The following is a 1,153,433-nucleotide window of genomic DNA, read 5'->3' as shown; positions in this document are numbered from 1 at the left end:
GCCCACTTTCCCCTCGCTGTCTTTCTGAAAGACTGCCAGTGCATTCCATTATTTGTGTCAAGGCGGGTTCTGTGATGAAGAAAATAACAGTGCTGGCACATAGTCAGAGTTTACGGTCTCTCCCCTCCCCTCGCCTTCTCCTCCTGGTGCTCACTGTGGCTGGCTGATTCCTGAATGCAACCCAGATATCTGCTGAGGAGGGAGGGAGGGCCGGCACCAAGCGGGGAGAGAGGCCGAAAACGAGAAATGCAGCGGGTGAAAGAAAGTGTAAGCGAGATGAAGAGAGGGAATGTGTTCGAGAATGAAAGAGATAGAGAGATCAGTGAAGGACACACACTTTCTACAGGCAGAGCTCGAGGCCTGGCTCACTCTGAAGACTGAGGAAACCAGCTGGAGACCAACTCCCACTGTTTAGATGGCTGTGAGACATTACCTTGTTATGTAGCTCCTGTGCTAACCGAATGGCAAGGACACACAGACATGCGGGTGACGCTGGCTGAGGAGGAAGGACGAACTGCAGAGAGATGTTGAAGTTCCACACAGCAATGACTTAAACAGATTTCATTTTATTTTCCAAACTAGCAGTGTACTTTTTATTCAAAATAACACGGGTGGTGGACTAGGAGAGTATATATACATGAGTACACTTATTCAAAGAAGTATACTTTATGGCATGAAGCACACTTTAAGTACAACAACAGTACTATGAATGCAATCTAGTACTTGCAAGTTCATGTTATGTGTTGTATAAATATACTTTAGGTACAAAATGACACATAACCGTAAAGTCCACCCAATGTATACTTTGAAGTACATTTTAAATAAACTGGAAAAACAAAGTTCGGAAACTTGTGTTTGATGGATTATTTCTCTGTTGTTACAATGCTAATTGGCATTGTATTTTCCATCGTTGGAAAGCCTGTTTATTTACCTTCACAATGATGTCCAACTTGTAAGGATCATGCATTTGTGGGATGAGCAGCACAGCTGATTATGTGGGGAGCGCCCAAGAAAAATTTGCCAAAATGCTCTGCCAATGGTAAACAGTGTATTCTCCTGTTGGTATTGACTCTTGTTTTGAGTTGTTTGGTGGATTGGATGATTGAACTCTCTATCAGTAACAAGGAACAAACAAGACATATTGGCTATTTTAAACTTTATTTATATAATACACCGTCAGGAGCCTCAGTAGCAGTGGAAGATCTATACGCAGCCACAACAGCCTGGCACCTCCTCCTCATGCTGGTCACCAACCTGGTCACACGTTGCTGTGGGATGGCGTTCCATTCCTCAACCAGGATTCGTCGCAGGTCAGCCGGCGTGGTTGTGTTGATCACTCTAACACGTACAAGCTGATCCCACAAATGTTCAATTGGGTTGAGGTGTGGACTCTTGGCAGGCCGTTCCATTCTCTCTACTCCCACATTGTGGAGGTAGTAGATAACCCTGGCTCTGTGGGGGCGAGCGTTGTTTCTTGGAGGATGAAGTTAGGTCCCAGATTGTGGAGATATGGGATTGCCACTGGCTGCAGAATCTCATCCCGATATCTCACTGCATTGAGATGGCCTTCAATGATGACAAGCCTTGTTTTGCCAGTGAGGGAGATGCCGCCCCACACCATGACACTGCCCCCACCAAAAGCTGTTACTCCATCGGTGCAACAATCAGCATAGCGTTCTCCGGGTCATCTCAATACTTTGACCCTGCCATCCAACTTTCACAGACAGAATCTGGACTCATCACTGAACATGACATTGTCTGTGTTGTCGACACCAGCGCAAACGGGCCTGACGGTGATGGGCAGTCATTGCAGGCTTCCTGGTAGCCTTATGAGAATACACTGTTTACCATTGGCATTACCATTGGGGGAATTTTTCTTGGACGCTACCCACATAATCAGCTGTGCTGCTCATCCCACAAATGCATGATCCTTACAAGTTGGCCATCATTGTGAAGGTAAATAAACAGGCTTTCCAACGATGTAAAATACAATGCCAATTAGCATTGTAACAACAGAGAAATAATCGACCAAACATACCGAACTATATATACTAAAAAATGTACCAATTGAGTCTGAACAAATATTGAACTAGTCCGCCTTCAAGTGTACCAGTGTCCAGCGTTGCATACTGTAATATTTCACTGAAAATAGTATGCAATTTGCGTACTATTGGTTTCATGCTAAGGTTTCGGACAACTAAAAAATCTCACATACTGTTTTAGCGTACTAGATAGCATGATAGTATGGAATTTCGGACGCAACCTTGGGGTTTATTTTTTTTTTTCTAAGGGGATACATATGTGTGTGTTTATGTACGGCATTTACACACAACTGACATGTCTGATGTCAGGTTTTTGTTCTTATGCCCATCATTTTAATATGTATGATGTCTTCTTATTTACAAAAGCCCCTCCTCAGCAGCGTCTCTAATACTCTGTGTATCTCCACGGCTGTATTCCTCACAGGAAGCTCATGCGGCATGAGGCTATTGTTATTCATGGCCAAGGTGTTTTCACTGTCTCTGCATATTTTTAGGGATTTGAATAACCATTCCCCAGTGGCTACGAATCTGCTGACCTAATGAGCCAGCCTGACTGATTGACACAGGAGACCATCACAGGAGCCATTCATCATCTCCTGTGAATAAACGTTGGATATTTCATCCTCCCAATGTATGCTTGATAATGGATCATTTTAATCCCCTTTAAAAAAGAAAAAAAATCCTATACAGCTGCCAACATGTGCCTGACAATGCCTGATCACAGCCCCTCATCTTCAATCCACATGAGAAGGGTGTGGAGGCTGCCAAGAATTTCAAAAATAAGAAATGATGATTGCTTTTTAGGTTCACAAAAGAGCTCATTCTACTATAAAATTGCTGGTGGCAATACAAATTGAAGTAGGAAAAATGTTTTCTCTTTAAAAAAAAAGTGACTTCAGTTGACAAGTTTGAGAAGGCGTCTTTAGGAGAGCGATGAAATGCAGCACATGAATGACAATGTTGGGAGTGAAACGCACTGGATGCTTTTTTAATTGTTTTCGTCACTTTTGTATTCAGAGGCGCACATCAAGCTGTCACTTAACAAGGATCTTGTTGGAAATCGCTGCAGTTCTGGCTTTTCCTCTAAGAGGTTGGATAGACCCAGACTTCCTAAATCTGGCATTATCCTGTCAAAAAGGAAGATTAGTGGATAATGTGCATAAGCCTTGGCCTGTTTTCTTTCAACGTTTTTGCCAATGTTAAATGCAAAACAAACCTAGAATTAATTATTGGAAAATGGGTCTATCAAAGGTGAGAGGAAAATAGCACCACAGGCCATTAAACAAATTTGTACCTTTTTATGGTTCAAGGGCGAGTACAAGGTCAACTGAGCCTGTTCCGTGCATAAAACGACTCAAATGGAGGAATCTGTCCTTCAATCCCTCAAAGTGCTCTAATTTAACTAATACTTGACCAGAGAAGAGTGGCTTTATATTGTGTAGCCAATGTGTAAAGTACAAATGTGTCAGAAGGTCATGATTTATGGATGTTTCACTGTTGTTTAAAAGAATGGTTCAACATTTTGGGGAAACACATCTATTCATCTTCTTGCATAGAGTTGGATGAAAAGATCGATACCACTCTCATGTCTCTGTGTTAAATATGAAGCTGCAGCCAGCAGGTGGTTAGCTTAGCTTTGCATAAAACTGGAAACAGCTGGTTTGGTTAAAAACAAATATGCCAACCAGCGTGAGAGATAACATGTTAATTACTGAGATTTAAAGGTGCTGGTATGCAGATTTTGTTACCTTTGTACATAACCAGGCTAGTTTTTTTCCCCCCGTTTACAGTCTTAATGCTAAGCTAAGCTAAACGGCTGCTTAACGTAGCCAAAGAGTATTGAAGCAAAGAGGCGAAACTCCAGTACTTTTTTGACAAAAGCCACTAGATGGCGTTGTAGTAGTGCTTTTTGCCCTTTTGGACTGAAAAAGCCAATGAGTCCATTGCCATGGATGTATAAGGAGATGTCTGTAAATCAGAGGATCATTTTTTTGAGGTAAATCAACTTAGTACAAACTTTAAACAAAGTTGTAAAATTCACTAATAGCTGGATACCGGATATGTCATAATGAACGTGCATCAGACCCACGGGACTTCATCGCCCTGCACGCTCATATGACACATCCAGCTCTGCCAGCTTCCTGTTAGCTGTATCCGGCTGTAACAATGGATATATTGGCTGCAATTCATCACTTTTATTATCTTCTAATACCCCCATGGGCTGTGTGCTGTAAGCCTGTACCGTGGTGGATATATTAACTTCTCTGTTCCCGAACAACCGGCTATCGGCCAGTGGCTAGTAGTGCTAGTAGCGTGACATAAGCAGAATTTAATGGAGTTGTAGGCTATTTACTAACACGCAGGGCAAACACACAGGGCACATTTTCTTATATATCCCTGGTCTGATGTCTTGGACATCGATTTTGGAGGTCCTTGACTTTAAAAAGTTTGAGATTGCTCTCAAAATCTGTGTGCTGGATTTTTCCAACTTCCATTTATGTCCATCGCTCACTTTACGCTCCTCTGGGAAGAGGCCGGGCAAAATAGTTTGATAAATAAATAAGTAAGTAAGTAAGTAAACAATTGACTATCATTTCTTGGCAATATACAGTATGTTCTTTGCCGTAGCTTTGCATTTAACATACAGACACGAGAGTGGTATTGGCCTTCTCATCAAACTCTCGGCAAAAAGACAAATAAGCAATTATTTCCCAAAAAGTCAAACTTGTCCTGTAAAGAAAAATGTGTCTGTGTTTAACTGTAGGTTCTGTGTCCCCACCATTTTGTTGTATCCAAGGAAAAATATGCAGTGCATGTAATTTTCAGCAGGCATTTCAGAGGGAAGTGGATGCATATTTTGAGTCCGGCAATCAGCTGTAAAAGGGCCCGAGTTGATTGGTGTACTGTGGTTCTGATTTTGCTTAAATGTTTGGTGCGGGGGCTGGAGATTGCAGAAATTACATATAATAGTTGTTTGATGAAGAGGACATCAATAGTCCTCTTCACTTCCCTCCTTAACACCAGCATTCCCCCTTGTATTTATACAGTGGCCTAATGCTGGCTCTTATAGACGAGTGTCATTTGTCAGCAGGAAAATTGTGGTTTAAGGAACTACCATTTACACTGAGCTATGGCCTGTTTACTGTATCTATTTAGTATTTGTACGGCGGTTTCCTGAAACATTTATGCACGCCGTCGGTAGACCCCATCTAAATGCTGAGGGTGAGTTGAGCAAAGAGTTACTTCAGAAACTGCTTAGGCTGGAAAACATACAGTAGGCTTGCCCTTTATATCGCTGGCAGTTCAATCCTAAAATCCCTTAGGGAGGCGCACACCCATTTAAAGGCCGTTAAATGATGATTGATGAGGCATCCTCACAATGAGCGCGCCCCCTCTTCCACTGCGTTGGAAACAATCTGTTATCCCCAAAACACCAAAAGCTAGGCCACTTTGTTGTATTAGGCCCCCCTAATTATCTTGCATGGAGAGAATGGGAGCCATTAGGCGTTTAAGTGACAGCAGAGAGCTTCGGAGGGCAAGTTGTCCAGAGATGGAGAGTCCTCATTCTAACTGAAGGTCAGAGGGCTGCTAGTTTGTTTTACCCCTCGGGGGCTCCGAGAGCACACTCACATTCGCCCCGTTAAAGATAGCTCTGGAGAACATATGGTCAGGAGGAAATATCAGGGGGGAAAGAAAATAGCAATTGAACAAGTAGGGTCATGTTGTTTACTTTTCAGTTCACTGAGTCCATTACGGAAAGTGTGTGCAGGAATATTATAAACCATTAGTCAGGACGACTGCTGTTTTGTCTCGTATTTTTTAGTTGTAGGCCATTCTATGCATAATTGTAGTATGTGCATGTAACTTTGCATCGCATACAATACATGGTTTGATTTTCATATCCAAACAGAAGTGGAGTTTGTAATAAGAAGAATTTCTGTTTCAGCTCTTTTGTTCTTTTTTTTGTCATTGGAGCCCATTGCAATTAGAATTTAGCAACATGTACAGCCACTTGTCCCCCTTTATTGTCCATATGTCACTGACAGTCCCCCCCGAGAAAATTGTTTCAATGAGGACAAGGTGCAAAGCGATTGCAGTATTGATCATGTATAGAGATCATGTACTGTCCATTATGCACTATTTCTGTTCATGTTAGATACCTTTCACCTACTACTAGAATGAAGAATTCAGACACAGATAATGTCTTTGACTCTGCTGTGCTGTCAAATCCTTTACATAGTTCCATCCATCATCTGCAACCACTTATCCCGTTAGGGATCGTGGGGGCGAGCCGATCCCAGCTGACATTGGGCGAAGGCCGGGTAAACCCTGGACAGGTCGCCAGACTATCACAGGGCTGACACGTAGAGACAGACAACCATTCCCACTCACATTCACACCAATTTAGAGTCAACAATGAACCTAACCTGCGTATCTTTGGACTGTGAGAGGAAGCTGGAGTACCCGGAGAAAACCCACGCTAGGTCATCTGGATCAGGTCTGCTTAGTGTCCCCAGAGTCAGAACTAAACATGCAGCGTTCAGTTTTTATGCACCAAATATCTGGAACAAGCTCCCAGAAACCTGCAGCACCGCTCCAACTCTGAGTTCTTTTAAAACAAGGCTTAAAACTTTCCTGTTTGCTGCTGCCTTTTATTAAACCAGATAATGATCTTATACTGCACTAGAGCTTTTACTCTTCTGTGTTATACTCTATTTTAGCTCCTATCCTAGATTTTATTTTTAGCTTGTTTGTATTTTATAATCTTTAATGTTTTTATGTTTTTATAACTGTTTTAATTATCTCTTAATGTTCTTTTGCACTTTGTTGCAATGTTCTTGAATGTTTATGTAAAGTACTTTGAATTGCCCTGTTGCTGAAATGTGCTCTACAAATAAAGCTGCCTTGCCTTGCCTTGCCTTGCCTTGCCTTGCCTTGCCTTGCCTTGCCTTGCCTTGCCTTGCCTTGCCTTGCCTTGCCTAACACGGGGATAACATGCTAACTCCACACAGAAGGGCCCGTTTACATAGTTCAAAAAGCTAATGACTAAATGTTTAAACATAATTAAAACAGCTACTGCCTTTCATTGTCTTATACTATCAAATACCATCGTTAAAATACCTAATGTCTAAACTGTAAAAAAAAAATGTTAAAACAGTTAATGTATTTAATTCTCCTTTGTGAATTATCAAATGAAACTGTATGTCTAAATTGTTAAAACAACCAATGTCTTTAGTTCTCTCATGCTAACTAATAGTTAAACCAGTTAAAAACAGCTAATGTCTTTATTGTTAAAAAAGAAACAGTTAAAATTGCTCATGTTTTTCATTGAGTTATGCTAGCTATGAAATCATTTTAAAACAGCTAATGCAAAAACATTTTTAAAATAGCTAAAAACCACTAATCTCTTTATTTGTCTTATGCTAACTAATAGTTAAAGGGACAGTGTGTAGGATTTAGTGTCATCTCGCGGTGAAATTGAAGATTGCAACCAACTGAATACCCCTTCGCTCACCCCTTCCTTTCCAAGCGTGTCGGAGAACTACGGTCTTCAGGTAATGTAAAAACGTGAAAGGCTCTCGCTAGAGCCAGTGTTTGGTTTGTCCGTTCTGGGCTACTGTAGAAACATGGCAGAACAACATGGCGGACTCTGTGAAGAGGACCTGCTCCCTATGTAGATATGAAAGACTCATTCTAAGATAACGAAAACACAACAGTTCATACTGGACCTTTAAAACAGTAAAAACAGCTAATGTCTAAATTGTTTAAAAAAAAAAAAAAAAAAAAATTGTTAAAATGACTCATGTTTTTCTTTGCCTATCAAACCATTTAAATAATTAAACCAACTACTGTTTTGTTTTGTCTTACTCTAACTAATAGTTAAACCAGTTAAAACTGCTAATGTCTATTAGTCTGTTTTAAAAAATAGTTAAATATAGCTAATTCTTTTTTTTATATAATACCAACTAATGGTTGAACCAGATAAAACAGTGAAACAGTCTAAATTGTTAGGCATATCTGTAAAGTTATAACTCTTCATGTTTTTCTTTGACGTATGCCTATCAAACCATTTAAATCATTAAAACCGCTTAAGCACAAATTGTTTAAAATACTTAAAACAGCTAAACTTTAGGTTAAAATCTGTTAAACTGCTAATCGCTTTCATTCTGTTATGCTAACTACCAAATAGCTAACTTCCATTCCCACATTTCCTTCGCAATATCTGCTTTTCAGTAATGCTTTCAAAGTGGGCCCCAAATGGAGGAAAATAAAGTCAGCTCTTTGGTTCCGTATGTCTGTCTTTGTTGATGCAACCTTGAAATGGAAATCGTTTAGGTTCGATCTGTGCAGAGACACAAACAACATGCGAGAGGTAACAACATCTTTTCATTGAGCCCTGATGTTCTGGTTGCAGAGCATGATTTTTACTATACATGGGGTACATGCCACTGCATTCATACTTTCACAAATCATAGAAATTACCTTGTTTCAGAAATTGCAGTGCTTTAGAAAGTGGCTATGCTTCTGTGTCTCTACATGCCATGAATCGATTTTCATGGTGTGATGAGCTTGTTTTTTTTTTTAGTCTTTTCTTCTTTCATGAGTAAATGAAACACAAAAACTGTTCTGACAGTCATGATGTTTACACTACAAACCTCGTCTTGTGTCGATATAACATTTCAAGCATTCAGCGGAGTTGTTAAGGTGAGCGTAAAGTAGAAATAAAAGGAATGTGAATCATTGATTGAGACAAGTGCAGACTTGCTGCTGAAGAACATAACCTGCAAACAGGAGATGAAATCAACAATGGAGATAAATTGTGATTCGGGACACAGTCTAGATGCGAATTGATTGTCAGGTTGGTATTTTCACCCCCTCCTCTCTGTCGTAATAAATTTCCCACTCTGGACTGGTATTGACGCCCCTCAACAGAGTTATACAGTGTGTGAAAATAAGAGAGAGAAATAGAAATAACCCAGAAGAGACAGTGAGAGATAGACAGAGAATACAGAAGCAGAAAGAGAAAGATTTTCACAGGGAGGAATAATTACCAGAAGAGAGCCAACGACAGATAGTAAACAGGAAAAGAGAGAGAAGAGAAAACGTCTCTGCACCCAACAGAAAGAGTATTGACTTCAGCAGCGTGAAAACTTAAACCCTTTAAAGGATTTTTTTTCATCAATGCAACTAACACAGAACGGCCTGACTTATCAGACAAGAGCCCACTGAGCCCTTTGCCCTCGCATTACAGATTTCCTACTGAGAGCAAACGGGAAAACTCGATCCTTTGTTTCTGCTCTCTCTGGGCCTACAAATCTTTTTCTGATTACTGGATGCGTGTGGGGACTCCGGCATTATTGGGATATCGTATTTCCCTTTACCAGAGTTGCTGCGTGCAGTTGGTCGAACATAGACACAACAAATCACAGTGGGAAATTGGGCAATGATTCAAGGAAGAAATAAGAAAAAATACACAGTGTTCTCATAGCGTACACATTAGGGTAGACTGGTAGAAAACTGAGGACTATTTTTACACTCAAAAACCAATTATTCAATTAGGCCAGAAGCCAAGGATGTAACATTACAACGTATCCTATACAACAGTTCGTATGATATCATACGAAATGTTATTACTCATTTTTTGCACGTCCTTTCACTCGCAGGAAACAACTTGGTTAAGTTTGGGCAACAAAGCGACGTAGTTAGGTTTGGGCAACAAAGCGATTTAGTTAGGTTTGGGCAACAAAGCAACTTAGTTAGGTTTAGGCAACAAAGCTACTTAGTTAGGTTTAGGCAACAAAGCTGCTTAGTTAGGTTTAGGCAACAAAGCGACTTAGTTAGGTTTAGGCAACAAAACTACTTAGTTAGGTTTGGGCAACAAAACTGCTTAGTTAGGTTTAGGCAACAAAACTATCTAGTTAAGTTTTGGCAACAAAACTACTTAGTTAGGTTTAGGCAGCAAAACTACTCAGTTAGGTTTAGGCAACAGAACTGCTTAGTTAGGTTTAGGCAACAGAGCTGCTTAGTTAGGTTTAAGAAAAGATCGCGGTTTGGCTTAAAAAAATTCCAGAAGTGGCCTAACTTAAGTACGGAAGTTACGTGACAAATAAATCAACGTTGACTTCTGGTTTCACACGAGGTACAAACGCCGGTCTCTTGGGCGAAAGTCTGTTTTTGTTTTTTGACCCACCCATCCACTCCGACCTCCTCCTTACGTGCCGCTTGTTGCTTATACTTCCAGGTTCACGATTACATGAATTACATACAAATTGATTTTGTAGAATACATACCAATTACAGTGCATTTCTTTTCATAGGTATAGCTACGAAAGGTGTATGAGAACAGCCTGAATATATTACCATGAAAACAAAAAAACAGTAAGGTTCAGCGGACTGTAAATTTATCAATTTGAATGGGTAAATTTCACATCCATAAAGCTAAGTTCTCGAGGTCTGGCCTCTCGTTTGAACCCTTCAGGATGGAATTTAGAAAGCATACTTTGAGTCTATCCAAATTATAAACAATAAGTAATGTGCTCATATAATTTGCTACAGGAATATTTTGAAGAAATTAGATTTTATTGCCTGCCTTTCTGTTTATATTATTGTCTTGTTTTCTTGGAATGTACCAGTCTAGTGAGAATGGAGTCATGCCTGTCATGGTATCCTTATTTTAATATGATGCCTAATGTTCTCTGTTTTGTCCTGTTGTCACACATTGTAAATTATTTCTACAATGGCCGGTCAGCCACTACAACTCTACTTAATATCAGATAGAAGTTCATTAAATTAAATTGACTGTAAATTTTAAGAACTGGACCTGTCAAAGTCAGCAGCTGCCCTAGACCCCATTTAAAAAAGCAATAACTCTTTTTTTTCTTTTGGCTACAATGGCCCGCAGAAATAAGCTGTGAACGCAGCATGGACATATCATCAACTTTTAGGTTGATATGTTGAACTTATTAGTTAATAGTGGCCTATTTACCATTGTGACGACCCTCTCCGCCCTGTTACTTGGTTTGTGTAGCAGGTAGTTTATAGGTTTATAGTAGTAATAAATAGGTTTATAGTTTATAGGTTATACTAGTTTTTAATTTTCAATTAGTTTTTATTTTATTCTTATTTAATTTTTAGTTTTTATATCTTTAGTTCTAATTTTACAGTAGTTTTAGTTTTTTTGTTAAGGCCAGCTATAATGTCTCAGAAGTATGTAGCTATATACATACAAAATACATTGTTGGAGAACTGCAATGTCCTAAATGTTTAATGTTTAATCTTCGCGCTACTTTAGTGTCTGATGTGAATTCCTGGAATGTAAAGTTACATTTTTGTGGTTCAAAGTCATGAGAGTCAAGGGAAATGCATGCAGTCTCGTTTTTTCTGTAGTGATATATTTAAAAACTGAAATAATTTAACATTTATTTATATTTTATTTTCCTTAGTTTTTTGTAACCAGGCAATATTGCTTCAGTTTAGTTAAAATTTTTCTTCAAGGATATAGTTTTTACTAAAAATATTTGTCACTGCTTATTTTTGTTTTAGTTTACTATAATAACCCGTGCGTGGCAGAGGGTCATCAGTAAAATGGCAACACCTGGTCTCATCAGCAACACTGGCAACACCTGGGTGCCAGTGCTCTTTAAAAAAACCCTCTTGGAGCTCAGTCGCTGCTTCTCTCTCCTCTTTGAGACTCCTGTTTGCTTTGTCTTTCTTCACCATACAACATTGAACTTACACGCTTTTCCACTCAAGCACCCACGTACACTGCTGAACTTACCGATTCCACATGCACACTGTTAGTTTAAGTTTTCCCCTTATGTTGTTTAAAATTAAATAATTTGTTAGTTGGCTTGGTTGTGTGCATCCCCCTCTTTTGTCATGGCCGTGCAGCCCGGTTTGTGACAACCATCCAGCAGACACATAAGCAGCATTAGCAGTCATTTAGAGTTGTGTTTCTGGCCACCTGGCAAACGCAAGTCCAACATTTACTCTCCTTTTAGCTCTGTGGGGAAATATCCAGCATTCTAGTTGCTAAATGCTCCACTTTGTTCACCAGATGGCTCCTGGGACACAAAACACAGGGTTTTCACCCAAGAATCAAGTATTCACAACCTGTGTGAATCCACAGACTGTATATAAGAAGTGGATAAAGTCATACTGATGTCACCCATCCATTTGTGGACTGAGGTTTTTGAAGCATTGAGTTCATCATTGTGGCCATCACCATCTTGGTTATTTGCAAACAGAAGTGACATGAGGGGGTGGAGCTAAGTACAGCCGAACGCTGAATAAGACATTTTTAGGTGACCAAAAATGTTACAATTTCATGAACTGAAAACAACCGGTGAAAGGGTTAAAGTTGTAAGACGAAAACACAAACAACACCCAGACCGGACAACACTGTGGTAGCGACCTTTCAATATAAAGCATACCCTGCTTTATGGTCTATTTTACTCTCAATGGGACCGTAATTTACTAAATGAACATCATGCTGTATTGAAGAAGACTTGAAACTAGAGATTGAGACCATAAACTCATGTTTACAATGTTTACTGAGATAATAAATCAAGTGAGAAGTAGGCTCATTTTCTCATAGACTTCTATACAATCAGATTTATTTTTGCAACCAGAGGAGTCGCCCCCTGCTGGCTATTAGAAAGAATGCAAGTGTAACACGTCGTTGTGTTCGTGTTCACAAGCATTTTTTCATTATCATTGTCAGCGACCGCAAAAAAAAGAAAGTGAACCAGAACATTAAATTTGTGGCTCCAAAAACCAAAAGAATGAGCTGAAAGACGCTACAAAGCTGACAACTGCAGAGTCGGCTGGTCTGTCACTTCCACATACAAGTTATGTAATCCATTGTTCATTAAAAATAGTTTACATTTAAGATGCAGTTCTGTTTATCTTCTAATACAAGATGAAAGCTGTCAACACAATGTGAGGCAACAATGCCAAACACCATCAAGGAAGATCAATCTTCAACTGCCTCCAGTGATTCATTTCACATACTTACTGTTAGTCCTTGTAACAATAAATACAGAATCACTTCATGAATGAAAAATATATTCAGCTCAATAAGCCAAGTAATGAGACAAATCAACAGTTCTGGATTTGGCCTGTATAGAAGTGGAACTATCTGCTTGGTGCTGGCCGGCGGGTGAAGGAGGCCACGCTCACATACTCCACTATCTCCCAACAATAAACCTCACTGCTCGCTTCGCTCTGTTCTTCCACCACCTCTACCCTTTGCTGTGCTCGATCCCCCCTCCTCTCCCTCACCTCTCACCTCCCGTGCCCTCTTGCATCCCGAAATGAAGGCCTCACGCTCGCCCCTCATCCTCGTACAGCTCACATGAGGCTATTCTTTGACCTGAAAGTCCATGGAGACTCTGCCAGTCTGATCATGTCAGATTAGCGAACTCCTTCTCATTTGACTCTCTGTCTCCGATCCGTCTGTCAGTATCCTTGTGTCTTACTCCGTCTGTTTGCTTTGTTAAAAAACAGAGTAGACTGCACGGGAGAGAAGGAATCAAGGGGATAAGGGGCGAAGAGAATCAGCCCATTGTGAAGGGCTGACATGACGGCCATTATCGTCGCATGATGGCCAATTATAACCTCTTTTTCACCATTTGTGTTGGTGCCGTAGACAGGATTTCAAAGTGTAAGCGAAGTGCTGCCTCTTTAATGACAGTTTACAGTGAGTGTTTCTCTTTTTCACAAAGGCTTCCGCCACACAAAGCCAAAAGTGTCAATTTAGCACAGCAGCTTTCAGCCCAAGGCAGTTGGCCGCTACACGCTATAAAAGTTTCATTGTCATCACGGAGCTGCCTCGATGACAGTTTAAAGTAAATGTTGGAGAAAAAAGGGAAGCGAAACCGGAGTAAAGTCATTTGACATCGCTGTAACAGTATGGTTTAGAAGTTATACGAGAAGCCGGTCTGATCAACAACAATTTTTAGATTTTTGTTTTGACAGTTTGGGTTTATTTTTAGGTTGAAATTCCATATAACGCTGCTACAGTAAGCGTGGCAGCCAATCACATCTACTGAAATAATTCAAAGTGATTCACATTAGAGAGAAGCTCCTTCTTTCTGGACCGAAGTTAAGCTTCAGTATGTCAGGCCAAAATATCCCAGAGAGAACGGTGACCCTGAATCTTTCCACAGGGATATCTTGACATTTAAATACAAGATGTAATCAAGAGCAAAAACCATGCAACCTCCTACCGGTAACCCACTTTCACCTTTGTGCACAGAAAGTGCTCTGCTCTGCTCAGCTTTGATTCACAGAGAGAGCTGCAGACTGACGACGCTGACAGTCTTAAAGGAACAGTGTGTAACATTTAGAGGGATATATTGAAATGGAATATAATATTAATATGTTTTTTTTAGTGTATAATAACCTGAAAATAAGAATCATTGTGGTTTTGTTACCTTAGAATGACCCGTTGGTGTAGATTCACATTCTGCCACTAAGGGACTGTATGACAAGGATTGGGATGGGAAGGGGGACTGAATCTTCATTTTCTTAATTTTTCAAAAAGAGCAAGAAAGAAACTGCACTCTCCTAGCCTAATATTTCATAATTATATATTAATGGAAACCATAATAGCTATGTTGAGACTTTGTGAGACTGTAATTTGGATATAACACATTTATTGTTCTGCTTTCTGTTGTGATGTGTAGATAAAGAGAAGGGGGAGCCGCTGTAGGCTATAACAAAAACAGAGATTTGTTTTCAATTTTCGATCACTAATTACCATTAACATCTATTCTGTTTTGCAAAACAGAGATATTGGTCCTGTTATCTGATAACAATTCTGGGATCTATTGACATAAATGGAATATAATATTAATAAGTATGTTTTCATTAGTGTACAGGTATAATCATGTGAAACTAAGGATCATCTTTTCGTTAGCTTAGAATGAGCCCTTCATATCTACATAGGGAGTGGGTCCTCTCCATGAAGTCTGCCATGTTAATCCACCATGTTTCTACAGTAGCCCAGAACGAACAAACCAAACACTGACTCTAGAGAGAGCCTTTCGCGTTTTTGCGTCACCTGAAGGCCACCTTAGTTCTCCGGCACGCTTGCGAAACTGCGGTAAAGTGAGCCGCAAAGTGCAAAACTGTGGTACTGCCAGCCGCCGTCTGACCTCTGTTGCTCCAAAAATAGTGTTATTATAGTAAGGATGGCTTCTGAGGGAGGCGGATGGCGTTACCACGGCTTTGCACTCACGTTACCGCAGTCTTCGACAGGGAGGAGTGAGCGGAGGGGTACTCAGCTGGTTGCAATCTGCAACCACAACGCTAGATGCCACCAAATCCTACACACTGTTCCTTCAATGAGGAAGATAAAGCCCTGAAACAGAGCCAGTATTGCTGTATGTACCCTTATGACCCATGGAAGAATGAAATTATATATACAATTAGTGAGAAAAAGTTAAAATGTCCTCCCCTGCTGTCTCAAAAATTATAGCAAAAAGGGAAAGCAATCATTTTCATGCAGTACCTAATCTGACTGCAGTTGAGTTGTGTGTGTGTGTGTGTGTGCATGGCATTTGTGTGAAGAGCGATGGAGGAAAATGAGGCATGCTGAGAGCCACCGTAATAGAGTCAGTTTTCTATCAGTCTGTGGAGGGCACCTTAATGACTCGAGACACCGAAAATGCAAAATCGGAATCAATGGCAGAACCTCCTAAAACATTTACAAATCCGCTTAATATCGCAAATCACGAGGACTCTATCTCCATCTCTAGTAATTGTGATTGCAAGAGTGGAATCATAAAATATCACAATTGCCTTTTTTTCGGATTAATTGCCCTCCAGATGCATACTGCACGCAGCCCAGCACTCAACTCAAGGACAGCCACCTGGCGTCGGCAGTGTGCTGTGAAGAGAGCTGCCTGCTCATCACTGTTTGATCCTGCGAGCGCCAGCAAACCGGTGTTTTATCAGGACGGCTAATTATAGGCAGAGAGAGGGATGCGGGAGAACGCATCCTGCCTCCAGAGGAACGCGGCGTGCCCACACGTTCATTTGTACACACACACACACACACACACGTGGGTTTGGCACGGCCGTTCATGTGATTAGGGAGCGCACGTGCATGCACACAGAGAGACGTCAGAGTTTCCTCTAAGGGCATCCATCTATTACAGGGACAGCAGAATGACACGGCTAACTGCTCTTCCGTGGTTGGTCAGTGACAGAAACAGATCTCTGGCCCCAATTTGGGGCCCTTGAACTCTGCGGTCTTTGTTTGTATCCTCCCATAACCCCCGGGTTGCTCCTTTGCGAGGCGATTTGTCGAGGTTGTGTCTTGTTTGGGGAGGTAAACATCCCACTGGGCTTCGGTGGAAGTTGCTCTTGCGTGCAGAGGTTACCCGAGTTCACCTGAGGGGTTGAGTTCACTTGCTGTGTTATTCGTTGGAAAGAAATAAACAGCTCAGTCAAAAGAATAGTGCCTAAAGCTATGACTACCAGGAATGATAATGATTGTTTTTTGGTATTATTCATAATGATAAAGTTCCGAGGCGACAACTTGTTTACATAAATTTGAAAAACTTTTGCTGGAGTTAACGGATGAATAAAATAATGCATTTCTCATCATCAATAATTAATAACCGCCTAATTATTTGCTTTTTTATCTAAAATTACAGAGGAAATTATAATTACTATGGTATTTTAAAAAAAAGCCATGAAAAAAGGAAAGAAAATGTTTTTTTTAACCCTCTGAGACCCACGATCCCGACCGACTTTACTGTCTTTCAGAGGCTCTAGTAGGTTTAGAGCTAGAGTGAGGTTGCAGATATCATATGAAACTAGAAAACCTGAGGAATCCATTGGTACCAACCATGTAGCTTGTCTTGAAGGAGGCTAAATAACGCTCCAAAGTTAAAAGCTAAATTTTGACGAGGAAAAAACTGGCATGGCCATTTTCAAAGGGGTCCTTTAACCTCTGACTTCAAGTTATGTGAATGAAAATGTGTTCTATGGGTACCCACGAGTCTCCCTTTTACAGACATGCCCACTTTATGATAATCACATGCAGTTTGGGAGATTCAGAGGATGGATGGCTTTCCCAGGTAGATTGACAATAAGGGGGTTTCTGATCAGTTTCCACAACAGAAGTGCTCGCCATCTAATTGCCAGAAAAATGCAATTCTTGCAGAAATCTGCAAAAATGTCAAAAGTTTTTTAAACAAAATCACAGCATGGCTTTTTCTATGTTGTTTCTCAAGGTCTCGGTGTCTTATCATGGTATTTTGGAGAGATGACTGATAATTTTTATCAATTCTCGAGTGATAAAAAATGGTTAAATTTAGCACAAATCTGTGTAACAAATGGTATCAACCCCCCAAATTGCTGCAACATCTTATGATACATGATAGAGCATGGAAATGACCATCATATATTTTATCATAATGTTCTAAACCCTTATACACTTTTAAAATGTATTTTAAATAATTAACTAATGAATTAATTAATGTTTATTTCTGACTTACAGTTTGACTAGAAGAACTTGACACCAGCTTTCAGATGATGTACACCACTTCTATGTGACACACAAAAACAGGTCTATTGCGGTACTCAGAGGGTTAAACAAATGAGCACAGCTGAGAGAACAAATGTTTCAGTTTCCGGGCAAAATGTGAAATGTGACAGCGAGGCTGTGCTCTCATTGGAGTCCAACAAACAAAATCCTTGGCGCAATTACAGAGATTTGGCAGCCGAATAATCAACTCCAAACTCTGAGCATCAGTTCATCCAAACAGAAAAAGTGTGTCGGCCTTCAAACCATCCGTCTTTTCAGGTTCCTCTTTTATTTGCCAATCACTCAGTGCAGATTCGTGAGTAATAAGGTCTGCGCAGAGTTGAAATGCTAATAATCTTCCAATTGTGTGTGTGTGTGTTGTGTTCTGCTTTCTGTTCACACACACTTCTCAAGGATGTCAGCAAGGACGCTCCATTCTTGGATGCCGACTTCGGGGCACGATTCATAAAACTGCTACTTCTGCAGTAAAGCTTCCTCCACCTGCTTTGAGCACATTTCCCCCATGTTTCCCCCCGTGCCAATTTTCCAGCATGTTGCAAAACCCCCTCCTTTTAAGCGCAGTCACGTCATATAAATTATTATAAGTAATTTTCACGATCGTGACAGAGCAGCGTGAGGGGAACTTGGCTCCTCTTTGCAGCGGAGGCCCCTCCGTAGGGCCCCGCAGTGTGCAGAAGATGGAAACGCTGATGTGTGCCATTCATCTTCATGTCAGAGGTGTGTGTGTGTGTGTGTGTGTGTGTGTCTCGGCCTCTGCCTCTCTGTGTTTGCGTGCACACGTGTGTGTGTGTGTGTGTGTGTGTGCTATATTTTATTGATAGATGTTCTGACAGCGCCGTCGTCTTCCAACCTGTCTGAGGAAGAAGAAGCAGCCTGTTCTGATTTGTGAAGAGCTCAGAAGCTGCAGATGTCAGAAAGCAGAACAGTGAGTTGTTTGTGAATCTCTTCCTTTCTGTCTCCTTCTCTTTTGTCCCTTCTCCATTGTATGCATGAGCATGCAGACACAAAAGGAGGTCCGCCCGAGCTAATTTTGTATTTCCGCCCCCAAACAAATATCTTCCATAACCACTGAATTGAATGACTTAGAAGAGGCAAAATGTTCTGAAGAAAATTTGAATTTAAATTGAGTTGAAGCTGAAAGAGAACCTTAAAATCTCATACACTGAACCCCCCAAAGAGATTAAATTAAGTTTATACAGTAAAGCAAAATGGAAAATGCTTTTAGGTGGTCACTGGAGTGATAAAGTATGAAGGTTTCTGAGGGTGCTTTCACACCTAACCTGTTTGGTTCGGTTAGTATGGTTAGTACGGTTCGTTTGGGCCAGTGGGAAAGCTGAGAAATCAAACCCTGGTGCGGACCAAGCAACCGACCTGAAACTACTTAAAAAGGTGAGTCCGCTTAAACGAATCAACCACAGGATTTTATGATAGCAGATATGTGATTTTAGCTGATGATTTGAAAAGCTAAACAATATAAATCCATCCGTTGATCATGAAATCTGTTCAGGAAGCGATCTTATAATTGATCTGTATGAGGCCATGTAGGGGAGAGCGGGGTAGGTTGGGACACTTTTGTATCGACACTAAATAACCTTCCATTACTCACAGACTTCTTGAACTGTAATGAAAAGAATTTGATCACTGAACAGATACAGGTGTCTGCTAACAATATATTGTGTTTTTTTAGAGCCTAACCCAAACGCCAAAATGTACAAGGAGTGCATTTTCCTGAAATTCCGCTGGAGCCGTGGTATCAACGTCCCGCCCCGTACCCGTCCGAGCCAATCACGAAACGAGAGCACGGCTGCAGCTCGTTAGCGTGAGCCACCTAGCTGCTACGTTAGAAAGATACAACAACTATCCATAATATTACTATAACTATATTTATGATCAAATTGACTCATGTTCTAATACAAAGACTCGAGACAGTTATGGAAAGTTAAAGTTACATCTTCTCTCTCATACAGTCCTCGAGCCTCCGGCTCTGCGACTACTTCACCCAGTGCAGCTGTCAATCATGATGTCTCACCCCCTTTTTTTATAGCATCAAATAACTCATTAAAACCAAACTTATCAGAAAAATGACACTTGAACTTACATCAGCGTGATAAGAACAACCTGAAATAACAGAAACCTTTTTTTTGGATAAATGTATTTGACGTGTACTTTGACTTTTTAGTTCGGCCCATGTCCCATCCGTTAACATGGAGGGGGCGGGATTTATGACCTATACTGCAGCCAGCCACCAGGGGGCGATCGAGATGTTTTGGCCTCACTTTTGGGTAGCTGTCATGTCGTCCATCTGTATATACAGTCTATGATCCGGACAAAATGAACCCAACTACAGGTGTCTGAAAGCGCCCTTGGGTTTTGGTTTGAACATTCTGCCCCTTGACCCTCATACAAGCGTCTTCTATTACAATCCAATCCTATTTCTAAGAAATCATTGAAAGAATGAGCTGAAAACCATTGACTCCATCCATCCAGCGTCGTGCACTATTCCCATCCTAACAACTCGGGATGATTTTGACACACTTGGTAAAAAAAAAAAACTAAAAGGATTTTGAAAGCTAACAGCTTGATCGTGAAATTCACCTCCAGCTCCTGCACCGTTGCCGCTTCATCCTCTTATTTCATGAATTTCCAAATAGACGAGCTTAATCCTTCTCCTGAACGACAACAACACAAGATAAATAAATCAGGAGGTCAACCTTGTGAACTGACCTGAGAACACAAACAACATTCATACATTTAAGCTCTGCGTTCTGCAAGTTGCTCAATCAAGTTGATTAAAACAGCCACATTTTGACATAATTTGCCTTCCTTGTGTCCTGTACACTGCATTAATATAATCACTGAGACCCTCTTGCATACTGTTTAAGTGTATCCAGATAAGTCAGATTGATTTTGATGCTTAATTACTTTGTTATAGTAACAGTCTGAGTGTGTAGCAGCGCTGCCGTCTAGTCTGAAACTATAAGGATGAATATATGGACAGCAGTGAACAGATTTATACTCTGAAGACTGAGAAAATCAACCTCGTGCTCACAGTTTCCAAAAAGTATTATTTATGGTGTCTGCACCGCTCAGCCTGTCTTTACTAAACCTGTAAATAATTCCAGCCAACGTTTGGTGTCTCTTTATAGTATTACACCTTTCACATATATCAGTTTCTGTCTGGAACATATTGAACGTCTCAAAAAACTCATTCAGTGCCGAGAGCACAGATGAACAGCATTTGAGTTTGACCTCAAAGAGGTGTTTTGAGTCAAGGTGTTTGGAAATATTTCAAGTGAAAAGCGATTCAAATGCAAATGGCACAGTAAAGAGTGCCAGTAGTCACAAATAAGTTTCTCTCTCGCTGGCGGTACACGGCTAAATTTCTCTGCTCGGAGAGAATATTATTATATCGTTGCCCTTTTGCTCTGTTGATTCAGTTGTAATGAGCTGCTGAGTTTAACTGGGTGTTTTGATGTCTGGACTCTGAATGCAAACATAGGAAAATGAATTTCTGCGATGGGCAGTTTCCTCCGGAGGGGATGGGGGGGGGGGGTCGGGTGATAAGAGCAGATAAACACCTTGGAGAGTCAGAGGCGGGGATTAGGATACACAGAGGATTGTTTTTTCTGCTTAAAACTAGTCGTTGATGAATACAAACTAGAGCTCGATTCAAATATTTAATCACAAATTAATCGAACATTTTTTATCCGTTCAAAATGTACCTTAAAGGGAAAAGTATTTAATACTCTTATCAACATGGGAGTGTGCAAATATGCTTACTTTATGCAAATATATGTATGTAGTTATTATTGGAAATCAGTTAACAACACAAAACGATGATAAATATTTTCCAGCAACCCTCACAGGTACTGCATTTAGCATAAAAGAAATATGCTCAAATCATAAAATGGCAAACTGAAGCCCAACAGGCAACAACAGCTGTCAGTGTGTCAGTGTGCTGACTTGACTATGACTTGTCCCAAACTGCATGTGATTATCATAAAGTGGGCATGTCTGTAAAGGGGAGACTCGTGGGTACCCATAGAACCTATTTACATTCACATATCTTGAGGTCAGAGGTCGAGGGACCCCTTTGAAAATGGCCGTGCCAGTTTTTCCTCACTAAAATTTAGTGTAAGTTTGGAGCATTATTTAACCTCCTTTGCGACACGCTAGTATGACATGACTGGTATCAATGGGTTCCTTAGGTTTTCTAATTTCATATGATGTCAGGATCTTCACTCTGGCTTGAAAAATGTTGAGCCCGCTACAACCCAAAAATCGCAAGTCACGTTAATACGTTAAAGAAATGAATGCCGTTTAAACTCATTATTATCGCGTTAGCTTTGAAAGCCCTAATACAAACACATAATTGTTCATACACTTGGAGAGGTGTATGCTTCTGAAATAAGCTCCAGATAAAGCACCACACACACACACACACACACACACACACACATCACGGTAGGTTTGTTTTGTCTGCATCATGGTTTGTGCTCTATTAACAATTGAAATGCATCTGCTGCAGCACACGTGTGAAAGGCCTATAAACCCCCTGATACTCTTGTGTCCCTTTTCTAGCTCTCTCCATTCTGCTGCGGTTACATTTGCTTCCAAAATCGGCCCAAAAGCAGAGTAAGCAATGAAAGCCTTTTATCAGCACAGCTGGTGCCCAAATATCCCGTGAAATGGTATTTAATATTCTCTCCCTCTCCCCTTGCTGAAGAGATGCCACCTCATTTCCTTTGTGTGGCTGCAGCCTAATGCAGGAAGTCAGGCCCGCCTGTGCCTTACCTTGAAGGCTCCTGCTGCTAGTCATATGCTACTCTGATGTAAAGGCTCTTTTAATTCACATATGATTCTTCGGTTTGGCAGCCAGCATGTTGAAATATTTCAATTGACAGTTAGCTAAGCCCTCCCCCGAACAGTGATTTCTACACATGTTAAAGCAGTGTACATGAGGCTGCAATACAAGAAAGTAACCAGGTCGTATAAATAGCACAAAATTCCGACACTACGTGGGTCATGAAGACGCATTTTAGGCTTTTTGTGTTTAATTTGCACGCTGTTTTTCGCTTGTCATTTGTACGCCACGCAACAAATCTACGATAAAGTCCGCAGTTAGATTTAGGCAACAAAACCACTTATTTAGGTTTAGGAAAAACATCGTGAGCGCCATAAGCGGTCTTTCTTGCTTTTTATTCTATGTCACTAGCTCTGAGCGTATAGCGTATTTACGCTTTTGCATTTACATTGCAGTCAGTACAGACTATATGGCGTACAGATGACAAGTGAAAAGCAAGAACAGCGTTCTTATTACACACCAACTGCCTTTCGCATTAGTGTGGAATTCGTACGCCTTTTCCTGCAAACGGGCTGGTGAGATAGTCTGCATTTAAAGAATTTGGAGGATAAAGTCATTATTTTAGCCTTTCCAAAATCAAAAATGCACAAATGAGCTGTCAGGGCCGCCGACAGCGGGAGACAACCGGATCAATTGTTCTGGATGTAGATGAGGATATTAAAACTTGATCATTGCCCCTCTGAGCACAAGCATTGACGCTTGTTATGTGCGTAGCGTTCACTAGTGAAACATTATTACGAGCTACCTGGTGTCAAGAAATGTAACAGCCACCTCACTAATGTTAAAACAAAACACAAACACACAGCACAAAAGTGACATCTATGGAAACTATGGGAAATGTGGGCCGTCACTACAGTATTTCAGCTTGAATCCTTGTTTTGATCCGCTCCCGTTATAATGTTTTTTAATCTAACTCAATGGAAAAAAAACATAAGAGAAAGCAGGCCTACAAATTGGGTGCTATAAAACGCAAGAACTAAGAGAGTAAGAAAAGCATCCTGTGCTCCACTTACATCTTACTTTGTCCATAGATATCGTTTGCTGCTCTTGACTGATTCAAACAGTCCTTTGTCCTTTTTGCACAGCCAGAGAGAAGTCCTTACATGACAAGGCTCAGTTCACAGATATTTCATCTGCTCTGTGCTGCATCTGTTTCTTGAGTCTGACCATTTAATGGTCATCATTGGCATTATCTGCTGCATATGCTGTGATGTGTTTGATATCCAGTTCATGCTTTTCCCAGACAGCTCATCAGAGCTTGATGTATGCCATTTGCAGTTACATCACTGTCTCCATAAAAGTCAAGTAACTTGCACTGCACTCCATCAGACGCAGAGATATATCTCACGCACATCAGAAACATTTTCTATCTCCCATGTTTGAAGCATCGATGGAATACACGCGCTCACCTTCGGTCTGGGACAGATCATTCAAAATATTCTGCCCAGTCTCTGGTCCAAAAACATTAATTAATCATCTCAGCATTCAGTGCATATTCTCCACAACATTTGAGTCATGAAACAAAGCTTAACAAGACAGTCGGTGCTGTAGTTGTGTCTGTGTTTAACCGTATGGTACACATACAAGGCTTCACTTGCTGCGATTTTGTAATTATTTTTTTTATTATTTAATTTGATTACACATATAAAAAAGGTACAAGTAGAGATTATATAAACAACAACAAATGTGATGGACAGGTGCAAAAAAAACCTCGGTGGGGCTTGATCAGAGCACTCTCCAATGCATACCTTAATCAATTTTAAAAAAGGGAATAAATTATTAAAAAGGATGGTAAAGAGATATAGAAGAAGAAGAAAAAAGACAAACTTAAATGGTATTAAAATTCACATTATAATAGCATCAGTAAAAACTCATTATCAGTAAGCAATTTACAGAGATAATCCATAAGGAAAACATTGGGGAGATAAAACCGAACCTTTTAACAGCTTTCTTAAATTGTTCTGGAGACAACTTTAAAATATGAGATGGCACAGCGTTCCATATTGCTGAACCTCGGTAAATTAAACCAAACTGTAACTGAGATACATAGGAGGTCTGAGTTTGGAGTTATTTCGAGTCAAATAATTGTGGAATTGTTGATTAAGGAATACAGTTCATGGAAATATGATGGAAGGGTATTGTTCAAAGAGCTGTACACAAGTAAAGCGATCTGAAGTTGGTTAACTTGATAAACACTGAGGATGCCGGACTTGCAAAACAAAGGTTGCGATGAATGAGTTAATAATTCTTAATGCTCGTTTCTGAAGATGAAAAATAGGGATGAGTTTAGTGGGATGAGTACTCGCCCAGACTGAGTTACAGTAATATATTTATATATGGATAAACCAAAAAATAGTATAAAAGAGTGGCAACCTCAGTGTTCATCATATGTCGGACTTTTCCCAAGATACCAACACTTTTTGCAATTTTAGTAATAACTGTGCTGATCTGTTTTTTTTCCAAAATAGAGACTCATTGAGCTGTACATGCAATTATCTGCAGTATGATGAATGCACCAATATTGCTTGCACCTTTAGCTAGCGTGGCCTTCTTGTGCATTTCTATGGAAGCATGCTGAGTTACGTCATTCTCACCTCATATGGCCAATTGATAATATAGACGGCATAAAGTACAGAAGGCGCTTTGGTCGAGTCACCGCTGATGGGCTTAACGCACGTCTTTTTTTCTTCCCATTGTTTGTTGTTGTTGCAACATCTATCTTTTATTCATATTTGCAGGTTAATCCCTATTTACACATGCCAAACCGACAAAACAGCACCACACATTATCAACACATTGTTTTTTGGCAGGCGCATTTGCAGTATGCTATACACAGCTGATGTGCATAAGGGGGCTTGTGAACGGATGACAGGTGATCTCACCTGTGACGTGATCAGGACATGATTTGCTACTGCTGTTGTATCAGATCTAGGCTGTGTAAGGGTGCCGTCTGGTGATCAGAGGGGAGGTCCCGTATGGGATGAATCAATTTAGCCCAATATACGGGACCTCCCGGCTAATACGGGTTTGGGAATACAGTTGGCAGCACTAAAACATACAGTTTGAAAATACGGACAATATAAGCTAAGCAGCCAAACAGGGTTTGGTTAGAATGACATAATATTACCATTTTTATTTTTTCCTTATAATGCTTATAATGCAAGGAAGCTAGCTTTATGCTGCAATCAATGCTATTTTATTTTTTTTTATTATTCATTTTTATTTATTTATTTATTTATGTTTTTATCATTTCCATTCATGGATCATCAACTGGTGAGACTGCTGACTTTTAGCCAGGCACATGCAGCTTTTTTAGCCTCAGTCTTTTAGCACAATATCCTGTAGAAAGCTATCAAGTGCAAGTTTAAAGGGGACCAACCCGTGGCGTGCTGTGATAGAGATTGTTCGGGTTCAGAACTAAAGTTGAAAAATAATGTACGTAGTCCCAGACCACAATTTCCCTCTGAGGAAAACTCTCTACAGGACTCCCAAACTGTCAGTGCATCATGACGGGGATAGCCCTGTGATTAAAGGGGGTGAAAGTAGTGAATGTGATAAGTCCTGATTTTCAGGCAAATTTTTACAATATTCTTGTTTTAAAACAAATAAGCTGTAAAAAGTCAGCCAGAGACCATGTTTTAACCAACTCATGGAGCCAATGTTAGCTTAATTAGCTAGCTAGCTATACCCTGCCATCAAAAGTTATCTTTACTGTTGGGAGGGTTGCCAGCAAGAAATGAGGAAGGCTGCTTTTGTCTACCTCTGTCTGAAATCAAGGACAGACTATATAAAAAAAAATAATGTAGCAAATCTGCAATATGTGCCACGTGACAATGGAGAGCTTGATATGCCTTGCAACAGTAATCTCAAGTCTATAAATGGGCACTGCATTGCGCTCCTGCCGAGTTAAGCCTTTCGCATTTACGAGTTGGATTGTCTGGATCTTCTTGCCAATATGGCTACAGAAGTTTTTGAGTCCTTCTTTTAATGCCTTTTCAAAAATAAGGCAGAGTAATTGCTCAAATATAACTCTTGTGTTTTATTAGTATTATATCCAGTGGGCAAGAAGAGTTCAACTGTATGAAAGGTAACATCATCATTCACTAATCCAGCCATTCAGTGCGACTAACCTTGAGCTAAAGCACAGAGAGCACAATAACTGCAGGGTATGTCAGTGCTGAGACGTGTGTGTGTGTGTGAGGCAAGTTGATCGGTCAATGATTCATCCAGTCTGACTAATGTTTCATTAGTGAAGGGAATGGAGGTTCAAAGCAGCAGGAACTAAAGTATGAAAATGTTCTTTCCCCAAGAAGGGTCTATTTATTACTTGGATGTAACCATGGGAAATGTACATTTTACATCAGCTCTTTTTGTTGATCCGCTGCCTCTCAAAGCCCTCCCATGTCTGTTCTCCTCTGATCTTGGTGAAAAGCATGTTGCGAAGCCATATAGGCCCATAACTATCTGGAAGCAATGGGCCAGCGAGAGGGATGATTCACATCAACAGCAGAGCTCACATCACTCGGGGAGTAAAAGGGACAACGCTGGAAGGGAATGTACCATAATATGTATGCCATCATTAAAAGCTGGGGGTGTGTTCTGCTTAGCATCAGACACACACAACACATATTGGACAAAATGACACAATGCAGACATGTACAGCATAGTGCACGCACAATTTTGTGACGCCTGAATAAACTTTGCTCAAGGTTTAGGATTAATAAGCCTGAAGTCGCACAGCATTTTGTGAAATAGTCACGAAATTGAATGCATCGATTCGTGTACATGGACACGAATTTCACATTTTGAAATCAATTCGTATGTAATTCACGTAATTGTGAACCGGGGAATATAGAGAGCGGTGAACGTTGCGTAGGGAGAACATCGATTTGGATGGGTGGGTTAAAAAACACAGGACTTTTGTCCAGGAGACCGGTGTTGACCGGTACATTGATTTCTCACGTAACTTCCGTACTTAAGTTACGGCATTTCAGGAGTTATTTTAACACAAACTGTGATCTTTTCCTAAAGCTAACTAAGTTGTTTTTGTCAAGTAACTTCTATACTTAAGTTAAGCCAATTCCGGGATGATTTTAACCCATACCACAATCTTTGCCTAAACCTATCTAAGTAGTTTTGTTGCCTAAGCCTAACCAAATTGATCTTTTCCTAAGCCTAACTAAGTGGTTTTGTTGCCTAAGCCTAACCAAATTGATCTTTTCCTAAACCTAATTAAGTAGTTTGTTGCCTAAGCCTAACCAGGTCGATCTATTCCTATACCTAAGTGAGTTTTATTTTGAAAAGACTGGAGCGGAAATTGACATGTGTGTTACGTGTTGCTGGACATTCGAGGGAAAACATACTAAAACTACATTACTGAAAGTCGTGCAGAGCGTCACGAAAAGAAAGGGAAATTTGTGTCGATATACACGAATCAAACGGATTACATTTTGTGACTATTTCACAAACTGCCGTGAGACTGTGTTGTGCGAGGCCATATAGGCCTATAACTATCTGGAAGCAATGGGCCATTTAGAGGGATGATTCACGTCGGCAGCAGAGCTCATATCACTCACAATGCTGGAAGGGAGCGTTCCATAATATGTATATGCCATCATTAAAAGCTGGGAGAGTGCTCTGCTTAGCATGAAGCAGAGACACGCACAACACACATCTTGGACAAAACTACACAGCACAGACATGTAGAGCACGCAAAGTTTGCACAGACACCTGAATAAACTTTGCTCAAGGTTTAGGAATAATAGTTCTGTGCAGTCTTAATATCTGCACTCATACCTCTGTCATTTGAAAGCTATTATATTTGAACCGATTTCATAAATGTGCTCCTATCCTTGTCTGAGCAGTCAAATCAGCAGGCCTTTATCAAAACACAAACGACTCCCAAAGCCAGAGAAGGTGAACACATCCACCAACCCGTTACCACTTAGGCTTGTGCTTTTTTTACGCCTTATTTGGTGCAACTGAATCAAATCCTGGACTGTTTACCCGCTCGGTTTTTGGCTCTCGTCGGGAGTGGAAAATGCTCCAATCAAAATCAGATCTGCATGAAACAACAGCTCCCCGGTCGGCCCGACACAGGTGATTTCACGCCATTTTCAAGTGAATCCCGGGGAGAGCAATTTAAGGTGAGGATCCAATCAAAAAAGTGCTCACTTACAAAACCCATAATAAAGTTGATTTACTGATTCTTTTTGGCTGCTGTAATTTTCCTACACCTGTCCAAATGCCTCCCAGACCATCACTTCACAGTGAAATTAAAAAATAACTGCCAAATATAACCTATAGTGTATGTCCTTGATTTTATTTATAGTACTTTGTGGGGGGAAAAAAAGCTTTGTTTTTAGTGGCTGCAACTGGTGTGTAATACACAAAATCCATTTATTATTAACACAATAACAGATTTTTGGGACCCGCAGCCTCTCAAAGTTCAGTGAGTCGCTACATCATACGATAGCAGTAACCTTTTCCTAAGACGCAACAGATGCATCCCAGTGTTTGTGATTTTACCCTTTTGAGAAATCCATAATTTTTGACAGCTCAAGATTAATAATGTTTTGTCCAATAAACAGCTGACCCGAGCAATCGTGTGACTGATTACAAATAGCCTGCTTAAATGCCGCTGTCAGTTGTTAATGGGAAAGAAGACAGAGCCAATGAGAAGCTGCAACACAATTTCTGATTTTGGACCAATTGAAACAAACAAGAGGTGGGGCTGTAAAGCAAATATATATAAATATAAATATCCACAGAAATGGAGAAATTCTGCTAAGGGAACCAACATTTGAGTAGAGGAGGAAAAATATTATGGTTGGTAACTAATAAAACTGAAGCTGATTTCCTTCCCACCTCCTCAGGCAAACATTTGTGTGAAGCCCCAAATGAGGCTGACATGCATTTTATTTATGGTGAGACTCCAGCTTTAACATCTGATGACGTCATATAGGTCTGAGAGAGTGGCCTCCCTCCGGTAAATTCCTCCTGTTGGAGTTACTTTGCAGCTCTCCAGGGCGCGGGCGCGTAACTAAAGAGGGATAATTGATTATAGAATGTTTCTGCTGGTGATTTGTATATAGCTCAGGGTTCAGACCTAAATCATTCACTGCCCACTCAGACACACAGCTGCCTGCATGAGGAGCTCACCTCTACCGTGAGATGGATCTCTACTGACATCTAGTGGGGTTGAAAAGTAAATTCAAGTTTAGGATGGTTCAAAAACGTTCTGCTTCGGCTCAAATATAATGCTGCAGGGGTGGAGGACATATTAAGATTCTTTACTTCTCTAAAGTAGCTAGTAATCGCATATCTCAATTTCTTCTGCAATCAGAATCTTACTAAAGTAAAAGTACAGAAGAATAATCAGCAAAAGCACTTAAAGTTAGAAATTAAAAGCACTTATTATATCAAGTGGCCCCCATACAGGTTCAATATATTGTGAAAGTGTGTAAGGGCTTAGAACATTATGATAGAAGTATATGATGATCATTCCCATGCTCTATTATGTCTCAGAAGTTGTTGCAGCATTTTTTGGGTTGATGCCATTTGTTACACAGATTTGGTGCTAAATTTAACAATTTTTTACCACTTGAGAATTGATAAAAAAAAGATCAATAATCCCTCCAAAATAACACATTAAGACACCAAGACCTTGAGGTACACCATATAAAAGCCATGCTGTGATTTGTCGATTGGATGGCGAGGACTTCTGTTCTGGAAACTGCTCAGAAACCCCCTTATTGTCAATATACATAGGAAAGCCATCCATCCTCTGAATGTTCTAGGTCTCTAGTTTGTGGCTGTAAAGTGTCATGAGGCTGTGATTATCCTAGAGGTCCCACAGGTCATTTTATACAGTGAGGTCAAGTTTCAAAAAATTTTCTCACTACAATGAAATGGCTACTATGGGGAATAACATCATCACACATGAATACATTTGGGCTCATTGGATCCACAAGAGTCTCAGCTTTACAGTGATACCCAATTTATGTAATTCCAAGACTGTTTAGGGGCCCCAGTATGCAGAAATATTCAAACACACCATTTTAGAATACACGAAAATAACACATTTGTACTATATTAAAAAAAACTGCATGTGATTATCATAAAGTGGGCATGTCTGTAAAGGGGAGTCTGGTGGGTACCCATAGAACCCATTTTCATTCACATATCTTGAGGTCAGAGGTCAAGGGACCCCTTTGAAAATTGCCATTCTAGTTTTTCCACACCAAAATTTGGACTTACTTTGTAGCATTTTTTAGTGTTCTTCTAGTATGACATGGTCGGTACCAATGGAGTTTTTAGGTTTTTCTAGTTTCATATGATACCTTCACTAGCTCTAAAACCGAACCTGTTACAGCCTACGAAATAAGTAGTAAAGTCTGCTGAGGGCACCGACGCCCTCACGGAGTGGAAGAGGTTAATGTGTGAGCAGAATTTTTGTTGTATTTGGTCAAGGTGGAGGTGATTTAAACTACTTTTTAATAAAAGTGGTAGGCAGTTTAGTCTGTAAAGATGTCTGTTTTATGAAGGCATTTCTGTAAATAATTGAGTCCTAAAAAAATATGCTTGCAGTAACTATATTTTACATCAACTTGTTTATAAAATATTGTAGAAATTAGTGTTTTAATTTGAAACAAGAAAGAATAAGGCACCTCTGCCCTAGAATTACCGGTATATAAAAGTAGATTTTAGAAAATTCTTGAAACAAATTTATTCGTGTTAAAGGTGTCCCTGTTCCATTGCATTCAATTCACAAGTGGTTGCCACTTCATTGTATAACCTGCATGTTTTATGGTCGAGTAATGAAGTCATTTTGCACCATGTAGCTATATATGCTTACATTAGGGGTGTGTGTGGTGCGGCCCTTTAATCGGTATTTATCCGTTTTTTCCCACACTGACGACACAGAGATACCACGTGATACCAACGCCGTTTCACTATTGGCTCACAAGCCATGTTAGAAGTGGGAACCAAACGTCAGATATCTTCCACAGAGATAAACAAAACATTAATTTTGGACCCGTCAACATCCTCGAAATATATGATTAAAGGGACTGTTTGTAACTTTTTAAGCGTATAAATGTAGCGGGTCGGCACACAAGCGCGTTCGCATATGCGCGCTCGCGTGTGGCCGGAGCCTCGTCTCCGCTGCCTGCTCTCCTTCACTCAGACGGCGCGCGCGTCCTCGCTGTCTCGCTCCACCTCTAGACGTGAACGCGCGCTCTCTACACACTGCAGAAGAGTTAGTTTAGCTCTGAGAATATCTAGTGAATGTAAAGTGGACGTTTGTGCAGAAATAAATGCTGCAGCTCCTCCAGACCAACAGAGGTTTTCCGTGTCTTGTGAAGTGACGGGGCTCCTCAACGAGTTACGTTATCGTCTCGTTACCGACCGGGTGCCGGTGTCTTCGGCTGTCAGCTGCGGTCGGGAGGCGATGACGTAACTCGTTGAGGAGCCCCGCTGCTGAAGCCTGCGCTGAGCAGGAAAAGCCAACACTAGGATCAGCATTGATTCATGGAGAGACCTTCGTCTGGTCAGCTAACATTACTGCCAAGCAACTGAAATATAGAGTGATCTTGTGGTTTTAGCTGACGTGTGTCGCCTCACTGTTTTGAGCGATGCTCGTTCATGTCTATGTAGAGCGAGCAAACGCGAGCTCGACGCTGACTTTCGTTGATTTCAAGGCCACATGTGTCGCTGTTAAGCAGCATTTCTGAATCTTACAAATAGTCCCTTTAACACTGCTAATTTTTTTTTTTTTTTCAGGAAAAGTAATACTTTTATTTGGCACCTTTCTAAAAGCTCCGTGGATGTATTATTTTTTTGTAATATTCGTTTACATAAAGATGTTATCAATAACACCTTTAAAAACAGTGTGAAATATTCCTACTAAGCTAATACTTTTATTCATTTTTTTTATCTTATTTTTTTTTTATTTTTTTTTAAGAAATACAGGAAAGGGGGAGATAATATGAATATACTAAATTATTAGCCTCTAATATTTAATCTAACATGAAATCTATGGATGTCGTGACGTCACGTCCGGGGGGGAATGCTTGGCACTTCCGGGTGTGTCCGTGCGGAGGAGAGAGGAGAGGCGTTGCTGCGGCGGATCATCAGCATCCAGAGAGATACAAAGAAGACGGCGACAATGGCCGAGATATCACTGTATCTCACTAACGTTAACGTGTCGATAGGACAGAGCATGGAGGTGGAGCAGGTCGGTAAACAGCTCTCTCCTTCATAGTCTCCACATTGTCTCGCTGCTCGTGTTGTTTACTGTAATGTGACTGAATGATGTGCCTGCAGCTTGTTGTCACTTTGTCAGCTGTGTCATGTCGGTTCTGGTTGGTCATGACATATATGACACTAGAGAGATGAGTCTTTGACAAACTGACCCCTTCATGAAACAGTCCCATCATAACACACACTGTGTCTTTCTGTGTGCTTGTGATGTTTTGTTGTCAGACTCAGAGGAACCCTAATAGTAACCCTGCTAGAGGCTTTGAGAGTGTGGAGCTGGGGGAGCTGGGGGAGCTGGGGGAGCTGGACAAGAGAGAGGAGGAAGAGGAGCAGCAGAGGGAGAAGGTCCCCCGCAGGATCATCCATTTCTCCAGCGGGGAGACCATGGAGGAGTACAGCACCGACGAGGAGGAGGGAGAGGACAAGGAGCCAGAGAGGAAGGACCTGCTGTCCTCCCCGGGCGATGCGGTGAGGGTGAGGATTCATGTGTGTGTGGGGGGGGGGTACAAGGAGCTAAATGAGGACAAGGGACATGATGGAGGGAGAGTGATGGGAGTGTTCAAGGAATCTGTGTTTACTGTAAATGATTTAAAGAGGACCTATTATGCTTTTTTCCCTTTCCTTTAGTGTGTTATATTGTTTTTTGTGCATGTAAAATGTCTGCAAAGTTACAGAGACGGCGCCCAAAGGGAGTTACTGTCCCCCACAGAAACACTGCTCCTGAACTACCTTGCTTCAAGGAGGAGCTCAAACAGAGCGTGTCAGACAAGAGGGTGAAAAGAGGTGCTGCATCAGCAAAGTGAAGCGTTTTTGTTTTTTTTAAACATTAAAGCCTGTAAACACGTTCTAGTTAGTAGAAACCCCAAAATACAAGTATGCACCTAACAATAAGCATACATAGGTCCTCTTTAAAGAAGAAGAAGCAAGAAGAGACATAATAAATCTAGTACAAATGTAACAGTGTCCTCTTAACGCACATTTTTTTTTTGTGTTGCAGTCCAAGTTGACCTGGGGTCCATACTTCTGGTTTCACATGTGGAGAGCTGCCACGTCCACCATCTCAGGTTTGTCAACAGCATTATTTACAACCTGATGGACCTCTATGGCCATCTAGCATGTTTGTCTATCTTTAATTATCTAACTCAAGTTGTCCTGGTGTGCATCCGAAGCAGGTTAACTTCAGAGGATCTGATCAAAACTTGTACTGACCTATCAGCTCACTGTAACATTGAGTCATCATTTCTACAAGGTCACAACATGGACAAAATCACCGAGGTTACAATAGAGTGACGACACATGGTGGTGGGCAAAACTCAGGCAGCGCCAACGACGATACTAATTGAAAACTCACCCTGATTGGCCTTGAATCCCCATATAAGACCTCCTGTAGACCAGCAGATATCCTTATTAATATGATATTTGTTTATTATAATCACTTGTTATGAAATGGGTCGATCAGATATAAGTGACTTTGACTTTGGGGACCAGGGTCTGTTTTGGTTCACACTCCCATCGGAGTTTAAGTTACGTGATCCCTCTTGATGGCCGCCGCCGGCCACTTTTTCCTTTAGCGATTCCTCAACTGGCATAAGATAAAACTGCAGACTTGGATTTTTGGTCTTTTGATTAGCAGTTTAAATAATTTAATGCTAATCACAACGTCTCCTCGTCCTCGCAAAGACTAACGTTCGTTTGGTACATGTCGGGCCAAAGACTTACGTTCGTTTGTTACATGTCGGGCCAAAGACTAATGTTCGTTTGGTACATGTCGGGTCAAAGACTTACGTTCGTTTGGTACATGTCGGGCCAAAGAGTAACGTTCGTTTGGTACATGTCGGGCCAAAGACTTACGTTCGTTTGGTACATGTCGGGCCAAAGAGTAACGTTCGTTTGGTACATGTCGGGTCAAAGACTTACGTTCGTTTGGTACATGTCGGGCCAAAGAGTAACGTTGGTTTGGTACATGTCGGGCCAAAGACTAATGTTCGTTTGGTACATGTCGGGCCAAAGACTTACGTTCGTTTGGTACATGTCGGGCCAAAGACTAATGTTCGTTTGGTACATGTCGGGCCAAAGACTAACGTTCGTTTGGTACATGTCGGGCCAAAGACTAACGTTTGTTTGGTACATGTCGGGCCAAAGACTTACGTTCGTTTGGTACATGTCGGGCCAAAAAGTAACGTTCGTTTGGTACATGTCGGGCCAAAGAGTAACGTTCGTTTGGTACATGTCGGGCCAAAGACTAATGTTCGTTTGGTACATGTCGGGCCAAAGACTAATGTTCGTTTGGTACTTGTCGGGCCAAAGACTAATGTTCGTTTGGTACATGTCGGGCAGGCGAACATTAGACCCATGACGGCTATCTGTTAAATAGCTGGCTAGCAAACAGCAGCATGCTAACGGTAGCGGTTATCCCTCAGTCGGAAACGTAACACCAAAAGTCAATATTGTATTGCCAATATGTCCGATTGAAAATTAAATGGATGTTAACTAACATTGGCTTTCATGTACGCTTTTTCGTTCAATTTAGAGTCGTAACAAAGCCTTGAATCACTTAATTTTATTTCCTTAGAGTGTGGGTCGATCACCCTTCCATCACCCGATCAACCTAAATAGAAGAAACCTTTTTTACCAAGTCTTACCATGTCTCCTGGTTTTAAAGCAGGGCATCTAACAAACAGAGAAATCGTAGTTTACCACACTAACAGTCTAATGAATGGTGATTAGAGCTGCGTGTTAATTGCACACACTGCTGCGCACACTGCTAATTAGCTCAGTGTATTATAAATGCAGATGGACCTTATCAGGCATTAATTTATTTACCTCAGTACTTTTTACTCTTACTTTTGCAGCAGAAAGAGCCTTAATTTACATCAAATAAATTCTGGACAATATTGTCATTGTTTTGTGTTATTAATTGATTTCCAATAAATATATATACACACATTTGCATAAAGCAAGCATATTTGCACACTCCTGTGTTGATAAGAGTAATGAACACTTGACAAATCTATCTTCCTTTAAAGTAAATTTTGAACAGATAATAAAATGCGCGAATAATTTAAAATTAATTGCGATTAGCTATGGACAATAATGCGAATAATTACAATTCAATATTGTAACCGGTTGACAGCACTAATAAGATTTTTTACCAATGTTTTAAAATGATATATTGTGTTACTGAAGCTGCAGACCTGTCTATATTTTTGGAAAACTGTCTAAATTTAGACAAATTCTGAATAATTGACGCTGCTCACACTAAACCCAGCATCTGTGAAGTTAGCAGAGGATTGGAACAAGAATATGTAATGTCTTACAAATATGGTACTTAGTTGTTTTTTTCTTTTTAATTCCACAGAAATATTGCTTAATTCAAAATGGAAAGAATTATCCAAAAAGGGTGCTGCATCATTAGTTGAGGATATTCGATGTAGACTTTAAAGAGATTAAATTTCTCCTTTTTATTTTATTATTTTCCAGCATGTGACTACCTGGGGGAGAGGATGGCCTCCCTCTTCGGGATAACATCGGCCAAATATCAGTACGCCATCGATGAATACTACAGGATGAAGAAAGAGGTATGTTGCACTGAGGTTCTGCAGTTATGAATCATGGTTTTGTTTAGCAGCTGATGTAATTCCTTCTGGTGTCTTGCGTGTCAGAGGGAGGAAGAGAAAGAGGAAACCCGCCTGTCAGAAGAGGCGGAACGATCTTTTGATCAGCTGCCGTCTCGGGAAGACGAAGAAGACGAGCCAATCACAATTGCAGACCAGCCGGATGTGGCCACCGTGGCTCAGCCCGACGTGACCTATCAGATCGAGGACGAAAACCGGGCATCTTCGAACACCATCAGAGTCCCCGCTATCGTCACGGCGACCTAACCATCACCTAGAAATGGACGTTTGCGCTTTAATGTCTGTCTGTTTGTTCAAGAAGGAACACTGTCTTGTTTCACCAAGCACCGTTTGGTTTGTGTACGACACGGCTTTAGATGGGCAGTGCTGCTGTATTGTGGTTGTTTGGCGAGGACAGTGGTGGCGGAGGAGTTACTCCGCTGACTACTAGGTGTCCCTATGCAACAGTGTAGCAATTGATAAAGTAACTGCTGGATGATGGTTACCTTTGCACGGCAGCTGGATTCTCACGGTGTCACAAGATCACGTGAGAATTGCATATCAAACGAAAATCCATCTTTTCAGGCTTCAAGTAATGCGTTTGTGTCCAGCAAGCCAGGGCCAACGGACCAATCGGCGTCCTGTGAGGAGCTACTGGCAGCTACGGAGCGGCGACTGTTAGTTCTAAACAACAATGGCAGCTCCTGAAGATGCTTGCTGCACATGTAACGTTAGGCATACAAGTGTCACGATCCCACAGTTTTCTTCTTGCTGCTGCCCCACGTCTTATTGCCTGTATCCTCAGTTTTTCGGTTCGGCAGCTTATAAAAACTTAGTTCTGGGATCTTTACCCTGTTGGTAGTCCATCCCAGCACACAGCAGCTTTTAGGCATTTTTCTGTTGTTAGTTAGCAGACAAAAGTGACGAGGAGGCACCTTCATGCAATACAAAGTCAATGGAGAGCGATGAATAGTTTTCCCCCTCCAGTGTGGGCTGGACTTAATTGTGCTCTGTCTCTATGACGGCTTCTGTTCTGTGTAACAACAAACCATCTGGTGGGTCGGGTTACGGTAATGGAACAACATATTTGGATTTTTGTCAAGTAAATTTTATTTGCATAGCACAATATCCCAAATTTGCCTCAGGGGGCTTTTTAAACTGTACAGGATACAACACCTTCTGTCCTTTACAGTACAACCCTCTCATCAGATGAGGAAAAACATTACCCAAAAAAAACCTTTTAACAGGGAAAAAAATGGAAGAAACCTCAGAAAAGAGCAACAGAGGAGGGATCCCTCTTCCAGGGCAGACAGATGTGTAATAGATCATAGATATAGTCTTGTGTACAGAGTAACAACATAATGAAAATACGACATAGTCAATAAAAATGATGCATATCATGTGAAACATATATAAAGAGATGGATCCAGGAGGATGTCAAGCAGCTAGACAGATAGACCCTGAGCAACACGAGCGCCTCTTCATCATGGAAGGTTTTTATTTCACAGTTGCTTTGGTAATGTAAACGTATGTTTCCCATGACAATAAGCCCCTTAAGACTGAATGGTAAATGGACTTGCATTTATATAGCGCTTTTCTAGTCTTCCAACCACTCAAAGCGCTTTACACTACATGTCAGCATTCGCACACTGATGGCAGAGGCTGCCGTGCAAGGTGCCAACTTTGCCCATCAGGATCTAATCTAAATACTCATTCACACACCGATGGCTATGAAGGGGGTTAATCGACATTTGACCCGGAGCAGCCGGGGATCGAACCACCGACGTTCCGATTGGTGGACATCCTGCTCTACCTTCTGAGCCACAGCCGCCTTAGCTGAAGTAAATTAATAGAGAGGCTAAATCTCCTGGAGGACGGAGGTCCAGGGTCCGTCATGTGGAACGAGGCACCAACAGCCAGGAGAAGCAGAGAGAGTTCCCAGAACGGCTAATATTATTGTCGTCAGCAGGACTACTAGGCTTAAATTATACATTGAGACTGAGACCGACCCGCCAGCAGAATAGTAAAAGAATAACTAACCAATTAATTGAAATTTAGGGCAAAAAAAGATGGGTTTTGAGTTTGGTTTTAAAAGGCTGCACAGAATCAGACTGTCTGATGCCCATAGGGAGGTTATTCCTGTGGCTTGCTGACTTCTTTGGATCCATTGAGTTCTGTGTGTGTGTTGTGAAAAAAACGCAATATGAGTCCGAAAATGTTATATAATGTGCCAATTTATCTGCCGATGCATAGTTTTGTTCACATCGTTAGCTCGTTTCGAACGACAGCGTTTCCATTTTGGTTAGTTGTTACATTATCCAGCAGCTATTGCATTACCAGTTGCTACAGAATTTGAACGTCTGCTTTGGAGTGAAGGTTACATGTTGCTCCCCCGTGCCTCGGAATCGACCGGACACTGTGCCTAAATCACCAATACAGCCAAGTCAGTGACAGATCTGGACAAAAGCATAATATTTGAAATTGACTTCAAGACGTAAACTATAGCCTTTGATTCAGTGAGTATACACTCATTCAAATATCTGATGCATGTACAAACGAGCTGTTTTGTCCAGATCTGGTCAAACTGGTGCATTCATGATACACCTGGCTGCACCAAAGAGCTGGCCATTTTAACACTCCCTCGCATGTTAATTTTGCTCTCTGTATCTTTTTTGTATTAATGCTTGTATTGCACTCGCTGTCTGCGTGGAAACACGGAGCAGATTTAGCCTTGGTTAGCGAATCATCTGTGGAGACCGATTGACCTTTTGTTAAACAATGAAAACGGGTTTAGGTGTTCTATGTTGCTCTTATTATCTGCCTTATCTACTATGGACTAGTGGATGTGGCATGTAAGCCTTTGATAATGGCAGGGAGCATTGTTACACTAAGTCTGTATAAAGACAAACTTACCTTTTTAACTGTTTTTTTAGTACGATTTTTGATATTTATGTATTTATTTTACTGAACTGACAGAGCACTTAATTTAAGCATATTTTCTATTGATTTAGTACTGTAACACTGTAATGAACTGTTAATAAAAATCATAGTTATTGTCTTACTTTATACTCTTTGTCTGTTTGTAAAAAAAAATTCCAACATTTCCAAATCAATAAGTTGGACAGGTCCAAATGGGAAATCTTTATTATTTTTCTAAGTCAGTGTTGGCGGTTGTGCTGTCTTTGTGTGCTCGTTGGGAGACTCGTAGTGGTTTTCTACAGTGTGAGTGATGTGAGTGATTTTCGTGGTCACTGGTAACAAAGAGCCTGTGTTGCTCTGTGTTCAGACTGCTCTGAGGTCAGAGACCCCGTCCACTCGCTACACAATGTGTCCATTCTCAGGTCAGAGAGGGCTTCTGTGGTCCAGGACGAACTCCACAGTAGTCACGGCCTTCGCCGCTACTGATGCACAGCAGTCAAACACTGCCACACTCACAATCTGGACAACGTAGCAGTATTAGCTGGTAGGTTTGACAGTGGAATCCACATTAGAATCACTAAGACATTGGTATAGTCATAAACTACTGTTACAGCATTTAACAATGAATAGGTTTTTCATAGTACAACATCACTTTTCACTATTGTGACTTCAGTTATCACATCTTAGGTTTCGTAAAAGAAAAATGACTGTTGACTTATACTATATAGACTAATATTTGGAGAAAAAAAAATAGGTGATTAATAAAATAATATAATAGAATAAAAGTATACAAATGAAATACAATAGAATAGGTGAATAAAATAAGAATAAAATAGTAAAAATAATAAGTCTTAATCAAATGTCTGGCTTGAATAGGTACGTTTTAATAACATTTTCATCAGCAATTTTACAATTTGGTGGATTTATATGTTCCCCACGACATTCATCTGTCTACGAAATAAAAAATATAGGGTGTTTTCTCTCTCAGTCTCTCCGTCTCTCTTTCTCTCTCTAGGCTGTCCTGTGCCCCCAAAGTAAACTTAACGCCCCGAGCATTTGCCTCCGTCGCCTGCCAGCAACCTGCTCTGAATCATGAACCAAATCCAAACCAAATCACAAACTAAATCTTAGCAGCTGTTTCATGTTGATTTCAGCTGTGTCAGCCCAAAAATAACTGGCTGCGTCCACATTCAATAGACCGTAAAATACGTAGGATTAATCATTTAGGACAGGAAAAGGGCTGGAAGCATTATTAACTTCATAATTAGCAGGTGTAGGAAAGTGGAAGCTCTGCTAGTGCCCCAAATCTATACCAATATAGTTCCTACGCATTTGTTTTCCACATAAAGATACACTGCAGCTTAGTCGAGAAAAGGGCTACGTTCCAGACTGCACACTTTTTCTTTTTACTTTTAGTAGCCTACTACTGCAGCTGTCCTAAAAGGTACGTGTTGCATGCAGTTTGCATACAATTGGGACATACTACTTCATCATAACATTGTACCTTGAACTTTGACCTCATATATCCGCTGCGCAGAGGATTGCGGGTCAGAATAGGTATTTTTTTTTTGCATACTGCATTTGGCATACTATGTAGTTGGACTAGGGTTGTCAAAGTTAAGGCGATAATAATGCATTAATGCAAATTTGCCAATATTTTCTTTAACACATGAACGCAACTTGGGATTTTTTAGGCTGTAGCAGGCTCAGTTTTAAAGCTATAGTGAAGATACTGATATCATATGAAACTAGAAAACTTAAGGACTCCATTGGTATCACCCATGTCATACTAGCTTGTCGCAAAGGAGGTTAAATAACGCTCCAAACTTATGCTAAATTTCGGTGAGGAAAAACCGGCATGGCCATTTTCAAAGGGGTCCCTTGACCTCTGACCTCAAGATATGTGAATGAAAATGGGTTCTATGGGTACCCACGAGTCTCCCCTTTACAGACATGCCCACTTTATGATAATCACATGCAGTTTGGGGCAAGTCATAGTCAAGTCAGCCCAGTGACACACTGACAGCTGTTGTTGCCTGTTGGGCTGCAGTTTACCATGTTGTGATTTGAGCATATTTTTTGGTGCTAAATGCAGTACCTGTGAGGGTTTCTGGACAATATTTGTCATTGTTTTGTGTTTTTAATTGATTTCCAATAGAAAATATATACATACATTTGCATAAAGAAGCATATTTGCCCACTCCCATGTTGATAAGAGGATTAAATACTTGACAAATTTCCCTTTAAGGTACATTAGATAAAAAATGTGCGATTAACTCGCTATTAACTATGGACAATCATGCGATGATTAATCGCGATTAAATAATTTAATTACATTTTTTAATTTAATCGATTGACAGCCCTAATTGGGTCACACTAAACCTTCTTCTGGCATACTAAGTAGTATGGTCTGGTACTGAAACGCAGAGAAGATCTTTTCAAAAAATTCTGCAGTCCCTAGCCAGTCCACTAGAGGGTAGCATTGTATTTAACAGGAGAGAATAACTGGGGTTACTATGGGCCAGTAACGCCATTCAAGTTCAAACTATGTATGTAAATAAACACATTTTGAAGTAAGTTTGTTGAATGATATTAGGAAAATTGTGATGAAAATATAATTGGCAAGCTGAAAGTAAATCATATTAAAAGAAATACAGATAGTTGGAAAAAACATACAAAAAATTCACATTGATCTTTTTTTCCTGATTAAATTTGGAATCTCATGATGAAGTGCAAACTGAGTGTCAGTCATTGGTCTATGTAACCACCAGCTGTGCCGCAGCAGAGAGGAAACTGACTTTTACCCCTTTTCTTCCTTCTGGGAGACATGAGACACGCAGCAGTCATCAGGCAATCAGTGATTAAGAGGGAAAACCCAGAGTTGAGAGCTCACAATGCCATTCCTTGTGACTTAGTATTTACTGGTTGCAGCCATGAATATGTGTGTGTGTGCACAAACAGTCGCCTTGTGTGTCCCCGTGATATGCTGCGAAAGGGGTCCGTCCCCAACTTTGCTTCTAACTCTTCGTGTGCCAATCCCCCGCCTTGCGTGTCCACGCGCCGGCCTCGAGCTGTCTGCCGCTTCAAACATACCTGACATTTTTGTGGGCTCTGAGCGGTGGGGGTGGGGACTGGAGGTGCTTTAGTGTTCTTCTGAGGAGACCAGTTTAGCAAGCTTCTGATTTTTCTGTCTAACCACATGCCCTGAAAATATCATACACCACACCTGACTGCCATGTGTTCTGGCTGCTGTCTCCGTTATTAATGGAGGTGTACATGTGGGTTTGTCTCACATTATTACTGTACTCTTACAAATACTGTAGGTACACTTTGTGCTGTGGATGCAAAACGCCCTGCACAACAGAATCTAGTACGTTGTGACACAGAAACACCCAGGTAGGTCACTGGCAACCTCTACAATCTCAACTATCCCTCCAGATTTTTAAAAAGCCAGTGCAGCTGCTCCTCAGTGGTAAAAAGAGACATGTGTATAAATGGAAACAGAGACAGAGGTGATGGGGGTAAAAACACATAAGGACAGTGAGACATATAGAAAGACAGAAGGAGGGGAGGATGATGAGAACAGCAGCAGGCCCTTTGATGTGGGCCTCAGCGGGGCCCTGTGTGTCTAAGACGAGGCAGGCCTGCTGAGGGAAGGGGATTTCCAGCGCTGCTTGGTCTCCTGTCTCACCCCCTTAGCCCTTGCTTCCTCCGTGGGCTACGGCTTTTAAAAACACAGAGACAAAAGACTCCGCGGCCACTCAACTGTCACTCTGCAATGACGGGCATTGTCATTTTAGCGATGAGACACTGTTTTCTATCACTACATCCCTTTGGGGGTAAAGTGGAGTAGATGGTAGTTTGTGAAGATCCTTTTCATTAGGTTTGCATGACGTTAGTGTGACATCTCCCGAGTTTTGGATATGCTCATACACCTTCTCATTGGCATCCTTTGTTGCATCATTGCGGCCGCAGTTTGCAAGCCACGCAACATCTTATGAATACTCACCATCATAAACTTTTACATGCATAGAAAAATAGCCAAAATGCATGATTATGATCTCTGTTACATTACTGCAAAGCTCCTCTACATGTCTTCTTGCACATGTTGCAGTTCACGCTACGCTCACTCACTCAGTCTGTATGCACACACCCAAATGCTAAAACATGCACTTGACTGTCAAAGAAGTACTTTACACACACACACACATGCAAACTGGGTTGTGGAAAGTCCCTGGCACTAGCTCCTGCGTCCTATCTTGGGTGCAATTTGCTAGTACAGGTGGCAAAGACAATATGATCTGTGAATCTATACAACACCTACCAGCTGCACATGCATTGATTGAGCTGCTGTTTGTTAGCAAAAAAAAAAAGGCTGAATTAAATGAAGATAAAAAGGAGCTTTCAGGGTTTGACATTAACACCAGCCACTATAGCTAACTGTGGCTGGCAAGCCTTCAGTTTATATATGCCTTCATCCAAAACCTACTTTAGATGAAGGTGTAATTTTTAATGCACCTGAAAGCTTTTGTCTATGTCTCACCTCGTAGTTTTGGCCAACCAGGCCCTCAATGCAGTTAAGGATTTCAAATCTCTTACATGTTGGTGAAATATATGTGGAGGACGGAACCTGCCAAAATCCAAAATAAATCATTAAATAAATAAAAGACTCGAAAAATAAATAAACATATCATTAAATATAGCAAAAATAATATTAAAATAAATGTAGCATTAATTAATTGATAAAAATGGGACATAAATTTATATTTTTGTTTTAATTTGCTTCTTTGTTCATTTGTCTTTGTATTATTTATTTAATCTTCTGTTTAATTTCCCCTTTTATTTATCTATGTATTTTATTTTTAAATTTATTTAGTTATTTTTGCATTATTTATTTATTTATTGCATTGCATGCAATAAATACAAAAATAAACACAAACATATATAAATAAATTTAAAAAATAATAAAAAGTAAATACATAAATAAAAGGGAAAATTAAACAGAAGATAATTAATACAAGATAAATAAATAAATAAATAAAGAATCAAATTAAAACAGAAAATATAAATTTATGTCACATTTTATCAATTAATTAATGCTACATTTATTTTTTATATTATATTTGCTACGTTTAATGACATATTTAATGACATATTTATTAATTTATCGAGTCTTTTATTTATTTAATGATTTATTTCAGATTTTGACAGGTTCCGTCCTCCATATATTTCACCAGAAATACTCCCTCCTTTTCATGATTTAAACATTTATATTGACAGATATTGTTCTGAATCAAATCCAATTTCAGCCCTTGAAATTCAACCTGTCCAACCTGAACAACAGGGAACCTGTGGGCCTGACTCAGTTTAAAACTTGGAAACAGATTTTAAAGCTGGTGATGTTTTTTCTACTAAAATTGTCTCTATGATAGATGCACATTGTACGTGGAATTGTATTGAATTTAAGCTTGTTACTCTTATGTAGAAGTGCATCTAGAAAATGCAACACGGATGTCCGCAGGGTGAATGGAATGTATGAGTCAATTCAGTTCCTCCATCAATAGAAGCACCTGACAGTATCTCATCCTTATCAGTGTTTTCTGTGATCGTCACACACGTTATGACTCAAGCGCCCGTCAGCCATGGACCAGCAGCTACAGTTTGTCCTTGATCGCAATCGCTAACTTTCATCTGGACACGAGTCACGGTTGAAGGACATTAGCAGTTTGTGAAAAGTCTCAGTGTGGAACTGACCTGATTTGTTTTAATATACATATCAGTAACTCATTGATAATCAGTCGCACAAAACCCTATATACAGTAGATATTGTACCAGCATTAAAGGTGCTATTAATAACATTCAGATGCTGTATGTCGCACTCTCCCTTCCCCGTTCCATTGTATTCACTTCAAAACAAATGGTTACCAGTTCGTTGCACAACCTGCATATTTTATGATTGAGTGGAGTGAGACTCAGACAGACAGGCATGTCAAGTGAAAGAATCTTTTTTGGTAGAGTAATGAAGTCATTTTGCAAGATGTAGCTATAGGCCTACATTAGGTGTGTGTGTGTGCGTGCGCTCGAGGTGCGGCCCTTTTATTGGTATTTATTAGGGCTGTCAAAGTTAAAGCGATAATGCAAACTCGTTTCGCCACAAATTTCTTTGACGCATTAACGCAACTTGTGATTTTTAGGTTGTAGCGGGATCAGTTTTAAAGCTAGAGTGAAGATACTGGCATCATATGAAACTAGGAAATCCTAAGGAATCCAATGGTACCAACCACTTCTTGTCAACTTGTCACAACTTGTCGCAAAGAAGACTAAATAACGCTACAAAGTTATACAAAATTTTAGTGAGGAAAAACTGGCATGGCCTTTTCAAAATGGTCCCTTGACCTCTGACCTCAAGATATGTGAATGAAAATGGGTTCTATGGGTACCCACGAGTCTCCCCTTTGCAGACATGCCCACTTTATGATAATCACATGCAGTTTTGGGGCAAGTCATAGTCAAGTCAGCACACTGACACACTGACAGCTGTTGTTTTGGTTGCGGTGCCTGTTGGGCTTGAGTTTACCATGTTGTGATTTGAGCATATTTTTTATGCTAAATGCAGTACCTGTGAGGGTTTCTAGACAGTATTTGTCAGTGTTTTGTGTTGTTGATTGATTTCCAATAATAAATATATAGATACATTTATATAAAGCAGCATATTTGCCCACTCCCATGTTGATAAGTGTATTAAATACTTGACAAATCTCCCTTTAAGGTACATTTTGAAAAGATAAAAAATGTGCAATTAATTTGCGATTAATTGCGATTAACTATGGACAATCATGCCATTAAGAAGAAGAAGAAGAAGTAAGAAGAAAGGCATTTTATTAATCCCCGTAGGGAAATTCAATTTTTTCACTCTATTATATTTTACATAGTACATAGTACACACAGGACCGAATTAATTAATTGCATTTAAATATTTTAATCGATTGACAGCCCTATTTTATCCGTTTTTTCCACACTAACTGGCAACTTGACCTCTGATGACACAGAGATTCCACATGATACCAACGTCGTTATACTATTGGCTCACAAGCCTTGTTAGAAGTGGGAACCAAACCTCAGATATCTTCCACAGATATAAACAAAACATTTGTTTTGGACCCGTCAACATTTTTTTAAATGATTAATTCACAATCACAATAATGTTTTTCACGAAAAGCCATATTTTTATTCAGCACCTTTCTAAAAGCTTTGTGGATGTGTTATTTTTTTTAATTATTATTCATTTACATAAAAATGTTATCAATAAGACCTTTAATTTATATATTAATTTATATATAAACACGCAAGACAACACGCAAAACGATCACTAAACTGACTAAAACTTGATCAAATTACCAAACAAAATGACATAATACGTGATTTTACAAGTCATTACAATCTAAGAACCAAATGTGCAAAAGCTTAAAAAAGGAGTTAAAAAAGGAAAAACCCTGGCGGTATAATATACAGTACAGCTTAAATGTCATTTCCGTTTGGAACAAGAAGCAGTGAGTCTGATTATTTTGGCCTTTTGACTTTAAGAAACCTCGACTGGTCAGTGGGTGTTTTGTTTTGCAGGGTGGAGGCCCGCTCCCTTTTTCAGAATGGCTTATGTAACGGTTGGTCAGAGCGAAACGGTAGTGAAACATCCTCTGCAGAATAATGCTTCTGCATGGGTGGAGCGTGGTGGTGGTGCTGCAAAGGACACAGAGGTCCAGATGTATACTTTAGGTACTTTCCTCTGTTAGGAGCAAACCCCCACCCCTCCTCCACCCAACGTCTGTCGTTTGTGTTTTCATGTCTGATATACAGCGAGCGCTGTGAACAGGGGTTTGAAACAAGGAAGCAGTAAAGATGTCAGCACCCCTCGGGGTCAATGACAAATGGCTCAGCTTGTGGTTGGTGACCAAAATAATAGGGACGGAATAGGGACTCTAGTTCTGTGGACTGTCCCTTTTGAAATGTCTTATTTGAATCATTCACAGACAACAAGAACATAGAAAGGTAGTACTGATAATAGACAGTATTACAGGCTGGACAAACCTGAGTTATTGATGTGGTGTACATTAGTCCTCAGTGATGTGCACCAAGTTTATCATTTGAATTTGCATTGTGGAGGGCTTCGATGGGAATGAAAAAGAATGGTACAGACTGTGTAAAGCACAGTGAGTGGCGCTAAGCAAGCACTGATGTACTCTTATGGCGCCATACAACACTGAAGATCGAAACTCATATGTTGTGAGATATGATTATAATAATAAAAAAAACACATAAGATCATTAGTACAGTTAACTCATTTAGGTGCAGCTTTGTAATTAACATACAAAAATGGTTAAATTAAGTATTGTATTATTATATTATTGAGAATAAATCCTTAATAAATCTACAAACATACAAAAAGTTATGTGTATATACAGGATTGTAGGAACGTTGTGTATGAGTATATACTGTATGTAGCCTATATATAGTATGGAGATACATGTTATGTAGTTAAAAACATCTTTTGAAGCCATATCTTTAACTTTGTTGAGCTTAAACCAGAAAATAGCTTAGTTTTTTGGTCTCCACCAACTCCTGAAATGGAAATATCCATCTCTTTAGCTGCTAAACGCTTCATTATGTTTGCCAGACAGTGCTTAACTTTGTCTGTCTGATGATTGGTGCAGGGCAGGTATTAGTGTACAGTGGGTTTTTTTAAAGCTTTAGTGCTGAAAACGGCTGCCTGATGTGTCTGGAAATTATGCTGATGTGTGAGATGGTTAAATTGTAGGCCGAAAAACCAAGACAATCACAAACACTCCATAAAGCTGAGGGGAACTGCAAAATTGGGCCATAATTCTCTGTGGTTACAGCACTATAAGCAGCCCCTTTTACATTATCATCATCATCACATCATCTGGCCCATTTGTAATAGAAAAATAATGATTAGTTCAGCTTTAAATACAATACAGACACAAGACACAATGTAACACCATGGAGCAAAAATGGGCCAGTAAGCCAGATAGATCACGTCTAATCTGTCCCTATATATATATATATATATATATATATATACTGTATTAGCATCAGGACTGAGCTTTGACTAATGCAGAAGGCACAGCACAAAAAGATATCTGAAACTCAAAGACTTTCTATAGTTAGACAGTTAGACTAATCTTGAAAGAAGAACATAATCCCTGGTATTTATAGTACAGCTTTCTGTCTGTTTGTCATGTACATGTCAAAGCAGTTGTCCCTCTGTTTATAATATATATATATATGTTTCAAGTAGCATACAGACGTAGGCAAAGTTGTTGGTACCCTTCCGTTAAAGAGAGAAAAACCCACAATGGTCACTGAAATAACTTGAAACTGACAAAAGTAATAATAAATAAAAATTTACTGAAAATTAACTAATGAAAATCAGACATTGTTTTTGAATTGTGGTTCAACAGAATCATTTTAAAAAATAAACTAATGAAACTGACCTGGACAAAAAATGATGGTACCCCTAGAAAAGATGTAAAATAATGTGACCATAGGGACATATTAAACTAAGGTGTGTCCTGTAAATAGCATCACAGGTATCTTCAAACTTGTAATCAGTCAGTCTGCCTATTTAAAGGGTGAAAAGTAGTCACTGTGCTGTTTGGTATCATGGTGTGTACCACACTGAACATGGACCACAGAAAGCTAAGGAGAGAGTTGTCTCAGGAGATCAGAAAGAACATTATAGACCTTCATGTTAAAGGTAAAGGCTATAAGACCATCTCCAAGCAGCTTGATGTTCCTGTGACTACAGCTGCACATATTATTCAGAAGTTTAAGGTCCATGGGACTGTAGCCTACCTCCCTGGACGTGGCCGCAAGAGGAACATTGATGACATATTGAACAGACGGATAATACGAATGGTAACCAAAGAGCCCAGAACAACTTCCAAAGAGATTAGAGGTGAACTCCAAGGTCAAGGTACATCAGTGTCAGATCGCACCATCCATCACTGTTTGAGCCAAAGTGGATTTAATGGAAGACAACCGAGGAGGACACCAAATCATAAAAAAGCGAGACTGGAATTTTCCAAAATGCATATTAACAAGCCACAAAGCTTCTGGGAGAATGTCCTTTGGACAGATGAGACAAAACTGGAGCTTTTTGGCAAGTCACATCAGCTCTATGTTCACAGACGCAAAAATGAAGCATCCAAAGAAAAGAACACTGTACCTAATGTGAAACATGGAGGAGGCTCGGTTATGTTATGGGGCTGCTTTGTTGCATCTGGCACAGGGTGTCTTGAATCTGTGCAGGGTGCAATGAAATCTCAAGACTATCAAGGCATTCTGGAGCGAAATGTGCTGCCCAGTGTCAGAAAGCTTGGTCTCAGTTGCAGGTCATGGGTCCTCAAACAGGATAATGACCCAAAACACAGCTAAAAACACCCAAGAATGGCTAAGAACAAAACATTGGACTATTCTGAAGTGGCCTTCTATGAGCCCGGATCTAAATCCTATTGAACATCTGTGGAAGGAGCTGAAACATGCAGTCTGGAGAAGGCACCCTTCAAACCTGAGACAGCTGGAGCAGTTTGCTCACGAGGAGTGGGCCAACATACCTGTCGACAGGTGCAGAAGTCTCATTGAGAGTTACAGAAATCACTTGATTGCAGTGATTGCCTCAAAAGGTTGTGCAACAAAATATTAAGTTAATGTTACCATCATTTTTGTCTAGGCCAGTTTCATTAGTTTGTTTTTTTAAATGATTCTGCTGAACCATAATTCAAAAACAATATCTGATTTTCATTAGTTAATTTTCAGTGAATTTTTATTTATTATTACTTTTGTCAGTTTCAAGTTATTTCAGTGACCATTGTTGGTTTTTCTTTCTTTAACGGAAGGGTACCAATGATTTTGCCTACGTCTGTATGTGTATTTGTTTGTATTAAACATGACCTTTCTTCATTCCATCCTATTTACTGAATATGACAACCCTGGATGTGTCCAGTCACCTAACCTGCAGAGGCAAAGGTCAAGCAAATGGTGAGTGCGTGAGTCTTCAGTGAGAGGTAATGTCCAACACAGTCTCATGGCTATTCATGAAAAAGACACGAAATTTAATCTATTCGATTTGTGTACATAAACACGAATTTCCCTTTTTTTTTTCGTGGCGCTCAGCACAACTTTCTACAATGTATTTTTGGTGATTTTTCCTACGAATGTCCAGCAACAAGTGTCGCATGTGTCAAATTCCGCTCCAGTCTTTTCAAAATAAAATGACTTAGTTAGCTTTAGGAAAAGATCAACTTGCTTATAGGCTTAGGCAACAAAACTACTTAGTTAGGTTTAGGAAAAGATCAATTTGGTTAGGCTTAGGCAACAAAACTACTTAAATAGGTTAGAATAGTGCCGTAACTTATAAGTATGAAAGTTACGTGGTAAATAAATCAACTTTGACTTCTAGTTTCACACGGGGCACCAACAGCGGTCTCCTGGGCGAAAGTCCTGTGTTGTTGTCCCACCCATCCACCCTTACCTCCTCCCCACGCGACATTTGTCACTCTTAAAACCTCCCGGTTCACAATTACGTGGATTACATTCAAATTGATTTCGTGCTCACCATCACGAAAAATTTGAAATTCGTGTCTATGTACACTAATCAATAAATTACATTTCGTGACTATTTCACAAACTGCTGTGTGACTGGGCTGTAATGTCATATCCCAGCCCATGTCAAAGGGACAATGGGAAGACATCACCTGCATAAAAGCACACACACACAAGATCATTTCAAAGAAAGACTAATGCAGGTCCAGCCAGTACTTGATGCTTTTGATGCTTCACATCCCAAACTGCTTCCGTCCCTCCCTGGAGGAAAGAGAGGATCAGAAGAATGCCGTGTCCCGGAGGAGGTTGAGCATTGAAGTGCGTCTCGGCGTACATCAGTGCCATCTTGAACATCTTGTCCCCCGATCTTGAAACGTTAATAAAAGGAAATCTCCCCGCTTCCTGGTGGAAAGGAAACTCCCTGCTTTTGTTGTGCTGTGGCCAACCCACGCAGCAGCAAAACAATAGATATTTTTAGCCCTTTTGTTAAATTTAACCCACTTACCAGCACTTTTAAAACAAAATTGCTATTTACATTGTATGGAGGCTTTTTAGGCAAGCTTGAGCCTGTCTCCTGCTCGCTGCTTTGATAAAGCACTTGTGGCTAAAACCTTTGCGTCTTTTTCTTTTGTCACGGTGAGGACATGTGCGGTGAGGTGCGTTCAAAGCCTGTGATACCAAATACAGCCTCGTAGTTAAGTGCTTGTTATGTCTGTGCCTCATACACAGTACTGTGTATTTACAGAAAGACTTTTATCTTCCCTTTAAATTTCCTGGACACAAAAGGATCCCACGCCTTCTGGAGTCGCTACCAGACCGGCTTTGTTTGTCTGTTTGTGGGGGGAAACGGTTCATGACACACAGAGGGAAATATGAGAGGAAGAACAGAGGGAGGCAGTCAAGCAACTCATTGTCCCGAGCTTGAGGATTCAGCGGGACAAAATATATGGAGACGCACTAGCGAGGGAGGAATTCCCCCAGCAAGTTCAAACGGTTGCAGATGTGCGCCTGGCCGACTGCTACTGCACACATCTGGGCCAGCTTCCCCGCACGCCTCCCCTTCCATCCTCTGAGCCCTCCGTGTCTCGTCTTTATACCGCTGCCCTCCGCTCTACCCCTGGAAAAGCAATTAGGTGCAACACATGGCCGGTGTTAACTGCCGCTCACCAGGCAGCCTGCTTCGCCAGCTGCGGCGAATCCGCAGCAGAGTGTGTGTATCACGGGAGGCCTGAAAAGACCATTATCTTGGCGGCTGGGAGGAAGGATTTGGCGGAGGGAAAGTTTGGGGGATTTCAGAAGGGAGAGATGCAGCCTCTAAGTAACAGTGCTACTGGAGGTCACCAGTAGTCAAAACTGCACTTTTAACATACAGTACTGCAGGCTTTGCACGTTGTTAAAGCTTCATTTTCATTTCTTGTAACTATACTCCAAATAAAGCAGCTTTCCACCATATATGTGCAATTTAAGACTCTTTTTAGGGGTGCTCAAGCACACCTTAATATCATCTCAGTACATCTAAATACTAGAAAAACCTAAGAAAATCCATTGGTACCAATCATGCCGTGCTAGCTTGTCGTGAAGGAGGTTCAGTAAAGCTCCAAATTTATGTTAAATTCTGGCGAAAAAAAATGGCATGATCATTTTCAAAGGGGTCCCTTGACCTCTGACCTCAAGATATGTGAATAAAAAGGGGTTCTATGGATACCCACAAGTCCCCTCCTTTACAGATATGCCCACTTTATGATAATCACATGCAGTTTGGTGCAAAAAAAACATGCAGTTTTTTGCAACCCGAAAATTGCTGCAACAATTTATGACACATAATAGAGCATTTGAATGACCGTCTTAAACTTCCATCATAATGTTCTAAACCCTTATACACCCTTAATTAGTTAATTAATTAATTCAATCATGCTTTAATTCATGTTTATTTCTTAGTAATGGCTACAACAACTTGACCCACATTGCTGAGCTGCGTCTCAAATTAATCTTCAGGTTCCCAGCTTTCAGATGATGTACACCACTTCTATGTGACATCTACTGCTGACCTGCTTCTCCCCCTAAACACCCCCTGTACTCCCCTAAAAAGATAAAAACTGGTCTATTTGGGTCTCAGGGGGTTAATTATTAGGCCTTCTATTTTATTTATGTATTTTCTGAAATTATTTTTTGATTTTGAGAACTTGTCTTGTCTGTTAGAGGCAGGGGGCAAACAATTACAGGTTCAAAGGGCTTTATTTAAACAGGGTTAATATCCAGTATTCTTTATAAAATCATGATGTTATACACTCCGGTACAGTAGGTGGTGGCATGCAGGAAATTGCATACTTGCCAACCCTCCCGATTCTCCCGGGAGACTCCCGTTTTTCATTGCCCTCTCCCGCTTTCCTCTCGGTATTACAATTCTCCCGCATTTCTCCCGATTTACAGCAATTTTTTGCACCTTTTCATTATCTAAACCTGTCTTTGGCACTGTAAAATGTGTATAAGCCCTACTGTTTCCACTCGGACGGCAATAGAGCTACACCAAATATCTTTTCCCGGCGGAGGAGAGCTGCTCACGACACTGCAGCGCAGTTTGAACTGCACCCGCCACGCATCGCAGCAAAGCCGTCGTGGCGTGGCGTAATACTTAAGCATGGTCAAAAAATTAATGACTGAATGAAAACTGATGAATATTAGTTTATACCAGACATTCACACAAGCTCATGCCAGAGGTTTCCTTTCCTGAGAATTAAAAGCAAAATTAAAAGTAGGCCTATTTAACAAAAAAATGCTGTTGCAAGTGTACTTATTATTTTGTTACTTTCATTCTTTTAAAGTCACCAGAATGCAGGAAAATAAAGGAAACTAAAATTTTCTGGTGGAGGATTCCCAGACCCCACGCTTTAGTTTCAAAATCCTTGAGACTTCAAGGTTTCACCAAGGATGTGAAATTGGTACATAAAAACTCACCAGAATGCAGGAAATTAAGTGTTTGATGCTCAAAATTTTAGGAACCCCCGCTAAATATGTGTCCCCCTCCCAAAGTTGAGCCACCTTAAAGGTCTGCTCCTAAAACAACCCTGCTCCAAATTAAGTTAAAAGAAGCTTTTAAAAGAGGTGTGAATGACTTAGCATGCATGACTGAGCGGTTTGTTGTTTAATGTGTACAATACAGCTTGTCCTGTTGTCCCCAGGTACCACTAATGATTAATAATTGGTTTGGAATAGCTCGCACGAACAAGCAAGAGGCGTCTTTGGCACCTCTCACTTGGCATATGCTTTGTTGTTTACCTCTCCAAAACAGAGACGTGCACCTGAGTCAGTCAGACTTGTTTATGCTCATGGACTCTGAGACAACAGACGCTGCACCTAGGCCGCATGCGTATACGCACCGTGCGCATGTGCAAACACACACTGTAGTGGGAAATTCCCAGCAAAAATTCCACTCCAGCAGTCCTCTGTGAGCACATTCCTGCGTTTTTCATAACATCTCGCTGCTGAAATGGAAGTCGGATTTACAGTTGTGGAGGCAGTTTTTGAAGATGCAGCGTGCCCTCAAGCTAGCAATAAATCTCCCAAGACTGAGGATATTGCATGTAAGCTTATATACCCTGCTAGATTTCCTGGATGCAGTTCACTTTGGGAATGTGGGGGGAGCGTGAAAGAACAGGCAGAGTAGGCCGGAGGAGGAAGACACCAAAGGATTAAAGAGAATAGGTGCTGAATATGTTAAATACAGTAAGATTTAATGCCCATAAATTAATCAAATTCCATCTCTAAAATAGACTCTATGGTTTTGCCAGAACCCAAATAGCATAATAACCACACAGTCGTATCAGTAATTTTGGGGAAAGGTTTTCTCATTCCAAATTCCCCTAACATTCCCAGAAATGACTTCACCGCTCAATATAGAAAGAAATAACTATTTCTAATCCTGTTTGACTATCAAACATAACCAAATAAGATAGATGAGAGCATGTTTTCCATTTGCGGACAATGTGGACACTCAATTAATGAATGCATAAGTGTGTGAAAGGGGGGATTTTTATAGGCGTACAGTAGTGTGCTGAAAAATGAGTCATGCTCTTTGGTCACTTTGGATCCTACACAGTCTCGCTGCTAGCGTGCCACCAGCGTGTCTATCAAAGGCTAAAAGCTCTAGCGTTGCCCAATATTTAGTAATACAACAGTATTATTGTTCTTGTTGTTTTTTTTACATATTGGTTTGATGTATCTCTTTCATCATCATCATGTATGTAATGGACCAAAGCACAGTTGGTTTGGCCACTGCTGCGAGGTATAGGCCTTGTTGGCATTGCTGCAATGCAGCAGGGTGTTTCCTCTCTTCTTAAGCCATCAGGAGATTACTGACACTGTTATTACTGAAGCCACCAGGAACTACTGGCCTCCAAAATTACTCTGTAGAATGGTTTTCCAGGTTTTGGCACCAGGCATACCTTGAAAATCTCTTTAGTTACCAGTTGTAGGATATTACTTTAATTTAGGTAGGAAGAAGTGCCACGTAGATGTACTTTGTGTCTTAATAATGCTGTTGATCATTTTTTTTAAAGTAGCACTTTAAAAGAAATGTTTGCTCATTTAGCTTAGCGTATAGACTGGAAAAAAGAGGACAGCTGCCTTGCTCCACACTCAAAATAATTTCCTTCTGTAACTGTTTTAATTCAACATGTCACTGCTATGCAAAAATGTCACTGTACTACTGCACACGGCTAAAAAAAAACTACAACAGCCATAATTCATGTAGGCTATGGACATTGGACATTAGCCTGTCTGGGCAACACCCAAATAATGTTTCACAACAATGAGTCTTTCATGTTTTATTAGGCTATAACTAATTAAAACTTGAGTTTAGTCGAATTTTCGGGATTCAGGACAACTGCTCGTATACTTCGAGACTGTCCCGACTTTTTTTGGACGTCTGGTCAACCTTGTAGCCTATCTGTTTTAAGGAGTAATACTTGAGTAATGCTGCTCTGTCTGTTAGCTAATGTTAGCTTGGGTTAGCAATTTCTAGCTAGCATAAAAACATCACAGTTCTTCAAGTTGCCATGTTAGCATATGCTACCGAGCGGACAGTCCTTGTCAGATGGGAAGTCGTAAAAACTTGGTTGAGCATGTTTTCTCTGCAGAGTAACCTTTTGGGCTAATTAGCGACTAGCTGGTGAACACATAGAGTGTATATAAAGATGGATGACATGATAGCTCCCCAAAAGTGAAGCAAAAACATCTTGATCGCCCCCTGGTGGCTGGTTGCAGTATAGGTCACATATCCACCCTCTCCATGTTAGTGGATGGGACATGGGCCAAACTAAAAGTAAAGAAATACCTCAAATACATTTTCTAAAGATGGTTTCTGTCATGTTCTTATCACGCTTGTATATGTTAAAGTGTTCCTTTTTCTGATAAGTTTGGTTTTAATTACTTATTTGAAGCCATAAAAAGGTGAGTGTCGCTGACAAGCTGTGTCCGTGCTCGGCTCGCGATTGGTTCGGGCAGGTGACCTCGATACAGCGGCTCCACCGCCCGAGCACTACTGACTACAGACTCTGGCTCCAACTGACATCAAAATCTCAAGATGGCAACTCCCGTATCCGGGATATTTTGGCTTCACTTCTGTACAGTGGTAGGAAGTGGAGACGCGTTGTCCAACTTTATATATACAGTGTCTGCGTGAACACGGTGGAGCATTTAGCAGCCAAAAAACACAACTGCAACAGCTGAATGTGTAAAAAGGCAAACTGCTAAAATGTTAGATATCAACTCAAGGTGATAATATGTTCAGTTAATACTGCTATTAAATGATAAACTTTTGTTATGTCTGGAGCATTACTGCAAAATGTGAACTAAAAGACAATTTCTAATTATTCAACTAAATAAAACTGTTGCAAATGAACAAGTTGCTTTTTGAATGTTTGTAGCCTTACTCATTGGAGTAGCTTTTTTCGTTTTCTGGTTTGCCCTTGAAACAAAGTGAAAGATATACTGTAGCTCCAAAGCCTGAGGGCAAGGAGGAGTAAAGTTGCACTTTCTGTCAGCGCGTGAGCAAAACCTTGCACGTCTGGTTTACACACCGCTATCGAATGATGGGCATAAGGCACACAGAATGAGATAGCTCGGCGTGACGCACAATTGACTGTACAGGATGATACGGTGAGCAGGCTATGAGGCACGGCTGACAAAGCTCACCAGTAGAACCTGATAGTTAAGGCCTGTCTGAATACGCCTGCTGGTGAGTGCTGAGAGACTCTGCAAGGTTCTCAGACTCAAAAAAAAAGAGAGACTTCTAAAAAGAAGAAGAGGTTTTGGGTTTCCTGCTGCCCTGTGGCACAGCGGAGAGAGACATGTTTACTTCCTCAAGCGGCTCTGACTTACGCAAGAGAATGTAGAAATTAAGTTTGTTTTTGTTGTTCGAAGCCTCTGTTTGGAGTTTTCTTCAGGTCAAGTTTGATCGGTGTGTGTTCAACATGCTCTCCATTTTACAGTATTTCTATGCACTCACATTTTTGTATGTGCATATATAACAGAATCTAATCTATCCATCCTGCAGGACAGGTTTGTGGCTGTCTAAAACAGCTTTTGATCTCACCCACTACTCTGACATCCAGCCATGTAGGTTTCTTTGAATATTTATATTTTTATGTTACATTACAGTTGTACAGACAGAGAGTGCATTTAATTTTAATTAGGTCATTAGTCATTCGAATAAAATATTTAATGACAATTATCACACGACTGTCCGTAGGTAATTGCGATTAATCGCAAATTAATCACACATTTTTATCAACAAAAAAAAAGTACCTTAAAGGGGGGATTTGTCAAATATTTAATACTCTTATCAACATTGGAGTGGGCAAATATATTGGCTTTATGCAAATGTATGTACATATATATTTATTATTGGAAATCAATTAGCAATACAAAACAATGACAAATATTATCCAGAAACCCTCACAGGTACTGCATTTAGCATAAAAATATGCTCAAATCCTAACATTGCAAACCCACGCCCAACATGCAACAACAGCTGTCAGTGTGTCAGTGTGCTGACTTGACTATGACTTGCCCCAAACTGCATGTGATTATCATAAAGTGGGCATGTCTGTAAAGAGGAGACTCGTGGGTACCCAGAGAACCCATTTTCATTCGCATATCTTGAGGTCAGAGGTCAAGGGACCCCTTTGAAAATGGCCATGCCAGTTTTTCCTTGCCAAAATTTAGCATAAGTTTGGAGCTTTAAAACTGAGCCTGCTACAACCTAAAAATCGCAAGTTGAATTAATGCTTTAAAGAAATTAGTGGCGTTACAACAAATTTGCGTTGACACGTTATCATCATGTTAACTTTCACAGCCCTTATTTGAATTAAAAGTGCTCAGCGTCTGTGGATATAATTTGTGTTGTGTCTATTTCAAGGGTATCGCATGCAGGTTTTTGACATTAGACATTTATAGTAGGATACGTGGGTTAAAACCACGGATATCCCCTCTTCCATGCTGGCTCTATTGTCACCGCAGACACCTGTTCTTACTCTGAAAGATCAGCCGATGAGGCCCCAGTCAGCCCTTACTCACTGTTCATACAGTCAGTTCAGACTCAGCCTTAACTGGAAACAGGAGAGGAGATAACAGCAAAGGAGGGGGTGAGATTGGTTCAAAACTGGGACTTAGAGGTCACTGTCACTGCCTACCGTCTCATGAACTTGAACTTCACCGTAAACAAGTGTACATGTGATAAAGTATACAACTTTCCGTACAACTCTACATCTGTCGCTGACTAAAGTGAAAAAAAGGCACATGTCAAAGCAATTGCACAAATCAGCATGACTTCTGCTAACGGCAGGCTGCTTGCATGCAGCCCTTTGGTTTGAGTAAACTGCAAAGTCAATACACCACATGACTATCAAAGTCAAATGCTCAATTTTCCAGCTGAAACTCATCTAAATCGAACGATGCGGTATGTGTATTTCAGCCGACTGTACGAGCATTGTAATGCATCAACCACATTACATAAACACTTCTATAAAGTTACGTCACGATGTGGAAGAATCACAAGCTGGGTCAAGTCACGTGGCCCACAACGCCAATATATACTGTTACACACATTATGTAACATATTAAAGGCGCACTCTGATAATTTTACGCATAAAGGTCAGTTTATTTGTCACAAGGAGTACTACTTAATCTGTGAAAACAAAGTTGTGTTATGTCTTCTGTGGCTCTGGTGGGAGCTTTACAAAGTAAAAAAAAAACCTTGAGAATTAAATTTCAAAAGATCCAAAAAACTCTCACGAGACTTGCTGCGTGACAACCTATCCTAACCATAACCATTCAAAGGTCAATGCCTAACCTTAACAATTGCACAAGAGTTTCCCAAATTGTGGGTTACCTTCTAGACACACCTAAAATTCTTAACAAAAGCCTGCCTTACAAACTGGAAGTGTGGGGTTTGAAAAAAGGGGGCAGAGCCAGCTATTGAGTTGCATTATGGGAAATGTAGGATCCAGCATGTATGGAGCTTAATACTAGGGACTAAAGGTCAGGATATCTCAACATCTACTGCATCAATTTTGACTTTTATTTTGAAAATCTATCCTTCACAAGTCCCTCAACTTTCTAGACGTATAATACGACATTGCTTTAAAATATAAAGTCTGCATTTCATTTCAGTTTTAGCAACATGATATGTGTCTGGATCATAGATTGTATATATAGATGGACGACGTGTCTCCACTTCCTCCCATTGTACAAAAGTGAAGCTAAAATATCGTCAAATGTATGACGTGTACTTTGACTTTTTAGTTTCTGCCCATGTCCCATCCACTAACATGGAGGGGGCGGGATTTATGACATATACTGCAGCCAGCCACCAGGGGGCGATCCAGACTTTTGGGGAGGTGTCACGTCGTCCATCTTTAAATACAGTTTTTTGTCAGGATACGTTATCTGGGTAATGACGTCTGATCAACTTGTTATTGTTTCGATTCTGCCTGCATTGTGATCAGATCTCAATATGCAAATTAGGTAGGCAGGGGCTGCCACGTACCAAGTCTAGAAAAACAATGCCATTTATTTTTAAACCACTTTTGGCAAGATAAGACTTGCTAGCTACTGCTGCTGCCTGTCATTTTGTTTTTTTTTGACTGGCAGACAGAGGCGGAGTAAGGTGACAAATTTGTTTCTTAAAAATGTGTCAGTCACACACTGTACAGATTGCATTAACACCTGGGTGAGATACGATCATAATGGGAGCCAGAACCACCTCCGCATGTTTTGCATGCATTCACACCTTGCATTAGCACGTCTTTCCTTATCCAGATACAGATTGCATGTTAATTCCAGTTAAGTAAATGGGGCTATAATACCCACTGCAGACTAAAGCGAGAATTTGATAATGATTTGTATTCTTTTCTCCTTCATTTCTCTAACATAAATTTAAATTTCAGTGACAAAAAGCCAGCTCTCCCCTTGCATTTGCACTCTTTTTCTGCAGTGAGTGATTGAAATTGCAGCAAGAACTGAGTGGTGTTTTGCTTGCTAAGTTTTGTTTTCCCTATTCTCTAGTCTCAGTAGGTCTTAATACATCCAATATTTAGCTGGAAGATAATCACAACAGCTCTGAAGGGAATATGGTCATAAAAACAAAAGATATTACTTAGTACATGAGCAGAGAAATACAAGCCAAAAACAAAATTGCCTGGGAAGTAGTTTAGTAAATAGAGAGTGTATTAAAGCAGGCCTGACCTAGCTGGCGTCTCTCCAGCTCATTGAAGCCCGGGGTACAGAAGGACTAGCGTGCATGTAGTTGAAAACAATACAGGCCTGTGTTTTTCCAGTTTCTGTGTCAATATTTTTCAAGCAAATGAAACTAAGAGAGTTTGCTCAGAGTCAGTATTTTAGGACATTAAATCAGGAGATTTGGGACCTGTTTTATCCACAATATAATACATACGGGTGTGAGTTTATTTTTAAAGTCTGTTTTGTGCTGCAGAGTAAAGCTTATCTACCCTCTCTCTCTCTTGAAACCACAATCATTGCATACATGTTCCTCTGTGTAAAGTACCGGTGGTTTACTTTTAAACCCGTATGTCACAACGCCATCCTAAAGACGAATGCCGTCTCGCTGTCATGCAACCAATCAAACCACCGTCAAATATAATACCTTCAGCATTTCCCTTAAGCAATAAATAAAGTGCAACGCGGCTAATTGCAACAAACCTTGAGACTACCGTGGAACTGCAGGAGTGTTTGCAACATGACAAACCAGTTCATAATTTACAAGGAACTGTTTGCTAATTCTAAAGAAGATGTTTGTAGTAGAAGGAAGCGAGCGCACAGCGTTGTTATCTCTCGCACGCTCCGCAAGCTTATATCCCTTTTGCATCATGCTGCATTTTTAGTTCACTTGAGATAAGCCTTTCCTAAAAGCTGCTCGCTGCATTCAGGTTCTTAGAAACTGAGCTGTAAAATATGTTTGTCTTTCGTGAGATGAATTATCTGCTTTATATTATCATGCTTTTTTTACAGAGAGAAAAAAATGTATGTCGTGGTTGGGTGCATAGTTTGTACAAAAAAGCATATACAAAAGATTTCAGAGAAATGTATTTGGGGAATTTTAAATACTCATGTATCCATGGTTATGGAAAGAAAAGCTGTTCAAAATGTTATACAGAAAATGAGTCAAAGCTACTAGGTTCATTTTAACTTACGAGGGATTTCAGAGAAAGGCCTCATCAGAATGTTTCCTTTATTGCCTAACATCTGAAGTTCTGTGCTTGGAAAACATTACTGTGGGCTTTGCGATGCGAAAAAAAAAAAAAGTATTTTCATAGACGGTGGAGATCCCCCCGCACCCCAGTATTTAGCCCCACGCCTCTTCTCTTAGGCCCGGGGGTGGGGGTCTTTCTGGTTTCAAATGTGAATATAAATGCTGCGCTGATGAGGTATGAATGAGCAGCGCTTTTTGTAGAGTAAGAACAGTAGCAGGAGGAGAGGCAGAGTGAGAACGGAGGTGGGGAAGAAGAAGAAAGGAGAGGGGGAGGAAGGTGAGAGGTATCAGGATGGAGGGGCATTTGCATGGGCGGGGGGGTTTGCCCGTCTAAGTTGTGAAATTTCAAAGGACGTGCAGATGCTCCAGCAACATCATCTAGAAGCATTTTATCGCTTTGCCTTTTAGCCATTTGTTGAACTCATTTTTAACATTAGAATCAAGCCTTAAGAATATATTTGATAGATTTACGTTTTATCTAATTAATGTCATTTAAACTCCTCAACTCAATGAATGTAGGATATATTAAAGCTGGAGTAGGCAGATTGGAGCAAATATTATTCAAAAAAAGTTATTTTATAAAAATATCCTGACAGTAGTGCATGAGACATGTCATCTGCATAAAAATCATCTACCTCTGTGTCATGAGAAACTTTGTGACCAGGCAGCCATGTTGAGATCAGTTGAGGAAATACCAAGAACCGCCCACCAGCCGCAGCAAACTTTCTAATTTTACAGCTAAACAGTACACTGCAAGATGTTTCTGAAAACAGTTGAGATGAGAAATAGGGATTACAGTTACAGAATATGAATTCATATTTAATCAGCGCCAAAGAACGTATATTTCCAAGAAGTGAAAGTCAATTGTTCGTTCCATTGCAACATCACCGCCCAGCAGCAAAGCTACTTCCGCCATTTTGGACTGAAAGCGACTACCGGACGCCAGTAAAACGTCCGCCTAAAAAGTGGCACACAAAAGTAAAACAAAATATTTCTATTCTATTGTCATATTCTACCGAAATGGCCTGTGTTGAACAATAAAATACTATAAATATAAAAAGCATTTTCAGTCCAAAATGTCGGCAGCAGCGTTTGTCAAAAAAACATCAGAGTTTCGTCTCTTTGCTACTATACTCTTTGTCAGCACTGCCTAGTTTGATCGGAGTTTGCGAGTGATTGACAGCTGCCTTGGTTGAATGAACAGCCAATCGGAACGTTCTCTTTGAACTGACCTGTGATCGGCCAGTCTCCCCTCACGGCCTAGATTTTTTTAAAGCCTGAAAACAGAGCCAAGAGGAGGTTGAAGGAGTCTATAGTTATCACTCAAAACACTTGAATTACAATATGCTGAAAGGTTATAATGGAATTTTTGCCAAATGATGCCAAAAATATTCTGCCTACTGCTGCTTTAAAGTGCTCTTAAAACTGCATACAGTATTTTAGAGTTGCTATCTTGTCTTCATCCTTCTGCAGCACTGTTCAGTAAGAATGGATACTTGTTGTGCAGCAGTGGAACAAACCTTTTGCAATACTGGATGATTTTGCATTCATTTTTACATGATTCACTGTTTATTGTCTAATAATACTTTATTACATATATGGTGTATGATAGTGTCATATTCCAGACGTGTGGTTCTGTGGTTAAATACAAATACTCCCATGTGTGTCATCTATGAGTATATCGTTTTTACAATAGTATAATGACGTTGAGACCAAAGACAGGGACTTTTTGCTATAAAACCATATCCGAATTTTTTATAACATTACCTCTGTTGGCATCGCGGACTTAAGATTCAACTTAGATTCAGCTGCTCATCACTGATCACTGAGTAGCCTTCTGAGTCATTATCTAAATGTGTCAGTAACTTATAAAGAGGAAGCAAACATCCTGCTTCATCAGCTACCTGGGGAAAGAAGGGAAAATCCCTGACGACAAATGCACATTTGAAGTTTTTTTTTTTTGAGGAACAAGGAAATGGGAATTGAATGCTTATCAAGTGATCTGTCGGGGAATTTGTTCCACAAATAATAAAAAAAAAAAAATCATGCTCACATTATATTTTAAAGATAGCATTATTTTCACTTGGCTTGTCATGTGATAGGGAAAAATAAACCTGTGGTATCATGAGAAAAGCTGTTTTCACTTCAGTGACATATAGTTACAATTTTAGCGTCTCTTTGCAGGTTATGCAGAAATGATGTGGGTGTTATGTTGGCAAAAGGAAGCTGCATAGTTTAGACACTATTAGTAATATGATAGCTAAGGTATTACTAATGTGGTTAAGTTAATAAAAACAGGAGCCAGGGCGGACACTAACAAGACGAGACACATGTTAATATGTCAATCAAATTAACATTGAACAATGTAGCATTATTAACTCCCCAGCTTCCTGATTCTACATGATAGATATTTTGCCTTGTCATAGTAGGGAAAGCACAGGTGTGACTAGTGACTTTAATGATGGCACCTTGCCATGTAAGTGTTCTAGTAAGCTATGTCAATGGGCGAGCATGTACAGGGCCTTTTTTATGGGAGGCATTTTAACATTTCACAGTAGGAAACGCCTGGGTGTAGTTTACATTTTAATGATTACTTGAACTATCAATTGCCATCAAGGAACTGGTGATGGAAATTTGCTTCGGCTTTACGGACACTGCCTCTGCAATTGCCAATTCTCTGTCCTTGCCCTTTACATATAAACAAATAAATAATAGAATAGGTTGTAAATACTAAAATGAGTGATTGGCGCCAGGTATTGTGCATGCTGGCTCACTGCACACTGCTATGGCTTACTGGAACACTTCAGTATTGAACAGAGCCATCATTAGTGTACAACACAATGACAAGTGAAAATGTCTGCATATATCTAATGCTGAATCCCAATTCCATACTACATATTCATGTGTATATTAATTGCAGTGCTGGAAGAAGTACTAAAATATTTTACTTGAGTAAAAACAGCAATAAAAAACAGTGTAGAAATACTCTGTTATTCTGTATTAGCATCAAAATATACTACCAAAAGTCAAAGTACCCATGCAGAATGGCTCATTTCAGAATAATGTATATAATATCACTTACAATTAGTGATGCATTAATGTGTAAGCATCACTAATGTTGCAGCTGGTAAAGGCAGAGCTAATTTTCAGCTACTTTACATAGCCTACTGCCTGGTATCCATACTGATACATCATAATTTATTAGTTGATTTAAATTTTGTATTAATTATCTGAATCTGCAAAGTAACTAATTAAAGATATCAAATAGCCATGTGAGGCACACAGTTGCAAAATTACACACTCACTTTAAACTAGTGTAAAAAATCTGTAAATGTTTTTTTTTTTTTTTTTAAAGGTGCTAAATACGAGATTGGGAGCATTTCAGTTTCCTCCTCAAGGCTCTCAACATGGCAACGGCTGAGCCGGAAACTCACAGCTAACGGCGTTAACAGTGGAAACAAAGGCAACAATGCTGACAGAGATAACAGCGTTTACCTAAGGGGGGGTACTGGAGAGTGGGTGCTACGCTTCCTATTGTCCCTATAGTATGATAAGTAGAGAGCACAAGACAGTATTGTGTGAATTTAGTAGAATGTGTAGATAGGTTGAAGATTAATTTGAGCTTTACGTTTCCCTCTGAGATGTAGTGGGGTAGAAATATAGCATAAAATGAAAACACTCAAGTAAAGCAAAAGTACCTCAAAATTGTACTTAAGTATACTACTTGAGTAAATGTACATAGATACATTCCACCACTGACTAATTGTATACAATATCTACTATATACTGTATTCATAGATTTTGCAGTTTGTATACAAGATATCAACATATAATAACTGTTTCATGCGAGCAGGAAATGATAAAATACTTATAGAAAATATATAAAATATTTGTAAAATTGCTGTAGGCCTATGTGTAAGATTAAAAATAGTAATTACAAAATCAATCATTTTTTATCTTTAAGTACCCTTTCCCTTATCTTCTGATAACCCTTTCCAGAAACTGGACTTGCATATTTGATGGTGATGACCTTATTTATGCATTGGGTAAATTAGGGGTAGCCTATTATTAACTAATTTTAAAATTAGTAATAATTATCATTACTATTATTATGACTAATATATTAAAGTGTAAATAGCATGTGTTGTAGCTGGTCAAAGTATAGCTAATTTTAACTATATTTACTGTTGAGTAGTTAAACTTATGGCCACACAGTATTTCTTATGATAATCATTTATTTTGTACGTAAAATGTTAATCTGCAAAGTAGCTTTTTACTAGGATAGCTGCAAAATAAATGTAATGGAGTAAAAAGTAACCTAGTTATAACATTAGTATATTTCCTTCTCAAATGTAGTTGGACGTATAAAGCAGCATAAAGTGGAAATACTCAAGCAAGTAAAAGATATCTCAACATTGTACTTAAGTGTAGTATCAAAGAAAATTTAACTTTACCAAAAACACATTAACGGTCCCATATTTAAAAAAAAGTGAGATTTTCATGTTTTTTTATTATAAAGCAGGCTTAAGTCCTATATAAATACTCTGAAAGCATCGAAACGCTCAATCCACAGGGAAATACACACAGCCCGTATTCAGAAACTGAGCCTTTAAAACAAGCTGTCAGGAATTCTGTCCATTCGTGATGTCACAAATATACAATATATAGACCCTTGACACAGATTTAAATGTAAACATTCTAAATGTGTCCCAGGTTATTCCTGGTTGCAGTGCATGTGAATGTCGTCAGCTGACAGGAAGTACACATGGACCCAGGCTGTTGCCTATCAATGCAATTCTGTTGCAATTCTGTCGAAATAGATAGATAGATAGATAGTAACTGTATTGATCCCGAGGGAAATTCAAGTTTCCAGCATCACAGTTCCATAGTGCAAAACATGTTAGTAAAAAGGCAGTAAAAAAGTTAGTAGTGCAAAGTACAAAGTACAAAAAAATATACCAGATATAAAAATACAAGGAGATGAAGAAAACTGTTAAAACTGAATATAGTGCAGGGTAACAGCTGTGATACACCACTATTAAAAGTGAATATAGTGCAGAAGAGACTGTTAAAAAGTGAATATAGTGCAGAAGAGACTGTTAAAAAGTGATTATAGTGCAGAAGAGACTGTTAAAAATGTGTATAGTGCAGGGTAACTCCAGTAGCTTAGTCTATGAGCTAAGTGCACTGTGTGCATTATTATCTGTCCTGCAGACCGTCCTCCTTTGTCCCCCCCCCCCCCCCCCCCCCACCCCCTCCCTCCCTAGAGAGGTGTGCCAAAACGGAGCGTTTCAGACAGAGGGTAAATACAGGCATATTCAGGCCGACAGTATGAGGAAAATAAAGTGTTTTTTTAAACATTACAGCATGTAAACATGTTCTAGTAGAAACACAAAATACAGTATGAACATGAAAATGAGCATCATATGGGACCTTTAAGATATTTTCTGAAGATACAACATGTGAATAGCCTTATTATGTCACCATGGAAACGAAGCAGGCCTCTGACACCGGATGTAGTTCAGGATCTCATCAGCTCAATTTCCGGGTTAAAAAAAAAACATTGTGCATGAAGTCTAATCATCTGCTTGCTAATTCATCTTGGACGAACTTCTCGGCCAATTTAACCTGGTAAAAATGTCCCGGGGCTCCAGCGCAGGCTTTGACCGACACATCACCATCTTCTCTCCTGAAGGAAGGCTCTACCAAGTCGGTCAGTATGATGGTCTGTTCTCACTGAAGCCGGCTCGCAGCTAGCAGGCTAAACGCTCTGTCATGGTTCGTCCAGCTCGGCTTCTAGCTCATATAACACCCCGACAAAGCGAAAGTAGTGTCATATAAAACCCTTTATATCTGTACTAGTTGTTATTTGACGTCTACTTAGCTTCAGACTTCAGATAAAACAAACAGCGCGACTCACAGTAGCTAGTGCATGCTAGTTAGCATGTTTAGCATTGCAGTCAAGCGAGCTGATTCATTGAGTGTCAACTTGTTATTGAGTGAAATGTTACTGTTTCTTTTGATTAAACTACCTTAATCATGGGAGCATTTTGTCTCAATTACATCATGTGTTTTTTATTATATGGCTATGGTTGGTTGGAGTTAAAGGAAAAATCCCAAATATTGAGCTAGCACATTGCTGTTACAGATTGCAGCTTAGTTTTAGTTCCTGACATTGATCCTGTCTTTTAAGATGAACTGGACTGTTGTTGGTGTCATCTGATCATCAACAATCAGGAGACAAAATCCTGAAATAACTAAACAAATCCTTGTAAATGTACTGTCATACTGTGCAGCCATAAATCCTAAATAACTCATTTGGATACAACATCTTCAGCAAACCTCAGTCAGTGATTTAATGTCAAGCTGGCCAACCACATGCCACATGATAACAGTCTTCTGATTGTTGCTTCAGTTTTCCTGCTGAGGGGAAACAGCTGTCTGTGTTTACTTTGTACATATTGACTTGGCCTGGGTCCGTATTGAAATGTGGAATGGTCTATCTTAGCAAAATGCATTACAAAACAAAAGCAAGAACTTAAATAATGTTTTAAGTTAAACCAGTTAATGTTATAGTAAAATACTTAAAGGTGTTAAATTTGAAATTCAGAGCGTTTCTATTGCCTCCACACGGCTCTCTCTTTTAAGATGAACTGGACTGTTGTTGGTGTCATCTGATCAACAACAATCAGGAGACAAAATCCTGAAAGAACTAAACAAATCTATGTGAATTTAATGCCATACTGTGCAGCCATACATCCTAAATAACTCATTTGGATACAACATCTTCAGCAAAACTCAGTCAATGATTTAATATCAAGCTGGCCCAACCACCTGATAACAGTTCTACAGTTTACAGTTTAGTTTTAATTCGTGACATTGATCCTATCTTTTAAGATGAACTGGACTGTTGCTTGGTGTCATCTGATCGACAACAATCAGGAGACAAATGTTTGTAAATGTACTACCATACTGTGCAGCCATAAATCCTAAATATTTACCACTCATTTGGATACAACATCTTCAGCAAAACTCAGTCAATGATTTAATGTCAAGCTGGCCAACCACATGATAACAGTCTTCCGATTGTTGCTTCAGTTTTCCTGCTGAGGGGAAACAGCTGTCTGTGTTTACTTTGTACATATTGACTTGGCCTGGGTCCACATTCAAATGTGGAATGGTCTATCTTAGCAAAATGCATTACAAAACAAAAGCAAGAACTTAAATCATGTTTTAAGTTAAACCAGTTAATGTTATAGTAAAATACTTAAAGGTGCTAAATTTGAAATTCAGAGCGTTTCTATTGCCTCGACATGGCTCTCTCTTTTAAGATGAACTGGACTGTTGTTGGTGTCATCTGATCAACAACAATCAGGCAGACAAATCCTGAAATAACTAAACAAATCTTTGTAAATGTACTGCCATACTGTGCAGCCATAGTCCTTCCTTCCTGCAGCTGTCAGACTCCACAACCAGCACTGCTCCGAGTAGACCACTTACACACCAAAAACTGACAATAACCTGATATTTTCAGGTGGAATTTCTTTCATTCATTCATTCATTCATTCATTCATTCATTCATTCATTCTCACTGTGCAATTTTGTTAGTAGTCTGTTTATTGTCAATAGTGTATATACTGCTCCTATTTTTATACTTCCTTCTATTTAAATGGTTCATATTTTGTTACACTTTGTTTAGCTCTTGTTTTTACTGTGTTAGCTGATGCATCTTGTTTTTTGCACTATCCCCTTTGCTGCTGTACACTGCAAATTTCCCCACTGCAGGACTAATAAAGGAATATCTTCTTATCTTAAATCCTAAATAAGTACCACTCATTTGGATACAACATCTTCAGAAAAAACTCAGTCAATGATTTAATGTCAAGCTGGCCAACCACATGACACCTGATAACAGTCTTATGATTGTTGCTTCAGTTTTCCTGCAGAGGGGAAACAGCTGTCTGTGTTTACTTTGACCATATTGACTCTACTGTTCAAAATCATTGAATGCTGTGCTCATTTTTTGTATTATTCCTTTGCATGCATTGCTGGTGTCAGATGAATGTGTAAACTTAAAGACTTCCTTTCTGTCTTGCTTATTTGCAGAATATGCTTTCAAGGCCATAAACCAAGGCGGACTCACATCAGTAGCAGTCAGGGGGAAGGACTGTGCAATTGTTGTAACACAGAAAAAAGTACCGGTGAGTTTATATCAACTTGATATGGTTCATTCATTTGTTAGTGAGTAAATGTACGACCTGTGTCCATATTCAATTTGGAATGGTCTATATCAGCAAAATGCATTACAAAATAAAAGCAAGAACTTCAATTATTTTTTAAGTTAAACCAGTTAATGTTATAGTAAAATACTTAAAGGTGCTAAATTTGAAATTCAGAGCGTTTCTAGTGCCTCCACAAGGCTCTCAACATGGAGACGACTGAGCCTGTGGCTTGCAGCTAACGGTGCTAACAGCGCAAACAATGGCAACGGTGCTAACAGAGCTAACAGTGCACCATTACCACGCTGGCGTACACCTGTGGTGTGCGGAGTAGGCGGAGTCTGCATACCATTTTAAAAGGCGTATCAGCCGGCACATATGCCAGATGCCCTGCTCAATTCAAGCAGTGAAAGTGGTGTGTACGCCTACCTTGATCACATGGCTGATAGAAACACACAACGCCGCTCATCATCACATCTCGCTGGATTTGTGCCCCAGAGCCCATCCAGTGGTTACCTGAAGAGGAACTGGGGGGTGGGCGCTGCAACAACAACAATGTCGGTCGAGAGGGAGTTACCAGCTGTAATCGCTGTATGAAAGCAGTGCAGAGCGGCAGCCGTGAGCTAGCCAGTGGGGCACAACAGAGAGACTTGCATGCACTAAAAGGCACGCGCGGCTGTCTCGGCTATGTCAATAGAGCGTGGAAAAACTCTGATTACAACACACACAGAGGGAGAGCGACTTCATTCTCTGCTCAGGTAGACATTACTCCTCTATATCTTTACATAGCTAATAGGTTTGCCACGGTAGTCGGTGTTACCGGTGTCACACCGTTTACATTACCTACCCACCGCCCCCACCGTTGTTTTGCATTTTTACAGAAACAAAACCCATTTAGTTCGTTTTGCTTTATTAGCGCCGTGTTATCAATGGGTAGTCGGACGACGAACGCTACAAACTGAAAGTGAAAGTGTCCACTCCGTATGGAGTCTCAGCTCAGAGCAGCAGGTGTCATATTTCACACACACACGGGATGAGAGAGAATTGACAGACAAGATGATGGCGGAGGATTTGGTGTCAAAGCGAAAAGCAAAAGCGCCTATTTGGCAATATTTCAGATTTGATAGTATAGAGCACCTTTTTAAATTATTTATTTAGTTTGTTTTCATCTACGTAGTTTTGTATTGGCGGGCAACGTAATTGCATTTATAACTCTTGAATACCCAAGGCACCTATTCACCGCCAACGCTCATTCATTTTCTCTTAAACCCTTTCTTCCTTGAAACAGGACAAGCTTCTGGATGCCGGCACAGTGACCCACCTTTTCAGAATAACAGATCATATTGGATGCGTAATGTCTGGGATGACAGGTAAGAAAAAGACTCGCAGGAGACCCATTATAATGTTTTAAAAAGGGACAAAACAAGAGATTACAGTTTGCAGTCTGTTATTAATCATTAAGGGTTATTGTTTTCAGATTTTATAAAAAACAGTCCAAGAATTGTTTTGCTTATTTTAAATTGGAAAAAAAAGGATTTAAAAAAAATATGCAACAACCTGGGAGATTTGTAAAATTATTTTTTTCAGCAAAAACACTCTGTAGTTAATGTGTTTCTTTCTTGCATTGGGTGCATATTCACCAGCGTGTTGGCACTTTCTTCAAATTTTTCGGTTCCCTTTCTATTACCTGAAGCCTTTTTTGAGTGTTGCTCACTGTAAACTTTCCAAAGTTGTAAACTGTGGTGGTCAGCATTTTCTTTTAGCAGGAAATGCAGTAGTTTTTCAGTACATGGGAACAAAAAAAATCTGTGAAAGCCAGTTAAAACCCAAATACCTTCTCAAAAAAACCCAAGTATTTTCAGTTAAAATTGAAAGTGATGCGTCTTATGGATCATTTGACGTCTCTGTTCTTCTCAGTGACAGCATGTATTGTAACTGATGGTTCCTCTTTCCAAACAACTGTTATTTTTGCAATGAGAACAGCTTTCTGTGGATATCTTGTAAACGTTGCATTAGAGATTAGAAATTCCAACATGACTGTGTGACAGTTAAATGGGTTTTTGAACAAATCACCCATGTTTTCCTCCTTCTCACCCTCATCTCCTCTAGCTGACAGCAGGTCCCAAGTCCAGCGAGCTCGCTACGAGGCAGCCAACTGGCAGTACAAGTACGGTTATGAGATTCCGGTGGACATGCTGTGTAAGAGACTCGCTGACATCTCGCAAGTCTACACGCAGAACGCTGAGATGCGACCACTGGGCTGCTGTACGTATATTTATTGATTTACAGTCTGGTCAGGTTTTTTTTCTCATGACAGTAAAGTTGTGTTGTAATGTCACAGTCCTCTCCGCTTGCTGTCGACCTGCAGGTATGATCATGATCGGCATAGACGAGGAGCACGGCGCCCAGGTATACAAATGCGACCCAGCGGGCTACTACTGCGGCTTCAAGGCCACCGCTGCTGGAGTGAAGCAGACAGAAGCCACTAGCTTCCTGGAGAAGAAAGTGAAAAAGAAACTGGACTGGACCTTTGCACAAACTATCGAGGTACAAAAAAAACTGTCTTTACACGGATGTAGCACTGGTTGATAAGGGAGGAAAACAAATGTGAAAGTAACCTTAAAGGTGGTTTCCAGTTGTGTGACGTCTAGTTAGACATATCATAAACACAATCTTAATCTCTTATGTTTTCTCCCCTTCAGACGGCAATCTCTTGTCTGTCAACCGTCCTCTCCATTGACTTCAAGCCCTCTGAGCTGGAGGTCGGCGTTGTCACAATGCAGGACCCCAAGTTCAGGTAAAAGATCGACGATACATTGTGATTTGGAAAATTGTTCCCATTGTATGATGAAAATAGCAGAAAGATATATTTTTTTTAAATTTTAGATAGTAACAGGTTAAGAAGTGTGTGCTCATTTGTAAATAATAGTAATAATCCACAATTAAAAGCCAGTACTCTATTCAATTATGGAGCCGTGCAACACTGTCCTGCAAATATTACAGAATAAAAGCCTTGTGTTAACAAATTAAGGAATTCTCTCCACTGAAAGAAATGCTAAAGTGCTTTTATTTTGAAATGAAAGCAGGAAGTGTTGAGTTAAATATAAATCTTTACGTTTTTCACGTCTGTGACATATTCTACAGTTGTCCAGACATTGAAACTGTAGTAATCTTGCTGGTTTAATGTCAATATATGGTAATAAGAACATTTTCACTGTCTGTTGTTGCTGTGAACCGCAGTAAAAATAGGCGAGACCTCAAATCTCTAGAAGAGACGCAGCTGACTTGCGGCCGAGCCGCGCGCGAGCCGTTCCCTAACGTTCCCGATCCGTTAGTCTGAAAGCCAGGGTAAAGCTATTGGTATCATATGAAACTAGAAATTGGTACCAACGATGTCATGTTAGCTTGTCGGGAATAAAGCTAAATAACGCTCCAAAGTTACACAAAACTTTGGCGAGGAAAAACTGTCATGGCCATTTTCAAAGGGCTCCCTTGACCTCTGACCTCAAGATATGTGAATGAAAACTCTGAGATGAACAGAGTGAAAACTGTATCTTATTAGATAAAACCGATGTTGACAAACTGCATAATTTGCAGTTGAAAAAAGGTAATGTATCGCAATATATCTTTTCGCAACACGCAGCATATTGCAAAATGTTTAAAATCCCAATAAGATCGTATGGCGATAAGATTGTATCGTGGGGCCTCTGGTGATTTCCACCCTTACTAATGACACTGAAACTCATTCTCACTCTAATATGTCAGGGTTAGTGCTGCAACTAACGATTATTTTCATCATCAATTAATCTGCCGCTTATTTTCTCGATTAATTAATGACTTGTTCAGTCTATAAAATGTCAGAAAAACAGTAAAAATACCAATTACAGTTTCCCACAACATAATGAGATGCACTCAAATTGCTCCTTTTATTCAACATACAGTCTCAATAATCCAGTTACTATCATACATGGCAAAAAGAAAAGCATGAAATGACCTTCATTTCTGTCAGTCAAGGAAGCCATTTACATGTTGGATGTCTTCTCTCTGCAGGATTCTGACAGAGACGGAACTGGATGTCCATCTGGTAGCCCTGGCAGAGCGGGACTGAGCGAGCAGAGAGACGCGCGTCACCTGTTGGAATAGCTTAGAGCATGATGGGATATGCAGTTCCCAGATGGAGGCTGGTGTTATCTTTGTTTGCTGTACATTTACCCCCCACTGTTTCATTCAACAATAAAAAAAGTTTTTCGAGTAAAATAACCTTTGTCTTTATACCTTTTTTTTTGTGAAGATTAATGATATTTTTTTGCACATGGTGTTCCTAAATCTACACTATATGAATATGCATGTAGGCTGGTAGTGTAAACAGAGGACTCTGTTTTCATGTGTCGGTTGAGTTTAGCAGCAGGGGAAAACGTTTATGGAAACATGAGCGTGTGCAGAGAGCTCTACCTCGGAGCTTCCTGTTGTGGCTCCGGAGTCACATGACACGCCGAGGTGCTGCGGAGAGCTTATTTTACTACGCAGACCTGATTTGACCTCATTTTCTCAACATTTTAGATTTTTTTTTTACGCACATGTAGCATGTCAGAAATAGATTTGCTTTGACTCGCCGGATGTATTGTACAAGTAGTTTCTCTTTTGCAGAGTGGAAATTTGTTCCCCTTGATATTTCAGACATATGGCCTCTGGAGTGTGTGTCATGGGGGGGAAAACAGTGGTTAAGGCTCAGTGTTTCATTTATATGATCAGAAATGATCATCAGTTAGACCATTTCCCATCAGTCTTGCCCCCTAAACTTCTGTCTCTGCAGCTACAGAATCAGAAATCCAGCTAAAAATCCTAAAAATTCCATCATGAATGCAGTAAAAATCTTTAGGACCTTCTGCTTAGATTAATATCTCTTATGTAATTTCCACTGTCCTCAAGACTTAACAACTTTAACCCTGAAAAATCCCCCAGCAGTCCATGTTTACAACTATATGAGGACAATTACAGGCTAGATACGGTACACACTGCTATTAAACCTAATCACTCAGGGACATTTTTTTAAGTGTTGGCTCCAGGTTTACTTCATACTGGGAATTAAAAGTGAATTGCTGATTATTTCTTCTCCGAAAAGTTCCCGACTACTATGCACAAATCTATCGGCAGATGGGGAAATCTTGTACTTCCCAGACTCCTGCAAAGCTTCCTGGTCAGTGTGACACAGCAGTTAGACTTTAACAACTATCTCTGGCACATTTCCAATCTTGGTAAAATACACTTCCTCCTCAAAAAAAAAAGTTCCTCGGTATTTCTAGTGAATGCCAGTTCCTAGCTGGTAGCGCCAGGGCAGGACGGAATATTGAAGTACATTATGTTCCTCTTATGCCGCCCAGGGACTTTCAACGCGGTGACTCAGAGACCCGTGTGACCTCGCCCCAACAAGGAAATCCCAGACTGTTCCAAGTGTGATCGTTTATGTCTGTGTGTCTTTCACAAGTCTGGGCGATGACTCTCTTCCTCGTCACTTTTTTTGTGAGAAATGATGCTTTTGTTTTACAATGTGGAAAGGTCGTGAAACATAAAAAAAATTACCAGTCAGAGCGGTTTTATATTTATAAACTTCTTTTTATTCTGAACAATTTTTTGTTAATATAGTGTTTAAATTCACACAACATTATGTACAGGTACAAAAAATAATATCTCTGTATTTACAATATATTACACACGTCTGGTATATACACATCAATATATATTTATACAGTATATAGAAGGACTATATGGAGGTCGTGGTCTTGTGGTATTTCGGTGCAGATCGTTCTGTCATCCGGACCGGGCTTGACCAGACTTGGACGCCGTCTTCATCTGTGTACTTGTGATCCCTGGACCAGCACCTGTGGACCTGGACCTGGACGGGGGACTTGTGTGTCCCGCGTCGTGGGGGGGGGCCGTGGCTGGGCAACCCAGTAGCAGCTTCACTGTCGTTCACACCACCGGTAGAGGGGTTGCTTCCGTTTACTTTCCAAACTTTATGTCATCGTACAACTGTAGGAAAGAAAATAAGAAGACGTTAGGAACCCATACTTTAAAGATTATATGAGATCTTCAGGTGATATCTTCGGTTAATATTTTTCTATGGAGAGGACTCAAAAACTAACCTCATCTTCCGACGAGTCCAGATCCTCCATATCGCTCTCATCCGACTCGCTTTCGGGCAGCTCCCTCAGCTCCTGCGCCGTCTTCTCGTACAGCTGGCAGCGGATCTCTTCGTTCTGGCGGCCGTACGTGAGGTGGTACGCCGTGAAGCCGCCGTAGTTCGAGCAGTTGACGTCGGCGCCGAGTTCTAGGAGGCGGCGCACTAAGGCGGCGTTCTGGAGATCCACGGCGAGGTGGAGTGATGTTCGCCCGCTGCACTGTTCCTGTGAGCAAAAACAATGTAAAGAAACACCGTTAGCTTCCTGCTGTTTTCCTTTTAGACATCATGATGCAAAACTGGCTGCAGATTTCAGTTCACGACGCTTACCTGTGCATTGATGTCAGCGCCCAGCCGAACAAGGCTCTCGACCAACGAAATGTAGCCGTTGATGGATGCCAAGTGGAGACAGTTGTGTCCACTGTAGTTGGGGAAGGTCACCATGGAGGTGATGTGGCGCTGGGAGTTCTGGGTGATGACGCCGAAGCAGGCGAGGGAGCCCCTCTTGCAGGCGATGTGGAGCGCCGTGTTGCCGCTGTCGTCGGCCAGACGCGGGTCGCCACCGGCCTTCAGGAGCCGTTCCACCAACTGGGGCTGCTCTGTGATCACCGCCAGGTGGAGGGCAGTCTGGAGGGAGGACAAAAATTATAAGATATATTTAATATTTTATCTTGACTTTTTAAAGGGAATTTGTGTGGAAATATTTAATTATTATCTTGACTTTTTAAAGGGAATTTGTGTGGAAATATTTAATTAGTATCTTGACTTTTTAAAGGGAATTTGTGTGGAAATATTTAATTAGTATCTTGACTTTTTAAAGGGAATTTGTGTGGAAATATTTAATTAGTATCTTGACTTTTTAAAGGGAATTTGTGTGGAAATATTTAATTATTATCTTGACTTTTTAAAGGGAATTTGTGTGGAAATATTTAATTATTATCTTGACTTTTTAAAGGGAATTTGTGTGCACAATAAGGAAGGTTTGGGTTTGTATTCAGCTCATTTGGGTTTTGAGTTTTGTTATTACCTGTCTCTGGTGGTTCTGTGCGTTGAGGAAGGGGTGATTGTGTGAAAGTTTGATCATCTGGAAGGCATGTTCTGTGGCTTCGTGAATGATGGCCAAGTGAAGAAGCCTGTGGGGGAGAACAAGAGAGAGAAAGGTCAGTTAAAATAGTGCTTTTACGCATGGAGGAAGTGGTTCCAGCCAGATGAGAAAGAACAAAGCCCCGAGCAGTGGAGCGTTTCGCAAGAGCGGAGTTTTGTCGGGTTATTTCCACCAGTTGTGGCTTGACACATCTGATGCTTTATCAGTTCCTGGCAGAAGGCCAGGGACTTTCCTGAACGCGCAGAGCAGAGCGCACTTTAGCACCGCCCAGACTGCGCTCTCAGCCAAAGCACACACACACACACACACACGCACTTTTGCTGCACACACACACTTTTAAAGGCCTCTTTTTTTTTTTTTTTCATGCAACTTTCGACATTTTCATGCGTAATTTTGCAGCTTTTTTATATGTTTTCAATGCATTGGATTCCAAGTTTGGATGCTGCGTTCAAGTGCGTATTTTACGCACAAGGAAAGAAAATGTGCATAAACTGCATGATTATTAATAATTTACACAAAAAAACTCAAATTCAACTTACGTGTCACCATCCTCCGTGACCGCAGCTCTCCAAGGCTCGTATTCCTGTGTCCTGATGTCTTCGCTGCTCGCGTTCACGTTCATGTCCTCAAAGTCGCTCACCAGCTCGTCCTCCTTCAGGGAGTCCAGGCCGCTGTCGATGCGGTCCTCCTGGCAAGGCCACATTTTCCCGTTTTTGTTGTTGGGCTCCATGCTGTCCAAGTTGTAATCCATTTGGTTGTGGTTAGATACTCTGTGCACGTCCATTGTTGACTGTCAGTAAAGTAGCTCCGTGTCCGTTGTCTCTCTCCAAAGGTCTGGTCAGAGTAGTGAGGTTGAGAGGAGGCGCACTGGGTTTTGTGCGCTCGGCTGGGCGGAGCTTCAGCGGGGAATTCCAATTGACTTATCTTAGAAAAAGCAAAGGGAAAGAACATAGGGCTTGTGCTTTTGTGAGAAAAATCCCCCCCCTAAATGAGACTCAGAATGAAAACCCGTAGTTTCCTATTAGACACCTATTTTCACCTGTGATGTAGGTTTAGGGGACATGTCATTATTTATGTCAATGAATGAGACACCATGGACATGAATGAAAGAGAGAGACAGCACCGAACTGGCTCTGGAAGAATTCCCTTTCTGCACTGGGGAAATTATCTATTTCAAGTAGCATTAATTATCTATTTCAAGTAGCATTAATTATATATATATATATATATATTTAAATATAAATATTATATATATAAATATATATATATATATATATATATAATATATATATATATATATATATAAAGCTAGTAAATGGAAAAAAAGCTAGTAAATGAAAATATATATATATATTTTTTTTTCCATTCACTTGCTTTTGGCCTGATTGGCTAAATTTGAAATCAGTTTTAAAATCCAAGTTTTCAATATGAAGTTCAATTCATAATTTCATAACTGAAGATAGCCCACACCTACACTAATAACCACACTGTGTTATCATATCATATAACTGCTCTATGGCTGTCATAACCATACAATAGATAAAGCTCATTTTACTTGCAAATCGCATTCATATTGACATTCGGTTCAGTCCCCAACATATGTAGAATAATTACCACAACATGTGAGGAATGCATTTTATTTCACTAAAGTGGCGTGTTGATCAGACTTGTGCTGTTTCTTTACTAAAGTGGAATTTGCAGCATTACTTGTATTCCACTTACAGTTTGGGCTAAGGGGTTGGAAAAAGACTATAGAGACTATGGGTAAAACCACATTTATATGTATTTCTGCATGTAACTGTGTATTTTTTGTATTTTGTTTTTAAGATTTGCATTCTCTGTCACCATCAAATACTTTTAAAATCTCAAAAGAGCTGAGAAGCTTCTTAATATTTCCATTATTGTGATCAGACCTGTCAAACAAGTCTTTTGCGCTAAGGCGTATTATGTTCTAAAAACAAATACATTTTTTTATCACCTGCTTATGGGATTTGCATGAGTGAAAATAGTGCATGTAGTGTAAAAACTAGGGCTGTCAATCGATCAAAATATTTAATTGCGATTAATCACATGATTGTTCATAGTTAATTGCGATTAATCGCAAATTAATCACACACACATCACACATTTATCTGTGTGCTGTCTTAACTATGACTTGCACCAAACTGCATGTGAGTATCATAAAGTGGTCTGTAAAGGGGAGACTCGTGGGTACCCATAGAACCCATTTACATTCACATATCTCGAGGTCAGAGGTCAAGGGACCCCTTTGAAAATGGCCATGCCAGTTTTTCCTCGCCAAAATTCAGCGTAAGTTTACAGCGTTATTTAACCTACTTCTCGACAAGCCAGTATAACATGGTTAAATTTCCATTATTGTGATCAGACCTGCCAAACAAGTCCTTTTACGCTAAGGCATATTACGTTCTAAAGAAATCTGGGTTTTTTTGTGACCTGCATATTAATGAGATTTGCATGAGTGAAAATAGTGCATGTAGTGTAAAAACACAACAAAAAAATCAGCCCAGCACATTCAGGGGTCAGACAAAAGAGGATTTCCACACTTGTGTCTGTACACGGTTGCATTACAAACATACACAGAGTGCAGAGGAGGGGGGGGAAGATTCTAAAGTTTCCTTGTGGAGACTACCATTGTGAAACCAACACTGTGTTTTCCACAATAGGATGTTCTGGACTTAACCGTCTAGCGTTGCACATGCTTAATAACGCAACCCCGGAGGTGAAACCCTGCACAAATTAGCTTTGTTCCTGGAAAACACTGTGTTTAATGGTGCAGAAAATGTCTGACTTTTGGTAGGAATTTTGAATATTTTCCTTCCGTCTTTTGTTTACCAATGTTTTGCATTTGTCCCATAGTTGCTTTGTGGCAAGTCATAAAGAGGAAATTCCTTTCTGTTCCACAACATGGTAGCAAAGTGCGTGACAGAGCTACCTGTCTGTGCTCCCCTGACATTTAACACAAAAATTCCAGGATCGCTTCTGTTAACATTGTGAAAGGTAGGCTTGGTGAAAACATAGCAACGGTATCCAAGGGCAGTGAAGCGTTCACACCTCTATGAGGTGCAGCCACACACATGCACTCCCAGCAGGGCTCTGATGTCATGTGATGTCATCTAAAGTAGCCTGCTTTCTCTGTCTGAGTATCTGTGCGTGCGTCATGTCAGACAAATGTCGCTCGTACAGGCAGCCATCATCTCAAGGTGTCCCTCTTGAATGCCACACATTCCTTAATCTCTGCCAAGTGTCACGATGAGGCATATCGGGACAAACTGTTCTTGCAGCCCTGTGGTTTTTTTCTCTCACTGCCAAGATTGCGTGCTTGTTGTGTGTATATATGGTCAAATATTTAACCCACATGGGAAATACTGGGACTTCCACATTACATCCTTGAGAGTTTTTTTTTTTTTGTTGTTTTGAAAAGCTGTGCAAGTGTTCTTGTCTCCACTTGCCTTGTGTTTACCACTGGTTGCCATGGACACCAACCACTGAGAACGCACTGACGCCAGTTCAGTGTCAAGTGCCGTACATTGCCCTCTGTCTGTGTGTTGGAAAAGCACCGATTATCTGAGTCAGTGAAGTGCCTCAGGGGATTATTACACCCTGTTGGTGAAGTGCTGAAGTCACGAAACTCCCTTTTTCTCGATTGACCAACTAACACCAACCTGCTACACTGCCAGTTTATTAGGTACAACAAAACTAAGATTAATGAAGTCTAATACCACAGCTCTGTAATAAATCCTACCATCATGAGGGTTATAATGTTCAGTTTTTGTTGAAACGGTTTAGTGTTGATCACTTTGGAGCCTGTAGTTTGTGTTGCTGTTCAATTGTGTATAGCGGTGCTCCTACGTCTACCCTCATTGATATAAATGGTGGACAAAATATTATCATAGCACCCCTCAGCATAATGCAATGCAATTTGTCAGCAGCGCCAACTGTATGGAGGAGGACGGAGGAAAAATGAAGGAATAAATAAATGACATATATAAATAAATATGTCATTAAATGTAGCAAAAAAATATTAAAAACAAAATGTAGCCATTAATTAATTGATGAAATGTGACATAAACTGATATTTCTGTTTTAATTTGCTTCTTCATATATTTATTTTTGTATAATTCCCTTATATATATTTACTCTTCTCTTTATTTTTCCCTTTATTTTATTTTTATTTTTATTTTTTTTAAATGTGTTTATTTATTATTTAATTCATTTATCATTTATTATTTTATTATTTATTTATTTATTTTATTTTTTTTTTTTTACCTGCATGTATTTATTTATGTATTTTTGCATTTATTTATCTATTTATGCAAGATTTTCCCTTTGCATTTCACCCCTTATTTATTTCCCCAAACTTATTTATTTCTGTATTCTTTTTTTTATACATTTCTTTATACATTTCTGTATGCATTTCTGCCTCGTTAAGCAAATGAGGGGGCTATCACTCAACGTGTGTCATGGGGTCAGAGTGCATAGATGGACTATATGCTAATCAGCTAGCTGCACTCCAGTCTTCATTCCCGGCTCCATACAGTTTTTTTATTTATTCATTCAGTTTTGATTTTGGCAGGTTCCGTCCTCCATGCAACTGCAGCCTCCAACCATTATTTGAATTAACACTTCTCTAAAAAACTGAACATTATAAGCATCTTGAAGGTATGGTTTATTATAGAGCTGTTGTATCAGACTGAATTAGTTACGTATACCAGGTTGGGTTATTTAGGTGTACCTAATAAACTGGCAACTGAATGAATAATCCAAACAAAATAAAACAAAAATAAAAATCTGCCATTAAGCCTTCTAAATATTGTAAATCAAATTTAGAGAAAAATTGCTAAATATAAATAAAGCCAATTAAAAAATCAACATTTTTGTTTGAAGGAAATATTTCACCATGATAAGCCTTAATCATTTTCCATACCTTCATTCCTGTAGTCATTTTACAGTAATAGGTACCAAACATTTGGTAGATGAAAGTGATGGATACCTAAATTAGGTAAGTAATTATTGGAAGATTTTTTTTTTTTTTAGTGATGACAGGTTAAAATACTGCTGATGAGGAAGTGGGGAGAAAGAGAAGGGGGAAAGTATTAGTATTAATACTGAAATTACATCATGGCTAATTTGTGAAACTGAAACAGTTGTCATTTCTGGAAAGCATCTACTATTTATTCTGAAGGGAATAGTTTGACATTTTGGGACGTATGCGTATTCGCTTTTGCCGAGAGTCAGATGAAAAGATCGATATGGTTGGCTATGTGTGGAGTTAGAGCTGGGAGACGATTATCTTAGTTAGCACACAAACAGGAAGCAGGGGAAAACAGCTGGCATGGCTCTGTCAAAAGTTAAAAGAAATATGCATACCAGCACCATATATCACATTATATTTATTTAGTTTAATTTGTACAGATAGAAATTAGATAGAACGTGTTAATTAGTACTCTTTAGGTGGTGTAGATATGCATATCAGCCCGTTCTCATTTGCAGGTCGTCATATACCAAAAACATTGTCACACCCCTCATCGTGTGATACCGACATACAAGGAACCCTTAAGCGTCTGTATGAGACACACCAGGCTTTCAAGTAACTAAAATGTAAACCCATCCGCGTCAATATTAAACGCTCAGGGAAAGTGCTGTGGTGGCTTAGTTTAAAGAGTGGAAAAAAAACACATAGGGACGTGGGGTGGGGAGGGGAGGTGGATGGGTCCAACAAATACAGGGCTTTCATCCAGGAGACCGCTGTTCATGTCCTGTGCGTTATGTTTCATTTTCACTTTACAAACATAGTGATTTTAAGCCAAATCATTATGTTATTTCCTAAACCTAACTAAGTGGTTTTGTTGCCTAATCCTAAGCAAGTGTTTTTGTTTAATTCACAACATTAAGCACGTGTTTACTGCGACTGGAAAGTGACACCAAGGGGTCTTGGCAAAGCGTCAGTATGTGACGGTTTGGGAGGAAAACCATGTAGGCTATATAAGAAATGGACGTAGTCACTGTGACGTCACCCATTGGTTTTTGGACTGCCGTTTTGAAGCCTCGAGTTCAGAATTTTGGCCGTCGCCATCTTGGCATTTTGCAACCAGAAGTGACACGAGAGGGTGGAGCTAAGTACAACCCAATGCTAAATAAGACACTTTTATGTGATCAAAATGTTACAGTCAACTTTCATGAACTGAAAACACACTGTGAAAGGTTTAAAGTTCGAAAACATAGACAACTCCAAGACCGGACAACGTGGTAGTGACCTGTCAATCACAAGGTAGCCACGCCCTAAAGCATACTTATGGTCTATTTTACTCTAAATAGGACCATAATTTACTAAATGATTACTTGAAACTAGTGATTGAGACCATAAACGGATGTTTACGATGTTTACTGAGGTGATAAATCAAGTGACTTCTATACAATCAGATTTCTTTTTGCAACCAGAGGAGTCGCCCCCTGCTGGCTATTAGATAGAATGCAAGTTTAAGGCACTTCCACACAGGCTTCACTTTTCAGAACCGGAGGTTGCCCACTGATGAGAATGTGTTGCAAGAGGTCTGATAAAGCGTCAGTATGTGACTAGTTGGGATGAGAACATGTTGGGTATACTGCTAACGTTTGAAGAGAGCCACGCTAGCTGTTTCTGCCTGCTTCCAGTTTTTAAGCTTTGTTTAAGCTAATAGACTCCTGCCTCTAATTTCATGATTATCACACTGACACACCTGTGTCTCACTTGTATCTGTTTGTGTACAGATTAAACAAAAGTTATATAATGTGGTAACAAAACTTAAGAGTTGCTGGTAGCCTATGTGCATTTTTTGACTTCGCAGAGAGCCAGCTTACTCACTGGAGGGCCTTTAAAGCACGACATTACAAGGACATTACGCATGTCATGAGGACTCATTTTAGGCTTTCCACATGTCATTTGTATGCCGCTTTTCGTGAGCCATTTTTTGTGTTATTGTCACACAAGAAATCTATCCGCAGTTAGGTTTAGGCAACAAAACCACTCACTTAGGTTTAGGAAAAACATCATGGTTGAGCTTAGAATACGGAAACTAAGTAAAATACGGAAACCATGTAACATACAGAAAACACATCACAAATGTCACAAATGTAACAAACGTCACTAACATAACTTACAAAACAAAAAAACGGTGTCCTTAAAGTTGTGTGTTTGTTGGACCTATTCACCTTTCCACCCACCCTCATTAGCGGTCTTTCTCAAATTTGTATTCTATGTCACTAGCTCTCTGCGTAGCATATTCACGCGGATGCATTTACATTGCACTCAGTACAGACTACATGGCGAACAAATGACACGACAAAAGCAAGAGAGGCGTACTTATTGCACGTTTAATGCCTTGTGCGTCATCGTGTCATTCATAGGCCTTTTCGTGTGAATGGGCTCAGCATACAGACATGAGAGTGATTCTATCTAACTCGTGGAAAGAAAGCATAAGCCTGATTGCCAAAATGTTGAACTATTTGTTTCCCTTACTTTCTTAATTTATTTTTCCTAGCACATATTTCAAAAAAGTCACGCGGTTTGAGACATACAGGCAGATGATGATTTCATTTTGAATCTGTCATTTATGCCAGTATATGGTCTGTATCAGCAATCTGCAGCTTGCTCAGCTGTCTAAAAATAGCCTCAGCTTCCCAGATGTGCGCATGTCATTCATGACAACTTCCCTTAGTGTTTCAGAAGGAAGCTATCACTCCATTGTTACAGTAATCACTCAATGGAACCTCAACCAGTCCATTTCTTGTGTGGGCTCGGTGACACAGCAGCTCTAACACCCAGAGTTACACAAACTACACCCACTTTATGTTTTCATAATGTGTGGCTCGGTGTAAAGAGGAGTATTTGAGTGTGACAGGTTCACGCATGGCTGTTTTCCATGGCTTGTATTAATTAAACGGGTAGGCATGCTCGCTGTTTAATGATATGAGTCAGGCTGTTTTCTTTGTCAGAGGGACTCCACCACAACCGTGCTATGTGAAAAGATACAGGTGGTTGTTATCTCATTTAATTACATGGTGTACACGCCTGTCATATAGATTTTAATAGAGTCGTGAGGAGAAGACATGAATGTAGATCATAGTGTGTGTGACCTTTATTCTGGTGACCTGATGCCATTATCTCATTCAATGGTAGACAAAGGACAAAATTACAAGGAAGGTCATCAATCCGGTGTTTCCCAGAACAAACAAAGACGCCGTTCACATAGGTTTCCATACCTGTAAATAGAACATTGTTATTTGCTTACGAGGCATGTGATGGTCATGAGATTTTTGTGTGGGGAAAATGGTGTTTCAGCATCTTTCTTTTTTTACTATAGCTTCTGAAAAAGTGATCTGAGGCTATTGAAACTTTCAACTTTCAAAGTGAGATCCTCCCCTTTGTTGCCACGGTTTCGCGCTGAATGTGCAAATGCATATTTTTTCGAGGAAGCGTGGGTGTTTTTCGGGGAAGGGGTAATACCTTTATATCCCTCCCCAGGTGCTCCCACGGTGATATACACACACACACACACACACACACACACATACACGCACACACACACACGCATACACACAGAGGGATTAATTGTTCGCGATATGATCTGTTGAACTACTGCCCTACTGCCACCAGGCATCTCTCACAGTCCTCGTGTCGCTATCGTGTTCCGAGTTGTTGTTTAAGTCTAGCTGTGTGAAAGAACATAAAGGTCAGTTCACCCAAATCACACAAAACCCCTCGTGGTATCTAGCTTTGCAGATTTTGCCGGAGATTTGCTGAATTTCTTTAAAGGAACAGTTTGACTTTTTGGGAAATTCTTTTACTTCTATTTGCTTTCTTGCAAATTTAGATGAGAGGATTGATGCCACTCTTATGTTTGTATGGTAAATATGAAGCTAAACAGCCAGCAGGTGATTAGCTTAGCTTAACATAAAGACAGGAAACAGAGGGAGAAACAGCTAGCCTGGCTCTGTCCAAATAAATCAAAGTGGTAAAAACTAGGGCTGTCAAACGATTAAAATAAGTAATTGTGATTAATCACAAATTAATCGCACATTATTTATCTGCTCAAAATATACCTTAAAAGGAGATTTGTCAAGTATTAACAAAACATTTGAGTGGGCAAATATGCTTGCTTTATGCAAATGTATGTATATATTTATTATTGGAGATAAATTAACAACACAAAACAATGACAAATATTGTCCAGAAACCCTCACAGGTACTACATTTAGCATAAAAAAATATGCTCAAATCATAACATGGCAAACTCAAGGCCAACAGGCAACAACAGCTGTCAGTGTGTCAGTGTGCTGACTTGACTATGACTTGCCCCAAACTGCATGTGATTATCATAAAGTGGGCATGTCTGTAAAGGGGAGACTCGTGGGTAGCCATAGAACCCATTGTAAAAAACAAAAATATGTGGTTTTATTGTCATCACTGTGAGGTCAATCAGCGGAGAATGGCCCTGTCAAGAAATAGTTCCAGCACTTATCTCCGCTTAAAACCAGAACTTGACATTTTTCACTTACGAATTAAACTAACTAGATATAACGTGTTGATTATACCTCATTTCCACTGCATGGTGCGCTTTGACTCGCCTCAACTCACTTTTGGTACCAGGTTTTCCCTCAACGTAGGCGGGAATCTCAGCTGGTATCCACGCAGCGTGAAACTGCCGTGACATCATCTTCAACGCGACACTCGCTGGATCCTTTCATCTGCAGCTAGAGGAACATTCCAGAAGAACGTCTGCACTTTGTCAATTGCAGCGTAGTGTACGCCGTAGCAACCAGTTCTCACTCCCAACTTGTCAAGTACCCCCGCTTGTTAAGTGCCCCTCGGTATCGGATCCTGATGTACGGAGGAACGCTTTAACGACTGTATGCGACGTACCAGGCTTTCAACTAACTCCAATCTAACCCCAGTTAGAGCGGGTGATGTAGTTTTGGTAGTAGGCTGGTGGACGGCTCAGACAAACAGGACTTTCTACTAGGTAAATGGACTTGCATTTATATAGCGATTTTCTAGTCTTTTTCCACACACTCAAAGCGCTTTACGCTGCACATCAGCAATCATCCATTCACACACACATTCATACACTGAAGGCAGAGGTTGCCATGCAAGGTGCCTAATCTAAATATTCATTCACACACCGATGGGCTAAGCTTTCTGGAGCAATTTGGGGTTGAGTGTCTTGCTCAAAGACACTTCGACCGGGGATCGAACCACCGACCTTCTGCTCTACCCTCTGAGCCACAGTCGCCCCAGTGCTCATGGCTCGTGTGAAATCGAAAGTTACGTTGACTTACTTAAGTCACGTCAGTCGTTAGTCACGTGAGTCGCTAGTCAGTGAAGTTAACGTCAAGCACGACCATTTCCTAAACCTAACTAAGTGGCTGTGTTGCCCAAACCTAACTTCCTGTGAAAATGGAAGATTATTTTGAAAGTACACTTATGCATGTACCGAGCGTATATTGACACGCCGTCCCTGACAAGTCCAAAAGTAACGTTAGAGAGGGGTAATCCCGTGCGTCGGTTTCCGACATTAGTAAGCTTTAGAGGTGCTACTGCAAAAAAGCAAATAAGCGTATTTCCCCACTATTCTTTGAAGGTAATTATCATAATGTTTTTGTTTTTTTTATGTGTGAAATCACAATGTGAAAAGGTCAGCGTTGCTCAGCCGAAGTGGAAACAGGAAAAACAACCACTTAAAACAAACGCAAATCAACATGCGATTAAAGATGATTATGAAATCGTGAGCCACAAAGGCTGGAGTAGGTCAGGCTGTGTGCACATGCAGAACCAAGAGCCTTGTAATGCAACTAGGGAGTTAAACGGGTTGAACATGATCGTTAAAATTTGAATATAATGTTAAAGTGGTAAGCAGGGGAGGACTGCTCATGTTGGGAATTTACAAACACTTTGTTTGGCCCCAATTTAAATACTTGCTGCTGCATATTGAACAGAGCTGGAGATGCAAGGGTGACTTTTGAGGCTGCAGTAGTTCAAAGGAGATAAGATAAAAGCGTCAGAGACCTACTTCAACATCTTATTTGATTGTCTTTTTTTCAAGTGTGAGAAGCAAGTCTTCACTTGTATCTCTACCTGATCTTCAAAAGTTGAGTCAATCATCTGACCGTTTGGTGTTGTTAACGATAGATCACCAAGAACACAGATTATTTCCACAATATGAAACACAGTTTGAAAGGTTAAAGGATTTTCGAAAGATTAAAATCATATCAGAAGAAAAAAAAAAAAAGTAGGGCGTGCAGTCTGTGTACACAAGTATGGTTTGAGGTCAAAGATTTACATTGATTAAACATGGTTATCACAGTGTGAGTGCGCATGCAAAGCAGTTAAAAAATGCAAATAACACTGTTCAGGGTGCAGAAACACAGCTTTAAAGGAACAATGTCTTGCATAGGATCTATTGGCAGAAAAGGAATATAATATTCATAACTATGTTTTGATTAGTGTATAATCACCATAAACTAAGAATCGTTGTGTTTTTTTTTAGCTTAAAATGAGCCCTTCATATCTAGGGAGCGGGTCCTCTTCACGGAGTCCGCCAGGTTGCTCAACCATGTTTCTACAGTAGCCCAGAACGGACAAACCAAACATTGGCTCTGGAGAGAGCATTTAGCCTTTTTACCTGAAGGCCACCGTAGTTCTCCAACACGCTTATGAAACTGCGGTCAAAGACTGTGTATTACCAAGAACTGAAACTGAATCGTTCGTCCCATTGGAACATCATTGCCCAGCAGCAAAGGTACGCTGCCGTCATTTTGGACTGAAAGCAACTACCTGACGCCAACAAAACGACCACTAAAAAGTGCCGTACAAAAGTAAAACAAAGTTATTCCTATATTCTATTGACATATATTACCGAAATGGCCTGTGTTGAACATTAAACAGTGTTAAAATATTATAGATATAATAAGCCTTTTATAAGCAATCAGTCCAAAATGGCGGCAGCGGCTGTTGGAAAAAAAAAAACACCGGAGTTTTGTCTCTTTGCTTCTATAGCCTTTGCTGCAGTAACATGAGCCGCAGAGTGCAAAATTGTGGTACCAACAGCCGCTGTCTGACTTCCGTCGCTCCTAAAGTAGAGGTATTATGGCGAGGAGTGAGCGGAGGGGTACTCAGTTGGTTGCAATCTGCAACCACACCACTAGATGCCGCCAAATCCTACACACTGTCCCTTTAAATAGTGAAATTTGAAGAGACTTGGAAAACATGCCAGTTGAACATAAACTGCGGTTCACTGTTTGGTTGTCATCTCTTTCTGGAGTTCCTCCCTACATTCCCTTTGTGTGCAAACTTTATTGATGGTCCATTCGTGTCAGCAGTCTCCACTCTGGATCATATGAGACGATGAGACACAAAAAAGCTCAGTATTGTGAAATAAACCACGAAGGCAAACTACTCACACTTTCTGCGAGCACACTGTATTGCCCTAAATACAAATCAGACCCGCAAAGTTTCCTGACACACTTACAGCAGCGTGAGAATGGATGTGACTGGCAGTGTACTACACACCATGGAAAGAGTGAGGCTATGAGACAAACCGCAAATCAACTGAGCAAAAAATCTGACACTGTTTAATATTCTCATGAGCATTTTTTTGAGAACCAAGCAGGCCGTCTGTCTGTTATGTCAGCTCACGTGTCATGATTAAAACTCCAGCTTCCTGCTTTGTCTTATGATTACAACACACATTGGCGTGCTTAATGTACATTTTTACCAATATGTCACTCGAATTGAGCAATATATTAATCAAAGCATTATGCCTTTTTATTGCATCCATATATAGCGAGCCTTTCTGCTCATTACGTCTTCATCAATGTTCCTATTTAAAGTACTTTCATTCATCCCTTTATTCATATATCCAGTCATCGATTCATAAATCATGTTCCATTTTTTTTCCTATAGTTGTTATTTTACCATTAGTAGGAATACTCCCAGTTTCAATACCACAATAAATCACTCTTTTCAGGAATGGATTCAGACTAAAGCTATCATTAGACCACCTAGCAAAGGCCTTTATTGCCCTCCTGTGGTTGCAACGTGAATTGCATATTCATGGGATTGCAGGACCTTACAATGCACTAACACTCTTGAAAGATACAAATAAATAGGAGTGGGCAATGTGGATGAAATCAATATATATTGCAATATAGTATACTTTCTTGGAAATCTGAATCGGATAACCAGGCAAGAAATGTCTATTTTTGGCTATCCAGCAAATAAATACCTGACAAATCAGGCTACTTTATTCCATTGATCATACAATTTACTTTTTCCATATAGAGATATTTACATTTACAACAATGGCTTAATATACCCAGAGATATGTAAGGGATAATGTACAGCGAGTCGGTCATTGTTGTGAAATAAACACTGACGCGAAGCATAGGGGTCTTGCATCGCCCTATTAGGGTTTATTTCACAACAGTGACCCACTAGCTGTACATTATCCCGCTTATTACACGGCTACTTACTTAAGAAATCAATAATTTGACACAAAAATGGTCCTCCAGAGTTTGACATCAGAACTGCGCCCATAGCAACGGTCTGTATACATAGCAGTCTGCTATAAAGAAATAACAGACCGTAGAACGCCGTGATTGACCAATCAGAATCGAGGATTCAACAAAGCCGTGTAATAATAAAGTATAATTACCTATGGTATGGCAAAATCTCTGACAGCCTAAAATATGTATATATTGTGAGATGATTTATATAATATAATTTTCATACTTTCAAATAATTTTGAGGGCAACCAGCACTAGTCATTAGTCCAAACTTTCACTAGTGAAGGGACATTGACATGCAGCTGATCATTTAGTAGATTTTACTTAAAGGTCTTATTGATAACATGTTTATGTCGACGAATATTTTAAAAAAAATAATACATCCACAGAGCCTTTAGAAAAGTGGCGAATAAAAGAATGTCTTTTCCTGAAAAGATTATTATGACTGTGAATTAATCATTAAAAAAAATTTGGCGAGCCCAAAATGAATATTTTGTTTATCTCTGTGGAAGATATCGGATGTTTGGTTGCCACTTCTAAGCAGGCTTGTGAGCCAATAGTAAAACAACATTGGTATCACGTGGTATCTCTGGGTTGTCAGTGTGGAAAGAATGGATAAATGGCTGAGATTGACAGTAAGTGCCTGGCAACCCCTTGTTGTGAAGTAAATGCAATGGAACGGGGGAAGGAGAATGCAACATCTAGTGGCTGATTGTTATCAATGTTATCGATAGCGTCTTTAAAGACACAAAGTCGACCTGATTGGACATTCGCTGATTTTATATTATTAGAACACCTACTGAACCCTCACACAAGAATTCTGTGCTGGAAAAATAAATATTATTTTTGTTTTTAAACTGAAGTGCTGCAATAGTTTTCTAGCAAAAGACCCAATCATTTGATACACACACACACTTCCAACTGTCCATCAGAGCAGTAGACAGCAGCACGGCTCCAACCTCCACCCACTGCTCAGTCTGTCCATCAGTGACACTCAGGTGAGTGAGAAAAGAGTCAAGCAGCAAGCCGTGACAGCTTCAGCCCCGGGGTGCTTGAATCATCTGCCAGTCATCTAGCAGGGGCTCTCTGGCACCACTTCAACAGCTCTAACAGGGTTGCCTTCACTGTGAAAACCTCCTGTCTGCTTCAAGTGCCAAAAAAAAAGTTCCCCGCCTGACTGTGATAATGGCACACGTTCTCATTCATGAGTCAGCACATATGATTCTTCCTCTGTGGTATGCTACCTAACTGTGTTCATTCCACCACAGCAACAGTATTTATTGTGTCCTGTAGATTTATTAGTATGAATACAACTTTCACATCTTGTACTTCTGTAAAAAGCAAAGGTTTATTCAGTTTCCGCAACATCCTTAGGCTATGTCAGTGGAGGTTTGGGAACCACTGGGCTATGTCTTTTTGAAGGTTCAGTCTTGATTTGCACAAGAAAGAAGACAGTAACCCATGAAACGGTACCACTTTTTAATAAGCTATTATTAATGATTAATGAGTTGTAACTAATAGCTTTATTAAAGGAACAGTGTGTAACATTTAGGGGGATCTATTGGAATAGAATACAGTATTAGTGCATAGTGTGTTTTCTTTAGAGTATAATCACCTGAAAATAAGAATTGTTGTGTCTTTGTTACCTTAGAATGGCCTGTTTATGTCTACATAGGGAGCGGCCCCATCTCATGTTGCACCGCCATGTTTCTACAGTGTCGCCGCTACCCCCTCTCTCTCTCTCTCTCTCTCTCTCTCTCGCTTCACCACTCACTTCCCACATACACACATACTTTAAGCACTCTACTTTTGCAACAACTGGCTCTAGAGAGGGCCATTCACATTTTTACACGGCACATGAGAGAGGCTTCAGTTGGTTGCAATCTACAACCTCACCCTAGATACCGCCAGATCCTACACACTGCACCTTTAATGTTATTAATCCTTTATCAATGCTTTATTGATGAGTTATAAGCCAAGCAATAGAACAACTTTTGGGTTGCCAGTTTGTGAAAAGATTCTCTGCCTTTTGAGTCATTAATGGTCATTGATGGAATAAATAGCCTAACTAAATGTTGGTAATTAATAATTGATAATAAACCATCAAGGCTGCAGTTAAATATTGATAAATCATGCATGTAGACCCTATTAGGTCATCAGCGAAATTTAGTAAATCTTCTGTAGTTAATAATAAATGATAATAAGTCACTAATAAAGGGGTCTTACAATAATCCAGGTAGGCAGTTGTTAATTAGCATAGTGAATTCAGGTACAGATGCCCTGCAGTCCTGTTCCAGAAGCTCAAGGGTCAAATAGTCCATTGTGGGGTCTTCATGAAGAACTATGACTAACTATTAACAGGTAATCAAGCTTAAATTTACAGTTTTAGATAAGATAAGATTAGATCAGATCAGATATTCCTTTATTAGTCCCACAGTGAGGAAATTTGCAGTGTACAGAAGGCAAAGGGGATAGTGCAAAAAACAAGATGAATCAGCTAACACAGTAAAAAAAAGAGCTAAACAAAGTGTAACAAAATATGAACCATTTAAATAGAAGGAAGTATAAAAATAGGAGCAGTATATACAGTATTGACAATAAACAGACTATTAACAAAATTGCACAAGTGGAAAATGATATTGCACAGTGAGAATGAAATATAATATAATATAATATAATATAATATAATATAATATAATATAATATAATATAATATAGTATAATATAATATAGTATAAAATAATATAAAATAATATAATATAATATAATATAATATAATATAATATAATATAATATAATATAGTATAAAATAATATAATATAATATAAAATAATATAATATAATATAATATAATGAAATATAATATAATATAATTTAATATAATATAATATAATATAATATAATATAATATAATATAATATAATATAATATAATATAATATAATAATGTTTCCAAACCCCTCAGAAAAATATGTATTGGAATACCTGCACAAATAGTATTATTGCTTCAGAAAAAGTTTAAGAAACTACAAGTCCCTACAGTCTTTGCGTAGCCATTAGTTACCCATACCGACATCTGATTGGACGGACTCAGTAAAGCCTCCTCTGATTGGTTGACGGAGGCCATGTTTGCGTTACCAGCTGTCTAGATGCGGGCTAGCTAACCGGTTAGCTGTCTGAGCTACATTTGCCTCTCTATTCGGGGTTAAAATTCACGAACAGCGCTTCTAACCCCCCCGTTACCACCGGCAAGTCTGGAAGTCGCAATGCCGGTTCACGCCCGGGAGAAGAAAGAAAGCAACCACGAAGAAATGGAGGTGGACTTTCCAGAGCAGGACGGCAGCAGCACCGACGAGGAGGACACTGTGAGCTCCTCCGTGTCTGAAGATGGAGACAGCTCGGGTAGGAACAAACAGGCCTTAAATATCAACCCACTGCTGAATGAACTGAATATGCACATCTGTTATGATGGTGGATGAGAGGAAAAGCAGTACCAGTTGTAGATATGGAGGTGATGTCAAAGCTGTCATGTGTTTCTGTGAACAGAGATGGATGATGAGGACTGTGAGAGGAGGAGGATGGAGTGCCTGGATGAGATGACCACCCTGGAGAAACAGTTCACTGACTTGAAGGAGCAGTAAGTCCCCTTCACATGTTGTTCCCAACTAAATACAGCCTTCACCTGCTGCTGCTGTCTGCTCTCAATCAACAGTGTACTTTTCATGTTGAAGTTCATTAAGGTCTGTGCCAGAGACTCTGAGATGCTTGTCATTTCATCTGTTTGCTTGGGATACTGTGTCCAAGTGATGATCAGCCGTATTCTCCATAAAGACACTGTAAAAACAGGTGGTACTCAGCCATTAGTCAATTACTTGTATGTATGAATGAATGATTTATTTTCGTGTCTGGTCATTATACATAACTCATCCCTCATGGGATTATTCAGACACATTAAAGGGACTGTTTGTAAGAATCCGAAATGCTTGTTAACAGCGACACCTGTGGCCGTTAAGTCAACGAAAGTCAGCGTCGGGCTCGCGCTTGCTCGCTCTAAATAGACATGAAGGAGCATCGCTCAAGAGGCGAAACACGTCAGCTATAACCACAATATCACTCTATAGTTCACCTGCTTGGCAGTAATGTTAGCTGACCAGACGAAGGTCTCTCCATGAATCAATGCTGATCCTAGTGTTGGCTTTTCCTGCTTCAGCCTCCCGACCGCTGTCGGAGGGAAGACACCGGCACCCGGTCTGAGACGATAACGTTTCTCGCTGCGGAGTCCCATCACTTCACAAGACACGGAAAGCCTCTGTTGGTCTGGAGGAGCTGCAGCATTGATTTCTGCATAAACGTCCACTGTACATTCAGTAGATATTCTCAGAGCTACGAAGTCTTCTGCAGTGTGGAGTGTGCGCGCATGCACGTGAGGTGGAGGGGGCTGAGTGAAGGCAAGCAGGCAGAGGAGCAGAGTACAGCAGAGACTCCGACTCTGGAGACCAAGCTACGGTCTCCCCCGCGCATATGCGAGCGCGCATATTTGAGCGCTCATGGGACACCAACCCGGGTGATTTATACGTGTAAGAAGTTACAAACAGTCCCTTTAACTAACAACAAATCTAACCTTCCGGCATGTTAGCCCACCATCATCTAACAGCGCAATACACCAGCATCATCAGGGTGACCAGATCCCAACAAACCAAATGTGAGACAAAGAGTATGTTTGTGTGGGACAATGTGGGACACGTTACCAAGGCTGAGAGGTAGTCTACAATTTTGATATAATGCCTATCTAACTTAAATAATAAACATTTCTATTCTGCCCCTTATCTTTTAACAGCTCTATGCTTTGCCCCGAATGCATCCATAGATCGGCACATCTCTTTTTGACACATGAACTGTGTCGATTCACGTCGTATTAACCCCCTGTGTGACATTGAAAAATAACTGGCAAATTTCACAAAAACTCGGCTGATAAATAAATAGTTTCACAGTCTTTGTTGTAGCTGCTTTTCGTTTTCTTTGTGGTAGTTTCCATCATATTCGACCTAAATCTGCATAGCTTGTGACTCTGCGGTGACTCACAATTTTCCCCGTAGGGCATAGCGTAGCAACGACGGTGAGATGTTAACCTGCAGTTGACCCACGTGTGCGCAGTTTGACAGCAAACAACCCCGTGATGACAGCCTTCCCTGCTTTCTTCACAGCCATTTGATAAAAGCCAGATTTTAAAAGAAGCGTCTGTCCTACAGTGGTTTGGCTTTTGAAAAGTAGATCCAATGAAAATGTGGGACATCGTCTCAATATGTGGGACGTGGGACAAGGGATAAAAATGCTGTGCAGTCCCTCGTAAAGTGGGACACCTGGTCACCTTAAGCATCATCCAAACATACATGTTAACATAACATCATCCAAACATAATCATAAACATGAACCCCCCACAAATATTGCTCCAGGATATATCCCACAATGGAAATACAACAAAAATACAATCACAAATATACATCAAATCTAAACCAGGAACATTTAAATAATATTTGTTGTAAATCATGATATAAATGACAAAAATAAAATGAAATGAATTTCATTCTCAACATCATTTAGTTCACAGTATTGACACAGTCTTTCGTCTTCAATTACACCTCAGTATCTTCCTGTTTCAGTATGTAGTGGTAATATACCATATCTTAACTGTGCACAAAGTCACCTCTGATTTTTAGGCAAATTATATTTAACAAATTTTCACATTTGTAATCTTTCTTAAATAAACAGTAAGTTCTCAATTTTGGCTTTTGCCAGATTTCTTCTGCCCATGATTGTATGCATTTAGCCTGGACCTGGTATTTAAACTCCTCCACCTCCACATTTGCTTTTTGTTAATAAAATAAAAACAATGTTCTTGTAAATCTTTGTAGGTCATAAAAAGTATTTACCATCAGCAATTTTGACAAGCTGACCATCATTTTGAGATGAAATTCTTTTTTGAAAAAGACTTATAATATGTTAATCTCAGCCGGTGTATTTGAGACGATATCAGTCATACTGGCAAGTACGTTAACTAAATGGCCTCCTGCTGTAGTTCGGCCACAGCATCCTGTTCTGGAGAGACGAGATATTATTTTGCTATTCTGCACACCAGAGTTGGGAAATCAGATTGTTTTTGAAACAGTCTTTTTCTGCTTTCCCTCATAGCCTACACTTTCTAAATACCTGTTGAGTTTAATTCACATTTCTTATTTATTACCACTGTTTTGAGATTGCTCACTGTAATGCTGAAATGACGCTGGAGTTTCCCCAGCCAGTTTAAGCTTGTGAACTGATTGAATTGTTCCTTGCCTCCTTATTTTCCACTGTTCAGGTTGTACAAGGAGCGCCTGAGCCAGGTGGACATCAAGCTGCAGGAGGTAATGGCTGGCTGTGCCCAAGAGTACCTGGAACCTCTAGCCAACTTGCAGGAGAACATGCAGATAAGGACCAAAGTTGCTGGTGGGTCAATGTAACATTACAGGCTTTGCTGTAATGTACTTCAATATTTTAAATTTGACTTTACATGTCAGCCACCTATGACAGTGAGTTAGGATGTGTTACTTACTTTGCGTTATTACGGCAAAAGCAAAGGGTGATCTCCAAAGCCACCAGACTCCTTTGACAAAAACAGTAATTTCACCTCGCAGAACAGGAGAGTTACTGCTCTGCCTCGATCTGTTAGTTGGTTTGTGTTATTGTGTGACTATCGCATCCAAACTATCGTGGCGTCCACAGCAGTACATTGCTTAGCTTCCGTGCTTGTACTCCTGTCTGCTTCTCTAAAGTGGGTGCATGCCGACTGCCATCTAAGTTACTATAGATAATACACTGACTACGGATAAGGATATACACCGATCAGCCATAACATTATGACCACTGACAGGTGAAGTGAATAACATTGATTATCTCGTTACAATGACACCTGGCAGTGGGGGGGATATATTAGACAGCATGTGAACATTTTGAACTTTGTGTTGGAAGCAGAAGAAGTGGGCCAGCGTAAGGATGTGAGCGACTTTGACAAGGGCCAAACTGTGATGGCTGGACGACTGGGTCAGAGCATCTCCAGAACTGCAGCTCTTGTGGGATGTTCCCAGTCTGCAGTGGTCAGGACCTACCAAAAGTGGTCCAAGGAAGGTAAACCGGTGAACCGGCAACAGGGTCAGACCCGAGGCTCAGTGATGCACGTGGGGAGCGAAGGCTGGCCCGTGTTGTCCGATCCAAGAGAAGAGCTACTGGAGCTCAAATTGCTGAAAACGTTAATTGTGGTTCCGATAGAAAGGTGTCAGAACACACAGTGCATCGCAGTTGGTTGCGTATGGGGCTGCGTAGCCGCAGACCGGTCAGGGTGCCCATGCTGTCATAATGTTATGGCTGATCGCTGTGTGTTTGTAGCATCATCATCATGCAGAAACCTATATCAGGTCATGTGGGAAAAGGTTTTTAGAAGATCTTGGGAAGATAGCATTTACACACTAAAACATACGTACAGTACTTGGACCAACATGTTGAATGTTTGGATTTGAAAACATAAGGAACACCACTTGAAAGCTACAAAATGATAAAACAAAACTATGTGTTTTGTAGTTCAAAGGCTCAAATCTTTACTGCTGGCTGCCTCAGACTGATTTGATGTTGAAATGCTTGTCACAGGGATCTACAGGGAGCTGTGCTTGGAGTCGGTGAAGAACAAGTACGAGTGTGAGATCCAGGCTGCCTGCCAACACTGGGAGGTGAGAGGTCAACAAATGAGTCTTATGTGGGGGTTAGGTTTGTATTTTCCATGTCAAAACACATTTTGTTCAAATAGATTACTGCCTCTACAATGTAGGGTATCCACTGTAGTTTGGGATGTTTGGGTTTTTGCCACAGTATCCACTATCGAAACAGACTGAATTGTACCCCAATCTAACCAAGACCAACCTGTGTATTATTGTTTCTATCTCCCAGAGTGAGAAGCTGCTGCTGTTTGACACGGTGCAGAGTGAACTGGAGGAGAAGATAAGAAGATTGGAGGAAGACCGACACAGTATTGACATTACCTCAGGTACCAACTGGGGCTCACAGTCACATCCTGGCCCCAAACGCCACTGTAGTCACTTTATTATTGTTGTGAAATAGAGAAAAGAATTCCTCACAGTCATTTTGTTCAGCAGTATTTGGTAAATATTTGGTATTTTCATTGAACAGTAAGTAAGACAATTCATTTTTCAAAATTCAAATCTGTCCACTGACAAACCTGTCAATTAATTGTTTGGTACAAGTGCTAACTGACCTCAGATACAAAGCACAATTAGTGGTATTAATGATCCCATGACACACGCTGAGTGACAGCCCCCTCAGTTGCATAATGAGGCAGAAATGTGTAAAGAAATTAATAAAGAAAAGAATACATAAATAAATAAGGGGTACAAATTGTGCATAAATAAATACACAAATATATAACAAACATTTTAAATATAAAATAGATTAAAAGAATAAGTGCAAAAATAAATGAATAAATAAATATAAATTCAAAAAGAAATAAATAAAAAAGAAATTCAAATGAAATAAATACATTTAAAAATTAATAAAAGCAGCAAAAGAAGTAAATTAAAAGGGAAATATCAATTTATGTCACATTTTATAAATTAATTAATGGCTACATTTAATTTTAATATTATATAATATAATACAATAATATATATATATTTTTTTTTTTTTAAGTTATTTTTTTGGGGGCATTTTTCCATTTTTATTGAGGACAGTGGATAGAGTCTTGAAAGGGGGGGAGAGAGAGAGTGGATGCGGAAAGGGCCACAGGCCGGATTCGAACCCGGGCCGCCGCGGTCAGGACCAAGCCTTGATACATGGACGCCCGCTCTACCAACTGAGCTAACCCAGGCGCCCAATAACATATATTTAATATATTTTCTATATTTAATGACCCATTTATATATTTATTGCTACATTTAATGACATTTATATATTTATTGTGTCATTTATTTATTTATTCTTTTATTTTTTTTGGCAGGTTCTGTCCCCCATAGAGTATATTAACCGACAAGATGCAAAGTTCTCACTTATAATCTATAAAACCGATTGAAATGTGAACGGATTATCCTACAGAAGCATGGTGTTTTTCCTCTCTATAATATGTCCTCTTTGCTTTCCAGAGTTGTGGAATGATGGATTGCACTCACGGAAAAACAAGAAGAAAGACCCGTTCTGCCCCGTCAAGAAGAAGAAGCCCGTCGTTGTCTCTGATATCCTTTTCCTTTTGTTCTGTCCTCGCCTTATTCCTCCCATCATTCATCTTCTGCACCACATTTTCGCTGCCGCACTCCAGTGACGTGCTGTTAAGACAGATGTTTCCTGCCACTTAAACTGTACGTTTGTCCTTAACCCGCTCCATTACGGCCTTATATCGTTTACATGCTGCAAGATCTTGATATTCTCGAAGACTGGACCGCGATAAGAAAGGTATTTTGGAAACGGAGTTTTAAAGTAGTCGCTTGGTGTTTGTGATTTGACCTTTTAGTTGTGTCTGTGTCCTCCCCCCACAGGCGATGGCATCAATGGGGCCACACAGGGTGAAGGTGGACGGTAAGAGTTTCTTTCCGTCCTTGGTTACAGTCAATACCTGGTTGAGTGCAGCGATCGACCCGCAGTTACACGGGAGGGGCTGATTCAATACTTTCAGCTGACAGTAGTCAAGTTCATGGTTGAAAAGGAGACAAATGTTCCCGTCTTTGTCCTTCTCTCTGTTTCTTTTTTTTCTGTTTTGTGTTGTATTTCTTTACACTGTCCCCTTTGTCCTCCTCTCCCTCCAGTCCCTGCTGCAGTCAAGCCTGACAGACATCACCATGTGGCGCGCTTCGAGGACGGTCGGCTTTTCTATGACAACCAGTGGTACTGCAGGGGACAGGCCATCTGTATCAACAGGAAGGACGAGTACCCGACTAGGTGTGTGTGTGTGTGTGTGTGTGTGTGTGTGTTGATTACTCTAAGTAATAACCAGAGGGAGCAATGATTTTGGTTGCGAGCTATGATGCTAAATGATGTGTGTGTACTCATCTGCACAACTTGGTGTTACTGACACATTGTGTGAGTCGGCATGACTAAGACGCAGCGGTCACGTGGTGGATTCATTTGTAATGGAAATGACTGTGGATGGATTTAAACAAAGAGAGACACTGTGAGTATCAGGCTGAATGATCGTGATTCAACATTGTGCCCCGCGTGTCGTCCGTACGGGATGCTCGGTGAATAGTGGGTGTGCATTGTTGTTTTCATTGCACACCACTCCTCTCCCTCAGCACTGCTGGAGAGGTGACACAAACGCAACAGGCGGCTGCTATGAACGGGTAGAGCTGCGGTACGGGGATCTGGACATCCGTACAGTAGAGCATACCTTACAGTCTGTGACCATTAAAATGTAGTTTCCTTCACCAGATCTTAACTTCACTGAATAACATGCATGGATAGTGCTTGAAGTGAATTTTTTTTTTTTTATAAATTGTGGATGATGGTAAAACAGCTCCAGGAAGATCTTTGAAAAACCAAAAATAAGTAATCAATCTCAAGAAAGACATCATGCTTTCTATCAGTTTAACTGTGGTGACATTCCGTCAGATGTCTGTCAAAGATTAGCCTCCATTATGTGCAAACCTTTTGCACGTCCGAGGCCGTTTACAGTGCCTATTTCATTAATTTATCTAATTTACCTGTACAAGTAATTTCCCATCCGCCTTCACTGCACACCAGAAAGTATACAGGGCTTCACAATTCATCGGAAATTTTTATCAAGATCTCAACATGGCCTGCTGCAATTTTCAAATCGCAGGAGGCGTAATATTTGTTAAAGGCCTTGTTGGCTTGCCTACACATCATATTCTACAGATTTAAGAAAACGTCTTTGTTGGGTATAGATCCCCTACAAAAATCACACCATAATAATTTAAATATGTTTTTGAATGAAAGTGAGAATAATGATGTTAAAGTTATCATTCCCTCTAATATCACAATTGCATTATCAGTCAAAATAATCGCAATTATATATTTTTTCAAAAATCGTGCAGCCCTACCAGAAAGGTACAAAGTGCTCCACTATTTCAGTTAGACTGCAAAGGACCTAAACACAGGCAAATAGTTTCTGTTAATCACACAAAAGTTCATGTTACACCGCCCTTTTAGAAAGTATTACTTCTCTTCTCTGTAGCCTTTGGCTGTCTGTAAAAACTTCCCGGATTCTCTTTAGTGTAAATCTTGTTAGTGCAGTTAATATCTCGTCAGCACTTCTGCTTAATTTCCCCTCTACTGTGAATACATGATGATGATGCGTGATTGATGTTGCTGTATGTTTGTGTCTTTCAGTGCCATCATCACCACCATCAACAACGACGAGGTGTGGTTCAAGAGACTGGACGGCACCAAGTCAAAGCTCTACATCGTCCAGCTGCAGAAAGGCAAATACACTATCAAGCACTCGTAAAAACACACTTTAACACACACACACACACACATACAGGCTGACAGGTCATCATCCGTGTTTCGTTTTGTCTCCTTTTCCCGTGTGGTATCTTTCTACATCCTTGCCATATGTACAGTCACACACACACACACACACACACACCTCACTTCACCCTCTATGTGTATAAGTAACAAAAAAAATGAACAAAACAAATATCAACTGAAGTCTAAGGAGACGATCTTCTCTGTAAATATGTACGTATGTGGATATTCTTGACAAGGTCACAAAGTGTCATTTTCTCTGGAACGGAGATCAATGCAAAGTGCTGCTAAAAAAAAAACTAAAAAAAACAAAGGACGAGGAGCCGGAGCAGTAGCGAACTTTGAAAACCGCGGAGCTCAGTCGCGTGCCTTTCTGAGACAAGACTGTCCTGGACTATCAATACCGATGCAGTGAAGCCTTACTCTGTACTGCGTTAGCACCAAGAGGACTGAAGCGGGTCAATGACCGAGTGACCCTCATTGCAGGTGAGGATTGGCGTCAGCGGGGTGTTTGATTTGCCTCTCTGGACGCACCGGTTTAGACTTGAATTTCATTCTTCAAAGGGGTCTAATAAATCTGTATTAGGAACCCCCTGTTTGAGGAAATGTTTCTATAGTTAAAAAAAAATTTGCACACGTGTCAATATGGACGGAGATGAAGAATGATTAATCAATTTTGAGGAAATTATTATATTGTGAAAATAATGAGTTGAACCTATTCTTCAAGAGCTCCCCCGGGGTGTTGTTGAAACCCTCTGGGGGAGCCGCTGTACTTAATAATCTCTCGATGTTTTAGTGTCTTTTTCACAGCACTACATTCTCAGTTCAACCCAAGGCCAGCCCCATGCACTAAGATGAACTCATAACTGTATTCTAAGCATACAGTAACGGGAGATGCCCTGTATATAGAGATGATAATGTGTGTTTCATCTTTACGTCACTGTGATTCTCCCCTCCGTCTCTTATCATGTTGCCATCCGTCACATATTGCCTACCGTAGAGCTTAACGTTGAAGCAAGAACCAGGCTTAAAATTACTCTACTCCACAAGTATGAACTGCATCTTTTTCTGTGGTGGTGGGCTCGTAAAAAAGCCTCAAATTTTGTAATTCATAGTGCCATTTTTCAGAGGTTTTTTTTGGTCTTTATTCAGCCCATTTTGTGTGTGCTATGATTGAAATAGCTGGTTAAGTCCTGCAGTGTAAATGTCCCCTAAAAAAAAAATCCAAAGTATCTCCCATTCTCCGTCCTCTCTTCTGTCTTGTCTGTGTTCCTCCCTCTCAGTTTTCACTTCTCTTTCTCTATTCCCTGTTGTCTTCCTCCGTCCTGTCGGTAAAAATGTTCCTCAACATTGATATATTAACTGTACAATGACAAAGCAAGATGAAGGGATTTTTTTTTTTTTGTACAATCCGTCCAATCGAATCATCTGCATACGTGTAAATTATGCTTGATTCGATGAAGGGGGATCTCGCTTTGTGTTGTATATACGGTGCTTTCTATTTTCAGCATTGCATTCATATTTCAAAGTATTACCCGCCAACAGTATTGTAAAGAGAGGTGCTTGCAACATTATGTCAAAAACATAAAGTGTCTGTGAAGCCCGATGTGGCATCCACTGAGTAGAACATTTGATAGTTTGTTTCTGCTTTGTTTCTACCTTTTTATGCATTTTGGTTCATTTGGTAAGACGAAAAAAACATGTGACATTGTGCCAACGCATGTACAGCTGATTAAAGATTTTGTTTGTATCATTCGAAGAGAGTCAAACCAGCACATAAACAATTTCTTTATCCTTTTATAGTCTCAACTGGAGTGGAATGGTGTCTCTACTGTATACTTTCTGCCTGCATTGTAAGCAAAAAGGGAAGCGTCTGTGCAGTTAGGTGATTACAGTATCAACATGCACTGCTCAACTTGAGTCAAGCTAATTTCCTTTTCTTGGATTTAAGAGCTTTGGATAAAAAGAATATATATATATATATTGGATTTGGCCTAGCATGCACAAAAAAAAGCCCAGATACAATCTTATATAATACTCCAGTGCACAAAGGGAGAAAGTCCCTGACAGTGCTCAACCCAAAGTCACCCCCGAGGTTCGCTGAACCCTGGCTACACCCCTCAAACCAAAAAAAAGTAGCTTATTTGGGAGAAACATGCTGAGCTAGTCCTATTTGATAATGGCTCTTTGGGTGTGCTGTGCTGTTCAACCTTTCAGTCACTTATTTCTGCCAGAGGGACACTCACTAGATTAACTCCACACACTGGTATTGATTCAGGGATCTACGCTGATGTACCATTTTCTTGCCCCTTCCCCTCCCCCCTCTCACTGCCCATCTGCCTGGCCTCGGGCCTGTGCAGGGCGCCTCATGCAGAACCACTTCAACCTTTGATTGATCTATTGGGAATATTGATCCGATACGGCAGTGCAGCCGGAAATTCAAAGGAATCAATTGAAAGGGTAATTGGTTGAATTTCCCTTTTTGAGGTAGAGCTTTAGAACCAAAACTGGTGATTTAAATGAATATTATTTGCCATTCAAACCATTCTCAAGGATTGAAATCAAACTGACCTGCAGCTCTGGAGTTGTTGGAGATGTTTGGATCACACTAGTCAAGTGAAACAATCTTACACAGCCGCTGTGCGCAATACACAAATGCATTCTGGTCGGGCTCGCTCGGGGCATGCATCGAACCTATGGTATGAGCGCTACCGGCGTGAAATTGGAGATTGGATAACGCTCCATCTTTTTCAAAAATCCGCTCTGCGCTCCATTCAAAATCCTTCCAATCATGCTCCACTCCGCTCACATTGCTCTGAAAATAGTATTTTTTTCTTGATCTGGGCACAGAAAGTATCGATTGCAGGTATTGTTCGACTGGAGATGTTTCTATACTACTTGGTACTGGATTATGTCGGTTGATACCTTAAAGGTATCGCGTACAGGTACCCAGCATGTCCACAGGGGCATTTTTTATAGCGAGGGATCGCCTCGCTTCCTAGCATTGGACGCTTGATGGGCTGCCACTAGACACAAGGCATCAGGCACCTGATTGGACGAACACTTTCCCTCGTGGGCTGCTGCTCCCAGCTTTCACACCAGAACCAACACGGCGACTTGTTTGGAAACTTTCGTCTCTTATATCACGATAATAGTTCACCGAAATGTGTTTCTGAAAACATTTTATGCGAGAAATAAGCCATGCAGTTTGCTGAATCTGTCTTTATTTTGGATCAATAATGGTTAGTTTAACAGTTTGTAGGGAGTTTCCAGAGGTGGCGAGTCTCGCCGGACGCCTCTGATTTGCATAAAGTAGCCTCAGATCTCAACTTTATGCAAATGAGGAGCGGCCAACGTGATGGCCCCGTCTCTCTGGAATCGCGCCGCCACGCTACCAGAATGCATTTCACAGCTGTTTACATTGATAATGAATTGGAAGCGTGAAAAGGACGGAGGCTGTGGACACGTATCATAATGGTCACACTATAGGTCAACACCATGAATTTCATGAAAGAGAGTGTATCTCAAAATCCACCAAAAAGGCCTTCCTTGCACTTCCTCAACGTTGTATGCCGTTTCCCTGGCCAGAAGGTGTCAGTAGTGCTCCACAGTGGAGAGGAATCAGCCTCTGCACTAGATGGGAGGAGGGAGGTGGTCTGTGAATCTGGGGCACCCTGCTGCTGAAGCCCTCCAGCTGATGAGAGAGCGAGAGAGAGAGAGAAGGGATGAAGGCACAGTTTGATCACAGCTCGCTGGCCACGTCTGCTACCGCAACAGAGAGAGGGAGAGCGAGAAAGAGGAAAATCCCCATCACCGCGGCAGCAGTAGCAGCAAGCAAGCAACAGAGCTGTCTGTCTTCTCTACACGCCATGCAGCATCTCTCTAGAGCTTTCCTTGAGTCGGCATCACACACTCCTGTCAACGTGTACACACACCATTGCGCATGCCTCTCATGTGTGTGTGAATATGGTCAGAAATGGACCTCTCCTAACCGCAAAGGAAAGGGTTTCCTTGTTTGGTTTCTGTCTAATGATGGTGGTTGCAATCTGGATACTTGGTCCCAAGGTTCTGGCCATCTTCAGCCCCATCTATACTTAATGAGTAACCAGAACTGGAGGGTCATTGGGACGTGTTTACTGCAACACTGGGGCTAATTAGACCGTGAAAGTGTCACACTGTGCTAAATTACTTATATCCCTGCCCCTCTGTGTGATGCATGTGTGCGTGTGCATCGCTGCAACTTTTCGAGAGAGCGAGACGTGCGTACGCGGAGGCCTCTTTTGTGTATGCATGCGTGTGCTGTGTGTGCCGGGGCCTGTGCGTGGGCGTGTACCTTTGTTGCTGATTGTGTAAGAGAATGTCGAACGCATACATCCATAAGTTAACATCAAAGGGATGAGGCAAGCTGCTCATCGTCAGGATTACGAGGAGAGGCGAGAGTGAAGTGGATTCAAGTGGACCTGTGTTCTAAATGAGCCTGGTGCCACCTATCTAGGTGTGTCAGTGGCCTAGAATTAACCGTTAGCATTCAGAGTATAGCCGTTTATCCATTTTATACTGTCTCTTTTTGCATCAAGTTGATGCTTCTTTTAAAGATACGATTAATTTGCCTTCCACATTGAAAACAAACAGATCTTTACTGCAAGTCTGAAAATAAGTTTAGTTTGCGGCCTATTGTATCAGTAACATTTTATATACCTGTGACGAGGTCAGAGCATTGATGCTGTACATATTCTATATTTACATAATAATCTATATCACGTGAGCTGGCTGATTGAAAATGGTTTCAGAGTGGTTGCAAGTAGGACAAAGCAGTGGGAAGACAACCACACCTAATAGAATGCCTATACATTTTGGATTTTAGTTGCCCATTTATTTCCTATGCATGTTATCCCTCACCATAAATGTCTCTATTTGATAAATTGTTCCATTTGTCAAGTAAACACAAGTGATTCACTTTTGGGAAACTCAAGCATAACTGAAGGTGTCATGATGATAATGATAATGTTTTGGGTAACGGGTGCATTAGTCAACTTAAGATGGTACTCGTGATTGACAGTAAAGGCCTTAATATACGGAGCGTTTTTTTTTGTGTGATTGATTTGCACGTCAATATACATATATTTTTAACTGTTTTGAGGCGAAAAAGCAACATACTTTTTCTTCAGAACGAAATCGATTTTCTTAGCTATAAAGGCAAATAAAGGCATCAGACAATCACGTTGTGCGGAACGGCTTGAGTTGCGCCCAGTGATGTAGTGGTCGTTGATAAGGGGGCTGTACTACTGGGTAGAGATGAGTAGGTTACAGAGGAGGAAGTGGATATACTCTCCTATATATTCCAATGGCTTCTTGGCTGATAGGTGGGTATGCTGTAAACCGACAGAAAAAGAGGCGGATATACCCACGTATACCCTTTACTACATCACTGGTTGCGCCTGTATTTATGAAACAACAACACGGAGGCTCAGTAGTCCGAACCATGACGGCAAACTTTATCACTCCTTTCAACCTTGACAAAGACAGCGCAGACCAGATACACTCCTTCCACCATAGACGTATAATATTCGTAGGCGAGTATTTTGCATTTTCGCGTTGTTTATTCGTCACATCCTCTGTGTTTAAAGGCCTTAAGCAGGAGAAAAAAGAAATCTCAATCCGACTCTAGGTTACCCAAAAGGTCTGTCTTATCTTTAGGCATAGCTAGTTGTGAAACACTTAACATGCTGTTTGTTACCATTACAACCAATACAGATATTCAGAACCAATCAGAGACACAATGATGCTTCCCCTGAGTATGCTTCTGTCAGCATCTTGTGCCAACATCCAATCCCTCTTTTCAATGAAGTGCAAGCGATGGTTTGACCATTTCCAGTGTCATCACATGATGTAGCGGTAAGGGCATTACAGCCGTGTGTAGCAGTTGTTCTCAGGACTTGTCGGCTCCTGTACGTGACACCACTATTCCTGGTTAGATTGCTCCCCAACAAGTTTGTCTCCAGCTTCCTATCTTTACACAAGTGAACAGGACATGCTCTGCCATGGCATCCATTCACTTGATAGTGTATTACAATAGTGTCTTGGCATCTGCGACGTACCCCTGACCTCTCACCTGTGTTCAAACAGTACCTTCTGCTAGGAGAACGAAGGACAAAAGATGGAATATTCTCAAACAGTATCTTCCTTGATATCAAGTCAGCGATTGCGGTTAACAACTTGACGGGTTTTGGTCCGTCTCAAACGACAGTGAAAGTCTTTTGTTTCAACAACAGAACCCGTTCAGAAACGGCTTATTATATTCTTACTGTGGGTTAGATAACTGGCCAAAATTACACTTGTAATTTTTTTGCTGTCACATCCCAAACTACTGTTGGAGTATCTCAGGTCTAGCACTGCATGATTCCCTACAGCAGCGGGATAGTGAGGTCTTCATGGTTGCCCAGCTCTGTCCTGACAGACTTTTTTGGTAACCGCAAGAACCTCAAAGCCAGGAAAATGGCTCTTGTTGAGTCAGTTCAAGGAATGCAGTACAGCAGAACAGTGACAGCCTTGATTTTCATGCCTCAAAGCCGAACACCTTCTCCCATATCACTCAGCATCATCCACCCTTGGGAATAGGTATGATTGCTCATGGGACATGACTGAGCAACAGTCGAATGATATGCTGAGGTATCCCAGCTAATGCAAGCTAAAATCCCCAATACTGGGGAGGATTGACTCCAGCAGTAGAAAAATCCCAGAATGCAGCCAAAATGGCTGGGCTTTTAGAAGTGGTGTGAGGAGAGGGAGTTGACCCAGAGAGCTACCCAATCTGTTCTGTCACATTTTACTATTAAGGTGTATGCATCAGTGATCTCTTCCTGTCAGGGTTTGGAGTGAGTTTATTTTTAACCACCCTCTACTGAATTCGACTAAGGCGGTCGGCTGCATCCTGTGGTACACTCTTCTGCCCCTCAGTACAAATTGTGCCAGTTTATACCCACTGGGCAGTTGCATCTAAAGCTGTTATCCATCAAGACAGCATTGCCGTGTGCTCTGACAACAGCCAAGAGGCTGAATAAGCTGCGTGCCCTTTCATACCACCTAAACTGCATGCTTAGTAGAGGGGACTTGAGAGGAGCTACCTTCAGATAGGAACTTCTCTTTTAGCCAACAAATCTTAAGAGTATGTTAAGGTACAGGAAGGCTGAGTGTCGGCGCTTTTTACTCTAACAGGAGACATGAAAAATTGCACCGTCTCTGCTCTGTGTGAGCTCTGGCATGATATGCACTTTGCAGCACTTTTTTTCTACTCTGTGGACAGTGTTGTTGGTAAAATCCCTAAGGCTCACCCATTGCCTGTGCAAGGGTATCATGGAAGGACCCCCTTGGCTGTCTGTGTACGCTCAACAAGGTGGCCTTGCTCAGTGGACCATCTGTCGGAAGACATCTGTATGCATCTAGATTGTGGCCCTGCATTTTTATCAGGTTTTACCTGTTAAGGCATTGATACTGGTTTAAATGACCTGTGAGTGGCCACATGAGTTGCTGCCAGCCAGCTATCCCTCTTTCCTTTCTGCAGGATCTCAGACCAGACTTCCTTTTTGCTCAGTCTCCAAAATCTCCTGCAGTACAGGCAGGTGAGGTGTACCATTTAACTTTGCTAAATTACTGCTCAATAAGTAGTTGGTGCCGCCTTTGTCACTTGGTGTAGGATACTGCACCCTCTTGCGCTTTTGCCAAGTAGCTTGGTTGGCACCTGGTGAGTGCTAATTGCCTACATGCAAATACATTTTAAATGCAGAGACAAGTGGCCAAGCTGTTGAGTGAGCCCTATTTCAGAGATAGTGCTCATAGAACATGGATTATAATGTGTATCCATCATCAGTATTCCTAATTCAAAAAGTGCAATAAGCTATACCGTAGCAGCAGATATTGATGACATTTGAACAGATGTTTGTGTCCGACCTATGTTGTGATATTAGAACTCTTAAAAATGATCACCTCTGCTTCCCTTTCAGAGTTAATTCCTATCACTAATAGAGCTGTGGTCATTGTTTTCTGGAGTTATAACTCTTTTTGACACGCAAGCTTGAAACTGAGGCGCTCCAACACGCTGGCAGGCCTGTATGTGTCAGGTGTTATTTAGCTGACCAGACAAGGTGGCAGTATCACCTTCCACCTCCACACCCACTGTCCTCAGACACCGTACAGTATCTCCTCATTATGTCAGGTCTGATATGCAAAGTAGTCCCGGGAACCACTGTAGCATGGCAGCGGCAGGCGAGGGTAATGTTTGTTTGTGTGTGTGTGTTTATGCGTCCTCCTCTCTCTGAATTTGTGTGTCTGGATCATAGTCTGGATGGGCTCCCCCAGCCAGAGGCAGCACTGTAGTAATGATTTTACATACGGAGGGTATCGAGTTCAGCATCATCCCCCCCCCAAACGGATAAACACACCTTATTCGCCTCTTGCAGGCTCAGCCTCAAGTGCTCAGTGCAGGCTCAATATGGAAATGTAGTCAAATGGCCAACTGACATCAGCGACAGGATAAGAGACTACAGAGACTTGGTAGTGAGGGCGATTCTCCTGCAGCAAAATGTAGACACAGGCGTCCTTCAGTTCGGGATGCAGGTTGTGTTTGTTTACTGTATAAAAATGTATGCATATATATGTGTGTGTGAGCACAGGCATACATGTTTCATTTGAACGTAGACTCGAATGTGCGCCGGCCTTGTTTACTGCATGTGTGTACGTGCATGTCAGGTTGTGTATGTTTGTGCCGGACGCAGAATCAGTGGAGTGAGAAGCAGAAAGCTCACCCAGCCATTTGGCTGCAGTCCTAATTGGCTGTGCGCTGTTGACAGGATGCTGACAGAGCACATCGCGTCGACAGGTACTCTGTTTCTCTCTGTTTCATCTTCTGGGTTTGTGAAAGTATTTTCCTCTGAGGAATTCCCCTGCTCTACTCATTTTCAGGCATGAAAAAAAAAAAGACCTTAAGTGGCGCCCTTTGACAAGCTACAAAGCCAGTTGTTTTTTTCTAGTGTTTGGATACTGAAAGAAAAGGGAATGGGGAGGCTGGAGGTAGGCCAGCCTTAATGAGACTGTTTTCAGCCTCTTATCTGGCCTGGGTGGTTTACTGTTCGGTGACCTGCTTGGCTTCTGAGTGTGTGTGTGTGTGTGTGTGTGTGTATGGACAAACACACGCAGTCACAGCTACCGCATTTCACTACTGGAATTCCTTTTATGTCTATTATAGGCATGTAAAGGTACCCATATAGACACCCCTGCTCATTAACTTTGCATTTAAAACGTAGAAAGACCTGTAGTTCAGATAATCTAAAGTACCACTCGTCATAATGGCATACTTGACTCGCATGCACACGCTCACACAGGGCTTTTGATGAACAGCAAAGACCGCTGGGATGCAAGTGAAAGAGGGGGGAGGGGGCGTAAGCAACATCTGAAACGAACCATGTCTAAAGACGGGAAAGATTGCCGCCTCAGGGTGCTTTTACCCAACAGTTTACTCTGATGGGTCACAATATCACTCAATGCACTTCTTTCTCATAATTCATAAATATATTTACTGAATCTGAGATCCCTTCAGTTGACTTTTTACTTTGTGTACACTTTATGTGAAGTTATGTCATACACTAAATCGTCATGTCCGTCAGTCTAGACTCAAGGATAAAAGAGGATGTCGTGCTTTTGTCGGAACGCCTTGCTTGAGGAAGCTAGGTTAAGTAAATCAATGCACTCTTTTTTTCGGAAGTTTCTTCCCCTATTCTCACACTTTTTTACAGTGTGATTTTACTTAAAGCAGTTGCAGACATGTTTTTTTGTTTCATGAAAATTCCCTTCTTTGCTTTTCTGGTGGCGAGTTAGATGAGATAGCCAGCAGCCGGTTAGCCTGACTTAACACAAAGACTGGAAATAGGGTGAAACAGCTAGCCCGTCTCTATCCCAAGGTCACTGGAGACTCCTCTGGGTGCCTCGCAGTACTGCTTCCGGCCCTGAAATAGTTCGGCACTTATGCTGCATTCACGCTATGTCTGCAGAACAAGAAGAGTAGGAAAAACTCGCATTATTCAGCTTGGGTTTACCCTTTATCCTAAGATGGTTACCCCCCCCACTGCTATCCTTGAAAATACAACATTTAAACAGTCTAAAAGCCGTTTCTCACCAGTACGATGCGAAAATGCGGTGCGGGAATGACAACTGTTCACACCAGGTCCGGTGCGAATTATCCGTCTAGTGCCGTGTTACTTCAACACAACAAAAACCTATCCAGACAGAGAATGTCTAAGGGGCTAACGTTAACTACACAATACATAAACTAATCAGACCCTAAATGTGATGCTAACGTTAACATTAGCTGTTATGGCCAGTCCTGAAAAACTTCCCATCGGACCGAAAAAAAATCCCATTTGTCTGACAGTCCGTTACTCCAAAAACGGCCATTGTTCCAAGGCCTTGAAAATACACATTCTCCGTGCAACAAACAGAAGCACATGGTTCATTATTATGCAGAATTACAGCAATCAGTCAGCACAAAGGGTTTCATTGGTCAAACATTTATTCCCTCAGGTGGAAATCCGCTGAAATCAAGGCCTGTCCAAATATTTTTTTCCCCCACATGAATGTTCCACAGTGGTGTTCAAGCCTTCATAAGAACCTCCAAAATCAGTTTTTATAAATCTCTGTGCAAATTTTTCGAACGAAAATCCGCGCTTGGTGTGAAATGGCTTTAAATTAGCTACTTTTGTTGTGTTGCCTATTTGGAACGGTTAATAAACAAGTGACACCAGATACAAACAAACAAACAAGGTAAATTAGCTGAATCAATTGTATAAGTTTTAAAATAGGATTCTATTTAGATGTAACGGTCAGTGATGGTTTGTTGACACTTCCTGATATCTTCGTTTCTAAATTACGACTCGGAGGTTGATGTGAATTGTGAAATTTTTTTTGACTTGGCTTTTTGTAATTGCGGCCCGACATGAACATAATAACCCCCCTACAACACAGAAAATTATTGTTTTAACACTTCGGTTTTTGTATGGATTAAACTGACGAAATATAAAAATATATAATAATAAAAGTATATAAAAAAATATATATAATAATAAAGTTAATTTTGTCTGATTTTGACAGAATGCTAATTGGCAAATGTTAGCATGCTAACGCTCTAAACTAAGATGGTTAACATGATATACATTAAACCTGCTAGCATTGTCATTGTGAGCATGTTAGCATGCTGATGTTAGCATTTAGCTCAAAGCACCACCGTGCCCGAGTACAGCCTCACAGATTAGCATAGCATGTAGACTCTAATGGTACGTGTCCACAAGGGCGTTTTTTATCGCGAGGGGACGCGACGCTTCCCAACATTGGACGCTTGGTGGGCTGTCCCTAGAAACAAGGCACTCGGCTCCTGATTGGACAAACGCTTTCCCGCTGTTGGCTGCTGCTTCAAACCGGAACCAGTATGGAGGCTCGTTTGGAAACTTTCTTCTCTTATTTCACGAAAATAGTTCACCGAAATGTGTTTCTGAAAACATTTGAGGCGAGAAATAAGCCGTGCAGTTGCTGAATATGTCTTTATTTTGGATCGACAACGTTTATTTTAAAAGATCTTCGGGAGTTTCGAGAGGCGGCGAGTCGCGTCGGACGCCCGTGATTTGCATAAAGTAGCCAGGACTTCAACTTTATGCAAATGAGGAGCGGGCTTCCTGCACACCTAGTCTCTCGAATCGCGACGCCACGCTACTGGAATGCATTGCGCGGCTGCTTGCATAGACAATGAATGGGGAGCGTGGAAAGCACGGAGCCTGTGGACACGTACCATTAGTCTTGTTGATGTTATTCACTACATTAATAAATGCATTAAAGTAGAATATGGAAGAATAAAGTGTATTGTTATTATAATTAAACATATTGTTAATTGTGCACTTCTTGCGAGGAACCTTCCAGAAAAAAAAGGAGGAGAGTAATGTTAGAGGCTCATGGGAGGCTAAGCATTGAAAGGAGCTGAAGCGTCCTTGATTCCCTTAAGCTGGAGGGCGAGTTTAAAAGGTGAAACTGCTGTGGTGCTGAGTGCAAGGAAGGAAGGAAGCAGGCGGGAAGCTTGGACCCATCAGGGAACGACCCCACATTTGAAAGTACAGTCTGTCTCCTTTCTCCGTGTTGTGCTCCCTCCTCTCCAACTGCCTGTTTAATGTTACATCACTTTTTTCTCTCTTACACTCTCTTTCACTCTTCAATTCTAGTCCCTCTGTACATGTTACGTTTATAAATGGAGCCTTTACTTGGTTTTTAAATTGTTTTACCTTCGATGGACACGATGCACATTTGCCTTCCGAAAAATCACCCTGCCTTTCTAACGTTTTTTTTATGATGTGGCGAGCAACAGTAATAATAAACAGCACCTCACAATTCACTGACTGAAAAGATGGCTTGGAGAGGAAAGGACTTTCAGGATTCAGGACCACCTCGTGTTGCTATAGATAGAATAGCATTTTAAAATATTGATGTGATGTTCCAATTTTAATAAAGCTCCACCGCTGCAGCTCTTAATCCCACTGAGCTAATAGCATATGACATGTGTTTTTTTCTTCTGAGATGTGTGTATTTTTGGTTTTCATTGGGACGTGTAGCAAACAGCAATGTGGCATCTGCCCATGATATAACAACTTATGCAATGTGAAATGCCACGAAAGAAAATATTAAGAAGATAATATTAAACCTGTGACTTTAAATTAGGGCAGTCTAATCGATTAAAATACTTAATCGCAATTAACCGCATGATCGTTCGTAGTTAATCGCGATTAACTGCAAATTAATCAAATTTTTTAATCTGTTCAAAATGTACCTTAAAGGGAGATTTGTATTTAATACTCTTATAAACATGGTAGTGGGCAAATATGCTTGCTTTATGCAAATGTATGTATATATTTATTGTTGTAAATCAATTAACAACACAAAACGATGACAAATATTGTCTAGAAACCCTCACAGGTACTGCATTTAGGATAAAAAATATGCTCAAATCATAACATGGCAAACTGCAGCCCGACAGGCAACAACAGCTGTCAGTGTGTCAGTGTGCTGACTTGACTATGACTTGCCCCAAACTGCATGTGATTATCATAAAGTGGGCATGTCTGTAAAGGGGAGACTCGTGGGTACCCATAGAACCCATTTTCATTCACATATCTTGAGGTCAGAGGTCAAGGGACCCCTTTGAAAATGGCCATGACAGTTTTTCCTCGCCAAAATTTAGCATAAGTTTGGAGCATTATTTAACCTCCTTTGCAACAAGCTAGTATGACATGGTTGGTACCAATGGATTCTTTAGGTTTTCCAGTTTCATCATGATACCAGTATCTTCACTGTAGCTTTAAAATTGAACCTTCTACAATCGCCGAAAGATCGATTGCATTAATGCATTAGAAAGAAATTAGTGGCATTAAAACGAATTTGCGTTAACATGTTATTATCACGTTAACTTTGACAGCCATACATTAAATATGTGTTTGTGTGCATTGTCAATCACCAGTGTCTTTCCTCCTTACTGAAATCCCAGGAAAACATTTAAGGCTTACCACACATGCATTAACATAGGTTAACACCAAAGAGCTTCTTACAGGGCAGTTCTTCCCTAAGAGGAATGACTCAAATAGCTGTGGCCGTAGCACTTGCCCCATTGGAATACTTTTCAAGAAATGTAATTAGTTGGCTACAGATATGCACAACAGTTACAGTGAAGAAATGTAGGGCCTCAGAATCGTACCGCCCATCATCATCTTTGCATGTTTTCCACTGATGTTGGCCTTGCACCTTGTTTTCACATAGCTCTGTGTACATATATGAGTCAACCGGAAGTTAATTCATTCCTATGGGAACCTTCGTGATCTCCGATGTGTTTGCAAAACTCCTCCTTGAATTACAAATTACTTACTTAGTATTGTGAACTATTTTGTTAAAGGACGTACCACTATATGCACTCTTTGTTACACAGCTAGCATGCTACCAATGTTAAGTAAATATGCCGTTGAACTTTTCCCTTTCCCACAAAAAATGTAACGTTATAAATGTGACTCATTCAGACTGGACGGCGAAAAATCGACAGCAACTCATAGATATAAAAAAAAAAAACCTGCTGCGTTACTCTGGGCGCAACAGGTAACTAATCATCTTGTATATGACAATGTTTCCGTCTGTTTTTTATCTATGTATATGAGCATCATCTTTCAGATGAGGTCTGCCGATTATTTTCTTGATTAATGAGAAAACAATGTCAGAAAATTGTGAAAAATGCCCATCACGATTTCCTGAAGCCAAAGGTGATGTCATCAAATGACTCGTTTTGCCCAACCAACAGTCCAAACCACCAAAAGTATTCAATTTACCTTCTCATAAGATGAAGAAATGCAGCACATCCTCTTTGGTTTATGGCCAAATGCCTGCAAAACTAATGACGTTGCCATCAGCCTCAGCTGCACTTTGTGCTTAGTGCTAATTAGCAAATGCCAGCATGTGAACATAATAAACTAATGGCAAACGTAGTAAACATTATACTTGCTAAACATCAGCATGTTTGTAGTGAGCATGTTAGGGTTAGCATGTTGCCAAAGCACAGCTGCATGTGCCTAAGTGCAGCCTCACAAAGCTGCTAGCGTGGCTGCAGACTCTTGTTGATTAATAGTTGCAGATTAATCAACTGATTGTTTCAGCTCTACTTCGTTCATTGTGATGCAAACTGTGGCCAACACTGCTGAAAATTAATAATTTTTTTCCCAGTAGCATCAAACAAACTGTTAGAGCAGCAGATGGGTCAGTGGATCTTTTGGTCATTCGATTTTCCTTTCAAAAACGGATATTAAAAAACAAAAAATGGTGGTTATTTGATTTTCGTTTTAAAATACAAAAATTAATATCAAAATAAAAGGCGTTTTTTTTTTATCAGAGTCAAAAAAGGATGAACTAAACTTAAAAAAACAGATTGATTTTCATTTTCTATTTCTAAAAACAAAAAATAAAATCACTAGAAGATAGAAACGAAAAAAACACCCCTTTTTTTTCATATTCTGCGACCGGAAGTTGCCATTTACAAAGTAAGAGCGCGTATGAGGACAAATAGTTTTTCTGTCTTCTTCCCTGAGACGCACTCTTTTATTGTTTCAAAAAACTACGTACCGATCCATGTCCATCACCTTCAGTTACACAGCAGCACCGTGCTTCTTTTTCTCTCATACTCAGCACCGTCCTCATCATAGACGCTCTTACTTTGTACATGGCAACTTCCGGTCGCAGATTATGAAAAAATGGGGCGTTTTTGTTTCGTTTTTTGTCTTCTTGTAATTTTATTTTTTTGTTTTTAGAAATAGAAAATCAAAATCAACCTGTTTTTTAAGTTAAGTTCATCGCTTTTTGACCCCGATAAAGAAAAACATCTTGCATTTCAATATTCATTTTTGTATTTTAAAATGAAAAATCATATAACCACCAATTTTTTGTTTTTTAATATCTGTTTGTGAAAGGAAAGTCAAATGACCAAAAGATACACTGACCCAGATGTAAAGGTTTGCTTCAGGTGGCAAATAGTGATAGGAAGTACACTTTATTTACTTTCATGTCCAGTTGAATCTGTCCTCTGAGCCGTGCTGCCACAAATATATTTTAGATAAACCGATTAGTGTAATGGGAAGCTACACCCAGCGCATCATCGATTTCCAAAATTGACTGCAACTTGTGCCTGTGTCACCCACATTTCACTCAAAACGCCACATCAAATGCACAGCTGTGAGCTGAGCAACACTGCCAGGGGATCACAGAGTACAGCAATAATACGAGGGGTGCTTGTCACTGTCTGGGCCCATAGGCTCGGCCTCGTCACAGCTCTCCAAAGCTGACATCAGATTGGCTGTCATCTCCGTTTAGCGTCAGGAGCCTCTGCCTCTGTACTGTCGAAGCTACTGTAGCAACTCGCAAAAACTGTCAAGTCGAAAGGCAGGTGTTGAACACGTGGCGGCGGAGCCATCCGAGGACACGGCGTGAAGCACTGACTCATGAACGCAAAAGCGAGAACACGGTGTGAATTTGTCCAAAGTGCTGTGATGATGCCTTAACAAATCAATTCATTAAGGCTGCGCTAGAGGTCGAGCTCGTCGCAATTCTAGCATGTGTGCGCTTGATAGGCCGGTAATGTGAAAGAGAGGCAGCTGTCCGGATATGGATTCATCACAAATAATCCACTTACACATTTTGAATATCAACCAACTCATATGCTGGGCAGCTGCTGAATTATGACGAAGTGGACGAAGGACCTCGTAAAGGGAAAGTGAAGATGTGGACCACAGCGTTCACCGGCCAGACCATGTAAACATGAAAGCATGTAGGTGGATTCAAGTCCGTGCGTGTGCATGTGCGTGCGTTTTCGACATTTGGATGTGCGTGGGCAGGGCGGGATGTCAGAGAAAGACAGAGAAATATAAAGGGAGAGAGAGCAGCACCACCACCACCACCACACATGCATACTGTACTGCACGGGTGTGCTTGTGTGTTTCCGCACAATGGGGATTTCTCGGCGCTGATCTCAGCGAATTCTGTTGTGTCTCCAGCAGTGCTGGCAACATGAATATTCAAGAGTTCCTCTTGTCTTTGGTAAAAGCCTCGTGTCGTTCCACAGGGGCCGCTAGAGGGGCGGTCAGGTGGGGGGGGATGGCGGGCGGCACGGGCTTCGTGTGCACCGCTGAGGTGAATCAATGTTTCATTTGCAGGTTTCACCTTTTGGCGTCGGGGAGAGCCGGGGGAGGTCCCGTCAATCAAGACGGAGCTTTTACATTTTGCATGCAAGTGTGTGTGTTCTTGTCTCTGTCGAGATCAGTTCGTGTGACACTGAGAAGACAAAGGTAACTGTGATCTACACTTCACCTTCTACTGGATTTATTTCTCAAGTACACGTGTGTTATTATTTCTGCTTTACATTTAAAAATAAAAAAGCATGTGAATGTGTTGAAAAACCAGCCCTTGAGCTCTCTATTTATGAATAAGTAAATAGAAATTCCTGTCCAGCAGTGGCTCCATTTGCCTCAGCCCAGCCCACTGCTTCTAGCTGTTTTTTTTCCCCCTCACATGGTCCTCTCTAACATCCACACACACACACACACACACACAACTATCACCCCTTTGGCTTAACAGGCCTACTTTCACCTCCCGGCTGCAACAGCGCCGGTATGCCTGCATCTTCCATTCTTATGTAACCCTCAGAAGGAGGGCAGGCAGAGGAGCAGGCTCGCTCTGTCTTTATGCGCTGGCTTCATTGAGCGTCAGCGATGCCCAGGGGTGCGTTGTTAAGCCCCGCAGACCACGCGCTGGAACATACATAAAGACAGAGTGCCCTCGGAGCGAAGCGAGGCCCACCCTCCCCCCCTTCTACCTGACCCATCCATGCACATACATGTTTAAAGCGGAAATGAATAGGCTGATGTGTCTGCGTCTTCTTTATAAGGGAACGCTCTGTTCCCCCCCTTATCTGTCAGCGAGCTAATGCAGGGAGGAGGGAAAAAAAGGGCTTTTATTGTGAAATGGATGCATCCTTTAATGTGCTAGAGAGGGAGGGAAAGAGAGAGACTACAAGATGCAGAGAAAAGAGAGGGGAGGCACTAATGGAATTCACTATCATCCAACCATTTTCAAGTCCAAATCATTCCAATCGCCTCAGAAGCAGCACATTTTGCTCTGCTTCTGAGGCGATTATAACTGTACACAGTCTGATGTAACTATGCCTTATTATGGAATAATAATAATAATAATAATATGAGCGAGCACTTGAGCCGGATTTTCCAGTGGGGTTATTAAAAGTACACCTGCCCTCGTTAATGTTTCATCAGGTCAGGGTTAACGGCAGCATCACCGGAACATTCCAGCTGGTCTTCAACACCCAAATGAATACCTGCTTATCAGTGCTGTTATCAAAAGCTGTAGCTGTGTTACAGGTTTGCCTCATGGCAAGAAGGTCCGGGGTTCAAACCGCAATGGGGCCTTTCTGTGTGGAGCTTGCATGTTCTCTCCGTGTTCACGTGGGTTTCCTCCAGGTGTCAGGTGTTCTACAGGAAATTAAGCAAAGCAGGTGAGATGAATTGGAAACTAAATTTCAAATAGGTGTGAATATGAGTGTGAATGTGTTTTCGTAGTGGCGATAGTCCTCGGTTATTGGCAGAAAATGAACCGATTTGATAACCAAATTGGTTTTGTAAATCATCTATCAATCAAAAATGTTGCTGGTTTTCTCTTTTATAACATTATAAATTGAAAAACTTTGAGTTTTAAGGCATTTGCACATCAAGTCTGTATTTTTCGTACGGAATCGTCGCACGTTTCAAAATAAATACGACCTCACGTTGTGTCACAATCACGTATACACTGAGGTTCTGAAACTTTTAGTCCGTCATTAAAGTTTTCGGAGCAGGTTAGATTTTCTGTGTTTTTTTTGCATCCGTCAAAAAGACAAAAGAGGGTTGTTTGGCCACGCAGAGCCACCGTCCGTTCAAACGTCATCATCCAAAATGGCCTCTAATGAACATTCACTTTGTCTCCCAGCACAAAGCACTTTACAACAAACATAGTAAAGAATACCGAGATGCGGAATTTAAAGATGGATTATAGCAGGTGATTGCAGAACAGCTTGGAATCAGGGATGATGGCAAAACAAAGGATGTACGAAAGATTATCGTTATTATTCATTCACTAGTCCCGTTTGGGACTAGCACTATCCATCGCACCCACGTAATTAATTCAGTTTTGTCTCGTATTGCGAATTTTTGCAAGGAATAGAGTATAAAACGACCTGGACTCAGTGTGCAAGGTTTCTGTGCTTAAAGATTTTTATCGGATAATGGATTAAAAAAGAATAATAATAATAAGAAAAATACATACTTGTTGTGCAAAGGCCTTCAGACTGTTGGTCAGACCAAACAAGGATTCAAAGACATCACATCGGCTGTGGAATAATGATGATCTCTATACTGTCTAACATTATATAGACTAAATGATTACACAATGTATCAAAAATTAGATGGATAATCGATAATGGGCTGCAACTAACTGTCATAGAATACTAAGAAAAACAGAAAATATTCGCATGTTAGAAGCTGGAACCAGAATTTTTTTGGCATTTTTGCTTAATTAGTCAGTTATCAAAGTTGTTAGAGATTATTTTCCAGTAAAATCAATAAATTGACTATTTATTTCTCAATAGAAATAAAGTGTGTGTTCATCTGCTGTCTATGGTAGGTAGTGTTAGAACTTTTTCTACACTTATCACTTATATCACTACTTATATCAAAATGAATAGAAATATTAATGCATTGCTAATTCATATATTTATATATGGAATATAAATGGAAAATGTTTTTTAACAAAACTTTTTTTTTTCTTTTAACAAAACAAACCGAAGCACATAAATGTTAGATACTGTCTAAACACAATTAACTTTACTGCTTTAACCTACTCTAACCTAAATAAAAGTCTATTTTTGATGTCATATTTGATTAAAATCAGGAGCTATCTGATGAATGAATAAGTGAACAAGATTGAGAATGTGACAAGATATTTAATGCTAGCTTTATATTTAATATATGACGATATTTGGTGCTATGAGCACATTTCAATCACTACCAAAAAGTATAGAGCTTCAATACCTGAATCAACTGCGGCCATTTCCCGCTGTTTGCTGCTCACTATACTGTTGGGTCTCATTATCACTGTTCTGTGTCGGTGACCTGGACCTGCTCGGTGCCTCGTGCTGGCCCGGGCTCTGTGCCCGTTGGCCTTTGTTTGCCCCTCTCACTTGATGCCCCTCTCCTGAGGCCAAGCGTGAGCCTCTAAACGTTGGCCTAGAGTTGCTCCGGCCCTGAGCTGAGCTCTAACCACAGCCCGCTGAGTTCACCTGCCCTCACCAGGCTACAGCCGCTCTATTATTCATCAGCCATCTCAGGTGACCTCTCATAAACATTCTGTTATCATTTAGGATCCAATGTCTCATTAGCGGTCCATTCAGCTTCCTCAAATATTGCTTTTGTGACTTCAGCGGGCCGCTACCCGCTACCCGCTGCCCTCGCCCGACCGATTGATCCTTGGCCGTCTGTCATTAGCCAGCCGGCGCCGCCGAGCTGTTTGTGATTGGCCCTCGTCGGAGAGGGGTGCCTACAGGTGCTCCGGCGGAAACTGAAGACGCCTCTGCCGGTGGTGGCGAGTTTCAGCGAGCCACTGCCGTCGTCTCAGGTTCTTCAAAGTCCCCCGTGGGTCTCCTCAGTAACCCTTGATGAAGTGCATTTCTTTCATTGCTCCCCATATGCCAGGCACTCAGCTCAGTAGCTGTAGGTGGGTGGGGGGGGATGAGACGAGTGAGATGTGTACTTAAAATGCAACTCTTTATTAACCCAGAGGAATGTAGAATAAAATTATATTTTTAGTTCAACAAGCCATACCTCTGTGTGTTTAGCCCATGACCCTCCATTAGCACTGGACTGGCTTCATTGGCTTGGACCTTTGTCTGCTTAGATTGGGCTCTTGACACTCAACATGGCAGCTCCATTACTATCCAGTTAGCTTTGAGCACTTTATTAAAGTATGCTTTGATGCTTTTGTACAGCCTCTTGTGCGTGTGTGAAGAAAAAGCATCGGTTACAGCGGCAGTAGGCAGAATATTTTTGGCGTCATTGGGCAAACATTCCATAATAACCTTTCAGCATCTTGTAATTCAAGTGTTCCGAGAGATAACTAGACTTCTGCACCTCCTCATGGTTCTGTTTTCAGGCTTTGAAAATGTTTTGTCGGTGAAGGGAGACTTTGGCCAATCAAAGGTCATTTCAGAGAGAGAGAGCGTTCCTATTGGCTGTTCATTCAACGGAGGCAGCTGTCAATCACTCACGAACTCCGATCAAATGGTCAAACTAGGCAGCGCTGATCAAATATGAATCAATATTCTGTTACTGTAATGCCTATTTCTCTCCTCAATTGTTTTCAGAAACATCTTGTAGTGTACTGTTTAGCTGTAAAATGAGAAAGTTTTCTCCAGCTGGTGGGCAGTGCTTGGTATTTCCTCAACTGATCACAACATGGCTGCCAACTTTCTCATTTTACAGCTAAACAGTACACTGCCAGATGTTTCTGAAAACATTTGGGGCGAGAAATAGGCATTACAGTAACAGTATTGATTCATATTTGATCAGCGCTGCCTAGTTTGACCGTTTGATCGGAGTTTGCGAGTGACTGACAGCCGCTCAGAGACGGCAGGGCTCCAGCTCGGCACTGATTGGTTGTTTTCCTCCGGTCTGTGAAATCTTGTAGATGCCATTAGGAGCACCGGAGGACACCAGAGGCACATGATTTTTTTCAGATTATCTGATTACCAGGCTACCTTTTTTTAATCATATTTGCTCCAATCTGCCTACTGCTGCTTTAAGGCTAGAATTACCGCCTCTCTGTTTGTCTCCAACAACCAGTCAAGTTGCAGTTTACATCCATGTCTGTCCAAAATGTCATCACTTCATCATTTTATCCTATTAGACATGGGTGTGAAATTGTCATAATTAACACATGAATTATTGAGTTGTGGCCTAAAACATGTTTTGTGAGGTCACAGTGACCTTTGACCACCAAAATCTGATCAGTTCATCCTCGAGTCCAAGTGGACTTTTGTGCCAAATTTGAAGAAACTACCTTAAGGCGTTCTTGAGATATCATGTTCACGAGAATGGGACAGATGAACAATCCGAAAACATAACGCATTCATAACTAGAACCACCTCGCGGTTGTTTGTCTCCACCAACCACTCAAGTTGCAGTTTACATCCATGTCTGTCCAAAATGTCATCACTTCATCATTTTATCATACCAGACATTTGTGTGAAATTGTCATAATTAGCGTATGAATTCTTGACTTATGGCCACAAAATCTAATCAGTTCATCCTTGAGTCCAAGTTGGATGTTTGTGCCAAATTTGAAGAAATTCCCTCCAGGCGTTCTTGAGATATCACGTTCACGAGAAAAAATAATGCCTCTGGCCATGGCTGTCACCGGCGCGGAGGCATAACAATGGTGAAAAGTAAATTTTCCATCCCCAAGGAGACTCAAAAACCACTTAATAAAAATGAAAACTATCCCAAGAAAAAACACAACCCATTATAAAATGATTCTGACTTTTTCCTTTTTTCATTTTCCATATCCTGTGCCTTTGAGAATACTTCCAAATCTTGGGTCATATTTTTGTCTTAGTTTTGACAATCATATCTCTCCATTAGGCTCCAAGATGTAATGACGTTTGTAGAAGGAAGGAGCTCATTTGAGAACCTGTAACAATCCGTTTACACCATTAACTTTGTCTCTCTGATGCTCTTCCTCTCCCTTTCCAGCAAACAATGATGTACTGAGCAAGACGAGGTCTCCTATACACATTAAACAATAAACGCCCAACCACATTGAATGATTTCCCCGAACCATTTCGACGTTGGGTGGCAAGGCCTTTATTTGTCTCGATGTCAGCTAGGACTGGGCCTTTATTAGATGCTCTACTCGCTGCCACAGTGTTTTCAAAAAACAAGCCAGATAGGCGGCTAATTAAGGGCCAGGCTGCTGTTTGTATTTAACGAAAGAATCCTCCTCATTAGTTTGCCAGGCAGTAATTAGAGAGAAATTGTAGTGGAAGAGAGAGGGCGAGGAAAGGGATGAAGAAGTGACTGACTACACTCAGCACGAGGCTGTACATCAGGGAGGGTTTAATGACCAAAGTATGGTGTTATGTATGGTGTCAAATTGTCTAGAAAATGAATCGCTACACCTTTTTGATCAGGCTTATGTCAATAGATTGAATACTAGGAATGACAAAATAATACCAACTGAGCATTAGATAACAACAAAACAGGACATTGTTACTCAGCAATGATTAAAAAAAGAATGAAGACTAAGAGATTGGAAGACTTGAATTGATTAAAGAGGTTTCCTTTTGTCTAGACAGTCGAACAGGCAAAAGCACTCAGCTCAAGGACTTCAGTCGGCTGCTCAAACAGCAGACCACGATGTATTTTAAAATTCATGAAAAGGAATAAATGAAAATGAAAAAAACAAGTATTTGACTTTCGAAGAAAATACAGAGAATAAATAAAACAGACAAACAGCAAGCTCTACTTTGAAACTATACTCTATATTTGAGGATACATTTATGATATAGTGCTGTATGTGCGGTTATGCAGTATCATTACACAGCGTTGTTGAATATTTGATTCTGATTTGTCAATCATGGCATTCTACGGTATGCTATTTCTTTATAGCAGACCGTTGCTATGGGTGCAGTTCTGATGTCGGACTGTGGCGGACAATTGTTGTGTCAAATTACTGATATCTTAAAGGTCCCATATTATAAAAAAGTGAGATTTTCATGTTTTTTTTATTATAAAGCAGGCTTAAGTCCTATATAAATACTGTGAAAGTATCGAAACACTCAATCCACAGGGAAATACACACAGCCCGTATTCAGAAACTCTGCATTTGAAACAAGCTGTCAGGATTTCTGCCCATTCGTGATGTCACAAATATACAATATTTAGACCCTTGACACAATTTTAAACGTAAACATTCTAAATGTGTCCCAGTTTATTCCTGAAGTACACATGGACCCAAGCTGTTGCCTAGCAACGCAATTCTGTTGCAATTCCGTCAAAATGCGCTAAAAAGGAGCGTTTCGGACAGAGGGTAAATACAGGAATATTCAGGCTGACAGTATGAGGAAAATAAAGTGTTTTTTTAACATTACAGCATGTAAACATGTTCTATTAGAAACACAAAATACAAGCATGAACCTGAAAATGAGCATCATATGGGACCTTTAAGTAAGTAGCTGTGTAATAAGCATGATAATGTACAGCTAGCGGGTCATTGTTGTGAAATAAACCTCTTCAGGGCGATGCAAGACCAACCTGTTGGGGTTTATTTCACAACAATGACCAGCTCGCTGTATGTTATCCTTTTCTAAACACATGGACAAGAATGTGTCTTTCATTTTCAGTTCTTCACTAATAAAGTTTTCAGAGGAGTGTCCAGGGTGGTAAAAGTCTGATTATCCACTTTCTGTCCAACCACAGGCATTTGCTTAATACAATGTAAACAACTTTGGGAGGTGTTTTTAATGCTGTTTTTCTGATTGTTTTTAACCCCATTGACTTCCATTTACATTAACCGCGCCCGTTTCCATTTGCTTGAACAACGTAAGAATAAGCCACGGTCTGACAGGCCTCCCAAGCTCAACGGTGACTCATACATTTTCTCGGAATTCTTAACCATCGCTTTAAATCCTCGGCGAAGGCTCATCAAAGGAGGATGATGGCATAACTATTTATATCAAGGTAATTCTCTGTTCTGAATCAGCCCCTGCTCATCACTGCGGCAGGGGTACATTTGTGTGGGGAGATGAAGAGATGGAAATCATCTTCTTTTGGCTGGGGAAACCATACTCTCGCTGTTTCTAGTGGACAGGCGGCCTCAGCTGGCCAATGAGAGTGGACTGCCAGCCGCCCACCTGGTGACTAGGCCTCTGTGTGGGAGGACACGGCGGAGAGGACACTGCTGCTTTCCAGCCCTGTCTCTGTGGTTGCATGTACAGACACACATTCGCTTTCATATGCATAAGGCCTTAATACAGTTCTATGCTATTCAAAGCAAATAGCTGGGTTTGCCAATCTCCCTTAGTTAATGCAACACATTTGAAATTTGATTGATAGACATTTCAAGGTCATTTTGACAAAACAATCAAAGATTTGTGCATTTTTTTCAGGTATCTTATTTTTAAGAATCGGATTTGGTATCCGAATCAGCTTTTGACCTTTCTTGTTGCATACATTTTCCTCTAATTGTAGAATCAGAGATTTTAAAATAGTAGTTAAAGTCATTCACTGGGTCTTTTGAATCTATTTTAATGTCTGTAAAGCAGTATTCATTTTTTTATCCACTTGAGAGCAGTGGTAAGTCCAATATTCAGTTTCCCTTTAGCTCTGTTTTGGTCTCCACCAACTCCTGAGAGAAATATGACTCTTGCTAAATGTTCCCCTATGTTCAGCAGCTAGTTGCTAAATTTGTCTGTCTAATTATCCTGCTACAATATATTTTTTTGTTCTGTGTAAGGCTTTGAGATGAAGTGAGGGTTTCCACTTTATTATGTAGCCTATCCACTTGTGCAGTCTATTGTGATCCAATGCATTAGCTGTAAACCCTACAATTGTGATACTTAAAATGTTTAGTTTGCATTCACTCAGTGTCAAAGGTGTCAAAGGTGTTTTTAGTGGAGCCTTTCAATCGATTAAAATATTTCATCGTGATTAATTGCATGATTGTCCATGAAAACAACAAAAAGGCAACAAAACTTGGTCAGGAAGCAAGTGACTTGAGTATCTTTGCAAGACAAGATCTTTTTGATATTGGATGATAATTATTTGAAGGTACTAAATGTGAGATTGGGAGCATTTCTATTGCCTTTTTACGACATAACATACTATGATTTTTTTTTTTACATTTATTAAAACATACTATCATAGTACTTTTTTAATGGCATTTTGTGACCTACTATACTATGACTTTTTTTCATTCTTTTTTTACAACATATCATACCATGACTTTTTAAACATTTTAATGACATACTAAACTATGACTTTTTTATGACATTTTTACAACATACTGTACTATAACTTTTTTTAATATTTTATGATATACAGTACTATGCTGTGACATTTTTAATGATTTTTCTACAATTAACTATACTATGACTTTTTTTTTTACATTTTAATGATATACTATGCAATGACTTTATGATTTTTTGCAACATACTATACTATGACGTTTTTAATGACTTTTTTGTGACATACTATTCCATGACTTTTTGATATTTTAATGATATACTATGCTATGATTATTTAATGATATTTTTAAGACATGTACTATGACTTTTTTATGACTATAATATGACTTTTTACGTCATACTATACTATGACTTTTTTTAAACTTTTTTACGACATACTATACTATGACTCTTTTATGACTTTTTTACAACATACGTTACTATGAATTTTTTAATGACTTTTTTGAGCTTTCTCTTTGGATTGAGACTATGAGTACCATACAGGGTCATCTGAGGTCTTGGCCGCATCCTAACCTGCAACTAGTCACCTCCCATTTCTGCTTCAGGGCCTGAGGTTTCATATGTGACACGTGTTCCTGCAGGGGTGATGCCATTGTGCAGAAAAGCCTTAGTGTGGTGTTGAGAACAAGGCTTTTTCACTTGCTGACAGTTGGCCCTCTGTCAATCAACACAGCTCAGGATTAGCCCGCGCTGACGGCCAGCTGACCAACCCATCCTGGGAACGAATGCTCTGCCCTTCCCACAGTGTCGCCTGTCAGCACCTTTCACATACAATATTATACAAATGCAGAGCCTCTCCATTCCCATCACATTTCTCCTCGCTGTCTCTTCCAACTACCCCTTGACAGCAGGTTTTTTTTTCCTTTTTTTTACCCCCACAGCACAAAACGTGGCCCACGGCTCGTCACAGCAGGACAGAAAAAGTCTGAGTCGGCTAGTTGCCTCAGCTTTCTTGGCACTCTTAATATACTGTCAATGCAGGGAGAACTGACAGAGAGCTGGTTGGGGCTGAGGGGTTATACAAACACACGGAACAAATAAAGGATCTAAGCATAAACCAGGCTGTCAAAGCACGGTTGTCTGGCTAATTGAATTGTTCCCGGCAGCCTTGAGAGAGCGCAGACCCTTTTAAGTTTAGCTTTATTGAATTATTAAATCAGAAAAGGAGGACGCTAACATTTAAGGGAACGTTCTCCAGATTTGTTCTGCCGAGGGAGGAGGGGAACGGTGTTGTGGCTCTCCGGCTGTACGCTGTCTAACAAGACTTGAAACAAGATTACCTCTGAAAATTGTATTACTCCGAACTGCGTCACCGTAGATTGCCTTGTCTACATTTACCTAAACCCCCTCCGCCCGCCTATTTGCAGTAATGACTTCTTTTGTGTCATGGTACATTTGAGCCGTTTGTGTTTTGTTCAGACGGTACGTGTATTGGTTATGAATAATTGAACAGTTTGGCATGTGTGTGTGTAGAATGTTATAAGTGTGTGTGCACGAGTTGATGAATGTTTATGTGTGTGCTTATAGGCGGGAGGGAGGGGTAGAAGTTGGATTTTGGATGTCAAACAAATCCGTCTTCTGGGACTGCAGGGCGAGCTGTGGCCATTCTCTCCTCCTTCATTTGCAGCTATACTGTTGCACATTTCTATTGCGTACTAATATGTAATTCATAGTAAACGTCGTCCATCAAGGTCAAAAGGTGCATTTCGAGCATCATCCCTCGTTGCCCATGGGGGCTCGGAATAACAGCCTTCCCTCGGATGTCCTTGCCCGTGTCTCATCTGCAATGCCTCCCCAAGCACCACTGCATTATGTTGCATTTGCATCGTATTTGCCTCTGCATTGCCTCTGCAAGACTGGCCCCCTTTTCAATACCCCCCCCCCCCCCTCCTCTCTCGCTCTTTTATATCTCCTTCCCTTTTCCCCCTCGTCATCCCTTCTCTCCAGTGTCAGGTTGGTCTCAATCTGCAGGGGTTTTGGCAGTGAGCTGTTGTGCAGGCGGGGCAGGATGGGGCCGGATGGCTCAGTATAGGTCTGCAGCAGCAGCAGCAGCAGCAGCAGCAGCAGTGGTAGTAGTAGTGTTTGAAGTGAAGGCGGTGAGGTGCAGCACTTGGGATATTGGCAAGGAATATGCAATGAGCCCAGGAAAGATTACGTTGCGGTAAAAAAAAAAAAAAAGAAGAGGGGGGGGAAATACATCAGAGGGAGGAAATCCCTAGCAGGAGGATCCCAGCTCAGCTCTTTCTCTCTGACAACCCCCCCCCCCCTTCCTTCCATCCCTCTGTTTCCTTTTTCCCTCCCTCCCCCCTTTTTTCCTCATTCCCCCTTCTGCATCTCTTTCCTGTCTCTTTGGATTGGTCCCTCTGCATTGATCTTTCTCTCTTTTTCTCTCTCTCTCCGGGTTTTTTATCACATCGGAAGAGCTGCTGATGCAATCCACTGCCACTAACCCCCCCCACCACCACCACCTCACGCCTGCCTATGCAGTGTGTGTGTACATACATGTGAGTGGGCGTATTTTGCTTTTTGCATGTGTATGCATTTGTTGTGTGTGCATCAGAAGGCGAGGAATTTCCAGAACACAAGCAGGGGTCGTATAAAGCTTAACCGGCCCTCTCGCCATCACTTTGTCTCTCGCCCCCTGCCTTTACAATATATGTTTTTCAAAGGAGGGCTTGCATGACTGGGTGTAAAATTCCCATGCTAAAGATTAATGCTGATAATGGTGGCTGTTATGTAGATAAGCCCTGTGGTGCAAGTGGGCCCCCATGTAGCAAAAACAGGTACATGGGTGCCTTCACCCCTAGGGGCCCCGGCGTTGATTTACGGGATCTCTCAGCTCTCTCTGACCACCACCACCACCAGCTGACTGCACTCTCCTGAAGCTCAATAGGGAGCAGGCTGTTCTGCCAGGTCCGTTATTAAAGGGCTGTTTGTATTGCCTGCTGTTTTTTTTCATTAGCGGGAATCTTATATCATCGCCTCTGAATATTGCATGAGGTTCAGGGAGGCTTGGTTGTCGTGACACCGCCGTAATATTTCACAACAATCAAAGATGGATGAGCCTATTCTTCTGGGTAAATAGAGGGAGGCCTGGCGCCGGTGAGGAAAAGCCCAAAGACGGTGACGCCGACACTGACGCACTGTTAAAAAAAAGGGGGGCTTGTAGGAAGAGGAAGAAGAAAAAAAGTAGAAGAGTGATTGGAGTCCATAAAAATGAAAATGCACTGTAAGACAAATGGAACAGGCGAGAGACGAGAGAGGAGCAGGGTAAATGAGGGGGAAAGAGAGAGAGAGGGAGAGGACAAGGGGAGGGAGACAGAGTGAGAAATCAAGACGGAGGGAATGACAGAGTGAGGAGGATAAAAAAGCGAGAGATGGGGCTATTAGAGGTTGAGAGAAAGAGTTAGTGAGAGACCCACGCTGCTCCCAGTAATTGAAAAGGCACCGGGACTGATTTAGAGGGGGGCTTAGCTGGGTTTGTTGGGATGGTGGTGGTGGTAGTGGTGGTGGGTGAGGGTGACACGCTGCATTGCAGAGTACGAGCAGCCAACCCCCCCCTGCAGTGCTTTGCTCCACCACCTCTATGGTCGTCATTAGCGCAACACGGTAGAAAACGACCCTCAAAGGCCCATGATAAGCAGTGAGGCTGCAAAAACATTATGGCTAAATCCATACAGGCTAATTACTGTAGGTGTCTCTGCTTTTTGGCATGAATAATACAGTGGAATAAAGAATAGGAAAGGACGGCTTTAAAGGTAAAAGATAAAATACAGTGATGGGAGTGGGAGGAAAAGAAAGTTCCTGCGTTGCCCCAGGTGACGTCCATAATTGCACTGAATACATCTTCAAGTAGATTAGTGTATGCTCAGGTGTGTGTGTGTGTACGTGCACAGCGTGAGAGCGAAAGTGTAAAGATCAAGCCATTATAAAAGGTCCTCTCTGCCGTTCTTTATTACAGTGTGCTTGTGTCACTGTACCCTTAACTTTAGCAGGAATTGGTCCATTCCTTTAAAATGTTGCCACCTTTACAGCCTACCAGAAGGAATCATATGCTTGTTTAGCGCAATATAACAACATCCAATACACATTAAGCCGGTGCTAATGGACTTTTACTACTCTGTGTGTGTGTGTGTGCATGTGAGTATGTGTGTGCATTAGAAAGTGCCAGAAGCTTCCCCATATTGATGATCAGCTCACCACATCCACATCCTTAACCTGCTAATACAGCTGGACACTACACCAACAAACAGGGCTCCATGTCCCTATATACATGCCCCGTCTGCACCTACACACACACACCTATATACAGTATACACACCCTCACACACACAGACATACACACTCCTGCTGTATGTCATGCGCCTGTCTCATAAGTGTGCCTGTTCTTTCCAGGGGCGCTGATACGTGATACCTCTGCCCAGTCAATCCTTCTCGCATTACTGCCTTCACAGTGTGCTGCTTCATTTACACGTGAAATATTGATGTTCTTAATTTAACCCCCAGGGTGCTCAAGTGTCCCATCCTCCGCTGAGAGGAGGGGAGGCCTCTTTCAGGGAACTCGCAGCCTCAACCAAACCACACCCTTTCCGTCTTGGGATTGTCTGGCAGGGTGTGTTTGGTTTTGGCTCATTGTTTGGTTGGAGCATATAGAGCGGCAGCACAAACCTACCAGTAGAGTCGTCTTCTAGTGGATTTGCCCTCTGTTTGGTAGCCCACCTGTTCTCTGTGTGTGTTTCTTGTGTATTTGTATGGTTAATGTGTTCAACTGTATGCCTGTCTGTATAGTATCTCATAAAAATGTCCTAAAAAGAAAGTCATTGTATAGTGTGTCATTAAAATATCATGGAAAAAGTAATAGTATAGTATGTCATACAAACATGTCATAAAAAGTCATGATATAGCATGGCATTAAAATTTCTAAAAAAAAGTCATATATCATGTCAAAAACAAATTGTACAAAAAAGTAATGATATAGTATGTAAAAAAAAAAGTCATAGTATAGTATGTCCAAAAAAGCTAATAGTATAGTTTGTCGAAATTTAAAAAAAAAAGTAATAGTATAGTATGTCGAGAAAAAAAAGTAATAATGTAGTATGTCATAAAAAGTAGTAGTATAGCAGGTTGAAAAAAAATCAACCTGTTGGGCTACAGTTTGTCATGTTATGATATGAGCATATTTTTTATGCTAAAACCTGTGAGGGTTTCTGGACAATATTTGTCATTGTTTTGTGTTAATTGATTTCCAATAATAATTATATACATACATTTCCATAAAGCAGCATATTTGCCCACTTCCATGTTGATAAGAGCATTAAATACTTGACAAATCTCCCGTTACGGTACATTTTGAACAGATAAAAAACGGGTGATTAATTTGCAGTTAATTGCAATTAAATATTTTAATAGATTGTCAGCCTTAATAAAAATGATTGATAGTATAGTATGTCATTAAAATGTCAAAGTCTTATGACATAATATACTTTGACTTTTTTATGATACTATACTATCACCTTTTTTCACATTTTAATGCCTAAACTATGACTTTTTTTGATATTTTAACTATATAGTGTGGGCATGTACTGGCTGAACATTGGGGTGGGCACTATCATTAAAATTATTTAAAAAAAAGCGACATGAAATAAAAGAAAATCTATAATGAAATAGAAATGTACTTTTATAACACTATAAACTAAACATAAAATAAGAATTAAGTAACACTTCATATTTAACAATTCAGTTTCAATAATTAACTGAATTATTTTGCAATTTATTGGTTCATTCATAGATTTAACCTTACTTATTCATATGACTATTCATTTCATTTCTTATGCCTTATTTGCTTTTTAAATGGTATTATGGGACTCAAAATTAGCTCTGCTATTTTCTATCAAATGTAAACTTCGAGGTTTGACCACCTGACTAGAACAGCAGAGCTTCAGTCCCAGCTTTCAATCAACTTCACAGCAGTTTCTATCGGCTCGGCCGCTGCTGCAGGGAGGGGTGAGGAAAGCTGAGTGTATTAGTTTGTCTGTTTTTTTTTCAAAAATAAAACACCACGCTGGTAGTAATGACAGGCATACTTCCCAGTTACTGGCAGCTTTTTGGCAGGGTTCCCCCTCCAGCTTCTTGTTAACCACTCTTTCCTTCACTGAACCTCAGTTTATCTGATAAATGCCAGTTAGTCTCATTCCACAGTTGGTAGATGGCATCTAATTTAAAACAGATCTACAGAGATAATGAGTGTACGAGGAATGCAGAGAATGCTCTGTTTTCCTCGCTGAAAGCAGAACCCCGCCCTATCTATGTGTAAAAAGAAGAAGGTGTGTGTGCCTGTGTGCAGAGCTATGATTAAGGGAAGTGCTGGCTTCATGCTGTAGGTGGGTGGGAAACTGTCTCAGGCTATCTTTGCTCCTCTCCAAAGATGGTCAAATTACAGTCCAAATATAGTAAATCAATGCACTGACTTTTAAGACATTTAGGTCGTATCGTGTCGGAGGCACGGTAGAGACCTTCCTGTCCTGTACTTGGTGCGTGTGTGCTGTTTAAAAAGTGCACACGGCAGTAGTGTTGTGGCCTGGTTTGCCTTGCTAGGACAAGCCAACATGGAGTCATCAGCAGAAGCAGGAGGGTTTATTCAAACTCCCACTTGCCTTTTCAAAAACCCCCAACATCCCAGTTACAGCATGCTCCTGTTGCCTAGCAACCGGCTGGGTCTTGAGAGAGAAAGAGGCGTCATAGATGTGTATATGTATATCCACTGCTGAGCGCGAGAGCAAACACTCTCTGCTGCCTCTCCCTTCCCTGTGAGCGGCTCACTCTCTCCACAAACCTCACTGCCATGTAACGGAGCACAGTATTACAACGCGGCGAGGCCTGCCTCTGCTGAACATCATCACTCCAGTGACACTAAACATGGAGAGAACGATGCTCATAATAGTTTATTATTTGTTTAGTCCGTGACCAGACTTGTTATTAGGGCTGGGACGATACACCTATCCCCCGATTTAATGCTATCACGATACTTGGGTGCCGATTCGATATGTATTGCGATTTTTAAGTATTGCGATTCTACAAGTTTTGAGATTTGATATTATGATTTATTGCCGTTTTTGTCAACTTTTTTTAACACTAGACCATGGGAAAAAGTTGAATCATACACTTCTAGGGACTTTTACTTTGGAAAATATCTATATCAATATAGTAAAAATGTTTGATTTTCAGCATGTACAGTATGTAGTCAGAGATGTCTGTGTGTATTTATTACTTTTTCCAGAAACCCCAAAAATCAAAGAATAAAGACATTTCCCTCACAAATTAGTGGTATTTTCTTTTTTTATTTATTTATAAGGGACATGTAATGTTTTATACTTCTGGTGAATATAATCCAATCAATCTTATTTCCATATATGTATTTTGTATATATAATTCCCTTTGTTAACACTTTATTTTGAAAACCTCACACATTTTACACCGCTACTAGCTCCGTTTTCTTTATATATCCATGGTCAGCTCCATCGGGGCCGTTTGAATGCATTTAACATAAATGTCAGTATATGGGTGCTCTACAGTCGTAGCGTCGGCCAATTTGACCACTGAGGTGAGAGTGACGGCCGGCTTGACCGCACGTTACCGCAATACGATAACGTTACCTGTCCATGACAGAGTTAGCATGCAGCTTTAGCTGTGATGTCTAGCTCTACTTTTCCATGTGTAAAACCCAAAGTGTTTCCATACTTTACTGGATGTGTAGTGTTTACCACTTTGGATTTAAAATGCGAGGGTGCAGGTTGTATCCACATGGACGTTTTCTACTTTTGGCTCGCTGCGGTTTGTTTTGGATGACGGATACGGAACAGATATGACGTCACGTTACTCAGACTATAACAATAATAACGGTAACTTCTTTTTCCCTCCGCATTGACTCAAATGAAGCAAATATATCAATTCTGGCTTCCCACCCCTACTTGTTATACTGTCTTTATCGATCATTTTCACATCCAAGCATTCGAAAAATGACATAAGACATGATAAAGTTCATGGTCTTTTATTTGAAAAAAAAAAATAAAGACTAGCATGTACAACTTGGAATGAATGTAAACTGAACTCAGGCGAACAGTTGCGAAGACTGGTGTGCTGACACTCCTAACAGCGTGCGCTGCGAACACAGCACACCCCTCACTATGCTCTTGTCTGAGTCGAGAAACAGAAGAAGAAAAAGAAAAAGTGAAGGCCAGTGATTCTCTCTTGCAAGAAAAGAGGACAGACACTCCATCTCAGCGAAAAGAAAGAAAAGAAAAAGAAAAAGAAAATAGAAAGCTCACCGTAAGACTCTTTTAAGTCCCCCCTCCTTTAAAAAGGGCAGGACGCACAACTACTAAGATGGCCATCCAAATAACATAACATAAACAAAAGAACATGCCAAACATTTGAAAATGTATTTTTTGTACATTGTTTTTTTTTCTCTTTTTATCTAGCATACAATTAAGTCCCATTCCACTTTAACGCTTGAGTTAGAACCTGGTATACTCTCTCATCTTAACAGTACAGGGTTCCTCTCCAAATACAAAAAAACTGTACCAAACCAACAAGAGGACAGCTTATAGTGGAATCAGCACGCTCTGGTAGCCCGGAGGAGGGATATGGGGGTGGGGGGGTCAGGGGGGTTAGTGCTCCGGTCTCAAGCTGCATGCATGAAGAACAGAAAACAGAGAGAGAGAAAGAAGAGATGGCCAGTTCAGACATTTACCACTAGCAAATGGAACTGGAAGGAGTTCGCCAAATGCTTTTGCTTTAGTCTGAAGGTAGTAGTTACAGGGTTTGTTGTTATTATTATTTTTACTTGTTAAGTACTGATGCTAAACTGATCTCCGGGGGGAGGGGACAGGATCACTAACCATCATTTTCATGCAGATATTTTTTGTATATTTTTATATTTTTCCTGTTGTGGACAGAAGGATATTTTATTTCAACATTCAATTATTTTCTATACAGAAACAGTATGAATAAATGAACATTTTTTTTTTCCAAGAGGTAAGTAAAACATTTTGATTTTTTTTTTCTTCGTTTTTTTTTTTTGTTTTCTTCTAAGAGGGGACAGGACGGGGCGGGCAAGCTTCACTTCGCGGTCATCATCTGTACAAACTCTGCAGAAGGGAGAAAAAAAGAGAGAAGACAAGTAAGGTACATGAGGTTTAAGGCTTTTGGCACAGCCTGTTGCCAAGTGAGAGCAGTCACCTGCTTAATTGTTAAATGCTTTATTCATTTTTTAATCAACTTGAGCAGGCTTCGGAACACACATCCTAATTAGTGTCCCCTTTCCGAACGGCTTCCACGTTCATCTCATTAAACCTGTTTGATTAAAAAAAGGCTCTTGCGTTGTGCTTACAGTTGATGGCGATATGCACCGCACACATATAAAACAGAAAAATAAATAAATAAGAGAAGGCTTTCGTTGTCTGTTGAGTACATATTCTGTCTGTGGTACAATGGGAGTATAGAAGTAGGGCACTTTTCAGCCAAGACTTACGGACTGTTCATAATATATCAACAGCCTTCTAGAAAATGAGCGCAGTCTCTCGTGTAATGTGCCAAGGGAGCGACAGTAGGGGATGGGAGAGAGAGAGAGAGAGAGAGAGAGAGAGGGAGAAAGAAAGAAAGAGTGAAAAGGCTCCTGGCACACTGATGATAATTCAGAAGGATGGCTTTCTCCCATCTCTGTTTCAGCAGGCTCCATCTATAGCCCCTATCTAATAACTAATATTATGTGTGGCTGGCTTGTCTTGCAGTCGCCCTCAGAGAAATACACAGCTCAGAAAATGAAGTGCTCTGGTCCCCCTGTTTAATAAAAGCTTACACCGTGGCCTAGAAACTCAAGCTATTTTGCGCACCGTGACATTTTAGTATGTGCTTGCTTCCTTCTTCTTCTTCTTCCGTCTGTATATCTTACCTTCGTAGTTGACTTGTCCGTCTCCATCGATGTCTGCTTCTCTGATCATCTCGTCCACCTCCTCGTCCGTTAGCTTCTCTCCCAGGTTCGTCATGACGTGGCGGAGCTCGGCGGCGCTGATGTAGCCGTTTCCGTCCTGGAAAACATGCGGAATGGGATCAAATGTGTGAAAGACGAAAAATTCCACAGGCTGACAACTAGTGAGGGGGGCGGGGGGGGAGAATTCCCACCAGACTGATAAATAAGGAGCCGTGCCGACAGGTGTTAAGCGGGCCAGAAGTAGGAAACTGATTACTTCGTTGTCCCATTAGGTAAAACGTTTTACCAGTAGCCTGGTCTGGCATCACTTAAACCTTAGTTATCTCAACTGGATAGGGCTGACCCAAATGCTTCGAAGCTTCGACCGTTGCCATGGTAATAAACCTCCAAATCATTATTGGAATGCTTCGTTTTTTTTGTTTTTTTTAATATATATATATATAAATTATATATTAATTTTATTACACAGCGTTGTTGAATGCTCGATTCTGATTGGTCAATTGCGCCATTCTACGGTCTGTTATTTCTTTATAGCAGACCGTTAATGGGCGCAGTTCTGATGTCGGACTCTGGCGAACCTTTATATGTCAAATTGTTGATTTCTTCAGTAAGTAGCCGTGTAATAAGCGGGATAATGTACAGCTAGAGGGTCATTGTTGTAAAAGAAACCCCTTCACGTCCACAGCATCGCTCTGTCTGGGTTTCTTTCACAACAATGACCGGCTCGCTGCACATTATCCCTTACTTAATCTCAGACGGATATCACTCTTTGTTATGTGTAGAGGTGCAAGTGTGTACAGTAGTGCGGCAGCGGCACTGTCCCGAGGCTTCAAATAGCTTTGAATATTACTCGCCGAAGCATCGAAGCCCAAAAAAATGTTATTCGGGACAGCCCTACACCTGGGTGTCGTTATGCTTATGACAGACTTTTTAGTCTGACTTGACTCCACATAAATTAAAGAGGACCTATATTATGCTTTTGTGCTTTTTCCCCCTCTCCTTTATTGTGTTATGTAGTTTTTAGTCCTGTCTTTTCTTCTGTAACATGGTGATGTCACCAAGTAACACATTTGCATAATACCTGCCTGTCGGGTAGTTTGGCACGCCCTCAAAAGAAAGATAGTTAGAGCGGAGTCCAAAGAGTTTGGTTCGGTTGACCAATCACAACAGAGTGGACCAATCAGAGCAGACTGAGCTTTTCAGGGGAGGGTTCTAGTAGAAACCCAAAATACAAGTATGCATCATGAGCATCATGAGCATAATAGGTCCTCTTTAAAGGTGAAAAATAAAGCTAAAACTTACATTTACCAAGCATGGAAACCTTTATTTACCTTGTCAAATACCCGGAAAGCCTCGCGGATCTCCTCCTCACTGTCCGTGTCCTTCATTTTTCTGGCCATCATGGTCAGGAACTCCGGGAAGTCAATAGTTCCATTACCTGGAATGGGTGATCAATGGGGCACATTTAATCAGCAAAAATTGCAATTACTTAAAAGCAACCTGGGGTAAGTAGAGATAATGTAACGCAGCATTTAGCTGATGAAAAGCAAAAATATTCAGTGAGGACTTAATATTAATTTAGCCCTCCAGTTTTGTTTTTTGTTCCTGTGTATGACACTGGCTTTTACATCATCCTACTGGCCATACCTGGCAGTGTCGGGTGCGACTTGAGAGGGTAGCAGCCCTAAAATGATTTTAGTATACATCCTCGCTGCGATAAACCTGCTACTGCACCCTGAGAGGAGGAGGTGGAGGGATGTACTTGTGCGAGTGATTCAGTGTGTGTTTCCCTTTCTTCCTCAGGGAAGCCCTGGGAAGATGTTGCATATGTTATACACAAACGCAGCAGGATTGCAGGGGGGAACCCATAGCCAGTCATCCATAATGTAGACATATAGTATACTGTGCAGCTTGGCCTCCGAGGAGCCTGGATAAATCAAAGGCTCATCTCCCCTGGTGCTCCTGTCAGAAACCCTGGCTGGAGGGGAAGGGAAGAGGAGGAGGCCAGAAAAGGAGGTGGGGGAGCTTCAATCCAGATGCTCCATCCCTCATGTCCACCCTTAAGTCCTTTTTTCTTTTTTGTCCCTCTTTCCCCTTTCTGACACCGTGTTTTGCTGCTGCTAATGGCAGCTGCTGTGCTGGTGGCGCATGTATGCGTGCGATGGGATCAATATCCGTGTTACCGTTGTCAAGACAGGATTACCAGCGGATCAGACCCTCTTGACAGAGGAAGGATCTATGAGGAACTCAGCAGCTCGCCAACCACAGGAGGGAGGATGATGGTGGTGGTGGTGAGTCTAATGGCGGTGTGTGTACTCGCTTTCATGTAGACCCGGAGATGCTGCGGTGGCATATTATAATTAAAAACGGACAAAAAAAAATGTCAGGGGGATTGGAGAGAAGGTCAGGGACACCGAGGGCAAAGCACCCGGGAGGATTAGCCACGGGGGTGGGACGGATGGGGGCGGAGGGATTGTACGCAGATTAACCAATGACAGTACACGCCTCAGAGAGCGAGATAGGGAGAATGGATGTGTGTGTGTGTGTGTGTGTGTGTGTGTGGAACGAAAAGGGATGCAGTAATGTGATGGGGCAGATGGTGATCTCATAGCCTAGGGTAACAATCTAAGGACCTGTTATCTAACACACAGAGACAGCCAGCAGCACCGAGGGAACACATTCTGCCACTGGGAGGGGGGGGGGGTTGGAGAGAGGCTGAGCAGAGTCTTGGAGAAGGCCACTGGAAAACCATCATCTGAGGGGGGGACAATGACTAGAGAAGGCCCTCGAGCAATATCAGCTCAACTGCACCTCGAGCCAGCTGCTGCTGCGGTGGAGGAGGGATGGAAGCAAGAAGGGATGAAGATAGGGAGGAAGGCAGGCGGGGAGGAGAGAGAAAATGGTGGGAGGGAAAAAGAGAAAAAAAAAGGGAGTGGGCGGTAGAGAGAGAGAGCGATGGAGATGAGGGAGCTGTGAAGAGGAGAGAATATAAGGAGTGAACCGAGTGGGAGATGGTGCGATTACACATAAGAGGTGCTGACGCAAACTATAGAAGGCTGAGGCATCTCAGTACGTGTGGTCATCGCTTTTTCCTGCATCATAAAGCCAACTTCCATCCCGGAGATAAGAATGAAATGTCGGGGGTTGTGTAATGATGACGAGTGATGTGTGACTAACGCTAATATTTTTGTCATACGGTTATTTAATCCGTGTTGAAATATCTTTTTACATATTTGAGTTCAGCGTGGTCCGTCATATGCCAGAAATATGGACGTATCCTTTCAAGCAGGTGTGGTTAGCTGATCTGTGTGGCTGTAACATAAAACAGCAGCGATTTCCATTTGATACCCACGCTGCTCATAAATCGCGGCTTGGCTTTCACAATCAAATACCCTCAGAGACTATTTCTTTTAACGGCTCCCTGTCCGTCTAAAGCCTCCCGTCCTCTCTTCCATTCATTGTAATTCTTTGCCACGGCCTCCTTGTTTGGTAAATAAAGCTGATTTTCAATGGGCCAGCTGACATCCCATGGCTTGCCGATGTGGGTACTGGATGTGCAGAGCGCAGAGAGGGCCTTATGTAACCACTTTTATTTTCCATTACTAGCTTCATTGCTGTCTGACCTAGATTGCATCAGCCAAGGGAGGCAGAGGCAGAACAAGGGGATGTTAGTGATGGTGTGTGTGTGTGTGTGTGTGTGTGCTTGCTCTTGGGTGTAACTGACGGGGAGGGGGAGGGCGCTGAGGATGGTGGGAGGACGTTTCAATAAAAGGGGCAGCCAAGCTGCGGTGCAATCGATTTCTCGTGATCAATGCGGTCCCATTTACAAAATCCTATAAGCTGACAGAGCACCGCTGGGGTAAAGGCCCACTGACAGCTAACATCCTCGACTCTGCTGCCCAAGGACGGCCAGCTTGGGGAGCTACGAGCCAACTTCTCTGACTCCTCTCTTTGTCTTTCATTCTCTCTATCCCTATCTTTTCAATCACAGCGCCTCTGCAGTGGAGGATGAAGACTCGGTGAACCTGTTCGTGAGGTGAACAGAAGAATCTGCCTGAATTATGGCACTCAGCATGGGGCGCCAACACTCTCGCCAGCACTGAAAGCACCTCCCGCCCGCGCACCCATATCCCTGACATTGTCAACTATGATGGAGCCGAACACGCAGTGACTAAACTGCTGACACAGAGGGACACGTCATCTGACAGTAAAGCTGGCCGGACAGTTGGCTTGGACAGTTGGTTGACAGTTGGTAGAAGAGGGGAGGGAGGTGGGCAACAACACCACTGATGTGGGGGCAGTAATGGATGCTCTATTTAATCCCTCATGCATTTGTAACAGAGGTTTTATCACAGAAGTCATGCAACAAAATGTGGAATTATGGTTCTATTTCCTCTAAAATGACCTGAAATTTTGGGATAAATCTCCCAAAGAACTGTACCACCTATAATTGAACTAAAATTGGTCTTTTACTGTGAGTCATTTCACTGATTAAAAACGGGGACGTGAGCAGGAAAGGATCAGTTAAACTGCTGATGGGAACAGAATGGCATCACCTTATTAACCTAAATATCAAAACCCTCGCTTACGATAGACTGTAAAACGCGAGTACAATTAACAATTTAACTGCTGATTATAGAGCTTTCAATTACATTTCCCAAGTAAATGAAGCCAAACCAAGCGTGCACTCTATATTTGTCGGGTGACATGTTTCACTTGCCTGGATAGAAAATGATTCACAAAACAGATGCTGTCTTTGTAATGCAAGATATTTCTAGCACCCCATGATGATTTAGTCCACTCTTTTATTTAGGATTTAGCAGAAATTATCACAGAGTTGTCTATTAGCACTGTATATGAGGTATAATCTCAGTCAAACAGACTGTATAGTCACCGTGACGTCACCCATTGGTTTGTAGACTGCTGTTTTGAAGCCTCGAGTTTGGCATTTTGTTTGTCGCCATCTTGGTTTTTTGCAACCAGCAGTGAGGGTGGAGCTAAGTACAACCGAACCCTGAGTAAGACTCTTTTAGGCAACCAAAAGGGTTTTAATGAACTTTTATGAACTGAAAACACACTTTGAAAGAGTTCAAGTTGTAAGGTAAAAACAACTTCCAGACCGGACAACGTTGTGGGAGCGACCTGTCAATCACAAGGTAGCCACGCCCTAAAGCACATCCTGCTTTATGGTCCATTTGACTCTAAATGGGAACATAATTTGCTAAATGAACATCTTGCTGTATTGAAGAAGACTTGAAACTAGCGATTGAGAACATAAACTCATGTTTACTGAGGTAATAAATCAAGTGAGAAGTAGGCTCATTTTCTCATAGACTTCTATTCAATCAGACTTCTTTTTGCAACCAGTGGACTCGCTGGCTATTAGAAAGAATGCAAGTTTAAGGCACTTGGCTTCACTTTTCAGACCCCAGAGATAGCCCACTGGATTTAAAATGTGTTAGATGAAGTCTATAGTGTGAAACCCAATCATATTAACTGTTCAAACTGTGTGTTTGTAAAACGAGGATACTTCTGATTCTAAACCTCCTTAAAATTCATAATTTTGGGCCAATCAAGAGGCATTTACTAGCTCTATTTCCTTATTTGGCACCTGATAGCACCTCATTAACAGGGAACTTGTTTATTACTGACATATCAGTGGTGAGTAACTCACGGCTGTAAATATATCATGGATAAATAAAGTATATATACTGACCGTCAGCGTCCACCTCATTGATCATGTCCTGCAGCTCAGCCTCTGTGGGGTTCTGACCCAGCGACCTCATGACGGTGCCGAGCTCTTTGGTGGTGATGGTGCCGTCGCCATCCTTGTCGAATAAGGAGAAAGCCTCCTTGAACTCTGCGGAGGGTGGAGGAGGTAAGAGCGGGAGGTTAGCTCACCGTTGCTACGCTGTTACAGAAATGGGCTGTGTTAGGACGATGCAATCGGGTTGAAAAGGTTAATCAATCCCCCCGTGTATTGGCCCACATGAGCGTGGAAGGGAAGTGAAGTTGTAAATGTGCTGAGCTCTGAAACCACACAGGGATCCTATCTCATAATGTGAAAAAGGGAAAATGGTGCAGAATATTGGCAGCTGAAAGAGACTTTACTGCAATAACTTCAATGTCCTGCGCCAGCTTGTACGAGCAGGCTTCTGAACTATGGGCCATAAAAAGAACATCCAGGGAGGTGCAGGCAATAGTATAGCGTTAGCCTTGGAGCTTTAGCACAAGCTAATTAGCCACAGAGGGGGTTTGACTCAGAAGAAACTGTGCAGCCTCCAGTTTTAATACAAAGGCCACATCATTTATTTATCAAGGATATCAAGGTGCCTCAGTGATTGAAAGTACTCATAAGCTAGCGTTGCAAAACTGCCTGTTCACTGTGGCTTCCTGGGTTTTACTCCTGACTCATGACATGCTGTAAATGCTTCTTCCCCTTTATTTCCTGTTCATGTTGAAAAGCTAATGATCTACCAAGGGAGGGCGGCTGCCAGATCCTTCAATGTTCTGTTTCATTTCGTGCTTCCCATAAGTGACGTGGCGGCAACCAGAACAGTTAAAGAGAGATATCAGCTTGCTCGTGACTGAGAAACTTTAATGAATGACATAGTGTGGAAGTAATCCACCAGTAGCCAGTACATATGTGAAGAAAGGACTTGGCTAAGAGGAAGGAGTAAAAGAGAAACTATCTCTGTTCCTACCTGCAATCTGCTCCTCTGTTAGTTGGTCAGCCTAAAAAAAAGAAAGAAGGGAGAGGGTTACAAACAATGAAGTTATTCTCAACAAGGCAACTATTACAAATTCCAAACTGTTACGTCATTGCATTCCTCATCGTCCCCACCCACTAACCACCACACAGCTCAACACTGACCACAGTGTTCAGGGGTCTAGCGGAGCTGCTGCTAGGCCATCACCAGAGGCCTCGGCTGGAATCTGCTCCCAGGAGGACTGCCAAGATTTACCAACGGCAATACTCCAAATTAGCTACTAGGCCCGTTAGCTAACAACCAATGCACTGGGGATGGAAGCGTCAATTAGGAATGCACCGCTCTGACTTTTTCAGTCCAGATAGAGATACCAGGGATTTGGCTATTGGCTGATACAGAGTACTGATCAAATACTAGTGTTCAATACCAGTGAGCAATACCAGAAGTGACTGAGAACATTCTTTTAAGTGCAAGGCAATAGGGCTGGGCAATATGACAATATATTGTCAAGAAGATACAAAAATGTCTATTGGATATATTTTTCTATATAGTTTCTATTGCGATATAGGCTAGGCCTATATTTATTTATTTTATTCTGAAGTTCTTAAAATGAGAAATACTCCATACTTTTCATTTGTCAAGTGTTGAATTCACACAGGAGTAAACAAATTGGTAAAAAACGTAAACAGGAAGTAGAATTATAGAATAGATTATATTACTGAATAGATCGGCCCCATTGTCACCTATACCCTGTAATAGTTTAATGCCAATTGGGAGTCCACCTTGACTCCAGTCAGACTTTGACTGTTATAAAATTGATATTGATGCTGAAAATCAGCTATCAGACTTTGCTGACACTAATAGACGTTATCAAGATGTCTTTTAAAGGTTGCGTTTACTTGATGGACCGCTAGAAAGCTGCCACACAGAGAGCTCTACAATGACACTGCACGAAATTAAACTTCCAGCCGACGAGTGGCTCCATGGGATTGACTCACACCATGTCCAAAACTAGTCTGCACCGTGGCAGTCCACACGAGAGGGACTGCTTGGGCAACGAGATGCTGTAATAAAACGGATGAAGTGCTGTCTCCAGACCGGGAGAGAGTGTTTTAGGCGGGGGTTGCTTCAGGACATGTCAGCACGGGAGTGTTTTCCACGGTCATACCAACAGGAGAAACGGCCTGCTGCGTTGGCGCAGATTGATTCCCGCTCCCAGCCTGTTCCCTCCTCTAGCTGAGGGCTCTGCGATGGCTGATGGTGACTCACACCTGGCGAGCATCCACCGCCAGGCCTTTAACATAGGAGGATTGAGCTTCTTTGTGGAGGAGCTACTGTTTCCAAACAAATACCCTCAGCAGTAAAGTGTGAATACAAAGCTTGAGGCGCAAATAACTCCCACAGGTATCCTCCCATCCTTTCTTTTATTATCATTGTTAACAGACCCTGCTGACATCTTTTGTGCCTGGCAGCAAAGGAACACACAGATAAACATGAGCAGTCACAGATGTGCACATACGCTTGCATGCATGCATGTGTGCTCTTGCAGACACACACAGAGTCCGTCTTAATGGCGTTCTTCCTCAACACCAATACTTTCCATCCCCATGTTTCCTGTGAATTAGTCAGAGTAGCCACTTCTGCCTCAAAGCAAATTCCTCCAGCCCATCGGTGGGTTTGTGTTTGTACAAGTGATCTAGCTGCGGATGCTGCCAAGCAAACATCCAATAACAGAGTCATCCTTAAATCCCACGGCCGTGGAAATCAGAGCCTTGTAAAGTCCATGTTTGGAGGTGAGGGTATTTTCATTTTGTAAATCAAGCCCAGTAAATTAAATTTGTTGCATAATGACTAGATTCAGTTAGGCCGGATGAGATTTAGCAGATGACATACTGCGAGCTGACCTTTAGCTTTTCAAAAAACAAGAGACCTCTCCCTGTGGCTTGAGTAGCAGCAGCCACAGGATGGATTGATCTGGCCAGCGAGGGGTTTTGTGGATAACATCAGCAGCGCTCATACAATTAGCTGACTGACATGATTCAATGCTTTTCTCTTCTCCCTCCCCGCGCCCTCTTCCTGTCTCCATTTCCATCTGCGAGGATCGGAAATGTCAGGAGACAAAACAGCTCCGTTGATGCTAACACGCCACCCAGCTCGACCAATGTTCTCTTTCTCGTCTGTGTGTTTTCTGGCGCCATCTTCCTCTCATCTCTTTTTCCTCGCGTTGATAAGTCTCCCTTCCTATCTCCCTTTAGTCACCCTCTTTGTCATGCCATGTCACTCCTGTTGTCTCTTTCTGTCCTCTGCTGTCTCTCTAAGTGGACAGGGTGTGGGGTTTGGTGACTCAGTGCTATGGATCCTCCCCTGGCTTAGGCCCAAGCTGTCGGGGCCTCCTGGTGCTGCTGCACCACCAGGCCCACTACCGGCCCATCCCTTCCTTTTTCTGCTTTTTTCCTCCTTCTCTCCCTGGACTTCAGCCAATACCAACTCCTCCTCCCCCTCCAGACCTTTCCCCTCTGTGTGTCCATTTTCTCTCTATACATGTGACATACTGTTCAGAGGAAACTCCCTGTGATTCACCATCCACAGTGGTCCATGGACAGGGTTGTTCACTGCCAGGCTTCCAGCCTTATAACAGCTTGTAGAGGAATAGGGGTGTGTGAGTGTTTGGGGGTGGGGGGGCTCTGTTGGCACCAGTTCGCTGGCATGAGTGGGTCAACCACTCCCACTGTTGCCCGGGCAGCCGGCCCCAGCAATGCGCTACCAACAGGACCGTGGGAGGCAGGAGGCAGTTCACTGGGCCAGCGAGGAATATCTTGTGCTCTCAGTTGATGTCATATTACCCTTGTACAAACATACCGCATCGCTCACTGTTCACACTCGGTTTAATTTGATAGGGGATGCAAAATGGCGTAAGAGAACGCCAACGATTATCTTCTTCTCTATCGACGCTGTGGGCACTTTTCAAATTGCTGATCTGTCGCCGGGAGGCGCCCGGGCAATTCCTGAAGTAGCTTTTGCTTCTCTACATGTGAAAGATGCACAACCAGCTGTCACTCCGACAGATGGGTGTGACACACACATACACGCTTTCCATTCATCCTAACACAAGCACAAGCACAAAGAGTCAGTGTGGCACACACACTTCCTTTTCTATAGCAGCACTGAGCTCCACAGAGCGCTGAACGCCTCTTCTCTTTGAGGCCGGACAAAAGACAGTGAGGCCTCGGGGCTCGGGGGGGCTGTGTCTGGAGGGGAGGAGGGGAGAGGGGAGAGGGGATGGGTGTAAACAACACCAGCCTACCCACACCCTGCGGACAAGGCCGGTGCACCATATGGCCCGGTGGCGGTAGGTGGCCGGGGCACTCCTCCGCACCACTTTATCGCTCCTAGACACTGGGAACATGGGACATGGCTAGGTGTTGCCGCCAAGCATATCAATTATTCATCGCGGCGGATCGGATGTCCTTCGAGTTACTAAACATGCATCAGCAAACAAGAGCGTAACAGGAACAGGATAGGGCCTTAGCATGGTCCGACTACTTATTCGATACTTCCACCTCAATGGGGGAGGCTGTTTCCACTTCAATGGCCGTATTGATGCAGACAACGGGCGCTGTGGATTCAACTTTTCAGAGATGCTGATACGCAGCTTAGCTCCATAACAATTCCGCTTTACACTCCAATTACTGCGCCGCCGCCGCGTTGCAACGTGAAACTGCATCGCAGCTCGATACCATATATGGGATATTTGATCACGGCAAGAGGGGGGTGGGGGGGAATACAGATCTACAGCTTCTTGACTCCCTCCCCCCCTGGGCCATTAATGATCCATCAGGGTTGATAATCAATGGATTTTAGTTTGAAGGCCTCTTTTCCAACATCCAGATCACACATCCACTTATGTGACGTCGCCAGTGGAGGGGGCTCTGTTTCATTAGGTTGCAGATGTGTCTTGTGAAAGTGTATCTCCCAACATCTGGCGAAATTGGTTAGAACAGCGTGATGATGTGCAATGCATTTTGCAAGTCACTGAGGCCTATTGAAACATTTTTTCAGTATACTACACATCCTCTTTTTTTAAATACTGTATATAAGCTGTAGAGTAGATCCTAATTTCACAATACCCGGTGTTAAAAGTCGACTAAACTTCCCACAGCTTTTGATGTTTTGCAGGTGTTTACCAGTGCCAGAAAGAGCTTCTCAGACAAACCCACCAACATTTGCATAACACATCGAAAAATTTGCAAAGAGGCAACCAAATCAGCCCAACATATAACACAGATAGAGAGAACATAGCCTGAGATAAACCCTGCAGTGAAAGGCGGAACTGCGTCTCGATTGTCTTGTTTTAGGAGCCTTTATAGGGCCATGTAGAGAGAGGAGCTATAACCTTGTAATTACAGAATATGGCCAGTTTCCGTTGCGGAACAACTGACGAGATAAAAAATAGTGCCATTCCCCCCCCCCCCACCCCCTTCATCATCATCATGGCACAGCTCGGCTCGAGCAAGAGCCAAGATGGTGCATAGAGAAAAAAAAAAAAAAGAAAAAAGGGAAGCCAGCTCATTTTTGAAGAGAAGGATCGTCATTTTCGCGGGTTCACCGTGTTCGAGAATCGAAATCATTCGAATAAAACATCGAATATCATGTGTGTGCTCCGGCTCTCTGATATAGAGGAACATGTCGTCTCTGACAGGCTTCAGCAGCAACACGCCTGCGCTTCCTTAAGGCGGATTGTAAAATGCACCCTAATGCATTTATGGCTGCAGAATTATGCCGTAATGTAACCCAGAATAGCTTTAGCTAGTTATACCGATACCACTAAATCTAGTCCAAAAATTAATTCGAGCTGCAGCAAATGCAGCAGCTACTTGACCCGGTAGAGCCGAATACCGAATAACTGCTGCTGCATATTATTGCGCAGTTATGAGGAAATACGGTTTGAAGGTGAACATCATTTCAAGGCGCAACAAAAAGGCAGCCCATAATAATAATAATAAGCCACAAAATCCCCATGCAAGTAGAGCTAGAACATGTTACAATGCGGGCGTCTCCTCACTGAATAGTATAGCCTGCAGGAACGGAAATAAAAAGGCATAAAGCGACACAATGTTTCAAATTGTAGCAAACAGTAGTTTCCTACAATTACAACGCGTTTTTTCCCCAGTGAAGAGAGAATGAATGACAATACATACCATGTCGGATGGTGTTGTGTGCTTGCTGGTCTGTGGAGGCAGACTATAGGAGTGTGCTCGTTCCTTAGATGGAGTTCCACTAGCGGGGTTAGAGGAGTGAGTATATTGGCCGTGGCCAGAATGGGGGATTGCCTTTTCCGTATCCCTCCGCCGCCACACTAGCACTGATCACTCACTTCCTTATTTCAAGTCAGAAGGGTTGTTGCTGCAGTAGCAGCAGCAGAGGGTGCAGGCCGTCAGCAAGATGTGCCAATCACCGGGGCGAAAAAAAACGCCTGCAGTGCATGGGGTTCATGCATCCTTACACTTGTATTAAACTACTACAGCCAAAGTCATGTAGTTTAATATGTGGATGTTTGGTTATGTATTTCAAAACCCATCTTTGTAGGATGTTTTCAAAATGTTTTCATTATGATTGTTGCCTATACCCAGCCAACATGGTTATGTGGGCCCCACATGGGTTATGCTGGGGGTATCAAGTGGGTATGGGCCCAAAATGGGCATCTTATCTTGGGTCAACTTGGATCAACTAAGTAGGTCCTACACATGTGGGTTCTAGTTGGGTCACTAATGGGAAATTAGTGCATGGGCTCAGAATGGGCAACCCAAATGGCGCCCACTTGGGTCAACTAAGTTGGTCCCACATGGGCTCCCGATGTGGGCTACCCCTATGGGTTCTAGTTGGGTCACTACTGGGAAATTGGAGCATGGGGCCAACATGGAAACTGTGGACAAACCCACTTACAACCCATATTTCAGGCCATGTAGCCCCCATGTAGTTCCCACATAGAACTTAAACCTTGGCCCATAAAACACCCAGTGTACTCCTGCATGAAACCCACAAGGGCAATTGGCATGGGGCCATTATGGAACCCTTGGACAATCCCATATAGGGCCCATTTTTCAGCCCATTTACTACCCACATGGGCCCCACATACAAATGTTGGCTGGGTAGGTTAAAACATCACTTTTGTTTTGTGCACTAATATATGCTGGAAACATAACATAACTTGCAAGAAGCCGTATTTTATGGAGTTAGTTTGGTAAGCCCCTTGGGAGCTTTTAGGCCAAGTTGGATTATAGCAATAAAGATGCAAATTAAAATTAAGCCCAAATAATTTTTGAGGCACTATAATTTATATATAAAGACTGGAAATAACTTGGCGTGGGCGCCTATATACACTAGCAATCTTAAGTAATTGTCACTTATTGAGAAATACTTGTCTTCCACTGCCTGGTAACCATCACAAGTCATTTTAATATAAGGATAGTCCCTATAATGACAAATTAAATCACAAACAAATGTTACTGATGTGGAAGATGGTTTGCATTTGGCAAAATGACTAAGCTATAATCACAAATATAGGCTAATTCAGAGACAAAAACAAAAACAAAACCTAAAACAGTCATTTTAATGAAAGGATAGTTTTTATTATGACAAAATAAATCAACAACCAAATGTGGAAGACGGTTTGCATTTAGGCAAAAAACTACCAGGCTATAATCACAATTATAATTCAAAGACAAAAAAAAGGGCTACAAACTAAAGTCCAGCAAGTCTTGCAACTATAATCCACTTAAGAGCAATTTATCAATTTATTTGTAATATTTGTAGCAGTTTTGAATAATCAAATTCAAAGGCTGGGGAAAAAATGTAGACTGTACCTTTAAATTTGAGCATATAATTGTTAAACCTCTCAACTTCACTAAATATACCGAATGTTAAACTTCACATTAAAAAAAAACCAAATGGTGCATTATGTACCATCCATCCATCTGTTTTCTTATTATTCTAGAAAGAGAGTTCTCCTAACACGGGGTACTAGTTTCCAGCCGCGGAAGGATACCTCTAGTGTAGGAAGCAGCCTGGTTGACACTGGAGAGTTTGCTGTGTCGGTGTGTGAGCGCGTTTCTGATTGGCCGCTGTAGACCTGCAATATTATCCTCCATGTGTCGGCCGCATCGATTGGCTACACGGGACCTGCATTGCACCAGGCAGTGGCACTTGATGGAAATATAATAAATAGAAATACGGGAAACTTAAAAAAAACCAACGCACCTTTCCAGCACCCGCGTTTTAAAACGATTTATTAAGTGTTTATAATTATTTATGATTTTGTTTGTGTGGAGACGGAGGGAAAATGCGACAGGCTTTTCATTGGTGCGGCTGAATGTTTGATAGGCTCGATATGGGAAGTGCGCAGACTTACTATTGGCTACTACAAAGTGTGGTAGGCCGACGTGGAGTTAACAATGAAGCAATGCCTACTTATTTAAGCCGTATACAACTGTCGCATTTCACGACATAAAACGAGCATGGTGTGTCATTTACGGCATCTAACATGTCTCCTCAGTAAAACGCATTTCGGTAGGGAGAATGACGACGCAGAATATGGCAAAGCAGATAATATCACCGTGTTGTCATAATCTTACACACACATAAATCCTCCAGTCTGTTTCATCAGTGTGTGTGAGGTGTTACCTGACACAAAGCACCACCCAGTGGACAGAGTGGAGCCATACATCATGTTGTTTACAGCAGCCAACACAGGAAGGAAGAGATGCACTATGTCTATTCAGAGTATGTGCTATATAACCAGATATGTCTTTAATTCACTGCAATGTATTAAAAAACACTGCTGAAGTGTATGGAAAGCCATTTTAACATATATTACCTCGACTGGATATTCATTACAGATATCTGCAGTCATTTTGCCTATAGTCAAAAATCTAATTCAGGATATACAGTATAATTACTGTAATTGCATTTTGACAAGAAGATTCAAACTACTTTTGCCATTCATGTGTACAGGGTTTCTCATTACAGATATCTACAGTTCAGTTGCAGATATCCGCAACTTAATCATGAGTAGTCGTAATTCCAGTTTCAGATATCTACAATTTAATTCTGACTAGTCAGAATTCCAGTTCAAGATATCTTTAATTCCCCTCAATTCAAGATATGTACATTGGCCTTTTTAGATATCTTAAAGGTCCCATATTATAAAAAAGTATGAAAAGAGATTTTCATGTTTTTTTTATTATAAAGCAGGCCTAAGTCCTATATGAATACTGTGAAAGTATCGAAACACTCAATCCACAGGGAAATACACACAGCCCGTATTCAGAAACTCTGCATTTGAAACAAGCTGTCAGGATTTCTGCCCGTTCGTGATGTCACGAATATACAATATTTAGACCTTTGACACAATTTTAAACGTAAACATACTAAAGGTGTCTCAGTGTATTCCTGGTTGCAGTGTATGTGAATGTCGTCAGCTGACGGGCAGTACACACCCAAGCTGTTGCCTAGCAACGCAATTCTGTTGCAATTCTGTTGCAATTCTGTCAAATTGCGCTAAAACGGAGCGTTTCAGACAGAGTTTTGACCAGGCGAAATGATGTTACAGATATCTGTAATTATGTCAGAAGCAACGGCAAGTGGGAGGTGGAGGCTGCGTACTATGGCTCTGCACTGCAGCCGTATGGGTTCATAAAGTTTGTCTGGAGACAATAAATCTAAAATACGGTGTCAATTTCTACCACAACTCTCTACACACTACATCACTTGCACTTCTAATAACAATTAAGTAACAATTACATTGTTATAGATTTAAATCCTTGATCCCACTCAATAACAAAAAAAGGAATGTACTCACATAGAAGTTCAGAAGAAGTGTTTGGTTTGTCCGTTCTGGGCTACTGTAGAAACATGGCGGACTCCGTGAAGAAGACCCGTTCCGTATTTAGATATGAAAGGCTAATTTTAAGCTCACGAAAACACAGTGATTCTTAGTTTCAGGTGATTATACACTAATGAAAACATTATGAATATTATATTCCATTTCTGCCAATAGATCCCCAAAATGCTACACACTGTTCCTTTAAGAGATTTCTAATGAGTCATAGATATAATTAAGGTTGTCTGGACAGATAGAGGGTTAATATAGCTTATTATAATAATATAATAGGGAAGTGTATTGTTCCATATTGTATTTGTAGACTGCATATTTGATGGTAGCGTGTGTGCGGCTGTACTGCTGATTATATTACAGACTAGTGCTTGTGTTATTTCATTGTCTGTTTTATGTGCATATGTACTTGTAATTTTTTTCCTGCGGATCTCTGTAGTTCAGTCAGAGTCCAGGCTGTTTCTTTATTCCTCTCATCACGTCAAGTGACTCTAACTCACGTTGAGCTACATCATTTGTTAATCTACTGGAACTAATCGGGACTTCTTACTGAATTTGTTCAGTGTGCTGCCCTGTTTAACATGAGAAATTAGCTATTGCATAAGCAGATGAGCATTTTCCTTGCTGCTTTGCGACACATATTTCTCGTTTTGTTGTTTTACTCTTGGCAGCAACACAGACGTGAGAGGATGAGCATCGTCATTCATTTTCCTGAAACCTGAAAAATAAATTAAACTCTGCGATAACGCAAATTCGTTTTAACGCCACTAATCTCTTCAATTTAACTTGCGATTTTTAGGTTGTACTGGGCTCAGTTTTAAAGCTAGATTGAAGATCCTAGGATCATATGAAACTAGAAAACCATTGGTAAGGAATCCATTGGTACCAACCATGTCATACTAACTTGTCACAAAGGAGGTTAAATAAATACTCCAAACGTACGCTACATTTTGGTGATGAAAAACTGGTAAGGCCAGGGGTCCCTTGACCTCTGACCTCAAGATATGTGAATGAAAATGGGTTCTATGGGTACCCACGAGTCTCCCCTTTACAGACATGCCCACTTTATGATAATCACATGCAGTTTGGGGCAAGTCATAGTCAAGTCAGCACACTGACACACTGACAGTTGAGTTTGCCATGTTATGATTTGAGCATATTTTTATGCTAAATGCAGTACCTATCTGGACAATATCTGTCACTGTTTTGTGTTGTTAATTGTTTCCAACAATAAATATATACACACATTTGCATAAAGCAAGCATAATTGCCCACTCCCATATTGATAAGAGCATTAAATACTTGACGAATCTTCCTTTAAGGTACATTTTGAACAGATCAAAAAAAAGTATGATTCATTTGCAATTAATCATGGACAGTCAGTATTTTAATCGATTGACAGCCCTAATACAAATAGATTGTTGTAAGATTAGCAAATTGATCAAATTGATAATTGTAAATATATCTATGTAGTACTTTAGGTTTTCTTTTGGATTTTTTTAAGGTCCTTGTCCCCTTCATGTGTTTGGGAATTTATAATCTTGCAAACAACGCTTTTATTTGCTTTCAAGCAGAACACTATCAACTAGAGCACGATCTGAATGTGGATGTGACATTTCAGAGAATGCCAACACCATGTTCAGCCCTGCTGTATCATCCCCTCCCATCAGTATCTGTGAGTTCATGGGGGTGGGGGGTTTTAGGGACGGTTTAGAAATACCCAACCCACAGTTTGCCTTGAGCTGACAGCGCAAATGCCTCATTAGAACGCACGCCCCTCTTCTTGTAACCCTCCCAGACTCTCTGGCCCAACACGTCACGCTTGATTTAAATGTTTTTTTTTTCATCTTCCATTTGCTGAATGCGCTGCGATGTACGAACTGCAGCTGAAATGCGTGACTGATTTAATAAGGAGAGTGTTTCCGAGGTGGGGGCTGCAGCAGCGGCGGCTCTGTTCTCACTCAGATGGCCCCTGCGAAGTGGTTCGATGCTTGCTGCATGGGGGCCACTTTCTGCTGAGCACCGAGTTACACATGGCTCCACATCAAGAGGAATTAAATCACCGCCGCCGTTCTCCGCATGTCACACTGCAGCAAGGGCAGCTTAGCTGGATTGACTTAACGGCGCTGTAATAACGTAATGGCTGATTTGAATAGAAGACAGCAAAATCAAATCACAGACCGCACTCATCCCCCTGCCACAGATATACATGATGATGTGCAGAAAATCAAATTTCACTTTCTCTCTACTGCTCAGGCACAGTCCCTTCTAAACATTTAAGAGTGAAGCATTAGTGCAAGGACACTGTGCTGCTCCTGGAGGCAGTGTTCGACTAAAATGCAAGTCAGGGCGTTTTTATCTCAGATTTATGTATGTGCACCTATCTGCACTGTCGCCAACTGTGTGGGAGTCATGTGAAATATTCTAGTAATTAGTGAGGAATGTTTATTTGAGGAGGAGATGGCAATTCTTTCAAGCAATTGTCTCGTCTCTGGGCTCTAAAAATAACAGGTATATCATCCTCAGAATGTATGCAAGGACGACACAAGCACCATGAGTTTGCATATCGATATGCTTGATTCTGTTTTTGACACCAAGGGCGACCGCACAGAGACGGAACTAATTGAATAATTCATGCGATTCATTATCTTAAGATATTACAGCACAGCTATGAACTCAACATACAGAAATCTAATAAGAAGCAGACATCAACAAATGTCCTAACAAGATTTGAGAGGGTGCTGCTGTTGTCAGGCTGTTAAATAGGCGTTATCAGTCACTATAAGCCCCATAGATGTGGGTCAATAGGGGCGTACTACAACCACTAGTTGGTTTTATCACCTATTCACATGGTAGATCACTGAAAGAAGGTATAAAAGAACCTCTAGTGACCGTAGTAATTATGACAGGGGCAGAAGTAGAAGTCAGGTGCTGTAGTATAGACAGTGTAAAACGCAGAGTTTTCACCCAGGAGACTGGAGTTTGCATCCCGATTGAAACCAACAATGCAGAGTCGTCTTTGTGTTTGTAGTTATTTTAATCCATAACAGTGTTTTGGGTTAAAATAACTGTAAAAAATACTGTTTGCCTAAACCTAAAGAAGTTGTAGTTTTTTTTGCTTAAACCTAAAAAAGTAGTAGTTTTGTTGCCTAAACCTAAAAAAGTTGTAGTTTTGTTGCCTAAACCTAAAGAAGCCTTTTTTGTTTGTGATTAAGATGTGAAGTTTCATTCAGTTTTACATATCAGAGGGTGTTGCTTTTAAGTTTCACTTTTACAACGTGGTAGGCCCCTAATGATCCACATCTATGGTGCTTATAGCGACTGATAGTGGCTATTTAATGGCCTGATAATATTCAAATCGGCTGGTGAGCGAGCCAAAACGCTCCAGAAAATAAAAACATGACTAACAAACGACGACCATTGTTTTGGTGTCTTTTTATTCACATAACGGTAACAGGAGAGTGGGATAAGCCAGACATGACATGCACAAAATATATCAAAACTCTCTCTGGGGGAGACAAACAACTCAACTGCTGCCTCCTCTCTTTCACACAGCGATAGATAGGGAAGGGGTGAGAGTGAGAGAAACATAAAAGTTTGAAGGTTAGAGGTAGAGCCCCTCTGGTGTGCCCTCCTGCTTCTTGTACAGGACGTTTTCCTTGGACTTCTTGAAGTCTTCGTTGGTGACTTTCATGCGGCGTTCGCGCAGAGCCATGAGGCCAGCTTCTGTGCAGATGGCCTTGAGGACACAGGGAGAGGAGAGATATAAAAAGTGTTATTTCAGCTGTAGGGTTCTGTGAAAGAGAAAAGACATTTAAACTGTGTAGAAATACAGTAAGAATGGATGTCGAACTCCGTGGGGGAAAAAAACAGCAGCAGTAACTACAAGGGTCCTTGGAGAGTGCAACTTCTATCTGTAGACACGTTGCTACGGTGTTCGTATGCACAAAATACCGGCGTAATGCGTTGTTATCAACTGGTATTGCTAACAATGGCTAACCTGGCTGGAGCAAACCCCATTAAGTTTTCCGACTTGTACTGGAACATGGTCACCTCGGGTATGACGTCATTTCCAGAACCAACCTCTGATTTCCGAGGTAAATGGAACGCAGTATAACCTCCTTGGCAGAGATAACAATGCTCTAATCTGTGTTATCATTTAGTTGACTTTTGTGTGTTTAGCTTTCCTGCTTAACTGGATAAACTAGTAACTTGTGCATACAAAATACAGCAAGTGAAATGTGGAAATACCTGATGTGAAAGAATAACAGAAAATACCATTAATTCATTTGACAATGTTGTATTGACAGTATATACTATTATTAAACTAAAGATGGCTGTATGGGTTTTTATTGGCTACAAACATAAAAGTCTGTCACTGAGTGATGAAGTTACACAATTGGTCAGGCGTACTGTTGGAATGTCCTCATTGGCCTTTGCTCTTTCCAAATGAAAATTGTTTCCTGTTTTCCCGCATCCCCTAGTGTCCTCGTCCAGACCTGGTGGACATGTACCGCTGGATTTAACTTTATAGACATGACCACTGACTATCTGTGTAACAATTTAGCCACAAATTCACAGACTGACTCTACACAGTCCAGCCATATACCTGGTTTTGACTGAGTCATGTTCTACTTTTATTCGATTGTGACAACTTGTCACCTTATACGCCGATCAGCTATGACATTAGGACAGCATGGGCACCCTGACCGGTCTGCGGTTACACAGCCCCGTACGCAACAAACTGCGATGCACTGTGTGTTCTGACACCATTCTATCGGAACCAGCATTCACTTTTTCAGCAATTTGAGCTCCAGTAGCTCTTCTATTGGATCGGACAACACGGGCCAGCCTTCGCTCCCCACGTGCATCAATGAGCCTCGTGTCTGACCCTGTCGCCGGTTTTCCTTCCTTGGACCACTTGTGGTAGGTCCTGACCACTGCAGACCGGGAACATCCCACAAGAGCTGCAGTTCTGGAGATGCTCTGACCTAGTCGTCTAGCCATCACAATTTGGATCCTTACGCTTGCCTATTTTTTCTGCTTCCAACACAAAGTTAAAAGTTCAAAATGTTCACTTGCTGTCTAATATATCCCAACCACTGCAAGGTGCCATTATAACAAGATAATCAATGTTATTCACTTCACCTGTCAGTGGTCATAAAGTTATGGCTGATCGGTGTATATTAATTCTAACAGACATACTGTAATTCAAACTGACCACAATTCAGACAACATAATGAATCACAAGATAAGAGTTAGGGTGGAGTTTTCACTTCAAAGTTTACACTTTAGTTTGTGTAAAGTTTTTGAACACTAACAGTATCAGATATCAAAAAGGCGGTGAATTATTTTCTACTCAACAATACCGGCTATTGTAAATGACTGACATCATTTATATGATCATGGTGATGATCTACACAAAAGCATCATACAGATTGCTGGAAACTCACTCAAAGTGTAATTCTGTCAGTTCTCACATGAGGGCAGCAGAGTTGAGTCAGTGAGAAGTAAAGAGTTAAATGTGCAGTAAACTTTGGATGAGGTCTTTTTTTGAATGGAGGACACAATATAGAACAATTAAATTGAGGTGTTCATACTACTATAGTTTAGAAAATCAGCACTTATGGCTTCCCTTCATCTTGTTTCCCCCTTTTCTGCTGAGCCACAGTGTGAACTGGCTCAGTGCCCAGACCTGTTGAACTCACACAATCAATACGTGGCGGTAGTCACACAGAAGCCAGCCGGAGCAAATTAAGAAAACAGACAGAACGTATCTCCAGCGCCGGGACGGACTTCGATTGGACACAACCCCTACCACGCTGCTTAATCCACTGTTATGTTAAGACAGAGTACTCCCACAGATACTATTACATGTGTGGGAGTTAAGAAAGGACACAAAAGAAAGACAATTTTGAATCAACGCCTCGTGATTGTATGCCTCCACAACCAGTCAAGATTGAGTTTACATCCATGTCTGTCCAAAATGTCATCACTTCATCATCTAATACTATTAGACATGTGAGTGAACTTGTCATAATTAGCATATGAATTGTTGAGTTGTGGCCAAAAAGGTGTTTTGTAAAGTCACAGTGACTTTTGACCACCAGATTCTAAACGGACTGGACGGACTGGTTTGTGCCTAATTTGAAGAAATTCCCTCCAGGCGTTCTTGAGATATCACTTTCATGGAAGCATAAAAAACTCACTGGAACCATTGGCCCTAGCCATCATGCAGTGTATGTAAGTTTTGTCTATGTTCTATTGACATACCCATTATTTGTAATCTCTTTAAGAACAATGTAGCTGGTCAAAAAGTCAAACTGGTAAGCACATACATTTTGGATCCAGCTGATGTGATCCGAGACAAAACCAGTTTGAAGCTGCGCGTTAACAGTCTCGCTCTCACCTTAATGTCTGCTCCTGATAGGTCGTCCTTAGCCAGGATGAGGTCATCGAGGGTGACATCATCGGCTACTGTCATGCGGCTGGTGTGGATCTGGAAGATCCTCCTTTTGGTCTTCTCATCCGGCAGTGGAAACTCGATCTTACGGTCAATTCTCCCTGAGGAGGAGGAGGAGAGAAGAAAACTACAACTTTACAAACTGCCGCTGTAAAGAGCTTCTTACAGTTTTGCCAACATTAAATGTTTTAACATTTCATTTAGTAGACTAATGCTAACTTCCAATTTAATTAATAAACATAGCGGTGCACCGATTGACCAAACGCTAATCATGTTTGGTTAATTTATCAAACATTAATAATTTTACAAACCAATTAAGGAAGTTCCTTTGCCTACGATGATTCTGCCCACAACTGAATCCCTGAGCTTTTACAGTAAAGCATTTTAAAGCAGATCTGATAGCAGATCTAATCAATGATCAACTGTCCACAACAGTCTCAGTGCACAATCAGTGCAAGTCTAAATGAATGAATAAATAACTGTTGATACGTACCAAGGTCAAATGAATAAATGATTTTTGTACGAATAGTACGATTTTCAAACTTTTTCATTAACAGGAGACCTTAATTACTCTTCTGAGTCTTTTAGGAATAATAATGAGGAAGATCTTCGTTATGTTACGTGTAAGAAAATGTATTTCTCTCTAAAGCCTGCAGTTTCAGTGTGTCTGCCTGTTTCATCTAATAAAACATGCTGGAAAAAATTAACCATAGAAAAAAAATAAAGGTGACAATATTTACTGCTGCATATATTTACTGATGCATGTTGGATATGAATGAAATGCAGAGGAGGAAAATGAAACTAAGAGCGTGTCTCCACGGTAAATCATCTGTTGAGTGTTTGATGGTTATTTATTTGTGCTTTCGAACATTAACGCCGCAAAGCAATCAAAAGCAATCTTCTCTCTCTTTTTTCTCTGTTGGGAGGCCGACAGCAGAGACTAACTTTACTTTCAATGTTATCAAAGAAAGAGTAATGCTCTCCCCTCGTCCTAAAATGGTCATGAATCAATACTAGAGCACTTCCTTGTTTATGAATGAAGCGATACACGAGTATAGAGGCAGCGGTGCTGTGGTGTTTTACCAATCAGTGACGGTCATCCCTGCAAACTCCACCCCAAAAGTTCTGGTACTTTCAAAGAGTACTATCCCCCGACCAGGGTAAAAAAAGCCCTGTAAAATGTCCCCAGAACTTGAGTTAGACCCCGGTCCCTGCAGTAAAAACAGTTCCTCAAAAGGTTCTTATTTCTGGGGTAAAATTCCTGTGGTGGAAACAGTGCTAGACAGTGACAAATACAAGCAGAATCTGATCCAATCAGACTCCTACTGACCAGGTCTGATGAGGGCCGGATCCAGGGTTTCTATCCGATTGGTGGCCATGATTACTTTAACATCTCCCCGCGAGTCGAAGCCGTCCAGCTGATTGAGCAGCTCCAGCATGGTCCTCTGGATCTCCCTCTCACCGCCAGAGTTAGAGTCATACCTGCACAACGCACACAGAGGACACATCCATTTATCTTAAGAATTTATAGAATCCAACAACACTGCCCTACATCCTCAAGACTCTACGGACTTCAAGCTTGGCCATCCTGCAGTCTTGTTATCATTTAACTGGGTTGTTTGCTTGTCTGTTCCATGAGAGGTAAAGAGTGTAAGCCAAATCTACAAGCTCATTCATTATTCACATCAACATCCAACCAGGCTCATTCATTTAAGGCACAGCCAATATCCTGCCTAACAATGTTACTGTCTTTTTACATTTTGTTTGCCAACAGGGATGAAAAACAGAAGCCGATTTTGTATTTTCTACACTGTCTGTTGCCACTGGTCCTGGAACTGTCATCATTTTTTTTTAATTAAAGACAGGGGGAAAGCCCACATCAAAAACAAACTTGAAAAGTGCATACTGAAATTGAAAAACGTATATCATACTGTACAATTTGATAGGCTTACGTGATTTTTAAATCTGCCAAACAGAAAGACACTTTCAGTTAGATGATGAAGAAAGTTCATCAACCTGAACTGTTCAAATGTGCTGTTCAGTACTGACTCAAAATAAACATGTGATATATCAAGGCGTAGCCAGCTATCACACTTACTAATCCAACACCTTGTCATCCACTTCTGGCTCAACACTAAAGGTGATGCATACATTATCTCTGCTCCGATGCTCTCGGTCTCTCAGTATAAAATAGTTTTGAAGTAAGATGTCTGTGTACCTTTTAGTGCCGATGGCATCGATCTCGTCGATGAAGACGATGGAGGGAGCGTGCTCCTCTGCCACCCTGAAGAGCTCTCGGACCAGCTTGGGCCCGTCTCCCAGGTACTTCTGGATCAGCTCTGAGCCCACAACGCGCAGGAAGGTAGCTGATGTCTGATTGGCTACGGCCTTGGCGAGCAGTGTCTTACCTGGTACATGCATTACATAAAAGTATACATTTAGCATGAGAATACAATAATTGCATCACTGTAGCACCATTAGAGAGAGGGGAAAAGAGAGGTTAGTTAAGAGGTTCCTAACATCAGCAGTTAAGACCCTGTTCACTAATGTTTTTTTTATTTTAGCTACCTAACATCCAGGTGGACGTTAACAATTATTAGTTAAGGTAAAACAGCAACATTAATTTAAATTGATCTGTGATGTATCCATTTTTAGATAAATACCTGCATCCATTTGACTTTCAAATGCTTGGGCAGTTTCTCGTGACATTTTCTTTCAGATATCTCATTTAATTGTCATATTTCATTTGGTATATATATTTGTTCTGGTCTAATTTTCTCAGTATATACACTTCATGTATTTTTTCCACTACTGGAAATTTCTTATATGAATTCAAAGGTTTACAGGAACTCAAAATAATATCACACACTGCCCAGGTGCACCTAAAAGCAGTTCTAAAAGGTCACACACATCACATTGTTCCATCACATCTCCTTCATTCACCATCTAGATGCAACGTAACATTCACACAGATGAAAAGTGATTAGTACCACCCCTGAAAGAAACTAATATATGTCCTTTCTGCAATCCTGACTGGTTTTATATGCAATTGTTGTCTTCTTAACTATTTAGTTTTCATCCATGTCTGTCCAAAATGTCATTACTTCATCATTTTATCCTATTAGACATTTGTGTGAACTTGTCATTAGCATATGAATTCCTGATTTGTGGCCAAAAAAACAGTTTTGTGAGGTCACAGTGACCTTTGACCACCAAAATCTACTCAGTTCATCCTTGAGTGCCAAATTTGAAGATATTCCCTCCAGGCACTCCAAGAATGAGACGGACAACCCAAAAACATGGTGCCTCCGGCCACGGCAATCACCAGCGCGGAGGCATGATAAAAAAATCTCTATCCAATTTGAAGGGATAGAAAAAAGTCAAAATTATCATGGCAATGTGTGGCAGTAATAGACGGTGATAATAAAGATTATTAAGAGGGAAGGCATTCTTTATTTTTATAGTATTATTGCCTGGTCAAAAGCACTAGTGGTATCTCTTAATATCAGGGTCCTTGAAAATATGTTAGAGTATCTACTGTGTTACCCTTGACAAAAAGACTATTCAGACTATGTCTGAAATGTTCTTACTATTTATACAATACATGTATCACATTATCTTTGTGCATATTGTCCTCAAAGACTTGATTAACAATATTTGATGAATTTGACACCCACAAAGCTTAAGCCTCGAAAATGTGTTCTTCCCCTTGCCTTTGAGCGAGCATTAAACTTCATTTCTATGCTATCTTATTTGTAACAGTGATGATGTGTAGTTCTTTATAAATGCACTAAGAGATCGTATTGAAATTCAGAGCCAAGCTGAAGCAAAGTGCACTTCACTTAAGCCTTATTTTCTTTGTTAATGTTCTTGTTTTGACCGAATTGATTTGCGAAATTTGTAAAAATAACTTTTTTTAAACGCTGTACACTGTGACAAAGGTTGAAAAGGTTCACAAAGGCTAATTATACTGCATTGACGAAACTACCCGCTAATAAGCATATTCTTTTTTACAAAATTGCTGAAGGTGTTTTGAATCATTACAATTGTGTAACACTGGCTGTGAAGCACTTTTTTCTGTGACAGTACCAAAAGAGGCTGGTGACAGTCTCTCACCTTCCCTGCTGCGGTGCCCTTTAAAAAAGGTCCCAGAGGACTAAATGGAATTTGCCAGTGATGTCAGTCTGGGGTAAATACACCTTTATCTCTGGAAGTTCACTTGAAAAAGACTTAATACTTGTGTGATCAAACTGAAAACTTAAAGGTTAGGCTATATACAGTATGTACATACGTGTATACATTATACGTGATTCTTGTACCACATACATGTGAAACAAGATTACCAGTTTATCATAAAGAGTAATGGGGGTATATTTAACCTGGTGGAAGGTGAGGTAGATAAAAAATTGTGTTGAACTTAAACTTCTTATAACGGCCTGTGTTTTTCTTGGGTTTTTAGAGTTTGAGAGCCACTGTTGGTAACGTGTTTAATGAAAGCACTCACCTGTGCCAGGTGGTCCGTATAGGATGACACCCTTGGGAGGCTTGATGCCCATCTCCTCATAATACTCTGGATGTGTGAGAGGCAGCTCCACTGACTCCTATTGAAACCAACAGAAAACTGCAGCGTAAACCTCAGCGCCCACGGAAAAGGTGTTGTATACATAAATAATTAAACTTTCACTTTGCTTAATGCCTAGTTCATACTACACAACTTTAGCCCTGATTTTCCAATCCCTGGCAATTTTTTTGAGCTCCCCGACAAAAGCCTCAGATCCGAGGCAAATCGGTGTTCAGCGCTCGCACATCGGCGCTCGAGCGTCATGTGTCAACTGTTCAAAGACACTCGCCGGCGCTCATCGATGCCTCACAGACACATTACAGATATCTAGCATGCTAAATATCTGGACATATCGGGGACTACAGATACGAGGTAAAGCCAATGAGAGCGCGAGACACGGGTTGAGGGGAGACCTGGGGGAGGAGGGTCGCCTGTAACAACAGGAACTCACTGTATGTGTTCATTTGCAACACAGAACAAAATTGTTGTTGCACCTAGAGGACTAAATAGTAAAAAACAAGTTTTGAAACAGGCCATTTTGTAAACACATGCCAACAACAACATCAACAATGTGTCTTGTGTATGGTATCACGTCATTTACCGTGTATTTCTCGCGTGTGTTTTCGTGACAAAACTTAGTTTGGAGACCTCATCAGGGATTCCTCCCGGTGAAAGATCTTGTAGTGTCTGATCTCCTGTCTCCGGTCAGTCATGAAGTGTGAAAACCACGACGACTTAAAAGACTCCCCATTACAAGACAACGAGTTGTGTAGTGTGAACAGTACTGATATCTGACGACTTTGAAAGTCTTGTAGTGTAAATTTGGTTTAAGTTGGTCGCTCAGCAAATGTAGTTGAGAGTGATATAAACAGCTCACTGTGAAAGCTTAAAGAAATTATCCATATTGCGGTCGATATTTGATTGCGTTTAGAAAACTAGTAATACAGACGGGGAGCCGTGATAATTATTTATGTTGCAGAAGTGGTTTGTGAATTTTTTGCGACAACTGGACAAAGCCACCAACTTTGAAAGGCTACCTTTCAGGTCCACGGGAGGTGAGAATTTCACACTACAAAGATTTTGGGTGCAGTATAACTTTTGCTGAATATTAGCCAACTCACGGCCCAGGCCCATTTTAGCATTGCAGGTTGAAATGCAAGCATTATATACTGTACCTTGATCTCCTGGATCTGATTGTCCAGCCCGCCGATGTCGGCGTAGGTTTCTTGTGGGGCCTTCTCCACCTTCATCACCGTCACCAAGGGATCAGTGTCGTCCATCAGCACACCAATCACGGCATGAACCTACAAGAGACACACAGTGTTTGTATTACAGTTAAAAGAGGTGACAGAAATTTAAAAAATGTTCTTTAAAGACTGTGCTCAATTTGATATTCAGAGCATATCTATTGTCTCCATACGGCCATCAACATGGCGACGGCTGAATCGGTAGCTCTCAGCTAACGATGCTAACAGTGCTAACAGTTTTAACCTGGAGGGGCACAGGAGGTTAGGCACTACGCTTCCACAACAACGCCATCAGTCGGGACAGCATTATCAGCTGTAACCGCCGTATGAGGGCAGTGTAGAGTTGCGGCTGTGAGTAGGGATGGGTATCATTAAGATTTTAACGGTACTACTACTCTTACCGATACTACTTATCGATCCGGTACTCTAACGCTACTCTTTACTATTCTTTTTTTAGTTTTTTGAGAGAAAAAAATTAAACAAATTAATAACAGAATTAACATTGCATTATTTATCATATATACTGTATATAAATAAACATTTGAGCAGCAACTGCAACAGCATTGTGCTAGCCAGTGGGGCTCACATACACAAACATGCACTAAAAGGCACACACGGCCAGCCCAGTTATGTGAACAAAACAAAGAGAAGCTCTGGATATCATATAGAGAACATTTAAAGTGTTTCGGGGAATTGTCGGATACTTGCTGAATCTAAATTGATGAATAGTAGTGCGGTGTCATAGTTGAGTGAGAAACACCATCGAGAAGTTAAGTTACTGTAATTATTTCCTTCTTTATTTTCTTAAAATCGTACTCTTTAAAACAAAGGTATCTTGATCAAAATGTATGTATTTTTTAAAAAGGTAAACCTTAAATAAGGATTCCCACTGAATATTACCTTGTGGTTCAGCAGGACAGAGCAGCCTGGCTCCAGCAGATCCTTATCCACGAAGGACAGGATGCTGACGTAGTGCTCTGATCCCACTGAGGTGGAAACGATGGCGTGGTTGTCATCGATGATTTCCTCCAAAGTGCCCACGGACATGGGGGTCCCCCGCAGGTCGTCTACCTTTGACCTCTCCTCCTGTAAAAAAGATAAGACTAGGATTATTGAAATAGAAAAATAGTAGGGGAAGTTAAGATTTGGTCTGTTCTGTAATATGACCAAAGTTCAAAATGTATATATATTGAAAAAAGAACAGGATTATTGTATCTAAAAAGAGAGTGAGGCACATCTGTAACAAGGGCTGACCTCCTGTTTCTCTTCCAGGGGCTTCATCTGCTCCTGGTTTCTGATGAACTCCTCCTCCATCAACAGGTAGTCTTTGATCCGCTCCTGCTTCAGCAGCTTCAGACGGCATTGAGTGTGAGGAGTGACTGAAAGACAAACACAGGACAGCATACGTAAAACATACATTAAAAAAAATATCTAAAAGACCAATTTGATTCAACCACAAACACTTTGTATCACAGACCCTCTTGAACTTAAAGGCTGTAATCATCATGCTTTCCACCCCTCAGCATTGACATTAGATTTGTGGTCTCTTTTTATTCAATAATGCCAATTAAGGAGTCTTAATATCATTACAATCTCTCCACCAGGGTTTTCAGGGATAACTGTCAGACAGTGTACCCAGTTGTATCCAGAGAGCTCAAATAAAGCCAGGCAGAAGGAGGCCTTTTGAGATCCTTACCTAATGGTAGTTTACTGGCAGCATCTGGTCCCTTGGTCTTCTTCTTTCTCTTGCCAACTCTGGTGGGAATTGGAGGCTCATACTTCTTTTTCTTATCCTTCGATTGGGACAAAGAGGCAACACATGTCAGAAAAGATATTAGCCAGAAGAACAATCAACTTGAAATACTTCTTACCTTGGCACAAACAGCCCTACAAGTGTCTATATATAGTACAGAAGCTTTTTTTTTTTACTCTTCACATAAAGTTTGGAATAAAGCCTGTGGTAGACCAGTATTTAAGAAACGTGTGTGTGTGCGTGTATGTGAAAGTGTGTGGTTGGCTGTTCAGATAGTGAGAAGAAAAGAGATGGAGCAAAACAAAATATCTTAGAATGCTTTATAGAATAAATAAATATGACACACTTATGTTAAAAGGGACTGTTTGTAACTTCTTACACATTTAAATCACCCAAGTCGGTTTCCTATGCGCGCTCGCATGTGCACGCTCGCGTGTGGCTACGCTGTTTAGACTCAGACTCCAACACAAACTACATGGAAGCACCAAAACCTCAAAGTTGTATCTAGTGAAGCTCGTCTTGCAAAACAGTGTTGGCAGCGGTTGTAGTACGCAGGGGAGACCGTAGCTTTGGTCTCCAGGGCCAGAGTCTCTGCTGTACTCTGCTCCTCTGCCTGCCTGCCTTCACTCAGCTCGTTCCACCTCACATGCATGCGCGCACACTACACGCTGCAGAAGACTTCGTAGCTCTGAGAATATCTAGTGAATGTACAGTGGACGTTTGTGCAGAAATAACTGCTGCAGCTCCTCCAGACCAACAGAGGTTTTCTGTGTCTTGCGAAGTGACGGGGCTCCGCAGCGAGAAACATTATCATTTCCGACCGGGTGCCGGCCCTGTTCCCTCCGACTGCGGTCGGGAGGCTGAAGCAGGAAAAACCAACGCTAGGATCAGCATTGATTCATGGAGAGACCTTCGTCTGGTCAGCTAACATTACTGCCAAGCAGCTGAAATATAGAGTGATATTGTGGTTTTAGCTGACATGTTTCGCCTCACTGTTTTGAGTGATGCTCGTTCATGTCTGTTTAGAGCGAGCACAAGCGCGAACCCTACACTAACTTTCGTTGACTTAACGGCCACAGGTGTCGCTGTTAACAAGCATTTCTGATTCTTACAAACAGTCCCTTTAATGTTTGTCACATATATATAAATCATAAAAACGTTTCAACATATAACATTTCTTTGCAAATAAAAATGTTGGCTTTTGGCTAAAATCCAGTGCCAATAATGAATTAAAGAGTTAGTTTAGTTCAGAGGCCACACAGAAGAATACCAAAACAACACGTTCAGACACCAGCTAGCAGAAGCTGTGTCATTCTCACCTTGTCATCCTTCTTGCCTCCCCCCGGACCGTGACCTCCACTCTGGCTTTGACCCTGAAAGAATCAGGTACATACAAACATACAGTCGGTTTATACAGAAACACATCCATCAGTGCACTCTAACAGTCTCTTCCTACTGGGTTAGCCATTAGCTGAGCTGTTTACAGTACAGTTAGCTCACGTTAACTAGACCTAGCAGGTTAACTAACACTTCAACTCGTTATGTTGATGTTGTTAGCACTAACTGTATCAAACTGGTGAAACGGTTACAGAGCTCTCCGGTGTGAATGACTCTGCTAATTAGAGCTAGCTAGCTTCCAACCGAGAGAAACAAGCTAACGCAGCTAGCCTAGCATTCAGCTACTTCAGGCTTTTACTGCCTTTAATCCTGTTGTTACTTCACAAATAAGACACGAAGCCGCCTGAAACTACACGGCAACGCGATATGGTAACGTTTCAAGAACTATCAGTGATGTTGTATCGGCGAATAAAACGATTTAGTGAAATAAATAAACGCGCCGCAGAGAAACTGCCTGCTCACTTACCATTGTTAGTTGTCGCTCTGAAGTGACGTCAGAGGGTACGGCAACTCTAAGGGACAAACACTCTGGGTAATACTGGCTCACTGCATGGCTTATACCAGTACACACTAAATGAACCAGTCACCATTAATGCTGCTTATATGACAAGTCAGACATCACATAACCTGGCTTCTAACACTCTTCCAACACCAACACGGTGAGGGGGTAAGTTTTCATTTCATTTTTTTCATTTTGGCTCATGGAAAGTGAAGAATATGGTAATGGGAGAGTTTGTTAAAGTGTTTGCAAAATAAGGAAAAACTGTGTAAGACAACAAAAGAGATATTAAATGGTGGATTTTAAAATGTTTTCAGGTGCACTATTGTCACTTTGCAGTCTTAAAGGTCCCATATCATGCACATTTTCAGGTTTCATACTTGTATTTTGTGTTTCTACTAGAACATGTTTACATGCTGTAATGTTAAAAAAAAAGCTTTACTTTCCTCATACTGTCTGCCTGAATATACTTGTATTCACCATCTGAGTGAAACGCTCCGTTTTAGTGCATTTCAACGGAATTGCGTTGCTAGGCAACAGTTTGGGTCCATGTTTACTTCCTGTCAGCTGATGTTATTTACACACACAGTGCAACAGGAAATAAACTGGGACACATTTAGAATGTTTACAATTAAAACCATGTAATGGTCTAAATATTGTATATTTGTGACATCACAAATGGACAGAAATCCTAACGGCTTGTTTCAAATGCACAATTTCTGAGTACCGGCTGTGTATTTCTCCGTATATTGAGCATTTTGATAGTTTAACAGTATTTATAAAGCACTTATACCTGCTTTATAATATAAAAGACATGAAAATCTCACTTTTTACAATATGGGACCTGTAATACATCCCTGCCTGTGGCTGGAACAGTCCACTGTACGTGAAGGCATCCAATAAACATGGTTTTTAGAGCCTTACAACAATATTGTAAAGTTAAGGTTTAATTAGTACATAATACATACATATAATACATACAAATAATTGTGGAAAATAGTTACATATGTGTACATGTGTACATCCATGGTGGAAACGTGAGTGCCAGCCAGTTAGAGTTTGTTGTGTTTGAGTACAGAAAGCGTAGCTTAGTGTTATCTAAAAAAAAATTCAATGTTATAACTGAATATTGAGAGGATTTTGACAATGTGGAAGAGGTCTGAATTTGATGGTGGCCCGTATATATTTGAGCCAGAGTATACGGATATTCAGATTTCACAACAATACTTTTCCTTGAGCAAGACTTGGACACAATAACAAACAGACCAAGCGAAAGGTAAGAAAAATTATTTATTTCTCTGTAGGGTCCTTTCCATAATGTTGTCAGACACTTCCAATAACATTTGAGCCTGTCAGTGGCAAAAAACAGCACTTTTAGTGGACGTAACGTTACATTGACGCTGCTCACTTGCCCCCGCAGCTCGCTTTTTAATGGCTGCCGGTTACAGCGTTATCCCTCAATACTGGACCACTTTAAAAATGAAATGTCAGCCACTTAGACATAAAAACATGGGGAAATAGGGTCCAGGTTGAAAAAAAGTTACCCTTTAATGACACTTGTGTTTTTGCTGCTATGTCAATTATTAATGATACTGCAGTAATTCATTACAGTTACTTGCTGAAAATGTTAATTAATCAATCAAAAATATTTAGGGTTGTCAATCGATTACAAATTTAATTGTGATTAATCACATGATTGTCCATAGTTAATCGAGATTAATCACAAATTAATCGCACGTTTTTTATCTGTTCAAAATGTACCTTTAAGGGAGATTTGTCAAGTATTTAATACTCTTATTAACATGGGAGTGTACAAATATTCTGCTTTATGCAAATGTATGTATATATTTATTATTAGAAATCAATTAACAACACAAAACAATGACAAATATTGTCCAGAAAATAAAAATATTGAATAGTTTTCGAAACCAACAAGAAATAGCTACTTTGAAAAATAAAATGTGTCTAAAATACTTTAGTAAAAAGCATCTTGTTTATGCTTTATTGTGCTTTTTGTGCTTTACAAACAAGAGATCACACGTGAGTTTCTTCAGGCACAATTAACTCTACAATGTACTTTGAGTGACGCATTCCAAAGGAGTAGCTTGGAGCTTGGGCTTTTGTGGAGGTCACCTAAAGGAAGGGAATAATGTCATTGAAGGAACAGAATGCAAAACATATTTGGGGCCTTTGCAAATAAATGTCTTATTTGATCATCAATGTGTTTTCTTACCCCCTCGGGACAGTGTGCACCAGGTCCTGGTTTCATTGTGGTTTCAGAAGGTGGGAAATTGCGTCCTGACATGCTAAACTGTGGAGCCTTTTGCCTGTAAATACAAGGGTTCACGCCTTCGTAGGCAGCAGGACCAGGAGTCTGGAGGGGAAACAAAAGTGTCGAGAACAAGTAAATCACAGGATTTTTTTTAATTCTCGTTTTTTTAAGCAAATTGTTTGACAGTCATATACCTTCTTCAGGTTCTCAAGGAAGCTTTTGTTGCGGCCACCTATTGAGTAGGCGAGAGCTGAGGGTGTCACCACAGTGTGTAGCCCCAGCACTGGTGGCAGAGTGTACTGGGCTGGACCTGCAGTATGATTGGCGAGTTAAGCTTATATTCAATGTGTTATTGTAACCCACAACTAAAATAAAGTTGACACCAAATACAATATGTTACCTGGTGTTTGGAAAGTGCTGATATCTTTCGTCCTCCCGGACAGAGTATAAGCAGGAGCAGTGTGGAAGATCAACTTTCCTGAATTCTCTGGTGAGTATTTGCCTGAAACACCATAGAAAGTTACATAAAAACACTGCTGACAGGCAAACTAAAATGACAACAGTGTGCATCATGACGACAGTGGCATATTGTCAGCTTTCAGAGAATAGATTTGAGATCAGCAGTATTTCAGTTTTAATTAGGGGCTGTCAAAGTTCACGCGATAATAACACGTTAAAGCAAATTCGTTTTAACGGCACTCATTTCTTTAACGCATTAATGCATCTTGCAATTTTTTAGGGTGTAGCGGGTTTTAAAGCTAGAGTGAAGATACTGACATCAGATGAAACTAGAAAACCTAAGGAATCCATTGGTACCAACCACGAAGGAGGCTAAATAACGCTCCAAACTTACGCTAAATTTTGGCGAGGAAAAACTGTCATGGCCATTTTCACAGGGGTCACTTGACCTCTGACCTCAAGATGTGTGAATGAAAATAGGTTCTATGGGTACCCACGAGTCTCCCCTTTACAGACATGACCACTTTATGATAATCACATGCAGTTTGGGGCAAGTCATAGTCAAGTCAGCACACTGACACACTGACAGCTGTTGTTATCTGTTGGGCTGCAGTTTGCCATGTTATGATCTGAGCATATTTTTTATGCTAAATGCAGTACCTGTGAGGGTTTCTGGACAATATTTGTCATTGTTTTGTGTTGATAATTGACTTCCAATAATAAATATATACATACATTTGCATAAAGCAGCATATTTGCCCACTCCCATGTTGATAATAAGAGTATTAAATACTTAACAAATCTCCCTTTAATGTACATTTTGAACAGATAAAAAAAAATGTGATTCATTTGTGATTAATTGCGATTAACTATGGACAATGATGCAATTAATTGCGATTAAATATTTTGACAGCCCTGATATATTTCCCTGCTTTTCCCCAAAAAAATGTCATAGTCATAAGAAAATACATCCACTTTCTTTTATTCTCAAAATTGCTCACAGTGTGTGTCACACATGCATCTTTGCTCAGGTACACACAATTTTGTTAATTGATTTCCAATAATAAATAAATACATACATTTGCATAAAGCAAGCATATTTGCCCACTCCAATGTTGATAATCGCGATTAACCATCAATCATGCGATTAATCGCGATTAAATATTGTAATTGTTTGACAGCCCTAGTTTTAATGCGTAAGGGGTTTTGCTGACCTGGTCCAGGGGCCTGGAACAATTTGGGCTCCTTTAGACGGCTGCAGAATGAAAATGCAGGAGCGCCGTCTCGGCCCACTCTGGTGATGTTGGAGGGAATGAGGCCTGGTCCTGGGGAGCCCTCAATCTTGCGGCTACGACGTGCCCCCAAGCTGTACATTGGCGCTTTGTGTTTGGTAAGGTCATGTTGAATACTACCTTTATTGAGGAAACGAGGACAAACAATGTCAGTTATAATAATAATAATGGTGTTGGTGGTGAAAAAAAAGGCGTAGTGTCCATTTTGGCTATACCTGTGAGTGTAGGCAGTGCATATTTGGGCCCCGGACTACCGTACAGGGCAGCTATGGGTCCTCTCGGCAGGTGCGGCCTCCAGGTCCCAACCCAATTGTCAGTGGTTGACATTTCCCTGAGAGAGAGATGGATTGTGATGAAAAGCATGTTGATAAATAGTTTTTTAAGTTACAAAGAAAAAGAACAGTGTGTCCTTTACACTAACCAGTGCTCATTGGTATGTTTCGGCATAAAAAAAAATCAAAATTCCAGGCACTTAAATTGAATAACATAAACTCAGACGGCACCGCTATTCTGTCTTTCAGAGTTTTCGAGCTAGAGTGAAGATACTGGTATCATATGAAACTACAAAGCCATGATACCAACCATGTTATGCTATAGCTTGTCGGGAAGATCGCTAAATAACTCTACAAAGTTACACAAAATTTAAATATATGGTTAACTGAATGAAATATTCAGGGTATAAAATACACAGGCAAGATAATCATGAATCATTCTAATGGTAGCAATTTCAGTCACTTACACTTCAACATTACACAGCAGTGAAAATATCTGCAGCAGTCACTATCAATTAATGCTATACAGTTTGGGCAAACTATATGCTGGAATAGAGGCCTACTTTATATTGGCCATTCGTGGGTAAAGTTTAACCAATGCTATACCAAAACCAGTGAACACAACATACACTCAGAGTAGCCTGTTACAAAATCCCAAGTTACTTACCAAGTGCATCCAAACTTGTGAAATCAGTGACTTGCTTTCAATTCAGTTCAGTTACTGATTTAAAATGAATAGATATTACATTTTTACCTTATTAATCCTGATCCTGCTCTGCAGTCTCTAAATATGTCAGTTTATCATCAGAACTCAGCATCCACACTGAACCCAAACACACATTGTTTAGTGCAATGTTGCCATGGAGACAACTCTTTGACAGGCATCTTTAATATGTGTTGTGTATGAGTGTGTCAACAGTGCAGGTCAAGTAAATTAATTCCCAATATGTTATTACAATTTTAAATTTGAATTTCATATTAAATTGCCCTCTACGGTGCCCTTCCAGTAGAGAAAACGTGATAAAGTGCCTACTAGGGTGGCCTTAAATTTAAAAGATGCAATGCAGTGCCATATAGGCTGTCCTAGATGCTAGAACATTTTCTGTGCCCTTTATATTTGTTTCGCCCCTGCCCTTCCGACAGCCTGTGTCCACCACTGTTTGGAGTATGGATTGTAGGTTACATTTAAACTGAACAGTGGAGATACGAGAAAGAATAATGGAACAACTACTGGGAAATTTCCTGTACAATAAAATAAAACGTAAACCTAAAAAGTATAGTTTGATGGCATCACATCTTCAACTGAACGATTTTCAGTTCAGCTTCCACAGTTGTCTGTGTATACTGACTTCACAGTCTAAACTCATTAAAATAGCACACTAGGTTGTTTAAATGAATGTTTCCTTTGTGTTGTTAATTGATTTCCAATAATAAATATAAACATACATTTGCATAAAGCAAGCAAATTTGCCCACTCCCATGTTGATAAGAGTATTACATACTTCTATAATTTCCCTTTAAGGTAAATTTTGAACAGATCAAAGAAAGTGATTCGTTTGTGATTAATTGCGATTAACTATGGACATCGTGCAATTAATCGTGATTTATATTTTAATCGATTGACAGCCCTGATATATTTCACTGCTTTTACCCCAAAAATGTCATAGTCATAAGAAAATACATCCACTTTCTTTTATTCTCAAAATTGCTTACAGTGTGTGTCACACATGCATCTTTGCTCAGGTACACACAGTTTTCACACCTTTTTGTGAACATAATAACAAAACCTATGAAGTGCATTCCCTGCTGAACCATGAATGGTGGTGTAACACTGAGACACCTCAGCAGCACAGCAGGATAAAACCACATTGTCAAATCCCACAGGACTGTTCCATTAGAGTGTGTTTCAAATTGTTCTCAACGCAGTGGATACGACAGCGGTGTCAGTAATTCTCCGGGAGTTGCCGTGACTCAGAAAAGAACTTTAACAAAGAGCCTTTGTATGTCCGCATCTGTCCAGTCTCGCCTGCAGCGCACTCATATGAACTCGTGCACACACACACACACACACACAAACACACAGGAGCACACAGGAGCACACGAGCATTTGTTCAAAGCTATTATTATCTGTGTAGGCACAGCTTCTCTGACATATTCTCTGATTCTCTATTAGGCTATTTTGTGTGTTAGGCGCTTGAGTGTGTGTGTCTGTGTGTGTGTTAGTGTGTGTGCATGTGCATGAGCGTTGGCAATGGCAAAGCAACATCTTTGCAGTTTGTGTATCAGATTATTCCGTCTGAGGGGGAGATTGTCTCCATAGCAAAGAGTGGAGACTGCCAGATTTGTGTTATTTTTGTCAGTTTTTAGCTCAATGATTTGTTTGAAAAGGCTCTCTCTAGCTGACTTTTTAATGTTTCAAGCAGAATATGTTTAAGAGACAAGACTCTAGCATAAAATTCTACTCCAGGGCTACAAACATAATATTGTGCTAAAAGACTGAGGCAGAGAGCCAATGAGATTGTTGTCAGGCTATTAAATTGGCGTAATCGGTCACTATAAGCCCCATAGATGTGGGTCAATAGGGGCCTACTACACCCATTAGTAGGTTTTATCATCTATTCATATGGTAGATCGCCAAAAGAAGGTATAAAAGAACACGACAGCGGTCTCTAGCGACCGTAGTAATTATGACAGGAGCAGAAGTCAAAGTCAGGCGCTGCAGTTTACACAGCCAAAACACAATGTTTTTCCCTAGACTTAGCTAAGTGTTTTTGTTGCCTAGACCTAAAGAAGTTGTAGTTTTGTTGCCTAAACCTAAAGAAACCATTTTATTTGTTTTCAAAACGTAACGTTTCATTTAATTGTATGTGTTACAATGTGTTGCTTTTAAGTTTCACTTTAAGTTTTACAACGTAGAAGGTGTAGTAGGCCCCTAATGACCCACATCTATGGTGCTTATAGAAAGGCAACCATGGGGAACGGTAGTCAACAGCGAGAGACAATTTTTTTTATTATTCCATTTGAATGCACCATGAATCGTACATATGATGTTCGACAATTTAAAAGATAATTATTAAAAAGGCAAGAAAGTCGCAGTCTGTTGTAAAAGTGTTGAAGTATAAGACTGTGAAATACGGTCCCATGGGGTCCAACGGAAGGGGCGGGACTTCGCCTTTCTATAGCGACCAATTACGCCTATTTAATGGCCTGATAACAGTCGTACCGGGTGCGCTAAAGCTGCATGCATGGCTGGAGTGTAACATCCTCAAAAAAAAAATAAATGCCATTTGAGGGAGGGGTGTAGAGCAAATATTCAATTAAATTGTTTCTTTCTTTTCATACTAATGCATTCTTCACGCTGCATATGTTTTTATTAATGCGTGTGCCATCTGGAATCGCACCTCCTTCTTCTCAGTTTGTGCCGTGAACTGAAAAGGATTTTGCAACAAATGACTCACACATATAGCGTTCTTACAACCATTGGAAATCATCCTTAAAAAAAATCATGCCGACCTTGTACAAAAATATCATAGCGCCTTATTTCTGTGCAGGTTTGCTACGTTGCCATTTTATTGGTATTGGTAGGGTTGTCTCTCTTGCTCTCTGGAAATCCGACACACTTTTAATTAAATCCACCAAAGCTCAGCTGGTGACGTCAGAGGAAGATTCTCAACCTGTAGTTTCCTCTCAGATGCATTTATAAAGAGAATGAAGATGCCTATACAATCTCACTAGATCAAACATAATACAGTGTCCACGAGTGGTCCTCCCGCTCGGCTGCTTGCAGGTTTCACCCAAGTCAATCACTCCGCGGGCATGTTATGAACAATCTGTCTTTTGTCCTTTTTGCACTTGCGATGAATCCAGACTACAGGAAAAACAAAAACCTAACACTGTCGAGCTAAAATCAAATAACAAGCCCTGGAGTGACTCGTTTCATTGCATCAATACCAACCACCTAAAGAGATAGTAGTACAACATAAGGGTGTGAAAATGTCCTCATGTCTGCATCCGAGCTTGGATAATGTGCAACAAACCTCAAAGTAAACAGCAGTCTCACATATAATAGGCTTCATCTCGGACTCCGAACACAACCCATTCAGCCGGAGATAGGTCTGTTTGTTTTGTAATGAGGTTCTTTTCGGGGGTTTTGTCTTCTATTTGTTGTGATAATGAATGAAAGCACTGCGAAGACGGAGGCTACTGAATGGCATATAATAAGGCTGTGAAACATTTGTCACATTGAGTCACGAATGAAGGAGAGTGCCATTGATAGTCTAATTGTGAAATTGTGCATTAAAGGTAAACATTCAATTATCCATGAATTGGGATTTCTACATGACGATGACTGTTTGACACGAAATCAAGAAACATTTTATTAAAGCTATTTTCATGTCAGACACAGTATGGACGTGGGCGGAAATCATAGTGAGTATTGTCAAGTACAATAGATGAGTGGAAGTGGCAGTTTGGTGTGAAATAGTATGTAGTGCATCATGTTTATAAGGCTTAGATACAAGGGCTCTTGGCAGCCTTTTTTTATCGCCATGGAAACTGAAATCCTCATGGGGGGAAACATTCCGGCGCACTGAGTCTTGTCCAGATGTGAGACTCCAGCCAGCTATACATGCATCTTTCATGTAGCCATGTTCTTGACAGGAAATGGATAACTGCTGGGGGTCAGCTTGCTTTTTCGATGGAAAAAGATGAATTAGTCATAAATTCAGTCTTGTGCACCACCCAAGTCTTCAGGAAGTCAGTCCTCAGTGTCCTTCCTCGTCTCATCACCTCTCAGCCTTTTGTAACCTTTAGAAAGGGTTCAGTCTCCCCTATCTGTCCACGCTTGTCTCTGCCAGTCGGTTGTTCATGATGCCAAGGGCGCCCACCCCTCCTGAGAATCCGTTCTGGCGCGAACTGGAGCTGGACTGGCGCGGGTGCCCGATGGCCATCTCCGAAAGCTGCTTCTGCATAATAGCCAGATTCACCTGCAGGAAGGGGAAGAGATAAAGAAATCAACAGATGAGGAAATATTTGCCGTCTGTGTTGGGTACAGTGTTGTACACGCACCTGCGAAAACCTGCGAAAACAAGGATTAATACAATGTGTTGGCAGCAGGCACATCTGATTTCACAGGTGTGATATAAGGCGACCAGATGGTGTTTTTTCCCTCTCCTTTGGTTTTTCGATATATGGGAACAAAGATGACAAATACAGAAGTGTGACTGACAGAAACCAGATATTTACTCTCCCACATGCCAACTTTTCCCTTTCATTTGTCACTCGACTCGGAATGAGAAGAGAATGTGCACAGCTGAGGTGTAAGGCTGTTTTACATGTGTTAATCAATATTAAATCAAATGGAATGGAGCTGTTTTTGCACAATTATGGGTATTTTTAGCGACGCCAGCAGCATGACTCTACGTCGATCTGTAGGCCAGTCCACCAATCGAATGGATGATGATCAATTTTGTACAGACATACAAAGCCCCCAGACCTACTGTACTTTGGTAAGACTTTTACTCTGGCCCCATTTTGAGATGGACATTTTTCATTTTTAGTGAAATGTCTCAACCAGGGCTGTTGTCAAGTCCAATTTAATCAAGTCCAAGTCAAGTCCAAGACCAGAGCAAATCAAGTCCTGTACAAGGCCATAATAGGCAATAGTGTCTGTCCAATGCTAATAGGCTATGTATAGTGATAGATAGATAAATAGATAGATAGATAGATAGATAGATAGATAGATAGATAGATAGATAGATAGATAGAACTAGAGTTTGCTTTTTTGCCGTGGCGGTCCAAATTGTGTATGGGGATATTTTTTAGCAGCAGAGCTGCACTGCTGTTGAATGCAGCATATATGGGAAACACTGTTAGAATCAGGCAATGTTCTGTGCAACTGATCCCAAATCAGCAGCCAGGAACTACTTGATCAGTTCTCCATAGCCAAGCCCGAGACCAAGACAAGTCCAAGTCCAAATAAGGCCCGAGACCAAGACAAGTCCGAGTCCAACAAGGCACAAGTCCAAGACGAGTGCAAGTCTTTAAAAAAAGTGGAGTCGAGACTGAACTCAAGTACTACAGGTAAAAATTAATTTGGATACTGAATAGAAATATTGGAAATAAACATATTTGTACCTGAGTTGCCATGTTTGAATAAGCTGCCTTGTGGTCTCTAATAACCAGGTGGTATGTTACGTTTTAGAAAGTGCTATCTTTTATTATTATATTATTATTATTATTATTTACCAAGATGTGTTCTCAAGTGTCACTCCCCAAATTTGGGCATGTGAACCTCGAGAGATGTGAAGGATATATTTGGATGTGGAGTAACGCTGACTCACCTTAACCTCTCTCTAAATGATCTTAATTCTTCAACCTAAAAATGATCTCAAAGTCATTTAATTGCATAAAGATGTTACATCACTGTGCTGAGGACAACCCTGAACCGATGACCTCATCTTCATGTCTGGACCTCTGACTGAGACTGTAAGATGACTCAGTATTTACAGAACTGTTTGTAAGAATTATTCCACCCTGTGCATTTAGACAGCTTACTGGAATGAAATAAATTCTTTATACTGAGTGCAACACCAACCCAACTTACTATAACTAATTTCATGTTGCCACTTAAGTCTATCTACAGATCATCAAAGTTCAGCAGTCCCTGATTGAACCTGATTGAAAAAATGCAGTGTGTCACATTGTGCAATAGCATTATTCTAATTTCCATCTCTCTCCCTCCACCCCTACCTTTCCTCTCTCTCTTATTCCTCTCTCCACAAGAACAATATGTACAAAGCCACTTTCTCAGACTTTACATGCTATTCATGTAGGACTCTGAAGTGATCAGCCAGTTCTGAAGCTGGATCAAACGTTGAACAAGTTCTTTGAATTCAAACAGGAACAATTGTGTCGGCTTTTGTAAGTATTGTAAATGTCCAATCTTTTAATCAGCGTTATGCGTATTCTAGTCAGCAAACTAATGGCATTGAGGCATAATAACACACTATTGTGCTTTATACGATATCCAGAGCTTTAATATAGCATAAAACAACTATTTGCTTTGTAAAGATATAGAAGAGTAATGGGACTCATGCAAGAAGCACTCGTACGAACAGAGTTGATCTTATGTGGCTTGTACGAGTGATTTAGCAGAACACACATTCACATTCACCAATTTTCTCATATTTTGAATTTTCTCTTATGTTCGAACAAATTTACGAGTGGTCCAGACCTGTCTTTGGAGTCATGTGCAATTAGTCTGCTGTTATCAAAACCTATGTTTTTAACTAATGGATTGTATATTTCATTGCTTTGAAGCAACTTTTAGTGTGAAATTCTTATCTGAATTACACTTCACAATAATAATATAGCCTAACTATCTCATCATTAATTTAAATTGGCCATTGATGCTATTGCATAGTGCTAAAATATCTCAAACTCGAAACGACTTCAATTATGCACTAATTGAATTAAGTTAATTTGCCTCTGTAAATACAGTAACAAGGTCAACAGGAAGTGTAACCAGGCGCTGACTTTAGAAGAGAGCAGGTTGCCGTGCTGATTTACTGGCAGAAACAGATGAATGGGGCAGGACACGTAGCCTTATATGGTATCATTGGGGCGCTAAATATGCTAATTTACAATTCTCATGAACGCGTGCTCATTTATGCACAGGTGGCATTCATCATGTTTACGCAGGTCATGTACACCGTTATCTGAAGTTGGGAGCGTTTGCTGAATCTGACGTGGCACACTCGTATGAGCCCACAGTACGAAAAAAGCAAAAGAAAGTCAAGACAAGAATACAAAAATGTTCTTGCATGATGCCCAATGCCTACCTGAGTAGAGAATGAAGTCACTCTCTCTCTCTGTGTAATCCAAGCTTCTCCATGCTTTGTTTACCCGGGCCGGCAGCGCATGCTTTTAGTGCATGTGAGCTTGCCCTACTGCCTAGCACATGGCCGCCGCTCTGCACTGCTCTCATATGACGTCACCACGGCGGAAGCGTAGCTCCCAGCCTCCGGTTTACCCTCAGCTAAACACTGTTAGCTCTGTCAGCACTGCTGCTGTTGTTTGCACTGTTAGCACTGTTAGCACCGTTAGCTGTGAGCCGTCGGCTCAGTCGTCGCCATGCTGGGAGCCGTGTGGAGGCAATAGAAATGCTCTGAATTCCATATGTAACACCTATAAGGTATCTAAGATATTAGTGTTAGTAGTCTATAAGTCTACATCTTAACATTAACTTTTGTGCTAATGGTTTAAGAAACCAGTTTATTCCCATCCTTGCAGCATCACATCTTATCATTTTCTCAGTCGAAACCTTCAGGCTTTTTAATCAAAACAATCATCAGGTGTGAAAATTCCGTTTTTTTTTTTTCCTCGGTTTAGAATAATCCTGAGGTGACTGAGCGCGGTTTTGACATTCAACAGTTCACGCTGCTCATTCGTCTCGTCTGAAAGGTAGGGTAGCAGTTATGGAAATGTATGGATGATTGACGCCTCCGAGTGGCCTCAAGGGCTGGTGAAGGGGCGACAGCAATGGAGTAAGGCCATTGGTATTCAGATGCATTTAACACATAATATCAATGTGGCCTAGAAAACAGCAGTAAAAAAATAAACTGCTGCTTACCCGGCATGTGTATACAGGAAGTCCCTATCGAAATATGAATCACAGTATGTAACCTTTGTTAAACTATTTTTGATCTGGCGTATCTTCATTCTATTTAGACAATAACTAAGACAATTTAACATTGATTTCAATAATAGGAAGTATACGCACAGGCCGTGATATGATATGTTGCATGTATGTTGCGGTTCATAAGGAAAGATACAATAGAGCATTCAAAATTGAATTGAGCTTATGATGAGGGAGATGACTGGGAGAGCAGGGTGAATAAGAAGTTAATGACTACAGTAAGCATGACTACAGGGAAACAAGATTATTGACTAAATGTCCTTTCTGCTGCTCATGTGAGCAGTTCAATCAAATTACTCCAGGAGATAACTGGATATATTGCGTGTAATATTAACATGTGATTCCATTAGACAGGTGGAATGTCACACAAGCTGTCTGCTCCAGCCCTGAAGCTCTCACCTTGTTGGCTGCCAGGAAGTCCCTCATGGAAATCATCTCCCCAGACATCCTGCGCCCGTTGTCAGTCTCGCTTTCGTTGATGGCGTCCGTCTCGATGGAGGGGTCCCTGCGGGCGCGCAGGTGGCCCGGGGCCACCACGTTGCGTCGTGGGTGCCGGTGCGGGTGGTGACCCCTCCTGGGGAAACAGCAGCGGCAGGGCGCCTCCAGTCTCCTCAGCAGCCAGTTGAGGACCTGCTTGATGACGATGGAGATGACGTTGAAGAGGGAGTAGATGCAGCAGACGCCGGTCAGGATGAAGAAGAAGTTGCCGAGCCGATACGCGGCCGTGGCGTGGCCCTCGTAGACGACCCGCTGGCTGCTCACCATGTCTCCGAAACCGATGGTGCTGAAGGCCACAAAGCAGAAGTAGAGCGAGTCCAGGTAGCCCCAGCCCTCGGCAGCCGAGTACATGAGCGAGGCGCAGCAGGACACCAAGATGGCTGCCACTCCTAGAATGAGCATGACGCAGTACACCGAAGGCTTCCAGCCAGCCAGATCTCCTCCTCCTCCTCCTCCTCCTTTTCCTCCTCCGCTTCCCCCAGCTCCGCCTCCTCGCCGGCCGTTTTGTGGGAGCGCAGCTTTGTTATGGCGCCGTTCGTGACAGGACTTGAGGACGACGGCGATGACGGTGATGACACGCTCCAAAAATAGGTTGAAGAAGAGGATGGTGGCCGCACAGCCGAGCAGGCCGTAGAACATCAGAAAGACTTTTCCTCCAATGGTGGCCGGAGTGGTCATCCCAAATCCTGATATACACACAAAGACATTATGCAATAAGTAGTAATACTAGTAGTATTACAAGAATGACTGAACTAGGGCTGTCAATCGATTCAAATATTTAATCACGATTAATCGCACATTTTTTATCTGTTCAAAATGTATTTAATACTCTTATCAACATGGGAATGGGCAAATATGCTTGCTTTATGCAAATATATGTATATATTTATTATTGGAAATCAATTAACAACACAATACAATGACAAATATTACTAAAGGTACTGCATTTACAATAAAAAACATATGCTCAAATCATAACATGGCAAACTGCAGCCAAACGGGCAACAACAGCTGTCAATGTGTCAGTGTGCTGACTTGACTATGACTTGCCCGAAAACAGTATATGATTATCATAAAGTGAGCATGTCTGTAAAGGGGAGACTCGTGGGTACCCATAGAACCCATTTTCATTCACATATCTTGAGGTCAGAGGTCAAGGTACCCCTTTGAAAATGGCCATGCCAGTTTTTCCTTGCCAAAATTTAGTCTAAGTTTGGAGCGTTATTTATCCTCCTTGGTGACAAGCTAGTATAACATGGTTGGTACAAATGGATCCTTAGGTTTTCAAGTTTCATATGATAACAGTATCTTCATTCTATCTTTGAGCCCACTACAACCCAAAAATCGCAAGTTGCGTTAATGCGTTAAAGCAATTAGTGGTGTGTAAACGAAGTTGAAGTTGTCATTCGCGGGTGCAAGTGTCGCTGAATAAAAGTAGAGAACTTAATAATAATTGAACATAAAAGCATTTCCATCACTTACCAAACTTAACCCACACACACTTACAAATAACTAAATGAATGGATCATTTCTAGAAAGGACGAGTGTTTCCATTTCCTCCAGCTGCTTTGATTTGCTTTTTAAACCAAACTCACATATTCTCTGACATTAACAAAGGTGACTCATTAGCTTGCTGATCTCTTCTTCTTCTTCTAAGGGAAAAATATACTCACACAACTGCTTCAATCCGCTGGGTTGCCATTGGTGACGTGCTCTCCTTCTCTCTCTGTCTCTTTGTCACTCACTTACTTTAAGAGCTGAGGTGTTTTCAGTCCGAGCACATAACAGCAATCAATCCCAAAGTGGCGGTTTGTCTAACATTTCACTGTATTCCCTACAGTTATTTGGCGAGTCACAGACTGGGGGCCCTTTCACATCTCAATTTGATCATTTTTCAATCGTTTTTAAAGATAAGAAGAACCCATTAAGCTGTTTTTACTCTGAGACGCTGTTTTGTGTCTCCTTTTTCTCTTGTGAACTGACAGATGAATGAAATGGGAGTCAAACTGAGAGGTCTTTCCATCGACTGCACCCATCTCAGTGATCCTTTTCATCCCTCATTTAACACTGAAAGCTCAATGAGGCACTGTCTGTCCTTCTGTCCGTCTGTTCTCCCTTTTCAGTTCATTACAGTTGTAACGTTGTTGGAAAATTTGAAGACATACTGTAAATTGGATGGCGATTACACATCTTTGCATGCACCATATTTTGTGGCGTGCAGCAGCAGCTGTGAATTAATATGACATGAGAGCCATATTCACTAGAAAAATAAATGTTACTGTATCTCGTGTTGTGAAAAACTCACGGAGAGGATTTTTATACAGGATTTGATTGCCTCCACGTTCGGATTTGCTCTCAAGGTGCTAATTGAGCTGGAGTTTTCTTCCGAACACGACGATAAAGCCAAATGGGATGGATTTTATGGACGTGTTTTTCTTTCCTTTTAGTTCCGTGAGCTCGGTTGAATGGGATGTTGATGAGTCAATTGACCCGTTTAATAAAATACATCGTACATGAAAGGAAGAGAAAATGGTGTGCCACTGTGTCAGTATGACATCCATGTCAGGCATAAAAGCTGAACATGGTTGATGTTAATGGGGGTGATGGTCAGGTTGGACTACACAGTCCTGACTTTTTTCTCTCAAATGTGATCTCAGTCACTCAAGAAAAACATTTAAGGGATATAGTTTGTTTTTTAGTAAGTATGCTTATTGGCGTTTTTGCTGAGAGTTAGATGAGAAGGTCAATACCACTCTCATATCTGTCTGTTAAATACGGTTAAGACTAGAAATGGGTAAACAGCTAGCTTGGCTCTGACCGAAGGTAAACCCACAAAACCCACATTTCCACCTCTAAAGCTCACTAATTAACACGTCACATCACCCTGAAATCTTGATGTCACTATGGGATTGTCAGTAAACTCAAGAATATAGTCCCCTCTGCAAAAAAACACAATTTAGCGTTTTTAAACTTTGGTTTTCTGTACGGATTAAACATACTGGATATAGTGTGTTAATTGGTTATCTTTAGAGGTGCTGGTGGACAGATTTTGTTACCTTTTGGACAGAGCCAGACTAGCTGTTTCCCCCCATTTCCAGCGTTTGTGCCTATCCAGTTGTATCCTTAAAGAGTTGTGAAGTGGGAATGGAAATAGCTGTTGGTTCCAGAAGTTTTTTTTCCCCATACTGTCATCCAATTTAAATTTTTCGTTAAGATTAAAAATATCCTCCGTGTGGAGCGCCTTGGTAGCCGAGCGGCTACAGCGCATGCCATATAATTCCAGCCTTGGGACCTTTTGTTGCATGACATATTCCTGTCTCGCCCTCACACATTTCTACACTGTCCTCTGTCAAATAAAAGCAAAAATGTCCCAACAAATTATTTTCAAAAAAAGGATCCTCAGTGTCCAATATGTGTAGGGAATTCAAAACGCTTCGTCTTGAATTTGTGAACAAAGCACATCGCCATGGTTGCAAAATCGACCCAGAATCCCAAAAATAGCCTTCTTTTTGCAGTTTTGAGTGTGATTGGGTTTTTCTTGCCAAAATGCACCTTGGGAGGTGTAGTTAATGTCTATGTGAACAGGTTTGTACCTTCCACTTTTCATTATTTCTTTTATTAAAGAACTATTTATTTTCTAACACAGTTGTTAAGCTTTTGTACTGATGATTCAACTGGGAGATTTTCATGCCGATCCAAGCTGCAGATGTGCTCCAACTGTGGGTCACCTCACATTGTCTATGGGAAGAATGAATGGGACTTTTTACTTCTGAGACCAGGGTCACCCGAGAGGGGACTGCCCATTGTTCTGAATCCCCAAAAGTCAAAAAAATGTTCCATTGGACTGAAAGCCCATTTATCCAACAGCCCGTTATCCTGAAAACCTATGCCAGTTGTTCCGAAGGCCCATTGCTCCGAAAATACACACTCTCTGTGCAACAAACAGAAGCACTTGTCTAATTATTATGCAGAATGACGTGATCGGACGTCACGATTTCGCTACGCACGTGGGAGAAGTTAGCCTTCAGGGCTTTCTGAAAGCCTTTCTGATAGAAATCTCCACAGGTTTAGGCAACAAAACTACTTGGTTAGGTTTAGGAAAAGATTATGGTTAGGGTTAAAATATTGCGGCCAGGAAGTTCCAATGACGTAGTTCTGCATAATAATTAGCCATGTGCTTCTATTTGTTAAAGGGAGAGTGTGTATTTTCGGAGAAATGGGCTTCGGAACAACTGGCGTAGGCTGTTTGTTTTCGGGATAATGGGCTGCTGGACAAATGGGCTTTCGGTCCAATGGGCCATTTTTCGAGCTTTTGGGGTTTTGGAATGATGGACCATATAGGAACAATGGCATAGCACCGTCCGAGATACCTCCTCCCACTTCGCAACACAGCTATTTAACAGATACATGAGAGAGGTAATGATCTTCTCATCTTCTCATCTCAGAATAAGCACATTTCCTAAACTTTCAAACTACTTCTTTCAATTTGAAAGTAAACCAATCTATGAACAGTAATTCAAATTGTTGTGCATAGATTGATGCACAGTGATGAAATGTTTTTTGCTGTTCACTCAGGTATGTATGTCAGTGGAACTCTAAGCATGAGGACTTATTATGTGCATATGTACTGACCACGCATACAGGAAGACATCTCTTGCACACTTACATGTTTTAATCCAAGCTCTGACACACACAGTAGTGTGTCCTTGAGGATACACAATGATGATGTGTTTGTAAGGGGCTTCCCCTTAAACTCTACACATACTTCAAAAACTGAGAGATGAGAGTGTGAAATAAAAAGACGATGAAAAGCTTGAAGACTGATCGCTTAAATTGATGAGAGTTTACATCAATTAAATAATGGAAAATCTCTCCGTTTGTGGACATCAGACAACAGAATAGCAAGTGGGGTATTACAGTATACAGTATCTCTATAGGACGTTACAGCAATGATGATATCACGTGATTTCATGATGATGCATCTGTCATTTAGAAGATCAGAGATAGATGCGGTCTTGTGACAGTTATAGGTCAACGGGCACACTCCGTACACCGTTAGAACCAATGCACCCTGTAGGAGTGCAGTTATTGATTGTGGAGCCATATGTCAAAGCAATTTGATGCTGTCTGCGTTACTTATTTCATGTCACTCAGAACAATGATGCTTCTTCTATACATGAATGCTACTTGATGAAACCTTTGATGAGGTTTTGCGGTTAAAAATCAGGATGTCGTCTTTACTACTCTGTCAGAGGTCTCAGGAAAGTGCAGAATGGCCGCTAGCAGAGTGTAGAGGAAAACAATCCATTTCATGGGAAAATATGTATTTTCATCTTGATAATTGTCAGTGGCTTTAGGAATCGTGGGAAGAATCACAGGATCAAAGTTGCTATCATCTCTCTTTTTTCTCAGCCCCCATCAATCGCAATGTGTTCAGTTAAGAACTCAATACAGTCTGGTCCTTCATCAACATAAGTCTTGTTTAAATGGCGATTCCCATCTAATCAGACTGTCGACTATCACGAATCAACTCACTCCAATCACAGCTGTTGGAACATCACTATCAGGTACTGAGAAGAAAAGAAACAGAGTGTGCAGCTACGAATCAGGGGGATTGACAACAAAAGGTCGCTAGGATTATTGTCACTGCATGTGTAGAACAGTGCTATTGTTCCGAGGAACGGCTCTGTATCTCTGCTGTCATACTGACACCGAGGAAAACTGTGTAAGACAACAAAAGAGATATTAAATGGTGGAATTTAAAATGTTTTCAGGTGCATTATTGTCACTTTGCAGTCTTAAAGGTCCCATATTGTGCTCATTTTCAGGTTCATACTTTTATTTTGGGTTTCTACTAGAACATGTTTACATGCCGTAATGTTCAAAATAGTCTTTATTTTCCTCATACTGTCTGCCTGAATATGCCTGTACTTACCCTCTGTCTTAAACGCTCTGTTTTAGCGCATTTCGACGGAATTGCAACAGAATTGCGTTGCTAGGCAACAGCTTGGGTCACGTGTACCTCCTGTCAGCTGATGAAAATCTCACTTTTTATAATATGGGACCTTTAAATCTCATGATTCTCACATCACAAGTAGCGGTAGATTTTCAGTGATGCACAGGTCTTCTAGTACAACTCACTTTAAGACTGCAAAGTGACAATATTGCAGTGATATAACAGGACCATGTGTAATATTAAAGAGTAGAAAATGCTAATAATTGGTAAAACTATCATTTTTTTGCAAAAAACATGAAAATCTCACTTGTTAAAGTGTTTGCAAAAGAAGGAAAACTGTGTAAGACAACAAACGAGATATTAAATGGTGGATTTAAAAATGTTTTCAGGGAAAAAACGACCTATCAAACGGAGAAAACTGCATTTCACACATGCTTTTTAAACGCGTCTCTCCATCTCACCAATGGTTGACACCACAGTTCCCACGAAGTAAAACGCGCCCGTGAAGTCCCATCTTGGTCTGATGGTGTCCACGCGGATCCCCGCCACGTTCGCCTCCTCGTAGCTCCTGAGGAAGTTGTTCAGGTCCTTCTTGCTCAGGTTGAACCTCTGACTGAAGGTCTCGAACCTCTGCGTCCAGCGCTCCTTCGCTTCGCGCTCCTTCGGCTGCTCCAGCGCGGAGAACACCGCGGCGCCGCACAGCAGATACACGATGATGAACAGCGCCAGCAGCAGGAACCGCGCGTTATCCTCGTTTATCGGACCGGAGCCGCAGCAGCAGCCGCTCCTACATGCCATTATGTCGCAGTGGTGCGGCTGCAGCGAGGTGGCATGGTGGTGGTCTCGAATAAAATCGCACAGTCCTCGGAAGAAACCAGATGTTTTCAGATGTTTTTACGGCAGAAAAGTCCTGCGCAATGCAATAAAATTGTTGCTCAGGCAGGTTCTAATCAACCAAGGCTGTGGATTTGCCATTTTTGCAGCTTCTATGTTGCAGCCCAAGTTGAAAGCGTTTTATCCAAACGACTCCTCTAATGGTTCACCTCCACCAGCTGGACTCTCAGGTAGGTCCGGGTTGCTATAAGATGCTCAGAGAGGAGGAGAGAAGAGGAGAGAGTCGCTTGGCAACCTGTGGATGCAGAGAGTCGTCCTATTGTGCTCTCTGGTCCTCCTGCCTCTCTGCCTCTCCAAACTAGTCCTCACCCATGAGCGCGCGTTTTTACGCACCGCGTATTGAGCGCCAAACACACGGATGAACTCACAGCCTCTGTTCATTCATCACTACACTGTAAGAAAAAAAACATTTTTTTTTACAGTTTTTTTCAAGAAATTTTACATTTCAAAATGACAGAAAAAAAAATGTAAAAATTACATTACGTTTCATTTGTGGTCTTAGATTTACAGTATTTTGTTTGTAATCACAATCGTAATTATCTGTATTCAAGCTTTTCTTGATCATTTTTAAAGAGAATTATTCTGTTTTTTAGAGGCTTATGACTCTATTTTAACAATTCATTTATGTTAGAAGAAAAGGATTTCATGGAATTCTAAAAATATTTCTTGTAAAAATACAGATTTTTTTGCAAAACTTCTGAGAGTTAATGTAAATTTGGGCTTTTGCAACGTACACTGTAAAAAAAAGAAGTGTAAAATGACGGAAATTTTCCGGCAGCAGTGGCGCCAGAAAATGGCTGTTAAAAAACTGAAAAATACTGTCCGTTAATTAACATACATAAACTGTAAAAAAAAAAAAAAAACAGTAATTATCTTCACATAATTATCCTTTATTACTTTAATTTTACAAGAAAAATTTTACTTTCAACATATATTTATTGTAAGAATAGTCATACACTGTAAATCTAAGACCATTTACATATAAATCACAAATGAAACATGTCATTTTACGTTGCAAAAGCCCAAATTTACATTAGCTCAGAAGTTTTGCAAAAAAAATCTATATTTTTACAAGAAATATTTTTAGAATTCCATGAAATCCTTTTCTTCCAACATAAATGAATTGTTAAAATAGAGTCATAAACCTCTAGAAAACAGAATAATGATCTTTAAAAATGATCAAGAAAAGCTTAAATACAGATAATTACGATTGTGATTACAAAAAATACTGTAAATCTAAGACCATTTCCATATAAATCACAAATGAAACATGTAATTTTTTTAATTTTTTCTGTCATTTTGAAATACGGAGAAAAAATGTAAAATTTCTTGAAAAAAACTGTAAAAAAAAATGTTTTTTACAGTGTACACTGTTAAGAATTTCCCAGTAAAATAACAGTAAAGAACTGGCAGCAGGGTTGCCTTTATGTTACTGTAAAATTAACATTATTATACTGTCGCTGAAATTTACAGCTTTGTACTGTTAATGAAAAATACAGTTTGAACTTGTTTTTTTTTTTATTAATTTCACAGTATTTTACAGTTAATTTACTGTTTAAAGATACATTATATAGCTGTTTTTCCACCTTTCTTTTACATTATCTTACTGATTTTGTTTTAATGCACTATTTAGGTTGTATTTTTTACATACATTTTAATAAACATAATTTTTTGCCTAGATGAATAGACTTAGCAGGTTACAGACATAGGAATAGTCACACTAAATACAATTAAAGGCACTTGTTAGGAAAAAGGCTATAATAGACTTGTTGACACTTTTCCCAAAATGTCTGTCTATAGCTGGCTACAAGCACAGAATGCAAACCATAACAACATGTGAGTGAAGAACAGAGCTAATTCACTGATTTTACAATCATGTACAATGTACAAGCCTCACATGTGCATATCAGGTCCCAGAATTAAAAAAAATACTGCATGAATACTTTAGACAGTTGATCAGCAGTAAAGTGCTGTTTTTTAAGAATGCATTATAGTTCAGTTAAAAAACTGCCTATGAGCGTAATTCAATCAAAAGCATTTGTTATCATCTTCATACTTGCACCCACTCTGACATGTATGTGTTTACTGTCTATTCCTCGTTACTACCACACACTGAGCTGCTTTGCTGTCACCGAGGCTCCAAATTTTGCCTTGAATAATTGTTCTTTGAACGTTTTCCTTTTTGTAAGGTTTGCTTTTGTTCAGTTCTCTTTGACAACTATTTTTAATTAAATACAGGTTTTCTTTTGTATTAACAGTAAAGCACTGTTTTTAGCAATAACATGTTAATACTGTTGAAATCCTGCTGTAAATTAACAGCAATTGTTTACAGTGTATATAGGAAGTGTATTTAATCAGATCTGCTGAATTCACAGTGGTGAATTCCTTATTTCAGCTCCTAAAAAAAGGGATCATAATCAGTTAATGAGTCCTGGCCTGAAAATGTATGTTCAACCTGAACCCAACTTTGGAGGTTTTTGATTCTGACAATATATAGAGTGCGTTTGCATAGTGAGATCAATATGACTTGACCTTTTCCTGTCTCTGATGAGGGATTCATCAGAGCTCGTGCTCCGCGTGTGTGTATATACCCGGGGACGATGTGAGCAAATGTCACAAACGGAACGACGGTTCGAGATAAATTATTCAGGATCACAGGGACAACAAAAGAGCTATTTCTGTAAAATTGGGGGAATTTGGCGTTCAAGGCCATTTCAGGACCATGGACAGCACGGCAGCCTTTCTAGGTCACACTTTACTAAAGTGATGTAAACTTACAGCTTGTTTAACAATATTATAAAACATGAGTGGTAAAACTGTTAAGTGCAATTTACTGTTCTTTATTTACTTACTTATGCCAGAGCTACTTTAGAATTTTTTTTTAGTTGTACCAATTAGTAGCATTTTCTACTCTTTAATATTACAACATGGTCCTGTTATATCACTGCAATATTGTCACTTTGCAAAAATACACTGCAACCAGGAAGAAATTGGGATACATTTAGAATGTTTATGTTTAAATCTGTGTAAAGGGTCTAAATATTGTATATTTGTGACATCAAATGGATAGAAATCCTAAGGGCTTGTTTGAAATGCAGAGTTTCTGAATACGGACTGTGTGTATTTCCCTGTGGATTGAGCGTCTCAATACTTTCACAGTATTTATATAGGACTTAAGCCTGCTTTATAAAATAATAATAAATAAACAAGACAAGAATAGGAATGGTAGATAAAGGTGAAGGTAATAACATGGAATAATTTCATTAAAGGACAAGCACCTTTATGAGAAGCTAGACAGACACAAGACAAAAAGTGTGAACAGAAAGGTGATCTTTTTCCTGAATAATTGAGAGCATGAAGGATGGCGGTTACATGTAAAGTAGATAAACAACTGTTGAGGTGAAACCAGTGCAAGTTATGAGTCATTATAATCATTAAAGAGGAGGAAGCAATGCACTAATGAAAGCAAACAATCTACTTGAATGTGTACTGTGTACATGACTCACTCCCTGATTACAGGAGTTTATAGACTGGGCCAAATCCATACCACACAGCAACGTATTGATATTTCACTGGCAATTATTTGGAGATTAGTGTTGATTTCAGTGTATTTTCTCCTCTCCTAGCAACTGCTATTGGTCTGGAGTGGCTGTTGTAAGCTATCAGAGAATAAGAAATAAGCTCTAAGCGTGCAAGACACTGAGACAAAATGGGAATGATTTTGTTGTCTCTGGTTTCTCAGGCTTATCAATCTGTTGTGTTTTCAGTAATTCAAGATTTCATGTGGTGAGCAGGCTATACTATACTATACTATACTATACTATACTATACTATACTATACTATACTATACTATATTATACTATACTACTCTAGACTACACTATATTATACTATACTTTTCTATACTATATTATACTATACTACTCTATACTATTCTATACTATACTATATCATACTATACTATACTAAAAGATACTATACTATACTATATCATACTATACTATACTACATTATACTATATTATACTATACTATACTATATCATACTATACTATATTATACTACACTATACTATATCATACTATATTATACTATACTATACTATACTATATCATACTATACTATACTATACTACTCTATACTATACTATATCATACTATACTATATTATACTACACTATACTATATCATACTATATTATACTATACTATATTATATCATACTATACTATACTACTCTATACTATACTATACTATATCATACTATACTTTACTATATCATACTATACTATACTACATTATACTATATTATACTATACTATACTATATCATACTATATCATACTATACTATATCATACTATACTATATTATACTACACTATACTATATCATACTATATTATACTATACTATATCATACTATACTATACTATGCTATACTACTCTATACTATACAATATCATACTATACTATACTATATTTTAGTGTATTATACTATACTATATCATACTATACTGTACTATATTATACTATACTATACTATATCATACTATACTATGCTATACTACTCTAAACTATACAATATCATACTATACTATACTATATTTTAGTATATTATACTATACTATACTATATCATACTATACTGTACTATATTATACTATACTATACTATACTATACTATCATACTGTACTATATCATACCAAACTATACTACACTATACGATACAATACTGTACTGTACTGTAATGTACTGTACTGTTCTATATAACACCGTATAGAGTACCATGCAGCACTGTACTGCAGTGCTGTATGGTACTGGTACTGCACTATATAATACTATACCTTGGTATTCTATAATACTATACCATATTACCATATAGTGTAATTGCTTCATACTTCATACTGTCTTTGATTCATTGAGCTAACACTGTACGCTTTTTAATTGCTCTTTTTCAAACAATGGAAAGCTCAAAGTGAGGGTGTTGTAGCTTTTTTTAATCAAAGGGTAACATGTTTTACATACAAAATCCGTCTCTCTCAGATATCTCACTGTCAGGGTTTTAATAGGAGTGAAACGAGTCCAGCGTGTCCTTTTCAAATGTGAGTTGTGTCTTGTTCCTCACGCTGGAATCTAAAAACAGGCCACCCTCAAGCTGTTTCTTTCCCACAACATGAAGGGTGCAGTGTGTAGGATTTTGAGGCATCTAAAAGTGACTAACTAAACTATAACTTCTCCCATGTGCCAAGCGTGTAGGAGAACTACGATGGCCGACGTGAAAACATGAAAACACAAATGGCCCTATCTAGAGCAAGTGTTTGGTTTGTCCATTCTGGGCTACTGTAGAAACATGGCGGTGTGTAGAGGACCCTCTCCAAATGTAGATATAAACGGCTCATTCTAAGGTAACGAAAACACAACGATTCTTATTTTCTGGTGATTATACACTAAAGAAAACATACTTAATATATAAAGTTCCATTTCTGCTAATGGATCCCCTGAAATGCTACACACTGTTCCTTTAAGCACAAGCGGATAGTTACTTAATTCATTTCCATCCTGGGGACTGTAATAATGACTACGGTCGGTTACCTCTAAAGGTTTGTTTTTCACATTGCTCGCTGTGGAAGCTGGGAGCTGTACCTCTCCACATGTTCCTTTGAATTAAAGCAGAGGCTGATTTTGTGGAAGTTGCTGCGCCTCCCGTAGAGATGGAGAGCCAGACTCACTGGTTCTTTCCAGTGTTTCTTGTTGTCAACTATACTAAACAGTTGCTGCTTCGCTAAGGTGTAACTTCCTAGAAATACATCCACCGACAATTCAAAGTAAGAAAGCTTAGATGAAAATCAGCAATATGCTTTCCACCTCTAATCTTGCTCTTAAAGAAGACCTTAATTTTCACTTTAAATGCTTCAAATGATTCTGCTTTTTACTTCTCCGAACTAGACTTTATTGCCAAGTATTCGTAATAACCAACTGCATTCTGTTCTGATTTCATGAAGCACTGGAGATTATTGGGTTCTGGTGGCTTTATTAATAATATAAATCATAGTAGACAGATGGGTATTGAGTCAGGCCCCATTACATGAAAAGCTTCTCTTTAATTCTGGAAGATAGGGGTCAGTTCATTTCAGCTGAAACAGTAAATGTTTCACTAGAAGTCCATGACTTGTTTCAGTACGCCTCCGAGCCCCACCCTTTCTCAGACTTGGTTAAAGCGATTGTAGTTTGATAAACCAGCATAACAATTTATAAACACTGTGATTACAAACAGGACTCAGCATACATACATCATGCGTTCATGTTCGTGCATATATGGCCTTGATTATAGGTCATTAATTGTGACAAAGTATGGGCGTTCACAAGCACGGGAGTGGGTGTGAATACATGTAATTTGCTTATTTATGCATACTCACATACACATCTACACATATATAAATCTGTACTGTATATGTGTGTGTTTGATACTGCCGCAGGGCAAACTTCTTCTTCTTTTTCTTCTTCTTCTTCTTCTTCTTCTTCTTCAGGCATCTGATTTCCCCGGGTGGGAAATAATGGAAAATTTACATTTTATTCAATATATTTCATTTTATATACATTGTTGGAATTCAAAGAGGAAATTATGAAGTTCATTTAATTTTGTGAGAGGATGTTGCATCATGATCGTTATGCAGGATTCACAATATGTTTTCAATGCATGCAGTGGATTTGTCATTTAGCCAATAAAGCCTCAGCATTACAGTTAATTTGTTTTTCTGCAAAATACTTTCATAATAATCGCATGTAGGCTACATAGGTATAACTACACTGACAGCACAGCCATCGTCAATCATGACAAATTCTTTAAGTGCAGCTGATGGTTGAAAGCAACAACACAGCATCCTGTAAGCTGGTGAAAAGCCAGCTAGTACTTTGATAGTAAACAGTACGTGTATTTTTTGAGGATTAGCGGCACCAGATGCACTCAACTCCTAATATTCACACAGTGGATGGAAAGACCAGTGGGCAACTCCGGCACCTGAAAAGTGAGACCAATGCATAAAACTTGTATTCTTTCTAACAGCCAGCAGGGGGCGACTCCTCTGGTTGCAAAAAGAAGTCTGATTGTATAGAAGTCTATGAGAAAATGAGCCTACTACTCACTTGATTTATTACCTCAGTAAACATTGTAAACATGAGTTTATGGTCTCAATCACTAGTTTCAAGTCTTCTTCAATACATGATGTTCATTTAGTAAATTATGGTCCCATTTAAAGTCAAATAGACCATAAAGCAGGGGATGCTTTAAGGCCTGGCTACCTTGTGATTGACAGGTCACTACCACGGTGTTGTCCGGTCTGGGAGTTGTCTGTGTTTTCGTCTTAGAACTTTAACCCTTTCACAGTGTGTTTTCAATCCATGGAGGTTTCTTGTAACATTTCGATCACCTAAAAATGTCTTTTTCAGCGTTCCGTTGTACTACTTGTACGTTCATGAAAATTAATTGTAACATTTTGGTCGCCTAAAATGCGTTCAGTTGTACTTAGCTCCACCCTCTCGTGTCACTTCTGGTTGCAAAAAAAAACATGGCGATGACCAAAATGCCAAACTCGAGGCTTCAAAACGGCAGTCCACTAACCAATGGGTGACATCATGGTGACTACGTCCACTTCTTATACACAGTCTATGGTAAAGACCCATCAATTAGTATTTTCTTTAGTACATTTTCTTGGAATTCGGTTAAAATAAAATCTGGTTATAGTGAAGATTAATTAAATTAAACTAAAAGCCAAAGAAAATACACAATCCCTCTCTTTTTCTAAATTCTGGTGTTAGTTGCATATCCTGTCAGAAGATGAAACATACAAGAGGACTCTATTTACATGAAGAATAATATTCTGAATAAGACACATATCTCCAATGTTCTTATTTGGGATAAACTGTTTTTTTCTGTTTTTTACATACCTATGCACAGCAATTCATGTGCTAAAGTATACCAAGAACAAAATCTGTGACAAGTGCTTGCTGGGATATATTACTATAAATTGGATGCTGAAGCATGTAATCACTTTATATGATTTACTGTTGTTGTTTTTTTTTGGTAGGTTACTATGAGGTCTGTTTCCATGGAAATACATTGGGAATATTCAAATAAGGGTTATTCATGAGCTGGGTGTTAAGACATTTTGTAACCATAATAGCTGACCTGCTGTAACCTAATAATAATAACCTTGTTTGCATGTGTATAATATATGGATGTGCATGAACCCAGGATATTTTCTTCATTGATGTGATGACAATGATGCAACTTCACTACTGCTGACAATGGCTCCACCATTACGTGTATGTCTGCCAAGGTCACAACCATTCGTCATTACCCTCTATATCAGTAAGTGGGCACTTCACCTCATTTTGCCCTGGTTCATAAGCAGCATCATTAGGCCAGTGCTCTAATGAGTTGCACACAAACACATGCACACATGCACATACCAGATTTTCAAAGGGGGACTCTTATTTAATCTATTGGGTCTACAAGCATCACACTGCTGAATCTGTGAATTCTATAGGTGACCCTGACCTTTGACCTTTGACTTCCCCGTGGCTCTATTAAAAATTACGATCGTAACCCAAAAGATCTCAATGGAAAATTCTTGTCTGCAGCTGGACTATCTCACCTAACCACTGGGTAACAGGCCAATGCGTAAGTGACTTAAACTTACATTCGTTCTAATAGCCAGCAGGGGGCGACGCCTCTGGTTGCAAAAAGAAGTATGATTGTGAAGAAGTCTATGAGAAAATGAGCCTACTTCTCACTTGATTTATTACCTCAGTAAACATTGTAAACATGAGTTTATGGTCTCAATCACTAGTTTCAAGTCTTCTTCAATACTGCATGATGTTCATTTAGTAAATTATGGTCCCATTTAGAGTCAAACAGACCATAATGCAGGGTATGCTTTAGGGCGTGGCTACCTTATGATTGACAGGTCGCTACTGCGGCGTTGTCCGGTCTGGGAGATATCTGTGTTTTTCTTATAACTTTAACCCTTTCACAGTGTGTTTTCAGTTCATGAAAGTTAATTATAACATTTTGGTCTCGTAAAAATGTTTTATTCAGCATTCGGATGTACTTGCAAATAACCAAGATGACGATGGCCAAAAACCAAAATGGCGATGGCAACTCGAGGCTTCAAAACGGCAGTCCCCAAACCAATGGGTGATGTCACGGTAACCATACATCCACTTCTTATATACAGTCTATGCACCTAACGTTGTACTTTTGTTACCTTGCACATAAACAATATAAAATCCTTCAACAGTAGAGAAACACAGATTCCAGTTCACACTGGATCGATCCAGATTAAATGATTGGACCTCATCAGTTGTACAAAATCAGTAAATAGTTTGTTAAAGAATCATAAAAAATAATGTATAAAATAGCTTAATATGACTAAATAAAAACAATTGAAAATATTTTACCTGTCAGCACATTAGTAAACACCATGGTGATGTTTCATGCGTGGTTATGCTCAAGACCAGCTAGTTTGTTTGACGTTTTGTGTGACCACACCGGAGACCAATTCAAATGGGAATAACAGCACATGCTCTCCGGCAATCATTTCATCATTTATTGTGTTGCACTCCTTTGTACATAGTGAAAGAAATTGTTGTGTAAAAAAAAGAGTTTAAGAGAGAAGTTCAAACCCTGATTACTTTCTCACTCCTGCTGGCCAGTCACTGTGTGAAGTGGATGTCAGATTGTTGGTTTTTGAGTTACAGTAATTGTCAGAGACGGACCCCCCCTCTATTCCGATGTTGGAGAGGTGTGGGGGAGGGCATTTCAGACGCTGTTCAGTCATCCAATGAGCACTTTGGTTGGAGTGTACTGATTCCTTAACCCTCTCCTATTTCTGCCTCTAGCCTAAATAGTGAACTTGGTAGTTTCTGAAGTAATCTTCAATATAGGGTTTAATGTCTGTATACAAGCAAAGGACATCAGTACTGACTAAGGTTATGAGCCATGGCTCTAGGGATGTCTCTGTTTGTCGGTCAGTTGGTCAGTCCACTACTTTGGTCCAGACTGAAGTATCTCATAACTCTCATTAACTATTGAATGGATTGCCATAATTTGGTACAGACATCCATGTCCTCCTTGAGATGAATTATAATAACTTTGATGATTCCATCATTGTCCAGCTAGCACCATCATCGGGTCAAAATTTAGATTTGTGTTTATGACCAAATGCCTGCAAAACTAATGACATTCCCATCAGCCTCAGCTGTACTTTGTGTTCAATGATAACTAGCAAATGCTAGCATGCTAACATGCTAAACTAAGGTGGTGAACATGGTTAACATTACACCTGCTCATGTCAGCCCGCTGATGGTAGCATTTGGTGAAAGCACTGCTGTGTCTAAGTACAACCCACAGACGCTATATAAAGATGGATGACATGACAGCTCCCCCAAAGTGAAGCCAAAACATCTGGATCGCCCCCTGGTGGCTGGCTGCAGTATAGGTCATAAATTCCACCCACTCCATGTTAGCGGATGGGACATTGGCCAAACTAAAAAGTCAAAGTACACGTCAAATATATTTTTCCCAAAGATGGTTTCAGACGTTTTTGGTAGTTCTTATCACACAGATGTATGTTCAGGTGTTCATTTTTCTGATAAGATTGGTTTTAATTAGTTATTTGATGCTATAAAACGTGTTGAGACGTCATGATTGACAACTGTGAAAAGTGGGCGGACCTTGATACCATGGCTCCAGCCCCCCCGACCACTACTGCGCAGACTCTGGCTCCAAATGAAGTCAAAATCTCAAGATGGCAGCTCTCATGTCCGGAATATTTTGGTTTCACTTTTGTACAGTGGTAGGAAGTGGAGACCTGTCGTCCATCTTTATATACAGTCTATAGAACAACCTCACAGAGCCGGCCTGGCCTCTTGGCTTATTACCAAAGCATGTACAGGTTTCACCTCAGCCCTGTTGACAGTCTCAATAGCTTTCAGAGAACCACATTCAACAATGCAAACTACTATATATTCATTCATACAGTGCTTGAACAATAGCGATCTTTTTCTTTGATCCAATACCATCTTTGCTATTCCAGACCCGAATGATTTTGACACATTTAACACAATGTTTATCATAGTTTCAGCTATGAAGTATGAACATTTGAACAATACCACTATCCCATTTTAGCTACATATCGAGCTAGTTTCCAGCACCACTGGTACATGTGAGTTTTTTTTAACTGAACAACATCAAACCAAATCACAATGCAGTTCAACTAAATCGCAAGATTCAATTTAGTACATTCACAGCGTTCATCTTTCTCACTCTGTGGTACGGAGACATCTATCCACTGAACATGGGGGTAACCATAGTAACTAGAAACTAGGTTATAAAGTACTGTATATAAACAACTGTAAAGTGCACACGAGCGTACAGTGCACCGTCTCAGTCAGTCAATATTCTATCAACAAGATGTTCCAGTGAAAGATTTTGAATACCATAAATACTAAAGTCGGCGTTTGTCAGGATGCGTGTGTCTGTGTCTGAGGGGGGGTTGCTTTGTCTCTCTCAGTCTGTCTCGGTATCTAACGCTCTCCATTTTCACCTAGAACACATAATCTCATTCAATGAGATCCAGCCACATTGTATCATAACGCTGTCATGCTATTCCTGAAGTGTTCTGTGTGTGCTGTTACAGAACTCTCAGTGCCAAATACAGTGTATAAATGAACAGAGTAAGATTCTTCAGGTGGTTATGACACCGTGTCCACCATTTGCACTACTGCTCTAGTGATTCAGTGGATTTTTAGACACGCTGAAATTAAATATGCTGCATGGAAATATACAATTTGATATATCAGAGTCTCATGGTCATGTCAACCATATATGGAAGGAAGGTTTCACTGCCTACTCAAACAAGACAACAGAAAAACATGTAGTCCGCCACATAGACTGCATTAGTGGGGCTTATTTGGGTCAGTTGGAGACATAAGTGCTATATGTGCCTGAAATACTGGAATTACTGATGTACAATGTATTCGCATATGGATGAGTTTGAAGAAATAAAGCTGGCGATACTTCATGTTTTTTCTATTGTCAACAATCCTATGAATACCAGCCGAAACCAACAAAGAACTATTACCTTTGTAGAAAAAGCCTGATGCTAGTTTCTCCTCTATCGGTCACTATAGACAATATTAGATACATGTTTAATACATTTTTAAAAATGTGAATATATATATCTACATATATATATACATATATATATATATTTGAATTATAAATATGAATGAATACAAACCAAGTATGTAAGATGGTGTAATCATTAAACTTTTGAAATAGTTTATTGCAGGTAAATGAATGTTTTTTTTCATTCAATTAATCTGTTTTTATTTCACAATGCCATTTTTCCTCAATAAGCATTTTATTTCATAATTGCGCTTCTCTCTTATGATATTATTGGATGTCGCTTTGGTCTGAGTGTGATTAAAGCCGCCAGCCAATTATATTTTTGGCTCCATTGTTGTCAAATAACTATTAGAAATAATATCATTGAGCCACAACGTTGCACTGGGTGACATGTTTCTTCATTACCATAAATGTGGGCACTGTAGTCTATTTCAAGTCAATCCCACATACGCTATCTTAAACTGTAATTACTTGTTAGGGAAACGGATGTGTATTAATCTGCAGCTGAAAATAGTTCCCAACAAATGCACATCTACTCCTGTTTGACTAATGTTGTGCACTCCACTATACTTCCGTTGCCAATATGCGTGCGCACACTCATACGTACGTCATCATTGTTTGCATTGATTTACATCTTCAACAGGACAAATAGTTATTAACAGTAACAGAATATTAATTCATATTTGATCAGCGCTGCCTAGTTTGACCGTTTGATCAGAGTTCGCGAGTGATTAACAGCTGCTCAGAGACAGCAAAGCTCCACATCGGCTCTTATTGATTGTTTCCTCCAATCTGTGAAGTCTTGCAGATGCCATTAGGAGCACCGGAGGACACAGAGTCACATGACTTTTTTCCGGATTACCTGATTATCATGCACTATTGTCAGTATATAGTGACAGTTTTATAAAAGTACCTTTTTTTTTTAATCATATTTGCTCCAATTCTACCCACTGCCATGCTTTAATCCGTATTGCACATAAGAATAATAAGAGAGTATGGGGTAGTAGCTGCTGACGGGTGAAATAAGTCCAAGGTCCAGTGTATTGATGCAGAGTGTCCGACACTCCGAGTGAGGAGTGAGAAAAAGTTTGATGGCTACAGGCGGGAATGACTCCCTGCGGTGCTCTGCGGTGCATCTTGGTGGAAGCTGGATGTGCTCCTGTGTTTGACCGGCACATCATGGAGTGGGTGGGAGACATTGTCCGAGATGACAAGTAGTTTGGACAGCATCCTCGTCTCTGACACCGCCATCAGGGAGTTCAGCTCCACCCCCACAACATCACTGGCCTTGCGGATCAGTTTTGTTGAGTCTGTTAGCATCCCCTACCCTCAACCTTGCCACAACGGCAAACAGGATAGCGCTGGCCAGCACTCACTCATAAAACATCGTCAGCGTTGCCCAGCAGATGTTGAAGGACCTCAGTGTCCGGCAGTGGTCTTAGCCCAGTCCAGTTTATTGTCAATGTACACTCCCTGGTACTTGTTATCCTCCACAATGTCCACAGGCCAAAGCTGAAGGTGTATGAGAAAATTCTTCCCCTTTTGATATTTGCCGTGGCTTTAGGTGATAACTCGAATTTTCTCCGAAGCACACTCTCCTCCAATTTCACCTTCTCTCATGTAAATGACTGAATGCATTGTTCTATAAAGGTCTCCGTCCTAATCCATTCTGTTGGACTTCAAGCAGTAGGCTTTCTCTCTATTGCTCAGGAGGTGTATCAGCAGACATACTGGGATTAGTTTTGAGCCAATTAACTGCTTTAGGCGCCATGGCTGCTTTCTGCATGTGCACGTCTCTGGGGGAAAAGCACATGTGCACACGTGGTTCCGTTCATGTCTTTACATATTTATGTGTGTTTGTGCATCCAGAGGTTTTCTTTGAGGGAGGTTTGGGTGTTGGACGAGTGTGTGGAAGCCGGCCTTCATCTCCGGCGCCTTTGATGCTCGCAGCTTTTTCCCCGTCTTTTGTGAAACACAGGGAGGGTAGCGCCGTGGCACTTTACCGTCCAAAGCCAGTAGACGCACCGCGCAGCCTCTTAAGTCTATTGTAATTGGCCCTGGGAGGGATAATGAGCTTGATCCATTTGAGGAGGAGTGATCGGCCGCAGAAACAGAAGCAGCGTTATAACAAAGCTAAATTAGACAGACCTGTCCTTCATTCTGGCCCCATGCTAACAGCGATGTCAAAGAATGGATTCGTCGTCCCCTGGAAGGTGATTACAGCTGATTTGTGATCAGCCACCCCAACTGATGTGACGTCTTCCACTTCTACTGGAGGGTTCACATTTTCTTATATGAAATTATGAAGCAGTGAAACAGATCTGTTCAATATCTTGAGCCTGTCAGTATGTAATATGCATAGCTGGGAGCACCCCATTCCTACATTATTATTATATGGCAATGTCGGTCTGTCGGTCCGCCACTGGTCTAGACTGAATTACCTCAACAACTATTGGGTGGATTGCCGTTACATTTAGTGCAGACATTCATGTCCTCCTCAGGATGAATCCTAATCACTTGGATGATCCCCTGACTTTCCCTCATCATCACGTCAAATTTCTTATTTGTCGAGTACTTTGGTTTACTAAATACCTGCAGAACTAATGACGTTCCAATCAACTTCAACTCATGAAGCTGATTGAACAACAGTTCGTATGATATCTTACAAAAAGTTATTCCTCATTTTTCATGCGTTTTCCTACGAATGCCCAGCAACACGTGTCAATTTTGGCTTGTTAACTGTAAACTGTAAACTTGTAAACCTCCGTCTTCACAGGAAACAACTTGGTTAGGTTTAGATAACAAAACGACATGGTTAGTTTTAGGAAAAGATCGGGCTCTGGTTTAAAATAACTCCAGAAATGGCGGGACTTATTATTATTATATACTATTATACTATTGTGAATTGGGTCACGATGGTTTGCCATTTTTAAAAAGTGGTTCCCCAGAAAAAAAAAAGTTTGGGAAACACTGCCCTAGACTGTAAATCCAGCTTTAGTCATATAGTCATATATCTTTTTCTTCTAAACTTTGGGGATGGATAAATGTGTTCATTTGTCAAACACTTTATCAGATTTTAAGAACATGTTTCAAAGAAATCACCCTGCACTTTTTTATGCCTCTCAATATCTTCTCCAAAATGGGTTCTAAAATTGCTCCTGCTGCCAGGTTGAATCATGTTTGCCCTCTGGGGTTTTTACAGCAGAATCTCCTCAGTGTGAGGGGGAGATATGCCATCAATCAACATGTGGCACTGTTATTGACTAGCTCACCTTTTAACATGGGGAGAACTTGCACAACTCATTATAAGCTCATCAGCATATAATGAAGCAAATTATTCAGTCAGTGATTGCTGCAGTGGGGGGAGGCCTGCTCAAAACTTACGAGATGTGTTACATTTACATGAATTTTGGTAGACAAAAAGACATTCCTATTTAGAGCAGCTTTAAGTACTGCGCAGTGTTCTGGTTGGTGATTTGCGCAGTTTTAGTATGTTAAAATACTTTCAACTATTTTCCAAACTCTACCATAGGATTTAAAATCAGTTTCCTTTTTGACTTTTAAAATGTTTTATTTATTTCTTACAGTTACATTATCGTCAAGTGGTCGTGCAGTTGCAAAAAACAAACTGTACTTTACTGCAAACTGAGACCAAATTCACATTTCTCGTGGTCCATTTTTGTTGCTTTTGTATTCTGTATTTGAATTTCAACAACTGAATTTCAACAACTGAACCTCAAGTATGAGAGCCTGAGTGTCCTTAAACGCACCAACAACTTTGCTTAAAGGTGCTCTATACGACATTCAGAACATTAATATAGCATCAAACAACTATTAGCTATGTAAAGATATAGAGGAGTAATGTCTACCTGAGCAGAGAATGAAGTCACTCTCCCTCAATGTGTGTTGAAATCTGAGCTTCTCCTTGCTTTGTTGACATCGCCCGCATGCTTTTACTGCATGTTAGTGCATGTGAGCTTTCCCCACTGGTTAGCTCACGGCCGCTGATCTGCACTGCTCTCATACAGCGGTTACAGCTGATAACACCGTCCTGACCGACGGCGTTGTGGCGGAAGCGTAGCACCCAACCACCCAAACACTGTTAGCTCTGTCAGCACTGTTGCCTTTGTTTGCACTGTTAGCGCTGCTAGCACTGTTAGCACCGTTAGCTGTCACCATGTTGAGAGCCGTGTGGAGGCAATAGATATGCTCTGAATGAATTTCGTATTGAGCACCTTTACAGGGGACCTATTATGCTTTAGTGCATTTTCCCTTTCCTTTAGTATGTTAAATAGTTTTTTGTGCATGGAAAAGGTCTGCAAAGTTACAAAGTCCAAACTCCACACCAAAAGGAGTTACTCTCCCTCACAGAAGCACTGCTCCCGAACTGCCTAAAATGCCTCGCTTGAAGTCCCACCTTTCCTTCCATAACGTGGTGATGTCATCAAGTAATACATTTTGCCTAGCGGCTGGTTTGGCACGCCCTCAAACAAAGCTAGCAAGAGCGGAGCTGGAACAGAGTCCGAAGAGTTTGGATCAGTTGACCACCACAACAGTGGGTCAGCTGACCAAAAGTAAAGAGTTTTTTGAACATCAAAGCATGTAAACATGTTCCGAAATACAAATATGCACCTGACAATGAGCATAACGGGTCCCCTTTAAGTTGTTGATGTTGCAAAATAGGTGCAACCGTTATAAGCATAAAAAAAAGTATGTGGCCTTTCTATTTTATTGGCTTCTGCATGACCGGCGCTAAAGCTTTACCTTGACGGAGACTATTATGCTGCTTTCTTCTAACTGCCAGACAGCATACGGTCTTCTTTTCACAAATCCTTGCATATTTGCAGCAGTATCTTGCACAAAGCATAGCAGATGCTTGCAGACACAGGAGCACATTTTCCTCCATTTGTGAGACTGCTCCTCTTTTCAGAAGGTAGTTTTCTTTATTATGCTATTTTGCACATTCAGTTTAGAAAAAACATGGCAAAAAAAAGTATTTTCAGATGTGTCAGTCCGATCTGTAATACTATTATTAGTTGTGTGGACTGTAATTTGCTGCCTTAATAAGTGTGTAGCAACAAAGAATTACCTTGACAGATGGCCCTTTTTCCAGCCTTGGCGCTACTATCCTGATATGAAATCAATTACATTTCAACAGTGGTTGTATTACATTTTAAACACACATATATATGTGATCAAGCAAGAGCTTGGGGGCTTAACATCTCCTCCTTCTTATTTTGTATCTTTTCTGTGCCCCAGTGAATCAGACGCATCATAAAACATTCTAAAAGACCACATGGTGTTTTTGCCCTCTGTGGCGATGTCATGGTGAGGCAGGCTGGTTGCCATGGCTATTTCCAGTGGCTGTCCCCTTTGATGTGTCATAGCAGCTTTTTCCCACCCATGTTGTACCACACTGCCCACTTTGGCCAACCAATCAGATCGGACGCCGCTCCTCTAATATTTCATTTAGCCATGGCGCCCTGCTGGGAATCAAGTCATCAATATGGGACCGATGCAAGCATTTCAATTACTTGTATGCAAAAATTATGTTGAGCAAATTGGAAGATACAGCCCGCGATCACACAAGAGCTTTGTGAAATTAATCAAGCTTCTATTGACAATAACAAGTCTTACCATTATCATGCCTACATTATTGTCTAATGTTTGTTTATACATAGAGTTTGTCGATGATGTGTACAGAAAGGTAGACCTTGTTTAGCTTTGGTTCCGCCTTTGACAGGTGGATTGTGGGTGGGACTGGCTGTCAAAGTGCACCATTGAGAATGGAGGCAGAAAGAGCAATTGTAACCAGTGGGCAACCTCCGGGCTTGAAAAGGGATGCCAATGCAGAAATGCCTTAAATCTGCATTCTTTCTAATGGCCAGCAGGGGGCGACTCCTCTGGTTGCAAAAAGAAGTCTGATTGTATAGAAGTCTATGAGAAAATGAGCCTACTTCTCACTTGATTTCTTACCTCAGTAAACATTGTAAATATGAGTTTATGGTCTCAATCTCTAGTTTCAAGTCTTCTTCAATACAGCATGATGTTCATTTAGTTAATTATGGTCCCGTTTAGAGTCAAATAGACCAGTCTGGAAGTTGTCTTTGTTTTCGTCTTAGAACTTTAACCCTTTTCACAGTGTGTTTTCAGATCATGAACGTCATTTTTAACATTTTGATCGCCTAAAAATGCCTTATTCAGCGTTCGTTTTGTACATAGCTCCACTCTCTCATGTCACTTCTGGTTGCAAAAAACCAAGATAGCGACGGCCAAAATGCCAAACTTTAGCTTTCAAAACGGCAGTCCACAAACCAATAGGTGATGTCACGAAGACTACATCCACTTGTTATATATACAGTCTATAGTTATAACATTATGTACAGTGTAGATGAATGAACGGCTGGGTGGATGAATGTATAAGAGGTAGGGGGTTAATTGGGTGTCAAAGCACATAATCACTTTTGGATCCAGAAATATCAGCATACGTTATGCTATTGGCAATCTAACATTTGGCACGACATCCCAATGATAAATACCATCACCATGGTTTCAGGGTAAAGCTTATGCACAGTAAGGAGGTGTTGAAAGGTTGCTGTTTCTCAGAAGACGAGTTGAAAACCGATGCTGCTCGTTTTCTAATGATTTAGTGGTAGCAGATGGTTCTTTTTTACAGTGTGAAAGGCACGGCAATATGGATACTTTATCAGAGCCACCACCAGAGTGTGTGTGTGTATGTGTTGGTGTGTGTGTTTCCTTGTGTCTATTTTGTGCTTTTTTGTGTATATGCATGTGTTCATGTCTTCATGACATCTGTGAGTGCACTTTGGATTTTTGTTCATATATTGCATGTTTTGGTCACGTGTGTCTGTTTTTGTGTATCGAAGAGAAGCAATTTGTTGGTAATGTCAATATCACTTAAGAGACCACAATGCAACCATAGACATTAAATGAGAAACAAACAAACAGGGATCCGAAACCAAACAAAATGCTCAGAGGGCTTGGCTTGCCACCAACAGTATCAGACACAGTACGCTGTACATGTGGTTCACGGATGATTGCATGTGTTCATCAATTTCATGCATGCAAATTGAATCAATTTACAAGATGCTGTGCAAAAAAAAATGTTTTTCTGCAAATATAGTGGGAAAACTCCCCCTCATGTGGTAATAATAGTTTCTTCATTACTTCTTCATTTTATTGCAATGGTGGTAATGTTTGTCAGTCCGACACTGTTCGGACTATTAGATGGATTGCCATGAAATTTTGGACATACCTTCATGTCACCTTTAGGATGAATCGCATGCGGTAATGTGGGCCGCCGAGTGCATAACCGCGGTAATACAGTTTACCTCGCTCAGAGGTTGGCGGTACTACAGTTTTGCACTCTACGGCTCACATTACCGCAGTTTTACAAGCGTGTCGTAGAACTACGGTGGCCTTTAGGTAACGTAAAAACGTGAAAAGCTTTCTCTAGAGCCAGTGATTGGTTTGTCCGTTCTGGGCTACTGTAGAAACATGGCGGAGCAACATGGCGGACTCCTTGAAGAGGACCCACTCTCTATGTAGATATGAAATTCTTAGTTTCAGGTGATTATACACTAATGAAAACATAGTTATGGATATTATATTACATTTCTGCTAATATCAAAATGCTACACACTGTACCTTTAAGAGCAAATATGAGGACTGTAATATGTCTCTATAATAGCCAATTTCCATAGCAAGTTAGTGGTGTGTGATATTTCTTAATGATGTACATTCATCATTGAAATTCTGTAATTCTTGTTGCCTTTGTAGTATTTATAGGAACGTGTACATTAGAGAATACAGTTTTGACAGAGTAATCTCGATCCTCAAACACACTGTAATAAACTCCCAGCAGGGTACGTAAAGCATATAAATCGCAGCCCGTGAGAACCACTTTGAAGAGACACAAGACTATACAAAGTACAGCAATAACAATATTTACCAGGTTTCCATTGTTAGCTTTTCCTACAGTGTTGAATCAGTGTGTGCGAGTAAGCTTGAGCAGCAATCTGGTGTAGGTCAACAACGAGCCTCGCAGCGACCTCAGGCAGATTGGAAGAGGAGAAGTCTCCAAAGATCCCCTTTGATGTCATACACAAATAAACTTATTGTTAGATTCGAGGCCCGGAGCGGCGACTGCTGAACAAGTGTTGTTTAGCAGGAATTATGAACATGTTGTGTCAATGTTAAGTGGGTTATAATCACTGTACAGAGAAAAAAGATAGTGTCTTTTAATACACAAAAAGTGCAAGCAAAGTTACAGAATTTTATACAGGTATGGCTGACTCAGGCTGTCTGAGGGGCAGAGGCAGACAGTTTTTTTTTAATGTAGGGCAGCTCTATATCGCACTTCATCCCGTTTTCTCCACTGGAAGGGCATCCCACAGGGCACTTTGTCACGTTTTCTCCACTGGACGGGCACCATAGAGGGCACATTTTATCACGTTTTGTTCACTGGAAGGGCACCCTACAGGGCAGTTAATCATGCTTTCTCCACTGGAAGGGCACCCTAGAGGGCACTTTATCACGTTTTCTCCACTGGAAGGGCACCCTGGAGGGCACTTTATCACGTTCTCTCCACAGGAAGGGCATCCCACAGGGCACTTTATCACGCTTTCTCCACTGGAAGGGCAACCTAGAGGGCACTTTATCACGTTCTCTCTACTGGAAGGGCAACCTAGAGGGTACTTTATCACAGTCTACTGGAAAGGCACCCTGGAGGGCACTTCATCACGTTTTCTCTACTGGAAGGGCACCCTAGAGGGCACTTCATCACGTTTTCTCTACTGGAAGGGAACCCTAGAGGGCACTTTATCACGTTCTCTCTACTGGAAGGGCACCCTAGAGGGCACTTTATCACGTTTTCTCCACTGGAAAGGCACCCCAGAGGGTACTTTATCACATTTTCTCTACTGGAAAGGCACCCTAGAGGGCACTTCATCACGTTTTCTCTACTGGAAGGGCACCCTATAGGGCACTTCATCACGTTTTCTCCACTGGAAGGGCACCCTAGAGGGCACTTCATCACGTTTTCTCTACTGGAAGGGAACCCTAGAGGGCACTTTATCACGTTCTCTCTACTGGAAGGGCACCCTAGAGGGCACTTTATCACGTTTTCTCCACTGGAAAGGCACCCCAGAGGGTACATTATCACATTTTCTCCACTCGAAGGGCAACCTAGAGGGTACTTTATCACGTTCTCTCCACTGGAAGGCCACCCCACAGGGCACTTTATCACGTTTTTTCTCTACTGGGAACTTTTGCTGCATTTTTTTCGAATATGGGTTCCGCCCCGAGTCCACCAGTGCGGGTGTACAGTACACCAGACCTATAAGAGAGCATGTCATTTTTAAGCTACACATTAAAAGATATAGCACAAATATAGAGTACCTCTCTGTCTGAAACTCATCTATGCATTTTAAATGAGAAAATTCCTGTTCCTATGCCCGGACAGATTGTATTAGAAATGATGTATTAATTAAACAGCCGCTTGGCTTTGCCTCAAACAGCCTTTTCCTGAATGATAAACAACTAATCAAACACTAACAAATCAATTACAGCGCCGAGCTGTATTATTAACTTTACACACGCTAACTAACCAACCAAGCATCATCCTCATCAACGCCACCGCATCCAGCTGGAGTAGGAGCAATTCATGTCCTCTCCGTGATTGTGCCGTCACTGCAACAGCTGTAAATTAACACCTCTCCCTTCCTCATCTAGTCTCGCAGCAGTTAGCCACCAGCACAGTGCTGTAATAAACCTTCTCAGGGACTCAGGGATCTATTGAATTGATATTGCAAAAAAGAGAGAGCGCTCACAAGCTGTGCACTCATGACAGCGAGTCGTTCCTTCCTCGCTCATGTGTCCCCTCTTTACAGCTATATTTTCGTATTTGTGCAATGGCTGTGAACAAAACCTGAGGATTTTTAGAAAAGCAACTCCCAGAGGTTATGATGTTACAGTAAACTCTCACCTATAATGTAAATGGAGTATTTCAGCTCATGTTAATGCTTTCAGTGACACTTCAAAAAACACATTTTGGGAAATATACTCATTTGTTTTCTTGCTGAGGTTGATGCCACTCTCACGTCTGTACACTGTCAAGCTCGAGCAAGCAAGAGATTAGCTTAGCATAAACACTGGAAGCAGAGGGAACAGTTAGCATGGCTCTGTCCAGCGTTCCAAAAATGTGCCTATTTTACCAATAAGACATTATCTGGTTTATTTGATCTGTACACAAACAGTAATATAATGTCTGGAAGCCTGGCAACCAGCAAAAACAAAACAGCATTTGTGTACTGATTAAACAAAGACATTATAACATTATAAAATGTTAATTAGTGAGCTTTAAAGATACTGGTAGGCGGAATTTCTGACTAAAGGACTAGCTGTTTCCCCCGGGTTTCCCCCTGTTTCCAGTCTTCATGCTAAAATAGGCTAATTGCCTGCTGGCTGTATAGCATCATATTTAGTGCACAGACTTGAGAGTGGTATTGATCCTTTCAGAAAGAAAGCAAATAAGCAGATTTCCCAATATGTCAAACCTTTGCTTTAAAAATTGGGCCAAAGATTTTGTACTACCTTAATTTATCTTTCTCCGAAAGTCTCTTAAAGCTAAATGCATTCCATCTTTTGTGGATGGTGAGGGCTATTTTAAAATGAAGAAACATTTAATGTGAACAACTGTCGGTTATATTTGCAAAATTTATGTGCCCCTATAAAAATCTAATTGCATTACCTTACATTAAAGGTCCCATATCGTGCTCATTTTCAGGTTCATACTTGCATTTTGTGTTTTCTACTAGAACATGTTTACATGCTGTAATGTTAAAAAAAAACACATTATTTTTCACGTACTGTCTGCCTGAATATACCTGTATTTACCCTCTGTCTGAAATGCTCCGTTTTAGTGCATTTCAATGGAATTGCAACGGAATTGCGTTGCTAGGCAACAGTTTGGGTCCATGTTTACTTCCTGTCAGCTGATGTTATTTCCATACACTGCAATAGGAAATAAACTGGGACACGTTTAGAATGTTTACGTTTAAAACCATGTAATGGTTTAAATATTGTATATTTGTGACATCACAACAGCTTGTTTCAAATGCAGAATTTCTGAATATGGGCTGTGTGTATTTCTCCGTATATTGAGCGTTTTGATAGTTTAACAGTATTTATAAGGCACTTAAACCTGCTTTATAATGTAAAAGACCTAAAAATCTCACTTTTTACAATGTGGGACCTTTAATACAATTGTTATAATTCTGAAGGGGTCATGGGTCAACGCCTTGAATGACATTACTTACTGCAACACAGGCAACTCATTTAAATAACAATAGTGAACTATATAACTTCTGGATAGCGGGACATAAACAAACTTCATGCAAACATAATCCTTGGATCGCCATGGCAACACAAAATTGCCTTGTGGGATAGTTTTGCTGCCGTAGTGTCCAGTGTTGCATGCTGTAATATTTCACCGGAAATAGTATGCAATTTGCGTACTATTGGCTTCATACTAAGGTTTCAGACATAGTAAAATATCTCGCATACTGCTTTAGCGTATTAAATAACCCGTTAGTATGGATATGATGTGGCCAAAAAAAAAACCTACACTGATGGATCAGTGAGAGTGAACTAAAACAGTGAAGTTGTTGGCTGGAAAACCAAAGGGAAACTATACAGCAATGAGCTGAAAGATGCTAAAATGATTTGTAGAGCTGAGGAGGACTGCATAGTCAGCAGATCAATCTCTGTGGCTTTGTCACTATTTACACCTGGTCATTTTATCCATTGTTAATATAAAAAAATATTAATTAATGAGAGCAGCTTTAAATATAAAGCTTGTTCGACGTCTCACTGCTCCTAATGGGAGCTGGTTAATCTCACACTGTTTATGTTTAGAGGGCTTCTGAGCCGGCTGTGCATCCTCTGAAAGATGCATAAATTGCTAGCGAATAGGCAAGGGTACAACTAGTATAAATTGTGTTGTGGCACAATGGTGATCTACCATCTATCCATTGTGGTGTACAGTATAATAAGTGCCTATAATAATGTTTTTGCTTGGTGGTTCCTGTGTGTACTGAGCCTTTAACCCTGTAACTGTTGGTACTTCAAGGCTCTATACTCACATATAGGCACAACTACTTGGTTTTGAAGGCTATTGCAGAGAAGCTTTTGTCCAGCCGAAAAATACAAACCTAGTGACTCATTAGTTAGATTCTGAACTCCGCAACGCCACATGAATATGTACAAAGAAAAATTGTACATTCCGCACCAGCACAACACAGGTACAAAGCAATCAGTTCTGAGTGTGAGAAAAAGTCTAATTTGGCTCGCACAGTGTCTGACTGCCAGAAGATTAAAAAGAAAAGCCGAGTATAAAGTAGAGCGCTAGGGGCTCATTCATCTCCCCCATACCTCGCTCTCCTGCCTCCATCCACCCATCCACTCGTCCAGCCGTTCGCCCACACAACTTCAAGGAGTCACCGTTCCCTGGCAACCCTGAGGCGGGGAGGTGTGTCGGCGACGGAGGCGCCAAAGGTTTGGGAGGGCAAAGGTGGAGACGCGTCTGCGTTAAGAAGGGAGGTGGGGGGGGGGGTGATCAGGAGCATCGTTGAAGGCCTCTGAAGATGAATTCAAGCACTGATTGGGCTTCTTGAGGGCGTCATGGTAACCGTCCTGTAATATTACAGCTGGCAGGTTTTTATGCGCAGGGCAAGGTCAGGAGAGAAATGTCAAGAACATGGAAGAATATTGAATTTTGCTCTACCGTAACCACAAATCCACAGTAGTTCAGTGAAAAGAGAAAGAAAGAGGATTCCCGCTGATGTGTAGCTCTCCCGCTGTCTTCAATTTAGCTGACTGAAACATAAATCGGCTTCTTCGGCAATCAACATCAGTTGGCTCGCTGTACTCGGCAACAGTTGAGGTCTAGCTGGAGGTTGCACGAAAAGGTATCGAGCCGACGGTGGGAATATAACAAAGAGCTGAAAAGAAACGAAACAGATGGAAGATGAACAGACACTGAAATGAACGAGATAACAAGTGATTATGATGAGAAAGAGCTTACAGGCAGACTAAATGACTCTGGTGCCGGAGAAATGAGTCTGCTGCTGAAGGACCGAAAATGGCTCTTACTGCTGATAGAAATGTGTGTTTGTGTGTGTGTGTTTGCGTGTGTGTGTGTGTGTGTGTGTGATTGCACTGTTGAAGGCAGTTCATGTTTCAGCCTGACAAGTGCTATTTTGATCTTCTTATCCCCCAAAACACTCTGTTCCTGAAGGAGCCCTGATGTAGGCCCTGCACATTTAGGCAACGGTGTCACCGTGTCATCGCTATTTTTAGATATCCACTCCGTCTGTCTGCCTAATTAACATCTTCTCGTGACATCGTGAGAAAAAACAAAGCGTGTGATTGGCTCGGAGCCTCGAGTGTCTTAACAGAGCTTTTGAGCATCTCAAGTAAATGGGCAGTGGGGGGCTGATTGTATCTTAATTTAACGTCCTTGCTTCAGAGTGGGTGTTCAATGAGACTAGAAAGGTTACCAATTCAAATCACCCAAAATATCTAGATATGGAAAGTGAATAAAAAAACTACCACTAATGTTGCTATAGAGGCCACCAGCAGAAAAGTGTCTGTATTCGGGATTGCCCTGGTCTGATTATGTAGCAGTATGTGACTCAGCATGCGAGACAAAAAAAGGGCAGCTGGAGAAAAGTGTCAATGGTCAGATTGACAGCAGAAAGAAATATAACAATGTCAGAGAAAATGATGTAAATGAAAGAATAATTCAGAAAGAGGTTTTGTGAGTGTAGACAGAGGGACCATCCATCTCTTGATAAAATGGGTGAGTGAATGCACTCTGGAAGCAGAAAAGGTTGTCCAATACACTGGCATCAGAAACTGGGTTGTAAATAATGACTAAATAGAGGGTGTAATGCAGTGGCGGACTAAGGCTGCGTGAGGGGCAGGGGCGAAAAGAATAAAAAGGGCACCAGCTCTACGCGGTGGGGCATTATATAGCGTGCATAAAGTTTTCTAGTAGGGCAGCCAATATGGCACTGCATCATGTTTTCTCCATTTTAAAGCCACCCTAGAGGGCACTGCACCATGTTTTCTTGACTGGAAGGGCACCCTATAGGGCACTTTATCATGCTTTAACTACCATCGGGGCATCTAAGAGGGCACTTTTGCTGTGGTTTGTTCGAACATGGGGACATATAGTTTTTAGCAATGGAAATAATATTTACAATTTGTTACCCAATAAACCCAATACTAACTAAATGCAACATGGACAAAATCCAAACTGAAATGTTGATGATGACTAACATCAGGGAAGTGAAGGTGAGGACATTTTCCTACCGGTTAATAAACTTGTGACAACACCAGTGTTACCGATTACACTGGACATTTTACAAGAAAAGATGACTGTCAATATGTGTAGCACGCTGACTTTGATCTTTACCGTTGTCTGGTCTCTCCGGTCCAGCTTTCGTTGCGATGATGCAGGTCTTTTATCCGGCGCCGCTGCGCCGCGCACACCAGTTCTCTGCACGGCAGTGGCCTCATTAGCGTTATGGTTCCTTTATAGCATTGGATTTAAAATACGAAATATTGCCAAACTGGCGCTTTTGCTTTGACACCAAATCATCCACCATCGTCTTGTCTGTCAACTCTCTCTCGTCCCGTGTGTGTGAAATCTTACACCTGCTTCTCTGAGCTGAGACTCTCTGTGCAGACACTTTCACTTTCAGATTGTATGGTCCGTCGTCCAACTATGTATTTATAACATGCCAAAATAAACTAATTGGGTTTTATTTCTATAAAAAAAAAGCAAAATGACGGTGGGTACGTAATGTAATCGGTGTATGCCCGACCACCGTGGAAGCCTAACTAACATGCCCGGAAAAAAAGACAAGTAAAGGGCTGTCTGACAGCAAGATAAAGCGCTGAAAATATTCTAAATATAGCGTACACTTAAACAAATATAAATTTTTTAGGTGAGCCTTTCTTTTAGGTGAACTAACATTTACACTTTTCTGCCATCCCTGTCCACAGCGCTGTATTGCTTTGCTCCGGGGCTGGCGCTCCTGTCTGTTTCTCCAAACTGGGGGCACACTGACCGTCATCTACTGTAAGTAATACACCGACTATGGATAAGTATACAACCCCACTTCAAAACACCCAAACTATCCCTTTAACTTACATTACGTAACAAACGTACTTTCTTTAACCCAAAACATGATCTTTTCCAAAAACCCAACCAAGTCAAGTTCAATTCACAACGTTAACCACGTGTTTAAAATTGCGACTGTTTCACATGTTTTTGAATGTAAATGTTTTTTTAAATTTGAACTCACAGGAAGCCAACATTTAGCTTTATTCATGGTGGAAATGAATAATCACAGTCAGCTATGACTGCTGACATATTTATCAGTTCAAAATGTATGCCCCGCCACCACCACCAGCAGCTTATTTGAAGTCCTTGAACTAAAGGAACAATGCAGAGGACTTCTCCTGTCATATAACTATAGTAATCCTGCATTAGTCAGATCATTAGTCAGCTTCTGTGACAAAGACATTTGATGATAGTGTGGCACAGCTAAGTGGTACACACACGCTCAATGATCATCATCTACTTTGTTCTCACTGTGGCGGGGCTGCTGAATGGAGCCACGTCCAGTGCCTCTAATGGTCCCTTATGTCTATTTCTGACAATACTTTAACACAAAACAACTGCTGATTTCACATCGATGTTTCATAGGCACAAACTAATTTGCTGGTATTCTACTACCTACAAATCTTAGATGATAAAAAACCCTCATTGCCTTGTATTTAAAATGCTGATCTACATATTCAGGCTCTACAAAATAACAAATTTACTCTCAAGCTTCTCTGATCAATATTTTTGTATTAACAATGGTAAAATATGACTACAGTATGTGTACTGTGAACAACGTTGCTCATAGTGACTAATTTACACCCAAAATTATCACCCAACTCTGCTTTCAGTCACAGTAGGCCGCTGTTTTCAGCAAGAAAAAGCTCTACGATATGAGGAAAATACGCAATATACAATAACATTGTTGATTATCACGATAACAATATTACTTGCGATAGATGAACAGATATTAAAGTGTACACAGTTTTGCCTTTCTGCTGCTTTCAGTGTACTGCTAAAAGACAACACATTGCTTGTTGAATTAAAAAAAATTGAAAGAAATTATTTCCAACATTCTTTTACAGACAAATTGATCAAACTGGACACAAAAGGCAACAAAAAAAAAAGTGATAGATACATTTTAAAGTGCAGTTTTTTACTGATGCTCTCAACTAACTCAACTGCAATACTGCAGTTTTTCCGCAATGTGTTTATCACGCAAGTTAACATTGCGATGTTGATTAAAAAATTATATATTGTGCAGCTAGATAATTAGCAAGTAGTTGGTAAAAAAACTGGAACATCTAGCTGCTAAAGATCCATATATTTATGGCCAAATTTAATGTATATATTTATATATTACCCTGTTGGTGGAGACCAAAACAGAGCTAAAAAAACAAGTCAATATTGGACGTAGATCCATCAAGTGGCCAGAAACGTGACCCCAAATGAATGCGACTGTTGCTCAGTATCTGTGTAGATAATCAACTGTTTGCTAACATGTGCACCATATAAACTTAAAAGCTGATAATATGTCAATGATGTGTTTAAAACTTGTTTCTGCTGCCCCCTAGTGGCCAGTGCCTTATTGCATTTTTTTTTTGTTCTACATGTTACCCTAGCATTTTAACATTTTGTGTGGAAAAACTACAATAACTATGGCTCTTGTGTCTTTATAATAATTCAAAAGAGTGTAATTTTATCCAAGTAAATATAATATTATTTAAGTATCTTTAAATTTTGACACCAGAGGAGTGAATGCAGTAATCCCCAGGCCTTGAGGTAAAATCAATACCCAATGTCCACTACTTCAAAAACTGTCCTCCAGTGAGAGCATTTGATCCAACAGGATTGCTTGTGTGGAAGCACAGTGACAGTGTGTATAGGTTACTGTTACCATCTAGTGGCCAAAGGCATGCAGCACACCTTTAATGATAGAAATGAAAATCGGTACATTCTCAGTCTTCAGATTTCTGTCTTTACTAAAATCACACTTGTATCTATTATCTCTTACCTCACTCTCATTACTTATCAGATCAAGGTACCAGCAATTCTGAAATGGTTACAGTAAGCTAAATATAGTTTATGAAACAAGCTCCAAGCTCTTTTTTGAAACCTTTCATTCTACTGCAGAAAATTTAAAATTTCAAAAAAAAAATGATGCTGACAGAGTAAGGGTATCCATATAGTGATACTAATCTGAAAAGTTTAAGTACCTTTAGAAAAAGAAATAGATTAAAGAGTGAGTGAAAACAAGTACAGGTTCCCTGTAAGACATTCTGCCATTTTTTTGCATAGTGGAAAGCAGTTGTTCATTAACACATGAAACATAAATGAACTAGGGCAGTCAAAGTTAACACAATAATAAAGCGATAACGCAAATGAGTTTTAACACCACTGATTTCTTTAACGCATTAACACAATTTGCAATTTTTAGGTTGTAATGGGCTCAGTTTTAAAGTAAGAGTGAAAATACTGGCATCATGAAAGTGGAAAATGTAAGGAATCCACTGGTACCAACGATGTCATACTAGCTTTTTTCGTGAAGGACGCTAAATAACGCTCCAAACATAAGCTAAATTTTGGCGAGGAAAAACTGGTATGGGATCCCTTGACCTCTGACCTCAAGATATGAGAATGAAAATGGGTTCTATGGGTATCCACGAAACTCCCCTTTACAGACATGCCCACTTTATGATAATCATATATCTCATCTCAGTCAAGTCAGCACACTGACACACTGACAGCTGTTGTTGCCTGTTGGGCTGCAGTTTGCCATGTTATGATTTGAGCATATTGTTTATGCTAAATGCAGTACCTGTGAGGGTTTCTAGACAATATCTGACATTGTTTTGTGTTGTAAATTGATTTCCAATAAATATACATAAATCTGCATAAAGCAAGCATATTTGCCCACTCCCATGTTGATAAGAGTATTAAATACTTGACAAATCTACATTTGAGGTACATTTTGAACAGATAAGAAAGTGTGATTAATTTGCGGTTAATCTTGATGAACTATTTCAATCAATTGACAGTCCTAAAATGAACATATGAAACATCAGATTTTCCGCTTGCAAAACTGTTGATCAAGAAAAACACGAAAAGTCCCAAAACATCCTGAAAGAATAAAAAAATCTTGAATTCATTTTTGGAAACTTTTACAAGTATATGATAAAACTACAGGATATACTGGAACTCCTGCATACATGTAGGGTGAAAAACTATCTTTGCACAGTCTCACTTCAAACTGTGCCTCTTAATGCAGACACATAAGTGACAGTCGCTGCTTTAAAGAACAATTTTCTGGAACTGTCACCTACATAGACAGCTGACCCCAACGAAGAGGATGAGGGGTCGTAAGCTGCGTTCACTAACAGTCAATCACACGCGCGTCCACATGGAGTCCACGCTCGTGCCCTCGCCTGTCAGGTGAAATGACTCTCTTCTTCTCCATCCCGGCTCCCTGCTAGGCTCTTGACCTCTGGCTGGAGGAGTCCCAGCCACTTTGCAGTGACAGTCCAAACGGATCGACTCGAGCAAACGACCTTGTCCATCCCCTCTGGGCATCTGTACACTGGCTCGGTGTAGACAATCAATCTGGCTTTCTAAGTGCGTGCCACGCGGTCGGCCGCCATGAGAGGGAGCTGAGATACTCTTAAATCTCTCTGAACAAGCTCTTCTTTGCTTGAGTCTTTTTTGCTTTTTTTGTCTCTCTCTCTCTCTCTCTCTCTCTCTCTCTCACTCCTTTCCGTCTCTCTCATGTGTCCAACTTTCTCAGCGTCTGTGTGTGTGTGTGTGTGTGTGTGTCTCTCTATGCATGCTTGCATGTGTGTCTCAGTGTGTACTGTATGTGTGTGCACACGTGCCTGTTCCGCTCTCTGTTGTGGAACAAATTACACAGCGGCTGGGGAGCCAAATGACTAATCAGTGGTACACAGATTAAAATCCAATTGCTGCAATTTGAAGCCACACAGGAGTAGTATGGGAAATTAACTACTACAGTGTCTGCGCCGCTGTCTCCACCAGGCATACCTGTTAGATGCTGATCTTTTAATTAGCGTGGCCCATAGAAACTTTAGATCTGTCTAAAAAAAAACAAAGCTGATGAGTGACACTTCAAATTTTTTGACATCCAAATTAAAAACCGTATACAATGTGTTTTTTGCCCTCGTCTGTGCAAGCGCTTAATGCATCTCGAGAGTTAAAAAAATCAGATTGTGCGAGATGTAATCTGTGCATGCAAGACAATAAAAATGGCAAACTAAGTCAGAGCAGAGCACAGTTGGTGGTTAATTTGTTCATATTCACCAGGAGGGGCGTTAAGAAGATCAAGCGTTGCGTTTACGACGGGGCCGGGAGGATGGGATGTTGTCTACAGCCACTCATTCGCCATCGCTGTATCATCCCCTGCCCTCAATAACCACTTATCAACCACAGGCTAAAGTGGCCATTGCCAGGGCTTACCGACTCCGACTTAGAAATGGATTGAAAGCGCCGCTTGTTTATTTTAAACTACAGCCCAGCAGACAATTCATTTTCTCCCCGTATAAAAACACATTCAGGGGGGAGAGAAATGAATGATGTGAATAATGAGCGAGCCCTGGCCGAGCCCCGCTAGGTGAAACCAGGCAATTGACTCCCCTACTTATTATCATATTCTGCTTTTTTTTTTTTTTTTTCTTCTTGGATGTACAGAAGTGCAATATGCGCTTGAGCGGGGCTGAGACACAACACGAACGCTCGCCTGGAATAATCTCAATGGCAAAAAATAATCTCATTTTGTCTGGGAGTGTAAAAATCCTGTTTGCATGGCTGTGGCGCGTGTCTTTGTGTCTTATGGCAGGCGGGAGACGTGCGTGCAAGGCTGTCGCCGAAACCATAACAATTTCACTGGAACATTTCATTTGGCAATGAATTGAAACACGCATGCCACGTTTACCTTTTTTTCACAGATGTGACATATTTTCAGTTTTTTTGGATCACGCACACAGACTTGTTTTCTAGATTTTTAAACAGTGTGGAGAATGCTCTAAATTTGACCTTTTCTTTAAACCTTCATTAACCTGCAGTGGTTTGACAAAACACATTTGCTTTCTTTTACAGCAATGTCCTGCACGTCCTCATTCAGTAGCAGAACTGAACATACCTGGGAGCTGCTACAGACCCCCGTGGGCATTGAGCATCTCCACTGGAGCAGTTCCTAGCACAGATGCCTTGTTCAGGGGTATCTGTGTGGCATAGCTGCAGAGAGGGAGAGAATGTGTTCAGTGATTTTTCCACCCAGTCAAACCCTCTACTTTATCTTCATAAGCCCACTTCTCCAAGTCCGGGCTGCTGTGTGCAGCTTAAGGAGTTTTCCAGCACTGATCCAAGAGGGTCAATACTGCGCTGTCCTGGATGGCCGTCTCCTGGAACTCAGTCATTGAAGTCACTCATCGGCGTTGAAAATATGAGCTCATCAGATAGTAGGCGATCTTTTTTTTTTTTTTTTTTCAAATAGATTGACATTTTTGGAACACCTCAGGCTTTTGGTCAGCATCTGTCGGTCTAGTTTTTGCGGTGTGTCCCATACCGTTGGCACTAGTCTGCCCGTGTCTGAGGCTTTTTGGCCGATTTAGTGTGAGAGAAAGAGAAATCTTGCTAATTGGCTGTTCAGCTTAAGAGAATCAGTGCGGGAGAAGCTTGCAGTGTGTCCAAGTGCAACTTTTTGGCCAAGACACAGGCGACGTGAGGTGACGCAACAGTTGACCTCCGTTGCCGCTTGTTCTTTGATGTCGGTTTGGTGTGTCTGGGCCTTTAGATGAGAGGGTCAAAACCACTCTCATATCTGTCCAGTAAATATAACAGCTTAGCTTAGCATAATGACTGGAAACCGGGGGAAACAGCTGTAGCTCAGTGGATAGAGTGGGTCGTCCTTTAACCACAAGGTTGGCAGTTCGATCCCTCAATCCTTTGATCCCATCCTCACTGTCTATATATCTCAGTGTCCTTGAGCAAGACACTGAACCCCAAGTTGTCCTAAGGATGGGTTAAATGCAGAGGTCAAATTTCATGAATAAATTAATGTATATACATTTTAAGGTAGCCTGGCTCTGTACACCTACTAGCAACTCACTGTTTAACACATTGTATCTTGTGTGTTTAATATGTTGAAAAGCCAAAGTGTAAAAACAACCTATTGTGGTTTAATGGGGATTATATGCCGGACTAGTTCTTGGGCGGGAGTTTATACTTGGGTTTCTCTTCTAGCTAAGCGAACTGGCTGCTAGCTGTATTTTTACCAGACATGTTTTGAGAAAGTGTAAGTCACTGCGACCACGAGAGGTACTTGAGCATCCAGCCATAAATGAGCATCCAAAATATTATGCAGTTTGGTGCAGCAGTATGCGGAATTAGCCGTGGACAGACACAGAGATGCACACACACGAGCGATCTCATTATCTCCTGGCGGAGATTATTAAAAGATGGTGCAGGATGTCCTCACAGCCCTAGTTAAAAGTTAATATATGATAGTCACTCCTCTCACTCACTCACAGTGGCATCACTGAGCACACTGCTGCAGTCAAATCGGTGAGTAAAGAATCCTGCGTCATCTTTGATTTGACATAGTTTTATTGACTTTAATGGAAGACACATCTCTTGGTTGCAGCACATTAACACTTATTTTGGTAGGCCTACCTCATACTTGCTTGACGTTGTTGTTTTCCACCTTGAAAGTTGCTAAGAAGATTGTCTGCCATCTGGTGAGCTTGAATTTCCAACATTGTTCCGGTAACAGATTTTATGAGCTGATTAGAGACCGAAGTGCCTGAGTCACGTCATCCAGGACCGTCAGATGTAGTATTGGGAGTTTTTTCGTGCCACATTTTCTGCCCAGACCGCCTTCCTTACATGTACACGAAATAATGATTTCAGAATGGCGTGATTATAAGCTTTTATTTAGTCGTATAGCCATAAGGCACGCCACTGTCAATAAATCATTAAATCACTGTAGCTCGGGGCTCGGTCAAAGGACCATCCAAAAGCCATTACTCCAGATGGTGCATTAGGACGAATATCATTATGATGATATCGTCTCCCACAGGTCCTTTCTCTCTCCTGTCATTTTCATCATATTTTATGGCTGACCATCACGCCGCCATTTTGCTATGTGGTCTTTAACTTGCTGCAGACATGACAACAGAGGACACAGCATTGAGGGAAAAGTGTGTATGTTTTTTTTTTTGCTCTAGATTAAAACTCTTTGAGCAGGTTGTTCTTTTTTTAGCGTATTAAGGAAAGCTCTTTACAATCCAAAAAAGAGGAAGATTCCTCAGGCTGAAACATTTTCCCTCCCCTCTCTTCTTCTCTTCTCTTCTTTTGACCATATTTCTAAATTTACCCGTCCATTAGCGGGGAGACATAGAAGAAGACAGAGTTGCTCGAGCTTTTAACAAGGCTTCTTCTTCTCTTCAGTGTCATGCTCCGCTGGCCTTCAAAACACGCAGCCCTCTTTTGTGTCTTTATTATAGCTGCTGCTGAAAGAGATGAGTTTGAGGTTATTGAGCGTGTGTGTGTGTGTGTGTTGGTAAGAGACGGGCTGGCATCAATAAAATTTCAGGGAAGCTGCAGTAGGTGGTTTTTGGGGGGTATTAGATGTGTGTGTGCGTAGAGTTATGTCCCAGTTATCTACCACAGATAATTGATGTGGACAAGCTCGACTGAAATCTCTGTGACAGCGATAGGCACGCCGCGCGCTCGCCGTTGATGGATGCCCATGTCAATCTTTCTGACCCCTCCCCACACCCTCACCCTCCACCATCATTCAAATACACACTCTTACACACACACACACTCACAAGCTATGAGTCCTTTTCAGCAGGGCACAAAAGGAGCAGTCTCCTGGCACGCCGTCACCAGCTGAGCTGTTACAGAACAGCGCTCAGAGGGCACGGAGGGGGGAGGACGAGGGAGGGAGGATGCGGGTGGAGGGCAGGGGAGTAAGAAAAGGATAGCAGGAGGAGGAGGTGGAGGGTGGAAAATATTGGGAAGGAGGGAGGATTTGAGGTGTTATTAATGAGGTAACCGAGGCGGGACATGAGGAGGAGGAGGAGGACAGAGGATTGATGGAGAAGTATAAAAGTTTGGAGATGAGGAGGTGAGGCAGGTGGAAGGGAAGAGGTGGTTGGCTCAAAGGAGAATATATAAAAAGAAGGAGAGGACAAAGGAGGGGTGTTTTGTTAACCGTGCTGAGTTTCCCCCTGTGATGCGAAGAGTTTCGGGAGGCTGCTTAGCATTCTTTCTCTCTCTCGCACTCACTCCAACTTTAGAGCTGGCTCAGCAGAGAACACATAGATGTTAAAGTGGCGTGATTAATTTAGGATGCAGTGAGCTTTTTTGGCCAGCGCGCATACACACACACACACACACACACACACTCCCACACAAACTCACACATCAGCAACTGAATGGAGGTGTAGTAGTTGTAGAGAAATGTCCTTTCCAACTGGAATTTATCCTTATGCAATATCCATCAGGTGTCACAGTATCAGTATGACATAATGAAAACTTCAGTTCAGGCTTATCAAAAGGGCACAGCTGTACTGTAACTGCAAGTCAAGATGCTTTTTATATCAAAATTCAATGAGCAAAAAGATGTAAAAGTTCAACATTTGAGAAACAGGCTTATTTGCTATCTCGCCCACAGTTAGATGAAGCGATCAATACCACTCTCATACATTGTCTGTCACTTGAGTGCTAACATGAGCATGTTAACATGCTGACTAGGGCTGGGTATGGGTAACTCGATACCTTTAAGGTGTCGACCGAAGTAGTATCAAGTAGTATCGAAACTTCCCCAGTCAAATGATACTTGCAATCGACCCCTTTTTGAGCCTAGATCTAGCAAAAAAAAGACTATTTTCAGAGCTTGTGAGCGGAGTGGAGTGCGAGCGAAAGGATTTTGGATGGAAAGCAGAGCGGATTTGTTTTTCAATTGGAGCGTCACCTTATCTCCCGCTCCATCCCTCTCCAAATTCGCTCTGGTGCCGCTCACTCCATGAGTTTGAAGCATGCCCGATCGAGCCCGACCCAGAATGTAACTGTGTATTGCGCACGACAACTAGGATTGTTCAGACTTGTGTGATGCAAACCTTTGAACAATGACTCCAGAGCTGCAGGTCAAAATAGTTTGTTCATATTTTATTGTGTACTTTTTTAAAAGTGCCTTGTTAATATTTGCCTGTAAGGTCGTTATGTTTTTAGGCATCCGCTGTCACTGCGGGGGGAAAAAAAAAAAACTTTTATCTGCTTTGTGTGAAACATGAAAAGTGACCGCACGGTTTGTGTCTCTGTTCTTCTTTTCTCTCCATGCCCTTAGAAATGCATATTCTATATGCTAAACTTGTTCTATCTATTAATTATTAAAAAACTCAAACACGGCGAGCGCCGAGTCCTCATCTCTGTATTTGTCTCAGTCCAAAAATCAACATGTATTGAAAAAAAGATAGATGTAATAATGTCCAAAATTTTAATCTAGCGAAAGATTCTGCTTCAATCTATATTTGATGGCGTTTAGCCTTTCAAAAACAGCATTTTCACTGCAGTCAATATACTGTTTTCTCTCCCACTCGCAGCACACAAAGGACACACCTGTATTAACAGGGCGGTGTAGCAGCAATCAAACAAAACTGTCGAGTTATAGGCTAAAGAAAGTTGATTTAATAAAAAAAAAAAAAAAAGACTCATCTGATGATTCATTTTATTCAAATTGGGAATTTTGTTAGAGGAAAAGTCATCTTTGATGCATCTATTTCTCTCTCTGTGTGTCTCAATTTCCGTATTATCTTCTTCCTTATGGTGTTAGTGAAGGCAGATTGGGGCTTAGCTGAATGGGCAAACCCAACGGGACAGATGAATTAAGCAGCACTCAAGACACATACCTGCTCTCGTGCATTACTGACTGCCTGCCTTCCCAGTCTGTTGGTCTCCTGCCCACTTCTGCATTGTGCAGTCAGATCGCTGTCTACCTGTCGCCGCAGCCCCAAACGTCCACATCACACCCTCAGCTTTTCTTCTTCTTCAGCTTCACTGACCACTCCGCATTTAAAAAAAACAAACACATGCATTAACACCTCAGCCCAGAAGAGCGCAGGAAGTGAATCAAACGCCCACTCGTATTTCCGGAAACCTGTATACCGGTGGAGCGGCGTGTGCGGTGGTGGCGGCGGTGGCGGCATTGGTGGGCACTGCGATGAGAATTGGACCATTCTCCTGGCGTGGGTAGCGTTCGTATTTTCGCTGCCACGAGTGCCCGCGGTGCAGTGTGGGGCTGGCTGGCAGGCTCGGGGAAAAGGACCCATCTGTTGTATGAGATTATTTCAAACCAGATACAGCACAGGATGTCACCTGTTTGGAGAGTCTCAGGGGAGGTGGGATTATGGGGAGGAGTGTGTGTGTGTGTGTGTGTGTGTGGGAGGGGGGGGTATGGAGGTGAATTTCTCAACATGTGTTCTCTCATCCTATCTAGTTGTATTCATGTTGTTTAATTGTGATTCTATATGTTTAGCTGTACATCTGCCAACCTATAAATGTGTTTATAGTCAACATAAAGAAACTCTCTGAGGAGAAGAAGCCTCCTTTAATTGCTTGTGTCATCCTCCATATATGTGTTGCTGTTCTTTCACGTGTTAGCTAACAATCTGGATTTCTTCTATTCTTAAATAGTATATACAATCCTTCCATAAACTGTATATAAATACGAACGACAAGACAGCTCCCCAAAAGTGAAGCCATAACATCTCAATCGCCCCCCTGGTGGCTGGCTGCTGTGAAGGTCATAAAGCCCGCCCCCTCATAGCGGATGGGACATGAGCCAAATTAAAAAGTCAAAGTACACATAAAATACATTTTTTCCCAAATACGGTTTCTGTCATTTTAGGTAGTTCTTATCACGCTGATGTATGTACAAGTGTTAATTTTCATGATAAGTTTGGTTTTAATTAGTTATTTGATGCTTGGCCTTCTCTACCATGGGAGAAAGCGGAGACGCGTCGTCCATCTTTATATAAAATCTATGGATTCTTCACAGTTACGAAAACTCAATTCCCCCAACAGATCATGAAAGTTTCATCCAATCTAACGTATGCACCCAAACAACTTATCCTCAAACAACGGTTTGTATCTAAGTACTTAAGTTACACCACTTCCGGAGTTGAAGAGTGAAGACGGAAGTTTAATTTGAAAAGATTGCAAGCATGTGACAAGTTGAAATCGACACGTTTGTAGGGGGAAAAAATGGGAATCATTTTTCGCAAGATATCTACTGAAGTTACGTGAGAAAAACTACTTAGTTAAGTTTAGAAAAAGATCGTGGTTTGGGTTCAAATAACTCCGGAAGTCATGTGACTTAAGTTCGGAAGTTACGTGACCAATAAATGAACGTTGACTTGTGGTTTCACACGGGGTACGGACATATTGACGTTATTAGCTGTTAACGGGGTTGCTTTATCTGACCTACAATATGAATGAGCAACCTTTCCAACAAGACCAACTAAATATTTTAGAATAACACAAGATGTGCAGTAGGCTATTTCACAATAACAGAAACTATTCTTCTAACTTCTGTTCCTCTAAAGTAAATAACTCGTACTCATCTAGTTTCATCATTTTTTATTTGTTATAATAGTATAGAATAATATTGTACACGTCTAATTTATTGCTGAGATCGAGGAACATGGTGACATCACTAAAAAGAATGAGCTGTCAGAAGACGACACAAAACAAACTAATTCAGAAGACAAAACTATGATCTAAACTGTAAATATCTATCACGGTATATAGACTGACTTTCTGGTTCAACTGTGACCTACAGTACTGTACTTAACGTAGTTGTGCTTTCACAGATTGCCTGTGAGGGATAATGGGTAATATTCGGGGTATGCCTAGTTAGGTTTTACCTTCAAATAAAGTGGTTTACACATGGACAGATCATCAATAGGCTCCTAGGCACAGAAATGTAAAAGGTTCTCCCTTGAACACCACAGCAAGTCACTCCACATGCCATAGAGAAAGCTGGATCGCTAATTTTTTTCAGCAAAATTTGTATCATGCCATGGCCGGTTTTCGGGTTGTCCATCCGTACCGCTCTCGTGAACGCGACACCTGGAGGGACTTTCTTCAAATTTGGCACAACCGTCCACATAGACTCCAGGATGAACTCATTCGATTTTGGTGGTCAATGGTCAAGGTCACTGTGACCTTATGTTCGTCCCATTCAGATCTGAACTTCAGTATTTTGTTCATGCTGTGGATCAAGGCTGTCTAAAACCTTTCCAAAGCTTCTTGACAAAGCAGATCCACATAATATACCAAAACTTTATAGAAAACCACAGTACCTATGGCATACAGGTAAGGCAGGGGAAAGTTTCCTAAAGAAAAGCTATTCTGCTGTAAAACAGGTTTAAATTGACTCACTAATTTTGAGGGTGTTCTTACTTTAGTCAAAAAATGTTATTAAAAAGGGCTCATACTGAGATCAGAATATCCCTACTTTGGACGATATGTAAATAACAGTCTGTTAAAACAGAAGCTCTGGTTTGGGGCGCCCTGGCCTCTGGGCCTGTGCCAAGAGTGTGTCTGTGCTCTAATCCATCCATGGGTTTAGATAATCCGGCTAAACTGTTGGCTTGTTTACAACCTGTCTGATCATTTGACTCCTCGTGTTTCTTGTTTCTTAATCTCAGCAATAAACTTAATGAACTCAAAGTCATCATAACTCATAGAAATGGTGGCCAAAACTGCAGACTTAAAGCTGAAGTAGGCAAGATTGGAACAAATATGATTAAAAAAAGTTATTCTTATAAAACAGTCGCTATATCCTGACAGTAGTACATGAAACAGGTAACCTCCGGTGTCCTCCGGTGCTCCTAACGGCATCTGCAAGATTTCACAGACCGGAGGAAAACAACCAGTCAGAGCTGATCTGAGGTCTGCTGTCCAGCTGCCGTCTATGAGAGCCGGCTGTCAATCACTCGCAAACTCCGACCAAACGGTCAAACTAGACAGCGCTGATCAAATATGAATCAATATTATGTTACGTTAATGCCTATTCCTCGCCACAAATGTTTTCAGAATCATCTTCTAGTTCACGGTTTAGCTGTGAAATGAGAAAGTTTGTGACGCGGCAGCTAATATGAGATCTCTTGAAGGAACGCCAAGTTCCGATCACATGACCGGAGCACAGCCAATAGGAACGCTCTCTCTCTGAAATGACCTGTGATTGGTCAAAGTCTCCCGTCACGGGCTAGATTTTCTAAAGCCTGAAAGGAGGTGCAGAAGTGTAGATATCTCTCAGAACAATTTAATTACAATATGCTGAAAGGATATTATGGAATTTTTGCCCAATGATGCCAAAAACATACCGCCTACTGACACAAGAATTAAAACTAAAATAATTAGTCTTAAGACTAAAATTGTGATAAACTGGAAGTTTTCTTTGAATGTTTCATTGTCTAAGTGAAATAAAGCCTAAATAAAGCGTAAAAACAGGTGTAAATTCAGTATTGAATATAAGTCAGAGCAAGGTGCGCCCACTGCCACGTCAGAACCTGAAAGTACCACCGAAGGAGTCGAACCTTCGGCCAAGGTTAGAGCGATGCACCACCTGCATCCTAATGGCTGTAAAGCAGAATCCCTGCCTGCAGGTGATGAATGAGTGTCATGTCAGGAGGGAAGGAGAATGAGAGGAGGAGGTGAAGAGGAGGAGGAGGAGGAGGAGGAGGAAGATGAAAGTTGGCTCTAGAGATGCTGCCCACAGGATGCTCAGGCACAGACCTCAGGAAGCCCTAACCCCTTCACTCTACCATCTGTTGCTCAGAGGTGTGTGTGTGTGTGTGTGTGTGTGTGTGTGTGTGTGTGTGTGTGTGTGTGTGTGTGTGTGTGTGTGTGTGTGTGCGTGTGTGCGTGCGTGCGTGCGTGCGTGCGTGCGTGCGTGCGTGCGTGCGTGCGTGCGTGCGTGCGTGCGTGCGTGCGTACGTGCATGAAGGAATGTGTGTAGGTTGTGTGTTACAGGGAGATCGTTTCATATACAGTATATAGTATTTGATACAATATTGAGTTTGTGTGTGTGCACACTGCAGTTCTTGCGAGTGTATGTGCATGCATTCATACAGTATATGTGAAAAGTAACCTCATGCATATGAGTATACAGTAAGTGCTGTGTGTGTGTGTGTGTGTGTGCGTGTGTGTTTTCTGTTTCACTTCATACCTGTATACACAAACTCAGCACCTCTATCACCTCTTGCACCTCCACCGAGAAGAACAGATGGGAGAACAGGAGAGAGGGTTCCCACGTCCGCTCCTCCACCTCGTCCAAACTCAACCCATCGCCGCCCAGCCGGGCCTCGACCCTGCCAGAACCACCGTGACTCAGCCAAAACACACACACACACACACACACAAACACACACACCTATGCTGGAACCCACACACTCCAAAAATACCGTGCCAAAACTCATGCACACAAAACACACATTTATGCTCAAAGGGCACAAATTCACATGCAAATAGCCTACACACACACACACACACATTAAGTACTTTGGCTCCCTGACGGTCCAGAGTGACACCAGTGAGCCAAATTATGATGAGGTAATCAAACTGCTGTTAGTGGTGCAGCTATCTCACATCTATCTCCAAGTTATAAGGACTCTGCTAATAAAGGGCTGCTCGTAATCAAAGTCAGAAAACAGGGTCAGCATTTGGTGTGACCGAAAGGCAGATAAATATACTTTTGGCAAAAAAACTTTTGCTGAACTGCAGCCACTGTGTGGCAACAAGTGGCAATTACAGGATGATGACACATAGAATTTACCTTCATTTCCCAAGATTCTCTTGAGTCAGTTGCTTTGAAGAGATCATCATTAGACAACCTGACTGAGAGCAAGTGGAACGAGGCCACAAGCAGGAAACAACAAATGTGTCCCCTGGTGAGGTGCGATGTGTTTACTTCCTGTTTAATTTTTGGCTGGACCGCAGAGGGCCAGCCCTACAAACGCAAAAGTCTGTCACTGAGTGTGAGCCGAGTGTTAGAGTTTCTTCATTGGCCGTTGCTCTTTCAAAATGAAAAGGCACGGGAACAGTCCTTTGTTTCCGTTTTCAGGGGGAGTGTCAGCGGGTCCACTCTCCGGCGCGAATGCTCCTCTTGTCGGCGCATTTCTACCAGATCCGGTGACGGAGAGCGTCTCACGCTTTCCATTCATTTCCTATGGAAAGCAGGAGAAGCAGTCGCCCAGTGCATGGTGGGAGTTGCGGTGAGTTGGAGAGGGTCTATATTTGCATAAAGTCAAAAAATGTATGCAAATGAGCCCGTCCAACTCACAAAACTTGAACCAAGCAGTCAAACTAGGCGATCTAGTTCCAAAATGAAACGACATTCAGCAGTGGAATAGCCTATTTCTTGCTTAAAATGTTTTCAGAAGTAGATTTTGTTTAGATGGAATAACAGAAAGTTTACGAGCAGGCTGCCATATTGTTTCCTGTTTGAAAGGGCAAGCAGAGAACCAGGGGACCAATCAGGTGCATTCCACGAAAGGGTACGTCACCGCTTGAACGGCCAGTTGAGTGGAGCGGCGCGTCCCCCTAGTGTCCTCGCCAGACCTGGTGGACATGTACTGCTGGAATTAACATCGTAGACGAGACCACTGACTCTTTGTGTACCAATTTAGCCACAAATTCACAGTCTGACCATACACTGTCCAGCTATACTCGGTTTTGACCAAGTCTTGTTTGATAAAACCACTGAAATGTGTGACTGTGACATGCCAAAACATAGTCGGAGACCCTTCTGTAATGGCTATATCGTTCAAGATAGGGGTCACGATCAGTGATCGACAGGGCTAGCACTAGTGCCAGCAAGCTTTCCACTAGCACAAATTACCTACAGTAAAAGTAACATTAGCCTAGTCAGCAAAGCTACTGAAAAGTAGCATACAGAAGCCTTTTTTCATATACAGTATCACTCACCTTGCACATTGTAGCACTCTCTTGCCTCCATCACTTCCCTTGACCTGAAATGCACCATGTCTGCCTGGCTCATTTGCATTTTAAAGATTTGATCACAATGAGGGTTGAATTGAGATTACAAGAGCACTAATTAACACAAGGTGTAGAGGCCTGTGATTAGGTGTCATTATCCAGATGAAAGTACCCAGATACAGATTACAAGTGGTTGTGTAAATGGGGTTGTAAAGTCAATAAACTGACTCAGTTACATATCTATCTCATACCTAAAGTTTATGCTGATTAATTCTTTACCCACTGGTGGGCCTCAGAGCGCCATCTAGTGGGCCACGGAGGTACTGCCAAATGGTTAGATTAAATTAAAAGATATTTTTGGGGTAATTTACAAAGCTATGTCTAAATGTGCTCAAGAATTCACCTAGATACAAAACGTCAAATTAAAATGCATAATTTCAATGACCAGTTACGTTTGAGTTTATCAGCACGCCAATCATGACACATTGTCAGGTAGAGTGTTTTACCACAGTTAACAAGCTAATGGATGCGATGACGAAAAATGGATCGTTTTTTTAAATGAAAAAGTTATGTGGGTGACAACCTGCAGCAGTACAGTAAAAGCTCCAAAGTGTGTGGTGAGAAAATATGACTTGAATACATTGAATTTAGATTGATAATGGCAGGTAGTGATGGGTGAGGGTAAGCAGAATATTTATTTTGGTCATTACAGCTGACAAAGGCATACCACATATTTACAGCCCAGTTTATTTGTTCTCCTTTATTTGGGAAGGTGGTCCTTGGAATTTGTTTAACAATCAGAAGTGGGCCTTAAGTTACAAAAGATTGAGAACCCCTGTATTAACTGATAGCTAACTAGCTTTCAAATAAATAGTATATAGTGTAGTGAAAAGCACAACATTTGCCTGTAGTAGCATGGAATTTAAATTCAAAAACTTTTTAATGTAGCCTACAAGTACTTCAAAACTGTACTTAAAGGGGAACAACACCTGAATTAAGAGAAGTTCAATCTGTGAACATGAGCTACTCTCTCTCAAAGCCAGAAACCAGAGTAGTAGGTCTCAAACTTGTGATGTCATGGGGTATAAAATCTGGAGCTGCTCCGTAGACAATGAATGGGATGCTGATTTTGTGGTCCCTCAGAATGTTTTTTTTCTTCTTTTTTCTACCCAAATGAGCTTTATTCTATAGTAGTGTTGTCAGTTGTGAAACAGACAATGTTCCCATATACTCAGATAATTTCCCTTTGTGCTCTCAGTGTCATCTAGAACATCTCTTCCTATTCATTGTCTACGGAGCAGTTCCACACTTTATACCTCGTGACATCACACGTTTGAGTTTTAGCACTCTAGTTTTTGGATTTGGGAGAGAGTTTTTCATGTTGACTAATATTGTTTGGACTGTCTTAGACCATAGGAAAAACATGTATGAATTTTAAAAATAGGCGTATAGTTCCCCTTTAAGCACAATACTTTAGTGAATATATACCGTAGTTATATTCCACCACTGTCCGTATACCAGACCAAATAATGCTGTATATGTAGAACTGTGTTAGTGCAAACATTTTAACTCGTATAGCAGGACAAAGCAGGTGTTACAATATATAGGTGTCCCAATAAGCCATTGCTATAGAGAACAGTATGCACAATACCAGGACCTTGGAGCTGATGCAGCTGTGTGGAATGTCGCCGTAATTAATGTTATTAATTACACCTGTGCTTTTCCTGTTCAGACATGGTCTCATTTTAATAGAAATACCACTCGGTGCCTCCAGACTCAATAAAAAAAAACTCACTATGTGAGTAAATCACCATATCCTACCGCGGTCCACCTGCCTGGCTGTTAATCAACCACCTGGGCTTCACTCCACTCACCACAAGCACGGTTTTACATAACCACCAATGCCACTCTGTCAAGACCAGATAATTCCTTCACTCTCTCGCTCCTGACAGAGAAAGAGATGGCATCAGCATGTCATAAAATCAATGGTAGTTTCATGAGGAAATCATCACTCCAGCGTTCTGTTCTCCTCCGCCTAAGCCCCTCTGGCTGTTTTTCTCCCGCCACGAGGAGAGAGAATGAGAGGGACGGCTGGCGGACGGACACGGAAAGCGACGGATCGCAGTACAGGGCAAAAAGCCGGGTAGTAATCGATATAGAGTTGGCAAAGGGCTGGGGCTGGGGATAAACAGTGGAGATTGCTCCAAGGGACTAGCATTGATGTGTGATTAAAGTCAGAGAATCCCCCCGTCGTCCGGAACTTGTGAGTGAGATCTCTGACGCCGGGGTAATTGGTCTCGGGGAAAATCAATGGATTTGGCGAGTGAGCTAGTCACATCTGTCGAGGCTGCTGGACGGTACAGGGCAGACACTGGCATTTTCACCTGAGGCTGAACCTGACATTTTTGTTTGAATGGGCTTAGGAGTTGGCTTCGGGTGTGACTTGACCTAACTTGATGCAGCAGCCAAAAATATTGCTGAGAAGTGCAACCAGGGCCATGGCAACACGCAGTCCTCATTGTCCTTACAGAGGTCACTTCTTTTTCTGACAGTTGTGGGTGTTTTAGTGACCTGGATGAATCTACAGTCCAGGGTTAAAAACGCACACATGATGGATATTTTAGAAGCCAGTATTTTTAGACACAATATATTCAGTACTTCCCCACCAGAATTTTATTCCTGGCAGTATTTTGTGTTGGCAAATAAAATTTACACAAAAAAATAACTGCACAATTAACTGAATGAATGAAATATGCCATTTATATTTGTATTATTATTTCTAATTTTATTGGTTATTTTAGAAAGTCCTCTTTGTGATCTAATTATGTAGTTTACAATAAAAAAAAAAGACTTTTGAGAATGGGGTCTTGGACATAGATTTGTTTTATTAATGTATTTATTTATTCACTATTTTGAATATATTTTTCTACCGTATTCATTTATACCTGCAATAACACATTTTTTGGCCACTTGGGGGCAGCAGAAACAAGCTGTCAACACACTATTGACATACTATCACCCTTAAAGTTGATAAGGCAAACTTAAAAAAACGGTTAGTAAACAGTTGCATATTTATGTACGCATCCAGTTACAGAGCAACATTATCATTCATTTTTAGTCGTGTTTGAGTCCACCTGATGACACCAAAATTCACAGTCTTTTGGTCTCTACCATCTCCTGAGGGAAACATCTGTCTCTTTAGCTGCTAAATGTTTCACTATGTTCAACAACTAATTGGTAACTATGTCTGTTTGTCTGTTTTATTTATTTATCATCATTTAATTTCCCCTCAACTTTTCTTAAATCCTAGTTCTGGCCCTGAGTGCGACGGCTATTAGTAATTACCATTATTGCATTTTTTAAGCTGGATTTTATTTGGAGTCACTCAAGCTTCTACACCTAAAGCTTGGCCTTGCATCAAACTTCGCAGTTTGGGGTCAAGCCAATTGAAATTTGATACAACCTGTAGTTTAAGGATAAAGTGGCCCGTGTGATTTCCTTGTCTGATTTTTAAAAATGACAGTAGACAGTAGACGGACAGTAGACTTCCATGTATATTTACAGCAGAAACATTTTTGATCAACATGACAAACATTAAAGGTCCCATATTGTAAAAAGTGAGAATTTCATGTCTTTTAATATTATAAAGCAGGTTTAAGTGCTATATAAATACTGTGAAAGTATCAAAACGCTCAATCCATGGAGAAATACACAGCTCGTATTCAGAAAATGTGCCTAAAAATGAGCTGTCAAGATTTCTGTAATTTTGTGATGTCAAAAATACACGTAAACATTCTATATGTGTCCCAGTGTATTTCCAGTTGCAGTGTATGACGTCAGCTGACCCAAGCTGTTGCCTAGCAATGCAATTCTGTCAATTTTTTATTCCATTGAAATGTGCTAAAACAGAGCGTTTCAGACAGAGAGTAAATACAGGCATATTTAGGCAGACAGTATGAGGAAAATAAAAGTTTTTTTGAACATTAAAGCAGGTAAACATGTTCTAGAAGAAACACAAAATACAAATATGAACTTAAAAATTTGCATAATATGGGACCTTTAAGTTAAGTACACTGCTACTGCAGCTTCCATATCAACTGCAAATTGTCTTGGTGTGATAGGTAAAATGTTTTATTTGTTTCCTATTGCTCAAAGCCCAATTTAAACTGTTAGCATTTAAATGATGTGCATCTGAACAGGCAATGAAATGTATAGCAAAGTGGATATTTGTAATTATTGCGCCTGGCTGGAATGACTGTATTCCTTTGTGGCCTCTTTTTAATAAAGAACCGATTTGTCATAGAAAATAAATTGTGACAAGTGGAATCAGGTTGGTTGCTTGATTTCTGTAACCCTACCGTCATCTGTGGCTCTGTTCAACATGACAGCTTTCTGTAGCACGGGCCTCATTTTCAAAAAGGTCATTGATGATGCCGGGGCACATCAGCATACATCTGATCCGGTGACAGCTGTGCCTGGGAGCCATCGCTCTCACAGCGCAGACCAATTAGAGAGGGTCTTGTATCAATCAGAAATAAAATAACATCTCATCAAAACGCACGTCGGTTTTTGATTCCCTCTCCCCCAAGAGAACCGCCGTTCTCCCCAGATCCCATCTCCATCACCCCCACACACCTCTTTTGGCTTCTGCCTATATCTCTTTTTATTTTTTCAAACACCCATCCACATCTTACCAGTGCATACACTTAACGGATATGCCCTCACATCTTCACACACACACACACACACACACAGGAGCACACAGGGCCCAGGGCAGTGACGGACAGAGCAGGTAACCAATCCAATTAACACCTTAATGAGGAGGTCTCCAGTCACAGTCTGATTTACTCTACATGCACAGCAGCAGCAACAACGCACCGCTCTCATCTTCCTGGATACAGCAGGCAGGCATCGTACTGCTGCTGGATTCTGTAGGTTAGATGGTGTTAAAGAAGAGAGACACCTAATGAGTCTAGCCCAGGGGTCAGCAACCTGCAGCTCCGGAGCCACATGCGGCACTTTAGCTCCTCTCCAGTGGCTCCCTGTGGATCTTTAAAAATGGAAATGAATAGCCGTTTTTTGTTTACATTTTCATTTTTATTTATCATTGTTGTAGGTTTATGGTACGACAGTACAACGGAGTATTAGGGCCACATTGAGGCAAAAAAATTAATCTGAGATTTTGAGAATAAAGTCGTAATATTAGAAGAATAAAGTCATAATATTACGAGAATAAAGTCATACTATAAAGTAGTAATTTTACGTGTTGTTTTCTTTTTTTCTCGTTAAGTTATGACTTTATTCTCGTCATATTACAACTTTTTTTTCTCGGAAAGTTATAACTTTATTCCCGTAATATTACGACTTTTTTCACGTAAAGTTTTGACTTTATTCTTGTAATATTATGATTTTTTTCTCATAATGTTATGACTTTATTCCCGTAATATTATTACTTCTTTTTCTCGTAATGCCCAAATCCTCCATAGTACATTTGCACTTTGGCCCTCACTACATTAGACTTATATTCTATATACTTAGATTATAAACTATGTTACCCTCATCACAATGCTCAAATGTTTTGCGGCTCTAGACAGATTTTTTTGTTTTTGTTTTGTTTTTCATTTTTAATACATACATATTATAAATCGTCAATTGTGAGAAACATGTACAAACAGGATTCTTTACCCTTTACAGATGCTATTTTGTCAAAATACAACCTAATGTTTGCAAGACAACATCTGGCATGCTTCCTAAAGGGTCAGTGTGTAGGATTAAGGGGGATCTATTAGCAGACATGGAATACAATATTCATAACTATGTTTTCATTAGTGTATAATCACCTGAAAATAAGAATCGTTGTGTTTTAGTTACCTTAGAATGAGCCCTTCATATCTACATAGGGAACGGGTCCTCTTAATGGAGTCCGCCACGTTGCTCCGTCATATTTCTCCAGTAGCCCAGAATGGACAAACCCAACACTGGCTCTAGAGAGAGCCTTTCATGTTTGTAAATTACCTGAGGGCCACTATAGATTCTCGGACATGCTTGAAAAGGGAGGGTGAGCGGACTAGATGCCACTAAATCCTACACACTGGTCCTTTTTTTACACAGGCTTTTAAATATGTTTTCATTTAGTTTTGCATGACAAAGTGAATGTTTTATTTAATGAAAATACCTCTTATAAATATAGTAAATATATAGTGTTTTTTGAGGTATGTAATATCAAGGTATGTAAATAACAGAATTAAATATTAAATTCAGTTCAATTTATTTTTATATAGCGTCAAATAAAAACACCATCCACCCACTTTGAGCTTCACAACGGCTCTTCAGAAACCTATGGGTGACGCCACGGACACTACGTCCATATTTTATACAGTCTATGGTACAGATCTGGCGAATACACACCTCAGATGTAATAACACCCTTATTAGACATCTGACCCATATCAAAATACCAAGGTCTCCTTATTCTGAAACAGACGTTTTGTGTACTTGGTTGAACTATACTCACAGTGGCTATGACCATCGTCATTATTTTGTATCCGTTCAAGTAGTACATGAATAATTCTCAAGCGCATGGCAAATCACAGAAGTGTGTAATGGAGTGAGCTGCAATGTGCCTTGAGGATTTTCCCAAATATCAAGCAAAGATTAAGTAAAAGCAATTTTGAGCAAAGTCGCACACACTGCATGAAGCCTTCATTAAATTTGATTTTAATTGATTTTGTGCCAGTTTAATAAACCTCGCAGAACCCCCTAATGCGATCACATAAATAAAGAGTGCTATTATTATTAGTTTTATTAGTAGTAATAGTAGCACGGTAATCATTATAGTATCAGATGGAGCAGTAAGAAGAATGTGCTGGACTTTTAGATCTTGAAGATGCGATCAAGGAGCTCAACCTGAGATTTGGTTTAGCCGGTTGCTTCCTCCTCAGAGTCGGAACACAAGTTTTGCCTGGAATAATAAAAGCACCTTGATGAGGCTCCGTGACGCACACAGCAGCATTAGGGCAGGCAGTGTGATTCATGGCCCTGACAAAACTCCTCTTGTTTATGATCACACAACATCTGTTGACGGTGAATCACTTCTTGTAATCAGCACTCTGCTGCCATTTGATCATTTCATCAGTCACAACACTGTGTGACTGTGCGCGTGTGCGTTAAAGCACAACACAGTATATTTGGAGGTTCTATATTCCAAACTTAGTGTACAGTTACACTAATATACACTATAGGGGTTGTGTGTGTGTGTGTGTGTGTGTGTGTGTGTGTGTGTGTGTGTGTACTGGGATCATTTCCAGCGTAGATCCGGTGTTAGATGAATAAAGCCATAATCGGCGTGTGAGCGTGCACACTCGCTGTTGCGGGACGATGATGGCGGCAGCTTTCTCTCATCAAAGCCGATAAACATCAATGAGCTGTTCAAACATCCTCCAATGCCATTAATTAGAATGCACCAAATACCAAAGACGATGATGTAGCAGCTCGAACAAATAAAGCTGGAAGTCTGACCCTGAAAATCGGAACCTGACTGTTATCCATTTGTATTTGAAGTGAGAGCTTGTGCTGCTGCCACTTCTAATTCCAAACACTAATTCAAAGAGGATTCGTAGGCATTTTTTCTAGGTCAAACATCGCAACTTTAAAAAGCCTCTCCCCCCCCCCCCACCCACCCACCCTCCTTCCCTTGCTGTTATTTTTTTTTCCTGGCGTTTCTGCTTTACTAAATAGCACCACTGTTGAAACTGACAGGAGGAGGAGGAGGAGGCCAAGCTGTAAAGGTTACAAAGTGGAGCTGAACATATGATGCAAAAAGCTCGCACAAGTTGGCACTCTTGATCCCCGAGAGCACTGAGAGGGATTGCTTTTCTAACGTCTATTTGGGTTTTTTTTTGTGTTCGGCCACCAACGTGTCTTACGCTAAATCTTCTTCTGTTCCCGGTAGAGCCATGAAACAAAACCCAGAATGTACAAGTGAGGCTGTGGGACCAAATACAAGAGACCTTGATCCAGAAGGGCTTAGCCATCAGCTGGCTTGAAGGGTGTTGCAGGCCTCCAACTATGGAGGACGGAACCTGCCAAAAACTAAAATAAAATGAATAAATAAATAAATGAATCGATAAATAAATAAATATGTTATTAAATGTAGCAAAATTGTATTAAAAATAAATGTAGCCATTAATTAATTGATACAACGTGACATAAATTTACATTTCTGTTTTAATTTGATTCTTTGTTTATTTATCTTTGTATTACTTCCCTTATTTGTTTACTCTTCTCTTTGATTTTCCCCTATATTTAATTATGTATTTACTTTTATTAATTTCAAAATGTGTTTATTTATTTTTGCAATTATTTTTTATTTATTTATTTATTTTTGTGTTATTCTTATGAATGTATTTATTTTTGCCCTTATTTCTTATTTATTCTTTATTTATTTTTAAATTTATTTATGCATGCATGCATGATTTTCCCTTTGCATTTCACCCCTTATTTATATCCCCACACTTATTTGTTTCTGAATTCTTTTCTTTATACATTTCTTTATGCATTTCTGTCTCATTATGCAAATGAGGGGTCTGTCACTCAACGTGTAATTTTGTCATTTTTGATTTTGGCCGATTTCATCCTCCATATCTACTGCCATGTGTTGAAATACTAATCTGCGATTTTTTTTTCTCTCTTATTTTGGCAACAGGTTGGTACTAAATGGTCGCCTCTGTGGTGTTTTGCAGTACTCTGCCCAGCAATCACTTCAGACCAGTGTCACAGTTACTTTGACATCACTGGAATGACAGAAGCTGCCACGACCACGAGCACGACCTCCTTTACTGAGATGAGTAAAGAGACTATAAATAACTGACTGGGATTGCAAATTCATACTAAATGACATATAATTATGGTTAATTTAGTAACAAAGAAATGCTGCTCTTCAAGCCTATTCTCTTTCGCCAGACATGTTTCGTGTCAAATTGAAATTGAAATGATTTTTTGTTAAGAAATCAAAATAAGTATCCTTAGTGTCTTTAGTTACTTGTACTTATTTGTCCAAAATTGTTTCCCTCACCCCCAAGAAAAAAATATATTTTTTATAATTTTTCTGCAGTGATAGCACCTCCTACATTAGTGTTTCCATGGATGTTAATTTTTGGTTCAAACAATGTTGGTTCCATAGACTGTATAGTAGAAGCGGATGCAGTAAGTGTGACGTCACCCATTGGTTTGTGGACTACGTTTTTTTTAAGTCTAGAGTTTGGCATTTTGGCCGTCGCCAACTTGGTTTTTGGCCATCGCTATCTTGTTTTTTTTGCAACCAAAGGTGACATGAGAGGGTGGAGCTAATAATAATAATAATAATAATATACATTTTATTTAGTGGCGCCTTTCTGGACACCCAAGGACACCTTACAAAAATCAGTTAAAATTGACAGATAAAACAATCTAAAAACAACAGGATATGACAGAGACATATTTGTACAGACACATACAGCTAAGTACACCGAACGCTGAATAAGACGTTTGTTAGGCAACCAAAATGTTACATTTAACTTTCATAAACTGAAAGCAGACTGTGAAAGGCTTAAAGTTCTAAGATGAAAATAGTGACAAATCCTAGACCGAACAACGCTGTGATAGCGACCTGTCAATCACAAGGTAGTTGCACCCGAAAGCATACCCTGCTTTATGGTTTATTTGACTCTAAATGGGACCATAATTTACTAAATGAAACTAGTGATTGAGACCATAAACTCATGTTTACAATGTATACTGAGGTAATAAATCAAGTGAGAAGTAGGCTCATTTTCTCATAGACTTCTATACAATCAGACTTCTTTTTGCAACCAGAGGAGTCGCCCCCTGCTGGTTTAAGTTTAAGGCCCTTACACTTTGGCTTCACTTTTCAAAGTTGGTAAGAGGTTGCCGCCTGGTTGGTACTGGTAGACTGGTGCAATATCTGTGGGGACAGACTGTAAAAATAACTTGTAATGTCACTTGAATTCATAATAAGTATGTTTTCTTTGTGTATAATTACCTGAAAATAAGAATTGTTGTGTTTTTGTTACCTTATATGTCCTCTTCACGGAGCCGGCCGCCATTTCTACAGTGGCCCAGAACAGACAAACCAAACACTGGCTCTAGATAGGGGCGTTTGTGGTTTCACATAGGCCGTGTTCTCCTAAACGCTTGGCACACAGGATAAATTTCAGTTGGTTGCAATCTGCAACCTCACCACTAGATACTGCCAAATCCTTCACACTGCACCTTTAAGTTATGCTTAGACAACTAAAACACTTTAGATTTAGGGTTGGGAAAGACTGTGGTTATGGTTAAAACATTAACTGCATGTCTGTGAGGACACAAACGCCGGTGTCCTGCATGAAAGTCAGACACACTCACTACACCCCCAGCTACCACCCCAACCTCCACACTCCTACATTATGCCTGGCTACATAAAGGGCACGCTACTTTCTGCATTGGCAGTGAATGATGGCTTTGCATGTAAATTGTGAGGTGCAGAATAATCCACAACAAACCCAGCATTTCTCTCTACAATATATGGGTCTTTTCATGCAAATGCAACATTGAATATTGACAGCAAGTACTATCCTGCAAGTTAGACAACATCTCAGAAAACCTACAGTTCCAGTACAAAAGAAAGAAAACAGTCCTGTCTCATCCTGGAGCTCTTTTTTATCCTCGGGAGGCAGCGCTGATATTCAGTCAACATTTGGCATGGAGACACTTTTCTTCCACTTATCAAATAGTGAATGATTTCCCTTGATTTTTTTTCTGTTGATACACTTGGAGTTGCTGTTACTTTACTAGAGTAGCTACTGATTGTTTCTTGTATGTGTGTTTAGCCAGGGTAGTTTTTGATGCCATGTGCCCAGTTTTGCTATTTATTCTAAACAAACCGCTGCCGCTGCTCCCAGAGAAACATCAAATTCATTACCGCCTGTGCACCCAAGGGTTTTCCCTTGGAAACAGCAACCCACTTATCAGTGTTTACAACAGCAAATAGAAAAGAAAAAGTGAATATGACCTTTATTTATATTAAAACGTCACATGTTATTGCTTGAATTCTTGCCTTTATGCATAGCCTGGCAGGAATATAGAGACTAAATGTACAGTAAAAACACGACTGGAACTAAAGCACTACCTTGGGAACTCCGCAGTTGATCAGAATGATTCTCAGAGGTCTATGTTTAGACATGAGAAACCCCTGAGGCTGAGGAGGTTTGTTTTGTTCAACAGGGAATACAGTTAAACCACAACGTGATGAAAGAGTGTCACACACACAGCATGGCACCCACAGTGATAAAAGATCATAGCTGACTATTCAGCTTCTGAAGAAAAGCAGCATTATAACAACATTGGCAAGTGTAATACTATTAGAAAACATAGAACATGTCCTTTCAATGCCGTTGACAGGCATTATGCTACAGCTGACATATGAACTGCGTCCTTGTGGCAAACAAGTTCTCTGATCAACCCAAGTTCTTTCATGTGTAACCACAGTAAAGTTTGCTATGGTACGAAAAACACTCTTGTGGTACAATTTGGACACTTCATATAAGCAGACATAAAACAGACACAAAACACTAGTCATCGAGATCATGTATTTCTGTTCTGTGTTGTTTACTGGTTTGCTTGAGTCATTCCAAATTAAGCTGCACCTACTACTTACTGTGAAGAAGGGTGTTTAACTGAAAGGAGCTGCAAAAAGTTCACTACCACAAAATTGTGGAGTTACACTTTTAAGGCGCTAGTAATGTACATGAAAGGGTTGGTAAAATGTCTTTTTCAATGTTTTCTCCACCACAAAGAAAATTCAAATCACCTATTGCTGAAGTCAGGCCTGCAAACTCAAGCGGCATTTAAAAAAAAGGTGAATAGTTCTGAAATACAGCCCCTGTTGAGGGGGTGTAGGGGCACGAAAAAGGTGTGTGAATGACACGATAATGGCAAGGCAAAAGCGTGTAATAAGGACGCTGTTCTTACTTTAGGCGTGCCATTTTCACGCCATGTAGTCTGTTCTGACTGCAATGTAAATGCAACAGCGTGAATATGGTATACGCTCAGAGCTAGTGAGGTAGAATAAAAAGCGAAAAAGGTGAACGGGCGGGAGGGGGAGGTGGATGGGTCCAACAATTACAGGTCTTTCAATCAGGAGACTGGAGTTTGAGATTGGTGTTTCGTTTGCAAGTTACGTTTGTGACATTTGTGACGTGTTTTGTAGTGATGTTACGTTGTTTCCGTACGTATTCTACTTAGTTTACTTACGTATTTTAAGGCCAACCATGATGTTTTTTTCCTAAACCTAACTAAGTGGTTTTGTTGCCACCTGCTGGTAGGCTACTACACCTTCATACACATGTGTAATATTCACGCTTTGGCAAAGCAAAATGTGACACTGACACGCTATCCTCTGGTGGACAAGTTAACGCGTTAACGCAAATTTATTTTAATGCCACTATTTTCTTTAACACAACTTGCGATTTTTAAGTTGTAGCGGGCTAGAATTAAATCTAGCTTTAATGCTAGAGTGAAGATACTGGCATCCTATGAATCTAGAAAACCTAAGGAATCCATGGGTACCAACCATGTCATACTAGCTTGTCGCAAAGGAGGCTAAATAACGCACAAAACTTACGCTACATTTTGGCGAGGAAAAACCTGCATGGCCATTTTTAAAGGGGTCCCTTGACCTCTGACCTCAAGATATGTGAATGTAAATGGGTTCTATGGGTACCCACGAGTCTCCCCTTTACAGACATGCCCACTTTATGATAATCACATGCAGTTTGGAGCAAGTCATAGTCAAGTCAGCACACTGACACACTGACAGCTGTTGTTGCCTGTTGGGCTGCAGTTTGCCATGTTATGTTTTGAGCATATTTTTTATGCTAAATGCAGTACCTGTGAGGGTTTCTGGACAATATTGTTTTGTGTTGTTAATCAAGCATATTTGCCCACTCCCATGTTGATAAGAGTATTAAATACTTGACAAATCTCCCTTTAAGGTACATTTTGAACAGATAAAAAATTTGCAATTAATTTGTGATTAATCGCGATTGATTATGGACAATCATGGGATTGAATATTTTAATCGATTGACAGCCCTAATGACAACACTACTTTAAGAGCAACGAAACCACGGTTTGGCACTCTGCGGCTCAGGTTACCACAGTTTCACAAGCTTGTTGGAGAACTACGGTGGCCTTCAGGTAACATAAAAATGTGACAGGCTCTCTCTCGTGCCAGTTTGGTTTGTCCGTTCTGGGCTACTGTAGCAACATGACGGTGCAACATGGCGGACTCTGTGAAGAGGACCCGCTCCCTATGTAGATATGAAGGGCTCATTCTATGGTAATGAAAACACAACTATTCTTAGTTTCATGTGATTATACACTGATGAAAACATATCATCATATTTCTGCAAATAGATCCCCCCGAAATGTTACACACTGTTCCTTTAACAGGGAAATGTTTTTGGTAGACAAGATCCATTCAAAACCACTTTCTGTCTGTTTCTTGAGCATCTGTTGTGAGCTTTACTGATGCTGGATCTCTCAGCCTGCGGCTAGACGCTGCTTTAAAGTAGACAACTCCTCAAGATGAGTGGCAGGTGTTGGGGGTGTGAACTTGACCAATTGAGTAGGAGGGGAAAGGAGGAGCTGACGATACACTTCCTGCCTCGAGGCATGAAGTTACTAATATTAGCTGAGTGTTATCACGATCATTTAAGAGGGTTTTTCCTCTGAGGGCCCAGAGGTGAAGCTCGTACAGTAGCTGCCATCTCATCCCACAGAAGGTAGGCCGGTCACTGTAAGTCATAGTTTTGTTGTTTTCTTGTCAGCCCCGCATTAAGGCAGAGGGACTTCATCCCAAGGGCACCGCGGCACTAAAACAGTTCCATCTTTGTAATGAGGTAAAAATTACAAAGCAACTCTGACCCTATTCAGATGCCAAGGGCTTTATGGCTTTATGTGCCTATTTATGACCACTTCCTGGGTGCAGCTGAGAGGAGGGGTGGCGAGCGCAGGGTGCCACTGTGGCTCTATCACTCTATTAACAAAGGGAGGACACACGGCGGAGCAGCACATTCATCATCTGGCCAGCAGCCGGCCCTGTGGAAAAGACAATACACATTGCTCTGAGCTCACATTTGCTTGTAGCGCCTCAGATGTGTGTGTGTGTGTGTGTGTGTGTGTGTGTGTGTGTGTAGCTGATGGTTAGATCCCTACGTAGTTGAGGTAAGTGATGGCGACATCCCACAGATCCTCTCCAGACAGCTGGGAAAACTCTAATGAGCCTGTGAACCTGCTGAGAAGTGTGTGTGTGTGTGTGTGTGTGTGTGTCTGTGCGAGGATGTGTGTGTGCGTGTGTGTGTGTGTGTGTGTGTGTGTGTGTGTGTGTGTTTACCTGAATGTGTGCTGTGCTTTTAAATCTGTGATTCTCATCCCAAGACTCAATAAAAACAGAACACTTTCAGAGCATCTCTTATGGTTTGAAAACGCAGCTTCATATTCCCTAAATATAAATACAAAATGAAATCAACTCCATCTGAACCACAACATCAGCTGTCTCCCGTGGTAACGCAAAGTCCTGCCTGCTTACCCGCCAAGCCATAATAAAAAAAAAAAAAAACAGTTGGTGATAAACACTATATTCTGTGCGGCTGTTTATTATTAACACAGATTGAATTTGTGTGTGTTAGTGTGTGTGTGTGTGTGTATGTGACTTCAGTTGTGTGTCATTCATGACAGCCGCCCGGCAGGAGGGGAACACACACTCCATCTTGTGACCTTCGCGGGGTGCTAACGTCGTTGCCATGGCAGCGTGGCGTGATGCTTTCTGACAGGTCTGATTTGCCCTTGACAGAAATACGGCTGCAGGCCTTGCATCTCCCCTTGTTCTTGTCTCTTATATACACTACTATATACAGTGTTATATCCACACACACACACACACACACACATGCATCCATATGCCCACACACATGCTTTCATGCAGTTAAATCACATTTTAACTGTACGAGCTAATGGCGGGCCTCCCGGCTGCGAGGCCCCCTGCTGGCCCGTTACAGCTCAAGACTAAAGTGAGACGGAGCCGTTTGAAGAACAGAGACTTTTACACACTCACAGGGAGCGCGAGACACTACATCTACGCTCCCCTCCTTCCTTTTCCTCCCTCTTCACTTGACTTCCCCTCGTGACTCTTTATCTTGGGCTGGTTCACAGGCTAAAGGTTCAATAAGGGTTGGATGGGATCACAGGATGGGGGCTGCTAGTGTAGTGAGTCATGAGTGGATATTTCACTGTATAATAGATGGTGGTGTAGTGAGATAACCTGATCTATCTGATGATGGTGCAAACACACACACACATACACACACACACACCACTTCCACTATACCCTCCCTGCTCTTAATCTCTGTCTGGGCTGCATGGGGACCCTGAGTGCACCTCCCTGACGTTGACAAAGCGCTATGGGTGTTTTTGGCAGTCGTCCTCCCCTCACCTCCCCCCTCAGCTACCTGCTCAACCACTTCATCAAAACCACGGGCACCAAAATGGCGAGGGATCCATCAACTTCCCACGCTGAGAGATGATGTCATCAACGAGGGACGTCTCCCGGGGGATCGTTGCTGATGGCTGACATGGATCAGAACCACAGAGAAGGTAAGTGGCCCGCAGTACTGCAGTGGAAAACAAGAAACAACACTGCATCAACTACACCCAGATATGGGAAATATCTGGCCTTATTTGACCTTTATTAGCAATAATACAAGGGAATCTTTGCTCTCAGTGGATTTGAAAGCTACTATTTATGACTATTTATCCCCTGACCCATCCCTGTTAACTTGTGTTTTAATTTAATAGCACACACATGTACATCCCCTATTCGTGGGAACTGTGCACTTGTTTTTATTTTGTACATTTTTGTAAAGTTTTCACATGCCATGGAGCAAAAAGCAATAAGATCCTTTAAAATTAATATTTGTCCTTTCTCTTCTATAAAAAAACACACAAGGAAATGTTTTCCAAGAGTGTAACTTACTGTGTCCCCCAAGGACAAAACAAATGCAAATGGGAGAGCACAAATATTACAAGAAAAACACTCTAAATCTATAACTACACATATCAAAACACACACGAGTGAAAGCGCAGACATGAAGGAAACTACTCCAAATCCAGAAATGCTACATGTACCAAAACAAAGACAAATTTCAAAAGGCCAACAACAGAAATGTCCAGCAACAGTACTGTAAGCCATAAAGTGTTGGACACCTGATACAAGTCAGAGACAATGCAACAACAACAACAAAAAAGACATAACAAATTGACACACAAGAGCCAAGAATTATGTGTGAGGACAATGAAAAGGTTGAATTGAAATTTTTGCCCAGGTATTATTATCCGCAGAACTGTGTGTTTATTGGCAGTGATGGGCAAGTCACTTGAAAAATGAAAAAAAATGAGAAATTGTGCTTTAAAGGTCCCATATTACAAAAAAGTAAGATTTTCATGTTTTTTTATTATAAAGCAGCCTATATAAATACTGTGAAAGTATCGAAACACTCAATCCACAGGGAAATACATACAGCCCGTATTCAGAAACTCTGCATTTGAAACAAGCTGTCAGGATTTCTGTCCATTTGTGATGTCACAAATATACAATATTTAGACCCTTGACACCATTTTAAATGTAAACATTCTAAATGTGTCCCAGTTACACAAGGACCCAAGCTGTTGCCTAGCAACACAATTCTGTTGCAATTCCATCAAAATGCGCTAAAACAGAGCGTTTCAGACAGAGTGTAAATACAGGCATATTCAGGCTGACAGTATGAGGAAAATAAAGTTTTTTTTTAAACATTAAAGTATGTAAACATGTTCTAGTAGAAACCCAAAATACAAGTATGAACCTGAAACTAAGCATGATATGTCCCCTTTAATATTATTGATTAACGTTACAGCTGTGCTTTTCCAGGACTTGTGAAAATGGTCTTTAATAGCAGTTCACATGAATATTGTTATTAGAATTTGTTTACCTCAAGCTGCATTTTTAGTACACCCTCTTGGTCTTGGATGTGTTTATGTGCATTTTTTCTGAGTTACATCAGTTTTGCTATGCTTTCTTGTTTTTCTAGCAGGCTGTTTTTTGTTGCTCATATCTTTTAGTGTTTACACATATTCAGTGTTTCCAAATTTCAAGTGTGTTTCTCTTAATATTTGTGTTTTCACCCTTGTGTTTTGGCATATGCAGCATTTCTTGGAGTACATTTATTTCAATGTTTCGGTCTTGCATGTGTTCTTCCCTTAAGGACCACCACAGAAAGCATCAGTTTAAAGTCTGGCTTTTTCAAGGTTACAGTCAGGATAACGCTCATGTATCAGCTGAGCATGCTTTTCTCTTCTTTTTCTTCATATCTTTAGAATGACTGGGGCCTTGACCAAACATCCTCAGCTGCTACAGCATGTTTCAGTGAGTATTTCACCATTTTGTTGTGTGTTACGGTCTAACAAACAGTGGTCCTCCACAGGACTTTGACATGTACATGATTAGTACATGACTGTAGTCTGTGTTATTGTGTAATCTCTCACTGTAGCTGCTGTAAATCCTATTTGAGGTAATGTACAACACTTTAAGGCTCCCTAAGTCCTCTTGCCTGACACTCATCCTGAATTTGCATTTTTTGCTCTTTTCTTCATTATTCCGGCTGTATCCGGTTTCCTTTTGGAAGCGATGTAGTTGGACGCTGTTCAACCAATTAATACATTTTAACTAGGGCACGATTAATGAGCATACATCCTCCTTCATGTGTGCTTTTATCACTTCTTTGTGTGTACCTGTACAACCTGTACCTGTGTATGGCATTTTACTTTCCCCTCTTTACAAGAAGAATTTGGATCCCCCACTCAATTCTTCAGCCCCTTAATTGATATAATTAGAGGATTACAGTGTAAAGCTGCTACTCTGTCACTCCTGGGCTGCAACCGGCGAGGTGACAGCGCCGAGGCGGGATCCGCACACCGCCTCTCGGTTTGACACCAACATCCAGGAGGACAACAAAGATAAGGGTGGCTAGAGGGAAAGCCCTCGCTCTGACAAGAGCAAATTAACCTGCTGTGCCCGACAGAGAACTGCTGCTATCTCCTCCCTTTTGCCCCGTTCATACTTCTTCCTTCCTCCCTCGTTCCCTCCTTTCCCCCCGGGTCTCCTTCTGAAATTTTATTTTGTTTTTCCTTCCTGTCTGTTTTGAATCATTACAATTTAAGAGTTGGCGTCCTGTCATCGGCTGTAGGCGTGCGTCTTTTGTCCCTGCTTATAATACAATCATCTGAAACCTCTTATATTTCTGCTCTGTCTCCTCCCACTCTTACTTAGTCTTAATTATCCTTCTTATTTTGCCTCCTTTAACCCTCTGAGACCAGTTTTAGAGCTAGAGTGGAGCTGTAGATATCATATGAAACTAGAAAAGTCAAAGGAATCCGAGAAACTACCAAGGAATTGGTAACAACCCTGCCATGCTAGCTTTGATGGGGAGGATGGTTAAAAGGTATAATGCTTAAAAGTTCCATTTTCAAAGGGGTCCCTTGACCTCTGACCTCAAGATATGTCAATGAAAATGGGTTCTGTGGGTACCCATGAGTCTCCCCTTTACAGACATGCCCACTTTATGATAATTTCATGCTGTTTGGGGCATAAACTGTGTTTTTTGCATGCAGTATAAATGTGATATTTTTGCCTATTCTAAAAATGATGTTTGAATATTTCTGCATACTGGGGTCCCTAAACAGTCTTGGAATTACATATATTGGGTCTCACTGTAAAGCTGAGACTCTTGTGGATCCAATGAGCCCAATTGTATTAATGTGTGATGATGTTAGTCCCCATAGTAGCCATTTCATTTTAGTGAGAACATTTTTTGAAACTTGACCTCACTGTATAAAATGACCTGTGGTGACATCTAGGATAATCACAGCCTCATGAAACTTTACAACCACAAACTAGAGACCTAGAGCATTCAGAGGATGTATGGCTTATGGACAGGGATGGACAATAAGTGGGTTTTCTGAGCAGTTTCCAGAACAGAAGTGCTCGCCATCCAATCGCCGAAAACTGCAATTCTTGCAGAAATCTCCAAATGTAAAATTTTTTTGATAACAAATCACAGCATGGCTTTTCCTATGGTGTTCCTCAAGGTCTTGGTGTCTTAATGTGGTATTTTGGAGGAATTATTGATCATTTTTATCAATTCTCGAGTGGTTAAAAAATGGTTCAATTTAGCACCAAATGGCGTCTACCCCAAAACTGTTGCAACAACTTATGAGACATAATAGAGCATGGGAATGGCCATCATATACTTATATCATAATGTTCTAAGCCCTTACACACTTTTACAATTCATTTTAATTAATTAGTTTAATATTTAATTAATGTTTATTTCTGATATATGATTAGAACAACTTGACACACAGTCCTGTGAGCTGCCTCTCCAATTAATCTTCAGGTTCCCAGCTTTCAGATGATGTACACCACTTCTATGTGACATCTACTGCTGACCTGCTATCTTCCCCTAAAGACCCCCTGAACCCACCTAAAAAAAAGACAAAAACTGGTCTGTTGTGGGTCTTAGAGGGTTAAAGGTGCATTTAATTTCCCCACAAGATGACCATTCACTCTTTCCCAGACTCTCTCGCTCCGTCCCTATCTTTCCCCGTCCCTCTCTCATTATAGGCGTAGCGGCACAGTATAGCCTCAGGCGTCTCACCTGGTGTGGGTCGTTACTAATCATATCCCGGAGCTAAATTGACTAAAATGGCATCTTTATCAGCCCTTTGTTGTCCATAATACCTCTGCAGCACCCCAGGTGTGGATTAAATCCTTTTATATATCTGAAGTCATCTGCTGCTGTCAAGGTGTGTGTATGACTGTTAGTGTGTGTGTGTGTGTGTGTGTGTGTGTGTGTGTGTGTGTGCCTTTGGTCCTCTTCTTCACCTCGAGGGAGCCCTGGCGAGAGGTTATATAGAGCAGCAGGTTGGCAGGAGGAACCTATGGCCTGTGATGTATATAGGAGTTGCCTGTGTGCATGTTTGCTTGCCCATGTGCACAGGGAGGGCTCGCGGTCTCGTGTCTAATTAAGAACAGCAGATTGGTAAATAGAAATGCGTGTCGGTCTGCGTGTTAACATGTTACGTGACCTCCCTTAACATCCCGTGTTAGCCCACTAAAGGCCTTTACTTTGCGGGAGCTACAGGTAGACTCAATCTCTCAACGTGACCTCCACTGTCAACACAGAGTCAACCTGAGTGACGTGTTGCTCATTTGTCTCTCCCTCCCTCCGCCCCCGCAACGTCCGCCCTCCCTTTGTTGTCATTTTCTATAGCTAAAGCTCTCACTCAGCTCCTGCTAATCACAAAGTTACACATCAGCTGCATGTGTGTGTGTGTGTGTGTGTGTGTGGGGCATACAGACATGCCATACAGTTTACACAGCTACACGTGGCGTCGTGAATGGACTCGTGTACGCTGATCACACACACGTTAATTAGAGATTGATGAAAATCCACAGGTGACGGCCGGGCTGTGTAACTAAACCAAGCCTATGTGTGTATGTGTGTGTGTGTGTGTTGGTTAAGGCTGGACAGTGAGCCCGTGAGGCAGCGCTCACAATCCGCCGCTTGTGGGTGAATCAATCGCGCTGTCAATCCAAATGCAGTTTAACGCTTGCTCCCATTGTTGTTGCCGTTTAGGTTCACAGATGATAGAGATCAGTGCAGGAATAATAATAAGCTGCAATTTTCATTTATATAGAATAGATATAACCTTGGATCTCAGGTGTGATTGGTTACCGCGCTGTGATTTATCACTCCTTGCAGGTCACAGTTCACGTACGGTATTTTGAACTTTACCCTCTTTGTTGCCTGTCCGTCTCCTGCCTTCAGTAATCCCATCATGCTCCTCACAAGAGCTTCACTGCTTCTCGTAGAAACTGTGATTATTCTCAAGTGTAAATCAATGTGATACTACTTACAAAGAGACAGCGAATATGATTCGATAAGAAACGTTGTTTTAGTGTTTTAAGCGTTTTAAAGGTGCAATGTGTAATGTATTTCACCTCTACTACTTTGTCCATGCAATCTAAATTTACAGTCATCAGTTATTTTTAAAAAAGGCAGGAGGCACAGGCAGCACTAACAGCAGGTCATAAATACGTCAAATTCAACCAAACTGCTGAAACTCTGAGAGCCAGTCAAAATAACACTGCTATCTCATAATCTTCACGCGTGGCGTCGGCCTATATAGGCTAGTTCTTGTTAGCCATCTTTGTGTTTACTTTGCCACTAACCAGGAGCTGTATGGCCCGTGTACACTTTGATCATTTGTTTTTTGGACTAAATTTAAAAAATTGGCAGAAACGACAAAACCACCCGCACCTTTGTCTCATCCTCCGTGTGGTGAGGAGATCACCCCACCAGGAGGAGAGCAGTTGACACTCGGCAGCTCCAGGAGACGGACGCCCTGTCAGCGGCCGCAGCAACTTGAATTCAGCCAGCACAAACCCCAGCGCTGGGAGTCACAGCGGGCTGGTGGACCATTAGGTCTAACTTGTGTATTGGCAGCAACAGCAAGTTTGATGATCTGGCGCGGAGTCGGGGCAGGATTTGCTGGGGTTTACACTGGCTGATTGAACCAACTGCTAACTGGCGGTAGATACATTTCCCGTAGCTCTACTCCCGGCAAGGGTGCGACTCGTTTTCTCGTTTCAATAAACAATAAACTATCAAAACACACACAGACCCTGGATGCATTATTGACATGTTAGCATGCTTATTTCAGTGCATATCTCTGCAACATGATACATATCTTTGACTTAACGTCTGTCGGGTCTGAAAAGTGAGGTAGAAGTGCCTTCAAACTTGCATTGTTTCTAATAGCCAGCAGGGGGCGACTCCTCTGGTTGCAAAAAGAAGTCTAATTGTATAGAAGTCTATGAGAAAATGACCGTACTTCTCACTTGATTTATTACCTCAGTAAACATTGTAAACATGAGTTTATGGTCTCAATCGCTAGTTCCAAGTCTTCTTCAATACAGCATGATGTTCACTTAGTAAATTATGGTCCCATTTAGAGTCAAATAGACCATAAAGCAGGATATGCTTGTGTCGCTACCACGGTGTTGTCCGGTCTGGGAGTTGTCCGTGTGTTCGTCTTAGAACTTTAACCCTTTCACAGTGTGTTTTCAGCTCATGAAAGTTAATTAGAACTTTACTGGTCGCCTAAAAATGTCTTATTCAGCGATTGGTTGTACTTAGCTCCACCCTCTCATGTAATTACTGGTTGCAAAAAAACAATATGGCAACCGCCAAAATGCCGAATTCGGGGCTTCAAAACGGTAGTCCACAAACCAATGGGTGATGTCACGGTGACTACGTCTACTTCTTATAGACAGCCTATGGTCAACACTAATCTCTTCATATTCTGGTGACAGGTGGTGGAGCGGTAACCTCTGCTGGTGATGTCGGGTCTGGGACCACAATGGTCGCACACTGGAGCCCTGCAAAGGCCGGTAAGTTAATGATGGCATTATTATCAGTCATTGATGGGTGGTCAGCAGAAGAATTACCCTGCCACTATTCATAATTCCATATTGACTTGTTTAGAAAACACAAACTTTGCCTTGAGACTGGAGACTTTTTGGTTGCTGAGACTTAAGACTTGCTTTTGACTTGCAAAACAATCACTCTGTCCCTCCTCTGATCAAAACCTGATTCGAATAAGTACTTGTTATAAATTGTGATACAGCTTGACAGTATTCAAGAGCCTCATCTCCTCATTTTATGGGGTCTTTAAAATGTTGATTGGGGATAAAGTTAGTATCGTTACTGCCCAAAATATCCTGAATATTAATAATCCGAAACGAGGTTCCCTCGCCTTCTCAGACCATAGGGAAAATTAATTCTTGCCTCAAAACATGTCAGAGCGGCTGCCTGTTTACTCAAGATTTTTGGATTGAAAATGGATTTCTCACTAAAGATGTTTGGATTAATATTCTGCATATCTAATATCTACATATTGCGGTCTCATCTTCGTTCTGCTGTTGAATATTCCAGTGTACGCCCGCAGCGACAAAACAACTGCATCCATCAGGATTATTTTTTTACTGGAAGTGTACAATTTTTTGAATTGGAAAAACAAGTTGATGAGGAGCACATGAAGACACAATTAGACATAAACGAAACTACCAAAATGCTCTGATTGTTTGAGAGCGCTGTTGGCTCCAACACACAAAAGAAATGTTGGTTTGAGGCCATTGGCGACTTGGCAAAAACAGGTTGTGTTTTTGTCCATTCCTCTTTCTTTTTTTTCTCTCAACGCTGGTCTCAGTCCAGTTCTGGGAACGCAATGCGACTGTTCAAAAAACCTCTTCTCTCTTCTGAAAGCGACCAAATGCCTCTTTTGCGTGAGACTTATACTTGATCGTGTATAAAAGAAGGGGGTTGTAGTCTTCTTGACACAGCCACTTTGGCCTACAGCATTTCCAGAAAAATCTTCTTCTCTAGAAACCTCAGTCTGCCTCCTGCCTCTCGCTTTAACGCTCACTTTGTCATTCAGATTCTTTTTCCCTCTCTCTCAACTCTTTCTTTTTCCCTACTCTCTCTCTCGATTCTGTGTTTACTCGCTTCCTTCATCTCTCTGTCCTCCTTCGCTCTCCTCGTATTGACTCTGCTCAACAGTCCCAGATACCGCAGCCTACTATTACTGATCTGAGTCAACCATAACAGTCCAACCGTCTGCTTATTTGACCTACATCTATAATTGAGTGACAGCTGTGAACCCAAGCTGGAGATACATAGATACGTATGTGAGTTTATGTGTGCGTGCTTGTCAAGCGTTATCATACATTTATCCTTACATTGGCAGCCAGGAATAACTCTCACGACCCCGTTGTTGTCACGTGTGGAAGCTGCCATGGCAAGTTAAAACCGCTTAACACGGCCTGCCGGCAGGCCTGGCTACTGTTCTGTTTTCAGAGGTTGTTGCGGGCTCAGTTTTCAAGCTAGATTGAAGATACTGGAGAAACTAGAAAAATCTAAGGAAATCCATTTGTACCAAACATGTCATGCTAGCTTGTTGGGGAGGATGCTAAATAACGCTACAAATTTAAATTTTGGCGAGGAAAAAACGGCATGCCGATTTTCAAAGGGGTCCGTTGACCTCTGACCTCAGGATATGTGAATGAAAATGGGTTCTATGAGTACCCACGAGTCTCCCCTTTACAGACATGCCCACTTTATGATCATCACATGCAGTTTTTTGAATGCAGTATTAATGTGTTATTTTCGCCTGTACTAAAATGGTGTGTTTGAATATTTCTGCATACTGGGGTCCCTAAACAGTCTTGGAATTACATATATTGTATATCACTGTAAAGCTGAGACTCTTGTGGATCCAATGAGCCAAACTGTATTCATGTGTGATGATGTTTGTCCCCATAGTAGCCATTTAATTGTAGGGAGACCTTTTTTTTAAAACTTGAACTCTCTGTATAAAATGACCTTTAGGATAATCACAGCGAGGATGGATGGCTTTCCTAGGTAGATTTACAATAAGGGGGTCTCTGAGCAGTTTCCAGAACAGAAGAGCTCGCCATCCAATCACCGAAAAATGCAATTCTTGCAGAAATCTCTAAATGTCTACTCTTTCTGATACCAAATCACAGCATGGCTTTTTCTATGGTGTTCCTCAAGGTCTTGGTGTCTTAATGTGTTATTTTGGAGGGATTATTAATCATTTTTATCATGATACTGAATCTTTGTATGTGCTCTACATGAATGTCTTCGCTGACGTTGTTACAGATGGTCACTATTTTAGGGTGCAATCATCCAATTTTCCCTCTCTTTGTCTGTTTTCATCTTTTGCTTTTGTGTCATTTGATCTGGCGCCCTCGTTTCATTGCGGACTTTCAACCCCCCGTACTAAATACTCATCATTATTCTCCCATTCTCTCTCTCTCTCTCTCTCTCACTGTGTCCTCTGTCTGCGCGAGTCATCCCAACAGAACAGCGGCGAAGGTTCAAAGTGACGGAGCGCACTGGAGGTCAGAGCGTATTGTGTCAGCAATGACAAATTGTCATGTTTGATGACGAAAATAAAGTCAAACAAAAAAAGCACGACGGAGGCAGAGAGAGAGAGAGAGAGGGAGAGAGAGAGGGAGAGGACAAATAAGGCAGAAGAAGTAAAGGAATTAAAAGAGACAGGAAGAGAGAGAGAGTGAGTGACAGTCAAAGAAAGTGAACTAGAGAGAGCGGGAGACAGAAACAGGCACATAGACATTATCAGGATGCATGCAGGGACTTGTTTTCTGCCCGGACAGAGGCTGGCAGTGTTAGTGAGTCCGTCCTGCTAGGAGAATGAAAGCATCTGTATCAGCCCACAGGCATCTGGTTGACATTGCAAAAAGCTGCACGACCACTAGGGACCTGTATTTACAGTGTTGGCCTCTTTTTCCTGCTTGTTTTCAATGGTAAGAACATGTTTTTGCGCATTCCCAGCAGTATGGGAGAGACATATTTTTAGTGTTCAGTGTGCCAGGTGCTGAAAGTTGAAAACATTTCAGCTTTCCAAAAACCACACCGCTTTAAGACATGTTTACAGTGGTCTACACCAGCACAGGCGTCTGCTGAATGTAGCTATCGAGACAAGGCCTACAAGGCTAGTAATATGCTTAAGCCCTCAGATGGAATTTCTTTTCCTCTCTGTATTGATTTAATGATTGAATGATCCAAATGATTGTTTGATTTATGCAGCTCAAATTGTAACCAGTTAGGACGGTTTCTTGTTTCTTCTTTTTTTTTTCTTCTTCAGCTGGCCAGTTCAGCAGAAGAAGAAAAAAATGATGCATGACAAGTTGATGGATGGTGATAATAAAAGGTTTGTATAGGGCACTGCTGCATTCAAATGATCTCCGTAGCCTACATAGCATGCTATATATATATATATATATATAGCTTTGCTTTGTCTGCATAGTTTCACAGCCATGTGGTTACGGGTAGAGGAATTGTGGTTTCATGTGTTTAGTGTTGAAACTTTGACCAAAATGTATATTATTTACTTAAATAGCTGGTGGCTTGGTTTTTATTCTACTTATTATTATTAAGATATTTGACTTTTTTCACATGTTTGGAGTATTGTGTAAGAAAATATCAATACACATGAGTATCGCGCTATTATGTGTTGCGTAATATTCTTCAAAACACTGTATCTGTTTTTAATTAACCTCTTAAAAATCCATCAGGCTGGCCGTCATTCGATCTTTCGGAGGTTGTAGCAGGCTCAACCATGTCATACTAGCTTGTCACAAAGGAGACACCAAACTTACGCAAAATTTTGGCGAGGACAAACTGGCATGGCCATTATCAAAGGGGTCCCTTGACCTCTGACCTCAAGATATGTGAATGAAAATGGGTTATATGGGTATCCACCAGTGTTAATTTTGGCAGCTATTTTAGATTTAGTCTTAGTCTTAAGACAAAAATGCTTATTGGTTTTAGTCACATTTCAGTCATTTTTATCCTTCCCAGTTTTAGTCGCTGAAAAGTTATTAGATTTTAGTCAAAATATTTTCTCTCTTAATTTTGTCATCTCATTTTTTTTTTTATTTAATCTTAGTTCTGCTTAGTCATCAGATTATATTGAACATTTCTGTCATTTTAAAAGACAACCATTCACACTCACATTCACTTATCTTATGATTATCTGATGAAAAACACAGGTTGAATGATTAAGAATGCGGCTTTGCAGTCAGTTCGAGTCCTCCTGACTGTGCTCATTAATGATGCTCGGTTCAGTCGCACACCACCGGCCCGTTATGAGAGCTAATCTGCCTACCAAACATGTAAAAATATGTGTTACTCAACCACCTGAACCCGACCCAAACCACCAACTTTAAGCATTATAGTAGCACAATTGTCAGGATTGAGGTGTAAGACAAGAAGTACATAGACAGACTGAGCGCCGCCACCGCCACAGCGCATTGTGTGTTTGAGACAGAGAGAGAGAGTGACAGAGAGGGGAAGAGAAGGTGGAAGGTGACAAAAGTAAAGAGAGATTTTGGTAAAGTTTTTTATGTTTTTAAACTACATTTCATAGTTAGTCTTGTCTTTTTTAGTCAATGATATTGCATGTTTGATATCGTCATCGTTAGTGTTTAATGACATCGGTGCCGTCTCGTCATCGTCTTGCCTCTTCATGGGAAAAAAGGTTGTTGACAAACATATTTCGTCATAGTTAACAGTGTGTTCTTTATACTATGACAGATTTCCTTAAATTCGATTTTAAAAATCGCAATATTTCGCCATGCTTACAGTATCCCAATATATCGCAATATATTGAACCGTTAGCCCTGTATCATGATACGTATCGTATCGCCCGGTTCTTGCCAATACACAGCCCTATTTTGGAGTTGCGTAATGGAATTTTACATGTGTCTGGGCTTCGTTTTGATCCGACTCTTGTTGTGTAGCCTTTGTTTTTGAGATGAAAGCCCATAGCCTCTTTGAACAGGTCGGGCTAAACGTGGACGGCGTCCCCACAGGAACTGAGAACTGGATCTTAGCATTTCACCTAGATGAAAAACAGGTCCTGCAGAGTGGTTCTACATAGTGACACAGTCATTACTCATTCTTCCTGCTGCATTAATCAGCTGCATTACTTCATGGACATTGACCTTAGACATGTTTTTCTATCCATCAGCCTTTAGATACATTATTTCTGGACACACGTCTATAGATAGATCTCACATCTTTAAATCCAGTAAATCCATTTGCTAATTCTGCATGCTATATGTTCCTGCTTTGATCTCTAAATGAACTGCAACATCTGTCAAGAATCTATAGTGTCCGTTAGAACGGACAGGATGTTTCCTTAATCAGCTGTATTGCTATATATACCAATGACCCAATTTCCTTTAGCAACCTTATTGATTGCTACTGGAAATTGGGTTCATCTTAGACATTGCCTTTTGTTCCTTGAGGTATTTGTTTTCCGATCAGTGAGATTTGCTTTTCTAGAAACTGTCATTTATAACAGTTAGCACGTTTTTTTTTTGCAATCCAACTGCTATATTCTTTCCACTCGTGAAGCATTTCCTTCCAAGCCCGGATCTTGGCTGTACAAGTAAGGGAATCTGTGCATGCGGAGAGTGCTAAAACCTGAGTGTGGTGATGAAGGCCATTGGAAAAGGGATAAGTGATTCAGCAGGCGGATCAATAGAGAAAGATCCATGCCTCCCAGCCGGCTCAATCAGACCCCCTGGGGGGTGAGAGAAACATTAGGAGACGGAAAGATGGACAGAGAGAGTGTTTTTGTGCATGTGTGTGTGTGAGAGAGAGAGAGAGAGTGTATGCTTTCATTTGAGACCTGATTAGACCAGTAGAGAGAGAGAAAGAGAGAAAATGTGGATCTTTTGTCTTGGTGCTTTGGCATTTCATTCTCAACTGCCATGCCAATAAACCACATTGTGCTGAAATGAATTATAATAAATTGAACTGAACTGAAAAGAATTGGGAAATAGAGACTAAGTGCGCTGGGATCGGGGCTTTTTTTTTTTATTTTGAATTTCATTTTCAGAGCTATTTCGAAACCCCAAATCAGATGTTTGATTCATTGGAGCAATGACACCGTGCCCTTGACACAATGCTGAACTTCAACGCAGGCGTTGCACTCAGGCTCATTGAAGCCTGGTCTTAATGCCCAAATTACTCCCATTTCCTCCACAAGATGATTCACTTTCCACCGCAGCTCATCCTCCAACCATTTGGTGTGTGATTGATTAAAATAGAAGCCAGCGCAGCGCCGGTTAGGAAGCCTCATCACACCGCCGCATTGATGTTAACATCTCTGGCTGCTGGTGTGGATTTCAGCATTAACCTCTGCTCAGACGTGTAAGTCAACCCCGCAGCACCCCCATTGTCCTTGTATGACCGTCACACCAATGCCCCCCCAAGACAGTTCAGTTTAGCCCTGACAAGCAAGCACGCCGCCGCAGCCCACCTCCCATCCGCCGGCGCTCACTCCAAGATGTTTTCCTTACTTGAATAATGTATCAATTTCTACAGAAACGGCAATGTTTGCATTTCTCTCCCGCTCGCTCTCTTCCTCTCCCTCTCTCTGGATGGTTCTCCCTTTTCAGTCTGAAAATAGAGTGCAGAAGAAGGCTGTTGCTATGGTGATACATCCACTGGCGTTGCCCGGGACATTTTTAGCCACGCGATGCGAGGGGGGATTTAGCTCGCCTGTAACTTTCTGTAATTTCCATTCTAATTATATCACTCCTGCCTGCGCTGTGTGCCACCGCATGGGGTAAAACAGCAGAGCACGGCTGGGTGAGGATCCTAGTCACTGCTCTCTCCGCTGCCCTCACACCACATTATGCGATGCTATCGTATAATATAACCATTCAAAGACAGAGGGAAGACAGGGACAGGGGAGAGGGGAGAGTGAATTTGTGCGTGCAATGCTCGCTGCACCGGTATGTGAATGAGAAACTGAGACAGAGAGAGAACCGCCAGAGCAGAAAGAGTAATGCATGCTGCTCGACTGATATGCTGGTTTTACAATGTGATATGAGACAGGACTCTGTTACCGCTCAGTGGACAAATCAAATGAGAGACAAGCTGAGATTAGTTGGAAGCTCTGTTGATGCTCGCTGGACTTAACATCCAAGACCAGCAGGGGGTCTCAGCTATCACTAATCACCAGGCTTATCAACTGTGCACATAATATTACACCTTTATAATACAGGAGATGATGCATAACGCACGGATGAGAATAAATGATAAATGTATTATTTTTCTCATTTTCCCCATATTCTATTAATACTAAACCAACATTTTTAATATTAATATTTAATATCTTAACTAATAAAAAGAGATCCTTCAAAAATGTTACCAAAAAAAGGACACATTTGAAATGCGGAATTCAATTCAGCTTTATTCTCATTATACTCGCCTATAGCGAAACATAGGATTGTCATTCCAAGATAACTTGCTAAAAGTAGAGAACAACTGAAGATTTAACATGGCGTTGTTGAATACTTAATCCTGATTGGTTAATCACTGCGTTCTGCGGTCGGCTATTTCTGTGTAGCAGACCGTTGCTATGTATAGCAGACCGTTGCATATGGGCGCAGCTCTGATGTCGGACTCTGGCGGACCGTTTTGTGTCAAGTTATTGATTTCTAAAGTAAGTAGGCGTGTAATAAGTGGGATAAAGTACAGCTAGTAGCGGGTCATTGTTGTAAAAGATACCCCTTCAGGGCGATGACAGACCCCTCCGCCCGACGCGGTATCGCCCTGTCGGGCTTTCTTTCACAGCAATGATCGGCTCGCTGTACATTATCCCTGACATAAAGCATTACAGTTAAAAATAATATAGTTCTATAGAATATAGCTGTACATTCAAACATACTGGATAGTTTTAGTGCAAAAATGTTTTGAAGAGTCAATACAACTTAAATACTGAACACTATAAAACACTGTACAGCAATATTCATGCTTTAATATTTCTAGTAATTAGAAATTGGCTGTCAATCGATTAAAATATTTAATCGCGCTTAATCCCATGATTGTCCATAGTTAATCGCAATTAATCGCAAATATATCGCACATTTTTTTATCTGTTCAAAATGTACCTTAAAGGGAGAAGGGAGAATTTGTGAAGTATTTATTACTCTTATCAACAGGGAAAGTGGGTAAATAAGCTTGCTTTAGGCAAATGTATGTATATATCTATTATTGGAAATCAATTAACAACACAAAACAATAACATATATTGTCCAGAAACCCTCACAGGTACTGCATTATGCATAAAAAATATGCTCAAATCATAACATGGCAAACTGCAGCCCAACAGGCAACAACAGCTGTCAGTGTGTCAGTGTGCTGACTTGACTATGACTTGCCCCAAACTGCATGTGATTATCATAAAGTGGGCATGTCTGTAAAGGGGAGACTCGTGGGTACCCATAGAACCCATTTTCATTCACATATCTTGAGGTCAGAGGTCAAGGGACCTCTTTGAAAATGGTCATGACAGTTTTTCCTCGCCAAAATTTAGCTCAAGTTTGTCCTTCGCGACAAGCTGGTATGAAATGGTTGGTACCAATGGATCCGATGTCAGTATCTTATCTAAAATAAACATTGAATTGAATTGAATAGATCGGCCCCATTGACATCGATACCTGATCCAGCTATTGGAGAAGGTATCGGCCACATATCCGATCCAGTATCTGTATTGGTCATTTTATACCTGAGATGTTGACAGACGTCAGATAAAGAATCGAACATCTGTATTGTGTGACCAGATAGACTAAAACTCAGTAAGTAATCGTTGAGTCAGAGGCAATAGAACCAAGCTTTAAAGAGTCAATGTGCTTCCAACAAACTGCTTGTCAGATTATCGAACAGCTCCAGAAACCCCTCCCCCCAGCACACACACACACACACACACACTTTTTCCAACACAATGAATGCCTTTGACTGTCGACTGACTGTCTGAAAGTGTGTGCCATTATTTCCATCTTTCCGTCGAGTGTGGCCTTTCGGAACAGCTATTAACACTTTTTGCCTTTAGACACATTTGGACCATGCGTCGGAAAACCTAGTTCTTCTCAAGCATACCTCGGCCCTAACCCTGCTACGACCAAGCAGAGTAGTCAACATCAGCTCACATGTTTGTTGAATGGAGTCATGTGGATGTAGAACTTTAAACACACAATACGTAACTGAATGCTGTACCGGTCTTTCCTATTGTTTCCTCTTGACTTTGTCCCCAAGATAGAAATAAAGAACCACTTAGGACTTTATGGACCACTACTTGAAAACATCTACCAATATATGCAGCATCAACTAACTGTGATAAAAAAATAATTTTGTGCCAGGATGAGGATACTGTGCCCACCATTTGGGTAATAAAAAAGACACCTACTATTATGAAACAATTTATTACACTAAATGAAAGCATTTAAAGAATAGGACAAAAGTTCGGAAAACACTTAAACTGGTCGAGCCAAGATTGTAGAATTGAAATATGAAATATAGTTAATACAGCTTTGGGGCCTTTTCAGCGGTGGACACCATTTCTCTCCAGGTGTCATCATCCCATTAACCACCACAATGATGAAGACTTGGTGGGGCAGCGCGGAGACGTATTTACCAAAGTGAAGGATTATTCAAAAAAGTGTTGCCTTTAAATTATTCATGGACATCAAAGGCCTCCCTCATTGAACCTCATGAATAAACCAACGCTTCGGTCAAGCTCGGTGTTCCACAGCACAAGTTCACAAGAGGAAAAAAACCTGGGGAAAATATTTCAAGTTATTAAAATAAAAGAGAAGTAGACAGAGGGCGGGGAGTAAAAGCAGCATAATAAATAGGGCATCCGACATCTCAGCGCTGAAGTAGACACATCAAGTTGTTGAAGCTGTTTAAGAGTCCATAAAAGTTAAATGAAGTGTGTTTTGATGTTAAATGTAGAAAAGAAAGCTGGAGATAGAGAGCATCCTCATCATTTAGTCCTCTGTCTAAACTGGAGCATATGTAAGGGCCTGACTGATGTAGCCGTTCCCTTGTTGACCACAGCTTGGCGCTTGTATTTGCTATAGTGTCATTTTACGCTCCATTAGGGCTGCTGATAAAATTAAAGATGACTGCCCTTCAGCAGACGTGGCATCACAAACTAATTACAACTTTCAGCAGCTGACGCCCCCAACCCTCATTCACTGTCATGCTGCCTTGAAAGGAAAAAAAAAAAAAAGTGGCTAAGGATAGGATTATGTCGCATGGGTAGACGCATTGTTTGGAAGTTTAGAAAGAGTCGGAAAAACACCTTCGCTCTAATGAAAAGTGAGGCTTTTTGTTCTGAGGTTCAACAAGTGTCCGGTGCAGGAAACACTTCAGTTAAGCAAACCATCTTCAGTCCTGCTGCATCTTTTATTCCAACATATCATCCTGCAGGTAAAAGGCCCCTGTTTTTAATTATTCATTATCACTTGCATTAAAGCTTTAGGTTTGCTGGGAAGCTTTCCTGCTCTTTCCATATACCCAGTCTCAACAATCCATTATCTAATTTCCTGCATTATCTCAATCCCCTCTCCTGGATACTCGTTTACCCACTTGGGAGGAAAAACAATTATTGGAAACTAAACTACTTGTATTATTCCTCCTGTAATGTGTTAGGTTGTTTTATAAGTTTGGCCATTTTATGCCTTTGTTTGGTAGTCTATAAAGTACAGAGATGACAGGAAATGAGGGAGAGATGGGGAATAACGTGGGAAACTTAAAACAAGAGTCATTTATTAAAACTGAGGACAATAGAGTGTTTAGCTCAGCAATGAAAGCAGTGCTTGGTTGTGTAGTTGAATTGCTATGGAGGTGTTGCAAACCAAAAGAAAGTGATGCAGGGTGGTAGTCAGTTGTTGGAAAAGGGAAACCCCGGGTCACGCCAAAGCGTGTAATAAACCCGCCTGTCCACCAGATGATAGAGTGTCAGTGTCATGTTTTGCTTTGCCGAGGCGTGAATATTATACGTGTGTATGACAGTGCATTACCAGCAGGGGGCAACAAAACCACTTAGGTTTAAGAAAAACGCCATGGTCGGCCTTAAAATGAGTACGTAAACTAAGTAAAACATGTACGAAAACAACGTAGCATAAGTACAGAAAACATATCGCTAAAAAACATGTCACAAATAGAGATGCACCGATACCGATACCGATACAAACGTCACCAACGTCACTAATTTCACTAACGTCGCTAACGTCACTAACGTCACCAACGTCACTAATGTCACTAACGTCGCTAACGTCACTAATTTCACTAACGTTGCTAACGTCACTAATGTCACTAACGTAACTTACAAAACAAAACACTGGTCTTTAACACCTGTTTCCTGGTTGAAAATCCTGTGTTTGTTTGTCTGTCTCACTTCTTACTCCGTGTCACTAGCTCTGAGTGTAGCATATTTACGTGGATGCATTTACAGACTACATGGCTTACAAATGACATGCCTGTCATTCATATGCCTCTTCGTCAACCGTCTGAAGAGGGAGACATAGTGAGCACATGGGACATCTTTTATAGCCTGGAAGGCAGCTAATTTCCTGTTTAGGTCGGCGTGGACAGCCTCCAAGACACTGGGAGGGGCGTCACAGATGCAAAAAAAAAACCTCGGCTGTATGCGAACTGGGGACACTGCCTTTAATAGTTGGCGCCTTAACCGCTATTCCGCCAGGGCACCCCTGTTGTAATTTTGTCTTCTTATATGCATTTTATTTACAAGTTAAATGTCTTATGGTGGCACTAGAGCAAAATATAGGGGATCAGTAGGATTCATCCTCTGCAAACCATGAACGTCTGTACAAAGTTTGATAGAAATTAATCCATCCCAGTTGATGAGATATTTCCGTCTGAGTCAAAGTGGTGGACGGACTAACATCCCAAGAACAATGCCGCTGACAAAAAATGTAAGGAGCATCTGATTGACTTCTTGGCAGGTGTACCGAGGACCCCAATGAAATGCAGTGTCGACATATTTGTTAGTGGTGTGTTATGTACACACTGTGAGAGGAGACCCCTATTAACTGTTGCACCGCCGAACGGCATGCTGGGTACAGCTCGCTCTCCGTCGCTCCCTACAGTACATTCAAAAACAGATGAAGAAAGAGAGACTGGAGATCTACGGAGATCTACTATTTATTAGGAATTTTCTCGGCAACCGCTCGCCCAATCGACTTTTCGGGTGCATCGCTGAGGACCCGAGGAAGCGTAGCGTCGAGTGTGAAGTTGTTTTGGATGAGCGGTCCAGCAAACAGCAACACCAGAAGCCACGTAATCGGCCCATTCCAAACAGGCATATTTTGAACGGGCACTGCACTATAGTAGCTAAGGTGGAAGAAACAATAAAATGATTGATGACTGGGAAATTCACAGTTCAGCCGAGCCTCATCTTCCTGTTTTTAAACCAAATTGTTTGTGGCCAAACATCCCTTTTTTGGAAGTGTTTTCTTTTCATACGCACACATGCTGCATCACTTCTGGCACTAATGATATGCTGTAACCACACTCTACATGCCATTTCTTACAAAGAGCGAATAACTTTCCTCTGTGGGTCAGCGTTTCATGAATCCTTCTCCCTCTGTCTCCCTTGTTAGCCCTGTACACATTCGCTGCCATGCCTCTGACCCACTTTTTCCAGCCAGTACAAAAGATGGTTAACATGTGTCTGCTTGTGCAAACAAGTTCCCTGCGCCTTTAAATACTCCTCTATTCATTTCTAGCATGAATGACCTTTTTTTTTTTGCATGCTGGCTTTTGCTTTTGGCAAGAGTCTGATTTTGAATTGGCCTATGACAAACATACAATATTAATTGAATTAGTTGGCCTACTTCTGTTTAGCTACCACTTAATGTAGGTATTTAGTATTTTTATTTCACCACTTTCAGCTTCAGCAGATTTTATTCTTGGATTTTGTTTATTTGTGGCCTTGGCAAACAGCTTTGCGTCTATCTCTGTGAGTTAACATTAGCAGGGCTAAACAGGACTAGCCAAGTCGTATTATTAGTGTCACTAAAAGTACTCCCAGTGCAGCAGTACAGTCGCTTGTTTTATCAGCAGAGATAGTATTTTGATCACCACATTTGATCTAAATAGTCTACACCATATATAGCATGGTGGATATATTTATATTAAGCATTTGCAGCATGCTCCACTGGTGATCATCCTCACTTGGCCTCTTGAAAGTGGATCTTGCATATATACAAATGTCCTTTGTAAGAGGCTGCACACACTAGCAAATATAGAACACTGCAGTATTTGGATTTAGCACCAGAGTGAAATCAATAGGATTCTGGACCCCCTACCCCCCTCTTTCTCCCAGTCGTTTTGTGTGTGTCTTTCTCTCTCATACACACTCTCCTCTTTCCCTCTCTCCATCTTCCTCAATCCCCCTCCTCAACCCCCCTGATTGGAAGCAAAGCAGGCAGGCTCAGTTCCATGGGAGGGCCTCTCCGCAGCAGATAATGGTCCATTCCACTCATTTTGGCTTCCTTTTATTTGTTCACATCAACATCAAAGCCTGTCCATTTCCTCCGTCGGGGAACAGGGCTTTAAGTCTTTGACTGATCTGCCTCGTTCACTCGTTGCGCTGCCCCGGTGATGTCCATCCCTCATCGCATGTGCGGCAAACACACACATACAAAAGAGCGTTCACACACACACACACAGGGGACCAAGGAGCTGCATAGAAACACATAATGTATGTATAGGAAGCCTCGCATTCAAAACCCATATTTGCTTTCTAACACGCGGTGTGAATGAGGTTCTGAATGAGCATTTGTTATGGTCGCTTAGGCGGTCTAAAGAGGGGTGTTTTGACTCGAAATGTTTATTTATTGAGTGCATTTGGCGCTATTATTTGGCACCATTGCCACATTTGACAGTGTGGGACCGCTAGGGCTGGGCAATATATCGATTATATTGCTATCGTGATATGAGACTTGATTTTGTCTTAGATTTTGGGGTGTGATAATATGGCATAGGTGTTGTCTTTTCCTGGTTTTAAAGGCTGCATTACAGTAAAGTGATGTAATTTTCTGAACTTACCAGACTGTTCTAGCTGTGATCTCATTGTCTAAATATTTTGTAAAAGCACCAATGGTCAGCCATACAATATCATCGCGGTATTGAGGTATTTGGTCAAAAATATCATAATATTTGATTTCCCCCATATCGCCCAACCCTCGTGACAACCAGCTTTTCCTATCCACAAAATACCATCAGACAAGTAGCTTTCACTCTACAGTCTGATTTGAGCTCTTTTGGTCAAATGTATTGGCATGTCTTGAGCTCTATTTATAGTAACAAATCTTTCTATTGTTTTCTCTGACGGTCGCAATCTCTAACAGATGTGCACATGGAAAACGTTACTATGGCAATCACAAGCTGTCGTCACCAGTCTTACTGTAGCTGCTGCGTTTTACAGTTGCAAAGTGAGAGGAGCTATTTCAGGTGCACCCTTGTTCTGAAAGTCCCATTCATTTTTCCCCACAGACAATGTTACGTGGCTCACAGTTGGATCGGCACAAAACTCTCAATGACTCATCTGTGCGAAAGGTGAACAACTGTTTCAGAAAATATCTGGTTCTTTCATAAGAAGTCAAAGGTTCAAGCTTGCGTAGGCTATATAAACACTTGAGGAGGAGAAGTTAACTACAACTCCAAGGGTGCATTTCAGTAAGAAGCATCCAATCACAGAGCTTCAGATTATGCGTTTTGAATTTGCTACAGCTCTGATTTGCGCCTCTGACTGGCTTCTTCTCCATGGCAACGGTGGCCAAGGTTCATGGGTATTGTAGTATTTCAGGCTGCTATACATCGTTCATAGCTATAACTACGAAAAGTAATGCAATAAAATTTGTATATAACCCACACAATCAATTAGTATGTATTAAATTAGTAAACATAAAGCGCAATAAAGTCCGCGTAGGGAGGACGTCGGGTTGGCTGGGTGGGTCGAAAAACACCAGACTTTCACCCAGGAGACTGCTGTTCGTGTCCCGTGTGAAAACCAGAAGTCAACATTGACTTTACGTAACTTCCGTACTTAAGTAACGTCACTTCTGTAGTTATTTTAACCCAAACATTTATTTACATATTACGTAATTTCCGTACTTAATGGTACAATTTATAACATTGATAACATTCAGCCACTAGATGTCGCATTCTCCCTCCCCGGTTCCATTGCGTTCACTTCACAACAAGTGGTTGCCAGTTCGTTGCACAACCTGCATATGTTATGGTCGAGTGGAGTGAGACTCAGACAGACAGTCATGTCAAGTGATGAATCTTTTTCTGATAGTAAAATGAGTAAAAGTCATTTTGCAACATGTAGCTAACGGCCTATATTAGGTGTGTGTATGCGCCGTGCCCATAAAACTGGTGCCCATAACATTACTATATTGTTGTATTGTCTAGGAGAGTCCTGTGTTTCTGTGTTAAGTAACACCATGAGGATATTCCCTGAAGAAAATTTTTAAATGGGAATTCAAAACAGGAAAGAAATACTCCTGGAAACAGCCTCTGTCCTAAGTAATGACCCCGGTCTTAAGGAATCTCATATTGTTGATCTATTACTGCAATAAACAACTTGGAATAAGATATCCAACCTCTTGTAACCTCTCGTGTTTCAAGCGAATGTCTCGAGTATGGGTATTTTATCATGAAACAAGTGAATTTCCTGGAGACTGTCAGCATAGCAAAATAATTTGACTGGAATTTCAAAGTAAGCTTGATAAGCCTGAATAGCAGATAAAAACATGGTGCTCCGCTTATCATCATTGTCCGTGTGCTTGTCGAGTTCGCCTCCAGAAAGTGCTGTCCGAGGGCTTAATGCTATGAGAGGTCCATTCTTAAAATGCAACTCCACACACACACACACATTTACACACACATATGGACGCAGAAGGCATAATGGCACAAGATCAATTACTGATCAGACGATGGGAGCTCCTTCTCTTGGCTTTCTTTAGCAGTCAACCTCTCCAGTTCTCTCTTAATTGGCCCCTAATCTCTTCTTTTCTGTATTCTCTTTCTTCCTCTCTCTTACGCTGGCTTTATTCTGCCTGCCTGGATATCTGTCCTCTCTCCGTCTTCTTTTCTCTGTCGGCCCGTTTTTCTTCGCCTCGTCGTCTGACCACCCCCCATTTCTTCCCCTGCGTCTCTTGACACCGCTCCTAATTACAAAACACACAGGGGCCATTAGCGCGGACCTCCAGCCGACGCCTGTCCCTTTATCCATTCATCCCCTCCCCTCTGTCGCTATCTCTCCATCTCTGCCCTCCTTCTCTCTCTGTTGTCGGTCAAAAGTCGCTTTGTGTGGGACCCGTTAGGCGAACAAAGGCAGCGGGCTGCAGCGGTGCTCAGAAAGGTCACAGTGATGTACGGCCCTCGGTGCTGCCGCCGGGGTCAGGCCTGTCTCAATGGGGACGCACTTAACGCTCACACAGCCAAAAGCATTAAGGCGATTTGAAAGAAATGCATGTTGTCTTGGCTCTGCTTAAAGGGGAATACCACTCAATGTAAAAAAGGTTTTCTTATTGTCAAGTAAACTTCATTGGTTATTAAAAAGGTTATCCAGAGGTTGAAACCAAACACACAAAAATAGTCTCCTTAAAGTGTCACTTTTGGCACATATTCTAAGCTTATATAAGTTACATATTACATAAAAACTAAAGGAGAAGTGCAAATTGGAAATATTCAATACAAAAGTAAAAAAGTACTCAAAGAGTTGTGACTAAACCTAAATATATAAAATTAAACTAAATCTATAAAGATGCTACAAAAGAGACTTTTCACTTGTTTCTGAACCCTGGCTCCAACACAATCATAAACTATTAATATTCTCTGCTAAATACTGTTTGGAGGAAACATAATTGCTGTCTGGAATACGTTCTCTGACAATGTTGTTTTTCCAGTTCAGGAAGTGTCATAATGGGGAGTTAAAGGAACAGTGTGTAACATTTAGGGGGATCTATTGGCAGAAATGGAATTTAATATTAAAGGTCTAATATGTTAGAATTAACTAAAATACAATGTATGAACTGATATAAAAATAATCCCTCTCAATCATCACTTATGCCCCTCTGGAAGTGTTTGGTGGTGTCTGTTTCTGCAGAGACGCTGCAGCCCTCTGCCTGGATTTTCTCTTTTCTTCTTATTCTGATTTACTTGGGACGCTGCTGGGGGTCTGCAGAGTGGTTTTGTGCCCAACGTGGGGGTGTAACCCCCAGCCAATAACAACACACAGGGTGTGCAGCCCGTGCAGGTGGTCAGATATCGTCGCTTTGTCACACCCTTCGCTGTCACCCCGCCCTTCTGATACCAAACTTACACTAAATTTTGGTGAGGAAAAACTACCATAGCCATTTTAAAAGGGGTCCCTTGACCTCTGACCTCAAGATATGTGAATGTAAATGGGTTCTATGGGTACCCACGAGTCTCCCCTTTACAGACATCTCCACTTTATGATAATCACATGCAGTTTGGGGCAAGTCATAGTCAAGTCAGCACACTGACACACTGACAGCTGTTGTTGCCTGTTGGGCTGCAGTTTGCCATGTTATGATTTGAGCATATTTTTTATGCTAAATGCAGTACCCGTGAGGGTTTCTGGACAATATGTCATTGTTTTGTGTTGTTAATTGATTTCCAATAATAAATATAGACATACATTTGCATAAAGCAGCATATTTTCCCACTCCCATGTTGATAAGGATATTAAATACTCGACAAATCTCTCTTTAAGGTACCTTTTGAACAGATACAAAAATGTGCGATTAATTCACGATTAACTATGGACAATCATGAGATTAAACACAGTTAAATATTTTAATCGATTGACAGCCCTAATAATTATACATCCCCAAAAACAATAACAGCATTAATGAAGGATTGGCATCGGTCCCAGTGGCTACTATGTGCCTGAAACCACTCACTTAAAAACACACTTTTTTCCCCAAGTTTCCAAATTCCTAAAATTCTGTCTCCCAGTGGTACGTACAAGCTTTCTCTGGGACACTGCCGGTTTCTAACAGAGCTCGTGTTTCTATGAAATTGTACAGCGTGTAGGAAGACGAGCTGTTTAAAGCGCTCGCATTCATTGTCCTTTCTCTTGTGAATGGCTCCCTGTGTTGTGCGCTCTGTGAGTGATATTTGTGTTAGGCTGTACGGCTTGTGTCGGGGCTCTGGAGGACCAAGAAAATTGAATCCCATTAGTGTTGTATTCAGCCTGTGTCTCTGGGTGTGTATACAGCCGCTATCTGAGCTGGGAGATTTGCCCCTCTGTGCCGTGTCTTGTACTCCGTGAGCCCGCGCATGAGTAGCATGTCAAACTTACCAGCTATGTTGGAGCATTGTGTTACTGTAAATTGTGTGTGTGTGTGTGTGTGTGTGTGTGTGTATGTGTGTGTGGCTATGTGGAATTGATACCACATGAAGCACACAGAGGCAGCCTTGACCCTGTGTGTTGTGCGAGTCGCACATCTAGTCGGGGATCCTGTTGCCGATGCCGCGCGTCCTGGTCATTACAGCAATCACATGTTAGATTTATGCCGCTGCCTGATGTTTCATGGCTTTATAAAAGGAGATGAAAGTGGATCTCAATGGCTGGAAAGAGAGAGAGACAGAGAGGGAGGAGTGTGACTGATGGAGGAAAGAACAAGAGAATGAAAGAGTGGAATCCAGTGATGTCCTTTGCATGATGCCCTGTCATTAAACGAAAGCTTTTCATGAGCCAGCAGTGAAAATGAACAATTACTTTTTTCTGCAGCTAAACTTAGGCATACACTATAGGATATTAGTAACTCCTAGACCTGCTGTGCGACAACATCATTGGCGATGTAAAGCCAAAGCTCACGATTTATGCACTCACACTGTCGGGTCCGATCATCAGCCACGACCTGAGTGCTCACCCTGTGCACCGTACGGACCGCTCTGTCTGTTGACAGTTGTCAATAAAGATTTGTCTGAAAGCTCCGAGGCAGGTAAAGTTTGTTTGCTAACAGAATTGGAGGTAAGCTACGTTTTACTATATATTGTACATTGTTATTTTGATAGCGACGCTCTGATTACTGTAAAAAAAAAAGTAGAAAAAAAAAAGTTGGGGAATCGACTCATGGCTCTGCTTCAACTGTGAAGAGACTCTGGACGGCTGACCTAAATTTTTGACATGTCAGAAATTCATTCAGGAGTTAGACCTGCAGTTGGCTGAATGTTTCATCATTGGGCAAAAATGCCATAATAACCTTTCAGCATATTGTAATTCAAGTGTTCTGAGAGATAACTAGACTTCTGCACCTCCTCATGGCTCTGTTCTTAGGCTTTAAAAAATCTAGCATGTGACGGGAGACTTTAGCCAATCACAGGTCATTTCAGAGAGATCGTTCCTATTGAGCGTTCCTATTGGCTGTGCTCCGACTGGTGGGCGGTGCTTGGTATTTCCTCAACTGATCTCAACATGCCTATAAGATGTTTCTGAAAACATTTGAGGCGAGAAATAGGCATCACAGTAACAGAATATTGATTCATATTTGATCAGAGCTGCCTAGTTTGACCGTTTGATCAGAGGTCGAGAGTGATTGACAGCTGCTCAGAGATGGCAAGGCTCCAGCTCGGCTCTGATTGCTTTTTTTCCTCCGGTCTGTGAAATCTTGCAGATGCCGTTAGGAGCACCGAAGGACACAGATGCACAGGATTTTTTTTCAGATTACCTGTCTCATGCACTACTGTCATGATATAGTGACCGTTTAATATGAATAACTTTTTTTAATCATATTTGCTCCATTTCTACCCACTGCGACTTTAATCAGTCCTCGGTCCCTCCCGGTACACTGCACGGCAAACGACGCCCCAACGAAGCTGAAATTCGGTCCAACTCTAAAATGAGTCGCGGAGCTCAAAATTCGGGCCAGAAACGGGATAAAATCATAGTGAATGCACAGCATAAGTAATTCTTGTGTAAAAGAAGAAGGAAACATGAGCAAATACATTTTAAAGATTGGCATGGGTGACATCAGAAGCAGTTAGAGGCTAAACCAGGATTGACCCCCCTCATACACACACACACACACACACACAACCCCCACCCCGGCCCCACTCCACTTTACCCGGCTCCGAACGGCAGATGGAAGGCTTCATTACTGCTGCAGCTCTGGGAACGACACGCACGCACACACACACATAAACACACACAAGAGATGCTGCTAAAAATAACAAAAACTAAAACCTCTGGTCGTGCCCTGCGAAGCGTTCCCACCATTAAACATACCTGTACAGTAGATGGTGATGTGAAAGCTCTGACTCATAAATGCAGAGCACACACTTAATTCTCTTCTGAACACACACACACACACACATAAACACACACACATGTAACTCTCGCAAGAGAGCCATCACGCCATGTCTCGGCAACACCATAAGCTCGTTGGTTTTGTTTATTGTTTGTCTCCCGGCACTGGGAGGCCTTTTTACACATGCACACACACACACACACACACACACACACGCATACACACACTCACACACGCACATTCGCAGGCGCTCCAAATTGTTCGATTAAGTGGGTCATCCTCTCCTACAGTCTCTTGAAAGAGAAAAGAGCTCTTTTTTTTGTGCGTTTCTAGCCGAGAGGCAATCGCACCCTTCCATGGTTTTGGTTGCACCTTTTAAGAGTATTTATGGAAATGACAGTACAGCACTCTGGAGGGCTGCACACTGCTTAATGTGTGTGTGTGTGTGTGTGTGTGTGTGTGTGTGTGTGTGTGTGTGATGCATGTGTATCCGTGTGTGTGTGTATGCACAGGGAGGATTTAAAAGCTCAGTTGTGTGAATATCGCCGGTCGTGCGCAACTAATGATGTGTATGTCCAAGTGTATGGTCTGTGGTTACATTTATTTATTTATTTGTCGGGGGCGACGAGCTGGGGTCTGTATCACTTGAATAGGACTGGAGCCACGACACCGCCGCTGCACATTTGGCGAGAGTGCACGGAGGCCGCCCTGTCACTGCGAATGAAAGCCAAATATCTTACACAGCCGATCCACTTTGGCTGTCTGCGAGAGAGACGCTGAGGGGGAAGGAGAAAGAGAGAGAGAGAGAGAGAGAGAGAGAGAGAGCTGAAGTGTCCATCTCTTTCTCTATCCGTCCGTCCGTCTGTCTGTCTCTTTGGACAGCTCTGCGGCGGCCCAGTCAGATCAGACTCCCTATCATTGAGTATTTGGACTGATTCGCCTCCAACAGCCACAGCTGCACAGGAAACGTTGGTGATGATGTGTGAAATAAACAGGCTTTAAATTAAATGAAGGTTTTGATGGTGAATGTTATATTGTTCTGGTGTTTGGTTCAGTGGTGGAGGCACCTGAGATAGTTTAGGTGCACAGTATACAGCCAACAGGAGACCACAGTGACATAAAGCACTGTGAGTATGTAAGTATCATCTGGAAGGAAAAATTTATGTTGCTCTAAATGAGTATGAATAATAGATAAAGGAATCATATTTTTTGCATTAATCCATAATTATTATTTCATGAGATCTGGAATAAAACATATGATGTAATAACAATCTTGGGTATTACACACATTAATAGAATAGTGCAGGGATGATGTACTTTGGTAAGGCCAACCAGGAACTTAGAATTGCAATCGACAAAAAGCCAATGGGATTTTTCCATTTTGTTTTGGATTATTGCAGAAAATAAACTCTGTGGCGAACAAACGTTTACGATACTTACACGTTTTGTTCAGCAAGATAAACTCCACATGAACACCACTTCTATGATTTTGAAGTGTAAATGCAATCACCAGAAAAGCTTACGTTATGCTATAAACGAACTACACCACGGTTGCATGACTTTTATGTCACCACCACTAAGCTAAAGGCATCTAGTAGGCTTATCGCGGTAGTCAGTGTTACCGGTGTTACACGGTGGTCTGGCACACACCGATAACATTACGTATCCACCAACCCCACCGTCGTTTTGCTTTTTTAACAGAAATAAAACCCATTTAGCTCATTTTGGCGTATCAGCGCCGTGTTATCAATAGATAGTCGGACGACAGGTGCTACAGACTGACAGTGAATGTGACTACACACTAGACTTTCAGGGAGACCGGTGTTCGTACCCCATGAAGAACCAGAAGTCAACGTTGATTTTTTTGTCACATAACTTTCGTACTTAAGTTACGCCACTTCTGGAGTTATTTTAACCCAAACCGCAATCTTTTCCTAAACCTAAGTAGTTTTGTTGCCTAAACCTAACCAAGTCAATCGTTTCCTAAACCTAACCCAGTTGTTTATTTTGAAAAGACTGGAGCAGAAATTGCTGGACATTCATAGGAAAATGCACGAAAATGAGGAATGATTTTTTTTAAGATATCCTACGAACCGTTGTATAAGGATACATTGCATTATTATATCATTTAAATTACTTTATCGTTTGTCTTGTGAGCTTTTGTGCAAAGATGTTACACACTCGTCCAAGTATTTAACTTTTCCCCAAGTAGCTCCTTCATTTCTAGTGTGAGTTGCATTGTGAGGCAGTACTATCCTTCAACTCCTCACACAAATTGAGTCATCATTATACATGGCTTACTCACACTTGTAAGTACAACTTATTTGGTCACTTTTCTTCTTTGAAGGTACCACATACACACACACTTACTCACAGCTGGCCCAAAAATCGTTCCCAGGAAATGTTATCATAGTTATATCATCATCGTTTCATGTGCCTTTGTCATTTTGAAAATATCTATACTAATCCATCACCCGCCACAGTGACAGGACAGATAAATTTCATCTTGGCCAGTTTGTCAAAAGTGGACAACAATACAGGTGGTGAAGTGACAAAGATGTATCGGCTCCCCCGAGAAGACTGATGCATATTTTAGGGGTTTATTTGGCACCTAAAGAGCAGACAGGGGCATAATCTGCCATCAGAGTCTTATTTTCACACTGTATCACAACTTATTATATTTATTATAAGAGAAGTAGTTTCTATTAGATCCAGTGGACAACTTCGGGGTCTGAAAAGTGAAGCTAATGCCGAAGTGCCTTAAACTTGCATTCTTTCTAATCGCCAGCAGGGGGCGACTCCTCTGGTTGCAATAAAGAAGTCTGATTGTATAGAAGTCTATGAGAAAATGAGCCTACTTCTCACTTGATTTATTGCCTCAGTAAACATTGTAAATATGAGTTTATGGCCTCAATCGCTGGTTTCAAGTCTTCTTCAATACAGCATGATGTTCATTTAGTAAATTATGGTCCCATTTAGAGTAAAATAGACCATAAAGCAGGGTATGATTTGGGGTGTGGCTACCTTGTGATTGACAGGTGGCTACCATGGCGTTGTCCGGTCTGGGAGTTGTCTGTGTTTCCGTCTTACAACTTTAACCCTTTAACAGTGTGTTTTCAGTTCATGAAAGTTAATTATAACTAGGGCTGTTAATCAATTAAAATAGTTAATCGCGATTAATTGCAAATTAATCACACATTATTTATCTGTTCGTGGGTACCCATAGAACCCATTTTCATTCACATATCTTGAGGTCAGAGGTCAAGGGACCCCTTTAAAAAATGTCCATACCAGTTTTTCCTCGCCAAAATTTAGTCTAAGTTTGGAGCGTTATTTAGCCTCCTTCTCGACAAGCAAATATGACATGGTTGGCACCAATGGATTCCTTAGGTTTTTGTAGTTTCATGTGATGAGGATCTTCACTCTAGCTTTAAAACTGAGTCTGCTACTGCCTAAAAATTGCAAGTTGCGTTAGTGCATTAAAGAAATTAGTGCATTCATCAGTGTATTAATGCGTTATTATCATGTTAACTTTGACAGCCGTAATTCTAACCTTTTTGGTCGCCTAAAAATGTTTTATTCAGCGTTCAGTTGTTCTTAGCTTCAGCCTCTCGTGTCACTTCTGCTTGCAAAAAAACAAAGATGGAGACGGACAAAATGCCAACTCGAAGCTTCAAAACGGCAGTCCACAAACCGATGGTTGACGTCATGATGACTACGTCCACTTCTTATACATAGTCTATGATTAGATCCTGAAATCACTTATTATTCAACAGCAGTAAACTGTTTTTATTTCATTTTTGCCATTTTTTGTTAGAATTTCAAAACTTCCAACGTGGGCACCCCCCTGTGGCACTGTACATTGTACCAGACACTAATGCATGCTGCTTAACTGATGCGTGGAGTTTTTCGTTACTAAAAGTGCTGAAATTCTTCATACAGTATAGTAGCTTTGAAATAAATGTTAAGCTTCCTTTAAATAAAATAGAAGATATGAAATTATCTCACTGTATTTAAGCATTTTGAATGTGAAAATGAGGGGGAAAGTTGTTAAAGAATAAGTATTTCTGTTGTATGGTGCCTGTTTGTTAAGGATAGCAACTGTAAAAACCCTTGTGGGTGACTTCATTGTCTACAAGGAACAAATGTAGGTGGTCACAATGTAGGTGGTTTCATCCTATCATACTGTAAGAGAAATATGTACTTTTGAAGTTTTTGCAGAAAAGCCTCTTTGCAGAATGTGACTTTAAACGTATATCGTGGCATATAGAGATATCCCAGTCAAGTTGTGTGTATATGTGTGTATACCTTTGCTGCGTATGTCTGCACTCCAGCAGCAAGGTTGACATGAAGCTGAGAAGGAGTGTGAAGGGCACAGCACCTCAGGAGGAATGACACAACACATGCACGCACACACACACACACACACACACACATATACAGTACACACAAACACACCTCCTCTCCTTTCTTTTCTTCTCTCTCTTCGATGACTCATCCCACCCAGGGACGGCGAGCGAGCGAGGGAGAGGGAGAGTGAGGGAGGAGGAAGACAGAGGAGACGGATGGGAGAGTGCGAGGGACTACACAACAGTGGAGAGGAAAAAGCTCGTTTATAGATTCACAGAGGAGACGTATGGCATAAAGCATTTCCTTATTGACCTTTTATTTCAATGCAATGCTAATCCGATTGTGAGTAAAAGTTATTCACAGCTGTTTATTCCCAGCAAACATGCAATACAATTCACACCAGTCCCACGTGGAGTCTCGCAGATGATTCCCTAAACCGTTTTTGTTTTAAAACGCTCTTCCTTCTTTGCATTGCGGCGGCTCAGCTACGAACAACAGAAACCCTCCCAACCAGCTCAGCAACACGCTGAGCTCTGCTCCAGTCTAGCCCCGCCGCTCTGCTGTGCTCATTTGATGGTATCTGTTAGAGAGATCCCAAACTTCCATGCGTTCCAGGTCTGTATCACTGTGCATCACAGACTGTAGACCCAATTCTTAACTCCCTCCAAATCCCATAGTCTCTAATGTCTTTATCTTATGGTGCGAGGGTATTTGAGGAGGTAGATAGACTCCTGAGGAGCCAGGGATGTTGTCACAAGAGGTGATTATGCTGCACTGAAGGAGGTACGCTATTGAGCCGGCTGTATTGCTGAGGATATGTCTGTATTGCTGACTGCTGCAAAGCCCGGAGATAGTTGAGTGGTCAGGTCCCATGTGCCTGTAGAGCAACATACAGCATATGCCCCTACTGCACCATTATTCTATCCTTACTGAACTTTTTAAGGGCACTAGGGTTGCTCAGTGGTTAGATATATCATCTGATAATAGAAAGGTCCCATATCTGACTGAGCTGGACTGACTTAAACTTGACCTTGTATTTAAAATTGAATAACAGACAGAGATGCATCGCTCATGATACAATGATATTCTAGGACGGTATGGCGTAAAACTTAGCTTAAAGTAATTCTCAATTATGCTCCGAGGGTCGTCTTTTGTTGCGGTTTACATTTGTCTTTGACGTATCACAAATGTCCGCGGAAGGCCGCAGAGAGTGACGTAGTACAATGAGTGACGCGCAGACTAAGTAACATAATATATCGAGCGACCATTATTGAAAGTTACGTGGTATAGTAAAGATTATTACAAGCGAGAAAGTCCACTATGGGCGGGTGGGAGGGGTGATGGAAGGGTCCAACAAACACAGTACTTTCCCCCAGGAGAGAAGAACTCACATTAAAATATGAATGGTGCCATGTTGCTATATAAACTGTATGCCCTCGAAAAGGCAAACCCATCTCCGTCATGGTTTTCATTTTTTTGGTAAAATAAATGATATGCTTATTCTACATGAACTATAAAAACTATAAATAACCTATTAAAATGAATCAATTAAATGAATCATTTCTTATTTTTTGGGTATTTTTGTCATTTACAGATATGTAATGAGATCGTTGAGTAATATGTATGTTGATGTTGTCCAATGTTAAGTCTCTATTTGAACATGTGGCGAAACTATACAATATACGGTAACTAGTTTAGGCACAAAATCTGATAAGAGTCAAGACTGACAAGCTGAGCACATCTGCAAGCCAAGCGAGCAGTCATGCCTTTCAAACATAAAAGTAAGCAGTAAAGGCCTTTGCACATCAAGTCTGTATTTTTCGTCCGAAATTGTCGCACATTTAGAAATATATACAACCTCACGTTGCGTCAATCGCGTTTATGCACTAATTCCGAAACTGTCGTCCGTCATTAAAGTTTTTGGAACAGGTTAAATTTTCCGCATTATTTCGCATCCGTCAAAAGGCAAAAGAGGGTTGTTTGACCACTCAGAGCCACTGTCCGTGCAAACGTCATCATCCAAAATGGCACCTGATAAACATTCACTTTGTCTCTCAGCATCATTTAAAGACAGATTGTGGCAGGTGATCGGAGAACAGCTTGGAATCTAGGATGGTCACTAAACAAAGGATGTACGAAACATAAGACAGTCGTGATTGTGCTCCCGGCAGCTAACCGATGTCATTCAGTCATTAGCCCCGTTTTGGACTAGCGCTTTCCATTGCACCCACGTAATTAATTCAGTTTTGTCTGGTATTGTGAATTTTCGCAACAAATAGAATAATAAAATGCATCGGTTTCTGTGCGTAATTTTTTTTATGGTATGACGGATTAAAAAAACGCATCCAAAAAATATGTTCTTGGTGTGCAAAGACCTTTAGAAAAGACAAAAACAAAAAGACCAGGAGATGAAAGTAGCAAAAGTCCCTAAAGTAGATTCCTTTGGCTTTTTTTTTATAAAGCATCAGCCTCGACACTGCCCTCAGTAGTGTGTCAACAGCCATGCAGCAGGTATCGTTAGGATAGCAAGCTAGATATAACGTTAGTCCTAAATAATCGTAACGTTAGTCAGGCTGTTGTGTTAGATATAAATGTCAAGACGGGTTATACATTATAACATACACAGAATATACACACAAGTTGGGGGAATGGCAGTCATAATAGCGTGCACTGGGACCCGCCACCCTTACGCCACCGCTGCCTGAACTGCTCATTCAGTGTAAAAAAGCATTAACTAAATGGATTCATGTTAGCAAAGATCAATTTCCTCATCAGTGTTTACTGCAGCGTCTCGTTCCATGCCACGCAATTTTATGTTGAAAATGACCGTTTTTCAACTTTATGCTCCTTTCCCTGCTTTTGGTCATTTTTACTGCTCTCACTGTGCCCCGCAGAAATGGCAGCGGGATTCGAGGTGCTGCTAGATTGCCTCAGATAATGCAATGCTCTCAGGCGGAGCGCAGGTGTGTGTGTGTGTGTGATGTGTGTGTGGTGTGTGTGAGCCTGCCTGGCTGCCTCTGAGGGGAACGTTTCTGCCCAGAGATTCAAACTGATCCCCCCCAAAAGTCCAACAGCAAGCCCAGACAAGCCCTCACAGCACGCTGCCAAACAAACCCTCCAGAGGTTTTGCTGTGATTATTGGACCCCAATACAAGTCATCCTCTCTGAAAATGTAAAAGCCCATTTGCAGTGATTTCTTATATTGTGAGGAGGAAATGGGTGTTGATTGGTAAAATGGAGCAATGGAGCAACATGGTCAAAAAACAAAGTTAACTTATAGGTTCTCTATACAGAATGGAGCATGAACAGTGAAAACAGCAGCAACAGTGCTGACAGAGCTAAGAGTGTTAACCTGGGGTGGAACCGGAGGGTGGCCGCAACGCCTTACGCGACGACGCTGTTGGTTGGGTAGGTGTTATCAGCGGTAACCGCCGTATGAGCGCAGTGCAGAGCGGCCAGTGGGACACGACAAAGAGACTCACATGCACTTGTCAATTCCATTCTCTGCTCAAGTAGCCATTATTCCACTATATCTTTACATTGCAAATAATTGTTTTCTTCTGTATTATTGCTCTGAATCCTGCACATAGAGCCTTTAATAACTTGCCACTGCTCAGGTCAATAGAAAGCGGCACAGCAAAGTTCATCTGCACATCCTGACGAAATCAGCGGTGCTAAAGGCTTTCTGACGTAGGACTAGATGGTTAACTGCTGTAGCTGGCAAGTTTTGTTTTTTTTCTTGCATACCGTTTATATATAAATCTAAATATATAAATGAAATGCAAGTAGGGCTGTCAAAGTTAACGCGATACTGACGTGTTAATGCAGATTTTTTAGTTTTAACGCCACTAATTATTTTAACGCACTAAAGCAACTTGCGATTTTTAGGCTGCAGCGGGCTCAGTTTTAAAACTAGAGTGAAGATACTTGAAGATACATCATATGAAACTGGAAAACCTAATGAATCCATTGGTACCAACCACAAAGGAGGTTAAATCATGCTCCAAACTTGAGCTAAATTTTGGCGAGGAAAAACTGGCATGGCCATTTTCAAAGGGGTCCCTTGACCTCTGACCTCAAGATATGTGAATGAAAATGGGTTCTATGGGTACCCACGAGTCTCCCCTTTACAGACATGCCCACTTTATGATAATCACATGCAGTTTGGGGCAAGTCATAGTCAAGTCAGCACACTGACACACTGACAGATGTTGTGGTCTGTTGGGCCTGAGTTGGCCATATTATGATTTGAGCATATTTTTTATGCATATTGCAGTACCTATGAGGGTTTCTGGACAATATTTGTCATGGTTTTGTGTTGTTAATAGATTTCCAATAATAAATATATACATACATTTGCATAAAGCAGCATTTTTGTTCACTCCCATGTTGATAAGAGTATTAAATATGTGACAAAATTCCATTTAAGGTAGGTCTACATCCTGAACAGTTAAAAAATAAGTGATTATTTTGCGATTAATCACGATTAACTATGAACAATCATGCGATTAATCGCGATAAAATATTTTAATCAATTGACAGCCCTAGTCTAAATATATAAATGTAACATAAGCTACCATAGCTTATTAGCTTAGCTTCCCTCAACGGTCAGCACTGTCAGGACAGTCTGCTATTAGTCAACGACTTAAATTTGTGTTTTTATTAGATTTACTTCACCCCTACAACTCACTGAAATTAATTGATTTTGTCACGAAATAACAAAAAATAACAAATTTGAACTGTTTTTCGTACTGCATCTGAATTATAAAAAAAACATAATCCCTTCTTATATTGGTCAGGGGGAAAAAAAAAGTTCCTCTGTGATTGTGGAATTATAAATTCCTGGCAGGACTCGACAGCCAGCGGCTTGGAGTCAGCATACAGAGAGCTCCAGCCTAGCCAGCTGCTGAGAGCTGCCATCCCCAGAAACAGAGACCTTGGCAGGGGACGGTGTTGAGACACACTGGGTCCCCCTCCTCCAGCCTGGAGCCCTGTGAGTTCTGCTCAGTGGAGGAGAGACGAGAGCCCAGCCCAACGGGAGGCTTTGCTTGTCGGGCCCTGAGCGCGTTGAGTGTGTACTTGTCGGCGTGCGTAAGATCTTGTGTCAGTTTGTCTGCACCAGTGCGTGCGGCGTTGTGCTTATGTGTGCAAGCTCGGCAGCACCAACTCCAGCTGTAGCGAGATTTATAATGTCGCACGCATGTGTGAGTGTGAATGTGGATTCTGTCACCCACTGGGCCTCACACACATTCCAAAATAAACGGCTCCCACCGAGGATTACTATCGATCCGTGTGGAGCACTCAGCTGCATTTGGAAAGAGAGAGCGAGAGAGTATACAACTTCCTCTCTCTCTCTCTCTCTCTCTCTCTCTCTCTTAGCCTGTCTTCTGAGGAATGTGTCTGCCTGTCTGCAGAAAAAGTGTAAGGGATGATTTGGAAACACAGTCCACTAAAGTGTTACAATGACAAACCACAGCGAGCTGTCTTTCAGACATATGAGACAAAGAGTGTGTGTGTGTGTGTGTGTGTATGTGTGTGTGTGAAGAAGAGAGGGAATAGTAAAAGGAGACAGGGAGACTCTAACACCCCCCTCTCACTTATTTTCCCTCTCTGAAGTAAGTGAAAATCTTTTGCTTGTCAGACTTGAGGGAGAGACGGGGTGAGAAAAAAAGAGACAGTGAAAAGTGGAGAAACACACATGGAGCGACAGAACGGAGAGAGGAAATAAAGAGGCTGTTTGATTGACAGCCAATACGCCTGCCTGTTTCCTGTCACACACATGATTGCTGACCCACCCCTCTGCCCGGCTGAGGCCTCCGGGTAGACAGGCCAAGATGGCAGCACCATTTAAAGAATGAAGGATCATGAATGGACGGACGCCTCCCAGGCCGCTCACTGTCTCAGGGCTGTGCACGTGTGTTTTGTGTGTGCGTATTTAATGTGCACATGCGAATGTTGGATTCAGCGTTTAACCCCGTTTCACCCCGTTACCATTAGCCGTAATCTCTAACTCTTAATCCCACCAGAATGACCACTGCAGTTCATTTGTTTTAGCCTGTAATGTCCAGCTGGGTCCTGGTGACATAACTGGAACACAAAACGTTTGTCATAAAAGTATTATTTTATTGCAAGGACATTGATGCCATGCAGTGCAGGAAACAGCAACAAACAAACAAACAAAAAGTTTGTCATACAAACCCGATGACTGATGGAGTTCAACTCCTGTGTGACCGTTAAAAGACATCGGTCATGGGTAAATAATATCGTGTGGGTATATAATGTTGCTGGTCACGCCACACCTCCGCTAAAACCTGGGCAAATCAATGTCAAACCACAGGATTACAGTCATTGTAACTTTATAAATATAATAATAAATAATGCAACATCTTCCCAAGTAGCCAAATAGTTTGGTTTAAATCAGGTTCATTAAGTAGGCGTTATTGGTCGCTGTAAGCCCATAGATGTGGGTCAGTAGGGGCCTACTACACCCACTAGTAGGTTTTATCATCTATTCACATAGTAAATCACCGAAGCCAGCGACTTCTAGCGACTGTAGTAATTATGACAGGAGCAGAAGCGGAAGTCAGGCGCTGTAGTATAGACAGCATGAAACTCCATATGGGGTGGAGGTCGGAGAAGATGGATGGGACACATAAGACAGGGTTATTTCCTCTAACGCAGACACGGAATGTACGTGGTAGTTGGCCATCGGCTGTAGTCTTTGCAGTGTGTTTGAGTGCAACTTTTTGGCCAAGACAAAGGGGACGTGAGGCGACTCAACTGGTGGTCTTCGTTGCCGCTAGTTCTTTGATGTCGGGTTGTTGTGTCTGGGCCTTTAAGTTTCACTTTCACTTTTGAAACTTAGTTATTTTAAACAAACAAAACAAAATTTTATACAAACTTTTCCCCTAAACTCAACCAAGTGTTTTTGTATCCTTAACCTAAGAAGCCTTTTTTTGCGCGAGCGAAGGTTATTGACTTCGGCCCAAGCAGGAAAAGTTAACAGAGTTTGGTTTGTCTGTTCTGGGCTACTGTAGAAATATGGCGGACTCTGAGAAGATGACCCGCTCACTATGTAGATATGAAGGGCTCACTCAATTCTTATTTTCAGGCGATTATACCCTAAAGAAAACATACTTATTAATATTATATTCCATTTCTGCTAATAGATCCCCGAAATGTTACACACTGGTCCTTTAAGTTTCACTTTCACTTTTACAACGCAGTAGGCATAGTAGGCCCCTACTGACCCACATCTATGGTGTTTATAGCGACCGATAACAGCTACTTAATGGCTTGATAACAGTCGAATAGGGGGTCTGGACTCATGTCTAGACTCATGATGAAATGTTATCATTTTTGCCAGACCAGCTTTAAGAAAGCTCCTGAATTCTTAGGTATTTCTCTATCTATTTTAATATTCAAGACCAAATGTTCAGCAATGTAAGTTAAAAAAGACATCCTTGGTTATCATTTATTAAAAGTAAAAAAACACACAAAAACTCTAAAAAAGAAAAATGCTAATCTGCTTCATCAGGGCCGTGTGGGTGTTTGTTTGATCGTTTGACTGACAGCAGGCTGGAAACTTCAACAGACATAACTTCCATCATAACTTCGCCAACTGACCCCCACCCACTTCGAACCAGTGAGAAGAGCACAGACAAAACATTGATGTGACTTTGGCAGAATATTTTGTGTTCACGTTAAAAAGTTGATTGACAAAATATTTTTGAATATTTTTGGGGGGCCTTTAAGAAACAAATCTGCCCGACAATGCACCATGTTTGTTGACAAGTCCGCCAGCCTCGCCTAACTAATGTGCATATTGAGATCCCAATCACAATGTGGGCAGAATTGCGATAACAAGAACATTACCTTAGTTATTAATACAATGTGTAAATGCAATGGCCCATGATCAGATGTCTTATCCAGATACAGATTACATGTATATACCCAGGTGTAAATGGGGTATGACTCATTCAGCTAGCCTGACTGCTGGGTCTGACTCCCAGCTGAAATTGACCCAACTCCTTACCCTCAGCCAAATCTACAACATCTGCAGCCATACTTGGGCTCAAACTTCACATGTGGTCGTCTGGCACTGAAACACAGCAGCAATCAGCCTGACTCAGATGGTTGCCTGGGTTACTCCCTACAATCAAGTTCAAGAATCTCTGTGATCGATAACAGCAACATTTATGACCGGGTTGATTAGAAGTCCTCATTAGTATCTACAAAAGGGTTACTATAGTAAACCTATGGCAACCTATAATCAGTCTCAGACTTAACGCTAGGGGGCTCTCAATCAAAATAATAATAGAATGAGTAGATCGATGATGTTGTGAAGCAGCATGGGATCATGGGAGTTGGCGTCTTCGCCATTGCCGAAAATCTATCTGACGTGGAATTTATTTACGTTACAATTAGTCTTGTTTAGTCACGTTTATTCACGTTATGTCATTTCATTGTAATGAAATAGCCGCAAGTAACATAACTTTAATTTGCTATCTGAGTCGACTGCCCATACAGCTAATGGTACTTTAACGTTAGCTAACGTTATGTGGCAAATTTCATCGTGGGTTAGCTCAGCGCTGTGAACCATGGTCAAAACAATCATACTAAAAATAACTTGCTCCGTCACGAGTGTCCCAAAAACACTATTGTAAACAGTAGGGCGTCTAGCCACAAAGCTGGATCGCCGGCTTCCTTCCTCGCTCTCTGACGTATCATCCCGTGTTTCCCGTGTTTTCCCGGAAATAGCAGGAACTCGAAGGGGCAACGTGGATATGTTGTCATTGAAAGGCGACAAAATGAAACGGCCCGTTACCATTAATAAAATTGAGGATTTCTCTGGGTCTGAGCATTGTTGGAAACATTGGAGATAATGTAAGTACACAACTAAAAAATATGTAAGGGATAATGTACAGTTCAGTGTCATTGTTGTGAAATAAACCCCGACAGGGCGATGCAAACCCCGACGCGTGGACCCAGACACGTCATAATTTGACACAAAAACGGTCCACCAGAGTCCGACATCAGAACTGTGCCCATAGCAACGGTCTGTTATACATAGCAACGACCTGCTATGAAGAAATAATAGACCGTAGAATGCCGTGATTGACCAATCAGAATCGAGTATTCAACAAAGCCGTGTAATAAATACATATAACATATGTAGAGTAATTTTTAGAAATTTGAATGCAGAAATTTTACAACTTTAACTTGATTGATTTTCTTCAGATAAACAGCTAAGTCAATTCAATTTTTTTGTTGCCACTTGTTGACCCTTAAAATCGTCATATATTTCTGCGCTTAACCGTGCTACCTGGACTCTGCTTGCTTTTTCGCTCTCTGTTGTTTTCCCCTCCTCTCCTCTCCTCTCCTCTACTCTCCGCTCCTCTCCTCTCCTCTCCCCTCCCTTCCTTACTCTCCTCTCGTTGGCTCTTTTTGGGGCTCAGAGATAAGATCTCCCTCAATGGCAAACTTTGGGAGACATCTTAAAGATCCCCTCTGTCACTTCAGCTTAATGCAGCCCTCTGGGCTCTCAGTACAAACACACACTCACACACACACACACACACACACACACGCACGGCCTCCCACTAATAATAGGGGCAGGGAGAGGCAGTCTGGATTCGAGGACTCGTAAACACACTTCTTTCTCCCAACAATTCTCTTTGATCTTTATCAAACAAAACAGTTTCCTCGGTGTATTTTGTGCTTCCATCTCTCGACTTGAACAAGCCGCAATGCACTTTTCCCACTTCGATTTCCCGGCCCATAAATAAAATGAGAGCACATTTGGATTTCCTGACTGTGGGCTTTCAGTAGGCCGATCACTGCCACGTCTGTCAGATCCATTAATTCAGAAGTGTGCGAGCAAGTTCTGGTTAACCGTTTCTTGGGGCGACGTGTTTACATCTCAAAAACAGTCCATTTGCATAACTAATCAAATTTGCTTTATTTTCAGCAACATGCTGGGATAGTAGACAAGCATTACTTGTGTTTTTGAAGGGTTTAAATGGATCATCAGAGCTCCTTTTTTTTACCCCCAAACAGCACTCAGCAAAAAACTTCCTTCTGCAGTGCTGCTCTGGTTGTTTAACTAAGAATGAGTTCAAGCTTTCCTGTTAAGGGTTCCCACTTCCTGTGTTCGCAGAAGAAAAAAAAAAAATCATGTCCTTCAGTTTCTGGATCCCATGGTCCATAATGATCTGATCTCTGTCTCCCATAGGCGGGCAGTTGCTATGGCAACGTGATGACGCTCTGAGGAAGGATGGGAGGGAGAAAAGGGAGGGAGGTGGAGGGAGATGAGGAAGAAGGTAGCTGCACCAAAGATTGACTATGTTTGAAAGGATGACTCACTTAGTTAAGAATAAAAAAAACATCTCACATTTGCAGTCTTTGCTTGTGCTTCACACAAAAATGCAGTTTAGAAACTATTTTGGAAGTGGGCGAAGCGGAGCCCTATAGGTGTTTGTGTGTGGGGGGTAACACGGGATGGATTTTCACACACAATATAAAGAAAATGGTTTTAAAGGCTGCTTGAGTAGACCCTGACCTCATCACAGACAGCGTGAAAATAATGATTTACGATCTGAACAAATAGGTCAGACAGATGTGATCATGTGCAGAGGACATATCCCCTCCATCCTCCCGTCTATAACGGCTCCGACACCCTTGCATCGCTCCCTGCCTCTGCTCCTGCCCTGCTGTTGCCATAGCGACCACTCGGGTACAGACTCAAACACAACTTACTGACAAAAAACCTACATTTTACCTTTTGGATGGTAACTGCTCTAAATGAGCCTGAGACGGGTAAAACAGCAGCTATCTGTGGCACTGCACTTTTTTTTCCCAGTTAAAGACGATATAGCCTATAGCGAGCAGATTTGTACGGTCTTGATGCATTTTGCAATTATGTTTGTGGTTTCTGGAAAGTTGTCTGCTTCCAATGTATAATTCCCCTGCACTGAAAATAATTACACATAAGGGTAAAGCATTTTATGCAATGTTTTTCATTCATGTGCATACTCCAAAATAGACTTTGCTGAAGACACATCTATTGTGTTCTTCAAGTTTTTTTTTCTCTGTGATTTTTGTTTTTATTTTTTATCTTAAGAAACAGCTTCCATTTTATTCATTTATTTATTTATTTATGTTGTTAGACATGGCTATATAGGAAAAAAATCACAATAGCTTCGTCCAAAATCGCATACTATGCACTACATACTCAATATATGTACTATCGTTCAACACCCAAAGATCGTCTATGATTTTGACAAGACGATTCACACTTTGGTTGCGTCCGAAATTCCATACTAGCAGGCTATTTAGTACGCTAGAACTGTATGTGAGATATTTTAGTATGTCCGAAACCTTAGTATGAAACCAATAGTATGTGAATTGCACACTATTTCTGGTGAAATATTACAGTATGCAGCGCTGGACACTACGGCAGCATAAATATCCCACAATGCAATGCGGTAGTGACCACAACGTTCATAACTGACATTGACGGACAGCTCTGTAACATCAATAACACTTCAATTTAAGTGTAAGTATAAGATTTCACTTTGCCAGGCGTAATATATATTTTTTAATTAATTCAGACTTGAATCTCACAAACCGTCACTTTGGTCACATGAGGATACCATGGTTACACGCCTCCAACCGGCAAGGAGGCTCTCATGAAGTGATGATGTAAATTACTGGGCAGTGCGTCTCGAGAAAGATACATACTACTGTTTGTTCACACAAAAGTATGTTGAACGATAGCACACATATTTAGTATGTAGTGCATAGTATGATTTCGGACGAAGCCAATACTTACAGTTAAATTGAAGCGTTATTGATGTTACAGAGCTGTCCGTCAACATCCGATATGAATGTTGTCGTCACTACCGCATTGCATTGTGGGATATTTATGAACGTCATAGTGTCCAGCGTAGCAATACTGTAATATTCACTAGAAATATGTGAATTGTGGAAAGATGTGAATAATTTTATACTTATTAACATTTTCTCAGATTTTGCACTGTACTATAGAAATATTATATTTGGTTGCTATGGTTACAGTGACAAGACAGTAATGCTTTTTTTTCTCTTATTAATTTAATTTTAATTCTCGCGAAATTCCACATTCACAATTGTAAATTTACCAAAAAAAAGCCTAATTTCTTTGTATTTATGAAAGAAATTTGTTTCATTTCTGTTGTCCTTTTATATTTGGCACAGCTCTCTGTTTATGTTTTCGCTATATGCTTCTTCTATATGTCAATGTTTTTAATGTTTTCTGCTGTTACTATGTATACTGTCATTTTGAAAAAAAAAAAATATATATATATTCACTAGAAATAGTATGCAATTTGCGTACTATTGGTTTCATACTAAAATATCTCATATACTGTTCTAGCGTACTAAATAGCACGCTAGTATGGAATTTCGGACGCAACCAAAGTGTGAATCGTCTTGTCAAAAATCATAGACGATCTTTGTGTTGTACCTTCCGTACACAATGGCATTCTTTCAGTGAACCCAACCGGCGCTAGGACCCAGGGCGGGCGCCGGGGGAAGTCCTCCTGCTGCTGCTGCTGGCGGGGCAAAGCAGAGCAACACAGAAACACACACACACACACACACAGTCACGCACACGAACACGCACCTCACACACACAGAGAGAGCGCAGAGAGAGAGAGAGAGAGAGGAGATAAACAGAGAGGAAGAGAGAGAGAGACTATAGGAACGCAGCGTGTGCGTGTGAGTGTGTGTGAAGGTACGCTCCTCTCGGTGGTAGAAACGACTGTGCGGGGCGGATATGGAGGGGCTCGGGAAAAACACTGGGAACTGACCGAGCACCGAGACGAAGAGAGAGAAGAGAAGAGAGAGGAAGGAAGGACGGACGGACAGCACGGAAGGAAGGAAGGAAGGAGAGGAGAGGAGAGGAGGAGAGAGGAGAGAGAAGTGTGACAGAGGAGAGGAAGACTGAGAAAAAGGGGGCTCGTCTGGGACAACAGAAGGATCCTAAGGTGACTTTATGGGGCTTTATGTGGGGTGTTGACATGTGCTGCATGGCGCTGCTGCACTTAAAGGGAGAGAGTGGAGGTGTGTGTGTGAGGGGTGGGCAAATGTGTGTGTAAGTGTGTGTGTGTAGCAGCAGCCTATATATACATTTGTGTGTGTGTGAGTTTTTAGGCTTGTTTTTCCACAAGCATAAAAGGGGGGCTAAAGTGTGTAAGCGAGCCGGAGCTGACCTGCTGCAAACTGGAGTGAAGGGATCAAAAGGAGTGGATACTTTTTTTTTTTAGGGAACAGCGTGATCCCATTCCAACACACACACACACACACTTCTCAGGTAGGCTACTTTAAGTTAGAAGAAAAGGGGAGGTTTGGGTAACGCTCTCTTTAAAGAGTCCATTTTTACCCCCCCTTTGCTTCACTCTCTGTGTGTGTGAGTGTGTGTGTGTGCAGAGTTTTCAGTGCATAACACACACAGTCTTTGGATTTTCTGTTTTCTCTCTTGACACTGAATGAGGCTTGATACCTACGTAGTAGCAGCTTCTCGTGCCTGTGGATATATGTGTGTGTGAGAGTGTGCGTGCATGTGTGTGTCTGTGTGTGTGCCATATACTGCAAACAGGTTGAGGGGAGGCAGATCTGATCAGACGCACAGCAACAGAGGAGAGAGCGTGGCACAGGCTGAGCAGCAGCACATTGGATTACACACAGGCGAATACACACACACACACGCGCACACACACACACACACACAAGCTCTGTGGCCAGCAGAACAGCTGGGAGAAATGTGTGTTTGTGTTTGTGTGTGTGTGTGTGTGTGTGTGTGTGTGTGTGTGTGTCAGTGCCCGAGAGCGTTTCACTTAATGCACGCGTCTGCCTTTGCACGTGCAGGACTGTTTGCTTTTATATTATCTTTTGCTACTGTGTGTGTGTGTGTGTGTGTACCCATCTGAGGCTGTGTAAATATGTATGTGCAGGGAAAGAATGCTCTGTCGTCTCTTCAGACAGACGGCATGTGTGTCTACCTCCGCCCCCCCTCCCCACCCCCTTTGGTCTGGAGACAGGAGGTGGAGGAGGGTTAAGTAAGGGGGGGAGGCTGTAGGGAGGGAGGAAAAGCGATCAGATGACCGAGAGAATAAAGCAGATGAGGAGATTAATCCAGTAGCGAGGGATGAAACGGAGACGAGAGAGGAAGGAAGGGATGATGATTTTAGGACAGGAGGTGGAGGAGAGATGGAGCGAAGGAGACGGGGGCTGACATGCTCTCTCCAGGAGTGCTCGGAGTGCTGCTCATTCATAATTCACCTCCATGCCAAACGTTCATTCACATATTGACCCCCCATGGCTGCACTCAATGGAGTTCTCGCCCCCTCCACCTCTCCCTGTCTCTCAATGGACACCCCTGTGGCGTGACGTTCAGTTAGCCCGCTCCTTTTTCACTTTGGAGACAGTTGAGTTCCTCGGAGGAAGCCCGCGCTGTTTTTTGTCCGTTACGGCTCTTTTGACACCAGCCGTTTTTCAGTTGGAAGCTCTTGTGATGTGAGACTGAATTGCGTAAATTGAATATTGAATTCAGACTCCACCCCAGACACAGATAATTGGTATGGATGGCTCAGTGGGTTAGTGCTCTCAGAACAACTGTTGTTAGTCTGATTCCCTCAACACAGCTAAAACAGTCCATAATGGATCTATAATTCATGTGTGAATGAATTGAATAGTCTGTGTTTTGAATAAAAGCACAGACGCCAGCGCATGATTTATTCAGCGTAAATACTCAAAAATGGATCTTTTTAATATTTCTGATTGTATTAGCCGTGCCTGGAGCTACACTATGACCCACTGCTATGCTCTGGTCAGCTGTGGCCCATGAGCCATATGGCAGAGTGTCTAAAATGCACAGTCAGAAAGAATGTGTACTGCGGAAGTACATACAGTATTAAAAGGTAAACACTACAGAAGAGCACCTTGTCAGCAAAAGTGCTTAAAATATCTTGACGTTTTTAGTTGTATAGGTATGAGCACTCGATTCCATTGTTATCAGGCCATTAAATAGGCGTTATAGGTCGCTATAAGCACCATAGATGTGGGTCATTAGGAGCCTACTACGCCTACTATGTTGTTAAAGTGAAAGTGAAACTTTAAAGCAACTCTTTCTAACATGTTGTAAAACAATGAAACGTCACCTTTTGAACACAAACAAAAAGGCTTCTTTAGGTTTAGGCAACAAAAGTACAACTTCTTAAGGTTTAAGAAACAAAAACATCTAATTAGGTTTAGGCAACAAAATTACAACTTCTGTAGGTTTAGGCAACAAAACTACAAATTCTTTGGGTTTAGGCAACAAAACAACTTCTTTGGGTTTAGGCGACAAAACAACTTCTTTGGGTTTAGGCGACAAAAACTTTTAATTAGGTTTAGGCGACAAAACTACAACCTCTTTAGGTTTAGGCAACCATCATGTTTTGACTTAACATAACTATGTTTCAAGAGTGAACTTGAAACTTAATGCTTGTGACCACAAAGACAACTACACGTTGTTGGTTATACACGTGATGCGATCCCCGGCGTCCTGGGTGAAAATCCTAAGTTTTGCGTCCATAATTACTACGGTCGCTGTTGTGTTCTTTTATACCTTTTTTTCGATAATCTACTATGTGAGTAGATGATAAAACCTACTGTTAGATGTAGTAGGCCCCTATTGCACCACATCTATGGCGCTTATAGCGACCAATAACGCATATTTGATGGCCTGATAACAGGCTAGCAGGCTGGTATGATGGACTTAGAGCGTGTTTACTCAGTGGAAAGAGGACATAGAAGGTACAGTGTTGACATTGTATCTTGGTATGTCACTGCTAAAAGGTTCATGGTGTTGTACCTTTGTTATATGGTCATATAATACAATGAGTTGTTGTGTTTCCGAAAGCTGCATTAATGTAAAGATAGAGCCACTGTGCATCTATAGTAAGAGTGAGACACTTCTGTCTCAGTACAGTACATCTGCTGCCACTGCCGTTGTCAGGGGTTTGATTCCCACTGGATCCAAGCCCGCTAAATATAGTGAAACTAATTAAAAGCATCGTCCACCCCACAACCCCCTAAAGAGAAAACTGATTAAAGCAACTTCAGTCATTAACCATTCATCTTTCAGTCAATGAAAACTTGACTAAAGATCTCTCCAAAATAACATAGAAGAAGGTGATCAGTGAAGAAACGCAAAACTTTGAACTTTCCCTGGAAAAAATTGTAAAACATCTTCCGCCAACTCTGCTGGCTGGAGAAAGCGCACAGCTTAATGCCGTTGTAGTAAAAAGACAATAAATATAATTTTTTAATAATCAGTTCTTACTGAAATGTATCCATTGTAACTTAAAAACAACTCACTGCACACACACAGTGTTGCCAACTTGGCGACTTTCTCTGTAGATTTAGCAACTTTTCAGACCCTCTTAGCGATTTTTTCCTAAAAAGCTACAAATTTATAGACTTATTTCGACAATTAGGGAAAAAGCAAGAAACATATTCAATATATTATAATATAATTCATTCATTCCCATGCATGCTGCTCAGAGTAATCGTAGAGACGTGCTCTTCTGCCAACAGCGCAGGGTTTCTCCCTCTCGTTTTGCGCTGTGAGAAGTCAGTAGGTGAGGGGCAGGAAGGAGGACGCCGCTCGCCGTAGTTAAGAGTTAAGAGTTAATATAATATAATACACACACCTTTTCATTCTTCTAAATCGATTCTAAATAGTTTTGTATAAATAAACAGATGAATAAATACATAGTTTTAGATAGATAATAAACAGTTGACTCTATAGTAGGCCTACATACACAGTATAGATTAGCTAATAATTTCTCTGATTCTTCTGTGTTATGCAAATTCTGTTTACATATCATGTTCATAATTTATGAACATACAGTTGAATTGTGCATTAAAGAAAAGTTCCAAAAATGTTTGTGTTATGTTTTGGTTCTTAGGAAAAAAGAAAATCTCAATTAGCCAAAATCTGAAGACTTAAAAAAATCGGAAATTGGAATCGGCCCACAAAGCTCTGATAGGTTGACTGCACAACACTAGACCTTTGTACATTGCTGAACAAATCAAAGATGTGATTCAAAGGTCTAGAACCCTGCAACCAATAGTGGTCATTCAGCAGTAATCATGCTAGCAGATTAGCTTGTTAGCAGTAGTACTAGCAGTAGCTTGGCTACCCCATGTGACCCTCCCCTTGTAGGTCATAGTGGTCCCTGAATAGAAGAGAGGTGTAAGACATGGTACTTCATTGGAATCGAACCAAGGACGTTGTGGTTTTATGTTATGCATCTTATCCGCCAGGCCTCCAGGACGCTCCCCAAAAATATTTTTAAGCATTTGTGAAATTTCTCTAAACAACTCATGCATCATAACCCAAGTGTATTGAAGCAAAAGTATTGCAATATGGCTCTAAAATGTCCAATATTTAACCCTTTCATGAGCTGCGTTTAAGGAACCAGCGACGCCCTCAAATCTCCAAATTTCTTCCCAGCTCCCTTACTATGTTGTAAAACTCAACTGTGACTTGTGTTGACTTTCAAAACAATGACAGTAATCTGGGCGGAAATTTTAGGATTAGGCAATACAACAAAAACAGGGTGTATCTTCACTGCCATTGCTTTCCTGTTACTTGCACCAACTGTGATGGAAGTGACTTTTGGATGCAATTGTTTCACTATAAAACAGTTGGATTATACACAGGTGAAACTTCATGGACTTTTAAGAAACTGTGTGGTTGCTGCACCACTCTTTCTCTGTGATGAGTTCATGACTGAGTTTGCAGTCATAAATTAATTTCTTTTAATTTGTTGGAAGGTGACCTTTGCCTTTCATGCACTGCTTCATATGTTAAAACAACCGGAGAGTTAAAAGCGGGGTTTTAAATCGCAGTGGAAACACATCTGGCCTAAGTGGCCAAAATGGCTTAGAAGAATAATGCTCCTCTGTATCCCCCAGGTTCTAATTGTCTTCAATAGGCCTCCTGCTGATTTGAAATGGACTCATTGTCCACAGTGATGGGCAGTACCTCTGCTCAATTAGCCTCTCTCTACTTAGTCGTGCTGAGCTACTGCTGGCCACATCCTCACACTGTGGCACACAAGTGCACGCACGGAAATACACAGAGCACAGTCGCGTGCACGGTCGCGCACAGAAAGACGTCAGTGGGTGTAAAAATAGATTTTATAAATGGGGGGAAAAAGTGTTTTATGTTTACAAGGGGTGATGTCATGTTTGGTTTGGATCCATAGTTGACGAATCGGAGGGCAGCTGTAGCGAGTATCAGCCCGCTCAGCTTTGGCTATCTGCTGCTTTTCTTTTTGGTCCTTTTAAAGGAGCGGAGTTCAAGGAGTTGCAGTTTGTGTCTCTGTCTTTGTGTGTGTTGTTTTCAGCGGTGGAGGCATGCACACGGTGACGCTGCTCCGGTTGCCAAGCAACACAGGAACGTGGGTGGAAGGATTTCCTGTCCTTAGGAAGCTTTGTTTATAAGTGGGGGGGGAGAGTGAGTGTGCATGTATATGCATGTGTGTTTCAGTGTGCATTTCAGCAGTATGCTTGAGTGCTTGTGTGTTTTTAATGCACTCTTCGCCTCAAGTAAAAGTGCTAGAGAAAAGTCACTTAAGACACACACACATACCGACACAGCGTACGCACTGTACACACAGAGAAAAGGCAAAAAAAAAAGAGGCCCTTTCTAGTCTGTTGAGTTGGATTTGCGTTGCATAACTCCTCTGTTTGCAGCGCTCCTGTCTCCTCCTCTTCTACCCAAACACTCACACCGTGTCACGGCCGCCGCGCTCACGCCAGGCCGCCTCCCGCTAATGATGTCATCAGCATGCCTCATTTTATGTCTCCTCTCACACATGAGATTGCAATTATGTGTTCTTGCCCCGCATGCGATCGCACAAAAAAACACACACACACACACACACACACACACAGCATGCCCGTCCTGCAGGCGTTGGATCCCGTGATTACGTAATTGACATTGAGTGAATGGGATGACGTCAGCTTGGCTCTCTCTGACTGTCTTTCTGGCTATCTAGAGTGATGTCATAAGTGGATGCAGCCATACACGGTGTGTGTGTGTGTGTGTGTGTGTTGGCATGCATAATCGTGTGTGGAGACAAAAATGACCTCAGGAACCATCTGATTTATATAATGTGTTTACTCCTCCTTGTATTTTTCCCGTTTTTCCTTCCTCCTTAAAGTGAAAAGTCTTCACAGCTAAAAGCTACTTAATTGTGCTCTATGTGTTGTTCTTAGCAACATGAGGCGTTTAACCCCCTGAGACCGATTTTACTGTCTTTCAGAGGCTGTAGCAGGTTCAGTTTTAGAGGTACAGAGTGAAGGTACGGATATCATCTGAGAATAGAAAACCTAAGGAATCCATAGGTAACATGCCATACTAGCTTGTTGGGAAGGAGGCTAAATAACGCTCCAAAGTTAGGCAAAAGTTTGGCGAGGAAAAATTGGCATGACCATTTTCAAAGAGGTCCATTGACCTCTGATCTGAATGTAAATGGGTTCTATGGATACCCATGAGTCTCCCCTTTACAGACATGTCCACTTTATGATAATCACATGCAAAAACCATGCAGTTTTTTGCATGCAGTATAAATGTGTTATTTTTGCCTATTCTAAAATGGTGTGTTTAAATATTTCTGCATACTGGGGTCCCTAAACAGTCTTGGATTACATACATTGGGTATCACTGTAAAGCTGAGACTCTTGTGGATCCAATGAGCTCAATTATATTCATGTGTGATGATGTTAGTCCCCATAGTAGCCATTTCATATAATGAGGCATTTTTTTAATAAATGACCTGTTGTGACCTCTAGGATAATCACAGCCTCATGAAACTGTACAGCCACAAACTACAGACCTAGAGCATTCAGAGGATGGATGGCTTTCCTGGGTAGATTAACAATAAGGGGGTTTCTGAGTAGTTTCCAGAACAGAAGTGCTCGCCATCCAATCGCCGAAAAACGCAATTCTTGCAGAAATCTCAAAATGTCAAAAGTTTTTGATACCAAATCACAGCATGGCTTTTTCTATGATGTTCCTCAAGGTCTTGGTGTCTTAATGTGGAATTTTGGATGGATTATTGATAACTTTTTATCAATTCTCGAGTGGTAAAAAATGGTTAAAATTACCACCAAATCTGTGTAACAAATGGTATCAACCAAAAGATTGCTGCAACAACTTATGAGACATAATAGAGCATGGGAATGATCATCATATACTTCGATCATAATGTTCTCAGCCCTTATACACTTGTTTATTTCTGATTTATTACTAGAACAACTTGACACACAGTGCTGAGGGGCATCAAATAAATCTTCAGGTTCCTAGCTTTCAGATGATGTACACCACGTCTATGTGACCTCTACTGCTCTCCTGCTATCTCCCTCTAAAGCCCCCCTGTACCTCCCTAAATGGGTTTATTGTGGGTCTCAGAGGGTTAAAGATGCTCGTGCAGCACACACAGACAGTTGCAGCCTGTTGCGGCACCCCTCCTATTTGAAATGAATATCCCAGTGTCTCCCAACTGGTAACTCCATCGCCTCGTTGCCCTCCGTCTGCGACTGCCTGACCTTTCGTTTGATTCTCATCCCGAGACTCGCCAACAATCGCAGGCAGGCAGTGAATGGGAAGGAGGGTGAGATGATGCTCGCTCGTCTCCGCAGATGCCGCGGACGTGCCAGTTCTTATTTTTAGCAAGAGAAAACACAGCGTCATGGAGAAAGAGGAGCGATTTCGGCGGTTGGCCTTCTTCAGCTCTCGACAAAAAAAATATCTGTTTTTAGCTCGCCGTTTGAGCGACGGGGTTTTAAGCACAGAGGAGGAGTGCTCTATTTGTGTCTTGGGTTGAATAGGCCGCCTGTTGTGTTCGCCGAGCGTTGTGGTTGAGGCTCTGAACATCAGCCATCTGACGTTGGATGGGAGAACTGGAAGCTTTTAACGGACCTGAAAACACACAAAGACGCACACTTTGTCTTTCTGCCGTCCTCTCCCTCTTCATCTTTCTCTAACCTCAAACCCCAAACCGAAGGGAAATCGCACCACACGGTGACTTAACAGTTTATGAGCAGAGCAGCGACACACATACAAAATGGTATGAATACACTTGCACACACATAAAATATGCAGATTTTCCTAATAAACTGATTAGCATTAGTTAATCTAGGACCAAACAGTCCACTGTACATTCCTCTAACCACACAACAGCTTAACACTGAACAGGATGATTTGATACCACTGCACAAACACACACACACATGCATAAATAAACACAAAGACAAAACCCACATTCGGACCATAACAGCAAAATAAATCATAGTCCACATTATGTCCGAACTTCACTTCAACAAGTAATTATATACATATGTGCACACACACACACATGTGCACACACTCACCCCCCACCCCCCTACCAGCAGTCTTAGGGCCTTAGTCAGCGTCTGTGTGTCCATGCGTGGGCCTGTTCCCTGGCAATGTGAGGGGAAAAAATACCTTCCCATATGATGTAAACACCAAAGTCCCCGCGTGTGTGTGTGTGTGTGTGTGTGTGCATGCTCGTAAGCTTGCGTGTGTGTGAGTGGCATTCTCCGAGATAGGATTCGCTCTCTGTGACAGTTTACCAAATTATTCCACAACACATCGCAGTTTCTTTTTAAAGATAAGTTTCTCTGCCATCTCCGCTTTGTTCCACTGCACACAGTGGAAAGAGACGGCGAAGACGGAGGAGACAGGAGGGGGCTGACATGTGACGTCACTGACTAATGCAAAGAAGTAAAGTAGAAAAAAAAACAAGAAAAAAAACAGAGACCACTGCTTTTAACTCAATTTTTAAAATGTCTTTTATTGATTTCATGGTGGTTTTACAGCATGCAGCACTTTGTTTTTAGTAATGCTGAACCAGTGAAGTTCATTATTTCTGTTTTATAGAAAATGTAATTATTGAGTCTTCAGGAGGCTCATTTTTTTGTTTTAATACATGCCCCACATATTAAATGTGTAATGTATGATTGTGTGTGTGTGTGTGTGTACACGTATGAGACAATGTCTAACTGACTGTACTTTTACTGTCACAGATAACAGAAAAAAACATATTTAAACTATGGCTGGCAATCGATTAAAATATTTAATCATGATTAATCGCATGACTGTCCATAGTTAATCGCGATTAATTGCAGATATGTTATCTGTTCAAAATGTACCTTAAAGGGAGATTTGTCAAGTATTTAACACCCCTATCAACATGGGAGTGGGCAAATATGCTTGCTTTATGCAAATGTATGTATATACTTATTATTGGAAATCAATTAACAACACAAAACAATGACAAATATTGTTCAGAAACCCTCACAGGTACTGCATTTAGCATAACAAATATGCTCATATCATAACATGGCAAACTGCAGCCCAACAGACAACAACAGCTGTCAGTGTGCTGACTTGACTATGACTTGCCCCAAACTGTATGTGATTATCATAAAGTGTAAAGGGGAGTCTCATGGGTACCCATAGAACCCATTTTCATTCACATATTTTGAGGTCAGAGGTCAGGGGGACCCCTTGAAAATGGCTATGCAATTTTTCCTCGTCAATATTTAGTTTCATATGATGCCAGTATATTCACTCTAGCTTTAAAAATGAGCCTGCTACAACCTAAAAATTGCAAGTTGCGTTGGCGACGATTCCAGATGGCCATGTCATTTTGAAATTATCCGTGTATTGGAATGATCAGATCAGATGAGATGAAGATGAAAAATTAGAAGAACCGTCTGTGTTTTCCCTCTTGGCTTATCTCGTTGCGTTACTTTCCTCACTTCCGTTTTTCTTGTCGTGAACTGATTTGTTTAAGCTGAACAGCCAATCAGTGATTTTTCTCAACAACGGGCTCCGCCGCAAATTTAACATGCTGAATCGGCCAAAAAGCCTTCAACACGGGGCAGACTAGAGCCGACGATGCGGTACACACTGCAAAAACTAGGTTGACAGACTCTCACCGATGGCCCCAAAATGGCTTGGAGTGTCACGGCCTTAAGGTACCAGTGAGACATGAAATTGGATCCAGGAAGTCCAGTTGGAGTAACAGATCAATGCATGTAAAGGTTTATCAGAAGCCAAATCACCAATGGTTTGTAATACTCACATACAAGAGTTTACAACTCTGGAACGTCATCATGGCAGCAATTATTTCATCTGTACTTGATTGGCCATCGCAGCGCCTTGCTGAATGGCGTCACGTTGCAGCCAAAGTTGAGCCTTGTTCAGCTTTTCTGCTGGACAGCCCTGCATTGTTTTGCTGGAGCCTTCGGCGTTGGCACCCCCAGCTGCACCCACGGACTATTGAAACGAATGAGAGTGCTGCGTTTATTCACACCAGGTTCAAGTCGGTCTGAATGTGGCCTTGGGCTAGTTGGACAGGTGCATGTTTACCTAAAACCGATGCTTAATTCATCTTCTACAGAACCCCAAATGTCCTTCCCAGCTCGCTGTTTGTGTTTGTGAAACACCGCTGTGCACAAAGGGATAGAGGTAGAGAGGACAGGAGCCTTGTTCCTGTGATAACCTATAAAGAATTCAGTACACAGATGGGCTGAGCCGACTGCAGTCCTGATGAAACACACTTTTTCAAGTAGTATTCAATGTCACTTTCCTGTTACTGTATTCTGTGCTTGGTAATGTTGTCCGCAGGGGGTTGCTGTGCAGAGTTACAGGAGCACAGGGGTATGGCAAGCCTCAAGGGACAATAGGGTTGGGACAATACACCTATCTCCCGATTCGATACTATCACGATACTTGGGTGGCGATTCGATATGTATTGCGATTTTTAAGTATTGCAATTCTGCAAGTATTACGATTTCATATTATGATTTATTGCGATTTTTGTTAACTTTTTTAACACTAGACCGTGGGAAAAAGTTGAATCATACACTTCTAGGGACTTTTAATTTGAAAAATATCTAAATTAATACATTAAAATGTTTGATTTTTAGCATGTATGTAGTCAGAGATGTCCTGATGTCAAATATATCGGTCATTGTCAGGCAATTATTTATTACATTTTTTCCAGCAACCCACAAATCAAATAATAAAGACATTTCCCTCACAAATTAGTGGTATTTTCTTTTTAATTTATAAGGGACATGTAATGTTTTATACTTCTGGTGAATACAATTCAATCAATCTTATTTCCATATATGTATTTTGTATATAGTTCCCTTTGTTAACAGCTTATTTTGAAAAACGGACGTAGTCACACGTTTATGCTTCCGCTAACTTTGCCAAGTACGCCGCTAGCTCACCCGTCAGCTTCGTTCTCTTTATATATCCATGGTCAGCTCCATCGGGGTAGTTTGACTGTATTTAACATAAATGTCAGATGAGAGTGACGGCCGGCTTGACCGTTTCCTGTCCGTGACAGAGTTAGCATGCAGCTTTAGCCATGATGTCTAGCTCTGCTTTTCCTGGCAATGTGTGAAACCCAAAGTGTTTCCATACTTTACTGTGTACTAATGTGTAGTGTTTAAGTGTTTGTTTTGGTTGACGGATACGGAAGAGATATGACGTCACGTTACTCAGACTACAACAAAAAAGCGACAACTTCCTTGTACCTCCGCTTAGACTCATATGAAGCAAATACATTGATTCTGGCATTAAAAAATGTATTTCAAAATCACGAAAAAAACTAAACGCGAAACATATGTGAATCGATTTTTCTCCCCTCCCCTAAGGGACAATATTGGAAAGCACAGAAGAATACAGAGCCAGCAGCGTCAGCTGAACTGAAGTTTGTTCAAAAGTGGGAATGTGACCTGGTTTGGCCTAAAACATAACTATATGTTACTGTTTTTACACCTACGTATAAGCTCCAGTAGCTGCAAATGAACAAGCTAGCCTGCTGCTAACTGTACCCTTTGGTTTCACTGTGGAGTGCTAACAATGGTGCAAGATTTATTGTGGTCTATAATGAAGTACCAGCACATTCAAACACGTCTCTCCGATACCATTGAGAGCAAGGTGCAAAACAATCACCGACTGTCACCGTATTCGTCATAACTGCATTCAGATCGGTTCAATGGGGGGGGACACACCGCACTGGAAAAACGGTATGTGCCGTGTGTTCGTTGCTAGGCAACTTTGCCACAATACCCCTGTGACCTTCCGACCCTGCCAAGTGTGGTGTTGCTGTCCCCGTCTCGCACCCCGTATGCGTGTGTGCGTATGTGTGTGTTATCTGAGACGATGGTGCGAGTGCCGCATAGCAACTGAGAACAGCTGTGATTTCACTGTGTGTGTGTGTGTGTGCAGTTTTGTGTGTGTGTGTGTGTGCGTTTATGTCCGCGTGAAGCCACCGTTCACTGTTCGTCTACGCGCACACCCACAACAACATAATATGGCACACTGTCACTTCCACACAGTGTGATAGCAGCGTAGACTCAATCAGCCAAAATGCAAACCCCCCCCCACACACACACACACACACTCAAACCCTGTTGTCAAATCGCAGCCGAAAATAGAGAGCAGAGGGAGCGACGGAGCAGTCATTTCCCTGAAGATCCATTCATGTAAAATACTGTTATTCAAACCTCCCTCCCCCTTATTCAATAGTCTTATTCATCTCTCTCTTGACTGCAAAACCAAACACGCCTTGTCTTCTGCTTCCCGGCAAAGAGCCTCTGTGCCCGCGTGCACGCCGGCGCTTGTGTTTGTGCGTGTGTGTGTGTGTGTGTTTTCTCTCCGCTCATCTCCATGAGAGGAATGTCCTTGGCCTGTCCGACCTGCGTGCTCCCACCGAGCCCTCCGTCAAACACCTGGGGTGGGTTCTCCTGCGCCGCCACAGCCAATCCGGAGCTCCGGTAGATAATGACATCAGTTAGCGGAGGATCTTTAGGACCGGCCCCTCGAGGTGATTCGCCGGAGAGAGAGTGCTCTTATTGTTATGATGATTAAGTGTTATATGAAGGGCTATCAGAGGAGAGACCCTTAATGAAAGTGGAGCACAGAGGCAGCGGCGGCAGAGCAGTGGAGAGCTACAGAGGGGAGGCAGGAACTGAGCAAGATCTGAGCGAGAGAGAGAGAGAGAAAGAGAGAGAGAGGGGGAAAATAAGGAGAGTTTAAGGTGGGAGAAGGCGAGAGAAAGAGGGAGCGCAGGGCTGAATATTCAGCAGCTGTGCGTCCAGACTTGCTGACTCCGGGTGTTCATGCTCTGAATGTACCATGAGAGGTAGACAGTGTGCGCAGGAAACCGCCGTAAAAGAGCAAAAAAGGAGAAGAAGGGGACAAAGAGAGAACAAGTGCATGTATGCGTAACTGCATACAAATGTGCATGGTTTTGTTGGTTTTGTCGGTATGCATCTGTGCAGGAATGCAAGCGTGTGCAAGTGTGAACACTGGAGTTTCCCTCGCCGTTTGGTAAAAGAGTGGAACGCCCTGCCTCAGAGGAAAATTCCACCCTCAGCTGTTCCTACGCTGTTATAAATCATCAGGCTGGGATGTCCAACACATTCTGTTATTTTGTGAATAAAGCGGTTGTCATTTGGATTTTTTGTTGCATCCACTTTCCTTCAGCCTCTCTCGTCATCTTCAGTTAGTGTTTGACTTCATTTCCCAGGACGCCTCTTGACACCACAGCTTTTCCTCCTCCTGAGAATGGGCTTTAACTTGTTGATTTTTTAGCTGCTGGTGTCTGCAGAGTTATAGCAGGATTTCTTTTCCAGTCTTGAAAAACAGTTAGTTGCCCCCTTTAAACCATGTCTTGTGGTCGCTGTCACTGGCGAAATATGCAAGTATGTCTCCTCCGTGACGGATTGCTCCCAGTATGAATGCATGTCCTCGGAGCCTGTAGAGAGAAGCTCTTGCTCTTTGATCTTAAAAAAAAAAAGTAGCGCCCCAAACCCTCACTAAATAACCAAATGAGACCAGACTTCCTTCAGGTTTATGTGTTTTAAAGGTGAATTTTTCAATTGAGTAGCTTCTGGCACATCTAAAACTATTTCATTAGTATGGGTTCCACTGGAGGGCTGGAGTGTCTGATTCTGTTATTTGCCTGTCTAGTTGATGGTTTGTCTCCATGCTATGGTTCAGTTTTTCTCAGGAGGAGCAGAGACAGAAATGAACCTTTTGGCTCAAGGGCTGACTGTTAAACTGAAAAAATGAATCTGCCAGTAATCATTTTTACCAGCCTCACTATAACTATATCTGCTACTAGAGCACAAGTAATATACATTTCCATGTAGTCTGTTACCATACTTGTTTTCAGTGGCATTTTGTGCATAGATTGAAGTATTGTATTCATCTAAAACTTGCTCACACAGACAGGTGTGAGCAGAAGTGAAGAGCGGTTTTGCAGTTTGAGGCTAAAACAGGAATACTGTGCAGTAACAGACAGTTATTGATAGGCTTAATTTAAAGAGGAACTGCACACTAAATATTTTTTATGCTGTACACTAGGGCTGCACAATTATTAGACATTTTATCGAAATCGCAATATGGCCTACTGCATATCGCAGTTGCAGTCAAAATAATCACAATTCAATATTTTTTCAAAATTGTGCAGCCCTGCTGTACACATAATCGCATAGATTCTTGTTGGCATACGATATGGTGATTCTTCCAACAATACACATTTAAATTAGCTTGTATCTGTCTGATTTGGAAGTTCGGTTCCATGAAATGCTCTTAAAAGGCAACAAGTGTGCTTCTAGTTACCGTCAAAGCCCCACCAGACTTCCTGCCTGTCCATCAGAGAAAAGGGGACAGTAGCTTCTCATGGCTGGTTAGCTCTGAGTACCAGCTATACGTGGCTGTCCGTGCTACACTGAGCGGTGGTCAGGCACTGTCCCCTCGTCCTCTGACCCCTCGCTTCTCTGTTGCATTTTTTAGATTATGCTGGGAGGGAGGGTTCTAGCTGGATTTGAGGGTGTAGTTATCCTTTAAATCGTCCTGAGCTGCACTGGCTGCAGTACTGAGAGCTCAGCTCAAAGTTGATTCATCATAAATTGGCTGTATACAAGAACTGTTGTATCCGGCAAGGCGCTGCGTTGGCCAATCAAATACGTGCAAGCACTTATGCATCAGCCTTCACACCTCTGGATTTATTACTCCAACTCAATATCCTGGATCATATTTCATTGTCTAACCAGTACCTGAAACAACACGTTCCCCGCTGACGTAACCCCTTGTTTGTTTTTTTACTACGCAGGGCTGATTTGGTCTGACACTTACTTCAACTTGTTTTCACTGGAAACTCAAAGATTGTCTCTGTGTATGGAGGACGGAACCTGTCAAAATAAAAAAAGTAAATTAAATATTTTTTTAATTCATTTATTTTTGCATTTATTTATTTATTTATTTTTGCATAATTTTTGCAATAAATAAATATAAAATTTTTTAAAAATGAATACCTAAATGAATAATAGGGCCAATTAAACAGAGAGTAAATAAAAAAGGGAATTAATACAAAGATAAATAAATAAAGAAGCAAATTAAAACCGATATCAATTTATGTCACATTTAACAATTAATTATTGGCTACATTTATTTTTAATATTTTTGCTACATTTAATGACATATTTTTTATTCATCAAGTCTTTTATTTATTTATTCATTTATTTTTTATTTTGGCAGATTACATCCTGCATATATGTGAGTTCTGACTCGGTAAAAAGATGCATCCTAATGCTTAACGCCCAGGGTTAAAGTGACGAGCCGCTCCTCTGAGTTTTGCTCAGCTTTTTAATTAATTATTAACCAATTTAACCGATAGCGTTAATCGGTGAAAATGCTTAAAATCGGTTAACAGTTTAACAGTTAATTATTAACATCCCTACTTTTCCCACATCGCAAAGCGACATCATCTGGCAACACACTGCATCGGCCAATAAAATAAGAAGGATTCCTTTCCTTTGGTTATCTGGCATGTTTCTTTGCCTTTCCCAGTGTGTGAATGTCCGACCAGTAAATGATGTTCTTATCCTATTACTGAGACTGAAGCCTAGTCCACACAAACACAGGTATTTTTGTAAACAACATTTTTTCTTCTTTGTTGTTAAAAAAAATCCCATCCACACGAGCACGGTTTAAAAAAAAAAATCTCCGTCCAGACAAAAACGCAAAAACACTGTTGAAGCACCGTCAAGGCCAGTGGCAGGTTGAGCCACACACACACCGGCGACGGTATCTGTGCTGTGAGAGTCATTCTGGCGCCACTGTTCCTCCATATATTGAAAGACTAACTGTACATTTATGTGTAAACAAAAAGTTCTGTAAGCAAGGTTATGTGGCCACGTCCGCCGTTCATGAATGTGTTCATGCCTCACAAAGGAGATAACGTAAAAGTAAAAGTCCCTAGAAGTGTATGATTACACTTTTTTCCCCCCATAGTCTAGTGTTAATAAAGTTCACAAAAATAAATCGTAATATCTATTGTGGAATTTCTTCTACAAAGGTTAACTCATTCATCAGGAAGGAAGAGGCTCAGGAGCCGTTGATGTCTTACACAGAAGTTTTATTAATGCTTGATCAAGTACAATTGTCAGGTCTCCACAAGAAATGTTTTGTCTGCGTGAAGGCCTCACAACTCTGCCCGTCTTAGTGGCTTACCATGTTATGACTTACGAGAGACCTTGCTTCTCTGCGACCTTGGTTGCCCCAGCAACGCGCTCCACTCCCTAACTGTACACGCAGCTGCACAGATAAGAGGTCTCACACTCAGACAGGAATACAACCTCGTGATGTCAACACAAGGGACACGCTGACCCCCGACCCAGACGAGAGAGGAATAGATGGAAAGTTCCATCACATTACTTAAAAATCGCAATACATAACGAATCGGCACCTAAGCATTGTGATGATATCGAATCGGGAGATAGGTGTATCGTCCTAGCGCTAGTATGTGTGGACAAGGCCTGAGAACAGAAATGTATGAATGTCGTGACGTGAAGGATAAAGTCCTATGAAATCCTGTGAAATTCTGTAAAAGTCTTCCCTGTGGTATTGAGTGAAGTTTTGGCATCCAATTCATGGATCTGCTACTCCTGGATGGTGTATCCTCGTCTCAGCTGTATTCGAGTGGGCATGTTGCTTGTGTGTAAGGTTAATGTTAGAGTGGGTGTGTCTTTGAGTTAGTCTGCAAGCCAACAGATGGACCCTTCTTCAGTTTATCCAACAAACACTACTATCTCTGGCATTCATTTGGCACCGGGCAGATGGAAACTTCAGACTTTACTCCCGAGTCGCCGTCGGGAAGGAAGCTGTAAGATGAACTGAGAGTATGTAATGTAGTAAATGCTGGAGAGAGCGGCAATTGTTGCATTGAGGCTCGAGCAAAGCTAGATCACGTCACACTATCATAAGAGGCCGAAGGAGTGGCGGCAGATAAAGCATCAGCTGCCCTCCACTTTCCTCTCCAGCTAACAAGGAAGCTTCACCACATATTTAGCGCTGGCAGAGAGAGGATGCCACCCCCCACCACCCTCCTCTTCTTCTCTCACACATCACCCCTGGCTAAAGGAATGTAGCGGAAAACGAGGGACTCGAGATAGAAGATCAGAGGCCTTTAATACGAACCACATTGTGTGTTGTTCTTCTGTTTCCCATCTCCTGTGTTCTCCGCATCAGCAGTGAAACGGCCTTTGATGAATATCTACAAAGAGATTTGAGACTTATAAAGAGCGGCAATTTAGCCAGGTATGTTATCTTAAGCCTGGTAATTTGGGAATTCAATTCACTCATAGGGGGAGCCAGGGGAGCCTGTGGTGTTTATCAGGCGGAATAGTATGAGGCGCGTTGAAATCGAGAGTTTCGGGGGATATCTGATCAATGACTGACCACCTCTTAAGACTGGGGTTATCATATCTCTTACCCCCCCTTCCTTTTCTTCCTGCTGCATGCATGTATGTGAGTGTACTGTAACCATGGATCAAGTCCTGTCTTTCCCCTGAGTTACATCTAATCACGCCACGATCATCCCTCATCTCTAATTCTGATGGCAGGGCCTGTCAAACAGCATACGCTGGAAGACGGGGTGACTTTGAAATGCTGCTAATGACCCCGGGATATAACTACCCTCTCTCTCTCTTTTACTCCCCCTCACTCTTTTCTTTCTTGTCCACTCCTGTCATTTGCACTCGCGGTCATCCTCTCTCCTTCAACTCTCTGCTTCTGCTGATAAGAAAATGCAAGGGAGAGACGTGTGAATCATAAAGGAATCATACCTCATTTTGCGAGATGATTCAAACTGCACGTGGACAACGCCGGGAGGCGAAGTCGTTAAGGGTTAATGCGAAGACGAGCTTCTGTCCAAATGTTATTTAGCCTTTATTTAAACTGGGCAGCCCCGCAGATTAAAAATCTCATCCATCAAGGGAGGCCGGCCAAGACGCCGCATCCAGACAAACATAAAAGTCTCCGAGAGAAAAACACACAAAAGCAAAATACAATCAAAGCCACATAGCCGAGAGACTACTTTATAAGCAGTCCAACAGGCAACACTTCAGCGTCAAACCAGCAGGCTCATTGCCAAACCTATTTAAATCTTGACTAAACAAAGCAAAGACAGCTCCTTATTGAGTCTGCCACAAGAACCTTCATTAACCGTGTAAACTCACCGAGAGGGCTTTCAGCTTTAAATAATTTTGCAGCCGGTTCCATGAAGAGGGAGCGGAGTACATAAAGGCACTTTTGCCTAATTCAGCTTTGACCCCAGGGACAGATAACACAAACAAATCCTGGGACAGCAAACAGTAATTTTCCAACTACTTTTTTTTTTTTCTCTTTTTAGAGATGTAAGAAAACAGTGAATTAGTAGACCCAGAGTGGCCTTATATATTTATATAGAAAACTGAAGCGGGTGGCTGTCAGCTGGAGCATAGAAGGTGACACACTGATGAGAGACAGAGGTACAGTCAGTAATGCAGCTCAGTGCTACAGCGGCTAAGACGAGAAGGGGTGATGCATGTGAATATAAAACAACTTAATCAAGCGCTAGCAGGGCTATAGAGGCAACCATTCTGTCTCAGCAAAAGGAAAAAAAACACGACTTGTGCGTAAAGAAAACCTGATTTCGGCCCGACCTTTTATGCATTTCAGCCCACTTACTCCTTCGCACAAGCTTTTCCTACTTTCCTTGCAGCCATTTTTTTCCCATTCACCTTCGATAGCAACAAAACCAAGATTTAAAACATCAAAATTGCTTTATTCTTCAATAGTCATGTTAGTAGGGTACACACATCTAACCCCCTTCACTTTAATCAGCGGGTGGCAAGCAATACACTGGAACTTGGCTTGGGCAAGAATCTGGCGATACGATATGTATCATAATACAGGAGTAACGATTCTGCGATATATTGTGTTTTTGTTTTTCAAATCTAATTTTAGGAAAACTGTCATAGTATAAAGACACACCACCATCTGTATAAAATCTGAGTAAAAAAGACACTGTGAAATGGCTACTATATGGGGACGAACATCATTACACATGAATGCAGTTGGACTCATTGGATCCACGAGAGTCTTAGCTTTCCAGTCATACCCAATTTATGCAATTCTAAGACTGTTTAGAGACCCCAATATGCAAAGATATTCAAATACACCGTTTTAAAATAGAATAGGAATTTATACTGCATTCAAAAAACTACATGGTTTTTGCCCAAAACTGCATGGAATTTGTGTAAAGGGGAGACACTGTGTAACCATAGAACCTATTTTCATTCACATATCTTGAGGTCAGAGGTCAAGGAACCCCTTTGAAAATGACCATGCCTGTTTTCCCTCACCAAAATTTAGCGCAACTTTGGAGCGTTATTTAGCCTCCTTCCCTAAAAGCTAGCATGACATTGGCACCAATGGATTCCTTAGGTTTTCTAGTTTAATAAGATGCCAGTATCTTCACTCTAGCTTTAAAACTGACAACCTCCGAAAGACAGAATAGTGTCCCAGGTCCGGGTCTTACACCCCTATTATTTACCGACAGCCTAAACTGTACACACACTGCACTGCTACATACGCAGCTATGACTTAACTACTGACCAACCTATACACTATAACTATGAGTTACTCCTGAAAAGAGTTCACTACTTGTATAACACATTTTAGTTTAAAAAACATCTTATTTTAAAATAAGGTTGTTATCCCTAACTTTAATTAGAAAATGTGTGTACGCATAGAGTGGATGCACGGTTGATCTTTTGGGATTGTACAAGTATCCAGATATCTAAAAATAAGGCTGATGTCCTTTGAAAACTGGCAGTAGTAAATAAAGTCTGCATGTAATGTATTATTTAATCGTATAAAACATGCATATTAACTTCCCAGCGAGGTGCTGAAACATGCCCTTATGAAGAGAACCGTTTAAAGCTCCCATACTGGTGTGATTCCTCATATCACTTTTCCCTTTTTTTGGCCTATTTGTGAGTTTGTAAACAGTCTGAATTCTGTTTTGTCAGCATTCAGAACGCGTTTCAGTTGACATAAGGTATCTTGTGCGGTGTTAAAAACAGCTTGTAGGAGTGGGAGGGAGGAGTGAAGGATGTAAGCAGAGTTGTATCATCAGCAGAAGAAGCCGTGTAAGTGTCGTCAGCAAAGGCAGGACTGTATAGGCTACTGACAAACTGCTGCCTCACTCCCTTGTCCTTCTCTTTTCACTTTTTCAAATTCCACTTTCTCCTCTCCAGCAGAACATATTTTTTGAGCGCCGATCGCCTTTTCTCTGCCAAAGGTGATCTAATAAACTCTTAATATGCTTTCTCAACCAAACACGAGGCCGTTCGATCACAAACTTCTCTCAAGTTTGAGCTCATTTGCTTATTGATTCCAATCTACCATTTCAGCCAAATTTGCACTAGGCTCGAAGAGCGGAGCGAGTCGGAGAAGCCAGAGAGGGCGGACCTTTGGAACCGGACAGGCTCTTCCAGTGGTTGTTGCCATGGTTTTTTGTTGTCGGGACAAACTGTCGGCCAGTGGCTGAGAGCCTGAGCTGCTGTTTGTTAAAGATAAGTGGAAAAGCCAGAGGGGAAAGAGAAAGAGGGAGACAGACACAGAGAGAGGGAGCCCTGCTTAATTTTTTTTTTTTTTTTGCTTCTTGACTGCAGGACATCCAGCTGAAAAACACTCACTACCTCAAAGCTTCGTCCACCCCACTCTCCCCTCAATGTGGGGATCCCGATAGATCACGCTCCCCTCTTTAAACAGTTCACCGAGCCCTTCTCCTTGTGTTTTCCTGACCCGCACCCCTCCCTGCCCGCTATCAAAGCTCTGTTGGCTGTGCACTGGGCCGCTTTGATATCGTATAGTGTTTCTGGCAGTCTCCCTCTCTTTTTCTTTTCTCTCTCTCTCTCTCTCTCCTTTCCCACAATATTGTAAAAGAGCACAGAGCGCCAACAGGGACCTGCTCACTGTCAAAGAGAAAAGACAGGGAGGCCTTAGAGGGAGTGAGGGAGCGACTGGGCGAGGGAGGAGGAGAGGAGGAAAAGGTGGCAACAGTGAGAGAGTGAGTGTTATCTTTTTATCACTGTTAATCTTCTTGTTAGCATCTAGTTTTTTTTAGGTTCAGCTTTCAACATTTATAAGTAAATAAAGTAAAAGAAAAAGCAGATGTAGTCTTCTAACTTTTGCATGTCTTATAACCTTTCCCACCAGAATTAGCCAGATATGTGGGTATTTTAAACGCGGAAAAATCCGCTTAAAATAGGCAATCAACTCCTTTCCTATTGCCAGAAGACCATGCAGTAGACAAGTATGCCTTTCTGTTTTGTTTTTTTTGGTGTGTCACGTTCAACATCACAAAAGCGCCAGAAAACAGTAGAAACGTTACGGTAGTTACTTCCTTTTTTTATATCAGTTACTTATTCGGTCTCTCTTCAAACTTGATGACGACTAATTTGGAACGAAGTTGGAGCGCTGCTTGGACGGAGATGGACAGAATTAGTGGCTGAGATGACAAAGAAAGCACCAGAAAAGGGGTGAAAATTAGCGTCCGCTCGGTTTCCATCACTGCCGATTGGAGCTGGAGCCGATAAATACCCGTGACTACTGCAGTCATTTGTCCCAGGAATGAATGTCGATGTTAACCTGTCCAAAAATTTGAACAGGATTTAAAATTCCAGTATATAATGTATATAGAATATAAACAGAGAACTGGATTGAATAGATCGGGTAACCGATATCCGATATCGGTATCTTTTATCGGTGCATCCCTAACTGAAATCGACATAACACAATAAGATGATAATTTCACAAGATAAGACCCACCACTCTGTTGAAAGAGTACATTAAAGGAACATTATACATTTTGGGAATGTGCCTTTTTTCCCCAAGAGTTAAATAAAAAGATGAAAAGATGTCTGTGTGTTAAAGTATGGAGGTTGAGGTGATTAGCGTAGCTTAGCATTAAGTAAATTTAAAAAATGATCAACCACCACTTTTCATAAATACATACATAGCTCATTAATACACAAAACATATCTTGCACTATTGTAAAAATGAAAATGTCTTGTTCTAAGGGGAGTTATGTGCAAAAACAAACCCACTCAAATTGTCACTTTTCTGATTGTTTCCGGATTAAATTTACGACATACGACATTCTAATGCTAAGCTAATCTAAATGTCTTCCTCCTCCAGCTCTGCATTGAAAGAAAATGAATGAGCATATTATTTCCCAACATGTTGAACTGTTATTTTAAATTCAGAAATGATGCAATCAGAAAACGAAACGATCGGTTTCACAAGGAGAGGAGACTCGCCGCTCTGTTTGGTCTTGTTGAACTGCAAAATCACGGTCCACAATAATAAAGTGGTTCTAGCGAGTTCTGTTTCTTTCTCTAACAAATGATCTTCAGCGCAGTACACCCTCCGGCTTGCGAGAGCACATTAACTAGACAACAGCCGAGAGTTTCACTTGGGCCTTTTGGCTACATTTGTCATTTTAACCGACAACAGCTACGATCAGTGGCGGGTAAAAATGAGAAGCCTGCACACTTGTATGTGTTTGTACATTAATTGCTCTTTGCTGAAGGAGAGACAGATGATTCAATAACGAAATTCATTAGACTCCTAGCCTATCAAGATCTATTTTAGCAGTGTGGAAGTCAAAACAGAAACCGACCCTGTTGGGATCTCGAAGCAGAAGTGGTTATGTTGTTTTCTAACACAAACAACACATGTTGAATGCCACAACGGGGTTGCACGCTGACTTGACCTAAACTGAGTGACTGAGAAAATACGGGACTGGCCGAATGAGCAACCGAGCGAGCGAGCAAGTAACTGAGCGGGCGTGCACGAACGTGTGATTGCATGCGGTGCGTCACAGCCATTACCATGGAAGTCTGGAGCCCTGAGCCTGGGCTTTTTTTAAGCTTGACCTGACTGTTGCAGTCAGTCCACCACACACACACACACACACACACACACACACTATCCCTGCACTCTACCGAGGGACCTCCAGGCTGCACACACACACAAGTCACCTTCAAGCGTCCACACTCGCAACCCCAGTTTGCTTTTGTGTGTCTGCATGTGTGTGTGCATCTGACTCTGATTGTTCGCCATCCTCAGAGAGCGAGATTGAGCGTGACTTCATGATCGCTGGCTGCTGATGAATCATACCAAACTTACTCTGTGTTTGCCTGATGCAAATGTCTGTTTGCTTTGTCGGGTAGCCTACTTTGGAGGACGGAGGCTGTGTGTGTGTGTTTGTCGTCTTGAATTATTCACTGGCAATTTTTTATTTCCTTGCACCATACATTACACGTGTCCTGTCTGAGCTTTAGCCTCTTAGTTACTGTGTGTACATCCGCTTTTTTATTTTTTTAGTAAAACAGTACAGTGCTGTTCTTACAGCATAAGCAGTGGCCCCATCGATGTGCTTTGTGCTATCATTTTTCAATTTGAAAGTTCTGGGACTCAGTTCCCCTAAATATACTGTGTATTATGTGCTTATTATCTGCTTAGTTGGTTTGCCAATAGACAGAGAAGCAATGTTTATCCTCTACCAGGACAGGCTCTGTACTAAACCTTATAAGGTTTAGGGTGCAATGTAAGGGCATTGACCCATTTCAACATAGGCCCCAATAATTAAGTTTGTTGTACCCTGTACATTACAGCTATGCCTGGTTTTGTACTCTGGACAATATGTAAGGGATAATGTACAGCGAGCCGGTCACTGTTGTGAAATAAACCCCCGACAGGGCGATGTGGCACCCCAACGCAAAGCAGAAAATGCCACTTATCACACGGCTACTTACTTAAGAAATCAATAATTTGACACAAAAACATTCCGACATCAGAACTGCGCCCATAGCAACGGTCTGTTATACATAGCAACGGTCTCCTATAAAGATATAACAGACTGTAGAACGCCGTGATTGATCAATCAGAATCGAGGATTCAACACAGCCGTGTAATATGTCATAATAGAGCACTAATTAACGACTATTTTAATTATCAATTCATCTCTCAATTATTTGCTGATTGTTTAGACCAGGGCTGCCCAAAGTGGGGCCCGTGGGCCAAAGTTGGCCTTCCGGACGTTAGGCTCAGTTTTAGAGCTGGAGTGAAGGTACTGGTATCATATGAAACTAGAAAACCTAACAAATCCATTGGTATCAACCACACCAGCTAGTTAGGAAGAAGGCGAAATAACACTCCAAAATTGGGCTGAATCTTTGCAAGGAAAATCTGACATCGTCAGGGGTTTCTTAACCTCTGATCTCAAGATATGTGAATGAAAATGGGTTTTATGGGTACCCAACCCGCATCAGTTATCACATCAGTTTTGGGCAAAAACATGCAGTTTTTTTGACTACAGTATAAATGTGTTATTTTCACCAGTTCTTAAAATGGTGTGTGTGAATATTTCTGCATACTGGGGTCCCTAAACAGTCTTGGAAATGCATAAATTGGGTATGACTGGGAATGAGCTCTGCTGTATTCAGCAGGTGGGTTTTGAGCGGTTAACTATGTAAAAACTAAAAGAATATTCAATTAGGGGAACAATACAATACAATAGTGTTTGCTTTTGGCCCGTGGCCCACCATTGAATTTCAGTTTTTGCCCTCCAAGGGAAAAAGTTTGGGCACCCCTGGTTTAGACTATAATATTTACAAAGTAGTAAAAAAAAAAGACAGAAAATCCAATTTTCCCAAAGGTGATATCTCCAAATTGGTTGTTTAGTCTGATCAACTATCCAAAACCTGAAGATTTACAATTTACAATGACATAAAATAGAGGAAAGCTGCTGTTTGAATGCCTACTTTTCAAGTATAAACCAGTCAAGCGTTGCTCTAGTGAATTGCCGTCCTGTGCACTGACCAAATCCGTCCTCGGAGGAGAAGGCAAAGAAAGCCTACAGTGTGTGTGTGTGTGTGTGTGTGTGTGTGTGTGTGTGTGTGTGTGTGTGTGTGTGTGCGCGCGCGCGCGTGCGCGTGCACGTGTGTCTGAATGCATGTTTATATTTACAGGCATGTGTGACTGTGCGAGTTGCCAGGCAGCCGAGAGCAGCAGCCACGACCAAGGAGGTCACGAGCAGTCCTCCGGGACACCCTGACCTCTGACCTCTATCCCATAACTCTTTGCTGCTGTGGATGATATAAAAGGAAGACACAGTCAGACCTCATAGGATGTGATTGGTCCTGCTCTGCTTCCTTTAAAGCCCCCTGGAATCCTGACATTTGTCGTTAGGGAAAAGCAGGAAATACAGACGGGGGGAGGAACAATTTCATGGGCTGAAAATGGAGAACATCACAAGGTTTCCTACAACTGGTGTTGACATATATGTAGCAGAAGTTATTATTTTCCAGTCTCTGAGAGAGTTCTCATTTTCTCCTTCTCTCTGTTGGTCTTCCTCTCCCCTTCCATCCATCCAGCGAATGTGTAGGAGGGATAAAGGTCGTCCTTTTGTCATCAAAACTCCAGATTAGTTTTGCCTCGGTGCATCTGACTCTCTGCTTTATCACTGTGGCCAGAGGAGCCACAAGGTTCAGCTCACCCCTCTGCAAAGTAATAACTCCTACCAGCTACTATTGCATTCTTTGCTGCTATCTCCTACACTACTATTACTACTCCATTCTGGGGTAGGGGGATTATTTTCATGGCGCTGGCTTTTATTGGGCTGTATAGAGAAGACTGACAGTAAAGCGAGGAGCAGGAGGATGTGACATGCAACATATGTCAGGAGCTGCGATCAAACTGACAAAGTTGTAATAGTCGCTTCGGTCCGCAGAGGCCCAGAGCAGAGCATAAATGCGCTGCTGACAGCATGTCATAAGCCTATCTTGGTTTTATTTTAATATTTTTGCACTGATGTGGTTTTTGTGGGTTCTGTAACTTGATGACTTGGGGATTTCTCTGAAAGTCAGTTTGGCTAATATTGCAGCAGGCTCCAGCACAAGACAGTGAAATGAAATGCATTATTGAAATGTTTCTTCTGGCTCCGGCACACGAAAACGCCCGCAAGTCAGACAGAAAGAAGCTGCCAACAGGGAATGAAGATCTTCTGAGGGATTACGTAAATGTGGCACGTGATTTAGACATGTATCAGCGAGAGCATGAATGCAATGTAAGATGATTACACCGTCAATTAGAGCACATGAATTAGCCTACACCCTCTCCGCTCTCAAAGGGGTTTGTTAACCTTCTCCCCTCCATGTAAACACGAGTGGCCTCTGCTCTCAGTTACAAAGGCTTCAGAGGGTTTCGAGCTGGCCGGAGGTCAGCAGGGTTGCATCGATGTCAACGACGAAAATGAACAGTTTCTGGGTTTGTGTTTAGTCTCGTCCATTTTGGTCATTTTTAAAACTAAAAAATTAAATGAAGCATCTCAGTTTATTGAAATTTGAATGTTGATTACCAAAGAAGTGTCTTTGACAAGTTCTTATCTGTGGTTGGATCATGTTTATTGGTGCACTATTAGCTCTTGAATCTGCAAATAGCACTGTGTCTTTCCTCTTCATTCTTTTATGCAGACGACAACAGTGTATTGATTTAAAAAATGTGTGCTTTTAATGGCGCACCAGTGTTAGCTGAGAAATGATACGGCTGGAACCAAGCAGCACACTCAGGACATGATCAATATCTTATTAGATATGCAGTGACAAACCAGGTCCTGGCAAAATATAGATGAATCCGGCGACAGCTTTGTTTGTTCCGACATCTAGCGGCACCGCCATTACTTAGGTGGCAAGTCGTAGTGACTCTACTCTCTGCTAACAGTATTAACCGGTGACTTTCAGCCGAATGCGTTCGCGGTTGCTCGTGGTAACTTAGGTAAATGGTTGGCGTAGATAATAAACACAGATGAGTATTTATTTAAAATTGACTAATGTAAAATTGAAGGCTTTTACGAGGACTCAGTTGCCGTCGCTACGAGCAACCACGGCGTATTCAGCTGAGAGTCAGTTATTGTGGTTAGAAGACACTTTGTTCGTGTTCTGTTTGTGATGCCGACCGAATGATGTTAACTTTGTGGTCATTAGGTTGCCCTAGTTAGAGCAACTAATGTTATATTTCACAATAACGCCACAGTTAGTTGATTACAGTTAGTTAGTGAGTTCATTTATTCTGTGGGACCATCGCAGACCCTAGACAGTGTCTTAGGCCACTAACGCCGTTAGCTACGCTAGCTAAGCAGTGTTAACTCAGCTGACGTTGTTGTTTCACCATGTTAGGTTAACGTTAGGCAGCTGAAAACGGCTCAGGTTCTTCCCGAACTACTAAATATCATTGTCAAAAGTAACATTGAACAGAAAGTAAAGGTAAAAGTACAAAATTGTACACATCTTAGGACAACTTGCATTCAAATGTGCGCATATTGTAGGGAGACGCCACAGCAATAATGGTGACTTGTTTACTTCTGGTACTTTCCTAGATTTGTGTATAAATTTAGCTCAGATTTAGTATTATGATTTTTTTTTTTTTAGAAGTTTGGGGTGAAAATTGTTTACTTCTGGGTTTTGTCTGCCATTTATTTTCATTATTGATTCATTTAGCGATTAGTTTTTTCTATTAATTGTGTGTTCTATGATTTTCTTTTTTTTAATGAGCAGGAGCGCTCATTGTTGACCTTGGAAATAGTAGATTCACAAATCTTTCCAAACTCAAGGTGTCCTTACTATCTTTTTGTAGAATCTTAAACTGCATCACATGGTCTTCATCAGTGGATGGTGTTTGCTCAGTTGATAAGTTAAGCTCATGGTTAAGCTTGATTCTGATTGATTGATGATTGGTCAATCACGGTGTTCTTCGGTCTGTTATTTCTTTATAGCAAACCGTCGCTATGTATAACAGACTGTTGCTATGGGCGCAGTTCTGACGTCGGACTCTGGCGGGCCATTTTTGTGTCAAAAACAATGACCAGTTTGCTGTACATTATCCCTTGCTTAGCGTAAAGACTGGAAACAGGGGGAAACAGCTAGCCTAGCTCTGTCCAAAGGTAACAACATCCGCCTACCAGCACCTCTAAAGCTCACTAATTAACGTGTTATATCTTGTTTATTTAATCGGTACAAAAACCAAAGTATAAAAATGATAAGTTGTGGTTTAATAGTGGGTTATGTACCAAACTATTTCTTGGCCAGGTGCAGTCACTCCCCGTCTTGTCCTCATTGTGAGGTTGCCAGGCAACCAGTGGAGACTCTGGTAAGCCAACTGGCTGCTGGTGGCTTGATACAGTACACACATGAGTGAGTGGTACGGATCTTCTCATCTTACTATCAGCAAGAAAGCATATTTCCCAAAATGTCGAAATATTTCTAAGTTTTAAGCCATCTCCATGACAACTGTGCAAACTCCATCCATGTGATATGGTTGAAAGCTCTGGACAAAAAAGGTAGTAGGTAGGGCTGTCAAAGTTAATGCAATAGTAACGCATTAACGCAAATTTGTTTTATCAGCACTAATGTCTTTCGATTATTAATTAACCTCTTAAAAATCTGACGGGCCGAGGTTGTAGCTGGAAAACGTGAGGAATCCATTGGTAACTACCATGTCATACTAGCTTGTTGCAAAGGAGGCTAAAGAAAGCTCCAAACTTACGCTAAATTTTGGCGAGGAAAAACTGGCCATTTTCAAAGGGGTCCCTTGACCTCTGACCTCAAGATATGTGAATGAAAATGGGTTCTATGGGTACCCACGAGTCCCCCCTTTACAGACATGCCCACTTTATGATAATCACATGCAGTTTGGAGCAAGTCATAGTCAAGTCAGCACACTGACACACTGACAGCTGTTGTTGCCTGTTGGGCTGCAGTTTACCATGTTATGATTTGAGCATATTTCTTATGCTAAATGCAGTATCTGTGAGGGTTTCTGGACAATATTTATCATTGTTTTGTGTTGTTATTTGATTTCCAATAATAAATATATAAATACATTTGCATAAAGCAAGCATATTTGCCCACTCCCATGTTGACGAGTATTAAATACTTGACAAATCTCCCTTTAAGGTACATTTAGAACAGATAAAGAATGTGCAATTAATTTGCAATTAATCGTGATTATTTATGGACAATCATGCAATTAAATATTTTAATCAATTGGCAGCCCTAGTAGTAAGTGGATTGAAGTTGATTCAGATTTGTTGCCCATGCCCATCACAAGCTCCCATAGCCCAAAGTTGCTTCTTCAAATTATTGATTTGTCCCACCAAAGTATAATAATACAACAATATAAAACAGTGAAATGTTAGATGTTGAAGCAAGAAAATGTGTGATGGTTTTCCTCACTTAAACAAATTTTCAAAATTGTTGTAGATTATAATTTTCTGCTGTCACTTATAATCATGCCGCTGAATAGAGGGCTGTGTCACTCGTGGAGTCGGAGGAAGTTTGAATGTTCAACACAGTTGCCACGGTAATTTCCAGCCTTTGTTACCTGTCAGAGTCTTACGAACCCTATATTCATGGCAGGCATAATAATAGAAACAATCTGACTTAAGTGTGCCACCAACCTCTAAGCGTTGAGTGTTTCAAACGGGGGAAAGTCATTTACTCTAATTGAGTGGTATCTTTTTTAAGTCCGTGTTATCAGAGTGCAAACAGAGCCGGTGTGGTGCCGGGGTCACAGAGGGAACAGAGAAAACGCCGCGCAGATTACAGCTGCTTTAAATCGCATTGGTATGCACATGGATGGAGAGTATAGGCAGATAGTGTGCTTTACAGTCCGATGGTGGAGGGTGGGGAGGGGGGGGGGGACACGTGCACACGCTAAGCCAAATGTGGACATGCCAAACAGAGACGAACACAAATCAAAACAAAGCATGCAAACACAAAGAGATCCAGCGAATGAAGACGACAGAGAGAATAGCACAGTCCCATCTGTCAGACAAATGTGAGGATGCTTCTCACACGCACACAAACACACACACACACACACACACACACGCAGCAGGCATCATTTAGTCTGAACTTGAGCGATATCTGCCTTTGTCCTTTAGCAGTTGGTCCTGAGGGGCCGCTGTAGAAGTTGCATGAAAGTTTGTTTAGAGCTGAGCAAGTGTGTTAAGCTTTATGAGAGCCCACGGGAGACGTGGTGGCACACACACACACACACACATGCATCTACTCACACACACACTCAGGCACGAGGCTTGGGCGGCAGCTCGCGCTGGCCCCAACCAACAGTGAGGAGTTTGTTGTCATAGCAACAGTAAAATGAGATGACTTTACTGTCAGCCGTAATGTTTCATGGCCCCCTTGCCGCTATGGCAACATAACAAGGAGGAGGAAGAGGAGATGGAGAGAAAGAGAGCATCAGAGCCATCTCCGCATTCCAGCGGACTCCTACCAGGAGCGATGTCACTACGATGCCCTTACTTCCTTCCTACGACGAACACACACACGTGACAAGCCTGTCAAACACACGCATAAACACACTCGTACAAAGAGACGCACACACACCTTGAAAAGCCTGTCAAAGCCCCCTTTTCCACCTCGCCCATCCCTTTGATTACGCGCTCACTATTTTCAGCTACGGCGTTCTCGTCGCCAGGGCAATTTGAATTCATTACGCTCAATGTCAATATTGGTGCAACAACGGCGTGCCTCAGACAGGTACAGCTTGTTGAATGAGCGTGCTGTGCTGTCAGAAAGTGTGAGGAGTGAAAAGAGAGGAGAAGAAGCGGAGAGGGGAGATCAAAGACGTGCAGCTCCGCCGAGCGTTTCCTCACGTCGCGGAGAGATTCGGAAGGAGCAGCGGGGTGACTATAGGCTGGCCGACTATACGCCGAGCAACAGCACAGCAGCTATACCTCACAATTCTATATTTAGCCCAGTCCTTCCACTACAGCCTATCAACACTGTTAAGCAGAGTTATCGGCGCTGGTAGAAAAGACAGGGGGGGATAGGTGGAGGAGCGGCAGACACGGAGAAGAGAGAGGAAAGAAAGAAAGAAAGAAAAGCACCATAACCAGAGTTGTTTTGCTCTGTTGCCATGGTGACACGGCGACCGGAGCTGTAGCGAACTGACAGTTGTCACGGCACAGCGGGTTGCCACGGGTGACAGCTGTCAGTCAATCACGCAGAGTGAGGGGACAGATCGGCCGATGATCACCTTGGATTAGAGAGCGATCGCACCACACAGGGGCCAGCCAGAACATATCTGGATTTAATCCCCATGTCCTAATGGCGCTGCGCTCTGGTGTGTGCGTGTGTGTGCTTTCATACGCGTGTATGCGTGTTCATCCATGTATGTGTGCATGCTTTTAGTTTCGAGACCTTTTTGTACCCCCCGTTTGTCAGTCTAGACTTTTTTGCCAGAATTTGTGTGCGCATGCAAATTTAGGTTTCACTTGCATGTGTGTGTTTGTGTGAGCACACGTGCATCCCCAGCGAGGGTGTGTGTGTATTTGTGTCCAGACTCTGAAACATGTTCACAGGGCGAGCGGAGCAGATTACATTTAGATGTAGCTAGCTGCCGCCTAGGTCCTTCCCCACAGCTGTCTGTGCTAGAGGACAATCAGAGGCCTGGTTGTGAGCCTTCTGATTGTGGTGTGATACTCAGGCCCGGTCTACACGTCTACAGATATTTAAAAAAAATGATATTTTCCCCTCTGTTTAAAAAAATTTAATAAATCTGTCCACAGGACCTTTGTTTTACAAAATATCTCCGTCCACACTCGAACGCAAAAACGACTCCAAACATTCTCCGTAATATTTACACGTCATCACAAGTTAAGGGTCAAGGAATTGTGTTACCACCCTTCTCACTCCCTTTCCTTCAGCTTCATTACAGTCAGTTGGATAACAGTTATTGTTGGTGGGTGGCTGGGATTGCTTTCATCACTCTGCTGTCATCAACTGTCTCTTTACATGTATAAATGAAGAAAGGGAGGTCATTCAGGTTTATGACCGTAGCCCTTCTGAATGCTGTAAACCTCACCTTCAATTGTCCAAAAGTCCATTCAATTACCATTCGGCCTGTGACTGGAACATTTTTCAAATGTAAAGTAGTAATTAGTCCGAGCAGTGCTAACGAAACGAAAATCATTGTTCCCCAAACGCTCCGTTTTACACGTCCACACAGATATAAAGTAACCAGAGTTTGTAAAAAATCTGCATTTTAGAAGGCGTTTTCCATTTTTGTGACGGAAAACTCCGTTTGCGTGTGGGCGACAGGCCAAAACGTATAAAGGAAAATATCTGTTTTTAAAAAATATCTGCATATGTGTATACTAGGGCTGTCCCAAATACCATTTTTTTTTGGCTTCGAAGCTTTGGTGAGAAATATTAGAAGGTATTTGAAGCTTGGCGGAGCAGTGCAAATAATGTTGAATATGAATAATGAATAATGTTGTGGGATTATTCCTTATTTCATGAGCTATTTGGGGATTTATACAATTTTATTACATACTTATACATTAAAAATAAAAAAAAACTAAGCATTCGAATAGGGATTTGGAGGTTGAATACTTTGGCAAGGGTTGATGTTTTGAAGCATTCGGGTCAGCCCCAGTGTAGACAGTGCCTCAGACACTTCCATTACCTGCATCTAACGAGCACAGCGTTGCTCTTATGTTGGGAGAGTTATGGTCTGATTAAAATAGGGATGGATTTTAACGCGCACGCTGAGTTGTTTTCTTTCTTTTCTTGGCAAATCTCCCGATCGTGATCCACAGCTCCAACCTTCCTACTGCTGTAGAGTTGTCAAAGCACCGCAGTCATCTCTGTGACCCTACATCTATTAGACCTTTAACAGTGTTCATATGTTATGACAGCAACCCCATGTAATGTCAATACTTTGCTGGTACGCTAGTAATTAGAGGGTGGTTGTACAAGGAAAGATTTCCTCAACCAATGAAGCACTAAATTTGCCGTCCCAGTCAGAACTGGATAGAAAGCCCCAGAGAGAAATGATGATGTATACTTTTCGCCTCAGATCTAACGCAGCCTAATTGGGAATGCGGTCAAAATGTTGTTGCGTGTCTCCACCCTTTGGCCTTTAACAAAAATGAAGGCTTTATGTGAGAAGCCAGCTGGATTTCACAAGCTGACCTCGTTTCTTTTTTCCTCTTCCCTCCCTCCCTTCTCCTCTGTCTGCTGTTTCTCTCTCCAGGAGTGAGCCCTGGGCTGGATGGGACCCACCATGCCCCCCAGTAAAAAGGCCCAGAGCCCCAGTAGTGGAGCCAGTGCCTCGCAGGGCATGAGCCCGCCGTATCGGCAGGGGGACGCCGCCACAGCCGCCTCCGAGGCCGAGGCGGCCGACCTCTCCCTGTCCCTATCCGCCTCCTTCTCCAAGGCCGAGGACGAGGAGCTCACCAGCCTCTCCTGGCTCCACGAGAGCACCGACCTACTCAACAGCTTCAGCCACTCGGGGCTGCGTAGCGTCTCCCCCCTGCAGGACCCCGACGGCCAGCACCCCCGCTCGCCCTCCTCCTCGTCACCCTCTCCGGACGACCCCCTGCTCGGCGACGCACACTCGGCGTACGACTTGGCGGCAGGGGCCAACCGGAAACCACCGTACTCCTTCAGCTGCCTGATCTTCATGGCCATCGAGGACGCGCCAAACAAGCGGCTGCCCGTGAAGGATATCTACGGCTGGATCCTGGAGCACTTCCCTTACTTTGCAAGCGCCCCCACCGGCTGGAAGAACTCAGTGCGCCACAATCTGTCGCTCAACAAGTGCTTCAAGAAGGTGGATAAAGACCGGAGCCAGGTAAAGACATCAGCTGTGGTGTAGAAATGTTGGATAATGTTTATTTTCCCTCAAGCTAAGGGCTGGGTATCCACTTTGACCTTTTGACAGCAGTGGAAGAAATACTCAGATCCTTTACTTAAGTAAAAGTACCAATACCACAGGGTATAAATACTTATAAATTACAAGTGAAAGAAAATTTGACTTAAGTAAAAGTATAAAAGTATTAGCTTCAAAATATACTTAAAGTACGAAAAGTAAAAGTACTCATTATGCAGAATGGCCCATTTCAGAATAATGTATATTATATTATTTGATTATGATTATTGACACATCAATGTGTATATCACTTTAGTGTTCCAGCTGGTAAAGGAGGGGTTTATTTATGTTTACTTATATTAGTTCTGTCAATCGATTCAAATATTTCATTGCGATTAATCACAAATTAATCACATTTTATATCTGTTCAAAATGTACCTTAAAGGGAGATTTGTCAATTATTTAATACTCTTTTCAACATGGGAGTGGACAAATATGCTTGCTTTATAAAAAATATATCTATTATTGGAAATCAATTAACAACACAAAACAATGACAAATATTGTCCTGAAACCCTCACAGGTACTGCAAGGGATCAATAAATAGCCTATTTTTATCCCTAATAATACATCATAATTTATTTGTTGATTATATTTTGTGTTATTAATCTGAATCTGCAAAGTAACTAAAGTTATCAAATAAATGTAGCGGAGTAAAAAGTACAATATTTCAGTATAAAGTAGCAGAAAATGGAAATACATGAAAAAATTTTTCTTAAGTACAGCACTTGAGTAAAAGTTACTTTCCACCCCTGCTATTTGAACGAAGTAGTACGGAAATTTGCCCCTCAAAAACATGATCCGATTCTTTTTCAGTTCATTTATTATTCTTTTGTCATATTTTCTGACCTAATCAGGAAATCAGGAAAATTTGCAGCTTTGCAAATTACAAGTTTTTCTATGACAGCTTGCATCACTACAACATTAAACAAGAATGTACTTAGAATTTCAGCTTATTTTGTTTTAATTAAAAATGTCTTTGTTGAGAAAAAAAAAACACGTAGTGAAAAGTAGCACTTGCTATTGTAATAAAGCTCAGCAGGGTTTTCATCCAGAATCCACCACTGTGGCAATGACCACCCTTAAAACACAAGACGTCCTTTGACCTAAATGTTCCCTTTAAGTAAAGGGTCGGTAATGCCGGTAGCAGGCTTCTCATTTTTACATTTTATCTGATCGTCCAAGGACGGATTGTCATGGGAAGAACGGCTACTCTGTATCGTGTAAACATTTTAAAAGATAGTGAGTGGATTGGGTTTTATGCCATAAAAAAAGAAGAGCCGTTTGGAGAGTGGCACTAACCAACGGTTGCAATCTCTCAGTACTTTTAAAAATAATTTTAAGATCATTTCATGACCTCCTACAGTCAGGGCTGAGTAGCAGCTTGTTATGTCAGAATGTGAAACTAGTTAACTTAGCAGCCAAAGTGGAAACTGAATAGCAGTCCTCACTAAATACAAGGCCACTTTTGATGTAAAAATTCTATAATTATTAAGCCGTTTCAAGCATTCCATTACCTCATACAGTATATGAGCTATTTGATCTGGTTTTGTAAATACACATGAACTCCTTGAAGGGGACTTTGAAGTAAAATAGGAAATAAAATACTGATAAAATATTTGTCAATGGCACAGTTAGGCCATGGTGAAACAAAGGATGTACTCATCCATAGGATTATATGATCCCCCAAAAGTTCTAATTTCTTAGGTGCTCTATATGATATCCAGAGCATTAATATAGCAGCAAACAACTGTCAAAGTTAACATGATAACAAGTTAACGCAAATTAATGTTAATGCCACTAATTTCTTTAACACATTAACGCAACTTGCGATTTTCAGATTGTAGCGGGCTCAGTTTTATAGCTAGAAAACCTAAGGAATCCAACAACCATGTTATACTAGCTCGTCGCAAAGGAGTCTAAATAACACTCCAACTTATGCTAAATTTTACTGAGGAAAAACTGTCTGGGTCAAGGGACCCCGAATGGGACCCCTGAATGGGTCCTATGGGTACCCACGAGTCTCCCCTTTACAGACATGCCCACTTTATGATAATCACATGCAGTTTGGGGCAAGCCACAGTCAAGGCAGCACACTGACACACTGACAGCTGTTGTTGTCTGTTGGGCTTGAGGTTGCCATGTTATGATTTTTAATGCTAAATGCAGTACCTGTGAGGGTTTCTGGATAATATTTGTCATTGTTTTGTGTTTTTAATTGATTTCCAATAATAAACATATACATACATTTGCATAAAGCAGCATATTTGCCCACTCCCATGTTGATCAGAGTACTAAATACTTGACAAATCTCCCTTTAAGGTACATTTTGAACAGATTAAAAATGTGTGACTAATTTGCGATTAATCACGATCAACTATGGACAATCATGCGCGTAATCCCGATTAAACATTTTAATCAATTGACTGCCCTAATTTTTTTAAAATCATTTTTCACTCCTATGGTAAAATAACACTTCAGCCATACGGCGAATACAGCACGCAGTTCATTTTTCACTTTATCATGTGTGGTTATAACTTGCTTCACAGCCAGACAGTTATCAGCGGTTTGCAGGCATATCCAACTTGAAGTCAAACATATTCTGTATTTTGTCTACAGCTGTACCAGATTCGGCCTTATCAATAGTTGATGATCTCTGCTTTCATAGTTCTCTTTCACTCAGACGTTCTGCGCTTCCCCAGCGGGAACAGCATTTCGCCTTTGATTTAAGTCTTGATACAGTCTTTTATACCGGCTTTTCCCATCCAGATTTCACTCCGTTAAATACTCGGGGTAAACGGGGAATGAATCCCTCACTCAATTAGCGCTAAATTAATACTGGAGGATTTAATAACACAGATGCCAGAAGACTTTAGATTTCATTTTGCCCGAGGGTGTTGGGGGGTGGGGGGGACAAACAGCAGAGGATCAATGCTGGCTTTGCGTGTTTAGTTGATTGAGATTGTACTGGAGGATATGGGAGCTCTTTACGCTTTCCTTGACCAGCGTGTGAACCTGAACTCTTCTTCTGAGTGGGCTCTGTGTGTGTGTCTGTGTGTGTGGGTGTGTGTGTTTTGAGTTACAAAATGGTTGAAGGATGAAGAGTACATGGTGTGTATGTGTGTATGTGTGTATTCGTGTGTGTGTCTGTGCACACACCCTCACGCTATGCTGTCATCTGGCCCTTGACTACAACGGCACAGAGTTTCTCTTGTATACATATCTCCATAGTAACTAGGTTGCAGTTGACATAAAAGTATGCTGTTGCTGTAGCAACGGGAAAACTGATTTGGCTTTACTGACTTAGGCGTGTGTGTGTATGAAATATGTGCATGTGTGTTTGAGCTTCAGATGGGCACTGAGGTGCTGAGTGGGGGAGAATGAGTGTACTGTATGAGTGTATGTCCTCCTTTTGTGTTATATGCACATATGTACTCGTGTGTGTGTGTGTGTGTGTGTGTGTGTGCGTGTGGAGCAGCATGCGTAGAGGTGATTTTGGCAAGGACAGCCTGTCTTGTCTTCCTGTCGCTGCACACCGTTTAAGACAGCACGCTAATTAACCCTTCAAACCTATTCCCCTCTCCCTCGCACGCACATACCGCCAAACACACACAGGGCATGTCTGACACGCAAACAAACAAGTGCACGCACACACACACACACACACGCTCTCAAGCACGCATGAATGCTCAAAAAGGACTCACACACACATGCGCGAGCGCCATGTCGGTGTAGAAATGAGGGCACATCTCTGCAGACTCCTACTCTACCTGCCAAGCGCCGCGCTTTATCTGAAGCTGCAATTACAGAATCTCTGTAATTTCAGTCAGACTACTCCGCCATTCAAAGCTTTTCACTGAGAATATCTGCATGTGAATACTCCTTTTTTTTTTCCTGCCCTGCTTTACCTGTTTATGTCTTTTTTTAATCGAGCGTGCAATTACAGGGTCTGAGATATATATCTTTTTTCTTTATATTGCATTATACTCGCGGTGAGAAAAGAAAAAAGACGGAGGGTTTTGTTTAAGGGGAGGTCAAGTTATCATTGTGAGTGATAGACATAGACACACACAGGGAGAGAAAGGCGGAAGCAGGGCAACATGGCGTTACTGTGAACGCACCAAATCATATTTCCATCAATTTACAGAGGTGGAGATTAATATGACAGCGGCCTATTTGTTCCAGTGACTGTATTTCTGGGTCATATCCAGGCAGATGACAAGATGGGGACTAGTTTAGAATAAGCTTGCTGCTCCATTTTTGTGTGTGTGTGTGTGTGCGTGCATGAGTGTGAACTTGTGGGAGAGAGCGTGTGTGCGTCCCACGGTTGCCATGGCTTTGTTTACAAACAGGATTCTTCACTGTGCTGAATGACATGCCTTTAATGACAAGTGTTGTTGCCCTCAGACTTCTGGATCAGCGCTGAAGATCAGTGTTGTAACAGCGCAACACACACACACGCACACACACACACGCACACACACACACACACACACACACACACGCTCACGCACACACACACAGGCAGGCACACAGTGGTATATTTCTCAAAGCCTCTTATGAAATCGCAGCAGAGACAACAGGCAGTTTTGTAATCTAAGACTCACTATGAAGTCTCTCGGTGTTGCACTTAAGTGTGTCACCTCTAACTTAACCTCGGATGAGAGGCGCCCTTGATTCTTTCACGTTTTAACTCGGAACATTATGAACTGTAGCATCTGGAGCGAGCTTAGATGTGTCAGCCCGAGGTGTTTTTGTTTTTTTGTTTTTTTAGACGCTCATTTATCAGCAGGTCGCTGCCACTGATGTATCTGCAGGAGTGAATAGCATTTTACTGTGTTTTCTTTCTCAAACACATGATATCTTTCTTGCTGTATTGATTTAAAAGTATGCATGTGGAAGAACATTTGAAGAAAAAAGATACTACCGTTTAAATAAAAGACTAAGAAAAGCTAGGATAAAAAAAAAGGACGTACAGTATGTGTATGAGAAAGTAGGCTTGTGCTGGTGCTTTATGATCGGCGTAATTTTCTCCTCTAGCCATTTTCCAAAAACTAAATAGCCTCCATTCAACAAGTTTTAACAAAGACATGCACTATTCTGATAAAACGATGAAAACATCAGTGATATACAGCCACAATGTGGCAATCATAGACTGTATATAAAGTCGGAAATGCGTCCGATATTGTCCAAAATTCGGGATCAGGTATCGGCGAGTACTCCAGTCTATGCACCGATCCAATACCATCATTTATTAACCCACAAATCAAAAATGTATTTGTTCATGTTTTACAAAGGGTTTAACCTGAGCAAGGCCATACAACAAAGACAGTAATCATATCACATCCGTCAGTAGTAAACAGCTGTTAAATAATAATAATTATAATATTAATAATAACTATACTTTTTAATCACTCTGGTATTGGATCGCTACAAGTTCAGGTATCGGAATCGGTATCAGGAAGGAAAAAATGGTATCAGAGCATTTCTAATAAAAAGGGGGTGAGGTCAATTTGATCATAAAAGTAGTTATAGAGATATTATGATTAGTTGTTGTGTCTTTCTAGCCAAACGTAGCAGCTAGGCGGCTCTCACTAGCATGCTGCGGCTGTGCTTGGCTTGTGATTGGCTCGGGCAGGTGTGTGGGCGGGACCTCAATACCACGGCTCCAGCCCCCCCAATCACTACTGCGCAGACTCTGGCTATCCAGGATATTTTGGCTTCACTTTTGTACAGTGGGAGAAAGTGGAGACGCGTCGTCCATCTATATATACAGTTTATGGTGGCAGCACTTCGGGTTTAGCATGAAGCGAGCGTCTCCTACGTTTTTGAAGGATATTTCTTTAAAGCTGCACCAATCAATATTTTGACAATAAAAATGTGTCAATTTACTATATGTAATATGAAAGCACTCACTCATAGTGACCCACAGAGAGTTACCATCCAATTTGTCATTTTCCCTCAGCTCTAGGGAGCTTTCAGTTCACAGTTTCGCTTTTACAGTCGGCAACTTCACAGTTTCGATTCAGTCTTTTTTAAGTCGCAACAGGGAGATCTTTTAAGAGAAAAGGCTATGATAAAGCCACTGCTCAAAGGAAAAACTCCAAATAACTGCTAATGTTGCATGGTGTCTGCTGGATGTGTACAAGCCAATTGTTTGCTAACATGTCAACTTCATAAGGTGTTAATATGTCAATGTTGTGTTAACAGCTTTCAAAAATCAATTAACACTGCTTTAATAAGCTATTCAAATATATGGCTGGCTTTTTTTTAATTGTGTTTGTTTCTGTCAATGTGAGTCATGAGTAGGAGGACAAGCCTTGTTGTCACAAACCATTTGTTCGGTGTAGCCTAAGGGAAGCCATTTCAACATCTGTAAGGCTGGTACTTGGTCGTGTCCATGGAGAACTTTCACGGACATCAAAATGAAGCCTCCATGACAAGCTCAGGAAGGACAGAAACCCAAAGGAGCTCACTGAAATTAATTGCGAAGTGACAACATATCATAGGTGCTTTGGGAGTTGCTTACATTGGACTCTGCCCAGTTTGTCCCTCTCGTGAAATCAGTGTTTACATTTGAGACTTTTGTATTTGTGATTATTATGCACTCACAGATTGAAGTTTAGTTGAGGCTAGAGGTGTAAGAAAATATGAGTTCACATGAGTTTATTATATTGTACAATACTATATCAATTCTCCAAAACACTGTATCGATTTTTAATTAACCTCTTAAAAATCCAACGGCCCACCGTTGGGCCTTGCCGCTATTCGATTTTTCCGAGGTTGTAGCCTTTTAAAGCTAGATTGAGGTTACTGGTATCATATGAGACTAGGAATCCATTGGTACCAACCATGTCATACTAGCTTGTCGAAAAGGAGGCAAAATAACCCTCCAAATTTACGCAATATTTTGGACGAGGAAAAACTGGCATAGTGATTTTCACAGGGGTCCTTGGCATCTGACCTCAAGATATGTGAATGAAAATGGGTTCTATGGATACCCACGAGTCTCCCCTTTAAAGACATGCCCACTATATGATAATCACATGTAGTATCTTAATATATCGCAATATATTGAATCGTTACCCCTGTATCGTGATACGTATCGTATTGCTAGATTCTTGCCAATACACAGCCCTAGTTTAGACACATTGTGAGATCAGTTTAAAATGTACTGTGAACCGCATGGAATATTTTTTTAGTGTCTTTGGGGAATCTGGAAATGTCTTCAGTGTTGGCAAATAGGGGTGTAAGAAAATATCGAGTATCGTGATATTACGTTTCGTGATACTGTATTGATTCTCAAAAATGCTATCGATTTTTAATTAATAGTTTACATGCAAAGATTAACTCAATAGTCAATACTTTATTCATTTGCAAAGAGATGCGCCTTCCTAGTGTACAGTATGCGCCCTCTTGAAGTAGTGCTATGATGTTGGATGTTACAGGGACTGTGATAAATGCAAATGCAGATCCCACAGCCACTGTTCTGATTGCATTAAAAAAGTACACTTTTTTACTCAGATTTTATGCATATGGTGGTGTGTTCTTTATACGACAGTTTTCGTAAAATTTGATTTAAAAAATTGCAATATATCGTCTTGCTTACAGTATCGCAATATAACGTGATACATATCATATCGCCAGATTCTTGCCAATACACAGCCCTATTGGCAAATGACCTGCAACGTTTTTGAAAGTTTGCCCTGTACTTATCTTTGAGGGGAAACACAGACTTTTATCTGTGACTGGATTGTAGTAGCCAATGCAAAAGTCAAGAAGAAATGTGTAAATGCTTACAGGAGAAGCACAAACTAGGGCAACCTTTAGCTTAAATTAGAACCACATGGGAAACAGGTTTTGGAAGTTGTGGAAAGGAAAGTCAATTCATAACACCTGTAGAAGAAGTTTCCACATGTTACCCCGCTCCATTTTTTATGCTGTTACAAAAATAACCTGTTGTCCAACCAACATGTAGCATTCACACCCAACAGGGCCTCTTTGTCCCGTTGTCTCTTTGTTGTCAAACGGCCTTGGACGAGAACAGAAATGGCCTGTATCAAGCAACTTTATCAGAAGAAATATCCCCCCTCTTCTTCCTCTTTTCCCTTTCCTCTTCAAAAGCTCTGTGTTCGTCTCGCTGTTAGAACATTTGCATCCTCTGCTGTAATTCTCGTCTCTCTGCAGTCACGCATCCGCTTCATTTCTGAACAACAGACCTCATATTGTTTTGGTTCCGACTGTACTGAATATCTTAATTGCTGTTCAGACATGGATCTGGTCCACGCCATACTATATGATTAATCCTCTACTATATATATACAGTAAGTAATGATGGATCCTTGTATCACAGTTGGTTAATACGGCTTAACCAGGGTTGATGCTTTTACTCCGACTGTGGACGTCCATCATAAAATGACACGCAGTCGTAATACTTTAGATTGGTGGTATAGGTTAAGTAATATTGCACATGGACAACAAAGCCTCTTATGCTGATGCGTGGCATGTTTCTGTGCACGGAGAGTGGCAGCTCTGTGCTCCCTGAGCATCATACATCTTTTTTAATCTCATTTCATTGCTGAGTAGAAAAAAAAATGTACTTCCTCCTCTCTTAATAGCCAATATGAACAGTTTAAATGGGTCTCCATAGTATATGGATGCCATTGTTGATTATGATAAAACTATTTAAAGCTGCAGTTTTTAGTGGTGGGAGGTATATAGCTGCATTTTAACAGCTGTTATAATATAGCGGTTGATTGAAGAGATATTTTTTTCTTATTATCATCAAATACCATAAAAAGATTCAGGACCAGGTCCTTTTCTCTTTGTTTTCGCCGAGTTTCCACTGCAGATAGTACCACCTAAGTGTAGGCGGGATTCTCAGCTGATCGCCGTAGCTGCAGCGCATTAACCTGCTGTAATATCATCCTCAACGGGACACTCGCCTCATTATTTTAATGGCAACCAAACACTCAAACGTCTGCACTTCGTCAGTTGTACGCCGTAGTGTACGGTGTAGTTTTGCGAGCTGCCATTTTTTAAAATCTAGGTCAAGTCAATTAAAAATTGCGTCCACTATTGACGCCAGCTATTGACGCCGCTATTTAAAAATGGCGGGTTTGTGCAGGATGTCTCGTGCCGCACTAGTGACGATTCTCCCTGACCAATCAGTGGTCTGCAGTGTTTGAACTCCATCTTCTAGTATCTGATCAGCTCGCTTGGAACCTCGACCAAGGTGGTACCAAAAATGGAGTGGTTCTATTGGTTCCATACATAACTTTTACTAATGGAAACACAAAAATATCCGTTCTAATGTGTAACAAACTGAACTGGGCGGCTTGGTGGAAACATGCCATAGGCCTCAAGCTCATTGGTTCCTACTTGAGATCTGTCCCGTAAATAAAAAAAACAAGATTATAAATATAAAGTTTAATTAGACCCAAAACAGCCGGGCACTGCAGTTTTTTTTTTAGCAAACATTACTTAAACTGGGGGGAATTGCGCATTTGTTGGGGATTATTTTCTGCTGTAGATTAATACACATTTGGTCTTCTAGTGAGTATTTACAGCAGCATTGCAATGTGGGATTGACTGATCAAAATAAATGGCCGTGTTCATTGTAATAAGGCAACATGTCAGTCAGTGGAACAGTGTGGCTCATTGATGTGTTTTTAAGAGGTGGTGGACAACATTGGGGCTCTGTGGCACAGAGGAATAAGATCTATCAGGCAATACTTGTTTGTGGCATAAATTCTTAGTGTTTTTTATGGGATTTGTTGACTGTAAGAAAAATATAGAATCTCATCAACCTTAAAGGAGGAGTTCAGCATTGGGGGAAATGTGCTCAGTGACTTTATGTTGTTGTTGTTGAGAAGGATACCATTGTTACCACTCTTATTAAATGTGAAGCAACAGCCATTAGACAGTTAGCTTATCTCAGCTTAGCCCAAAGACTTTTGACGTAGGAAAACAGTCAGCAAATGTAGAAAAATCTGAAGCACCTTTGAAATATTAATTAAGTTCACTCATTAACTAATTTGTTTTTTTATGTTGTTTGTTTAATATAAAGCGTAAATATGAATTAATTGATCAATCCCCATAAAACACAGTGCGTCATTTTTGCATTTTGTTTTTTTTGTATGCATTAAACAAAATATAACGTGTTGATAAGTGAGCTTTAGAGGTGCTGGCAGGCGGATTTTGTTACCATTGAACAGAGCCAGGCTAGCCGTTTCCCCCTGTTTCCAGTCTTTATGCTAAGCTAAGCTAACTGACTGTAGCTTCATATTGAGCGTAAAGACATGAGAGTGGTATCAATCTCCTCTAACTCTCTGCAAGAAAGTGTAGAGCTGCAACAATTGACAATCGATTAATAGGTTTGAGGAATTTTGTTTAAGAAAAACGAGTCCAAATTGTCTGATTCCAGCTTCTTAAATGTGAATATTTTCTGATTTCTTTACTCCTCCATGACAGTAAACTGAATATCATTGAGTTGTGGACAAAACAAGACAGTTGAAGACATCATCTTGGGCTTTGGGAACCACTGATCGACATTTTTCATAATTTTCTGACAATTTTACAGACCAAACAACTAATTGAGTAATCGAGAAAATAATGTAGTACTCTTTGTATTGCCGTGTATGTATGTATTTTTGTGGATTTGGTTGTCTGAAACTAACTGTCATATTGGATTTTAAGTCATGATATACAGTATATGGTACAGGTAGATGTGTATGTCAAAAGATAATAGTGCAGATAAGAATGCAGTAGCAGTAGTAGAGTGTTACTAGCGGGGTCAGTGGCAGCAGGACTTTTTAATATCTCCCATTTCCAAGGGAGACCAGCCCCCACAGCTTATATAACACAGGAAACAGATGTTGGCAACACACAATCATCTCTCTCTCCCTCTCCCTCTCTCTCTCTCTCTCTCTCTCTCTCTCTCTCTCTCTCTCTCTCTCTCTCCGCCTTTGTCTCCTCTTTCTTCCCCTTTTGTCTTGTACTCACACTATGACGTGTCCAAGGCAAGTTGCAGTACGCATGTTTTCTCCATCATGAAAATATCTGTACATCGCTCAGTATTGTGCGGTTTTATAACACAGAGGGCGCTTTCTTAATCACAACTACACCAAACCGGATGTAGTGACACAGATACATGTAATTAAATTATTTTTAAGTGTGATATTGCTTAAACTTGCAATTTGAAGTCTAATGCGGTGCCAGTTTCACACTGTAGATAGATACAGTATTTCTTAAAGTCCGGGGTTAACGTTTTCGAGTTGTGGATTATTTTGTTGTGTAATCCTGCTCTTCAGCTGCAAACACTACAGCGATGTGACTATTTTCCAGCACACAGATGCAACACGAACACATCCAGAGAATAGTGCTCCTATCAGAGGAGAGAGAGACCAGATGGGGATCAGAGGATGGAGAGAGGAAATAATATAAATGGAGATCACAAACACAGGTGAAAGTCGAGACCACGGTCCTCCATCACTTTGCTTTTTTACGCTGTAAGATCCGCCCTTGTGGAGGCATCCTATTTTTAAAAATCTGTGTCACACTGTATCAAAGTTGAACCCCTCTGGAAACTCGAAGCCAATCTCTGACCTTGAATACTTTTTGTGATAATCGATTTCGAGACATGCTGCCTTTTTTTCTCAACTTTGCCAGAAAATGAAAAAAGTCCATTTCACCTCCTCTCGCTTCCAAGCCCAGATGATGCCTGTTGCCAAGGCGACCGCTATAACCCAGGTGACAGACCCTTCCTGTGAGCTGCGCCCTGTGATTGGCCTGTTGACCGGGGGGGTCTACACATTGAGCGCTTTGATTGGCTGGCTGGTTGGCAGAAGCAGGGGACCCAGCAGACAGATTCTGAAGAGAGCATTGATTTAATCGGCTGGCAAGCAGGCAGAGAGTAGGCACACACACACACACACACATATATATATATACACACAAACGGCTGGCGGGCTGGAGGTGCAAGGGGAAATTTGGCCCAGTGGGGGTCACCTCTGTGGGAGCGAGTGTATGTGTGTGTAATATCATGCTCTCCAGGAGAGGCGTTGCTGGCAGTAATAGAAGCACTCCCAGGAGCAGACCACGCTGGGTAATATCACACTCCCTAGGGAACTTGCCATACACACACTCACCCCTCTTCACACACACACACGCACACACTCAGCAAAACATATGGCCCGTGTTCAACACGGCTCACATGCTAATGCAAAGATCCAGACAGAGGGGGGGACACAAATCAACAGTGCACACACATCCTATTAGCTTCTTGCATTCTTACAAGGTCAGATGGTGTAGTGAGTGATTCACTGGACATCCTGGGATCAGGAGACCCACTGAGAGACGCAGGGTGTCCACAGAGGCTCTGCATGCTCATCACTCACTGGAAATGATAGAGTTTGTGTTGTCATACAGTATACTGCATATCAAGGGATTTATAAAACCAAAAAAGTCAGATGTCAGATATGAATAAGAGGGATCATTTGAGACAGATTTTGAAGCATGCAGCAGGATTTGTTTTCAGATGTGCATGCTTTTGTTTGTCTTTTGCAATTATGTACTTGATTTCATAAAATTATATTTCAGGTGTTTTCATGTTAACATGAACAGGTTGGTGTAGGTGTCACCTCCTGTACTATTTTTTTTGTGATATGACCATAACAGAGCATTTATCAAAGGTGCAATACAACAACTAAGAGCTTATTGTAACACATTTCAGTGTAGTGCAGTGTAGTGGTTCCCAGCCTGGGTGTCAGGGCCTCTATTTGAATTATATTTTTAACTTAAAGGAACAGTGTGTAACATTTCTGAGGATCTATTAGCAGAAATGGAATAAAATATTCATAACTATGTTTTCATTAGTGTATAATCACCTGAAACTGAAAGTATCTACATAGGGAGCGGGTCCTCTTCACGGTTCTCTTCACGGAGTCCTCCATGTTGCGTCGGACTGTGGCTTAGGGGAAGAGCAGGTCACCCACCAATCGGAAGGTCGGCGGTTCGATCCCCGACTCCTCCAGTCCACATCAAAGTGTCCTTGAGCAAAATCCTTAATCCCAAATTGCTTCTGAAGGCTCTGTGACTGAGTATTTAGATTAGATCCTCTGCCATCAGTGAATAGATGAATGCTGACATATAGTATCAGAAGACTAGAATGGCGATATATAACTGCAAGTCCATTTACCATGTTGCTCCGCCATGTTTCTAGAGTAGCCCAGAACGGACAAACCAAACACTGGCTCTAGAGAGAGTCTTCGCGTTTTTACGTTACCTGAAGGCCACCGTAGTTCTCCGACACGCTTGTGAAACTGTGGTAACATGAGCCGCAGAGTGCAAAACCGTGGTACCGCCAGCCACCGTCTGACTACCGTTGCTCCTAAAGTTGTGTTATTATGGTAAGGATGACCTCTGAGCGAAGTGAACGCCGTTACCACGGTTTTGCACTCAGCCGCTCATGTTACCACAGTCTTGGAAAGGGAGGAGTGAGCGGAGGGGTACTCACTACTAGATGCCGCTAAATCCTACACACTGTAGTTTTAAGTGAAAGGTAAAATAAAAACCTTTCTCTTTCCCCCACTTACAAACTTAAGAATAAAAGCTATTTGTCTAATTTCTACTGACTAAAAACTCTCACATTTAAGAGAGTTCTATACATCTCTTAAGCTTTTCTGGTGTCTTGATGGCTGCAGTATAGAGACAGAGGAGAGCACCTTCTGAGACATTAGCCACTATATGAAGCTGCTGCTTGCTTGTAAGGCTTTATCGTCAAACGCACATTTGATAAGATTTTACAAAGCCTTTTTTATTATTCCTTAGGGCTTTTCCTTTCATCCCTATTTAAATATCAGAGATATATAGATTGTTGTTTACGGCGTGTGTTCATTGCTGCGGGGGTAATAAAGATTTCACACAAAATTAACTTGAAAAATTTAAATAATAATAACATTAATAGGCTTTCACAGAATAAGATAAGAACCGAGAAAATGTAAGGATTTTTTTTTAACAATGGGGGAGATGGTAAATCCTTGGGAGGTGTCTGATTGGCTGTGTCTCCTCAGAACACACGTGATCAATCATGTGATCCCCATAGACTGTATAGAAGAAATGGATGTAGTCACCGTGACGTCACCCATTGGTTTGTGGAGTGCTGTTTTGAAGCCTTGAGTTCAGCATTTTGGCCGTTGAGCTAAGCACAACCGAACGCTGAATAAGACGTTTTCAGGCGACCAAAATGTTTCAATTAACTTTCATGAACTGAAAACACACTGTGAAAGGGTTAAAGTTCTAAGATGAAAACACGGACAACTCCCAGACCAGACAACACCGTGGTAGCGACCTGTCAATCACAAGGTAGCCACGCCCTAAAGTATAATTTACTAAATGAACATCATGCTGTATTGAAGAAGACTTGAAACTAGCGATTGAGACCATAAACTCATGTTTACAATGTTTACTGAGGTAATAAATCAAGTGAGAAGTAGGCTCATTTTCTCATAGACTTCTATACAATCTGACTTATTTTTGCAACCAGAGGAGTCGCCCCCTGCTAGCTATTAGAAAGAATACAAGTTTAAGGCACTTCAGCATTGGCTTCACTTTTCAGACCCCAGAGTTGCCCACTGGTGGTCACTTGAGATCCGCTCTTGAATGTTGCCTCTTATTCTTCACTTTTAGCGCGTGACTTTTCAACTACTGTCTGAGTTGACTCTTTTGTGCATTCTTTTGTGTATTTCTTAGAAGTTTGAGGACTACTAAGAGGCAGCAAAATAAACCAGAGTGGTTAAAAAAATAATGGAAAGCATAGAAAATGTATTTCTGCAAAACAGTGTTTATTTGTTTATGTGTTTGTTTTTCAGATATTGTTGTAATTTGGCTTCAGAGCCAGCCCTAGGCATAGGCAGTAGAGGCAAATGCTATGGGCGCCATCCATCCATAAGAGCGCCCCAAATGAGGGAAGAAATAAAATTCAAAGTTTATAACTTTTACTTTTTTTTACTAATTTTAATACTATTATTAAACAATAGCATAAATATGTAGTCTAAGGCCTTATTTTCTGGGTTGCCTGCAGCATCACCCAAATAGCTAATAAATAGCTAGAGTTAACGTTAGTTCCTCCCATCTACAACATCATTTTGAGAAATACAGTTTTTCTTTTAAGTGTGATATACATAGCTTAATCTCAATAACATGAAGCTATACAGTATATATGTGAGTGTACATTGATTTGTAGTGGAATTAACTGCGATGCAAGGGTCACCAGCTAAAATATTGCCTAGCGCACCAAATTGATCAGGGCCGGCTCTGTTTGTCTTTGTTTTCTCATGAATTAGTGAATACTTTACCGGAAAAAAACAGCAATATGTCTTCCTAGAAATAGTGTCCTCCAATACTCTTTCATAGGGACTTTGTTTTAGGTAGAAAGTAGTTCCAAAGAAACCAGTTTACGGTGAGTCCACTGGATTATCCAGCGTAACATTGTTTCTGCCAACAAAAAAAAAAACAGTAGTTGTATTTTTGAAATGTGGCAAAAACATCTGATATCTCTGAACCCGGGCAAATGTAACCAAAATGAACTGCATAGCAAGACACCACTAGAGATAAGTGAGTGTTTCCGACGTAGACGAAGCAGCAAGGTGTGTTTTTCTCATCCACTTCAATACAAAACGCTCCTCAGGTTTTCGAATCTGTCTCCAATTAATGCTCACACGCACGGCTCTGGCATATCTGACATTTCCCTCTTAATAGATTCCTTGCAGTATTTGCAGAAATCACAAGCCCGCAGTCATGACATCTCCCCACCCTGCAGCCTGTACCTGTATCATATCACAGAGCACTACAAAGTGAGCTGAACACGAGGCAGGACGGCTTTAATTTTATATTTACTTTGCTCTCTCCCCCCCTGCCATTCTCAGTCTCTGCCGTACACAAACTCCAGATTTTGCCACGTTCAGATGACAAGGCAGATGAAAGCACGGAGGAGGCTGTGAGAGATAGAGACAGGGAATGTATTTTCATAGCGGCCCCGTCTGAGATCCCTCCCGTTTCTCTATAATCTATAGGCTGGTTTCACTCCGATTGGGAGCCGACAGCTTCATTAGGTGAGGGGGGGAAGCTGCTTTGATCTAAAAATACACACCATCATCGCCTCTGGAGTGGAAAAAAAAGTTAAAGAGTTTCCCTGTGTCTTAATCAGAAAAAAAGCCTCCAGATTTTTTTCCGAGGAGAAGCAGAGGATTGGAATATTGAGGATGTATTAACTCTCGTTCCTCCGAGTGTTCCCTTCCTCTGGTATGTGGGCATCGTCGCTGTGTGTACAGGTGGTTTGGTAAATAAGAATCCAGCACAGGGTCTGGATTTTGAGCTTGTGTTTGAGCTTCGGACGCGTCGGCTCACACCGGTGTGCTGAGCTGTGTTTGTGATGTGCTTTGAGGGGCCCGATAGCATTTCCAATAACATCTCTCTCATCTTTCTTTCTTTCTTTCTTTCAGAGCATAGGCAAAGGCTCTCTGTGGTCCATAGATCCGGAGTATAGGCACAACCTGATCCAGGCGCTGAAGAAGACGCCGTACCATCCCTACTCGCCCGGCCTGGCCACCCCCTCCACCTCCCCACCCACCCTGACTCAGACATTTCACCACAGGTAAGACGGAGTAGCTGATTGGTTGATTGATTGATATTTGTGCTGCAGTTGGAGCAAGTCGGAAAGCTTAATGGGGTTTGCTCCAGCCAGGTTAGACATTGTTAGCAATACCAGTTGATAACAAAGCATTATGCCGGTATTTTGCGCATACAAACACCGTAGCTACATGTCCACAGATAGAAGTTGGACAGTGTGTTTACGACTGATTTAATGAGACACAAGTGCTAATAAACAGTATTTACAACAGCTTTTTCACTGCTGCTGAGGTCGGGGTTAGTGAGGTTTGTCCGACTTTCCGAGTCTGAGTCCGAGTTTGAAAAAAAAAAAAAAAGGCTAATCATTCTCCAGCTTTTCACATGTAAAGATTTGTTGCTTTTGTCTTTGAATTTTTTTTTGGTTGGTTTCAGTTGAATGATCCGAAAGCAATTCTTATAATTCCAAGATCGATCTTTGCATCTGTGCCTTTTTCTCAGCGAATATGAATACATTTGTACCATATGTTTTGTGTGGTTAATAACTGTGGTTAATTGTTATAAATGGTATAGTTGTGTTATACAGTACATGGTTGCTTATTTTGGTTCACAATCTTATTGCAGCAGAATAGGGTTTGAACTTTTTTTAGCAGTTTTATATTGAAAAGCACAAAGAACATTGTTGTTTAATTGTGGAATAAAAAGAAAAAGAGCATTCTGAGAAATGCTTTCATACTGTATATATGCGATATAGGTATTCATCTAATGTAAGTGGACCTTCGAGAATCAATCGATTCACTTCAAGTCAGGACTCTCTGCATCAAGATTTAATCAAAAGGAGAAATCAGTGCCAAAACCCAGTCCTATTTATCACCGTAAATTCAATATCTTTGAATCTTTTTCGGACAAAACAAGCAACTATTCATCACTATTTTCTGATGTATTTGCTTTATAGACGGAACGATTCGTCCAAAAAATAATCAATACGAACATCACTAATAAAAATAATCGGAAGTTGCATCCTCTTGCCACGTAGAACAGAAAACATATACACTCCTCCACCCTCTCTAACTCTCTCTCCATCTGTCGCTCTCTCTCTCTCTCCACCCACCAGGCCCCGGGCGTTATATAGCTGACCCGCCCCATCCTTTCCTTAAATCTTTTTGCACGCTGTTTTCATGCAGCAACACTTCCATCCCTCCTCCTATCTCCATCCCCCTCAGGCACATCACAGGTAGAAGCGCTGGTTGCCTTTTTTTTTCTTCTCTCCTCTCCACATGTTCACTTGCTCACTCCCTCGCCCTCTCCCCAGCACATCCTGTCCATCCCCCTGTTTCGCCTCTCCTCCGGCTCCCTAACACGAGCTCCTCCGTTCCGCTCCTCTCGCTCTCTTGTCTCCTCTTTTAATGTCCCGCACACCCTCCCGCTCATCCTCAGGCATACATTAGAACTCGTGGGGGCACCCAGCGCTCCGTCTTCTTTATTTATCCCTGCTGTGATTTATTCCTTCTCTCTCTCCACCCCTTTTCACTCGCTCTCCACCACTTTATCATTCAATTAAATCCTCCTTTGTCTACATTCACTTCATCCTCCCTCACACACCCACCTCTCCACAGCATCCACCTGTGTTGTCTCCTCCACACTCTCCTCTCCTGACCTCTCCTCTCCCCTCCATCCTCACCTCTCAGTTTCCGGCTCTCCTGCCCATGCCTGTGGATATGTCAGCGAGAGCTACCATTAGTCGTCTTTTTTTTCCTTTCTTCCGCTTGCTCTCTTTCTCCCTCTCTCTCTCTCTCTCTCTCTCTCTCTCTCTCTCCGCATACCCCACCACCACCACCACCAGCACCCCACCCCGCTCCCCAGTTGATCCGGGCAGGTTGGCTTGCAGAGCCAGCGGACTGTGTAAGACAGAATAATTGGTTCACCATAAAATGTAAAAGTGTCATTTTGAACAATGAGGTATGGGGAAGTGGAACAAATTGGAGGCCGGATTCGGAACATGAGGAGGAAGGGGAGGCGGGGTGGAGTGAGGAGAGGTTGGAGTATGGGGGAGGGGGGGAGGAAGGGGAGGTTGTTCATTTGCATTGTGACACACAGTGGGAAATGAGAGAGTAAGTGAGGGGAGTCCATTTCTTGGTGAGCGGGTCCCTTGTGATGCAGCACCTGCTTCGTGTATGTACTAGGGCTGTCAAAGTTAACATCGTAATAACACGTTAGCGCAAAATCGTTTTAACGCCACTATTTTCTTTAATGTATTAACACAACTTGTGATTTTTAGGTTGTAGCGGGCTCAGTTCTAAAGCTAGAGAACCTAAGGAATCCATTGGTATCAACCATGTCATACTAGCTTGCCGATAAGTAGGTTAAATAATGCTCCAAACTTGCACTAAATTTCATTGAAGAAAACTATCATGGCTATTTTCAAAGGGGTCCCTTGACCTCTGACCTCAAGATATGTGAATGAAAATGGGTTCAGCACACTGACACACTGACAGCTGTTGTTGCCTGTTGGGCTGCAGTTCGCCATGTTATGATTTGAGCATATTCTTTTATACTAAATGCAGTACCTGTGAGGGTTTCTGGACAATATTTGTCATTGTTTTGTGATGTTTATTTATTTCCAATAATAAATATATGCATTAATTTGCATAAAGCAAGCATATTTGCCTACTCACATGTTGATAAGAGTATTAATACTTGAAAAATCTCCCTTTAAGATACATTTTGAACAGATACAAAATGTGCGATTAATTTGTGATTAATCACGATTAACTATTTTATCGATTGACAGTCCTAGTATGTACAGTATGTGCTATGACAAAAAGTCCCACACAAATATCTACAGTTTACTGAAAACAGTTTACTACAACTTTGACCAAACATAAACTGTATAGCCGAGATAAAAGAAAATATTGCGATATTATGTTTTGTGATACAGTATTAATTCTCCAAAACACTGTATTCATTTTTAATTAAGAGTTAACATGCAAAGATGAACTCAGTCAATACTTTATTTCATTTGCAAAGAGATGTTCCCTTTCAGTGTCTGTGTCCTCTCAGAGTAGTGCTATGATGTTGGATGTTACAGCTGTTGGATGTTATGCAAATGCAGATCCCCACTGTCCTGATCGCATAAAAAGGTTCTTTTTTTACTCAGATTTTATGCACATGGTGGTTTGTTCTTTATACTATGACAGTTTTCTTAAAATTAAATTTCAAATTTGCAATATATCACCTTGCTTACAGTATATTGAATCGTAACCCCTGTATCATGAAACGTATCATATTGCCAGATTCTTGCCAACACACAGCCCTGCTGTAAAGGCTTCTAAATGTTACCTATGATTGAATAACGAGCATCTCTCAAGTCTGTGTGTGCTTGTGACTTGTTTTTTTTAATATCAGCCCTAAATGAATGGAAACCAGCGGCTGCCTGGAAAGTCAAATGGAAATCAATTTAAGAATTTATGGTGAGCTGTCGAAACTGGCCGACAGCAACGTAAAGCACGCGCACAGCATGTACAGTATGCACAATTTGTTGCTAATGGGCTAAAACATGAACACCGCTTGTACAGTCCCTTAACCTCTCAGGCAGCAACAGTAGTGCTGCTGGATCCACAGCCTACAGTCTCCAGATATTAAGCCAAGCCGGGCTGAATTAGTAAAATGTGTGAATGATATATCTGTGATAATTCCGTTTGATGTAATTGTGCAACATTTATCTTAGGTTTTACTGTAGTTCATATAATACTATATTGGGTTTTTAAAGCTTTCAAACACTCAATATAAGCAGTAGGAAGGAATTTAAAGTATTTTGTAAATTTAAGGGGAAATCAGATTTCATTGGAATATGGGTAATTAATTTCAGCCTTTAAAGTTCTATGTAATAACTTGGCAGCATAGGGGCAGTATGGACAGAAGGTCAGAATTTGCAACTGCAGTTTGTTACACTTTTTATCACTTCAGACAATAAACAATTGTGAATTGCCTGGAGCTAACAGATCACAGTGGATCAAAATGCACATGAAGAGCGGCACTAAAGTAAAAAAAAACATCCTAAGCTTTCAACTGTATCACACAGTCTTCACCACCATTCATAGTTGTTATGGAGATCAAACTGTCGACATGCAGATTTCACTTCATTTCATTCAAAACTTTTTGCACAACACAAGAAGACTCCATGGAGGCCATGTGATACAGCTGAAAGCCCCCTAGAAAAAGAAAGCTAGTAAGAGGACCTGGAGTTGCTTTGTCAGAGTTGTTTTTTAATAATTTCTGTTCATGAATGAAAAACTTTTAATTAAGTCATAAGTCAGAATAAATAATTCAGTTAGCATAAATGTTCTGTTAATCACGTAAGAGTTAACAACAGTACTGTTCAAAATAAACTTAACATTTTACTTAGGGCTGGTAATTAATTAAAATATTTAATCTTGATTAATCACATGATTGCCCATAGTTCATCACGATTAAGTCCAAATTAATCACATATGTTTTTATCTGTTCAAAATGTACCTTAAAGGGAGATATGTCAAGTATTTAATATTCTTATCATAAGGGAGTTGACAAATATGCTGCTATATGCAAATATATATATATATATTATTGGATATCAATTAACAACACAAAACAATGACAAATATTATCCAGAAACCCTCACAGGTACTGCATTTAGCATAAAAAATATGCTCCAATCATAACATGGCAAACTGCAGCCCAACAGGCAACAACAGCTGTCAGTGTGTCAGTGTGCTGACTTGACTATGACTTGCCCCAAACTGCATGTGATTATCATAAAGTGGGCATGTCTGTAAAGGGGAGACTCGTGGGTACCCAGAGAACCCATTTTTATTCACATATCTTGAGGTCAGAGGTCAAGGGACCACTTTGAAGATGGCCATGACAGTTTTTCCTCGCCAAAATTTAGCCTAAGTTTGGGGCGTTATTTAGCCTCCTTCACAACAAGCTAGTATGACATGGTTGGTACCAATGGATTCCTCAGGTTTTTTAGTTTCATATGAGCCCGCTAAAAATTGCAAGTTGCGTTGAGGCATTAAAGGAATAAGTGCCGTTAAAAACGAATGTGCGTTATTATGACATTTAATTTGACAGCCCTAATTTAAACGTAACATTTTACTATAAAAAGGTGATCAAAAAGAACTTTAAGGTCAAGGTTATTATTTGTATAAAGTTGTAGTGTAGTATTGAGTCTTAAGGTCTGGATTAGACGGGAATTAGGGAATAAATCTAGTCATAAGAATACTAAAAGGAATGCACTAAACTAAATGTACTATGTTAAGTCTATGTTAGAATATGGACGATAACCAGTTTCCTTTATATATATATATATCTTGGAACGCACTAGGTGTAATCAATACAACACAAAATCTCTGTCAAGAGCACTCGCTCTCAAGAATATTATGTTATGAAGTGTAATAACGGTGAATGGTTGCAGTGTCAAGGACTGTCTCAAGCAGTTGTGCACAACGCAGGAGTGGAAGATGAAGAGAATGAGAAGATATAGAGAGAGACTGTGGGAGAGTGAAGAGAGAGAGAAAGAAAGAAGGACTAGCTGGAGGAGGCAGGAAAGGGAGAGCCACGATGCTTCTTTGTCCTCTACTCTTTGTCGCTCACACCTCTTGGTTTTTCATGGACCGTAATAACTCACGCGCCGCTCCAGTCGACCCCCACCTGCGGTTTGCTTCGGCGTGTGTGTCCGCATGTGTGATTGCATCTGCATGTGTGTGTTAGCCGAAGCAGTTTTCAGTCCAACTCTGTGTGTGTGTGTTGGGGGGAGAAAGAGGGAGAGAGAGAGAGAGAGAGAGTGAGAGAGAGAGCATGCTGGGTAGGAGGTCAGCTCCATGGTGCATTCCTTCACACCCCATCAGCATCTGGAGGAGAGGAGGAGGGGAGGAGGATAGGATGGATGGAAGGAGGAAAGGGTGTCTCAAGGGGGTTGGGGAGGAGCTCTCTCCCTCTATTTCTTTCTCTCCCACCCTCCCTCTCCCCTCCCTTGGTGGAAAAGGATGAGATATTGGGAGGGGGGGGGGGTTGCAGAGCGAGCGTCTGCCACGAGTTTAGCCCCTCGCCCACTACATTAAATGCACAGGGTTGCCTTGGCAACGGGAACGCCGCCATGGCAACACATGTAGTATAAGGCAGGTGCTGTCGCACTGTGAAGCCATTTGTTGAGAGAGAGAGAGAGAGCGCAGGGATGGGAAGAGAGAGAGAAAGAAAGAGTGAGAAAAGAGAGAGAGGGGTAGAGAGAGAGGGGGGGAGAATGAGATGGGCGGGGGGTGGGGTGGTAGGGAAAACAGACAGGCTGTTAGCGCAGGAAAAATATGTTATCGCCGTGGCAACGCAATGTGGCAACTCTCCATGGCAACAGCAGGTGGCTCAGGGCTGAAATTTGCGTTCGCTGCTTTTGCTTTTTCGTATCGCCATGTGTGTGTGTGTGTGTGTACAGTAAGTGTGTGTGGTGCGTGCATGTGTGTGTGTGTGTGTCCATCTCTCCCCTGCATCTGGCGAGGTGAGAGCCACCTCACAAGTGCAGACGTCCAAATCCTCTCATTCAGCAGCTTAGCAGAACATAAAACAGGACTCGCGTTACAAAGGAAACTCTCCTGATGAGTGGAGACGAGTGGGTTGCTTTTTTACAGAGTTCACGGCGTCCCCCAGGTGTTTTCTGTCCTGTTTGTCTGTTGTGTGTGCGTGTGGGTACATACGACCACGATCCACGTTGTCAGACACACAATGACTGTGTTTGAGAACAGCCTGTCTGGCTACAGAGAGAAAGGAGCAGTCAGACGTGTTGTCTAATGGGGAGCTAAAGACCACTCAACCTGGAAAAGCTCTCACAGCCTCTCTCTCTCTCTTGCTCTCTCTCTCTCTATCTCCATCCCTCCATCTTTTCTCCTTCTGTCTTAAAATGATGGACTCGCCAGCAGAACTGTATCTATTGTCTTTCCCGCGTGTGCATATGTGTGAGTGAAGATGTCTCCGTCTATGTGAGAAATGCCGTCATTACCTCCCTCATTAGTGGTGCAATGATCACCTAAACTGAGTCCCCGGCTTTGAGCGCGCGTGTGTGTGTGTGTGTGTCTTTGCAGCACAAGCGTGTGTTTTAATGTGTCACACTGTCTGTCTTAAACATGCCTGTGTGACACGAGCGCGTGTTAAATGTGTGTGCGGTGATGATTTTTATTTTTTTTCTCCTCGTTGAATGTGTGTGAATGGATGGAGTAGTGGCGGGCGGTGGGGGTTTGTCATGAGAAATTACCCCCATGGACTACAGCGGCGAGGCTGTAATTCTCCGAGGTAATCACAGGGAATAATGGCAACAGTGGGACACCCGGGAATCTAATCACTATAATCAGACGCACTGGCTTATGGGCTCAAATTCCTGCCTTTGCTATCTGCCTCGTGATGAAGCCCGCTGGGCTGGTTGGCTGCTGCAACATGATCAAATGGTTGACCAGTTTTCTCTTTCTCTCTTTCTCACCCCCACCATCCCTTCTTCTTCTGTCCTCTCTAGTCCTCCATTGTGGTCGGGGAGTCCCCTCTTCAGAAAGAACGGAGGAGTCCTCCTACAAGGTACCGCTTCACCTCCGCAAGTCTTGTACTGTACGTGTGTGATCACCCGCCTCTTTCTTTTCTTTTCTTTTCTCTCTGTCTCACCCTCTTCCTCTCTCCTCCTCCTCTCCCCACCCTCCCTCCATCCTCTACGGATGTGCCAACTCCAATCATCTCAATTCCAAATCCCTCTTTTTAGAAGCGCACCTTGAGAATACCGAGTGCTGAGTTCTGACACTTGGCTCGGCGCCAGAGGAGGAGAGCTTTTTCTACGGAGGCGTATTTGAAAGTAAAAAAAAACAGAAAAAGAAGAAGTGATGGAGACACAGCAAGAAGCGAGGGAGGGAAAGAAAGAAAAGAAAGAGAAGGGGAGAGAAAATCTCAGCTTTAAATCCTTTCCTCATTCAACACAACACACCCACCTTTACTCCTTTACTCCTATACACCTCCTTCTTCCCTGTATTTCCCATTATTCCTTTCCTCCTCTTCTTCCTCTCCCCCCTCCCCGACCTCCTCCCTGGTGGCTGGACGGCAGTTTAAATGGACATTCAATCCCAATCAGGGAGCACTCCGGGAGCTCGCTGGGCTGCTGAGTCCTAAATGGAGGGGGAAATGGATACATTAGGCGTCTGCGGCGCGCCCTCCATCGCCGCTGATAATGGAGTAGTAATGGTCAAGGAGCCGAGGTTGGAGAGAGTGTCTGAAAACCTGGACTCCCTCTAGACGCACACAATGTGAGAGCGATGTGTCTGAGCGGGCCGGACAGATAGATGGATGGATAGAACGGAGAGGGAGACAGTCGACTCGGAGTGCACATGTGACAGGGGGGAGACAGGAAAAGGAAACTTTTTAAATGTGTTTTTGAAAGGAGAGAGGGTGCAGGATGGTCGGGCGTGACATTCGGAGGCAGCGGGGAGAAGGGAAGTTGTGACAGACAGCCAGAGGCAAAGACAAGGAAAAAGAGGATTGGGATAAGGGGGGGGGGGGAGGTGGACTGCCAGAGAGAGTGAGTTTGGGGCTGTTAGTGCCCTCCGTTATTACTTCCGTCTCCCGTTCCCAGAGCTCTCAGAGGCTGCTTCGCTCGGAGCTGAGGTTGGCTGAAATCTGCTTCTCCCTGTGGCCCACCGGCTCAGGATCAACACAAGGACAATGCCCGGCAGCCCTGTCCTTAATCCAACCCATCATCACCCCAAAGTTCATCATTCAGGAGCTCTAAATTATAGAGGCTCTGGTCTAAGTGTTCCTATTTTATTTAAGGACTTTTGGTCACCTGCTATCATTTAAGAAGGAACACTATTTCAGTTGTATTCATTTTAGAAACCTCTTCTAAGGCTTTATGAACCTGTCAGCTGCAAGGGAAGGGTGTTTCCAAGTTAATAGAAAAATTGACCAGCTGTTAAATGTTTAATTGCAGCTTATCAGCACATCACAGCCACTTTGAAGGTTCAAACATATATTGGCTTTACATCTGTTGGATTACATCTATTTACAAATGATTACCCTTCAACTCTACCGCAACAGTAAACTCTACTCAGATGGCAGACGAGGCCAGGCTTTGGCTCCGATTACACGGAGATGTATCACTAGAAACATGTCACCAGCAAAAATGTTTTCTATGGTACAGCGGCCTGCCGTGCACTCCGTGTTTTTCTATTGGTTTTTAGACGTGCATAAAAGTTAAAATATTCTCAACTTTTCAGCGCCAGGCGCGGAGTCGCGTGACTTTGACCGCATGTCAATGTCACTCTTGTCCCAGGCAGCCAATCAAATCAAGCAAGAGGCAGGCTTTACTACTTTACCTCTTTCTTCCTCCCGTTCTGATGCTGGTAGATGTGCTTAGCTACTGTAGCTAGTTAGCTGTTGGACTGTGAGAGAGCAACGGAGAATGTGAGAGGGATGAAGGGATTCACATCTCATGCTGTGAGGCTAACGGACTGTCTTTGTAGGGAGAGAGAGAGCGCACATTTTCCCGTTTGTCACATGTGATCGCCTGGTTAAGCACCCAGTCTTGCTCCACAGGCGCATCAGCTGTTTTGCCAGACACCTTTTGCCAAGGGGCGTTGTTGAAGCGGCTGCACCTGTAGCGACGCATCTCTGTCTGATCGAGGCCTTACAAGTTTTTAGGGTTTTCTCAGATTGTTTGTTTTTGTTTGTGTTTATTTTATTCCAAGCTATAGAGGTGTAGCGATTTACTTTTTTTTTTAAATAATCTGACATTATAGCAAAAGCTGATGTGAAGGGGCAGCTGTGGAACGTAACTAAGTACATTTACGCAAATACAATTTTTTTTAGGCACTTTACTTGAGTGTTTTAGTTCATGCTACTTCATACTCAATTACATTTAACTGGGAAATATAGTACTTATTACTCCAATACATTTATTTGACAATTGTAGTTACTATTAATACAACAGTAATAATAATCCAGTATTATAATATATGATGATGGAAACCGTTCGGTTGCATATTATTTCCTTTTGATACTTGCATATATTTTTCTGATAATACTTCTGTATTTTTAGTTAGGCGGTGGTAGAAAGTGGTGGTGCTGCAGTATATCCTCCTGCATTCAAAATGTGTTGTGTTTTCAACAAAATGTACTTAAAAGTACAGACAATGCGTAATGGCCTCTTCCAAAGTGTTTTTTTTTTTTTTTATTAGAATAGTATTACTGATACTAACAGCTTTTTAATGTTGTAGCTGGTTTGAGGTGGAGCTCAGTTGAACTCTTTTATTTACAGCATGTTTGTTAATACATCTATAATAATCTATCATATCTTCTAAATGTATTCTACATCATATTGTATATATACTGATCATACAGTATGTTTGTGACTCATGTATCACATCATGTTTAATCTGCAAAGTAACTAGCTGTAAAATAAATGTGGTGGAGTAAAAAGTACAATATTTCCATCGGAAAGGTAGCGAAGTGGAAGTAGCATAAAATGGAAGTAAGTACACCTCATATCTGTATTTAAAGGGAAACTACGCTCATTTTAAAAATGCATACATGTCTTTCCTAAGAGAGTCCAAAAATATGAGTAAACATGAACAAATCTCTCCCAAATCCAAAAACTAGAGACTAAAACTAAAAACTAAAACTCAAGCTTGTGATGTCATAGGGTATAAAGTGTGGAGCTGCTTCGTAGACGATGAAAGGGGAGAGACGTTCTAGATGACACTGAGAGCACCCAGGGGAATATTCTGAGCATATGGGAACATTTTCTGTTTCAAAATTGACAACACTACAATAGAATAAAGCTCATTGGGGTATAAAAAAGAAAACAAACATCCTGTGGGTCCACAAAACCAGCCTCCCATTTATTGTCTATGGAGCAGCTTCACACTTAATACCCTATGACATCACAAGTTTGAGACTTTTCTGGTTTCTGGCTTTGAGAGAGGATCTCATTTTCACAAATATTGATTGAACTTTACTAGGCCATGGAAATAACTAAATTAAGAATATTGGAATTGTTAATTTAGGTAGTGTCCCCTTTAAGTACAGTGCTCCAGTAAGTTTACTTTATTACCTTCTGCGACTGTACTTCACACAGTTTTTTTTAATGCAAGACCTTTATCTGCAATGGAGTATTTTTCATTATGATATTGCTACATTTAGTAATTTTAAGTAAAGTATCTGAGTACTTCACCACTGTACAGTTGAAGGACGAAATAATGGAAATACACACTTCATTAAATTCTATAGTAACTAACTGCAAATATTGTTTTCAGATTTGACAAAACTCCCGACAGAGCAATAGAAGATTTTACAACTCCGAGTAAACTTAACTTCCTGTGCCCTTTTTTAAGTTTTCAAAGCACATATGAGATTTCCAAAGAGCCCAAATCATCTTTGCCCAAACAGCAGGTCAAAAGATTTGATTTTTAAAACACGTTTAGGGGAATAGACTTGAAAATCATCGTAAATGTTCCAAAAATTCAGTCAAACTGCATCAACAGAAAAGAACAGGAGGTCACCAGCAAGGACGCAGGAGCGTAGCTGTCCTGCTGGTGAGCATTCAGCCTGACGTGACCCGCGTTTGTAGCTGTGTTTAAAAGGCTTATTAAAGTACCATAATTAAGTGTTGCTTTTATTTTGTCTACCCCCCCTCCTGTAAGTCATAGCACATGTCAGTCAGCCAGCCTCTTAGACGCTCAGCTGGAGTGTCAGATAGACAAGCCAGTTAGCCATCCAGTTAATCTGCCAGCCCACCAGCTATCCAGTCAGTCAGACAACATTAGTATGCATCCTGCCCTCAGACTCTGTACTCGGTTTAACACACGGCAGCCAAGCAGGCATACAGACAGGTGGTGGTGGGTTTGACTGAGCGAGAGGCCACTTTCAAACGGTTGCGTTCTCAAGGTCTGCTGGGAGTGACCTTTGAACCTTTGGACCATGTGTGTGTGTGAGCTCAGTGTGTGTGTGTGTGTCTTGCTCCGCTCCTCTGCCGGCCCGAGCGGAGACTGCAGCCTGCAGGGCCATGTGGAACTCATTTAACAGGAGAGCAGAGGAGGCTGAGTGCGTGTACGGCACATGAGAGCGGCGAGGGGAGGGGAGGTGGAGGCTGAGGGCTTTCGCTCGCCCTGGAAAACAGGCGCGCAGGGAGACGGGGCGGCAGGCGAAGACGTAGGAAGCAGACAGAAAAGGCAGAGCAGCTGACCAGACATGGGAAAAAAGACAGACTAGAGGATATTTTCTTTCCAGGAAAAAAAAAAAAGGCAGAGATGCAGACAGACACCTCTTCTTCTTCTGTATTTACATTTTTTTTCCTCCACAGCGCGTCCTGCTTTTCTGCTTCCAAGTTGTTGTTTTTTATGAGCTTGTAAAACGCTATTGCTCAATCTCAGTGAGTGAGTTCAGGCTTTTTGGGAGCGCTCTTTTTCCCCCTCTTAGTTTGTCACCTCGTCTCCTTAGCATATGTCCCAGGCTTTTTTACCTGCAGGGGACTGGCGTGCATGCTCAGCTGGAGATATGAGTCACCACTTACACGCAGGATGACAGCGAGGTCGATAGAGAGGGAAAAAGAAATCAACAAGAGAGGACGGAATTAGAAAGACAAAGAGAAAGGGTTTGCGGAGAAATTCAAACAGCGAGGAGGTGGAGATACAGAACACATAAGAGGAGTCTGTGCTTGTGCGGGGAGGGAGGTGTGTGTGTGTGTGTGTGTATCGAGGGTAAACAGTGGTGGTCAGGAGTGTGTCGCTGAGCTATGAGAGGCCATGTCAAACAGAGCCTGGTATTTCCTTTCCCCCTTTTCTCTCTCTCTCTCTCTCTCTCTCTCCGCTTCTCTCTATCACTTTCTCTGCTGATGCATGATCTACCACTCTGTGGCATGTGGAAGGGGAGCCGTTGCTATGGCAACCCAAAGCCTGACTGGAGCGAGGTGGGGAAGGAGGGGCGGGTGCACATCAACCCGGGGAGACCTAATGCACTGCCCACACACACACACACACAGCCATGCAGCGAGTGATCAAGATTACAAAAGAGACTCTGTGCAGGGACCTACTTATAAGGTTATGGAGAGCAGAGCTGGAGATATCAGGGGCAGAGCCACACTAACTGGAGTCAATAAGATTACTGTGGACACAGCCGGCCAGGGAGAGGCTACAGAAACACACCAGCAATGACGAACGACAAACAGATCCGTCATAATTCATCCGCGCGTTACGACGTGAAACCGAATATACGTCGTGGGATGGTTTTCTGGGGGGGGGCCTCGCCATGTCGACTTGTATGTTTTAATGAGCTTGTGGTTCCTGGAGTGAATTATATTTCCCCCTCATAACATCAATCATACATTTACTGAGATTTAGCTTAAGTTATAGTATATTGACGCTACGGTAAAACGCGTTTGCACCTTAACAAATGCTTCTGCAGTGGCGGACAAAGCAAACAGCAGGTCATCATTTGCAAACCGGCCCCAGAGATGAAAATGACAGCTGTTTTAGTGAACTGGGATGGCTGTGGTGAGCAGCCAGCCCTGAGTAATGAGAGCTTTTGGCTCAGATTAACACATAGACTCTTCTTGTCTTCTCCCTCTTTTTCTCCTCTGCAACACAGACAATAAAAATATAGATATATATTTACAGCTGTTATAAGGTGAAGTATAACAGTCTATTCAGTGTTTGTGAAAACGGTCAGGTCGTAGGAAACCGTGGTCAAGAAGACTTTGACCTTGATGGAAAATCTGAAGCTGCATAAGAAACAAACTGTTATTTGGTGGTGCTTAATGTTTGTTTTCATTCTAAATAAGGCTGTCAAAGTTAACGCCTTAACGCAATTTGTTTTAACGCCACGAATTTCTTTAACGCATTAATGCAATTTGTTATTTTTAGGTTGTAGCAGGTTCAGTTTTACAGCTAGAGCGGAGATACTGGTATCCTATGAAACTAGAAAACCTGAGGAATCCATTAGTACCATCATACTAGCTACAAACAACACTCCAAACTTGTGCTAAATTTTGGCGAGGAAAAACTGGCATGGTCCCAATTTCAAAGGGGTCCCTTGACCTCTGACCTCAAGATATGTGAATGTAAATGGGTTCGATGGGTACCCACAAGTCTCCCCTTTACAGACATGCCCACTTTATGATAATCACATGCAGTTTGGGGGCAAGTCATAGTCAAGTCAGCACACTGACACACTGACAGCTGTTGTTGCCTGTTGGGCTTGAGGTTGCCATGTTATGATTTGTTATGCTAAATGCAGTACCTGTGAGGGTTTCTGGATAATATTTGTCATTGTTTTGTGTTGTTAATTGATTTCCAATAATAAACATATACATACATTTGCAAAAGCAAGCATATTTGCCCACTCCCATGTTGATAAGAGTATTAAATACTTGACAAATCTCCCTTTAAGGTACATTTTAACAGATTAGAAATATGCAATTAATTTGCGATTAATTGCGATTAACTATGGACAATCATGGGATTAATCACGATTAAATATTTTTTCTAAAGTGTTCTTTCATACTGAGACATTGTTGGTTCTGAATCAGAAAAATATTCCAGTGTCTTCAGAAATCCCCCCTGGACACACTGGAACCTTCAATTAATTCCTCGTCAAGTAGGTTGATTTTAAATCTTGATGGCATCACAAGTTTAATTCCTAAAGTTCTCTTATTTCCCAGTAGTCCACACATAAACCTAATTCATTATGGCAAAGTGAAAGCATAGTGTGATTTTTTTAAAGAAATTGGACATTTTGTGAAATACACTCATCCACTGGCTTGTTGAGAGTTAGATGAGAAGTTTGATACCACACATGCCATGTCTGTAAAGTAAATATGAGGCTACAGCTAGCAGCCTGTTAGCTTAGCTTAGAGTAAAGACTGAAAACAAGTCGAAACCGCTAGCCTAGCTCTGTCCAAAGGCAACAAAATTCTGCATCCCGGCACCTCTAAAGCTCACTAACTAACACATTACATTCTGTTTGTTTAATATGTACAAAAACGGACGTGTAAAAATGACATGTTGTCCCCCTTTTTCCAGTCTTTATGCTAAGCTAAGCTAACTGGCTGCTAACTCTAGCTTCATGTTTAGTGTACACGCACGAGAGTGGTATCAATCTTCTCGTCTACCTCTTGACAAGAAAACGGATAAGCATTCCCAAAATGTTGAACTATTCCTTAGATGCGGATGTATTCAAAAGTCAAAAACTGAAATGTCACAACAGTACGCAGGGGACGCATTGACGGCGACTACAGCTTTAAGTCTCGCGTCTCCCAGCTGTCAGATCGGATTAGGAGCGTTGGTAAACCATGATCTTCAGGTCTCCCCACAGATTTTCGAATGGCTTCAAGTCCAGGCTTTGGGTGGGCCACTCGAGGACATTCAGGGATTTGTTCTAAAGCCAGTCCATTATCCTGGATGTGTGCTTCAGGGTGTTGTTGTGATGCTGGAGGGTGAATCTTTGCTCCGTTCTCTGGCGTTTCCTTCGAGGACTTTCTGTCTGTATTTGGCTCCTTTTGTATGAAAGAAGCCAACATCGTGCTGCTGTGTAGTGACACCAGGTGATAAGCAGCACCTGTTTTTTGCCAGTTGAAATGTTTGGCTTTCAGACCTGAGAATTACATTTTTGTCTCATTAGATCAGAGGAAGCATAATTTGGTAAACTCCAGGTGGTTGCCATATGCCTGTTTATTCACTGGAGTAAAATGGCACTTAGATGGAGTGCTGTAGAGTCGTCCTTCTGGTGGATTCTCCAGTTTCCTTGACAAGTCAATTGGTCAGCATGACCATAGGGGCATTTCTCCTCCGTGACCAAAGCCCTTTCTGCCTTAGCAAGAAGCTATTATTTATCTGCCTAGAGCACAATCATTAATGTCTGATGTTTCATAAATCTTTTGTTTTGCGATTATTCCCAATTCCAAGCTGTTCCGCAATCACCTGCCACAATTTACCTTAAATTACACATCTCTGTATTCTTTTATTTCTTTATGGTAAAGTGCTTTGTGCTGGGAGACAAAGTGAATGTTTATCAGAAAGCCATTTATGATGATGAAGTTTGAACGGACGGTGGCTCTGAGTGGTCAAACAACCCTCTTTTGCCTTTTGATGGATGCGGGAAAAAAACGCAGAAAATTGAACCTTTTCCCAAAACTTTAATGACGGATGAAAGTTTTTGGAGTTGACACAGCGTGAGGTCGTATTTATATTCAAACGTGCAACAATTTTGGACAAAAAAATATGGACTTGGTGTGCAGAGATCTAAAGACTTGAAAAGAATATCTGGAATCATACTCAAATACTTCTAATAAATGTATAAAGCACTTCTAAAACGTTGTTGGCTTTGTGGGTTTGGAGTATTGCTTTAAAAAGTGTCTTTAATGAGCGTTAAATAAGTTTAAAACAAGACAAATGTGTCATTACTCACACATTTTAAAGTGTGTGTGGTATCCCCCCTTTGACTTGCAGCCGCCTGCTGTTCAGCCCACAGCATCAGACAGGCTGGATTTAGCCGTGCCCAGCGGTCGTTGGTAATTGAATGATTCGCAGCGGCCTTAACTCATTTATGACGCTTTCCCGCTCAATTTAACCTTGCCTTGCTCATCAATATTGCCCTGTTGGCCTCCTCCGACGGTCAGTGAATGCTCATCGAGCTGCTCCCGGGTCTTATCGAGGTCCGATCGGGGTTTTTGGAGGAGCTTCCTCCTTCTGCGTTTTCCTTCCTACTCTGAAACTGATTTGTGTGTTGCATGTGGCTAATGTGGCGTGGACATGTGTGTATAAGTACTTATGTTTGCTGCTCTCTCTCTCTCTCTTTCTCATTCAGTTCCCCGTGGTGTGATCCAAAATGGTGCCCGTGTCAGGAGCCAGGCGCTCTTCCCTGTGATAAGACCCCTACCTGTAAGCCCTGTGGGGAGCAGAACCTCGGCCATACGGTGGGTTAACTTTGCTCCCGCCACCCTTAACCATGTAATTAATGTCAGCACCTACACAGACATACACAGACACACCCACAGTAGCCTTCAAACAAACACACAAAGCACACACACACACACACACAAAACAGACCTCGCACCAGAAAAGTTTCCACTGATAGTTTACATAATTACATCTTTATTGTGTCCAAAAGTCAGAGGCATTCACACGCTCCCTGCTGTTGAGAACATTCTATCCAGGTGTGTTTATATAACGGTCACACACACACACACACACACACACACACACACACACAAACAGGTTTATTAAAGGGAGAGGCCTCATGATTCAAAGAACATTCGGAGCATGCATGGACATGCACATCCATCATAGGAGCGTAAGAGTATGATGGCCCTCACCGCATAATGAATTAAACATACCCAAAGTCTCACTAAAGGTATGCAGTGAATATTTGATCACTGTAAGGGGTGCATGTTTTTCTTATAAGATATTAATATGCTCACCCTCTCATTCTGAGGGGAGAAAAATGTCCCGGGGACAGAGCACGCCGCCGAAGCTCCTTTTTTTGATTTATCGGTTGTCAGAATACGCCCCTGTCCTTTAATGCCTTACAGAGAGAAGTGTCTTCTGACTAATAGAGCAAAATGCGTGTTGCACTACAAACGTAGAGGCTGATGTACGGCGGACAGTGGTTAAATGGCTCCGCTGCAGAATCTGTGGCGTTCTGACTTGCAAGGTCCTTTATGTGCTGAGCAAGTTTCACGACCTCAGGGAGCACGAGAGCTGCTCAGAATGCACTGTGTCATTGGAAAAATGCATAGGTGGCAATCTGAAAATGAGTCCACTCATTTCTATAAGGAAAGGCTGACTTTTTTTTTTTTTTTTTTTCTTTTTGGAGATACAGGGTTTTAATCTGACCTGAGAAATATGCACATTAGGCCCTAAGGGGCTATTTGAGGTTGATGGATTATCACGTGGATCTTTTTTTGCTTTGCAGCCAAACGCAGAGCAAACTGGAGCAGCTTCAGTGGAGTGACACATATACAGGCGGGCCACCTGGCTGGCAGGGTTACAGCAGGAGTAACAATATTCTCACTAGGGGTGGGAAAAAAAATGTATTCACCTATGTATCGCAATTGTTTTTTGTTGTGATTTTGAAATCAATCTTTTTAATGCCCGAATCGATATATTTGCTTCATTTGAGTCTATGCAGAGGTAAAAGGAAGTTACCGCTTTTATTGTTGTAGTCTGAGTAACCTGACGTCATATCCGTTCTGTATCCGTCAACCAAAACAAACCGCAGCGAGCCGAAACGAGAAAGTAGAAGACAGTGGAGGGTTTGCATGGATACGACCTGCACTCTCACATTTTAAATCCAAAGCGGTAAACACTACACATCCAGTAAAGTATGGAAACATTTTGGGTTTCACACATTGCAGGAAAAACAGAGCCAGACCCTCATGGCTATAGCTGCATGCTAAGTCTGTCATGGATAGGAAACGTTATCATAATGCGGTAACGTGCGGTCAAGCCAGCCGTCACTCTCATCTCCGTGGTCAAATGGGCCGACGCTACGACTGTAGAGCACCCATATACTGACATTTATTTTAAATACAGTCAAATTTCCCCGATGGAGCTGACCATGGATGTATAAAGTGAACGGAGCTGTCGGGAAAGCTAGAGACGGACTTGGCGAAGTTAGCGAAAGTATACACGTGAGACTACGTTCGTTTTTCAAAATAACGTGATAACAAAACTGTATATACAAAATACATATGGAAATAAGATTGATTGGATTATATTCACTAGAAGTATAAAACACTACATGTTCCTTATAAACAAAAAAGAAATTACAACTAATTTGTGAGGTCAAATTCTTAGATTTTTGGGTTGCTGGAAAAACAATGACTGATATATTGGACATCTCTGACTATATACATGCTGAAAATCAAACATTTTTACTGTATTAATTTAGATATTTTCCAGAGTAAAAGTCCCTAGAAGTGTATGATTCAACTTTCCCTGTGGTCTAGTGTTGAAAAAAGTGAACAAAAATCGCAATAAATCGTAATATTGAATCGCAATACTTAAAAATCGGAATACATATCAAGTATCAAATCGGGAGATAGGTGTATCGTCCCAGCCCTAATATTCTCTCTGTGATCTTGCTTCACACAGATCATCCCTGGGAGATTATCTAAGCCGAGGACAGGACAGCCCATCCCGCTACTCCCCTCCGCTCTGCAGCGAGGACCTCCAGGACGACCACACCTACAGCACCGCCAAGTCCCCCAGTAGGCTGTGCTCCTCCGAGGACGGCACCCCTTCCTCCCCGCTGGACGACGACGACGACATCATCGCAGTGGAGATCCAGTCGGACGTCAAACCGGAGCCCAGGGAGATCCCGCTGGATTCTCACATCGCCGCCACCTACATTTCCCAGCAGCCCCCGCGCGGACAGAGACGTAGCTCGGGGGGGCCTGGAGCCGGGACTCTGGCAGGGAGCAGCCTGCCCTGGACCAAAAACCGAGCGCGGGGCATTAGCGACACGCTGCCGCTGAAGAAGCGGCGCGCGGCGGCGGTGGAGAAGCCGCCGGAGAGCGACGACGAGGAGATGAAGGAGGCGGCGGGGTCGCTGCTCCACCTGGCGGGGGTCAGAGCCTGCCTCAACAACATCACAAACCGCACCGCCAAGGGCCAGAAGGAGCAGAAAGAGGCCCTGAGAAACTAAGACACACAAGTAGAACATAGTCACACACATACACAGACGGTATACAGCTCAAAGCACGCACACACACACATACACAAATAGGTCAACAGGTAACGTTACTACAGCATTAGTCTCAACGGACACTTCTCATCTCCCTCTATCTATCTGCAGGGCATTAGGTGAATCCTACTTATTTGTGGCAATATCAAAAATCTATGTTTTCCTACATGTTCAGCAACACTAACATCAATGGGTATTTCTCATGTGTCTTTGTTGTTTTTGTTGTTTAAAAAGGGGATGAAAGCCATAAAAAAAAACGCATGTTTTGTCACTAATTTGGACAAAGTTGAACACGACAAAACCGAATCACATTGAGGAAGCGTACAGTACATAAGCGCAGAAGATGGCTGTTTGTCTTACCTGTTTGTTTCTATGTGAATCTGTAGCAATCTCGCAGCGATGCCGGCGAAGAACGGCGGAGCCTATTTTAACAAGACTTAGAGCTCTCTGGGCCGCTCGCTGGCGTCACTCTCCTACATCCACGAGCACAAATGTGAGACTGTGCCAAAGATAAGCGACCAGGTTGCTTCATGTAGCGACAGCTGACAAAAAAAAAAAAAGAAGAAGGCATAGTAGAGCTTAGGGAGAATAAAGCGTCAAAATAATTGTAAAACCCAATGTGATATATATTCATGCACTTAAGATTATTTAACACCACTTATAATAGAAGCATCATGGGTAAAGACATGGTTTATTTCAAGAGCACTCATAGTATTTAAGAATAGATATTTTAAAATGAAAAAAAAAAAATGGTCATGTTTATCACCATAGAGATGGATAGTGTGCCGGGTCTGAGGCAATATCTCCTTCATTTTGTTGTTGTTGTTGCATAATGTAAACGTCCCTTAAACCTCCCCCAGTACTTCTGTCCATAGGCGTAGACACCTGGTATAGTTACCGTAGCTACCAGTAGCTACCACACCTTCCTATTCATTTCAAAGAACTATATACATGAACTGTGGGTTTAGATTTCCGTTTGTGTCTGTTTACCCTCACTCTACCCTCATAAAGATATAAGCAATTTGTCCCGCGCGGGCAACTCTGTAAAAAGGTTAGAAAATATTTTATTTTTTTCCTTTCTTAATTGAAGCAATTTGACCTGCAGGACTTTCTCAGTTATATTGCATGGGTGCTTGTAAATAAGATAAAAAGCAAATCTTTTTTATTCAAAGATCATGTAAGATAAACGATGTATTTAGCATGAAGCATGACTTATTTTCATATAAACCTTGATCCTAGAGGAAAGAAAAAAAGTTTTGCCGCCAATTCTTATACCCGTGATTATATTGGATTTCTTTTTTTTTTTTTTTTTTATCTTTTTGGATTCTTTTTTTTTTTTTTTCTGAGCGGGCTTTCAAAGACACGTCTTCAGGGAGGAGCGTGGGAGATCACTCTGCAATTAGAGGCCCGAGGGTGCCGTCTCTGGGCTTCGGGTTCAGGCTACGTAGGCCAGCTGAATCACCTCTTAGGGGTGGGCTTCCGTCTTCTTCTGCCTGTACAGTGATTTTTTTTTTTTTTTTTTAGGTGTTCAATGTTAACCCCGGTGTTATTTCAGAACACATCCGTAGAGTGTGTGAGTTTTGTGTGCCCAGGAACACACGCCCTTTAACATTGTGCCTGCCTGCCTGCCTGCCCTCAGTACCTCTGTTGTCATGTCTCCGACATGTTTGGACAGAACGTCTTTATTTATAACAGTATTGTTTTTTTCTTTCTCTCTCCTGTGTGTAAATGTACATGTGTCCTTATTTTCCATCGGCATTGTTCAGTGTAAATGTACGGATCGGACGGACATGGGAAAGTTTTTGTAGGTGTCCTGAAAGAACCTCATATCTCCAAATAGGCTAGGATTGAAAAGAAAGAGGAATGTAGGGCATAAATGACAAAAAAAAGTTTGTTTTTTTATTTACATACAGTATTGTTAACCCTTTGATTAAAGGAATTACTTGCCGTTGTGGATGTCAAGCTTGCATACGTATTTATCTCAAGCATCCGGAGATCAGAGTTTTGTTTTTTTTATAAATATATATTTTGGGTCACTGACTTGATTGAAATCCACAAGGGCAGTTGTGAGCTTTTTGAGACATTTTCGCATCAGACGTGATATAAATACTGCCATTATTCGGCATGCTATTGCTGAAACAGGAATGCGTAAAAGTATTAATTCCCCCAAGGGCTGTCCTGAATACCATTTTTTGGGCTTCGAAGCTTCGGTGAGAAACATTCGAAGGTATTCAAAGCTTTGCGGCGCATCACAGCAGGCCGCCTGTCTCCATCTCCCGCACTACTGTACACACACACACCTCTACACACAACAAACAGCGATATCTGTCTCAGAATAAATAATAATAATTCATTTTGAATATCAATAATGAATAATGTTGTGGGATTCTTCCTTATTTCATGGGCTTTTTGGGGATTTCCATCCATCCGTTATCTGTAACCGCTTATCCTATTCAGGATTGCAGGGGGGGGTGGAGCCGATCCCAGCTGACATTGGGCGAAGGCGGGGTACACCCTGGACAAGTCTCCAGACTATCACAGGGCTGACACATAGAGACAGACAACCATTCACACTCACATTCACACAATTTAGAGTCAAGAATGAATGCACCCTGTGGGAGGAAACCGGAGAACCCGGAGCAAACCCACGCTAACACGGGAAACATACACACTCCACACAGAAGGCCCCCAAGCCGGGTTTGAACGTACGACCCTCTTGCTGTGAGGCAGCAGTGCTAACCACTGCACCACCGTGCAGCTCCGTTTTTACATATATATTTTCAAAGAAGCATTTGAATACTGATTTGGGAGGTTGATCACCATGGCAACGGTCGAAGCTTCGAAGTATTCGGGTCAGCCCTAATTCCCCCCCACACATACACTTGCAGTGATGCATATAAAAATCAGCTTTGCAGGAGAAAATATAAGCTGGGTTTGGTCGTAGCAGCTGTCAGACGAGGTTTTTGTTTTAGCCTCAATGGACGTTGAGTGATTGTCAGCGAGCCAAGCAGGCAAACAAATGCATGTCCCATCCACTGGTACAGTCTTTTGCCACCTGTAGCATGCATCACTGGCTTTGCATTTTGTATGGTATCCATGCCAACATATTTGAAAAAAAAAAAAAAAAGGCTAAAAGGAGACACCGTCAGTGTTCTTGTTGTGTGCCATCCGTCTCCCGTCTGATATCTGTCTGAGTGCTCCCGTGGCCCAGGTCAAGCACTCTGCTGTATTTGCAGCAACAATCCACTGTTGTGGTGACTAATAACGTGTTCAGCTGGCAAGAGGCACGTCGAGGGGAGAGAGCGTTGCTTTAGCAACCACCTTTTTTCCCTCTGACTCACTCAGCGACATGCAGGAAGGATGAACTCCTGACCTACGAGTCTTGGAAAAACACATAAAATATACCTTGGACATTTTTAAAGCAAAGGAAATATACTTCACTGCCTGAAAAGCCCCCTTAAACAAGTGTTTGTTTCACACCTGCCAAACATAACAATGAAACGCTCGAAAAAAAATACAGTTGCCATTTTTTTATTTGTTGTTTTTATGCGCATTTTCATTTTCTGTTTTTGTTTTTCTCTCTGACAAAATTATCTACAATACTGCCATTATTTGTTTTTATTTTTTATTTGGTGACTGTCTGAGCTGAATATTGGAAAGCCATAGGTTAGAGATGTCAAAACGCAAAACTGTTATTGATCCGTGAGATGTGATGCAGAGTGCACCCGGGTGTTGTTGTTTTTTTTCAGTAAATGTTCAATTCTCTCCTTATTGTGCAATCATATTGCCAAAGAATGATTTCGAGACCTATTTCATCACTACATGTAAATATCAACGTTGTCCAATACCGTGGCAAAAAATATATAAATGTTGTTTTATTTTGTTTTCCATTTTCTGAAAAACTGCAATGATGTTTATGTGATGTATTGTCTTCCAGTTGGTTGCAATAATAAAAAAAAATACAAGTTGCAGAAGATTAGTTTGGCTGTTCCTTTTGACGGACTTGGATCAAACCAGTGGGGTCTGAGAAGGGAAGTCAAAGCGGAAGTATCTTAAACTTGCATTCTTTCTAATAGCCAGCAGAGGGCGACTCCTCTGGTAATTGTTCGTGTTTTTGTCTTACAACTTTAACCCTTTCACAGTGTGTTTACAGTTCACTAAAGTTAATTGTAACATTTTGATTGTCCAATGCCAGATACACACTACACGAGAATCAAGACGACAATCGTCAGCTTTTTGATGGTTCTTAAGATTATTTGTCCGGATGTTCATGCGGTGTGAGGTACGTTAAGAGTGTTTTTTACATCCCCCGATCGGCTCGGATGTCCATCCTGGCCGCACCGATTTGAAATCGTAAATATTAAACGTTCAATATTTACGATCGGATATCCTGTTGTGTGTGGGGAACCCCGAGGACAGCCGATGACACAGTCACGTGGGAAATAACGATAGCCGATAGAGAACCAAGCTGACTGAAGCGGAAGGACAACCACTGCCGTCATTGCGGTCGCGGCTAATACATGAGCTAATGCAAAACGTGAAGCATAAAGTAGTAGTACAACTTATTCATTTGTAACAACGCAAGTGTTTAGTTAACATGTCTCCATGACTGCTTCCATCCATCCTTGATCGCGAGAGACTTTACGAGATTTCCGTTTTTTTTTAGTCGGGACTCTTCGTTGTTCATGAATGGAATCTGTTATTGTGTGGTGTGCTGTTTTGGCCAAATCGTTACTCACCACACACTGTAGGAACAAAACTGTTAAATGTATCATAACATGTCGTTATGTGTGGGGTCTCTCACATTTTCGAAATCTGTTAAGATTTGAAGAATCTTTTAGTGTTGGCCAGCCTTAAAAATGTCTTACTCAGCGTTGGGCTGTACTTAGCTCCACCCTCTCGTGTCACTTCTGGTTGCAATAAACCAAGAAGGCGACGACCAAAATGCTGAACTCAACGCTTCAAAACGGCAGTCCAAAAACCAACGGGTGACGTCACGGTGCCTACATCCACTTCTTATATACAATCTCTATGGATCAAACACTAAAAACATAATCATATAGAATAACACCCATGTCGACTACCGTGACACATTTAATCATAGCATCACTGGTAGGCATGTGGGCTAAAAAAACAGCAATATTACCACTTTTCCTCTCAAAATTGAGGGTTAAATATAGTAAAGGCTTCTAAGAAAGCATATCACCTTTTCTATCCCCCTCCTGCTTTTCACCACTTCAACATGCAACACACACTATCCCCCATTTACTGGCAAAGTGCTAGCTTTGTGAGACTGGAGACTCTTTAATTTGCTCTCAAGACTGACCCCAATCATTAACCTCACATATTCCCATCAACAAGGGTCTTATCATAACCATGCCTCTTCCGCCAGTTAATTATTCATTTACTTCCTCTAATCATTTAAGTTCAATACTTCTGATTAAAGTCAAACTCGGCTTCCCCCCCTCAGGGAAAGAAGTAAAAGAGTTAAGTGTACCAAAGAGTTCCTCAATGCCTTATCAATCCGAGCGGTGCCATTTTCAGAGCCGTGTGGCAGTGGAAGCCCATTCATAATTGAAGCCGAGACAGGCTTAATCTGGAGCCAGTGCCTCCCTGTGCAGTGCGCTCCCACCACCAACACAACTGGAGCTAGCTGCTCCTCTGTTGCTATGCAACTACAGCAAAGAAAGAGGGGGGAGAAAAAGTGTGCATTCTCTGGATCTTTAGAGGGCATCATACTACTCAGTTACCGAGAGCGAGACTCAAAGGTGGCGGCGACACGCCTCGCAGCTTTATGTTCGAACGCGTCTCGTAGTTTTGAGACTACAAGTCTCTAATCATCTTTTTCCACAACTAACACTTCTGTTTGTTTGTTTCAAAGAAAAAAGGGTACAAGTGAATCCAAAAGCATATTCTCATCTGTGTCAGGTCGACCTTTAATTTCCCCCCTCAGTGCAATAAATTTAATGAAGTCAGTTGTGACATTCCATCTCGGAGGAGGCATGCCGAGGTGCTAAGTGGATTGATGCACAGAGAGCCGTTGTGTTCCCGCGGTCTATATCATCCATATCCACAGAATGACCAGTGAGGCAAGTTTCCATGGAGACAGAAGTGGAGGTAACGTTCTCTTGTCAGCTCTCATTTACTGCAAAGCTTTATTGTTGTTTTTTGGGGGAAATGTTCCCCTGGTAGTCAGGACAGGTGTGTTTTTTGATTAAACAAATAGAACTTATGACTCATCCAAAAAATTCACTTACACCCTCTGCTTTATTGAATTAAAATAGTTGCACACTTATACAAAGTGAATGGATTTTGTGTGTGTGTGTGTGTGTGTGTGTGTGTGTGTGTGTGTGTGTGCGTGTGTGTGTGTGTGTGTGTGTGTGTGCGTGAGTGTGAGTGTGTGTGTCATGGAAACAGAAAAGGAGAGCTGTTTACTGGAGTTCTGCTACGTGGTGTGATCACACTCTTGTGGCAGCAAGATGTTACTGCATGAAAAGTGCTTTTGAACTATAAAAGGAGGATTTGAAAGGAAAGGAAAAGGAAGTTTGAATTAGGTAGGCTACACAAATGTATAAACAAATAACAACAAAAATGTGGACCTGACATATTTTCACTCGGTGACAGACTACGCGTCTAGTTTCTGTGAATTCTGACCACTTCAAGACAAATGGCCAAAGACAAAATACACATTTGGATGTAAAGTGAGTCAAATTAAAATCTTAATGGAGACCAGTTAAAGTGGCAGTAGGCAGAATATTTTTGGCATCATTGGGCAAATATTCCATAATAACCTTTCAGTATATTGTAATTAAAGTGTTCTGAGAGAAAATTAGACTTCTGCACCTCCTCATGGCTCTGTTTTCAGGCTTTAAAAAGTCTAGCCAGTGACAGGAGACTTTGGCCAATCACAGGTCATTTCAGAGAGAGAGCGTTCCTATTGGCTGATCATTCAACAGAGGCAGCTGTCAATCACTTGCGAACTCCAATCAAACGGTCGGACTAGGCAGCGCTGATCAAACATGAATCAATATTCTGTTACTGTAATTTCCTCCGGTCTGTGAAATCTTGCAGATGCCATTAGGAGCACCAACAGAGGCCACAGAGGACACCAGAGGACACAGAGGTACATGATTTTTTTCACATTACCTGTGTCAGGCACTATAGTGACGTTTTATAAAAAATAACTTTTTATAATCATATTTGTTCAAGTTCTACCTACTGCTGCTTTAAGGTTAGGCATTGACCTCGAATAGTTATGTTTAGGCATTGACCTTGAATGGTTAAGGTTAGGATAGGTCATTTGGCAGTGAGTCTTGCAAGAGTTTTCGCAAGTTTCTGCCAGATTTCGCAATTTGTGGGTTACCTTCTACACAACCTCTTTCTGCTCTATGCCATCAGATTATGCAGGAATTTGCATAATTATTTTTTGTTTTAATCAATTGACTTCTATAACTTCGCACATTAAAGCTTAAACTGGAATCCAGGTGTCCTTTGGGGGTTATATTTGTTTAATTGTCAAACAAATTAATTCTCTCCTAAATCCATATCAGTATTATATTATACATAACATATACATTTTATTTGTAATAAAACTGTGAAGTCACTAGGAATCATCAGCAAACTAAGAAGTTTCATAAATGTTTCTTGTATATTAACCTTATATTATTCCATGATTTATCCCTATTTGATTTATGGTGATATTGTTTGGGCAAATACACCCCTCCAATCTTTATAAACTTTATTTGTTGCAAAACGATTTGTAAGATGGGCAACTTTGTCAAACTCTAAGGAGGCTTCTGCTCCACTGTTCAGGAAACTGAACATTCTTTCAGTTTATGACATAAATATTCAACAGATATGTGTGTTTATATATAAATATATGTTCTTGCCTTCTTCTTTACCATCATCGTTTAGCAACTTCTTTAAATCTAATTCTCAAATTCATTCACATAATACTAGACAGGTTAATCATCTTCACTTGGACATGGCCAGTAGCCTACTCCCTCAGATATCGTGGTGTACAAATATGGAACACTAAAATACACTTTATCAAGAGCTCGTTATCCTTAGAACATTTTAAAAGGAAATTATCATCACATTTAATTCATGATGTCTAATTATCTTTTGATATGTTTAGATATATTTTCTTTTCTTCTGTACTGTTTTTTGTATGTATTTCATTTTTTTTATTGGATTATTTTCCACTGTTTGGTTAGGTTTTTCTGTACATTTTGTGTACTTTTTGTTGTTGTTTAACTTTTGTTGTATTTTTAAAATTATGTTAGTTTAGATCTCTCTTCCTTTTTTGTTATTGTTTTTTTTTTCTCCTGAGGTTGGTGGGAAGTCCTTCGTATAAGCCTGTAAGGCTTCTTGACCTCTCCAGACACATTTCTTGTTTTTTTTTTCATTGACTGGATTTTGTGCAGTTTTATATATGTGCAAATAAACAAATAAATAAATAAAATTAAATAAATTATCTACAATGAACTACCAGTGGCCCATGTGGAAACTATGGCTCCCCCAGCATTAATTCCTTAATATGGGTCAAAATATTTACAGTTGGCCTAATTCAGTAAACAAGATCACTGAGCATTACAAAGCTAATGCGATCTGAGCACCATTTATTTACCGCCTACCACATTTAAAACTACATTTCCCAGCAGCAAGTGTATCGATTAGTCATCATGCTCCCACACGGAAAATCTCGCGAGATGTGCGATATGACCCTGCCCTATGTCTCGCGCACTCGCAGCTCCATGCTCAGTATATAAAGCAGGACAACGACGGAAGGAGGACGGCTGGGGAGTCGCAGCCCGGGATTGTAAATAAGACCGCTGAAACTGTGTTTTATTTACAAAAGTAATGCCGGCTGTTTTAGAGTATCGTTCCCAGTTGTTTTAAAGTCGTTTTTCGTACATTTTTGGCTCTGTTTCTCGCCTATTTCCCGTGTGGTTTTTACACTACGCGGTATAATGGCGAGCTCGGCTAACTCGAACCCAGTGGTAAGGATCAATCTCTGAGGATTGTCAACGGGGGAAGAAAATGGGGGTAAAAGATGATAGAAAAGCTTGTCAACGAGCTGTTTTTTTGATTGAATCTGCTTTAACAAACACTTCACTGTTATATCAAATAAAATGAAGACTTAGTTCAGTCAAAACGGCCATTTTTAGTCATTTTTCGACACTAGATTGTTCTCGAGACATAAAGCCATCTTGGTGAGCAGTGACTAACTTAAAGAGGAGCTTTACGTTACTATGGCTACATTAATTTAAAGATAGGGCTATGAATTATGGGTATTTTTCTTTGGTGTCTGTGCTTGTTGCTATAGTTATAAGGCTCAAAAGCTTGTGTTGGATGAGTCGGTTATAAAAGGACAAATATAAGCTAAATTGTTTATTATTTGCATAATTTATAAGATTCAGATGTTCGCAAAGCACCTCGCCACCATCCACTGCGAATTAATCGAAAGATTAAAGTCTCTTTTTAGCCGAAAAAACCCGTCAACGGTCAGCCCGCCTCATCATTGTCCACCATTCCACGACCAGCAGTTAGGATATAACCGCCCCCCAAAAAACACAGCTTTTTACCCATCTCATAACAAATGACGTCCTTCTCCCACACCGACAAAAGCCATTAGTCAAAGCTGAGCATTCATAAAGTATTACACCGAAAATATCCTTCACATTCCGCCACATAATGTACGGGGAACGTCGAGAGAGCACAGTTTTGCCGCTCTCCGTAAAATGGCTTCCACCGTCACGTCTCCTCTCGCTCCGCTGTTCTGGCCCTCCTCCTTCTCTGCTGCCTGGTTTTATACCGCCATATTGGCTCTCTAATATAGACTACCCGGGATGGGAAGGTGCTACTCGACGCTACGTCACCGGGCTCTACATATAAACACCAGACTGGGCTTTAAATAGTGGAGGAGGCAGACGGGCCGAGGGGGAGGGAAGGAGGGACACCGAGGTCCGTGTTGCTGCGGACATTAGGGACAATAACGCAGCGCAGTGCGGTGGCCTGTGTGTCGCTTTTACGTTTACATTGTTCCGCTATGGTGCTTTAACGCGGCCGTTGTAGAACTTTAAACGGTATCCATTAACTGTTCGTGTTCGCCATTTATGCCACGGTATCCCGGGAGACGTGCTAGTAGCTATAGACCTTGTTGGGTCGCGACAAACGGACATATGGTTCATATGGAGTAGCATAGCAACCCATAGTAGCATAGCAACCCACACAGTGACGTACATAGGCTGGGCTACATTAATCCAAGGGATTATCTCCATGGATTTGTTTTAGAGTCGAGCTACATGTTTGCAACTGATATACACCTAATATTACCATATTATACTGCTTATTTGGCAAAAAAAATAATTATATAATATAATTAATTAATATCAACATGGTCTGTTAGACATGTAATGTTTTGCTGCTGTTATTATGGCAGCTGTGAAGCACTATTAGTAACTGATGTCTTCCTATTAAACACATTTCTGAGAGCCACGTGCCATAGAGTATGGAAAAAGTAAGCCCCAAGTGGTATCATTTATTATAACAGATTTTTTATTATTATTATTTTAATATTTTTCTTCTGTACCAAACACTAATGAAAATGTGTTCTCTTTCCTATTTTGTGTCCTTTGTGCTTCCTCGTAGCCTAAACTATATAAGTCTGTGATTGAGGATGTGATCAACGAGGTGCGAGAGCTGTTCCTGGACGAGGGCGTGGATGAGCAAGTGCTTCTGGAGCTGAAAACGGTAACTGTCCCTCCCTCCTCCCCCCCAGCATCATTGTTCCTGTGTACATACAACCACTGTAGAGGAACTAGTAGAAGTGCACAAGTGTGGTGACGTACGTGTGCTTCATTCCCTAGATCAGGGCTTCTCAATCAGGAGGTTCTGATTTTTATTCAAGGTCAGATGTCTGGAACGATTGACGAAAAGAAAATAATGTATTGTAGCCTATTCATAACACCAGTAGAGATGGGTAGCTATCGTTTGGTTGGTATGGGATTTTATTGATACTATCCTAGTACTCTTATCGATAAGATACTCCTTATCAGTTTGTTATCGATACTCTTATCGGTTCTTTTTCATTACTAAATAATTGCTTTTTGATATATTAATTAAAAAAGAAGAAGAATTAATTAAGAACAGGATTAATTTATTTATAACTAAATGTTGTAGGACTGACCCGAATGCTTCGACCGTTGCCATGGTAATCGACCTACAAATCAGTATTCGAATCAGGGATGCACCGATCCAACTTTTTCGGATATATTGACAGGGCTTTGGGTGTCGGACAATATCGAGTACTGATCCGATACCAGTGTTTAATTAATAAACTGTATGCCTCACTGTGTGGAAGTCACTGGGATCATACTTTTATGTGTATGGAAACGTCAGGCTTGACTTAAACACTGGTTTCCTCACTTTGTAAAACAAAATGTGACAAATAAATACATAGAAATAAAATTACTGAATTGTTATTTATTTTTTAAATAATAAATCGTACACCAGCAACTTGGTAAAAAACCTTCAAAATTAACAGGAATTACAATTCAAGTGTAAACCTTTTTAATGCAGCAACAAATTGGTCAAAACTTAAACTGGAATTAAAATTACAGTGTACAATGTATGTAGTATATAAAAATAAGATTAAATTGAATAAATCGGCCCCGTTGTCACCGATATCCGATCCAGCTATTTCAGTCAGTATTGGCCTAATATCTGATCCGGTATCGGTGCATCCCTGATTCAAATTATTTTTTTTGTTTTGTTTTTAAATATATATTTAAGTATGTAATAATAATGTATCCCCAAAATAGCTACTCATTTTTAAATAAGTTTATATACTGTGTGTACAGTATATATATCTGTGATGGATTTATTGTCGCAATGAAACTGATACCTCACAAAATACTGTTAAAACTCATAGAAGGCCTCTTTCTTCCTCCTGATGCTTCAGCTATGGGAAAACAAACTGTTGCAGTCGAAGGCAGTGGAGGGCTTCCACACCGAGGAGCAGGCAGCCCTGCAGGCCGCTCAGCAGCAGCAGCAGCAGGTCCAGCAGCAGGTCCAGCAGGTCCAACAAGTCCAGCAGGTGACCCAGCCAGCGCAGACCCAGCAAGTCATCCTGCCCCCTCAGCAGACGCAAGGTTGGTCAGCGCTGTCACTACCACAACGCCCTGGTAAACAACAACTAGCTATGAATGCATCTAACATCTGTGATTTTGGTTCTACACACCACAAAAATGTCCATTTAGACAAGTCGTATACAGCCTTCCTACTGAAAATGGTAACTGTAATAAAAATAACTTTTTGTCATATTTGCTCAAACTGTCATTATATCCTGACAGTAGTACATGAGACAGATAATCTGTATAAAAATAAAAAAATAGGTGCCCTCTTTTAGTGCTCCTAATTGGCATTTGCAAGATTCTACCGCACCCTAAGAAAAACAACCAATCAGAGATGAGTCTCTAAAGCAGCTGTCAATCACTGCTCATGTAGCTGGTGAACTCCGATCAAGCTGTCAAACTAATATCAGTCAATATTCTGTTACTGTAATGCCTATTTCTCTCCTCACATGTTTTCACAAACATATTTTACTGTTTAGCTGTAAAATGAGAAAGTTTGTGACCTGCCCGCCATGTTGAAAACAGTTGAGCCAAAACCGACCGGAACAAACTTTCTCATTTTGCAGATAAACAGCACACTGAAATATGTTTCTGAAAACATTTGAGGAGAGAAATAGGAATGACAGTAACAGAATGGAGTTGAATCTTGAACCTTGTGAAGTGAGAGGAACTCACGAGCAGTGATGAACAGCTGTTTTAGAGACTGCTCGGCTCTGACAGGTCGTTTTCCTTTTCAGCACGGCGGAATCTTGCAAATGTCATTAAGCTGCATTCACACCAGATCATGTGTTGCGGCGATTCGCCGCAGGGTTCTGTGGCGGTCTGGGAGTCTCCCTAATGGCCCATTAACTGCACAACAATTAACGTCTTTTGTTCCCTCATGGCTGGGTTGTACAGCTCTGGATTGCTGGTTATGTGATTGGCCGCTGCAGCGTGACGTCGGGTTGCGTTTTCTCCAAAAGTTGATTCCGTTTCTACTCTTCCACCGCAGGCCCCGTGTTTTTTTGGCACCCTCCCCTAAAGCACTAAACCCTTTCAAAATGAATGGGAGTACTTGTGTTTTCCAAAGGATCCTGTGTGAATGCAGCCTAAAGCTGGGGACACACCAAGCCGATATCGGAGAACTAGCGGCGACGAAGGCTGCCTGTTGAGTCGCCTCACGTCGCCTTTGTCTCGACCAAAAAGTTGTTCAAGATGCTGAATCGGCCAAAAAAACTTGGATACAGGCAGACTAGAGCCGACAGTGCGGGACACACCGCAAAAAATAAGACGACGGACACTCACCGACGACCCCAAACTGTCCGTCGGCTGACCGTCGGCTTGGTTTGTCAGGGCCTTAAGGAGCACTAAAAGGAGGCAGTGGAACCAGATTATCTGTCTCATTCATGTTCACTGTCAGGATATAGTGACAGTTTGAGCAATTATGACAAAAAGTTATTTTTATTAAAACTGTAGCTTTAAGAATCAGTAGTAGATAAAATGACTTGACCAAATCTGATCTTTTTTTCTCTGTTTAATCATTTTCCTTTCAGGATATTATAATCAGTTTTCGTGCACATATTATGGTATGACTTAAACATGTGTCTCTCCACAGCTCCCCAGCAGCAAGTCATTGTTCAGGATTCCAAGATTCTACAGCACATGAGTGCAACGGGGATGGTAAGTAGATAATGTAACAATCGCCGACTTCCACTGTATACAGAGTTACGGTGACTCCCTTACGTACTGCAGCACTCTGTTAGCGTAATGTAGTTTTATTGAGAGAAAGGAAATAGTTGCCCACGCACATACTTTGCAGCCAGCCAAACAGTAGAAGAGGATCTCAATGCGTCTCTGCAGGCTTTTTCCTCAGACGGGTGTAGCAGCAGACAGATGGAGGGGCAGAAGGATAGGGAAAGCAAGAGAGTAGAGGAGAGGAAGGACCTTCAGAGAGTCGTCTAGTAGCCTCGATTACAGTGGAGATTAAGCTGGGGATAATACATCCTCTTACATGCTCCTGTTGGGTCTCACACACACTGACAAGCACACTTTTGCCTTCATCAATTTTAATTTCGCACAATGGCATGTTAACACTTCCCTTCCCTTTTGTACTTCTCTCTCTCAACAACACTTGTGTTCAGCGAGCCATCTGTTGGTGTCAAGGCTTGCATCTGTGCTGTATTAGTACTCTGTTTTTTTTTTGTCTTAATTCTCAAACACTTTGTTTAAGCTTCACTTGAACATTTCTAACCTTCTCCAGAGAAAGTCTCTCCAGAGAAATGTACTTAACACTTAATCCATAAATACCTCTTTGTACCTGGTGTGTATTTTAAAAACCCCCTATAGATCATTTACAACTTGACATCCTTAAACAGTCTTGTTTTCCACATTCTTGAACCTTGAGATCCTGCTTTAGGAAATATATCGGGTATAACTTTTTGCCTGTGGACTCACCGTTTGTGTGTGTGCAAGTGAGTGTGTACCTGACTGGCTTGTTTCATTCCCTCGTGTGTGTGTTCTCATTTCCTCCTCTAGAGTGCAGCAGCTACCGCAGCAACCCTCGCTTTGCCCTCAGGGGTCACCCCATACCAACAGCTCATCACCAGCCAAGGTGAAACACTCTAAAGTTTATCTGTGCATCAAATTGTGAAGAAATACTTAGATATTCAAATTGCCAAATTAAAGGGACAGTTCTCCCCAAAATGAAAAAATATATATTCTTCCTCTCACCTGTGGTGCTGTTTATCAATCTAGATTAGGGATGTGCATTCCTAGCAAAAATACTATTTAGAAAATCACTGTGAATTAGTCGATTATTTTTCGAAAATTGCCACATCCCCCCCTTGATTTTGGCGTGAACTGTCCCTTTTAAGGTAATTCCTAGATGCGTGCACTCTAACACCACTCACGTCTCCTCTGTTTTGCGGTCTCTCAGGTCAGATCCTGCAGGTGGTCCGTGCCCCTAATGGGGCTCAGTACATCATCCAGCAGCCCCAGCAGCAGATCCTGCTGCAGCAGCAGATGCAGCCTGGTGGCGTGCAGGCACCGGTCATACAGCAGGTATGCCCCATTAGACAGGTAGGAGCACCTCACTTTTGTAAACGGAGATAAAACTGTTGAAAATGAAAAACAAAGTGGCTGGAAGTGCAACATGGCTGCATGTATCTTGTTTATCTGTGGTCTTCAGAACAACAATCAACAGCACAACAATCAACAGCACATAGTGTATAGTAATTGACATCGTGCGTCTAATCAGTCCATGACAAGTAAGCTGTTTGGCTACATAGCCGTGGGTCCTCTGGCGTCGAAGCAGTGGAAGAACCAACTTATGAAAATAGGAACTTGAAATATGCCATGAAAAACATACATTCCGAAAAATAAGGACACTTGGGCGGCTGGTTAGCTCAGTCGGTAGAGCGAGCGCCCATGTAAATGCCAAGGCTCAGTCCTAGCAGCGGTGGACCCGGGTTCGAATCCGGCCTGTGGTCCTTTCCGCATGTCACTTCTCTCTCTCCCCCTTTCCAACACTCTATCCACTGTCCTATCAATAAAATGCTTAAAAATCACCCTAAAAAATAACTTTAAAAAAAAAAATAAAAAAAATAAGGACACTTGACCACTCAAACGTCATCTTTTCCCCCTAAGAAACATTATCCGTGACCTTTTTATATTATTGACTTCTCCAAATGAACCAGCAATAGTAAAATGCATCATTACATGATGAGCCAAACTCCTGCTTTCCCTGCTTTTCAACAAAACTTACAATTACAATAAGTTAATTGAGGTTTGAAGGTCTTATTGATAACATTTTGATGTAGACAAATATATATATTTTTTAAATAATACACCTGCAGAGCCTTTAGAAAGGTGCAGAATAAAAGTATGGCTTTTCCTAAAATGAAATAATTTCAACTGTGAATTAATCATTTGAAAATGAATGTTTTGTTTAGGGATATTGTAGCGACTGCCATCAATTAAAAAGCCCCTAAGAGGCTGAAGTAGGCTCTTTACTGTGACTCATTCCAAAAAGTCCATGTGCGTTTTACTGTTTATTAAATGAAAGGACTTACAAACAATAAGACTAACTGGAATAACTAAATGTAAAGTGACGTGACTGTCAACAAAATGTTAATGTCCAAGCCTATCTCACCCTCTTTGTCTAACTCCTGCGGTCCAAGTGAACAGGTAAAAGTAGGTGAAACCACACCCCTGTCCCAATTTACGGAAATGATGATAACCAAAAGAACGTATGCAGCCTAAACAAATAATAACAATGCTAATAATAAACGACAGGTTAAAAACACACTTTGGCTCCTACAATAACACCGATACGGGATCGGATATCGGGCCGATACTGAATCAAAATAATAAAGAATGATCCCAGTCACTTCCACACAGTGAGGCATACAGCTTATTATTAAACACTGGTATCAGATCGGTACTCGGTATCGGCTGATACCCAAAGCCCAGGTAGCGCTATCGGTATCTGGACTGAAAAAGTTGGATCGATGCATCCCTAGTTTTGTTTCTTTGTGGAAGATATCCGACGTTCGGTTCCCTCTTCTAACAAGGCTTGTGAGCCAATAGTGAAACGGCGTTGGTATGACGTGATATCTCTGGGTCGTCTGTTAATAAAAAATGGATAAATGGCTGAGAATGACGCTAAGTGCCTGGCAACAACTTGTAAGTTAGTAAATGCAATGGAACGGGGGAGGGAGAATGCAACATCTAGTGGCTGAATGTTATCAATGTTATCAATAGCACCTTTAAATAGAATAACTTTTGACATTTTAACATGTAATTCCCTCACATGTCTCCAAAGACAAAACTCTTAATATTTATCCCAGAGCTTTTGCAAAATGTGACTTCTTCTTTGCCGTCTGTCCAGGTCCTGGCTCCTCTGCAGGGAGGCATGCCCCAGCAAACAGGAGTCATCATCCAGCCGCAGCAGATTGTCTTGGCTTCAGGAAACAAAGTCCAAGGAAACACGCAGGTCAGCACTTCTTCATTCCTTCATTACCAATTTAATTGCTCTTTTCTGGAAATTTGCCGTGCACTTAGGAGATTTGTCTGAAACGTGCTTCTGTTTTCCCACCATGTCTCCTGCCTTTTTTTTGTTTTGTCATATTATTGATCAACATCTGTGTCTATTTTGGACTAAAGTACGATGGGGGGTGTTAATATTTGGGGCTGCAACTAACGATTATTTTCATTGTCAGTTAATCTGTCTATTATTTTCTCGATTAATCGATTTGTTGTTTGACCTTTAAAATTCCGATCGGTGTTTCCCAAAGCCCAAGATGACGTCCTCAAATGTCTTGTTTTGTCCACAACTCAAAGATATTCAGTTTACTGTCATAGAGAAGTAAAGAAACCAGAAAATATTCACATTTAAGAAGCTTTATTCTTAAAAATTACTTGATTACTCGATTATCAAAATAGTTGGCGATTAATTTAATAGTTGACAACTAATCGATTAATCATTGCAGCTCTATTAATATTATCCTTAGCATGCACAATGTTAGACAGGAAGCTTGATTTAAATCAGTTTTTTTTCCATATATATAAACTCCTTACTTAACAATCACTGTTTTCTGTTCCGGTGCCCTTACTCCGTTAGGTGATGCAGGCAGCAGGTACGGCGCCGCAGCCCGGTCAGGCAGCAACAGCGGCTCTGGTCCGGCAGCTCCAGGCCCAGCAGGCCCAGGGTGCAGCTGCACCACAGGTCGCCCAGGCACAAGCTCAGGCACAAGCCCAGGCACAAGCCCAGGCACAAGCCCAGGCACAAGCCCAGGCACAAGCCCAGCAGCAAGCCCAGGCTCAATCCCAGCCCCAGGCCCAGCAGCCTCCCATGATGCAGCAGGTGGACGGCGCCGGAGACACCTCCTCGGAAGAGGACGAGGATGAGGAGGAGGAGTATGATGAAGATGACGAGGAGGAGAAGGACAAGGATGGGGGAGAGGACGGGCAGGTCGAAGAGGTGAGCACCAGGGGAACCCAAACTGCAGTGTTGGATATTGTCAGGCTCAGCAGAAATAGTTAGAATTGCTGTTAGTGTGTCAGTGTTTGAAGTTCAACTGCCAGAAAGCAATATCATCTATATCAGTGATCCACCAAACTATTTTCCTTGAAGCCCCTCCTACTTGTATTTAAAAAATGCAGAGCACCCCGCCCCATATTTTCTGAGGTCATCACCCTAAAAAACATTACAAATCCTCAAACAAAATCCTCAATTTGAATATGGTGATTCAATATATTAAGTGAGTGGGTCTTTCTTTTGTTAAAACTCGTCAACATAAATTAAGTGATGACGTCTTGATGGATCAGCCACGCGAATGCAGATACATAATGTGATCCTTTTTTTTGTAGCAGCTTAATTAATTTACTATAATAGTGTTACATTTTTTGTTATTGGGGTTAAATAAATGTAATTTATGGTGCAAGCGGGAGAGCAAATGGGTTTTTGACTACAGTGAAAATGTTGTTTTTGAAAGGCTAAATGCCAACAAATGTGGATTGAACCAGAATATTTTGTTAGATGAAAAACATTTTGTGAATTTTGGAAATGATTACATCGATTTTTTTCTTTTTTCAATTCATTTTTACTTTTTGACTTAACGCTCTGGAAATGCTGGAATCTAATTCTACCAGTATAATACTAATAATATTAGTGTAGTCAAATCTTCATCTGCAACTGAGCACAAATAACAGGTTTAAACAGAATGTGGCCTACGAAATAGCAAAAAAATCTATCTTTTTAAATAGTTTTATATACAGGCTTTTGTATAAAGTATCCAGTAAGTGTGCTATTATGAGCCCAGGTTGGAAACCACTGATCTAGATGATGTTTTCTCCTGTCAAGGACAAAGTTCTGTTATACAGTATAATGCTATCGTTTTTTCTCCAGATAATAAATATAGATAATTTACTAGTTTTGTTTCTTCTATAATTTAATCAATGAGATATTTAACCCGGCCGCTCTTCATGTTTTAATGTCGTAAAGATCAGAAATACAGTTTCAAAAGATTTTGCACCATAACTATATAATGTTGTTCAACTTGTTGGTTCTGTTTCCTCGTCAGGAGCCGCTGAACAGTGGTGATGATGTCAGTGATGAGGAGGACCAGGAGCTGTTTGATACAGAGAATGTAGTGGTGTGCCAGTATGACAAGGTAAGAGATGATCTATTCTGTGAGAGAATATGGCACAACAAAACTCAATCAACCTGCATGGATTGATATTCAAGTGCTAAACTTCTAATTCCCTTGTATCTCTTGATGGAGAATTTACACTAGAACATGGTGGTTTTTTACATCTGTAAATAATTTGTTTAATAATAATTTCAGTTCATCTAACCGACAAGTTCGCTTGTGCGGAGTTGTAGCATTTATTCACCGACAAATAATCTGTAAACACACTGCCATTGCTATCACAGCTATAATGCCACCGACAACCCCACACTCACCAATTGTCTGTCGGACACTCGCTAAAGTTATGCCGGGCTGACAGACCGTGTATGTGTGACAATTGCGAGCACGAAGCCACCGGCAACGCTTCAGCTGTGAAAGTAGCACAATCACACACACGGTTTGTCGGCACACGCGCTATTATACAGACAGAGTATCGTTACACTAGGCAGACACACAGCTGACAACCTGCTAAACTAAAAGTTAAAGGCTAAAGTGGCTGCATGTGTCCTCGACAGTACACGCAGCACCCTGGCTTCTACAGTAACTCTCCCGGACGGGTGAACTGGGGACTCAGTTGTTTGTTTTGCTCATACACTGCAGCTGGTGCACCGCTGCATTAGACGCACCAATCTTGTTGGTTGACGGTTAGTAGTCGGTTAACAAGTGTCGGTTATCGGTTAAATGAAAAGTCAAAATTAGCATCCCTAGTTCGTACATACGTTCGTACGTCGGTGCGGTCCATTCTCGTGAACGCAATATCTCAGGAACGCCTGGAGGGAATTTCTTCGAATTTGCCACGAACATCCACTTGGAATCAAAGATGAACTGATTAGATTTTGGAGGTCAAAGGTCACTGAGACCTCACATCAATCCCATTCTTGTGATATCTTGGGAATCCCTTGAGCGAATTTCTTCAGATTTGGCACAAACGTCCACTTGGATTCAAGATGAACTGATTAGATTTTGGTGGTCAAAGGTCACCGTGACCTCACAAAACACATTTTTGGCCATAACTCAAGAACTACAATAGATAGAACTCATATGCTAATTATGACAATTTCACACAAATGTCTTACATGATAAAATGATGAAGTGATGACATTTTGGACAGACATGGATGTAAACCACCACTTCACTGGTCGGCGGCTGCAGGCTACTGCGAGGCGGTAATTCTGGTTAAAATCTAACGTACTGCTAGTTTCTCAGCATTAACCAACCTTTCTTTTAATGCGTCTGGGTGAGTCTTCTGTGTGCATGGGCTAAAGACATTAGAGACCGTGTCCACTGTAAGATGAAACTGTGTCCCTCTGTTCTTTACGCCCACAGCTTTAAGTTTCTTCTCTTTACTACTCAGATTCACAGAAGTAAGAACAAATGGAAATTCCACCTGAAGGACGGGATCATGAATCTGAATGGGAGAGACTATGTCTTCTCCAAAGCCATTGGGGATGCCGAATGGTGAGGTAGAGAAAAAAACAAAAAAAAACAGACAAAGCAACAGGAGCAGGAACTCTGTAACTCCTTCTATCCAGTTAGCAGACACTTCAATATCCTTCCATATCCTGTGACTGGATTAATTTCAGGAAACTTCTTCTGAGTCTTTGAGAACTCTGACAAACCCAAAGGACTGTGAGGTACCGTGAAACCAGGGTATCGTCAAAAACACTCGACTAGCCTTGCGGGATGAGAAACCTACAGGGGAAGGGAAAGCCTGCGAACAGAGCGTTCTTCATCCTTTTTTTTTTTTTTTCGCTTCTTCCAGGCTTCTCTACGTTTTTCCTGAGAGAATTCACATACATTGGAAAGTAAGCATTTCACATCGTACAGGTGTAGTGGACCAGGGTGACCTGACCACGGGAGGGTCAGAGGTCATTCATTATAACCCCGTAGATGAGAAACACCTTCGTGATGCACTGTAGTCGATTGACTGGATTGACTCGTGTCTACATTTAAGTCCAAACTTAGTGCCACCAGTCGAGATCGCTGCCTTTAGAATCGCCCAGAATCAACTTTTGGCTTCTAATCTTTTGTTCGTGGATCGCAATTCTGTCTCAATTCGTGTTCATGAAAATGGTGCTCCAGAGTGTTTTATGTAGTTAACAACCTGTTATTGTTTTAAACTTTTTTTTTTTTAAATGTGTTTGATGAAGGGTTAAGACGAAGGTAAAATAATATTAATTCTAAAATAACTAATAGTTGTTAAAAGGCATTATTTTAATCTTCTAATGAGTGCTCAATCCAAAAATGCTGTTATTTTCCTCATCGGCTTCTCTGGAGCTTCATTCCATCTTTATCCAAAAACTAAAAACAAAAAAAAAGGAAGAACAGATCCAACACTGAATTCATTTAAGAATTGTACAAAATGTCTGAAAGTTTGTCCTGTTGGTGTATCTTCTTTGCTCTTATTTTAGTTCCCTGCAGCCGTCTGAAAATTTGCACTGTCAGTTTATCAATGTGTTGTGAAATCAGTCAAAGTTAATCAATAGCCACAGCGTGCTCTCTTCTGTCTGTCAGTGTGTGTGTGTGTGTGTGAGTGAGTGAGTGTGTGAGACAGTGACTGACTGTACAGGCATGTGGTGAGTGTGTTCAAGTGTGTGTGTGTGTGTGTGTTGATTGATGTGTGTCGTCACCGCTTTTTCTCTGGAAATGTATTAGTTTATTTTTCTCGAACACACCATAATCTCATATTAGTTGAAACAGTAAAATAACGTTTTTAATTTAAATTTTTTTTTTTTTTTTCGATGGGGACAGGGCGATGTCTTATTTCTGATTTTTTTTTTTTTTTATTCTTTTTTTTTTTATTTATTCCTGAAAATTCATAAATCGTTCTATTTTTTGAAAGGTTGGAAAGCCGCACCAAACTGTGCTCTTATAATCTAATAAGTGTTCCTTTTTTTCTCTCTGTTGGTTGGACAAAGCTACATAACGCTGTGTTCCAAATCATTTCGTCCACCATATGTTCTCCTGTGCTTTTATTTTATTCATGACTTTTAAATGAGAATATTTTCTATCGAAGTGAGTTTAACTCGGGGGGGTGGGTAGGGGTGGGGGGGCGTGTGTTTCTCTGCAGTTTGTTTTTAGTGCCCCTGTTGCAGCAATTTGAAATAAAGTACGTGTTTTTTGACTGTTGTGTCGATTTGGTTGATGGTTGGCTTTAAAGAGTATGTATGTTTTTAAAGAAACCTCATTAATACCAAGGAAGCACCGATAAGGTAACAAATATAGAACCAAGAAATGAAAAATAAGATTGTCTTCTTATATTTTCCAATACATCTAATGATCTAATGGGAATAAAATAAATTTTCTATTTTCCCACAGACTAAAAATACAAAAACTATTTTAATGTATGTACATGGAACACAAAGTGGCCATAAAAAGGCCGTCACTTTTGAATCAACTCTATTAATAGCCGATCAACCTCCTCAAATAAATAAATGTACCGACAACGGTTTCCATCATATTTCAAGTAGAACACTGAATAAAACATCACACAGAGAAATCTTGGACTTTCAGGACAGCATTCGGTAGCTCCCCATGGTTATTTGTTACAATCAAAGGAAATAATCAGCTCGCAGTTGCTTAATCATTTTAGGTTTTCCTTATCGTCGGCTGTTGCGTGTGCCTTTTTAACTTTATTTCAGTTTTCCGATATTAAGAAATGATAGATGAGCTTTTGAAAAGGATGTCTGTAAAAAATGCATTCTCTGCTTTCTGATTGTTTTGTTGTGTGTGTGTTCTAACTGCTGTTCAGATGATTACGGAAATGTATTGTTCATATTATTCATTTGATTTTTTTTATAATTAAATCAAGTTTGGAACAAAACTCAGAAGATTGTACTTTCAATGCAATAAGTTGTGTTTCGCAAAAAATAGAAAATTTTACAATTTTCTTGTAAAATTGTTAAATTTCTTGTAAACAATTTTAACAATTCATCCATTACTTTTAGCTAACTATTGTAACAATGTATCCATTACTTTTAGCTAACTATTGTAACAATTTATCCACTACTTTTAGCCAACTATTGTAACAATTTATCCATTACTGTTAGCAATTTCAACCACTTAGCTTTTAGCCTACTACTTCAACAGTGTATCCATTACTTGTAGCTGTTTATTTAAACAATTTGTCCATTACGTTTAGCTAATTATTTTAACAATTTGACCATTACGTTTAGCTAATTATTGTAATTTATCCATTACGTTTAGCTAATTATTTGAACAATTTGTCCATTACGTTTAGCTAATTATTGTAATTTATCCATTACGTTTAGCTAATTATTGTAATTTATCCATTACGTTTAGCTAATTATTTTAACAATATGTCCATTACTTTTAGCTAACTATTATAATTGATCCATTATGTTTGGCAATTTCAATCACTTTGCTTTTAGCTTACTATTTCAACTGCCGTTACTTGTTGCTATTTATGTAAACAATTTATCCATTACATTTAGCTTACTATTGTAACAATTTATCCATTGTTAGCAATTTCTACCACTTTGCTTTTAGCTTACTACTTCAACAGTGTATCCATTACTTGTAGCTGTTTATTTAAACAGTTTATCCATTACTTTTTGCTAACTATTGTAACAATTCATCCATTACTTTAGCTAACAGTTTCACTTTTCTCCACGCTTGCCAACCACATGCTCAAACGCAACACGTTGCGTTCAAGTGTTATAGCTGACTCAATATGGGTATATATTCTTTAATCAAACCTTTAAAGTTACATTTTTTCAAATTAGTTGAATTACTCTAAATTTTCCACATATCCTGGCAACTGCAGAAGTAGCCCCCTGTGGTGGAGCCGTGGTTGGAAATCACTTCCTTACTACATCTGATGCTGCATGTACATGTGAGTCCCAGAATCTGCCTCGGCCTGTCTTCAATTCCACTTTTCGAGCCGTATAATCCAGTGTCTGGATTGATGTCAGGGTATGCACAGCAGTGGGCGTTCTCCCTGCCTTTCCTCTAATTCCTATCCAAACTGATACAATCCCTGTGTATTTCCTTGTGGGTAATTATGAGATAAAGGTGTGGTGCTGTCTGGGATTAAAGCCGAATCAGAAACTACATGAAGATTTCTGCCTGTGATTGTAAATGGATTTGAGGCAAGCTGTCACTTCTACAATATATCACGCTTCACAAAGACTTATTCAGTCCTGAACAGACCTAGTGGAGGTGGAATGTATCCCTGGCTGCTTCTGATGAAGTGGGCCCTCTTGCTACTACTGGGCACTCAGACGTAAGAATCTGTGCTGCTGGCGAATGAGGCCTATAATGAGGCCCTGGAGATGTCTAGCTTAGACTCTATTGCTTTCTCTGCTTACCACCTAACTGACAGTGACTGCCAATCAGCTGCATGGCAAAGTAGAGTTTGTAGGTTTCAGTGGAATGTGGTAGCCAGGCCTGTTGGCTGTGGCGTGTTGAGTTTATCGTAGTCTGCGAAGCTCTTTGGAACAAAGAGCCTCTATTAATTCCTAATGGAGATTCCTCCTTTCCTGGTTTTCCTCCATTGTTGAATTCCATGTAGCTACTTCAGTCTCAGGGTCCTGGTATTGTGCATGCTGGCTCACTGTCATGACTTAATGGGACAGGAATAGAACAGAGCCATCGTTAATGATATTAGTAACACCGGTGATTTTCCTAGGACAATTCAAAATGACTGTTGTGGAAAAAGTTGATTCGCTCACTGTCTTAAGAGGTACATTTTAATCTTTGGTGTTAATTTCAAGTCAAAGGGCAAAAAAAAAAAAAGTCCAAGTGAAGTTGTGTTCTCTTTAAAGTCTACTGTGATTTTGTCAAGTCAAGGTGCCAGTAGGCTCCAACTGAAGTGTTGGTTGAATGGTCAAACAGAGTCTGAATCCTCCTTTCCAACATCAGACAAGCGTGCCCATTTCACAGAGCGGCTGAGCAGGTGATGAAGTAAGCATGTTTTTCTGTAATGCTATTTTTTTGTTCTTCACACAACTACCTCTGTCACTTTTTTATGCACAAAGTGCCACACTACGAATGCCTTAAGCTGCCTTCAGATGATAAGACATTTGCTCTTCGTCACTACAAGGTAGGGCGCACACACTTGCAAAGGCAAAGCAGGTATGCGTCATCAAAAAGTGGCTCTTCACACACAGCTGTAATCTCATTGGTTGCGCTTTGAAAGGTCAGCGGCAACCAAGGTCCAAGTCAAAATAATTTGAACTTTGAGCGCAGCAAACAGTTTTGGTCCTTTCTTTAGGATCAAATCTAGCCTTCTAGAAAACAGTAGACGTGTTCATTTGATTAATAAGTGTTGTATATCATGCAGGGACTGTTGCAAAAATCAAGCAGCTCATAAACGTCAGAGTTAAAAACAAGATGTTTACAAAAAAGGAAATGCCACTACAGAAGCATGGAGGTACGTTTTTTTTTTTTTATTTTGCTTTCCCTGTATATTGCATATATTTTTTAATCATAATACTGTGAACCTTTGCACATCCCCTCCCCGTGATAAGCAAAAACATAGTTACGAAACGTTACGGTTTCTGACGGTTTCCGTCAGAGAGAGGGAATGTCGTCCCAAAGCTTGCCTGCCTGCATGGATGGTTCACGGATCAACCGTATGTCATGGTAAAATGTTTGGTGACAGTAGAAAATATAAAACTCTTGACCTAAATTTTCTGGTTGATGAGTAGAACCACTTTCAGAACAACACAGGGACAAATGTTTTCACTGACTTCAACTCTGTGGTTCACTCTAGTAGTCATTCAAGAGTTTTCTGTGAGAGAGAAACTTGACTCTTCAAGAGGACCGTCCATGCCCACTGGCCCATGGAATAACGTAAGGAAGGACGTCATAAATGGAGGGATTTTATGTTCCCTGCAACAAGAGCTGGACGGATACTTGAAGACTCTGACCTCCTCCGATCGGCCGAGGCTATTCTGGAAACCAGTTTCTCTGTTCAGTCCTTTCTCATGATCCTTTTCCCACTGTATTTGAGTTTAGCAACATAATCTGGTGTTAGCGAGGTGCATCGTCGGGTCCTGTCCTGCTTATTTGAGGAGCGGCTCGCCGATGGGTTTATTTGAAATACCGGCAGAGGAATGATCAGGCGGGCCTGAGAACCAGCTACGTGAAGAATGTTAAAATAAATCTAGTCCAAGTCTCGATCGGTTCGTTTGGCCCTTTCTGTCTGTTGGCTTCTCTGATATAATCTCTGATATTTTGTATGATAATCCCGATGGCTTTGAGAAAACACTTGAAAATTCCATGAATCCTAAGTGGAGGTATAGTTTCAGAAAGCAGGTATGTCACCACCCCCAGTCTCTTCGTGTTCGCCCAGTCACCCACGCAAATGTGCAGTGATTTTGATCAAACTTGACATGCGCACACTCGTGAAACAAGTATGAGATGTGCGTTAACATTAACTGGCAGTGGAAGGGAGGAGGCCCCTCACAAATGCAGCCAGGCACATCATGCTCCAGCTCGGTGTGCTTAGCATTTGAAAGGCAATTGTTGTAAATGGGTGATTGGAGGAGATGGACAACGGAGCTGTGGAAAACATTCGGCTGAAAATGATGTCCTGTTAGTCTGTTAGGAATTTACAGCGCGAGTCAAGTCTGGAACACAGTGAGCAGATGCCACTCTTCATTTTTTTCAACTTTAAATCTACAAGTCCTTCCAGTTTTGAGGTTTCATCTCACTGATGCTTTGAGAATGTGCAAGAGTTGTATAGAGTTGAGAATGTTGTACTATAGTTTCCATACTGAAACAAACTGTCCAGCAGTCTGGTCAAATATCTTCACGGCGATTTAGTGAGCAAAATTAAAAAAGCTCTGAAATGATCCCTCTTTCCTGGAAATCCCCCCCTCCTGTTCATCTGTATATTTCCTTGAAAAAAATGTCACCCAGCAGATGAAATGCTAACCAGATGTTAAGCTGCCATTGGCAGAGGGTGTCCTTTAACTCATAATGGCTCAATAACGCACAAGTTACAGCGGTGCAGCTCACACGTGTCTCAGCTGTGTTTGCTTTAAGCTCTCCCGGCGAAGGCAAAGCTATCTCTGCTGATTGTATAAGTCACTTGTTTCCGTAAGAGGATGGAAAAATATCACGTTCATGCTAGAAAAACAACCATGACATTCCAAAGGAGAGGCAAGGCTTTAACAGTATATATTTGTGATTATCATACCTGTCTGTAATTTGTAGAAAATTGCTAATAATCAAAATATGTCCTGTGTTTACTTTTGTAATTGGATCACATGCTCTCGGGAGATCAGGACGTACCTCTGCAAACTGTTTTGCAGGATGAATGTGAAAAAAGCAAAAGTAAAAATATTTGGATACATTAAAAAAACTCACAATAACACAAAGAACAAAAGTACACTAACATTTAATGAATCCAAGAAAGTGATACATCAATTTGGTGCAGGTATAAGCCACATGAAAGTACAATTACCAGTACTAATCCAGAAAAACAGAAAGTCCACAAAACACTGCTTTCCAACATCAAAGTCAAGTACTATACTATACCTGTCCATATTTACTTTTCACTTTCAGGTTAACACACAAAAAAAAACACAACGTGTCCTGTTTCATCCATAAATCACCACACACTATTGTGTATTTACATTATATACAGAGGTATTGATAAGACAATAACAAATGCAGTGTTTTTACATTTTCATAAACTGGATAAAGTTTCCACTGAACAGCACTGAACCAGCAGGCTGTCCTTGGAAACAATAACCAAATATGAATAGGGCGCCTCAGAAAGGTCATCTTGTCACAGGAAAATTAAGTGTTTTAAAAAATCAGTTATATTTCCCTGTATATCAATGCTTAACTAAATTAAAGATACTGGAAAAATAGATTTTATTCATAGTTACAGTATATATGCATGTTTAAGTTTTTATCTTCACTTTCCCTTAAAATAATCTCTGTCCTTTTCTAGCCTGTCCCTCCAAATACAAAGGACTATAAGTGAGATGAAGTCGGGCTCACATTTCAATGACACTTGATATTCTCCAACAACTGGAACCGTAAAATCATCACAGCCGAAATTGTGAAAACAGCTGAACTTGGCCTGAAAACTGAAGCAGATACAGAATACTGAAGCTTTCTGTTAAATATCCAAACAGATCTGTCCACAAACACTTCAAGGCCTCTCTTCTCCTACCTGAACCTGTCTTGATTTACTACCTTGAGCTGGTGTTTGGCTCACGTGTTCAGGCTCTGGCTCTCTTCAGGGCTCGTCTGCTGGCAGTCTGCTTGGTGGTAGGTATGTCCGGAGCACTTCTTCAAGTGGATGGGCACCTCTTCCTGGCCTCCGCTTCCACCTTTCCTAACCTTATCCTTGTCTCTACGGATCTGAGATGTCCCGCTGCTGCCCTTTGACGAAACCGTCTGGCCCCTGAACAGCTGTGCTCGCTGCTGACAAAGGCCCACCTTACTGAGGAGGATGAATACGTCCCCCCTGAAGGCCTTAGTGAAGATGGCATAGAGGAATGGGTTGGCACAGGAATTGAGCGGGTAGAAGAGCACCAATAAAATCTTGGAGTTGGAGACAGTGATGAGCGGCCGGTCCAGCACGGCTGACATGGCGTAGAAGGAGATCGGCGCCATACACAAGAAGTCAGTAAAGATGAGGACAGCCATGCGCTTGGCGATGTTGGTATCCTTGGATCCAGAACGGTAGTGAGGGTTGTGCACTGCGCAGTAGATCTTGAAATAGCAAGCACAGATAACAAGAAAGGCCAGGATGTTGAGGACCAGCACTGACAAGATGAAGACCTGAGCCGCTGTGGACTGGGTGTCCATTGGGAGACAGATGCTGACCCTCTGGTAACTGCTCACCCCAACCAGTGGGAGCAGGGCCAGTAGGAGGCAGAAGATCCAGCCACCTAGCATCACGGCTGCCGCGTGGTGCAGACGAAGCTTACGATCCAGCCGCATAGCAAAGGTGATGGCGTACCACCTCTCCAGAGTGATCACCGTCAAGGTGTAGACAGACAGCTCGCTCGCGAAGACCGTAAAAAAACCCGCAAGTCCACAGCCAGGGCCCGTCTGCCAGTCTATGGCGTGGTTGAAGTACTCGGATCGTGTGTGGAGGTCTACAGAGGCGATAAGCAGCAGATAAATCCCCATGCACAGATCTGCAAAGGCTAGGTGACACATGAGGAAGCGGGAGACCGAGAGCTTGTAGTGACTGGTGAGCAGCACCAGGAGAACCACCACGTTTCCCAGAACAGCCAACAGACTCACAAACCACACAGACACTCGCAGGAAGCCAAAACCCATTATGTCCTCACAAGGGTTGAACTCATCGGGCACCGGTGCACACGCCACCTCCTCTCCCTCCTCGCACACCACATAATCGTAACGACTGTCAAAGTCTTGGCTGGTGTCCTCCTGGGGGTTCTTGAGGGTCTCTCCGAAACCCACATCCTCATCTGGCTGGCCCCCAAAGTAGGTGTGGTAGTGGAGGCTTCCATGGAAGTCACCTCTCCTCCAGTCTTGCTGGGTCTCTTTGTGGCTTCCGTCATTTGGCTCCTGATCTGGGACTGTTTCCCCCACACCGTCCCCTTGGAGGGAAGGCATGCCGAGGGGCCCCACAGAGCGCTTGTGATGCTGGTCGTAGAAAGCAGTCAGGTTACAGATGAGGTACTCCAAAAAGCTGAAAAACACGTACAGATTGAGTTCATAAAGTAATACTGTAGTCCAAAATTAGACAAAAATACACAGACCTGGCTTCAACCCTCACTCGCACTAAGTGTCAAATCAAATCATTTCATTTATATATCCAGTTGAAGAAAAGTAATTCCTGTTTTGAGAGTCATTATTAGTCTGGCTCAACCTTCTTCCTACAATAACAGCAATGAGTGACATTAATTATGGCAGCACTGAAAGAAGTTATAGGTAAACACGTCAGAGGGTTGCTTCAATCCCTGCCAAGATCCACACCATACAAGTGCAGCTGCCCCACTCGCTGAGGTGGATCATCCAAATAAACGAAAAACACAAGATCATTCTGTTGGACGCTGTTTGTCTTTCAAACGCTATTCGACGAATGCAAAATTAAGAATTGCCGAAAGCTCACCCTCGTTTCTTTTTGAGATTTTTGAAGCCGCAGCAGTGGCTGGGGTAGGTGAGGTTGGCGATGGTGAGGTGCTTGAAGGTCTTGATGGGCGGCAGTTTCTTGAGGGCCCAGGCATTGCGCGCCTTCAGCTCCCGGAGAGAATCCATACCTGTGGTTGGCAGGGAGGTGATCCCTGTTAGGGACACGTCTCTTTAGGACAGAAGGGAATGAAAGAATTTAGGAAGATACATTGTATGCATTAACATACATTTTTTTTTTTGGCTCTAGTAATGGTAGAGTGGTGATGAAAGGAAGGTGAAAGGGGCACCAGAGTTACCGTCAATGCATGGGGCCATTCCTGGCGACATCCTAGCCCCATTGGGGGCTCTTCAAAGGTATTTTTGTGATGTCATTTAAAGTATGCTTTCTGCCAGGAATGATAAAATGTTTGCCTGGGTCAAAACCAACAAAACCATCAAATTCAATATTTCCACAGACTTACTTTCTATGTAACGTTACATTTGACAACGATGTCTTGGAGTTCGGGAAGAACCTGGGCAGTTTTCAGCTGCCTAACGTTAGCCCAACATGGTGAAACAAGTAACATCAGCTAAGTTAACACTGTTTAGCTAACGTTTGTGGGTTAAGACACTGTCTAGGGGTTGCGGCGGTCTCACAGAATAAATGAACTCAATCAACAAACTGTTGCGTTATTGTGAAATATAACGTTAGTTGCTCTAACTAGGGCGACCTAATGACCACATTAGCTCCATTGCGAAACACACAAAGCAGTCGCAGATCTGTAGAATTTATTTATAGAACAACTTTATTTTTTTGACCAACGCGTTTTGGCTTGTGACCCTGATGAAGGCCACAAGCTGAAATGCGTTGGTCTACAAGTGTTGCTGGAGTTTTGACCTTTCCGGATACCTGTACCTTAAATGTTTTGAATTTTCCCCTGAAGTTTATTAATGACTGATATATGGAGTGCTACCCAGTACCTTTCAAGACTAGAATTAACATACTATCAGCTAATCTACAGAGGAGCCAGACATGATAACACCAGAGATCTCATAGGTGGGTTAAACAACACCCTCCATCTGTTTCCTAAAGTGAGCTCCTCTCTCCTTCATCATCTTTAAACTATTACATGTGGTATTTTTTGCGCTCGGCCGTCACGCCAAAGCCAGCTCAAGCTCATCGGGACAAAGACATGCAAGGGATTGACAATCTCAGCAACATCCCGTGTGATCCTATTATCAGGACATTCTGCTGTTCAGCACCGGACGCTCCCCCCTTCCAGGGGCCAAGTAGAGGCCACACTCTCTTTTGCTTTCTTTAGTTTCCTAACCCATTACACCTCGAAGTCATTGTATCTGCTGATTAATTTGATTAAATAAAAGGAACACAAGCCAAACCATTTCGTATTTGCTAAGAGCTCAGTTGTTCTTTTTTAGTCCCATTTGCTATCCCCACTTCTCTTTTTTCCTCTCATGGGGCACATTGTGTAAAAAAAAAAGCAGCACAGACTCTGAGTGTCAATCTGATTTTGTCATTCCCAGATGTTTAGCTCATGACCTCATGGAGGTGACTTCATTCAGGACATGTTCCTCGGTGGAACAGAGGAGGAAGACCTGCACACGAACTCCATTTACCTAACCGGACACTTAATGGTCAGATCAGAGCCATAAAAGCAACTAGATAGCCGTGGTAAAGGGATTTGGCAATCAAACACCTTCAAAATGGAGACTCGGCTTTAATAACCATGGGAATGGCAAAAACGACGACGGTATCAGAGAAACGTCGGGAAGTTTCTCCCTCCCACGCTTGCACACAATGCGTTTCGGATTTCTTGGTCAAAGACACAGCTGTGGAGCAATGATCTTTACTCTTTGATGATATGCTATCCATTTCGCAGACATGTCTCATCCAGTCTGCACATTGTGAATGAGGAAAATGTTCAAATATATCTTCTTGTCATGGTGTGAATAATGAAATGACCAAACAAGGCCTACTATGCATTGCTATATACGCTTTGTAAATTTGAAATATATCATTGAAACAGTAATTCATCCCTCTCTTGCCGACAGTTGGATGAGAAGATCAATACCACTGTTCCGTTTTTCTTATTTTTTTCAAATGTAAACGCCCACTCAACCATTGCAAAAAGCAGTGGCAAAGGTTACCAAACTAAGCTAATCAAAGCTTATCAATAAGGTTATGCATAATGTGGATGCTAGCAGTAGCTGAGTCAAAGTTAGCTGTGCTACATTTGGAAATAACTTAAAGGTTTAGTATGGATTTTTTAAAGTGGGGTTGTATTTATTATCCCGCGCTCTTTGAGGTAAAATTACTGCTTTTGTGAATGTAGTCTGGTATCGTTGAAGAGAGACTTCAATTTCCCATCGGAAAGGGCTGTTCAATGGCGAGGTAAAGCCTCTGTGGACGGGAGCAGCAGAAAAATGTATTTTAGCCACTTCAATATAAGTTTACTGTGAGTGTATACTATATTTAGAATATTTTCACCGCTTTATCTTGCCATCAGACAGCCCTTTCCAACAGGGAACTGAAGCTATTATATCACTGTCTTCAAAACCAACAGTCAGACTCCATTCACAAAAAAACTATTTTGATCTCGCAGAACATGGGAATTGCCGGTCTACCTGAATCGGTCAGTTAGTTTGTGTTATTGTGTGACTTTTGGATTAGAACTAACGTGCCGTCCACACAGCAGTGGCCTACATTGCTTAGGTTCCGTGTCGGTACTCCTTGTCTGCTTCTCCGAACTGGGAGCACGCCGACCGCCATCTAAGTTACTGTAACGTGTAATACTCTGCTGTAGCAGTAAAACCACTGAGTGTATTGAACTGAGCGAGGGTGTGTTTTATTGCTTATGAGTTCAACATTTCATTTGTAAGAGAATACATGTTTTTCTTCTTTTGGAAGTCGCATAGTGTTGCTTTAAAGTAGGCTACAACTGCATCTAACAAGCACAAAAGTGTGTAACCAAAACCATATTCCACCATGATCCAATTTAACAAATTTATCAATTAAAATACATTTATTTAGACAACAGATTAAGTCTTGTCAAACTGTTTCCGTGGTAATAATAATAATAATAGAAAGATGAACATAAATGGATGTCACTGAGTTTAAAATAATGTGGCTCACCTCTTGGAAATAATTAAGTTCGACATATAAAGGTACTGTATGTGAGGAATTGTGTGTAGTTACAAACAGAGCTGATAAGTACGGCCCAAATTTTCAACCCTTCAGGTACTTACAGAAGCATGGGGCCGCTGATGATGCCCGCAAAAGCCCTTTCATCCATCTTGGAAAGATACTTATTCCTGTGAAGGTCTCTGGAAAAGGAAAGCACAAATTTAAGTTTATTAGAAGAAAAGCAATCCTTCACATTTCAATCAGACTGACAGAGGCAAGGCATGGCATCATATTTCCCCGAGCCTCATCACTGCACGTTTCTGTTTATTTTCCTCTCATTTCAGAGGTGAAACATGACAGAAAAAGGTTTCGCTCACACTGTTGATTCAGACAGTATAAGATGTGATGGTGTTCTCCTTAAATACACTGCACCCTCACTACACCATCACCCTGAATCCCTTAAATCTAATAAGGATAATAGACCTGTGAGAGGTGTGTTTGTCTTGGTCAGACTGTGCTGGGATCAGTTCTCCCCTCAGAGCAGATCAGGCGCCAACACAAACACCCATGTGCGAAGACTCACTAGTCACCGACCAATGGCTTAATTAGGCTCTTATAAGGACCTGGGATGTGTGTAGGTGTTGTTAAGGAGGAGAGGGGCCTTAAATTAATATCATTAATACCTCATATCCTGAATATGCAGGATTCTGGACCAGTGGGTGACAAGAAGAAAGAAAACATGTTTTGACAAAAGAAGAAAAGGAAGCAATGCTTACCTGTTCTCTCGTAGTTTATCCAGCTGAGGCTATATTGAATATACAAGTGTGAAATAGATTTATTCAAGTCTGACACAGATCTCGTGTCCTTAATGCTGACTTCCTGATACCCACATTTGGAAACATGTTTTCATGAGAATATATTTACATGAGAAATCCAGCTTAGCCTACTAATCAAGAGCTGGGCTTAGGCCCTTTTTGAGTACATATGAGAAGCCCTGTAGAGACCCAACTGTGATGCCGCTGCTTTTGTAGTGCAATTTTGGGTAAGGAAATACACAGGCCAGATGTCAGAAATTATTTGATCCCGGCAAAATACTGAGCAACATAATTATTGGAGAAATGTAAGACCTCTAAACCGACTGATTTTGATGTCCTAGTGAAAGATATTGTACCAGATTAAAAAAACAAATGTCTCTTCAGAATTTAATTTAATTCAAAAACACTGTTTAAAAAGAATTTAATAAAAAATAACCCTTGAACCTAATACACAAGTTACAACAACATAACACTGATCTGATCATTCAGTGCGATAGTGTCTCAATTAGTTTATAGAGCAATTTTGGGTGAGGAAATACACAGGCCAGATGTCAGAAGTTGCTTAATCCCGGCAAAATACTGAGCAACATAATTTTTTTTTAAATGTAAGACCTCTAAGTCGACTGATTTTGATGTCCCAGTGAAAGATATTGTACCAGATTAAAAAAACAAATGTCTCTTCAGAATTTAATTTAATTAAAAAACACCGTTTAAAAATTATTGGATAAAAAAATAACCCTTTAGCCAAATACACGAGTAATACCAAAACACTGTTCTGATTATTCAGTGATAGTGTGCCGATTAGTTCATGTGTGTCTGAAACTGTTGAACAAAATTGTTAAAGGAATAGTTTGACGGTTTGGGAAATACGCTTTCTTGCCGAGAGTTAGATGAGAAGATTGATAACACTCTCATTTCTGTATGATCCATATGAAGTTACAGCCTGCAGCCGGTTATCTTAACTTGACGTTAAAGACTGGAAACAGCTGAAATAGTCACGCACACAACCTCTGGTAAAACAACAACCTATAGAGTGCTCCAGGGATGACGTATTGTTGTAGACCAACCAGGAAGGTAGCATCGCCCTGGGTTCCTACGACAATAAAAACAATGGGATTTTTCCATTGGGTTTTGGATTATAGCAGAAAAAAGGCTCTGTGGCAAACAAACGTTTATGATACTTACATGTTTTGTTCAGCAGGGTAATCTCCACAAATGAACAACACTTTAATGCTTTTTGAAGTGTGAATGCAATCACCAACAGTAAAAAGCTAATGTTAGGCTATAAACGAACACCAAGGTCACGAGCCCGAGTATACAAAACGAGGCTGTGAAGGCAGCGTGATGATGTTTAGTAGTCTCATTTAGCCACTTGTTTGCAACCACCTTTTTAAAGACACATAAAAGCTTAAAAATTCCCTCATGGTGTATTTATTGATGTAGTTTATGTCGTAGAACAAAATGCTAAAATCGCTTCAGCTCGTATTAACCACAGACCTTATTTCAGGCATCTAACTAAAAACCCATTCAAAAAACCCAATGACTTCGCGACGAGGGAACGGGAAGTGCTAAAATGCAAACTAATTTAGTACTAATTTAGTACTCATTCCTGTTGCACTCTATTGTCGTTAGACGTAAATACGGATTAAATGAGATATGACGTGTTATTAAGTATTAAGTAGCTTCATATTTAGCGTTCAGACATGAGGGTATCAATCTTCTCATCTAACTCTCGGCAAGAAAGTGAATACACATATCCCAAAATGTCAAACTATTTGGAGTTCATATGAAATACCTACACTTGATCTAGCTTGGTCCCATTGAAAGCATGATGTTGTATTTCTCTGAAGCCATTTCCATACAGCATCCTGGAAAAAAAGAAGAAGTTTACACAGTAACATCAAGATAATAGCACTGATCAGAATATGTCCCTTTAGATTTAATAACCAACCTACTGTGTGAAAATATTTTCCATGTGTTGATACCTCACCCGTCTCCACGCAGCAGTGACAGAGATAAGTAGGACCTACTTATTTCACATTCTATGGTGAGGTTTCATCTGCCTGTGCAATTTTGCGGTTTTTATCCCCACATTTTCAGTAACATGCTGTTTTGTGGATTAAAATTGCAATCCCTTTTCCCTCCCAAACCAAACCGCATACATGTGATTGCCTGTTGTGTTTGAGTGTCTGTGTACTTGTTTTTGCTATCTTTGAAAGATTCAAGTGAGTTCAGAGGGAGGACATGTTTTTAAAGTGAGGTCTTTTTGGCCAATCCACACTTCGTCTAGTGGCTATTTTAGGGTTTGGATTGGATTTAGGGATAAAGGACACTCAGGGTGTATTTACTACTGTTTCCATCTAGTTCAAATTTCCCTTGTGCATTTTGTATGAAAGTGTATAACACAAACATACACGCAATTGCATTAGGTGTAAGCAGTTCTTTCCTGTACATTCATGCATGTGCGTATCTGCATGCATATGGTTGCTCTTGCACATATCTGACTTACACTGTCAGCACGTCGCTGGTGATGCCACGGAACGAGTTGGCCGGGATCTCAGTGATGTAGGGATGATCAACAATTTCCCTGCAAAGGAATAGAGAGGAAATGAAGTGGTGTTGTAAATAAATACCTTTCACTTGAAGTGGCATAGGGAGGGTAGGTAGTTGATGAATGTTTTTTGAAGTATTATGGCTCAGCAGGAAAGTTAAATTAGATAGAGTTGAGAGGGTGATGACAGAGGGTGAAGATGTTCACTTCACGCAGACATGCAGAGGGTTACATTATACATGGAAAGGCAGATGCTTATTGACTCAAAAACAAAGATACACAAACGCAGAAAGCACAAACTCTGCTTATGTAACATAACAATAACACAATCAAAATGATTTAAAAAAAATTAAAAAGTATATTGCGAGACAAAGCTGCTCATCTTTCTGACAGTGTTGTTGGTTTAGTTGATAGTTAAAGTAATGGCTCTGAATTAATATAGTAATTAACATTAAAATGCCATAATTAACAGTTTTAGCTAGCGTGGACATTGATTGGTGTGCTTAGTTTAAAATGGTAAAGTTACAGCAACTTACAGTATGAAGTTCATGTCATTAGAGCGGATGTTGCTCAAGTCAGGGAAGAAAGAAAGGCCGGTATTGAAAATTCCCCTGAATAGCAAGAGGATAGAAACTGTCAGGACATACAGTAGACACAACAGAGACTACACAAAACAAATGATAACAGTGTAATGAAAATGTATAGTGGGCATTCCTATTATAATAATAATCCTAAAGATCTGAGTTTAGTAGACGCATCTTTAATAATAACTAGCCCACATTTCATATACTGGCATATTTATTTGTGACACCAAATAGGACAATTGTCTGCTTTATGATAGAGGGATTGCCTCTGCACGGCTCTCAACATGGCGATGGCTGAGCCGGCGGCTAGCAGTTAATGGAGCTAGCAGCTAACGGTGCTACCGGTGCAAACAATAGCAACACAGCTATTAGCAAGTTAACTTGGGGGCGACCCGGACGTAATGGCCGTTATGCTTCCGCAACGACACCGTGGGTTGGGACGGTGTTATCAGCCATAACCGGCGCCGATTAGCTAGCCAGTGTGACACACAAACAGGAACTCACATGCACTAACGTGTATATAGGCCTACGCACGGCCAGAACGGCGGCTACGTAAATAGAGAAGCTCGGATTACAACACACACAGAGGGAGTCTGACTTCATTCTCTGCTCAGGTTGCGATTACTCCACTATTCTATATCTTTACACAGCAAATAGTTAAGAACCTTTAGGGCGCTTTCACAAGCCATAGTCCGCTTGGCTGGTTCGAATCAGTGTGAAATTGATACTTTTGGTTCATTTTCTGTTTGTTTCGGTTTCACAGTGCACAAATTAAAGTGGACCAAATAAAAAAACAATAATCTGCTGAGGGGCGTGTACGAAGGATCTATTTCGTCTCGAGAGCTGACACTTCCATGCAGGGAATAGCAGACTTTGATATATCGCTGTCGAAGTGTTCACTTTGACTTTGCACTGATCTACTGTGCGCACGAATCTCTTCTCAAAAAACGGACTTTATTTATCATATTCTGTTCTCTTCGGATGTCAAGCAAATATCGGACTTCTGCAGAAGGTCATTTACCTGTGGCCATCTTGGTTAGCTTGGAAACGGTCCGAGACCACCTCTCGCAAGCGGTCTCGGACCTTTTGTTTTGGTCCGTACCAGATAACTGCGCTCACAGACAAACAACCCACACCAGGGGTTGAACGTACCAGAGTTCTATTAAAACAGACTAAATGTTGGCTTATGAAAGCGCCCTTAAAGGACTTTTAAGTTATCATGAGATCAGGCCAGATACTTCAATGTCTAAATTATTGCCAGACATAAGCATTTCAAATATAGATCCCTCATCTTTTTTGGTAATGTTGTCAGTATGTGGAATTCAATGACAAAAAGAACATGCACTGAAATATACTCACAGGTATTTGAGGTTTGGGAGATTTTTAAAGGCTTCTGGGTCGATGTCGGTCAAACTTTTTGCATTACGAATCTCTCTGAAAGACCAGACAAGAAAAAAACAAATGTCCTGAAAATGCACTTTCACATAAAAATAAACTCATTCATACAAAGGTAAATGACAGAAGTGTGTGGTGGCCACTCTGCAATTATTTGGACGCACATTCAGAACCACACACTGTCTTAAAACCTGCTGACATAACAGGACAAGGTGCATGCCAGTGTGCGAGAGAGGGGAAACTCGGTGCAGACAGCCAGGACCGGAAGTAGAGTCCAATTAGTGTTTCATTAGTGTGTTTACTCTGGTCCGCCCTGGGCTGGACTGAACACCTCTCTCTCTGCTGTCTGAAGCCATGTGGTGCTCTGGAACGCGTGTCCTGGCCCTCCTTCACACACCTGGCAAACCACACTCGACCCAGCAGACAGACGTGGTCAGGTCAATGGGAGTCACTGAGTGTGAGGGGTTCATCTTCTTAGTACTGAGGGCAGTTTTATCAGCCAATGTAACCATTGCATTGTCTGTCAAGCAGACTATAAAAAACTCCTGAGTGGCAACACCTGAGCCAAAGAAGTGAGGTGAAGAGTTTGAATCTTTGTCACAACTCCTTGAACTCCAGAGGGTCGGTCGCACAGTGCTGACGTGAATTTGATTTCCTTTTACATGGATTTTCTATTGATGAAGTTTGTGTTTCTGTGGGTTGCGGGTGGTCTTTTCTTTCCTCAGGCATGCTGGGGCAAGTCACGATAATTAAGTCTGAAAAGGTTTGCGCTCTTGATTCCAGCCTCACTTAAAAAGTAGAATCAGGTTAATGTAGCCAGTGTAAACAGTACCATCGTCACATAGGAAAATAGCCTTGAAAATGAATCAGTGCATTTCATATCTCGATTATATGACTATTAAATCAGGCAGACAATGCTCTTATGACCAAACTGCTCACTTTTAGTTTATGTTTTTAAAACATTTTATGTCTTTTTGCATATGAAGAGCCTCTTCTAGTTTTTTTGTCAGTGTGCGAATCTTTTTCTTTTTCATCATTTCTACATGATATCTATGTGGTCATGTTAAAGCAGCAGTAATTGATTATTTGGTCACTTGGGGGCAGTGTAACAATTTGTAAACACAACAATGACCTATTATAACCTTATAAAGGTGTTAAGGTGAACGTGTTAGCAAACTGTTGCCAATTTTAGTCCTCCAACAGACACCTTGTACCATTAGCATTAATTTAGAGAATCATGTTTCTGACTACCAGACAATTGTGAGTCCAATATTATCTGCTCTTTTAGCTTTTTTTTGGTCTCCACCAACTTCTGGGGAAAATCTGTCTCTTTAGCTGCTAAATGCTCCACTATGTTCACCAGCATGTTGCTAACTTTCTTTGTCTTCTGTTTGGTGTTGGGCTGGTAGCTAACAGCATGTTTATCAGAGCTTTTTCTTTTGCTGAAAACAGCTGCCTTCTGTGGCTGGAAATGAGTTGAGGGTTATGAAATGAAGTGAGACTGTGTGATTTAAAGCCCCCTGAGGCAAATTTGTGATTTGTGATCAGTAGGCAACCTCTGGGTCTGAGAAGTGAAGCCAATGCGAAAGTGCCTTAAACTTGCATTCTATCTAATGGCCAGCAGGGGGCGACTCCTCTGGTTGCAAAAAGAAGTCTGATTGTATAGAAGTCTATGAGAAAATGAGCCTACTTCTCACTTGATTTATTACCTCAGTAAACATTGTAAACATGAGTTTATGATCTCAATCGATAGTTTCAAGTCTTCTTCAATACAGCATGATGTTCATTTAGTAAATTATGGTCCCATTTAGAGTCAAACAGACCATAAAGCATGGGATGCTACCACGGTGTTATCCAGTCTGGGTGTTGTCCATGTTTTCGCCTTACAACTTTAACCCTTTCACAGTGTGTTTCCAGTTAATGAAAGTTAATTATAACCTTTTTGGTCGCCTAATAACATCTTATTCCGTGTTTGGTTGTACTTAGCTCCATCCTCTCGTGTTACTTCTGGTTGCAAAAAAAACAAGATGGCAAAGGCCAAAAAATCTAACTCGAGGTTTCAAAAAGGCAGTCCACAAACCAATGGGTTACGTCACGGTGTCTAGGTCCACTTTTTAAATACAGTCTATGTTTGTGATATTGGGCTATACAAATAAAATACACTTAAAATAAGGCGTAAAACCAAAACAATGAGCTCAAAGGCGCTATAAAGTTGCATAGAGCTGAGAGAAACTGCAGTCGGGTAACGATTTGTGACTACAAGTGACGCTTTTTACATTTACACATATCAATTTGATCCATAGTTAATATAAAAATATTGATTAATGCAGCTTTAATGACACAATTTATTCCCTGTAGATGACCCAAACAAACTGCTGCTGTTGTTGCTGCTGTAAAGACAAAAATACATACTTTCCTTTATGCCAAAGTTTTATTTTTATTATTTATTTTTTCCCACAAATTGCCAAAAAACTTAGTAACTTTCATACACTATAGGTTGACCATCACTGTACTGTATCATTTGCCAACAGATGACCAAAACTGAGATTTATCTATATAAAAAAAACGAATTTTTTGCTTCCCAGTTAAAGCCAAGAATTCTTGCCAGCGGTGGTGGTTTCACTTGATGGTGGCATGAGACAAGCTTCACCCAGCCCCCTCTGAAATCTCAGCTCCGACTGCAGTCTTGGATCCACAGCTGCTGTCGGCCTCGAGCAGCCAACAGGAAGCAGAGCATTAATTTGTGTCTGACCCTGAAGGAAACCCGAGAGAGATGCCATTATCTGATGTATGGCACTACACCACACCAATCAGTGGCAAATAGGCCCCGGAGATCCAAAATACACCCCCAGAACACTGATACAGCCCTCAGCTCGCGGTTTGAATTATTGTTTCTGTCTGTATTTCGATGTCTGGAATTCAGCAGCTAATAAGGAAAGACTAAAGGGAAGGATAATTAAGTAAAAATATGACAGCCAAATGATACACACACACATGCATCAAGTCACGTCAAATTAATTTCTGTAGCTGTTAATCATAGTTACTGTCTCAAACGGCTACACATGCCCACATTTTATACAGTAATTGAAGGGTGGAAACAAATTGGGCAGGCTGCACACAAACTGCTGTTACAAAGATGCTGTAACTTGGAACAAATCATTCACATAGGCAGGAAGTCTTGCAGTAATATATGAAGTGCTAGGAGGTGTTCTAGCTGGAGAGTGTGTGGTCCACCCGGAGACTCAGCCATAAATCTCTATCCCATAATTGAGAATAGAGTGCACCTTGCTAGACTTTTTCCCCTGAGCTGCTTCAACAAGAGCTGGAGCATGAAGAAGACGAGGAGAGAAGCCAAACACGGGCTGTTGTTCGGGGGGCCTCTCCACTCTAACATGCTTATTCTGACTGTCTGTTTAGACCAGGCTCAGTAATAATGGCTCAGATAATTTCATCAAATTGAATTGCGTCTAATCTAATTTGCATGTCCGCAACGGGGTCTTTCTTTTGTCAATTTTTTGAATTGCGAGTGAGGCAAAACTGCTCTGATGAGGAGCATTAAGTGGTGTGCAGGGGGAGAAATAAGCTTCTAATGTGTTTCTCCCTTACTTCCATTTGCTGCCGGCAAGGTTCAGAATTAAGCATTTTTCTCTCCAGAGAGCAAATGGAGCAGCTTAATCAATAAAGATCGATAAAGAGCGTGCCATTTTCCTTTAGTTACTCACATGTGGGTGATTTTCCTCAGGCTGTGGAACGAGTGCCTCTCCAGCCTCTGCAGCGTCACATCGACTGATATATATCTAAAAGAAATACACAGTGCTTACACCAAATCTAAAGTACAAATTGTCTTTCTAACATCAAAATAATGCAGTTTTTTTTAACCATCAGTCTAACTTGTAAGAATGAAGGTACTGTGCAAGTGTGCAGGCGAAATATAAGACATGCTTTTATAAATGAGTTTGAGTGTGGGGCTCTAAAAATGATCCTACAGCCTGCAACTGTTTCCTGAATTTATCAACCCACCTTGCCTAAAGCTGGGTAATTTTACAGGTATGCACCCCACATATACATTACCCAGTCATCAGTCACTATGCTCCCATTTGTTATTACTTGGTAACAAGTATGCTCTTTAAATAAACCATGAATTTAGCACTCGATAAACCTTAAAAATGACTAGAAAAAACACACAATTTTGTTTAGTTATTATAGGCGAATCTGACTAAATCTGACTGACATTTTGTTGGTTTTCTATCATGCAGTCTATCATTTGGCTGTTTGAGGCTTACAAAAAACTTCCCATCCACTCCTGTCTCCCTTCATGCATGACTTGGACGTAGACGTCGGACTCAGCGGCTGGGGATCAAGTGTATATTTTGCCTCTACACTGAGACTACACCTATACTGGGAGTCTAAAATCACCACACACCCAAAACGCTCTGCTGGAATACCTAGTCAATGTCCAAGCCCCGCTGCGGTTGAAGTACCAACATTCCTATTGAAGGAACGCATTAGCGCTTCCAGCTGTGATTAGGAGCCAGCGGTGATACTAACCAGAGAGCATATCAGCTGCTTGGGTGGGAGACAGAAAGGAAAGGGGGTGGGCAGTGGGAACTGGGAAAAGGTCCCTACTTTTTAAGCAAAGCAGTTGAAAGGCAACAGGTGGATGAGTGTAACTGCAAAGGGTTGTGTTTGAATAGCAGTTAATGAAAAGTGTATGGAATAATCCCACTGGTTAAAAGCACTCACATCCTTGATATGTTGACCATGTTGGCAAAGGCGTCTGCTGGCACGGATGATAGGCGGGTCTCAAAAAGCCATCTGGTTGGGAAATAAAGAAGGGGATTTTAGCTGTCACAAACACGCGTATTTAAATAGCACAACATTAGGCATTTTAGGCTTTTCACGTGTCATTTGAGAAGAAATAGTCATTCCCACAAGTCCTCTTAAAATGACAAATTGTTGTTCTTACAATTAAATTTTTGTACAGACTAAATCAATTAGATATAACATGTTAGATGGTGATTTAGAGGTGCTGGAAGGTGGATTGTGTTACTGTTGGACAATGCAAGGTTGTAGCTCTTTCCTCCTATTTCAAGACTTTAAGCTAAGCTAACTGTCTCCTGGTTATAGTTTCAAATTTAACGTGATATGAGAGTGGTAGCAATCTTCTCACTAACTCAAAGTAAAAAAACAAAACACCAAAGCGTATTTCCCAAAATGTCAAACAATTTCATGGATGGATGAGGCTAAAATCTTGCAAATGGATATTTTCTGAGTATAATGACATTCAATGTGGCATTGTGGAAATGCTCGAGATTCTCTTTGCAATGAAAGTGATTCTGTTATATAAAGATAGTTTTTGTCTTTACAATTGTTCAATAACTCTAGATAGGAAGAGTTGTAAAGGTAAGAAGGAAGGAAAGACAGATAAAGGCCCTACACTAATCACATGAAAGGTTTCTTTGAAGTAAATGGTGAAACAGACCCCCTACTCTAGGAACATGGGGAAAAAACAAAGACTTGGATCTGACTGGACCTGAACTGGCAGCCAAATCAAACAATGTCTGGGTCTGTTTAGGACAATGTTTCAGAAAGTAAGGTTAGGACCTGTGTAGGATACACAGAATAAAAACGGACCTGCCTTGTTCAGGATAAATTAGTACCCAATGTTACAGTTACGCTGTAAAACCATGGGTTACGATATGAGGAAGAAAATATTTAGAATCTGATTCTTGTTCCTAAACCTTTAAGCGTGTTGCTGTTTTAAAGTAAAAGAAGAAATTGTTCAAAATTGAAAAATTCAAAGAATTTCAAAAAATATTTCAGAAAGCAAAGTAGTTTGACATTTTAAGAAATACACTTTTTTTTCTCGCTTTCTTGCTTATTGGATAAGAAGATCAACACTGCTCCCATCTGTAAATATGAAGCTATAAAGTGTTGCAGGAACGAGTCCTAAAACCTGGAAATAAGTTAGCATTTTTTGCACTTCCGGTTCCCTCTCGAAATCTTTGGGTTTTAGTTAGATGCCTGAAATAAGGCCTGTGGTTAACACAAGCTAAAGAGATTTTCACGTTTTGTTCTACGATATAAAATACGTCAGTAAATATCCCACTCGTGAATTTTGATGCTTTCATGTGTCTTAAAAAAGGCGATTGCTAATAAGTGGCTAAATTAGACTACAAAACGTCATCACGCCAACTTGTCTGCCCTTACAGCCTCGCTGTGTATACTCGCGCTCATGCGAATGTGGTGAAGTTCATATATAGCCTAACGTTAGCTTTTTACTTCTGGAGATTGCATTCACTTTTCAAAAATCATAAAGTGGGGTTCATTTGTGAAGATTATCCAGCTGAACAAAATGTGTAAATATCAAAAACATTTGTTTGCCACGGAGCTCGGAAAAATACGTCATACGTCGTCTATACCTTAACTATTCAAGGTCAATGCCTAACCTTAACTATTCAAGGTCAATGTTTAACCTTAACTATTCAAGGTCAATGTTTAACCTTAATAATCAAGGTTAATGCCTAACCTCAACCATCTCGTAAGAGTTTCGCAATTTGTGTTACCCTCTACGATCCATTTTTACAGCTAGTCATAATGTATAATTTGTTTAATGTGATCTTGCTGCAGATGTTGTTGTGGTGGATTTGTGAATCACAACATCGTAGAGGACAGAGATTAAGATGGTAGTGACACGTTGATGTCATGTTGTACTCCAGGGCCACCCTGCCTGAAGTAAGGGTGCACATTCAGAGTTTGTTCCACTGCATCCTGTCTCAACTGGCAACAGTGTATGTATCCATTTGGAAACAGGTAAAAGATGACTCCGTCATCCACCATCTTCATGCACCTTTGGTTCATCACGGGAACAATAGACTAATTCAGAGGCTGAGATCTGGCCCAGTCTGAATCAGTCACACGGGAGCACAGCACCCTGCACGCGCTCTGACAAACTCAAACAAACAGAGGGACACAGAGCAGACCCTGACACCAAACACCCCCATCAGAACCGCGCTGTTCTGCGGCCGCGCTCAAACCCAAATAACCAGCACGCATTTTCTCTGAGGAGCGCGGCGAGAAGACCAATGAGCCCCATCTCGGAGTCTCGAGGAGAAAATTACTCCTCCAATTTGTCATTTTGGATAGAAACCCGAGAAAACAAACAGGTTGGGAATTGAGTTTGAAGTGGGGAGAAGCCACACAATTCATATTATTGCCAGCGTTGGATTGACAACATAGCTGTGTTTACTCAGTGGGCTCTGTCTCATTTTGATGCGTAATGGTCTGTGGTGACTGGTTGAGAGGGCCACTTACATATTCTGCTGCACATTCAACCTCCAGTGCAATTCAATGTAAGATCCCATCATGTAGAAATGCTGTCTAAAAATAAAAAAGTCAGAATTGGACATGCACTACTTTTACTACTTCTTTTTTACTTAATTTTTCTGTTCTGATCTTGTGTGATAGGAAGAAAAAAAGAAAGTGGTTAGGACAGGTGGTGGTTGACAATGATTCACCTTTTAAATTATATTCTAGGTTTTTATAAAAGATTACTTTTTGTTTTCTCATAAATACGTGAGATAATTATTGCAGAATGTGAAGTAACAGTAACAATTTCCATTACATGATCCATCGGTACAAATTAATAGCTGGGAAACTGTCAGTATTTCCAGTAATCTCGGCTACAGCTCATCATGTTCACTGTCCCACTTCTCATTTTACAATTAATCCCAGTGCTCATCTGTTACCATTCAAGGACCGGCATTAGGATTTCACTCTTTCAGTCAGTTTTATTAGATGAGAGGTCGAGGGACAACGAGTATAACGAGTTATCACATGTTCAAACTCCAATCCAAAAATTCTGAGGTTTTTGAAAGACTGGAACTGCCGTGTTTTTTTTCCCCCTTTTCCCCTTGAAGTCTTTTTTTCCTCTTAATTATTCTCAAATGGAACTCCCCGGGTGTTTGAGAAATGTGCTGTAAAAGGTAAATATTGTATTTGAATGCATCGTCCAGACGCAGTCGGGAGTCACGCTACGCAGGCTTTTAAGCGTGTCTGTGCTTTCCTTTCCACCTCTCTGACTCCCAGTGACACATGGAGTAACCTGCACAAGTAGGCTACACACACACAAAGGACTCCAATCTCTAAGTATCCACATATGCACACTCACAGACACGAACAGACGTCTGCTTTGCATTCACATTTTGTTTTTTGAATAGAACATTATTCATCCTCCACAATATCATTTTTAACCAAACTCTTATGTTAATAAAAGGGACGTTTTCAAAATGATTGTATTGATAAAGTAGGGTTTTAAAAGCAATTTGGCAGCACAAACCTCCACCAATGTTGAAAAAAAAGTTGTATTAGTTTTGGGAATCATGCTTATTTGCTTTCAAGAAGAGAGTTAGATGAGAAGATTGATCGCACACTTTGTACACTAAATCTAGTTAAAGATAGAACCAGCAGCCAGCTCCATTAAAGGGGAACTACGCTCTTTTTCAAAATTCCTACATGTCATTCATATTGTCTAAGACAGTCCAAAAAATATTAGTAAACATGAACAACTCTCTCCCAAATCCAAAAACCAGAGTGCTAAAACTCAAACTTGTGATTGTCATAGGCCATAAAGTGTGGAGCTGCTCCGTAGACAATGAATAGAGAGAGATGTTCTAGATGACACTGAGAGCACCCAGGGGAGTATGGTCTATGAGTATATGGGAACATTTTCTGTTTCACAGCTGAGAACATTACAATAAAATAAAGCAAATTTTCGGTATAAAAATGATTCTGTGGGTCCACGAAATCAGTCTCCCATTCATTGTCTATGGAGCAGCTCCAGACTTGTTATACCCTATGACATCACAAGTTTGAGACTTACTTCTTTAGTTTCCGGCTTTGAGAGAGAGTAAGTCATGTTCACAGATATTGATCAAACATTCCTAGGCCATGGAAATAACATATGGGAATTATTAATTTAGGTGGTGTTCCCCTTTAAGTTTAGCTTAGCACAAAGGCTGCAAACAGGGGGGGTACAGCTAGGTGAGCTCTGTCCAAAGGTAACTCCCTTTTCCTACCAGCACCTCTAAAGGATAGTGGTATCGATCTTCTCATGTAACCCCGGAAGCAGATAGCGTAATATTTCCCAAAATGTTTAACTTTTGTGTTCTATTTTAACTATTTGAACCAAAGACGATGTTTTATCATGTAAATCTTTAGTTGAATTTTGACCCTACCAAAACATAATCAAGCAGGGGACACCGGGGGCAACAGTAACAAGGGGCAATTGTAACATTACAAATTGCTCCAATCAAACGAGACGGAACCATGAAAAAAAAGTGGTATAAAAGTAATAAATTGTTTAATGGATATGAAATTGTTTTAACTATATCTACTTTATTACTATGTAGTTTATTGTGGTCCTTGGTATTTATATTAAGGTATTACATCTGTTGTTACAATAACCACTGCACCCGAAGGCAGATGTAACATTTGACTTATAATGTTTCAATCAATATTGTGACTCTAACATTGCTTGTAAAAACATTTGATCACTGTTAACAAATAGAACACAAATACAAGTTACCTATATAAAAATTGTATCCAAATGGTTCAAGAGGTTTTTGAGTTATGACATCAAAGCCCCCAAAAATTGTTATGATTGCCCCCGGTCTCCCCGATCTACATATCTAAGCTTAATAAGTGGTTTAAATCTTGGCCTAGCTGGAGACAGTAGAACTGGACTGCACTGGCCTGTCCAACAGGGCAACAGGGTCATTCATTCCTTCGTGTGAGTACAACAAAATCAAACTCCCTCACGCCTCATCTGCTAGAAAATCCCGCTCAATACACACAGTCTATTTCGGGAGTATTTGGCAGATATTTTTTATCAGGAGGGGTGACAATCCAGAGCTTGGTGGCGTGCTTTCATGCCTCTCCATCCTCCTGGAGGGCTCTGGGTAAACTTTGGGCAGGAATGTGAGGAAATTGCAGGGGACATCGGGGGCACGTGGTCAAGTGAATTGGGGCAGTGATCGGGAGATAATTTTATGTGATGGGTGCTGTTGGAGGCGATGCAAAGAGGTGTTTGGGATTTAAGGATGTTCATTAGAGAGCCCTACATCAGTGCTTTTGAGGAATTCGAAGAGAAACAGCGAGAGAGAGCACCAAACTGGCTATTTCCACAACAACATAACCAAAAATTCAGTTTATAGGCTACAATGTAACAGTGCCGTCAGTGCTGATTTAAATGGAAATACCCTTTCTAACTCTTCCAGTTCTATGTTTCCACACATGCCTCGTAGTTCCTCTGAAGGGCACGTGTTTCCATCACTCAAGGCCATGGCAAACTGGTTGCTCTCACTCTGTTGCATAATTTCTGTCCCATACTTAAGCAATTTAGGAAGTGTAAAAGCCACGCTACATTTTTCAGAGGTGACCCTGACACATGACATCATGCCGGCTCCCAGGATTCTTGACGGATTCTTTGGGGTCTCAGATAACAAGACGACAGATTGCACACAGATCAGCTGTTGGTTATCTTTTTTTTTTTTTTTTTACATTTCTGTTGGTTTAATTGTCACAAACAACATAGCTTCTTCTCCACTGTAATAATGATGATAAGGTTTTTTTTAATTTTTGGGTGAAAGAAGGTGTAAAACCATGATTACAACTTGATACTTTCTTCCCCTTTACACTTTATCTCACTGTAAATTGAATATCTTTGGATTTGGGGGTGTTTGTTGGACAAAATAAGCAATTTGAAGATGCCATATTGGGTTCTCGGGATTAAAATTTTCTGACATTTTATAATTTCAGCATTTATTTGTAAAAGATAATCAACAGAAAATCCCTTATGAAAGTAATCATTAGTTGTGTGGCCCTATAGCTGGCAATAATATTATGTGATATTACTGTTACTGGAAAGACTGTTCTTGAAAAGGTGAGTGGGTGTACTTCAGTGTGTACCGTAGTCTGATAGCTGGCAAATAAGATGAGCCCATCCTCTGAATAGTGTGCGTCAAATGTTAACTTGGCTGTTTGTGAACTAGCACACAAAACATCAAAGTTGAAGCTGAATGAATAAATGTGAGCAGGTATGTTTGTTTTTTTTTCTAAAATTTTCCTAAAATGCAAAAAAAAAGAAAGCTACAGTGAGCACTTAGCTTTCATGAAACACTGAAAAGTATCCTTCTTTATTTTCCAAAATGTTCTTGTCCACAGTGTGTGTCTGCAGTACATGCAGACTACATGCAGGACCCTGAAATGTTGAAATGTTTATCCTACAGCCTTCTGTGAAGTTTTCTGAACTGGACATTGCAGGGTTTCTTCTCTTTCTCTCTCTTTATCTCTGTCTCTACCCTAAATCTAACCTCATATCTTAAATACGGTTAATCTACAATTAAGACTTAGGGACATTAATAGCATGTTAATATTAGGTATCCTGTAAATGTGTAATGAATATTAAAGAATTCATGAAAAATCCCAAATCACAACTAAACCTGAACCAACCACAAATAAAGAAAAATCAACTATATATTTGGGAAATTCAGGTTGTGTTTTTTTTTTAGCCTCTCAGTGACTTGTACCTGCTTTATTTTATAGGATTGTTATAATGGTGGAATAATGGCTGCATTGTTCTTTTTTAGTAGCCTTTATAATATTATGATGTGGTCCAAATTGATTAATTATTACAGTCATTAAAACATTTTCCAATAATAAATTATTCATAAGTTTAGTGTTCAAGATTGGCTATACATTTCAGACCAAATCAAAAATAGCCTATACAAGCCCCACTGACAACTCTGTTAGTCGCACTGAAAATAATACCTTAAAATGGAATAACCACTTAACATCACAGACAGACTCAAAGTCCCTCTGGGAGCACTTTGAAGGAATATTCATGATTTTATAATGATTTTTTTTCTTTAAGGGTTTAAGAGCACTTTATACATTGAAAATGCATGAAAAAAAAAATCACTTTTACAGATGTACGCCTACTTACAGTGTCTCCGTGCTGGCTGGAAACCTGGGGAGAATATCAATGTCAAAGCAGGAGATGGTGTGAGTCTTCCACTCGGAGCACTCGCAGACAGCAGGGCAGCAGTCAGACTCCTCAGACAAGCTGCTGATCTGGAGAGCGACGAGCGAAAACAACGCACATGTTATCACCACCTGCATGCTGGAAGTCGGTTCAAAAATATCCCTAATGACTTCTGTTTTTCCTTGACAGTCCTCTTGGTGTCCACAGCAACACGTTATTTATCAATTTCTAGTAAAGCAGTCTAATCTATGCTGTTTGTTTGTGGTGTATAATCCCCAGGTATAGTGGAGCTGCTGCAGGGCCCTGCAGGAGTGTCTGTAAGGTTGTGGAGGTGTGGATGCTGTAGGAAGGACAGCAGCAGCTCTGTGGTGAAGGGCTGGAGGTGGTCTTCTTCAACTCGAGGGGAGGCTGGACTTCTGAGACACTCTTGTGTTAGGCTGGAGAATAGTTTGTCTTTCTTTTCCCCCCTGAGCCCTGTATTTTATTGTATTCTGTCCTATAGCATACAATAAATAGTACAGATAGATAGATAGATAGTAACTTTATCGATCTTTATTGAGGGAAATTCAAGTTTCCAGCATCACAGTTCCATAGTGCAAAACATGTTAGTTAAAAGGCAGTAAAAAAGTTAGTAGTGCAAAGTACAAAAAAATATACCAGATATAAAAATACAAGGAGATGAAGAAAACTGTTAAAAGGGAATATAGTGCAGGGTAACAGCCTTGATACACGACTATTAAAAAAGTGAATATAGTGCAGAGAGACTGTTAAAAGGTGAATATAGTGCAGAAGAGACTGTTAAAAATGAATATAGTGCAGAAGAGACTGTTAAAAATGAGTATAGTGCAGGGTGACTCCAGTAGCTTAGTCCCTACACGTTTCTATAAGTCCATGGATACTGGATACTGTAGTACCCTTACAAAAAAAATAAGATTATTAAAGTGTGCTATTAGTATACTTCTTCAATGCTTTCAGTTTACTTTTTATGTACTTATCAGAGATATACTTAACAAAATGATCCTTAAGTATACTTGGTTTATACCAACAAGTATACAGAAAAGTCTAAGTGCACTTGGTAAGTATACAGAAAAGTCCTAGTATACTTTGCTTATACTGAAAAGTATAATTACTACTAGTCATTTGATAATGATTACATAAAAAAATATTGATAATAAAATGATATAAATACAAACGTGGGTGGCTGCATCACTTCCAAACGTTTTCACTACTTTTGTATAATATTTGTGCCAAAACAGCACTGACATATTAAACTACTACTTGTCACCTGCAGATAAAAAATACAGCAAGATGCACTATTTGTGACAATAAAGTGCCACACACAGCTAACACTAATCCCTCTTCAAACATTTAAAAACACCCTGAAAGTTATGAGGCTTATTATAATATTTCCGTAAAATACTGGACTATTTTTTACACAAACATTTTTACTTATTTATATTTACTTTTGTAATAAATTTGTTATTAATGGCAGGTATATGTCATGTGACTTTGAGTGTAATGAATTTTTTTTTATTTTCTAAAAATGACCTACCTGTTTAAGAAATGATCGGTATCGGTATCGTTAAAATTGCAACAAAAAGTATCGGTATCGTATCGAAATAAAAAAGTTAGGTATTGCCCATCCCTAAAGTCCATTTATGCCCAATACCGTTTTATTATAGCCTATGTACTATATAGTATGTTAACAAACTGTCCATTTCAATAGATCTATTTTTTAATCTATCTAGTCTATTCTATGACCAAAGATTATTATTTTTAATATATATATATATATATATATACATATTTTTTAAATATTTTTCGATATTATTACAATATAATTGTTTTCTTACAGTTTTGTTTTTCTTATAAGCAGCTACCTTTTTCTGCCTTTTCGTTTTTCTTAACTTTATAAAAATATAAAAAAAGAAAAATATATATATATATATTTTATATTTTTTAATATTATTACAATATTATAATTGTTTTCTTACAGTTTTGTTTTTCTTATAAACAACTATCCTTCCTTCTTTCTTAACTTTTCTAACTGACGGAGCGGCAACACTGGCGCTAAAACGCATACCTTTCGGACAATGTAGTTCACAATAACAAAATTCCCTCACTGCTCCATTGTGGGCAGCATACATTTCCCGGCGTCCTTTGGGGGCAGTCGTGGGTTTGTTGTATATCCTGCTCAGACGCGGCTAGTTTAAGTTGCCTCTTAGCACGGACAAGCTGAGAGTTGTTTCTTTTCTTAGTTATCACTCGAAAAGCGAAAAAAACAACGAGTTTTGTGTAACGTTTTTATAGCGGTTGCATTTATTTCCGTTGTTTCCGCTGGACATATGAAGTGTGTTTTCAGTTTTGACGGCATAAAAGGCTTAATTAGTTGGCTAGCGTCGCTAAGCTAGCTAACGGTAACAGTAGTTAGTTACCACTCGTTGCTAGCCAGGAGGAGCATCACCATCACAACAATGCCCAGCACAGTGATTGATTGATGGGAAGATGAGTTGTCGTGTTTTGCTGGTCAGATAGCTTTTCTGTCTCCACGGGCTGTTAAGGTAACGATGACATAGGTCCTATTTCTGATAGCTATGGTAACAATATATATTGTATAAGCATTTAAAGATAAATAGATAGATAGATAGATAGATAGATAGATAGATAGATAGATAGTAACTAACTTTATTGATCCCGAGGGAAATTCAGGTTTCCAACATAACAGTTCCATAGTGCAAAAACATGTTAGTAAAAAGGCAGTAAAAAAAGTTAGTAGTGCAAAATACAAAAAAATATACCAGATATAAAAATACAAGGAGATGAAGAAAACTGTTAAAACTGAATTTAGTGCAGGGTAACACTGTGAAACAGGACTATTAAAAAAAGTGAATATAGTGCAGAAGAGACTGTTAAAAAGTGAATATAGTGCAGAGTAACACTGTGATACACGACTATTAAAAAAAGTGAATATAGTGCAGAAGAGACTGTTAAAAATGAGTATAGTGCAGGGTAACACTGTGATACACGACTATTAAAAAAAGTGAATATAGTGCAGAAGAGACTGTTAAAAATGAGTATAGTGCAGGGTAACTCCAGTAGCTTAGTCTATGAAAGTGAACTGTGTTCATTATTATCTGTCCTGCAGACCGTTCTCCTTTAAAGTGGCAATCTTGAAGATTTTCGTTTAAGTAAATGTTTGATAAGTCACTATTTATCGCCGAATGATGTAGCCAATGGTGATTGAGCCTATGGCCCACTGATGAAAGTACTGCAATATTAACTAAATATTTGCAGTATTATGAAATGGGTGACTGTCTGTGGTGATATTCCTGTAGAATCCTTAAGTATACTTGGTTTATACCAACAAGTATACAGAAAAGTCTAAGTGCACTTGGTAAGTATACAGAAAAGTCCTAGTATACTTGGCTTATACTGAAAAGTATAATCACTACTACTCATTTGGTATTGATTACATAAAAAAAATATCGATAATAAAATTATATAAATAAAAACGTGGGTGGCTGCATCACTTCCAAACGTTTTCACTACTTTTGTATAATGTTTGTGCCAAAACAGCACTGACATATTAAACTGCTACTAGTCACCTGCAGATAAAATTACAGCAAGATGCACAATTTGTTACAAAAATGCTGTATTACAGTGCCACTTTAACAAAACAGACCCTTTTTGTTCGTTAATCTCATTAACGTTGCAGTTAACCGATAGTGCTGGTCACTAATCGTCAGATTTACCCTAGTCAGCCGTTTTTCAACGCCTCCCACAGTAAATCTGTCCCAAGCTATGGATACATCCAGTGAGTCGGATTCATACGACAGGACGCAGGTGCACAGGCCTCGGGGGCGTGAAGCCCACCGCAGACCTGGCCGGGACAGAGCCAGTGGAAGTGATGGTCGACCCGCAGACATCTCCGAGAAGATCAGCACACTGGCAAACACTTTACAGGTACTCTGCTCTGCATCATGAGACAGAGACACCTATTTACCATAATTCAAAACGTACAGTACATCAGCTCACTTATAATATATTTTGGATCTTTTTTATAGCTTGCATTGGTTCCTAAACTTTTTTCAATTATTTTTTAACTAAAATCTTCTTTTCTCTGGCAGGACACCAGTAAGAACTTGACCAAAGTAGACCGGATGCTGGGCCATTACAGAGGGCATACGGATGATCAGGCTGAAGCCATGGCACTGGTCAGACACCTGTTCTATTAATTATGATTTATTATAATCTTCTCACACCTTAAAGATGGTGATTTGACATTGGCCTTTCCATTGCACATATGCAGGGTTCCTACGCAATATGGAAAAGTATGGAATTTGATTTTAGTAATTTCCAGGTCTGAATGAGTATGGAAAAAAGAAAAGAGTATGGAAAGACATTTCTGTTTCCAAACTATTGCCCCTATTCTGTTTTTTTAAGATGTAAAATTCAGATTTCTTATAAATAAATTGATCATATAAACAGAGTGTTTTTCATGGTGTTTGGAGCAGCCTAAATGTTTACTACTGTGTGAGAGAGCGCGGGCAAGAGCGAGCTTGATGTCATCGAAAGTAAGGCAAGAAGTAGGCAATGGCGTGTGACTGAACGCACACTCCATTGCAGAGCTGCCTCTACGCCTGTACGTCACAGCTAGGGCCACTCGCATAAAAGACCTCTCCATCTCACAGTCCTGGCATGGATTTCTGTCCCAGTGTGGCCCTGTTGCTAATAGAGGGGCGGCATAATTGTTTTTCACCTGGAGCAGCATTGCCCCAAGTGCAATATGTTTGACAGTGGAACGTCACCAAACTTCCGTCAAACACGTATCACAAAACCTCTTGCATGTTTATTGGAGCTATTTTGAATAAAACTAGCTGAGTTTGACAAAATGGAGCTTTTTTTCTAATAATTGTGGGAATGTTGTCAACACTCTTCTTTATTTCTCTTTCTCCTGATCTTTTCAGGGATGTGATTTGTCTTATGTATTTTTTTCTGGATACCTATTTTTTTTTACCAGTTATGTTTTCTGCCTTAATGCTATTAAACAATTTACTGTTTTCTAAGTTTGTTATTTTATGTCTGATTTTTTTTTTTTTTTTTTTATATCCTTCGGCAGCTCAGGGAGAACCTGGAGGAGTCAATCAGTCAGCTACAGACACAGAGGGTGAGCAGATCCAATGGGGCTCGGAGTGCCTCAGCTTCGGCCTCCACCCTGCACACCAGTGACCTGGAGGCTGACTCGGGATCAGGTATGAAGTAATAGAAAGGATTTCGCTGGCAGCTGTCATCTCATTGTAGTATTAGCTCTGGATCATTTGCAAAGAGATGACACATAAAGGCAGATAACACAGAAATAATATACGAAAAATGACAACAAACAAGAAAAGAAGACCTTGAAAACTTTGTGCAGTGAGTTTGTGTTTGGTTCTCTGGCTCCTGCTTTAACACTTCATGTAATTTCAGATGGCCAGCGTTTCTACCCTACTTCTCCACTGAGGGAGTATACAAGCACTCCAGGAAGGAGACGGAGGTCTCAGTCTGCCAGTGTTCGCTTCAAGGATGCCAGCCTGACAGGAGGGGATGTAAGGACAGGAGACAAACCGACTACCAATCAATGCCACTTGTTACTGTGATGTAGTGTCAGAAAGTTTCCACAAGAGGGCACACTGAGTCAGGAACATTGATTTGAAATATGTAATGCTAATGAAGGGGCTTGATAAGATTTTATTCAAACAAGATATTGTTCATATTCGCATTCAGGCCTAGAGTATGTTGTTTAGGAGTCCTTATTTATTTTGATTCTGCTTTCCACAGTGGTTTCAATACATGGGCATCTCCAAAAAGGCAATGATAGCCAATTTTTTGCTATGCTTTGCTTGTGTGTAATGTTTTGTATTCTGTATCTATCTGTGTCTGTCCCACATAGATTCACACTTTGCACCAATCCTTGAGGGATCTGCATTGTGACCAGTATAGACTGTCTGACGACCTGGATAGAGAAATCCTCAGGAGAAATAGGTATCTGAAGGGATGGGCAAAGTCTCAACCTCAAAACAGTAAACTTTTTTTATTTCCACATAGTACACAACTGAATTCACTAGTCATTGTCATTTTTTATAAGACAAGGTGATTTTTAGAACTGAGTTAAACCTCAAATATTTGTTACCTTCCATAGTAACAAATAGCATGAATAATAATAATAATACATTTTATTTGTTCTTTCAAAACATAATTACAAAGTGCTTCACAGCAGCAAAATGAAAACAGAATCCAATAAAATAACAAAGTAAAAGCATTATAAAAGAACATAAAAGTAAGAATTAACTAAAATTAAGTATAAAAGATAAGATATTTGAATAATAAAAACAATAGAATTGATTAGACACAACAAGGAATTAATTAAGTAAAAGGGCTTTTTAAAAAGTCTATTTTATAAAGAAATTTAAAAGAGGACAAAGATGTGCTAAATCGTCTCTCGAGCCACAGAAAAAAACCAAAACAATATTTTTGCCAATTTGTCACTGCCAGATTTGAAAAGTAAAATGATAACTGGTGACAATGGACATGCACAGTAAAAATGTTTATTCTCAGATATTATAATGAAAACTAATTAGAACAGGCTCTTATTAAAAAATATAATTTTGCATAGTAACCAGATAAATCAGAGTTTAAAGGGTTCTCTCTTCAAGTTGATTAACATGTACAATTAAATGTTGGATTCCTAAATCTGCATGTCTTTAAATTGAATTTATAAGATTTCTTTTTTTTTTGCTTTAACACTGGTTTGAATATTTGGATAAGGCTTTACGAATTTAGTATACGCTTATATAGTAATCCACACTAAGTGCAAGGGGACTTTTATGCAGTCTCTTGTTTATGTTTTCCCGAAGATTCCCTACATTATTTTCTACACTAACTTGGGCCTGGGCTCTGACTGGTTATTGATCTTTATTTCATATCCACTGTACATAAAAAGTTTATGCTTGAGCTTTGAAAACAAATGCATGGTTTTCGGGTCTTTGAAATCTCCTTGATGAGAAAGTGATAAAAGTGTCATTGACGGCACTGGAAAGTCAAAATGCAGCAGGTCTTACTTTCAACATGCATTAGAATTTGACATTTTCAGGTTATTAAAAAATCTCTCCTCCCTTGCGCTGCTGACCAAACTAAATTGATCCACTCTATTTCAACACCTGAAGTTGCATAATTATTTTAGTGGCGTCACATTATGCATTCACATTTTGATCAATGATGTCCTGGGAAGGGACTTTTCAAACCGACAGAGACGTCTGATGTGTGAATATTTGTCTGCTTTTTATAGGTCTGATATTGACACTAGGCGAGCGATGGAGAGCCTCACAGAGCACATGACGACTTCCCAGAGACAGGCCTCAGTGAGTTGTTGCTGTGCATTTCACCCCCAGTACTTCAAGTGTGCTTTATTGCTTTTTGCACTTGATTTTAAAGGTATAGTTCAGGTGCTGCATGTTCTCCCTGTGTTAGCGTGGGTTTTCTCCAGGTTCTCCGGTTTCCTCCCAAAGTCTAAAGATAGGCAGGTTAATTGTTGACTCTAAATTGCCCGTAGGTGTGAATGTGAGCATGAATGGTTGTCTGTCTCTATGTGTCAGCCCTGCGATAGTCTGTCAACCTGTCCAGAGTGTACCCTGCCTTCGCCCAATGTCAGCTGGGATTGGCTCTAACCCCCCCGCGACCCTGACTAGGATAAGCAGTTACAGATAATGGATGGACGGATGGATAGTTGGGTGTTTTGAAGTGGGGTTGTGTTAAGTACTTATCCATAGTCAGTGTATTACCCACAGTATATGACTGTCAGTTCGTACTAGATACAAGTACGAGTACCGACACGGGACCAAAGCAATATACTGCTGTGGACGGGGGCAGCAACAAAACATATTTTAGCCACCTAAAAGAAAGGCCCACCTAAAAATCTCTATCAGTTTTAAGTGTATGCTATATTTAGAACATTTTCGTAGCTTTACCTTGCCATCAGACAGCCCTCTCCGACAGGGGAGTAAAGCCGTTATCTATGCTCTCTTCAAAGCCACCAGAGTCCTTTGACATAAACAGTAATTTTACCTCACAGAAAAGCGGGAGTTGTTGGTCTACCGCTGCCTCAATCGGTTAGTTTGTTTGTGTTATTATGTGATTTTGGTGAATCCGAACTCACCCTTGAAAACACCAAAGTCAAACAATAACACAAACTAACTAACCGAATGAGGCAGCGGTAGACCAGCAACTCCTGTGTTCTTTGAGGTAAAATTACTGCTTTTGTCAAAGGAGTCTGGTGGATTTGAAGAAAGCAGATAACGGCTTCAGTTTGTTGTCGGAAGGGAATGTCTGATGGCAAGGTAACATGGTGAAAATTTTCTATTGATATTGATATATTTTTTTTTAGGTGAGCCTTTCTTTTAGGTGTCTAAAATATGTTTTGCTGCTGGCCCCGTCTACAGCAGTACATTGCTTTGCATCTGTGCCAGTTCTCCTGCCTGTTTCTCAAAACTGGGGGCGTGCTGACCGCCATCTACTGTAGGTAATACATTGACTATGGATAAGTACCTCATACAACCCCACTTCAAAAAATCAAAACCATCCATCACATCTACACATATATATATCACATCACATCACAGTTATTGATGAATAAAAGCTGTTGTAGAAAGCATGCAATATGCACATATTTTTGTTTTTTGAACAGAAAACAGCTACCGACAAATGGTGTCCTCTTTTTCAAATGTAACTTCAGAGAAGTCTAACTTTAGGCAAATATTTCAGTATAATTTCCAGGCACACCCCTCATCGCACCATCACAACTGTGACAAATATGCTGCTCCAACATGTTTAACATTTTTATCTTGTCAAGATAAAGGTATTAGCTGTCGTTTACAGGTGCGTGTGATGCTTCCTGATAAGACAGGGAATTCTTGCATCGTGAATGTCATACTTCCAGTCAGTTCTAAAAGATATTTTTTTGTCACCTATGTTTTTAATTTCCTGTTGTCTCATTTATCATATCCTGCTGCCATCCCTGTGCCGGTGATGTTTGCGTGACCTCAGGCGTCCTCCGTCTCACTGTCTGCAGGTGTCGTCTCGCGTTGAGCGGCGTCTGCAGGAGCTGGAGAGAGAGATGCATACTGAGCAAAGTAGCGTGGAGAGAGAGAGAAGGCCTGATCAGCGGGTGGTCACGTCTGACGAGCTGCAGGAGGTGACACTCCACCTCACCACTCATCTGCTGTTATCCTTCCATCCAACACCTCCCCGTTGACACTCTCATGTTCTCTCACATTCAAAGGCGAAAAATGTTCTAGAGACAACATGAAGGCACGCAATTCAATGGAGGGATGTGGACAAGACAAGAGGGAACATAACAATATTTAATTTGAACTTTATTTATTTATTTATCAGAGCCAGCACACATTAATTAACATCAAAAGGCTAATTTTCATTTGCAGTCCCTGAGGATTAATGTTAAAATAAAGAAACAAGTCACACAAAAGCGGACAAAACAACATCAAAGCACATAGAAGAGCATACAGCATAAATGAAAGGAAACCTAGTAAAAGTCAATACAGAACAGACATACAGGCACATATGACAATCAGAACTTTAGAACAGACTCAACTAAACACACTCACATAAAGAATAAAGCAGGCAAACAATGCAATATTAGTCATCGCATATGGCATGCCGACTCAAATACACTAGAAGGACACTGATTGACAGCGAAGGATAAACATATATCCAATATCATGTTGGCAGTGGTCTTTTTGTTGAATCTCTCAAATCAGTGCGTTCCAGTCATGTGATGCTTGGAAAGAAAAGGCTGATTGGCTTAATGAACGTTTAACATGTGGTTTAACATGTCTGAGACCAGCTAGTCAAGCAACCATCATTGCATTCATGAATAATTTTACTAATACTAAGAGCTATTCAATGAAATATGTATGTTTTTCAATATAAGGAGAAATTTGGATGATGCAGAAAAGATAAAGCAATTCAGCAGGAGGTTCTACCCGCGTACAACCAGCAGCAGCAGTAAATGCCTGCTGGTTATTCCTGAGTAATAATACAGACCACTGACATTTGCAAAATTTATGAATGCTCAAAAAAAACAAAATATTATAAGCCGTTCTGGTTGCCAACTCTGGTACAAAAGGTTAAAATGCAAACTTGATGGTGTTAAAATTGAAAGGTTATTTATATTTACCAGCCGCGACAGCAACGCTGGTATTGTTTTCACCTTGTGAGTCTCCTGTGTGTCATCATGGCAAAATGTGTTCCTGGAGACACCTACTGTAACAGGAACTACCACAGAGGCAGTTATCAGTACTTTGCCAGAGGTTTATATTTCTGTTTGTCTGTGGACAGATTTTGGAGTTCCAAGATGAGTGTGGTCTGAGCAAAGGCGCCGGAAGTAGGGGGGTAGGAAGTGAGGAACGGGACATTGGCCCCCCCCACTTTACGCCTCTGGTCCGATTTGGCGTTGCGGCTGGTGTGATCCCATCACAAGATGGTCTCTAGTTATTTCTGTGTTGTGTTGTCCTTACATTAGGGGTGTAACGGTACACAGAAGTCACAGTTTGGTCCCTGCCCAGGTTTAGGAATCGCGATTCGGTGTGAATTCTGTACAACGAAAAAAACAACCACAAATGCATAAGAATTCGTTGCTTTTCATTTATATTTAAGAGACAGTAGTGCCAATGTCAAAGACAAAATCCTCTTGCTGGGGACTGAGGTAGCATTTTGCCCGCTTACAACTTTGGTAAACTAATATCATTATACAAACAAGGAACATTTCAAGCACTTTTGTATTTCACTGTAGAAACACTGAACAAACACTTTCCCAAAAGGCAACAGGTCACAATAGGCTTAAAAACTGAAAAGCATCTCTTATGCTATGAAACTGAAAATAAATAGAAGAATGAACTTGTGCATTAGGAGGAGTGTTGATCGGCACATCTGGGGTGATATCGTCGAATGTGTGTTAGCATGTTGGATGTAGTTCCATTCACATACCCCACAACAGTGGAGCAACGCCGACACAGCGTCCTCGTCTTATACACAACACTCTCTCCAGTGCACACTTACCGGGTCACTGTGTCTTACTGAAGGGTTTTCTCTCTAATGCACTGCAGTCCTCCCTTGTTTGTTAAAGCAGCATCCCCACCGTGTCACCTAGCCCTCTTGCTCTGCTTTATGAGACTATAAAGCACACCTAGGCAATTACTTCGCTGCAGTGCAAATGGTCGCTAAGCAAGCGGTTGCTACTTTCCCGCATTTCATGCCAATCATGTTTCTTTTTTGCATTTGTCTCGTAGCATTAATAGCTGAGAGAGCTCTGTCATTAGGTGCACTTTAGTGATGTAGACTCAAAGCACTCAAAGTCAATAGATGCCCACAGTCACAGTAAAGAACACATTATCTTGTATTATTGCTCTCTTACATTGCTACTTTACATTTAGCCACACAAATCATCCATATTATACATCATCAGCATAATGCTAGTTCATTTTTTAAATAACTCAACCATTTATTTCTTGGTTACTGGTTTTGAGGACAGCGTTTTTTAGAAGCTAATCAGTGTCTTTGCTATCATTCCTCTCTGAGTCTCTCATGCCTACTGCAGTTTATTAGTACACCACAGAGGGGCACTGTGTAGCTGCATCCAGACTGATAACCATTTTGTGGGCAAGATTTTTCAACCCACTGTGTAATGATAGTAGCTTCCAATTCATTTGCATCCCTCTCCTCCGTAGTGCCCTAATGGGACACCAGCAGGGCCCAGGGCGATGGGAAATAATGCATTTGTCCAAAAATTAAGGGTAAATAAACAAGCATGAGGACATGAAGAGGAAAATAATCTCTTTTACTACTAAAGAGCAGGAGAGCAGGGAGAGCAGAGGGCACATTTATCCCCCACCGATGGGCCCGCTGTGATGTGAATCAAATAGATGATGAGTCACTTGGGTAGATGTTATTGCTAGCAGCCGGTAATTCATCATCACAGCCCGCTCAGAACGAGTGGGATTGAGTGGGATCTAAGCTCTTGTACAAATCCGCCATGATGCCAGTATCTTGTTCCAAGAAGATGAGATGGGGGGATGCCATGATGCAATGGCACCTCTCATGTTGCATTCTTACACTACTCTTATATGTGTGTGCTCTTATAATGATACATGCTGTGGCCTGTGTTATTGTGTTTTATAGACTTCAGGGAGACGCCACGTTCAAGCCCATGAGAGAGAGGAGGCCGTTACAGCCAAGATACTGAAAGCAGACCGTGAGAAATCCAAGGTGAATATATTTATTCTCAAAGGATTGTTTTGTATTGAAAAACTAAAAACCTTTGGTAGATTATTATGAATTTAGCGCTATGAAAATTTGCCTTATAAAAGTTTCTGCATCATTTTACTGAAGTAGTAGTTAGCATTCATATTTTCACGAGGGCTGTGAAAGTTAACGCGATAATAACGCGTTGATGCAAATTGGTTTCAACGCATCCATTTTACGGAATCCATTGGTACCAACCATGTCATACAAGCTTGTCGCGAAGGAGGCAAAATAACGCTCGAAAATTACGCTACATTCTGGCATAGCCATTTTCAAAGAGGTCCCTTGACCTCTGACCTCAAGATATGTGAATGGAAATGGGTTCTATGGGTACCCACGAGTCTCCCCTTTACAGATATGCCCACTTTATGATAATCACATGCAGTTTGGGGCAAGTCATAGTCAAGTCAGCACACTGACACACTGACAGCTGTTGTTTTGGTTGCGGTGCCTGTTGGGCTTGAGTTTACCATGTTGTGATTTGAGCATATTTTTTATGCTAAATGCAGTACCTGTGAGGGTTTCTAGACAGTATTTGTCAGTGTTTTGTGTTTTTAATTGATTTCCAATAATAAATATATACATACATTTGCATATAGCAAGCATATTTGTCCACTCCCATGTTTATAAGAGTATTAAATACTTCTTTGAACAGTTACAAAATGTATGATTAATTTGCAATTAATCATGATTAACTATGGACAGTCATGAGATTAATCTTGATTAAATATTTTGATTGATTGACAGCCCTAAAATTAAATAGAGCCCCATCCTAACACTTTCATAATTGTGCCTTTAACTCAAATTGTATACATTCTAAATTTGTAGATCGCAGATTCTCCATACATACATACATACATACTGCAGGCGATCACATCACACCACGCTCCTGCTACTTCCACATCAATTCCCAGAACACTCCTTCATTATGTATTGTCCTGACATTGTTATTGTTATGCTCTTCTTAGATGGAGCAGGAACTGGAGAGAGCTAGAAGACTACTTGACCAGTCTGAGGATAGCAGAGAGTCCCTTGTTCAGCAGGTTTGTTTGTGTCTGTGTGTGCTTTACCTGATTGTACATGTAGATGTACTGTACAGTAAACCCCAGGAGACAAAACAATAAAAAGTGCAGCATCTTCTTAGAGAACCACCGTGTCATTTTGCTCACTGTCAGACAGTCATATGTCTTTCTCTGTCTCTGCCTACGCGGCTAACGATCCCCAGGTGGAGGACATGCGAGGTGAGCTGCTGAAGACGAGGAAGGAGAAGACTGAGCTTCAGAGGGCACGTCTGGAGACTTCTCAGCCCATTGCTCAGCCACATGGCAACCACACTGACGGTGAGGAGGGAAGAGGTGGACAGCGAGGGCCAGGTATGTCTGGACTCTGGAGGTGAGGGAAAGGAGCATGAACAGGAAGACGGAGAGGATTTGGATGCAGATTAAAAGATTGCTATGACAACTCTGTAACCATAGAAATAGCTGGCATTATGTTTAAGGAGAGAAAATTGTGAGTACCTTACAACAAAGTGTTGAAAATCTTACTTATCAAGGTTTTTTGTAATGGTATTGATTTTAGGGCATCAAAGGGCCTTAAAATATGGAGAATGGAACCTGCCAAAATCTAAAATAAATGAATAAATAAATAAATGAGTCAATAAATAAATAAATATCTCATTAAATGTAGCAAAAATAATATTAAAAATAAATGTAGCCATTAATTAATTTATAAAATGTTACCTAAATTGATATATCTGTTTTAATTTGCTTTTTCTTTCTTTATTTGTATTAATTTCCTTATTTATTTACTCTTCTGTTTAATTGTCCCTTTTATTTATGCATTTATTTGTATTCATTTTTAAATGTATTTATTTATTTTAAATTAAACAGAAGAGTAAATAAATAAAGGAATTAATGCAAAGATAAATACATAAAGAAGCAAAATAAAACAGAAATATCAATTTATGTCACATTACAATTCATTAATGGCTACATTTATTTTTAATATTATTTTGCTACATTTATTGACATTTATTTATGGAGTCATTTTTTTATTTATTCATTTATTTTTGATTTTTGCAGGTTCTGTCCTCCATATTAAAAGGCAGTGGAAGTTAAAAAAATGACAGATTCTTATAACATTGTCTAAAGTTCAATAGTAGTTCAATATGAAATAAGATTTTTCTGCTGATTTATGTTTAAATCTGAATTTGACAGATTGGATAAAAGATGGTGAAACACTTTATGATGACCTCCCCAATAGTACTTAGTGCTTGTATATCAGCATATTTGTTTATCATGGAGAATCCTGCTTCATTCAAATCTCTTATCACTTCATTTATATTCTATTCACGTCTACCAACTCTCTGTCTGCCCCAAGTGACCAAGTGAAGTGATTGACATGTGAGCCATGCATATGAGCCTCCAATGTAGTAGGTAAAGAGGTAGTAAAAAAAAAAAAAGGCAGTAAGGTTAGAAAGTAAATAAAAATGCTCAAATATTCAATAGGCTTTTTTTGCAGTGTGCAGTGCATTTCTTGTTCTCCCTAATTCAACTGCCACCTCAAGTTCCTTGTCACCAAGCGCCCTACATTTCTTGTCTCCACATGTAGAAATCAATTCTAACAACACTTTGATTATGTGCCTGCCTGTGTGCGTACATGTGTTCATGTGTATAGATCGTTTGAACCTGGAGAAAGAAGTGGCGAAGCTGCGAGCCCAGCTGCGCACGGCCTCAGTCCTCGGCGAGGTTGAAGAACTAAAAAGGACTCTGGACCGCAAGGAGAAGGAGAGAGTCCAACTCAGCATACAGGTGGAGGTGTGTATCGGAGAAATTGTGTGACAATGGGTATTCATTAGGGCTGTCAATCGATTAAAATATTTAATCGCATGATTGTCCATGACTAATTGCGAGTAATTGCAAATCAGTCACTCAATTTTTATCTGTATAAAATGTACCTTAAAGGGAGATTTGTCAAGTATTTAATACTCGTATCAACATGGGAGTGGGCAAATATGCTGCTTTATGCAATGTATGTATATATTTATTATTGGAAATCCATTAACACCAAAAAACAATGACAAATATTGTCCGGAAACCCTCACAGGTACTGCATTTAGCATAAAAAATATGCTCAAATCATAACATGGCAAACTCAAGCCCAACAGGCAACAACAGCTGTCAGTGTGTCAGTGTGCTGACTTGACTATGACTCACTGCATGTGATTATCATAAAGTGGGCATGTCTGTAAAGTGGAGACTCGTGGGTACCCATAGAACCCATTTTCATTCACATATCTTGGGGTCAAGGGACCCCTTTGAAAATGGCAATGCCAGTTTTTCCTAGCCAAAATTTAGCATAAGTTTGGAGCGTTGTTTAGCCTCCTTACTCCGCTATAACCTGAAAATCGCAAGTTGCGTTAATGCATTAAAGAAATTATTGCCGTTAAAATGAATTTGCATTAACTTGTTATTAACGTGATAACTTTGACAGCCCTGGGATTTATATAAAGCAACAAGAGCTTATAATACCAGTGGTTCAAAGAAGGCATTGCATGTAATTCCTTAGTCATCTCTGTGTCTTTGCAGTATGCCTTAAAGAATAAATGGAAATATGGAGGATCTCTTGGCTGGAGTGCAAATGAACAAAACAGAAGCATGCTTTTGACTTTGCCTGTGTTGGTGTCTCCGCCCTGAGCAGGGTTATTTCAGTTTGTCGGGTGCCTCTCATCCGTGGTCGCATCCTCCGCCAACTCCATGCCACTTTATCCTCTTAAAATCGTCAGATGAAGTGACAGTCGGAATAGGAAATCAGAAGTCAACCAGCAGTCATTTATCCTTCTCAAACTGGTGCGATGTGTCACTTCCATCACTGTAACTAGACATAAAAAAACTAAAAAAATTCCCTTGCTAAGCAGGGATATTCAAGGCTGTGGTGGGTATCAATAAAATGTTAGTAGAAATAGCTTCACTTAAAGCATTGGCACATTCCTCTAATCTCTGATGTTTCTTTCACCGAAAATGTGTTTAAACTCCCACGCTTCCCCTATTGCCGAGTAGGTGTTAAAAGATGAAGTGGGTGTTTGCATGTATCACCTGGGGCGTCTCTTATGGTTTTTATGTCTGGATCAAAATAGACGTTGGAAACGTTTCATTTTAACGGTAAATGAGTAAAAATGAAGTATAATGAGGAGAATAGGGTGGAAGATTCAATTTCTCAGTGACTGAATTTATATACAGTCTAATAGGCCTATGACTAATCAGTCTATGACTAATTACTCCTAACTGGCAGTCTGATTCAGTATAAATACCTAAACGGCACCAGGCTAACCTTACTTGCCCTTACTTAAGACTTCAATCAAACTCGAAATTTCAAAGTGATTGTGATTTTCTTGTGGAAAATGAAGTTAATCCAGTGCAACCCTCCTTTCAGACTACTTTTCAGACCAGCCTTGCAGATAATCCAATTGTAGGCAGCATGACAGTCTCAACCTTCTTTGACCTTTCTGTGTTTGCCTTTTGTCCTCTTCTTTGCTCGCTATACCCGCCCTTTGCCGTTGATCTTTTCTTTATAACTCTCATACCTATTTTCTTTTTTGCTTCCTTCTTTAAAAATCAACTGCTTTTTCTCCCTTTTTCTAGCTACCATTGCCCTAAACCCATTCCTCCACCCCCCCCATGTCTCCCTTTTTTTTGCCTTTCTGTCTTTTCCCTCCCATTAGCAGTAGTAGTAGTCATACAAACACACACGCACGTCCTTGACCTTTCTCTTTCCTATATACCAGGAATTGTCATCAGACCTGGCGCGGCGGGCGCAGCAGCAGCTACGGATGCTGGAACAGTTGAAAGAGATGCAGGTATTTTTATATTGGTTATTGCGTCACACAGTAATTCATCAGCGGATAGGTAATTTAAGTCAAGGACTCTAAACAAGGGGGGCTTGTTCTAGTGGCAGTTTAAATTGGAAGCATGTTGTGTGTAGTGCCTCATTCTGGGCCACAAGTTCATAGAATTACAACTTAAAGACGCTGCAGTAATGAGATCCTTCAGAATTAGGCCTGTTAAGACATTTTAGGATCCACCCAAAGCTTTAAAGAACACAAATTCAGTTTATGAAGAATGAATATACTCTTTATTTATGAATTCACTCATCCTTACAGAGCCGAGAGCAGACGGAGAGGAGGGAGACGGTGGAATTACTTCAGGAGAGCGCAAGGAGCAGAGATGAATTGAAGACCAGGGCCCAAGAGGCTGTGCGCCAGTGGAGGGCAAAGTGCAGGAGACTGCAGAAGGAGCTGGAGGAGGCGAGCGCCCAGGCTCAGTTCCACACCGACAAGGCCTCGCAGGTCGGTTGAGGCAGATTCATTCACTACACGACTTTTGACACCACAGCCTACAGCAGCAGCTGCGGCTAAGTAACTGTTGATCTTTATAATGTTGGCTTTGTCTCCACATTGAAAAACGTCCGTCTTAACAACTCATTGAGTCTAGCGGACTGATCTGCCCTATTTCAAGATATTACTAGTGCCAGGAGTGAAATGTAAAACTAAATTTGATGTGAGAAAAAAATCTCATTACCATTTTCTTTAAGGGGACATTCCACTGATTTTTAGTTCTTTATTTTGTGCATATGAGAGAAGAGCTATACAATAACATGCACAGGTGGGTTGAAAAAAATAAATAAAAGGTAAAAGGTTCCCACCTAACATTGAAATTAAAGACAGCTCTATTGCAATTTACAAACTGATATGAAAGAAAGAAAAGAATACTATTTTCAAACAAGAAATGCTAGAGATAAAAAAGAAAAAATAATAATTAAAAAAACAGGATGACAATATCAAATATTTGCACAGGTCTTCATACTATGTATCCACCTCGTTTACACAATACTGTACTCTGTCGAGAGGTTGTTTAAGATCTCTTTTAAAAATCAGAAATGTGGAGTCACTGTAAAGTGAAGCAGGAAAGCTGTTCCATACAACTGGACCTCTAAACCTAGTTGAAAACTGGCCAAGGCTACTTCTGTAGAACTGACTATATACTGCAGAAGATCAACAGATCTGGTGTGATAACAGTGGATCTGCCACTTGGTTACAAAGAAACTGAAAGGAAGTGGGTAGTGAATTGTTAAGAAATTTAAGTACAAAAGTACTTATCGGAAGTTTGTCAAATATGTTTGATTTTACACATTAAGCAAACTGTCTCAAGGAGTACTACACAGCCTGTGAAAACAGTCATATAATGTCTTCTGTGGCTTTGGGGGGAGCTTTCCAAAGTTTGAAGAAATAACCCTGATGATGTCATTAGGGTTATTTCAGCTTGACATTCTTCTGAAAACGCTCAGCTGGGAGCACTCAGAGTACTTTGGAGGCGCAGCGTTGACGCTTTGGTTGCATCTGGTTGCTATGATACGGAATATTCGCGGAAGTAAACTGAGGGCTGAAGCATGTAGGGAGAGAGGACAGACCTTCCGGTCTATGTGGGTTTATGAGATTTTCAGGGCTCAACAGTAAAGATTGCTCACTTGCTGGGGCAAGTAAAATGACACGTCAGGCTAGTGAATCTAGCAACTCACTTGCCAGTGGCAAAAAAGAATTAAACGCATAGTTTGCGCAGTACCGATAGGACACAAGTAAATGGCGGCAGGTCAAGACAAAGTTTATGAGTATTTCAATTAAACTAACAACAGCAGAGTTTTAATTTGGGTGATGATGGGGGATGTGGGCAAAACTCCTATTTCATATACTGAAATCTAGATTAAACGTGAAAATTAACTTTGGTCTTTGTTATTTGATCACCACTATTAAATAAAACAATATGTATAGGGGCATGTAAAAATTGATTTTGGGCATGTAGATTTCTGGCCTACTTGCCCAACCAGGCAATTGAAAAAAAACATTAACCCTGGAACCCTGGATTTTATGGGCAAGTAGGATCGTTTGATTCAGATTCAGACCCACTCAGGGAAATTTGTTACAGTAAAAACAATAAGAACAATGGCATAACATACACAATAAGACCACAACAAAGTCATAATAAACACATTCGATCATGTCTTTGTGGTGGGCTAATTGGCTCGCCCCTCCTCCACTGTGATTGGACGACTGGGTAAAAAGTGACCGTGACAAGTGTAGCGTTTTAGCCAAAGTTTAACATTTATCAACTCTTGGTGACCTGAAAAAACGGCAAACATGCAGCGCTCGGCACAGAATAGAAGCTCAATGCCTCGTCGCTCAATGCCTCGTTACACTGCTGCCGTTTTTAGCACAGCGTAAATTCACAGCGCTCCCATTGCAATGCATTTAGAAAAACGCTGGCCTCAAGACACGGCTAAGCCCCCAGGAAGAGCGCCGGGCTTTGAAGCAGATTTGACATAGTGGCTAAATGGTGAAATTACAACTTCTGTGTTCGTCATGTGATGCCATTTGGCCCAAACAGACTTTTTCCCATAGACTTACATTGGGAAAGAGACATCTGTAGATCAGCGGATAGTTTTTTTTAAGTAAATCAACTTCTGAGTACGAACACTTGAAAAGCCCTCATTTAAATCATTAGGTCCTAAAAGTTGTAAAATGCACTAATAGCTGAATCCAGAGTTATTTCCTTTCCTCCGTTCATGTGAATGAGCCCCAGACTGTAGTTAAGATAGCAATCAAACCCGCTTGTTATTCAGGTGCTTTTTTGTTCCTCTTGGCAATTGTCGTTCTTTTCGGCTTATCTTTGAACAAAGTGAAAGCTCTCGGTTGTTGCACAGAATCCAGCAAAAGTTTACCAGACTGTGGTAAATCTCATTGCAGCTTATTGACTAGGTATCAGTTAATGCTGGTGGGCAACTGCAGCTCAAATACATCAACTCTACTCATCGTCTCCCAGCAGGTCTTTCTCAAACGTTCCGGATAGTGCTGCTGCTGCTGCAGGCTGGGCTAGCAGCTAGCCAGCTGGCAGCATTGTCGACAACAACTGACTGTCTTTGTTGCATTTTCTGAGCAGTGGACTCTGGCTCATGCATACATACCTGCCTTGACTTTGACGGTGTGTTCTAAAAAGTGAAGTAATCAATAATGTCTGTTCTAAAATGTATTTCTCAACTCCAATAGTAGTCAGATTTGTCGTGACACCCCAGGCAGCGAGAATAAAACAAAACTTATTTCAGCCAAACTAACTCTGCCTGTAGTTCTGCAACCCACTGACGTCAGAACTCATCAGTGGATGGTGGAAGCAAACTAGGTTGCTACAACCGGCTACAGGGATACACAGAATATTGGAAAGTATTGTGAACATTATGGACACACGACACCACAGCAATTTCTACTCTGTTAAGGAGTGTTCAGATCAAATGGACAGCAGATTTTCGCCTTGCATAACTTGCGTAAATACGGCTGCTGTGAGTGTTTTTTGGAGTATTTCGCAACTCACGAATATTCGCCCCATAACAGCCAATGGGTAACCTGACCTGTCAGATTTGTCTCACAGAACCATCTGACAAGCCGTCATTGGAAACTGTTTGGAAGGTGACTGGATGAACCATCTGTCAATCAAACTTACAAAAGCGAAATTAACTGATGGCAAAAACATCGCTCCTCTTTCAATGAACAAATACTCTCAAGTTCTAATATAACTGATGCTATTGTAGCACCTACGCTAACCTAAACCACGCCCGTAGCTGCCAGTAGCTCCTCCCACGATTATTATTGGTCCGTTATCTGGCTTGCCGGAAACAAACGCATTACTTGAAGTCTGACAAGATGGATTTTCATGTGACATTTGATACCACGATTCTCATGTGATCTCATGACATTGCGAGAATCCAGCTGCTGTGCAAGGTTAGCCAATGGGAGTACTCCTTCCGGAAAGGAAGAGGGGCTTACCTCCATAGATACTACACACCATAGCAACGTTTATTCCCACCATCAACCATGAGTGAATTAACCACAATTGCTGCCTTTTGTGGAAGTCCAAGATACGCTGGAAATGCTGTCTGGGTTCATAACATCATCCTTCTCCAAGCCATCTCCTTTTTTGTTCTGACTCTCTATAGTACTGATGTGAGTCGTAGAGCTCCGGGTGCCCACAGACGACGTCAATACGTTTGTCCTCCATTTCTGATTCTTGATGACGTCAGGAGAATCTCAACGCTGATAGGCTTTCACGACACAGTGTCACGCAAATGTTTCGCTCAAGTTGAAACATTCATGTCTATTCGCGTTGCCCGGCGCAAATTTGCGTCTATTTGCGTCTTTGCATTGACTTTGTATGTAAAAATGTGATAAATCTGCTTTGCATTTGGTCTGAATACACCTTTACTCAGATGTTATATTTAAAATATTTTTAGCAGCTATGTTTCTAAGCAAAGGTCCTCTCTCCTTCGTTACATTACTGTATAGAGGACATTCAAGTTTAGATCTCAACGTTGTAGAGAAAATAAATCAACACCCTCCTATCACAGGAGAAATACAGATGTTAAAATATTTATGAGTTTTTCTGGTCCAATTCTTTCCATGCTCTTTCATAGTAGAAATGGACTGGAAAATCAGCAAAAGCAGCACCTTCTGTTTACCTTTTAAGAATAATGATTGGAAAGAGGAAATATAAATACATATCCATTGCAATCCATATGTGTATGTCACATGCACTCCTTATGATGAAGAGAAGGAAACTGGTCTCAGTTTTAAAGGAAAGAGTGAAAGGAACATGTTATTTATAACTACTAAATACCTATTAAAACACACCAATACAAAATACTAGGACTGTCAATCGAATAAAATATTTAATCGTGATTAATCACATGATTGTCCATGATTAATCACACATTTCTTTATCTGTTCAAAATGTACCTTAAAGGGAGATTTGTCAAGTATTTAATACTTTTATCAAAATGGGAGTGGGCAAATATGCTTGCTTTATGTAAATGTATGTATATATTTATTATTGGAAACCAATTAACAATAAAAAACAATGACAAATATTGCCCAGAAACCCTCACAGGTACTGCATTTAGCAAAATAAAATTAGCTCAAATCATAACATGGCAAACTCAAGCTCAACAGGCAACAACAGCTGTCAGTGTGTCAGTGTGCTGATTTGACTATGACTTGCCTCAAACTGCATGTGATTATCATAAAGTGGGAATGTCTGTAAAGGGGAGACTCGTGGGTATAGAACCTATTTTCCCCTTTGAAAATGGCCATACCAGTTTTTCCTCACCAAGGTTTAGTGCTCCTAGCTAGTATGACAGGGTTGGTATTAATGGATTCATGAGTTTTTCTAGTTTCATATGATACCAGTATCTTCATTCTAGCTTTAAAACTGAGCCTGCTATAACCTCTGGAAGATCGACTGTGTTAATGGGTTAAAGAAATTAGTGGCGTTAAAACGAATTTGCGTAAACGAGTTATTATCGCGTTAACTTTGACAGCCCTATAAAATGCATAATGAGAAATGTTCTGAAGCTTTTTATTAATGTTACTATTTAACCCAAACAAAGCACAGTGGTTGGATACCTATGCATGTCTTTCTCTGTTCATTTTAATCCATACTTTGTTTTATCTGTAAAGCATAGAGGGCTTTGTATCAAAGTTAAAACTCCTGAATAATGTATTTTGAATTAACTTATTAATAATAATATAACCAAATATGAAGTCAAGTAGTCTGAGCACCTTTGCAAGGTATGTTACAGCGGTTGTGCTTTAGAATAATTAACGACTGACAATTATTATTAGCTTGAAAGTCACCTCCCAGTGATTTCCATTCCATTTGAACTAAGTGAGTCACCTCCAAACTCACAGTCAGCAGCCTCACAGTCAGACAGACAGACAGACTCCCACCTGGCATACTCGACGTGACGCGAATTAATTACAAAATCATTTCTGCCCCCTTAATGAATTAGGGGAGAGAATCAAGTGCTCAATTAAATGATTAGGTTCTGAGCTACAGCAAAGTCTTTGCAAATTCCAGTCAAAGCCAGAGTATTAGAAGCAATCTGCCTTGAACAGACCTGACCATTGTCCCTTATCAGGGAGCTGAGAGCTAGCATTTTCCTATCAGCGCCAGAGCTGGTGCTGCATATGTTTCTCTGCCTCTGTCTCTCTGTCACTCTTTCTCTTGCTCTCATCATTATTGTTGAGCTCCTTTTTATACACCATCTTCCGCCTCCTCTTCATTTGTCATTCTTCATTTCCCCCTCTCCTCTCCCACCCCATCTCCCCCACTCTCTCTCTCTCTCTCTCTCCTTCTTTTGCTCCTGCTGTCTCTTTCTCCCTCCAGGCAGCCAGGGAAAAGGAGAGCTCTCAGGCCCAGTTGAAGGCGCTGAGCCAGCAGACTGAGGCGGCCCGCAGGGAGCTCGCTGAAATCCTAGGCCGTTTGGCCCAGCGCGAAGAAGAGCTCCACCGCAAGGACGTGGAGCTGTGCGAGACCCGCCAGCGCCAGTTGTCACTGGAGCAGGAAATCCGGGAGGTATGGGCTTGAACATCAAGAAAGAAAATATCTTTTAACTCACTAGGGACACAACAAAAATACACGTTATTTATTTTGCTTATAGGAAAACAGACTTTAGGTCAGCAATGTGCATTTAGAAATCTTTAGTAGGACTGTGTATTGGCAAGAATCTGGCGATGTGATACGTGTCATGATGCAGGGGTAACTATTAAATATATTGCAATATATTGTGAAACTGTAAGCAAGGCGATATATTGCAATTTATTTTTTAATATAATTTTAGAAAAACTGTCATAGTATAAAGAACACACCAGAAATACACCATTTTAGAATAGGCAAAAATAACACATTTGTAGTGCATGCAAAAAACGGCTGGTTTTTGCCCCAAACTGCATGTGATTATCATAAAGTGGGCATGTCTGTAAAGGGGAGACTCCTGGGTACCCATAGACGCCCTTTTCATTCACATATCTTGAGGTCAGAGGTCAAGGGACCCCTTTGAAAGTGGTCATGCCAGTTTTTCCTCGCCAAAATGTATCACGACTTTAGAGCGTTATTTAGCCTCCTTCGCGATAAACTAATATGACACGTTTGGTACCAATGTATTCATTAATTTTTTTAGTTTCGTGTCATGCCTGTATCTTCTTCACTCTAGCCCGCTACAACCTTCGAAAGCGCGAATAGCGGCCGGGCCCGATGGCGTGACATCAGATTTTTAAGAGGTTATTTAAATATCAATACAATGTTTTAGAGAATCGATACAGTATCACATAATATCGCAATACTCATGCGTATCTATTTTTTCTTACACCCCTAATATTTATCATTTCTTAAAGGTATAATATGCAAGAATTAACTAAAAAACAATGTATAAGCAAATACAAAAATAATCCCTCTCAATCATCACTTATGACCCATTAGAAGTGTGTGGTGGTGTCTGTTTCTGCAGAGACCCTGCCCTCTGCCTGTATTTTCTCTTTTCTTCTTCTTATTTTGCTTTACTCTGGATGCTTCTGGGCATTTGCAAACAGCCTTTGGGCCCAAGCCAATAACAGCGCGCAGGGTGTGCAGCCCGTTCAGGTGGTCAAATGCTGCCGCTGTGTCACGCTCCTCAGTTTCTGATACCGAGGCACAGGTCTCCACATACAAATTGTTCGTATTTCACGGATGAGAACAGGTTGTGTTATGTGCATGTGTTCCAGTGATCCCACAGCTCCTCTCTGTGCTGTGAGTACAGCTATGATAGGTGTGTGTCTGTCGTTTGACGAGAGCTGCGCTGAGCCACAGCCGGCAGACAGGAAGCCTGCATTCATTAAAAATCCGGCAACTCTGCACCTTCCCACAGTATTATGCAGAGTTGTGCGCAGTTAGTTGTATGTTTATTTCTGTTATAGAATATAACCGCCGGGAAATAATCAGAAAATAACGTTTTACTTTTCTGATTCGCTGCTTTGTTCTCACTAACGCTGCTCTCTCTCTTCAGTCACTCTATAACACGCTCGACCATTGCTGCTCTATCTCCCTCTCGGCTTGTTGACCTGTGGGGGGTGGGGCCAAGTTTGAATGCTGTGTGTTTAGAAACAGCAAACGACAACGGTTACATATTATACCTTTTAAATTTAGAGTCCATCAGGCCGCAAGTCTAGTTTATTGATTCGAGACCAGTTAAACTTTGCTTTTCAAAAATGACAGCAGTCAGCTCTGAGGTTGAATCAAACAGTGTCACCCTACCACCATGAAGTATGCTGTTTGGGTGTCATGTAATGATGACGGCTTTAGTTGTCAGCAAGCATTGATGTTGTGCCAAGGTAGACATAAATCAATTCTGTTTTTCCGAAAGGCTTGTTTAGTGGTTACAAGCACATTCCCAAATCCCAGTCTAACCACAGACATGGCTGAACATTTTATTTAATTCTGTTGGCATACCAATTTGTCATGTTCAGTTTGAGGTGTTGTTGAAGTAAACAGTTAATTAAACCTTAGCTGAAGAGTCATCAAAAGAGCTTTGATCAGATTCTAACAGATCCTAACCCTAGGTGAGGGAGGCCTCAGCTGCCCTGGAGGAGGAGACTCAGCGTCTGGCCGCTGTCCAGGCAAGACTGAAGGAAGAGAACCAGAGGCTGGAAGAACGAGGTGACACCCAAGCCCGTCGTTGTCAGAGAGACCAGGACACACAGGCCGAGCTCCAGGCTGCCCTAAAGCAGATGACATCAGCCCATGCTCAGCTAGTCCAGCGGTTGGCAGAGGAGGAGAGCTCCAAGAAGAACCTGCAGAAGGGCTCCATGGAGCTACAGGCCAAGCTGACAGCAGTACAGGAGGAGCGGGCCGCACTGGGGCAGCAGCTGCAGCTCGAGAGAGAGGTGCATCAGACAGAACTGGACAATACGAAGGCGTTGATGGGGGACAGCAGGACAAAGAAGTATCGTGAAGTGCAGGACATGCTCAAGCTCTGCCGTCAGGAGCGGGATGAAATGCAGGCACACCTGAAGGAGGTTAAGGTAAGCCCTTTTTATAAATATAATCAAAGTGTTTTTATCCATAAAGCAAATGTACAGTTAAAGAAAGAGTTTGACATTTTTTGTAAATACACTTATTTGCTTTTTTGCAGAGTTAGATTATACCACTCTAACCACATCATGTCTGTACGGTAAATGTGATGCTATAGCCAGCAGCCGGTTAGCTTAGCATAAAGATTGGAAACAGCCTAGGTTGGCTCTGTCCAAAGGTAACCAAGTCTGGAACCAGTAACTTCCTGGAGTCTCCGCTGGTTGCCTTGCAGCTGGTCCCAGACAAGAAATAGTCTGCCATAGTCACCTAGGTTGTATGGATTGAATAAACGAGATATAACTTGTTAACTGATGAGCTTTAGAGCCACTGGTAGGCGAATAATCAGTATTGCAATTACACAGCCCAGTCGCCAGGAAAAAATGTTGGCATTGTACGTTTTTGCAAACAACGGATATGTGTATGTGGACGTTTCTTCTTTTCTTTTTCTTTTTTAATGTGGACATTTTTGCATTCGGGCAGCGCAAGTAATGTATTACAACGAGCAGCACGCAGCGCAAGTGACGTAGTGGATTGGCCGTTATTGAAAGTTACATGATATAATAACGAGTATAAAGAGCGAGTAAATCCACTAAGGATGGGATTGGTGGTGGATGGGTCAAACAACCAAAGGACTTTCACCCAGGAGACCTTTGTTCGTGTCCTGTGTGAAACCAAAAGTAAACGTTGAGTCTACACTTGTTACGTAAACGATACGTAAGAAAGTCCACTATGGGTGGTTGTTATTTATTTACGCTAGTTATGTTGTTACGGTTGTTGCGTTATGTTGTTACTAGTGTTGTCTCGATAATGGAATTTCTAACTTCGATACAATACCTTGAAAAATATTGATATTCGATACCATGGGGAAAAATTGACTCCACATTGAAGGCATCATATTTTAGGTATTTATCGAAAGATAAAAAGCAGTGTGTGTGTCAGCTCACTGTCAGAGAGAAGAGAGAACAGAAAGCGCAGCTGGTACCTGTGTATCAACTGAGGAAAATGAGTAATGAAACCGTTTCAAATATTCAGTATAGATATGTATCGTTACTGCAATATTTTTGACAACACTAGTTGTTAGGTTATTATTTGAACACAAACCATGATGTTTATTTTTACCATAACCAAGTAGTTTTGTTGCCTAAACTTAACAAATGGTTTCACAACGTTAACCACGTGGTGTTGCTGCAAGCACGACTTTCACCCGGGAGACCGCTGTTTGTGTCCTCAGTGAAACCAAAAGTAAACGTTGACTTGACGCTTGTTACGTAATGTTGTTACACTTGTTACATAACTCTACGTAAGAAAGCCTGCTAAGGGCAGTTGTTCTTTACTTACATTAGTTACGTTGTTGCTGTTGTTACATATTTATTTTAACATAAACCATGATCTTTTTTCTAACCTTAACCTTACTGCCCTTCTCGTTTGCACACCTTTGCAGATTGGATGTAGGAAATGGTCCCAAAGCATATTTTCCACGCAATGACAAATTAGGGATATAGAAAGAGGCCAACATTTTACTTCATTCTTGATGCTGTCCATGGTTCTGATAGATTTTTTATGATCTATTGCCATGAAATAAGATTTCCTTTGATATTTAATCAAATACTTTATCATATGTTATTGCTGCAGTGCAAAAAGAGCCCCCCCCAAAACAAGCCACACTGTAATTCCAACACTGGGATATACAGTAGTTGCTTTTGGACAGAGCCAGGCTAGCTGTTATCACCCTTTATGTTAACAGGCTGCTGGCTTCAGCCACATATTTATCATACAGACATGAGAGGGGTATCAATTTGAAAAATGTTGAACTATACCTTTTAAATGTACCTAAATGCCCTCTAAAAGGCAGTGCTGAGCTCTTGATTATGTATCAGGTGTGACAAAATCTGAGAAATCTTGAGATGTCAAGGTCATAAACCAACCAAAGAGACTTTTTTTTTCTTTGCACCTAGACATGGATCACAGAGTGCCAAACTCTAATTGACATTTAGAGTATCATTGGCACGCACTTCAAATTCAGCACAGGGTAACATGCCTCAGCCGCTAAACATCTGGCATATTTCCGACTCAGCGAGACACAGACAAAATCCTCATTTAGAGTAATTTTCCTCATTGGCCGGGGCTCTGTCCTCTGAGTACGGGTGAATCGAGGATAGCTGAGCTCTTAATGGTGTGTGGTGCCCCGTGGATCCTCACGGCCATTCCAAAGCTCCAAGCGTGAATATTTAAAATGCCCGATATCAGACCTCAGAAGTCCCATCAAGGCAGTGCTGGAGATAGGGGACTCCACTTGACTTACTCCCCCAGTGCCCTACCCGCCTCCCTCCCTTCGATATCTCCAATGATGAGCCCTCATGGGTACATTGTTTCTTAAGGGGCATGGTCCTCCCTGATATGGTTGAGTTTAGCCCATTAGCGGTGCTGAATGGCATTAATATCTGACATAGCTCATTGTAATGGTGTCATTTGCGAGCGCGGTGAGGACAAGGGCGTTTGCTAGAATATTTTAAAGTACTAGCCTACGGGTGCTGCAGATGTCCCTAAGAAGCCCACCCAATATTCACACAGCATAGCCAGAGGCCTGTGTTACGATTTTGATACAGTCAACTGTCAGAAAAAGCTTAAAATATTCTTATTTTCTTGTCCTTGTCCTCTCACTCTTGATTTCTCCTCCACTCTATCTTCTCCTCTCGCTGTCTCTCTCTGTCTTAATCCCTCTCTTACTGCCTCCCTCCAGTTCTAATTTTGCATTTTCCATCTGTTTTTCCTCTCTTCTCACTTCCAGCACTTCTGTTTTTTTTCATTATTTTTCTTTGTTTGTGTCACTCCTGTCACTCCCAGTCCTCAGTCATTGTTGTTCGTTCCACTTCACTATATCTTCAGCTGTGTGTGTGATAATGTGGTCATTGTAGATAGAAAGCTTATGTCTGAGGCTGGATTTTCTTTTGCAAGTTTCAGCTGGACTGAGACATGAATTAAGGACTTAGACCATGATTTCAGAGTCTTGGGAATGGCATTTAGCCATTCTCTTGACCCAATACATGATGTTCTCTGTCTGTTTGTGCGGCACAGAATGTCATGTCAGACCTATTGTGAATTCACCCTGTACCTGCCAGATGTGACTGGGTCCACTGGCAAATTTGGCATGCTGCGCATATGATCCACAAAGCAGCATTTATGTCAATGAAATGGCAACTTTGAAAACTTATTTGCACAATCATACTCCCAGTTTATTTTAGAGCATGAAAATCACAGAAATACAAACTGCAACTTGCTTTGAGTTGATAGTTTTGCAGCGGATAAACCATCAGTCTTTATCATCTTAAATTATTGCCCGTGTATCATGGCCTTAAACACACCCATTCTCTACTAGGCAGATGCAGCGTCAGACAAGGAGCTGTGTGGGGCGCTGCGCATCAAGTCGGACAGGATGAAGGATGAGTGTGATAAGCTGGCAGCACAGCTGAGCACAAAAGACGAGACACACTCACTTCTCCAAAGAAAGTACCAGCTACTCAAACAGGAACTGAATGACAAAGTAAGCCCTACCTTCTTTGCCAAGTTTTTCAGCCAGAGTGACTAATACTGAATGACGTGAAACTTCCAATAAACGTCGTCATATCAGTGAAATACATCCATCATGAGCAGAAGTTTTGAAATATTTGTGCTGATTCTAATTAACCGTGAGTCCAAGGACATTGAAAGAAAAGACATTTAAATGTACAGACATGAGTGCCATCAGAAGCTGTTATATTTCCAGTTTTAATAGAAGCATGCTCTTCACTGAATGTGCAGGTTATTTGATACCATTTAAATAACACACAAGGAGAAAAACACAAGACATTTGGCTATGTAAAGATAACCAGATAAGGCATCTCTAGTCTAAAGGACTGGCTTTTCATACAGCAGTCAGAAATGTTTTTTCTTTAAGGTAAACAATTTAAGTAATCACCAGGGACCTCATTACAGAAACTTCCTAAGTCTGAAATCCTATCTTATCTCGGTTTAGGATGACATTCAGGATTTTTTGGTATCACAGAAACATGTCTCCTAACAGCATTTAGAAAAAAATACCATCTTGTCTTAGTGTAGGAATTTAGCTATTACAAAACCGTCCTAACTTGGGGATTTCCCAAGTCAGGAATCCTAAGTTAGGACGGCATAGACCCTGTCCTAAATTCTAAATAACTGCCAAAAATGGTAACATCACTGCTCTTAAATTTGTATAACAATGACAATGAAGATGGGGAACAACATGAAAACCGACATATAATTATTGAATCGACTGACAAGATTATTGCCTCCATCTCCTCATAGCCATCTTTTTGTGTCCATGATAACAAGCTAGCTAGCCAATGACAAGTGAAAGCTGTTGATATTATGGCTTGTCCGTCTCAAGTAGCCTACCGGTACATTCTAATCAAAGATACAGGGCAGGCATGACAGGACGAGTGCCGATTTGAAGAATCAAATTTACAGTTATAGTTAGGATTTCTTAAGTAAAGGTAAGATAGAATATCTGAGATAGGATAGGTCACAGCCATGAGAACTGCTCTGTAATAGGAAGATTAAGAAACGTAAGTTAAGATGGGTCAAGCAGTTAGGATATTTTTCTGTAATGAGATACCAGAACAATAGCTCCTTTGCTGGGTCAGATATGACTGCAACAGGAAGCAACATAGGCATATACAAACATTAACCTACAAAGATATTGCTTTCCTTCCTTGCTTCCTTCCATTAAGATCTAGGATGTCTGGTGAGGTCACTTGGTCATACAAACCTAAGAATGGTTCGAAAGGTTAAGTGATGCCAATTCGGCACTATTTTTAAAGGGGCTTCTTCATCAATATGTCCTCAGATGTTTTACAACAGCAGATGAAGTATTGAACCTTTATTCACTTCTCTGACAGGCCCCTGATAAGTTCTATGGGGCTCTTTGGGGATCCATATATTGATTAAAAATCGGGTGAGTGGAGAAAAGGAGGCTCTTATTAATGCAACATGGGTGGTTTATTATCCCAGAGACAGGATAATGATCCACGGTCCCTGGGCAGCAGTGATCAGTTGGTTCCTGTGCCTCGGACATATCGATCGACTGTGTCCTGGTAGGGACCCTGAAACCATTGACGGTGCAGGCCAGAGAAGGAAACTTAACTATTTCTGTTTGTGTGAGAGGAAACTGAATGGCTCTCTGATGCCCCTAGGTGTGTGTCTGTCTTTCTACACATGTATTATTGAGTAAACTGTAAAAACTCTTAGAATTAATCTTGTAATAAGCAAATCTCTGTTTCTCTGCTCATTTACAGAACACCTGTTGTAATTAATGTCTTTATACTGTGTTGTACAATTCAAATGACATAACTAAAAACACCAGACAGCGATCGCTAATTTGAATCCACAATGCCCCACTCAGCTCTCTCCCATCCTCCACAGGTCAGGTCGGGTGAGCGGAGGCGTGCTTCAGACTCAGAGTTTGCTAAGCTGGAGGAGAAGGTGTTGCGGATCGAAGCAGAGCAAGAGACAGTACTTACCGCCATGGGTGAGGAACTAGATGCAGCTTGTTGCAGCCTGGCGAAGAACGGTGAAGACAAACTACAGGTATTTTGTTTTGTTTGTTGTGCTTGTTTAAAGCTGCATTTAGCAATTTCGGCCACTGATGATGAAGCTGATATAGCATTGGCTTGTTATTGAACATGTTTGCAAACAATTGCCTATTTACACACCCAGCAGACACAGATCAACATGATCATTCCATTGGAGTTTTCCAATTTTGGTCCAATATTGACTCGTTGTTTAGCTCTGATGGTCCACCAACTCCTCAGAACCTTCCAAACCAGTTGCTTGTTTACTTTGGGTTTTGTCAGGTCATGCTGGGCAAGTAGCATGGACTCACCTTGTCTGAAATTGTTCGCTGAGAATGGTTGCATACAGTTTTACACTAGTATATGGGAAGGTTGGTGAGTGTGGTGGAAATCAACCATTCAGTATGTGTGTGGGCCGGAGTACCTTAACTGTGAGGTAAAAGCTGCATCGAGCTGCCGTCTGGCGTGGGTTTGGCACTACTAGCAACTCATTCATATTATGCAGTCATTTGATGAAGAAGTAAATGCTAATATCAATATTTAATTTCATATGTCATTTCCATTTTTTAGCTTTTAAGTGGGCAGTCTTTTGAGACCGTGAGATGAAGCCATATTAGAGGAAAAACAGAAGAGAAAACGGTCTACTTTGGTAGTTGTGTGTCTAGTTCTAATATACAATGTGTATATTTGTAAGTTCAGCTCTCTCAGCTCGTCTTGGTTCAAGTGTTACAGTTAAAAAAGAATCCCTGAGAACATACAGACTCTTTATCTGTGAAACCTGTATCTGAGCACACTAGGGCTTCAATGGACAGTTATTATTATTATCAATTAGGGCTGTCAAAGTTAACGCGAGAATAACGCGTTGATGCAACTTCGTTTTAACGCCACTAATTTCTTTAACGCATTAATGCAAACAATCTTTTGGAGGTTGTAGCGGGCTGCAGTTTGCCATGTTAGGATTTGAGCATATTCTTTTATACTAAATGCAGTACCTGTGAGGGTTTCTGGACAATATTTGTGTAGTTAATTGATTTCCAATAATAAATATATACATGCGTTTGCATAAAGCAAGCATATTTTCCCACTCCCATGTTGATAAGATTATTATTAGTATTGCATATTTGACATATTTTCCTTTAAGGTACATTTTGAACAGATAAAAAAAGTGATTATTTTGTGATTAATCACGATTAACTATGGACAATCATGCAATTAATAGCGATTGACAGCATTATTTTACACATTGCCTACAGGAAATACCCACACCCTTACACACTAATAAACACATGGTACACACACTTACCTCCCTCTTACCCCCTACATGCTTGACACTAGTTTTCCTCTACTGCTCTAAGCTAATGAACCCAGCCAGCTCTTATCTGCTCATGACATATAGATTTCCCAATCTGGTCCAGCAGCGCCGCAGCCAGAAATGCGAGCCAATGCCTCGCCCCATCTGTAATCTGTCATGTTGAAAAGAAGTCAAACTCGCTAGTGATTGGCCTAATGAGGGGAATCATTAACAGTTAAGGGGTGTAAGGTTTCAGTTAACTCATGATATCCTTCTTCCTTCCTTTTAGAAGCACTAATGCAAGACGTTGTAAGACACTGTAGCGCTACATTGAAAGTTAAAGGTGCTGAATGCGAGATTGGGAGCATTTCTATTGCCTCTGCACGGCTCTCAACATGGCGATGGCTGAGCAGGTGGCACACGGCTAACAGTGCTAACAGCACTAATAACAGCGGTCGGGGCGGCGTTATTAGCTGTAACTGCCGTACGAGAACATAAAAACACCTGTCCTCTCTACTTGCTGTTAGTCTTTAACATCTCCACCTTTTGCTTCTCTCCAGACTTTGCCATCTTTACCATTTTCTCAGCAGGAGGTGAAACAAACAAACTCTAACCAAATGACACACAGTCACAGATTTACTCGCGTTCTGAAAGAGACATGTAAACCACGCAGTCACACATTTAAATTAGCAGTGGCAGACACTTGGATTCCACGGCAGTGCTGCTGAGAAAATAGTGGCATTTCTCTCTCTTCAACCCCACAGACAGCACTTTCAACTCCCTGCCTACTTGTTCTGTTTTTCAACAGTTTCACCTCCTTTTTGTCTGCCACTGCGCAGAGCTGCCTTTGATGGTTTGGGAAAGAGTAAAGCGAGCGAGAGGCAAAGAGGCATGTTATATCCTCCCACACAGTTGCACGCTCTGCCATGCGGTTGTACACTCCCTGAGATGGGGACCTCTGCACAGCAGTACTCCATTGCCGTACTTTGAGCTACCGTGGCAACAACTTGGGAAATTCGTTTTGCTTGGATCTGGTTTTGAATGACAGCTTGAGAAAGTTGCTTGACACCTCTGCAGTGACGATGTTGTTTGCCGAGGCACGGGATAGAAAGGGTCCAAAAAATCCTGCTGTGTGCTTTCCATGTCTGTTGATCACGCATAAACACCTTGCCACGAGGGTTTACTTGAAAAAAAAAAAAAAGGTTGTATTTTTTTGTTGACTTTGTTCATGGCTGTGTGTGAGTTTGTACATGTGAATTTTATGTTTGCTATGTCTTCTGGCTTTTTTGTTTTTACCTATGTAGCAGGATGGGAGTTATGGATTTGCTCTGTTTCTTTGTGTGTTAGCAGGGAGGCAGGATATCTGCCTATAAATGGATTGGCACAAAACCCTTTGTAAAGGTTGGCTGTGGGGCAAAGAAGCAATTATTTTCTTTTTATATTCCATAGGACCATATGACTTTCATCTAATAGTCATGTACCTTCAAACAGATTCATGTACACTATAGAATATTTAGCCACACTAGCAGCGTGGCTCTAGGACTGGAAATGTCTGTCGGTCAGTCCACTACTGACTGAAATATCTCAACAAATATTGGATGGATTGCCATGAAATTTGGTACAGACATTCATGGTTCTGATAATGAATTAGAATTAGGGCGGTCATATAACATATTTAATCGCAATTAATTGCATGATTGTCCATGATTAAACACGTTTAATCGCAAATTAATCACATTTTTTGATCTGTTCAAAATGTACCTTAAAGGGAGATTGGTCAAGTATTTAATACTCGTATCAATATGAGAGTGGGCAAATATGCTTGCTTTATGCAAACATATGTATATATTTATTATTGAAAATCAATTAACAACACAAAACAATGACAAATATTGTCCAGAAACCCTCACAGGCACATTTAGCATAAAACAAGACTCGGTCAAAACCAAGTTTATGGCTGGACAGTGTATGGTCAGTCTGTGAATTTGTGGCTAAATTGTTATACAAATAGTCAGTGGTCATGTCTATAATGTTAAATCCAGCGGTATATGACCACTAGATCCGGGGATGACACTAGGGGTTGCGCTGCTCCACTCGACTGACTGTTCAAGCGGTGACGTACCCTACTGTGGAATGCACCTGATTGGTCCCTGGTTTTCTGCTCGCCTTTTCAAACGGGAAACAATATGGTGGCCTGCTCGTAAACTTTCTGTTATTCCGTCTAAACAAATTCTACTTCTGAAAACATTTTAAGCGAGAAATAGGCTATACCACTGCTGAATCTCGTTTCATTTTAGAACAAGATCGCCTAGTTTGACAGCTTAGTCCAAGTTTTGTGAGCCGGCCGCGTTGCGCTGGATGGGTGCATTTGCATAAAGGACTGTTCCCCGCCTTTTCATTTTAAAAGAGCAACAGCCAATTAGGAAACTCCAACACTCAGCCAATCAATCCTGTAACTTCATCACTCAGATACTCAGTGACAGACTTTTGCGTTTGTAGGGCTAACCCTCTGCGGTCCAGCCAAAAATAGGCTCAAATCACAATATGGCAGACTCAAGCCCAGGCAACAACAGCTGTCAGTGTGCTGACTTGAATATGACTTGCCCCAAAACTGCATGTGATTATCATAAAGTGGGCATCTCTGTAAAGGGGAGAGACTCATGGGTACGTAAACCAGCAAAATCCTGTGGTGGCAAATCAAAAATGTGCTAACGCACATATCTGGTAGAACACTTTGTAACATGAGCTGAGTATTTTGATTGTTTACCTTGCAATCTTCACGCTGAAAGATAACATAATTGCTGCTGTGATAACTTTCCTAAGTTGTAAAATCCTGTGTCAGTATTGGAAACTGCTGTGCAGTGTTTGGGCCTCTGACAGGCCCTCAAATTCACCGGATATCTTATTTAAACTGGACTTCCTGCAACCTATTTCATTTAATTGGTACCTGAAGCAGCACACCCCCACCAATGCAGCCTTTTTCGTTGTTATAACGCTGAGCTGTTTTTGGTCTGAATGCTCACTTAGTCTTGTTTGAGCGATCAGTAAACAGAGGGAAAGACAAATTGTCCATTATTGGCCAAGTCAGAGAAAGCACAGCATTCTGCTTTGGATAAAACTGCCACTTTATGGTGTCCTGGAAGCCCATTGGTTAAGACGCATAACATATAACCGCAATGTCCTTTGTTGCATGTCATCCCCATCTCTTTTTCCATGTTTCCTTTCTGTATCTACACTATCACTATCTCCAGTTTTTCCAAAACCTTGTGCAGTGGTTTAAGTGCAACTCTAAGGGCTCCTGAACAGATGGGGACCTGGTTGTGTACACGGGGTTAAAATAGCAAACTAGAATACTTAAAAGTAGAATTAGAACAGGCATATCTAATATTCCATTGCAGGTACTGGCATGCACATGTGTTCATCTCCTCAGGCGAAACAAGCTGGTAATGAAGCATAGAGGGGATTGTTAACCTTTGGTGAAAAGTCCACATGTGGAGCTGGCACATCTCAACAGTTGCATAGTGTTGGCGGAGGCGTGCTCTCAACTGAGTTCCATCTAGTTATGTGACTGTGTTTATCTGTCGTTTTTTTGTCTTAAGCGTGTGTTTTTGTGTGTGTGTGTGTGTGTGTGTGTGTATGTCAGTAGTCATTAGGAGTTGGCAGACAGTCAGTTTGTGTTGCTGATGCTGACGAGCTTGTCTGGGAAGGATGGAGCATACTCCCTGAGCTCATTTTTATGACACACACAACCTCTGTGTGTGCATGCACAAGTGTAGTGTCATAGGCTGTTAAACACACGCACGCCAATTTAAGTTGGCAGAAGCCGTTCTTCACAAAAGTGAAAGGTTTGACGAGAGCCTGTTCTGATTTGTTTTCTTGTTGTTTGTCCATCCACATCACTATTTCTGCATTTTTCTTTTTACGTTCTCTAACTCCTTTTGACGTCTCTTCATATATTTTTGTGATAGGACTGTGTTTTGGCAAGAATCTGATGATACTATACGTTTCATGATGCAGGGGTTACGATTCAATATATTGCGATTAGGGCTGTCAACGTTAACGCAATAATAAGGCGTTAATGCAAATTAGTTTTAACGCCACTAATTTCTTTAACACATTAACGCAACTTACGGTTTTTAGTGGGCTAAATTTTGGCGAGGAAAAACTGGCATGGCCATTTTCAAAGGGATCCCTTGACCTCTGACCTCAATATATCGGAATGAAAATGGGTTCTATGGGTACCCACGAGTCTCCCCTTTACAGACATGCCCACTTTATGATAATAACATGCAGTTTTGGGCAAGTCATAGTCAAGTCAGCACACTGACACACTGACAGCTGTTGTTGCCTGTTGGGCTGCAGTTTGCCATGTTATGATTTGAGCATATTTTTTATGGTAAATGCAGTACCTGTGAGGGTTTCTGGACAATATTTGTCATTGTTTTGTGTTATTAATTGATTTCAAATAATAAATATATATATACATTTGCATAATGTAGGCATATTTGTCCACTCCCATGTTGATTAAAGTGTACATTTTCAACACATTAAAATGTGATTAATTTGCGATTATCCCGATTAACTATGGACGAATCATGCGATTAATCGCGATTAAATATTTTAAGTGAATGACAGTGACCAATGACCCTAGTTGCGATATATTGTGATTTTTTTTTGTTTGTAATCTGATTTTAGGAAAACTGTCATAGTATAAAGAACACACCACCATTTGCATAAAGTCTGATTTAAAAAAGTTTACTTTTTTATGCAATCTGAAGAGTGGGATCTGCATTTATCACTATCCCTGTAACATCCGACATCAAAATCCTAGCTACAATATCTCTTAGATTTGCACTCCTTTCTGATGTAGTTCTTTTTAAAGCACAGGATGTTTTTTTTAATGCATGCTAAAAAAGGCAGCTCACATTTGCATTAATCTCTTTTCTGTTTTAATAGGCGATCTTCCAGAAACCTGGATTAGTGAAAGACCCCCATCGCTGGCTAGCTGAGACAAAGGTATGATCATAACATGTACTGCTTTCCTTATAAGGGATTAGTCTAAATAATCAATTAAGATAACACAAGATTAAGCATATGAGACTATTACCATGAACATCATTCTCATTCCCAGGCCTACACTATATAGAAGAATAATTAAAGACGATAGCATAAAATATATGTATTCATTGTGATTTGATCCTTGCAAACTTAAAATTATTATACCAACCACATATGGTTGCATATTTTCTTGTTAAAACCAACATTTACCGTTGCATAACCTCTCAGGAAAGATGATTTATTGTTGAGGAAACCAGTTTCCACAGCTGAGCACTGATGTGTGGTGAGAGTCAGCAGTGATCATAATGAAACTGGGAAGTTCAGGGATTTGTGGGAGAATGTTTCTCCATAATAATTATGAGGGCAAGGACAATTGTAAATTGCACCACCCTTAGAAGTTCAGTCACAGTACACTATTTCACTGGCATTCATTCCTCTAAGCCAGCATCATGGTTAACATGATGTTTAGCTTTAGTGAGGCTCTTGTAATGATGAAATTATGAAATGCAGTTTTTCTTTAGCGTGTTGCCTTCTTGCTTTTGTCTTCCTGTCTTTTGCAATACTATATGCTACTTGGCTTCTTTCCAAGACAAATCAGTTCCCATTTAGCATTGCAATGATATACTGTACAAGAGAAACATGTAATTATGGCTGTGGCGGTGATGCATGATACGTTGTTAAAATGGGTTTGCACAATTCATAGTGTTTATCGCCCTAATGTATATCTCCTGTCAGAAATGCTTTCAGAGCACTGTGCATTTACAAGAATAAAACACTAGAGAACAAGAGAGATAATTAGCTCCCTAGTTAGCAGTTTTTATGTTAGTAAAAGCTTGGTATGATTTACAGGCTTATAGAGCGCAGTTAGAATACCCATTTAACCAATCATTTGCATGGCCGTAGTAACGACCCTTTATTTATTTATATTCCCTGTTGCATTGACCGCGCGCTCCGCCCTGCTTTAACTGGGCCACTGTATATTCTCTGAGCTTTTTTCACACTCATTTTGGCTGTGCCCTTTTCTGAACTTGAGTTAAACGTCACGATCTTATTGCGATGTTAAACATTTTGCGATTTATTACCTATTTTCAACTGCAATATATGCAGTTTGTCAACATCTGCTTTATCTAATAAGATACAGTTTTCACTCTGGTCATCTCAGAGTTTTCATTCACATATCTTGAAGTGAGAGGTCAAGGAGGGGTCCCTTTGGAAATGGCCATGCCAGTTTTTCCTCACCAAAATTAAGCGTAGATTTGGAGCGTTATTTAGCGTTCTTCCCAACAAGCTAACATTACATGGTTGGTACCAATTGATTCCTTAGTTTTCTAGTTTCATATGATACCAGTATCTTCACTTTTTAGCCGTAAGACTGAGCCCGCTACAACCTCTAAAAGACAGACTATTGACTGGGCACACCGGCAAGCTGTCTGATTAAGAGGTTAATAGTTTATATAATAAAAGATCGATAACTGACGTCCGTGTATCGATACAATATTGCAACGTAAAATATTGCGATACTATGCTGAATCGATTTTTTCCCCCCAATGCCTTGTATCAAGGTAGGAACTGAGGTATTAGTCTTAAATACTAACAGTATATTGGTGAGTTTCCCTTCCTAATGCCCTGATCCCCTTACATTTTTGTTTAAAACCTTTACTATAAGAACCCACGAAGCCCATCCTGATTCACCCCATTGATTTTGTTTTTATTTAACCAACCAGACCAAGATACGCTGGCTGTGTGAGGAGGTGCAGGAGTGCAACACAAGAGAACAGCGCTTAAGGAAGCAGCAACAACAAACCAGGGATCAGTTGAAGGCCCTCAGGCAGAGCCGGGACTCAGAGCAGATGGCTCTCCTGCAGCGCCTGGACCAGCAGGAGAAGCTGCTGCACTCCCTCAGCACTGAAAAGAGAGGTACGCAAACGGTATTTATTGATTAGAAAAATTCCTTCCTGTTGATTTCACTTAGGAAGCGAGCAAGAATGCAGTGTATGATTTGTGGGAATAGATGTGTGTGGTGTTTTTTCTTGCTTAAACCGTGGTACTATCCTCATCAAAGCAAAGCCACGCTACATCACAGCACAGCATCATGTGAAACTAATCAGGCTATGTGTCTTTTGTTAGTCAGCTAATACCTGATATTAAAAAAGCATTGGACAAGAAATCCTTTGATCTGCTGAAACGGCGTGAATACTTACCGTAGCAAGCTCTTAATGAAAATGGAATTATCCCTCGACTCTTGGACCAATAGTCCTTTTGATTGAACCTAGTCAGACACTGACTTCCTGTTTTCTTCTTTAATTTAATCACACCACCATTAAAAGCCATAACTAATTAAATGACTGCATATTACTGAAGGGTTTATGTCACAGAGTGGCTTCTGTTGTTGTAAGGAATGCTTGTTAAAATTGCTAGTCTTTGCCTGCTTCTCTGTTTCTAATGCATTCTTTTTTTTAAACCATGCATACTGGCCTGCTTGTTTATGATTGCAAATGTTTGAGAAAGCATCTTAATGCGTGTGAACTTTGAGAACTTCTGTGGAAAATGGACTTGTTTTTCCGGTCCCGACTTCCATTTTTGGCTGAATCTCTGCTAATGAGCTGTAACTGCCAGAGGAACAACTTGTTTTTTAGCGCTCCTTCTGAACAATGCAGGGAAATGGGCCTAATTTGTGCTCCATTAACGGAGTGAAAGAGAGTTAAAAGACACAGTGAGACTACAGTAGATAGAGGGGTGTAGTTAGACATGGACAGGGAGATGGAAGACTGTGCACAGAGACAATCAACTGTCCCATCTTTTCATTCTGTTTTCCAGTTATTGTGGTAGCATTGTACCATTCAGATAAGCCATCTGATGTTACAGCTTCATCTCTGGACCCCCCTTTGTAAACACAGTTCACTCTATCTTTAGACCCAATAAGCCTTGACAGAAGTCGTCTCTTCTGTCTCCGGTGCAGGCAGAAGCACTGATATGGTGTCTTTATAATTAGACCTGTGTGCCACAACAGCTACAAGAGCTGCTTATTTTGAATTGAAAGCGTGCAAATTGAGATTTTATCAACTGTGCTTTAAGTATGGATTCTTTCCTATTATTGCAGAGCAAAACAAGACAAATCCTTTCCACGCATGAATATGTACATTATGATGAGCAGTAATGACATGATGCATCGAAGTGTGGCTAATTATATCTAAGTTTGCCTGTCTGCATCACAACTGATTGTTGTTTTTTTTATGCCATTCATATTATCATATAACGGGAAATTGTATTCTCCCAAGATTTATTTTCCTTATGTCTACTTGTCTGCTCATCTCAGTAGATTAACTGTTAATGCCAGCACTCTGCAGAACCCTTGTGTGATATACAGTAATTGTCTCACAGTGAATTTATTACTGTCAGATTGAGGTAGCAGTCTGTGTATTTTCTGTCAGAGATTTAATTTCTCTCTCCATTGGCCTTTCCCTCTAAAACAGTTATGCACTGCATGTGAAGATGACCTTAGTTCTCTAGTATTATAGGACCTACCTTAAATTTTAGGAGATATGTGACTGGGTGTGAGCATAGACTGTATATATAGATGGACGACACGTCTCCACTTCCTCCCACTGTACAAAAGTGAAGCCAAAATATCTCGGATACGGGACCGGCCATCTTGCGCTTTTGACGTCATTTGGTGCCAGAGTCTGCACAGTAGTGATCGGGTAGCTGGAGCCACAGCATCGAGGTCACGACCACACACGCCCGAACCAATTATGAGCCGAGCACGGCCGCAGCTTGTTCGCGAGAGAGAATCACAGCTGTCAAACAAGACATCTCACCCCATTTTTATAGCATCAAATAACTATTTAAAACCAAACTAAGAACTAAGAACTAGAGATGTGACCGGTTAATAAACTTGTGACAACACTGGTGTTACCGATTACACCAGACATTTTACAAGAGAAGATGACGCTCAATATCTATAGCGCGCTTACTTTGATCTTTTTCCCGCTGTATGGCTGTTGTCCAGTCAAGCTTTCGCTGCGGGACCGCAGATTTCCACCTGGTGCTGCTCCGCTGCGCACACCGGCTGTTCGCACACATCACTCCGTCGTTCACACGGCGATTGCCTCATTAACGTTATGGTTTCCTTATAACATTGGGTTTAAATCCGAAATATTGCCAGTCGCTTTTGCTTTTCGCTTTGCCTCAAATCCTCCGCCATCGTCTTGTCTGTCAACTCTCTCTCGTCTACTCTGTGCTGAGACTCCGTACGGAGCAGACACTTTGACTTTCAGTTTGTAGCGTTGGTGTCCGACTATGTATTGAAAACATGGGGCTGATACACAAAAATTTACTAAATGGGTTTTATTTATATGAAAGAAGCAAAGTGATGGTGGGGGCGGTGGGCGTGTAATGTAATCAGTATGTGCCTGAACACCGTTTAACACCAGCAACACCGACTACCGTGGCAAGCCTAATAAGAACTACCTACAGTGACCGAAACCATCTTTGGGAAAACTTTATTTGATGTGTACTTCGACTTTTTAGTTTGGCTCATGTCCCATCTGCTAACATAGAGGAGGCGGGCTTTATGACCTATACTGCAGCCAGCCACCAGGGGGCGATTGAGATGTTTTGGCCTCACTTTTGGGGAGCTGTCATATTGTCCATCTTTATAAACAGTATATGGTCAGCGAAGAGAACTTTGGCAGCAACAGTGGACTGCCACTACAACCTCTCTTCTGCCCACTTCAAGGTAGATTTAAACAGGCTAGCTAAACCCAGAGGATGAGACACTGTATTCCATAGCCAGAAATTAGGCTAAGTATAATAATTAATTGGATATTGAACTGGGGGAACACCCAATGAGACAGAGGGCGAGGCAAACGGGAAAGGAACAATCCCAGCAAGAAGTTTGCAGACACATTTATATAGACTGTTATGCTTTCAGTAAAGTGACATCAGTATGTTATTGTGTATGTGTCAGTAGAGAAATTCTCGCATTATGAAAGAATTGTTTCTGATTCTCAGTTCTTATTGGCCGCGTCGTGTTTGAAGCCGTCGTAAATGGTGCGACAGTTAATTTAAACAATACACTCTTCCAAAATCAACACAGAAGTTGGCACAATAAGTATTTGCTATTGGAAGAATAATACTCTATGATTATACTTCATAATGATTACTACAAATGAAATGTTTTTGAACATTTTCTTTATTTTTATTATTCCCGTAATGTTGCCACCATTTAATTAAAACAGTTAGCACAAAGCTTATTCTGCTCGGCATAATGCCCAGCGGAGTAAACTTGTGGCATTTGCTTAACAACGCTCTATTGTTAAATGAAATCAGAGTTATTCCTTTGATTCAACACCTCATTAAGCAAACAATCAGTGATTGTAATTAAAAACAATTTGGTGTTGCAATTAACAAAAAACACAAGCAGAGTTGGTCTTTCCTCCACCTGTTTGGGTAAAAATAAACCACGAGCAGCAAACTGTGTTTGAAGCAGTCTAACATATTGGGATGAGTAGCATTCATCACATGACCAAACCACTGTTATTTTTTTTTCTCGGGTATACTGGGAGGCTACTTTGTCATACCTCATTGATTGAAATTGGCAAAACTGATCATTGTGGGATGGCCCAGTTAACACTCTGAGACCCACAATAGACCTGTTTTACAGGGGGAGATGGCAGGTCAACAGTAGATGTCACATAGAAGTGGTGTACATCATCTGAAAGCTGGGAACCTGAAGATTAATTTGAGATGCAGCTCAGCACTGTGTGTCAAGTTGTTCTAGTCATATGTCAGAAATAAACATTAATTAATTAATTAAAATAAATTGTTAAAGTGTATAAGGGCTTAGAACATAATGATCAAAGTATATGATGGTCAGTCTTCTGCTCGGGGAAACTGCTCAGACCTCCCTTATTGTCAATCTACCTAGGAAAGCCATCCATCCTCTGAATGCTATAGGTCTCTAGTTTGTGGTTGTAAAGTTTCATGAGGCTGTGATTATCCTAGAGGTCACCACAGGTCATTTTATTCAGTGAGGTCAAGTATCAAAAAATGGTCTCACTACAAAGAAATGGCTACTATGGGGACTAACATCATCACACATGAATAAAATTGGGCTCACTGGATCCACAAGAGTCTCAGCTTTACAGTGAGACCCAATTTATGTAATTCCAAGACTGTTTAGGGACCCCAGAATGCAGAAATATTCAAATACAGAATAAGTGAAAATAACACATTTGGTTCTGCATGAAAAAAACTGCCTGGTTTTGCCCCATATTGCATGGGATTATCATAAAGTGGGCATGTCTGTAAAGGGGAGACTCGTGGGTACCCATAGAATTTTCATTCACATATCTTGAGGTCAGAGGTCAAGGGACCCCCTTTGAAAATGCCAGTTTTTCCTCGCCAAAATGTAACTTCACTTTGGAGCGTTATTTACCCTCCTTCCTGACATGCTAGCATGACATCGTTGATAGCAATGGATTCCTTAGGTTTCATATTATATCTGTAGCTTCACTGTAGCTCTAAAACTGAACCTGATACAGCTTCTGAAAGACAGTAAAGTCGATGGTCTCAGAGGGTTAAGTTGTTCAGCCCCTGATGTAGGGCTGCACAATTAATCAAATATTAATCGCGCTCCCGATTTTGACGTCTTACAATCAAATTGACATGCTCGCCTGTGATATTGGCATTTAAAATGCGTGCTCCGCTCATAGAAAACTCTTACTGCTGTGACGGCCCCTGCCTCACTACTGAGATACCAGTGTGGATTTGCCATTCATTCTTTCCCTGTGTCCTTGAAGGTATCACAGGAGAGGATGCCTGATGCAGAGCACCTGATGCTGGCGCGTCTTGAGCATAAAAGCCCCAATCAAGCGCTGCTCTGATCTCTCTCTTTTCCTTCACCTGGACTCATCCCTGTCAGAACCTGCAGGGCTGCCTTTGTTTGACTTTTCTTTAGTTTTCACTCACAACACATCACACTTCATCATGCTCACACATCCACATCTACATTACTGATGTTACTGACTGACACACTCCACATTTGTAGTTATTTTTGTATATCCTTAATTTATTTGTAATAAATATCTTTAATTTACAATCAATCACTGCGTCCTTTCCCGTATTTGTCATGGCCTAGGAGCCGGGCTATGACACTGCATATCAAATAAAGCGCCTCCGAAACTAACAGCCAGTCACCAGGGGGTGATCGACATGTTTTGACTTCACTTTTGAGGAGCGGCCTTTTTCATCCTGTGAAAAACTCTCCTGAATGTTGCAGCTGCAGTCCAGAGTAGAAGAGTAATATACTGTATATTACTTGTTTTTATCCATCTGCTCTCACTGAATTCAATTCTGAACATGTCTTTCAGAGCTGTTGGAGAGGAGTCGCAGCAAGGATGAAGAAATGAGGAGCCTTCAGGTTAGCATTTTAGGTCTTTATTAATCCTTATGTTTGTCTGTTCATTTGTGTCTGTAAATCTGCACCTTAAACAGTAGATTTTTAATATCCAGCTGGCCTGATTTCAACAATGCTGCCAAAAAAGAGACAGCTGGTACTATTTGTATTCATACACCACATTGCCTTCAAATTCTTTTTTGCATATCTGTTTGGGTGTTTTTGAGTAACTGCCGGGCTTCGGTCGTCAGAGTCCTGTGATGCTGTGCTACAAGCATTAGTACACAGCCGTGGGCCTGACAGACTGCTCGCAGCCTTGCTTGGACAAGTAGCTAATTACTGCAGACACGAGGCCTTGGAGTTTAAAAGCCACCAGAGGCCTTGTCTCTGTCTTTCAATACCGCAGCATCTTACACTTGGCAGGCCACCAACTCACCTAGTCTGGGTTGGACTGGCCCCCAGCGCCTCACCGACCCTTTACTCACCATTAAACAGCGAAACACATACTCTAACACACACACACACACACTAAAATGTCTGCTAAGCATTCGTTCTTTACAAACGTGTGTCTGTACCTCTAAGCGTGTGTGTTTGTGTGTGTTGGATTCCGGGGTCCCATCTGTGGCTGCATGATGGCACCTGCCAGAGCTCGCATGCAATTAATCAGCCCTCTCAGACCCAGCCAAGCTTTTAATTATGAAGGATGAGGAGAGAGAGATGTAGGGAGGAAAGACAGAGTGAGGGACGTAGACGAGTAAAAAACATTCTCGGAGGGTGGGCTGAGGAAAAGAATGTACCCTTGTTACAAACCAACACATTACATGCAGAGGGGGGAGATGCAGCCGGTTAGGGGGAAGAGCAGGTGTGTGTTTGAGTGGCAGATAAGAGGCATAGCATCACTTATGCATCGTTAGAGAGGGAACATCAGTCAGGAGCTGGATGAGCGGTGTGTGTGTGTGTGTGTGTGTGTGTGTGTGTGTGTTTGTGTTTGTGTTTGTCAGTGTGCGATAAGAAGCCTGTTGTGTGCTACAGACTCTCCTTAGCCCCTGCATTTCCTTCCCTTGTTACCTATTTGTCGGAACACTCTATTCCTCTCTTCTATCACTGTTCTCCCACACACACACACACACACACACACACACACACACACACACACACACGGTTTCTCTCTGCTAATCTACCATTTTGAGCAGTTACCTGGACTCACCATCTGGCTCATTTTGTTAGTTTAAACCTTACTTACTTATTGGTTCTTACTTCGTTTTTATATGCATGCAAAGTAAGGCTGTGAAAGTTAATGTGATAATAACACATTAACGCAAATTTGTTTTAATGCCAATATTTCCTTTTCTTTAAATCTCTAATGCATTAACGCAACTTTAGATTTTTTAGGTTGTAGAAGGCTCAGTTTTAAATCTAGAGTAAAGATACTGCTGTCATATGAAACTAGAAAAACCTAAGAAATCCATTGGTACCAACTGTGTTATACTAACTTGTCGCGAAGGAGTCTAAGTAAAGCTCCAAACTTGCGCTAAATTTTAGCGAGGAAAACCTGGCATAGCCATTTTCAAAGGGGTCCCTTGACCTCTGACCCCAAGATATGCGAAATAAAAATGGGTTCTATGTATTAAATACTTGACAAATCTCCCTTTAAGGTAGTTTTTGAACAGATAACAAAATCTGATTTAATTTGCGATTAACTATTTTAATCGATTGACATCCCTAATATAAAGTAAAATTGCTGTGTTTGTGTGTCTTTACAGGACCGTGTATTGGATCTGGAGATGGTAAGGTTTGATTTCTCCTAATCAAAGTAATGAAAACAGTTAAAGTAAAGCGGTATGTACTGTATATTCAGGTTTCAGAAAACGCAGTGGTATGAAATGCTCTGGTTAAATTTGAAGCGTTGACTTTCAGCATGATTCGATGCAGCTGTGTAGGCAGGTTCACATAAGGCTATGTTTGTTTAGCAACCCATAGAGGCTAACAGAGGGTTAGAAATGATTGCTTTAGTCAAGGCTCAGAGCTCTGTTAATCATCATATGTCTTGCTGATGGGGTTAAGGCGTGAGCTGTACTGACAATACAGTATTGACCCCCACCATCCAAGCTGTTAACGTTCACCACTAACATCCTTAATCAGCTATTACATGTCAGCCCAAAATTACTTAGCACCACTGAGCGGTTATATTGACCCGAGCTCTTTTCACTCTCTTGAAAATAAATAAATAAATAAAGCTGTCTAACGCACGCTGTCCATCCATCACAATTATGTGGCACGCTTGGCCACTCCAACTTTCAATTAGCTGTTGTGAGAAAGAAGAGGAAATACCTCGGACCGCTATCAAGTCAAATAATTTCTGCTTACCGCAACAGCACAGCGGCAGGATGCATCGACCCATCCTCCGCCTCAGCCCGGGTGTGGGGGGGATCGACCAGTGAGTCTCACTTGTATGTCAGTGTGCCATTCAGTGCAGCAATCAGCATGACGCCCTGTAGCAACCAGTTCTTTTGATGCTTAAATGCTCCATCTGAATGGGAATGGGAAGGCTATTGAAACATACAGTGGAGGGATGAATAGAACGGAGTGCGGCTAGAGTTACTTAATCAAAGATTGCGAGTGTGTTGTAACAAAAGTCCTCAATTAGCTTTTGAATTGACCAAGCAGTATGACATGATGTCTTTTACCATGTAGGTTTGAATGGGAAACATATAGCCTGTAATCCCAGAAATATTTTTTTTTAAGATGGCAGAAATAAAGCACCAATATTGCCCTAAATGCTCTAAAAAAATCAAAGAATTCCATCTTTCAGATTCCAGTAGCCAAGTGGTTAAGGCGAATACTGTATTACCGCAGCATGCCCGATTCGATTCCAGCCAGCAGACCTTTGTTATCTATCATACCTCTGCAGCATAATCCACTTTTCCATTGTTAATCCATATCCTCAGTATATTCCAATCAATCTGCAATTCATCAATAAATCGCTAAATACACTACTTCTGGCAAAGCTTCACATTCAGTGTTTTGCACTGAAACACATTGTATGTATCCTTGAGGTCTAACAAACGTGTTAAATAGAGGCTGTCAGTCAATTCAAATATTTAATCGTGATTAATCGCATGATTGTCCGTGACTAATCGCGATTTATGCTACGAGAAAGATGCCACGTGATACCAACGTTGTTATACTATTGGCCCACAAGCCTTGTTAGAAGTGGGAACCAAACGTCAGATATCTCAGAGATAATCAAAACATTCATTTTGGACCCGTCAACATTTTTAAAATGATTAATTCACAATCATATTTTTTTTTTTAGGAAAAGCAATACTTTTATTCAGCACCTTTCTGAAAGTTCTGTGGATGCATTATTTTTTCTTAAGTATTGATCTACATAAAAATGTTATCAGTAAGTCCTTTAAATATTATATTATGTTTGTTGGCTAGCAGTCTTCTTTACTGCCTTTGTTGGCGCATTGCAATATTTCTTGGTGCATTACCAACACAGACTCCTGAATAGTGTGACAACAGCAGCAGAAGAATATGCATCCTTATGCAGGAACCCACTCATAAAAAAACATCGCTCCATAGCGCCACTTGTAGTCAATTAAATGTGGTGGCTCAACAGGGTACCTTTAAAATGTTGTGGGTAAATTGGGTATCTTCAAAATGTTGTGGATAAACTGTGAGTGTTTGGAACGCACAGGAAAACATGGCCTATATTTTTACTTCGTTTTTGGACGATCATGGCATCTTGGCAACCTGTTGCATTGAGCTCTGACCATTCCAAGTCAGTGACATTTAAAAAAAAATTACAACAGTGTAGATAAGTAATATATTTACAAACGTACTTGATCTATACACAGTCTAAATGCAGGTTTGTTGTATGTGTGAATGCTTATCATACAGTTAATTTTAAAGGGACAATATATAATATTTCACATTCTGTTCTGTCGTGTGTGAGGACATGAATAATACAAAACAGTGCTAACAGTGTCAGCTGTGCACCCTTGTTATTTGGGTAGTACATCCCATTATCTCTGCAAATACAAAGGCATCAGTAGCCATCACAGAGCAGTTGAAGCCCACGGACAGCTGATCCAGCTGTGCAGCCGTCATCATCGCTTCAGTTGACCCTCGACTGGGAATGACGTCTCATTTCACTAAATGTGTGTTTCATTGATCACTCCTTCCTCGCTTCTCTCTTTCATCTTTTCCTCGGTCTTAAGTGAGAAGCGCTGAGGAACGAGGAAAAGACACGTGAGGGGAAGGGTGAGACAATTAAGGGAATTGCAATGTAGCCCAGTATCAACCTGCGGATAATTCTCCAAATGCTGTTGCATTGTAATGCTTACTGCTTGTCCCGTAGATGATAATTTTACAAGTTTATGAGTCTTGACTTGATTTTTAAAAATGATAACAGATGACATTTATAATGAAAGTTATTACACTAAAACAGTATCTCTGGTCTCAATGCTGTGAGCTACAGTCTCCTGCATATCCTTCTTAGAAGTTAATTTTCTTTAAACATCTCATTCAAAGAATAATATTTGTTATGATTTTAGCACAAACGCAGAAATTGTATTAATTTCTCAGTTAAATCTCTTGACGATTAGTCATGTTTTTAGTTGTTGCAGATTGACATGGCTGGAGTTAAATAGCTAAATATGAATGTCAGACAATACAAACCAAGAAACTAATATTGTGATGTAAATTAACTGATTGTATGTGTTTGTGTGCTTTCCAGAACACAAGAGTAGCCCTGGACCACTTGGAGGCAATTCCAGAGAAACAATGTCTGATGGAGAACTTCAAAGATTTGGAGGTGGGTCCACTTAAAGCCTAGATTAATTTTCTTTGTAATAAAAATCAGTATTTTTTCTTTCCCTCAGATTACCAACCTTGGTTGCAGTAAAACTCCAACTTCAGTTTATTTAAAGTGCACATTACCCAGAGAGTCTCTGTATTCTCACTTTACAAGTCAGTAAAAAAAACAAAAAAACACAAGAAAACCCACGATATTACAAGGTTGAGGTTAGTAATTTTCAAAAACAGATCATACAGTATAACCGTAACAAGATTGGGATAGCTAGCCTACTTGTTGACAAGGTAACACAGTCAGTGATTTGGGTTCTCAGCTGGTGGGAGATCATAGTTAACTGCCTTCTGGACTAGAAATGCACCGATCCGACTATTTCAGTCCCGATAACGATACCTGGGCTTTGAGTATCGGCCCATACCGAGTACCGATCTGATACCAGCTGTTTGCCTCACTGTGTGGAAATGACTAGGATCATTCTTTTCTTTGTAAGGCAACATCAGGCTTGACTTAAACATTGCTTCTTAGCTTTTTGAAACAAAATGTAACAAATAAATACATAGATATATTTTATTTATTTATTTATTTATTATTAAAATAATAAATCGTGCACCAACAATTTGGTAAAAAAAAGGAATTGCAATTCAAGTGTAAACCTTTTGAATGCACCAACAAATTGGTCAAAACTTAAACGGAGTTAAAATTCCAGTCTATAATGTACAGTATATAGTATATAGAAATAGAACTGAATTGAATAGATTGGCCCCATTGTCACTGATACCCGATCCAGCTATTTGAGTCAGTATCAGCCCCATATCTGATATTTATATCGGTGAATCCCTATTCTGGGACCGTTGGAGACCTTTTGTTGCTGTCTTAGGTAGAAAAAGTACAATGTTATGAAGGCATGAACAAGGATTTCAGCATATGATTTTGATAATAATTTATGTATTTGGGCTATTTTACAAAGGTGGAAGAAGGCAGTTTGTGTTATGTACTTGATGTGTGGCGGAACCAAGAAAGTGACAGCCCCTTGAGACCAATAAGGTTCTCATTGGACGTTGGAGGTCCACAAGGTGGCACTTAGATCTAGTAACAGCAAGACACATGACAGATCAGAGTCCATTGCAATTCATAGGTTGTTAGTTACCTTAGTTATAGCAGTTTCTGTAGTGTTTGGGTTTGAAACCAGGCTGAAAGTCATCCAGAAGGTCATTACTGGATAGATGGGCAGTGGGTTGGCTGGCAACCACCTTTTCTTACTGTTTGGACATGAAAACTCACCAGGGAATAGTCTTGTAATGACATTGGTCAGTGTTACAGCCATGCATTATCACATTTATCTATTTAATCAATGTTGTGCATTCATTTCAGTGTTGTTCTTCTGCTACATACAAGGCTTAAGACTATTTAGATGCTCAGGCTTTTGTCCCTTTGGCCTGGTTAAGGACAGTTGTTTCTTTTGTCTGGTTGGTCATAATGACACAGCCTCCATTTTGTGCCAACAGGAGTCACAGCGGGAGAGAGAAATGGTAGAGCAGCGCTACACCAAATACAAAGAGATCGTCTGGGACCTACAGCACCAGCTGGACGAGTCCAAACGCAGAATCCAGGAGCACAGAGTACGACACACACACACACACACACACATATACGCAGAGACAGATGCAATACTGTACTCTAGAAAAATTAGCTTTATAATGCCTTTCAAGAGCCTGTACTCCCAAACAACAACCCACACTTTATCTATTTCAGTCACTAATTGCAGTACTTTGTTCAAACAGCAGCCGCTTGGATAAGGCTAGCCTGACTTTGAGAGTCATTTATGAGTCTAGCTCGCCCACACCAGTGCCAAAGTGTGCACCGCACCTAATTTGCAACTTGTATGAATAAATGAATAATTTCACATGCCGGTAATGCATCATGGATGGACAGAGTGGGACAAGCTCGAGCAATGGCACAAATGTAGACTCAAAGAAAACCTGAATTTTACCAGTCTCTGTTAATTGCGACAGTCATCTTCTGTGTTATAAAGCAGTCTAGGGAGCCATCAACACATCACTGTTGACAGCTGATTGCCATCAGCAGTGTGCAACCTCCCCTAAACAGCCATACAGTCACTTTTTAAATGGTTTTAATCTGCCAGATTACCCCGTTGGTTTGCCAAATGACTCCCGTGTTGAGTGATAAGTGGCGATTGCATTAGCTTAATAGCTGCTGCCCACCCGGGGTTTGTTTAAGGAAAAAGGATGGATGGAATGTCCTTACAAGAGTTTCCATCTTGATAAGAGTCAGCGATACCAACAACAACAAGCTGCTTCTACATTTAATGTAACCGTGGCTCTCTGCTTTAAACCACCGGCTTGTAAAGCTCTATTCAGACAGGATCATGTTTTGGCTCAGTGCTTGGCCTGTCATTATAGGACATCTGTAAAGTTAATGATTTATAAAAACAGGATAAACGAAATCTGTAATTTGTGTCAAACTTCGAGAAGGGCAGTGACTTGGCAGGCCTTGCAACAGAATCACAAAATATGAAGAGATATCTGTTCAGGCTGGGACACTTGTGCCTGCATGTTTACAGGCAAATAAATGTCTGTAAAAGAAGCTTTTATCGTGCTCTGGTGCACACAGGGACTCAAATTACTCACTTCCCAAGCAGAATATTTACAGAATATCATTATGTAGAGCTCTTGGGATGTTCAAACAAGCATTTTGTGGGCAGCCAAATCTGGCCCACTACCCTCATTTTAAGGTGCTTTGAATTTGATTTTGTGTCGTCTGTGTACCCCGTGTAAAGTGTCTGTAAGACATACATTATACACAGCTGTTCACGCTTATAGCTGTACTGTTCATTTTACATCGTGACATTTGGCCATGGCCATAGGGATGTGGCTACACTCTCAGTTGGTCTGTCGCTAACAGTTTGGCCCAACAGACAGATATAATATCTCACCAATAATAGGCTGGATTGTTATACGATTTAGGCAGTTATTTGTTCTTTCTTTCACTCATGTTTGTTCATTCAATTTGTTGAATCTTTGCATCACCACATCATGAGTTAAATGTTATCGCGCAACTCAAGATGGCAATTGCCAGTGCTATTAATAATTAGTTTGGTTTACATACTGAATGAATAATATCTACCAATTATGGTCATGTGTGGGTAAACAAGACTAAAGTCCTTGTCAGACAACAGACGTGCGCGAGTCCCAGATAAAAGTTAAGTTTCACTTCTGTCTGTCCATATGCAAGCTCCCTCTCTCCATGATTTCTCAATTCAATTAAGTCAATTCAAAAGGGCTTTATTGGCGATGGGAAACATACGTTTACATTGCAAAAGCAAGTGTGAAATAAAAACAAACAATGCATGTACAATAAAGAATACAGATTTATTTAAAAAAATAAAAATGTAGACATTGTAGTTAGTTAAAAAAATATACAAATAAGTGAGAACTGTGTAAACACTGCAACATTTAGAGAGATGTATTTAATACATATGTACAGTATGTCTATGTACAGAGATCGCAGTGCAAATGGTCAGCACAGAAATCCGCAGGTGATTGACAGTCTTCATGGTGCTTTTATTCCATCGGATGCCCTTTTCCTGTCACAACAGCTCACCAATCTTGCTGTGTGTGTTTCACCTAGCAGGAATGGAAGTTTTTTGTTATTATTCATGTTTTCAAAATCTTTGTGGGTGTTTGTAATCTGTGGGAAGTATATGTCTCTGATGTCTTGGTGAAGTTGGCGGGTAGTTAAAAAGTGTGGGTCTGTTTCCACCTCATGTCGTGTGCAGTGGGTGCACAGTCTGCCTGTGGTGGCCTCTCTCAATGGCGAGGCAGTGCTCACTGAGTCTGTACATAATCAAGGATGTCCTCAGTGTTGGGGTCAGTCACGGTCAGGTATTCTGCCACTGTTTATTCTCTATTTAGGGCCGAATAGCATTCCAATTTGCTCTGTTCTTTGTTTGATTCTCTCCTATGTGTAAAGTAATTTATTTGTTTTCTTATAATTTGGTTTAGTCTAATGGGGTTTCTGTCTGGGGCTCTGCTAGTGTTTGTGAACAGAGTCCTAGAACCAGCTGGCTGAGGGGGCATCTCTCCAGAGTCTCTCTGTGGGTGAGAGCTTTATTTTGGAGCTTGTCAGGGTCACTTTCTTTTAGGTGGTTATAACATTTAAATGCTCTCTTTTGAATTTTGATCATTAGTGGGTATTGTTGGGTAATTGTGCAGAAGATCAAGGTGCTGTTGGAGCCCTTCTTTGGTTGGAGAGAGGAGCACCAGATCATTTGACTTCAGTGTCTCCTAGGGTGATGGCAGAGCTACAGACTGCAATTCATTGATGTATATGCTGAAGAGGGTTGGACTCAAGCTGCATCCCTGTCTAACTTCTCTGGGGAAAGAAGTCTGTGTGTTTTTGCATACATTGATTTTATGATGTCATAGGTTTTTTCCCGCCAACCTGACTTTCCAACAGTTTGTTCAGCTGACCCTCATGCCAAATTGAATCGAAGGCTATTATACATTGACAAAGCAGGAGAATAATTAGCTTTTGTTTTTGTTTACTTGGTCGTCACTTAGTGCCCTGAGGTTGAAAATGTGGTCTGTTACAGAAAAGTAGGAGTCTGTGGTTGATGATCATACAGAGGATTTTCCTGAGGTTGCTGTTGACACAGATCCACGGTAGTTATTGGGGTCAAATTTGTCTCCAATTTTATAAAGCAGTGTTATCAGTCTTTGGTTCCAATTATTGGGGGAGATCCCGGAGTTAATATCCAATTGGTATTTGATGTCTGTGAATTTTATCAGTTCATTTACGATGCTGTCAACACTACAGGCCTTCTTGGTTTCAAGTTATTTTATCTAGCGGGTTCAGATGGTTGACTCTACACTTTCAATTTAACTTGTATGTGTTTTTGCTGTTTATTCTTCTCTATTGGACCAGAGAGATTGGAGAAGTGGTTTACCAATACATCTCCATTTTGGAAGGGTAGATCCTCGTGTTTTTGTTTGTTTAGAGTGCTCTAATCTTCCCAGAAGTGGTTTGTCTTTATGGATTCCTCAAGCATTGAGCTGATTTTTAACACGTTGGTCCCATTTCTCTCTTTACTGTATTTTTATACAATTTTAATGTTTCACCACTGCCGTAGGGCTCTCCCCATTTCAATTAGTGCTTTTTAAAAAGACCAATGCATTGCAGGACTGAAAACTGTTTTTGAAAGGCTAGATGACGAAAAGTATGGACTGAAGCAGAATATTGAGTTAGATAAATACCTAGTGAATTTTGGAAATAATTGCCATCTCTTTTTTCAATACATTTTGACTTTTGGACTGAGGCAATTACAGAGATGGACGAAGCGTCTCTCGCTCTGTGTGTGTTTGAAAGAGAGGAGGCACAAAACAGCAGCTTGGAGTACCTGACCTTCTCGGAGACTTTGGGGGCATCCTGGATAAGGCGCCGACTGGAGACTCTAAATTTCTGCTGGGGGACTTCAATGCTCACAGGGGCAACGATGGAGAAACCTGGAGGGGGGTGATTGGGAGGTAACGTTACGTATTGTTTTAACCACAGTGTTAACAATCTAGTATCAGTCTATGGTTGGCATTAAAGACAAGGATGGCCACTATGTGTCAACAAATCGACCTGTGATTAGGGATACACGATACCGCGCAGTTGTACCGGCAGGGATACAGTTGTGCACAGAAGTCGTTTCCATGGTTACCACACATAGAGCACCTGGCGTTAACTCGCGACCCCACAGATCCTAGCAGATACGCAGGCGGAGTGTCACTTACTGTCTGAAAAGACTTTTACAGTGCGGCTAGCATGGCTGTCGACCCTCAACTTTGTCAGTTACTGTGTCCTTCTGTCTTCCAGAATGAGAAGCTGGACGCCACTACCAGGAGCCTGAAACTGGCTGCTCTTTCTTCCTCTATAAAAGACCCCAGCACATTCCTGAGCAGCTCGCTGAGATCTGACACATTCTGTGAGTATTTATATACTGAAGCTACAAAACCTGTGCTCTGACAGCTTATCTATTGACTGTTTTGATGGTAGTCATGTTTTTCTGCATCTCTGCGTTGCTAGATAATTTGAAAACGTAAAACAGCATCACAAGTCTGCAGAAAGACGGCTAAAATGAAAATCCAGGTTACTGCTGAATGCCACAGTTAAATATATCATTATAAAACTTGAAGTTGTGATATACATAATTATACGTGATGAATTTCACTGTGGCAGTTTAAGAGCATTGTCACTTTTTCATTCAGTATTTCAACATGGCCTCGAGAGCTCCAACTTTCCATCAATGCTCTGGAAGTGTGTCTGTCTGTATCACTGCCAGTGGCTCTTAGCCAAAATCACTTGTAGCACTTTCCTAAGCTGCTTACAGATATTTGGCACAGTGTGAGAGGAGCGTACTTTCTGTGGCTTTGTGTCTTTTTTACCTCCAAGAATTCTGGTGGCCAAAACATATCTATGGCTATTTAACACCAGTGTTAATATACAATACAATTATCACATGTATTCATGACTACTTTGGCAGTAACAGGTAGTGCTAATCATTGAAGTAGTACTTGTAATGGAATAGATCCATTAACAATCAAAAGGAATATAGTACTCCCACAGTTTGGGCTGTGACTGGGTGATAAACAGACAGGGAATATAACCGTTTCGCCTTCCTTCCCTTCTCCCCATTTCTGCCACAGCTCCTCACAAACGCCTGACCAGTTCAGACTTGGATGACTCCCCAGTCAACGGGGCCAAACCCCTCACAGATTAGCTCAACCTCAAGTGAACCTTTATCTTCATCTCTATCTCTACAAACCCAAACACACGGTGCTTACAGCTGATTCTACCTGCCTGGTGCTCATCCAGAACAAAGAAACAACTTGACTGTACTTGGAGGCCTTGCACTCAACACTAATCCTCCTCGACTACCTCAACCAGGCAATCACTGAAGGTGCTCAAGAGCAGAAGAGTAAGACTGAGATTTCACAGCAAACTTTGAGAACTACTTTGGAGGAGGAGATATAAGTTTGGACACTGGAAAGGAGGATATACTGTAAAGTGTTTAAATGTTATTTATAAGAACCTGAATTGAATGTATTTAATGAATTTGAAAAAGGTTTAAACCAAAATAGTTTCACTGTTACATTTCTTGCCATTGTTACAACATTTTAACTACTAAACAGCTGTTTTAACTATTGTTTACTATATTGTTATTATCATGCCAATGTATTTGTGCTAAAATTATTTAGTATAACTCTAAACAAAACAAAACACTGGTGCCTTTTCAACAATATGTAGTTTTGTTTTTTTACTGACATACTGTGTTGTCTTCATCATGAAAATGTGACATCTGTTTTCCCATCTCTTTTAATTGACCGATTTTCTTTATGACTTTCTATTTTTTGTGTCATGCAGTATATATATTTGTAAAAAGAGACAAGCACAAATAGATAGTCTATTTTTTATGTGAAAGAAGTATATGCACTATGAATAAATCCCTATGCAGCCAAATGTCTGGTTTTATAAGCAAAGCACACTTGATGTCCTCTTCATTTCACAGTATAGTGTTTGCTTTGTAGCAGCTGAGATTCCAACTACTCCCACCGGTATATTTTTTGCTTTTTGCTAAAATCCTTCATTGGTGAGAACAAACAAAAGCCACATGAGAGAAAAGTCTTCTTTTTAATTCACTGCTCAACTTCAAAGATGTAAACACAGTACCTGCTGTGTAAACATTTCTCAAAGTTGTACATAATCTTGTTTGAGCTGCATTTCCCAAGACTTGGTGCAGTGATTCGGAAAGGTATGTCATTAAGATGTCAAAAGAAGTCTTGGTATTATATCTCATTAAAATGTCCAAAAAGACATATAGTATAGGTAGGTATGTCAAAAAATATGTCGCACATTTTTTTAAAAAGTCATAGTATAGTATGTCGAAAGAAAAGTCATAGTTTTAAAAAGTCACAGTAGTATGTCGAAGAAATATTAAAAGTCATAGTATGTAAAAAAAAAAGTCAGTATAGTATGTCGAAAAAATATTAAGTCATAGTATAGTATGTCGAAAAAAAAGTCATACTATAGTGTGTCTAAAATATTTTTAAATAGTAACAGTATTGTATGTCAAAAACATATTAGAAGTCATAGTATAGTATGTTGAAAAAAAAATTCGAAGTATAGTATGCCGAAACAATTTTAAAGTCGAAAAAGAAGTTATAGTATAGTATGTCAATTTTAAAAAAAAGTCATAGTAAAGTATGTCAAAAGCAGTCATAGTATAGTATGTCAAAAATGTTTTAAAAAGTCACAGCATAGTATGTCTAAAAATGTTTAAGTCATAGTATAGTATGTTGGAAAAATATTAAAAGTCATATTATAGTATGTTTGAAAAAAGTCATCGTATAGTATGTAAAAAAAAGTCATAGCATAGTATAGTATGTCGAAAAAATAAAAAAGTCAGAGCATAGCATGTCGAAATTTTTTTAAATCACAGAATAGTATGTTGGAAAAAAAAGCCATAGTATATAGTATGTCGAAAAAATATAAAAAGTCAGAGTAGTATGTCTAAAAAATGTAAAGTCATAGTATAGTATATTGGGAAAAAAGCCATAGTATAGTATGTTGAAAAAATATTAAAAGTCTGTATAGTATGTCAAAAAAAAAGTCATAGTATAGTATGTCGAAAAAATAAAAAAAATCATAGTATAGTATGTCGAATTTTTTGTTAAAGTCATAGTATAGTATGTGGAAAAAAAGTCTTACTATAGTATTTCTAAAATATTTTTAAAAAGTCACAGTACAGTATGTCGAAAGAATTTAAAAGTCATAGTATAGTATGTCTAAAAAATTTAAAGTCATAGTATAGTAAATTGGAAAAAAAGCCATAGTATAGTATGTCAAAAAAAAGTCATAGCATAATATGTCAAAAAGATTTAAAAAGTCATAGCATAATATGTCAAAAAGATTTAAAGTCATAGCATAATATGTCAAAAAGATTTAAAAAGTCATAGTATAATATGTCAAAAAGATTTAAAAAGTCATAGTATAATATGTCAAAAAGATTTAAAAAGTCATAGTATTGTATGTCGAAAAAAAAGTCATAGTATAATACGTCGAAAAAATAAAAAAGGTCATAGTATAGTATGTCAAAAAATATTAAAAGTCATAATACAGTATGTCGAAAAAAATGTCATACTAAAGTATGTCAAAAATATTTAAAAAATGTCACAGTATAGTATGTACAAAAAATAAAAAAAGTCATAGTATAGTATGTTGAAAATTAAAAAGTCATAGTTCAGTATGTCTAAATTTTTTATAAAGTCATAGTATAGTAAGTGAAAAAAAAGACCACACTATAGTATGTCTAAAATATTTATAGAAAAATCACGGTATAGTATGTCAAAAAAATTAAAAAGTCATAGTATAGTATGTCTAAAAAAAAAGTCATTGTAAAGTATGTCGAAATGTCCTAATATAGGATGTCGAAAAAAAATCATAGTATGTTATAAAATATATATAGTGTAATGAAATGTTATACTATAGTATGTCATTAAATTGTCAAAAAAGTCAGCATAGTAAATCATACATTTTTTTATAAAATGTATAGTTTATATCAGAAAAAAATCATAGTATAGTATGTCATAAGAAAGTCATTAGTTATAGTAGACTGTCCACTGTCTTTTTATATTGATTTAATTGTGATGCTCTAATGGTTGATTACCTCCACAAAGTAAAATTAATTACACCACTTGGTAATCATTTCAGTGATACTCACCGCAATCATGTTTCTCTTGAGAAGCATGGCACTTTAAAATCTGAAACAAGACATAGAAGTATGAATGTTCTGTATGAAACTACACTTCCCAAAAGAGAAAAAAAATATTAAAGCACCTTCACTAAATCCAAGCTTTTGGGGTTTTGGAGCTTTGCGTGTGCCAGCTGTACAACACAAATCCTTTAAAAGCTTCTGCAGGTGTCTTTTGTACAGCAGCCTGTAATATTCAAAGAGAAGAAAGAGTACTTAATTGACAGCTAAGCAGTCTTTCTCCTTAATAAAATCAAAGCTTATGTGAGTTTTGGCATTTTTTTTTTAAACAAACTGCAGTGCAAATTTACAGACTCATCCTCTGAAGAAACACTGGTATCTCGTTAACATCATTTTCAAAAATGAAAAGAAGTCTTGTATTTAGAAGAGGCAAAGTTTTTTGTTACACTTAATAACAAAGCATACAAAAAGTGTTCCACATACTGTACAGTAGTCCAGGAGCTTACAGGTCCAGTCTGACAAAATGTGTCTGTGTTTTATGAAGCAGCATCCAGAGGAAAGCAAAGCTCAACTAAGCTTAGACCAAAATGAGCTGCGAAGCTGTACTAAGCCTTCGCTCAATCCCCGTTTCCCCTTTTAAGTTCTAAGTATATTTGGAAAGCCGAAGTCCATAGAAAATATTGAACAATTCTGCACTTGTGTGGTGTCTCCCTAAACATACTGTAGATTTTACATTCATCTATTGACTTGCGGTAGCTGCTTCAGTTAGGGGTTTAGCACTAAACACAGAGTCCAGAAAGTCTTACAGATAGATGGAGACTATGAAATTGAAGATTAGGAGTGTTTTGCTTTATTGAGCAGTGTGAGTTTCAGCAATAATATTCGTTCCCTATAAGGGCTCAAGCTTAAATTTGAAGATAATGAGCAATCTCAGAGTTTTGCTTTTTGGCCCCCTCATTCATCATAGCATTGGTATCTTCACATTTCTCTAAATAAATCACAATTGGCAAGTCAAGTCACACTCACAGACAACCCTGGCTCCCTAATATGCTTCTTTATACTGTAACTCCGTCCCTAGGAAAGCGTCTGCTTATTTAAGCTATATTAGGTTGCAAAACACATGCAAACTCATAGATCAGTCCTGCTGCTCCCAGCAGACTGGTTTCCCCCATTTACATTCTGCCCCATCATTAGTCCAGCTTTACTCCACTTTGTCAGGTTGAGAGATGGTAATGAATAAATTCAGAGCTTTCCACTGGTTTGTGTTTATTTGTGGTTTCCCCACAGAGGAAAAACACAGCCTCAACGTAAAAATGAAAAGTTTGTAATCTGCATTTGCACATGCATGAGAACTGGAACACACATCTGTCTAAACTTGTCAGAATAAATTGCAGAGTGACAGTCAAGGTTATTTAAAATGTGCCAGTAGTATTCAGATCTATTCAAAAGGACTTGTAAGGCTTCTTTCCCTGTCTGTATGAATGCGGAGAGGCTGAGAAATCAGGTCATTAGCAGGGTGATGCATGTTCAGAGTTGACAATCAACACGCGCAGACGTGCCAAAAAACACATTCAGAAACACAGCTCTCAAGTACATGTATTGTTATTGGAAGATTTGAGAATATTGCCTACCTTCTGCTTAGTTGTGCCCTCAGTTCTCAGCAGTTCAACTTTCCACCTCTGCACCACTGGCGTCCCTCAGGTGCGTCGTATCAGTGGCTCATTACGAGGCAGACAGCTCCCATGTGTTGGCATCAGTTCTGACCCTCCAATCTGTTCCTGCACATACCATGATACATCAAACATAAAGACTTGCCATCTAATAGTATGCAATTACAAAAACATATGAGTTAAATGGTCAGTTCCTTACAGAAAAAAACAAAACATTGAATCGATTGTAACTTCTGTCTCTGTTCAAGGAGGGTCTCTGGTGTTGAATCTGAATGACTCGTAGACTTTAAGGCACGTTTCCGCAAAGTCTGTGAGGGTTTAAGGCTGTCCCGCTGTCAAGTGCACGAGGGCTCTCTCGCAGACATTTTGAGCCCTTTATGGAAACTTTCTGTAAGTCCGAATTTCTGCAGACTTTGCCTGAGGGAATTTCCCACAATTCATAGCTTTGTAATGTTAAACACAGGGTTACCAGGGGAAGCCCGGAGGCATTAAAAAAAAAAAAAAGGTAAACGAAGAGGACGGCAGATGGGTGTTCAGCACATTAACAAGATTTAAGATTTACAATTTAAGATGGTATATAAAACACATGAAATCAGAGGAATGCAAGCATTCTATATTATACAATTGTAGTATTTAAAGCTGCAGTGGGTAGAAATGGAGCAAATGTGATCTAAAAAGTTATTTTTATTAAACGGTCACTATATCCTGACAGTAGTGCATGAGACAGGTAATCCAAAAAAAAATCATGTGCCTTTGTGTCCTCCGGTGTCCTAATGGCATCTGCAAGATTTCACAGACCGGAGGAAAACAACCAATCGCCTATGAGCCGGCTTTCAATCCCTCGTGAACTCTGACCAAACAGTCAAACTAGGCAGCGCTGATCAAATATGAATCAATATTCTGTGACTGTAATGCCTATTTCTGTCCTCAAATGTTTTCAGAAACATCTTTGTGTACTGTTTAGCAATAAAATGAGAACGTTTGTGACCCAGCAGCCATGTTGAGATCAGTTGAGGAAATACCAAGCCCCGCCCACCAGCCGGAGCACAGCCAATAGGAACGCTCTCTCTCTGAAATTACCTGTGATTGGCCAAAGTCTCCCGTCACAGGCTGGATTTTTTTAAAGCCTGAAAACAGAGCCATGAGGAGGAGCAGAAGTCTAGTTTTCTCGCAGAACACTTGAATAACAATATGCTGAAAGGTTATTATGAATGTGTGCCCAATGATCCCAAAAACATACTGCCTACTGCAAGTTTCAGTTGTGTAATATAGCAACTGTATATCTAATTTAAGTAAAGTGATTATTTGACAATAAGGCTACCTTGAGCCTAGAAGACGTTCAAATCAGGCAGTAAAAAACGTAAACTAAAAACCCACAGCATGGTTAAGGTAATATGATATGTTCTGGGCTTAAGTCTTTTGGAGGGATATTGGGATTGGGCCCTAGCCCATGACTTTGACTCCTTCCGAGTCAACACTGTGAGGATCACTATGATGACAACTAAACAACTCCTTCCAGTGAGAAAAGATTTTGTAAATACTAAATAAGAAGGACATTGTGTTGAGATTTTTCTGCCGAACTGGGACATTGTTTCTGAAAGGACAGATTGCTGCTGAATTTCTTAAATGTAACTTTTCAATGCTGCCAGTATCACAATTAAAATTTCATTTTCCCCATTGTATTGTGGTTGTAATAGAAATCTCTGATGAATATCTTAAAACTTGGGCAAATAAAACTATGTGGCTAGATTCCAATAGGGGGAAGTAAAAAAAAAATGATTTATGTAACTAACATACAATGGAGGCCTAGAGGTATAACTGTGCTTATTAGTGTCATATCTTAACATTTATTGTTGCTTCCCTGGTTTAGATTCAATATTAGTAAGGATAATTTATCTAGACTATATTGTACCCACCTAGACAGGGGATTCAGATTATTGATGTCAGCCATACAACAGTCCCTGCAGCTACTCAGGATCCAATCAGTGTTTTGCTCAAAGGCACGACGGCAGGAACTCTAATTTCCTGTCACAGTGGAGAAGCACTTGAGCCAGTACAGTCACACAACATACACATGCAAAGATACTGTATATACAGTACATATAAACCCTTCCTCACAAATGCTGTGATTCCTCAAGTTAAGGCTCATTTAATATTACCTCCCTAAAACGGCCATTAGTAAACACAGCAACCCCTTAGTGTTGCCTCTGCCTCTCACAGCCAATCAAACAGCGATGGGGTGTTTGCCCCCGCTGCTTACTGCTGTTATAGTGCTGGCGTAAGCCTCTGCAGCAGCCACCGAGGCTGATTCCCATTAGAACAAACCTATTTGGCTTGCATTACAAACCCATTCAATCAGGCAGCCATGCTCTGCTTTTTCGTTTAAGCCCGGAGGCTGAGAGTGTATCCAGCCGCTGCCGTTCAATAAGTGAATGGGTTATTGCAGCTGAGTCTCCGTATCAGCCTCATTTTCTCCTGGGCTTAGAGAAGAAGAAAAAAATAAAACATGTTTTTTTTTGTGCAATTGTTGTGCAACAATTTGTATTTATAACCCATTTTAAAATAGGATGAAGTGTCATGTTTGCTCATGGAATATGCAGCAGTCACGGGTGAGTGGGGTGATTTCCATGTTTGATGGCAGACAGGTGCGCGGGATCGGTCATTCAGCCTGCCAATCGTGATGCCAAAATGACCTCTCCTGGCACTGTGAGCGGAGGGCTCATCACGTCCTTTACGCCGCGCTCGAGTGTAATCATCACTTGTGAGGACCTGTGCTAAATGGTATGGAGCAGTCCTGGATGGCCTCGCAGCAACCAGACGGTTACGATCCAGTTGTGAATTGACTTGGGTGCCTGAGTGACGTGGCTAATAGTCACAGACTCGGTGTCATTAGTTCATTGGGCGACTTATCACTCACTGCATCACATGAAACTGTGATTACAGCCTGCGTTAGGGTACTGACTCTCAGGTCCCTTCAGTCTGGTCTAAATCTCTTTTTGTAATCCTCCTGTGAACATTTCTAAATAGCTCATTCTTTTACTTCATACTGCACTGATTTTGAAACGGGTTTGGATGAAATCTACAAAAACAAATTAAATGAAGCCTTCTCTATGCAGCTGCTGTAATATCAGTGACTGACCAACTGGAACCAGCAGGAATAAAACTTGGCTTAGCTTAGACAGATTTTAACAGCTGTGGAAAATATGGTGAAAAGAAATGGCAGCTTGAGAAATGCCAAATTTCAATTCATCAATTTTGTTTTCAATTTAAATTGTGAATGGTAAGACATGAATCTTAGTATTAAATAATGATGATGGGACAGAAGGTGTCCGAAAGGAAAGGATGGCCCAGAGTCACCTGCTGCAACCATGGCACATCATTCCTATCTACACCTCCGCTAAGTTGGAACTCACAGTTAGTTATAATGGAAATGTTAAGTGGAGTTTTCTATAACACTTAATTGAAATGGGTTGCACCACACAAACTAGCTCTTATGTAGATATAAGTTTTTACTTAATATTTATGCTGCACCTACGACCAGCTGCCAAGTGGAACTGTTGAGTAGCTACCTGAATTAACCAACAATACTAACATTAGCTTGCTGATAATAAGAGGTGGCCTAGAATATGGGCGAGAAATCTTACCAGGCACTTTATAAAATGCTGTTTAGTTATTTGAACTTCTAAATTACATTTCATAACATATACCATATCTGCTTTACAAAATGCTATGACAAACGTTGTAAATAGGGAAAGGGAAACGTGGAGCATTCTGGGGCGGCGTGGCCATTTTTGGAAGGTAGCGTATGGAGCTATGGTAGACTCATTATATAAACTGGGAAAAAAAAGTTCGGAAACTTGTGTTAGGTCGATTATCTCTCTGTTGTTACAATGCTAACTGCCACTGTATTTTACATCGTTGGAAAGCCTGTTTATTTACCTTCACAATGATGTCCAACTTGTAAGGATCGTGCATTTGTGGGATGAGCAGCACAGCTGATTATGTGGGAGCATTTTGGCAAATTTTTCTTGGGCGCTATCCACATAATCAGCTGTGCTGCTCATCCCACAAATGCACGATCCTTACAAGTTGGACATCATTGTGAGGTAAATAAACAGGCTTTCCAACAATGCAAAATACAATGACCATTAACATTGTAACAACAGAGAGATAATCGACCAAACACAAGTTTCCGAACTTTTTTTTCCCAGTTTACATCACAGGTCTATTAATCTGTCATCTGTCAATCGTTCATCATCAGAAATGTATAAAGTACGTGCAAAAGACAAATACCCATATAAATAGAAACTGACAAAGGCAAAGGTATGATATATTACAAAATTGAAGTCAGTTTATGATATCAATCCTTACAAATTAGGAGGACCATGACAGTTTACCAACCATTACGGTCACTGATGGGTTTTGTCGTTAGTGAAAACCTGTTAGCAGTTCAAAATATGTAAATCTTTGGAAGCCGATGTGTACAGTACAAAGGGATAGGTATATGACATTAAGATCTACAAGCAAAATGCAAAGTATACGCTCATCCAGACAAAGATAAGCTAGCTAATGTTATGCTAACGGAATACTAACAAAATGTCGGCTAACTTCATAATTAATCTACCGGTAACCTCCAAAATGAAACCCTTAGCATTAGCGTACCTTTGTGTCTGACTGTATACTGCTACAATTCGGCTTTTGAATCTTATTTACTGTGTGGTGTTTTGTGTTAGATCAGCAGTTATTTTTTCGGCATCGTCACATTCCCATTCATTGGAAGTGAAGTTTAATATATGTTTTGACCCCTAAAACGGTCACTCTTCAGGTTATGCTACAGCTTGTGGTGCAACAATGACTTTCTGCTACATAGCTGATGTTTTTGATCGGATGGCACTACAGATGTAAGCAACTGATTTACACATTATAAGTATTTACCAGCTAAGATATTCAAGTTTTAGTGGTGTGACACAATTCAGTAAATCACTAGTTTAAACTTATTAACTGGAGCAATCCTGGTGTTGTGTATTTCTGCTTCCGTACGCCCAATATAAATCCTGTTCACCTGCCAGGACTAAGAGCCATCCAAATAAACCAGATGGATGTTTTTAAAAGTTTTATATAACCAGGCAACTCAATTAAAAACAGATTGTTATTTGCTACGAGTGGCTGGCTGGAGGCAAAAAAGCCTCATGTGGAATTTAGTATTGAATTTGCCGTGTTATTAGGAGGGGAGTCACCTTTACCAGCAACTCTGATCTTTTACAGCGGTTTTAAAAAGAGCCAAAATATTTTTTTTGACAATCTTGATAAAAATGTGTCACTTATCGCTGGAATTTTCCTGTATTTGATCTTTATCACTTAACCCTGGTTGAGTTTTCATGAATTCAAACACAGCACACCTGACTTGAGCAGCACACAGAGCCCCAGTCAGACAGCCTCAACAATTATCTGCCACCATCACTTACGATCAGATCATATTTTACAGCTGGTTTTGCCGCAGTCACCTTCACAGCAGCTGAAACGGTTTGAAGTTCACTCGCCTTTTTTTTTTTTCTTGCTTCCCAGATCCCAACCCGCCTCACTTTCCATCTGGTCTGAACATGGAGGCAGGGCTGGGGCCGACCTGTGGGCCGTGTGGGGGCCCTCTAGGGAGTGGAGCCGCCGCTGAGATACTCATTGCTTCATTGGGATTCTCACTGGATCCAATCACACTGTCAAGCTTGGAAAGGAGGCCTGTCTCCCTAGGTAGTGGAAACAGCACACACACACACACACACACACACACACTCTCTCAGAGTTTTGAACATCACTCACTGACACATACAGATGGAGACGGAGACATACAGTATAAATGTGCACCCACGTACTCATGCACCCTTCGCCGGCATCATACGCTCTGTCTCGATCCTCACATGCCTGTTGACGCTCTCGACTGCAGAGCAACAGTGTTTTGGTGTGCAGCTCAGGCTCTGTGCTCTCGTTCGCTCCTGTATTACACAGCCCAGTCTCATCTGGGGAAACTAACCTACTTGAATTTTCTACATTTTGTTCCACTTCAGTGATAATCCATTCAAAGTTATGGTAATATTACTCTAATTTCAGTAAAATTAACAACTAGTAGATGCACTTTGACAAATTGCTCAAAATTACAGTAGACTTTGTTGTTTGTGGAGGTTTCCTACAAGACTAACATGCATTATGTATGCATGGCAATAAATACCCTCGGGGATAAAGAATAGAGCGGAGCTGCCAGACCTGGTCCCTAGATGGCACTGTGTCCACTAGGCAAGGAAGCAGCCCTGCTGTTTATCATGCAGCTGTGACAGCCTGTAAAAGCTTTTGTCAGTGGAACTGAAGATTTAGAGCCCAGATTAGCGCATTCATATCTTGGCAGTTAATTAGGGCTGAGGAGCTAACTGAAAGCTTTGGCTGCAGAGTGATGGAGCGGAAGAATAAGAGGAGGTGTGCTCCCAGCAGGCAGACACAAAAGTGAATTAAGTGCACATATATACACCTGACTATTCTGCTAATGTATCATTGTGTGCACCCACTGTGACATATGAATATGAATGCATAAACCCACACGTGCAACCACTTTCTTTCTGTGCGTGTGTGAACTTTGATGTGGCTTAAAGCAGCAGTGGGTAGAATTGGAGCAAATGTGATTTACAAAAGATATTTTTATAAAACGGTCGCTATATTCTGACAGCAGTGCAGGAGACAGGTAATCTGAAAAATAATGTGCCTCTGTGTCCTCCGGTGCTCCTAATGGCATCTGCAAGATTTCAGAGACCAGAAGAAAACAGACAATCAGCTGGAGCCTTGCCGTCTCTGAGCAGCTGTCAATTACTTGCGAACTCCAATCAAACGGTCAAACTAGGCAACGTTGATCAATTATGAATCAATATCCTGTTACTGTAATGTCTATTTCTCGCCTCAAATGTTTTCAGAAACATCTTGTAGTGTACTTTCTCATTTTACAGCTAAACAGTACACTACAAGATGTTTCTGAAAACATTTGAGATGAGAGATAGTCATTACAGTAACCGAATAGTGATTCATATTTGATCAGCGCTGCCTAGTTTGACCGTTTGATCGGAGTTTGCGAGTGATTGACAGTTGCCTTCGTTGAATGAACAGACAATAGGAACGCTCCCTCTATGAAATGACCTGTGATTGGCCAAAGTCTTTTAGAACGATTTTTTAAAGCCTGAAAACAGAGCCATGAGGAGGTGCAGAAGTCTAGTTATCTCTCAGAGCACTTGAATTACAATATGCTGAAAGGTTACCATGGATTTTTTACCCAGTGATTCCAAAAACATACTACCTACTGCAGGTTTAAGCACTCCTACACACACACAGACAGAAAGACGTACAATGTGTCTGAGGTTTGCAAATGTTTGTATGTGTGTGTCCTCCATAATGCTGGAGTTAAGGTCAGCGGGCTCATATTTTACCTGTCAGGACTGATCACCATCACCTTCATAGATGCTTTGCTTCGGTCCGTGGAGGATACAGCATCTCTCCTGAATCTTTACTGGGACGAAAAAAAAAAAAGAAGCTGCATGTCTACAATCTATACAGGGGGAGCCACACGATGCTACAGCTGCAGACATTCCCAGTGCTCAAGGTTTTTACAGCATCCTTCCTCTGTGTAGGAAGCAACAAAAAAACGATTTAATCACTGACAGAGCTGATGCATCGCTCTTATAAAGCCGCTGTTTATTTGAAAGGGAAAAACATGCCATAAAGCGTTTAAGTGGAATTAACCAGTTCATTAGTTGAAGTAAAATTTCATGACAGGTCAACTGTCAGCCTCTAAATGCATGAAGGGGGAGCCGAACTGCTCCCCGGTTGCCATCCCAGAGAGCCTATACAGGGCGAAGGCAGAGCTAATGCAGTCAAACACACACACAGAAATCCATTTGCAAAAGCCATTAGCAAATGTAAATTGTTTTTCTGTCAATTAAGATATGAATTATCCAGCCGACATCAGCAGGATTGATGTAATCTACTTTTACTAATTTGACTAAAAGGAAAAGTAGTTGCTACACATAAAATCCAATCAATAAACTTTGTCAGCCAACAACTGTGTGAGCAAATGGGTTGTGAATATCAAATGGATACGTTTCCTCCGCTGGCACCCTGCTGGTGTAAATCTGAAAGTGACTAATGGTTGTGAAAACAGCAATACCTCACTGTTTCAGGGTTTGTGCCAGTAGGCTTTATAGGAGCTAAATGTAGAGCTCTCTTTTTCAGCATTAATACAGTTCTTATTTGGGGACTTGAATCCATTATGATAATATTAATTGTTTATTTGTTATTTGGGGAAATGTTTGGCTAAACTATAATGCTTTTATGTTTTTTATGTTTCTGTTGGTGGTGAATTATGCTGTAATTACCTTCCCCGGTGCTTGTTTTTGTTTCTCTGTTCTCTTGATGTTATTGTCGTGTTAAGTGCCTCATAGAATTCGCCTTTTATTTTAATCTCTGCCCTCTGCACCGTGGAAAAGACCATTTATATTTTCAGGATGTCTACTACAGTATTTTCCTTTTTTTTTTTTAAAAAGAAAAAAAAAAGAAATATGCAGTAGATTCTCAGTCACATTTCTGGATTTTGAGCTTTTTTTGGTTGTCGGCTGCCATCTCACCAGGTTCCTTTCTTTACGTACGATCTTACAATTAGACTGATTCATAATCCAGTGTGATGTTGTGAATTAAATTCATTGTTTGACAGCATTTGACAGATGCTCCTCATCACAAATCAGCTCTCAACAGCTGAGAAATAAAGACAGAGAGGTTCTAGTACTGGTGCAAAGTGCACTACAGCTCCAGGCTCAGTTTACAAAAGAGCAGATACATGTTGAGTGATTTAAAAAAAAAAAGGTCAGTCAGTTTAGAGAGGAACTAATGTGGGATGGCAAACAGCTTCACATTCCTTACAACTCTAAAATATCCTAAATTAATACTTGACATCAGTATTCTACCCAACAAAGTCAAAATACAGAAACTACATATTTGATGAGTTAAGACCTGAATCTGTTTCTTTGAAATCTGTTACTATATAAACAAATTGTGCCATAGAAATGTATGATTCCTGCAAAAAACAGCTTATTAAATTTACAGTAACAACAAAACACAGTGACTAACCTCTCTTACACAGAACCAGAGCAAACTACAAAGATAAAGCAAAAATGTTAAAGGCCTACCTACATCAGGTGAGCCCCAGCTAAAACATTAAATAAAAAATGTGCATATTGATGAACTGACATCTTGATAATAATTATTATTATTCCACATATCAAATAAGGTAACAGCTAAATACCTGCTAGCTTAATGACAAAGCAGATCTCAGTAGCTGCAGAGGAATTAATGCTATTTGGTGGTTAAGATTAAATAAGTTTAAATCACATATTAAATGTATTAAAGTGTAAATTAAAGTATTATATACGTTTCAGTATAAATATCATACATATTACAATATTTAAAGTGTATTATCTAAGGGTCCTTTCACATACCTTATAGGTGTGGATGCTGAACTTTTCAGTTTGATCATTAATCAGAGCAACACAGGTGTGAAGCCTCCACAGAGGAACACAGGTGTGTAGGACCAAACAGAGGAACCTGGTCCAACGGTCTGGAAGGCTATCCAGAAAAAACAGCACCTTACCAGTATACAAAGATGCTGCTGGTAGTAATGCCAGAATAATATTATTATAGCAGCAACGAAATGAATCTGCCATAACTGCCATAACCTGCATGGGCTACCTGCATGGCGTCCGTGCTACCACCGTGAATTGACAACGCGCTGACGTCAGACGTACGCCCGTCTGCAAACCAATCAATTGCAATTAGGGAGACGCAGCTCACGTAGGACTAAGTGATGGTCGTTTCTAGAAGGTAACCCGCAAATTGCGAAATCTGATCTGAGATCTGCAAAAACTTGCATAAACTCTCGCTGCCCAACAATCCCAATCGAAATCATCCCGCGATAGTTTCCCCCAATTTGCTGGTTCCCTTTCTAGACACAACACTTAAAGCAGCAGTGGGTAGAATTGGAGCAAATATGATTACAAAAAGTTATTTTTTATAAAACGGTCACTTTATCCTGACAGTAGTGCATGAGACAGGTAATCGGAAAAAAATCATGTTCCTCTGTGGCCTCCAAGATTTCACAGAGCGGAGGAAAACAACCAATCAGCGCCGAGCTGGAGCCTTGCCGTCTCTGAGCAGCTGTCAATCACTCGTGAACTCCGATCAAACGGTCAAACTAGGCAGCGCTGATCAAATATGAATCAATATTCTGTTACTGAAATGCTTATTTCTCGCCTCAAATGTTTTCAGTAACATCTTGTAGTGCACTGTTTAGCTGTAAAAAGAGAAAGTTTGTGACCTGGCTGCCATGTTGAGATCAGTTGAGGAAATACCAAGCACCGCCCACCAGCCGGATCAAACTTTCTCATTTTACAACTAAACAGTACACTACAAGATGTTCCTGAAAACAGTAACAGAATATTAATTCATATTTGATCAGTGCTAGTCAGCTAGTGTGATCGTTTGCTCTGAGTTTACGAGTGATTGACAGCTGAATCTGTTGAATGAACAGCCAATAGGAACACTCTCTCTGTGAAATGACCTGTGATTGGCCAAAGTCTCCCGTCACGGGCTAGATTCTTTAAAGCCTGAAAACAGAGCCATGAGGAGGTGCAGAAGTTTAGTTTTCTCTCAGAACACTTAAATTACAATATGCTGAAAGGTTATTATGGAATTTTTGCCAAATGATGCCAAAAACGTTCTGCCTACTGCAGGTTTAAGGGTCAACAGGAATGGCAGGTAATAGTCCTTTAGTGCACTGGCATAATTGCAATGTGAAACCAAAACGAACCGGACCGAATGTACGCCTTTACAAAGTAACAAAAACGTGAACCTTGGTTGTGAGGAGGCCCTTGGTGAAAATGGACAAGAAAGCTGAAAGAACACTTTTATTTGCATTCTGTGAAGATTATTCAAAGGTTTAGTATGTAGATTTTATGGCAATGATGGTTTGGGGTAAAATAATCTGCCTAAAATAGTAAATTTATTACAAGCATCTGTCCATCTGTTATGCAGCCTGGAAACTTTAAATCTGCATTAACAGATTTTTGGGGGCAACGGAAACTAAATGTAAACACAAAACTGACATAAAGTTAACAACTAAATGCTTCACTATGTTCAAAATTAAGACAGTCACAACTTTATCTGTCTGCCTTTAGAGCTTTATTTCTGAAAAATAGCTGTCTGCTGTGACCCTGAAATGCTCCGTAGAGCTGAGAGGAACTGCATGGTGATAATTAAAACGTGTTAATATGAAAATATTGATTATAGCCGCTGTAAACCTGTATTTCTCAGTTGCACTCTGTGCCTTTGCAGGGCAGGATATTGTAATTGGACGATGAAGTGTGGATTGAATATCACTGCTTGCTAAAAATGAATGTTGTTTTCTTACACATTAACTTTTTATTGTGTCGACTTATACAGAACAAATTTCCACACATTTTTTGGCGAAGAAAAAAAAAATGAATCTTGAAATGTGGGTCTGTGAGTCCCTCGGTGGAACAAATCCCTACTGGCCCTCTTGTTCTCATTGCCTGTGGCAGGATGAATGAGTTAATATGTAGTCATTGTGCGAGCTAGATATACTCACACACGCCGCTCTGATATCCTACATCAATGGGCTATTGCAAGTTAATGACCAGCTATGTGAAGGCCCATTTGCACAAAATATGGACAGTGTAAAAACGAGCTGGGAAAGCAGGTGCTGCCGCCATTGAGTAGCTCATAACCCAGCCATATGGTGGTGGAGAATCTCATTTGGCTGTGCACTCTCATAAAGGCCTGACTCTAAAGAAACCCAAATCCATTCCTCTGCTGTTGTGAAGACTCTGGACCCTCTAATAACCGTTTTCCCCACTCGGCCTTTTTTCTCTTGTTGCATCGATGAACAGTGTATGAATTTGCATAATGATCTATAGGTAAATGATGGCGTTGAGCTGCTCTGCTCCGGACTTCATCTGAATGGAAATGACACCACTTCTTGGTATAAAAGGAAATCACTGAAGCTACAGTAAATGGATGAGAAATTGTGGTTCGGTGAATAGTCTTCGGCGTAAGATGGTACATCTATCTCCATCTCCTCGCTGCGTTTTCTCCCGCCTTTACACCAGAACATGGACGAGAGAGTGACAACCACCCGCAGTCTAACATCCAAAAACGTTTGGGAACAACATTTTTTTATTTCTGGGAATTGTTTGGAGTCAAAGGAGCATAAGACAATAATAATTAACTGGTTGAAAAAAGCCAAGTACCAACACAAAAAATCAAAGTGAACATACACACCGACTGATTTTGCATGAAAATGAGAACAAATAACTCAGCAATAAATAATGACATAAAAAACAACATATTGCCGGAAGAGAATGTCATAAAAATGAGACATGAAATTAAGCTACACAATAACAGAAAAAAATGCAAAAAAGACAAGTTGAGCAGACGAGAACATTGACGTCAGAGTTTTTAAAAAAAGGAAGAAAAGAAACAAAAAATAAAACACCTGTAAGTCAGTAAGGTGCTAGCAATAGATCTCCAAATCCACCATAATCTGTCTTTATTCTCTTGTTCTGTTTTTTAAATTTCCAATAAAAAAATAAATAACATGATGAAAAGTAATTTCAGAGTAAGGAGAAGTCCCTAATACAAGATCTGAGGGAGTTGTTTTCTATTTGATTGACAGCTTCCAATGGTGAAATATTCATGCGACTGAAGAGAAACACCATCCAGAGAGACTAGACGTCTAATCTAACAACATTTGCTCCCCGCCTAAACAAATGTTCCTGTGCACATCATATTTTATCTCCAGGCGCTCCTGGCAAAAGAATAAAAATTATTTCTCTGCCGTGTTGCTCCAGCGGTAAAATCAAATCAAATGATCTGTCTATACAAGAAGAGGACTTTTTAAAAAATCAACAGAAACTTGAATTTTCTGTACAATATTGACCTGCAAAGCACAACGGCTATGATGTAATAAAATATGTAAACATATTTGCTGTTTTTTGACACAGTCGTCTGTGACAACAGATAGAATCACACTTGTTCACACTGGAGTAAGTCTTTAGCCTGGATTTTTTTTTTTTTTTTAAGATTGCGACAATTAAATCTCCGCCGGACACAAATTATGATAATGCATTTTGCCACGGCATCTCAGGAAATGTATAGAAAAACTGGACCAAAAAATGTAAAAAGAAAGCAAAGAAAAATGCTATCAGAGATTTAAAATTCAGAGAAATAACAGTATATTGTGCCTGGTGGATCCACACTTACACACTTGAACACCATCTAGAATTTGGTTGCCGTGCTCGGCAGTCCAATGATTAGCTGAGACGTGAAGGAGGGAGAGAGAAATATTGAGATACATTACTGCATCACATCCTGCTGAGCGGTCACTGAGCACTGCCTAGTCAACCCTGACTGGACATCATCCTTCAAAAAAAAGGACCTAAAGTCAATAAATAAATAAATTACTAACTGAATAAATAAAAAACAAAAAGAACTAAAAAGACAGCTTTAAGTACACATATACTTTAGCTCGTATCGCATCCATGAAAGCTACATTTAATGAAACCGTTTTGTAATGCGAATCATGTTTTGACTTCCAACTTTCCCGACAATCATAGTTTCTTGAGGTCCCTCACTTACACAGATGCCAGCACCACGTCACATACACCTCACATGCATGCTCAGAATGGCCGAAATGACAGTGATCGTATTTTACAGGGTTACAATGGACAAGGTCGTTAGAACTCCAAGGATCACACACCTCTTGACAGTCACTTGGGGTCGCGTGGATGCGGTGTTATTCACGCTGCCAAATGTCTCCAGCAGGGACTCCTTAAAAAGATCCACGTTGAGTCCCGGTGAAGTTGTACTGCATTGTCTCTCTGTAATGCTTACAATAGTAAGTGTGCTTCCATAAGCCAAGTTCTTTTTGTAAATGTTTCACTGACTCAGTAAGTCTTGAGTTCTCAAGAGATTTTTATCCTTTTTAAATCACAGTTGCCAATATGGTACTGTCAAAATGTTTATAACTGTGTTGCAAACAGTTTATTTTTCTATGTGTTGGGAAATGACTTTTGATTTCTATACATAATATTCCTTGTCCTTGTCTTTCGGTCTCTTGCTACTTGCGCTGCCTTTGGCGCTGCCGCTGGGTGCTTTATCCTTCACCACAGCGCCATTGGTTTGCGCCGAGTTGCTGATGTAGTTGCGCGTCTCGTCCACCTGGTAGGAACCCTCGTCCCTGTTCCTGTACTTGTACATGGCGTAGAGGAGGATGAGGATGCAGAGGGCGGCGGCTGAGACAATGCCCACCACCATGCCCGTGGTACTGCTGGATTCCCGGATCACCTCTGAGGCCCCCGGGGGCACCCGCCGCACCACGCCTGGCACAGTGGGCAACGCGGCAGGCACCGTGCGCAGCATGGGCGAGGTGATGAAGGGGCCCCGTGGCTTGGTGCCGTCCAGATCGAAGGACGTGGGCAGGGGCAGCAGGACTATGTCCGGCTGCGGGGGTTTTACCTCGCGGTTGTTCATTTTCCCGGCGGGCAGCTTGGGTGGCGTGTCCGAGGGGACCGCCGCCGGCGGCGTGCCCCGGAGGTCGGGCAGAGGCGAGGTGGGTGTAGTCCTACCTGCCTCAGAGGCTTTGCTAGGCCTCAAGTCCTTGGCCTCCCACTTGGGCGCGAGGGCTTTGTAGCCGCCTTCATAGGCCGATGTGGTCAAGATCTTATCTGTTACCAGGGAGAAGGTGGTGTAAAAATCTTCATCGTCAGTCGGGGGCAGGCTAGAGTCGAAAGCTTCGCCAGAGCCAAACCCCGAAATCACCATGCCATCATCATCATCATCATCACCATCATCACCACCATCACCATCATCACAATCATCGCTGCCTCGGTCCGACAAGCAAGGTACCCCCGCCTCAGTGGCCATGGCCAAGGATTCTTTGGTGGTCTCAATAATGGTGAGGACGGGGTGGAGGGTTGGGGGGAAGGGGATGAAGGGAGAACGGGTGGATACAGAAGGGATGTCTATGGGGTCCTCGACTAGCACGGGGATGACTAGCTCCCCTCCTGGAAAGTGAAAGAGAGAAACAAACGCCAGTCAGTGAGCAGAAAGTCTTCTATCAGCGAAGCAAGAAGCAGCCAAACACCAAAAGAACCGATAACAAAAGAACTTAAAAAGCAAAGCTCAACATAAGGAGGAAATGAACTGAAGAGAAACAAAGGAAAGAAAGAACGGAAAAATACTGTACCAGTGCAAAAACAATGAAACTCAGAACCAAACAAGACCCAAACTGAAAGAAAACAACAGCCATAAATAAAGTATACATTGCATCAAAAGGCTTTGAGGGATGCACAGGGGTGAGCCACATTAAACTGACTCCACGCACTGACTCCTACATATCCTGCATGTTCTCACATGGCAGTATGCTCTCTCAGATATATACTGCACTATCAACTAGTCATGGTTATCATATGTTCTATATGCTGCATGTATATTCATAATTTACTGTATAAAAAAAGGTGTGAATTATGTGCAATGCCACACATCATGTTGCCCTATATTTAGTTCTATCTGCATATCTCTCCATATAAATGACTAGTTCAGGCTTTTAAGAGGCTTGTTTCATTTATCTTCATGTGCAAATCCTTTTTAGTCCGTTCAAAAAGTGAGCACTGAAAGATGCGCTCTGTGGATAAAAAGAAGCAGAAGGTATTAGCATTTGTTTGCAATTCAAGTGCAAGCCAGTGGGCCTGAAAGCAAGATAACTAAGTTTAAATGAGAAACTGTTTGTACGGTGTTTCATATAGCTGCTGAGTGAGGCGCTTTATAACCCTGTTGACCTACACGGGTGAACAAATACTAAACAACTGAAAAATGACAGAGAACTAATAGGGAAAAGCAGTGTTTTTGGACTGGAAGTGCTCCGAACTCCAAAAAACATGACCATGGGCCTCTTAAAAACCTGACTTTGACGCGCTTGAGGTCTATCAGAGGGGCACACACTGATCTACAAAAGAAAACCAGCCGATTAAACTGTTGTGAGGCTATTAAACAGGTGTTTTCAGTCGCTATATGCACCATAGATGTGGGTCAATAGGGGCCTACTACACCCACTAGTAGGTTTTATCATCTATTCACATGGTAGATCACAGAAAGAAGGTGAAAAAGAAGAGGACAGCAACTAACGGAAGTCAGGCGCCGTAGTATAGAGTGCTACAGGGGTGACATATTTTGTAGGCCAACCAGGAAGTTAGCATCGCCCTGGGTTCCCTCGACAAAAAGCCAACGGGATTTTTCCATTGGGTTTTGGATTATTGCAGAAAATAAGCTCTGTGGCAAACAAACGTTTATGATACTGCCATGTTTTATTCATTGAGATAATCTTCGCAAATGAACAACATTTCTATGATTTTTCAAGCATAAATGCAATCGCCAGAAGTAAAAAGCTAACGTTAGACTATAAACAAACTACAGCACGGTCTCATGAGCGCGAGGATACACAAGGCTGTAAAGGCGGACGAGTCAGAGTGATGATATTTAGTAGTCTCATTTAGCCACTTGTTAGCAACCGCCCTTTTTTAAGACACATAAAGGCTTCACAATTTACGAGTGGGATATTTACTGATGTACTTATATCGTAGAACAAAACTTTAAAATCTCTTAAGCTTGTGTTAACCACAGACCTTATTTCAGGCTTCTAACTAAAAACCCATTCAAAAAACTTGGCTTCGAGACGAGTGAAACCTGAAGTGCTAAAATGCTAACTCATTTCCGGGTTCAAGGACTCATTCCTGTAGCACTCTATAGAGAGCATGAAACTTCATATGGGGTGGAGGTCGGGACGATGGATGGGACTCAAAACACAGGGCTTTCACCCAGGAGGCTGGAGTTTGCATATTATGTGAAACCAACAACGTGTAGTAGTTATTTTAAGCCAAAACACAATGTTTTTCCCTGAACTTGACTAAGTGGTTTTGTTGCCTAAACCTAAAGAAGTTGTAGTTTGTTGCCTAAACCTAAAAACACCTTTTTGTTTGTGTTCAGTTTTACAAAGTGTTATTATACTGCTTTGTTGAATACTTGATTCTGATTGGTCAATCACGGCGTTCTACACTATTATTTCATTATAGCAGATCGTTGCTATGTATAACTAACTCTGGTGAACCATTTTCGTGTCGAATTATTGGTTTCTTGAGTAAGTAGCAGTGTAGTAAACGGGATAATGTACAGCTTGCGGGTCACTGTTGTGAAATAAACCCCTTCAGGGCCATGCAGGACCCCTCCACTTCGCGTCTTGCATCGCCCTGTCAGGGTTTATTTCACAACAATGACCGGCTCGCTGCACATTATCCCTTACTTAGTACATGTTGCTTTTAAGTTTCGCTTTCACTTTTACAAAGTAGTAGGAGTAGTAGGCCCCTAATGACCCACACTGATGGTGCTTACAGCGACAGATAACGCCTATTTAATGGCCTGATAACAGTCGAATCGGGTGCGAAAACCGTCCCGGCAAAAAGTCACCACTCACAAGTGATAGGGAACAGCATTAGTGGGCTCCCCTATTTGCCCTAGCCTCTTGCCTTTTGACCCCTACAGTTACCACGATGGCACAAAGTCACCGGGCAGTTCAATCACACCTGAATGTTTTCTGATTTGTACTTTTTAGTGGGAGAAACTTGCTTGTAACAGCTTGTGTTCTCTACTTAGGAGTGATTTTACTTTATTGTTAATAAAACTTACAGACCTACTTGCTTAAAACATTCCCACATCCACTCATTCTAATAAATCCATTTGGGAACACTTGATACCACATGCTTTACCGGTTAAACTCTGTTGTTCGGCTACTACAAAGACTTTGAAACATTCAGATGTCTATTGAAGCTGCTTATCCTCTTGCCAAAGTGGCTTGTTTGTACATTGCAAAGGCTCACAAACAGGGCACTATAAAGAGATGCAAACCTTTTGGAACAATAAAGAAAAAAGAACACAACAGAAATTAAGGAAAACCGAAATAATAATGAAAAGGCATTGCAAAAAAGAGTTCAGAGTTAGGGCAAACATTGTAAAAAAAACATTCACAAAGTAAAGCCACAGATAGAGCTATCCAGAAAGGGATTAGTAATAAGTAAGTAGAAAAACAGGTAAAAACAAAGTCAGCTCGGAAAATCATAAAAGCCTACGAAAAATAGAAAAAAAAAACAGTTTTCAAAGGAAGAAAGCATACCATCAGTTTTGTCAACTTACATCAACAAATTGCCCGCATGATTTTGGCAGGAAGAAAAAAAAATTTACAAAAGAAAGTTGTGTAAGAATGCCTTTGGACAAGTTAGGTTAGTTTCTTTTTTAGCAGTTTCTGATTAATTAGTATATATTTCTCTTTTTAGACAGGATGGTACAGGGAGGCAACAACACATACATCCACACATCATGACATGAAAAATAATCTTCACCATTCTGTTCAGGATATCTTTTTTTTTTTGTTCTTTTGATATTCATTTAATTTTTATATAAAAAGAAAACTGTATATCTATAATTCTTGCTTTGATAGATAAGTCTCTTCATAAATATCTACAGCCTGATTAGATGACTCTTTTTCTTTTTCTTTTTTTTTTGCTCGACTTTAACTTCAGTAATGAACAAATGGATGACTGTACATATCTTAGAATCTCTACGTAAAGGGTTCGGGAGGAGGGAGTGTGAGACGGGGTGGGACCTATGAACATACTAGGAAGGAAATGACATAGATGGGGGTGAACGTGTACATCAGTTGCCATGTCCATGTAAAGGCGGCACGAAGCGGTCGGGCGGCATTAGAGCTTTTGGCTGTAAGGAAGGGATGGGGATATACAAACAATGAGCATATACATGCCCATCTACAAAAGAGAACAGCACTCTCAACACTGACAGTTTTACAAACCCTAAGCTGCAACTTCTTTGCCATGCACAGAAATCAATCGACTCATTTATTGATTAAATCCAAATTTCAATCAGAAATAGCTATTAAATAACAGGAAAATATTAAAGATCAGCATAGAAACAGTTTGGAACACTTTTCACAGATAGTGGCGAGGGTCTACTTTGGAGGTGTCTTCTCTTTTTTCTCTATGAAGACTTTAATTTGCAGCTGCGTGGTTTTTGATGCCCAATCTCTCGTTGTTTACCAAACAGTAATTCATAGAGAAAAGAGGAAGTTTCATTCTAATTAGGGAGGAAATCATCAAACATTGGCAATAGCGATTCTTAGCAAATTAGCAGATAGTTAAAATTTGAACATTTTCAGAATAGAAACATAGATACACATATATGTGTTTTGACATATATGTACAAAAAAGACAAAAATAAAACAGATTAGCAAGCAAGAAAGAAAGAAAGGCATTAAATCTCTCACACTATCAAAGATGAACAACCAGAAAGCACACACTGAGGCAGACAAAGAGGAAGGGGACAGTTTATAGGCAAAGTGTCACCACCTTCATTTAACTAATAATAAAAGACTTTATTATTAGTTACCAGTACATTTCTCTTGTTAGTATTTTTTAAAACACGGGACAGGGCGTGCAATCTGGATGTACGTCAGAGAAAAGAGAGGTCAATCAGACATGGTTTTATTTTGGATTTTTAGTTCCACTATAAGAAGTTGGGTTAATGCATGCTTAAGTAAGTTGCATTTAGGGAGAGTAATATACAATAACAATACAGCAAGCCGTGGGACAGGTAGGTAGGGGAAGGGGTTTTGAGAAGGGGGTCACAGGTCAGTAGAAGGTCACTGCCACCAAGGGCTGTGGGATATTTATCTCAGGCGAAAGAACCATTCATCAGCAGTTAACAGGGGAAGAAGGAGCACCATGGGTGATATATAACCAGCATTATGTGGCATTTAGGCCCGCTGCATTCGCTAATTAATCAAGGGGGAGAGTAGAGGGATAATTAATGAGCTCGTTTTTTATTAAATGTTTACTGTAGATGCTTTGCGTCATGTGCATAGCCAACAGCCTTCGGTTGACAGATAAACAGCGTGTTGGGAAGGAGTTCCACAAGAGGGCACGGGTGGCGGGGTTTATTTGTGCCTCTGGTGACTTGAAGGAGATGCGAGAGGCGTATTTGTCTTCAGATATCTGGGTTTGGTTCCTCCTCTGCAGGCTGGTTATAGAAACTCATTCATTACATAAAGCTGGATCTATGAGTTGAGTATAATTGTACTGTACGCTGTCCTGACTGTGTTTTATCAACACCGACGTCTTAAATGTGATTTACCTGCTTTTCCAACCATGCTCCACACTTATGTCTGACATGACATAGCCCTTTTGGTGCCCTAGAACCCTAACCCTAGCCCCGTAAACCACATCACAATGGTTTTAATACAAAAATAAAGTTTTTTTTTATTTTCATAAATAACTGTATTTATTATAATTAGTGCTGTCAATCGATTAAAATATTTAATCGCAATTAATCACATGATTGTCCATGATTTACTGTAATTAATCACAAATTAATTGCACAGTTTTTATGTGTTGAAAATGTACCTTAAAGGAAGAATTGTCAAGTATTTAATACTCTTATCAACATGGGAGTGGGCAAATATGCTGCTTTATGAAAATGTGTATATATTTATTATTAGAAATCAATTAACATAAAACAATGACAAATATTGTCCAGAAACCCTCACAGGTACTGCATTTAGCATAACAAATATGCTCAAATCATAACATGGTAAACTGCAGCCCAACAGGCAACAACAGCTGTCAGTGTGTCAGTGTGCTGACTTGACTATGACTTGCCCCAAACTGCATGTGGTTATCATAAAGTGGGCATGTCTGTAAAGGGGAGACTCGTGGGTACCCATAGAACCCATTTACATTCACATATCTGAAGGTCAGAGGTCAAGGGACCCCTTTGAAAATGGCCATGATAGTTTTTCCTCGCCAAAATTTAGAGTAACTTCTTAGCGACAAGCTAGTAAGACATGATTGGTACCAATGTATCCCTTATGGTTTTCTAGTTTCGTATGATGTCAGTATCATATTCACTCTAGCTCTAAAACTGAGCCCGATAAAACCTCCGAAAGATAAATTGCGTTAAAGAAATTAGTGTTTTTTAAATGGATTTTGACAGCCCTAATTATAATATAAATTAACAATTAGTCAGTGATATTGTGAGCTTAAAAGCGTTCAGTTTCACTTCAATTTACATTTTTATTATTAACAAAAAAGTGCGGCTAGGTAGATGAAAAAGTGGAAGAAAGAGAGTTACAGGGCTGGAAAGTGTATTTCTTTCTATCTTTATTTGTTTGTTCATTTGTGACCTCAATGCAGAAAATGATGAAGGGCGTTCACCGGCATTTTTTTAAAAATTCTATTGTATTTTTTTATAGGGCGACCAGCGCTCCCCAGAAGGTGGTGTCCTAGGCGACCGCCTATATAGCCTATGCCTTAAGCCAGCCCTGGATATAGCCTGGTGTTCTATTGTATGACAGTAGTGTGTCTCTTCAGCTAACAGCTACTGTTGCATAGCTGTGATAATATTCTCCTAACAGAGTCCTGAGCTCCTCGCCTTGTTAAATAAACAATACCAGCCCAGAGAAAGTGATTTCATCCGAGGCTTTATTTATCCAACTCTGCCCTTGTTGTCTTGGCCTTGTTTGCATCCTCTAACTCCGTTTTTGGCTAACAGCTTTCGGCAACTGTTAGCTTTGCGCTATATCAACAAAACACTTGGATGGGAGGGGAACCGCTGCTAGTCAAGGGTCTCCAGTGAAGTCAGTGCAGAGGACCTTGATGTATTCGGTAAACACTTTAATCCTGTGTAAGCTCTTGCACAAGCATTGCACGTCTTGCTGCATTCCTGAAGCAGACAAACACGGCGGTTTCTAATGGGTTTGCCTAACCAGGCTGCGTTTGTTTTCCGCACTCGTCAAGATGGATGGGATTTTATTCTAAGCCTCCGTCTCCCCGGCAAATAATTCTCCACTCCGCTAGACCTACAGCCACTTCCTCTGTTTTCTGTCTTTTTAAGCAAAAGGAAGTCAGGCCTTCAGATTAATGTGTGTTTCTTCCTTTTGTTTCTAGTGTTTCTTTGCGCCGGTGCCTACTGACTAGCCCTTTGCATCAATGAGAAAAAAACTGATGCTATCTTTTTAAACCACAAAAACGAGAGCATGAAACAAAACGGAAATTTTCCACGCATTCTGCCTTGCATCTTTCCTGGTAAAAAAAAAAAAAGCCTATCTGCGGCAGGCCTGTGCCTTTTGAAGAGGAATTAAGTAAATATAGTTATTTCTAAATGGCTGATTGACTACCTCAGCAGCTTGGAGGCTACAGATGCAGAAATCTCAGAGCAGCACTTTCTCTTCACTTCCCTCTCTCTTTTCCCTCTTTCCTGGCCTGATCCCCGTGTCCATCCAGCGTTTGCTGAGGCTTCCGAATGGAGATGAATCCCGACGGTGTGTCAGGGATTTGACGATGCTACACCATAAAAGCGGAAAGCCGGTGCACCAGCACCGACCATGGATGAACTGAGTCAATGGGATTTCAACGCTGCAAATTGTGGGTGAGTCAGTGGTTTGGGGCCCTGAAATCTCATTGTGGCTGCGCACATTGTGCCCAGACACCTGCTGTAGCAGATTCATTCACCTCTACCCACCACAGCTGGGTAGCTGATTATCAGGGAGCCAGCAAAACACATATTCTCCGTGTGTGGACACACTTAAAGGGACATGCCAGGGATTATATTGGTGCCCTGTGCAGTGGCTGAGCTTTCTAGAGACATGTACCTTAAGAAGCTGAGCACTTTACCCTGCCATTAAATTATCTTATCTCTCCTGTGCACACCCCTGCGGAGAGAGGTCTAATTTCTCACTGATGGACAATTCATTTCCATCCTTAAAGTTGAACGATGTTTCGTTTACGACTCCAGCAAAGCGCAGAGGTCTGCCCTGTGAGGATGCATGCAACTACCTCCGGCTGGGAGGAGGAGCATCCTGAAGCCCACGGTGCATGGCAGATAGCTCTTAATCTGTCATCATGTGGCTGGGGCGCATTCTGGCGTATTAAATTGGCATCTCCAGCAGGCGTGGCGACTCGCCCCTGTCAGCCGGTCGATTTGCTGTACAGCTGTTAGGCTGCACCTCTGCACTCGGCGGACATGTGTCAGCTGAATAACCTTTAAACTGATCTGAGGCCTGTGTTGAAGTGACAGCCGGCCCGATGGGGCTTGACGGAAGCCATAGCTTGACGCCACGAGGAAACTCAGTGATCCATCCCTATCATACTTCATTCTGCGCCCCCTACACGTGTCGGAGCTCTTAATATACAGCGGTGAAGAAATCACACACAACATAACACCCGATGCCTCCAGTCTAACATTAATTTGGGCCACAGACTCTCCACTTCACCCACCAAGGCCAACGAGATGAGGAGAGATCTATAAATATGTTAGACCTGCTTGATCTGTGCTCCACTTCATCAAAGGCTGATAGGGTAATGGCGCATGCAGGACCATTTATGGCCCTTTTATTAAATACACAATCTTTTCTAATCTATTTGACTGTCACACAGAGTGCAACAGTTACCCTGTTTGCAGAGATTTGTGGGAGGCTGTCTCGTCTAGAAAAATGACAGTGCTGTGGCGTTTGTTCAAACAGATTGGAACCACCTACCTGTATGTCTATGCTCAGTAGCAACAAGTAAGGGTGAGGAGGCTGGTATGATGAACGGGTGCATAAAACATACGCCTATCCACAGGAGTCTGTGTTCAATCTCTTACCAACAGTCAACAATGAATCTTCCCCTATCCCTAAACCTGATGTTTTGGCCATTTGGGGGCAGCGCTACAAAAAAACATTGACATATTACATCTCACAAAGGCTAAAACGCTCCATACAGCTGAAGTGAACTGTAGTCGGGTGATCACTCTGAGCATCTCCTTTCATATTACACTCACATTTGATCCATTATCATTATAAAAATATATAGATTAGAGCAGCTTTAAACCTTAAACATAGAGGTGGCAGATTAGAAAATGTTCTTCTGGGTAATTTTAATGGGCCTTGACCAACAAGCTGTAGTGTCACTTGTCGTACAGTGGAGCCACTGCAATATAGCACTTTTATGGCACACATATTGAATTGCTGTAGCAGGAAAAAACACAGGTGTAACTAATAACAACAACGATGGCTCAATTCCATTTATGTGTTCAAGGACTTAGGGATTGTGCATACAGTATCCCTGACCAGCGCCGTCTCGTTCCCAGTTCGTCAAATATCAACGCTTTGTCGCGCCCCTCGGCGTCTGATACGACACACTTTAGCGTCTGTATGAGACACATCGGGCTTTCAACTTCAATGTCAACCCATCCGTGGCAATATTTGACACTGGATGGATGGGTTAAACATAGGACTTTCACCCAGAGGGCTGCTGTTCGTCTCTCGTGTGAAGCCAAAACTCAAAGTTGACTTATTTTAAGTTACATACGTTAGTTAACTTACCTAACATACTTGATTTACGTCATGTTCTTAAATTACGTCATATACTTAACGTACGTAACATACTTAACTTACGTCGCATACATAACTTACGTCACATGCTTAATTTACATCACGTACGTAACATACTTAACTTATGTAACGTGCATAACATACTTAACTTACGTCACGAACGTTATGTACTTAACTTATGTACGGAACTTAAGTTTTGTAACTAACAAACTTATTCTAACCCTAAGACACCTAAGTGATGAGGTACTAAAAGGTGACGTCAAGTGGTCCTGATTAAGCGGCTGTATATGAGAACAGGTTGTCCTGACACAACTTACCGACACCACCAGTATATAGAGCAAAGTCATCATTAATGTTGCAACATCTGTGCTTTTTCTGCTATGACAGGTCAAAATGTCTGCTCTGTTGTTCTGCATTTGTGCATTGTAAGCATTGGTTAGTCCTCGTATACAAGTGGGGCTTTTTACATGAGCTTGTTATGATCTGGTCTAACTAATATTAGGCTCTAAAGGATTTACAGCAACTTGTAGGCACTGTATGTACAAATCAAACATGTTTGCATTTGTACTTGTGGATTTATGAAAATCATTTGCATCAATTACTAAAATATAATTACATATTAATCACAAAAATTGCTCAGATTACACGGTAGTGACAAGCTGCAACTCCGTTTAATCACTGTGAAATTAAATCATAAATTGACTTGCTGTTCTCTAAACTGAGCATTGCATATTTTTCATCAGCGATTTCCAGTTAGTAGTTTTTTTTTTCCCAGCTATTGAATTCCTTCATTTTAGTTGTACTTTTATTGTCAGTCGGACTTCTAGTGATGTCAACGTGTTCAGAGGATTGTCGAGAATCTCACTGCACACTCCTTTATTTGCCCTCTTGTGGAACTCACGTGGGATAAAGGGAGAAGGTAAGGTTTAACAGTTTTATTAAAAACACACAGACAACACGACCACGAGACGAACCACGTACAGCAGACAAGACAGACGTGGCACTGACAGAGACAGCAGGCACAAGCACAAACACAACACGCCTCCGAGGGAGGAGCTGCCGCGGGGCTACAGCGACGGCGCGGGACCGCAGCTGTAGCCCCGAACACACACACTGACATGTAGTAGAAGCCAGCTGGGGGTTAGCCTGAGACTTATGGGTGGAGAAGAAGCAGTTACACAAAATGGATGCCAATCATATCCATGCAGAAGCAGGGGTGGGTGGGGGGGAGAGGATTATAAGTTAGTCTATAGAGCTGCGGTACAGTCCAGTACAGTGTGCATGCCACAAATGCCTTCTACTTGGAGCAACAGATAGAATAGAAAAACAGATATACTTTGTGGCAATAAAAGTCTTTTTATGCCATCTGCATTCAAACAGACATGTATATGCAGAAAGGCTAAAAGAAAGAAGGTGGGTGAGTCGGGATGGAGGGGGTGGGAGGGGAGGGGGTAGGGGTTAACGCTCGGAAGGGGAGACAGGGAGTCATTCTTTCACACACAACTTTCTTGAGACAGAATGGGGTTGCCTGCACAAGGCCAAAAAAAGGATGATGGCAAGAAAAGATTTTGTTGCCGTTCATTTCCCTATGTTGTATCGAAAATGGGGGGGGAGGAATGTTTCTTTAGAAGCCATATGGCACAAAAAAAATAAACACAAACTTGATGAGGAGGAGAATTTTCCAACCACCAAAAGTTCATGCGGCACAAGATGAGGCAAAAACGGGAGGAGTGGACTCTATCCTTGCTTGGAGGATGGACGACGGATGATGAGGAGGACACCAAAAGAAAAAGAAAAACCAACCACAACAAAACAAGAAAAATAAAAATCACCCCACTCGAAAACCCGCCCCGGCCCCAAAGTAAAGCCAAAAACAAAAAGCTCAAATCTTAAGCAACCCAACAGCTGGGTCCAAATCGATACAGAAGAGAGATGTTCATATGTGCATCACAGGAGAAAAAACAAAATGCAACGGAAAAGAACACCATGTCATGCAACTGTTCATACGACTGGAAGCGGGGGGCAAGGAATGAGGATATGAATTTCTGTGTCAACATGGTGAAATGTACAGTATGTATGAGTGTGTATGACTACATATGTTGCCACTATATGAGGGGAGGGTACCATGTCGTCTTTAGTAAACAAAAAAACTTCTTGCTTCTCACTTTTGTTGCACTTCCACTTTTGAGAGTACTTGGGTTTGAGGTACGGAAAATAAAAAAAGCAGTTCACATAAGCAGCAGAAATGTGCCTATTCAATTCCAGTAATCTCTGACTTAAGAGAGCAACTCGTGCTTATACTGTAGATAAAGAACCTACAGGGAAAATGGCTTTCTCTTCACATAAAAAGCCATAAGCGCGAGGACCTAAATGTGGTCATAATTTTCAAGGAAACAAACGCTATTACGGCGTGATAAGGCTTCAAAGTAAATGAGTTCACAGATTGGAGGAAAAAAGGCAAAATTACTGGCAGAGTATCTACTGAAGTACACGGAAAGACCTCGTTTCCGAGAAAAATAAATAACTGATTATCTGTTATATTCTCCGAGCAGAGATAACAAAAAGAAAGGGCGATGCATTGTTTCAATTTAGGCTTATCATAAGCGGTGAAAAGTGGACATATGCTGGCTGCTAAAATGAGCCATATTGAGCCAGATTAACGTGGCATCAATTAGTCCGCGATGATGGCGTTTTGAAGGACAGTGAAGCAATCAAATAGCCTGAGTTGTTAATGAATTTCAGAGTGCCTACGGGGAGACGCTTTCTACATACTGAGCCAGTTTCCATAGAGCTCCCACTCTCCTGGTTTACTCCCATACTATAACGATGTATGCCAGCGGCCCCTGGGCACGAGGGTGATTGACAGTTCCTTGTTGAAAAGTCGTCCAAACCCAAGTCGCCTCAAAATAACCACCTCTTTTAAATCTGCGGTTTTATTTCCAGCTCTGAGTGAATGTCTTATCACTTTGATCTAATCACAAAGTGACGTGTGTATATGTATATATGTGTGTGTGTGTGTGTTTGTCGTGTATGTATGTGTGAAGGGAGGAGGGAAGAGAGACGATGCGCACAGAAATTCGAGGATATCTGTTCTCTATTAGAATGTTTCAGGTAAGGCAAGCCTCCGACGAAGGAAACAGAGGTACAAACGAGAAGAAGAAGAAGGAGAGGCAGGAGAAGGGGAGGAAGAGGCTCTGTTGCAGTTAGTCTGCTACATATCACAGTATCTATGCTGAAAGCATCTTTGTTCTCGAAAGAATCTCAAAATGTATCCTCTGTCAAGAGAGACGCACACACACGCACAGCAAGAGGAAATCGACCAGTACAGGACAGATACATTTTGAAGCATCAGTGCGGGCGACATGGGGCTTGATACTAATTTCGTACTTTGTGGAGTAAAGTTTTGCTCTCGACCGAATGCTGAGAGAACAAAATTAGTATCAACGCCTTGTCATGTCTGCAACCAGTGGCCCCATAGCTAAGTGTAACTTGTTCTCAGAGATGAAAGGTGTGAGCTTAGACTATAGCTGACTAGAAGATGTATGCATTTACAGTTAACTTCCTACAGAGAGCATGCTAAGGATGTTAATTCTTACTGCTTTCATCCAACTCCAAAGAGTTCTTTAAACTTTAGATATACACTGAGAACCCCTCACACTAGTGTATATATCTCACAGTGGCTACTTTTCGGAGTGCTTTTTTTTTTTTTTTAAGTTACACTTGAAGCTCCCATGGGACATGATGCTAAGAGGAGAGGCTCCTCGGTAGCAAATCAAAGAAAGATAAGGAGAAATAGACCAGGTTCAGAGCAAGCACAACTCGACACACCCATCCCACCTGCGTGTCCGGAGTCGCACTCTTCCAGGTCCTCGTCGTCGCTGGAGCACTCCGCCGACGAAACGATGTCATCGGTCGTCTGCGGAGAAAGAGACACGTTCAAACACGCGCACAGGGGAAATGTGGTTAGGCCCGGGGCTGTACAGTACAGTGAGTCCTCAACTTGCACCCGGCCGTACCCATTCAAGGATATCTCTGCACACACAGACCTCTCCGCCTGTCCTTCGGCTTCCATATATCACTTGGAGTCAATCATATTTCACAGTGTTTATCATTCTTCACTTTATGTGCTTTCCACCTCCGCAGATAATTGTTTTCCTTCACCCTCCGCATTCTGCCTCCGATAATTTATCGCCCCCCTCCTCCTCTGTCGTCCACAATCAATGGCCCCACCAAGCCCTCACAGATCAACACTGTCCCGGGTTCTGATTTGTGCTAAAGGGTGCAGGAGGAGGGAGGGGACGGGGCGGCACACTTGCTAGCTACACCCGGACCAGCAATGGATTATCTGCACCCTCCAGTTCCCACAATTCTGATTTATCCCAACCCCCCGTATTCACTTCTTTCGGGTCGACCCATGGAGGACAGAAGGGGGGGGAGGTTGTATTTCAGCGGCGGTGCGCTGGGCAGCCGGCGTTTATTAGAATGAATCAGCGAGGCGATAAAATAAGCCCTGTCACCAAGCAGGGTTATGAAATCAGAGCGCTGATTGAGTTTTCCAGTCCTGGCCGAGGGTGTGGGGCTCTAAATATCATTGGGTTTGACAGACTAATGAAACGCGCCCCCATGCTTGTGCTGCCGCTTCCAACGGGGGCCCAGAGAAAGCTGTCCGCCTCTACCGTATGCACACGCACACACACACACACACACACGCTGATGCTCAACATGCATACATCTACCAAACCTCACAAGCGAGAAAGTGGATTTTTCAAAGCACATTCCCAATGCGTGGTGTGATTATGCGTGATGGACTGTGCTATTTTCTGTATCAGTACATTTGATAATGCGCTAATGCGTGTTTGTGCTGGTATGCACAATGCACCACATTATATGTACTCCAGCGTGAGGAGGCAAAAAGACGAAGGAAGAGGGGAGGCTCTAAACTAAATTGCTGTAAAATATGGCCCCTCGGTAAACATGACTATTTATTGAAGCCACATTACAGGCGTAAAAGTCTTGCTTATTGCTGAAAGAGGGTTATTGCTTGTTATTATGATAGCGGGCAGATGTGGGAGGCAGGGACACAGACAGAGAGAGAGAGAGATGAAAAACCCCAGCCACTTCAAAGTCTGTTCCAGCAATTTTCAGCCCGAGACCATCTCGCCGTAACCCAGCATCAACTGAAAACACTGCCTTTCTCTTGTCCATTCATGCAGCATTTCTCTGCAGCTGACGCCGACAGCATCTCAGCACAGAGCAAATATTCTCACTGCTTTGGATGCACCGGCTTAGCTTAGAGTCTTACACACCAATCTACATGTTTTAAATGCTAAATTTTGCTGAAGGGATGATCTTTTATTATCATTTTAGCAAGCTTGCAAATTTTTCAATGAAATAAATATTTTGGAACAACAGCCTAGTGTATGTGTTTTGCTATAAGCCCCTTTTCTGACTTGCAGACAGGCACTTCATTATGCAAATTTGACATGTCAATGTCATGTCTAAATAAGCGCCCAAGACAATTTTTTCATAACTGTTGCGATGGCAATCTGACGAACTTGTTACATGTCCAGTCTAACATGGGTCAAATCGTAATGGTGATGGCCAAAATTCCGAACTCGAGGCTTCAAAACGGCAGTCCACAAACCAATGAGTGACGTCATGGTGACTAAGTCCACTTCTTCTTACAGTCTATGGTCAAATCTGAATTGAATAACGTCAAGTTCAGCGCGTTTACATGCGCATAAGTAACGGGGTTACAGTTCTATAGAAAGCTCATTTCCTAAACATTATGTTAACAAGGAACCTGGTTTCTGTAATTGGGGTAGAGGATTAGAGAAACTATAATTAATGTACTTTAACAAGCGGATTGAAGGCTGCAGCAACACATGCTTACAGTAAGTGCGCAGAGAGAGAGATATTAAGACATCTTGTTCCGTCTTCTTAAGAGCTACACTGTAATAAATTTGTAATGTCTATCATTTCTCATGCATAAAGAAAATAAAATCCATTGAATAAATCATGAAATACTCTAATGAGATATTTAAGTTGTGGAGATTCTTCTCATGTCGCATCAGTCTGTAAAAATTAGCTTTCATTTATTTTATATATACTGTATTCCCCCTGCGGAGCGGGGGCAAATGAGGAAAAAAAACTTGGAAAACTGCTATAATCATCAGACCATCAGTTTCCCCAATTACAGTATCCATGCAGCAATTTACAACATGTGTGCAGACAGACATAAAATGAGAGACACATTTCTCTTTAAGGGTGCACAGGCACTGTCAGACTGTAAGCTGAATATAGGCAGCAGATGTTTAAATTCTATTCAACTAGAATTACCGCCTCACGGTTGTGTGCCTCCGGCAACCAGTCAAATTTCAGTTTGCATCCATGTCTGTCCAAAATGTCATCACATCATCATTTTATCCTGTTAAACATTTGTGTGAAATTGTCATAATTAGCATAAGAATTCTTGAGTTATGGCAAAAAACATATTTTGTGAGGTCACAGTGACCTTTGACCACCAAAATCGAATCAGTTCACCCTTGAGTCTAATTGGACATTTGTGCCAAATTTGAAGAAATTCCTTCAAGGTGTTCCAGAGATATCACGTTCACGAGAATGGACCGGACGTACGGGCAACCCAAAAACACAAAGCCTCCGGCCACAGCTATTGCCAGTGCGGAGGCATAAAAATGAGGGGAACATTTATTAGGGAAGTGGCTCCAAACATTTTTGTCTGGAGTACCACCACAGCCCGATCAAGTGAGATCAACCACCCCTTTATCGACACCCGTCCTTTGAAGTGATTTTAAAAATGTATGTAAATAGTGTAATTTCATATGTAAGAGATATTGTACAGCGAGCCGGTCATTGTTGTGAAATAAACCCCGACAGGGGCTTTGCGTCGTGGTCCTGCATCGCCCTGAAGGGGTTAATTTCACAAAAAAGACCCACTAGCTGTACATTATCCTGCTTATTACATGGCTACTTACTTAAGAAATCAATAATTTTACTAAAAAACTGGTCCTATAGAGTCCAAGATGAGAACTGCACCCATAGCAACGGTCTGTTATACATAGCAGTGGTCTGCTATAAAAAAACAACAGACAGTAGAACACCGTGATTGACCCATCTGAATCGAGTGTATAACAAAGCCGGCAAAGTTACAAATTCCATTAGAACATTCCTACAGGGACTTACATTGCTATGAGTATGTTAAAGTGTGTGCAGGCTAATCAATGTAATGTAACGGTCAAATGGCACGGCTTTTAACCCTGTGGCAAGCCTCTTGAGAAATGTTTAGAACCTCTGCGCTCTCTTGACATGTTGGCATACAGAGGCCAAAGGCCTGCAACGGAAAAAATCATTAGGAGCTCCATCTCTAAGCCTATTCAGGGAAAGGGCCGACTGCCTCGGCTCGTGTATTATAAAGGTGGAATTTAATTGGCAGAAGGACACAAGTCAATGTGTTCCTTTTGCATTTGATTGAAAATCATCTATGACTCGGAGTAAGAGACCCTCTAATCTGAGCGACTTTGATTCCACTCGGAGAAATTGAAGAGGGCTTTTGAAGCGCGATGTTTGACATTAGTAGATCCACTAGATGTATGATTCATTTCCATGAACATAAGATGTATCTCTCTCTGCCACAATAGTTCAGACTGAAGTGCTTCCGATGAAGGGCTTAGGGTGCCATTTTTCCGCATTTGGGCTAATGTAGAGCCAAAGAAGTGACACGCGACTCACAGTGTGCTCTCAGAGACGTCGATGATAACGTATAGCACGAGGCTAGATGCTGTAAATGCAAAGGGAGCTCGTGGAGCGGAAAAGGCATAGGCAGCATGTATGTGTGTGTGTGTGTGTGCAGCGGTGGGAGCCTACAGCAGGGTATAGCGAAATGATGCGGTTGGCCAGCGGGACAACAAAAAACTGATTTCACAGCTGGGGAAATCCAATTCTCTGTCTAAATCTCCATAACATAGAGTGGGATATATTTTGGCAGCAAAGTGATTTCTTTTTTGGTGTAATTATTCTCAACAAACGTCCTCATCGTCGTTTTTAAGAGAGTCTGGGTGGCGGGATTTACAGGCTGGTTCGTTGTGTGGGAAGCTTTAATATGCATGCACATGCCTTCTGCTTCCTGTGTGTGAAGAGAGCGTATAATACGCCATGATTTCAGTACATAAAAACCTCACAGGCTATGTGCATCATGGCTGATTATCCTGATTACCCTGCCTTCAAGTGATGCTCAAATTCCTAACTCCGCAAACAAAACACCACAGCCAAATCAATAGCCAGACTTCATTAAAACAGCATTTACCTCTGACCACTTCAGCACATCAACTAAAAGGATCACACCGGCGATCGATGGCGATAGACAGCCTCCTTGGGAGACGAGTCTCAAAACACACAGCTTTCGGTTTCACAAACCGATGGCACTGACACAAACAAAATGGAGAATGTGCAAAGACGCTGGTCCGACAAAGCCCCTCTGGTGTTTAATCAGGAGCTCTGGACTGACTACTGTGAATCAGCCAGCAGCAATGCAGAGACCATTAACAGGCGGAGCTGCAATTACCTCAGCAGCTGAATGGAGTGCATGCTACATCACCAGTCAGGCCTGACCTCAGAGTGAACAATGAGGCTGCACGATTGATTAACAATAAACGTGAAGGTTGGGAAGCCAACACTTCTTTTATTAAAAACTTTTTTTTAAGAGCACTGTGCCTGTCCAGCAGAGATTATATATTTTATATTAGGCTACAGTATAAGTAGAGTAGCGTGGAATGAAAGCTTAGGCAATAAATGTTAGATATGAATTACAGGGTTTCATTTTTAAAGGACAGCTTCACAGATACTGTATCAGCCACTTCTCATTCCCAGGGCGTCAAACACCGTTGCTTTGTCACGGCGGTCGGCGTTCGATACCGCCGCACAATGCACCCTTTAGTGTCGGTATGAGATGCACTGGGCTTTCCATTAACTATAATGTAAACCCATCCGTGTCAACATTAAATGCCCAGGGAAAGTTTGCTGGGAGTGACTGTTGTGATGTAGTTTAAAGAGCGAAAAGACACACTGATGGTACATGTCCACATGGATGTCGCCTCGCTTCCCAGCATTGGACGCTTGGTGGGCTGCCACTAGTCACCAGGCACCTGATTGGACGAACGAAAGGACAGAAGCTGTGGACATGTACCATAAGGGCAGGCGGGAGGGGAGGTGGATTGGCCAAAATAACACGAGGCTTTCATCCAGGAAACCAATGTTCGTGTCTTGCACGTTACGTGTCACGTTACAATCGTGTCCCGTGTTAACAACGTCAAGTCACAATTTCACTGGACAAACAATGAACAATTTTAAGCCCAACCGTGTTGCTTTTTCCTGAACCTAACTAAGTGTTTTTGTTGCCTAAACCTAAGCAAGTGTTTTTGTTTAATTTAATTTAATTTAACACGTGTTTACTATGACTGAAAAGTGACGCTACGGGGTCTGACAAAGCGTCAGCATTTGATGAGTTGGGATGACAACGTGTTGCATATTTTCAACTCAACACTTGCATGCCAATATGTATACGGAGAACGTTTTTGGTTTTGGTTTTCGCTGCAATGTTCCTCATGTCCATACATGGCCCTGAACAGATCCCTTTCAAATGTGACTCCAATTCAAAAGTTGGGGACAAAATCCATAGTCCTTGCTCTTTGCAAAAATGCATTCCAACTGAAGCTCATATGAGGCTGTCTGAGATACAACGTGTCTACACTGGTGGTGTTAGTCAGTCGTCTGTCTTAGGCATGTGTGACGGAACAGATACGCTTTTATTTGAATCAATCCAGCTGTCAACACAGGGTCGCATTTCACTCTTACATATACATGTATTTTTATGCTTCTATAACTGTTTTCACATATAACTACAATAATTGTGTGATGGCCTCTGAGTGCTGCCATAAATGCGGGTCACTTACACTCCCCATTGCACCTGAACGCAGCCTACGTAGACACTGACGGAGGACTGAAGCTGCTGCTGCTCTGTTAACGTGCTGCAATTGCTACGAGGGCTGCGTAGGCACTGTGTTACACAATTACCTCTTTGTGTCACTATCGCTCCGCAAGGAAACACAAAGAGGAAATTTCTTACAAAAAAAGAATATACCCACACAACTCAGGCTGCTGAAGCCTCATTATAGCTTAAACCGAAATACATTTTTACACAAACAAGAAGGCTGTGGGTGTTGTTCCTCATCACTTCATTGAAATCGCATTAGGAACGGATGTCTACAGGCAGGGTCAATTTGGACAGGAGGAACAATTAAAGCGACCACTAGCTCTTTCAGTGCACACATGGGAGTGTCGTATTAAGATTAAAAAACTGTGAGTCTACCCTTTAATTTCAACATAATTGTAATATTTTGGCCCTGTGAGCAGGAGACGTCTCTTTATAAGCTATCAGTGACAAAAAACAACACCATCCAGCCTTGCTCCCTTCTAGCCATATTAGTAGCAGCAGCAGTTGCACTGCAGGCTGCCACGCTCTGCTACATCAAGCAGATAAATGTAACCGGTGTCTGACAGATTCCTTCCACAGCCAAATAAAATCCGCTATTCAACACAGCCGAGCCACACTGTTCACACTTTTAAAAGTTTTCTAGCGAGGCACAGTCCACCTGTTTGGAAACCTCAAAGCATAAAACTAAAAAAAAAAGACATTTGGTTTGTTTTTTCATCATTTCAGACTATTTTCAACAATGTGCTTAATTACGGAGGCTTCCTATCTAATAATGTTCCTGCAGGAGCAAGAGTGCACTCACACCCTCTCTTCACACCTGTGCCTAATAATAAATGTGACTGAACCCCTGCAGACATTACTGTTAAATTTAAACAAGATTTTATCAACAAGTGTGCCACAGATGGAAAAAATGGAATCACCTCATAGCAAAACTTTTAATCAACAACGCCATACTTTGACTTAGGAACATATAGTGAGCTTAGTTTTTCTCCAGGCAGCGCTCAAAATATACCATCATTTAATTGTGTGCTCGTGGCCATCCATCGTCTAGGTTTCATACTAATCAAACAGAGGCTGTTTCAACCTGGAGTAAAGCTCTTCAAATACACGGCTGGTTGCAGGAGCAACTGCTGCATCTGCAACTGCTGCATCTGCGGCTGAGGTTGGATATTCTGCCGAGCATGACGGTGATTCGATCGGTCACATCAAAGCAGAGGCTCGCGCTCCGCGGGGGGAGAAGAAAGACGTGATGTGCTCGACCACTGTCTATAGCTTCCTCCTGGGTCAGTAAAAGCAGTGTCAAGGCTAAAACGCGGCCGTGGCCCCCGGGTTACAAACATGAAGTATGAGCAGTGTTGTGTCTTTGAGAGCTGATGTAAGCACACATGTACAGTACAGTGAGTCATATCATTGGGGAGGGCACGGGAGGGATGCTCCTGAACACACCGCGGCCTTATCATAACAAATGACCGTCACATGTTTCTGTGCCCAGAGGGCGAAGGAAACACTGAGAAACAAAGCCATTGGAGAATAAGGGAAGAGACACAACATTATATATTGACATTGCAACCCTGCTATCAAACCCAATTTGGTTTATTTACAATGCCAGGGTGCCCAATGGCTAAAGCTGATTTCTTTTTTTTTTTCCACTGATGGGAATAAACCCCAAACAAATCCATTTTCCTCGAGCGCCTCATCCTGGTGGTCAGTTGCCATGGATATCCAATGTGGCTGCATGTCCAGAGATCAAAGTGGTGACGCCGAGGCAAGGGCAAATCACAGACACACAATTCAAAGCAACTTCTGCTTCCCGCAGGTGCACCTCTGACATATATATTTTCACACATGTTAGATTGGGATATGTAGCGCGCAGAGTATTTTTCAGGTTGAGAAATGCCCCCCGAAAGCGACAGAAATCAGAGGTCGGACAGACTCCTGCTCCCATCTCCTCTTTCTCGCTATCTCGCCAGCTCCCATTCCTCCACTCCACCAGCCCTCGTATCAAAATGAGATAGTCATCTCCATGGCGGAAGCTTCGCCTTTCTATTGACGGCTGTCTGATGCGCGCGTTATCATGTCCGATCCGGGCTTTGACAGGCCGACAAGGGAGAGGCTTGTATTACAAGGGGAATCAATGGCGCTAGGCCATATCCCTATCAATAGGCTGCCACAACTCTTTTCGCTCACGCTGCCCGCTCTGTGACAGATAAGATGCTTTATCAGAGGAAAAAATAGGGGCGAATGAAGGGGCGGGGGGGATGGAAATGGCAGTGATTGGCGATTTTAATAAAACATTTGATCATGATGTTTGATCTTCATCTGGATACAAGCCGACACAAGCAGTGCAAAGAAGCTGGAAGTCCCGGTGTCAACCCTCTCCCTCAATATAGTGGATAAATTACAACAAAATGAGCTCCTGAATCAACTTGTAGGGCCAAAGCCACATGCTAAATGATTTCCTAGATCAAATATTGATATTTCGAATGAGCACCCTCTGTGGGCCTTTCTTGGCGGCCTCCTGTAGTCAGCACATTTTTTTTTTTCTACAGGTCTTTCCAGGTTTATGGGGAAATGAAAAGAGGGCTGGTGAGGAGAGCAGGAGGGAAAACAGCTGGGAAGTGAAAAAGAAAATGCATTTAATTTGTTCACCGTCGCCGCGGTGTGTTGGTTTCAGCAGAATGGGTTGTGTGCCGAGTATTTCTCTTTTTCTCAAGGACCTGCTTCTGTACACAGAGCAGTGAGGGTTGCTGGCTCACAGCAAACCTTAATTGCCCTGAGGCCATAGGCAGCCACTTTCAAACAGGGTCATTCATCTTCCCATGGAAAAGGAAATGGTCTTTGGCCCTGATCCTTAATCACCCCCCTGCCGCAGTGTACAAGGTCATCAGGGAAGCCCTGTGACAAACAGACTCACACACATACATGTATGTATGTATGTACACGGCACGCACACACAATCACAGAGTAGCTGATCGATTGAGGGGGGTGGTCACGTGGTGAGAGACGCATGTGAGGTGAGCAGAGAAAAAGATGGAAGGAAATTTCTGCGCGTGCGTCGTCCTCAGGTGAAATTGGAGCAGTGATTACAGCTCATAGTTATGGTTTGTGTTACGGTGTGTGGTTCTCCCTTCAAAGAGGAAGTGAGGAATTCACGTGGATGTGGTGGTGAGCCGCGCCGAGAGCCGTGACCAAAGGAGAGGCTGAGAGAAGATGAGAGCACGGGGGGAAGAGGAGGAGGAGGAGGAAGTTAGGACAGGAATGGAAAGGGCTCCATTTCACCGAGGATCAAAAGACATTGGCAGAGACTGGTCCTCCAACAAAATAAAGGTAACAGTATTCCTGCCCGGAGACCAGCAGAGGGGTGATTCATAAAGCAAGATTACCAGTTGATCCACGATTACTTGAGTAAAGTCTCACAAAATTCTGTTTCATAAAGCAGGATCAAAAACATATCATTAATTAAACATATTATTGTCACCTTGTGCCGTCTAGTTTTTGTAATTTTGTGTGTTTTTAACATCTGTTTTATTGATTATTTTTACTGTTTTACCGGGTGAGCTAGACAAATGTTGTAATTACCAATATATTATGACCATAATGAAATTGATAAATCCTTTTGGACTGCCCAGTGATACCATAGCACCCAATAGATAAGGGTAGAAAACATTTAGGAGGAGTGTTCTCAAATGTGTTTATTCATTCTGTAATAATATATAAGACATTGTATTTTCACTTGTGTTTCAGTTGCTCTGCAGACTAACTCGGCCTCTGTTACCTGTGATAAAGGTCTATTTTTCTGTATCAAACTCTTGATCTCTGGACGGTTGATTTCTACCACATGGTATACATTTTTTAATACATTTTTATTCTTGAAACACAATTTGAATTGTGTTCTATGAAAGGTGCTATACTAAATAGGCCTGTGTATTGGCAAGAATCTGGCGATACAATACGTATCATGATACAGGGGTTACGATTCAATATATTGCGATACTGTAAGCAAGGCAATATATAGATGTTGTTTTTTTAATTTAATTTTAGGAAAACTGTCATAGTATAAAGAACACACCACCATATGCATAAAATCTGAGTAAAAAAACTACTTTTTTATGCAATCAGAACAGTGGGATTTACATTTATCACAGTCCCTGTAACATCCAACATCATAGCACCACTTTGAGAGGACACATCTCTTTGCAAATGAAATAAAAGTATTGACACAGTTAATCTTTGCATGTAAACTAAAAATTAATAATTAATAATTCAAACTGCAACTAGTGATTGTTTTCATTTCCGCTTAATCTGCAGATTATTTTCTTAATTGCTTGGTCATTAATATGCCAGATAAATAGTGAAAAATGAACATAATCATTACCCATCATGATCATAATTTGCTTGTTTTGTCTGATCAATGGTCAAACCCAAATATATTCAGTTTACTATCAAAAATGACGAAAATAAACAGGAAATATTCACATTTGAGAGGCTAGAACCAGTGAATCTTTGGCATTTTTAAAATCATCATTAAACCAAATCCCAACAGTGTTGCCAATTAATGTTCTGAAAGTCCATTTTACTCGTACTGGGCTTGAATCCAAGATAACATGATTACAAGAGAACTCTACAACCAACTAATTTAACACAGCAACACATCTGTACTTCTGTGCTTCACTGTTTGACTTTAAAGTGCTGCCAAATGTTCTCTTTGTTTATGGTGGCGATTCGGTCCGTTTTCTCTTCACTATTCTATCTTCACATACATTTTTCTATTTAATATTTGCTGCTCGGCGGCTATGAACGCCACAGATCTCTCCTCTAACATCTCTGTTGTTCGTTGTGAATTGATGTGATCTACGCTTGATGTCCTCTCGAGATCTGCGTTGTAAAGTCATGAATATACATAATTTAACAAGGCTTGAATGAATCACATCACATTCATTCGGAGTTGGATATATGAAACAATTTAATTCTGGTTCGTTAGGCTCAATTAATCCCAGCTTTCGCGATGAACTGCAGTTTTCTTTGCCTCCAGCACAAAACCCCCAATGAGTTCAATAACTCAATATATGTAAAACTATGTTGTTCTAATGGCATCCTGTTGTAATTATGTATAATCCACATTGTGAATGGCTGCTGATTGGCTGGATCTAGGAAGGCCTGTTGTTTGGGATTTTAGGGCTTTATAAAAAAACCTGAGTTGACCTCACTAATTGCAACAATGCAATCAATAAGTAAGACGATCTGTTCAACTGGGAAACCAATTGGCTTTCTATGCAGAATGTGCGAAGTCTGAAACAAGCGGCTGAAATTGGACCTTGCACGTTCTCCTTGCGGACTACATGTTGAGCTCCCTTTTCAATCCATTTCAATATTGCTGTATTTCTCACAGTCAAAGGCTATTATGACTTCAAGCCTGTAATACCAAATCAATGTAGGCATTATGTAATGGCTGACGCTGGAAGCTTTACATCTCCCAAATTAACCAGGGGGTCCCATTTGGGTTCAGTTCCTAATGAGCACAAACCAAATTAAGCATTCAATTTAGTCTCTTTTTAGAAGATGAAAGTTGAAACGTAATCACTAACCAATGGAGGAATGATTTTAAACGTACGGTACATGTGAGCCCTCCCACAGTACCTCAAGACACATGTAAGGATGACTTACTACGCACGCACGCAAACACTTATATCCATACAATTATCCTTCACTCATTGCCGTTAAGAGCAACAGGTTTCCTTGCAGTTTGCAGCAACTCTCCGCGGGCACACAGGAGAAACAGTACTGGGCCTTGCTAACAGCTCAGCCGAGCAATGAAACAGAACGCATTATTGCTGTGGAACATCAAAGGCTGCGTCTGTGCGATACATATTTAATTAAATCCGATTGACGGTAGCAGACACACATGGTGCATCCTGTGCACACAGAGACAGAAATGCACAGACAGACCTGCGAATATCCTCGCAAAGTCGCACTCTCGCTCCCTTTCTCTCTCACATACAAACATAAATTCACACGCTCATATCACAGGGCTGGCAGCAAATATATTCACAGTGCATGGATTCATTACTGCCACTGCGGAATAAGGTGTGTGGGCGCCGCTGTAGCACGAGCTTCAAAACACACCTGAAGTTGTTTATTATCACGTACAGTGCACAGCTCCGAGTGATCCATTTGATGGGGAGCTATGTTAATATTTAAAAAAATTTGATAATTGTGTGTCTCAGAGAATTGTATGAAATTATCAAAGTTTACTCATGTGCTGTGTTCAACATATAAGCCTCTCTTGGCACAAAGACAAGGCAGCGGGAAGCAGATCGCATTTGCCAAAGGCAAAAGTAAAAACAAAACACATCTTTCAGCATCTCTTATTTACATGTTGTTTCTTCCCAGCTATCAGGCTAATGACCCTCACATCCAAGAGTCAGCTGGGTTTTATTCAGTTACAGAAGTGTATGAAGCATATCCACTTATATTAAGGAGGACGGGAGTTCTCAGTCGCTGTAAGCAGCAAATGCAATATTTATCTTCTCATGCAACCTTAATAAGAACAATTTCTCAAAATGTTTGACGATCCATTTAAAGCAGAACAACAAGGAGAAAGTATGTGTTAAAATAAGAGAAACAACTTCCTGTGTGCCAAAGGAGAGTGATGCAGAAGCAAACAACTGAGCTGGAAAGCAGCAACTTCTTTATCAACCTTCCTAAGTTCTGATATAAAGTAAGTTAGAGGATGCCGGCAATAGGAGTTTAACTTTTATAATAGTTTTGTTCCCAGAACCGTTGTGCTGGAAAAAAAGTTAATTAAACACCACCAAGAGTGTGGGATCTCACAGCACCCTCGCAACTTTTTTTTAAAATGACTTGGCACAGGATTTAATACCAACTGTTCCACTTTGATAATCCATGCAAGTCTACTGGCGTGTGCTTGGGGACAGATGACATCTGCACCCAAAGAAGAATCTGGATTTGAGATGTAGCGCCTCGAATAACATTTGGGATGTTTTTTTTTAAATTCACAATTGTTCTGTTTAAAGATATATACGCTGTATAATTAGAAGGCATTTAAATTCTCTATTAAGTGATCAGTGAAAGTTAATTGCATATAATCACTTGCATACTGTAGTTCAGTGGTTCCCAACCTAATTTCCTTGATGTTCCCCCTACTTGTATCTAAGAAAAGCTGAGCTCCACCCCGTATTTTCTAACATCACCCCAAAAAAAATTACAAATCCTCAGATTGAATAAAGTGTTTAATCAGATTAAATTAGTTTATCTTTTTGTTTTTTAAAACAACTTTCTTTAATGAATATTACTCATCAGTGCGTGCCTTAGTTTGTGTGCGGCATGTGGGAGAGCAAACAGTTTTGACCGCGGTGGAAATGTTGTTTTTGAAAGGCTAAACGCCAACAAATATGGTATGAAGCAGAATATTTTGTTGGATAAAAACTAGGGCTGTCAAAGTTAAGGCGATAAATATGCATTAACACAAATTTGTTTTAACGCCACTAATTTCTTTTATGCAGTAACGCAACTTGTGATTTGTAGGTCGTAGCTGGCTCAGTTTTAAAGCTATAGTAAAGATACTGGGATATCATATGAAACTAAAAAATGAAAAGAATCTATTGGTATCAACCATATCATATGAGATTGTCGGGAATGAGCCTAAATAACGCTCCAAAGTTTGACCTCAAGATACAGTATGTGACTGAAAATGGGTTCTATGGGTACCCACGAGTCTCCCCTTTACAGACATGCCCACTTTATGATAATCACATACAGTTTGGGGCAAGTCATAGTCAAGTCAGCACACTGACACACTGACAGCTGTTTTTGCCTGTTGGGCTGCAGTTTGCCATGTTAGGATTTGAGCCTATTTCTTATGCTAAATGCAGTACCTGTGATGGTTTCTGGACAATATTTGTCATTGTTTTGTGTTGTTAATTGATTTCCAATAATAAATATATACATACATTTGCATAAAGCAGCATATTTGCCCACTCCCATGTTGATAAGAGTTTTAAATACTTGACAAATCTCCCTTATCTCCCTCCTACATTTTGAACAGATAAAAATGTGCGGTTAATTTGCAACTAATTGTGATCAACTATGGACAATCATGCGATTAATCGCGATTAAATATTTTAATGGATTGACAGCCTTATATAATACTAATAATATTAGTGTAGCCTGATCTTTGAAATACTGTCTTTAAACACATAGTGGCTGGCTAAGTAGCAAGAAAAAATCCTTTTTAAATAGTTTTATATACAGACTTTAGTATAAATTATCCAATAAGTGTGTTATTATGATTTTAGTTATACATGTGCAAAAGAGCAGACAAATCCTCGCATGCTCCCCTGTGATCTTTGGCGCCCTGAGGGGGGCCCGGACCACAGGTATCACCGTCTTTAGGCTGGTAATGTCACTTTGTTGCTTCAGGTGCAAGTTTGAGCTCTTAGACATGTGTATCGGGTTATAACCAGTCAGGCATCTCTGGAGGCAACACAGCATGAAGTGAGCCTGAATACCACCCAGAGCATGCGGTGATGTCCTGCCGGTCAGCTTTGACACAAACGGCTGCACAGTGTGAACGTGTTTGTTTGTGTGTGTGTGTGTAACTGATGTGTGTTGTTTGCTCGCCCCTCGGTGTGCGAGTGGCCCCGCCGTGACAGCGGAGGCAGACAAGACAGCGGGTTTACACACACATACACACGCGAGCGTTCCCGGAGGATCTCTATCTATAAGCTGCATTGTGAGGCATGGGGGACATCCATTACAAAAAAACCCTGCGGTTCAAAAACCCCTGGAGCTAGCTGCTGGTTCTCACACACTGAGAGACAAACTGTCCTGAATGCGCACACAACACACACGCATACAGAAACATGACCTACAGACATGAAATTGCAAACATCTACAAACACGTTCACGCAGAGAAGTCTAATGGAAACAGCTCTTTGTACATATTCTCTTGCATGAAAAATTCATAAAGAAAGTCGTGTTGCATACACACTCCGGCGACAGGGAAGACAGACAATGCATGACAGTGCTGGAATGAGTTTGTCATGTTGATAGTGGGGGGTGGACTATGCTATTGGAAATCCTCTGATATTGTGCTTCTGTTGTCTAACAATGTGAGTGGATGTGGCTGCAACAGCCCAGAGATTTTTGAGCGCAGAAGTAAGGCTGGAAGTATAGCTTAATTTGCTCATGCAAGTATGAAGACGTGCAAGACAAAGATTAAGAGATCTTTGTGCAAACTGTGTGCCTGCATGTGCGTGTCTATCTATTTAATGAGCCACACACACCAGCGGGGTCCCCATCAGTCTGCTGTCTCCTAATTGGACCTACTGAGCAGCTAGCGGACCTCCAGCATTCATCTCCCACAATTCACCGGGAGCAAAGGAGGGCCTAGGAGGGCAGCCAGGAATAGGGAAATGAAAAGAACGGGAATAAAGGAATAAAGAAAGCATCCCGAGGAGTAACCTGCCCACTAGTTTGACCTTTACATAACTACTGGCAGGTCTGGGCGACGGTGACGGAGGGTGATCACAGAGACTAACTAACTGAAAAGAAGAGGCGACTGACAGCAGGTGGAAAAGTGGAGCGGATCCGCCTACACACAGTCGCGCTCACACACACACACACCTGTGCGCAAACACACACGAGCAGGTGAACACACTCATCAAACATCATCTGGCAGACTACCACATAGAGACACGCAGCGTGCTGCACAGCGCCTTCCTCACTACCTCTTGAAGAGAGAATAAATCAGTGATTATCATATATCCCCAGGCGTTAAGCAACATCCCTGATGTACTTTAGATAGGCGGAGTAGAAGGAGTGAGTCGAGGAAAACAGAGAGGAAAAAAAACAAAAGAGGAGGGTATCACAGTGGCTTAGTGTGCAAAATCTTATCTTGCAACAGTGCGAGTTGATTCTGGGTACATGACCTTTGCTATGTGATTCCCCCCGTCTCTCTAAACTTTCCTGCAACTCTCCGCCTCATACTATCTATCAAAACACCTTGAAAATAATCTGAAAATACAGAAATCGCACTGTGCCAAAGAAGAATCTTCAACGCAATATTATTGTCATGATGAAATGTGTATCCGAGCGCTTCTCAGCAGGAGGGGAAAAAAGCCCAATTAAACTGCACACAATTTACCTCTCATTTTCCCGTCTCCTGAGCACCGGGCCAGTTGAAGATGATGGACGCGAGCAATTTCTTTAACACGGCAACCATGCAAATCGCTTTCAGTGTGTCTCCCTCAGCTGTTTCCCCCCACGGTACGCTAGATTGCAGCCTCCTGTACTAATTGTTCCCAAACATCTCAGGCCAGCAGCGCGAGTTAATTGAGAACGAGAGACGTCGATCTCCCGTGATAGACAGACTTGCATAAATGAGAATTCCCAAAATGACTATTCACATCAAACCATCGAGCGTAAAAAAAACAACCATTCTTTTTCTCGGTTCAACCACGACTCTGCAGAGCTGAAGAGCTTAGGTAGCCGCTTGACAAGCTGTACCTGTTTTAGTTTACTGTGATTTGCTTCCAAACATTCTAGGTTACTAGTATGAGCAAATGTAAGACAGGCATTTCTGTCATCTGTCACCTGGAATGACAATCAACAGATTCTACATTTCATGGGTTGTTTACACTATATTTTGAATTTGAAAAAATACACAAACCCAGTTTCGAGTCTTAAAGAGTCTTAGATTTTTTCTACTAGAACATTTTATGTTAAAAAATTATATACTTTTCTCATACCGGCTGTGCTGCAACATCTCTTTTCACCCTCTGAAAAGCCCAGTCTGCTCTGATTGGTCAGCTGGCCCACTCTGTTGTGATTGGTCAACCGAACAAAACTCTTCGGACTCCTCTCCAGCTCCGCCCTAACTAGCTTTGTTTGAGGGCGTGCCAAACTAGCCGGTAGGCAGGGATTATCCAAATGTGTTGGTGACATCACCACGTTACATAAGAAAAGGCGGGACTTCAAGCAAGGCAGTTCAGGAGCAGTGTTTCTGTGGGGGAGAGTAACTCCCTTTGGCCTGGACTTCGGGCTTTGTAACTTTGCAGACCTTTTATATGCACAAAAAAACTATATAACACACTAAAGGAAAGGGAAAAAGCACAAAAGCATAATAGGTCCTCTTTAACTCATATCTGAATTGTTTAAATCAGTGGTTCCCAACCAGGGAAACCCTTTGAAGGCATCACAAGATAAATCAAAGGGGTCGCGAGATGACTAACAGGATAAGAAAGGGGACAAAACAACAATCACAACAACAATAATCTTCCTTGTCAAAACCTGGGACCTACATTACCCACAATGCACCGCGACAGCCAACATTTCTGTTAGAGATCCGGGTGTGTTATGCTGGTAGCGGTTAATGTAGTTTCGAGCCAATAACTGGGCTACAGAAGTCTTGGTAAGCTGGCTTCTTTAACACACCCCCAGATTGTTTTTGAATTTTTCAAACTTATAGTCTTATTCAGCAGTCAATTTATCAGATTTTGCTCAGCTCCCTGTGGAGCCACAAATGTCTAACTTTTTTCACATCTGTAGTAGTGCTCCCCAAGACATGTACACATACTTTGATGTGTGAAATTGCCAAAGTTCCCCTTCAATGGGAGATCATCTCCCATCCTGCTTACTGGCTTTTCATGCTGCAAGCTACAGCACTAGTAGACGTTTAATTATGCGTTGTGTAACTTTCAAAATAACTGTCAAGCCATTTAAAGTTCAACACAAACCACTTATGAACACTGGAGCTCAGACAGCCAGCAGAGCTCATGTCAAACTGTTTATTCTGTCGGAGAGAACAAGTTGCTTGATAAAAGCGGTATCAGAAGCTTAAAGTAAGCAGGTTCATAACAGGACAATATTTATTCCATTATTCTTGTTTATATATATTGACCGTTACTCCTTTCTAGACCTTATTTATTTTCTTGCCAAGTCAATAAAAAACTAATTAATATTTATGATGATGGAATGGAGAAAAGTAAAGGGCGTTTTGAGCGTGAGATTTGTTCACGGTGAACTTCTCAGCTCTACTTCTGCATGATAAAGAGCAGAAATTGAATGTGCATATCTAAGTGCAACAATTGACACTATCTTCCCATTATGTTAGCATTTCTGTGCGTATGCATTACCACGGCTATACACAGTGTGTGGGGAAGAGTCGAGGGCAGGGAGCTAACACTAACGTGGTTAGCATTAGTCACCCTCCCATGAGGCACATGATCAAAGAGATGCTCCGACTGTTAAAGGGATGAAACACAGAGTGATGACTCGGGTCGAATCTTTCGGTAGATACGCAGGCTTTGGGAGCGAGAAGATTGGGGGCGGGCGTGGGTGTGATCGTCAGAATGAGCTAACTCGTTGACATATCTAATGCCAGGTCTAAGACCATTTATAATGTTCATGAAGAAACAGATATGACGTGGCAAAAACTCATTAAAATTGCTTTTTCTCTTTTATATACTCAGGCAGCATTGCACTTCATTTTATAGAAAAAAAGATTACAAAATTGTCTGTATTGCTAAAGAACCTTTGCCAACTGAAAATCTCTCAATGCAAGATGTATAAAGACTGAAAAATGAAACTGATTATGGCTGAGCTGCGTGCAATTACATTGCATTTTCTTTTGTCTGCAGGTGGGATTTTGAAGATAGAGATTTTAAAATTAGCATATGAACTGGGGTTTGTGTGCGTTACAAACCTTCTGTTTGAATTAATTTGTGTTTTTCCTGTGTTATAATAGTCGACTCACTTATTTTTAAAGAGGACCTATTATGTGTTTTGCATTTCCCCTTTCCTTTAGTGTGTTATATATATATATTTTGTGCATATAAAAGGTCTGCAAAGTTACAAAGCCCAAACTACGCCAAAGTGAGTTACTCTCCCCATCAGAAACACTGCTCCTTAACTGCCTGAAACAATTTGTTTGAAGTCCCACCTTTTCTTCCGTAACATGGTGATGTCACCAAGTAAAACATTTGCATAATACCTGCCCAGAGACTAGTTTGGCACGCCCTCAAACAAAGCTAATTAGAGCGGCGCTGGAGAGGAGTCCGAAGAGTTGGGTTCGGTTGACCAATCACAACAGAGTGGGCCAGCTGACCAATCAGGGAAGACTGGGCTTTTCGGAAGGGGTGGGGCTCAAACAGAGTGTTTCAGACAGAGGGTGAAAAGAGGTGCTGCAGCACAGCCAGTATGAGAAAAATAAAGTTTTTTTTTTAACATTACAGCATGTAAACATGTTCTATTAGGAACCCAAAATACAAGTATGCACCTGAGAATTAGCATAATAGGTCCCCTTTAACTCCTCATACCCCTTGTACGTGCACCTGAGTACACTTCCTACAAACATGAAATTAGCGAGCTTGTGTGTTTCAAAAGGAACACTTGTTATTTTCCGTTTTTTCTGATTTGTACCCACATGTAGAGAAAATGCATGTGAGCTGCTGATCCATTAAAGGTACAGTGAGTAGGATTTGGTTGCATCTAGTAGTGTGGTTGAAGATTGAAACCACACCACTCCACTCACAACCTTTTTCTTGTCTACATTAGTCGTTGGTACCCCAGTGGACCACCTGACCTACAGAGTGGCCAAGTAACACAGTGACAGAGACGGAACGAGAGAGTAAAAGAAAATGAAACGTGTCTGTCGGTACGTCCCCGCGGAGCTATCATTAATTAAGCGTGAGATTGGTTCTCTCCACTTCCCACCCTGTCTCTCATTCTGTTGATCCTGAGATGTCGAGGGATTCGTCACTTCTCACCTCTGAAAAAGAAACAGCTAGTGTTGGTGAAGTGGACCAAAAATAGATAGTGTGAGAAGATACCAAAACACACACATCTCAGTCTACACGTGCACACACCCTACTCCTACTAAAACAGCTGCACACACGCTCGAGTCCAGCTCTGTGTCAGATTCCTATAGCTCTCTTTCAGCACTGCAGTACATCACTAATGATAGCTCAACTCCCTCAACTCCCCTATACTATCCTGAGGGGTGGAGAAATCTGCCAAACTGGTACAGGTCCTCTCTTTACCTCTCACCACGGTGTTTGACAACCAACTAGGGAACTGTAAAATTAAAGGCCTTGGCAAATGAAATTCTGTGACACGGCGGCGTGAATCAAAGCGGACACTGCCATGGGAGGTTGTGGAAGAAGAATGAACAAGGCACGCTCTCAGAAGGAATACAAAAGTAAAGTGAAAAGTTGGGGAGGGCAAAAAAAAAAAAAATACATTTTTATTGTTAAGTTACCAAGTTCGTCTGGCATCTAACAGCCGCATCCTGGGTATTGACAAAAGAGGTGTAGCTTTGTCATTTCACCTTGAAAAGGAGAGCGCTTTGTATAAAAGCTCTTTCATAGCACACAGAACCTTATTGACTTCCTTTGATATTAATAGCCTATGACACAAAATGCCATTTTCCAAGCGACGCCGTGTTTTTTTCTTATCTGATGTGACCTTGTTGATGGTGCCGCAGACGGTGGTGTAATGTATCCCAGCTCAGTCATCATCATTGCAAGATTACTGATGCTACTCAGACAGAGTGGATATGGACTGCCTTGCTTTTGCTCCAGGGGCTTTTAAAACCCCACATATGAAGACTTGACACTGGGTCTTTCTTTCCAAATCACAGGGTATTTAGTGGCTTTCGAACAGCTCTGACTCTGGCCTCCCGTACGCTTGCACTGATGGAGACACACAAGTGTCACCGCTGACATGAGGGGCCATCATCGCTGCACGCCAGGCAATCTGTTGTTGAGGTGAAGATGCTGATAACAGTGGTCCCTGTCTGTCGTCCGTCCACCAACCAACCCTGTCTCACCCCCCTGAGGGAGAGTTATTGCTTTAATATGAACAACGAATGGTTCAATTTGTCCTCTGGGTGTCAGAGGACTGCTCGGCGTGATTACTTTCTTGGCAAGGCGGTGACATTCATTGGCTTGGACTCAGGACGTATTGGAGAAAGGCCTCTGTTAGGCTGGATTGGGGTGAATGACAGATACAGACGGACAGAGACAGAAAGGGGGAGACGGAGAAATGTAGAGAAAGGGAGCAGTGGCAAGGCCCGGCTTTGCACACCTCAATGAACACAGCTGCACTTCAATCCTCGATAGAATGAGAAATACAGTATCCTGACCTTGACTGATCAAGCATGGGGGGAAAGCCAGCGCGGCTCCAATCCACCCACGCACAGTTACAAAAAACACATAAAATAGTGGAGCAGGGACTAGAGGACTTTTGTTTTGTTTTTTTTGGACATTTCACTTTGGCACATTTTCAAACCTGATCATCAAGACGACGAACATTTAGCCCACAGACTCAGGCTGTGTTCCACACAACTCGGAGAGCGGGTGTCTATATCTCCTATAAGGAAAAATGCAATTGAACGCTACCTCACACTACACTCTGAATGGTAAACCATGGGCTTATGGGAGTAGTTGACATTTTGGGAAATGTACTTATTTCCTTTCTTGTCGAGAGTTACATAAGAAGATCGATACCACTCTCAGGTTTATACGGTAAATATGAAGCTGGAGACAACAGCTGGTTAGCTTTGCTTAGCAGAAAGACTGGAAACATAGGGAAACAATTATCTTATCAGTTATCTTAGGACAGAGTCAGGCTAGTTGTTTCCCTGTTTCCAGTCATTGTGCTAAGCTAAACTAGCTAACTGTTGGCTGTAGCTTCATATTGAACCATAGACTGTATATACGTATATAAGTGGACGTAGTCACCGTGATGTCTCCCATTGGTTTGTGGATTACCGTTTGGAAGCCTCGAGTTTGGCATTTTCGCTGTCGCCATCTTGGTTTTTTGCAACCAAACACTGAATAAGACATTTTTAGGCGACCAAAATGTTACAATTAACTTTCATGAACTGAAAACACACTGTGAAAGGGTCAAAGTTCTAAGACGAAAACACAGACAACTCCCAGACCGGACAACGCCGTGGTAGCAACCTGTCAATCACAAGGTGGTGTGACGCCCTAAAGCATTCCCTGCTTTATAGTCTATATACTCTATGGGACTATAATTTACTAAATGAACATCATGCTGTATTGAAGAAGACTTGAAACTTGTGATTGAGATCATAAACTCATGTTTACAATGTTTACTGAGGTAATAAATCAAGTGAGAAGTAGGCTCATTTTCTCATAGACTTCTATACAATCAGACTTCTTTTTGGAGGAGTCGCGCCCTGCTGGGTATTAGAAAAAAATGCAAGTTTAAGGCACTTCAGCATTGGTTCCACTTTTCAGACCCTGGAGTTTCCCACTGTATTGAACAGACATATACGAGAGTGGTATCAATCTTCTCATCTAACTCTCGACAAGGAAGTGAATAAGTGTATTTCCAAAAGTGTTGAACTATTCCTTTTAAGATAAGTTTAAGATCTTAAAATGCATTGTTGACTTCAATCCGGGCTTGCAGAGACACGTGTTACGATATGGGTAACACACAATATGTTAGCAGTAGCTCAATTAGCAGGTGTGCTGTAGTTCTTTAACATATCAAGGGCAACCGTGTTTATTCCCTTTTCTTTTCAAGCACTGGAACAAACAGAGGTCAGAGGTCAATACCCTATGTCCACCTTTGAACTGGAGCACACACCAACTCACCACACACACACACACACATTCAGAAGCACACACACACATCTCTCCCCCTCACCTGAATAGTGGGCGGCGAGCGCTGTTTGCGGGTGGTCGTCGTGGAGAGCGTGGTGGTGGTCTCGATAAAGGTGGTGGACATCTCCGGCGGCACCGAGGTGGTGGTGCGTGCCGCGCCCCTGCTGACCGGCACGTCGCCCACCAGCCGCACGCTGCCGTTCACCTTGATGTTGGCGTGGGCCTCGGCGGCCATGTTGAGCACTTTGAGGCCGTTGTAGTAGAGGCCGGAGAGCTGGCCCTGGTAGGGTCGCTTCCGGTCGTTTCCGCCGATGGAGATGGTGGCCTGGGTGTTGAAGATTGTCAGCTGCCGGCCTGGCGCGGGAGGGAGGGGAGAGAGTATTAATATGTTTATGACGGAGAAGTCTGAGCCAACAAAAAACATAAAGCTCTAATTTTGACATGCCTTTAAGAGGAACTACACTCACACTGAGAGAAACATTAACGGAAAACTTCAACAAAGACTGTTACCACTATTGATTTATTGCTTCATTAAATGAGTGTGGATGGAGGTAAAATGGTTAAAGTGTAATGGGGATGCAACATGCTTTTACACTGAAAACTACAGTAATGGTTCTCAACAACCCCACCTTTCTGTTCATTTTAAAAGACTGCAGCTATACTGTATGGACTGTTATCTACAGCAGGAAGGCTTTTTCCCTCTGACACACAAGAAAAAGCACCCCTGAAAGAGACTACTAATGCTGGAAACAACAGACGCTATAGCAGCTTTATCGTAAGTGAGGGAACACATGCATGTGTGGAAAAAAAAAAGAAATATTGAAAAATGAGCTGGAACAAGTTCCACAGGCACTCTTAATATTCTCTGGACAAAACAGTGGACTCATGCTGCAAAATGATGAATAAATATGTATACAGGGTTTGGCATATTATGATAAAGTGTGAGCAATACACACTCACTACATGTCACAGCGAATTTCATTAGGAGAAGACCTAAATATCATCGCCAAAACACACTGCTCATGCATTAATTATGAAACGAAAAATACGCCAAACTTTCACAATACAGGAATCATAATTAAAAATCTCATTTGTATAATTTACATACAGAAAGCATCGCAGAGCTTGTTATATTTGTGGCATTCGCACAATTACAATACATAATACACACCGGGCGTGGAATGACAGGGAGAGGACGTTCATGTGGAGTCATGCATGCAGCAGTAATGGGATTTTTCAGACCTGTCTGTGTTTTAGCGGGTTGTTAAAGGGACTTTATAATCAAGTTAAGATGTTTATGTGTAAATGAACTTTAAATGCAGTTTATAATGATATTATGTTAGACTTTTAATCCCCGCAATTGTTTATTGAACATAAACGAGGTGCTGATTTGATAATCTCAGTGATTGAGAAGCGCAACTCTATCAGGGCGCAGTGCACCTTGGCATGCTCGCTGTGACGCTTTGCCGTCAAAGAGGCTCCAATTACCTCTCCATCGCCAAACAAGTGAGGGTCTTTATCGTGTGTGATGTGTGTAACTACAATCAGATAAATTACAGCGGGGAAAAGCACCTGCTGTTTGGAAACTTTTCAGGGGGATATGCCCACTGATTAGTTTGTTCTCAAACATTGCAGAGGATTTGAGCCAAGGGAGCTATCTCTCCTCTCAAAACAGTCGGCCTACTGTTGCAGCATAGATAATGACGCCTCCTAGTCAATTTTGCACAAAAGATTAGGAGTGCTTGATACTTATTGTTGCACCGTTTTTACAAAAGCTCTTCCCAGTCCCTTTAACTAGACACCATGATTCAACAAAATTTAAAAAAAAATGACAATGACAAAAAAGGGAAAGAGATAAAAATAAAAACAAAGGAAAGAAAAAGAAAACGCTCTGTTTTACTTGTTTTTTAAAGGGTTTAAGGGGTGGTTATTCATTCTCAGAGGTTGAAAGGGTACAAGCCGATGAAATGACAGAAAATAAAAAAAGAAGAAACATTCTAGAAGTTCGATAAAGATTTACCTTTCTCCTGAAGCCAATCTTCTACTGGCCGGGTATATTTGAACGGGATTTTCTTATTTGCCATTTGATAGCGCTCAATGTCGCTGTTGCCTTTAAAGTTTGAAAGTTTAACAAACAAGCTTGAAACAGTCGGCAACAGCAACAGACATCACACATTTATACAGTGGTTTATAATGAGTTTTATCTTGGTTTAGATATATTTATAAAAGCTTTATGATGTTTTTTTTTTCTTCTTTTTCTTCAAGTAGCTTTAGTTTAAATGTTTAAAATTCATATTTTTACAGCACACTCCACACCAATATTCAACATAATATCCATGGATTTAAAAGCACAACACATTATCCATAGCAGACAAACTGCAAAAAATAACCTGCAAGAAAAGGTAAAAACACAGGAAATACATCACAGGTCCTATAATACAGTCATCTTATTACATCATAGAGACAACAGGAGGGATATCAAGTGGTTAAAAAGATAGACATGCATTAAATGCCTTTCTCTGAAGCAAATTGGGGGTAATCAATGTGCACTAATTCTCCCACTGGACACCACCTGCTTTTACATTTCAAGGGCTAAGAAATGATTGGGTTTGGTTTGGAAGGAGGGAGCTGTAAAGTGGGTTTGCAGGGGGGGCACAAATTGAGGAGGAAGTGGTAATTTGAAGTAGTGTGGACCCATTGGGAGGGAAGTCCCACGGTGACACAGATACGTGGAAGACAATGCATACAAATGAGATCATTACTGACATGGTGGGAGGCCTTTTGGGTAAAAAAAAAAAAAAAAAAAAAGCGCTACACCCCAGCTGCCACATTTCCCTCTTCTGAGGCCGTGGCGAACGTGTTCCAGGTATACGGGAATTAAGGATAATACGCCGCCTATTACAGGGAACGTTGAGTGTGTTCTTAGTATTATTTCTGGCATTTTCCCATTGTAGATGCAATATTTTGTCTGACAATTACAGAGGCATTTCCCTCTGAGAGGTGTCTGCCGACGCTGAGAATTGAGACGTTCAGCTCTGTCTTCAAACACTCTGAGGTATGACAAAAGACTGTGAAGTCTGTATAGAATTATGAATGGCACCGCGGTGTCACTCAGTACCCTGGTGAGAAGGTATTTGGAGGAAGAAGGAAAAAAAAAAAGGCACCGGTTCGGCATCGTTTATAACACAAGTGAAAGGGCAAGGCTTTATAATTGTGAGAAAAGGCCCTCTGGAAACGTGTCTTGTCTGGCTGCTAGAATTCTCTCAGGTGATTTATCTATCGACAACATCACACACACACTCATGGGGATCCGTCTGGGTGTCTGGCTAGGATATCATGCTCCTCCTTACGCCCATAAATCTTTCAGAGCATCCTCATCCTGTTCTTTCTTGGTTCGGTTATTTGCTGCACACCTGATTTGGAGTTGTTCTCACCTGCTGATTAAAACTGTATATAAAAGAGTGAGCCCACCACAATTACATTAAACCATTCATTAAGCCACTTACGCTCCAAAGCAGTTAGGTAAACCACAGCTCAGTTTCCTCTCAATTCTATCTTTCTATCGTTCCTGTCTACCTTTTCGGGGGAAAAGCCGGCCAAGTGCTCAGTTTACAGCCAGCTGGGAAGGAGAGTGGATATGGCTGCAAGGGAGCTCAAGGAGCTAAAGGACTGTGTCCACAGCGTGCCAGCAGGTTAATCAGCTACTAAACAGCTACAGGGCTCCCTCCCCATTCCTTTGATCTCCAGCAGGTTTTCGGGTGGCAGCCAAATACACTCTCCTCTGGACAAGGGCCACAGAGAGAGAGAGAGAGAGGCATGATGGTTGCATGTGAAACCAGAGGACAGACGGAAAAGGTGAGGAGTTTTGGTGGAGTGGGTGGAGAGATGGTTTGGGGGCGGGAATAACAGGGGAGGGAGGACGTGCAGCACCTATAAACCGTCAGCTGGAGTGAAATCACATCTCAACCTGAGAGAACGAGGCATAAGCTTGGCCTGCATTGCTAATGGCACGGTCTCAGGTATAGCTCTTACATTGTTCTGGGTGATTAATGAGGTGACAGTCCCTCCCCGTAATGAATACACCACAAGCTAATTGTCCAACTAATGAGAAAAACCTCTCTAGTTTGTCAATTTGATATTCAATTTCTAAAGGTGACTCCAGAATGGATGACCTTGCCAATAAAAGCACTATTGTTTATTATAAAATAACTCTGCCTTCAAGGTTTTTTTTTTTTTTTTTTCAATCTCAGGCACAGACAACCCTAATTTCTCAATTCTTAATGCACACACTCAAAATACATTATTCCAACAACTAGTGCAGTGCCCGTTCGGAGTGCGCGCCTGTGTGGTAAGGGCCAATTGCTTGGGCCCCAGAAGTTCTGCTTGCATCGTTGTCAAACCACGGTATGGCTGCTTGTACCCGCCAAGTGTGAAGTTGATTGGATGAACGGTTCTCAAGATATGTGAAGGAAAAGCCGTCGATCTTCCGCTTCCCAGCCCTCAGTACAGCCGCGGTCTGGGTCTCATTCACATGAACGGCGCAAGGAAAATCACTCTGGTTTTTATTACAACTTTTAGGACTTCATAATTTAAATAAGGGTTATTCAAGTGTTCACTAGGAAGTTTATTTACCTAAAAAAAATTATCCGCTGATTTACAGAAGTCTCTTTCACAATGTAAGTCTACGAGAAAAAGTCTTTTCCGACACAGAGGTTGTAGTACCACCATTTGTCCATTATGAAAATTTGCTTCAAAGCCTGGCACTCTTCCTGGGCGCTTGGGCTAGACCCACAAATCCAGGAAAAAAAAAGAATTTTGTTTCTGAGAGTTACAGTTCACAAGTTTCAGGCCAAAATGTAACGTCCATTGTTATAGCGCCACCATCTGGGCAAATTGCATTACATTCGACACTGCACTCTCTTGGGTCCCCAGCAATACACTTGCCAAGTGTGAAGTCGATTAGGCGAACGGTTCTCGAGATATGCGGAGGACACACAGACAGACAGAGATTCCTCGCTTAGTTAGATGCAGTGTTGATGCAGTTTTTTCCTACATGTTTGCATGTGCAAAACATTGCTGGACAACCTCTTATTTATTCTGCAACATACTGCTTTTCAGAAGTCAGTCATGCATATTTCATATGTTGTTGCACAGCTGAGTAGCTGACTGCTCACCTATTTAATCCTGTTAATATTTTATAATTTGCTGCGGTTCATGTGTTTATAAACAGTTTCTGTGTGTCTCTTTTAGCTCCTAATGCATGCCTTAGCCATATTTTTCCTCCCAGCCAAAACAAAGTCTAAATGTTTCCCCTTTGGTGGCGGCTATTCAGTCAACACAAACACTGGCACGGCGACAGTCGTCTGCTGGTCGGCCGCTTCACTCTATTCAGTTTGCTTGCCAGACTAATCTCGCTGGGGTTCCATCACAGAGCCAGTGCTTAGAGCGCATCAAAACTGCGAAAATGGCTACTGTGACAGGCTCCTGGCTTTCTCTCTATTTGGGGGATGATGAGTACATTTGATATACTGCGGCCCTGTCCAAAAACCATCCTTCCGCAACTCTACTCCATAGCTAGCTGCTGCAGCCCCTGGATATGAATATCCTGCGCCACCCACCTCGGTTTCAATCTACACCTGGCTTTCATCTGCGTCTCTACTCCTCTTTCTCTGGCTCTTTACCTAAGTTTCCATCTATTCTCTCCTTCTCTTCAGCCCACCATACATCCAGCTATCCTCTGCTCTTAAAGCCCTGACACACCAAGCCCAACGGTCAGCCGTCGGACAATTTGGGGCCATTGGTGAGCGTGATGAATCAGCGGCGGCGCCCCGTCGGTGAGAGAAATCACTCTAATTGGCGGTTCAGCTTAAACGAATCAGCGCACGAGAAGAGAAACGGGCGTGAGGAAAGCAAGCTAACGAGTGAAGTCAAGAGGAAAAACAAAGAAGGCTTTTCTCATTTTCTTCATCTCATCTGATCATTCCAATACATGGATATTTTCAACCACATGGCCATCTGGAATGAAGCTAAGCGGTGAGTGAGAGTGGTGTGAAAATGGTCAGCATCCGCCGCTTTGTTTCACGTACGTATCATAACAACGCCTTGTATATCTGCAGTCCTTTTTGAATGATGAATACAGACTACCACGAACCTGCTGGTGTGGAGTTATTTCATCTCATACAGGCGCAGAACGTACGTGGTAGTTGGCTGTCGGCTGTAGTCTTTGCAGTGTGTTCGAATGCCACTTTTTGGCCAAGACAAAGGTGACGTGAGGCGACACAACTGGTGGCCTTCGATGTCGGGTTGGTGTGTCTGGGCCTTTATCCTTGCTCTTCTTTGTTGAATTCAGACCTCTTCAGCTACAACAACAACTCTGGTATTATTAATCTACTTTTTCACTCACTCTTTATTCCCTTTGTCTTCTTCTCTACCCATCTATCCGTCTATACATCAGCTCTTTCTACCTTCTGTCAACTGATTCCATACATCTACTCCATTAAACGCCTGTGTTCCCTCAGTGGCTGCGTTTCTTCTCCATTCACCCATGTCCCCTCTGTTTCTCCTGCTTGCTTTCCCCTCCATACTCCCTTCCATTTTCTCTCTCCCAGACATCAGACAAAGCCAGGGAGTAAACTCATCATTTATCAGGTCGCTCTGAAATTTATGGCGTTGAGAGGATGAATTAGACTGGCGGCTTCTACACTCGGCTTAGTCTGAGTTCTGAGAGCGACAGAGATTGTGTCTCAGATAGGGCTAATCATGTTTGGCCCCAGGGACGCTCGGGGATTTATCTGGTTCCCGAAGAATTGTTTCGTCTGAATTTCAAGACAAAGATTGGCAGATAGCATAAAACGGTGCTGCTCATTGTGCCCGTTTCAGGTTGCGGGAGTCGTAACATTGCACCGATAAAGGTCTTTATGTGTCTGAAAATGAACACAAGGCCATTCAGGTTATGACCAACTCTCTTGTGCCCACCACGGATGCTGGAACACACACAGAGACACACTTTCCCCGAGGCCCAAACAGAGTAGTTAGGCCAATGGTCATTCATCTGAGACAACGCCTGGACCTCAGCCAGCTCCGGGATAGTGTGATGCACAATCTCCGCCGGGCTCGGTCTAGTAATTCTTTGATTCAAAGATTCAAACTCACGCAAAAAAAGATCATGTAATCCCAAATCAAAGAGCACAAGGATTCGGAGTGTTATATAAGGAAATTGGAACCCTCTCGCTAAACAAAGACAAGCCCCTGCAGTAATGTGGGTTGTCACAAAAGTACACACAATTGTAGGAGAGATGCGCGGCCCTGATGAACACCGAATGGGGAGAAAAGGATGAGAAACGTGGATAATAAAGGAATCTGAGGACAGAAACAGAATGGAGATCTGAGGGGGCACTGTTAGAGAGGGGGGATAATTAGAGAGAGACGCACACACTCTCTCTACGTCCACACACAAACACACACTGAACTCACGGAAGCTGCAGAAGCCGGATGGAAATGCTGCTGTATGGGATCAGTGTGGCTATATTGTTGTATAGAAGAATGGGACTGTAGCGCACAAGTCCGTCTTATTCCTCAATAGTCCAAGCATTCAAATTATCAATCCTTATCTTGTGAAATTGTTTGTGATAATCACTGTAGTGATGGACTCGCTGGGAATTGTTGGTAGATTAAATATTAGTTTGCCGTTTTTGTTAAACTTTCCAAGAGGTGTTTATTACTGAGGTTGGAGTTAGTGGTGTTGTGTAATGGACTTGAAATAATATCCTTCCCCGTCATGTAAAAGGGCAAAATATTAGAACCACCTCTCAATATAATGTAGTCCAGTTCAACACCATTGCAAACTACAACAACAATATAAACATACAGTGGAATCAACATATCAAAACCGAACATCATTATCTTTGTAAAGGTAGAAATGATGGAAGAGGTGTTGTATTGGATTGCATTAAATTTTACAGGTGTACCTAATAAAGTGGCCACTGAGTGTCAGGTATAAGATGATGCATAGACTCAACTAGTCCAACCAAAAATAAGTACATAAATGGAATTGCTTCTTGTAAGTGTACTCAATAAGTGTTCTCAATAAGTGTGCAATGTATAATGTTTGGAGTACAATTTTTGAAACCTTCTGTCCAAACATGACCTGGAATCATTTTTATATGATGTGTAAAATGATGTTCCTTTGTACCTAGAACTGGCTGCTGCTAAGGAACTGATGCTTCAGACCTGAAGTCTATCACTCCACGCTTTGCACTGCGGCTCAGGGAGATGTTGCTTATTATACAAAGGGAAAGACTAAGTGTGCACAAACCCAACAAAAAGAACAGATTTGAGGGAATAAAGGGGCCTTTCTTATCTCTACATTCATGATGGCTGTATGCTTGGTAGTATTGGACTCTGACCTGTGTGTCTGTATGAGTGTTGTATTAAACCGTTCTATCTGGTTTCTTTTCCCTCACATTTTTTTGTATGTCTTTTATTTTGAAATGGTTAAATTGGAAGTGGAATAAAATAAAATATGAAACACGATCCCAGGGTTTAGCTACATTATCTAAACCACATTTGAAGCTAAGATTGAAAGTGAGCACACCTGATGAAATGTTGGTAATAGGTTGGAACTGTGCACACAATTACTGTTGTTCTGCAAAAAGTGATGGATGTTTAAATGGCCAGTTTGGGTAATAACTTTAATAACATTGTTTACTTTTCTTTTCTTCTTCAAATCATTTTAGCTAACTTGGAGTTTTGTTTAAAACCTATATGCTCGTACTTCTTGCGCCATCTGACTAAACCCAGATGTCACTTTTTAAGTGAGTATGATGTCATAATAAATGTTATGAAAGACGGACAAAACTACAAAAGGAAGGCCTAAATTATAATAAAGCGAAATCGTCAATTAAGAAGTCAATCCTACGAAAAAAGAAATGTGTATAAATCCGACCCAACGTTGCTCTAATAATAATTAAAAGCCTGTAACACTGTGAAAACCACCTGCTGCCATTTAGAGCAGATCCCAATGCCTCTATACTTTGGTGGCCCAACTTTGCAAACACTGCTGTTTAGATGTCCAATTTACGCTCCCCAGGCTATTTTGCAAGCAGCTTTGAATGACAAGCAATCCACCAACACCTTTGTTCTCACCTATTCCCTACCAGGGAGAGAGGGCATGCCCGGATCCGGTAACTGTTTATTGAACGACCTGAGAGCCTTGTGGCGGCTGCTGCCTTCAAGTAACGCATTAGGAGTGTGAGAAAGCAGTCGATGAGTCTGCACCCTAACATGTAATTACTCATGAGATGACAACGCCTTTACAAGGGAAAAAAAAAAAAAATCAATCATCATTGAATTGCTATCACTGAGTGTCCTGCAAATTACCTGTGCAGAAGAGAAAAATAAATTACCACGCATTCGATCTCCCCGACCTCAACTCTATTCCAAGGCGAGGCAGGTGGACAGAAAAGGGAACAAACCTCAACGGAATCACTTGGAAGGAATCCAACGCTTTAAAAATCAGAGCTCTTTCTGTTGTGCAATGCTTAAAATGAGACGCAAACCCAACGGACATTTAGCAGTGATTTCTGAATGGACGCTGGCTTTGGATCATAGATATTGGCAGATGTATCAATAGAAGGTTGAGAAAACAACAACTGAATGTGATGCAGAAAGCACTTCTAGATAATTATGAAGGTGGTAGGGGTTCAGCTGTTATCCGAAATTGCTGGCCAATAACCTCTCCCACTCCTTCAAGGCGCTGTAGCTGGATCAGTTTTTAGAGCTAGAGTGAAGTGAAATGTACTGGTATCATAGGAAACTACAAAACCTACGGAATCCATTGGTACCAACCGTGTCATGCTAGAATGTTGGGAAGAATGCTAAATAATGCTACGAACTCACACTCAATTTTGGTAAGGAAAAACTGGCATGGGCATTTTCAAAGGGGTCCCTTGACCTCTGACCTCAAGATATGTGAATGAAAATGGGTTCTATGGGTACCCACGAGTCTCCCCTTTACATACATGCCCACTTTATGATAATCACATGCAGTTTGGGGCAAAAAAACATGCAGTTTTTTGCATGCAGTATAAATGTGTTATTTTCGTCTATTCTAAAAATGGTGTATTTGAATATTTCTGCATACTGGGGTCCCTAAACAGTCTTGGAAATTACATAAATTGGGTATCACTGTAAAGCTGAGACTGTTGTGGATCCAAAAAGCTTAATGTGGTGTCTTAATGTGGTATTTAGGAGGGATTATTGATAATTTCTATCAATTCTGAAGTGGTAAAAATGGTTAAATTTACCACCAAATCTGTGTAGCAAATGGTATCAACCAAAACATTGCTGCAGCAACTTATGAGACATAATAGAGCATGGGAATGACCATCATAAAAGTCTATCATAATGTTCTAAGGCTTTATCCACTTTCACAATTTGTTTTAATTAATTAATTGATTTTGTATTTCTGATTTATGGCTAGACCAATTCGACACACGGTGATGAGCTGCATCTTAAATTAACCTTCAGGTTCACAGCTTTCAGGTGATGTTCACCACTTCTATGTGACATCTACTGTTGAGCTGGTATCTCCCCCTAAAGAAGACAAAAATGGGTCTATGAAAAAGAGGGGAAGTGTAAAACGTCAAAGATGGAGTAGAGCTGCATTCTTGTGTAATACAGGACCGAGATCTAAAGGAGCTTGACAAAAACAAATACCTTTGTGCAACAATGCAGTCACATTTGTCTGATTAGTTCAATTCCTCCAATGGGTACGTGATGGAGATGTCACTCGCGTGCATGTTGTGTGCCACATGTTATGGCAGTATTTTCCGGTATTAGTGTGGCTGAAATGCAGTTATGAAACCCGTCCAACTTTATCTGGTCAAAAAAAAAAGAAAAAAAGGCAAAAGACAGCCGACGGCAAAAGAAAGCCAGAGACAGAAGAGATTAGCATCACCTGCGCTGGCATTGAACCAAACCGAAACAGCGTGCCAGGTCACGCCAGGAGAGGATGCTGCTGCCCTGTCCTCGGTGATGACATGCAACTAGGAGCATGCTGTAGGGCTGCTGAGACATAGGGCTGAGAAGTGAAAGGGATCAACTCCTATTTGTTTGCTCCTTACCATTGGGTAGCATCAGCGCTTTTGCACTGTATTTTTTTTCTCCAGTGTTCTCCAGCTGTATTTCTGGACACGTTTCCGTTCCCAGTAGCTCCACATCTGGTAATATAACACTAGTCAATCTTAAACATTTATTCTACATCTGTTTCTGTCCAATTATGTCTTGCTGCTATGGCTCAATTTTACCTCGGAGATCAATGAAGTTCCATATTATCTTTTGTCATCCCAACTTCTCTGCGCCTCAACTGCCACTTTGTGCCCATGTTGCTTCCCAGTGCGTCTTCGCTGTTTGACTGAGTGAAATTGAAGAGTGGGTAATAGGAAACGAGGACACAAAGGGGGGCCTCTCCTAAGCTGGCTGGCAATGTAGACAGATATCAAAGACCAGGAGAGCCAACTCAATTTAATGGACTGTTAAGTAGAAGCGGGAGATGATTTTCTCCCCTTCCTTCTCTCCGTCTCACCCTTTCTCTCAGCTAGTTAGCTCATCTCTGTTCCAAATGAAGGGAGTGCCTTAGCCTCCAGATGGAGCGGGCTCTGTCTGATGGCCCTATTTGTATGCAGCTGCTGTGCTGCTTCTGCTGACCTGGGAATGAGAGATACAGGCAGGCAGCGGCTTTATCTGGCCAACAGGCCACCCTTGGTTTCTGCCTCTATGCCCACCGACCAAATGCCTCTTGGTGCCTTCCAATCCCTTTTCCTTGAAATGAACCGGCCAGATGTTGCACAGTTAATGCCTCTTGCAAGACAAAAGATCCTAGCTCGGTGCGCTCCTCTCCTGTGGAGTCAGGTGTGAGGGCATGAGAGTGGAGAAGTTGTCTGACGCATGGTTTGCCACAGGAGCAGAGTGTGTGCCAGCTAATGCTACTGCATGCCTCTTAGGCTATGTTCACACTGCAAGCAAATGTGGCACAAATCAGATTTTTTTTTTTGCTCTCATGTGACACAGATCAGATTATTTCAGAGTAGGACTGTCAAAGTTAACGCGATAATAATGTGTTAACGCAAATTTGTTTTAACCAAACTAATTTCTTTAATGCATTAACTCAACTTGCGATTTTTAGGTTGTAGCGGGCTCAGTTTTAAAGGTAGAATGAAGACTAATCACAATTAAATATTTTAATCAAAGTAAGTAAGTTTAAGGACGTTTTTTTGGGATGTCAAACAATAACGATACACATCTTACTTTGGATTATTTAATTTACTTCACAGAAGAGCTGTTAAAGTTAAATATCAGCCGAAATGAAACGTCTTTCTTTAGGAGCCATACAAAGTCATATGTTATGATTTAGGTGTAACATCTGTGTAACGGGGAACCCAGATCTGTTAAATTGAGCAATATGTTAACAGAGTCTGGCAATCACTGGACTCCCAACAACTCCACTGTGTATTTTCGGAACAATGCGCCGCCAGATGGCAGTCCCCCGTGTGTGTGGCGTTATTGGTTGCATATGAGGCGTTTCAGGGCAGAGATTCGTTCACACTGATGTCAGATATGGGTCACTTCAAACATGAATGAGAACATTCTAGGCAGAAAGAAAAACAAAAAATTGGAACCGAGCATTAAGACCCGCAATGTGAACGTAGCATTAGACTTCTGAGATGTTTTACCCAGAAGAACAGAAGAAAGTGAATTGTTGAATTGTAAATCGGAAGTGTTTTGTTTTTTTTTATCCTTGGTGGTGCCCTTTGCTTAAACAAATAGGTGGCGTCCAGTGGTTTTATAACTCTAATTCTACTCTACATGTAACTCTTGCAGGAATTCATCAAACAAATGAATAAGAGTGGCAGTACCTGTGGGAAAGTGCTCATTGATTGGCCAGTTGTCCACCTGCAAAGTGGCGTTACCCCCGTTCCTGGTGAATCGGACCAAATGGTATTTGCCATCGTTTACCGCTGTGGTTGTCTCCCTCACGCTGATGTCCACTGTCCCAATGTTGAACGTCACACCTACTTTGCCTTGTTCCTGGAAAAGACACAAAGAGAGGAAGGGCAGAAGAAGTTAGTGGTCTGATTCCAGCATTGTATGAATCCAAATCTTTGAATACAGCACTCTACTGGCAAATGGGATCAAATACAGAGAGCTCCACTTCTCAATAAGTCACATCTGTCGCTAAGCTAGACAAATTTGAACTGCTGCTGTGCCAAGATTCCACCTATTGTTGTGCAGTAACGAATTAATTATACAATAAACTAACTGTAAAAAGTTCAATAAAGCTACTTGGATGAATGCCCTCGGCTGGTGCTAATGGCGAACTACTCAAGAGGACCTGAGGACGCCAGCGCTACGCTTCATTATACCACTGTAATGTGATGAAAATAGGCTGCCAGCAGAGATTGTAATGATGAGTAATGCTCCCTGCAGCCTGTCACTGCGAAACTGGCAGGACAGATGCCTTTTTTCTGCTGCGGCCCTTACAAACTGTATGAATACCATATGTTTTGTTTAGCTCCTAATGCTAAACTGGTTTTAGCGTGTCCATAAATCGTGATCCCTCCCCATCATTTCACCCTTCTCCCCTCGACCCCACTCATTTTCATGAGCTGCCAGTGTGTTTTATCGCGACTGCTCGCATATGCGCGGGCATGTGGGCGTTACATGCAAAAGGTTTTAGAGCGGAGGCAGGGCTCGAGTGAGTGGTGAAGGGGAATGGCTGTGTTTTCTGTGTCATTTGTTTTAATCCCCCACAGGGAATCTCTCAGTGTAATTACCTACTTTAGAAGCCAGCAGCAGAGGGACCGTTTCTCATAACAAAACGAAAATTAAGAAGACTTGCACAGGGGACAGACATATTGTTAACTGATCAGCTGAGATCACCGGCCCTAACTGTTGCAATGCAGACCTTGATAATGTCAAGGTGAATTTAACAGTGCTTGTCGGCACCAAAGCATTGCAGGACTGATAAAACTTGAATGACACAACACTTAAACCTGATGATCTCTATTTAACATTAGAGGCTCTTAATACCGTAGGAGAGCACTTAATGAGGCCAACCTAGACTTAACACAGTCCCTCACACTTTCACATTCTCAACTACTCTCCATTTCAAAGATTTGCCGACAATCGAATAAAATATTTAATCGTGATTAATCGCATGATAGTCCATAGTTAATCGTTATTAATTGCACATTTTTTATCTGATCAAAATGTACCTCAAAGGGAGATTTGTCAAGTATTTAATACTCTCATCAACACAGGAGTGGGTAAATATGCTTGCTTTGCGCAAATGTATGTATACATTTATTATTGGAAATTAACAACACAGAACAATGACAAATATTGTCCAGAAACCCTCACAGGTACTGCATTTAGCATAAAAAATATGCTCAAATCATAACATGAATGTTCAGAACAACTGAAACCTAAATATCGCAAGTTAAGTTAATGCCTTAAAGAAATTAGTTAGGTTAAAACAAATTTGCGTTATTATCGCGTTAACTTTGACAGCCCTAATGATAATATTACTATACCACCAGACTAGAGCAAAAGCAAGCAAGAGTTTACTCCTTAAGCATTTTTGCTCTATTAATAAAAAGGAAAAAGCAATACATATGAGACCAACAAGGAACAAATATTAACTTTTTAAATCAAGTTTGTCCTCCCATTTCTACTCCTTAAGTAGAGCACCTAGAAAACCTTGGAAGACAGACGGCTCTCTTTATATTTATCTAAATTAGGATCCTGTTGTTGTTTCTTAGCAAGTGCAGGAGTTTATTCTAGCCTTAATTGAAGGTACAGTGCATCTAGCAGAAAGGTAATCTTTCTTAAAGTTTTTTAAGGAAGTGAAAAGTTGTCCAAAGTCTGCAGTAAAATGACTTTGTGTGCAAAGAACCTGCAGAGACTGCTGCAGTTTCCTCGACAAGTACTTTTAACTGCCAAGGCGGTGTGAGGATCTGCTCTGTGTATTCAATGCCTCACTTGGTACAGTTAAAACACCCTTTGTCTCTTCATAAAAAAAGAGATACGGTGCTTGAGACCATAATGCAAGGAACGACAGAGCGGCTCTCCTCCGTAACAATCTTGGGCTCGACTAATAATGGAAAAAGAACGTCACCAAAGACACGAGAAAGCCATCTCCTAAAAGCCGAGGTAGGGCTCGGAGCGGGAGTCGGGCGAGCAGAATATCTGAATGCGCACTTAACGTCTCTGTCGGAGAGGTTGTAAATGGGCTCTTAATTTAAGTAGTTGTCATTAAAACTTAGAGCAACAGACAACTGCACGTAATAAAAAAACGTGTGTGCACAACTGTGCGGGCATGCTCGCTGCTCATCTACATATAATCCATGCACCTAGACGGGCTAAGGTGAGCACACAACAGGGATATGTTGATGATCTAATGTGACAAGGTGATGTTCAGTGTGTGTGTTGTACCGTGAAAAATACTACTAAAGCATCCTGGCTCTCCTGACTAATGACAGGACCTTTCCCTGGTAGGAAAAAAAAACCCCACTATGTCTGACGGCCTGAGCGCATACAAAGCACAGACAGACACATCAGCGCTAGTACATCCGCTGTGACCTTCAGAGGCTCTGGCAGCCCCGGCTCTCCTGTGTAGTCGCATCAAAGCCACATCACCGACCCACTAATACCTACAAACAAAGACAGATCGTCACCCTCCTGGCCCTGCTACAAACAAACAACAAAACACAACAATTGTACACCTCTGTAACTGTTGCTGAGTGCCCGCGGGCAGTGTGCAGAGGGGGGAAACTGTGCGGTAGTGCTCTCGCAATGGCACAGCTCTCCCTCTCTCTTCCCTTCTTCTTGACTACTCCTGTAATGTCCGGCTACCCTCCCGCCTCACCCACCTGCCAGCCAGCCCACCCCCGCGCGCTGCAGCAGTGTTTGATTGACAGATCCAATTACGTTTTTTATTGGCCTGTCGCTTGCGAGGCGGGAAGGCACTTCATTGTCTCCTGAGCAAAGGGGGAAAAATGGCTATTGTTCTCTTAGTGGAAAAGATGATGGCCGCTATTCCAGGCGTAAACAAATGATGCGCGGAGAATCACTTTCGAACTCACACACACACTTGAATGCGAACAGGAGGCCGGAACGCACACGCAGAGAGTCATAAGTATATAACCTTGTGCTACAGAAGCATTGTTTCATGTGGCAACAAAAATACAAAGCAGTGTCCAAACATTCAATCAGTCGCCCTCACTAACTCTCAAAGCAAACACTCTAAATATGACATTACAGTAGGGAAAGTGGTAATTTGCTGGTGTGATGTGCTAAAGCCCTTTTATAGTCTAACACGCTCCCACGCTCTCTATTTAATGCCAATCACAAATGCCGACTGTTTTACCGCTATAGGAATAGAATGAGATTGTGCCGGCAGTTTGTTTGTGCGTCACTTAAGTGTACAGTATGTGTGGGCATGTTATGTTCACGCTCTCTGTAACTAAGACTGATAAATGTAATTCCGGCGAGCGACGCAAGCCTCGCCCTCCTCCTCTTCCGTCGCTGCGAGCTGGCCCCTGGCTTGGCACGAGGAGCTCCAGCTGGTCCCACGTGACCCCGGCGCACACTGACATCAGTAATCAGGCCCGCCACAATCCAATTCCGGGCCGATCAATGCCTCCAACACATGCAGCGCCCCGGGCAGAGCGAAAGGAGAGAGAATCACTCAAAAGCAGTGGTGGGCGATCCTGCCGACCGCCATCGCAGACAGCCCTTAGCAGACAGATGCTGTGCAGGCGACACAAGCCGCTCACAATAGACCCCATCCCCAAGCTCGCTGAATGGTCATTCTGCTGAGCCACGGGCCCCAGACAGATATAGACATCTGAAAGCCATTTTGTGGAGGTGAGATGGGTAGAATTAGCACATTTAGCTCTGCTGGGGAGAAAAAGCGCTGACAAAAGAGGTATGAAGACAGAAAGAAATGGAGAAATGCATGCGGTTGTGTGCCAGATATCTTCTATAAGAAGATGTGCATTGAAAGCAGTTTAAGGTCAGGAAATGTTATTAAAGTGGGAGTTTTTCCCCCCAACAAAAAGGTATTGCATTGCAATCAAACCTTGATTGAAATCTGGTACGGGCACAGAGTAGTTGTAGCGGGATGACTCCAGTGGATCTATATTAAGTCTCAGTTGGGAGGGAGGAAGATCTGATATCAGGAATGTGAACATGTCCCAGGGTGGGAGTTTGGGTTACATATCCAGCCTTTCATCTGACATCAGCGCTCAAGTCGGCTTTTGCGGTCAGGGGCCATCAAAACTGGATCATAGAAGCGGTGGAAGTAGAATCAATAGAGAGGAGAAGCTAGGACGCGGCGGATTGATGCACCTGGCCTTCACAGTGCCAAAGCCATTTATCGTCAGTAATTGACAGAGATAACTCATAGACGGCGCAGTGATTTGTAGCTGTCTGTTCTGGTGCGCATCAGGCCCTAGAGTCAGAAATTTGCTAAAGGGTAGGATGTTAGAGGCTGTGGAGGAAGAGGATTGTGTGTGTGCTGGCCTTTAGTGCAAGTCATTTCTTCATGTACAGAATGTACTGACAACTTGACAACTCTAGGCTGGGCAGGAAGCAGGCATTATTGTTGCGGCCTTGAAATTGCATAACGCTACGGGTGAAACTGAAAGTCCTAATTACAGAAAGAATGTCTCTATTTCCACAATACATTAAAGCACCAGTAGGCAGAATATTTTTGGCATCATTGGGCAAAAATGACATAATGACCTTTCAGCATATTGTAATTCAAGTGTTCTGAGAGAAAACTAGACTCCTGCCCCTCCTCATGGCTGTTTACAGGCTTTACAAAATCGAGCCCGTGACGGAAGACAGGTCATTTCAGGAAGAGAGCGTTCCTATTGGCTATTCATTCAACTTTCTCATACATCGGTTACCGTTGATAACATCTTCGTAGCGGAAGAGTAGCACCCACACTCTGGTTACCCCCCAGGTAAACACTGTTAGCTCTGTCACTGTCGCCGTTGTTTGTTCTGTTTGTGCTGTTAGCACCATTAGCTGCTAGCCGCCGGCTCAGCCGTCTCCATGTCGACAGCCGTGTGGAGGCAATAGAAATGCTCTGAATTCCGTATTGAGCACCTTTAAAAACATATCAATGAATCACACTGATGTCCCTTCAGTTTGTTTGACGCAATCCCATATCCACCGCCCTGCTCATGTAAAAAACTAACTAGAGCAAAAAATGTGTCTCCTTCCGCCACTGAAAATAGTCCCCAACAAATGCACTATTTACTCCTGTATGAGATATGTTTGCTAAAAACTACAATGCCCAGTTGTTTTAGTAAATCACTTAACCTTTGTTGAAATATGAAACTATGAATTTGTCACTCATTTAAAAAAAAAAAAATGTACATCTTCAGTAGAACCAATGGGCCGTGGGCTGACTGCCACACACAGGGTGGAGAAGTCAAAAAGCATTGAGAGATGGACTAACGCACTACTGATTTTGGTCTTTTCTTGGGATTTATTGACCATGAGGAAACATGTATAACACCAGCATTATCCCTTCATTTGCGGTGCTCACATCATTGAATAAGTACATTGAAAAACTTGAACAGCAATTTGTGTCTTACTTACAACAATGTCCCCGTTCCTCTGGATAATCCAGCGAACACACTGTCGGGAGGTTTCATAGGGGCTATTTCTTTGATAGAAAGTCTTTGAAAACCTGGCACAGAGAGTTCTGCGGGTTACACAGCCTAACAAGACCAATGATTCTGAAAAGAAAAGTTGCAACTTGTATTTTTCAATGTTGTGAGCACCAAAAAAAAACAAATCCCATTCTCCTCCATTATATTGGTGTAGCAGCAGAATCTCAGAGTCACATCTAAAAGTCTGGGCAAATAAAGCAAAGCTCTCCGCATGGCTAGAGTCACAAGTGGTTAGTGTAAACATATGGGTTTATTGTTTAATTTGAATGAACTGAATGAATTATTGGCTTCGGGGGATATAAAGTTTTGAAAGGGATATAAAGTATTGAAAAAGAAGGAAGGGGTAGGAATACATATTTTAATGTCATGAATAAAGCACAATTTGATATACAAGCAGCTGCTCAGAGCAATGATGCATATGTATTGCTGCCGACAGACAAGGGCCACAAAAAGGCACTAATTCTGGAGAGCTATACTCTGCAGCGAGACTGAATAAAACACCACAGACATGGCTTTACTTTCTCCTTTTTAGAAGCAGAGGCTGCAGGGGTCAGGGTTCCTGGCTTTGTGCGGCGACAGTCTTAATGCACTATTCAAATAAACATTTCTCTGAAAACCGTGAAAGTCCATTAATCATTAATTGACTCAAATGTTCATTCAGACATTCATAATCGTCTGCAGAGCTGTTGTGAGGGGCGCTGTGGGAGGATACAAGGCACAGAGGCCTGGTGCCTCTGAAATATTGATCACACCTAAAAGAACCCAGAGGTCTAACACAGGCTATATTTCACACCTGAGAGAGCCAGGAACGGCTTCATCGAATGGACAGGAGCAAAATGGCTTCCACCTCGCTGTGCTTAGTGCTACTGTAGGTAATTGCGAGGGTAATACTAGCGAGTCCATTAGCCAGTTGGTTAATGCAGAGGAGTGCCAGCTAATGTTAGCCCAGACTGAATAGGAAGAGTCATTGCATTTTTAATACAAACACAAGCAGCGGCGTTGCCGGGAGAAGGTAATGGCTTTGACTCCTGTGCTCGGGCTCAATGTCAAACTCTGAGCCTCGCTCTTTGATCCTCTGCCGCAGAATATGAATCGCGCCGGGTCAGCCTTATCAATTATTTACACCCGCTCTTTCTCTATTTCCTGTTTGTCCGCTCTTGTGGCTGTAACTTGCCCTGACACTAATGGCGGACGGCCTGGTGAAAACATTTATCAATGTTACCGCAGAGTCCTCTCCGGCTCCACACTATCACTTTCAGGCTTTTGGAACTTAGAGTACTGACACTGCACTGATCCTAATCATCACTACTATACTTTACTGCGTGTGTCTAGGCTGCATTGTCTCAGTAGAGGCACCGTCCCTGAAATAACCTTTGGTTGCTGCATCCTGTACTGCCAATGAATCTGGACCTAATTTCAAGAACTACTGACAAATATACTTCTTCCGACAGTTCATCAGGATAGTGAACTCCGTCCTCTGTCCAGGCCTCGTCTAACACTTTGTCCTCTGTGAAGCATTTGCACTGTTTATTGTATAGTTTGCCTTACAACTGTACACACTCTACATTTCAATACTTTATATTTATTACTAGAGCTGTCAAAATTAACGCGATGGTAACGCATTGACGCAAATTTGTTTATATTGTCATTCATTTCTTTAACGTATTAACACAACTTGTGATTTCGGAGGATGTAGCGGGCTCAGTTTTAAAGCTAGAGTGAAGATACTGGCATCATATGAAACTACATACTGATACTAGCTTGTCGAGAAGGAGGCTAAATAAGTCTCCAAACTTTTGCTGAATTTTGGCGAGGAAAAACTCTCGTGGCTATTTTCAAAGGGGTCCCTTGACCTCTGACCGCAAGTTATGTGAATGAAAATGGGTTATATTGGTACCCATGAGTCTCCCCTTTACAGACATGCCCACTTTATGATAATCACATGCAGTTTGGGGCAAGTCATAGTCAAGTCAGCACACTGACACACTGACAGCTGTTGTTGCCTGTTGGGCTGCAGTTTGCCATGTTATGATTTGAGCATATTTTTTTATGCTAAATGCAGTACCTGTGAGGGTTTATGGACAATATTTGTCATTGTTTTGTGTTGTTAATTGATTTCCAATAATAAATATATACATACTTTTGCATATAGCAGCATATTTGCCCACTCCCATGTTGATAAGAGTATTAAATACTTGACAAATCTCCCTTTAATTTGAACAGATAAGAAATGTGCAATTAATCATAATTAATCATGCAGTTAATCACGATTAAATATTTTATTTGATCGACTGCCCTAATTTTTATAAACTGAAAAATCCACAGGCCATTTACACAGTTATAGATTTTAATACTTTATATTTATTACATTTCATTTATTAATGTTTATTTTATTTCCCACGAGCCATTTTAGCACAGTCTCAACACTATAACATTTCACTGCACATACTGAACCTGTATTGCATACGCCTACGACAAATAAAACCCTTTAATCTTTATTCTTCTAATTCAAATATTGCAATGTTTGAGGAATTTGCATCGTTCATTTTATTTTGGTTTTGTTTTATATTAAAGTAATACATTTGCTTTGCTGAAATGGAAGAGTTATGCATTCATTTCGAGCTATTCATGCACTTTATTATATGCTTTGACACTAACAGCACAGGTGATGATCTGTTTTTGAATCTGTTTTTCACCTTCCATATAATTATGGACCTTCATAAAATATAAAACTAGATGTTCCAACATGTTATTATAGATTGCCAACAGACAAAAACACCATGTCTAGAGAGCAGATCCATTCAACGGTGCTGTGCATGGAGTGTTGCTCCATGTCTGTTTATGGTCAGACTACTACACAGCTGAAGTAATTAGAATGCATAATTACAAGCTTGCTAAATCAGAAGCGTGGCAAAACTTCAGCCATGAATTTCCATCCGCCCGACTTGCTGCTTTAGTGCTTCATTTGCACCATGACAACGCAGTGTGTGCCAGCCAACGATGACATGTAATCAGGCCGTATGCAAAGGCAAAGAGCTTCAGTCGCCTGAACACACACACACACACACACACACCAATACACACATTCAACATTGCCTTGACTATATTAAAACATGCACTGATGTTTTGCAACAGCTGTTAAGAAGGTGCTGTGAATAAATCTTTAGTTTGATTGCATTTACTCAGTGTGCACTCAGGTTTTATTTCATTTAGCTCTGCACCAGCGTCCATTAAAGAAAGAGCAGCTCTTGTGTGACCTCACACCGCACCGTGTTGGGCCACATGGTCCCCGTGCGCCAGGGGGCTCATTTAGAAAAAAAAAAAAAAGAGCCAATGAATGGGATTTGTGCTAGATGGAATAATATGCTGTGAAAGTCCATTAGGGACTAGGCTAATGAAATTGAAACAGCTTGGTGATCAAATTAGAATCTGTTCGGCAGATATTTAATTTAATGTGCTGCTGAATTCGAGCACTTTCTATTTGGTAGCCCAAGAATGAAACCGGTGCACGATAAATCAAGCGGGGACACAATCCATCCCGCGTTCTCTCCTCCCCTCATTTTTTCTGAAATGAACAACTTTCTCAGGTCTGTATTTGCACGCAGCATACACCGAAACCAAACACACTAAAGTGTTTGAGTAAGAATAAATGGGAAAAAAAAAAGTAAAGGCATACGGCAACAGTGTATCGCACAATCACAAAGCGACTTTATCTTTGACCTTTCCGTGTGTTTCCCCATAGAGAATACCTTCAGTCACAATCACATGCATCGCTGCAGCTGCTTGGTAAAGAGTCACGGGGTGAAATTATTTGAATAGACACACAAAAGATTTCGGCTTGTTTGAAGAGCTGCCCTCTGTATTTTGCACGCTCTCCCTGCCATGTCTGGGGTAATATGCAAAGCAAAACCACACTGGGAGAAAGGGAAAGCAGAGAGGGGGAAACAAACTGTAGCTATTTCAGATAGCTGCACATCATCCCAATTAACGAAATGGATGGTAATTATTGGAGGAAGAGATGCAAATTTGAGCAGACACAGACTCTAATGTAATGGGATGGACAGAGTGGCTCTCTTGTCTTGTGTGTGGTAGCCATAAACACGTCTTTGAGCATCGAGCAAAGCTTGGACCACAGTTCATTGAGAAAGAAAAAAAAAAAGAGATGGAGAAAGAGAGAGAGAGTCTCATCCATCTGTTTATGTACACTGGGCACGCACTTCCAGGCACAAACAGACAGGCTGATGAATGTAAACACACTTGAAACACACATACACAGACACAGATGGTTGTTTTTTTGAAATTTTGTCACAGCCCTTGTTTATTCCAATGTCTCGGCACACTGCGTTGAAATGAGAACGCCCACGTGGCACGGGAACAGGTGTTAAAATACTAACGCTAATGGCTGGCAGCTACAGCAGACAGTGTTCTTATCTCTCAGGTCTAGATTGCGGAGGGCGAAGTGAAGTAAAAGAGGGGGTGCTTTGTTCCCCAATCACAAGACATGATGAGGCGGAAAGGCTTCTCCGCTGAGAGGAGGGGATAGTTGGCAACGCTGGCGCCAAAGCTAGTTGGGTTGCCCCGAAAAACACGCTGGCAGCAGAGGGATGGGTGGTCTGTTGCTAAGGGTAACCTGCCTGGGATCAAGACTCTCCCCTCCACCTTGCCCGCTGAGGTGTCAGGGATGAAGGTAGAGGGAAAGGAATGAAAAGACAGAGATGAAAGGATGAAAGTGGACATGTAGAAAAAAAAATGATACAGGAGAAGAGAGAGGTAAGAGGTGAAGAGAGGAGAGAGCTGCAGAAAAATGATTAACTGCGAATAGAGTGCATTAGGCGCCCAGGTCCCAACCGCACTCCCCTTTTTCTTCTTCTTTCCATTTCTCTGTCTTTGATAGCCTACTCAAGACGAGATTCATTTGATTTTGATTTGAGGTTCATTTAGTTTCAAATCCACCAAGTCTCTCTGTGATAATATCAATTCGCGGGTCGCTCCCTCCCACTAGGCAGCGAAGACACCGATTGCTGCTGTTTAAATTCACACCATTTGCGGTGTAATTGCTTCAACTAAGAGAGATTATGATTTCTGAAGAAGATAAAGTGAATCTGCGGTCGCTATAAACACAGTTATAATGGAGATATATCAGTGGGGCTTGTGAGATTTGCACAAAACAATACCTGTATAAACCAAACTGATTTGTCATCTTTCAACAGTGGTGGAAAGCAACTACGTACATTTACTCAAGTACTGCATTTTACTTGTATTTTCCTTGAGTATTTCCATTTGATTTACTTTTACACCACTGCAATATAGAGGGAAATGTTGTACCTCTTACTGCACTACATGTATGTCACAGGTCTGATTAAGATTGTACATATAAACATATGTTGAGATTTTAATACAAACCCAACCTGTTTGGCTTGTGACCCTTTTTATATCTACTTGTCATGTTTCAGATGTCTATGAGTTATTAGCAATTCCACCAATGAGACATTTCTCTTCTAAATCTCTCAGGTCGTTTCATTTAAATATCTATTCAAGGTGCAAAGAGGTCAAATTATCCAATATTTCAAACAAAAAAAAGCAAAGATTATAGGATGAATACAAATTTGTGTAGCAGAACATGGCTTTTTCTTTCTTCCCGATCCATTAATCATCTCACAGCCACCCAAATTTATTTTGTGACTTATCTTGATCTTTGACGGTGCGGTAAGGAACCACTGGACTAAACTACCTAACTGTATATTTAAGGTGCTAGATTTGATATTCAGAACATTAATGTAGCCGCAAACAACTATTTGCTATGTAAAGATATAGAGGAGTAATGTCTACCTGAGCAGAGAATGAAGTTGCTCTCCCTCTGTGTGTGTTGTAATCCGAGCTTCTACTCATTTTGTTGACATCAACGTGCGTGCCTTTTAGTGCAGGTTCGTGCATGTGAATATGCTCCACCTGCTAGCTCACGGCTGCTGCTCTGTACTGCTCTCAAATGGCAGTTACAGCTGATAATGCAACGGCGTTGTTGCGGAACAAGGCGTCCACCAACCGGTTCCCTCTCAGGTAAACACTGTTATCTCTGTCAGCCGTTGTTTGCAATGTTTATTGCTGTCAGTGCTGCTAACGCTGTTAGCTGTGAGCCGCCCACTCGCCGTCGCCATGTTGAGAACCAGTGAGAGGCAAAAGAAATGCTCCCAATCCTGTATTTAGCACCTTTAAGTAGTTCAAACTAACTCCACCTTGGCCAGTTACAACAGTAAACTACTACTAATTTATTAATGTATTAGTATTACAGTTTTTCTCAATTGCTTTGGCTCATTTTTCAAAAACAGTCTTAACATTCTCTAAACTGTAAGTGCTATTGTCATAACTGTTTCATGGGACATCGCAACTCTATTGCGTGTCTGCAAAAGGTAGTAACTCACCCAAAACATTTCATTCGTGCTTCAAAACCAAGTTATTGTGTCAGTAAATTGGCCAACGCCACCAAAATGCCAAGTTGTTTTGTCCTTGTGTGAGCTGCACTGGTCAAAATATTGACATGCTTTTTTCATCACGGCAGTCAACCCTAGAAATGTTTCTTATATGCAAATCTGTGTTTTGTTCTACTTTTTGTTGACACTGACTGCTTACTGCACTACCAGAATGTCAGTTTTGTGTAGCTGAATGTGTATCACATTGAGCTTTTTAGATTTCCATTTCAACAGTAGGTCAAAGTTTACTGGTTAAAGTCAATACTGTACAATACTGTAGTACACAGAAACAGGATATGTACATGTGTTTATACAGTAAGTGTATTTATGTAGCGATGTATTACATGTATTATAAATAGAAAATTCACCTTTGAACGTTCATGTTAAGTCATACAATGAATGGAAAATTTGCCACAAAATGAAATTCATGCCAAAAAACTAACCACGCAATAGTGAAAAAACCTGCTGTACTTCAGTAAAAAAAACAACAAATTGTACCTCCTCACAGTACGTAACACCATGTATTAGATATTTATGGAATATACATGTATGTCTGACATATTTTGATAATTGAATGGATCATTTTGCATGTGATGGCTCAACGGATGAAAGAATGTTTAGAAGAGGACGAAAATCTCACTGAGCATCAACTCATCAGTTTTGATCAGCAAGTTATTATTGTGCAAACTGTAGACAATTGTACTGATTCTTTTGCACACATGTGCCAAAACACATGGACTTTGCTTGAGTGAATGGAAAATTCTAATCTGTTGTGAACAACCAACTAATTGTTCAGAGATTTGAAATTATTGTTTTGAAAAAAATAATTCTCATTTGGGAATTGAGCCAAAGCGAATAAGAAAAACTAAAACAATCTAATAAAAATGTAAAAACATAGAAAAATATATTGGTAACAATGGACATCTTTTTGCCGGACAGTACTTTTTCTTTCGATACTTTCAGTACATTTTGCTAATAATACTTCTGTACTTTCACTTAAGTAAGACTTTGAAAGCAGGACTTTTACTTGTAACAAAATTTTTTCCTTAATGTATTGGAACTTAAAGTAAAGGATCAGAACACTTCTTCCAACTGTCTTTCAATGACAGGCGTGTGTATTCCCCTGGAGCCCTCTCTCTGTGCACCGCGCAGTGACCTCGGGCAGATATAATGTAATGTATGAATGAATACCTGAATGGGCATAATGCAGCAGCCGAGTCAAAACTCTCCTGCGGCGATGGCTCAGAAGCCACACTGGGCAACATATGCCATCTCTGTGTGCATGGCTGTCATGTCAGCTTGATACTGGTCAACAGTCCAAGTCTCACTTTGCATTCATTCATTTCCAATTCATGACTGCATCCGGCGCATTAGAGCTGTGTTAAATCAACCAGAACTGCACCAAACTCCCTGGAATACATAACAAGATGATGAGCTCTGATGATTGATTAAAGACGTTTTTGAAGCAATTGTTTGACTGATTGTCGGGCTTTTACCCGACATTATGGAGTGATATGGCATTGAGGTTATCAGCGGGGGACGAATGCATTGTATAAATAAGATAAGATGGTTGTTTTCAGCGAAAAGTAGAAATTGGGGAGTGGGTACACCAGGGTTTTTTGAGATAAGTCAAGCTATCAGGCCCCTTGCTGTTAAGCAGCGTGGGGTATCTCAGCAGCTGTCTAAATGTGTCACTGCCATTTAGAGCTACTTTCATGTATGTTTTGAGACTGAGAGGTGATATGGACAGAGGGCACAGGGGGGAAAGATATACAGCAAACAAACGAAACACAAGTGGCCGTGCGCAGGAGCAGAAAATACGGAGACGGAGGAAGGGGAACACTGAAATGGAGACGTGAATAGCCAGCACCTAAAATGGCTGAATAAACAGGAGGAAATCTAGGTCGGTCTGTCTCTCCCACTTCAAGGAACATTGAGGCAAGTGCCCTACTTCCTGAACGCTTTGGACACTTTCAGGGCAAGCTGTCGTCAAACTGAGTCTCCCCTGTACTTCTGGATATTTTAAAAACCATGTGGCCTGTCTGAATAATACCACAAAGTATTATTTATGAACGACAAAATAACAGTACCTTCGCATTCACGTCTACTTACATCCTCCCCGCATGCTTGCCCTTCCCTGTCAATTGTTCTGCATAATTATTTTTCCCTTGCTATTTCGAAAAGGCATTATTTTTCATTAAATTAATTGGCCCAAAAGTAATAAAGCACCAGTCGTTTTTTTTTTTTTTTTTAAAGGCAATTTTCTTTTCCATAATATGAAACTGCTAAAAGATAAGTGCATATCAAAGGCTCAGTAGATAGCACTCATTGCTGCTCTCCTCTCTCACAATCAACAGGGCTGCCTGCAGAGGGGAGGCATGAAATTTAGGTGATTGGAATGCAAGGAGATGCCAATGTAATTCTGAGAAACGCCATTAATGTTAATCAGGAGCTCCAGATGACTGAATACGCCGATGTCTTCTTGCATGTTAGGAGCTGTGCATGCGCGCTGATACGCGTCATCTGTTGTAAGCATGTCAGAGTGCACGATCAAAGAAGCAGATTATGTCTGATTACGTTTATCTTCCGTGTTTTTATCTGGCTTTTTCATTCATAATTGCTTGGGTGGGAAGATTGTGACGTTTGCCGACAAACGCAAGAGTGAAAACGTGAGTGATGTGGTGCCAAATCCCGTGTGCGGCTGCATGCATTTAACAGTACGAAAGAGAAATATGGATCTAGATCGGTGCGCTGGCACGTACATATCTTTATCTTCTTCTATTCAGTGATAACTGCACAGAGGTTCACAGAGGTTAGGGAATAGCGAGCCAGAGAAAGTGACAAATACATTGTCTATCTTGCAAGACAGTGGGAGGTTGTTTTTTAAATGTCACAGCGACTCTCAAGGTCTGTCCCAGGTCAGTGTGTGTCGCCGCTCCTGAGCGAGACTGCAGGAGACACATTGCTGCATCACACACACACGCACGAAAAGCCCACATAATCAGCATCTGCCACCTTGACTGCTCGAAAGTTTTCAGAAGCACTGACTTCACACTGAAGGGTTTCTCTGGAAGAGGTGTAGGCATGCACATGCACGCTGTGTGTGAGAGAAGGTAAACTCAAAGGGAATACTTTTAAATCAAATTTCCTTGAGGCCTTCCTTCAAGCGTGCTTTCACACTTTGACCAATGTTTGCTTTTTTCCCCCTTTTTTTTTTAAGACTAAGCTGCAGAAAAAGAGACAAAGAGCAGTGCAGCCTGACAAAAAAACACACATAACCGCTGAGGCAATTTTCCCTTCACTAATGTCGAGCGAGCAAGCCGCTCTCCAAAGGAATTAGGGGAGATAGAGAGCTTGTTCATGCATTGACTCCGGTGTGCATAATCTCAATCAAAAAGCCAGAAAAACAAACCCGTGACGAATAGTTCAGATGGCTCGTCCGGCCCTCTTTTAAGGCCTAAACAATCTTCAACAGGGTGAAAGGAGAGACTGAGAAAAAGAGAATGAAAACAACACCTCCTGCTGCTTCCTTCCCCATCTGTGTTCACCACAGAAGGGCAAACATTACTCTAGTCACTCTTTTCTCTTCACCTCCCAGCTACCCTGCCCCACTGACTAAACCACCTCCATCTTCTTTCACCAAAGCTGTATGTAAACTAGTTGCTGCCTCCTTCCCTCTGCCAGATGCTGTAGAGACTCTGGGCCAAGTGGCGGAAGAAGTCTTCAGATCTTTTACTAGGCATCTAGTGAAGCAAGAAATCTCTGTCTGTGTGTCCTCTGCATATTTTGAGAACAGTTCATCCGATCTACTTCACACTTGGCAGGTGTATTGGTGGTGACCCGGGGACGTGTAGTGTCAAATTTGGTGCAATTTGGACAAGCGACACGTTCAATATTAATAAAGCGAACAGCTCTCTGTGCAGCAGCGGGGGCGGGGCCTTAGGGCTCTATGGACTGAGTCGAGCATGTTGTCCACAGCGGGCATTTACAGGTCGCGGCTCATTGACTGAAATTCACGTTTGCTGCTGAATGCTGGATATACTAACTAACTAAACTCATCTTCACTTCCCTGGAGTCAACCAGCGATGAGTGGTTCTCGACAACATTGCAACATTGCTCAATTTTGGCGAGGAAAAACTGGCATGGCCATTTTCAAAGTGGTCCCCTTGACCTCTGACCTCAAGATTTGTGAATGAAAATAAGTTCTATGGGTACCCACGAGTCCCCCCTTTACAGGCATGCCCACTTTATGATAATCACATGCAGTTTGGGCCAAGTCATAGTCAGGTCAGCACACTGACAGCTGTTGTTGCCTGTTGGGCTGCAGTTTGCCATGTTATGATTTGAGCATATTTTTTATGCTAAATGCAGTACCTGTGAGGGTTTCTGGACAATATTTGTCATTTCTTTGTGTTATTAATTGATTTCCAATAATAAATATATACATACATTTGCTTAAAGTAAGCATATTTGCCCATTCTCATGTTAATAAGAGTATTAAATACTTGACAAATCTCCCTTTAAGGTACAATTTGAACAGATAAGAAATGTGCAATTAATTTGCATTAATCGCGATTAAATATTTTAATCAACTGACAGCCCTACTCAAAAAGTTTGAAAGGTTTGATACATTTACATGTATCACCTCGAAGTAACCGTTTCTGCGAAAAGAGTCGGTCTGCACATCACTGACTCCTACGTACAGTAGCAGGAACACCACCCGACAACACTGCAAGCAGCAATACCAGGGACCAAGCAATCAGCCACGCCCCAAACGGGCACTGCACTAGTTAAGTATAAAGTAGCAATAAATGGAATTATTCAAATAAATGTACTTAATTACTTTCCACCACTGGTGGATGTCTGTTATTTCGGGCTCGCTGTCGGGTGAGTTTATCTGTCATAGAAGGCGTCCTTACACCACCGCCCCTGAAGGGAGATTAGACACACTGCGCTGGCTCTCTCTACCTCTATCTATCACTGTTTTTCCTCTCTCTCCGTATCTCCAGCCCCTGTCTGTCTGTTGCTCCCTCTCCCCATCAACATTCCCTCTCTCTAGCCGTCATCGTCTCTGTCCTCTGTCTCATCCTCTCTACCTCTCCCTCCCCCTCCTGCCCCGCTATTTGCCAGTGTGCGCTCCACTGAGCCAGGACTGTGAACAGGTTACAGTAGTCGAGAGGGGAGGTCTACCAGGATCAGCCATGTGAGGCACAGATGGGCCTCCTTGTCCATTCAGCACCGCTGTTGACACAGGTTATAGCATAAAAATGTATCTCAATCCCCTCCTTTCCGCTGAAGTTGACAGCTAAGCTGGTGAAATCATGTCAGATGATGCTTTGTATAATGTTAAAAATACATGGCTGTCACTGTCAAAAAAATATATTTTTTTCCTCAGTTGCTGGTAATTTTTTTAGCTTACTGCCAATAGCACTCCTCTGCAATAGCTCTGCTAATAAATAGCCATTCAGGAAATTAAAAAAGTACACTTCAGGCAGTTAGACAATAATTGCACAAATGGCAAAACCCCACAGTATCCATACAGTAACTATATGTGTGCACAAGAAGCTCAAATAAACTAAAGCCAAAACAAGGTTTAATCTCATCCCTGCCAGCACTGCAGAAGACGTTTTTCTATGGTGCATTTTATAATTAGAGTGTTATCCAACTTGTGCCATCCCCCGAGTGGCAGCATTGGCACACAAGAGGAGAAGGTCCCTTAGAGGCTTTTCCGAGGCAAAAGGCATATGTAATGAGTCACGAGGTCCCTCTTCGCTCCAAATGACATTAATTGCTGTCCAGGCAGAAGCCTGCTGGAAAACGGCCAACACGTGTGCAGGTTAGGGCAACTCAACACCGGGTCCGCTGTGAAACAGCAACATCTCATTTTTTGTGAGGAATTGAATCATGTGTACGTCAAAAATGGTCATTCATCAAAGACCGTGCCAGTCTTATCAGGAAGAGAGAAAATATGATGAGTGCTGCATTTTTTGAGTGAATGAGCTGGTTAAACTATGAAAGAAGGACGTCTTTGTTTCTATCTCTTCTTTGGTCAGTCTGGTATGTTCCAGCAAGATGTGAATACATGAAAGATAATGTGGGAAGAATGAATTAACCATGTGCCTTCATTCTTCAAACCAACTTAATCAAAGGGGTCTTGTGGGGGGGAGGGCAGGTTCCGACGGGTCAAGAGAGGTGTGCTTTCACCCGTGTCCATCGTCTTAACATCTGTCACCTTTGTGCTGACTCATACTGCCATGGCCATGGGCTTAGATCTTCCAGAGGGCAGGACGGAGGGCTGGTTATCAGGCAAGGACTGCTTTTACACACACAGCTTCCTCTGACTATATTTACTTGATGAGCCCTGACCCTAACCTTACTCCTTATCTGCATATACCACATAGAAAATTATACAACCTTAAAAGCAAAGCATTTTATCTTTGTTCTATGAGGTTGTATTTTTTGTTATATTGTTCCTCCGTGAAGATTGAAGTTATATTAAAAAAGGAACGGTCAAAAGCGATGAAGCAGAGGCTGAGATATTGTGACTTTTAGTTCCTAGTATGCGTCAAGCTCCAAATCCCTTGGATCCTACGTTTCCCATGATTCCCAAAAATATCTATTTTATTTAGACCCTCCGGCCTCCGACTCCAACTCCACAACTCCAGTTTTTAACAGCAGAATTTCTTATAAATTTGAAATAACCCTGATGATATTACTATGACATAATTTATGTGTATATTATATTTTATTTTATCAATAATCTGAATCTGCAAAGTAACTGAAGCTTTAAAAGACCAGTGTGTAATATTTAGGAGGATCTATCGGCAGAAATGGATCATAATATCAATAAGTATGTTTTTTTTGTGTATAATCACTTAAAAATCTGAATAGTTGTGTTTTGGTTACCTTAGAATGAGCTGTTTATATCTACATAGGGAGTAGGTCCTCCCTGTTTCAACAGTAGCCCAGAACCGACAAATCAAACTCTGTTAACTTTTCCTGCTTGGGCCAGAGTCGCTAACGTTACTCGCTCCCGCTGCCGCCACTCTCTCTCTCTTGCTTCACTACCCACTTTCCACGTACACACACACACACACTCTACGCACTGGCTCTGTACCAAATGACCTACGCTACTCAACCACTGGCTCTAGAGAGGGCCATTTGCGTTTTCGCACCAGCCACCGTAGCTCTCCAACACGCTTGGTACACAGGAGAGGCTTGAGTTGGTTGCCATCTCCTTACCTCACCGCTAGATACTGACAGATCCTACACACTGGACCTTTAAATAAATGTATTAAAACGTACAATATTTCCTTTTGAAATGCAGCAGAGTAGAATAATAAATTAGCAGAAATTGGAAAATACAAGTACCTCAAATTTGTGCTTCAGTGCAGTACTTACTTTCCATCACTGCATACATATAAAATAGTGATAAAACAGGGATATGTATAGAAGTGATTGGTGTTTTGGACTGCATTTTAACTGAATTTCCAGTGGAATTTCTTTGAAAGAACTCAAAAAACCTCAAAACTGACAGAAATTCATTGAAAGCCATGTAAATATATTTATGCAAAAAACATTATCCTCCACATTTAATGAATTCTATGGTTGCCTGCAATTTAAAACTGTCCAGATGGACACATTTTACATGTTTGCATATTCAGCTGACCTGCTGTGCCCTGACCTTGGTAAAACAAGTTCACACTACCAATTCATAAGACTTGACCGAAGGTGTCCATTTTATCCCATTAATTAGTATGAAAATACTAATCACACTTACATATCAGTTCATTTCTAATTAGAAGGAAAGTATGGCACCTATAAAATAAAGAATGTGTTTTATATATATATATATATATATATATATATTGCGATACTGTAAGTAAGGTGATATATTGCGATTTTTTAAAATCTAATTTTAGGAAAAACTGTCATAGTATAAAGAACACACGACCATATGCATAATATCTGAGTTAAAAAAATAACTTTTTCATGGCATCAGAACAGTGGTATCTGCAGTTGCATTTATCACAGTCCCTGTGACATCCAACATCATAGCACCACTTTGAGAGGGCACACACACTGAGATGATGTATATCTTTGCTAATTAAATAAAGTATTGACTGTGTTCATCTTTGCATGTAAACTATTAATTAAAAATCGATTGAAGTGTTTTTGAGAATCGATACAGTATCATAAAAAACATAATATTGCGAAGCTCAATATTTTTTGATATTTTCTTACAGCCCTAATGCAGCGAGGATGACGTATTGATTAAACATGATAAATACAGTAGTAGGAGTAGGAGTGGATTCTTCCTTTGCTTTAACCCCTGATCCATAACCATAACCTTCTAAAAACTATGAACTAGACAGAAAAAAACTCAACACACACACACACACATGTCCCAGAGTTACACAAAGTATGTATTCGGGATAAAAAAAGGTCATAACCTTATTGGTCGACTTGGGCGCCCAATCAGGCTGGATTCTATTGGGGGTCGTGGCCTCTCCGGAGCCGGCTTTGACCTGACAGGAAATGTGCTGTGCCTGTGTGTGTCTATGTGCCGCACGTGGGCCACAGAAGGAGTGCTTTGTAGAACTGGAGCTCACACTAAAAATAGAAATTATGTTGTGTTTTTTTCCACACTAGAGAGACAGAGGAAATGGCTGAGGGCAATGGAGGAGCAGAACAAGAGATGTGGAGATGGAAGACTTGGCTGTCATGTCCTTGGCCATCTGCCCCGCTGCCTGCCCAGAACATTTGAGGATCAATAAAACTCAAAGATACACTCTATAACCTTCAGTGCTTCAGCGCTTATAATAATTCTATATAAGAGCCATCCAGTAGGAAATATCCTTTATCCTTATGGATCGGTTTTCTGATGATCCCAGTTTCATAAAAAGAAGTGATATAGTCTTCTTTGTCTCCTTGTCAATAGAGCTTTGTCATGGTGAGAGTCAATAATGGGGGGATTAAATAAATACAAACTCGCACTCGGTAAAATGCACAGGTACTCACTTTCACATTTTCCCTCAATCTGTGAAGGAGCTTCACACTCAAATTTGATCCCCCTCTTTTTTTTTATCAGCGAGAGAGAGAAAAAAAACCAACTTCTTGCTGGCGCTTAATCCTCCGTGAATACATTTGCAGTGTGTACATATGTGTATGGGCGCGTGTGTTTGTGAGCGAGCCAATCTGCCACACTGTTATTGAAGGCAGAAGATTTTTTTTTTTTTGCCCTCTTTCCGCTAGATTTATTTTCTAATGTTGACGTTTATCACTTGAGCAGGCCCGCAATTCATCGCCCCACCCCCCCTTCTTGTCGATAATCCGAAAAGGGAGTAAATTTGCTAAAACGTGAATCTCTTTCTTTTATTTGGTTTCCCCCTCTCTCTTTCTCCCTCTCCATCTCTGTCTTCCTATCTGTGTCTTTGTCCTGTGGCGGCTCAGGTTGGAGATGGCGGTGGAGCACGGAGTGGCTGTAACGGAGTAACACCGAGCCTTGCGGGAGGATTTAGGAGTGTCTTAAAAGCCGAGATGGCACCTAGCCTCGTGCGTGAGACACAACTCGATCGATTCCAAATCCCTCTGATCTTTCATTAGGTGCTCGTCACAAGCTGGCCCGCTCATCACAAGCTGGCCCGCTCATCACTCGAGCACACGTAGCATAGCGTCTAAAGCTGGGTAAATGGAGGAAATTATAAAATGACTGCCGCTGCTGACTGATGTGAGGTGCTTTGATCTCAGAGAGCATCTGTCGCCTTCTAAGAAAATGCAGCTACTTAAAGACAGATTATGTGTTGGTCAGTAGACTGCCTCTCCACTTAGTCAATGAACTGGATAGAACTTGCCCAATATATGTTAACCTTTTATTTAAAACCCACAACTTGTCGTTTTTTTCCTGTACGGATTAAACCAACAAGATATAACGTGTTATATAAAAAGCTATAGGGGTTCTGGTATACGTGGATTTTGTTACCATTGGATAGAGCCAGGCTAGCCACTTCTCCCTGTTTCCAGTCTTTATGCTAAACTAAGCCAACTGTCAGCAAGAAAGTGAATACGAATATTTTCAGAAAATGTCAGAATTCCTTCAAACAATGATTCTGCTCCAGCTCGTGTCCATTCCACAATATCCACTAATGCTCTCCTGACATTTATCCAAACTTTTTTAGGTACACTAGGTACACTTCTGCTCTCTATTTATGAGGTTTTGCTCAGAGTAGGAGGTAAGCCCCCAGGAAGAGCGCCGGGCTGTGAAGCAAATTTTCGTAGTGGCCAAACGGTGGTACTACAACTTCCGCGTCCATCACGTGATGCCATTGGGCCCAAGAAGACTTTTTCCCATAGACTTACATTAGGAAAGAGTCGTCTGTAAATCAGCAGATCATTGTTTTTAGGTAAATCAAGTTCCCAGTACGAACAACTGAATAGCCCTCATTTAAATCATTAGGTCCTAAAAGTTGTAAAATGCACAAATAGCTGAATCCGGAGTTATTTCCCTTCCTCCGTTCATGTGAATGAGCCCCAGACCAAGACTGGAGCGAGGGCTGGGAGGCGGGGTTAAAGAAAACGCTACTGCTACTACACCTGCTCTATGGGCCCAATGGATGCGGAATATCGCCAGATGATCCAGGAACTTTATCAGTCGGCAGTCGAGCCATTTTGGTTTCATGCGCCACTGAGCAACTCTCATAGGAATGAACGGGAGCCCGTCTACAACGCTGTATCCAGTTCTCTTTATACATCCATGGTAGGAGGGTGTGTGAACCTATAGCAGCTTTATTGTGAGGACTGTTTGCATTCATACTTATTTATTTATAGATAGTTATTTATGGTCAGTAAATATCTCCAAAATGTGTCATTTTCTATTTCTATTGAAAACAGACTTTGCAACAGGTGTGTGTGGCAGCTTTGAAAGTAACAGTAACAAGAAAGCAATGCAACTAAGCAATGTAATTGCTTGTTTCATGTGTAATAAGAAATTATTGATTGATTACATTTTTTCAGTAACTTGCCAAACGCTGATGAGGACTACTATCCTCAAATTTCTGATAAATGGTTCAGTGAGCTCCGGATTTAAAATGGCCGCCAGTGAAACGCACACATCCTGTCCACACCTCAGCGAGGATACCGGGAGCTTTAGCAGAGATGTTTTTCGCACTGCAGCTGAATTTCGACTGACCGATCAGCTAACAGCGCCCAATCTAGCCGTTAGTATGAAAACAATAGTGCTGAGGCAGTGTAGCAGAGAGAGAGAGAGAGAGAGAGAGAGAGATAAGAAGGAGGGAGAGATAAGAGGGGGAAAGTTGGTAGCGGGTGGAGGGGGAGTGGAGGGGGGGGGCATCAGAGTGAGACAGAGTGGCAACACATAATTTGGAATTCACAGCCAATGTGCTGAGACCTATCTGAGCCAAGTTTGTCTCTGATCCTGCTCTGAATTCTAAAATACCCACATCTCTCCATCTCTCCCTCCCCCAACTCCTTTCCTCCCACCTCTTCTTATTCCTCCCCCACGCCCCTCTTTTTCATTCAGCCTCTTGTATTTGTTCTACTTTTGGATGTACACGATGCTCCGCTCTCTGTCTCTTTCATCTTCTCCTCCTGTCTCTTCATCACTGTGAGAATGGGATTCATGTCCTACCATGGAGCTGTGAAAACACGATCATCCCCCAGGGGGGTGGCTGTCAGAGAGCAAAGTAGGGAGAGGGAGCCACACTGTTTGTTGTTCCTCATTGAATTTTTCATCTTAATCCATGAAATATACATCGACCGAGGCCGGGGCTAAGGCCAAGGACCACATGGGTACATTGTAATAATGTTGCCGTGTTTGTCCAGCTTGAGCGGTTATTACTTTGCTCCTGCTCTGCAGAAATGTGTGTGCGTATGTGTGTCAGAGGGTCCGCTACATAAACTGTTCCCCCCAAAGTGCCTGTGGTTGACATGGATGACTGACAGGCAGATGTCCCTGAAGAGCCTTAGTATCAGGTTTGGAGTGTCAGTGCCAGTGTACCGTGGTGTGAGAATTTGTTGAAGGGAGCCTGCGGACGGGTTTGTGTGTTTGTGTGTGTTATGTGTGTGTGTTTATACATGTACATGACCATAGTGGAGAGAGCGAGAGAATAAGTGTGATCGTGGGTGGGTGTGTGGGAGCCAGAGAGGGGAGAACTAAAGAGTGCGAGCGCATGTGTTACATATGTTTTTGTGTATCCATGCATGCTCTGTTTGAGACAATACAAGGCGCAAAGAGGCTTTCGGTGTAATGTGCATTTAAGTGTGCCTGTGCATATTTTTCCGTGTTTTCGGTTAAAGCGAAGGTGCCCGTTGGTAGTTGTTAATCATTAATGATCACACTCGAAGGCACCAAACTCTCAGCCTCTGTCCTTGATTATTCCGTGTCAAGTCACGAACGTCATGACAATAATTTAACAGAGGAGCACAGACACTTGTTTCCTGTAATATTCAGAACTCTTCGACTTGAAAGAACCATATCACTCATTTCTGTTAGATTTCACTAAAAACTCCCTTCTCTGGGGGCGACTTTATGACCATGGTTAAATAAAACAAAATCTTATTATATTGTCAAAATGAGTGATATTTTGTAATCCATCCGTATTCTTCCAACATAACCATCAAGGTACTGGAGAAGTCCACTTTTGCAAAATAACACCAAAGACATTTTCAGTCGAGCTCTCTTTTCAGAAACTTAAATGGATGTTCTATCCACTAGTAGGCACTACCAGTGGGCAACTTCCGGGTCTGAAAAGTGAAGCCAATGCGGAAGTGCCTCAAACTTGCATTCTTTCTAATGGCCAGCAGGGGGCGACTCCTCTGGTTGCAAAAAGTCTGATTCTATAGAAGTCTATGAAAAAATAAGCCTACTTCTCACTTGATTTATTACCTCAGTAAACATTGTAAACATGAGTTTATGGTCTCAATCGCGTGGCTACCTTGTGATTGACAGGTCACTACCATGGCATTGTCCGGTTTGGAAATTGTCTGCGTTTTCCTCTTACAACTTTCAGTGTGTTTTCAGGTCATGAAAGTTAATTATAGCCTTTTTGGCTGCCTGGGAATGACTTATTCAGTGTTAGGTTGTACTTAGCTCCACCCTCTCGTGCCAAAACGGCAGTCGACAAACCAATGGGTGACGTCACGGTGACTACAGTCTTATATACAGTCTACGGGCACTACACACATGTCTGAATTACAGCCGAGGCAAAGCAGACAAATGCCCTGAGGCTCCAGACTCCATGAAAGCCCTCTAAGTCCCAGGTTCACTGCATGTCAATTGGTTGTAGTTATTAATTCATTGCAAATTTGCCTTACAAATTTGCACCACTAAAGTATAATATCAACCGAGGCGGGTCGTGCATTATTTGATAATCCTGTGGCCCCGTCTTGTTCAGGGGCACTGCATCAGAATCTAGTTTTAGTTTCAACATTTTTATTGATGCGTGGGTAATGCAGAAAGGGCACCACAATCAATAGTGGTAGAGTACACAACACCAGGGGATTTAAAGAATGATAAAGAAAAAGCACAATAACCCAATAGAACAACACCTACCCATGCCTATCGTGCCCTCATCCTCCCAAGTGTATACAACTTAAATTAAATAAAAACACTAAATAAATACCTTCAAATAAATAAATGTAATTAAATATACAGCTATTCTGTATTTCAGAGGTTGAGGCAGGCTCAGTCTTAAAGCTAGAGTGAAGATATTGGTATCATATGAAACTATAAAACCTAAGGAATCATTTCATGTTAGCTAGTAATAAATCACAATATTCAGCATATCGCAAAATGTTTAAAATTGCAATAAGATCGTATCGTGACTTAAGTATCGTGATAATATCATATCGTGGGGCCTCTGGTGATTCCCACCTCTAGTGCCAATACTCGCCTAATTAAGCGGATCGGTGTATCTGCCAGATGTGACATTTCATTGTGAAATTGTCCTTAATCAGTTCCATTCATTTTAGCTTGCATAAAAAGGATTCCAATAGGCCTTTTTTCCCAGCAGACATTGTGACTTGTCATAGCAGGAAAAGCACAGGTGTTACTGATAACATTATCGATGGCTCTGGTCTGTTCAAGATTCCCAACACTGAGCTGTGACAGTGCGACAGTGAGCCGGCATGCACAATACCAGGACCCTGAAACTGAAGCAGCTACATGGAATTTAGCCTTGGCTCATTTTATTATTTAACACCTGCGCTTTTCCCACGGTGACATGTCAAAATGTCTTCTGAGAAAAAAGGCCTATCGGAGTGAGCTACAGATTTTAAATTCCATTGGTGCTGTTTGGTTCTCTGGACATGAATAATAGTCTGCTGTGTGAACAGTACATAATGGAAACTCGGAGGCAACAAGGTATAAACAAAATGTACAGAGTTCAGGGGGAGTGGGATGTCAAACAGCAAACTTTTTGCCCCTAGGCCCCCTAACAGGTTAATCGGGCCATACATCAGACTTGATATACGGTACTTTGCAAAAAGTCAAGGCCGCGCCCCCTTTTGGGGGATAGAAACCAAAGATCCCATAGACTTCAATGCAATTTGACGTATGTTTTGATTGTAATTTTGACAAGTTTGTATGCCTTCATCTCGTTATACAAATGTTTGCTTTATACATATGTCTAATAATTATTTTGCGATCTTGCCTGAACCTGAGCATTTACGATACCTTAATAAATGAAGGTTGATCACCGCCATGTCCCTTCAGTCTTCCCCGTCCAACACAGTGGCCGGATATTGCTTATCCAGACATCTCTACATATTTGATTGAATCGCATTAGGCTAAGTGTCGTCTGTAAATAACCAGCCTATTAATATCCAACTGTTTGATCTATAGGATGAGATTTAGTTGGAGACAACACTCTGATGCTGCTATAACGTTAATGTATGACTCAGCGAGTTTATTTCCCCCAAAAGGGAGCGCAGCCTCGGCAATGACGCGATGCTGGTCTGGTCTATAGCTTGGAGTCATAAAGCTCCTCTATTATAGCTTTTTTTAGGACACGGCAGGGGAGCAAATGAGAGATCAGCGTTTTTAGAGTTATTGTTGATGCAACCAACTACACAGCAACTCTTCAGCATAGCGTTATTACTATTCAGGTTTGTTTAAAGTAGAAGTTTGGAGACATGTTTCAACTTCCTCTGTTTACTCTGTTGCCGTCTATGAGGGACATGGGATTGTTTTCCCCCCAAAAGGGGGCGTGGTCATGCAAACCTTCTTTGGATGACGTATTGCTGGTCTGACCACACACACATTTAAACTGATTAAGAGCAAGAGAATCTAGTAACTTGCCACAACCTCCTCCAGATCAGCAAAAAAAAAAAGAATAAAAAAAAAGGACTGCATTAAATTGTCTATGAAAGGCAGCTAAATTGTCAAGCTAATTAAGTATTGTCTGTGGAATCCAATTTGTCTGATTCCTAAAGCACTCGCAGGTCGAACGTAACCTTAAAATCCCAAATAAAAACCAACATGAATGATCCTTTATGATCATACAGTGTTCCACAGCTTCTCATGTAAGTACCTACAGTAGCACGTGAAGGTTTACCTCACACACATGTCCACCCACCATCTGGCAGCTAGTACGCCAGTTAAGCTCAGCCTGCTGTGAAAAGTCATTATGTCAACAGTGTCACCCCATGGGAGAGTGTAGTGCTAATAATCTGGTTATTATATATTGACCTCATAAGAAGCAACCTGTGCTGGTGCCAATCCCATTCTCGTACTGATAATAACGATGTAGATATTAGTTTAAATATCAGCCGTAAGGCGAGGTGTTGTATCATCTGGAAAATCTGAATAATAAAGCAGTCGAGATAAAAATGACTGAGCTTCAGAGAAACGTATTTATCAGCAAAGTTATAATAATGCTGACTGCGTGTACGGCATGCAACTGGTTGTGAAAACAGCTGCGAGGTATATTTCCCCAGCTCTTTATTTCCGTGGGGGGAATCAAATGTGGGAGGTAAGGAAATACAAACTCAAATAAGAAGCTGTAATGTTATCAGAGGCCATGAGCCATAACCGCGATAATATCTATCTTTCCCTGCCTGCCGAGGTAGGGTAACTCGATAGAGGCAATACATTGCTGGCCATATACGCGCTGATGCACACAGGTACACATCAAACATCTTATATTAGGTCTGTCAGAGGGAGAGGGAGAGGGAGAGGAAGGGAAGGGAAGGGAAGGGAAGGGAAGGGAGGGAGGGAGACAATGTTAGACATAAACACATTCAGACAGAGAAGAAGCTGATGGATGGATGGGGAAAGACAGCGCTAGATGAATTATGCATCCGCACTCCTGCATTAATACATTAAAATATACATGCATTAGTGTATGTATGCATGTAACGTGTGTGAGGGCGACGGGGAAAATGGATACAGCATGGTCTGCACAATGTACTGCATTTACCATCCACGGCCATTCATCTCATTCCACATCTTGTGTCTGAGTGTCTGCACTCGGGTTTTCAATTATCCAGCAGCCGCACCTTTTCTGCCTGCAAATTAGCATGAGGGGAAAACTCAAGTGGTAATGGAAGGCCGTGTGCCGTCGCTCCATTACAAAATATGAGCCTGATTGGTCGTAAGAGTGTGTTTGAACGATTTCACGTACCTCCGGGGATGGAGACGAAAAGTGCGAATGCATGCCGGGTGAGATCGGACGAGTACACTTGTTAAGACATCTGGAACATCTGTCCAGCCATTCGGGAAAGTTTTATGAAGACTATAACTATTATCACCAGAAAAGGGGCTTTTTATTCCAATCTTAAACACAAACCATAAAAATGTGATTTCTCAGGGAAATTTAAAGCTTTTTAATACCTTTTCTAACAAAACTTCAGATTCCTATTAAATAATATCTGTTGAAAGCGCACAAACAAGTAATAAACTAGCCATTACAAAAAGAGAAAAAAAGGTTTATAGTTCAAAGAAAAGCAGCTCAGTTTTCAAGAGCTCAAATGTCATGTTATCCATAAACTGGAAATGGGAGTTGTAATGACTCTGTAAGGAGTGCCGCATACATTTAAGTTGCCTGTTACAGATAATGTTTTGCAATGTCATTATCTTGTCAGGTGTCTTTGCAGTGATTTTCTCCCCTAATTGGAAACCAAAAGAGCTGCCAGACATGAAACTGGATGGAGCGTTCGCAATTTCAGCTACGCCTGACTCCGACTTGTCACCTACGATGAAGTGAGTTCATCTGGGCTCATTGGAGCCGTGATGAAGCAGGCTTTGCACCACTCTACTGTAGTGTTCAAACAATGTAAGAGAGGAAAAGATGGGCTCTTTCTGGTGGCTGAGGGACTTTGTTTGCATGTCATCCTCCTCTCTCTGACTTTCCTGACTCTAAATTCAAAGGCTATTCTGAATTTTACCTCTTAAAAGGAGCAATATGTAATATATTTACTGTAATAAATCATAAAATGACCATGATATGTCATCTGAGATTAAATTTGCTGAATAGAAATACTGGCTTCTCCGACAACAATGCTACAGCCAGTATGTCTCCTTTGAAATTTCCAATCTGGTCCGGAACGTTTGTTTTTGTTTTATCCGATAAAAATCGTCACACACAGAAACCTTGCACACTGAGTCCGATGCGTTTTATTATGGTCTTCGAGACAAAACTGAATTAACTACGTGGGTGCAATGGATAGCGCTAGCAAAGAGTATAGAAGCAAAGAGACAAAAATGGTGTTTTTTTGACAGCCGCTGCCACCATTTTGGACTGAAAACGCTTATTATATTTATAATATTTTATTGTTCAACACAGGTCATTTCAGTAGAATATAACAATAAAATAATGTCATAATGTTTTACTTTTGTACGTCATTTTTATGCGGACGTTTTACTGGCGTTCGGTAATCGGTTTCAGTCTAAAATTGCGGAAGCGTAGCTCTGCTGCTGGGCGCTGATGTTGCAATGGAAGGAACAATTGACTTTCACCTGTTGGCGATATACAGTACTTTCTTTGGCGCTAGTCCCAAACGGGGCTAATGAATGAATGATATTAGCAAGAAGCTATCGTTTAGCTGCCTAGATCACAATCACTACTGTCTAATCTTCCATATATGCTTTGTTTTGCGACCATCCCAGAAGCTGTTCTGCAATCACCTGCCACAATCTCTGTCTTCACAGTCTTTAAATTCCGCATCTCTGTAGTCTTTTATTTCTTTATCGTAAAGTGCTGGGAGATATGAATTGAATGTTATCAGACGCCAATTTGGATGAATAATGTGTGCACGGACGGTGGCTCTGAGTGGCCAAACGACCCTCTTTTGGCTTTTGACGGATGCAAAAAAAACGCAGAAAAATCAAACCTCTTACTTTAATGATGGACAAAAATTTCGGAGTCGGTGTGTGAATGTGATTGAAACAACGTGAGGAGATATTTAACAATCTCGGACGAAAAATACGGACTTGGTGTGCAAGTCTTCAGCTTTCAAGTACAGCATGCACGCTGGCTAATGTATATACAGTGTCTGCTGCATCTATAATATCTAGCTTTTATTTACCTTCAGATTTTTCCCAGCCACCGCTGATTAAAATTGATGACACCCCAGTCACAAGGTTGTGTCTTCAAAGAAATAGAAGGTGCTGATTTCCCTTTAAGATCCAGACAGTTTTATGACTGAAAAAGCCTCCTTTAATAAAATGTACTATCACCCCCAGATCCATCACTGTAATTAGTTTATGTCGATGTCTTTAAAACAGTCTTGTCTTGTCTGTTTGTGGCAAAAAAAGAGGAGTTTTTCCACCTAAATGATGTAGTAGAGATGGGATTCTGAAGCATTTTTCTATGTGTGTGTGTGTGTTTGTCTTGGGTAATCTTCACCTGCAGTCATGTGCAGTCCCTGGTGAGAGACTGTGTGAGTCACAACCGCCACATCTAGCCCACGGCTTAAGAGTCTTTCTGTCATGGATTTAAGCTCTCTCTCACACACACACACACACACACACACACTTTAAAATGTGCATACCCACATTACCACTAATCACTGCAGTATTGTGACAGCCCCTTTTGACTCATCTTACACTATGAAGTCACCTGTGATACAAACATCTTTGATATTTGTTCCCCGCGCAGCTTTATGTTGTTATCTTATAGCATTACATTCAGATTATTTCCGACTACGTGCAACATGAAACACGACACGTCCTCGTCTGTTTTATATGCTCAACATTAGAACTCGCAAATCGAATTGAACTCGTAAATGAAATACCGGCGGTGGCAAAATTGTCGCGCTCACCTCCGCAAATTACCCCAAATTGCCCCCTCAGATTTTAAACCAAGCGTGCAGTTGTTCTTAGCAGTTAAAATGTAAACACTACAATCAGCATTTTAATTCATGATTGCCAAACAAGCCGTAAGCTAATCACGGAGAGGAGGGAGAGGAGATAATGAAGAAAGCAAAACAAAAGAGAGGGAGACTGAGGAGGGAGTCAGTGATTAGGTCGTGCCTCAAAATGTCTGTTTTTCTCTGTGCTCTGGGCTCTGCGGGTTTAAAAAAAATGCCATGTACTGCTTTTTTTGTGTGTCAGAATTCTTCGAGTCAAGGTCAGTCGAAGCTATTCATGATCTGGTGGAGTTTCATTATCTGTATGCAACTTAAAAACTGAGTAGAAAACTGCACAAGTCATCTCCGTTTTTGTTGACTCTACTATGCCATATACTCAGCTATAAAAGTGTTATAGTGTTCCTACTGTATTTAGACTTCAGTGCGCTGATTCTCAAGTAGTGACCTAATAATTACAAAGGCTAAGGTGATGGCCGTGGGCCTGCTAAGACCTTTGGTTAGACATCTATCCAGAATCGACAGGGGTAACGCGCTTAACCTTTCCTTCCAGATCCATTATGAAATGCAAAACGCTGACAGCGAAGACAGCGTCTGTCATTAGGAGTTATTATCTAATGACATTTCAGTGAAGTCTGAAATACCTGCTCATTTTACAGCATTTTCTACTACACATAAAACTTATAAAGACATCAAAGTTGTTTCAGCTACGAATACAGTTCCCGAATTGTAATGATTTTCCGAGAGATTCACGACTACAGAACTGGAGGGACTTAGTCTATCTCATCAGATATTCCTGTAGTGTGAGCTATGTTAAGTTTTTTACATTCCCCGATCAGCTTGGAAGTCCATCCTTGCCACACCAATTTCAAATCGTAAATCTTAAACACATGTTCAATATTTACGATCGGATATCCTGTTGTGTGTGGTGAACCCCGAGGACAGCCGATGACGCACTCACGTAGGAAAGATTGATAGCCAATTAAAAAAACAAGCTGACTGAAGAAGGAAAGACAAGCACTGCAGTCATGGCAGTTGCAGCAAATTCATGAGCTAATGCAAAAGGTAAAAGTAAAAGTATTAGTAAGATGAACCTCAGAAATGGACCAACTTGTTGATTTGTTTGAAGTTGAAGTGTTTATTTAACGTGTCACCATGACTTCATGCATAATTTTTTTTTTTCTTTGTGAACTTTCAGTACAAAGTAGTGCAAAAACTAAAAATGCTAATTCTTCCTGCCCATGTTTTTCTAAAGTCACGTTTGATTGCAAGAGATTTTGCGGAATTTCCATTTTTTTAGTCGGGACTCTTCGTTGTTCATGAATGAATCTGTTAGTGTGTGCTGTTTGGCCAAATCGTTGCTCACCACACATACATAAGAACAAAACTGTTAAATTTAACATAACATGTCGTTATGTATGGGGTCTCTCACATTTTCAACGTCTGTTAAGTATTGAAAAATCTTTTAGTTTGGACCAGCTTTAAAGCAGCAGTGGGTAGAATTGGAGCAAATATGATTAAAAAAAAGTTATCTTTATAAAACGGTCACTATATCCTGACAGTAGTGCATGAGACAGGTAATCTGAAAAAAATCATGTGCCTCTGTGTCCTCCATCGTCCTGTCCTCCAGTGCTCCTAATGGCATCTGCAAGATTTCACAGACCGGAGGAAAACAACCAATCAGAGCCAAGCTGGAGCCTTGCCGTCTCTGAGCAGCTGTCAATCACTCGCAAACTCTGATCAAACGTTCAAACTAGGCAGCGCTGATGAGAAAGTTTGTGACCCGGTAGCCATGTTGAGAACAGTTGAGGAAATACCAAGCACCGCCCACCAGCCGGAGCAAACTTTCTCATTTTACAGCTAAACAGTACACTACAAGATGCTTCTGAAAACATTTGAGGCGAGAAATAGTCATTACAGTAACAGAATATTCATATCTGATCAGCGCTGCGTAGTTTGACCGTTTGATCAAAGTTCGTGAGTGATTGACAGCTGCTCAGAGACAGCGAGGCTCCAGCTCGGCTCTGATTGATTGTTTTCCTCCGCTGAATGAACAGCCGAAGCCTGAAAGCAGAGCCATGAGGAGGTGCAGAAGTCTAGTTTTCTCTCTGAATACTTGAATTACAAGATGCTGAAAGGTTATTATGGAATTTTTGCCCAATGATGCCAAAAAACACTCTGCCTACTGCAGGTTTTATGAGGGGCAAATGATAATGTGCTATCCAGATAACAACAACAAATATTAGAAGTGAGGTCAAGCAGTGGATTATTTTTCTCAAGATGTAACAAAATCCACCAGTCTCACAGCTGAATATTCACTCAAGGTCTAATTAATTATTTACCGTTCACCTGTGGCAAGAAGCTTCTCTTCATTTGGTTTCTGTTCCATAGCAGTATAATTGTGGGAAAAATGGAGCCTTGGAGTATTATGACTTTTTGCAAAGTATTTTATAGTTTAGGGCCACAATCACCGTTAATATTAAATGAAACCCACTTTGTTTGTACACCCATGGCTGCAAATAAATCATTTGAAATATGAGTAGTGCTAAAAAAGCCCACATGTTCACAATGTGCTGCTTCTCCGCACGAATTGGCGAAATCTCCAGTTGCTTTTTCTTTTCTATTAATAAATTCATTAGCGTCATGAGACTGGAGGAATGAAGACATTCGCTGCCCAGCGACTCGCAGCCAAATTATAAGAGATACCCTGCTTGGCTAGCTGTGCCGTTATATCTAAAAAAGCTCAAATTAAAAATGCATTCCTTCTCCTTCCTTTAGGGTTTCCTGCAATTACTCAGTCGGTTAGGGACGCGGAGAGGCGTTTCCCACATCTTTATCATTTTCTCTCTATCCACGCCATCCCACTTCCTCTCCCACCTATGCACACACACACACACACATTCACTTTATCTCTCTATACTGTAAAGGCAGCTCCAAACTGCATGTTGTTGGCCCTCATCTTTGCCGAGCAGATGGCAGCTTTTCTGCACCACATGGCCAGCACTCAGGAGATGAGGGGAGCTCTTTAAGAAGAAAAAGACTCTCAATCTGCTTTAGCAACTGTAGCTCCTCCTCATCATCACATCTTTTTTTCGCATGGAGTCAGCAGCAAACTCTCCCCTCCACCCCCTCCCAACCACCGCCACCGCTGCCTCTACATCCCCCCCATCGCACTGATTTATCTGACGCCCTGCATTCCTCCAGCTACTGTTGATGATTTCTTAAATACTTAATGCTTATGTAAACGAGTCAAACACAAGGTCGCAAAGTGAGATTATTAAGATGCCGCACGGATGCGCGGTCGACTGGCCGAGAATTCTAACTCGCAGCCCCCCACTCCCTCCCCGTTTTTCTATCATGTTTCTCCAACGTGTGGGAACGCGCTGCATATGTATGGAGAGCCGCATTCATTATTCATGCTGGGAGTCAGTTTGAATGTGGTGTAGAAGTAGGGTTACTCTGGATGGGGATGGTGAGCAGAGACTTAGAGCAAGGGAGTCAGTTATCTGTTTTTTTTCTTTTATTGATCTGCACCGTTTGTATAATTCAGTTTGAGTATGATGGGCTGAATTTGGCCTGAAGATAGCAATACATAAACCTTGGGGAATGATTCGTAGGTTTGTTTGTGGTCTTAATGCTGGAAACATAGGAGTACTTATGCACAACAGAAAACAAGCTTGCGTAGATTAATTTATTGTAATTTATTGGAGCTAAAATGGAAACAGTTCATAATTAGCTTGATGACTCCACTAGAGTGACTGCGGCAGGGCCGGCTTAAGGCGTAGGCCATATAGGCGGTTGCCTAGAGCACCACCTTCTGGGGTGAAAATAAATACATAAATAAAAATAAAAAAATATATATGTCGGTGGACGCCCTTCCTTATTTTCTGCATTGAAGTAACAAATGAACAAAAAATGAATCTTTCTCACACTTTGTCATCTGCCTGGCCGCACTTATTTGTTAATAAAAGTGTAAATTGTAGTGAAACTGACTAAACACTTTTAAGCCAACAATACCAGACACCAATTGTTTATTTATATTTTAAGAAATACAGTTATTTATGAAAATTAAAATGTATATTTTTGTCTTAAAACCACTGTAAACTCTGACGTGTGTTGCGGTTTACGTGGCTAGGTTCTGGGGGTTGAACCCTAACCCTATGGCGGCGGGGCTGGGGTCTCCAAATCCTAATTTCGCCGAGGGCACCAAAAGGGCTAGAGCCGGCCCTGGACTGTGGTATTGAGATGTTAAACATTAGTACTTACGATGTGGAGCATGATGTAGTCGCCCAGACGCGGGGCGCTGTCGATGCGGACAAGGATGCCGTCCTTGATGGTAGTGCTGAACCCCACTGCCAGCCGGTCCGTCCGTGTGCTCGGCCTCTCGTTATTAGGCCACGTGTATGTGATCAGGCCTCCTCCTTTACCAAAGATATAGGTGGTGCCAGCTGTGGAAACACAAGAAGCAAAAAAGGGCAGGAATTAGATTTGTTTTTGGAGAAATAGAGGCAGATAACGTGCAAACATACTGTAACTAGACGCTAGGGAGCAGAGTGTCCTCACCAACAAGACACTTTCGTGACAAATCTAGATACACACCTCCATTAAGGGCTGTAATTCCTTTACAGCTACTTTGCCACTGCTAAAATGTAATTGTGTCGAGTTCTATTTTAGGGGTTTAATGGTATTCAGCCGCCACCACCTTTTGGGTAGAAGTCAGCATTTCCCCTGGCGCCATCTATGACCTATCCGGCTCTTAAATATAGCCCGTTTCCAGGGAATAACAGCCAGTACGGCCAGAACCGGATAAGTCTCCCAATCCTCATGTATTATATATGAGACCTGCAACCAAAGAACAAAGGCTGGCACAAGAAAAAGAGAAGGGGTGGGGGGATAAAAATCGAAGAACCTTCGTCTGGTTTAATTTGACAAATGCAGTGTAGAAAAAAAGGGGACCTGGGTACCAGTGAGGGTAGAGAAAGTCACCAGAATGAACATTTCTGTTATTACATCAGCCACTATATGCAGATTTGTGTCAGATTAGAGGCTCTCATTGGATCAAGCTCGGCCCCTGAGCCACAGTGAAAGTTTCCCTTTTCTAGCATCACGAGGAAGAGAGAAAAAAGAGAAAAGTTTCATTATTTGGTTGCAGGGTCGGATTCAATTCCAACTTCCGAACGTTCCCTAAGGTGCGTCAGAATTAAAGCACTGAATCCTTGAGCCGCTTAGCCATCTCGTCCACATTTAGGCAAAGATAATCAAGAGATCAAAGGCATTAGACCTACAGCAGATAGACTGGTGGGTGAATCAATATGGGATACGAAACAGACTCCCGTGGCCTAAGGATAGTGGAAAGCATTTGGCCCACCTCAGAGGCTGACTGGGGATTGCTAATGAAGTCTCTGAGCTCCTGCATCAATGTATAATTTTTTTCTTTTCCTCCTGCCTCCACCATCCCTTTCTTCCACATCACCTCATTCCTCTGCCCCCCTCCTCCCTGTCGTTCCCTCTCTTTTCCATTCACTTCCTCTCCAAGTCACCTGAACATCTGTTTGGCCTTGTGATGGGTGCCCAGCTGTCTCGCTGTTTCCCCCTATGAAGCGGCCAACAATCTGCTCTGTGGTCCACAATACCCCGGAGACTGCAGGAACATATGGATGAGAGGGAGTAAGAGAGAGGAAGAGAGTCTATCGACCAGATGAGTGTCTTTATTTGCCTCCGGGCGCACAAACAGGTCTGCATTTCACACACCTCGGGTGCCAGCAATGCAAAAACCACCAGCTAAGGTCGTCTATGTGACGTGAAAAATACCGAAACAAGTGAAGCATCGCGAGCCTCAAACAACTGTTTCACTTCTTGTAACTAATAACTCTACATGGCTGATTTAACACAGACGCCTCTCCTTGAGATTTTGTTTTCCTGAAGTCAAACAATAAAATGTCTCAGTTGCTGTCAATGACATTGCAGCAGTTGGATGTTTGCATCACCTGCTTCAAATAGTTCATTTCCTCCATGGCATCGCGTCTGGCTGAAAACAAGAGCCCCGATGCCTGATAGCAGCCCGAAGCCAGGTTGCACCGGATCTGGCCCCCGCTGTCTCATCGCCTCAAAGTTTCTTCATGCCAAAAGAGTTCAGGCAGACTCGGGATCAGTTTTCCCCGGCAAACGAGCAAACTTCGCCTATCTCATCTAACACACACTCTTTTTTTCTGGAGGGGGATGACGATGATGAGCGGCAAAGATACAAGCACCCCGGGGAGCCAATTATCACATTGAGGAGATTTGCTTAGTGTTTCAAGCAGACAATGTTCAGCATGAAACACACACAGGCAGCCACACGCGCGCCGACTCGACGCACCCACACACACACGCGGGCGGGCTGACGGAGGGGACGATCGTGAAGTATAAAAGTGTGCAAACACGTGTGCAGACACACAAAGCCTTCTCACATACAATCACACAAGTGGGTGATTATCTGCACAAGTACAGAGAAGAGAGAGAACCCGAGATCGCCGGAATGTAGCACGTTTTCCCTGAAAACCTGCTGGGCCCAGACGGCGTCGGCTGTATTTCCACACAGAGAGGAAGTCCGCTGCATATCAATTCATGCATTCATTGTGTGCAAAGCTGTCAAAGTGTGGCATCATTTCTGATACTCAGCCGAAGATTTCAGCGGACTGTATGGATGGTTAGCAGCTGTGATTGCCAGACTGGGCTCCCAAGGTCAAGAGTTGCATTTGAATAACTTCACTTCAGAGCAAAAGGGGCTTTTCCACTCAAGTGTGGATGTAAGGAGCACCGATATAATTGAGTTTCAGCGATTTTGCAAGGAGACTAATTAGATGAAAGAGGGTAAGCAATGGCATATTTTAGCTTTTCTAGCATATTTTAGCATGCCTACTCTCAATTACTTTGACTAACACCTCCTTGGGCTTTAACCTGCCCCAAAATTGTTAATAAACAATAGTCTTTTCAAGGTTTTTTCTTTTTTTTTTTTTTTACCCCATATTACATTTTTGTTACACTGGAAGCAGAATGCAAAAAAAAAAAAAAAAAAAAAGCTGGAGCTTTTGTTCATTAGAATAAAATAAATCAACACGTGTTGCTTTCACTGTTTTGAAGCAGTGTGTACTCTACATTAGCGAGAAGATCTCACATTAGTACTTCGGCAAAAACCTTTTAAAATGCGCATGTAATTATAAGTGCAAGAGTGCAACAAGAAAGAATATAATTCATTGTCTGGAAAATAACTTGGTTCATTAGTGAGCCAACCTTTAAAGAAGAGAGTGTGCCAAAGTAATGGACTTGTACATCGTTTTTTTTTCACTTGGTTTGCTTGGTAATGGTTCAACAAAGCCTTAGATACAACATTTATTCAGTCAAATACATTAAAGCAATAAGGTTAAAGGTTATGGTTAAAGTAGTCCAATTTGCTTTTTGGAAAATGTGAAAATCCTCTTCAAAGTTTTGCTTCCCGTGCCCCTTTCTTTTCTTTCTTGTAATTACTGCAGACTTTTCATCTGCTATCGTGGTCATTCTTGGCATCCTCTCAGAGACAGATGCCGACAACTTACTGCCATCATGTCAGTAAACAGCAGAAATGGAGCATCCAACATACATGCCTTCCACAGCTATGATGCCTTGGTGAAAAGCCAACCACAGGGAAAATATCATCAAAGGAATCAAATCTACAAACAGATTACTGCACAAGATGTTATTTTGGTGGATCAGAGGGGACTTTCATCTCCATATTTGAATAATGCAATCTTGCCATGGCCAGTGGGTATTGGAGGGAGGCCATTTGAAATCTAATTGTAGCATATGGGTGCTCCATTGATCTGTGAGTGAAGGGATGGGAAACCCTCTGAAAGACATTATGACCAACACTGGTTTTCTTTGATACTTCAGGTACTATATGGAATTTTCTATCATTATTAGATGTAATGTTATGAATGACATTGGTGGCCATTAAGTGGACAATAGTCAGCATCCTGTTGCTCGCACGAGCACGAGCGAGCATCCTGGGCATCGGCCAAAACAGTGACTTTACATTACATTACTATCACATATCTTAGACAGGGCTGTCAATCGATTAAAATATTTAATCAATTCATCGCATGATTGTCCATAGTTAATCGCAAATTAATTGCACATTTATAATCTGTTTAAAATGTACCTTAAAGGGAGATTTGTCAAGTATTTAATCCTCTTATCAACATGGGAGTGGGCAAATATACTTGCTTTCTGCAAATGTATATATTTATTATTGGAAATCAATTAACAACACAAAACAATGACAAATATTGTCCCGAAACCCTCACAGGTACTGCATTTAGCACAAAACAATATGCTCAAATCATAACATGGCAAACTGCAGCCCAACAGACAACAACAGCTGTCAGTGTGTCAGTGTGCTGACTTGACTATGACTTGCCCCCAAACTGCATGTGATTATCATAAAGTGAGCATGTCTGTAAAGGGGAGACTCGTGGGTACCCATAGAACCCATTTACATTCACATATCTGGAGGTCAGAGGTCAAGGGACAAAATTGAGTGTATGTTTGGAGCTTTATTTCGCACAGGCTAGTATGACATGGTACTAATGGATTCCTTAGGTTTTCTAGATTAATATGCTGCCAGTATCTTCTCTCTAACTTTAAAACTGAACCTGGTACAACCTCTAAAAGATCGAATTGCATTAATGCATTACAGAAAATAGTGACGTTAAACAAATTTGCGCTGTTTGTGTTGTAGTGGAGCTGAATAGAGGCAAGGCACTCTGTAGTGCGCATAAACGTCACATTTTTTGGATTTTCCCGTCAAAACATCCTTTACATAGATATCTTTCCACAGGCTGTTATAGACCATTTCACAGTTGTAAGCGTAAACATTCTAAATGTGTCCCAGTTTATTTCCTTTTTGCAGTGTATGAGAATGACATCTGATGACAGGAAGCAGACATGGACCTAAGCTGTTGCCTAGCAATGCAATTCTGTTGAAACGGTCTATACGCAACCGAGAAAGTCTCGGAAGGTTTATTTTTTTTTATATTACGCTACAATCCGTTCACACACCTTGGCAATACAAAGCAATAATACATGTAAATAGTTTCATATAGTACAATAAAATAAACAGATAAAATACCCCCGTATGAGCCTTAAAAATCGATGGTGTTTGTTTTTGAAATAAAAGCATTGCACTAATGCATTACTCTCCAGCGTTGTGATTCATTGCATCTGCAGTGCGCCTCCGTTTAGAGACAAACTGTAGATGAGAGACTAGGTCAAAGCCTTGGCCTCTATTTCGCAGAGGTCCCCCGAGGCGTGGGAGTGCAGACAGAAGGTCAGGACACCTGTCTGCAGAACAGCACTGTGTCCTGTCCTTCAAGCCCCCCACGTGACATTACCCAACCAGAAAAAAGAAGAAAAAAGAGGAGGATACGGTATTTCACACAGAGCCAGAAATGACGGAAGGTCACCGGTTTCAATGGACTTGACCGAGCAGGAAAAATCAAGGTGGAGTAAACAAGATCAAATGTGAAGCCTGTGCTCCAGCTCAGTGTATAGCGATTTTGAAAGAATTATGAAAAGCATTTACATACATTACTTACAGGCACGCTCTCCTACCTCATTTAAACTGCACTAGGCAACAATGTTATCTCTAAAAGAGCAAAAAGAGCAGAGCAGCTGCCATGGCGCACGTCTGTTATAACTGGGTAATTGGTTGCTTCACACCATGCTGTGATAAAACCCTCTGTTTAGAGGCAGCTGGTGGAGGACCTACAGTAAAAACCTGTTACTGTGTGTCCAACTGCATGGAGGCGGCGGTCAAGAGTTTTTTTTTTTTCTCCTAGTGGAAGTTGGACGAGGTGGTGTGTGCGTGCACAAACCTGTACAGTGTGAGTATGTGCAGCTGCAAAGGAAACACAGGCGCTGCCAGCTACCCACGAGGCACAGAACTGCAGTGGGTAAATGCTCTAAACTCTCTGTGTAAGTATGCATGTGCACACATATACACACGCTCAAAGTCATCTGCATAGACACGTATGAGTCCGGACTTAGGCGAACTCATCCACAAGCACACACACGCACACACAGTCCCTCTCCTTTCTCCTTGGTGTGTGTTGTTTATGTGCTTTTATGTCTTTCCCCTTATTATCTCTTGGGCTTTCTGCAGCGCTGGCACCCCAGGGGATGGAAGAAGAAGACAAACACGGTTTGATGTGGTCGAATTCTCTGCCATCGGAGAATGAGGAAAAGAAAGAAAGAGGAGCCTTTAAAAAAAAAAAAAGGAAAAAAAAAATCCTGAAAGTGAGATGCAAAATGTAATTGCCTCCTCAATCACGTTCAAAAGAACTCTATCATCACAATACTTTCCTCTGCCGCGCTTCATACATGGGGAATTATTAGGCTCGTTGTCCTTCACACAACTACAATAAAGAATCATTGACGGAGGAATCGAATTGTGAGATACTGAGCTGTGTAATCACCGGGATTTATCTCCATTTTACAACCTCTTATCATTTCATAATTCACATTTCCAACTGTTGCCTCTCCCCTCTGGGATAGAGTGAGGGACGGGACTGATGATTGAATGCTCTCTCTCTCGCTCTCTCTCGCTCTATCCTCAATCAGCTGCCAGAAGCAAGTTTACAGCAAATGGCTAAAATACTATACTTGTCTATATGTGTGCTGTTTTAACGTATACATATACACACAAAAGGCAAGTTGTATGTGTGCGGGTACATTGTCAAAACACGTGGCGGCCATGCGTCCCACCACTCGTCAGCGTTACTGATACAAAATGCAGAATATGATTGATGAAAGGCAGCGTGTTGTGGAGAATGGCTATGTAAAGAAAACAGCCAGCCTTGAATGATTTACACTGTCTGTTTCTCCATTATAATAAGCTGTAGCATTACCACACTACATGGATTCACGCGCCAAAAATCTGGGGTAATGGAAGTGGAAGAAAAAGAGAGATGGAATGGACCGAGCGTGCATTGTGAAACGTGAAAGAAGCCAGAGCTGTATTGTGATATATGTGCAGGCAATACGCTGTGAAATACATACAGAATTGGGATTAAGGCACACTTGTTTATGGTTTCTCACCAAGATTTACCGTTAGCAAAATTGCTTTTTTAAATACTAATATTTCAATTAAACTGTATATGTAAGTTATTATTTTGTATCAGGTATGATCACTGAACTTTTTATGTGTAAACTTAAATGAATGTCAAAAGGTGGCAGAAAAACTAGGCGATGACACAACAAAGTCTGCGATTATAGCTTAGAAAGTTATCTCCCCAGTCTACACAGAGCGTACAGAGGATTGTATGGATTACTCTACATTGTATAACATTTTGTCAGAGTCGTATTCTAACTTTATGAGCCAGAACCCACTAGCAAATGCAACAAAGCGAGGCGGAGGCTCAGGCAGCTTCTGCTGCTGCTGTTCGGGCTGCGAAGCAGCACCGGGATGATAAAGTCTGAGCCGCTGGGCAGCAGCTCCACTCGCCGGGATTGAGCAGTCAAATACTACAGTGGTTGTGTTTGTGCTACAGTTGTCCAACAATGCCAAGAGAAGCTAAGGCCTCTCTGCTGCGGTAAGATTTAGTGTTGACAGTTGTGATGTCGGTTGCTGGCGCCAGTGCGGAGGGAGTGCAGGTGTGGGGAAACAACCAATGTCAACAGGCAGCACAAGAACATATTGTGCTGGAGTATAGGGCTGCAACCACAGATTATTTTCACTATAGATTAATTCGCAAACTAAACAATTAATCAATAAATTGACTTTCAATTTACTATCATATATGACAAAGAAAGCAACAGATTCTCATATTTGAGAAGCTGTAACCAGCGAATGTTTTGCTCTTTTTGCTTGGAAAATGACTGAAACGATTTATTTATTATCAAAATAGTTACCAGTTAATTTTGTTGAACAAAAACTGAACAATTATTGTTCCACCTGTTTTAAAGAGGCATTGCTTCAACCTTATGGGCATATTTTGGACTGTATCAAAATCTTTTGATTCAAATCAGATTTGGCTGTTAAATACGAAGATTGGACTACTCCTTCTGTGTTTTTTTTTCTTCATATATGTGGCAATCTGAAAATCTATTGGAGTTTCTCAACGGGTGGGTCTACGCAGTCTGCCCGGGGAATTCAACTCGGTAGGTCAGGGACGGCTGCTCGGTGTGGGAGGATCCCCTTGTGGGATCTCTCCCCGGTGCTGGCTGGCCCTCGCCACATGCATTTCCCCCATGGCCGTGCACCACAACGGGCTTTACAGCACCCACCATCTGAACCTCATTGCCTCCAGGGGCCGTGGATTTAGTGCTCACTGCGGCCTCTCTCACTATGGGGAGGGACGGGGCCCCCTGCTGTCAACCGGGCGGACTGTCCTCAGTACAAGTCTGCGTCGATATCGGCAACCCATACGACCCGTCTTGAAACATGGGCCCCGTCTTGTTTAACATGCTTTGAGGGTGTGATTTTTTTTTTTTTTTTGCCGTGTCATCACCAATGATATCTATACAACCAATATTTTTATGATTAAAAAATATTCAATAACTGCAGTTTGTGCTGCGGTTGAACAGTCTTACTAAAAGATGTTTGTAATATTTTGTTCACATTTACATCAGGGAGGGTAGAGGCCTTTCACTAGAACAAGAAAATACATGTGTCTTATTTGACTTATACGCCAATGTCAGACCATTGTGTTGTCTATCAGCGAATTTGCACATTTTTGTTTGAGAAACTCAACTCTCATCAGGTTAAATAACACTGATAAATTAACTGTGTTTTTAAATTAAACAGATGTGTTTTTCTTTAATCAAAATTAAATGTTTTAATAATTTCATCTATCAATATTTCATCAAGTTCAGGACCAGGAGTATTGGTACAGTACATACTGTAGATAGTAGATGTACATAGTAAGACATATTAAAGACCCTGCACACCCACACAGGTGTTTTTCATTTATTCTGATTAATTAGACCTCAGCTCAGGTTGAAATTGGGAATTATGTGAGGACACCAAACCCCGGTGTACTCTGGGAGTTTGGCCCATGGGATGCTATTTGCCAACCCTTTTCCACAGGTTATACCAAACCACCATGACTCCTGTTGGGAACATAAAATGTATCATTTGCTTGAATATTATTCCCAGGACAAAACTAGCTAATGAACTAGCCAACTGTTACAGGATTATTGTTACATCTTCCAAAACAATTCTCCCCTGTAGCTTGAAATTAATGTGTAATGCATGTAATTGGATTGTGCTCAAAAACACTTGAGGTGCAATGACTTCCAACGACGCGACACACGGCGAGATGGCTCAATCAAAAAAAGTTCTTATCTTTTTTTGTCACTCTTCACTGGCGGGGGGGTTGGGGGTGGGGGACGACGACATGTTTCCATGATGAACAGCTTGATTTGCCATCTGTATCATGTTGCTGAGGCAGAAGTGGGGAGATGTGGAGAGGGAGAGCAGGGGGGGAGTGGTGGAGGAGTCACTTTTTTTTGCAAGAGGAAAGGAGGGAAGACAGAGGAACACAGATGGAGACGTAGCGTATTTGTGAGCCTGAGATATTCAGCCCCCCCTCCTCTTGGACCAACAGGAAAAAGGCATCGGTTCCTTAGTCACAGGCATGTCAAATCACCCTCAGATCGCTACGGAGGAAGTGGAAGATCGACTCACAGACTCCCATTAACGAAGCAGTCATGTATCCTCACTTCAGCTCCATGTAACACCGCAAAGGCGCAAATGTGAGTACACAAGTGAAAACACTCACACATGCACACACAGACCAGACTAGAACAGCAGAAGGTGAGCCATAACAACTCTCCCCTCATTACCGCGAAGCTCGGATAGCCAGTCTCACCCTTCTCTTCCTCACCCCCCTCCCCCCCCGCTCTCTGTCTCCCCTCCTGCTGCATTACTGACACTCTTCTCTGTTGTAGCGGCAAGCGGACAGAGAGGAAGGGCTTTAAATGATTTTTTTTTCTCGGTTCTCTGGAGATGTCAGCTCCTATTCTCTCTGGTTGGAAAAGGAGGAGGATGAGGAAGAGGGAAAGGGGTCTGAAGAGGATTTCAGAGGCTGGGGGAGAGAGAGGGGGGTTGCAGCTGAGATCCATGCAGCACCCTAGGCTACAAAGAAGACCTGTCTGCTGGCTTTAATGCTGCACGCTGCCACCAGAAGAAAATTTCAGAAAGGGGAGCGAGACGTTGCAGAGAGGTGAAAGGAAAGAAGGTAGGAGAGATGAGGTAAAAGAGGAAGAGGCAGACAGGCAAACATGGGCAGCAAAGGTGGAGAAATGTCAGCTTGAGACGGCGTAAACACAAATATTTGGGACACTAAAGCTCTGTAAAACCTGACTCAATCCTGCTCCTTTCTACGGCGGAGATTAGCATTCTGTCAGCTCTAGTGTTGATGTTCACACCGCTCTCAGCGAAATTAGGACATGAGTGTCTCCTTCCCGTCATTCATAATGCATGACGCACAATGCGTGTGAGGCATATCGCTTCAGAGGCAGGCCACACCGAACCCTGCTGAGGATTAGGTGAAGAAGATCTCCTAAAGAATAAGGGATTCCAAGATGGGTCAGAGTGGAAGCATCATTTATAATTGAATCTTCCCCAGAGGATAGCGCAGCCTGTCTGCCTTTGCCAAGGCTTCGAGGAGAGCCCAGTACTCCTCTCGTCCTCGCTCTTTCCCAGTCTGTCTCTCTCTCTCCCACCCGTCTCTCTTCCATAACTGAAAGGCCCTCATACACCAATACAACACAGCAACCTCAGCCACTGATCTTATCCCAGGGCCTTTATGACTCAAACTCCAGTTGGTCACATTTACTCATTCTGAACTTTTTACACTTGAACTTTTTTTTGGTCCAAGGAGTGGGGGAAGTTTAGATTGTACAAAAAAATTGGTTGTTCCTTGTCCTTCAGAACTGGTGATGAATGTGGAAATTAATTACGTTAGCTGCAAAGTCACAAGGAAAACCACAAGCTTTACTCATCAAACCGTGGGTGAAATTGAAAGTTAACCAAAAGATGGGATTATAGAACACGAGAGATACATTGAAAGGGGAAATATTACAGAAAACACCCAGCGCCCACACCAGTGGGAAACTCTGGGGTCTGAAAAGTGAAGCCAATGTAGACATGCCTTAAACTTGCATTCTTTCTATTAGCCAGCAGGGGGCGACTTCTCTGGTTGCAAAAAGAAGTCGTATTGTATAGAAATCTATGAGAAAATTATGCATGATGTTCATATAGTAAATTACTATAACGCAGGGTATGCTTTAGGGTGTGGCTACCTTGTGATTGACAGGTTGCTACCACAGTGTTGTCCAGTCTGGGACTTGTCTGTTTTTTCGTGTTAGAGCTTTAACCCTTCCACAGTGTGTTTTCAGTTCATAAAAAGGTAATAACATTTTGGTCGTCTATAAAATGTCAGCGTTTGGTTGTAATTAGCTCCACCCTCTTGTGTCACTTCTGGTTGCAAATAACCAAGCTGGTGATGGCCAAAATGCCAAACTCAAGGCTTCAAAACGGTAGCCCACAAACCAACGGGTGACATCACGGTGACGTCACTTTTTAAATACTGTCTATGGCCCACACATATTTGTAGGTTGAACATTCCATGATGAACTTGTCTTTTATTTGGTATTGATAAGTCAATTTGGGGCGTTGTTAAATTCCTTAGAAAATGGAAAGATGCTTTCAGGATTTATGATCCCAGAAGCTTGAATCGTGGAGAATGAATTATTTTATAGCACTCAGATTTGCGATATGAGAAATGCGCCCAACATGTTTGTAAGACCTCAAAGATACACAATGCATTTGGTGAGTAATGGTAACCGTAAATAAAAAAAACAATGTTTACAAGAAAACTCCGCATTGCACCCTACCTTATCTTATTTCTCTGATTGTAATTTTTGTTTGGTACTTTTATTCTGAAATTTCTTTGGAATATGGTATCCTTTAAAAGCTGACCATTTGTGTGTTTAGTTCTCACTGGATAATTGACAGTTCGGCCATCTTGTAGTGAACAGGTATATATAGGCTGTTGTTGCTTTTTATCCATTCTATAGAACGACAAAGGTGCTGTGTTGAAATGTGTTGGCTGAATAAAGAGCATGCTCTTCCACTGAGGCAGATAGTGCTGCAGGGTTATTTTTCACAAGATGTCAACAAACCACCGCAGCAAATGGATTTTGTTAGTTCGGTTTGTTTGCCTCAGACTAGTTGTGTACAGAATGTAATAAGTCTAGATGGATTGACTATCTGTCAGACTGGCTGCCACCTTTGCCACGCAAAAAAAAACAAGCTCCGATATTTGCTTGATGGTAGATAGCTGGCGTTAATTTCAAGCGCTGATGATACAGACAGCTTCGCATCTCTGCTCCTCAGCTGGCTTCAAGAAAGTCTTTGGGAAGCGATAATTGAGGCAGCACTTCTGCATACAGTATAGTCCACCCTCACATACATAAACTGCAGTTTTCAATGGAAGCTGACAGCTACAAACAGAATGTTACACGCTGAAGGAGCGAGAGCAAGCCTTACTTCGCCCTGTCAAATCATTCTTTCTTCTGACATGTCGGCTGTGTATTTCAATTACAGGTAGGCTCTATTTATAAAACAACTTGAGAGTCTCCCTCAGATGCTCACCTGCTTTTGAAGAATATGGATCAGAGAGCTGGACGGACGGATGCTAAAAGGAATCAGCGTCTTGTATGAAGCGGGGCTAATCCTCCCTTTGATATCGACAACATCAAATAGAAAACTACTTGAACCTAATATGGCGTACACAGTAATGGCTCTTCCTCGTCGGGGGAAAACAAACAACGCAATCAAGCTGACAATACAGATGTCTGTTTTGAAGATCAAAATCAAACTGTGACTAAACATGCCTGATGACCTTTTTCTTGTTCGCTCCGTGCCTTCCTTTTGTCTGAATTTGATGATTGCCCGCTGATACACAGCTTCATTGTCTTCTCCAAAAGCTAGACCAGCTGCGCCTGCGGTTGGCATAGCAACCCCGCATCCTAGCCACCAATGTCTGTGACAAACCTGGTATTGTCTCCAACCCTACATCAAACACCTTTACATCACACTGATTAACTCACAAGCAGTTACTACTAATGATGAACAGAAATACTTAAACGTGCATTGCAATGCACACCCAACGTCCCCTGTACTCTCCATCACACACGAACAGAAAAAACACACATACGGAATGCAGGCTGGAGTGTGAGACAGAAAAAAAAAAATCAATCAAGTTTGTACTTTTCAGAAGTTTACTCAGCCGCCTCCCTCTGAGCCAAGGACTTCAATTCCACAGTAACATTTAAGGGAGCGCTCACTGTTGCCGTGCTTCTCTCACTAAACAACTCTCCACTTTAAGCTGAGGCCTGCCATCAACGGCAACCTTGATGAAGTGATTGGTTTTGACGAGGTAGCTCTTATTTTAGAGTGACATGAATTGCAACCTGTAAGGTATACAGGGTTCACAGCTACGGTGAAAGCAGCGGTCTGCCATTCTTTTATGGGAGCAATCAGTACATGGTAATGGTCATTCATCAAATTGGATCGGCATACATTTCCCCCGAGAGCCTCGGCAACCCTGATCGTACTCCTGCTGCTATTATTTCACGCAGTGGGAGGTGAATTTTCATGTAAAGGTCTTTGACAAGTTGACTTTGAGCGACTGAGCTGAGGTTGAGGCGCTGGTAACAATAGGTGAGACTTCAGGTGGAAATCACTGAGAACTTGAGAAAGTTTGTGCAAGTCTGATAAATTCTGCAAAGATATAGCTTAAATCAGGTAATGTACAGTGTAATTATTTGAGCCTACATACAGAACAGATTGATTGGTGACAAATTATAGGGAATAAGTGAGGGTAGAAACAGAACTTGCTAAAGCCACATGCACAATTTCACACATTGTCGGATTAATGGAGACCAGAAGTAATTTATGTCAGTGACGGACAGTAATGGACTAGTGGCCCATCAGATCACACCAAACCGGAGTACGAGAATAACCTGAAGTAGGAAGTGGGAGATGGGAGCCCCATTGTAAACAAAAGATTTGGGTTTATTTAGTAAAAGTTAAAAAAAGAAGCTTTTTTTCCACAAAAAAGTTTTAATGATGGTTCATAATTGTGATTTAAATCATGATTACAACGTAACACGCAATTGGCATTTTGGTCACATTAACTGTTTGCTGTTAGGTTATTAAGGCAAGAGTACCAAGATACAACAAGGACCAGGCTGTCAGCCATGATGTTTTGGCAGTTCCATCCAATTCCATTTGCATGATTGTCCATAGTTAATCGTGATTAATCGCAAATTAACCCCACATTTTTTTCTGTTAAAAAATGTACCCCAAAGGAAGATTTGTCAAGTATTTAATACTCGTATCAACATGGGAGTGGGCAAATATGCTTGCTTTATGCAAATGTATGTACATATTTATTATTAGAAACAATTAACATAAAAAATTACAATATTGTCCAGAAACCCTCACAGGTACTGTATTTAGCATAAAAAAAAATATTCTCAAATCATAACATGGCAAACTGCAGCCCAACAGGCAACAACAGCTGTCAGTGTGTCAGTGTGCTGACTTGACTATGACTTGCCCCAAACTGCATGTGATTGTCATAAAGGGAGCTGTCTGTAAAGGGGAGACTTGTGGGTACCCATAGAACCCATTTACATTCACATATCTTGAGGTCAGAGATCAAGGGACCTAGTTTGACGTGGTTGATACCAATGGATTCATTAGGTTTTGTAGTTTCATATGATGCCAGTATCTTTACTCTAGCTTTAAAACTGATCCCACTACTATTGATTGATAATTGTATTAAAGAAATTAGTGGCATTAAAACAAATATGCTATAAAAGCATATTATTTTACTTTTCCTAAACCTAACCAAGTAGGTTTGTTGCCCAAACCTAAGGAGATTTCTGGCAGAAAGCCCCAAAGGCAAACTTCTCCCGTGGCGTTACATACTTCATGTTTGTTTTTCCGTTAATCTGTACATACCTAGAATGCATGCACAATTATCTCTTTGTTTCACTCCTCTACACTACTAGATAGATAGCACAGTCTCTGACTTTGGCAATCTTTATCACTGCAACTGGCTTTCGAAATTGGAATGGTGCTCTGTAGTTGCTGTTTTCCAATTCCCTCCGGCAGGTGGTTTGGCTTTAGCCCTCTATTGAATGTGTCAACCTTATAATTAATGCCCTTCTTCCCTCTCCACTCTCTCCTCTCCATTCTTCTCCTCTACCTCCACCATTGACCATACCTTGACCGAGTCTCGCCGGTAGTTCTATCCCCTGCTCCAAGGACATTGAGCCGGAGACAAAACGCAGCAGTGACTCAAGCCATGGGAGGAAAAATTGGCGGCGGAGCCACAATCCATCTCCTTTCAGTCATTTAGCCACAAAGCCGTGGAGAGGTCGGTCCTGCACCACCTCCTCGGTTATCTGTTTCCAATGCTTTATCAAAAGGGGGAGAATGGGCTTAGGAGGAGGAAGAGGAGGAGGAGGAGGAGGGGAGGGAGCAACGGAGATAGATTCTTAAAAGGCCACTGCCACGCTGCCTATCTACGAATAAACAAGAGGAGTTACAATCGATGCGAGGGGGGGAGGAAGGGACAGGCGTGGGGCAAAGGGTCCTTCTTGAAAGCTGTAATTAACGGAATACTTAAGCGGGAGTTATAGATTGGCGAAAAGCAGGAGGGCGTGTGCCAGTCTCGCCGAGGACGAGACAAAGGCACCGAGTGAGCACGTGATTGCGCACGGGCATGTGAGCCCGGGAGTGTGTGAAAGCTCGTGCGGATGCTGATCGGCGGCCAAGGCTTAGCTGAATTTGCCCGGGGTGAAGTTGAGAGGGCCCGGCGGAGTTTGGAGGGCAGCGGGATGGAACATGCTGGCCTCTCAGCGTGCCTTAGTGTCGGCCTAATTAAAGGCTGAGCCAAAGCAGCTCTCAACATTGTTGTTGTTGCTGCTGTTGTTTCTGTGTGCGAGCATGTGGATGTGCTCAAACAGAAAGTGTGTTTGTAAGCAAAACCTTTGCTCACATTTTTGTGCAATCTCGCCTCAAATGTTTTCAGAATCATCTTGTAGTGTGCTGTTTAGCTGTAAAATGAGAAAGTTTGCAGCCATGTTGAGATCAGTTGAGTAAATACCAAGCACCGCCCACCAAACTTTCTCATTTTACAGCTAAACAGCACACTACAAGATGTTTCTGAAAACATTTGAGGCGAGAAATAGGCATTACAGTAATAGACTATTATTCATATTTGATCAGCGCTGCCTAGTTTGACTGTTTGATCTGAGTTCGCAAGTGATTGACAGCGTTGAATGAACAGCCAATAGGAACGCTCTCTCTCTCTGAAATGACCTGTGATAGACCAAAGTCTCCTGTCGCAGGCTAGATGTCTAGTTTTCTCTCAGAACACTTGAATCACAATATGCTGAAAGGTTATTATGGAATTTTCGCCCAATGATGCCAAAGTATTCTGCCTACTGCTGCCTAAAATTTTCAAGAACATTTTCAAATTGATTAAATAGGCTTTATGCCCTGAGGAAGAGAGATGGCTCCCTGGAACGTGTTGTCATAACAAAACATTTTGGAGGAAAATCAAGTTGTCTTGCTGAGCTTTCAGTGAAATGTCATATTTCAAAGGACTGAGCACTTCTTCAGCGATCTGAATGAGACGGCTTTGTATAAGTGAAGCATTTAAAAAAGAATTATGTACTTTTTTCAAATCTATTTCTTTTCTTAAACATATATAAAGTAATATGCCCGTTCTAGAAATAAAGTCTAAATCATATCAAGTGACCACAGTTTTGGGGTCCTGACCCCAAGGCTGAGAAACTCTGCTCTATGTGTGTGTGGATTAGAGTCTGTGCCCACCTTTTTACTGGTGTGCAGATTTCAATGCGAGTGAGTAGGTGTATACCTCCAAGCTAAGCTGCCAAGTGTATCTTTCCCCTCTTTCTCCCTCTCTTTTTCCACCCTCTCTCTCTTTCTTCTCCTCCTCTCAATCTTTCATTCATATACCTCAACCCCACCCATACCGGGCGGCCCCAGTTGCTCGCCTTTGAAGATGTACTTAGCTGAACTGACGAGAAATTTAAAGCGAGCGACGGCGGCTTTCAACAGCTCATGAAAGGCAAAAGAAATCTGCCACTCTGTGTGAGTCAAATGGATGGGGGAATTGTTGCAGTGGCATGGGTAGCGGGGACGGGGACTATAGGCAAAAACCTCTGTACAAAGCTTACTTCAATCCCTCAGCCCGGGCTCGCGCACGTCTTGGCTCATATGGCGGCACGCATGAAAATGAGCGAACGCACAGGAAAAGACAAAGGAAGTCTCAGTCGGCAGAACCCCTGAGCTACCTTTGACAAAACGGGGAACCAAAAATGCATCATTCAAATATATTTTGGCATGTCTTCATTCAACTGTTATTTTTTTTTTCTCTCCTTGCCCCGGGACAACACATTGGCACAAAGCACAGGCTCTCAAAATTCGACACCAAATTGAGAAATTTATTCCAGTGCCCTCGGGAGTCAAGCTCGTTAAAACATATTACTGCTCCTGTCACATGGGGACCTACCTATAGGCACACAATCCATTTCTGTTAAAAAGAAAAAAAAACTGTAGATGCTCAGTGACCTACACACTTTAAAATATGTTGCAGTAGAAAGGCAAGGTGACAGGGCCCATTGTATAGTCTAGACATGAGCTCTTGTTTCATCAAAGGGAAGACATCAATCCGCGGGCTGAGCCAATAGGGCAACAGGTGCCACACTCACACAGAGCCTATCAGGATCTGACTTCATTTTCCTGCGCCGTTGGATATGAATACTGATAGGGGGGATGTGTTTGACTGTTCCATGGGAGGCATAAATAGCAGCACAGGCTATGCAAGAGGAGCAATAAATATATTTGAACTTCCATGCTGATGTATATACGCATTCAACACTACTTGCTTTGTGTGTAGATGGCCAAGGCAGTACGGTAATAGTCTCCTGTGTGGCGTTATGGACAAGAGGCATATGTTCGGTATTACATACAGTGGTGAGGCTGTTCACCTTGAGGTAACACAGCAGGCTGCAGGCGTAGAATAATAATATGTTGAATGTGATCTGCAACCAAAACCATTTACTTCAAATACGATAAAAAAAAAAAAGTAAGAAAACTACACTGCAGCTCTTTCAAGTCCATCATTCGTCCCCACCGGAACCCTGAGCCCCCGTGTACCGACACCATACGATATGAATCCCCTCTTCTTCAAAAAAATCTCACTCTTCAGCTTTACCAGCCTGCATTCTTGTTCGCATTTCAAAATCGCCTCTTATCAAAGCCTTTCTTATCTTGTGCACAACCTGGCTACCCCCAATTCCATCGCCGCACTTGACCCTGAGCTCCATCGAGGAGGCGGCAGATCCTCAGTGAGAGGTCTGAGGCTGATTCGAGTTGTGTGACGGGGCTGAATGGCGGAGAAGCAGCCTGAGGGTGATTGTCATGGTAGTTCAAGGTGAAGCGCTGTGGTCAAGCCGGCAGTGCAAAGGGCACACAAAGAGGTCACCAAGGCAGCTATGGCAGGATACCGTCCGTGGAAGTGGACTAGTTTGTGAAGCTTTTGTTTAATTTTCATTTGATTTGTTATTGTATCTTTTAGGAATGTCAAAGTTAACGCGATAGTAACGTGTTAACGCATATTTGTTTTAATGCCACTAATTTCTTTAATGCAATTATCAATCAATAGTAGTCGGGTCAGTTTTAAAGCTAGAGTAAAGATACTGGCATCATATGAAACTACAAAACCTAATGAATCCATTGGTATCAACCATGTCATACTAGGTCCCTTGACCTCTGACCTCCAGATATGTGAATGTAAATGGGTTCTATGGGTACCCACGAGTCTCCCCTTTACAGACATGCCCACTTTATGATAATCACATGCAGTTTTGGGCAAATCATAGTGAAGTCAGCACACTGACACACTGACAGCTGTTGTTGCCTGTTGGGCTGCAGTTCGCCATGTTATGATTTGAGCATATTTTTTATGCTAAATGCAGTACCTGTGAGGGTTTCTGGACAATATTTTCTGGATAATATTTGTTTTGTGTTGTTAATTGATTTCTGATAATAAATATATACATACATTTGTATAAAACAAGCATATCTGCCCACTCCCATGTTGATAAGAGTATTAATTACTTGACAAATCTCCCTTTAAGGTACATTCTGAACTGATAAAAAATGTGCGATTAATTTGTGATTAATTGTGATTAATCATGGACTACCATGTGATCAGTCGCGATTCAATATTTGAATTGATTGACAGCCCAAGTATCTTTTATGATAGAGGTACTGTAGTAGTAAGAGGATGATGGGACAGAAGTAGGCCACTGAAGCACTGAGCAGATTTTGGACTAGACTGACCGTTACAGTAGAACTGTCGCAACGCACAACACTCAACTTCCACTCATTATTCCGAGACACCCATGCACAACATGGATTACAAAAACTGTTCGAAAAAGCCAGGATATGACAATAATGGAATTTTAAATGAAAGAGATGTCAAGCAAGTGAGCTGGGATGAAAGACAGGACTGGAAGGCATCTTTCCGCCATAACCGAGCATGTATACATCTACTCAACGAGCAATCCTGACATCAAACATTGAAAGAAAGTGAAAACACCAAAGCTGTCTCAGGGAGAACATTTTGCTCTGTCAAATTTCACATTACCTTGATCAATTTAAACTCTCTCTTCCCCCCCCACCCCCCACCCCCCACCCCATCAAGCGCACCACAAGCACCCTGCCAGCGAGTACAATAGAAGTTCTTCAGACTGATGGCATTTCTATCGAGGCAGAGAGGCATTCACCGTTGCAAAAAAAAGGAGCTGTTGTCGAGATAGAGAAAGAAAAGGCTCGAGTTGGTGAGTGCCAGTGACTTAGCTCTGTGTGTGTGCGGCCGTGCATGGATATACAGGTGCATTTGTGCAGGTGCACGTTTGCATATGCAGGCTGCGAGTATAAATTTCATCCGGAGGCTCTCATGCTTATTCAGTTGGCTGTGTGTCCTTATGAAATAGCCCCGGGCAAATATTTACATTACAGTATGCTGATTGCTTCACTAATGGTCGGTGCGGAGTGCTCTATTGTGGCGAGATGAAGAGGCCAGCGAGGCGAGATACAGGGTTTCAGCATAGTAACTAAGGGCGGCAGGAGTGAGAGGGGTAGTGTTTGGAAATAAACTGTTAATGTGCCTGGCTGACAGGGGGAGAAAAAACACACAGAGAAATGGGAATATATGAAGCCTCACATCCCATTACACATCGCAATATTCTCTCACACAAATGTTCCCCACACAGGCCTCCCATGACTAACTGTCCTGCTCATTCCGGCCAGCTGCGTTTGTATGTAAAAATGGGTGAAAAAGCTTACTCATGGGGAGTAATTTGCACCGACATTACTGGTACAAAAAAAACATCAGTTGAATGCTAAAATATCCCCATTTTATCCCATCAAGATTGCTGCTGTTTGAGGCCTCTTCAGAATCTAATAAAAGATTTAGACAGTTATCTGAGCATGCAAAACCAAGCGGGAGAGATTAGACTAACAAACAAACTCCAAAGGAAACTCTTTATGCCGGTTTGTTTTTTTAGCATCCTTGCAACAGAACGTGATGGTAATCAGGCTTCAGTGAAAATGAGGGACGCCACAGTGCTTCTAAATATTTCTCTTTCTCTCTCAGATTGTGCTATCAGATGGTACTAAAGTATGTGTGTCTGGTCTGGAGGGCGGAGGAGCTTCAGCAGCAGGAGCCACAGTGAGTGGCTGGCTGTAGCCCCGTGTAGCACTGAGGGTCTTTTCTCATTATATGCTATCAGCGCTATCAGGTTTGGCTGCAAGGTATTTCACTTATCAGAGAGGAGGCCCAACAGGCTCCGCAGCTCCTTTATCACCAAACACTTTAATTGGATCTTTTAGCACTAATCTGCTGCCCCCAAAACACTGCCTGGGTTTTAATTAAACCAACGCCATTTCACTTAGGGCTCCTTGGAATGCCACATTTAACTCCACCGCAGCGCCACGGGGAGGTGACGCAACCTCCCCACCTCAAAAAAACATTTTATATTGCTCAATGTTTGCAAATAGCATGCAGAAATCCTTCACAGCACTGGAATCCATGTAAAGCTTGTGTTTAGAGGTTACAAACTGATGTGCCGGGGCTGTTCCAATGTGATGAATCAAGGTTTCTGTGCTGAGCCTGTGTCACCACCCTCCCGCAGGGGCGGCCTCATTCGGACGCCACTTCTACTAAGACGTCAAACAGCCCAATCGCCTCATCTCGACACTCCCTGGCTTCGATTAATACCAGGATTATTCAGCCAGAACGCGTCAACAACACTCATATTTCTCTCGGAGACAGGGATAAATGGATCATTCTCACGCTGCCGATAAATCAATAAAACATTACGCTGATGCAAAAAGAGTTCCCACGAGAAACGTGGCTCACCGACGTCGCTGTCTTGCCTCTGCCTATTTGTCTTTTTCATCTTGCTCGCTTTCACCAGGAGAAGAAGAAGCGTGTTGACAGGGGACGGGACAGAATAAAGTCATAAAAGGAGGAGGAGAGAGACGTTTGCTATTCCGTGGCTTTGTTCTGTCTATATGATGGAAGATTTCATCTCGACTACAGCCTGAATTCATTTGTTACACCCAGATGAGCTGAGCATCGTAAGCACCAATTAAAACTCCTGAGTGGTTGATCGAATGCTGAACAATGAACGGAGACTTGTCAGACCTGGAGGAAAAAGCTCACTATGCTGCGCCGTCGCCATTATCCAGGCTACATCACACTATAGAAAGGAGGAAGGACCCACTAATGCACCCTTGGGTGCAGAAATGAACCTGTACTGAGGCCTAGCGCTGACAGTGTATCCACTTGTGCAAGCCTAAGAGAGCTATAAGTCCAGGCCAATGAGGGTTTGACTATTTCCTCACTTACAACCACTTACAGCAGTCACATTGAATCAATGTCTGTGGATAGTTTGATTGGGCCAACCTCCCCCTCCCTCCCCAAAGTAAAACCGGTCTAGTATATTTCTAGAGCACGCTTTTCCCTGTGCGTTTCCTTCTACCCAACCACTTCTACTCTTTACTGCCCAAGGGTGCTCTTTACTTCTATTACACCATTTTAATTCTCTTTGATGATAGGCATCTAACACAGTGCCCTTAACCCTAATCTCTCTCTCTCTCTCTGCCTCCTCCTTTTCCCTCTTTGCAGTGGCATTGAGGCAGTCATTATCATGCATGACATGATGAGGGGGCTATAGTCGAGTAGGGGTGAGCATTTCTATGCATGCGCATGTACAGGGGAGATGTAAAGGTATGTGCATTTCCCTGTAGCGACGAATGCCAGGAGTGCGCTGGCGGTGGTAGTAGTCATTGTTTCAGTCGCCTAACTTCCTATCCAGCTTTTATTGTTGCAAATGAGCACAGCGAAAGCTATCAATGCCACCTGAGCGGCACCAGAAGGGACAGCAGACCCTAACACATTCCTGCAAGTCATTGATAAAACAATTATGTTATGTATGAAAGAGAATAATTCCATGGAGCATATTCATTGGAGCAGCATTATGTCACGCTCAGAGTGGGAAGGATCTCTGGAAACTAGTCAGACGGCTATATAGCTGTTGTGAAGTGGTTCAAACATTTGACTTGTGTACTCCAAGTGTTGACACAATCAAATGTGGATACATAAGTCTGTAAAGATTCCCAAAAGAATCCAAACAAAGGGATAGGCTACAGCAATGAATGGATGGATTGAAGATTACATCCACAATGTTGAAAGAAAGACCACCGGTGTTTTGCTATTTGACATTAGCTAAGTAAAGTTTGCAAGTAGCTAACTTATTAGCTAAAGTTGTCATAAAGAATCAGTGCCTTAGCTTGCAAGGTCGATTGTTGCCTTCAAAAGAGGTTGTGTTTTCACAAGATGAATCCATATGAACGCCACCCTCTGTGGAGAGTTTCTGAAAGCTCAGGATCACGAGTTGCGACGTGTTTGTTGACGTTGTCAGAAATGGTGGAGGCCATGGAAGCAAGTACACAAGTCAGATGTTTGGACCACTTCACCTTTGCTATATGGCTGTTTGACTAGTTTCCAGAGATCCTTCCCACCCTGAGTGGGACGTAAGAGCAAAATGGCCACCGTGTGAATATAGTCCATTAATGATGAATTTGAGCACTTTTTGGGGATTCTATATAAAAGTGCACACATGCTGCAGATGAGGGTTTTGCTGGGTGGTTATTGCACCATTTGAGAGCATTGGTATTCTGTTGGAACCGGTTTTCTGGATGTCTGCGGCCACTCCAGGGAAGAGGAGGCACGAGAGAGAGAAAGAGAAAGGGAGAATAAAGAGTCGGCTGCATTAAAAGTTTCGATGAGGACAGTGAAATAATGCTGAGGCAGAAACCGCAAAAAAATGAATTTGGATATGAAAAGCGATGGAGAGTATGGACAAGGAGAGAGGGAGACAGAATAATAAAAGGGAGAAAGAGAGTGGTACCAAAAGGCTTGCAGAAGGGATCTCCAGGAGTTACAGTCAAAAAAAAAAGGAGAAAACAAGGGTGACGGATAAAGAACCAAACAATCTTTGTCAAGACTTTTACACATTTCTCTCCAGTTCCTGCAATTCCCTCAGTAGGTTCCAATTCCCCCTCCAGCTTCCAGGCCACTATCTCCTACCTTTGTGTGTGTTGGACTGGCTCTCTGCCTAGCCAATTATGTCCTTGTGCTAGAGCCATCTCCCCGTCCCTGACCTTTACCGCCCAGCTCCCAGCAGACCGCCCTCCACTCGAACACTCTGTCTGAATGTCTGTCCCACTATCGCTCTCCGCTGGCCCACTAAAAAGAATTGAGGAGAAATGTACTTTCCTTTTTTCTTCATTTCACAGGAAACACTCCTAAAAACTTCTCCTTTCCTCAGTCTCTTTGCTTGCCAAGGTTTAGAAGGATTTGCTGCATCTACGCGCACTTGTTCATAACCACGTCTGCGCTACTGTCTACCATTTTGTCGCCGTGATCAAAGCTATTAACAGCTGTGGACATATTCACGTTTTGTAGGAGAATTTCTAGGGTGAAGACCAAATCACAATAAAATCATAATACGACTAGATCTGCCTATTACTTCCTGATGGCGTACCTCAGCGGGGCTCCACAATCCAATCAAACGCCAGATAATGAAAGCAAGGAAGCAATTTAAAACCTTGAGGGTCCTTCGAAAGCAAAAAAAAGGCAGCGAATCAAGCTGATCAGCCGATCCATACACCTTGCACTTTATCCTCTTTTCTTGTCTTTCTCTTCCTCTTGCCGGTTATATTTCTATTTTTTTTTTCCTGCCTCGGCTCTATCACTTTGTCCCTCTCACTGCAGGGCAGGATAATTAAAGTTCTTTGATGCTCTACCTCCCCAACTACTTCACAGGGATCGAGTTAATGGAAGTCACTGGCTTCTACCAGACCTTAGACTTTAAATTGAATGTCTCCACTCCATTTGAGAGCCGTGGGAAGATAAAAGGGCAAAGTGATAGGCTCTTTGCTTCCTGTTCATAGCGCTCGAACTAGACAACTCGAGACACTTTAATGGTCACTGCTCTGCGTCATATTCATGACAAATTAATATCAGTTGAATGGGAGTGCCGGCGACATGGGTGATTGTCTGAAGCGTGGCAGCGTGGGCACCGGTACACGGAAGAGTAAAATGGCTCCTCTGAGATTTTTCTGGTTTTGGCAGGAGAAACCATCTGTCTGCTCTCCTCCTTTCTCTCTAGCTCGTATCTCATCCAAACATTTCAGAAGATTCAAGGCTGCCAACAGAAATAAACAAAAAAATCAAAGGAATGGGGATGTCCGGGTGGCTCAAAGAGTGGTGCACTTTGAGAGTCCTGCACTGTGCCAAACACGTTTTTTGTGTTTTGTTACTTTCCATTTAGCTGTCTCCCTTCACTGTGTGCTGTTATCAGAAGCAACAAACTGCTGCTGTCTACTACAGAATACGCTCAGTTCTCAGGGCACAAATGATGTGGAAGTATTCGCGGTGCATACGGTACATAAACTACCCCTCTATTTGCACAACTCTGAAAGTTTTTTTTCTCTGTCACAATTGGAAACCAAAGGCTGTGGCAAAGCATGTGGCTTTGATGTATCCTTCAGCTTGAGGTGGAAACAGACACATACAGTATCTCCCCACACACATATATACTCATCAATTTATTCACCCACATACTTCAGTTGTGTGTAGCATCAAAGAGGCAGGCTGCTCGGTACCGACGCCTCATTGCTGATTAGTAAAGCTTGCTGCTATTAGTGTGGGAAGTGTCCGGTGTATGAAACGTACATACTGTGTTTCCTTGAGAGAGCTGAATGGCTAATCAGTAGCCTCTAATCTCTTTTTTTCCAATTCTATTTTTACTTTCCTGTGATGTCGAGGTTTCTGATGAGTCCTCGGCAGGATCAGAATAAATACGTGCCGTCAAGCCCTGGCTGTCTGTGTTTACAGGCTTGGTCTGCTGGAAAATACTCACTCCACAATAGACCTCATGGCTTGTTTGCACTCATTTTACAAATCAATGTCACAACAGAGATGTGGGTTAAGACCTCCACTTTGCTTTGGCACGGAGGTTTATGTGTTGTATTGTCTAAATATTACAGAAAGCATGGAAAGGTTGTTCTTTCTCCTGATGCATGTGTTGAACAAGTACAAAGAGTGTTGAAGTTCTGAATTGCAGTGGGAGGGGTGCATATGGATGTGTCGGTGTGTGTAAGAGTTTCTTTCTTTTTATGGGTGCATCCATACTGCCCGAGTCCCTGTGCGTATGGGTGGATGTGTACATGGAGAGGCTTTGAAGTGGATCCATGCTGGGGTGCATTCCGCATGGCAGGAGAATTGCTCCTGGCGATACCACGGCCAGGCAGCGCAGTGAAAACAAAACACACGAACAATACGGCACGTGGCACACACACACACAGTTGGAGGCAGTCGGAGACAAAGGAGCGACAGTATTCCATGAGACAGGAGAGTGCGCTGCGAAGCACCATACCTGCCAGCTCCTATCTAGTCTGCAGCATGCTGGAAACCAGACCTAACCAGACTCGCCAAGTTTGGTCTGGTAAAAAATATGGGATTTTTGATTCGGCACGTGTACGTACATCTCTCTGGTTTGACGTTCTCTTACATTGTGAAATATTACAGCCTTCAGTACTGACATTATGGGCTTGTTTCATCATCTACAGCAATGATTAAAGACCAGTGTGTAACATTTCAGGGGATCTCTAAGCAGAAATGGAATATAATATTCGTAACTATGTTTTAATTAGTGTACAATCACGTGAAACTACGAATTGTGTTTTTGTTAGCTCCGCCTTGTTTCTACAGTAGCCAAGAACGGACAAACCAAACACTGGCTCTAGAGAGAGTCTTCACGTTTTTACGTTACCTGAAGGCCACCGTAGTTCTCTGACACACTTGTTAAACTGTAGTAATGTGAGCCGCAGAGTGCAAAACCGTGGTACCGTCAGCCACCGTCTGACTTTGGTTGCTCCTAAAGTAGTGTAATTATGGTAAGGATGGCGCCTGAGCGAGGCAAACAGCGTAACCACGGTTTTATGGTGTCTTCAAATGGGGTCGTGTTTACCGTGTTCACGAGAAGAGCCCATATGAACGACCCCCTCTTGTGGTATTCACAACCTCGTAAGTGGAAAGTCTCTGAAAGCTCTGAGTTTACAAGTTGTGAAGTGTTTGTTGACGTTGTCAGAAATGGCGGAGGCAGTTAATTTTCCGGTGCATACCAAGTTAATATATTGTAATTTTAGTCATATATTGTTTTTCTTCATAATTTTATAATAGGTCTGAGGAAAATGTTGATACTCCCAACGGCCTCCTCTTTTTCCTCTGTCATTATGCTTTTGCATTTACTGTTTTATGTTAGCCACTTGCTAGCTTGCTAAATTGTTAACCAGACGGTAACATTAATATTGCCATTGCTTAGCAGCGGTGTTCCCACTTGAAGCATATTGTGTACACGACTTCCTATGTTGTAAACAGAAGCTCATGAGTTTCAATTGAAGGCCCCCTTACACTCAGCAGCTCACGTTTAGGCAGTCTTGGAAAGGGAGGAGTGAGCGGAGGGGTATTCAGTTGGTTGCAATCTGCAACCACATCACTAGATGCCATCAAAGCCAACGCACTGTGCCTTTAAAAGAACAAGAGTCATACCACAAAGAGTCCTAACAAATCAGACATACAGCACATGCCCACACTCCAACAAAGGTCAATACCATAATACCAGGCCGGGATCTTGGCCATAATGTCGACCAAAGGTCTGAACTTTTACAAAGCCTGCTGGACAACAGTCTTAACCCCTCAATAAAAAACACATCGGCTCACTGCGCTCATCTCCCGATGTGGCACAACGGGCCCCTTTACTTCATCAACAGCCGCCACGAGGATCAATACAGCACTTCAGCATTGATTCTGCATCCTGTGGTCAATGCCAACTCCAATAATCACATCTGTTCTCTCATCAATTACGCCTGTTCCACCACTGAAGGATAGATAACATGCTGTTTTTTCCATCAAGAATCGCTGCCCAGGACCAGCAACAATAACTCCTAAAGAGAAAGATAATGACGTGCGGTGTCTAATAATGTCCGCATCATTGTGATTGCAAACAAATCCAGATTGGTGTTGAATGAGGAATGGCTAAAATTGATGGATGGTATGGTAAAGCGCACATTTGGAAGAAGGTGAGAAAGTTCCGTCAAAGAGAAATACTGTTTCAAGGGAGCTTGGAACAGGACCATATATCACAATCGGTAATTGTGTTGGAGGCAAGTCAGTTTGTCCTGGCATTAAAGGAGACATATTTTGCTTTGTGTAAGGTCTGTTATTTGGTGAAGCAGAGAAAGCAGAGCAGCCTTTCTACGCCGAGAACATTAAGGTCAGCTGAAACATTAATTCACTCTACAGTATAAGTTATTCCAGCTTTAAACTCATACACACACATACATAAGCATGTGACATTTGAAGACTGCGACTGTTTTTGCCTGGACTGGCACTGATATGTACACTATGGCATTGCAGTGGGGGTGAATATCCGCTTCTCTTTCCTCTCCTCTAGTATAGAGCCCGATAAGCTCTGCTCCGGCTTGGCCAGATAGACAGAACGGGGGCTGAGGTTTTTTTTATTTTTTCTTCTTCTTCTTTTCTTTTTTTTCCTCTGCTGTGTGTCCTAGATGTCTGCACACAGTGGCAGCACCGCGTTAATTCGCTCAGACGCTGTCACGAATGCGGCTCAACGTAGCCCGAGCCTGCAACTTGGCATGAGGGTAGGAAAAGGAGAGAGAGAGAGTGTTTGGACTGAGGGCTGGATGTAGAGAAAAGCAGAGATAAGAGAGAGAATTAGACAAGAGATAAAGGGGGGAAAACAACACGATGGATAGACAAGGGATAGAGATAAAACAGAACAGGGGCTATTTATGAAAATGAATGGGCTCGGGATGTTGGTTTGTGGAATTAGCGGTGACAAATCATGCGTGGGCATCGGTGTTGAATTCCATTCAGGCGATACGTGGTCTCATGCTTAATGCCTATGGATCTGGGGAGAATGACACTGTATCAGGATAAGCCTGTCTCTCTCTGCTATGCTCAGAGATGTAATCTGTACTGTATGCTGCTTATTCTAAGGCCAGGTCTTTTTCATACAAGTCTCTTCAATGGAGAAGAAGAAAGTGAAATAAACAATGTGCTTCCTCTCCGTGAATTACAGAAGCACAATGCAGTATTGTGACTTGCTGGCTAGGTAGAGGCAGCTCGTTAGCTATATAGCTAGACACTTAGGTTGCTAGGCAGCCAGCTAGATATAGATATCTATATCTAGATACGATAGTGTCAATAATGGCTTTCACAACTCATATTGTTGTTATTACCAGGTATTATTAACACTATACAGCTATTTAGTATGGATTAGCACAAGTTCCATAAAATCATAAATACCTCAACTGCAGACAACCGACCTTTATTTAAAACAGGCATTTATTTAGAATTTCCCTGCTTTACGAGTACATTCTATAATATTTAAGTAAGATGCGTCCCTGTTTTCTGATTTGCTTCTGTTTTAATTTGCTGTTTGCTGTTAATGCAACCTCCAAACATACTTCATATTACCTGGTGTCTTAAATAAATCCCGTACATTTCCACAGCTATGATCAGTACAACAGCCAACAACAGTCAACGTTCTTTGTTCAAACATAAATACTGTTCTCATTCATTAATCATTTCCAATCGCTTCCACTTTGACATTTCTTCGATCGCTGTTTAGCTACAGCCAAATAACCTTGACACTTCCTGTAGAGATGTTTCACATTAAAAGCTTTTCAGCTGCCCAAAAGGCCCTGCCTTTCCTGGTACAGTAGGCCTCTAATTTGGGCTGTCAAAGTTAACGCAGTAATGCATTATCGCATTATCGCATTGACGCATTAACGCAACTTGCGATTTTTAGCTTACAGCGAACTGTGTTTTAAAGCTGGAGTGAAGTTACTGGCATCATATGAAACTAGAAAACCTAAGGAATCCAGTGGTACCAACCATGTCATACTGGCGAAGGAGGCTAAATAACGCTCCAAACTTACAAGACAAGGGGTCCCTTGACTTCTGACCTTAAGATATGTGAATCAAAATGGGTTCTATGGGTACCCACGAGTCTCCCCTTTACAGACATAGTCAAGTCAGCATACTAACACACTGACAGCTGTTGTTGCCTGTTGGGCTTGAGTTTGCCATGTTATGATTTGAGCATATTTTTAATGCTAAATGCAGTACCTGTGAGGGTTTCTGGACAATATTTGTCATTGTGTTGTGTTGTTAATTGATTTCTAATAATAAATAGACATATGCTTTCTTAAAACAAGCATATTTGCTCACTCCCATGTTGATAAGAGTATTAAATACTTGACAAATCTCCCTTAAAGGTACATTTTGAACAGATAAAAAATGTGCGATAAATTCATGATTAACTGTGGACAATCATGAGATTAATCACAATTAAATATTTCCATTGATTGACAGCCTTACTTTTATAGTGAAACAGTAAGTGTTGAGTGTCATTGATTGTAGCTTAACAGCGATTGGAAAAAACGTCAAAGTAGAAGCAAAAGTAAATGGTGAATGAAAACTTAAAGAAACTAAGCAGCAGATTGGTGAGTATGACAGAACTATGTTGCTGTACAGATAATATTAAGAAATCTAATTTTATGTCCTATAAAAGTGCAGGTATTTCCACTCCCCGTCAATAGTTTTACCTGACATTTATTGGCTTTATTTGTTTGTGCCAGCCAATATCATTAGAGATTGGAATATCAGCTTTTTGTTTTGAGAATTGACGGCAGATAGATAGCTAGAGAGAGTAGCTGGATGGAGATAGATAAACAGATGGATTGATTCTGTAATGCGGAAAGAAAGGGGAAAAGCGGACCTTTCTGTTGGAAAACAAAATCTGCTTAGTTTACAGTCAGCACTGATAAGGGCAGGCAGAGGTAAGAGTGGAATAAGGATCAAATGTGGTGGCTAGAGGACAGCCATAGAGAGGAGAAAATCAATTAGAGGGAGAGGAGGAGGGAAGAGAGAGGGGAGGAGGGAGGTTTTTGCATGTGTGTGTGATAGTATCATCAAGTTCACAGCACCGAATGAGGAGTTGAGTGATTTTATGTGAGTGATGGACAAGAAAGGTGGTGAGTCATATTCCTGTTGCAGATGATGCAGTAGCACCAGCAGCCGCAGCTGTGTGTTTGTTTGTATCCAGCGTGTGTGGACCTCACTAAAGACCTCTTTTCTTGGCTGCACACTTCATCTCATAAGTAGATTACAAGCACAAACATACATATTAGGAAAACAATTCAATCTGCTCTTCGCAAAAGAAAGGTATAGCACAAGCACATCAGACACTTATGGGCCGCAATAATCTCTCCACTTCTTATAAGCAGAGATAGAGACACACATACACACAAACACACACAGTCGGCACCAAGTAAGAGTCAGCATCTTCAGATAAAGAAGTAGATAATAGCTTGGCATGGTATCATTGCTGCGATTAATCCTTCGGCCTGCTTTCGAGCACTTGATAAATCAAATCAAGGAAACACCCACTCCCACCCACCCACACATACATACACTGACGCAGGCATGCGTGGAGTAATGAGCGTCTAATCAATCTAAGTCAGGCAGGGCGGCTGCAGTTTCATCCTGCTTGCGAGGCTGCGTTGCTCCTTGCTCTCTTCATTCTGACAAATATGGGACTTATATTGTTTACATCTACAGTGCCCAGGGGGGCTTTTGGGATCCATATGAATTATCCATATCCTCTAAGTGCCCTGTAAAACAGGATAAATCACAGGTTAAGACTTGCCTTTAAGTCTCACACGCTTATGTAAGACTGAAGTGAGGAAGAGGTCTGCCTACTTCTCGCTTTCCCTCATCATATCTCCATATTTAATTTCACCACTTTATTTTACACCCAGGATTGCAGCAAACATAAAAATACATATTACTGTGAAAGTACATGATTCTAAGCTGTGAGCATAGCTGGAGAAAGACAGCAGTTGTTTCCAAAGAGGCAGCTCTCTGCACAATAAACAAAAGGTCAAGGAGCGGGCAGACAAACACTCATGCCCCCTGACCTGCTCTTAAACCTGTGACCGACCATGGCACAATATCGCCCTTCAGAGAGCGCAAACGATCTCCAAGGGAGTGCTTGTGTTGTGCATTGGATGTGTGTGCAGTGGGGCTGGGAAGTGCAGTTGGGGTGGCAAAGCACTTGTAGCGTGTGCCGATGCATGCGTGTGCGTCCTCCCTGATGGACATTTATTTGCAAGTTTTGAGCAAATTTCCCAAAAAATGTTGGCAAATAAAATGAAAATCAGTGCCATCAAATACTTTAATGTCAAAAAATAATTAAGAGGACCTAACAAGGTTACATAATTAATTGAGCACCAGTAACTGCTGTTTTTAATCAGCCAGTATGGTGATTAAAGAGAGGTTGACATGCAACAAGGGTCTCCATCTGGACTCAAAACATGGAGATTGGGGTTATGTGCAGCCCCCAAGACACCTTTTTATTCTTTCATGTTGGAGCTTTTCCGGTTGAGTAATCAGAGGCGCGTGTACTAATGTCAAGGTGTATTCAAAGAAATCTTTTTTTGTTATGCTCTTTCCACCTGTAAAAATTGTTAAGCGATATTTAAAGAGGATCATAATGCTTATTTTAAGGTGCATACTTATATTTTAGGTCTGTACTAGAACATGTTTACATGCTTTAATGTTAAAAAAATGCATGTTTCTCTTACCAGTTGTGCTGCAGCACCTCTTTTCATCCTCTGTCTGAAACGCTCTGTTTATGTCCTGTACTATATAACACACTAAAGGAAAGCACAAAAGCATAATCTCTTCAAGGATTTTTTTTCACCAATAGTTGGCACCGTCATAGTAATTTGGTCTCTGTATGCACAACCTTCAGTAGAAAAGAAACAGGAATAAAAGTCTTGGCTATTCACTGAGGATTGTCTAAGATATGTGTCCATGACCATGTATCCAATGTTTTCCACAGCAGCACAAGCTGTGTGGCATTTTAAAACAGACAAGAAGGACTTCAGAATGGGAAAAGTACATTTGGTATGTTCCCTGTGTGACGTGTGAGCATGTTGAAGGAACAGTGTGTAACAATTAAGAGGATCTATTGGCAGAAATGTAATATAATATTAATAAGTATGTTTTCATTTCTGTATAATCAGCTTAAAATAAGAATCGTTGTGTTTTCGTTAGCTTAGAATGAGACGTAGATATTTATATCTACATAGATAGTGGGTCCTCTTTTCAGAACCGGCCGCCAGCTTTCATCAGCATCCCACAACGGACAAACCAAACACTGTTAACTTTTCCTGCTTGGGCTGGAGCCAATAACGTTACTCGCTCCGGAGTTAACCCCGGCGACTCCACTCAGCCGCCGGGAGACAAGACATGGGAAACCTCTGTTAGTCTTGAGAAGTTGCAGCATTTATACACATTCGCCGCCTCTCTTGCTTCAACACTCACTTCCCACGTACACACACACACACTCTACACTCTGCTATTCTCCAAATGACCTACGCTACTCCTACAACAACTGGCTCTAGATAGGGCCATTCTCGTGCCACCGAAGTTCTCCTACACGCATGGCACACGGCAGAGGTTTAAACTGGTTGCAATCTGCAACCTCACCACTATATGTCATTAAAATCCTAGACACTGCTCCTTTAAGTGTGTGTTCTGCTACTCTTCGTGTGTTTGCCATTCGTAATGCCCGTCCTCCAACAAGTTTTATACAGACTGTGCATGTCAAGGCACAATACATTCACGTCGAAGCGCCTTCATTGACCCGTCACCCTCGCCAATCAATTCTCCCTGCAGGTGTTCATTCATAGGCTCTGTCAAAATTGAGTTCACGCCGACTCGGTCTGTCTGCCGGCTTGCCTGCCTGTCTGTCTTCCTCTTTTTCTGGCTGGCCATGTGTCCACATTAGTGGTGCTAGCAAGATGATATCATGTTTCCTGGCTGGCCAGCGAGCCTCTTAGCCAACCCTGGCTGTCTGTTTGCTAAGGGACTGCAGGAAGTCCCAACGCAATATCCACTCAGTGCGTCTGGGCAAGCCCATTAGCTACTTTAGCCTGGACTAGAGTGGGTTGAAGAGGCTACCCCGATCTCTCTTTCTCTGTCTGCCTCTCTTTCTTTCACGTGAACACTCTCTCCATCTTCTTCTGACTTTATCCGCCACCTCTCTGCTTCTCTCTTTCGCTCTATCCATCTCTGGCTTATTCACTCTTTACATCCCCTTGCTTCGTTCTCCCCCTGCAATGTTTTGCACTCCCTTCTGCCGTGATAAACCACAGTGAAAGAGAAATACCGCATCGGAAACCTGGCAGAGCAAGAGATATTTATCCAGTCCTTGCAGGGCAAGATGGAGGGGATTACAAATATTATATTTGCTTGGCTGTAAACACATTTATCAGGGGATGAATTATCTGTTGGTTGTGTGTGTGTCTGTGTGTGTGCGTGTGTGTGTGTGTGTGTGTGTGTGTGTGTGCAAAAAAACATGTTTGTCTAGACGCTCGGTCCAAGCTCTGGAGTGCTGAGCAATAACAAAAATCACCTTTGACACGGTGCTATTGTCTAAACTCGCAAACGCACAAAGCGCTTTTACTACCATCTAATGCTTTACCCAAACAAATGTGGAGCAAACCCAGGTTAATTACTACTGAGGTACACTCGTATTGAAAGGAGGCCATTCATTTTGTTTCTTTTAAAATAACTCATTTTAACTGCGGCAAACTATACCAATAAACTATTAAGACAGCCCATTAACCCTAAGGTGAATACCAAAATAGCTGACATTACGAATAATTGTCCATAAAAGTGCTCCATCTTGCTGCCAATAGCTTCTCTTAGAGAATCAAGAATGAATCACTAGAGTGCTAATTACTGCCATGAGACGCATCCCAGAGAGAGGTGTGAGCGTGAGGGAGGGTTGATCCTTTATGTACTGTTTATAAATCATTCAGCTGGTCTCCTCAAGGTCACAGTCTCCAGTGCTAACAGATCCTATAATATCCCAGCAGCTTCAATGAAGCGAACCGGCCCGGGTGATTGACTGAGTCCCGTGATGCCACGTGACAAGTGCGGTAGATCCGAATAAGAAAATGGAGCACTTGAAAGGTGTTCTCAGTGTCTCGGGAACCTGTTGCGATGGAGACTATAATGAGCTCGGAGTGAAGTCACTAAAAGGCGGCGAGCGAACCCATCACTTAACCTCATGATGTCACAGTAGGTCCCGTCTAACGCGCTTCATGACCTCCGCAGGAAATCTTTGTTCCCGTCTAATCTGTGGCGGTTCCGTCACTGTCTCCATGGAGACGGACGTGACAAGAGAGGCACAGCCATTCGAACTAATTGGCTTTGGGATCAACACTAGAAAGAGGTAGCTGTTCTTCTACATCCACATTTGTGGAGTAATAGTAAAAAGGCTTAGGAAAAAAAAGAGTGAATTTTAAAAAATGGGTGAACATTAAAGAACATATAAAAAGGAATTAAATATCAATTGAATCCCTGCTCATCGGATTATTCATTTGCATCAAGGATGGGGCCACAATCAGTGGGGGTTTCTTCAAATGAATAATCATTTGATGGATAATTACGAGATGTGTTCAACTACTTCCTGTTGGAGCCATAGCCATAATTAGAAGAGCTAGAGAGCATAAATATAATTAATAAGCCGAGTGACCGAGTAGGGGGGAAGGGGAAGCAGGCAGCGAGTTTCTGGAGGATGAGCTTGCGAGGACAGACTTTCCTGGTTAATTTGCAGAGCAAGCAGATTTTGGGGGGTGAAAAAAAATACAGTGAAACAAAGTGTTCCGGAGAGAGAAAAAAAGATGTTTATCTATATGTTGTGAAAGAAAAGAAATATGAGCAAAGAGAGGAAGTCAGGGAGAGAGAGAGGAGAGGAAGGTAAAAAGTGAGGCTGTGAGCTGAGCAAGCATACAAGAGAAATAAAGGTCACGGTGAGAGGGAAATAGAGGAGAGGAGGCATTGCGATGTCACCGTCACCTCATTAATGATTTCAACTTTGTTTTTTTGCTTTTGTTTTGATTACATTCTCTCTCTGCTTCCCCTTTCCTCTCCTTTCCTCTCCTCACCGGCAGGCTGAGAAACAACCCTGTCTTCTCCATGATAAAATGCCTAAGCTTGTGAGGGCAAAAAGAGGGGCAGAGAAGGCAAAAACCTAAAATAACCACATAATTAAGCCCCCAAAACAGCTCTTCCTATCGATTTGTTGTCCAGAGCCTGAACAGGGAGCAGCACGAAAAGGAGGGCGAGAAGTCGAGCGAGGATGAAGAGGGAAGAAAGACGAGGGAGGAAATGTTTTCAAATGAGAACCCAGCTTGCCGTCTCTTTTTCTGAGACGCCGAGAAAAACACACAGTCCACAGGAACCTCCTCTCCTCCATCGCTCAACCACCTTACTCCATCATTCCTCACTCTATTTTTTTTCATTTAATTCTGCAGCCATTATGAATAGCCAGAGGGCGATATCATTTAAGTCTTCCAATGTGCTGTATAATGCCTGCACACACACACACACCTCATCAAGGTAGAGAGCAACACAAAGAGCACAATGCTCCCGGTTCATTGGAATAATTCATATACGTGCTGCATGTGGGACGTGTTATTATGCAGCCACCGCACCTGGACCAATACATTTTACAGGAGACGGAGGGGTCAAATACATTTTTCATAACTTCAGCTGTGACAACACAACCCGTTCCAGTATGTTGCCATGCTATCTCGGCAAGCTACTGAACCCGCTGAGGAGGAAAACGAATACTGGCATTTTAACTGCATTTTGAATTTGCAGTTATTTCTTTGCCCTTGCCTCCCTTGTATACTCTGGGGTAATAGTGACAATGTCTCAGTTTGCATTTTTCAATGGAAACATGTTCCACTGGCAGCCAAAGAGGTTTAGTGCAGTCACTTGTGGCTAATACTTTATATATTTTTTTCTTTTGGTTTCAATGGGAATATTTTATTCACAGAGGTCCAATTAGTAGAAAAACACAAGGAGAGGAAACTAATTGTAAATATACAAATGATTTGAAATTTGTTCTGTATAACAATTGCACTGAAAACAAGACCAAGGGCCATATTTCAATAGCGCAAGCGCAAAGTGGTACAGTAGGGCACACGAACTATGTGGGCTTCTCCAAGCACACCTGCTATTTTGGTTCATGTACGTGTAGCGGTGCAAAGTGCAAAAGGGAAGTGGTGGTGAGGTGGAATATAGATCGGAGGGTGTGGTAATAAATATGCTCTCAGCCAGTTACACTACTCGTCTCATTGTTCTGAAACCGCTGAGCCAATCACAGTGACGGATGACATCGAAAGCTCAACAAATGAAGAGAGTGTGATGTCTATTCTCAGCCAACCAACCTCTCAAGGTCAGGAAAACGGTCGTAGCGTTGGTTGTTGCGCCGCCACCAAAACAGAGCCCTAAGAGTCTTCAGCCATGCTAACGGCTTTATGAGGTCGTATTTAGGCACAGTGGTGCCTTAAGATAGATGTAATAACATGTAATAACATGCATTACAAAGACATCGCTAGCACAGTGATGATTTATTATTTTTATTATCTTATTAAGGGTATAATGCAGAACAAAACATGCAAGTATGATAAACTTGCATTTGCAATAGAGCTTATTTTCTGCAATAATCCAAAATCCAACTGAAAAATCCCATTGGCTTTTTTGTCGAGGGAACCAGTGCGATGATAATGGCCTACAAAAATATGCCATTGCTGCACTACTCTATTTCAGTTTGGACCAAAGCGGCGGACTGACTGACAGATAAACGTTGCCATCCATACAGCCCTTCCGCTGGCATGACTAAACTAATTGGACAGAGAATATGGCTACAACATAAATAAGTCAACATGTTTCCTGTGCACATTACTGATAGTAAGGTAGTGCTTCCATCCTACATGAGATACTTGAAGTGAGCACATCATATATTTATAGAAATATTTACCAAACCGGTCTTTGAATACTCTTTGATCCAAAGGCTTCAATAGATTCCATTTTGCATTAGAATTTGTTCGCCTTCTTTTCAATTATTCTTCCAGCAGTGAGAAGAAGCCATTCTTCAGTTAAACTAAGCGCCAGTACCGCCACTCTTCCCTCACACTGTGTCGAGGGCCCGAGGAAGAAAAACAGCAGACTCAAACTCAAAATGTCAATCCTTTGATAATTTGCGAGAGAAAAGAAGGATTTGATGCAGCCTGTATTGAAATCGCAGAGCCGAAGCTTACCTCAGAGAAAAATACGACAGTATCTTTTGCTTCCCTTCCTCCCTCCATTTTAACCTTCTCAAGACTTACAGTACAGCGCGGGTCCATTCTATGTGGAAGATGGTGTTGCCAAAGCCACTCGCTTCAAGGTGATCCCGCATCAAACGACTGCCACACGCGCATGCACGCACAGGCAAATGGCACACACACACTCTCTTTTATTCTCCTTAAGTGCTAAGGGCAAAGCTTCAAAGCAGGTCAAACCACTCTCACAGTTGTTATTCAGTTGACTCATTCACTTTTAAACAATGGCTGCTCAATTTATAGCAAAGCGATTATGCTTTTACTATCACTCATAGTGCACCTTCTGTCTATATATTCCATGAACGCTAGTACGTGAAGCATGATACACATGATCTGGAATTGCCAAATATTACTTTTATGCATACAGTATGTTTGTGATGTTTGTAAGGGATAATACCCAACGTGGTGTCCATTATCAGGAATGATGTGGAGGCCATTAATTCTTGATAATGGACACCTTGAAGGGCATTATTCCGCTTATACCTTGGTCACTTGCCAAAGAAAAAATAAACAAGACTGTTAATTTATATTTTCATGTGTTTTGCAACCAAAATCTTACGTTTTTCACATACCATGACTCCGATTCCCTGGCAACACCTGAGGGTTTGCTAATACCTGGAACAATCATTACCATCCCATAAGGTATCCTATGCAATAGAAACATTTTTCACTGGTCCGTTCAGCTCATGGAGCCCTTTGGCTCGGCTTTGCTAGCAAGATTCAAAGTCAATACCATTGCGTACAATTGAAAAACAGTAAATATTATTTGACAGTATGTTTAACAGCAAGACTAGGTAGCTATCTAGCCATGTCCCCAAATCAATATCAAGATATCACAAACAAGCAGGAGGCCATGTGCACTGTCGGCTGCAGCCTGAAGTCACAAGTTGGATAGTGTATGGGATGTGAGACGATCGCTTACGTGATACGGAGTATCAGTAAGTTCAGAGGGGCAGTGTAACCATAGACTGCATAAAATATGGAGGTAGTCTACGTGACGTCACCCCATAGGTTTCTGAAGATCCATTGTGAAGCTCCGACAGTCGCCATCTTGGCAGTGACGATAGAGCCTAACTCCCGATTAATCAAAAAATGTACCCGGGTGACGTAGCAGAACAGACAGCTAGCGACTTGGTACGGCACCCACCTATCACTCAAAGCTATTCACCCCTCCGTAAAGTTGTCATGAACAAGGAAATTAGCTATAGAAACCAAACCCGTTTTTTTGTACCAGGCTGTAAACATGTTTATATCTGCTATAAAGTTGGGCATTTTAACATGGGGCTCTATGGGGATTGACTTGCTTTTGGAGTCAGCCTCAAGTGGCCATTTGAGGAACTGCAGTGTTTGGCACTTCCACGTTAGCTTAATTTCTCAGCACCACAAATTGCCGCTTGAGTGTAACTTAGTTCTTGCAGCTGGTGTGTTACAGTCGCCACCCTGTGGTGTTCAGATGATGGGGCACTGAAGGACTTATGTTACCCTCAGTGTTGTAAATAAGATGTACCGATTTTTGAACAGCTAGTTTCCCTGTAACTACTTAGTAGGAGTCCATTATCAGGAATGAATGGACACCCTGCAGCCAATCAGAATCGAGTATTCTCCCAGACCATGGTATAATAAGGAAATACTCCTCTGTGGGTGCTTTAAGTGATTCCATGTCATACAGCGTGGCCATTACTGCCAATCTACAGTAGCAGATGATTTTTTTGTCGAACTTAAGTACTGAATAATTGATATAATGGCTCAGTTGTGAGCATTGCAACTTGACTTCAAGCTGCTACAGGGAGCATGCAATATACTCAATATTGTTCATGTCAATTCAGTTCAATTCAAAAACACACAACCAAAAATACATATCCCCAAGCATATGCACTCATACTGGCGCTTATGATGAAATGGTGAAATCACCAGAGAATTGGACGTGCTGTGTGTCAAATCACAGCAAAAAGGAATCTTTCAAACATCTAGGGAATTATGGAAATGGTTTAATGAAATAAAACATATGTAGGAACTTGTCACTGAGCTCTTTCTGTCCCTGAACCTTTCTCAGAACAACTAATGAAATACTGCCCATTGAAAGAGTGTTTTATTTTCTGTTTGGTGATAAATAAAAAAATAATACCAAAATAAATTGCTATTGGATATTCATGCCCATGGCGGCCTGAACACACTCCCTTATTTATGAATACCTCCGCTCTGTTTTGCCCTAACAGAAAGGATCATTCCTAGTCACTGCCTCTAATTAAGAGTTTACATACGCAGAGGGTGTAAGTCCCGAGTGTGTGTGTGTGTCTGTTAAGGTGTGTTAACGTATACATAAAGTATGTATGCATATATCATGCATCCATGTGTTGAGACGTGTGTACACATACTGTACTGTAGAAGCCTGCATTAGCAAGTATCTGTTGTGTTTGTATGTTTTCGTCCAAGGTCTCCTCTGAATCTGTAATTACACTCACGCCAAATACCAGGGTCAGACTGTGGCTGCTGAATTGTTAATGAGCAAAACACACACACACGCACACACACACACACACACACACAGACGTGTATACACAATAACAAGCCTTCTAATCTCCAGATTTTTATCCTCGCCTCTTATCTCGCTCTGCACTGAGTCACCACATTCTGCATGCAAATTTACACAAAAGTCAACCAGAACCGATCCAAACTAACTTATGTACAGTAGAGTTATAAAACTCACTGTAATGTTGCTGATAACATAAGAGCTTCTAGTGCTGCTTATAGTGTGTTACTATATAAAATATAGTGTGGACAAGAAGATATCGACCAGATTCAAGAGTCTAGAACACAAATTTTAAATGAATCAAAGTGAAATAATGCCATATGTGTAACAAACAGGATACAAATTCAAAGTAAAATAAAGAGATAGAAACCTGTAAAAGCATAAATCAATGAGCCTATTGCTTTCTGGTACACAGCAGCATGCATCATACCTACGGCTTTTTAAATGGCTGCCACCCAGTCCCTGCCCAGACTATCGCACTTTGTATGGTTTGCACATTCCACATTAGTAATGCAGATCCTCTCTCTCTCTCTCTCTCTCTCTCTCTGCCTGTCAGGCTCATCTGCTCCAAAAGCCCTCAACGTGCTAAAAATGAGCCCTCGATGTGTTAAAAGGAGTCAAGCACGGACCTGGCTCAAATTTATTTTTCAAACAGATTCGATCCCCCCGCAGGGATTGATTGATCTAGGGTGACACAAAGGCACCGGCTGGATGATTGTCCCAAATGCTGCAAATGCAGAATAAAGCAAAGGATCCTTGAATTTTTCCCCAGGCATCTTTTGCATTATGTTAAAAAATGTTCAGTGGTATTTCATTTAAACATTATAAACCGAGCAGTATTAAAGCCAGCTTATGAAATAGTGAACCTTGGTTTACACATGGTCATTTGTTAATAATTCCATTATATAATAAATGATTCTGCTGTCACTTTTCATCATAAAGACATGACATATTTAAAAATAAATGTCTATCTAAGCAAATCTGTGTAATTTACTCTAATTTAAAATATATATATATATTGATCCTGTCTATCATCCTGTCTTTACTACATGCTTCTACGCTCATAGTAACTGTCTACTCTGTATTTAAAAGCCATTCACTGAAGGCCAAGTAATTACAGAACAGCCACAAAAGATCTTAATAATGAAACAAACCCTATAAAGATGTATAAATTCTTAAAATAACCACCACTTAATGATGCGGTGGTAATATAAAAGCTGTGAAAATCATCCACTTTATACTGTTAGAGAAATTAAAGATCCCTCTCCTGATGTCTGTGTCGCAGATAATGGTGCAAATACATCACATTAAGTACCTATAAAACAAAAGTCAATATTGAAAAAGGCATTTGACCACCGGTGCTAATTCCCCCTGCTGGATGTGTACATTCAGTTTGCTGAGAGGACAAGCTTGTGCTGCTGTTAGAGAAGATAACAGATGCATGGATGGAATCCTTCATGGACGTTTAAACAGGGGCTGTTAAATTTTGAAGGCAACTTGAAAAAGCCAGATGCCATAGTGCACCTTATCGTACAGAGCATGTATGAGGACAGACCTCATTGATAAAAGTGAGGATTGGTGCCACACTTATTAAAAGATGAAGAGAACCACCGTCCAGTTCTTCACTATCAATCATCAATTACAAGAGCATTAAACCAGGTGGGATCAAGGCAATTCAGAGTCGCCGCCTGCTCCTCGGCTGATAGAGTCACTGTGGGTGTTTTGCTTGTCAGTGCCTTTCACTGACAATTAAACCTATAATCTCATAAACGATATACAGCTCCATGATGCAGAGCTGCTGTCAACTATCATTATCTCTCCATGCTGTGGTGGAAGGAAGAGTGAGAGGGAGAGCGAGGAAGAAAGACAAAGACAGAAGAGGGACAGTGGGAGGGAGGAAATGAGCGAGTCAGTAATAGATAGAGAAGAAGGAAAAAAATGATAGAGAGTTGTCTACGGATGGGCTCCTTTTCACTCTGATCATTCATGATGATAAATGGACGGAGAGGAGGGTGAGAGAGGTTGGTGACAGGACTCACCGTGGCCGCCTCGTAGCGAGGCCGGAGAGCGGTATATGGACACAGGTGGCTGGTGGTGCCTGGGCCCCTGAGGGTGATCGGGCCGGGGCAGGTTAGGGGGCGGGGGGGCTCCGTGGGTAGGGGACAGGAGATGGAGGTCTGAGGATGAGGGGGAGCCCCACGCATAGCCCAGCACCATCCATCCCACTGCAAGAAGCAACATCCAGAACAGCTGGCCCACCTGGGGCTTTCCTTTGGGGAGCATGGCTCACGCCCCCCCCTACCCTTCTGGATATTTAAAAGAGAGTAAAACAGATGTGCAAGGACCTCAGAAAAAGTGACCTTCCCGTAGCCAGGACACGGCGACAAACTCCATAGCAGAGAGAAATCAACACAAGCTCCTTATCAACGTAGGATCCGGCAGTTTCCCGTCCAAACAAAAACGCGGCTCGGGCTCGCCTCTCGAACGCCGCTTCGTCACGAAGGCGGCAGATCTCCCGCTGCTCTTCGTTTGCTCGCTGGCTCTTTGAACCAGAATCCAATAAGTCTTTACTTTCTGTTCTCGGCAGGATCACCCCGTGGCTGCTCCCTTTGATGGCCACGAAGTGTGCTTGTGTGTGCGTGCGTGTGAGAAAACTAGCGAGATTGTGCATGCACGCTTTCGTGGGCGACACCTGGAATGTGTCCCTGTGCGCCCTTCTTCACCTGCAGGCGCAGAGTGAGTGACAGGAGCAGGGGAAGAACCTGCGCTGCAGCCCTCTGCCCGGTCGCTCCACTTCGTTCTGCTCTGCACAGCTCCGCTCTGTCAAGCCACAGATAATGCACAGCCTCGGCTATGAGACCGAGGAGGAGGGAGAGACGGAGGGGAGGGAACGACAGAGAGACGAGAAGCTCCACACACACCGGCACGGACAAACTATCAGCTCTCTATCGTCTCAGCAGAAACGCACTTCCTTCTCCCCTCACAGAGAATCTCAACGCGAGGTGAAGATCCCGACTCTCTCCGTCTTTAAGTTTGCATCAAATATTTCTCTGACTTTTCTTTCCTCTTCTTTTCTTTTGCTTATGTCCCTGGAGAAGTGAGGTGGTCTGGCTTGTTAACCCAGGGAGACCCAGACTGATAGTTCATTGTATTACTCCACAGGAAAAAAAAGAGACAGATTTGCAGACAGATAAAGAGAGAGAAAAAGCCAGGGAGAAAGAAGAGGATGAGAAAATGAGAAACTGCTGGGAGGGAGCGAGATGGAGGGGTGAAAGGGGAGTGAGCGAGGAGGGGAGAGCGGGAGAAAGAGAGAGCGGAGGAGAGAGAGAGCGGGCTCAGGTGAAACTAAGCGAAGATGATGGGACGGAGGAAGGGAGGCAGAGGAGGGGAGGGGAGGGGAAGGGGGAGGGGAGAAGCGGCAAGTGGGCCAGCCTATGCAAATCCTCCCTGAGCAGCGAGCAAATCAGGGAGGCAGGCAGCCACTGCAGAGGAGTGGGCTGCCTTTAGTCACAGGGAGAGGAGATGTGAGGGAGGGAAGAGAGTGAGGGAATGAACAGCAGAGAAAGGGGGGAAAAAAATGAGAGAGTGAGGGTAGAAATTGAAAGGGATGTATAATAGCAGCGCTACAACAGCGTCTGGTATTCCTGGCATCACATTTTCGAAACCAGCTCGGGGGTAACGTGGTGTCACTTTCCCTGCAACAGCATGTGACCTCCTCTCCGTCTATGTTTTGATGCTTCTGAAAGCCTATTGAAGCCAAACCACTGAACTAAAAAAAAAAAAAAATGCATTATGCACACGGCAACAGATTTAGTGAATTTCAAAAAGGGTGAAATCTCTCCCCACTCAAATAGAAGAAAGACTTCCAGTCCCTGTTCTGTCAGTTTTTTTTTAGTTTTCTGAAGGGGGTTTTGTCTGCAGGCCTTGGGAGAAATAAACACTCAACGCCAAACTGCATTTTAATCATCAGAACATAATTTGATTTGACACCAGTGTTCAGTATTTGGCTGCTGACCTTCTGGATCAACACTGAGATATTCCACAAGAGGAATCCATGTGCACAGGGTGGTGGTGGTGGTGGTGGTGGTGATGCCATTGTGCTGTAAAGTGAGGCAAAACTTCTCAAAAGCGTGACTCATTGTTGGCTTTGAGGAAGCACTCTGTGCAGAGCCACTTCGCAGCTCCAGCTTTACTCTGTTTCTTTGCATTTGTCAAGATGTCCCTTCCTATTTTTTTAATTTAGGAGGAATCCTTATCTGAGACACCCGGGGGCGCAATTATTGCACCGCTTGTTGTGAGCAGAGAACACACAGATAATGTTTCATGGGTAAATGAACGACAGAAGAGAGGGGACATTCTGACAGCCATTGATCCATGTAAAAAGGAGGCAGCGGTCGGGATCAGAGTATATCAACGCCGTGGAATAAATATCATGACCGAACTAAAGGAGTGTGGTGTAAATATCTATATTACTACTGTACTCATGGTAAATGGTAAATGGACTAGTCTTCCAACCACTCAAAGCGCTTTACACTACATGTCAGCATTCACACACACCTTCATACACTGATGACAGAGGCTGCCACACAAGGTGCCAACCTGCCCATCAGGATCTAATCTAAATACTCCTTCGGGAGTAAATTGGGCTTAAGTGTCTTGCTCAAGGACACTTCAACATGTGGACTGGAGGAGACGGGGATCAAACCACCGACCTTCCGATTGGTGGATGTAAGACCCACTCTACCTCTGAGCCACAGCCGCCCTCTACCACTCATACCACTAAGAATAACACTCGCAGACTTAAAGGGTCAGTTCACCCGTATGACAAACAAAAACATCACACATCTTTCCTCCACAGTATCTAAACATATAGTTTCATTTGTCAAGGTTATGAAATTTCCACCTATTCCCCAATATAATGGAGGTGAATGAAATTTTGTTTTTGTTACTCACAGCATAGAAACATTTTAAATTCAAAAGAAACGGTGTTCCCTATAATCTAGATAACCCACAGATCTTGCCGTCAACATTTTTCGGAGGGAATAGTTCTTTGGCGGAAAGTAGTTCCACTATGTACAAACTAGCTGCATGGCTTGAAACCACAAGCGTTAAAGGGATAGTTTGGGTGTTTTAAAATGGGGTTGTATGAGGTGCTTATGCACAGTAGGTGTATTACCTACAGTAGATGACGGTCGGCGTGCCCCCAGCATCGAGAAACCGAGAGAAGCACCGGTACCTAGCTATTATTAACTAGGAGTGTAACCTTCAAAAACACAGCTGATCTGCTTTATCAACGGTGAAGTCATTCAATTTGGATTCAAATGGGGCTAGATCCTGATTGGTGCAGGCTCCGTGGCGTCATGTTTTCCCAACCACTTCAAACCAGCGAGAAAAGCACAGAAAATAACCACAAATACGAAAATCTCTAATGTGAAACATTCAAAGCTGTTCTAACCTTGGCAGAACACAATGTTCGTGAACTGCAGGACCCTCATAGTCACTCATAGTAAGAAGCTGATTGAAAGAAATCTGCTATCAGGGTCTTTAACATTATGTCACACTGCAGATGAGCAGCAGATTGAATCGTCTTTTACTACATTATTTCAGCTCTTTTTTTTCTCCTATGCATCTTTAGTCATCACAGCTATATTTTTCTTGAGTTGTACTTTCGGTTCTGAACTAGTGGCGCGGAGCAGATTGAGATTCAACAAGACTACAGCCTTTGTTAAATACTGTATATCACCATGAGAGCACTGTCTGGGCTAAATATATCATCACAATGAAAATTGAATTTGCATGCAATTTTACTGAGGATCATCAACTTACTACTTCTTTAGTGAGCAGATTCTTTCATTTTCACTGTGAAGACGCTGCTCGAGTTATAAAGCTCTGCTGAAGCTCTGTTTGCATGTCTGCTCTCTGGGCAGGCCGTCATTCTCATGCTGAGAGTCTGATCTTTCATGAAGAGAACATAACAAAAGCTGACAAGCCAAGAAAGAGATGCGTCATCTCTGACATTTCATCCCAATTATCTGCCCATGTCAATCTTTTTTGGAAGTGCGATGAAAAGATGCAGAAATATTTCATCATTATCTGACTGTTATATTCTGCAGACCATGTTTTAACTATTTTAATTTGTCACTTACACCAGTGGTTCCCAGCCTGGGGTCTGGGCCCCCCTAAGGGCGCCAATGATCACAGGGGGATTTGTCTGCTCTGAGTTTGCCAAAACTTGATTTGCTCATGTATAACTAAAATCATACTGCCGCCTCACAGCAAGAGGGTCGCAGGTTCAAACCCGGCTTGGGGCACTTTTGTGTGGACTTTTGCATGTTCCCGTGTTAGCGTGGGTTTTCTAAACTAAAATTATAATAACATAATTACTGGATAATTTATATAAAAGTTTGGATATAAAACTATTTAAAAAGATATATTTTTTTGCTAATTAGTAGCAAAGTCTAAGAAAATATTCAGTTTCATTTGCTCTCCTGCTTGACTCACTTGTATTAAATGGGCCGTCTAACCATAAATTCCATTTATTTAAGCACCATAACAAAAAATCTAATTTGGCACTAACACTATTGTAGTAAATTAATGAAGTCGTTACAAAAAAAAAGATAATTTGTATCTGTATTCACCTGGCGAATTCGTCAAGACGTCATCACTTTATTTATGTTGACGAAACTAACGAGTTCTATTCATTAAAGAAAGTCGATGTAACAAAGAAAATACAAATTTAATGCACTGAATTAAGCTATTCAAATTGAGGTTTTTGCTCGAGGATTTATAATTTGTTTTAGGGTGACGCGCTCAGCTTTTCTTAAATACAAGTAGGGGGGGCTTTTGGGAACCACTGGCTTATATCTTCATGAAAAACTGAGATCTTGTCATATATGTCACATATGCAAATCATCCTCTCCCACATCAAGTTATGACTCCCTCCTCTAATGGAGTGATAGAGTCTGACAGTTACATTTTTAAAATTGAATTGAAACTTCATCGAGTAGTGCTTCATCTCAGTTACATTATGGCATGATTTTATCTATTTGATTTTTTGTCTTTGCTTCATACAGCCTTCAAGTTAATTTCACAAATGCTAATGCCGGGTAATAAGCTGCACTACTTATGTCTAGAAGAATCATATTTCTGTTTCTCTTTAGTGGAGAATATAGTCAGGCAGGAGCAGGGAATGACTCACGACGTATAGAGTATTCTCATATTTATGAATAAAAAGCATCTGGTTGGGGACAAAAGACACTCACAGATTTGAATTTCCTCTCTACACCTCCGCGCACATATGCCATGTTGGCATATACAATAGAAGAAAGCAATATATCACCTTGATCATTACCCTCTCTCCCTTACAGCTAAAGTGGACCATCCAGAAAGTAGTTATTCTCTTTATAGCGCAGTACAAGAGAGTTTGCATTTGATCCGCAATCTTGTTCAAATGGCCCATCGGGGTGCTCGGCCTTTCAACAGGGAATCATGCTGCAGATGGAGGCTCTCGCTTCGTGTGCGCGCCAGCCACAACGGCCGCCTCGGCAACCAGACTGCTTCTTCTTCCTCATTTGCATACATACACTCATGCATAAGCAAACAAGCCACCTGTACAGCTCACACATCACACAACCTGATCTTCTAGAGCGGAGCCACACCCGATGAGTCTGGAAACGCTGCGTCTTTCCTCTCCAAACTAGTCAACCAATAAGGATCTTGGGAGCGTGCGAGTCTCACGCTGACTCGGTAATGAACCCTCATCAGGATCAGGGCTAATTAGTGTTTTACATTCTGATTTCTCTGTGGTGTCTCTCTGTGACAAATGAAGTCTGCTCTGCCTGCCCCTGCACACGGGCAAATGGAGCGCAAAAACATCTTAATGTCACAGAAGAGTGGGGACACACAGGAAATGAGGATAAAAAACTCTTAACTCTATTAACCTCCTGATTCATAGCTGAAGACTAGCAGCCCAAAACAAGGCATTCACCCTTTTATGTATGATGAATGGCAGCCTAACCTGACATATTGATGGCTGTGTTGAATGCAAAACTTGGTAGAGATCACAGGTAGAGCTGCAATCGATTAATTTTCAACAATTAGAAACTATTTTGATAATTGATTAATTGGTTTGAGTAATATTTTAAGAAAAAAAAGTAAAAATTCTCTGATTCCAGCTTCTTAAATGTGAATATTTTCTGATTTCTTTACTCCTCTATGACGGTAAACTGAATATCTTTGAGTTGTGGACAAAACAAGACATTGGAGGACTTCATCTTGGGCTTTGGGAAACAACAATTTCCACCATTTTCTGACATTTTATTGACCAAACAACTAATCGATTAATCAAGAAAATAAGCGACAATTTAATCAACAATGAAAATAATCGTTGGTTACAGGCAGCCCTAATTTTTTGGTAGGATTGCTGGTAACAATTATTTTCATTTTAAATTAATTTGTCATTTTTTTTTGATGAATCAATTGATTCATTAATTAACAAAATGTCAAAAACTAATAAACTAATTATCCAGAACCCAATGTGACTTAGTCAGTTCGCCTGTGTTGTCTCACCAATGGTTCAAAAATCCAATTATATTCAATTTACAATGTTATAAAACAGAGAAAAGAAGTAATTCCACATGAAATAGAAGCTGGAACCGGCAAATATTTGACATTTTTATTTGATAAAAGATTTTAATTAGCCAATTATCAAAACTGCCGTTTAATTTTCTGTCTGTTGTGTTGTTTCATTAATTATTAGCATTTTGGAGAAAATAATTTAATATTTTCATACAGTATTACAAAGTAAAAGTGCATACGCTTGAAACACAATGAGAGTTCCTGTTGGTTACAAGTCAATGATTCACAAATTTGACCTTCTTCAGAGTTCTCATTGAAAGTCAGATAAAAGCTTATTTTGTTGTTAGCGTCCCTGAACTATGATTGTCAAGAGGAAGGCAAATCCATTGGGCCGCTCCCAAGGTCAATCCAATGTTTTCCAAGTTTCCTCCATTAAGTCTGAAATAACAGCTGAAGAGTGGTGTTTCAACATCCATGCACCCACATGCTCCAAACTTCTGCTAGTTTGAAGTGACTGGCTTTAAAAGGGGAATTGGCAGAGGACAAAGAGTGTTGCCGGGTACTTGGAGCATCACAGCATGGCACAGGAGACACACGACGCACTCCCCGGTGAAAACATGACGGCGACAACAATATCGACAGCAATACAGCAAACAGCATTTGAAGCTGTCTTTCAAATCGGCTTTGCTTCTCCTCACCAAACTGCGAACGCATGAGTGTGTGTTTGGAGAGCTGTTGTTTTATCTGCTACTCAGCGGTTCACATGGGCCACTGCTGTTAATCCTTTGTGCTTCCAAGTCCGAGGCATTGAGCTGCATCATTTCTAGCACAGACATCAACCCATTATTTTTTAAAACATGCTACTCATCCATACTTGGACTAATAGAATAACAGTCAAAATCTAAAGCCGCATTAGCAGCCCCTAGAGGCTGCAATGTTTGTTACAACCCACGATACAAAAGTGTCAGACGGCGCAAAAAACATACTTTCGCTTCTCTTGCAAACTCATTATTAAGTAGTGCGATCAAATGGAAAATCTGTACTGAGGATGGAGCTAGAGGAAAGGCAGTAGGGTAATTAGTATCCCCTTGGGAATACAATTTTCATAGCAATTTGCCGGTTTCATAACAAAATATCTAATGTGCAACGCTGACCTTTTTGGCCCGACGGTAACACTAGACAACACCTCACGGAGTGTCCAAAGTGATAAGGTTAAAGCAGCTATGATCGATATTTTTCTATAATAACAATGCTTTACATGACAATGTGAATACAGTGTAATAATGTGAAAGTGGTCGCTTGTAGTAGGCAATTATCACACAAATCTGCAGCAAATCAGCACTATGGAGCTTTATAGAGAGTTTCAGCTCACTGATAAGCTGTCTGTCCTACAACTTTGCTGTTTTGTTCACTCTCACTGCTCTCATAGTGCCGTTTTCAGTCGCAGCAGGAAGCTGTTTTAAGTGAAAAATCTCCAAAACCCCACTGTGCACACTACCTGTTCAGCACCAAACAGTAGACTGACAGAGTTAGCGACTAACTGGTGAACATAATGGGGCATTTAGCAGCTGGACGGATGGATATTTCCCTCAGGAGTTGGTAAAGACCAAAAACCGAGCTTAAAGAGAGTGAATATTGGACTTACATTCACCAGGTGGCCAAAAACACTACTCCGGTCTCACAGGAAGAAGTATAAATAGCACGACATTACACCGACATTCCGTGTGTGTCATGAGGATGCATTTTAAGCTTTTTGCGTGTCATTTGTACACCACACAACAAAACTATGGCAGCGTCCGCAGTTAGTTGAGGCAACAAAACCACCTACCAGTATTTATGTTTAGGAAAAACATCATGGTTGGGCTTAAAATAAACGCGACAAAAAAAAAAAAGTGACAAAAAATGGCATATTTACACGGATGCATTTACATTGCAGTCAGTACAGACTATATGGAATAGAAATGACACGCCAAAAGCAAGACAGGCGTTTTCATTGCACGCTAAATGCCTGGTGCATTATCGTGGCATTCAGACGCCTTTTTGTGCCAACAGGGAGCAATTACAATACAATTCAATCATATAGCCTTTTTTCCAGTAATGCAATGATGCAGTGCGTGAGTGGTGACTGTATATTTCCCACTATTGTGCCAAGGAGGCAGACTATTTGACATTTTCATATCCAGAATAGAAAAGCTCCTCACTGGAGGGCAATGCCACAAGAGATGCATAAATGCTTTTACCTCTCCAAAGCCATCGCAGCACAAATGTGAAAGTGAATGACCTGAGATATATCTTATCATAGACCAAAGTCTTAGTAAAGGACAAAGTTCAAGGGTCACTAAATCATTAGGAAATGTCAAGGCCAAATTGAATCTCAATCCAGTGGTTGTTGAGATGGCTTGCTCTGGACAAAAATGGCCAAACGGATGAATATTCCAACCAACAGTATTAAAGTAATCAATAGCAAATTAGAAACATCAATGCTATGTTGAGCTTGAAGGTTCTTTCTTAATGTTGAAATGACATTTGACAAAAAAAAATGATTGTGGTATGATATGGCTGGGACATTTTTGATGGTCCAATCCCCTAAACAGGGGTGACATGAGATAGAGCAATCAAGGAGACAATTTAAATGCTTTACAACTACAAATTTGATGTAGTCTGACTTAGACCGTTGTGTTTTGGGCCAACTCACATCTGCTCTGACATGACTAAGACAAACTTGAAAGCCACCCGTGGCGAAACGCAAACATGCACACGGTCCTCTCCTCCCACACACACACATACAGTAGACCCAAACCCTGCCCATGGTTAAAGTGCAGTAATCCATCCATTGCACTGCGCTGCAGCCTAACACGCTTAATAATGTATGAATCATAAAATCAAAACTGACAAGCAGCAATTGAAACGTGGCCGTTTGTTTGAAAGATTAAAAATGCAGTAAGACCCGTATAATTTATGAATGAACCCTGAAACCTAAATTGGAGGGCAACAGCGCAGGGTGAGCTGAGCTCGAGTGAGCCAAACCAAAACATACAAATGCACAAGATGCCAACAAAGAGACCTGCAAAAGATTAAACACATAAAGGCTCACACAATTGGAACATTTCTGTTTGAAATGAACATAAGCAGTCGTCAACTTCAATCTGTACTTGACCATTGTGAAGCTATTTCACAAATGCTGCTGGAGTCTATTAAAAATGAATGACTAAACTGCACAAATCTCATCTCTATTTTTGTTTTCATACAAGACGCGAATCAAGATGAGATCCACATCACGGCGTGTTCCCTTGGGTGCGACACACTGGGAACAATACAATCCCCGAAGACCTAGTTTCTACAGAACAGACAATTATTGTGCGCATAGAGATTTCCGTCTCACCTTTTATTTGTCACAAATAAAGATCTGTGTCAAGGATTAGGCTTTTATTGGAAAAGAGTTCTGCGCGGCAACATTCATCAGGTATTGAAGTTACGGCGTACATTTTTAGAGTGCCTTTGGAGAGGAGATTCAGATGGTTTACTATGCCACCTGAAGTCTTTAAAAAGAAATGAAGGCAATGATAAAATACTGAACAAAACAAATGATGGTTAATGTGGGTGGCTTCTCAAAGCACTGAAGAAAAGCAGTAACATTCTGGTATTTTAGAGCAGTGGTTCCCAACCTTTTCCCTTAGGGGACCCTTTTCTATCATTGAGTAAACTGACAACCCCTGACTAAGTGACATATTTATGGATATTTCATACTCAGAACAGAACAACTGATAAAACGTACAATTAAACCAAATAATGAACGCAATAACTGCAGGTTGTTTGTATAAAACGAGCAATTTGGATGAATTTTGAGCAGATTATTTCACGTGAATGTTGCATGACAGATGAGTTTTCCCTTTTATTTTGTAGGGACTTTTAATACAATTCTCTATATTGTGTATTTTTCTTTACATTTTTTAACAATCATGTATACTTAATAGGCTTCTTTTTTTGACAATTCAGTGTTTTCTTCTCCCGGACGCCTGACCTTTGTTCTAATAGCTCTTTGGTTGTTTTAACTGTGTACTTTTCTATTGCAGGATGAGGCTGTTTATCAGAGAGGGAAGGCTCTGTGAATATAGCTTATGTTCAGGTCTTTACCGTGCCCTTTTCCTATGAGATTTGTTTTAAATGTATATTTTAAATAATAATCCAAACTTTAAAATTTCATTTAGTTTTCTTTATAGAAATGAATGAAATGCTGAGATATGGGCCAACAGTATTTTTTTGTCTGGACCGCAGAGGGTTAGCCCTACAAACGCAAAAGTCTGTTACTGAGTGACTGAGTGATGAGGTTACAGGATTGGTCGGTCGAGTGTTGAAGTTTCCTCCTTGGCCCTTGCTCTTTCAAAATGGAATGGCGAGGAACAGTCATTTATGCAAATGAACCCGTCCAGGGCGACATGTCCGGCTCACAAAACTTGAGCCAAGCTGTCAAACTAGGCCCTCTAGTTCTATGTTTTTTTTGATGGATTGCTTAGAGACGGAATAAGAGAAATGCTTGAATGGCCAGTTGAGTGAAGCAGCGTGTCCCCTAGTGTCCTCACCGGACCTGGTGGTCATATACCGCTGGATTTAACATTATAGACATGACCACTGACTATTTGAATAACAATTTAGCCACAAATTCACAGACTGACCATACCCTGTCCAGCCATATACTCGGTTTTGATCGAGTCTTGCTAAAAAAAAGTTGTCTTACAACCCTTAAAATCAAGTAGGCCTCGCGCCCCCCCCCGTGAAGCTTTGGCGACCCCTATTGGGGGACAAGACCCCCAGGTTGGGAACCAGTGTATTATAGCCTACTTCCAGCCTCACCAGAAGTCTGTGGAAACTGGATCCATCTGGTGTTAAACCACCACTAAAAGAGGGCTAATGAGGGCTATTTGTCTACCAAACCAGAGTAAAAATGAGGCAGAACACAATCCAATACAAAGCATTAAGAATACATGGCTGCCTTTTGGTTAGCGAGTTCCTTCCAACGGGTAACCTGAGTTTAACCCGTGTGTTGGAGAGCATCAACTCTGCTGAAGTATCCTTGAGCAATTAAGATTCTGAATCTATACCAGCTCTGGGAAAGCTTTCCTCGCCGGATGGGAGCAAGAGAAAACAGCATTTCCCTGCAGGGACCAATGAACTTACCACTCACACAAAAAATCTTCCTTGGTGGGAAACAGCTGCACCCTCCAGGATCAGCAGCATGTGACATCTGCCAGCCACGCAGCAAGCAACGACTGAGTGCCACGCAGCTATACGGGGGGTTTAACAATCGTAAAATAGGATGTAATTTAAAGTTCTTTTGATATGAGCTTCCACAATGGCTGTCTTTTGCAACTGACTTTCCACACAGTCAATCTGGCACCACTCTGGACACACAGGCCGAGCTCAGCACAAAGGCACCTATAGATATTACTAGCAATAGCAGATGAAAATTGATTTGCTCTGCCTTGGCAAAAAAAGGAATAAACTGCCTCAAGAGGGAGGCTATCTCCATTTTTGTGCATCAAAGCTATCAAACAGAGCTCTAAGTGTACCCTTGTGAAAACAAAGCCCCCCCAAAGAGTAGATAACTGTTCTCAATGGGGTTGCACTGATTCGGCCCAGTCCTCGCTTCAGTACAATCTCTCATCCAGCACTCTGTATATGAATAGAAAAAGGCACAAAAACAAATGTGCTTTTCTCTAATCCCTTACCGTAACATTTCACAACACAGTTCGCATTACCGTTTTAAAATTATCACGTGCCAGGTTTAAAGCTGGAAAAAGAAACTCTACTCGAGTGAAACCTATGAAAATCCTGTCAGCACTGTAGTTATTTCACTGGCAAACACAGATCTCATGATATCACACCCTGCACCTACACCTCGTCAAGCATTTACCCAACACGGAGATAAGTGACAAGGCGATATTATCATGTGGCATTTTGTGTGATGGGATGTCTCTGAAGGTATCCCACTAAAAGGTCCCTGAGATAAATATACACTCTTGGAAACATTAGTCAGCACATCCCCGCAAATTGTGGCCTTATGAATTACCAGAGAGTTAAATCAACAGTTCTCTGACACAAAAATTCAACACTACAACCTTCACCTAGGTAGTATTTATGCAAACTAATTTAGTTGGATTGCATAACAGTGTACAGGTATGAGAGTTAGATTAGAGCATTGGTACCACTTATATGTGGAGTCAGCAGCCACTTAGTTTATTTCAGCATAAAGACTGGAAATAGGGGTTGTGTTCTACTACATACTACTGACGAAGCTAGTCTGAATGTAACTACGGAAGCCCTAAACGGACATGATTAAAAAAAAAAAGTTAATACCGTTATTTTGAGATCACAAGTTAATGATGGCACTAACTTGAGAAAACAAGCTTTGTTATCTCGAAATAACGAGATAATGAACTTCTTATCATGAGAAAAAAAACGAGCATCCATAGAGCCCAGATTGAGCAGCATGATGTACAGATCCACGGCTGACAGTGATGGACTTGGTGAAGTTAGCCGAAGGATTTAGTGTCTGTAGTCAGAGATGTCTTCAACTCAAATGTATCAGTCATTGTGAGGAATTATTCTTTTTTTTTCCAGCAACCAAAAATCAAGTAAAGACATTTCCCTCACAATTTTGTGGTATTTTCTTTGTAATTTATAAGGGACACAGGTAACTTGTTTTATACTTCAGGTGAATATAATCCAATTAATGTTATTTCCATTTATATGTACCATTGTTAACACCTTATTTTGAAAACCGGACGTAGTCGCACGTGTATCCTTCCGCCAACTTCACCAAGTTCTCATTCACTGTCAGCCATGGATGTATACATCTAAGCATCCATGCTGTCAGCTCGATCTGGGCCGTTTGAATGCATTTACCGTCGGCTAATTTGACCCAATAAGTAATAAAAGAAAACAACCTTTGTTATCTCGAGATAACGACTTAAAAAAAAAGTTTGAATCATGTCCTAGGGCTTTCCTAGTTAACAACGTCTGCCTACTAGCACTTCTAAATTTCATCTTTTTTGTATAATACAAAAACGGTGGGGAAAGAATTACAATTTGCTGTTTTACATAGGTTAATGTGCTGGATTATTTCCTGAGTTTTAGAGGTGCTGGTGGGCAGATTTTTGTACAGTATGTTCAGATAGAACAAGGCTAGCTGTTTCCCTCTGTTTCCATAATTTATTCTATGGTAAGGGGTTGCTGGCTCCAGCTACATATTGAACGGACATATGATGAGAGTGATATCGATCTTCTCATCTAACTCTCCGCAATAAAGTGAATACACACATTTTCCTTCAACTGTGTGTACAGTATATTATAATCAGCACATCTATATCTGTTTGAAGATTCTGCCCTTCACAGGTGAAAATTCTCTTGAGTCTTAGCAAAGGCATGTACAAATACAAGCAGACACACACGACGAAACCTCTCACCCGACTGATCTCCCTCTTTCTCCTGCTCCTGTTCCACATTAACCTTCTGCAGCCATTTCAGGGTAGAGTACACATCTATTCCGTCTCCCACATGGCACTGCCTGAGCCACTGTCCTCAAGGTGATCCAGGCTCAAAGGATCAGCACGTATAAACACACAGGGTCACATACGCTCTCACACATGCACAAACACACAGTGGAGTCCCTCCATCGAAGGAGAAGGAGCGCTAAACTTTGACACCTAAAAGGATCAAACTGTAACACTCGGGGGAGCTCAGACGACTCAGACGACTTGACACAATATGGCTTTGCATTTAAAAAATCGTGTCGTGTACAGACGTACTACACAGATTCTGCTTTAGCTTCACTTTATAAATCCTTAGAGAGGCTGCGTTATTTGATGTAAGACAGAGGGAGGAGAGGGCTTGTGGAATTGGCACTACTTTACAGCAGAATGGGAGTTTGATTGCTCCATTTCACGAAGCCTGATGATGCCTTTTTTCATTTCTCAACATTTTAATCCCCATCTTAATGCACTCGGGCAAATTGGTTCCAATGAATACACACTGGTTTGCCAGGATGACGATAAACTGGTACAACCACACTAGATTGCAAAGAAATGGTAATAGAGAACACTTCAACCTTGAAAACTGACACTAAAAATACCCATATACAGCATTTTACAGTTTTTCTGTGGAAGGCTTGTTTGTATTCTAGGTACGGTAAGAGTCAGGCACAGAGCCAATCTGCCCCCCTGCCACTTCCAGGGCTTCGTCAAAACAGTTCTGGCCAAGCGATTTACAGGCAATATATGAAATATGGATCATGCCTCGTTGAGGGACACGGTGCCCGGGGATTTTGTGCTATGTGTGTGATACATGTGACGGCTGAGTGGGTGAGAGACAGAAATGATTGCTTATGGGATGGTGTAGGAATGAGAAACCATCACAACGGTGATATGTTCATGTTGCCTGTGCTTATCTGCGCACTCACATGCTGAGTATGGATAGTATACAATGTGCACGCACAAGCACGTGTTCTCTCCGACATGCATAAACAAGTGTATGGCTTTAGTATTTTTTTCGGAGCAACAACAGCACTGCATCCAACAAGTCTTCACACCGCTTTGAGAGCATAGGTTGTTTGTCAGTTCCTTCAAATAACGAGTATGGCCGCTACAAAACGGATTCATATGAGCTTTTTCTGTGCTGCCACCTCTATGGTTAGGGTCTGGTTAAGTATAGGCAACTAAAATGACTTGGTTATGGTTCGGGAAAGAACACGTTCATGGGTGACTAATGTTAACTGTGGTAGCAAGGTGATCTCCTGTGTCAAAGTTTGTTGACTCAACTATAAATCTCAACCTCGTCCCTAGTGGTACATGTCAACAGGTGCGTTTTTGGACGCAAAGGGTCACGCCGCTTCCCAGCGTTGGACGCTTGATGGGCTGCCACTATGCACAAGACACCTGATTGGACGAACGCTTTCACTATTGAGCTGTCTGCCTCCGGCTTTCAAACCGAACCAACATGTTGTTACGAAAATAGTTCACCTAAATGTGTTTCTGAAAACATTCGAGGCGAGAAATGAGCCATACATTTGCTGAATCTGTCTTCATTTTAGATCGACAACGGGTAGTTTAAGTGAGTGCGCTTGGATGCCCCTGATTTGCATAAAGTAGCCTATCCCTCAACTTTATGCAGATGGAGAGCGGCCAACATGGCGCTCCGTCTCTCAAAATGCAACACTACGCTAACAGAATGCATTGCACGGCTGCTTACGTAGACAATGAATGGGAAGCGTGGAAATGACGGATCCTGACACGTACCACATGTATTGATGCATTGTAACAACATCACGCTACAACATTTGCTGCTTGGACAGGGCAGTAAAGACATTCACGACGGCTCAAGTAGGTCAAGGGGCCGCTTGTCAGGAGAGTGCAAGTGTTCAAGTGGTTGAACAAACTGTTAATGCTTCTCTCATTTTTCTGGTGAGGAAAGTTTCCAAAGAACGCAAGGGGCTGTGTTGGTTTTGGTGTGTTGCTACAGGTAACCTTTGAGAGGATGAAATACCAAACATTAAATCTACTTAAAAAATTCACATATTAAGACACTGCACAGCAATTAATATTGTCTGTCGCAGGATTTTTAAACTCTAAGAAGCTCTCACAGCTTCATCACCTCTTTGTCGACGCTTGCAAGGTAAGCAGTAGACTTAATACATAGCTAGAACACACATGCTGACTGGACCATGGTCCTCAAACATTGAGTCTGGGTCAACCTTTTGACAGGTGACACCTTCTTTTTATGCTGGAACCCTCTAATCCAGCGCAACCCGCTTGACAACAAAATGGAACAGCTATTACCGATTGAAACGCAGCCTTGTAGTTGATTGTGTGACTAAATCGCAGATAACAAAGAGAGAGAATAAAGAAAGCCCAACAGCTGCATAACACTCGAACGAGGAAGAGTCAGAAATTCCATTCAACACCTCCTCTTGAAGCCATCATGTTGTTGTCCAAGATTCTGCACATGCTCAACTCTACTTGTGAGCAAAACAACAACACAGAGCGGTCTAGTTGGAAAACAGCATCATTGTGCGTTCAAGTGCGGCACAGAGTGACTATTCAACAGCAACCCCCACGCCTCTGCTATCGTTCAAAACCTCAATTTTGCTTGTTTTTGACAAAAGCAACATGGGAACAGCTACAAAGCTCTTGAATCGCTCGCACCTGCCACTCAGCCCACGTGTGTCACCCACAGGCCAGCTGGAGGTTGACTGTCAGCTAATTTGTAGAACAATAGACAATCACCTGCTACCCTCGCTCCTACACACACTCACAAGTTACACACACCTCAGCCCTCTCCTTTCTCTTGTTCCCCGCATCACTTCACATACCAAAGTGACAGGCACGGCGATGCTCAGCTGCCGAGCGGTCTCTCCGCATGCCGTTAGTGTGTGTGTGTACGTGGGCGATTTTGCATCAAAACACACTTAATCGGGCCCGTATAACAGATGCTAGTGTACAGCAGGTATGCAGAGCTCTCCGCCAGGTGTGGCTCTCCACAACACTGCTGTCACTGCAAAAATTGTCAGCGCCCTGGAACTTATGATGTGTACTGTAGAGATGTTTTGGGTCACATCCCAAGGGGAGTGGGGAGAAAAGGATGACATAATGCACAGAGGACTGCTGCACCTTCTCTTTTGGCTGGAATAAACCAGTGTTTAGTATCACAGCGCTCTAATGGGTTCCAACCATCTTACGATTGCCCGTTCTAAAAACACAGCAGACCCATAATAACCTTGAATTATAATGCATTCCAATAATGATATCATGCTTCACCAGCCGGGTGTAAATTAAACGGAGGACATTTTTAATTACCCCAGGGTAGCTGAATATTGGCCATCCTGCCCTGGTGAGGCTCTGTGCTGATACTGCGGTGGGGCGATAAAATTCAACCACAGGCCCCTTTGACCACAATCCAGGCTGGCTTCCATCTTCCCCCTTCGCTTAGGCTATACCTGCGCCGGTCCAATTAGAGTTGGCTGAGGACAGGACAAAGCATGGTGGGAAACACTGACATTTCACACCGGGCGCTCTCTCTCTCTCATGAATATGGAGCAGAGTAATTATGGCTGTAAAGCGGCCTCTTCTTGTCCCACATGTGGATGCACAGATTCTAGGTCACTTTCAGGAGAGGTGAATGATATGACAGTAGGCAGGAGGTACATCGGAGACCACTTGTAATAGCACACCGCTCGCCATTTACAACTGGATGTACAATTAGTCTATGTGTAATGGACATGGAAAATAAGCATTAGCATATCTGAGGAGTAAAATGTTTGTTCCATTTAAATGGGATCAGACAAGTTGCTGCATATTACTGAATGTTGCTCTGCTGAGCTCTGTTTTGTAATAGGTCAATAGTCTCTCTAATGGTTCCAATAATAATAATTCAGCAATTCCAATTAGTTTTACTTTGCTGTTCGTTCGGTGTTAAGTTACTGTCAAACGCAACACCTCCTGCAGATGTTTCACATTAAAAGCCTGTTAAGAATGGCAAAGATTATGTAATTTGAGCTGCAGGAAGGCTTTTAAAGTGAAACATCTCGGCAGGAAGTGTAGAGTTTAATTGAAAGTACCTTAACATAGGACAAAAACATCATAGTAGAACTGATTGGAATTACTTAGTGAGTAGGAACAGTATTTCACCCTCTGAGACCACCGGCCGACATCACTGTCTTTAACATCTGGTATCATATGAAACTAGACGACCTAAGGCATCCATTGATGCCAACCATGTCATGCTAGCTTGTCTTTCCTAGGTTGATTGACAATAAGGGGGTTTCTGAGCAGCTTTCAGAACAGAAGTGCTCACCACCCAATCGCCAAAGAAATCTCCAATGTCAAAAGTGTTTTATTCCAAATCACAGCATGGCTTTTTCTGTGGTGTTCTTCAACTTGGTGACTTAATGTGGTATTTTGGAGGGATTATTGATCATTTTTGCTATCAATTCTGGTGGTGAATAATGGTTAAATATAGCACCAAATCTGTGTAACAAATGGTATCAACACCAAAACAACTTACATTAAGACAATAACGGCCATCATATACTTCCATCATAATGTTCTAAGACCTTATACACTCTTTCAAAATTTGAATAGGTGCCCATCCAAAATACATTGTTTATTATAGATTTATGACTACACAAAATTAATCTTCAGGTTCCCAGCTTTCAGATGATGTACACCACTTCTTTGTGTCATCTACTGTTGACCTGCTTTCTCCCCTTAAAGAAGACAGAAATGGGTCTATGTGAGTCGCCAAGGGCTAAGGGAAGGGGAAACAGTGGTGTATATGACATGATTTTTGTATAATAATAGTGTGAAAATGTACATTATCCTAACAACAGATAAACACGCAGGTGTTTGTGTTAAGAGTAAATTAAATTTTAACGGATAAAAAAAGGCAGAATTTTGGTAAAATATGATCAAACTTGCGTATGAAACCGGGGGAATAATAAATAAAGACCAGTCTCTAGATAAAACAGACTTATATTGAAGGACTCTCTGACTCTCTCTGCGTTTGAGCTAAATAATAAATGTGTTAGAAATACAAGGTAGTAAGAAAATATGATTGTGCAGGAATAAGGCTTTGGCTTTTGTCCAACCAAGATATAGCATTACCAATACGGTACAACCGTTTCCTCCCACCGTAATGTACGTCTGTTAAATGTTGACATGTATTATTAGGTTTTACATCTGAGATATCAAGATAAGGCCATCGTTTTCTCAATCTTAACCTTTGAAGCGTGCAGCGCGCTAGCTTCCCAGAAGGCAGGTGACTAGGCATGCGATATGAGCAGATAAAAAGATGTGTTCACCTGCCTTTGTTGATAGGTAGGTAAACAAGATACGAGCATGTGCACACAGACACCTCGGGCAGAATCATCTAAGGTAGAGAAATAATTCTCATCAAGTTCAACCCACTCGTTTTTTTTTCCCCTCACAGGAGTTACAGTTTGCACAAAGATCAGATGATTCTGCGTCGTGTTTGTGTCTGAGGCTCCAATTATCAGGTCAGGTACTTTCTGTATGCTGCTATTCCTATAACATACAGTATGTTTTTTTTTAATCTCTTATGAGAATTGTTAACCCTTTATTAATGCAGATTCTATATGATTGTTAACTGTGTTAAAACATCAAGGTTCTTAATGCAAAATATAACTTGAGTAAGAATAGAGAGATATGCTATATAAGCATAATAAACTATTGCTTTTGTTTTCTATTTTTGATGCACATTTTAGCCCACACTAAATATTCTCTTTGTTACATCCATATATTAATGTACAATCTGCTTGACGTGCTTCATTAAAGCTAACACTTATACTAAGTGAAACATTAAATCCCAGATTTTTATATCTGCACCATTATGATAGAGGGTTCTAGATATCTTTGCTAAACTGAGTTCTGCGGGTTTTAATGGGTTTTCTTTTGGCCTCACATGAGTTAACACTGATTGACCAGCCAAAGTGTGAAATTGAAGAGGTTGAGCTAAATGCGAAAGCGAACGTAGATATCTTTTGGGACCAGAGACGGAAAGCGTACAGCAGTCACAACATAGGAATCAATCAGGCAATGCCAAATTTGTGACTCTGAGCAGAGGAAGACAAAAGCTATTATTGGCTAACACAGAAATCTAGTCCAACTAATTCTTGACCTGAGGTGCGCGAGAGGAGAGCGGTGAAAAGAAGCGAACAGCGTCAATATTTCAGCTGTACCTAATGGAGGAACTGAGCGTAGCTAAAATAACCCGGGCCTCTTGTGTCTTTTTTTGCCGGCTCTAGCTACGCTAAGTGCAATCCCTGATGGGCCTTGGCGAAGGCAATCAAGCCTGAGCAGGAACATCTGCCTGAATGTCTCTGAACATTGTGCATGCTGACGACAGCTTTAGGCTTTTAGAAAGACACTGGCTGCCATATACTCGCGTGTTACCTTGCTCACGCCTAGGTTATGCAGCGTCCTGCCATTCTTTTCGCCTTTCAGGGGAGAAAGGAGAGCTGCCTGCCTTTATGTAAATGTAGATACATTTTAGAAAAAAAACTGTGAGGGGAACAAGCCACTCTCTGAGAACTGAAAAGTTTAAAAAGCTTTCATGTTAAATGGGGACTTTTCTTCGTTTTTTATTTTCAGTAACTTGTGTAAATTGGGATTAGTATCTAGTAAATTAGCACAGCATGCTCATCAAAGGCTGAGCATTTATTTAAGTTTAAAAAAAAAAAGACAAAATGGCATAAATTAATTAAAGTGAAACTAAAAAACAACATTAAAACATGCCGGGTAAGAAAAAAAATAAATGCCGGAATAAAAGTAGTCCCATGCCATGCTGTCATTAACCTACATTCTAAAGTTGGCTTTGAAATAGATTATTATTACAAGTTGGGCTGGATGAATGTTCAAAGAATATTTATCTTGGAAACTGGTATCACTTGATCTCATCTCATCTAACACTACCTTCATGCCTCTTTAGATAGCTAACAGGATTCGACTGCATGTTTAGGCTCTATATTCACTGGCTTCCTAATCTCCAATAATCCCCAATGGAATAGGACCCCTTGTGCTAAAAAAAGAAGGTTTATTAGGATCTAACACCAATTGTGAGAGTTTCCTGAAATATATTTCCATTTTTTTTTTCCCACCCCTGATTTGCAACCACCTCTGAAAATGGAAACCCTGACACCTATCTGTGAAAAACGTCAGCCATTGTGAGCAACTGTGAATTGTTAAGAGTCAAATTAAGATCGCCGAATTAATATTTCTTCTCCAGAGCACAGAACAGATGGTATTTTAGCATTAATAGACACCTAAAGCAACAACTGAAGCTAGTTGTTTACACAAATGCAATAAAACTTGGAACCCTTTTAACATGTGATGCGAAAATCAGCTCTTTTACTTCTACCTGACGAGCTTGTTAGTACAACAGCAAAAAGAAAGAGATTGAGATGATTACAGAGAAAGAAACACACATTGAATGACAGAGCTGAAGAAATTACAGATGGCTCCACTAATCAGGAGATTTTCAGGCAAGGTAGCATCTATTTTTCCCCATCCCAGCCCCCATTTACTTCCGTATAAAAGAGCAATGAGACGAGTGCCGGTTTCCTACTTAATTATCTCTCTAATGGAGGAAGAGAATGGCATTTAATTACTCGGCCCCAGATTTAGACTCGTGGCGTGCAAGAGGTAAATGGATTTAATGTTGCAAGGATAAATGGAGCCACGGCGATGATATGCAGATGTTTGCACATGTGCAGCAGGCGTAACAAACTACCGCACAGCACTCGATACGCCGTTACAGCCTCCCGTCTGATTCGGCTCCGCGCTATAAGAGCTGTGAGGAGTGGCATTTAAACGCCTGAGCACAAACCGTAAAGGATATGTGTGTTATTGAGAGATTATCTGTCTGAAAGTCTGTTAAAAATATACCCATACAGAGGATTGCAGGGTGCCAACTTTCAGGAACAGCTGCCAGTTAAGATTTGTTCAAACTCTGCATCATGGGATGAGGCTCCTAAATGTAACACGCTGAGTCATGCCTTTAGTCATCAACACGATGACAACTATAATGGATATTTTTTTAGATGATAGAACACACATCAGTTTCATTAACGGAAAAGGTCCCAATTGCACAGTTAAATTAATTCATATTGGGATTTTAACACAGTTTTTTCCATCTTATTTTTGAACAAAATATTTCTCATCATCACTTGTTCTCTCATAAGGCACACATTAGATGCTGCCACAGGAAAACCATGGTTCACTGTGCCATCTTATGCTATCTGCCCACATAATTGGACAGACGATGCAGCAACTGGAGGAGCTATAAGCAGGCTAATAACAGTATCGCTGCACGTGACTGGAACTGGTGCTCGGGGCTCTGCAACATGTGGTTTCCTATTGGTGTGCAAATTGGAGTAAATGGATTCGAGAGGATCGGCAGACTGAACAACAGATGCACGTGAACTCAGAAATGGCCAAATCATCACTCCAGCTCTGACAAGTTAATTTGTTTGTGTAGACAAAACCATTTGGATAAAGCAACAGTTGAGGTTAAGTCATATTTTAGCTTAACGATAACATTAACCATTATTTAGTCCACAGAGTTTTCAAGCCAGCTCATCTGCAGTGATCCTCCGTGGAAAATTACCATGAGATTTTTACCTTCTGCTAAATTCATAAAAGATATAGCCAGGCACATTTATATTATATTGATGAAGAAAACAAAATAAAACCCAAATTTCCAATCTTAAATGAGAAATTCTGAAAAAACTAGGATAATACAGAGTTTCAACAATTAACATAAAAGCACATAGAATTAAGTAATATTGAAACTCACGAGATAAAACATTTGCACACCTGGACACAATAGATTTTACCATAGTTTTAAACTTGTTCAGGGTTATTACATTTTGAAGCTTAAGATCAGTTTGTAGATTGTTCCATGCAGTTGGTGCACACAATCTACAGGCTTACTTTCCTAATTCAGTTCTGATTTTGGGAACAACAAAGCGCAAAAACTCCTGCAAACGGAGATTGTAATTTCTGTAATTCAAATTTAAAAGAGAAGATAAGTTGGTAGGAATTTTACAGAGTACATATGTACCGTGCCTTTACTTTCATTTCAAATTCTATCATTTTAATGTGTTGTGACTCCAAAGCTGCTGTTATGATATCTACAACAATGAAGTAACTGATATCATCAAGCCATTTTATCATAAATACCATGACCAGATTCCCATTATAGATACCATTTAGGAATACTAGAACATTTCAGATGATTCATATTTTAATTCCATATATCGCTGTTTTTTTTTTTTTAACTGTGACTTGTTGAACTCAATTTCAAGATGCCTCCAGAATAATCAGTGTGACTAGCCATACACCCACTTCACCTCAAGTGCATTTTGCCCCCTTTTTGTCAGAGGGCACCATCGCAGACTGCATTAATCCACAGTGATCTGTCTTCAAAGTGGAGCTGCAAAACTACGGGGAGCACAGCGCTGTCAGCAGCAGTTAGCTGGCTAGTCACCAATCCCTGCTCCTCTGTTTAAATCTGTTCCACTGTTCCTTCTTGCAGACTAAATGAGAAGTAAAGCTTTTGTGCTTTGGCTCTGGTTTCTTCTGGATTAGGACTAGCCGTTTATAATCTGCCCGACTGGCTGCTGCAGCAATTGGTCAAACCGAAACATATACGAAGCATTTATATGTAGACAAACGTAGTATAGAATTCTCCCTTCAGTAAGCGAATACATGCATGTGGATAGTGCACATCAGCAGAAACAGAGACCAACAGCTCCTAAATAGCCCATGCTATACCTCCGAGCAGCTGTAACGCCAGGCTACTGAAGTGTAATCAAAAGCCTCGGTCCGCCCCAAGGTCAATTCATCAGAGAAGTTATCACGCCTGAATTATACATGACAGCCTCTGTAAACCATAAATGTTGAATACTCCGTTTGCACACAAGAAACGACGCAGAGAAAAGATGGAAAGTGAGACAGAAAGGGAAATGGAGAGATTACGGAGAATAGTGGCTGAGTCACTTCAAATGACATGTCAAGAGGGGTGGAATGTTTTTTTTGTTTTTTGTCAGGGCCGATGGATTTAAGAAAATCATAAATAAAAAAAGACAGTACATGCTCAAATGCACAGCACGCGTCCACATCCAGAGATAGAACAACTACACAGTAAACATAAATTATGTACAGGATAAACAAACATCAACAAACGTTGGTGCAATCACATCGAAGGGATAAGTTTTACCGCTACATGCTAACAGCTCGATAACATGAAATGTATTCTCTTTTTTTTCTGGAGGGGGTTTCTCAGGGACACAGCAGAGAAAATAAGGTGATTGGAGTTGATCTTATTCACACCTGCTACTCAAGATGGAGCTTTCAGCTGTTAAGTTCCAGTGTCAGACTCTTGCTGTGAACCCAAACGAGCAAATCAATAGCGTATCGAGTGAGGTCAGCCTCCTTGAACTCCCTCGCTCTCTGCTTCGCTCGCTCGCTGTGCGCCTCTCTGTGAATCTCTGCCTCGCCCTCTCTCTCTCTCAGATGGGCTTTTAATCTCACCAGAGAGAGATGTGAGGGGCTGATAACTAGTTAAGCAAAAGGCTACCAGAAGTGTGTCAGAGCCTGTAAACACACACTATCTACTGTACGCTGATATATTAAACGCTGCCTCTGCTATTAAATATGCAGTATGTCGATAATAGCCAAGCACAGCTGGGCTGTTATGTTGAATAGTGTTTCAATGAAATGCACGAGTGACCTAATGCCAGACATTCAAGCACTCAGAATTGAGCCAATTATGTAGGAGCATAAAAGATAAATCAAACACTCGTTTAAGTATTGAAGAATTCAAAATCGTGGACTCAGGAGCGCCTGGTGGCCGAGATCGACGCGACGTTATAAGCAAATAATTAAAGAAAAAATTAAGTGACTTTACTGTAAGAGAAACAATCTACAGTGGAAACCGCTTATATGGATCAAAAAGCTTGGGACAGAATCATTCCTATACAAATGCTGTTTAAATAATTTGCTTATAGTAATCAAGAAGTCTGCTTACAGTGTTCATTTGGGTTTTTTTCATACATGAAAACATATGGAAAAACATTTTAAAACTATGTTAGACTAACGTTAGTTGAATTTTTGTTTTGATTTTTACTTTACTCCCTTGATACTTTGCCTCGCAGACGTCAGCTTTCCGGCTGGATACCTGTTTTGCGTGCACATTGATATCGTAACGGGAAAAGGAAAGTAATTTTCTCTGAATGAAAAACAAATGCGCACAGCAAAAGCACCTGTGGTTGAAGCCGCCCTCATCAAGTCATTGATAATGCCTCGTCATGAATTGCTCCCAAAGTGAAATTTTGATGATCTGGCAGCACATGCAGGCTGGCACCCGTCTCCCTCCATGCCACGACCGACTGAGTGAGCAAGGAGCCCCAGCAAAGGGGTTCCGCTCATCTGCACTCTCATGATGCAGAGCCGGCCAAAAACAGTAATGCCTCACCCTTTGTGAGGGAAAAGGCAGAAGACTTAGCAGGGAACCAGTAAATAGCGAAGCTATCTGTTTCATAACTTCATGTAATAAATATACAAATGTCAATTACATGGTATTCTGTATTAAAAATGAAGCACAACAACAAAAATGTGGTTGTAACAGACGTGATCACTATAAGCAGTTTCCAGTGTATTAAATTATGAGTTTGGGAGTTAAAGCTGAAGTAGGTAGAATTGGAGCAAATATGACTAAAAAATATGTATTTATGTGTATATATATGTATTTTTATAAAACGGTCACTATATCCTGACAGTAGAGCATGAGACAGGTAACGAAAAATCATGTTCCTCTGTGTCTTCCGGTGTCCTCCGGTGCTCCTAATGCCCACTGCAACATTTCACAGACCAAACGACCAAACGACCGATCGGAGCCGAGCTGGAGCCTGCCGTCTCTGAGCAGCTCTCAATCACTCCCCTAATATAATACCTATCCTAATATCTCGCATAAAATATTTTCAGAAACATCTGCTGAGGAAATGCCAAGCACTGCCAACCAGCTGGAGCAAATTTTCTCCTTTTACAGCTAAACAGTACACTACAAGATGTTTCTGAAAGTATTTTATGTGAGAAATAGGCATTAAAGTAACAGAATATTAGCTCATATTTAATCAGCGCTGCATAGTTTGACCATTTGATCGGAGTTCACGAGTGATTGACAGCTGCCTCCATTGAACAAACAGCCAATAGGAAAGTCTCCCGTCACAGGCTAGATTTTCTAAAGCCTGAAAACAGAGCCATGAGGAGGTGCAGAATTTAGTTTTCTCTCAGAACACTTGAATTACAAGATGCTGAAAAATTATTATGGAAATCTTTGCCCAAAGATGCCAAAAATATTCTGCCTACTGCAGGTTTAACTCTTTTATTTCTCCATTCCTCTCGCTGCTATAGTATTCTCGTTATTTCATTCCTACGGGCCATGAGCCATAACACTGGACCAGAGTCACAGATTAAAAACTAAATGTGCTACCGTTGAGGTTGCCACCCGGAGTAGCCAATCGACTATCGATTTTCACTTGGAAGGGGGAAGGGGAGTGGGGGAGGGGCGGCGTGAAGCTTTGTAGAGCAGAGTGATGGCGGAGGGGACGCTGGGTGACAGCGACCGAGGCTCAAATTAAAGATTTCCCGTCCATGAAATGAAAAAAGGCCAACAGTGCCAATAAAGTGGCTCCTGTTGAGTGGACGCGCACACACATAAAAAAAAAACCACATCGCTCCACACTGCACACCCTTCACAAACACTCGAGTCTCCATCAGCGCACGCCCTTCCGTCTGCTCGCCGCATATCCTTGTGCCGTTGACAGGAGGAGTTATGGCGCTTGGCGTGGGGGAGGGTATAACGCTGACAGTGATGACATTATCCCTGCCCCTCTTTTGTTAGGAAACCACAGCGTACTGTCTCATAAATAAAGGCGAGGCTCCATTAAGACCAATGGCTGTATCCATCCTCCCCTGTCTCTCATTATAAGGCCATCTGCATCCATCGACACACGCATCCCTCCTGGCGAGGCCGCACGGGGCCTCATCAGACACAGGAGAGCCGGCAACGCTCCATCGCCGGAGCCCGCCAATACAGCCTGTCTCGCCTTGATGAGGTCATAAAGGTAGCAATAGCATGCGCGTCGACATGAGGAGGCTGACACACACCTTTTGGGATTCAGTGGTATTTTGTACTGGATAACAGCGGGGCTCGACTGACGAGCACACACACGCCTCCATTTCTGTTTACTCTCTTCTCTGCCCCAGTCTCTCTGGTCAAAAACTTAAACCAGTGTTTCTTCAGCTGGAAAATGGCCTCTGTTCCGCCCACACACACACACACACACACACACACACGCACACATACATACACAGCAGTTACTGAGAATAAAACCAGCCTTCCTGCCTTGCTCCCAGCCTGTCAGCTCGCTGCTCGTCTTTCTGTGCAAGCCCGCGCTCAATCATTGATGAGGCCAGGTCCTCTGGTACGAATGAAAGGACTGGGCAAAAGGAGTGCAATCACCATTAGACTGCAGAAGAAGCATTAGTGAGAACCACATATTAAAAATCCCCCCCAAACCTCAGGCAGATACTAATGGTGCAGAGAAACACACACACACACACACACACACACACACACACACACACACACAGTGGTAGGGACACACGGGAAACTTGGCATGAAACATTGATAGAGGGGAACCGACATGAGAGGCTTGTACAGTGTGTTTGTGTTTGAAAAGTTCAAGACGTGAACATGTTTGTTCTGCAATTAAAATCAGCTCGGTGTTGCTACACACAAGTGACAAGGCATAGCTGCAGCCGAGTGCGTTACCATCCACCCCTCCTCTGCACTGTCTGGATCTCCCGCCATTACCACTTATTAATATTATTTCTCGAACAATGTGTCCCCTATTACTCACTCCTCAGCGTCTCTGTCGGTCTCCCTCCCTCCTACAGTTTGCCGTGCAGTCGGATCTCTGTGTGTCTCCTGCTTGTTCCCTCTCATTCACACCAGGCTCCGGGCACTTGGGGACAATAATGCCAAAGCATTGCCAGAAGCGATCACAGAATGAAAGCTCATTTTCCCTCCAATTCCAGCGAGAACTCTCTCTCTTTTCTAACAGTTCTAACGTTGAGAAAAATATAGGAAAACAAAGATTTGTGTGCTTTTATACTTTTGTATGTATAGAACACTTAAAAAAGCTGGAGCATCTGTCATGGAATAAACCTGCGAGGATGTTCGCGCGTTCCCAGTCTGAGCAAGTATAAATAATTAACCCCCATCCCAACTTCCAATCCTTCCTCATCGCCGCCGATTTCATGGCTCAACTTATTTCACCTCGCGAGCGCAGAGTAAAGGAGTAAACAGAGTGCAGGATATCTTTATAATAGATGTGTGTTTGTGTGCGGCGGGGGTGACGATGGGAGGGGGGGGGTGTTACACAGGGAGCTGGGCTCAGCACTGTTCGTTGCTGAGCTCTCGGTAGGCCTCGCCTGAGGTTGACTCTCCATATTACTGGATCAGAAGCTACTCTCAGCCCGCTGGGTGAACTCTTCAACTCCATGCTGAGTGAGCGTGCGAGAAGGGGGCGGGCAGGCGTAGCCCTCCTGAGCTCGAGCTGTAGCCCTGAGATACTCCCCCAACCCCTCTTTTTTTTTCTTGCACGTAAACACACAAGGCCAAATCTGGTGGAGGGGAAGCTGCACTTGGCTGATAAAGTGCTACCCCTGAGTGAACCTGGAACCTCCACATCTTCTCGATCTTGTTTCTCTCCCTCACTCGCGCTCAGTTTAGCCTCTTTGGCCCCGTCTTCACCCCACGGTTATAACCGGTGTTCAGTTTAACGGAGTCAAGGTTTAGAAAGCCGGACTGTAAGTGCACGTGAAAATGTGTGCAAGAGTAAAGAACGACGGGTTCAAACTAGAGATGGCTTGATACCACTTTTTAATGTCCGATACCGCAAACTTGAGTATCTGCCGATACCGATACCATCTTTAACTCTCTCTTAAACAACTTAGTCTAATAAATTCAATAACTTTAGTTACTTTGTAGATTTAGGTTATTAATACAAAATATAATTAACTACTTTCCAGCAGTATATAAAGTCATTAAAAGTACCTCCACATTTACCAGCTGCAACATTAATGTGATGAACACTTACAGTAAATGCATCAATAATTATAATACAATAATATCATTTATATCATTCTGCATAATGAGTACTTTTACTTTTGATACTTTGTATGTATATGTTGATGCTAATACTTTACTTGAGTAGCCTAATATTTTGAATGCAGGACTTTTACTTGCAGCTAGTATTTTTCACTGTAGTATTACTACTTTTACTTAAGTAGAGATCTTGTTTTTTTCTTCCATCTCTGGATGTTAATATTAGTTTATTGAAATATTAAAAGGATTTCCTTTCACTCACATGCACACAATTTTCAGATATAGTTAATGTAGTGTAGTGTGTGCACTGTTTACCTCTTCATCATCTACTGCTGCTGTCTGTCTGTCTTTCTTTGGTTTGTAAAATAAATTAAAACGGCAGCTACAATCATGAAGAAGACAAAACACTCGCCATTTCTCCTTTAGAGGTTCAGAGGTTTAGAGACCTGCTTTCACGTTGACAGTCGGTTCTGTAACGAACACTATCGCATATTCACACACATTATGTTTTCTGTTGGGGCTACACTCAAAACATTCAAAATGTTGGCACAGTTTCAGACCGATACCGATACTGAGTATCGGATCCGCACATCCCCAGTTCAAATTGCAGGAAATAAAAAACGCCATTTCAACATCTCAGCTGGGGCTTGCCTGAGAGGACATATCATTTGTGAAGTTTTTTTGTTATCCAAACAACCATTTAGCGTCTCAAATTGATTTCAGCTCATCTTATACTTTGCCTACATTTTTGTTTTGTTTTTTTCCCCATTGTTGTCATCTTCAGGTTTGCATTTGAGCAAGGCTTATTAAGGCTGTGATGGAATAGACACATCTGGATGCAGGAGAATCGCGCCGCCATTGAGAGCACCCAGATGGATTGAAACGCAATTATATGTGCTGGATTAATTATGAGTTCTTGCTCTGTTGCTGCACTGCTGCGGTGTAAGGAGCACGAGTGGAACATGTACACGCACAAAAGTGAGGGGGGAGAAAAAAAAATGTAGAAACAGATGTCCCTGGCATATTGATAACAGTTATTTGAACACCAACGCTGGCTTGCTTTGAAGACTAAATAACAGGGCTCTGGCAGCAGGCCGAGAAGATACATATTGTTTGAGGGTGAGGAGGGACCGCCTTGTATAGTGCCACTACGAGCTTAAATGAGAGGCTGCACTGCCCACAGAAATGAGAAAACACATATACCTTCTGAGTGATTTTGCTACAGTATAGCCACGCACCAGTCATACTGTAGGAACAACATCAAGAAGTTAACACTTGTTCACCACACCTCCAGGAAGAAATCAAGTTGTCCAAACTGCCAGGAGGATTAGGACCAAATGCTGCAGCGGACGAGCCCCCACGTGCAAAGTGCCACTCAGGTAGTGAGCTGTAAAGGCTCCGCGCTCCACGACTCGCCCTTCGGGTGAAGCCTTTTCATCTGGCCTGAAAGGAACCGGGGGTTTTGTAGTGGAAACCGAAGGTGAAAAGTGGTGATAACTTACACTGGGCTGGGCAGAAATGTCCAAATCTGGCATGATCGCACAGGCAAAATGGAGCGTTTTTGCAACCTTTGATCGCATCAAAGCTTTTGCATGGCATAATTTGATGCTCTCCGATACACTTTCGCCTGCGAAAATTGGTCAAACATGTCATATCATTTTTTGTGTTTTTTCTTTTTTTTTGTATATAAGCTCTCTAGGCTGTCAAAGATGTTTCCCTGGGAAAAAACACATCGCTTGACTTTTTCAACAGCAGCAAAGATAAGAGAGTTGTGCATCTTGTCTCCAGGGAGCTGTCTTTGACTGCATCTCCTCCAACCGCAACTCGCAAGCCCCATCTGGTGTGGATGTCATTAATGAACAGACCTCCAGTTGTGTTTAGTATACTGATATTTGCTCGCTGGGCCGTATTAGACAGCAGTTCGACAACCTTTGAGAGGACGCCAAATTCGATTGTGTTCGGGGTAAACTGACAGCCTGTAGGAGCCATATTGTTTTGTGTGTCTTGTGTGAATGTGTGGTTGATACTTTAATAAGCCCAGTATGTCAATGAACAGTATATTCTCTAGACTGTTTTGCATATATATACTAGGGCTTTCAAAGTTAAAACAATAATAACGCATTAACGCAATTTCGTTTTAATGCCACTAATTTCTTTATTGCATTAACGCAACTTGAAAAAATCCAACGGTCCGTTGTCGGGTCCAGCTGCTATTTGGGCTCAGTTTTAAAACTAGAAAATATGAAATTAGAAAATGAATCCATTGCTACCAATCAAGAAGGCTAATTAATGCTCCAAACTTAAGCAAAATTTTGGCGAGGAAAAACTGGCATGGCCATTTTCAAAGGGGTCCCTTGAACTCTGACCTCAAAATATGTGAATGAAAATGGGTTCTATGGGTACCCACGAGTCTCCCCTTTACAGACATGCCCACTTTATGATAATCACATGCAGTTTGGGGCAAGTCATAGTCAAGTCAGCACACTGACACACTGACAGCTGTTGTTGCCTGTTGGGCTGCAGTTTGCCATGTTATGATTTGAGCATATTTTTTATGCTAAATGCAGTACCTGTGAGGGTTTCTGGACAATATTTGTCATTGTTTTGTTGTTAATTGGTTTCCAATAAAAAATATATACATACATTTGCATGAAGCAAGCATATTTGCCCACTCCCATGTTGATAAGAGTATTAAATACTTGACAAATCTCCCTTTAAGGTACATTTTGAACGGATAAAAAAATTTGATTAATTTGCAATTAATCATGATTAACTATTTAAATTGATTGACAGCCCTAATATATACAGTATATGTACTGAAAATTTTAAATGTTAATTTAGGGCAGGGGAAAGGATGACAGGATGGAGGAGAGGAGACTTTGAAAGTTGTTAAAGTTTGGCCGAAGCAAGCATTGTAATCACAGCCCTCCTTTTTAACTGTGGTTGAGCAAAATCAATCCGTGCGATTTGTGTGCCCGGCAGCCTTCTAACAAGTGCAGCCAGCTGGAAAATAGTTCCATCGTCACCCCACAACACCTGGCCAGCCAAGACACTGCATCGGTGCTTCCTTTGGAAAGCCACTTGTACACACACTCAAGCACACGGGCAAATACAAATACCTGTAGGAGCCAGCGAGGGCAACCTTCGGCTTTGTAATCTCAGTCGATGATGTGGTGGCTGAGAGAGAGTTGTGATTGTCAGAGACAGCACAAAGCGGACCAAAGTGGGTTTTGCATGGCTGTGATCTCTATAAAACTGGAGAAGAATGAAACGCGAGCTGAAAATTGCTGGCGACTGGCAGTGCAGTTACATCCTGTCGGATTGCACGGGGAAAGTAGGACATATATAAGTCACACAGATCAGCGTGTTGAATCTCTGAACATCTTTTCCTCGCTGTTTCTTTGAGCGGAATTTAGATGTACTATTGCCGCCAGGGGAAAAAGGACGGTAATGTAACAACTTAAAGAATTTCTAATCCTCATTTTACATCATATGTCATTACGTCAGTGATGAACATTCGTATTCACAGCAACAGTTGAGGTCTGGGACCGCAGAAGCAAATCTTCCTATGATTATAAAATGATTACTTCATGGCAATATATATCACTCTTTTCCTGGGAAAACTGGGGTTTCTTGCTCTACGAATATATGTCTGATTTTAAATACAGAACTATGGATAATTAATACATTAATCAACTGGCATTTATTCTCACTTTTGATGCTATTCTTTCATATTTGTTAGATTATGTGGTAATATTTTTTATATCACTATCTTTACAAACCCTATTGCTAGACAAGAATGTCAATATTGGACGATTCTGCAAAAGCCTGGATTATGTTCAATGCGACTTTTTAATTTTTTTTAAATTATCGCTTGGTTATGGCAAATAAAGAGTTAAGGCATGGTTAGGGTTAGGCAAGTAAAACACATTTTTAAAGGGAAACACCACCTAAACAAGGCAAAATTGAGCATGGCTCACATACCCCTGCTCACTGCTTGACCCTTACTAAAGTAGGGCCAAAGATTTTGCCTTTTGGAACTAATGGCATTAGTCTATTGAGCACAATGTAACTTGTTATTATCAAAAATTTAGGGGACCCTGGACTTCTAACCCCTCAAAAGGCATAACTAGACCATACCGTCAACCATCATACCAAATTTGAAGTTCCTAAGTTGAATAGTTTCCGAGTTCTGCTCTGGAAACGAGGACGGACGGAAGGACCCACCCCTGGGTGCTCTCAGTGTCATCTAGAACACCTCTCCCTATTCATTGTCTATGGAGCAGCTCCAGACTTTATACCCTATGACATCACAAGTTTGCGTTTTTGGATTTGGGAGTGAGTTCTTCATGTTTACTAATATTTGTGAACTGTTTTGGACTATGGATACAGTTAATAAAAAAGGTAACTTTAACTGCAGCCGTGTGACGGGAGGCAAACTCTTAGTCATCTACAGCAAGAAAGCCAGACATGTCACACGTCCACCTTCCAACTCGACCTCCACACCTTTATATTCTGACTCACAGGGCACACTACTTCCTGCACTGGCACTGGAAGTTGGCACTGAACAAAAATCGTGGGGTCCAGAATCGTCCAATACATCTTTGACATAGATAAAGAAGAAGATATGTTCAGCATAGTACACTGGAGTGGTTATATGACCATCTTTACAGTGCTGCCCTGAGATCATTACTGCGCACAGTGGCAGGGAAGGAAAAAAGATCATATTGGTGATTTGAGGTACATACAGTAAGTATTGTTCTTGGACTTTAAGTTGTTACATTGGAGCTATCTTATGCATTTGATGCTCTACCAGTTGGATGTTGCTCTTCGCTCTGATTGCAGATGAAGGCCTGCATGGCTGATTAAGCCACTTGTTGAACCACATGTATAGTTTTTGTTCACAGAATTATCACTTTGTTCACGCTTATTATAAAAACTAGAATTACCGCCTCGCGACTTTATGCCTCCACCAAGCAGTCTAGTTGCAGTTTACATCCATGTCTGCCCAAAATGTCATCACTTCATCATTTTATCCTATTAGATATTTCTGTGAAATTGTAATTAGCATATGAATTCTTGAGATAAACTCATTTTGTGAGGTCACAGTGACTTTGACCTTTGACCACCAAAATCTATTTAGTCAATTCATTCTTGAGTCTAAGTGGACATTTGGGCCAAATTTGTAAAAATTCTCTCAAGGCATTCCTGAGATATCATGAGAATGGGACAAACGCAAGGTCACAGTGACATTTGACCTACAAAATCTGATCAGTTCATCCTTGACTCCAAGTGGACGTTTGTGCCAAATTTGAAGAAAATGCTTTCCAGGCTTTCCTGAAATATCTTGTTTAAGAGAATGGGCCAGACGGACGTTTGGGTGTACAGACATAGGGACGGATGGACTACCCTAAAACATATTACCTCCGGCCACGGCTATGTGGAGACATAAAAATACTTTGCCACACAGATGAATTGTGTGCTTCATAGTTTGCCCAGTTATATTTCCAACAGCATTTTAAGGTCAGATAAAAACAAACACACAAGCACACAAACTGTAAAAGTCAGGGGTTCCTGCAGGTAAGGGAGTTGATTTTGGCCCACATTTCCAGTAAATATCAGCATCTCAATTCCTGGAATTTAGCCATCAATGCAAGTGCCTTGATTCCTGCTACTACATCCTGCCCCTATTATAAGTCATATTCTGTCATGATATGATGATGATGATGATACAATAGATCTATTTTTGACTTAACAGCCATGGTATGCCTATGACTCTCCTCTCGCTTGTGCAGCACATTACCTAACCTCAAACTGAGAAAATCTGCGTGCTCAGCTGACTGCATGTTCCTTTGTGCGTGTGTGACCTAAATTTGCACGAGGTGTTAAATAAAAATGCCCTGCCGCCACACTGGCTGGCTTTTGTCCATCCAAATCAAATTGTTTGTGCCAACGAGCGCAGACCTGCCGTCCAAACAACGTGTCGCACCGCCGTAATGGCTCTTTGAAATGGAAACAAATGCCATTGATCAACAGCGCCATCCACTTTCAAAGCCAGCCTAAGAGGCTGCCTTAGTCAAACAGCATATGAAATGATTGGCTACTCCACAGAATGACATGTGCAAACAAGCCTTTTCAGCATCAGAATGAGTGCTTGTGTGTGATTTAACAGATGGTTGGCTGCTGATGTCTTTTCTCTTTTTTTTTATTCAATTAGAATATCTTGTGTGATGATGATAATGATGATGATAATGATGATTGTTATGTTTTTACACCAAATTTGCGGGAAGTTAGTTGGTTTCAGGTGTTAAAATCGGTCTGCTGGTTTGTCTTTCTCTTTATCCCTGGACAGGGTGCACAGCCAGTATCCAATTGCCCGTCCGACTGCAGCCAGGGGACGGCAATATCTGGCTCACAATATAATGCATCGGCAGTCCCATCAGAGCCCACAATGCAGAACGCTAACCATAACCCAAGCACCTGCCTCCCAGGATGGAACCGTGCGAGGAGGGAGGAGGGCTGACAGAGAGAAAGGGGGGAGGAGAAACAAACAATTATAAATCGTGAATCATGCGCTTGTCATCCCCGAGTGCAGCTTGAGGTGACTTTAGTTTTCAAATTGTTAAAGCGAGATAGATAACAAATGAAAGAATTTATAAAGAAAATGTGGAATCCTGCGTCTTTCAAGCACATCAAAGAACACATTTTCTCTTGAACAGCAGGAGGGTGAAATCACATGGCACACTCCGCTCCCCGTTTCCCGTTCTCCCTTAACATTACAGATTTAATGAAGTCAAATTGCAGCGGGGTTTCCGTGGGAAAATTGGCACTGAAACATAATTTATGACTGAAGTAACACGAGCCAATGATTGAGGGATATGTTTATCACGAATGTCAGTTATTTTCTAAGAAAGCTCTAAAAAATTATATTACAAGACGACTATGATGCGACCAAAAATCTGTCAAGCACAACTAAACATTTCCATTGGTCGCGTGTTAAACGACGCCCCTGTATTACTCCTCACAACCTTAAAACATACCGGTAATTCAAAATGAAGAAAACTATTGATTGTTTTTTCCGCCAAGAAAAATGCTGCGGTGCCCGTTACACCCAGAGATACAGAAACGTAGATGCCGCGTTTATGCTTTGGCATGCGTCTGCGTGGACACCATATTGGAGCGCTCAAGATCTGCTAGTTATTAAACAAATACAATGTGTATTGAGAGATGCAGACCTCTCTACAAAATCGACTGCAATATATGAATTAATCTGAATTGATTTTCATGAAATTCTGTTTGTTTTAAACGTGGGAAATTGAACATGATACTGGTTACTTATTAAAATTAAATGTAGTTACTGGGGGCGGATTTAATCAGCTCTAAGCCAAAACATTAACCTTGTGAATAGCTACAACTTCCTCAGGGACATGCAGGCTGCGATCTATGAATAATTTCCGCTTTGTGAGTTCCTCCAAAGCCTTCTGGTTGCTGGTTATTGTATTAATAATTAAATCAATTCAATAATGAAATAAATAACTACTATATTTTGGTTGCACATAAATTATGGGCTGGTGCACCTGGATGAAAAGGTCTGGCACACCAGTGCAACCAATATACAATACTGTTTACTCCTCCTTTACAAGTTCTATTACTAGTTCTGTGGAAATCAAACATTTGTAGTGTCAAGAAAACTCACTATATTTGATTATTGTTTAAATTATATGTATTTAATTTGGAAAAAAGTAGTAGGTCACATTTAAGGTAGCTATGAAAATGGCTCACTGCCTGTATATGTATTTCCATCAGTGTTGGGGAAGCTAGTGAAGCTACAAGCTACTCCTCACTGGAAGCAGTCAAGTTACGGCAACACACTTTTAAAGTAGCAAGCTACACTACAAGCAACTCAGAAAAAATAGCTTAATGCTCTCAAGCTGTTTCACAACATCCACTGTTAAGTAATATAATCAACGGATAAATGATCATTATAATCAGGACTGTTAAAGGTACAGTGTGTAGGATTTGGCTGCATGTGATAGTGGTTGCAGATTGCAACCAACTGAGTACCCCTCCGCTCACTACTCCCTTTCCAAGACTGCAGTAATGTGAGCCGCCGAGTGCAAAACCGCTCAGCTTGTGTTACTACAGTTTCACAAGTGTGTCGGACAACTACGGTGGCCTTCAGGTAACGTGAAATCGCCAGTGTTTGGTTCGTCCATTCTGTGCTACTGTAGAAACATGTCGGTGCATCATGGCGGACTCTCCGTGTAGATATGAAGGGCTCGTTCTAAGCTAACGAAAATAAATGATTCTTAGTTTCAGGTGATTATACACTAATGAAAACAGAGTCATGAATATCATATTCCATTTCTGCTAACAGATCCCCTGAAATGTTAAACACTGTTCCTTTAATTTATCAAACAAATGCATTATTATCTTGAAAACAAATCTAGTTGAGGGTATATTTACATGCACATCAGTATCCCGGTTTAGAGTCTTATCCTTTTTTTGAGCATATTAAGGATTTGATGTTTACATGTTGACATGAGAGATCTGCTTATTCATATCCCTGTTTACATGATCATATCAGTATCTAGATATATCTGATCATCTGGCAGCTGGTGTGTCTTGATTCCTCAACCTCTCATCCGTTTATTTCTGAGAATGAACACAGTTTGGTGTCTGGTTTATCAGCAATCTGGATTAGTTGTCTTGGCTACATGCCGTAGCATAAAGCTGGCATATCCAGGCTTCTTCGGTCTTATCCAGGTATATGAAAACAGGATATGGGGTTGACGTGTGCAACTGTTGGTTGGTCAACTGTTGTTTTTAAATGCTATACAAATAAATTGGGATTGGATTGGAACATAACAAGCTCTATGAAGTGCTATAGCTATTCTTTGGCTCTTTGGTGTGGGACTTGCCCCACCTGCGGCTGCTATTTTTGCGACAGGTCGGCCGCCGGTCCAACTCTCTCTACTTCTGGCCTGTGCCATCAAACGAGCCCGCTGCTCGATTCTCCCCTGAATCATAAGACGGGAGGGTGCCGGTGTGCAGAATCTGCGCAGGTGGTGGAGCAACATTTCAATCATTTCTGAGCTTTTTTAATCTTCAAGAGAAGAAAAAAACCTGTGATGCAGCGTTTGGTCACGCTACACCACTTCTTGCTAGAAAAAAAATAGCTTGCTACTGAAAACGTTACATGATTTTGAACATATCTATGCTACACAACTGCTACTGGAAAAATGTGGTTAAACAAAGTCTTGATGATTTTTCTTTTTAATAAAAAACATTTAAAATGAAATTCTCTATTAATTAAAATGCATAGATTCCAGGCTGGGATGGGGGAATAATCTTGCTTCAAAAAAAACCTGACCACAGTGAGTGCACCTATGCAAATTCAAGCCAACCATCAAGATATTGTTCTGACATCTCCAGGGAGCATGTGTAGCCTAATTTGCAACACGGTGAGGTGACACATGGATGTGAGTCGGGAGGGAGAGCCGTTGTGGCCCGTGGCACACCTCCCTCCCTCTCTCTCAGCCTCTCCCTCCCGCTTCTGTCTCTCGTGATCTCTCTCAAGCTCCATCCTCGTCCTCCCTTCCCCTTTAACTTCTCTCTGCCCTCCTCTCTGTCCCACTGTCTCCTCTACTCCCCCCAGACTCCCTCTGTTTCCTGTCCTACCTCCTTTTCGTGAGTAAGGCAGGAGGCAGGAAATGCTGTGAGGTGTACTGGAGTGCTCTTGATGTACTGTGTTTGAGACCTCGATGAACTTGCATAGGAATGGAGAGTGAGAAAAAGCAGCTCCACTTACAACGCTACAGTTCTCTACCATATGGTTTCATTTCCTAACAACATTCATTAGTGTTTGCATTGATGCAATATGTTTGAACTCACACACATTGCAACCTTGAAAAACAGTAAATAAAAAAAAAAAAAGGAAAAATAAATACATCACCACTAACATGTTGCTTTTGGCTCACAATATTAGTAATTATATAAAAAAAAATGTTGTTAAAAAAAGAAGACAAAAAAGGATGCTTACTTGGGTTGATTGCCTAAAAGCATCTTTGATTTTCTCTCAGCTATTTGATCAAATTGACCACATTTGAGCTATTTTCTACTTTATTTTAACGTGGCCTAAAAGCAGAGACTTGAAACGAAAGCAAAGCTGCCTTCTGAACAACCTACATTGCATCTCCCACCTCTTTTCCCAGGTTTTATCTCGCTCCAAATATGGCTTGGAGAGGGCAGCATTCATCACTTGCCACTGGCACGTCCTAATGAAGCCGTCGTTTGTCTGCCTAATGGCACCTGGGCTCCATCTGTCATTGGCGAGCCGATGCAGAGACGCACGGCATTCACCTTGCCAGCTCTCGTTCGCCGACAGCGAAGGGGGGGGGGGAGTAGGGGATCACGTCCGACCTTACCCCGTGCGTGTTTGTGTCTCTTTTTGCACGCTGTGAAATCCCTGTAACAACACTACTGTGCAACATGGCCTCTTGCACTCGGCCGGGCTGAGTGTTTTTTGGCCAGGAGAAAAAGCGTGCCGCTGCCTCCGTGCCACAGCTCCCCAACGTGGCTCGGACGGGGAGTGTGACATATGTCCGTGTTGTTGGGGACGCGGGGTGGAGTGTGTGCGTCTTTGCAGCTCGACAGCTGGAGCTGGCCTCAGCGGCCTCTCTTAGGGGAGCACTCCATGGCTCTTGCGCCTACTACACTGCCATGGCCTGAAGGCTGGTTTGACAACAGTTAACCTTGGATTTATCTAGCCCAGTGCCTGGCCCCACAAGCACCCCGAAACACACACACATACACACACGCACGCACGCACAGGCACAGGCACAGGCACATGCAGCTTATGTCTGCACGTTTCAAAGCCACTGTACAGTTTTGACACCCCTGTAGAGAGACATGCATGCACTTCAAAGGAACCCTCACTATGTTCTACATAGATGTGTCATGAATACAAGCGGCATATGTACACACACACACACACACAAATATCACAGATATCTTCTAACCACAATGAACGATGCCAATCATCACTTCTTAGGCTTTCAGTATTTACCAACTGAGTCATCCAAAAAAAAAAAATGATCCTACTTAAGTATTTCTAGTGGAAAAATCCTCTTCCCCATTCATTCTCCCAGTTTGCCATCACTTAGGCGTGCTTATTTTCGCGTGCCTTCACGCCAGAGGGTGGTAGGGGGGGGGGGTGGGTGGGGAATCCATTACATTACTTCATGATGCTACATCTGTTTAGCCATCCCTGCAAATTAAAGCATCTTCAAGGAGGCTCATCGCTCAGCACACTCAATTAAAATGACTCTGGCTTGTGCACAGATATGCTTCCTAGGACACTATTTTTTTTGCTTGTAGTCTACAGTGGAGAAGGACCAAGATGAAGTAAAACAGATGAGGCGTGGAGAAGAGGGTTTGTGGTTAGCAAGCAAATTACCATTCTATTATTTTTTTCGCGCAACTGCCGAGCTTGAGCTAAAGCCCGGAGAGTGTGGATGTGCAGCAGCGGCCAGGCACGTGAATATTATATATCTGCGTGCTTGTTTATCCCTGAAAGCATTACATATGTATGCTTGTGGGAGTGTCTGTGTGTGCACTCCCGTGTATGATCACCTTGGAAGCGTCTGCATCAAAGAATTGGTCCACTGCCATGCCGCCGGCACTGTGGAGAACCTGATGCATCAGTATGCATGAGGCCGCATGCAAATGATTTCCAACAGCAAAAGTCAATTGATGGTATTTTGTTTTCCTGCAGAAATTTGCTAAAAAAAAAAAAAAAAAAAAAAAAAAAAAAAGGAAAGAAAGCGAAACCCAGTGAAAATGAGTTATTGTGCAGTTCTCGGAGCAACCTGATCTCGATATTTTGACTGTTCTTGCTTAATTAGCCCAGTAAATCTGAACTGATTTAATTAGATTCACAAATCTTTCAGCGGATCAAGCCTTAGTTATAGCCACTGGACACATCACTGGGTCCCACTGTGGCACAAGGATTTGTAGCAAAAAGAGAGAGAGAGAGAAAAAAAAAGCACAGTGAGATATTTTTAAAGAAGAGGATTGTGTTTGGCTCTAATGTTCAGGGACGCAGGCTAAAAAAAGAAAATAGCTATGCTCCGTGGGCTACATCTCTGCCTCTGTCTCGCTTTCCCGTTCTCTCTTTCACAGACCTCTACCTTATTGAGGCTGACAATAGACAAGAGCGGCATGGCGAAAAGTAATTATGAGGAAAAACTGCATAGCTGCCCACGCAATCATCTGTGTCAGAGGCCACACAACGAAACACAGGGCCCGCTTAAATGAGCCTGACAAGCCCAGGGAATATTAATTTTCTCTCCCCCTGATTTTATCTCCTCACACATGTATTATTAAACCCTTTCTCATCAAGGCCACAATATGGAAATGATGAATGGTCTTCCAGATTGGCAATGCAGTTCATAGAGGTGTATGTGTGTGTCTGTGTGTGTTAGAGGTCACATACAAACACGGCGAGAGCACAAAGTCACACATACACAGACTCGTCTCCCGGGTAGCTAACCCCACAGGAGATGGCCTTAGCGATCTGATTGGGGTGCTGACCAAAATGAGATGGTAGACGCCCACCCCCCCCTGCCTTAACAGTGAATGGCGGGGACACAGCCTGTAATAACTGCCACTTATGTGCCCTCACGCAAACACACAGACGCACTGAATTGTTCTGCACGCACCAAAGTCCAAAGAAGTCAGAAGTTAGAATTACAGGTTTGCCCTCCTGATTGCAGACCCCTCAGAGTGTACAGGCTCTGCCAGCTCTGTATAGGCGCACACACACACAGTCTCATTACACACTGCTCGGGTCTAATCAGTACAACTCAGGGTTTGGATAAGGATCACAGCAGATGTACTGTTTCAACAGAGGGAAATATATACTTTGGAAAAAAGGCACTCACCTTGCTCCCTACCTTAAATAGAAACCTGGAATATGATTTCCCACTTCAACCTGAGCCATGCTCCGTTTCACATTGAGACACTCTAATAATGCCATGCTGTAATGTGTTAGCTGTAGGCCTGTCAATCGATTAGAATATTTAATCGCGATTAATCGCCTGTTTGTCCGTAGTTAATCACGATGAATTGCAAATTAATCACACATTTTTTTATCTTTTCAAAATGTACCTTAAAGGGAGATTTGTCAAGTATTTAATACTCTTATCAACATGGGAGTCGGCAAATATGCTTGCTTTATGAAAATGTATGTGTATATTTATTATTGGAAATCAATTAACAACACAAAACAATGACAAATATTGTCCAGAAACCCTCACAGATACTGCATTTAGCATAAAAATATGCTCAAATCATAACATGGCAAACACAAGCCCAACAGGCAACAACAGCTGTCAGTGTGTCAGTGTGCTGACTTGACTATGACTTGCCCCAAACTGGAATATTCAGTATGAGTGTTGGCGGTTGGCAGCATGGGGATAAATATTAAAATTCCATTTTTACAGCTGTATGCTTCACTCTAGCTTTTAAACGGAGCCCAATACAACCTCAAAAACATATATATATATATATATAAAAATAAAGAAATTAGTGGCGTTCAAACGAAGTAGTGTTAACGCGTTATTATCACGTTAACTTTGACAGCCCAAGTTAGCTGGCATTGTCACTCAAGGAACTGAATCCCAATTGTTAAGGATGCAAAAATTTGACATTGCGTGGTTTATCTTTTGGGGAAATGGAAGGTTGTTTACGAGAGGAGTTATCAATCTTTCCCAGCGAGCTTGGCATGTCATTCAATGCACAGAGGATGGGAATGAAGCAATCTGGAAGCCCATTTTTCCACAATATAAATTACTGTGAAAATGTTAGTGTCGTAGTTTACAGCGAGCCATTCTGAGACAAATGTATTGTGACTAATAAGATGGTACATCGTGTTAATGTCAGAACAATCCACTCAAATTAGGGGAAAGCAAAGTGCTGCTATATGGTTTGAGATCTTAACGTATTCTGCTAGCATCATTATGCGAGGCGATATGAGACGGCAAACAATGTGTCTCTGCGCTTTGAATCTGTCAAATCCCCATGTATTAAACATATAATTTCCCTCCTCATGGCCCCACTCCCGACTTGCATCCCTGTGCGATTATCTATCTCAGCTGTCAATCTTAGCCACTGTAGTTTACATGAGCATGTTTTCAAGTACCCACACACACACACGCAACACACACACACACACACACACACACACACACACACACCAACACACACACGAATGAAGCAGATACGGTTTCACCAGAAAATTACATGATGATGAGAGGCTTCCAGAGAAGCGGCGAACATGAGGGAAAAAAAAAGAAAAGAGAATCGTTTCTTTCATCTGATATCACAACAGATCCCAGCGAAGAGGAATGTGCTGTAGTAGATGTAGGATGGCTGGATAGATAGGGGAGGAACATGGTGGAGCTAAAATTAATAGCAAGGCTGCCGTTTGAAAGGCTTCATTGAGTTTTTTCTCTGCTGAATCCTTATTGACATCTCAAAAGTAACTTCAGAGATCATATGGGAAATGAAAAAAAAAAAAAAACAGACCTAGTTTAACATGTGTTAGTTATCGTATCGGAAAGAAGAAAAACATTACTAAAGAAATCAAAAATGCATTCACCATCTGAAATTTTTTCAACTTTCAACTCAGTCCTGACCATTTATTGTATAAAAGGACTAATAAAAATAATTTTATTTATATGGCACTTTTCAAGCTTAAGCACTAATAAGCTGGTAAAATATAAGTAAAGGAAATAACCACATGTATAAACAAATAAGACACAAACATAGGAGGTCTCATGTAAAGCAGATAGAATGCCAATAAAAGAACAAACTCTTGAATTTAAAACAAATAAAAGTGCAAACTCTATAGAAGAGCATATAAAAAATATTAAAATGATGACAATAAACATGCACAATTTAAACAAGTAATGACAATAAAGTTAAAATGAAACACCATATATTTAAAAAGTAAATATGAAGTGATGCGATAATGGAAAAAGAAAACATTGTTAAGTGTAGACCATCAGACTAAGCTGCACTGTGTGGCTGTAACATTTTTCTAATTAGCATCAAACACAATACCGCTGAGGCCGAATTACTTTATTATTAGTTTTAATTAGTTTTGGACAATTCTGACCTGATGGTGGCGCTAGATGAAAAGCCAGCAGATTACTAACTTTTATTATAATTTATATTGTGGGGGACATGAATGCTCCTACCAAATTAAATTGGAAATCTACAGTTGTTGAGATATTTCACTCAGAACCAAAAATGTCTTGACATTTCTCTCCATCTCTCCTAATAGTTTAGTCTATCAGCGTTTAGCTATGATGCAGGCCATATCACACTGTTATGAAATAAAAATGTGTTTTGGAAAATGACCAAAAGAAATATTTCAAGAGAAGGTCTCATTCTGTAATACCTTATTGTTCCAAACTCTAAAACTGTCTCACCAGATGTTTGTGTTAAAGTATGACTCCATTTCCACAGTGGATTTATTCACTACAAATTGTGCTACAGTATATTACCGCTTTTGTTCTTTCCTATTATTATTACATAAATTGCCTGTGTTCCCACAAACAGCCCACTTTATGTGACATATCAGTCGCTATCACAGAACAATCTCTTTCCACAGCGTTATCTATCCCCTGGCTTCTTCACAGTCAATAAACCCGCGGATGAGTCGCAGCACTCCAAAGTAACTTTCTATCTTTTTACATCATATATTCGTTTCAGCGACTTTCAAGTAAAGCTCGTTATTGTTTAAACACATTTTTCAAACAGACCTCGGGTGGTTCTATTGTTTCAGTGCCTGCACAGATTGAGAAACTGAGGAAACGGTTAAATTTCATTCAACTCAACATTTCACCAGCAGGAATAATAGCATAAAATTTCCATCTAGCCTTATTGAACTTTTACACCCCACTAGTTTCATTCCATCCATTTATATCTCCATGAAATCCCCATAAGGGCTTGCACCTTTTCACTTTTTAAAATTCATTCTTAGCAAAGCTGCATGTCAGTATTTATTTCTGAGTAAAGGGGCCAGAAGTGTTCACTAATATAAATTGAACTATCCTGACACAATGGGATCGACTTAACCTTTGGGTGCTGAAATTTAGCAGTAATTCAGAGCAGCCCCCTCAACCACTTAATCCTCATACACAGAGATTTACATACCCCACTTGGAAGCTTGTGTAGACACACATCAAGCCTGTCTCTCTAGAATACACCCTGAGGAAAACACACACACACACACACACACACAGCCGCCACGTGCTGGGCTAACGCGTCCTGGGGATGCAGAACATCCGAAGGATAGCAACACTGCTGAGCCCAAACAAAATCAGCCAGCCCATTAAATGAGGCGTGACTCAGGAATCGTGCGTAATTTCTCTTGATGGTGTCTCAACGTGTTTTAAAGTCATTTATGTAACGACGCCGGATGATTCACAGAGGAGGCGAGCAGAAATGGAGCAGAAAAAGAGCATATTGACTCTGTTGAGCGTCCCACGAATTATGTCCCCAAATGTACAGTGGGGCGGTTAGCAGAAGGTCAGCGTCATCATGTAAGCTCTGGAGGTCAGCCATGTGACGACGTGGCACCAACAAAGTGGAGGAATACAAGTGGTACTCCTCTATACAATTAGCTTTACGTCAGCAGCACATAGCTATAAAAATGGAATTTGAATATGTATCCCCATGCTGCCGACGCTAACCACCAACACTCATACTGTATATTACAATAAGGGCTGTTAAAGGATCAGCTTTAAAGCCAGAAGAACCACAACCATGTCATACTAGATTGTTGTGAAGGAGGTTAAATAAAGCTCCAAACTTGCACTAAATTTTGGCGAGGAAAAACTGGCATGGCCATTTTCAAAGGGGTACCTTGACCTCTGACCTCAAGATATGTGAATGAAAATGGGTTCTATGGGTACCCACGAGTCTCCCCTTTACAGATATGCCCACTTTATGATAATCACATGCAGTTTGAGGGCAGTCATAGTCAAGTCAGCACACTGACACACTGACAGCTGTTGTTGCCTGCTGGGTTTGAGTTTCCCATGTTATGATTTGAGCATATTTTGTATGCTAAATGCAGTACCTGTGAGGGTTTCTGGACAATATTTGTTAATGTTTTGTGTTGTTAATTGATTTCTAATAATAAATACATACATACATTTGCATAGAGCAAGTATTTGCCCACTCCCATGTTGATAAGAGTATTAAATACTTGACAAATCTCCCTTTAAGGTACATTTTGAACAGATAAAAAAATGTGTGATAAATTTGCAATTAATCGCAATTCATAATGAACAATCATGCGATTAATCTTCTAAAAACACCTTCTGTAAAACGTGCAAATAATGCACCACATATTAAGGCTGAACCACATAATTCTTGAGCATTGTGCGCATGCCTTTGGGTGCGTTTACAGGAAGAGCAAAGTGATAACTATCTGTTTATCTAAATCCAGCTAAGGTGAAAACGGGAGGACTAAAATATACAGTGCAATATCTGGTGTTTGCCATCTGCGAAGTGAAATTTAACAAGAAAACAGACAATAAACAATAAGAAAAGGTGGAGACAAATTAGAAAGGAAGTAAGGAGAAAGTTCCCACAATAAAAGATCCTCGTCAGCTGCCGTGGTGGAAACTTTCTGCCGCTTCTCGAGGAGGTTTCCAAGCACATGCTCAGAGAAGCCAGGTGGCTTTGCTCAAACCATAGAAATCACTGAGATGGAGATTAAGGAATCTCTGGAATACTCCAACAGCCAGGGATGTCCTCTGTGATTAGAGAGGATTAGATGGCAGCACTGCCACTGGAGATACCGACTCATCACTTTTTATGCTGTTCCCTGGGTGATTTCATTCACACCGACTTACAGTTCCATGTAGGAATGTAATTTTAGCACCGGTTGCCCCAGTGGGAATCAAACTCCTCACCATTAAAAACATTGGTCCCGGTCGTTGCATGGCACCATCCAGAAACCTGACATTGATTTTCAGTCAGCCACGTATTGATGATTATGCTAACTTGCTGAGAACTTGTCAGATGAAATGAAGGGGAGACGGAGGGGAGACGGAGAAATCCATCAGTTCACATGGTAGAAGGCCAAAAACACCTCAGCCCGAGGAGGTTATTTTTTTACAGGATTGCAGGGGTGTGTAATTGCAATGCCAATCTTCGGGATTTAGCAGGGAATTAAAACCAAATCTCTCCCCACTTTTGGAACTTTAAATGTAGCATTTTACATAAATGTGATAAAGATAGAGATCGCATTGTTGGCAAAAAAAATACCGCTCTGTAACGTAGCCAACTATCACCGCGCGAGAATGAGAAATGCCTATTCTGCCACATAAATCTGTCTGTAGGGTTTTAATAGTGCTCAGGCACTAAAGACCAGAGACACTGCTATAAAACTGATTTAGAAGGGACACTTTTCACTGGATATATGGCTTCTATTATCGCAGTTATTAGAACACACACAAAGTTATGATTAAGGTCACTTAACAAATCATTAATGTTCAATATTTGATGTATTTTTAGGTTACACACGCTGCAATTATGACGCCATGTTGCCATGACGTCTGATGCCCTCCGACCTGTTCCACATTACCCTCATTATACCACCAGCCCGGCTTTTTTTGATTTCTCACTTTTCTTATTATTTAAGGAGTGCAGTCACAGCTAATGGTTGCCATCATCCTCCATCCTCCTTAGAGCCCGCAGACGCGCTAATCAATGCAACTCTGACAAACAACATTACCCGCAACATGCATCACGTTACTAATAGCAGGGGGCTAATAATACACAGGTGATAAAACATTGATCTGCTGCCATGAATATGAAATTAACAGTGTGTACGCACTCAAACACGCAAGCACACAGCAGATTAATGTTTACGTCTCATAAAATATTCTGATCAGAATTAATGATAAAATATGGCGTGTTGTGTGCAAAAAACCTGGCATCTGTTAAATGGCTACTGTACAGTGACAGCTATAATACACTGTGATTTAACAGCTATAAAAAGCTTTTTTTCCAGACCCCCCCTTCTCAATTATTCCTTCTCAGATTTAAAGGGTGTGACTGGATGCGGATAGAAGTGGTTGTTAGAAAACACTGGAGGGTTTGTATCTTTGCGAATGAAGGGGTCTCGGGGGAAGTCTAATCACTTTCATTTTGCATCCCTGAAGAATTAGACCAAGTTAAACAGAGCGAAGCCGACGCGAAGGCAAGCAGAAAGTGATGCCTAGCTGGAGATATGATAATGGATGGTTTTCACCTTGAGGTCATTAAATAATTATCTTGTCGCAGGTTTAAGAGCTCATGTTTAAAATAGGACGTTCCATCACACCGGTCTACAGCTGTTCATATAGAAAGGCGGCCTTTGAAGAATTATTCTCTTAAAATATGTACATTGTGGGATCTGTATGCATGAAAGAACATCTTGCCATGATAGATCTATTATTCAAGTTTGTTTGACAGTGAAAGTGGGGTAAACTACATTTTTGCATGTGTCTTGGTTCAGGATTTTTATGTTTAAAAGGACATTCATTGTTATTATATTAGGGTAATATGTAGCCGATCATTTTCTAAATCAATATTTATTGTAATAGGGGGTATTAGTTACCTCATCTTGGATATACAAGCCTCCAAGCCATTAGGTGCTAACGAAACTGAGCCTTCCAAGTGTCTGTCTGTCTCTGTAATCCTTTAAAACAGAGACCAAAAGAAAGAGCCATGTATTCAATTTTGCTCTGAGAAAAATCTTCCCTTCCATCCTCTTCTTCATTTTACGCCTCTTGTGCCCTTTCCTGTTTTTTTTCTTCCCCTCTCACTGGGCTTTACTGGAACAAATCATTAGTAACACACACTGCTGTTTTTCTCTGGGTGAGCCAGGCTAATTTTGACACACTCATTATGCCTTCTCTCTTTCTGTCTCTGTTTCCTCTCCCTCACACAGACTTTCTTTCTCTTGACCTCCCTCCTTCCCTAGCTGCTGCACGCTGGGCCGTGCAATACATCACTGTAAAAGCTGCCTCTCTCTCGGGAGTGCCTGGGGGTGAAGACCCTGCTGGGAAAGGGGGTCGAACCGTGGCCACAGACCGATCTCCGTCCAAAGATAGCCAACTCTGAGCCTGATCAGAGGTCTGCTTTCCCTGCCAGGAGCCCGCTGAAGCTGGCAGCTCCGACGCGTTTGCTTGTTCCTACCTTCCACGTTCCCAAATTTGTGTTCTCCCTCTTTCTTGAAGTCTCTTTATGTGTTTTCCAATCTTTCCTCTCTCTCATTGCTCCATGTCGGAACAGCGCAGGGCATGCTTGGAGCCGACTGCAGCGCGTGGCAGGAGGAGGAGAAAAGAGGGAGGGAGGGAAGCAGATGCTTGTGACAGTGTGGGGGCAGTAATGAGGGTCCCTGCGACGGAGAAACAATCAGTAAGGCCTGAACACACAGCCCACTCGCGCACACACGCGCAAAACAGCGAGGGAGTAATGGGCTGGCAAAGGCCCGGGGCCAGTCTTACTGACACACACACACATTCAGCACACACTACAGGGTGAATAATGAAGAGGGGAAACCACCACCATAACTGTCGACCACTCACCGAGCAAAATAAAACCAGCCAAAAGTATATCACCCGCACCATTTTTGTAAAAACATTCATTTTGAACAAACAAATACCCCAGCCTGGCTCAGGTGAATCAGCTCAGTATGAGACTACAGTAAAGGGAAGCGGGGGTGGGAGGATTTTCTGGCACTCTCAGCCGTTCTGTCTCATGCCAGGACGGCACATATGACATCCCAGTGTGTTCCCCGAGCCTGCCTCTAATACGCACGCGAAGCCCTTCAAAAGCATTACCCCGCCGACGGGAGACACTTTTATTGTGGTAGACGTTTCAGTTCGATTCGCCAAAGCGAAGGGCTGCAGAGGAGGGGAAAACAAACAGTGCTTGCCGAGTGTGGGGTTCACGTTGCCGCGCAGACATTTCAAGAAGTGGGGCAGAGGGAGAGAGTGCGTGTTGAGGAGAACGAGGTTTGAAAATAGCCTGGGATAAAACAGAGACAGCGCGGCTGCTTATGTGCGCACGCACGCGGCGCTGCAAAAAAAAAAATGCACACGACAAAAGAAAACACACATTAACAAAGACGCATGCATAAATACACGCACGACACACGCTTGATGGCTCAAACAGAATCGAGAGTGTAAATCAGCGGCACGCTGGACAGTTTCAGCCGAGGAAGATTGAGTAAAATTGATTATGTCATCACAGGAAGTCTTTATCTGTCTCCCCTTTTAAGGCCTGCAGATCAATCCAGCGAGCTTGATTTGTAAGAGACACAAAAGACCTCTGCTGTGTAATGTTGTCTCTGATTCATTTCTTGTTTACCGCACCATCGTGACCTTTGGAAGTCCCTCATTATATTGAGGCTTTTAGCTACAATGATTAAGATTTAAAATTGTAAAATGTAATAACTTGCCTTTTTCTCTTGTAAAGGTAAAGGTAAACTGTGCTAAAGACAACGAATGTGTAAAAATGTTGTGTATTTGTGTGTGTATGTGTCAGCTTATGACTCATATCAGCGATCTGAAGACTGACAGCAGTCAGTCTGCATTACGTTTACAGTTACAGTGACGCATTTGACCTCGGTGTTTATCCTAGCTTCTCCCCCCGCAGACATGAACAGACAGTGACACAGTTAACAGCCGCGTACACAGGCTCACAAAATACACACACATACACGCACAATTCACTGTTACACATTTCCCTGTTCCCTGCTTGACGCTTGGGAGACAATTTGAAACGGTGGGACCATGGACGATCAGCCCTCTGCTGTAATTGGGTCCCTTGTCACCCAGCAAATTCATGTCAGCATTGGTCACATGGGACACTAATCTAAATGGCATCAGTGTCCTACTTTGTGTGTGTGTGTGTGTGAGAGAGAGAGACACAGAGAGGGAGAACTATGGAAAGCAAAAAAAAAGGTGTGGTAACTTTGAGAAGCAAAGTGAGAGGCTGCTGGTAAATTGTGTGCAGGGCTGTCACTGGGCTACACTGCAACAGAGCTGTGTTCCAGCTGTGAATATGACAACTGAACACGCTGTCTGGTTCAACTTGTTTCATTTAGTTTCTAAGAGGTACCAGTGAGCAACCCCCAGGTCTGTAAAGTGAAGCCAATGCAGAAGTGCCTTAAACCTGCATTCTATCTAATAGCCAGCAGGGGGCGACTCCTGGTTGCAAAAAAAAGTCCGATTGTATAGAAGTCTATGAGAAAATGACCCTAGTGAGATGGCGACGGCCAGAATGCAGAACTCGAGGCTTCGAAACGGCAGTCCACAAACCAATTGGTGCCGTCACGGTAACTACGTCCACTTCTTGTAGTCCATGGTAAGTACACATTGTATTATATCAATGATCTGGACATGGACAAACAATGTCCTGCTACTGATTTTGTTCATTTTCCTTACCAAAGTTTAACAACAGGGCAATATATCAAACTTCAGATCAATCATACTTTTTAAAAATGGAAACTCCACACAGCAAGGACGGAAATTAGGCACCATTCAAATTTAAAAAAGTATGTGTAAATATTAATATGACATGTGGAGCTGCCAAGGGGTGGTGAGAAGTAACAGCTTTATTTCCAACTCAGTGTGAAAAATAAATGTGTTTTTGTGACTTAAACCAACACATTTACCACTGTCATTTTTTAAAAATGAATTGTTAGCTGAACATGCTGTGGTGGTGTATAAATGTCTGTGTATTACTGGGGTTTTTTTTTTCAGTGCAACTTATTAATATTTACATATTGCTCCTAAATCTCAATTTGGTCAGACTTGCACGTTTGGATGGTGTGAAGAGCAATCTGCAGGTAAGAAAAATGTGGGCAAGTTTACGTTAACAAAGTGACAGCAGTCAGTCCCGACCAGTGGAGGCTGGTCAATAGAGGCAGAGTAGGTGACGCCTCCTCTATTTTTGAGAGACAAGAGGGAGATCAAAATATAAAAAAGAGTAATTGGTTGAAATAAACCATTATCAAATCTCATTATTATTTATACAAATATATTATAATATTCCCTTCATTGGAAAAAATCCATAATTGAAAATCTGATTTAAATGCTTCAACAGCGACACCTGCATAGCAGGCAAGAAAGTGGTGGTGGGGGCAAGGGAGGACGGCTACCGTCCTCCCTTGACGCGGGACCTCTTCTATCAATTAAATGTATTTCTTTTTTTTTTCATGCTAATCTGCCCAAAACATGTAAAATGACATCTTGAAGGCTTGTTACCAATTAACAACCAGAAGAATACACTATTCATATTGCGTTGTTCCAATGATAATGTCCAATATAGGGCTTTACAACAGAGTCCAAAGTTTCCCTTTTTTATCGAGGAGCTTTACTATTTGCGTAAGCCAAGACAACAGTTAGCTTGTTGTAGCAGCCCTAGAGGACCTGTGCAGCAAAATTAAAAAATCTGAATCACATGTAAGCCCCCCCTATATGACACACACAAATTAGTAACAGGAGAGCACATTCATATATCAAGCAGCACTGAGCCCATACATATAACATGACACTGTACGGGTTGGCTTTCCTCCTGTCCTCCACCATTTATTGAGACACCAGCGTTAGCTTGGGCCCATATTCCTCATATGTATTATCATGTTCTACATAATCATATATTTCCAAAGAACGTCTGAACAAGGTCATGAACTCAGCATACAGAGAGTTAGAAGGATAAGGACTGACTACTCATACTGTAGTCAGTATGAGTGCTGTTATGTGAAGTTAATCAACAACCCTTGAGCAAATCAGAATTACATATTTATCAAGGCCATTTGTATAATGAATATAAATGATGACCTTTTGAGAGCTGGCTTTTTCCACGTCATGTTTCCTCAAGTAGGCTGAAGATGAGCCACTTTGGTGGAAATACTACTAAAATATGAAACTAGTGAGTTGTATTTTTAAAAAGGGTAATGCACATTTACATGGCAGGAGGGATAAGGGAAGCTCTACGGAAACAGTGGAGAGTAGTAAAGATGAAGAGGCCATACTAAACAAACCTTAAATCCATAATGAATGTGCTTTCGCTAAAGAAAACTGATATGGTATGTTTAATATTTTACGATTAGATGATGAACACGTAGATAGATATGTAGTGTTTCTTGAAAGGGTCTATTAAGGGATATAGTCAATAGTCATCTTCAACACTAGAGAGTAGGAGCTGTCAATTAGCATAAAACATCCTGTCAAAACAAAGAAATGTCTCCATCTGTGATCCATAGTCAATAAAGATCAAGCAGATTTGATTGTAGATTGTTTATGATATGTTGCACCTGTCCACACTTCAGACAGCAGTAAGATGATCAAAGTGGTTGCCATGATGGCTCCTATAGAGGCAGGTGGGAAATCTGTAGGCTATGGCGGCAAACTTCCGAGAGCGAGTTAGTACAATCTACCGTGAAAGTCTGCAAGTACCATCTGTGGGGGGCTAAGTGATGAACTAGAAAGCTGCTGACACAATAATTACAGGCATAGCAATGAGGCTGAGAAAAAAGGAATAAAGAAGGAGTGTGAAACAAAGTGGTAGAAAGTCAGAGAGGAAGAGAGGCAGAAACTTTGAGCCAGAGGTTGATGATTATCAGGAGGCAAACATGAAGCGCTGAGCATGTGGCCTCTCTCTCGGCTGTAAAAGCTGTATTAACACAGTGTTTGGTCAGACGTCAGTATCACGACATGTGTCATCCCCAGTTTGTGTGCGTGTTTGAGCTACCGAGATGGAATAAACACCCTCAGTGAAGTCAGTACCAGGAAATTATGCAATGACTGTACAGTCACAGTCAAAGTAATTTGTTTACCTTCCAATAAAGAAGACTATCTCGGGCTGCTTTATCCTATTTCTGGTGGCAGGGCTCAGAGAAAGCATACTGAAGTACAGAGCCTTCAGCGGCAGACTCAATTGTCTTATCCCGCTCATGTCCGTTACTTCATCCCCTCTTCATTGACGACAAAAGGATACTTAGTGGGTGTTAAACAACCAACCCTGCTCTCTAAAGCAGCGTTTCCCAATTTTTTGAAAAAAATGACAAACCATCGAAACCCACTTCACAATAGTCCTTATCTATAAACCGTGAGCGAATTTGTACTTAAATGAACGTTCCTGACCATTTTTACTGCCATTTCCGCATCACCTTATATTATCTTGAATAGGTAAACCAGCCATTTTGAAGACATATACGTTTGATGAATCATAACTTTGTTTTACGCATGCATTATTGAAAAAATATACACATTTTAAATACTTTATAAATGAGACCAAATGAATGCATTTAACAGGCTCTCGTTTTTTTTCCCCTCTCATCAGTAAAACAAACAGAATGTACGCTATCCTTTCATAGTAAATTCAATGTTATAAGTAGGCTACAATTATTACAATTAAGTAGGCTCCTTCATGTGGCTCAAAGGTGTACTGCAGATTTAAATGTTAAATAAAAGACTATGGAAGAAATTCTGCAAATGTATTTAGCGACTAGACACGTTGCATTAAATTAAAGAACGCTTGCAGTGATTGGCTGCGAGCAAAACCATAAAATAGTCATTTTCCTCTCGATTTGGGCACAAAAAGGATCAATTCCAGGTAGCGTTTGACTGCAGAAGTTTCAATTATAATTGGTACTGGGTTATTTCAGTTGATGCCTTAAAGGTATCGAGTACCAATACCCAGCCCTATTGGCGACCCTATTAAAATCTTCAGCGACAAACCTGTGGGTCCGACCCAGTCTTTGGGAATTCCTGCTTTAAAGGAATGTCTACAAAAAAATAAATAGACTGGACTTTAATATTACCAGAATTAGATCAATTGAGTCCATTAAAATTTGAAACAGTTCAATAAAGTAAATGTAATATAAAATATTGCCATCTATATGTGTAGGGACCAAGCAGGAAGTTGAGTTCCTCAGCCAGACGACGTCTCTGTCATCACACTAGTGTGCATGCTCACTGGGCACAAAAACGCTGAAAGCCTATGAAAGCCCAGAAAATGTTTTCAGTGTAAGCCCTCAGTGAGAAACTTACATTTGAATGAGTGGGGCGCCATCTGGGAACACAATATCCAGCTCTAGTAATACATCTATGGGTCCAACGCATCCCTCACCGTCCATTTAAATGGCAAAAGAACTGCACTTATATAGTGCTTCTCCTCCTTAGCCGTCAGTCTTTACAATTTGCCTCTCATTGACCCATTCACACACATCGATGGCAGCAGAGCTGCTATGAGAGACACTGGCCTATCCATCAGGAGGTTCATTGTCTTTTCTTAAGAACACTTTGACATATGAACCAGATGAGCCAGGGATTGAACCATCTGCAATCAATGGACCACCCGCTCTACCTCCTGAGCCACAGAACAATTGTGAATATGTAACATGCACTTTCAAGGGTTAAATTACATTGATCAACAATTAAAAAGCAGAGTTTGTGGCAATATGATCGGCTTTACTCCAAAACTCTGACTAGACCATTTGTTAAAATGCTCCGGAACAACAAATGGGCTGGCTAGAATACTCATTTGTTAAATCCATGATATATCGACTTTCACAAGCAAATGTTGTGCTCATATTTCACAAAGAGCTAGTGGAGTTTGTCTGAGCACTTTAAAGACTTCTCAAAAGCTTGAAAGCTCCAAAACAATGACAATAATTTTATAATAAGATTGTTTTATCAACTAGTGTTTCCAAGGTCATGGATGGACTTTCAATCTCAACTTTAAAGCCAGCATGGAGAACAAGACCTTAAAGTGCTCCGGAATATCTTCCTCTTCCCTTTTGTGTTGGACGCCTCTGAACTGCAGGTGCGTCTCTGTATACCGAGTGGGAGTGGACTGCTTGTTCTCTTTGGAAATAAAAATGTCAGAGGTAATTGCCTTTGAAATGCCTTCACCTGATGGAGAATGTGGACGCCTTGGCCCCCTGCACAGGAGCATATTCCCTATATGAGTGCCCTTCAGATGCCACACAGGGTTCTTCTGCTGAGAGCCCCTTAATGGTTAAAATTAATGGCTGTAAGCTATCAAACAGTGCAATTTTCTTTTCCAGCTCGAAGGGCCGAACCTCTACATCCCACAACCTTCCGATGAGTGACCTCACTATGGCAACTGAACTCAATGAATGACGTGACCGCCCTGTGGGTAAACCTATACCTTCTAATTGTGTGACCAGATTCTGGCAATTACCTGAAAAGGGTTAGTGTGACCCATGTAAAAGCCTGCTTGCAAGGTAGAGGTGTTAAAAGGTGTCAGTAGGCATCAGACATACAGTATCGCTTAACGCTTAAGTATCACTTAAGTCTATCGAAGCCTGGCATTTGAAATTAGGGATGTTCTTAACAACTAATTTCTCAGAAGTTTAAACGGAAGATTAAACTACGACTAGCCGACTAATCTAAAAGTAAGAAAACACTCAGAAAACAGTCAAAATTGAGCACTATATACTACTATAAAGTTCAACATTGTCTGAAAAAATATTGCGTATCTAAGAGCTATCTTAAATCGTTAATCACATTTATTTTAAAACAAATCATATTTTAAATGCCACTGAAATGTCCCCAGTGTACCGATCTGGTCGCCCAGTTAGTGTGCTAGTGTGTTGTAATATTTGATGAAATGCCAGCGGGGACGGTATTCTAAGGGGAGTCATGGTTTGGCATCACTTATACCATTAGCATCTTAACATGCAAGTTTGATTCACTGAGCTAGCTGGCATTAGTCCGCTTCGTTGATTCATAGCATGCTAAGTTGCTAGCTTTCCCCTGCGTTCCAACTGAACTGGTAAGTCGGAATTTCAAAATTCCAAGTCGGAAATTTCAACTTCAGCACTGTCCAACTTCTATCTGTGGACATGTTGCTACGGTGTTTGTATGCACAAAATACCAGAGTAACGCATTGTTGTTAATTGGTATTGCTAACAATTGCTAACAGTGCTGGAGCCAACCCCATTAAGTTTTCTGAGTTGTTGTACTGGAATGCGGTCACCTCGGGTGTTACGCCATTCCCAGCTCGGACTGCCGAGGCAAATGGAACGCAGCTTTGGTTTGTAGCATACATGCTAGCTGGCTAACTATCTAGTTCGCTAGATTCAGTGTGCTGCTGGCCAATCCAGTCGATCAGGAGAGAACCAGCCGCTATTTCAGAAAGACGAGGTGGTGGCAGGCGAGGGTCGGGAGAACGCGACGGGATGAAAGTGAGCTGGGAGCGGCTGATGAGTTCAGATCAGAGCAGAGAGCCGCCGCTGTTGTTACTGCAGGAGGAGTGGCAGCTATCCACAGCAACAGCTGAGCCCGCATATGTCAATGTGTAATTTAAATGTGTACAGAATAATAACGAATTAAAATCGACTAATCGCGCACATGCGTTGTTGAAATGCAGTCAGAGACACAGGTAGATTGACTTCTGATTTGAGATGAATACAAACAGAGGCTGGTAGATCCAGTGCCCTTTGTTTCTGATGAAGTACCCTTCTGTAAGTGCTGTACAGAGGAGAGCTTTATTCTTTGTAGTCTGCTTTGAGTGACTACTGTACCTATCAGCCTCACTGCTGGGAGACAAAACAGAGACGGGAGGGAGACGGGGAGAGCAACAAGAACAACAGACCAACTCACCTTTCTTTTTTTGATCCATGCACATCTAAATTGTACTGTATGTACTCACTAGTGCAATTGAGTGCAGAGGACGCTGTCTGCCAATGACAAATTACCTCTATTTGTGTGGCCTTTCAAAACCGAAGCATAGATTTAAACGCATTGTCCTGACAATGTGTAGCTGTTCTCACACAGTGATAACAAACAGTGAAAAGAAAAGATAATTTCTTCTTCTTTCCTAGAATACCAGATCAAAAACACCGTGGCAGGTAAGAAAGATGATGAAAGAGTAACAATCGAATGAAAGACCAGAACAAAAAGAAATGTCACAGCTGCGAAAGAAAACATGCGCGCGAACAGCTCTTACTCAAGACATGTTCCTGCCCAAAACCCTGAAGTTCAGGCGCGGCGTTCGAGGTATTGATTGGGTGATTTGTATGTGTTGCCGCTGCTCCTGAAATGTGTCTAGGAACATGTGTTGATGGATGTGTCTGTGGCTGGGCTCTCAGCCTGTGAGGGCCAGGGGCTGGGAACGCTCTGACAGCCTCAAGGTTACCCGCCTGGCACCAAAACAGATGGATGCCCCTCATCGTAACTGTCTGTAATGTGTTCAACTCAATCATTCCCTGCCTCTCCATACAACATCTCTCTCATGCGCTCACCGAGGCAGTTTGTAGAAAGTCTGCGAGGAGTTCCAGAGACAGTAGTGATTGTGTTTATCACAGCAGGAGAACTTCTTCTTCTAGCTGCAACAACTACGATATAAGGTGGTTAACTATTATGTTCTTGGTCTGGAATGGTTCGACATTTTTTGCTTCTTTCCGAGTGTGAGATGAAAAGAACACTATCATTCTGAAATCCGTGTGTTAAGAATGAAGCTGGAGTCAGGACGTGTTTAGCCTAGCTTATCATAGAGACCGGAAGCAGGGGGGTAACGGCTGGCTCTGTCCAAAGTGAACAAATGTGCCTACCTACACCTAAAGCTTCCTAATGAACACTCTTTTTTACAAAAATAAAATGTAAAGTGACAATTTGTGGTTTTATGGGGCGTAAGGTGCCGGAGCTTTTCCCCCCTGCCAACAGTGTTTATGTTAAGCTAGGCTAAATACATCCCTTCCAGACTCAATCTCTGTATTTAACGCACATACATGAGATCAATACTTATCTCATTCTCAGAATGTAAGCAAATAAGTGAGTAATATGTTGAACTATTACTTTAAAGCTGCATTAAGTGATGTATTTGCCTACTTGGGGGCTATATTTACTATAGTTATATCTAGCGCGTTGGCAAACAATTGCCTGTTTCTGGCCGCCTGACGACGACCGATAATCGCTGTCCTTTTAGTTCTGTTTGGTTCTCGAATTTCTGAGAAACATACCCAACTTTTTAGCTCCTAAATGCTCCACAACATTCACTAGCTTGTCGCTAACTTTGTGTGTCCACCATTTGGTGCTGGGCAGGTAGCGTACAGTGGGGTTTTCTGAGCTTTGTGAAAATAGGTGCCTGCTACAGCTGAAAATAAAAGGTAAAGGTAATATAACCCATGGAGTTTTTTTGACCATGAATAGTACCATGGAGCCACGCAAGCTGCTCGATTCACTTTCTGCTGTTGGTTTCATGCTATTCTGCTTATTGACAGTTGGTTGCAGTAATGCACCAAGAAACATAGGAACAAAGACTGCTAGCTAATAAACATGGATGCATGATTAAAACGTTTTTGAAAACGGCGTTTCAAACTAAATGCACTCACCTTGTTTGTATACCTCAATAATACACACTTTAAGTGTGGTGTTAATTATGCAAATTTACAATTCTCACGTATGCACGTTCATTTATGCAAAGTGGCATTCATCATGTTTACGAAGGTTATTTGCACAGTTATCTGAAGTTAGGAGCAATCCCTGAATATGACGTGGCACACTTGTACGAGCGCACGGTACGAAAAAAAGTAAGAGAAAGTTAAGACAGGAATACAAAAATGTATGTACAGAGTGTAAAAGTATTGGTGAGGGACACTAACTTCTGTTTGTTTGCAAGAAAATTCCACAGGGCGCCTTTATTGAAAACACAGTTGTGGGCCAAAACGATGAGGGGTTTGTCATTGCTAGCGACACCTTTGACCTTACATTTGGTCATTTGACCCATTGTTTGTATAGAAATACTGAATAGTGCGGCTTGAACTAAACTACCAAGAGATAATCCTGCAATATAAGACTAATGGCTCAGAAACACAGCAATATATCCACATATGAAAATGAAAATAAATGATCCAAAAAATATTGAAAACTGCACATTTCTTCAACGCACCCGTTTATTGACACTCATGAGGAGTAACATTTCCCACTCTTCTCGTTTTTACATTCTCTTTTCTTCTGGCCCTGGGGCATTTAGGCTCCACAGCACCGCGTATATCCAATTATACCGCGGCTCTGAGCGCGGCGGTGACACATCGATTGACACAAGCGACATCCACTCTTATCACAGTGACATGATGCAGTGCTGGGCAAGCATCATTAGCCTGATCAGCCAATGGCGGGGCAGCTCGTTAGACCCCCCAAGGGCTGGACATGCAGCTCCGGTTCTAATACAGATATCATAAGACAAGGAAGAGCAGTGATAAAGTGATGGAGGGAGGGAGAGAGATTATAAACCTCCGAGGGACAACTTTGTGTGTGTGCACTCTCGTGTATGTATGTGTTTCGGGCAATTCCACTGGCTTGATGTTGGGCAATTACGCTTTTCCTCCAGTCACAGCTACACAATAACAGGAGCAGTTTCCTCAAAGCAGCAAACCTTCATCATCATGTTCCTTTGTGATGATCCTGCAGGCAGCTGTTAAATGGCTGTTATTAAGCCACCTGATCATGTGATGCCTCTGTCATTTCTAGCCAACCGATTCGCCTACAACAAAGAGAGTGACATCATTCCAAAGTGGGCTTTTGGGATAGGTTGCGCCCTGAGGACAAATCATTCTCAGTGGAACTCTTTTGGCCCATTTCTGATCTACCTGTGGTATTTATAGACAAATGTTCTCATATTTCTATGCTCCACTTGCTGTATAAGCCCTCTTTAGCCAAAAGGTTCTTTCACACGTACTGTATGAAAACTTTCTATAAGCTTTTGAAAGAAGAAGGAAAACATCTCACATCTATTTCTCCCTGTTTACTGCTCTCCTTTCCTGATTAATCTTGATATTGATTGTCTTCGCTGGCTGAAAAAGTAGTCAATGTACTATGATCTAGAGTTGCCACCACATCTGTGCCCAGCTGAAACTATGCCAAGCTCCACATTTCCAGCACTGCTTCATAGCCAACTAACCTCTCCTCAACACCTGTTGGCCAGCCCCGGCCAGCTCCAGCTACTTAATCCCATTTACAGAGACAGCAGGCTAAATTATTCAACGCTCCAATGAAAACTCCCTCAGCATTCATGAGGAGCTCTATAGATACCGGCATCATGCGCATGTGTTTGTGTGTCTTTTTCTAATTTTCTTGTTGATTCTAAAACCTTCACTCATCACTGACGTCATGTCAAAGTGAATAGCGCCATTGTGTGGCTACCTTTTTCTTTTTTTTTCCCGCTCTGGGTTTAATACTGCCGAGCCGACACATCCGTCAATAGAGGGAAAATGCTGTTATTATTGTTGATTTTCTACTGAGTAGAACATTGTGGACCAGAGAAAACACAGCTTGTTCCTCAACCCCGGACCTCTTTTGTCCTTTTCTTTTTTCTCCCCTCGCTCGTCTCCACCGACGAGCGGAGGGAGAAATGACTGCGAGGCGAATGCCATGATTATTTTCTTTTATATAGTGAAGGAAGCAATGCCGGTGCTGTGTCATTTATGTAAGCAGTTAGCCAGATATGGTTACAGCCCTCTGAGCATGCCTTGAAAAGTGAAATAGGGACATTGGGTTGAGCAGGAGCAGAGGGTTGGTCGGGGATCAATACACTGGCAGAGAAATTCATCACTAAATCTATCTAAGCAATTACTGATGTCAGCATTCCAACTGACGAACTGTGTTCTGCTGCCCGTCTCCAGCTTCCCTCTCCACTCTCTCTTTCTGTTTGTTTACCGTGTTCCTGACTGTGGAACAATGCAGCGACCTTTGCAGAGATAATTCTATTACGTAAGTTGAGTAATTGCTCTGGATGTGGAAGAGGAGTGTCCGCTGCTCTTCTTGCCTGGCCCACAGCTCCCTTGTCCTTGGATTTAAATGAAAATATGCGGCATTCATAGAACCTGACAGGGAGAGGTCTGCTCAGAAAACAGAGAGGGGGAGAGGAGGAGGAAAAGACGAAGAGAAAAGGGGGGATGGATGCGAGACGACAGGGAGATGGAGATGAGCATGACAAAAGCGGTGAGCCAGAACCAAGCAGGATGAAAATGCTATAAAAAGAGTTCATCCCCACACACACTCTTTTTTTTTTTTTAAGCAGCACTGAGCACGATATGTACCTCCAGATTGTCCAAGTGGCTCTGTATACGGCCTGTGTGGTGCAAATCCCCTTTGTGTCTTGCTCCCATAAGTAAAGGTGTGCAGTGACAAAGTGCAGGCTGCAGGGGTACACAAGAATAAATGAAAGGAGTGTGGATAGTTCTCGCCTGCTGAGGTGTTTTCTTCTCCTCCGCCACCTAGAGCCCTGTTGGCTACAATGGAGAAGTGCAGAGAGGGCACGCGGGCTCGACGCTAACAATCGGCACAGATGAAACTTGCGAGGGGCTCCACTGGCAGAAATGTTCACTTTACTTTGTTCGAGTTTCTTCATTTGGACAATGGGTAGAGACGGAGTCAGAGAAGCAGACAATTACTGATATTTGCTGCCAGCTATCAGAGAGGGAGAGACTGAGAGAAACAGGGAGAAGCTCCACTCCCACATTGTTAATTAAAAACCCTCTCTCAGCACTGTGCTCACTGAATAAAAGGCAGTCGTACAAAAACACACACACAGGCGAACACAAGACCGCATTTGCCGTTTTCATTTTTATCAAGCTGCCTCAATCGAACAATAAAATTGTTGGCAATATGATTGCATTGTACTACATTAGATTTTGCGTTGTTTAGGAGATCGCACAATATTCTCTCTATGATCCATAACTATAGGAATTGGATGGGCTGTGTGTTTGTAGTGGGGGATAGATAAAGAGAGAGAGAAAGAGAGAGGCAAAGCAGTGGAGTAAAATAACAGGAAAGCTGATTTCATGCTCGGGGGATTGCATCTCATTTTCTCCCAGCGTGGAGGGACAGTGTGCGGTCCTGCTTGTGGATTTACTGCCACCTGGTGGTGTGCGACCGCACTGCTGAGCTCATGAAACCTCACATAGACACAGGCTGCTGTCATCATCAGGAGATTGGGTCAATCCAAGAGAAGTAAACTAGAACCCTTATCTTGGGCAGACGGTGTCATGTAGACTCGTGTTCTGAAATGTTTACTCCTGTGAACTAAACTGCCTGTTTGTCTTCCTCTTTTTACTTCTCTTTATTATATATTTTCTAGCACAGGAAATTAAAAGAAATAGCTTGAAAGAGTGCCAAAAGAGAAAGAAAATCAACTACAAAATCCATTTAGGGCCATACCGCTCTGTTAAAGATGCTATTATCCGCTTGGACAGTCCAGTCAATATTAGTGAACATCTATCTCCAAAAAAACAGCAACAGGAGAACTAAGACTTAAACCTGCACCGTCATGAGATATAAAATAAGTTACTACCCCAAGCTCTTGTGTTTCAAGAAGAAATATGTCTGCGTGGATCGGAAATCAATGAAACCTCCCTCCCTCCGTGTCATCCCAGGCAGCACCAGGAGGTGAATTAATGAGGGCTTCTCATCACTAATTAACACATGAACACACAGCTCCCACCACCGAGTGAGAACTGGAGTCGATTACTGGACACAATTGCGTCAGATGATCTTTCACAGAGGGCGAAAAAAAAAGAGGAGAGGGCGAAAAAATAAAGAGAGAAAAAAGAGAATCAGGGTTTGAGAGGTATGGAGTCATACACAGCCTAACATCAGAAAAGTCTGGATGATTAGGGGATGCCAGCGCTCACAGAGAGCAGCTCTCCTAACAGCCTCTACTACCTCATTAGTCTGGCCCAGCAGCAGTGTGCCCCGACTATTAACCGCTAAATGAAAGACCGCCAGCCGTGATTACTGAGGGGAAGTCCCCTGTCGTCATGGGGATAAGAGATCCCCACACACACATACACAAACTCACACTTCGACTTCTACGATGGCTATTTGAAGGGCGTTTATGAAAAGGCGATTGAAGCAGAAGTGGATATTTTACACATCATCAGTCAAAGCCGTTCACTCCGAAGCACAAAAACGCGAAAGCTCGGGACATCAAGCGTTTTGTTACGACAAATTGCCTGCATTGCAGCAAAGAAAGAAGAAAAAGAAAAAAAACACCCTCAACAATTGCCGGCATCTCTCAGTTGCTTCATTTAAAAATATCACATGAAGCTTTCAGCTCCACTTTCATGCAGTGAATCTGACAAGGGCTTAATAAGCACATGAGTGGAACAGCCTTGGAGTCCTTGAGTCAAGGATGTGGTACTCACTGTTGCAGAGAGGATGGCACGGGTCCATAGGTGCATTCAAATTATGTGTGTGCGTGTGTTTGTAGTATTTTTTATGTGTGTAAATGACTGCACGTTATCATAATAATGTGTGTTTTTATGTGCTTCTATACGCAGGATATGGTTATTTATTAAATGTGAAATATGGCAGTTTTGTACAGTGCGTGTGTGTGTGTGTGTGTGTGTCTGGTGTTGACTGAATGCACACGTGTTTAAGGAGCACTCCTTAAAAATTAGATATCCTGACTTTTACTAGGGCTGTCGCAATAATCGCAATATTGACAAGCCAACCGCAGGAGATGGCAAGCAACCGCCACAACCGCTATGTTTACGTTTTTTTCTTTTTTGAATTCTCAACGTGACGAGGTGCTGAGCATCTATTCTTCACTGAGCAGTACCAACATGGTGTATTTTCTGGTCGTCGAGAGGTGAAACATTTTCAACTTTGGGTAAAATTCCACAAAGACCAACGATCACATCCTACATGTAGGCAACAAGTGCTGAACAACAACAACAACAACAATGGAGGAAAAATTAATACACATAGACCGCCGGGTCCGTCCTTTCTCCCTACGTGCTTCAGCCTTCCCTTCACCCAGAGCAAGTACGCTACCTTGTGCCGACAATTTAATATTCCGTATCATAGCAACCAGACGCAACCAAAGCACAGCTGAAAAAAACGCTGCACCTCATTGCTCTTCTTTGTTCTGCATTTAACAATAAACAAGTATTTAATTCATTTTAAAACTGTCATCTTTGTCAGTTAAAAAGCAACAATATTCCTAATAACAGCCTAACAATAAAGCTTATTTATACAGCACAAAAATCAGGATGAATAAAGTCATTTCCAAAAAAAGAAAAAGTTGCAATAGTACCGCATATCGCGCTGTTGAGCAAATCATCACCGCAGAGGAAATTCCTTCACCAGGACAGCCAATGCAACTTGATTTTTGTGAGGAATGTGTTGTTCAAGTTCTATACCCAAGTCTCCAAGTTGAATTCAGTATTACTCAATAGTTAGAGTAACTTTCTCAGACTTGCTAGAGCTCCCTTCAGAGCCACAGGATACATATAAAATACTATTTCACATGCCGTTTAGCACACGCCGTGACTAATACGTTGACTTCAACACAAATCAGCGAAGTGTTCCTTTAACGCACAAGCAAGGCAAGTAAAGGTAAATCTTAAGCAGTACTCACGGTCGTTGCAGTGAGTCCCAGAGTAAGACGTCATGGAGCAGTCGCAGGTGAAGTTCTCCCACTGCTGGATGCACACACCCATGTTGGCGCACGAGTCCTCCTGGCAGGTCGTACTTGGGCCTGGAGAAAAGGCGGGAAGGGAGGGAGAAAGAAAGTGATACCACAGGAACACAGTCAAGCAACAATAAGAGCCACTGCTGAGCCTTAACAATGCAGGACCCATGCAGAAGAAATGCACTCTAGAGGGACAGATATATACAGCATGTGGGCCTAGAAGAAAGAACAAGGAGCAAACAGTGCCACCACAGGAAGCCTGACCTGGAGTACAACACACTTAAAGAACAGTCTGGGGAATCCTGTTTCATGCTGGGTGAAAGCGGCAAAACGCAGTTGCGAGCCGGAGCAGAAGGTGCCAGGTTTTCACAGGATCAACAGCACGCTTCTCAAGCAGTAGGAGCATTTTCTCAGAGTTAATTACTGTAAAAAACTGCTGTACAGTACAGGATGCTATGGTTCTAATCTGCATTTAAGACATGCTATAGCAGGCGAATTGTACCACAACTTGGCTGATGTGATGACACTGTCGACACCCCTTTATTTCCTTCTTTTTGAGAGTGTGTGCAGGTGGACATGCATGCAATTTGTTTATCATTCCAACAAGTAATTTAAAAAAATAAATAAAGTTTTATCAGAGTAAAACTTAGAACGCTGCATTCCCTCTGTGAACAAGCAAGACAAGACGTAAAAAAAGAACCTTTTAACAAATGACTCATGAATAAAAACTCCATTAAACAATACCCATTTTTGTAAGAAAAAATGGCATTAAAGTGGTCCTGGCAATTTTCTTTGGAAACATCTCTTTCACTGTGAGAATACACGGTGAACACTAGACAGACGGAGTTCATGAAGAGAAGAGGGGAAACAAAAAGAGCACTTGAGAACACGCAGTGCATATCACCGTGTATGCACTTCAGTCAGACAAGAGTTGAGGAGGGTATTCAAAGTCAAACTGGATGTGTGTTTGCTATTCGTCGACACCACACATAGCTCTCACCTTTGAATACTTATACTGAGAGGGAATGCAGATAAGGACAAGCTCACAGCATAGATAACGAGATAAACAATTCCCCCGTCGGAGTCTAGACAGACACGGGAGGGGGGGGGGGAACCTCGACAGAACCCCCTCCGATAACCACATAGGAAACAAACAAAAAGCCAAATTAAATAAACAGTCCAAATAAATGGCAGACAAATGCAAGTAAACGGTGTCAATTGTCTTGTGCAAGACAATGTGAAGAAGACATTTGAAGTGGAGAACAGAGCAAGTTTGCCAGCTGAAAGTGCATTTACTGTGTAATGCGCCGGTGATGGTAGTCAACCAGGCGTCCTCGACAACTGTGTGCATACGTGGATTTCTCTATTGCATCAGCGTGAGCAACGGAGGATTTCGCTGCTGTTTGAGTGTTGCAGCAGGAGGTCGCTCGCTCTCTGAAAAACACTCAGCTGGGTAAAAGTAGCAAACATGATAGTTTTTTTTGAAAAAAAAAATAAAAAATGAGAGAGACAGAGAGAGGGGCCTGATATATCAGCAGCACACCGGCGGTGTTTAGATGTGCAGTGACAGCCTCTTTCTGCTGCCTATGCCAGCCTGTAATGTGTCACAAGGGGCATTTTCATAGTAGAACACAGTACTCCCACAAATTGCCTGCTTTCAGACGCTGCTTTTAGGCTATCTGACTGCCTTATGCTTATACTGTACTGGTGCAGTGCGCGTTGAAAACATGCCCGTTCAGAGCGGGCCGGATGCTTGGCCCGTGGTGTTGCTTCTTGCAGATTTCTCGAGAACCGCTCATAAAAACAACTTCACACTCGACACTGCGCTTCCTTGGGTCCTGATCAATACACCTGTCATGACAAAGAGTAGTTGCATCACACACCTAAGTCGCGGTCAGAAAAACAGGTGAAATACACTTCACAGGAAATAACACTAGGGGAAGACTTTACCGTCTTGCAACTGGCTGGGCCCCCAGCTATAAAAGTATTGAATTATGTTACTATTCTAACTCATTGCACCCCGAAATAACTTATAAAAGGCCCCCAAAACACAAAAAACATGCAACTCAACTGTATACTGCTTACTGTATACTTCTTTAATAGCTTGGTCCAAGTTTCGTGAGCCAGGCGCGTCGCTGGGCTTTATGCAAATACAGCACACAACAATTTCAACCACGCACTGGGCGACTGCTTCTCCTACTTTCCATAGGAAATGAATGGAAAGCGTTGAGAAGCCCTCCGTCACTGGATCTGGTACAAATGCGCCCTGAAGCCCTGCCCCCCGCTGCTGCACAGAAAGCTGTTTATTCAAAGCTTATTAATATCGAATGTGTCGCGTGTCCAAATTGCACCAAATTCGACAAAGCACTCCATGGGGTCCCAGACAATACACCCGCCAAGTGTGAAATTGATCGTATGAACGGTTCTCGAGCTATGCGAAAGACACACAGACAGAGATTCCTTGCTTTATAGTTAGATATACTGTATGAACATCACTTATCTGACCTGATCTATTTACTGTCTTTAACTATACTATGTAATCAAATTCTTTGCAACTTTATCAACTATAGATACACCTAGCACGGTGGTTAACGGGGAAAAAAACATGTTATACGATAATTTATATAACTAATGTGCTAGAATCTAACAAATGAATGGCTAAATTCAGACTGCAGCACTGCTATAGTGAAAATGCACTAACAACGTAATAATCATACTTTAAAAAAACAAAACAAATCCTGGTTGCTTAATCAGTTGTTTTGTCGGCCAGAAGTCTCTCTCTCTCTCTCTCTCTCTCTCTTTGGATCTTCATATTCGGTTTTCTTTTCAGAGAGCAAGTCACCTCTGCGGCAACCAAGTAAACATTTACTGCCATGGTGACACCCACGATGCATTGCACACAGCAGGCTTTCAGGCGAGCAGGCCTCAAGAGAGGCTGAGTTTAACCCTCTACCTTGCAGGTCGGCTTTGGTGAAACCAACTTTGTTAGCGCAGAAAAGAAAATTACAAACAGAACAGAGCAGAGCGGAAAACAAGAGTAAAGGTTAGTGAGGGACCAGCATTGTTAGCGTTCGTAAAACTTGTACAAAAGTTTGTGACTTGTGGCAGAGTGCAACGTTGGGGAGCGTTGTTGATTTGTTAGCGAGGGTTGAGCTCCTGAAAAAGATCCTATATAGTGGTATTTTTATTTATAAAACTTTATTGATTTTTATGTATGTTTTTGTCTTTGAGAACCATGACCAAATGTTCTCCTCATTAAGGCCACTGTGCAGAACTTTGAACTTATCTTAATCTTCTGCTGCCCTCTAGAGGTCATATGCAGACGCCCACACCACACACAAGGAACATCATGTATTTGGACACAATAGAATTTTAAAATTGGAAAAAGTAATGATATATAATATCTAATATAAATGAAAACAGCTTCAAGCTGACTGACTTTTCATTAAAATAACAACAATAAAGAGACATAAGATTAATTATTGTGTCAGTGTACAAATACCACATCATCAGCAGCAGCCTAATTGTATTCTATAACAGTAAAAAGCTAGTTTGACTTAAGATGGAGATTTTAGGTGCTGGAGAATGAAAAAAAGGCAAGTAGCCTCGTTTTAGCATCAAAAACCTACACTTTCTGGCTTGTTTTAGTTTTCTTTCATAATCTGGGATGTTTCTTAATTTATTATTCAGGTTTTGCTGCTTTCAGTTATCTTAAAATATATTGATGCAACATAAAAAGTTAACAAGCCAAGAAACTGAAAGACAAAGTTGAAGTATTTTCCTACTGTACAGTGTGACAAATGCCTGGCGAAGGAAAAGAAAATAAGTAGGATTAACAATGCCAGCAAGTGGCTGTAAGGGCCACTGAAGAGCCTTCCAATTAGACTAATAAATCTCACACGGCAGGTCATGATTCTTATACCGCTACAGGCCATCTGTACCTTCACAGCCACGCTCAATCTGCCCGCTGCGGAAGAGGGCGTCATTGATGAGATCTGGCAGCCGGCCGTTGAGATCGACTGAGGCCAAGCAGCCTTGGAAGCCCTCCCGAGAAACCACCAGTTTAGGGAGGTTCTGGTACATGTTGGGTCCCAGACCTCCGACAAACAGGTCACCTGAAGGGAGAGAAGTGAGTATGTTAGTGAGTTTAACTGTATTGAACTTACTAAATAAGAAATGTGACTATACCAATAGAGACAGAATGAAGTCTTTAATATTATTGACACAAGTACTGATTGAGATTATGTTTTTTTTTCTCAGGCTAGATACTGGACTTGTACAATGAATCTTGAATCTCTTAACATGCTGCTAGAATCAATAATCTCTTAGGACCATAGCAGTGTGTTTCACAAAGTCACTTGTATTCAGTGGTGGGACAAAGTCATTGTTTTGTAAGTCATAAGTCACCTTCCCTTCACCAAATATATTGCTATTGACATTTTTTAAACAGAGTAACAGTTAGTATAGTAAATTTACAGAAATAACACATGCTTTTTAAAGGATTAGTTCAACATTTTGGGAAAAATGCTTATTCACTTTCTTACTGAGGGTTGAATGAGAAGATCGATACCACTCATCATGTCTCTACGGTAAATATGAAGCTAATGCCAGCCGTCGGTTAGCTTAGCTTAGCACAAAGACTAGAAACGGAGGATAAAAAGCTAGCCTCGCTCTGTCCAAAGGTAACAAAAGTAAAGCTCACTAATCAACACATTATACTTTTGTCTAGCCCACACCAAAACGGACTAAAAATGACAAATGCAGCTTTATGTTTTTTTTATATGCCCTACCATTTCCAGCCAAAAAATGATCCTATTATCCTATTGTTATTTACAATCACTGACAACATGGTCTCACTCCCAACTCGTCAAATACTGCCGTTTGGTAAGTTCCCCTCGGCATCAGAAACCGACGCACGGAGGCATCCTTAAGCGACAGTATGTGACGAACCGGGCTTTCAGCTAACTCCAGTGTTAATCCACCCGTGGCGTTATTCAACGGTCGAGGCAAGTGACGTCGTATTAATAGTGCGAAAGTCTGTTGTGGGTGGGTGGGAGATGTAGTGGATAGGTCAAACAAACACAAGACTTTCAACCAGGAGAACGGTGTTCGTCTCCCGTATGAAACTAACGTTGACTTATTTTGTCACGTCAGTCTTTAGTCATGTGACTCGTCGGCATCGTCAGTCCTGTGAGTCACGTGAGTCGCTAATCAGTGAAGTTAACTCGAACTACGACCGTTTCCTAACCCTAACTAAGTGGTTGTGTTGCCTAAACCTTGAGTTGATAAAGTGTTGTCATTAATCATTTCTGAGCGGAATGCTTTACATGTTTCCATGCAGTTTGTGTTGATCACAGCAGAGTCTTTATATCTGAATGTAGTTATCTGAGGTATGACCTGGAGTCTGTCTGCTGGTCTGTGCTACCAAATGCACATTTTCCTCCTGCTTGAACATGATTGGCTGCTATCGGATTGATTTAAAGCAGGGCTACTTAAAAGTCTGTTGTGAAAAATTCCCATGTGGATGTTTGATTAAAATGTTTAAGTATCTCTGATTTGTAGTACATCCTCTGTCAGGAAAATGAAGAGTTTATATCCTGTAACACTTTTGTTCAACATCATTTTTAATCTTTGGGAGGATATCAAGTCATTTCCAAGTCAAAAAGTTGAAGTCCAAGGAGTCGTGAGTCTTTAGCGTTGAAGTCAAAGCTGAGCTGCATGTCTGTTTTTGATTCTGTCAAGTAAAAACCATAGGTGTCAGATTTATGACTCGAGTCTGACTCAAGTCCAAGTCATGTGTGGACATACTGCTGGGGATGCTTTTGGGTTTGCATGACATTCTTTGACCTTCATCATGAAGATAATATTAATTTCTCCAAAGGTAAGGATGTGATACCTTTGAGGTCGAGGTTCTTGGCTCCGTTGACATTCTGGGTGACTGACTTTGTGTCCACCTTGAGCGTGTGTGTGTTGGAAGCGTCTCTCGTGATGACAACGTTATGCCACTGGTTGTCGTTCAGTGGGTTTTCGCTGTTCCCCTTCAACAGACTTGGCCCATTCCCCAGGTCGAACACATAGTGGATAAACCTGGCAGAGGAGAAGCACAGCAGATGAACACATCAGGGTCTGTTAGTGTAGATTTGTGTGCGGTTGCAGGGTGGCTCCCTTTATCTTCCCAGACTGATTAACCGTAATGGAAATACTCTCAGAATAACCTCACGTTGCTCTGACACTAATGGGAGTTAAACTGATAAAGAAAAACAATCTTCGCTGCAACACAATGACATTTTGTGCTTTTGCAAGCATACAAAAGGTGCAACAGAGTTTTGGGATTGATAGTTGGGTCAGCACTGTTAAACTCATAATGCCTTAAGAAACAAACTACACCCACATAAGCACTGCTGTTTTAATAATCATGTCTAGACTGAAGCCACGGAATAAAACATCAACATGTCGACATCGCCGCTGTCCCACTCACCCTTTGACCAGCTCCACAGCGATAAAGTCGTTCCCGTCTCCGCTGTTGAAGATGATGAAACCGTCAGGCGAAGTGGTTTTGAACTGGAAGAAGAGGTGCATGGTGGTGTAGGCCTGCAGAGTGGCCAAACCCAGGTAGCTGCCCTTGGTCTTGAAGGTCACAGGGTCGGCGATGATGAAGCGCATGCCAAAGCGGGCGTTCAGCTCGCAGAAGTCGATGTCCCCGTTCTTGCACATGTCGATGTACTGCATACCGTTGAACTTAAGGCTCTGTGGGGAGGAGTTGTTGAGAGGTGGTGTTGTTGTAAAGAAATCATGAAGTACACTTTAACTGAATTGAATCCAGATTGCCATGGTAACATAGTATGCAAAATGACCAACCTAGAGCATTGTGTTTGGAGTAATCATACCCAATCAAAGGAAATAATCACACTTTAAAGCATAGAGGATTATCTTGATAATAATCTGTGCATATACTTTTCCTTTCATTTAAAAAGAAGAAAACCTTTGCCTAAGATGATAACTATTAGTGACTAAAAATCATAGACAGTTTATAAAGATGGACAACATGACAGCTCCCCAAAAGTGAAGCCAAAACATCTCGACCGCCCCCTGGTGGCTGGCTGCAGTATGGGTCATAAATCCTGCAAATGGGACATGCTAAATTGGCCACACTTAAATGTCAAAGTACACATAACATTTTTTACCATAGATGGTTTCTGTCATTTTAGGTAGTTCTTATAACGCTGATATATGCTCAGGTATTCATTTTTCTTATAAGTTTGGTTTTAATTAGTTATTTGTTGCTATAAAAAGGGGGTGAGACGTCATGATTGACAGCTGCTCCGAGTGAAGTAGTCATAGAGCCGGAGGCTAAGGAATTGTACAAGAGAGGAGATGTAACTTAAATTTTCAATAACCGTCACAGGTCTGTGTAATATTGTGTCAATTTGATCATAAATGTAGTTATAGAGATATTATGATTAGCTGTGTCATTCTAGCCAAACAGCTAGATGGCTCACGCTAACAAGCTGCGGCTGTGCTTGGCTTGTGATTGGCTCGGGTGAGTGTGTAGGCGGGACCTCGATACCGCAGCTGCAGCCCCCCCGATCACTAATCACAAATGATGTAAAAATCTCAAAATGGCAGCACCCATATCCGGGATATTTTGGCTTCACTTTTGTACAGTGGGAGGAAGTGGAGACACGTCTTCCATCTATATATTCCAGTCTATGGTTAAAAATAACACTTCTTAAGGACATGAGTGTATCTGATCTGCATCTGTCGCGTGGTGATGTATTGCTTTATACCTGAAGATGCCCAATAAAGGAGGAGGGAGCAGATGAGACAAAGCGCTTCTCTGTCAAGATGCCCGTCTCAACGTTGTTGAACTCCAGACGGGTGTGGTCGCCCGCCATCTGACCTGAGGTGGAGGAGGGAGGAGAAAGGAGAAGAAGCCGAGGGATGAAGGGGTGGAAGAGGAGGAGGGATACTGCAGCCTAACCTTAACCCAGCAACAGCCCAGTTTCACTCGGTGTCATGCTGATGCAACAACCCTAACAATGCTGACATTCAAGTAGGATCAGAAACTGACTTATAACGAAAACTAAACGATATATAATATGAATATAATACCAGATAGAGATTTTAAAACTGTTTTCACCCCCTTACCCCCCAAAAAAGGAAAAACAAAAACAGAACAATTATATTGTCATGCATATAATGGGTATTGTCAAATAGCAAGTAAACGGTTCACTAGAGTAATACCTTCAGCCATGTCGTCATCCACAGTGAGTTTGAAGTTTTTACCGCGGCGGACCACTCGTACTGAGTGCCACTCATTGTCGTTGAGCTTTTGTCCGGCATAAAGAACCTCAGGGCCCTTGCCTGAAGAGGAGGGTTAGTTAGTCAAGGGACAGGGGAAGCACAAGCACAAACCAAATCTCTGTTCTCACTACAAATGTAACAGACTGGAAAACTCAACCAGGAAAAGACTTTTCAATTTTGAATAAATACACTTTTTTTTTTGTCAAACAATATGTGTAGTCAGATTCAAATAAGATCTTTATAATTTAGAGATAGTGGTCTTAATTTCCAAACAAAAATTTGGTTTTGATTTGACAACAGAGGTAAACAATACAACAAATCACAACTGACAGCAAAATACTGTTACTCATACAAGGACTCAAAAGCTGTGACTAAGAGTTCATGTATAATGTATTAGAAGTGTCTCCCTCTCCCTTGCTTATATTCCGTTGGTGTGTCGTTTTGAAAAACTCTTCCGAGATATACTTTTACTTATATACCTCGTTTCAACAGTTAATTACAGAAGGTAGATCACAAATTGCACTGCAGTTTCATTGTGGCTGTCATTAAAATAGGCCTGTAGAGATGTTGTAAGACCACTAGAGGGCAGCCCAGCCCCACTGAGCTCACAATCCTGATTCTGCTGAATAACATTGAACACAGGGTTAAAATCCAAAATAAGCAGTGTTCAGCAGTGGTCTGCTAAAATGATTTGGAGACTAGATTAAGGATTTTAATTTGGTGACTAAACTTCTGCAGCAAGTTGCATAAAATTAGTTTAAGACTCTAGTCTTGGCCTTAGACAGGTTTGGTTGTGTGGTTAGACTGGTCTAATTAAGCCTGTAACGTTATATAAATATAAAGACTGACTTAATTTGAGATAGGAAACCCACTTCTCTGACGAAGTTTGTGATGAGAGCTTTGTTAGAAGGTCTGTTATTATGTATAGCCTGTTAGTAACTATTTGAACTGTTCAACCATTATTGTCAGCAACATTAACTTTTAGCTAACCATTTCAAATGTTTATCCATTAACTTTAGCTAAAGTCAACTTTTAGCTAACTATTTCAACTTTGTATTCATTAATTTTAGTATATTTTTAGCTAACTATTTCAGCTGATTATTCATTACTTTTTGGGGATTTTTGTACCATATTCTTGAATTGTTTCTGAACATCTTTAACGATTCTAATGACCATTGTATTTATGCTGTTTACCTTTTCTGTTATTTTCTCCCATACTTGATGTGGTGTCGCTGTTGCATCTGCCATGTTTTCTCTTCTGTGAAATGTCTCATTTCACCCATAATGCATTGTGCGACAGGCTATCTAAGTCAGTCTTATATTAGTCACTTCATAGGGAAGCTTTATGCAACAGGTACATTTAAGTGGCTATAGCAAGTCTAACTTAAAGTTCTATTTAAGATGAAGACCAGGTCTATTTTTATGCAACTGGGCCCTGTTGTATACTGCATGTATATGAAGAAAGTGATCTATTTTAAGAAAAGTCTCACATTTAGGAAAGTCTCCTCCCTGTGACTTTAGATCAGGAATTCAAACTATTAAATAATTTTTATTAACCCTTGCTGTTGGCTCATTGTGGCTTGTATCCAGGCCACTGTGTAATGCTGTGATCAGTAGTAGATTATATTATATCTGACTGAATTAAGAGGAAAACTCAACTGGATGAACTACAACATTTAAGGAAAGATTGAATTTAAATAAATTATTTGAAAGATATTAATTTACAGTCACATTATGCAAAAACAAATCAATTAAATCCTAAATTTAAAAAAAAAAAAAAATCCTCTCCTTTAGAGTTTAAATTTGCAGCAAATATGTATGCATGTGTACTGGATTATTAATTAATGACAATTTAATCAATCAATATGAACAATCTACAATCTGTTCTGACTCACACACATAGCTGAACCCATTTTTAAGTCTTTGTTCTCTGTTTTTCTCTCTCTCTACAAAGCTGTGAGCACTTTGAAAATAATGAAAAATAAGAGTCCCTTTCATGAGTAACAGCATGTCTGCTACACCATGTATACATCACATTATAGGCCTATATACTGCCGCATATGTTCAAATAAGGACGGCAAGAAAACAAAGCGAGTGAGACTCACAGGAATACATTAAAGTGTAATTGGGAAAACAATATAGCCCACAGAGTCTGAAAGTGTAAATGTTCAGCGAGTAGCTATAGGCATACAGGGAAAGATTAAGAACCAGTTGCCTGAATCAATTTGAAAAGTGGGCCATTTAAAATATATAGAGTATATTGAATCAGATTTGCATAACTTTAATCTCTGCCTATTACTTTTTTCCCCCCTCTTATCTGAGAATCCTCTTATCAGTCTCCTGCATTCACACATTTCTGCCCTTACATCTAGCACACAGGCTATAATCAAACATTGATTGTAGGAAGAAGGCTGCAGAAGAAGAATGTTGACTTACTGGTGTTACAGTTTATCCTGACACAGTCTAGATGGGGAGGGGAGAATAAGTGACAGATGAAATCGCATCCTTCAAGGTTACAGCTGCAGACATCCAAGAGCAAGAAAAGCCACCTTCCGGGGACGGTCACATGACCCCGGCGGCCTTTGAGCCTGGTTGGCTACTGATGGTCAATATCACTATACTGATACTGGAAATCCAATTTAATCCCAATCCACTTCTTTTTTTAATTACTTTCAATGCTGTAGCCAATAATATTGTACCAATGCTGGTCAATATTACTGCGCTATTTATTTTTTTTGGGTTTAATTTGAAACTTTAACGTAATGACAGGTATGCTAATAGCATCATATTGGTGCTATTTTCATGGAGTTTGGCTACATGTTGAATTTCAAAATTGCCACTTGCAATTCAATGGCCACATCGATTTTTTCAACCCAGCAACTACAGCCCAAGTATTTTTTTTATAGTAGGCCACTACAGAGTTTAAAATTTAGCAATTTTTTATGATGATTTGTCATTAAAACTATGCATATCTCTTACTAAAATCTCCACCTATGGGAGAGTGCAGGTTGAAATCCATGTGACCAGGCTGGTCATGTGCCGTCAACCGCAACAGAAAAGTGGGAACAAACAGCCTCGAGCCAAGCAGCACCAACACCGTACAGAGGGTCCTGTGTAAGTATTAAAGTTATTAAAATATAAAGTTCTGTGCATTAAATTGATTTAGTTAGGATTTAAAATTAATTTAGATTTTAAAAGGTAAACTCCTCTTTTTTGAATGCTTGGAAAAAGACCAAACTGCACATTAAAAACATGAAATATGGACTACAGGTGTTCCATGTTTTTGGGCAGCTGTGGTAACTAAGTGCATTGCCTTCTATAATAAATGAGTTACATTCAGATAGTTTGTATGTACATATATGCTTTAAGGCCAGAGTGTCTTCTCTAGGCTCACTGGTGTGAAGGCCTGCACTCTACTTAAATGTACCACTCGTGCCACCATCTGCAGGCGCGCTGGGTGCTGTGGCATCGGGCTGTTTGCCAGACGGGCCGCAGGCTCGGGGCCTTTGAAGGGGTGAGTGCCATCTTTGAACAAGGCATGGGAGATGCCAGCTAGACCAAGGGTTACTAATGGGCGGAGAGAAAAATGAACCTGCTATCATGAGAAAACAAAAAATAAAGACCACTGGAACAGACCCACATGATAAGAATGCATACTATCGGTGCAGCACTAACATGTACAAATGCTTACCTGCAGCATAGATGGCAGAATGTTATCTAAAATGTTGCTGTCTGAATTAATGCATGTGATTAAGGACAATGCCATCTATTAACATTATTCAAAAAGTGAAATGCTGTGTCTGAAAAATCTATCTGTACATAATAATGAGCATGACTAAAATGATCTGTTCAAAAGATGTGCTGTAGAGCATGGATTACTTTGTTAAATGTTAGATTGATGGATATAAAAATCTACAAAGACACCTAAGCATCAAGGCAGAAAAAACTTACAGTCCAGGCAAGTCAAAAACAATACATGCAATTACAGACAAAACTACAGAAACTGGTTTAGTGTGTTAGGTCTGATGTCATGTCTGGACCAGAAAGAAAATGTACATAAATAAAGAAGAAAAGAAAAACACAAAGACAGTAAGGCCTCCTCTCGAACTGGAGGGGAGGTGAGCCAACAGGGACGGTTTATACGATACCTAGGTTGACCGTCAGTTTCACTCTCCCGCTGTCCAGCTCCAGCCTCAGCGTGTCCGCCGACTCGCGGGACGTGGCGGCCATGAGCAGGCCGAACGCCCGCTGGGACATGAAGCGCAGGGAGACGTCCTCGGCCTCCGTGTGCATGACGTTCGGTATCACCACTTTCATGTACATGCTGCCGTCGTACGACAGGATCGATGCCTCTGCGAGAAAAAAAAGACAAAAATGTTCCGTTATTTTACATGCAATAAGCTGTAAAGTACGTGGTGCCAACAGTAATGAGGGGAAAGTGAGGCTGTGTCCATTTGTGTGTGCGTGATAAAAGAAAAAGCACAGAGATGCTATCATAACAGGACAAAGTGTGGCAATATATTACATATGCTTCACCTCCACGACAGATTTGTTTATGCTACCAACGCTTCCGATAAGACAAAAGGGAGTGCGTGCTATGAAAGCAAATACACACACATATGCTCGGTGAAGAAAAGTGAACACAATTTAAAGTTTAATGCATGATGCATGTCCCATTCATAATGTATCAATGGGAAACACACACATACGTGTCCCACGTGCCCTGTTGCAGCTGTATTCATCATCCACCGAGTGACAGACTGAGGCGCACACACACGCTGCTCAGTGTGCAGAATATTTAGTCATCATGCTACTTCCTCCTCTCCCTCGCAACTCCCTCCCCTTTATAGACGACAGTTACTCTAATCGTGAAGTGAAACATGTACAACCATACTGTAATACAAACACATCTCAAAAAACAAAAACATCAGTTTTGGAATTGAGTATGACTGTTAAGCTGAGACTCTTGTGGAGCCAATGAGCCCAACTGTATTCATGTGCGATGATGTTAGTCCCCATAGTAGCCATTTTATTGTAGTGAGACCATTTTTGGAAACTTGACCTCACTGTATAAAATGACCTGTTGTGACTTCTAGGATAATCACAGCCTCATGAATCTTTTCAGCCACAAACAAGAGAGCTAGAGCATTCAGAGGATATATGGACTTTTCTAGGTATATTGACAATAAGGGGGTTTCTGAGTAGTTTCCAGGACAGAAGTGCTCGCCATCCAATTGCCAAAACATGCAATTCTTGCAGAATTCTCTAAATATCAAAAGTTTTTGATACCGAATCACAGCATGGCTTTCTCTATGGTGTTCCTCAAGGTCTTGGTGTCTTAATGTGGTATTTTGGAGGGATTTTTGATCATTTTTATAAATTCTCAAGTGGTAATAAATGGTTAAATTTAGCACCAAATCTGTGTAACAAAAGGTATCAACCCAAAAATTGCTGCAACAACTTATACGACATAATAGAGCATGAGATTGGCCATCATGTGCTTCTAACATAATGTTCTAAGCCTTTGTACACTTTCAAAATGTATTTTAATTAATTACTTAATTCATTCTTTTTTTAATTTCTGATTTATGCATCTTAAATTAATCTTCAGGTTCCCAGCTTTCAGATGATGTACACCACTTCTATGTGACATCTACAGCTGACCTGCTATCTCCCCCTAAATACTCCCTGTACTCCCCTAAAAAAGCCAAAAATGGATATATGGTAAAGAGGGGTGGAGTGGAAAGGGTTAAATGGGGACAATTAAAAACAAATAGATCATGATGGTTCAAAGGCAGTTGGGCTGGACTTTTCTGTTCCGTCCTTATGAGTTTGCAAAGCAGGAGAAAGTCAGAGCGAGTGCGGCGAAGAAAGAGGAAGACTGTCAGCAGGGCTGGAAGCCTCTCGGGGGGTGGGGGGAGAGACACAGATTAAAATGGGTATCCAACCATGACATACCTGCTTTGACACCTCAGCTTTTAAGAGAAAAAATAGCCCTGTGGCCTCAGAAATGCACCACCATTTGGCTGCGTCTAGGGAAATGTCAAGGCTGCAGGTGAGAGGTTTTGTAACATCGCACGAGGGAGGGGTTGTACCTGTAAATGATGCAATGTCGCCTGTCACGAACCGTGTTCCTTTATTTTCCCCTTTTTACACACTGAATAAAGTGGCATTTGAAGGGGTTGATTTGTGAAGAAAATATGTTTACCTATGCAAACAGTAATGCATTATAAGTATTATTGGATTGTGCTTCACTGAAATGTCACAATTCATGTGATACGTTGCAAAATTCATAAGCAGTGTGAACCATTCGTCTCGCCAAAAACAGCGCACTGCTGTAAGAAAAAAAAGAACACACATTGGTCTGTGTTGCTTTTAGCGCTGTTGTAAAATCCATTCTATGAACAAACTGTTGACTGTGTAAGCTGGAGGATAATGAAACCTCGGTTCGCCATTGTTCTACTCAATTTTAAATTTGCACGGGCACTCTCCTCTCTTTGTGTCTACCTTCGCTCTCACGCGTGCTCGCATAAAGAAAACAGTCACACATCCACACATACATGCACACCAGCCTGTCAACAGATGGATCCCCTAACTGACAGAGGCATGTATTGATTTGTGAGCCAGGTCATGTCCCAGGCTCACACCAGAAGGAAAAAAAAAACACGCTGAGAGTCAATCTGCAGCTCAGAAAACAAACAGACAAGGACAGACGTGGAAAGAGCCCTATAAAACAAACTGTGATGTCCACTCTGGAGCAGACGTGGCACACCGCCTTAGGTAAAACTAGTTCTGAAATGTGGCTCAGATGTCTGTGGCTATGGGAATTTGACTTAAAAGTGTCACTTCTTAAATAACAAAAATTACTGTCTGTTAAGTACATTACTGTATACAATTTGATTTGTAAATTGTAAGTTGTAAAACAGATTTATGTTGGAATTAAATTACTACTATTTTAAATAAACTATGGAAGATTTAAAACGCGTAAATAAAAACTAGGGCTGTCAAAGTTAACGCGATAATAATGCGTTAACGCAAATTCGTTTTAACACCACTAATTTCTTTAATGCATTAAATCAACTTGCGACGAGCTAGGTTGGTAGCACTAACTAAGCTGTAGCCGGCTCCGTTTTAAAGCTAGAGTGAAGATACTGGCAATATACGAAACAAAAAAAAACCAAGGTTACCTAAAGTTACCAACCATGTCATACTAGCTTGTCGCAAAAAAGGCTCAATAACACTCCAAACTTGCGCTAAATTTTGGTTAGGAAAAACTGGCATGGCCATTTTCAAGAGGGCCCCTTGAACTCAAGATATGTGAATGAAAATGAGTTTTATCGGTGCCCAAGAGTTTCCCCTTTACAGACACTTTATGATAATCACATGCAGTATGGGGCAAGTCATAGTCAAGTCAGCACACTGACACACTGACAGCTGTTGTTACCTGTTGGCTTTGAGTTTGCCATGTTGTGATTTGAGCATATTGTTTTATGCTAAATGCAGTACCTGTGAGGGTTTCTGGACAATATTTGTCATTGTTTTGTGTTGTTAATTGATTTCCAATAATAAATATATACATACATTTGCATAAACAAGCATATTTGTCCACTCCCATGTTGATAAGAGTATTTAATACACGGCCAATCTCCCTCTAAGGTACATTTTGAACAGATAAAAAATGTGCGATAAGGGCAATTTATCTATATGTATTAGTGTAATTGCTTTTTATGCATGCAATTACTGTGTCGTAATGGAGGTGAACATTTTTTTGTCAAAAGTACAATTATTTAGGTTTTTGACTTTAATAACTGAAATGAATTGCAGCACCAAAAAAATCAAATGACAACACGGTAAACACAGTGAAAAGATGTATTACATTTCAGTGGTGTCCAGCAGAGAGCAGCATACACCTGCCAATACTAAATTAAAAGCTCTGTCATTAGTTTTCATGAGGAGGAGCGGGAGAGTGTTTGCTTTTCTGAGATGGAGACGCATCGTACATGGCAAAATTAAAAACAATCAGCTGATGCAGTCACAGCTTGGGGGCCGAACTGTGGGCGGAGGAAAGCAATCCATCCAATGGTTGTCAAAAAATGTACTGTACACCACAGACATCAACCTCGTGGTTAGGGCTGTGTATTGGCAAGAATCTGCCGATACGATACATATCATGATACAGGGGTTACGATTCAATATATTGCGATATATTACGATACTGTACGCAAGGTGGTACAATGCAATTTTTTAAATATTGTATCCACCATATGCATAAAAGTGTACCTTTTATGCAATCACAACAGTGGGATCAGCATTTGCATTCACAGTCCCTGTAACATCCAACATAGCACCACTTTGAGAAGGCGTATATTTTTTCAGAAGAAATTGAGTACTGACTGATTTAATCTTTGTATGTAAACTATTAATTAAAATTCATTTGTTTTTGAGAATCGATACAGTATTACAAAACGTAATATCTTGATACTTGATATTTTCGATATTTACTTACACCCCTACTCGTGGTGAAACTAGAGGAAAAGTGAGGATATCTCCAACGTCATTAGAATTCATCGTCTAGGCACCACGAATATCTGTACAAAATGTCATGGCAATCCATCAAAAAGTTGTTGAGATATTTCAGTCTGGAAGAGGTAGACTAACCCATCAAACTGTCCAAGATCATGCAAACACAGCATGCTAATCTGTTGTGGGATTGATTTCCCCCTTTAAGCAGTTTACAGCTGTTCGTGGTTGCAAAACACCCTCCACGTGTCTTAAGAGGCTGCATAAAAACCTCCATAACCAGTTTGCCAATATGCTCGACTGCTCCACAGTTTACACTGCGCTGTGGCCTTTTAAGCAAGCAACAGCATAATGGCAGTCGGTTTTTTAAAAGGTCTGTTTTTGTGTACAGCATCCTTTTTGGGGAAAAGTAGTCCCCCATCATGTCTGAATGTCATCGATCAATCTCAGCTGGGATTGGCCGGGTTGTTGTCAAATGGCTTTCTACTGTCTGAGAGAGGAAAGGGAAGTCTCTGGTTGACTGCAGCTCAGTGTATTTTATTCCCACCGCATGCCTCTCCCTGCTTTGAGTGGCAGGAAACCAAAACTGAGTTTATTTTTGAGGATGTCGACACGGTTCATTTAGAACCACTGAGGGAAGGTTCAAGAAGAAAGAAAGAAAGGGGACATCTCTTAAAATTCAAACTCCCGAGATAACTGACCAGGACGGCAGACAGACAAAGTTTGCGACTAGCTGGTGGAGCATCAACAGCTCAAGAGACATATCGTGAATGTTAGACAGAAACTCCAAATGAATGCTAATGTTGCTCGGTGTCTTCTGGGTGGGTAAATAGACAAACCTCTCTCTCTCTCATATCAACTCCTTATGGTGATGAGATGTCAGTGTTGTGTTTACAGCTTGTTGTGTTGCCCCAAAGTTTGCAGGTTTAAAGGAAAATGTCAGTTTTATTACAACTTGGATCCTATTTTCGTAGTTTTAGCCATCATTTATATCCGTTACACTTCACCACAGTGATTGCTGGGAACACAACAGCATCACTATATCAAGGCAAAAAACATGATCAGACAGGTTTAGGTTGACCGATGACCGAAACCAGTGGTTCTCGACCTTTTTCCCCGGACCCCTGGTTGAGAACCACTTATCTAACCTACTTTATTTGGAGCTAAAACGGAATGTGAGCTCAAGTCAAAATGTATGGTTATACAAACTGTAATAATCCAATCTCAAACAATAGTTTGTTTAAAAACCAGTATAATCGCCTGACCGTTTGTGTTTTTTGCCCCATCAGATTTCTTTTTTAGCATCCCCACATCTCAGCAATTAACATGGTTAGGACAATCTTAGTATACCTATAGGAATGTTGCCAAAACTACAACACTAAGACCCAGGTGGTATGACAGAAATGTCTCTTTAAGCTATCATCATGTCTTTCAAGGTTCCAGCTGTTTATACAGGGATGACTTATTTCTGTAGGCCAACCAGGAAGTTAGCATCGCCATGTTTCCCTCCATAAAAAGCCAATGGGATTTTTCCATTGGGTTTTGGATTATTGCAGAAAATAAGCTCTGTGACAAACAAATGTTTCTGATAATTACACGTTTTGTTCCGCAAGATCATACCATTTCAATGATTTTTAAAGCGTAAAAGCATTCGCCAGAAGTAAAAAAGGTAATGCTAGCCTATGAACGACCACGGTCACATGAGAGCGAGTTCACACAACGAGGCTGTAAAGGCGGACAAGTTAGTGTGATGACGTTCAGTAATCTCATTTAAACACTTGTTAGCAACCGCCTTTTATAAGACACGTAAAAGCTTAAAAATTCACGAGTGGGAGATTTACTGCCGTATTTTATATCGTAGAACAAAACGTTAAAATCTCTTAAGCTTGTGTTAACCGCAGACCTTATTTCAGGCATCCAACTAAAAACCCATTGACTTCCAGACGAGGGAAACAGAAGTGCAACAATTCTAACTCATTTCCGAGGTTTTAGGACTCATTCCTGCAGCTGTTTATTTGTCTAACTCAGGTATCACAGTAACTCAGAGCAACTTATGCTATCATGTTAAGCTTAATCACATGTGCGGGGCTGTAAAGAAGTGAAAGCAGACAGCTGAACCAAACATCCCTTTACATTTGTAGAGAATTAAACATCAGCATAAGTGAAGACAGCTGCTGTGATTATAGTCATTCATACGCGATGTAAAGCTAACAGCAGGCCTCGGCAAGACGCTGCAGGTGATTGCACACCATGCAACCTCAGCGTGTGTGTGTGTGTGTGTGTTTAAACTTGAATGGATGCACAACACGGTATCCATGAAACCCACAACAACACACACACACACACACACACACACACACACACACACACACACACACACACACACACACACACAGCAGTTGCACCTACAGTACGTGCTGCTCCGTAATTCGGTATTTCTTAAGAGAGATATCAGCAGCGATGAGGATGTCATTTCAGATGGTAATTAAGTTGCAGCTTGTCAGTCTGTGTGTGTGTGTGAGTGTGAGAGTATGTGTGTGTGTTTTCCAGCGAGCCCCGCTCTTTACATAATTAGCAGTCCAATTGAAGCAGAAGATGGAGGAGGAGGAAAGCTATTAAGTGAGAGGCTTCACAAATATTCACGATATAGAGAGAGGAGTGGGACGCTAGTCAAATCTCTTCAGCACGCACACACACACACTTTAGTCCTATTCAAACTCTCAAAATCTGTTTTCTTTCTCTCCGTTCTTCCTCTTCCTATTATTTACTTGCCTTGGCTGTAACTGTGTAGGATTATCTAATCTTTTTTTTTTTTTTTCCAAACAGACTGACAAGTCTTTGGGCCTTGACTGTCATTGTGGTGTTTCATGTGAATGCCTGTCAACCCGTCTCCCACACACCCCCACACACACACACACACACACATTTTAGAGTCTGCTGTCAACAATCTTTAAAGTTCAAAAATCATATCCTCATCCTGACAGCAAGGATAAGGACATCGATAAAGGATCTTACAGGCACTAAGTGTGCCTTAGTCTCTTTTCTGTGTGTATATATACAGTGTGTTTCTGTTTGTGTGTGTGTACTATGTATATACACACTGAGGCAGTAGGAAATGCCGGCACTCGACAGAAGAGGCTCTTGGCTGTGGACGTTATCCACAGTAATCCTCACCACGTGATTCACTCTGGAGACGCACACACACACACACACACACACACACAAATTAAGCGCTGCTACAACACAGGAACATCAGAACCACCAAAAATAGCCCAACAGACTACACTTGTGCTTTTAAAGGCATACTCCAGTCCAATAATCCAAACCCCCTTGTGAAAGATAAACACTTAAATGAGACACAGAGCAATACATTTTACATACATGAATACAAATCTAATTCAACAGTGTATACATCAGACAAGATATATCAGTAGTCACACCACAACACTAACAGTAAGTGGTACAATTCATCCGAAGCAGAGGGAATTCAATTCTGCTCATTTCTGTTTAAACGTACTCTTTAAGTATGCCAGACAGCCAATATTTCTATGTCCCTAAAGCACAAAATGACCTTAAAACAAGGTTTTCAAGGGCTGCTCATCTGACTGCTGAGTCAATGTTTACTTAATCTCGTGCTGACATTAATAAATTGTACAGGTTGTTTTCAATGTCAAAATTTACGTTTCCCGTGGCAATTTGTACGGTGGCCCTGAGAGCTCAACGCGCTGCAAATGAAGAAAACACAAATAAACACAATGCAACCAAATGAAGAAAACATCTTCAACAACTTGATGACACGTGCAGCATTGAGAAATAGCGCTGCAAGAAGCTCAAAACACAACGGAAACTGTTTCCAGGGGACGCTAAAAAGTGATGCACGGGGCTGGGACACGCAACGCTCGTTGTTGTTGCCGTTTGTGGATTATGAAGTTACTGAAGTCATGATTCAGATATTATTGCAGATATCTGCTGTTAACCTAGCGTTAGCCTTTTGCTTATTACTATATTATCTGAATCATACAATCACAATGACGGATAGGTGACTCCAATAGCTTCATAAGCCACACGCCATGATAGTGACTACAAGTGCCTCCTAGCCGTGTGCATCACTTTTTAGTGTCCCCTAGAAACAGTTTCCATCTTGTTGAGAGCTTCTTGCAGAGCTCTGTCTAAATGTTATGCTTGTGTCATCAAATTGGAGAAGATGTTTCTTCATTCGCTTGTGTTGTGTCTATTTGCATGTGTTTTCTTAAAGGTTCTTTATACGATATCCAGAACATTAATATAGCATGTCTCCCTGAGTAGAGAATGAAGTCTTTCTCCCTCTGTGTGTGTGTTGTAATCAGAGCTTCTCCGCATTTTGTTTACATAGTAGGATCGGCCGCACGTACTTTTAGTGCATGTTCATGCATGTGAGCGTGGCTAGCTAACAGACATTTTCCGCAAGAATGTTCTGATGTAAATCCAAAACTCAATTTCCTTTAAGTCTGTTTTGGTCTCCATCAGAACATTCTTGCTGAAAATGGCTGCCTGCTGCTAGAAACAGTGATGATAATAGTGGAATGTTCCAGCCATTAAGCCAAAACGAGCAAAAGGACAATGTAGCTTGTTAATAAGTTTGTTAAATGTTGTACTTTGAGAAGGGTCGGAGCTATTAGCTACTGTAGGCTTCATCCTACGCCTTTCAGTCATTGCTATGATCTGTTTTTGATATTCACTCATTATTTTGTGGCTGTTTAAGCACTTTGGTGCATCATTGTTATTTTTCAGTGTTAAATGATAAAGTGAAATGACAACTAAGATAAGTAAAATAATGTAAAGCCCTACAACATCATTGTAAAATCCATGTGTATTGATAAAATGGTCACAAACAAGTGCAGTCTGCGTTTATTTTGAGCCAGCTAGGTTTTTTCCCCGTTTCTTTTTAATCTCCTCTTGCCGACCTTCTCCTTTTCTCACTTTTTTATTTCCTGTAATGGACACACAGTGATTTGTAGAGAAACCTTAAAATGTAAAACAAAATGCTCCGTCTCAACTCAGATTTAGCAAATAGTCCATACTAAGCACTTTGAAGAATAATATCCCCATCAGACAGTAAAACTCAGGAGGAGGTCAGCGCACTCGCAGGGATTAACAAATATTCTGCCGTGCTCAACCTAAGCGGGCCGTGATGAATTTATCAGGATATCAAAAATCACAAGGGTTGGTGTAGCGTCAATATGAAACAGTAAGCGGTTTTGTGCGTCAGACATATTGAATAGGCTTTACACGGGGATGAGGTAAATCCGTAGAGCTTTATCAACATGTGACGGATAGAATCAGCATCTGAAACAAGCCTCTGCACATTCAATTTCAAGTATGATTTTGTAATGGACATCATACTGCACTATTCATTCCTGCTGTATTCTAGACCAGGAACATCAGAGTGACCGATTCATTCCCACGGTGTTGTTGGCTTAACTCCACCGCTGGTAAAAGCCGTCTCTCTCTAAGGTGGATTATTCAAAGTAAAGTGGCTGTATTTGACCTGAAGGATGCTGAACTTATGATTAATGACAGTTGGTGATGATTTATGGGAGTAAAACTCTTGCTCAGTGGGCAGCTACACAAACGGGCACAGAAGGGTCACTCTGTGTGCAAAAATCACATATACAACCATTAGTAAAACCTGGACACCTGCTGTGTCAGTGGTGAGCACAGACACTCTGAGAAGCAGAGGTGGAACAATAAAACGGTGTCACCTCTAATGTACACTCCTCTAAGGCTGAATGTCCGTATCATAGACTGTGTATAAGAAGTGGACCATGTCACCATGATGTCATCCATTGGTTTGTGGACTGCCGTTTTGAAGCCTCGACTCTGGCTTTTTGACCATCGCCATCTTGGTTTTTGGCCATTGCCATCTTGGTTTGTGGTTGCAACGGTGGATAGAATAGTGATATGTTGATATTGTTGTCATAGAAACAAAACCCACACACAGCGGTTCATCAAAAAAACCCGCTATACATGGACACATGCCCTAATAGATTTACATCCAGGGTAAGGGTAGCTTTTGCCTCCTCTACTGGCACTTGAGCCAGCCAAAAGGTCACTTGGGCCAAACAAAAGGACACTTTGGGGGCACTTGGACTGACCAGAGGGCTCATTTAGGCCAAAAAGTATAGCCTATTTTGGGGGCATACCTAGGCTGTGACTTTAGAGCAAATGTAAAGAATGGAAGTGTTATCGTTAATACACAGACATATCATGTTAAAAAAGAAAGTTGCAATGGAAGAACTCTTCAGCACTCAAAAGCATAAAAAGGGCAGGTCGGTCATTCCTCCCAACTTTTATGATTACAGTCTAATCTGGCTGTAGCAAATGTTTTCTGCATCCTCTACAGTACGGAGCCGCTGTGATGCTCTGCTAGATGTGTATGTATGAGAAAGAGAATTTGTTGATAAAGTAAGTTTGATTTATGGTTTTGCCCTTGCTGAATCTTCCTGACTTGACCGTGCATTCAATTGTTGTTGTATCAGGCGAGGGTAGATAAAGATACATCAGTAAATGTACTTAACGCTTCTGTTTTTTTTTACGTTTTTTTGTGAGCTTTTTATATTTTTGTTAGACAGCAAAAGCAGGGCTCAACAATAAGGATTGCCCGATTGCTCGGGGCAAGTAAAATGCCACGTCGGGCTAGTAATTACAGTAAAAAAAAAAAAGAGTTAAACATAGTTTTTTCCGGAGCTGACGATGGAGTGAGCCATCTCACTTCTTTCTCATTCTGTTGAGAGTTGCACATGTGCACTACCAATCGGGCACTCGCGAGAAAAGGGCGGCAGGTAAAGACAAAGTTTATGAGCTGAAGCGCAAGCAAGCATTTCAGGTTTAGTTGGTTGGCATCAAAGATACTCTATAACAAAGATCACACATTTTAATCTCTCTTAAGTGGTCGTGGTCAAGGCATGTTCGCCTCCATCCCCCCACCTAGTTTGGAAGTATTGAGAACGTTGTGTGGATGGATGAAAGCAGATTTGGTTATATTTGCGGAAAGTATTTATATTTTCTTTTGCTAAGATTAGATATTTACACAGCTAACAGCCATATTTAGTATTATGAAAATTAGTAAACTAGGTCGTTAGCAAACATTAATTGCCAGATCTCGCGAGAGTGTGTTGTTGAGACAGAGAGAGCTCTCGAACAAAGTTAATTTGTGCTGATTTGTCTGTCTGAAAATGCCATTTTAGTATCAGAATGCTGGAAGATATGTGACTTCTCCCATTGGAGTTAATCAACTCAGGACATGCCGCTAGTCTCCATCCTAAAGGGGCGGGATCGTGGGAACTGACTCAAAGTGCACCATCTCCTTTCTGAACTGTCTCTGGTGGCATTAGAGGAAGTGGGCAAAACTCCAACTATGTAAAACAGGGTTGTTTTATAAAAGGCATGTCAAGTTTCCGTAAAACGTCGCTGGAGTGCCATAACAGGAGCCTTGCTTGCATGACAGCTGTTCTGTTATTTGTTGTTATTTGATAACCGCTAATAAATAAAACAATCTGTAAAGGGGCAAGACAAATTGACTTAGAGCAAGTCAAATTTCTGGAAAAAACATTAACGCTGAACCCTGAATAGTAGTGAGATGAGGGGAGAGAGAGAGATGGGGAATGACAGCAAATGTCAGTGGTTGGATGCAAACTGGTGATGGTTCACGGTTGGCCCAATAACCCCCTAGGCCATCAGGGTGCTGCATGTTAGTGTGTTTCTGGGAGTTAGTGTGTTTGGGAGTGAGGAAAAATGCCAGGACAATTTAACAAATGCTCAAGATTAATGAGCTCATCAGACAAGCAGATTGTGGGGGAGTGCGTGTGTATGTGTGAGGTAAAACTAACAGTATCCTTGTATAACTTGTAGGATTCAAAAATATATGTAGATGTGGGGGAAGAGATGACTGTTTCCCTGTGGGTGTCTTTTTTCTTTTTTCTTTTTTTCTTGTACCATGAGAACTTTGCTCTGCCTCATTTCCAACAACTCTGGCAATATGTTCAACAAACGGAAACAGCCTTGTGTTGCTGTAAAACTCCTCCACATCTGTTATACTGAGCTGCACCTCCTGTTTAGTGTTTAAACCACTGAGTATGCAAATGCCTGATGCTTAGTCCGACACAATGGGTGTCTGTGGTTAGATTGCATAAAAAGCACCGGGCGTGTGTTTAGCTGCGGGAAGCTTTAACTCCTAAACTGCAGCGTGCACACCTGCATGAACTACCCGACCAGTGAACCGCAGCACCATCGGGGGGCAGCAAAGTCAAAGAGAGCCAGCTGCTGTTGACACCAGCTTTCTCATTTTACTTGTTGGGAGATGGAGCAGGGTGGAGATGAGAAGGGTGGTAACAGGAAATGAGAGATAGAAAAAGAGAAGACGCCTGAAGGGGACAAAACACATTTCATATCATGTTGCGAGGCACACAAGTCAGGTGTCTCTTGATGCATGAAAATTCTATTGGAAAATGCATGCTATTTTATAAAACAAGCAGAGATACGACTGTAAAGCCCAGATAGGGTAAGCTGCTATCTCCAGCAAAGGAGTATTCTTTATTTTTTATCCCTAAAGGCAGTTTTTCTCTGGGAACCCTCCCTCCTGCTGCTGGGAGAGGTTTGGAGACTTGTCAATTTCTCAGATGGCCGAGCACTGAAGGCTTGATTTCCTCTAAGTGTTCTCTCTCTCTATCTCTAGCACTGTGTGTGTGTGTGTGTGAGTGGGAAAACCCCACAGAAAGAAAAGAGGGAGAGTTTGCGTGCGAGTGTGTGTTGGCGAGAAAGAAGAGAAAATAAAGAGAGAATGAAATGAGACACAGAAAGCAGGGGAAGATGGATGCAGGCAGCAGCACATTCCCACCCTCCCTACTCTGCATAGTGTGCCACAATGAGAGTCAGGGTTTACATAACCCACCACAGCTCCTAAGCACACATATAATTACAAATGGGGATTAGGGAGCAACAGCATAATGTTCTAAGCAGCGAAAAAAACAGAAACGAACAGATCGTTTTAAAGTGCAGCAGGATCTGTTCTTCTCCCGGGTAAACATCGTCGAACAAATGTCTGCCTCTCCAACGCTGCCTCTCTGGTATTTTCAACAATTCAGTCAACAGTTTTCTCTCTCTCCCTCTCTCCATCTCCATCTATCCACTACTACGTCTGCCTTTTCTTGTTCCTTTTCGTTTTCATGCACTGTATGAATCTGTGGACCGTCAGGCACTACTGGCATACTGTTCCGGCGCAGGAGGACGACTGTCAGCTCGCCATGACTCTGTCTTCTGGCGCCCGAGGCAGGAAACACCAACTCAAATCTCCTCGGTGGGAGAGGAGACGAGAGGACGTTTCGCTCTGTATTCCTTCTGCATGTGTTCAGGGAAATGTATTACCACAGCTGGCATCAACGAGAATTAAAATTCAATCTACGTGACCTCCAATCACTTAGGACCTTCTCTCTCTGCAAAAACCACCATGGAAGAGGGAGAGAATAAGAGGATAGTGAAATCAGGATGAATTTATTTCAGAGTGGAAAGAAAAAAACCTTGCCCGAGTCACGGCGCAGGATTGCGCCCGCAGCCGAACCACAGAACTCAAAAAAACATGCTTGATAAATTCGGAAGATACCAAACTCATTATTCTACTCAATTCAACGATTATTCAACAGCGGGAAGCAGATAAGTGTTAGAAGACAAATGGAACAAAGCAGAGAAGAGGAGTGAATGGAAGGGGCCTGCTTTTCCTTGTTGGGACTGGGAAATATATTTTAAAAAATGCAGGCAGGGGCATTTTCTAACACCCAACACAAAACAAGCACAATTCAGCTTCAAATGGAATTGGATTAATTTAGCATGCTTCCCTAGGCTGCAAAACAAGTCAAACACACACACGAAGGCACACAAAATCGCAACAACAGTTAGGCTTAGGTGTGTATCTGTACAGCTATGTTTCGTCAGCTGAACAAAAATTTAAAAAAAGAAAGTCATGTAAGAGCAAAAAGCTTGAACAGGACAACACATTCACTTAAGGGCCCAGACTACAATATTTCATTGCCTTGCAAATTATTTAATACTAAAAAGCACTAAGTGAAATTTAACAATCTGGTGCATTTTAGCATCATTTTGACACTAGCGTTCTCTCGTACACCTTAGTACTATACTGAAGGCCTTTACGCTGGTGACTCGCAGCAGGTATCTGTTCCATCTGCAGTTTCCAACTGGAGTGATTTTGCACACCGTCAAGCCATTATGCACGGCAGATCCACTGGTTCAATTTTGTGCAACCAGCATCAGAGTGTTGTAAAATAAACACAGAACCCCCATGTGCTTATGTTCACATCAAACGTGCCGTTTTGATGAATTATTCTAAACAGTTTCTTCTTCACAACAACAGGCGTGTTGGAGACGGACGCATTGAAAGCAGTTAGCACAGCTCCATAAATTTTTTTTGAAAACTTCTTGCTTATTGCTCTTATAACTCTCTCAGGAGGGCCAGATCAGATCAGATCACTTTGATTTCATTTGAATTACACAATGGTTGATTATGATTGGATAAAGGTCCAACATGTTAGACGCCATAGACATTATCGCCAACGTTCTATGATCGTAATACGTGGCTTAGACTTTACCACTTAATTACCATAACACCTGAAAGTGGAGGAACAAAAAGACTTGTCCCACCTGTTCTATTGTTTCCAGAGGCTCGGCATGCACTAACAATTTCAGGCAGCGTGTCGGAGCACCTTGACACATCTATTCTAAACTTAGTCACTGTGACGCCACAAACTGACACCTCTCAAGACATAAGGACGCAAGAATATATCACTTTTTCCCCCCATGAGAAATATGCTATATTCATCATTCAGCTTGATATATGGTGACATATATTCTTGTATGTATTTTTTTCTATAGGCCTGTCAATCATACGGCTTGTTAGTTACACCCAAAAACAGGAAGCACACATTTCCTGTGTTGAGAAAACAAGACAGGTGATTTATCTTGTGGCATGCACACACACCACACGGTGAATAGATGAATGATGATGGAGTATCATTGTCTCCCTGGTCACTAACAGTCCTAGACATATTATTGTCACTCTAAAATGAGTATGATATAATGACATTAATGGTGAAGTGCAGGTGCGGCTGCTGATGCTTCAAATCGACCACCTGCAGTGTCCCACAGAGGCATCATGAGCTAAATGATGCGAGTCAGTTACCACATCCAGAGCCAGTGAGCCTTTACTGTCGGCCTGTGCGCGTATCAAAACCTCTCACTATATATTTTAAAGCAAAAAGGAAATAAAGTCCAACTCAATCTATCACATGCATTTTCAATTTAATCTATTTCAAAAGATCCATATGTATCAGTGCACGTCGGTTAGCAATGATTTTGCAAATAAAGCCAAGAATAAAGCAAAAGTGCTTTACGACGGTAACACACACCGCTGTCAAATATCTATATATCACATGCTTTGAAGTGCGCAGTCCCGCTTCACAAGGCTGATTGCTCAACCTTTCTTCTCCGGCTAATTCTTCGCCCTCGTCTGTCTCCATTCTTAATTTGCCGTCCCCTTCTATAATCCACTCCCCTTTTGTATTTGCAACCTCATTCCCTTTTCTCCATTTTCCTCGTCTTTCCCGTCCTCCATTTTACACTCTCTCCCCCCCTCCCCTTTGCCCTGTGTATGTATGTGAGCACTGGCCTGTTAGTCAGGGCAGACCTTGAAGTGTCATTTTCTCTGTCTGCGGAGATAAATGTCCCGGCAAAAGGTGCTTATCACCCGTTTACGGTGAGAAGCGGGGCTGGGAAAAGACAAGGGCGAGAGAAAGACGAAGGTGAGAGGGAGTTAGAGCGTGGCTGGCAGGGCGAGGATGGGAAGGGTCATAGATGTGCGGTGGATTATTTATTTTGACAATCATCCTTCCTTAAAAAGGAAAGGGAACACAAACACAGACCTCGGTTGTTTTCTACAAATTCAGCTGTCTGGTATAGTGAGGGAGGAGGAAGATGAAACCATTTTCACTCTAAGTGACAGAGCTAAGGGCAGCGGCGGATGCTTTATCATGATTCCTCAGCTTCTAAAGACTTCCTTGCCCCTCCTTCTCTGGGTGGATATCTACTTTATGATAACACAGGAAAAGTATCTGGAAGGCTCCAGTTGTACATCTTATTCTATCTCACTCAGCGACAATGGCTTTCTCCAAATGCCAACAGCTAAGATGAAAAGAAAAAAACAAAAAAAGAAAAACTGCTGAAAGGTGAGTGGCTGTGCAGCGTGTACTCACGACAGCTGCATGGTTATCAACCTCGAAGTGATGTTCTTTTATTCAAACTAAATTGTCAAACGTCAGACGGGAGCTTGATGCTGCATGTTTCAACTCATCCTGATAAACAGAAATATTATATGACCTTGGAGACGGAGCCACAGACATTCGCTAGTCGATAAGAATTCTTCCTCTTTTTTTTTTACAATCATAGAGTTTTTTTTACAATCATAAAGCTGTCAAGCTCTATCTTACTATGATTTAAACACTTAGCCAGGTCAAAACCAAATGGATGATATCTGTTTAATATCTTGGCTTCAGGTGCTCCTCCAGTTTAACACATTAAAAGGAATACTTAACCCACAAAATGACCATTTGTATATCAACTACTCGTCCTTGAATTATTGAAGAAAACGTTTTTCTCGCATGCCTTTACATTGAACTGAGAATAAAAAAAAACGGAGAAAACTGAAATATATCAAGACTTTTCTCAGTTTTTTGATTCTTCGTTCATCGTGGAGTCATGCCAGAAAGGTTTTCTTGTAATTGAGTAATTGATATGCAAATGATAATTTTGGGGGTGACGTATTCCTTTAAGTTTAGTGTATTTGTCATGGGGAGTACTACTTTTAGAGAAGCTGTCTTAAATTGGAAAAAAGTAGCCCTGACGATGTCATAGTGATGTCATCAGAGTTATCTTAGATAGCTCTAAGTACAGGCGTGAAAGCACTCAAGACGCATTGAGATCGGATCTTTCAGACCACATTCAGATCCTTCATAGCTATGTGGTCCGAAAGATCCGATCTCAATGCGTCTTGAGTGCGTTCACGCCTGTACTTAGAGTTATCCACATGTGATCCGATCACCGAGGACTCATGTTAATACCAGTTCTGAACAGGGCCTTAGTGTGCAAGTTACATATTCTGGAAACAAATGATGTCAACGCTGTATTGTACATTTATCACCACAAAAATTAGATCTGCGATGACTGCATGGAATGTCAACGCAACTTTCTGCAGATTGTCACATGGTAAAGCTAACCAGTAGTTAAGATTAAGCAACCAAATGTGATGTATTTTAGATAAAGTGTAGGGGTTCGTTTTTGACCTTGGGGACACAAACACGGTGATAAAAACTCTAAACTCAAGGTCACTCTATACCAGAAGCTTGGGGAACCCTGAATTTAGAAGTTCTATCACAATTTAGCTAAAGTTACAAAAGCTTTATTTACTGCGAAATAAACACATTTGATAAAATGTCTGTTTCTTGTGTAAGTTGTTTTTGTCCATTTTAGCTTAACAATTTAAGGAGTCTCTTCAAAATGTTGCTGTACGACACCAATGTGGGTTTGCAACTGCAATTGTATGTACTGCAAAAGATCCATGCACAAAATACAATACACGTACGCAGGTCTGGTTTGACGTGTGGAATGAAAATCATATGTGGCGTCGGTAATTGGTATCTGACCTTAAGAAATTATCTGCACAAAGGCAGCCTCGCAGCTCTGCAAGGGCTATTATGGGGCTCAAGGATTACGGGAGACTTTCAGGGAGATCAAGTCCCTCCTCCCTGTGGGTGGAAAAGGCATTTAGACAAGCATTCAAATTATGCCACTCTAACACTGTTGGAACCGGCTTTTAGCATATCTGAGGAACCGGCCTCATCTGAATACAAATGGGTTTGGAAAATATTTTAAAAAATGATTAATAGGTTATCAAAGTGGGTGCAGAGATGGTGCACTGGGAGGTCCCATAGATCTGGAATTCCTCATATGCATCCATACGTTCCAATCATAAGAATGGACTAAACACAATGCACAACACAATGCACAATAATTGTAGTTAATCATAGCCTCTGCATGTGAATGACACACTGCAGCATATGAAGGACTTTTGGTCACACCTTGTTGAAATAGTACGTTGCAGTCAATGCCGTGGTATTGTTATACTTTATGGGTATATACATCTAGGTCATAATGTTCTCTCGTTCACATTCATAATATAATTTCTATTGTCCTTCGCAGCAGGAAAATTATATCTGCCACATATACTGTAATTAGTATTCATCTGCAATATAAAGCCTTTTCTTTGAAAAGGCACAGCATTTTTCGCTTTCCATGCATAACCCAAAGAGAAAGGGGAATAACATTATGGGTTACATGATTCCATGTAGAAAGGTGGCAAGCATCAATGTCATCAATCTCTGCTCTGCCATTACTACCTGTGATTAAACCGTAAAAGCCATGTGGCAACCTATTATTTCACTGCCACCATGAACGTGGAGCGAAATGAGCAGGTAATTGCATGGCGTGTGTATTCTGGCGTTTCTACCTTTGTGAGAACCGATGTGATTGAGACGTGTATGACTTTAGACAGAATTTTAATGATATGCAAAAAAAAACGGTCTATATGCAAGCATGAGGAGCCTGACCTATTTAAAAATCCTAATGATCAATCAATCAATCATATACGTAAATAAGTGTGAGGTAAAATTAAATTAAATTTAAAATAGGGCTTAACAATAACAATAACAATAACGCGACAATGCGTTAACGCAAATTCATTTTAACGCCACTAATTTCTTTAATGTATTAACGCAACTTGTGATTTTTAGGTGGTAGTGGGATCAGTTTAAAAGCTAGCATGAATTTACTGGTATCATATGAAACTAAAAAACCTGTAATCCATTGGTACAAACCATCTCAAAAAAGCTTGTTGTGACGAGGGCTGAATAACGCTCCAACCTCTTGAAAAAAGTTGGCGAGGAAAAACTATCATGGCCATTTTCAAAGGGGTCTTTTGACCTCTGATCTCAAGATATGTGAATGAAAATGGGTTCTATGGGTACCCACGAGTTCATCGATGATAATCACATGCAGTTTGGGTCAAGTCATAGTCAAGTCAGCACACTGAAACACTGACAGATGTTGTTGCCTGTTGGGCTTGAATTTGCCATTATATGATTTGAGCATATTGTTTTGGGGCTAAATGCAGTACCTGTGAGGGTTTCTGGACAATATTTGTATTTGCTTTGTGTTAAGTGATTTCCAACAATTAATATATACATACATTTGCATAAAGCAAGCATATTTTCCCACTCACATGTTGATAAGAGTATTTAATACTTGACGAATCTCCCTTTAAGGTACATTTTGAACAGATAAAAAATGTGCTATTAATCGCGATTAACTATGGACAATCATGCGATTAATCGCGACGATAAATTTTAATCGATTGAAAGCCTTAATTTAAAAAATACATTGTAGTTTAAGCAGTGCATTGCCTCCAGTAAAAACATTCAGAAAGAGGATGTCACCACTGATCTGCGGTGGACACACTTCCAGCCATCAACTCACGCCCAGAGCCGTCATTACTCCTGTCCAGTGACAGTAGGGAAAACACAGCCACTTACTGTACTTGGGCGGTGGCATCTTGTCAGGGAAAATGCAATATGCATTAGACACAATCCAATCTGTCCCCAGTGGATTTGTGTGTGTGTGTTTGTGTGTGTGTGTCTGTGTGTGTGTGTGTGGATGCAGCAGAAAGACAGAAAGAGGAGAGTCTCAGTGGGATCGCCTGGCGCTGGGCTGGCACACCGTCAGACAAACACACTTCATTACAGGCCTATTTACCTGATTAACTGGGCTACTTTATCAGCTGCACAGCACTCTGCAACACACGACTGTCAGCAACACCCCAGCTCCCCTAAAAGCCCCCCCCCCCCCCACACGCGGTTTACAAACACAAAGCTTGACTCACTGACTTACTGTTTGAATGAATGACTGGCTGGCTCGCTCAATCGAGGCATGAATTCCGTCTCTTGGCAGAGTCAGCGGACAACATCAAATACACCCCCCCTGTAGTCTTGAATTACTGTCACCCCTTGCAAGTCGGACTCAAATACGACCTGAATAATCTGTTGTACTTGAGTTTTCCTTATGGGGGAATAACATTTGGGTAACCCCTTCATGTAATGGAATGTACGAATCAAAAGGGAATAAAGCCCGGAGCTGCCATCCCAAAGACGAGAGAGAGGACAAAGCCCATCTTGAAACATTATCATTACAGGAGGGTAATGATTTCCTTTCTCTTTGCTTTCTGCGGATCTCACTGCAGGCTATTTGAGGGGGGGAAAAAATAATTTTCCAGCATCACTTTTTAAACACCGAACTAAACCAGTATGCCTGATTCAACCCAATTAGACACATCCCACGCAGACAGTGCTAAGTTACAAAAATAACCTTTTTCACACTTTAGCAAATGATTACAGCTGGCGCAGCAGAGGGCAATAAAAACAGGTTACAAAAACTAAAGAAATTACATATCACTTCCACAAGCCTTATCATCTGAGGGGTGTGTAAAGGCAAAGATGTTCCCTGCATGTTAATACATGTGCACAGTGTTTTATTTTAAGCAAGCAGCTTCTCTCCACTCCTTCGCTGTGTGTGTGCCTGTTGGGGCTGCACGGAGCCAAGCTGCCCTATCTGAATTCAGATCACAGGCAGACGGGTTTTTGGCAGGGGCTGCGCTCGCGGTCACAACCCAGACGAGAGGGGTCTATCAGGGCCAGGGCCCCGGCATCACACACCTGCACGGGGCATTGACACTGCCCGGCTAGTGCGAACACACACAAACCGTAGCGTAAAAATAGAAATAAGCATCCTCAATCATGTGAACGGATGCAAACATACACAGGGTGCAGACAAAGAAACATATGGTCGCACAAAAATAGCGAATGATGATATTCATTGCTTCTTATACATCATATTCATTATGTGCACACACACACACGTACACACAGTGGCTGGCTCCCATGCTGACACTACATCTGTTTGTGTGATACCACGGCAGACCTCTGATCACAGGTGCTGTCGTGTCTCATGGGCTGGGTTAAAGAAGACATGCCAAATAGAGGGAGTATGTGAGAGAGAGAGAGAGAGGAGGACAGGGATCAACAGGGAGATGCAGAAAGTAAAAGAAAGAAAGAGATTTCAAGACAGTGAAAGAAAAAGAGACACGGAGTAAAAGAAAGAAAAAAAAGCGGAGACACATTTCTGTGAGATAAGAGACAAGAATCATCTGTATACTAAACCTGGCACAGATACCAGGTAGAAAACAGAGCAGACAGGAGCGCTGTTGTCTGTTAGTTGTCGCCTGGTACGATCTTTGATCTCCTCAAACAGTCTAAAATATCTGTCGAGTTGTATTTTCGTTCTGGTAAACAGAGCAAGGAAATTGCTAGCTTTTTTAGGTCCCAGTGGAAAAGAAGAAATTACACAGAGCAATGTGCTCCGTTCAATACAAATATGATGAAATTATCTTGAGACTTTTGTTTCTGATGATTCCACTATTTGAGCTCCAAAAATATCATTAGTGCAAAATGCGTGCAAACCACTTCCACAAGGCCTGGCTTAAAAAAAAAAATCAAAAATGGTACATGAGGAGGAGTTTTTCTTACTTTATATTTTCCACAATAAAGTGGGATTAACAATATGCTGCTCCATGAGTATAATGTTTTAGGGATGCACCTATTGTGAAATCCTGGGCCAATTTTTATTTATTTTGTGTGTGCTGTTATTTATTCTCCTTTTGTGCAAGAGAAAAAAAAGACTTCTTCATTATACAAAAATAACTGAGCTGTTTTTAAAATCATTCAGCATTTCATTACACTGTCTTTGAATGAGCACAAATTCAATCATACAAATGTATGAAACAACCTTTAATATAACCTTCTTTCACATGAAAAATATTCTTTTTTTTTAATAACTGCTTCAAAAGCCTTTTCAGCTGCTATACTGCTACCTTCTCAATGAGAAGAATGTTTCAGTACTTCAGTACAGCCCAACAAAAATGTTAGTTTTGTAAAACATAAATTAAATGTAAATGTAAAAGCAATTACAAACATAAGCAGTGTCTCTAACACATAGACTTAACTTGGGCGGGCCGCCCATATATTAATGGCAGCCCAAGTATATTTGGCAACCCAATTTTATATTTTTCATTGTTATTTTTGTATCTGTCCGAGAGAACGACGACATTCGCGATCGATTAACTAGTGGACGCGGCTTCAAGTGACACATTACGCACACATGAGGTTCGTTCCCATCCAGACCGCAGAGATTTTTGAAGAAATCTCGTAAATCATTGCTTTACTGCTTCATTTTTCGTTAAACATAAACAACTTTCTTGTCGCTGATCGTCCTCTGAGACAGTGCAATACTCCCACACGTCCAAATATTTCTTTCACTTTTATTTGTAAACAAACCACGTGACGGCACCCGCCGTCATGCCAGAGTGATGACTTCTTCTCATAATCAGCAGCTTGTGACTGTTTTCCGAGACCGACCGCAAATAACCAACACAACATTCAGCGGACGCAAAATTGATGCAAAACAACAGATGAACATCGGCAACTGCCATCGGCTAATGTCATCTTATTTGCCAATAGTCCGATGGCAGTCAGAAGGCGAATATTGGCCGATACCGATATTCGGCCTATAAATCGCTGCATCCCTAGAATATTTTTGGTGCAAGTAATTAAAAGGCAATTACAACACATTCCTTACTAATCAATTATCTCTAAAGGTGATAAACTCAAAATTCAGGGCATTTCTATTGCCTCCCATGGCTCTCAACATGGGGACGGCTGAGCCGGCGGCTCACCGCTAACACTGCAAACAATGGCAAGAATGCTGACAGAGCTAACCGTGTTAACCTGAGGGGGAACCGGAGGGTGGAAGCCGTTATCAGCTGTAACCGCCGCATGAGAGCAGTGCAGAGTGGCAGCCATGAGCTAGCAGGTGGGGCACCCTCACGTGCACAAACATGCACTAAAAGGCACGCGCCTTGGTAGTAGTTACAGCCTTGGTGGTTGATAGTAGCTGCTGGTCTGCACACATCATGCAGAGGTTATATTTAAATTGAACAGTACACATATTCAACTTAAAAAATCTAAATCAAACATGGAGGCTGCAGTAGAGTAGCCCATTGCTTCCTCAATAATATACACGTCACAGATTTTCCATTTTTTCCTAAATCACTTTCGCAGTTGGGAATTTGTTTTTTGGCACACAGGAAGTGATGAAACAAACAGCAAAACATAAAGCTTTCTCTTGGTCTTGGTGCTGAACACAGCAATGATGATTGAACATGATGCCAAAAGGATTAGTTAACTTGAGGGCAAATTTAGGTCTGAAAAGCCCATCTACAATCTGTCGCAATACAATACAACTGCCCTGCTCTCAATCCTTCACGAAGTTTATAATGTTCAGTTATTGTTGGTCTCAATGCTAAACATATGAATTAAGTGTCTATGATGGTGTCAAAAAGAACCAGAACATTATAGGCATCTTAAAATTAGACTTTATGACAGAACACTTGTATTGGATTGTATTAGACATTGTACAGGTGTACCTAATAAAGTGACTTGCTAACACATTTTGACAAATACTCCCAATGCATTCCAAGAAAATTAATTTGAATTAAAATAATGTCACCAAAAAGTGTAGGCTGATATCAAAAAAACGTTTTGAACAATACATTTGAGCATTAAAGTCACCAGCAAAGGCCAATCATTGTAATGTAAATGTATAACCTTTGTTACGCTCCCGGGGAGAGCTCTGATCTCTATCATTTCACCGTGTCTCATCATACAAGTACAATTCTCTGTTGTACCGTATAGTGTTCTTGAGAAGATCAATAGCGAGCGCCACGTGTGAATACATCTCAGTGGTTGTTTGATATTGTCACTAGGGAGCAGCGGCTGCTTAAAAGCATGGAGGAGAAGGAAAATAAACTATTCTACCAGCAGGATTAATACAATTCTATTCGTTCCAAAGTTTTGCACATTTTGAAAAAAAAAATAAAGAAAATACCACCTTGTTTCAAGCCCAACATTTCAAATCAAAGCGATGTCTTCATGTCAAGGGCGAGCGCTTTCGAAGCAGGCGAGAATTAGCTTCAACAATATTCTGCTCTGAACTGTAATATGAGTAATCAGTAGAGAATGTAGAAGCTAATGGAATCAGACTAATTTGTAAATTCAGTTTGCTAACATTCAGACCTTGTGCTATTTGCAGATGATGTTGTCGCCCTGGTTTAATCAGACTGTGACCTCACATGTGCAGATTGTGGCTGAGGGTCAAACAGTCAAAAGTGAGGGCAGGAAAAAGGTGGTGCTGAAATAAAGCAGGCTTTTTATGGTGCTGTAGCAGAAGGGGAACGGCACTGAGGGCTGTTTTCACTGTGGTGGAGGAGAGAGCGCTCCAAATCAAAGCTCTCAATTTACTGCTCAATCCTTTTCCGACCCTTTACCTGTGGTGGTCGCACGCTTTGGGTAGCGACCCGGAAAAAAAAAAAGATCGCTGACACAAGCAGCCCGAGATGAGATTCCTCCACAGGGTGGCTGGCTTCGCTCTATGTGAGAAAGAGAGCAGTACAGCAAACTGAGAGGGCTCCGGTATTGAGCTGCTGTACCTTTGCACTGACGGGAGCTCTAGCTGAGGTGGTACAGACTGTTCAGACCAAGAACACACAGGACGGATTACTGATCCCCAAGGAAGAGCTAGGGGAAGATGAAGGGGGAAAGAACATCTAGGCTGCTCTGTCCACACTGTTACCACTAAGAAGAAGAAAAACAAAGGATGCTCGGAAAAACTATGATATGATACAGATAATACCAATGGGTATGCTTAAATTCAACTTCAATCTAAAGGAAATTATAGCCTTTTGGACTAATAGCTGGCATTATTGATGAACAGATCTATCTATTCATGAGTGTCAGACACTGATACTTATGCCACCTTTTATGTGGATGTTAGGCTTGCCGCGGTAGTTGGTGTTCCCAGTGTTACACCATGTTCAGGTATACACCCATTACATTACTTACCCACCGCCCCCACCGTTGTTTTGCTTTATTTATAGAAATCACAATAGCAGGAGTCAAATTTCATACAAAAGATGATAGAGAGTTGACAGACAAGATGAACGCAAAGGATTTGGTGTCAAAGTGCAACGCAAAAGCACCTATTTGGCAATATTTCAGATTTAATGCTATAAGGGAACCATAACGTTAATGAAGCAATCACTATGCAGATGAGGGAGTGCTCGCAGCGAGTGTGCGCAGCAAAAGCTCAATCTGTGATACCGGACACACAGCCATCCAATGATAAAGATAAAAGTAAGTGCTTTACATATATCGACCATCATCTTTTCTTGTAAAATGGTGTAATCGCTAACACTAGTGTTGTCACAAGTTTATTAACCGGTGGGAAAATGTCCTTATAGTGACATCCCTAGTGGAAGTCCAATTAGTATTGATGGTAAATGTAGTGGATTGGAGCAATAAATTCCTCATTGCGTGCTAGATTGACCAAGAAAGCGGGGTTCTCGTGCTCGCGGAGCCGTTCCGGCAGTGCCTACATGTACCAGAATGCATTGCTTCTTATCTTCTGACGCCCGCAAGGTCCCCGCCGACCATATCCTCTTGCACAGCTAATGCAGTCGCAGCTTTGGCCTCTCTCCACTGCATTTCTTCAGCCACATACTCCGGCTCGAATAAATACCGCTGAATATCCGAGTCAGCCAAAACACTGTAAAATGTATTCTCGTCCATAACATCCTCTGCACTCTTATTTTGGGATGCCATTTTCACTATTGGAAACCTAGCTAGTTGGCAACACAAGAAAAGAGAACAAGGACGTTGTACCTGCCCTGGCTACTCAGAGGCAGAGACTAGAAATCCAAGTAGAAATATCAGCCTGTAGTTCTTCCTGCCTCCAACTGCGTCGGAGGCAGGAAGAACGACAGATTTTGCAGCTGCAAACTCAACTTTCTCGATCGACTACATTTACCATCAACACTGATTGGATAGCATAGAAGGTAGTGAATTTTCCCTTTCAGTAGGATTATGAATGAAGGTTTTTTACTTGTAACGGAGTATTTTTATGTCGTTGTACTGGTACTTCTACTCAAGTAAAGGATCTGAGATACTTCCACCACTACTATATAGTTGAAACAATTTCCAACACTACCTTCAAATAAGTCAACTGACTAGGAGGGAATCAGCTAGTTTTTGAACCAAGAAACTTAAATGCAGAGGCATGTATTCAGCCATTACATCATCAGCACATTTCACCACACCTCATGTCTCATTGTGTGAAATAAAAATCAACTGCTGAACAGACTGAAGCTTTGTTCTACAGCTCCAGAACTGCAGGGCAGGCCCGTGGCCCCTTGGGTTATCACCCAGCGGCAACAGCACTCACTGAATGCAGAGATACGACCGCTCGGAGACCGACGAGTGGGAGGCAGCGAAACAGGACAGAAGAAGAAGAATGAGAGTGTATGGAGCGTTAGGAACATGTGACTTAATGTTTCCTTCTTGTGGGTAGAAGGTCAGTGAGGCAGATTGGCTCGGTTTTAGTGTTTCGGCAGTACGCGGCTGCCTTTGTCCCATTTTTGCTGACGCAACATCATGGGAGTGTTACTAAAATAGATAGCAACAGTCCGGGTAAGACGAGATTAACTCGATCAGACAGGCCCAGCTTCCTAACTGGGCTCCCAAAGGAAGTTTAGGACACTTTCACAACATGTACTCTACATTACATACATACTACATGACTTTAATTATTTAAAAAGGTACATTAAGGACGCAGGAGGGACATGTTTCAGTTTATAACACGGATCTTTCTCAATGTACGGTACATGTTGATCCCTATTCTTCTTTAATCATTAACTACACGTTATCATCCCGCCAGCCTACTACATGCACACTTACTGCTGGTTGTAACAACTTACTCTCAAGATGCTCATTATTCCTCCAACAAGTACGCTTCCTTACACACCTCAAGTTCTTAGAAAACTGCTTAAAGCCCTCTACTGAACCCCCGGAAATCTCTGTAAAATAGTGAAAAACTGAAGGACAATCTGAACAATAGTCCGATGACATACTCTCCCACAGCTCCAAGCGCCCCTATCTCCGCCGCCTCATAAAAGCTTAATGCGTCCGAGCTCTTAAAATCCAGACAAGGAGAGCCCAATTCACCAGCACAGAGAAGTTCAATTTCACTGCAGAACCATCCCCAACAAAAAAAAAAGAAGCTTCGCCTTTCCAAAGCCACTTGGCAGAAAAGTGAAATCCTATTAAATCTTTCAACAAAGCTTCCATAAATATTGCGAGGGAAGTGTCCCAAGTCACACTTCCGCCTGTCTGCTAAAAACAGAGCACTGTCCACTTTGCTTGGAAAAGCATACAGCGGCTACGTCACTGCCACTTCACAATAGGGTGACCAGGTGTCCCACTTTACGAGGGACTGCACAGCTTTTTTATCCCTTGTCCCACATCCCACATATTGTGACGATGTCCCACATTTTCAAGAAAGCAGGGAAGGCTGTCATCACGGGGTTGTTTGCTGTCAAACTGCCCACACGTGGGGTCAAATGCAGGTTAACATTTCTCCGTTTTTGCTACACTATGCCCTCCGGAGAAAATTGCGAGTCACCGCAAAGTCACAAGCTATGCAGATTTTGGCGGAATATGATGGAAACTAGCACAAAGAAAAGGAAGAGCAGCTACAACAAAGGCTGTGAAACTACTTCTAAGTATTTATAAGCTGGTGGAAGGAGATTCTCAGAGTTTTTTGTGAAATTTGCCAGTTATTTTTATAGTTTCACACAGGGGGAATATGACATCCATGTGAGTCTCACAAGAAATGTGTGGCTCAAAAAGAGATGTGCCGATCAATGGATGCATTCGGGCAAAGCATAGAGATGTTACAATATAAGGGGCAGAATAGAAATGTATATTATTTATGTAAGATAGACATTATATCAAAATTGTAGACTACCTCTAAGCCTTGATAACGTGTCCCACATTGTACCACAAAAACATATTCTTTGTCCCACATTTGGTTTGTTGGGATCTGGTCACCCTACTTAACCATCTTCAGGATACCAGAAAAGAAATCGTTCATACCTTCTGCCAACATTTAGCATCCTGTAACCCCCACAGACATATTGATAGAGAGTAAAACAGCACTATTCCAGAGGCACACTGACCAAATATATTTCTTTGCACGTAAAAGGAGTACAGCTGCTGTACCGTCTTTAAAAAGCCCTTTACTAAAAAATCAATAAGCGTTCTGACAAACCCAATAAGATTTTAAAACGATCGCTATAAGAGAGAAAACACATTCACCACATAGAGATTAATGACTGGAAAGAAGGCTCACCTCTCTCGCAGGTACTATCCCAGAAGCCAGTTCCAGTGCAGTCGCAGACGAAGCGGTTCCATCCCTCCTTGCACGCTCCGTTGTTCTTGCAGGGATTGCTGTCGCACTGTTTCCCCGTCACCTTACTGCACGAGGACTTGATGCCGGTCACATTCTGGGACTGAGCGATCTGTCGGATGTCCTTGCTGCGGCCATCGATGAACAGATCCCGGACGCAGCCCACGTAGCCGTAGTTGAGCATGGCGGTCCAGAGCTCGGTGGGGAGCACCAGGCCCGCCCGGCTGTCAGGCAGACCACCCAGATAAAGGTCCCCCTCCAGGTCCAGGATCTCGTTCTCCCCGCTGGCTGTGAAAGGTGACCGGCGGCTGTTTACTGAGATGATGCCTAGAGGAAGAAAAATCCATTATTAAATACTGGCCTAGACTGCAAAAATGTCAACATGTCATGTAATCTGCTCCTATCATTAAAAAAAAGACTGCCGGGGGAGTGAGATAATATCACTTGTTTCTTGTTGTATTATTTTATATCAAATGTCATGTTTTAGTAGTTAAGGGATCTGCCATATTTACTCGCTGCCAGAAAACAGCACTTGCGTCTGTTAGGTCCCTGAAATAACAAGAACTCCACTGAAAACAATTGACATTTATTGCCCTCAATGTGGCACTTCTACAAAAATTATATTTTAAGACTGAACAAACATGATGATGATGATTCTCACACTGAATGTGAGACTGACAGCCCCTTTTTTGTTCATCAAAATGAAGACAGGGTTAGGTAATTTTGCAACCAAAAGCTCTTAGAAATTCAGAAGTGCTGGTAAAGTTGTAAACGAGGCTGACAAGAACAGCACAGAGCCCTGTGTCTGTGCTGAGATGTGGTCTGAGTACTGGGGGCGGAGGTGCAAACCTATGCTTGGCAGCCAAAATTGCACTGATCACCGACTCTGTAACACCCTCTTCAGGGGAACTCTATTTGAGTCATGAAAGTACACAATAGGGGGCAGAAAAACAAAAAACAGTCAGGGAAAAAAAAAGCTTGCATCCAACAAACTGCCAAGGCCTCTGTGTGTGATCTAACTGCACAAAGAGTCCCAAGACCACACAGTAAATAATAATAATAATAATACATCTTTACAGGGTATGTTCCGTAGGGCAATTGTATATATTTATACATCAAAATTAATCTAGATCCATGCAGAGTTCAAATGCAGTAAGGCAGATCTGATTTGACGAGATGTATAACCGCAAAAAACAAAGAGATGTTTACTTTTAGCGCACTCATACATTCTCAACAAAATATAATAATAATATAATTTGTCAATAATAAATCCAATTCCACAACTGCATTTGTAAGGCAAAGGTGCCATAACAACTCATTTATAGTCCAAACAGATACCATTACACCATGACAAAGTCATTAGACATGATGTGCGCTGGACAGCTAGATTCTATTAAAACTGCTGTATTGTGCATTCCACTTATCTTATCCACATATCTATCACATATTATTTGCTAAAATGGTTTAAATGTATCACTTTTTTTTCAAATCCAGTCGTGAGGAAAAATGTTGGCATTGTACATTTCTGAAAAACCACGGAATACGTTGAATGTTAATGTTTCTGAACCAAAAAATACGTTGCATATCAGCCTCGAAACATTAAAATAACGTAACAACGTAACGTAACAACGTAACGTAACAACGTAACGTAACAACGTAACGTAACAACGTAACAACGTAACAACGTAACAACGTAACAACGTAACTAGTGTAAATAAATCACAACCTCCCTTAGCGGTCCTTCTTACGTAACGCTACGTAACAAGCGTACAATCAACATTTACTTTTGGTTTCACACGGGACACAAACAGTGGTCTCCTGGGGGAAAGTCCTGTGTTTGTTTGACCCACACACCCTTATTGGACATTTCCTCTGGTTATACTCGTTATAATACCACGTTTCAATAATGGTTGCTCGATATACTACGTCAATTGTACCGCATGTTGTTTGTTGTACTCTGTCACTTGCTCTGACCGAATGCAAAAACTTCCCTATTCAACATATCCGTGGTTTGCAAAAATGTAAAATGTTAACATTTTTTCCTTGCGACTGGGCTGTTTCCCCCCACTAAATTAATAATAACATTTTACAAATCTTTAAAAAGTAAAAATTGTGATCCAAATTAAAAAAAAAGAAAAAAGTACCAACACCAAAATTACAACTACAGGGTTTGAATCTGCTGTGAATCCCAAAATGAGTGGTCTTTTAGAAAACGAGAAGTTTAAGTTTGCTGATGCTGTTTTTTAACATAAGTGAACACAGTAAAAAAGCTTTAATTCAAAACAAGATTGATTAATAAAAAATAAAAAAAATAAAATTACTTATGCATGTACATCTGAAATTATTTGGGCCTAATAATTACAGGTTAGACCTTTAAATATAAATAATGAAATAAAGAAATAAATAAGAAAAAGAGACTTTAACTTAACTCTCTTCTTGAGCAGTATTACCTCTATCTGCACCTCTCTGTCAGAAATGAAAATATCACTCTTTACACAAATTCAGCCCGTCTGCAAACAGTGTAATACAAATTCTCCCATTTTACTTGTGTGACATTCACCTTGCAGCCAGACAGAGAGATTCTGGCTGGAGATCTTTGTGGACATGAAATTTAATTCACTTGCAACTCCTATTAACATTTCACTCAAGCCACAAGTGTGATTATGCCTGCTCTTAACCATCCCTCAGTCTGGTATCCATATATCTGTCTCATTCCTCTTTTTCCCCGTGAAAATCCTACTTTCTACTCTGCTATCGCACTGGGGGCTGTGCCGGTGATTAATCAAAGCAGCGAGCTCTGACACACGGCTAAATTGGCTGCTCTAACCTGATATATAACACAGGCTGTAGCGCCGACTAACACACCCTGGTCCTCTGGAGGATCCCGCCTAATGCACAGATTGTGTTGGGTTTTGGAGCTCAAGGCAACACAAGTTTCTAACCCTTTTCTCTAATATAATATTCTTCTAATACTTTCTGTGTATTTGGCCATGTTTTGAGGTCAGAGGACATACAGATGAAAGGAGGCGAGGGGAAACTGAGTCAGTAGCTATCTAGAGAGAAATATGACTTTATCCCCGGCAATAAATCATCGCTGAAATTAATATATTGAGGAAGTTTACATCGTCCTGTGGCTGTGATGTCGGAAAAAAGTTGAAATAAACAACTCTGATTCTAACAACTGGTGCAGTTCCATTGCGCTAGGTACAGTGAGTATATTATTCTATGGGGTTTGATCTTCATTTTGATTTCCATTAACCTAAACAATTTCAGTACATTAAAACCAGTTGGACCATCAGTGTTAATATTGCAGAACGGTGAAGTTGCAAGTTAGTGCAAAGACAAAGAAAGGTATTGATGGTGATAATTATTTCCTATTTCTATTCTGTATTTTGAGTAAACAAAAAGTCTATTAGGTCAGGCTTTTTATAACGATTAGTTGAGTATTTTGTCTATTTTTATTATTAGAAAATTAATATATGGCAATTTTGTTATCAAGTAACAGTCTACAGCTATGGCAGAGGATCTGTGAGTCTGCACAGTGGTGTTAAACTACAGGTAATAGACTTCTTCTTAAAATAGAAAAAATGTGACATTATCAGTTATCCTATAGGTATCGGCCATGAGAAGCAGGTAATTATCGGTATCTTGCATACCTACTAAAAATGCAAAGCACTTATTTGTTACAGCCTCTCAAATCTATAATTGTGTTGCATTTTGCTGTTTCACATTGTAAATTAAATGGCTATGGGTTTGAATGACTCTTTAACACTGTTAACGTTTTGAAAACAGCATGTTGGCCTAGAGTTGTAATGAGCGTGGAGGATTATTTTTGATATTTTAGAGAATACCTGATAAAATACTAATTAAATTAATCACTGATGAAAACAATTGTCGTTTTTTTTTTTTAATTTATCCCCCAAAATATACATTTCCAATTAGAAACGATGAATGATATATCTAAAATGAAGTCACCACAGCAATACTGCAGGAAATACTAGCCATTCTTCACTCAGTATTTCAGGATATTGTACAGGAGCGTACCTTTATTTCTCTTGGTTTGATTACTCTGTACTCTAGCAGTTTGTTTTTTACCTTGTCAGCTCTGCCTATAAATTCATAGTATTATGATAGCCAAAGGCATCATATTTTTAACTGAGCCAGGAGTTCAGTTTCCTGATTGAAGCCATTCATGATTATGTGTTTGTGTGTGAAAGAGACAGAGAAATGAAAAACAGTGCTATAACGAGAGCTCAGTGCCTTCCCACAACACCAAGCTGCTCACAGTTTAACAACCTGTGACAGTGACATTAAACTGAAATGAAGTTTCTAACACTACTATTGGTAAATTGTGTGATTAAAAGCAGGTAGTTGCAAAAAATCAGTGAAGTTTCAGTTACAACTCCATCAAAAGGAAATTGAGTTCTGAAATTTCTTTTCCCTTCCTTCCCCCTCCCGTCTTACCTGAGCGACCGTCCCTCTGGATGTCCACATGGTGCCAGGCACCGTCGTTGACCTTAGCCTGCGTGGCCTTGACCTTGATGGTGCCGGAGCCCATGTCCAGCAGCAGGTACAGCCCTCCGTCCAGCAGCTCCACCGCAAAGAAGTCCACCTTGTTGTTCTTCTGGCCCTTTGCGTCCCGTCGGTCCTGGGCCTTGCCGTGGGTGAAGAGTATCAACCCGTTGGGCTCGGAGGTGCGGAAGTCAAACGAGATGGAGCCCACGCGTTTGGTGTTCCATTTTGGCAAGGCCAAGTAGGAATCGGGCGTCTCGAAGTTGATGGGGTCGAGGGTGGGAACGTTTTCGCACTTGAACACCACATCGCCCTGGAGTTTCATCTTGGGGTCCACGATGCGGGCGAGGCGGGAAAGCTCCAGCCGGATGTCGTTGTTCTTGTACACCACCTGGGGAAGAAATGAGAGTTCTTATAAATGAATAGTTTATGAATAGTTTATTTTTTTTTCTCGGTCATACATCAAAAAAGAACAAAACTTTACAATCTGTGTGAATATAAACCAACACTGTATCCATTTCACACAACGTTCATCTAATCAATAACTCAAAAAGGAATAGGCTGAAGCCCCAAGTCTTATCTCTGCCTATCCTATTCAATCCATAAGATTATATATGTATTGATATACAGTATGTATGTATGATGATTATACCTCAGTGTGAATTGTCTTAAAGGGATTTCTTTTTCATTTAGTTTTTTCAGAGCAGTAGGGGATCATTTGCCAGTGCAGTAATGGTTGAAAAATATTTATTTCCATGTGAATGAATTGCACTCCATTGCAATCTGTAATATCATAGCATCATACTCCAGTAATATTACATATCGCCGATTCGAGGACAGCTGGATCGATAAAACTAATATCTTCTAAGGCGTGTGTGGCCCAATTTGTTTCTCAGTCATTTTCTATTTCAACTCCAATTTATCCGAGATGAAAAGGAGATTGTACACAAATGCATCACTGTATTTTCGTTAGATTGAACACCTGCCGGCTGAGCGTGAAGTGCGAGAAGCGATGGCTAAATTATCAGTGAGTCATTCCCTGTAATGTTCAAAATAGAAGCCTTCATGAACATGGGGTGAAAACCCCACGGGAGGTATCTGTGACCCCGTGAGAATACACTCAATATTATACGTATTCATCCATAATAAATTTCTCTAGCCCCCTAATCCGCGAAAGTAGAAAGCAGACCCACATGATAGGCAAATATGACAAAATACCACAGAAAAGGAGAGTTGAATATTGTCAATTGGAATCCATTGAGGCGGAAAATTAATGTTTCTTTTTTTTTTCCTTTCTGGGGAGGAAGACAGGCTTTTTCTGGTATATAGGGCAGTGTGTGCGCTGGAAACAGCAACACTGTTAGAGGGAGCACAGCTGTCAGCAAACAGATTTTACTGCTGTGGGATTACCGATAATCCTGGAAGATTTGACAGTAAATCAACACAGGTGACCCGAGGAGGACTGACGAGAGGAGGGAAAAAGAGAGAAAAACCGGGGAGAGAGAGAGAGAGAGAGAGAGAGACAGACGGGCTGGTGGGAATACGGGCAGCAGAAGAGAAGGGAACTTCATGAGGAAGAAAATGTGTCAGGAGGCAAAATAGAGAGGAAAAGAGGGAGAGATCTGGAAGATTAAATGCTGTAAAGCCAGTGTGTGCCACTGCCTTTCAAAATATGCTCGTGTGTATGTTTGTGTGTGTGTCTATGTACATTACAAACACAGGGATGTAGCTGTCAGTGCAGTTAATAACCACACTTAATCTCCTCAACATGACACATAACAAAACACTCAGAACACACTTTGTCAAGCACTTAATCTATTGGTAACGCACCACACAATAATAGTAAGGAATAATAGGAATCTCATTTTAAATTAGGGCTGGGACGATTCACCTATCACGATACTTGGGTGACGATTCCATATGTATTACGATTTTTAAGTTTTGCGATCCAACAAGTATTGAGATTCGATATTCCGATTTTTGTTAACTTTTTTAACACTAGACCATGGGGAAAAAATTGAATCATACACTTCTAGGGACCTTTACTTTGGAATATATTTAAATTAATATAGTAAACATGTTTGATTTTCAGCATGTATGTAGTCAGAGATGTCCTGAAGTCAAAGAAATCAGTCATTGTCAGGCATTATTTATTAAATTGTTTTCAGCAACCCAAAAATCTAAGAATAAACATTTCCCTCACAAATTAGAGGTATTTTCTTTTTAATTTATAAGGGACATATAATGTTTTATACTTATAATCCAATCAATCTTCGAAAATCGCGATACATAAGTGAATTGATTTTTTTCCCACTCCCATTTCAAATACAATATATTTAGACAACTTGCATCAAAGTATATGATTGTATGAACAGAAAGCTAAAGAGATGTATAGAAATAGGGCTGTAATGATTATTTTGATCATTGATAAACTGTTATTGCTGTTATTTCTCATTTGTTCAATAGACATAACCCTATTGCGCTCTCAAGTGCTGCCGTCATTACTGCAGTGCCGGAGTGGAACTGAACACACTTCCACTGACAATGAAAGCATAGATGTTTGAGTTAATCATGGTCAGCAGTCGCCTACTCCGACAGGCGACGGCAGTCTGTGTGAATGAGGAAGTTATTCAGTCTCAAAGCGCTAGTCGGAGATGAAGTATGACACAGCCTTCGGGGGAAAATAACATTGATGTTCAACAGCTGTCCGACCCAGTAATTAATTTGTAATTAAACCCAGCAGGAATTAGCTTATGATTAATATCATCAAGCTCTATAATTTGTGCATTGTAATCAGAAGAAATGCATCATCTTTTTGTCTGCATACCGCTCAGAATGTGATCGAAACATGAGGAATTAATGGAGATTTATAAAAGTAAAATGGATTTAATGAGGCAGAGGCTTGAAGCTTTTATTTTCCAAAGTTAGTTTTTTTTCCCAAAGTTGAAGTTGTTGGAGCAGCTGATAACAGCTCAGTCAGAACACTCTAACCCTCTCTTAAAACTGGGCAAAATCTTGTTGAAAAGGCTTTTCATATTGATGATCATCTTTTCAACATGTAAAAACTTTTACAAGATCTATTTGACAGATTGTTTGGCAAAAGCGCTTAAGAAGTGAAATCCTTAACATTTACAAGTATAGTGCCACCGCAGTAATGGAGGCTCGTTCACTTCCATCTACAACAAGAATTTGTCTATAAAATGTCTATCATAACTATCATAACAGCCCAGGGTCTTCAAATTACTTGTTTTGTCGAACACACAGACAAAATCTCAGGGATTTCAAGATAGCAACTGAAATAGAAATCAAGATTTCCAGTTTATTATAAAGAAGATGAATCGATTAGTTGTTGACTATTAAATTAATCGCCAACTATTTTGATAAATGATTAATCGGTTTGAGTAATTTTTTTGAAAAAAAAAAGGCAAAATTCTCTGACTCCAGCTTCTTAAATGTGAATATTTTCTGGTTTCTTTCCTCTCTGACAGTTAACTAAATATCTTTACACGTCATCTTGGGCTTTGGGAAACACTGATTGCATTTTTCCCCATTTTCTGACATTTTTCTGGAACCAAACAACTAATCATTTAATTCAGAACATAATCAACAGATTAATCAACAATGAAAATAATCATTAGTTGCAGCCCTATAAGCCACATATGCTTACAATTAAGACGCTGGAAATAGAGATTGTTGGGCATTTTTGATTGTAAAATGACTAACAATTATTCGCTTATTAAAATAGTTGTCAATTAATTTTCAGTGGACTGACTAGTTGATTGATCAACTAATCATTTCAGCTTTAGAAGGACATTTCCAGCAATGAACCCAGTTAGAAAAAAGCCGTCCTGATGCTGCTGCAATATTTGAGTATGCTAAGCATGCTAATATGACTCATGGCTTGAGGGATCATCTCTGTTTGTTCTTTTTGTCAGCATGTGATTATCAGCTAACCTCTAGATTGGACTGAAAATATGATGAACATCAAATGAAAGATTCACAGAAATGTTGCAGCAGCCCTGTAGCGCAAAAATCTTTTAGCTTTAACCACCATTACTGATGTCTCTGAAAAACTGATGTTTTTATGTTTTCTTCTGAAGCCAAATACCTTGAATTCCACATTGAGCCATCTTTCAGACTACTCTTTCACAAGAGAACAAACTGAATATTACATGAAAAGAGACAGAGAGAAGAAAAATATGCTTTAAAGCCGCTCATTTGCACAACTTTTTTTTAACACTGATGGTCACTGTGTATTTCTTAGATGTAAATTAAAGGCACTCAGTAACTCTGACATATTAAGTCGAATTTTCTAGATCTGGAAAGAATAGTTAAGCTCTGTGACAAAACACAAGGTCTCCATCAGAGCCACAACTAGCTGTTCTTGAACAAAAAAAAACAGTTTGTTTACCCGACTCATGAAAACCTTGCTCTCCATCTTAGTTTTCTTGACAGTGGAAAGTCTTTAACAAACTCTCTCAGGCACTGCAATGTTATTCTGGGACGTACTAATCTTACAATCAGCCAGCTCCCGATCTGTTTTGGGATTATGATTTTGTCTGTTCTGCTGCAGGCTGATCAATAAGGTAATCGAAATGATGCCATAAAAGAGGAACTGACTGCTGCGGCTATGTGTTCCTCATCTTTTCCTTTGTTATGGCTGTGCTTTGCTACGCTATCCTTCGGCCTATCAACGGCCTTATGGGGCCCATTCATAATGCACGCACAGGGGACTGTAACGACTCCATAAAGCCGAGATCCTCCATCTCTGCTCCAGGATGGTGTATTGATTGGGCCCTGGTAAGGGTGAGGGAAGGGCAGGTGGGTGGAAGCGCACACACACACACGCACACACACTGTCTCCTCCCTAATCTACTCCAGATCAGTGCTCATGTCCTCTTGGCCCCGGCCACAGCTGCTGTCAGCTCATGATTTAGCCCCAGTGTTAATGAAGAAGCGGGGTAATTCCGCTGAAGTGGAGTGAAGACACACACACAAACAAGGTGCTCATGAGGCTTTGTAAAGGAGATCTCTACTTGCTCAAACACACGCACAAGAAATGACATTTAGTTTTATGTGCACATACACAAATGCGACTGCACGGACATACAGTATTTACTAAGTGCATATTAATGTACCAATTGTGTGTAAATATTGATGAGAGAACTGGATGAGTGACAGAACTGATGCCACAGGAGATAGAATATTCAGTAATAACTTACTGAGGATCAATATGACTCTGACTACCATATTACAATGATTGGGATGTATTAAAGGGTTAGATTACCCAAATCACAAAAGAAATATGAAAAATGTAGATAGCTCTGGTTTTATGTGGCGAAGACTTTTGTTTCCAACTTAGGACCATATGAATTCCGTGATGCGAAAAAAAACTGATTAAACTTTATAATAAAAATGGAAGCAACTGTAAAACGCGGAATATCGTGCAATTTGCCAAAATGTGGATGCAATTTAAAGATCGGGGTTTTCCCTACCATTTTAAGCCTTTTTTCACGGTGCCTAAACCGCATGAAGAGAAAAAAACTATTCTGCTATGTTTTGGTGTCATTTAAAGGTACCCTCCTCCTCCACACAAACACACACACACAGTCATGTGTGTCAAAAGCGTGGTCTTCCAATTTGAGAGCACAACTTGTTGATTTCAGGTTCAGATTTTGTAATGCTTTGCCTCAAAACTCTGTCCTCGCACTCAAATAGCTCCAGCTTGCGCTTAGATTTGCTCTGCTTCTGCTCAAACTGCCTGCTTGCACTCAGATATGTTGTTGCATACACAGATTTCCTGCGCTCCAGCTTCAGCCCTTCTCCTCACACTCAGGCTGCTTCTGTGACTTTGTGAAACGTCTGCTCTCAGACTTCTCCTCTGCTCTCGGATTTTTTGTGCAATAACCCTGTCAAAATTCCCAACCAATACAATGCCAGTGTAGCATTGACCAATGAAATGATTCCTGCCTCGTTGCAGGCGCATTCGCTTTACTTCTTAGAAGGTCCCTGACGGGCGGTTACTCTTTAACCAAATTTGTCCACTTCTGCCCCCCAAGGCTTTATTATATGTACTTCCCTTGCTTTCTTTATGACTTTTGGAATCAAAGGACAGTAATATATATGTATATATATCAGCGTCCATACTTTTTTCTTTACTATAATAGCTACATCGGCTATTATTACTGGCACCAATTTTTTTTATTTTGCTGTACGCTGAAAAAGATGTCCTGAATTAACCACGACAACTCATGCTTGTTGCACACAGAGAGCAATTAGCTTTATAATGCTAGCTAAAACTGAGGTGGTAATCGCCGTGGGGTGCTCGTTCTCCTTAATACATCCATGGCAACTTAAGCTATCTACCTCCCTTCCAGGCCTAAACTGAACATACTCATGCTGAAAGTGCTCTATTTTCAGTCTATGCTAACATTAGCTTGATGCACAAGTAACATTAACTCCATAGCGCTCCGCTATGTTTTTCCAGTAGTGAGTGAAGGTCTGGGTGCTGTGGTATATAACGTTATTGATTGTCAGTGGTATTCCTGTTGACTATTGCAGTAGTATGCTGCTGCAGTCATAAACCATTGGTCAATACTACAACTGGCATTCTATTACTTAGGGAATTTTGACAGCTATTGCACAAAATATCCGAGAGCAGAGGAGAAATCTGAGAGCTTATGTTTCACGAGTGCACAGAAGCAGCCTGAGTATGAGGAGAAGGGTTGAGGCTGGAATGCAGGAAATCTGTGCAAACAACAATATTATCTGAGTGCAAGCATACAGTTTGAGCAGAAGCAGAGCAAATCTAAGCGCAAGCAGGGGCTTTTTGTATGCTAAGACAGGGTTTTAAGGGAAAGGCATGACAAAATCTGAACGTGAAATCAATGAGTCATGCTCTCGAATTGAAAGATCACGATTTGGGGAAAAAGCTCCATAGAAAAGGCCCTCTGAGACGGTTGAGTCATCCAAAAAACTGAGGAAATTAACACTTACAGCTAAATTTATAGCAGCACCAAATCCAAAACTATGAGTCAGGAGAACAACTATTCTGTAAGTTTTGCCAACATACAATTGACTGCAATCCTAAGAATACGTATGATGATGACCACCTACAATCGAAAAAAAAGAGCAATCAAATTCTTCAAATTTTGAATATTTTCTTATTAAACTGTTGAAATGTTTTTCATCCAATAAATGATTAAACACTCTTTCTGTTCACAAAATGTGCTTGAATCGTAAAACACAGAATTCAGGAAAAAAAAGGTAATCTGGAAGAAATTAAAATTAATTTCTGAGGGCCATAACAACCCAGTATAAAGGAGGTGTTGGAATTTTGTTTGTGTTGCTCAATGTATGAAATAATTACTTTTCAAAAACACCTCAGCGACATGTCTTTCCGTATTTTGCTGAAGATAGTAGTCTATAGCAAAGTCGGTGTATTACCCTGAGTAACCAGGATATTGTTTAAGGAAAAATTAAGACATTTAGTTTTTCATATGTAATTTTACTAAATTATAAGCATGAGAAATGAAATCCATTCACCTTACTTTACCTTATTTTTCCTTTTTTTTGTAATTTGGGTGAAATGGCCCTCTGATGTGGGAATGCTGCAAAACTTGCTCAGAAAGGTAGCTTTAGCTGTGCCACAAGATCCACTATTCATTGAGACATACAGTAACCTGTCAGACACACACACAGTGAGGTGCTCCATTCAATCTGTCTCATGAACTTGCTCCTACCCTCCCTGTAAATGTTGCTACACTGCTTAACATCTGCCTCTACTGCTACAGCTCCACCTTCACATCCACCTCCACCACAGCATACATACATACATACATACATGTATGTATGTACTGTATACATGTAGTGTATAATTGTAGAGTTCCACCTAGGGAGAGAGTTTGCTTCTGTTACTTCCTTCTATCTAATTGTGCGTGTTAAGATGTACGCATTGCAGGGAGTGACAAGTAAGAGCCTTGGCAAAAAAAAATATCAACTATATATAGACATTTTTTCTCAGTAAATCTGTCTCAAGTCTGACTGAAACTGAAATAGAACAGCTGAATATGGCACCATATGCACTGCAGATAAAGATTAACTGTAGATTCAGTATTTCTCAGCAGGTGCTTTAATTCAAAACTAGATGTTTATTCTGAAACCAGTTTATTTTCCTCCTTTCCTGAGGCCACTTCCAAACCACTGATCCCCGTCCTATAATCAAACACATTATCTGCTAATGTTTGTTGCCTTTCACTACACCACTACACCCTACATCAAGCGTCCAGGACCTTGACTGGCTCAGCACTTGAGAGCTAATCTTCCTTTCACTACACCACTACACTCTACGTCCAGCGTCCAGGACCTTGACTGGCTCAGCACTGCACAGCTAATCTTCAAGTTCATGAGCTCTTCGACTTCAGCTCTCCTGTATTGTTGTTTGAATACTAAATCCTAATCAGTGCCATGGTTTACATCAAAATATTGAATTAATTTTAATCTCATGTTGATCCTGGTTGAAATACTGTGGGCCATAAATCTCAGAATGTTTTTATCTTGACTGATGGTAGCAAGGTTTGCTGTTGGACATTCTATTAAATTCTGAGCATCACGACAACTGCTTTCATAACACAATACAATACTCCTGCACAATACTGAACTATGCTCTACAACTAGTATGCAGGTAGCATTAGCCCACATTGCTGGGTTTTTCAGCCTATCCAGCATAAACTAACCTCCATCATGCAGTTGCACTTCACTGATGGAGCTTGCCGGACTGTATCTTCTGGCTTGAATCACAGGGACTACTCCCCAGCTGCTTCAGTGGTTTATAGGATTTAGTGTTTGTTCATTGGCTTTATTTTCTTATTTGTGTAGCGCTTTCTGTACCTTTTTATAAAGGTAGCGCCCTGTGTTCGTAAAACTTAATTCCCAGGTTGGCTTTAGTTAAACCCTTATTCCTGTTGTTGCTTTATTTTAATAACCCATAATTATGTCCTCCCTGTTTCTTATATGTGACTGCACTGTGGTTATGTTTATACTTGATAAAAATCACATAACAAATATGTCCCCAACAATTTACTCAATTTATTAACTAAAAGGGAATGATGTCAAAAATATGTAAAATAAAAAAGGTTCACAATACTCTCAATAATAGTATACCAAGAAAATAGTACTTTGACCTTTCACAGAGATAAACAAGTCAGTATTAACCCAAGTCAATCTTCTATGTTCCTTTAAAGGGACTATTTGTAAGATTCAGAAATGCTGCTTAACAGCGACACCTGTGGCCTTGAAATCAATGAAAGTCAGCGTCGAGCTCGCGCTTGCTCGCTCTACATAGACATGAACGAGCATCGCTCAAAACAGTGAGGCAACACACGTCAGCTAAAACCACAATATCACTCTATATTTCAGTTGCTTGGCAGTAATGTTAGCTGACCAGACGAAGGTCTCTCCATGAATCAATGCTGATCCTAGTGTTGGCTTTTCCTGCTCAGCGCAGGCTTCAGCAGCGGGGCTCCTCAACAGTTACGTTATCGCCTCCCGACCGCAGCCGGCAGCCGAAGACACCGGCACCCGGTCGGTAACGAGACGATAACGTAACTCGTTGAGGAGCCCCGTCACTTCACAAGACACGGAAAACCTCTGTTGGTCTGGAGGAGCTGCAGCATTTATTTCTGCACAAACGTCCACTTTACATTCACTAGATATTCTCAGAGCTAAACTAACTCTTCTGCAGTGTGTAGAGAGTGTGCGTTCACGTCTAGAGGTGGAGCGAGACAGCTAGGACGCGCGCGCCGTCTGAGTGAAGGAGAGCAGGCAGCGGAGACGAGGCTCCGGCCACACGCGAGCGCGCATATGCGAACGCGCATGTTTGCCGACCCGCTACATTTATACGCTTAAAAAGTTACAAACAGTCCCTTTAACCTTCTGGGGTCACTAGCATATATGTCAACCTTTAATGTACTTGGTCTAGCCCAAAATAACATAAAGCAGTACCAAAGGATATGCAATGAACTCTTATGATTTCTTTTACTTTCACCAAAATAACCTGGTGGGCCCACACACACTCACTCACACACACTCACACACACACACAATCCGGCAAACAGAAAAGGACCATTAATGAAAACGACCCCGTTGCAGGCCTGGTCGATGCTTGGGGAGGTAGTGGCCAAAAACACTTGAGACCGTTTCGCTCTAACAGCCAAATAAAAGCTGAGTACTCACGTTAGCGTAGCAGAGTTTATATCACACAGTCCTAATGTTGCACCTGCAAGAGTAGTGCAAAAAGCTAGAACGGCTGATAGCTGACCATGGCAGTCCTATGGGTGAAACTTTCTTTCTCCCGCGTTGCCAGAGGAGCTACCGGGCTTTCATCCAGGTCACCTGTAGCGCTATCTGGGCAGTCCAGAGTGTCCTTCAGCGGTGGTTAGCTTGGCTAGTTAGCTGGAAAGGCTAACAGCGCAATATCAGCTACTGCTTGATAGCCACTTAACGTAACTACTCGCAACGTATACATTCGGCGTTTCACTGTTTTTTACAGCACTATAACTTACAAACACTTTAAACCATAAATGTCTAATTACTACATCTCTTTTAGTTCCACTCACTTCTCTCCAACCTCTCTGTTGCGCCACTCCCTCACTTCTCTCACTTGACCACCCCCTCCTCGCTAGTCCCGCCCCACAGCCAATCACAACCAGGTAAAGTGACATGACACATAAACAACCAATTACATGTAATAAAATTAAACAAATATAGGTTGTACTCAAAGTAAACCACATGCTCACCAAGTACACTGCAACCAACCTATTTAAAGTGACACAACATACTGTATGTGTATATTGAACTGAACATGTAAATATTAACCAAAACATATTTATTCTGAGCAGAACCACCAGGAAACTGGTAGTAGACCAGGAAACCAGCCACACTGGCACTCAGGGGCAGAACAAATTGCCCTGGGGCTACATTTGTCTTTAGGTAGCTAAACATTACTTTTTTAGTAGTTACTTTGAACGAATTGAATAGAATATACGTAATAAAAAAGTGCAGTTTTTGATTTTATCCTATGCCGTTTAACCAGAGATTAATTTGAGAAATTAATAAAGAGTTGACCCAAACCGTAACGTTGCAGCTAACATGCGTATCAATGCGTAACAAGCTAACTACATATAAACCAGCACAAAAATACATTTAAAGTAGAATTACTGCCTTGCAGTTGTAAGCCTCCACCAACCAATCCAGTTGCGCTTTACATCCATGTTTGACCAAAAAATCACTTCATCATTTTATCCTGCAAGACATTTGTGTGAAACTGTCATAATTAGAATATTAATTCTTGAATTATGGACAAAAACGTGTTTTGTGAGGTCACAGTGACCTCGTTCCTGAGATATCACGTTCACGAGAACCGAACAGAAGGTCATAGTGACCTTTGACAGCCAGAATCAAATCAGGTCATCCTTGAATCGAAGTGGAAATTAGCTCAAGGTGTTCCTGAGATATCGCATTCACAAGAATGGGACGGACATACGGTCAGAGTAACCTTGACCTTTGACCACCAAAATCCAATCAGTTTATCTCTGAGTCCAAGTGGATGTTTGTGCCGAATTTGAAGAAAGTTGCCTATGGCATTCCTGAAATATCACAAGAATGGGACGGATGCGAGGTCACAGCGACCTTGACCTTTGACCACCAAATTCTAACCAGTTCATCCTTGAGTCCAAGAGGATGTTTGTGCCAAATTCAATGAAATTCCCCTTCAGGTGTTCCTGATATATCCTGTTCATGAGAATGGACCGGACGGACAGACGTATGTACAGATGGACTGACGGACAACTTGAAAACATATTGCCTCCGGCCACATCTATCGCCGGCGCGGAAGCATAAAAAGGCAAATGGAGAAACTTTCAGCAGGCAATAAAACTAGTCATGTGAAGATGGACTGCAGATAGGCAGTATATGAAAACAAAATGTATTTATAAAACCAATTTTACATTCCAGTTTATGTACAGATTAATAAAAATACTAAATATTACAGGTTAATTAGTGAGTTGTAGGGAGATTATGCTACCTTTGTTCTTAGCATCTATCTCTCAAAAGAGTGTGACTTTCAAAAATAAATTCTAATTTTGTCAACAGTAATAAAAAAACATCATTCCTCTCATATGGTATCAGTTATCATAGGTGTAATTGTGCTCCCTGGGTCACTGACTCTAGAATTTAAAAATACCTTTGAGCAAATGTATTTTTGTAATATTATATAGGTTTTGAGTTGCAGAATTCAGGATATCAATTTGTACATACGGTGTTATCTAAAACCAAAAAACAAACTGAGCTTAGCCTATAGGGGGTGTGAGGGTGAAAGGTGAAGGCGTTCCATTAGAGTCTGAGGTTTGTACCCATCCATCACTGTTTAGTCCTCTAAGGGGATATTAATAAAAAGTTAAATAATGAAAAGGACAGGGTGACATTTGCATTCGTATTGGAGGGGAAAACAAGCGCTGCCTGAACATACTGTGGTGACTAACACAAAACTGATGACGACAATGTTCCTCTCAAATGCCAAATGTGCGTCTCTTGCCCTCTCTCTTCTTCTCACTTACTCATCATTCTCTTGATCTCCGTCCATAATCAGTATTTTTCTGTTTCTGTCTCCCACCCGCTGACATTCGCCTCACCTGCACCTGTCACTCCCCTTTTTTTTTTTCAAATACTCACACCTTCTATTTTCACATTCACTTCTCTGCTTGTTACTCATCATCTTGTTCCTCCACCTCATTCATGCGGCTCCTCCTCTCTCAGCAGAGATGACAGCGCATGCCCCAGCCGCCCCCCCACCGTCTGACACAAGTTGCCACTGCACAGCTCCAGCGTCGCCACGGGTGCCCTGTGACACCGGAAGGAGGGGCTGGATGGCGTGAGATCGCGGAGGGAGGTGGGGGTTGCAGAAGAAGGCACTGCAAACAGCAGGCTGACCGGAGAGTGAGCCGGGGCGGCTGCCTACTGGCCCTCGGTCACGTGACGCGCTGCAGCCCACATGGCAAAACACGAGCGTAGGCGTGGGACGTGACATCCCATGTAGCCCACGGGGGCAGATGAGAGCAGTGGAGACTGAACGGGAGAGGGGTTGTGATGGCAGCACGCGGCTTCTCTTTTGTTGTCAGACAGAAGAGAAAAGGGAAGGCATCCGCTCGCTGCAGCAACACATGCCTCCATCAGCTTATTCATCAGCTTTAAGTGATGCCCTTTTTTAAATCTCATAGAGACCAATATGCGCCAACATTCCTGCTTCCGTAGCATTTGAAGTGCCCTAGCCAGACATTACAAACACACACACACACACACACATACAGAGTCAGACAGAAATACTGACGCACTCTGAGCAATCTGAGCAATGGGCCAAACACAACTGAATCATTCCCTCATTATCTGGGGATATTGAATCCAAAGGAGGAGGTGGAGGGGGCAGGAAGGAATACATATGGTGTAGGAGAGCGAGAGAGACGCAGAGAGACAAAAGGATGATGCATAGGGCATTCCTTTTCGCAATGATGCTGTCGTTTTGTCTTGTGTTATAAATCCAGCGCACTCCTTTCCTTTACAGGAGTGCGCTTTCGCCCAGCTCAGCAGGTCAGGGATGGCTCGGTGTGAAGGGATGCCCTCGTGGGACCTTTCGTCGGCGCATTTCCACCATAGCGTGTGCCACGACTGGCTGTAGGTCGGCTTGGAAGGGCCAGGGGTCGTGGACTTAGTGCTCACTATGCCCTCTCTCCATGCAGGGAGGGACGAGGCCACCTGTTCCTGGCACGACTGTCAACCGGGGCGGACAGTGCGTCAGGGGACAAAGAACGTTTATCGATAAGAAGTGAAAGTCAATTGTTCGTCCCATTGCAACATCAGCGCCAAGCAGCAAAGCTACAGTTCCGCCATTTTGGACTGACTATCGAACCTCAGTAAAACGTCTGCCTACAAAGTGCTGTACAAAAGTTAATGTTTTCTACCGAAATGGCCTGTGTTGAACAATACAAATATTATAAATATGCATACTATTATAACTATTTACTTACTTATTTATTTATAAAAAAAAAATAAAAAATCCAGCACACCGATTTTGAGAGCAATCTCAAATGTTTTCATGACCACAGACCATGGATGTATTAGAGGTTGTGTCCTGTGCTTTTACCCTGCGCCTTAGTAAACAACCTACAACTACATTAAATTCTGTTTTTCATTCTATTAGCACTACAAACTACTTGCCGGTAGCGGGTTGTTTGAGAACGGAGACGTTAATACATCCACCATGATACAGGCTAACAGCATACAGCCCATGGGTGTATTATAAGATAATAAAAGTGATAAATTAGAGCCAATATATCCATTATTACAGCCGCATACAGCTACAGTAGCAGGAAGCTGGCAGAACTCGATATGTCATATAAGCGTGCAGGGCGGTGCAGTTCTGTGGGTCTGATGCACGTTTATTATGCAGGAAAATAACTCTGGATTCAGCTATTAGTGAATTTTACAACTATTAGGACATAATGATTTAAATGAGAGCTATTTAAAGTGGCAGTAGGCAACAATATTTTGGCATAATTTGGCAAAAATTCCATAATAACCTTTCAGCATATTGTAATTCAAGTGATCTGAGAGAAAACTACACCTCTGCACCTCCTCATGGCTCTGTTTACAGGCTTTAGAAAATCTTGCCCGTGACGGCAGACTTTGACCAATCACAGGGCATTTCAGAGAGAGCGTTCCTATTGGCTGTTCCACAAAAGGAGATGCGCGTTCACGTCTGGTCTCTGCAGATAGTGAAAGCCTCGGTCAATGGCGGAACAACCTACTGGAAAGCTTGCTATTCCAGCATTGGCAGCAACTGCCTACACCTCAAAACAACCCAAAAAAAGAAAGACAGACTTTCAAAAAGACAGTCCAAACTGTTGATGTCGTTAGAAGGTAATGTGTAGCTCGCTGCGGTAGCCTCCTCAGATGTAGCGAGCACGTATGAAGCGCGTGCATATGCCCGTTCTCGTGTGGGGGGAGGGGCTTCGGACAGAGAGGGGAGAGCAGAGAGAGGAGAGAGAGGAGAGAGCAGCTCGAGGGGATGCAGGATTTTGCGTTTTCCGGATTTCTACGCACTGCAGCTTTAAGTGTTCATACTGGGAAGTTGATTTACCTCGAAAAAAAATGTATCCTCTGATTTACAGACATCTCTTTATACATCCATGGCCACAGGCTCATTGACATTGATTTGCAGTCCAAAATGGAAAAAAAAACTCTAGCGGCTATTGTCAAAAAAGCACCAGAGTTTCGTCTCTTTGCTTCTATACTCTTTGTCAGAGGTCTGCAGCAATGTCGGCAACCAACCAAAGCCGTCTTGAAACAAGGACACCGTCTCCTTCACCTTGCTTTGTGGGAGTGACGTTTTTGACGTATCATCACCATTCATATCTATACAACCAATGTGTTTTTGATTAATGTTTTTTACAAGAACACAAAGTTCTTAATAGATCTAGCCTCTTAATTCTGCTTTGAGTGCACCAGATTGATGCATTTAACTTTAAAATGTACAAAATGTTCTTCCTAAATGCGTGATGTTTCCAAAGTCAGCGTGTAATCGTGTTAAATAATCGTGATCAACATGTTTTGCCATAATCGTACAGCCCTAGTTCAAGTTGGGCTTCGTCCAAATGGCAAAAGAGATACTGTGAATGAATAGAAGTGTGAGGGGGGAAGATCACGCAGCCGGTCGTGAGCAGTTTGCATAGTCCTGGGTAGCAGCTGGCATCGTGCCTGCTTAATGGAGCAACGTATGATGAACAGTTGAGGATCACACAATACTACCACAACCCAACCACATGGTGAATCACCTCCATGATTCTGTCCACCAAACGCTCTCTCTCAAGGGCCAAGTCACGCTGAGTCACACTTGTTCGGATAATAATGGAAACACACGGAGGATTCAACTCCCTCTGCGGCACGACTCGTGATGAGAACTCTTTGCATTAACCCAGTCGCCTCCTTAAAGCTGCACAAATCAATACTGTATATGAACAATGGGTCAAATGACGTGTTGACAGACAGACAGAGAAAAGTCAGCGACCAGCTTAACATTTAGCAACTTTAAGAGCTAAACATTATTAATTACTTCGCTAAATATTGATGCGACGACTGGCTTCGGGAAAAAGCTTCGACAATTCAAGGCTGTCGAGAACTGCTAATCAACAAATCCTCCCACGTTGCAAAAGCATACACACAAATACACAAATTGCTTGATATATATCGCCGTAAGGATTGCATCATTGTGGGACTTGTTGTGCTTCATTGTACACTGAACCACAGACTGAAAACCAACTGAGACAGTTGCCCTAAGACAGAGCACAGCTAGGATGTGAATGATCACTGGCACATTTCGGCGAAGTCAAAGCTCAGGACATGTTATCTATTTATTCATGAGGCCTCGGGCAACAGTACAGGGATGGCCGGGTCAGTGCTAGGAATGTATGCACTGTATTTGTGTCTGTGAGAGAGAGAAAGTGTCAGAGCAGTTTGAGGTTGGACCAGAGATGCATTAGCCAGTGTGGTAATGACTGGGGGAACAGCAGCCCGAGTCACTCAGTCGAAACATAAAATAATGCAGACAAGGTGACTTTCTCCCTTAGCCCAAACGTGGTCGCTTGTGTGTGTCTGTGTCTGTCTATGTGTGTGCGCACAACCTCCAAACAAGATGAAGTAAGAGAGTGCATAGTGGTCTGATGGAAGCTAACTTGGCTAAATGAAAAGCATGTTGGAAGGTGCTCGACTGAGCTTGGCAGGACATCACAGGACTTCCTGGCTCTTGTCAGTATTGAGAAGGTTGTGATGGAAGAGAGAAACAGCCAGGACGAGAGGGTGGAGAAGGGCCAGCCTGAGACACCGTGGCATATTAATGTCCCTATAGTGAAGTTACAAATATACTGTAGGGTGTTGAGATGCCAATATAAATATAATATGAATCGCTGTAGCCATGATTCCATCAGCTGGGTTAAGGTCAAAAAATATCCACAAGAAAGAAATATTAATATTAGGGCTGTCAAAGTTAACCCGTTAATGCTAATTCTTTTTAACGCCACCAATTTCTTTAACACATTAACGCAACTTGCGATTTTTAAGTTGTAGCGGGCTCAGTTTTAAAGCTAGAGTGGAGATACTGGTATCTTATGAAACTAGAAAACCTGAGGAACCCAATGGTATACATTGGTGTCGTACTAGCTTGTCGCGAAGGAGGCTAAATTACACTTCAAAGTTATGCCCATGGCCATTTTCAAAGGGGTCCCTTGACCTCTGACCTCAAGATATGTGAATGAAAACGGGTTCTATGGGTACCAACGAGTCTCCCCTTTACAGACATGCCCACTTTATGATAATCACATGCAGTTAGGGGCAAGTCATAGTCAAGTCAGCACACTGACAGCTGTTGTTGCCTGTTGGGTTTGAGTTTGCCATGTTATAATTTGAGCATATTTTTTATGCTAAATGCAGTACCTGTGAGGGTTTCTGGACAATATTTATCATTGTTTAGTGTTGTTAATTGATTTTGAATAATAATTATATACATGCATTTGCATAAAGCAAGCATATTTGTCCATTCCCATGTTTATAAGAGTATTAAATACTCAACAAATCTCCCTTTAAGGTACATTTTGAACAGATAAAAAATGTGTGATTAATTTGTGAATAATCGCGATTAAATATTTTAAGCTATTGACAGCCCTTATATACATAGAAGTGGATATTTCTAGAATGAATAATCTAAATATCTTAGTTAATTTCCGTACATGGATTCATAGTTACTGACTATGCAGTTTTTTATGCTAAGTGATCAAATCACTGTTCAAATGCACTTGGTATGTACATCAGTGAGTGAACTCATCACTGTTCATAATGCTGTGTCACTCAGTGTTGATATGTATGGTATATGTTCAGTCAATTGCCAGTTCAACTTGTTATGTTTAGTTCAGTACAAAACAAGGCTTATAAAAGCACTTTTTACAAGGTTAATAACTCAGCAGCCAACTATTTGAGACAGAGTTATCACTTTATGATAGTTTCTGTGGCTCTTGCTGTCTTTTTATAAGAAATTAACGAGGTAGTTTTGCACATGGTATCGCAAGATTGTTTTGTCGACTGCTGTTTCGAAGGTCAAGAATGAACTGTGATGCGCAAATATATTGTATTTCATGTGACCTTGTGTCTAAGAGTTTACACAGATACGCTATGAAAATGAAACTAAACTAAGATGTTCCGTCTCCATGGCTGATGAAAACAAATGTAGACGTGCATGGAGAGTTTGTGGCAGCAAGATTATACTTCTTATTGATTTTTGTGGATCGTTGTGTGCATCCAAACTTATCAGGTAGTGGTGAGAAGGAGGTGTTGAAACACAGCTCCAGTTAACTTTATGCTAATGTAAGGTGTCTGGTGCAAGATAATAATAATAGAAGGTATTTCTTTGGTTGATATCTGATCCAAGCTGGACACTTCCACCGGTTTTCTTCACTGGATAAAAACACGGAGGATCAATTATTGTTCACAGTGTATATTTCACCATTTTATATGATCCGTCTATTATTTTCTGGCAGCATTCCAATCATCTAAGGCACATTAGTCCTGTAATTTCATCACCTTCCTTTTAACCCTGTAACACAGCTGTCTGAATGTTATCACTCAAAAAACACAATGTGAAAACAAACTTCTAAGTAGGTACAGAGGACCACATGTACTATCAACCCAAAGCCATTCTCCAAAATACTTTTTAAACAGCAAGATAACACCACTGATAATGAGAATATGATGTGTGGTTTCCAATTAAAGCAAAGTCCCATGCTGCAGCTCCTACACAAAGACGTACACTTGCACCAGTGCCAAGTAAAAACATAATGCTATTTTCTGAGGCTGCTGCTAAACTGCAGAAATCGATGTAGACTTTTTTACAACTCCGAAGAGCCACCGGTCCTCCCTTTATTATCATTACTTGCTGCAGAATAAGTAATGGTGAGCAAAATGTAAATAACGGGGCACTTAATACATTTTTTGGCTCTACTCACAAGCTCAAAGGGCCAGCCAATACATTATAAATGTCCCGAAACAACAACGCTTTTTTCATTATTTCATCACAGGCAACTATTTCTTTCAGATTGCTGCCCATTGGGAAGCGTTTTAGCGGCACTATCAAGCTGATGCTGCAAATTACATGTGACAGAAGCAATTTTGGGATATTTTCTCATACACAAACTGCGGTAAGTGTTATGAATCAGATTAGGCGGGGGAATATTGAAAGTCTCATACTTCCTCTGCCAACTCAGCAGCTTTAATTGATAATGCAATTTTATTTTATTCACCTTTTCCTTCCTGTGCTCATTATTATTTGTGTCCATATCTAAAAACAGCTGCACTGGCTAAGTGAATACTAGGAAGGCATCTGTATGTGGCCCCACATTTATGCATGAACAACAGCGGAAAAATTGAATGCAAATGCAGATAGAATATTGGGAATGAACAACCCTCGTATAATACCAGTCATGCACCTGTTCTCTATGTATTCACTTGAGTCCAACCTACCTCTCTGAGGCAGCCCATGAAATTGTTGCTAACTGGAGAGCCGGGCAGGTCCGCCGTGCTGGGGCTCCCACCCACGTAGAAGAAATCATCGGAGCCCAGCATGGTGTAGTCTTCCTGGGTGTAGCCGGTGGTGGTGAGGATCCCATCAACGGAGATAGTCACCTGTTGAGGGGTAACACATAGCCAAAGCCGAGCCATTACACTCTGGGATTCGATCCCGTGCTGTGTATAAAACACACCTCTTTCCTTGGTCTGCATTCGAAATGAGCTATTTGAGCTCCTTTGGTACCTTGAAGCGATTGTTTTTGGACCAGACAGCGTTTGGATTTTGTTAATGGAATTTTTGCCATAGGATTCACAGGACAGGTAAAGAAAATATGGAAGAGGCATATTTTCTTTATCTTTGATGGGGGTAAGAGAATGGATCATAGGTTTGGTTCTGAAACTTCAGGTTGGGGGGAGGGTTAGTACAATGTTCAAACCAAGGACAAATTGATCGCACTTGTCTTAGGTTTCGGGATTTATCTGGTAACTGCAGACACACACATATACTGTACACACACGTGAGCACACGCACATTGACGTGAGCACGCACGCCTACACTCGCACACATTCTCGCACCATCACTCTCGCATTCTCCACTCTCTTGCAGACATCTACATCTATATATCCACGCACATGCAAAACAAAGGGAAGGCTTTTCACACCACATCAATGTGCAAACCAAGGTCAATCACTGTTAGAAGGCAAATTAACCACATTTAATTGGACATGTAAGGGAGTAAGTGGATCAATGGTGCCATACAAAGCTGGAGCAAGCCACACAGGTGCAGAGGCCCATGCACAATCAAGACCAGAGCGCATATTCAAACACACTCTCAGAATAGCTGATCAGGTTTAGCTCAGGTGTCACGGCTGTACTTTCAATGTCACTACTAGACCGGACCGATAATCCTAGATCAGTATGCTTATTCTTAGAGATGTTATGTATATGGGCCCAGGGGGTGAGGGTGATCAAGGTTAGCCACGACACACAAACACCACTTTCACCAGCATGCTACAAAAACACACAGGGAGGGCAGGGTGAGTGATAGGGTGACAGGTGGAAGGTGAGTGAATTAGAGTGTTAGTGGTTATTTTGGGTGAGGGGTTGAGGTTATATATGAGTTTGGGAGGTGAGAGGTCAATGAGGTGTGGGCATGCCATGCGCCATAGTGAGTTGGAAACAACTGTCAGAGCTCCCGCAATGAAGGTTAAGGGTTGCCATTTTTTGGTCTCCTTTAGGGCCCGGTGTCGAGGTCACCATCTTTGGGATTGTGGCAAGCTTCTGTCAGTTCTGGACGACAGTCCTCACAAAAAATGGGGACTTTTTTGTGCGAAAAAATTAAATAAAAAGTTGCCTTGAGAAAAGGCAAAGAATTACATTTTTACTTTGTTGGAAATCTGCAGTAATGTGGAAGAAACAAAGAGAAAAACGTAAAAGCCAAAGTGAAAAAAAACAGGATGGGGGATTGTGGGGTAAAGAAGAAGGTTGTTGGCAGGTCAGGGAGGAAATTGAGAAGAAGCGAAGAAAGAACTGCCTGGTAATACAAACCCATCTCCTCATTTTTTGATAAGAGTGTCTAGGATGGAACTCAAAGAGAACGAATAAAAGAAGAGAGGGGGAGGGGACACACGGCAAACCCAAAAAAAAGACAATAAGAATGATATCTACCAGACAATGTAGTTTGTTTACCATAGCGTGTCCAATGCCTGATTGCTTTCCAGAAAAAGGGGAAGAAAGGAAATCAAAAGAATAGTGAACAAAAAAGGTTGTTAATAAGGATGGACAGAAAACAAAAACCCAAAGCAACGATGAAGAATTAGGATGTTAGTTAGTACATTAGTTGGTTAGATATTGGTTAGTAGTAAAAAAATGACTTTATCATGGATGAGTTAGTGTTGCGGTGAAAAAAACACTGCATGATTTGTCAGAGATACGCTGCAGTAATAAAGTGCCACCTTGCCATCCTAGCCAAATTTTCTACACCAGAGTCCTGCAAGAATAAACACAAAGAGGTACTGTAATACCGGATACACACTACATGAGAATCAAGATGATTTTGGCCCGATTCGTCCTTCCCGACAATCATCAGCAAAGCCGCGATATTTGATGGTTCTAAAGATTATCTTTCCAGATAATCCTGTGGTGTTTTTACATTCCCCTATCGATCTCAAATCGTAAATATCAAACATGTTCAATATTTACGGTCGGATATCCCGTTGTGTGTGGGGAACCCCGAGAACAGCTGATGACCCCGTCACATGGAAAGAACAGTAGCCAATTGAGAACCAAGCTGACTGAAGAAGGAAAAACAACAACTGCCGTCATGGCGGCCGCAACTAATCCATGAGCTAATGCATGAACTAATGCAAAATGCGAAGCATGGAGCATTGGTCCTTCATGTTGGAGGACCAACTTGTTGATTTTAGAGACAACAATACGAGTGTTTATTTAACGTGTAATTTTTCTTTTAACTTCGTGAATTGTCAGTACAAAGTAGTGCAAAAGCTATCGCTATTTCCTCCTGCCCGTTGTCCGCCATGTTTGTTTAAACTAAAGTAACTTTGCGAGATTTCCGTTTTTTGTTTGTTTTTTTAGTCGGGACTCATGATGTTAACGAATGGAATCTGTTAGTGTGTGGTGTTCTGTTTCGGCCAAATCGTTGCTCACCACACACTATACGAACAAAACTGTTAAATTTAACATAAAAGTTTATGTGCGGGGGTCTCTCACATTTTCAACATCTTTTAAGATTTGCGGGCAAGCCTTCAGATGTGGGACTTTCGGATAAAAATTTGTGTAAGATGGCTTAAACCCCGACAAAACTTGTAGTGTTTTTTTCACCCTTAGTCTATCAAAGAGTTCCTTTCAAAGAGGAAAGAAAATGATAGTGGAAGAGAGACAGATCTGTAAAAAGAAAGAGAGGAGAGAAAGCAGGCAAGCAGCCCTTGCCTCTTAGCTTCTAACCTGCTAAACTGTGTGTTATCCTGTTGGGATTCTCAGCTACACCTATTTACTAACCTGTGGGGCAAGAGCTTACTATCAGGGAGGGTCAGGAAATCGGCACTTACTTGTTGTGCGGCTCTGAGAGCAACACTAAATGCTGTCTCACCTTGCAGACAAACTAAAGGTCGATCGAGACAATGAACAATTCCACACTTTTGCAGCTAGCACTACCTCCACACAGCACTGGCTCTCATTATTCTGTTACCCTCTTCCTACACTAACCTCCTGCACCGATTCATACTAAGCACCACCTCCGCCCGACTGCAACACGAGCTAATTTTAAATCACATCACACATAATGGTAAACAATATCTGTCATGTAACAAATTCTGCTTATGTACAACAGATGCTAGTCTTTGATGGAAATGTATTTCTATCTATAAAAAGCATCATGATCATCTGGGCTATAAATACTGCATTAATGGACGGCTCAAAGGCAAACACTCTCTGCCTGGCTTTAAAGTGAAAGTCTATATTCTCCACAAGCATAAAAAACACACTTTCTGAAAGCAGGGAGATAGCGACAGCGCCTGATGGAAGTGTCAGCTTAGGGGAGAGTGAAGCAAAATAGAATTATCAGATAACTTTAATTTGAGGACACAGGGAACTCAAGTTCAATAAGCCGATAAACAAGACAGAAGAAAACACCTAGAATAATGGTACCTCGACTAAGCTATCAATCACATGCGGGAGAACTGCTTTGCCCTGTTTTTTTATTTTTTTAACTATTCATTTAAGAGAGAAGAAGTTGAACAATGAAATCAAATTATATTCATGTAATTGTAAAGACCAAAAGTATAATGACATCTATCTCAATAATGTATCTGAACTGTGGCGATGGAATGGCAACCAATCAGAACAAGGTGACATTCTTAACGCCGGCTCTCCCTCAAAGCTCCTGGAAGCAGATAATCTAAAGCGAGAAAAAAAAAAACGTCCACCTGTCTCCAAACTCCGTCCATCACTGCTACCCCCGATTACCTGTCTCAGGTTGCGTGTCACTTTGATGTCGTGCCAGGCGTTGTCATTGAATTTTCCATTGACTGGCTCCACGATGGCCTCAAAGGCCCCGGAGCCAAGATTGATAACGAGGGAGACGGCCCCATCTTTTAGAGCCAGGTTGACATAGTCGGCGGACTTCCCCGTGTGGAGGAGAAGGCCGTTGCGTTGCCACGTCTTGAAGGACAGCGTGATCTCGTCGCTGCTGCTCTGGATGGGGTTCTGAGACAGGTCGTAGCAGAAGTACTCCGAGCCGCGGAAGGTGGCCACGTTCTCCTCCCTCGCTGAAATGACAAGGAGAGAAATCAAATGTTACTTTTAGGAGTGATGTACCTTTTCATGATAAGCTTGTAAGGGATACATTTTTCAGCGCTGACATCCATCACCTGATGATTCACCATAGCGCTGGGTGATATGGAGAAAAATCAAATATCACAATGTTTTTTAACAAATACCTCAATATAGATATTGTAACAATAGTGTAGGGTTTACTATTGGTGATTTCACAAAATCTTACGCAATGACATTTTTGATAAATAAGCATCAGTAATAGTGGATATAATGACTAGAGGCAAATAGAATAACTAGAACAGTACGGTAAGTTCAGAAAATTACATCACTTTACTGTAACGCAGCCTTTCAAACCAGTAAAAAACAACACTTACGCCATATTACCATATCCAAAATCTATATCTAGACTATATCTAGTCTCATACCACAATTCAAATATTTCTCTCCTCATGAGTTATGTGCACCATGATGACTACAGCCAGCCAGTCATTACCACATTCATTATTAGGCTTGTCACGATAACTACTTTTGTTGGACGATATATTGTCCCAGAAATAATTACCATAAACCAGTGGTTCTCAAACTTTTCCTGTTATTCCCCCCTTTGGAGGAAGAAATATTTTCATGACATTTCTAAATGTCTTCCTAATTTGTTGGGTCTCATACTGTCAGCTGCCAGAGTATTCAGACATAAAATACACACTGGTCTCTCCTAATCTCCCACCTCATTCATTATTAATTTAATAAATTTATGGTGCTGTTAGATTGTTGCCAGACTGCTCTGTTAACACAGGTGCATGAAGGAGAGTAAACAGTTTTTTGACAATGAAATTTTCGTTTTCCAAGGGCTAAACACCAACAAATATGGACTGAAGCAGAATATTTTGATAGATAAAAACATGTTGTGAATTTTGGAAATTATTACATCTACCTTTTTTCAATAAATTTTAACTTTTGGACTGAAGACTGAGACAATTACAGTGACAGATGGAGCGCAGCGTCGCTCGCTCTGTGTGTGTTTGAGAGAGAGTGGGGAAGAGAAGATGGAAGGTAATGTTTCTGTGAGTTATTAATACAAATTTTAATGTCAACGTTATGCATGAAGCTTCAAACTATTTGGTGCAGCCCTATACGTCATCATAACTCCTTTGATTACAGATTTGAGCACCTTGTCTTGTTCGTGTCTGAAGCATCATCTGTTTTTCTTTTTCGTCCCTATCAAATATCTGTCCATTGTGTAAACCTACAGACTGTCTGTCTGAATGAACACCATTGCTGTAGCAATTTGTTTACTATTCGCTGTGAAAAGATTCCAACGTCAAAACATTTATTCCGCGTCACATTTTCCTCTGGTCATGCGTACCCTAACCTTTCATGCCTCTGCGCCCCACTAGGGGGGTGTGCCATACACTTTGAGAACCACTGCCATAAACGATATTATTGTTATTTTAAGACCATTTAATGACACTGATATAATGATGATATGATAGCATCATAATGCCAGTACACCCTTTAAAAGAGACATTGACTTTTAATTCTTAAGAACATTCAGACATTGGAATTGGAATGTGAAATTTAAAAAAAATATATAATTAATAAAAGAAACAAATAAAATAAAACCCCAAAACCAAAGAAATGTATAAAATGGACTTCATTCCAAGTCTTATAATGGTAGGGGGAAACTTTGGCAATATTGAGGTCAGCGAAAAATGATGGAGGTCATGTCCACATATCATACGATATGTAGATAAATACGACGAAGTAGATAAAGTAATTATCGTGTCAGGCCTATTTATTATCACATTTACTGTAATGTTAAAAACATGAAACAAGCCGAGCGTACGCGTTGGTCCCTGCATCAATCATGAAACAGCCTCAGTAAATATGAGAACCAATGTATGCTGCAGAGAAGGTTACACCAAGCAAACACACTCACACACAATGCACTGCTCGCCATAATTACAGCTATGATAATCCCATCATTCAGTTCAGATCATAAAATCCTATCTGTACGGCCGTGGGTTTAGGTTTCTCATACAGCCTCTAGACAGACAGACTACTTATGATGGAACACTATTCCCCGCTAATGGTGCGCATAAATCAAACTTAGCCTGATTTTACAGTTTTATATCACTCCGCTGTTGCAAAGTGACTTCCTGAGCCCATTTTTTAGATCGACACGGAGAGTAAGGTGAGACAGCTCCAGACAAGAGAGTGTGTGTGTGTGTGTGGGGGGGGGGGGGTTCAGGGATGGATGGAAAGACTGCGAGAGCAAAAATAAAATTGCTGGGCTGAGGGAAAAAGAAGACTCTAAAAGAAAGAAAGAGTGGAACAGAGGAGTAGTGTTTCCTTATGAAGTGCGATGAAATAATTGACACTTCTCCTGCTGCCTCTTAAAAGGTGCTTTTACACACTGGTCAGCGTGGGTGAATCTATCAGAGACAAGGTCATATGCACTGTCTCTTTTTTTCTACAGGGCGTGTTAAGTGGATATGGCACCACTGCCTCAAGGACTAGAAGATTCCTCGTCCGAGAACACGGTGTTCAAGGCGGCACCTTTCAGAGATTGCAACCTTCAGAAAAAAGCTGTGCCGACATACCAAACAGACACTGTGGCACTTAGTAACAGTAACTATGTCATTACCTGCCAACAATACAATTTTCAACATGACATTTCATTTCCTCTACATCCTGCATTTTTCTTTTGTGTACTCAGGAGTCATGGGGGCCGCGAGTGAAAGGAGAAAAAGCAGACGAGAGAAAGCATACGGGCTGCGGGCTGCAAAGCTTCGGTTTGTTGTTCTGGATCCGGCTATATGTAAACATGGGGGAACAGTGTAGTGGAGCTGGCGGAAAGATACAGAAGGAGAGGAGAAAAAAAAGGAGAATGAGAACATTGAGAGAGAAACAAAAGGACAGTGGAGTGAGGCTGTGGTGGAATGATGGGGTGCTGATTTCGGGCACGGACAAATTGTCCCCTCGGCGTCAAACTCATGTCTCCGCGCAACACAGAAACAAGAGGAAGCGGTACGGGAGGCAACAAAGGCCCTGTGAAAGCCTTCATCCATGTGCCAGGGGAATAAATAGAAACCCATTATTACCACTGGGACACAGAGGCAGCAGAATATACATTGGAGAATCAAAAAAAAAAAAACTCCATCTCCACGGATTTCATGCATCTAATCTAAGAAATTGCACAAGCATTCGCTGCATGAGACGCCTGTAGATTGTACAACCATATAATATTGTCCCTGCACAATTGTCTGGGACATCAAACAAAATGATAGTGCTATGAATACTGAAGAAAAACAGGAAGCGGTAAGTAAACCCCATCAATCCCACCATTATGATTTTCTTTGTAGCTATATCTATATATATAAAGCATCCATTACGTTGTCACCAATGTGTATAATAAAATAGGTCTCTAGCCCCTTGCTCCAATTCGCTTTATTGCACATCTGGATGAGTATAGGTCAAAAGCCTCTGGGGCCCCCAAACGAGAGAGATGCCTTGAAACAGTTGGCACTCTAACCATGTTCTGTAGACATTTTTAGATGCTACACTTGACACTGGTGGGCTAACATCTTGCCCAGAGGGCCCTTGCATATGCCTGATGGCAGGCAGATATAAAGCTCTTTTCAGACCAAGCGAGAGGCAAATTTTTGCCTCACTTTACTTGCGCAAGTTGGACCGCCGGTATCGTTTGTGCGCTGAAGAGGAGAAGGAGCTTGTCTCCATAGATACCAACAACTTTTCTTTCCGCCATTTCCGCCATCAACCATGGAAGAAATAGCCACTGTTGCTGCTTTGTACATGTTGTGGAAGTCCCAGATATGTCAGAAACCGAACAGCGTCGTGTCTGGGCTCATAACATCACCCGGCGGCGAGCTGTATTCGCATACAGTTCCATTGCATTGACTGTATCTAGCAAGCCACACGTCGCTACTGCGGTACAAACCCAAAATAAACAGATTGTGCTGTGATTTCATTGCAATAAACAGATCAAAAGGATGATGAAATAACTACATAATAATGCAGATTTGTAAAAAGTATGAATTCATGCTTTGTCAGGTCTTTCCGCAAGACGACAAGCAAACAATTGTTAAAATGCTCGTTTGGATCGATCAGTGCCAGGCTATGCTAACATCGTAGCTGTTCCATCAACACTCAACATAGCATCATCATAAACACGGCAGCGATGTTGTTGTTTATACCGTAGACAGTCTGTGGTTCATACATATACATTTATACACAGAGTGCCGTCTGGTCTCTGTACGAATATGAGGTACTATCGTAGCTCTGGGTGCCCACAGGCAGCTACAGCATTTTTTCTTCCATTTCTGATTTAACAATGTCAGGACATCAGTGAAGACAGGAGAATCTCAATCTCAACGCTGATCGGCTCGAGTTGAAATATTTCAACTCCTGGGAATAAGTGAATTTCATGTGTTCGTTTTATGTAATCGCGCCACACGAAGAGTTCACTTTGCTCTTGGTGTGAACACAACATAAGTAGAAGACTTAGTAAGTAGAAGTCTTAGCAGGACTGATTATAGTTTTTATGAAATTCATTTATTTTACTTTTCCTTAGCAATGACACCAATAGCATCTTTGAAGTCATTTAAGGTTGCTTACTGAACAAACTGACAGACATACAGTATGATTTGAAAACACAATTCATGACTTAAGATGCTAAAAACGCCACAAAGGAAGTGCCCTCTGTCTCTACAGCTAAGCTCTCTATACTATATGTAGGCGTGCAGCATGGTAATCCTTCAGATCCGCACCAGACAGATGATCTCGTCTGCTCCCACCTGACCTAAGATAAAAAGGTTATTGTCATGGCAACTTCCCTCATCTGGCAGCATACTTTAATTAAGCTGCTATCTGAAGAATGTTGCTCAAAATGCAACACAAGGCTTACAGCACTCAAAGGGACTCAAGTTCACGTTATTATTATTATATAAGGTGCCAAAAGACCAAACGTAACCGTTATAACCCTAAAATCATTGCACCTTCAACAGTAATAGCTAAAAAAAAATAGGTCTTCTTGAAGATCAATAAATCTTTATAATACTGCCTTTTCCTTGTAGAAAAAATAACACCCAGCTTTCCCAGTTTCATGCATAACTTTCAATGTCCAATTTATGTCCAATCATTTCTCATATTTTATATTTTACCACAAGATACTAATACTAAAGTAAAAGGCTAACAGTCTATGGTGTGTCTGACTCTCCATATGTGTATTAATTATAATGATGTAATTACAAAGTTGCTGTGGAGCTGTAAAGACCATCAATAAAACATTGTTGCTATGAATAATAGAGAGAGCAAATTGATATAATATAATATTTGTGCACCTCAGCAATATTAAACCCATGGTAAGTGTATACGAATCCATAAAAAACAGGGGAAATGTATTGCCTGTTGAGACATGTTCTGCACAGATCTGTGGCTTTCATATCGATCATATAGCGGGGTCATTTTCCCTTATTTTCGCCATAGTCATCAATATTCCATTTGTGTGCTGCCTGGCACACGCACTGGGGGCTGGGGTTTCGATTTCAAAATCCACTGGAAGCAATTATCTCCTTCATTATCATCTCCCATTCTCTTCCGCTCCCCCCCTCGCCACACACACCCATGCTGCCTGAGCTCACTCTCCAGTCTGACCCCAAGGGCCTTGGAGCAGGGAGCGCTGTCACCTTACAGAGCCACCGTCGACCTCCTTAAGATGACCACAGGATATCATACTGTCCCTAATCACTGTGGGAGGAAAAAAGGCTTAAAGCATGTACAGGGAAACCAGAGGAGTTTAATGATAGCATTAAGAGACAGGATGCATTGTGATTATTGTGGCAAAACACAGACTTAAGCTGGAGATGCTACAGCTGTATGGCTGCCAAGCCCCATAAGCTCACTGCACACGGACGCTAGTCGGGCAACTAACACTAGTCCCAAGGAGACTTTTTTTTTCCTCTGGTGGAGTGAACTCAATCTGTGCTGACGTCCAACACATCAACTGCATGTTTGCGCTACATTTACAGACAAACAAGCCTGAAGTTCCAGACCTAAACATAGAAAGCTACGTTCTGCTTTTAGCTGTTTGTTGTCTGCGTGACACCCTCGGCAAACCGAAGTCATTCAAGGTTGCGGTGTCATCCCACACAATGCGTTTAACAGAATCTGAAAACCGGTGCCTCTTCTCACCCTCTCTCTCTCGCTCTCTGCCATATCTATTCTCTTTTCCTCCATCCCCTAATTAGCATCATTTGCTAATAACGGTTAAAGCAGCGCGGTTGGCCTTACTCAGCCAAACATGAACAATGTGCTTCACTGCTTCCCGTTGCGACGCTAGCACTAACCATGCAACTTTGCGGCTTAAAGCTCAATGGTGAGCCATCACATGTCACATAAATTTGGAGCATCATGGGTGATGTCTCTCTTCAAAGGCGGGCAGTACAGGCTTATGTTGGAGGGAGATTTGGTGGAATATATTGCATTGGTGATATTTAACCGGCCAATTACTACCAATGTGCTATAGCAGCAATTAAACTCAATCCAGGATACAAGACGTAAGAGAGTTGTAAGGTTTGTCAGGGATTTGTTTTCCAGTCAGAAACTATACACAAACTGCGCAGAATGTGTCCCCTTCGTGTCAACTTTCAAGATGTCACATGCCATATCTAAGAGGTTGAAGTGAATCGTCACCCTTTTCTCAGCTCGTGTTTCGCGTAACCTTGTGAAGCCGCGGCGGACAACCTGTCTTCTACGCCTGCCCGCACAGACTGAGGAGGGGAGAATGACAAAGAGAGAGACAAAAAGGAGAGAGATAAACATAAACAGAAGTGACATGGAAGAAGCAAAAAAGAAAAGGAGAAGAAAAAAGGAAGAGAGATGGAAGCAGAGACAGCGAGGGGAAAAGGGAAAGACAAGAGACGGGGGAAAATAAAAGCAGAGAGAGAGTTTGGGAGACAGAGAGGCGGCGAACAGGAGAATGAGAGTGGCAGATGGAGGGAAAGAGAGACAGAGGTACTTCCAATGGCTCTCCAGAGAAACGAGGTGACACTGTGTGTTAAGGCTAGCAGTGAAGAGCTGTCCCTGTGGCTCGTGATTCCAGCATTGATAAACCTTATTACTGCACCTGATAACACAGCACATCCAGCAAATCCCACTCTCCCCATTTACCTCCGTCAAAGCGCACAAATCCCACCACAACTCCAACACTTTCTCCGAGTCTTACAGTCAGACGGTTTCTGCAATACTCCCCAAATGAAAGGCTTTCTAAATTAGTAACTAAGAATTTCAAAGATTCTTGAAAAGACCTCCCGCTGGAAAATAACATTACATTTAGAGTTCAGAAACCATCATCACTTATACTACATGCTCATCTTACTGCAATATTTACAAAGTACATAAATAAAGTAAACCCTTCTGAACTTCAAACGTGTTCAGGCGATACAAGCAGCTGCAGAGAGAGATGAGGCAGACTTAGAAGAATGCCGCATATGGACTGCGACAGAGATGACTCATTATGGAAGACAGGCCAGAAGTAGGGTGGTCAGCTTCCACATTATATGAGACACAGTCAACAACACAGTGATTATCCTCAGTGGACTGGTAATTTTATTAATAGACCTGCACACAGAGCAGCTCAACCAGTTGACTGTGTGTTTCAGGGGTCTTATTGTCTGGTGATGTGCGTTGGCTAAACCCAGTGAACTTGTCGGAGAGACTCAGAGGAGAAGAGGGTGATGTCTGTGTTTTTAGCCACTCAATTTGCGCAGCTCAAGGGATAGCGTAGACGTCCGTCAGTCCGACACTTTGGACCTGAGTAAAAAATATTTGACACATCCTGTTTATGATCACCTGATTCAACTGTAATTAGGCTGTTAAATAGGACTTATCGATCACTACAAGCACCATAGATGTGGGTCTATAGGAGCCTACTACGCCTACTACATTGTAAAAGTGAAAGCGAAACTTAAAAGCAACACAGCAATGTTATATAACTCAATGACACGTTATGTTTTGAACACAAACAAAATGGCAACTTTAGGTTTGGGCAACAAAACTACAACTTCTTTGGGTTAAGGCAACAAAACCAGTTAGTTAAGTGTAGGAGAAAAGTTTGTGTTTTGGCTTAAGGTAACTACGTCTCAAAAAGTGAAACTTAACGCTTGTGAACACATTGTTGGTTTCACACATTGTTGGTTTCACACGGGTGATAGCCCTGTGTTTTGTGTCCCATCCATCACCCCCGACCTCCATTCCATATGGAGGTTCACACTATCTATACCACAGCACCTGACTCCCGCTTCTGCTCCTGTGATAATTACTACGGTCGCTAGAGGCTGCTGTTGTGTTCTTTTATACCTTCTTTTGGTGACCACACACTATAGGAACAAAACTGTTAAATTTATCATAACATGTCATTATGTATGGGGTCTCTCACATTTTCAACATCTGTTAAGATTTGAAAAATCTTTTAGTGTGAGTCAGCCTTAAGTATGTGACAAAATGTGCCCCAAAACATGCCCTAATCTTTTTTAAATATGGATCAAATTTCTCAATTTTATGTGAGTATGTGAGAATGATCCAAAAATTCTGGACAGGTGAATGTCATTTTCAAATGTATCCGCATTAGTGTAGACATGGCCCAAGGCTCCCTTCTGGCTACTGGCTGTGACAAGCTAGTCACTGTCACCTTCTGTGTGTTTTTCAGCTTGTTTTGTGTGAGTGTGTATGTATGTATGTATGTATGTATGTGTGTCACTGAATCTCCTTATTGGCTGCTGATGGTGGACTCTCCATGGAGTGAGTGATGAGGTTTGGAGTGACAACAGGGGGGTGGGGTGGGGTGGTGTGAATGGTGGTGAACGATGGAGGGATGGAGGGTGTCTGAAGAATGGGGGCAGGCGCCTGAGGTCCAATCCCATCAACTGAGGCAATTGTGCGGAGCGAATACTGGAGTGAGGATGTGGGGGTCGAGGAAGAGTTTGCAAAGGAGAGAGAGGGAGTAAGACAGGGATGTGATGACTGCACCCGTATTACTAATACTGGACAATTAAGAGTAGAAGGGATGTTGGGAGTCACAGAGAGGCAAGGACTGAGGGAGGACATCTCAGACTAGTCTCTTACTGATCTTCTCAATGCAAATTATAATTGAGAGAGCATATGAAGATGCTTTTCTTGATATTTACATCATATTCTGGAGCAATTGGATCTACATTTATTTCAATATGGGAGAAAATTCAAATACAGAGACCTGAAACCTGCTCAGGATCAGTTTTAATTTCAAACTGCCGGAGTCGAAATGCCAACTGTATTTACTGAGAGGAGTCAGTCTGTTGTATTACTGCAGTGTGTGAACAAGTAAACAGTGCCTTTTCAACCAACCTTGCAATAGATAACAATGACAACAATGACACAATGCATGACAAAACAAGAGACTAAAATGTCTTCAGTTTTTGTCGACTCAAATTTGACTTAAACTAATGTACATTGTCTTGAAAAGACTAAAACTAAAAGCCTGGTGCCAAAATGAACACTGCTTGAGAGGTGATGTAATCCATCACTGTGTACATCTGAGGCCAGCTTCATGTCCACGAAAACGCAAACCTTTCCATTTACTCCGGCAATCTGCATGAAATTAGCATCTGATTTACGAAGGCAGGAGCTAATTATGCAATCAGTGGCTGGGACTGCCGTCTACATGTATTCTTAGAGTGAGGCACAGCTCAAAAGGTGCAGTTTAGTGATGGCATTTGTCAAAGATCACAAAGCCATTGAAAGAGTTTAAATATGGGATGTGATGTATGAAAAAGGAGAAAAAACAGCTGGAATTAATAACAGAATGAAGACAATTTCTGTTAGAAAACAGAATATATATACTGGAATATACTAAATTTAACATAAGATTTGTTGTAGTAGGCTACAGGTAATTCCACTCACCACATTGTTTTTTTGTTTTTTCTATTAGCTACAGGCTTTTATTAGTTCGTACTTGGCTGTTATTTGAAGATCAGTATTCATGTGAGAGTCTACGCTGGTATTAATCAGTTTGGGGTTCAGTGTCTTGCCAAAGGACACTTCTACATGTGGAAGGAGAAGCTGGAGATTGAACCACTAACCCTGTCTGTGATCATCACATCAAACATGTATTTTCGTCCGAAAACTTTGCACAGAACTTTATAAAAACTGATTTTGTGGGTTTGTATGAATTATTTGCACACCCCTGCGGAACCTTCGCGCAGGGGAAAAAATATTCGGACGGACCTCGATTTCAGCGGATTTCCGCTTGCGGATATATTTGTTTGACCAATGAAATCCTTTGTTCCAATTGATCGCAGTCATTCTGCATAATAACTAGCCATGTGCTTCTGTTTGTTGCACGGAGAGTGGGCATTTTTCGGGGCTTTGGAACAATGGCCGTTTGTTTTCAGGGCAACAGACTGTCGGACAAATGGGCTTTTTTTGGTCCAATGGGACACTTTTCGGAATAATAATCGGCCGTCCCCTTCTCAACACCCAATAAAGTACGACAAACACTGCTACTTCGACAACCAAATAAAGGACAACATATGGCTTGAGATCGCCCAGCAGCTGGGATACGATGAAGATGGCAATGTAGCTGATATGCACTTGCTAATGTTATATGTTGGTCACGGAACAGTGCTATCCACAACAGCGTTAACATCAAATTTGGGGTCTGATTAGTTTATGTGTTGTGTATTTAACGTTAGCCCCTTAGACATTCTCTATCTGGATAGGTTTTTGTTGTGTAGAGTGGACACGACACTATTTAAGAGGAAACTCATTGCGAAAATGGAACAGAGCAACACGGATAATTCGCACCGGACCCGGTGTGCATAGTTGCACCGCATTTTCGCAACGCAGTGGTGAGAAATTGCTTTTAGTCTGCCTTATCCAAGATTTAAGAGTCAGTCAAGAATTGATCAAGTTCATATTATTCATTTATTCAAATAATTTAGATAGCTAAGCAGCAGGGGGGGTGATGGTCAAGCGTAATGATTCAAATTTAAAGCACTAACAAAATTGTTTCAAAGCTGCTTATGGAAAGCCAAAAGGCAGAACCCGTCAGGACTTTAGAAAAACTAGAGATCTGAGGCATATCCATGGGCTAATACGCCTTTAAAATAAACACTGCTCTGCTCGAGAAAACATCCTGACAAAGTTTTGATTTCATTGATCCTTTGGTTGTCTTCGTTTTCAGCTTTCAGCGTGCGTTTTTATACTGTCACATATTGATTGAATTACTGTACACTGTAAGCAAAGCATTCATGAATCCTTGAGTGGTTTCCTTTTTTAATGGCTGCAACTGTGGATCACAATGTCACGGAGTCATCCGCAGTCTGCATTATCTCCGTCAACAATCAAACCATCTTTGACAGTGTGTCTCCTGAATGCCGACTATTGCATCAGCCTGACAGCAGCCATCCTGAGCCAAAATGGGAAGTGACGGCAGTGAAGCATTGTATCGGGTTTCGTATTCTCCGGCAGAAGAGCGTCTTGATAGACTTGCATCACTCTGTGTGGGTTTGTGAGTTATTTGTTTTCATCTGTCTGCCTGACAAATTATACGTTTTACCATAAAATTAGCTTTTCTGTTTGTGACGTCCAAATCATTTAATTACATTAAGCTACGCGGAGTGGATGTATTTGTATATTGTATTGGACTACCTACGTAATTTCCTGTGAATGTTTTGTATGTATGTGTTAGTGCACATATTTGCTATATTGTTTGTATTTGAGCGGAGGCTTGCTCCAGGGTCGTCGGCAGGCGGGGCCTTCCCTGGAGCTTGTCAATCATCCCGAGTGGCGTTGCCTTATTGGCTATTATCTCTGCTGTCAGAAGCCCGGCCGTGCCTCCGCCTCACCACATCAGTCTCTGTCAGTTCACGCGCTGCCTGTGGATAGAGCCGTGGAGCATGAAGCTGCATGCTACTGTTATCATTACTTTTAGTGGCATATGCTGTTTCGGCCCAAGACTCCATCAACAATTGTCACCTCTGGGACTACAGCTATAATAAAAAAAATATGTATATTTGAATTTGATTAATAGAAGGGCCACTTAATTTTCACATTTCCTACAACTGATGTGTCTAATACTTTAACACCTGCTTTACCGTTGAGCTTGACGTAGCATCAGTATGCTGCTCTCCACCCACGCAAGCAAACTGCAAAAAAGCAATTACACGTCATTTTAACACAGTAAGATCACACTGCGGTGAGACACTAAGTATATTTAAATGGCTGCAAATTAATAATTGTTACTTTTCCATTATATACTTAAAGCATACATTTTTAGCAGCTATTTAATCTGATGTGTGTTAGTCTTCCTCCACATCCTTTTTTTGTCTAATTTCCTGGTATGTTTATTGCTTATGTTGACACAGTTTCTAAATTTGTAATGCCACATGGGAGATATGAGAGCCAACATAAAACGCATTTGCAATTACCACTGCGAGGTTGATGTGAAGGTTTTTCAGCAGTTCTTATTTACAGCACATCCAATATGTACTGAAGTCTATGTAGTAAGGATGAAATGACATACTAAATGCTAGTTAAAATAACAAACTGGATACCACAATACACACAGAGAATTACTGTAGATAGATCCCATTGCTATAGCTATTAAGACATGCATCCAGGGGGCATACGCCTCATTTCCACACAGTTTTGCTTTGTTTTCCATAAATCCGTACAGTATAGGGATAACGCCCCCTAGTGTTCAACGCAAGGAAATAATAAATCTATTTGCGGATGGATAGAAACACCATTGCAAATATTCAACGTAGGCTACTCAAGGCAAATTACGGGCCAAGAAAAACGGAAGGAGGAGTTTCCCAGAGACATCGGAGATCACGGAGGTTCCCGTAGGAATTACCTAACTTCTAAGTACACAGAGCAATGTGGAAATGAGGCGTTAAGGAACTTTGGCGAAGTAAAACTACATCAAGCTCTCCGGTGAAACTTTAAACAGAATGAATAGCGCCTTAGCCAACTGACCTAACAGTGTTTCCTTTTTTTTCTAAATTACATTACAGACATGAATTTTGACTTTCTATAAAATGACGCAACGCAACTCCAAGCAGAATCTCTAAACTAATGAGAGCGGGAGAGCGGCAAAGTCCCTCTCCTGCACTTGAAACAGATTAGCGCACATTCCTAGTCGAAGCTGAGGCCATCTAATATTTATTACCTCTATAACTTACTCTCCTGTGTACTGCCAGAACATTTAGCTGCATGCAGGAAGGCGAGGGGTTAAAAGGGGAACAGCTGTGCCATAAAAGGGACAATGAAATAAACATGACTCACCGTGAAAGAGCCCTTAAAGCCAATATAATCTAGATGGCGGGGGAAGAGCAGGGTGCCAACGGCGGTTAACGACAAGCACCCCCCTCAGGCTTGAACTTAGACCTCGTCTCAACAGCCAATCACGTTGAGGGCTATTTTTAAGATGAGGTGAATGGCAATTTGGTTACATTATTGTCCACTTAGACATTGTGAAAATCACTTTATAGTGCACTGAGAGACATGGGATGAAAGATGACTAAGACACATAGAGTATCCCTTGTTTTACACCATTTTTGTTTCAATAACATGAAGGAACCAAATTCCAAGAACGAATTCTTGGATAAGAGATGAGAAGATCGGGATAAAAGCTGCAGACAACTCAGGGAAGCATATTCAACACTGAGCTTAGCAAAAATGAAGAAGAAAACCCGCTGCTGTAGCTTTAAATCCAGCTGGAACCAGTTGTAGCCTGTAGCCAAAACAATATGTGACTCTCGCTCTGCGCGTGTAAGAGTGCGTGCGCGTGTTAAGAGTGTGTGCAGGCATTCGCAACGATGTTCTCCTTCCAAGAGATAAGGGCAACGATGGATTGCTCGCACCTTTCTCTAGCTTTCTCCTTTTAACCTTTAACTGCGGGGCTGATTGCAAACTTAACACACGATACTGTGATCATAAAGGGTATACAGTGTGTGCCTCAGTATACAGGCACATGAACAGTATTGTAAAATGAGAGGATACACACAGACAAACACTTCAATGGGAGAACGGTAATCTTGCAATATGCTGGCGACACACAGCCACACTAATCACACTCACATGCACATCCTCCATCACGTGGCAGCAACACTGATGCTAGAGGCCGGGCCACCGTGTGCCTGGATGCTTCTCACCCACCCACCCCCAACATTTTCACTCTGGATCCTACATTTTCCACCTCTCTCCTTCATTCTGTCCCTTTCCTTCCACTCCTACGCCACATATGTTTTCTTGAAAAGTGTGCACGCAGCTCCGGGGGGGTGGGGGATGGAGGGTTTAAGCCTCCGTCCTCGCTTCCCGAAGCTTGGCGTCGGTTGAACCGAGCTCAGCAGCTCCAGCATTCCCCAGCCTCCTCGCAGCTTTTCTAAAATTAGCAGAGAGGATCCACCACAGTCTCTCCGGGGAGAAGCGGGGGGACCGACTGACATGTCTGCTGTCTCATGGAATCATCTGCCTCCCTCGCGTTGAGTTACATTTCTAGCGTCTTTGTGGTACGCGTGTAAGCTTTTTCCTGCATGTGCATGCCAAGATCATGCATGTGCACATACAAAGTAAGTGTGGGTGTGTTATGCCAGCTGCTTTTCCAAATCCCATTTGGCTGCAATCAAAATCAACTGATCCTGACATGCTGAGGTAAATACAGAATTACTGTCATTGAAGAGAGTGGTATTTACCATTTGCGGAGTGAGGTCTGCCCACTGTTACTATAACTATGCTAATCCAAGCTTGTTAGGGTAGCACCACTGACTGTTTGGCCGCTTGCTGAACTGCAAAGACCTTTCCCTGCAGCAAGCATATCCATACACGTACATACAACATGTAGGGTGGTGCCCAGTACAAAGGTCATGACATTGCAAGCATCCTCCTAGTAATTAAGTGGCTTAATACACAGCAAGAGGGCTGTTTCCTGACCTCTGACCTTCCTAATAGACAAAAGAGCATCCCTAAGGTGAAAAGCCCCGCACACATTGAGAGATGACCGAGATACTCGCACACAAAATTGAAAATGCACACCACAATCTTACAAGAGCTATATGAAACCGAGAATGACTACACATCCATGTGAAATCCCACACACACAGACACACACACACTGCCAGGCTGCCGTCTAGCTCGGAAGTCAATAACATTATCCCCTCTCCATCTCGGCGACGGTTATTAGTCTGGAGAGCCAAACGGCTCTCTTCAATGACACTCTGGAGATGGAGGGATAAATCATCATACTGAGAGGATGAGTGTGTGTGAGGAAGAGTGAGAGAGAATAGGAATGAGAATAGGAATCGCGAAGAGAGAGGAAGTGAGAGGAAAATACACACTCAGGCACGCAGACTCCGATGTAGAGACACTCTAGTCGGGGTGGTATGACTTTCTATTTTTTGTTAAGTACAGATGATGTGAAGACAAGTCTTTCTGAATGCATGAACTGATGTTCAGCTTCACAAATCTACCTCTTTCTGAGCGCTGTACCCCTGAGTCTCTCTCTCTCTCTCTCCCTCCTTCTCTTCCCCCCTGTCACACTCACTCTCCGTCTCCCTCCCATTTGCTTTATCAAATAGAGAAAAGGTGCCTTTATTTGGCCCTGGTACTCTAAAAGCATCTCCTTTGTTACTTTCTCCCCCCCCGCCGCCACTAACTCCCCTCTCCATTTCACCCTGCTCTCTCTCCACTGGGACCCTTCAAAATACAAGGAGAGAGGAACAAACGCCAGAAGGCTTACTGCTAGTTGGATAACACGCAAGTGAACACCTCATGGACTTATGTGCCCTATTTCCATTGTGCTAAGGACATTACGTCAACAAATTTAGGCTGGCTCTAGAAATCTCAGTGAGGAAGGAATCATTTCATTGCTCTGTGTGTCAGAATACATCTCCAAAAGTAAAGTATTACTATTGAAATTGTATTTATATAACTTATCTTAAAGGAACAGTGTGTAACATTTCGAGGGATCTATTAGCAGAAATGGAATATGATTTCCATAACTATGTTTTCATTAGTGTATAATCACCTGAAACTAAGAATCGTTGTGATTTCATTAGCTTTGCAAGGCCTTCATATCTACGTAGGGAGCGGGTCCTCTTCACGGAGTCTGCCATGTTGCTCCGCAGTGTTTCTACAGTAGCCCAGAACGGACAAACCAAACAGTGGCTCTAGAGAGAGCCTTTCATGTTTTTACGTTACCTGAAAGCCACCACAGTTCTCCGACTAGCTTGTGAAACTGCAGTAATGTGAGCCACAGAGTGCAAAACAGTGGTACAGCCAGCCACTGTCTGACTTCTGTTGCTTTAAAGTAGTGTTATTATGGTAAGGATGGCCTCTGAGCGAGGCCAACGGCGTTACCACGGTTTTGCACTCGACCGCTCACATTACCGCAGTCTTGGAAAGGGAGGAGTGAGCGGAGGGCTCAGTTGGTTGCAATCTGCAACCACACCACCAGATGCCAAATCCTACATACTATGCCTTTAATCAAAATAGTTTCAGGGTCACAGTGACTGACAATGTAAAAATAACAAAATTGTATACCAAATAGGAACATTTTTGGTTGTGTTTATTTTCTGCAGTGCTAGAGCTCCCATACATTAGTGCTCTCCAGAGGGCATGAATTTTTGGTGCCAACGGATGAAGTCATTACTTGTAATTTGACTGATGTCATATCTATGCAGGCACTAAAAATAGTTAAATCACTTCCACTCCAATGGCCAACCAGCACTGGCACCCACCCAGCTGGCTGTAAGCCTTTGCGGCGTGCTGAGGTTACAGGACTGTGTTGCAGTGAGTTTTGACAGTCTGGTTATTTTGCCCTCCCTACAACTAGCCCACAAAAGAGAGACAGCTAAACCCCCTCCCTTCCAAAGGATGAAAGAAAAGGAAAGACATCACAAAACATTAAATGTGTGGGAGCTGCCAGCATGACTCAGCAGGTTTTGAAATAACATGAACAAACAGTAATATCTAGTGGGATTCAGTGCCAACTTTAGCAAGCTTTTTTAGCTTTCACTTTCCAATTGGAATACAAAACGTAATGTTGAATATTTTAAAAGGGACAGACGTCTTACAATGCCAACGGTTAAAAACGAGCACTACGACGGTTTGTAGAATAAAAGGAGAAATGACATCTTGTGCCAGCATTCAGAGGCTACACACTACGTTATAATATGCTCCAGTCAGTAGTTACAGATATGGCCAAAAACAGTTTTATCAGCTTTTGAAAAATGGAAAAAAATATGCAAAATAGCTGCTGTATCATCATAGTTTATATTCCTCAACATTAAAAGTGAAGAAAATTTGAATTTCAAGTGGAGCCGCCCAGGTATAATCCAAGTCCACTCAAAGCAAAAAAGAAGCAACAGACGTCTGTGAGCTGAAAACGTAAAAGTCGTGCGACAGTCGTGTGTGTGTGTGTAGTCCAATCTAAGTAAATGCCAATTCCTGTGTGACAGCTGGCTGTATGGTAGAGTGGTCAGCTCCACCCTGCAGGCTATCACTCCAAATGTCTATTTCTGGAGCCGGTATAAGTGTGTGTGAGCGTGTGCATATGTATTTGACCAGTCAGAGCTGGTAAGGAGTGCGACTGTTGCGCTACACCAGAGGCTGCTCCATATGGACAAGGGGCTGAAGCCCAGGTGGGTCGAGTAAAAGAGGGGGGTGTGTGTGTGTGGTGGCATTGAGGAGGCTGAGAATGAGGCTGAACAAGAAGTAAAGACTATATTGTATCCAAACTTTAACATGTTCCTCATATTTATAGTTTAGTAAAGATATGAGCTACCTTTAGTTAGGGGTGGGGAAAAAATCAATACAGCATCACAATATTTTGCATGGCAATATTGCATCAATACACGGACATGAAGTATCAATCTTTTATTATATAAACTAAAAAGCTCTTAACAATCTGACGGCTCGTCGGCGGGCCCGACCGCTATTCTGTCTGACAAAATTGATTGGTACTAACCATGTCATGTTAGCTCGTCGGGAAGAACGCTAAAGTTACGCAAAATTTTGGTGAGGAAAAACTGGCATGGCCATTTTCAAAGGGGTCCCTTGAACTCTGAACTCAAGATATGTGAATGAAAACTCTGAGATAAACAGAGTGAAAACTGTATCTTATTAGATAAAACAGATGTCGACAAACCGCAATTGAAAAAAGGTAATAAATTGCAATACAACGGAAACCGCTTGTAGTGATCACAGTTACAGTGATCAACTACTTATATGGATCAAAAAGCTTGGGACAGAATCCTTCCTATACAAATGCTGTTTGAATAATTTGCTTACAGTTATCAATAGTCCGCTTACAGTTTTCATTTTGGGTCTTTTCATACATGACATAATATGGAAAAAGAGAAAGAAGAGAAGAATTTTAAAACTAAGTTAGACTAACGTTGATTGAATTTTTGTTTTGATTTTACTTTACTCCCTTGATACTTTGCCTCGCGGACCGCATGCTTTCCGGCTGGATACCTGTGCTGCGTGCACATTGATACCATAACGAAAAAAATAAAGTAATTATCTCTGAATAAAAAACAAATGCGTGGGAAAGCACTTGCGGTTGAAGCCACCCTCGTCAAGTGAATTGATGATGCCTGGTCACATAATTCTCACATAAAGTGAAACTTTGCCTCAACTGGCTCTGTGGCACACATGCAGACCGGCGCCGGTCTACCCTTCATGCCGCTACCGAGTGAGAGAACGAGGACGAGGAGCCCCGGCAAAGAGCTCGCGCCGCAGAGCCGGCCAAAAATGGCAATGCCTACCCCTTGGCGAGAGAAAAGGCAGAGGAATTGGCAGGGAGACAGTAAATAGCGAAGCAGTCTGTTTCATTACTTTGTATTCATGTAATAAATATACAAATTAGATGGTAATATGCATGAGAAATGATGCACAGCAACAAAATTATGTTTCTAATAATCATCTGCTTATAGTGATCAATTTGACCGGACAGACGTTATCACTATAAGCGGTTTCCACTGTATATCTTATATCGCCTATCGCAAAAAGTTTAAAATCGCATTAACATTGTATTGTGACTTAAGTAATGTGATAATATTATATTGTGGGGCCTCTGGTGATTACCATCCCTTTAATGTCATTTCTACATAAATGGTTTCTAGCAACACAATGACCTTCGCTGCATTCTACCTGACCGCCTCCCCCACTCCACTGACTTTTTAATTGGCTGCCATGCCAGAAAGGCCACGCGATGGGAGAACTCTGACTAAATAACCACACACATGTCCGTCGTTTCATTATTTGGGTGAGTGGATAACGAGGGGCCATGATGATGATGGTGATAATGATTGCGCCGGTGTATTTAAATGCCTCTGTGGAATTATGTGAAGGAGCCAGTGAAGAGGAGCTAATCTACACTGAGGATACTGGACAAAAACAAAATACAAAAAAGAAAGAACAAAGAGACAAAACAATAAAGTGTTGTTACTGAACCTCAGAGGGGACATCTAGAGTATTACAACGAACTGGTGAAATTGCCATTAGAGGAAAACGCCCGGGCTTAGTGATGCATGTTTATTGCACATTTGTGTATCTGTGTGTTCTTTCGGTATTTAGTCAAACACTTTGTCCACAGTGTGCTACATCTGAAACATTAATGAGCAGTGGTGGGATGAGAGGAGGGGAATTTGCTGAACTGCCACGACGAACACAGCGGATTTGTAATTATTCATGGTAACACATTTAATCTGATGTGGCTGAGGAATCAGGAGGCAGTGGCTCCGCGGCGGGAAGCTACTGTTACCCAAGCGGGTACCCATCTCTACTTTAATTTTCCCCTGAACTGCACGAAGATAAACGATCTGCAAACTCAACTGTTGAAATATTGTACATGTCCCATATCGAAATCATCAACTCCAAAGGACGGCAAAGACCCAAAAATGGGGTCAAGCAGTGTGTGTTCAGACTAAATGCTTTCAACTATCTCTGGTGGTTTGGAAGCAAAAAAAGATGATCATTCACACACTAACAAAGACACACATTCGCAACGCTCTCCCAAATCACACCCGAGTATGACCTCGCCAGCAGAAACAGTTACAGGCAGATAGCAGCAGTCCATTAAGTAAAAACTCCAGAGGTTGACTCCTATTTTTGCACTTCACAGTGGAGGACATGCAGGGCAGAACACCACATAAACGCTCAAAAACTTATTAGGCCGTAAATTTAGATCAGTAATTCATAAAAGATGACCTCAAACCGGGCGGTGGCGGCTGGGCATAACGGATGAGGAATACCGAGGTCGGGAGCTCTGGAAGAAATCTGAGTAGTGTGTGCGTGTGTATGTGTTTGCGAGTGCATGTGCATACTGTATGAATGGAGCTCTTTTTACAGAACTTTCAGTTCCAATTTACGATCCATTAACTTGTAATAAGTGCCATACGTTCCCTCCTGCCCCGCGAATCAACAGCTAGGGGAGTGCGAAGGAGAAGGGAAAGGGCATTTAGAAGTCGGCCACACAGCTACACAATGCGGCGATTAGTGCAGTTCCGGTCTATGATGTGGCATTTAATGGACGCCCACATTGGTATAGAGCCACGGGGGGTTCATCCAGAAGTCACTTATCCATGCTGGATTCATGGTTCCCTCCGGATTGCTACATGTATGATCTTCCTATGTATTAAACAAGCATCGGTTTTATCTGTCCAAGAAGTTCAGTCACACAAAATTGGTTGGAGCAGAAACCATCTCCCCATCCACTGACTCTTCAGTGGCTAACAAAGCAGCAGGGGGACTTGTTAGTAACACTACTTCTAAGATCACAGAAAGAGACATTCCTGCAGTGTCCCTGCAGCTCATCAACAAGGCTAATAGAGAGGCTGTCCTCTAGGATGGGCCTTAATTCGACCCCCACCCAGCACCCAGACAGGCTGCAGGATGGGTCCCTGTCAGCAGCCTCACTGCTCTCTGCCTGTTGAGGCAAAAGTGCTCCAAGAAAACCAGCCGATCCACTCTCTTATATACTCAGGTATCTGTTTGATAATTGTTTTGTCTGTTTGTTTTTTACATTTTCTTTCTGTCAACAGGATGACTCAGATTCAAAGAAGGGAGCATTTTCTCCCTGGTCAACTGCAACACAGCTGCATTGGTGAAATGCCATAAAAATATTTTTAAGCCTGCAAAAAAATACACAGGACCAACCACTGAGACAAAAATCAGTAGGAGTAGTAGCAGCCAGATCTTTTTGCCTCCATACTATGTTGACTATCAATGTATGAGTGGTAAACCTTCCCAGCCTTTTTTCTTAAGGGACCCCTTTTCTATCGCTGAGTAAACGTATGACCCCTAACTAAGTGACATAATTTATGGATATTTCATGTTATATTCAATTCATAAAAATAACAGCACAGAACATATGATAAACTGTACAATTAACCCCAATAATGAACGCATGGATGAATTTTGAGCAGATTATTTCGAGTGAATATTGCATCAGAGATGAGTTTTCCTTACTGTGTTATGTTTTTTTTTTTTTTAACAATCATACATAATTAATAGGCTTCTTTATAGACAAATTCAGTGTTTTCTTCTCCCAGACACCTGGCCTTTGTTCTATTAGCTCTTACGTTGTTTAACTACGTACTTTTCTAATGCAGGACGAGGCTGTTTAGCAGAGAGGGAAGGCTCTGTGAATATAACTTGTGTTCGTGTACTTATCCTGTGAGATTGTTTTTATTTATAAATTTCTATCTTAAATAATATTCCAAACTTTAAAAACATTTTGACTTAGTTTCTTTCACAGGAATGAATGAAATCCTGAGATACTGTAAAGGCCAACTGTATATTTCTTTAAAAAGTTGTCTTGCACCCCTTAAAATCAAGAAGGTCTCACGACCCCCAGTTCCAGGTTGGGAACCAGTGCTCTAGGCATCACTACATATATTAGCTAAGCATGCCATATATTGTTATTTCAAGGATATGTTGTGCTTTTTAGAAGGAGCTCTATATACCCCCGACTACGTTGTCGCGGGGGTATAAAAAGTTGTATGCAGTTTGTCAGGTGTCTTTTATAGGGAGTACCTGGTTTGGATAGGCTTATTTTGATTGCCTGAGCACATGCATGCAAACGTCAAGAGTGCTTCATTCCTTACTAATTTAGAATTCTTGAGCTGCAAACCAAAGTCAAAGCAGTGAACACGGAGTAGCTGCACACCAAGCTGAAATCCTTGACAGTACATCAGAACCAGCCCTTTGTTCATCTCTTGGCTACAGTGAAAATATTCCAGATACAGGACAATATGTGGAGGATATTGCCGGCATACGCATGCATATGGAGCGTAAGCATGCAATCTGGAGAGAGGATTATATGTTTATGTATGTATGTAAACATATGACTGTGTATGGAACAGAAAGGCTGGTCACAACACTACTGCCCTTTCTCTCATTGTCAAAAACATACCATTAACATCTGTTCTCACTGGATGATTACCTGGCAACAGCGAGGACTAAAATGGCTGTTGCTGCTGAAAATGTCAGAAACGTTCCGTTGTAATTTGCACTGATTCTTGCACAGCGTGGCAATGAAGACGAGGGTCTCGTTCGGGGCTAAAGAGGTAATCACAGCATTCACTTAAGCAAACACAAGCAGCGTAAAAAACACTACATGGAAATGAAAAGCAAAGAGGAAAAATCAAATAGTGGCTAAATCAACAAACTTGAAACAAGTGGTGCCCTGAATATTCCCGTTAGCCCCCCAGGGCAAAGCTACATTCTGCATATAGTAGTCTTTCTCTCTTTTGCTTCCCTCTTTTCTTCTTTACGGCTTTACTTCAAAGACTAACTCTCTTGCAGAATCCAAGTCAGGTGGAGGGGAGTGTGTGCGTGTGTGCGTGTGGGGGGGGGGGGGGGGGGGGGGGGGGGGGGGGGGGGGGGGAATAAAGCACACAATATGCTGAGTGCATGCCATATCACACATCTCTCGCTCTTTTATGTGTTAATCACCGCCAGTGCAGCCGCGGATGGAAGACGAATGAGAATGTAATGAAGATTTAGGTCGTGGGAAGTGACTGCCACAGCCCGTCTCCCCCCTTAAACCCCGCCAAGACTCCTTGACATCTGCTTGCTCCGTCATTTGTATTCACTTCTGATACTATCGCGGAGTGTTGGGGGGCATATGCCACATGAAAGGAAAACATCCTGACCTTTCAAGCTCAATCAGAAAAATGGGAAGATGGCAATGAACTGGGCACCTCCCTGAAAACTCAACTGGTGATTCTCTGAAACCTCTGAGGAATAAGTACGTGGGCTGAGTAAGTTCATTAGCCTCCGTGGACGTGGCATTGGAATAATAAATTGAAGCAGGTACTGTAGCCTGTGTCGCCTTTAAAGTGTCCCCTAGGAAAGAGGAGGAAGATAGAAGAAGAGAGCAAGACCTCTCAGAAAGGCTTTGATATACAGTAACAGGAAGGACCTCTCTCTTAAAAAAAAATAAAAAATATATAAAAAGCCAGGCTTGAGGCTGGCAGGCTGAGAGCTCTATCAGGGCCAAGCCACACATCTATCAGGGAAAGGCACTAAGGCTATTGGGGATAAGGCATGGAGGCATGAAGAGAGGCTATTTCCATGGGGAGTCCTTGGAGAGGCCAGGCCCAACCTGCTAGTGAAGCCCAGCAATGAGAGGTCTCTCTGGGGGACTGCAGAGGATAAGAGGCCCCGGCGGAAGAACTCTCACGTCAGCACTTCAATCACGCCTAATCCCTGCTTAGTACACCCACTGCTATGGCAAGGAGAGAGAGAGAGGGAGAGGAGAGGAGAGGAGAAGAGAGGGAGTGCGGAGTGGAAATGGTGAGAAGGGAGGCTAAGAGAGAGAAAGATGAAGAGAAACAGAGGGAAGATAAAAGCTATGAGAAAAGGAAAAAAAAAAGATTAAGAGAAAGGAGGAGATGAGAGACAAAGGGGGGGGGGGGGGGGGGGGAAATTGCCAAAGGAACCATCAAAGGTGAGCAAGTGGAGATAGTGTGTGAAATCGAGAGTGGGGATGCAAACTCGGGCGTGTTAAAAGCAGAGCAGAGCAGAGCAGAGCAGAGCAGAGCAGCCTCTGCCAACACGTACATATTTTTGTCATTTCAATCCAGGTCAGAAGAAATCAGAGCAAACAGAAGTGATGCATGAAATATTAATCATCATCAATGTACATATGTCTGCGCAAGGGGAAAATTAATCGCGTCAATTAAAACTTCAAAGAAAATTACTTTCAGCTATAACATTATAATCACGGCGTTTTTTTGGAAAATGTGGCCCTCAGTTTCTACTTGTTTCAGTGTATTACAGAAAGGCATCGTGGGTCCATTTCAAGCTAGGGTGAAAGAAGATATGCTTGGCTTGTATTTTAGAAAGAAAAGAGTCCATGGCCACACCGCCAGATATATAACCAGAAAACCAAGTGTTCCACTTGTCAAACAAATTACATGTTCCCGCTGTACTGGTCGAGACTGCTTGTGTTGTTCAGCAGTGGATAGGATTATCCCCAAAAAGAAAAAGGCAAAGTGATACAATCTCTGTGAAGAAAAAAAAAAATGTGGCGCACACAACTGGAGACAAGTTTTCAAACACCAGCTCAGGCAAGATATGTGAGACATCTGAAGATACAGGTGCCACGACGGAGCGAGGCGAGTGACGGATATCTGCTCCGCTGACCTGCGATTACTTCGCAGCGACGCCGCAGGACAGAAGCAAAACATCTAAACCTAATCTGATGAACGCTGCGCATATGTGCAGTATCCGTGTGTGCTTATAGTTTTTTTTTTGTGTATGTGTATCTGTGTGTGTCTGGATGGAGTGATGGAGAGAGGAGAGGAAAGATGGAGCAGATGGACGAGGGGAGATCAGTGAAAGAGGATTACGGCACGTCAAACCATCATCGCACTCATAAAATCAGTCCACCCACACTGCTTCAGAGGCTTCGGGAGCCAATGTAGAGCAGGGATAATTTAAGGCCCGCAGTCTATCTCCCTCTTTTACTCCAGATAGTAAACTACCGCTGAGAGGGAGTGGACAGAAGAGACAGTTTAAATTAAGCGCAGGGGATTCTACAAGAAAGGGCGATTGAGAATGCGTCGAGATAAATTGTAAAGGGTGATTGTGCATGAAAGCTGTGAGGGGATTTCTAGGCAAGAGGGCAAAGGCTGTGTATGTATTACTAAGTCGCAAAAACAAGCACTGGGGACAGATATACGTGTGTGTGTGTGTGTGTGTTCGTGCTCATATGTGGGAAAGGGATGTGCTTGAAATGTTAGCGAGCTACAACAAAGACTGAACCTCAGGAGTGCTTTAGGCAACTACCTGACATTTGATTTGCACCGAGAACCACAGCATGATTATTAGCCCGCAGTAAAATGATGACAAGTGCCTGCAAATTTACATTAACACAAACTGAAAATCAAAAGAATCAAAGCCGCTTTTACAGTTTACATAATTTGTACCTTTCCGAGCTGCTGCTTGTTGCTTGTGACAGAATCTGACAACTTCTTTTTTTTTTTTTTTCATTCCTGTTTTCCCACCAGCAAATTTCCTAGGGTTAGGTTCCCCACAGCAGAAACAGATGCTAACATCCTCTGAGCTGCTTTGAACAGCGAGAGAAACATGATGTAAAATAGGCCACCTTTAAAGCATTTCAACATGCTCTCAGCGCCAGCCATATTTACTACAAGGGGTCCGTATGGAATATGGCCGACTCAAGATGTTTACAGAACTAGGCTGCTGACAAATACTCTTAAAAGGTGAACCTGATAAAGCCTCTGGCAAAATGTGTTGTACACACAGTTGCACTTGTTCTTTAATAAACATAAACTTCAACTTCATCTTCAATAAACAAATAATATTGATATGAGCCCCCCCCTGCTGTGAGTTGATTCGCTTTTGATTTTCCTCTTTTTGTCTGTCTAGTGTGTTGTTAAAAAATAATCTCCCATATTTTGTTTTGCAGGAATTTAAAAGACGCCGGGGTTTATTCAAATATCACTGACACATTTTTTCCTTTAATCTATTTATTATTTGTCATATCAAACCAAACATCAGCCCTAAAAAAATTAATATTCAGCCTTGGATTGGAACCTCTGATGTCAAACATCACAGTAGGTTGCAGAGTACAGAAGTTGTCATTGCAGCACCAGAGATTAGTACCAGTGTCTGGAATAAGATTGGGGTTATACTAGAAAAGAAGTGGTTGGTACGACGTGTTGTTCGACGTTAGAGGTGTTCAATGATTTAACCATCCGACAAGCACTTCTGACAGAGTATACTGGCCCCTTAACGCTCTCTCACTGAGCTCTATGGAGCATTTCAGCACCATGGACAACTCCACCCTCAGCCTGTTACTGGACCATTCAGGACCCACTGCAGCTGCAACAACCTTGAATCAAGCTCACAATGAAATGGAAAATGAGATGTATTGTTAGTTTGTTTTGCAAGTCATGTTTTGATTGCTAGATTATGTTGACTGGCAGCATTTTCTCCACTAAGGAAGCGCTTCGTTTTTCTATCACAACTATGTTGTAGAGAGGTGATTGGGATGGATGGTGGGTGTACAAAGCGAAGGACTTTGACACTGAAGACAAGAGTTTGACTTGTTGCATCTGGGCGACGACTCTGGTTGCAAAAAGAACTCTGATTGTATAGAAGTCTATGAGAAAATGACCCTACGTCTCACTTGATTTATTGCCTTAGTAAACATTGTAAACATGAGGTTATGGTCTAAATCACTAATTTCAAGTCTTCTTCAATACATTCAGTTCATTTTCCGCATATCAGCGCCGTGTTATCGATACATAGTCGGGCCACGGACACTACAAACTGAAAGTGAAAGTGTCTGCTCCGTACAGAGTGTCAGCACGGAGTAAAAATCAGATTTCACACACACTGGACGATAGAGAGTTGACAGACAAGACAATGGCGGGGGATTTGGTATCGAAGCGAAGAGCAAAAGCTCCCTAATCGGCAATATTTCAGATTTAAACCTAATGCTATAAGGGAACCATAACGGTAATGAGGTAATCAGCGTGAGGAAGAAGGAGCGGTCACAGCCGGTGTGCTCAGCAGAGCAGCGCCGGCTGGAAACCTGCAAACTGCAGCGAAAGCTCTACCGGAGAGGCCAGACACACAGCCATCCGACGTTAAATATCAAAGTTTGCGCTACACATATTGACCATCGTCTTTTCTTGTAAAATGTCCAGTGTAATCGGTGACACCGGTGTTGTCACAAGTTTATTAACCGGTCACATACCTAACAGCCAGTACGTTCTCCTTTGAAATATCCATTCCGGTTAAGACAGAGCCACGGCTCCAATGTTTAGAATTTTGTCTGCTGTTACCCATTTTAAATCGTTAGCTGTCAGTGCTACATATTGCTCCTTTAAAGTCACTATTAACTTCTTTAATATTAGACCAAGACCATAATCGTTCCCCTAACTTTAACCAAGTGCTGTGGGTGCCTATAAAAATGCTAATCATGCTTTAATTGCTACAAGCGTATATTTTTTTCATAAAAACTATCCTAGAATATGTTGTAAAACTAACATGCAAATAGAGTAACCCCACTTATTCTGAAAATTACTATATATGGCATGCCAAGCTATGACGTGTAGTGACTTTAGGGGGCGTAGAGTGAGCAAAAATAGCCAGGAAGCACAAATATATATATTTGTATATGTAGTTATGACATACAGTATGCATGCCGTACAGTACGGACCAAGGATTTTCCTGGCAGCCAGTGTGGTCTAAAGAGGTGATGGGCTAGCCGACTGGGTGCCCACAGAGAGAAGGTCTCTCTTCCTTTGAAGGCCTGCCAACAAGGAAGCATTTCTGGCTCACTGGTCAATTATGTACACTCCCATCCCATTCTACTTCCCAGCTGCCCTTAAAAGAAAAAAACAGGGATGACATCTCCAACAAGGGGACCGACAAATGATTAATCGGTTTTCTTACAATCTTAGTTGTGTCACGTTCATCTATGCAATTCCCATCACTGGTGCTATCCCATGTGGCCGCACACCCGCTGATTTCCCACGAACCTACGCGCTCAATGTTACGTCACGCTCAAAATGGCCAATGATTAAGGCCATCTGCAGTGGGCGGGCGCCATGCTAACACCCTGGAACGGAATGGATGGTGCATTCCAGGTCCATCTGTGCCTGTACATACAGATATGTACACAGGGGAGGTGCGGGGACATGCTCAAATGTACTGTATGTATGCACACAGACACAAAGTCACAAAACAAACTGAGACACACACTCAAACACTAGAATACAAATAGGACACCAGAGAGAGAGAGAAAGAGAGAAGAGGGAGATAAGAGGAGGAACACAAGCTGCTCCAACCCCTATTGATAGCAAAGAGGCTTGGACTCCCTTTTTCAATAAACCAACACTTCATGTCCCTGGCAGTCTCTCTCCGCAGATACACCCGGCTGCATATCCAAAACAGCAAGAGAGCAGTAGGATATTAATTAACACAGCACGAGATCAGTCACGTACGTTTAAAGAGGCACGGTGTGTGATGAGTTGTCATCAGGTCAGTAAAAATAAACACATTACGCGGCCTCGGAAAAGTCAGATCGCTTCGACAGATTAGAAAAAGAAAAGTGCTTGAGTAAATGCCGCAATTAACACGTCAAAGAGTTGCTTTGGAAAAGCCATTAAGGGTTTTGGATTTGTGACTCGCTCGAGATGATTTGAGTCATAATTATATGACCTTGAGGCAAATATGTTGTCTTTAAGGATGCACATTTTTGCTTCTGACAACTGAGCTTATGACTATCATGTGTCAGCTTAGAGAAGAAAACAGGTTCTACATGCAGAGGTAATGTACTTACACCTTCTCTTTTACTCCAGGCCATCACCATCTCTCCTTATTTATGTCACCGTAGGCGTTTAAAGTCCATTATGCACAAGGGTCAAGGTGCTGGAAGATGTTTTATTTGAGTGACATAATAGCTCTAACGCTCCCAGGCAAAGAGGGATGGGAGAATTATGCAGCTTTCAGAAGAGCCATTTGTCATCCTTTTTTTTTCTGGTTGGCCTTCTCTGCTGCCGTGTCTGTTTGTTTGTTTATTTGCTTTTTTTTCTTTTCTTTTTTTCTCTCCCCTGTGCTAAAAGGAGATGAATCCATTTTGTGCTTTAGCGTGTGGGAAAAATTCCAACAACAACCGTTTTACAGCCCTCCCCCTTCACGGGAGCTAAGAGGAGCTCAGCTATTTTTTGCTACGGGGGAGACGAGGCGAGGCGAAGTGGAAAGCGCGAGCTCGCTCGATGTTTGGCTGCTGGTGGAGATGGGGAAGATGGGAAAAGATAAATGGCTTTGTTCTTTACAGACTCGCGGCAGAACAAAACCCTTTTAATGTTTACCTTTTCCCCCCGAAAATACAAACATAAGGTTATTACAGCATGTATTGCCACGACAAGTGCATACATATGGAAACATGCAGAAAAAGCTGCTTCACCTCCCCCCCCCCCCTTCACACTTGGAGAGACGAAAAAAAGACCATTCATGGGAAAATTGTGCAAAGGGAGAAAGGGAAACGGTTAAGGGAACTCGTTTATAATCAAAATGACAAGCGGCTCCAGCCGAGACAGAGAGAAAAGACTGAGGGAGGGGAAACGCTGGAAGACAGCTCGAGAGGGAGGACTGGGAGTTGAGGCTGAGATTGGAGAGGGACTGTGGGCTACTGGGAGGCTGCGGCTCCCCTTAGCATCTGGGTGAAGTTCATTAAGCAGTGGGTCTGTTGCGGAGAGACTTCGTTACGAACGGCTGTGGCTGTTGCTCCAAGGTCACAGCTCGTCCCCGGGGTCAGCGACTTTTAAAACGGGGGACCGGAGATGATAATGATGAAGCTGATGGTGACAATGATGATAGATGACGCACAGAAACAGATTCTTTTTCTGCTTTACACCGTGTATTTCCCAATGTAACAGAACACGGGCGTATTGAGTCAATGACCAGTAACAAAAACGGAAATCACATGTTCGCTGCAACATTACGTACACATAAACAGATGTTTCATATCTCATTACCCACACATGCTATTATCTAACACAGCATCCAGGTGTGACATTAAATCTCACTGTATTTGTCTCATATACTGTAGAAGTGACAGCTGAGCAGAACGGTTACAGGGAAACATAAAACCACCTAAGTTATGGTTTTTATTAAACACAATGAGGACTTGTTGTTAATGACCATATCGGCAAAAGGTATTTAATTTATTTTCCCTACCATATCCACTCTCACACAACAATATCCGCTTACAGCAACTGAAGCATGATTAATGGTTTTTAGCCATAGCGGCGTGGCTCTAGGGATGGCAATGTCGGAACTGTTGGATAGATTGCCATGAAATGTGCTGAACACATTCAGTTCTGTGTTGCCTAAACTGGACCACAAGCAGGACACGGGACGCGGGACGCGGGACGCAGGACGCGATCAAGCACTTTATTCACACACCAATCACCTCCATATAACTTTCTGCAATACAACAGGGGTCTCCAACAAATAGTTTGCCGGCTACCAGTAGCTCACTACCAGTTTCTGAGTGTTTCGCTAAAGGTTAAAAAAAATATGTGCAAAGAATTATATAACACAAAATCACTCTCAAATTTTTCTATCAAATTCACATACATCCTCCCCCGTCTGACACAAAATGACGTTTTTATTTTAAAAAAATTCCGCGAATGTGAATGACAAATGTGTGTGTCTCATTTGCGGTGCGAGCGTGTCAGTTGGTAAAAGATGCAACGTCTAGCGCCACTTCACCAAAGTCCACAGCAACTTTTTGTGGGACTTTCCGACTGGTAACAGTCTACGAACAAAGAAGGTACAGGAGCTGAAAACAACGCTTAAAAGACAATAGTGTCTGTTTACCAAACTGAGGAGGGCCAACAGAGCACAGAGGCTTTGTTTAGTGGTGCACATCCTCACGAAACACAAACAGCCCTTCGCCTATGGCGGGGATCGTAATAGAGATGATGACTGCGGTGACTGAAATGTTATTAAAAGGACAATAAAAGTAAGGCAGACATTATGTCTGCTATTGGCGATGTACAACTTGGTGCTGTTAGTAGCTATTGGCCACTTTCATTTTGTCAAATGAGCTCTCAGAGGGATAAAGGTTGGCAACCCCTGCGATACAGCAATGTAATGCTCCCGAAACAAAGGTCTGCAACTGAACATAATCCTAGCAGCAATTACATTTCATGCACGTAGCATATACACGTATTGAGGAGAGATTTTTGAAGGGCCATGACAAAAAAGCACACATTCGCAACACTTCCTTTTCCCCTCTTCTAGTTATTTGCATGTAATATAATATAACAGTATGGTTTATCCATTGCACTTGCATCTTAAGTGGGAACTCCACAGATTTCACACATAAACATCAATCTACTCGTCACACCTACTGCTGAGCCTGTGAAAACAGCTGTATAATGTCATCTCTGTTTTGTGCTTTGTCAAGTCTTAGACAATAACCCTGATTCTGTCACAGTGATGATGTCATCGGGGTCATTTCTGCTTGGATTTGAGAGACAAATGTATAAAAGAAAGTCTGGGAGTGACTAACAAAAAGATGCTTGATAATTCATCTATGCTTGGATGCTGTTATTGCAAGTCATGCTGGATAAGCCTGGGAATCTGGAAGTGATTTTTTTTTAAGTTAAAATTAATATTACTAAATAGTATAAATGCATTCCATATAAATGATATAAATATTAGAAGAAATATTGACAAACTTGCACATCTGATACGTGTCATGCAGATGCAACAGCAGGGAGCTCAATATCTCCAAGAAATGGATATTTCTGCTGACTGCTTTTGCAATTAAGACATTTAATAATTCAATAGATTAGTCTAATGTTTCAGACCAGACCAGACTTTCATCAGAGTGCAAATTCCTTCTGTGTTAAACCTTATTGTGTGAAGTAAAAATACAACGCCGCCCCTTTCTAAGGATTTTGTTTGATCTAATAATGTGTGTTCTCATCAAATCTTCAGTTTCATTTGGTCCCCGCGTCCCATTCATTCCCTATCGGCTCTATTTTTTGCCCCCTCGTGCCCCTGATCTCACCACGTGATCCATACGGTGTCAAATTTGATTTATACATTCGCGGTGAGAAATAATGTTCCTTCAAATCGTTAATCTTTGGTTTTTAACAATCGGCGACGTGCGGAGTATATGAGAGAGTTAGAGAATATGATACAGTGTGGCGCCGGTCCTACATGAATGAGAGTATCCATAAAGGCCTGTCAGATTAGATGTGCCAATTCCTTAGTCTGGATTTATTATTATTATGGGCCGTGGACTGCTGGTAAATACTGCCTGCATGCAGATGAGGGGCCCGATGCCGAGACGTCAGACCAGATCACACTCCATTAAGTTCCACCCTGGAGTGTGAGTGTGTATGTGTGTGTGTGATTTTATCTGTTCATGTATATGTGGAGGATGGTGGGTGAGATGTGGCGCTGATGATAGGTAGGATGTGGGCCGAGTATGAAACGTGTTTCAGGGAGTGGCTGGTGGAAAGTGTGTGTCCTTTCTCTGGTGTGTCTAATACATCCGCCTATATTCTTGTAAGGCCTCGACATAGAAAAACACAACGGATGCTCTACCTACAAAAAGAAACACAATATCGTGACACTTTGCACAATCCAACTCGGCATCCTCTGCACAGAAAGGACAGGCAGCAGTAATTTGCATTCATATCCAAGTCCCCAACTCTCTCCCTGATGTTGGCACAGGGCGATCTAAAGCTACGGGTGTTTGTTCTCCCCCCGTTTCATCCTTCACCTATTAGCATGACTTTGAGCACACCTTTATATACGAGCATCTACAAAGCGAACAAAGCCCCGGAGCTGCTAAAACGCTACTCATATCTTCTCTCGAGCTCCCTGCCATCTTTCTCTTCTCTTGATCTTTGCTCTCACTGTTTGCTTTCACTTCCTTCCTCTTCTGCTTCCCTCAATTTGCTCTTCCCGTCTCCCTCTATTCCCCTCTTTGTTTCTCTTTCTCGCCATCTTCCTCTCTACATCTATCTCTACTATGCGCTGGTTCAAGAGACACCTGTGGTGACTGTGTGCACAACCGCACTCTTATAAGATGTATAAAAAGGCAAAGCCACATAGTAAAACTGCCGGCTTTTTAAATAAGTAAAGAGATAGAGCGACTGGAAGACAGATAGGAGAGGAGAGGAGAGGAGAGGAGGGGAGTCTGGAAGTGGGAAAAAAATATTGACTTTTACTGTTCAATGCTGAGTCAATGTTTGAAGTTTGAAGGAAGTTTTGCCTGAAAGCTTAGATGTTCAGGGTACTATTGACTGCACAGAATAATGGCTGAGAGGACTACAAATGAGGGTTGAGAAAAGATGTTTGAGCATGTAATATTACAGATGACTACACAAAATATTAAATGTTAATGGTTTGCTATTGCCAGAAAGTGAGATGGTAATGGTTTGCCATTTATTGCTGTGTAATGGTCTGGAAAGTGTTGATATTTCCTCTTCACAATGCTGATTTTGGAATGATACAGGTATATGTATATAATTACTAAAGTATATATATTTAGTGCAGATGCTGCATGTACCTTTAAAGCTCCACATTCTCCTCCACTCAGCTTCAACTTGTATGTTAAACAGTGAAAAGAAAAAAAACCTCTCTGGCAAACTTTCCAGATTTTATCCAGCTGTCACAAAATCTATACAGCCTAAAACACAAACAGTGAGCAAGCAGCATATGAAGTTATATTTTCTAAGAAGTCCCACAGTTGAAAGTTTTCTTGTCTATGAACTTGTTTTTTGCTTTGTGCAGCAGAAATACAAGTTGTGTTGCAGCACTGGTTAAAAGACAATTGAATACTTCCAAATACAAGTATTTCACAGCATGAAGGCTTGCATCTCTACATGAACGCACTTCTTGTCCTCCCAGTGCAGGTTCACATCAATACAGACAGAGAGAGAGCGAGAGAAGAATAGAATAAATCTAGATAAGATCTAAGATTTCAATGCCGCACATTTTTGAGAAGAAGTTGCAATTGTTAATGCTAATGTCAGATTGGTAACACAATCATACCATTTGCATGCTAAATGCTTAGTGAGGAATCAAATTACAGCTGAGGCTGATGGGAATGTCTGTTTTGCTGATATTTGGTCATAAACCAAAGTCTTGGACAAAGTCATATGTCAACCTACTAGTGGAGCAGTCATTCATCCTCTGGGAACTATTATCATCCGGACAAAATTCCATGGCAATCAATCCAAAAGCCTGGACCAAAGTGGTGGATCGGCCTCAACCAAACGACAGACTGACACTGTCATCCTTAAACTATGCCGCTAGCGCATAGACTGTATAAAATATGGAAGCAGTCTTCATGACGTCACCCATATGTTTCTGAAGAGCTGTTGTGAAGCTCAGAGTGGGTAGCTCCGGCCGTCGCCATCGTGGCAGTGACGACACAGTGTAACTCCCGGCTAATCCAAAAATGGGCAAAGAGGTGGATCGTTGGTGGAGCTGAGGCGGGCCCGGGTGACGCAGCACAGGAGGCCGTCTTTCTGATTTTAGCAGCTTTTCTCTCATCAATCTCCCACAGAACTTCATCTGAATTTATTATCGTTTTGTGGATTTTTGTTTTGAAGCCTCTCGCCGTCTTCTGTGCTGCAGTACCACTCTCCGCCTTAACTGTTAGTAATGCACTAGCGGGGGCACAGTTTTACAAAAAAGCCTTATTAAACGCTGTTTAATAAGTGACTTCAGAATCACAAATACATTAAAAGGAGAGAGAAGGCGAGAAAATTCAGTTCTTCCATTTCAGAATAAAAATATATGTAAACATAGATAAGTTATAAGAAAAAAATAGAAATAAGAATACAGATGAAATGTAAATATGTGTGTATTTTCAAAAATAAATGCAAATATAAAATAATTATCAAAGTAATCACATAAATGTAATTATAGGGGACATTCGATTACTGCATACTTTAATGAATATTTTTTTACATTTAAACAGTTTTAATTAATACAAAATAATTTTAAGTTCCTTGTTCTGTCATCTATTATTCCATTACTTTTCCTGATGTTTTAGATTTTTGCTGTGGTATTGTTTCAGTATCAGTATCAAGATGTTTAGTCAGGGTATCGTATCGAAGTCAGAATTTTGGTATCGTGACAACTCTACTGTACACGTGTTTATTTCTGCTGTAAAGTTGTGCATCTTAACATGGGGGGTCTATTGGGATTGACTCATTTTTGGTGCCAGCCTCAAGTGGCCATTTGAGGAACTGCAGTTTTTGGCACTTCTGCGTCGGCTTCATTTCTCAGCACCAGATGTTGCTGCTTGTGCTAGCATGGCTAAAAAAAAATGAAGGCATAACAGCAACCATTATCAGGCACCAGACCAAATCACCTGTCCAGAGCTAACTACTGTATAAATAAACACTATCATGTAACATGTATTCCCTGCAGGTGGCACCGGTGTCAAAATTGCAGAAGCTATTACTTTACATGGCTGTAGATAGCATATATTAGCATGTCTCCATTTCCAGGTCTGAACTGCTGGCACTGCAGCTGTGTAACCTGATGATACTGCCTGGACTTGGCTTCAATTACATCACCTCGTTATCTGTTCATTCATCTCAATAACAGCAAACTTTCCAGAGAGCACCTTCTCACCGCTGCTGTATAGTGCTGAAGTTAATATACTGGCTCAGGCTGAGCACAGCTGAAATAAAGACCAAACATTCTGTCCCAGCAAGTGTTTCAACCAAATAAGCTGTCTGAATGTATGGCTGTCAACATCAGTTGGTCTTGAAGCACAAACAGTTTTAAGGGCAGCAGAGCTTATCGCTTAGAGATATTTGTCAGCTGAGTCATGTTAACTGCAGCATTCAATGGAACCTGACCTCAAATATCACTCCCTCTTAGGTGCACAGTATGTGGCATAACAAATGTGTCCACATGTGCGCCAAACGTAATACGTTTCTCCTATTTTCTACATACACAAAATTTGTAAAGTCTTTGATTTTAAAAAAAAAAGAGAGGGACATGTATAAACAAAGGTAAAGCAACACAAAGACGAAGACAATGTAGCAGCAAGAAACAAAAGAAAAAACAGTGACAGCAAAATAAAATAAGAAAAAAGAAAACAGAGGGGCGAGGTGTCAGCAACACAAGAGTCCCTATCCCGTCTGGAAAAGGAAAGATGAATGACGGAAGCTAAATGAAATGCCACTCTGGGTAATGGGAAAGAGCCGGCGTCAGGAAAGCAGGTCACTTGAATTTGCAGGGGATGTTCTTGAGTGGCTTTGCCCTCAGGCCTTGTGCATTCAAGCTTCCTCCTCAACAGTCGATAATATTAACGCTAACACACACACACACACACACAAACACATGCAGGCGATGCGCTCGCCGCTGCAGGCTACATGTGTAAAAAAATCTGTATGCATTCTTTGTAGGTGACAAACCAGCGAGAACCAGCACAGGCTAAATCACCTCTCCTGTTTTTTAGGCTTCATTGAATATCTTAATGTATACTGAGCAAAGCTGTAGCCATGGTGATGTTAATCATTATGGAGGTGATAATGTTCTCTCTCTTCTCTCTCCTCCCTGCATTCTTGTCTCTTAATGCCTCAATCTCTGACCTCTTCTTTTTTTTGTGCTCTGCCTTCATCCCTTTCTCCTGCTCTCCCCCTCTCCTCCCTCCTCTCTCTCTCCATCCCTCTGACCTGGATTATACTTTTTTTTTCAGCTCCCTGAGCTGAACAATACGCTCTGGCGTATTAGCATGCAGCCCAACCAAAAAAAAAAAACAGAAATCCTGCTCAGGCCCCTCCTCTCTGTGTCTGGCCCTCTTCCTCCTCCCCATGGCCTCAGCCCTCCATCTTACACTCGGTGACTCTCGGGTCCGCTTTCTGGTCACTTTCCATTTCTGTAGCTTTCTCCTTATCTACAAGGCCTCCATCTATTCTGTTCTCTCTTGTTATTGGCTTCAATTCTCTGTGTTCCTCAATTTCTCCCCTCTCTCTTTTCTCTTCTTTAAACCCACTCACGTTTTCTCCTATGGAGGACGCAACCAGCCAAAAAAATAAATGAATACATAATTAAATGACTCCATAAATAAATAAATATGTCATTAAATGCAGCAAAAACAATATTAAAAATAAATGTAGCCATTAATTAATTGATAAAATGTGACGTAAATTGATATTTCTGTTTTAATTTGCTTATTTATTTAATTATATTTGTATTAATTCCTTTAATTATTATTATTTTCCCTTTTTCCCCCATTTACCCTTCTGTTTAATTTTCCCTTTTATTTATTTATGTATTTATTTTGATTAATCTTTTAATTTATTTTTGCATTTTTTGCATTTATTATTTATTTTCCCTTTGCATTTCAACCCTTATCTATTTCCCCAAACCCATTCATTTCTGTTTTATTTCCTTTATACATTTCTTTATGCATTTCTGCCTCATTATGCAAATGAGGGGGCTTTATTAATTTATTTTTGATTTTGGCAGGTTCCATCCTCCATATCCTACAGCCCTGCCACATATTTCTACATGTCTACCCCTCCTTTCCTCCCCCCCTACTCTCTTTCCATTCCTTCCTCATTCCCTCACCGCCGCCCACACTTCACTGCCCTGCCGCTGGAGTGCTCGGGAGAGGGGGGGGGAGCAGCATGCTTCATTTAATGACAATAATTAATTCTCCTTCTCCCGATCTTAATGAGCCAAATCAGTCACAAGCCCGAGAAAAGAGGGAAAGAGAGAGCGAGAGAGAGGGGAGGAAAAAGAAATGAGAGAGTGAAGGAATGAGACAAGTGCCTCTCATCCTTAATGCCTGTAAGCGCAGCTCTGACAGCCACCCGTGGCTCAGCTTCACTCACAAGGCATCCCTCAAAACTTTTTTCAACCGCCAGCTCACTACCTGGTGATCAGATACCTCTCTCAGACTCTGAAGCCCAACCTGAGTGATGATACTTCAGTGTAGCTGATTTCAAACAGCGGGATATTTCTCTTCTGCAGCCCACGAGTCACACTCTCAACCTGTGATTCTTGTTTTCGGGGTGATGAGTTATCTCCGTTTCTTCTCAAGCTATTTAAAGCCAACACTTCGACAACTACAAACAACAGTCCTGTCCTCTCTCACACCTTTTTTCCTCACAAGGACTCATTAGCTGCTGAGCTTTAGCCTCTTCCTTAGCGGTGTATTATATAATAAAAGCATCTTGGTTTGTGTCCTTGGTTACTGCTCTGACAATAGTGGACAATGTCATGGTAATTAGTATACAACTGGAATTATAATTAATGATGCACACACATGCACTTCTTCATTGTCACGGTACAAGTCATGTGTGTTTTGCCAACAGTGAGTGACACATACGCCAGTGGACATGCTTGACCATAGAGAACCATACGTTTCATGCCTCTCCGCCGCTGCTTACTGTGACTCTTAACCTGAAAGCTCTCTTCAAAGCCATAAGCTATGAATGACTTTCCAGGACAAAACCAAGCATACATAGCCGGGGGCGGTGTGCTCGCTCTGCGTTCCAAACCAGATTATTTTATTGAAGCTAATTTGATGTAGCCGGGAGACAGCAAAACGGAGGTTGTGTCATTTCTGATCAGAGCACACACAGACGGCAGGTCAGGTCTCTCGAGATCGTTCGGCTGATGAACACATTCAACACAAAGTGCAATTGTGTGCATACAAATGATCTCCCGAGCAATTAATGGTGAAGGCCGAGCTTAAAACAAGCTTCAGTTATGCAAAATGATTACGCTCACTATTCAGAGGAATCTAGCACTTAGGAAGAATTGGGGTCAAATTAGCATGACTTTAAAATGAAAAACACAGAAAATTGCCTTATTAAACTGGCTATGAAACTTTTATTTTATTTTATTTTTATTTTCATAATGTCGCTATGGAAAAGGTCTGGTGCACCAACCATCTAAAGCCCAAACAAATTTAAAGTTCCTGTCCTTAATAATATTAGTTCTGGCTCATTTTGCGGCACCTGTAGTTCCCGCAGAAATCCTAACAACGTCTTAACAATACATCCCAGAATTGTATTCAATGGAGGCAGGAAACTCACTGTGAGCAGCTACAGTACTCTGTCAGAGATACATCAACAGAACACAAGCAATTATTGTAGCTGTACTTGAACTGACACAAACATGTTTCCTCTTCAAAATGCCTGGGATCGCCAATTGAATCCAATGCGGGAATGGCGGACTCCACCACAAATAATGCTTTACAGAGAGATAACAGAAACTAAGGCTGGGCGATATAACCAAAATCTTCTATCACGATATAGATCATTTAATATCTTGATAACGATATATATCAAAATATAGCATGTTTTCTGGTAATTCAATAAATAAATAGTCTTTATGAAATAACCACATGGTAAAGCCTATTTTTGTATCCTCCTGTGTGAATTAAATACTTGACAAATGAAAGGTACTGAGCATTTTCTCAGTTTGAGTGAAAAAAGAAGAGAGAAACGATATTGAAAAATATATACGATAGATATTGTTATATCGTTTTGACAATATAAATCGTCATATTGTCCAGCCCTAAAAGATTTATTTTACTTTAAGTCCCCCTAGCATTTATACACTGTGTACAAACGTTTGATGGTTGATAACACACTAATATAGTTGTAGGCAGCGACATGGACATTATTAGGTGTTTACTAGTATTTGTCAAAAGTTATAACTTCTCCTGTGAAGACATATTTTATATTATTACAACAGCGTTTTATTGTCATTCTCTGATTAAATACACCCAGCCTCCAGTTATGGGAATAAATGCCATCTTATAAAATTATCAAAATTGTGATTGATACAATGAAAAAATCTAAAAGATTGTAATTCAAAGACAACAAACAAGGACATTATATAACAGCTCACATGAGTGACACTGTAGTATGTACATTGTAATATAGTGTTTATGGTACCAAAATATGTTGTCTAACTTCCCTTTTGGGGTTGACATGTCGGCTGTTTTCACAGCTCGATCTCCAAGCTCCTTAAGATCATAGTGATAGACACTTGATCAACTAGATCTCACAGGATTTAAGGATAAAGATCCGTCTTCCTCATGAGCCCCTCCTAATCTGCAATCTCAACATAGTCTATAGATTCCCCTTTAGTCTTAACGTATCATTACTCCCCTGATTTGACATTGAGGATAGGGAGCGTAGGCATGCTTAGTCACTGTCGTTTAGGTCTGTGTCCAAGTTACACAAAAAACAGAAAGATCATCAAACCATCAAAAAGATGACGGCTTTAAAAGCATCACAACTCCTGTGTGACCCATTCCATTTTAAATTTGAAGGTTTGTCATTGAAACTTTGTTGTGAAGTGTCATGTGGCTAAATAAAGGTGAAATAGCAGTGAAATCAATGTAATTACCCTGCCTGTCCAGCCTGCCTACAAGACGCTAATGCTACAATTAATAGACAGGGATTGACAGATGGATTAGGGCTTTAAACAGATAGAGAGATCATTCCTCTGAGCAACTATACACTTTAAGGAGAGGGAAGGAGAGGCGAGAAGAGGAGATCCAACTCCCAACAGATCCCGATTCCCCCTTGGGCTGTTTTCAAGAGGGAGACGCAGAGCAAAAAGCAGCCCAGAATCAGACAGAGTGAGCGCTCTGAGGGAGAGGGACATAAGAAAGGGAAGGGTTCACTGCAGCATTACATCATTCATTTCCATACCTTCTTGCCTCTTTGCTGACATTTCCAACTGTGAAGCAAGGTATCCAGGGTCAGAAATGATGTCCCACTGCCATAGCTGACCCATTACATTGCTTGAAATGCAGTGATTATGTTGGGCAGCTAGCGAGACAAAAACACAGAGGCCCAAACAATAGCGGGAGGTCACCTTGATGCAGCTGCCTGCCGGAGACAGCGCTCGAACAAGGAGAAAATGACTCAATTACAACCAGGCACACAGCGGGAAACTGGGAATAAGGGGGCAGGGATGGAGGGATGCAGGCAGAGAGAAATGGGGAGAGTAAAATGTACCATTTGTGAAGCTCCCACATTTGATTATATACATGCTGCGCCGCAATGCTGAGGAGAATCCGTAAACCAGATTATTGGACTGTGCTCAAAGCAGGACTGAAATGTGAATGCCTCGTAAATTACAGTTTATTTTGTACCTTAATTTATTAAGCAGTAATCTGGAAAACTAATTGTGACTGGTGTTCAAGGGAGTCAATTAAATAAAGACATTAACAGGTATGACTTTACATGTATTACATTTAAGACATGTGTACACTAAGTATTTCAAAAATATTCAACATACCAACAAATGATCATGTGAACAAATATGTTACTTTTTTTCTAATTATTTTTATTTTGCTAAAAAAAAACGAAAGGTAGGTTGCAGAACATTAAGCCTGGTTTATGGTCGCCGTTGTGAAGCCGGCGCGAGGTGCGCGTGCCAGAAAATTACGTCGTCACGGCTTTCGCGTGGTGCGCGAAGGCTCCGCGAGTTGTCACGGCGCTTGGTCGTGCATCTTTCATTTCAACATGGAAGCCTTCGAGGGATGAGTGGCCGAGCAGGTTCGCCTGTACAAACATCTTATTGAGAGACCACAGGGACAGTCACATGTCATTAAATACTTGGAAAGAAAAAGGCAACACACTGGGGAAAGGAGAGTCTTTTAGCCGCAGGCTGAGAAAGAAAATGAGAGATCGTTTTGTAAAAGCTAAAAAAAAAAAGGTCTCATGGAAAGAGTGGCGACCCGAGAGAAGCACCGAGAGACGGAAAATAATTTTGACTTGGAGGTATGCGACAGTAATAATTACAGTACACAAATGCAGTGTTTGGCGGTACGTCAGTGTTTACTACTGTTGCCAGGCAGCTTACTTTCCTTTCTTGTAGAACTCGTTGATTTCTTGCTTATCCACAGACTATTTTGTTTCTACGCCCTCTGCCATTTTGGTGCGTACTGCAACGAGCAACGCGCTGAGCATAAACGCCTCTGTGCGTGCTTGTAGCGTGCGCCATCTACGGAGGTCCGTGCCACGTGTCGCGCGCGAGTATAAACAAAGCTTTAGTTTGACACTAGCTGACCCAAGGGCGTTTAGAAGCACACAGATTAAGTGCAATGTTTGACAATGGTGTTATGACGCGTATTGTGAGTAGCTACTGGAATTTGAATTTAATTTAAATTGTTGTTCTGCTTCATGTGTATGACCTTGGACTTTGAAATGCATGTTTGGTGTCCTAAATGTAATTTGGGAATCTAAAATAAAGGTGGCCCCAGTTTGTGGTCAGGAGTAAAGCAGCCATCTAACCCAAGCAGCTTGTTGTAGCACCTCCTCCTCTTCCTCCTCCTCGAGCTCTAAACGGGTGACATCTGACAGGCGTCAAGCTGAACTGACAGCATTGCCACATACATTGCCAGAGGCCTCCTATTTCTATCCACTGTGGAAAACAAGGATTTTCACAAAACTCAGAGCCTGGCAGAGCGCCGCTCAAACATTCCCACCAGGAGAAGCCCTGAGCCAGGAGGAGCTCATCCCTCAGCAAATTTAACTCCAGAAAATCATCTGAGGAGGCAGAATCAAAGTGCTTGAGATATTTGTCTGGCTGGTGATCCACGGTCAAACAGATTCATGACATCGATGCTTGGCATCGCAGGCCGTGTCACCGCGGAATTTAACTTAAAGGTTGCACTTTAAAGGAAAAAATACAGCTGAGTATGTAGAGCTTATAAGGAAACCCTTGGGATTTACTTCCATTTGAGACACAAATTTCAACCCTTTTTGACCCGGAATGATGCAGAAAAACTAATTCACACCTGCACTGCAAACACACTACTGTAAAACATTATTCACATGCCTTCGTATACTGTATATGTAAAGCTCTAAGTGGCACTTGAAATTGCAGATTCTCCGGCATTTTATACCCCATCATGCATTCTCAGATCATCCTCTGCCAGTCCCCTAAATATATCATCCTCCCTCAAAGAAAAGTTGAGAATGCACTTTTTTGGCCCCCAAAACTGGATGGTACTAACAGTGAAGAGGAGGATAAATGTTTTAATAAATGTTGCAGATTAAATGACAAACTCTTCTAAGAATCTTGAGCTTTTTTGACACCTGCGGTCCGTGATGCTATGGATCAAACCGAGTACTGACACCAGCGCAAAACGCTGCATCAACTTTGGCAAGACCTCAGACGTCCTGAAAGAATGCTTCAAAGCGAGATCTTGACAGAGGCCCCATCAGCACACAAGCCCTGAAAGTCACAAAGGAAACTTTTTTTTTTTATAAAAAAACGGTACTGGCGCCCTTTAGAGGAGACTACACAAACACTTGGTTGAGAAAATAGTCACATCCAGGTTTGTAAGTGTCCGAGGTCACAGGGTCGGTCCTCGCGGCTCACCGCTGTCAAAGATTTGAAGGTGACTTGCAGCAACAGGCCGACTTACCCTTTGCAGAAGTTTACTGTGAAACTTGCAAAATCTGGCCATATTTAAAGAGGACCTATAATGTTTATTTTCAGGTGCATACTTGTATTTGGGGTTTCTACTAGAACATGTTTACATGCTTTAATGTTCAAAAAACGCTATATTTTCTCATACCGGCTGTGCTGCAGCATCACTTTACACCCTCTGTCTGGCCCACTCTGTTGTGATTGGTCAACCGAACCAAACTCTTCGGACTCCGCTCCAGCTCCACTCTAACTAGCTTTGTTTGAGGGTGTGCCAAATTAGCCACTAGGCAGGTATTATGCAAATGTGTTACTTGGTGACATCACCACATTATGGAAGAAAAGGCGGGACTTCAAGCAAGGCGTTTCAGGCAGTTCAGGAGCAGTGTTTCTGTAGGGGAGAGTAACTCCCACTGCATAAAAAAACTGTATAACTCACTAAACAAAAGGGTAAAAGCACAAAAGCACAATAGGTCCCCTTTAATGCTTCGCTAAGTAAATATATGAAAGATATTTTTGCTGAATTAATGTACAGAACATGAATTAATGTCAACCTCCATGAATATTCTGCTTCATAAAGAACATTTTTTCCACACATTAATAGTAAATACAGTGCAATCCTCTGGCAGAGTCTCAAGTGCTATATTACACCAAATTAAAAAAGATAATTAAATTACATAAATAAAACTTGTCTTTAGGGTCAGGAATATTAGAATAGTGTTAATTCTAAAACTGTAAGGCACACAAAGTGTTCTAAGGGCAATATAATTAACTTTCATGTAGCAATGGGTTAACATGATTGTACTATTGGTATCTTTGGAAGAGAAAACGCATTTCCATTATTCAAAAATATTTTCAATGGTTATTTGTTAGGGGTGGGAATCACCAGAGGCTCTACGATACGATATTGACAAGATACTTAAGTCACGATAGGATATTATTGCGATTTTAAACATTTTGCGATATGCTGAGTATTGTGATAAGATATATTGTGATTTATTACATTTATTGAACTGCAAATTATGCATCTGTTTCATCTCATAAGATACAATTTTCACTCTGTTCATCTCTGAGTTTTCATTCACATATCTTGAGGTCAAGGGACCCCTTGACCATGCCAGTTTTTCTACCAATATTTTGCGTAACTTTGGAGCATTATTCTGTTCTTCACAACAAGCTTAGTTTTCTAGATTCGTATGATACCCAGTATCTTCACTCTAGCTTTAAGACTGAGTCCGCTGAAACCTCTGAAAGACAGAATAGCGACTGGGCCTGTCAGATAATAAAAGTTCGATACTTGATGACCGTGTACCGATACAATACTGCCACGCAAAATATCCTATGAGAAATACTATGCTGTATCGATTTTTTCACCCACAGATATTATTTGTAGCTTTAGAGCACAGAGATGTGTACCTGTGGACTATTTGTTTTCATTACATTCCTGTGAGTTTTACCAATTCAAATTGTTAACTTTTTCATACACACATTGAGCCAGTGAGTAGGCATCTCTGTTGCACTGCTGAGAGAAACAGCTTGGGACCAAACAAAAAAATAAAATAACATTTTATCTTTTTTTGGTCAGCAGATGGTATAAATGGAGATTACAGCGTTTTGCTGCAACTTTTGTTCAACCTTTGAGAGAGAATACATGGTAGAGCTTTTTGCAAAACATGTGGAGGATATTTCAGGCCTGCCTGGTGAACAATAAGACTATTGATTATGACTAAATGAAAGGGAAGGGATTCATTACAGTGAAGTAGAAATGTACAGAGAGGAGGCATATGGAAACAAAAAAACTATAAAGATGATAGCATTTCATTAAAAAAAAAAGAGAAATCATACAGTGTATTCCTCAGTCACAGCCACATCTTTTCCCCAAAACTATCAACAATCAGTCTCAAAAATTTGCTCTCGACAGTCTCCCAGAAGAGCAAGTGGCATGTAGGCCAATATATATAAAGATTTTCCTGTGCCTGAGGCCGGCCAAGCCTGCGCAGCAACCAGCCAGTTTCTCTGGAGCTGCACACTAAACACACAGATATGAACATGTATGTAGACACACACACACAAATATGGGGTAATTTATCCACGGGGAGACCTGTGTGAGTACAGCACATGTGTGTTTATCACAGTGAAGGATAGAGAAGACTGCTGGACTGCCACTTTTCAGGGACAAACAATGAGTGATTGAGCAGACTGTGTTGCAGGCGTGTGAATTCACGTTCCTGCACATGCATGTGATAGCCTTAATGATATTCTCGACAATCATTCATGCCGCGGGTGTGCATTAATCACGTTACAGTCGAATTCTCTTGCAATAGTGAGGCACACAGGATGCTGGATGCCACACGTCCTTCATGTTTTCACATCAAACATAAGGCTGAATACTGTATAAGGATGTAGGTTGCTTTCATGGTAATTTCATAATAATGTTAGCTCAAGAAAACATATTGAAAGGCTAGGCTATGTAAATAAAAAGCACTTAAAATCACGCTTTTCTTGATAGCAACCTGATACTTTATGATAAATAAATCTTTTTCTCTCCATTTTTATCTTTACTGCAAAGGACACTGTGATTGATGCTCAATTCAAGCGTCTAGGATAATATTAAATTATTTTGTTAAACCCATAAAACCGCAGAGAAGGGGGTAAAACTTAGGTCTTTTAGCCCCGAGTAATCAGTTTCTGCAGGTCCAGCTTTGTCCCCATACAACGCAACTGCATTGTGAATTACGTTTTGAGGGAAACATATTTTGTTGCGGATTACGTTTGTTTTGACGTATCACAAATTTGTTTGTAATGATAGTACACAGAAACCCGCATATGGAGAAGGTTGGGGTGGTTGATGGGTCAACAAACACCCGACTTTCGCCCAGGAGACCGGTGTTCGAGTCCCATGTGAAACTAAAAGTCAACGTTCACTTATTTCAATCGTGATGTTTTTTTTTACTAAACCTCACCAAGTTGTTTTGTTGCCTAAAGCAGGCCGTTCTCATACACTGTTCGTAGCTAAGTAATGCACTGTAATACATATATATACCACAAAATCAATTAATGTGTAATTCACGTTATCGTGAAACAGGAAGTATAAAGAACAGTGGGGAGGAGGTCGGGGTGGATGGGTGGGTCAAAAAATACCAGACTTTCACCCAGGAGACCGGTGTCCCGTGTGAAACTAGAAGTCAACGTTGATTTATTTGTCACGTAACTTATGCACTTAAGTAACGCCACTTCCTTTTACAATCTTTTACTAAACCTAACTAAATCGTTTTGTTGCCTAATCCTAACCAAGTCGATTTTTTCCTAAACCTTATTAAGTAGTTTTGTTGCTTAAACCTAACCAAGTCGATCTTTTCCTAAACCTTATTAAGTGGTTTTGTTGCCTAAACTTAACCAAGTCGATCTTTTCCGAAACCTAACTAAGTAGTTTTGTTGCCTAAACCTAACCAAGTTGTTTCTTGTGAAAAAGGAAGTTTATATTGAAAAGATTGTATGCATGTAAAGAACGGAAACTAACAGGTGTTTGTCGGAAAACCAACAAAAAAACAAGAATAACTTTTTCATAAGGTATCATACGATCAGACCCGTTGTATGAAAATGCGTTGCCTAAACCTAATGAAGTGGTTCTGTTGCGCTTAGTTTTTTTGCAATTTACAATGTTAGCCAGGTGTATAAAAGTGCAACCGTAATCCGGAAATAAATTTCCACTGAAACGTAATTGAGAATGCAGTTTAGTTGTATGGGAACGTAATTTTGTAGGAGTTGGCAGGTCTTCTTCTCAGGCCGCATATGTCCCCGACAATCTCTTTAAATAGTCCAGCCTGGTGTGCAAATCACTTGCTACTACTTGGCTAAGTGTCTTTCTTTTGTCATGGTAATAACTGAAGCTGACTAAGAAGAGCACATCAACATTCAGATTTTGGCAGCTGTACAGTCAGAGGACAACGTTTAGAGAGATTTTAGTGTGTAAATCAAACTGAAACTGTAAAAGTGAGGGGGGACAAAAATAGGAGACTCATATTATCGCCTGGATTTAGAGGTTTGATGTGACTTTGGGAATCTGACCTTGAGGAATAAGTTCTACTGGAAGAGAAAAGTTGTAGGCTACAGATTGCAAATGCTATAATTTTATGTTTATTAATAAACAAAAACATGCCTGCATTTCCCTCTGACCGTTTTTTTCTTAATATTCAGGGGAAATATGTGTGCTGAACATTCCCATTTTCAATGCCTATAGTTTAGCGAGCCTCTACCCCAGGATTTGCAGGCTAGTGTCCCTGACAAGACCTGAGCTACAGTGGAGTTCACACTGGCCCTAAGCGCCGTGGCCCCATTCTGCCAGGAAAACCAATTACTTAGTGTTTCAAAGCCCTCTGAGTGCCCGGAAGGGGCCCATCATTTAACCATGAGACACTGCAACTTCACTCACTGCCGGCCTTTCAGCACCGGGTCATGCCGACACACAAATACACAAGCCTGCGCGCACAGATACCCAAAAATGTTATGAATGTACACACCATCAAAACCCAGAGGAAAGTTAAAATTAGTGTATGTAGAAAAACATGTCTGATGCTGTAAATGTAATTTATCACTTACAACTGCTAAAAAATGTGTCTATTTGTTCCTGAGCTTGAGAGGTGACGCATGTGTTTACATGAAAAATATCAGCGACATCGCCAGTAATCTACAAAGAGAAGGAACGCAAGATAAATAATACTTCATGTGGGAAAAAAATATATATTTATAGAAGCACTCGCCACAAAAATGTCAGTCCAGAAAGTTGCAGTGCTCTCCAAACTGTATTTTCCAATTAATTTTTAACCAGCGTCGGACAGTGAGTCAGCGGCTAACAGAGTGACCTCTCAGCACCACAGATAGGGTAAGCTTTCTACTGCTCAGTGTCTTCTTACCACCATCACACACATACACACCAACAGGTCAGTGCACCCAAACAAACACACTGATGCATGTACGCGCTCACACACTCCAACACGTCAGGTCTGTTGTACCAGACATGGTGTCACACATTACCCTTTTACGGGAGGCCTCATTTAGCTTGAAGAAGCTATTCTTGGTTTACACCGTGATATATACTCTATCTGAGGCTCGTCAACTGTATTGTATGGTAAAAAAGCTTTAACACAAATCTTCTTTAGACCGCTCCGTTTGCCTCCAGTACATTCAATACGCTCACTCTTTTGTCTGTCTCGCTCTATCTGTCTCTGCAGGATAAGTTAATGAGTCTAATGAGAATAAAGACTGAAGGGGGGGAGAGAGGGAAAGACAGTGAGCGACGGAGAAAAGGGGGGAAAGATGGGGAAGCAATCAGATGTGGCTCTGCCCAGCCCTTGGCAATGACAAAGTGGAGCAATTATGCATGAAGGCTGTGACATTGACTGTGGCATCACCTCTTCTGCTGATCTGTTAAAAAGCAAACATACTCTATAATTCAGTAAGGCACTCACTCAATCACACACACATATACGCAGACGCACACATCGCCCTGCCAAACATGTTCAAGGACACAGATGATCCTACTTTGACAAGTTCACACGTCTGCGCGCACCGACGCGTCATTGGCTGGTGGGCAGCGCAGGGTCAGTAGAAGGTCAGAGCTGTCCTACAATCTCTCACCCAGTGGGTGTGTTAGGTACGGTGAGAGGAAAGTATTCCCTTCACGAGTCCATCACCTACTTTTAGCTTCTCATTTCTCTCTGGACACACACACACGCAGCTTACCCCTTAACAAAGTACACGCCCGCGGCCCCCATCATCCCTCTCCACTGCCCCACTTGATGCTTGGGTGCATAGTGATGGTGTCACGCTTGAAAGAGATATTGATTACTCAGAAGAATGAGCCCTCAGTGGCTCTGGTTTACACACTCGCACACAAACGGAAGACCTCTACGCAGTCACCGTCACATGTACGGGCATAGAACCGTTCAGGAGGGTAAAGTGGGAGTCTGTCAGGTGACAGTAGCAATAAGAGTCATGGCATCATAGAGGTCTGCAGGGATGACGTATTTTTGTAGGCCTACCAAGAAGTTAGCATCGCCCTGGTTCCCTCAACAAAAAGCCAATGGGATTTTTCCATCCGTGGCAAACAAACGTTTATGATACTTAAACGTTTTGTTCAGCATTATAATCTTCACAAATGAACACCACTTTTATGATTTTTGAAGCGTGAATGCAATCGCCAGAAGTAAAAAGCTAACTTTAGGCTATAAACGAACTTCACTACAGTCGCATGAGGATGCAAAGGTGGACGTATCAGCATGATGATGTTTCGTAGTCTCATTTAGCCACTTGTTAGCAACCGCCTTTTTACACGTAAAAGCTTGTGTAAACCTCAGACCTTATTTCAGCCATCTAACTAAAAACCCACTTGAATTTTCGGGTTTTTAGGACTCTATTTTTAGCACTCTATTGGCCTCATTTCAAGGGGAGTTATTATGGAAAACATTGCTGCTACAGATGTTAAGCACTATTGAAGAATAATTCTGGTTATCAAAATTTGGGTCTTTTTTTTTTCTTTTCTTTTTAAGTTTTGGCCATTATTTTTATCGTTAACAATATCACCAATTAACTGCTGAGATCTTAAAGTTCTGCAACACTGCTGAAAAAGACCGAGAGTCTACAGCGATGCTAGCAGCTCTGTGAGGCTAATGTCAGCATGCTAACATAGCCTACTCACAATGAAAATGCCTACTTGCTGATATGTTGCAGTCATAATGTTTAACATGGTCACCATCTTAGTTTAGCATGTTAGCATGCTTACATTTGCTAATTAGCACTAAACACAGATGAGGCTGATGGGAATGTCATTAGTTTTGCAGTAATGGAGAAATAAAAATGTTGATGTTGTGATGATGGCGCTAGATGGGATGTTAAGGGATCAAAAAAAGTTATTACAATTCATCCTGAGGGGGTGATTAATGTGTTTACCAAATTTTGTGACAATCTATCAAATAGTTGTCAAGATACTGCACTAAAACCCCAAATCTCATAATGGCGCTTGAGAAAAAGTCACCAAAGTCCCGTGATATTTATTCAAGGCAATCCATTCCACACTTGTTTAGACATTTCAGTTTTAGACTCAAGCGGAGGACAGACATTGCCATCCATAAAGCCATGCTGCTAGTGTGGCAAAAAATACCCAAGTTGTAATAAGCTGGACTATAAAAGTATCAAGCCGGTGTTCCTCAGTGTAACTTTTTGATGTGATTAAATTGCACCTTTTGAACAAGCCAATCTGAACTGCCTGCTTCCAGTGTGATGTCACAACTGGAAAAATAAGAGAGGCCGAAGGGCCAGCAGCACTGCCGGCCAATCACAGAAGCTGTTTTGGATTAATGCTACACAGCCTGTTTCACTACAGCAAGATGTGCAGCTCTGGAAATCAAGCAGATTCGGTGAAACTGAACAACCTTCATAGATACAAAATAGTCGCACCAATTTGCCACAAAACATAAAAACATAAGGGCTTTAAAATTTCTAATGCTAAATTTGCTTAGAGTCAGCTGAGAAAACCTGGGTGAGCATGCAAGTGGCAGATGGCCGATGGTTCTGTTCCTCGACAGCTGTAGTCAACATGCCCTTGAGCCAGGCATTTAACCCAATGACGAGCATGAAAAGGGATATTTGGTGGAGAAGAGCCTCCTGAAACCACATTGCTTTTTTATTTTTATCCTCCAGCAAAAAACACACAAGCAAACATGCAACCCTCCTTCTAAAAGGCACAAATAATTATGGATTTAAATTAATCAATCCCTCCAACTGTGCTTTAATGAGTCTAACAGTGTGTGATCAGACATCCCAGTGTGTCATCTTTCACATGAAAAGCGACACACTAAGACCCACACCTGTCAAGATCTATAGGGTGAAAACGGAGTGTGTTAGCTCAGCATATTCTCGAGCAAATGATCAGCCAATTACACGACTAATTATTGCCTCTCGCAGACCTGTCAGACTGAAGAGCGCGGGGCAGTGCAGATCAATAGGATGTGTTAATTCGAGCAACACACACATGCACACCGTTGAAAGGAGAAGATGATGATCAAACGCTATCAAATGCCTCTGCGAGTCTCTCAGAGGACCTCCAGTCAGGCGCTGAGGCAATGGGGGTTAATGGGTGTGCGATGCTTTGAGATTTCCCTACAAGAACGTGCGAGTCGAATCCATTATCTGCTAGGCTACTCTCACATTTTAAAAAAGGAGAAAAGAGATAAAAGAGTAAAATGGTGTTTTGTTTACTTAAGGCCTCAGGCTGGGTCAGGGCTAGGACTACGGTGGGTTGGGAACAGGTAGCGCAGAGGGAGAGGGGGCCGAGGGACGGACGGAGAGCTGGGAAGGGGAGTACTACAAAACAGCACTGAACTTCAGCTGAACTGGGAGAAATGGAAGTGACTAAGATCAAGAAAGAGATGGAAAAAAGGACGGACAGATGATTTAATCATGAGAAGAACTATTTTCACATTTTGCAAAGGAGGGGACGGAGAGAAGGAAGGAGAAAGTGAACTGATGAACTGTCTGATAAAATCCAAATAAGAGGAATGGGGGAGGTGGCTGTGTGACTAATGGGTAAGGGTGAAGGAGTGACAAGAGAATGAGTGGGACGAAAAGGACGGGGATGAAAGAGAGGACAGATAGGGAGAAAGAAAAGGAGGAACCTGAGGGGAGCACAGGGAGGAGAAAAAGAAAAAAAAGCAAGAAAAAGTACACAAATAATCATGAGAAAGCCAGTCACTGCGAGCTGAGAACATAGGAGACAGGAGGCGCTGAAGCATCTCCCACAACTGAGCTAGAAAATACCAGAGCCTTGTAGCAGAGGTCCTCTTAGCGATAGCGCGTTAACTATAATTGGTTTTAACGCCACTAATTTCTTTAACGCATTAATACAACTTGTGATTTTGAGGAAGTATAGCACTCAGTTTTAAAGCTAGAGTGAAGATATTGACATAATATGAAAATAGAGAACCTAAGGAATCTATTGATACCAACCTAGTCATATTAACTTGTCAGAAAGGAGCCTAAACGCTACATTTTGACTGGATGAATTTGAACCAGAAGCCATATTGGATAAAACTTTACCTATGTCAATATCCTGTTTCACCTAAAGCAGCATCTACAGTATTATCAGTCTCATTTGACTTCATGGCTGCTCTTCCAGGCAGCAGGGATTTGCTTGAAACTTTGTAAAACGGCCTTTTCTTATTTTGCATTTTGGAATAATCTTTAGAACAATCTGCAGCGTATTGAACTTCCCTGTGAGAGCGGGTTCAAAGCCTTGACAACAAAACTGCAACTGAAAAGAACAATTGCTTCTCGTAGGCTGTATTTTGTAACGTGTTTCTGCTGTCCTCAATGCCTTCTTTGTAGGGCTGTCAAAGTTAATGCAATAATCACACTTTAGCAAATTCGTTTTAACGCCACTAATTTATGTAACGCATTAACGCAACTTGCGATTTTGAGGTTGTAGCATATGAAACTACAAAACCAAAGGAATCCATTGGTACCAACCATGTCATACTAACTTGTCAGAAAGGACGCTCAATAACGCTATGAAGTTACGCTGAATTTTGGCAAGGAAAAACTGACATGGCCATTTTCAAAGGGGTCCCTTGACCTCTGACCTCAAGATATGTGAATGAAAATGGGTTCTATGGGTACCCACGAGTCTCCCCTTTACAGACATGCCCACTTTATGATAATCACATGCAGTTTGGGGCAAGTCATAGTCAAGTCAGCACACTGACACACTGACAGATGTTGTTGCCTGTTGGGATGAGTTTGCCATGTTATGATATTGGCATATTTTTTTTGCTAAATGCAGTACCTGTGAGGGTTTATGGACAATATTTGTTATTGTTTTGTGTTGTTAATTGGTTTCCAGTAATAAATATATACATACTTTTGCATAAATCAAGCATACTTTCCCAGTCCCATGTTGATGAATATTAAATACTCCCTTTAACGTACATTTTGAACTGATAAAAAATTTGCAATTAATTTGTGATTAATCACAATTGAATATTTTAATCGATTGACAGCACTAGTTTTATAAAAAACAGTTGCCTAAACAGTAGTAAGAACACTTCACTTCAATCACCCCATTTAGCATTTATAAGTACTATATTAGCATACAGCTTTTGTGTATTAAGCATGACCAAAAGTAACTACAAACCCCAACATTCACCGCCACGTGAACATCCATGCCCACACAAACATATTTTGTCCTTCCCAAAGCCAACCAGCACAGCATTGCACACATGGCTGCTGGATGAGAGCAACACACACAAACGAGCACACAGCGAGTGCAGCGTTGGGAGCTGATCAGTGCTTGATTATCTTCCCTCAGTGCAGCAGAACCAAATCGGATGACTTCATTAGCATATCATCTGCATAATGGCTCCGCCAGAGCAAGGGCATTCGCCTGCTACGTGGCTGCTTTATGTCTCATTCTGGGGGGGTGGGGTGGGATGGGGGGGTTTAGGGTCAGAGATTCTCTTTAATTTTAGTTACAACTAAGCATATGCTGGGTCCCTTTTGAGTCACATGTCTGCTTTAGACATCTCAACTGGCCGGTTAATTGAGGGCACGATAAAAAAAAAAGAACAAATAAAAGAGTTTCCTCGCTGATATTTCCAATTATGAGCCTTTCTGCTGCAAATTAAAGTACCAACACTTGAGCATGGATGTTTGTACGGGGAATGTTAATCGCCTGAATATTTTTATTTTAGCATTAGCACAATTTCTCTTATACAAATCACCTGAGGAATGTTTGGTTAAATAGCTCAAATCAAAATGTGAAATAACAACAAAAAGATCTGATTATGAAATGATCAGTATGAATTTTGACATTCAGGTCTGATCACACAAAAAAAGACGACCACGTCCTCACCAGCCTCATATATTTCTCCTCAGTTCTTCCCAGGATGAAAAGCCACGTAATATTATCAAGGGCTCTTAGAATATTTATTCCCCTCAAATAGAGTGCCATGAAAGGTTTTCATTTCTGACTTCACAAAAGTCTGCCCTTGGTTGGTGTTTGAAGAATGGCTCTTTCTTTTCACCTTTTTTAACATTTCATATCTCTTACTTTGTAACTCTAATGTTACAAGATGTCATGGCCATTTTTTTTATTCCATTAGCTCTGGTTCTTTTGCGTTTTAATAAGTACTCGCTGCTTTCATCGGAGTTCACAGGTCAAAAAAATCAACGACTTAGATGAAATACATTTTTTGAATTGAAACAGCCCCTTTTTGTAGTCATCGGTGTCAGAATGTTCCACTAGTACACTCATCTTGCATGAGCGCTGTACACTTCAACACACATACACATTCATACAGACACATACGCAGAAATAAGGTCAGAAAGAAAAACAGCCATTCTGTCAGGCAAGAGTGCTGCCAGGTAATGTTAGACTCCATTGATATGAAGGCTTCGGAGGTTGCTATGTCATTGATGGGAAAGAAAAGAAGGCCTTAAAAGGTAGAAAAAACACTTTAGTATTGTAAAGGTACAATCCATATATACTGTATAGAAAAAAAGGTACGATATATATATATTGTAGGGATGTCACAAGAACCAATAATTCAGTAACAAGTCAATGGCAAAATTCTGAAAACATGACTGTACTCAGTACAGCAGGGACCGTAAGGGCTTGAGACTAACGGCGTCTGGGGACAATAAGAAATGTGTCTGGGAGACAGTAAACTAACGATCGACGCGACCAGGGGACACACCCTATTTTTTCCCTAATAATGCTACATTGCGAACAACAAATCAGTGTTGAAATTGGAAGGATGAGAGCTAGTCAACGTTAGCTGTTAGCTCCGTGCAGGACTGTGTTGCTTACCGGCTGCTAACAGCTAACGTTAACTAGCTCTTGTCCTGACGATTTCAACACAGGAAGTGCCATTTGATTTACGTCATGATGCATTTTCGTGCTCTATTCAGTAAAATAACTACTGGGCGAAGGTAAATTCTAACGTTATCATGATGTGTTCAAATGTAATCTTGTAAAATGTAGTTTTTGTCGAGAATTTAAATAAATCCAGTTGTTTGAAAAATATGTTTTCACAGTAATATAAAATAGATAATAGAGAGGGAATTATGACCTGTTTATTGTCCTAACAAAACACAGTAAACAAACGGTAATAAAGGAGTGTATGTTGAAGAACATGGGATTTATTGTTTTACTTCTTTTTTTTTTTACCGTGGTATCGAATTGGTATCAAGAATTGTGGAATTTCACTGGTATTGGTATCGACTACTAAATTTCTGGTATCGTGAAATCCCTAATATACTGGTACAAAAAAAAAGGTACAAAAAACGGTTTAATAAAACTGATGCAAGCTAACTGAGCCAGATAGCCATATTACATACCAATATCAAACCACACAACTAGGAAGTTCTAAATTGCTCAAATTTTTTCTTTTTTAGTTGCTTGATTTTACTTCTTTTTTTTTCAATTTGTGTCAAAGTTCACCTGAAGTCCTCAGCATCAGCGCAATTACAGCATTTGGAGAGGATTTATTTTTGTCCACCCAACTGTGGGACTTCACTAAACCATGTGCACCTTTCAGAGGGGCGGGGGCAAGGTTGCTCAGAGCTGATATATGCACAGACTTTACAAATGTGGTTTTATAGTTGCAAAATTCAAAGTGTTTTAGAACAGAATTTAAATATCAAATAGGGCACACCTCGAAGAATTTGACAAACAAATGCAGAAAAATGGTATGGAAAAAATAATGATTTAAAAAATGATTTTCAAGGCCATAATATGTTAGTGGAGAAAATTCTGCAAAACCGGGCAACCATGACCTACGTAGATAGATACGTATTAGATCAAGGAATCTACATCAAAAGGATCAAAGAGAGAAAATTGCTTCTGCGCTTTGCAGTTGAACAGTTGTCAGCAAAAAAAAATATTTTGTAATGACAACATTGTAGCAATATTCACATTTGTCTTCACCCATTGCAAAGACAAATGTTCTACCAGATTTTACTGAAATCTCTTTGGTAGTTTCGGAGATATTGGACTAACGGATCAACACACAAACAAAAAATAGCCTCCTTGGCAGAGGTAGCAAGCAAACAGAGAAAGAGATGGTGAAGCAGATACAAAGACAGAAGGAGAGAGAAAGAGTCAGCGTACTCCAACAGTGGTTGCTGCACTTCTTACCATTCTGCTGCCATGTTTGTTTACTTTCTCCCTGGTGTGAACATCTATGCATGGCTGCAGCCATCACATCTACACATGTCACCCCTCTGCAAAATCACACAAACATTCTGCAAAAACACACACACACACACACACACACACACACACACACACACATGCACACACACACACTCCCACATATTCCTAAGCCTTCCTGCGCTCGTACTTAAGACTCTCACAATACAGCCCTTCAAGCCACATCTTAACCCAGTTCTTTGCATAAATCCTACTCATAAGGTCTCAGGCACTTCACAAACAATACACAGCATCCCTGAGTTTCCAGCCTAATGTGTTCACTCAGTATACTACTACTACTCCTGCATGCAAACCATGTTCTGTAATTGTAATGTCTTATTTTACTTGAAATGAGACACATTTATGGCAGGTGTCCTGACTAGGCAGTCATAAAAACATTCATGTTTAATTGTAACACTGGTAAGAATGTTAAAGCTTGCGTCCCTTTCTGTCACTATAAAGATGTACGCTTATGCATGTGTGTAAACAGATCTTCTGTTTGACACCGTGCATGAACAAACAGTGCACGCTTTATGTTTGCGCAGCAGCAAAGCCAATAATGATTTCATGCAAACATATTAAATATTTCGGTGAGGAAGTGTCTTAACCGAGAGCAATATTCTTCTGGTGATTAGCAGCAATGCAAATAAAGATGGACAAATATGTCAGTTACATATTCACGTTCTCTCTATCTCTCTCTCTTTCTCTCTCTCTCTCCCTCTCTCTCCCTCTCTCTCTCTCTCTCTCCCTCTCCTGCTCCCTCTCTCTCAGTTGCGTAACCGCTGACGCACTCATGATCCGTGAAAAAGTGGGAATCAGTTTTGCTCGGTTGATCCCAGAGGTCAGCGGCAGAGAGAGAGAGAACAGAGGGAGAGGAGTAAAGAGAGCGCAAGGCCAAGAGAGAGTGAAGGAAGGAAAGGAGGTGAGTTGGTGTAAGAATTGTGCATCGTAGCTGACAATGTTTTGTGAACCTCCGCCCGTTGTCTTGGGAACCGTATATGCAGGCGATGGCTTCGTTGGAAGGGGGACAAGACAGCAGAATGTAACACGGCAGGGAATAATGTAAATGTAACTAAATGGAAAATTAAAAGCCAAATAACTATGGCTGTCAAGGGCTTAACATATTAAATCGCGATTAATCACAAATTAATCTAACATGTTTTTATCTGTTCAAAATGTACCCTAAAGGGAGATCAGTCAAGTGTTTAATAAACTTATATGCAAAGGCAAATATGCTTAATTTATGCAAATGTATGCACAGTATATATTTATTATCGGAAATCAATTAACAACACAAAACAATGACAAATATTGTCCAGAAACCCCCACAGGTACTGTATTTAGCTTAAAAAATATGCTCAAATCATAACATGGCAAACACAAGCCCAACAGGCAACAACAGCTGTCAGTGTGTCAGTGTGCTGACTTCACTATGATTTGCCACAAACTGCCTGTGATTATCATAAAGTGGACATGTCTGTGAAGAGGAGACTCGTGGGTACCCATAGAACCCATTTTCATTCACATATCTTGAGGTCAGAGGTCAAGGGACTCCTTTGAAAATGGCCATGCCCGTTTTTCCTCACTAAAATTTTGCGTAAGTTTGGAGCGTTATTTAACCTCCTCCACGACATGCTAGTTTGACATGGTTTGTACCGATGGATCCATTAGTTTTTTTTAGTTTCATATGATACCAGTATCTTCTTTAGCCATAAATTTGAGCCCACTACAACCTAAAAATCGCAAGTTGCATAAATGTGTTAAATAAATTGGTGGCATTAAACGAATTAGCATTACCGCGTTATCACGTTAACTTTGACAGCCCTACAAATAACAGAAAGGAACGACAGTGTGAACAAAACGGAACTGAGGGAAATGACACAGCAAAGAGACAGAACACAGATCGAAGCAGACAGAACATGTTAGGGAAATTAGAGAAGAAGAGACAATCAATACCTCCCTTGGATTCTAGTAACAAATGTAATGAAAACAATTTACAATCTACTTCATTCCTTATAATGCAGCTTTGAACCACAAACAGAATTGCTTGTTACCTCCACTTTTCAGGCACAATTCTGAACAATTTAAGCCCTGGCAGCAATAGGGAAAAAATGTACTCCAGCCAATCAGCATCCTTTCAGAAACAATGAGCTGCAGGAGGAAACCCACAGGTGTAGAGGGGGAGGAGGTCGGTGTTTACAGCTCATATTTTCTGACTGTGTGAGTAGCAGCCGGTCAGCGCTGAAATCAATTTGACCAATGCCCCCAATTTTTAGCAACTTTGAAATCCACCTCGAGGATTGTGGTGTAGTTTCGGACTGAGTAATGAGGAGAGGCAAAGCTAAACTCAATTTCAGGGTGAGCGTCTGGCCATTAATAGCCGTTTATCAACAGCACGACCGACGCGTGCCAGGGCCAGTAAGTGCCAGCTGGTGCTCTGAATCCAAACGTCTGAGGCATAACAGGAAAACCCGTTTCCATTGCCCCCGTGACACTGCGTGGAGACAAACAAACCAGACCTATGATGACACACAGAGCCTGTCTCGCGCATTGCTAAAGGACAAGGAAGGACAAATGGCTCATTCTGCAATGTACAATCATGGGTCAGTAGGGTAAGGACTATGTTCAGAGAAAAGAGATGCTTGAAGTGGAGGTAAGACTGATTCTTCCTATTTTAGTCTTTTGAGCAGTACATCAGCAGTCAATCCTGTCAGCAACAATTCATTAGATTCACTTACTGTATATAGGAAAAAAAAACTTTTGGGATATCCTCAGAGTTGCTACCAGCACTTAAGTCTTGCCAACATTCAGTACCTTAACTAGAGCTGAATGATTATTAGTTGTAGTTTAATTAATCGCCAACTATTTTGATAATTGATTAATCGGTTTGAGTCAAGATTCCAGCTTCTTAAAGGTGAATATTTTCTGGTTTCCTTACTCCTCTATGACAGTAAACTGAATATAATTGAATTGTGGATAACACAGGACATTTTAGGACATCATCTTGGGCTTAAGGAAACACTGAGCGACATTTTTACCATTTTGTGACATTTTATAGACCAAACAACTAATCAAAAAAAATAATCAACAATGAAAATAGTCGTTAGTTGCAGCCCTAACCTCGATAGATATTTTTTTCTTTAAACTGTATCTACTGCAATAGATTTGGGCTGATTGACATCTAAATACACTAAACAAAGTGGCCAAAATATGTCAGTCCATTGATATTTTTCATGTAAAAAGTGAAACCTGGACAGAATTGCTAAACTAAAAATCCTTATCCTGTGAAGCATTTGGCCACTAGTAGCACTATGGAGCAACGATTGATGAGGGCTTAACAATACACACAATGCATTTTTTGCGAGAAACACTACATGTAAACATAACTTTTTTTTGTTACAAGATAACTCTACAGGGTACCTTTAAAAGAGTACTGCACCAATTTAGCATAGAACTTTCATAACATTGTTGGACTCACAATGGACAGTTTTCTAAAATAAGGATCAAAATCGAGCAGTACCAGAGAAATTATGGATGAGAATCACCAGAGGCCCCAAGATATGATATTATCACCATACTTAAGTCACGATACGATCTTATTGCGATTTTAATAATTTTGCGATAAGATATTTTGCAATTTATTACCTTTTTTCAACATCTGTTTTATTTAATAAGATACCGTTTTCACTCTCTTCATCTGAGTTATCATTCACATATCTTGAGGTCAGAGATCAAGGGACCCCTTTGGAAATGGCCATGCCAGTTTCCCTCGCAAGAAATTTAGCTTAACTTTGGAGCGTTTTCTAGTTTCAAATATACGTAATATATATGATACCAGTATCTTCACTCTAGCTTTAATAGTGAGCCCGATACAACCTCTGAAAGACAGAATAGCGGTCGGATTGTTAAGAGGTTAATAGTTTATATAATAAAAGATTGATAATTGATGTCCGTGTATTGATACAATACTGCCACGCAAAATATCACAATACTATTCTGTATCGATTTTTCCCCCACCCCTAAGAGATATTGTCTTTTTGTTATTCAAGGCATTCTTCATCCTGATCAAAGCCTGCCCTCTACATTACCCACCATGCAACTCGACCACCGACAGTTTGGTTGTGGATTCGCCGTGTCTTTTGCTAATGTAGCCTTAATATGACAGGCTACAGAGGTCTGATAAGCTTACTTCTTTCAAACTCTACACCCCAAGATTTAGTCGTCATTTCCAGCCAACACTGACCTTGGTGACATCACTTTAAAATGTATCAGACTTTGCACCCTTTTGCAGTCACAAAACTTTTTTTTACAGACAAACAGACTTTAATATATAAAATGTGTGGTGTTCCGCTGCACATGCACCACCGAACACAATAAATGACCAAAATTAGTATCTGTAATGGATTTTTTGTTCAATCAGTTGCATCATGTGTACAATAATAAAACCCGTTTGTTCAAGTCAAACAAAAGACCTCACATTAGCGAATGGGACACCAAAGTGCGATACACACTGGCAGCGACTTGCGTAAAAACCTGCGTCATTGCGAGTTGACATCCCTCATTATATGCCACTGGCCGATTTCCAAGCTTCGACACAAATTAACTCTCCAGAAAAGCAGCAGTTTAATCACATTTGCTTCCCGGATCGGCAAATCAAATAATGCGGCACTACGTGACGTTGTGTGAAGCACTTAACACATACACTCTGCAAAAGAACAAAATACACTGCAGTATCTTCCTTGCGACAAAACATAACTTTTCTGTTATTTATCCTTTGGTATAAATAATAAATGACCAATCGCTACGGTTGAGGGGAAAGTATATTTTGTAGACTATGGCCTGAAACTACTGTATAACACACTGCAAACTGCTATATAAAAGCCATTGCAATATCTCTGGTTTAGTACTGGCAAAGTCCAGTGAACTAACCAAAAAGCTGTGAGGAGAATGGACAGGGCTGTATATAAATCCCATTGAAGCCTGGCAGCATCTGTGGACAGGCAGTAAGCACCAGCATAGCACTCCCATCTTGAGCCTGACTGTGATGTGAGACTCATGATGTCCACAGTACTTTGAACTGGAGAAACACGAGGAAGAGAACGGCTAACTGGAATACTGAGGCAGACAGAGATGAATAGGGTGGGACGGAGGCAGGAAAGGGGACTGAGAGAGAGACGGAGTCAGAGGAGGGGTGACAGACGGAGAGAGAATATATATTTATATATATAGAGAGAGAGAAAGGAGAAAGGGGGAGGGAGGGAACAGAAACAGAGAGAGTGTGACAGAGGGAGAAGACAAAATCTTTTCTGTGTGAACTTTGCGGCAGGACTTTGAGGGGATAATTAGGGAGAGTGACTCCAGAAGTGGAGAATAAGTTCTCAGTCCTAAGCCTTCATGCAGGGGGATTAGACTTAGGCAGAACTCCTCGCTCCCTCCTTCCCTCCTTCACACTCTCTAAAGTGGACTCGCCCCCAGTGCCAAGTAATGTCCAAAACAACTATGGCAGTGCTATTTCTCTGTCCACCCTGGAGTCCAAACAGTTTCCTTACAGAATGAAATGCCATCCTGTATCATCTAGAGTACAGGGAGTGAGTACAGTTATACGAAGGAAGCATCCTGCACATTGCTATTATCTCCAATAGCCTGCAACGCCCACTATATAACTATCAGTGATGGATGCTAAATTTGGTGGCCAAAGTACATTTTTGGTGGCCAAAATGTAGACGGATGTAAAAACAATACAGAAAAGGAAATTTAATGCAACTTAACAAAGCCTTGCTTAACTGTGATAACAGAATAAAAATATGTAATTATTTATTAAAATTGAAAACTCAAGTTCTTTGTTCTCTCACAGTCTCTTAGTACATACACTACAAAAGATACAGTCAACGTTGTTCGCATAAAAACACACAATTCAAATGATTAGGAAATAAGTTATTGTATTTTTATTCAAATATTTGCTTTGATTGGCATTAGTAGATTTAAGTATGTATTATAAGCTGCTTGGAGCTAGTGTTAGGATGTTAAACATGTCTTAGTTCCCTCTCTAATATCTATTTTATATTGCTTTGAAAACATCTCCTTCAAACCATATTTACTACAAAACTACATTTTACAAGATTACATTTGAACACATCATGAAAACCTTATAATTTACCTTCGCTCAATATTAACTTTTACTCAACAGCTTGAACGCATCATAATGTAACTCAATGGAATCTCCGTTAATGGTTTTGTAACCACGGGCCATCGGGCCATGGTTAATGTCGAACCCTGATTATGTAAAGTATAACATTATATATATAATCATAATACTCACATTCTGATCAGACTATGTCAACAAGGTTTTATATTAACTGTGGTTTGCATTATTGCAAGGTGTAAACAATATTTTCTCTCTCCCCATTGTGTATCAGCATTCAAGTAAAATTCGCAGCGACATTGAGCTTTTGTCATGCATATAATAGATGCTTTTGTGTTCAGAGGAAAGCCATTAGGCGATGCTGGCAGCAAGACCTGCAGGCTGCAGCTTAGACTCTCATCTCTGACCTTGGGCTAAATTGTCATACCCCGGTGAACACCATCCAGGTGTCCACTGAATGCACATCATTGATTAGACACGGGGGAGGAAATAATGATGTCACAAGTCAGTGAGTGCAATATGGGCCCTCGTGAACAGGACGCCATGATCAGAGTGTGTTTCACTTTTTTTTTGTTTGTGCTTTGCTGGCAGAAAATATGCTGAGGAATTGCTTTTGATCGCGAGCAGGTTGTAGTAGTAGAAAGCTTAATAAATTGGCTAAAATAAAAGATTTCTTAAAAGGCTATTTTGAATATACTAATTTGCACACTACCTTTTGCCAACACTTACTATGCCATCAAGGGAACACAAAGTTGTTGTTATTGGATAGTTAAAAGATGAACCCACAAGAGAAAATAATCCTTGTTTCAAAATATTACTTCAAGGTCTAAAAACAACCACACAAAACACCTGGAATGTGATCGACTCTGGCACATCACATCTGGATGTGGTACAAGCAACACCTGAAGTCTCTGACTGCTTTCACCCTTATGGTACTATATATACGTACATCAGTGGCGGCTGGTGGATTTTTTTTTGGGTAGAGCCAATCAATTTCAACAAACATCCTAGTACGATTCAATGCAAAAAAAGGTATCAAAAAGCGCTACTAGTGCTTGGCTGTTCCATTGTCATGCCGTTAAAATGGGCTGTGAGAGAAGAGAAGTGGAGAGAAGCGAGAGACGAGAAGACAAGATCACGCGAGAACTGACATGAGCCCTGACGAGAACAGAGAGAGACACACGTGAACGTGCGCGCGCACACCATGGGCCAAATCAGTTTGGCCCTCCCGGAAGTCTTTTTTACGGCGCTGATTGGATGAATTGTATGTCATTCATGCTTGTAATCATATATCTTTAATCAGTGATTGGCTGTACTGCTTATTAGACCCGCCTTCCTTGGGCCAAATCCATTTGGCCCCAGAAAGTGCACGTGCAGCAGAGCAGCTGAGAGGTGCACTAGCAGAGAGTTCAAGGAGGAAAGCAGATATTTGGCGCAGTTATCCTATTTTACAAATATTACGGGTATATTCCATAGGTCAAAAACACACATATTGACAATTTTTAGAATTTTTATAATTTTTATAATTAATAATTTTATAATTTTTTTTTTTTTTTTTTTTTGGTGGCTCAAGGTGGGTGGGGCCAGGCCCCGTGGCCCTCTATTGGCCGGCCGCCACTGACGTACATCCAATCTCAACATAATGAAACTAACAAGTACACATAATTACCAACCACAATGCAAGCCTTCCTGATCGGATCTCATTATCTGGATGATACAGATGCTCACGGTTGGAGCTGTAAATAGGTTTGGTACATGTGCTCACTACATTTATTTCACATAAAGACTGCCTTATCTTCTGCTGTATTATTATTATTCCCCGAAGCACAGAATAGGTCAAATTCAGAGGTCATTCAATTTGCAACCACATGAACACACGTGAGCTCAAAAAACATCTCAGAGTGGAGTCGAATAAACTGCAGGTTGAAGTGCAGCAAGTTGCTAAACTGGAGCAATGTTGCTAACTGGAGCACAGTCCTTGGTCCACTGCCATTGCTTCTAAAAAAGTTTGCTATATCGTCAAAGCTATGCATCAAAAAAAGTCGCATCTCTGAGCCAAGAACAATCGGGGACTGGCTGACTGCGAGGGACTAAAAACTTTCTCGATAGATGCCTCGGGGTTCATGCGGCATCGGCCCCAAATTTGGGTACAAGGATGACAAGGTGCTCCATATTTCTCATTAGAAATATGTGGCCTCTCAACACTGACGCGCTCCCCTGGCCCCTTCATCTGCAGCACTCTATCCTTCTTCCTTCTGTCTTTCTCTCCCTCTTTCGCCTTCAGCCCCATCCCCCCCTACTCTCTCTAGTCACTCCTCTCGGGTCTATTCTCCCCAGCCTCCCACTTACTGTGCCCTCCGACCGCTGTGCCATTTACAGTACACACACACAACCGCAGAGACATGAATCTAACAGCACAGGGACCTGCTGTAAGGCACATTTTACAAATCCTCAATAAATAGTCACATCATAAGTAATGTAACCTGAATAGTCCCTCAGTTACATGTGTGTGTGTGTTTCAGAATCATCTTTCTTAACATAATTATTCCTTTCCAGAGGAGTCTGGAGCCAATCCAAGGATCATTGCAGGGTTATATAGAGACAATCATTCACACTTACACTTATGGGTAATTCCCCATAAGTGTCCCCAGGCCTAAGTCCATCTGATTTGCACGTCCTTGGACAGTTGGAGGAAACTGGAACACCCAGAGGAAACCCCCACGGACTCCACATAGAAAGGGACCAGAGCTGTGCATCAAACCTTCTCATTCTGTTATGCAACAGTGCTAACAACTGAATCGCTCTGGGACCACTCGCTACACACTGATCGGCCCACTACCTAATATGCTGACGCAAGTGTAAGGGAATTCTGTCTTTGGCTTCGCCCCATCCACAGGGGAGAATACAGTGCAGGGTCAGATACAGAGCCAATTGGTTCAGTATAGTAAAGACACGCAACTCACACACATCACAATTCAGTCAAAAGTCTGAAAATACGTTACTGTCCTTTACTTGATATCAATCAAGATAGATGTTCCCAACTGAGTGTTCACTGAGCAGCGATTTTCCAATCATAGCTTAGCAACCGTAATGAGGCAGAACTGTCAAGCGTTGGATCTTTTACTTGAAGAAGTGATGTGGATGAGGCTATAGTAAGATCTATACACTGTATCCAAAGAGTCTGGAGGGTGATGTCATTCTTTTTTTAGCATTTACAAAACCAAAAACAAAAAATAAAAAGTTGAGGAATGGATGAGAAAGTGTGTTTGTCTGCTCTAAGATAAGCTGCAAATGTTAGCATGTCCGGCTAACTATCTTACGACCTACAGCAGCTTCCAAGGTCAAGGAGCACATCACACTACGTTAGCTTGTGAGATTGCCTGGGAACAGCTTTAGCCTCAGTTTTTAACCATGACATCACGTATGACGCCATGAAGGGCATATTTAAGACCCCTTTTACAAGACCCATTTTAAAAAGGAGTCAGCTGGAAACACTGAAATCTTAGCCAGTGAGCTTTTCAACCAATGCAGCAGCTAACGTTAGCTTAATTAGCTAGCTGTGCTGATAAAATCTGCCTGGAACAGTTGTCATTTCAGACGGTAAAATCAACCATACACCTGGAATCTGGGAAAATACCGGAAGTAAACAAGTCTGCATTACTGCGGTGGCTTCTCCCTACAATACGCACACGTCTGAATGCAAGCTGTCCTAAGAAGTGTACAATTTTCTACTTTTACCTTTACTTTCTATGTAACGTTACTTTTGACAACAATGTCTACGAGTTCGGGAACAACCTGGGCAGTTCTCAGCTGCCTAACATTAGCCTGACGTGGTGAAACAATTAACGTCAGCTAAGTTAACACTGCTTACTGTAGCTAACGTTAGCTAACATTAGTGGGCTAAAGGCACTGTCAAGGGACTCAGAATAAATGAACTCAATGAACTAACTGTGGCGTTATTGTGAAATATAACATTAGTTGCTCTAACTAGGGTAACCTAATGACCACAGAGTACACGTCATGAATCGGTCGGCATCACAAACAGTACACGTAGAAAGCTAAACGTGTTGACTCTCAGCCGATTGCGTCGTGGTTGCTCGTAGTGATGGCAGCTGTGTCCTCGTAAAAGCCTTCAATTTTACATGAATCAATTTTAGAAACATACTCATCTGTGTTTATTATCTATGCCAACCAATTATGTAAGTTACTACGAGCAACCGCGGATGTATTCGGCTGAAAGTCACCTGATAACACGATTAGCAGACTTTGAGCCACTACGACTTGAGTGGTAAATCTACCCCGTTGTCATTGTAAACAGCATTATGTGTCACACAAGGACGACAAACTTTACAGGGGTAGCAACTGTAACCAAGGGGGCGGGGCTTAAGGAATGGTCACTTGCTCAGAATAGTGAAAACGGGCAACTCACACACACCTCCATGGCCAGTCTCATCGTAGTCACGTTTCAGTCAATTAAACTGTCAAAACGAGTGAACATAATTCATAGTTTTCCTCCTTCTAGCTAAAGGAGGGATAAACACACACAACACGCATGACCACACAACACAGTGTATCACATGGCTTTGATAAATGAATAATGAGGCTATTCTCTGCACGATTGCAATATACAGAGGCCACCGCAATGACCTCATTTAAATGAAGCCAAATGTCAGGTCGAATTCACCAATCAGCTCCTTTTCAACAGACACAGAACTGTCACATCCAATTAAGCACTTACACACACACACACACAAATGCCGGTTGTGTGTACACACAAATGCACATACGCCTTGTCTTCACATAGACGGTTCATCATTAATATTTACTGTTTGCAAAGACACTGAATAATCCATCATAGCGCTTACTCTCATCATTCCACATTAAACAGTGATAATCAAGTGAAAATCACTTAGTCCCCGGTACTGACACCGTAATTCTTTACAAGTCCACTCCATCGCTCAATCGCGCATCCTTCATGCAACAGTACATGTGGGCGCTCACGAGCTGGAAAGCATCCCGAGTCCCCTGATTTTCGTTTTCTTGCTCTCAAACACACAGACGAGCATATGCACACAGTTAATGAACACACATAATGAATGATTAACCAGCGCAAGCACAAATTCAACACACACACAAACACATATACACAGAGCTCTTGAAGCGCAGATAAGAGTACAGTAGGGGAAAAAAAGGATTGCTGTACCTTTGTTTCTACCTACAGTTTTTGGAGAGGAGAAAGGATCCGTAGAGATAAAAGAGGGAAGAGTGTCATCCCGCGCAGAGCACCAGAGAAAGACAGCAAAAAGTAGGGATAAGCTATGGTTAGTCTACATTAAGCCTGTACACTGCCAACTGACACTTTCATGCAAAATGTTGACAATCATGCAAATGGTGGAGAAATGGGAGAGGGGCACGAAGGCAGCATACAACTTCACTATTTTAGCATGTTTACCTGAGGTCACACCAGAAAGAGGCACAGCAAAATTCATTTGCACGTTCTCTTAAAATAAAGGGTACTTGAGGCTTGGTGACTACTTGAGAGACGTATAGTTCGCCACCATTGGTTGTGGCTAGTCCCTGATTTGACTGTTATCGGGACATTAAATATGCGTTATTGGTCGCTATAAGCACCATAGATGTGGGCCATTAGAGACCTACTACACCTACTGTTGAAACTTAAAAGCTACACATTCTAACACGCTGTAAAACTGAATGAAACGTTCAGTTTGAACACAATAGCTCTTTAGGTTTAGGCAACAAAATAACTAGTACTAAGTTTCAGGAAAAACATGTTGTTTTGGCTTAAAATAACTACATTTAAAAAGTAAATGTGACACTTATGGCGTTTGAACACAACTACATGTTGTTGTTTCCACCCGGGATGCGAACCCCAGTCTCCTGGGTGTAAACCTGTTGTTTTGAGTCCCATCCATCGTCCCCGACCTTAACTACATATGGAGTTTCATGCCGTCTATATTACAGCGCCTGACTTCTGCTTCTGCTCCAGTCAATATTACTATGGTCGCTAGAGGTCATTGTCGTGTTCTTTTACACCTTTTTTCGGTGATCTACCATGTGAACCCATGTTAAAACCTAATAGTAGGCGTAGTAGGTCCCTATTGACCCACATCTATGGTGCTTATAGCACTGATGATGTCTATTTAATGGCCTGATAACAGTCTAATCAGCTGGGCTAGTTTTGTTGGTACAGAGAGGAGAGCTCTATTGAGCTTGCTTGTTATTTAGAGGAGGAAAAGGTTTACAACATAGTTAATATAATAGCTTTCTCAATTTTAGACTCTACCTCAAAGGTCAGCACTGTCAAGACAGTTGACAATTAGTAAAGTTCAAAGTTGAACTCTGGGATTTACTGCATGTTTGCAGGCAAATCTAGAAAGCTTGGGGATTCTATGGATATTAAACTATTTCTGTACAAAATGTCACTGTTATAAATGCTGGTGTGACTGAGCCCAAACACATGCCGCCTCTGCAACGCTCACTGTTCCTTTTCGCCAGAAATGAGTGTTGATATTAGACAAGTCTGCAAAATCCCAGATTACATTTGTGACGTTCAACTTCCAATGACAATTTCTAGAACCGTAGCTCCAGAGCAACTACTGAATGAACCTTGTTTTGTCAACTGCAGTTTCCAAGGTCAAGAATGAAATCTTCCATCACCCCAACCTTCACAGAATTCACTCATCCTTCACCACACTACTTCCTACATTGACACTGGATGTAAATTGTAAGTAGTGTGCAGCAGATTTGGTATACTACGTTGTTTCTTCTACATGTACCTTACCTAACAGTGACACTTTATGTTCCTTATTTTCCTGTTTTCCCTCTCTATCTCCCAAACCCCTCTTCTTCTTCTTCTTCCTTTAAGCTGTCTCCCCTAATTCCAGTGATTTCCTTATCCACCCTCCTGCTTTCCATCCTCCCCCCCTTCCCTACCCCGTCGCTGCAGAGGTCGAGCAGGAACAGTGGAGTGTGTCGCTGCATGTTAGCTGTGGAACTGAGAGCAGTACACAATTATGTAATACACAGAAACCTGGGTGAAACGAAGGTGAGGAGACACAGAGGCGCAGAGAGCGAGAGACAGACGAAGGTGAGATGAGGAACATGCCATGCCACAATGCACCCCTCCTCGCCAACACACACACACCTTCCCACTTCTCTGCAGCAACAATGGGAGCATTGCAACACACAAACGCACACGGACAGGTAGTGAAAGCACACAGCGTAAAATTACGCCCCAAAACCAAGCCAGGCGGTGAGAGAACAAAAAAAACCAAACAATAGAGCTTCATAAAGACAAAGAACAGAGTACCTTGCTCTGCCTTCAGGTGTGCGAGGCCTTGAGGAGAAAAAATTCAAACAGAGAGGCACAGAGAGAAGATTTGAGAACAAGAGCACACCAATACAGTTGTATTGTCATTATGCATGCTTTGCATGATGGCAAACCATGGCTCTCACACTAAAAGCAAAGCTTTCCCAAGTGCATTTGAAAGCTTTTCTGTAGAAACAGACAAATGACTAATAAAGACAGCAACACAGTATGTGAATATAAAGTAGCTCTGCAGGTTGTTTACTTAATAAATGTCAATTATAAGTTTCATAACTGGATTACTGGTACATGTTTGCTTGCCTTTTAAAAAATGAATGCATAAACATTTTTTAGACTTTAACTCAAACTGTGACTATCCTCCTTGAGACTCACCTGGTTTTCTCTGGACTGCTGTGGAGGTGTCACAGGAAAAAGAGAGAAAGCAAAGAGAAGTCCCGCATTAGCAACACACACCAGCTGCTTTTGCATGTCTATCTAACATGCAAAACACACTTTTAAAGCATTGTGCTCCATGTAAGGACCAAAGAGGTGCCCCTTGACATGCCTAATCAAAAATAACTACTTCAGTGTAAATCCCTGTGGAGAGAAACACATAAAAGTTCATCTGTCCCGTCTTCTCGGGGAATCAGATTGACAAAACAACTCTTTCACATTTCGAATATTGTTACAGTGACATAATATTCTGCAACTTGTATCACACAGAGTGCCTCACACACATAAAAACAGAGACATAAATCCATGAGGATTTATGGTGTTGTGAGGTTTGTGGATCTCGGGATGCTCCTTCTCAGACCCATATCTTTCTCCTCCACCTCCCCTTTTAACCCGCCCAACATTTTTTTTGCACTGCTGACCCAAATTCAACACACCCCTTGCGGTTTCTCAGAGGAATGCTCACTGTGGGATTTCTGCAGCTCACAGAAAAAAAATTAAGCCACACATTAAACTTGATCCCCTTGCGGTAAACATCCTCACCAGGATACCACCCGTGGATGGCACCTTGTGGGTATCAAACATGCCAGTTTGATTTAGGGCACGTGAAAGATCACTGTGGATTCGGTCTCAGTTGTATCTGTGGTTATACGTCGAGTTTTTATCCAGCATCCCACCTCTTTAGTCTCAAACCTGGCGCTGTAGCCTAAAATGAATATTGAGAGATTTCTGTAATTAGAGTCCCTCGAGAGCATCGAGGACTGACAAGAGGAAATTAAACAAATCTTAATCAAGACATTAGATATTTCAAGTGTCAGCTCTGATACACACAATATGTGATATTAGTTTGACTAGCGTTGTACTTTGATCAGCTACACAGAGGCCTGGCCTGTTCCCCATCATTGGATACGAACCTCTCTGACAGCATTAAGTCTTTGTAAAATGTTAAGTTTAACAAACTCAACAGAGGACATAAATATAATTTGAGAGGAGGCGCAAATACTGTAGAAGGAGCTGGAGGTTTTTTTTCCTGTCTCATTGGGGAGTCCAAAATGGCTGCTACTTCTCCTCCCACACGAGAAGGATGACATTGGGAGAGGAAAGGGAAGGACGAAGCATGGAATTGGGGGGGATGGGAGATAGTGGCCAGCTGATGGACGGCGGCGCAGCTCCAGCTCTCGAGAACTGGGGGACCCCTGAATGTATTGCTTGAATGAACAAGAACTCGTTTTTCTTTTTTTTGTGCAAATGCTGCCGCTCAAGCGTGCATATACTGCGTGTGCATGTTTGCGTGCTATACGCTCAGTTACCCATGTAGATTAAACCCTTTCTCTTGATGCGACAGCGCCCAGAACAAGCCAATGTGCCGTTGAGGACATGTGGTCCAAGCGTAATCCCCTGCTCTATTTTACCAGCAGCTTCACCACTCAAATCCAAACATAATTTTCAGCTTGGGCACTAGACACAAATGCCCTCTGCACTGGAATCAGGCAAGTCCCTGCACCATTTTTTTTTTTCCCTTTTTTTCCCCCTGACCTACTTTTTATAGTAAGATTATTGTAACTGTCATTTTTTTCCATGTCTGTTTATTAATCCCTAAAGCTAAGCCTGAAGGCACCATTTTAGCACTTGCTTAACAGTTTGCTTGCCCTAGCCTTCAATTACTAGCCTTCCATCAAACCAGTGAATATTTTTTTACGCAAAAGGGGGCCTTAAACTGTTCATTTGAAATGCAGGATTGCGACAGAGGAAATGGGTTTTACATATTCATTAAACAATCCACTATAGCTCTTAATAACCTTGACCTTATGCATATCTCATTGTAACTGGAAAACCCTTAGGTATTCAAGAGACTTCATAATGTCACCCCCATTAATTTAATTGAACAGAATGAGGGACAATATCCAGATCATTACCATAAAAGATACTGATATTTGCACAGCTAATGACGGGAGCTGAATGAAGTTGATATTAAAGATGACTCCGCAGAAAGAAGTGTAGCTGAAGAGCTGTCGGCGGCGCGCGCACACGTCAAAGGGCCGGAGCTACTGTATGGCGGCGGATTTGCCCGCCAAAGTCGACACGTGTGGGGAGCGGGTGGTGTCTAATTTCAGCTCATTACCCTAACACAGTTAGTCACACCGATACGTCCTGATCCACAAGGGAGGAGAGGCTGAACATGTGTTTTATGGCCAACTGTTTTGTGGTGCTAAGCTGCTAGCCGAGCTGGACGGTTTGGGAAGAGCTGCAGAAGCTCAGAGAGAGACGGCACTGTCTCGTGATTATAACGGCGGAGAAATAATGCAGCGGCAGGCTAACCCAGCTATCCCACGATACGAGAAATGCACACCAAAAATGGGCAAACAGAATGGGAATATCTTTTACCACAAGTGGCACAAACTTCCGCATCCCATTTTCTCATTTGTCATCTCACATGTTAATTCTGCCCACTATTTCCCTTCTAGGCCAGTGGGCTAGCAGGCTACCATTAGGACTACGGCTGGCAAAATGCTTCCAAGGCCCAATCCAGTCAGTCAGTCAGCCATCTGCCCATTTTAACGAGTAGCTCCGGGGCCTTGTTGCATCGTGTCTATGTGTCTGAGTGCGAGCATGTGCGGCCCAGGCCATGCAGCCTGATAATGTAACATATAAATATTCACAGGTTTGACAGATTGCTTTCATTGCTCATTAATATACAGCATAATCAACAGTATGCCGACAAAAACAGATGTGCTAAGCACCTAACTGCAACCGAATGGTGGAAGTGTAATCGTTCTGAATATCCCCTTAAAGCATTAGGTGCTTGAGGCTATAACATGAACAACAAGTATTATGACACTTGTAGACATGTGGACATAACAATAAAAAAAATCCTGCACACTAGTTTGCCGTTAGTTTCAATCGACGGTGGTGTTTGTGCAGGCATTTTCCGGGCAAATTAGCCATCTCTGTTCTCATTATCCTCCTAATTATGGTTCCCTGTCTCTGTGGCATAATCAACAACAATCAGCCACATCAGTTAATGGAAAGGCAGAAAGGAGGAGCAGTCAGATGAGCTGGGGAACTAGCATGACTACCCTTTCTACGTTTATTGCTTGAGAACAGATGAAGATGGAGAAAAGGGGTGTGCAAATAGATGAGAAATTCTTGTACAAAACCTGACATCTTGGGACAAACTGGGGTAACACAGGCCTGTGGTGAATTCACTCATCACACTTGCTCTACCCTGGGGCTGACATATATGACCATCCCCTCCCCTGTCCAAGCGATCTGGCTGAGTCGCACTCTTAAAATGCTGGTTGTTTTAACACGAGTATGTCATAGCTCCCCTATCAGCTCTTAGGAAGCTCTCAGACAAATTGACCTCCTCCTCTTCCTCCTCCTTCATCGACTGTTCGACAGAGGCAACGAGCAAATGGGGTGAAGCGAAAAAGGGGGCATTTCCAGTCCGTCCGCTTGACTGCTCTGCAACCAGCACATCGCGTGCTGTCCTGAACAATGCCACAGGCTAGCGCTTGGGATTTAAGCTCCAAACAGCTTCGTTTGAGCAGCAAATGATGGGACACATTATGAAACCGAACGCAGCAAAGATCTGAAAATGCTTATTCTAAATGCATGCTGTAATGGTGACAAATTATAGCACGTTAACTGTATCAGACACCGTTTAAAATATCCTGCAAACAGTGCCATAAGATTCAGTGAGCATTCCCCTGATTTTTTTTGCAAAATGAAGTCATCCCTTCGCTGTGTCAGTCTGATTTAGACATGCAGGAAGTGGGTCAGCAGTGGAGGAAATTTGACATGGGTCTGTACACACAAAGTTATCTTTTACAGTCCATACACATGAAAAAAAAAAAGAGTTAGGCATGTAAGATTATAGTGAAATTGTGTATTCTTTGGATTACTGGTCTAAATATGAAAAATAGATTTTTTTTATTTATGTTAGTTATTCTTGGCATCAGCTGGCATTGAGCTCAAGGCTACAAGCATTGGTATGTTATGAAAGGTTTTAACATTAAGCATCCGGGCCGTACAAAAATAGAAAGTAGTTCACTGTACACTACAAGAAAAATGTTTTTATAGTATTTCCTGGAGAGGGAGGAAAGGACCAGTAGCAACTTATAAAAATGGGTCCTGTATTATATCACTGTCAACGGGCCATTTGAGAGACTACATAAGTAATAGCTTAAAAAACACAGTAAGCCTATATCTTTAAAGGTGTGGAGATAGAATAGAACATTGTCAAAGAGCTGCATCTCATTACACTCCCCCCCAAAAAGAGATGACCTTGGCACAGAAGCAGAGGAAAAATAGATGAAGTTGTTTCTCATCCAAACACTGTGTGTACCTTCAGGTCCCCGCGCCACCTTGCAAGAGCTGAATACATTTAACGGAAGAAAAGAGAACTGAGTGTTGTAATTTTAGTCATATCAGCTAATACCGTATCCACCGCTTCCTCATCAAAAGTAATAACTGTGAAGGCAGGCAGAGGAAACGCTGAGCACATCACCTCCAATTTAACTCCCACATGAAATACGAAGACTTTCCAAAAGGAGCTGTAAGAGCAACAACCCACAAAGAAATATACTGAATCTACGTCCTGTGTAGACTGCATTAAATCTTTCAAACATATGGGAGTATAGCTGCTTGTGCTTCAAATAAATCACATTGCAATCAATGCACATTTTTCAAGGTATTTCATAAATGAAGTTTGGAATTAAATCTAATTTCAGCACTCTGTATTGAGATTTACGGTGTAGCAAAATACATTGAATTTAAGGCTGCACACCATGAGATGATTTTAACAAAATACATTTGGTGTAAAAAGCAAATATGACAGGTAAAAATGTTTACTGTATACCTGGAGGCAGACAGTAAACCTGCGGTTAGCTCTGTTCTAAATTTGTAAGGAGTCCCTGTGAATTTTTTACAAAGATTTTAATCAATATTCAGCGCTTGACACAGAAAGCTCTGGAGCCAGCCCTCTTACCTTCAGTGCAGTATCGACCTACATATCCAGTTTTGGAGCAGTCACAGTAGGTTTCTCCATCTGCCAGCGAGCAGATCCCGCCATTCTCGCAGGGGTTCTCTGTGCAGAGGCCCATCATCTCCAAGCGTACTTTCTGACTATTGATGAGCGTGGGCAGCTTACTTCCATAACTGAGGTCTGTGATAATTCCCTTGAATGGTGGCAGCTCGCGGACAGAGGGCAGAGTGATGGCAGATGTGCGGATGTCGCCCGGGAGCCCTCCGAGGAAGAGGTCACTAACGATCTTCATAAACCGCCTCTGGGGCCGCACCTCTTCCGTCTTGGTCTGGCCATCCACGGCCAAGCCAGTCCGCAAGTTGTGCCTGTTGATGGCGGCAAAGTGCCAGCGGCTGTCGTTGACCGTCTTGTCAGAGGTGATGGTGGTCTCGGCGCAGTCGATGCTGACGCGGAGCTGCAGCTTTCCCTCGGATACAGTGAGAAGCAGAAAGTCGCAGTAGCCGCCGTCGTCAAAGTAGAGCATCAGGCCCTCCGATTCAGAAGTCTTGAACTGAAATGTCAGGTCACTTCTGGAGCTGGCGTCCCAGCGCAGGTAGCGAGCCCACTGACCTTCAGAGCCAGTAAACTCCAAGCCCACGCTCAGGCCCAGCACGGTACTTAGCAGCAAGAGGACATGACCAGGTAGGCTGTTGGGATTCATTGTAGAGAATAAGAGGACGCACCAGAAGAGAGGGTTAGAACTGGGGATAGATCCTCAAAGTGATAATAACATCTGATTCTGGCTGCGTCCAAGGATTTATCTGCTGAATGTTATATTCCACATAGATGATTTTACAGTCAAGCGGAGAATGCAATATCCGTTTTTTTTTCTCTGGGTAGATCTAATGTTGATAATGGACGGAATGTAATCTTCTCGGCCAAGTCTATGCAGAGATATATGGAAAAATATCCAATTTCCCCACAAAGTGGACAAGTGAAAGTGCTAAGATGAAGGTGGCTCTTGGTGTGTTTTGTCAGTGATTCAGAGCTGCATCTTGCGATTTTTCTTTGAGGCGACTTCCTGGATTGAAGCACATAATCGTTGGTCCAGTTCTGTGCCCCATGGTTTGACCTCCAGCCACGGACACACCTTTGCCAGAACTGCAGAAAAAAAAAAAAGATCACTTTAAGCAAAAATGTATGTTTTTCAATGTTTATTGGCATAACAAAGGAGCCACGTGCAAATAAAATAAAATGTGCTTCACTAACAATGAACACATAAACCTATAAGATACAAAAATGGCTACAATGTGTATATCTAATTTAATGTTATCGAATACATTAGCTCTGCAACAAATAGATCATTTGTGAAACTAAAATGTTCCATTTTCATTGACACTGTGAGAAAGGCGTTGATTCAACTCTGAGGTAATTTTAGGCAGTGTTTTGTAGTGTTGTTACATTATATTAGCATATATTAGCGTAATTAAGTCAGTTCAAATTAAATGTTATTCAAAAAAAGAAGACAAGAGAAGAAGCATTAAAGGATTTTGTACTAACAAGTTCAGTAAAATATACAACAATGCTTTACAGATAAACAAAATCATGACTATGAGTTTACATCAAGCTTTAAGTCGATGTTGAGAGCACCACTCAATGACGATTTGACTCTCCGTGTGGCCAATAAATACAACTAAATAACCACTAATAACACCCATTAAAGCTTTACGAGCATTTTACGCAGGGTTCCATTTCCACCAATTACTCATTTTATTTGAAGATCAACTCAAATGATCATTCAGAGTTTTAAAGCCTTCATTTTTTTGGGTAGACTGTTGTTGCTGATTCTGTGATGAGTGAAAATCCATTGAGGTGAGCCAGAACATGTGTTAAGCCTCAAACGTTAGCCTGCTATCTGCAAGGGTCTGCTGGGATCCTGATAAATATGACTAATTATCCACCGCCACTCTCTCTCTCATTTGCATGTCTTTGGGGGATTACAATCATAAACAGCTATTCAGAAAGATGTTAGGATGGTACCACTTCATATGCGAATCCCATCACTAAGATTTTTTAAAATTTTCTTCCAGTGAATACATATTCAAATTACTTCCATCGCTGAAACTGCGATGACACCGAATATTAACTAGCTCACTGGCCCTTGCTTGCTACACCTGTACTCATTCAGTTCTGTTTAAATTTGCTCAGCAGAGCTAGAAATGATTCACATGGCGAAACCTTATATGTGTGTGTACTCTTCCAGCCCTTTGCCCTTGCAATTGTTTTGGCAGTGGGCTGCCCACCAGACAAACGCATTGTCCAATCATGACAGTAGCACAGAACCGTGCAACACAATAGCGCCTTTAACCACCTGCCCTGAATAGTTAATCTTGCTGCAGCAGGCGAGCTATTGAATTCTAGTAACCGATACCTATGCTAATGCATTGTGTGTGCACGCATGTGTGTCCCTGTGCAGGAGTGTGCATGTGTGTCTCTCTTGACAACACCGGGTTGCCTGTCTGGATCATTGTCTTTGTCTTAAAAGTGACTCGGCGAGACAGCAGAGAGGTTAAAAGGTTCTGTGTGGTGAAAATAACCCTGAACGCAGCTGTGTCAATCCAACCTGCCTACTACAGGGATGTGCTATGTGCTGTGTGTGTGTTCCTTCAATAAGCAAAGCTTGATATGCCCATGAAACCCGAGTCTCCTATGAAAATTGGCCCTGGCCTCTATTCAATTAACACGACTTATTGTGTGTATTGCCTAACTGAGGCATCAGGTGTCCCTGTGAGCCATTTGACAGGGAATAGTAATAATGCTAACATGTTGACTCCATAAGGTCACTCTCAGTTAAAGCTGCAGTGGGTAGAAATGGAGCAAATATGAGGAAAGCAACCAATCAGAGCTGAGCTGGAGTCTGCCGTCCAGCTGCCGTCTATATGAACCGGCTGTCAATTACTCGCGAAGTCCAATCAAACGGTCAGACTAGGCAGCGCTGATCAAATATGAATCAATATTCTGTCACTGTTATGCCTATTTCTCACCTCAAATGTTTTCAGAAACATTATTTTAGTGTGCTCTTTAGCTGTAAAATGAGAAAGTTTGTGACCCAGAAGCCATGTTGAGAACAGCTGTAGAAATACCCAGCACCGCCCACCAGCCAGAGCCCAGATTGGAGCCCAGATAGATTTGTTTAAAGCCTGAAAACAGAGCCATGAGGAGGAGCAGAAGTCTAGTTATCTCTCAGAACAATTGAATTACAACATGCTGAAAGGTTATTATGGAATTTTTGCCCAATGATGCTCAAAACTTTCTGCCAACTGAAGTTTTATCTAAAGCACTAATGGGGTGTCTTTCTTCCAGTGTAACAGCTGGCTACACAACAACGCCCCTTGTATTTAACCCAAAATACAACAATTTAAATTTTATTTAATTATTATTATTCAATACTTGACTTTTGACGAACTAAAAGCCCTATCAACATCAGAACCCTCAAATATCTAACTTAAAGCTTAAATTAAGCTAATGTGGTGAAAAGTGAAATTTCCCACAAAATATTTGGCTGACACTTTACCTTACAGGCTTGTTATGAAACATATCCTTCGGCTAACTGATAGCACCCTTAGCAAACCACACTTTGGAGGGTAAAAAATGCAGATTAAGAAGCTACTTTTAACTATTTCAAGAAGTGGGTGTGCTTAAGACTAGCTGATTATTTGTTTGTTGGAAAATGGCTAGCAATTAGTGATGTGTCGGTTGGGAACGAGCCAGCTTTTTGAGCCGGCTCTTTTAAATCAACGATAAAAGCTGACTCCGTCCGAGAGCCGTTTTTTTTTTTTTTTTTTTAATTAATTCAAGGCAGAATGATATGACGATCTTCTCCGCACCACGGGCACTCCATGCACTGACTGTGACTGAAAGTTGTGTTAATGAAGTCCGTGCGACCAGTCAGGTGATGACAGACAAGGATCATACCATCAAGCAGGGAGGGGCGGGGATGCGCAGCACGCTGACGGTCTACAGGTACAGAGCAGGAGGGAGAGGAGGAGAGAAAGAGAGAGAGGAGTGCGGTGCGCGAATAGCAGACAAGACGAGTGACAGTCAGAAACGAAGCAGCATGTAAAATTACGGTATTCTGGAAATTATAAGGTTTAGTATAATTATATTGAATAATTTAAGTGATATATGTGCAAACATACTAATCAAAAATCAAAACAGCACTAAATTTGGCTGAATTATAAAAAGGCAGAAGTGGAAAAACGAAGAACCGAGTTTGGGAGCCGAAAGAGCCGGCTCTTCTTGGCGAGCTGAGCCAAATGATCCGGCTCACTAAAAAGAGCCGGAATTCCCATCACTAGTAGCTAGCCTGTAGGCTAAGCTAAATTAAGTTAATGTGGTGAAAAGTGTAAATTTCACAAGACATATTTGACTGACACAGGCTTGTTATGAAACATACCCTTCAGCTAATTGATAGCACCCTTAACAGTCCACACTTTGGAGGGTATAAATGTAAATTAAGAAGTGCGTAACTAGTGCGTTAAAGTAGGCCGCTGCGCATGTCAAAATGGACAGGTATCTATATCTACCTTGACGTCTTCGAGCCTCAGCAGCAACGCTAGCTAGCTCTAGTTCTTTGAAAGAGTTATAATAAGTATGCTAGAATAAGCACACACATATATATTTTCCAGGATTATAAATATACGTTGAATTATTAAACAGAGCAGGATATGAGATGACCTGCACGGGACACCGTCACTGACTGGCCATCAATGATGCATGGATGCGTTCAGCAGCGTCGGTGCTGCGGAGCTGCGGAGACTTATTGACATATTGACATGTTGTTGTGTAATATAGAGCCGAGCCCCTATCATGCATCATCAGGCACTGGAGACCCCTCTACCTCCCGCTGTGCTCCCTGTCTGTCACACTGCTTCATTCAGCCCTGGAGGAGCGATTTAATCTCACATCAGTCACAGCAGACATGTATGTGGGAGTGGGTCCAGACCTGCTATAGTCCTGGTTGGACAAAAAAGTGAGGTTCAGGGACCACTTGGGGGCCTTTTGGAGGGGCACCAAGCGGTCACCAGTTAAAAAACAACAAAAAAACGAATTGAAATTTACATTTCATCATTTCCATTCTCTAGACAATGAGAAATTGTGTTATTTAAAAGAAGAAAATTGTGGCACTTTAAGATCATTTTGTGCCAGTTTTAGCTCATTTAAACCACACAAATCCAAAAAAAGATGGTTCCACGGGACAAATAAAACTTATTTTGGGGGTCCTACACATGAATCATCTACCAAAATGGTAAAATTGTAACTGCACAAACTTCACCCAAGCAGCACAATGTGGCACCACCAGAAACGTTATAGTCATGGAATGAATGGACATGTTAAAATTGTCCTCTGGGCAACGTGTTTAGGTGAGCTGGCATACTTCAGTGGAGCTGGTCAACATTTAAAAGCTTTATCCTAATTTTATTCAAGTTTTGTGACAAACTAATGTTGTACCTTGATGCTGTCATGTTCACATGTATGACAGACAAATAGAGAAGGTAGAATGTGCCTGAGGAAGGGAAAATGTTATCCTATTTTTTTTGCCATTATTGCAGTCTGTCACCCAATGAATCATGTGCAAAAATCACATGCCTATACTACTAAAGAAATAGTCTCGCATTTAACCATAAATGCTTTTAGATGAGCAAATATAACAGTAAAATGATGTCACTCTATATACATTAAATGGTATTAAGATGTACAAAAATCCCTATAGAGAAACATAAAGCTGAACACGAGGTCACTGGCAACTCTGCAGTAGGCAGAAAGACATGAAATCTTGCAGGAATATTGAATTATAGTGATGTTATAGTCTCGTTGGATCCTGTCAATTCAACATGCATGCATTCATAAAATGAGTGCAATCACCAACGTTGGCATAGATCATGATTTTGATCATGTTTGTGGACTATTTGCGCGTAAAAACCCAGCAGAAACCCGACCCACAGACCCGCACAGCCCCGCACCGAGGAATAAACCAGCGGGCAACATTTCTCCAGCAGCTTTCCCTCAGCTCCTCGCACGGTGGCAGTCTGACTGTTGCTCTGGGGTTTATACGTGCCCTTGCTCTAGAAAATTACGAGGCGAAATGTGACCAGTGAGTCTTCAGGGGTTGTATTTGCAAAGAAATCCTTAGTAAACGGTAATAAGTTAGTTTGTGCTTTATTGAAGGTATATACATATATAGATAATGCGCGCAGCTGTCCTCATGAGAGACGCGATCCAGCGAGCTGAAACTTTCCGTCTCAGCGCTCCTTCATTTATTCACCACAAATATAGATTTGTCACGATTTCATCAGCGCTGATAACTCAATGTGGTCTCTTGAGATGTGTTTTTTTTTTTCCCCACCACGCTCTTCTGTGGTTTAACTGCGTCTGAGAGCTTTAAAACTAACCAGCCTAAACCATCCCATCCATGCGCTTAAATCTCCCCATCTCCAAGCCCAAACGCACCGATTCCACATCACATTCACAGAGAGAAAACGATGGGAATTCTTGCAGAAAAACTTAAGAGTCCTACAACATAAGTACCTTCACAGAACACCTAATGTATGATGCATAAAACGGGATATAAAAAAACAAACAAACACACGAATAGCCCAGTTTTTAATATGCTCCTACCTTTTCGTGCAGAGAGGCGACTGCGGACGGATAAAGCCTTAAATTATAACAATCCAGAGCAAAATTCCAACCAGAAAGCTGTAGTATTTTGAATGATAGTGTGCCCAGATGGTGGCGAGATGCTGATGCTGGTGATGATGAGGAGGTTAGTATAGAAGAAGTGTTCGGCTCGGTGGAGGTGGAGGGAAAAGGCAGCGGTCCTCCTTCCTCCGGCTCAGTGAACGCGCATCTCTCAGCTCGGCTCACTCAGCGCATCTGATGATGGGCCTCTGGATCTCACCCACACTGACGCTCAGACCCGCCTTCTACACGCTGCTCTGCACAGTGGGGAAGGAATCATTCAAATAGGAGAGAGAGAGAGTATAGGAGGGAAAATAGCCCCTCAGGACATTACTAATCATGAAAACTCGGTCTACGTTATTCTTAGATAGGCTTTTATAATAATAGTTTGCAGTAACATATACTGCTATATGTGTGTTGGAATTACAGGGCAGCACAGGACGTGCAGAGTGCCTAACTGCATGACAGTGAATTTATATTTTTACATACATTTGCAGAGCCATAAATATGCTTGTGGTCTGACAATGTGGTTTGTCTCTACAATGGAAGGGCGTTAAAGATGATCACTGACAGTCTGGTGGTCCAAAGGCTTAGGTTTGTGCTTGTCCGGGAACTGCCTCTGGTCAATCCGGGTATTTTCAGTACAATAGCTTCCAAAAATGGCTAAATGGAGAGTACGGAGAGTGAAAATGTGGCTTGTTTTACTGTGAAAATCCATATATGTTAGCCTGCATCAGTAGTTCAGCACCTTGGACAGCACCCTACGCTAAGACTGCTTGGGCAACATGCACAATTCCAGCTCTGTCCAGGGTTCAGCACCTTTTATATTTGTTACATATATTTTGCACAGCCATAAATATGCCTGTAGTCTGACAGTTCTGTGGGGTTTGTCTCGTTTGTCTGTGGCTGACGGGCTCTACAATGGAAGGGTGTTAAAGGTGATCACTGACAGTCTGGTGGTCCAAAGGCTTAGGTGTGTGCTTGCCCGGGAACTGCCTCTGGTCAATCCGGGAATTTGCAGTACAATAGCTTAGTACAGAATGAAAATGTGGCTTGTTTTACTGTGAAAATCCATATATGTTAGCCTGCATCAGTAGTTCAGCACCCTGGACAGCACCCTGCACTAAGACTGCTTGGGCAACACAAGCAAATTTCAGCACAATTCCAGCTCTGTCCAGGGTTCAGCACCTTTTAGATTTTTTTTACATACATTTGCACAGCCATAAATATGCATGTATAGTCTGACAGTTCTGTGGGGTTTGTCTCGTTTGTTTGTGGCTGACAGGCTAGATCTATACAATGGGAGGGTGTTAAAGGTGATCACTGTCATGACAGTCTGGTGGTCCAGAGACTTAGGTTTGTGCTCGCCCGGCAACTGCCTCTGGTCAGTCCGGGAATTGCAGTACAGTACCTTCCAAAAATAGCTAAAAGAAAGAGTGCAGGGTGAAAATGTGGCTTGTTTTATTATGAAATTCCAGATATGTCAGTGTTCAGCCTGCATCAGTAGTTCAGAACCACAGACAGCACCCGGCATATAAGACTGCTTGGGCAATACGTACAATTCCAGCTCTGTCCAGGGATCAGCACCTTGGACAGCATCCAGGAATTTGGCCCCAGCAGTCCTAATGCCAGGGACCTGTCCACGGTGCTGAGCTCCTGTCAGGCGTAAAAAGAGGCCAGGAGGATTATGCAGAGAGGAGAGGAATGCTGGAGACATCGGCCGTGCTCTGTTCTTACATAAAATAACACTTGAAAATGTTCTGGTTCATTTCCTCTTATAGGCTGTTTCATTTCTGTATATCATACAACTGAACACAGGTGTGCAGTAGGCTAACACGTTTCCTTTTTACATTACTACTGATACATCTACTGCTGCAGCTAATGATAATGATGATTGTATACTGGGCTATAACATACAAGCTATAGATTTTTACATATACCATATATGCAGTGTCAGAAAATGGAGGAGAGAACACTAATCGCATGAAATAATAGCACCCAGGTGTGCCAATAATCCTGTATGTTTTTTACATACACGTTGTAACTGTGCGTTCTAAACTTGACAATTCTTGACCTGATCTCTGACTCACAGGGACCCAATAGGTCTCCTAAAATCTGGGCATCAGACCAAGTTTAAACATGATAAGTGCTTGCAACCGGTGGACAGTTGCTAAACCTGGAAATACACTGACTCTCTTTCTTTGGCACAAATTCACATCCTAGCCGATGCATTGAGGAATAGCTCGAGGCGTGAGAGTGACTTTTGACTGAGGCGGGACTAGAGGGAGATGAGAAGAAGAAGCATCAGTGACCTGCTCTTGCTCTGTGAAGAATAAAACATGGAGAGACCACCGAGACCTTAGGAATTCTAGAGGCAGAGGTAGTACAGCAAAATAAAAAAAAAGTTAATTTACAACTGTGTGACGGAACTGTGAAATGATCTGAGACGTACAAAACTTTCTGTACGCACGACAGTCCCTAAAGGCCCTGTGCACCGAAATAGATGTTTTCAGGTGTTTTAGCTGATGATGGGATAATTTCCAGGAATATATGGACACACATATCAGCACAGTCTTAACTGACTAATCCTTGACTCAAGTGTTACTTGTAATGGTCCTGTTACGCAGGTCAACTTGGACTGTTATCATTCTTTTCATTTAGATTAAATCAAAATTAAACATGCATGTGCTTTGTAAAGGTGTAAGAAAATATTGATATACTTCACGATATTATGTTGTGCGATACTGTATCCATTCTCCAAAACACTGTTTCAATTTCGAATTAACCTCTTAAAAATCTGACAGCCCGCCGTTGGGCTTTGCCGCTATTCGATCTTTCGGAGGTTGTAGCTGGTTCAGTTTTAAAGCTAGAGTGAAAGAACTAGCATCATATGAAACTAGAAAGAGAATCCATTGGTACCAACCATGTCATACTAGCTTGTCGAGAAGGAGGCTAAATCACTAATTACGCAAAATTTTGTAGAGTAAAAACTGGCATGGCCATTTTCAAAGGGGTCCCTTGACCTCTGACCTCAAGATATGTGAATGTAAATGGGTTCTATGGGTACCCACGAGTCTCCCCTTTACAGACATGCCCATTTTATGATAATCACATGCAGTTTGGGGCAAAAAACAATGCAGTTTTTTGCATGCAGTATAAATGTATTATATTTGCCTATTCTAAAATTGCTTATTTTAGTTTAGTTACTATTTTAGTTTTCCTAAAATTGAATTACAAAATCACAATATATCGCCTTGCTTACAGTATCGCTATACAGGTATATCGCAATATATTGAATCGTTACCCCTGTATCATGATACGTATTGTATCGCTATATTCTTGCCAATACACAGCCCTAGTGCTTTGCCAGTATTTCGAAGCAGAAAACATGCAGATAGAAAAAGATTGGGATTGGGCCTAATCTACAACCATGAGGGACTCCGCGGGCTCTGGTTGTGCCACTTTACCCCTGACCTTGATGGATGAGTGTCTCCCTGCTATTTGCTTGTTAAAACCATAAGCTTAATTAATTCTGGACATCAGTGTCGCGCAGGAAACAATCGAGGCTATTACGTTAAACGGCAAGACATTAAAGCTTAGTAAAAATTTGACGCACTGATATAAAATAAGATACTGATGATGATGGCATTAATAAAATATAATCCTTTTTTGTAAAATATAATCAAATTTTAGGATTTGTCGATACCCAGTGCAGCAGGTTGCCAATTTTTTCCACGCTAAACACACCTGAAAAGACATGAAACAATGTTTTTATTTTCCCTTAGCTGTAATTAGTGTCACAGAAGTGTTTCACGCCGACTATTTCACATTACCAATGCGTCACCTGGCCCATTGATGGGTTCGATATTAAAGCTAATCCAGTGACATTGTAACTAGGTCTTTGGGGCTAATTAAAACGCAAGAGTGATGAGGAGATCAGCAGCTCTCTCTAATGAGCAATAGCAGACAGAGACAGAGAGTAAAGAGGAGGAGTGGGACAGAGAGCTCCATCTCTAGAGTAAAAAAGTGAAAGAGTGTTACATTCAACCAAACATTCATTACCAACTAAACACAGTATGCCCGACCTTCACAGCCCTAACACAAAATGCAAGCACACACCATGACAAACAGGAAGATTTCTTCGGCAAATAAATCACTAAAATCAAAGACAATAATGCCTCAAGCTCTTTCTCACACGGTTTTCTACGCTCCTTTCCTCTGTGCTAAAAGGCATAATAAATTAATTATTACCCTTTGATAACGTCTTCAAACTGAATTCAACACAAGCTTCTGGTTTACTTTAATAACACCCCAGCTACTTGTTCTGTAATCATGAAATGAATTTCCAGCTGCCCCGATGACTGCTGTAATATTTACAATATATTATATATGGCAGGATGAAAAAAAAAGCATGAATCATGTATGAAGCATATTCTTACTTCATGTAGAGTGCCAAGCTTAGTCATCGTACCGAGCAATTGTATGCAGCAGTTGTGTTGTACATCGCTGTGACATGTGAGCATGCTCTAACATCCAGGAAGTGACAGGTTGACCAGGCAGGCCAGGAAGGGGTTTCTCACTATAGAGACATGTCACTTCTTAATGTACATCTTTGGTTTCAGCTCTCAGTGGCTTCGTCCTCTCTATCGCAGCACTTCTACTTCCATGCTCTTCATTATTTTATACCTTTCTTATTTATTTCTCTGTTGTTGTGTCCTTATTTCTGTTTTCCAACTGACCGTTGGATAAATCCTTCCTTTCGAACAGCGATTGTCCAATCATAGCTTAACAACCATAACCATACATGCGGTCCTGTCAAGCTTTCGCCACATGTTGAAGTGGTGTGCATGGGGCTGTAAATAGAATGATGGAGGGTGGTGTGTTTTTTTAACCTGTCCAAAACCAACAAGAGCTAAAATATAGGAAATTGATTGAAAAGCTTGTCAGGCTGGCTAGCTACCTAACTTTACTTCTAAGGCCGAGGAGTTGTCAATAATTAACTACATTAGTTTGTGACGTTACAGGTTACGTTAGAAAAAAAGCCAGAATCACAACTTCAAATGAAAGATAATGTTGCTTGCAAATGCTGGATATATAAATAAGCTAATGGTAAATGGACTTGCATTTATATAGCGCTTTTCTAGTCTTCCGACCACTCAAAGTGCTGTACACTACATGTCAGCATTCACCCATTCACACACACATTCACACACTGATGGCAGAGGCTGCTAAGGTGCCAACTTTGCCCATCAGGATCTAATCTAAATACTCATTCACACACCGATGGCTATGCCTTCGGGAGCAATTTGGGGTTAAGTGTCTTGCTCAAGGACGCATCGACATGTGACCGGAGGAGCCGGGGATCGAACCACCGACCTTCTAGCCTCTGAGCAACAATCCGCCCCCAATAAGGCCACATTATCATTATCGCAGGTCTAAAATACAGGGGCTAACTAGCTAGCTAATGCTGCTTCTTTATGTCAATTGCTGTGTCTCAATTTGTGTACTTCCATACTTACTCTTGCTATTTTAAGTGCATAGGTGCGTTCACACTGTGAAGTACGGCAAAATGCATCGCACTAAGTACTCTGATGTACTCAAAATGGTCCGAACGTTGAGTGTGGACTGCTGGACACTTCTCGCCCTCAACGTTCGTCATCTTTGCTGTGAAGCAGTAGGGGAGAGGCCTTCAACCTATTTAAAACTAATGAACGGGCAAGGAAGCTGCAGCCGTTGCGATTTTAACGGTGAACACCAAACTATATAAATTTAAGGTTATACATGTGTTTTTTTTACCACTATACTGTAGTCGGATAGAAGCCATTATTGGGTTTATTTATTCGTCTGAATTGAATTACTTCCAATACCGCATGATGTCCGTGGCTGACTATCACCAGCTGATATACTGAGCTTTTAGTGAGTGAGACAACACTACCCTGTCAAAATTCACGCACTTCACAAGTTTGTTGTCAACTGAAAAAAATAAAAAACATCTGCCAGAGACGTAATTTCAATCAATTCAAGGAGCTTAAATAGCTAGCTGATAAACTGAAAAGGTGACAGTTGTCATTTCACCTACCAGAAATGATAAGCCTTTTCTCCACCTCCTTGTTTCAACCATTATAAAGAATTCCGAGTGGTAAATCTGCCCCTGTTCCTATTATAAACTGCATGTGTGCTGTGAGAGAACAGAAAGCTTGACAGATGTAGCAGCCGTAAAGGGGGAGGGGGCTCAGCGAACGGTCATTCCACTTCTCCATAATCCATCGCCTCTCTATCTTCCTCCCTTTGCCACTGGTTTCACCCTATTTTCTCCTTGGTTTATTTTGTAGAGGATCCTCTCTCCCAGCACACAAACACACACAAGCACACACAGTCCCTCACTTCTAAAGAAACCATGGGCTCTTCACTTCCAGGGCTTTTTACTGTCCAGAGCTCTTGCGAGATCACTGGCCCCGTGGCTCCCCTGTCTGCCCCGATAGTGGGAGGTTTGGAGTGCAGTTTGATCTTGAGCTGACTCCTCTCTACATGACACTAACTGCAGTCCTGTACAAAGGAGTGTGCTAAGCCTCCACTTACACAGATACAGCACATGAACCACTAACCTATTAGCCTTCAGTTTGAACAAAGGCTTATATTTAAACCACAGATGGATGACACACGGCCACCACTGTCCGCTCTGCAAATATTCATTATCTCCTCTGATTGTCCCCGTCGTGGTATCACTCCTTTAATCGCTCTGCATTCACAAACTATCATGTTTCAGCTGTGCATGCAGGTACCACCTGTGTCAATATCTTTTCTCTTTTTTTTTTGAGGGGAATCCGGTCATTACAGAAGCTGTAATGTGTGTCAAAGAAGGCATTAAGGACAGCAGACACACACTACAAAATACAGCCTACAAGAAGCAATTGTTCTTTTTTCAGTTGCAGTTTTGTTGTCAAGGCTTTGAACCCGCTCTCACGGGGAAGTTCAATAAGCTGAAGATTGTTCTAAAGATTTTTTCATGACTAGGGTGCAAATAAGAAAAAGGCCGTTTTACAAAGTTCCGAGCAAATCCCTGTTGCCTGGAAGAGCAGCCATGAAGTCAAATGAGAAACAGGAGAGGTGAAACAGGATACCATATTGACACACCGGTAGGTGAAGTTTATTTAATATGGCTTTGTTAGTCCAAATACATCCATCATGCAGTCTCTGGCTCATGATGATGAGGCCATATAGAGAGCGTCCTGTGAAATGAATACTAGGACAGTAAGTTGCTTATAAATCATATATATATAATAAAGTGGAGAAAGTGGAAATACTGTTGAAGCTTCATATTCACTACATTAAAAACAAAATTTTACAGTGAAAAATGAAGTTAAAGCTAGGAGACAATTTGCTTAGTTTAGCATAAGGACTGGAAGCAGGGGTCAGTTTGCCTTGCTCTGTCTGAAGGTATAGCAAAATCAGCACATCTTAGGCTCACTAATTAACACCTCATTTTATGGTGGTAGGCATTTTTCTTTTACCTTTGCAGAGAGCCAGACTAGACGTTTCCCCAATGTGCTTTCAGCCTTTATGCTAAGCTAACCATCTCCTTGCTGTACCTTCGTATTTAACGTATATATATATGAGAGTGCTACTGATCTTTGCATCTTTGTCTCACCAAGAAGACAAATAACTACATTTTCCAAAAAGTCAATTCTTTAAAGGTACAGTGTGTGATTTGGTAGCATCTAGTGGTGTGGTTGCAGACTGCAACCAACTGAGAACCCCTCCGCTCACTGCTCCCTTTCCAAGACTGCGGTAACGTGAGCCATCGAGTGCAAAACCGTGTTAATGACCATAATAACACTACTTTAGGAGCAACGGTGTCAGGCGGCGGCAGGCGGTACCACGGTTTTGCACTCTACGGCTCAGGTTACAACAGTTTCACAAGCGTGTCGGAGAACTACGGTGTCCTTCAGGTAACATAAAAATGCAAAAGGCTCTCTCTAGAGCCAGTGTTTGGTTTGTCTGTTCTGGGCTACTGTAGAAACACGGCGGAGCAACATGGCGGACTCCGTGAAGAGGACCCGCCCTCTATGTAGATATGAAGGGCTCATTCTAAGCTAACGAAAACACAATGATTCATAGTTTCAGGTGATTATACACTAATGAAAACATAGTTGTGAATATTATATTCCATTTCTGCTAATAGATCACTTGAAATCCTACACACTGTTCCTTTAAATGCTCATTCTAACAGCAGCCTGACTTCCACCTTTATGACCCTAAATTGTTAAGCTAACAAAGGTGTGAATACTATCTGATGAATGTGTGTGTGTTACTCCCACTACTGTAAGCCCAAACAATACATTTCAACAAGCCTGCTGCCAGCGGGCACCACCTGCTATGGTGTTATCAATAATCCATGAGGGTCCTAATAATGCTGTATCATGGTTTACCACCTCCACACTGTAGGTCACGTGTTTTTTCTCTCTCTCACACACAAGTACACACAACGACGCCAATTGATCCTTATTCTGCTGATTTTACCTCAAATCCCAGCTGCCTGAATCACCGAAGAGGCCGTTAGAGGGTCAAAGTGATTACACTATCAAGGACATCTATTAGAATCCAATTTGGCCAGGTTGGGTCCTCAAACAGGCCCAGCTAACCTCCTTAATGGACATTCATTTATCTCCCGTTGTCTGGGAGCTGTTGCGTGCGAGGTCCGCAGCTTTGGTGCTAAACAGGATGGATGTGATATTTAGATCAATAGGTCCAGCTTATGGGGAAAAATGTGACGGTATACAGATGATGAGAGGGTGATATTTCATTGTAAATGTCATTGTAATGTAACCATCAAATGCCCAAGGTGGAGGACTGTGCATATAGTGTATTATGAGGCCGTATACTGTATACTCAGCAACCTATAGAGCACGACACGTGGAGGCACTTCTTCTATCGCTCCCTCGCACACTGGTGTGAATCTATTTAAATAATGAGGAGAAGCAGCTGTCAGGCTTGGTTATCTTGACACATGGACTGTAGTCCAAACACCTATATACATCTGAGGGGAGAAAGAGAGACAAAGAGACGGAGAGCACACTCACTGCACTGCAGGGTACCTGCATGTTTTCTTTTTTTAACCACATACCTCGGAGCTTGAATAGACAATCGTCAGAGAGGTGCCTGTGCCGGTACTACTGCATCAATCACCACGAGAGGAAAACTGCTGCTTTGAGATGAGATCCATCACTCTCACCACGCCACAGGTTTAAAATATGCCACTTGAAGAACATATAACAGTGTATTGCCTCTTTGGTGAGTGCTTTTTATTCAAAAGCACTTCTTCATGATGTGAGTTTATTTATAGGATTTTGAGTAGTATTGCAGTGCACATTTGACTGTGAATTGCAACCGTTATGTCACAGTCCACCCACTGGGCTCTATAGGTGTCTCTCTCTCTCTCTTTCTCTCTCTCTCAGTATATTCTTCACCTCTGTCACATCCGTTCCCCTAGCCTGTCATCTCAGTTACCTAGCTGTGAAAGCACATACATGCCCATTAACCTCGGACCGAACCCCACTGCAACTTTTTCTGTGCCGTGTTTCTTCATAATACACAGCTGTCTGTACAGAAAGTCAGAAAAGTGAACATGCATTGTAGTAGGCTTCACCAATAAGCTGCTGTGGTAAAATGTATGTACATTTTGAAAACCTTGCTGTTTTATATACCTGTCATCTCCTTTTAATATCACTATATCTGTTGAACAAGATTGTGTATCACACCTGTTTTCATCATAAAAGTGGAACGATGCTTGACTTAAAGCTGCTAAATTTAAGCAAATATGATAAAAAAGTATTTTTTTATAAAATGGTCACTATATCCTGACAGTAGTGCATGAGACAGATAATCTGTGGGAAAAAAAGCACGTTCATCTGCCTCCTCCTAGGGGATCCTAATGGCTTTTGCAAGTTCCCAGCATGCCTGAACAAAAACGACCAATCAGAGCAGAGCTGGAGTCGAGGAGTCTCGAACGCAGCTGTCAATCACAGCCTCGCAAAACTCACAAACTGATCAAACGGTCAAACTTGGCAGAGCTGATCAAATATGAATCAAGATTCTGTTACTGTAATGCTTATAGAGAGGTCAAGTCCGTCCCCTTGCGGTGTCCTCCATGGGACCTTACTGTATTTCAGAAAAAATATGTAGCCTACTGTAGTCAACAACGAGAGACAAATCATTTTTTCATCCTGTTTGAATTGGGCCACGCACACATGTTTGTCAATTTAAAAGATAATTTTGCAAATCAAGAAAGTCACAGTTTGTTGTAGGTTTTGTCGTAATATCATTTAGTGTGGTGTGAAACCGCTCAGTGAACTACATCGCTCGTCTCGCACAATATATGTCACCAACACTAGCTAACTTAGCTAAGTACCACGCACAAATGTAACGTTATCTTACCTGATGTGTTTTATCCAGCGACTCCTGGTCTTATTATCAGCCGGGAAGAGAAATAACAAGCAAGACCCGTTGCTGGTGTGAGTACATCCAAGAACAAGACACACAAGCATCGTAGCTTCAGCGAGAGAGACGTCACTTATGCAACTTTTGGGTGTGTAGTCTTTTTAATTACGTTGGTTGTTTTCCTTCAGGCACGTTGAAATCTTGCCAATGTCATTAGGAGCACTACGAAGACACAGAGGAAAATATTTTTTTTCTGTTTCATGCACTACTGTCAGGATTTATTGATCTGACTTTTTTTTTTTATCATATTTAAGTTACCAACTGCAGCTTTAAGATTACACTCATGGTTGCACACTCACAGGAACATCACTGTGTTCAGACTTTACGTGAATCAGACCTACAGTATGGACTGTTGATTTTTTATTTTTATTTTTTATCATCTCCACCACAGATATCAGTAGCACTGATAAAATGAAAGATGGACGTGGGTGTCCTGGTGACCATATGCTGCAATGATCTTAGCTTGTGCAATGATATCAGCTGTCTTGAATCCATTCCAAAACACTCATTACGTGTCCCGTCACCTCGCCCGCTCTCTCCTGAGCCATCTCCAGTAACAGCCCGTTCACACGAAAAGGCACATGAATGACAAGATAATGTGCAAGGCAAAAGCGTGTAATAAGAACGCCTTTCTTGCTTTTGGCATGTCATTTGCACGCCATGTAGTCTGTACTTACTGCAATGTAAACACATCCGCATGAATACACTACGCTAAGTTCAAGTTCAAGTTCAAGACCTTTATTTGTCCCAGAGGGGCAATTGGTTTTGCCGCAGTAGCAACAACAACAACAACAACAACAACAACAACATCTCATCACAATAAGACAATAGACACATAAATCCCCACATACTAAAACACAAACAAAAAGGCGAAACCTTGAAGTATAAAAATGTTAAAAGAATTACAATATTACCATATAAGTTAGTGAAAAGAAGAAAAAAAGAGCTAGTGACACAGAAGAAAAAGTGAGAAAGACAGCTTATATCAGGCGGGAGGGGAGGTGGATGGGTCCAACAAACACAGGACTTTTAACCGGGAGCCAGGTGTTTGGTTTAGTTATGTTAGTGATGCTTTTCACGTTTTTTAGTGAGGTGTTTCCCGTTTTTATGATACATTGTTTCCATATGTATTTTACTTAGTTTATGTACTTATTCTAAGCCAAACCATGACATTTTTCCTAAACCTAACTAAGAGGTTTTGTTGCCTAAACGGCGGACGTTACCTTAGTTATGTTGCATGGCGTACAAAGATCAATGCGTCCTCATGACACGCAGAATGTCCTTGTAATGTCGTGCTATTTATACGCCTTCCTATGAGACCAAGTTGCCAGTAATATGGCTGAAATGCTATCAATCTTCAAACAAAAGACAGAACACAAAGATAAACCAAAATCCATATTAAGGCGTGTTATTGAAATGGAGAACTTTACTTATTTATTCACTTATAAGACGCTCAGCCCTCATCACAAACATGGTGTTATTGTGATGTAGTAGGATGTTATGCAATTGTACACATTTGAGTATCTCATTTTAAAAGAAAAGGCTGCATGTGAACAAGGATGCACATCCTGCTACTACCAAAGGTCAACTCTTCATTTAGTTCACATCAAGGTGAGTGTAACAAGTGAAATATTGCTTTGAGAGTAGCGTCTGACGGCTCGGATCCAGACGGGCAAAGGTCTTGGCAAGACAACCCCGCCACCTGGGCATCCGGACTACCCGGACACCTGGCAGGGCCGACGGTGTGATACCTAAGTGTTTCAGACTACGGCCAGATGGTTGCGTGGAGCTCACACACACACACACACACGCAGACAATCGTGTACTCGCAGACACATGCAGTTTGGCATACAGTTGCCTCGCACAAATAATTCATGGGAGCCAGATGCACTGCAGATCTGCAGTCTTAAACACATGCATACAAATAGCGCTTGCTCACGTTCCCAGCATGTGTCGTATTCTTGGGAGGGTGGAAGGCTTTTACACTTGATACCAGGCATTAGGTTGCATATTACTGTAGTCTTTAACCTTACCTTGAAATTTAATGTATGGGGGAAGATGATGTATCTTTACAAATCTATTAAGGTTTCGTGAGAAATAGATTTGTCACATTTACAAGCTCTCAATTTATGTCAAGAAAATATACTAAGCCTTCGAACTATACTGTTAATATGATATATATGTCGGTATTGGGCTGAGGTTCAAGCCCAGAAAAGTTTACAGCATATATGTGACCCACTCCGATATATCTTCCTCCGGCCTCCTTGCAGACAAGCTTGTAAGAAAGATGGTTCATCTTGTTTGCTCAAACTTTTTGTGTTGGAGCAGACACAGAGGCCAGGCTGCTGATTTTGAATAAGCAGAATGACAAAGAGGGGGAAAAGAGCGAGACAGACAGACAGACACAGAAAGATACAATGAAGCCCTCTGCCCCTCAAAAACTACTTCAGAGGCAGTGGGTGAAACAAAAGCAGCCGCGGAGGGACAAACAAAGTGATGAAAGCAAGCTTGGAAAATTCAGAAAAAGAAGATGACACATTTCTTTCATTTGGAGAGAGAGAACGCCTGCTTATCAAAGCAACGTACAATGCGACGCTGAAGCGCGAGTCATTTTTTTTTCTTTTGTTCTTCGCCGCAATTGTACTGGAAATCATATGGCACATAAATCACGTGGACATTTCTTTATTTGCACCCCGCACGCACCATTGCCATATGCTTTCAAGAGGGAGACCATTTGCTTTTCAAGGGGCCCTTGGAAAAGAGCTTTGATGGCGTCCAAGAGAGAGAAAAATAAAAGAGAACAAGCACATTTCATTGAAGTTGCCCCCCTTTGGAAGATAAAGCCAATGTGTGTAAGAGAAGGGGGGCACACCGTCTTATATCAAAGCTCGGGAATGCCTCTCGGGTTTGCTGCGGGTGTAGCGCGTCGGCCTTGGAAGGAATCCCACTGCTCCCAGTCTTAAACAAAGGTGTAGCTACCAGTAAACCCAGTGCCGTCCTCTCTCTGTCTCACTAACATCAGTTCATTCACATTCCCCACCTTCAAGGCAATCACTCATGTCTCAGTCGTAATGGAAGGTACAGCAGTCACTTCGACCTAGTGAGAGGGAGCTCCTATTATTCCCTCATTGCGTTGACGGATGATTCCTGGATACGATAGCGAAGAGAGGGAGAGAGAGGTAATGTCGAGAGAGAGAGAGAGAGAGAGACAGAGAGAGAGAGAGAAAGAGATAGAATATAAGGGAGAAGGGTAATGTTCGGGCTGCTAATGTTTGCTTTCAGATTTGAAATAAAGCTGCTGCGGGGAGATAGGAGACAGATCAATCAACGCAAAGAGAACAGGGTTAGCATTCTGGGTCTAAGCAGGTGATTTGTCTACGGGCTGAAATGGAATTGGACATTCATACAGGAGTGGTTATGAATATGGAACCAAGCAGTGACTTTGAAAATGGAACAGTTCAGAATGAAGCGCTCCAGTAAGCCACAGAGACTGCACTGGGAACAAGTGATGTAGTCTGCGAGGCTGCCATTTTTCATAGCCCGTGTATAAATTCCCCAACAAGGGCTCGGGGTTCAGCTCCTTTGGTGTTTTATGTGCCGTGATCTCTCTTCCTCTGTAACACCCGCTGACGTCTCAGCATTTAAATGAAGAAGAGGCAAAGACAGAAGGGCCTTAGACAGATGTTATTTTATTCCCAAATCCCATATCTCCTCGAATATTTGCAAACTTAATGTTTAGATTTCTTACTCTCTCTTAATACATTACTCAGATGGCCTATCTGAAAGAGTTATTGGTCACTCTGAGTCGTATATACTGGCCATGAAACAGGCTCTTCCTAACGCGACTATATTGTAAAAGATAGGGGACGAAATACAGCTAGTGCTCCATGCAAAAACACATTCTAAAGTTCAGCTAAAGCTAATGAGTCAGAAGTTACTGTGTTTCTAGAACGAAATTCCCTCTTGTCGTTTCCTTGGACATTGTTGATGCTGCTGCAGTAAAGGGATATATCACCGGCAATAAACCTACACATGCCATGGCTAATAAACCCACTCGATTTGGCTAAGTCAGATTGTATACTTTCAAATGCATTTGAACTGTCGTCACTCTGTAAAGTAATAGTTCCAGGGTAAATATGGAGAAGAGGAATGATTATAAAGACCAATAACTCTTTCAATGTACGTATGGCATGTGAGAATTGTATTAAGATATACTCCAAAAAATCGTAATCCCTCCTTTAAAGTAAGTCTATGTACAATAACTTAAATAAATGTAATGCGTATCGTCCAACGGCGACACACTTAAAGAACTGTGATGACCTCAAGAAATTGATTAAGTAAGGTAAGAGGAAGGCTAGCTATTTCCCCCTGTTTCCAGTCTTTATGCTAAGATTAGCTAAACATCTCTTGGCTGCATTTTCATATTTAACAGACAGATACTACAGGCGTAAAGGCAATGTAGGTATAGGAGACGTCAGAGACAGGCAGGAAGTCTAAACATGGCTGGACTGCAGTACCGGTGATGCATACTGGCAATCTGGAAAATGTGAGTGAGAGAGTGGTCAGTATATTGCTGCGTTACAGATGACCCGGGGGTCAGAATTTTCTCAGTTGAAATTTCCAACTTCCCACCTCCACACGTTCCATGTGCAAAACACCAAAGAGAAACAAAAAAACATGGCTGGCAGTGACAAATTGATGTTTCTTTGGCAAGTTTACACACACAGCTGAACTCAGCAGTACAGCCTCTACATGTTTTGGGGCATTTTTAATGTTTTCCCGAATAACTTTTGTTCAGAGGAGAAAACTTTCAGAGATTGTTTACCGTAACCAGCTACCTAATAACATAGCGACATATTTTGACACCAATTTACATGCAGAATAGGTTTTACTATATGATAGTATTCATTATGTTAATTAAATAAAGGCAAATATACTTTACGTTGCCTTTTAGCTGATGGTTGACCATTTACAATGTGCACTTCCATTGTTGTATGACATCAGATAACTGCTTCTGAGTTTATAAGTAGAAACTCCGAACTTTGAGTGGCGTTTGGTTGTACTTTTTCTCAGGAGGTCGAACATTTTCGAGTTCCCAGTTGTCTGGAACGCAGCACATGTACTCGGAAACTTAATGATGAAATGAGGGACCGGTGTGCAGGGAAGAGCAGAGACTCCAGAGACTGGCAAAGGTCAGGAAAATCAGAGGGCATCTGGTGGACAGGTGAGGAATGGCATGGTCTGTAAAGTTCCATTATAAAGGACCCGGGGGGAAGTGAAAGAGTCAGAAGATGTGAGGGCAGACAGGGCAGGTGTCAACTTGACAAGTGTACTAAATTGAGCAAGGATGTGTTTTATTCCTTATGAATTCACTGTTTTATTTTGTAAGAGGAAGGTGTACTACTTCTATCAAAAGATACATAGTCTCTTCAGGTGAACCCTGACCTTCCAATATTCCATCTACTCAATTACAATAACATATTATGTGCGGTTGTCAGTAGGCACATGTGAGCAAGCGTGGGCCCATGTGCAATAAAATGTGTGAATGTGATTAACGCGTGAAGTTAGTAGCCATCAGTAAATGTCAAAAGCACAGTCGTGGTTCAGTATGAAACTAGTAATTTAGTGCAGCCAGTTTGTTGTTGAATCACACCTATTCAGCCCTAAATCAAGCCGTGCCCTATGAATCAGCCGTGCCCTTGTGATTCATTGCAGCTGATTTGGATCTGAAATGTCCTTCCCTCCCACTTACGCTATCTGATTGGCTTCCTGATGTAGCTTCCTCCCATCTCCTTCCATTTGTCTAATGAAGAGACTATTGATTACTCATGCAGACAGATGGACGGACAGATGGACACAGAAATAGTGACAAACAGAGGAATAAACGTACAAACCAACCGACAGACCGGCCGGCAGTAAGTATGAGTCAACGTGTAAACATTGGAACAATCAAAGGCAAATAATTTTTTCATATTTGAATAAGATTCCTCTTTTAAGTACACGTTGCATGATACATGGATATTGTTACACTAAGTGACATGGCTCTAGGGATGATGTTGGTCCGTCTGTCGGGCCCATAGACTGTATGTAAGAAGTGGACGTAGTCACCATGACGTCACCCATTGGTTTTGTGCTGCTGTTTGGAAGCCTCGAATTCTGCATTTTGGCCGTCACCATCGTGGTTTTTGGCAGTCACCATCTTGGGTTTTTGCAACCAGAAGTGACACGAGACGGTGGAACTAAGAACAACTGAACGCTGAATAAGACATTCTAGGCAACTAAAAAGATTGTAATTAACTTTCCTGAACTGAAAACACACTGTGAAAGGGTTAAAGTTCAACATCCAGACTGGAAAATGCTGTGGTAGCAACCTGTCAATCACAAGGTAGCCTACAGCACACCCTGCTTTATGGTCTATTTGACTCTAAGTGGGACCATAATCTACTAAATGAACATCATGCTGTATTGAAGAAGACTTGAAACTAGTGATTGAGGTAATAAATCAAGTGAGAAGGAGGGTCATTTTCTCATAGACTTCTATACAATCAGACTTCTTTATTGCAACCAGAGGAGTCGCCCCCTTCTGGCTATTAGGAAGAATGCAAGTTTAAGGCACCTCCGCATTTGCTTCACTTTTCAGTCCCCGGAGTTGCCCACTGGTGACTGAAATATCTCAACATGTATCGGGGAATTGCCATGAAATTTGCTACAGCTATCCATGGTACCTCGGGGATGAATCATAAAGTTGGTAATCCCTTGACCTTTCCACTAGTCTACCATGAGGTTGACATTTGTGATTTTATGTAAAATATCCCAACAACTATTGGATTGATTGTCATGGAGTTTAGTGTATATTTCCATGTTCCTCTCAGCATGAATTGCAACAGCTAGGTAATCCCCTGACTTTCATCTAGTGCCATCATCAGGCCAAAATTGCAAAACAAATTACATTCCCATCAACCTCAGGAGTTCTTTGTGTTTAGTGCTAATTAGCATATCTCGGCATAACATGACCCACCGGATGGTTTGTTACACAGAACCATTTGAGAAGCTGTCATTGGAAATTGTTTGGAGAAGGGCTTTCAAAAAATACTTGGCAGGTGATTGGATGAACTATGTGTCAATCAAACTCTTGCCGAAGCCAGTTGGGAGAAGAGTGAAAACATCTTTTCAATCGAGCCTCAAAAGCCTTCAATGCCCTTCTTTGCTCTTCTTTCAATAAAGAAATACTCTCCAGTTCTGATATAACTGATGCTATTACAGCATCCACGCTAACCTCTTCAGGAGCCGCCATGTTGTTTAGAGCCAACAGTCACACTTCACACTCACCTAAGCCACGCCCGTAGCTGCCAGTAGCTCACCACAAGACACTGATTGGTCTGCGCTCTGGCTTGCCGGACACAAAGGCATTACTTGAAGCCTGACAAGATGGATTTTCGTGTGACATGTGTCCCGCACATTGATTCTCGCATGATCTCACGACATCCGCCAGCTGCCGTGCAAGGTAGATGTTTGCATACCAACACGCTAAACTTAGAGGTTGAACATGGTAAACATTATACCTGCTTGACATCAATATGTTGGCATAGTCATTGTGAGGATGTCACTGTAGCGTGCTGCTATTATCATTTAGCTCAAAGCACAAAGTACAGCCTCACAGTGCTGCTAGTGTAGCTCTTGGTTTTGTTATTTAGCATGCAGTGGTGTGTATGATTACCAAGACGAATGACTCAGACAAAAACAATTCTCTTTGACTTCTAAATCTTCGCTGCCCCATTGGTAGAACAGTCAAAACCACTTTGGCTGCACAGCCAAACTTTGTTCTCAACCACAGGACAGCTTTATTTGAAATTCTAGTGGAGATCTCAAAGTTTCAAAGATACCAAATATGTCAGCCCGAATTTGGGCAAAGTCTAGACATCTAAAATATTTCCTATAACTATATAAAAAAAACATGGAGTCTTGGGTTTGAATATTTCACTCAGTGTAAACATCATATAGCTTCAGTGAAGTTCGAACAGGCAGATACAGAATTTTATTTATTTATGCGATGCTGTCCAAATGTGAAATAAGGTGATTTTTTACTAACTTATAGCTACTTAAGCAATAAATAAAGCTGTATGTTGAAGGGTTACAATCAATTCAGTCAAGATGACGCCGTTTTATTTTATCTTTATGTCAAAGACAGACGACATCCTGGCAGACAGAATCGCAATAACAGTACGCAGATGTGCACAATAAGCAATGTACACAATATAACTTCCTCCAGGTTGGGTTTGTAATATAAAAATACGACTAGAATGTTAAAAACTGATTTATTTTACATTCATCCGATGTTCTCTGTTGCCCTCTGAGTTACTTCTTTGAGATGAGTACCCACCCCCCACACCCTCCACACTTCCTCACTCTCCTTCCTCTGTAGTCAAACCCGTCTAAGACAGGGCTGTAAGGGAGCTGATCTCCTTTGATTCCCCTGGACTAGGAGGAGACAGACTGGAGAGAGAGACTGTGAGAGAGCGAAAAGGAGGATTCACTCAGCAACAGCCCCGGTCCTCTCATCCTGCCGCCGGAGCACACTTGTTTCCCTCAGAACTTCTGTATTCTTCCCAAGGCCAGAGAGATGCGGTGAACGAGAGAGGGGGGTGGGGTGGGGGAGAAAGGTGTAAGGAGAGGCAAGAACAGGCTCTGCATGCAGATAAAGATTTAGTCGAGAAAGAGCAGGACTCGGAGGGAAAACGGGGAGAAAGAGAAAGGGTAGAAAAGTCAGGGATTAGACACAAAAAGAGATTTGAGCAGCCTCTGCCATACTGTCTAAGTAGTACTTGAATGTGTTGCTTTTAATAGAATTAAATAGACCTTTGCTTGTGTGAGTCACATGTACTCCACTTGAAAAGAGTCTCAATATATAGCAGGAAAGTGGCTCCAATTATCCAGCTGTTATTAATTCTAATTACAAGTCAGGGACCACTCCTACTGTATATAATGTACTTAAGCACCTTTTGTTTTTGGCTGCACCCAGAGAGAGGAAGTGAGAGGAAGGGGGATAGCGAGAGACTTCTGCTTCTTAGCCGCAGCTTCTAATTGATTTGGTTGCTTAATCCCTCTCGGATTGAGTCGGGTAAGAGAGCGCAGGGTGATTGAGGCATTTGAATTCCCACCCTGTGAGACGCGGCGGCAGCATGGAGGTCATTTAAATTGAATGCGGATCAGTCGCAGCTCCTGTTTACTCCGAGGACTTGGCTGCCGCTCACAGCCGGGACTCTCAGTCTGTTAGGACAGATCATCAGCGAGGCCATCGATCCCAGGCTGTTTGTTTGCGCACACGTTTTGGCTCCCTGACGATGCCGCGTCACTCGTGGTTTTTTTGCAGCTGCTGGAGCGAACCGGATTGTGTGTGAGAGTGAGAGCATTTCTTGTGCTTAAAATATCCATCAAAATGTCCGTTTTCACACTCCTCCTCGCCTCACGTTACTCCCATAACCCCGTCCTTTTTTTCCACACGGCTTTAGACGAGCGGAGCAGCTAACTTCTCTGAATATCCACGCCAGAAAGTGACTATGGGTCTCTTGACATTATGAGGTTAAGCACAAAAGAAACACATATTAAGGCTTAGCTCTGGACTAATATTGGAATGTGACCATGAAAGACATTTCTAATCTGCTCAGCCAAAATCACATTAACTCCCCTCATGTATTTCCTCCACACTAAGAGAGCCGGGTCTGGGAACATTTTTAATAAGAAACTTTTCCTCTGTGCACTGCGGCTGGTGAAGGAGAAGAGGGGGAGTACAAGGAAATGCTTCTTCTGTAACTAATCTATGCTGATTTTGGTGAGCGGGGTGAAATTTTTTCACACACTCGAGCATGCATAGATGGCCCGGAAACAAAGCAGGGCAGATTTCCCCCTCCTCCCCCTAATAAACACAGCGTAGATCTATCAGAGTCACTTTCCACGGCATGTCAGGGCAAAGAAAAACCACCAGTCCATTCCAAACATGAAACAGCTCTCCAGGCAGGAATATAAGAAATGGCACCCTCCTGAAATGTGAAGCCATGCAGGACGCCACTAGAAGACAGATGATTGGCTGTCAGGGTCTCTCTAAGACTCAGTGATCATCACACGGAGCACGCAGACTCTCTCTCTCGGCTCCCCCGGGGGGTTGTGAGAGCTCGGTCTACAAAGCAAGGGAAGGAGAGTGGAGCCGGAGTGAAGAGGGGGTCATTTGGAGCCGCTTTATTGAAGAGGGGGGTATGAAAATGAGGGCCGCACATTATGGCTGACTACAACGTGCTTCTACAAGCCTATTCATAGCATTTCTTAATTACAGCGCGTGCACTTTCTGCCCATATGTCACATTTCCATAAGTGGTGATCATTAGGTGTCACAGGGGTTTGATAAACATGCCCTTTTCTGTGACTCAAACATATGTTTAGGCTGCCATGGTCACATAATGGAGCACAGTGATGAGATATTTCCAGTACAGCAGACCCACACTTAACTGTTGAGGAACAGATAGCCAGAGCCAGGCTGCACATGCTTTTACTGTGTGTAGGCAAAACATAATCGGATTGCCTGATGTCTTGATTATATTATGTCATCTTGATTTTTATGTGAAAAGTACATTCATCTCATCAGCCTCGACCACTTGTTTACCCTGAGTTGAACTGTACTGTCCACAAAATGTGCTATCAATCGAAAGCTTTATGTTACAGATGTCAGAGGCTAATATTGACATGGGGCATGGTCAGTGTCAGAGTCACCCAGTTCAACCAACCAACAACCAACCAAGGAGGCAAGATCAGGACTGTTTAAAGAGGAGCAGTAGTTGTAAATGGTAAATGGACTTGCATTTATACAGCGCCTTTCTACTCTTCCGACCACTCAAAGCACTTTACACTACATATCAGCAGTCACCCATTCACACACACATTCATTCACTGATGGCAGGACCATCCACGCAAGGTGCCAATCCGCCCATCAGGATCTAATCTAAATACTCGTTCACACACCAATGGCACAGCCTGCGGGAACAAATTGGGGTTCAGTATCTTGCCCAAGGACACTTCGACATGTGGACTGGAGGAGCCCACAATTTTGGGCTCATGGTACGCCAACATTAGAGTCCTTCACTGGCTGTTTAGACCACCTTTACTTTCAACACATTCTCACTCCCGACTCGTCAAGTACCGCCGCTTGGTCAGTGCCTCTCAGCATCGGAGACCAAAGCGATGGGGGTACCCATCTTGCGTTACTTTTGGGCGTGTCAGGTACGGCGTGTCAATATATGCTCGTTACATGCATACAGTGTCCTTTCAAAATAAACTTCCTTTTTGACAGGAAGTTAGGTTTAGGTTAAGGAAACGGTCATGGTTGACGTTAACTTCACTGACTAACGACTCACGTGACTCATGCTAATAACTAGTCAAGTGACTAATTTATCTATCTATCTATCTATCTATCTTTTTCACACGGGCCACGAACAGTGGTCTCCTGTTTGAAAGTCCTGTATTTGTTTGACTCATCCACCGCCCGCCCTTAGTGGACTCTTGTGCTATTAATACTATGTCACTTGCTCTAAGTTAGTTGAAAGCCCAGTCCGTCGTATGCAGTTGCTAAAGGGTGCCTCCATGCGTCTATATCCGATGCCGAGGGGCACTTAGCTTAGTTGTGAAAACAAAAGAGTTTCTGACTGTTTGTGATCCCCAGTTCAACTGTTTCATTGTTTTACAGCCATTTTTTTTGTATTGGTTGGGTTCAGAAAAATTCTGGACCCAACCGTGCCACTTGACCTGCACCTGAAGTGCACCTGAAATCTGATTGGCCACCCCGAAAATGACACCCTTGTGTGCTTGAGTCTGGGGATGTAAACAATACATTATTTCTGAACAGAAATGCAAATGTTTGCAGTAATATTCACCGTAGACACTGCAGACCAACTTTACATTCGTCTGGGCCTCCTCCCATTTTATACAGTTTCTAAAGAAAAATTATGCAGTATGGCCCGAAGCACTTCTGACTTGTATTTTCCCACTGTTATAACCTTATATTCTATTCATTTCCATCCCGACCATGAACAGTTACACAGCTTGTAGGACCTTTTTTAACCTTCCTTTTTTAAAGTTGGGGTTCAGTACAAATCATGTTTTATTATCTGGTTGATTTAGGTACATGGTTAAAATACAATGTTATATAGGCCTACATATGTTTTGTTAGGAGCTAAACTTATCCATATACAAATGAGGAAGATACAGTAAATAGCAGAAGAAAATTTAACATAGAAGATAAGAAGATTAGGCAATCTAGACCATTTCTGTTGTATTCTGACAAAGGCCCCATCCACTTTACATATAAATCCAAACACAAAATATTTTGTGACATAAACAAATACTTTGTATTACACCCCTAGTATGTGGCCTACCATGGTCACCCCATTCACACACCCCTGGTTAGGATGTCACAATACCAGATATTTAGTAGTCGATACCAATACCAGTGAAATTCCACGATTCACGATACCAGTTCGATACCACAGTAAAAAACATGTACTTCAACCTACACTTCTTTATACCGTTTGCCCACTGGTTTTTGTTAGGAAGTTAAACAGGTCATAATTCCCTCTCTATTATCTATTTTATATTGCTGTGAAAACATCTCCTACAAATAACTGGATTTATTCAAGTTTCTCGCCAAAATTATATTTTTCTAGATTACATTTGAACACATCATGATAACGTTATAACGAATTTACCTTTGCCCAATACTTAATTTTCACAATTTTTACTGAATAGAGCCTGAACGCATCATAATGTAAATCCATTGTTATTCGCAATGTAACATTATCAAGGAAAAAATAGGGTGCCTCCCCTGGATGAGTCGATAGTGAGTTAACTGCTTCCCAAACACATTTTCTATCGCCCCCTGGACAACGGGATGCCGTTAGTCTCGAGCCTGTTACATTTTCAGAATTTGGGCACAATATTTTGTCATTTTTATCTCAATAATGATAGAAATGAATCATCCATCCACTCATTCATTTTCTATATACCTATATATGGTCAGGGTTGCTGGAGCCCAGCACACATTGGACGATTACATAGCCAGTCCATCACAGGGCTAACACACAGAGAACAACGTATTCACTCCCAAGAGCAAGTTCCAGTTCCGGACCAAGTCTTTGGACAATGGAAGGAAAACCCAAACAAACATGTCATTGGTCATTGAAGTAATGAGTCATCTTTGCCACGTGATGTAAAACATTTCTACAATGAGACCTGCAGTCAAGACACTTCATATTCTACTGGTAGTGGCTTTAAATTAAAAGAGCATATGCACTGGAGGAATGCATTCGCCAAAGATACTGATGTGGAAAATTGGGTTGGAAAGGGATTTGTAGTGTTAGTTTCAGCCTTAGTGTAGATTCACACTATTTGCCAAAATGTAATTCTGGTCACTTCTCCACCCATGAGAAGTGACAAATTGAAATGCAGACTCCCTAAACAACAGAAGGGAATGGGGCTTTCTGTTACAGCAAGAGAAAGCTGGACTATACTTTTTATTTGATATTCTTTGGCACAGTAACTTTTTAGTGTTTGCAGTTTACTTACCTGTTGCATGATTCCTGGATATTTAATTTCACTGCTTTTGGAAAGTTACCCAGTGCAGTTTTAATTAATACGCCATGGAGCAGCTATCAAGCTCCCATTCTGCTACTGCAAACTAGCATCCAGACAAAGTAATGGCACATTTCCAGTGCAGCTCTGGAAGTTTAACAGTAGTTTTATGGGTAGCGATATCAGAGGTAGATATTGTGGCTGTGATAATAGCTGCTGGAGTAGCAGCAGCGGGCTTCCAGATAGTAGTCTGCATGAGCTATTCCAAAATAGAGCAAAAGCAGATAAGACTCTAATCTCAGTAATGGCTGAAATGGCTTTTCTGTCCCCATGGAAACGGATGAGGGTCAGTAAGCCATGATTGTCCCAGTGTGATCCCAAAACAACAAAATGGCTGGGAGGCAGGAAATGTGGCTCTCCTCTGGGAACATGTTTTGTTCATCCTGCTGCGGAAGAATTTGAAAGTATCCCCCAGTTTCACCAGAGGGCTTCGTTTGTACGGTTGACAGTGTTTTTCCATCTTTAAATCTATAGCTGGATCACACATTTTTTTTACTGTATGAGACATGGGTAATTCCCTGGCACAATGGGATGGCAAAAATCGTGTCTCAGACTTGCTGGACAGGTGTTTATGCTTTTTGTACACAAAGGCATGCTTCAGCTAATTTCAAACTAACTCGAGTGATGCATTGGACTTCAAATGTATATTGCCAGGACAGGTAATGAAACCACTTGGGATGCGAACAGCTGTGATGGGATTTAAACATTGTGGAAATTAAAAAGTGCGGGTATAAAAGCTTTTAGAATCCTGCGGAGGTAATGTGGAAATACAGTGAGTCAGAGGCGAATGTTGTTCCCATAAAGAATTCAAGGATCCAATTATGTCTTTCAGACTTGGCTACCTCTACACCTCAATCACTCAGAGAACAGAGAGAAAGGGAGAGCAACTGGGAGATGTGGAAAGGAATAGAAAGAGGGAGTTACAAGGAGAGTATGTGAAAGAGAAATGAAAAGAGATGGAGAGTGAAAGAACTTTTCTTTTTTTTGCTCGTATTATTCTTTGACCTGGAATTAATCAACAAGAGATGCCATTAATCTCGATGGACAGTAGCGCATCGTACTGTTTCCATTGTTAGCTCAGACCTACCACCACCTCAATTACTGCCTGCTTAATTCAGCAGTGCCCACTTCATCAGTCGGCAGCTTTATTATTCACGGGAACATTTGATTTAGCACGGCGTTCAATTTTAATAGGGTAAACATTGAAAGTCACAATTACAAACATACCGCCATTGTAAATCCTCCTTTGTTAAATGTGTCCTAGCTTGCAGGGGTAAATTTCATTTTGCCACTCAAAGGACACAGTATCTACACACTCAAATAAAGCCCAGATTCGTCTCTAGAAATTACCTTGATACTGTTTGTGCCAGCACGATTTTGATGGAACATTTTCTATGCAGCGTTAAATTAGAAAGAGGCACTGAAAATGGACTGAACTAAAAGTTGTAAAGTAGGAGAAGCTGCTGGTCCCAAAGTATTTTTCTCCACTGTTATTTTCTTTTTGAAAACTTTGTAATTCTATACTGTATGGGTTTGTAAATTCCAAATAACTTCCAAGAAGTTTGCTGGAAAGACCTATGTGTAGAGTGTTCAATTGGTACACTTTCAATGAATCAATTCCAACTAATCGCTCACCTAATTGGCGTAAATAAGAACTTCTTTTAGTCAGTGCACTGTAGGTCACGTAATCATGCAAAAATGTGAGATTTGTTTGCAGACAAGCATACCATATGAATAAATTAATAAATATTTGCTTCGGTTTTAAATAGGGCACATTTTCCCTATAATTATCACCAGATTACATAGTTCTTTCCAGGAAACACCTTGAAAATTATGAACATTTTACGAATAAAGGGCGTCTGCACACTGACGTCTTCATCAAGTAATATTCAACATGTGACCAAAAAGGTCCATATATAGACTTCATCTTATTCAAATCCAACACATTCTCACTTCCAACGCATCAAATACGGCAGCTTGGTCAGTGGCCCTATACTTTAAACTACGATGCTCTACGTACCCCTCCAGCGCCAGTTTTGCGCGTGTCAGTTTTCGCTCGTTACATGCATACTGTACACTGTCTTTTCAAAATAAACTTCCATGTTCACAGGAAACGACTTTGTTAGGTTTAGGCAAAAAACTACTTTGTTAGGTTTAGGAAAGTATTTGTGTTAAAATAAGTTTGTTTGTTACTTAGGTAAGTAGGTTACGTTATGTACGTGACGTTACTTAAGTACATTATGTAACATTACGCAACATAAGTTAAGTATGTATGTAACATTATGTAAAACTTTACGTTTAAACAAGTCAACATTGACGTTTTACATTGGGATGCACCAATACCAATACTGGATCGGATATCGGGCTGATACTGACTCAACTAGCTGAATCGGGTATCGGTGACAATAAGGCTGATTTATTCAATTCAATTCTATGTTTATATACTATATACATTATATACTGGAATTGTAATTCCTGTTATTACACGGATTTGTTGAATACTCGATTCTGATTGGTCAATCACGGTGTTCTACAGTCTTTTATTTCTTTATAACAGACCGTTGCTCTGTATAACAGACCATTGCTATGGGCGCAGTTCTGATCTCGGACTCTGGCGGACCGTTTTTGTGTCAAATTATTGATTTCTGAACTACGTAGCCATGTAATTAGCGGGATAATGTACAGTTAGCGGGTCAGGGAGATGCAAGATCCCTCCGCATCGCCCTGTCTGGGTTTATTTCACAACAATGACTGGCTCGCTGTACATTACCCCTTACTTGAAGTTTTGACCAATTTGTTGCTGCATTAAAAAAGTTTATACTTGAATTGTAATTCCTGTTCATTTTGAAGATTTTTTACCAAGTGGCTGGTGTATGATTTATTATTTTAATAATAACTAACAGATCAGTGAATTTATTTATATGTATTTATTTGCTACGTTTTGTTTTGCAAAGTGAGAAAAGCAATATTTAAGTCAAGCCTGATGTTGCCTTACACACAAAAGAATTATTCCGGTCACTTCCACACAGTGAGGCATACAGCTTATTAATTAAACACTGGTATAGCATCAGAGCTCGGTATCAGCCGACACCCAAAGCCCTGGTATCGCTATCGGGACTGAAAAAGTCAGATCGGTGCATCCCTAGTTTCACACAGGACACAAACAGCGGTCTCCTGAGTGAAAGTCCTGTGTTTTCTGACCCATCCATCCACCCCGACCTCCTCCCTATGCAAACTGTTTTGCTCTTTATACTACGTCACCTAACTTCCTCCTTTAATCCTGTCATAACTACAGCCACAACGAGCCTCATAGCTTGAAGCGTAGTGCCACTGACCAAGCTGCGGTATTTGACGAATTGGCAATGACAACAAGCTGTTCAAACCAGGTGTCTTCTCTCTTTTATGTCCAGCCTTGTACCTTTGACTTTTCAATCAAAGAACCAGATATTTTTCTTACACAGTTGCTCATCTTTTGATGATTCAACCTGGAGAGTTTCATGCCCATCCAAACCTTGGACGTGCTCCAACTACCAGTCATCGAATGTTGTCTATACTGAAAATGAATGTGACTTTTTTGAGTTGATGAATACACATCTTTAGTTCTTGACTTAAATTTGTTTTGCAAAACACATTGGTTGAAGTATTTGAATATTATCTATTTTTTTTCTGATTTGTGCCATTGTTCATCCCCTAATGAATGAAACCACGTGCTCAAGCTGGGCAAGACACCTGATTGCACATGGGTGAAAGCAAAGGACAGTTGAGCCACAAAGGAGACATGAGTAATCAGAGTGGAGAAATGTCACTTTGGCTCCTGCCGCCTTTTGCATTGATTGGATAGAGACATAATTAAAAGGGACAGCTGTTCAATCAATATCAATCCCCCCTGCTCACCCATGGGCAGGACGGCAGACCACCCTCTCAGCACCATCCCTCTCTGTCTTTCACACACATCACACACACACACACCTCTTGGTGGTGGACTGAAGAGTAGTGATTCGGAGCGTGACCAAACGTGTCATGCAGCAGCAGCAGACATTATGTAAGAGAGTCATCCCCGCCTGGCTTGTTCTTTTCCTCTCTCTCTCTCTCTCTCTCTCTCTCGCAGTTATTGGCTCTCACCTCCAAAGGGTGGGAGTGAGGACTCAGCGAAAACAGCCGGAAAACACCCATGAACAGCTCATGTTGGATCAAAACGCCTCCCACGTGCTCTCATCTCCTCATGCTTTCATATGTCATCGAGGCTCATATCAACACCTTGGCCCGTTGGTTGAATCATAGTGTGAAAACTGCGGGGAAGAGGCACAGGATGCCAGATAGAAGGCACGACAGACGTGTTGTGCACATTTCATGATTAAACTGTAAAGTTGCCAAGTTACTGTTTGTTTTCGGTTTTTTGTCAGCGTAATTCCTATTTTTAGATTAGTTTTTTATTATTCTGGGCAGAAAGATTGATTTTTTCTTCAAAATATGACATATACACGAAACTGAAATTAAATAATCAGCAATAATGGATGAACGAGAGAGGAAAAGGCCGTCAGAGCAGCTCTAAGTCAAAAAGAAGATGCCACAGGGAATGCCCATATGCACAGCATCAGCTGGTGGATAATGTACAAAGAATAATAAGATGCTTTGTTTTCTCACAGAGTGCTGCAGGGATGACGTACTTTTGTAGGCCAACCAGAAAATTATCATCCTTAATGGTTCCCTCGACAAAAAGCCAATGGGATTTTCCATTGGCTTTTGGAATATTGCAGGAAATAAACTCTGTGGCAAACAAACGTTTATGATAATCTTCACAAATGAACACCACTTCTATGATTTTTGAAGCGTGAATGCAATCGCCGGAAGTAAAAAGCTAACGTTAGGCTATAAACGAACTTCACCACAGTCGCATCAGTGCGAGCATACACAACGAGGCTGTAGAAGAACCTTCTTAAAATTTGCAAATTCACACTAAACACAAAGTACAGCTGAGGATGATGGGCATGCATTTAGTTTTGCAGTATAGTCATAAAACAAAACAAAAGTATCAACATTTTTGACCTGATGATGGTTAAATGAAAAGTCAGGGGAACATTAAAGTCATTGAGATTCATCCTCTTGGAAACATGAATAATATTTGAACCAAATTTTGTCCCAATCCATCTAGTACATGTTGAGATATTTAACCGGATAAGTGAAAACTTTGACCTGCCAGTGGCGCTAGAGGAAAAGTCAGGGGATCACCAAAGTCAGTAGGGCTCATCACCATTCATGGGGACCATGAATATCTGTACCAAATTTCATCCATCAAACAGTTGTTGAGATTTTTCAGTCTTGATCAAAGTGGCGGACTGACCGACAGACCAACATTGATATCCCTAGAGCCATCACGCATGACTAAAAAGTAGGGCTGTCGCATGATTGTCCATAATTAATCATGATTAATCACAAATTAATCGCAAATTTCCTATCTGTTCAAAATGTACATTAAAGGGAGATTTTGTCAAGTATTTAATACTCTGACCAACATATAGTGGGAAAATATGCTTGCTTTATGCAATTGTATGTATATATTTATCATTGGAAATCAATTAACAATACAAAACAATGACAAATATTGTCCATAAACCCTCACAGGTACTGCATTTAGCATAAAAAATATGCTCAAATCATAGCGTGTGTCAGTGTGCTGACTTGACTATGACTTGCCCAAAACTGCATGTGATTATCATAAAGTGGGCATGTCTGTAAAGGGGAGACTGGTGGGTACCCATAGAACCCATTTTCATTCACATATCTTGAGGTCGGAGGTCAAGGGACCCCTTTGAAAATGGCCATGACCGTTTTTCCTTGCCAAAATTTTGTGTAATTTCGTAGCATTATTTAGCCTCCTTTGTGACAAGCTAGTATGAAATGGTACCAATGGATTTCTTAGGTTTTCTAGTTTATGCTGGTATCTTCACTCTAGCTTTAAAACTGAGCCCACTGCAACTCAGAAAGATTGATTGTATTAATGTGTTAAAGAAATTAGTGGTTTTGCGTTAACATGTTATTATCGCATTAACATTGATAAAAATGTCCAGGTTTTGAGCATAATCAAATGTCAGCATTGGATGCTGCTGCCACAATATTGCCTTACACAAAAAATACTGTTTAAAGTGAAAGAAAATTACAAAAGTGCTGTGTTTAGATTGATCTAAATTCATTGCCAGTCTGTGATCTTTTAGCCTGGGTTGGCCACCCTGTTAACATACTGGACAAGCAGAATTGGGATCAGTACTCAGTTGGTGCGCCCTGTGCTTACACAGGCTTATTGCATTACCACCATCCCGGCATGCAAAGTGGGGCAGAATATTTATTTAGGGATCAACTGTCTACAATGTATTAGATATCCAACCCTGGGGAGAGGGGCGCAGGGATTGTAACAGTTGGAATAACTTTACAACATCTCCATGAGATAATACATTTACAGGGGATAAGCGGAACTTCTGTAGATTTCCCCCTCTTGCGTTGTTCTTGTCAGGGAAAGGGAATAAAATCAGATTTTTTTCCTGCAAATATTCTGTTTTTTTCTAGTTGTGCAGTTCTTGTCCTATATATTTGGAATTTTTTTTGTCAAGTTTGGAGAGGTAAATGATATCATGACCTATAATTACAAGAGCAAGTGACATCACTGTGTGTGTGTGGAGTCTATACTGTACATCTGTGGTACCCCCTGGGGTAAACAGTGGCTCTGTAAGCTCCTTTAGCAGAAGATGAATCTGTGAGTAGATTAGTTGGGGGGTTTGAGGCTGGTTACGCTCTGTGTCCTGTCTGTGTGCCCGATGGTCACTCACACTGTGGATCAAAACCACTAAATCCCTGCTAGATCCAGGCTACACTCCCAGAGAGTGACATTCAGACCCTTCCTCCACCCCCCAGAACACACACAATGAACTATACAGAGAAACATGGAGCATCCAGAGACAAGCTGATATACTGTATATATACACACAATCAGTTGATTATTCTGATCAAGGATGAGTCCAAAATTACTATGACAGAAAAAAAGGACTTCTTTCAACAGTATGATTTGAAGATACCGAATATTTGATGCAAACTACTTCACAAACCACTTTAAAAAAACGAATTATTTAGCTTTGTGTGCTCTGAATATGCAGGATTGGTAGTTTATTTAGTAAGGGCTCAATTTCAAAGAGAGCAGAAATGAAATACAAGTATATCTCACTTAAGCATTCTGTTCACTAACCTCAGCCAAGGTCTAAATGTAGGATGTATTGTTATGGTGACTTTCCTGGTGTCAATCTGAATGACTGCTGTACGGTATGGTACCAGTGAAAGAATGGTCCTTGATAAATGATAATGACACCAATGTTGAAGTTACGGCTCATTCTGAAACGACAATAGCTAGTAACTGAAGGATTATTGTACTGTAAAGGATGAAATTAATCCAAGCAACGAATTGCTTCAAAGTGTTACACTCAAATTGAACTGTTTAGTTGAAAAATTGGATTTGTGCTATAAATGAGTCAGAAGTTGGAGTAGGATACAATCACTTGAAATAATCAGCCTTATTATTCAATTGCCTCTTAACCGCTGGATAACTTTTGAGTTTCCCGTTTCAATTGACTGTTAGCTAAATCCCTCAACCAATCATAGCTTAGCAACCGTATCTAGGCATGACAGGTCTGTCAGGCTCTGGAGCTCTCCACATAATGAAGCGATGTGCATGGGGTTTACTCAACATCTGAAGAGTTTGGAGGGTGGTGTTTATTTTAAAGGGGTTAGGGCTCTCCTGTTTTCTGGATTTGGAAACACAACTTCAGTCCTTTAGCACAGTATCATGTATGTAGCCATCAACATGGGTGGATTATGAGACAATGGGCACGGTCATGCAAAAGGATCCACCGCCTTTCCTAGATAGGAGCAAGACAGACTTTACAGTTGTTTAGCCTCTTTTTGTTGTTGTTTTGTGTCTCTTTGTAGTTGTTACGTATCTCTCAGTGGTTTTGTGTCTGTTTGTGGTCATTTTGTGTTTCTTTGTAGTTGTTTTGTGTCACTTTGTAATTGTTTGGTTCATTTTGTTGTTACTTTTTGTCTGCTGTTGTTTTGCCCCTTTTTGTAGCTGTTTTGATGTCTTTGTAGTCATTATTTAGTCTCTTTGTAGTTGTTTTGAATCTCTTTGTCATCATTTTGAGTCTTTTTGTAGCTGTTTTGATGTCTTTGTAGTCATTATTTAGTCTCTTCGTAGTTGTTTTGCTATCTATGTAGTTGTTTAGATGTCTTTGTGGTCATTATTTAATCTCTTTGTACTTGCTTTGCATCTCTTTGTAGTATTTTTTAGTCTCTATGTAGTTGCTTTAATCTCTTAATAGTCATTTTTAGTCTCTTTGTAGTTGCCTTGCATCTATTTGTAGTCATTTGGAGTCTCTTTGTAGTTGTTTTGATGTATTTGTAGTTTTTTTTATGTCTTTGTAGTCATTTTGAGTCTCTTTGTAGTTTCTTTGATGTCTTTGTAGTCATTATTTAGTCTCTTTGTAGTTTCTTTGATGTCTTTGTAGTCATTATTTAGTCTCTTTGTAGTTGCTTTATGTTTCTTTGTGGTCATTTTAAGTCTCTTCCTGGTTGGTATGCGTCTCTCTGAGAGGCATTTTGTAGGTGAAGGCCAGAGGGGCCCCTGGGCCTGTCCCCGGAAGGCCCGTTCAGTAATCCATCCATGGCCACCGAGTGCATATTTTAGACTATTTAACAGGGTACAAAGTCAGCTGAAATCATTAAAAAGTCATCCAGAGACGGCTTTTTTAACCAATCTATGGTGCTAATGTTAGCTAGTTAGCTAAAGCTGGCATCAAATCCACCCCCCAATCCCTTCCTTCTTCTGTTTAAGGCAGTCCTCATGCCTCATTTATCCTAAAATCTCTCCCACCATCTCATCCCCCCTTCTCCTTGTCTCCTAGGTAGCTGAAAAAGCTTTCTCCTCACCTTTGGCCCCCGCAACAAATTCCTCCTCCACCCAGAGCTTCACTCACAGTCTGTTCTAGCAGCCCTGCTGATAATGAACACAACAACTGACGTGCTGAAGCTCCCTGGTGTCACAGACATTGCACTTATAACAGTCTTGACAACAAACTGAGATGTGGTGTTGATTGTCTGACAGCATCTATAGCATGTAATATATTCTGTTTTGAAGAGGAAGCATCAATTACGTCTTCTCAACTCTTACTGTAAACCTATACCATGTTTAGGATCTCATCTCACCCAGTCTCAATAAATGCTGGCCTCTAGCTGTGAAGACACGTTTAGTCCTTAGTTTAATTACTGATTCTAAAGTTTACTTTCTGTTTCTAAGTGAAACTTTTTTAGATCAAAGAACAGTAAAAGTTTAGCAGTTCTTTCTTCGTCCTGCTCCACAAGTTTAACTTTATGTGTGTTAAAACAGATAAAAAGAAGAGATGGAGAAAGTTTCAATCATACTGAATTGTTCCTCTCAAGTTGTACTGTACTATGAACTAACAAGCATCCACTAAAAAGAAATTCAGCTAACTTGATCTTGATCTTTAATGAATGTAATTAATAATGGCAGTGTGTATATTCCCCCCCCAAATCTGAGCTAGGCTCATTCTTCCTCTACAAAGTTATGCTAATAGTTACTACCACTTGTCATTCAGGATGGAAGTTAGGTACCGTTACACTCACTGCTGGTAGTTTTCAATCTAGTTATCATTTCTTTTAAGCCAGGCTAGCAGCATACGCACTAGGGATGGCAGTTGGTTGGACCGTCCAACATTTTGTCTGGACTGAAATATCCCAACAAGTATTGAATGTTTGTACAGATATTAATGGATGAATCCTAAAGACTGACGTGATATTATGGCGAGGAAACGTTTGGATCTTTTATACTCCATGTGGGTTTCTCCTGGCGGCAAACAGACATTCTCAAAGCTCCTCAAAGTTCTCCATTTTCTCCGCCCATCCACATACGGGTAGTTAGCAAAATTTGGATGTGCACAGAGGGGCAAAATCCTGCCGCGTGGAACCCCTGTGAAGAGCCGTGTCTGGTGGTGTGACGTCACTACGGCCGTGCGGATGCTCGCGGATGCGGCAAGCATAAATCATGCTTCAGTTTTGCGAAATTCATGTTTAATGGATTTATGCTCCGTACCTAAAAGAAATTCTAACATTCCCTTTTCATATATCTAGAGGCCAGACACTCTGAATTCACTTATTCTACTGAGCAAATCCCCCAAAATATCCGAAAAAGTCCCTTTAACCCCTCCGGATTTCAAATTCAAAGTTGAAATAAACAAACCCCTCTATATTTGGCAGTATGTAAGTGGAGAAATTATCTGACTTGGAGATATTTTCAACACAATTTAGTGACGTGAGACCCAATGAAAGATCGATACACCCCAGTGCTCCCTTCCAACTTGTGTTAAGCACAGTGTCCTTTCCAGTAAATTGGAGCGCGGCGTGAGAGCAACGGGAGAGTCAGTGGGCTGGGGCTGGTAGCCCGTTGTGATTGGGTAATGGGCCTAATGTCCCATGCAGTGTTTATCCTGTCTCCCAGATGGATGATGATGAGGTGGAGGGCGGGTGGGGAAGGGGCATAGACGAGTAGGATCCCCCGGGGATTGGAGAGAGGAAGAAAACACTCTGATACTGGCGGTGAGGAAAGGGGGATAGATGGGGATAGATAGAAATCATGTTGGTGTGCAAATGGGAGAAGCACTTCCTTTTATCGTAACAAAATCAAAAACTTGCTCTATATGTGTCAAACACCGTGAATAAAACTGTGTGTTAGGGTTAAAATGGAGCCTATATTAGTTGTGTCATCTAAATCAAAAATCCAAAACCATGTCCTTGTACGTGACGACCTATTTAGCTCTGTAATTTTAGGCTTTGAAGAAAGACTTGCTCATATTTCCAAATATTGATTGAACTGACAGCCCACAATAACACTTGAATCGTCCCCTTTAAGAGTAAGAATTATTCTCCAGTCAGGCCAACCATAAATAGACTCCTACTAAGCCCCAGCTGAAAGTGGATTTGTGTGATTGCCTGGGTACGCAGCCAAAACATTCAACAAGTACTCGCAGGAGGAGAATTAGCATCACTGGAGAATTGTCTTGAAATTTGTTCCAGAGCCAGGTGCCAAAAACCCGCCGCCTCCCTCAGGCCTAAGTCCATCTTCTTGCTATGGATTTGCTCCCTCACCAAGAGGTGTAATACACTACATTCACACAGATCCGTGTGAATGAAAGGTGATAGGAGAAAAGGAGTAAGGGAGAGGAAAAACAAAGATGTGCCAGTGCGTCTGCTGTAAAAAGAGCTTGAAGAATCGTCTCGGACAAGAGTGTTGGCACTTGGAGAGTTCTGCAGACACGAGAAGGTGCAGTTAAAAAGGAAGGAGGGGGAGCAAGCAAGGAGAGAGATTGAGATTGAGTGAAAGTCAGAGGGAAGATGAAAGGGGTTTTCTTCTATCCCTCCATCGACCCTGAGGCTGGATTGATAGCTGTCACCTGCTGAGATAAGTCTCCTCCTCAAGGGCTGGAGTGAAAGGTATGACTACTGAGAAGTGTGCGTGAATATAAGCAAAGAAAACAGGATGGGTCGACTGGTGAGATCAATACACTGTGACCAACGGACCTTTGTTTTCAGTGTCACCATCAGATTCACTGCACAGAATTATAAACTTAAGTGATTATGCATGGAGACAGCCAGGTAAGTGTTTCAGTTCAACCCGGTCTCACAGGAAGGCGTATAAATAGCACGAGATTACACGGACATACCATGTGTCATGAGGACGTCATCTATAAGCCAGACAACAAAACTACAGTAACGTCCGTAGTTAGGTTGAGGCCACAAAACCACTTACTGTAGTTATGTTTAGGAAAAACGTCATGATTGGCCTTTGAATAAGTACGTAAACTAAGTAAAATACGTGCGGAAACATACAACATGTAACAAAAGCAGAAAAAACTTGACAAACGTCACTAAAAAAATATGTGACAAACGACACTAACTATTATTTCATCGATTCTTCAAGTAATCGGATAAAAAAATACTTTTGCTTTATTAAGGAGCAATAGTAAATATACAAAAGTGGAAATAAGATAGAACAACTAATTAGTTTCCTTTTTCGAAAAATACATTTTTATTGCTTAAATTGCATACAAAAGTGTCAAAACTAAACCCATTTAGTGCATTTAAGTATCATATTACAACATAGGTTTCAAGGCTTCAGGCTAACTTTTTTCACTACCATCCCGGAACCATCCCGAATAATAATTTCAACTGTCCCCGAAGTCAATTTAAACCGTTTAAAATTCAAAATATTATCATTTTACTTTGTTATTGTCTTCTTATTTACTTAAAAATATACAATTCAAATGATTAGGAAATAAATGATTGTATTTTTATTGATAAAAAAACAATTTGGCATCAGTAGTTATAATGATGTATTATAAGCTGCTTAGAGCTAGTGTTAGGAAGTTAAACAGGTCATAATCCCCTCTCTATTATCTATTTTATATTGCTGTGAAAGCATCTCCTTCAAACAACTGGATTTATTCAAGTTTCTCGCTAAAAACTACATTTTACGAGATTACATTTGACACATCATGATAACGTGCTAATTGACCTTCGCCCAATAGTAATCTTTATTGCATAGAGAATAAAAGCGTCATAATGTAACTCAATGCAATGTCCATTAACTTTAGCTGTTATAGCTTCGTCATTTAGCCGAGCAGCACTGTGCTGCCCACCGGCTGCTAACACCTAACGTTAACTAGCTCTCCTTTTGCCGCTTTCGATACAGACTTGTTGTTCAGTTCAATCTGCACACCGTTGATTAGCGGCGCCGCTGTGTATGGACGGGGGGGTTATTTTTAGTAATGGAGTTTCTCGAGGAATTGTTTCAGCCCTACATGGCACTAAACGCAAAGCTCCACTTTACCGGAGACAATGATGGAAAGCCGCTCTCAAGAGCTCGTAATGCTAGTACCCACTAGCTCAAATGGAGCATTAAGCCACAGAATTAACGGTGCATCAATGTACCTGGAGGCTGTAAGCTGCTAGTTTCACAGCTGGGCAGAGGACAGCAGCGAGTCCTTATGTGTCTAATGAAAATAGAAAACCTGTGAACACACATATACCTCTCCACCACATACACACACACGCAGTCTAACAGTGTCTGTTCTGCTATCAGAAGTGTTTTGCCAGAAAAAAAACATTCACATGGTGAAAGTTAATTAGGTTGCTTTATTCACTGAATTGTCTCTGCTTCTTTGCAGTTAATTGCTGATTTTGTAAGATAACTGCGTCCAAAGCCTTTGATGGAATAAGTTCTGCAAGTACCATCTTTCAGCCCACTCCGCCAACTGAAATGTTGGGATTAAGTGTGAAAAAACATACAAGTGTTAAACTCTATTTTGCTGTAGGCATTTTCTTTACACTGGATTCTTCTTTTTCTGTGCAGCTGGAGTGTTAGGACCTAGAATCAAGCCAAATGTGACTCTGGGTAAGAAATGCAGATACCAATTTTAGTGTCCAGTCTGAAATTTCGACTCATTTTTTGTCCTGTAAATCTAGAGCCTTTTCTCTTTGTTTTCTTTCCATGAGTCAAGATGGTGTCCTATACTTGTCAAGTTTAGCCAATAAATTTGGCTTCCGTTTTGAGTTTTTCTTAAAAAACATAATGTTTGCTTCTAAATCTATAGCATACGTGCTTGACTTCAGAGTGCCTGCATCAATCTTTACTTTTCATATAAGCTGCACCACTAGATATTTTTATAATACCAATGGATGGGATGACTATATGTAATGTGAAAGATGTCGCTCATGGTGATGAACCCACAGAAAATCATTACCCAACACTTCAGTTCCACCCCAGCTCTACGAAGTGTATTAGCGTCTTTTACACGTCGTAGCAATGGTTTTTTTGGGTTGTTTTTTTTTACCTTGTTTCTATCTGCAGCAGGCAAGAAAGCTTTGATAAACAGATGGTTGGCTACTCTACCTGCCCAACACCAACTGGCAGACAAAGTTAGCAACTAGCTAGTAATGGTGCATTTAGCAGTGCTAAAAAAGAACCAGATTTTCCTCAGTCGGTGGAGACCAAAACAGAGCTAAGAGGAGAGTGAATATTGGACATTCTTCGGGTGGCCAGAGCAATAAATGCTGATGTTGCTCCGTGTCTGCTGGATGTGTAAATACAGTATGCAACTGTGGGTTAACTTGTTAGCTCTATCAAATTTGAGGTGATAATATGTCAATGTTTTTGTTACAGCTTGTTCACTACACCCATGTGGCAACAAACAACCCGGTCTCACGGGAAGGCATATAAATAGCACGACATTACACGGACATTCTGCGATGATGAGGACGCCACGCAATAAAACCACTCACTTAGGTTTAGGCAATAAAACCACTTAATTAGGTTTAGGGAAAACTTCATGGTTGGGCTTGAAATAAGTACGTAAACTCAGTACAATATGTACGGAAACAACGTAACATCAGTATGGAAAACACGTCAAAAAATGTCACTGAAAAACACATGACAAACTTCACTGACGCAACTTGCAAGACAAAAACACCGGCCTCAGACACCAACCTCCTGGTTAAAAGCTGTGCTTTTGTTGGACCCATCCACCTCCACTCCTGCCCGCCATAAGTGGTCTTTCTTGCTTTTTTTCTACGTCACAAGCTCTGAGCGTATTATATTTACGCTGATGCATATACACAGCAGTCAGTACAGACTACATGGTGTACAAATGAAACGCCAAAAGCAAGAAGGGCGTTCTTATAGCACGCTAAATGCCTTGCGCATTATAGTGGCATTCCACTTTTCGTGCGAACAGGCTGCAACAAAAGCAAATGAATTCTGCTTGAAATGTGTTTTTGGCTACACGTGTTTTGTCCTAACTGAAAAAGAGTGAAGAGATGTCAAAATAATAACCCGAGGCATGAACAGAGATACTGTAGATACAGTAACAGAGTTAGCTGTACCAACCTTGTTAGGAAGTGTAGATCAAATACGACTACGTGTACTACGTGTCTGTGCGTTTGAGTCTTTGTGTGCCACTCAAATAGACAGGCGATGAGTCGAGTTCCCCGATGTGCTGGAATTTCCCTCCCTCGACACTCTCACAGGAAGTCGTCCCACTTTAGACCCGACAGGAAACGTGACGCGGGAGCGACGCATGCTGATATTCTCATGTAGCCTACTGTTATATTGAATTCTGTTTTATTCCGTTTTGATCTCTTTTTTTCCTTGATCCCTCTCCCTCACGGTCTCCCTCTCTCATCTCGGCTCCTCGTCCTCCCTTTTCTGTGATGATGATGGTTTATGTCTGTTTCCTGATGCACAAACACTCTTCACGGTTCCCCTAAACAATTCAGCACTAATGGAAATCTTCAATATTGCATGTTGAGGCCCTCTGGGTGCTGTTGATGGCCTGTTGTTGCAGATTGGTATATATATGAGAGGTCAGTTGGAGCAGAGGAAAGAGCTTGCTAGGGTGTGAATAAATGAAAAACTGAGCTGGATAAGAGAAGCAAAAATCATTGAATGTTCAAACGGTGCATATATAGCCTATAAATAATTAAAGCCAGCACGTTTGGGAAGAATAGATGAGACAAGGTTGAGAAGTTTCCTGGGTAGCCAACAGAGGATAAGACAGTTGCAGAGCAATTCCATCAATGAATACATTAATTAACAGAAAAATACATAGCAAATGAAAGCCAGGAGAGCCATTTACAGTTCAAATCCACACAAAAAGCTGTTGCATGGCAGGCAGTGGTGGAATGTAACTAAGTATATTTACTCTAGTACTGTACTTAAGTACAATTTTGACATACTTGTACTTTACTTGAGTATATTTTTATACCACTTTCTGCTACTTTATACTTCTATTCCATAATATTTCAGAGGGGAATATTGTACTTTTCTACTTCACTACATTTATTTGACACTTTACTTTTTACATAAAAAACACATTATATTCTTATATGACATGATGCAGTACTATACTTCAAATATACCCAGTCGTACAAGTATCTACAATTATCGCCACATTGAGGAACTACAACATTATAATGCTCTTTCATGTATGTGTTAGTGGCAAACACAGAATAATATACAGTAATATTCTATACAAATGAGTTCTGTCAAATTTTACGAGATAACGTGTTAACGAAATTTGTTTTAACGTCACTAATGTTTTTAATTTATTAACACAATTTGCGATTTTTAGGTTGTTGCGGGCTCAGTTTTTTTAAAGCTATCATATGAAACTACAAAGTCTAAGGAATCCATTGGCTCCAACCATTTCATACTACCTTGTCACGAAGGAGGCTAAATAACTTTCCAAATTTACGCAAGATTTTGGCAAGGAAAAACTGGCATGGCTATTTTCAAAGGGGTCCCTTGACCTCTGACCTCAAGATATGTGAATGAAAATGGGTTCTATGGGTACCCACGAGTCTCCCCTTTACAGACATGCCCACTTTATGATAATCATATGCAGTTTGGGGGCAAGTCATAGTCAAGTCAGCACACTGACACATGCTATGATTTGAGCATATTTTTTATGCTAAATGCAGTACCTGTGAGGGTTTCTGGACAATATTTGTCATTGTTTTGTGTTGTTAATTAATTTCCAATAATAAATATACACATACATTTGCATAAAGCAAACATATTTGTCCACTCCCATGTTGATAAGAGTATTAAATACTTGAAAAATCTCCCTTTGAGGTACATTTTGAACAGATAAAATGTGCGATTAATTTGCGATTAATCGCAATTAACTATGGACATATGCTGATTAAATATTTTAATCGATTGAAAGCCCTAATAAAAATATAACACTGAGAAAGGAGCCATTCTGCTTAATGAGTACTTTTACTTTTGATACTTTAAGTACATTTTGCTGATAATACTTCTGCACTTTTACTTGAGTAACATTTTGAATTGGAGACTTTTACTTGTAATGGAGTACTTTTAGACTGTAGTATTTCAACCTTTACTTCAGTACAGTATCTGAGTACTTCTTCCACCACTGATGACGGGAATCAGTAGCTGCTCCGTCGCCAAGACCAACTGATTTAAAGTCCTGAAAATTCACCAAAAAGTGTGATGACGGCAGTATTCCCACTCATAAATATTTTGCAGCCTTCGCACAAACAGTCAAATGGTATTCATCAAGTCATATTTAATTCATCGCCGTCTAATGTTTTTCAGCCCAACACGGCCCTTCGCATGAAAAGCCTTTAGCTCTGCGAATGTGGCCTTGGTTTCTGCAGTCCACCTCCGCCAGGTGAAAGCAGCATCCGAAGGGAATCCTGTTTACTCCGTCTTTATCTCCACCCCAGCTCGCCGCGTACGGATGCGACCGGATTATGCAAAGTATCTTTTCACACACCTCTGAGCGAAGAAAGACGGGAATAGAGATCTTCGGCATGGAAGGGCTTTATCTTTGTTTGTGGTTCTGGTTAAAAAAAAAAAAAAAAAAAAGGCTACTGTCCCTGTGTGGGTTGTTTTGTGGCCTTACGTTTGAAGTTACACAACCGTCTTCATTCCCTTAGAATGTGGATGACACAGTGGAAACCTTGCCCTATATGTTACATTCTTTATGAAAGAAGTAAATAGGATTTAGTGACCTTTGAACTTTAAGTGTACGCTACTACAATGGCTACTGCATTGGCCTTGGACATGCAGCAAATCTATTATTTCCCTCCCTCACACTGCTCTCTTGCTCATCCATCTCTTCCGGAATATCTCACTATACTTTCCATTTATCCCCACCACGCCCTGCCCCTCCCTCCGACAACCTCTGGCCTCATTATGGGAAAGCTATAGCGTGCACAGTGCTGCATGCTCGCAATCTGTAGCGGAGTGTGAGCATCAAACAGCATCGTAATAGAGAGAGACAAAAGAGGAGGGGAAAATGAGAGTGAGTGAGAAAGAGAGAGAGCGAGAGAGAGAGAGGTCTGAGGCTCTGGGGCTGCCTCTGTGCTACAAGCCCCAGGGACAGACCTATTTCCTCCCATTAAAGACTATTTGCTGTGATCCAATATTTGAAAGGTACTGCAGGAAAAACACATCTACTGTAACACAGCTCAGCTTTCTGGTAAAATGTATTTCGCAGTCTTTTCGACCAAAACACAACAAGTTAAAGGCAATGTAACTGGGGAGCTTCTGTTTGAAATAAAAAAGGGGTTATGAGAGGTTGGTTACACATACAGAATGTATTTGGTTTCCAGAGGTAAAATTGCCTGTCCGCAAACTGACTGTGAACAATGTGCCGCGGGTACAGAGGTTACCTTCTCTATTTTAAAAATCGACCAGGAGAAACAGTCAAGGAAAATAAAAAGTCAGTCACTGAAAGGGTCCTTGATTAGGTGGAGTCTACAGAGGAACGGCAAACAAAGCCCAGAAAATATGCTTTTTCGCAGCAGACTTGTTGGCTGCCAAAAGTAGGAAAAATACAAGTATCAGCCTAATAATAACATTAACAATGGGTCCCCTCTATTGTATGGTCTCAATAAGCCATGGCAGTGTGACAGTGAGCCAGTATGCACAATAGTAGGACCCAGAAACTAAACAAGCTGAATGGAATTCATTCATCTTATTATTTACACATGTGCTTTTCCTACTGTGAGGTGTCACAGATGTCATCTGTGAAAAATGCCTGTGACAGTCTGAACATTCTTTAGAATAGTATCTGTGCCTTACAACACAACAAGTTAGAGAAAGGACAAAATGACATTGTATGGGGCAAAAGAGAAGATTATAGCGACAATGTGTAGGATTTGGCGGCATCTAGCGCTGTGGTTGCAGATTGCAACCAACTGAGTACCACTCAATTCTCCCTTTCCAAGACTGCGGTAACATGAGCCGTCGAGTGCAAAACTACAAAAGGTCATCCACCTCGATCAGAGACCATCCTCACCATAATAACACTACTTTAGGAGCCATGGAAGTCAGACGGCGGGCACCACGGTTTTGCACTCTGCGGCTCATGTTACCACAGTTTCAGAAGAGTATCGGTGGCCTTCAGGTAACGTAAAAACACTAAAGTCTCTTGCTAAAGCCAGAGTTTGGTTTGTCCGTTCTGGGCTACCGTAGAAACATGGCAGAGCAACATGGCGGTCTCCGTGAAGAGGACCCGCTCCCTATTTAGATATGAAGAGCTCATTCTTAGCTAACGAAAACACGATTCTTAGTTTCAGGTGATTATACACTAATGAAAACATAGTTAGGAATATTATATTCCATTTCTACCAATAGATTCCCCAAAATGTAACACACTGTTCCTTTAAGGAGAAGGAAGTCAACAAGACTAAAGGTTGGGTTATGCTCAAAAAGAACTAGTTTTGTCCAAGCCACAACCACACGGACGATAATTGTTCCAATAAGAGGATGATGGTTGGAGCTTTTGGACATTTTTTGGACAGAAGTAATTGCGAAAATAGTGCCAGGAAAAAAACGGAGTTTAAGATTGTTTCTGAAAATTGCAAAATGTGTCAGATGCACTTCCTCAATTTCAACAACTGTTAATTAGCGCTAAACATTAGCTTTGTAGGTATTTGGTCATAAACCAATTATTAGATGAATGTCTAGGCAGTTTCTCCAGTAGTTGCTGAGATACTTCACCATCCCTAGACACAATGCTATTTGCATTACTGAAGAGCCCTTATGTATTATATAGTAGGAAAATATAACTAAAACATGCTATGATGATCTGATACCAAGGTCTTTTCTCCTACAGAGAATAGAAACATGATTTCTTTTTTTAATTTAACCTTTATCATCTCATTGAGAAGCTGGGTGTCATTCTCAAGAGAGAATCATCTCCAAGAGATGCTGAACTAGGAATACTGAACTGACCAGTAATCCTGCGTCAGCACTCCGGCCCTGCAGACACTCACATTTAATAATTTATTGCCATATCAACCGCAGTTGATTTGGAATTTGTTTCAATGCGCTCAACAGCAAAATATATAATCACAGCACACACACAGCAAAAACACACTGCCACATACCGCCACAAAACAGTAACCATAGCACTACAATACAATAGTGCAACCCAGTAGAGCGGGACCATGTCGCCATATGGCCTGTAAAACCTCCCTCAGAGTAATCAGCCAGGCAAACACATGGAAAAGTAAAAAGAAAAAATGCTGCACACTAAAGGATCCATCTGTATTAAACAAGTGTTCATTAGATGAGGTTTCAGGCGCCTCAAGAGCGGTCCAAGCTTTCTCATCTTTCCTTTTTTTTTCTCCTCGTTTCTATGATCAGCAGCTCACTACCGTTTTCTGTGTGCTTTACTTCTCCTCCATAGTCAGATACACTTTACATAACCGGCGGCCCAACACACTACCCAGCAATCAAAAACAGCCACAGAGACACAAAAGGCAAGCATCCAGATGAGCAGCCGGCCTGCCAGTCATCCACACACACACACACACATCCAGGCAGACAGGCAGGGAGGCCGGCTTCCATTATGTTCTGGGCTGTGAGTGCTGATTGCTCGCCGCTGCTGCCTGTGTCAGGATTAGCCATTGTGGCCGCAGCAGAGTGGACGGGCTCAGGGCCCGAGATGGCGCTGAAAAACCCCCTCTGTAAGCAGCAAGGGGCTGGAGTGTATTCACTGTGAACTGAATAAACATTTACGGTAGATATGCACCGACGTCCACGCTGGCACATAACCACACAGGCAAGCACTTGAAACCTCACACACGCACACAGCATGACAATCAACACTGCATTTATGCAAGTGTGCACACACACACACGTGGGAAAGCACACAGGAAAACAAACAGGCTGCTCTCTCTGTTTCTTTCTCTCTCTCTCTGTCCATCTCCTCCCTCATCCCTCCTTCCCCCCAGAAAAGTGGCAGGCAGGCAGGCAGGCAGGCAGGCAGGCAGGCAGCAGGGCTGGACTCACACCCCGTCAGAGTGGTCAGCAGTAACGGGATTAGCTGGGAGAGAGAGCATGACGACAAGCCAGTTTGCTGCCGCGCACTGTCATTATTGAAACACATTACACACTCAAAATGGAACCGCTGGAGCCAAACTGCTGTCGACTTAATTACTCCAAGAGCACTTTGTGGCCGTGGCACATTTTAATAATTTCTTCCCCTTCTCACCCCGCTCCTTCTGCCCACTGGTTTGGGAGATGTACAAAAAAACATGGCGCCCTCGCCGGAGCTCCCTGCCCACTCCTTATGCGCACATCCAACCCCTCATTTCCACATCTTTTTTTTCTCCTGTTTTTTTTTTCCATCTCCTTTCTTATGGTTCACGTTTTGTTGACAATGCACTTTTTTATTCATGTGATATGCAGACAAACAAAATGCAACATAATACCAAAAAAAAGTCAGGCTCTGATTTGCGTGACAGCCAAATCTAGCTCTCTGCTTACACAGACACACACCTGGAGACGCCACCAGAGAACCCTTAGAGCAGCCATTTTTAAAAAGCACTTCAGAGCGATCCTGCTGCTTTTAAGCGCACACCCTGATGCACTTTTCCTCAGCTCACATCAACTTCAATTAGCTCCCCGATCAAATCTTATGACGTGTAAACTGTTGCGCTGGCAGCTGCACACAGACCTCCTCCTGGTTGACTGCTTCCTACACTTAACTTTCTCAGCAGCATCGCTCAAGGCCATATGACTTGACTCGTTGAATTATGTATAGGCTCATATTCGGCTCCGGCTCGTAGGCTAGAACTGTCATGAGCATCTGTGGCCACCCCGCGACCAATGGGGCTCTTGATTGGTTATACAGTGTGTCGAAGTCCCCAGGGGTGAGAGGTCACGAAGGTTTAAGTCCAGGTAGATAATATTACCAATAGATGTTAGCCGCAGGCGTGACGCGAGTCCTCAGGGAGGACTGGGAAATGGGATATCCGGGTGAGGAGCGTTGACAGCTCTGCAGAGAAGGGGGAAAAAAAGGGAGGAATAAAGAAGGAGCATGCTGGAAAGGCTGGGGAAATAGGAGGAGGTGAAGACGGAGAAAATAAACGACGATGAGGGAGTAACAGAGTCCTTAGTGGAGTCACGCAAGCATGAATTAAAATGCCAACTCTGTGCAGGAGAAACACCAGGGGGTGTGCACACAGTGCAGGGCAGGATCAACGCTGAATCACACACATGCAAACATATTTGCAGGAACACATGCAGGGAAGTTGTCAAGTTGCGTTAGCGGTGCAGTGCTTCATTTGCATCGCGCAGATAGACTACATATACGGTTATTATCCCCTTGAGAACAAACATAGCTGTAGAACATTAACATGATGTGATGTCCTTTCAAACATAGCACAATTCAACTCAGTTTCCTCTCTGCTTATTCCTCCTCAGTGCTTCGAAACTTGCAACTCCACACCTGCGTGCAACACTGCCACTGAAACTGATAAATGAAATTTGGCTGGGTAAAGTTGTGGCGTGCGAGTATTAAGTAGCCGAGGAAACACAAAGACGGAATCCCCTCTCTTTCCCATAAGGCGGCACAGCGGGGCACATATGGTAAGGTAGATTTATCTCATTCTGAGAAGTGCATTTATCTACTTTAGAAGTCTCTCTGGATGAGATAAATGATATCACCTGCGGTCACCAGGGAAATTAGATAGATTATTTTCTGCAGTACAGATGGCACGGGAGTCTCGACTTCCAATTGTGTATTCATGCAATCAACGCTCAAGTGGTGGATTACAAGATTGATTTTTTTTTTTTTTAACATTGCCTTTGCTTGCACAGTTCTTTCTAAGTCCAGCTACTGTATGACACAGCTTATACTGTAGGCTACAGTGACACAGTGCAGGTGCTGTGAGTAAAACCCTATAGGCTTGCTTGTGATACTCCAACACTGTCTCAGTCAGCTCACAGGCTCAAAGCTGATATCCTTTGAAACTAGAAAAACCTAAGGAATCCATTGGTACCAACCGTGTCATGCTAGCTTGAGGGGGGGCTAAATAACGCTCCGAAGTTATGCAAAATTTTGGAGTGGAATGGCGATTTTCACAGGTGTCCTTTGGCCTCTGGCCTCAAGATACTGTACGTGAATGAAAATGGGTTCTATGGGTACCCATGAGTCTCCCCTTTACAGACATGCCCACTTTATGATAATCCCATACAGTTTTGAGCAATGTTTTCTAATGTATTATAAATGTGTTATTTTCACCTATTCTAAAATGGTGAGGTTGAATATTTCTGCTTACTGGGGTCCCTAAACAGTCTTGGAATTACATAAATTGGGTATCACTGTAAAGCTGAGACTCTTGTGGATCCAATGAGCCTAACTGTATTCATGTGTGATGATGTTAGTTCCCATAGTAGTCATTATATGTAGAGACAATTTTTTTTAATTTGATCTCACTGTATAAAATGACCTATGGTGACCTCTAGGATAATAACAGCCTCATGAAACTTTACAGCCATTAGAGGAGACCTAAGGAATTCAGAGGATGGATGGCTTTCCTAGGTAGGTTGACAATAAGGGGGTTTCTGAGCACTTTCCAGAACAGAGGTGCTGCATAATTCTTGCAGTAATCTCAAAATGTCAAAATGTTTTGATACCTAATCACAGCATGGCTTTTTCTATGATGTTCCTCAAGGTCTTGGTGTCTTAATGTGGTATTTTGGAGGGATTTTTGATAATTTTTATCAATTCTCGAATGGTAAAAAACTGTTAAATTTAGCACCAAATCTGTGTAACAAATGTTATCAACCAAAAAATTGCTGCAATAACTTAAGAGACATAATAGAGCATGGGAATTGCCATCATATATTTTGATCATAATGTTCTAAGCCCTTCTACAATTTCACAATTTATTTTAATCAATTCATTAATTAATTAATGTTTATTTCTGATATATGACGAGAACAACTTCACACAGTGCTGAGCTGCATCTCAAATTAATTTTCAGGTTCCCAGCTTTCAGATGATGTACACCACTTCTATGTGACATCTACTGCTGACCTGCTATCTCCCCTTAAATAACTCCTGTATCCCCTAAAAAAGACAAAAACAGGTCTATGGTGGGTCTCTTAGGGTTAACATCAGCTCTCTTTTGGCAGTGGAGCACGGTGGTGTCATGCACCAGTTACATTAAACAGACTTAACAGGTTCACAAGGCCTACCAAAAATGTGTGAAAAGCAGGTGAGCGACAAGAAGCCGTGTGAGCGTGAGGTGTAAACTAGGCCCAGGGGAAGCACAGACTGTGAAATTACACAAACAGCCAAATGCGCATAGTTGGAATCAAGAACGCGCATGTAAATCGCACTGCAAACACTTGGGTATGACATATGTGAGAATTAATGCATATGGGATGTGAATACAAACACATTCACACAAGGAGGGGAGTGAGAGGAGATGGAAGAACCAATAAAAATGAAGAATAAAAACAGATGGAGACCCCAGAGAAGCATATGTTTTACCATCGCTATCTGCTTGAGACCAATTTAAATGGTTTTGATAGCATTAGGGAGGCCTGTATGTGCATTGATTTCTTCGTTCAGGGGAGGAAAAAAAGCTGCTTGGAAACTCCAGACATCAGCAGGAAACAAGCAATGAGGATGAGGAGAGATGATTGCTGCATAGTTTCCATCGAATAAAGGCTGTAATGCTTGTTTTTATAGGGTCAAGTGGTGCGTTAGACTGCGCAGAGACAAGAACAAGAAATGGCTGTTTGTCTGTGACATTGAAGTTAATTGGATGAAAAAACTGGAATTTAACGCAACTAATTTCTTTAACACATTAACGCAACCTGTGATTTTTAGGATGGAGCTGTCTCAGTTTAGAATCTAGAGTGAAGATACTTGCAGATCAGATGCTTGTTGGGCTTGAGTTTGCCATGTTATGATTTGAGCATATTTGTTATGCTAAATGCAGTACCTGTGAGGGTTTCTGGACAATATTTGTCATTGTTTTGTGTTGTTAATTGATTTCCAAATCCATATTTATCCACTCCCATGTTGATAAGAGTATTAAATACTTGACAAATCTCCCTTTAAGGTAGATTTTGAACAGATAAAAAACATTGTGATTCATTTGTTATTAATCGCGATTACCTATGGACAATCATGCGATTAATCGCGATTAAATATTTGAATCGATTGACAGACTTAATGTTTACATGGCAGTGAAGGTTCTCTCTCTCTCTCGCACTCTCTCTCTCCCAGTCAGTAGAAAGAGGGTGAGTGAACTGGTGCATAAGATGACATTGTACCCACAGGTTTGATTAATTTGGTGTACTGCTCCTGACCTGAGGGCGATAGACAAGTGTTCACTAGAATGAAATGAAACAGCATTCCTCTTTGCTTCATCGTGTTTACAGTTATGCATCGCAGCGCTCTGCTCTACATGATTTTTGGACATTGTGAGGCGTCTCTTACTGTGACATACTACAACGACTAAATTGGGCAATTGTCGCACCTGACACTCATTTTCATATGCTCCCAATCTATTTGGGTTTGGCCTTTATTGGGCTGATTGCATAGTCTGAATTTGGCATTAGATGTACTTGGTAATTGTCTTCCAAAAAGCTTGGCTGCTGCGTGTGTGTAAATGGGTTTGGATGTTAACAATGGTGTTTGGCAGTATTGTTAATGGCTACACCAATAATGTAGAGGGGTTCTCTAGATGCTCTGTATGCCATTTTTGTTGTAGTTTGATTATCATTTACCTCTGGCCATCATAGATGATGCTAAATACATAAACTAATGGTTTTCAACTTTCAACAACTCCCCAATATACATGTATGTGAATGAATCTCTACGTCGACGTCCACAGTTAGGTACAGGCAACAAAACCACCTAGTTAAGTTTATAAACTTAAAATAAAAGTATGTAAACTACAAAAACAACGTAATATAAGAACGGAAAACACGAAAGTCACAAACGCCACTAAAAAGCACATCACAAATGTCCCTCACGTAAATTACAAAAGAAAACACCGGTCTCGAATACGGTCTCCTGGTTAAATGTTGTGTGTTTGTTGGACCTGTTTAACTCCCCACCCGCCTGCAATAAATGGTCTTTCTCGTTTTTTAGTCTACGTCACTAGCTCTGAGCGTAGCATATTCACACAGATGCATTTACACTGCAGTCAGTACAGACTACATGGTGTACAAATGACACGCCAAAAGCAAGAAAGGCGTTCTTATTGCATGCTGAATACCTTGCACATTATCGTGTCATTCATACGCATTTTTGTGCGAGTGGGCTGCATTTTTAGAAACACAACGTTTAGTTCAATGTTTGAAATAAATCAACAGTCTCTCCGGCTTCAGCATCAGCCTATATTTCAATTCTCCACTGGGCTATGGTAGTACAGTGCAGGTTCTCTTGCCACACAGGTCTCTGCGGTTTCTTCTATCAGGTAGAGAGTCCCTGGCAAGATCTCTGTGGGTTGTTCACACTATGACGTCATGGTGGGAGTGCATCAGTGGTTGTGGGAATCACATGAACCAAGGTGGGAATTGGTGTGAAACCAACTGGGATGTGGTGTCGGGATAGAAACATAAGTAGCTTATTCAGGTTACCTGTTCAGAAGGCCCCAATGGTGAGGTGTCCAGACAATTTCCCCCTCTATTACATCCAACTACATCTAATGCCTTTTCTCTCAACTTATATAACAACATATACATTGGCTACTATAGAGGGCACTGGTAAGCACCTATAGGAAGAATCTACAGTATGTATTTGAAGCATATACGATGGTTTTCAGGCACATCAAACAGAGACTGTCCTCTTTTCAATACTATCCACAATTCCAATGAAAAGAATAACCAACAACAAATGTATACTAGCAGACAAGTATCATCTGTGCATTGGGATACCAGCCCGTTCACATTCCCAGGGCGTCAAATACCGACGCTTTGTCACGGCTGTTGGCATTTGATACCAACGCAAAAGACACCCTTTAACGCTAGTATGAGACGCACCAGGCTTTCCATTAACTACAATGTATACCCACCTGTGGCAACAGTAAACCCTCAGAGAAAGTGCGCAGGGAGTGACTGCGGTGATATAATTTAAAGAGCAAAAAGACACATTAAGGGCGGGCGGTAGGGTTTTTCCTAAACCTAAGTGGTTTTGTTGCCTAAAAATAAAGTGATGCAAAGGGTTACCAAGTGGTAGGGTTGGGAACCGAAACACGCTTCCAAATTAGAACCAAATCCAAAATGCCAAGATTACGGTACCTGTTAAAAAAAGAATTTCAGTTCTGCTAATCGGCTCCTAAAGAACTGCACACTGGCTTCGCAACAGCTGTTGTCTCTCAGAATCGTTAAAATCTAAACAATACCCAACCCCTACTCAGTGGTTTTGCTGCCTAAACCTAAAGTGCCACCAAGGGGCGTGATAAAGCGGCAGTATGTGACGAGTTGAGGTGAGAACGTGTTGGAGATACAGCATATTCCTCTCCGCTTTTTAGGTCAATTGTTGTCCAAAATCTTTGAAAAACCACAAAAAGATCCATACTACTGCTTTTGGCTGATATGTGTCTTGGTTACGATTAACATAGACAGTTTGGTTTATTCCTCCCAGCTCATTAAACTCCGTGCAAATGTGGAATCACTGCTGCTCGATTATTCAATATTTACCATTGGATATCCTGTTGTGTGTGGAGAACTCTGAGGACAGCCGATGACGCAGTCACGTGGGAAAGAACGACAGCCAATTAAGAACCAAGCTGACTGAAGCTGAAGGACAACCACAAAACACATAGTAAGTAGTAGTAAGATGAACCACAGAAATGGAGGACCAACTTGTACTTTTGTGGCAACAACACAAGTGTGTATTTAACTTGTCTCCATGACTTCATCCATCCGTCTTTCGTGAGTTTTCCGCACAAAGTAGTGCAAAAACTAACATCGCTAATACTTCCTGCTCGTCGTCCGCCATGTTTGTTTACACCAAAGTCACGTTTGATCACGAGAGATTTTGCGAGATTTCTATGTTTTTTTAGTTGGGTCTCTGTTAGTGTGTGGTGTGCTGTTTTAGCCAAATCGTTACTCACCACACACTGTAACAACAAAACTGTTAAATTTAACACAACATGTCGTTATGTGTGGGGTCTCTCACATTTTCAACATCTGTTAAGATTTGAAAAATCTTTTCATGTAGTCCAGCCTTAAAATAAAAATGCTGTTTCAGAATAAACTACAATGGCCCTGTTCATTTGTTCTCTGTTCTTTCATTCTTTTATATGTTTTAATAGAATGTAGTCCTTCAAAAACAATATGCAGTGAGTCCTTGAAGTTGACTACCTACTGTGCAAAGGCAGCTGGTTTACAGCACTGAGACATTTTGGACATCATTTCCTTGCTTGATGTGATTTGTTTATTTTTTTACAACAAGTGTGTGTCTGTGAATAACATAAGTGCTCTTTATACTTCTACATGTGCACAGTGTGTTGTGCGCATTACGTATTTATTTGTTTGGTACATGTCTGTTTCTATGTTGCATGCATCCCACTGTTCTTGCCGTGTCCGAGTGCTCTCCATCTTCATCAGTTAGCCCCTACCCCTTCTTTGAAGTTTCGACCTCAAAGACCAGCTTCAAAGCTTCATCTCTCACACGAGAACATGTTGCTCCTTATGTGAGGGAAATATCAATAGGACTCTGCCTCTGCTATTATGATTTAATGGCTGTGTTATTGAATGAGTGGAGTTGAAGAATTTATAATTAGTTTTGCTGGGAAAAATCATTACCATTTGATTAGCTCAACCCAGTGTTTCACTGCAGTACATACTTTGCATATTAATTAGATGTATTTGTGTGTTTGAACATTTTGTGTTGGTGTGTGTATGGTGGGGGGGGGGGCATTTGTGTGTAGGGTGATGTGCAGTTGCAACGAAAGTCAGCCAACAGTTGTTATTGGAGGTGTGTGTGATTGTGATTGTACATTTTCATACTTGAGCAAAAGTGTGTGTTCGTGCACATATAACTCGTGTGTTCCTGTGTGCTTGCAGTAAAATATACAAGCAAATAAAGCTTAAATATGTTTTGCATAGATTGGATTTTAGAGTGCTGAGAGCTTTTTACTACAAATTGATGCCAAGTGCACTAGACCGCCATTAGAGCCTGTGAAGTGTATGTAAATGTAGTCTTACAAAGTAAAAAGTTCAGTAAATATCCCCTTCACAGCCACATACCTTTTGCTGCAGAAAATCCTCCACACACACACCAACCTCGTCTCCCCGCAAAATTACGTTACCATTCAACTACGCTGCATTCTTCGGCGACAAAACTACTGGGTTAGGTTTAGTAAAAAATATCATGGTTTGGCTTAAAATTATTATGTTTAACACGAGACAGGAACAGCAGTCTCCTGGGGTAAAGTCCTGTGTTTGTTTGACCCATCCACCTCCCCTCCTGCCCGCCAGTAGTGGACTTTTTCGCTTGTTATGCTCATTATTATTCCACATAACTTTCATTAACAATCGCTCTATATATTACGTCACCTCTGCGCGTCGCTTATTGTATTACGTCACTTGCTGCGGCCGTCCGCGGACTGCTAAGACAAATGTAATCCGCAACGTAATTGAGAATGCACTCGTGGCCAGTTAAATTTACTAGTAGCCCAATGTGCAATGTGAAAAGTGTCAGCATTGTGAAAATCAAGTTATTACATCGTACACAAAGTGGATACCTTTAGTCAAAGAGTAACGTAGATGATAGCTGGCTTAAATAGCTGCTTTGAGTCATGACAGTCCCGCAAACTGAGACACGAATAGCTACACTGCAGTGTTAATTTCATTCACGAAAACTATGCCGAAATATATTCATCAACGACCTTTTTTCCATTACTAAGACGAGAACATGACGAGACGGCACGACGTCATTAAACACTAACTGTGACAACATCAAACATGCAATATCGTTGACGAAAAAAGACTACACTGAAATGTAGTTTAAAAAACATAAAAACTTTACAAAAATCTCTTTATTGTTGTCATCTTCCACCTTCTCTTCCCCTCTCAATTAAATTGAATTCAATTCAATATGCTTAATTGGCATGACTGTTAGGTGAACAATATTGCCAAAGCGTCTTACCTCTCTCTGTCACGCAACACGCTGCAGCGGCGGCGCTCTGTCAGTCTCTGTCCTTCTGGTCTCACACCTCAATGCTGACAATTGTGCTACTATAACGCATAAAGTTGGCGGTTAGCGGGTCGGGTCGGGTTCGGGTGGTTGAGTAACGCATATTTTGACATGGTGGATGGGCGGATTGGCTCTCATAACGGACCGGTGGATGCGACTGAACCGAGCATCATTAATGAGCGCATTCAGGAGGACTCGAACCAGTTGCAAAGCTGCATTCTTAAATCACTCAACCTGTGTTTTTCATAAGATAATAATAGGATCAAATTTTATGTGAAATAAATTTGACTAAAATGACAGAAATGTTCAATATAATCTGATGACTAGACAGGACTAAAATTAGATTAAAACAAAATTAAGATAGATTACATTTGTACTAATTTTCGAATGACTTTTCGGCGACTAAAACTAGACTGAAAGGTTTTGAGTTGTCGTCGACAAAACTATGAAGGATAAAAATGACTAAAATGTGAAAACTAATTTTCTTTTTAAGACTAAGACTAAGACTAAATCTAAAATAGCTGCCAAAATGAACACTGTCACACTGCTACAGTTAGCAGGACTGTCGTGCCTGCAGGTGTCTCATGACTCCAGGTGGTCAGCAGCAGGTTGCTAACATGCAGTGAATTTAACAGTTGCAACTACAAGAGGGACCGAATGAAAAGAAAGACTTTGCACACCAGTCTGCGCCCTCGGTTTATGGTTGTTGACGAGGGTATCGTCTCTGGTTACAAGAGGTGAAGCCACAGGAGATGACTGAGTGCGGTTTCTACTGTTTTCAGTCTGTCCCTACCTGCTGGGTATCTAACGCTAGCTAGCCAGCTGTCTGCAGATACCAGGTCAATGTCAGGAAACACAAACAGCAGGAGCGGATGCATTAGTGTGCAGACTTTTCTGCCCTGTCTGTGCTGAGGCTGATTACTGAAGAGGATGTCTGTGCTCTACTTAGCTGACGAATCTGGTGCTGTCAATAGCTGTATGGGATAACTTGTATTTCTTTTGTAATATGCATAACAATAGCAGCTTTGCAGATGCTACAGGACTTCGATTCTTCTGGTTCAACTGCCTAGCACATAAAAGTCCTGAAAAATATGAAGCTCATGTTTTACTTGTCCAACATTTTATAGGAAAAAAATCATTAAAATTGTGAATATTTTTGAATTTTTTTTTCAATATCACGAGTCTTATGATGCAGCATAAAACATCATTTGGATGATGGGTGCTGTTAAATTGGAATTCAGGCCTGTAAGAGTGGATGTGAAAAGCCAGTCGGCACTAACACTCACACACATGTAGTAAAGAGAGGAAGAAGTCAAACAGAATTCTTAATACAGGCTGCGAACCCCGAGGACTGCCAGTGATACAACCACATGTAATGTGAATGGCTTCGGCTGCACAGAGAATAAAATACTAAAATATTAGCTATCGTATGAATCCACTCTCTAACATGTACAATCCTGTGGCTGCTGGTGTGTGTGTGTGGCGTGGTGTGCCAGCCTTTTACTGCAACTCATCATTACTCCCATTCATGTGACGGAGGCTCGCCTGTCAGTTTGGCAGGTATGTGTCAAGACTGCAGGGTGGTATAGGCAGCCTCCATAGTATAGTATACATTCACTCACAATGCTAATTGGCAGCTGTGATGCAAAACAGCTCTGACATGTAGTGAGAGGAAAAGGAGCGGTCTAACACATTTGGATAATGTAAAGAAAACAGAAAAACAGCCATTCAACATTGCTTCAATTTGTCTCATTAATGGATGGTGAATTACAAAAAAAGAAACTTTTACAAGCTGGAAGTTTTGTGAATCGCTCCCTGACACTGGATGCGCATGTCACGGCAGATGAATTGTGGGATTGATAGGTGCTCCCTCCCCCTCCACACTGTCTCTCCTGTTGTATGAGGCTGAACCACCATGCTGCGAGAGCTGTCACTTCCCTGACTGTCTCTTACTGCCTGAAGAGATTAAAAACAAGCGGACAGGCAGATGGATGTCACTGCTAGCATTCCGGCGAGCGCTCCACTAGACCAGTTGGAGTTAATAAATTGCTGAGTGATGATCATACGCTGTTGGATGCTAATTAATCTCAGATCAGATCAAAGTCTGAAAACGGTCCCTGTTCAGACAACTGAGCCTTTAATGTGTATAACATATGGTATACATACAAGGTAGTGGCATCATATAAATGTAGAATTTCAGCATTTAAATGCCTTTCAAATTCAGTGGCTGGTGATGTTTTTGTGTTGTTTTAATATAATTATGTTAAATATGATGTTGATTTAATTACTGTAATATAGCTGTGTGTGTTGTCACCTCATTTATCTCACATTTTGTCTGTCTTTGCAGCAAATCAATTCATTCCAATGGATCCAATGAATGTCCATTTTGTGGGGAAGTAGAAACCGTGTTAGCTGTTTGATGTGCTGGAGTATATTTTTATTTGGTTTGATGAAAGGTGGTCTAAGGCTGCTTTCATTTTGGGAGTTGGTTACAAGAAAATCGAGGCAACTGCTAAACCTGATAGTAGGAGAAGCTAAAATGTCCATTTACAGCAGCAGGAAGAGGACAGGATGGGACAGGACAGGAGACACTTCCTGTTTTCATCTCCTTAGTGAAAGCCAGAGAGTCTGGGTTGATTTGAGGTTTTATAAGGAAATGAACAACATGGTTGAAATTGAACAACATATTGTATCGAAATTGTTATTTTAATGTGCATAACTGAATAACACTTGACAGCTCTATATATTGGCATGAAAACAATTTCTGATTTGAATCAACTTTTTAAATGAAGGGTTTTCAAAAATCAACGCGTTCTGATGAATTCAATAAATCTGGGTGGATTTTTCATGCCAAGTTTTACTTTAGTGAACTCTGACCCACAATGTTGTGCTGTTGACCAACAGCAACACATCAAGACAATGCTGACCTTTGAGGGAACAAAGTGCGGAAAGTCCAAAATGAAAGACGCTATCATAGTTTAATAGCTTTGTTGCAAATAGCGCTGGTATATCTCCGGGTGGCTTGCGTGTTAGCACTTAGCTCGCCAGCTACAGCAGTTTACCAGCCAGCCCTGCAAGAGGTCCCTGTGTCACCAAGCTTCTAGAACCACGTATTTCACTAAGACACGCAGATCAAATCTGCTGTGCCACTTTCTGGTGTGACCAGACCATCAGAGCTACGTATGTGTGATTGTGACTGGTTTAACTTCAATACAAATAGGTATTTGACTGCTGCTTATAAAATGAGAGGGATAATGAAGGGATAATGTACAGCGAGCCGGTCATTGTTGTAGAATAAACCCCGACAGGGCGATGCGGCATGCGGATGGACCCCGACGCGAAGCCCTGAAGGAGTTTATTTCACAACAATGACCTGCTAGCTGTACGTTATCCCGCTTATTACATGGCTACTTACTTAAGAAATCAATAATTTGACACCAAAACAGTCCACCACAGTCTGTTATAACGGTCTGCTATAAAGAAATAACAGACTGTAGAATGCCGTGATTGACCAATCAGAATTCAACAAAGCCGTGTAATAATCTGTTATAGTTGTAGCTCAAACAACTGCATGTCTGTCGACAAAGGAAAGAACAGGAATAGCTTCAGGGAATCAACTCAAAATATGTGTGATTAGATGAAAAGGGGCTCTCCACGCATCTTTCAGCAGCAGCTGAATCAGGTGTGGAAGAGACAAAAAGTAGAGTCCAAATTTTCCCCTTGGAAGTACATGTGATCATTTTGTGTTCCAATAATTAGCAATGATTTACATAATTACACTGAAGAATTCAATAAATAACTGATTTTGAGTGGCGAAGAGAAAAAATATCTGAGTCTGATTTGTAAGCGTGTGATGTTGTGCTTTTTCCAGATCAGTGTTGAGTTTATTTTTTTTATGTATATTGGCATCACTACTGTAGTTTTTTATCCTGGCATGTCAGCAGTTCTTGGAGGTTCTTCGGTGTGGGCTCTCGAGGTCAGAAAATACCTCTGTATTTTCAGCTAGTGGGTGATCTAAATTAGAGATAAGGGAGATGGAAAAAGAGAGACCGAGTTTTGTTTGCTCTCAGGCATATTCTCTCTTTGCTCAATCACTGCAGGGCTGGCTCTGATCTGATACTGTAGGTCAGCGAGGTTTCTCCTCAGCCCCCGAGAATGAGACTTTACCAATAAAAAAATAAGAAAGATTCCCTGAGGTATGGGTCGGGAGGTCATGGTGTTGGTGTGGCATTACATTCCCTGAAATGTTTATATCACCTCCATGAAGTTGAGCAGCGAGGACACTTCCCTTCATACCGTCCTCTGTAACCGTTTGGAGGCAATTCAGATGGACAATATTGCCTTTGATAGAGATAGATATTGCCAGAGGGGAAATCTCAGTGTGGATGCTATAGTAATAGACAATCTCTCCGCTTCCTACTTTCAGTCAGTGCAGTGCAACGGCCTCCATAGCACTTGTTGAAAATAAGAGTTCAATAATTACATTGCAGTGCAGTATCTCCAAAGAGACACACAGGTGCTGTTACTTTTTTACATTTTATTTTTTTCACTTTTTTTGCATGTGCAAAACAACAGTAGAAGAGGAAAAGTGTTTTACGAATGACACTATGTCAGTTGTTTTGAACAAACCAGCTTTGTAGCTTCCCAAAACATGAAACAGGATCTGGCCAGGACTGAGGTGTTTTTTTTGCTGATGATATGAAAAGATTGTATTTGTTGAGTTAAAGACAACCACAGTTTCAACAAACAGAACAGGTATAAATCAGTGGTAAAAATCCAAAGCAAGGAACATTAAAGTAAAACATGAAAGTAGAAAATAAAAAGGGAGCTCAAGGACACATTATAACTGCATAAATTAATTTAATATTCTCAGGAAACAGAATTACTGCATTTAATCTTCTCAACAACAAAAACAAAACAGAAAAGGGAGGCTTGGCCTTTTTGGTTCCTGTGGTTAGACTGAATATAAAAGGTGACAAAATATCTTGATCGCCCCCTGGTGGCTGGCTGCAGTATAGGTCATAAATCCCGCCCCTTCCCTGTTATGGGATGGGACATTGGCCAAACTAAAAAGTCAAAGTACACTAATACATTTTTACCCAAAGATGGTTTGTGTCATTTTCGGTAGTTCTTATAACACTGATGAATGTTCAAGTGTTCATTTTTCTGTAAGGTTTGGTTTTAATTATTTATTTGATTCTATAAAAAGGGGGTGAGACATCCTGATTGACAGCTGCTCTGAGTGAAGTAGTTGCAAAGCCGGAGGCTCAGGAATTGTACGAGAGATGAGATGTAACTTTAACTTTCCATAACTGTCACGAGTCTGTTTAATAGAACGTGTGTCAATTTGATCACAAATGTAGTTATAGAGATAATATGGTTAGTTGTTGTGTCTTTCTAGCCAAACATAGCAGCTAGGTGGCTCACGCTGACAAGCTGTGGCTGTGCTCGGCTCATGATTGGCTCGGGTGGGTGTGTGGGAGGGACCTCGATACCTCGGCTCCAGCCCTCCAATCACTACTGCGAACACTCTGACTCCAAATGATGTCAAAATCTCAAGATGGCAGCTCTCGTATCCTGGAGATTTTGGCTTCACTTTTGTCGGAGGAAGTGGAGACGCGTCGTCCATCTTTATATACAGTCTATGGTTAAGACGAGTGGTACAGTAGAACATGTCCGCAAACAGAAGAGGATGTGTTCTACATTTTTGTAACGGCGCAGTAAAACCTTGTTTTAGGCTCAAAAGCATGACTCGTAGACAAGACAGATGGATTCAAAACAAAGTTTACTAATCAGATGAGGCAGGCAGAGGTCAGCAACACGTAACCAATCACAAGTCAATTTAGATAATTACACCAAAATATGACCTATGGTCTACCTGCGGTATTTTAGATTGCAGTCGGTGGAATCTATCAGCGAGATGATGATAAAGAACGTCTACACCATGTCCATTCAGTCATCCAGAAAGGATAAAGGAATAGAGGGAAAAAGTGCAGAGCTGTTTCTCAACTCAGACAATTTAAAGAATTGTTAACCCTGCGGACAATGATACTATTATTTATTCATTTGATCCACTGGAGAATTTTAGCCAAACATAAAGTGGGTGCTGTCACTGCAGCCACTATACTCTAGTAGATAGCTGCTGCACATAGAGTAAGAAAACAATGTAAATAAATAATAAGGCCTAAATTCATACATACAGGACCTCATCTGTAATGCTGGGAGTTTCCATATATTTATGACTACTTCGAACAATTTGCTGCACATTGAGAAGCTATTACCATGTTCCAGACACTAACTCAGTTTTCAAGCAATTTATAATAAAACAGTATGGTCTATAGTGCCAAAAGCTGCAGTGAGACCTACATATGGGACGTGCTGCTCATGAAAGGTCCTTGGTAAGTCTAAGGAGAGCCGTTTTGTGCTGTCAAGTGCTTTGAGAGAGTTTGGGATTTCCCAACAATCATTATTTTCACTTGTAAACCACACATCAAATTCTTTCCTTGAATAATATATCAGCCGGGGAGGGAGACGGGCTTTTATTTTGCAGGAGACAAGTGAGTAAGTCTAGCTGGAGTGTTTTCAAGTGGCAGCGCTTTTGTTCTTCAAAGGAAGAGTACCATCAAGAGTAGTCAAAAGGGCAATTAAAATGATCAAAACTCTCCTCAGTATTGACCAGAAGAACGTGCGTAGTGTTGGAAGTGCTTTGTCAAAAAGGCCTCTGAGAATTTGCAAGAGGAGGCAGTTAAGTATGTAGGAGCAGAGAAGGGCACCAAGGCTGGGAACGGGCAAGTTGACAGTTCACAACAATGGCGTCAAGACCACAATACCCTTTTATAGGAATATAACTAGAGTGAAAACAAACACCAGTGCAAGTCCCATTTAATCGGGATGATCTCAAACACACTGAATTAATTAACTGACTCAATGGGATCCATGAAGTCAGTCACAAGGAAAATGAACAAGCAACAGAAATTGATGTTGAGTCAACAATTGTTGTTCTTAATTTCATTCAGACTCAACACATTTCATACAGAGCAGAAGGCTCTTACAGTACTTTTAATTAAGACTGGTGCAGTGCTCGTTTGGGACATGGCTACTCGGCCGTTGCTTGCTTGCTGTTTTTTGATTACTTGGCTGTGCATCTGTCGAGAACCGCTCATCGCTCGTTGAATCCAGGGAAGTGAAGAAGAGTTTGGTTGTAACTAGGGCTGTCTATCGATTAAAATATTTAATCGTGATTAAGTGCATGATTGTCCATAGTTAATCGCAAATTAATCACACATTTTTTATCTGTTCAAAATGCACCTTAAGAGGAGATTTGTCAAGTATCTAATACTCTTATCAACATGGGAGTGGACAAATATGCTTGCTTTATGCAAATGTATGTATATATTTATTATTGGAAATCAATTAACAACACAAAACAATGACAAATATTGTCCAGAAACCCTCACAGGTACTGCATTTAGCATAAAAAATATGCTCAAATCATAACATGGCAAACTGCAGCCCAACAGGCAACAACAGCTGTCAGTGTGCTGACTTGACTATGACTTGCCCCAAACTGCATGTGATTATCATAAAGTGGGCATGTCTGTAAAGGGGAGACTCGTGGGTACCCATAGAACCCATTTTCAATCACATATCTTGAGGTCAGAGGTTGAAGGACCCCTTTGAAAATGGCCATGCCAGTTTTCCTCGCCAAAATTTAGCGTACGTTTGGAGCGTTATTTAGCCTCCTTCGCGACAAGCTAGTATGACATGGTTGGTATCAATGGATTCCTTAGGTTTTCTAGTTTCATATGATGAATGATGATGATGAATTGCGAGTTGTGTTAATGCGTTAAAGAAATTAGTAGTGTTTAAACAAATTTGCGTTACTGCGTTATTATCGTGTTAACTTTGACAGCACTAGTTATAATGTTAGTATATCCAGCATCCAGCAGCAGAAGTAAACTGCAGTCAATAAACAGCGGCCTGTAAATGCCCGCTGTGGACGATATTCTCTACTCAGTCTGCAGAGCCCTGAAGCCCCTCTCCCCGCTGCTGCACAGAGTGCTATTGCTTGTTTATTCAAAGTTTATGAATATTGTACTTGTGTCCAAATTGCACCAACTTTGACACTGCATGTCCTTGGGCCCCCAGCAATATACCCACCAAGTGTGATGTAGATCAAACGAGCAGTTGTCAAGATATGCGAAGGGCACACAGACAGGCAGACATACAAAGATTCCTTGCTTTATAGTTAGAAGCTCACTACCTAAAAGTAGGATTTTTGTTTTAAAAGTAATTTGAAATAGGATCTATGAAAAAGTGCTTAAAGTGTTAATAACGCGTTGACGCAAATTCATTTTAACACCACTAATTTCTTTAACACATTAATGCAATCGACATTTCAGAGGCTGTAGCAGGCTCACTTTTAAAGCTAGTGAAGATACTGGTACCTTATGAAACTAGAAAACCTAAGGAATAGGTAGGCTCCAAACTAAATTTTGCTGTGGAAAAACTGGCATGGCCATTTTCAAAGGGGTCCCTTGACCTCTGACCTCAAGATATGTGAATAAAAATGGGTTCTATGGGTACCCACGAGTCTCCCCTTTACAGACATGCCCATTTTATGATAATCATATGAAGTTTGGGGCAAGTCATAGTCAAGTCAGCACACTGACACACTGACAGCTGTTGTTACCTGTTGGGCTGCAGTTTGCCATGTTATGATTTGAGTATATGTTTTATTCTAAATGCAGTACCTGTGAGGGTTTTTGGACAATATGTGTCATTGTTTTGTTTTGTTGATTGATTTCAGATAATAAATATATCCATAAATTTGCATAAAGCAGCATATTTATTCACTCCCATGTTGATAAGAGTATTAAATACTTAACAAATCTCCCTTTAAGGTACATTTTAAACAGATAAAAAAATATGCGATTAATCAAGATTAACTACGGACAATCATGCGATTTATCGCAATTAAATATTTTAATCTATTAACAACCCTACTCTAAACATTTAAGACACATACACACACATACATCATGTCCACTAGTGTCAATCTCGATGTGACGATCAAAACCACAAAGAGCTGACGGCTACATTAATGGGGTTGGCTGGCATTTCCACAGAGGAACCAAAACAAATCAGAACTGTTTACTGCAAAAACTGGTCAGCAAGATAATGTTGTTATTAACCAATTTCAGGTTTTAATACTCAGGTGATGTTTTGGTTGTAGAGGATGCTTTTGACTCCACCCAGCATCCACCTCTAAGTCTATTTTCCCTTAGGGGGGAACTAACAACTTTTCACTCTCAGCCAAGCATAAAAATGTTTTTGCGATATTCCTCATTTTTATATTTTTCTGCATTTTCAATGAGTTTTTTAAATGTTTTTTATTATTATAATGTTTTTTTAATTTTTTTTATACTTATAGTCACTGCTTTTTTCTTTCTTTGTCGGAATTGACGAGATCAAAGCCTAGAGAATAAATATCTTATTCTTATAATAATCCATCTGTGTGAGTTGACTCAACAGTGTGCTAATGTAACACTATAACAGGCCAATAAAAAATAGGGCTGCGGTTAATTATTTTCATTATCAATTAATGTATACTTTCTTTTTTTCCCCAGAGCCTAAGGTGATGTCTTCAAATTGCTTGTTTTGTTCAACCGACAGTCCAAAACATAAAGATATTAAATTTACAATCATATAAAACAGACAAAGGCATTTCCTCACATTTGAGAAGCTGGTACCAGATAATGTTTGGCATTTTAGCTTGATAAATGACTATTAATTGTCTTTTGACTGACTGATTGTTTCAGCTTTTATTAGTGTAATTGCAGAGAAAACTAAATACCAAAGAATCCCAGGATTCAAAGCACGGAGATACACAAACATTTGATAGTAAGCTGCATCCCTTAAGATCTAGTCAGTCCTTTCTACATATTCTATCAATGTGTTTGTTTTTCTCAAACTGTTGTGTTTCATATATATTTTAAGTCAATATACTTAACAATCCTTATCAGCCAGGGAACTGAAATAAAAGGCAGTCCTCGCTCATAAATCGCCCGTGTTCTTATCGTTCTGTGCACTGCCGGTGCCATTTACATCAGTGCGAGAGCAGCTGAATAGTGGTTGTTTACTTCATTGTCATTTGTGTCTATTGTATCTAAAAGGACCACCTGCTAGCTGGAGTAGTGGCAGAAAGCCTTCCAGGGTGCGCCTCATAATTGCCACTGGGGGGCTGGTAAATAACAGCATGCTATTTCACAGGCTCACAGCCCCGCCAACGTAATAAGTCACAGTGTTGTTTCCTCTTTTCATTAGAAAATGTCAGAGCTAATTTAGGACATTTTGGTGAGAGAGTGAGGAGGTGAACGTGTGAGTGAGGGAGGATAGGAAGGGTGTGCGGTGACACGATGGGGGGGGGGGGTATTTAGCTCGGTTGCCATGGTGTCGCCTGGTGTACGGTGGGGGCTGACACTGAGAGCACAAGTAAAACAATGGTTCAAACACACTCATGCACACACACACACACTAACCACAATGTATCAAAAAGTATTCGCCTCAGGCAACCGATGCCACTGTAATTCATCCCCGGTGACACGAACCACAAAGCAATTTACACTCATCAATGACGTGTGTGCAGTATTAATATGATTAAGTGTTTGTATATTAGAGCCTTAAGGTAGCAATATACTTGAGACAAAACAAAACTGCTGTCAAACATGGCGCCAACAGCGAATGTTTGTGTGCATACTTGAGGAATATTTGGTTAATGACACTGTATGAGAGAGATCTTGAATGTGGTTAGGCATCAAGTAGACCCTCTTTAGCTCCACAGTCATAGAAAGGAAGTTCAGACATTCTAGACCTATTCTAGTGGTTTCCAAAGTTAGCCGATTAGACTGTTGTCAGGCTATTAAATAGGCGTTATCAGTTGCTACAAGTCCAATAGATGTACGTCAATAGGGGCCTACTAAAACCACTAGTAGGTTTTATCATCTATTCAAATGATAGATCACCGGTAGAAGGTATGAAAGAACACAACGGCGACCTCTAGCGAACGTAGTAATTATGACAGGAGCAGAAGATGAAGTCAGGCGTCCGTAGTATAGATAGTGTGAAACTCCCTAAGTGGTGGAGCTCGGGAATGATGGATGTTTGCATCTCTTGTCAAACCAGCAATGTGTAGTTGTCTTTGTGCTTGTAATTATTTTAACCCAAAACACAATGTTTTCCCCTAAACTTTACAAACGTGTTAACCTATTGCCATGTATGGGACGTCAAATGTGACATATGTGGTCTTTTTTTCTTCTTCATATAATCAGATTTAGATTATTACATGTTTTAAAGCAGGGGTGTCAAACACACGGCCCGCCAAAGTGTTCAATTGGATGACTTTGCAAAGTGTAAAAAATTGCGAATTACAATTTTTTAATAAAATCCACTGATATTCCTATTTGTCCACTGGGGGGTCGCGCTGTACTAATAAGAGTAGCAGGCCCTATGCTGGTTACGCTATAATGGATCCCACATGCTTACGTACAGACTACGTGACACAACAATGTCAAGCGTAGGCCACTGATCAGAGCTATTTTTTTCAGAAGTAAGTGGGAACCCAGTGTGCTGGGTGTGTTAACAGCACCTTTCAGTGCTCAAGGAAGATAATATTCGGCGTCACTATCAGACTCATCAGGGCGAACACTACAAGAACACCGAGAAAACAACCGAGAACAGAGACGATAAATGAACTGTTTTTAGTCATTGCCGAGAGATCAGCGAGACATCTCAGGCTGGTTTAACACCCCTGTTTTAGAATAATTACTATGATTGGATTATTAAATTTGTGGGCTAAAGAAATACTATTGGTCTATTAATCCCAATTAAGTATACAAAACACCCTTGGATGGTACATCATGGCTTAGCCTACCTACTTCTCTTCGATGCTTTTCGAATTTCTTGTAAACACCATTACTGACGCTCTGGAAAATCACATGTTTAATTTGTTTGAGTTTATTTAGTACCAGTAACAGTAGTAATTAAGGCCTATGTCTGTTTCAATGCATATGCCGCCCACGCACACCGCGTGCCTTGAAATCATTGTTGTATTGTATTATCTATCCATCCATCTATCAATCTATGTTCTTCTTCTTCTTACATAATTTTTCTCTTTCAGAAAATTAAGAGAAATACAGACGGAATTTTAAGAAAATGTTGCTGAATGAGGCCCATTGTTGTCTTTGTTAACCAAAATGAAGTACAGGGTAGACTGATTGAAAGAAGGGCTTTAATTATTAAGAAAGTAATTTGTTATACAGTGTACAATAGGAACATTTTAGGAGTCTTTGGTGATTCAATCCAAACGTGTTGTCTTCATGTTATGCTAAAGCAAATTCTCAAACAAATCCATGAAATGAAATTCAACAAATGTATATGACATGTTGACTTATTTGGCGATTATTCAGTATACTCTATATACATGGACGCCACAATGTTTTGAACAAGCCATGTCACCTGTTTTGCAGTTGAAAATGCAAGTTAGTGGTTACAATTGGGAAACGTTGGTTGAGCATAGAGGATTAGTCATAGGAGTAGATTTTTCATGTGTCACATCTCTCTCTCTGTACATGCCAGGCAAGTAAATAATGCAGATATTTCATGTATGCTTCATCTGCGTGCTTGTTATACTGTAATGTGCTACATGTCCTTGGAGTACACCCCAGAGAATTGTCTTCCTCTTAACCTAAATCATAAAACGACAACATATTACTCTGTGGTTCCCCGTGGTTTATCACGCCATGCGCAGCACTATCATTACGAGGCAATGGACAAATCAGAGACACAGAGAGGAGGCAATTACCTGTAAATTGGTTTCATTATGTATAAAAAAACAACAGCAGGACTGCTTGAGAATTCAATACATTTCGCTCTCAAGGAGTAAAAAAAGGAGGCGCTGATAGGAGGTAATCTAAGCATGAAATTTAATATGTCTTCTTAATGTGTTTGCATGATACCAAATCTGCTTTTATTTAAGCTCATTTCTTTCAATTTGCAGTTACCCAAAATAAAGTCCCTCGGGGGTTTTCTTAAAAAGACTCCTCATGGAGAGATTAACAGAAAGACATCTTCAGCTGAGGTTGTGGATAAATGGGCACACTGAGTCAAATATGACCTTGTAGTTCCAAAAGTTACTACCAGTAAAATAATACTTGAATTTTACTTTTGAGTGACAAAGGATGTTTGCAGCTGTGACTTTAAGGTTTGTAGCAGCCCATAAGGGGTTTAGAGACAATTATACAGTACATCTGAGATGAACATGATAGTGTAGTGTGAAGACTGGTGTACAAATTACTGAAAATACTGAACATAATGGCATGGACTGTGACAAAATACAGTATAAACTCTTAAACACTAAAAACTTGGTTGTATTAGTTGTTTAGGTTCAGGCATGAGGAGTGAGATTAGTTAGGTTTAGGGTAAGAATATCAGGGTACGCCAACCAGAGGCAGAGAAAGGCGGGTCATGCCTTCGCATTGGAAAAAAAATATCACGACCGGGAAGGTCAGATGATGTAATTTTGCACAATAATTAGCCATGTGCTTCTGTACGGGATAACGGGCTGTCGGGACATTTTTCAGACTATTGGGGGTGCAACAATGGCATGGCACCATTTGCGGGCTAACAGAAGTGTTAGGTTGTGTCTGAAATTCCATTCTAACATGCGATTTAGTACGCTAAAACAATAAGTGAGAATTTTTAGTATGACCGAAACCTTAGTATGAAACCAATAGTACGCGAATCGCATAATATTTCCGATGAAATATTACAGTATGCAACGCTTGACACCACGGCAGCATCAATATCCCACAATACAATGGGGTTGGGACGACAATGTTCATAACAGACATTGACGGACAGCTCTGTCGTCACTTACACTTCAATTTAACTGGAAGTATAAGCTTTCACTTTGCTGGGCGTAAAATATATTTAAAATTAGTTCAGACTTTGATTCTCACAAATCCCCTTTTAGTCACAAGGTTGGCATGGGTTACCATGGTTACACGTTTCCAATCGTCAAGGAGGCATTCAGGAAGTGGCGACATAAATTACTGCTCAGTGCGTCCGAAATGATACATACTACTGTTTAGTCACACGAACGATAGTACATATATTGGTTATGTAGTGCTTAGTATGTGTTTTAGGAACGAAGCCTTAGTGATTAACATTTGCGATTAGCATTAGCAATACACAGGTTAATTAATGGCCATTTAGAGTCAATAAATCTCAATAAAATGTTTGGTTATTGTAAACCAACCCAAGCACCAGTTTTGTTCAGTGCTATTTTACAGCTTTTTGACTTCAAACAGTGTTATCTTTAAGCAATAAGCCACGGGAGGCTTTTACAACAGCTAAGGGGCGTTGTTAGGCATGATGCGGAGCATCTAATAGAAATGAGAAAACTGTGTGGAGAATAGAGAGTTCTACTCACACAAGTGGGAAGTACTGTATGTTTGATGTGATTTTTGTACTTACATAAAGAAAATGTATACTGTAGGTGCTGGGTTCACATGTCTGTTACTGTGTACTGAGTGTTTAAAGCAAAGACTTGAAGTTTATAGCAGGACTGTAGGTTGAGATGACTACAACCCCTGTTCACATTCTCCTGTAACTAAACGTGTTGCGTCTGAAACCAGCGTTTCATTCTGAGCCTGTAACACAGTGTACACAATAACTTGTACAACAAAACTATCGCCTGCGTGAGTTTCAATATGTCAAAAACTGTATCCTAGCGACTAAAACTGTGGCATTCCTCTGAAATTTACATGTAGTTAAGGAAGAGAAATCAATTTCGAGCTCCACAATGAATCCATAAGCCATCGAAAAAGACTCCTACACCTCCTCTTCCCTGAAGAAATTAGAATAAGTGAACAATAACAAGTTCCTTATCTTAACAGCCTGTGGGAAGAAACTGTAACGAATAATGAAAAGTGCGAGAATATAATTAAGCGAGAGAAAGGAATGAGATACACACATAACATGCACACACACACACACACACACACACACACACACACACACACACACACACACATACACATACTGTATACTGTATATAAGATGTGTAGAGGTTAGCACACAGAGTGAGAGGAAGAAAGATATCTGGGAAGTGAATATAACTGGAAGAGATAGACAGAAAAAGATGGCGAGTGAAAGAGATACAGAAAGATTTGGGGAACGTGAGAAAAAGTGGAAAATAGGTGTGAAAAATAGAGAGAGCTAGTTGGAGAGCTCCCCAGCTAAATACAGTTTGATTTAGTGTTATAGTGTAGTTCAGACAGCTTGGCAATTTGATCCAATGGGCTTTTGGCAAACAAACTGCAACACGGAGAAGCGTTTTCCAACCGAGTTTAGGGATAATTACACGTAGATATCCATTGGCTGGCAGGGGGTTTAGTCACAAATGCTGACACATACGGTAGAGTATTCCCACGTGGAATGAAAAAATAAACCCAAAGGTTTGTAGTTATTATGGGCGGACGGTTGTGGGTACACAGGAAACCCGTTTTGGGACTACAAAGTTGTATGTTTTATCTCTTTACTTCACTTTTTTTAAAGCATTTTTCAAGCATTTATCTCAAAGTTTGAGGCTCGACACAAATTCTCTGACACACACACATACTGCAAACACACGGACACACACAAGTAAAGGATGGAGAAGCGAATGAATATTGACACAAGAAGTCAAGCCCGCACAGAATTGCACACTTGAATACACCGACAAAGGCGAGCAAAGACACTCTCACACAAGTGTTTACGTTGTAGTTTATGATGTTCTGAAGCACCTCAGACTGTGTTTTCCCTGGCAGGAGAGGTGTTGAGAGGCCCCCTATTGCTCAGCTCAGTAGTATAAGAACACACTCCACAGGACTCTAGGCCTACTTTCATAACCCACTTCAAAAGCCACCGGGACACACACCTCTATCTATATCCCCTCTCAGAACTCTTTTGCACCACGCCAGCTTCCTCCTTACTTCTCACCCTCTCACCTTTTCACTTCAGTCACATAACCTTCTCCGCCTCCCTGCGTCCCTCCTTCGCCGCCACCCGCCTCCCTTTCCCTTTCCCTCCAGTCCCCCTCTTCTGCTTCACCTATTGTACACTTCTCCTCCTCTTTCCCACAGAAAGAGAGAGGCTTAGCTTGTGCTGTCAAGAGGGCTGACGCTGGCAAACAAAGCAGCGTGGGAGCTGCAGGGGAAAAAGAACAACACTATTCCAAGGTAGAGAAAACTACATTTCCCATGACCACAGTGACATGCAAGAAAACGATAATGTCAATACCTAGGAGGCTATTTTGTGCGGTCGTAAATCATAGCAAATATAAAATGCCGTGCGAGTGTTCCACGGTGCCGCTGTCGTAAGAGCTCTCAGTCGTACTTGCACACTCGGCTCTGCAGCTCAGCCAGAAGCCATTAAACACTCGGCTTACTTGATTGCTTGAGAGGCAGACCCTGTGCAGTGATATTGCAGTTAATTGGACTCATTTGCATGGTGTTGGGTTGCAGTGTCTGTTTGTCCTCAGTCGAGTGGAACATTGGGTTCTTGAACTCTAATTGTCTCCTGAACCTCGCTGCCGCAACTCCACAGTCATCTGTACACAAAGTCCAACCCGTTGATTCTAAATTTAAACCGGAAACATTTAGGAGTGATGTATAGCCTACCAAGAGGTGGAAGAGTTATAGTTGGGAATGTAAGTTCATAATTGACTGTTCGTTAAGCTTCACCCACCTTAAATACTCTCTCGTCAGTCTTTTCATTCTCGCACAGCACATATGCTGTTGACAATGATGGCAGATTTACCACTCAAAATACAAAGCTATTTTGGAAACCGTGGGTTCTTGATGGCACGCAGAAGTATGCAAAAGCAGGTCTCTCATTTCTAGCCAGCAACCGTCAATGTTGCCATCTGAAATGACAACTGCTACTGGCAGATTTTATCAGCTGTGGCTAGCTAAGCTTAAAGTTAGCTCCGTCAGTTGGAAAACAGTCTCTGACTGGCTGTTAATGTTTCTAGCTGACTTGTTTTAAAACCAGAATGCTGTAAAGTGCTCTCAACTAGGCACCTGATAGCTACATCATGATATTGTGCTAACAGGCTGAGGCTAAAGCTATATGTCCCAGGGAAAAAGTCAACATCCTCATCTGCTGATGGTCCATGTAGAAGATATGGAAAAAAATGATGATAAGGAAAATTGTACGATCAGACTTATTTTGTTCTAACTTAACCCAGTTTGGCTGTTTAGGGCATACTTTTCACTTTTAAATGTACACGAAAAAAGGCTTCTATGATGAGGACTAACCAGTATTTGGCAAACTTAAATGTGCTAAATTCAATATCCAGAGCATCAATATAGCAGCAAACAACTATTTGCTATGTTAAGATATAGAGGAGTAATGTCTACCTGAGCAGAGAATTAAGTTGCTCTCCCACTGTGTGTTTTGTAATCCGAGCTTCTCTTTGCTTTGTTGACGTAGCCGGGCCAGTCTCAATTGCTTTTAGAGCATGTTCATACATGTAAGCGTGCCCCACTGACTGAGGTCAACGACCTCCAAAATCGATATGCAATAGAGCACAGACCATGGATGTATAAGACATTGTGTACTGTGCTTTTGCCCTGTGTGTTACTAAATAGCCTACAACTACATTAAATAATGTTTAAGTCATGCTACTAGCACTACTAACTACTGGCCAATAGCCGGTTGTTTGAGAACAGAGATGTTAATATATCCACCACGGTACAGGCTTACAGCATACAGCCCATGGGGGTATTATAAGATAATAAAAGTGATGAATTACAGCCAATATATTCATTATTAAAGCCGCATATACTGCTAGCAGAAAGCTGGCAGAGCCAGATATGTCATATGAACCTGCAGGGCGGTGCATTCCCGTGGGTCTGATACACGTTCATTTAGCCGAGGAAAATAACTCTGGATTCAGCTATTCGTGACTTTTACAACTTTTAGGACATAATGATTTAAATGAGGACTATTTAAGTGTTCGTACTGGGAAGTTGATTTACTTCAAAAATAATTATCCTCTGATTTACAGATGTCTCTTTATACATCCATGACTATGGATTCATTGGCGTTTTGAGACCAAAATTGTGGCAGCGCTACCGCAGTGCCAATGTAGCAGCTAAAAGCACTGGAGTTTTGCCTTTTTACTTCTATACTCTTTGGTACTACACAGTGGATGTGCTAGATGTGAATGGGGCTTTTTTTAAGGAAGCCTGTAACCCCAGTAACAAATTAGTTAATGAAATGCTCCTTGACTTGGGAAGTAGCTGTATTTTTATTTTGGACAGGCAAAAAAAAGACATCTCCCTCGACTCTTTAAATGTCAAGCATAGCTAATCTTGGCAGAATAATTTAATCTCCTGCTGGAATAAATCGATCCAAACAACTACACGGTATTGTAAGCCTACTTGGAAGTCTCGCAGTTTTGGGAATGTGTCTGCATGTGTGTATTTGTGTATTTTGTTGATATGCTACAGATTAAATAAAGGTTTCACAGAGCTCCAAATTTCAGGGGACTGAGAGCCATAAAAACAAAGTCCGTGGGGCTAAATGTGACAACGTATCCACCTGAAAATAAATCTTTTTAAGGAATGAAGTTTAGAATGCCTTCACCCTTGGAGTCGGAGCGCGGTCGCTAACCTGATCAGAGGCATCAGAGAGCCAGCAGGGACCCGGAGGCAGGGTGCTTTAGTGATGGATCACAGTGGGGAAGGGAGAGAGACGGCCGAGGGGGCCGGATAGCGTCAGGCCATCCTGATGGTCTGAAACAGCAGATCTGAGGGAGTGATGTGGGACGAGTAGACTGTGTGTGTCCTAATGGGATCCTAGATCTGCACTATCTCGGAGCCTTCATGTCCCTGCAGCGGTCCTGATAGCAAACAACGGCGGATCAATCGATGTGCGGTGCTTAAGCCCCCCTTTCCTTTGCTTCCTTCCTCCAGGCTGTCACAAAGTGTTCAAACCACAGTCCTGGTTTGACAGTAACTGGTTGTAAAGAAGCTCAAGTTGCTCAGATTTTCTTTGTTCACATATTTATACAAAATATTAAGTAAGCTTATGCTGTATGTAATTGGAAAGACATCTAGTAACAATGGAGCAGAAAATATAACACAGAATTTCTTAATGCTAATTTAACAACAGCACCCTTTAAACTAGTTTAATGCTAGCAAAATATTTGCATTGGATTCCATCTCATCCGAAGAACAAAGCATGATGCAATGAAATATTCAGGGAATGTTAAATGAGAACTGATGGGATTTTTAAATATGCAAAAGTAAAAATTTGGGCTGCAGGCGATATTATCACAAAGCATAACCAATCAATTTCAAAAAGTGACACATTTCAAATGGAGGAGGCCCTGTCAAATGACATCAGGCAGGGGAATTCATCCACTCTCCGTTACGTAACTACAGATGCATGAAAAAAGTGCCCCAACACAGCACCTGCTCAGAGATACGCTAGATGAATGATCAGAGTCATTCATTCTGCCTGTAACCAGCTTGTACAGCTGACTGCATTACTAGATCTCCATTTGAAGCTCAAGTATCCAAAAAACAGCTTGATGTAGGGTTGTTCCCTACATGTATTAGACCATGGATAAGGTATAGGTGTGCAGCATCAACTGCTAGACCTGGAATAATTACAGCAACAACATCATTGACCCAGTGTATCCTCAGGGTGCAAAGATCCATTTTATATGGAAGCCCATTTCTGCCATGAAAAGGAAAAAAGGACTGAAAAGTTACGCATGTTAAAAGTAAGAGTGTTCATGGTAAGAAAGTCAAAACTTTGACAAAGTATCTCATAATTCAGATTTACTGAGTAAAAATCTTCTTAAGGCCTTTTCACACCGGGGACGGACACGAAAAAACAAAACAAAAATGCAATATTCATAGGCGGTTTCAAATTTTTCACACCAAGGCCGACACAAATATTCCACCAAAAATTTGACTTTCGCACTTTCACAAAATCATCAATGAGTTTATCTTACTATAATAAACCCACACTCAATTCTACACACTGGAGATGGGCTAGTTATTATTCCAAGTGTGCAGGTCTGTGTAGAAAAGTTGCGGAAAAAAATACAATGGTTTTGGATTCTGACTCATAGAGATTGATGGGTTTGAATTTTTAAATTGAAGTGTGATTTATTCGCACAAATTATTCAGTCTCTCATAATAATCTTAGTATCTCAGAACCAAAAGTATTTTTCATTTGTATCATGCATCACTTTTCGTCCTTATTTTTAACTTACTTTCTCATAATTTTGATTAAGTAAGTCATAAGTTTGACTCAGTATTACATAATTTTGGACATAGTAAATTTGATATACTAAGTAAAAATATGGAGATACTGAGTCTAAGGAAGCCAAGAACCCCCTCCTTTACTGTAAGTTTACACTGTCTAGTATCCTTTCTCTTTCTTTCTTTCTCTCTCTTTGAAAGTCCACTATCTTAGTCCTTCTCTTCCCTCCTTCCAAAATATACCGCCACAAAAGTAGATTGGATTTGCCAGAATACATTTCTATCTATGCCAATGGGACCATATGTTCCCAGGTCATCCATCCATGAGGTGCTGCTTCAGATGGATTCCACCTCTTCCACCTCTTCCAGGTCTGTCCCAGCTCCCATTATGTGACCCCAGGTCCCTCGTCAGGATATAATATTCATACAGTCTCAGAATAACTTGCATCCCCAAAGTGTAATGCAGGTGCCAAATAATTTTTTTTCTCTCTGGCTAAAGAAAAACCCTGTCCAGGTTAGGGAGAAGCAGGTAGATTTCCCTGCTGATGCATATACATGTTTTTACAGTGCATCAAGTTGGTGATGTCCCTGACTCATAAAACAATTTTTTTTTGTGAAATGTCAAAAACACATGGTCGATTATGGGAAAACTACAATTTCCGCCTTGTGGTTGTATGCCTCCACCAGCCAGTCAAGTTGCAGATTACATCCATGTCTGTCCGAAATGTCATGAACTCATCATTTTATCCTATTAGACATTTGTGTGAAATTGTCATAATTAGCATATGAGTTCTTCAGTTATGGCTAAAAACGTGTTTTATGAGGTCACAGTGACCTTGACCTTTTAACTCAAAATCTAATCAGTTCATCTTTGAGTCCAAGTGGACGTTTATGCTAAATTTGAAGAAATTTCCTCAAGGCGTTCCTGAGATATCTCGTTCATGAGAATGGCCCGGACAGACGGATGGACGGATGGATGGACGGACGACCCGAAAACATAATGCCTCAAGTCACAGCAAGCACGAAGGCATAAAAAGTATTTTTTCATCTTTTTTCTAAGAAGTTTGTGTTTAAAAGGTACAATATGGACCCATATTGTGAGTACATACCGTATTCTGGCCATTAGCTTGTGTACACACCAGGAATCAGTCAATTAAAGACCAGAAAGTGTCAGAACTCAAGAAAGCATATGAGTAAGCACTGTGTTCTGCTCACATGCTGGCTCTATGTTTGTACTCTGTGTTCAGGTTATGAATCAAAGAAATTGCATATTTCCTGACCTCACTGGGTTTTGTTTTAGTACGCCTCTCTGCCTGTGGAGGCCTGGGCACTGGGGAGGTAAACCTGTGGGAGCCAGACAATGGTCTATTCTCCACCGGAGGAGCTGATGCTACATGAGTGTGTGAAGAGAAAGTATTGTGAGTGTAAAACATGCTTGTTGAGACCAAACTGCAACCTGCACGCATTAATCATCAGTCACGTGGGTGCAAGCAGCACAGACATGCACATACACATACAGTAGCACACAAGCAGAAGGTTAAACCCAGAGTCTAGGACTTCTCGGTAAAGTAAGAAGACATCGGCATGTACAAGATGGGGTGAGACAATATGATCAGTGCTGTGGCAAGAGAGGGCAGCTTAAAGCTAATGGCATGTGATGCCCAGCTGCTGGCTCAAATCTGTTGCAGCCATCTGTTTTGCCTTGCTAGTTTAAAAACGTCCTCACATCAACAGGAACAAACACCTTAAAAGAAGCCGTGTATATACCTATATACCGTGAAGTGCTTACGTTGAGGTTTGTAGAGCCTGGAGGTGAGTCTCCTGGGATCCTACAGTTCACTAGGGCAAACAGCCTTCAGTAGAACTCACAGTGACTGAGGAGATTTGCAGAGCTAAGTGCAGTTAAAATGTTGTGACACGCCAGAGGCAGCTGGATCAATGATTCAGTAAGGCCTAATCTAGGTTTGATAAATGCTGTTTTGCATTGGGAAAAGGTCATGTGTCAATGCTCCAGAATCAATTGGTTATTTGCAAAGGGCCTTTTCCTGCGAAATGACATCCTTGATAGGAGTCTTCTTATGCGAGTCATTTTACCCTTCTTTAAAACATAATTTCAAATCTTAAAACAGCTGAAATAACTGGGTTTGTTTTTAAAATGCTAACATCTCTAACAAATGTACAGACTCTGAACAGTGTGAAACAATGTTTTATGGATTTCTAATCCACTATATATTGTTATATACAGTATATACCAAATGAGATTCAAAAGTAATTACACAATGATTATTATTTAATTAAATCTTTACATGAATATTTATACATTTACACTATTTGTGTTATTAATAGGTACAGTATGATGCACAAAATGTGAAAAAACTGCTGACTTCACACTCTCCTCAAAGCTGTTTTTCCAACTATGAAGGCTCTCTAGGGAGTGTGCTTTTATCGGAGCATCAAAGACCAATGTTATAACAAATATTACTTTGTTATGGAATTATTTTCTTGTTGTTACTAAAACTGACATTTCATAGCAAATAATGATTTTACTCAATATCCCTTTTATACAGGAGACGTATGTATGACACCGGCCTATTTGAAGTGCATTTTACCCACATTGGATCCATTCATATGAGGCTGTTTGTGAACATTTGGATTTCTTTTTGTTCCATTGGGGTAGTTTCCAACGAGGAAAAGTTATATACAGGGTATGAAATTAGCACCCACCAAATGCGGGTAAATTGTTGGCAGTGGCGGGTAAAATTGTCAGTTCATCTGCCACTTTGGCAAACAGGAAAAACGCTGAAAATGGATATTGAGAATCGGTTCCTATTGAGAGCCGGTTCTTATTTGTCCGATTCCCTGAAATCGCATGCCCCTGTGAATATCGATTCCTCTTATCGATGCTTTCCTATAGCATGCACGATGACGTAATACCATACACACGATGTATCATGTGTCAGTTTGTATGGGACCGGAGCCACAGCAGAGAGATAAAAACTTCAGAGAATAATGAGGGGATGCACTCTATTTTTTCCCTGATAAGGCTACACTGTGAACAACAAATCTGTGTTGAAATCAACAAAAAGAGAGCTAGTAACGTTAGCTTTTAGCAGCCGTTGGGCAGCACGGTCCTGCTTGGCTTAATAACGGAGCTACTAACGTTAACAGAGGTTCCATTGAGTTACATGATGATGCATTCAAGCTCTATTCAGTAAAATAGTATTAGGCAAAGGTAAATTATAAAGTTATCATGATGTGTTCAAATGTAATCTTATAATATTTTGGTTTTGGCGAGAAACTTAATAAATACAGTTGTTTGAAGGAGATAGATCTCAAAAGTGGCAGATAAAATTTCTGATTGGTAGACACAAAAAAAAATACTGGCCTGCCACAGTGGCAGGCAGTGAAAAAACTTAATTTCACACCCTGGTTATAAATACAGTCCAATGAATCGGCCCCTTCTCTTCACCAGTTATTTGGTCAGTGACAATCGGGATTCAGTACAGTCAGTTCTGTCAGATCTTTTATCCATTGATAAAGATTTGTTCGTACATGTACGGAACAACATTAGCAGACACTCCAGCCTGCAATGTAGTTCCTTACACTATATTACTTAACCATAGCAATACAATACAATGCAATACAATACCTCCCTCTCTCTCTCTATCTCTCTTAAATGGCAAAACAAGTCATTATCATTAGCTCATTTCCTTCCACAATACGGTTACAGCATACTTGTGCACCTCGCATTACAACCAATCACGTCCCTGGACGGTATTGAGTAACCTAACGTGCAATAGTTGACCCGTGTCCAACCCAGGTCAGGAGGAGAGTTGTGAAGGTCTGATGATGCTCGCTGACCCATTCAAATACACCTTCAAATCTCTGCAGGGCAAACACCCATCTCTACCCCAGATGGCAGTTTGGCCAGTCTGAAAGGGATTTAACAATCTAAATGAAAGATGCCAAACCTTCGGCCTCCTGTCCTATGAACCAATCCACCAAATTGGTATGGTACTGCACGTTTCTCCTTGTTTGCACCACTTTGTATTCCTTTTAAGTCCTCAAAGGACCTCTGAGTTTTGTCATCATGATGGTTTTAGAAGTAAATACAGAGAGTGAAGTTACGTTTAGGCGTAAACGTGAACTGTTCCTCCTTGTTGCTGTGGGTAACATCTATATAAAGATAAACACCCCCCCCCCCCAGCTACTGTATATGGCAAAAACAAGGGCTGAGCAAATGTACGCCTCTTCTAGTTTGGGCCTCCTGAATTGCCACTTACAGAGGCGTTGACGCATATTTAATTTCCACTCATAACTTCAGAGCTGTTGACATTCACTGCTTTCATCCGACTTTTCTTGTAAGTCACTGCATGACGTAAAAAATAACTCCCTGAGGCAGGAGGTTTTTTTTTTTTTAACAGAGACTCAGTTACAAGGCCCAGAGTTTTTAAAGATGCTTCTTGAACATCTGTGCAGCGCACAGGCAATTTGAGATAAGACTCGCACAGGGGAAGTTAATTAGCAATATGGATCAGGCCTAATGAATACATGAAGTGTATCTCGAGATATAAAAGCACTGGATGCGTCTATTAAATACAACTTTTATTTGAACCCCCATCTTAAAACTTTCACGTATGCAGTTTTACTTTATAATTACAAGCATTTCCTGGATCTCATTTGTATAGTACAAATCATCCCAGGCTGTGAGCATCCACGTTGTAGACTGTAGTGCCATGGTTCACTGAAAATGCACACTGATTTCTTTTATTTATTATTTATTATTTATCTGTGATGGGAAGTAATTTGCCGTAATGCGTGATCAGGGCGTTTTGAAAGAGCCATTTCATCTCGCTGTGCTGGTCCCTTTCTCTGTGGGGGAGCCCGGCTGTTCCTGTTCCTCTATCAACACTAATCACTGAAGCTGAAAGCTTCTGCTGCTGCTGAAACTAAATGCGACTTCACAGCCCTCTGCTTTCTCCCCTTTCTTCATCTCGCCGTCGCTTTTTTCTAACGCTACTTCTCTCTGCGTCTTTCTGTCTCACACTCACCCCCTCTCAGTTTCGTTCACCTGAAAATGTGCGAATAAAGTTCAGAGAGAGGCCGATTAAAGTGCACAGATGTCAGTAAATGAAAGAGATGACGAAAAACAAAAGCAAATCAAGAGAAAAAAACGCAGAGTGAGTGAACTCCACACTTCTAATTGCTCATCATGAATGTAATTCATTCCAGCAGGTGTTTGCAGGCTCAGCCACGTTTCAAAAGGAGAACAATTGTGTCAGCTATTGTTATAATTACAGTTTCAGTTGGTGAATCAGTGATCTGGGTAACCACCCACTCTCTGCCCACATTTGTTTTAATAAGAGGTCTGATGCAGCATCATTTCAGGCGTTTAGCTCTTTTTGCCCAACAGCTGTGACCTTAACATGATGATTCGAGTTACCATTGTCTGGCTGTGAAGAAAGAATAATAAGTATTATGATATGCCAGATGGACCTATAGTAGGTGTTAGTCTGATGATCTAAATAAATAAAAGACCAGCAGCAGATCTGTTGTTTCAAAATCTGCAGAAGCTGCAGTGGAAAAGTTCATAAATATACACTGGGTTGGATCATAACTTTAATAATGTGTTAAATTAAAAAACAAAAAACAGATTTTACCATCTATAAAACAAAGTAAATGCCAAGTTCAGTAATATTACTTAGTGACAAGCTTTTTTAATAAATCTTTAAAGTTAGGCTGGTAATGTTTAGAAACTAGCAAGAGTGCGCCAGACTTTAAAAATGATCCAACCGAAAAAAAACAGCCCAGTGTTGCCAACTCTTTCCCTATGACAGTAGCTAACAGCACTGGCTCCAAAAGTCCCTAAATCTAGAAAGAAAGTTGCCAAGTCAGCAACACTGACAGCCCGTCCCTTCAGGCCTCCCTCCAAAGCCACATCATTACGAACAAAAACAACCAACATGGCTATTGTTAGTACTCACAGCTGTCAAGCTAGCAGCTTATGGAAGACTCCGGTGACATGCAATGAGTGCACGGGCAGTTAGCATTTTAGCATAGTCTGTACGTTCTCTTCGGCCCAGATGTCAAGCAAATATCGGACTTCTGCAGAAGTCCTCAGTCCTCTCCCACTCCCATTAACCTGTCGTTTACCTATTTCAATCTCAACAAATGCCCACACAGACAGACTACGTTTTTGGTTCACTTGGAAACTGTCCGAGATCACCTCTCACAAGCAGTGTTGGACGAGTTGTTTTGGTCCGCACCAGAGTACAATTATTGCATTCGCAACTTCCCAAACAAACCACACCATGGGTTGAACGTCTTTTAAGTTGATTTGGCTAACTTTATACATACAATTTCCTATACACATGTAGACATCCAGCAGACAGGAAGCAACATTCATTTCGAGTCATGTTTCTCGCCACCCGGTGAATGTAAGTCCAACATCCATTCTCCTTTTAGCTCTGTTTTGGTCTCCACCAACTTCTGACAAAAAAATCTGTTCCTTTAGTTGCTAAATTCTCCACTATGTTCTTCAGCTAATCGATGCCTGTATCTGTTGGCCATTTGGTGTTGGGCAGGTTGCAAACAGTGGGCTTTTAGAGCCTTGTTTCGCTGAAAACTGCCTATTGAGTCCAAAAACTGTGCTATGAGAATGGCTACAAAGCTCAGTCGAGCTGAAGGGACCTGGGGTAATAAATCACTGTGAATTCATCACTAGGAGAGACACCTTTCATATAACACAGTCAACTATCCATTATTATGAAACTATCAATTATAGCTGCTTCAAAGTTATGTTAGATTAGACGTAATGTTGGGTATACATGACTTTTAGGAAATGGGCCAAAAGATCCATCAATATGGTTCTTTTTTATTTATGCAGCGTCCTCCTCTCCAATCTACCTGCACTACACGTCTTAAGGTCATATAAAATGCTGCTGTCACAGTTGTGAAAAAAGGCACTTATCCTGTCTGCTTTACACAAGCTCCAAATGAATGCCAAATGTGACTTGAAGGTGCTTCTCTATACATATAAAGTAGTTCATGTGTTTGCACAGTGCTGTTTAAGTTCTCTTCTGGCTGGACAGTATCTCTGTCCTTTGTGTGCCTGGCTCTTCCTCTTTGGCTTCATCGTCCATGGTGAGTGAGACATCATTTTTCTCTCTAATTCTGTCATTTGAATGTTCTCACTGTACACCTGACTTTACTTCAACAGAGCATTCCTTTTTGTTAGGCCAACATTCAAGTTTCCAGCATTATTTTTTTCCTATAAGACTTTTCTGTATTATTCTAGAGGGGGATTTTAAGGTGAAAGGTTTTCATTTTCATTAGCTGTTTCTTAATGTGAGCATTGGGAACGTCTTGTGAACAGTAAATTTGATGAAGGGCTATACTAAACTCTATTTGATGGTAAAAAAAAGTAAGGAAAAAAAACTTAAACGATGGCACTGACAGTTCAAAATTGGTGAAAAAGCATAATGACACCACTGTCAGAGATAACCTTCGTCAGGCAAGGGTAGACTTTGAACTGAATTAAGCTCCTCTTATGTAAAGTGTTTTGTCATCTTTATGAAGACATTGGGTGACATGTAGTCTATTAGCAATGGTTCGGTTCAATGGTAAATCTAAAATATAGAGCAAAACAAAGATTTCACCTCTCTGCTTGTGCTGAGACGTTGTGTAAAACAGGTGTGAGTGAGATGTGAGATGCCTCACAGCTTTGCTCACTCAAAGCTAAAGACCTTCCCGTCTAAAGTGATGAAGGAGAGAGAATGACATTCAGAATAGTTATAAAGTAGACGTGTAATGCTTCGATCAAGGCGAGGACATCAAATAATATGATGTGCCGTACCATGGCTGGTTTCAATCATACAAAAGGTCAGAGGTTTAGCTACTCTGACAAGTAGGCTTTACACGTCAAATGATGGGTTGAAGAAGGAAAAAGGTACCGTTTTACTCTGCCACGGGCAACGTCTCTGAATAAGAAATGAACGCCCTTGCTCTTTGAGCATGATTTTTATCAATATCGTAGCAGGAGTCAATCTATTTGCATCGAATTTGTTGAAAGACACGTTTGACCATTTGGAAATATGCTTATTCGCTTATTTCAAAAGAGTTAGCTGAGATAGATAATATTTATTCATTGAATATGAAGTTACAGTGAGCAGCCAATGAGCTTAGCTTAGCATAAAGACTGGACACAGGGGGAAATAGGAAAGTGGTATCAATCTTCTCATCCAACTGTAAGCAAAAAAACTAATAACAAACTATTCCTTTAGGGGCTTATCATTTTATTTCTTCTTTATCATTGTTTTACAATAATTAAATTGTTTTTATATAGGGTGACCATATTGTAAAAAAATCGAAATCTTAAGTGTACTGCACGTTCATGTATGCATACATGTTTGTGCTGATGCACGCACCATAGGCATGCTATTGTATATTGTTATCTGGCCATAATATGATCTTTTATATCGACATTTCCACCATGCGCGACCAAAATTGTACTCTTGCAGTGTGTATAGAATGCAGCATTTTCCTTGCCGGGTATTTTACGAATGAAGGAGTAAGTCTTTCTGTCAGAAAGAGTCGCAAGCATCATAGCAACAGCCTTGAAAACAACGCACTGATTGATTGACACACATACAGACAAATCAGTGTTGAATTCAGGCGTGTGGTGCATTGTTTATGTTTTTAAATTGGGTTAATGAGTGGGACAGACCATGATAAATATCTATTATTATTATTATTATTATTATTATTATTATTATTATTATTATTTTAATTTGGTGAAATCTGGGACAATTTGGTAGTGACTGTTGAAAACCGAGACATTTTGGTGTTTTACAGATATTTGTCAGTACTCGGGACACCCAGCTGGAAACCGGGACAATCCCGGACAAGCCGTGATGTCTGGTCATCGTATTTACACCATATTTCGAAGCATGTTTAACTTTGTTTCAAGAAATGCTATATTAGAGAAGATAAGATGAAACATTACAAAGTTCTCCAATACAATGCTGCTTATATATCATATATTGTAGATCAATGATCTTGTAGTTCTGAATAAAAACAGTATTATAGTAAATGAACTGCTCAAATATGTTGTGTTCATTTCACTGAGCTTGTTGTTAGTTTTCAGTGTTCAGAGTCCTGTCCTGAACACCCATGCACACACACACACTGTTATACACATCCACATCTGGGAGCTGCCCACTACAATCACCAATCTTCTACCATTAGCTGCTGAGCAGTTCCACTGGAGCCATTTAGGGTTTCTTCCCAGCTCAAGGACAACTCAGCAGTAGTTGCCGAGGGAGCAGAGAGCCCTTTTCATTTATTTTCTCAATCCTAACAGGCGACCTTTCAGTCACGATCCCATTCCCTAACCTCTAGGCTTCCCAGGTCCGAATCTTTTTCACACACAAACACTTCACTTTGCACTTCTACAGTCGCAGCTCTGTGTAGCCGCAGTGCAGTCGCAGCCTATACTGTGACTGCTGAGCAGCTCCACTGAAGCACTCAGGGGTTAATTGCCATTTTCAAGGGCATCTTGACAGAAGCTCTTTTGGGCTGCGGCTGTGTCAGACTGTGCCTTTGACATAATTACTGATAATAACTTACAAATTAGCACAAGTGCCGAGCAGATATTGATATAAAATGTGGCGTGTCAACTGATTGAGATGAAAATAAGAAGAAAAGACAGAAAGAAAAGAAAAAGATAAGTGGCTATAGACATATTTTTCATTTCAGCACTCATAAAATATCTATTTTAATTCTAAAAACCATGATGAGGTCTGTCTGCTGTCACCCTTCTATCATCTCACTTTTCTTCTCTAAAGATATAAAGGAATAATAATAGTCTAAATAAATGTTGATGTGATGAGTTCACGTACACTATTTCCTTAAAAAAGCCTGCTTATACACAGAAACCTCGAGAGATGCAGAAGGCTAGGCACTATCCCTCTTTTTGTCTCTCCATCTCCCTGTCTGCACACACAGTACTTGCATATACATCGATCTCCAATGATGAGTAATGGGCCATTCGGCACATTGATATGAAGCTGCAACATGGCCGAAAATGACAAAGACTACCGTCGTAATGCTCCATCATTCATATCGTATGTCTCATTTAGGGCTGCAGAAACCCCATTATGTCCAGCCGTTCCTTTCATCTACACTGAAAGATCTATGAGAGATTCTGCAGATCATTATGCATGGATCATAAGCAGGGTATATGTAGAGATATGGTGCTACTAACCAGACACGGGCATTACAATGACCTTTACTAATAAACCATAGAGAAGAGCTGGAAGAAATCTTCAACAGTGTATTACTGCAACCGTGACCCTCCTCTTTAGAACAAGAACATTTTCTGTTATTTTAAGAGCTTTTCTTAGTATAACAAGATATTTTCGTGATATTGGAGCAGTTTGAACTTTAAGGGTTGCCGGTTCACCAAAGAAAAATATAGAGTGAATGTAATTAGTATAACGCAGAGAGGTTTAATGTATTGGGATGCAGTGTGTCGTCTACATATTACACCTTGACCTAACTGAATGTGACACGAGCGAGCATAAGCGACAAAATCAGTTTGACTGCCCTTTTTTCTACTGGAATGGCCAAACTGGTCACGAGTGGCGCTGCTTTGCCCTGTTTCTATTTGTTCCTGTTGCTCATTTTGAAAATGCTGCAATCAACGAGGAATGGCTAATTTGTGAAGTTGAAATGAGGCGTTATCTATACAATACCTCCTCATTTCACTACAAAAACCTAAATACGGTGGCAGCTGGCTGGAAATTCTAGTAAATATCACATTATAAAATGTGTGTTTTCAATTTAAAAAGTACAAACGTAGGAAGATAGCAGTTAATTGGTTACGTCTCCTGTCTGATCTCGAGCACACAGCTGATGGGTGTGTGGTTTGTTTACATGATGTAACAGAAAGTGCATAATTAACGGATTCAGTGTAGACAGAGAGCGTTCGATGTTATTATAAGTAAATAAAAAGACCACAAATCTTCTTATCTTGTTGCTTTCTTATTGTGTTAATAAGAAGACACAATAAGGTCGATATTATTTATCATTACAATGAATTATTAGTTCTGTTTTACGGTGGCTAGTGGCTACGGCCACTAAGGGGTTCAGTGAGCCCCCTGAACCAACGCAAAGTGCGCCTGTGTATAATGGTGCAAGAACTCTTTCCCATTATAACAGTATGTCAGCTTTTTGTATATTTTGTTTACACAAATGTTACAACAAGGAACTTTTACATGTTGATAAATGCTTAGTGGGAGATTCTACTACTGCTGAGCAGAGTAGACGGTGTCAAAATAACCATATACAGAGCCTCTGTGTAGGATAAATAATTTATTCAGCTTATTATGAACTTAAAAAAGCGCAGCTGTTTATTTTCACTTAACACTAATGAGAAAATGCTGAATTGTCCTCATATGTTACATTCTAATGTGTCTCCCACCAAGGCCCCATGAAACCATTCACTGCTCAGCAAAACTCATTAAGAAATAATAAAGAACAAAAAATGTCAATAGTAACAAATTAGAGAGCACCTCCTCCCCCCCCCAACACACACACCTCACACACACACCGTCTCCGTAGACTACAAAGTCTTCCCTGTGCACTCAGATCTTTTTTTCATTAAAACAAGATGCTTGTTATAATGAGATAAGTTAGCCTGTTGCTATAACAAGAAAAGTTTCTTGTTCGAACTAAGTAAGTCAGCATCTCATAATAATGAGAACAATCTGTTAAACCATGAATGTAATATAATTTTCATTATAATAATAACCTGAACAGGTTCCGTGTTGTCAGAGTGGCAGCAGAAATCTGACTGAGCAACAAAATGCTCGCAAGGCCATTACATAAGTAAATGGCTACAGGTTTGCTGTATTTAGCCTCCAGTCTCCCCATAAACAGCTAGTGTGTATGACACAAAGTGTCCTTGAAAAACCATGGATGCCTTACCTTATTCAGCATCAGTCACTCTGTGCAGGATGGATGGCAAACTGCCTAAACATAATATGAAAGAGAGAAGAGAGGAGAGAATTTATCCAAAAATGTCTAATCATTTATTCTTTATTGTCTGGTGTTGACCCGTATATGTCAGTGCTATGAACCACAAAGAGGATTACACTACCATTGTACTGAACAGTTAGCACAAGGAAAACAGAAATGTTTAAAGGTGCTAAATGCAAGATTGGGAGCATTTCTATTGCCTCCACATTAGGCCTGTCAACGATATCTTAAATCTGAATAGTAAAAAAATAGATATTTCAATATGAAAATTTTAAAAAGCAGCACTACCGCAACTGTCTGCTGCGCGCGCATTGAATGCACCGCATGACGGGAGTCACACAACTTCACTTCCACTAACTGAAAATGAATTGTAACGTTAGGTCAAGCTGAACGAGGAATAACTCAACAACAACCATAATGATGGCAGAGGACTCGGCCACAGAGAGAGTGACTGTGTCCTAACAGCAGGCATTACGTCACGTCATGTACACAACTTAACCACTTAAAAGATGGGTGAGTAGTACTTACTATCTTCCGATGTGGGTACTTTTTAAACAGAAAACATAAGTTTTATATTGTGATATTTAATGGAAATTGCTTTCAAGCGATCTTCTGGCGTTCTCCGTCCAGCCAGCTGCCATCTTATTTAGGTATTGGACAAATATATCGGCAATAGGCGACTGGCTGAGTACATTGCTGTTTTTTGGGGACGATGTTTGTCATTGTATTTATTTTGTGGGGGGGTGAATAGATATTCCAATAGTTCCAACCTATGTTCTTTTTTAGAACAAATATTCAAATGTCAATTTTGGCAAATTTAACAGCCTTACTCCACATGGTTCTCAACATGCTTGCAGCTAACGCTGCTAACGCTGCTAACAGTGGAAACAACGGCGACAGTGCTGACAGAGCGAACAGTGTTTACCTGAGGGGGAACGGAGGGTGAGTCTACGTCTCCACGACGGTGCCATCGGTCGGGACGGCATTATCAGCTGTAACCTCTGTATGAGAGCAGTTCAGATGGTGGCCGTGAGAGAACCAGGGGGGCATGCTCACATGCACTAACATGCACAAAAAGGCACACGCAGACCGACCCAACTCTGTCAACAAAGCAAAAAGAAGCTTGGATTACAACACACACAGAGGGAAAGTGACTTCATTCTCTGCTCAGGTAGACATTACTACTCTATATCTTTACATAACAAATAGTTGTTTGCTGCTGTATTAATGGATATTAAAAAGATAAACTCCCATGTATTTGTTTTAATTGTCATAGCAGGAAAAGCACAAGCGTGCCTAATACCGTGGTTCTGTTGAATTGTCCATTGAAGTGTCTCATGTAGTGAGCTATCACACACAAAGCCAACACCCCTGCAACTGACATACCTGAAGGGAACGCAGTAATTAAGGTAATTAATTACAGTTATGCTTTTGCAGCTGTGGCATGTCAAACTGTCCGCTGTAAAAAAGAAAAGGCAGATTGCCTGAATATGTTAGCTTGTCATACGTGAAGCTTGTAAATTTGATTTCTCACCACAAGTGAGATAAGAAGAACAATACGACTCTTGTGTCTCTGAGGCTAGCAGGGACGTGGTTAGCCTAGCTTAGCATAAACACTGGAGAAAGCCGTATTAGTTCACGCTAGATATTCACACGGCAAGTTTACGCCAGAGGGGCAAATTATTCAGTTTTCTGTCCTGAGAATTAAAGGTAAAATTCGAACTTTGACATAAAAATGCTGTTGCAGTGTACTTATTAATTTCATTGTCTTAAAGTCACTGGAATGCAGGAAACTCTAATGTTTCTGGGGGACAACCCACTGACCACCAACTTTGGTTTTGAAATCCTCCTTATTTTTAAGGTCTCAAGGTTGGAAGGAAGCCTGGCTCCTGCTCTACTACCACAGACATGAAATTAATATCAAACTTTTCATCTCCGAAAACAAAAAAGTGTATTTCTCAAAACAACTCCTTTACTCATTTAAAGGCTTGAAAGCAAGAAACTGAGGTGAACATGCACTGTGTACAGTCACTCACATTGGCCACACTCTCACACACATACACACAAAAGTTGTAGCTTTGATCCTGAAATTTGACAACTTCAGCAAAGAGAAAAGCTGACATTTGTGTTTCCCTGTTTCTTATGAATGACCTCTGGTGCACAACACCGTTTAAAACTTGCCTCCCTCAGATTTTTCTTTGTTTGCCCTAACTTCTATTCTGCCGGTGAAAAATAAACTCGAGGTGAACGGTGGTCTGGGAAGGGGGAGGATTTGCTAAAAGATGCTATTGATCTCTTTATTCCTGAAATAATTTGTATGGCTTGGCAACCGCAGCATCATCCCTTATCAACGTCTGCCAAAAGCCAGGCAGTGGCCTCCCGGGTGTAAAAGCTCTGAGAAATAATGCTTCTCATCACCAGCAAGAATGGCAGAAGTGGAGAAATGAAAAGGAAGAGTGGGGAGAGGTGGGGCAGAGGGGAAAGAGGAAGGCATGAGAGTCGGATGATGATAGAGGCGAGAGGAGGCTAAGAAAACACAGAGACTGAGTCAAACTTTTGAGATCCACAAAGGATCACAGGGTGGTGAGGGTGATGATCTATACCACTGGGGAAGCTGTATCCAGGTCTGTAGGAGTAAATGTGAAAAGTACAGACATTGTTTACATGAACCTGAGGCCTGAGTAATCGACTCTTATTCTACTTTTACCCTTCAGGGCCTCATTAAAGCTGCAGTAGGCAAGTTTGGAGCAAATATGATTGAAAAAAGTATTTTTTATAAAATGGTCACTATATCCTGACAGGAGTGCATGAGACAGGTAATCTGAAAAAAAAAAATCATGTGCCTCTGTGTCCTCCGGTGCTCCTAATGGCATCTGCAAGATTTCACAGACCGGAGGAAAACAACCAATCAGAGCCGAGCCGGAGCCTTGCTGTCTCTGAGCAACTGTCAATCACTCGCGAACTCCGATCAAACGGTCAAACTAGGCAGCGCTGATCAAATATGAATCAATATTCTGTTACTGTAATGCCTATTTCTCAAATAAATGGTTTCAGAAACATATTTTAGTGCACTGTTTAGCCGTAAAATGAAAATGTTTGCGACCCGGCAGCCATGTTGAGATCAGTTGAGGAAATACAAAGCACCGCCCTCCAGCCGGAGCAAACTTTCTCCTCATTTTACTGCCAAACAGTACACTACAAGATGTTTCTGAAAACATTTTATGCAAGAAATAGGCATAACAGTAACAGTACAGTAATATTAATTAATATTTGATCAGCGCTGCCGAGTTTGACCATTTGATCAGAGTCGCAAGTGATTGACAGCTGCCTCCGTTGAATGAACAGCCAATAGGAACGCTCTTTTTCCGAAATGATCTGTAATTGGCCAAAGTCTCCTGTCACAGGCTCGATTTTTTAATGCCTGGAGGTGCAGAAGTCTAGTTTTCTCTCAGAACACTTTAATTTCAATATGCTGAAAGGTTATTATGGAATTTTTGCCCAATGATGCCAAAAACCTTCTGCCAACCCTCACTTTAAGATGTCCTTGAAGAACTTCAAGTTCTGATACATTTTGTGCTCCTGTAATGCATTGTTGGTGTCTTTCTCTGTGGAATGAAAGCCCATTTCATTACACGATAAAATGTTCTCTATTTGTCTGAACATGCAATTCGCTTTTACCAATAGAACTGGTTATTTTTCAATTAAATTTCTGTATGAGCTTGAAGAGAAGATAGAATAACAAAAACCCTATAGTTAAGATGTATCATTTTATTGTGAAAGGACTTTATGTTATTATATTGGAAATATGGTAATTGATGATAAAACTGGTTGGTATTTCTAACTTACTAATTCTCTATATATTGTGTTTGAATATGCAGATCTTCCCTAAACATTTCTATTAATTCAAACAACTTACATTTTGATTCAATAATCCCCAGATAAACGAATATGCCACAGTTCTCTCATCAATGAAAGTATTCAAAGTGTGTGAATGTAAAACAGTGTTAATTAAACCCGCTTCCCAAAGCTCAATTACTGCGTAGATTAAATTCCTCTATTCAGTTTGTGTTTTTTTTTGTTTTTAATGTATGCTAACGCAAATCATGTTTATCAGTATTTGAAAAAAGGATCTGTGAATAGAACATAATACCCGTCCTCTGAAAACAACATGAGAGAGCAGAGAAGATGGAGCGTTTGGAGACAGATGAAATAATACACGGGCCCTCTGTGCAATACATCACAGAGAGCCCGGCCGGCTTCAACATTCCTGTCTCACCGAATGCTAACATCCCCATATCAGCATTCGTGAGGTGAAAAGTTGTGTATAAATCAGCTTATCTTTGAAGTCTATTCTCCTGATTCGCAGTGGTTTAACTGCCTTCAGTTTGTCTGTCTCTTCTCAGGTAGAAGCCGGTGGTGGAATACAATGGGGGTTTCTTTTCACTGCAGATATCGACAATGCACTGTCTTTACAAGAAGTACATAGTGGGCTAGAGTTTAAACCAGTTCAGATCTGCACATTCTCATATATAGAATTGAATAATCAATGTTGACAATTCATGCAAGATAATAGTCCGACAATGGCAAGATCGTGACCTGGAGTGCTAGACTTCCTGGCACCTTGACTGCGAGATAGCAAGATAGTGATCCATCCAGATGTCACAAGGGCTATAATTTGAACAAAACATCTTTTTGATGGCATCTTGCCTCTGAAATTGTATTATTTCTGTTTGAAACAGGATATTCTGCTAGAGCATAATGTAGGGAGGGACTGAAAAGAAGCTACATCAAAGAAGTAAGAGAAAGGAAGTGATGAATACTTTGCAACCGCTATCTACCCCGTCTCAATGTCCGATTCACAAACGATATTATGCTAATGACATTACAGCGCAAAAACGGCCATAAAGTTTTGCAGCCGAGTGCAATTTGCCCTTCCTTTGCGTTGGATTGCAGTTTTCTATGTGTCAAAGTATAAACGCGCTCGAGGCCAATAATCCGTCGGTTGTGAGGTGTGAGCATAGACTGTATGTAAAGATGAACAAAATGACAGCTCCCCAAAAGTGAAGCCAAAACATCTTCATTAACCCCTGGTAGCTGGTTGCAGTATAGGTCATAACTCCCGCCCCCTCCATGTTAGCAGATGGGACATGGGGCAAAATAAAAAGTCAAAGTAGACGTCAAATATATTTCACCTAAAGATGATTTCTGTCATATTAGGTTAGTTTTTATCACGGTGATGTATGTTCAAGTGTTCATTTTTCAGATAAGATTGGTTCTAATAAGTTATTTGATGCTATAAAAAGGGGGTGAGATGTCATGATTGACAGCTGCACTGGGTGAAGTACTCGCGCAGCTGAATGCTCGGGAATTGTACAAGAGAAGAGATGTGACTTTAACTTTCAATAACCGTCACGAGTCTGTGTAATGTGTCAATCTGATCATAAATGTAGTTATAGAGATATTATGGTTAGTCATTGTGTCTTTCTAGCCAAACAGCTACCGTGGTGCCAACATAGCAGGGAACGGAAGAGAAAGGAAATGATGCATATTTTGCAACCACTATCTGCCTCGTCTCAATGTCCGATTCACAAACGATATTGCGCTAATGATATTACAGCACAAACACGTCCATAAAGTTTTACAGCTGAGACCAATTGCCCTTCTTTTGCATTTCATTGCAATTATCTATGTGGCAAAGTTTAAATGCGCTTGAGGCCAATAATACGTTGGTTGTGAGGGTTGAGAGTCAGCCTGTACCAGAGGTCTTGTCAGGAGGGGCTGGCCAGAGTGCCACTTCCATCCAAACCTCCCGAAGGCAATTAAAGGTCCAGTGTGTAGGATGTGGCGGTATCTAGCGGTGAGGTGAGGAAATTGCAACCAACTGAAGCCTCTCCCATGTGCCAAGCGTGTTGGAGCGCTACGGTGGCTGACGTGATAACGCGAATGGCCCTCTTTAGAGCCAGTTGGAGCAGAGCCAGTGCATAGAGTGTGTGTGTATGTGGGAAGTGAGTGGTGAAGCAAGAGAGAGAGAGAGCGGCCCAAGCAGGACAAGTTAACAGTGTTTGGTTTGTCCGTTCTTCTGGTGGTGCAACATGGCGGACTCCATGGAGAGGGGACCCGCTCCCTATGTAGATATAAACGGCTCATTCGAAGGTAACGAAAACACAACAATCAGGTTACTATCAGGTGATTATACACTTAAAAAAAACATTCTTATTAATATAATATTCCATTTCTGCCAATAAAGCCCCCTAATTATTACACACTGGTCCTTTCAGAGAGAGGAAAGGAAAAAATGTAAGCCCAGGATTTAGGAAAGGAGAGAGGGGGAAGAAATCATTTGTATATTTGTTTATATAACCCTTTTTCTGTTTTTTTCTTGTGTTTTCAAAGATTACATGTAGGGGAGCTTTATTCATTTATTTTTCATGACAGAACTGTCATTGCATCCTGTCACTGCATCCCAAAATGAATGAGTTTGAGCAGACACCCTTTATAAAAGCGCTTCAGTTACCATCAACTCTCTGAAGATGCTAATAATTTCCCTGTAACTGCGTGTAGCGCTGATCTTTGTGAATTGGACTGCTTTTACAATGAGGCTCATTTGTATAGAAATGGGACTTTTGTACCAAATGTACGCATATTACCTAATTTGAATATGTGCAAATAGCGCAGGAGCACCGAGACACTATTTGCTTGGCAACGCAGTTAGGGGGGTGCATTTCATTCTTTGCGGGTGCTTTCCTTTTGTGATTTTGCCCGTCAGTGTAGCAGTGTGTTGTTTTTTAAAAATGAAATCAATTCAAACCCCTCAGGCAACTTCAAAGTACCAGGTTTGTGAAATATATAAAAAATGCATGCAAATATCTGAGCTTTTATTGTAGCTTTTCATTGTGACATGAAAGGACATTTAATGCTATTGTTTGCAGGTAAATACATCAGTCAGGACAGTTACAGTAAGTGAGAGGTGTGAGAAAGCAAATGATGTACAACTGGATGTTGTCAGTGTGTCACCAACGTGCTGCAGTTTATAGCTCATCATAAAGGCCCCGCCTAAACACACTGACCTTTGTGCGTTCCTGTTAAATTGACTTTCGTTAAAGGGCAGTGCTCCTCAGCTAAATGTCACCGCTGGATTGTCCCTCTTGTCTGTCCCTTGTTGAGCGTGAGCAGCCCTTTCATCTGCTAACTCTTCCATGTGGTTTGACAAAAACATCCCTAGACAAATACATGGTGTCTTAGAGTTTCCAGAGTCTGGTACGGTACAGGTGCAAGATATGAAAGAGTTCAAATGCATTTGCTGCCATACATAACTCATATGGTCATGAATACAGAGGGATTATGTGTCTGGGGGAATATCTGCATGTTAACTTTGGTTCCTCGCTGCCTGTACCTACGACAAGACGAACCAGGGTCGACATTATTATTGAAACAATAATTTAAAATTCTTAGAAGACTGCCGTACCACTGTGCAAGGTTGTGATTTAATTCATAATAAATCTTTAAAACCTTTCCCCAGGTGGTGGCATGTGAAACAGACTGATGCAAATAGAGTGAGACATTGATTGAAAAGGAAGGAGTCTGGAAGAGTAAAGGACATAGAAAAAAAAGACTGAACAATGGATGTATGGTCACAGGAGGTAGAAAGAAACCAGACACACAGTATAATCAGTGCTAACAGTAGATTACTGGGAGAGGAAAAAGTCATGGAACACATCAAAACCACAAGACACCTACTGTAGATCCAAACAAGACAGTGAAGTTTTCATTAGCCATAGTCATTTTCACATTTGTCATCAGGCTGACACTCACCATCCTTATTCTCAGCATTAATTCAATCCAACAGTCAAACAATGGTAGCAGGTGCCGCTAAGCTATAGTGTTGCTGCCAATGCTCTCCCTGCTTTGGGGACCTGTGTGCAGGACCATGCACCTGAGCCCAATGTTTTTTCCAAGGATGGCAATGGAAACCATTCATTGAGATGCACTAGACAAGGTGACCACGTTTTGTCCCCCAGTGCATCCTTTATATTCAACTGCAGCAGAGCTGAATGTTTGAACGAATACACCTGCTGGAAGAAGTGGCCTATGTTTTGTCTCTTTGTACACAAGGAAGAGACATTACCGTGAAAAACCGTGATATGAACTGAACCGTGAATTTTGTGAACCGTTCCACCCCTGGCTGCAACTATCAATTATTTTCTCGATTAATCGATTAGTTGTTTGGTCTATAAAATGTCAGAAAATGGAGAAAAATATTGATCTGTGTTTCCCAAAGCCAAAGATGACTTCCTCAAATGTCTTGTTTTGTCCACAACTCAAAGATATTCAGTTTACTGTCATAGAGAAGTAAAGAAACCACAAAATATTCACATTTAAGAAGCTGGAATCAAAGAATTTTTATCTTTTTTTTTTAAAAGAAAATGCTCAAACCGATTATCAAAATAGTTGGAGATTAATTTTAATAGTTTTTCAATTAATTGATTAATCAATTAATCGTTACAGCTCTAATGGGAACTGCAGAGGCGGATGATGATTTTCAGTGTGTTCGTCACTTGAGCGAAACCTTTCACATTACACAAAGTCCCTTGGCCCATTGTTAATACAAAAATATTGATAAGTGCAGCTTTAAAAATATGGTAGGCCATTCTGTCAAGTGAAAAAAGTAAAAATTTTAAATTAACTTTAAAGCCATCTTTAAAGAAATCAGCTTGTTCTTCGTGAAACAGTGCTGAATAAGGGAATAGACATAGCACACCGTTGGGCATACAGATAACCTAGTCCAAACTGAAATTCATATTCAATCATACCTCCCCAAAACCTCTGGGAATTCAGTCAGTAAACCCTCCTAGTGATGCCTCGGTGCAGGCAGTGAATCTTAAGAAAGACCTGAGCAGAAAGACAGATGGCTGAGAGACGCTGAGACAGCCTACACGCCGAGGCAAGACAGACAATTCAGGGGGTAAGCCACCCTCGCTGAAACACTGAGAGCGCCGTGTTTCCCTTCGTCGACGAAGTTGAGAAGCAGCTCCAGCAATAAAGTGCCTCATCTCATGACTAACACACACACACACACACTCGCACAGTGCCATTAGCAGTAGCTGGTCTATCAGACAGAGCAAACACTCCCACTTTTAATATTTAATAATGGCAAACATAGTCTCGCTGCGAATGCCTGTAAATACATACACACAAATGGGTGTGGGAAAACATGCACTAAGCCAACAACTCGAGGTAATGTGAGCAGCAAGACATGTGTTTCGAGGTGCTGTGGGATGGAAGAAAAACAATGTTCTGAAAAATGGCTTTGGTGTACAAGTACAAAAGAAAAAAAAACAACTACATGACAACTTCTTTTTTATTTCAGTAGTGCTCACTCTTTGTAGCCTTTAACAAGTTGGAGCAAAATGCTCAGCCAGGCACACAAAAACACACACACCGTCCTCGTGACTTTTCTATATGAACTTGTACACCGTACAAGAAAAACCATTCATCCTGATGATGCTGTATAGATATGTGTATCCCAGTGTGTGCATGTGCATGAACACCTAGTGTCAGAAGGCTAGGGCGGATTCATTAGTGTCTGGGTCAGAGGTTATGTTGTTCTGTTGTGCCTCATCAATCTCTCCTCGTACAGTGGGTGTATCAGGGGGCTAAACCACAAAAGGGCTCGCCCATACATATCAGATACATACACACACACATACACACACAACAGTGCTGGTCTAAGCTACGTGGTGTGACAGTCAAACTCCTGAGGTACCATCTCTATTCCTCTTTTACCTCTGCTCGGATGCTGCAGAGCCTCGGCTTCCCTGTCCGATCGATAACATGACAAATTGATAAAAATGGCCGTGATAAGGATGAATAGCTATGGATCCTCTTTTCTGTCCTCCTTACTACTGAACCGAAAGTGGATATTAAGGCCATATAGAGTGCTGTAACCCTGGCACTACACTGAAAAGAAAAAGTAATTTAGTTTAGGGGTGTCAATCTGCCATAAAGAACAGTGAAGAATCGAGGGATGTCACCGTTTCTCTGTTTAGATTCTCTCTCGGTTTCTCGGTTTGTCTTCCTAACTTTTGAGATATAAAAAAAAAACAACACCACCACTTATGTATCAGGCAGCCACAAACGCTCAGGTTCTCACAAACATTTCCAGTAAGGGATCAGAATCCGGTTAGAGTGCAAGCTGTGGTTTTTCCCACACACATCTATCTATCCGGCTGTCTGTCTTCCCCATTATGATTGCAGGCATCTCCGCTGCTCCAAACCAATTTATCCCATCCTTTATCTTCTCTGCTCCTCCTCTCTCTCTCCTTCTCTCTTATTCTAATTTCTTTATATCTGTCCATCATTCGGTCTCTTTTTTTCGCCTGTCTCACTAGCGAGCATACAAGCCATCAAAGAAGTGATAGTTTTAGAAATGTTTGCTGTGCTGCACCGCTAATATTGATTTAAACCGAAAGAGAAAACATTTAGAAAATGTCTTTAAAGGAACAGTGTGTAACAATTAGTGGGATCTATTAGCAGAAATGGAATATAATAATTAATAAGTATAAGGGATGTTAATAATTAACCATTTAATCGTTTTAAGAACTTGGCTTTGGTCTTGAGGAGTTGTAGCATTTATTCACTGACAAATAAACTGTACACACACTGCACTGCCACGGTCACAGCTACAACACCACTGACAACCCCAACACACACGCGGCCCAACGGACACTCGTTAACGTTACGCCGGGCTGACAGACCGTATGTGTGTTACAACAGCGAGCACGGAGCCACCAGCTGCGATATAATGTGCAGCTGCGAACGCACCACACACACACATGGTCTGTCGGGCACTGGCGGAACTGGGGACTCGGTTGTCTATTTCACGCATACGCTGCAGCTGGTAATAAATTATGGATTTAACCTGTTTGTGTATCGGGTTGTCGTTGTAGCTGGGCTGCTTGTTGGGCACTCAAACCACCGCACGCAATGCACTAGTCTTGTCAGTTAACGGTTAATATTCAGTTAACGAGGGTCGGCTATCGGTTACAAAAAAAATTCAAAACTAGCATCCCTAATAAGTATGTTTTCTTAAGTGTATAATCACCTGAAAAAAAGAATCATCGTGTTTTCGTTGCCTTTGCATGAGCCATTTATATCTACATAGCATATCTACATAACTTTCCTGCTTGTGCCGGAGTCGATAACGTTACTCACTCCGGAGTTAACCGGCTCCACTAGCTCACTTGTTTGCTCACACACTACGCACTGGCTCTGCTATTCTCCAAATGACCTACGCTACTCTTACAACAGCTAGATAGGACCATTTGTGTTTTCACGTCGGCAACCGTAGCTCTCCTACACACTTGGCACACGGGAGGGGTTACAATCTGCAACCTCACCACTAGATGCCGCCAGATGTTACACACTGTACCTTTAAAGGAATACAAAGACAGCCAAATGGCTTTGAACTCCTGGCGAGAAATCGCGCAAAAGCAAGCATGGAAGAGATGAAAATGCTTGCAATCAAACGTGTGGCGTGTGGATTGGGAAATGTTCATGTGTGGAACACCAGACGGACACAGACCCTTAATTGTAGTATGAATGGAACCACATGTGTGTCCGCGCGACCGGTACAAGTCTGCAGCTGTCGCAGAGTGCAGAAAGTATCTGAGCCTTAACATGGATCCAACCTGACACTGAGATGTTGTTTTCATCTCTTACTTGTTAAACGACAGTTCAACAACTTTCACTGCTTACATTCAAGCTCAGCTTAAACTCTGATTTCAGTTGCTTTTGACTTGTACGCTTCAAAAGACACCTCAAACCATTTCAGTGTTTCAACTTTAACTGACACTTTAATGGCTTTAAACTGCAACTCAATGTCTCAGATTTTAAGACATTTAACCACTTAACACTGTTTTGGGCTATGCATTTTTCAGCATAAGCGAACCCATTTAAATTCTAGTTTGAAGGATGCTTTAAACATATGAAAAGTCTATATGAAAACAGAATATTAAGGGTTAAAAAGAAGTGTTTAAGGGCATGCTTGCATCACAGTTCAATGCTGTAGTCGCCACTTGCTGCTTGTCCCACTTCAGCTATTTAATTCCCAGGCACCACTCTGACATTTGGCGAGTGTAAACCCAAATACTGTGTTACAAAACATCCCTGGAGAGGTCTGAGGGTGATATCACAGGCACTTTCTTTCTATGGATCAGTGTTATTGTTAAAACTATTACACCCTCTGATTGTCAGATGGAGTTCAGCACACTAAAAAACTGACCTGAGGCCTCTGCTGACTTGGCAAAACTAGCGCATGCACAACAGCTATCCCAGCAGATCCAACACCCTCGTCAAATACCGACACTTAATCAGTGGCACTACGCTTCAAATTGTGACGCTCTAGGTAGCCCTCTAGTGTGAGTTTTGGACGTGTCAGGGACGGCGTGTCACTTTCTGCTCGTTACATGCATGCATGTCTTTTCAAATAAACTCCTGTGTTCACAGGAAAAGTGCAGTTTCCGCTTGTTACATGCATTACAAAGAGTCTAGAAGCAAAAAGACAGTGTCTTTTCAAAATAAACTTCCAACATAGGTATACTTAGTTTTTAGGTTTATTTACACAACAAAACTACGGGGTTAGGTTTGTGCAACAAAACTTGGTCATAGGCTTCAGAACAGATCATGGTTTGGAAGTTGGGGTAAGTATGTTTGTTACGTAAAATAACAGTTTGTTACGGAACTGCGTTAGTTAAGTACAGAAGTTACGTAACAAAAGTATGGTAAAATAAGTCAACGTTGACTTGGTTTCACACGAGTCATGAACAGCGGTCTCCTGGGTGAATGTCCTGTGTTTGTTTGACCCATACTTCCTCCCACCCACCCTATGCAGACTTTCTCGCTCTTACTTCAGTTGCTCTGACCGTGTAATAATCCATTGAAGTTAGTTAAAGGGTGCCTCGGTGCGTCGGTATCAGGCTCCAAGGGGCACTGACCGAGCGTCGGTATATGACGAGTTGGGACTGAGAACGGGTTGGCAGATCATCCGTCGGCCCATGAGCTTTCCCTGAAAGCCAATTATTATACACCCAATTCCATCTTCTACGCCCACATGGAAAGTAGGAGAATTTGTGTTGGAGGGTATAAGTTAGGCAGTGATTTGAGACCAAATGAGTCTGCAGGACGGATGGATGAAGATGTGAGGGAAAGGAGGAAGAGGAGAAAGTTTCGGGGAGAGAGCAGCCCACAGAGAAGGTGAGAGCAGGATCAGGCGGGGGGGAGTGCTGCAGTGGAGAGAGAGAGAGAGAGAGAGAGAGAGAGAGAGAGAGAGAGGCAGCTATGGAATGGCAGTGCCCACTTAAGGCAGCCTGACAGGAGGAATCATCCACACTGTCAGTCTGGGGGAGTCAGCTCAGGGTAGGGGGAATGATGGAAATGGAAAAGGTGTGTGTGTGTGAGTGGTTAGGGTAGAAGTGTGACGACTGTAAAGGGGGAGTGCCTGCAGAGAGAGAGACGGAGTTTGTCTATGTTTTGACTAAATAAATTTCTTAGTGTTTTTCTCTAACATCTGTCGTCTGCATCAAACCATTTTTCATTGGCTGACTTATTTGGGCCATGATGCAGCAGCTTTTTCATAAATCTGCCGCAATGTCAAATATTTTCCTTAATATCCAACACAGCTCGGTTAATGCTTTCACTTTTTTTTCGAAGAAAGATTTTACTATTCTTTGCCCATCTATGAAGGATGTTTGGAAGTTTACAGTGCTCTGCTTTTTTATGTATATGGTAATGATACTGCGGTCTGTTGCTTTAAGGTCTGGCTAGTAAAACAAGTTAGAATTTAAATTTGAAAAACTGAGAGACTGGGTTTTTTGAGTGTGTATGGAAGGTGTTGATGCCTGGCACTGGTTTCCCCCTCTGAGTCTTTCAATCCTTAGTTTTATTTTTACATTGCTCTGTTTTTGTGCTTTTCACAGCAGTTCTTTTGTTTGATGGATGTGTGGCAGTATATTAGCTTCTGAGGGGAGACAAGGTAGCGCTCCCTCCCGCCTCAGTTCAATTCAGTTCAGTTTATTGGAGCTTTATTGGCACGACATTTTGATCAGAAACAGAGTATAAAAATGGGGTAAAGAAAATCACGATACATTGAATGAGACAACTAGTGACATTAAACACACATAAATAAAAGTGAGAAATACACAAAATCAGGAAAAGAAAGGACAATTTGTATGGAAACCAGGTGATGCCAATATTAAACATTTAATAAAATGGGAAAAAAATCTGTTGTGTGCTCATGATATATGACAATAATAAAATGTTAAATGATACATAAAAATTAAATTAAAAACTCCACAGACAAATCATTTTTAGTGCACCCCAAAGTCCACTGCCATAATAATAATGTAATTAAATTGCGAACTGTGAAATGTCAAACTGGCAGACAATGTGCAATCTAAGCTTGATAATGAAATTGCAATCTGGACTTGTGTCCTGATTTTACCTCATTCCTAATAAAAAGAAAAGGGGATGGCTTTTTATGGTCATTTTCATGCTGGCAGGATTCTCCTAGGCATCTTTTGTGAAATTTGTCAGTCAACTCTCAAACCCACTGGGTGGGATATAGCCTACTACCATCTGACTGGCTGAAATGAACTAATCAGGGGAAGCTATTTCACTGCTCTGGTTTCTGACCAGGGCTGACATGTCATCAGCAAATTTTGACTTGTTTTTCTTGAAAATATCTTGATCATATATCTTGCATAAACAAATTTGATCAAATTATTTCATTTTAATATTGGCCGCTAGGGTTGGGCGATATGATGGTATATACTGTGCAATGGTAGAAATATGTCCACCGGTAAAGATTTGTCAATACAGTTTCCACCAGAGTAGCAATTCTCGCATGATCTCGTGGTTTCTGCATGATCTTGTGTCATCTCATTAGAAGAACATTATTCCCAGACATTTGCACAATGTTGTTTATTTTGCATTTTTTCAGCTTTTTGAAATGAAAGATGAGCAAATCCTGCAGGAAAGTCAAGTCTTTTTTTTTCTTTTGGTAAACTCTATTATATTATTTGCACCTGTTAACCTTAAAACTTTAACACTGAAATTACTGTTCTCGGGAACCTAAAAGCTTCCATTTTGAAAGTGTTGTTTTTGTTTGTATGGAAGTCTCAAATAAAAGAAGAAAATAATCAAATATGAAGAAGTACAGTAATATTAATTAATTAATTAAATTTACAGAACAATTACTGTATCATGTGATATTCTGTATATTACCATGATAGAAGATTTTAACAATATCGCCCACCCCTATTGGCAGCAGTGGACTTCCATAATTCAGTGTATTACAGTATATTAAAAGAAAAGAACACTCACTCTGCTCATAGCCTATACCTAACTTCCCTCTCCACTCTCCTTGTCATTCAGATTTTTGCCTGGAAGAAGCCAAGGGGAAGGCCGCTCCAGATGAATGACATGAGACATTATACAAGCTAACTGTGAACATGGAGAGACAGCTCTAATTCAATATTAAACTAATCCATCTGGCCCACGTCACTGAATGCAGATGGCTATCAAGACCAGAAACAACCTTGAGCCCAAAGACAGACGAACACTGACTCTCATTACTCAGTCCCAATCTCCCTCTCGCTGTGTCTCTTTGGCTTTCCTCCGACATGCTGAGTGTGTACGGCCTTCCGATTGGCCCAATTTGCCTCTCCTCCCTTTATTGGTTGCGTCACACTCTTGATGCTCATTCTTTGTGCTTATCAGTGACTGTAATAATCTATAATGCGAAAAATAATTTGTATTTCCAATTTCGTATCACTGATTAATGCAGAAAGCAAGGGTAATTTCCTGCTTTTTTTTCCAGCGCTCCTGCTTGTGCCACATAATTAGGTGTCGATGGAAATGATATCTTCTCCATCATTTAAAATCCTCATGTTGCACAGGCTACATAGATCAATAGCACAGAGGGGCGCACACAGCCTGGCGGTGACGCAATGCAAATGGAATTAAGTTCAGTGTAGCTGCAGTATTGACTCTAGAAGGCAAATCCATGTCTTGACTTTCTGATTGAGTTATATACACAGCGGCACGACTGGATGATTTCCTACAGAAGCAGGAACTTCAGTCTGTGGGAAAAAAACAATCGTGGCTAAACAATAATAGGACTTACAAAGATTTTTCATTCTCTCACGTCGTTTTTTTTCCAAAACACTTCTTGTTTGTGAGTCTATTTTTCCTCCTTTCTCAGCTCTTTCATCAGATCATGTTCCTTCCACTTAGCATCCCCCTGCTTCCCTTTTCCATGTCCTTTTCTGTCCTCTTGTTTTCATCCCTCCTTCTCCCCTGTTGTCACACCCTCCTCCTCCGGTGTTTCCATCCCTCCTCCTGTATCCCTCCCTCTCTGTAATCAGAGCCGTGACTGAGCAGTGTTTACAGGGTCATCCCAGGGGCCTGCCAGTGTGACACATTCACTTTACAACCGCTCACCTCGCCTCACCCTCCATTCCCTCGCCTTGCTTTGGTCAGATTACAGAAGAAGCGACAGAAAAACACTCCCCCCACTCCTCCTGTATCCCTCCCTGAAACCTCCAGCCTCAACCTCTCACACCCCTGCTGCGCTCCTCCAGCAACGGCAGACCGGTAGGAGGCCGTCTTATCTCTCCGCTCAAATGGAGCCTCGTCACTCCGGGCATCGCGGTTGCACATCTTGGTTGGACCATAAGACTGGAACATGATCATTTAACACTGACTGGGAGCGTTGGCCTGCTGCTGCACACGGCGAGATAAACTGTCCAAGATGTAGCTGCTATCGCTTGTGCACATTTAAAGTTATATAGATATATATGGATGCAAATTGGAGAAGTTAATAACGCTGCTGATGAGTGTGTTTTGAGAATCAAATATCTATTTCAATCAGGCAAACGCAGATATCTCGCTTAAAGACTTAATGTCTCATGAGTGCAAAAATTTCCTCACTTTTTCCTCAGAGTTCCAAACACCTAAAAACTGTTGTGTTACAGTATAGTTGTTGTTTTTTCTGACATGTCTATTTGTGTGAGCGTCAGATGAGCTGATTGGCTCTGGAACTGACTGATTGCTCTTGAGGGAAGGTGGTAATTTCTCTGTCATATTGTGACTGATTATAGCTCTGAAATATGTCACTGTTTCAACTCCATCAGAAGTTTTTTGACAGGAGGCTTTGATGTGTGTTCACACGAGCAGACAGACAGACAGTCAGCTATGTAGCACCCACTCCATGGGAAGTAACACGAGCGCTTTTGACTCCGTTTTCTGCAGATGCCTGCGTGTTGTAAATTGTCACAAAATACAGCGCTGTTGCAGGTGAATAAAGAGTTTGAAAAGTGACGGTACTTCTGCCGCTCTCACAGCTTGTCTGCTTGAAACTGTCATATTGTTTTATACGAGTGCTGCGGTGGCAATCAAAAACTGGACAGACAGTCGTAGAGAACGTCTCGCTTGTAAATTTAACGCAGAAATATGAAAAGAGATATTACAGACAAAAATTAAGTAGATGATTTGTGCTTATTAGCCTAGTTTAAGAGCATATTTACAGGGAATAAAGGAAAAAATCTAAACGTCTGAGGAGATCAAACTACCTCTAGTGTTTTTGCCCGGAGGCTCCAAGAATGGCATAACAGCAGACATTTTATGGAGGAGCACTTTATAAGCCAATGTTCCACTGGGGACGTGTAACATGAAAACTGAGTCACATCCTTTGCTTGTGGGCACAATATTTAGCAAGTCACTTTTTCTGATGCCACACTAATAAATTCAGTTTATAGGAAGTGAAGCCCACCTTGCAGGTGTATTAAATATAGATTTGGATTCACTACTTAGAACAAGAAAATGTGTTTTTTAAAGAATTTTACAGTCTTGTGGATAAAATATTTTTGATCTTATAGCATAATAATTTGGTACTGCGGTTCTTTTGAAGGTATTACTTTTGGCTCAGTCATTTTTCTCATGAGTCTCCGCTAGATCAGGCTGTCCTAATGACCGTGGGTATTCGCTCATTTTTCTGGGGCCTGGGCTGGAGGAATTTCAATATCATCATCTCACTGAATGTGAATAAGGAGCTAAGGGTCAGAGTGTAGCATGGCCATTATCATACTGCTCGTTATCACTAACTTGGTTCATTCAGTTCAGATTTCTCGGCCCCGTCCCTTAGCAGAAAAAGAAAAGGGCAGTGGAGTACGAAGAAAGCGTGATGTTTTAGAGGACGGAATGATGGGGGAGGTGGCTGTGGATGTTGGTAATATATTGTTTATCGAAAACATATTTACTGTAACGTCTTCCCTTTGTTATCCAGAGACTTCGGGGAAGAACGGAGCGATGGCCTTCCCAGGGCACTCAAAGTGTACCGTGAAGTTTGACACGAGACAAATCAACGCTCCCCGATGTATGTGGGGGGTCACGAGGGTCAGATTCCTCCGCAGTGTGCGATTCCTCTCCGTCTGCACGTCTAACACCAATCCTTGTGGGGTATGGCATCAATACTCTCTTTCATGTCGGGAGACAGCGATCAATGGATCTCTCTTTCCCCGAACGGAAGCACTCCATATTCAGCGGTTGATTTCACGGCTGGATATCCGACACACCACTTAATGGATGGTGTGTGTATGCCTGTGTGTGTGTGTGTGTGTGTGTGTGTGCGTGTGGTTCAGTGTACAGTTGTAGCATTGTAATTTAAGGTGATTAATCAACATACAGTAGGTTTATTGAACTCGACAAGGGCAGCCGGGTTTGTTCACACTCAGATTAGTGATAGAACAGATGCTAAGGTAATGACAACACTGCAACATTCAGCACATACAAAGTGCAGTTCATTGTTACTATTCATTACATTAGGCGGATTGCAGAGGGAGTGTATTGTGAATACATTAATAAATAATACTGTAAGTTAAATAAAATTGTGTATAAAAAGACACATAAGCTTTATAATTTAACTTTAATCTTCAAACACCATTTACCAGCAAAATAAATTAAAACATAATTAATTTTACTCTTATATTTGTCTTACTCCTTACTCATTTTCCTTTTTTTCGGCGGGTGGGGGGTATTGACGCACATTTAATCATGAACCTATTTTCAATATGAAACACTTCCTTTTCCATTTCAAGTGAATCACTGGTAGCTCATCATCCATATACTGTACTGAATACTGCTGTAGCATATGAATTATTGTATCATTGTATATTAGCGTATCAGTAGCTATGGCATTGTAGCCAGCAGACTAAAGTAGCGGTGCACAGAATGATGTCACACAGGCCAGCAGCATAAAATAATTGTGGTTGGCCCCGGTGCAAATTATTTTTCTTGAGCCCTCGCCCCAAACACAAGTGCATGCTCGTGCGCATACATGCACATACACACACAACCGCTTCAGACAATTGCAAAGCAGACAATTGCAATGCCACCATGGAGAGGCTCACCATGCAACTCCCATGCTGCAATACAGCCTTAGATCAGCACCACGGAGAGCAGCCGGGGTGCCAAATTGATCAACACTAACTTAACAGCCTGCCTCGGACTCAGCAGCCAAATGTTATCACAGACACAGGTGCACATTTTCCAACTCCCACTCCATAATAACAAAAAGAAACCAGTACCCATTAGAAGTTTAGCAAAAGTCATTAACAACACTGCTTAAGAACCATGTCCTTTTTTATTGGAATGTCCCGGCCGTGAGCGACGCAGCGCGACATCGCACGCCGATTTAAGCTAAACTTTTGTCAGACACCCAGCTGTTTCTATTTATTCCTGTTCATTATTCCTGAAATGAGGCGTTATCTATACGATACCTCCTCATTTCACTACAAAACATTAATAAGGTGGCAGCTGGCTGGAAGGGGGATCGCCAGAGGGCTGAACTGTTTCCTACTGCCGTTGGCCATATTGTGTGTCATATCCAGTAAATATCACAATATTAAACATGTGTTTTCTGTTTAAATAGAACAAACAAAGGAAGATAAGTGGTAACGTCTCCAGTCTGATCTCGAGCATACAGCTGATAGGTAGCCTATGTGGTTTGTTGACATGACATAACAGAAGTGCATATAACAGAGTCAGTGTGGGCACGGTGTAGGAAGATGATTTTTGGGCCCCTGACAGCTTCTAGGCCCCGGTGCGCCGCATCGGTTGCACCATCGATATTGACGTCACTGACACAGGCTCAATGTTGTGCTTCACATTTGATTCTTGCAAAATGCAAAGATATCACTTTAGGTTGACAATCGCTACACAGCATATTCTGCTCCCATGTTGTACTAACAGATTCTCATGATCTCACTTATTCACGTGAGACTTCCATGACTCTCCCGTCACATACACTGCTCGTACAGCAACACTGACACCTACTGTCGATCCACTGGCGCTACTGCCTAACAATGACACTGGCGATGACTAACATTGTACCCTAAATTCTAACTACAACGACACTTTCATCCCATAAACACATAGGAAACATAACAAAACTCTTAACTTGCATTACACCTGTAGCGACTACTATCAACTACGAGTCGCTAAGAGGCTAAAGTAGACTCTACTGTGACTCGTAAAACAAATAAATACTTAGTCCAGATGCGTGTTCTGATGTTTATTAAATGAAAGAATCACAAACAATAACATATGCTAACTGGAATATCTAAAGTATGTGACATGATGTAACGGTCAACAGAAAATGTCTGAGCCTAACTCACCATCTTTGTCTAAATCCCGCCATCCAAGTGCACAGGTAATTAAAGTGAAACCCTGTGCCCATAACCGGAAATGATAGTAAACAAAATAATGTGTGCAGCCTCAGCAAATAATAATAAACAATATAGGTTAAATGCACATTTCGGCTCCTACAACACCCAAGAAATTATTCTGTTTAATAACCTACACAAGACTTGCCACACTAACACTGACAAAGCTAGCTATCTAACGCTATTCAGAAATCTACAGACACCATACCTCTATCTTTATAACGTTATCTTCATCTTCAACTGTCTCGTCTTCATCAATGACCACAATGGAAATGCTCTGGACATGCTCATGTATAAGGAAAACTGGAAACGTATAGTGGAAACTACATTTAGCTTTTTCTGCTACACCATCAACTGACAGAGAGAATGGAATTGAACTATGTTTATCCGACAGACTTGGAAATATAATAAAAGTGAATGCATGGGTTGTGTGTATTGATTATTGTGTTCCTGTGCTTAGCTGCAGGGCTAAATAATACATTTAAATTCCATTGTCGTGTTGAAAGATCAGCTAGTATCGGGTCCAGTTAGCCTCTCAGCTGGGAACAATAAGCTTCCTTCCCTCGTGCAATTTAGCCCGTAAATGTTCAGTCTATTTCTCCTGAATTTACATGCAAAACATCCTTGCCGGCTCAGGATCTGGTGAAATATCGGGGAATCTTCCATCATGGCCCAGTGGGAAGAAGATTCCCAGGTAAAACATGGAAAAGATTGCATCATTCTTTATGTACAGTGTGCGAACCATCCTGAGATAATTGAGTCTGCTGCTGTAGGCTGCATGTTTCGGCTAGATAGTGGTTTACTGGGTTAAAAATGTATCTCTCCGGGCCGACATTTCAAAATAAAAATTCTTGCAGAGTAAAGTTGATTTTGTCGGAAATTGAGAAGGATAATTCAATAGAGCTAACCCACTTTTTAGATTATTGTACAGAGAAACGTCTGCCAGACTTACAGTGCAAGGTCTTGAGCTTTAGCATCCTAACATACTGTAGGGAGTCGTCTCAGATTTGTGGAGTAAATTCATTTTTTTCACAATAAAAGTGATGGATCAGCAACGGAGCTGGGAACCAGAGGTTCAGGTGATGAGGAAAATTGTTGGATCTTTGTGTTACGAAAGCATACCTCTCTGCTGAAAGCCATCTCCACACTACACAGAGCTACTAGGTCATGCATCCAACCTCGCGCTCTCTGACACATCGACATGCATGCACAAACACACACACACACACACACTGCATCTGAGCAGGGGCAATGGCTTGTGCATGTAAATCACACCCTTAACGGCCTGTGGAACCGGCTGAGGCGAGGAGACTCACTCTCAACTCTATGAATAGCAAAGCAGATCCAGCTGGGACTGTCAGTCATCAACATAAATAACAGATTAACATCTTTTCTTTTACAGATTAAACATTATCTTCCCAGGCACGCTAAACGAATCGCTGCAATTCAGACGGCGCTCGTTTAGGACGAGTCCTGGGTGGAGCACAGTGGCTGCAACAGTCTAGTTATGTGTGCCGTTGAATGCTCATAAAAGTACAATTGCTAAGTTAATAAACATTCCTGGATTAGCTTTCCTCCATATGCCTCGCAGTTATGCATCTGATCGCTGTTGCTTTGTGAAACAAATGGAATCACAAAGTAAGAGGCTTGCAGGGATTATAGCTTTTAAATGGTAGTTACCTATAATGAAGTTATATGAGATGTTGTTTACCTTACTGTAATGGCGAGTCTGCTTGATTTGTTTATAGCCAAGAGGCTCTGTGGAGGCAATTTAAGCTACAATATTCAACCATTGCAGTTTCAATGTCTGCTGTCTGGTTTTAGATTTAGAAACAAATCCCGTGTTTCACAGATGTGTACCACTGGGTCAGCCAGCTTAATAACGTGCTACCTTTGGTGTTTCAAATAGTGGAAAATAAATTGTTTCCCGACCTTTGAAGTAAAACTGGTTTCAACGAGGCCGTGTGGAAGTGAAGCCAATGGTGGCTGATGGCACACAGATCAGTATTACTCACTAGAGCAGACCTCCACAGCTGAGGGAGGGATTCGGCCCCAGCGCTGTCTGTCAGCCCTGTGATATACGCTCGGAGAGAGAGGTTGCGGGTATGGGAGGGGAGGTAGGACTTGATGGGTACATGCTGCTCAAACAACGAATGGCCGCTGGGCTTGTGTGCGTGTGTGTGCGTGCGAGAGACTGTTCACAGAGAGCAAGAGCGAAAAGCGTGTAGCCTTTGAGGGATTGACTTTTATTTGTGGCACGATGTCACATTTCCAAGCGTCACACCGGCAGTTCTTTGTGTGCGCCCGAGGTTTTCTGGCCTGCGTTTCTCTAAAATGCAAATGGAACTCTCCGCTATTTTGTCCAATAAAGAGAGGAATCAAGATAGGGTAGAGGCATTGTTTGTTTGTCATCACACAATGACATTTCTGCTCATCTCTGGGCCTGCAGCAAGGTAGCAATTTAAATGTTAACATGGAACGGGTAGCACTGGCAGGATACAAAAGTAGACATGGCATCTCTTAAACAGAGAGACCCCATGGGCTATGCATAAGACTCCTACTGTCTATCAAGCAGGAGTTACTGCCGGCGTTCACTAATAGAGATTTGAAAAGACGTCTGGGAAAATTGTTTGAGTAATCATATTAAAAATCACAGGATAGTGGTTCCTGTGTTAGCTCTAAAGCTGAGGAATTCTACTGGGAAAATGTCTTTTGGTGATTACTAATATGCGGATTAACCATATATAGTTCACAAAAAAATTGTGAAAAAAACTTTTTTATGGCTACAGACAAAATAAATTCTGATAGGTTAGGTACCAACAAGTTTTAGCTAATTTTTCTAAACCTGCACTTTCACCTTATAGGGTTCGTATGATATGACAAACTAGTTGGCAAACAGCCTTAGCTTTCATTTGGAATCATGTCTTTGTCCACTGATAAATGAAAGTCCAATATTCTCTCTCATGTCTGACTATTTAGCTGCTATATGCTCCACTATGTTCACACACTACTTCCAACTAGCCTTATGGGTTACTGAAGTCATGTGCTGTTTTATCAAAGGGGCTGTATGTAAGTTTTTACATGTATAAATGTTTTTTAATCACTTTCTATTGCCAATGTGTGAACAGGTCGTAACCTAAAAAATGAGACCTTCCGTGACTTTCTGGGTTTCCTCTTTCAGCCTGTAGACTAGTCTTTTAATGAGAACAAAGCAGGACGTTTTTTTCCGGGAAAATCCAACAGATGTGATGTCATGCGTGCTCGTGAGTGCCTTTACTCTCTTCAGCTCCGCCACAGCGCTAACAGTGTGCAACAACAGCTAACGTTCGGTTAGAAATGGAGTCCGCGCGGCTAATGCCAACATACGACCAGCCCTCACCACAACTCAGACTGCAACACAAACTCCACAGAAGCACAAAAAAAAAACAAAGTTATATCTAGTCAAGCCTGTCTTGCAAAACAGGAATGTCACCGACGTCGGGGGGAAACTAGGATCAACAACGGTCGGGCTTTCGATTCATTGACTGACCTTCGTTTGGTTTTGGATATCAAAACAGACCCTGAGCTGGCAAAATTCCTATTGGACAGCGGAGCTTACATTACTGCCAAGCATGTCAAATATATAGTGATATTGTGGTTGTAGCTGGCTAATGTTGCTAACATTAATCAACATGATGCCTGTCAATTACGTTCAGTCTCGGGTGTGTCACCTCATGGCACATGTCCACAGGGGCGTTTTTTATCACAAGGTATCGCCTCGCTTCCCAGCATTTGACACTTGATGGGCTGCCACTAGACACAAGGCACGAGGCGCCTGATTGGACGAACGCTTTCCCTCTTGGGCTGCTGCTCCCAGCTCTCAAACCAGAACCAACATGGCGGCTCCTTTGGAAAATTTCTTCTCTTACAGTACATCACGAAAATAGTTTATTTTGGATCGACAAGGCTTAGTTTAAAAGTTTTGAGCCGGTGACTTGCATAAAGTAGCCTCGACCTCAACTTTATGCAAATGAGGAGTGGCCAACGTGACGCCCCGTCTCTCGACATAATGCATTTCACGGCTGCTTACATAGACAATGAATGGGAAGCGTGGAAAGGACGGAGGCTGTGGACATATACCGTCACTGTTTTGACCAATGCTCGCTCGTGTGTACGTAGTGCGAGCACAAGCGCGAGCAACAGGACGCTGACTGTGGTTGACTTAATGCCCACAGGTGTCGCTGTTAACAAGTCATTTCTGATATGGCCCCTTTAATAGGGACATGCAAAACAGAAGTTTGCCAGAGACCTTTGTTGATGCAGTTATCATTTATGATTATATTTATGTTTTTACAAAACAAAACATGGCCAGTACTCCCTCAGATATCGCGGTGTACAAATATGGAACACCAAAATACATGTTATCAAGAGCTCGCTATCCTTAGAACATTTTAAAAGGAAATTATCATCATATTTAATTCATGTCTAATTATCTTTTGATATGTTTAGATATTTTTTCTTTTTTTCTGCACTGTTTTTTGTATGTATTTCATTGTTTTTATTGGATTGTTTTCCACTGTTTGGTTAGGTTTTGTCTGCACATTTTGTCTACTTCTTGTTGTTTGACTTTTGTTGTATTTTTAAAATGAAGTTAGTTTAGATCTTTCTTCCCTTTTTTGTTATTGTTTTTTCTCTCCTGGGGTCCTTAGTATAAGCCTGTAAGGCTTCTTGACCTCTCCTCACACATTTCTTTTTTTTTTTTCATTGACTGGATTTTGTGCGGTTTTATATATGTGCAAATAAATAAATAAATAAAAACATTTAAAAGAAAAAATGTGTGATACAGCTATCCTTACCTTACCAGAAATGACTGATAAATGAGCCATTAATTGTTGATGAGGTAATGGACAGACACATGCTCGCTAGTTCAAGTTAGATTCTCCACAATTCAATCGTTCAGTTCATTTTATGGAAACAATGAGCACCAAAGTATAATTCATTTAGATTTACAGGTTGTTGTGTTGACCAAGCTAAACCTGAACCAGCCCTTATCCCTAAACCTCCGAGGGGGGCGCTATCATGTTAACAGGAGGGGACACTATTTGATGGGGAAACAGATTTAAACACAACACCTGCTAAACAAGAGAGACGAATAAAAGTGGTGACTGCCTACCTTTGCATCGGCCATAAAGTCCCAATATGTGTCCTTTCCTTGATTAATGATATTCCTTTAGTCCGTGAGGGTCTGCCGGTCAAAAGAAAACATTGTTTTTTAATAAAAGTTAATCCAAGTTGGTAATATTGTGAAGTCCATTGCTCACTGACAGCTAGCTAACTTTGTCCATCAGACCGCACTGTGCCGTAAAACGAGCGTCGTTAACTGTCGCGAGGCGGAGCTCGAGCAAATGAGTGATTCCTTATTGATATGTTATTCCATAGTCTATTTTTTTTTTCATGGACCTAAAAGTAATATACATACTGGTTTAATTAAACAATTTGATTTACTCCAATATATTTTATATTATTTATATTATTGATTTATTGGGCCTAATTTATTTCCCATCTTTGCTGAGCAGAGCTGAGTTGAGTTTTGTGCGAAAGGAATTAAAGGCCAGTACATAGATGCCTGTCACAAATATATAGAGCAGTTGAGTTCAGTGATTTAAGAAAATAAAAGCCTGTTTCTTAAATGTATTTATTTTATTTAACATTTATTTAACCAGGTAGTACTCATTGAGATTAAGAATCTCTTTTGCAAGAGAGACCTGGCCAAGACAGCAGCATTTAAACATACATTAAAGTTTGAGACGCCACAACATAAAACAAATGCAAAATAAATACATAGCATAATATCATACAAAACACATTAAAATCAAGTGTTTGAAGCCAACGTTAAAGTGAAAATATTCAGAAACACAGACAGCTCCCGATTGACTCTGCTTCTAGGTCTTTCATTAATGTTTTAAATTCATCAAAAGTGATCAGATTTCCCCAATTTCAATTTAGCTTGCAGTGTATTCCAGGAAGAGGGAGTTTTTTTTTTTACTTTGTTAGATTAAGGCGTCAAATACCGAGGCTTTGTCACAGCCATCGGCGTTCCATACCAAAACACAAGGCACCCCTTAGCATCAGTATGAAATGCTCCGGGCGTTCCATTAACTACCATGTAAACCCATCCGCGGCAACAGTAAACGCTCCGAGAAAGTGCACTGGGAGTGCGGTGGCATAGCTTAAAGATCGATAAGACACACACCGGGCGGACAGGAGGGGAGATAGATGGGTCCAACAAAGACAAGGCTTTTATCCAGGAAACCGCTGTCACGTTACAATCAGTTGTTCGTTCGTGTCCCGTGTTCAAAACGTTCAATGTCATTTTTACCGTACAAATGTAGTAGTTTTAAGCCCAACCATGTAGTTCTTTCCTAAACCTAAAATAAAGTGACGCCAAGGGGCATGACAAAGCGACGGTATGTGCCGAGTTGGGATGAGAGCGTGTTGAGTTACCGTGACCTGAACACCAAACAGTAGGCCGTGGAGGCAAATTAGTGCAGTACTTAAGATTTCGGGTAAGTTGTTTTCATTCATTTAAACTGTACTATTAACTATCAGGTAACGTACAGCTCATGGTTTGTGTTAAGCTAACGTTGACTCTCATTCGGTGGTTGCCCAGTAACAATTGAAAAAAGATGCCGCAAACTGAAAAAAAAACAGTGTAGTGTGCCTGGCGTTTTCAACCTGCAAAACGCGCTCATGCAAACATGCGAGGCTCATAGAGTGGAAAAATGCGAGAAGCTCAGCAACATAAAAGCAGTGCGCAAAATGCTTCAAGGCACGGTCACAGATGCCCGAATGCAGACGAGTGACCATCGCCATCGATTTTCGAACTGAAACTTCACCAAAGCTGAACTGCACTTCAAATGCAAAGACGCGAATTTGCTTCGCATTTGGACGCAAGTGTTTTTTCACCCCTTCGCTCGCACCGAATGTAAGTGAATGGGAGGAGAATTTTGATTTCACACAGGTGTGACCGCCTCTTTACTCTCATTAAAAACAATTACAAAATGCCGCCCCAGGCAGCTGAAACCAAGGTCTTACACTCAAACTTCAGATCAAAGTTAGATTCAGCTGGTGCAACAGGCTGCTGGACGTCAATTACAAACTACGTATTTTAATGTTTCATTTGAAGGACTTTTTGGCAAAACTACTACATGCAGTGATTCTTTCAACATCATAATTACTCTATAAGATTTCTTAATCTTTGCAAGGCACAGAGCACTTTTGCAACAAATTAAAGCCTGTCTCTTTGAACTGACATTTTACTTCTGATTTGCACCTTCTACACATCTGAAACTGTAAAACATCTGCTTCAGTACCTCTGTATTTAAATTGCGTGTGTGATTTAAATTGTCTCAGATGTGTTCATCTGTATTAAAGTGATAATCCATTTTTCTCCCTCTCACCTGGTAAGAAAAAAAAGGAGCCTCAAATTATCTCCTACACCCAGAGATGTTGATAGGCATAGAAAGTGGCACTGCTGGAACCATACTAATGTCTGCGCTACCGTGCAGTCCAGATGGCAAATCAGAGACCCAATAATAAAACATTAACTTTAACAACATCACCGCAAGCAGCTAAGAGCTACTGCACTACAACAGTTGGTACATTAACAGCCGTGAATCAAGAGAAGCAGCGGCAGTCTCTGAGTGGTCTTCAAACAGAGCGTCGCTTTAATGGGATCCTAGGGGCCCTACATATCAAGGCTGGGGGTCGTACAGGGAAACGCCTGTTTCTCTAGGAAATAATGAGGTCATTCGGTGTATAATGAGGCAACTGATGTGGGGAGGGAGGGGAGCAGCGAGACACGAGGGACTTCAGGCTCTACTCAACATCAATTTGTCGAAACAGGTTTTGGATTGCAATTTCTCTCCCTGTGTTTTCTCCCTCCTCCTCCTCCTCCTATACTGTCTTTAACACGCTGTAATTTTGTCGTGTCATCAGTACCAGCAGGGTGTGACAACCCGCTGCTTTTAATCATTCTCAATCAGGAGGGACTGTCTCTCTCTCTCCCCATCTCCCTCTTCTCCCCTCTTTCCTCTCTGCAGGAGACAGACAAAATGGAGAAGAATGAAACATGTGCGTAACCTTTTCAAGGACAGAATGCGAGGATGGGCTGTCCGGCTAGAAAGCACTTTAGGAAAAGAAAGCCACTGGTGCGGTTAATACAGAAAAGAAGAAGAGAGAGGGGAAAATAGATGAGGGGGCCTGAAAGCCGACTATGATGACTTCTATATATAGCCGCTGCAGCGCGTGGTGAAGGCCTGCACCGCTAAGACGGCATGCTCTTCCAGCTAAAGGGATTTCACACAGAATATGTGTGTATCTGCATGTGTGTGTGTGTGTGTGTGTTTATTAGGACCAGAGATTACACTGAGCGCTGCTGCCGACAAGAGGAGAGGAAAAGAGGAGGAGGAGGAGGAGGAGGAGAGAGCTGAGTAGCTGCAGGAGCTGTGGCGTCCTTAATTACAAAGCAAACAACCACAGGCCTTATCCCTTACAGGATAAATGCTTATGTATTCCTCTGAAGGGCTATTATTACAAAACTTTTCTACTCAGCAATTTCTAATAATTAAATGTTACAAGGACCCATTTTTCTTGCCAGGATTGTATGGATTTTTTTTAGGTTGTGTATTATTCAGCAAAGAAGGCATCTTTTATTCTTCCAGGACTGATTTGCTAAAGGAAACTAGGTTGCAAATTAGCCCTATTATAAATGATGAGTACAATGCATTGCAACTATAGGCTACTGAATGAGTAATGTGAGCGAGGAAGATAGATTAAATACTAGATTTGATGAAACTAATCCAAATTCAAGTCCACATTTGATTCTCTTTCTCAGATGTTTCTGAAATTAATATTTACTGTTTCATTCTGGCTGCTTTAACATGCATGAGCCAAAATATTCGATATTTTTCACATTCAAATCTCCCAGGCGCATGCATAAAAAGTATGTTTTTCTCCAGAATCCTACTACTACAGCAGGGTAGAAACTTCTGTTTTGAAATAAGTTGTAGTGATGCAGTCTGAGCCCATGATGAGACTGAAGAGGCATCTTATTTCTGCTTTCTGCTCCACTGATTTCTGCTTTCCTCTCCAAAATAAAACCTTCAACCAAGCCTTTAACTCTCTGAGGTTACACAGCATCCACCGTCTATCAATCACCTGCATCGGTGAAAAATATCTGGGAATGGAAGCAGCACACAGACCGCACCACGACAATGTATGCCATCAGATTGAAATACGCTCTAATCACATTTCTAAATATAGTGACTTTAAAGGTAAAGTGTGAAGGATTTGGCAGCATCTAGTGGTGTAGTTGCAGATTGCAACCAATTGAGTACCCCTCCGCTCACTCCCCAAACAAAAAATACGGTGACCCACTCACCCTCTCATCCCTCTGGCACTCAGGTGAACAGCTGATTATATTAACTATGAGTGCCACCCATATCCATGTGACCCAAATCTCTCAAATCATCGCAGTTATATAATAATTAATGACACAATAATAAATGACAATATCCCAAACTCTAAGAAATCCCAATACCCCAAAATATAAACCATCACAAACCTAATTAACATTAATACAGACATTACTCCTTTCTGAAATCGTTCATGGTTCCCTATGTAGATATGAAGGGCTCATTTCAAGCTAACAAAAACACAACGATTCTTAGTTTCAGGTGATTATATATCAATGAAAACATAGTTATGAATATTATATTCCATTTCTGCTAATAGATCCCCTGAAACACTGCTCCTTTACGTAAAGCAATAATCACAACCAAGCCAACAAATAAAACAAAGTAAGATGCCAGATATAGTCTGTAAAACAAATGACATGGAAATAAGAAATTAATTTCACACAATTACAGCTTAAAACTGACAACATATCCAGCACTGGGAATAAGCTAACATAATATTTAGATATTACTGAATTTACTTTCAAAAGTAATAGACAAAAGGGAAAAAATAGTAGGGCTGTCAATCGATTAACATATTAATTTCGAATAATGATTGTCTATTGTTAATTGCAATTAATCACAAATTAATCACACATTTTTTTATCTGTTCAAAATATACCTTAAAGGGAGACTTATCAAGTATTTAATACTCTTATCAACATGGGAGTGGGCAAATATGTTTGCTTTATGTAAATGTATGTATATATTTATTATTGGAAATCAATTAACACAAAACAATGACAAATATTGTCCAGAAACCCTCACAGGTACTGCATTTAGCATTAAGAAATATGCTCAAATCATAACATGGACTACTGCAGCCCAACAGGCAACAACAGCTGTCAGTGTGTCAGTGTGCTGACTTGACCATGACTTGCCCCAAAACTGTCTATCTTGAGGTCAGAGGTCAAGGGACCCCTTTGAAAATTGTCATGCCAGTTTTTCCTCGCCAAAATTTAACGTAAGTTTGGAGCGTTATTTAACCTCCTTTGCAACAAGCTAGTATAACATGGTTAGTACCAATGGATTCCTTAGATTTTATAATTCCATATGATGCCAGCATATTCTCGCATACATATATACATCACACATTAGTGGCACTAAAACGAACATGTTATTATCGCGTTAACTTTCACAGCCCTGGAAAATAGCAAATATCCTTATAAGAAAAAGCACTTTACAGTGATATGAAATAGTAAGGGAGTGCAGGAGAGAAAGGAGCATGAACCAGTTTTGCCCTTTAACCAACACTCCATAGTTGCCAAATAACCACAACAGTCCATAGTAACCCACTTTGGACACTTCCTGGTCTACACACAATGATTCTTTTGTAGAGGGCCAAGCAATAACTACGATAACTGCAGCTATTGTGAAGGCAATATTTGACAACAGAGTCCTGAACTTCCACTGAATCCGCTGATGCAGCTCAGAGACGGCAAACACAGAGCTTTTTGAGCTAACTTTTCAGGAAGTGAAAGATGAACTCTCGGTTTTTGCACACATTTAACTTAAATGATTTTGCAACCAATGCAGGACATGTGTGTGTAACCAATGAGCACAGAATTTGGGGTGCTCTGGTACTTCACTGCCGGCCAGCTCATCCTCTCCTTGTTGTGCATTTTAATGAGAAAAACGTCTCCATTAGCTCCCATGGCGACACTGAGTGGCGATGGAGGTAAATAAAAGACTCCTGATTGTGAAATAATGAGTACGCCAGTTGCTGCTTGGCAGACGGCTGCTGCTGTCAGCAGGTTTTGAATCACTGTGAAAAGAAGTGGAACAGGGGAATTATGGGAGCTATTAAAATTGCAATAAAGATTACCAACATGCCCACCTACCAAACACTTCACTTGATCAAAGGAGATTGGCAGATAGGAGAGACATCCACTCACCACATTAGTTCATTATGCTCAGAGATGATATCATTAGAGCATTAACAAGGTTATATTATCTGGGCTCACACCCACAGAGGTGAGTGACAAGAAAATTGCCATTGTCTTAAAGTGAAGCAATGGATTTGCCATAGAAACTGATTTGTGTGATTTCTCTTTCAATTAGGTGGTGTGAGAGACAGCTTGTGGTGTGGTATCACTGCCGCGTTGTAAAAACATGCATGGACACACACTAAAAATCAATAGCATACTCAAGTTGCCCTGGGTTTACTTGTCAATGTACCTCATTTACATTTTAACAATTCAGGCAGCTTTTCCACTACAGATACTGTATAATTCATGTTAGAAGTTTGGAAAGCTTCAACAGGACACATGATACCATCGCCAGAACCACAAGAATGCCTTGATTTGAACATTTCTGTGTCTTCTCCATTGTGACATGATTCAATGTAAATGAATGATAAATCAATGAAATGTATGATATGATACAGAACTGGCTCATGGACATCATCTGCTTAGTCTCAAACCTAGGATCTCCAGTCTTCTGGCTCATTATGCCGTCAGGCCCACTTTGCAAATATGTATGTTTATTTGTGTGATTGGACATTTTTTCATTAAAGTTACAAAGTACCAAACTTTAGTTTATGTTGGCTCACAGCTTAGATATAAATGCCAACAACTTGTGTTTATATTTTTGCAGACTTGGTAATGTCAATATAAACTGGGAAAAAAAAGTTCGGAAACTTGTGTTTGGTGGATTATTTCTCTGTTGTTACAATGCTAATTGTCATTGTATTTTACATGGTTGGAAAGCCTGTTTATTTACCTTCACAATGATGTCCAACTTGTAAGGATCATGCATTTGTGGGATGAGCAGCACAGAAGATTATGTGGGTAGCGCCCATGAAAAATTAGCCAAAAGTTTCCGAACTTTTTTTTCCCAGTTTATTTGCAGTGAGGATTTTGAGCATGACAGGAATGCCCAAAAGTAAGGCTACAGTACTTGCAAGATACTGCTCTGTGTCCACCGTTAGTGGCAGTTACCATATTCGGAGAAGTTGCTGCTTTCCGGACCTTAGATTGAAATGGTCAGAGCACCAAACCGCACCTACACTGCCCATACTATCCTGATGACGTTAGAGTCTTAAGGCCCTGACACACCAAGCTGATGATTGGACAGTTTGGGGCCGTCAGTGAGCGTCTGTGTCCTCTGTTTTTTGGCGGTGGAGCCCGTCGGTGAGAGAAATTGCTCCGATTGGCTGTTAAGCTTAAACGAATCAGATCACGAGAAGAGAAACAGAAGTGAGGAAAGCAAGCCAATAAGTAAAGTCAAGAGGGCAAACACAGAGGGCTTTTCTCATTTTTCATCTTCATCTCATCATATCATCATATCATTCCAATACAGAGATATTTTCACAAGGACATGGCCATCTGGAATGAAGCTAAGTGGTGAGTGAGAGTGGTGGGAAAATGGTCGGCAAACGCTGCTTTATTTCATGTACCTATCATAACAACGGCTTGTATATCCTCCGTCCTCTTGTCTTCTGGTTTCCCTTTTTGAATAACAAATATGGACTACCAGTACTTGCCGGTATGGAGAGTTATATCATCTCACGCCACCGTTGGTTGTAGTCTTTGCGGTGTGTTCGAGTGCAACTTTTTGGCGAAGACAGTAACAGGCGGCCTTCGTTGCCGCTAGTTCTCTGATGTCGGTTTTGTGCGTCTGGGACTTTAGTGAAGTGGCTCTGTTGGTCTCTCTGTCGGTAAACCCACCACTTTGGTCCAGACTGAAATGTCTCAACAGCTATTGGATGGATTGCCATGACATTTGGTACAGACTCTTAATAACTTTGGTGATTCCCCGCCTTAATAATTCATGTAGCGCCACCAGCAGATCCAAATTATCCAGTGATATCTCAATTTCTACCAGATGGATTATTACAAAATTTGACACAGACAGTCATGGTTCCCAGACGATGTATTCTCATGATCTAATGATCACTGACTTTTCCTTTAGCGTTGCCATGAGATTGACACTTGTGGTTTTGAGCAAAATGTGGTGAGGTTAGCTTTAGGGTAATATTTCCACTAGATATGAGGTGGTGAGATTTAAAATGAGGGGTTAGGGAATTAATCTGGTTGATAAAAGTTCTTACAGGTGTAGAAATCAGGATGTGTGTGTTAGTTTTGTGGATGCATGTGCATGTATGCTGATAGTACAACTCACTGCTTTCATCTAGTCCATGCACTTGTGTGTGTGTGCGTGTGTGTGTCAGGTCTGTGCTGTGTGTGGAGTTCACAGGCGCCAGACCAGAGTCACTGAGAGCGGTTAATGAGAGAGTTGGCAGAGTTATTAGCTGATCGCTGTAAGTCAGTGATCTGTGGGAGAGAGGATTAGGTTCCACACGTCCTGCACAACCTCACTGGAGCCAGGAGCTCCGTCTCAGGGAAGCTCATTAGATTTAAATATGGCTGTCGAGAGCAAATAGTAGACAAGATGGATGTAAACCGCCATCATGATGATGTTGCAATACAGACGGTCGAGCGTGAACGTATACGTCTCTGCGTGTGCTGGTGTGCATTAAAATGAAAAATGTAAAATGTACTTTGCCTAATCACCGCTTCACATTCAAATTTGATTATGTGCTGTAACAAGATGTTATTCACTGAGAGAGAGAAACAGACGGCGTCAAGAGACTCATTTTGGCAAAGCCTACTGACAGTTTATTCGCAGTTTACTTGGAAAAAATATTTCACTCATTTCACATGGGTGCTAGACAGTCACTTAAACAAAATAACTCATGCCATGTCCAAATATGCCTCAAGTAGGTATTTATTTGAAAGTACAAATGTTGTCACATCTCATGGGGGCTGTGGTTAAAATGACTATGTGTTAAAATGTTCCCATAACAGTAGAGACACATTGACTTAGAATATTGACATAAAACACAAGTACCATGTTTCAGCTTTTAAGAAAGAACAATGGAAGAATCCCAAATGATACATTACTTGTAGCAATATTGACTATGGAGCAGCAGGTTTGCATTAGCAGCATCTTAATTAGCAATTACAGCTACAACAAAGGAGAATGGATTAAAAAGGCTATGTAAGGGCTACATAAGAAGACACTAAAACCATCAGCGTGTAGGACTGGAGGAACTCCAAACCACATTAACGCTTAAAGCTGGAATCATAGTTGTGCATTAAGCCTACTTAGCTTACAGTACACACAGCGTTAGCATTCTGACATTAAAGGGTGACTTCGGTATTTTTCAACCTGGACCCTATTTTCCCATGTTTTTGTGTCTAACTGTCTGATAAGGACAACAATTTCTGAAATTGGTGCAGTATTGAGGGAGAGCGCTGTAGACGGCAACTGCTCACAGGCTGCAATATTGTGCTACTGGGGCAAGCTGGCACCGTCATTTACGTCCACTAAAAGTGCTTGTTTTTGCCACGACAGGCTCTGATTGTTATTATAAGTGTCTGACATTATGGAAAGAGTCTCGCTCAAGAAGAAGTCTGACATCTGGCGAGGTGACGTGTTGCTGGAAGACAATGGTGGAATAGTGGAATACATCCACGGTGGTTTGTTGTTGAGTTTGTTGTGTTGGTGTACAGAAGGTGTAGCTTAGTGTTATCTAAAACTTGAATTTGATGGCCTATATTCATTTGAGTCACTGTATACGGATATTCAGATTTCACGAGACTTCTCCCTGAGCGGGACGGTAACACAATAACAAACAGACCGGATCAAGCAAATGGTAAGAAAAACCGTTAATTTCTCTGTAGGGTCCTTTCCATAATGTTGTCAGACACTTATAATAACAATCTGAGCCTTACAGTGGCGAAAACAAGCACTTCTTGTGAACGCAACTTGCCCTCGCAGCTCGTTTCGCGGCTGCCGATTACAGTGTTATCCCTCAATAGTGGACCAATTTCAGAAATTGTTGTCCCCATTAGTCACTTAGACACAAAGACATGGGAATATACGGTCCAGGTTTAAACATATCAGAGTTCCCCTTTAAGTAAAGCCTCGCAGAGCCACTAGAATGGCTGCAGACTCTCAGTCTTGCTATTGGATTTCCCTGAAATTTATGAAAATTTATGAGTTTCATAATGTCCCTTGACTGAATAGGACACTACTGCTGTGCAGTTGCTGTGTTCACGTTCTTTTATTAACTGTGACAGAGAGAGATGAACGCCGCGAGCAGAGGGTTTGCAGAGGAGATAACTTTGCTAAATGTGTGTACTGAAAAGGAGCAGATAACTGAGCCTTTCTTCAACTTGCTTAATGTTGTTTGCATTATCAGCAATCTGCACCAGCATCATAAACTTGTAGGAGAACACAACAAACAGCCAAAACTGACTGAGACCTCCATGTGATATCCAGCTTCAGTGTGTAGCTATTTTTGACAAGGTGAACGTAGTAGCCTGTGAGGTAGCTATGATGACTATACATCAGACCGGTACGTACGTGTGCTTCGCAAAAAGTCAAGGCCGCGCCCCTTTCTGGGGGAAAGAAAACCAAAGATCCCATAGACTTCAATGCAATTTGACGTATGTTTGATTGTAATTTTGACAAATTCATATGCATTCATCTCCTGTTATACAAACGTTTCTTTATACACATGTCTAATAATTATTTTGCGACCTTGCCTGAACCTGAGCGTTCGCCATATCTTAATAAATGAAGGTTGATTGCCGCCATGTCCCTTCCGTTCTCCTCCGTCCAACACAGTGGCCGGATATTGCTTATCCAGACATCTCTACATATTTGATTGAATCCCGTAAAGTGTTGTCTGTAAATAACCAACCTGTTAATAACCTGATCTATAGGCTGAGATTTAGTAGGAGAAGAAAGTCTGATGCTGCTATAACGTTAATGTATGAATGTATTACTGCAGCAGCCTCCCACTCAAGTTAATGTTAGCTAGCCATCATTTAGCGATTCATCACACTGACAATGAATATTGATGTATCGTATGCGCCTCAAATCTCAGTGTGAAAGCCTCAGTTAGTCCGCTACACAACAGCTTTTTGTCTTTTTCTCTCCGTGGACGGCAATGTTTTTCCCCCAAAAGAGAGCACAGCCTTGACGATGATGCGATGCTGGTCTGGTCTATAGCTTGGAGCCATAAAGCTCCTCTATTATAGCTTTTTTAGGACATGGCAGGGTAACAAATTGGAGATCAGCGTTTTTGGATTTATTGTTGGTGTAACCAACTACACAGCAACTCTTCGGCATAGCGTTATTACTAATACCGGTTTGTTTAAAGTAGAAGTTTGGAGACATGTTCCGCGGTCGGTCAGTAATTGAGTTTGGAGATAAAAAATAGATCCTAGAATGCACAATTCTCCAAGAAATGTAGCACAGAGAGGAGTTTTATTTCCTGGGATCAGAGGTCAAGGGAGACTGTTTTATACAATACAAAACTAAATTGCACACTGAGATGGACATTTCTTGCAGTGAGTAGCTATTATATAAAAACAAGGCCTTCTGCATGGCGTTACGTAACACAGCGGTGAATCAGGGAGATGATGACAAGCACACAATGCAGGGGATAGGGGTCTTGCTATAAGCCGCCTCTCTCTTCAACTCTTCCTCTTTGTAACTGTTGCTCACTTGCTATCTCTTTCTCCCACACATTGTGTCCCTATCTGATCCTTTTTCTCTGTCACTTGCTCTGCCCTTCTCCCCTTTCTTGCACTCTTTTAAATGCACCGTCTGGTGTCTGTGGTGCATCAGTGCGACCTTGGAAACTCTGGTTAATTTCAACAGGTGCACCTTCATTACACGTGGCACCACATCACCAGCGGGGAGGATGCCAGACTGCTGCTGTTCCTGACGGTGCATATAGCTCCATTTGAAAATAATTGCCCATTGACTGCTTTAATACAACAAGACTTAAAATATCCAGAAGACATTCAAGCTTCTATTTTGAGCCTCTTAATGAACCAATCCTTTTGTCCCATCATGGTCACGGTGAAAGCTGCATGGCCAAAGTGGTGCCACTGGTGCTTTCCAAGTGTCCTAGAAAAATGAAGAATACCCGTAATTTGATTTCATTTGTTTGCTGCGAGCGCAGTGAACGGCTTCATTGAACAATCTGTCACTGGCTTGCAATAGAGGCATTGTGAATTCATGCATTATGATGTCTGAGTGCATAAATTGTTATTTATTTACCTATTTATTAACCCAATGTTCTCCTCGTGCTGTCTTCTGGACTCGGCACGACTACACATCCAGATACACAGATAATGAACGAAACATGGGAAGTATTGAAGGCTAGACATGCGTATATGTGTCCTCAAGTGTTTTGTAATTATAAAAGGAGCTCTGATTTGTGTGCGTATCCCTGCATGTAAATACATTCTTGTATTATGAGCAAACATTTTCTGCATTTAGGGAGACAGTAATATATGACCTTCAAGAGAGAAGTGTTAAAGATGAGGAAAAGAGGAGGAGGGGCAGCTGGCCTGAGCGCAGTCTGATAGATGTAACCTCCTGACATCTCTCTCTCTCTCTCTCGCTCTCTCTCTCTCTCTCTCTCTCTCTCTCTCTCTCTCTCTCTATATATATATATATATATATATTGAATCCAATGACCCATGTCAGAACACAGTGCAAGCCACCACGCTCCCTGGCCGTTCTTTTACTCTGTGTACCGTGTGTAAAGTGTCTTTTATTCCCGCTCCACCCCGCCCCGACTCCCTCCTCCTCCCCCCGACTCCATCCAAGTGAGCCAATCAAGACGGAGCGAGATAATGAATTACGTAACGACAACTTCTGTGTAATCGTCTCCCCGTCTGCCTCCATGCCCCTGGCTCGGGGACAATTAGAAAAGAGAGAGAAAGACAGGACAAGATGGGGAGAGAGAACACATGAGCGAAGGATGGAGAGGAGAGCGAAAACGGAACAAACAGCAAAAGCAAGAGAAAATGAGAAAATGAGACATTTGACATTTAAAATGTCTTTATTGAGTCATTTAAAGTTCATGTGGCAAGCAGAACATCCCCACTAATAATACGGTCCACGGAGCATACTCGCTACATCACACAACAAGACTATTAAACAGCGTAGTATCACTGTTTCTTTGTTCATAGGTAGCGCCTAGAACCTGTAGTTGTTATCAACTGTTTCAACAAAGTCAAAAGGTCACTAGCAGCCCGTCTTTGCTCAGCCTTGTGTGTGGTGGAGATAACCAATTTTGCTTGAGCAAGGAGGAAATTGTTCCCTCGGGATGGAGAGGGAAAAACCCCACAAAAACACAGTGATTAAACAAAAAACACAGAACACCTTGTAAAGTGCACAATGAGGGGGTGTTAGTCGCTGCACCAAATGTAATAGTACAATAAAGTGGAGAGGTGGATATGGCTTATTGGTTGAAATGTGACGCAAAAGCTGCACCCAATTCGACTGTTATCAGGCCATTAAATATGCGTTATTGGTCGCTATAAGCACCATAGATGTGGAGCAATAGGGGCCTACTACGCCTACTATGTTGCAAAAGTGAAAGCGAAACATACATGTTGTAAAACTGAATGAAATGTCATGTTTTGAACACAAACAAAACGGCTCCTTTAGGTTTAGGCAACAAAACTACTTAGTTAACATCGTGTTTTGGCTTAAAATAACTATGTTTCAAAAGTGAAAGTGAAACTTAACACTTGTGAACAGAAAGACAACTACACATTGTTGGTTTCAAGCGGGATGCAAACCCCAGCCTCCTGGGTGAAAGCCCTGTGTCAAAGAACGTGTATTGCCAAGAAGTGAAAGTCAATTGTTCGTTCCATTGAAACATCAGCGCCCAGCAGCAAAGCTACGCTTACGCGATTTTTGACTGAAAGCGACTACCGTACGCCAGTAAAACATGCGCAAAAAAGGTGCCGTACAAAATTATTTCTATTCTATTGTCATATCTTACTGAAATGGCCTGTGTTGAACAATAAAATATTATAAATATAATACGTGTTTTCAGTCCAAAATGGCGGCAGCGGTTGTTGTCAAAAAAACACCGGAGGTTTCGAATTTTTGCCTGTGTTTGGTGTCCCATCCATCGTCTCCATACTCCAGCCCATATGGAGTTACCTTCTTTCAGTAATTGACCATGTGAATAGATGATAAAGCCTACTAGTGGGTGTAGCAGGGCCATACTGAACCACATCTATGGGGCTTCTAACCACCAATATTCAATGGCCTGATAACAGTCTAATCGGTTGAAGCAACAGTTTGGACGCCAGCTCGGCTCCCAAGTTTATATAAGACACTTAATATAGCAGATCACTCCCTTGGAGGCTGAAGGTGACTCTGCTACTTAATCTCACAGTCTTTGCCGGCTATGTTAACATTGACTGACACAGAGATCATACAGAGACGTCCTCCCAATCTTGGATATATTGTGTAGCTAAAGTCCTTGAGAAAAAAGAAAAAAGATGCTGTCACCCACTCTCTAAACTTCTAGTCTTTGAAGACACTGAGGTCAGGAAAGGTCACCTCCAATATATTTTCCATGTTGTATAGCGGTGTGGAGAAGTCTTAGTGAAGAACCCCTGGCAGAGAACAAATCAAATGACACCACCCTCCGCTACTTCTCGCTGGTCACTGTGAACGTGTCAACGCTAGCAAATAGCTTGCTAGTTAGCAACCTGCAGCGTTCTCCAACACTTTATGTGACTTTGCCAAGCAGCACAAAGGTTTTGTTTGGACCTGCAATCTTAGAGGCAAGGGACATAGCTTACAAATGAGGGATCCCAGAAACTACAATATTGATCTCCATAGACATTCATCCACAGTCGGTAAAAAATAAACTTCCTGTCCCACTGCTGCGTCACTTTTTAGTTGTCTTTTTTTTTGCCTCACACCGCATTCAGTGTTTCTTCACCATTATGGGACTCAGGTAGAAACCGTCCAATATTTTCCAACAATGCACCAAAAAAACTCAGTAAATTTATTCATTTACTGTAGGAAGAAATTTCCACCGGTGTCCCTCTTTTTCTTACCTGACTTGAAATGATGAAATTTAGAGTAAACCCTTCCTCACATACGCCAAAGACATCCCTTTAATTCCCTTTAAGTGGCCAAAGACTTTAAAGATAGAGATTCTTTCAAGCCAACCCGCTTGTCATGCATGGATTGAAAAATAAACTGCTGTCACTTTACTTTCCTGTGGAAACAGACTATTTCCAAGCAGAGTCAATGATGAGTATATCTTTAACGACTTGTGTATTTTCTGGAGAAAAGGACCAGGAGGATATGACTGTTGCTGCTTGCCAAAGTGAATGCTGCCAGTTTTTTTTGAAATGCTAAAATCAGCTCAATGTCCATCCGAGCTGTGGCTATATCCAGGCCCAGGCCTGTGTGAAGATACTTGGAATTACTGGCAGAATAAGCCTATGGGTTTGGGTTCACTCCCTGATGTGTGCAGCGCATTAATGATCAGAAAGCAAGGGTTAGTCAGTGCATCACTTTGTGGTTCTGGACGTCACGCCTTATACCAGACTTTTCACACCAAAAGTGCAAGGGCATTATTTCCAATGGAGAGAGCGACTGCATGTGCTATAAGTGATTGATTTTCCACCAATTTGTGCAACAAAAGTTCAACTAATTTGAAATTTGACCTCAAATATGCATATGTTTTGACAGTGACAATTTCGTTGTTGTTGGAACAGTACATTTTTATGCAAGAAATGTGCGCTTGCAGGTGATCAGCCAACGCACTACCTTGATACATGAAGTTGCAGCAAAATTTGAGCCAAGTTATACTTTTTTTTTCAACCCAGCATTTTTGGGGTTTTCCACCCCCGCTCAGCCAAAGCAGCCGTCCCATTGAAGTGAATGAGGGGGTTGCTGTTGTCCGTCTGAACACACAATACAGTCTCGAAGCAGTTTGTGAAATAGTCACGAATTTAACTTATTTTCGTGACGCTCAGCATGACTTTCAACAATGTATTTTTTGTGCGTTTTCCTACAAACATCCAGCAACATGTGACGCATGTGTCAATTTTCACTCCAGTCCATTCCAAAATAAAACTACGTTGTGAATAGATCAACTTGGTTAGGCTTAGGCAACAACCTACTTAGTTAGGTTTAGGAAAAGATAAACTTAGTTAGGCTTAGGCAACAAATCTACTTAGTTAACTCCAGGAAAAGATTGCGGTTTGGGTTAAAATAACTCAAGAAGTGCTGTAATTTAAGTACGGAAGTTACGTGACAAATAAATCAACTTTGATTTGTGGTTTCACGCGGTACACGACCACTGGTCTCCTGGAGTCCTGTCTTTTTGACCCATCCCGACCTCCTCCCTTCGCCGCTCTTTATACTTTCCGGTTCGCAATTCAGTCCCGAAAAAATTAATGTGAAATTCATGTCTATGTACGCAATTCAATACATTTTGTGACTATTTCATGAACTGCTGTGCGACTGGGCTGGAACAAGGCCTTAAGCCTGTCAGCCTCATCTTGAACTTGATGAACTGTGCACTAAATTACATTGCTCTCTCCTCACCTTGATAATTGGCCATACTGCTCCTGAATCAGTGGACGGTACTCTACAGCTCAGCAGAGTGCATTGCCTCAAGGTACTCTAGAAGAAGCATGTAGCACCATAGGCAAGATAAAGAAAACAGTCGAGCTAAGCCTTTAATATCATTTTCTGAATAACTGTTTGATATCCTGTGTTTTGTCTGAGTAGACTGTATTAATCATATGATGAAAGACATTTGCACATCTGACTGTACCGCCTGACTGGAGCTCTGGTGATCAAGAGTGGTATTAAAAACAGAAAAAAAAGAAAAAGACTGCAAGACACGGGAAAGAGAAGGAAATGAAAGCAGGGTAGAGTGAAAGAAAGGGGGAGATGAAGTATGAACTTCAGGAGCGAAAGCGTCATCGGGCGGAAAAAGAGGGAGCAAGATAAAAGAGGACGGAAATGAAAAGAGCGAGGGAGATGGAGTGTGAATGTAAAAGAGGAGAACATCATCGAGAGGTGCAGGGTAGGGGAAAAGTGAGGGATGTGTAAAGACGGACTGAAAAGGAGAGGAAGGGAGATGGAGACATGAGGAGGGGGCTGCATTCGGGGTAGTTAGCGGAGTGTGGATGGGGTTCAATAAAAACAGCGCGCTGTAGATGCCAGCAGAGGCTTTGGGCCGGACAGAAAAGCTTGACATTGACTGGGCGACATCAGACTTTAAGCTTGTGTAAAGGTGTCGGTGATATTGCCTTGGCTTGACTGCCTCTGACGAGAATATATCCAGAATAGCAATTAGCTGCTTGATGTACAGTTTTATGTGGTGTGAAATTGGGTTTTTCAGGTGTTATTTCTCCCTGCATTCACTGTAATTTACTCAAAGACTGTCACACAGTGCAAACCAGCTGCTATTCCCATAATTGGGAAAATTCAGCAGAGGATGGCATAATATACTCCAGCATATACATATATTTTTTTTTCTGCATATACAGTGACTCCGCCGGTTAGTCAGGCATGTATGACACAGAGCAAAAATGCCATCCAATTTCCTTTCTTTCGACGGGAAAAGGCACCTCACTATCAAACATCTCTCTGAGCCTGTCAAAACAGATTGCTCTGACACACTGGTTTGACACAAGCAAGGGCATCCTCCACTCCTCAGAGAGGTTTGGTAGGAGATACAGAGACGTAGAGACAGACAGCGCTCATAAAACCTCCATTCACTGACAAACCCGATATCCCATAGGAGAAGATGCTGACAAATTGACATATAACTTTACTGTACGTGTCGGTACTTCGCATTTTCTGATGCAATAAGCCTCATGCAGTACACACTGCCAGACAGCGGAGATAACACTCGGTTTCTGACATCCGTGGCCTCTTGTGATGGGTGTAAGTCAGTTAGATAAATTAGGCACACTCGCACACACACACAGACACACAAACAGGGACACATCCTCATACACCTCATTCTGCCGATGTCATCAAATGTGGTGTTAAATTTGCGCTCGGAGCAAGAATACACTCTACCTGTCACCATGGCAGCTGCGTGGGGGTGATTGCAATCACACAATCAGCGGAGGCTCATGGGAAATAAGCTTGCAAGAATGAGCTCTCCTGAGAAACAGAAAAGACGGACAGAGGAAGAGAGAGAGAGAGAGAAAGAGGGAGGAAGACAGACGGAGTGAGAGAGAGACGAGCTGAACAGAGACAATGACGGAGGGAGTATCAGAGTAACCTTTTGTCTGCAGAGACGTGAGTCAAGAGTTTGACTTTGCGTGTTTGCTGCTCGTTAGAATATGAATGCCACTCCACCTGGCAGGGAGATAATACATGTGTGATTAGCATGAATTATCGAACAACAAGCAGGCCAAATTAATAATCATGCCTTTCATAATGTAAATCCCAATGAGCGGGCAGTGGTGCAATGTAACTAAGTACTACTACTAAAAATACAGCGTCTCTCAATTGTGTGGCTCAGGCAGGGCAGTATTCAATATTTCTGTTTTTAGCAAACACCATTTGGATAACGTTACAACCAAACTTTTCTGCTCCTGGAGTTAATGAGCACGTGTGGAACAGCGCCACTCGGCCATTGCAACTCAAATTGTGGATGTTTTTACCCTACTGACTTATGACGTTACCGCAAAATACCTCCACTCATTAAATCCATACTCTTTACACTTTATAACCACAATGGTTATTTCAAAGCAAGCAACTAATACGCCTATTTGGAAATGACCTATGCTAAGTGTATTTCACTGTGTGTTTTTCAGGGGCAGATTTTGTGATTTGGAGGCCGTCTTGTTTTACTTTTCACCCTCTCAAACTGTGAGTGTTGTAGACACTCAGTGGTAGAAGCAGTATTCAAAAATGTTTCTAAAAGTAAAACTATTAACTATACCGAACAGTAAAAGTCCTGCATTCAAATGTTTACTTTGAGTTTAGAGTGAAAGAGAGGTATTATCAACACAATGTACTTAATGTGCTTAACGTCCATTCAAGGTAGAGCTTTCAATTCTAATACGATGGTGAATAGTGTAATGAATAATATATTACAACAAATACAACAAAAGACTTCACAAGAACCCAAACTATTCTTTTAGCAGTGAAGAAACAAGTTCATGCTTTTTGAGGCAGCTGTTTTTGTTCCTGTATTCTATCAATTGTACAGAGAAGAAGGAAGAGAGGGAGAAAAAAACAGGTCTAGTAAAATACGATATATATCGGCTACGTATATATAAATACGTACAGTATATTGAGCCACACAGCTCCCATTCGACAGGAAGTCATCATCGACAAGGTCAGAGAGTTCCTCACCACGCTGTAGAGCTTCATCCACCAATCACAGCTCACCATTCAAGCAGCCGGCTCATCTGATAGGACGACCCACTTTGTACATTTTCTTTTACTTTTTCTGTTTTTAATGCAGAACTCCACTGAAAAAACTAAAGAGTTTTAGTCTTTTCCTCACTTCATGTGTACTTTATAATTTTGTAGATAATGTTACTGTGTGTGTGTGTGTGTGTGTACACACTATGTATTCACTTGAATTACTTTGATATTTATATAATAATATATATTTTGTGAGTCAAATCTGAATCTGCGATGTAACCAGTAACATTTCTCTGTCAGGTAAATACTTCAATGTTTTCCTCTGAAGTAGAAGTAAACAGTAGGCCTAAGTAGTGTATAGTTGAGTTGCATATTTTCTAAGTGCATTGGGGCCTTTTGTTGTGACAATGCAGGCAGGGAACAGAGACTCAGATGCAGAGAAACACTCAGGACACCAGGTTAGTTAAAAAAAAACAAGGTCTTTAATGCAGAGGCTGGCGGTAATACAAAGGTGATCAGTCCATTAAGCATACAATACCAGGCAGGGAGTGGGCTGAGATCCAAAAGCCTTGAGACGAAGCAAGGGGTCCAAATAGCAAACAATTAACATCAGGAAGGCGTGAAGACGATGTACACACAGGGATAAACAAAGACAATCTGGCAGGAGAACGGGGAAAACCAGGGAGTATATAAACGACGAGGGCACAAACCAGGGGCAGGTAAGTAATTGGGCACAGGTGAGAATAATCAGGGGGGCAGGGACGGAGGCAGGAAGTGAAATGACAGGAGACGTTAGTGTTTCAAAATAATAGACAACAAGAATATACTAACATCAGGATGTTACATTTGTGTTATGTTATTATCTAACATAATAATAAATCTATAGCTATCTGGGGATTAATGGTAAAGTCTGACCCTGATGTTTTTCCCAGTAAACCAGAGTGTATTTCTCCGGTGCTTCCGACCATGATCTGCGACCTGGGTGTGTGACGCAACTATTTCACAGCAGGTGTATTGATCAGGAGCCAAGGAAGCTCAGTGTCAAGTGTGACGCTGTTTGTATGAGCGGTTCTCAGGAAAGCTGTCAGCATTCAGCATGTTCTGAACTGGCACTGCACTGGTGTTTGTAATAACAGCAGGACAGAGAGGACTAGTTTGTTTTTAGACAGCAGAGATTACAGTTTAAGATTTGGAAAAATGACTTTAGAAGAGCGTTGGTGACTTTTACGGATCTGGACGATGTTACTGTGCCTGTAAATTTTCATGGGAAATTTTATGCTAAAAAAATAACTGTTGATTAACTTTGTTATATTACGAGTTTCATTTCCTTATATCAAGAGCTGTAGTGGATGCTAATTTGTCTTATGGAAAGTAAACTCCAGGAACGTGCTTCATTTTATCAAAAAGATCGATTAAAAAAAAAAAATTAATGAGAGATGCTTTAAGTTACAGAAGCTGGCAGAGGCTAGCCTGATGTCACGTCAAGACTTTGGCTCTTTATAGTTACTTATTACATTTCAGATTAATATACATAAAAAAAGACATTTGATAAATTTGTAAAATCCAACATATTGTTAAAGATGAATCCAGCGGTTCCTAACAATTTTGGCTCACAAAAAAGCAGTGACTATAGTTGGGGCTCCTTGTCATATTGTTAGCAGTCAAGGAGTTATCTGCAGCAGGGGTGGAAAGTAATTAAGTACATTTACTCAAGTACTGAACTTAAGAACAATTTTGAGGTACTTTACTTGAATATTTCTACTACTGCTACTTTATACTTTTACTCCTTATACTTTTAGTCCTTATACTTTGTACTTTTTACTCCACTACATTTATTTTATCTATCTTTAGTCACTGGTTACTTTGCAGATTCAGATTATTAATACAAAATATAATCAACAAATAAATGAAGATGTATTATTATAGATAAAGATAGCTTAGTTATTGATCCCTTGGTGAAATTCACAAGCTACCTGGCGGTATATAAAAAAAGAACAATTTATAAAAAAAAAAGAAGCACCTCCTTTACCAGCTGGAACATTAAATCAATGTACACATTAATGCATCAATAAATATAATACAACATAATATGTATTATTCTGAAATGGGCCATTCTGTATAATGAGTACTTTTGCTTTTTGTACTTTGAGTATATTTTGATGCTAATACTTCTGTACTATTACTTAAATCAATTTTGAATGAAGTCTTTTACTTGTAACAGAGTATTTTTTCATTGTAGTATTGCTACTTTTACTTAAGTAAAAGATTCCACTACTGATCATCAGTTCCGCCAAAGAGGGATTTCTCCTCTAAACCTCTCAAATGGTTTAATTTAGACAATTGAGGTAAAATGATACATTATATTTTTCTTCTCTCCTACCCCTATCAACCACAGCTCCCCACATTTATCCAAATGATCTCCAAATGAATGATAATGTTGCTCCGTCACTGCAGGATGTGTAAGCAACTGTTTGCTATCACGTTAGCCATGTCAACTTTCGGCTGGCCCCAAGTGGCCAGAAATATCAGTTACTGCAGGTTTGAGTAGGACGTTTACTCGTAATGGAGCATTTTTACAATGTACTTTTACTTGAGTCACGGCTCTGAATACTTCTTCCACCGCTGTGAGCAGGTAAACCACAACAGGAATGAAAATGAAAAACCAAGAAGTTGCAGGCTACTTACTAATGAAGATGAAAATGCAAACAAACAAAAGCTCTTGAGGCCTGTTTTTTAAAAGCACCCTGAGTCCACGGTGCCCCTGGGTGACTGTGTAATTTGTTTCGCCAGCGGGGGTGCAAGAATGGAGGCAGAGGTCCCTGTGGTGCAGAGCTTCGTCCTGGGGGCTTGTGCGGTGCGGGCTATTGCTTGACCTGCCAGTGGAGGATTGTGGGATAATAAGCTCTCTGAGTTATCGGGCGGGATGTTTTTCAGTAAAGGCAGCGGAGAGGTTTTAAATTCAGTCCTGGAGGAGACAGACTCCCACCTGACCCAATCTTTTACAATTCTATGATGTAACACTCCTACTTATGCCCTGAGCTCGTATTTCTCTTCTTCTTTCTTCCCCCCTTTTAGATCTCTCTCTCTCTTCATCCCACCCACTCTGTCTGCCTCTCTCGTACATCAGCCCTCTGTGGGAATAAACTGAATGAGTGAACCTGACTGTTTGAGTGAGTCTGCTGTTCAGCTCATTCCCCCTCCGTATCGCTCCACATTAGCCTCATTGCATTTCCTCTCCCTTCCCTTCCCCTCTGGGCGTCAAATTAGCCTTTACCCCCCGAGCTTATGCGAGACATGACAACACGATTCACCCCTTCACCCGCCCGAGCCCAACTCCCTGTCACACTCCTCATTCCCATAAGCCCTCTGTGTCCCTGCGTCACCTTCCACAACCCTGCCCTCCACCTCTCACCATCTCTCGCTCTCTGTCTGCAGCAGCTACCTCCAGCTGCACGAGAGAGCCATATTTAGCATAAGCTGTGGAAAATGAAGATGCCATCGCTGTGTGTTAGTGGGTGAGGTTTCCCACTGGGGGCCCAGAATGTGTGTTCTCACAACTACGCGGCTCAAACCGACCAGATGCTCCACGGGGGGAATGAAAGAGCAAGCGTAGCAGTTTCACAGCGCTGCTATTACTTCACGCTTCACGAGAAGAGGGTGAGGAAGGAGAAGTAGTAACACATAGCGCCTTTAGAGACATGGAAACCACAACAATGCTGTATATCAGCAGGGCACCTGCGCAGAGACACAGTACGCCTCTATGTGGTCGTACGTCTTTCCGTGTCTCACCTTGCTACCTTTACCAAAAAGACGTTTATTCAAGTGTGCTATTAGTATACTTCTTTTAAACTTAAAATTAGAAAGTATACATTCAGTTTACTTTTTATGTAGTTATCAGAGATATACTTAACAAAAGTATACATAAGTATACTTGGCTGACACTGACAAGTATACAGAAAAGTCTAATTATACTTGGCTTATACTGACAAGTATACAGAAAAGTCTAAGTATATTTGGCTTATACTGACAAGTATACAAAAAAGTCTGAGTACACTTGGCTTATACTGACAAGTATACAGAAAAGTCTAAGTATACTTGGCTTATACTGACAAGTATACAGAAAAGTCTAAGTATACTTGGCTCATACTGACAAGTATACAGAAAAGTCTGAGTATACTTGGCTTATACTGACAAGTATACAAAAAAGTCTAAGCATATTTGGCTTATACTGACAAGTATACAAAAAAGTCTAAGCGTATTTGGCTCATACTGACAAGTATACAGAAAAGTCTAAGTATACTTGGCTTATACTGACAAGTATACAGAAAAGTCTAAGTATACTTGGCTTATACTGACAAGTATACAGAAAAGTCTAAGTATACTTGGCTCATACTGACAAGTATACAGAAAAGTCTGAGTACACTTAGCTTATACTGACAAGTATACACAAAAGTCTAAGTATACTTGGCTTATACTGACAAGTATATAGAAAAGTCTGAGTATACTTGCCTTAGGCGTACAGAAAGGTATACTTGGCTTGTAGTTGTGCTTACTTTTTGATAGAGTAGCCTATTAAAGTGTGTGCTACTCTGATGAATCCTGCACATTTCTCTCAGTAATGTATCCCACAAAATTAAAGAAGTGGGTCTGGTTTGACAGGAGTTGATCCTCTCCCTCACCCCTCATCCGGAGAGCTGTATAGAGGATCACGCCTCTCAGTGACTGACTGCCTGACAGCTTCAGTCAGCCACAGCACAGTCAATAAAAGTGCAAGCAGAGTGGAAATATTATTGCCCCAGGCATGCTTTTCCTAGCCCCGCAGTACACCCAGGTTATCATTGCCCAACAAAAAAATAAAACATAAAGATAATCGCCAGCGCTGTGAATACTAGGGAGGAACATTGAGGCCAAAAAAAAAAAAACAGCCAATTCCGGAGAGTTAATTAGGGTTCGGATGACTGGCTGCAGAGGGTGTGGATGAGCAATGTGCTGCTCACCGATAAAGACGATTGGCTCTATTTATTGTTGTTTCCTCAGCCTTTTTCCTCCTCAAAAAGGCTCGTTCTCAGGCTCGGTCGGTTAATGATTGCTGATTGCCTGATTGTTTCATTAATCCGATTACTGGCCAAACTGTCTGTTATCTCAGTTTGGATAAAGGACATTACAGGGAAGAGATGCATGCTATCTTGCTGGGGCAATGGTAATTGTGCATGCATGTGTTTCAAATTTGCATGCAAAATAAACTATTGTTAGAAAATAAATCTCAAAATGGTTAATTAGAATTGTAAAACAACAGTAATTCTTTGGGGATCTTCGCAGGTTGATTAGCTTTGTAGACTGACAGTTCTCCCCTCTGCCAAACACAATCACGGGTCAGAAAATTGACACAGTACCTAAGCACTATTACTGACAACAAACTATAAATTTATGATGATGCCAGCACTGACTCAGTCTGTAAATGTAGCAAGACTTTATTTCCTGCAAAGATAATAATGAAAAAATAATGTCTTTCTTCAATCTCATGAACAGAACTAGAAGTGCACTCGGAGAGCGCAGACCTCCGCCAATGCAGGTTTCATGTGCGTTGCTCTTGGTTTTTGGCCGTCGCCATCTTAGTTTTTTTGCACCCAGAAGTGACATGAGAGGGTACAGTTGAACGCAGAATAAGACATTTTTTAGCTGATCAAAATGTCACAATTAACTTTCATGAAATGAAAACGCTGTGAAAGGGTTAAAGTTCTAAGATGAAAACACAGACAAGACCCAGACCAGACAACGCCGTGGTAGTGACCTGTCAATCACAAGGTAGCCACGGCCTAAAGCATACCCTTCTTTATGGTCTATTGGGACTATAAAATCTAAATGGGACCACCATTTACTAAATGAACATCATGCTGTGTTGAAGAAGACTTGAAACTAGCAATTGAGACCATAAACTCATGTTTACAATGTTTACTGAGGTAATAAATCAAGTGAGAAGTAGGCTCATTTTCTCATAGACTTCTATACAATCAGACTTCTTTTTGCAACCAGAGGAGTCGCTTCCTTCTGGCTATTAGAAAAAAATGCAAGTTTAAGTCAATTCTGCATTGGCTTCACTTTTCAGACCTGGAGGTTGTCCACTGGTTTGAATCAAGTCTGTGTAGGGAGGAGGTCAGAATGGATGGATGGATCAGTCATACAAGGGACTTTCACACAAAAGTCAATGTTGACTTATTTTAAATCAACCCAAACTATGATCTTTTCTTTCCTAAACCTGATCAAGTATTTTTGCTGCCTAAACCTAAATTGTTTTCATGGTGGCGACACGTAATTTTAACACATTATGCATCACCACCACGTAATGTGCTGTTAAGAGGTCGTGGTCATTTCATGTTTTTCTGTGAGATCACGTTGCTTTGGTTTGTTGTTTTTTAATGTATTAAAAATGTTTGTCTTGTTTCTGTTATCAAAAAGATAAGATAGGATAAGATAAGATATTCCTTTATTAGTCACGCAGTGGGGAAATTTGCAGTGTACAGCAGCAAAGGGTATAGTGCAAAAAACAAGATGCATCGGCTAACAGTAAAAAAAGAGCTAAACAAAGTGTAACAAAATATGAACCATAGAAGGAAGTATAAAAATAGGAGCAGTATATACAGCATTGACAATAAACAGACTATTAACAAAGAAAAGCACTAACACAAGACCCAGAACAAACTAAATGTAAAGCCCAGTCGACTCCTCCTCATATCAAGCTTGTTCTTGACATTTAAATCCCCCTGTGGCTTGGAGGGGGTCTGCAGGTCTTTGTCATTGCAAGTGATGTTTCTATCGACCCTCCATTCACACTGCAACTAGCCCCCTCACTGGAGCGCCAATCAATGGACGCTAATGCCTCTATTATAATCCATGCCCTCAAATTAAGGTTGCATTGATCAACAGGCCTTGGGTTGTTACAGTGTGGAGCTGCGTGAGGGACTGGAGGGAAATTTCTGTTTAAAGCAAACAAACCCAGAAAGGTAGCAAGAGAGGGTGACGTGAGAGTAATGCGGGAACCAAGTGTGTATGTTTTTTGTGTTTTTTTCATTCTCAGTCTTTAAGTATGCGCTGTTGCTATCGGTTTAGAGTGTGAGAAACCGCATCATGCGTGTCGATCAAAGGTGTGCTGGGTTTTAAATACCGCTGAGCTTTGGGGCGCTCAGTGAAGAAATTGCTGCAGGGTTTTTCAAACAAAACAGAATTGCATCAGTAAGCCCCCGTGAGCATCGACATACATCTATTTTTTCTTGCATGTTCAGGGCGAAATATGAAACGTAGATTTGGACCTACAGGTTCTACAGAGCAGAACACCACAACCCCATGGAGGTACACTTTGTTTTGCAGTGTCTCTGCCCTTTAGCAGCAGTGAGATAAAGTCTTTATTATATTTCATTACCAATAGTATTGTGCAGGGACAAACAAACAACTTTTAATCAGCGGTTTGGGCCCTTTCTTTTCAAGGAAACATCCATTCAACAACGCATATGTACAGTATGAAAAATAAATTAACAGATCACTAAGAAGAGATTATGAGATAGCTGTTACTATGGAAATATGCAGCAATGAACACAAGATAATATTGTTGTCAGCTACCTACTCAACTAAAGTCTCATTTGTTTGACAGAGCAATAATTCCCATGTGTTGATATTCATCATTAGAACGTATTAGATTAATACATGATCCTGTTCTTGTTTCTTATCATGCTCTGTCAGACAGGCAGCCTTGCTCTACATCTGCTTGCTCTCTCTCTTTCTCTCTCGTTTTTACTCTATCTTTCACCTAGAGGCCTGTTATTCATACTGGCACTAGGCTTCCTCACTATTTCCAAGGCTGACCAGGGCAAACACACCTAGAAAATGATAGTAAAACATGATGGAACAGTCAGAAATGCATAATTCCAGGGAGATATGTCAGGGATACACCTGTGAACATTTCACTTGCGGAATATAGAAGTCAGTGTATCTGATAACGTTGTGTAAAGCCTTACTATATGACACTGTACAATACAATAGTATATAAAATACACTCAATACAATAGAGCGTCTTAGATTTTGAATCAATCATCACCAAATTTGGTGTACAGCCTTGTGGGACTCAGATATACATTTCTATTATAAATGAGCAAGATCGGTTAAAAAACATGGCCATCAAGCAAAACACTTCTCAAAGGGCGGGGTTTAGCAGGAAATTAGCCATAACTTACTAACTTTTTGTCCAATCATCGTAATGCAATTTAAGAAAATTAAATATAATGGAATAATACAATTCTATAACTATTACTACTGTTATTATTATTATTATTATTATTATTATTATTATTATTATTATTATCATCATTATTATTGTTTATTTTATAGCTTTTATTTTACTAGGAATATTTCCCATTAAGATTCAGCATCTCTTTTAAAAGGAAGACCTGGCCAAGACAGTAGCATAAAAAGTTTCACATAAAAGAACAAACTAATTTATTTTAATAGACTATACTGTACTAACAGACTTAAAACAAAGAGCAAATTATATCCAACAATGATTTTGCAGTATTCAGTAACAGGACATTCAGGTTGATGCCCAGAAACGTCCCGGACACAGCAAAATAAGAAAATGCAGGCAGAGGTCAGGGTCTCAGACACCACCGCACACTTCTCGTGGGTCATAAGAGATGATTGAGAGGGATTATGTTTGTATGAGTCAATATATTGTTGTTTTTTTTAGGAAACTCCTTGCTTTTCCTTCAACTGTCAAGGACATAAAAGAACTGTATCTTAGTTAAATAGCCTTCAATATTACACTTTAGAGCGAGTGATGTATATTAACATTACTTATTCAGTAGTACTGAATGTCACATACATACATACAATTTGACCTCTACATTTAACCCATCCTCTCAAGCGCTCAGGGAGCAACTTGGGGTTCAGTGTCTCGCTCAAGGACACTTTGACACAAGGATCGAACTGCCAACCTTGTTTTTAAGGGACAACCACTCTACCCACTGAGCTACAGCCGCCCCAATAAATGGAATTGAATAAAATGGAGCCATCGTTAATGTTATTAGTAACACCTGTGCTTTCATGCTAAGTCAAGTGCTGCTGTGAAAAAGGCCTAAATCGCCAAAGCAAAACCTTTTATACAGTGTCTTTAAAAGACAAATGGATACTGGGGTTAAAAGCACTGTATTTGCACACCCACACAGGTGTTTTCACTTATTCTGCCTGATTAACTCTCTTCTCAGGACTATGTGAATATGTACAAACTGTGATTCATTGACATCTCCCTCACTGTGTTAGTTGTCTTGCTCTTGTTAGGACGGGAAAACTTTATTTTGGTAACTTCTCATAATTCCTGTGTGTGGGTGTGCAGGACCTTTAAAAGGTAGCCTACTCATGTGGATAAAAATCTGAAGTGCCGGTTCTCAGTGCTGGTGAGTACCGGCCCATTTCTGGTACTGCGTAAAAGGGGTCGCTGGTGACGAACTAACAGATAATTGTTACCTAACTCTGCTGTTCTCCTCAGTTCTACGCACCGTTGGAGCGTCTTTCAGGTCATTGTTCTCATTTTATGGCCCGCAACTTTGTGTTTGAATCACCCTCAACCTGTTTTTTAAGCTAAAAAGCTCTATTGAAAAAGTGTAAGCTACCTGCTAAGCACGGAACAATAGACAGTTAACAAATAGCTAGTGAACACAGAGGATCATTCAGCAGCTAAACAGCAGGAGAGTGAATACTGGACTTTATTCAGGTGGATAGAAACAAGACTCCAAATAAATGTGATGTTGCTCAGTGTTTGCAGGAGGCATGTTAACATCGTAGCTATCACCTTTGTAAATGAATATGTTAATTTTGAGTTTACAGCTGCTCGATTCAGCTGTTATCAGGCAATTAAATAGGCATTATCAGTCACTATAAGCACCATAGATGTGGGTCATTAGGAGCCTACTACGCCTGCTACATTGTAAAAGTGAAAGTCAGACTTTAAAGTGAAAAGTAAAACTGAATGAAACGTCACGTTTTGAACACAAACAAAAAGGCTTCTTTGGGTTTAGGCAATAAAACTACAACTTCTGTAGGTTTAGGCAAGAAAACTACAACTTCACTTCTTTAGGTTTAGGGAAAAACATCATATTTTGGGTTAAAGTGACTATGAAGACAAAGACAACTACACATTGTTGGTTTCACATGGGATGCAATCTCTGGTCTCCTGGGTGAAAGCCCTGTGTTTTGTGTCCCATCCATTGTCCCTGACCTCCACCCTTCATGGAGTTCCACACTGTCTATACTACAGCACCTGACTTCAGCTTCTGCTTCTGTCATAATTACTACGGTCGCTAGTGTTGTCTTCTTTTGTACCTTCTTTCGGTGATCTACCATGTGAATAGATGATAAAACCTACAAGTGGGTGTAGTAGGCCCCTATTGACCCACATCTATGGGGCTTATAGCGATTGATAACGCCAAATTAATGGCCTGACAACAATCTAATCGGCTGGCTCGTTGGGCTGCCCCCTTAGTTCTGAAACATAAAGTGTAGGTTGTTCCATATACTCTATACACATTCTAGTTAGGTTCTTATGTCCTAGCTATGGCAGAGTGCGCCAGCAATGACATGTAGCGGAAACCACACTAAATTATAGGAATCTTCTCTTTAGCTACTTTAACTTCCCCCCAAAAAGACAGCCCCTCTTCTTGTATTACCACCATTATCTCCCAGTCAAGACATTTTGTCCAACCCTAAATTACATCTTCCTTCTCAGCCTTGCTGCTCATTTGCACTTGTGTCTTTCCATTCTTCTCCCTTTCTCCCTCTATCTTTCTCTCACACTCTGCCCTGCCTCTTTGGTGACATTAATTACAATGAGGAGCAAGTGATGGCACTCATTGCTTCAGCATTACAGCGGGCGTATTCAGCAAACGCACAGCCTGATGAAGTGTCCGCATCACACTTCGCAGTGATTTATCACTTATTTCTGCCACAATGCTTTGGCCGATAACTCTTATTCTACTCCATTTACTGCCTGGACATATGTCTCACATGCAGAGAGCGGACTGTGTCCTTTCTATTGATGCGGGCTCAGTATGTGTGTGTGTGTGTGTGTGTGTGGAATGACCTCAAATGATGGAAGGATCTGTTCTCAAAGAAACCTTATATAACCATTTGAATGGTATGTCGCACAAAAATATGATATAGTGTGTTATATGAGAAGCAACATCATGCACATGACTGGGCTTTTTTCATATCTAAAGACACATATCTATCATGTGCATGTGTATGTGCCTGTGGGCAATAAGCATGTGTATACAGTCCAGTTGGTCTTTATTTCTCAGGCAAAAGTTCAAGGCGAATGCTTCTCTCATACTGCGAGCCAACTTACACTGACTTGAGGGGGGGTTTATTTCGAGCTTAATGCCAGTGAGTCCCTTCATACAGAGCCAGTGACGATGTTCCATCTGTACGTATCATGTCATATGGATGGGAAATCACAGAAGGAGTAGCCATGTGAATGCCTTTATAAGTGAGTGTAAAATATACATCACGGATATCACAGTTTGTCCGGAGGCGTCGGAGGCAAAGATGATGGAGGAGAACTTAAAGAAAAAACAAGACAGGTGACTTCTGACAGAAACAGAGGGCAGGCGAACAACAGAAAGAGAATGAGTGAGACACCGGTAAGAGTGACATGAAGCCAAAGATGCACAAAACAGATTGAGAATTAGACAAAAAGACAATAAGAGGAGGAAAGAAGTTCAGTTTAAATTAGTCTGAACTCCGAGATGGCAGGAGAGTCTCTAATCCTCGCTCCCTTAGGCCTTGAATCACCTGCCATCCACAAAGTCACCGTCCATCCCACAGGAAAACACTCATTACAGGCTGCCATTACGTTTGACTGCATCTCTCTCCATAACCTTGAAACACTGTTCACTCAGCCAAAAACACTTCAATCCAGCGGGAGAGCTGGGTCAATTGAGTCAATGTCGAGTGACTCCTTTCTCCCAAAGGCACCGCAATTGACACACTTTGGTTTTTTGAATGTTACAAGGACAAGTGTAGGTATATCACATGTGAACATAAAGCGGTTGTAAATATTCTCATTGATCTCCGGAAAGCCGGCCGAGGGAATTAAACCACAAATGAAAATGGTGCCTGGCAAAAGATCCTACAGAGTCAATGTCCTTGAAGACATTCATAAAGATGTCCTCTACATGCATTATGTGCTATGTCACATACTAACCAAAAGACACAAAAGTAGAAATCAAAAAGACTCCATCTCACTCTTTCTTTCTGAGTTCACTGTGCGATTTTCTTGTTTGATGCAGTTATTTATGATGACTGGAGATCAGTTGGGACATTAAACCTTTCTCAAGGCATCATTACACCATCTTTCTTCCCCCCTTAAACAATTTCATACTTAAAACAGCCTTGTCTTTAAATAATTGAAAGAACACCTCTCGGCTACTGCCAGTTAAAAATACTGTGTACTCATTTGAAATGCATCACACATTACTCAAATCTGTATCTTATATAGCGGCAAATTATGTAAGCACTCTGCAGTGCTGACCCCTAATAATAAGTCTAATCTGCATTTTTCTGCTGGTTTATTTGTAATGGAAAGTATAGCCAAAAAAATACAGCAGGGAGCCACTGATATCTAGGGAGAAAGATCACAGAGGAGTGGAGCTGTAGCCAATTTCATGCCTTGTATTTTTCTGTCATGCATGGCTAATTCACGGTTCAGGCCGGCGCGATGAAATGCATGCCCTGTGATCTTCCACAGTCCCCCCTCGCTAGGTCCTCGTGTGGTGGAGCCTGAGCTATCTTTATGTGGGGAGGCCTTGCAAATCCATATTACGGTTTGCTTTCATACAGGGCTAATTCAGAGAGAGCCCGATAAAACCAAGGGGGAGACAGTAGTGGCAGTTCCATTTGGGTTCGCTACCCTTGACTGGCTCTGAGATGTAAATGACTATCCACCCCCCACCGTCCAATGTGCCTGGTCTTGCTCCATTTGTAATTTAATACCTTTGACAGAATGCACTAGTTGGATGAATATATATAGGAAAAACCTCGTCATCATGCTATAAAAATAAATGAAACTATTTTAAAGGAATAGTTCATCATTTTTGGAAATACACATCACTTTCTTGCCATGATTTAGATGAGAAAAATGTATGTCACTCTCATATCTGTATGGTAAATATGTGGCTATATAGAGCCAGCAGCCAGTTAGCTTAGCTTAGCATGTTAATTTCTGAGCTTTAGAGGTGCCGAGCGTCAGGTGGATTTTGCTACCTTTGGTCAGAGCCAGGCTAGCTTTTTCCCACTGATTCCAGTCTTTATGCTAAGCTAAGTCAACTGACTGCTGGCTCCAGCCAAAAACCAAACCACAACTTTTGTTTTTTTGGGGGGTTATGATGTGCCAGACTATTTTGGGTGTAAAACGACAAATTTACATTTTTATACTTCAGTTTTTGTGTAGATTAAAGGTGCTAAATGCGAGATTGGGGGCATTTCTATTGCCTCTGCACTACTCTCAACATGGCGACAGCTGCGCCGGCGGCTCGTAGCTAATGTGACTAACAGCGCTAACCAAAAAGAAGGCAACACTGCTGATCTAACATGCTAACCGTGTTAACCTGGGAGTAATGCAGAGCAGCGGCCTTGAGCTAACCAGAGGCCCCTCTGTGGTTTATGCTCACATGCACATGTTCGATGCTACAGTATATTAATGCTCTGGATATCGTATAGAGCACCTTTAAACAAACAAGATGTAACATGTTAATTAGCAGTATTAAGCAAGTTCCCTTTACTCATTGAAAACGCAGTTACATTAGGCTACTTTACAAATTACCCAGCAGAAAAAGGATATATTATATCTATATTTAACATAATGTAGAAATTCAAAAAGACACATTTTGATTGAAGAAGGAGCAAGCCAATTTATAGGGATTTACTAACCATCCAAATTGTTTGCACGCAGAACTCAAGATCTGTCCTCACAGCGAAGCTGCAGGTTCACAAACCCTCCAACTCGGAACAAAACCCGCGAAAATAAAAACATATAAATAAGACAGCTTTTGGAGTTAACAGGAGTTGCATTTCTGCGCTTTTTGTAGAGGCTAACCGCCATATCTCCAGCCGGATTTGGTAATCTTCGTATTTAAGTTTCAGCAAGAAAGCTCATTTCCAAAAATGTTAGAATATTCCTTTAAAAGAACCCAACATTTGACATATGCATTTCTCCAAATAATCAGTCAACATTAAAGTTTTGGACGATGATAATGATGATGAATGATATAACCAAAGGTTTGAGTTCTATGTGCCAACATTATATCATTAAATACCAACTCTACAAGGTGGAACAATCGCTGAACATCGCAGCTGTGTCCCTTCTTCCTCAGGAGACGACGCCAGCTGATCTGCTACCAGGTATGTGTGGGGCACAGCTGCACATCCTACCTCCCGTCTCCTTTACCTGTCGAAAGCGGTTATGGCGGAGTGGCCCCATCGCACCACCCGCTACCGAAAAACATGTCGTCTGGTTGCTGTGGACGATGCAGCTGTCCCTAGGTGGACCTCGCCGGCACTCATTCTGATAATGAGGTCCATTTCAGAACACTGGGTGCCAGTGATGGGGTGGTTAGGTGTAGGGTTGAGGCAGCGTTGGTAGCGGGGGGTGCGGAAAATTGGGGGGTGAACCGCCTCGGGGAACCTCCATGCATAAAGATGAATGCACAGGGGCCAACGTTGCTCCAACAAATCAATCAGACAGTGGTTTGAGGGCGCAGCTGGCCTGGCAGTTCCCAAACTGTGACAAGAACATGTCCCACACATGCAGCTGTGTGTGTTTGTGTGTATGTGTGTGCATGTGTGTGTGTGTGAGTGTGTGAACACATTTGTGTGCACCTATGTCCACTGACATATAGAGGAATCATGCACCTCACCACAAACACACCAGGCTGTTCTATACCTATGAAAAGTAATGCACTGTAAGTCGTATATATCCCACAAAATCAATTTGTATGTAATCCACGTAATCATGAACCAGGAAGTATAAAGAGAGTCAAAAGCCATGTAGGAAGGAGGTCAGGGTGGATGGGTGAGTCAAAAAACTCTGGATTTTTGCCCAGGAACACGGTGTTCGTAACCCATGTGAAACCAGAAGTTAACATTGATGTATTTGTAACACAACTTCCGTATTTAATTTACGTCACTTCCGGAGATATTTTAACCCAAACTACGATTTTTTTCTAAACCTAACTAAGCATTTTTGTTGCCTAAACCTAATGAAGTCGATCTTTTCCTAAACCTAAATAAATAGCTTTGTTGCCGACACCTAACTAAGTATTTTTGTTGATTAAACACAAGTTGTTTCCTGTGAAGACAGAAATTTATTTTGAAAAGACTGGAGTGGAAAATGACATGTGCGTCACGTGTTGCAGGAAAACGCATGAAAATGAGGCATAACTTTTCGTAAGATATCATACGAATCATACAAATCATACGTTGAACACACACACTCACGCTAAAAGGAGTTGTTCTCATCTCAAGTTACATGCTCAGAAACATGATTGCCAATTATTGTTACACCACCAACAGCAGATGCACTATACTAATCTTTTTTCCCTTCTTTGTTGTCAACAACTGATCCGTTTTCTATAAGTTCTCTTATACTGCCCTGTGAGCCTCAAGTGCAGTATCACCTGATTTTCAGTCCACCCTTTTCTCAAACTGAATCGTGCTGAACATAAAACGGAGCACGATGCTTTAACTTGCCTTTCAAATCCTCTGCTTCACTTTGAGGGCTCTGTCTCAAATCTGGAGCGATACATATCTCCACTGCTGGAGACGCTGCTGCTGCTCACTATCAGCACCCCTCATCGAGCGACATGCTCTGGAGATTAGCCCCGTGCGCTGCTGCTCCTACCAGCGCCGCCTGTATCTCCCCTTCCCGTTCTCAAGGTCAGATCAGTACCGAGCGCCACGTGCGCCAAGGCATGAACGCAGCATGTAATGGGGTTTATCAGAGAGCAACTCCACTTGCTTGTTTATTTGAACACACACAGCAGGCTGAGTAATTGCATAAAAAGGCTGTGGATGTGTGCTGAGAGCATTTTAATTAGCTCTCCTTCGCCCTCTCAGCAACAAGCTCTCTCTCCGAATGACAAAGCAATTTTGCTTCGATTAGGAAATGAATGACTTCCTCTAGAAATTGTGAGGCCGATGATGGGACTGCTGGTGGTGCTGATGGGAGTCCACCTCCCCTCTGGCACCGTGAACGGGATGTGCACTGCACATGTTGGAAAGAGTCCAAACACTAGAAGAGGGGAAGAGCATCTCAGACAGCCCGCCTGCTGATGCAAAGAGGCCCTGACTGGCCGCTGCTGGCTCCCTCTCTCTCACCCTCTGCTAATGCTTTCTCTGACGTTCACATAGAGGCACACTCGCACAGAAAACACATACAGTCGCCTACAAAGCTACAGCATCATTTCGCCATTTTAACGTCTGCCTCTTTCTCATGCAAAACAGATGTGGCATAGTAGAGCTCAGAGTCGTGGAAACACCTGCAGGCATCTTTGTTGTCACTTGTGAAAGTGTGTGTGTGCTCGGATTCGTGTGTGTGCAAGACTGACAAGCCAGCTTTGAGTGGTGCTGCCATCTAGTGGTGAATATATCAACTGCAGCCCCCACACTGCATCTGAACTGATGCACATGACATGGTTCATTCATCATATAATAAACCAATGGGTGAATAAACACATTGCTATATCACATACTCATGCTTTAATTTATGAAAAAGGGCAACATGCAATTAAACGACCATTAAACCTGCAGTAGGCAGTATGTTTTTCGCATCATTGGGCAAACATTTCACAATAACCTTTCAGCATATTGTAATTCAAGTGTTCTGAGAGATAACTAGACTTCTGCACCTCCTCATGGTGCGTGACAGGAGACTTTGGCCAATCACAGGACATTTCAGAGAGAGCGTCCTATTGAGCGTTCCCATTGGATGTGCTCCAGCTGGTGGGCGGTGCTTGGTATTTCCTCAACTTAACATTGCTGCCGGGTCACAAACTTTCTCATTTCACAGCTAAACAGTACACTACAAGATGTTTCTGAAAACATTTGAGGCAAGAAATAGGCATTACAGTTACAAAATATTGATTCCTATTTGATCAGCGCTGCCTATTTTGACCGTTTGATCGGAGTTCGAGAGTGATTGACAGCTGCTCAGAGACAGCAGGTTCCAGCTCGGCTCTGATTGGTTGTTTGTTACTGTCAGGATATAGTGACCGTTTTATAAAATCAACTTTTTTTAAATCCCATTTGCTCCATTTCTACCCACTGCTCTTTAAGGTATAGCATTCCTATATTAGGAATAGCTTTACATTATATCCAATTTGGCTAATAGATTGCTCAGTTTAGCTATGACATTTCGATGGAAGAACGTGTTTAACACATGATTCACAACCTCGAGCAGAAATGAAAGAGTATGTGATGTATAAATGTGTTTATGCGGTTTGCATCACTGCATAAACTACGTGGTCATAAACACTGAATCATCCGTTCTGCTGCAGACCTAATCATCCATTCCGATGACCTAATTATGTCCATAAGACAAATGTAGGCATTTAAAAAAGAAATAGCTCAGTGAAACCAAATCAGACTGACAAAATACTGGTACACAAAGATGAAGAGTGACGTTTTTTTTACCTAACAGTGCGTCATGCAACATCACCACCCCCTCCTCCTCCTCTTCCTCTGGGCTCTTATATGTAGCTGCTCCCATTCCTTTCGCTTACGGCTTCACTGGCAGTGCCTGCAGTTTATTTAGCCCTCATAAGCAGTGAAAGCCCTCTGCTGACCTTGTTTGGCCCTGTCTTTCTCTGAACTCCATCCCGGTGCTGGCAAAGAGGAGCACTGAGCAGGAGGGACTCCACTCTGGGAGGGCCAGATAGCATGGCCCCCCCGGCTTCAACAACACTAGGTTAAGGTCAGTGTTAAAGGTTAGGAGAATTTAGCAACCATTAAAACAACATCTCTCAGTGTGCTTCTGCTTCTAGCCCTTCTGTTTTTTCCTTTTTGTGTGTCCATCAGGATTTTTCAACCACATATACTCCCAACAGTATATTTATAGATAGTAGGGAAAGACAGTCTGTGAACGTTACGCACTAATGGATAACCAGTCACAGCACATACAGTAGCTCTCCATACCTGTCCCCTGGATTTACAAATGACATTTTGCCCAATATACAGGAACACACATCCATGTAATTCAAACTGATCCCCGTCATCAGACCAGCTGCGGAGGGGAGCGGTAACGACATTCACTGCGTAACCACATTTGACAAGTAAGGAGTGAATGGAAATAGACTTAAACTAATCTAAGACCATCTATAATCTGAGGTGACACATAGTAAGGAAGCTCTGCGAGACTGTTATATCAGGTGGAGGGCTGCAGTGCAACAATGAATAAGCAAAGTGCCACATTGCTTCACTTTGTCAAACGTGCTGTGCCTCATGCAGTAAACGTCCTCTCGAGCATCTCAATTTGTGTGTGTGCATGCATATTATGCATGCATGCGAGTGTGTGTGTGTGTGTATGTGTGTGCGTGTGCATTCACCAGACTGGGAACTGGCAGGCTGCTGACCCACTTTGAGTTGTTTTCACTTTTCATTCACTCCCCATGAGCAGCCACAAGGCTCTTGCTTTCTCTCCACTTATCTCTTCTTTTTTTCCCCCCCTTCTTCCCGTTCTCCTCCCAGTATTTACCTGGTAATAATTGTGACATGAATCATTTCCGACAGGGAGGAGCTCAGCTTTGAGAACAAACTCCCGCTACAGGAGCCAGTAGAGAGGAAGAGACACTTTATTTTGATTCCCAAAGCTCGAGCAACTGATGGGTTTACAAGGGCCCCCTGTGTCTACCTGTTTACCTTTGAGTGATTTTAGGGGAGGGTAGGGAACATGAGATACTTTATGCAGAGAAAAGACATAACTTTGTATGCTATTTTTTCTTCAAATGAAGAAGATATTATTAAACTAGTTCTCTTTCATGCAAGCATTGCATTTTAACAGGGCTGCAGATGCTAGATAAATGCCGTGAAAAACTGTGTGCACTACGTCAATCGATTGAAATATTCAATTGTGATTAATCGCATGATTGTCCATGATTAATCGTGATTAAACGCAAATTAATCACACATTTTTATTTGTTCAAAATGTACCGTAAAGGGAGATTTGTCTTTAAGTATTTAAAACTCTTATCAACATGGGAGTGGGTAAATATGCTTGATTTATGCAAATGTAAGTCTATATTTATTACTGGAAATCAATTAACAACACAAAACAATGACAAATATTATCCAGAAACCCTCACAGGTACTGCATTTAGCATAAAAAATATACTCAAATCATAACATGGCAAACTCAAGCCCAACAGGCAACAACAGCAGTCAGTGTGTCAGTGTTTGAGTATGTTTGGAGCGTTATTTAGCCTCCTTCCTGACAAGCTAGTATGACATGGTTCCTTAGGTTTACTAGTTTCATATGATGCTAGCTACTTCACTCTAGCTTTAAAGCTGAGCCCGCTACAACCAAAAAATCGCAAGTTGCGTTAAAGCGTTAAAGAAACTAGTAGTGTTAAAACAAATTTGCGTTAACGCGTTATTATCGCGTTAACTTTGAAAGCCCTAGTGTGTACCTATAGGATTCAACTAATCATGAAATAATGTAAGGCTTGGTGGTTTGGAAAGCTATATATCACCAAATGTTATATAATAAAAGAAAATATCAATATATTGCCCAGCCCTAGATGAGCTTATTCAACCTTATAGGGCTGTCATTACAAAAGAGCTGCACTAATTGCATGACATTTTCACCCCCATATTTGAAACTGCCACTTGGATGACACAATATGGATCACACCTGCAATGGTGCATGTCCACTGGCATTATATGCTAGTCACGAGAGCCCTGCAGTGATGCGATATGAGATCCTCTTGGATTTGCTCTCTGCGGACATGTTCTCCGTCTCCTCAATCTCTGATACTATGCAGCTATTTCATTGGTTGAAAGGAGTGAGTCTTGATGCTATCAGTCTTCTCTAGTGGGAAGGAGTACCCATCATGTTATGCCGGCCACAGTGAAGGCACGATGTTCAGTTTTATCAAAACACCTCAAGACCGACTCACCAGTCTAGATAGATTTCAACATGAATCTATCAGAGGTCCAAGGGGACCTTTGGGCTAGAGAGGCTGGAGGTTGAGTATTGTAGAATAAAGTGATTACACACTGTATGTGTGTTTTCCGCTCAGTTCACTGTGTATAACTTATAAGTGTAATCACACCATATCTCTCACAGGGAAATGGTAAGTGTCATCCCCAGTTATTTTCAGGTATTACTGCAGAGGCGTTTAGATTAGTTCAGGCTTAATTTGGTTAGCTAAAATTACTTTTATTTCTCTGTTGTATTGAAGCCCAGGTGGTTCTGTCTTTTTACATTTCAGTCAATTGCCTACAAGTGCAACGTGATATTATTCAGCTACTCCCTATTCCCCATACCTATTTAAAAAAGTGTGAACACAGCACTTGCTTTTTTACCTATGGTCTGGTTCAGAAAATGGACACAGTGCTAGTCCATTTGATGCTTCAAGATGTGACACAGGATTTACAGTCAACCAAGAAAGCAAACAAGTGATATAATTTGGGGTTTGTTATAGGCTGAGGTTGGACATCACAGACACTGGTGAGCACACCTTTACAGGGACAGGTCCCACAGGGTTCCCGTGTGGCCAGGCATGTAGGGGAGACCGGGGTCAATTGTAACATCTCATATCTCCAGTCAAAAACGAGACAGAACCATGAAAGTCATTATGCACATGGTCTGTGATGACCCCTCTCTACCTGCCAAACATGCCACTCTAACATTGCCTGTAAAAACATTTAATGACCGTTAACAAGTAGAACAAAATACAAGTTGCTGGTACCTACATAAAATTGTATCCAAATAGCTCAAGAGGTTTTTCAAACTTTGTTCAAAGTTCAAACTTTGCTTAGTTGTAATTAAGGCGAGGTACGCATCACTAAATTAAAATGGGTTGTACCACACAGACGAATTCTTACATAGAGATTAGTTAATCCTATATATTTACACCCAGGACCTGCCAGGTGTAACTGTTGCATAGCTAACTGAACCAACTGACAGCTTGTTAGCTTGAGAGTGAGGTGTAATAGAGGTAGGCCTTATATGGAATACGGTACACATATCTTATGGAGGACCACAAGAGTCACGTAAATAGTAATAGAGCATTTAATTGCATTATTTATATAATAGCATTTATTTATTTATTTTATTCTTATTTTTCCATGTATTTATTTTATTTATTTATTCATATTTATTATTTTATTCATTTATTCTTGTATTTATTTCTACATTTATTTGTGCAATTTTCTTTTCTTTTTTCTCTATTTATTTATTTATTTACTGAAGTTTGGCAAAGACATTTGTTAAGTTTTAATGGTGCAACCAGATTTATTAAATAATTTGTTAGCTAACTGTTATTAAGAACTCAGGAAGGACTTTGACTTTAAACTTAGTGAGAGATTTAGGCATAGCTGGTGCAACCCGAGCCTTTAAAGGGTGAATGGTGACTCCTTATGTGTCTGTTCATCTTGCTCTCCTTCAGCGTGATCCGTCTTTGCCCTTGTCCCTCTGTGCACTCACTGGAGATGGGGCATAGCCTACGCTGACAACAAGGTACCGCAGAGCATGTGTTGCCTTCCTCGGCCCCACACACTTCTACTGCTGGGAGCATTAACATAGCCAGCGGCCCTGCCACCTCCATGTCGGCTCGCATCAAAGCCCTCTGCCACGAGCACGTGGTTGCCCCCTCCCATTGGTAGTCTGGTCTGACCTTAAAGGGCCAGTGTGTAGCATTTCGGGGGATCAATTGGAATATAATATTGATAAGTATGTTTAATTTGTGTATAATCACCTGAAAATAAGAATCATTGTGTTTTTGTTATACCATAGAATGAGTCCGGGTTCTCTCTTCACTGAGTCTGCCGTGTTGCATGTCACCATGCTCTATCCTTTTGCGTTTTTACATTACCTAAAGGCCACTGTAGTTCTCTGACACACTGTGTCACACAACGCTGTAACGTAAGTCGCATTCACTTGGTTGCAATCTGCAACCTCACCACTAGATGCCACCAAATCCTACACACTGTCCCTTTAAGCAGATGAGTATATTCCACTTAATGCTGCTTCTTAGTCAAAAGAGAATACGTGGTGCAGGAATAAGTCCTAAAACCAGGAAATGAGTCAGCATTTTACCACTTCCGGTTCCCTTGTCTGGAAGTAAGTGGGTTTTTTGAATGAGTTTGTGGTTAGATGCCTGAAATAAGGTCTGTGGTTAACACAAACTCAAGAGATTTTTAATGTTTTGTTCTACGACATAAAATACGTCTGTAAATATCCCACTTGTGAATTTTGAAGCTTTTATGTGTCTTAAAAAAGGAGGCTTTTAGCAAGTGGCTAAATGAGACTACTAAACGTCATCACGCCGACTCGTATGCTTGCAACCTCGTTGTGTATACTCACGCTCATGTGACCATGGTGTAGTTTTTTTTGTAGTACTTTTTACTTCTGCCAACTGCATTTACACTTCAAAAATCAAAAAAGTGGTGTTAATTTGTGTAGATAATCTTGCTGAACAAAATGTGTAAGTATCATAAACGGTTGTTTGTTACAGAGCCTATTTTTTTGCAATAATCCAAAATCTAATGGAAAACTCCTATTGGCTTTTTGTTGAGGGAACCAGTGTAAAGCTAACTTCCTGGTTGGCCTACAAAACTCCTTGATGCACTCTATTAGCCTTGGCCTTAGTGTTTGTCTTTGATTTGTAAACTAGTCAATAAATCTGCTGTTTGAGGAATATGACTATTTAAAGTTTTTACAAAAAAATTTAATTCAAACACCTCCCACCACCATCCTCAAGAAAACACTCAAAGATCCAGAGCGCTGCTTACAAGCCCCCTGGAGGGTGATTTCAGCTGAGTGGTGAAATGATGCCCACTCCATCAGTCACCCTGCAGCAAGTCCAGGGAGGGGCAGACAGAACGGTCTGGAGCTCCTCAATGCCGAATGCCAGGCACGGTCGAAAAAGAGAAGCGCCCAGATGATTGGGTTTATTAAAAGCTTTCTCGTCCCGTGCCACAGCCTGGTGATTGATCTCCTTTGACGTGTCCTTTTACCCTGTGTCACATTAATAAACGACGTCTCTGCTGAGAGACTGACAGACTGCCTCCTCCTCCTCCGAGAAACAGGGGAGAGGGAGAGGAAGGAAGAAGAGAGATGGGAAGAGAACAGAGACAGAGGAGATAGGGAGATGGAAAAGATGCAGACACTCAGATAAAAGCATTAGCAGCAAAAGAAAGAAAAGTGAGTGAGTCAGACGCAGCAAAAAGCAAAGTAGGAAGACCAACAAGTACAACTCATCCACAGCAGGGATGTCACTTTTATTGCTAATGATTATGGCAGGAGATATTCATCACATTCATCATAACAGCATTATGGCAGCATTACATAATCCTCCTATTCCATGGAAAAACTCATTTTGCAAGCATTTATGTTCTCCTTCTGTTTAGTAATCTCAAGTGAAACATATCTTACTGGAAACTGAGAATGGAACAGCTTGAGGGTTTCCTTCTGGCCATTTTAGGATAATGTTTGGCTGTGCTTCCTGCTTATGCTGCTTTATTGCTCTGTACGTACAGTAGAACCAGGCAGAATCAGTTAAGCCTCCAGAAAAATCCAAGCAATGTTTGCACTACGTGAGTAACCCTGGTGTGGAGGACTGCAATCATCAGTCACCTTGAGAGTAGACGAGGCCGTGATCTATTCATCAATGGCCTTCCTTTAAAAACGATATACACTGTATATGGATGGTCACAGCTTGTAGGACACTTAAATACAACAGAGCCATCTTTAATGTTATTACCTGTGCTTTTCCTACAACAACAAATCAAAATGTTTGCTGTAAAATAAGGCCTATTCTTTCACTTTCTATGACGCTCATGTCTGTAATGCATTATAAATATACTTACAATGCATTATAATCTGCTTATAGCACTGTATAATTAGTTAGAAGCACTCATACATATTCATAATAATTTATAACAATAATTACAACACATTATAAATGCATTTTATGTCAAGTATAATACTTCATAATTGCAGGTCACTCACTGACATTTTTTTTTGCAAGAATCACATTGTATTATAATTCCCATAGTTAGAATTTACTCTAAGTGGTCATCATTTGCTTTAAGTAAAGTAAAATAAAATAGATATAGATTTAATGATATTTTTTCCACTTTACTTAAAGCAAACAACTTAGAGTACCCTGACCACTTAGAGTAACTTATAGTCACATTACAATGCATTATAATCACTGTTGTAATGCATTATAATGTTTTTATAATGCATTATAGTCACTGTTGTAATGCATTATAATGCAATTAGAATTTACTCTAAGTGGTCATTGTTTGCTTTTAGTAGAGTAAAAAAAAAAATAGATATAGATTTAATGATATTTTCCCACTTTACTTAAAGCAAACAACTTACAGTAACTTGACCACTAAAAGTAAGTAGTTATAGTCACATTTAATGCATTATAAAAAGATTATAATGTATTACAACAGTGGGAATTATAATACGCTGATCCTTGCAAAATAAAAGTCGGTGAGTGACCAGCAATGAAGTATTATGATACTTGACCTTAAAAGTCATTATAAATTGTTTTATAATGTGTTATGATTATTGTTATAAATTATTATGAATATATATGAGTGCTTATATCTGTGATTACACAGGACGTATAAGCATAGAAAGTGTTACCAAGATTTCCCTTCTAATTCTGTGGATATCTAGTCTGTGAAAGAGATCTCAAGATGAAACAACTTCAAATTACTTTTGAATAAATTATGGAATAATATTAACTAAGAGTGTGTGTACGCAAATATGTGTATGAGTTTCTTGCTGGTTGCGCTCTGTTGCTCTGTTTGCTGTATTACCAGACTCCTCGGCGACTCAGATGCGATTTAACAGACTCTTCAATGAGATTTATCACTTTGGAGAGAAACTACATGCGGAGAAATCTAAACTGTTTTGTTTGATTACTTTTAAGCTTGTCAGGAAACTTCTCCTGACTATAATAGCTGCTTTTTCCTGTTTCATGAAGAGATACATTACATTCCTCCATAGGTACATTATGTACCACTATGTGGTGGGAACCCATAAGAAACACACTTTGGATCTTGCCCTATATTGAAGAAACAACATTTTGGGTTTATAATCAGGTTGGTCAAGAAGTTAGTGATAGTTTGTATTTTTTTTGGTGGAAAAATATATTATTTTACCAGTATGAATGTGATCCTAACACCATACTGTTGTTAGGATCTTTTCTATTTAATTGTATTTTCTCTCACTCAAATAAGCTTTATTGGCATCATTTTTGATGTCAATAATCCTTGATGCACTCTATTAGCCTTGGCCTTAGTGTTTGTCTTTGATTTGTAAACCCCACTCAAGGGACTTTTTTCACATATATTTCATTCAGAGGATCCCATTGGTAATTTAAATCAATTAGTCAATAAATGCTGTTTGAGGAATATTTTTTATTCAAAATTTTTTATTCAAACACCTTCCCACCACCATCCTCAAGAAAACACTAAAACATCCAGAGCGCTGCTTATAAGCTTTTTAGTTTGTATTTTTTTGGTGGAAAAAATACATTATTTTACCAGTATGAATGTGATCCTAACACCATACTGTTGTTAAGATCTATTCTATTCTATTCTATTTTATTTTATTTTCTCTCACTCAAATAAGCTTTATTGGCATACTTTTTGATGTTACATTGTTACCACAGCTACATTTCATATTGCTGAATATTATATTTTAAAAAGACACAACACAATAGCAGAAATATATTAAACAATAAAAATTTAGAATAGGCCTACATAAACTAATACAAAAGGGTAAAGCAATATCTATTCTATTATATATATATATAATTGCTTTTCCCCATGTTGTCCATGAATCTGTTTTTATGTTTTTTATTTTTTCCCACTCAAAATGTTGTTTGGTTACTATTGCCCAGAAGTCATTATAGATATTTAAATCAATATCCTCCTCACAAACACTAACCATACACTTCCACGCAACACAGACACACACACACACACACACACACACACACACTTGTCTTTTTTGATACATTCACTGTATTGTTATTGTTGTTATTATATATATATCTTTTCCTAATTGTTTGTTATCACCAATATGTAGTCATATTATTTGTTTATATTAATCTTGTCTCTAGGTGGAGGCTTCAGATAAGCCCAGTGGGGTTTTCGCCTCTTCCTGCACTTTATATTATTAATTTATTTTTTTGTTATGTTGTATAATCTTGAATTGGGCAAAACAAATAAACAAATATTCTGTTCTATTCCCTCTCACTCAAATTTAAGAAAGAAAAAAATGAAGAAAAAAAAATCCTGAAACGATAAATATATTAAACATTAGAATACATAATAAACCATAATATCATATCACAAGTATAAACTAACAGAGCTAAAGCGCCTCCAGCACCGCGCATGCGCAGTTCACTGCTAAGGAAGAAAGAGGAACATGTCTCTAGCGAGGTGAGGACCAGCGACCTACCAGGCCTTTTGGGCTTTTATCACGCTAAACTCTGTCCTATTTCGTTTCCACTTCATGTTATGCAATGTGTAGATTACCTTGAGTGTTTCAGAGTCATGTTTTTGGTCTTGCTTCTGTCGTTTCCTCGCTTTTTATCGAAGCTAATGCTATCAGCTAATGCTAGTGTATGTCGTAAGCTGAACATTAGCTAGGTAGCTTAGCAACACGCAGTCGTGGTCAATAACGCACGTTTATCAGCAGCTGAGCTACACTGTGCAGACAATGAGACCTAAACATGTGTTATTGTGTGTCCAGCTTCTTACCGGCGCCGACCCAGCTGTCTCAGGACCAGCTGGAGGCCGAGGAAAGGCTCCGGGCCCAGAAGTCCTACTCCACCGCCTTGGTGTCGTCCCGCAGGGAGCCTCCTCCGTATGGACACAGAAAGGGCTGGGTGCCTCGCACTCTGGAGGTACATCACTGTATTCACTCATTAGATCATTTATTTGATCTCAAACATGATCAAACTGTTGGGTTTTATGATTTGTTTGGTGGTAGTTAATAGGGGTGTTTCTTGTCTGATGTCCCACACCTGGATGGCATACTAAATGTATGCACTATACTCATTTTTAACAGTCTCTTCTGCACTATATTCACTTTTTAACAGTCTCCTCTGCACTATACTCATTTTTAACAGTCTCTGCTGCACTATATTCACTTTTAACAGCCTCTTCTGCACTATATTCACTTTTTAAATGTCTCCTCTGCACTATACTCACTTTTAACAGTCTCTTCTGCACTATATTCACTTTTAACAGTCTCTTCTGCACTATATTCACTTTTAACAGTGTCTGCTGCACTATATTCACTTTTAGCAGTCTCTTCTGCACTATATGCACTTTTTTAATAGTCGTGTATCACAGCTGTTGCCCTGCACTATATTCAGTTTTAACAGTTTTCTTCATCTCCTTGTTTTTTTATATCTGGTATATTTTTTTGTACTTTGCACTACTAACTTTTTTACTGCCTTTTTACTAACATGTTTTCACTCTGGAACTGTGATGCTGGAAACTTGAATTTCCCTCGGGATCAATAAAGTTACTATCTATCTATATATCTATGTAGAGGAGTCTCTGCCACAGAGCTACGCAAGGCGAATCAACACACAAAGTCCATCTTCTGATTTTTTGCTTTAAATGTTTTGTTTGTGTAGGACTTTGGAGATGGAGGAGCTTTCCCAGAGATCCATGTGGCCCAGTTTCCTCTGGAGATGGGTAGGAAGAAGAAGACATCCAATGCCCTGGCGGTGCAGGTGGATGCAGAAGGAAAGGTCAAATATGACGCTATCGCCAGACAAGGACAGAACAAGGATAAGGTATACCTCCTAAATGAAAAATGTATCCATGCTTAACTTGAAAAATCTTAAGCATAGATTAAAGTACAAGACTGGTTTAATTCTGTCTGAAGATGGTGGTTTAGGTCAAAAGGACGATGTGTAGACACATTAAGATGAGACAACTGCACACGTCATTCTATACACTGTAAATAATATGAAGGTTGGCCACAGATATCAGTCTGCTTCATACAACGCTTGCCAGTAAGTCAAGGCCTGACAAAATCCAGCTAGGTTTAAATGTTATGGTTGCAATCTTATAGTTAATACCACCTACGCTGACAATATCTTAAGACAAAAATCCATGATGATGCAAATGTTTTGTGTCCCCTTTCATTTACAGAATACACACACACACACACACACACACACACACACTGTACTATGATACACATTTTCAAAACAATCCATTGCCATGATGCTTGTCATTTCCTGATGTGATTTACAAAAATAGTATTAGTTTGCTAGATGAGTTAGTTATTTCTAATAATTTCTCATCTTTCATTGTTGCAGGTGATCTTCAGTAAGTACGTAGACCTTCTACCAAAAGAAGTTCTGAATGAAGATACTCCAGAACTACAGAAGCCTGATGAGGAGACTGTAAAAGAGGTAAGCCATGCTGCAAAGTGTATGTATGGAAAAAGTTAGCTAGTTAGTTAGTTTGACCACTTAAGATCATATAATGTTATTTACACCATTTACCATAGAAGTCGGTGTTCATGTTATCCATTAGTCACTGCAAAAATGAAGCTGTGTGATCAAAAATATTTTCTACATTTAATCCGAAATGGACTGGTTTTGACAACCTTTTTTCCAGTTACTTTACTGAGTTAGAATTAGGTAAATTTGATAATCGGTCTACATCTAAATGTGGTCATTGTTATGTGTCCTTTTGTAGCTGACGGAGAAGACTCGCAGTGCCCTGGACAAGCAGGTGTCTCAAAAGATTGCTGCTGCCATGCCTGTAAGAGCCGCAGACAAACAAGCTCCTGCACAGTACATCAGGTATGTATTAGAATTGAACTATTTCAACAACATTTTAGAACACAGAGTCATTATACGACTGTGCTTTCATATAATGCTACAGTGACATCATGTGGGATTGAAGGTAGTGATGATACAGACCCCCAGTTATCACATTTGATGTTATAAAACACTTCAGTACATACTGTTAATATTTTATTTGTTTATGTGGATGAAGGTAAAAATTGTATGTATGGTGGTGACACATTTCTTTGTCTTTGTCTCTCCCCAAGATACACCCCATCCCAGCAGGGAGTGGCTTTTAACTCAGGGGCCAAACAGAGGGTGATCCGCATGGTGGAAATGCAGAAAGATCCAATGGAACCTCCACGTTTCAAGTAAGTAAACATGTGTCCAACAGTAATTTGAAGCTGTGTATAAAGCCTGGTTTGATCGATTTATATTATAGAGGTTATTTAATGTAATTAGTATAATTATTAATTCTAACTCACTGTTTGGGGCAGTTTTGAACAGCTATTTTAATTCATTGAGGGTCCATACAAATGCCACGTCTAAAAACAAGGGGAAAACGCCAGCCGTGCCTTTTTTTTTCTTTCCGATGTGCTTGGGAGGTTGCACTCCTCTCGTGCCTGGCATTACAAAGCAACCAAAACCTGCGTGCGTCGATGATGATGATGAAGTTGCGATCATTTTGCAGTAAAGGTCTCATTGACTAGTCAAAACAAAGATAAATGGAATACCAGCACCATAAATCCCTCACAGTAACATTACTGCTCGATTTGTGTGTGTCAATTTGGCTGACCTTTCAACCGGATGTTGTGACGTTATAGGACGGAACGGGTGAAGCAAGTCAAATAGTCCATGGGACAGATCATAAAGCTCTGGGTAGCCCTGCACTAAAATGATTATCTTCTCCTCCATATATTTACCGTAGACTGATATTTACTGAAGAAAGAAAAGATATCTGCCGGCTGTGATCGGTTGTTCCCCGTCACATGACATGCGGTGCACGCTACAGTGTTCCAAAAGTTGAACTATTTTGTCTCGCACCACGAAAAGAGAAGAGAAATAAGCACCGAGATGTCTGATCAGTTTCAAAAGATATATTTAGATTTCTAAGGTTGGCTCCATTATAGAAAGATCTTGCTCTTGCTTAAAGAAGTAATTTTGGACCAAAATGTCAAATGAAACTTGACAGTTACATTGTCAACATTTGCTGTAAATATCCTTTGACCCTTGACAAAAATGCTGAAGAAATTTGATGGGTATGTTTCAGGATCAACAAGAAGATTCCTCGAGGACCTCCTTCTCCCCCTGCCCCTGTCATGCATTCCCCAAGCAGAAAGGTATAGTTGGCTGAAATGTTAGAAACATTGTGCTTTTAAGTACTTTCATGCTGTATTGAAAAATTTAAATAAAATTGCTTGTATTGTCCAAAAGATGTCGTGTTTGACAGTTTCTCTCCATTTGTTGTAGATGACAGTCAAGGAGCAGCAGGAGTGGAAGATTCCTCCGTGCATCTCCAACTGGAAAAACGCCAAGGTAATGTGACACCAGAATGAATTAGAATGCTTTTGCTTTTTTGCATCTCTAAATGTCAAACACATTGTGAGTAGGTCATGCAGGCATCCGTTTTCCAGGCTTATTGTTAGTTTAATTTTTGATACATTGCATAAATATTAGATTTTTCCAGATCTTGTCGTGGTAATTCTAGTTTAATTGCCCTACTGCCTTTTTTCTTCTCATTTCTTTCTCTTTGTGTGCTTAATATCTTTCAGGGCTACACAATTCCTCTTGACAAACGTCTGGCTGCTGATGGCAGGGGGCTGCAAACCGTTCATATCAATGAAAACTTTGCTAAGCTGGCCGAGGCGCTCTACATCGCTGATAGAAAGGTACTCCACCATTGTCCCTGATCAATATGTGGTTCAGAATTGTTGCATTGCCTAAAATATAAATCTTTTTAGCCTTGTTTAAATTACATATCGAAATGCTGATTGTTTTCATAGGCCAGAGAGGCAGTGGAGATGAGAGCCCAAGTAGAGAAGAAGATGGCCCAGAAGGAGAAGGAAAAGAAGGAGGAGAAACTGAGGGAACTGGCCCAAATGGCTCGAGACCGCAGGGCAGGGATCAAAAGTCACGGGGACAAAGGTGAGTCCTAAAGATAAGGGCCAAAAGAAGTAATTTTGTCTGTTTCTTATTTTTTTAAGCATATGTGACTAGCCTGTATGTGTGTGTTTGTGTGGTTTTCTGAGCGAATGGAGCAGACACTGTTGTCAGTGCTGTTGCCAGCTCCAAATCTGGAACAAGAGTGGCAGAAGCCAAGACAACATTTTTCACCCTGCCAGTGTTGACAGGACCAGTAAGCTGTGAAATGGTGTTTCTGCTTCCTTGCTGATAATTCACATGTATTTTGAGAAGAGAAATCAGCGTTGCATGGCCTGTTTTTGTGCATGCTTTTTGGATACATCACATTGAATCAGAATGCAAAGTCTGAATTTACAATATTTGTTATAAATTTCCAAATCTGTCAGCTGTGTTTTTGTTTTTGCAAGATTACTGACAAGTTTCTCTTCATCTCATCTTCCTTCTCCCATTGTGTATAAATCCCCTGCCTGGCTGCCTCACATTTCTTCCATTCCTATACCATCTATTTTTTCCGTTATCCCTCCATCCTCCAACCCGCCCTCTCATTTATCTCCCTCTCTATCTTTCTTTTCACCTCTGCTTTTCTACTGCACCATTTCTTATCTCCCACTCCTCTCCTCACGGGGCTTTATTTCTTTTTTTAAAAATTCCTTTTTTGTTTCTTTGCACCCCCTTCTCCCTCTCTCCATCCGTCCATCTCCCCCCCGTCTCGCGCGACAGGTGGCGAGGACAGCGAGGTCAGGGAGCGTGACGAGATCCGCCATGACAGAAGGAAAGAAAGACAGCACGACAGGAACATTTCCAGGGCTGCTCCTGATAAGAGGTGCTGGACACGCACTTTAAACACACCGCATGTGAACTCACTCACTCCTCCTCTCTGTATACACACACACACACACACACACACACACACACACACACACACAGAGATGCACTGCTCACTGCTGAATCATTCATGGGACCAGCAGTAATACTGAACAAACGCAGCAGGATCCAACAGAGGCAGTAGTCCTCGTCTGCAATGATCCACACACTGTTTGTGTATGTGAGATGCGTGACCAGTGTGTATTTGTGTACTGAGTGTGTGTGTGCACTGTCAGGTTGTCAATTGATGGAATTGTGGGTCCCTGGAGGAGTGGAGGAAGTGAAATTCAGAGGAGAGCTCATTACAATCACAATTCCAGCTGTCAGAAAGCAGAAATCTTGTTATCTTGAAATTACCTTTGACTTTGAGATGCTGGAGGACAGTCGAGATGTTGAAGTCTCCAAGAACTTTTTCACACATTTCGTCATAGATTAAAGCTTTAATGGCAAATTCCTAGTACTTTTTTGAAGTATAATTTTAGAAGTTACCTTTATATTATACCCATAGGCATACATACAAATTCTCCAATATCTTATTATATATTGTGTAACACAAAGCCGTGAAATTACTGTTCCCTTGTGATCTTTTGATGCTACAGCACTAAAAATATATCATTTTTTGTTTAAACATAATATAAATGGAACTATATTCTTTCAAGTTTCTAGCTTTTATTTTCCTTATGTTTTTTATGTCATTGTTGTCTGTGTGTGTGTCATTAGTTTTGCCATGAATCTTTGCTAAATCTCAGACATTATTCTCTGCCCCAGGTCAAAGCTGCAGAGGGACCAGGACAGGGACATTAGCGAGCTCATCGCTCTGGGCGTGCCCAACCCTCGTTCCGCCAGCGAGGCGCAGTATGACCAGCGGCTCTTCAATCAGAGCAAGGTGAGAATATATCATACCTTCTTTACTACACCTATATTAGAAGTTTTGTGTTGACTGGACACAAATATCAACATGTACAAGACTGAATACCCAGCTCTGCAACACGAGGAAACATTTGCAAAATAAAGTTACAGTTTGTATTAGGGGTGGAACGGTACGTGTATTTGACCCGAACCGTTCGGTACAGGACATTTGGTTCGGTCTGCGACATCCTTTCGCCATTACCCAAACAGCTGTTTATGTCTACTACTCGCACGCATGGAACAGAAACTCTGGAGCGTGAGTTTTACCCGGAAAGTTTTGGCAGCGCACCAGGAATGGTAGCAGCGCTGTCGTGGCGCAGTAGCTCATGATAGTCGAGCTAAACCGACAACGATTTGTGTCAAACTGTATGCCGACACTGTTCAACTGAAGTCGGATTTATATGTGGACACTTGAAACATTTAATTACGACGACATCACCCGAATGTGTCGATCAGCCGAGCGAAATAAAAGCAGACTGGACGGAGAGTCCGTTCCCCCACAGCATTCAGGCAGCCTCCGACTGCAGATTCACACCGTGCCAAAGTAATATCCAATGCTATAAGAGTGTTTATCGCTGCATATACGACCACACTCAATCGTAAACGATACAGAATTAAAGCATATGGTCAAAGTGCGTGAGCCTTCACGTGTGCCTGCCCTGTATAAACTAGCATAAGCAGCAGTTGAGGATTTACCAACAGCCTTAAGGAGGAACATTACATTTACATTACAGACATTTGTGATTTTATTTTTGTAATTTATTTTTTCTTATTGACAATATGTCAGTATTTGAGTGCCATAACTGTTATAGTAAAAATTATGACCAATGAGCCACTGTTGAATGAGTGGGAGATAAAAAACTACGTTTTGCAGACGTGCCCCCTTTAGTGAGAGCCACACAAGTGAGCATCTCTCTGAAGCACTGACACAAGCAGCGATAGATTGGAAACTGGAGAGGGGCAACAGCACAATCCCTGTAATGTGTTTTATATGTATTAATTATTTTTAAATAACACAGTGGCACAGAAATCCAACCGTATTCCTTTCCAAATACTGCACTTTTTGAGTGGAAAAACTAATCTTTCAATTAAGAGCTGATAATCAAGGAATTGAGACATATGTTATACTGTTCTTTTTTTTAGCATAGTTCTGGTTGAGTTTATGCTTCAATTTATGGCCTGCCAGTTGATGGCCTTAGTCTATAATTTCATCATATTTATATGAAATTAACAAAGCTGCTTTTTTTGTTTATACTAATTACTATAGAAGACCTGTTCTTTCAATTAAGATTTGTCAATGAAGAAGTGTTCATGTTCCTTATGTAAGCCAAACTTTTGTTAAGGCAAACATTTCTTAACTCATTTATTAATAAATGAAAAGCATGTTGAAATCAGAAATTGATCTCCTTGCTGTACCATAAATGTACCGATCCGAACCGAAAACCGTGATACGAACCGAACCGTGAATTTTGTGAACCGTTCCACCCCTAGTTTGTATATATGTAAGGTAAGATAGGCAGAGTTACTTTGTGGAGTTAAGGTTCCTCAAACATCTGTTCCAGTCTGCATAAAAAATGTTGAGTTTCACCTTCAGTGTTGGGCTGAGGTGGTACAGTCTACAGTGGTTTGTGCTTTGCTGGATAGGGGATTGAAAGCCTCGATTGCAAAACAACCTTGATATATGATTTAATTTTCGTAATATTACACTGAGTAATTCGATACCCAAGTAATTGTTTTTTATCTTGGATACAAAGGGAAGCAAAAGCCAGTTAAGAAATCACCTAAAAAATTTAAGCTATTACCTTGTTGTGTATTTACATCTTTTTCTAAAAGTCCCTCTACCTTTCTCTCCCTGTCTCTTTCAGGGTATGGATAGTGGTTTTGCTGGTGGTGAGGATGAGACGTACAACGTGTACGACCAGCCGTTCCGTGGCGGCAGAGACATGGCTTCAAACATCTACCGGCCCAGCAAGAATATAGACAAGGACGCCTACACAGATGACTTTGACACGCTCATGCACAACAACAGGTACTATAGATTACTTGGCTTTTATTTTATTAGAATTAATTCAGTAGTTGTTTTTCAGAGAGCCATGAAAAAAAAATTCTCACATGACCAACACTAACAAATGAAACACTACTGAGCAGAGAAAAGACTTCACCAGTTTATGAAAAGGCCAAATGGTTCACATACAGTATAACGCACTAAGTGTGTAGGATTAAGTCCATTCAGGAATATGCAAGTTTGTGTTCACATCTTATTTAATTTTTTAGAAACATTGTGCATTATTACATATTAATGAAGTAAATATGATGTGAACCTTTATTATAACTATGCTTTCAGATATAGTGTTAATGTTAATCCATAACTTAATAGCAATTTAAAATAAAGATGCTACAACACAGCTTTCCCTACATAGTAGGTCATCTGAATAGAGTTAAGAGTATCTTGCCACATGATACATGTTAATAAGGAAAAACATTTTTTTTTTAACTTAATTGCATGAATCAAATTATTTGCTTAATTGGCTATGTTTTGATGGTGATTATCACGGGACATCAGCCATATGAAGAGGCTCTTCCCTCAGAGGGAACAGTTGATTTAAAAAAATAAAGAAGAAATATTATTTTTTTTCCTGGAATATGGCTAAATATTCCCTAAAATGTTTTATTTGAAAAGGGGCAATGTATATTAATCAGGATTCAAACAAATGTAAATGTACCAGAGTTAGCTGAGAGGCTAGATTTCATCGGCAGTCCCATTGCCGGATGTTGTTAACTTGTTAGTATTCCTTTAATAATAGAAATTATACAATATGTACAATAGTTAAAAACATTCTACATTGTGGTAAAAAGCATATCAATACAGTTACTTGAGGGGATAAAATCCACATACAAGTACAGTATGAGTAGCCTACAGTCCATGTTAAAGGATAAAAATAGCATCAGTGTCGACATTGTTGGTTCCCAACAAGCCATTTCTTGACAATACACTTATATGTATAATATGATGGAGACTCTAATTGATTGTGGTATTGAATTCCATTGATGTGATGCTCTGAAGGAAAAGACAGCCTGGCGAAATGCAGTATTTCTGAGTGGGATTGTACAACCCATAGTGGATCCCAAACTTCATTGCTGGTTTGAAAACAGTTTTATCAAATTTAGGGCTTCTATATTTAACAGAATTGCTGAAGTTTTAACCTTCTCATTTATTATTATAAAAATAACAATAAAAGCCTGAATCATTTTGAGGTCATTCCGGCTTTATTCAGAGGCACGAGGCTAGTGAGCACATGATGTCCCAGCAGGAGCCCTTGTCCTTGGGGCAGCAGTGCCACACTCTACTAGCCGAGCATAGCCTGTCCCATATGTTTAGTCACCAGCTTGTCATTGTCCTCTAGGAATGCTTGGCTGGCTGCAGGGAGTTACACTATTGTGCAAAATATAGAAAATCCTCTAGCAAACTCCCTGAGACATACAAACATATGTGCCATGGAATAATTTGATATTTTGGATACCAGTCCTGTATTTCTTCTCATAGAAAATTAGTTTGAGCAAGGAGCAACTTGCTAGCAGTTAGCATGTAGTTTCAACACGTAGTCCCCTTTCCTGCTTTAAAACTTTATTAAGAAAGCTCAATGCAGTTGTTACACAGAGTATACATGTTCCATTTTCTTATTTAAAAAATTGTAACCATATTTCACAGCATAAAAATAAAATAAAGTATACAGCAAATAACAAAATGTAGGGAAATAATAATAATAAATACATATAATAATTTAAAATCAATTAATAGTCATAAATAACATATAATAATGTATTAATAATAATAAATAAATGTAATAATAATCAAACAACAAAAACAAACAAATAATAATGAATAAATAAAATATAATAATAATTTAAAAACAAAAAATAAATATAATAATAAATAAATAAAATATAATAATTTAAAAAAACAACAACAACAGGGTCTGCTTTAAGGATACTGAAGGATAAAAAAAACATGCAACAAAGAAACTAAAATTGTCAGTGAGCACAGTTTAACAACATCTCGGTGAGAGAAACTACGATTGTAAAGCTCTTTTCATTTCCAACAATCAGATTCGTTCCAGACAAAGAGTTCTCAGGTGCCGACCACGGGCAGAGGCGGGAAGGGCCGGTGCAGTTTGAGGAGGATCCCTTCGGTCTGGACAAGTTCTTGGAGGAGGCCAAGCAGCACGGCGGCTCCAAGAGGCCGTCCACCAGCAGCCGCTCAAAGGACGACTACCACGACAAGAAACGCAGGAAGGAGTGAGAGCGGCCAGGCACCGAGTCCATGCAGGGCAGCTGCTAGCGTGTTGGAGGATTGGGAGGTAGTCGGCACCCTCTCAAAGGCTGAGAGGTGTTTTAATATACTCAAGTCTCTATCAGGAATGATCTGTCAGATTTTTGTTTCCTTTCAGTGGGAGAGAAGATTTTTTCCTCCTCTTTTTTCCCCCACATTTGTTGTTTACTCCGCTCTATTCAGAGTCGTGCTTAATATGACGAGTAAACACGTTACACATAGCGCAAGTGGAGCCAAACTGACCTCTGCATCTGAAAACGTCTCTGTGCAGTGCAGCAAAGTCATTTCAGATGTGACAGACAGTGATATGTTGGCCCTAGAAATTTGTAGACTTTAGTTTTGCTTCATTTTTTTTTCTTTTTCCATGTATACGGAGTAAACTCAGCAGGACCTGTTCATATTTTCTCTCATATATCCCCCACATTCCCCCCTTTGAGTTTTTGTCAACTGTTTTATTTAAACCCAGGTGTATTTGTGAGCCCAGTTAAAGCTCGTATTTGATGGCAGATATGTACAGCAGTATAAATTTATCTGTAAGATGTGAAGCAAGCCAGCTTTATAATTCTTGTACATTACTACCAGTGGAATAAATTTCATATCGTGTGTAATTGGCATCCCTCTTGTGTTTCTTATTGAGCAAACAGTTTTGTATCGTATTTTAGAAACGTCAGCTTTTTTTTTCAATCCAGTTCAGAGCTGCTTAATCTAAACTTTTACAACATAGTGGGAAGTCCATTAGTTGTGTAATTATTATAGTTTTCTCATATATTTTAATCACTTCCCGAGTAATGCATCCAATTTACATCGATGATTAAATGCCCAAAATGTATTTAGAGAAGCCATCTATTACAAAGTGTGAGTAGTGACATTTTTTTTACCAGACAAAACTGGTTCCATTAATTATGATTCATGCAGTCTGACAGTTTTATTTTCCCGGGCTTTGGAAAATAATCAACGCAGCATTACACAGCCCAGCAGACTCACAAATCTCTGCCACTCATGCCTGAATAGGGCTCCAACAGTTGTTATATGCACATGATTTATGTTTTCTTCAATGGGCAGTGTTTGTAGTTATGGCGTCCTGTATTAGTACAGTGTTCTGGACTTGAACTGTATGTTTTATTGCTGGTCTTGTACAAGCATAAAAAAAAAAATGATAGCCTTAGAACTGAGAAATAATACATTGAAGAGCTCCAAACCAAATGAAACTGAATTATATTGAGATATATAGATTGCATTGGCAATTTTCTGTATGTACTTAAGTTTATGTTCATTACAATTGTAAAACTTAAGGCCACCTTTGATTGCCAGAATATAAAAAAAATGCCATTTTTAGTGTCAGAATGTTTGGAAGATATGTGGCTTGCTAAATATGGGTCCAATATTTACTTTGGTGACTGATGGGCGAAATAATCAGTCAAAAATCTGTGTTCACGTGCACTTCTCCCATTGGAGTTAATAGACTCAGGACATGCCGCTAGTCTCCTAAAGGAGTGGGGCAGTGGCGAGACCCAGGAAACTGTCTCTGTTCAAATCCATTGCGGGAATGGCGGACCCTGCCACTGAAAGTGCAAACTACTATGTAGAGAGATAACTAATGAGCGCATATAATGACAATATCAGAATAAATGGTGTAAAACATTGGGTTTAATATGGTGAAAATTATAACTTTTAAATGAATTTTCCTCGCTGTTTGAGATCAGAGCTCAACACAGCTCTCACTCCCTCACCTCCCTCTGCCTCCCATCTGCAAACTGAGGAACCGGGGCTAAAACACATTAAACCCTCTCTCAATTACAGCAAAGTGGCTCTGATGTGATTTAACATTGACCTATACTCATGTGGAGAGGAGCTGACATTTTCAGAAGTCATTTGATTTCTTACCAGCGGGGGGGAAATGCGCTGGTTTGTCCCTGTCTCCCTTCTGAACCTGAGGAAAAACAGGCTGACACACAACACGAAAGCATGACTCCGTGGTAGGAGAGGGATCTCTGATGTAATTTAACACTGATTGTCCTTCATCACGTCGAGAAGCGGATCTATTTTTTATTCTTACCCAGAGGTCTTCCCACCCTCTTCTGATTGTCTGCCTGGTCGTATCATTCTTCTATAATTATCTGTACAGTCATGACTATTTTATCATATACATACAGTACTTTTTCTGCTTTGTAACAAGGACGTGAAAGGTGGAACGCGATCAAGCGTGTGTCTTATACCCCCTGTGCTTGAATAAATGTTGAATGGATGGAAAGTCACTCCGCTGCTACCAGTGTGAGGTGATTTAAGGACAGCGGGGGTTTATTGTGAGGGCCTGGTGTGAGTGTCACCGTGAAGAAACTCATCTGACATGCACCAGCTTAGCGTAACTGACTCATGAGGGCAGTATAATGACTTTAGTATGTGGTTTTTGGAGGCACATTTATGAACAAAACAAAGCAAAAAACGCTAAAGTCAATACAATTAATTCAATTGTTTCAATCCAGCTCCAGCTCCTATCTCAAAGCAACAGAAAAGATGTGCTTCCCTCAGCCTGCATTTGTGCTCGGACCATTGTTGAAGTGTTAAGGACAGGTTGATAATAGGTCTCCACTCAGCTCTTGTCCGCCTTTATAAATGTGCACAGAGGAAGATGAATGAGATTCTTATTCGTGAAGGTAAGAGGAAATTGGTTCCTTGGCATTGCTTTTGTGTGCTGTTGGATGTAAACGGTGAGCATATTGTGTTGGTCCACAAAGGAATCCTCAGGTCGCAGACAGAGACCATGATGGATAGCTTCTTATCTTTACTCCACAAGGTAACAAACCCAGAAATAATAAACAATATTGAGTTGTTGCAGCGCATCTTTTCCACTCTTTTGGACTTGACTATAGGATAGCTTCTTTGTTTTGTGCTGCCATTTGTGGTATTTCTCCCTCCTTCCTCTCCTCAGTGGCAGCAAAGCAATAAGTTTGGTGATAAATGTCCCCACTGCTGCAGTTGACCTGTCGAAGACGGTGGACAGAGAGAGATCTTATCTCCCTACATGAGATTTGCTCTTTTCTTCCAGTATTGAAGGCTGCTGATGTAACAGAGCAGAGGCAGCCTTTCGGTTTCAGATAAACATACTCGCATCCAATGGAAAACAATGCTTCTATCTCCTCTCTGCCAGTGACACTATTTTTCATCCACATGGAGATTTATATAAAAAGACTGAATCACAAGGGCAACAATGTCTTACTCCCTGTACACTGAAATGTTAATGTTAAACTAACCACACCCCAAATAGTGCTGACACAGCAGCAGGGGTTTTCCATAAGCTATCAGTAGCAAAGTTTCTGTTGAGATATCAGTAATTGGTTGTGGAGAACTGTAGAATTCTGGTCTTAATCATTTCTACGATACGATACGATACAACTTTATTGTCAGTTTGCACTGAAATTCATTTTGCATCCATAGGCAGCTCAGTTTGAGAAAAAGTACACATACAATAGACATACTGTTACCATAGACAGACAGACAAGTAAGACCCATCAGACAAAAAAACAAAACACATCACAATTATTCATACACAACCCATTACAAAATGACCATCTGTCTTCTGGATTTACATGTCTTTAGCAGCACATTCATTATTATTTAGCAACAAGATGGACTGATGGACAAAAGCATTCTTTAGCCTGATGCAGGTAAAATGTAGGGACACTGAATCGCCTCTTGGAGGGCAGAAGTTGATATTCCCCATTTAAAACATGCAAGTGATCAGAAGAGAGGCTGTTGGCAAGTCTGAGCACAAACAACAAACAAAATCTTTTTCGATGTAGTTCATTTAAGCAAAAATCGTATCAAATGGGGGTCCGTGAGTGTGTCTATTTATGGGTCTTTGACCCTTGAAAAAGGTTGAGAACCACTGCTCTATACAATATTCAGAGCATTAATATAGTAGCAAATAACTATTTGTTATGTAAATATATAGTGGACTTGGAAAAGGCTTACAACCTCCTGGACGCCTCCCTTTGGAGGTTTTCTGGGCAATTCCAACTGGTAAGAGGCCCCGGGGGGTAGACCCAGAACACGCTGGAGAGATATCTCATCTGGCCTGGGAACACCTCAGGGTCCCCCAGGAAGAGCTGGAAAACGTTGCTGGGGAGAGGGACGTCTGGAATTCCCTGCTAAGCCTGCTGCAATTTTTTTGTTGGAACAATGGATCAGATGAATACATGTAATGTGGAAGGGGTTACTCATGGTGACGAACCCACAGAGAATTATCACCTGACGCTGCAGCTTCCCTCGTCTCTACAGGATGTTTTAGCATCCTTTAGCTCACTGTTTTGGTTATCACGCAACTTTATTGTTTCGGTTCAGACCCGCCGCTCTTATGAACCCTTTTTCTAGTCTCAGCAATTGCAAAAGTTTCACTCACTATACTCTACCTGACTAGCACAGAATGGCAGACTTCAAAAGTTAGCAACTAATAGGGAGATAGAATAGGAAGATGACTGAATTGTACACAGATTTTTTTAACTGATTATATGTATATGTGTTTTTGTATGTGTATATACTGCGTGTGTGTATATGTGTATGTATGTACAGTATATTTGTATACAGTATATATATATGTATATATAAATAGATTTGATTTGATTTTATTGTTTTTAATTTTATTTTTTTTACCTGTGTATATTCTTTTTACTTATTTATTTATTCTTTGTAATATAATTTGTTTTTCTTGTATCTATACTGGCTTATTTTATATTAATATTAGGTTTGTTAAGTTTCTTTGTACCGAAAATGTTTGGGAATGTTTATTCTGTTGTTTCGAAATGAACCAAAAAACAATAAATATAATATTGAAAAAAAGTTAGCAACTAGCTAGTAAACATAGAGGAGCATGTGGCAGCCAAAGAGTCAGATATCATTTTGTGGAGACCAAAACAAAGCTAAAAGGAGAGAGAATATTAGACATTCTTCAGATAGCTCCAAATAAATGCTTATGCTGCTCCGTGTCAGCTAGATATACGCAGCTGTGTGCTCACATGTTAGCTATCAACTTTATAAGGTGATAATTGTGTTTACAGCTTGGCTCCTGCCCCCAAGATGAATTAATTAATGCCGCTTCCACATGTATAACATCAAACATTCATGTAGTCAAACGTGATTTATATGCATATGCATATAGAACATGTCTGACAGCTGTGTGAGATTCTTTTTAAAACTAGTTCTTGCTTATTACAATCTGCAGATGGCCTTCAGGCATATAGGCATAACTATGTGGTTATTTATATATGCACTGTTACTCTAATTCATATTGTGAATTTATAGTGTGAATACAATGTACAAAGCCACAAGAGTCTGCAAATCAAATCTGTCAAACTGACATCCACTATTAGCTGCACACACCTGAGCGACCTGTCTCTCCTCTGTCACTCACTCACCTTCTTATCATTAGTTCCTCCTCTGTACATATTTAGGCCGGAGTTCACTCATCATTATACCAGCGAGTCTAGAGTCGGACAGAGTCTACTGCTCTCTGGAAAATGGTCTGCCTGTCAATCTGTCCGTCCTGTCGGCCTCACCTGAATCCTGGAGAGCACAATCCATCCCCTCGTCAGTGGCTCCCTCTGTGGATAATCTATTATGTTGGGAAGACTTGGACAGGCGTAACAATCTCTAATGGTTGTGTCAGTCAGAGGGTGGCCTACCTGCAACACGCCGGCGGCAGGGCCCGCCCAACCGTGGCGCGAGTGCACATGGGCTGCTCTGGGATTTGCTGTGACAGGAATGCCTAAGCCAATGTCTTCATCTGAGGAAAGAGTTGGGCAAGATACAGTGGGGTTTGAATGGAAACTTGCTGGTAGAGTTGGATATATTGCTCAGATGTTGATGATGCAAGAAAGTATCATCTAGTCATTCTCCACATTGCACTTGTTTCCATTATCCCCCCCTTTAAAGGTGCTATTGATAACATTGATAATATGCTAATAAATATATACTAATATAATAATAAAGAAATATCTTAACTTTCCATTTGCAATGTCAAAAGCAGATGTGCTCTGATTGACACTTCCATGACTTTTAGATGATTTTATTGATTGCAGGAATCATCAGTCAGCTCCAGAATGGCTCATTGATTGGGATGTGACTTGCACCCGCTCTGTTTGTGCATGAGTGTAGTTCCTAGCGATAAGCATACGCTCGTTTATACTCATTTATATGGTTACTTTTGTACTATTGTGATTTCATCATTTGTTATCCGCCACATTTAGACGCCAGTGAAGTATGAAAAATGGCTGCTTGCCTAGACTTCCTCTCTGGCAGCGTTGGGTCTTAATAGGCTGCCGAGGGAATAGGAGGAGAGATTGATTCTCCTGATGATTTCATTAGATGACATCAAAGCAGGGAAATTGCAACAGAGAGGGGAATACATCTTCAGTGAATAGCAAATCATCTGTCATTTGAATGATACTGTGAGAACATCAGCAGTGACATGTAACCTTGTCAGTGGAGACGCAGTAATTAGGATGTTTTTCTCAATAGGGATATTATGTTGGGGCCTCACATACAGCTAGGTAGCCACATTCAGAGATTACTAATAGGCAAGAAAACAGTTAATTATAGATTCTCAGACCCACTGAGGAATCAATATATATATATATATGTGAATAGTTGCAGTTGCATCATATCCGTGTAAATGCAAGTGTTCAGTCATCCAGGTCATGTACAGGTGTGGATTAGTTTTTTAATTGATTGATTGATTTCTGCCCATGGGCATCATTTTGCTATAAGGCCTGCACAAAAGAACATTAAAAGGGACTTATTGGGCGGCTGATTAGCTCAGTCGGTAGAGCGAGCGCCCATGTAATGCCAAGGCTCAGTCCTAGCAGCGGTGGACCCGGGTTCGAATCCGGCCTGTGGTCCTTTCGGCATGTCATTTCTCTCTCTCCCCCTTTCCAACACTCTATCCACTGTCCTATCAATAAAATGCTTAAAAGGGACCTATTCTGCTTTTCTGCTTTTTCCCTGTCTTCAGTGTGATATATTGTTCTTTGTGCATGTAAAAGGTCTACAAAGTTACAAAGTCTACGCCAAAGAGAGTTATTCTTGCCCACAGAAACACTGCTCCTGAACTGCCTTAAAACGCCCGGTTGAAGTCCTGCCTTTTCTTTCGTAACGTGGTGATGTCACCAAGTATCACATTTGCATACAGGTTAGTTTGGCACTCCCTCAAACAAAGCTAGTTCGATCGGAGTTGGAGTCCAAAGATTTTGGTTTGGTTAACCAATCACAACAGTGGGCAAGCTGACCAATTAGAGCATACTGGGCTTTTCGGGAGGTTAGTTAGGGTGCTCAGTTACAGAAAATGCAACAGAGTAGCCTATTGTATTTCATATAATAAAAGGTCTTGTTTGATACTTCAGATCTCCCTCTATCTTTCCCACATGCACTCAAACAGCAACGCATTTAGTGGAAAACAAACAAGCTTTATTTTTCAAATGCGGTTACAGGCTGCTACTGTTGTTACTGTTGCTAATGAACAACAGCATAGACAACGATGTTAACAAGGCCTGTAATTCGTTATCCATGTTGTATTAAACACTGGTAGTCGGGTAGTTGCTGAAGTCGTTTGTTTTCTTCTGGAAAAGTGTCACATGATAAACGCAACCCCACAGTTTTAAAACTAAAAAGGGGTCAAGAGCGGCTTCAAACATCTCCGTTTTAGGGGCTCAAAAACGCCAAAATAGTGCGGACGCTAGGCATAAACGTAGTATAAAAAGTTATCTGTTTTAAAAACAAAAACATATTAGTTTGGATGTAGCCTAAAGCATGTAAACATGTTCTAGCAGAAACCCAAAATACAAGTATGCACCTGAAAATAAGCATAATAGGTCCTCATAAAAGTGGAACTGAAATTTGGATTCATCTCAGTTTTTTGTGTAAGGAAATCTTTACTATACTGCATTACTGCAATTTTAAATTCTTTAAGCGCATAAAACCCTTTGTTTGTTGACATATTTGTGGAAACAGCATCTCAGATTCAAGTCTCGCTTGCTAAAAAGTGAATATTGGTCTAAAATTCATCAGACGGCCAGAAACACGACTCTAAATGAATGCTGATGTTGTTTTGTGTTTGCTGGATATACAGTATAGGCAATCGTTTGCTAACTCTGTTTGCTATACCATCTTTATGCAGTGATAATATATTCCTCCACTTGAAAAAAAATGGAAGATAACCAGCTTGCTTGTCATTGGCAATACAATTTGGACCAAATAAATGCACAAGCCAAAACCACCACTGATTTCTTAGCAAAAATATAATTCCACTCCGACTTTTCGATCACACATTGGCTCAGAGGACTCCCAGACATTTACAGTGCTTCTTCCAAAGCCATTTGCATTTTATCAAGTTGCCCAGTTGCCTAGCCTCGGTCACGTGATATGTAGCAGTTGTAAAACAAGCACAATTATGTTATCAAGACTATCTGAGAGATTACATCAATTCCTTGTCACTCCCATCAGAACTCACAAAGCCCTTCAGATTATTGATGAAATGTCTCCAGTCCAGCTGCTCTTGTTTCTTACATGCTGTATTATTATTACATATCTACTCAGTTGAGAACAAAAATGCAATAATTGCCAGCAGGCTTTCGAGATCACATCAAGAACATATAAATTGCTTATTCGTTTGAGGTCAGTCTGATTTTCACAGACTCATCGGAATGAATTCCAATCATTTTCAAAGCTCCTTGCTGTGTCTGTATCAATGAGAGCAAATCCTCCTTCCTTTTAACCCTGCCTCTGATCCTATTAAAGCTGGATCCTTATCACCTTTATCAGGTTTGGAATGGATGGGAGCTTAACTGCCTTTGTGCACACTGGCAAGAGCTGGACGGACTAATGTTTCATTATTCCACATTCAAGGTTACAACCTTGAGAGGAAACAAAAGGGAACGGCTTGGAAATTGATTAGAGAAGCAAATCATCAGATGCTATCATCAATGTCTTAATCACGGATGTCACAACCTATAGGAACACTACGATGCACACCTAACGCTGAACCCATGGCAGCAGTTCTAACCTCTGATTGTAGGTGCGTCAGGGCTCAACCTTTGTGTGGCCCAACAGTGCCATCTAGGAGGATGAAATAGGAGCAGGTTAATGGAACTGTAGTGTTGATGTTGATCTCTGCATAGAAATCAAAACACCCACAAACACATGCAAATAGTGGGGGAGGGAGGGGGCTTTGTAATGCAGCCTTACATGTGGAGTATTACACAAACAAGCATAGCATTATCTGAAATGCATGCAAACATAGCAGGAGCCGTGCTGAGACCATATTTACCAAAACAGGAAAAGAACAGGAAGTTCAACCTGAAGGTCCTCCGGCAAAATCCTGGACATGACTTCAGGAAACTCTCCTATTGTTTCTCTCACATACACCAGAGGTCTACTCCTCCTCTCCATGTACCTGAAATATCTATACTAGTGGTCGCCCTTTGCCCTGTAGTGTAGTACACCATGAAGTAAAAAGGCCATAATGCAATAAAGTCATTATGTGTCATGAATTCTTAAATCAGTTTAAAGGAGGATTAAGCCATTAGTTCATGCGCCGTGAGATTATGTTGTTTACATAGCCGGATGGGGTCAAGATAAAGGGCCAAATGTCACAGGTTGCACTTTAACACCAGGGTCATAAACTCATCAGCCACATGTTATGTGTGTTGTATGTTAATGGGCAGTTAAAAACAGTTAAATAATCCACTCAAATGTTGCCAAAAACAAAAGCTTTGGGACATTTTTATTACTAAAAAGACCAAGATGTTCCAGTGCAAGTGAAATGTTTGTGTCTGCAGGCATAAATACTTTTCAAACTGTATTAAGAAATCTCATGTACAAATTTATATGCCGGCTTAATCGATCTGAGAATGACATAATCTTGCGGTTGTCTAACATCAGATTTAGAACTACACGGTACCAATCACAGCTGTGGAGGCACTGGTATAGTTCTTTATATGTAAGACATTGATGTATGTATATATTTATATTTTTAATATCTTTTAATCATGACTTTTTATAGTGCTTCCTGTATTGCAATGTATTATATGTAATGTATTGTTGTTGTTTTTTCTTTTTTTCTTATCTGGAACTTGAGTCTGCAATAAAGTTTGAGTTGAATAGATTTTCCTTAACTGCAAAGTATAGACTTTTAACCACCTGATGTACTACATGGGTGGAGACTGGCCTATGTGAATCACCTTGGAGATAGCCTTGACCATCTTCCCAGCCCAGGTGAGAAATAGCGTCACTGGAAAAAGGTATTGTTACGGAGCTGACGCCTAAGCAAAGGTTATTATGGGTTATTTCCTCGGGCTGGGCTTCAGGACGTCCCACGCTGAAGAGAGGGTGACGCCTAGCAAAGAGTGAGAAGTGGGACAGGAGCGCTCACACTGTTTAACATTAACAGATAAAGTACAGAAAATGTTAACCTGTCACCAAAAATGTCCTGAAGTGTTTCTTGAATTTTTCAGATCTAATTATCAAGTTAATGTGGAGGACCACCAAGAGTCACAGAAATAGTAATAAAGCATTAAATCGTTTAATAACTAATTGTACAATAAAAATAGGCATTAATACATTTGTTTACAAATTAATTTATCAATCTATGAATAAATGGACTAAATTACATTGTAATTTATTATTTGACATTTTGATGAGCAATAAAAAGAAGAATTATAGAAATGTAAATATTAATCTATCAAACCCATTAAAATGTCAAATAATTAATTACTTTGTGATTTAGTCCATTTATCCTTACATTAATAACTACATTTAAAAAACAATTTATGAATGCCTATTTTTATTGTAAAATGAGTTCTTAATCAATTAAATGCTTTATTACTATCTCCGTGACTCTTGTGGTCCTCCTTACATTAATGGTTTGATTATTTTGTACACAGAGCCTGCAGAAAAAAAAGATCAAATAATATTTTACATACTTTTGCAAATTTGAATTCCTAAAATGGTCGACAACTGCTGGCAATAAACTGATGGGGAATGAGTGAATCTGTTATTCATTGATTGGCATAAAAGTAGCCATATTAAACATAATGAGTTTTGGAAATACAGCGTTTACAACATCTACCATGTACAAATCTTTTCTCGTAGAATGTAAACTCCCCCTAATTGCTAATAGCCCTCAAATTCTTGATGAGAGGTAAATACAAGACATGATCGGTGTCTCCAATGTCATACAACCAGGGTCTGAAATTAACCTTTTTCCTCACCTGCCACTGTGGCAGGTCACTGAACATTTCTACCGGCCACTCATTTTTTTTTGTCTGCCACTTCTGAAATCTAGTTAGAACGCTTTAAAATTGTAAACACTGAGTCAGTGGTACCGGACTGTAGAATTATAGAATATATCATGTAACCTTAATGCATGACTATATTTGGTAACACTCATTTTACAGGTCTGCAAATTTCATGATAATTAGGTGATAATTAGCATGTAACCTATTTGAAATTTCTTTGGAATTACTGCCAAATTTCCACAAATATTGATATATTATTAATTATTATCTATTTATCAGCAGACATGGGAATAATGCATATCAATTAACTTTGTATTCTTTTTCCTGGAAATGTATTAAATGAATTACCAGTTACTGAGAAATAGCGGAATATAATTATTAAATAATGTTTGTAATAAAGTAATTTTCAATACATTTTGAGGTAAATATTGGGGTTAATTTGGCAGTAATTCCAAAAAAAAAATTCAAATAGGTTACTTGCTAATTATCACCTAATTACAGTGAAATGTGCAGACCTGTAAAATGAAGTCTTACCTAAAATTTAATTTAGGCTTTAGAATTGCTTTGTAAAAATAATATTGCCATGGTGGCACCTGACTTTTTTTGTTTTTGTTTTATATATATATATATAAATATATATATATATCTTTTTTTTCTTTTTCCCATTCTTTCTTTTCCTCATAAAAAAAATAAATAAAATGAAATGTGGATCAAACTAAATGGAGAGATAAAAAGAAAACTTTAAAAAAGCCAACATAACTGGGCAAGATCAATATCAAGGGACTGTGTGTACAGTGTGTGCGCTTGAGAGGGTATGAACTTGTCCACTATAGACGATCTTTGTACTGGAGTAACAGCATTAGCCAATGAGACTCCTCAGAGGGGGCGGGGACTTCCGGCAGACTGGTGACGTCACACAGAGCAGAGTGGGCGTTTTGATCCGTCTCCTCCTCCTCTAGCTCAGCTCATACATACATGACTTCACGGTTAACATTACACAAGTTGGGCAACTTCAAACCGTGAGATTTTAACAGTCGCAAGTCGGCACGACAAGACAAAAGATGACGGAAAGCTCCGCGAACAAGCTGCTGAACGGAGACGCCTGTCACCGGACGACAAGCGGCAGAAAGACAACCAGTAAAAATGGCTTCGTGAAGAACCACTGCCTGTTTCTACAGCAACAGAAGTACCGTCGCCCCGGCAGCCCCAGGGACAAGGTAGGGCCCAACCGTCAACTAACGGCTCGATAGGGAAGCACCATAGTTACCACTGGTGTGTTCAGGTACTGTGGGAAGAGTTTGAATTAACAGTTTAGCTCATGTGTTATTAGTTAGTTTGTTTTCGTGTTGCTATAAATGCTATGAATTCTTGTTTTGAAGTATGTTTTATTTACAGGCACACGTAACGTCACCTCACATGTGAACTGTGTATTATTAGCTAATGCAGCTAATTAGTTTAGCTTCTATATAGTTTATATAAGGGCTTGTGTTTAGCATTGTGTTCTAGCTTAGCCTAGTTTGTCCCAATGCGACATGTTTATCAAGCTAGCTGTTACCAGGAATTATATTTCTGACACTTAGCTAATTCTTTAATCTCGTGGATTTCAAAATACTTAATATTATTAACACTGTGGTTTTAAAACGCAAATTTAGCTTGTAACCAGTAGCAGCAGCAGTAGCACATACTACTGGTTACATACTAAACATTAGTATGTAACCAGTAGCACATACTACTGGTTACATACTACTGGTTACAAACTAAAAACTAGTATATAACCAGTAGTATGTGCTACTGTTTACAAGCTAAACAATAGTATGTAACCAGTAGCACATACTACTGGTTACAAGCTAAACAGTAGTATGTAACCAGTCACACATACTACTGGTTACATAGTACTGTTTACAAGGTAAACATTACTATGTAACCAGTAGCACATACTACTGGTTACAAGCTAAACATTACTATGTAACCAGTAGCACATACTACTGGTTACATACTACTGGTTACAAACTAAAAACTAGTATATAACCAGTCGTATGTGCTACTGGTTACATACTAAACAATAGTATGTAACCAGTAGCACATACGACTGGTTACAAGCTAAACATTACTATGTAACCAGTAGCACATACTACTGGTTACATACTACTGGTTACAAACTAAAAACTAGTATATAACCAGTAGTATGTGCTACTGTTTACAAGCTAAACAGTAGTATGTAACCAGTAGCACATACTACTGGTTACATACTAAACAGTAGTATGTAACCAGTAGCACATACTAAACAGTAGTATGTAACCAGTAGCACATATACTACTGGTTACATACTACTGTTTAGCTTGTAACCAGTAGTATATGTGCTATGAAAGCTGCACTTGTTTTTTGCTGTTTAAACTTCTTGTTTAGTAGTACATGCCACCTGAACCCAGGGAGGATTGTAGTGTTGTAACCTTACACTCTGTTGTTGTGAAGACCGGTCTCTGTTTACACTGACTCCAGTGTGAAGAGGACCCGGGCCCTGTAGTGTTATTACCAGATAAGCTGTCTTGTCCGTCTCCCTTGGGAGAGGAGGGGGGCAGAGTCAGAGTGGGCCCGCTTCCTCATGACACTTTAGCGGGAGAGGAATGTCTCCAGGCTAGGGAGGGTGTGGTCCCTCCGAGGGTGGAATGAAAAGCACAGAAAACAAGAGTCTATGGGGTGAAGGAGGGGTACACACACATGTCTTTGTTTTTCAGTTATTTAGGTTCACAACACAGAAGAGAAAATCGTCTGAGGATACGGAAAGAAATGCATCTCTCTCATATGCTGTATGAGAACATCAAATTGCAACGGCATAAAGCTGCTGATTTCAACACAATTAGGTCCTGATGCTTTGGCTGTCATACCAATGAAATCCTTATGCATTTCAATCTTGCCAGAATTTAGAAGAAGCTGCAGGTCATATCGTTGCTGCTGATAATGCTATCAAATATTTGTCTGATTCCCAACTTAAACAGGGAAATACTTAACTTACTTGTGTTAAGTATTTGGAGCAACAAGACTAACAAATTACTTTTTTTTTTTTTTTTTTACCTTGGATGATTTTATATCTCTCAGATGAACTAGGCCAGAATGTTGAAATTTTTTCAGTGATATCAAACAGTGTGATTGGGCCAACCTGAATGATTATGCACAGCAATTACCAGTATACTACTTGAAGGTTAGGATTGCTATCAACTAAGGCTGACCCGAATGCTTTGACTGTTGCCATGGTAATCAACCTCAAAATCAGTATAAGTATGTAATAATAAAGTATAAATCCCAAAATAGCCCATGAAATAAGGAATAATCCCACAACATTATTCATTATTCATATTCAACATTCATTATTATTAGTTGTTCTCAGACGGATATTTAGTTACTGTACGTGTAGAGGTGCGTGTGTGTACAGTAGTGTGACAGCGGCACTGTCCCAAAGCTTCGAATACCTTCGAATGTACCCAAAAAATGGTATTCGGGACAGCCCCACTATCAACACTGAAAAAGTGACATCATGCCATCCTGCTGTGATATGAGCTCTGCTGGTTCTTGATAAGGCAACTGAAATTGGAGTTAGATGCACATAGAGCTAAGAGGAACCAGGGTGTAGAGGAGCACTGTGTCTCTTGTGGCTGTACCTTCAGTGTTTCTTAAATCATCTGGTCAAACTGACTGGCCTCTGTCTGTCAACTAATATTAACAAATACATTATTTAGATGAATTTGACAGTATGCCTGAGACTCAATCTTTGACCAGTAATTAATGTCCTCCTAGGTCTGTGTCCGTAGCTTGAAAATGGATCTTTCCTTATCAAGCTAGCCACAATCCCCATATTGAGAATATAGGGAAATGGTTGGAAGTGGGGTTTTTTGTGAGCAGGTAAGAATAAATGTACTCGGCTTTCAGCTGGGATGGTAGTGTCAATAATCAGTCTGTAAAAAATAAGCTGTAACTTGAATAAGCAATTGCCTTTTCAATTAGCATCGAGAGGACTTACCCATTTATTTACTCTGTTTTAGGCCTAATGCAAAACATACACCATGTGCAAGATTTTCCTATTGTCTATACACAGTGTAATACGATCATCATCTCTCGAATTGCACAGCAATCACGTGAAAGAGCATGAGTTTGTGGGTCCTTCTGGGGACAGTCGCTGTGCTGTTCAGCTTTAAACGAACGGCACAGGTCTACCTCTCCTCAGTCCCTGTTTGTCCACAGGTATAAAAGAAGATGAAGCAAATATGACGTCAGTGAAACTGTATTTAGCTGCTGTGGTTGGCATCAGTATGAAACAGTCTCTTTGAGCGGTGTACTTGGATGTGAATTTGTGCTCCATGTTTGACAGTTCACAAACTATGGCTTCTGACCTGCTAACTTTAGAGAAAGGAACCTGTTTGACCGGCTTTAAACACACACAGTGCAGTGCTCTCCCGTTCCCTGGCTCAGAGGTATTTCTTGGAGAAGCATGACTGGTCACATGAGCTATGGTTGCTAAGCTGCAGGGCAGAGCCTGTAATGAGTGACCACCCTCATTTGTTTAGTGTTGGTTTTGCAGACAGCCAGTCCACAGTCCAGCTCGAAATGATGCTCGTATTTTTTTTTTTACTTTTTGTGGAGCTCCTCCGGTGTGTGACCACATTTTATGTGGTCCCATAATCCAAGATCAATATTGCCATTCATAAAACTCAATGAATTAGAACCGTGGGTTGATGGCCATTTTACTGCTCACTGGTCCACAGGGACCTGGGCATGGTTAGGTCTCCGTGAATTAATGCGCTTATTGTAGCCTTTATTAGGTTTCTAACTCTTTCCAACAAAAACACAGTTTTATCAAATCAGCCCTGCTGTCGTCTAGTGTGTGCCCAGCTTATACTGGATTGGTCTGCTCTGCTTTCTAGTGCAATTTATTGGGCTGCCTAGTGGGGCAGCTTTAATGAGTAAACAGACTTGAGGCGTGGATAAACCATTACCTTTTTAAAGGAGAAACCACCAGCTGGAATGATTTTTTTTCAAGTTGTAAGAGTTAGTTAACATTATTACTCCTAAATCTGTGCCTTGGTCTTAGATTTGTTTGGGGGAAAAGGTCTTTGGTTTAACTACTTTTTAATTATAATTGTAACTTGTAGAGACATGTAATTACAAATTATTTTACTTTATTGTCTCCCCAGAACCAAAATGTCCCACACAACTCCAGCCTGTACAAGAAGCCCTTTGAGGAGTCTTTCGAGGAGACTCCTCTACTGGTGGCCGTGCTCACCTACATGGGCTACGGCATCCTCACCGTCTTTGGCTACCTCCGAGACTTCCTCCGCCACTGGAGCATCGAGAAGTGCAACGTGGCTCGGGAGAAAGAGGAGCAGAAGGTAAAGTAGTTTGTACCCCTTTGAGTGCTAAAGGTGATTTAAAAAACAAACTGAATGCAAAGCCATTCAAGGTGAATTTGGTGACAGAAAAGTTCAAACCATTGCTTTAGTCATACCAATCGTTCCAAGACTTTCTTTGAAAAACTGCTTATGATACCAAAGACGCTCTATAACTAAAACTGGGAACACAACACAACATATTTAGCATTATGAAAATGAGTTAGCTAGGAAGTTTGTGAACATTAGTTGCCAGATCTCGCAAGAGCGTGTTGATGAGACGGAGAAAGGTCTTGAACAAAGTAAATTTCCTCCTGATTTGTCTGTTTGAAAAATCCAATTTTAGTGTCAGAATGTTTGAAAGATACGTGGCTTGTGAAAAATGGGTGCAATATTTACTTTGGTGACTATGGGATGAAAGAATCAGTCATAATCTGTGTTCACGTTCACTTCTCCCATTGGAGTTAAGAGACTCAGGTCATGCCGCTGATCTCCTAAAGGGGCGGGGGGGTGGCCAAACCCACGTGACACAGATACAAGAAACTTACTCAGTGCGCTGTCACTGTCTCTGATAATACTTATACGTTTTTTCTGTTTTGGATTTGTAAGCACAACAGATAGAGCTTCACTTTTATTACAGCCCTGCCTTCAAGGTTTCATATTTTGATTTTCAGATTTCTAATCCTGGATAAGAACTCGTACAAATCATCTCCTGCCACATTAGCTGTCACACAATTTCAAGTCTTTCACACTCTCTGTCACACTTATTATATCTGGTTCAACAGTAATCATTGACTGTCGCCCTCATTTGCCGCAGAACAAAGAGAGCTCCCTTGGAATATAATGAACTGCCATTAAGAAATCACCCACACTTTCCCATTTCCCCCTGCAGGATTTCGTCCCCCTCTATCAGGACTTTGAGAACTTTTACACCAGGAACTTGTACATGAGGATTCGAGACAACTGGAACAGACCCATCTGTAGTGTCCCTGGTGCTAAGATGGACCTGGTGGAGAGAGTTTCCCCAGACTACAATTGGACCTTCGAGTAAGTTGCTGCACTGTTGTGCAGTTATGACTAAAGTTTAATGTTCCGTATCTGTATGTGCGCAGGGTTAATTTAGAATCAAGGCGTTGTCTATGACGGCCATCACTCCCCCAGGGGTGTGTTTCTGTGCCACTGATCCTTAGCTCAACAGGAAGTTCACTGATGTGCACTTTAAGTCACTGACCTCTTATTTCTGATAATAAGCGTGACGTAAGCCATGCTTCAGATGTTGAAAGCTCTAGTATCTGTCACATGGTACTGTACAGAAACACTATACACTAACACAGCCCTAAACACACAGTCCTCTATAAATGACAGAGGTAGTGTAAATACAATCCTTTCGAGACTGCACAACATTTTATTGAATGGCATATAATTGATTTAACTTTGTCCCATTATCTTAATTTATTCCCTGTTGTTACCTAAAGGTAATTGTGACTCACTGTTTCACAAGAACTGCTTGAGTTCTGTGATGTTTTAAAACAGAAAAATACAGTAACATACGCCAGATAACAATGAAGGTTGTGTCATATTTTTCCTATTTATCTCATTGGTATGTACAGTATAATATGAACCATTCCAGCTGAATTCCCTTGGGACAATAAACTATTGTATGACTGCCAGTTATCATGCACGTTGATAATAAAGGATAACATTGAACAGGAAACGGTTGCCAGGCAACCAGGGCAGCCAGGCACACATGTTGAAGATAATTATTTTCCATTAACCTAGAGTCAGGGTACCATTTGTCTGACTTTCTCTGTCTCTGTCAGGCACACAGGCAGAGTGGTGAAGGACGTCATCAATATGGGCTCATACAATTACCTCGGCTTTGCTGAGAACACCGGGGCTTGTGCCGATGATGCTTTGGAGGCCACGGAAAAGTACGGTGTTGGCGTGGGCAGCACTCGCTGTGAGATGGGTAAGGGTTAAAAAAAAGTTAGATCTGTTTTTTTTTGTTTTTTTAAGCTTTCATAATTTGTCCTCATCTAAAAGTGCATTTATCATAGAAATTGAGTCAATTCATGATCAAATGGACCCCGGCTGGTAAACAGCTGCTCCCTCTTTTGTCCGTTGCTCTTTCAGCGTACAACAGAGGCTACAGGCTTAAGTGGTTTTGAAGGACTGAAAGGTTGAATTTGAAATACAGTGAAGTATTGTGAAAGCTTTGAAGTTCAAGTCCATTTCAGTTCAGCACATTGACGCTGGCAGCTGCTGATTAGTTTGTCACATTTAATCTTGTAATCTTTAGCAAAAGAAAAGCTGAGGTTCGTGGTGTATTTAGCTTAAAGGGGCCCTATGGAGTTTTCTTTCAAAAAAACAAAAGTTATGTTTACATTCAGTGGTATTCACCAAAATATTTTGTATGTATGATCCTTCCTTGAGGTCTACCAAACGTATCCTTCCTCATAAAACATTTGCAAAGCCGATTTATGGTTTTGATGATTTAAAGTATTTTAAATCCAGCATTGTTTACATCCTAGCTTGCATTGTTTGTCTTCCTTACCTTTGCTGGCGCTTTGCACCACGTCTTGGCATGTTGCCGCCACCTGTTGATGAGTAGAATAGTCTGACATCACTGGCAGGACTGTGTATTGCGTTACGTATACAAGTTCTTGTGCACATACACAAGATAAACACAGGGACCCATCCGTAGAATAAACGCTCCATAGCGCTACTGGAGATCAAAAACTCCAAAGGGAACCTTTTAAGGAAAGTGGACTGACCTCACTGTTTGTTTAACAGTTATAAGAAAACAAGTGGGACTTAAACATTTCTCCCTTAAGACAACTCTGCAAGTCACAGTACACTGATGGGATATTGTACTTAAACTGAGATTATGTTGTTTCCAGGAAACCTGGACATCCACGAGGAGCTGGAGCAGTTGGTTGCCAGGTTCCTAGGTGTTGAGTCATCCATGGCTTTTGGCATGGGCTTCGCAACCAACTCCATGAACATTCCCGCTCTCACCGGGAAGGTATGGAATTTCATTCACTTCCTCTGTTGTTGTTTTTCCTCTCCCTAGAGCATACCGCTCTTCTTGATTTGATTACTTTTTAATTTAGTTTTCTGTGTTTTATAGTTACAATGGCCCCTGCAGTGTGGGTATACTGTAATTGTATTTGAGTGCCATTAACAGTTTTATTGTTATGAAAAAAACACTGTTTCCCTTGTAAAGTGAAAACACGCTACGTTTTCAGATGTATGGCCAAGTTTGAAGAGTTCAGACTGTTCCACAACACACTAGTTTCCTGGCCAGAGTTTTCAAAACATGTTGAGTGCAGGGGGTTGGAGATTGATATTTGACAAGTCCCAGCCACTGTTGTTCTAACCCCAACAAATCACAGTCTTTACTCGCCTCCTTACTTGCCTTCTTCTTCCCGAGCCAATTTCACTTGAACAGGAAGTAGAACTCTGAGCTGACAGGTGTGTGTACCTTGTGAGTCAAAGAACACTGACAACCACATGAGTGAAAAACAGACATGTAAATGGACAAAGAGAGAGAGAGAAAGAGAGAGAGAGAGAATGACGGCAAGACAGTTAAGATTTGAGTCATTGCCACTGTCACAAGGGTTCATAAATTCTTAGCGATACCCGTCACTTTTCTGCTAGCTCACATCCTTATGTGACGGCATGATTGTGTGTTGTGTAACAGGCCCATTTATATATGGCCAGAGGAAATGGTGTGACCTGTCTGAACGTTTGGGCGTGTTGGCTTTAAGAGGTGGATAAGGTGTCAGCAATATTTATGATATAATGAACAAAATATTTCCATCCCGGAAACATATTGCCTTGTTGTGATCAGTCAAACTCTGAGAGAAATCTTAATATGGCTTTAAAATAACACAAGTCTTCTTTTATTGTTTTCACAGTCGGTGCAAACTTCACACAGGGTTATGGGTCCATTTCAATTCCAATATTTGGGATCATTATTTCCCGATTTATTAAAATTTATAATTGGATAATAAGTATTATTTGACAAACAAGAACGTACAGGGTACTTTTTTGCCTTTTCACGCTTTTCTGAGGGAAGAAAACACTATATGGACATTATTGTGTTAGTGCATCTATTGATGGTAGTAGGTATACTTAGTCACACACAGTATTAAAGGTTCATGCGAACAGCGTAACTCGAACAAGCCTGGATCATTGGCCACGCTTCGGGTATATTCCAGTATTCCTCAAAGAGGAATGCTCAGAGGCTGGGCTAGAAAGACATTGCTCAACACAAACACTCCCAGCATGTGAAATCCTGGTCGTATTAAAATTATGCAAGCAAAGCTCTAAAGAAGGTTGAGCTTGAATAGTTTTCACTGAATAGTGTTTGCCTCCCCTGGCTAATTGGGCTAATTGCAGCACTCCTGATGTAGAAACTAAGATCATCAGCTAAGAAAATCCAAACTAGTTTAAAAAGACTATCTTATTTATTCCCCTTCACTTTTCTTCTTGTTTTTAGGGTTGTCTCATTCTGAGTGATGAGCTGAATCACGCGTCGCTGGTGCTGGGTGCTCGCCTGTCTGCCTCCACAATTCGGGTCTTCAAACACAACAGTGGGTGACTTCCAATAATAAGCACATTACAGGATTCTGACCTGGCATTAACATACGTCCTGAGTGATCCGATCACAAGTGGACAGCTTTAAATACGTCAGTTCACACCTGGCACTAGAATGCGTCTCCAGATGCGTCTTGAGTGACCACTTGTGATCGGATCTCACTCCCCCGATCTAAATTCCCATTTATATGCAAATAAACACGTAGTAAACACATGGATGATACAGCAGACGTTGTGATGTAATAATACAGGCATGTCAGTAGTAATGTCCTACATATTTGTGAATTTGGGTACATTTTATTAACATCAAAATAAAAGGTTATTGTCTACCGGCGGTCCTCCATACCACCAACGCCGTCGCCTCTGCCTGGCAACAGCAGGGCTTCAGAGCCGGGGATGAGAGCGAGCTGGTGGGCAGGTGTCAGCTCTGTGCAGAGCATCGGAATGAAAACACCATCATATCACAGACTGTATGCTGCACTTCCTGTGCCTAGTCCGATATATATGTAGCTTATAGATAAGATATATTTTAATAAAATACAGTTGTACAGACAGACAGTAGAACACTGAGGCCGTTTCCATGTCGCAAGGCAGACAAGCACTCGCGTCTGCCTGTCTATTCACCTGAGGAGCACAGTGAAACCCTGCAGATCCCAGCGGGACGTCAGTTGAGTGGGCGGTCCTTAATCTGGCCCAGGACACATTCGCGTACACACTGCTAAAAGAATGTGGCCATATGTGGCTCAGACCACCTCTGAATATGGTCTGAAAGATCGGATCTCAATGCGTCTCGAGTGCGTTCTCAACTGTACATAGAGCTGTCTACTTGGGTGGGATGGGATCACCCAGGACGCATGTTAATACCAGGTCTGAACAGGGTCTTAGAGTACACCCAATGTCTTTCAACACTATGAGACAGGATTTAGCTATAATCTGCTTTTCCCAACAGGAGAGCAAATACATTTAACATTGGTGCGAGTTACAGCAAGTTTCTTCACTCGATGCTATTTTGTTCTCTTAATTTATTTATACAGGGTTTTTTTCACATTTAATTAACTACCACATTGCCTACCAAATTGCCTTTCTCTTATGTACTGTATTGAATTGCACAGAAGTAGGTGTGGTGTGATTGTTGAGGACAAACACACACATATACACACAGTCACCACAGATCCTGACTTAGTGTTATCCAAGCTCACACTCGCCAACCAGGAACCAGCCGGGTTGCCTGCTAAGAAAACACGCTTAATGCTTCAAAGGGGTTGCGATCATAAAATATTGACACTCATCCATTAATTAAAGAAAGCTCTCGTATTACTGTAGGGGAATAAAATCTATCCTTAGACAACAAAAGTTTTTGTTTTCTTTGTGTTGTAGACATGCAAAGCCTGGAGAAGCTGCTGAGGGACGCTATCGCACACGGGCAGCCGAGAACCCACCGACCCTGGAAGAAAATTCTCATTGTGGTGGAGGGCATATACAGGTATACACCATGATCTTCGTCTTTCTGTCACACACATGTACACACAGTATATGCTTTCTTGAGCTAGTTATGCACTAATTAAGTTTTATTTCTGTTTTTATTGGTATTTTTATATCACTGCTGTATCACATGACATTACCACATTGTTTACAGCCAATTACTTGACACCCACAGTTTTTCTGGGTGAGGACTCATTAATCTTTATTTAGCTTGAATGGTAGTGCATGTGTCACTTTATTTGTGAGGAGAAGCATGAACACACCTTCAAACAGATAGTAATGTGTAGTATTTCGCTACATTCTTCCATGACATTGCCGTTGGCGTGTTGGATGCATACCAGTAATTGGAGTGTTATGTGTTTAGGACCTATGACAGGCTTAGTAAATCAATACTTTTACACACTGTGACACCGTAAAATCTTATGATATGTCACTGTAGTTGCAAACTCATTTGTAGTAAAACAATGAAGCAATATTTCAGCAGGTTAGAGTTCAATGTAGGAATATTTCTCTGCTTTTATTTCACATGATGCTACTCATACATGCTGACTTTGTATGAAACATACTGAACAAAGACATTTTCTGATGGGACAAAGTGTGAATACCAATTTCACAATTTCAAGTTCACCTTTATGGCAGCACTTCCTTATATCACTCTGTTTAAATATAGAAAATAATGGCTTTTTGGAAGTGTGCCCAGTCTCCTTTTAAGCATATTGTGTTCCTTGTTCTTTGCAGTGTACTTCCTATAAAGGCAATCAATCCTGTTGATCGATAGGCTTCTCAGAGAAACATCCTCAATGCCCTGGCCTGCACTAATGCAATGTTAATGATGTTTCATTTCCACTGGGATTTTCAAAGCAAAAGCTTCAACACCTGCACATATGCAACTAAATGAAAGTTAAGCAGCTGTCTATAGCATCCACTGTTCAGACGCTCCCTCAATTACACAGCAGCTGTCTGATGTTAGGCTTCGATTGTTTATACTGTATTCTCCATAAAGGAGCTTTGGGCAGAATATTGATAAGGGAGTGAGAAAGCTCATCACATCAAAGAAACAGTTTATTTATTAGGTCTGAGTATGACATTACTACAGACGAGTTTTTGATATTTACATTATTTTCTTGTCCTGAAGTATGGAGGGGTCCATCGTGCGTCTGCCAGAGGTCGTTGCTCTGAAGAAGCGCTACAAGGCGTATCTGTACCTGGATGAGGCCCACAGTATCGGGGCCCTGGGTCCTAACGGCAGAGGAGTGGTGGACTACTTCGGCCTGGATCCCAAAGACGTCGACATCATGATGGGAACATTCACCAAGAGCTTCGGTGCTGCCGGAGGATACATTGGAGGCAAAAAGGTCGGTGAACTCTTACACAGATAAAACTCAGGCTGTGAGGTCAGACGGTGGAATATGAAGCCGTCTGTGTTGTTAGGAAAATTCTGAAGCGTACTGACGACAATAGCTGGAGCACTTAGTCATCCTCTTCAGGGATTATAGTAATTTCCCAGCTGCTGATACCCGGCACGTTGTGTGTCATTCAGTCTTGGTATTGGTCAACACTGTTTACCAGAAATTAGTAATGTAGCTTTCTTTTCTTCTGAAAAGGAACTGATTTAGTGTAAGCTTTCATTTTCAGCCTGAGTAGGCTGAACAAGGCTACTTCAGTTGGCCTAGGTTAAGAAGAATATACAAATACAAAGATGATACAAGATGGACTTAAAAACAGAAATGACTGGCTGAAACACTAATTTTTCACAGTTTGAAATATTGAACAGTTGCCATGCCCAAAATTCCCAGATGATGGTGCATTAACTGAAATATTGTTTCCTTAAAAATGAGGAAACCCAAACCCCAAGTTGGAGCATTTACAATATTTCAATTCTAAAGCTGCTTATATAACCAATTATTTACATTATGCATAAGAAATAATGTGGTAATAGTAGTATAGTATTTTTAAAAAAGAAAATCTAAACTCTAATAGAGACAAACTGCATTAAAAATATAGTTTTTCTCACCCTCATTAATCAGCAGCCTTAATAACAAACTTTGCATTACTTGGATTTCATCGTCTATCCATGATAGAAAGATTATGTTCTTACAGAAACAACATAAAGAGTCAACAAAACAAGACCTGCCAGTCAGAATTGTATTAATACTTAGTGATGTTATCCATCGGTGCTGCTACATTGGAACAATTGTCTCTCTCTATAATTCATGTCCTGTATGGTGCACCTGTCTTCTGTGTTGTCACACTAACCAAATTGAATGTATTGCGTCATCGTTGTTATTGTAAAATAAAGTGACTTTAATGTAATTTCTCTGTCAGGAGCTGATCGACTACCTGCGACGCCACTCTCACAGCGCCCTGTACGCCACCTCCATGTCCCCTCCTGTGGCCCAGCAGATCATCACCTCTATGAAGATCATCATGGGAGAGGACGGGACCACACTGGGTAGGTGCCAGAAAATGACACCAATCACTTAAACGTGCATCTCTGTTACACAGAGTACACATTGTAGTTACACAGTACTGACTGTATTTGGCCTGACCTTCCAATCAGTGACCACAAGATGGCAGTATAAGCCTGTGTTTCAGCTTAATTCATTCCTGCAAACCAGTCCGTAGCAGAACTGGCTGACAGATGTTAGTTTCTATAGCTATATAGTTTCTATATATATATTTATATATTCAACTCACATAAGCTTTGCCACCTTTTGTACTTTGACTCCTTCATACCGTGTGCTTGTTTACCTTGGAAATGTTTCATTCCCAGCAGAGAGATAAAGGCTACTATCTATGGTCAACTGGCAATTATTTACCAGTAAATAAAGGTGTGTTAGACCGCCTTATTAAACTGTGTGGCATGTATGAACCCATTCTAGATATAATGAAAAATGCCACAGGGGTGTGTTAGAGTGACAGTTGGGGATTTCTCTCCAAGTAAAAATGTATTACTTGAGAAAAAAACTATTTTGAAATGATTTTCTAATAGTTTGAGATGGTTACTTCACATTTTGAGGACAACTTTTGTAAACTGAAGAAAAGTGATTTTTTTTCACTACCCAATCTGATAATAGCACGATAAAACCTGCAGTTTGACTCTCTCTTCAGCATGGTTTTCTATATTTGAAGGTCTCTCTGTAGTCCTCTACAGCAGCTTCCTCCTGTCTTTATCTTTTGGGATGTGTATTTTTAAAAAATGATGTGTGGACAGTTCCCTACCTCTGTCCGATTCAGCCCAGGCTGATGTAAGGTCTTGAAGTGGTGGTATGTTGACTCTTCTACCCTCTCCCTTTTATGGCTTTCAGATGTGTGTTTCTTTGTGTGTGCTTCTTTGCCTTCATGCTGGGTACAAAGCAGCATGGTGCTTAGAGCCAGAGATCTGTGCAGATCAAACCCTGTTGGACTCATCTCCTACACACACAAACAGGTCACTAAGTCTTGTTTTTGTTGCGGGGCGGCACCCCTTTACTCTTTACGAGGCTTGATTGATGCAGCCTCCCTTAAAATGCTGACTTAAGATCAGATTACCTTACTCCCCCAGTCATTCAATCATTAGTTACAGGAAGAAACACCTTGGAGCAACCTTTTATAGTATCCACAATGTCATCCGCTCTTTCTCCAAACCATTTCTGAGAAGAGAAAGCCGGGCTGGCCAACCTTACAACATTTCCTTGTAGGACAATGACAGGCTGATTGGTTGCAGGCCCATCACTGTTTGAAATTCAGGCCTTTGAAGATTCGGACACTGACACAAAGTCGGAGTGACAGTTGAGCTGCCTGCACACATTTTGTTGCTGCATTCAAGTTGCTGGGGACGGCGGCTCGGGGTTCTCGGCACAGGCCTGCATCAAAACGAGACATTTTCTGTTTGAAGCTTGCATTAATCAAATATGTAGATGAGACATAAAAGGGTTCAGGACATGCAAAGCTTTTCTTCAATATGAAAAGAACGCTTTAAGTGCTTGAAAAGCAAAATGTCTGACTATCATGTGCTACTGTCTTTTGCCAACTGATCACTTACTGCTGAGAACAACTTTGGATTCCCTTTGACCGTGGAAAAACAATGTCTGGATAAATATAATGTCAGACTTTGTTGTGTCTCAGGGTGCTTTGAAGCCGTGGTGCTTCTGCTCTGTTTTTTCAGCACAGCCGGGCAGATGTGTGTTGCTGTTGGCGCTTCGTGCCATATGGTTGTTTGTTTGGTTAAGACGCTATCTCTGGAGGCTCAGCGCGATGTTTCACATAGTGAATCCACAGTGTGCATCAGACTGACACGTGAGGATTGATGCCTGTTTAGTTTCAGCCCCTTGACCTCGACCTTTAAGAATCCCGGTCATCTTCAAAGGCAAGTGGCGTAGCGCTGTCTGCAAATAAGTGTAGGACTTGGTAAAAGACATGTTTACTGATGAGGTTTACACTCATCCAATGGTTTCTTCTTTTTTTTGTTTTCGGTTGATATGGTTTTGTTACTGGGGCAGGACTTGGCTCAGTACAAGTGACTTCTAACTCCACCATGGATGCGTTTTATTACCGAATACCATTTTTTGGGCTCTGAAGCTCCCCCGCACATGCTATTTCAAACAAAAATGTGTCATGATGAGTCCATGAGTGCTGCTCGTGTGGACCGACAGGGCGATCCGTCTTAGATCGCCCTGAAGGGGTTTCTTTCACAACAATGACCCGCTAGCTGTAAATTATCCCGCTCATTACACGGCTACTTAAGAAATTAACAATTTAACACGAAACGGTCCGCCAGAGTCCGACATCAGAACTGCGCCCATAGCAACACTCTGCTCTACATAGCAACGGTCTGCTATAAAGAAATAAGAGACCGTAGAGTGCCGTGATCAGAATCAAGTATTCAACAAAGCCGTGTAATAACTAATAATAATTAACGCTGAATATGAATAATGTTGTGGGATTAATCTTTCTTTCATGAGCTATTTTGGGATTTATACATTATTACATACTTGTATATAAAAACAAAACAAAAAACAATGCATTCGAATACTGATTTTGAGGTCAATTACCATGGCAACGGTCAAAGCTTCAAAGCATTGCCCGGCTGTAAGTCCATGCATCATGCAGCCTGCGGAGGCTTCCACTCAGCCTTTTCGGCCCTAGCCTCGCAGTTGTTTTGCTCCGACATAAGCAACGGCGATTCCGACATAAGTAACAGTGATCCCGACGAGCCAAGCACTCGGCACTCAGCCAGACATTCTCCTTTCTCTTCTGAGATGAACAGCATAGTGCTGCAACACGTGTCTTTAGGTTTAATTTAAGGCATTCATTTTTATTCTGTTATTCTACAGTATTGTTATTTGCAATGTTACTGAATAAGAAGCATTTTCCAAAAGGTTTGGTGTGTTTTATGCATGTTTGTCATCCTGCGGGGGTTAAAAAATCGAAAATCGAAAATTGAAAATCTATAACCTACCCAACGAACAAATAACCGGATAGTCGAATAAATAAATAAATAAAATGCACAAATCATCAATAATGGATGACTCTGCAAAAGGACATGCTGTTTCCTTAGCTTGGCCTCTGAACAAGAGCTGATAATACCGTTTTATGAGGCTTACAAGCATAACAAAAATAATAAATAAAAAGTAGTGTTGTAGAGACCTGCGTACACCCACAGGTGTTTTCACTTATTGTGGCTCTGTACAGGTTGCCTGGAACTGCGTGCGGTCACCACATGAACTAATGGGAGTAATAAAGGTGTAAGTATTTGCGCTCTAACAGGTGCAACAGGGTGATGATGATCAGAAGAGGTATAATCAGGCAAACAAAGTGAAAACACCTGTGTGGGTGCACCAGGGGTGAGAGGGGCCTTTGAACAAAGAAGTTAAGAGATGCAAACTGGTAGATACTTGTTACCAAGGTTGTCTAATTGCAACAGAACAACTGTTTTAATATATTTTTCTCATCTCAAATATAGTCTTCGTTCATGGTTAAGAGCTCGGGTTACAATAAAGTCCACCTAACGACCTATTAAGTATACACAGTCATTTAACTGTTGTCCATCCAAGTTACCAAAACAAGCTTATAAAATATGTATGCTCACATTGTGAAATATCCCTCTGTTTGTCTGCCCTTTCCAGGTGCTGATCGCCTCAGACAGCTATCAGAGAACACCACCTACTTCCGCAGGAAACTCCGCGAAATGGGCTTCATCATTTACGGCAGCGATGACTCGCCCGTAGTACCCATGATGCTCTATATGCCTGCCAAAATTGGGTATGTGATTCTCCTCCATTTCATATTATTTGATATATTTTCAATGCTTTAAACATCAAGGATAATTAGGATGGCTAATCTCCCAAATGATTTCACATTTGGAAAAGACATAAGGGCTCTAATTTAAATGACTTTTTCTTACTGTTCCAACCCTTTTCCAAATAGAGTCTGACTTAATGTGTGGAAAACTGTTTATGATTTCAGTTTCACACATTAAAGAGAACACCAGCTAAGATGTGGTGATGGTGGCGGTGGCGGTGGAGAGATCACATCATCAGTTGGATTTACAAAGTGTTGCCCTGCGTCTAATGTTGTCATTACTTTTTTAAGGGCGTTTGGTCGGGAGATGTTGAAGAGAAACATAGGCACGGTGGTCGTCGGCTTCCCAGCAACACCCATCATCGAGTCAAGGGCGCGTTTCTGCGTTTCGGCCGCCCATACCAGAGAGATGCTCGACACAGTAAGTCATCCAATAATAAGTCCAATGTCTGTCTGAAACACAAAGTTAAATAATGTATCTACAATTTATTTATCTTAAATATTAAAAATAGGTAAAAAAAGGAATTTCCAGCAGAGACATCCCATAGGTTTACACTTTTATTATAATTTTTCATCACTACATTGAACTATGGCTCATGATGGGTGACATAATCAGCAGTTCCCTTACATTTCCTTGCCATTTGTTTCCTCTCAGATGTCTCGCCATAAAAGGACTGTCTTTAAAAATGGTGTCGAAAGTTTCCACTTGCAGTGGGAACAAAACAACTTCAAAAGGAGCATGAAAATCACTTTAAAAACGGTCATTAACACGTCAGCACAAACTGGAAAAATGGCTCTAAGAATATTTGCATTTGCTCCACTGTCATCTCTTATATGCATCAGTAAGATGATCACCTCTTTCTGTGTTGGGGGAGATGAGTAAAACTAGTTTCTTGGACAGTCTGGGCTCTTATGTTTTTATTGAATGCTGCCACTTCCAATATACGACTGACATTCGGTCTGTATTTATCATCCAAGATGTAAAGAGAGAGTGTCTGATCAGTCTGTCCTCTTCACCACTGGATCCAGTTCAAGGGATAATGTTAGAGGACAGACTTTTATTGCTCAAAACTGAATCTTATCCCCAACATTAGTTGAGTTTGTTTGGATTCACGGATCCAAGCACTCAGTAGCCTTTTCTCAGCTGTTGATCAACCAGATCTACCTGACTGCTGACTTAAGCTGGGCGTACACTGTGCGATTTTTAGCCTGTTTCTGGCCCGAATTTTGAGCCGCAAGATTCATGTTAGAGACGGACCGAATTTCAGCTTCTTCGGGCGTTGTTTTCCGTGCAGTGTACAGGGTGGACCGAGGAACAATTAACTCCTCCCGACCGGCAGTCGGCGAGTCGGATGAATTTCTGACAAGTCATAAATTTTGGTCGGCCGTCCACAGGCTCTCACACAGTTGAAGCAGAGCCACGAGCCGATTCCCCAACGTTAGTGCCTTTTTTCCTTCTTACAGTAGACATACTCAGAGTAATCGGAGCGTCTAGCGTCGCTATCAAGATAACACTGTAGGCTACAATACATACTGTAAAACGTAGAAAGCTTATCTCCAATTCTCTCTGCAAAATGGACAAACTATACTATCCACGTCTTCCTAGCCACCTGCGCGTCCATATATGCCGGCGCCTCTGTTTTTTTGTTGGACCTTTCAGCAGACAGGGTGGCACGGATGATCAAGGCAGCACATTTCTGCCTTGTTAGCAGTGTGACCTCTGCTAGCTAGCAAAACAAACTCTACCTGCCTCTGAGCTTTAAAACTAATCTTTATTAACTGTCAACAGCCAGAACGACGCTCAGGGGCCAACTGACAGTGTTTGTTTTTCTTCTATTTTACACGTACAGTGTGAGCACTCAGGTCGTGGCTGACGACCGGACTGTACACCGTGTGCACATAAATCGTGAGCTTTGGCTTTACATAGCAAACAATCTACACGTACAGTAGGAGTAGGTATTATAATACAACATTTCTAAAATTGTACAGTGTATGCCCAGCTTTACAGTTTTGTATGAGTGTGTGTGCGTGTGTGTGTGTGTGTGTCTGTCCACATACTCAAAATGTGCCTGTTGAATAATTAAGGCTCCCAATGTGTCCTTTATTATAAAAAAGAACTTGGAAGGCCAAGCTGCCTCTGAGAATTACAGCGTGGCTCAGACGGAGACTTTTATTTGAGCTGCTCTGTCTCTCCAAAGACACTTCATTCATCTTACTGAGGAGCATGTCAACACCGTTTGTAATAGTCCATTTAAAGGGCATCAGCCTGCCTTTGTAGAGCACTTCGAGGAGCCGCTTTTTCCGTCTTTGGAGCAGCCAGCTCTCACTATTTCTCAAACCATGGAATCAGAGAAAAAAAGGTCAGGAGGAAGGTAAATTGTTTCCAGGTGCCCTGCAGTGTTGCAATGCTGATACAGCCTCTTGTGGAAAGACGTGGAGGAGTTTCTGTTCAGTTGTGGTTTACGTAGGGAGCCTTCTGTTTCACCTTTTGCTTTCGGAGACCCCTCTTCTGCAACACTCTGACATGCTTAGTGAAAAGTCCGAGTGTGATTTAGGCTTATCACTTCATTTAGCGCCGACAAACCTCTTTCAAGTTGTCAAGCTATGTGTGTAGTGTGTTTGGCTGTCTTCACTTCATTTTGACTGACATATGTTAGGGTTGGGAATCAAAGATAGAATAGCAGCCGGGCCCACCGGTGGGCTGTCGGATTGTTAAGAGGTCAATAGATTATATAATAAATAGGGCTGTCAATCGATTAAAATATTAAATCACGATGAATCGCATGATTGTCCATAGTTAATTGCGATTAATTGCAAATTAATAGCACAATTTGTATCTGTTCAAAATGTACATTAAAGAGAAATTTGTCAAGTATTTAATACTCTTATCAACATGGGAGTGGACAAATATGCTGCTTTATGAAAATGTTTGCCCCCAAACTGCATGTGATTATCATGAAGTGGGCATGTCTGTAAAGGGGAGACTCGTGGGTACCCATAGTCCCCATTTTCATTCACATATCTTGAGGTCAGAGGTCAAGGGACCCCTTTGAAAATGGCCATGACAGTTTTTCATCGCCAAAATTTAGCATAACTTTGAAGTGTTATTTAGCCTTTTTCGCGACAAGCTAGTATACCTAATGGATTCCTTATGTTTTTTAGTTTCATAAGATACCAGTATCTTCACTCTAGCTTTAAAACTGAGCCCGCTACAAACTCAAGATCGCACGTTGCGTTAATGCGTTAACTGTGACAGCCCTGATTATAAAAGATCGATACCTGATGTCCGTGCATCAATACAATATTGCCATGTAAAATATTGCGATACCATGCTGTATTGATTTCCCCCACCCCACCGCTAATATATAATGTCTTCTTGGATTGAGATTAATAGCATTCCTCCTGTTCTTTTTCCAGGCGTTGACGGCCACCAGTGAAGTGGGCGACCTGCTGCAGCTGAAGTACTCCAGACGTGAACAGCCTCTTCCCTCGCTTGGGTGGATGGCCGAGGAGAGCCTGCTTCAGGATTGAGCCACATCGTCCCCTTCCTGTCATATCCAACTCACCCACAACTCACTGTCCCTCCGTTACTGTACCTTTTCTGGTCTGATATCCCTCATTTTCCTCTGAGCCAGTCTCTCCACCCCACTATATCTCCTCACATCAGACTCCCGTGGACTCACTAGAACCAAAGTCTTTCACAGGTCTGCCCCGTTTTGAAGCCTGCACACCAGCACCACTCATTCGCCTGTGTGCAGTCTGTGACCTGGACCAAAAATCACCCACATCTCTCTGTACGTCAACTTCAGTCTGTCCTAACTTATTGTGACTGCTTCGGTCTAACGTCAAGTCTTAATTCCTGTGTGCACATCGAATGTGTATCTTATTTGTGCAATAATATCAACTTCTTTGCAATTCAAACAACCTAGAGCAAAGTAGACCAATTTTGTTTTTGGCACGAGTTCCCTACTCGTGCACTTGGAGAAAAAGAAATCTGATCGTAGCTGTTGCTACGATGAACACAAGAGGAAAAGATTTTATATGTAAATATTATTTATCCCGAAGTTGGTGATGCTTCCTTAGGGTAGCAACCCAAACCTCAAAGAGAGATACATTATTTCACAGGAGTAGCATATGTGCTCCATATGTATTTATCTGATGGCTTTGTTTTTTTTCCTAATCACTTTTACTTGAACTGAGAGTATAGAATATTGGGTTCTTTCCCTAACCAAAGGATGTATATGTATAGATATGTTTTCTACCTTTTCTCTTAAAAATGCAAAGCAAATGTTCCAAAAGAAAACATTTAACAGGGAAAGAATCCCAGGGAGCAAAGACTATAAGGAATATTTTTTACTGCTTATTTTCTAGAAAATATTTTTCAGCCTCATTTACTGTTTACACCTGCGCTCAAAAACTTGAGCACAGTGTCTTTAACATTTCTATAAGCTAACGAGCTACATGTGTGATTTTATTTTTTTTCGCTGAATCCTTCTCACTCAAGTGCTTTCATGTGAATCAGCGCCGACACCGATCTCCGATCGCGATGACGCGCTGTAATTTAGATCTGTACGTATGACGATGCCGCTCCCACGCCCATCCGATTTACAGACCGCTTTATTTATTTATAACGTTGCCTTTCTGCTATCATATTTTTGTGAAAAAAATATTATTTTTATCTGAAAGGCAGCTCCAAATGTGTCCCCCAACACGTCTCGACTTCAGTGGCAGCACTACTGACAGGCATTGTATATGCACACATGACGTAGTCACTGAAATGTGCAAAGATTTGTGCGGGCATGCTTCAAATGTCGTAGTTTTTTTCTTTATAATTTATCGTTTGTGGTCATCTTCTGGAACGACATTCCATATCAACCTGCTTACAGTGCTTTGTTTTACTGTTTTTGTCTGACTTTTCCGTGTGAGGTCACCCCCGAACATGGCGTACATGCCACTGTTCATGCGTGTGTGTTTATGTTTTACCACTTAATTGATGTGAATTGGAGTCAGAAAGCTGGCCACCGTCTGGCAATGTGACCATTCCTATAAATGTTCATCAAAGTGATTAAACTCAACCCAAGTTTATAGAAGCTTTTGTTGATGTTTTTGGCATTTTCGCACAGCACGCCAACTTGTTGGGGTCTCTTTTAACTTGTACATCCATTAGATATGAATCGCTTTGAGTGAGTCATTCCAATATTGTTGTTTTTATCACAGAAAATGGCTTTAATAATAACTCTGCTTTCAATAAATGTAGTATGAAAGGTGGAACACATGACTATGATCTGGACTTTGCACTCTTCAGAAATGTGCCCTTGACATAAAAAATATATATTCTCGTCAAAGTTTCCTCTCAAGCTGTCTTGCAGCACCGTGCAGTATGTTAACATTTCTGTCTATGGAGGCAAAAATGTAATTGCAAACAGCAACGTGACCGTTTCTCTCGGCCAGGTTTCCCTCATTGAAACTGAGGAATTAAAGTCGAGAGAGATTATCAAAAACGTTGGGAGTTGCTCGGAGCTCTTTGATGTAACGTTTTAACGTTTTCCAACCGCAAATACCTGCAAAACTGACCTGAGGTGACCACTGGAAAAGTTGCTTATCAGTTTGCCCTTGGAGTTGTATATTTGAGCTGAAGATAAACCACTTTTAGAGGAGTTTGTAAAGCCGTGATGTTTGTTGACCATGCTGTTGGAAACAGTGCCGCAAAGATTAAATCACTTTCTTTGTATCAAGTTCTGGATTGGGTTTTGTGTTTATTTACAGCACTCACACACACACACACACACAGACTGCAGTCACAACTTAAAAGCTCATGACAAACATGCTTGAAAGCCTTTTTGACTGATAAGTCACTGACATCCTGCCATTACGCAGCATTCCACACGGGCCAGTCATCCACTCCAGTCTTTTTAAAATGGTATTTTTGTGAAATAGTGGGGACGAGATAATGACGTGTTTTTCCCAGAGAGTTTAGAAAATGGCAAAACAAGCCTTAAAGAAAATAACATGTCATTTAAAGAGATTGTAGTGAACAAGTGGAATCATTTCTCAGGGCATTGGTGGAATAGTTCACTTGGAAGTCTTTGAGTATTTGAGTCCATGTGGTGTGTTGGGAGGTTTCTGTGTAAACTAAACCTTGTACCTTATCAAGAACCTCAGTGCCTCCACACACACACACACACAGCTGTGAGCAATAAGCCTCCCACCCCCCAACTCCTTCAGCATCAACCTCCTGAATGCGTGCGTAAAAAGGCAAGTTTACCCAAAACCGGTTGGCTGGGCGGTGCACACACACACACACACACACACACACACACACACTCGAACCGGTGGATGAACTTCAGCTGGATAATGGATTAACGCATCAGACGACCAGATAGCTACAAAACGCACAGCACAGCGCGCTATGAACTCCAGATGTCAATGTATTGGAAGAAAACACCCACCCACACACACACACACACACACACACACACGACGAGGGATGACTCACAGGTTTAGTTGAATAAGCGAGCTGCCGGTGCGGACGGGGAGATTCTGCGTGGGGTATTTCAATTCTTTCTGGTACTTAAAGCTTCTCCCAACTTGTGCTTTTTTTATGGAGAAGAGAAGCCACAAGGACTGACAGTTTTCGCGCTGCGCTGGTACCAGATATGGAGAGCGCGCTGGAGACCTCCGGACGCTGGTGCGCATCTTCTTCATAAAGTGCGACACTTCGACACAGGACGGGGCCTAAAACTTGTCTAAAACTTTGTCCCCAAAGTCAAAGTTGCTGATAAACGGAGGACAGTTTGAGAAACTTTAACACAATCTTTTCCCAGGAAGCTTTGAAGATGCGTAAAGAGGTGGAGAGGAGATTTCACACGCTGCTCGCGGTCTGCTCGATACTTCTCGTCGGTTTGGGGGTTTCAGGGTTTCCTACCAGACACAAGAATGTGGCCCACAAGGTGAGTTGTTTTTTTTTTTTTCACTATATTGATTATGTGTCGACTCTTTTTGAAGTTTAGCAATAAGTTTTAAAAAGTTGCAAAAGTCTTAAAATCACACCTGCTGCTACAGCTAAACGACTTTGTTGTCCAAAAGTTGTCTATAGCTTTAGTGCTCTGGTGCATCTCTGCTCCTTTTTATTGCTAAATAAATACAGTAATGTTAGACTCATTTCATAGTCTTACTTTAATAATATCCTTAACAGTATTATAGAAATATCACAAAACAAAAACCGTGTTGCAGTGTAAATGAAAATAAACTAGATTCCCATGCTGATATTGGATATTCATAGTTATTGGTATAGGGGAGACCAGGGGCAATTGTAACATTTCTTTTGGTTTTGATGTCATTACTCAAAAACCTCTTTTGAGCTATTTGGAAATGTATGTAGGTATTTGTGTTCTACTTGTTAACAGTCATCATATGTTTTTACAAGCAATATTAGTGCATCTCTGCTAACTGTCTGTTGGTCCTTTTTATTGCTAAATACAGTACAGACTAATTTCATAGTCTTACTTTAATAATATCCTTAACAGTATTATATAAATATCACAAAACAAAAACCGTGTTGCAGTGTAAATGAAAATAAACTAGATTCCCATGCTGATATTGGATATTCATAGTTATTGGCAGCCCAAGTGTTATTGGTATAGGGGAGACCGGGGGCAATTGTAACATTTCTTTTGGTTTTGATGTCATTACTCAAAAACCTCTTTTGAGCTATTTGGAAATGTATGTAGGTATTTGTGTTCTACTTGTTAACAGTCATCATATGTTTTTACAAGCAATATTAGTGCATCTCTGCTAACTGTCTGTTGGTCCTTTTTATTGCTAAATACAGTATAGACTAATTTCATAGTCTTACTTTTATAATATCCTTCACAGTGTTATACAAATATGACGAAATAAAAAACAAAAAAAACGTGTTGCAATGTGAATGAAAATAAACTTGATTCCCATGCTAATATTGATTAATAAGGTCATTGGTAGCCTAAGTGTTATTGGTATAGGGGAGACCGGGGGCAATTGTAACATTTTTTGGGGTTTTGATGTCATTACTCAAAAACCTCTCGAGCTATTTGGAAACCATTTGTATGTAGGTATTTACTTACTTTAACAGTCATCAAATGTGTTTTACAAGCAATATTAGAGTCACAATATTGATTGAAACACTATAAGTCAAATCTCCCTCCATGTGCAGGGGCGATTGTAACAATACAAGTAATACCTTCATATAAATACCAAGGATTACAATAAACTACCAAGAATATACATATAGTTCAAACTATTTAATATCCATTCAAAAATCAACTACGTTCATACTCGTAAAAAAGTATGAGACATCAGTTTGTCGTTTGGCAGGCAGAGAAGGATCATCACAGATAATGAGTTTCATGGTTCCGTCTCGTTTCTGATTGGAGATATTTGAGATGTTCCACAATTTTTTGGAATACATCCTAAAATTAACCAGAATATATCCTAAAAATAATGAGGATACGTCCGAGAGCAAATGAGAATATATCAAGGGACCATTGTTACAATTGCCCCCGGTCTGCCCTACGACAGACACTAGAATCAGGTACCTTTAGGGGATTTTGAAAAATATTATAAGCAAGTAATTTCTCTTATTTTCAACGTATAATCAATGTTTATTTGTCTGTTTAGTAAAATTTGAATGTCATAGAAAAAGTGGAACAAATGTGCTCTTTTTCAACGTCAGTTTCCATCAAATGATTCAATCAATTAGAGCTGAAATGATAGTTTTCTCCTCAGTGCTTTCTTTTGTTGCACTTCTCTCTCCAGGTATAGTCAGGTTTGCTATCACTGGGCATACGCCCAGCTGTAATAAATCCAACTCTCTACACACACACAGTGTGTGGTGTGTCTATGGGAATGTTTGTGTTACACGCGGACATATTTGGATATCAAAGCCTGTTTGTGTGTGTTTGTGTCAGGGTTCAGTTTTTGCCTTTGAACTCTCCGTCTTGTGTGGCCTCCCGTGGATGCCCTATTGGGACTCTCTCTCATCATCTGTCTGATTGATGTCAAAGTAAGAAGAGACAGAGAGGGAAAAAGAGGGAGGGAGGGAAGAGAGGAGAAGGGAATGATTAGTGAGAAGATGAAAAAATGTCACTGTGGCTGTTCATTTCATTCAAAAGACTACAAATGTGCGTCTTCGCTCTGTGACCTGCTGGATGCAGACCGTACGTGGTGGATGGAGAGGAGAGATTAGCAGAGGAAGAGAGATGGAGGAGGAGGGGAGGCTCAGTAAAAGCGGGTAACGAGATGCTTATGTAACCAGAATAAGGCGAGCCCTCGGCATCTCTCGCACCAGAGCTCGGGTCAAGTGTCATCCGTCTGATTGTTTACATTGGCTCTTTTTTGTGTTAATGTGGAATTTCCTGTTTTTGGTTTTACCCCCATCTCTCAGCGAAGAAGACGAGGAGGGGTTTGTGTTGGAAGTGGCCTCGTTTCTAAATATTGGGACCTGTTTGCCCCGACTGTTTTGTACCCCCGACCTCCACAACCTCACCCCGAATACACCAGGCATGCATTTGTTGTTCCATTTGCAAAAGACGGCGATCAAAGCGCGTCCATAGTTTATTGTTCTTGTGTAATGGTTTGGAAACAGCCAAGTGCAGAGGCCTTTGATATCTGCGGGCACATAAATCAGGGCTGCCACACCGCCTGCCTTCCCAGCCTGCCCCCCCAACCCCACCGGATCCCGTCCAAGCCCCTCACCTCAGCCCCTGCTGCCCCCATCCCGTCTCCCGACCTCCTCCTCCCTGACCTCAATGTGTGTCACCATCAGCAGTAGCAATGACAGTAGCCCAGAATGGATCCAGTCTTTTCAATCTAGTAAGAGGAGGACACAATGCATTGCTAAAAAGAGTGGATTTGATGTTTGTCTGAGAAGAGACCAGACTGAGGTCCCCCACTGCATCCAGATAGTCTCCCTGTTAAACACGCTGCATGCCATCAGCCATCGGGCCTTTGATCAGAAGCGCCCCACTACAGAGAGGAGGAGAGCAGGATCAGAGAGAACGAGGGGGAGGAAGAGAGGAGGAGGAGGAGGAGGAGAGTGATATACAGGGCGAAAGAATACAGGATCCAGATGTGTAACAAGACGAGATGAGGAGGGTGTGAAAGTATGTGGCCTCTCCTCATGACTCTGGACCCTCTGTGTCTGCGTGAGTGTGAAGGTGTCGGAGCATGTGTGCGAATGTTGGTGAATATTGTCACTGCTGCTCAGATCTGACAGTGATGCGCTCATGCTGCTAATAACAGGCTAGTAATGGGGTAAGATGGAGAACCATGCCAGAGGATTGCGTCAATAAAATCTTATACGAGACACCAGGCGTTAGGTGTAACAGAGAGAAGATGCAGCATAGGTCTGTTGTTGCTTGCTATGCTCACATAAAGATGAATGTTAGCTCTTTTTGGTATTAATTCTTTGTCATTTCTTGCCAGATTAGAGGTATTAGCAGTGAAAATTTGGTATTGGTGCATTCTTATAACAAGAAATAGATTTTTCATACATGGGAAATGCACAAAGAGTTGGTTTTTCAAGTTAGCCTGTTACTTGGAGAAATAAAAAAAAAACTAAGCAAGTAATTACCCAATGCAACTTTTAAACATTATTTTCATTATCAATTAATCTGCCGATTGTTGTCTCCATTCATCAATTAATCATTTAGTAGTACTCGTGCCCGTCCGGAATGGACCAATTGCTTAGCCCCCAGAAGTTACCGCGACATACTGTACATACCGTGGTATGGCTGCTTTTACACGCCAAGTGTGAAGTTGATTGGATGAACGCGTCTGGAGATATGCACAGGGCAGTCATACAGACAGAGAATTTAGTTAGATGATGTCGTTACAGCGCCACCTATTGGCCAAATGGCACCAAATTTGTCATGTTCACCAAATGTGGTGACAATAAGTGTTTAGGCGATATGACATTTTTTGTAATATAAGCTGTGCCCCCAGCATTTGAGCTAACTTTGACGGCCAGCTATAGCAAAACAGTATGGATCATCAACAATCGTTAAAAGTAACTTTTTCCGCCTTGGTCCAGAGATGTTCTGTACCAAATTTGGTGACGATTGCTCAAAATTTGTAGGAGGAGTAGCAAAAAATCTGATTTGGATAAAATTAAAAATGGCGGAAAATCAGTCAAGATGTGTGTGGTTTATATTTATAGATTCATCTGGACCCACAAAATCCAAGAAAAAAGAATTTTGTTTCTGAAACTTACGGTTCAAAAGTTACAGTCTAAAATGTAAAGTTCATTTCTATAGCGTCACCATATGGCCAATTTGCACCACATTTGACACTGAACTCCCTTGAGTCCTGAGCGATACACCCACGAAGTGTGAAGTAGATCATATGAGCGGTTCTCGAGATATGATAATAAAAGGGAGGGACAGACAGAAAGAGATTCCTCACTTTATAGTTAGATCTATGATTAATCTGCTGATTGTTGTCTCGATTCAGGCAATAGTTAAAAAAATGTCCATCCCAGTTTTCCCACAGACCAAGGTGACGTCTTCAAATGTCTTGTTTTGTCTGACCAACAGTCCAGTTTCCAAAGATACTCCTTTTATAAAGATGTTAAACAAAGAAAAGCAGCACATTTTCACAATTTAGAGGCTTTATCTGTGGATTTTTAAAAATCTCATGATAAATTACTTGTTTATTATCAGAGTAGTTGCCGATTTTTTTTCTGTCAATCAGTTAATCGACTAATTGTTTCAGCTCTACTTACTTTATATCCGCTGCTGAAGACAGGGCCAATTTACATAAAACAATAGCAAAATTAAATGTGTTCCTCAAAATCTAAAATCTCCTAAATGTATGTTCAAATTGGCATGTACTATTCTGTTAAATTGTGCAATATTTTATGTATTAACAAGTTAAAAATCCCTGTAGAGTGTTTTCAGCAGCATTGCTATAATTGGTCTGTTTTCATGGGATGTTGAGTTTCCTTGGCACAAAATGTGGTAAATGGTCAATTTGTATTTATTGCAATATGTGTAATATTTACTTACAGTATTCAATTACAGAGAGAATTTGGCTAAAAGGTTATCTACTTGTCAGCACCAGTTTACAGTTTATATCTGGGGAGGGGGCCAACTTCTCTTCATCCATCATTTATCATGCTTGATGGGCTTCTCCTCTAAACAGGCATTATGTGTTCACATGCTTGAATTTGACCGACCACATGACTTCTTTATGGGACAATCGCAGGCAGCCAGTGAAAAGTACGCCCCGTTCTAGAGGCCATACGTATAAATCATCAACCATTTGGTCATTAATTCCGACATTTCTTCTCCTCTTTAGCCCTCCAACTGCAACCGGTTTGTTCTGAGCAGACCGCAAACTGGCTCATGTCAAATCTCAAAGTCCGGTCCGATCATATGTTTGAGCCAATTTAGCATATTCAGGATGCTATAGACGTGAGTGAACAGCAGACAAGGGTTCATTAGAGGGTTTGGATTTTGGTTTTTGACCAGTGTCAGGCATGAAATAGATATGAGTCCTATTAGACATGAAACACTGGAGATGCAGGCCAACAGAAAATCCATTTTCAGTGACTATATTCCACATACAGTACATATATCTTCAATTCCTCCTGCTGGGGCTCGGTAACTGTAAAACCTGAAAGGTCAAATTAAGTGGCGTCCGTAGTGGCGGCAGCACAGCAGGTTCAGACACGCTCGCACCAGCCCAGGGGTCCCACGCCTCCCAGGCCCTCTCATTAAAGCTAAAAGAGGATCTCTCTGGCACAGGCCCCTCTTTGTCCACGGCCTGGATGCCATGACTGTTGTGGGAAAAAAACAGAAAAGAATGAAATGAACGAAGGCTGGTTGGTTGGATGCCTCGGGGGCTTTTTGGAATTGCTGACCAAGCTACAAAGTGGTAGATGGTTTCAAGGTTTCTTCCTGGAAACAGAGCACTAATTGTTTGTATATTGATCAATGAGTCACTATATGTCTCAGTCGTCCTTGTTCTTTACATTATTCAAGGTTTTAAGGCATTTCCTGCCATCCATTTTTCCCTTAAGTCATTTAATCTCTTAAATCATCCCGCTAGATTCTTGTTTCTGGTCCAGATAAGCTCTTTACGTTGCATCTTTACTTGTACTTTCAGGGTCACGGCCACCCGATTCACAGCGGTGGGGTCCAATATGCCACTGAGGCTTTGGAGGAGCAGAACCAGGTTCAGAGTCTCCTGCCTGAGCCACACGGCCACCAGAGGAGGTGGTCCCACCCTCAGCACCGCTCCGTCGGCGTTCTTCCACAGCCAGAGCCTGAGGAGGAGACCAAACCTTTCATCCTGGATCTCAAGAACTTTCCAGACCTGGCCAACGCTGACATCAACTCACAGAACCCCAACATACAGGTGAGTCTGGAGAGGGGAGTCGCACACATTTGGGGATATGCGGTTTTTGAGTTTCCTAGACAGCCTTATTTATTAAGTGATGGCTTAAATTAAAACCATTTGTGCAAGGAGAACATTTAACCTTTTATTGTGTAAAATTATCTGTAGCAAAATCAACAGTCTCTCCGTCTAATCTTAGCGTTCCGGCTGCGTCTTTTTTTGCTACTATTTCATTAAAGTGTAATAAAGGAAAACGGGCTCTGTAATCATAATCGTCAGCCATTACGTCCTCATCATCTCCTTCTAAATTGACCCAAAATTTTCAAAATGTTGCTCTGTTTAACTTATCTCAGGGCAGTTATCCTCTCCAGCTCTGGTCACTGTAATCAGGATGTGGTTAGAGGGACATAATGATGTCTACATCAAGTACAGAAACCGATGATGACTTTTCATGTAGCATATAGACCAGATGTACCAGATATAGACAAATGAAAACATTTCCAATCCTCATACATCTTTCCTAACTGTGAAATTAATTTCACAACAGTTACATAAAGATATTCCCCGTAGTCTCACTGTTGCCTGGTCTTCACATCAGCTGAAGTGGGCCCTTGGAAGTGCTGTAGCACCGAGGATGAGTCATATTGAGGTAATGAGAGGTAGTTATCCAGAATAAATGCTCACATTCGCTCCCCGAGAGGATCGTTTAGTTGGCTGAATGCTCATGCTCACGTCTGGCTGGCTGACTTGGATCCGGGGAGCGGGTTCGCCTCGCTAAAAAGACTTCTCCGCCGATTTGAGTTAGTTGATTTCTTGAGAACAATTTGTAACTCAAGCGCTAAAAAGTTTTGGAGGTACTTGACTTTTTTCATGACACATAACAGGAAAAGCAGAGTTAACACAGCAATCCTAGACAGTTCAATCACCCGTCATTGTCTTCTACTCACCGTTATTATGCCAAGTTTGGTCTGCCAATCACGCTACAATTTGTAGTCTGGTTATGCTAGTTCAGACTTTTAGGTGAGAGTTGTTCAGCTTCACAAATATTGATGCTGTTCAAGATCATATCAGTAACACAGATGAATGTGTTCATGGGTACTTCCATAGAGTAAGAAGTGGATGTAGTCACCGTGACGTCACCCATTGGTTTATGGACTGCCGCTTTGAAGCCTTGAGTACCGCATTTTGATTGTCGCAATCTTGTTTTTTTGCAACAAGAAGTGACACAAGAGGGTGGAGCTAAGTAAAACAATAAATAAGACATTTTTAGGTGTTACAATTAACATTCATAAACTGAAAAACAACACCCAGATGGGACAACGCTGAGGTAGCAACCTGTCAATCACAAGGTAGCCATGTCCTAAAGCATCCCCTTCTTTATGGTCTATTTGACTCTAAATGGGACCATAATTTACTGAATGAACATCATGCTGTATTGAAGAAGACTTTAAATTTGTGATTGAGACCATAAACTCATGTTTACAATGTTTACTGAGGTAATAAATCAAGTGAGAAGTAGGGTTTTCTCATAGACTTCTATACAATCAGACTTCTTTTTGCAACCAGAGGAGTCGCCCCCTGCTGGCTATTAGAAAGAATGCAAGTTTAAGGCACTTCCTCATTGGCTTCAGACCCAGAGGTTGCCTGCTGGTTACTTGAGATTGACAAAGACCCTTTGTTTTTTTTATGTAGGTAACTATTGAGGTGGTGGACGACCCCCAGATGGAGGTAGAGATGGACCTGGCCAAGGAAAAAGACTGGCTACCCTCCTCTTCCTCCTCACCCTCTTCCACGGTGGATTGGCTCGGAGGCAAGAAGCTTTTCTGGCCCCTTTTCTGGAGTTACACTGACGCGGACTCCAGCGAGGACAGCAACAGCCGGTCGGGCGTGGAGGACACTGGCGAGGAAGAGGAGGAGGAGGATTACTCCCTGGATTACGGCAGCGAGGAGCCCTTACCCAGCGGAGTGGGCGGAGACTGGGATACGCGCTGGAACGAAGGCTGGGATCCAATGCAGAGCTACTATGGTAAGGTTTGCCAAGTGGTACGCTCGCTGGTACAGCCACACAGCTCTTTCAGATATGACTTCATCACACTGATTATGGCTTTTAAAAAATTACCAAAATTTATCCTGTGGGTTTTACCAAAAGAAAAAAAATGTAAAAAGGGAAAGTATGGGAATGTAATTAGTGAATTTATCATATCAAAAAAAGAGATAATGTCTGGGAGGAGAGACAGAGAGAGAGAGAACAACAGGGCGGCTTAGGAAGGCTGCATGTTAACTGTCTTCACAGTCAGAGAACCAAACGATGCCAGCATGCGAGGCAGCATGAGCACTCGACCATCAGGACATTGTGGGTTATGGGCACTTTGAAGTCGACACTGGTCGTGCTGGTCGCAGAGGCCCGCCTTTTGAAGATGGGTCCGATGCGCTCGCTAATGGCAGCGTGAGGCCGGCACTGTTCCCTGGGACAAAACAGCCCTCTGCTTGTGGACAATTAGAGGGCAGATTTGGAACACAGAATGACAGGGGCCATTCGGCCGGCTCTTTCATCCTTTCCCCGGGACCCCGTGGGCCCCCCCAGACCCTGGCGGCCCTCGCTGCCCTCCGCGGCTCGGCCTTTTGAGCCAGTTCAAGAATTTCGGGGGGCTTTCAGGGCTCTGCATAACTTTTACAGCTCTTTTTCCACCCTCTTAATTCTGCCTTCCTCTGGTGGGAAAACATGTTGTGTCTCAGCTTGCACAGACCACTTATTCATCGGTGAAAATAGTAAATAATTAGAGAGAAAGAGAAAGGTGTATGTTGTGATTGAAAGGGAGAGAAGATGGAAAAGAGAGATAGAAAAGGAAAGAAAAGATGGGCTCGGCAGCGGGTAGGCCGATGTGTGCGAGTCCTACTGTAGATCAGAGGCTTACCACAGCATAAGGCTTTCATTCTTCAGAAATTTTCCCATAAATACAAATCAGTGCATGATTGATCTATTTTGTTTTTCTAAGGTTTTTGAAGGTTGCACGAACCTCTACTGCTCTATTGTAATCTCAAAATGTTCTAGCAGGTGGCTAGCATTCACTCTTTAACTGTTCCCATATCCGTTATACAACCCAATATATAGATTTGATGTGTTTAACTGTTGTGCATGCAGTCGAGCCAGCAAAGGGCAACAATGCCTATTAAGTGGTCACATCTAAAGACGCAGCGAACATAAATCAAGGATGTCTGCCTTAGCTTCTTCTGTAATTAAGACTCTCCTGAGACCTCATTCCCGTATGGCCACATGGCGAGCTGGCAGCGCCCACAAAGTCAAATTTGGGTGCTCGCTACACCCAAGCTGGTATTTTTGCACCCACCTCGCCTTTAATCAAGAATGACTTGTTTTCAGTGTTATTAACACCACAAGGAAACATGGTGCGGAGGCGGACAGCCACAGCACAGCTTCTCTCTCTCTAATTTGACTGAGGCCTGCTTAAAAAGAATATGGGTTTGCATGGGAAAGGTTAAACCAGGAGAAAATTGTCATTTATATGGACGGTGACAGTCCAGTGCTGGATTCAGCTGTTGAAACACATACTGAGTTCACTTTAACACAAAACTGTAAGGTGATGAAGCTATGAAGCTTTTTCTTATTAGTTTGTTAAATACAGTACATCTAGTAATTGTAATCTGTGCCAGAAAGCATGATGTAGAGCTCCTGTAACTGTACATTTAATTCCATGCTTTCATTTAGTATTCCTCTCATAATCTTCGATAGTTTTTGCAATATGAATTATATTGTGCTTTTATCTTAATAGAATCTGAGTTTTCATCGTAGTGCAAAGTAAGTTGTAGGACTTCAGGCTGAGTTTGTGACTCTGTTTGTTTTCCTTTCCACAGAGAAGGAGACAGATGAGTGGACTCCCTGGTCTCCCTGTTCAGTGACATGTGGAAACGGTGAGAGGAAGAGGACCAAATCCTGTGGCTACTCCTGCACTCTGACAGAAGCCTCTAAGTGTGACCTGGAGCCTTGTCCTGGTGAGATTATGTTTCCCTTTTAAGAGAGAAAACCAATAAACTGAGGCCAGAGTGTTTAGATATTTTTATTCTGCTTTCCCAGCTGGTTTTTAATCTACTGCACTCTCCTCTTTGTAGGTGATGTCAACACTGTGGTAGAGCCTTTCCCTTTCGAGATGGAGAATGGCACAGAGCCGTTTGGGACAGGTGAGTTTTTTCTAATGGGAAGTTCTCCATAACAGCTTTCATTAGCTTATATCATCATGTTTTACCATGGTTGAAACCATTAACCGCAAGCTTATTTATTTATACTGTACAGTCTACACTTTTACAAAGCATACTCAGTCAGACATATACTGTAGTTGTAGGTATATAATGGTTCCTCCGTGGCTAATGGATTATGGCAGCATGCCACGGATATGCTGTCACAAGGGAATGTGGAACTGGTTTGCTCAATACTTTAACATAGATGTTTATTAGGGCTATCAATCAATTAAAATACTTAATCACGATTAATCGCATGATTGTCCATAGTTGATCGCGATTAATCGCAATTTCATCGCAATTTCATCGCAATTTCATCGCACATTTTTTATCTGTTTAAAATGTACCTTAAAGGGAGATTTGTCAATTATTTAATACTCTTATTAACATGGGAGTGGGCAAATATACTTGCTTTATGCAAATGTTTGTATATATTTATTATTGGAAATTAATTAACAACACAAAACAATGACAAATATTGTCCAGAAACCCTCACAGGTACTGCATTTAGCATAAACAAATATGCTCAAATCATAAATTGACAAACTCAATCCCAACAGGCAACAACAGCTGTCAGCGTGTCAGTGTGTTGACTTGACTATGACTTGCCCCAAACTGCATGTGATTATCATAAAGTGGGCATGTCTGTAAAGGGGAGACTCGTGGGTACCCATAGAACCCATTTTCATTCACATATCTTGAGGTCAGAGGTCAAGGGACCCCTTTGAAAATGGGCATGCCAATTTTTCCTCACCAAAATTTAGCGTAAGTGTGGAGTGGTATTTATCCTCCTTCACAACAATCTAGTATGAGATGGTTGGTACCAAAGATTTTTGGTCTAGTTTAATATGATACCAGTAGTATTCTAGCTTTAAAACTGAGCCCGCTACAGCCTAAAATTGCAAGTTACGTTAATGCGTTAAAGAAATTAGCGTTATGCGTTAACGTGTTATTATCGCGTTAATTATGACAGCCCTTGTGTTTATAGATGCCAGACATAGAATTCAGACTTGACTACAAAGTAGTACCTACTTGACTACCAGTAGCGCTATCATGAAACAGTAACAAACAATTTCATGTGGTATTACTGTCCTCTTTCCAACAGATGTGGACAGCTGTGAGAAGTGGCTCAACTGTAAGAGTGAGTTCCTCCAGAGGTACCTCCACCAGGTCTTGTCTGAGCTGCCCAGCTGCCCCTGCTCCTACCCCTCTGAAGTGGGGTACACTGTCGTCAGTGTCTTCGATGAGGATCACGACCGCCCGTTCCGCTGGCGTGATGCCAGTGGCCCCAAGGAACGCCTGGACATCTACAAGCCGTCAGCGCGTAGCTGCATCCGCTCGGCGCTTTCCAGCGACTCGTCTACGCTCGCGGCGCAGCACTGTTGTTATGACGATCGCGGGCGGCTGATCACGCGAGGGAAGGGCGCAGGCACGCCTAACCTGATCAGCACCGAGTTCTCACCCGAGCTGCACTTCAAAGTGGATGTGCTGCCTTGGATCCTGTGCAAGGGAGACTGGAGTCGCTTCCATGCGGTGCGGCCACCAAATAATGGATTGAGCTGCCCAGAAAACCCCCATGAAGACGTGTTCATGAATGAACTGGAAGAGGCCAGGGAGTACTGAGGGACCACAGCCAAAACTACCACTTCACTCAGAGAGTCAGAGGGCCCAATCCTAATTTGAGAGGAGACTGCCTACTTTAAAAGCTCATGAAATATTACATCTAAACCATGCATCATGCATTGACTTGGAGCAAATGCACATTTGTGATTGGGTGTTTAGGTATGACGGTGAAGTGTGGCTGTCTCAAGTTAGGATTTGGCACAGTGTCCTGATATCAGGCTCGGCTGAACTGAACTGAATTACAAGAATGGAAAAAAAATGCAGTGTTCTCCCATCGCTTGCCAACCTGTTCCACATCTGGCGTAACATCAAGCTCTCTCTCTTTATATTCAGCACACTCTCCTGGGTGCGTGTAAGCATGATGTCTACCTACTGGCTTTTTTTGATGGTGTCCTGGAGCGCTTGTGATTGACAATAGCAACATATGGTAAACATCCTGATCATGCTTCTTGTAGGTTTTACATTAGGAAATGTATGAATGTGGGCTGGTTATATTGATGAAACAAACACATGCATGGGAAGAGTCCAACAGATGAGTATCCCAACTATGCTGCTACATTATAAAATCCTTCAGGTTATACAAAGGTGTTAAGGGGAACAAGACATCAGTAAACCCAAAAGATGCCACATGCATTCACAGTAATGTACATTTCAGCCATTCTTTCGGGACACTAAAATCAGTAATGTTCGAAGAATTTGGGATCTCAACCAGAGAAGCTAAAAAGGATTTGAAACAAATTATCGAGCTTGCTAGTGAGAATCATGAGAATAGCCCAATAGAGCAGCACATTTGAAATGTTTCGTCACACAGATTGATTTCATGCGTTTCCTCACATTTTCACAACCAGGAAGATATATGATCTGGGTGCCAAAGAGTTAAAAATCAGACTGTTGGTGCCTGTGTAAATCCAGCCTCCTAAGTCTCTACGGTGCAAATGTAGGAAAACAATTAAGTTCAACAGTGAGTAGATTGTGCTCATAGATCTCTACAATGTTCTCAGGGGACTAACTGACCATGATAAACAAATTTGTTCATTTACCTCGACAGCGGAGCACTATTGGAAGTGTACTGGGGTAAAGATTAGCAGGAGGGTATCGGATGTCTAATCCAGATTGTAATGATGAACAGATAATGCTTTTTGTGCAGTTTCAGAAAGCAGTCGGAGCCCTTATAACTGAATAGTTGATGCATTGTGTGTGGTAGAAAGATGTCATTGCTGCTTAAGCTGTTGGCTTAGGGTCTTTGGGTTTATGCACAGAACTTGATTGGATAGAAAGGACATTCCTACACAAATAAACATTCCTGAGAGGTCATGTAGTTGGAGCCCTTACCCTGGCTCACATAGGAGTACAGGTAAAGGCAACATGGAAGTCAAAAACCCATAGTGCAAGGGATTGAAAATATGTTGAACCATAATCAGAATAGTTTTTAGCATTGTATCAATAGCTGTGTCAAGGCAGTTATGTTAAATTTACGTAGAAATACCTTAAAACTCCAGGAATCGCCCTTTCTATCCAGTCTAATTCTATGGATGTTCGCTCCAAACCTTTTTTTCAGGAATTCTGCTTCCAGATGTGTATATGCAAACACGCATTTACATTTTGGAATCACCGATCATTTTAAAGGAAGGCACTTTATTTAAGGTATATATTATATATACAAAAGATATATCAAAATGTACTCATGTTTGCCATTTGTTGTGTTATTGTGAAGGGAAACTCGCCAGAAATGCTGCATTGTTCTATGAAAGTGCGTATATCAAGTGTTCTGTTGAGGAAAGCATGATCTTTTTGTGATTTCTGAATCTAGTATTACATATATGGTGTTGTACAGTATTTATTTGTCTATTCTCTTTTTTTTAAGTTTGCTGAAGCTTTGAAATGTCTCTATACTCAACATGGTGCACTAATCTGACTGAGAAATGAGGGCACCCATTATCAAAAGGGAAACCACTTGCCTCATATCACTTCATACAGCAACATCAAGTGTCTGTTTCATTCTACTTTGTACTGCAGTGCTCTATGAATATGTTGTCGCAATTATGCTGAAGAAATATATAAAAACCTTGCATTCATCATCTGACTTTTTAATGTGTCCTTTTCTTTTTCCACACTTTAGATGCTGTGTAGTGGAGCCAAGCATAGCATAGTAGCCTGCTGTAGAGCAAAATTCCTTAAAACTCAACTGAGTAGTTATACGCTTTTATTGACTGACATACCAAATGTTTCCGTACCTTTCCTTTCCAACAAGACAGGTACAGTGCAGCGAGCATTCCTTTAAACTGCAAACATGTCACTTCCTTCTTTGCAGCAACCGGCTAAATATTAAGACAGCCAATGGCAGATACTGTGCCAAGATCACACATGTTTGAAACTTCCTTCATATCAGAATATTTGCAAAGAAGAGTTTAATGTTAAAAGAATAGTTTGACAATTTTGGAAATATACTTATTCCATCCACAGGTAACAAAATCTGCCTACCAGCTAAGGGCGGGTTCACAGGTTTGGTTCCTGAATCAAACTAATGCGAGGATGATACTTTGTTTAAATTTTCCAACTGGTCCAGTTTGCGTTCACAAAGGCAAAACTCAAATGTTCCGGAAAAAAAACATCTGCATGCACCAGACTTTAGCTTCAAATCATATTCCCCAAAATGTCAAACTATTCTTTTAAAGGAACAGTGTGTTACATTTCGGGGGATTAGCAGAAATGGAATATAATATTCATAACTATGCTTTCATTAGTATTTAATCACCTGAAACTAAGAATTGTTGTGTTTTCATTAGCTTAGAATGAGCCCTTTATATCTACATAGGAAGCGGGTCCTCTTCACGGAGTCCACCATGTTGCTCCGCCATGTTTCTACGGTAGCACAGAATGGACAAACCAAACACTGGCCTCAGCGAGAGGCTTTTGTACGTTACCTGAAGGCCACCGTAGTTCTCCGACACGCTTGTGAAACTGCGGTAACGTGAGCCGCGGAGTGCAAAACCGTGGTACCGCCAGCCGCCGTCTGACTTCCCTTGCTCCTAAAGTAGTGTTATTGTGGAAAGGATGGCCTCTGAGCGAGGCGAACGGCGTTACCACGGTTTTGCACTCGGTAGCTCACATTACTGCAGTCTTGGAAAGGGAGGAATTGGAAGAGAGGTACTCAGTTGCAATCTGCAACCACTCTTCTTTGCTAATATCCCGATATGAATTCAGACACAGGAACATTCCCCCAAATGTCAGATTTCTTTAAATGTTCATTCCCTTTAACAGTCGAATACGAAGTCAGACCATCAAAGGAAGGTCCCTGTATCCAGTGGTCCTGTCCACATAGCTGAGCCGGTGGAAGCTGTGATGCTAAATTGTTTAATAATCCGTAAATACCATTTGTGGTTTTGTGTGTTAGCGTCTTGCCTTGATGAGAAGTAATGTGTTGCATGTGGCTCTAATTATTTATCTACATTACCTTTTCCACATTTAACCGATCCTGAACACAGCGATGACAGGATTCAATTAGGTATCACGCATGAGTTCTCCTGCTAGCACATGTTAGCATTCCCTCAGTTTACTCTGGTTTTATCGTCTCTCGATCTAACATTGGTTTTCTTTATAAATTGAGTTCATGTCTAGAAGTCAAGTCCTACTTTACATTTTCTGCCAGACTTCTAAACAATGAACCACAGCCTTTTGAAACCATGAATGCTTCAGGATTTACAAATATGTTGTGGGCATTCTTCTGGTGATTCACGAGAGTGACACATTTGACATGAATACGACTTTCAGTTGTGGTTTTAAAGTCCAAGCGTGAGCAAGAGGGATGTCCGTGTTGGCTAGAAATTCCCGTAAATTCAGATTCCAGAAGCTGCATAACAAAATCATACAGAAGGTTCCTCTCAACCAGACGAAAAATAGTCCTGCTAATACATAAATGAAACCTCTTAAGCCCCTGCATGCCTAAACTAACAGCCACCATCACTGTCATCCATCTCCGCTGTGGTATCTAGGCTGATCTATTTCTCCCATCATGTTGTCCGAGGCTATACTCTTTCCGGAGGATTAAATAACATTGAGATTAAAAGTTCAAAGGTCGGGGTAATGCAAATCCATAGGCTTAGGCAATCCCAATACTCCATTTAGATACTCTAATTCCTGTAGGTCATGATCCTTCACTTACTGCTCTCATTGACCCAAGAGGGGGGAAAAAGCCTGGTTATGCGTCAACACAATAGAACATTAGGTCAAAAGTGGGCCACAGTTAGCAGAGGATGTACTGTTATGTGTATAACCAAGGAGATACTTGGAAATCCATCTATCCATCCGTGTGGCGAGTATCCACTGTTGAGTGAATGATACGGAGCTTGGTGGGTCTACCGTGGTCCTTCAGTGACTCCTAAGTTGACTACAGATGAGTGCTGCGTGGAGGGAAGCCAGACACATGTTGACCACATTGCTGCCGCAGAATAACCGATAAATAACCGCAGATGTGTAGACAGAGGAGAAAGCAGGGAGAGAGAGAAAACAAAAGAAAGATGAAAAAGGAACACAAAAGAGAGGGGAGGTTCCAAAACTCCACTGTGGCCAGAAGATGTTATCTGAATTATTGAATGAAGCAAGAGTTTCCCGGGCGGATGCGTGCACTTCACAGTTTATGGAGGGGCATGTGTGTCATATCACTGAGGGAGTGCACTGTGGTTATACAGAAGTTCGAGCCGACCATTGTGTTTCAATTCAGCGATGAATTGTTTCAAAATGTGAAAAGATTGCATTACCATCTGAAATTCTGAATGCACGCTTCGCCGTGTACTTAGCCAGTGAACGTGTGTGTGAGGTGATTCATTGCTTTAGTTATAGCGCTGGTGGCCCAGGCCCGGTGCCAGCGCTCGGTGGTGGTTACGGATCTGTTTACTTTTGTAGGCTGGCAGGAACATGAGATTTCCTCTGGGTGTACTGCGGCTGGTCGACCTGCAAACAGCACGGCCCTTCAAGTTCCTCGCTGCTCCCGTTACAGGCTGCCTCGCTCCTCCCCTCTTTCAGATCACTTGTGCTGAGGGTAACCCCGGCCCATGCCGACAAACACACACTCACACAGAGAGGAAAAACAGCCATCACGGACACAAACATTGCATTGAGGGTAACAAACATATCCTTGTCTGCACACACAAACCCGTCACACATGCTTGAGCTGCTCTCCCGTCATGACTTAGAAGAATGCCAGTGGATCTTAGGATCTTATGGATTATCTGGAGTTTGATTTATCCCATTCCTTGACCAGCCTGACACAGAGGAAGGCCTTGTTCTGAGATGGTCAACAAGACTAATCTCAAAATGGAGCCTCCACTCATAAGAGGCAGAAATCCAAGAGCAAAAGAGCAAGAATAACACATCACAAAAAAAAAAATCACAAGTGTGTATTTCCATTTTTTTGACATCTTTCCTCTAGCTGTAGTTGATACAGGTGGTTCATTTGTGATCAAATAACAAGATTAAAGCTTCAGTAGGCAGAATGTTTTGGGCATCATTGGGCAAAAATCCCATAATAACCTTTCAGCATATTGTAATTCAAGTGTTCTGAGAAAAACTAGACTTAATATATCTAGCCTGTGACGGCCTTTGACCAATCACAGCTCATTTCAGAGAGAGATCGTTCCTATTGAACGTTCCTATTGGCTGTGCTCCGGCTGGTGGGCGGTGCTTGGTATTTCCTCAACTGATCTCAACATGGCTGCCGGGTCACAAACTTTCTCATTTTACAGCTAAACAGCACACTACAAGATGATTCTGGAAACATTTGAGGTGAGAAATAGGCATTGCTGTAACAGAATATTTATTCATATTTGATCAGCGCTGCCTAGTTTGATGGATTGATCGAAGTTTGCGAGTGATTGACAGCTGCTCAGAGACGGCAAGGCTCCAGCTCGGCTCTGATTGGTTGTTTTCCTCCAGTCTGTGAAATCTTGCAGATGCCGTTAGGAGCACCGGAGGACACAGATGTACATGATTTTTTTTCAGATCACCTGTCTCATGCACTACTGACAGGATATATGATCGTTTTATAAAAATAACTTTTTTTAATCATAAGTGCTCCAAATCTTCCTACTGCTGCTTTAAAGGTAGGATTGGTAAAGATTTTAGACATTTTGTTTTGATATATTAGTTGAAATTGTCATTACATCCTGACGCAATCAATAAATCAAATGCTCTGACAAAAAAGTGGTGGAGCCGTTCCCAGCTGACATTGGGCGAAGGCAGGGTACACCCTGGACAGGTCGCCAGACTATCACAGGGCTGACACATAGAGATAGACAACCATTCACGCTCACATTCACACATTCACAATTTAGAGTCAACACCTAACCTAACCTGCTTGTCTTTGGACTGTGGGAGGAAACCGGAGCACCCGGAGAAAACCCACGCTAACACGTGGAGAATAAACTCCACACAGAAGGGCCCCAAGCCAGGTTTCAGCTTGCGACCCTCTTGCTGTGAGGCGACAGTGCTAACCACTCTGTTTCATCCAGTGCGTCTGAAGTGAGTTATTCTTTAAGGTTTATCACTTTAATTAATGCCAAGTCTTTATCTGTTCACTTTGTAACCAAGTTCCCGTAACTGGAATATTGTTTGTGTTTCAACACTATCTGGCTTTGAGTTTTTTAATTACAATGAGTAAATGCATGTGCAATGCTGTTTATGTCATGCATGTCCCTTTGTTTTCTGTCTTTAATGCAGATACACCATTTGATGATGTTAAAAGGGAAGTTCATCTGGAATAAAGTCCTTTTTTTGGTGGAATTTCTTGGCTCGCTGTGCCTAATTCTGGTTACCTCACGTCCAATGTCTAAAATGTCCCTCGTCTCCAGCCCTCGCCAATTTGCTCACCCAAACATTTATCATAAACCAAAGTACTGGACAATGTGGAATGAGAAGGGATAACCAAAGTCAGTAGGATTCGAACCAATTTAATGGCAATCCATCCAGTAGGTGTTGAGATATTTCAGCCTGCAAAGTGGTGGACCGACACACACTGCCATCCATAGAGCCACCAGCATGGCTGAAAACGTACCAAAGCTATGACTGTGTACATTATTGTTTTAACATTACCTTGCAGGGGCTGTTGCATGTAAAAGGACAATATGTCTAGTGTCAAAAATGTCCTTACCTCTTTCATATTTTTCCTCAATCTTGCAGACAGAGTATAGGCAAATTGTTTTATCAAGCAAGAACAACATTCAGCCCAATAATCCCAACACTGGACATCAATATCCTCCGAGGAGTCTGAATAACTGACATTCTTTGGACGAACCAGACTCTACAAACTTTTGTTTGTTTACTCATGTCCAGTGGGAGTCTTAATTTTCCCCCCCTCTCTCTCTCTCTCTCTCTCTCTCTGTTGATAATATAATCACAAGAGCAGCCAACACAATACCTTTGGACATGAGAGGGGCCTGCAGATCTAGTAGTACTGAGGCGGCAGACAGCCAGCCATAACAACATCAAACAGCCCCTAGCCTCCAGCGTTTACACAGAGCCAAGACCCTGGACCAAAAATATGAATCGCTTGTTCTTCTTAAGATAAGAATGCAGACAAGCTTGAAGGTTATTGCGAACAATATGTACAGGTATGAAGTGGCCATAGTGGTAGAAGTGGATGGTTTGTAGCAAACAAGTAAGAAGAAAGTAGTACGTAAATTCAGATTGGATGCCTTAGATCAGAATGTAAGATCTGGTCTTGCAATGAATGATGGAGACAAACATGGACAGCATTCTCATTTAAATGTGCAATGTACAGGCATGTTTTGACATTAGAAAACATCATAATCGGTCTTGTTTTCGTTGTGAGTCCACACTTCATGTTCTCAGAGAAAAAGCAGAGATGGGAGAATACTGGAAAGTGAAGAAACTGACATAGAGCACCACCTGCTGGTCACCACAACTAAGTACACAGGCCTTAGTGAGCATCGGATCTCCTGCTATTCTGTCTATTCTACAGCTGAAATTACAGTTTTTCCTCGATTGAAAAAATGGAAGAAACCTCAGGAAGAGCAACAGAGGATGGACAGATGTGCAATAGATGTCGTGTGTACAGAGTAACAACATGAAAATACAACATAGACAATCCATATGACACATGAAATTAATATATATAATGTGAATATAAGTGGGAAGGTGGATCCAGGAGGATGTCATGTCAAGCAGATTCCCGGCGTCGCCAAGCAAATAGAGCCTGAGCAACACAACCTCCTCTCCACGCCAAATAGATAGAGCCTGAGCAACACAACCTCCTCTCCACGCCAAATAGATAGAGCCTGAGCAACACAACCTCCTCTCCACCATGGAACCTAGAGAGAGGACCAGATTTTTGTTTTAAATTCACAGTTGCTTGGTAATGTAAACGTATGTTTACAATGCCAATAAGTCCCCTTGGACTGAAGTAAACAGTATTGGTCAGGGAGAACATTGGTTGTGATGTTGATGAGGTGCTGTGGCCAGACTGAAACAGAAGACAGGATGCATAGGAAGCCTAGTTTTCTTTTTTCCTTACAGTATAATGCAGAAGGCTGATTTTGTTTTTACCTCCGTCAAGGAGGTTATGTTTTCGGTGCAGTTTGTTTATTTGTCAGCAGTAGTATGGAAAAACTATTGGTCCAATTTTCATGAAACTTGGTTAAAGTGTGTTTGGGCCAAGGAAGCACCCATTACAGTAAGTCACATATGCCTGAGATCTCAAGCTTTGTTCGCAGTCGTATTCAGAATAACATTATGTCATAATTGATGAATAGTTTGTTCCATAGAATGTAAAATGACATTTTCCCACAGACCATTTTCAAATGTTTTGTTCGACCTACAGTCCAAAACCAAAAGATATTCTGTTTATTATCATAGAAGTCATTTTAAAAGTTGGAGCCTGTGAATTTGGAGGAATTTGCTTAAAAAAACAACGTGAACGATTAATGGATTATCAAAATTGTTGCCAATTACTAATTAATGAATCACCTAAATGTTTTCGTCATCAGTTCGTCTGCAGGGTTAAATAAAGATGATCACTAATACATCAACATGAACACAAACTCCTGATTTGTCCTATATAGAAATAATGCTTTACTTCCAGCATGCCCATCTTCGCCTTGAAATAAGTGGACTGAAAAATGTACTACATGTATTTTAAAACAGGCGCGTAATGTTGGTAATTCTGTGACTCTGAAAAGCTATTAACAGCCTGGTTTACCATGTAAAAATAATCCTATAGTGTGTGCATATATCACCACCCATCACGGGCTGAGATGAAGCTCAGATTAGTGTGCTGTTCATTTCCTCCGGCTTCGTGTCAGCCTAAAGAATGTTAAGTAGGTGAGTGTATGAGTTTGATAAGAGGACATGTTGAACTTTTGGGGGTTTTATCTGTTAAAATGACAACAATATTTGATCACCAAGAAGACTGTAGTCGCATTTAGAGACCTAAATTAGCTAGAATCAGTCAGAAATATATATATTTAATCATATGGATCATTGTATTTCTTCTACAAATAGGATGCACATGCGTCAGGAAAAAATAGGGAATGAATCAGATGCAATCAATTTATGGTAGTTTTTGCAGAATAATACATAGCTGATTCTAAATGTGATGTAAATTTGGGACTTTCATGCTTACTTTGTCACAGCCTTTAAGCCCCTCTTAGCACTGCAGAATGTGTTTAATGATGAGCCAATGTATTTACACGAGCAAACATAAGTGCGCATTTGATTCACAATGTCCATCTGCATCGCTAGCCTATCACTTCTGTAGGCATCTTTTTATTATGTGAGTCAAATATTGACTCAAACAATTACCCTGCTATGCCACTGCTCCTGGAGACGAGTGCAATTGTATAAACCGAGGGCGGGTTTCCCGCTTCACCAGCTGAGGTGAAAGCAGGCGGGATCTGAAGTGTGAAGTGCATCTATCTACGTAGGTGCATGCTCCGACTGGCAACGCTGGTCCTATTTTAAATCATGGAGGAATTCCCTTGTCCTTCCGTGCTGAAATTGATTGGTGAAGGATGAACTCTGAGGTGGGAGGCAGCACAGTTTGGTTCAAAGTTTTGAAGTCGTGATAACTCTAACTTGCCTCATGTTTATCCTTACAAGGTGCAGTGGGTGCATGACACATATAGGCCTATTTCTGCTTCATTAATGGTACTGTTTGTAAGAATCAGAAATTGGTTGTAACAGCGATATCTGTGGCCTTTAAGTCAACGAAAGTCAGTGTCCTGTTGCTCGCGCTCGCCCGTGTATACGCGCTACGTGAATGTGAGCGATTATCCGTCAAAGCAGTGAGGCGACACACTTCAGCTAAAACCACAATATCACTCTATATTTCACCTGCTTGGCAGTAATGTTAGCTGACCAGATGAAGGTCTCTCCATGAATCACTGCTGATCCTAGTGTTGGCTTTTCTTGCTTCAGCCTCCCGACCGCGGTCGGAGGGAAAAGCGAAGACACCGGCACCCAATCGGTGACGATAACTTAACTCGTTGCGGAGCCCCGTCACTTCACAAGACACGGGAAACAGTATTTATTTCTGACCAAAGCTACGGTCTCTCCCGCGTCCTCCGACCGCGGCCAACACTGTTTTGCAAGACGGGCTTCACTAGATATAACTTTGCGGTTTTGGTGCTTCCATGTAGTTTGTGTTGGAGTCTTGTCTGAACAGCGTAGCCACACGCGAGCGCGCATGGGACACCGACCCGGATTGATTTATACGTGTAAAAAGTTACAAACAGTCTCTTTAAGTAAGGGATAATGGCTCAGTTTTTGGACACCTGCCATAAGACTACAGAGAAAGTTCTACATAAACTGTTTTTTGTGTACAAAGCTGACATTGTGTACCCTACGTTAGTTTTTTACTTCTGGCAATTGCATTTACACTTCAAAAATCATAAAAGTGGTGTTCATTTGTGAAGATTATCGACTCAAAAACGTGTAAGTATCATAAACGTTTTTTTGCCATAGAGCTTATTTTCTGCAAAAAAACAAAACCCAATGGAAAAATCCCATTGGATTCCTGTTGAGGGAACCCAGGGCAATGCTAACTTCCTGGTTGGCCTACAAAAATACATCATCTCTTGAGCACTCTATAGATTTATGATATGATAAAGATCCTTACTAAACTCTATGACAAAACAGCCACTGGTATACAGATACCTAACCCACCCCCAAGTCCCATTTTTTTTTTTTATAGATAATTTTTGGGAGCTTTATTAGATAGGACAGATTTATTTACAGGGAGCGAGAGTTGACGACATGTAGCAAAGGGCCACGGGTTGGATTCGAACCGATTCGAACCGATTCGAACCCGCGCTGCTGCGGTGAAGACTCAGTTTTGGTAGATGGGGCGCCCACTCTACCATGTAAGAGAAAAACTTATCCCTACTAAAACCTGAGTGTTAATGAAGGCTCAGTGTTCAGGACCTAAATAGCCGAAAGACATTGTGTTATCATTTCCTGATGCATTCTCCCTCTCTTGTAAGTGCTACACTTTGTTACAAGTTATTTACAAAATATCTAAACTCTTCTGTATGACAGATTTAAGTTTTTAACTCAGTGGACATGGTTAGATTGTCATTCTATCTGTGGTCAGTATGGACAATTAACTTTGTTATAAGATAACGTTATGTGATATTCTTACCCTTAAGTCCTCATATAATTATCTGACGGACACTTTGTGCAATAATCTGGCAAAACTGTAATCTGGCAAAACTGTCATCTCATCAATATACATATTGTATTTTTATATTTTATATTGTATTATCTTTTATATTTTTTATATTTATATTGCACTATATCTTTTTTTATTGTATTATCTTTTCATTAGCACCTATGGGATTGTCACAATCTAATTTGGGAGAAAACTGTGTAACTGAAGAGTGCAATTGCTATTCCTAAACTGGATTTTGTATTATGTATCTGTTGTCTTTTGTCTGTTTTAACATGCTCCACTGTATAATTGTTGTAACTTTGTAATGGTGTGCCATCTTGGCCAGGTCTCCCTCGAAAAAGAGATTTTAATCTCAAAGGACCTCCTGAATAAAAAATAAAATATATTTAGCTAATGTTAGATGGCTAATTAGTCAATAATCAAACCTGTAGCTAACACCTAACAATCAAACCTGTGACAGCTTAACGTTGGTGTAGAGTTATTCACAAAAGCAGCATTATATCGATGGGTATTGAGGCTTAAGTGTTAAATCATTATTTAAAGCAGGGATCGAAGTCGCATCAGAGAAGGAAAAGTGTTTCCCCGGCAGGCCCCAGCGAGGATCGAACTCGCGACCCCTGGTTTACAAGACCAGTGCTCTAACCACTGAGCTATGGAGCCCGATCTGTCCTTCTTAAAGGTACAGTGACAATTTCAACATATTCAAGTTCAGTGTGTCATAGGTAATACGGAAGTAATATCGCATTTAACGTTACTGTGCGCGGAAGCCTTTCACGTGAAGACTGTAGTTAGAGTAGCTAACTAGTCTTTGAGACTTGGCTTATCAAAATGTCATTTTTCCATGTGATTTTGAGCTGGGCTGCTGTCTCTCTGCTCTGTCTGATTGTCATCTTGTTTCTCGGTTACTGCTTATACATCCAATACATTCATATGAAATATGACCACATACCTGGGCCACCGAGAGACGGGTAAGATGACTCTCTTTGTCTTCACCTTGCTGGCTAACATCAGCTTTAAACTATTGTGTTGACATTACAGTACGTGCCACTTTGTTGTGTTTTCTCCCCACAGATTCCTCTTCGGACATATAACGACGATTCTGAAGATAATGAGCAACGACGGAGTCATATACGACAAGTTCCTGCAATGGTAACGTTATGTTTCATACATACATGCAGTTTTGATGTGTATAAGTTGTCGTTAATTTCACTAATTTTTCTATTTCTTTATTTTTTCCCCCCTTTTTTCAAGGTTGTTTTCATATATGCAATTTACAGTTCGTAATTACAATAGTTTATAAACCATTTTTTAAGTAGATGAGCTTATAGACAACTCATTAAGTACCCTAGAGAAAACAATTTCAACATTCAAAATTGAAATCAAATTAAGAAAATAAATAATAATAATAATAATGATAAAAAGAAAGAATAGAGTTAAAAAAACAAAACAAGCAAAAACAAAAACAAAATAATAATACAAAAAATACTAGAGTAATAATAAATTAAATCAAGAAATAAGTTAATAGAAAATAAAAAGGGGGGAAAATTTAACTAATATTTAAGCTACATATTTAAAAAAACTTTTTTCAGTAATTATGTGACAAGTGTAACTTCACTTTGGGTGTAACTGTATTGTTTGCAATTCCAAGCAATCTTAATTATGATTTTGGAATTTACATTTACAGGTCGGAGACTCATGGGTCTGTTTGCAGGATAAATGCTTTTCATTATGTTTCTTTCCTTGTGACCTGTCCAGAGGGAACCAAGGTAAGCACTGCACCTTTCAGTGGTATTTGTTTAGACATTATTGCATAAATATTGCGCAATAAACTGTGTAAAGGTGCACAAAGATAGAGATCCTGCTACAGTTCCAACTCTTTTTGGTTAAATGGGTAGGCCTATATCCTGATCATGTTTACAATAAACATTTTCAATGTTTCGTCTTCTGATTGCTGTGTTTCAGGAGATCCTGATGTCCGCAAAGTATCCAAAAGATAAATTCTTCTACAAGAAACTCTTCAACCTGTTTGGTCAAAGGTAGTTTAATAAAACGATATACATCTCATACCCCTTTCACACCAATGACCAGGGTTGGACCAGGGTTATACAGTTATACAGATACTGTACCAAGTCCCAGACAATTACCTGTTTTGTTATGTCAAAGCATAGACTGTATATCTAGATGGATGACACCTCTCCACTTCCTCCCAGCCAAAAGCCAAAATATCTGGGTTATGGAAGCTGCAATCTTGAGACATCTTTTGGAGCCAGAGTCTGCGCAGTAGTGATCGGGGGACTCAAGCTGTGGTATCGCTCACGATATCGTGAGCCACCGACTCGAGACGGTTATGGAAAGTTAAAGTTACATCTCCTCTCTCGTACATTTCCCGAGCCTCCAGCTCAGCGTTGTAAGAACTACCTAAAATGACAGAAACTATCTTCGATAAAAATGTATTTGACGTGTTTGACTTTTCAGTTTGGCCCATGTCCCATCCGCTAACATGGAGGGGGCAGGATTTATGACCTCTACTGCAACCAGCCACCAGGGGGCGATCGAGATGTTTTGGCTGTCATGTCGTCCATCTTCATATACAGTCTTTGTGGCAAATCATTTACAACCTTATCCTGCTATTTTGAAAGTATTCTGTTCCATGTCTTTTTTCAAGGTTCCTAGGTAATGGCCTGGTAACAGCACAGGACCATGAACAGTGGTATAAACAGCGCCGGATGATGGACCCTGCGTTCAGCAGCTTGTGAGTTATTTGACAACTGCAAAGAGACACAATAGAGCTCAACCTTTATTCGGTGTTGGCAATCATAGAATATTCTGTTTAGATTATGGGTATCTTTTGCTCTGTTTCTTTTGGACAATATTGTCCAATTGTATAATTTCTGTGGAGCTTTGCAGTCCACTGTCTAAAACTACCATCATTTCCAGGTATTTGAGGGGTCTAATGGGCACCTTCAATGAGAGGGCAGAGAAACTGACGGCTAAACTTGCAGATGCTGCTGATAACCAAACGGATGTCACGATGCTCCAACTATTCAACTTTGTTACCCTTGATGTTATTGCTAAGGTATTGTACCATAGTCCGTTTGACAGTTTCCACTACAGTAGCCCTGATCCAAAAAGTTTTTCTTTCATGGGACGAAAGCACCAGCTTATGACAAAAATCCATCTGATCAAGTTGTAACTGCCTTGTATCCTCGATAACGCTCAGGTTGCTTTTGGTGTGGATTTAAACCTGCTGAAAGGTTCACCTTTCCCTAAAGCCATCGAGACATGTCTGAAAGGGATGATCTACTATGCCAGAGACCGCTTTTTTGAGGTTCGACTTCACAGCAAGTTTTAATGGCGTTTGTGTCGTGGCAATATTATAAAATGTGTGAGATCCTAAAATCTTGCATTTCCAGTGGAACCCGAAGAACTGGACATTCGTTAAAGAAGTAAGGGAAGCTTGCCGCCTGCTGCGCACGACTGGAGCTGAATGGATTAATAACAGAAAGGCTGCCATGCAAAATGGCGATGACGTTCCAAAGGACATCCTCACACAGATCATCAAATCAGCTGGCAAAGGTTGTGGTTGCTAAAGTTCAAATTGTTTGACTGATTAGATAAGAAGAAAGTTTAAACATCCCTGTGTTGTAATAGGGTCATGACAGCTGCAAACAATAGTTTCCAGGGTCTAGTTTTAAAAAAAATATTTATTTTAAACTGAGGAGAATTATACAACAAACATAAATTACAAGCATCATCATCTTAATATGTGCATCATTGATTTTACATATTAGATTTGCAGAGCAGAAGTGCAAAGTTAAGCTACTGCCTGTTCAGATACAGTAGATTGAGTATTTTCTTTGTACAAATTTTAAAATAACATGACTGGAATATTGGTTTAGTTGTTCAATTTTGTTTTTGTATTAATCCAGAAAAAAGCGTGACGAAAGAAGACGAAGAGTTGATGTTGGACAATTTCGTGACATTTTTCATTGCGGGTGAGTCAGTGTTGTTTCTGCTTTGATGTGAGAAATGCTCCAAAATAAGCTTGAAGCTGTGCCTCCTTTGTGGCATTAAAAAATTAAAGGGACACACCAACCAGAATTTCAATAAAACCTATTTTCCTCTTACCCATAATGTGAACTATCCACCAGTTTAGGTGTGAAAATATTTGGAGTTTAATATTACTTTTCAAGATAGATAGATACAGTAGATACTTTATTAATCCCCGCGGGAAAAATACTGTGCAAAAAAATATACTTTTTATATTTGTCAATACAATAACTTAGCAATATACAAAAACTTAGCAATATACAAAACTTAGCGATAAACAAAATTGAGCAATATACAAAATGTAGTAATAAACAAAAAATAGCAATAAACAAAATGTAGCAATATACAATACTTAGCTATTTACAAAAAAATAGCAATAAACAAAACTTAGCAATATACAAAACTTGGTAATATACAAAAAATAGCAATAAACACAATTCAGCAATATACAATACTTAGCTATATACAAAAAAATAGCAATAAACACAATTCAGCAATATACAAAAATTAGCAATATACAAAAATAGCAATAAACACAATTCAGCAATATACAATACTTAATTATATACAAAAAATAACAATAAAGAAAACTTAGCAATATACAAAACTTAGTAATATACAAAAAATAGCAATTAACAAAATTTAGCAATATACAAAACTTAACAATAAACAATTTAGCAATATAAAATGAGCAATAACATTTAGCAATATACAAAATTTAGCAATATACAAAAATTAGCAATAAACACAATTTAGCAACATACAAAAATTAACAATATACAAAACTTAGTAATATACAAAAATAGCAATAAACAAAATTTAGCAATAAACAAAACTTAGCAATAATCAAAATTTAGCAATATAAAATGACAGGGTTTTTTATTGTACATATATGTGTGATGCTGTGAGGTGGACATAGTGCAAGTAGTGCAAAAATAATTTTAAAGTATGACGTAGTTATTCACAATAATCCATACACTCTTCTCTAAACATTTCCTGTCTTAAATCACGACTAATATTTAAGTCTTAAATTGTATTATGTTTTTAGATTAACTTTTCTCTTAAGCCCCACTGTTTGGTTTAGAGATAAAGAATGCGATCACTTTAATACAGTGTGTGTTGTTAATCCACGTGCTCCAGTTAAAGGTAATGTTCTAACATTTTAGGGCAAGAAACAACCGCTAATCAACTGGCTTTTTGCATCATGGAACTTGGAAGACATCCCGATATACTGGAGAAGTAAGAACTAATACTTCAGGGCAAATCAGTTTCATAATGTAGCTTTTGAATGACGGTTTCTTGAGTTGTGATTTTATTCCTCAGAGTGAAGAAAGAGGTGGATGATGTCATTGGGATGAAACGGGAAATCAGTTATGACGATCTGGGGGAACTGATCTACCTCTCACAGGTACATATCGTGAAGTTAGGAAAATTATGGTTTAGCTCATTAGTAGTGAAGCATGTTGTGAATGCATTGTGCAACAATACTCACATATTCATTAATTTATTCACTGACTCTCTAGTTGGCCTAAACTTAAGTCTTCTCATTTTCAAAATGAGGAATGGCTCCATCTCCAGATGACACACTAAAACTGGATCAATTATTTACCTCTTCTTTACAATTCTGCTTAAATTTAATTTTATCATAAGTAGGGCTGTCAATCAATGAAAATATTTAATCGTGATTAATGCATGATTGTTCATAGTTAATGGCAAATTAATCAGACATTTGTTATCTGTTCAAAATGTACCTTAAAGGGAGATTTACTGCAATACTCTTATCAACATGGGATTGAGTCAATATGCTTGCCTCATGCAAATGTACATGTATGTATATATTTATTATTGGAACTCAATTAACAACACAAAACAATGACAAATATTGTCCAGAAACCCTCACAGGTACTGCATTTAGCATAAAAAATATGCTCAAATCATAACATGGAGCAAAACTGCAGCCCAACAGGCAACAACAGCTGTCAGTGTGTCAGTGTGCTGACTTGACTATGACTTGCCCCAAACTGCATGTGATTATCATAAAGTGGACATGTCTGTAAAGAGGAGACTCATGGGTACCCATAGAACCCATTTCATTCACATATCTTGAGGTCAGAGGTCAAGGGACCCCTTTGAAATGGCCATGCCAGTTTTTGTTCGCCAAAATTTAGCGTCAGTTTGGAGCGTTATTCAGCCTCCTTTGCGGCAAGCTAGTATGAAATGGTCTGTACCAATGGATTCCTTAGGTTTCCTTAGTTTCTTTCTATCTTTGCATTAACGCGTTAACTTTGACAGCGCTAATTATAAGCACTTGACCCAAGATGTGCACCTCACGCTGTAACCCCCCCCCCAGGTGCTGAAAGAGACTCTGAGGCTTTACCCGCCAGCTCCAGGCACATCTCGGGATATACTGGAAGACATTGTCATTGACGGTATCCGCATACCCGGAGGAACCTCATGTTTCGTGAGTTGTTCACTTTTGAGTGTGTTTGTACCTCTATAGGGCAGGAATTGTGTGGCAGAACCCAAAAAAGGTTTTATAGTTTATTTCTGCTGTTGTTGTGATGTTCAATGAATTATTCTGAAATTCAGTTCAGCAGCTATTCAGTTGGGAGAATGGAGAAATTCTTCAAGGACCCGCTGACATTTGATCCAGACAGATTTCACCCAGATGCTCCCAAGTAAGTGGCTTACAGTTTTATTTTTCATCTTAGCATGTTAGAACACTGGTTGTTGTCCCAGATAAAATGATGAATATGATGTGCATTGAAGTGTCTCTTATCTGTTTTAAAAGGCCTTATTACTGCTACTACCCCTTTGCCCTCGGCCCACGCTCATGCCTGGGACAAAACTTCGCTCAGGTGGGTGGTGAGAGTCATAAATGATCAACACAAACAAAACGTAACGACACATGGAATTAACTCAATGGGTGGGGGGGCGATTGCAGATGGAGGCCAAAGTGATCATGGCCAAGCTGATCCAGAGGTTCGACTTCACCCTTGTGCCGGGACAGACCTTTGACCTGCGAGACAATGGCACAATCAGGCCGAAGAGTGGAGTGGTGTGCTCTGTCAGACACAGGAATCACAAGAAATAAATGGTCATATGGTTACCGTATAACATAAGATGAAACCCTAATGGTCCATGTGGTGAAATTGGTTTGTTGGGTTATTTAGACCAGCTTACTGCCTGCAGCTTTGACTCCTACCTAACCTAAAAGCCTCTAAAAGTACTTATTAATTACTTTTTCTGTTTGCTTTTTTAGACTTTGTTAAGAAAATAGTATCGGCGGTGCTTGTTTTAATGATTTAAACAGTATATCCATGTGTTTATGATGATGATTGTTATTACCTAACAATAATGAGGATATAGGAAAACAAATGAGCTACTTTTTGAGTATCATTAGCACTTTAATCTTGAGGGAATTAACCTTTATATCTGTGTAAATGCTCTTCCATACCCGCAGAGCTTCTAAACTTGATTTGTGCCTTTAATACTGATATCAAAATGCTGAATTTACCATTTTTACACAAATGAAAATAAGATTATTTTTACTAATGCAGGGGGAAAAAAACTTATTTTGTTTTGCACTTTAATAAACTGATGATTAATTTAATGCCAAACAGTCTGATTTTATTTCATGCTCGGTTTGCTGTGCAGAGATTTTTTTTAATGTACTCAACCTGCTGTGTTTTTGGCTTGGTTACTGACAGTGGACACAAGGGGGCGCTGTGAGCTTGCAAAGAAATCTCAAAAGCACCTGTTAAACTACAATTTCTAGAGAATTAACACTCAAAAGTTGCCACTCATCAAAGCTTCATGTCAGGAGTTTGTTTTCATATATACTGTATGTGCCTGTAATATAAGGTTGTTAAGTGGCAATTCACATTGTAGTCAGAGGCTGATGTCAATACAGTGGTGGTTAAAGTTAATTTTGAAACAATTATTAAATACATCACAGCTTTTTAGCTAGCAAAGAAATCTCAGAAGCACCTGTTAATTATATAATTATTTATACTGTTGATTTTGAAACAATTAATAATTGGGCCAATTACTTCTACAACACAGCTTTTTTGCTTATAAATTAAAAAAAATAATTAGCTTTTACTAATAAAAGTCAAACGGTTTGTGAATATCAAAAGTTAAATATATACTACACAAAATGCTTAAATATGTCTGTATATATATTAATAAAATATTAATATTAAAATATTAGTACTATTAATTAATGATATTATATAGTACTAATATTTTTAATAATCATTTTTTCTCTTTTATATATATATATGGTTGTTAAGTGGCGTATCACATTGTAGTCAGATGCTGATCAATACAGTGGTGGTTAAAGTTATAAAAAATTACTTATAAAACACAGCTTTTTTGCTTATAAATAAATACAAAAACAAATCCACTAGCTTTTGATAATAAAAGACAAACAGTTTGTGAATATTGAAAGCTAAATATAAATTACACAAAATGCTTAAATATGTCTGTATTTATTAATGTAATACTACTATATAATACTAATATATATATAGATATAGATATAGATATAAATATCTATATCTATATATATAATATATAATTTCCACTTGTGCAATTTTGTTAATAGTCTGTTTATTGTCAATACTGTATATACTGCTCCTATTTTTATACTTCCTTCTATTTAAATGGTTCATATTTTGTTACACTTTGTTTAGCTCTTTTTTACTGTGTTAGCTGATGCATCTTGTTTTTTGCATTATCCCCTTTGCTACTGTACACTGGAACATTTCCCCACTGCGGGATTAATAAAGGAATATCTCATCTTATCTTATCTTAATAATACTTTTTCAAATATTTTTTTAATAATATTTTTTTTAAACAGGTGTTCAGAGCCATTAGTAAAGTGCTTTGTAATTTTATTATTATTATTATTATTATTATTATTATTATTGAGGGATGTTAGCAAAGACAAAAATATTGTGCAAAAAACTATACTTATACTAATATTTGTCAATACAATAACTTAGCAATATACAAAAACTTAGCAAAATACAAAACTTAGCGATAAACAAAATTGAGCAATATACAAAACATAGTAATATACAAAAAAATAGCAATAAACAAAATTTAGCAATATACAATACTTAGCAATATACAAAACTTAGCGATAAACACAATTTAGCAATATACAAAACTTAGTGATAAACAAATTTAGCAATATACAAAACTTAACAATAAACAATTTAGCAATATAAAATGAGCAATAAAATTTAGAAATATACAAAATTTAGCAATATACAAAAATTAGCAATATACAAAAATTAGCAATAAAAAAAATTTGCAGACCTTGTCCCTAGTTAGGCTTTTAAGAAAAAAAAATACAGAATACCACATCATACATAAAATAATAATAATAATATATTAGATTTATATAGCGCTTTTTAGTAATCTCAAAGACGCTTTAAGGTCTTTCAGGACTGGGGTGATATGATGCCATGATTTGGTGTGGGTGAGGAGTCGGGCAGCTGCATTCTGGACCAGTTGTAGTTTATTGATGGAGGTGTTGCTGATGCCATAGAGGAGTGAGTTGCAATAGTCAAGGCGGGAGGAGATGAAGGCGTGGATGAGAAAATGGCATAATACAACATATTATTATTATTTGTTTTTATCAATAATGTGTTTTTATCTGTCCTCGTCGTACTGTTAAATATATACTACACAAAATACTTAAATATGTCTGTATATATATTAATATAATATTATTATTAAAAAATATTAGTACTATGTATTATTAATGATACTAAATAGTACTAATATTTTTTAATAATAATATTTTAATATATACGTATATATATATACATATATATTTTTTTAATAATATATATATTTTTTTATGAATAATGTGTTTTTTATCTGTCCTCGTCGTACTGTTGCTTTAAGAGGGCTGAGCCTGAGCCTTGCACCATTCATCTACCTGCTGCTCCACTCCTCCTCCTCCTCTCGGCTCCTCTCGGCTCCTCTCGGCTCCTCTCGGCTCCTCTCGGCTCCTCTCGGCTCCTCTCAGCTCCTCTCGGCTCCTCTCGGCTCCTCTCGGCTCCTCTCAGCTCCTCTCGGCTCCTCTCGGCTCCTCTCAGCTCCTCTCGGCTCCTCTCGGCTCCTCTCAGCTCCTCTCGGCTCGTCTTGATTGGTTATCTTGGCCGAAATCCTCTTGAATGATTTCAAACCTATTTCAACATATTCAAGTTCAGTGTGTCATAGGTAATACGGAAGTAATATCGCATTTAACGTTACTGTGCGCGGAAGATTTCACGTGAAGACTGTAGTTAGAGTAGCTAACTAGTCTTTGAGACTTGGCTTATCAAAATGTCCTTTTTCCATGTGATTTTGAGCTGGGCTGCTGTCTCTCTGCTCTGTCTGATTGTCATCTTGTTTCTCGGTTACTGCCTTTATATTCAATACATTCATATGAAATATGACCACATACCTGGGCCACCGAGAGACGGGTAAGATGACTCTCTTTGTCTTCACCTTGCTGGCTAACATCAGCTTTAAACTATTGTGTTGACATTACAGTACGTGCCACTTGTTGTGTTTTCTCCCCACAGTTTCTTCTTCGGACATATAACGACGATTCTGAAGATAATGAGCAACGACGGAGTCATATACGACAAGTTCCTGCAATGGTAACAACGTCAATACATATGCAATAAACACAAGTATGTTATATAGTTGTGATATAGGTAATAGGTCAACGTTTATTAACTTAATTTCGACATGTGTGTGTGTGCTATTAATCTTTGTCAATGCAGTTTTGATGTGTATAAGTTGTTGTATAAGTTTTATTTTTGTATACTTTATTTTTCCCTTTTTTCAAGGTTTCAAGGTTTCAAGGTTGTTTTCAAATATGCAATTTACAGTTTGCAATTACAACCATTTTTTAAGTAGATGAGCTTAGACAACTCATTAAGTACACTAGAGAAAACAACTTCAACATTCAAAATTGAAATAAAATTAAGAAAATAAATAATAATAATAATAGTAATAATAATATTAATGATAAAAAGAAAGAATAGAGTTAAAAAAAAAGAAAAAACATACATAACAAAATAAACAAACAATAATAATACAAAAATACGAGAGTAATAATACATTAAATCAACAAATAAGTTAATAGAAAATAAAAAGGGATGGAAATTTCACTCATTTTTTTTTTTATACTTTATTTTTTCCCTTTTTTCAAGGTTGTTTTCATATATGCAATTTACAGTTCGTAATTACAATAGTTTATAGACCATTTTTTAAGTAGATGAGCTTATAGACAACTCATTAAGTACCCTAGAGAAATCAACTTCAACATTCAAAATTGAAATAAAATTAAGAAAATAAATAATAATAATAATAATAATAATAATGATAAAAAGAAAGAATAGAGTTAAAAGAAAACAAGAAAAAACACAATAATAATACAAAAAATACTAGAGTAATAATAAATTAAATCAAGAAATAAGTTAATAGAAAATAAAAAGGGGGGAACATTTTACTAATTTTTAAGCTACATATTTAAAAAAAACTTTTTTCAGTAATTATTGCAAAAAGTGTAACTTCACTTTGGGTGTAACTGTATTATTTGCAATTCCAAGCAATCTTAATTATGATTTGGAATTTACATTTACAGGTCGGAGACTCATGGGTCTGTTTGCAGGCTAAATGCTTTCCATTCCGTTTTTTTCCTTGTGACCTGTCCAGAGGGAACCAAGGTAAGCACTGCACCTTTCAATGATATTTGTTTAGATATTATTGCATAAGTATTGCGCAATAAACTGTGTGAAGGTGCACAGTGATAGATCCTCTAGTACAGTTCCAACTCTTTTTGGTTAAATGGGTAGGCCTATATCCTTATCACATTTACATTAAAAAAAATTCAATGTTTCGTCTTCTGATTGCTGTGTTTCAGGAAATCCTGATGTCCACAAAGTATCCAAAAGATAAATTCTTCTACACGAAACTCTTCAACCTGTTTGGTCAAAGGTAGTTTTATCAAACGATATATATCTCATACCCCTTTTACACCAATGACCAGGGTTGGACCAGGGTTATACAGTTAAACAAGTCCCAGACAATGACTTGTTTCATTATTGCAAAGCATAGACTGTATATCTAGATGGATGACACCTCTCCACTTCCTCCCAGCCAAAAGCCCAAATATCTGGGGGGACTCAAGCTGCGGTATCGCTCACGATATCGTGAGCCACCTAGCTGCTACATTAGCACCACTGTAACTTTTTAGCTAGAAATACACAGCAACTACCCATAATATCTCTATAACTACATTTATGATCAAATTGACACATGTTCTATTACACAGACTCGAGACGGTTATGGAAAGTTAAAGTTACATCTCCTCTCTCGTACATTTCCCGAGCCTCCAGCTCAGTAACTACTTCATTCAGAGCAGCTGACAATCACAGCTGTCAATCAGGACGTCTCATCCCCTTTTTTATAGCGTCAAATAACTAATTAAAACCAAACTTATCAGGAAAATTAACACTTGAACATACATCAGCGTTGTAAGAACTACCAAAAATGACAGAAACTGTCTTTGAGAAAAATGTATTTGACGTGTTTTACTTTTCAGTTTGGCCCATGTCCCATCCGCTAACATGGAGTGGGCGGGATTTATGACCTCTACTGCAACCAGCCACCAGGGGGCGATCGAGATGTTTTGGCTGTCATGTCGTCCATCTTCATATACAGTCTTTGTGGCAAATCATTTACAACCTTATCCTGCTATTTTGAAAGTATTCTGTTCCATGTCTTTTTTCAAGGTTCCTAGGTAATGGCCTGGTAACGGCACAGGACCATGAACAGTGGTATAAACAGCGCCGGATGATGGACCCTGCATTCAGCAGCTTGTGAGTTATTTGATAACCAAAAAAACAGACAAAATAGAGCTCAACCTTTATTCGGTGTTGGCAATCATAGAATATTCTGTTTAGATTATGGGTATCTTTTGCTCTGTTTCTTTTGGACAATATTGTCCAATTGTATAATTTCTGTGGAGCTTTGGAGTCCACTGTCTAAAACTACCATCATTTCCAGGTATTTGAGGGGTCTAATGGGAACCTTCAATGAGAGGGCAGAGAAACTGACGGCTAAACTTGCAGATGCTGCTGATAACCAAACGGATGTCACGATGCTCCAACTATTCAACTTTGTTACCCTTGATGTTATTGCTAAGGTATTGTACCATAGTGTGTTTTACAGTTTCCACTGCAGTAGCCCTGATCCAAAAAGTTTTTCTTGCATGTGACAAAAATCCATCTGATCAAGGTGTAAATGCCTTGTATCCTTGATAACTCTCAGGTTGCTTTTGGTGTGGATTTAAACCTGCTGAAAGGTTCACCTTTCCCTAAAGCCATCGAGACATGTCTGAAAGGGATGATCTACTCTGCCAGAGACCGCTTTTTTGAGGTACGACTTCACAGCAAGTTTGTATGGCATTTGTGTCGTGGCATTATTATAAACTGTGTGAAATCCTAAAATCTTGCATTTCCAGTGGAACCCGAAGAACTGGACATTCATTAAAGAAGCAAGGGAAGCTTGCCGCCTGCTGCGCACGACTGGAGCTGAATGGATTAATAACAGAAAGGCTGCCATGCAAAATGGCGATGACGTTCCCAAAGACATCCTCACACAGATCATCAAATCAGCTGGCAAAGGTTATGGTTGCTAAAGTTCCAATTGTTTGACTGATTAGATAAGAAGAAAGTTTAAACATCCCTGTGTTGTAATAGGGTCATGACAGCTGCAAACAATAGTTCCCAGGGTATAGATAAAAAAAGGTACTTATTTTAAACTGAGGAGAATTATACAATAAACATATAAATTACAAGCATCATCATCTCAAGATGTGCATCATTGATTTTACATATTATTAGATTTGCAGAGCAGAAGTACAAAGTTAAGCTACTGCCTGTTCAGATACAGTAGATTGAGTATGTATTTTCTTTTTACAGATTTTACAATAACATGACTGGAATATTGGTTTAGTTGTTCAATTTTGTTTTTGTATTAATCCAGAGAAAAGCATGACGAAAGAAGACGAAGAGTTGATGTTGGACAATTTCGTGACATTTTTCATTGCGGGTGAGTCAGTGTTGTTTCTGCTTTGATGTGAGAAATGCTCCAAAATAAGCTTGAAGCTGTGCCTCCTTTGTGGCAATTAAGAAATTAAAGGGACACTTCAACCAGAATTTCAATAAAACCTATTTTCCTCTTACCCATAATGTGAACTATCCACCAGTTTATGTGTGAATTCTGGAGATATTTAGAGTTTAATATTACTTTTCAAGATAGATGGATACAGTAGATACTTTATTAATCCCCACTGGATGTTAGCAAAGACAAAAATATTGTGCAAAAAACTATACTTATACTAATATTTGTCAATACAATAACTTAGCAATATACATAACTTAGCAATATACAAAACTTAGTAATATACAAAACTTAGCGATAAACAAAATTTTGCAATATACAAAACTTAACAATAAATCATTTTGCAATATAAAATTTAGCAATATACCAAACTTAACAATATACAAAACTTAGCAATATACAAAATTAGCAATATACAAAATTTAGCAATAAACAAAATTAGCAATATACAAAACTTAGCAATAGACAAAATTAGCAATAGACAAAACTTAGCAATATACAAAACTTAGTAATATACAAAAAATAGCAATAAACTAAATTTAGCAATATACAAAACTTAGCTATATACAAAAAATAGCAATGAACAAAATGTAGCAATATAAAATGAGAGTTTTTTTTATTGTACATATATGTGTGATGCTGTGAGGTGGACATAGTGCAAGTAGTGCAAACAATCATTTTAAATTAAAAGTATGACGCAGTTATTCACAATAATCCATAAACTCTTCTGTAAACATTTCCTGTCTTATATCACCACTAATATTTAAGTCCTAAATTGTATTATGTTTTAGAATAACTTTTCTCTTAAGCCCCACTGTTTGGCTTAGAGATAAAGAATGCAATAACTTTAATATGTGTTGTTGATCCACATGTGCCCCATTTAAAGGTAATGTTCTAACATTTTAGGGCAAGAAACAACCGCTAATCAACTGGCTTTTTGCGTCATGGAACTTGGAAGACATCCCGATATACTGGAGAAGTAAGAACTAATACTGCAGTGCAAATCAGTTTCATAATGTAGCTTTTGAATGACGGTTTCTTGAGTTGTGATTTTATTCCTCAGAGTGAAGAAAGAGGTGGATGATGTCATTGGGATGAAACGGGAAATCAGTTATGACGATCTGGGGGAACTGATCTACCTCTCACAGGTACATATCGTGAAGTTAGTGATCATAACATGACAAACTGCAGCCCAACAGGCAACAACAGCTGTCAGTGTGTCAGTGTGCTGACTTGACTATGACTTGCCCCAAACTGCATGTGATTATCATAAAGTGGACATGTCTGTAAAGAGGAGACTCATGGGTACCCATAGAACCCATTTCATTCACATATCTTGAGGTCAGAGGTCAAGGGACCCCTTTGAAATGGCCATGCCAGTTTTTGCTCGCCAAAATTTAGCGTCAGTTTGGAGCGTTATTCAGCCTCCTTTGCGGCAAGCTAGTATGAAATGGTCTGTACCAATGGATTCCTTAGGTTTCCTTAGTTTCTTTCTATCTTTGCATTAACGCGTTAACTTTGACAGCGCTAATTATAAGCACTTGACCCAGGATATGCACCTCACACTGTAACCCCCCCCCAGGTGCTGAAAGAGAGTCTGAGGCTTTACCCGCCAGCTCCAGGCACATCTCGGGATATACTGGAAGACATTGTCATTGACGGTATCCACATACCCGGAGGAAACTCATGTTTCGTGAGTTGTTCACTTTTGAGTGTGTTTGTACCTCTATAAGGCAGGAATTGTGTGGCAGAACCCAAAAAAGGTTTTATAGTTTATTTCTGCTGTTGTTGTGATGTTCAATGAATTATTCTGAAATTCAGTTCAGCAGCTATTCAACTGGGAGAATGGAGAAATTCTTCAAGGACCCGCTGACATTTGATCCAGACAGATTTCACCCAGATGCTCCCAAGTAAGTGGCTTACAGTTTTATTTTTCATCTTAGCATGTTAGAACACTGGTTGTTGTCCCAGATAAAATGATGAATATGATGTGCATTGAAGTGTCTCTTATCTGTTTTAAAAGGCCTTATTACTGCTACTACCCCTTTGCCCTCGGCCCACGCTCATGCCTGGGAAAAAACTTCGCTCAGGTGGGTGGTGAGAGTCATAAATGATCAGCACACACAAAACGTAACGACACATGGAATTAACTCAATGGGTGGGGGGGCGATTGCAGATGGAGGCCAAAGTGATCATGGCCAAGCTGATCCAGAGGTTCGACTTCACCCTTGTGCCGGGACAGACCTTTGACCTGCGAGACACAGGCACAATCAGGCCGAAGAGTGGAGTGGTGTGCTCTGTCAGACACAGGAATCACAAGAAATAAATGGTCATATGGTTACCGTATAACATAAGATGAAACCCTAATGGTCCATGTGGTGAAATTGGTTTGTTGGGTTACTTAGACCAGCTTACTGCCTGCAGCTTTGTACTCCTACCTCACCTAAAAGCCTTTAATACTGCAGTTTATTAATTACTTTTTCTGTTTGCTTTTTTTAGACTTTGTTAAGAAAATAGTATCGGCGGTGCTTGTTTTTTTTATGATGATGATTGTTATTACCTAACAATAATGAGGATATAGGAAAACAAATGAGCTACTTTTTGAGTATCATTAGCACTTTAATCTTGAGGGAATTAACCTTTATATCTGTGTAAGTGCTCTTCCATACCCACAGAGCTTCTAAACTTGATTTGTGCCTTTAATACTGTAATCAAAATGCTGAATTTACCATTTTTACACAAATGAAAATAAGATTATTTTTACTAATGCAGGGGGGAAACAAATTATTTTGTTTTGCACTTTAATAAACTGATGATTCATTTAATGCCAAACAGTCTGATTTTATTTCATGCTCGGTTTTTTTAATGTACTCAATCTGCTGTGTTTTTGGCTTGGTTACTGACAGTGGACACAAGGGGGCGCTGTGAGCTTGCAAAGAAATCTCAAAAGCACCTGTTAAACTACAATTTCTAGAGAATTAACACTCAAAAGTTGCCACTCATCAAAGCTTCATGTCAGGAGTTTGTTTTCATGTATACTGTATGTGCCTGTAATATAAGGTTGTTAAGTGGAAATTCACATTGTAGTCAGAGGCTGATGTCAAAACAGTGGTGGTTAAAGTTAATTTTGAGATAATTAATAAATACAACACAGCTTTTTAGCTTGCAAAGAAATCTCAAAAGCACCTGTTAATTATATAATTTATACTGTTAATTTTGAAACAATTAATAATTGGGCCAATTACTTCTACAACACAGCTTTTTGTTTTTTTACAATTTATGAATATCAAAAGTTAAATATATACTACACAAAATACTTAAATATTTCTGTACAAATTAATAAAATATTATTATTAGAAAATATTATTACTATGTAGCATTATTAATGATACTATATAGTACTAATATTTTTTAATAATATTTTATTAATATATAGGGTTGTAAAGTGGCGTATCACATTGTAGTCTGATGCTGATGTCAATACAGTGGTGGTTAAAGCACAGCTTTTTTGCTTATAAATAAATACAAAAAAATCAACTAGCTTTTGATAATAAAAGTCAAACAGTTTGTGAATATTGAAAGCTAAATATTATTAAAAATAAATACATTATTAAAATATTATTTTTTTAATAATATTTTTTAAATAGGTGTTCAAAGCCATTAGTCTAGTGCTTTGTAATTTTATTATTATTATTATAATATTTTATTTTATTAATTTATTTGACAGGGACAATACATGTAGGCATTGTTACACTTAATTAAAGTGCAACCGATGCAATAGGACTTCTAGTTGTAGCTAATTTGCAGACCTTGTCCCTGGTTAGGCTTTTAATAAAAAAAAAATTAAAAAAAAAAAATACATAATACCACATCATACATAAAATCACATAAAACAACATCGTAAAACATGTTATTATTTTTTTTATTTTTATGAATAATGTGTTTTTATCTGTCCTCGTCGTACTGTTGCTTTAAGAGGGCTGAGCCTTGTGGTGAGGCTTCACCGCACTATTCATCTACCTGCTGCTCCACTCCTCCTCCTCTCAGCTCCTCTCAGCTCCTCTCAGCTCCTCTCAGCTCGTCTTGATTGGTCGTCTTGGCCGAAATCCTCTTGAATGATTTCAAACCTCCCCGAGTCTGTTGGACAAGAAGAAGAAGAAGAAGAAGGAGGAGGAGGAGGAGGAGGGGTCCTCTGTTAATCCCGAGCAGACTGAGTGGAGAGGCTTGAATCCTCCGTGCAGCAGCAACACACCACCAGCTCAGCAAAGAGGCTTACATCCGAGGAGAGGAGCGCTGCTGACGGTTAGACGCGTTCAAGTGCGCTTTTTGTGTCCGAGTTTACGCGACGTTTCACCTTTTAGCTCTTGTTCCCATCGTTTGAATGGAGGGACGTCCAGAGGACACGATGGGACGCGGTGTACTGTGCTGACGGGACCAGGACCAGGACCAGGACCAGGACCAGGAGGATCTGATAAAGACAATCAATCGATCTGTGTTTCCCTTAGTTACTGACGGAATGTGAGTACCAACAGTTACTATCAGGGTTACCATAGCAGCACATTAACATCTTCTGTTTCATTGAAGAGGAGGACACAACAATACTTTCATATTTTTGGACAATGTACTCTTATTTGAACACTACTCTGCTTGCTTAACATTAGTTTTGACAGTTAATTTCAAGCCTTTAACACGAACTGAGTCAGTCATGGCTAAAAACGCGTCCGAAGGAGCTTCGGATGAGCTGAGCCAGCAGCTGCTGCCGGACGAGGAGATGCTGCGGTGCAGCAAAGAGGAGCTGGTCCGCAGACTGAGGAGGGTCGACGGAGAGAAGATGAACTTGATGATCGAGCACGGCAACATGATGAAGGACATCAACCGGAGGCTGCAGGTGCACCTGCACGAGATCCGCAGCCTGAAGGAGATCAACCAGAAGCTGCAGGACGACAACCATGAGCTGAGGGAGCTCTGCTGCTTCCTGGACGACGACCGGCAGAAGGGCAAGAAGCTGTCCCGGGAATGGCAACGCTTCGGCCGCCACACTGCCAGCGCCATGTGGAAGGAGGTGGGCAACTACATGATGAAGCTGAAGGAGCTGGAGGCCAACCAGGACACCGTGCTGAGGGAGAACTCTGAGCTGAAGGAGATCATCCTCATGCTGGACGAGGAGAGGAACGGAGCAGGGTCCAGGAGCTCCATAGACAGTCAGTCCAGTTTGACCAACCTCAATGGGGGCACTGGGACAGTCAGGGATGTTGGGGACGGGAGCAGTACCTCCAGCACTGGGAGCGCTGGCAGCCCAGATCACCACAACCACAACCACAACCACATACACAAGCCCGCCACAGAGAACGGTAAGCTGGGCACCACCATGAGGAGGTCCATGGATGACCTGTCGGCGCCGCACCATCACAGGAGCATCCCCAATGGACTCAATGGTGAGTTCGCACACACTCCGTCCACCTGTGGAAACACACCTGGCTGTCATAACACAGGCCCACAAGATGCAGAACCTAGAGTCCAGTAGGGCTGTGTGTTGGCGAGAGTCTGGCGATACGATACGTATCGCGATACATCGTTACTACTGTACATTATCCCTTACATAGTGAATCGCTACCACTGTATCATGATACAGTTTTAACGATTCACTATGTAAGGGATAATGCGCAGCGAGCCGGTCATTGTTGCGAAATAAACCCAGACAGGGGCGATGCTGCACCCCCAACGCGATGCGGATGTTTATTTCACAACAATGACCCGCTAGCTGTACATTATCCCGCTTATTGCACGGCTACCTACTTAAGAAATCAATAATTTGACACAAAAAAGGTCCGCCAGAGTCCGACATCAGAACTGCGCCCATAGCAACGGTCTGTTATACATAGCAATGGTCTGCTATAAAGAAATAACAGACAGTAGAACGCTGTGATTGACCAATCAGAATCGAGTATTCAACAAAGCCGTGTAATAAATCGCGATATATTGTGATACTGTATGCAAGGCGATATATTGCGATTTTCTAAATGTAATTTCAGGAAAACTGCCAGTGTATAAAGAACACACCATTTTTGAATAGGCAAAAATAATACATTTGAAAACTGCATTGTTTTTGCCCTAAACAGCATGTGATTATCATAAAGTGGGCATGTCTGTAAAGGGGAGACTCGTGGGTACCCATAGAACTAATTTTCATTCGCATATCTTGGGGTCAGAGGTCAAGGGACCCCTTTGAAAATGGCCATGCCAGTTTGTCCTCACCAAAAAACTGAGCCCGCTACAACCTCCGAAAAATCGAATAGCGGTTAAGAGGTTAATTTTAAAAAAGCGTTTTGCAGAATCGATACAGTATCACAAAACATAATATCGCAATATTCAGGTGTATCGATATTTTGTTACACCCCTAGAGTCCAACCAATCAGGCCTTGCATAATACATCCCTTTTGATTTTATGTTCATCCATGTGGCATAAAGTGTGGGATGAATGACCAAAAGTTACCCCTGACTTAAAAATATCCATAGATAAGAGCCACAAGTTGTTGCTCTCTTGACGCCTCTTGAAATCATAGTTGATTTCTTATACTTCTTCTGTGGTCGAGCTCTCAAAAGACATCTGTATTCCTCTTCTTGGTTTCATTCCCTCAGAGATAATACAGTCAGGATGTGATTGCACTGACAACATATGCTGATCAAAATTGCTGTGAAGGATTAACATGGCGGGGGGGGGGGGGGGGTCTTGGCTTAACCTCACTGTAAAGTCTTGATTGGGGTGATTATGACACACACACATATGCACACACAGTATCCTTAAGTGGCCCTTTCTGTCCAACGCTACCCCATCATTGGAATCTGCACTGATTTAGGTCACTGCACCCGTGGTCCTTAAGGAAGAGGACTTATCTTAATAGCTTTTAGATGGGGGGGGGGCTCAAGCAAATAGATTTTTTTTGGGGTCGTTCGCTGATTATCATTGTTGCCCGTTGGTTGTGGTTGGAAGAGCACTCATGTCTGCTTATTTGAAATGCATGGCGTGGGACCAGAAATCAATGTCCCCGTGTTAAGACCTAAATACACGGCTGAAAGCTTCGAGCCGGGATGAAAATGCCCCTGATGGAACAGGAGGACACTAAGCTTCGTTTAGCTAGCACATGGGTTGATAACTCGCCACGATCTGTTTGGCAAAGGGGAATAAATTCTGTTTCATGGGACGGAGGAAAAAATCCCCCACCCAGTTGAAACTTTATTATCATGTTTTTCCCTCTGATTTACAAGGCAGCAGCAGCAGCATGTAAGAGCTCAAGGCAAATGTGATCACATAGGTCACACGCTATCCATCGGACATTGTAGGTGTTGAAAACCGTGAAGGTAACAAACACAAAAGGATGCAAACAAGCATGCCGAGGGAGCCCTTAATCCGGAAACACTCGCACGCACACATTTTTTTTTTTGGACGGTGTTTGGCTGTCATTACGTAACATCAATATTGTGTCTGCAGCGGCCCAGCACCTCTCTAAGCTCCCGATGTGTGTGTTTGTGTGTGTGTGTGTGACATTGTGTGCCCCTGAGGCTCTGTGCGCTCATCGCTGACAATAATGCACAGATACAAACACCCGCACACACACAATGACACGCTAGCGTGGGAACGACCCGCTTCACTTGAGAGGAGGTTTATTATTTCATTGTTAAATGAATGCATCGGTAATGAGATTGATGCTATCTTGTCCTAAACAAAGCTAAGCATCGCAAATCTTTCTGGCATTTTATATAATTGCAAAACAACTCCATGTGGAAAAAAAACAGAACTACTCAATCGATAAAAAACAACAACAAAGCAATACTACATTGATCCTAATCTACTGTTACATAAGTTGGATGGCTGTACCAGGAGTGTTTCATCTCAATAATCCTCAAAAACCTGCTCGGATAGGAATTTAATTACTCGCAGGTCGCACTAGTGAGACTTCACCAGCGCAGATTTACTCGATCGGCTGCTTGAAATCCGAGCGGAGTGACCGTGTTGTGAGGTCAGATGTGGCTGTGGCGTGAGGTCCGCAGAGTGGCTTTATTTAATGCTGTCCAAATGCCAGAGTGACTCCCCCTGGGCCTTTAGGAGACAAGCTCGAGGATTGCCGCTCAAGTGCTAAATGAACAGCATCTGTCCGGTTGCCAGACGCACACACACAGACGGGGAGGAAGAAGAAGAAGAGGAGGAGGATGAATGTGTCTGGTGTCCCACGGGTGTAACAGACCAGTTGGTTGAGCTAGAGGCTTGTGTTTCATACAATTTCAGTCAATTTTTTAAAATGTTTTCATCCTCTTTTGGCAAATGTAAATGTAGAAGTCGGTCTATTTAGAGGCAAAAGAGGCCCTGGGAGAGGAGTGTATGAAAGGGGGCCCAGTGAAGGGCCCTCAATGGGTCCTGCTGGTGTTGGGGGAGTGGCTGAACGGCGGTGAGGGGTTGGCTGGGAAGCTTGTGGGGGGTGGAGTGGTGGGGGCATATTGAGCTCAGAGGAGGTTGGTTTTCGGAGACATCCTGCTGTCTGCTTAATTGAATTTCTTGTGCGTTGACACGGCTGAAACCCCCCCTTCCACTCCTCTTCCTTTGGGGCTGTGTGTGTGTGTGCGTGTTTACTTGGACGGGGTGTGTGTGTGTGTCGCGTAATGCGTGAGGAGAGCAAAGGCTTCTGTTCTGAAGAAATAAAAAAAAAAGAAAGAATAGCAGGGGCTACATTGAGTGTTTCGTAACCTTTTCATAGTGACTTCTATTTCCAGACTTCTCAACGTTCACTTCTGGTGGTCCGGAACCCAATTCCACCACTGAAATATGATGCTGTCACGGAGAGCTTGCATTAGGCTCCCCCTATAGTGCCACACAGACTGCGTATATGGCTGTGTGAGATTAAGACAAAGTGGCCAAGCGAGACAGCAAAGTGCTGCTTTGACATTGTCCAGATGAACTGATAAAGATCCTCTCTGCAATAATAATGCTTGTTGACCTTTAACAGACCCTCACACATTCCCCTGGCCTTGTGGCTGCTAAATGGCTTTAAGGGAACAATGTTTGTAACTCATCAGATAAAGTGACTCTAAACAAGCCAGAGGGCGAGGTTTCTCAGACGGGGACAGAGAAGGAGAAACGTTCAAGCCGATCAGGCTGACGGCAACATATTTTGCTACTTTTACCACAGTAGGGACTGTACTTTTCAGTAAACGAGTTAGAAATTTGTCCATGTCTATGGTGCAGCCCGTTTGCATGAAACGTCGTATGAATGACACGATAATGTGAGACATTTAGCGTGCAATAAGAACGCCTTTTTGCTGCTTTTGGCGTGTCATTTGTATGCCATGTAGTCTATACTGACTGCAATGTAAACGCATCCCCGTAAATATAACCAGGAGACCGGTGTTCAAGACCACTATTTAGTTTTGTAAGTTAAGTTAGTGATGTTTTTCGTGTCTTTTTAGTGACATTTGTGATGTGTTTTCTGTAATTATGTGTGCGTTGTTTCCTTACATATTTTACTTGGGTTATGTACTTATTTTAAGCCCAACCATGACTTTTTTTTTCTAAACCTAACTAAGTGGTTTTGTTGCCTAAACCGAACTGCGGACATTACCGTTGTTTATTACACGGCTTTATCGAATACTCGATTCTGATTGGTCAGTCACGGCATTTTACGGTCTGTTATTTCTTTATAGCAGTTGCTATGGACACAGCCTCTGATGTCGGACTCTTGAGGACAATTTTTGTTGTCATATTATTGATTTCTTTAGTAAGTAGCTGTGTAAAAAGCGGAATAACGTACAGCCAGCAGGTAATTGTTGTGAAATAAACCCCTTATTTCACAACAAAGCGGCATACAAATGACACGCGAAAAGACTACAATGCGTCCTCATGACACTTGGATTGTCCGTGTAATGTCGTCCTATTTATACGCCTTCCCGTGAGACCCGGGTTGCTATGATGTCACCAATATAATGAATGACTTTGAGTTTCAACCCGTGAAAGCCAACTTATTTGAGTCAGAAGTATAAGAAACTGATGCCATTTGGCTCTCGTCACTCAATGTAAGTTACCGTACCCTCGGTGATGTGCGTAAGTTCACTGCAATTACAAGCTGACACATGGAAATAAAACATGCACTAAACACAACATTCATTTAGTAGATTGTTTTAGTCCAGCTGTGCAGGAACAACTGAGGCTCGTTTATCCTTCACTTTCCCACAAACTGGTGTGTGTGTGTGTGTTTGTTTATCCGTGTGTGTGTGTTTGCCAGAGGCCATTGAGATGTTAAATCAGGCCCGATTTTTGTTGACTGCTGGGGACGGCATGCCTTCATTACTGAAAGGTTTACAGTGGCCTCTCCTTCCCCTCCTCTCTCCCATACCTAAAGACTTCGTCATACCAGCATCTAAGACTGAAGTTTCATTTTGAAGTTAATTTAATTCCAATGGAAACGCCACAATCGGTGGATTCGCTCGCATGGCTGAAGTAAATCTGTGTGGATTTATTCGCCGTTGAGCTCAACTTTGATGAACTTTGTCCCACAAATTCACGCTTCAAGCCGTCTAAACATTTTAGGCAATGGAAAGCCCCATAATGGAAGAAGCTATTGGCTTATTAGCTGTGTTGCACCATGCTCTGTTAATTAACCCTCCGCTGTTGGAGTATAAATTATTGAACAAAGCGGTGCACAACCCCGAGAACAAAACGCCGAGGGGGAGTAAACGGCACAGTACAGAGAAAGTAGGAAAAAAAAGCTCAGGGAGCTATTGTGATTGGCTAGTAGTCGGTTAGCTCCCCAGCTACAGGAGTTCACCAGCTTCACTACATCACTGAGCTTCTGCAGCCAAATATTTAGTTGAGGACACACAGAATTTCACTGTGCCACTTCCTTACTTTTCAGACCTCATTACCACGAGTCTGTCAGTCCATTCAGCTGCATGTGACTCTCTGAAAACCAGTCAGATAGGTTAGTGATTCACTGGAGATTAAGACTCATTAGAACAGTACAGTGCATTGATTTAAATGTTGCTTCACAAAGCAGGACACTGCTTGCACTGGTCTCCTACATGTGGAGTCCTATGTTTAGTCACTCCGTTGAGTCACCCCGTAAACCAAATTGGGTTCAAATGAGTCCTAATGAAGTCACGAGAAGTCGTAAAACTGCATGTTTCAAACTCGGGTCTTTTAGCACCTGGCCTTTTCTATGTGTGTCTAAATATATGAGGTGCCACAGTGAGCGTGAACTCTTCCCCTCTCTGATTTAGAGGCTTTTCTCTCTCTCTCTCTCTGTCTCGCTCGCTCTTTTCAGTTTCCTTTTCTTTTACCCTTGGGGAGTGACGTGACCTAAAAGCCTCACAATGAAACTGTAGAACCAGCCCTCCCACTTGGCCACCACTGGTGTTTGTGTGTTTCATCACAGTAACGCAAATAGGTCTTTCTCACAACAGACATTATGACCTGTCATAGTGGGATAAAGCACTAATAACACTAACGATGGCTTCAAGTGTTCCAGTAAGAGGGACAGTGAGCCAGCATGTACGATACCAGGAACCTGAAGTCAAAGCAGCTAAATGGAATTCAGCCATCATTTAATTTTTATTATTTAGACCTGTGCTTTTCCTACTGTGACATGTCAAAATGTCTGATGTGAGAAAGCGCCTTGATTTTCACATTCATGTGTGACTGAAGCATTTGAGGTGAATTATCAATAAGCTTTTTAAAGTCCGATCAAGCATTGGTGTCACTTTTTATGAATCAAATGAAAAATTCCCTGTTTACTTTGTTTACTGCAAAATCTTTACAGCCAATTTAATTTCTTCAAAGAACCAGTCAGGCTTTTAGTATCTCCTGTGTTTTTCTTAAGCAAACAATCAATCAACAGCGAGTCAAAGTGAGCCCTGGCGTCTCCCTGTGTGTGTGTGTGTGTGCTTTCTTTTTTCTAATGAAACCGGAGGATCAACTACACAATGGTGTTTTCTTCTCGCCTGTGGTTTCAAGTCATTGTGTGGCATGTCTGCTGTAAAAAAAAGGGCGTTTAAAGCAGGAATAGGATGTTTCTGTCGCTGATATCCTGTTTGTCCACACTCAGAACAGCTACTCTACTGGTGACTAAACTGAAGTTACAGCTGTAAGATTGTTATAATTATGAAAATGAATAGGACTTCATTGGGTCATGTTTAAACATGCATTAGCCCTTTTTGATAGCTACTCTTCCAAAGGGAAATGCTGACATTTAATGTGCTTTAGTGTTTTGTAGTTTGCAAATGACTCCCAAAGACAAATTGGACACTTTTAATTTTCATTCTTTAACTTCATCAGGTTTTGTTGTAGGGCTGGGACGATACGCCTATCTCCCGATTCGATACTATCACGATACTTGGATGCCAATTCAATATGTATTGCCAGTCTACAAATATTGCGATTGGATATTATGATTTATTGCAATTTTTGTTAACATTTTTTAACACTAGACCATGGGAAAAAGTTGAATCATACACTTCTAGTGACTTTTACTTTGGAAAATATCTAAATTGATACATTAAAAATGTTTGATTTTCAGCCTTTATGTAGTCAAGGATGTCTTGAATGAGCAAATATATCAGTCATTGTCAGGAATTATTTTTTAATTTTTTTCCAGCAACCCAAAAATCAAAGAATAAAGACATTTCCCTCACAAATTAGTGTCATTTTCTTTTTAATTTGTAAGGGATATGCAATGTTTAATACTTCTGGTGAATATAATCCAATCAATCTTATTTCCATGTATGTATTTTGTATATATAGTTCCCTTTGTTTAACACCTTATTTTGAAAACCGGACGTAGTCACAGGTGTATACTTTCGCTAACTTCGCCAAGTCCGTCTCTAGCTCTCCCGTCAGCTCCGTTCTCGTTATACATCCATGGTCAATTCCAACGAGGCCGTTTGATTGTATTTAACATAAATGTCAGTATATTGGTGCTCTATAGTCGTAGCGTCGGCCAGTTTGACCACGGAGATGAGTGACGTCTGGCTTGACCGCACCTTACCGCAATACGATAACGTTTCCTGTCCACGACAGAGTTAGCATGCAGCTTTAGCCGTGATGTCATAGCTCTGTTTTTCCTGGTAATGGGATACATACTTTACTGTATGTGTAGTGTTTGTTTACCACTGTGGATTTAAAATGTGGTCGTACCGACGTGGACCCTCCGCTGTTTTCTACTTTCTAGTTTTGGCTGGCTGCAGCCGGCTGCGGTTTCTTTTGGTTTACAGATATGACGTCACGTTACTCTGACTACAACAATAAAAGCGGTAACTAATATTTTTAAGGCTTTAATGTTAGTTTTTTGAAGTACATCCTGTACAGTGACCGACTTGTGTCGAGTATTTAGTTGGACAGTTTCCCCGGAGCACAGCGCGGCTCTCCTCGCACTCTCTGGCTCACGTTTCCCAGCGCCCTGTCTGCCTGTGGGAGGCCTGGTCGGCTGATAACACAGATAATGGAGTAGAAACACACACACACACAGGAGAGTTTGTGTGAAAGAGCCACAGGGGGAACTCTCAGCTGCGTACTGTCAATGAAAGCCAGCCTGTCAGGACGTCCCACATTCCTGGATAAACAAAAGAGGAAGTGGGTCTCTCTCTCTCTCTCCTCTTAGTGACACAGCAGGAATGCGACTGCACGGAAAGAGGAACAGGAAGATGGGAAGCGAAAGAGAGCGTGTGTCTCTGGGTGGCTTTTTAAACTTTTTACCTCCCCGTCTTCCCTTTTACCCGACAGGCTTCACTTCTCCATCCCTCCATCAGCATCCATTTCTCTCTCGGTTCCTGTGAACCTGCTGTCTGATCCGCTGTCCGTTCGTTCCCATCAACACAGCACTCAGCCGACAGAATGAGGTTATGGAGCCAGCGTGAGCCTCGCCATCACAGACATGGACTCATAATGCTAGTGCCTTTTACCAAAAAAATGTTTGTGTGGTCACATCGTTCAGTGGTGTCACACCAAACAAACATTGTGTTGTCTTGAGCCAATTTCAGCCGCTTATCTCAGATTTCCCCTCTCCGCGTCTCCCTCTACGTCTGCACTGATCTAAATGATGTATGTCCCTTCTTTTCTGATCGTTGGGCAGTGGGCTGCTGGAGGGGTTGGGTTGCTCGGTCGCCTAGGCAACAGCAATGATCAGTGGGGCGAGTGGACGGCGCCCACGCCTAGCCTCAGAGTCACTGGAGCGGATGGAAGTTAGGGGTAGGGGGATGGGGATAGGTTTGGGCATGGTCGGCCTCCATGCTGGTTGACCCGTGCAGAATGATGCCAGCCAGAGCTAGGTCATCTGAGTGCCTGTGTGTGTGTGTGTGTGCTCACTGTTTCCAAGTAACCTCAAAACATGCAAACAGGGTGTGGTGCAAGTGAAACTCATTTTCACTTATAAGCGGTTAGTAAACCGGCTTTTATTATCAACCTCACTTGAGCACGAGTTATTATAAGAAGCAGATAATTGTGCCGCTCTGTCTAAAACAATTTCTTTTTTGGGAACGTTGAAAGTAACTTGACATTTTCACATGATTTTCTTTAACGAGCTTCGACACACGTGACAAAGTGACTCACCAGCTGGCAAACTGGAGACACAAGAGACCTTTTTATTTCTGTGAGTTGAACATCATTATAAGCTCTCAGTATCTAGTTAACCACTTGTTTAGCCAATCTGCTGCATTCTTCTTATCTCAGCCCTTTGAACTTTGCAATATAAATGGTCCGTATCCCTAAAATCTGTACAACCTAAGCTAAAGATTTATGTAAGTCAATAAACCTTAATAATTGACAAAAGCATTGAAATTGTGTCGTAAATTAAAAAAAAATACATTTTTTTTTTCATAGAATGTTACTAAATAATCACACAAAACATTGATCCAAAAGATTTCTAAATGTAAAACATGAACAAAATATTTCTCAACACTCCATAGGTAAGAAAAGATAAAATGATCAAGCAAACAACAATCTCCCACGGCCATCCACGGGAGATCAGGTTGTAAAGGGTTAACCTGCATTAATTGATTTGCAAAAGAATGCCCTTTACAACTCAGCTTGTAGAGGGCGTTATTTTAAAGTGCTTGTGCTACACTGGAAGTCTTTTTTCAAAGGTCCCTCGCTTGTCCTCTGTCCCATTGTCAGCCTGTCCTTAACTGGCTAAAGTTGATTTTAATGAGTGGTATTGCACCCCTGGCAAGACCCTTATCGATCTGTGTTATATGTCAGATCTAAACAACTGATTAAGATGCAAACGAGAGGCACGAGAGGCGAGTTGGAAAGAGTGCATTCAGGTGGCACAGTGACAAAAAACCCATCTGATGTTGCACCATAAGCTCACCATCAGCAATTTGATTCCGTCTATACAACACATCCAGTGACCTTCGACAGCGAAATGGTCCCAGGTTGCCAGAAGTCAGCAACTTCGAGACAGAACACCTCTTCATCAGCTCCTTTCGAGGCCTGGGAGGAACAAGGCGTTCATCTGGATTTTCTGCCTGTCAGCTCTTTGCTTTAGGTTGCTGTGACATTGGAGACTGGAGTCAGCAGATGTCTTCTTCACCTTGCTTGCATTTAGATAGTGCTGCCTCCTCACTCCAACATGTAGTTTAACAGTTATAGATTTGTTTTCGGTGGTGCTTAAAATGTGGGCACGGGGCCACTTTTGATGGGTGCCACATGGAATGGCTCATTTGTTTTCAAGTTGAGGAGAGACGTAACTCCTCATTTGGGATTTGTGCAAATGTTTTAGCTGACTGGAAAATCTCTTGCGATAATGAAATATTGAAGCACTTGATTGGTTGCTCAGATGACAACTTCACAGCCGTAGTTGGGACATAACTGGAGCGCCTGCAAGAAAATGGGAAACTTGCAGCGAGCCCCTCCAGATGGATGAGATAATGTGGAGTCGGCCGAAGCATCTGGAATGAATTGCACAGTCTCAACATTGTTGCTCCATCCTCAGGAAGTTTTTTGGGATGGTTTCAGGTAACCTTGCTCTGCTTTTCTGGAGGCTAATTTCCTCTTGCAGGCCAGTTTTAAATGCCAAGACTGGACTGTGTTACTTGAGAAAACATGTATCTGTTTTGGTTTGGGATGGGCCTCGAGACAGACATTTCTCTCGACTTGTTCTTGTTACTCAGAGCCTGGATGGTGGTATTGAAACATTTGGATGACAAGTGATCAATCAAATGGGATTGGATTAAATGGGTAAAGACTTAACTGATCTGGTGACATATGAGTGGTATTTTGAAGTCTTGTGTTACAGTGGAGGGCATTTAGTTGAATTTGCAGTGTAACCTCCTTTCCAGTAATGCCCCACATTAAGGCCACTGTGGCCATCTGGCAGTGGAGCCTGTTGTTATCCATATAATGTTCTAAAACGGTCGAAAAAGTAGTTTCCTATCAGTAGCGCTATATTTTTAGAAGACTTGGTGGGGGGCCTACATTGAAGTATCTCTTTACATGGCCAAATTAACATTTGTTCCGAGTGTCTAGGCAGTTTCTTACAAATGGAATAATACTTTGCTTTTACCAAATACAGTAATATTTTCCTTCGCTATGAGCCACACTAGTGGTATCACCCTAAGGACGGCAATGTCATTCCACGTCTTTGGTCCAGACTGAAATATCTACGTTGTAGCTATTAGATGGATTGACGTGGAAGTTTGCGCAGACATTCATGGTCCCCAAAGGATACATCTTGCTGACTTTGGTGATTCTCTGACTTTCCCTCCAGCGCTACCCAGCAGGTCCAAGTTGTCACTTATCCTGTGAAATATCTCAACATCAACCAGATGGATTGTCACAAAATTTGGTACAGACATTCGTTGTTCCCAGATGATGAATCCTACTGACTTTGGTTATCTCTCAACCTTTCATCTAGCGCCACCATGAGGTTGACATTTGTGGTCGTTTGTGAAATGTCTCAATGATCGATTGCCATAAAATTAGGCTCAGACGTTCATGTCTCCCTCAGGATGAATCGTAAAAACGTTGGTGATCCCTACAAAGACAGGACTCTGTGTTCGAGACCAGTGTTTTGTTTTGTAAGTTATGTAAGCGATGTTTGTCACATGTTTTTTAGTGACGTGTATGACGTGTTTTTCGTACTTATGTTACGTTGTTTCAGTACGTATTTTACTTAATTTATGTACTTATTTTAAACCCAACCATGACGTTTTTTCTAAACCCAACTAAGTGGCTTTGTTGCCTTATCCTAACTGCGGATGTTATTGTAGATTTGTTGCGTGGCGTACAAATGACACGCGAAAAGCGTAAAATGCGTCCTCATTACACGCGGAATATCCGTGTAATGTCATGCTATTTATACGCCTTCCCGTGAGACCGGGTTTACATTACTTGCTAAACATTGCATTGCTATTGTGAGCATGTTGGCATGCTGAGGTTAGCATTTAGCTTTAATGCTCACTGTGCCTCACAGAGGCTGTTAATATTTTGAGAAATGATAATGCTTTTATTAGAGCTGCGAGTCAAGAGCAGCCGCACCAGTCACATAAATAATTCTACATGTTTTCACAAATGTTGTAACACTCCGTCCACCTTGTGCATCATTAGGTAAAATATGTAAAAAGGTAATGTGACAGATGAAAAGTGGGTAGGTCACATAGGGGAAGGTCATAGGCCAGCTTTGAAATCTCACTGCTGTGAATACATCATCAATATTCCCCCACACATGAAATATTCATTCAGAAATGATTCATCTGTTTTTATCCTGCGTCCCAGTTGAGCTGCTCTTGACAAATACTCTGCGACAATCTGATGTCGGTTGAAATCAGAAACATATTAAGACCAACCCCACTTAACTGGGCTTGGCCTCAGATTATAAGGCCAAGTCATTATTTATCTCAGCCAAGTGTAGAGCGTTCGATTCCACCGATGCGACTGACACAATCGTAAAGCGCTTAGGTGAAAGCTGATAATCATAGGAAAATGTGGCCTCACAGAAAGCGAGTTTGTCCGACTAAATCAATGACTGGCAGCAGTGATGGATGAGAGGGAGAGGTACGAGTCCAAATGCATTTTATCCTTTCATCTATGTGCATGTATGTCATGGTATTAGAGGTTGTGGAACAACCATGAGGGATGTCCACACGATTATCTAAAACCCTGGAGATGTTCCTGGGTCTCCCTCCGATCCTCTTTAACTCCATCAGCCGCTTGGCTCTGCAGAGTGATGGATGGAGAATGGAAGAGACTTTGGTTTAAGAGTGTTTTGATGGCGGATAGAGGGAAGAGATGGTAACCTCTGTTGTTTCTGTTGCAGTAAGTTTCTGTCAGAACGGCCGTTATTTCTCCGTATAGAGTTGGAAGGTGTCAGAAGAGGCAAATGGAGCCGGTTATTCGTCTTCAGAGGGGCATCACGCAGCATATTTCAAACTCTTCTCACTCACACGCTGAGAGGAGATGACACTTCTGACAGTCAATTATAGTCAGTTTCTCCTCTCCAGCACTGTGGCCTCTTTACTTCTGATCTCCCACTGCTTCTCCGCTCCTCCGCTGCTGTTTTTGGGAGAGTTCAGCATCAGCACATTTCGAATCAGGAGCTAAGGCAACAGAGGTCGGTCGACACTTTTAAGTGTTCCTCCATAAGGCACTATAAGCACATTGTAATCAGAGTATGGCTGCTTTAAAAGCAATTAATTTGAATTAAATGCTTTATGATCAGTGTGCTACCTCTGGGTCTGAGAAGTGAAGCTAATGCGGAAGTGCCTTAAACTTGCATTCCTTCTAATAGCCAGGAGGGGGCGACTCCTCTGGTTGCAAAAGAAGTCTGGTTGTATAGAAGTCAATGAGAAAATGAGCCAATAGTAAATTATGGTCCCATTTAGAGTCAAATAGACCATAAAGCAGGGCATGCTTCAGGGTGTGTCTACTTTGTGATTGACAGGTTACTACCACGGCATTGTCTGGTCTGAGAGTTGTCCGTGTTTGTCTTAGAACTTTAACCCTTTCACAGTGTGTTTTCACCTGAAAACGTCTTATTCAGAGTTCGGTTGTAGTTAGCTCCATCCTCTCGTGTCACTTCTGGTTGCAAAACAACATGGCGACAGCCAAAAACCAAGATGGCGATGGCCAAAATGCCGAACTGGAGGCTTCAAAACGGCGGTCCACAGACCAATGGTTGACATCACGGTGACTATGTCCACTTCTTATATACAGTCTATGCTTATGATATGCTAAATTATTCCTTTGAAGCTCCTTCCACACCCTTGTAAGCAGTATAGTAGCATATTCCATACTCAAATTAATTTATATAACAACATGACAGCTCTATTGTTGGGCTCATGAGAATTTTTCAGGTGTCAATTACAGAGTTCAAATAGATCAAATGGCCACTATGAAAAATCGTATAGATCATAACTTTAAAATGACATCACAGGCCACTGCAAGGCTGCACTGTAGCATTATATAATATGCTTGCAATTGATGGAGCTGCAGCTGTGAAATCATTCATCGATGTCTGGGCGAGGTTAGACTGATGAGTGAACTCGATGAACCAGCCCACACGTCGCCTCACACACACACACACACACAACTGCACAGAAAAATCGCTCTCTGAAATCTCACCCATTTCTTTGATGATCCCACTTTGACCTGTGGCTGTCTCCGTAGCGACCCATCACTATTTTTGATCTCAATCTGCAATATATTAATTGAGTAACGAGGCCAGCCAAGAGGGATTTCAGGAGATTTTTTTTTTTTACAGTGTGTTATCTCCCATATATCCTCTCTGTCTTGCTCGCTCTCCTCTCAGTCAACAAAAGATGTAAGGCGATTAAAACCATTGATGTTGTAGCGCTGCCGCCGAGGCTCTCTGAAAACGTGGCAGAGGGTTTGGAGGGGAGGGCTTCTCCGTTAAAAGGATTTGAAGAGCGGGATCCAGCGCCGCATCTCTGCCCACCACTCTTTTAAATACATGGCACGTAGCCCTGCGTATGATATGCACCGTATGAACCCAGGCACTCTCTTAAACCCTTTAGAAGACGCGACGCTGTTAAACGGCATGTACGCTAAATGAAAGTGCCCTTATTAGGGTGCAACAGAGTGTCCTAACAGGAAGTAGAAGGATAAAGAATGGGAAGTATCTCCTAGAGGGTTGTTGAGGAGAACCTCTAAAAGAAAGATGCAAGGTTGAAGATCCAGGAGCAGCAGAGGACACTGCAGAGCAAGCAGCTTCTCCTTGCGCTTGTTGCTAGGATACTATGCCCTTTTATTCAGTATTATGGGGTGTGCTTTACCACGCTTTCTCTACACAGCGGCGCCTCCTTTCTACTGTACCTCTCTCACCATGCTTTTGATACATTTCCTCTGTCGAGTTTTATTCTTTTTGTTTGAGAAACTTCTAAACAAGTCGAATCTCGTCGTAGAGGAATGCGTCTAGGAATTTCCTCGGTGGCTTTAAATCTGCGCTCCCTCGAGGAGAAACGTGGACTATATGCCTGTGGGGCCTTCTTGTAGTCGGCACGTGCGCTACAAACAAAAACAGTAAGCGGAAAGGGATGAAGAAGGAGCCTGTCGCCATGTGCTTAGTAAATCTACAGACCCATGCTGCATATGGTGCAGTATTTATACATGGAACAAGATGAAAGGGTACAATGTGAGCACGCAAGAAGTTAATAATTGACCGTCGGATGAGAGAATTGTATCATAAAAGCCCGCCAAATGGTATGAAAGCAGAAGCATGGAACTGATTCTTATTGTGTTGATGTTGTAATCACCACAGCCGCGGCAGCGCGGTTCACCAAACGGGTGGAAAGGCTGACGGAGGAGGTTTTGGAGGAGCCCACATCAGTGGCCGTCAGCAGACGAGAGCCGAGGAGAGGGGGAATCTGAGAAATGAGGAGAGTTGAGAAAAATGTGGGAGACGGAGCGATGGGATTAGGAGAAATGGATGGTGGTCGGTGGGTTATGGGGGGGTTAGAGGCGGAGATGCAAGGAGGGAAGAAACGAGAGAGCATGAAAGGGGGAATGAAAAGATGAGCATATATAAGAGGAGACGATGAGGGCGAAAAAGAAGATGGCACTCAAACCTAAGCCGCTGCCATTGAGAGATTATGGTGAAAGAAAAAAACACAGAAAAAGACTGAAAGGCCATCAATATCAGTGCACCTGCAGAGAGCTGAAAAAATGCACACTACTGAGCACTGAACGAAGACTTGCCGCTGACTTTTCATACTTTTTATTTTCAGAGAAGTAAATATTTCATCAGAGAAATCCGTTTTATCTCCACTCACACAGCCACTATCGCTGTGCCTTACATTTTTGACTTTTTTTACTCTCCCAGTATAAAAAGGTACATTTTATTCTCAGAAGCCCTTTGGGTGCACAAATGATTTATATCATTATTAGGGCAGTCAATCGATTACAATATTTAATCATGATTAATCGTGTGATTGTCCATAGTTAATCGCAAATTATTGGCACATTTTTTATCTGTTCAAAATGTACCTTAAAGGGAGATTTGTCAAGTATTTAATACTCTTATCAACATGGAAGTGGGCAAATATGTCTGTTTTATGCAAATGTATGTATATATTTATTATTGGTAATAAATTAACAACACAAAACAATGACAAATATTGTCCAGAAACCCTCACAGGTACTGCAAAAAAAATATGTTCAAATCATAACATGGCAAACTGCAGCCCAACAGGCAACAAAAGCTGTCAGTGTGTCAGTGTGCTGACTTGACTATGACTTGCCCCAAACTGCATGTGATTATCATAAAGTGGGCATGTCTGTAAAGGGGAGACTCGTGGGTACCCATAGAACCCATTTTCATTCACATATCTTGAGGTCAGAGGTCAAGGGACCCCTTTGAAAATGGCCATGACAGTTCATCCTCGCCAAAATTTAGCGTAAGTTTGGAGCGTTATTTAGCCTCCTTTGTGACAAGCCAGTATGACATGGTTGTTATCAATGGATTCCTTGGGTTTTGTAGTTTCATATGATACCAGTTTTGTCAGTGCAAAAATATTTTCCTGCTTTTTACAAGATTGGATTACAATAGTAAACACACACGTAGGCAAACATACCATACATTCCCTCTCCACATTCCAGTCCGCAGCCTAATCCAACAAACACAACACTATGCAAATCTCTGATTTAGCTGTTAGCTTTTATGGACGTGTGTTTCATAATGATCCATCTTAAATGCTTTGCTATCATAAAATATCTCAGCGGTGGTCTAAAGTTGACTTATAAACAGTTTTGCTACGAGTTATGGTTTTCAGTTTGAGATGTAGATTGTGAAATTATGATTATTGCAAGGCTGCAGAGGTTAACAGCTCATGGGTGGGACCTTGCCTTGCCTTTAAATTTCTGGGGAATGTCAATAAGAAGTGCGCGCTGACAGGAACTTGGATGAAAGGTAAAGTGAGCGCGGCGCGTTGTCATTATGTTGCAATAAAAAGGTGGGTTATGTAAGTCAGGCGTCGGTGTCTGCGAGCGTGCCCTGCTGCTGAACTGCCTCATGGGAGTCCACATGTGGAAAGGAAAATGTGAGAGGAGGGTCAAATTAGAGTTCATACTCCGTAAATTGAGGAGAGAGAAGTGGGACATTGTTGCCTTTCGATTAGTTACACATTTCAGTGCTAGAGCGGTATTGGAAAAGTGCAGATTGTGTTATGGAAATGGAAATGAAGCCAAATAGTAAGCTGGTGAAGCAGATGAATATCTGTCATCAGCCTGCAGCACCTTACTAAACCACTGTCGGGTAATTGAAAAGCCAAGCGTGCATCTTTCTCTGCGGTCACTGTGCTGACACCACAGGGATAAGACAAAAATCAATAACCCATCCGTCCCTTTCCGTACCCGCTTTTATCCTGCACAGGATGGCAGGATGCTGGAACCTTTCCCAGCACACACTGGGTGAAAGGCGGTCGAACCTGTAGGTCGCCACAGTGCTGCTGACACACACAGACCGACAGACACATTCACACCTGCGGGGAGTTTATGGTCACCAGTTAGCCTATAACATGCACGTCTTTTGAGTGTGGGAGTTTAAAGGTACAGTGTGTAGGATTTGGCGGCATCTGATGGTGTGGTTGCAGATTGCAACCGACTGAGTACCCCTCCGCTCACTCCTCCCTTTCCAAGACTGCGGTAACGTGAGCCGCAGAGTGCAAAACAGTTACCACAGTTTCACAATCGTGTTGGAGAACTACGGTGGCCTTCAGGTAACATAAGAACGTGAAAGGCTCTCTGTAGAGCGAGTGTTTGGTTTGTCCGTTCTGGGCTACTGTAGAAGCATGGCGGACTCCGTGAAGAGGACCTGCTCCCTATGTAGATGTGAAGGGCTCATTCTCAGCTAACGAAAACACAACGATTCTTAGTTTCAGGTGATTATACACTAATGAAAACATAGTTATGAATATTATATTCCATTTGTGCTAATAGATCCCCCAAAATGTTACACACTGTTCCTTTAAAACAATGAATTGAATAGAATTCTTAAGCAAGAGATTGATGTCGAGGACAAAGATCTAGCATATGTTCCTGTTTGCTAATCTGGAGCTTTTACAGTAAGGTGATTAGAGGTTTGATAACCCTCCATTTGCAAAAAGGCATAAAACGACTTGTTTAGTTAGCACTAGTTTAGCGTCTCTCAAACCATCCTCTGATACAAATTCTGAATCACATTTATTAATCTATAAATATATTCGAATTATTTAAAATCTCCAGAGACACACGTATGAGCAGCCTCTTCCTCCATTCTCCCTTCATCTCTTCATCCGTGGCTGTTTCTTCCACAAGTTCCTGTTAGTGATTTACTGTTGACCTCCCTCCGTTTCACCGTGGGTCTGTTAGTAGGAACCATTGAGTCAGAGAGACCACCTGGCCACCACTGACTCGCTCTGATCTGTGTCACTCACAGCTAATGTGAGCTGACACAGCAGCTCCCAAAGGACAGCTGGCTCGGCAGCAGACAATGGAGGCCAAGCAGCGTCTGACCCGACTAAAGTAAAGTCGTGCTTTTGCTGTTTGACTCATCTCCGGTACCTTTTCCCTGCGGTTGTAAAGGTCTCTGATGTAATAGAGGTGTGCTGGTTGACCTTTACAAACAGCCTCGCAAACAAAGGAGGACTGGGTGTTTACTTGGCAAAAATTAACTGTCAAAAATAGTACAACTTTGGGCATTAGTCACTTGTAATATCACAGGTCATTACATGTCTGTGGCCCTGTTAAGACCTGCCATCTTGCATAATATCCAAACTGTGTAGATACAGATGGGACGGGTCGCAGTTCACACCTGATGTAAAAACGTGTCTTCAAAATAAAGTAAAAAGGCTGTCCCGACAGTCATTTGTAAATGATGGTGTCATGTTCTGAAGTTAGGAGTTAATATTCATAATATTCGGGTATATTAAAGCAATATATTAGCTCAACATTTTGGCAGGGACCATTACCAGACAACCATTAGAGCTTTAAGGTTCATAATCAGTAGTTTACTTTAGTTAAAGGTGCATTGTGTAGGATTTGGCAGCATGGTTGCAGATTGCAGCCACCCTTACCATAATAACACTACTTTAGGAGCAGCAGTAGTCAGACGGTAGCTGGCCGTACCACTGTTTTGGACTCTGCGGCTCATGTTGTGGCAGTTTCTCAAGCGTGTCGGAGAACTACGGTGGCCTTCAAGTAATGTAAAGACGCAAAACACGGCAGAGCAACACGGTGGACTCCGTGAAGAGGACCCGCTCCCTATGCAGATATGAAGGACTCATTCTAAGCTAACAAAAACACAATGATTTTCTTAGTTTCAGGTGAATATACACTAATGAAAACATAGTTATGAATATTATATTCCATTTCTGCTAATAGCTCCCCCGAAATGTTACACACTGTTCCTTTAACACCTAACCAAGCTAGTTAGATTTTGTCTGCTGTAGTGGGCAGAATTCAGGACCAGTTTTGAGGGATTCATCCAATCAAATGTCCCTTGTCTTTTAAACTATTTACCCAGTAACCTGAGTGTTTTTATTCAACCACCTCCTACATTTCAGTGGCTTTGGAATCCAGCGGCAGCACATCAGCTTCAGCCACAGTTATAATTTTCCTGTCACAAACATATTGATTTTATAGCTTGGGAACACATTTTGCTATTTTGCATCTCATTTCTGGGACCCAGACTCCAAAAAAAATCTTCAAAGACTGCTGTTAGATTGATGAGGCCGGCAGGGGATGATACAAACCACCCTGCTGTGTAAATGATAGCCATGCATCATAAAGTGAGAAAGCGTGACATGACGACCAGACGGTGGGGTGTCAGGGAGGTCTTGTATAATAAAATTACCGGTTGATGAGTTCCCATTAGGCTTTATGAGGTATTGATATATGTTTGTGTATGTGTGTGTGTGTGTGTGTGTGTGTGTGTGTGAGAGAGATGGAGTCCCGCTGTACTGTAGTCTTCATCAGACTGATTCAGGGCAGGTTAACCATCTGTCTATAAACCAGTAGTCTCCTAATATAATCTGTTCCTGTGATTCTCCCCTCTGTGTGTCCCTGTACAAGCTACACTAATAAACCTAATGGCTGTAAAGTCAGAGGTGGGGTTTAGGCCTATTAAAAGGATGGAGTGCTTCAGTGCTGCGGTGGCAGTTATGGAATATGGACCCTTATGATATACAACAGCACAGTGTATAATGACATTTAAAGCCCTCCCTATGCGCTGGGCCACCGGATGTATATAATGCCATAATCCACTCCCATCATCCGATCAAATGCAATGCCCTCAATGCTAAACTGGTTTGACATGTGGTTATTGCCCACGGGGTGTAAAAAGGGTGGATGTTTGTACCAACGCTGCTTTATAAAGCCATTAATTAGCTGCAGTTAAATGTTTAACTGGTATGATTAATCACTCGCGCACGGTTGGAGCTGTCAGGTTGAGTTGTTTTATTGATTGTTTTGCCAGTACACACTGTTTGTGTGTGTGTCAGCACTGAGGCTGTTTTTTTCTTCATGTATCCACTTAACTTTTTGAACTTCCTAAATCCACCCCAGACTTTGTGTCAAAATCATAAATGTGGTGATCATTTGTGGAAATGATCTTGCTGAACAAAACGTGTAAGTCCACAATAAACACAATGTAGCGTTTTTCCACATTTTTCAAAAATCCTGACTTTGATTATTAAAAAAAAGTGAGATTTTTCATGTGATCTAAATGTTTCAAAGTTGTATTGTTCGATACTTGCCCAAAGTATGTTCGTACCAAATGTCAAGACTTTTGACCAATCCTAACAAATGTGGTATTTTCCCTTATCATACTAAATATAGTCACAAATGGGTTAATGATAGACAACAAAGAAAAGCTGCAAATCTTCACATCCAAGAAGGTGGATCGAACTTAATTGCAAATTACTTTAAACAACGAAGTGAAGTTGTCGTTTTATTTTTACCGTCAATTGATGAATCAACTAATCCTTTTAGCAGGCCAGATGTTAAAGTAAATGCGGTGTGCGTACAGAGCTGTGAACAGACAAACAAACCATTTTGGAGGGCGCGCGCTGTGCCCCGGGTCAATCTAAACTGGAAACGATTAGACAAGATCAGACACCTTTAGAACGCTCGGCAGCTCCTATAAAGCAAAAGACATGCCAAGAGAACATGTTGTGGGTGCAGCTCGTATCTCAGCCCGGCAGAGCGACACATATAACCGGCAGTGTAACCCAATGTCTGCCTGTCAGGGCTTGTGAAGTTTACCTCTTAAAAAGGTCGCTGGCATTTACGCCCACTTGACTCTTCCTCTCTGTGATGTCTCGCACCTCTGACTCCGTCTTTCACATGCACATGTGCTTTCTCGCTCTCTTTCTCTCTCTTTGTCGGAAGCTGCTAGGCGTCTTGCCGTCGGCAGGGGAAAGGGAGTGTGTGTGCAGACGCTTGGAAGATTAAAATGTTATTTTGCTGCTGCTGCTTCTTACAAGCAGATTTTATGTATTGGGGGTGTTAAAAATAGCCAGTTTCTGTGGATGTGTGTGTTAGCATTTGGATATGTTTCAGATGGTTCTATACCCTGCAGAGGCGGATGAGAATGTCTGCGACTCAGAGCCAGATACATTCACTTTTTGAGTTGAATAAATCACTCACGGGATAAATTCAGCATCATGGATAATGAGTCCTGGCTATCATTGTTTTCTTCTGTAGTGGAGAGCTGGATGAAGCTGTGCAGTCTAGCCCTGAGCCAGCGCTGCTAACCACTCATAATAGAATTCCCTTGGTTATCATGCCTGTTTGTGTCCTGTCTGCACAGTATCCACTTCATGTACGTCTCATTCTCCTGTTTCCTTTCTAATGGCCTCTTTGCCGACGACTGCGGAGTGTAAGCGCTGTCGCCTTCGCTTAACTTCACCACGTCTCAAAATGCTGCTGTCGGGGCAAGTCAAAGGCTACGGAACTCCAGTCCAACATCAATCCAATTTTTAGCCGCGGTCGGGACGAGACGACTGTCTACGTGGACAGCTCTTACATAAGGTCTCTTTCCTCTTTGCGGCAATTACTGCGCTAATAGCCCTTTTCGGAGATCCCTTTTATCCATCAGTGCTCGGTTAATAGTCGGTAAAGCTCCAGATGACACCAGTGAATGGATGGGGTTTTCGTTTCATTTGAGAGCTTAGAAATCTCTCCAGTGGCCAGACAGGAAATGCTATTATTTTTTTTTGTTTAATCCATTAGGGGGTTATTCTTACTTTCTTTTACAGAGTAATTTTTGGGATTGCGTGCATGTTGTGACCGGTTTGTTTAGACATATAGTCAACCAAAAACACCAGAGTAAGATAGATGTTGTCAACACATGGATTAACTAGCAGATCCACGAGTTGAATCTCGCCTGCGCTCCCTTTCTCTCTGATTTGCATCAGAATGAAATCCGAGGCGGTTATTATTCATGCAAACAGTAATGAAACCACTAGATGATGTCACTGGAAAGAAGAGGTTATTTTCTGGACTGGAAGTAGCCCCGGTTTGCAGAACGCATCAGAACCCGCATTGGCAGATGGGATTTTCAGAGGCCGATAATAAAGGGGTTTCAGTTATTGAAGGAACCTTCTCTGTATTTACCGTCTCACAGCGAGCTGTTAGACTCTGCTTACATAAGCACAACCTCTGCCAGCTCAGCAGTCAGTCAGACGGGCTTTTAAAAGGAACGGGGAGGTATGCAGATTTATGCAAATGGGGTTGCCATGGGGTTTGTGGTGGTGAAACCGTGGTAACGGGGAGAGGAATGAGGTTAAAGAGGGCCATGGGCTCCGGGAGGACGTTCTCTACCCACAATGCCCTCTGGTGTTTGTTTACACACCGCGGCGGGTTCTGGGTTGTGCGAGGTAAAGCCAGCCATCTCTTAAGCCTCTTCTGCAAAGCCTTTCACGGGCACTGTGGGGTATAATGTTGATGACATCCAGACGTTTACAGGCAACATAAATGTGTATGTGTGTTAGCTAAAATTGCTGTTTTAGTTGACTTTTTCCAATTTTTTTTTTTCTTTGAAAAGGGCTCCAATTTAACCAGCAAGTAAATATTCATAATTCCTGCTTGCAAAAACACACCTAATCACCACAACAAATCATCCCATCTACATAGCTGTGTGATACTGTCATTTAAACAAAATGAACTGTGCAGTTTTGTGTGTTTTTAAAACAAATAAAGGATAAGCACTGTGTAGCGTAGTAATTCCACAGTGATTTGCCGCCATGTTCTTCTACGCAAGCAGAAAATGTGGTTGTCGACCTGGTTGACTGAGCCAGAGGAATGTAGTGTCCCATCCTTAAATCAGTCAGGAGTTATGACCCTTGACTTTCAGTGTCAAGGGCCGTGAATGTCACCGAGTGTGACGTAGCAAGAGGCTTTTTTTAAGGTCGCCTTGGAGTAAGAAAATGCAGAACAGAAGACATTGTTAACCCTAGAAAGTCTAAATGCACCCGTTCCAGATGGCTTTCATGGACTCCAATTGTTTAGTTTTTACCCAGAAACTCTAGTACTTCAGATCCGGACTATATTCACATGCTTAACACGGAGGTGAAAGATGCTTAAGAAAGGTCATCTGTGACATAACATACATGACTGGCTGGCCGTAGACAAACCATAGCCCAGAGCCAATCCATCTCCAAATGTCACTAATCTTTTCTGCTTTGTTTCACCGTGAATACACGCACACATGGACAGTAATTAAGGGTGTGGACCAAATATAAGCCCACAGCTTTGATTTCATGGGATTAAAACCCAACTGGCTGCCAGATTGCCATTCTTCTAGCCTAATCAAAAGATTAAGGGCAGAGGGCGCTAGCTTTACAAGTGGCCTGATCATCGAAAACCAAATAAACTGTGGCACACTGCCGTTTGATTGGTATGTTATGGACATGCATTGCGTATTTTTTTAGGGCTGTCAATCGATTAAAATATTTAATCACGATTAATTGCATGATTGTCCACAATTAATCACGCTTAAGTGCAAATTAATCACATAATTTATCTGTTCAAAATGTACCTTAAAGGGAGATTTGTCAAGTATTTAATACTCTTATCAACATTGGAGTGGGTGTATATGCTTGCTTTATGTAAATGTATGTATATATTTATTATTGGAAATTACCAACACAAAACATTGACAAATATTGTCCAGAAACCCTCACAGGTACTGCATTTAGCATAAAAAATCTGCTAAAATCATAACATGGCAAACTGCAGCCCAACAGGCAACAACAGCTGTCAGTGTGGCAGTGTGCTGACTTGACTATGACTTGCCCCAAACTGCATGTGATTATCATAAAGTGGGCGTGTCTGTAAAGGGGAGACTCGTGGGTACCCATAGAACCCATTTTCATACACATATCTTGAGGTCAGAGGTCAAGGGACCCCTTTGAAAATGGCCATGACAGTTTTTCCTCGCCAAAATTTAGCGCAGGTTTGGAGCGTTATTTATGTGTGACATGGTTGGTACCAATGGATTCATTAGTTTTTTTCTAGTTCAATATGATACCAGTATCTTTAAAACTGAGCCCACTATAACCTAAAAATCGCAAGTTGGGTTGATGTGTTATTATCGCGTTAACTTTGACAGCCCTAGTATTTTTGTTTAACTTTTGACAAGGTTTTTGACACGTTTTCCATTGTCACACTCAACCCATAATGAGTGTTATTATCATCACAGACGCACACTAACATCACACATACGCAGACGCGTCTTCAGCCAGCCGCACACACACACACACACACACACACACACACACACCCACACCTGCGGGCGCGCGAAGGCGTCCGCTGACCCTGCGAGGGTGGTGACGATGAGCTGAGGAGACGGGGGAGGGACGCATCACTTTGCCGGACAGGATGTGTGACAGCAACGAGACAACACGTCTGTGTTACTGTCTGCTGCTGGAATACTTATAAATAAACCATTTCTCTCTCTTTCCCTCCCACTAAGGAGGCTGACAGACCGATCAATAGCAATGACTTGAGAGATTTATACACTGGTCTTTAATTTCCACTCAATAGACATTAACAACCTTTGGTGCATTAAAGAGCCCCAGCTGACCTCTAAACAACTTCAAATGACTGCAGTGGGTGTAATTACATACGTAGCATGCTGTGGTTATTGTGGCTAATTATATCAAGTCAACAGTGATTCTTCATCAGCTTCCCTGTGTTTTATCTAGATAGTCAGGTTGATTTATTATGTCGGGAAATATGAGAGGAAACGAGGTTCAGCCCGGAGGCAGGGAGCAGCAAACAAGTGAGCACTTATTCTGTAATGTGTTTACACTGAACTCTCCTGAACAAATGGAGAATGTTTCTGATTGACAGAAGAGAGTATAACCGGTGAAGGATCTATAATGTGTGTGTGTAACACCCCTTCCAAGATCTTTTGCTGTCTGGTTGGGAAGCTGGGCCATCTTTAGAGGACATTTCCACTGCAGGAGCTCTCTCAGGGGACCAAGAACCTTTTGAGGAACTCAGTAACTCTACCTGCTTTAAGTACAATTTTAACAGTCTGAGTTTGGCTTTAGATAAGGGCTGCAACAAGCGATTGCATTATTGATTTATGTTTCTTTATTAATATTATATATAAAGTTGTTCCTGTTATACTACAAGTGTTGCCAGATTTTTGCCTGCTTGAGACTATTTCCCTTCTCCTTGACAAAAAATACAGACTTGGTGTGAAAAGGACTTAATAGTGCAAAACCCTCAATTTACTAGCTAACTTTTTGCCATTTTCTCTTGAAAAATTAAAAAATATTTGATTGTTAAAATTGTTGCCAATTAATTTTCTGTCAATCAACAATGAATTCCCTGTTGGTTGAATGTAATTTGTTAATCAACTAATTGCTTCAGCTCTAAGATTAATCCAAGTCCTGAAAGTGAACTTTTTTTGTTAAGATGCTAATTTTAGAAGTTGTCTTTGAAGTAGAAAGAAAGAGGCGAGGATAGTACACAGAAAACACTGGTCACAACTAAAGTATTACTCTTTAACAGAGTAACACACAGCTTGTAGTTTCACTATCTGTATGTGGTCAAGGTCCAAGGTCTCCTCTCAGCCAATCGGCAGTCTCGCTTCCACTGCGGGGCTTCACAAAACTATGATACCGGCATGATGCACTAAAGTGTTGCTAAATATTTAAGCCTCTAAAATCTCCTCAAGGCAAAATCTCTTCTAGCAGTTTTGTGTTTGACACAGATGATTTCTCGTGTTGCTGTGTTACTTCACATCAGTTGGAAAATGCATTCAGTGCTGAGTTTAAATCCCGACCGAGCTGTCCCCGCTTGTTAGTAAGCCCCGCTTGGCCGTGCTGTTGACAAGCGGCAAATGATTAAAAAGCTGATTTCACCTGGTCAATGTTTTAAGAGTAGATGATGCACACAAGTTGTCCTTTTGAAGTGTAATCCATTTGGCACTTTAACTTTCACACTAGTCACTCAACATGGGGCTGTCTCTCTTCAAGCATGAAGTAATACTGTGCTGTTATCACACGCAGAGAAACACATACACACACACACACACACACACACACACACACACACACATAGAAACATTCGCATTCAAAAAACATGTCTTTCTTTCTCTGGAGCACACTCACCCACGCACACACACACACACGCACACGCACACACACACACACACACACACACACACACACACACACACACACACACACACAGAGCAGAGAGTGCGTGGGGAGGTGAGGCGCTCTCTCTCCCTTAGAGCGGGTGCCATGTCTTGTCAGATGGGGTTAGCTCCCCGCCAGCTGATGAGCCAGTCGAGCCTTTGAAGCCCTTCCAGGGGCCCATGGTTTACGTGCTTGGGTTGCCAGGTTCTGCCATCCCCCTCATTAATGCAGCTTGGGTGCCCACTTAACTTGTTCGTCTCTGTTCCTCTGGTCGGTTTGCCCTGGCTATGACCGAGTGCTGGGCAGCCAAACAGAGAAGGGAAACACACACGCTGGCATAGCACATGCATGCAAACACACACACGCCTACAGTTCATACAGAAACACACAAGAAGAGTTGCAGGAACAGATGCAAGTGTGTAGGTAGTGCACTCATACAGACTTGCAATACTACCAACACGTACAGATAGGCATGCATCATTCCTCAGCTCTTCTTTGTTGGTATGTGCAGCCAACTCTGATAGTAGAAAATATGGAACATAGAGCTAAAACAATCAATTGACCATTTGCTAACTCGCTACCCTGAACAGCAATTTCCCAATCTATATATGCTATAGCTTATAGCGACCGTAAGGCATGGCAGGCCTGTCAAGAGTTGCGGCCAAACTACAAAGTTGGGAAAGGTTTAACTTTTAGTGGCTTATTAGCAACTATTTTGTGGGGTTTGCAGGTTGCGTTACAACATGCCCTGTTCAGGACTGACATATTTAGTGTTTGGTAGCTGGTCCTGGATGCTACTGTATTAAGTTAAGTCAGTTGTTGGCAGCTAGTTCACACTTCAGCAACCCTGCGTTAGGCCGTCTTGGGTGAAAGGCGTTAGGCCTACATTTCCCAAGCTCACTGGTTAGTCCTCATCCTTTTCTCTTGTAAAAGTGAATACTGTTTAACATAGTTTTGCTAATGGTTATCATTTCAGCCAACAAAATGCATGGGCATTGGCTAAAAATGAGAGGGGCTGACTTTTTTTAATTATTTTTATGTGAAATTAAAGATCCATTGTTTCAATTATGATAGTCAATTAATCCTTTGAGTCATTTATCAATCAGAATTGCCAAACATTTGCTGTTCGAATGTAAATTGAATATATCACCTTGGGCTCTGGGTAGTTGTGATAGGCATTTTTCACTATTCTAACATTTTATATGCTAAACAATCATAAAAATAATCAACAGGTGAATCAATAATGAATATAAGTTTTAGTTGCAGGCCTAATGTAACTCTTACTTTCCCTCAAACCTTGCTCTCTAGTGTTCTGACTAGAGGCAGTGGTGCCTCTCTCCTTTGTTTCTTTTTCTCTCTTCACATCCCCTTCCCCTCTCTGTTTCCCCTTCTTTCCCTCCTTTTTTCAGCTTTTAAAGTGGGGCCTCAGTCAAAATCAGATTTTTCAAGAGGTCTTTTTAGATGTTTTTGTATGATAAATTAGTCTTTCCGTAGCCGGTGAGGTCAGATTTCATGGAATTCACTGTAGTTTGAGTTGGGTGTTGGGTGTAGAGAAAGGAGAGAGAGAGAGACTGTTTGGACTGTTTCTGCTCTTTCTTCAACATCTTGAGGTAATTGACCCAACCTCCTGCCTTGAGCACACATACTCCTTCACATACACACATACAGTATAATCATCACAGATGGGTTTGAAAATCCCCCTTTTTTCTCGCACAAACCCTCTCGTACGCTCTCTCTCCCTCCCACACACACACACACTCAGTCAGCTTATACACCCATACAACCCACATGAATTCCCTATCTTACAAATGCTGCACATGAGCACTCATTCATTCTCCACACACACACACACACACACACACCCGTACACACACACATCGCTGAGAGAATATCCATGTCTCTGTGCTAAAACACTGCGATACAGCTGTGAATAGGAGATGAAAGCCAGAGCCGAGCCAGGAATAATAAAAGCAGAGTGATTTCAATGCACTGCAGGCTTCTATGGGCCATGGGATCTGACTCGAAAACAGAAGGGAAGCCTGCTCCTTTTTAACCATACAATTTTACCAAAGCTACTTTGATGTAGCAAAGACCTTGGAGTCAACAGCGCGGAGGCTCCCGGTTTCGCTCTAATTATAACATTCCCGTCAGTATCAGCTGAATGCCCAGTGTACGTTTGTACACGTGTGGTCTAATTTTAACACTAGCCATCCTAATTCTCGCAGCGCCCCTTTACCAGCATGCCTGGCTCCACGCTTTTCCGCCTGCACTTCCCAGTTTGCTCCTAAAAGAGTGGCCTGCATTGACCTCCAATAAACTCAGTTCCACCCAGCGCCCCGTACTGGGAGTTGAAACTTATAGAGACAGGGCGTGACAGAGAGAAAGAACAAATCCAGAGATGGAAAGGCAAACTAGAAATGTAAGGAGGAACAGACTGCTATTGAAAAAAACATTTAGTATATTATCCAAAATCATGCACTTAAAGGACCATACCTGTTAGCTTAGGGGTGGGAATCACCAGAGGTCCAATGATATGATATTATCACGATACTTAAGTCACAATACGATCTTATTGTGATTTTAAACTGGGTTTTTTTTGTGATATGCTGAGTGTTGCGATAAGATATATTTTCATTCACATATCTTGAGGTCAGAGGTCAAGGGTCCCCTTTGAAAATGGACATGCCAATTTTTCCTCGTCAAAATTTAGCGTAACTTTGGAGCGTTATTCAGCATTCTTCCCGACAAGCTAATATGACATGGTTGGTACCAATGGATTCCTTGGGTTTTGTAGTTTCATATATATTATATATATATATCATACCAGGATCAAGACAGAATGGGGTCCGTCAGATTCTTAAGAGGTTAATAGTTTATATAATAAAAGATTGATACTTGACATCCGTGTATCGATACAATATTGCCACGCAAAATATCACGATGCTATGTTGTATTGATTTTTTTCCCCGATCCCTAATACTTGTGCTAAATCAGGTTTAGCCCATTTCTAACAAATCACATATACTAAACACAGTGAACACTTTGAAAACTATGTCGCTGTATTTAAGAAATGTTTTTTTTTTATAGCATTCCAGGCAAACACTGGTTTTATGGACTTCCCCAGCCTGTTTGTAGCCCTCAGTCCCAAGCCCATTCATTCCTACAGAAGAAAACAAATTGAAATAATTTCCTTAAACAGCTGGGCACTGAGGTTTTCAGCAAACGTTACTCAAACAGAAGTAAATAGTGCATTTGTTGGGGACTTTCTTCAGCTGCAGATTGGATGTACTGGGGCGCGTTAATAACAGCAGGACGGTATATGTGGGATCGACTCAAAATAAACTACAGAGCCCATGTTCATTGTCATGAAGGAGCATGTTAAACAGCCGAGGAGTGTGGGTTATTTATGCATTTTTAATAGTTTTTGAAAAACAAGGTCTACGGCACAAAGGATGAAGATACATCGGGCTTCGTCTTCACAATTATATGTTTGTTTTAGTGTTTTAATGGGATTTGTTGACAATAAGAAAAATAGAGAATACCACCAGACTTTCCTTTTAAGTCTATTGGCAAACACTTTGTTGAGAACATCGAGTCGCTGTTATGGATTATTTCATTTCAAAAATTTCAAATCAATCTGGAGGTAAACTGCGTTACAAAGCTACAATAATGTGATAGAAATGAATGCAGGCTTGATGTTCACTGTTCGGATTGCACAGCTTAAAGGGGAACTACGCCCATTTTCAAAATCCATACATGTTTTTCCTATGGTCTAAGACAGTCCAAAAAATACTAGTAAACATGAACAACTCTGTCCCAAATCATTTAGCGTGCTAAATCAAACTTGTGATGTCATAGGGTATAAAGTGTGGAGCTGCTTCATAGACAATGAATAGGTAGAGATGTTCTAGATGACACTGAGAGTACCCCCCTGAGTATATGGGGACATTTTCTGTTTAACAACTGACAACACTACAATAGAATAAAGCTCATTTGGGTATAAAAAAAGAAAACAGACATTCTGTGGATCCAAAAAATCTGTCTCCCATTCGTTGTTTATAGAGTGTCTCCAGACTTTATACCCTATGACATCACAAGTTTGAGTTTCAGCACTCTAGTTTTTGGATTTGGGAGAGAGTTGTTCATGATTACCAATATTGTTTTGGGACTGTCTTAGACCATTGGAATAACGCGTATGAGTAACATGTATGAATTTTGAAAATGGGCGTAGTTCCCCTTTAAGTAAGTTTCACAGTCTCCTGCTATTCATATCAAAGGGAAAGGAATAGACACCAATAGCTGCCTGGATTGGTAGAAAAATATTAAGAACAAAAGCTAGTGGACCCTGAGTTGGGATTGTGTCAAACTACTATTTCCAAGGTCAATAATAATCTTTCATGGTTATGATGCAGATCATTACTGTGGTTGCGTTTTCTCCTGTTACACATCAACAACACGTCACCCTCTTACGAAGTTTTAGTTGTTTTCACTTGCATTGTGGTCGGGGAATTGTGCTTCATTCGAAGCAGCTGTAAAACTATCCAGAAAACATGCAAACAGTGTAATGCTGAGTAACTGTGGTGTGGTGAAGAGGTAAAAATGAGCTGGAATGGACAGATGGGGTCTGCTTGGAGCTCAGTAGGACACAAAGAAGGACTAGTTGGGGGTCGTGACCTTTTAGAGGATTGCACCAAGTTTGTTGGAGCTTCTGTTTAACATACCAAGTAAAAGTAATAAGAAAAAAGCCAATGTCTCTGAAACAGCTGTACACTTTTTAAGAGCAGAAAAGAAACACAATGGCCAGAGAAAGTAAAGCAGAGGGATGTAATAAAACAGAAAGAGAGGGAAACTAGGGAGTGGAGCAGAGTTGAGGAGGGAGTGGCTGCTGGAAGTGGGTCACAGCGGCACTGACGTGATCCAAAGTGACGCGCAGAGAGGGGGACGGGCTCGCGCCACTGTCTGCCAATGCGTCACCTTTTGTCCTGCGCACACACACACACACACACACACACACACACGCGCACACACACATGCTCTCACATAAAGATACATCTGCTCAATTCATTGGGTAAACAACACTTGTGCAGAGGTATAAATAGCTTAGTTGTGCTTTGTAAGGACAAGGTTCCCCTGTCTCTTTGCCTCTCTCTTCATCTCTCTGCATTGTTTTACTGCTTAGTTGGACACTTTTACTTTCCGACTTTGCAGCAGCGCCTTGTATTCACTTTATCAGCTCTTTACGATCACATTCACATTATGCATAAGGAATAACGGCCTCTTCCCAGGTGCTTGTTGTGTACAAAAGAGTAGATGCAGAGCTGGGTAATTATTTTGGCTGGGCTATGCAATCCCTGTATGATCTGTAGATTTTTCCTCCAGCCTTTTGGAGGAGCAGCGTATGTGAAGCTGGAGGGATGGAGAGGATAAAAGGATGGAGGAGTGGCAGGGGGAGCCAGGGAACAGTTTAATTGCCTGACCCCTCTCCCACCAGGATGACTCTCTGGAGTCGGGTGTTAAAGAGAGGGTGACGGCTGGATTCTCCCCGCAGACCCCTGCGGCTCCGTGCGTGCGTACAGCGTGTGTGTGTGTGTGTGTGTATGCGAATTTTCCCACGGCAGATCTGCACATATTTAAGCAGGACCTCTTAATCATGTCATGTGCGATGCTGAAGTGATGCGCTCTGCGAGATTTAGCGTAACCCCCTATAACACATCAAAGGCTTATAGATGGGGAGAGGAAGGGAGAGATGGTTGCTGTGGTATGTGAAGACTGCTCATGACAGTGGAATTCCTCACTTTAGGCGCTCTAGGCAAATCGCCCGAGCTGTATAATCAATATTTATCTTTGATTGCTTATCTTAGTTTTTTGTTTAATTCGCTCTAAGGAGATAAAAAATAAGCCTGACAGACTCGGATGACTTTTGAGTTTATTGGATTACCGATGGCGAGATCTCAATCTCTGTAAATAATCTAAATATGCACGCCATTGAGAAACAAAGCAATGTAGATTCATTGTCCGTCCTCCCCCCCCTTCTCTCTCTGAGGCTTCTCTCTTTGTTGTTTGCTGGTGGTGACTGGAGGCTGAGGAACCTTCATCCTAATCGGCTTGAGATCTGGCCGCAGGTCAGGCCAGCAGATGAATCCAGATTATAGGGGTCACAAGGCAGGAAGAGAGGATTACCAGCTCTGGCCACTGCAGCCTCTTCCTCTAACTGTCCAACCGTCAGCTAACCAGCCAACTGACAGCACTGTCTGCACCGGCCCTCCTGTATAGATAGGCCTGCAGGCCCTGCTCAGGCTACTATCATTCACCTACTCTCAGGTCTTGGGAAAAGGATCCTTTTTGTACATGTGAAAAGATGTTGGATTGGTAGCAAATTGGAAATGATTTTTTTTTCAAATTGCATACTTTTTGCCATCATACATTTATGAATTTTTCTGTAACTTACAAAGTACTGCAGGGATGATGTATTTTTGAAGGCCTACCAGGAAGTTAGCATCGCCCTGGGCGCATGAGCGCGAGTTTACACAACGAGGCTGTAAAGGCGGACGATTTGGCGTGATGATGTTTAGTAGTCTCATTTAGCCACTTGTTAGCAACTGCCTTTTTTAAAGACACATAAAGGCTTTAAACTTCAGAAGTGCGGTATTTATTGATGTATTTTATGTCGAACAAACTAAATGTTAAAATCTATTAAGCTTGTGTTAACCACAGACCTTATTTCAGCCATCTAACTAAAAACCCATTCAAAAAACCCATTGACTTTCAGACGAGGGAACCGGAAGTGCTAAAATGCTAACTCATATCCGGGTTTAGGACTCATTCCTGCAGCACTCTATTGGGCTTTTCTATTAGCACTGTTTGCCGCGCCAAGTCAAACATTGCCACGCTGATTTGCGTTTCCATTACCAGTTTTAGCGCACCAAGTCATGCCGCGCCATGCCCAAGATGGACTATCTCCGGAGTCGGGCCACAGTGCGCCCCACCCACCTCCGAGGGGGTTACGGTGACGCTTTCGCTTTTAGCTGCATAGAGTCGGGGTTGCTGCTGATGAAAACCCAACATTTCCTGATTTTGCTGCTTCATAATAAAAGCCTTTAAATAACTAAATAAAGGGGGTCTTGTATTGTGAAGAATTTATAGAGAATTAAATGTTTATCTCAGCAGCTATTATTCAATAAAAACAAGTCTACTAATACTGCAGAGAGGGAGAGAACAAGCAGCAGAAATAACGGGGGGACTTTTATTGTGACGAATATAGGACATTTTGTGTTTATCCACCGTTTTTTACAGCCGCTCTTTTGACCACCACACACCCTCAATAGGGTAGCCCTGTTGTAATGGAGATGCAAATCCGTGCTGAGTCAAACAGAGTCGAGCCAAGTCAGCACATGTATATGTAAAAGCCCTATCAATTGAAAAGAGACCTCTTTAGTGACACTGCTTTCACATTAGTTCACGCCATGTTTTGTAGCATGTGTACATGTACACAAGAAGTTATGAGGAGATATCAGTTAAAAGCAACCGGTCAGTAATCAGATTTCTCATCATCCTCTACTATATTATTGAACTAAAGCTGGCACGTTTTAATTGTATTAATGATACGCAGCATTTGGAGTGATGCTGAAGTGAGAGGACAGGCTTAGTGCTGAGAGAGAACACAGTGTACTTGTCTGAATTTCACAAACATCTGCTGTTCAGCTGTGGAAGAAACACATTATTTTGTCATCTATAGTATAAGTCTTTAATACCTCATTTAGAAAGCCAGTTTAGCATTTATCAGGAAGAAATCTAGCTACATTTGGTTCCCCTAATCTATTACCCTGATTGTGAAAACTTCGGGGTCCTGCAGAAAGCTGACCCTCACCTGCTGCCTATAGAAACATACTTTATGTTCATCTATGTGTGACACAAATGTACAGCTATCATCTCTGACTGTGTGTCATTGCAAATCAACAGAATCCAGGCTGCCTCTGAGTGAGTTTTTAATATAGTATGTCTGCAGAATAACGCCCCCTGGTTGCAAAGTGGGGACCAACTAGTTTACATGAATAAAACACAGGCTGGTTGGATTTGTTATGGTGAGTTATAAACAAACTAAGGTCAGAGTTACCTCACTGATGCAACAAGCTGTGATTTAGTGTGTGTGTGTGCGGTACCCTACAGCGGTGGCTTCTCATCTGCATCTTAACTCAACCCAGCATATTCATCAGCAACCTCCCCACCGGCTTTGTTATACCTCTCCACTCTCTGTCTCTCTGTACTTCCACTTAGAAAACAAAACAAAATAAAGCTGTGTGCGCAGTGGTGTATTCCCGACTAGTTGCCGGAGTGCGGTTCCTGTGCGTACCTCGGCTTTGATCCCACTGTAAATTAAACATGCCTTTTTAGATAACAGGCTCCGTGCCACCTACTGAGTCAAACTGCACCTCCGCGTTTCACACAGCTCCTGTCCCCGGTTTGAACCCAGCGGAGTTGATTCATGTTAACGCAGAAATAACAGCCGAGGGAATCTCTGCGAATGCAATTAGGCCACGGTTGCATTGTTTGTCAGGTGTGTACAGTATAGAGACAGTTTTGCGACAAATCTCAAATATGGCATTGATGTGTGTTTTGGTGATGAATGAGTGGTGCAGGAGAATGTTGGGCCCAACTGGGAAATGGCCCCAGTCAAGTAGGAGGTCAAAAGTTAGGTCAAGCAGTGCTAATCTGGGTGGGAACGCTCGGTGCTTGACTCTTGACATCAAGTTACGACTAGTTTTTATAGCACATGAAGGCTTTGTACAAGGTACTACACATGGTGGATGGATTTGCAGAATAATACTAGTAGTAGTAGTTAACAGTTTTCCTTAAAGCTAACAGGCTTACATTTAGGGAATTTATGAGAATGAGCAGCTTTTCTCTGTTTTGTTTGATTGTAAATTTAACATCTTTGGGTTTTTGACTGTTGGTTGGTCAAAACATGCAACATGAAGATGTAACACTAGTTCTGGGAAATAGTGATTTGTCACTATTTTCTGATGTTTTTAGGCTAAAATAATGGATTAGTTGTAAAGATAATAGACGGATTGATTTATAATGAATGCAACTGTTAGTTGCAGCCCTACTAGAATTATTTGTCTGATACTTGTTACCTTTATTTAGCATTGGTGTAATACTAAGGCTGTCAAAGTTAGTGTTAACGCAAATTTGCGATTTTTAGGTTGTACCGGACTCAGTTTTTAAGCTAGAGTGGAGATACCGGTATCACATGAAAATATAAAAACCTAAGGAATCCATTGGTACCAACCATGTCATACATAAATAACGCTCCAAACCTGCGCTAAATTTTGGCGAGGAAAAACTGTCATGGCCATTTTCAAAGGGGTCCCTTGACCTCTGACCTCAAGATATGTGAATGAAAATGGGTTCTATGGGTACCAACGAGTCTTCCCTTTACAGACATGCCCACTTTATGATAATCACATGCAGTTTGGGGCAAATCATAGTCAAGTCAGCACACTGACAGCTGTTGTTGTCTGTTGGGCTGCAGTTTGCCATGTTATGATTTGAGCATTTTTTTTTATGCTAAATGCAGTACCTATGAGGGTTTCTGGACAATATCTGTCACTGTTTTATGGTGTTAATTTATTAAGAATAATAAATATATACATACATTTACATAAAGCAGCATATTTGCCCACTCCCATGTTGATAAGGTACATTTCAAAATTTATTTGCATCACTACTCAAATTATTATCAGGGCCTCTCATGTACCTGCTGATACCTAGACTAGACGTGTAAACACGCAGTCGAGTATGCTAATTCATAACAAGCAGCAAAATCAGACCTCTGCGTATTGTTTTTGGCTTGCAAACTAATTATTTTAGTCGAGGGAGTTTCAAATGAGAAGATCCCTCTTCAATAACGAGACAAGATATTTCACATATTTCAATTTTAGACTTTAACCCTGATGTGAACACCCTGCATTTGGAGAATGAGTTTCTGTGTCTCTCAAAAAGAAGTGCGCAGCAGCCTTCTGAGCTCTATGTGGTCCTTTTGCTCCACTGGTCGTGTCTGCCTGTTTTCCTTTTGAGGTCTTTGAAATGCTAATCACTTCTCCTCCCCTCTTTTCTTCTCCGTCTGTGCTCTAGATTCCCCCTCCAACTACATCAGGCAGCTGGAGACTAAAGTGCGGATCCTGGAGGACGATAACAATAAGCTTCTCACACAGGTGAGATACACACATACAGATGCTGTATACGTGTAAATGCTTCTGCTGCAGCCCAGTCCAGTACTATTTGAACTTATACCCTCACTAAACACCTCTTGTGCAACTTCACCCACAAAACATGTGCCAGACAGCTGCGATGAGATCCAGTGGTTTGCTTGATGCCTCTTGTGAAGCCACCCCCTCACAACAGCCTGCCCGTTAGTTGGAGAATATGTTTATCCATGTTTAATTCATGGGGAGTCAGTAAGCTTCACTCGCGAGCAGTGATGTTAGCCCCCGAGGCGAACTGTGGGAGCGGAGGAGAGATGAGAGGAGGAAAAAGGAGGGGATAGAGGCATTAAGTGACAGTGACAGAGTAAAGAATTTCTCCCAAAGTTGACCTTGCTCTGACTTCTCCCAAATTCGGAGGATGGAGGGCTGAGCGGGTGGAGGTGGGAGTGTGAGGAGGGTGGATGTTTGGCCTGGTTCACAAGGGGTTCACATGTCATTCAGCAGAGGTGTGTGTTACACAACCACAGACGTTGGTGAAATTTTATAACCGAAACATATTAATTGGTCACGTTTAGGGGATCAAATTGTGGAACACGGCTCATTAATTAACGGTAAAAACTTAACAGCATGAGATACATCCATGCATCTCTTTCATATATCGTTTTTCTGTTTCATGATGTGATTCGGTTCATTTGAATGCAAGTCAGGCTGCAGACAGTCGAGTTGGAATTTCACAGTTTAACTCAAAGCCTTTATTCTTAAAAAAAAAAAAAAGTGATTTCTTTTACCCCAATTATCTCCCAGCAGATTCATATGTAGGCAGAGAGTGTAGGCTGGAATCACTGATACGAAACCTAAATGATCCTCATAATTAGCCCTTAAGTGCTACAATTAGGTGTTACACATTGTCTCACAGCAGTCAAGACGTATATAATTTGACCCTGCTTCGTAAAGTCGACTAATAGTCCTTGTTCACATTTGAAGTCATGATGTGTGGGTTTTTTTTTTCTTTTTCTTTTCTTTGGATTTGAGGTTGGGATGAGTATGTTTTTTTAATAATAGAACTTAATATAGAATCTATTAGAATTAAACTTTAATCGAATACAGTTGTGACTAGTAGAGCATGAAAATGAACTGCCATTGCCAGTAATCAGAATAATCTATAAAAGCTTAAAAGGTTTTTTCTTTCTTACTGTATCTTCTTCTTATGTGGAGCCCAGGAAGAATATAGTTGCTGTTAATAATGGCTCCTGATATACAGTAATTAAATAATGAACATATACGCTATCATGTTTTTCTCTCCCTATAGGCTTATAACCGGTATAGTTTATCACAAATACCGACGAAAAAGGTAACTTTCTGAAATGTCCCTTGTTTGTTGGCTCCTCTGCTGGTTGAGCCTCTTCTGCCTTTTCACTCTTTTATCCGTTTGGTGGTGGTGCTGGGACTTTTCACAGCTTTGAGCTTGTTGCTTAATGCAGAGGGTGGACACATTAAAAGCAACACCTGTACAATATAATGCACTCAGCTGCAGGAACATTGATATAATGTTGAGTTTATGTTGACACTCTTAACACAGGTGCTGAATCAACTCTATGGTAACGTTTAAAGGAATAGTTCGGCATTTTGGGTGATCGCGCTTATTCGCTTTCTTGCCGAGAGCTAGATGAAAAGATTGATACCGCTCTCACGTCTGTACGCTGAGTATGTAGCTACAGCCAGCAGCTGGTTAGCTTAGCTTAGCATGAAGACTGGAAACCGTGGGAAACAGCTAGCCTGGCTCTGTCATAAGGCAACAAAAGTATCTCTAAAGCTCACCAATTGACACTTGATATCTTGTTTGTTTAATTTGTACAAAAACCAAAGTGTAAAAACAGAGAAGATTACAGTCTTTATGCTAAGCTAGTAAGCTAAGCGGCTGCTAGCTTCATATTTATCGTACAGACATGTGTGGTATCGATCTTCTCGTCTAACTCTTGTCAAGTGAATGAGCGTATTTTCCAAAATGTCAAATATATGTTGAAGGCCATACAGGCGTACTTGGCGTTGTACGTGATATTTTGTCCGTCAAAATAAAGTCCAATACAACAAAGTGCGGCCTTAAACGTTACGATAGAACCGAATCACCCTTGTGACACAATGTCTGTGTTACATAAGCCCAAATGAATAGGATTGCATTACGTTGTAGAGGTGTTGCTTCTGTGTCCAGTCACTGCTATGCACTGCTAGCATGCTATGCTAACAAACGAGCACAGGTGGCCCTGCTTGTATGTGGTCTATCTTGGCGAGAAAGACGTTTTCCTGTCCTTGGGAGCTGTGTGTCGCACAGCGCAGTCTGTGTTTGGTACAAGGTACCCCCAGGTGAATGAATGCTACATTGTGCTTCGGTGCACTAATGACACACGCTTGTCCTGGCTTGTCTGGGACGTCTGGTGGGCTGAATAATTTAGGATACGGGGGCGCAACACAGGTAGATCCAGGTATCCATAATGCATGTCTGACACTGAGTGCAACTGAAGAATGAAGGAATGTCTGGAGTTAACAAAAATACTACCTTGATGGTTGTGTTATTAATAAACTTTGCTTTCTATTGAATTGTAAAGATTGGTAATGAGCTCCAGTAAATAATGGAAACAATAGAGCATATCTGGAGAATACGGCTCATATTTACTAATGTGTCTGATAACGAGCAGGTGGAATTGTTACAATGGATTAGTTGCCTCAATGGACATATTGCCTAACTTCCTGTGTTATGAAACAGTCCCAGTGGAACTTGTGCTGAGCCTGAAGGAAACAATAGCCTCTTATCGCTGGAATGTTGACCCTTCAAACCAGCTTGGCCGAACTGTACTAAAGAGAGAAGGGAGGGAGTTAACAACAAGGTCCCACGGTGAAAATGAACCAGGGCCTGCACGGCACAGGTGTAAAAAACAGTGAGAAAAAAAAACAGGTGTGTGCACACGTGCACGCCCACGTTCGTACTCGAAACATGCTCCGGCGCATTGCAAGTACATGATTTGCTCTTTTCTCCTCCTCTGATCTCCCATGTCTTTCAACCGTTACTTATCTCTGTTAGCTCACTGAAGGGTGAGGCACTCTGTGGCTTTTGCCTACATGCTCACTTCCACTTTATCATTAACATGTAAGTGCCCGGTGTGACTCCGAGAACTGAATGATTCATACGGCAGATTGAGATGACGCTCCATCCGTTAACTGCGGGCTAATTGAGCTCATTTTGTGAGGGCGGACCGCAGTCGGGTCAAGTGGATTTGAGTGATGAAAGAGGTGAAAAGAAGATGGATTTGAACACGGTTTAGTTACTCAACGCTACGACGTCAAGTTTTCCCTTCTCGCAGGTTGCATAATACAGTTTACAATCTTGCAATTTTTTGTAATTTTTTTTAAAGAAATAGGTCCTTTATTTCAAACAGAGGTAAACAAAAGCAGGTTTCTCATTTCTGGTCATGTCTAGAAGGTAACCAGCAAATTGCAAAAACATGCAAAAACTCTTGCAAGACTCAATGCCCGGCGACCTATCCTTACCTTAACCATTCGAGGTCAATGCCTAACCTTAACCATTGGAGGTCAGTGCCTAACCTTAACCATTCGAGGTCAATGCCTAACCTTAACCATTCGAGGTCAATGCCTAACCTTAACCATCTCACGAGAGTTTCGCAATTTGCGTGTTACCTTCTAGCCACAATCTAGATGAAGCTAAACCTGCAGTCCCAGGCAAACAGTTAGCATTCTTACCACACCAATTTTAGGACCCATGTAAATAAAGAAACTGCATTGTTGTTGTATTGCAGCGTAGAGCTGGCTAGTCCTAGTATTTTAAGTAAGATGACGAAAAATGTAAGGTCAGACTCTACCCAGTGTCTAGCACAAGCTACTCAGGTTAATCTGATTATGTTCTATATTAGGGTTGGGGATCACCAGAGGCCCCACGATACAATATTAATGCGATTTTAAACATTTTACGATATGCTGAGTATTACAATAAGATATAGTGCGATTTATTACCTCTTTTCAACTGCAAATGTTGCAGTTTGTCAACAACTGTTTTATCTAATAAGATACAGTGTTCACTCTGTTCATCTCAGAGTTTTTATTCACATATCTTGAGGTCAGAGGTCAAGGGACCCCTTTGAAAAATAGCCATGCCAGTTTTTCCTCACCAAAATTCAGTGTAAATTTGGAGCCATATTTAGTGTTCTTCCCGACAAGCTAACATGACATGATTGGTTGGTACTAATTCCTTCGGTTTTCTAGTTTCATATGATAGTAGCGTCACTCTAGCTCTAAGACTGTAGCCTGCTACAACCTCTGAATGACAGAATATAGCGTCCGGGCCTGCCAGTGGCTGTCGGAAGAGTTTGATGTGTTTATAAAATAAAAGGTCGATACTTGACGTTCATGTATCGATACAATATTGCCACACAAAATATCGCGATACTTTGCCGTATCGATTTTTTTCCCCACCCCTATTTTATATTCCACTAAATTATGGCACTCAAGGAACACGCTGCCATCCTCCCTACCCTTTTGTCAAGGCGGCATCACCCCTGCCCCTCATAACTCAAACAGGAAACGATGCGTGGCGTCCACAGCTTCTTCCTGTCAGCGCCAAGAACATTGTGATGGATGGATAGACGGAGGGGCTAGCCAAGAGGACTGCAGAGGGCCAACTGTCCCCGGCTGTCAGTGCAAACAAATGGCGTTGTTGGTCTCAGCGGTCAAGGTCAACTCAGGAAGGGACGTAAAGTTGAAGACATGTTGGTGTGTCTGTAAATCTAGGCTTTGCATTACTGGAATATTCTTCAGATGCTGTGTAGACCCTGTCAGACGACTACTTCTGATCTTACTCAATCTTCTTATTCAATTGACAGATGTTTTCATTTATGGATTGTGTGTTTATATGTCACTCCTCCAGATGTGACATTTAGGGGCATAGCTTGCTGGTAGACACAAAGCCTGGAGAAATGACAAAGAGATGTTAGCAAAGGTACAGAATTGAGGGCATGAATATGGAAACCCAAAGGATAGATCAAGAAGTGCCAAGGGAAGGATTGTGAAAGGTTAGAGGAACACTAGCAGGATACTAAGCTAGAAGAGATGAGGAGAGGAGAGGAGAGGGGATATCAAAGGACAGAGGAGACAAGGGGAATGCTGATTGTAGCTTTATGTGTGTGCAAACTGTGTATGTGACTGAGAGATTATACAGACAATACAGCACAATGTCCACGCATTCATAGACGCACACCCACTGCTCATTTGGGCTATTTATTGCACAAGCACTCCCGGGCATCACGTGTGTTTACACGCCGCGCCTGGCGCAGAGGGAACACTAGTGCGTGACATGAGAAATGTCATAAGGAACAGCGGTGTTGCCGTGTTCCTGCCTACAGAGAGGAGCCGGGCTGGTTACTGCCTCCAGGAACCAGTGGTCTTTTGGCTGCTAATGAGGACAAATCTTAGGTACTGTGTGCCTGTGTAATGGCCCTCGATGACGGCACAACGTGAGCGCACTGAAGTGCCATTTATGTAGCAAGCCCCAACAAATAAAGATCAGCTTTGCAAACGAAGTGCTCAGAGGAGCGGCGTCAGAGTGACGATGAGAGTGCAGGTGCCAGTGTAGGAGGGGGAAGAACCTCGGGGTCCTCAATGAACCATTGCTGAGGATCTTAATGTACACAATAGAGCCTGACCAATATATTAACATACATATTATCTGACGTTATTACACGGCTTTGTTGATTACTCGATTCTGATTGGTCAGTCACAGCATTCTACGGTCTGCTATTTCTTTATAGCAGACCGTTGCTATGTATAACAGACCATTGCTGTGGGCGCAGTCCTGATGTCGGACTCTGGAGGACATTTTTGTGTCGAATTATTGATTTTTCTTTTTTAAGTAGCCGTGTAATAAGCGGGGAGCTAATGGGTCATTGTTGTAAAATAAATCCCTTTAGGGTCGGGGTCCACCGCATCATCCATAGCACATTATCAAAGATATATTGGTATCGGTGTGTTGTTATAGAGCTGGATGTTGGCTCCTGATTCGATTTGATTTTGATTCACAAAGTCCAGACTCGATTTGTATCGATTCGATTCATGATTCTGTTACATCGGATAAATACCGATGTTACATAAATTGCCTCTCAGAATTTATCCTGGGAACTTAAACTTCTTCAACATTCACAAGTGAGCAGCAACACTGTTGTTTCCTTGAACAGATAATTGTATAAAGTGCACATTATAGGCTAAATTATAAACACATTTCTGGGTTAAGAAACTGCAGACGGAGGATTTTCTTAGCACATGCAAAGTGACTAAAACATGGCACATCTATGTTCTCTTTAAAGCCTACGTGTGCAAAACAGTTGACCAAGAATAATAACAGACCTGCAACACTTACAAGCGTGTCATCATTACGCATATTTTAAAGAATAAATGCCAAACCATGCGGCTATGCATGATCTGTCAGAACCAGATGCTTTAAGTAAGTACAGGGCGTCCACTTTAATGATCACTTTGAGCCCACTAATCAGCACTGTTTGTGTTGACAGACAGCTGGCTAGTTAGCGTTGGCTACCTGGGAGGGACAGACTGAATAAAGTACAATCCACACACTCTTCAGTCCACAGGTTGACATCTCTCAGCCCGAGAATCTCATCAACAAAGACAAACCATGAGCTCGGATCAGTGTGACATCTTTCTTTTGTCATTTGCTTACTTTTTAGCATAGAGCAACCTATTTGTGCATGTTGTTAATGACGCAATTTCTGCAAAGTATAGATTTTTCACATCATGCAGCCCTACCTGATCCACTTATAACAAGTAACCAGTGCCTATATTTAGCGCAGATGTATACATGTTTACTGAGAAAAAGTGCAAATGCAAAGATTGGGAGTGTTTTTGTACATATTTATAACTGTAGTTTGGACTAATATGAACTTTGTTGATAATACCAATATCTGCAGACATGTTAGTCAATGAGTGACAAGACAGAAAGTAGTTTAAAAATAGCGTCTCCATGACACAGTGTTTGTCTACAGGAGAGCCCTGACGAGGTTACTTCTTGACTGTGAGATGTCCTGTTCAATATACATATCTTGATCAGAATTATTAAATAACCATATTTAAAGGGTTCCTTATTGATAGTGTTTGTTTGGGTTATGTGTTGAAGAAATTGATCATGGCGAGTTTATTGTTTTTGGATTGATTAAACTTTCAAATATCAATCCTAATATTGACCTTAAAAATACAGTATCAGTCGGGCTCTACTCAAATGTTTATTTATTACAGTAAAAAAAAAAAAAAAAGTATATTGGCCAATATGTACTGTTAGTAGATTTTTGCAATTATCTAGTATTTACATCATCATTATCTGCCTCAAAAATCCAGTATCGGTTGGGCTCTAACACAATTTAGGTTATTTTACAGCTGTCCATTTTGACGTAGTCGTAATATACAGTAATGTCTCTGTGGGATGTAACTGTGTTAACAGTAACAGATGCAATTACATTGATTTTGTGTCATAGTAATGATGAAAAAATGTTAAAAAAACAAAAAAAACTCAAATGATTACTGAGCTTAAAAATCATATGACAGGAAAGATCATGTGTATTATCTTATTTTGGATTAATCATTTGGATTAATTGGCATGTAGTAAAGCAACACCCAACATATTTTCAATTGACACGGCACTGAAGTCTTATATCTCTGTTTTTTTTGTTGTGTGTTTGTGTTTGTTTATTGCTCAGCAGTGTAACCCAGGTGACCTCCGTGCCCTGAGGAAGGGAATGACCCTCTACCACTCAGAGTCCCAGCTGTCCTCGCTGCCCCAACGCCAGGACGCCATGCACAAGGTCAGTACCCAGGAGGCTAGCACACACACACACAGAGGGACCCACACAAGAAGGGTACACACATGCAAACACTCACATTGACACAAATAGAGGGGTACCCACTCATACCTAACCACCTAAACAGTCACAGTCAAAGATCAACACTGTGACATTGCTTATACAAACGTGGTTACGTATAGAGATGGGGGTTTAATTGCACGCACACTTAATTGTAGGGAAGACTGCACCGGTGCCTCCACAGTGGAATCAAGTCTTGTCAGCTCTAATTCACTTTACTTCTAACTTTCCAATTATACCTCCACATGCAACCTCACTAACTCTTCCACATGACGGGAAGTGAAACGCACAGACACGCAGGAAGAAAAAGCGAGTGAAAGGAGGTAGGGCATGAGTGGGATGAGACAGAGGAGAGGAAGAAGAGAACCTAAGACAGCGAGACAAGAATGGAAAATAAAGAGGAGTCAGCCATCCCTTCTCTTCCTCCCATATCCTGTCCCTTCAGCTCCCTTCCTCCTCTCCAGGGCCTGTTTGAACTGAATCCCTCTATGAAAGTAATAATCCTCTACAATCCACCGCCACCCCCTGACCCAGCCAGTGTCTGGGGAGGAGAGGCTGGGTAATTGTTTTCTGACTGCTTAAGGAAGGTCAGAGCCGGGCTACACCACTAACCAGAGGACTAAATCTTCCCTGTGTAAAAATCAATATTGTGTTTTAATCACAGGCCCAGTGTGAGGTCGCCGGCTGAGTGCGTTCAGAGCCGGCTCGCACCTTTTTAAGCTCGCAGATCAAACCCGCCTCCTCACGGAAGGTTCGTGCCGCTCAATAATGTCCATAAAACCTTGACCCCAACGCAAGGTCTCTCCCCGCAGGAGGATGGATTTAAACTGCAAATTATCTTGATGGTTGTCTCCCCGCATTTAATTTCACAGTTGATGTTCACAGCAAACAAGGCCGTGATGTCGACTTGAGGTGTGAATTTTGGCTCCCCGCTGACACGACGTCATGAAGTCATATTTACATTTACAAAGTGACATGACGAGTAAGGTTAAAGGAATAGTTCCACACTTTTAGATGAGAAGATTGATACTACACACACATGTTTGTACGGTATATGTGAAGCTACAGCCAGCAGCCGGTTAGCTTAGCTTAGCAGAAAGACCAGTGGGCAACTTTGGGGTCTGAAAAGTGAAGCAAAAGTGGAAGTGCCTTAAACTTGCATTCTGTCTAATAGGGTTAGGGTTAGGCAGGGGGCGACTCCTCTGGTTGCAAAAAGAAGTCTGATTGTGTAGAAGTCTATGGGAAAATGAGCCTACTTCTCACTGAACATTGTAAACATGAGTTTATGGTCTCAATCGCTAGTTTCAAGTCTTCTTCAATACAGCATGATGTTCATTTAGTAAATTATGGTCCCATTTAGAGTCAAATAGACCATAAAGCAGTGGGTGTTTCAGGGCTTGGCTACCTTATGATTGACAGGTCGCTACCACGGCGTTGTCCGGTCTGGGAGTTGTCCATGTTTTCGTCTTAGAACTTTAACCCTTTCACGGCCAAAAACCAAGATGGTGACAGTCAAAAACCAATATGGCAACGACCAACAACCAAGATCTCGAAGTCAAAAAAACAAGATGGCAACGGCCAAAAACTAATATGGTGACGGCCATAAACCAAGATGACGGCGGCCAAAAACCAATATGGTGACGGCCAAAACCCAAGATGGCGAAGGCCAAAAACTAAGATGGCGACTGGCAAAATTCCAGACTCGAGGCTTCAAAAAGGCATCCACAAACCAATGGGTGACATCACGTTGACTACGTCCACGTCTTATATACAGTCTATGATAAAGACTGGAAACGGGGAAACAGCTAGCCTGGCTTTGTCCAAAGGTAACAAAATCCATCTACTCGCACCGCCGAATCTAAACTAATTAACATGTTATATCTTTTTTGTTTAATCCGTACAAAAACCAAATTGTGAAAACGACAAATAGAGGTTTTAGGGGGGGGGCTAAATGTGGGATTTCTTAGCGTCAGGCTACCAGCACAGATTTCAGCAAGCTCACAATAGGATACTGGCATATTGGTTGCATGCAGCACAGAACTTGTTACTTATTCTTGCGATTAAAGTCCTCTTCTCATGATGGCTTTGTTGTCGTGACAACTACACGGAGACGCACTCCGTGATCGATTGCCTGCTCTCTAATGTGGCCCGAGTTCATCCACGTGTGAGAGAGAGAAAGCCCTCGTTGGAAGATGGAGAGAGAGAGAAGGAAAGAGAAGATGAGAGATGTGGAGACTGTAACAGCCGAACTTCAGTGAACTGGACTCTCCGTTGTGTGTACCCATCCTAATCTATCAGCTCATCCTTTAGATTTAGCCTTTGTCTCGTTCAGGCCCGGTTTCAGGTCAGCGAGTGTGCGTGAGATTGTCAGATAGAAAACGAGCAAGAGAGAAGAAAAGCAGCGGCCAGCCTGCGCGATCCTCACAAACACTCAACAGTCGGCTCTGATACTGTATGCTCCGACTACAAACCATTGATTCTGACAGCGTTTGTTCCCCCCCTTCATCCTGCAATGCCTAAATCAGGCCTGTTTATGCAGGCGAGCCGTCCCCGACTGTACATCCATATGAACAGTAAACATTGCCCGGAGCTGGCTGTGTCTCTGCGCTGTCCAAATCTGTTTCGTTACTGCGCGGCTCCGGCACAAAATAAACAAAACAAAAAAAAACTGGCCCAGATGCTGGCAGGAAGTGTTTACACATACACATTTCAAATAATAGCTTTAACCCACAGTAGAGAGCATCAAAAGAAGGCGACAGTGATTTACATATTATTTGTTCCTTGTAGTTGACTTCAAAGTCCACGGCAGAAGAGCTGTATGGAAAATGAAGCTATTTGTTGCAGTGACCTTTAAACAAGAAGAAACACACTTCACACAGTGGGAAATATGTTTGTTTTTAACATTTTCTCACCCATGTGGACCTTGGTGATGCATTTAGCAATGTGAGTGTGTCATACAGTAAATATACGACACCCTACACATCACTCCTATCCATATTTCTAAAGGAACTAGCCAGCGTTTTTTTTATGTTTTATCCTACAAAATAAAAGTCATGCATGCTATTTTCCAAGCTATGTTTTTGCTTAACTTCCACCTTCCAGTCAGCCACTTGTTTCTACTAATTTTAGCATAGTCTAAAAATCAGCTTGCAGACTCCATTACACTAAGCATTTCATTGACTTTATTTCTTTGTCAAAGTTGTGTTATTGCTGCATAAAAGGGCTGTCAATCGATTCAAATATTTAATTGCAATTAATCACGATTGTCCATAGTTAATCCCAAATTAATCACACATTTATTATCTGTTCAAAATGTACCTTAAAGGGAGATTTGTCAAGTATTTAATACTCTTATCAACATGGGAGTGGATAAATATGCTTGCTGTATGCAAATGTATGAATTTATTATTGTAAATCAATAAACAACACAGAACAAATCAGAACTTGGCAAACTGCAGCCCAACAGGCAACAACAGTTGTCAGTGTGTCAGTGTGCTGACTTGACTATGACTTGCCCCAAACTGCATGTGATTATCATAAAGTGGGCATGTCTGTAAAGGGGAGACTCGTGGGTACCCATAGAACCCATTTTCATTCACATATCTTGAGGTCAAAGGTCATGACAGTTTTTCCTCTCTAAAATTTAGCTTAAGTTTGGAGCGTTATTTAACCTCCTTCGCAACAACCTAGATTGCCATGGTTGTTACCAATGGATTCCTTAGGTTTACTAGTTTCATATAATGCCACTCTAGCTTTAATGGGTTAAAGAAATTAGTGGCATTAAATGGCAATGAATGTCTGGTCAAATCTGTAGTCTATTTAACCGATTCGTTGATCATAGAATGTAAATGTATATCGTTTAGGCAAATGACACTTCACATTGTAGAACTTTGGCTTCCTTTGTGAGGTGAAGTAAAGGTTTTGTCAAAAAATATTTACAGTTTATATTTCTCGAAACTTCAGCTCTCATATCATCATTAATATACATAACAAAATGACAACTAGGTTGCATGTAGGGAGTGTTTTAAATATTCCTGTTGGTGCATTCAAAGGACACTCCGAGACTTCGGGGCGTGCAGTGGAACAGCAACCTTTTTGATACAAGAAACAACCAAATTCACATTAACCTTTTCATTTTGTTCATGATTTCCTGATATCAGAGCTCATGAATGAGATACCTCATGGCAGGCGACTCTCATCTCCATACTATCATGTATGCATGTTTGACTTTTTTGTAATACCAGGAAAAATTTCCCCACGGGGACAATAAAAGTATATCTTATCTTATCTTATCTTATAACTGTGCGTGGATAACATCAACTTTTACGTGAAAACAAAAGAGCAAAACCACTGCTATCTTTCTTTTTTCTTGCACATTTTAGGCCTATTGATGACCTTTCACCATCTGAGGAAATACATAAATGTCATAAAATCATCAATGTACATTCAATACAGTTGTCCAACCTGCGAAAAAATCTATTTTTCATGTGGTTGACGTGATATGGATAGACTGTTGGGCAGTTTCCACAAAACATCCCTCTTGGCCTCGGTGGGATTATTATTTTATCTCTGTGCTATTAGGTTGTGTGGGCTCATTCTGGCACCTAAACGGGGCCAGCGGGTGCGGAGGGAGCTGACAAACGCATCAGCAGCGAGCGGAGAATTGAACCCGGGCTAACAGAGCCACGGAGCTGTGTCTAATGCAGGGCCCCGATGCCAGGTTACAGTGAATGGCGCCATTGTGTGTCCCAGGGATCTCTGTGTCCCTCTAACAGAGAGCCACTGTCTGGAACTAACCGGGGGGTAGGATGAGTCAAGCAACCCCCTGGTCCTCTTCCTGGCTGGCTGCTCCCATCACACCGGGTTAAAATCACAATGTGCAGGTAGCAGACCTGGCTGGGAGTCGAATGCAGAAAGGGAGAAAAGAAAAACACAAGGGGGAGAGGGAGAGGTGATTTGAGTCGGGATGAAAGGGATGGCATTTTCAGCGCTGCACTACAAGAAATCTCTCGTGTTAAATCAGAAGCAAACAGCCACTGAGAAGGAGAGAGCGGTTTAGAGGAGCTCAGTGAGGTGGTGCTCATTTGACTCCATGGTTTAAACCCTGTGTGACAGCAGAGAGGAGTTTGACATGTCCACCAGATGTTGTGGGTTTAGACCTGCCTCTTAACCCCCTTCTCTCTCTCTCTCTCATCTCCTTGCTCATGCTCTAGCTATGTGCACTGACTACTGACGAAGACATAACATAAAAACCTTCATTTTTCTCCCCCCAGGGTACCGGCCGTCTCCCAACCAGCGAGTCCTCTCCAGCCACAGGCTACCTGTCCTGCGTCCAGAAGCCTGAGGCCGTGGTGCACGCCATGAAGGTACTACATTCACTTGGTCAATTAGATTTTTAGGGTAAATGGGTGAGAAAACTGTTTGTTGTTCTGATCACCATCACACTAGTTGAAATCTTAGATTTGTACTGTTCCATGTTGACTTCAAGGTACAGTGTGTAGGATTTGGCGGCATCTACACCTCCGTTCACTCCTCCCTTTCCAAGACTGCGGTAACGTGAGCCGCCGAGTGCAAAACCGTGGTAACGCCGTTCTCCTCGCTCAGAGGCCATCCTTACCGTAATAACACTACTAGGAGCAACACAAGTCAGACGGTGGCTGACGGTACCACGGTCACACGTTACCGCAGTTTCACCAAACCCCCAGGAAGAGCGCCGGGCTGTGAAGCAAATTTATTTGTCCGTTCTGGGCATTTCTGCAAATAGATTACCCCGAAATGTTACACACCGTTCCTTTCAGTCCCACTTGTTGCTGCCTATTGTCATTTTGTTTGACTTCATTCATTCAGCCTGTTATTGTTAGCGTTTTTCCAAAATGATGAAAAAGAATAATTTCCATTTTAAAGTTATTTCTGTAAATTGACTTACAGCAAGTTGTTCAGTTGCATTGACCTCATCCATGCTACTGTAATTGTTTCTTTTGACCTCTGAAATTGGTTCCACATTCAGACGTGGATGTGTTGAAACGAGGCTTAAAATGGATAAATATTTCTTTGTTTATATATATTGTTGGAAAGCGCTAAATGAGCTCTTTCTGTTCCAAAAAAGTTCATCTGTGATGATAACAATCTTCCGACTTGAGTTTAAAACCTTAAAGTGAGAAAAGTGAAAAAACACATAGCAGCTTTCGAGAAAAAAAGTTTGGAACAGACACATTTGTGAAGCTTTGATTTTGCTCCCTGTAACATTACTATATTGGTACTTGTCACCAGGTGCTGGAGGTCCACGAGAACTTGGACAAGCAGGTTCCGGAGGACTACGAGGACGACCTCAGTGAGAAAGAGAAGGCCATTGTGCGAGAGATGTGCAACGTGAGTGCAACACTTGCTCCCTGACAATTCCTCTCTTGTGTCCACGATGTTCCTGTTTGTTCTGTCTGTCTTTCTGTCTGTTGGTCAGTTAGTTAGTCCTCTTTCTAACTGGGTGCAAATCAGGTCAGTTTTTGAGCTGCTTTCACTAATGAGGAGGCCTCATTTGGTTTTGGAATGACACTTGCGGCAGTGTCCCGGGCGCAGCGCTCCCTCTCTCGCTTTCTTTCTTCGTATCTATCTCTCTATCTCTGCTCCAAAGCCAATTATATACTGGAAGCCCTGAGTAGAGGCTCGTAGTTGAGCTGTCAGAGCAATTAAACTGGAGCGGCAGGGAAAAGAACACCCCCGCCTCACCCCTCCATTCCCTCCTCTCCTCCGCCCTCCCACCACTCATCTCCCTCCATCTTTCTGTGTCGGTGTTGAAAGGCCCGGCCCGGGATAAAAAGGTCCGCTGATTAGAGAGAAAACGAGAGCAGGGCTATCTAGGCCCTGCAGAGGTATGTGACAGGCCAGGAATCTGGGGAGCACTACAATAGTACCTCTGTAATATCACTGGGGTCCCCCGGGGGCCCCTCTCACTCACTCGCGGAGAGATCTCAGCACCAGCGAGGACAGAGATGCAGAGATAGCTCTCCTGAATCCTGTGTGTGTGTGTGTGTGTGTGCAGTCTCTGCAGCTCAAAGTCAAACTGTGAGCATTTGAAGTTTTCACTCTTGAAGAAGAAAGTCTTTTTTTCCCTCTTCCTAGCCTTACTCTCTCAGTCTCTCAGCCTCTGTGTGTGCCTGTCTCGCTCTTCCTCTTCCCCTCTCTCAACTCCTCTCTCTGCTTGTGTTTGCAGGTGGTGTGGAGAAAGCTGGGTGATGCAGCAGGATCAAAGCTGTCCATCAGACAGCACCTCTCTGGGAACCAGTTCAAAGGGCCGCTGTAGCGCGGCAACCAGAGAGAAGAGAGAGAGAGAGAGAGAAAGAGAGAGAGATCAGGATTTACAGTACCTACACTCACCTGAAAACACCTCTTACTACCTGCGCCTACACAACCCATCATGCCGTGCTCCCTACTGCCTACAGCACCCAGCATTCCTTCAGCAAAAACACTCTTGAGACTGGCTAAGATTAGCTACTACATGGACCTGTTAGTCTGTTATTCACATGCACAACTTTAACATGTTTTTAACTCTCAGTTATGAAGCGTCGACGACTGGCAGCTAGTTTCACTGATTCGCCACTTTTCTTCGTTGATCTCTCTCTGTAAACACTATAAAACACGGTGCCTTCAAATGAAAGTCGTGAGCTTGTGTTTACAACGAGTCGTGTTCAAGTGGTAACTTAAATAATATGCATTTCTTTCCTGCCCCTTACCTCGTAACATCTCTATGCTTTGCTCTAATGCACCCATAGATCGGCGCATCTCGTTGATCCACACGTTTCTTGTGAGACTCACGTGAACTGTGTCGCTTCATGTCGTATTCCGCCCCTGTATGAAACTGAAAAATAACTGGCAAATTTCACCAAAAACTCTGAGAATCGCCTTCCACCGGCTTCTAAATAGTTATAAGTAGTTTCACAGTCTTTGTTGTAGCTGCTCTTCCTTCTTCTTTGTGCTAGTTTCCATCATATTCCGCCTAAATCTGCATAGCTTGTGACTTTGCGGTGACTCGCAATTTTCTCCGTCAGGCATAGCGTTGCAGAGACGATGAAATGTTAACCTGCACTTGACCCCACGTGTGCGCAGTTTGACAGCAAACACAGCTCCGTGATGACAGCCTTCCCTGCTTTTTTCACAGCCATTTGATAAAAGCCAGATTTTTAAAAAGCATCTATCCTGCATTGGTTTGACTTTTGAAAACTAGAGCCGATGAAAATGTGGGACTTTGTCTCAATTTGTGGGACAAGGGATAAAAATGCTGTGCAGTCCCTCGTAAAGTGGAACACCTGGTCACCCTATAAGCAACGGCAATATTAACGTTACTGTCGGCATCTAGAAGCCACGGAGGCTAACAATTTAGCAAGCGGGTAACATAATGCAGTAAATGCAAAGGCATAATGACAGAGGAATACGATAAGGCCGTTGGGAATATCAACATTTTCCTCAGACATATTATAAAATTACAAAAAAACAAAACAATATACAACAAAAATTACAATAGTAACTTAGTATGCAATGAAAAATTTACTTCCAAGGCCTCCGCCATTTCTGACGTCAACAAACACGTGACAAACTCAGAGCTTTCTGAAACTTTCCACTTACGAAGTTGCGAATACCACATGAGCAGGGCTCACGGACTCTTCTCATGAACACAGTGAACACGACCCCCATTTGAAGGCATCAACACACACCACCTTCAGTTCTTTAGCTGTGCTCCATTAAGCTGACGATACGACATGGTTTCAAGCACAGACCCGATGATAAGGCCGCGGGGGGCAGAGATCTCTCCACATGTTGCCGGGATGTGAAGGCAACACCAAGGCGGTATCTTCCGATATAGTACCTCCTATAGAGACCCTAGCTCCTGTCACATGTATCCTCCCTCCTAGTGGTCAACAAGTATAACTAGCATTAGGATTCTAAAGTGTTAACTAATGTGAAACCCACTGTGACCTAGCGCCTTTTTGCTCATAAGACAAGTCTATGGATAATAAAGTCTAGAGATCACTGTTAACTTGTGTATATTGTGTATAAAAACCATAGCACTACTTCATTGTTATTGTTGATTTTACTTTTATTTTGTATTCTAGCGTGGCCATGTGATCAATTATTTAGTTTGAGAAAGCACACACACAACCGGACCTTAAACAGGGTTTGCTTTTGGTAAAAAAAAAAATGGTTTTTTTTATTCTTTTCCAGATGAATTGGTATTATTCCTTCTCTCTGTAACCTCTGAACGTGTATCAAGGCCATTCTGAATCAAAACCATCTTCCATGAGCTAATGGATCATTTTCTGACTTTGTGGAATTAACTAAAAAATTGTATGCTGTGTGCATGCTCGACAATCATTTTCTCAGGTTGGGAGGGCTACAGCTTTACCTTTGCCCATCTGTGACTGCGTGTTTGTGTGCGTGTGTTGGCGTGCATGTGTGTGTGGAAGGAGACTGAATGGCTCTCTAGCAGCTGTAGCATCTGCCTGTGAATCCTCTTCTTCTCTATTGAACCCTGGTTACAACTCGGTTGAAGACTGCTGAAGGCATTTGCTGAATCCATACAAAAAGCCTTGTCCCATTAAAAGACAAATTTCAAGGCCAAATATTAAACTTCAGTTTGGATGGCTCCTAATTCCCTGTTTATTGTTTTATATCTCAGTAGATGAAAAACTTTTCTTAAAGCTCAGTCCTTTTCTGTGGATTCAGCAGGTGTGTTTACGCGGCGCATGTTTCTTAACGTTGAATCTTTTTATTTCTTAGAATACGAGAGATAAGTCTTCCCTTAGATGTCTCCTGAAAACACTAACATTTAAGTATTTCTTGATGTCAGAATGAACAAACGCTGTTTGTCAGAGTATTTATTGCCAGGTTGTCAGATAGAGATGGGAGTGCTATCAGTAACTGAACAGTCATGTTTTTAAATTTATCATATTTACTCAAACTGTAAAGGTATTTGGTAGATAAGATTAGTGACTGGCAGCTCAGGCTCTCCCATCTCTAGTGTTATTTGTTCCAAATTAGAACATTTCTGAGGCTGCCCGCCACGCACCTCTCAAACAACGGGGTCAAAACTAAATCAAAGTATGGTTTTTTAAAAGTGTCCTTTTTTCTAGGAACTGATTTGAAGCCATGATGCAATTTTGAATACTTTATAAATGGCATTTGATTTGAAATGTGCCACATTTTTTTCTTCTGCATGGTGTTTTGATTTGGAACCCAACTGTCTTTCCTTTTTTTTTTATAAAAACATCTATAGTGTTTCTTTTTTTCTGCCTATATGCTAAAACCACACAGTACAGAATCCTAGAACCTACAGCGTACATGTACATTCCTGTAGTAACTAGCTGTATAACTTCTTTTCATGAGATAAGATGAATATTTGGCAGGTGAAAAGAAACCGTGAAATAGGCCACTTTTAGAGAAATCTGGGAGAAAATAAACAAAGTTGGTTAATGATACTGTGAAGTTCTGTCTTTATTTCATGAACCAGGCATGTGTGATGAGTTAGACTGCCCTCTGTTGGCACAGTACTGGAAGTAAAACTGCTGATTTTGTCTATGAAGTTCTGTACATGAGTGATTCCCAACTCCCAAATAATAAACATAACTCGACTAAAACATAGAATTGTGATTGGTGTGATGACTCCTACCTTTCCCTGTCAATCTGCCATGTTTTCCAGATCCCTAGTAGCAGGGGTTTGTTAGGGTCAACTGGCAACACCTGTTCCCAGTCTGTAAAGCCCTCTCGCTGTTACTGGCAGTGTCCCATTAGTTTACCCTTATGACCTTACCCTTATCACTCATGCACACTTACACTCCTGATTGTGCTGACATCCACGCTCCTCAGCTTAATCTTTATTTGATACTTTAATTTACTTAATTCTGTTCAATTTAATTTAATTTAATAAAATAACTTTAATTAACATTTGATCATGGTGCATCTGCTTTTTGTTGTGGCCACTGGAGCCAGGTTATAAAAAATGGGGGGCTATTTGTGAAAACATGAGTTTGGTGCTGCAGGTAGCAGCAGGTGTATGGTGTTGATTGTGCAGCTGATTAGTGACTTCTTTGTCCAGCTGTGTGCTTTGTTACCAGAGCTGCTTTGGGTCTCTGGTTTTGGAAGATTCATGTGTTTTCTGCAGGAAGCATTGGTTTCTGACTTGGGGTCGGACTGTTGTGCTGTTCAGAAGGTAAGCGTTTCTGTTTTGATACGCTGTTTTACGCTGCGATAAAAGCCACAAATTTGGCACAGATGTAGGTTTATATGTTATGAAAAGATATAAATATCGGGGTGTTTCAAATTTGGCCCCTGATGGGCGCGGCAGCCATTTTTCAAAATGACTGCCAAATAGGCGCTACGTAGTCCAAAATGTTGCAGAAAACTGATTTTATGACTCTTGATGATTTCCAAGGTGTTCAAGCTGATTAGATCAGATGTCAGGAGATCACAGACATGTTTTTTCCCCTAGTGTAGTAGTGGTGTTTCCCATTTTGTTCTGTTCTGGGTTTTTTAATTATTATTATAGTGTTGTGGCAACATGGTTAGTGTCAGTTGTTTGTGAACTGTCTTGGGGGCACATCCATGTTATTTTGTGGGGTTGTCTGCTTGCATGTCTGCTGGTTTTCAGTGCATAAATAGACCTTTTTTTCACAGCAGACATTTTGACATGTCATCGTAGGAAAATCTCAGGTGAAATTGATAACATTAACGATGGCTCAGTTCCATTAAGTGTCCCGGTAAGCTATTCCAGTGAGCCAGCATTCACACAATAGTAACAGGGCCTCCCCTAAGTGGAATGCAGCCATCATTAATATTATTAAACGCACCTGTGCTTATCCTATTATGACAATTCAAAATATCGGCTGTGAAATTGGTCCAAACCATAAAAAAACCAAACTGTTCAATGACGTACAAACCAAACTGTGGGCTTGTTGAACCATTGACCACTATTAAATACAGGCCTGCTAATTATTTGATGAGGTGTCAAAGATATAGAGGATGCAATTATCTGAACATAGGCCTTCTTGACCATTATGTAGCCTGCTTCATTTCATGTTTAAAATCAGTGTTATGGCTTTATATAATAGCATTCATTACCATCAATTTATAGAGTTCAAGCATATTGAAGATGGTTGTTTTTCTTCTTCCTAATGTTCAAAACAAACTAAAAAAACAGCATTACAATCCGTTACACCTTTAGTAAATCCCTGCCGCAAGCAACGTGAAGTTTGGTTAGGCAGTTAGGGGGAAATTCACCTGTTGAGGGGTTGTCATTTGCCATAGGCTAAGTGTGTGTGTCTGGAAGTGAACACATTATTTTCTGTGTAAGTATGGCTTCCTTGTCTGAGTTTTTGTTGATGCTCCTACTGCTGTCTTTGTAAGTGCTGTAAAAAGGATCAGCCGATGCAAATAGGCTAGCTGACCATTATGGCATTGTGGCGAAGAAAAACTGTCAGGATGGTGTCTGCACCAGCAGCTGTGCAGACAGCTGGTTGGCTTTTGAGTAGCAGAAAGAGTTGTTAGCAATGCAGTTTAAGCAAGAGACGTTATGTTTAAAAGTGGACATGGAAAAGCAACTTGTGTTAATGAAACTTCAGCAAGCAGAGTAGCTTGAGTTGGAAAAAATGCGGCTGGTGGAGAAGCTTGAGTTGGAGAAACTTTGGCTTGAACACAGAGAATGAAATTGGAGTTAGAACAGTTGTTGTTATGACCTGGCTCGAGTGAACATAATAAAAAGACACTTTTTTTTCTTCAATTTTTATTAAATCAAATCAAAACAAACCAAATAAAGTAAATTAAATTACCAAATAAGGATGAAGATGTATAGCAGGTGTTGACCCTAACGACCAGGTATCTGGAAAACATGGCAGATTGACAGGGAAAACTAAAAAACCTCCATTTGGTTAAGGAGGAAATTACAGTAATTTACAGTAACCTGCCGATCAACCTTAGTCAGTTGTGACACATTAACAACAATTGTAATTGAGAGAACATGAAAAATAGTTGGCAAAAAGTCAAAGATAAATGGTTGAAAACAGATGAAATATGGATAAATGGTGAAATTCTTTCACACACACATACATACAAGCATTTGGGGGCAAAGCCATTTTTGTTGGAGGTGTAACGGGCAGCGGTGTTGTTAATGTGATGTCACTGTGTGTAAATGTATAGATAAAAAGTTGAAATAGCTACTGAAGAAGCTCAAAGTACTTTTAAACAGTGGACATAAAACGTTAACTAAAAGTAATGGATAATGTTAAACTTTTGAAATAAAAGTAATGGATAAATGGATGCATGTTGGTTAAATGAAAACATATTGCAACTATATCCACTTTTATATAATGAATAGCTTTAAATAACATCCAGTTTAATCCACTCATAAGAACATACGAGTGGTGTAGATGAAGAGGTACTTGAATCCATCTGACGAACGGTGGGAGCCACTGCTGTGCATAATGAATCCAGCTACAACATAAGGATCTACACCTTTTTACCTCATACAGATTAAAAACACACTACTCAGTTAACTCCAAAGTAGGAAAAGCAGGTCTTTATTGTCCTAAGTGCCACTCAGACACAAAACCAAAGCTGCGTGCAGGATACAGAAGAGAAGCCAGACTAAGGCACGTATGGATAGAAACTCTCAAAAAGCAATGCCTAAATGAAAAGAACAGATATGTACAAATATACCTTAGACTGTCCAGTGTTAGACACGGTTGGTTTGATGACTATCTAGTTACTGTTATTCTGTCTGCAGTGCAGATTCACTAAAGATAATGGGACAGGAAATAAATGTGATAAAATGAATGCTATGGTAGCAGAAATATCTAGCAACATGACCTCAGTGTTCTCACAGAATAGAAAGTAATATGACAAAAAAAAGGATATACAGCATGTTTGAACAAACTGATGAACATTTCTCAGTGTGATAGTCCTTTTTATATATGACTACTGCATGTCATGAACAACCGTCTCATGATTTTACGCCGTTTTTCTCAGCAAAACTTGAGAAAAGCAAAACAGATTGCAGGGGAAAGGACACTGGTATGACTGAAAATAGGAGGAAAACCAAAATGAGGGTGATAGACTATAGAAGTATAAGAGTCAACATTTGATCTACTCAAAAAGATAAAGTAAAAACAGTACATTTCATCACCCCACAATTAAAGAATGAGTATTGTGTGACAAAACTAAATTCAGGGTGCTAATATTTCCTGGTGCATTTCCAGAACAATAACAATGAGCAGACAGTATTTGTGATAAGATCCTGGAACTAGATGAAGTACCATCCTGTACATGTTAAAGCTACTTCAGGTTCTCATAACAATACTGTCCAGACCTCACTTTTCCTTTTCAAGTCTATTTATTGTTAAGCCTTCATTAAGAACCTCAACAAAAGTCAAGTGAACAAGCGCTCCCTCCGTTTTCTACCAGCCGAATAACACAAGTTCCTGGTTCCAGTTCAGAGACTGTGGTTTCACTCTCATCTCATCCACCCACCGTGATTCATAGGCATGCCAGGCGGAGGGGGCAGGGGCACCTGTGACTGTCCTGGGGGCACGGGGGGTGGAGGATAACCCCCAGGCGGGAGGCCTATAACTTGAGGGGGCACGTGGCCCAGAGGCATGCGTGGAGGAGGCGGCGGAGGGTAGTTGTTGTAGCCCGGCGGCGGATACGCTGGCGCCAAGTTGGGCGGCGGGTAGTTGGAAGGAGGCGGCGGAGGGCCTGGAGGCGGTTGCGCGGGCGGCGGATAGACGTGGGGGTGATACTGCGGTATCGGGGGCGCGTAGCTGGGCGGCATCGGGGCGTAGGAGGGACCTTCCGTCTTCATCATCGACTGCAGGCTCTGGTAGCCTTCTCCCGACATGTAGGAGCTGGTGGTGGACATGATGTAGTTGGAGGGCGGAGGCGGAGGAGGGCGATGGGGTAAGGGAGGGGGCTTGTGTGGAGGTGGAGCGTGCGGTAGAGGAGGAGCCACTTCGTTTAGCGGTTCTGCTTCCACGGGAGGGGCTGGGGCCGGAGCTTTGCGGTCTACAGGAAATGACAAGGAGAAAACAAATTGTTAAAAAGTTGGCATCATCTTTCTTGTAAAAAAAAAACACGAGGCTACTCATCCACCCCCTCCCCCCCTCCCACACCCCCATGATCTCAAATAACCTCTCCATTCCCAGACTGTGAGCACACAGCTAGACCAAGACTGCAGCCACATAGGAGGTCTCATTATCAGGCTCAAGCACTAATCAGATTGGTCTGGGAGAGGTTGGGAGCATGCGTGTGTTGCGAAACGTAATGTCCAGACGAGTTGCTGGTTATGTAAGCAGACTGAGAGGACTAAAGACTTTGGGTTGCTTTCTAAGCTGGCGTCCCAGGCGGGGGGTTCTTGGCTGCTCAATATGCCAGTATTTGATGCCACACGCAAACAGACAGCAGGGTGTTTGAGAGGATGCCAGCACATACCTGCACTCTAAATCACTCGATCTTCCTCACAATATTACACTGAAGGAAGACGGTAAACAGTCCGGTCTTACCTGGAGGAGGCTGCGATGTAGGCAGAGGGGGCATCGGGCTCTCCAGTCTGGGAATCTTTAATCCAACTTGTTCTGTAGATTAAAACACATTGGTCAATAACGATGCAAAAGCTTTTTTAAATTCAGTGAATGCATTAGGGAACTTTGCTATAGGCTTGAATATTCATAAAATCCTAAAGCCTGCCAGGAAAATACTAATCCCAGACACTTCGGTATATATATCTGTAATCTTGCCAAGACTTTATCTAAATTGAAGTCATGTTAATTAGCAAACTTTTCTTGGAGGTATTTCAGTGGACGTTTTTACAAGATATGAAGTTTTAAAACACAAATGAGCAGAATTTTGCCTTTTAACAAAAGTCTTACCTGGAGCCTTTGGTTCATCTTTCGGGGATGTCTGGAAAAAACAACAACATAAAAACATGAATGCAAATTACTCAGTTCCCACTTTGAGGTAGGTTATGTTGAGCGTATGACACAAGTCAAACACGCACACAAGTTATAGGATCTGTTGGAAATCTTAAATAAACAAATATAGAAATCTAAATCGGGGGACTTTCTAATAGGGCTGGGACGAAACATCTATCTCCCGATTTGATATGTATCGTGATTCTACAAGTATTGCAATTTTTGTTAACTTTTTTAACACTAGACCATGGGAAAAAGTTGAATCAAACACTTCTAGGGACTTTTACTTTGGAAAATATCTAAATTAAGAGTAAAAATGTTTGATTTTCAGCATGTATGTAGACAGAGATATCCTAAAGACAAATATATTAGTCATTGTCAGGCATTATTTATTAATACATTTTACTTCACAAATAAGTGGTATTTTCTTTTTAATATATAAGCGACATGTAATGTTTTATACTTCTGGTGAATATAATCCAATCAATCTTATTTCCATATATGTGTTTTGTAGAGACAGTTCCATTTGTAAACACCTTATTTTGAAAAACAGACGTGGTTACACATGTATACTTCCACTAACTTCGTCAAGTCTGTCTCTAGCTCTTACTTTTAGCTCCATTCTCTCCGTTCTCTTTATACATCCATGGCCAGCTCCATCGGGGCCGTTTGAATGCATTTAACATAAATGTCAGTATATGGGTGCTCTACAGTTGTAGCGTCGGACCGCACGTTACCGCAATACGATAACGGTTCCTGTCCATGACAGAGTTAGCATGCAGCTCTGCTTTTCCTGGCAATGTGTGAAAGACAAAGTGTTTCCATACTTTACTGTACGTGTAGTGTTTATCACTTTGGATTTAAAATGTGAGGGTGCAGGTCGTATCCACGCAGACCCTCCGCCGTTTAATACTTTCTCGTTTCGGCTCGCTGCGGCCGACTGCGGTTTGTTTTGGTTAACGGATAGGGAACGGATATGACGTCATGTTACTCAGACTACAACAATAAAAGCGGTAACTTCCTTCTACCGCCGCATAGATTCAAATGAAGCAAATATTGATTATGGCATTAAAAAAATCTATTTCAAAAAACAAATTGCGATACATGGGTGAATCCATTTTTTTCCCACCCCTACTTACTAGTGGCCTTGGTTTTACACCAAACACAATGCAATTCAAGCCTGTACTCACGTGTGAGCGTTTGAGCTGGCGTGCAGGGCTGCCTCCCTGAGGGGACGTCTTCTTCGGTGGTGGGGGAGGAGGAGCGGGGACTGGTGGTAATCCCTGTGGCATTGGAGGGATGGGGATCTGAGGGACAGCAGCCCTCTCCTTCTCCTGGATCTGCTGAGGAATGGGCTTGTTGCCCTGAGAGTACAGATCCAGGATCTGGTGGCAAATGTCTGGAAGACAAAAGACATGTTTTGTTGAGACATGTCTGAGGAGATGAAACATATCGTAGGAGAAGCAGAAAGTGTCGCGATAAGTACCTTCGAGCAGCTCAACTGGGACGTCCTGCACAAACTGCTCCCACCAGCGGCGTGACGACTGCTTGGCGGTCCACTCCTGGATGTCAAACTTACACAGGCGGCCGGCCAGGTACATGACGGCTACCGCAATGATCTCCGGTTCCCACTGCAGAGACAGCATGGTGCACAGGCTGCCAGGGAAACAGGCAATATGGTTACAGAGAAGAGAAGATGACATGCAACAAAGGGCCCTGGCTGCATCTTAAACCACTAGGCTACTATGACCATAGTACATATAATAATTCATTAATTATAAACAAACACTTCCGAGACCGTAAAGCCCGTTTATGTAATATTTTAACGCAGATATTTACTAGCCAGCAGGTTAAGTGATAGTTTTAAAATACAAAGCGTATCCCTGACACACTGTACTACAGAAGAAGTCATCTGTAATCCAAAGAGAGTATCACATGCCAAATGCTCACCTGTCATTGACAAAGGTCCACGCCATTTGTAGCACCTTGCACACTTTATTCTTCTCTCCTTTAACAAGAAGAAAAAAGATCCATAAGCTTTCCAGATTTCTAGAGCCATCAAGCATCACCCTCTGTGGATAATACTTATCCCGTCGTCTCACCTTTGAGCTGCTTGACATAGCGCAGCAGGAACATGTAAGGGTGCTCCACCTGCAGGTCAAATTTGATAGTCTGGAGCAAAATTCTCTCCAACACCATCACCTCCTCCTGTTGAAAAAAAGATACCTTAAATATCCCTGTTGGTGAGAACACACTATACACTACTACAACTACACACTGGCATAACCTGGAGCTTTAACATCACATCTGACTAGTGACTTGAAAAAAGGTGCATCACAGCATCATATAGTAATGTAATACGTAGATTTTTCTGAGGCTCTGTAGTCTGGCCTAGTTTAGATCAAATTAAACTATGGTGTATGGAAACCACTGCATGTTACCAGCTGTTGGCTGCCCTGCAGTATACATGGATTAAAATGAGAAAAAAAAACGACACAACTGATACTGAAAATATATGATGAATTCATACTGTTGCACATAATGAATAATAAATGTAGTAAGAACGGGTCATTCCAATATGGGGAGTTTAAGAGGTAAACTGGTCCGAATCAAACAACCAATCAAATCTTAATTTATTTACTAGTGTGCATTTTTTTTAAACTTTTGCCATTATGAGTGAGAAATAACTGGGGTGAGATTTCAGGTGAGGGTCTATCTCTCCTTTACTTAAACCTTTATTTTTGTAATTTGGTGAAAAATCAGTGTGTGTCCCGAGTCCTGAACTGACCATTAAATTTCATCTTTCATTTGCTTCAGCATCTCCTTGAGGATTTGTTCGAGGCTTTTAGCAGCTGCCATCGCGTTTTGTGTTTTGTTTGTCCCGTGCGCCTTCTTTGTCTCCTTTTAATAACGTGCGTAATCGCTCTTGAGTGCAGGTTAATTGCATTTCAATAAGTCTTTTTCGATTCAAAAGAAACTCCTTGACTGAGACAGTAAAGTCTACTTTGTCCTTGAACTTACAATGGACAGTGTAAACAGGGAAAACGTCTCAAGACAACCGAGTAAAAGAAAAACTGCACCTTCGGATCATCTCCAAACTGGGCAAACTGCACATCGTTCAATAGGCTGCGGGCTGTTTTGATGATGTCTTTACACTTCTTTGGAGTTTCCTCCACTTTCCCCGCCAGGAAAAGACAGCAAGCACCCGTCACCTGTCGGGACACAAATCACAACATTAAACACACACATTTAGTCTACTTGAAGGAAGAGTGGGAAAACTCTATTCGCTGAACTTACATATCTGGGGAACTGCTTGAAGGAGTGGAACATGTAGAAGCGGTGGAAATATATGATGCCGGTTGCCAGTGTGTCATAGTGTCTGATGACTGTCAAGGATCTCACGGAAACAATTGTAATAATAATAATAATAATAATAATAATTAATACAGGTAATGTGAATAATTAGAAATAATTACTCACTGTTGCAAGAACATATTAATGTAACTTCTGTGGAAGTGTAGCGTAAAGGCAGAAGAAGGACACAGTATTTTAGTTGTATAAGTTCTTCAAAGTTTGGATGCTGTTGGGATGTATTTCATTAGGCACTAACAGAAATAAGTGTCACTGATTTATTGTTTAAGATAGATAGCATTCAAATGAATCAGTCAAGGATACAGGCCAAGTCTGGTCCCCACGTCAAAAATGAAGCGGGCTCCTTCTCTCCGGTACCGGGCCTCTGTGCCAGGGTCCAGGCCTTCAGACTGGGAGGGGGTGTGGGCTAAATCCTTCTTGTCCCAGTACCAGCATGGCTTGATGTGGTCCAGAATTAACTGGCCTGAAAAGTTCTCCTTGAATTCCTTCATTTGCTGAGGAGAGGCAACGGTGGATGGACCCGCTGCACTGGACTGCCAAGATACAATGCATAAAACAGGACTGCAATTATAAAAACACAATTTACAAGCCATTAATGATGAAGATAAGAAGTAGCAACTTCCCCTGAATACTAGCAGTGGTGGTGTAGTTGGCAAAACTGTCAGATACATAATCTCTGTCAGTGTCAGTTTTCCCCTAATTAAGTCTGAATATTTTTTATATCTGGTATATTTGTTTTGTACTTTGCACTAATAACTTTTTTACTAACATGTTTTGCACTATGGAACTGTGATGCTGGAAACTTGAATTTCCCTTGGGATCAATAAAGTTACTATGTATCTATCTATCTTTGCAATACTACTTTTTACATTCTCTCTTTACATGTGCAATATCCCTGTTCATTGTGTGCAATATTACTTATTTTTCTTTTTTATTAGCTTACTTTAACTTTTTTTATTTGACTTATCTTATCTTATTTACTCATTTTACTAAATGTATCTTACTTAATTGTTATTCTATTAGGCACTGGTGCTAGAAATAGTACTTTTTTTTAATTTTATACACTTGAACTTGTTGTAATTTTGTTGTATTTTTGAGCAATCTCTGGCAAAAGAATTTCCTTGAGATCAATAAAGTTATTATCTATCTATCTAAAAGGGGGATAGCTTATTTATTTGGCAACCTGTGACAACCCTGAAACTTGAGCTATAAAAATGAAATCTGAGATTTAAAATCTGTACTTGTATTAATAACAGCGAATGTAAACACTGGATTTAATTAGCACACAAACCATTTGTGTTCATAGTACAAACTAGGCTATATGAATCATTATTGGGTAGATGTTACTAAGCTAACGTCAGCTGTTAACAGCTTACTTAAGAAGAAATCCCCCGAATTAGCATAACGAACCTGGCAACAGCTCACTAGCATTCAATGATATTAGCCTCGGCTAGCTCCAAGCTAACAAGCTAACCTGCTCTGCTCGAGGTCTCAACGCCGCCGAGGCTCCACGTCTAAACTAGGTACAGCTCGAGAATCCTCCCTCTGTTTGTAATGAAACACGACTCTTACCTTTAACATGTAGCCGTCTCAGTAAATCACCCAAAACACCAGACCGCTGTGTGAGTAATCCGCCGCTATTCAGAGAAGTCTGTTAACGAGAGATTCACAACAGTCCCCATTGTAACCAGGACACCGACATTATGGAGGAGCACGTCGGAGTCGGGACGCTGCTGCGTGACGTCATTACGCAGGACATGTGATTAGTGATGGGAATTTCGGCTCTTTTTAGTGAGCCAGATTATTTGGCTCAGCTCACCAAGAAGAGCCGGCTCTTTCGGCTCCCAAACGGCTCTTCGTTTTAACACTTCTGCTTTTTATAATTCAGCCAAATTAAGCGCTGTTTTGACCTATGATTAGTATGTGTGCACATATATCACTTATCAGCCATAGACTCATCCCCCCTTGGCACAAAGCGCCTGGGTCAGTCCTTCATGCTGGTAGCCATCAGGCTCCACAACCAAGGCTGACCCCTAAATGAGAACTATGAGGACTTTAAGAACTTTAAACATGCACTATCTGCAACCATCTTGGACTCTAACCACTGGCGCACTTTACACTTACTTTACACTTTACAATATACATCCTATATACCACTTTATAGACTGCACATATGTACATATTATATTTATTTATTATACATGCTACATTTTTTTATTGACAGACTGCACACACTATGTTCACCCGTTTACTCTGTATCTTTTATATCTCTATTATTGTTTTTATAATTTTTGTATACCTGTATCTCTCCTGTGTTTCACTCTGTTTGCTGATGTTTGCTGATGTTGCTGCTTTGACACCTGAATTTCCCTCCGGGGATTAATAAAGGTTCATCTTATCTTATCTTATCTTATCTTATCTTATCTTATATCACTTAAATGATTCAACATAATTATACTAAACCTTATAATTTCCAGAATATCATAATTTTACATGCTGCTTCGTTTCCGACTGTCGCTTATCTTGTCTGCTATTTGCGCACCGCACTCCTCTCTCTTTTTCTCTCCTCCTCTTCCTCCTGCTCTGTACCTGTAAACCGTCAGCGTGCCGCGCATCCCCACCCCTCCCTGCTTGATGGTATGATCCTTGTCTGTCATCACCTGATTGGCAGCGCGGACGTCATTAACACAACATTCAGTCACAGTCAGTGCATGGAGTGCCCGTGGCGCGGAGAAGATCGTCCTATCATTCTGCCTTGAATTAATTAAAGAAAAAAGAAAGGAAAAAAAACGTCTCTCGGACGGGAGCCGACTCTTATCGTTCACTTAAAAGAGCCGGCTCTTTGAACCGGCTCGTTCGCGACCAACACATCACTAATA

General features: G+C 41.2%; 20 protein-coding genes, 7 long non-coding RNA genes and 1 other non-coding gene across 58 annotated transcripts in view; 14 read left to right on the top strand and 14 right to left on the bottom strand.

Moving 5' to 3' along the window:
- Positions 1 to 6,684, bottom strand: part of LOC119477136 — a 9,248-nt gene extending 2,564 nt beyond the window's left edge. The window contains exon 1 of the long non-coding RNA XR_005204179.1: positions 6,674 to 6,684. This is a non-coding gene — a long non-coding RNA (uncharacterized LOC119477136). The remainder of the gene's footprint in view (positions 1 to 6,673) is intronic.
- A 25,843-nt stretch (positions 6,685 to 32,527) lies between these two features.
- Positions 32,528 to 39,402, top strand: LOC119477379 (protein FAM177A1-like). Of its 2 annotated transcripts, none has more exons than XM_037751455.1 (5): positions 32,528 to 32,704; positions 32,953 to 33,195; positions 33,725 to 33,791; positions 36,208 to 36,305; positions 36,390 to 39,402. In XM_037751455.1, the coding sequence occupies exons 1-5, from the start codon at positions 32,537 to 32,539 to the stop codon at positions 36,606 to 36,608; spliced, it is 795 nt and encodes a 264-aa protein (XP_037607383.1). In that variant the 5' UTR covers positions 32,528 to 32,536; the 3' UTR covers positions 36,609 to 39,402. The 2 variants fall into 2 exon arrangements, with proteins under 2 accessions (XP_037607383.1, XP_037607382.1); XM_037751454.1 differs by having other exon boundaries at positions 32,529 to 32,704; positions 32,953 to 33,201.
- Positions 39,403 to 67,162: 27,760 nt separating this feature from the next.
- LOC119477199 (proteasome subunit alpha type-6) lies at positions 67,163 to 74,126 on the top strand. The gene is made up of 7 exons (XM_037751159.1): positions 67,163 to 67,360; positions 69,754 to 69,848; positions 71,155 to 71,236; positions 71,976 to 72,131; positions 72,235 to 72,413; positions 72,569 to 72,663; positions 73,917 to 74,126. Exons 1-7 carry the CDS (start codon positions 67,285 to 67,287, stop codon positions 73,972 to 73,974), a joined length of 741 nt encoding a protein of 246 aa, XP_037607087.1. The 5' UTR covers positions 67,163 to 67,284; the 3' UTR covers positions 73,975 to 74,126.
- Positions 74,127 to 75,458: 1,332 nt separating this feature from the next.
- Positions 75,459 to 78,005, bottom strand: nfkbiaa (nuclear factor of kappa light polypeptide gene enhancer in B-cells inhibitor, alpha a). The gene is made up of 5 exons (XM_037751158.1): positions 77,689 to 78,005; positions 77,072 to 77,177; positions 76,375 to 76,671; positions 76,010 to 76,270; positions 75,459 to 75,896 (listed from the first exon to the last, which is right to left on the bottom strand). The coding sequence occupies exons 1-5, from the start codon at positions 77,931 to 77,933 to the stop codon at positions 75,867 to 75,869; spliced, it is 939 nt and encodes a 312-aa protein (XP_037607086.1). The 5' UTR covers positions 77,934 to 78,005; the 3' UTR covers positions 75,459 to 75,866.
- Positions 78,006 to 93,806: 15,801 nt separating this feature from the next.
- Positions 93,807 to 104,023, top strand: LOC119477312 (breast cancer metastasis-suppressor 1-like protein-A). Of its 2 annotated transcripts, none has more exons than XM_037751343.1 (10): positions 93,807 to 94,110; positions 94,255 to 94,345; positions 97,064 to 97,191; positions 98,386 to 98,465; positions 98,683 to 98,779; positions 99,888 to 99,977; positions 100,130 to 100,194; positions 100,284 to 100,317; positions 100,545 to 100,677; positions 102,088 to 104,023. In XM_037751343.1, exons 1-10 carry the CDS (start codon positions 93,975 to 93,977, stop codon positions 102,203 to 102,205), a joined length of 972 nt encoding a protein of 323 aa, XP_037607271.1. In that variant the 5' UTR covers positions 93,807 to 93,974; the 3' UTR covers positions 102,206 to 104,023. The 2 variants fall into 2 exon arrangements, with proteins under 2 accessions (XP_037607271.1, XP_037607270.1); XM_037751342.1 differs by having other exon boundaries at positions 100,278 to 100,317.
- A 31,908-nt stretch (positions 104,024 to 135,931) lies between these two features.
- On the bottom strand, positions 135,932 to 149,931 carry LOC119476915 (calmodulin-1). The gene is made up of 6 exons (XM_037750570.1): positions 149,797 to 149,931; positions 144,593 to 144,623; positions 143,605 to 143,748; positions 139,220 to 139,326; positions 137,850 to 137,985; positions 135,932 to 137,046 (listed from the first exon to the last, which is right to left on the bottom strand). The coding sequence occupies exons 1-6, from the start codon at positions 149,797 to 149,799 to the stop codon at positions 137,018 to 137,020; spliced, it is 450 nt and encodes a 149-aa protein (XP_037606498.1). The 5' UTR covers positions 149,800 to 149,931; the 3' UTR covers positions 135,932 to 137,017.
- Positions 149,932 to 156,907: 6,976 nt separating this feature from the next.
- Positions 156,908 to 169,466, bottom strand: LOC119476951 (26S proteasome regulatory subunit 4). Its single transcript, XM_037750638.1, has 11 exons — positions 169,377 to 169,466; positions 168,832 to 168,885; positions 167,456 to 167,552; positions 167,014 to 167,138; positions 166,660 to 166,845; positions 165,688 to 165,816; positions 164,456 to 164,552; positions 162,170 to 162,359; positions 161,282 to 161,433; positions 159,898 to 160,052; positions 156,908 to 157,227 (listed from the first exon to the last, which is right to left on the bottom strand). The coding sequence occupies exons 1-11, from the start codon at positions 169,377 to 169,379 to the stop codon at positions 157,093 to 157,095; spliced, it is 1,323 nt and encodes a 440-aa protein (XP_037606566.1). The 5' UTR covers positions 169,380 to 169,466; the 3' UTR covers positions 156,908 to 157,092.
- Positions 169,467 to 171,369: 1,903 nt separating this feature from the next.
- Positions 171,370 to 174,593, bottom strand: LOC119476952 (outer dense fiber protein 3-like). 2 transcript variants are annotated; one of them, XM_037750639.1, is made up of 7 exons: positions 174,459 to 174,593; positions 173,648 to 173,763; positions 173,355 to 173,552; positions 172,082 to 172,183; positions 171,876 to 171,991; positions 171,643 to 171,783; positions 171,370 to 171,542 (listed from the first exon to the last, which is right to left on the bottom strand). In XM_037750639.1, exons 2-7 carry the CDS (start codon positions 173,757 to 173,759, stop codon positions 171,444 to 171,446), a joined length of 768 nt encoding a protein of 255 aa, XP_037606567.1. In that variant the 5' UTR covers positions 173,760 to 173,763; positions 174,459 to 174,593; the 3' UTR covers positions 171,370 to 171,443. The 2 variants fall into 2 exon arrangements, with proteins under 2 accessions (XP_037606567.1, XP_037606569.1); XM_037750641.1 differs by having other exon boundaries at positions 174,372 to 174,508.
- A 1,954-nt stretch (positions 174,594 to 176,547) lies between these two features.
- Positions 176,548 to 190,011, bottom strand: LOC119476953 (potassium channel subfamily K member 13-like). Its single transcript, XM_037750642.1, has 3 exons — positions 189,318 to 190,011; positions 182,802 to 183,586; positions 176,548 to 178,689 (listed from the first exon to the last, which is right to left on the bottom strand). The coding sequence occupies exons 1-3, from the start codon at positions 189,652 to 189,654 to the stop codon at positions 178,534 to 178,536; spliced, it is 1,278 nt and encodes a 425-aa protein (XP_037606570.1). The 5' UTR covers positions 189,655 to 190,011; the 3' UTR covers positions 176,548 to 178,533.
- Positions 190,012 to 293,076: 103,065 nt separating this feature from the next.
- On the top strand, positions 293,077 to 365,312 carry ches1 (checkpoint suppressor 1). Of its 2 annotated transcripts, none has more exons than XM_037750076.1 (6): positions 293,077 to 293,447; positions 327,023 to 327,622; positions 344,202 to 344,353; positions 351,860 to 351,918; positions 361,180 to 361,288; positions 363,468 to 365,312. In XM_037750076.1, the coding sequence occupies exons 2-6, from the start codon at positions 327,041 to 327,043 to the stop codon at positions 364,018 to 364,020; spliced, it is 1,455 nt and encodes a 484-aa protein (XP_037606004.1). In that variant the 5' UTR covers positions 293,077 to 293,447; positions 327,023 to 327,040; the 3' UTR covers positions 364,021 to 365,312. The 2 variants fall into 2 exon arrangements, with proteins under 2 accessions (XP_037606004.1, XP_037606005.1); XM_037750077.1 differs by lacking the exon at positions 293,077 to 293,447 and adding an exon at positions 323,666 to 324,668.
- Positions 365,313 to 366,083: 771 nt separating this feature from the next.
- Positions 366,084 to 377,932, bottom strand: LOC119476663. The gene is made up of 3 exons (XR_005204062.1): positions 377,919 to 377,932; positions 377,884 to 377,888; positions 366,084 to 366,340 (listed from the first exon to the last, which is right to left on the bottom strand). It is a non-coding gene; the product is annotated as an uncharacterized LOC119476663 (long non-coding RNA).
- On the top strand, positions 372,815 to 386,181 carry gtf2a1 (general transcription factor IIA, 1). 5 transcript variants are annotated; one of them, XM_037750082.1, is made up of 11 exons: positions 372,815 to 373,061; positions 374,713 to 374,814; positions 376,025 to 376,214; positions 377,791 to 377,855; positions 378,711 to 378,786; positions 379,111 to 379,253; positions 381,064 to 381,168; positions 381,796 to 381,909; positions 381,946 to 382,155; positions 383,258 to 383,347; positions 384,720 to 386,181. In XM_037750082.1, exons 1-11 carry the CDS (start codon positions 373,032 to 373,034, stop codon positions 384,825 to 384,827), a joined length of 1,233 nt encoding a protein of 410 aa, XP_037606010.1. In that variant the 5' UTR covers positions 372,815 to 373,031; the 3' UTR covers positions 384,828 to 386,181. The 5 variants fall into 5 exon arrangements, with proteins under 5 accessions (XP_037606010.1, XP_037606007.1, XP_037606006.1 ...); XM_037750079.1 differs by having other exon boundaries at positions 379,111 to 379,235; positions 381,796 to 382,155; XM_037750078.1 differs by having other exon boundaries at positions 381,796 to 382,155.
- Positions 386,182 to 391,717: 5,536 nt separating this feature from the next.
- Positions 391,718 to 415,314, bottom strand: tshr (thyroid stimulating hormone receptor). The gene is made up of 10 exons (XM_037750903.1): positions 414,930 to 415,314; positions 407,669 to 407,740; positions 406,648 to 406,722; positions 402,890 to 402,964; positions 401,483 to 401,557; positions 400,905 to 400,982; positions 400,195 to 400,263; positions 397,703 to 397,780; positions 394,440 to 394,628; positions 391,718 to 394,016 (listed from the first exon to the last, which is right to left on the bottom strand). The coding sequence occupies exons 1-10, from the start codon at positions 415,103 to 415,105 to the stop codon at positions 392,561 to 392,563; spliced, it is 2,343 nt and encodes a 780-aa protein (XP_037606831.1). The 5' UTR covers positions 415,106 to 415,314; the 3' UTR covers positions 391,718 to 392,560.
- Positions 415,315 to 417,136: 1,822 nt separating this feature from the next.
- LOC119477058 (centrosomal protein of 128 kDa) lies at positions 417,137 to 472,991 on the top strand. 4 transcript variants are annotated; one of them, XM_037750898.1, is made up of 26 exons: positions 417,138 to 417,529; positions 418,753 to 418,931; positions 419,096 to 419,182; positions 420,088 to 420,220; positions 420,435 to 420,553; positions 420,898 to 420,989; positions 422,293 to 422,365; positions 424,072 to 424,194; positions 427,197 to 427,283; positions 428,288 to 428,362; positions 428,545 to 428,692; positions 429,996 to 430,135; positions 432,103 to 432,174; positions 432,478 to 432,663; positions 438,581 to 438,769; positions 440,788 to 441,249; positions 444,675 to 444,839; positions 446,735 to 446,899; positions 453,131 to 453,190; positions 454,957 to 455,149; positions 460,606 to 460,655; positions 462,395 to 462,418; positions 465,376 to 465,453; positions 466,956 to 467,069; positions 471,328 to 471,436; positions 472,158 to 472,991. In XM_037750898.1, exons 2-26 carry the CDS (start codon positions 418,770 to 418,772, stop codon positions 472,229 to 472,231), a joined length of 3,180 nt encoding a protein of 1,059 aa, XP_037606826.1. In that variant the 5' UTR covers positions 417,138 to 417,529; positions 418,753 to 418,769; the 3' UTR covers positions 472,232 to 472,991. The 4 variants fall into 4 exon arrangements, with proteins under 4 accessions (XP_037606827.1, XP_037606828.1, XP_037606829.1 ...); XM_037750899.1 differs by lacking the exon at positions 462,395 to 462,418 and having other exon boundaries at positions 417,137 to 417,529; XM_037750900.1 differs by lacking the exons at positions 471,328 to 471,436; positions 472,158 to 472,991 and adding an exon at positions 467,232 to 468,391 and having other exon boundaries at positions 417,137 to 417,529.
- On the bottom strand, positions 468,460 to 476,996 carry LOC119477060. Of its 2 annotated transcripts, none has more exons than XR_005204166.1 (4): positions 476,854 to 476,996; positions 475,232 to 475,271; positions 470,867 to 470,972; positions 468,460 to 469,094 (listed from the first exon to the last, which is right to left on the bottom strand). It is a non-coding gene; the product is annotated as an uncharacterized LOC119477060 (long non-coding RNA). The 2 variants fall into 2 exon arrangements; XR_005204167.1 differs by having other exon boundaries at positions 469,049 to 469,094; positions 470,872 to 470,972.
- Positions 476,997 to 481,554: 4,558 nt separating this feature from the next.
- Positions 481,555 to 837,550, bottom strand: nrxn3b (neurexin 3b). Of its 14 annotated transcripts, XM_037750894.1 has the most exons (26): positions 837,268 to 837,550; positions 830,614 to 831,750; positions 825,564 to 825,581; positions 825,174 to 825,200; positions 823,047 to 823,058; positions 754,638 to 754,939; positions 752,343 to 752,366; positions 750,608 to 750,769; positions 730,946 to 731,384; positions 726,425 to 726,808; positions 697,549 to 697,752; positions 695,837 to 695,863; positions 693,341 to 693,460; positions 692,884 to 692,996; positions 691,575 to 691,843; positions 690,993 to 691,183; positions 689,038 to 689,211; positions 688,050 to 688,076; positions 685,043 to 685,162; positions 576,942 to 577,123; positions 541,054 to 541,225; positions 530,160 to 530,249; positions 528,183 to 528,493; positions 505,313 to 505,391; positions 495,688 to 495,807; positions 481,555 to 481,566 (listed from the first exon to the last, which is right to left on the bottom strand). In XM_037750894.1, the coding sequence occupies exons 2-25, from the start codon at positions 831,308 to 831,310 to the stop codon at positions 495,698 to 495,700; spliced, it is 4,254 nt and encodes a 1,417-aa protein (XP_037606822.1). In that variant the 5' UTR covers positions 831,311 to 831,750; positions 837,268 to 837,550; the 3' UTR covers positions 481,555 to 481,566; positions 495,688 to 495,697. The 14 variants fall into 14 exon arrangements, with proteins under 14 accessions (XP_037606822.1, XP_037606820.1, XP_037606812.1 ...); XM_037750892.1 differs by lacking the exons at positions 481,555 to 481,566; positions 495,688 to 495,807 and adding an exon at positions 489,130 to 491,711 and having other exon boundaries at positions 837,268 to 837,549; XM_037750884.1 differs by lacking the exons at positions 481,555 to 481,566; positions 495,688 to 495,807 and adding an exon at positions 489,130 to 492,050 and having other exon boundaries at positions 825,564 to 825,578; positions 837,268 to 837,549.
- On the top strand, positions 498,007 to 504,966 carry LOC119477062. The gene is made up of 2 exons (XR_005204169.1): positions 498,007 to 500,568; positions 500,677 to 504,966. It is a non-coding gene; the product is annotated as an uncharacterized LOC119477062 (long non-coding RNA).
- Positions 570,099 to 573,583, bottom strand: LOC119477061. Its single transcript, XR_005204168.1, has 3 exons — positions 572,990 to 573,583; positions 570,619 to 570,622; positions 570,099 to 570,109 (listed from the first exon to the last, which is right to left on the bottom strand). It is a non-coding gene; the product is annotated as an uncharacterized LOC119477061 (long non-coding RNA).
- A 43,937-nt stretch (positions 837,551 to 881,487) lies between the features above and the next one.
- LOC119476596 lies at positions 881,488 to 950,116 on the bottom strand. Of its 2 annotated transcripts, XR_005204049.1 has the most exons (5): positions 949,888 to 950,116; positions 924,884 to 925,058; positions 923,908 to 923,952; positions 883,338 to 883,420; positions 881,488 to 882,466 (listed from the first exon to the last, which is right to left on the bottom strand). It is a non-coding gene; the product is annotated as an uncharacterized LOC119476596 (long non-coding RNA). The 2 variants fall into 2 exon arrangements; XR_005204048.1 differs by having other exon boundaries at positions 881,488 to 883,420; positions 949,888 to 950,114.
- On the top strand, positions 912,528 to 915,088 carry LOC119476597. The gene is made up of 3 exons (XR_005204050.1): positions 912,528 to 912,539; positions 914,756 to 914,758; positions 915,010 to 915,088. It is a non-coding gene; the product is annotated as an uncharacterized LOC119476597 (long non-coding RNA).
- Positions 950,117 to 996,011: 45,895 nt separating the features above from the next.
- snw1 (SNW domain containing 1) lies at positions 996,012 to 1,007,382 on the top strand. The gene is made up of 14 exons (XM_037751167.1): positions 996,012 to 996,151; positions 996,465 to 996,618; positions 997,360 to 997,521; positions 998,053 to 998,148; positions 998,438 to 998,544; positions 998,796 to 998,900; positions 999,800 to 999,869; positions 1,000,000 to 1,000,065; positions 1,000,302 to 1,000,418; positions 1,000,533 to 1,000,674; positions 1,001,392 to 1,001,494; positions 1,002,304 to 1,002,421; positions 1,004,310 to 1,004,473; positions 1,006,552 to 1,007,382. Exons 1-14 carry the CDS (start codon positions 996,138 to 996,140, stop codon positions 1,006,742 to 1,006,744), a joined length of 1,611 nt encoding a protein of 536 aa, XP_037607095.1. The 5' UTR covers positions 996,012 to 996,137; the 3' UTR covers positions 1,006,745 to 1,007,382.
- An 11,594-nt stretch (positions 1,007,383 to 1,018,976) lies between these two features.
- sptlc2b (serine palmitoyltransferase, long chain base subunit 2b) lies at positions 1,018,977 to 1,041,541 on the top strand. The gene is made up of 12 exons (XM_037751034.1): positions 1,018,977 to 1,019,276; positions 1,023,246 to 1,023,440; positions 1,024,330 to 1,024,484; positions 1,025,258 to 1,025,406; positions 1,026,338 to 1,026,462; positions 1,027,942 to 1,028,035; positions 1,029,417 to 1,029,522; positions 1,030,657 to 1,030,876; positions 1,031,847 to 1,031,973; positions 1,035,629 to 1,035,764; positions 1,036,095 to 1,036,224; positions 1,039,221 to 1,041,541. Exons 1-12 carry the CDS (start codon positions 1,019,121 to 1,019,123, stop codon positions 1,039,332 to 1,039,334), a joined length of 1,707 nt encoding a protein of 568 aa, XP_037606962.1. The 5' UTR covers positions 1,018,977 to 1,019,120; the 3' UTR covers positions 1,039,335 to 1,041,541.
- A 487-nt stretch (positions 1,041,542 to 1,042,028) lies between these two features.
- On the top strand, positions 1,042,029 to 1,057,134 carry ism2b (isthmin 2b). Its single transcript, XM_037751701.1, has 6 exons — positions 1,042,029 to 1,042,753; positions 1,048,947 to 1,049,198; positions 1,050,870 to 1,051,203; positions 1,053,048 to 1,053,185; positions 1,053,303 to 1,053,371; positions 1,054,534 to 1,057,134. Exons 1-6 carry the CDS (start codon positions 1,042,640 to 1,042,642, stop codon positions 1,055,049 to 1,055,051), a joined length of 1,425 nt encoding a protein of 474 aa, XP_037607629.1. The 5' UTR covers positions 1,042,029 to 1,042,639; the 3' UTR covers positions 1,055,052 to 1,057,134.
- Positions 1,057,135 to 1,067,318: 10,184 nt separating this feature from the next.
- Positions 1,067,319 to 1,067,391, bottom strand: trnat-ugu. Its single transcript has one exon. It is a non-coding gene; the product is annotated as a tRNA-Thr (tRNA).
- A 49-nt stretch (positions 1,067,392 to 1,067,440) lies between these two features.
- Positions 1,067,441 to 1,074,401, top strand: LOC119477501 (cholesterol 24-hydroxylase-like). Its single transcript, XM_037751603.1, has 15 exons — positions 1,067,441 to 1,067,699; positions 1,067,803 to 1,067,880; positions 1,068,416 to 1,068,497; positions 1,068,694 to 1,068,767; positions 1,069,397 to 1,069,483; positions 1,069,669 to 1,069,807; positions 1,069,952 to 1,070,059; positions 1,070,145 to 1,070,307; positions 1,070,661 to 1,070,726; positions 1,071,948 to 1,072,020; positions 1,072,105 to 1,072,189; positions 1,073,132 to 1,073,242; positions 1,073,371 to 1,073,459; positions 1,073,573 to 1,073,639; positions 1,073,726 to 1,074,401. The coding sequence occupies exons 1-15, from the start codon at positions 1,067,560 to 1,067,562 to the stop codon at positions 1,073,873 to 1,073,875; spliced, it is 1,512 nt and encodes a 503-aa protein (XP_037607531.1). The 5' UTR covers positions 1,067,441 to 1,067,559; the 3' UTR covers positions 1,073,876 to 1,074,401.
- Positions 1,074,402 to 1,077,023: 2,622 nt separating this feature from the next.
- On the top strand, positions 1,077,024 to 1,083,813 carry LOC119477500 (cholesterol 24-hydroxylase-like). The gene is made up of 15 exons (XM_037751602.1): positions 1,077,024 to 1,077,266; positions 1,077,369 to 1,077,446; positions 1,078,439 to 1,078,520; positions 1,078,718 to 1,078,791; positions 1,079,589 to 1,079,675; positions 1,079,863 to 1,080,001; positions 1,080,127 to 1,080,234; positions 1,080,320 to 1,080,482; positions 1,080,844 to 1,080,909; positions 1,081,888 to 1,081,960; positions 1,082,045 to 1,082,129; positions 1,082,564 to 1,082,674; positions 1,082,803 to 1,082,891; positions 1,083,005 to 1,083,071; positions 1,083,158 to 1,083,813. Exons 1-15 carry the CDS (start codon positions 1,077,127 to 1,077,129, stop codon positions 1,083,305 to 1,083,307), a joined length of 1,512 nt encoding a protein of 503 aa, XP_037607530.1. The 5' UTR covers positions 1,077,024 to 1,077,126; the 3' UTR covers positions 1,083,308 to 1,083,813.
- Positions 1,083,814 to 1,084,897: 1,084 nt separating this feature from the next.
- Positions 1,084,898 to 1,139,617, top strand: ccdc85cb (coiled-coil domain containing 85C, b). Of its 4 annotated transcripts, XM_037750764.1 has the most exons (8): positions 1,084,898 to 1,085,499; positions 1,085,643 to 1,086,416; positions 1,123,240 to 1,123,319; positions 1,124,620 to 1,124,661; positions 1,131,077 to 1,131,181; positions 1,136,512 to 1,136,604; positions 1,137,509 to 1,137,607; positions 1,138,446 to 1,139,617. In XM_037750764.1, the coding sequence occupies exons 2-8, from the start codon at positions 1,085,687 to 1,085,689 to the stop codon at positions 1,138,533 to 1,138,535; spliced, it is 1,239 nt and encodes a 412-aa protein (XP_037606692.1). In that variant the 5' UTR covers positions 1,084,898 to 1,085,499; positions 1,085,643 to 1,085,686; the 3' UTR covers positions 1,138,536 to 1,139,617. The 4 variants fall into 4 exon arrangements, with proteins under 4 accessions (XP_037606692.1, XP_037606694.1, XP_037606696.1 ...); XM_037750766.1 differs by having other exon boundaries at positions 1,084,898 to 1,086,416; positions 1,131,080 to 1,131,181; XM_037750768.1 differs by lacking the exon at positions 1,124,620 to 1,124,661 and having other exon boundaries at positions 1,084,899 to 1,086,416; positions 1,131,080 to 1,131,181.
- Positions 1,139,618 to 1,144,775: 5,158 nt separating this feature from the next.
- ccnk (cyclin K) lies at positions 1,144,776 to 1,152,292 on the bottom strand. Of its 2 annotated transcripts, none has more exons than XM_037751223.1 (11): positions 1,152,127 to 1,152,292; positions 1,150,858 to 1,151,115; positions 1,150,480 to 1,150,561; positions 1,150,263 to 1,150,394; positions 1,149,285 to 1,149,390; positions 1,149,133 to 1,149,190; positions 1,148,669 to 1,148,838; positions 1,148,373 to 1,148,581; positions 1,147,141 to 1,147,171; positions 1,146,775 to 1,146,846; positions 1,144,776 to 1,146,277 (listed from the first exon to the last, which is right to left on the bottom strand). In XM_037751223.1, exons 2-11 carry the CDS (start codon positions 1,151,043 to 1,151,045, stop codon positions 1,145,730 to 1,145,732), a joined length of 1,596 nt encoding a protein of 531 aa, XP_037607151.1. In that variant the 5' UTR covers positions 1,151,046 to 1,151,115; positions 1,152,127 to 1,152,292; the 3' UTR covers positions 1,144,776 to 1,145,729. The 2 variants fall into 2 exon arrangements, with proteins under 2 accessions (XP_037607151.1, XP_037607150.1); XM_037751222.1 differs by having other exon boundaries at positions 1,150,858 to 1,151,087.
- Positions 1,152,293 to 1,153,433: the final 1,141 nt, after the last annotated feature.

Source organism: Sebastes umbrosus, chromosome 18, assembly GCF_015220745.1.
Source record: "Sebastes umbrosus isolate fSebUmb1 chromosome 18, fSebUmb1.pri, whole genome shotgun sequence".
Taxonomy (NCBI): Eukaryota; Metazoa; Chordata; class Actinopteri; order Perciformes; family Sebastidae; genus Sebastes; species Sebastes umbrosus.
The sequence above is the reverse complement of the archived record's forward strand: the minus strand, read 5'-3'. Positions and strand labels throughout refer to the sequence as shown.

What these genes read in the sequence shown, in the direction of transcription:
- gtf2a1 (XM_037750078.1), top strand. Translation starts at nt 373,032, where the DNA reads ATGGCGAGCTCGGCTAACTCGAACCCAGTG. An exon ending in GCCCCCTCAGCAGACGCAAG is followed by an intron (nt 376,215 to 377,790) that starts GTTGGTCAGCGC and finishes GTCTCTCCACAG; the next exon opens with CTCCCCAGCAGCAAGTCATT. An exon ending in TGGTGTGCCAGTATGACAAG is followed by an intron (nt 383,348 to 384,719) that starts GTAAGAGATGAT and finishes TTTACTACTCAG; the next exon opens with ATTCACAGAAGTAAGAACAA.
- ches1 (XM_037750076.1), top strand. Translation starts at nt 327,041, where the DNA reads ATGGGACCCACCATGCCCCCCAGTAAAAAGGCCCAGAGCCCCAGTAGT. An exon ending in TGGATAAAGACCGGAGCCAG is followed by an intron (nt 327,623 to 344,201) that starts GTAAAGACATCA and finishes TCTTTCTTTCAG; the next exon opens with AGCATAGGCAAAGGCTCTCT. An exon ending in ACTCAGACATTTCACCACAG is followed by an intron (nt 344,354 to 351,859) that starts GTAAGACGGAGT and finishes TGTCCTCTCTAG; the next exon opens with TCCTCCATTGTGGTCGGGGA.
- nrxn3b (XM_037750883.1), bottom strand. Translation starts at nt 831,310, where the DNA reads ATGAATCCCAACAGCCTACCTGGTCATGTCCTCTTGCTGCTAAGTACC. An exon ending in GGATAGTACCTGCGAGAGAG is followed by an intron (nt 697,753 to 726,424) that starts GTGAGCCTTCTT and finishes TTTTTCTCGCAG; the next exon opens with AGGCATCGATCCTGTCGTAC. An exon ending in GGATGACGACATGGCTGAAG is followed by an intron (nt 692,997 to 693,340) that starts GTATTACTCTAG and finishes CCTCCACCTCAG; the next exon opens with GTCAGATGGCGGGCGACCAC.
- LOC119477058 (XM_037750898.1), top strand. Translation starts at nt 418,770, where the DNA reads ATGGATACATCCAGTGAGTCGGATTCATACGACAGGACGCAGGTGCAC. An exon ending in GAAATCCTCAGGAGAAATAG is followed by an intron (nt 420,990 to 422,292) that starts GTATCTGAAGGG and finishes TGCTTTTTATAG; the next exon opens with GTCTGATATTGACACTAGGC. An exon ending in AACAGTTGAAAGAGATGCAG is followed by an intron (nt 432,175 to 432,477) that starts GTATTTTTATAT and finishes TCATCCTTACAG; the next exon opens with AGCCGAGAGCAGACGGAGAG.
- sptlc2b (XM_037751034.1), top strand. Translation starts at nt 1,019,121, where the DNA reads ATGACGGAAAGCTCCGCGAACAAGCTGCTGAACGGAGACGCCTGTCAC. An exon ending in CCGGCAGCCCCAGGGACAAG is followed by an intron (nt 1,019,277 to 1,023,245) that starts GTAGGGCCCAAC and finishes TTGTCTCCCCAG; the next exon opens with AACCAAAATGTCCCACACAA. An exon ending in TTCCCGCTCTCACCGGGAAG is followed by an intron (nt 1,026,463 to 1,027,941) that starts GTATGGAATTTC and finishes TCTTGTTTTTAG; the next exon opens with GGTTGTCTCATTCTGAGTGA.
- LOC119476915 (XM_037750570.1), bottom strand. An exon ending in CAATGAGGTGGACGCTGACG is followed by an intron (nt 139,327 to 143,604) that starts GTCAGTATATAT and finishes CACCCATTCCAG; the next exon opens with GTAATGGAACTATTGACTTC. An exon ending in CGGACAAGTCAACTACGAAG is followed by an intron (nt 137,047 to 137,849) that starts GTAAGATATACA and finishes TCCCTTCTGCAG; the next exon opens with AGTTTGTACAGATGATGACC.
- ccdc85cb (XM_037750764.1), top strand. Translation starts at nt 1,085,687, where the DNA reads ATGGCTAAAAACGCGTCCGAAGGAGCTTCGGATGAGCTGAGCCAGCAG. An exon ending in CATCCCCAATGGACTCAATG is followed by an intron (nt 1,086,417 to 1,123,239) that starts GTGAGTTCGCAC and finishes TCTGTGCTCTAG; the next exon opens with ATTCCCCCTCCAACTACATC. An exon ending in CCGTGGTGCACGCCATGAAG is followed by an intron (nt 1,136,605 to 1,137,508) that starts GTACTACATTCA and finishes ACTTGTCACCAG; the next exon opens with GTGCTGGAGGTCCACGAGAA.
- snw1 (XM_037751167.1), top strand. An exon ending in ATGAGGAGACTGTAAAAGAG is followed by an intron (nt 998,149 to 998,437) that starts GTAAGCCATGCT and finishes GTCCTTTTGTAG; the next exon opens with CTGACGGAGAAGACTCGCAG. An exon ending in ATGGAACCTCCACGTTTCAA is followed by an intron (nt 998,901 to 999,799) that starts GTAAGTAAACAT and finishes GGTATGTTTCAG; the next exon opens with GATCAACAAGAAGATTCCTC.
- tshr (XM_037750903.1), bottom strand. Translation starts at nt 415,105, where the DNA reads ATGCAGGTGGTGATAACATGTGCGTTGTTTTCGCTCGTCGCTCTCCAG. An exon ending in GGGACCAAGCTAGATCAAGT is followed by an intron (nt 397,781 to 400,194) that starts GTAGGTATTTCA and finishes TTCCTTTTCCAG; the next exon opens with AGACCTTCACAGGAATAAGT. An exon ending in AATCTCAAAAAGAAACGAGG is followed by an intron (nt 394,017 to 394,439) that starts GTGAGCTTTCGG and finishes CGTGTTTTTCAG; the next exon opens with CTTTTTGGAGTACCTCATCT.
- LOC119477501 (XM_037751603.1), top strand. Translation starts at nt 1,067,560, where the DNA reads ATGTCATTTTTCCATGTGATTTTGAGCTGGGCTGCTGTCTCTCTGCTC. An exon ending in CATCAAATCAGCTGGCAAAG is followed by an intron (nt 1,070,308 to 1,070,660) that starts GTTGTGGTTGCT and finishes GTATTAATCCAG; the next exon opens with AAAAAAGCGTGACGAAAGAA. An exon ending in CCGGAGGAACCTCATGTTTC is followed by an intron (nt 1,073,243 to 1,073,370) that starts GTGAGTTGTTCA and finishes TCTGAAATTCAG; the next exon opens with TTCAGCAGCTATTCAGTTGG.
- nfkbiaa (XM_037751158.1), bottom strand. Translation starts at nt 77,933, where the DNA reads ATGGACGTGCACAGAGTATCTAACCACAACCAAATGGATTACAACTTG. An exon ending in GTCACGGAGGATGGTGACAC is followed by an intron (nt 77,178 to 77,688) that starts GTAAGTTGAATT and finishes TCTCCCCCACAG; the next exon opens with GCTTCTTCACTTGGCCATCA. An exon ending in CACAGAACCACCAGAGACAG is followed by an intron (nt 76,672 to 77,071) that starts GTAATAACAAAA and finishes TCCTCCCTCCAG; the next exon opens with ACTGCCCTCCACCTGGCGGT.
- ccnk (XM_037751222.1), bottom strand. An exon ending in TGGACCTTTGTCAATGACAG is followed by an intron (nt 1,148,839 to 1,149,132) that starts GTGAGCATTTGG and finishes TTTCCCTGGCAG; the next exon opens with CCTGTGCACCATGCTGTCTC. An exon ending in TACATCGCAGCCTCCTCCAG is followed by an intron (nt 1,146,278 to 1,146,774) that starts GTAAGACCGGAC and finishes CATTTCCTGTAG; the next exon opens with ACCGCAAAGCTCCGGCCCCA.
- LOC119477312 (XM_037751342.1), top strand. Translation starts at nt 93,975, where the DNA reads ATGCCGGTTCACGCCCGGGAGAAGAAAGAAAGCAACCACGAAGAAATG. An exon ending in CTGCCTGCCAACACTGGGAG is followed by an intron (nt 98,466 to 98,682) that starts GTGAGAGGTCAA and finishes TCTATCTCCCAG; the next exon opens with AGTGAGAAGCTGCTGCTGTT. An exon ending in AAGGACGAGTACCCGACTAG is followed by an intron (nt 100,678 to 102,087) that starts GTGTGTGTGTGT and finishes TGTGTCTTTCAG; the next exon opens with TGCCATCATCACCACCATCA.
- LOC119476952 (XM_037750639.1), bottom strand. Translation starts at nt 173,759, where the DNA reads ATGTCAACCACTGACAATTGGGTTGGGACCTGGAGGCCGCACCTGCCG. An exon ending in GTTCCAGGCCCCTGGACCAG is followed by an intron (nt 172,184 to 173,354) that starts GTCAGCAAAACC and finishes ATGGTGTTTCAG; the next exon opens with GCAAATACTCACCAGAGAAT. An exon ending in TCCTTGAGAACCTGAAGAAG is followed by an intron (nt 171,784 to 171,875) that starts GTATATGACTGT and finishes TTTCCCCTCCAG; the next exon opens with ACTCCTGGTCCTGCTGCCTA.
- LOC119476951 (XM_037750638.1), bottom strand. An exon ending in CCCTGGAAGAGAAACAGGAG is followed by an intron (nt 166,846 to 167,013) that starts GTCAGCCCTTGT and finishes TCTTTTTTACAG; the next exon opens with GAGGAGAGGTCAAAGGTAGA. An exon ending in ATCAGATCCAGGAGATCAAG is followed by an intron (nt 164,553 to 165,687) that starts GTACAGTATATA and finishes TGGTTTCAATAG; the next exon opens with GAGTCAGTGGAGCTGCCTCT.
- LOC119477500 (XM_037751602.1), top strand. Translation starts at nt 1,077,127, where the DNA reads ATGTCCTTTTTCCATGTGATTTTGAGCTGGGCTGCTGTCTCTCTGCTC. An exon ending in CCAGAGACCGCTTTTTTGAG is followed by an intron (nt 1,080,235 to 1,080,319) that starts GTACGACTTCAC and finishes TTGCATTTCCAG; the next exon opens with TGGAACCCGAAGAACTGGAC. An exon ending in CATCCCGATATACTGGAGAA is followed by an intron (nt 1,081,961 to 1,082,044) that starts GTAAGAACTAAT and finishes TTTATTCCTCAG; the next exon opens with AGTGAAGAAAGAGGTGGATG.
- ism2b (XM_037751701.1), top strand. Translation starts at nt 1,042,640, where the DNA reads ATGCGTAAAGAGGTGGAGAGGAGATTTCACACGCTGCTCGCGGTCTGC. An exon ending in TGACCTGGAGCCTTGTCCTG is followed by an intron (nt 1,053,186 to 1,053,302) that starts GTGAGATTATGT and finishes TCCTCTTTGTAG; the next exon opens with GTGATGTCAACACTGTGGTA. An exon ending in CACAGAGCCGTTTGGGACAG is followed by an intron (nt 1,053,372 to 1,054,533) that starts GTGAGTTTTTTC and finishes TCTTTCCAACAG; the next exon opens with ATGTGGACAGCTGTGAGAAG.
- LOC119477379 (XM_037751454.1), top strand. Translation starts at nt 32,537, where the DNA reads ATGCTTGGCACTTCCGGGTGTGTCCGTGCGGAGGAGAGAGGAGAGGCG. An exon ending in AGAGCATGGAGGTGGAGCAG is followed by an intron (nt 32,705 to 32,952) that starts GTCGGTAAACAG and finishes TTTTGTTGTCAG; the next exon opens with ACTCAGAGGAACCCTAATAG. An exon ending in TGCCACGTCCACCATCTCAG is followed by an intron (nt 33,792 to 36,207) that starts GTTTGTCAACAG and finishes ATTATTTTCCAG; the next exon opens with CATGTGACTACCTGGGGGAG.
- LOC119476953 (XM_037750642.1), bottom strand. Translation starts at nt 189,654, where the DNA reads ATGGCATGTAGGAGCGGCTGCTGCTGCGGCTCCGGTCCGATAAACGAG. An exon ending in AACTGTGGTGTCAACCATTG is followed by an intron (nt 183,587 to 189,317) that starts GTGAGATGGAGA and finishes TGTGTATATCAG; the next exon opens with GATTTGGGATGACCACTCCG. An exon ending in ACTTCCTGGCAGCCAACAAG is followed by an intron (nt 178,690 to 182,801) that starts GTGAGAGCTTCA and finishes CCCTTCCTGCAG; the next exon opens with GTGAATCTGGCTATTATGCA.
- LOC119477199 (XM_037751159.1), top strand. Translation starts at nt 67,285, where the DNA reads ATGTCCCGGGGCTCCAGCGCAGGCTTTGACCGACACATCACCATCTTC. An exon ending in AGGAAGGCTCTACCAAGTCG is followed by an intron (nt 67,361 to 69,753) that starts GTCAGTATGATG and finishes GCTTATTTGCAG; the next exon opens with AATATGCTTTCAAGGCCATA. An exon ending in ATGCAGGACCCCAAGTTCAG is followed by an intron (nt 72,664 to 73,916) that starts GTAAAAGATCGA and finishes TTCTCTCTGCAG; the next exon opens with GATTCTGACAGAGACGGAAC.